The sequence below is a fragment of the Balaenoptera musculus genome, chromosome 18, assembly GCF_009873245.2.
Source record: "Balaenoptera musculus isolate JJ_BM4_2016_0621 chromosome 18, mBalMus1.pri.v3, whole genome shotgun sequence".
NCBI classification, from domain to species: domain Eukaryota; kingdom Metazoa; phylum Chordata; class Mammalia; order Artiodactyla; family Balaenopteridae; genus Balaenoptera; species Balaenoptera musculus.
Genome location: NC_045802.1, coordinates 3225410 through 4378842, shown reverse-complemented (window position 1 = coordinate 4378842; position 1153433 = coordinate 3225410). Strand labels below are relative to the sequence as shown.

The 1153433-nt window shown below is 43.1% G+C and overlaps 8 protein-coding genes and 3 long non-coding RNA genes across 23 annotated transcripts; 6 read left to right on the top strand and 5 right to left on the bottom strand.

Moving 5' to 3' along the window:
• Positions 1-12742: 12742 nt before the first annotated feature.
• CDK8 (cyclin dependent kinase 8) lies at positions 12743-110581 on the bottom strand. 5 transcript variants are annotated; one of them, XM_036831737.1, is made up of 13 exons: positions 109698-110581; positions 64127-64202; positions 54146-54256; positions 50005-50145; positions 32656-32713; positions 30191-30322; positions 23398-23511; positions 20880-20949; positions 19996-20068; positions 17297-17394; positions 16603-16681; positions 16321-16479; positions 12743-14021 (listed from the first exon to the last, which is right to left on the bottom strand). In XM_036831737.1, exons 1-13 carry the CDS (start codon positions 109823-109825, stop codon positions 13896-13898), a joined length of 1365 nt encoding a protein of 454 aa, XP_036687632.1. In that variant the 5' UTR covers positions 109826-110581; the 3' UTR covers positions 12743-13895. The 5 variants fall into 5 exon arrangements, with proteins under 5 accessions (XP_036687632.1, XP_036687631.1, XP_036687630.1 ...); XM_036831736.1 differs by having other exon boundaries at positions 16321-16476; positions 23398-23541; positions 109698-110580; XM_036831735.1 differs by having other exon boundaries at positions 23398-23541; positions 109698-110576.
• Positions 110582-124107: 13526 nt separating this feature from the next.
• RNF6 (ring finger protein 6) lies at positions 124108-134172 on the top strand. The gene is given in 7 exon segments (XM_036831804.1): positions 124108-124344; positions 125039-125121; positions 126691-126901; positions 127786-127814; positions 127816-127882; positions 131176-131603; positions 131605-134172. Coding segments are annotated over 5 exon segments (2007 nt in total). The 5' UTR covers positions 124108-124344; positions 125039-125121; positions 126691-126708; the 3' UTR covers positions 132895-134172.
• On the bottom strand, positions 131992-153609 carry LOC118884270. Its single transcript, XR_005017248.1, has 3 exons — positions 153375-153609; positions 132782-132973; positions 131992-132094 (listed from the first exon to the last, which is right to left on the bottom strand). It is a non-coding gene; the product is annotated as an uncharacterized LOC118884270 (long non-coding RNA).
• Positions 153610-195808: 42199 nt separating this feature from the next.
• LOC118884006 (phospholipid-transporting ATPase IB-like) lies at positions 195809-295117 on the top strand. Of its 3 annotated transcripts, XM_036831265.1 has the most exons (25): positions 195809-196290; positions 202300-202427; positions 203456-203533; positions 206114-206202; positions 206479-206520; positions 206973-207048; positions 208061-208166; positions 208740-208822; positions 210639-210688; positions 213738-213807; positions 216415-216499; positions 223540-223678; positions 228669-229121; positions 229738-229803; positions 235863-236035; positions 237581-237775; positions 241451-241611; positions 245880-245985; positions 257316-257438; positions 258635-258713; positions 271160-271286; positions 283916-284024; positions 288128-288390; positions 294226-294304; positions 295061-295117. In XM_036831265.1, exons 1-12 carry the CDS (start codon positions 196050-196052, stop codon positions 223569-223571), a joined length of 1080 nt encoding a protein of 359 aa, XP_036687160.1. In that variant the 5' UTR covers positions 195809-196049; the 3' UTR covers positions 223572-223678; positions 228669-229121; positions 229738-229803; positions 235863-236035; positions 237581-237775; positions 241451-241611; positions 245880-245985; positions 257316-257438; positions 258635-258713; positions 271160-271286; positions 283916-284024; positions 288128-288390; positions 294226-294304; positions 295061-295117. The 3 variants fall into 3 exon arrangements, with proteins under 3 accessions (XP_036687160.1, XP_036687162.1, XP_036687163.1); XM_036831267.1 differs by lacking the exons at positions 213738-213807; positions 228669-229121; positions 229738-229803; ... (9 more) ...; positions 294226-294304; positions 295061-295117 and having other exon boundaries at positions 223540-223568; XM_036831268.1 differs by lacking the exons at positions 213738-213807; positions 216415-216499; positions 223540-223678; ... (11 more) ...; positions 294226-294304; positions 295061-295117 and having other exon boundaries at positions 210609-210655.
• Positions 273129-275148, bottom strand: LOC118884008. Its single transcript, XR_005017167.1, has 3 exons — positions 274721-275148; positions 274260-274504; positions 273129-273150 (listed from the first exon to the last, which is right to left on the bottom strand). It is a non-coding gene; the product is annotated as an uncharacterized LOC118884008 (long non-coding RNA).
• A 1177-nt stretch (positions 295118-296294) lies between the features above and the next one.
• SHISA2 (shisa family member 2) lies at positions 296295-301997 on the top strand. The gene is made up of 2 exons (XM_036831269.1): positions 296295-296809; positions 299791-301997. Exons 1-2 carry the CDS (start codon positions 296479-296481, stop codon positions 300342-300344), a joined length of 885 nt encoding a protein of 294 aa, XP_036687164.1. The 5' UTR covers positions 296295-296478; the 3' UTR covers positions 300345-301997.
• Positions 301998-319401: 17404 nt separating this feature from the next.
• Positions 319402-864439, bottom strand: LOC118884388 (phospholipid-transporting ATPase IB). 2 transcript variants are annotated; one of them, XM_036832038.1, is made up of 37 exons: positions 864366-864439; positions 771959-772103; positions 740262-740361; positions 739697-739795; positions 738741-738786; positions 737653-737693; positions 733144-733217; positions 731176-731245; positions 730417-730544; positions 729129-729240; positions 723398-723563; positions 722328-722455; positions 721421-721498; positions 718909-718997; positions 713868-713912; positions 711721-711796; positions 709183-709288; positions 708744-708826; positions 705984-706033; positions 704966-705035; positions 703269-703353; positions 702086-702225; positions 700740-700878; positions 690534-690598; positions 606049-606221; positions 536114-536297; positions 532070-532180; positions 475253-475327; positions 468191-468313; positions 466137-466215; positions 450766-450827; positions 450042-450098; positions 448368-448475; positions 376653-376741; positions 370110-370214; positions 335460-335551; positions 319402-324722 (listed from the first exon to the last, which is right to left on the bottom strand). In XM_036832038.1, exons 2-37 carry the CDS (start codon positions 772057-772059, stop codon positions 324625-324627), a joined length of 3447 nt encoding a protein of 1148 aa, XP_036687933.1. In that variant the 5' UTR covers positions 772060-772103; positions 864366-864439; the 3' UTR covers positions 319402-324624. The 2 variants fall into 2 exon arrangements, with proteins under 2 accessions (XP_036687933.1, XP_036687932.1); XM_036832037.1 differs by lacking the exon at positions 864366-864439 and adding an exon at positions 851016-851058.
• On the top strand, positions 355632-372296 carry LOC118884389. Its single transcript, XR_005017269.1, has 3 exons — positions 355632-355704; positions 357385-357387; positions 372284-372296. It is a non-coding gene; the product is annotated as an uncharacterized LOC118884389 (long non-coding RNA).
• Positions 864440-885206: 20767 nt separating the features above from the next.
• On the bottom strand, positions 885207-919638 carry NUP58 (nucleoporin 58). Of its 3 annotated transcripts, none has more exons than XM_036831162.1 (15): positions 919325-919638; positions 915075-915217; positions 911116-911265; positions 910356-910493; positions 908565-908675; positions 906836-906860; positions 905528-905593; positions 905036-905210; positions 901600-901679; positions 899491-899609; positions 898981-899063; positions 895804-896005; positions 890298-890396; positions 888624-888719; positions 885207-887364 (listed from the first exon to the last, which is right to left on the bottom strand). In XM_036831162.1, the coding sequence occupies exons 1-15, from the start codon at positions 919429-919431 to the stop codon at positions 887195-887197; spliced, it is 1764 nt and encodes a 587-aa protein (XP_036687057.1). In that variant the 5' UTR covers positions 919432-919638; the 3' UTR covers positions 885207-887194. The 3 variants fall into 3 exon arrangements, with proteins under 3 accessions (XP_036687057.1, XP_036687058.1, XP_036687059.1); XM_036831163.1 differs by having other exon boundaries at positions 915075-915214; XM_036831164.1 differs by lacking the exon at positions 890298-890396.
• Positions 919639-934988: 15350 nt separating this feature from the next.
• Positions 934989-963248, top strand: MTMR6 (myotubularin related protein 6). 4 transcript variants are annotated; one of them, XM_036831554.1, is made up of 15 exons: positions 934989-935132; positions 946169-946285; positions 948037-948199; positions 949453-949610; positions 949794-949922; positions 951190-951324; positions 951981-952031; positions 953470-953602; positions 954352-954461; positions 954872-954997; positions 957720-957769; positions 958205-958405; positions 958788-958919; positions 959007-959133; positions 961001-963248. In XM_036831554.1, the coding sequence occupies exons 1-15, from the start codon at positions 935109-935111 to the stop codon at positions 961259-961261; spliced, it is 1917 nt and encodes a 638-aa protein (XP_036687449.1). In that variant the 5' UTR covers positions 934989-935108; the 3' UTR covers positions 961262-963248. The 4 variants fall into 4 exon arrangements, with proteins under 4 accessions (XP_036687449.1, XP_036687450.1, XP_036687451.1 ...); XM_036831555.1 differs by lacking the exon at positions 951981-952031; XM_036831556.1 differs by lacking the exon at positions 954872-954997.
• A 61445-nt stretch (positions 963249-1024693) lies between these two features.
• AMER2 (APC membrane recruitment protein 2) lies at positions 1024694-1034070 on the top strand. The gene has a single exon (XM_036832040.1). It carries the CDS (start codon positions 1024694-1024696, stop codon positions 1026620-1026622), a length of 1929 nt encoding a protein of 642 aa, XP_036687935.1. The 3' UTR covers positions 1026623-1034070.
• The last annotated feature ends 119363 nt before the right edge of the window (positions 1034071-1153433 follow it).

The following is a 1153433-nucleotide window of genomic DNA, read 5'->3' as shown; positions in this document are numbered from 1 at the left end:
GGGAAGATAACAATAGAGCGAGTCACATGAATGTGGGGTTTCTCAGTGCATGTGAGTTAATGTGTACACCATACTGTAGTCTATGAAGTGTGCAGTCAAATAGCATTATGTCTAAAAAATGGACATGCCTTAATTAAAAATAATTTACTGCTGACAAATGCTTACCGTCGTCTGAGCCTTCAGTGAGTCACAGTGGTAACATCAAAGATTCCTGACCACAGATCACCATAATCAGACGTAACAGTGATGAAAAAGTTTGAAATATTGTGAGAATTGCCAAAATGTGACCCAGAGACAGGAAGACAGGAGCAAATGCTGTTGGAAAAACGGCTCTGACAGACCTGACCAACACGAGGTTGCCACAAACCTTCAGTTTGTAAAAAACGTAGTATCTGCGAAACACATTAAAGCAAAGTGCAATAAAGCAAGGTCCGCCTGTACTGGTGTCGTGAAATTAGAAAAGCAAAACCCTCCTACACCGTTGTGGGGAATGTAAATGGGTGAAGCCACTATGGAGAACAGTATAGAGTTTCCTTAAAAAACCAAAAATAGAATTACCATATGATCCAGCAATCCCACTCCTGGGCATATACCCGGAAAAGATGAACACTCTAATTTGAGAACATACATGCACCCCAATATTCACAGCAGCACTATTTACAATAGCCAAGAGGTGGAAGCAACCTAAATTGTCCATTGACAGAGGAATGGATGAAGAAGATGTAGTATATATATATGTGTGTGTGTGTGTATATATACACACACACACAGTGGAATATTGTTCAGCCTAAACAAAAGAGTGAAATATGCCATTTGCAGCAACATGGATGGAGCTAGATATTATCATACTAAGCGAAGTAGGTCAGACCGAGAAAGACCAATATCATATGATATCACTTATCTGTGGACTCTAAAAAAATGATAAAACGAACTTATTTACAAAACAGAAACCGACTCACAGACATAGATCACAATCTTATGGTTACCAAAGGGGAAAGGAGTGCAGGGGAGGGATAAATTAGGAGTCTGGGTTTAACATACACACACTACTATATTATAAAATAGATAAACAACAAGAGCCTACTGTAGAGCGCAGGGAACTATGCTCAATAGCTGTAATAACTTAAAATGGAAAAGAAGTTGACAAAGAATATATATATACATATGCATAACTGAATCACTTCGCTGTATACCCGAAACTAACACAACATTGTAAATCAACTATACTTCAATTAAAAAAAAAAAGATAAATTTTTTTTTTTAAAAAGCGAGAAAGAATTTTCTTGACTCAAAGGGACCAGAATACCCTCCTTTTTTTCCCAACACAAAGGAACACAACATTTTCTAGGATTGGAGACAAAAGCAACCACACCCTGCTCAAGCCCCGAGAACCTGTGTGGTGCAGAGCCACGCGAGGTAACAGGAGCAGGGAAATTATGTCCCTGGTTATTTATTCTGGACGACGTTAGGCAAGTACTTAACTGTGCTTGGAAATGTTCCATGCTTTTAGTAGATAACGAAAATCAAAATTTTTGATATTTAAGCAACTTCCCCCAGGAAGAGAAAAAGCAATGAAAATCTATTTAAAATAACCATAGAAGTGAAGACATTCGACCTCTTAGAATTTGTAGTTGCATCTACGGCTCCCTTCTCCCTGCTGCCTGATACCCCCCATCCTGAGTTCTGCTCAGTGAGGGAGGGGAAACGTCAACTAGAAACTGTAGCTGTAAACATCATCTTTGTAGATGAACTAGTTAAACTGACGTTTAACTATCAAGTGCCCCCTCTCTGCCTGCCGCCGTGCCGGGTGCCACCCCTGGGTGCCAGAGTCCTCGGGAAGGCACATCAGGCTGGGTGCTGCTCCTGTGAAGCTCACAGAGGGTGGGCGGTCCATGCAGACAGGGGGTGCTGTGAGCTCAGGGGATTCCTGCCCCAGACCCTCTGGGAGGCTCAGCTCGCCCACGCACACGGGTACTGGGACTCTGTCGAGACGCCAGCCGCAGCTTGGAATCCACCGAGCAGCCCTGGAGTCCTCCTGTTTGGACCTGTTACTCTCCACGCTCCCTGTTTCATGCAGGAAAACCCGAGCCCCAGAGCAGCAGACTGATTTGCCCCAATGCTGCCCCAGGAGACCAGCAGAGGTCGGAACACAGTTCCACATTTCTTCCTCCAGAACCTGCCATTCCCTCGGGCAAGGAGCAGACGGCCCATTTTCAGCCTCACTCTGGACCACAGGTCATCATTCAGCATAAAATACTGTGAAAGGAATCAAGTTATAAAGGAAAGACCGCCGGGCATCTTTCCAAGTTGGCTTGACAGTTACGGGATGACAGAGGATGCTGTGAACACGTTGGTCCCGGCGCACTTGCCCTTAAGAGTGGAAACACCAGAGCACCGAGGAAATGCCACTTCTTAAATTATAGTTTAAAAAATTCTTTCTTTAAGAATGCTCGGCTTAGCATACACGAAATCAATCGTATGAAATGAGTAACTGGTGTGGGAGAGGGTGACAGGGCTGGTAGAGCTCTGGTTAATGTCAGTTGTCTGGCTGGTAGGGGAAGAATTGTGCTGGAAAGGAAAGCAGGGATGTTCTTTAGGGATAGGAATGTGTTGGAAGAAATGCCTTTTAAGCCAGGGCATGAAGAAGTTTCTGGCCCAAGCACTCAGCTCCCCCTACCACCTTGCATCAGCCTCCGAGGTGGGGAGCTCTGGAATTTTCCTCAGAACCAGCGGTGTCACCTGCCAGCAAGAACAACAGCTGCTTTTCTAAGTAAAAAGAAGGAGGAGAAGGAGAAGAAGAAGAAAGCAGACAAGCAAGCAAGCAAGAGAAAATCACTGAATTAAAGAAGGCAGTGAATATTTTCACTGTGTGGAAAGGGTATTTCCAGCACATCTGGGCAAGAACTTAAACTCTCCAAGTGGTTAATCTAAGATTCTCATGCTTCCCAGGGATGTTTTATTGTGTTACTTCCAAGTTTTATCACTTGACTTCCAATTTGTATCCTTGGGGATGGAACAAAAATGATTTTCTGATTCATAGGAAATGATTCAAGCTGGGTACAATTTGATATTAACCGAGGATATTCAGGAGCCACAGATGAACTTAGCAGGTTTTCATAGATTCTAAAATGGGATTCAAAGTGGCAAACATTATTTTTTCCTCCCAATTCAATAAAGTGACAGAACGAGTTAAGTTATTAAAGATCTGACACCCCACCAGGATTCCGCAGTACTGGGGTAAACTGAATTACTCTTTCTAAATAATATAGCAGGGGAAAATGAAAGCATTATTGTTACCATGCCCAAGAATAAATGAAGAAAACATGTTTAGTTTTATGAAGAAACTCAGTCCTCAGGACTTCTGCTTTTGTAAAACAAACAAACAAAGAAAAAACAGTCAATTGGATTAAAGAGATTCTTTAATCCTAGATTTCTTCCTAGATCCTACAACTTGCTATTTAAATTGGCTCGCAAGCATGTGTGGCTTAGGAAATACCTACACTTTGTGTAGTCAGGATGGTGGTGAGAAAGATGACATTTGCCTTTGAAAAATGTCGGTGTGCCGAAAGGCTCAGGGAAAATAAAGCTGAAAATACGAAAAGAAAAATGACCATACTCATCCAGTCCAAACCCGTGTTAAGGACGTCGTGCTTTAATTAGTAATACGGGTTCTGGTGGCATATTCAGAAAATTGGTGAACTGAGTTTTCTAATATTTTATTCTCTGAATTAATTTCCACCTTCCACAGCAAGGGAAAATGCTTGGAAATATATTTAAGAGTGCTTATGGTGTTACATACTTAGGAAGAAAATGATGGAGGAAATTACTGTTAATGCCTAAATATAAAGGGAGGTTGTCTCTCAATCTTATCACTCAAAATAGAAGGAATCATCTGATAAGCAGTATCTTAGAAAGATTAACTGAGGTAGGCACTGGTCTAAAATAGGGTTGTCGGATTTAACAACGAAAAAATCTGTAGTTGGGCATTCTGTATGCCCAGTTAAATCTGCATTTCAGATACACAACATTTTTTTTTTTTAGTATAAGTATGTTCCAAACAATATTTGGGGCATTTTTACATTAAAATTTATTTATTGGTTATCTGAAATTCAAGTTTAAGTGGACACCCTGTATTTTATCTTGCAAGCTGAGTCTAAAATGACCTTAAAACACTAATTTTGGATGATTATAGAGGTCATTTGATGGAATGGATTTTTAAAAAAAAAGAGACAAAAAAATTGAACAGGTTTAGTATTTAGTAACTATTCTTGGGGCTGTGACACTCGATTACAATTGTTTATATTGTTAACAAGGCTTATAAAAATCACTTACAAAAGCCACAAAGTAAGTGTTTTACATGTGGTGATCACTAAGTGAAAACAAACAAAAAAAAAGACAAGCACAGAAAGGCAAGCCATTTCCTTGTGGCCTGGGTAAAATTTCCAGAGAGAGCAACATATATTAAAAGTCAAAAAGGGCTGTGCTTCATACAACTTTGATGATATAAAATGATGTTTTAGGAAACTCAAAAAGAGATTATAGCAACGACAAAATTACTAAAGTCAAAGACGCATATAAGAGATTAAATAAAATTATTTCATGTTAAGTGAGAGCAGGAAAAAGCAATATTCTAAAATCATGTTAGTTTATCTAATGTGTAATTTTACATACTTATAACTGAAAGTAGATATTTAAGCATTCCATCTCCATCTCTTAAAGGATATCTATATCAATGTCTAAATCGCTATCATCCATCTGTATATCATCTATCTATCCATCTAAGCTTTTCCTTTTTTAATCTTCTCATTGGGAAACTAGAGGATCACGTTATATACCAGATTGCCTTATGTTTGGTCATGTATGACATAGAGTACACAGATTTTAGGAAATGTACAGACTGTGTTATCAAGCTCAAACTCACTTATATCATGATGATAATAAATCTTGTGAATCTGCCTAACGTTTTACCCACCTAACAAACTGTTTCCAGGTGTGACCCCTGCTTCCAGCCAAGATGGAGTAATGGGACCAGGTTTACCCTTCCCCCTTAAACAATTCAAAAATTGGACAAAATATATTTCAAAACTGGTTTTCAGACATCAGACAATGGACAGCACAAGTACTGTTTCCCCGAGAAACAAAGTGAGTTTTACTGTTGCATGAGCTTACTGCCTGAAAGCAGTTCCCAGTACAGGAAAGAAGAATCCGAGTAAAGTCCAGTGCGCTTGGTGTTTTGAGCAAATGGAAGTTGCGCTGCATGGAAGCTAAGGTGGCTGGAATTTAAGGGCAATGTTTTGGAGAGTGAGAGCTGCACAGAGAGCGAGCTTTGGAGATCTGCAAAAGGGTCCCCTCAAGTCTAAGTGATGCATGAGAGGCCTCTACCAGAGGTTGAGAACCACTTCCTGGAGTTCACACAGGGCTGAGAATAGTCTGTGTTCCTACCAGCCAGAGTGGTAGCTGGGGCTTCTGGCAGAATTCTCAGAAGGACATTTCTTTAGTAGTGGGGACTAATTAGCCCTAGACTTAAAGGCAGTTCTAGACTTGATATATAAGCTTAGAAACAAGTATCAAAAGGATCCAGTTAATTTAACAGTGTGCCAAAACAAAATTCAACACTAAACAAATATAACGAGGTCTAGCAACCAACAAAGCAAAATTCAAACTATCCAGCATCCAATTAAAAAAATTACTAGGTTGAGAAATTAAGAAGATAATCCCATAACAATGCATCAAAAAGAATAAAATACCTAGGGATAAAGTTAACCAAGGAAGTGAAAGATCTGTACACTGAAAACTATATGATTTGATGAAGGATAGTGAGACACAAATAAATGGAAAGATAGATACTTCGCTCATTTTTTTGAAAGAATTAATATTGTTAAAATGTCCATACTACCTAAGTAATCTACAGATTCAATGCAATCCCGATCAAAATACCAAAGGCATTTTTCACAGAAACAGAAAAAATAATCCTAAAGTTTGTATGGAACCATGGAAGACCCAATTGCCAAAGCAATCTTGAGATAGAAGAGCAAAGCTAAAGATATCACACATCCTGATTTCAAAATATATTATAAAGCTATAGCAATCACAACGATATGGTACTGGCATGAAAAAAGACATACAGATCAACGGAACAGAATAGAGAACCCAGAAATAAACCTGTGCATATACGGTCAACTAATTTACCACATGGGAGCCAAGAATATAGAATGAATGGGGAAAGGATAGTCTCCTCAATAAATGGTGTCAGGAAAACTGGACAGCCACAAGCATAAGAATGACACTGGACCCCAATCTTATACCATGCACAAAAATCCACTCAAAATGGATTAAAGACTTAAATTTAAGACCTGAAATCATAAAACTCCTAGAAGAAAACAGAGAGGGCAAGTTCCTTGACATTGGTCGTGGCAATGATTTTTTGGATTTGACACTAACCAAAAGAAAAGGCAACAGAAGCAAAATAAAAGTGGAAGTATTGGGTTGGCCAAAAAGTTCATTTGGGTTTCTCCATAAGATTTTGGCCAACCCAATACACCACACTAAGAATCTTCTGCACAGCAAAGAAAGCCATTAATAAAATGAAAAAGCAACCTACAGAATAGGAGAAAATATTTGCAAATCGTATCTCTGGAAAGGGTTTTATATTCAAAATATTTAAAGAACTCACACAACTCAATAGCAAAACCCCAAAGAATCCAACTTTAAAATGGAGAGAAGAACTGAGACATTTTTCTAAAGATGGCATACAAATGGCCAACAGGTATATTAAACGGTGCTCAACATCACTGCTCAACAGGAAAATGCAAGTCAGAGCCACACTGAGATATCACCTCACACCTGTTAGAATGGCTATTATCAAAAAGACAAGAGATAACAAGTGTTGGTGAGGATGTGGAGAAAGGGAGCCCCTGTGCACCTGCTGGTGGGAGTGTAGTGGGTTGGCCAAAAAGTTTGTTTGGGTTTTTCTGTTACATTATGTTATGGAAAAACCCGAGCTTTCTGGCCAGCCCAATAATTGGTACTGCCACTATGGAAAACAGTATGGAGGCTCCTCAAAAAATTAAAAATACAACTACCGTATGTTCCAGAAATCCCACTTCTGGATATCTATTTAAAGGAAATGAAACCAGTATCTCAAAGAGATATTTGCATCCTCGTGTTTATTGCAGCATTGTTCACAATAGCCAAGGTATGGAAAGAACCTACGTGTCCATCAATGAATGAATGGATAAAGAAGATGAGTGTGTGTATATATATGTAAAAATATACATATACACACACACACACACACACTGTTCCCATACTGTTCAAGGGCCCCAACTTCTTCATAATCCAGTCCAATGATCCACCTGTAGCTCATCCCAAACTACCACAGGGAAAATCTTAGTAAACTGATACTACTGCGAAGCACAGCTTAGCGCGACCTGCTCGACCAGCAACGGATTCCTCACCACTGACATCTTTTGAACACACTTTTTTAGCCTGGATTCCACGCTACCCCAGTGCAGAAGCCAAGACAGAGCATTGTGCGCAGTTGATTTATGTGTGAATGTGATCTCAGGGAGCAGTAGTGTGAGATGAGGGAGAGAACAAGGAAGGAAAACTAATTCAAGGATGCATTTTTCATTTGGCTGCCACCGTGGGTGACTGGTGCTCAGTTCTGTCAAGACCTTCTAAAATGCCTTACGAAATGCCTCTCCAAACTGTTCTGCTTTGGGAAATCAAAGGAGGAAGCATCTACATATTGATTCTTTTTTTTTTTATTTTTTTAACTTTTTATTTTATTTTTCAATTTAATTTTATAAATTAATTAATTCATTTATTTACTTATTTTTGGCTGCGTTGGGTCTTCGTTGCTGCACGCAGGCTTTCCCTAGCTGCGGCGAGTGGGGGCTACTCTTCGTTGCGGTGTGCAGGCTTCTCATTGCAGTGGCTTCTCTAGTTGCGGAGCACGGGCTCTAGGCGTGCGGGCTTCAGTAGTTCTGGCACATGGGCTCAGTAGTTGTGGCACACGGGCTTAGTTGCTCCGTGGCATGTGGGATCTTCCCGGACCAGGGCTCGAACCCATGTCCCCTGCACTGGCAGGCGGATTCTTAACCACTGCGCTACCAGGGAAGTCCGCCATTGATTCTTTTAATCCATTGGTCAAGGGTAACCCCCTGGGCATCAGTTGCCCCTCGTATCCTGAGTTCAGAGTGGGTCCTACGGGCATTCTGCACGGATGAGGCATCAGAGAAGCTCCACTGCCGTGGGCCCCGGCAAAGCACCTGCCCGAACATGGTGACTGTGCCCATGTGGTGACTGTGCCCATGTGGACACAGCAGCTGGAGGAAGAAGGGGCCCGGAGGAGTCTGACGTGCACAGGAGTCCCGCGTGACTTCGCACAGTGAAAGCCGCTAACGACATCAGAGAAAAATTTGAGTTGTCTGTTTTTGCCTATGTAGAGCATATTTTCCGCCAGTGCAGAAATTCAACCGGAAAAGCAATTACCGCGTATTAATCAAGCTGATCTTAGGGCCTATTGAACCAGCGTCAGGTTTTAAAATCCCTTGTATTGTTGAGTATGCTTTCAAGAGACACGATCAGTAACTAGTAAAATACAAATTCTTTTTGTACTTTGTAATTTAAATGGGAAAGCACACCAAGAAATGACTGCATTTGAAAATAAAACAGCCCTCGCTGGCAGCCCACAAGCTTATTTATTTCGTCTCTGGCTACCACTGCCCAGGACATGTTCTGTGCTCTGGACAGATGGACACTTCACCCTGTATGACATTCCTAGGCTTATTCCTTTCTCTGAGGCCTGGAAGCAGAGGTAAAGCAAATCTGACTTGGTCACACAGCTGAATGAGTTTGAGCAGGGCACGGGCTCTCCGAACTTCATTTTTCTCATTTGCAGAATGGGGGAAAATAATACTTAACTCACAAAGCTTTCGTGAGGAGTAATCCTACGTGTAAAATGCTTCACGTAGTGCCTGTCACATGGTAGGCGTTCGCTGTTACTTTAGGGGCCAGCTGAGATAATAAAGCTAATTATGCAACTTTGAAGCGTGATGCATAGTTTGCTTTACACAATGCCTTTTGGCATTTCTGTGACAGTGAAAACATCATTGTTATTATTACAATTCTTATTATTGACAGGGGCTTGGAAAAGGTGAATGACTTGACCAAGGCTGACATTAAGTAAGCGGCAGGGCCAAGACCTGGGTCTTCTGACCCCAAGCCCCGTGTTCTTCGGATGCTCCACACCAATCCTCCCCACCCCAAAACCCTTCCCACGGTGCCGCTTCCTCTCAAGACAGGTGAGTCATGGTTCCCGGCCCTTTGTTTAGTGCTTGATCCCGTAATGGCGTCCACTACTGTGTTTCCTATGTGTATCCTGACTCCTCAATTAAATGTAAATATAGTTCCTTGAGTGTTTGAGGATAGCGATTGCGGTTTGCTTCAGTTCTGTTTGGCTACAAGTCCTAACGGACTATCAAACACAAACCAAACGCTCAGTAAGTATCCAGTGAATTCAACTCTCTTGCTCGCTCAAAGAACATTCAGGTTATGAACAAATTCACAGCCGTCCCTAAGTGAGATGGAGATTGTATTAATTGTTTAGTAACACTTTAGAAAAGCAGGAGCCCCTAACCCTTGCAGAATTAAAAAAAAAAATCTCTATGAAGACTACTGAATTCAGGGGGACCTTTGAATATTCCAGCCTTGGGATTATCAATGCGCTAGCTCTCCGTTTCGCTCATTTAAACATTCTAAGCTGATTCATGAGAGGCTAGGAAACGTTTGGTCATGAAACGACTCCAAGTTTACCTTATCTGCTAGAACTAGGTCATACTATAAGTCTTAAGAAAAAAGTCATATTTCCATTTGGAGAAAACACTAATAATAGCTAACATTTAATGTACACTTAAAAGCCAGGCATGTGCTAAAAGCTTTACAAATACTAGATTTTAAATCAAGTTTAAGGCGCAATTTATATACAAATCACCAATTTAAAGTGTACAGTTTGATTTGTTTTGAAAAACGTATATATGTGCAAGTGTAACCACCACTACAATCAAGATTCTACCAAACGTTCATTTTTTATTGCTGAATAACTTATTTCACTGCATGGATATCTCACAATTTATCTATTCATCTGTTAATAGACATCCATTTGTGGGCTATAATATAAAGGTATTTTGAACATGCATGTACAGACTATTGTGTGGACATGCTTTCATTTCCATTGGGTAAATACCCTAGAGTGTGACTGCAGGGTCATATGATAAGTATATGTTTAACTTTATAAGGAACCATCAAATTGTTTCCCAAAATGGCTGTTTTTTATATTCCCACCAGTAATGTATGAGCATTCCAGTTGCCAACACTAGATTTTGTTGGCTTTTTTTTTCTTCTATTTGTTTTTTATTAAGGCTGAATTTAAAACCACTAAGACTCACCTACACAGTTCTGAGGATTTTTGCATTCACTTGCACAGCAAAAATCAAGATACAGAACGGCTGCATCACTCAGAGAAATTCCCACACGTCCTTTTGCAGTCAATGCCTATCTCACTCTTGCACCCCGGCAACCACTGTTCTGTTTTCCAACCTCATGGTTTTGCCTTTTCCCAGATTCCTTTTGCCTTTTCCCAGATGAAAATGTCATATGGGTGGAATCACGTGTATCAAATCAACACACTGTACACTTTAAACTTACACAGTGTTGTATGTCAATAATATTTCCATTTTAAAAAAAAAAACAAACCTGACTTTGTGGAGTTTGTCTTCTGGGGGTGGGGCGGCGAGGAAAAACAAGAAGCAAGTGTATGTTAGTGATGGTCAGCGCCGTGTAGGGAAATAAAGCCGGGCCAAGGCGGCAGGATGCCGGCTGGTGAGGGGAGACGGGGACAGGCTGCAGTCTTACACACAGTGCAAGGGGGAGCCTTTAATAAGATAAGATTCGAGCCGACCTGAAAGAGGTGAGGGAGGAAGCCGAGAAGCTGGGGAGAGACAGACGCGGATGGAATAGGAAGTGCAGAAGTCTCGAGACCACAAGCGCGTGGCAGGTTCCAGGAACAGCGAGGACAGCGCTGGAGCTGGAGCGAGCAGGTGACGGGATGGGAAAGACACGGCAGGACACGCAGGGCCTCGCTGGGCACAGTAAGGGGTCTGGCTGCCACGGATGGGGGTGAGAGGAGGAACGGCAGGAGGAGCCCAGGCTGCTGTGACGAAGAAGACAGGGGCAGGGAAGGGGGAGGAGACAGCGGCTGGGAGCCACTGAAGGAAAAGCCGCGTGTGGGGTGGACGGGAGTGTGGGCGTGCGTGTGTCTGGAGCCAAGGTTTCCCTGTGGCTCGGACAACTGGGAAGGCGGGTAAGTCTGCAGGACAGCAGGCTGGACGGTCGAGGCAGGAGTCAAGTTTGGATACGTTCAGTCTAGAGAGAAACTGAGTCATGGGTCAGATGTGCCAGGCAGGTCTGGGCTGGGAATCTGGGACTCGGCAGCCAGGGAGCAAGGGTGAAGAGGAGAGGCCTGGGATGGAATAGGGAAGGGACAGAAAGCAGTCAGGTGTGGGTCAGAGGTGCTACGTGGAGAAGCAGAGCCGGGGAGCAGGCTAGGGAACCACGGCAGGTGTGGGCGTCTGTCGTCTGTCACAGACGCAGTTAAATACATGAGTCTGCAGCTCAGGGAGGAAAGAGGCTGGGCTTGTGAATTCGATGGTCACCAGCAACACTGGGCAGGGCTGCTCAGAGAATGGGGGCTGATAAAGGAATAAAGAAATCTGAGGACCGTGCCCGAGAAGTTTCCAGCACTTCAGGTGGAACTTGTTATTGTGGATTTTGCTTTTTGAAATTCATGCAGGAGAAGATGGTTGTCAACAGAGCAGTCGTCTCTCCGAGCCACTTAACTGCTACTGTTTGCTCAAGCTTTAGACCAGCCTGGGAGCGTTCCTCGTGCGTGTCCCTCAACTACTGCATCAGAACCAACTGGGGACCTTGTTAAAATCGAGGATTCCATGTTCCACCCCAACCCTACCGAAACAACCTCGGGGGCCAGACCCCGAGAAGACAGAAAACTCCAGATGATTCTCATACACACTAAGTTTAAAAGCACTTCATTAAAGGCAGGGAGAAAAAAGCAGAAGACAATCAGAGCGGAAGGGAAATAGGGGTAAGACTGACGGCAGTGACACAGCGGGGGAACTCTGTAGCCAGATCTGGGCATCGTGTGCGTAAACTGGGGCGGGAAGAGTCAACATGGAAACACGGATTCAGCTCCTAAAGATTACCGTTACCATTAGGGTCAGGCCACCCAGTATCGGAATTCCTCAGTTCTTAAAATGTTTTAGAATAGTTTTATATGAATGAATTGAAGTTTTAAGAAAAGGAGTATGGTAGTTTCTTAATCTTCTGTATTTTGTGCCAAAGGAGGGAGTAAAAATAATTATTGGGATAAAAGAGTCAAAGTGGGCTCAGCGTATCACAGAATTCGGCATTATTCTAGAAATGGAAGGCTCATTATGATTTCTTTCAATTAGAAAGGTGTCTATTTCACATCTTGTATTATAGCACCAAGTGTAACAGAGAAAAGAATCCGTATCTAAACCATAAGTCATTACTTCATTATGGAGGCAGACGATATAGATATTGTTAATGAAAACAACTGAAGAGATTTATTTAGAGGCCACCTGTTAAGGCACATTTTAAAATAAAACACCTTTGTGTATATAAAAATACAACTGACTCCATATTTTGATTTATGAAAAATAAATTTATTACATAACACCTTGTTTTTAACAATGTTCAATTTTTTTAAATTCAGAATACTTGTGTCATTCATGTAAAATAGTTTGATACAGTACATTGTATGTTATAGGTTTTCTTTTTCCTCAAAAATTCTAAGGCTCTCCTACTCCTTCTCCTTTGCTGAAGTAAGGGCACCCTAAACAACGTGCGAACAAGTTTTAAAAAAGAAAATGAACTGAACAAAATTTTAGTAGCACTACACCAACCAGCTTTAAAATCAGGACAAAATATCTGAATTGGATGCCGCACCTTTTTAAGGAAGTTATCATTCATGCTTTTTTCATCTTTAAAGCATGCTCACAAATCAGCAACACCAACAGGAAAAATAAAACACTGTCTATGACAATCATTTTAGTTTGTTTGCTGAACCAAACAGGTTTATATCAATGACAACATATTTAATTACTATCAATAGCAGCTTTAATACCAGTCAAGTCATAGATTAAAAGTAAAAACAAACTCATAAGTTGGAAATCAATCTTTGGGAGTTTTGAAACCTTCCTGGAAAAACTATGTGGCTTCTTGTACTTTCAAAAAATTCCAAGCAATATTCTTGGTCAAAAAAACACTGATTAATGTAGAAAATGAATCAACCCACTGTTAAGACACTAAAATGAAAGGTGTACCGAAATAATCTCATTTTGAGTCTTGGTTACTTTGTTAACATATACTGTATGTTTCAAGTACCAGTTAAAACTTTTGTGTGTGTGTGTACTATTGGTCAGATAATGTTGTTACACGGGAAGAATTCACCACATACAACGACAAATGCTCGCCCCTAGCACGTTTCACAGCTTCAACTGCTACAGACTGTCACTGAAAAAAATGCATTGGTCAGTCTGAACCATGTCAAGTAAACTATGGAAGTAGCAAACCCACAACACAAACTGTGCTAGCACTTTCTTCTCAAGTCTAACTCCAAAAAGGTACAACTTGGAAGCCACTACCCCAATCTGTGAAAAGTGGTGGAACTCGGCTACCGGACACTTGACTACGTGGCTGCACAGTACATTCTCATGGCCCCTTCCAGGTTCCCGCCGAGAGCCGCAGGCAGCCCTGCAGCACAGCGACAGTGCATGGACAGTGTCCGACGCGGCTCAGTAGCGGTGTGTCTGGTGAGAGTACTGTGGAGGCTGCTGGGAGGTAGCTGAGTATCCCATGCTGCTCTGTGGCTGTGATGTGCTTGGTCCAGGGTTGGGGTAGGCAGCATGTGCGTTGGAACGCTGGAAAAGGAGAGGGAGGGCACAGGTGACTCAGGCGTTCTACGCGCTGGCTGCATCCTGAGCCAGCAAGGCTTATGTGTGTTTGAAGTGTCTTCTATTTTACGGCAGTAAGAATTTTAAAAGTCTTGTGCTATGTATTGGCTTTAGAATGAAAATGACAAAACCCCCAAATCTTTTAATATCAGCTTTTCTTTATGAAGGTCAGAAGTATTGCTGGTGAAATAGCACTAGGCTGAGTCTTACTACTGTGCTGTGCAGTTCATTTTTTTTTTCTATAACAGGAACTCCCTTTTATGCTGTTTTGTATCTGCCTGATAAATAATAACTAACTTGCCTGCGATGCTTACTCTTGAACTTAATGATGTGTACATTAAGAAATTCAAAGCTAATCTACACGCTTGTTTCTTCAATAGAAAACTCTCAACACACGCATGACTAAAGAACAAAAATGAGTATGACAAAAAAGGGTACCGCAGAATCATTTCTTCAGCATTAGATATTTTTATGCCCTTTACATTAATGAATCTTACTTTCTGCTACAAGCGATATACAAAAGTAAAGTTACAATTATTAAAATGTAGGAAGAGTGGTATTCTCAATTCTAGAGACAGCACAAGGGGCAGAGTTCAGAGTCCTCTAGTTTTGATCTCTTGTATTCCTATTCCCACTCCTGCACCTCTCTCTCATACTGTTAGTTCCCCAAGACAAACACTACGAAATATTAACCATAATTTAATACTTTCTTCTTTCAGAGCATGTTTAATAAATCATGTAATTTGAAATTCTGCCAACCCTAGCAAAAATAACATTTTAAAAAGAGTGGACATGTGAAATTGTAGTCAGAAATGCTATTTTTGAAACCACGCACAAAAACCACCACAATAATAACTTCAACAAACAGAAGCACAGCAACATGCCCCACCCTGCTTCATTTTCATGCTCAGGACGCACCACCTGAGTGTGCAAACAATCCTTGTGCCGAGAGGTGCGTTCTCTCCCTCCAGGTGGGGAGGAAAAGGTACTGGAGCAAACGTCAACCCGCAAGACGCCTGTCTGCGAGCTTACTGGAGGACAGTTACTACTCAGGCAGACAATGATTCCCAGGCTTTGGTGGGCTGGACCTCCCGTTAACCAGAGCAAAGAGTTCATATCTAGTTCTTGAGGTGTAGTCGCAGGCTCTGGGAGCCGTACTAGTTTACTAAGACCTCTTTCTCTCCTTTAGTAGGGAAATAAGTCTAATTGGTCACGTTTTCAGTATGCTTCCACACTGAAATCCAGATCAGTTGAGAAGAGGATTAGAACCAGCAGGGAGGTGCTACACAATGTTCCAAATGGGCCTGTCTGCAAAGGGCCTGTGACCCTGTCACTTGAGAGGATCCACAAGTGGCATCGGAGCCACCCCAGCAGATCTGAGTCTGCGTGCTGGGTCTACCTCCAGCTCGCGGGGTGAATGCGGGAAAGGGGTTTAACCTCTAGAGTAGAGCCTCAGTTTTCTGAAACGACGATAACGCTGACCTCACAGAGTTGTAACGCTTGGAGGGAAGGATGTCTGCTTCATACTTAGTAGAAGAGCTGGCACATGGTAAGTACTCGGCAAGCTCTTCCCGTGATCACAGTCACCACCAGCACCCCCACCAGCACTCAGGAAGTGTGTCCTGCGCCCTGCGAACGCGACTAATAATTCTAACGACGACGACGATAATAAGAATGAACAAGGTGAGTGCTGTCACCTATTACATGCCTGTCAGTCGGGCCGGCCGCTGTCCTTAGCTCACGTCCGCTCACGTAATCCTGACCACAGCCTCACGCTGACTATTATCTACATCCATCCGACAAATGATGAAACTGAGAACATCTGAATCACCTACTCAAGTCTGCCCACAAGTCAGTGGCGGGGCTGGGATTTGGAAGCCTGAGTCTTTAATCACTGTGGTTTCAGAAACGACAGACATCACTTCCTGAGCGCCCACTGTACGCTGGGTGCTGAAGTTCACCACAGCTGTTCCCACGGCAACGGCAGGTTAGGCTTCGCCCGTCTCATGTTACACATGAGAAACTAAAGCCTTGTCCAAGGTCACAGAGTTAATGAATGGCGTAATTTAAGTCTGATCATGTCAAGTCTGGCTAAGCCCCCTCTACTGTACCACCAAGTACTTTCAATGCCAATAACGCTTCACGTCAACGTGTTTCCCAGGCATGTAAAGGTCGGTACTTTCTTAACTAGGTCGCATTTTCCAGTGGTCACAAGCCCACGTGCAATACCGACATGGCAGGTCAATGAGAAACAGACGGGAAGTACCTGATAGTCTGAGGTCATGATCAGTCCACCTGAGGTAGTGGTAGGAGGGACGACTCTCACTTTCTTCAGCGGGGGTCCCTGGGTGTGGCTGCCGTCCTGGTTCCCGGGGTGGCCGGTCCCATTCGTGTGGTTGTTGCCCTGCTGCTGCTGCTGGTTCTTCTCAAGTGGTTAAACACAAAAATACAGTCCAGCTCAGGAGGGGAACAGAACATGTCCGAGCCAGGAAATGGCAGAGCGGCACCGAATTAAACAAGAAGTGGCCAAGCGCACTTTAATACTTACTTTGTCTCCTTTGTCATCAGGTTCCTCTTCTGTTAAAAATTCTCGCTTGGGGTAAGGGATTTGACAACCGGCAAAAACGCTGATCATAAGAAAAAAGAAAAGTGATTTCGGGTATCCTAATCGATATTTCAAATGCTTCATTTAAGTGGTTTTTGTTTTCATCTTTTAAGATGGACTCTCTGCCTGCTTATTTGTGATATAAGCACCTTTCATGCCGCTGTGACACAATGAATCTCTTCTTCTAAGCAGTGACGTCACAGCAGGCCAGGGGAGGGCTTTTCATTGTATAAAAATAATCAATAATCATCTGATAGGACTCAGCTTTCTTCTTTGATCCCAGGCTCCTTTTTTATCACCACAACCAAAAGATAGATTCCAGCTGGAATGTCATTATTTTACTCTCCCAACTGCATTTAAAATGAGAGTATGGAAACACAAATGTATTTGGGAATGGAGTTTGCAACTGGAACACAATACTGTAACTGCAAGCAGTGAGCCAGCCCAGGGAGTCTGAGGGAGTGACAGCTGTAAAACCCCTGACGACACTTCAGTCATCAGAGCTCATTCTTCACTTCTCATAAGGATCTCCTTGGGTCCCCATGTAAGAGCAATGGCAACCTGGAGCTGACAACTGAAAGAAAGCATGCACCAAAAAAGTCTATCGTGCTAGTGAGTTAATAAATTGATCACTTACTCTGATGTAGGAAGTGGGTCTTCTAGGAAATAGGGGTCCTGCATAGCCTGCTCTGAGGTAATTCGCTTTATTGGGTCCATGGTAAGCAACTTCTGAAGCTGAAACCACAAATCATAAACACATCACTGCATTACTTCTCTTAGTTTTATACCCTTTGGCACATTTTTGGGAGGCATATGTTTTTTGATGACTAACACCAGAATTTGGAGGGTATTTATTCCCCCAAACTAAAAAAAAAAAAAAAATCTCCCAATTGTTCCATTTAATATAATAATTCACATTTTAGTCATTCTAAGACTCATTATCTCACTTGGTTCTCCTACAAGAAGTAACTAAACTTATGTCTTCTTACTCTAAACCAATGACCTTTTCCCTAAATTGCTATATCCAATTTAAAATGGGACTAACATTCTTGTATTTTCTGTTAAGGGGAAAATTATTATAACACAAATAATACACCAGCCACATGTGGCTATTTAGATTTAAATCTAAATGAATTGTAAGCAAATTAAACCAAATTAAAAATTAATTAATAACCAAGTAAGAAATCCGTTTCTCAGTCATGCCAGCAAGCACACGTGGCTGGAGCTGCCCTACCAGGCGGCGCGGCCGTCCGGGTCCTCCTGACAGCTCTGCGCTGGTCTGAGTAAGTGTGGTGGCTGGCACAGAGCTCGTAAAGTGCAGAGGTGTGGCTGTGAATTTATTAGTTGAGAGATTCTGAACAAGTTACTTAACCACTTTGTAACCCCATTTCTCAAGTGGAAATTATAAACAGTACCTTTTATCATAAGTTTATTTTCAGAATTAAATGAGTTAATATGTGGAAAGCAATTATAACAGTGCCGGGCACAAAGAAAGCACTATATAAGTGTTAGCCATTATTATTACTATTATTACATAAAGCAATGTCACACTAATGTGAAAACTCAGTATCTTTCGGCTGAACTATAATTTACTGAAGGCTCTATGAACTAAAGTATTTGATGTTAATATGTGATTTAAGAGATGACCTAAACAGTAGTCTCTTAGCTTATGATCTCTGATCTAATGCAGTGTTTTCCAGGCTTTAGAGTATACCAGAGTCATCCCTGGAGCACTTCCTAACTCCCAGATGTCTCTGGTACTGCTAACCTATGACCACACTCTGAAAACCAAGCAACTAGCAGACATGTGGAGACAGTGGGAGATGACACAATCAGAGAACAAACAGACAGAAAATATTTTTAAATGCAGATGAAATGCTGGGATGCTGAGACTTTAATTTTAATGAGCTGGTATTTCAGTGGAAGCACAATTTATTTTGAGATTGAAAGGAAAAGCATGCATTTGCTACTTAAAATACTCAACAGTTTTAATGGAATTGTATTAGAGTTTTCAGATGGAACCACCCAAGATAGGTCACCCCAGTAAAAACAAGCAAGTAAGCTGTAAAGGAAGCCTCTCTCTCTACAGTTTTAGTGGTGGTGGTAGCGAGAGTCTCCTCAGACTAGACTGAGTAGCAGTGAATTGGGGGGATGTAAGATAATTCTCCTAAATTGTGACTTTTGTTCTACCACTATTATCATTATTTTTTTAGAATAAATAAGGCCATAACTTTGAAGGATCTAACTTACCTTCCAATTTGGGTACTATTTTAAGTACATTATAAGAAGCCATGATTTGGATAATAATACATTGTGTGGTAATATGGTCAGTTAAGCACTGCTTTTTAAATCGCTGATTAGATATGAAATGTATGATACATAACGTGATAAAAAATTACTGAAGAAGATGCAGAAGCAGAAGAGGAGAAGGAGAAGAAAAAGCAGAAATACAAGAAATATTTGCCAAGGGGCCTGGTACTGTAATAAAGGAAAGTTTAATCCTTTCAAAGTAAAAAAAGTCCCATTTAATGAACTCATTTAAAAATACTGGGAATAAAGGATTAAAAGAATTTAAAGCCAAGCAAAATATAACCCGCTTCCCCAAATTCCCCCTTTATATTACTTTTTTTGAAAAACCATAAAACTGAAAAACATTTTTAATTGTTATGATGTAAAAACGGAAAGTTTATTGTAAACAAGTTTACATTGACAAGAGTTGAATATAATGTCACAAATTACCTTGATAGTGCAGATTCATTTAGATTCTAGGTCAAATCATTTTTCCATTATATACTATCTATATACTACATTTCTCATATTCTTCCAGGAAAAGCACATAAGGGTCCCTGAAGGACCTTTAACAGCCAAGTCTATAAGAGGTAAACTTAGAAAGAGATAATCTGTAAAACTCATTTCTGAACAGTGGGATTGTTTTCATCTTGATTCTTCTTTGAAATTTTAAAATAACTGATGAAAACCAATAAATGGAATTTTAAAAATGACTTGACAGACTTGGTACACTGACTCTCTTTAGAAAATCTAATGTAACCAAACATTAAGTCTGTGAATTAATGTTTAGAAAAATTAGTATTAATTTTCCAATTAATTAGAAATTCTAATTAATTAATTTTTCTAATTAATTAATGGGTTTAGAAAAACAAGTATTTGATATCTTTACTATACGCACCAACGAGATCTCTGCATTAGTATTACTATTAAAGAACTCTAAGAGTGCTGAGTAACCACAGAAATTGACTCCAAAAAGCCTCAGGTTGGGCTTATTAACAGGGGGAAAAAATGCATTAGTACTGTTTAGTACCCTTCTCTAATGCTTACCAAGTGGAATGCTTTACTATCTGGTTTAACTTTATGTTTTTCCATATACTTGATAAGGCTGCAGTTGGTGTACCTGAAAGAGAAATACTATGAAATAGCTACATTAGATATGAGGTTAATTTTACATTGGCTGAAGTTTTTCCAAACAGAATTATTTTAATGATAACCGACACAGAACATATATTGCAAATGGTATTCAATCAATTTTATATTTCATTCAGTATTCACACTAGTCACTTCTGAATGGATACTACGGATTAAATGCAAGATAATTTCATGAATAATATACACACTGTTTGGCTTTGTTCACATGAATGTTATCTCAACAATTATCTTAAATAACATATGGGTCAAGAGTTTAACTCAGCCTTACTAGTAAGTTTAAAATAAATACAAATTTAAAAAAATTTGTCACAGGTCTATAAACTCCCTCTCCCAATCCCCTTGATCTTACATTAAGAATAAATGAAATATTCCTTCTTCTCCATTAAAACTTACTTAAATTTACAACACAACCTGGGTGGGTAGGCAGGTGGCTATAAGCAAGGTTTGTTTATTTCAGTCTCTTACTGCTTCAGCTACGATACTTTCCACGGATGCACAGCTTCCAGAAAGTAATAAATATGGAAAGAAATGAACTGACTTTTTTTCTCATATCCAAATCAGCTGCTAATATGAGATATTCACCTTCTTTCTACCACCATTCAAACATCTTAAGAAATGAAGACTATCATAATGCAAAAATATTTATTAGAGTACATAAGTAAAGTAATTTAATAGAATAATCTTGTGTTGAGTATTCTACCATGTTGAGTATTCAATCTTATACGGAGAATTCTAGAAAAGCAAAAATCAATGAAAGGTCTATTTTCTTTCCAACTTACGTATTTCTTCTGAAATCTTTCATTAATGTTGAATGTTCAGGCATCTTTTTTATATCTTCCCAATCTTTATCTGTGAAATACATTGATACAATTTTATATTGTCTAGGTTCCTATTCTCAAGAATTTTAATAAAGGTTACTTCACTTTTCATTACCTGTCCTATACTTTTAACTTCCATGAAAGCACAGACTTCAAATAAATGGTCAGCTATAGTAAACATCTTAAACATGTAAATGCAATTCCCCATACCTTGTACTGAGTTCAATCTATCTCTTTTTAACTTTATTTTTTGAATGCCTACTTTCTTTATGTTTTACTATAAGTTACCTCAATTTCTGTAACAACAGAGGAACAAGTTATAAATAAATATTTCTGTTATTTAATAGTTCTATTTCTATTTGTAAAACCACTTTTGTCCCACCAAATTTCTTGGTTAAATCAGCACCCAATCTCCTCAACAATAACTGTATTATCTTCCCCCTCAGTAGCTTTAAGCTGTACTTCTTTTCCTATGGCCCTCCCCACTTTGCCCTCATTAAATACACTGGTTTATGTGGTCATCAAGGTAAGCAGTAGCAGCTCTTTGAAATGGAACAGAGTAGGATGTAACTAGCATATTAACAAGTCAGCTGGTGCCTTGGCTAGTTTCCAGCTACTGGATACATTAGGTGGGAAATGCCTCAATCAGTCTTGCTGGCATTAGAGCTACTCAGACACCACACGTCTTTTTAGAAGCTTGCTGTCACCCTCAGGGCACTTCACTGCCATCCCACAGGTGCCCGCACTCTACCAGGTAGCTTCACACCACTTCAGCTTTTAAATGACCTTCAGAGGTTTGCTTTTCTTTCAACTGACTTATAAAAGTATTTGCTACCTAACCTCCACAGATATCACATATTGTAAACTAAACACATACTTTAAATTCCTAAATGGCATTTTCTCCTTAACTACTTCCTTGTTCAATTTCTATTTTTGTCAATTTCTCAAGCTAGAAATCCTGAGATAATCTTTTATTCTTTCCTCAATTACATGCTTCCTGTCAAAAATTATACCTTTATTCTTTCTTCTCCATCCAAATCACTTTATACCTGGAGTACTGCTACAGGTAAGCAGCTGGTTTCCTGACTTGAGCTACCTCTCTTAAATTGATTTTTACATATGCCTGCCATACTCATCTGTCTAAAATTGAACATAAACCATGTCACTAGTTCTCAAGAACTTATCATAGAGTCTCATTCTTTAGCGTAAGTCTAAATTCTGCTGCCTGCCTTTTAGGTTCCTTATAAGCTAAGCCTACCCTAACTGTGGAACCACATACTAAGAACCATTTTAGAACCATCACCAATGGAGGCTGCCCCCAGCTCCACCCCTGTAAGCCATGCTCTTTCCCCTGGGGCCTCTGAAATGATGGGTGCATTCAGAGGTGGGAAGAAAAGGCCATTCTCCCCACCTACTCAAACTACTCCCATTCTCTCAACATTCTCCTTAGAGCAGTTCAATGTCAACTCCAAGAGGGCAAGAGTCATGTCTGTTATATGGACAATATTTCATACTTAACACAGTGCCTGAAACATGGCAGGTGCTCAATAAATAAATATTTAGTGAATAAATGAAATTCCCATCATGACAAAGCAATCTTTGTAGAAATGTCAGTCAATTTTGGAGAAAGGTAGTTATTCTGCATTTACTGATAATTAACACTTACAAGGGATGTGGAATTATAACTCCCAGATATTTCTGTATTAGTTTTGAGTTACTGACCCAAGAAAAATTCATAATAAGAAACAACTTCTAATAAGTACTTGACTAGCCAGAACTATGTAGGGGTTTTAAACAAATTTTCTTTATTCTGGACCTCTGGGCAGAGTTTCTGGGGAGTGATGAGCGGCTGTCCTGTGGCACAAGGGACCAGGACGCAGCTAGAGATCTAAAGCCTGTGACGGGACACCCAACAACTCCCTCCCTGCTGCAATCAGTGCAGGCACGGTCGCTGCGCAATGTGAGCCCTTCACTCACATCCTGACTGTTCCAACTTCAAAGAATGTTCTTACTGACAAGAGTTATACAGCAAAAAATGCTATTATTCAATACAATGTACTGCACAGTGCCCTAAATAGAAATACTGTTCAAAATTTGTAATCAAATACCAAGTAATGACATTATTATATATACTGCCAGACAAAAATACATACTACTGAATTTTATTTCATCTCCAATGGTGAGAACTAAAGGCACCTTCTAAATACAGATATTGCAATCATTTTAAATATGAAACAAAACAAAACCAAAAACCAAAATGAAACAAAAATACACCCTGCAAATTCAAGAAACCCCTAAATATTTTTATGCTAATATGTGAACTCTACAAACTTTGCTATTTCTATGGGTCTTTGATTAATGCAAGTCATCAACACAGAGAATTGAGTAAGAGTAGCTTTCATCAGCTAAAAATATACACCTTTCCAATGAAGATATCTAAGTTCAAACAACAGTGATTTAAAAACAAAAACATGTGTACCTGCAGGAAATCCCATTACATTGAATATTCTGTCCAGCTGGTCATGGTGATAAGGATTACTAGTTTTGATGTCCTCTTGTCGACAGTGAAATATTGGTTCTGACGTTAGTAGTTCTGCAAATATACACCCTATAGCCCAAATATCTTTAAAACAAAAAGAAAGAAAAAAAAAAAGGAAAAGAAAAGAAAAAAAAGGAAAGGAAAAAAGAAAAAGAAAGGAGGAAAATAAAGTGGTTCTTTCCAAAAGAAAATGCATTTTTATGTTGGCAGGGAGTGTTTTTTAGCTCTTTTTCTCCCCTAGTAAGCCATATTAATTCCTAAGCAATTACAAATATCAAGGACTATTGTCTGTACATACATATTCCCACCCCACCCACCCCAGTGTTTCATTCCCTGTTAAACCTCCATCCCACCCAGCGATTTCAGTCCAAGTTTAATCAAATTTATTACCTAAAAATTTTGGTGAGTTTAAGTGCTTCAAACATTACCTTATCTGTGAAATACATACAAAGCTGCAGCTGGAGCATGGGAACCATAAACAAATAAAGCGAAACAAAAAAATAAACAAACAGAAACCCAAACAGCCTGTGAAATTGTGCATACTTGCCAAAAACAATCAGCACCATTTTTTGAGGTAAAAAATATTTTTTATTGCTATCTAGTTTATGTACTTATTAATTTGTGAAGCTTAACAATTATCCTGCCATGTTAGCACTAGTTAGCAAGGTACTGTTCCAACAAGAAAAAGACAATGCCTAGCCTCAAATATTCTAATGAAACAGCATTTATACTGGAAGAGCTTTTTGTTCAAGTGTTTCTCCATGCTATAGCAGAGTCAGACTTTGTATTTAATAAAGACAAGAAAATATGGGGCAAAATACTACCCCTTTAAATAGGCACAGAGGTGACAAATTCATAAGAATTATTTAAAAGCCAGGCAAATGGATTCCTCTTTATACAACAAATTTCCTTCACTCACTTTAAGATACAGGCTAACTTTCATTCATATTAAATTCTTACTAAAAGAGCTATTAGCAGTGGAAAGATATATATGCCAACTTGGAATCTGAAGCTGAAAGCACTCCATTTCTACTCAACAAATCCCTAAACCGACCATGGTAACTTCCCTACACTCAGCACAATGCCGTGCACACAGCAGGCACTCAATAAGTGGTTTCTCACTGACCTAACCAATACCTGTGGTAAACATAAACAACTATAGAAGGACAAAGTAAAATCACTATTTTATTAAGGCCAATTATTCAGGTATGTTAATAATGGTTACTTAAATAGAAAGTGGGAAAAAAATGTTCATTTATAAATAACTGAAAATTCCTAAAATCTAAAACTGGAATATAGATATTTAATTTAATGTACAATTATCACACTTACATTTCAAAGTAACAAGTTAACATCTGTTTACTTAAGATGACAAACGAGACTACAAGCAGGGATTTTAAAATGACACTGTCTGCCCGTCCGTTTTTCTCCCCCATCAGAGAACCGAGTCCTGGCCAACACCACCACACGGAAAAGTCTCATCAAGGAATAAAAGCCAAGCTATTTTCGTTTTTACCGTCAGAGAGTAACGGGAAAATTAATTATTTTGTGATTATTCTTTTTACATGGTTATCCCATAGGAAGCTGACCTTTGATCATCTCAATCCAAGGGAAGACAGGCAAGCTGAGTGGGGTCACCAAGAGGGCCGGGGGGTCAGTCTGCATCTGCCAAATGCTACTCATAGCACCCGAGAGACACTGTAACAACTCAGCCTGGCTATGAAAACTCGAACAAAAAATAAAACATGTAAAGGAAGATGAGAGGTAAGTAAATAGTTTAGCTATCCTCTGTTGCTTTAAAAAAAAAAGTCAGGAAAGTAGGAAAATTACTTTACTGAACCTTGCTTAACTTTACCCTAAATAACCTCTCTCTTCCTATCTTTTCTATTATCTTTCACCTTCTATCAATTTCACCATCCTTCCCTTCTTCAAATCCAGACATTAACCACAAATTTGAGTTAGCTGATCAGGCTATTACTTCAGATAAATTTCTAAATCTTTGTAAACAAGTCTCTCCTATCTTGCCTATTTTTTCAGATTGTGCCATGGGAAAGTCCCTTCCTGCTCACCTACCTGTCAAACTCCTTCTAGAAAGACTTTCCAAATTAAAAGCATACAAATCCCATCTACTTCTCAAAATATGTGATGTTCATGTGCAGCTACTGAGCTAATAACCAGGCAGAGTGGACCGCAACTGGGGGCTACGCAGAACCAAACGGGGGGAGGAAAGATGTGTGAAATTTGTTTTAATCAACAAGTGTACTAACAGCCCCTATCTCAATGAAAGAGTAAATTCACATCCTCCCGGTTTTATTGAAGTTCAGACTTCAGTAAAACTTTTAAGACTGCCCTAGTTGACTATTAATTAAAGATTGATACCCCTCTTTCGGCCTTCTCCACAAGGTCAATGAAACAAAACCCCCAACACTCAAAACTGAATTAAACTTTGTCCCCAGGAGTACAGTGTTGACTAAGCTATCATTTTCTCTCTTGGGTTTAACGACTCAGCTTGCAGTTCCATACAGTGGAGTGAATGAGCACAGCACTAAGATCTATTCGCAAGGAGGGTGGGAACATGCTGGCTGATGTGCTCAGATTTCCCCTACGCTCTCTTGCTGCTTCTTAGCACCTTCAGTCTAACATAACCCACCAAACTCCACTGGCAGATTTAGCCCTTCTAAATGAGACCACTAAAATGAACGTACGAACATATCCGGCAAATAATAGGTAAATTCAACCACAAAGGTTCTTCTGTCTGCTGAGCCTACTACGACTACCAGACAGGGAAGTCAAAACGCTAGGCAAGTGCCTTCAGGGTGGTGGGGGGGATCTGCTGAGTGCTTTACTGCACCCTGAGGGCACCCACCTGCGGAGCGGGAGGAACGGAACGGTGTGAGAGAGACCGGAAGCAAGGATGAAGTTTCATTTTCTACTCCTGGATTCTATTTTTTTTAATTTATATTAAAAATGGCTTATATATGATTTCTGTCTCTCTCTCAAACAAAAAAGCAATTTGTAAGATATCTACATTATCACTTTTTTGAGCAAACATTTTGATGGAAGAAAGCCTCTTCCAGGACTGCTCTGGGCCGGGCCAGGCATATGCGGAGGGACTGGCACTGACCTTGGTCTCAGGTCACCTGCCCTCAAGTCAGTTCCCTCTGTGCTCTCGCCACCTCACAAGGCAGTGGTTTCTAGCCAACGTCACAGAACTGTCAGAGTTGAAGGTGATCTCAGAGATGATTTAGGCTAAATTCTCATCTTCAAAAAATGAGGCCATAAAGGACTAAACGCCTTGCCGAAACACCGTCCCCCTCCCCGAGTGGCAGAGCTAAGGCTACAAGTCAGAGCGCTAGTCTTGGTTACTTCTGTTGTTCAAAGATGACAACATAGTTTATGCACACAGTCATACTGGTTTCTCAACTGGATGGAGATCCCTTAAGGGTAAACGACATAATTTGCGTTCATTTTGGTTTCTCTTAAGTTTTAAAAAGTCTAACAGTTATCCAATAAATTTTGATGTTGATGAGAAGGAGGAAGGCCTTCTCTTTGGCTAAATTATAAAGCCATTTGAACAAAGGAATCTATCTAACAGCTGGTAGTCTAGCTTTGTGACAAACAGCCCTGACCTAAAACTGCTAGACTGCAGACTGTCCTGGTGAATAACAGCTTATACAACTCTCAATGCTCACAATAAAATATAGATTTCTTAAGAAAAAAGAAAAAAGTAATAAATGATGAGCCAGAGTCACAAACCTATGTTACAGTTTATTTTTTACTCAATTTAAATCAATTCAGTGTTGAGTTTTCTGTTAACAGCAGCTGAGGTTAGGTAATTATTTCCTTATTTGTATAGCCTCTTAATATGTCTTACCAAAAGTAACACTGCTTTTAAATATTCATTTTCTAGGTGGAAAAAATACCTATGTATCATATTAGTTTACATGCTTAACCATTTAGAATACCTCTGTAAAAATGATAACCAAATGTGTGCTTAGGTAGTAATATACATTCAAAAACAGGGCTAGCTTCAATAATTTTTATTTTTCCTCCTAATTGACTTTTAAAAAATAAATATTTTATTTTGGAATAATTTTAGATTTGTAGAAAAGTTGCAACGGTATAGTACAGAAAAGTCTTATATCTGACTAACTTAATCTACCTTTATTTTTCTATACAATAAAATGTGATCTCAAAGCAGGTATAAAGATTAGTGAACACAAAAGATTTTGTGAAAAAAGACATGCTGGATTCAAGATTAATATGGGGGAATGATTACAAGTATTTTTCCTTTCCTCTTCTTGAGTATATATTGAAATGACAGCAAGAAATAAAGGTCCAAATCCACAGTAAGAGAGAGAACCGGAGGAGACCATCAGGGACAAGACGCACTCACTCCTCAGCAGAGTACCCCGCGCTCACCACGCAGGCGGTGGCCTCCAGTGGTGAACAGACGGGCAGGGCTTTTACCCATTCAGGGGATTTCAGACAGGGAGACGGGAGTGTGATGGGTAAGGCTGATGGTGTGACCAAGGAAGTTCTCTCTGAAGAGGGAGTATTTTGACTAAGATACGGATGAAAAGAGACTAGACATATACAGACCTGATCTAGCAGAGACACAAATAAAAACATTTCTGGAAACAGTTCAGAGAAGGCCCCAGCCCGCAGTATTACTGCTGAGTGGGAAGCAGACTTGCCCCGCACAGCTCTGGGGAGATTCTGTGCTTGCAGAATCAGCTACAAAGTCTGTATTTTGAACACTTGATCCCTCCCCACCCACTACTGCCCTGGGGCTACCAGGTACACAAAGCTTGGGCCAGAAGTTGGAGATTCTTCCCTTAAAGAATCTGAAGGTCGTCAGTTCGAAGACTTGTGCATACTGGCATTTAGGATTCCCCAGTTAATGCTGGTTCTCCGCTGGATCACCCCGAAGTAAAGCCTGCCAATCTATGAGCCCTCTGGTCCATGTACACTAAGTTCCCAAGCAGCTTTCTGTAACCTGATTCTCAAATGCAAAGAGACATCAAGGGTCAACAAACAGTTCAAGAACACCAGCCACATGAAAGCGAGAGACCAAGACATATCAGTAAAAAAAGTGACTACAAAGAAAACACAGATAATTATTCCAGAAATATAGCAAATTACAAACAACAAGAATCTTTATCACTGTCCTCACAGGTATTTAAGAAGCTTTTTTTTTCCATAAAGCAATACAATATGTTAAAAAAAATTAATAATCAGAGAATAAGAAGAGGTTCTTAGAAATAAAAAAGACAAAGGCAGAAAAGCATGAGAAGAAAAGTGGTATAAAGGATCAATCCAAGAAATCCAACATCTGCCTATACTCAGTTTAGGAAAGAGAAATAAAAACACAGAGGAGGCAATCAAGACTAGCTCAAGAGGATTTCCCACAGACATGGGACATAAACTTCTAACTGAATGTGCCTACCAAGTGGCCAGCACACCACTGTGAAATACAAGGGTGAGAAATCCTATTTGTTTTCAGAAGGGACAAAACCCCAGGTAATTCACCACTGAATGAGAACAAGATCAATGTGAGACTTTCCATTAGTAACACTGATGCTAGAAGACAACGGATGAGCATCACCAAATTCTGAGGGAAAATCATTTTGTACCTATAAATTTAATCCCTACCAAACTGGAAAGTATCATGAAGGCATTTTTTTCAGAAATACAAGAACTAGAAAATTTACCTCTAAGATAGGTTACTTAAGAATATGCTGTAGCAAAGTAAGGGATGAAATAATGAAATCCAGAAAGAAATAGATCCCACCCAGAGGAATAAAAAAAGGAAAAACTGGGATGAAAACCAATCCAGAATAGAGCAAAATATAGAAGACTTGTGGGTGGAGTTATCCAAAAAAATAAAAATGGGTTTAACACCATCCTGGAGAACATAGAACACGTTAAGTAAGCAATAAAGGCACACAAAAAAGGAAAAAAGAAAGGCAAAACACATAAGAAAAAACTACATGATGATAACATTCTACCAAATAAAATGAAGCAGAATAAAGATGTCATTAATGGAAAAGTTGTGATAAAAGGATTGTGGTAGTTGAAGATCAAATCCATTACAATATGTAGCCTAAGTATAAACAACAGTGGGCATTATGGTTTGCAAACAGAAAATAAATGCTGTAAACATCAACAAAGTGGTAATAATAATAATGATGATAATGGTATTATAAACTGAGAGGTTGGTGGGGGAAGAAGTAGAAGAGCACTAATTTCCTAATTCTTCAAAATAGGGAGATAATCAATACTATCAAAAATTGAAAAGTGAATTAAGATGTTCTAAACACTTACTTATTTTCATAATCTTTTTTCCTTAATTTTAAGGGGATCTTTTAGAAGCTAGTATTTCTTTTGGTGAAAGAAACATTTGTCTGACGTTCAATGATTAAGAAATTTTACTGTATTTATTTCTCTTTTCAAGTAAAATTAAAATACTTTTTACTTAGAATTCATAGTATAGTCCCATATATTTAAAAACTTTTTTAGCATCTATTTATCTATCAGAAAGGGATGTCTGGAATGGTACACCCCTAATGCTAATGATGGTATTTCTAGAGAGTAGAATTTTATGTTAATTTTTGCTCTTACTTTTATAATTTTCTATATTACTGGATTTAAAAATGTACAGAAATATGTGTACTTTACAACAACAAAGCCACTTTTTAAATGTCATGGAATTTTAATTAGTTCTACTCACCAATAGCTTTGGTATAATGTCTTGCTCCAAGAAGTAATTCTGGGGCTCGGTACCAGAATGTTACGACTACTGGATCCAAATCTGCTAAAGGCTTCAAAGGTGAATTAAATAATCGGGCAAAGCCCATATCAGCTGTAAAAAAATAACAGCAATGTTAAGGACACAGATTTTTACAAATTTTATTGATTACTCTAATTTTACTATTATCATTTAGTAAGATACGAAAAATGTGAATTCTGGAGGGAGAAAACCAACAAAACCAACACAACATCTCACCCCTTTCAGAAGTCTAAATATAAAACAAGTTTGAGATCTTCATTCATTGCCAACTATTGTCACTCACTCTTCCACTGGGTTACAGACACACTCTGCTGCCAGAGGTCAAGGGTGACCCTACCCCGCCGGGCAGATTTCTTTCCATCTGTCTTACCACCATTGGGACAGGGCTGTGAAGCTGCATTCCCATTCTTTTTATTGGTCACAAGCACCAAGAAACTAGATCTGTTAGGGTGAGGCTTTCCATTATTTGCATCAATAAGCATGTTCACTGGTATAATCAGAAGCTGACTGTACAGTATAATAATACCACTATTTCCCCCCCATTTATTTGGGTGGAGTTTTTTCTTTAAAGAATCATGTTTGTTTTTTAAGCTGGAAAAGACTTTAAAGATCATATAATTCAATCACCTCCTTTTTCAAATGAGGAAACTGAGGTTAGAAGAAATTAAGTGATTTGACAAATGTCATAAACTTGTATCTCAGAGCTGGAGCTGTAATGAGATACAGTTCACGGCATTTCACACGGTTTAATATATAGTGTGGTAATTCGGGCATGGACATTTATCCTAATAAACTGCCACCGTCTTATAGGCAAAAACTGTGTCTTTTTCATCTCTCTCCCCCTTTTAGCATCAAGTACAGTGTCATTACACATTGCTTTTGCCAAACACACGCTGAATGAACAATCACTATTCATACCACCTATTCGAAAATTTCAAGATTCATCCACCATTTGTTTAATTTTGCTCTCCTAATATACATTTTTAATGAAGTAGGCCCCAATCTAATCTACTTAATTATAGAGGTTAAAAAAAAAACCACAGAAATTTGGCAAAGAATTAAAACCACGAGTCGGATTACTAAATACTGGTTTACAGAAGAACTAGTATTTCTTCTTAAATGTGAATACTTTAAGCCGTTAGTGTCCCCCAAACCTGCCAACATCATACATGTTACACAGAAGTATAATTCCAAACTAGGTTATTTTTAGCATATAAAATTCCCCTAAATCTTACAGTAAAGAACACATCTGTAAATACTGTTTGGCTGGGTCTTTTAGATTTTGCATGCTTTGAACTTACATTTGACTTTGATGCCACCAAGGTGGATTGGATGAAATCCTTTAAAAACACATGTAAGGTCTTAACAGGCATTTGATACTATGGTAAGCACTGACAGGGCCTGGTTCTCAAAGCAAGTCAATGACTAGGAACATTTCAAGGTGCGTCAGATGTTCGCAGTACTAAAACACTTGCAAAATTTATATCAAGAGTATTTCGAGAGTCTAATTAGAAGTAGAAAATGAGATTTGGGGAATTTATAGGGGAGGGTAGGGAAGAAGGGTTAAGAATACCTGGGTTTTTCTTTGTTGGTGAAGTGGTACAAATCAGCTGATAATTCTAATTCATATTAAATCTTACAATCAGAAATTCCTATTTACTTTGCTATATACTCCCATAAGCCTGCTGCTTTTAAATTAATATAATTTAGTTACTACATTTCTTCTATCCACACACAAAACAAACTAAATAAATGTGACAAACACAACTCGGAAATGACAATGAAAAAATAACCAGTTAGGAAAAATAAATCTAGTTCTATCCTTATAGGTTATCAGACCAGGAATGGGTAAAATTTTGCATTGATATATAAGAAAACAGAGCTATTAGAAAACATGCCGAGGTAGAGAACGCTTGTTAATTTTTTCCCTTCAGGCAAAGGCTCATTAGAACCTACCCAGCCTCAGTGGTATCCTGAGTTTGTAATTCCTAATCTAGATGAGGCTAACAGAGGCATATGTCCTGATCTAATGTGGCTCAGGTAAACAGAACCGATGGTGTAATTACTAGTACACTGTATGCCCTTGTGACTAAAGGTGAGGCTGGCTTCTAACATGGATAGAAGCCACTCACCTCTATAGGCTATTTTTAATGAAAGCAAAATTTCTAAGAAACTTGCATGGCTTATTTTATAATTAGAACACTTCAGTCTATAAAGATTGTCTGACACCTTTCAAGAGTGTGAAACATTTTTCACTTTTAACATATACTCTTTAGAAATGGCTTCGATCACATGGAACTATATGAATAAATGCATATTATTACAGCAAAAATTAGAAGTGATAAAGCTGCCTGCAAAAGTTTTAAAAGAGTGCTACACTGTGACTTATCAAAGATATAACATACCAATTTTTACTCTTCCTCGCTCAGGACCTTCACCCATAACTAAAATATTAGCAGGTTTCTGTGGAAACAAAATAGTGTTTTTTTTCAGTAGACAGTAGTGGTTTCTTTTAAATAGACAATATGCCAATATAACATAAATCCACCTTTAAAAAAACCACATTTACTCAAAAATTAAAATCAAACACAGGAAGTCACCAAAGAAACTTTATGTGTATATATGCAAAGCAATATGCAACTTCATGAAGGCCAAATATGGCAGTGTTTTTCTCCAGGCAGAGCTAAGGCTTTTCTTGGCCCTGTTATCAGTCTGCTTTCACTACTGCGGAACAGCTGGCAGAAAGTTAAAATGCTGTGCTTCCTTCTAACTCTTTCAGTTACATAAAATGTCCTGCAACTTCAAGGGAAAATGTATCTTCAAATATAATTTAACACTAAGCAGCAAGTTAATTATAGGGAAGGGACCACCTGATACCCTTTTTTGGAAACCGCACAGTATGTACCTATGTTTCAAATAAATTATAGAGAAATCAATTTAATAAAGTCTTTTCTAAATGAGTTAGCAGAGTAATAGGAATTTTCCATGACCTGAACATCTTTGAGGTTTTCATTTTTAAATAAAAAAGGAAGCTAACATTTAAAGTGAGATTTTACAAAAGTAATATTTCAAACAGTTCTTAAGTCTCTAAAAATAACAAGATTAACTGCCATCTAAAATCTATCACAGTGGTATCTACTATACTAACATATAAGGGTTGTCCCTCTTCAAGGAGGAGGAGAGAGGGAAAGGAGGAAGGGGCAGTCCCCAAATGTCTCTCAGGTTGCCACCCTGCCGTCCGCCTGGTCTGACTGCAGTTCTACCAGTCTGCTGAATAAAAGTGAAACCAGATCACGACGCCTTTCAAATACCCATCAAAGCAATCCTGGAATCAAATTAAAGATTTTAATGAAGGCTGTTTACAGTGGTAACCAATTCACAGGCTTCCCTGACCATATTTAATGACAGCCCCTATGCTATTACTGATAAAATGTAACTTACAGTATATTATTCTACCAACTACCAAAGATCAAAATTATTTTTTTATCCTCAGTGAAAAGACACTGCTGAAATGGTAGCACATACATTTCAAAGGTTGAAAATTCCTACAATTGTTAAGATGAGGAAACTAGGCACCAGAGCGAGTGCATGACTTGCCCAAGTGTGATCAAGGAGATGGGGGTGGGGGGCAGTAGCAGGATGTGCCCGGTCTCTGAGCAGTGCAGTGCCCGTTCCTAATAGACCCTTCTGAAGGTAATTATGTAGCAAGCTTTAAATGGACGTGTATTACCATAACTATAATGTGTTGTTCAAGAAAATGTTTTCAGAATCTCTATCATCACACACACACTCCTGCCCACTGAGACAGCTGGTGAAGCACCAAAAGGAAGTGCAGCACTAACAATATTCCCTGTGAGCCACGTGGAGCTGCCAACCACAAACAAAGCTGCTCATCAGGGACACTGCAGAGCTCAGCCTGCTTCAGAGGAAACCAGGGCTCAGAGACTCGCGTGAAATGCCCACAGCAGGGGTGGCCCTCCAAGAGAAGAGGCAGCCCGTCTATCTGGCTGAGGGAAAGGCCTGCTCTCAGTCACGGTGTGGCTCAGGAGGGGACTTGATATTTGGGCTAGAACTCTCTTCTCATGGTTCATCAGGGCAGGACCTCCTAGACATCTCTTGAACCCCATTTTGATTCTCCTCCCGTCAATTCAGTCTTCTGTACTATTGCCAGGGTTACCTTCCTAAAAGACAAAGCTGATCACATCATCACTCCCTTGTTTAAAATCTTCCACAGTAACAGAGGAAATTATTAGGAAAACAGTGGAACAGAAAATTATATATAGACTGTGATTACAACTGGGTTAAAAAAAAGAAGTGTTAAGTAAGGACTAGAAAAACAAAAAAGGTTACAGTGACAGAGGTAGGGACGACCTTTTCAAAATTTCTTTGAATGCTGTTGTTGTGCTTTATTACTAAAGTATTTCACCTTCACGTGGCCCCTCACCGCCTGTGAATAAGGTAGAAGTCTTTATGATGGAATGCCAGGCACCTGCAAGCTCTAACCCACTTATCTCTCCAGCCCCGCCTTCCACCACTCTCCTGCCACACATGTGTTTGCAGCGTTCTGTGACTAGACCTTACACAACTATGTCAGTGCTAGCCCGTTATTTCTACCATAAGAACTTTCCTCTGCATTACTTGGCAAAACCTGATTCTCCACGCCCACCCTCTAATGATGTAAGTAATACATGAATACACTCTGATTATAAACAATTCAAACTATGAGGCCACACACAGTTAAGAGTTAAAGACTCTTTTACCACCCATCACTCCTCCATCACATACCAAATCCCACTCCCTCCTCCAGAGTTACAAGCTGATTAACTGGCTTGCTGCGATGGATTTTTCTAGCACTTAAGTGCTCCTAAAAGATTACTTCCATATCTGGCAAAAGCACAAGCACACATGGGCATCACTTTCCTCCTTCTATTTTAGATGGAGTGGAAAAGCTCTCTCTCTCTCTCTTTTGCTTTCTTACTCATTCAGCAGCCGGACCCAGATCTGAGAAGCCCTGGGATGGGTGGTACTGGTCAGCCTACTACTAGGCAAAGGGGGAGAAACTCCCTCTCTTGGTCTTCATTTTATTATAGACTCACTGGACTGGCCAAGTCCCAAGCTTGGGTTTGAGCATTGGTGAGGAACAGTTTCTCTGTCAAAGTCTTGCCTAGTATTAGGGTTTGGGGCCAAAGCTCCAGCTAATAATTAAAACTTGCTTTGCAAGACAACTCACTGCCTATCGCATGATCTGAAGTAGATCTTGGGGCCGAGAGTCACCACGCACACTTAAATTAGTGGATTTAAGTTCAGTTTGGGCATGCTATGTAGTCATAAACAAAAGAGAATGGTTTTAAGTGCTGTTTTAATAAAACTGTTTATAAACAATGAGTCCCTCCTCATGGTGTCTCCCATGGTGGTATCCATATGCCCCAGGGCGTGATACTCTCATTTAGTAGACAAATCTCACACTAAATTTCTTTTGTGAATGTGGTCTAATGGAAATCTCAAGAGAAAATGGCAGAAAAGCCATAGAGATCATGAATACTCTTGTCAGTATTTGTTTTGTTGCTTAATCAGTTTTAAGGAAGGCTTCAAAAGACTTGATGGATAATTTTTGTTTTCGTACTTAATGCCACATTGAAACAATATTATATTCTCCAAAAAGCTAATTTCTTTTCTTTCTTTTTTCAGTGGGAGAATTTGTTAGCAGTTTTAAGCTCTAGAGCCAAAGCATCCAAGTAACTGGTGATAATTCGTGAAACAATCAGTAATAACCATGACTTTGGTAAATAGTCTGCGATCTTTCATGTGCCATCAGACATAATCACCTTAAAAAAACATACTTTGCTGGTGACATTTTGATGAGGCACATACTCCATTAAACTATTTGTTGCTATAGAGAGCAGAGGTCCAACATGACTTAAAAGTATTATAACATCATGATAACATCTTCGAGAATAGTTATCTTATGCACAGAAATGATTATAGAACACCCTTTACTGCCTGCTGAACAATGAAACAGATCAATGAGATACTTGTTTGAAGTATAACTTGATTGTTTGAAACTACGATAGCCTTCTCTTGCTTTATTTCTCCCAGAAAAAAACCTGTGTTTGTAATTAAAAGAACATGCCCTTGTTTTACAGTCTCATGGCTTTTCTTCTTGTTTTATGTTGTTGTGCTCCAAAAAAAAACCTCACTGACATTTCCTAAAGCAAGATGTCTGTGTTACAGAGATAACCACTCCTGTAGAGGCTTTCTGTTCTCCAGGCTCTGTCACGATGGGAAACAGCACACTGATGGTTCTGGCATACAGCAGGGATGGCAAAGTAGTTTCATTTAAGGGGCCAGCTCTGGTAGAAGACTAAGGACTGCACGGAGCTGCATCTTGAGAAAGACAGGAATTGGGCTGGTCCGGAAACTTCCACTACCAATCAGAGGTATCTCACACAGGTACGGAAGTGCAGAACACTGGCATCTCTGTCAAGTTGACAACTTGTTATTCTAGGAGTAAAACCAGAGTCTTCATATTCACTAACGTTATCAAGGCAAAATGGAGACTCTGAGTCAACAAGAAAAGCTGGTTTTTAATGGATCTGTCTATGAAAAGAAGACAGGGATCCCTAAGAAACCACTGTTAAGTGCTGTTCTCCAAGATTTTTTCAGAACTAAACTTACACACTTATAAACAACACAACCTGGTGGCACACTTTCTGGACACTCAATGACTTTGTTTCAGTTTGGTTGTTAATCATTTTGTACTATGACACATACTGATCTGTATCTCAAATGGCACATTTTCAGTTGATGTCTAATAGCTAAGAAAATATAATTCTGCTTTTACTTGTAGTTTTTTTTTATTGTGTTCTGAGAAATTAATATAGAATTTGTGTCTCTGTGAATACTTACCATGAATATCTTCATCTTCTAGTACACACTGAACTTTTCTAGACATACATTTTTAGCGAATGGTTTTTCTTTTTTTTTCTATTCTTTTTATTTTTTGGCTGTGCCACACGGCTTGCGGGTTTCTTAGTTCCCCAACCAGAGACTGAATGTGGGCCCTCGGCAGTGAAAGCTTGGAGCCCTAACCACTGGACCGCCAAGGAATTCCCAGTGAACGTTTATTTTAAAATATGTTCTTTTATATAGCCCTAAATGCCAAGCAATTCTATTATATCACATTGCTTCATTCTATAATTTTTGCTCATTCTTTATTTAAAAAATTTTGTCAAAATCTGATTTGAAGAATGTCAAAGTACATAATTATATATTTCTATTTCCTTTTGTACAACTGCCAAATTGAACAAACCATAAGTTCTTTGGTGTATATTCATTATTTTAATCATTCTGCTGTTACAAAATATGTTTCAGTCTTTTGAAGTAAAATATACTTTATCTGATACTATAATTTTTTTCTATATTTGAACAGACACAGACTTTAGACCAATAGTTCTCAACATTTTTCTTCCCCTAAACATTTGAGGAATATAATAGACTTCTTCAGAAGATGAGGAAGTATGGTTAAATGGTTAAGAACAGGCTAAAAGAAAATCAAGGATGCTATCAGCTATTAGTTCTGTGACCTTCACCTCCATTTTCTCATTTATAAAATATGGATAAAAATAATGACAAGTTAGTGTTGCAAAGATAAATATTACTAATGCACACAGAAGACTTAATACAATGCTTGATATATTAAAAGTCCAAAATATATTATAATGACAGCTAACACTATAATCTGTTAATAGTGACTCACAACTGAAGTGATTCTTAACTGAAGACTTCTGGGGGGCGAGGTACCCATTCATGATTGGATAATACCCCCAAGATGATTTTTCTACATCACCCTATGAGATGCCCCTAATTGTTTTTGATCACCTTTCTAGCTTCTAGTTACTTATGCCTTTTATTGATTAAAAAACTGTTTATTATTAGTAACAGCTTTTTAAGAATTAAAGTAATAAAAATAGACATTCTTGTAGAAAATTAAAATACAGAAAAGTACAAAGAAAGTAAAATTTACCTGAAACCTCACCTCACAGAGTTAGGTCATTACAAGTATTTTGGTGGACATAATTCCAGATTTCTCTATATTATTTACATTTATATAAATATCTTAGAAAGGCTCTTTTGATTCCTGTATTTGTTCACTCAACAGTGAACAAATAATAAATAAATGCATAGTACTATTGTATTGATCCTATTTTATTTAGCCTCCCCTATCACAGTTACTTAGGTTACTTTTAGACCAGAAAAGTTCCAGGACATTGTTAAATAATAGTGGTAACAGAAAGGTTAGAACAGAGAAGATAAGAGAAAAGGTAACAGAAAAGATAACAGCTGTTGATTTGGTATGTACACTTTTTGTGCTTAGAAGTTTCCTTCTTTCCTTATTTTTGTAAAGAATTTCAATCAGAAATGAATATTAAACTTTGTCAAACACTGAATTTTGCAAAAGTTTTATATTTATAACTATTGAGATAACCAGTGTTATTCTCTTAGCATTATTAATATGAATTCTGTTAATAGGTTTCCAAAGACTGAATCATCTTCACATTCTTGAAAAGAACTTCATTTACTTGGAGCATAGTAATATTCTTTTAACATTCCTCTGGATACTATTTGCTAATATTTTATTTAGGATATATGCATAAATATTTATACATGACACTGATCTACTATCTTTATTAGGTTTGTGTCAGTGTTATGCTTTCTTCCTACAAGGTTACTAAGGAAACTTTCTTTCTGGAACAGTTTATATAATGCAGGATTAACTGTTGCTTCATGGTTGAAGCAACTGTGAAAAAATGTGCATTTGTTACATGGTTTTAGAGGTAGCCCTGTGACAAATGTCTTTAAGTCTTCCATAGTTGCTAGTCTATTTAGTTTTTCTACCTTTTCCAGGGTCAATTACGGTAATTTGTATTTATTTTAAAATGTTTATTCTATCCAGGGTTTTGTAGAACACCAGAATAATTTAACAACTATTAAAGAAATTTAAATGGTAGTCAAAAATCATCCATCCTAATTTCAATGCACCAGAATCAGTTTTACAGATGACTTTTACCAACCTTTCAAGAGTAAGTAATTCCTATATTATACAAGCTATTCCAGAGACTAAAATCATTTTCTGAAGCTAGTATAATCATGATAACAAAAAAAAGTGTACAAACAGAAGATTACTGACCATCTTCACTTGAGAATATAGACACAATAAAGTACTGGCAAAGGGAATCCAACAGCAACTGGAGAAAAAAAAATCAAAACCAAGTAGGGCTGATCCCACTAAGACAAGGATGGGTCAACGTTAAAAATGAAATAAAACCTTATAAATGTAAGCTACCGTATTAACAGATTAATAGCCATATGACCATCTCAAAAGATGCAAGAAAAGCATTTAATAAAATCAATTCTTGATTTAGAAACAAACAACTTAATTGGATATAGAAGGGAACATTTTTAGCCTGATAAAAGGTATCTACCAAAACCCTAGAACAAACATCACACATAATGATGAAACTTAACAATTCTTATTAAAGACAGAAAAGCAGTTACCTCAGTCATTTGCCACTGCACTAGTAATTAAGTCCTAGCTACTTACTATTACCAAATGTCAAGGGAAAAATGCACTTTATGCATTTTTTTACTTTCCTTTAAAAATTTTAATATTTCTGTAACTGGGTTATGTCTTATAACTTCCATGGTATGACAGTCGAGTTGCCAGCATGTTTTCTATCTTACTGATACATAAAACAATGCTGCAGCTTTCAGCTCTCCAGTCTCTGCAGCAAGAAGACATAACAAATGTTTAGGACAGATTCTGAGTATACCTGCCTCACAAGTAGGAGGCTACCAAGGAACTTCAGGCAGGGGGATGACATGGTGTGATTTGCTTTTCAGAGCGATCATTCTGATTGCTATGTAGATACTGGACCATAGGAACGTAAGACTGCAAGTAGGGAAGATTCACTTGGACATTTTTTCAGTAATCCAGGTACCATGGATTAGAACAGTAGTGACAGAAACGATAAGAAGCAAAGTCAAGAGGCAGTAAGTGGACTGCAGAAAACTCAACCGTGTGAACCGTGTGAACTGGGGGGTCAGGCTACTGTAGGGTTAATGAACAGGAATTCACGAATGAGCACGCCTGGAAGTCCACCTGGAAAATCCAAATCCACATCCTGGCAGCGAGGGGTTTTGGAATCTCCCTGTTAGTCGGCACCTGTTCATTGGACTGACCCAGAGACACTGAGCTAGGAGGACTCCAGAATCCCTGCTAACTTGCTCTTCCCTTCATGGCTCTCTTCCCACAGCTGTTTCTCCTTGAAAACAAGCACTACAGGTCACTCTTATTCGAGAAAAGACACTGGTCAGAGGACTGGGACCAATGCCAAATGCGCCACCTTCAAATCTCAGTTATAGGACGTCTTACTGTAGTTCAATCTGAGACCTGTTTTGAAGGTAGCATTGATAAGAATCCAGTTATTCAATCAATAAATATTTATTGTGCAGCTAATATGTGCTACTCTGGGTAATAATGATACAGCAGTAAACGAAATGGATAAAGTTCCCGCCCCTAAGGTACTTATTCATAGTTCTAGGGCAATGTGATGATCGACTGAAGTAAGATGCATTTACTGAACATTTACTATGTGCCAGACAGTCCTAATACTTCAGATGACTCTCTATCAAAGAGATGAAAAGACGGGTCTGGCTCCATTTTATGTTAAAAAAAGAGAAAAGGTACCAATGTACGTGACTTAAAACTCAGATAATCCTCTACTTCTAGTCAATTTTCAGGATTACTCAAAGATATTATCTTACACTCCATTTTTTTTTAAAGGCTCAATTAAATTATTTAGAATATCTGTTCTTGATTGGTGAGAAATCTGACTTAAAAGATTCCAGCATTGTGCTGATAAAGTGTCTGAAAAGACTCAGACTCTAAGGAAAAGTAGATTAGAAGCAATATGCAAACTAAATAACATAATATTTTTATAATCAACTTGTAATCTGCCCATATAAGCAGGTACGATATTTGCAGCTGTGCTATTCAGTAAAATTAAGTAGACCACTTTTTCATTATTTACAAACAATAGAACACAGTTCACTGTGTATGCTCAACATCAATATCAAAATTACACAAACGTGGCACATATCAAGAAATCAAATGGACTGTTTACAAACAATCAAATACTTCCAAGAAAGAAAACTGCCCAATTGGTCATTTAAGTAAATATACTATAGAATAAACACAATTCATTATGTTAACTAAAATTAATGCAAACCTCATTTAAGTTTGCCTTAACCCATTCTTATCAATAAAACCTATGTTTTATCTTCAAGCCTAAATTTTATGACTGCAATTTTATATGTTTTACTAGTTATACAATTAGACAAATAAGAAAATCAGAGTAAATCCTTGGAGATTTATTTATTTTCATTTACTCCCAGTAAATGAAGCAAATCTCAAGTAATAAGCAGTGATTAAACCTGACAGTCACAAAGCATTTTTCTTCAAAAAAGCTCTGTTGTAAAGAAACATGCTTAATATATTCCCAACACTCATTTCAAGGAAGCGAAGCACAGAGAAGGGGCAACAGCAGTTAGAACAGAGGCCAAGAACGCAGGCTCCTTTCTTCCCAGCTGGTCAATTATTTTGTTGCTTTGCCTCTTTCAGCATTTGGACAGTGGCAGGGTCCTTTCTGCCTTTTTCTTTCTTTTTTTTTTTTTTTTTTTTTTTTTTTTTTTACCCTGAAGAAGGTACTGTCCTCTTTTTTTAGGCAGAAAAAAAAGTGTATGCATGGCTTTTTTTTTTCTTAATAGCAATCATCCTCTACCATAAAATAAATACACTAAACCACACTGAATATTATGTGTGAACTTTTAATAAAGACTAAATAGAATCTTCCTCCGTTTCCTTCTATATAACAATAATATATGTTAACTGCAAACTATTCAGACAATTTAGAAAGGTATTAAAGGAGGAAGGTGAAATTTGCCTGAAATTCTCCTACTCGTAAATAAACCCTACTTAGAAAAACATATTTCCTACAGGGCTACAGCTATTCAAAATGATTTTATTATCAATGTCAAGAAATTTGCATGAAACATTAAAGTACTTATAATTTGGGACAAACTGTTTTCTAAAGATTTGACTACTTTTTTTCCCTTGATGTTCTCTTTTCCTAACCATATCAAGTACCTTTTGGGAAACAGTCTAGTGCAGCGACTTTCAAACCTTTTTGAACACAACCCACAGGAAGAAAATCACTTAATATTGCATGACCATATTCACATATACACACGTATAACTGAAACAAAAGTTTCATGAAACAATAATTTCCCTCAAGACATATGATGCACTCTGCTATTTTCTCTATTCTACTCTACTCCATTAAAAAAATAAAAAGGCTGGTTGTGTTGTGTGATTTCCCAACTCACTTATGGCTTTTACAACCTGCAAGTTATAAAAATCATTGATCTAGAGGAAAAATTCCCTAAATTCAGTGACCCAGCTTTGAAAACAGTTCTCTAAGTAACCAGAATCAGGTCACTTAATCTCTTTCCTTCTGAGTCTTCCACTTATTGTACAGAGCTCAACAGTCAATAAGAAAATGCATCTAGGGAGATAAGCCTGGTGCTTTGTGTCGGCCTAGAGGGGTGGGATAAGGGAGGGTGGGAGGAAGACGCAAGAGGGAGGGGATATATATATATATATATACACGTAGAGCTGATTCACTTTGTTATACAGCAGAAACTAACATAACACTGTAAAGCAATTATACTCCAATAAAGATGTGAAAAAAAAGAAAGAAAATGCACCTAAAAAACCCCAACAAACCAACTAACCATATCATTGTCAGCAAACTTTAGTATTAGTAAGCAAAACTAATAAACCAGGCCATCTTTCACTCACGAAGAATCAGATCCAAAACACCCCAATAACTCATCATGTTATCACCAATACATAATTAGGCGCCTTCCTAACGTAGACCCTGTGAAACTGAGTTTGAGTCGATGGCTCACTCCAAGATTTTGACTGTACTGCTAGGAAACCAACTCATCCTTCACCAAACAGCTAAAACCCCACCAAGTGACTCCAAGTTACCCAGTATAATTAAAATAAACTGCATGGCAGCGGCACTATCAGATTTTTTTTTAACAAGTCAGATTAAAGCTCTGAAATAGCTCCAGCATCTTTTAAATACGTTTATGCAACGGCCCACTGGGCTATGTCACATCACATACTACACATGATAGCACATCCCCACTGGGATACTCCGAAGGAAATCTCTACAAAGATTTATTTTCTAGGAAATTTTCCTATGGCAAAAAACCACACAAAAAAACAAAGAGCCTATTTTGCGGTTATATGCTCTGCCACTGAGCTATACCACCGCCCCCCCCCCCCAAAAACTATTTTGAATTGGTTTAGGGCACGAGTGACCAACTAGCAGATAGTTGTAATACTCCAAAACACTCCAAATTTTGTATACAGCCTTGTAATTCAGCTTAAATGAAAAAAGGAAACAACATGGTGAAAAGTTATATTACAGTATATCTCACTTAATACTATATTATAGTATATAATATAATACGCTATATTATATTATCCACTTAGTGCCACAGGACAAAAATACAACCCTATGTGTCTAGTAGTTCCAAGTTAATTACCACTATGATAAAACCATTAAGGTAATAATTCAAATGACATTTTGGACATTAGATTTTTTTTTAAAGTGGAACACATTAATGACCATATGAGAACCTGATATATACTTCATGAAAATTAATGGTAAATAGGCCAGTCATCATAACTACTTCTCTACTTTCTATTAAGTTCCTTAGGAAACATGGCAAAAGCCCAAGTCTTTAATACTTACTTAAATACAAGTCTGATTTGAGTGTAAATCATTTCTATGGTATATCTGCATGAATATTTTCAACAAAAAGCACAAAATTCAGCCAACATTGAGTTCACTAGAAAATTTAAAATGAACAACTATTAGCTAGAAATTAAAATATTTACATTGTGATTAGTAATGAACTGGTCAGTTAAATGTATTATTAAAGTGAAACATGAGAGCAGCAAGTTCAGAGCAGCTGGGATGTATAGGAGAAGGGAGGTATGGCCCCCTCACCTACAATTAAACAATAATTCACACAGAAGGTACCTTAAGACGTTCTTGAAAAAAAGTGAGGGATGTAAACGAACTATGATGGAAATGTTCGACCCTTAAGATTAAAGGAAAAAAATTGGAAAAAATAAATGACATGAAGAGAAGAACATCAGAACAAACAGACAAAGGGCCAGGAAATAGGTCTCAGTGGGCGGAACAAAAATATGGGGTAGAGGAAGAGTGCAATGGAAAAGGTCAACAGATCAGTATCATTAGCTGAATGGTCTCTGAACTGACTGCTAAGAGCTGAGCTCTTTTAGGTGGAAAGAGGAAGGATGCTGAAAGGACTTAAAATGTAGTATGAATAGAAAAGAACTTTCTCTGCACTGTTCCACTGCACTGAATCACAGCAGAGATAAGAGGGAGTAAAAGGAAGAAACGCAGCAGAGTCTCTGTGTGTCCGTAGATACGGACCAGCATCAGGTAATATCAGAGATAAGCTATGGAGAATAACCTTGGAGGCCACTTTGCTACTGTTACAAATGGGCTAGTTCATTCATTCAACAAATATAAGCAATACTGTATACATTAATGTGTATTTTGCTAAGCGCTGGGCAGGATACAAACATATCATAAGTCACAGTCTTTGCCCTCAGGAACTTACCATCAAACAGAGGACATACAATTACCAAAACTAGCAAGTGCCCCAGGGGTAGTTCAAAGTAACTGCTACAGGGTGTAGAAGTAAACATTCTCACTCCCAGCTAGTGTGACTGGGGTGGGAGTGGGGGAGTGGAGGTGGAGGAGGGGGTGCACTTTACTGATGAGGTAGCAGGAGCAGAGCTTTAAAGGATGAATAGAATTTCAGATGCTGGAGATGAAGGGAGCAGGGATTCAGGAAGGCAGGGAAACCTCTGGGTTGGCTGGAAAATAACTATAAAGAAAAGAGAGAAAAGAAAAAAAGGAGACTGGAGCCAGACTATAGCGGTGTTTTTAATCTCCAGTTCACTAACACCAGCATGCATACGTTTGACAAGCGTTTTTCAAATTCTTAATCTATCACAGAATTTTTCCTAGGAAAAGAAAAATTAACTGAGTTTGAAATTTCACGATTGCACAAGAAAACCATTCCTAAATTTAGTAAGTCTTACAAAAAATAATCAGTTCTACTGAAAGAGGCCAGATAGAGTAAACTGGCTGGATGTCCTCAAACAGGTCACAATGGAGTCGCTGTTAGTGAGAACTTCTCACACTCTGTCCATGTGCTTTAACTCAATCCAGGAGGACTACCTCTCACAGGAAAGAGTTCAGTCACTACTGCAAAATCAAACTTAGCTTCTACACAAAAAGTATCGAATATGATTTTGGTGCTTCAAATTTTTAATAGACTGGGCTCAAAAAAAGAATCACCAAACTCAATACAATCAGGCTAACAGACTTCAAACCTTTCCTCATTTTGAGTCACTTAAAACATATCTTTATTTGAAGCTTTCATAATATTTCACACTTAGTTTCTCTTTATGGTATCTGGCAAAAAATCTTAATACTCCTTAACCCAACAGAACACTCCTATTTTATATAAACAGCAGATAACGGGGGTGGGGTGGGATGGATGGACGACATGACCCAGAAATACCTTTTCTCACATTACCTTAACTTGTGTCTTGGTTAACCGACTTGTATAGGGTGGTTATTTTATCTGTTACCTTGGCTGGACCATAGTGCCTACGTATCTGGTCAAACAGTATTCTGGATGTTTCTGTCAAGGTGGTTTTGGATGAGATTAACATTTAAATGGGTGGACTTTGAGTTAAGGGGATTACCCTCCATAACGTGGGTGGGTCTCATCCATCAGGTGAAGGCCTTAATAAAACAAACTAACCTCCCTGAACAAGAAGGAATTCTGCCAGCAGATTGACTTTGGACTCAACTACACCTCTTCCCTTGGGTCTGTCAAACCTGCCAGCCTACCCGGCAGATTCTGACTAACCAGGCCTCCACAACTGCCTGAGGGAACTGCTTAAAAGAAATCTCACTCTCTCTAAATATACACATTCTGTCTCTCTGGAGAACGCTGATTAATACAGATGGTAATGCCAGAACCAGGACTACAGACTATTAGTCAAACGATTTTTTCACTTCCAAGGAGAGGAGAATAAAGAAGAAAGGAGAAGGGTGTAGTCAAAGGAAACAACATGGCTAACTTACACACACCTCTGTTTTTATTTCTCTCTACTTACAGCAAACAGATTAAGTGTATAAGCAAACCAACTTATACATACATATTTTAATGCTCTAAAACTAAAAAGTTTACTTTGGATTCATAAATTATCTCACCAAATAAATACTGAATGTTCTTCCTTTCTAGCCCATTTTTCTTAAAACATCCACATGTGTGTACACATTACCACCTTCAGCCCAACAAGAGTTCCAGCATTATTAGATCTCCACTTCCTGCCAAGGATGACACATCCCAGTTACCGGTCTGCTACTACATAATGATTAGTACTGACAAGATTAATCTTCATTTATTAAGTAACAACTATATATATCAAAGAACTTCATAACTCTGTCATCTCAAGTCAGTATTTCTATTAATAATAAAGCCAATGTTATTAAGCAAAAGCTTCAGTAACATTCTGGGCTATTTTCAAATGGTGTTTTTAGGCTGTCTATGCCAATTATCCACCTTAATATGAAGTTTCTTGTGGCAAGTCAGCAACTTAACCAATTGGTTCAATTATTAACATGAGAAATCTATGTAGGGAATTCCCTGGTGGTCCCAGTGGTTAGGACTCCGCATTTCCACTGCAGGGGGCACAGGTTCGACCCCTGGTTGGGTAACTAAGATCGTGAAAGCCATGTGGCACGGCCAATAAATAAATAAATAAACAAACAAATAAATATCTACGTAGATCTATTAAGGTTGGTATCGCCTCATTTCATCTAAACCTGACTGAAAGGAGCAAAGAATATAATTAACTCGTAATTATATTCATTCTCATAGGGTAAATATCTCATCTGCAAATCATAACTATTTGAGAAGGGGTTAAAAAAAGGCATATCATACAGCTTCTAAAGAATGTTCTTCAGAGTAAATACTTGATTACTTCATATATGAATATCTTATGTAGCTATAGTTGAAAAACTATATAATATCAAACTCCAAAATTTAATTTTCAGTTGGCAGGAAGGTGGGCACATATTTTTTAAAAAACTATGATAATGAATCTTTCCTTCAAGAACTGAAGAATAATTCAAGAGGCAGGCACCTGAAACAGTAGGACCCAGCCTGGGACAGAGCTTATCATTTTAAGGAGACGATGGCGCACTGTGCCTGTGATGCACAGAAGGGTCAGACGTTTGGAAAGGTCACTAAGAAGTCACGCACAGATAGTACAGGAAACCGCACTTCAGATGGGAAAGTCAAAGGAGGCAGCAGCAGAAAAACAACCGCTTACAGTTTACAAAATATTTTGGATGAACACACTTTTAAACAGAGAGCAGTGGCATATCAAGAGGGGTACAGGAGTAGGAGCGGTTTGCCTCTGTGGATGGGAATATTTTATCACTGATACTGTTCAGAATTGCCAGCATACGGTAACAATAAAAAGTAACGGGCTTCCCTGGTGGTGCAGTGGTTAAGAATCCGCCTGCCAATGCAGGGGACACGGGTTGGAGCCCTAGTCCGGGAAGATCCCACGTGCTGCAGAGCAACTAAGCTCGTGCACCACAACTACTGAGCCCGCGTGCCACAACTACTGAAGCCCGCGCGCCTAGAGGCCGTGCTCTGCAACAAGAGAAGCCACTGCAATGAGAAGCCCGCGCAGAGCAACGAAGAGTAGCCCCCGCTCGCAGCAACTAGAGGAAGCCCGTGGGCAGCAACAAAGAACCAACACAGCCAAGAATAAATAATAAATAAATAAAATTTTTAAAAGTAACTACTTTTCGTCTGTTTCATTATTATTTTTAAATCAGCTATAGACAGTGCATCCCTCTGCCACCTGCACCTAAGTGCACTGCTCCACTGCCTCTGTCTCCTGGTACGCCACCAACAGAGACTTCTGAGATGACCTGCTCTACACGGTCTCTGTGCCAAAGACAACTTGTTCTGGCTGTATCAATAGAAAGAGCTCTCCCAAGAGAGACACAAAAGAAATCAGACTTCGAAATTATTTTCACCACTGTAGTTAATACTAATGTGAGTAGTTCAGGTATATTATACATTAACATAAAAATTAAATACTGGTTTAAAAATCAGTTTGTATTCATCTAATGAACATACATATTTTAGTGATGAGAAAATACTTAACATTAGAAAGAAAATGTAGCGTTATCGTAGCATAATTAACTCTATGGGGAAAAACCAGATTCTATTCTTTTAGAATCATAAAAAAGGTCAGTAACTCAAAAGTAGTAATAGTTTTTCCCTAAGTTGACTCTACCCCTAAAAGCTGAAATTTATTTTCAGCTTCATAAAGAGGCAAAAGATTTTTCATATTTATGTTCTATAAATTCATTGTTTATAAATAAAATAACCTAATTCTATTAAAAATAAAGGAAAATTTTTTGCATAAGGGAAAAAGTTATTTCAACCAAATTTCTGATGTGTTATTGGTCCTACTCTAAATGGTTTCTAGATTTGACAACTGGAGATAAAATAACTACCGCTAAACTTATTTCAAGGAGATTTACTGAAGACAGATGAAAGAACTAGAAACTAAAACACCTGACTGAAGGCCAGAGACTGAATGCATTAAACACAGAGCAGTCTGGAAAGAATATCTGCGTGAGGGGCAGAGCAGCTCCACCTCCAAGCTGGCGACGGGGTTTTCTCCTAATGTACACATGTGACTAGAGACCACGTCATCACTTCCAGCATTGTGTTTATAATTGTTTGAAATGAAGGCACACCTTACTAGAGTTCCTACATTACTCAATATGAAAGGGGAAAAGGGGAATTTGAGATTTACATAATTTAAATCTATGAAGATTTAATGAACAATGCACAATTTAATCACCAATTTAATGCTATACGGGTTTTTTTTAAAAAGGGCATAAACCATTCTGCCATGTGAAATAAAAATAAGAAAGTCAGTTTCTGAAGTTTCTAAATTCGTAAAAATTTATTGCAGCTTAACATGGCAAGGCACTCAATAATGTACTCAATCATGACTATTAAAGGCTGTTGGCGGAGAGACTGCTACTAACATAGTGGGTTTAAAAATAAGCAGGTGAACGCTCCTCTTCTAATATACAACTTAGGATACAGTAGGCTCCAAAGGGTTATTTTCAAGTTACTCATAAATATACCAACTTCTAGAGTTTGTCTGGCATATAATATTCAATGTAAAGCAGGCCGATACGTTATTTACAGACTTGAAAAAACCCCCGAAAGTTTAGCAAAACAAATGTGCCCTCTTTCACCTCTTAAGCACCAGCTTAACGTATGTCAAGAAGCAGGATGCATTACACAAAAGCACAAGGCTAGGCTAGTTTTGAGACTGTAGCATTCCCACTTCCTCTATAAGGTTTGCAGGCCTGTACAGCACTGATATCTAGAGACAACTAGAAAATCATCCAACTCCAAATGCATCTTTCTGGCTTAAACCTAACTACATTTCAACTTACCAAATCCCTGTGCAACACCCAGTTAGCATGCAGGTAGTGAATCCCATCTAGGATCTGATACAATAGTGACTTCACCATTCCCCGAGGTAACTGTACTGGCTTCTTGTTTGCTTTAGAAGCTCTGTGAAACTTGATTATATGCTGAAAGAAAGAAGAATATCACCAGAAGCTTAAAAAAGGAAAGATAGTTTGATATATAGTATTTTCCTAACAGAAAATGAAACACTCAGGGATTTCCAAAGATTTGAAAATATAATTTCACGTTCTGCTGGATAACATAAATAACCTTAAATTTTCCAAATAACTAGAGCTAAAATGTCATTTCCTAAGCATATGATACGGTCTCAGAAAATAAATGATGACAACAGAGAAGTAGAAGGTAATGAGATTTTATTTTTAAAGTATAATTAAAAATTACTTTCAGAGTTACTTGACCCCTGTTTATCTGGTGAAAATTTTCAAGAAAAGAGTATTTTTTATTCTGTAGTGATTAAATGAAAAAAAAAAAAAAAAGAACAGAGAGAGTTCTGGCTGGTTGACATAGCATAGATGTGGTACCTATTTACAATACATGAGTTATAAAGAAAGCAAATGGGAAAATATTTCAATTAAGTACACACAAGCACAAAGGAATAACATGTAAATGACCAATTCACACTGGACATAATTAGAAATATGAAAGCTTCTTCAGACGAGGAAAAAAAAACAGCCTTGTAACATCCATCAAAGCTTTCTAGGTATCAATATAATGTTAGTGGACATCCGGTAAACACAATACCACTTTATAAACAGAAAAATCATTTTACAAATAAATGTACCTCAACAGAAACAAGATCCAATGTTTCAAACTCTTGACAGGTTTCATTTTAATTAAAGCACTCTTAAACTGCAAGAAAATCTACAAGTCAGCTGCAGCCAACTCTGCTGCGTGCACCACTGTGCACATGCCTGCGTCTAATATGCACAAGGCCAGACTCCTGACCAGTATTTGTGAGGGAGTATCAGGCGTATTCTTGAACTTAATAAAAATAATTAAAAGAGGAGTGAGATATTTAATATTATACGTTAATCTTTTCATTTCTACTTTCTTATGATATAGAGGTAGAAAATGGGTAAGAAATAACTAATGACTAATGAGTGAAGGAGTTTTATCTTCCAAAGAAAAAATAAAAAGCAAAGGTATATTTCAGAAGGTAAGGGGTATCAGTCAGTACATATGTAGTATGATTAATCTATACTTTAGTAGCAGTATTACATTATATTAACTTTCTTCTCAGTAATTTTTTCAAAGTATTTAAGAAAAGGCAAACAAAACAGAGCTACAATAACTCTTAATAATCTAGACTGTTTGTCACTTATCCTAAGAAATGATGTGACAATCAAGTCTGTTCACCTTAAGAAGAACCAGTGGCTCTCAGAGCTTAAAAAAAAAAAGATTAAAATACATTTAAAAAAATTAAAACCTGCCAGAGTAAGAATGAAAGGAACAAATATTTAGGGGAGGTAAGATAATCAACTGATGCCATATACCACTTCTTTAGTTATATTTTCATTAGGGTATTACATCTTACCTTTTTACCAATATTTTATAACTACAAAAAACTACAGTGGGGGAATTTTTTACCTTCATTTTTATTCCAGGGCAATATAATAAATATGCAATATGTATACCATAAGATTTCACCAACACCTAAGTGATTTTTTTAAATGACTCTTTTTACTGCAACTGTTTTCTTACCCTCTGCTGCCTTACCCCAACTAATTCATTTCAATATTCAAATTAAAATAAGAAAATAAAATGGATAAAGAATAGGTTTTAATAAACTGAATCATCATTTGGTTTTTATTAAAATGAGCATTAAAAGTACTTATTTGGCTTAAATGAGTATTAATAAGAGGATGATAAAGCCAATGGTGACTATATGCACAACATTACAAACAGTATAATTTGTGAAAGCATAATTATACCTACATATAAAATTAAATATTACATACCAGTTTGTGAGAAACCATAGTGAATACAATGCTATCTCCTATGCTCAACTATGTTTTATTACAAATCACGTTTATAAACCAGCCTGGAAATTTACTCATAAATTTGGATTATATAATTTGATTTTATGTTAGATTTCAGTATGATGAATGTTCAATTCAATATTGGCCACCCTGATTTAATGAATTTTTATTAACAGAATCCTAATTTGATTAGATTAGATCTCTTTTAAAAGAACAGAAGCCAACAAAAAAAGAAAAACATATTTACAACTAGCATGAACCTTGGACAATAGTTTCATAAAACAGTGAGAAAATTTCATGTGTCTATTTTCTGTTTGAAAACAGTTCTTTCCAGATAAATTATAAAAATAATTTGAATCAAACCACATTTAGTCATGGAAAACAGGAATCTACAAACAGTATGAAAATATTTTTTTATAAAACTGAAAGCATATGACACCAAAATAAGTTTCAGTTTCTGAAGTCTGTTAAAGTTAAAATTATGTAAATGAGGATACTTCTGGAAATTAGCAAAAGAGTTTAAAACTATTTAACTATTTTCAGAAGGTGAATTTACTTTTAAACAGTTTTACTAGGATTTGTGCTAGTTTTATTTCAAAATTTTGTATCTGCATTTACGAACTACAGCTGAATGAAAGAATAAATTATTTTGAAGATTTTGAAATTGAGCCAGGATACTATAATCCCTTGCATATGTTTTCTCTTTTATTTAGCTCAATAAATGCACAGCCACGCTAATTTAGTAAATATAGACAGGATGCAAAACACAGTGAAATATTTAAAGACCTTATTACTTAGTAAATATCAGAAAAATATATCTCACAGTACTGAAGTAGTTGCTAATGAATTAACTTGACGTAATACTGGGTTTTGTTTACCTGTTTTGTTTTTTAAACTGAAATCTGTGTTAACATGTTCTTCACCCAAGACCGATCAGGATATAAGTTTTGTATGTTTCAAAATTATTTGGGCTATCCTATTATAGATTTTCATCTATATATATTATTAATCTTATGCTCAAGATGGCCTTTCAGGTTTTTTTAAAAAAATGTAGCTGTTATATTTAATAAAGGAGTAAATTTTATAGTTACTTAAGGCTTCTGTAAATCCTATTTTAAAAATAATCTGCTGAGTAAATGCAAGATACTGAGTCAGCTGTTTGTATTTTACCTATTTAGACAGGATAAATTTAAATTCTTAGCTTATAATAATGTTTATCAATACAGAATCATTTTTTCGTTATATTAGCTAAACTAATAAATATAATTACTTGACTTGGAGAATCAAAGTCTGGTGATCTAAAAATATTCTTATCATAAAATAAAAGCCACAACAAAATAAAAGCCACAACAGACTCTATTTCCATGACAATCTCATTTTGTAGTAGACCTCTCTTCTACAAAGAATTCTTCCTATATAAGGATATGCCAAATTCAAGTGTGTACAATATTGAATTTCTGCCAATGAAAATAAGAAATACATTAGAATACTGAATATCAATTGTGAATGATACCCAATAAATGATTAACAAGTTTTCTACTGTACTTGTATAGAACACTTAGTTTATAAGGCTTTTGAATACAAAATTGTTCTCCAGGAAAATCCTGTAAAAAAGAGCAGTAAAAGCATTATATTTTACAGATGGGGGAAACTATAGCTTCAGAGCCATTAAGAGATTTGCCTAAGGTCACATGACAAATGACAGACAGGCCCATTAGATCTCAATCTAGTCCTTCAAACATAACATATTCATTTCCCTATCACCTTCTCATCTTACATTTCTTTACATTACAGAAAAAAAGGAAATATGCTGCTTTTAAGTTTTATAAGAAAATAGTTATTACTGTTAATTTTTCTATTTTATCAAAAATCTAAAGCTAGGAAACAATATTGAAGAGTTGTTTGTTTTCTGTAGTACGTTACAAAGGTCAAACTGATATGACCAAAAGTAAAAATACAAAGCAATACTCTAGTGTTGGTAACTCCTCAACCACATTCTAGGAAGTTACTTTTATTTTAAAAATGTAATCTCATACAAAGATGAGCTCCCAAAATTGTTTTCAGTCAGTCCCTCTTAATCCCCAACTGAAACCATGGCTCCATGTCCACCAACAATTCACCTTACCCAGAGGTCATGTTCAGCGTAGTCAAACAGAAGCCATACTTTCCTATCAGCATGAGACAGAAACACCTTCTGAAGAGAGATGACATTTGGATGCTTAAGCTCTCGAAGTAACTGCAAAACAAAGGAGACTCACTAAAAATCTTTGCCATAAAAATAGCATTAAAAACCCCCTACCATTTGTAATTCAAAGATAATACAAACCTAATGGCACTCAATCCTAAAATTCTAATAAGTACCCATACAATTTTGAGATGCCCATACAAATGAGTAAAAATCAGTGGAGAAAAGATACTGAAAAGATATAACTGTGTAAATCTGTCTGTATGGTTGCTATTGTTTAGCTGGTTTCTTTTTTTTGTTTTGTTTTAATGTTTTTATTATGGTAAAATATATACATAACATAAAAATTACCATTTTAACCATTTTCAATTCAGAAGCATAAGTACACTCACAATGTTGTGCAATCATCCCCACTATCCATTTTAGAACTGTTTCATTATCCTAAACAGAAACTCTGTACCCATTAAACAATAACTCCCCACTTTCCTCTCCCCCTCAGCCCCTGGTAACCTCTATTCTACTTTCTGTCTCTATGAATTTGCCTATTCTAGGTACCTTATATAAGTAGAATCATACAGTATTTGTCCTTTTGTGTCTGGTTTATTTCACTTAGCATAACGTCTTTAAGGTTTATCCATGTTGTAGCATGCATCAAAATTTCATAGCTTGTTAATGGCCGAATATTGGGTTGGCCAAAAAGTTCCTTCGGTGCTTAAGTAAAAATTAAAGACACATTTTTCATTTTCACCAAGAACTTTACCGAACAACGTATTCACCGTTTTGTTCCATTACTTCTGCCATTTTTCAGGCAACTTCATAATTCCATCTTCCTAAAACTTTTTATCTTTTTGAGCAAAGAACTGTTCCAGGTGCCTTTTACAGTCTTCCAGGGAATGGAAATTTTTTCCATTAAGAGAATTTTGTAAAGACCGAAATAAATGGAAATCCGAAGGTGCAACGTCTGGTGAATACAGCGGATGAATCAGAACTTCCCAGCTAAGCTGTAACAGTTTTTGCCTGGTCATCAAAGAAACATGTGGTCTTGCATTATCCTGATGGAAGATCATGCATTTTCTGTTGACTAATTCTGGACGCTTTTCGTTAAGTGCTGCTTTCAGTTGGTCTAACTGGTAGCAGTACTTGTTGGAATTAATCGTTAGGTTTTCCAGAAGGAACTCATAATAGAGGACTCCCTTGCAATCCCACCATATACACAACCCTCTTTGGATGAAGACCAGCCTTTGGTGTGGTTGGTGGTGGTTCATTTCGCTTGCCCCACGATCTCTTCCATTCCACATTATTGTACAGTATCCACTTCTAATCACCCGTCACCATTTGTTTTAAAAATGGAACGTTTTCATTATGTGTGAGTAGAGAATCGCACGCGGAAATACCTTCAAGAAGGTTTTATTCTCTTTAACTTATGCGGAACCCAAACATCAAAGTGATTCACACAACCAAGCTGGTGCAAATGATTTTCAACGCTTGATTTGGATATTTTGAGTATGTCGGCTATCTCCCAAGTGATGTAACGTTGATTGTTCTCAATTAATGTCTCGATTTGGCCGCTATCAACTTCAACTGGTCTACCCGACCGTGGAGCATTGTCCAGCAAGAAACCTCCAGCACAAAACTTCGCAAACCACTTTTGACATGTTCGATCAGTCACAGAACCTTCTCCATACACTGCACAAATCTTTTCGTTTCAGTTGCATTTTTACCTTTCTTGAAATGATAAAGCATAATGTGCCAAAAATGTTGCTTTTTTTCTTCCATCTTCAATATTAAAATGGCTACACAAAAACTCACCAATTTTGATGCTTTTTTAAAAATGCACACTGATATGACAGCTGTCACAATACAATCTAACAAAATTGTTTCTAATGAAGTTAAAGACAACTCAGTGTTACTAGAGCTGTCTTACGGGAAAACTGAACAAACTTTTAGGCCAACCCAATACATTCCATTCCATGTATACACCACATTTTGTTTATTCATTCATCAGCTAATGGACACTGGTTGTTTCCCCGTTTTGGCTACTGTGAATAATGCTGCTATGAACATTGGTATACAGGTACCTGAGTCCCTACTTTCAATTCTCTGGGTAAATACCTAGGAGTGGAATTGCTAGATCATATGATAATTCTATGTTTAACTTTTCGAGGAACCACCAAACTGGTTTTCACAGCAGTTCTACCATTTACATTCCCATCGGCAATGCATGAGAATTCCAATTTCTCCACACCCTCACCAACTTTTATTTACCTTTTTAAATTTTCTTTTTGTAATAGTCACATCCTAATAGGTATGATGTGGTATCTTGCTGTGGTTCTGATATACAATTCCCTAATGACTAATGATAAGCATCTTTTCATGTGCTTACTGGTATATCTTCTTTGGAGAAATGTCTATTCAAGTCTTTTGCCTAATATCTAATATGCAGGCTCTAGAGCGCAGGCTCAGTAGTTGTGGCGCATGGGCTTAGTTGCACGCGGCGTGTGGGATCTTCCCAGACCAGGGCTCGGACCGTGTCCCCTGCATTGACAGGTGGATTCTTAACCACTGTACCACCAGGGAAGCCCTCTCCGCCTATTTTTGAATTGGGTTTTTTGTTGTTGCTATTGAGGTGTAATTCTTTACATAGTCTAGATATTAATCCCTTAGCAGATATATGATTTACAAATATTTTCTCCCATTCTACTAGTTGTCTATGTTTTGCCATCACAAAACAATTAAACTTAAAACAAATCTGTAGCTTGTAATTATTTTAAAAAAACGATCTATAGTCGTCCCTCAATATTTGAGGGGGACTGATTCCAGGACCACCCTCCAACCCCACCCTGCCCCAGGAGGGTACCAAAATCCCCCAATGCTCAAGTCCCTTATACTTTAAATCATCTTCAGATTACTTATAATATCTAATACAATGTAAATACTATGTAAATAGTTGCTGGAGCATGGTAAATTCAAATTTTGCTTTTTGGAACGTTCTGGAAATCCCCCCCCAATATTTCCTATCCATGGTTGGTCGAACCCATGGATGCAAAGGGACAACTGTAACAGCAACAACAGAAAATACAACATTCATCACCAGCAAATATCAGATAAGAACTAAGATCTGTAACTCTGTGAGATACAGTACCTATTTTTTCTATAAATTACAAAGGAAAGTTGAATAAAATTTTGTAAACTTTTCACAAAATAATAAAGAGCTTATACAGACAGAAACTTGCAAGTAGAACACATTTGCATGGGTTTATTAACCTTTCTCATCTCCTAGAAAGACATTCTTCTATTTAAAATCTTTTATCTCCTTATTTCATCTCCATTTAATAACCCAAGCGGCCCTAATGACCCGTAAGTTACAAAGCATTCCCGCCCCCCACGCAAAACAAATACAACAGCAAGGATGACAAGAAAAAACTTCTCATGAAGCCTGATAGTCTGTCTCTATCAGTTAGAACTGACTTAGTGCCTTGCAAATGTGTTCCAAATACATGACAGACATGTGAGAAAGTCAAGGTTTTAGAACTTAGGACTTCAGTACCTTTTATAAGAACACTTTTCACCAAAACAAGTATCAAGGTAAATGTAATGTTAACAAGGTATTAGGTGCTCTGAAATGAATTCAGCAAAGGAAAGACTATGAATGGACTATATATAAAGTCATTTATATTAATGATTATTCTCTGGAAAGTGATGATTATTTTATTCAGGAGCAAGATTAAATTCAAGTTATATATTTCTGCTTTTCGAATATAATTTCAAACTTATGAAACTCCAGAGATATATACAAATTCTCAGAAACGTAAGGTCAATATCTAAAACTGACCATTTGCTAATTAATAAACAAGGCAAAGAATCCGATACAGGAAAGCCTAGACTTCAGGGTCGCCCAAGATCAGCCAGCTGGCTGGAAGAGCGGACTGAGCCCTAAGTGCATGTCAGCTCTGGGTCAGGGTTTTCTCCATTACCTCACAACTGGAACACATTTCTCAGCTGGGCAGCTATTTCAAATCCTTTCTGGAAATCAGCAGGGTAGAAATTATAACAAACAAACTCCAAAGCTTTGGCAAAAGCTCTCTCCAATTATTAGAAACCTACATATAAAGCTATTCTTAGTTGTCACCTCCATCTCACCTCCAAGATGAGGTTTAGCTCCTGTATTAAAAAGGAAACAGCAGCAACCATTTTATTAAGCTCTTCCTAGGTGCCAAGTATGAGGCTAAGCATATGACATGCACTATCTCACTTAATCATGAATTACCCTATGAAAATGGTGGTGTAAGGGGATTAAATAATTTGCTCAAGGTCACATTCCTAGGTAGTGGTTAGAATCAGGATTCAAATGCTTCTAAAATTAATTAATTAATTTCTAAAATACAAAGCCAGTAATTTGGGTCTAACAACAACACGTCCCAAGGCCTAACACCCAGGGGGAGTAATTCTCCTCATTATCCAGAGACAGAGATATTTTAAATATATACTAGGTCAGGAACTGGACAATGGTAGGCACTGTGTCTAGCTCAGCCCTGCACTGCTAGTTTCTAGCACACCGCCTGGTACGTGCTCATTAAATACCTGGTAAAGACATGAATAACTGAGTTCACGAATAAAGAAAATACACCAACTAAAGGGCATCACACAACACACCCTTTGGCTTCTAAACTGTGGACTAAGATCAATGCTTTCATCAAAAAATCAATCCACTTCTATTTTTAAAAAATCTATCTGATTAGTCAAATATTAAGTCTCTGAGGGCAATGATTTTAATAGTGAGTAAGTACTGTTACTATGGTAGTAAGTAATGGTAAGTGTTATGGACTGTCCTCCCAAAATTCTTGTGTTGAAGCCCTAACCCCCGGAACTTCAGAATGATTCTATTTGGAGATAAGGCCTTTAAAGAGGCAATTAAGTTAAAAACAGGTCAGTAGGATGAGCCCTAATCCAATCTGAATGGTGAGCTTACAAGAAAAGGAGATCAGATGCACAGAGAGATGACCACATGAAGAGGCCACAAGAGGGTGGCCACTTGCAAACCAAGGAGAAAGGCCTCACAGGAAACAACTCTGTAGGCGCCCTGATCTTGGATCAATAGCCTCCACCAGTAAGAAAATAAGTTTCTGTTGTTTAAGCCACCCAGTCTGCAGTATTTTGTTATGGCAGCCTTGGCAAACTAGTACAGTAAATAGCTATCACTACTGAGTAAGTACAACACGCTATGCTGGGAGATGGGTCACTGCAGGATTGGAGATGGAGCTGAGAGTCTCAGTGGGGAAATGCCTCTAAGTAAATATTTACACTGAAGCACTTCCAAAAGACCAGGAAGCTGGGCTACATTTAGCAGAGCTAATGCCTGCCACATGCCAGGCCCTGAGGCAGATGCTGCACTAGGTCCCGGGATATAAAATGTGCCGAGACCTTCCACTGAAGTCCTCTGGCAGCAGACAAGTTCAAGTGAGCAGGCAGTTCGCGTGCTGTGGCTGCAGCAGTGATAACTGGCATTGACTGAGGAACTAACGTGCACCCAGAGTTTACTGTGTCCCAGAAGTGACCTACGCTCCTCACGCACTAAAACCCTATGAGATAACTATTATTCTCATTTTACAAAGAGGAAACTACAACACGGGGAAATTACATCACCTGCTTTGGGTCCTACAAGCCAGTTAAGTGGTAAAGCCAGAATGAGAGCTCAGGTAACCCGGGGAGGGTCTTAAGTGCTCCATGGAACCCCGTGAGGCGGGTGCTCAGACACTGGGGGTGGTAAGCAGTTTTCACATCTGATGGACTTCACCACCCCACACAGAGCCCATGGCGTGCAGATGCCTATTCTTAGCACCGTATAAGGTGTTTTTGCCTTTTTGAAGGTTTTATGTCCAAAAATGTTTAATGGAAAGAAGGTTTAAATAAATTTATACAATGGTTTTCATCACAGAAACCACCTAAGTTTTCCTAATTCTACTGGGAATAAAATCTTATAATTTCCTGGGTACTAAGCTCACTGCTAAAAATACAAATGTTTTAAAACATCATTCGTCATAAACTTAATTCATTCTAACTGTGCCATACAATATCACACTTAATCTGAACTCTAAAAGTAGAAATAAATAAAAAATAAATAGCATTTAAAACTATCTTGTCAATAAATACCACTTACATGGTGAGTGAGAAATAGGCAAGAAAACCTCTAATATTCTCAAAATAACATTGATTTCTAATATTAAAATTTTACAATATAGCAAAAATAATAAATTCTAAATGTACGCCCTAAGTATGAGAGTTGAGTTGAAATTACTATAAAAGCATCAGTAAAATTATTCCAAAATTATTTCAGTTTTTTTTTTAAGCTGTGGAAACTTTTCTTCAATTGAATTCCTGCAAATTAATTAAAGAAAAATATTAAAAACCTGAGGTGCCTAGGCTAAAGCAGATGTAAGCTTTAACAGTAGCTGAACCACAAGGCGGCCCCTTGGTACACTGACAGTCCACTGAAGAAGTCTGAACACCACTAAGCCAAAGGGATCATGACTCACAGGAAGTTCTGGAAATACACAGCAAGCCGCTTAGAATACAGTGAGGATGAAGACATGCAGTGCTCTTAACTTCAGTAGAAATTCTCAGAGTTCTTTCCTTCTCCCCTCCCTTTTACAATTATTTACTAAACAAAAGACTGTGTGTGAGAACTAGCACACACTGGTGAAGAAATGCATTCCAGTCAGGCAGAGGTAGGGACCACAAACAGAAAATAAGTTAACAAACAAATAAAAAGAAACTCCTTATAACTATAATTTGTAATAAATGCTATGAAAGGAACAAACTGGGTATAGATAGTAAGAGAATAATGGAGGTGAGTGGTGGGGAAACCGGACTTCTCAGACAATGGACTTCCATAATAAATGCGAGGAGAGAGGTCTGAGAAGACTTGCCAGACAGATGGGATCCTTTTTCCTTTTGAATTTTTATTATAGAAAAATTTTCAAAAGTAAATAGAATAGTAAAATAGAACTACCCCCATGTATCATCATCCACTCACAGCCTATCTCATTTTATCGATATTCATATCCGCTCCTCCCACCCCACCCTGAATTATTTTGAAGTAAATCTCAGACATATGATTTCATCTATAAATATTTCAGTATATATTGCTAAAATATAGTCTCTTTTCTCCGACCGCAACAGAAAAAAATTAGTAGTTGACAACAATAAATTATCTGGAAAGCCTCACATATTTAAAAATTAAACAATATATTTCTAAATAATCCATGAATAAAAGAAAAAAAACACAAAGAAAATGGAAATTTTCTAAAATTTTCTAAAAAATTACTAGCCAATTCAACAATGTACATGCTAATGCAAAGGACCTAAAATAGCCCAAACAATCCTGCAACAAAAAATAAAGCTGGCGGCATTATACCACTTCACTTCAAGTCTTTCTGTACGTAAAGTAGAGTTATCTGGTATTGGCTGAGGATAGACAGAGCGATCAATGCAACAGAATAGAGCCCAGAAATAGTCCAACACTTACAGTCATTTAATTTTTTACAAAGATGCCAAAGGAATTCAATGGGAAAGAATCTTTTCAAAAAATGATGCTACAATTGTACATTCACATGGGGTGAGGGGAGGAGATGCTCAAACATTACATCAGACTACAAACAGAAATGAAATGAACAGATCATAGACTTAGAAGTAAAGCTAAAATTGTAAGACTTTAGAAGAAAACAAAGGGAAACATCTTCACAATTAGTGAGTAAAGATTTCTTCAGCCAGACACAGAAAACAATAGTCATAAAAGGAAAAAACTAGTAAATGAGACTTCATCAAAATTAAAAATTTCTGCTCACCTTAGGCTGAGGAACCACAATCAAGTACATTAAAAATAAGCTTTCATACTCCTTATTGTGCTTAACTGCATTTACAGTTATCAACATAGATAAAAAGCTAAGAATGTCTGTTCCTGAAGTGAATGGAGTTTTGTTTGATTTTAAAACTTTTTGTTGAAGAATAATAAAGACAGAGGAAAGCACATGAACGTTAAGTGCACAGCTCAGTGAGTTTTCACATGTGAAACCCACATGACCAGACCCAGAGCAAAACCAAGAAACAGAATAGCATCCTGAAAGCTCCCCCTTGTCTCCCCTTCTGGTTTCTCCCTGCCCCTCTGAAGGTCATCCCTATCATGATGACCAACATCACTGACCATAGTTCAACAGATTTTAATTCTTTAAAACCGACTAGAATATAGAGAATAGTAGATGCTGCAGAACTGAAGATACAAGAGTATAAGAATTTTATCAATGAAATGAAATATAATTTCCAATACAGCATACCTTTGGTTTAGAATGCCCTCCATCTCATTCCTATTCTTCGCTCATGGAGGTAATTCTTACATGTCCTCCAAAATCTGAAACCTTCCTTGATTCTCTAGTTTAGATACATATACCCTTTTCCCATTCTCTATTCCCTCCTACCATAGTTCTCGGCACACCATTCCTATTATTAGAAGAATTATAAGCCTTTCCTCATCAGTGTGCAAACACTTAAGGCCAGGGATCCTGACTTGCTCTGTGTGTTCTATGTTTACTTCTTCTTGGTTTAGTTCCTGTCAACATGATACACAATAAATGACTCTTAGTTGAAAACCCAGTGGTATAGAATCTGTTAAACGAGTAATATTATTTAAATTAATACCTCCAGGTCACAACAGCCTATATCTGTGTAGACAGAGGGCTGAAAGCAATAAAAGTAAAGATTATGGGCTTTCCTGGTGGCACAGTGGTTGAGAATCTGCCTGCCAATGCAGGGGACACGGGTTCGAGCCCTGGTCTGGGAGGATCCCACATGCCAAGGAGCGACTAGGCCCGTGAGCCACAACTACTGAGCCTGCGCGTCTGGAGCCTGTGCTCCGCAACAAGAGAGGCCACGACAGTGAAAGGCCTGTGCATTGCGATGAAGAGTGGCCCCCGCTTGCCGCAACTAGAGAAAGCCCTCGCACAGAAACGAAAGACCTGGGCTTCCCTGGTGGCGCAGTGGTTGAGAATCTGCCTGCCAATGCAGGAGAAAGCCCTCGCACAGAAACGAAGACCCAACACAGCCAAAAAAAATAAATACATAAAAAATTAAAAAAAAAAAAAGACCCAACACAGCCAAAAATAAATTAATTAAAAAAAAAGAAAATGTGATTTAAGAAAAAAAAAAAAAGTAAAGATTATTACAATATTTATTCTAGAATGTTCTGATTAATGACAGAAAAGGCAAGTTTGGACCCATAGTTTCACAACAGTAAAAGCTGAAGTAAAGTCTCAGAGAATACTCACTTTAAATGTAAGAATAATTATTTAATAATTATTAAATTATTAAATTATTCTTCATTAACATGAAGAATATTTTCCTTCAGAATCAAAATGAGATGTTAATTACCATATGGCAATGGTATGCCTCCAAAAAGGGGGGGGTATATAATTTTACTTATTCAAATGAACAGACAGATACAATGAAAATCAAATAACAAGCTCATTTTAAGTTCATAAGTAATGACATTAATCTCATCTTATTAAAATAGAAATATTAATTTTATATGAATTAACATGTAACATAATAAAAAATTTTATTGCACTCGATGAAATAATAACTGGATCCTTAACTATTTAGTGACATTTTTTGGAAAAATATATAGTTGTATAAACAACTGAGATTTACTTAACCCCAAATAAGTGAATTTGCATAGAAATTTTTGCTAGAACTACATGCCACCTTCACTTCTCTTTAAAAAACAAATATATTTTGCTATAGATAGTAGATATGAAAAATATTTCTCAACTTTCAATTAATGTGTATATGTGACAAATACAATCAGAGACCTATATAGGTGACACCCATAAGTCAGTTGATAATAATGATGATAAAAAGAGCTTCACTTACTGCTATTTCTCTACATGCCGACATAGAGATCCCGGTTCCTTCTATTTGTTTTAAAGCATAGTCTTTATCATCTTTCCTGTAAAAACAAAGTTATTTTAATATACAGATAAATCTAAATGTATGTGCATTTTTAATAAAATAAAATAAAAATAAATATAAATCACATACACTTTGACACCTTTCACATATAATCACGTAATTTCATACGGGAGAAACTTTAGCTAATCTATTCCAATCCCATTACTTGATGAGGGAAGTTAGATTCCAAGGAATAAAAAGACCTGTCCAAGGCTCTATGGTTATTTGCAGAAGAGAAAGATTCAGAAATGAAGCTCCTGACTTCCAATAATAGGTTCTTTCTGCTGTAATATGTATACACTTCCTGTGTGTGTGTGTGTGTGTGTGTGTGTGTGTGTGTGTGTGTGCGCGCGCGCACATGCATATATAAAACTTGATCTCTTAAAACCCATTCGGATATCGGGGTGTCAAAAAAATTACGAAATGAATGCATCATTCATAAAGTACAAAATGGTTATGCTTTAAAACATGTTATATAGTTCATATCCGCAAATACCTTCACAGGGACTCACTCGACATATGTTTACTGAGCACTTACTGTGTCTCCAGAGCTGTGCTAAGTCCTGGGGACACAAGGGACTTCCTGCCTTTATGGAGCTTTCTGTGGCTACTGGCGGTGACAGATAACTAACCCACCACAAGACAATATGATAACGCTGTGACAGAGCAAGCACGAACCGCAGAGCTACCCAAAAGTCACTCTTTTGCCTGGGGACCCAGGCAAAGCCTTCTCAGAGGAAATCCCATCTCACTGAGGCCCGAATGGCAGTCCTCAGACTTCCTGGGCTCAGGACCCTTTTACTCGCTTAGATGTCACCAAGGACCCTGAAGAGGTTCTGTTTGTTCTATCAATATTAACCCTCTTAGAATTGAAAAATGGGAACTCTTGAAAAACACAGCCTACAAAAGCACACATCCATTATCCACCAGAGCAATGGCATCATCACGTGCCACGTCACCTTTGAGAAAAACCCACTGTACACCCGCGAGAATCAGTGTGAAGAAAGGCGTATAACACAGCACTGTTATGAAAACAGTGTTGACCTTGCAGACCCTCTGAAAGGATGTTGAGGACACCTAGAGCTTCCCAGATCACACTCTGAGAACTGTGCTGTGTGTGTGTGTGTGTGTGTGTGTGTGTGTGTGTGTGTGTTAAGAGGGGAACAAAGTGTGAAGGCACATGAGGTGAGGGAAAAGCACTTGAAGAACATACATTAAACAACGGGAGATGAGGCTGGGGATATAGTTAGGAACCAGATCATAAAAGTCTTTTTATACTCCAAGAACAAGAGGAGACGCTCCGTTAACAATTTTTAAGCAGGAGAATATCAATCCTCCTCTGCTTTGGCGGCCTTTTAAATGTTGGGGGGCAGTAAATAAAGACAGGAAGCCGAGAAACCAGCTAAGTCCACAGTGTCCAAACTAGTCAGGTGGGAGGTGCTGGCTGCTGCCAAGGGGACAGACTGGAGCGACGGAAGGCAGACCGGCAGCACAAAGGACCGAACCCTGGGGGGAGGAAGGAGACGGGTCGGACATAATGGCTCCTGCCCCAGGGAGCAGGCCAGCACGTCATCGTCCCCCGGAACAGGAAACACAGCAGGAGGAAAGGCCCGAGGGAACAGGAAGATGACGGCTCCGCTGTGTGCAGGCGGAGTCTGGTACCTGTGAGACAGCTACGTGGGGATGGCAAGCTGAATAAGCACGTCTAAAGCTCAAGAGAAAGCTGAAGATATCAGCATATACATACTGCCAACCAAGCCGGGAGAGTGCATGAGGGGAGACCAAAGAGCAGGACTGGTACGGAAAAGATTTTCAAAAAAGGCAGAAGAGTAAACAGTATCCAAAGCTGCCGAGAAGTCTAGCAAGGTGAGCAGTGAGCAGTGTCCACTGGATTTAGCAGTGATGAAGTCACCAGGGGATACTGGACTAGACAAAAATAGTCGCAGTGACGTACTGGCAGTCTATACTGCAGGAGGCTGGGGAACGAATGGGGCATAAGTCAACTGAGACAATAGAAGTAGGTAATTCTTTGAAGGTGATAAAATAAGGCAGCAGCTGGAGTAATACACAAGGTTAAAGAATTTTTTTTAAGATGTAAGAGACTTGATTATGTTAAGTACTGAAAGGAAGAACCCAGAGAAAAGGAGATGAGAGGGAAAAACGAGAAGAGCAAAGACTGAAATGCTGGGGAGAGATTAGATTCAGAGCGAGAAGGAGCAATGTGTCTTCCATTGTTAACAGGAAGACAAAGGAGGGAGGAAAGGATAGATACAGCTGCAAAGAAGTTGGTTCAGAGGCAAAAAGCCAGGGGAGTTCTCATTTTGATGGCTTTCATATTTTTCTGATGTTGGAAATGAGGTCAAATACTAAAAGTAAGGGCAGAGTGATAGAGCCGGAGTTCTGAAAAGAGTGAAGGTTTGACTGAACAGATGAGTAACTCCTTATAAAATCAATAAGTTTAATACTTTATCATTTTAAATTATCAATAAAGCTTACGTAACTTTATCTTTCCTTTTATAACATATTTACACCATATCCTTAGTTGTAAAAACAAATCACAAGTACATTATTTTTCTGAAAAAAGATTTGTTTTACGACAATCAGATTTACAAGTACTTTCTAGTAAAGCGCCATGGGCACACATTATATTAAAAATACACTAAGAATATCTGTACTTAATGTTCACCAAGTCTGAATGATTTCTGAAAGACTTAAAGGAGACATTAAAGATGGTGACACAAAAATAAAATGAAATTGGGATCAGAATAAATCTATTAGAGATTAGACAGTTCATGTGCATGGTACTGATTTAACCAGATGGTCAACCCAGGAGTGTAACAGGTTCTGTTATATCTACTGTTGAGGATAACTTCCTAGACTTGAGCCTTCTAAGGTGAGAGAGAGAGACAGCGGTGGGGAAGCAAATAAATTAAACCAGAAACTAACTCACTCACCTCCTTGACAACAACCCCTGGACTTTCTCCTCGTTAAAGACAGCCATGTGAAAATTTCTTCAAAATGAGCTAAAAAATTCTAATCTGCAATCAGTTCTCTCCCCCATCCCAAGTAGTTACATGTTTTATATTTTATAAAAGTAAGTTATCAGAAAGGTAAAATAGGAGAACATAAAAAACTTTGAAAAGATGTGTGATTATCAAAAAGGCAACTGCCTCTTAAAAATCACCTAATAATAATTACCATCATAACATAATAGTGCTTTGTGGTTTACAGAGCACACTTATTTATCTAGCCATCCACACAACCCTTTTTTGTAAAAAGGCACCCTGGAGAGGAAAAAGATTCGTTCCCTACGTTCAGTCACGATCCAGTCGAAGTACTCAGATTGTATCAGTAATAACTGCAGTACGGTGCTCTATATAATAGTACTTATAAACAGAGGGAATGATCAACTAACTATACCTTGAAGGGTTGAAGGAAGATGAAAGAAAGCTTCAGAAAGAGTCTACTTAAGCAGAGATTCTTAAGACTTAAGAAGTTTGTCAGGAAAGGAAGGAGGGGCTGGGAAAAGAAATCAGTAGTTATATGAGGCATCCCAGGAAGTGGGAAAAGCATGTACAAAAATACAGAAGCACAGACAGGATCTGGCATGCTCAGAGAATAGCAAAGACGGGCAGCATCTTAAAATCATGGAAACACACGGACAGCCCTGAGGTTTGCCTACCTTAGAAACAGACAGAGGTAGGGTGGGAGGGGGACTTTCAGGCCAGCTGTCTCCAAAGGGTGCAGAGTATGTATACTTCACTTCAAGGAGTGTACAAAACAAATGAGTATGACAAGAAAACATCACATTTAAAAATAAATAAACAAAGCTGAGAGCAAGTGTGTCATGTGAGAAGACCAAAAAGAAGAGGGCACAGCCATGATGAACACTTGCCTTTAACAGATGGGAGGGGAAGTCAAAAATATAAAATGGCTATAAAGGAGTGGTTAAAAAAAAAATGAGTAGTGTTTTGGTAAAATAGAGTACTGAACACATATCCAACTTCACTCCCCTCCTAACACCCTACTAAAACTATGGCAAAGAAAAAATTTTAAAGACATAAACCCATAAGGATGAAAAATGAGAGAGAAGATAGCATAAACATTTGGAAACTAGAATGTAAGTGGACAAACAGTAGAACAGTAGCTGATGACAAGGATCCAAGAAAATCAAATAAGAAGCTGATAGCGAAGAAAGCTGAGAACCAATTAGATTTGCAGAGCCAAATCCTCCAAAGCAGAGACCTGAGAGGACAAGATCCATCTGGAAGCAGAACTGGCTGGGCAGAAGATAAACTGAAGAGACAGCCTAGAAAACAGAGCAATAAAACAAAGTTAGAGAAATGTGAAATAAAAACAGGGAAATTAGAGAACCAGTCCATGAAATCCAACACACAAATAATTAGGAGTTTCAGAAAAAAAGAACAGAGAAAAGAGAGGAAGAAAACTTACAAACTAATTCAAGGAAACTCCCCAAACTGAAGGACAGGATTTGTAAACCTGAAGGGTTCAGTGAGTTCCTATCACAAATGAATTAAAACAGATGCACATCAAGACAATATTTAGGCATTTAAGAAAAGTGGAGACAAGCAGTAGATTTTACAAGCTTCCAGTGAAGATGGGTAATGGGCCACTTAAAAAGGATCAATATTATTCAGCCACGAGAAAGAAGGAAATCCTGCCATTCGTGGTAACATGGATCATGCGTAGACCTTGAAGGCATTATGCTAGGTGAGACAAGTCAGACAGAGAAGGACAAATACTGCATGCATATCACTTATATGTGCAGTCTCTCGTAAATACAGAAAGTAGAATAGTGGGTACCAGGGGCTGGGGGCTGGGGGACTGGGGAGATGTTGTTTAAGGGTAAAACTTGCAACCAGAAGATAAAAAATCCTGGAGCTCTAATCCTGGAGATCTACGCACAGCACAGTGATCATATACAATAATACCGTATTGTAAACTTTAAAGTTGCTAAGAGACTATATCTTAATTATTTCCATCACAGAAAAGAAATGATAATTATGTGATGTAATAATTCTGGTTAACATAATAATTTTCCAGAACTGTTCAACCTTATCACTGATGTAAACAACTATCTTCCCTTGCCAGATACTTAATCGGCTCTACATGCTCTCGGATTAGGTGTTTGGTTATTTTTGAAGCATCATTAGGGAAAGATTTGAACCCCCATGGAAATGACCTTGCCATATTCTGCAGTAAAACTCCTTGGATCCATAGCTCTCAATTACAACAACACAATACTTCCTCAAGTTACTGGAAGACTGTCCAGCCAGAGACCCCAAATTGAGGATTGCTAAGAATCGTCCAGAAGATGGTCTTAGAATGAGAAAGCTTATACCCAAGACCTTTGGATCAAGCAGCATGAGAGAGAGAGCTTCCACCCCCAGGGCTTATGGAACAAAATCTAAATGGCCAGAATCAAAGATGGTCAGGCTTTAATCTGCACGCTTTCCCCACCTCCCCCCACCGCCAGCTCTTCCCTTCCTCTCTGCTGCTTTAAATTTCTGAATTGTTAACAGATACTTGTTATCTCTAACAATGATACCTATAATATTGCCCTTTGCATCCCCAGTCACTCCTTGTATGAGTCTCATACTTGGCTGCAATTTGCTCAGGATTTCACTAAAATATGCAAACAAGCCAACTGTTGAGATTGTAGCCACTTTCTTTTGGGTGCAACTCAGCTCACTCTAGTTCTTGGGCAATTACACTCAACTACTAAGCAACTCTTTATTTTGTTTTGTTTTGTTTTAATTTCTTTTTGGCTGCATTGGGTCTTTGTTGCTGCGCGCAGGCTTTCTCTAGTTGTGGCAAGCAGGGGCTACTCTTCAGTGTGCGGGCTTCAGTAGTTGTGGCCCGCGGGCTTCGGCAGTGTGGCTTGAAGGCTCTAGAGCGCAGGCTCAGTAGTTGTGGTGCACGGGCTTAGTTGCTCCATGGCATGTGGGATCTTCCCGGACCAGGGCTCGAACCCACATCCCCTGCATTGGCAGGCAGATTCTTAACCACTGCACCACCAGAGAAGTCCATAAAATGGTAAACTAAAATAGTAAACAAGACAGACAGCCCCTCTGATGTCAAACCGAGGAAAGTTTCTGTCTACACCAAAACCACACTTGGGACCTTGGCTCTTGGCTTAGAAGTAGACTACAAACTGTCCATAATCTCTCAGCATTTGTCAGTGTTCTAGAGCTCAAATGCGATCTCGAGTCTTATATGTGCACAGCCATTTTTGCTTCGCATGATTCAATAACTGACCTCACAACAACAAAAAGTATTCACAAAGAACTGACTTCAGTCCAACAGTAGATGAGATTCTCTGAAGTCTCCTGATCAACAGAATTCCAGCACAGAGAAGATCTGGATTTCACAGAACAACGTCCTTAATGGCTGAATCTGGCCAAAAAGAGGGACTGAGAAAGTGAAAATAAACCCCACTGAAAATCAGATTGTGATATCCCTAACAGATTAGTGGCAAGGCCAGTAGAAAAGGCAAACAGGAAATAAAGTTTTGCCCAAGGCCACACCAGAATGGCAAAATGACTAAAATGGTCCTTTTTTGAGTGATTACTGCTCTCTTACCAATGAGTCCCCAGCTCTGCTTCATTCCTCCTATCCCTGAACAGAATACTCAGGTACCCAATTACCAAACTGACCCCACCTCACAACGGTATCCAGTGCAGAGCTGGTCTACGTCCCAGTCTTTCCTTAGAATCATTCAGCCCAAACCTACCTACAAAGCCCCACTTGCTCTGGTTCCCAGGTGTGCACTTGCCCTTGCTGCAGCAGGCAAGTAAACTTTCCTACAGGTGCATTCCGGTGGCCTGTAACATTCATGATGCCCAATTACCTTACATGAAGTCACAATGCATTAAAGCAAATTGAAACAACAGTCCCTTTAATTTACATCGGGTCAGCTCTCAGAGAACACATTCTAACTAGCCATGCTATACTTTGCTTAAAATTCCTTGCCGTAGTTAACACGTTTTGCTCTTTTGATCATTCTGACAAATGAAATCCACAAGTTAACTTTCTGGTTAATGACATAAGCTTATTTAAAAGATTATTAGACCTACTAATTCTTGATTTGGGGGCATTCCTGTGCTTGGCACGGCTATAGCCCCTGAGATACACCAGTGAGCAAGACAGACCCAACAGGAGGTACTTTCAAGTCTCTTGGCAACTCCAGAGGCCAAGCTCCAAGAAGTTACAAAGCTTCTTGTAAACCTAGCTATGAATCTCTCTCCTCTGCATTATCTTGTGGGATTTAAGCTCAATTTGTTAGCTCTCATACTTCAAACACATCTTTACCTTGTTTGGAAAAAAAGCTATGCAGAGCTTAAAAAGTATTTCTAACCTTGGAAACTAGAAAGAAACTCCTGGTTCTTTCTGTCTGTTTAGTTACAAGATTACAGTAACATGATCAGATACCACTAAATGTAGGGGGTTTCCATCAAAGACAACTACCAACCTATCTTTCTTAGATCACCTTCCCAGTGTCATTTTTCTGAACATAACTCTACAAAGAGTAAAGTTATATAATCATGGCAGCCTGACTTCAAGAACTATATTTTGACACTGGTCATATAATCATTCTTTTTCTCCTTAATATTCGTGCTAGAAGAAATGGGCCAACACTGAAAACAGAAATTAATGTGTATGTACCCCTTATACTACCAATACAGGGTAGACTTCTGGTCTGCATGTGATGACAGAAGTCAGCCTTTCTCCCTTCTCACCCGTATGCCCATGGTATGTTGAAGACACTACTATAACAACAGTTATCACCTTGTGCTTTAATTGATTGTTTATGGTGCCAGTTAAGAGGGGATGTGACTGAGTGTAGAAAGAGCAGCATGGGCTTTGGCATCAGAAAGACCTGACTTTCCCCTTGCTAACGATTTTCCTCCAGCAAGTTACTTTAACTTTCAAAGATGTGCTTCAGTTACCATTAACGTGAAGACGATAACATGAATCTTACACATGTTTTTCAGATTGTAGTGAGGACTGGAGCCTAGTACTCAGCAAGAACTCAGTAAAATGGTAGCCTTCATTATTGTTTATGTCTTCCCTTCTGGATTCAAAGGTCTTTAAGGACAGGGCATGTCTTACTTACCTTTTTTATGAGCCCCTAGTGTCTAACACAGTACCGGATGCCCTGATAAGAGTCATTTGAGCAAACAGAAGGTCAACTGACAGACGTTCATGAAAGCTCTAAAGCCAGCAGTGTACAGCCTGCTCCCGTGGAGTGAATGTCACTGGCCCATCGCAGTACCCCAGAGCCAGGAGGGAAGCCATAGGAACTAAACTTCCCCGGGGACAGTAAGTGACACTGTAGAATTCTCCTTGTGGGACATTTGAAATTCTGAGATTCTAGACGCCTAACAATTGTTGCTTCTTTTCCTTTTTTTATGCTTCATAGTTTAATAAATATGTTTTATATTAAAAAAAAAAAAAAAAGAAATTAATGTGTAATATTTTCCTCCCTAATAACTGGTCTTTCCTGCTATTTCGCATATCTGCCTAATTTATTTCTACTTGGCCCGAAACATTTTCTTCTTAAAAGTAGCATTACATCGGGCATGTGAATACACCTGAACATTTCTTAAATATTAACGTGTTGTACTCCAAGTATTATTGTGAATAAGTACTCAAGATTGATGTGCTATTAAGGTACCCTATAAATGTTTTTCCCTTAATCTACCTTTTAAATTCATAAGAATGGGAGCCTATTATAATGGAAGAAGAGAATGGGACAGAGATTAGAGGATGAAAAATAAAGAAAAACGTAGGGCCTCATACAGACTGACAATGCCAGGATGCCATGTATCGAGCAGTATTTTCAACTCAATTCTATGTACAAAGAACAGCAAAAACAATCAGTTAAATGGAACTATCACTACTCAAGTACAAAAATAAAACTTCATAAAATTACGGGGAAAAAATTATGGTGGGAGGACAGTTAAATTTGGCAAATGCCAAAGATATGTAAAGTTTATGAAAATTTCAACAGAATTACATAGATATTTGACAATGTTAAACGCAATAAAATTAAGATCTGATTAGATTAGACTTAAAACTCACACAACATCAGCACACACTAGTAGGATCAAGATTGGAGGCAAGAATGTTAATTAGGAAGCTATTGTCAATAATCCAAAAGTCAAATAACAAGTACCCAAACTATAAATTTTGCTATTTTCAATACATAAGTAAACAGGAGTGGAATTAAAGAGTGATAAACTCAAGCCAGCTGCCTAAGAACAACCCCAGATACAGGTGCTGGGCTTCACAGGCAAGAAGAAACCTGTCTCTTTCTCCCATTTCCTTCCAGCCCCGCCCCACCTCAATCACACATAACGTAAAATTGGCCAGGGACTCACTGTAACTAGCTAAGGATGTAACATCTCACCAGAAACGAGATGGCCGCACACAGTAAGAAAAGATGCAGCATATCGCCAAGTGGGCAGGGTTGGGGGGGCATTGGCCGCCAGCCGGGGTCGGGTCGGATTGGAGAAGCTTAAGTCTTGCAGCAATATCAATAGTAATCTTTTATATTTGGCACTTTCATACCATCCTGCAAAAAAATCGCTCTCCTAGTAGATTTATAAGCCCTGTGTTCTCCTAATTCTGGGAGCAAGGTCACCTGTGGGGAGGAAGCAGAGACATTTCCCAGGAGTGGGAAGCATACCTCTGCCTCCAACTTCCCCAAATACCAGAAAGCCTATTTCTCCACAAGTGGATATTCAACAAATGTGACTTCCGGACAGGGAGACAAGGAGTGGGACTCCCAGGAGATGATGACAATGTATAACAAGCACTTTCCACATACCAAGTACTATACTAAGCACTTAAGATAAACGCATGTTAAAGGCCATGCCTCACATGATCTGGAACAATTTACATAAAATATGTGTTTTGCATGTATGTAGTTATGTATAGAGAGGATGCATACATGCTTTCTGTATAAATATTTATGCACGTACATAAATATATTTAAAATACATGTGTAAATGTGTGCTCATGTATACATATATACATGTATACATATATACATGTATATATATATACATGTATACTTACACATATATACAGAGATATATACAGATATACAGCCAAATATACATGTGTGTATATGTATACACAGAGGAAGAGGAAGAAGAAAATAATTTTTTAGTATAGTTAAGTTACTAACTGGCCATAGTACTATTTTAACTCAAATAGACATGAGAATAATTATACAGGTGTTTCATGAAGAAAAAATGTACCATGGTTATTATATAGTTTACATAGCTATGACAGATTGTCCTTTATACAGCAAGAGTTGTGTTTAATAATGACTCACAACAACTTACAATCATTATCCTATCTTACGTACGAGGACAGAGAATCCAAAGTCACAAGGCTAGACAGCAGCAAACCTGGACCTCAAACACAGGCAGTCATTCCAGAAAACATCTCCCCACAAGGCTGCATGAGTTTGTTCTGAAAGTGTGGCTACCAACTCGTTTACAAACTGCTTCCATGTAAAATACTCTCAGGCAGCGTCACCACGGTGCAAATGGGTTACATGTGAATGAACACACCTCCTCTATCCACATGAGCTAAGAAAGACTGTTTTGCTTGTCATTAAAACACACACACACACACACACACACACACACTCTCTCTCTCTCTCTCTCAAACTCTGCTCCTGTCAGTGTCTACCTAACAACTTATCTGGCAATGAGCGGATATAAGCTATCAAAAACTTTTCATTTAAAGCTGTTGTCATATATTCTATGAACAACAAAAAAATAGGTCTGATACCTTAAAACAAAAGACCACCTGAACGTTCAAGTTTTATTTGTAGCATTCACATATCTATAATCTTTCAATTGTATAAAACTGAAAGAGAGCAAAGAGGTGAAAAAATTTTAATTGTGTTTAAAACCTATGATTTAACAAATTAACATTCTGAGTGGTTTGAAGCCAAGAGAAAAGGCACAATAAGACTACAGGAAAGGAGGGAAGTACCCATAATTATCAGAACTAGACTAATCCCAAAATGTAAAGGTAGTGGGAAAAATTAATTTCCCACTTGGAAAAAAAAAACCCAGCTTGGAGCTTTTCACCATTGAGTATGATGTTAGCTGTGGGCTTGTTATATATTACTTTTATTATTTTGAGGTACTTTCCCTCTATGCCCACTTTGTTGAGAGTTTTTATCATGAAAAAGGCTATATTTTGTCTAATGCTTTTTCTGCATCTATTGAGATGATCATATGATTTTTATCTTTCATTCTATTAACGTGGTGTATCACACTTACTGATTTGCGTATGATGAAGCATCTTTGCATGCCAGGGATATATTCCACTTGATCATGATGCATAAACCTTTTAATGTAATGCTGACTTGGGTTTGCAAATATTTTGTTGAAAATTTCTGCATCTATATTCATCAAATATTGAACTGTAGTTTTCCTTTCTTGTAGTGCCCTTATCTGGCTTTAGTACCAGGGTATGTTGGCCTCAAAAAATATATTTAGCACTGATCCTCTCCTCTTCCATTTTTTGAAAGAGTTTGAGAAGAACTGGTGTTAATTCTTCTTTACATGTTTAGCAGAATTCCATAAGGAAACCATCTTGTCCTGGGCTTTTCTTTGTTGGGAGGTTTTCAATTACCGATTCAATCTCCTTACTCATTTTGGTCTCTTCAGATTTTCTATTTCTTCATGATTCAGTCTTGGTAGGTTGTATGTTTCTAAGAATTCGTCCATTCTTCTAAGTTATCCAATTTGTTGGCTTATAATTGTTCATAGTAGTCTCGTATGATCCTTTGTATTTCCGTGGTACTGTTTGTAATATCTCCTCTTTCATTTCTGACATTATTTGAATAATCCCGTCTCTTTTTTTTCTTAGTCTAGCTAACGATTTGTCAGTTTTGTTTATCTTTAAAAAACAGCTCTTAGTTTCATTGACCTTTTCTATCATCTTTCTAGTCTCTATTTCATTTATTTCTGCATTGATCTTTGGTATTTCCTTCTTTATGTCAACTTTGGGCTTAGTTTGTTCTTTTTCTAGTTCCTTGAGGTGTAAAGTGAAGTTGTTTATTTCAGATCTTTCTTGTTTCTTACTGTAGGTATGTATCACTATAAACTTCCTTCATAGAGCTGTTTTTAATACATCCCATAAGTTTTGATATGTTGTATTTCCAGTTTTGTTTGTTTCAACGTATTTTCTTATCTCCTTTTCAGTTTCTTCTTTGACCCACTGGTTATTCAAGAGTGTGTTAATTTCCACATTCTGTGAATTCTGCAGGTTTCTTCCCATTACTGATTTCTAGTTTCATACCACTGTGGTCAGAAAAGTCAGGTGATATGATTTCAATCTTCCTAAATTTGCTAAAACCTTTTTTTTTTTTTTTTTTAGTGAAGCAAGTAAAGTGTTTATTAGGAGGAAAAAGAGTACAATACGTGTGGATAGACACACAGGCAGGTTCAGAGAGGGAGTCACGCCCTTGTGGTAGTTGCTAATACCTGTTTTGTAGCTTAACATATGATTTATCCTGGAGAATGTCCCATGTGTGCTTGAGAAGAATGTATATTCTGCTGCTGTTTGATGGAATGTTATATATATATATATATATATGTCTGTTAGATCCATTTGGTCTAAAGCGTGGTTCAAGTCCAATCTTTCCTTACTGATTTCTGCCTGGATGACCTAGTCATTGCTGAAGGTGGGTTACTGAAGTCCCTTACCATATTGTATCATATTTCCCCCTTTGTATCTGTTAGTTTACACTTAATATATTTGGGTGCTCCAATGTTGGGGGTATATATTTATGATTGTATATATTATATTGTTATATTATTCTCTTGGTGAAATAATCCCTTTATCATTGGCTTTTAAAGAATCTCTTGCTACAGGTTTCGAGTTAAAGTCTGTCTTATCTGACATAAGTATAGCTACTCCTGCTCTCTTTTGGTTTCCACTTGCATGGAGTATCTTTTTCCATCCTTTCACTTTGAGCCTATGTGTGTCCCTTGACACTAAAGGGAGTTTCTTACAGGCAACATATAGTTGGGTCTTGTTTTTTAATTTATTCAGTTACTCTATGTCTTTTGATTGGAGATTTTAACCCATTCACAATTAGAGTAATTATTGATAGATAAGGACTCACTAATGTCACCTTAATAACTGTTTTCTGGCTTATTGGTAATTCCCATATTCCTTTCAACCTCTCTTGCTGACTTCCTTAATGAATCAATGATTTTCTGCAGTGGCATGTGTTGATTCCCTTCTCTTTACCTGTTGTGTATCAACTGTAGGTTTTTGCTTTGTGGTTAACATGAGGATTATAACAAAGATCTTAGAGATATAACTGTCTACTTTATGCTGATAACTTCAATTGCATACAAATTGAAAGTAATATGCCCACATCTATGAAAGGTAAGAAGGATCAAAACAAGATGAGCACAGAAGCACCAGAGCATACAAAGAGGGTTAGAGGTTAGAAAGGAGAAGGGACACCTTCTGGGAAAAGTGACAAATACTTGCTGTCACAGGGCCTGGCACAGCATATATGCAGTTGACACTGTTGGTTACTTACCCAGTATCCATTCCTCCTGATTCCTTCTTACAGAATGCTGTTTTGTTCAGGTTTATTTACTTTTCCTTAATGTAACTATGTGCCTCAAAAGAAGATGGGCCCTGGGAATTCCCTGCTAGCGCAGTGGTTAAGAATCCGCCTGCCAATGCAAGGGACACGGGTTTGATCCCTGGTCTGGGAAGATTACACATGCCGCGGAGCAACTAAACCCGTGCGCCACAACTACTGAGCCTGCGCTCTAGAGCCCGTGCGCCACAGCTACTGAAGCCCACGCACCTAGATCCCGTGCTCCGCAACAAGAGAAGCCACCGCAATGAGAAGCCCGCGCACCGCCAAGAAGAGCAGCACCCGCTCGCCGCAACTAGAAAAAGGCCCGTGCACAGCACCAAAGACCCAATGCAGCCAAAAACAACTAAATAAAACATTTTTTTTAAAAAAAGGAGGAAGACAGGTTTGGTGCACTATGTTAAAAAAAAAAAAAAAAAAAAAAGATGAGCCCTCCCTAGCCCCCAGGTGGGCCAGAATGGTCCAAAAGTAATTTTACTTCCCTTGCCTATGATTAGTTCAGAGACAGGCTATGAACCAATTCTGGCCAATGAGTCATGTGAAGACTGCTGGGCAGCTTCCCTGAGAGGGAGGGGCGGGGGCGTGACTTGATCATCAGAGAGCCTCTGGAAGAGAGAATCTCTCTCGGGAAGCAGAGCCCCACGTGCCTGTGGTAACTATTTTACCTGCATGAGAGGATCTGCCTCAGGATGAAGCTAATGCTGAAGACGACAGGACAGAGAGGGAAGGAGCCTGGCATCTCAATGACAACAATGAGGTGCTGCGTCTGGAGAACAGTGGCTGGAGGCTGCCTTAAATCCTGATTTAAGGGTTTTGTAAGACATCGAAACTTCCTTACTTAAAAATCATTTTGAGATAGAATTTTCTATTATTTGAAGCCAAATGCATTGTAATAGAAGAAAGGGCAAAGAGGAGAACAAGAACAGAAAGCCACGGTAAAGAACAAAGAAAATGTGAGGTAGCTCTTTAACAAGGTCTAAGGTGAAAAGAAGGCAGGATGAGAAAATCTCTGCTGGGTGGCCCCCTTTTTTCCAATAAAACATAGATAGAAAGTCTGTTTTCACTTATTCAACTGTTTTAATGCATATCTATTATTTGCTAGATCTTATTCCAGATGTTAACATCAGCAGTCCACAAGGCACCAGGTTCCCTGAGGCAAGAAGGAGCTGGGTGCTTAGGAGGGGCTGAAACTCCTCACGAACAGGGAAGGGAATGATGAGAGGTGACACTGGAGGTGAAGCCCAATCACCCAGGACTGGGAGGGCCTGTGAAAGATTGTGAGTCATCACAAAATGCAATGAGAAGCCAATGAAGAGACATGATCAAAGTGACATTTTAAGAAGATCACACCAGCTGTTATGTGGGGAAAACTGAAAATGAGGGAAATATGATGGAGAGAACAGGTTAAAAATCTATGGCTCACAAATACTGTAAGTCCACTTACATGAGGTACTAGAGACAAAAAATGAAACGGTGGTCTTCAGGGGCTGGGGGAGGGAGAATGGGGCCTTAGTGCTTAATGGGGACAGAGTTTCAGCTTTTGCAAGATGAAAAGAATTCTTTGGACAGATACAGGGTAAGTACCATTCAATACCCTTTACATGAAGTTTAAACACATGCACAGCATTACTTAACATACATATGGTATGGAAGGATAAAGGCATTCATAGCAATTTTAACAGCAGCATGTTGGTTACTTCTAGGGTGAGAGATGAAAATCTGATCAGGGAGGGTGTATTAGCTTCTTATTGCTGCTCTAACAAGTTACTGCAAACTTGGCTTAAAATAACACAAATGTATTATATTACAGAGCAGTAGGTTGGAAGTCCAACACAGGTCTCAGTGAGCTAAGATGAAGAGTGCCAGCAGGCTGCACTCTTTTTTGGAGGCCCTGGGTGAGAATCAGTTTCCTGCCCTTTCCAGCTTATAGAGGCAACCACCACATTCCTTTGCTCATGGGCTTCTTCTTCCATCTTCAAAGCAAGAAACAATGGGTGAAGTCCTTCTCATATCACGCCACTCTGACCTGGCTTCCGCTGTCACATCTCTTCTCTCTAACACTTCTATTTCCCTCTTCCACTTTTAAGGATCCTTGTGATTACACTGGACCCACTCAGTTAATCCAGAATAATCTTCCTATTTTAAGGTCAACTGATAAGAAACCTTAATGCCATCTGCAAATTTAATTTCCCTCTGCCAGTTAACGGAACATATTCAAAGGCTCTGGGGCTTAGAACATGGACATCTTCTGTGGGGGTAAGCATTACTCTCCCTCCCACAAAGGGCGCACAAGGAGCTTTAATTTTCTAATGTTTTATTCCTTAAGTAGAAAAATAAAGGTGTTCATTATGTTTTTTATTATGTCTCTTTATATGCCTCAAATATGTTTAAAGGCTTCTGATGTGAGGTTTTCTTTCAAGACAAATTTTTCAAACTTTCATAGAGCCTTAAAATTTTAATGAGATCACTCAGGAGCAGTAAGGGGAAAAGAGAAGGAAGTACAGAAGAATCAAGGCCTTGGCCCTGCTTCAACCTAAACAGATCTTCTTTTTATTGCCTTTTACTTTTCTACAAAACATTTCATTTGAAAAGAAAAAAAAAAAGGATTCCAATTATTCAAACAAACAAATAAAAAGAGAATATCACTGGCCTGAGACTGTAAGAAAAACTATACTAAAATAAAAGCAATTTATATGGTACAAAAAGTAGATAATTAACAAGCTAACTCAGGATTTAATGATAGCCAAAGAGATATGTTTAGCTCTACAAAGAGGCTATTGAGGAGCTGAGTGATGCCTCTGATAGCCCTGCACGACTAAGGAGATAAAACGTACAGTCCAAGGACCACTAAAGCCAAGGAGAAAGAAGGAAAGGGTGTCAAGGAGTGCCCATGCACTTTTGATCGAAACCCTAAAGAGCAGTACTCTAAGAAACAAGAAGTATACTGACTCCCATGAGGACTGCAGCTCAGCTTCAAATATCAAAGCTTGAAAACAGATTAATGTAGTCCCAGACTGCTAGCTCCTTCAGGCACCAGATAAAGGTGCTCATTGTTAGAAGATACTGTCTCCTAGGCATAAAGTTATTTCGACAGAAAAGTTTCAAACACAATGTCTAAAACACAATTAAAAATAACCAAGCACACGAGGAGACAAAACAACTGGCAGAAACTGCAAACAATAGAAATAGACTCGTAAGGGCTAACTAAGCATACAATATTCAAGATGATAAACCACTGAGAATTCTGACGGAGTCTCAAAATGCCCAAGAAAAGGACACAACAGATTTTTGAGGAAAAAAAAAAATTCTAAAACTGAAAAAAATCACTGCATTTAATAATACAATGGATGAACTTAAAAACAGAAGAAGTACAGCAGAAGGGATTATTAATGAACTGGAAGCGATATCATAAGAAAATATTCAAATTAAAAAATAGAATGACAAAATGATGAAAACCATGAAGGAGGAAATAAGAGACATAAATAATACAGATGAGGAGGGCTAGCATGCATATAATTGGATCCCATCAAGAGAGGAGAAAGAAACAAAAGGGAGGGCTTCCCTGGTGGCGCAGTGGTCGAGAGTCTGCCTGCCGGTGCAGGGGACACGGGTTCGAGCCCTGGTCTGGGAAGATCCCACATGCCGCGGAGCAACTGGGCCCGTGAGCCACAATTACTGAGCCTGCACGTCTGGAGCCTGTGCTCCGCAACAAGAGAGGCCGCGATGGTGAGAGGCCCGCGCACCGCGATGAAGAGTGGCCCCCACTTGCCGCAACTAGAGTAAGCCCTTGCACAGAAACGAAGACCCAACACAGCCAAAAATAAATAAATAAAATAAAGAATTATTTAAAAAAAAAAAAAACTACAGAGAAAGCACAGGTATCAGCAATTTAAAAAAAGAGAGAGAGAGAGACAGAGGGCACAACCAATATTTAAAAAGACAATGGCTGGGCTTCCCTGGTGGCGCAGTGGTTGAGAATCTGCCTGCCAATGCAGGGGACACGGGTTCGCGCCCTGGTCTGGGAGGATCCCACATGCCGCGGAGCGACTAAGCCCGTGAGCCACAACCACTGAGCCTGCGCGTCTGGAGCCTGTGCTCCGCAACGAGAGAGGCCGCGACAGTGAGAGGCCCGCGCACCGCGATGAAGAGTGGCCCCTGCTCGCCGCAACTGGAGAAAGCCCTCGCACAGAGACGAAGACCCAACACAGCCAAAAAATAAATATAAATAAATAAATAAATTTTTTTAAAAAAAGACAATGGCTGAGAATTTTTCAAAACTAATGACAACAAATTACAGATTCAAGAAGCATTACGAATCATAGTAGCCTAAGTAAAAAGGGTGATCTTCAGGTAGAGAAAATGATCCAAAAGGAAGCATGATAACACAGACACATTACCTACAAAGGAACAGTTCATTAGACTAACAGCTGATTTCTTGACAGAATCAACACAAAACAGAAGAGTAACAATATCTTAAAATACTGAAAGTAAAAAATTGCTAATCTAGAATTCTACACCCCGTAAAATGGTGGCATTTTCAGACAAACTAAAAGAGAGAATTTGTTAAGAGTACCACAGTAAACAAAATACTATGGAGTATTCTTCAGGTAGAAAGAAAATGATCCAAAAAGGAAGCACAATAATGCAGGAAGGAATAAGAAATGGAAAAAATGGTTGTAATTCTAAAGGAATATTAACTGTATACAACAATGGCAATATCTTGTAGAGTATAAACTTACAGAATTAAAAGATACAACACTGTCATATTAAGTCAGGGATGGGGGGAGTAAATGGGGTTGAAGTGTTCTAATATTCTTGTACTATTTGGGAAAAGAGTAAATGCACCAATTAATATTACACATGGTTAAGTCAAAGATGCATGTTTTAATATCTAGAATAACCATTAAAGGAATAGCAGGAGTATAGAACTTCCAAGTTAATAAATGAGTCTCTTGATAAAGACACTTGTAGATACTATAATTAGAAAGGACAATGGAAAACCAATAGTTCTTCCATTGTTAAGAAAGTGAAGGATAAAAAAAAAGTGGGTGATCAAGGAAGGGGGTATGATGGAGAATGTCCCATTTTATCCTTAAACTCACAAGGAGAAATTTCTCTAAATACTAAAGGGCAACCTTGCAAAATCCGTATTACTGCTAGTGCTGTAACAATCTTAATTAAACCCTACCACTATTACGGAACCTCTCCCTTGGAGCTGACAAACAACTTCAGTGGTGGCACCTCTAACAACCTTCAGACATTCCCACGTACTACCCTCAACTCACTGGCAGGCCTTTAACAGGAACATTTTTTTTCTCCTATATGATACCACTCCAGGGAATTTAACAGGGAGGAATCTATTGGTAAAAGGAATTACCAGATTAAATGTTCTCCTAATGGCCCATTCCTTGAAATCCTCGAGGTCTTCCTAACCAATAATCAGGTCATAGCTAATTTACTGGTGTCTCCTTATTTAAACCAAGCCCAAATTGAACACTGTTAGGAGTTTGACTTTTTGTGGGGGGGGGGGGGAAGTCTACTGATAGTGGCAGCTTTATTAGGGCTAAACCCATCAAGGCCTGGATGACCTCATCCAAACATCTACCCAAATTCAGATGATACTCCCTAAAAGCAGAAGCTAAAAGGACTAAAACCAACAACTGAAACCCTTACAAAGAACTCATACCTCACACTAATCCCTGTAACACTCCCATCCTCGTGATTGAGAACAAAAACCAAAACACAAGGGAAAGGGATATAAATTTATTCAGGACCTCAGGGCCACAAATAGGATAATTCATTTCCCCTCCCATCTCACTTTCCTACAGAACCAAACCAAAATATTATCTTCACTGCCTCCTGAAGCTGTATATTTCACACTTGTAGATCCGTGTCTTTCTATAGTGTTCCTTTAGATCAAAATAGTCAACACTTGTTTGCCTTGGGAAAATCAACAATACACCTGGATAGTTATGCCCCAAGAGTTCACAGAGGCACCCTCCAATTTTTCAGCAAGTCCTCAACCAGTACCTCAAGGATCTTAAATTTGCATGGGCTTCTACTCTAGTCTAATATGTGACCGATCTTTTGTTGTGTTCAAAAAGTGAGGTAAGGGACTTCCCTGGTGGACTCTGCACTCCCAATGCAGGGGGCCCGGGTTCGATCCCTAGTCAGGGAACTAGATCCCACATGCATGCCGCAACTAAGAGTTCACATGCCGCAACTAAAGATCCCGCATGCCACAACAAAGATCCCGTGTGCCGCAACTAAGACCCAGTGCAGCCTAAAGAAATAAATATTTAAAAAAAAAAAAAAAGGTGAGGTAAGATCTAAGATTGATTACATTTTTCTATTTTAGCTCAGAAAGGACTAAGATTTCCAAAGAGAAGTTATGACATTATTAAAGTATACTAACTAATACATGATATATCCTACGGAGGTAGATCCCTTACTATTGACAAATTACAAATTGTTCAAAACTTTCCAAGGCATGTAACTAAGAGACAATTACAAAGACTCCTAGATCTCACTGACTACTGCAGGCAATGGGTTCTCATTTTCCTATAATTGTATGATTATTAAATGATTTAACCAAGTCCTCAATGATTACAGCTCTTCCCTGGAAACCTAAACATGAACAGATCTTTTGCAATTTAAAATGAGCACTTCAGCAACTTTCTACTCTGAGATTACCTAATCACCATAAACTTTTCTACCTATTCATCCATGAGAGATCTGAACAAGCCCTCAGTGTACTGACTTTAACTTCATGGGAGTCATAAGAGATGAAGAGGTTACTAAGATTTCTCTTGACCCAGTGGCAAAAGACTACCCAATCTGTCTAAGAATAGCCACAGTAGTCAAAGTCTTCTGTCCACTTCGTTTGAGGATCTTCTTTCAACTCCAAGGTCCTCCTGCTGCACAATCTTTATTGCTCACTGGAAAGACAGAGTATGTCTCAGCAAGAGGCTAAGCTCATATAAAATCCTATTACTTTATCCCTCACACATTTCCATTCATTGTTGTAATACTTCAAGGGTCAGCAAACTATGGTCCATGGGCCAAATTCAGCCCAAAAGCCTGTTTTCACACTGCCCATGAGCTAAGAATGGTTTTTTATATTGTTAAAGGATTCTTTAAAGAAATAAAGCCTACAAAGCAGAGACTGTTACGTGGCCCACAAAGCCTGACACATTTACTGTTGATCCTTGCTACTCCTCCATCCCATACAAAAGGGGAAATTAGTCTCTGCTGGCAAACTGTGCCCCAAACAGACTTAACAGAAACTCCTCTAGAAAATTCAGACCTAATCTTCATTGTTGATGGGTCATATATTAAGAATGAAACAAGAAAATATGAGCAGAATATGCTGGGACAGATCTCATCTCACCACCTAGAATGTGACCCCTTGCTCCAGGCAAGATATGCCCAGATGACAGAAGTCAATGCATTCACCAGAATTTGCCAGTTAGCTAGCTGGTTAGCTAGAGATAAAAGGATTAATACATATAAATTGAGAGTGGATATGCTTTTGGGTAGTCCACAATTTTGTAATGCCTTGGAAACAATGAGGATTCTTGACTTCGACATTAATGCTTCCTAAAACGGTAACTATGACAAAGACAGAAGCCCATTAAACAAAGAGAGAGAACACAAAGCTAGAAGAAAGCGTCTGGCTGATCACTATGGCAGACAGGCGTCCCTCACTAGGATCCTAGCCCTCATGACAGGGTAAGGCTAAATCTTTAAAGAGGTTCAAAGAGGCTAGTACAGAATGCCAGTGGTTATCTCCAGAGCCGGAAAAGGAAGGGGTATTGGGAGAAGCCTGGGTGCAAATTACCCAAGTTAACCTCTGAGGCTCTCAGGACAGTCTGTGGCATCAGAGGTCCTCAAATGGAACCTGTGAAAATTTTTTGCAATACATAAATATTCAACAAAGGTCAGGAATTCCTACAAGTCAGTAAGGAAAAGGTAGACAAACCAGTAGAAAAACAGGTAAAAGATCTGAATGAGATTTCACAAAAGAAGATATTCAAGTGGCCATTAAGCATATGAAAAGGTGCTCACATTCACCAGTTATCAGTTAAAAAAAAAAAATCACACTGAGGTACCACTACATGCCACCAGTGGCTTAAATGGCTTAACTTATAGACAGATAACACCAGGTTCCTACGGGAACCACTTTGAACTACTCACTCTTATAGAACCATGGGACCTGTATAGTTGCTAGTGCCCCATCTTACTGTTCCCAAAGCTTTATCAATGCAGTCTTCTGAGGCACTCAGGGCTCAGCTGCTAATGAGAACAGGAGCTCCAAGGAGAAATAGGTGAAATATTCATAAAGTAACATAGTCATTCAAGGTTACTTTTAGTGCTACTTTTGTTATATTATAGGTTTCAAAAGAATATTTGAAAGTTTAAAGCCACCATTTATAAAAATCATCCCTAAATAATCTCACTGAAAGATTTACATTTAACAAATTGTCATACACAGCTATATAGGATTATGATGCAGTCATTAAAAATCATGCTTTTGTGAAAATTAATAAAGGGAAACCTCACTAAAATGGAGTCAGAAGCCAGAAGGGGAAGCTTTTAAGCAGTGCCACTTGACTTCAAATAGAGAAGAACTGTCAATTACAGACCCCAAAAGAATACTCATCAGGACTTCCCTGGTGGTCCAGTGGTTAAGACTCTGTGCTTCCACTGCACGGGGCACGGGTTTGATCCCTGGTCAGGGGAGTTCCACATGCCATGCGGTGCAACCAAAAAGTTAAAAAAAAGAACACTCATCAACAGGAAAGAATCAAGTACAGGCCCCAACAGGAAAAGTGTACATTGCATCTCCTACATCAAATCAACTACCCCAGCAACTCAGCCAATAAGAAAATGTCATCACCCTGAACTCTCACTTTTCTCCAATAGACTTTCATTCAAAACAAACCCTCCTTTTTCTCTATAATGTTCCTCTCCTTTGTTTGTCGGATTTGCCTGATTTTTGCTGTGGCTTGCTTGTCCCAAATTGCACTTCTCTTACTATTCCCAAATAAACCCATTTTTGCTGGCAAAATAGCTGTTTTAAGGTCAACACTTCCAAAAAATTTATTGTTTGAAAATTTTTAAACCTAATGAAGAATTGAAGGAATCATATAATAAATACCTATGGATTTAAGTTAAACATTTGGGTGAGAATATGTCATAGGTGATTTTTTTTTCTTATTGCATCACATCGGAAGATACATGATATGGGCTCTCCCACTACCTGTGATGCTGAGATGATAATTTTGTTAAGCTGGTGACTGTCAGATCTCTCTGTAAATAAAGGTACATTTTCTCCTTTACAAGTAGTAAATTATTCGTGAGGTGATACTTGGAGACAAAAGGAATATTCTATTTCCCAACAAACTTTTACCAAATGACTTTAGTATCCATAGATGATTCTTGCCTGAATCAAGTATTACACTGGGAGTTACAAAATGCTTTTTCTGATTCTATCATTCCTTCTACATTTATCGATTGGCATTCTTGTGTAAAGAACTCCCTCTCCCTCCCTTTTTTACTACCAATGGGGATTCATGGATTCTTTATATAACACATTATAATCTATTATTCTTTTTGATGCTCAAATCAACCCAAATTTATCCAAAAAAACCCTCTTCAAGTCAGCTCCTATTCCTTTTGAAATAATATGACATCTTTGAAAACAAGATGTCACTAGAGGCCAATCAGAATTCAAAACATAAAGAATTAAATCAGACAAACAATATAAGACAACTTAATAAGACTGCCCCACACAGCTTCTTGTTCTTCCAAGTCTTACCTCATCTCTTCATTAATGGCACCACCATCATCAACTCAGTTGTTCAGGCCAGACACCGTGGAATGATTCTCCACCCTCCCTTTCCCTCACTACTATAGCTGGAGAAGGAAACATGATGGTTGGAGAAGTGGAGAGCTACTACTTTCCACTTCATGCCCTTCTGTGTACTATGTATATACTGTTTATACTTTTCCTATCACCATTTCATTATTTTTTTTTTTAAATTAAGTATTGTTTAAAAAATGTAAAGCAAGTTTGTGGCTCATTAACTTTTAAAGGTAAACCAACCATCTGCAGGTTTCAGCATACCTTACTGTACTTTTTCTAGATTTAGCCCATTTGGTCCAATGTTCTCCAACTGATCACGGTTCTTGATATTTTATTATAAAAACTCAGAGCTGACAGGACTATACTTGAGTTTCCTCTACAACTCCATCAATCTGTCATTCAGGATATACTGAAGCCATGTGTAGAGAGAAAGAATTCCCTACCTTTCATTCCACGTTTGGACAACCTTGTTACCAAACTGCTCCTCATGTTAACAGTGACAAAGTGTGTCTTCTTTAGTTTTCAGTCACTGGTCACAGTTCTACATCTTGGGTCACAAAGTTTTGTTGCTCTTCCACATATTTGAAACAGCACCCATATGGGAAAGTAGGCTTATGCCCCTTGATTTAAACCTCAGAAGACTGGGGATAGAGCCCCAAATTCCATTTAGTAATTAATTATAGATCTATCATTCATGAATACATCTAAACTTTTCTAGAAATTCATTATGTTTTCAGCAGCAAAGTAAAGTACTGCGGAGCTTCTATCCCACTGTCATATTTCAAGATTGGGACAGAAGAAAACAACACGTCGTAAGCCTGAGATCTAGAAACAAGCCCACATTCAACCTATCTATATAGTCACAGTTTTCTCTACAGTCAGCCCTCAGTATCCACAGGTCCTGCATCTGCAGATTCAACCAACAGTGGATAGAAAAATACTCAGGAAAAAAAATTCCAGAAAGTTCCAAAAAGCAAAACTTGAATTTGCTGCACACTGGCAACTATTTACATAAGATTTACATTGTATTCGTTACTATAAGTAATCTACAGGTAATTTAAAGTATATGGGAGGATATGTATAGTTTATGTGCAAATACTACACTTTATTTATTTGTTTATTTAAAATTTTTGGCCACGCTGCGTGGCATGTGGAATCTTAGTTCCCCGACCAGGGATCGAACCCACACCCCCTGCAGTGGAAGTGCGAAGTCTTAACCACTGGACCACCAGGGAAGTCAAAAAGGAGATGAGCATCCTCGATTTTCGACATCCAAGGGGTCCTAGAAACGACCCTGACCCCCTCCTCCGCACAGCAAGGGCCAACTATATTTCAAACCCATCCCTGTAACTTCCAAGCTGAAAGACCAAATCCTTTTAGATTATATACTATGGTACCCTTCTCCCAATCATTTTATTTGCCTTTCTCCAAACCTATTCTAGTTCTTGTCTTCCTACAACGTGATGACACTCATCAAAGTAAGAAGGTACTATGAATTTGTACAATGGTAGGATTACATTTTCTACTTTGTTTTCAACACATGATCTAAGTGATACAGTGAATACAGTAGTCCCCCCTTACCAGTGGTTTTACTTTCTGTGGTTTCAGTTACTCGTGGTCAACCACAGTCCGAAAATATTAAATGGAAAATTCCAGAAATAAACAATTCATAAGTTTTAAACTGTGTGCCGTCCTGAGTATCATTATGAAATTTTGCGTTTTGCCAGGGATGAGAATCATCCCTTTGGTCCAGTGTATCCACACTCTGTATGTTAGTATACGGAAAAACATAGTAAATATAGGGTTACGTTACTGTCCGTGGTTTCAGACATCCACTAGGAGTACTGGAACATATCCTATGTGGATAAGGGGGGACTACTGTTTCATCTGCACAACTCCCACCTCCACATATGTGTTTTTCTAGAGACACCCTCCCCCTGGAATTTTCAACCCATTCAAGTGCTTTAACAAGAACAAACGTATCTGTACAACTAGATCCTATCTATAAGCACAGTTTACTGAGCCGAGCATCAACACCTGCACTGAGCTAGAACAATAACAGTATCTCAATCTACAAAATGGGTCATCTGGTCACTTGCAATCAACAAATATTTACAGTACATACTATTTACCCTGTACTGGCAAATATAGGCAAGTCTCTTATAGCATGAGTTTTTACAACATAATGTGGTTATAACATCACTGATGAATTAGGGGTAAAAAAATCACCACACAAAGGCGTTATTATTACGATGCAAACTGGAATCAGCACAGAGTAAACAGGAAAAATAATAGTTGCATGCCAAGAACAGCCACATACAGATGCACTGTTGACTGTCTGGGTGCTCTTCTGGAATGGAATTGTTTTGTTTACCCAAACATTCTTTTATTCTTTTACCACTGGCAATGGTAACAGTACTACAAGCAAGACTGCACAGTCAAGGACAAAGATGATAGGGGAATCTAAGAACCTTCTGAGTAGACTAAATGGTAAAGCAGGAAACATTCAGTTTATTTCTATCATTTTTAGTCAATAGATGTATTCCTTCCAGATTACAACTATAAAAATACTTATATCACAGCAAGTTCAACAGAAACCCTCTAGCCCCCTTACCCCAGTGAAACAGCTGTTTTTATAAGAGATTTTTCATAAGAGATTTCTCAGAAACACAACCATGACATTGTAGGCAGAAGCACTATAAGTTACTGTCTGCAAAAAGACATATTTAGGAAAATTAACTACTAATAAACATCACAAATTCTTCTTGAAAAATATAAATTAACATAATTGGGTACTGGAGAAATAGGGAGTCACAAATGACTGAACAAGTGAGATTAATTTAATAAATACATTAAAATACATGTAACTTACATGTAACTTTTCAAGCTCTTATGAGAGCTTGAAAACTTTCTTTACATGTTTTATCTTATTATACGATGCAAAGGATCTCTGTGGGATAAATTTATTTTACAGACAAGAAATCCAAAATGCTCAAAGAGATTAAATGAATTGTTCAAGCTGGTATACTGCATACATCAATCTCATATCTAATAATGTTATGAGAATAAAAATAAGAGCTCTTACCTAACAGAGAAACACTAGGAACATTCCCATTTAAAATCGAAAGTAAGGCAGAAATACCTGCAACATTACCATTATTAAAAAGTTATGGTTGGGACTTCCCTGGTGGCGCAGTGGTTAGGAATCCGCCTGCCAATTCAGGGGACACGGGTTCGAGCCCTGGTCCAGGAAGATCCCACATGCCGTGGAGCAACTAAGCCCATGAGCCACAACTACTGAGCCCACGTGCCACAACTACTGAAGCCCGCGCGCCTAGAGCCCATGCTCCGCAACGAGAAGCCACCGCAATGAGAAGCCCGCGCACCGCAACGAAGAGTAGCCCCCGCTCACTGCAACTAGAGAAAGCCTGCGCGCAGCTACGAAGACCCAATGCAGCCAAAAATTAATTAATGAATTAATTTTTAAAAAAAGTTACAGTCAATGCAATAACATCAGATTTTCTAAAGTTGAAGTACTAGAAAGGAATTAATAATATTTGTCAGTATTTGCAGTTGTTATGAATATCTACCTAGAAAAACCAAGACAGTGAACTAAAAGTGTTCAGAACTAAATATAAATATATGAGAAAATAAGTATTTTAAAAATATAAGATGAAACAGTCACAAATACAATTAAAGATTTTAACTAGGTAAGACCAGTAGAAAGGTAGCTTAATGGGGAATCACTGAACTGTCTTTACTTTTGGGTAATATTTTTTAAATTGTATAATAAATAGCTAAAGAATCATTTTTTAGTATGTCAAAAATACTGCATGAGACCAACTGACACATGAACTTATGTGTGACTACCAAATAAAACAAAATACACAGTAATAAACAATATGTAGGCTGTATATGAAGAAAACTACAAAGCTTTATCAAAATTCATTAAGATAAAATTTGAACAAATGAAAAAAACATAGCCATACCGCTAAGTATGGAGAGTAATTAATCAACACATTAAACCCAAGTAAAAAAAAATATTTTTTAGAATTTAAATTGTTGATTTTAAAGTTTAAATGGAAGGGAAGTTTATGGAATAAATGAAAGGAAGAGAAAGACTATCATTTTTTTAAAGAAGAGTAATGAAAGGGTATGGTCTTACCAGGTATTATAAATCTGCAAGACTTAAAACAATAGGGGAGTAACACAGGAATAGATCAATGAACCAGGAGACAAGGTCCAGTATTCAAGAGAACTTAGGGTAATGGTGAAGGTGGCATTTCAAATCAATTGTAAAAGAATTATTCAACAGTATTAACAAGACTAGAAAAATTACAGTTAGAACTGTAATAACATCTTATACTAAATAAATTTAAGATTAAATAATTTAACTGCAAAAATTTTTTAAACTTTAAAAATGTTAGAAGGAAATGTAAGAAAAAATGTCTACAGTAAAGAAAAGTCAGAAGCAAGGAAAGAATGACAGATGATTACATATTAAAATAACATAGAGTCAAATATCATAAATACAGTCAAGTCTGTGTCCAGAATTTGACTTTTTTACTTTGTATAATCATAGAATTCATTGCTGCTGATTTCTATCATAATTCACGTTGTCATGCAAAGTGTCTCTTAAAAACTGAAGGCTGTCAATAACCTGTGATTTCACCTTTTCTATAGTCTTACTCCCATGGAGAACTTCGGTTCTGATGGAGAAAGAGTGAAGAGCTTTAGTTTTTTTCTCCAGATATCTTTATATTTATATTGTATTTTTAATTGTGTACTGTGTGCTACAGATTTTTTTTTAGTTTGTTACAAACACAATTTGGTAATTTCCTAAATTGGTTCTGCCTGCCTTCAAAGAGAAACATCTGTATAACCTTATAGGTATAAACTACTTTCTGGTAAAACGATCAGAATAAAATGAGCTCATGTTTTCCTGAAATTTGTGAGAGGATATACAGTATTACATGTTCCAGCAAATCTCGCTGTTTGAGTTTGACATTTGATTCAATATTTCTAGTATTCAGTAACATGTGTGTTTGTTAGTTCTTCTAATTTGGGTCAGTTTAAAAGATACGTTGCGGGCTTCCCTGGTGGCGCAGTGGTTAAGAATCTGCCTGCCAATGCAGGGGACACGGGTTCGAGCCCTGGTCCAGGAAGATCCCACGTGCCACGGAGCAACTAAGTCTGTGAGCCACAGCTACTGAAGCCCGCGCACCTAGAGCCCGTGCTCCGCAACAAGAGAAGCCACCGCAATGAGAAGCCTGTGCACCACGATGAAGAGTAGCTCCCGCTCGCGAAACTAGAGAAAGCCCGCGCACAGCAACGAAGACCCAACACAGCCAAAAATAATAAATAAATAAAATAAATAATTTTTTTAAAAAAGATACGTTGCAAATTATGCATAGAAAATGTGGGCACCGCTCCTGTTTGCCTCTTGATCAGAAACTTCAGCAGGGCAGTAAAGAAGTCCATGTGATTCAAACTGAAATTCTTTCTTTAGTTGCTGTAAGAAGTTAAATGTTAAATACCTTTTTTAGTTTTAGGCCCCTTTGAAAAACCTTGAAACATGGAGTAGAGGCAGGGAACGGTACTCACTGAAGTAGAAATGACTGCCCACTTCAGAATCTTCATTGTATTTGTACACAAATGTGCTTACATAAACCAGAGGCATTTTGTAGACGCTTTGCTGACTTGTTCACCTCTACAGAAACACAGAAACCAGACCCATTTTGTAAAGCAGAAAGTCATGTCACGTGGAACATGTCCTGTATATATTTCCTACACGGTAATGGAGTCTTAATGATAAGTGCAAAGTGATAATTTAATGATGGGATTAGTCTGATCACTTAATATACACAATCCTGGAAGTGAATTACTTGCATCAGATATAGTGGTATTTATTATTCTGTACAGAGAGGAGAATACATATAAAATATATGCTTACGTTACATGCATGCAGATTTCATGCTCCATAAATCTTTTCTATTTTTTAATTTACCTTTCTCTAAATGATGTGCATGGAATATGCCTTATTACAGAAAAATGCTGTTCATAATTTGACTACACGGAAAAGTGCCTATATGGTGATAACGCTAGTTAAGACAAATAAGACAAATTATCAGTTTACTACATCACCAGTTAACATTTTATATTGTGATGTTCAAAAAAGAAAAGTTTATACCTCAAATGTGTATTTTATTTTACAATCAGTTGTGGGATTGGGGTGGGAGCATGGGAGGGTTGGGGAGGGAAGGTTAATTCACCATGGCCACTGATGGGAATCTTCAAAAAAATTTCTATATACCCACTATGAATGTTTTCTATGTTTGCCATTTCTGGTAACTATCATGACTAAATTGGATAGTTTTATTTTACAAAGGTATGGAAAGTTTACAGAGCAGTGTCTAAATCTACATTAGTTGCATTTGCACTAAATGTTAATGATACACTTTTGCAAATATTCTGTAAATAAAATGATTACAGTAAAAATATCTGTATTAAGAAAAGAAGAAAAAAAAAGATAAATTTTACCTTCAGATAACTGCACTGGTACTGCACTAGGGTTAATCCTGCCCAACCAGATTTAGAAATGAGTTGGGGAATATGAAAGGAGTTTAAAAGAGATCAAAATGTGGAGAGGTACCAGCCCTTTAGACAACATTCAGGCCCTCTCGAATTATTTCCATATGGCTAATTCCTACATACCGAATATACATGATGTTTTCTCATCCACAGTTATTTCCCACTTCTCTTCCCCAAGCAAAAATAAATCATCATCTTACTCTCTTTTCTACTCAGTTACTCTTTTGTACTGTGATAGAAACTTGAAAAACATTGGTGATGAGGGGTTCTGTCCCTGAGTGTCCACTGTACAGTTCAAGAGAGCACAGGTTTCACGTGGAACTCAGGGCTCCTGATTTTCTGGTGGAGGGCAAGCACAGCAGCTCTTGCTTTGGGTTCGCCACAGGGGTAGCCAGACCAAGGAAGAGGATGACTGGGAGGGATGCAGGAATACAAAAAAAGGAAAAGGAGGAAAGGGGCCCCCATTTGCTCAGTTTCATCAACTAATTTGTACTCCTATACAACATCAGTGTCAACTGCTATTAAGAAAATCTTAGTTGGGCTGAGCTGGTTCTCTTGTGAAATTGTGCTGCTTATCTTTAAGCTTATCAGTTGTTTGTCCAATTAAACACTTTCACCAGTATTTGATCCGAGTTGTACATACAACGTATTTGGATTATCGTCATTGTTCATCTACAAACTCAAAACATAATCATTTTAAAGTATCTTGGGTGTGTGTAGAGTGTAACTATTCTAAATAGCTTTATGATCCTGATGATATTTTTTAAAAATAATAAAGTTGGGGGGCTTCCCTGGTGACGCAGTGGTTAAGAATCTGCCTGCCATTGCAGGGGACATGGGTTCGATCCCTGGTCCGGGAAGATCCCACATGCCGCGGAGCAACTGAGCCCGTGTGCCACAACTACTGAGCCTGCGCTCTAGAGCCCGTGAGCCACAACTATTGAGCCCACGTGCCACAACTACTGAAGCTCGCATGCCTAGAGCCCGTGCTCTGCAACGAGAAGCCACCGCAGTGAGAAGCCCTCACACCACAATGAAGAGTAGCCTCCGCTCGCCGCAACTAGAGAAAGCCCGGGTGCAGCAATGAAGGCCCAACACAGCCAAAAATAAATAAATTAAATAAATAAATTTAAAAGAAAAATAATAAAGTTGGATCTTCCATGTTACAATCACAAAATTAAAACCAGTATTTAAAAGTGGAAAAGTATTAAAATATTATAGAAAAAAAAAAAGAATGACAGATGATTACATATTAAAATATCATAAATAGAGAAATAAAAAATTGGAAATACTTGCAACATGAATAAAAGAATTTAATATTCCAATAAGCGAAGTACTTCACACAAAAAAATTTAAGAAAAATATTATAGGAAAATGGGTAAACTATGATCAGGCAATTCACCAAAGAAATTAAATAATGAAAAAACACGAAACTGTAAATTTAAATATTAATGAAACAATGTAAATAAAACCGTGACTCCATAGGTTTCCTATCAAATTTACAAAGATTAAAAGAAAATTATTTTAAAGATTAAATAATAAAAACACTGATCAAGGGAGTGGCAAACATTACTCCTGTTCATTATGAATGAGAGTATGAATTAGTTCAAACTTTCTAGGAGAAAATCTGGCTAACTAACTCAAAATGGATCCATGGCCTAAAGAACTAAAACTACAAACTACAGGCTTTACAACCTTGATTTAGCAATGATTTCTTGGATTATGACAACAAAGGCACAGGAAATAAAAGAAAAAATAGACAAATTGGACTTCATGAAAATTTTTCGAATTGATGTGTCAAAAGATAATATCCACAGAGTAAAAGGCAACCTACAGAATGGGAGAAAATACTCATAAACTGTATATCTTACAAGGGTTAGTATCCAGAATACACAGAGAACTAAAACTCAACAAAAAACCAAACAACCAGATTAAAAAATGGGTAAAGGACTTGAATAGACAGTTTTCCAAAGAAGATATACAAGTGACCAAAACTTTTTTTTTTTTTTTTAAATAGTAGCCATCCTAACAGGTATGAAGTGATATCTTGTAGTTTTGATTTGCATTTCCCTGATGATGCATCTTTTCATGTGTTTATTGGCCATTTGCAAATCATCTATCCAATAAGGGTCTAGTATCCAGAGTACAGAAGGAACTCCTATAACTCAATAATAAAAAAGATAAATAACTCAATTTTTAAATGAGCAAAGGATATAAATATGTTTTTCCAAGAAGATCATCAAATGATCAATAAGTAAATGAGAAGTATTTACTGATACAAAATGATACAATAAGTACCATTCATCATTAGGGAAATGCAAATCAATACCACTTAATAGCCGTAAGGACAGCTATATTAAAAAAAAGGCGGGGGGATCAGTGTTGGCAAAGATGTGGAGAAACTGGAACACTTGTGCATTGCTAGTGGGAATGTAAAATGGTGCAGCCACTGAGGAAACAGTTTGGTGGTTACTCAAAAGTTAAGCATTCAGTTACCATATGATCCAGCAATTCCACTCCTAGGTATATATCCAAGGAACTGAAAGCAGGGACTCAAATACTTGTACACCAATGTTCACAGCAGCATTATTCATAATAACCAAAAAGTGGAAATGACCCAAATATCCAACAACTGATGAATGACTAAACAAAATGTGATACATGTTAAATCATGGATAAGCCTTGAAAACATTATATTAAGTGAAAGAAGCCGATCACTAAAGACCACATATTATATGATTTCATTTAAATGAAATGTCCAGAATAGGCAAATCCAGAGGCATAAAGCAGATTAGTGGTTGCTTAAGGCTGGAGGGTTGGAGGGAAGGGGGAATGACTGCTAATGGGTACCGGATTTCTTTTAGGGGGGATAAAAATATTCTAAAATTAAACTGTGGTGACAGCCACACAGCTCTGTGAATACACTAAAAGATGGTGAACTGTACACTTAAAACAGGTAAACTGTATGGTATGTGAATTATATCTCAATAAAGCTATTAAAAAACCTTATGAAGTATAAATGTATAACTTCTTGAAAGGCTTTACTAATATTTTCTCCATGAAGACAAATGGTATTTAATTTCCCTACTTAGTACACTGCAACTAAATCAAAACTACTTTTTAAACATTTAAAAATAAATATTGAATAACTAGTGGCAAATGTTATCTTACATTCCAAAACATTTCAGGGGTAATCATGGTACAGAATCTCACTAAGGAAAAATGTAATTGTACTGCATTCTGATTTAAAATGAGCAAGCATACTTAAACTCAGGGAGTCCAGTTCTTACAAAGTGCAACAGAAACAGAGCAAATGCTACATGATCCAAGTCAAATAAAGGTTAAAAAGTGGTATACTTGGTTAGTGTTTTTTGCTTGCATTGAAAACTTCAAGTTTTTAAAGAAGATCAGGCTGAATCACCTTCCGAAACGGAACGGTCCCATCCCACCCCCACAAAAAAAAAATCCGGGAGAGAAACAGATGAAATATGTGAAGTGTGTGCTACTTTGACAGACTTCCTTATGTTTTCCACATCTGCACGTCCAAGCCTAGCACATGTCAAAAGCCTAAAGGGGCTCCGCAGGTCAGCTAGTCTTGGCTAAAACAGAACAGTAGTAACTTTTGGCTACAGGGTATCTGGTTTAAACTCTCAAGCAGCGCTGGACTCTTGTGTACTAAAATAGATTTTCAGATAAAAAGATTAAATGTTTGCGTACTTTTTCAGCTTCTTATCTATCTATAAGGAGTAAGTACTTTCCAGCTTCTGCTGAGGAGAAATTATGTCTATGAAGAAAGAGTTCTGTTTAGAAGTACCTAAAACTGTCTTTAAAAGTCTCTTGCAAATTAATAAGACGCATCAGAACGTCTAGTAGATAATCAGCTGCCTGCTTACCTACACAAATAACTCCCTCTGCTGAGGACACAGAGTCAAGAAATTCCATCGGCAGCAGAAAGAGAGGCCAGCCCAGAGGGGAATGCTACTGAGACTGGTGACAAGGAGCAAGGCCAAAGCCAAAATCAGTACCAAACAGAAAAAGCAAGCCAAAAAGGGGAGAAAAGGAAAAGACTGGGTATAGGAAGGTCAATGCTGGTCAGGAAATGAAAGGATGACCAAGGCCAAGCAACAGGAAACAGAGAGAAAGATCATCTGATGAAAGTGAACATAAAATAACATGTAAACTTAATAATGACTGTAATCTTAAGTATCCACAAGTCTCAATTTTTTTATGCCAACCAGTAATCTAAAATACATAGGACTATGTGGGGAAAGAAAACCTACAGCAAAATTTCCAAAAGAATAAACAATTCCAACTTTACCATGCATTTACCCCCAGGACTCAAGCATGTCATTATTATATTTATTTCCATTTCTTCCTTCCAGATTAAGTTTTGTTTTGGGAGTTTTGATGGGAGTATAAATGTGCATAAGACTGGACCTCCAAAGAGCCTGAAGCCTAGGCCTGTTAAAAAGACATTCCTGGGAAACTGACCTGCACTGCAGCAGTCTAGCAGTTATGTACTGGGTCGTTACCAGTAACTTGTGCTTGGGCATGATGATCAGTCTCTAGAACTTTTGAGAGAAGCCAGGAGGGATAAAACTCCCTGTGGATATAGCAAGGGAGCTTCTCTTGCTTCATGAAGACTTTGCTCCTTGCCAGTGGTATCATCCACAGCAAATATCCCTGTGGGGAACTTTCTGGGTACCTGCGAAGTTCTATCTCCATCTGAGAGAAAGTTGTGTGGAAAAACTGATATAAAGGACATTTATTGCAGTACTGCTTAAGGGCATACAAAAAAAAAAATGAAAGCAACCTAAAAGTCCTTCAACTGGATATGTATATTACATTATGTTCATAAAAAAGAATGAAGAGCTGATGAAATGAATTACATTACATGTGCTGTTACCAGTCTCTAAAACTATGAACTGAGAAAAGCAAGGAAAAGTATACGCCATCATACATTTTGTGTTTAGAGATGATGACATACAGACCTTTCTAACTAATTCTTACACATAACCCAGCAGCCATTGATAAATGTGACTTTATGAAAATAAAAGAGTTATGCATGAAAAATAATACCATAAACAAAGTCCAAAGATGTTTGTGTCCACAAACTGGAAAGCATACACAAGAAACGTATCAGTGGACAGCTGTGAAAGAAGAAATGAGTGCCTGGAGGAGACAGAGGTGAGAAGACTTAAGTTTTCACTTCCTCAGTATATTTACATTTTTTGCATACGCATGTATAATTTGCTCAAAATGAATGAAATATTAAAGTAAATTTTAAAGTCGACCCAGACACGTATCTGCTCCCATACGCATATATACAAAGAGGGGCTGGAAATGATCTTCCTGCATATTCTTACACACTGCTTGAATTTTTATCCTGAGAGTTTATTAATTGTATAATCCAATCTTATTTTATAACAGAAATACAGCTGTTGAAAGTACACAATCTTTGACCCTAAAATTCCACTGCAAGAACTTGATACTATGTTGAAGAACTGTAGTCATATTTTCTAGGAGGTACTTCCCTAACTGCAATGGCTAAAATTTAGAGACTAGTTAAATTTCATCTATCACTAGAGAACTGGTTAACTGGATACATATCTACTGTGTGTGTGTGTGTGTGTGTGTGTGTGTGTGTGTAATGTGATGCCAGCAATAATTAAAACTGATGATTTAGAGCTATATTTACTGACATGGAAAGATGCATAATATGCTTTTTTTTTTAATATCAATATTCTCCATCCGATGGATTTATTTATTTATTTATTTATTTATTGGCTGCGCAGCATGTGGGATCTTAGTTTCCCAACCAGGGATCGAAGCCACGCCCCCTGCATTGGAAGCACGAGTCTTAACCACTGGACTGCCAGGGAAGTCCCGCATAATATTCTTGAATGAAAAAAAATAAGGTCACAGTAGATTTCATTAATCATTTTCTCCATCACAGCTGTATCCCACTATATTGTAATTACCTGTTTACTTGCCTGTGTCCCTCAAAGTCTTTAAGTTCCCTAACGACTTACAACTATGGCCTGTTCACTGCTGAATCACCTATACCTGGCACAGAACCTGGCACACTAGACATTCAATGAACAGCGACCAAATAAATTGTAAATACACGAATTTGCCCCCCCCCAAAATTACAGCTAAAGAGAAACTATAATGGAACATCAAATATTTAAATGACTTAATTTTACATTTAAAAGAACCTTCAATGTTAAGTCAGCACTAGAAAACAAATACAAGTACTCCTTACTCTGTGTTTAACATTTTCTTGGAAAATGTGTATAAACTGAATTTTTGGCAAACTGAGTCACAGGATAAGTATGCTAGGAGTGCTCCCTTACTTAAAGAGCTTCTTTCATAAAGTGAAAAAACTCCAAACAAATGTATTTATTCTACACAAGCTTAAATTTTGCATGATTTATTGGCTTTCCTTAAAACAGAAGCCTCATAAAAATAATTTTTCAATACCTACCTCCTCTTTCCCCTAAAATAATGACTTGCTTAATATAAACCATAATACCACTGTTTGACAAGTTTGGGTTTTTTTTTTTTTTTTAATCCCTTAGTTCTCTAGACAAGCTATAAAATTCAGGTGTATAGAAACACCCAGAGTAGGCATCATGATGTGAAGAATTCCTCTCCTTAGGATGATTATTTGTTAGAATTCATGGGCTATAATAAAGTTATGGATTTTAAAGAGCTTGTCTAGAGAGAGGAGTAACTGAGTTACCTTGAGTAGTTGTTACACTATATAATTTTTTATTCACATAACAAAAGGAAACTTCAAATATGAAACAACCACAGAGTTTAAACAAAACTAAATGTCAACTCTGGTTCAGAGACTAATTATATTTTCCTTAAGGTTAGAAATATAGGTCTGATCCCCATGTAAACTGATTCATTTACAAGGTATACTTTAGAAAATACTTTATTCTTTGTAGTGGCTCAATTTTTCAAATACCTGGGCCTTCTATTTGGTTCAGTCAATTAACAAAGCTTGCATCTGCCTTTGGCCTTTGGTTTTGTTCAATTCTGTTCCTGGTATCAATTTAGCCAGCCCATCAAACTTTGCTTCTCAGGGTATTTTCACAAGGCGCTGCTTTTCTATTCCAAAATATGCTCAAGTTTTTAAGTTTAGCAAGTTTAAAAGGAAAATTTTCAAATATGAATTTTAGGTACACCAAAAATTAAAAAGTATTAAATACCTGTCGACATTTGGCAATATGCCAGGAAGTAAGGGGAACACAATTACTGCCCTAGAGGAAATCTATAATATCTAACCCATAAACCTTCACCAGAAAGACCCAAAGGACGTATAAACATTAACCACATATACACTAAAGTAGTTACATAATATATCTATGAAGAACTAACTATGTTTTGCGAGGTGGTGAGTGAAGAGAGAATTATTGGAGTTGTACGTTAAGATAAAGTAGTTAAGATTTCTGAAGCTAAATGTTAGAACCGATTTCAGCTGAGGGAAAAATGTTCCCAGCACAAGGTGCTGCCTGAGAACAAGTTCAGAAGGGCGGTCTGATTTGATGGAGGAGGAGCAGTTGTATTGATCTGTGTTTCAGAATCACTACAATAGACTAGTGTGTGAACACTTCCCTGGGAATAAGGTGGGCTACTGATTAATAAGGTGTCTTGGGAATTAAGGTGTCCAGGTCTTGTGGACAAAGGACAAATCTTGGTTCTAAACCAAAGTCAACGTAAAGCCACTCAAAAGTGGTTCTCAGCTACTTTCAAAAATTTGGCAGTTTCTCAAAAAACTAAACATAGAGTTACCATATGACTCTGGGTATTTGCCTAAGAGAACCAAAAACATATATCTACACAACAATTTGCACATGAAGGTTCATAGCAGCATTATTCATAATAGCCAAGAAGTAGAAACAACCTAGATGTCCACCAACTGATAAATGGATAAACAAAATGTGGTCTATCTATACAAAGCAATATTTTTCAACCATAAAAAGGAATGAAACACTGACACATGCACAACATGAATGAACACTGAAAACACTACGCTAAGTAAAAGACAAACGGCCACATACTATATATTTCTATTTACATGAAATGTTCAGAATAGGCAAATCCATAGAGAAAGAAAATAGATTAGTGGTTGCCAGGGGCTGGGAAGAGAGGGAATGTGGAGTGACTACTAATTGATACGGGGTTTCTTCTGACATGATAAAAATGTTCTGGAATTATGTAGTGGTGATGATTGCATAGCCTTGTGGATACACTAAAAGCCAGTAGACTGCACACTTTAAAAGGGTGAATTTTTTTTTTTTATTATTTATTTATTTTTGGCTGTGTTGGGTCTTCGTTTCTGTGCGAGGGCCTTCTCCAGTTGTGGCAAGCGGGGGCCACTCCTCATCGCGATGCGCGGGCCTCTCACCATCGCGGCCCCTCTTGTTGCGGAGCACAGGCTCCAGACGCGCAGGCTCAGTAGTTGTGGCTCACGGGCCTAGTCGCTCCGCGGCACGTGGGATCTTCCCAGACCAGGGCGCGAACCCGTGTCCCCTGCATTAGCAGGCAGATTCTCAACCACTGCGCCACCAGGGAAGCCCTAAAAGGGTGAATTTTATGGTATGTGATATATCTCAATTTTAAAAAGGGGACTCTCAGCATTTTTTCTGTGACAACACACCTGAAGGACAAGACATAACTCTATCAGTAAAAGCAGCTTACTACAGCAGGGACTGGTTTTGTGACTTTGACAATCACTATACTAAAGAATCTTGAGAAAATGATAACTTAAGGGTCTTTAAGTATTAAGATCCAACTAAGAGGTGAAAGTCACTTTTTAGTGACAACTTCAAGAACTGCCTTGAGGTGACAAGAGATATTTAAAGACAAAAAAATCACAGTAGTTTCTAAGAAACAAAGAGATGGCCAAGGCCTACCTAAGCTGCTGTGAAGGAAAGAATTTACAAATCGTTCTGAAAGAGGTAAGGACAGTAGGATTTTCATTCTCTAGCAGCAGTTAAGAACAGAAAAAGAATAAAAACATAAAGAGACAATGAGGGTTGGATTCAACAATACAAGGCACTACAAAAAAGATGACACCAGCCACAGGGAAGAATATATATTTATCAACACTGATTTGGCATATACAGTCCCAACTTACATATGGATCATATTTCAAATGTTTGTAAATCATAATTCTGAACACAATTGCCAAAAGAACTAATTTTTGAAAAAGTAGGTAAGCTTGCAAATGACCTACAGTAACTTATAATAATTTGTCATTATTTCTGTTTTCCTAGCTGAAATTCGGTTGCCAGAAGCCACCTCCCTACCATCTTCTCACACAACTGAGAGTCCCAACAAGAGGAAATCCCCTCCGACCTGTTGGCCACCACCATCTCAGCAGCACAGAAAATTCTGGATCCCTACTCCTCATGGATGTGAGGCCAAAGGAGAGTCATCTGCTATCCAGAGCCATTGTTCTACCATGGCAGTTTTACATATGAGAGATATTCCTAAATCAGACAGTTGGATTTCAGAGGCTGCTTCTACCCTGATTCACCAATGTTCTTGTGATGGGAAACTGCCACGGAGACAATTAAGGTGCTCGGTACATGCTGATAAATGTAGCCCCATACTGAATCACAGAGACTTCACCATGTCCAATGGGTACAATGGAACACCTGTAGCACATGCATGTAGCACTACACAAACAGCAGGAGCTCAAAGATGCTGGCAACAGACAAGGTGAGGCGAGGAAAGGCATGGGAAGAAATAATTCAAACCCACAAAATTTGTTGGGGTCTGTAAGAGCACAATAAAAAAAACCCTTTGTCCTATTCCTCTTGAAATGCCCTTTCTGGGACTTCCTTGGCAGTACAGTGGTTAAGACTCCACCCTTCCAATGCAGGGGACACGGGTTCAATCCCTGGTTGGGGAACTAAGATCCCACATGCCCTGCGGCGCGGCCAAAAAATTAAAATTAAAATTTAAAAAAGACAAAAAGAAAGAAAGAAAGTTAAAAAAAGAAATGCCCTTTCTGATGGGATCTTCCCTGTCCTTCAAGAGTCAACGAAGTGCTGCCATCTCTGAGAGGTTTATTCTGAAAGCCCTAAGCAGTTGGGAGCTTCCATGTCTGTGTTCCAATAGCACCTTGTATTAATTATCATAATGCTTATTAAAATTGCTATAGTTTATTTACGTTTGTTTCCTCAGTAGGTGTCTTATCAAATAATGGAATATTTTATTCATCTTGGCATTCTCAATACCTTGTACAGTGCTTGGCAGATAGAAGGGTCCAGTAAATATTTGCTGAGTGAATGAGGGAATGGATTTCTTCCAATGTTAGAAGAACAGTAAAATAATCAAATAAGCAAATCCAAAATGAATTAATTTGCCAGTCTTGCTACTAAGAAAATGGGCTCCGGGACTTTCCTGGTGGCGCAGTGGTTAAGGATCCGCCTGCCAATGCAGGGGCCGTGGGTTTGATCCCTGGTCCGGGAAGATCCCACATGCCGCAGAGCAACTAAGCCCGTGCGCCACAACTACTGAGCCTGTGCTCTAGAGCCCGTGAGCCACAACTACTGAAGCCCATATGCCTAGAGCCCGTGCTCCGCAACAAGAGAAGCCACCGCAATGAGAAGCCCGCGCGCCAAAATGAAGAGTAGCCCCCACTCGCCGCAACTAGAGAAAGCCCACGTGCAGCAACGAAGACCCAATGCAGCCAAAAATTAATTTTTTAAAAAAGGAAAAAAAAAAGAAAATGGGATCTAAGCATGAAACCTCAAAGTGGCCTACCCAGTGGATCTGAATGCACTGAGTATCTAAGGCAGATAAATTCAACTGCAAGTAGATAAGAAATGCATAGTGAATATTCTGCTTGTCCCTTTCCATCACATTTTTTAAATGTTATCAGGAATATTCCTTATTGGGCATGCAAAATCCCCAGTGATGGGGATTATTACATGTTGTATTTGGCATTTCTGACATCTAAAGAAATACTTAAATCAAACTGAACCTAGATACAGGGTTCAACAATATTCAGAAAAAAAACTATTCGAATCCTTCAGGGGAAATAAAGGGTTCCAACCGAGTTCTGATCACAGCTAAGGAATTAAAGCTGACTTCAAAGCTCTAGTGCAGATCAACTCAGAAGCGTTCCCCGTGCTGGCCACCAAATGAATGGTTCACAGGAGGGGAAGTAGCCACGTAAACCCCACACCTTAAGATGTAACAGGAGGGAATGCTACAGTGGTACAAGGCATGTTAGGTAAGGGAGCTGACAAGTCTTTGGAAGCTACTTATTTTCTTTTTGGCAGTTGATGAGAACCCACGTTAAAGCATGAGACTAAGAAACATGGATGTGTACTACTGTCTAAAGTAAAACTTTCGTCTTAGTGGTTGCTTACCTGATCTTGCAAAAGTATTTTATATTTTTATTTCCTCAAATTTTAATACCAGGAAGGCCCTAAAAATGATCAACTCAAACCCCGTAATTTTAGAAATAAGGAAACAAAGGTCTACAAGGGCAAATGATTTGCCCAAGGTCATACTTGTGATCAGAGGCAGAGTCTGAGCTCAAACTCAGTTCTCCAGTCTCCCCAGCTTAGAGTTCTTGGCACTAGATGAAGAATTTTCACATCCTAACATGCCCTATTAGAGTCTGGTCCTACACACACACACACACACAGAAATACACGTGTGTGTGTGTGTGTGTGTGTGTATACACCACACAGCTACACACTTACTTTTGCAGCACTAGAAAAACTAGGGCTGTTCAGAAACATACTAAAAAAGTATCAGTTAATTGAAAAGACTAGTCCTGTGATAAGGCATTCATGTTTTCTGAATGACCCACTAAAACACCAAATCCCCATGTCTATGTTTATATTTATCTTAATATGAAGCATAATGGTTAAGAGCCTGGGCTGTGGAGTAAGAGACCTGCCTGTAATCCCCCAATTCCAGCTCTGACATTTAATTAGTCATGTGACCATGGACAAATTTGCTTAACCTTTTTAAACTTCAGTTTCCTCAACTATAAAACTGAAAAAACACAACTGACTTGTATGGTACTTGTGAGGATTCAACAGATGACGGCTGTAAAGGGCTCTGCCCAGGTCCTAAGACTTACTCAGTAATTCAGCTATTATTATCATTACCACTGCCTACTAATCTCTGTGCTGTCTACAGAAGTGCCCCAACAAAAGTTTTCTGTATATTTCCCTCCCTCTCTCTCTCTCTCTCTCTCACATTCACACACACACAATCCCAATTATATAGTATCTGTTCTTTTGAACATAGAGTACAGCAGCCTAAGAACCCTATTCAAGAATAGTCTTTTTGCTTTTCTTTTTTGGAAATTAAACTCTTACCCCAAATTAATTTTTAAATTCTACAATGTTCAGTGCCAATAATGAGAATTTAGAATTTAAAAACACAAATTGTTTTCTGGTTCTCACACTTTTCCATTCCTTCAAACAAGATAAGTTTGGTTGCCTAAATTCTGCAAAGAGGAAATGCAATTGACTCAGAAAGAAAATGAATCCCCCTGCTTCCCACTGAGTACCCTTTTGGTGTTCAGACACAAAGGACATTCTCTATCTCATTTATGGTGACAGTGAGAGTGAATTATTCCCAAGATTTACTGTGCATTTATGTTTTAACTCTATTAGAATCTGAAAATAACACAACTATAAATGGCCCCTTTTCCATGTATATAATCATGCCTCAAATAAAGTATTCCACCTTCCCCACATTCCTTAAAATGCTGAGTTTACCAAAAGTGTAGTATACTAGCAAGAGAGTATTATTAATACTTAAAATCAAAGAAATGACCTTTCAAGCTGTTTTATTTCCTAAAACAATAATTTAAGAAGCTAACTCCTCTGGTCTAAATTCCATTACTAATTATTCATGTCTATGACGCTCACTGGACAACTGAAAGGATACATTTAGATACCTTCATTTCAATAGCCAAATACATCTAAATGAAATTTATTTCATTTTATTGTAAATCTCAGTATTCTCTTTGAAGGTGTTATTGTCTGGGTTCCTAGAGTTGTCTGAAATTTCAGTTGCAGAATATATAATTTCATTTGAAAGTAAATCAATACTAAAAACAAATTATTTGATCATCATCTTTTTATAAAAGATTAAACAGCCACAAATTTTATTTTACCAGGACTAAAATGCATTAAATTACATTTCACTGACATAAGATCAAAAGAGCTTCATAAATACAATGCTGCATTTTACCAGAGTGAGGTTATAAGAAGCCGAAAAACATTCCCTCTGGAGCACAAAAACTGTTTTAAGTAATTTTAAAACTCTCTTGACATTTCACTCATTTTTTAAAAAACAGTTCTTTCTATAAACAAAATCATTAGAGGCTACTGGAAAACAAACCCGAAGAATTATAAACAAAAAGTTAATTTTTCCAAAATGCAATGCTACCTACTTTTTGGTTATCATGAATGACAAAGAAATGTTCATATACTATACATTCAGCTAATTTTAAATTGTATAATTCTTCTAAACTTATTCTTAGCCTAAATTAAAACTTGACCATGAGATATAAAATGTGGTCAAAAGTACCTCTTGCTAGTAAACAATATTATAGTTTTTCATAAAATGTAAAATCAAAGTTAATAAAATTTGTATGTTTTATTAGCTTAAATTGGTAATTTATGAAAATAGAACTGGTTTTTCTTAGAGAGATTAGGAAGAATTTAAGATCACCAGAATTTTATAAAAAAGATGACAGACTGGTCAAATGCACTATAATGTCTAATCTCATGGGATCAGGGATTTTATGAATATGCCCCAAATTACATAATATTGGGGGACAGTGAGATGGTGTAAGGCCTTTAAAAATTATTGTATGGGAAGTTAACAAGGATAACTTTTAAAATATGTACGTTATTACAGAGTAATACTTCAATGAGAAATATAATTAAACAACAGAGTCAACATCTCCAGAAGCTGATTTCTCAAATGTCAGCAGACTATCCACTCCGCTAAAGAGTACTTTTAAAGACATGCAGCACCCACAGTATCAAGTTTTCAAATCCCTACCTTTTGCATATACCAGTACTGCTTTACTGCTGCATAGAAGCACTGAAATGCACATTCCACATTAATGAGAATTATTATCTTCTTCCTCTTAGAGTCCATTTTAAGTTATTTTAGAAAGACATCTCAGTAAATCTAAGAAAAATGTTGAATAGGTAGATCCTTCCTTTGCCAATATTGAGAATACTCAAGTATTTATAAATATGGCTTCCCCCCCAACCCAGGTAACTTCAGCTTTATGAATGGTTTCATTTTTTTAGTGCTAATATACTTCTGAACATACCCTCCTATGTGATTTGGGGGGAAAAAGAGCAATTATCTTAAACGTTGAACAGCAGCTAACCAAACAGTGATGTTCAAGTAAACCTACTTTGTTTACAGTAAAATCTAAAGATTATATAACAAGCTTTGACGTTCTCTTTCCAGCAGTTTCCTACAGTGTCAAAGGCGATAAAGACAACATCCGTTTTTAGAAGAGGAAAACAAGGAGTTAATAAATTATATTTTCTCAACTAAGAAATGCCTTCTCTTTTGTCAACATCACAAGCTATTCACCTAGTGACAAAGGAAAAATGAACACTTCACCTGCCGGTTTCGCAAACTAAATTGGGAGCACTACCAGTCATAGACTTAATATTTCTAGGGAAGAATATCTGAAGCAAAGAGATTATTGAAAGTTCATTGCCAGCTGCTACACTTGGGGGGAACGGCCTGAAGAAGACACCCCTATATGTCATCAGCCTTTTTGCTCACCACCCACCCTGCACCAAACCCCCATTGTTCTAGGTAAAACTCACAGCTAATGATATCGAAAGAGTAACTACTACGTTTCTGCGGCAGGTGATCACCAGGAGGAACTCTTCAGAACCACACTGACTTGCTGATTTCTTTCCCCCAAATAAAATCCGAATTTGATCGTAAATCAATCACAAACTGGTGGGGGGAAAGGATCCCAGCTTCCCTTCCAGACTGATGGTTGTCAGTCCAGAGGCGGTTGAGGAAAGCCCCAGAAGGTTCCCATAATAAACCGACCCCCCCTTAAAGACCATTTAAACTGACGTTTCTTAACGAAATGTTAAAGAAATCTGGTACCGAAACCCCTGAAAAAAAAGTACACAGCTCCCTTGCCCGACGAGCGGCGCCAGGAGAGACAGAGGCAGCGGCTCGCGGGGTCTCGTGCGGGCCCGGCCCCCTCGGCCCCAGCTCCTCCCCGAGCCCGGCCGGCCGGACCCAGGCCGGAGGGAGGCTGCCCACCTGTCCGGCGCCGCCGCCCGCCCGACGCCGACACTCACCCATCCTTCCGCTTGGCTTTGTAGACGTGACCATAAGTGCCTCGGCCAACTTTGCAGCCCTCGTATTCAAACAGGTCCTCGACCCGCTCCCGCTCGCTGCTCAGCTTCACTTTAAAGTCATAGTCCATTGTCACGGCCTGCGAGGCCGGGGAGAGGGGTCGCGGCGCCGCGGGGCGGGGGTGGGGACCGGGGAGGCTCCGGCAGCCGCGGCCCCCGGGAACCCGCCCGCTCTACGCCCGGCGGCCGCAGCGCCGGCCCGGCCGCGGCGGCAGGAGCAGGAGGAGGCCCCGCGAGGGCGCCGGGGACATCCAGGGGGACGGCGGGGCGGGGGCCGGCCGGCGGGGACGGCGCAGTCCCCGGGCGCAGGAGGGCGAGGGACGAGGGCTGGGGGCGGGGAGCGCGGTCGCTGCCCTTGTCCCCGCGGGCTCCGGGGCGCCGGACCCTGCGCTCCGGCCGCGCGCTCGGCCCCCGCGGCGGGCAGCGGCAGGACGGCGCGGCGGACTGCCCCTCGGGCGCTCGCGCCTCGCCGCGCTCACACACGCTCACACTCACTCACTCGCCCGCTCGCTCGCTCTCCCATCCACTCAGACAGAAAGGCAGCGCCGCACAACAGCCGGTACCTCCTCAGAGAGCGGAGGGAGGGGACTCGCGGAACACGGCCGCGCTGTCGCAAAAACGTCGCGAAGCCTCGGGCTGCTCGGCCCACCCTGCGGCCCGCGCCGCGCCGGCCGGCCGGCCTCCCCCACCGGGGCCCGCTCCCCGAGGGCTGCGCGGACGGAGCGCGGTGGCCGCTGCCCAGAGCGGCCGCCACACGCACCACGTGGGGCGTCCCAGCGGCGGCCGGGGCCCCAGACTACAACGCCCAGAATGCACGCGCCGCCGCCGTGGCCGGCCCTTCTGCGGCTCCGCCCCCCGCGGTGGGGTTGTGGGAGCGTTGCATGATGGGATTCGTAGTCCAACGGGAGGTGAGTCGTTTCAATCTCTAGGGCTTTTTTTACAGCGATGTCGCTAGAGTCTGATTTGGGCTAGAAACTTAACCAAAGAAATTCAAGTGTGAGGGAGGCTAGTTTGTATTAGAATCACATTTTGCGCCACTTCCGAACTCCAGAGTTTAAGGGGCATTATCGTTATCGAAAAAAGTCGAAGTATTGGTCAACAGCTCACAGACTATTACTTGGTGTATTCTTGTTCACAGTCTGATAAGGGCTGCACGATGATAGCTATGTGCTGACACACATTACAAACATCAGTAAAAGTGAGTCAGTGAGGAGTGGCCACGCTGCTCCTGAAGAGTATCACTCTTGTGACAGACGACCATCCCAATGCGTCCCATCCTTTCAGAGGGGACGTTATTTTGAGGATGACCTCTGCTCCACTGCCCATACGAACAGCAATTTTTAGCCATCATTACAGCAATGGATCTAAATCTATGGAAACCGTTGATAATTTTAAGGTAGGAAAGGTGTCAGCTGGCGGAGTCCTGATATCTTGATAATAATCCCTCATGTTATTTTATCCCCCTTATTTAGACGTCTGTTTTTCATTTTTTGATTTTATATTAATTTTGTATTTATATTTATTTTACTTTTCCCAATTGTTATCGTTTCCACGAAAGCTCCCCACCTCCCAAAGGACATATAATCTCTCCCACTTTTAACCTCCATCGCACATTTTTTTCACTTTTCCTGTGGTACTCATCAAATTCTGTTTTGTCTTTTATTTCCTCTCCCTTGCGCGATTATAAATTCCTATAAGAAGTAATATTTGCATCTTCCATAACACCTAGTATCATGGCTTGATTTTGGTGCACAGTAGACATTTGTTGAATTAATGAGTAAGGATGTTTGTGTCAAAAATATCTATGTACAAATGATGACCGTGATACCATTTTATGAAAACTCCTCAGAAGGGCTCTTATACAGATTTCCCTGGAGAAAATAGTGACTTCACCGCTGGTTTAAACGAAGTTGTTTTTCCTAGTACATCAAATAATATTTAGTGTTTAAGCACACTGACCAGTTAGGTGGGCCTGGGTTTGAATCTTGATGTGCCATTTATTAGCAGTGTGTCTCTGGACCCTCAATTCCTTTCTTTGCAAAATGGAGATATAAAAGACCTCAGCTTAGAGTAAGTGCACCAGAAAATTAAGCTTTCCTGAATGGGGCATTATATGTTTCCACTCAGTGATGTCAACTGGGTGATTCTCTAGCAGGACTGCTCCTTTGCATAGTTACAGAATTCAATTTTTGTTCCTAAATATGGATTTAGAATAGACTCTTCCTGAAACATACATATTTTGTATTTCTTCAGTGCTGTGTCTTTTTGTCCAAGTATTTACTCATAGATCTTGAGAAACCCAACCACCACGCTAGAGAAAAGGTTGTGAAGAAGCGTGAGACTGGGCTTGCCTCACCCCACCCCTGCACCTGTCTCCCACAGCCCCTGCACACGATGTTCCTGAACCCTGAAGGTCTCAGCCTTCTTAAACTGTACTTTTGACTACTGCTTTGACTCTGTCCACCCTGTGGATGAAGACAAGACCTCCCCATGAAGAAACTGAGTGTTTTTTAAAAATAAAAATTGTATGGATTTAAGAGGTACGACGTGATGTTTTGATACACATATACATAGTGAAATGATTACTATAGTGAAGCTAACTAACAGTGTTCTTACTATGAGTAATCCCGGGACAGAAAAGGACGCCAGCCTTGGACCAGGGAAGAGAAAGGCTTGCTTTGCTCTCTGCAGCTATGGAGTGAGTTAGGGGTCTGGACTCCAGGTCGGGGGCACACGATGGTGTGAGGTAAGCTGGCCCCTTAAAGGAGCATCAGGATGGAGAGCAAAGGACGAGAGAGCCACTAGGGCCCCTTAAAGGGGAGCTTGGCGAATGTGTTAGGAGCAGTAATATCTAATATCCAGCTTGAGGTTTTTCTTTTCCGTGTGGTAATTCTGTTTCTATTATCCCCGAGATATCAGCTGGGTCTTACCTGTGGAGCCTGTGTCATCCAGGCTTGGAGGAAAGGAAAGGGCAGGAGCCGGAGACTCAATTACGGGAGATAAGAAGTAGCCTGCAGAGCCACAGCAATGAGCTGGGAAGCCCTTGGGGCACATGCTTGTAATCCAAAAACTTGAGGGAGGGAACCTGGTTTTGGAAAGGGTTTCCTGTGGATCAGGGGGCCCCAACCCCCAGGCCATGGAGTGGAACCCCGTGGCCTGTTAGGAACCAGGGCAGGTGAGCAGAGCTTCATCTGTATTTACAGCCGCTCCCCATTGCTCGCGTTACCACCTGAGCTCCGCCTCCTGTCAGATCAGCAGTGGCTTTAGATTCTCTTAGGAGCGCGAACCCTACTGGGAACTGCGCATGCGAGGGACCTAGGTTGCACGCTCCTTATGAGAATCGAACGCCTGATGATCTGAGGCGGAGCTGAGGCAGTGAGGCTAGTGCTGGGGAGCGGCTGTGAATACAGATCATCATTAGCAGAGAGGTTTGACTGCACAGAGACCATAATAAATCAATTGCTTGCAGACTCATATCAGTGAGTGGCAAGTGACAATTAAGCTGCATCTTACGGAGTAGACTGGACATAAGCAACACACTTCGGGTGTCACTGTCTCCCGTCACCCCCAGATGGGACCATCTAGTTGCAGGAAAACAAGCCCAGGGCCCCCACTGATTCTGCATTATGGTGAGTTGTATAATTATTTCATTATATATTACAGTGTAATAAGAACAGAAATAAAGTGCACAACTCACCATAATGCACTTGAATCATCCCGAAACCATCCCCACCGCCGTCTGTGGAAAACTTGTCTTCCATGAAACCGGTCTCTGGTGCCAAAAAGGTTGGGGACCCTGCTATAGATCGAAGAATCAGGTTCAGACTTAACTGTTATTTGATTGAATTGAACACATCAGGGACCTAAGGCTGCTGTTTCAGTTTGATTTTCAGCCTCTGGTCATCCTGACATCATGTCTCTTTGCTCCACGATGACCTCCAGTGACACTGTAGAGTCTGTGACCCTCGTTGGTCCATGTCCCAGACAATGCGCAAATCACGCTCATGCTTCTTTTCTTAAAATGTGGTTCTTTTCATTCTAAATTTAACATCTCCAGTCTAAACATGCCTCTCAGACACCAGCCCCACATTTCCACTGCCTCCTGTTCAGCCTCAGGGGATAATGTGCTGTCATCACAAACTTAAAATTTCTGAAACTGAACATACCATACTGTGTCCTGAACCTCCCAATTCCCCAGCACAGCGATGCCAGTAGACAGACATTCTGTGGTTTTCCTGCCAACCCTACGAGCTCAGGCCTTCATTAGCTGCTCAGTGTGCTTCGTGCTCATGCCAAGTATACCTTTGTCTGTCCAATCCTCAAAGGCTGGATGCTTCCTCATACCATCTCTGACCTTTGCGGGCCTACCCATCCTCCAAGATACAGCTCAAATGCCTAAGTTAGTCATGCAGCCTTTCCTGGTTCTTACAACTGAATATGAACTTTCGCTACCGTGAACTCCTACCCCAGCCCTGGCACCATTGCACTTGCTTTGTAACTCACATAGAAACATCACAGCTACCTTGTATTGTAGTCATTTATTTTATGTACTTAAAAAAAATACCTTTCCTTTAATAAACACCTTAATGACTGAGTCTGTAACTTATCTTGTGGCTCTCCCCACAGTGCCCAGGACATAGTCTGCATAATTATTTAGAATTAGAATGTGTTTCACTGGCTTGGTTTCTATAAAGATTGAAGTGGACCTTAATAATAATAAAAGGGGGGGGGGCGGTCTCTTGAAACCATTTGGCATTTTTCCTCAGTCCTGCCTCTGAACATGTACTTTTTTGCAGCATGCAGAAGGATTTGGTGCTTCGTGATATATGAACGTAAGAGTCCTACTGGGTCTTCTCAGTGTTGATCACTTGCTGTCTCTACAACTTTTAATTCCGTTTTCTCACTCAGTATCAAAGTGTGATTTAAACGGAAAATATCTGCTCTCCCATCCTGCAGGTAGAATACTCATCACCTTTATTATCGAAAAGCACATATGAAGCATCTATATTTGAGTATAGTGTTAGACACAAGAAATAGCAAGTTAAATGAATCAATGCTCTAGTCTTATAATTTTTCAAAGAAAATACTGATGCAAAAAGTCTCTCAACTAACTATAAGCATCCAGAATTTAATTTAGACCTTAGAAACAGTCAGAACCAAAAAAACACTTTCATAAATAACTTCCTTTCTCCCCTTCATCATGTGAGTGTCATTTGTTCTCACAGAGTCATTTGCTCCACATGACTCGACACATGACCACTCACAGTTGCTGAATTTGATGTAAGATGCCTGTCATTAGAGAATAATTGATTCTGCTTCTCAATTCCAGTCCTGAAAATCCCAGGAAGGGCTCTGGACCAACTAGGTTAGGGGCCCATCCTGGACCAGTGAAGTGTGGCCACAGAGGCAGGGTCATATAAGAATATGAGAGTGCCTTCATTTGGAGGGATGAGGAAGAAGGGGGTGGGGAGCTCACAGGAGAAGGGAGAAAGCTCGAAGTACCACAAAGAAGTAAAACAGGGCAATGAGATGGAAAGTGGGGCCGGGAGGAGATACTTAAATTGGGTGGATGGCCAAAGGCGCTCTGAGATGAGGCTTCAGCTGAGATCTGAGTGATTAGAAGCAAAAGCTGCTAAGGGGAGGGAGCAAAGTGGTCCAGGTGGATGGACCAGAGGGACAGCAGGTGCAAAGGCCTTGAGCTGGGAGCCGGGGAGCAGAAAGAAGGCTTGTGTAATAGGAGTGTCATGAGTGAGGGGGGAGGTTGTGTGAGGTAAGGACAAAGAGGTGGGCAGGCGCAAGGTTATAGAGCCTTTTAACCCACTTCCCCGCTCAGCAGTCAATCTCACACTTCCTTACATTGCCTGGGAGAGCTCTCAAAGGGCAAAGGTAAAAGCGTAAGGTCTCTTGAAGCCTGAGCTCTAGAACTCACACAACATCACTTCTACCACATTCTGTTGGTGAAAGCAAGACTCAAGACCAGCCCAGATTCAAAGGGTGGGCGAGTAGACTCCACCTCTTGTTAGTACGAAGTGCAGAATATCATCCATGCCTTTCAGTCTACCCAGGCACAGATGCATATGAATCTGTAGATTTGGTGCAAGTAGTTCCTTTTCAGATGGCTTTGGCTTTCTCTGGAAGGTAAAAGAAAAGTTCACCTGCTGTGAATGAGCAGACGGGTGGAAGGAGAGAAAGCAATGGTTTCATATCTGAAAAGACTGTGGGTTGAAAACAATCTTTGGGCAGAATCAGAGAGATAGCTGGCAGAGCATCGTAGGACTTCTAGCCAATGTCAAGGGCCCGTTTGCAGGTGCAGCAATGCATTGTATCAACATCCATCTGCCTTGTTGTGAGATTTTCATCACCAGCACTCAACAGCCCAGGTGGAGACCGGGAAAAGACAGATGTTGGATTCATCCGGGGTTAGGGCCCTGCCAGCTGGGTATGATGAAAAGAAGATGAGGGGCGGGGAGTGAGCATTATTGGCAGCAGAGTAGTTAAAATAACAGACCATGACATTAAGCTGGGTAAGGAGGAAAATGAAGACAGGATTTCCCCTCATCTCCTAATACTAGCTTGAAGTTTTTAATTTTTTGCAAAGTAATTTTTAAAATAAATACCTACCCTCATTCCTTGCTCCATTAATATCTGTGTGTGGAGCCAAGACCCTTCCATCAAATACATACTAAATAAAACAGACAGCTGAAAAAATAATATAACAGGTTAAAAATGATTTCTCCTTTTCTTAGCTAAGGGATTCCCATTCCAGTGACCGGTAAGACCATCCCAAACTGAAAATCTCTCCCATTTGTTGATGACGAATTCTGCTCTCATGTTCTGTAAGTACTAAAGAAAGCTTACCTCTTTAAATTGATATTCAGTACTATAATCTTGTCCTTTTTTCCTCTACTGGGCACCTGTTTTTCTTGAATAAGCATATGACTTTAATTTTCAGTTCAAAATATACTTTGCCACACAACGGCGTAGCAAGTAATCTCTAGAACACCATTCGGGTTTGTGTTCAGTTTTTCAAGGTGTAACATTATGCTGGCTTCTCTTCTCATTCCAATATGTTTCACCTTCCAGGTAACTGGACTATGTTACTCAGACCCAATCACGAGAAAAGCTGAGTCTTTTCTGGCTGGTTTCTGTGCAAAAATGGATCTCCTGTGAGCCACAGAGCTCTCTTTCTATCGAACATAAACACGGTTAGGTCACCTCTGCAACCACCTGATACTTGATACCTGAGGTTATTTGTTTCCGTGCAACTCCATGCCCAGAACCTCTGGGACTTTTTCACCCTTAGTAGCCCTTCCCCCTTACCAGCCAAGGTCAAGTTCCATCAGATATTGTCCTTCTTGCTCTGAAACCCTACATCCTGTTTAAATTTTAAAATGCTGTTTTATTTACATCATTACTCTGCTCAGAAATCTTCAAGGACCCTGTGTGACCTTTCATCACCTACAGCATAAAGTTCAAACTCCTTCATCTAATATTCCAGCCTCTGTATTTTCTTTAGCCTGACATGAAAATACCTTAGGGCAGCTTGCAACAGAAACGTTAGAATTAGATTAATTAGCTCCACATAGCTAAGTTTCGCACAATCTGAGCTCTTCAGTTATCTCTAGTACAGTTCTAGCCAGTTTCTCCTGTGCTGCTTCCCATCCAATAAAACAGTGGTTCTTGACCTTTGGTGTCCACTGGAAACACCTGGTGAATCACCCTAGCAATTCTGGTGTAATTGATCTGGGCTACAGCTGGGTGTTGGGATTTTTAAAGCTCCCTGGTGATCCTAATGAGCGTTCAAGGTTGAGAACCGCTACATTAGGACAAGTTTATTGATTCTCCCTGAAACTTTCGTCATTCCCCTCCTTCCCTATCCCCACTCCCCCTTTCTTCTTCACTTCTCTAAACCCTACCCCCTCTTTGATATCCAACTCAGGTCCTGCTGGGATCTTAACTTATCACCCAATGCCAATACATTCCCATAGCAATACCCTGTTTACACTTATTTGGCACTTTGCATATACTTCTTTTTGTGTGTTTATCCTGTTTCTTCAATGGGATTCTAAGGTGTAGAAGGACAGGGCCTGCATTTTGTAGCTCTTTTTGTCCCCAGAACCTAACACAATGCCTTTCAAACTAGGTACCATTGTGTGATTTATGGGAGACGGTGATGGTGATGACGATAATGATGATGATGGTGATGTTGGTGATGGTGATGATGATGACTGTGATGGTGATGATGATGGAGATGGTGATGGTGGTGATGATGATGGAGATGGTGATGGTGGTGACGGTGATGACGGTGATGGTGATGGTAATGACGATAATGATGATGATGGTGATGTTGGTGATGGTGATGATGATGACCGTGATGGTGATGATGATGGAGATGGTGATGGTGGTGGTGGTGATGTTGGTGATGGTGATGACGGTGATGGTGATGGTGATGACGATAATGAGGATGATGGTGATGATGGTGGTGGTGATGATGATGATGGTGATGATGGTGGTGGTGACGATGATGATGGAGATGGAGATGGTGATGTTGGTGATGGTGATGGTGATGATGATGATGGTGATGATAGTGTTGATGGTGTAGCAGATGCCAAGTCAATGCTCTGACCATATCCGTTCAGATTTCTTTCTCTCTTTGTGGAGCTGCCACCCTTAGGCTACTGGAACGCCTTTTCACACACAAAACTGAAGTTCTGGGAATTAAGCTCACCCCCACCTTAGTGACTGTGAGTGCAAGTATGAATACTCCAGCTCTCATGACCTCTGATTGGGACTACACTGGGGTAACCTGCACTGTCTCCTGTGTCCCGCTGAATTTAGGTCCAAACTGGTATTAAACCCTGACTTAGGCTTCTTTTTTCCCCAATTCTACTCCCTCACTCCCTTACTGGTGTTTCCTGGGAACACTTCCTAAATCATTTTCACATGAATCCTTGCCTAAGGTTCTGCTTTTTTGGGTGTAGGAGGGAGCCAACCTAGGACAGATGATAATAATATAATAGTAACAGCAGCTAATATTTATAGAATATTTTCTACATGCAAGGCATTAACTCATTTAATCCTCAGAATTAGGTAGGTACTATGGTTATACTCATTTTACAGATTAGGAAATTGAGGCATGCAGAGATTTAGTAATTTGCAAAAGGTCACACAGATAACCAAAGAAGGAACTGAAAAAAGAAAAGGATAAACCTACAGGTCAGGCACAGTAGGGGATCAAATAAAATGAAAAATGAATTTCAATCAATTACCACTTAAGCTTTATGGGCAATTTAGAAACTAGACCATCATGTATAATAGTATCAGTTATGGCCTTGGGACCAGCTGCCGCAGCAGGGACTGTAGTTTGGCCCATCACCCTCCTCTTATAAAATTTCCCAGAAATTGTGGCTAATAAGAATTCTGGAGAAACTGTGCTTAGATGGAGTACCTTTATGCAAAAAGCAAGCGATCTAAACATTGCGAAGGTGGAAGACAGCGCCCTGCCCAAACCCACTTATAAGCTAGTGCATCTGTACCCCAGCTGCTGTGAGCATTGGATAACCATTCCAGATGCCACCTTCTCTAGAGAATTGTCCTCCTGAATCGAAGACCTCATCCAGGGGTAATGGGGGTACAAAAAGCTGGCCTTCTTGGATAACACTTGCTGGTGAATTGTGTGGGATCAGCTGAGGCTCATTCTTATTTCCTTGTCTTCCTGGCCAATCCTGCTTCCTTCACTCGCCTTTTCCAGAGAGCACTCCCCTCATAAAATCGCTTGAACAAGAATCCTTGTTTCAGGCTCTGTTTCTAGAGAACCTGACCCAAGACAGCCTCTGGCCGAACTGGATAGGTGAGATTGATGAGAATGACATTGGGTACTTTTGACCTCCTTGCTCAACCTCCATTCTTCCCTTCTTCTGGTGTGCCATCTTGGATAAAGCCTGGAACACTAAAAATGACATTACCCAGGCTTTCTTGCAACCACAGTTCTGGATGCAAATTAGGTTCTGCCAGTTAAAAGTGTTCAACGAGATGTGGAAAACTGAGCTGAAGCAGAAGCTGTATTTCTACCCGCTTTGGGCTGTTTTCCTGATGGTAAGCAAGGCTCTGGAGTGAGGATTTTCTGCAGTAGTGATTCAGCATGGTTACCGGCTTTGACGGTGTTAAGAGATAACCCATGGCTCTGGGAACAGAGGATTTCTGCTGTTGGCTTCCAGATCGCTGAATTACAGCAGCTGATGCCGGACATTCCTGAACTCAGGACTCCAGTGGCCACCTCAGAGGTGGTAGCTCTCCTCTGAGGTCGGTCCTGAACGTATGTGGGAGTTGGTCTGAGGCTCAACCCACAGCCCACACTCCTCTGTCCATTGCAATGATTTTGTAGGTGCCTAATTCCCTGTAATAAATACCTTTCTGCTTTAAAAACGCAGAGTGATTTTTGCATCCTGCCTTGAATCCTGGCTGATTCAGAGGAAGAATTTTTAGCTGCAAGAACCCCAGTGAAATAACCTAATTAAAGACAGAGAATGATGTAAAGACATAGGAGAATCACACAGACCCATTTGTTGACAAAGTAACGGAGCCCCTTGGGAACTGGCAAGCTCTCTGTTCCTTTTCTAATTACTGTTTACTTGCTCATGGCCGCCATCTGAGCGGTCTTAGCCTTTTTGTCTCTATGACCTTTCAGTTCTTTTATTCACAGTTAACCAACAAAATCTCTATGACATAATTCCAAATTCCTAGAAAATCTGGAACATGTACCTTATCTCAAATAGCCGTGGCCAGAGAGGTGGGGTCCCATGGTCTAGAGTGGCTCCTTCCAAGCAGCTGGCAGGTTCTCTGAAAGGAAATGATGGACATTTCTAGAACACAGGTTTACGAGCTTGAGTGCTCCATTTCCCTGGGCACATGCTTCTATCTGGAGGAATTTCTGATAGAGTAAAACTCTAAGCTGTTGATGTAGGGAGCGCATTAGTTTGCTAGGGCTGCCATAACAAAACACCATAGACTGAGCGGCTTAAACAACAGAAATTTATTTCTCACTGTTCCGGAGGTTGGAAGTCCAAGATCAAGCTGTCAGCAGGTTTAGTTTCTTCTGAGGCCTCTCTCCTAAGCTTGCAGACAGCTGCCTCCTCGCTGTGCCTGTACATGGCCTTTCCTCTGTGTGCACACATCCCTGGTATCTTTTCACGTGTCCAGATTTCCTCTTCATATAAGGACACTAGTCAGATAGGATTAGAACTCACCCTAATAGCCTCATTTTAACTTAATTAACACTTTAAGGCCCTATCTCCAAATTAAGTCACATTCTGAGATGGGGGCGGGGGGTGGGGGGGAGATTAGGGTTTCAAAATATGAGTGGAGGGGCACATTCAACCCATGACAGGGGGTGTCCTTGAAGGTGGTTTTCATATGCAGAAAAAGGCTATTAAGAAGTTTCTCTTTAGGAATGGAGCACTGACCCAGGCTGCAATGTGGATGGCCCTTTAAAACAGTGCTAAGTGAAAGAAGCCAGGTGTAAAAGGCTGCTCTTGCATGATTCCATCTATAGGAAATGTCCTACAGGCAAATGCACAGAGACAGAAAGTGTCTTAGTGACTACCAGGGGCTGGGAGTGGGGGTGGGAAGGAATGGGATGATTGCTAATGGGTGTGAGACTTCTTTTAGGGGTTATGAAAATATTCCAAAGTTAGATTGTGGTGATGACTGCACAACTGTGCATATAGTAAAAATCACTGAATTGTACCCTTTAAATGGGTGAATTTTATGGTATGTGAATTATAGCTCAATAAAGCTCTTTTAAAGAAATATTTTAAGAGGAAATTTAAAAAATGCTCTTTTAAAAAATCTTTGCTTTAAACAGTTAATATTCAACTTCTCAAATTCCAATTCAATGCCCTACTTAAACCTTAGGCTTTTAAATCTAGTTTACAGCTCTCATTATTCTAGTAATAAGTAAACTTTAACAGTCATTTGGAATTAGACTTTGACTAAATTTAGATCTCATTCACATACTTATTTAATTAATCATCTTCAAACAAACATTTTAAACTGTTTATAAATGTAACATTTTTTCATTCATAAGTACTTCAAATGTTGGATTTAATGTCCTCCTGAATCCATAAGTACTTCAAATGTTGGATTTAATGTCTTCCTGAATCCTTAAATAATAATCTTAAAATTAATCAGAAAACAATATGATGAGCCTAAATTTCTCTTAGCTGTTCTTATACTGTCCACAAACTTATTAAGATTTCAACTTAAGGGAATTCCCTGGTGGTCCAGTGGTTAGAACTCGGGGCTTTCACTGCCGTGGGCCCGGGTTCAATTCCTGGTGGGGGAATTAAGATCCTGCAAGCCAGGCAGCACGGCAAAAAAAAAAAAAAAAAGATTTAAACATAAAAGTCCAAATCAACATCTCAGTTTGGATTTTAAATTTTAATTAAGGCTGTCATTCTAAGAAGCCAAAATCACTTAAACACTATAAGTACATAAAATAGCAAATATACAGAAAATCCTTTTTAATGTTATGGCTTTAATTCTTTTATACCTTTTTATTCTTCATTGTAAAAAGTCCTGGAGTTAAAAGATGCCTACACACTAAAAAGGCCGGGTAGCATCCCAGTAAACGAGATTAATTAGACCAAAGACTTTGGCAGGTTATGAGAGCTGGAAATACAGATATCCAGAATGATCCATCTCTCTGTCCCAATTATCATATGTAGAACCCTTTTATAGTCACTTTGTCTTGGGCTACAAAATTGAAGCAAGGTATTGAATTCAAGTTCCATACATTACCTGACTATCTATCCACAGAAATCTGCAGCCTCCCATCAGGTAAATCACTTGATGAGACTTTATATTTTTTGACTCTTAGGATATATACACGTCTTTTCGGTTTAACGTTTTGCAGTATTTGCACTTGATGGCGTATTACACTCATTACAACTCGTATAGGTATTTAAAATGATTTCTGCTTGAATTTTGGATATCTCACATGTGATTTTCTCAGACGTGTACTCAGAATTCCTGAGGTCATTGTACTAACATGCATTAATCCTGTTTGTAACAAGTTTGCATTTTTCTCTGCTCATCCACGCAGTTGGCTGAGGGGCATTTTGTGCCAGGTGCCATGCTGAGCTCTGGGACTCTAAAAATGAATAAATCCATTTGTTTGAACTGAAGGAGTTTGGACTCTTAGATGGGAGAGAACTATAAATGAACAGAAAATCATTGTAGGTACTCGTTCAGTGGCTGTCTTTTTCCATTCAAAAGGAGGGCACGGGCCTGGTTTGTCTTATCTTCTGCTGTTATCATTAGCACCTAATTCCTAGTGGCACCCAGTAAATATTTGTTAAGTAAATGAGTAAGTGCTAAAATAGTTATACAGAGGAAGCTATGGGAGCCACCGTACTAGGGACATGGGCCTCGTTTTATGCGTGGCTGGAGGTTGGGGTTAGAGTGCCACTTCAGAGGTATCAGAAAAAAATCCCTTGACCATGAGATATGACATGAGTCCTGGGAGATAAAGGAAATTAGGTAAAAGTGGGGTTGGGGGTTGCTTAATTGAACTTCAAGTAGTTCCAGAATGCCAAGCAGCACCCAGTCTGTAGTGGTATACAGCAGAGATACCGTGACGGGCCTTGAAGACTGCATCATTTATATATTTCCATTTTAGTATCTATAACAATATGCCGATTTTTTAAAAATCTTGTCCCTTCTACCCCTACTACACTGGTAGCTCATGGATGCTAAAGTTTGTTACCCAGGCGCTAAGCATGAGGGCTGGGATAGATTAGCTCCTCCAAAGTTAAGGCAGGAATGAATGAGTGAATGAATGAATGAACGAACGAACGAATGAAGAATCACAGCACGGTGAGCACCGTGCAATGATTAAATCTTCTAGAGGGTAGGGAAGTCGGGCAGCCTATACCAGGCTGGGCAGGGACTCAGTCAAGGGCGTAACTAGTGGTGAGGCGAGTTTGGTAAGCGTCACATCTAAGAAATAAAACCAGAGACACGACTGTGGGGAGGGGCGTGGATTCAAAGTGCATTCCTAGCGGGAATTCACTTTCTTCACTGAAACCCGAGTAAAGGCACTCGAGAATTGATTAGGGTTTGTAATTTCCAATTGTCAATAAGGGAAAGCGCCTGGGTGGTGAGCTACGTGGTACCCAGGCAGTCAAGGGACAAGCACAGACCGCTGGGTTGCACTCCAGCCCAAGGCGTCCTTGGGCCGCCGCACTCCGGCTGGAGAGGCGTCCACGTGACATCAGCGCTGCCGCGAGCGCCGAAGGCCGGAACGCGGCACGCGGCATCCAGGATCCCGCCGGACGCAGTTTCCACTCGTACCGGCGAGCGCCCGGCGGCGGCTGAGCGTCTCCTGTCGCGCAGGGGGCGGCCCGGCCGTAGGGAGAGACGGGTGGGGCCTGCCGTCCCTCCTGCAGAGCCTCCGCTCCAGCTGGACGGTCCCGCTGCAGCAGGCTTCTCTTCAGCAGACGAGCAGAGGGCGCAGCGGCCTCCGGAGGCGCGGATGCGAGCCCCGCCCGCCGCCCCGTCACGGCCTCCGGGGCCGCACGCTTCTCTCCAGGTAGCGGGAAGACGGCCAGGTCCCCGGCGTAGCGAGCTCGGGGGAAGCTCCGGGCCCTCCGCGGCTTCCGGGAGACGCGGGGACCGCAGGCCCTCCCTGGGCTCCGCCTCTCCTGATTGGCTACCTGCGGGCTAGATGCCCTGCCCTGGCCGCTGATTGGCTCCGAGGCCCCGCTGTCACTGGCTTCCTGGTGGGAATCTAGGTCGCTAAGGGAAGCTTTACTCCAGGCCCGGCTGGGGAGAGGTTGGTTGGGCCTGAGTCCAGTTTGTTTATTGTACTGGGGGCCCTACCCCGGCGCGAGCTTCCGTCGCAACGGCTAGGGAGGGAACCAGTATGGGGACGGAGGGCAGGGGTGGCGAGCGAGTGAAGCTTCAGAAGTAAGCTGGAGGCCCCTAAGCCCGGCAACACCCGAGTGGGAGCGGGGTGGGAAGGAAGGCCTTGAGAGAGGAGTTGTCATCCCAGGAGGGGTGACGGTGGAGGAAAGAAAGGCCTAGTTTCTGTTGTGGCAGAAACGGGCCGTGCGGGAGATTTGCATGACCTAATTGTTTGGGGATCTCATTTTCTAGGTGAGTTTCTAACAGAATCCACTGGAGATTTTGCCTTGACTTTACAGTAGAGTTGGGAGACGACTAGCCGTTCCTAGCCTTCAGAGAGGCAACTTACTGAATAATTCAACTCTCTTTTATCGCTTCAGATGGGCAGCTGTCAAAAAAAGCACAAACAATGGAAGGATGGATACCATTGCATATATTAAAAGCATGTTGAAAGGCAAATAAGGTATTCACGTGGATTTAATTGTGGTTAATTGTACGAGAAAATTACCACTTAAGGAGAAGCTCTTAAAGTTTTGAATAATATTAAAGTAGCTTGACTTTATGATAGGTTTCAGATATTTAAACTGTTTAATACAAAAATCTTATTACTGCTGTACCTACCAAATATGCTCTTTGCTAATGATGGTCTAGCGCCAATTATTCTGAAAATGGAAAGAAATCTGGAGTTTTTGATAATGTTACTTTGCGTGTGACTGGATGGTGCTACTAGATCTTTCCTTAAAAAAATGACATAGGGATCACTGAAAAAGTCCTTTGAAGTTGTAATTTAATGTCAGAATGTGCATGAGATTGGTTAGTTACTAACTCATAAAATAGTTTAGAATTGTAGGCTAATTTCACTCTGTTTTTAAAGTAGTTTGCTTATTAAACACTGAGTCCTAGTTACTGAAGTTGCTTCCCTGGTCACCTAGTCATTCGATCCTTCAGCCTCTATTAATTCATGTGCTGTATTACACATATCCTTTAGTGACATACCAGACATTGTTGAGGAATGGTTTATTTCAGCCACAGAACACCCAAATTAGCTCTCGAAGGTAGACCTGGGCCCTACCCTGGAAAATTCTGACCTAGGATTGGGGATGAGCTCTGGGCATCTGTATTGTAAAAAATTTCCTCAAGGGAGTTTGATGTGCATTCCCAGTTGAGAACTGTAGCTTTAACGACTTAGTAAATAGATGTGTTTAAGAAATTCTAAGATATTTATGAAACAGATACTTTCCTCCCTTGATTTCCTTATGGTTTAAAAGTAAACTTCTCAGGAATGATATCTCAGTATAATCCAAAAGCAGTGTTTGCCTAGCAAGGTCAGGAAGTTTCACTGGCACTCAAAAACCTCCGGGACTAACCATTCCAGGCTTAGGAACAAGGTTTCCTATGGGGAAACCCAAAAGCTCTCATGTGCTTTTACGATCCCCAGAGCTGTGCACAGAGTATTGTTTCCTGTTAGCTGTAAGAGAAATCAACTCCAAGTCTGTTCAGCTAAGTTATTTTTACCTCAACAAAGTGCAGGGGAGGTAATATTACATTTATGAACTTTATTTTGGGAAGAATACCCTTACTGGAAATAAATGTAAATGATACCCTCCTGATACCCAATAGTCCTTTGCTTATGAAGTAAAGAACGTGCATAATTCAAGCTTAAAATTTGTATGGTAACGTGAAATACCCAGATATTTGGAACATCAGTGAGGGCTTTTAGGCCAACAGGAGAGTCAAAGAGGTAGAAAATGAGATAATCACTTTGATTTTCAGCTATGAGAAATGTGTGGTGAAACCAAATCCAATCTGACTTAAAGGATGGCTTTAGGCAAAGAAGTAGGTCCACTTGTGTTCTATCACCTAGGAGCTGTTATTCATTTTATATGTAAGTTCTTCACTGCAAGATTTGGCATATGAAGTATTTGAGTAGTGGACAGAATTTTAAAATGAAAATGAAAAAACTAAGTTAAAATATGAAGCTATGTGTAGTCCATGACTGATACCTTGAATTTTGTATATACTGTTTGAACAGAAAGCCAGGAATCTCAGCATGAATTGGTCTAGATCTAGATCAGATGGTGGTGGTGAAGAAACCTCATCTCAAGACCAGAATCATCATGAAAACGAGAGAAGGTGGCAGCAAGAGCGTCTCCACAGAGAAGAAGCCTATTATCAGTTTATTAATGACCTCAATGACGAAGATTACCGGCTAATGAGAGACCATAATCTTTTAGGCACGCCTGGTAAGATGGGTAAAAGAGGAAATACCTTTTTCAGCATTATTAGAAGTTTCAAAATAAGGAGGGGTTTTTACCCCATCTTCCCTCTCTCAAAATATAGTGTACTGTTTTTGTGACTTTAAGAACGTTGTAACATAACAACATAGAAAATCACTGGCTTACTTCTGTATTTTATAAGTAGCTAGGAATATTGAACATATAGCACTGTTACACAAGTGTCAAACTAACCAACAGGTTAATGTACATGATAGTGTCAGATATTTATGTGGTCCTATGTCTCTTAAGTAATATTTGTGCAAATAAAATATTATTCATTTAAAACCTAATTCTAACTCATTTGAGGTCTTATCATTTATTTATTCAGCTGAATTAATGACTCCCAAAAAGTCCAATGTGCTCCATTAATTTTTTACAAATTAATTTCACAGATGAACTAATTGAAACTTGTATGCTTGTATATATTTGTGTGTTGCATATTTGCATTCTGTATACCCATATAATGAAGGGCATTCATTACCCATATAATGAACTAGGTAAAATTCAAGTAAATAAAGATTTGAAATTTTCTCTGGAAATACTCCCTTCTTAATTTCTTTTTAACTCTGACAAAAATCCACAGAATTATAGCTTATAGGTTCCTAAGTATATCAACTAGGAGCACTTCATTAATGATTCAGATTAAATCTTATTTTAATTTAAATAAAACAACGAAAATGATGTGTATTTGCATGAATTAAACATTTTTTGCTGTCTTCAATTTATAGAACATGAAAACAGTAGACTATCTTCTACAGATTGCTAAAGATTAGTCTTACCCTTTATGAGTTTTCATAAAACTTAGTAATTTAAAGATTTTAATTTTAGTGGGTGCTTTTCCATTGTTTTAGGAGAAATAACATCAGAAGAATTACAGCAAACGGTTAGATGGAGTCAAGGAACAGCTAGCATCTCAGCCTGACTTGAGAAATGGGACAAACACCAGAGGTATTGTAGACTCCTTTCCATAAGGAACAGGTTGATTGGAGTAATTGCAGAATGAACTTACAGGACCTTGTACAATGTTCGTTTTTAGTGTTTTCCAGATTCAATGTGATAATCATTCAGGTAGTATTTACATATTATATGCTGAGCATATAGTTAGGTGATACAGGACAGGGGTTTGCATATAAAGATGTCTTACACACCCATTGCCTTCAGGGAGCTCATGTGTATGAAATAGTATACAATTAATAACCAGCAGAGTTCTTTTTAATCTTAGAATTTATACACTACTGTTTTTTTAGAAGTAATATAACTAAATGTAGCTTCTAAAAATTTATACAGAACAATACAGAAAGACTGAGTCAGGAAAACCTATTTTTGTTGCTTTGTTTTATTGGTTTTGTGTTGTGTCATTTTACTGAACAGACACTAAGTCATAATATAAGAAGTTCTTATAAAAAAACAAATCACTTGTAAAAAAAAAAAAATTCAAACTAAACAGAAGTGTATAGAGTTAAAAGTAAAGCCAACTTTAAGGTCCCTCTTACCAGGTCTACTTCCTTCTCCAGAGGTATTCATTAGTAGTGGTTTCACATACGATACCAAGATCATGGTATTAGTCAGGGTGAAGACTCTTAACCCCAAACGCATTGGCTGATGAGATAGAAGTTTACTTCTGTTTCGTGTTCACAGTCTAGGGCAGACACACGTTACTCCACAGAGCCTTCTGGGACCCACGCAGCCAGTGCAGTGGTTCTGCAACTCTGCTGTCCAGTAGCTACTGGCCACATGGGCCGATTTAAATTTAATAAAACTGAAAATTCAGTTTCTTAGACACATTAGCCACATTCAAGTGTTTAATAGTCCCCTGTGGCTAGTGGCTTCCGTGTTGGACAGCACGGGTACAGAACGTCTCCACCGTTGCAGAAAGGTCCGCTGGGCACTGACTGCTGCTGCAGGGTATGGTGTGCATATCAGGCTAAGTCACAGCCACTTCTAGGTTCCAGCTGGCAGTTCCAGGTTCCAGGAGAAGAAGGCCCAGGCCCCTGCCTGAAAATGAGCTCTCTCACTTCCACTCCCATTCCATTGATGAGAACTTAGTCCCGTGGCCACACCCAGCTGCCAGGTTGTTCACAGGACCACTGCAGTGCATTTCCAGTGGAAGAATGGGGGGACGGATTTTGTGAGATATGAGTGACTTCTTTCACACACTGCCATCACTATATTCTAGTAATTAAAGAAAGAAGTGGCATCTAGAATGACTTAATGTTTACCTGCCCTTTACTTATATCTTTTTGCAAATAAAAATGGAAAGTGGATATTAACCCGTTTTCTTCTTTATGTTTAGATATGCAAATTGTACTATATTGGTATAGCTGGTAATACTGGTCCTTTGAATATGTTTTAATGGAAAATGTACTCATCACATGTGAAATAGCTTATACCTTTAGAATATGGCTGAAGTTGCTATTTTTATTGATGCCAGCAGCTGATTAACAGGTTTAACTTTAATATTTTAAAAAGTTTTTTATGAGAGATTGTGGTAACGAAATAAAATCAAAGCAGACTCATTTAACAACTGTTTTTGAGAAGAGCAAACTTTTAAGGCTGAAGTCTGTGTAGTTAATGTGCATTAGAATGCTTTTCATTGAGTTTTGTACTTTATATAATCCACTGGTTAAAATGGAAAACTTAAAGCTTCCCACAGTAGCACTATCATACTCAAAGAAGTTTATTAGGGGCACATTTCTTTTTTTCTTTTATTCTTTTTTTTTTAAATGTATATTTTTTTAAATTTTATTTTATTTTTGGCTGTGTTGTGTCTTCGTTGCTGCGCTCGGGCTTTCCCTGGTTGCAGGGAGCGGGGGCTACTCTTTGTTGTGGTGCGCAGGCTTCTCATTGCGGTGGCTTCTCTTGTTGCGGAGCACAGGCTCTAGGCGCACGGGCTTCAGTAGTTGCGGCACATGGGCTCAGTAGTTGTGGCACATGGGCTCAGTAGTTGTGGCTCGCGGGCTCTAGAGCGCAGGCTCAGTAGTTGTGGTGCACAGGCTTAGCTGCTCCGCGGCATGTGGGATCTTCCTGGACCAGGGATCAAACCCGTGTCCCCTGCATTAGCAGGCGGATTCTTAACCACTGCGCCACCAGGGAAGTCCCAGGGCACATTTATTTCTAAATCGATTCATTCAACAGTATTAATTGAGAGTCTGATTTGTCCCAAATACTGTTGTAGAGGTTGGGAATTTAACAGTGAGTAAAATAAGGCAAAACTCATTGTCTTCATGCGGCTCATGTTCTAAATGAACAGAAAATGTATTTTATTGTATTATATATAATGGCTAACATTTATTGAGTGCTTCCTATGTGCCAGATATTATACTAATCATTTTATATACAGTGTCTTATTTTATCCTCATGATAATCCTTTGACATCTATACTATTATTATCAAATTTACAGATAAGGATTTAGCCATAGAGAACTTAAGTAACATGCCTGAAGTTTCCTATCTTCACATGAAGATATAATGTGGTTCTAACATTTTACTCATAAAGCCATATCTCTTGAGTTATACATTTTTGGCAGTTTCTGAGAAATAGGATAAAATTCTTAAGGTTGCCAAAATACCTAATTGCAAAAAACATTGAGTTACCTTTACCAAAAGAATTCTAAAAGTTCAAGATAAATTATATATAACTTTTGCCACTGTATTTTATTGATATTGCCATATGAATAAAGCAATTTTTTAAATATTTATTTTTATTTATTTAGTTAGTTGCAGCGGGTCTTAGTTGTGGCAGGTGGGCTCCTTAGTTGTGGCATGTGAACTCTTAGTTGCAGCATGCATGTGGGATCTAGTTCCCTGACCAGGGATCAAACCCGGGCCCCCTGCATTGGGAGCGTGGAGTCTTATCCACTGTGCCACCAGGGAAGTCCCAATAAAGCAATTTAAATGTACAGTTTTGATATTGGATATATTTTTCATTTGCCTTAATATTTTACCAATAACAGGCATATAGAAAGCAAGAGTGAGGATTTCTTCACACCTTTGCACAAATAGTATTTAAAAGTTTATAATTTTGATACAGTGTGTATTATAGTATGCTTATAGTGTACACCTTTCTTTTAGAAAGTTCAGTTTTTTGGCCGTTTTTCATTCATTAAAATGCACAGATGTTCTTAATGTTCTTAATTATATTTTTAATTTAATAAAAACTTAGTTTATCTTACAAGCTTTCAATAAAGATCTAAAGATAGATTTTAGGAATTGATGTTAAGTTGATTTGGTTTGCTTTCCAGACTCAGGGGTCCCTCGAGAAAGTTCAAATGAAGATTCTCTGCTGGAATGGCTCAACACCTTTCGTCGCACGGGAAATGCAACTCGAAGTGGACAGAATGGGAACCAGACTTGGAGAGCTGTGAGTCGAACAAACCCACACAGTGGAGAGTTCCGATTTAGTCTGGAAATCCACATAAATCACGAGACTAGAGGATTTGAAATGGATGGCGAAGATTATGTGGGCGTTCCACTTTCAGATGTTAGCCAAGATAGCACTACAGATGGGCCACAGCGATCAAGTAGTCCTGTGGCCAGGCGAACAAGGAGCCAAGCTGCAGGGAATCTCAGTGGTAGTAGTGCCAGCGTTCCGAGAACTAGGCTTGGATCGAGGGGGCGGAATTCAGTAGAAGGATCTTTGTCGGCATTGGGAAGATTAAGAAATGGAATTGGGGGGGGCAGTTGGCGTCCCTAGAACTAGTGCTCCACGTGCAAATTTCAGCAGTCCGTCAGCTGGTAGTGAACTCAGGCAAAGGGAGGGGCAGCGATTTGGAGCAGCCCATGTTTGGGAAAATGGGGCTAGAACTAACGTCACAGTGAGGAATACAAACCAAAGATTAGAGCCAATAAGATTACGGTCTACTTTCAATAGCCGAAGCCGGTCACCAATTCAGAGGCAAAGTGGCACTGTTTATCATGGTTCACAAAGGGAAAGTAGACCTTTTCAGCAAACTAGTAGGCGGTCTATTAGGAGGAGAGGTATAACTCGTGTCTTTCTAGAGCAAGACCGAGAAGGCAGAGGTACCGCATATACTCCACTCTCTAACTCAAGGCTTGTGTCAAGAATCACAGTAGAAGAAGGAGAAGAGGCCAGCAGGTCCTCCACTGCTGCACGACGACATCCAACAATCACACTGGACCTTCAAGTGAGAAGGATTCGTCCTGGAGAAAGCAGAGACCGGGACAGTATCGCAAATAGAACTCGATCTAGGGTGGGGCTGGCAGAAAACACAGTCACTATCGAAAGCAGTAGTGGGGGCTTTCGGCGCACCATCTCTCGTTTAGAGCGCTCAGGTATGCGAACCTACGTTAGTACCGTAACTGTTCCTCTTCGTAGGATTTCTGAGAATGAGCTCGTTGAACCATCATCAGTGGCTCTTCGATCAATTTTAAGGCAGATCATGACTGGATTTGGAGAACTGAGTTCTCTTATGGAGGCCGAATCTGAGTCAGAGGCTCAGAGAAGTGGTCAGCATCTGCCAGAGACACACTCAGAAGTGAGCCTCCTCGGTGAGACCGTCAGCCAGCACAGGGGAGGGTCCTCCCAAGGCAGGTGGACCCGAGAAGACAGCCCTGACACCCCGCCTCGTGCCCCAAACAGAGGTGGCAGGCAGTCGCGAAATTCAAGTAACTTGGTCGAAACTGGCACCCTACCTATCCTTCGCCTCGCTCACTTCTTCTTGCTTAATGAAGGGGAGGACGATGACCGCATGCGTGGTTTAACCAAAGAGCAGATTGACAATCTTTCCACCCGGAACTATGAGCACAGCAGTATCGATAGCGAACTAGGGAAAATCTGTAGCGTTTGCATCAGTGACTACGTAACGGGAAACAAGCTCAGGCAGTTACCTTGCATGCATGAATTTCACATCCACTGTATCGACCGGTGGCTCTCAGAGAATTGCACGTGTCCTATCTGTCGGCAGCCTGTCTTAGGGTCCAGTACAGCAAACAACGGGTGATGTGCTGGATCCAGTCAAATGTTGCGTCTTAATAGAGCAGAGTATTCAGGCATTCTTTTGTTGAATTATTTGTGATGAGCTAACCAGGATGAAAAATAACAGATGATTATAGTTTGAACTATTTTTTTGTGTGCTTTTTTACCTTGTTAAAAAGAGAAAATTTATAGAAAATATAAAATGCAAATGTTAAATTATCCTAAAGTACAGAATAGTTAATATTGCTAGAACCAAATAACTTTTAAAATGTTTTTATTTTGGTAATTTTGTCATGCTAAGCACTTTTGTATCTGCACAATTCAGTAGGTTACAAATCAATATTCTTTTTCTGAGAAGTCCAGCAGATTTTGCTTGGACTTTCAGGCTTCGTACCGTGTCCAGACATTGGTGTCTAAATAAGCCTTTCTTTAACTTTTTATTCTAAGGACAGTGTCCTTTCATGAAAGAATATTTGGCTGAATGTTTGCTAAGTGCATTAAAGTTACTTGAAATGTTAAATTTAATATGCAGCATATCACATGTGTATATATAGGTATATAATTTTAAGGTTAAAATATTCAGTCTAAAAACTACCAGTTTGGTTCTTATTTTAAACTGTTCGGCTATTACTGCATATGGCACAATGTTTAATACTTACAGGATCATCTCTGGGAGGAAGTAGATTAAGATATTTAAAAATAGACATAATTTATGAAGCGTCTCTGACAATCTGACTTATTAGACAGCAAGCAATATATAACAGTGAGCAAGTATTTCTTTTTTCAGAAATGAAACATGGAAATTTTAGAACATAGAGGTTATTTAACTTGAGTTCTGCCTTTTTGTGACCTTTTTGAAAGTGCAAACAATTTTTTGGATTATATTAAGTAAGATATACAATATGCATGGTTTCTCAAATTTAGTTTAAAATCTAAAAACAAGGGTCTATAAAGAATCAAATGCATAGATAATATGTTAAGTTCAACTGGAGACCAAAAAACTCCAAATGAAACAATAACAACAACAGCAAAAAAAGTTAAGAGAATGTAGACTTTAAAACACAAAAGTATGCATTGAAGATCTATTTCTACCAATAAATATTAAAATGTGTCAACTATTCTTCTCTATTGGTCCACCGTGGTTTATTCACTGAAAGAAGTAGTTATTTTGCACTAACTCGATGCCAGGCAGTGTTACAGGTGTTGAGGATTCAGTAGAGGACAAAGTCCCTGTCTTCATGGGAAAGACATATTTGCTCTTAGAAAATTGGAAATCGATCAATAAAATGAGTTATTGCTGTGACTTTTATGTTTGTTTATGAATAAGTGACATAGTTTGCTATGGTGATACCACTTGCACAAAATCACAAGAACAAATACCTCAAGGCCGATTCTGTGAAATTTAGGTATATCTCAAGATTTAGTTTTTGTTTCCAATTAGTGATGATATGTAGTTCGTTCGGTAAGATGCATGCACAGGACTTGTTAGGGGGTGCATTTAGCCCCTGGAGTGAGAGGTTTTAGTAAAGGTGGTGAATTTGTTTGGAGTAAGTAAATGGTTTATGTAGGTCACATATGGGACATAGGACTGGGGAGTTTGATTTGAAGGCTTTAGTTACCAGACTTATGGGATTTTTGCTTTACAGAGTCTAGATGGCTCTTGATAAATCGTATTGGCGAAGGGTAAGATCATTTTTCATGTTTCAGGAAGATTGGTGTGGTGCAGCTTGCAGAATGCAGTGGAGTGGAGAGAGATGGGAAGCAAAAAACCAATAAAGGAAATATTATGATCAATTTTTACTATCAATTATCATCATCATCAGTTATTATCTAACCTATTGACGGAAGTGAAACTGGAAATAAAGAAAAGGGCATAAAAATGTTGGAGAAAAAAAAAAGACATTATTTGGTTTCTAGTTCACCGTGAGGAGGTGGGAGAGTCATGTGTTCACAGGTGGAGAATCTCTGAGTGGAGGAGGGCGGACAAGTTACAAGCTCGGCCAGTGTAGACATTGACCTGAAATGGAGCCGTATTCATGTATCTATCACACTCACTTTCGTGGCACCATTTGTCCCCAATATGACAAGAGACTAAATCCAGCAGTTACTGCTCATATGGAACCTTCCTCAGGAAGTTCTACCTCCCCTGGTTTGAGCAGTTGGGAAAATCAAGAGGAAAACAAAGAAAAGGGGAAGTGAACAAAGTAGGGATAAAGAAGAGAAAAAAGCATGCTGATCCTCAGTCGTTTGCAAGACGTGGGAGGACCAGCACGTGGCGAGATTCCCAAGTAGGCACTGGAAATAGAATTGGATTGTGCACTGTACAGAAAAGTCCCTGAAAGCAGCAGGAAAGCCTAATGAATCTGGTAGATTGGTACCCTAGTTGGGAACAAAGAAGTGTTTTCTTTAATATTTTCATTCATCTCCCAGTAAACAAGGCTGATGACAAACACAAAGGCTCGTTATCTATTTATAGCTTCTACTCAGCAAGGATTGTACCCTTTGTGCTTCCAATAAAGAAAGGAATAAATCATTTAAATTCTTCATTTGGGGGCTTCCCTGGTGGCGCAGTGGTTAAGAATCTGCCTGCCAATGCAGGGGACACGGGTTTGAGCCCTGGTCCGGGAAGATCCCACATGCTGTGGAGCAACTAAGCCCGTGCGCCACAACTACTGAGTCTGCGCTCTAGAGCCCGTGAGCCACAACCACTGAGCCCATGTGCCACAACTACTGAAGCCTGCACGCCTAGAGCCTGTGCTCCGCAACAAGAGAAGCCACCGCAATGAGAAGCCCACGCACCGCAACGAAGAGTAGCCCCCACTCTCCACAGCTAGAGAAAGCCCGTGTGCAGCAACGGAGACCCAACGCAGCCAAAAATAAAATAAATTTATAAAAAGAATAAAATTCTCCATTTGAATATTATGTTCCATGACATGTCCTTAGAGCTTGTTCTGTATAGTGTGGCTGTCTTGCGAACTTCTGTTTCTAAACTGTCAGCCTCCTAGCTGCCTTCCTACGTATTACATCCTTTTACCCTCTTTTTCTTGTATCCCAGAGTTTTATAATTTCGACTAGCATTGTTACGACTTGATTATCTTTCACTCACTCTTAGGTTGTGTTTCTTTCAGTCTTTAACATGAATTCCTAGTTTAAATCTCCCATGCTCTCCTTGAAATATTATTGCCACTTAACATGGTAGGAGGCAGAGTTAGAGAGTCAATCACAGGACCGTTTGCCTCCAAAGCCTGTGCTCTTCCCACTACCCTGCATCCTGGAGAAGCTGAAATGCCTTGGGAAGTTTTCAGCCTAACTCCTTCCCAAAGATACTTGTCTAATTTTGAAACTTTGTTATATCATGTCTTTGTTTCCATGTGCAAATACACCTTTTCTTTCCCAAGAATGAAAAGAGAAGGACCACTCCTGAAAGATATCAAACAGAATCTCTACCATGAGGATGAATCCAGCAAAGAGATGAATGAGGCATCTGAAGATGCTGTGTGTTAAGGTCAGAGTTAATAAGCTGTCTGAGGCCTTTTCGTGAATATTTCTTCCACACAAGAACTTACAGTTAACTTCTCATCTCCCTACGTGTCTCCATTTGAATAACCTCTGGCCAGAGGAGGAAGAAATGGTGTAGAAATAGGAGCCCATGTGAAGTGGGTGGTTGTTACCTTTGCAGTGGCAGCAGGCTCCTGTAGGGTCTCTCCCTCAACCTTGTATGACGCTGGCAATCAGAGGCCTGGGATATCTCTCAACACAGATGCAGGAGATGATTTCCCAGGAAGCCAGAGCCATCTCTCATCGAGAGGGCCAAATGTTCCATGTTCCAAAGGACATGACTGAGTGGCAGTAGTGATCGTTTCCTTGATGTCATCAGACAGGTTGGGGGTGCTTTTCAGTGGCTGAGTGTATTAGGCCCTGATGTATCTGCCCTTGTGATAATTGGGGATCCATAAATACCTTCAGCCAGTATGTTTGTTGTTTTATTTTGAGCATTACATCTCTGAAGACTCTTGAGTTGGCCCCTATAGTTTTCTTTCTCTTTTTTCATTTGTAAAAAAGCAACAGTCACACTTCTTCTGGAAACTCAACACTTTCAGACGTATTTTTCCTCTATTAATGTCTCATTTGAAGACAATTACATATTTAATCGCAAAATGTTCCTACTTGACTATAATCCAACTATCTTCTGTGCAGCTTCAGACATGTTCCCATTCTTCCCGGTAGGAGACAGTCCAAGGTCATGTGTAGCTTCTGTGTCGTGAAGTGACACAATTTTGAGTTCAGGTTCTCTGGATGGTGTCCGTTCTTCCGTTAGCTTGGATTTGATAATAAGCTTTTTTTTTTTTTTTTTTTTTTTTTTTTTATTGTTGGCTGCGTTGGGTCTTCGTTGCTGCGTGCGGGCTTTCTCTAGTTCATTAGCTTGGATTTGATCAGGTTTAATTTCAACTCCTCACCATCCAGCTTATGGGATAAATGATAAATATAGCTTGTATCTACCTGCTAGAGTGAAGTGGAATCAAGATCAGACTAGAAAGGGGGAAGGACGTGTCCCTGAGCACATCGATTACTGGTGCAGAATATACACCAGGCCTTGTTGAGCAAGCTTAGTAGGATGAATGACAGAAGCAGTCTCATGGCATCTCTTTGCTGCCTCACTTAGCTGGACGTGTTTGGTCAGCCAATACGGCTGCTTCAGGTCCTGAGTCAGGGCCCCTTCAGAGAGGCCCTGAGGGAGGAGTTCCCTGTTGGTGCTGGTGGTGGCACCGATGAAGGCAGGGGTGGGAGGGTTTGAGGGGTGCCAGTGAGCAGGTTTGATATGCGTGCTTGGTTCGGGAACTGCTGCAATATTGAACAGTCATAACTGTGGAACAGGCTGAGGCTTCTGTGATAGCACAGCTTCCTTAAAACTTTCATTAGGTCCTTAACAATTTCATTTGGGGTCTTGTATCCAATGCCAGAAATCTTGTCTTATCCTTGATTTGCTTGGGGGAATAGCCATGGACATAACACCTTAGGTTTTTGTTTGTTTGTTTGTTTGTTTTCCGAATTTTGTTAGGAGTATCCTTCTATGGCTCTAAATCTTAGTTAAATAGATATCGTTTCCGGCATAGCCGGGAGCCTTTCGTTATTCTTCCCTTGACCCTTAGCTGCATTTCAGACCAGTGTGCTTTACAATGGGAGGGCACCATCTTCATTTTTGTCTGCAGGATGAGGCAAAGGGACCATTGCACTCTGACCAGTTGGGGTCTGGTCATGTGGCCAGTCCACTGCAACCATGTAGATTGGGAGGGGATCAATTCCATTCTAATTCCCAGCACTGAATTACCCGGTGTTCCTGACAACTCCCTGTGTTGGAGTCTCCCGAGACCACTTCCAGGTTAGTGGTTGGCTAGGACTCAGGACTCAGCGTATGGTCCTGCTTACAGCTCAGATATATTATAGGGAAAGAAGACAAAGCACCATCAGCAAAGGGAAAAGGCACATGGGACATAGTCTGGAGGAAGCCAGGCCAGCTTCCAAGACTCCTGTCCCTGTGGAGTCACACAGACGTACTTAGTTCCTCCAGCATCGAATGTGACACCGTGGGAGAAATGTTGTCTCCCAGGGAAGCTCATCACCAACTCAGTGGCCGAGATTTATTGAGGGCTGGGCATGTAGGCATCCTCTGCCTGGCATGTACCAAAATTCCAAGCTCCTGGAAGGGAAGCAGGTGTTCAGCATAAACCAGATGATTTGCACAGACAGTTCAGGCGCATCGAGACACGCCTGTCAGGGAACAGTGGGGACACCCACAAATCAAGTTCCTGGATGCTAGCCAAGGGTCAACCTTGCACACAGGGCTTTCCGAGGACAGTCTGAGGCTTCTACGTGAATTCTTTTCTGCACACACCCACATCTCCATCTCTAGCTCAGAACGTTCTCCTATACTCCAGGACCGCATTTTGATAGCCTTGGTTAACGTCGGCTAGGCTGGCCCTTTGGAACCTCAGGGTCAGTATATTCAGAACTGAACTAATCTTCCCCCAGAGTGTTCCTCGCTTTCTTTTTCTGAGCTCAATGCCTCTGCCATTCACCGGTTCAATCAAGGCAGGAACGTCTGATCCTCTTCCCCTGTGGGGAGGTCAGGTGGCACTGGCTTGCTGAGGATGGTTCCAAGGGGTCAGAATGAACCTCCGCCTCATGGCTGTGAGTGCAGAGAGTCAAAGTTCAAGTACAAAACTGTGATCAATACACTGATAAGCCTCAGAGGTGGAGAACTGGGTTTAAATAGGGTGTCAGAACAGGAGGGATTGGAGAGACGGTCAAACACCAGGAGGAATTAGTCCAATCCGATGATTGGGAGAGTGATCAGGAAAAGTCCCTCCGACGGTGGCTGTTCCCGTAGCGGGTTGGTTGCTTGGCTTGATCTGGTGTATGTTTGATGGGGAGTCAAGCACTAAAGAAAGGGCTGCGAAGGGGATAAATAAGAACCCGGATTCCTGCCTCTTTCCTCACATCCAGTTGAGCAGCCTACGTCCTTTGGAATCCTCGTCTCCTTCCCATTGTGTCAGGTCAGTGAGGGCCGTGCTCGTGTCCCACGTCACCCCTCAAGTGGCGGCAACCCCCCCCGCAGTGTCTCAGGGCAGTCCTTCCACGGGCTCATCTGGGTGCGTCCGTGTCCACGTCCCCAGCTGTCTCCCTCACGTCCTCACTGTTCTCACAATAACATATAAGGTCTTTATATTTTTGGCCTCTGCCTACCTTTTGCAACTTCATTTCCTACCATTTAGGGTGCCTCTCGGGGTCCTCACTTTGCCCTTCGCACTTCCAAGTTTATGCCCGTGCTGTTCTCTCTTCCTGTGATGGCCTTTCTGGTGAACTCCTGTTTATCCTTCGACTCTCACCTCCAGCATCGCTTCTGCAAATGCTCCTCTTGTCCTGTCTCCAGGGCACAGCAGACACGAGGTCTGGGACCCACACTACTTCTTAGGGGCCCGTGAAAATGTTTTAATTTCTTTTAAAATCATCAAAGTATATACGTATATGTAAATATGATGTAACCTGTATCACATTTATCATTATACCAACACAGCAGTAGAATATAATTTTGATATTTTGTATGGAGGAAGGGGCCAAGGCAAAAGTGCCGAGAATCCTGTCATCTCCCATGTAGGAGCTTCAGCTACACTCTGTCTTCCCCTGAGAACCATGAGCTCCTTGAAGTCATCCTTGACCCCTAGCATGAGGCCAGGTACACAACAGGTCACTCTATGTATTTAATAAGTAATGGATAAAAGTTTGGGTATGTAGGTAGACGCTGGCTTACAAATAGCTTGTATCAGTACATTAAAAGTTGTTGGTAAGATTTTTTTTTGGAAATTCAGAATACATTTACCATGGAAATAATATCACACGTTTGTACTTTGAGGCAAGAGGAAAAGGCTTCTGTTCCAGGCCAGCCCACAAAAAATTACATTACTCAGAATGATCCTGAAATACAATTTAAGCACAATCAAAAGCAGAAAAACCCAATAGTCCTGAAAGTTAACAAAGAATGAAACTGAAGAAATATTGAAGTAAGTCAGAAAGAGAAAACCAAATACTGTATATTAATGCATATATGTGGAATCTAGAAAAATGGTATAGATGATATTATTTGTAAAGCAGAAATAGAGAGACAGACATAGAGCACAAACGTATGGATACCAAGGGGGAAGGGGGAGTGGGATGAACTGGGAGATTGGGATTGACATATATACACTACTATGTATAAAATAGATAACTAGGGGACTTCCCTGGTGTTCCAGTGGATAAGACTCGGCCCTCCCAATGCAGGGGGCCCGAGTTCGATCCCTGGTCGGGGAGTTAGATCCCACATGCCGCAACTAAGAAGTCCGCATGCTGCAACTAAGACCCGGAGCAACCTAAATAAATAAATAAATAAATATTTAGAAATAAATAAAATAAAATAGAGAACCTACTGTATGGCACAACAGGGAACTCTACTCGGTGCTCTGTGGTGACCTAAATGGGAAGGAAATCCAAAAAAGGGGGACATATGTATACGTGTGGCTGATTCACTTTGCTGTACAGCAGAAACTGACGCAGCAGTGCAGAGCACCTGTACTCCAATAAAAGAGAAAAAAACAACTTATCTCGAACGCTAGCACTTGAGATGACGAGGACTGCCCCTCATCAGCGGTGGCAGAGGGATTTAGGGTTAATCTTAAAAAGTGTTTATTCTGTGTGATTGTTTGATGGGAGAGTAGTTTGTGTCTCAGGAGCTGATGATAGTAAGCACCTCCTTACTCAATATAACGTCACCAAGAAGCTCTTGAGTTTGCCCAGGTGAGAAAGGGGTTTAACCATGTTGACTGCGCACACGGAGAAGGGCAGTTACCACGTCCACCTCAGGAAAGTGTGAGGCCAGTCCTCCGGAGACACAAAGAACAACCTTGACCCCTTGACACAGGGTGAGGAGTACTTACAGCTTCAGTGATTTTATAATGTTGACCCCCAACACTCAGAGTTTTTTTGGTGAGCTGGACAGATTAAATAATTTACCCCAGGTCTCATGGGTGGATAGAAGCAAGGCAAAAGAGCCTTGTAATTTTTTAAAGTGTCTTACTTTGTTAATTACCAAAAAAAAAAAAAAATTTTTTTTTCACAGCTCTGACCCCATGTGTTCATTGTCAAAAGATGTCTAACTCCTGGTCTTATAAGGCTAATGACTCAAGCTCAGTATAAGGAAAGACCTCTTCTAACCTATTCAGGACAAACGTTCTGAGCCCTGGGCTGGCTCTTTAGGGCTTTGGGGAAGTGTGATCTGATTCGTCGTGCTGCTCCAGGGATTCAGTTCAGTGCCAGAGCAGGTCCTCAGATCTGCAACTGCCTGTTACACGTGAGCAGTGCGCTCTACTCGCTTTTGCAGTGATTTTAATAGCACCTGCTAGAGCAGTGCAGGTTTCAGATCAGAGATGGTGATGTGATGATGTCATTCAGGCATTTCTCATTATCATTCAGGTAAATACCTTAAGGTCATACTTCTTAGGCCGTATAACAATGAATATCCTTAAAAAAATGAAATAAACTAAGAACATTCAACCTGTCATATTTAAGCCCCAAATACAGATCCATGAGAGTTTCAGGCCTAGGAGAAGATGGACAGTCTTCTAAGCACATCCTCTTCGGGCCCCCGAGAGCCTGCACTTAAAATGTCTAAGTTAATTGCCAAGCCTGCTTTTAAAGACAAAAGATGTTATTTCCCTTTCACTTCACACTCAGTATTATGTCAGTTCGGGTCTCTGACAAACAGACACATCAAGACAGGATTATACATACAAGAGATTTATCGGGGAAACACCTGTTAAGGATAAAGGGGGAGGGAGCAGGGGCAGGTGAGGCGAACCTCCAGGCTACAGTGTAGGTCTGACCCCTAAGAAAGGAGGGGGGAAGATGGAGGCTTGGGGAGGAGAAGCTGCAGACTGCAGTGCTGTTCTGAGAGCAGCTCAGGTGGGCATCGTCAGGGCTGACCCAGGAGTCCGCCACCGGCAGGGATGGCCCAGCTCTTGTCCCTGCTCAGGCCGGTCACTGGCTAGGGGTGGCTTGGGGAAGTGTAGCCTGGGCCTGGGTGCCTTGGCAAGCCCCAAGGGGGGGGCACCTGGAGGCTGTCAGCCAATTGTGTCCCCACCACAGGCTCTCTTGGGTGGTGCACCTGCAAGATCGCCACAAACACGTAGCATCCTTCATTTCCAGAAACAGTCACGATTGGATCCTGGTTTAGTCTGAATCCTCTGTTTCTCTCCAAAACCACCTGTAACCATTTTCTATTGCTTGATCCCCACTGCCATCAGGTAAGTTACCATCGCTAGGGACTTCCCTGGTGGTCCAGTGGTTAAGACTCTGAGCTCCCAATGCAGGGGGCCTAGGTTTGATCCCTGTTCGGGGAACTAGATCCTGCGTGCATGCTGCAACTAAGAAGTCTGCATGACGCAACTAAAGAGCCCACAGCTAAGACTCGGAGCAGCCAAAATAAAATAAATAAATATTAAAAACAACAAACAAACATTGCTACGGGTCTCATTTTAACTTTCTCTTTCCCAGCTTAAATAAACTTATCCCTTTCACTGCTACCCACGGGATCCTCTTAAGGTTTGCCAAGCCCCTTTGCGAAAGCCCGGAACTCCAGCCGGTGTTCTCCATGAGCAGGATGCTGTTTGAGAGGCAATTTACAATAGCGATTAGGAGCACAGACTTGGGTGACAGATGTTAACTCAAGTCCAGAGTTTGCCCCATGATGGCTTGGAGGCCTTGTGCAAGTACTACAACTCTCTGGTCAACATTTTCCTTGTTTGTGAAAGATGGATAACGATGACATGTACCTAGTGGGGTTAAAGGAGATAATGCGTGTACACACACCATGCTCCAGAAATATTTTTAACATTGTATCCAGTCCTGAGCTTAATTTATAAAAGGACTTTTGCTGCAGACTCATATCCAGTTTGTGATCCACTTGGCTTAGCCTTGAGGTACTTTTGTATATTATTCATTCTCACTAAGTATCTGCCAGTGTGATACTGCTGTCTCTGTTTTTCCTTTCTAAATGTACTCTACTATTTTTATTCTTGCTCCTTGACCCTCTCTCCTCCAGCTTTTCTGCAAAGCCTGTGCTTCTGGGAATCAGTTAAAGGTTTTCATTTTTGCTTTTTTGTTTTTGGGGTTTTTTAGTGATGCTGTGAGCCAAGAGGTAAGAAGCTGCCCTGTATAGTTGTTAAAGTAGTCCACCTCTGAGCTTTCATAACGAAGGCCTCTTCTGGATTCATAGTGGTTCCTAGGTTTTCAGAAAGCTGGCATAGCCACAAACTCTTTGATCTCTGTTTCATGAAAAGCAATATATTGAAAGGTGATGGGAATCCCCCCCAATCTGATTATGATCCTAATTTGAACTTCTCTCATTGCTAATAATCTGGAAGGGGAGTGCCAGCCCCACTCTGAAATGCTAATAATAATAATAATAATAATAATAATCAGCACATCATCTTAATTTTCTATGACATTTCATTTGCCCAAAGAGATTTCATGCTTATTGTCTCATCTGATGTTCAAACCAACTTGAGAGTAGGTTGGGTAAGAATTATTTATGCTTATTTTGGAAGAAACTGAAGTACAGAGAAGTGAATAATTTGCCCAAATCGACTAAAAGGCCACTGGCAGAGTCAGAAACAGATCTTGGATTTCTTGGGATTTCTAGTTTTTTGTTTCATACTAAATGACCAAAGAATCAGAATGTTGTTGATGATGCTTGTGCAAAGCCTAAGAACCCACCAGCCATTCCATCTTTTGGGGAAGACAGGTGGTGAACGATGACAAATGGAGTAAAATTAACAATAGTAAACCATTTTTTTTTTTTACAGCCCACACTGCATCAGCTCATGTGTGATCTCCAGCTCTTTTCAAATTCTTCTTGCTGCTTTCTGCGCGTCTCTCTGGAGGAGTCTCACGTGTGCTTGCAAACAAGTTCTCTCAGGTTCTGCCCATTGTCTGTGTCTATAACGTGAGTAACGATCTGATGTTGTGGCGGTCGTATTTTAGATCTGTCAACTCTGGAACTGCACCCAAGAAACAACTTCCTCTAAGGGTAGACTCTGAGGATTGGGTTATTTTCTACAGTATTTGTGGACTAAAATAGGTAGGGCTTTGCTCCTTCATCTGTGACATATTTTTTTGCTGTCTCTTTTTTTTTTTTTTCCTTTTTTTATGAGTGGGATTGTGTTCCTGTCTTACTGGTTGTTTGGCCTGAGGCTTCCAACACTGGAGTCTGTAGACTGTTGGGTAGAGCTGGGTCTTGGTGCTGAGATGAGGAGAAAATAGGCAATCTACCTGAAAAAGAATTCAGAGTAATGATAGTAAAGATGATCCAGAATCTCAGAAATAGAATGGAAGCATGGATTGAGAAAATACAAGAAATGTTTAACAAAGATCTAGAAAATTAAAGAACAAACAAACAGAGATGAACAACACAATAACTGAAATGAAAAATACACCAGAAGAATCAATAACAGAATAACTGAGGCAGAAGAACAAATAGGTGAGCTGGAAGACAAAATGGTGGAAATAACTGCTGAGGAGCAGAATAAAGAAAAAAAGAATGAAAATAATTGAAGACAACCTCAGAGACCTCTGGGACAACACTAAATGCACCAACATTCGAATTATAGGGGTCGCAGAAGAAGAGGAGAAAAAGAAAGGGTCTGAGAAAATACTTTAAGAGATTATAGTCGAAAAACTCCCTAACATGGGAAAGGAAATAGTCACCCAAGTCCAGGAAGCACACAGAGTCCCATACAGGATAAACCCTAGGAGAAACACACCAAGACACATATTAACCAAACTAACAAAAATTAAATTCAAAGAAAAAATATTAAAAGCAGCAAGGAGAAACAAAAAATAACATACAAAGGAATCCCCATAAGGTTATCAGCTGATTTTTCAGCAGAAACTCTGCAGGCCAGATGGGAGTGGCAGGATATACTTAAAGTGATGAAAGAGAAACACCTACAACCAAGATTACTCTACCCAGCAAGGATCTCATTCAGATTCAACAGAGAAATCAAATGCTTTTCAGACAAGCAAAAGCTAAGAGAATTCAACACCACCAAACCAGCTTTACAACAAATGCTAAAGAAACTTCTCCAGGCAGGAAACACAAGAGAAGAAAAAGACCCACAAAAACAAACCCAAAACAATTAAGAAAATGGTAATAGGAACATACATATCAATAATAACCTTGAATGTAAATGGATTAAATGCCCCAACCAAAAGACACAAACTGCCTGAATGGATACAAAAACAAGACCCACATATATGCTGTCTACAAGAGACCCACTTCAGACCTAGGGACACATACAGACTGAAAGTGAAGGGATGGAAAAAGATATTCCACGCACATGGAAATCAAAAGAAAGCTGGAGTAGCAATACTCATATAAGATAAAATAGACTTTAAAATAAAGACTGTTACAAGACATAAGGAAGGACACTACATAATGATCAAGGGACCAATCCAAGAAGAAGGTATAACAATTATAAATGTTTATGCACCCAACACAGGAGCACCTCAATACATAAGGCAAATGCTAACAACCATGAAAGGGGAAATCGACAGTAACACAATAATAGTAGGGGACTTTAACACCCCACTTACACCAATGGACAGATCATCTAAACAGAAAATAAATAAGGAAACACAAGTTTTAAATGACACATTAGACCAGATATATTTAATTGATATTTATAGAACACTCCACCCAAAAGTGGCAGAATACACTTTCTTCACAAGTGCACACGGAACGTTCTCCAGGGTAGATCACATCTTGTGTCACAAATCAAGCCTCGGAAAATTTAAGAAAATTGAAATCGTATCAGTCATCTTTTCTGACCACAATGCTATGAGATTGGAAATCAATTACATGAAAAAAACTCTAAAAATCACAAATACATGGAGGCTAAACAGTGCGCTACTAAATAACCAAGAGATCACTGAATAAATCAAAGAAGAAATAAAAAAATAATAAACAAGTGACAACAAAAACACAACAACCCAAAACCTATTGGATGCAGCAAAAGCAGTTCTAAGAGGGAAGTTTATAGCAATTCAATTTCACCTCAAGAAACAAGAAAAATCTCAAATAAACAATCTAACCCTACACCTAGATCAACTAGAGAAGGAAGAACAAAGAAAACCCAAAGTCAGTAAAAGGAAAGAAATCATAAAGATCAAAGCAGAAGTAAATGAAATAGAAACAAAGAAAACAATAGCAAAGATCAATAAAACTAAAAGCTTGTTCTTTGAGAAGATAAACAAAATTGATAAACCCTTAGCCAGACTCATCAAGAAAAAAAGGGAGAGGACGCAAATCAATAAACTTAGAAATGAAAAAGGAGAAATCACAACTGACACCACAGAAATACAAAGGATTATAAGAGACTACTACAAACACTTATATGCCAGTAAAATGGACAACCACGAAGAAATGGACAAATTCTTGGAAAGGTACAATTTTCTAAGACTGAACCCGGAAGAATTAGAAAATATAAACAGACCTATCACAAGTAATGAAATTGAAACCGTAATTAAAAATCTTGCAACCAACAAAAGTCCAGGATGAGATGGCTTCACAAGCGAATTCTATCAAACATTTAGAGAAGAGCTAACACCAATCCTTCTCAAACTCTTCCAAAATATTGCAGAGGGAGAAACACTCCCAAATTCATTCTACGAAGCCACCATCACCCTGACACCAAAACCAGAAAAAGATATCACAAAAAAAGAAAATTATTGACCAATATCACTGATGAACATAGAGGTGAAAATCCTGAACAAAATGCTAGCAAACAGAATCCAACAACACATTAAAAGGGTCATACACCATGACCAAAGGGGATTTATCCCAGGGATGCAAGGATTCTTCAATATATGCAGATCAATCAATGGGATACACCACATTAACAAATTAAGGAATCAAAACCATATGATCATCTCAATAAATGCAGAAAAAGCTTTTGACAAAATCAACACCCATTTATGATAAAAACTCTCCAGAAAATGGGCATAGAGGGAAACTACCTCAACATAATATAGGCCATATATGACAAACCTACAGCAAACATCATACTCAATGGTGAAAAACTGAAAGCGTTTCCACTAAGATCAGGAACAAGACAAGGACGTCCACTCTCGCCACTCTTATTCAACATAGTTTTGGAAGTCCTAGCCATGGCAATCAGAGAAGAAAAAGAAATAAAAGGAATACAAATTGGAAAAGAAGAAGTAAAACTGTCACTGTTTGCAGATGATATGATACTATACATAGAAAATGCTAAAGATGCCATCTGAAAACTACTAGAACTAATCAATGAATTTGGTAAGGTTGAAGGATACAAAATTAATGCACAGAAATCTCTGGCATTCCTATACACCACCAACGAAAAATCAGAAAGAGAAATTAAGGAAACACTCCCATTTACCATTGCAACAAAAAGCATAAAATACCTAGGAATAAACCTGCCTAAGGAGGCAAAAGATTTGTACTCAGAAAGCTATAAAACACTGATGAAAGAAATCAAAGATGACATAAACAGATGGAGAAATACACCATGTTCTTAGATTGGAAGAATCAATATTGTGAAAATGACTATACTACCCAAAGTAATCTACAGATTCAGTGCAATCTCTATCAAACTACCAATGGCATTCTTCACAAAATTAGAACAAAAAATTTTACAATTCGTATGGAAACACAAAAGACCCCAAATAGCCAAAGCAATCTTGAAAAAGAAAAACAGAGTTGGAGGAATCAGGCCCCCTGACTTCAAACTATATCACAAAGCTACAGTAGTCAAGACAGTATGGTACTGTCACAAAAACAGAAATATAGATCAATGGTACAGGATAGAATGCCCAGAGATAAACCTATGCACATATGGTCACCTAATTTACGATAAAAGAGGAAAGAGCATACAATGGAGAGAAGACAGCCTCTTCAATAAGTGGTGCTGGGAAAACTGGACAGCTACATGTAAAAGAATGAAATTAGAACACTCCCTAACACCATACACAAAAATAAAATCCAGATAGAATAAAGACCTAAATGTAAGACCAGACACTATAAAACTCTTAGAGGAAAACATAGGAAAATCAGTCTTTGACATAAACCACAGCAAGATCTTTTTTGACCCATCTCCTAGAGTAATGGAAATAAACACAAAAATAAACAAATAGGACCTAATTAAACTTCAAAGCTTTTGCACAGCAAAGGAACCATAAACAAGACAAAAAGACAACCCTCAGAATGGGAGAAAATATTTTCAAATGAAACAACAGACAAAGGATTCATCTCCAAAATATACAAACAGTTCATGGTGCTCAATATCAAATAAACAAACAATCCAATTAAAAAATTGGGAGAAGACCTAAACAGACATTTCACCAAAGAAGACATACAGATGGCCAAGAGGCACATGAAAAGATGCTCAACATCACTAATTATTAGAGAAATGCAAATCAAAACTACAATGAGGTATCACCTCACACCTGTCAGAATGGCCATTAACAAAAACATCTAGAAACAATAAATGCTGGAAAGGGTGTGGTGAAAGCGAACCCTCCTGCACTGTTGGTGGGATGTAAATTGATACAACCACTATGGAAAACAGTATGGAGGTTCCTTAAAAAACTAAAAATAGAACTACCATATGACCCAGCAATCCCACTACTGGGCATATACCCTGAGAAAACCATAATTCAAAAAGAGACAGGTACCACAGTGTTCACTGCAGCACTATTTACAATAGCCAGGACATGGAACCAACCTAAATGTCCATTGACAGATGAATGGATAAAGAAGATGTGGCACATATATACAATGGAATATTACTCAGCCATAGAAAGAAACGAAATTGAGTTATTTGTAGTGAGGTGGATGGACCTAGAGTCTGTCATACAGAGTGAAGACAAAGAGAAAAACAAATACCGTATGCTAATGCATATATATGGAATCTTAAAAAAAAAAAAAAAAGGTACTGATGAACCTAGTGGCAGGGCAGGAATAAAGACGTAGACATAGAGAATGGACTTGAGGACATGGGGGGTGTGGGGGAAGCTGGGGCGAAGTGATAGCAGCATGGACATATATACACTACCGAAGGTAAAATAGTCAGCTAGTGGGAAGCAGCAGCATAGCACAGGGAGATCAGCTTGGTGCTTTGCGATGACCTAGAGGCGTGGGATAGGGAGGGTGGGAGGGAGGCTCAAGAGGGAGGGGATATGGGGACATATGCATGCATATGGCTGATTCACTTCGTTATAAAGCAGAAGCTAACACAGTATTGTGAAGCAATTATACTCCAATAAAGATCTATTAAAAAAATATCTAGGGCTTGGTTTGCTCAAATTGTCTCAATCATGTTATATCTTTTATGATCCAAACTCATGTACAAATAAGGAAATAAAGCAAGTTGTGGTCACCTGCCCCAGAAGGATTACATTGTGCCCTACGGGAATGGGAACCACTGATCTTTGCTAGTAGTCATGCCCAAGTTCCCTGAGTTGATACCGGTAGTAAAAGAAGAGAGTGATCAGAGTTCTCCAGAACCTTATAGAGAACTGCAAGGATGATATCATTATCATTCCACTGTTTACACAGACAGAATTGTACCACCTTTTAGTTCTCATTTTAGACCCTGCCCCCTCTTATAATACAATTTCAAGTTTCAACTCAGCACACCCCCTTAGGGACCAAACAAAATTTAAAGATAAGAATCACTGAGAATGAAATTATCATCACAGGATACAAATTTGTATCCAACCAAAACAATGCCAGAAACACTTCCAGCAGTCATTAAGAAGGTCTTGGGAAATATGGCTGAAGTTGATCTGCAGCCAAAGAAGTCAGAATTTGAGTCTTATTCTGAGTCTTAAAGGCAAACACGCCTAAAAGAAAATACACAAACTTAAACGATCATTTTGCAACAAAGCATCCAAATAAGAAAGCCAAAGGGAAGGAGAGACCTCAAATGTTAATTACAAAATGTATCCATTCCCAAACAATGGAGAGGTGGAGTCAAGATAATTCACTCCACCAATGAACTTTCAACTTTACAGTAACAGCCACAGAGCCTCTAGAAGCTGGATTGAAAAAACCAGATTTTCATTTTCTGTCGGAAATTTGAGTGAAAATTAGTTAGCTTTATTTACAGTATTTCAGTTCATCTATCTTTTGGAAGCAGCAGTACAGAACATGAATGCGAATTACACATTCTATTCCCAGCTCCCAACATGCATATGGCAGGGCTGAATTTAGACCATGGGACAAGGGGTAGAATTTAAGTGACTAAGAACAAACACCTCGATGATCTTCACCCACCGGAGCGTCCTCCTGATTTTATAGGTTGCCACCCCCTGGAGCTCTGCGGGAGACTCAGGTAAACTCAGTCACGGGAAGCTAGAGGCTGTTTAGCTCCAAGTTTTGTAGCCTGTAGAGATGTAGCCTCTTGTTTTACAGGAGCTTTACAGATAGTGTGGGGAGATGCCAGAGCAGTGCTACCCCATTGCCACTGAATTCCTAGTCTTCTCAGTGCCTTTGAGAAGACTTCTATTTAAAACTAGAGTAAAACACCCAAAATATGCCCTACCCACAGCCAGACGCCCAAACTAAAAGGCTTATCTGCCCCAGTTCTCCTCTTATCTGGCTTCTGTCTCCCCTCTAGGCTTTATTTATCTAACTCTACTCATCTTGGAAGGATCGACTTTTTTCAGGAAGTTATCTTTGCTTACTCTAATTGAAACTTCTCTCTCACTCAAATTTTCTCTCCCTCAGGCCTAGAGTAAGATTTTCAGAGGACTGTGGGTGTGAGGTTTTGATGCTCGCCCATTATACTTCAAAGCAAAAACAACCCTAAAATATACAATATGTGTACAAAGTTTCTAACTTCTTCCTATAATTGTTACTGTTTTTATAAAGTTTTCCATTAAAAAAAAATTTGTTTTTGGCTGCATTGTGTCTTCGTTGCTGTGCGTGGGCTTTCTCTAGTTGCGGCGAGCGGGGGCTACTCTTCCTTGTGGTGCGCAGGCTTCTCATTGCGGTGGCTTCTCTTGTTGCGGAGCACGGGCTCTAGGCACGCGGGCTTTAGTAGTTGTGGCACACAGGCTCAGTAGTTGTGGCGCATGGGCTTAGTTGCTCCGTGGCATGTGGGATCTTCCCGGAGCAGGGCTCGAACCCATGACCGCTGAATTGGCAGGCGGATTCTTAACCACTGCGCCACCAGGAAAGCCCTGTAATTGTTATTTAGATGATTTTTTTTTAAAAAATCCAATTCTTTCAAACACTGTTTTGGTACCCTTGATTGGATGGTACTCAAGGCAATGCTAATGCTGTTTGTTGGATTAACCACCTGTTTCCTTCACCATAAGGAATGCATTATGAGATTAGGGACTTGGCTGGTTAATTACTGTATCTCGGAAGCCAGGAATAGCACGCACATATAATAGGTTCTCAGTATGTTCAACTAATGAATAAAAGGGAAATCTTCTAGCTGTGTTCAAATATTTTAAGATCTTCATGTGGCAGGTGTGTAAGTGGGGATACCGGGTTGGGTTTTCTTCTGTGCTTCTGCAGGCAAAGACCTACGTATGGGAACTATTGGGACTGAACATACAAATTTTCTGATATTTAGAGCTGGTCATTATTACCTCTAGATTAGAGTTAGAGTTGAACATTACCCTTGGCATCCTCATAAAGCAGTGACCTCTCCCCGTCGGTGGAAGTACTCAGAGTCAGAGCAGCATCTGTCAGGGGATTCCTTCTTGCAGAAAGGAGTGGGCAAAATAATCCCCCCGCTCCTCCAGCTATCCAGGTCCTAATCCCTAGAACCTGAGACTGTGCCCTTACATGGCAAAAGGGACTTCGTAGATGTGATTAAGATAAGGACCTTAAAATGGTGAGATGATCCTGGATTATTGGGAGGGGCGGGGGGTGCTCAATCCAATCACATGTGTCCTTCAAATCAGAAAACCTTTCCTGGCTGAGGTCAGAGTCAGAGGATGATGTGAAGAAGGGTCAGAGAGATGCAACGTTGCTGGCTTTGAAGAAGGAGAAAGGAGGCCACAAAACAGGTAATACAGTTAGCCTCTAAAAGGTAAGAAAGGCCAGTAAAGATCTCCCCAGCAGTAGCCTCCAGAAATGAACATAGCCCTGCTCTCACTCTGATTTTTTTGTGACATGTGTTGAAGTTTTGAATTCCGTTGGAATTCTAAATGTACAGAACTGTAAGAAAATAAAGTCATGTGTTTTAATCCATCAGGTTTGTTAGAAAACTAATACAATGACCTTTAAGGTTATTTTCCAGATCTGTGATTCCATAATGCTAACCTGTCGGAGGAGGGATTGGATTAGAACTAGGAAAACAATTCCAAAAGTGAGGGTTATTAAACATGGAGGTGATTTATTAAGCAGACTGTGAAATCCCCATCTCTAAAGAGTTTAAAGATGAGAATGGATGAATGTGACCTGTCTAGAACTCAGTCTAAAGTTCCATCATCCAAGAGTCCTGGGGATGAGCTAAATGAATTCCTACTCTCTGGAGTCTATGAAAGGGGTCCAGTCTGTGAAAAGAGGCAGGATTTCTGTAAGACTGGGGCAAATTGCCTTTAAATGGAAACAATTTGCCTTCTGAAAGCATTGGGGTATTAGGTGAAAATGTCCAAATTGAAGCAGTTTAAAACCTCCATTTCCTATTTGGCATGAGTTATGAAATTTCATACGAACATATAGATACATAAACAATGTAGCCATAGATATTACGCCCAAACTGAGCCTGTCATTTGATTTTGAGTGATTGAGCAAGACCGCATACTTCCATCCAGGGATCTGTTACAATAGGAACCTTCCGCATATTTCCATCCAGGGATCTGTTACAATAGGAACCGTTTTGATTATATCTTAAATTTAAGAAAACTCCCTCTTACCTTGGGGAAGTGCAGGCCTCTGAGTCTGCAAATCAGTTCGCATACAGCCAACACCCTCTTCGGGAATCTGTTCTGTCTTGCCCAACTAAGGTCCCCACAGAGAGGGAGAGAAGTGCTGCAGATTTCACTTAAAAGTTCCCCCAGTCTGCTCTTCTGGGTGCCTTAAGCAGTGACTGGAAGGTCCTGCTCTCTTTTCTTTTTTTTTCTAATAGGAGGGAATTTTTCTTTTTCTTTTTCTTTTTTAAAGTTAATTAATATTTATTTTTGGCTGCATTGGGTCTTCACTGCTGCGCGCGCTTTCTCTAGTTGCGGCGAGCGGGGGCTACTCTTCGTTGCGGTGCACGGGCTTCTCATTGCGGTGGCTTCTCCTGTTGTGGAGCGCCGGCTCTAGGCACGCGGGTTTCCGTAGTTGTGGCTCGCGGGCTCAGTAGTTGTGGCGCAGTGGGACTGCTGATAATTCCAGGAGTAGGTACTCAGCTCTCTCTGAAAGTGATCAGTAGCGCTTTGACCATAGATTCGCTCCTCTCAGGAGTCCGCTTCTCTTCCCTAATTGTGCCGCACGACTAAGTTCTTGTCTATGTCTGTTTGAAGGGAGGGTGGGAGGGTGGCTGGGCTGGGGGGGGACTGATGTCATAACTGCCTCCCTTGCACCATCAGCACTTCTCATCTGTCCTTGTTCACCGACCATTTGTTCTTGTAGAATCTAGTTTCCCATCAGCAACGATGAGGCCACCTCACCTTGGAGCTGCTGCGTCACGGTTAGTATGGGCTGGAGGGTGGCCTGCAAACGACCGGTTACACTCCCTAGCATGTGTAGACCTTGGACATTAACCCCACTTCTCCCAGGGGAAACTGAAGCCTTGTTTTAGGTCACCTGGTGACTTCTGGTCCTACTTTTTGACCCCTAGTCCAGTGTGCTTATACTTCAGGGCACTGTGGTCCAAGCCGGCTTCAAACAGGGCTGAAGCTAAACATTTCAGAGAGGGATCTAGCATGACTCAACCAAGACTCTCTGGAGTCTAAGTAGTCTGGGTTTGAATCCTGAGGGCCACTTTTGGCAACGTGACCTTGGGTAAGTTACTTAACCATGAGTTCACCCACAAAGTCACTGCTTCCAGACTTTGGTTTAACCCCTGGGAAGGGGAACCCCAAGAATAAATGCGGTAATTTTAATTTTTTACGCAATCCATCAGATGGGGGCAGGGAAGGGTGGGTTGCATGTAGCTCAGAGGGGTCAGAAATTAACTGAGATCCAGAAAGTTAAGAGGCGTGATATTTCCTGCACACCAGAGCGGACATTCGTACCGATACACCAGACACCTCGAGAACTTCCGTATCCCGCGATCCCCACGGCTATCAGCCTCGCCCGCCCACCAAACGTTCACCCCTTCTGGGGCCGGCTCAGTTTTCCAGGCCTTTCCCCTTCCTAGGCGTCTCCTGCGGGTTCCCAGTCCGAAGGCTGGATCCCCACGTCGCAGCCTCGGCCGGAGGCACCTACGGCGGCGGGACTAGCGATCCTCCGGCTCGTGGCCCGAGCACGGTCCGGCAGCGAACTTCGGACCAGGCGAGGCCCTCGGGAAGCCCCCGCGCCAGGGTCGCGGGTCGGCACGTGGGCCGGCAAGAGGCCGTGGCGCAGAGGTCAGCCCCGGCCACGCCCCTCCCCAGCCTCGCGCCGGCGCTCTGGCAACTGGGGCGGGGTGGGGGGGGGGGAAGGCGGGCCAGCACCGCCCTCGCACCGCCCACGCACCGCCCACGTCGGGGGGGAGGGCGGTGCCGCGACACGCGGGACGGCCGAGCGCGGACGGCGGCCGAGGAGGCCCAACCTCAAGCCCGGTGCGTGCGCGAGTGTGTGCGGGCGGGGCGGGGGCGCGCGCACGCGTCCTGACAGGCTGGTGTCAGCGGCGGCGCGGCCCTCGGCGCGGCCCTCGGCGCGGCCGGAGCTCCAGCTCCAAGCCTGAGTCCGCCCTCCTCGTCTGGGGGAGTTTTAACTGTTCAAAGCTGCACACGCTCCGGCCGTTCAAATTTCCAGAAGTGTCTTGATTGCTTGCTTTCTTTTTTTCACTTTGTTTTGAAATCTTGATCTGCAGCGTGTTATGTCCTGACTCTCGGACACGCTTTAGGCAACCAGGGCATGAAAAATGGAAATGGAAGCTTCCGTAAGTGAACTTGAATTTCTACCCCTGTTGAAAACCTGTGACTGGCACCCCCGTTGCATTTTTAGGTCTAAAACCCTTCCACGGTCTCCGGGTCCCCAGGGGCCCGGTCCAGCCCCACCCGGCCGGCCTCACTCCCTCCCCGCAAGCTCCGGGCACATGGACTTTGTACAGTTCTTCAGTGAGAAGAGATCTCCGCTCAGCTGACACTTTTGCCTTGTTTCCCATGACTGAGATTCCTCCTCCTCCTCTCTGCCTACCTCATTCTCGTCCTTTAGATTTCAGATCAAATGCCACTCCCTCGGAAGGACTTCACTGACCTCTCGAAACTTTATTTTCCTTGGCACTTAACAGTATATCATTTTTAAAAAATGTATCTTGTGTTTATTTGTTCAATGCTTATGTTTAGTAGACTGTAAATTTCATGAAGGCACGACCATGGCTCTTTTGCCTTTTAATGTACTTTCAGAACCTCGCAGGAGGTGGGACATAGTGGATATTCCCTAAATATGTATTGAAGGTAGGAAAGAACTTTCCAAACATGTGATTACAGACCTTTGATTCTGGGAACGTGCAAGGTTTGCAGTTTGCCCCGGAGGAGACAAGTTTCGAAACATGGCCTCTAAACTTTTTCCACGGTACCTTACTTTCAGTAACAACTTTTTTTTTTTTCTTGCACTCCAAATATATGTATATTTATTTATTTACAAATTATAAAAGTGTAGTGCATGCTCATATATATTTATATAGTATTATAAAGCACACACAACCAAACAGAAGCTTTTTAAAGCTAAGATAAAAATAATAGCTATAAATAAAAGTTCTAAAATTTTTTTCCTGCACTGTGCTTTGGAGCCCACTCTGCAGATAATCTGTGGGAAGAGGGCTGCCCTCTCTTGGTAGAGGGCAGCTAAAGACACTTGCTTTGCATGGCCCGAATTCCTCAGGCTTTCACAGGTTTACCGTTTTGTTACCTCCGGTCGTATACCCAGCATTCCTGGTCTACACTATTTTCATTCAAGGAAAATATAAAGCGAGGCATTGTTTTAAGCCAGCACATTCTTTAAAATGCAGAGGTACTCGTATTATGCACTCATATTGGACCAGGAAACAATGAAACATAACGCATGTATAAATGTCTCAAAACTGAATGTCCATCTTTATAACACCATGGTCACTACTCTATAAACGGAAAAATAACCTGTTCTCATGTTTCAAGGCTTACAGAATTTTCACCTTTGAAGGCAACTGAATTACATTATTTTAGGTTTCTTTCTTTTCTTTTTCTTTTTTGGCAGCGCTGTGCAGCTTGTGGGATCTTAGTTCCCCAACCAGGGCCCATGGCAGTGAAAGCCCGGAGTCCTAACCACTGGACCACCAGGGAAGTCCCATATTATTGTAGTTTTGATGGTGGGATATTCCCTACTGACTTTTATATTATATATATAATCTATCTATACTATATTATAAATTTATAATATATTTATGTCATATTATAAATGTTTATACATTTATATATAAATAAAGCCTTATCTACTTTAAGCCTTAAGAACTTCTAGGGTAAAAGCATAACAGATTTCTATTATACAGCATGTCTTTTGGACTTAAATAGTTCAGTGTTTGAACAAATTTTGAAATGCCTTTATGTACGGGTGAAATGGGGGAGACCAATCATAACATAGTCCTAGGAAAATATTACAGATCTATGTATGAGAATTTCCAGCAAAGTCAGCTACACCTTCTGTGAGAGATAGGAGTGAAACATGTAACATAAAGTCAAAAGTGCAATTGTTCACTAATTGTTTACAATTTCCAGTTGTGTAGATAAATAATTCACTTAACCGTTATTTATTTCTCCAGAGCTATTTTTTGCTACTTGATCAACATATTCAATTTTACCTTCTCATTTCTACTTCTGCAAAAACGATTATGTTTTAGAATCTGTCTAAGCTGCCCCTAGTTTCACGTTGCAGTCTGTTAGGGATGTAAGTAAAGAGACAATGATCACAAGCAAATAAGAGCCCTGATCCCTCACCTGTCTACCAAATAACAAACTCACCTGCAAATATACACAAATGCCCACAAATGCCTAGGCAGGGTAGGGAAAGGAGGGAAGAAAGAGAGTAGAATCGCTTTAGATGTTCCACTGATTTTGAGGTTCTCCCCTCCCATAGAAGCTTCCTTCACAATTCATTGTATTTCTCTACTTCATTTCCATGACACGTGTCAGGCAGGAATATTACGCAGGCAGCGCACAATCCAACCACAGTTCCCCAGGGGTACCAATCTCCCAGAATTGCTATGTCAAAGCACACATCCGAATCCAACACTCCCATCCCTCTGCCTATTGCAGTCACCAAAGGAATTATTTTGGGGGATGTTTTTTTACTCGGGTTCCACGGCATACCAAGTTGCATGTTACCAGAGTTTCCGAAAACAGCAGCTCACTTATTAATTACACACGGGAAAAGGTGCCATTACGATGGAGAGATTTAGAGGACACTGTTTTAATTAGAAGATCAGTGTATCATCACCAACAGCTTGTGGAGCCCTAGCTGGGCCTCCTGCAGCCGCAGGCGGGCACCGCGACGGCTCTTCTCTCCCGGGGGCGTGGCCCACCCTGGGTGAAGGGACGGAACGGCGGTGCGTGCTGAGTGACGGTGCTGCGACCTGGTCGTGGGGCCTCCCTGGCTCGCGCCCTGGAGCTCCCGGCAGCCAGGCGGTGACCCCACGCGCCGCCAGGAGGCGCGCCGCCGAGGACACCAGCGCGCAGATTGCGCAGGCGCAGAGCTGGGCGGACCCGCGGCGCCGGGGAGGCCGGCGGGGCTGCGGCTCGCGGCCGGCGGCCCATCCTGAGGAGCCGGGGCGCCCGGGGAGGCTGCCGGAGCAGCGGCCGCAGCCCCGTGGAGGAGCGTGCTGGACGCACGGGGGAAGGCGCCTCGCACGGGCTCGGAGGAAAAGCCGAGCTCGGCCGTTCCCGGCCTGGGTTTCCTGCTTTGTGACCCTGCCTCGCGGGGGCTGTGAGGGAGCAGCGTCGGCCGCGTGGCCGGTGCGCTTGAAGAAGACGGTGACGGGAAAAAGGCGCGGGCAGAGCGAGCGGCCGGCAGGCTGTGTCCCTGTGTCACCTCCCGTGGGAAAGCCGCCCGCGCCCTGGCGGCCGCTGCGCTGGGTGCTCGGGCGCCGGGTCCCTGCGGTCGGTGGTGGTGGGAGCCGGGCTGGGGACCCTGGGGACGGCCTTGCTTCCTGCGGAGACGGCTCACCCCGTTCACATGACATTTCATCGCAGTCTTCAGTGTCGACGTTGGACTTGAGTGAAAGATCATCTCGTCCAAATATTTATTGAATGACTATTGGAGAATTATTTTTAAAATCTGAGTGCTTAGGCGAGCGCCTGGCATCCAAAAGTGTCACATTCCTGGTTTAATACCGTAACCTCTCAAGGCCCTTTCTCTTCATCCGTAAGAGTGACTCCACCGCCCAAGGTTGCCCAAGGTCGCAGGCCAGGGAGGTGCAGTGCTTGCTGAGATTTTTTTTTTTTTTTAAGATTAAAAAAAAAAGAAAAGTACAGTTGATTTAGTGTTGTGTTAATTTTGCTGTACAGCAGTGATTCAGTTATACATATACGTACATTTTTTTCTTTATATTCGTTTCTCTTATGGTTTATCACAGGATATTGAATAGAGTTCCCCGTGCTAAGTGCTGGCTGAGATTTGAAGCGAGGCGTTTGGCCTCCAGGCTCTGTGCTCTTCGTCACAACAGTTAGCAGCGACCAAGGAGCACGTTTTTACATGCCTTCTCCAGGCTCTTTTTCTATTTTATTTGTACTTCTGTTAGATTAGGAGATAAATCGCTTTGGATGGAATCTATGATCTGTCAATCCTACATGGACCTTAAACGTGCAGTGGATTGAGATTCCTGTGTTTTTCACCTCGACTTAATGGCACAGTCTGGTTGCCTGAATTACTTCAGCGTAAATGATATCTGCACTCAAAATATACATGGGCAACAGAAGGCAACTACAAAACTAACAGAACTCAAACTTTCTAGGATCCACTGGGTCACCGCTCATCTAAAGGAAATTGTAGCTGTAACTGCTGGTGAAACTGAAGGAGTGCAGATATTATCTCCCCTAGGAGGCTGGTTGGGCATCTCATAGAGGCTGTACTTCCAGAGGTCAGTGGTTTATGAGATTTGCTCTGTTCTTTGAAGCTACACGTTTCAAAAACATTTCTTCTTAAGGCTATGTGTTCCTATAATGTATTACTTTCGCTGATTTCTGTGCTAGAGGAAATGAAGGTAATCAGTGGGGTGTATGTGAGAAGACTCTTCAGGGAAATGTTAAACAGTTGGCCAGAGGGCAGTTCACCAGACAGCTGGCATTGTTGCATGAAGAACCATAGGAGCAAATATTAGACTCTTTTTAGGGGTCATGGTTGGGTTTTCAGGCACTTCCTGTTAAATCATGGTAAAGAATGCACATTTGTGCATTAGAGGGGCCTATTTTACATATTAGAAACAAGACCTTTTGTGGAGTACAGAGTTATGCTTTAGGAAGTGTGAGCCCATTGTGATAGGCTGAAAGTGCCCCAGGCCCCCGCGCCCCCCCCCACAAGATATCCACAGCCTAATGCCTGGAACCTTGAATGTTACCTTATTTGGAAAAGTCTTTGCAGATGTGATTAACTTAAGGATCTCGAGATGGGGAGGTTCTCCTGGATTACCTGGGTGTGCCCTAAATACAATCACAAGTGTCCTTAAATAAGAGAGAGGCAGAGGGGATGCGATACAGGAAAAAAGAGAAGGAGGCCATGTGAAGATGGAGGCACAGATTGGAGGTACGGCCACAAGCCAAGGAATGCTGGCAGCCGTCAGAAGCTGGAAGAAGCAGGGAACAGATTCTTCCTTAGCGCCTCCAGCGGGAGCACAGACCCCCTGATACCTTGATTTTGATTCACTAAAACTGATTGTGGATTTTGGCCTCCAGAACTGTGAGAGAATACATTTCTCTTGTTTAAGGCCACCAAGCTTGTGATATTTGTTACTGCAGCCGCAGGAAACTAATACTCATAGTTAATTCAGGAAACTAATAGATCTCCGAATCTGTATAACAAGGAATTCGTTGATACTAGTTTTGTCCCTTTGATACTATTTTCCCTTCTTGGAATGCTTGACTTTGTGGTTGATGGTATAGAGACTGACTTGGTGACCCTGAGTAGTGTGGCTCCAGCCCATACATTCAGGTGTTTTTGTTTGGGTTGAGTGGTCAGGGATAGCGGTATAAATAAGACAATGTCCATATCAAGGCCATGAGGTCAGTATCTGCCTATCAAATGTCAATATTGGCCTCAGAATATTAACGTTAAAATTAATTGCTCACCTTGGGTCACCACGCACTAGTAGAGTTGGATAAGCTTCACAATCTGTCTGGTGTTATAAGGAGGACCAAGCCAAAAGAAAAGAAACACTTGATTATATACATTTAGCATTCTGAGTATATTTATGTTGTACTGGGTTGGTAAATCATTACCTCTAAACATACCCATGAAGTCAAGATTGAGTCAGGAGCCCAGCAGGCCAATTCTGGCTCCTCTACTTTAGGCAACTTAGTTAAACTTTCTGGAGAGTGGAAATAGCATGAGATATAATAATAAATATTATTTAATAAACACGTATGTATCAGAAACTGGACTAAGTGCTATACGTATATAATCTTATTTAATCCTTGTAACAACCCCTAGCAATGTGTTATCCTAATTATATAGATGAGGAAATTGATGTTCAGAAAAAATTAAGAAAACTTGTCCAAATCTGCAAAATCAGTGGCTGAACTGGAATCTGGACACAGGATGTCTTATTTCCAAGTACATACTCTTATTTTTCCCCCAATATTTATTTATTTATTTACTTGGCTGCGCTGGGTCTTAGTTGCAGCATGCAGGATCTTCGTTGCTGCATGTGGGATCTTACTTGTGGTGTGCGGGATCTTTGATTGCGGCATGCGGGGGTCTTTACTTGCAGCATGTGAACTCTTAGTTGCGGTATGTGGGATTCCCTGACCAGGGATCGAACCCGGGCCCCCTGCATTGGGAGTGCGGAGTCTCAGCCACTGGACCACCAGGGAAGTCCCTCTAACTACATACTCTTTTTTTTTTAATAATTTTTTTAATAGATCTTTATTGGAGTATAATAGTTTCACAATACTGAGTTAGTTTCCGTTGTACAATAAAGTGAATCAGCCATATGCATACATATGTCCCCATAACCCCTCCCTCTTGCGTCTCCCTCCCATCCTCCCTATCCCACCCCTCTAGGTCATCGCAAAGCACCGAGCTGATCTCCCTGTGCTATGCTGCTGCCTCCCACTAGCTGACTATTTTACATTCCATAGTGTATATATGTCGATGCTACTCTCACTTTGCCCCAGCTTCCCCCTCCCACCCTGTGTCCTCAAGACCATTTCCTACGTCTACATCTTTATTCCTGCCCTGCCACTAGGTTCGTCAGTACCTTTTTTTTTTTTTAAGATTCCATATATATGCGTTAGCGTACGGTATTTGTTTTTCTCTTTCTGACTTCACTCTGTATGACAGACTCTAAGTCCATCCACCTCACTACAAATAACTCAATTTTGTTTCCTCTTATGGCTGACTAATATTCCATTGTATATATGTACCACATCTTCTTTATCCATTCATCTGTCAATGGACATTTAGGTTGGTTCCATGTCCTGGCTACTGTAAATAGAGCTGCAATGAACTCTGTGGTACATGTCTCTTTTTGAATTATGGTTTTCTCAGGGTATATGCCCAGTAGTGGGATTTGCTGGGTCATATGGAGTTCTATTTTTAGTTTTTTAAGGAACCTCCATACTGTTTTCCATAGTGGTTGTATCAATTTACATTCCCACCAACAGTGCAGGAGGGTTCCCTTTTCTCCACACCCTTTCCAGCATTTATTGTTTCTAGATTTTTGGATAATAGCCATTCTGACCGGCGTGAGGTGAACCCTCACTGTAGGTTTGATTTGCATTTCTCTAATAATTAGTGATGTTGAGCATTTTTTCATGTGCCTCTTGGCCATCTGTATGTCTTCCTTTGTGAAATGTCTATTTAGGTCTTCTGCCCATTTTTAAATTGGATTGTTTGTTTTTTGGATATCGAGCTCCATGAGCTGTTGTATATTTTGGAGATGAATCCTTTGTCTGTTGTTTCACTTGAAAATATCTTCTCCCATTCTGAGGGTTGTCTTTTTGTCTTGTTTATGGTTCCTTTGCTGTGCAAAAGCTTTGAAGTTTAATTAGGTCCCATTTGTTTATTTTTGTGTTTATTTCCATTACTCTAGGAGGTGGGTCAAAAAAGATCTTGCTGTGGTTTATGTCAAAGAGTGATTTTCCTATGTTTTCCTCTAAGAGTTTTATAATGTCTGGTCTTATTTAGGTCTTTATTCCATCTGGAGTTTATTTTTGTGTATGGTGTTAGGGAGTGTTCTAATTTCATTCTTTTACATGTAGCTGTCCAGTTTTCCCAGCACCACTTATTGAAGAGGCTGTCTTCTCTCCATTGTATGCTCTTGCCTCCTTTGTCGTAAATTAGGTGACCATATGTGCATGGGTTTATCTCTGGGCATTCTATCCTGTACCGTTGATCTATATTTCTGTTTTTGTGACAGTACCATACTGTCTTGATTACTGTAGCTTTGTGGTATAGTCTGAAGTCAGGGAGCCTGATTCCTCCAATTTTCTTTCTCAAGATTCCTTTGGCTATTCGGGGTCTTTTGTGTTTCCATATGAATTGTAAAATTTTTTGTTCTAATTTTGTGAAGAATGCCATTGGTAGTTTGATAGGGATTGCATTGAATCTGTAGATTACTTTCAGTAGTATAGTCATTTTCACAATATTGATTCTTCCAATCTAAGAACATGGTGTATTTCTTCATCTGTTTATGTCATCTTTGATTTCTTTCATCAGTGTTTTATAGTTTTCTGAGTACAAGTCTTTCGCCTCCTTAGGCAGGTTTATTCCTAGGTATTTTATTCTTTTTGTTGAGATGGTGAATGGGAGTGTTTCCTTAATTTCTCTTTCTGATTTTTCGTTGGTGGTGTATAGGAATGCCAGAGATTTCTGTGCATTAATTTTGTATCCTGCAACCTTACCAAATTCATTGATTAGTTCTAGTAGTTTTCGGGTGGTATCCTTAGGATTTTCTATGTATAGTATCATATCATCTGCAAACAGTGACAGTTTTACTTCTTCTTTTCCAATTTGTATTCCTTTTATTTCTTTTTCTTCTCTGATTGCTGTGGCTAGGACTTCCAAAACTATGTAGAATAAGAGTGGTGAGAGTGGACATCCTTGTCTTGTTCCTGATCTTAGTGGAAATGCTCTCAGTTTTCACCACTGAGTATGGTGCTTGCTGTGGGGTTGGCATATATGGCCTTTATTATGTTGAGGTAGGTTCCCTCTATGCCCATTTTTTATCATAAATGGGTGTTGAATTTTTTCAGAAGCTTTTTCTGCGTTTATTGAGATGATCATATGGTTCTTATTCCTTAATTTGTTAGTGTAGTGTATCACATTGATTGATTTGCGTATATTGAAGAATCCTTGCATCCCTGGGATATATCCCACTTGGTCATGGTATATGATCCTTTTAATGTGTTGTTGGATTCTGTTTGCTAGTATTTTGTTCAGGATTTTTGCATTTATGTTCATCAGTGATATTGGTGTATAATTTTCTTTTTTTGTGATATCTTTTTCTGGTTTTGGTGTCACAGTGATGGTGGCTTCATAGAATGAATTCGGGAGTGTTTCTCCCTCTGCAATTTTTTGGAAGAGTTTGAGAAGGATGAGTGTTAGCTCTTCTCTAAATGTTTGATGGAATTCACCTGTGAAGCCATCTGGTCCTGGACTTCTGTTTGTTGCAAGATTTTAAATTATGGTTTCAATTTCATTACTTGTGATAGGTCTGTTTATATTTTCTAATTCTTCCTGGTTCAGTCTTGGAAAATTGTATCTTTCCAAGAATTTGTCCATTTCTTCGTGGTTGTCCATTTTACTGGCATATAAGTGTTTGTAGTAGTCTCTTATAATCCTTTGTATTTCTGCAGTGTCAGTTGTGATTTCTCCTTTTTCATTTCTAAGTTTATTGATTTGCATCCTCTCCCTTTTTTTCTTGATGAGTCTGGCTAAGGGTTTATCAATTTTGTTTATCTTCTCAAAGAACTAGCTTTTAGTTTTATTGATCTTTGCTATTGTTTTCTTTGTTTCTATTACATTTATTTCTGCTTTCATCTTTATGATTTCTTTCCTTCTACTGACTTTTGGTTTTCTTCTTCTTTCTCTAGTTGTTTTAAGTGTAGGGTTAGATTGTTTATTTGATATTTTTCTTGTTTCTCAAGGTGAGATTTAATTGCTATAAACTTCCCTCTTAGAACTGCTTTTGCCACGTCCCATAGGTTTTGGGTCGTCGTGTTTTTGTTGTCATTTGTTTCTATGTATTTTTTTATGTCTTCTTTGATTTCTTCAGTGATCTCTTGGTTATTTAGTAGCACACTGTTTAGCCTCCATGTATTTGTGGTTTTTACAGTTTTTTTCCTGTAATTGATTTCCAATCTCATAGCACTGTGGTCAGAAAAGATGCTTGATACGATTTCAATTTTCTTAAATTTTCTGAGGCTTGATTTGTGACCCAAGATGTGATCTATCGTGGAGAATGTTCCGTGTGCACTTGAGAAGAAAGTGTATTCTGCCACTTTTGGGTGGAATGTTCTATAAATATCAATTAAATATATCTGCTCTATTGTGTCATTTAACCTTATGTTTCCTTATTTATTTTCTGCTTGGATGATCTGTCCATTGGTGTAAGTGGGGTGTTAACGTCCCCTACTATTATTGTATTACTGTCGATTTCCCCTTTCATGGTTGTTAGCATTTGCCTTATGTATTGAGGTGCTCCTATGTTGGGTGCATAAACATTTATAATTGTTATATCTTCTTGGATTGGTCCCTTGATCATTATGTAGTGTCCCTCCTTATCTCTTGTAACAGTCTTTTAGAGTCTATTTTATCTGATATGAGTATTGCTACTCCAGCTTTCTTTTGATTTCCATGTGCGTGGAATATCTTTTTCCATCCCTTCACTTTCAGTCTGTATGTGTCCCTAGGTCTGAAGTGGGTCTCTTGTAGACAGCATATATGTGGGTCTTGTTTTTGTATCCATTCAGGCAGTTTGTGTCTTTTGGTTGGGGCATTTAATCCATTTACATTCAAGGTTATTATCGATATGTATGTTCCTACTACCATTTTCTTAATTGTTTTGGGTTTGTTTTTGTGGGTCTTTTTCTTCTCTTATGTTTCCTGCCTGGAGAAGTTTCTTTAGCATTTGTTGTAAAGCTGGTTTGGTGGTGTTGAATTCTCTTAGCTTTTGCTTGTCTGAAAAGCTTTTGATTTTTCTGTTGAATCTGAATGCGATTCTTGCTGGGTAGAGTAATCTTGATTGTAGGTGTTTCTCTTTCATCACTTTAAGTATATCCTGCCACTCCCTTCTGGCCTGCAGAGTTTCTGTTGAAAAAATCAGCTGATAACCTTATGGGGATTCCTTTGTATGTTATTTTTTGTTTTTCCTTGCTGCTTTTAATATTTCTTGTTTGAATTTAATTTTTGTTAGTTTGATTAATACGTGTCTTGGTGTGTTTCTCCTAGGACTTATCCTGTATGGGACTCTATGTGCTTCCTGGACTTGGATGACTATTTCCTTTCCCATGTCAGGGAAGTTTTTGACTATAATTTCACTTCAAATATTTTTTCAGGACTTTTCTTTTTGTCTTCTTCTTCTGGGACCCCTATAATTCGAATGTTGGTTCATTTAATGTTGTCTCAGAGGTGTCTGAGATTGTCTTCAATTCTTTTCATTCTTTTTTTTTTATTCTGCTCCTTGGCAGTTATTTCCACCATTTTGTCTTCCAGCTCACTTATTCGTTCTTCTGCCTCAGTTATTCTGTTATTGATTCCACCTAGTGCATTTTTCATTTCAGTTATTGTGTTGTTCATCTCTGTTCTTTATTTCTTCTAGATCTTTGTTAGACATTTCTTGTATTTTCTCAATCTGTGCTTCCATTCTATTTCTGAGATTCTAGATCATCTTTACTGTCATTACTCTGAATTCTTTTTCAGGTAGACTGCCTTTTTCCTCTTCATTTATTTGGTCTTGTAGGTTTTTACCTTGCTCCTTCATCTGTGACATATTTTTGCTGTCTCTTTTTTTTTTTTTTATGAGTGTGATTGTGTCCTGTCTTACTGGTTGTTTGGCCTGAGGCTTCCAACACTGGAGTTTGTAGGTTGTTGGGTAGAGCTGGGTCTTGGTGCTGAGATGAGGACCTATATGAGACCTCACTCCAATGAATATTCCCTGGGGTCTGAGGTTCTTTGTTAGTCCAGTGGTTCGGCCTCAGAGCTCCCACCACAGGAGCTTCGGTGCGACCCCTGGCTCTCACACCAAGATCCCACAAGCTGTGTGGGGTGGCAAAAAAAAAAAAAAAAAAAGAGAGAGAACAATAACAAAGTAAAAAATAAAATTGGACTAGGAAACTAACAGATATGTTAGAAAGAATATAAAAATAAAAATATAGATGAACCAATAACCGGATGGTACAACAGTACCATAATAGTAAAAAAAAGGAGGAGGGAAAAAAAAAAAAAAAGGAGGGGGAAAAGGCCTTGGCTGTGGAGGGCAGGGACTAAGCAAGGGTGAGGTTTGGGCAGTGGGTGGGGCCTATGCTTAGGACCCACAAGGCTGGTAAAGGCCCTGGGAGCTATGGGGGTGGGGCTTAGGCTCAAGGAACAGAAGGGGCCCAGGTGTGCTCCCCACCCCTGGTTTCAGAAGGCGGGGGACCTCACCTGGGAGACCAGCAGGCTTCCTGGGCTCAAGTGGGCAGGGCAAACGCCCTTGTCTCCTCTCCTTCTCCTCCCACCTGCCTCTCCTGTTCTCCCCTCAGCCTCCCTCCTATGCCCCCAGGACCAATGTGGCTGCAGGTAAGGGGGGCCCTGGAGGGCAGGGGACCGGCCTGGGAGCTCAGCAGGCTCCCAGGCCGAGTGGGCGGGGCAATCACCCTCTGCTCCTCTCCTGCTCCTCCTGGAGGGCCCCTCCCGCCTGCCTCTCCTGACCTCCCCGGCCTCAGTAATGCCGATCCTGTCTGGCCTCCACTTCTCCTCCCCGCTCAGTCCCCCCAGTCCTACCGGTTCACTTGGGGGTTCCTCCTGTCTCCTTGGGTGTCAAGGTCCCCACCAGTGGCCGGCAGGTGCCCTAGTTGTGGGGCAACGCTAACTTAGCATCTTCCCACACTGCCATCTTCGCCATCTATCCAACTACATACTCTTAATCACCATTAAGTAGTTCATGCATTGAGAGAAGGTGGAAAGTTGTATCTGTTATGCATTATAAATTAGAGAGTCTTTATCAATGTCATTATGATTTTAATTTCAGAGCACCGAATAGCAATACAGACTCTAGATTCTATTATTCCTAGGCTCAGTGTTGGCTGTCTTTACTCTGAGTGGCCCCGATACACCAATGAGGAGGATTTCTAGGGGTTAGGGCTTTGATAGTGCTTTAGTTTTGGGAAAACCAGCTCAAATCTCACTCTATGAAGATTTCTCTCCTTACTACCTATTGTGGTGAACTCTCGTGCCCTGAAGATTTCTTTAGCTGTACCCCTCAGGTTTGGATACCAAAGTTTCACAGACTGACGATTATTCTGAATATTTTATTATTTCTCACTTCACTCAAGTTACTTAGGAGTGCATTTTAAAGTTTCCCAGTACTTGAATTTGTTTTAAGCTGAAAATCTTATCAGAGCTCCTGTTGTGGATTTTTTTTTTTTCAAACTATTGAGATCCAACTACTAAACCATTGGATGTCACCTTAAAAAGTAGGAGTGAGGGGGCGGGGATAATGAGATAGTGATGGAGTGAGGAAAATCCAATATACCAACATGTTCTCAAGGTCACTACTGTGGTCAGTGGGAGCTCAGTTCCACTGGGAAATGTTCTGAATGTCTTCTAAAACTACCTGTTTGAAGGATGGGAGCCTGCTTTCTGCCAGCGGTAGAGGTTTGCCCTGGGCAGGGACATGGTAGAGGAAAGAGTGATAATTTTCCCATATTTCTGGGCAATGTTTGTATAGGCCAGTGGACTCCCACTGCTTCAGCTTCTGAGAAGGCCCTGAGACAGAACGCCTACAGACAAAGGCACGCCCATTCCTGCATTCAATAAGTATTGCACGCCTGCTAATTTTTCAGGCCTAGTGCTCGGCATTGGAGATGGAATGTTGAAATAAACCTGGTTCTTGTCCTTATGGAATTACAGTCTAGTGAAGCATCCTCTGCCAGAGCTTATACGGAAGGACATGAATGGAGTGTAGGGATCTGAAAGTCATTCAGTCCAGTTGAAACATAGAGGGTGAGAGGCAAGTCTAGATAGGTAATCAGGGGTCAGATATTAGAACACTTATATATAACGTTAAGGAGCTTGGGCTTCATTTTGAGGGCAGAAGTGTTTTTAGGCAGAGAGTGACATCATCATATTTGTATGTTAGAAAGAAATAAGCACTGTGGAGTAGGACATACGTAGAGGCAGGAGGATCTTGCAACAACACAGGTGACAGACAGAAGTGGCTCACACTAGCCTTTTGTCAATGGTGGTGGATACGGGAGATATTTAGGAGGAAATTGTTTATCAGTTGGATGGGGAGGGTAAGAGAGAGCAAGCTGAAGGACATTACTCAGGTTTCTGGCTAGGGCAGCAGGGTAGATTGTAAAACTGTTTCTTGAGATGTAGAAAATGTAAGGTAGAGTAGGTTTTGGTGAGTTGGATTTTGGACATACTGAGTTTGGGCTTCTCTCATGGTTATGATGATCGCCTGTGTGTTGAGGAATGGACGGGCTCTCCCACTGAGAGGGCTTCAAACTAGGAAGGAGGGGAACCGGGACGGAGCTCTGGACCACCGCCACTTAAGAGATGGGCAGAGGAAGAGGCTGCTGCCGAAAAGTGGCAGGAGGGTCTAGGAAGATGCGATTGGAGCTGTTGACAAGCAGGATGTTGGTGACCTTTGCAAAGCAGTTTCCGTGGAGTGCTGGCAGCCAGATTTCATTGAGTTGAAGAGTTACGGGAGTCGATGAAGTAGAGCCAGCTGGTGTGGACAACTGCTTCCAGGACATTTGCCTTTGTTTCAGTTTCTTAGAGCTGCTGGAACAAAGTACAACAAACTAGGTGGCTTAAAACCACAGAAATGTGTTCTCTTACAGTTCTGGAGGCTAGAGGCCTGAGATCAAGGAGTCAGTAGGACTGTACTCCATCTGAGATTCTGGGGAGAATCCTAGTTTTCCTCTTCCTAGTTTCTGGTGGTAGCTGTCAATCCTTGGTGTGCCTTGGCTTGTAGACACATCACTCCAATCCCTCTCTCCATCATCACATGACATTGTCTTTGTGTCTTTCTGTGTTTACGTGGCATGTTTCTCTTCTTATGAGGACATTGGTCATTAGGATTAGGTTCTACCCTAATGACCTCATCTTAACTTGGTTACATCTGCAAAGACCCTTTTTCCAAATACTGTCGCATTCTCCGGTACCAGGGGTTAGGACATCAGCATATGTTCTGGGGACGCAATTAATCCAGAACAGTCTTTAAAGGGGAGACTGGGAAAGCATGCTTAACATGAAAGGAAAAGTAGAGACTAGGGAACACTGAAGACAAGCTTCCCCATGTGACAATGGCTGGTCTTGACTAGAAGGTGGAGTTTCAGTTCAGAGAGTGACCAGCCAACCCCTCTTCCCATCTGCATTCCCTTTTGTTAGCTCCATCGGACCTCACACTGCAGACAACCACCACTGCGCATTCAGCAGGTTTCACCTCCTCTTGGCCATATCTTTCTTTAAGATTCACTTCTAAGGCATTGATATGGACAACTTTGTGTCCCGAGGCTGACAGTTAGGTACGTCCAGAGCATGGCCACTGCTGGCTTTCCCTGGAACTTGAGAGTGCTGTGTTCCTACCTTTTTCTTGTCAGACACGCGCACACACACACACACGCACACTCTGCATCTTGAGAATCATGAGTTCTAAGTGAGTCTGAGAGAGTCATAAAAAAAGCAGCCATTTTTTTTTGTTTTCCATGCACAACTTCAAGTTGGAAATTGCCCTGCATCTTGGTATAACCTGGAGGTACACGCTTCTGTCCAGGGAGGTCACTAGGAAAGTGAGAGAACGGTGGGTTATTTTCTGGTTCACCCTCTCTGACTCCCGTGTGGCACCCTCTTCTGGTTCTCCCTCACTCCCCAGTTTTCCTCGCTCTCAGGCTGCTCTTGGCCTGCAACAAGATGCGTCTGGAATCAATTCCTTAGGATGCCTGCAGCTGTGATGGTAACCAGGACGCCAAAGACAAGTAAGCCAAGCTTCACCTTAGGGAGGGCAATGTGATAGGCCCTAAGGATATCCTGTTTCCACTAGGCAATCTGGGAGAGGAGTGGTGAGTGTGCCTGGGGACACGGGGGCTGGGGGGGGGGGAAGTCGCTCTTCTTTGGGTCAGGGTGTCCTCTTAAAGCACACCTGACTCAGAGAATGAGCACCTTGGTTAGTAGTGAACTCCTTGGCTGCTAAGGTGTCAAGAGCCACCTGATTGAGAGCAAGACCCTTTGGAAATTGTATGGGCTGAATTGTGTCCCCCCCCAAATTCATACGTTGAATTCCCAATCCCCAGCACCCCAGAATGCCACTGTATTTGGAGGTAAGGCCTTTAAAGAGGTAATTAAGTTAAAACGAGGCCTTTAGGGTGGGCCTTAATCCAATGACTGGTGTCCTTATAAGAAGAAAAGATTCAAATCCACAGAGAGCCACCAGGGGTGTGTGTCCAAGAGGAAAGGCCATGTGAGGACACAGTGAGAAGGTGACCCTCTGTGTGCCAAGGAGAGAGGCCTCTGAAGAAACCTAACCTGCTGGCACCTCGACTGTGGACTTTTAGCTTCCAGAACCGTGAGACGTAAATTTATATCGTTTAAGTCATGCAGTCTGTGGCATTTTGTTATGGCAGCCCTACGGAACTCATACAGGGATGGCCATCATTAAGTCTCCAGGAGGAGCGTCTGGAAGCTGGCCTGCCCCGTGACTGTGGTGCACTGTCCCCATCAGGTGGCAGCACATCCTGGAGGGTCGGTCGGGGGGACAGGCTGGGCATGGGGTGGAGGAGCAGCTTCGTTTCCTCTTCGCCCCCAAGCTCAAGAGGTTGCCTTCTGCCACCTGGGCTTACATTGCACTTTGTCCGCTTAGCACGTGTGCCGCCAGCGATGTTCCACTTTACAAACTTAGAGTTCGGGGAGGGAAGCTAACTCTTCGTTCCAAGAAGTGATGATTTCCTACCTGCAATGAACCCTTGAAACATTCCCTTTTCAGGTTCATCTGGGGATGCAAACCTTCCACATTTGAGGTGATAATAGGGAATCAGAAGCAAGCCATGTCACAGCACGTAGAGCTCTGATGTCACTCTGACTGATATTCTAATTCTCAAACTTATAGAGATTTGTACCTGGCAGTAGGAAGACTCCTCTTTTGTGACTACAGGAAGAAATAAAAAGTGTGTGGCACTCCCAGTTTGCCTGGGAGTGATGAAGGTTATGAAGGGTAGGACAAAAATGAATCACTTTTTCTGGGTAAAAGAGCTGTCAAAGTTTTCTGTCCAGACAGCTTTACAGAGCAATCCATCTTTCATTTGACTTCTTTTCATGAGCTATACAAAGTCTGTATCAGTACTAGTTGTGCTTGTTTATTCATTAATTCCACAAAAACTTATTGAGCTCCTTTGCTAGATCCAAAAACAAATCATAAGGCACAATCCCTGCCCTTGAGGAAGTCAAGGTCTGGCCTGGTGAGAAATCCCTCCATTGGGAATGTTAACGTAGAGGTAAGATGCCAGGTGGGAGAGGGCCGCAGAGGAGGGCCGGTTGGTCAGGGAAGGCTGCAGGGAGGAGGAGACATCTGAGCAGGAGTTTGCCGAGGGAGGGCAGCGTTAGACAAGGTGGCCTGTGCACAGAGAGGAGTGGGGTGTGAAGGGCTTGGTGTGCTCAGGGGATGCTGACTGGTCCAGTTTTTGGATCCTCACATGAACAGATGGACAGGAGAGAAGACCAGATGAGGGGCCAGTTGGTGAAGGGTCAGATATATTCTGTTAAAGATTCTGATCTTGATCCCCTAGGCCACAGGGAGCCAGAGAGAAGTTTTGAATTGAGAGATTGAACATACAAGCAGACAATGGCCAGACCATATAGAAAACAGAGCTCCCATCACACTCTGCAGCAACCAGCCCAGGAAGCCAGTCTGCTATCTACAAGTCAGACTTGTAGGAAGTCAGACCACTAGCTCTAGCAACAGTCCAGGAAGCCAAACAGTAACCCCTGTAACAATTGCCCCCAGACAACCAGGACTTGATTCCTAACTGAGAGCTTCTCTAATTTTTGTCTCCACTTCCAACTTAGGACCAACCAGAGAAAACCAAATATGTACCCCTAACCAACCACATTGGAAACCCCATTTCTGTTGAACTCACCGGCAGCTTCTCAATGCCAACAGCCTTCAATCAGGGCACGCCTGAAGCCTTCCCTTTTTTCTACTATGAAGCTTTCCCACTCCTCTGCCTGCCTTTCAGTCTCTGCCGAAATGCAAGCGATGGCGGCCAACTCCCCTGCTAGAGCAAGCTCAGAATAAGTGGCCTTTTCTTATTCTCATTTGGTTGGTCTTCACTTATTTCCGCAGACTCTGGGGAAGACAACTCACTCAGACAGTGTCTGGAGAACAGACAGTTTGCTACTGCAGTCACCTTCACGGTGGGCTGAACCCTGCTGAACTAGTAACTTACTCTTGTTTATTTGTGTGTTTCACTTTGTTTTTTCTGGCAGGTCCAGAGAAGGGCCAGGGCCCCGGACTTGAGGATCTAGGACAGGACCCAAGGATCCTCCTCTTGGGGAGATAAGGGTTCTCAACAGTGGCGCTCCAGGTCGGGGCTGAGGACAGAGACCTACAGGCAGGCCCGGGCGAAGCTGTGGATGGAGGACCGGCTGAGCAGCTGTGTCTGATAGTGAGTTTCAAGTTGTTCCCCTCTCTGCTCTAATTTCCCTTTGTGAGTCCTAAGCCCTCTGCAAAGCCTATACTACAAGATATCAGCTGTATTTTGTGGAGTGGAGGGAGGTGCCTATCCCACTTTGGGAGGTGGTGAGCACTGCCCAGCATGGTGGAGAAGGCTAGACAGCCCCTCGGCGCTTGGGCGCCCACAAAGCTCAGAGGACTTGATAGCACTCAGGACACTCAGCACTTAGGATTTGCTTATTCTCTTTCTTTAGTCATTTCAGTCATGTAATCTTTTAAGCATCAAAAAACCTCAGTGTTATTACTTCCACATAATCACTGATTTTGACTATTTCTAGTAGTCACTTATTTGCATCAACTCCCATATACTTAAAATGTGAAGGTGTCGGGGGTTTTTTTGCACTTCAGAAAATATGTTATTATCTAAACAGCTTGATGAGTATGCCTATGAATTTTTACTACATATTTCCTTAGTGAAATGTAGGACGGTTGCTTTTTGATGTATTTATTTCAAGATTTTGGGTCGTTTTATGGGCAGCGCGCTAGAACAATGGTGGCTTGGGGGACCAAAGCGCTCAGGACCTACGCTTTCACGTCCCTTGTTACCTGTGCTCAAGGGCACTGTTTAGGCATGTGACTGGCATTGGGAGCCAGCATGGAAAAGAACGAAAGCCTGGCAGAGTCCAGACCCCAGACCGTCTGCTGGTCAGTCACATGGGGCTGCTCAACTAAGAGGCTCCTGGAAATGGCCTGTGAAGCTTTCCTTCCACCTCAGACGGGAAGCTCCACTGAAGCTGTCATGTTTACCACTGTGATAGAGTCTAAGACAGCGGCTCGCAGGTTACAGGTGCTCCAGAAATATGCATTGATTGAATGCGAACTTACAGGTACCCTTGTGATCTGCTCTGGTTTCTCCCTCTCCAGGCCTTCCTTAGGAAATAGGGTAATTAAACAGAGCAGAGGACGTTACCTAATATATAATATAAAGATATATAAAATGTCGTATCTATAACATAAAGAAGAATCAAAAGTAAGATGATATGGCAGTTATATGTTTCGTAAATTTTTCCATGTATTCTTAAGCTTGTTACGTCCTGTAAAAAATTTCAGATTCACACATACTTAATTAAAAATGAAAATTCGTTTATTTGTACTTCTAACTTTGCCCAAAATGTAAATTAAAATTATTTTGCTGAATACAAGCTAACTTAGAAAAACACAGTGAGATATTAGTCCAACACAAGAAATTTTGTTTTTTCAGCATTGCCTTGAAGTGTCCTTTCATATTATACAGTTTTTTAAAATCTTATTTTATTTGGGAGAATGAACTGGTCAGCATACTCATGAATCCTGTGGGACACTATATTATGTCCCATGAATAGTTTTCACATTTAAAGAAATGTTTAAGTAATCTCAGCAAGTCTTAACAGTTTTTCTGCTCATGTGAAATGAGTGTTGTTTTTTAAGGATCTCAGGTGCTGAGAATTGAGTTAGTCATTGATCAGACTCTTTATTAATGACACAACATCATTGGTCCAGAAGGGCTGCACCTAAGTTCTCTTTCATTTTCCCTTAATCCTTTTTCTTCATCTCCTGCCTGCAGTTCCATGCTTCTCATTCCCTAGTGTATTTAAGGTTTGTCCTCCAAGCCGTCTTCTATATTTTGAATATATTTCCTTGAAAAACTATATAATAATATTTATACTGTGTAAGTTTTAAAATTTTATATAAATGATATTGTGGTATAAATCTCATTCCGCTTCTAACTTCCATAAAATATTGGTTTTTTTCAAGACCTATCCATGTTACTTTGTATAATATGCTTCTGACTGGTACGTATGATTCTATCGCATTCACATGCCATAGCTTATGTCTTCCTCTCCTCCTGGATACTTGGGTTGTTCCCAGCTGCTCCCACTTCTACAAAAGCATGTCTTCTTGTGAACCTACCCTGTGCTTTCTTTGGGTTTTTTGAGTTTGAAGGGTTCCTGAGATCCTACAGTTTGAGGACCAATGACTTAGGCTACACCAGTACTGGCAAAAATCATCAATTATCAAATTTACTTTAAGTTCATGTTAAGTGAAGTATTGTCTTATCCTGATGTGTTCACTCATTAGCAAGGTACATCATGTACTTTTTTCACCACTAAGAGAAAGGTGAATTAGCTTCTAAGTGTAGAAGGTCCCTTTCTTTCTCCTAGGGGAGTTGAAAGGATGGAGGCATTTCAGGGGGTGAGGAAAGCACAGTCTGTGAGTGTGTAAGGACGGGAAGCTTGGCAGCCCCGTGTAGAGGGGAGGTGCTGAGCCCCCAACCGTCAGAACTCTCAGAGGCCAGCTGGGAAGTTTTCATCTCATTCCTGGCTAAGCCCAGTGGCCGTAGTCTGGGATTAGAGCTGTTTGGGCTGAGCGACGACATTCAGGATCCTACCCTAAAGACCGATTTCTGGTCATAAGTGGTCTTCCCAGCCTGAGACTGGTGAATAATGCTGAAGCCCTTTCCTTCAGCTTGACGTCCCTTTTTTTTTTTTTTTAACATCTTTATTGGAGTATAACTGCTTTTCAACGGTGTGTTAGTTTCTGCTTTATAACAAAGTGAATCAGCTATACATTTACATATATCCCCATATCCCCTCCCTCTTGCGTCTCCCTCCCACCCTCCCTATCCCACCCCTCTAGGTGGTCACAAAGCACCAAGCTGATCTCTCTGTGCTATGCAGCTGCTTCCCACTAGCTATCTATTTTACATTTGGTAGTGTATATATGTCCATGCCACTCTCTCACTTCGTCCCGGCTTACCCTTCCCCCTAATCCTGGTAGCTGCCCTACAACAGTTACAGTAACTGAACTCGGTACCCCGCTGCTCGGGCAGTCTGCCCCTGCTGCTCTTTCACCCCAGGTTCTTGCCCTCCAGATATCATGGGGCAGGTGCTGAGAGGATGAAATCAGGGTCCTGGATCCTCAACGGCCAGAGAAATAATAAATCGAGATGAGAGATTCAAAGGTAATTTACCTATTGCTTAAAAATATTCTAGTACTTTGGCCTGTCATTGTTAGGTGGCTGCCAGCGCTATGTGATGTGTGGCAGTGTGTGTACAAAATTCAACAAACCCTCTTATTTTCACCATATAGAATAAACAACCTTTGTCATTTTGTCACATTCGCTTCCAGGATTTTCTCTTTACATTTTTTTAAAAAAGAAATCATTAGGATAAAGCAAAGCGAAAATCACCTTCAACCATTACCTCTAGGCTCATTCCTTCTGTTCCCCTCCCTCACCTCCCACCCAAGGCAATTACGACCACGAGTGTGTTATGTATGATTTCAGTCCTTTTTTAATGTCTAAAACTACATTTATAACTATAGATCCATAAGCAAGATTTAATATTGTAGTTATGTGTTTTTTAAAGTTTACATAGATGATTTAATAAAGTACATATATCATTTTCACATCACTCAGGTTTTTGAGATTATCTGTATCTATCATCTATTTATTGATAGAGTCACTCTTTTCAATGTCTCTACAATATTTCATCATATGATTAAGATAGGTTTTGTTTAACTGTTCCTCTATTGATAAGCATTTGGGTTTTTCTATTTTTTCACTGTTAGAAACAGCGTGGAAATACCCATCATTCTTCATTTATATCTCCTTGCATACACATGTGTTTTTTAAGCTACAATTAAAAGTGGAAGTACTGAATTGTAGGGCATGTGCAACCTGAACTTGCTAAAAAATGCTTGTATCCATCTATACTCCTGCCTGTACTACTATGTCAGTTTCTAATTCCCCATATATCAGCCAACAGTTGGCATTGTCATGCCTTTTATTTATTTTTTAAGATTTTTTTTTTTGATGTGGACCATTTTTAGAGTCTTTATTGAATTTGTTACAATATAGCTTCTGTTTTATGTTTTTGGTTTTTTTGGCCACGAGGCATGTGGGATCCTAGCTCCCCAACCAGGGATCAAACCCACACCCCCTGCATTGGAAGGCGAAGTCAACCACTGGACCGCCAGGGAAGTCCCTGTCATCCCTTTTAGTTTTTAGCTTGAGCCTGATTAAATTTGAGCATATTTTCATATAATTATGGGCCACTGGCTTTTTTGTTCTCTAAATTAATGGCCTGTTCATATCTTTTGCTCATCTTTCTATTTTTTAAAATTCATTTGTAGGAATTCTTTAAATCATCTGGGTAGAAAACCTTTGTTGGTTATACATTAAAAAATATTCTAGAGCTATGTGGTTTGTTTTTAATTTTATTTTACTGTCTCAATAAACAAAAGTGTCTTTGTTTTAATGAAGTCAGATTAATTAATATTTTCCTTTATGGTTTGTGTTTTTGGAAAGTTTTTGACGTCTTTTCCATGCCCTGATAACATAAAGATTTCACTAGTACTTTATTTTAAATAAAGTTTTGTTTTTCATTTGTAGACTTTTAGCCAATCTGGAATATATTTTTGTGAGTAGTGTAAGATAGAGATACAATATTTTTTCCTTGTCACCAACCAGTTATTCCAGCAAAATTTGCAGAATGGCTCATTTTTCTCCTAAAGACTTGTAATACCACTCACCAGGCCTATATATGTATGTATGCTCACTTTTCCTTCATTTATTTTGTTCCTAGTCATTGTTACACATTGTAATATTTTTATAATATCTATTGTATATATTTTTTATTGTGGTAAAAGATACATAACATAAAATCCACCATTTTAACCATTTTAAAGTATACAATTCAATGGCATTGGGTTCACAAAGTTGTGCAACTTCTACCACTATCTATTTCAAGAAATTTTTTGTCATCACAAACAGAAACTCTTTACCTATTAAACAATAACTTTCTTTTCCCACCTCCACCTATTCCCTGGTTACTTCTATTCTGTTTTTTCTGTCTCAGTGGATTTGAGGTATCACATGTAAGTGGAATCATACAATATTTGTCCTTTTGTGTCTGGCTTATTTCACGTAGCATAAATGTTTTTAAGTTTCATCCATGTAGCATGTATCAGAATTTCCTTTCCTTTTTAAAGCTCAATAATATCCCGTTGTATATATATACCATATTTTGTTTATTTATTCATCTGTTGATGGACATTTGGGTTTTATTCCCCTTTGGTTATTGTGGTTAATGCTCCTATGAACATTGGTGTGCAAGTATCTGTTTGAGTCCGTGCTTTTAATTCTTTTGGGTATATATCTGGAAGTGGAATTGCTGGATCACATGTTAATTCTATGTTTAACTTTTGGAGGAACTGCCATATTGTTTCACACAGAGGCTGTACCGTTTTTCATTCCCACCAACAGTACACAAAGTTTCCAATTTCTCCATATTCTTACCAACACTTGTTATTTTTTTTCTTAAAAAAATATAATAGTCACCCTAATGAGTGTAAAGTGTTATTTCATTGTGGTTTTACTTTGCACTTCTCTAATGACTAATGATGTTGAGGATCTTTTCATGTGCTTGTTGGCCATTTGTATATATTCTTCGGAGAAATGTCTATTCAAGTCCTTTCCCCATCTTAGAATTGGGCTGTTTTTGTGGTTGTTGTTGAGTTTTAGGAATTATTTATATATTCTTGAAATTCATCTTTTACCAGATGTATGATGTGCAAATATTTTCTCCCACTCTGCGAGTTGTCTTTTCATTCTCTTGATGGTGAGCTTGACATACAAAATTTTAAAATTTTGATGAAGTCCGCTTTATTTTCTCCTTTGTTTCCTGTACTTTTGGTGTCATACCCAAGAAATCATCGCCAAATCCAATCTCATGAAGATTTTCCTCCATATTTCCTTTTAGGACTTTCATAGTTTCAGATCTTACAGTTAGGTCTTTTGTTTTAGTTATTTTTTTTTAATTGTATAAGATAAGGGTCCAACATCACTCTTTTTTTTTTTTTTTTAATTTTTTAATAGCTACATTATTTATTTATTTATTTTATTTTTTTTAGCTGTGTTGGGTCTTCGTTTCGTGCGAGGGTTTTCTCTAGTTGCGGCAAGCGGGGGCCACTCTTCATCGTGGTGCAGGGACCACTCTTCATCGCGGTACGCGGGCCTCTCACTATCGCGGCCCCTCCCGTTGCGGGGCACAGGCTCCAGACGCGCAGGCTCAGCAGTTGTGGCTCACGGGCCCAGTTGCTCCGCGGCATGTGGGATCTTCCCAGACCAGGGCTCGAACCCGTGTCCCCTGCATTAGCAGGCAGATTCTCAACCACTGCGCCACCAGGGAAGCCCCAACATCACTCTTTTGTTTTGTTTGTGGATATCCAGTTTTCCCAACACCATTTGTTGAAGAGGCTATCCTTTCCCCACTGAATGGTCTTGACACTCTTGTTGAAAATTATTTGACCATATAGGTGAGGGTTTATTTCTGGGGTCTCTATTTTATTCCATTTGCTCTATATGTTTATCTTTATGCAACTATCACACTGTTTTGATTACAAGAGCTTTGTAGTAAGTTTTGAGATCAGGAAGTATGAGACCTCCAGCTTTGTTCTTCATTTTTTTTTCCTTTTATAAATTTATTTATTTATTTTTTATTTTTGGCAACATTGGGTCTTTGTTGCTGTGTGTGGGCTTTCTCTAGTTGCAGCAAGCAGGAGCTACTCTTTGTTGCAGTGCACGGGCTTCTCATTGCGGTGACTTCTCTTGTTGAGGAGTGCGGGCTTCAGTAGTTGTGGCACGCGGGCTCAGTAATTGTGGCTTGTGGGCTCTAGAGTGCAGGCTCAGTAGTTGCGGCACACTGGCTTAGTTGCTCCACGGCATGTGGGATCTTCCCGGACCAGGGCTTGACACTGTGTCCCCTGCATTGGCAGGCAGATTCTTAACCACTGCACCACCAGGGAAGAACTGTTCTTCATTTTTAAGACTGTTTTGGCTAATTGGGGTCCCTTGAGAATTCATATGAATTTTGGGGTGAATTTCCCTATTTCTGCAAAAAACATCATTGGGATTTTGATAGGGATTGCACTGAATCTGCAGATTGTTTTGGGTAGTATTGACATCCTAACAGTATTAAGTCTTCCAATCCATGAACATGGGATGTCTTTCCATTTATTGGTATCATCTGTAATTTTTCAGCAACATTTTGTAGTTTTCAGTGTGCAAATCCTTGGGTAAATTAATTCCTAAGTCTTTTATTCTTTTTTGGTGCTATTGTGAATGACATTATTTTCTTAATTTTTTTTCAGATGTTCATTGTAAGTGTATAGAAACACAGATAATTTTTGTGTGTTGATTTTATATCCTGCCACTTTGATGAATTAGTTTATTCGTTCTAACAGGTTTTTGTGTGTGTGTGTCTGCATGGAATATTTAGGATTTTCTACATATATGTCCACTTCATCATGAACAGAGATACTTTTATTTCTTCCTTTCCAATTTGGATGCTTTTTATTTATTTTTCTTGCCTAATTGCTCTGGCTAGGACTTCCAGTACTATATAAAATAGAAGTGGTGAAAGTGGACATCCTTGTCTTGATCTTAGAGGAAAACTTTCAGTCATTCACCATTGAGTATGGTGTTAGCTATGGGCTTTTCATATATGGCTTTTATTATGTTGAGGTAGCTTCTCCTATTCCTAGTTTGTTGAGCATTTTATGATGAAATGTTGAGCATTTTAGAATTTTGTCATTTTTTATCCATCACCTGAGGTGATTGTGTGATTTTTGTGCTTCATTCTGTTAATATGGTATGTTACATATATTGATTTTTGTATGTTGAACCATCCCTGCACCCAGGGATAAATTCCACTTGGTCATGGGATATAATCCTTTTATTTTGCTGTTGAATTCTGTTTGCTAATATTTTGTTGAGGATTTTGGCATCAATGTTCATAAAGGGTATTGGTCTGTAATTTTTTTTTCTTGTAGTGTCTTTGTCTCACTTTGGTATCAGGGTAATGCTGGCCTCATGCAATGAGTTTGGAAGCGTTCCATCCTCTTTTGGAAGAGTTTGAGAAAATTGTTCTAATTCTTCCTTTTATATTTTTAAAGGTGTGTTTTATGGCCCAGAATGTTTTCTATCTTGGTGAGTGTTCCATGGGACCTTGAGGTGATGTGTATTCTGTTGTTGTTGGATGCAGTATTCTGAAAGTGTCAATTAGATTCAGTTGATTGATGGTGCTGTTCAGTTCTACTATATCCTTACTGATTTTCTGCCTGTTGGAACTTGCAATTACTAGTAGAAGGGTGCTGAAGTTTCCAACTATAATGGTAGATTTGTCTATTTCTCCTTGCAGTTTTCTCAGTTTTTGTCTCATGTATTTTGATGGTCTGCTGTCAGGAACATACATGTTAAGGATTGTTATGTTGTCCTAGAGATTGACATCTTTATCATTATATAATGCCCCTCTTTATCTCTGAAAATTTTCCATGCTCTGAAGCCTGCTTGGTCTGAAATTAATGTAACTATTCAAGTTTTCTTTTGATTAGTGTTAGCGTGGAATGTCTTTTTCTATCCTGTTAATCTGTATCTTTACAGTTAAAGTGTGTTTCTTATAGACAACACATATTTTGATCTTGTTTTTATTTTAATAATTCTCATGGCCTTTGGCTTTTAATGGGTATATTTAGATCATTTATATTTAAAGTGATTATTGATAGGTGGATTAATATCTACGATATTTGTTGAAAGTCAGGTATGATATGTCTGGTAAAATGAAATAGCCCTTTAATGTGAGGTTTTATGTTTATCTGCCTAGTAGTTATGCTGTGCTTATTGTTTGCTGTAACTGTAGGTGTCAGAGGCTAAAATTTCCCCCAGTGTCCTTATTTTATCTCCTCTGGTTTCTCTAGAGACCCCTTCTTAAATAGGGCCTTAGCCTTGCAATTCTTTCAGTTGTAATTCCTGTTATTACGTGGGAACCCTGTTGATATAGTGGTAAGGTGTAGGGAAGGGGTGTGATCTATAATCCTATGATTAGGTTTCAGTCTGTTATATGCCTGTGTCCCTGGTCTTGCCTTTCACTAGTGCTTTTCTATTTTGTTTTTTTTTTTGTTTCCCCTCCCTTTAAGTAAGAAAAGAAGGCTAGAATGGGCTGGAATTAGGTATTTTCCTTCTTCCAGGTTGGTTTGGCCCTGACAAAGTACTTTTCCTTGATTGCAGGCCTTTGTTAAGAAGAACAAAATGCAGCTGGGCATATTTCATAATGATCCTGTTCCCCTTCCCTTGCTGGAAACTGGAGGGGCCTTTTTTCTGATCTTCACCCTGAGAACCTGGTGGTGCTACTTAAAGAAAACTCACAGACGTGTGGGTCTCCCTCTAAGACTATGTCCCCAAGAGATTTTATCTCCCGAGGTTACCATGGCTCAGACTCTGGCAAGTCGAATTATTCAGTTACCATTTTAGTGCTTCTACCAGTTGCTGGCTCCAGAGATAAATTGTGATTCTTTGAATTTGTAATAGGGAAGAACCTTCTGTATTGTATTACAAGTTAATCACTGAAGGGATGTTGCCTATAAGCTTAAATTATACATAATAGTCCATTTCTCGGAACCCTGCTTCCCAGGTAATGAGCATTAAGCTAAAATACCTTTGTTTGGCTCACAAACATCCTGACCAGGCTCACCTGTGAATGAGTGCAGGGAGGAAGAAATTAACACGTCCCCTCCAGAGGCTGATGGGAACCAGGAAGTGTTTGACTTTACTCCCTCCCCTTTTAGTACAAAAGGAGCCTGAATTCTAAGTCAGGCAAGATGCTTCTCTGGGAGCAGGCAAGGGTCCGTCATCTTCTCTGTCTGCTGGCTTTCTGAATAAAGTCGTTATTCCTCACCGCAACTCCTCTCTCGATTATTGGCCTGTCGTAGACGAGCAGTACGAGCTAGGACTTGCTAAGAAATTTTGGCGAGCCTGTGCCCCTGCTCTGTGCCCCTTGGGGCTCGTGGCCAGCTGGCCCCAGTTGGGGCATTTTCAGGTAAGGCCCTAGCAGCTGCCAGGACCCCTTGTCCTGAGGATCTGCCCTACAGATTCCCTGAAGCAGCATTGGCTGCCCCAGTGCTTGGCAGTTGGGGTAAAGGAATCGACCTTTGGGAGCCGACGGGCTCGGTGCAGTAGGGTAAGTCGCTCTGGTGTGTACAGCCGGGAGCTTCTCTTCCTCTCCGTTTGGGGCTTCTCTTCCGGAATAAGCCAGTTTGTTTTGTATTGGGCTGGGGTACCCTGTTAGAGGAAAGAGTTGTTGGATATGTACCTGATTTGTGAACTGGTTCGTTGGTTTCTTTGGATGCTAGCACTTGTTTGTGTTTTGTTTGTCTTGAAAAAGGGGGAATGTTTCAGCTATCCCTAAAGAAAGTCCTCTGAGGCGCATTTTGGATAAGGGGTCTGATTACAGCTATGAACCCATGGGTGAGAGGAAGATGATATCTTATTGTAACAGTGTGTGGCCACAGTACCTGTTAGGATCTCTACAGGGGGTTTAGAAAGGGTTATCTTGGGACCTTGTGCACTGGACCACCAGGGAGCTCCCTGCTACACCTTTTGAAATTGTCTGACAGTTGTTGAGTATTCTGTTCCATTAAAATTCTCTTTTCTCTTTGCTTTTTAGTTTGTGAAGTTTCTTTTGACATATCTTCAAGCTAACTGATTCTTTCCTTGGCTATGTTCAGTCTACTGATGGGCCACTGAGAAGCATTATTCACTTTTATTAATGTGTTTTTCATTTATACCATTTCCTTTGGGTTCTTTCTTAGAGTGTACACGTCTCTGCTTACATCACCCGTATGTTCCTGCACAGTGTCCACTTTTTCCATTAGAGCCCTTAGCATATAATCATAGCTATTTAAAATTCCTAGTCTGATAATTTCAAAAATCTCTGCCATATCTGAGTCTGGTTCTGTTGCATGCTTTGTCTCCGTCTCAGAGGGAGGAATATTAAACTGATGGGGCTTACTGGTGTATTGAATTGCATGGGAGGCATTATCAAATGAGTGATAAAACTTATTAAATTGTATCACATGGGTAAACATTAATATACATATTCTAGAAACTATATGGAATTCTTAACATTCTGGTATATCCTGATAAATGATATCAGTCATAATTTCAGTAATTATCTTAAATTGTTTGTCACAGAAGTAGTCAAGTTTTTGTTCAATTGCATTGTAATCCCAGTTGGTTGATGCCAAAGCAAAAAGGCATCCTTTTAATGGTTAGATGATCAACTGCTATCTATGGTTTTACAGTGGCTTTTGAATATATAGCTATTTTGTGAAAAAGCAGGGAAGAATGATGAAATCCTTCACGTGTAAGCATTTGTACTACAGTAAGTCTCCTATATACAAACGAGTTCCGTTCTGAGAGCGTGTTCCTAAATCCAATTTGTTTGTAAGTCCAAAGTTAGCCTTGGTACCCAAATAACACAATTGGCTATATATAGTACTGTACTGTAATAGGCTTATAATACTTTTCACACAAATAATGCATAAAAAAACACAAAAGTAAAACATTTTTAATATTACAGTACAGTACCTTGAAAAGTACAGTAGTACAGTACAACAGCTGGCATACAGGGGCTGGTATCAAGTGAACAGGCAAGAAGAGTTACTGACTGGAGGAGGGAGGGGAGGTGGGAGATGGTAGAGCCGAAGGATCGTCAGCCATAGGAGACGGAGGGCAGGCTGCAATTTCACTCACTCACATCCCAGGCTTGAAATAAAGATACTGTACTACTGTACTCTATACAGTACTGTACAGTAAAGTACACAAAAGCACAACCACTTGGAAAGGATGCACGCACGTGACAACGTATGCCAGACACATGAACCAAGTTACGTGATTGGACTTGTGAACGCACGTTTGCATCTTTGAAAGCTGGCAACTTGAAGGCTTGTATGTAGGGGACTAACTGTATTATCAGGGAAAATAAGCAAAGGAAGGGAGTGAGAGGATGTGCTGCTTCAAACCTTAACTTCTCTGGCTGAGCTGGCTGTCCCAGCTGCTCTGGCGATTATGCCAATAATTGCCACCACTTTCCGTTCCTATCCAGCCCCTATTCCTGACACTGGGGCTTAGAACTTCCCCTCCTGATAGGGGTCAATTAGAATATCCTGTGTTAGTTTCTGGGGCACATGGACTTGGTCTGGTATCGCCATCTAAGACCCGACAGGGCACCCAGTTTGGGCCAGGAGCCACTTCCGGGAAGGGGCCATTTCCCTTATGCCATTATCTCGTAGGGGGCCTAAATGCAAATGAACAGCCGGCTGGGTTTCTCAGACTTGTTCAGTGGGAAAGATGGCAACCCTCCTTATAGGGCGCATCCCCTACCCCTGGCAGCGCCCACAGCTGAACCCACTGGGGACCCCAGTGAGGGAAGAAGGCCCTTATGAGAGCACTACTCATTAGAGTGTCTTGGCGGGGCTTTGAAAAGGGAAACCAAAGCAAAAGAGTTTGAACAGTATTCAAGAGATACAGCAAAACAAATGAAGACCTCTCTTAATTTTTGGAAAGGATTTATCAGACCTACAGACGTCATACTAATGCAGATCCCAAGGCCCCTGAAAATATTAGAATGGTAAATCTGACCTTTTGGGGCACAGCACCTCAGATATCAGGAGAAAGTTGCAAAAATTAGATGGTGCCTTTGGAACGAATCCTTCCCAGTTGGTAGATGTTGCTTTTAAAGTATTCAACAGGGAACAACAACAGAAGAAAGAAGATGCAAAACGAAAGGCCACTTCTTTGGCAGTGTCATTGGATTCCCGGAAAGCGAGTAACTTGAAGAGAGGTGAGCCCGCATCGGGGAGGGAACAATGTGCTTACTGTGAGGACGAGAGACACTGGAAAACAGATTGCCCTCGGCTAGAACAGAAGAAGAACAATGAAAGACAAGGGCCTCTCATATGGTACAGAGGAATATTGAAGAGGCTCGGGGGCTCCTTGGACTTGAGGCACCTCATTCCCCACAGGAACCTTGGGTAAAACTGACCGTGGGGAATGAGCTGATTAACTTTCTGATAGACCTCACCCTGATGTTTTTCACCAGAATAGCTTGACATCAGAGTCCCACCAGAATGCTTTAAGCCTACAGATGGAGCTCATGAAAATCCAACAAACGGAGACAGAGCTCTTTCCCCCAGGGTCCTAAAAATAACCCAAAGACTGCTGTCAGACCTCCCCAGATGGGGACTCAACACAGGAAACTGCCCCACCCAGGACTGAAAAATAGACTTTCCTCAAATTCCTTGAACTGCAAGAAATGTCAGATAACCTGCTAGTGTTTGTGTGGACACTTTTTCAGGATGGGTGGAAGCATATCCCACGGACAGAAAATCTCTGAAGTGGTTAAAGCCCTTCTTAGGGAAATTATCCCCTGATTTGGATGAAGGCATTAAAACTACATTCATCCTGGAGACCACAATCAACAGGAAAAAACAAGAAAATGAATCATACATTAAAAAGGAATGTCGCTAAAACATATCAAGAGACATTTAACTTGGGATAAGGCCTTGCCATTTGCCCTGCTGTGGATCAGTGGCTTCCAGAAGCAGGCTTAAATTAAGCCCTTTGAGAATACTGTATGGCAGGCCATTGCAGGTGTGTGCCCAGGCAGGAGAATCTATAAATGCTAAAGACCTAGCGGTAGCCAATCACACTAAAACTTTGGGCACTATTTATTCATGAGTTTACCTCCAGCAGGTCTGCGCATCCAACCGAAGTAGATGGGAATTCCATCTCCATTGCCCATTGGAGAAGGGGCAACCAATTTGTTTGTCTCCAAACAAATAGCACAGGGATTTAGTATATGTATTGGGAACCAAAACCCCAAGGTCAATTATGAATCAGACAAAGTGTTAAGAGGTTTCATTGGGTTCAATTAGTTGTGGATAAAAAGGAGTGATTAAAGATTCTAAGGAATATTCCTCACCTCTGTTCAGCAGAATGGTCTTCATTCCTTTTCCAACAAGACTGTGGAATGGACATTGACAGTGGGGGATTGTAATAGGGAAGAACTTTTTGTATTCTATTACAAGTTAATCACGAAAGGGATGTTGCTTATAAGCTTAAATTATACATAATGATCTGTTTCTGGGAACCCTGCTTCCCAGGTGATGAGCATTAAGCTAAAATACCTTTGGCTCACAGGGAACATCCTGAGCTGGCCCACCTGTGAATGACTGCAGGGAGGAAGAAATTAACATATCCCCTCCAGAGGCTGACGGGAACCAGGAAGTGTTTGACTTTATTCCCTCCCATTTTAGTCTAAAAGGAGCCTGAATTCTAACTCAGGCTAGATGGTTCTCTGGGGCATGAGCCCGCCATCTTCTCTGTCTGCTGGCTTTTTGAGTAAAGTCACTATTCCTTGTCCCAACAACTTGTCTTTCGATTATTGGCCTGTCGTGTGGAGAGCAGTATGAACTTATAGACTCTGTAACAAGTTCACACATCTCTCCAGTTTTCAGGGTGGCAATTTGCCCATTGACTTCAGTTCTCTGATGGAGCTAAGAAGAGTTGTTGATTTTTCAATTTGTTCAGCTTTCTTTTCTTTGTAAGGATAAAGGTCTTGACTGCCAAATTCTTTACATGTTACACCTGAACAACTGGTAAAATAGATTCTTTGAGGATGTCTTCTGTAGACTACCATATTGTTTTTGAATACAGTTCTATTTTTATCCTTTCTCTTTGCTTTGTTTCTTTTTCTTGCCTTATTGCACTGATTTAAAATCTCCACTACAATGTTGTATAGATGTTGTGAGAAAGGACAGCCTTGAATTGTTGCCAGTCTTACAGAGAAAGCATTCAGTCTCAAGTAAGTATGATATTTGATGCAGGTTTTTCATAGATATCCTCTGTCACGTTGAAGAAGTTCCCTTTTCTTGGTTTGCTGAGAGTTTTTATCAATTGATGATCAATTGATGTTAACAATTGATAACATCAATTGATGGTTAAAATTTTGTCAAATGCTTCTGTATCTATTGACATTATCACAGGGCTTTTCTTCTTTAGTCTTTGATATGATAAGCTATGTTATTTTACTTTCAAATGATTCAACCTTGCTTTCTAACCCTAACCCCACATGGTCATTATTAGTTTCCTAGGACTGCCATAGGGAAGTACCACAAAATGGGTGACTTAGAACAACAGAAATTTATTGTCTCACATTTCTTGAGGATAGAAGTCTGAAATCAAGGTGTCAGAAGGCCATGCTCCATGTGAAACCTGTAGGGGAGGATCATTCTTTCCTCTTCCAGCTTCTCGTAGCTCCACACATTCCTTGGCCTGTGCCAGCAAAATTCCATTCTCTATCTCCATCTTCACATGACATTCTCCCTGTCTCTTCCCATCATCTTCCCTCTATTTGTGTGTCTGTCTGAGTCCAAATTTCCCCCTTTTATAAGGACACTAGTCATATTGGGTAAGGGTTCATCCTAATGACATCATCTTAATTTGGTTCAATCTGCAAAGAACTTATGCTATGATCTTAAATGTTTGTGTCCCCCCCCTTCATATGTTGAAATCCAAACCCCCCAAAGGTGATGGTATTAGTAGGTGGGCCTTTGGAAGGTGCTTCATGAAGGTGGAGCCCTCATCAATGGGATTATTGCCTCATAAAAGACGGTCCAGAGAGATCTACAGCCCCTCTTCCAGGTGAGGACACAGAAGCTCCAGTTATGAACCAGGTGGATGGTCCTCACCAAAACATGACCATGCTGGTGCCTTGATCTTGAACTTCTCAGCTTCCAAAACTGTGAAAAACAGATTTCTGTTGTTTATAAGCTACCCCGTCTATGGTATTTTGTTATAGCAGCCCAAACAGAATAAGACAACTTATTTCCAAATACAGTCAGCCACATTGAGGTACTGGGAGTTAGGATATCAATATATTTTATTTTGGTGGGGAAACACAATTCAACCTATAAAAGTCATGATGTACAATCATTTCATATATTGGTAGATTTAAAATATTTTGCTAAAGATTTTTGTATCCATATTTATAAAATATTTTGTACCGTTTTTGTCTTGTAATGACTTTGTCTGCTTTTGGTATCACTATAATGTGGCTTCATATAATATTTTGGGAAATGTTCCTGCTTCCCCTCTTTCTTTTCTTTGGCTGATTTTAAGATTTTCTCTTTGACTTTGGTTCTCTGTATTTACTACACATCTAAGTGTAATTTTGTTTTTATGTATCTTACTAAGATTTACTGGTTTTCTTGCCTTTGTGGAAGTGTCATAGCCATTGATTCTTCACGTGTTGCCTCTGGTCCATTTTTTTCCCCTCTCCCTCTGGGACTCCAATTAAAGTTATGTTAGATCCTTTCACTTTACTTACTTGATCTTCTAAGTTCTTTTATGTATATTCCATTTTTTTTCTTCCACATGCTGTATTTTGGGTGATTTCTCTGATCTATATTTCATTTTATTTTCATTTTCAGCAGCATCCTATCTTTTTCCAAATTTGTCTTAATTTTTAAGTTTGACCATGACTTCCCCTATCTCTAGATATTTTATTTGATTCTTTTTCATACTTGCTGGGTTATTTTTCATAGTTTCTCTTCATATAGGTAGGTTAAAGCTTGTGTTTTTTTTTGTACATAGTTAAGTATGGTTATTTTCTTTCTAAAGAAATCTGTATCTTCTAATTCAAGCATCTATACTTCTAATTCAAGCATTGGAAATCTTCAGTGGGTAGTTTCCACTGTGTTTGTAATGTTTCTTACTTATGATGCTTTGCTTCTTCTTCTGGCGGTATATTACTTCTTTCCCTTGATAAATTTGTGGGGATTCTTTGAGGCCTTGGATGAAGGTGCTTTTCTTCTGAGTGGTTTCCTATTTGCTTCTATATGTCACTTATAGCACTACCAATTCTGAAATTTTTTTTCATTATCCCACCTCTGCCATATTTTGTTTTTTTGTATTAAAAACAATGAATTGTAGTTGATAATGTTTTAGGTGTACAGCAAAGTGACTCATATATATTCTTTTTCAGATTCTTGAATATAGTTGCCTATGCTTTACAGTAGGTCTGAACCATTTTAAACTGACAAAGTTTGAGTTTTCTTGGACAACTCTGGTGATGCCAGTTTAGGTTATTCTGCTATAGAGCCAAGCCATCAGAGATCATAGCCTTCCAGGATGGGTTCTTTCTCATGGCCTTCCAGGATGGGTTCTTTCTCTATCTCTCTCTTCCTCTCTTTCCTTCCCTCCCTCTCTCCCTTCTTCTCTTTTTCTTTCCCTCTTTCCTCCTTCTCTCTCCTTCCTCAGGAGAATGCCAGGGCACGTTTTCCTGAAGCCCTAGGGGAGGGGTGAGTGGAGAATGGAGGAGGTTTCTTCCTAGCTCACCCTGACCCCAAGATGAATCTGTGTGACCATGGGGTTCTATCGGATTCCCCACCTTGGGCAGGACCTGAGACTTGACATATATACCCCCTGTTTCTCTGTATTTAACTTTAGTAGGAATTGGCAAATTTCATCAGAGGGAAAGTGCTTTTTGAATTTTTAACCTATTTTTCTTAATTTTTTTTTTGCCTTGATTGAATTTTTGCCTGATCATAGCTCTTATCTTGACTATTCAATGCATTTAAATAGCTTTTTAAATTTTTATTTATTTATTTTTGACTGTGTTGGGTCTTCATTTCTGTGTGAGGGCTTTCTCCAGTTGCGGCGAGTGGGGGCCACTCTTCATCGCGGTGCGCGGGCCTCTCACTATCGCGGCCTCTCTTGTTGTGGAGCACAGGCTCCAGACACGCAGGCTCAGCAATTGTGGCTCACGGGCCCAGTTGCCCCGCGGCATGTGGGATCTTCCCGGACCAGGGCTCGAACCCGTGTCCCCTGCATTGGCAGGCAGATTCTCAACCACTGAGCCACCAGGGAAGCCCAAAAAGGGGGTATAAGTGAACTCTGAGTGATCTTATATACTGTTGCTTTTAGAACTACTATTTGAACTTCAGAATAACTTGTGATTGTGAGTGGGAGGAAACAGTTTTTCAATTAACTTTTTATTAATGGAAAAAAGACATTGATTTTTATTCTGTTAGTTTGCTTAAGGAAGCCCTTGATCTTACACTTGACTATTTGCATGTCTGTTGCTATCTTCTTTGCAAACTTGAAAATGGAAAACAGGTTTAGAATTTGTTAAATATATCATCTTTGTAAAAATAATACAGAAAATTATTTTACCTTCCTCACTTTCCAAATACCACCTTTATCCTCACTGCTAATCATAGTAATAGTTTGGTACCTACCAGATTTTTAAAAATTCAATTATAGACTTCTGTTTCTGGGAAGATGGAGTAGACATTCTTTTACCTCTTTTTCCTGCTAAGTACAAGTAAAGACTTTGGGCATTATATAGAAAACAAACATAAGAAGACTTTGAAAGACGGAGAGAAGGAGGCAGATGGCAGGACCTTGGAACCCAGGGAACAGTGTGGTGGTAAGTTCCCTGGGTTTTTCTTTCGCCTCGTTTATCTCAGGCTTGGAACTGAAGAAACTGGAAATGCAGAAAGACCAATGGACACAGACAGAAGAAATGCCCCCCAGAGCCTTTTTCTCTAGTCAGAGGACCAGGAAGTGGGCAGCCTAATAAGACAGAAAACTTTCAGACAGCAGCCACTCTACTCCAGCCAGACAGCGTAGCCGAGGTGTGGCCCCATGCGCACCCACACCAGCAAAGGTAACCTGCGCAGCCTAGACTTGCACCTTTACCAGGCTGTGATGAGGCCCCCTGCCCCCCCGCAAAGGTGGTGTCAGAGAAGGCCGAGGAGGGAGCCAGGGCCTTCATTCAGTAGTAAGGGCGGTAACGAGGCCCTCCCCTCTTTCACAGTGTCCGTGGAGACCGTGTGGACAGCAGTAACCGAAGCATTTCAACCCCTTCAAGCCCAGGAGGTGTTTCTGGAGGCCTCCAAAACAGGGCAGCCGGAACTCTCAGCCTTGCCTTGCTATTAGAGAACCCTCACCCCTTGGCCCTCCACAGAGGCCAAGTTTGCAACTTGTACGCTTATCCCCCATCACGCAGTAACAAGACAGCAACCTTGTCCCCTGTCAGAGAGGTGCCAGAGGAAGCCGTCTAAGGTTTAAATGATACCCGGCGTCTCGTAACATACCACCCAAGCGGTCCGGATCTCAGTCAAGTTACTCACCGCACCCCAAACCAGGAGGGTCTCAAACTCGATGAAAACAGACAGCCACTGATGCCAACACCAAAATAAGAGAGACATAAGCGTTATCTGACAGAGACGCTAAAGGGTGCTTTAGAAAAAAGCTTCCATGAGCAATCAGAAACATGCCTGAAACAAAACTGTCGGCAAAGAAACAGAAGATACAAAGATCCAAATGGAGACTTTAGAACTTAAAAACATAATAACTAAAAAACCCCCCAAAAACCAGTGAACCAAATGAAAAAAGCTCCAGGGATGGGCTCAACAGCAGAATAGAAGGGCCAGAGGAAAGAATCCATGAATTGAAAGATACACAATAGGAACTACCCAATTTAAACAAGAAAGTAGACTGAAAAAAAAAAAAAAAATTAACAGAGCCTCAGGGGCCTGTGGGAATATAACCAAAGAGCTGACACTCATGTCATCAGAGAGGAGTCAAAACTGTACAGAAAAAAACCCAAACCAACAATCCAATTAGAAAATGGGCAAAGGAGACCTTTCACAGAGGAGGATATAAAAATGGCAAATGAGTACATGAAAACATTTTCTACATAATTAGCTATTAGGGAAATGTAAATTAAAATCACAGTGAGGTAACACTACACATCTATCAGAATGGCCAGAATTAAAAATACTTACAACATCAAATGCTGGTGAGGATGTGTGGAGACTGAATCACTCATACATTGTGGGTGGGAATATAAAATTGTACAGCCACTTGGAAAACATTTTGGCAGTTTGGTATAACTATTATGCAACTATCATATGACCTAGCAATTACACTCCTGGGCATTTATCCCAGAGAAATGAAAATATATATTCACACAAAAACATTTATACAAGTGTTTATAGCACTTTTATTAACAATAGCCAGATCTAGCAGTACATCATTAGTACTTATTTTTGTTTGTTGATCTTATATCCAGCCACCTTATTAAACTCTTAAACATTTTTATGATTTTTAAGTCAAGTGTATAGGATTTGGGGGGCAGTAGATCCTTTCTTTGAAAGTTGGGTGGTTTTTGGTCTTTCCTTCCCGATAGTAGTAATATCTCATTTCTTTTTTTCCCCCATCTCGTCTCTGGAAACTCCAGAGCAATTGAAAATAAATTTGGTGATAGAACCTAATCTCATCTTTTTCCTGACTAACTAACATGGAAGTACTTCTAATATTTCAAAGTTAAGTATGATAGTTGTTCTTGATTTTCATAGATACCTTTTGCCAAATTTGGAAAGTTTTCTTATATGTGAAGCTTACTAAGAATTTTTTTTTTCCTGGAATGCATGTTAAATCTTTTACTAATTTTTTTCAGCATCTATTGATGTGGTAAATGCTTTTTCTTCTTTATTTCATTAATGTATCACTCTTGAGCATCTTTTTTGAGTTTGCTGGTAATACATATTTTCCTCTTCTGGGAAATATGTGTTCATGCTGGTTGTTCATTTTTCTACTGGGATATTTCTATTTCCTTACTGATTTATAGGATTTCTTCATGCACTTTTAATACCTATTCTTCTGTCAGTTGTATGTGTTGCAAATGTCTTCTCCCAGTTGGTAACTTGCTTTCAGACTTTAAGGTATCTTTTGATGAACAGAAGTTCATCCCAAGCTGTTTCAATGTAGATCTCTTGAGTGTCAGAACTTTTAAGACCTTGTATACATGCCTGAGAATATTTGTACTAAACTTTCACATTTATTTGGTATTTGGAAAGATGTAGCATTCTAGAATTAAAGATCTTTTAATTAAATACTTACAAAATACACAAAGAGGATTTAATTTTTATTGTTAGACTGATGACAATTTGATTCCTAATTCTCTTGAAGATCTGCCTTTTCTCTCTGCAAGGTTGAGATTATTTTATTGGAATGCAGCATTTTCTCGATGAGTGGTTCTCAAAGTGTGATCCCTGGGCCAGCAGCATCTCCATCCTCTTGGAGTTGTTAGAAATGCACATTGTGGTGCCCTACCCCAGACCCACTGAGTAAAACAACTTTGGGGGGTGCAGCCCTGCAATCTGTATTTTAACAAGACCTCCAGGTGAATCTGATGCACACAAGTTTGGAATCATTGTTCTAGATCCTTGCTACTCAAAGTGTGATCCCCTGTTCAGTATCATCAGCTACAGGCTCAAATATATCAAATATTACATGGTGTTTGATTATGGTGATTATCATTTCACCAACGGTATTTCACATAAAGGTGATGAAAACTTAACTTTCGTACCTCTTTTGTCCTTACTGAAATTATTTGCAAAATGCTAGTATGGCAAAACCTTCTAGCAAAGTTTATGTTAACGTTTAATGTATATTATTTATTATCTGGTAAGTACAATACATTTTCAGACACTGACTTTCATAATCTTCTTTTGTTAACTATTGGAGACATTGAACTTTGCCATGAAAATCCTGTTTTCGTTTTTCCTTTGATTTTATTTTGTAGGCTTTGTTAGAAACAGCTAAAATGCAAACAGAAAAGCAATTGTCAAGCCTATCTGGAAAAATAGAATGTGAAGGACCTAATTGTCATTTCAGTAGCTTCACTGGAACCTTGTACCTAAATGGTAAAAGGTATCATATTTTCCTTCTCAAACATTTTTTTGTCCACTTAACTTTCCCTGACAATAACTTTTATAGTCACCCTAGGTATAAGAGAGTTTTACTCTCTAAAATTTTTGATCCACGTATCTTTGGAATGGTGAGAAATGGATGACAAAGCAATTTTTTTCTATGCTCTTTTAGAAATAGATACTTTCTTTGAAGACACATTTGTTTTTATTGCTATTTGTCCAAATAGTTGAACTTGACAAAGGAAATACACATATATGTATATATATACAAATATATGTATGTATGTATGGTGAACGCCTAGGTTCATTTTACATTGTGAAAAGAAGAACTTCTTTGGTAGTTTGTAAATGTTCTTTTTTATTTTTAGCCCTGTTCTAGTTGGGCCTGACCAGGTCTTGCTAAGAGGTACACAGCTTAAAAATACTGAGTGGATCCTTGGCATAGTTGTTTACACTGGATTTGAAACCAAATTCATGCAGGTAAATAGTCTATGATGACAAATAGTATTGCTAAAAATGATAACAGTTTGTTTTTTTTAGGAACCCTAGGATTTTGAGGTAATGGATCTGCTGTGTGAATATGTTTTCTATGAACTAGAGAATCATGCTTCAGGAACCGAGGTGGAAAAACCACGCTCATGTAACCATGGTCACACTTTCAGTCCGTTAGTGACTTCGCCAAAGACCTATCCTACTTCTGAACTGTTGTAATTTTTGACCTCCTCTCACCATCAGAATGCTTTCCACTGTAATCCACTGGTTTTGTTTGTCGTCCTTTTTGGTGTGTGGTCGCACGCTATTGCGCAGAACGCAGTCGAGTCACCCCCTCAGGAGATCCAAAGTTGAGAACGTGACCAATGTGCAGATCCTGGTGGTGTCCCTGCTGCTCTTGGTCATGTCCTTGGTGAGCTGTGTGGGAGCCACATTCTGGAATGACAGATACGGCAGAGCAGACATCTGGTACATCGGGAAGAAGGGTAAGTGCCAGAGCATGGCAGGAAGCCGCCATTTTTGGAAATTGTACTGCTTTTATTTTAAAATTTTTGTTTATTTTTTGGTTGCATTGGATCTTCATTGTTGCATGCGGGTTTTCTCTAGTTGCGGTGAGGGGGGGCTACTCTTCGTTGCAGTGCGTGGGCTTCTCATTGCGGTGGCTTCTCTTGTTGGGGAGCATGGGCTCCGGTAGTTGTGGCACGCAGGCTCAGTAGTTGTGGCTCACGGGCTCTAGAGTGCAAGCTCAGTAGTTGTGGTGCATGGGCTTAGTTGCTCCACGGCATGTGGGATCTTCCCGGACCAGGGCTCGAATCCCTGTCCCCTGCATTGGCAGGCGGATTCTTAACCACTGTGCCACCAGGGAAGTCCGTGTGCTGCTTTTAAAAGTGACTTTTTTTTTATTTTTATTTATTTATTTTTTTTAATTTTTTTTTTATTTTTGGCTGTGTTGGGTCTTCGTTTCTGTGCGAGGGCTTTCTCTAGTTGCGGCAAGTGGGGACCACTCTTCATCGCGGTGCGCGGGCCTCTCACCGTCACGGCCTCTCTTGTTGTGGAGCACAGGCTCCAGACGCGCAGGCTCAGCAATCGTAGCTCACGGGCCCAGTTGCTCCGCGGCATGTGGGATCTTCCCAGACCAGGGCTCGAACCCGTGTGCCCTGCATTGGCAGGCAGATTCTCAACCACTGCGCCACCAGGGAAGCCCCTAAAAGTGACTTTAAAGACTTAACATGTTTTGATTTAAAAGGGGAGGCTCTTGTTCTAACTAGTGTGTGGTGGTTTTGCTTTGTTTGTTTTCAGAAACTGAGGGTTAGTGAGTTTTAGAAATAGAACATTTCCTTCTTAAGATTTTTTGGGAAAGATTGTCCTGCCAGTTTCATGTAATCCTGGCATTCTGGAATAAAGCAGAGGAGAAGTCAGGGCAGAGGCATGAGATTGAGTCAGTTGGACGAGGGCCACGCCTCTGCATCTGGCACTCAGTCACCAGAAGAGCTTGGGCGAGGTTTTCACTTCTCTGAGCTTTGCTTTCCTCACTCAGAAGTGGGGATGATAGCTGCCTCCTTGAGTGAGTGCGATGAGTGGTGCCAGGGAAATGAGGACAGGGAACACTGAGGGCATTCAGCGGCCAAAGTGTCCTTCTGTCACTAAGAGGCTTAAAGGTAAACTGGGATTGGGCATTCGAAGTTCAGCATTTTTGTTTGTCTTCCTGTGTTTTCAGAGTAAACCATCGTACATCTTTCTGCCTTTTCTAATCTATCACCTGAGGATTCTCTATTGCTCTAACTTCCCTTGAGAGGATCTGTTTGAGAGCATTTTAGGAATAAAAGGAAGGTATAGACTTTGTAAATGTTTGGATCACACACCAAGGGTTCATTCTTATGCAGTCCAAGTTTCTAGATGTTACTTGTCCAGTTTTGATTTTAGGCTTCTAGATTTTAGATGAGTTTTAAAAAATAATCTCAATTTAAATTTGCTTGTTTAATTTTCTCTAGCCCAAGAGTGTGTATATTATCCTATTTTGAAACAGACATAAAAGCTTACAAAAGTCACTGATATTTTGATCTCTATAAAATGCATCAAGTTCTGCATATCATACAAATGACCTTTTCTTCCCTTTTTGATGAGACTTCTTGAAAGAAGAGACAGCCCACAGTGTTTCCATTCTCTCACCTCCTGGTCGTTCTTTTTGATGTTGTTGTTATCTCTCTTATTTTTTTTTGATTTGAATTTTATTTTATTTTTTTTATACAGAAAGTTCTTATTTGTTATCTATTTTATACATATTAGTGTCTACATGTCAATCTCAGTCTCCCAAGTCATCCCCCCCCTTCCCCCCTTGGTGTCCATACGTTTATTCTCTACATCTGTGTCCCATTTCTGCCTTGCAAACGGGTTCATCTATACCATTTTTCTAGATTCCACATATATGCGTTAATATACGATACTTGTTTTTCTCTTTCTGACTTACTTCACTCTGTATGACAATCTCTAGGTCCATCCACGTCTCTACAAATGACCCAGTTTCGTTCCTTTTTATGGCTGAGTAGTATTCCATTGTATATACGTACCACATCTTCTTTATCCATTCGTCTGTCGATGGACGTTTAGGTTGCTTCCATGACCTGGCTACTGTAAATAGTGCTGCAGTGAACATTGGGGTGCACGTGTCTTTGTGAGTTACGGTTTTCTCTGGGGATATGCCCAGCAGCGGGGTTGCTGGGCCCTGTGGGAACTCCCGGTCATTCTTGAGCCCATTTCAGTCTGCTGTCTACTTCAACCACGCTACTGAAATTGTTGCTCGAGATTAGGAATAAATTCCTGACTACCAAACCCAGTGGTCATTTTTTCTTTTTTTTTGAAATAAAGACTATTTTTAATCCACAAATGCATTTTGTTTCTCAGTTGCTAAAATGAGTTATCCATAAAACCTCTGCAGCCAGATTCCTGGGAGATTTTTGAAAGGAACATAGGCTCAGCTTTCAATTACCCATGTTCCGCCCCCCCCCCCCCCACCAACAGTGATCATTTTTAAAGTCACTATCTAACTGGATTTCTGCTGCTTACTTCTGATTTTTTTAAAAAACCATCTTTTCCCTATTTGATTCATAGAAACCTTGATCTACCTTTTAAATGCCGGTGTTTTCCAGGATCCTGGGGTCACCAGGAGTTCTTCAACTTGGGTCCATAAATCCTTGAAATATCATGAAAAATTTTATTCCTATATGTGTGTGTGTTTTTTTTTTTTTTTTTTTTTTCTGAAGGAGAGTCTTCATCAGCTTCTCAGGGTGATTTTCTTTTCCAAGATCACCCCTTTAAGAGAGCTCATCTCTTCTAGTAATTTCAGCTGTCGTCCACCTGTTGATGTCTTCTTGTTTGACTCCAGCTCAGCTTTCTCTATGAATTATTAACTCATTATTGCCCAGACATTGCTCTCCAGATGTCATGTAGGCTTCTTACCTCAGTGTGTACAAAGCAAAATTCATCTTTTTCCCCCAAACCAGGCTCTCTTTTCAATATTTTCCATTTAAGTGTGGTACCAGCATCTGACAGTCATCCAAGCTGGAAACATAAAGGTCACACTTATCTCCTTCTCAGTTTGCTCCTCTCTTCCCCACTTCCACCCCCATGGCTTTCATCATCCAATTAGTCCCAAGGTCTTGCTGAGTCTACCTTTCCAATCTTTTCTCTGTAGGCTCTCTCCTCTTCATCCCTGGACTACCACCAACGTTTCCTAACTGATTGCTCAGACCTCAGTCAAGTTCTACTCCGATTCATTCTTCACATAGTTTCCAGAAGGATGCATATAAAAAGTAGTAATGAGTAAGTGCGGTGGATTCAGTGATGTCTTAGTGCCTGCACTGAGTTGGTAAACTACCATCCAACGGCCCACTGCTTGTTTTTGTAAATAAAGTTTTATTGGAACACAGCCACACTGTGTTTTTGGGTTTTTTTAAAATTATTTTATTTTTTTTAATGTTAAAATTTCATGTTTTTTTTTTTTAACATCTTTATTGGAGTATAATTGCTTTACAATGGTGTGTTAGTTCATACTGTGTTTATTCATCTGTGTATTATTTATTGCTTTTTCATGATACAACAGCAGAGTTGAGTAGTTTCAACAAGACTGTATGGTCCACAAAGCCTAAAATATTTACCATCTGGCTGTTAGAAAAAGTGTCTTCCTGACCCCTGGCCTACAGGGTCCAGATAAATCTCCTGTCACGTGGCATGTCATGACTTTTATAAGCTGACCTTATCTCCATCACTTGATACCTCACCACTTCTTCCTTAGCGCTTAGTCTCTGTTCACAGAGGACCACTTTTGTCTTTTTCACCATTCTTCCATCCATCAGCCTGTTGATCGTCTCCAGGCCTCTAGTCCAGTGCTCTTTCTGCTTCACATGTGTGTCTGGACACCTTTCAGACCAAGATTGAAGCATATTGCCTTCTCTGGTAGCATTTCCTGTGACTTACCTGCCCCCCCCCTCCTTTCTTCAGTTAGGAGCCCTCTTTGGCTTCTATAATGATATTCTTAATTCCATTTCCATGTTTCGTAATTATTGTCCCTGCACCCTCCAACTAGGTTGTGAATTTTTGAGGGCAAGAATCATTATATCGGGCTTCCCTGGTGGTGCAGTGGTTGAGAATCTGCCTGCTAATGCAGGGGACACGGGTTCGAGCTCTGGTCTCGGAAGATCCCACATGCCGCGGAGCAACTAAGCCCGTGAGCCACATTTACTGAGCCTGTGCGTCTGGAGCCTGTGCTCCGCAACAAGAGAGGCCACGATAGTGAGAGGCCCGCGCACCGCGATGAAGAGTGGTCCCCGCTTGCCACAACTAGAGAAAGCCCTCGCACAGAAACGAAGACCCAACACAGCCAAAAAAAATAATTAATTAATTAATTAATTAAAAAAAAAAGCTTGATAGCAATAATTTCAGATGCTACGATGCCTCCAATGCAGTACCCATATTTCTAAAAAAAAAAAAAAAAAAAAAAAAAGAATCATTATATCTTTAACTCCAAGAGCAGTGCCTTTTCCTAATAGGAACTAAGTAATTAATTTATTGGCTAAAATAAAAAATTTTAGAGCTAAACAGAATTTTATACTTTTCTAGTCCAACCTCTTGTTTTACAAAAGTGAAACAGATTCTCTACATTTACTGAAAAGCACAGAGGAAGTTAGTGGCTTATTTGGAATAAGAACCTGTAATTGAGTCCAACTACATTACTCTGCCCAGGCTATTCTAATCCAAGAGAAGAAAAAGATATTGAGTAATTAAAGTTATAACTGTATTTTTAGTAATTATTAAATTTAGCAAAGCACTAAACATTTTGTCTGTTTCTCTGTCCATAAAATGGTCATAGTAATATCTGCCTCTGATTTTCTTAAAAGAATGATTTATGACCATAAAGTAATAGAGTAACTATAAAAGTATAATCGTGGCAAATAAAGGAAAATGAGTAAACTCCAGGTGATAAGAGTTTGAATATATGTGATGGATGGTGAATGGAAACTGCTTTTTAGATTGATGGCATTTAGAAATCTAGATTTTGCTAGTATCGTTCTAAATTACAAATATGCTCCTGTTTAGAAAAATGAATATAAAATTTTAACTTAAAATTATTTTATTTTGTCTATATTTATACAGATTTGTGTTTAAACTAATCTTCTTTACAATTTACTTTGTGTTTAGCTCTTTTCAGTTATTACCCCTCCTCCCATAATTCAACCATATAAATTTAATGTGTAAGACTGAGACGCAAGTTTTCAGAAAGACACATGTAAGGCAGTGTGTATATCCTCTGAACACTTTCTAGATATTTTTTTAGTAAATTTCCTTGAAATTAGGTTGAATTCTTACTGGAAAATTATTCTCTCAAACATACTACCTCTTTGAAAATGAGTACGTCACTAGCATCGTATTACAAAGCATCATATTCATTTTTTTTGAGGGGGGCTTCCCTTTCCTTCTTTCCCTGAGTTTTAAAAATCATTATAATATCTCTTTGACTTCAAAACTACTGTTACTTCTAGCTAAAAAGTCCTCCTCATTCCCTCCTCCTCGTTTCCTTTATTTAACAAGTTCCCTTCTTCAATGCTTTGCTCACCAGCTTCTCCAAGACCCCTTTCTGCGCCCCCATCTTTGTGTTGTTGCTGCTACACTCCATGTTCAGCACTTCATGGAACTCATCCTGCTGTAGTTCCTGACTCGTCCTACTTTTTCAAGCTGCCTCCAAAGTTCCCTGAGGGCAGGATCTGTGTCTTACTAGAGCTTGTATCTCCATGCTTCCCATATGCCCTATGATTGATACCTGGTTGGTTGGTGCTTAACTAATATTTTAAAAACCATTTTATAACTGTGTCCACTTAATTATACTTTTAATAATTTTCATGGAGAAAAATTCCACAATTTAAAAATGTCATAATGAAAACAAAGGTGGATAAGGGTATTACCTGAAGCTGCAATGTGGTCCCTCTCATTTTCTTCCACAGATTACGACTGCCACAGCTTTGGGTTTGACATTTTGGCGTTCGTCATTCTGTACCATAATTTCATCCCCATCATTTTGCTGGCCACTCTGGAAATTGCGAAATACATTCAGGCCCTGTTTATAAACTGGGTGAGTATTAAAATCAGGAAGTTAAGAAAATTCTCTCTTGAGCTATGGCTTTGGTTTCAAGAATCAGTGTAACTGAGTTTTTGTGACGGGGCCAGTGCAGCTGCTGGGCCAGCTGTGTCTTGGACAGGAGAGCCAAGCACAGGTGTCACGTTGACTCAGCAGTGCCTGGGTGCCTCTGCATCACTCTTGAGGACACCTTTTATTTTTCCCATATATTTTTTCTAGCCGATAAGAAATATTTAAGAGAGAGCGGCTTAGTAGCAAGTGTAGAGAAATAGTCAACCATTGAAACTTAAGATACTCACAGAGGAGGAGAGTCCAGTAGACTTACAATAGATTTACAGAGCTTGGCAGGAATGACAGAAACAAAGCCGTTCCAGAGTTCCTTCAAATTAAGAAAAAGATTTCTTAGGTGACAACCATGTGTTGACTGAAGTTAATATTTCGTAAGTTGTGACTGAACAAATTTTCCAATTTGAATGTGGGGTTGTAACTTTTAGTTGTTTTTAAAAATATTTTTCTTTGAAATAAAATTCTTGCTGGATGTCACCTGAACATGATTCTCCCAGTAGGTCAATGAACTACCATCATTTGGAAGGGAATATTATTTTAGCAACCACAAAATTAGACAAAGTCCTTTCAAATATTTGTGTTCTCATTTGACTTTTGCAGTAGCTCTATGAGTAGTGCTGCGAGGTCCCTGTTACTGCTCCCATTTGGTAGATGTAGTAACTGAGACGCACTCAAGGCCACACAGCGTGTCTGAGGCAGAGCCAGGATTTGAAAGCCACGTCTTCCGGATCACCTCGATGTTTGTTTCCACATGGCTTTGCTTCTCCTGAATCGACTGCCAACCTATGTGAGGAACTAGCACATACGGGTCCAAAACCAAGTATTCTAGACTCTCCACTGTGAATTTTTTCTAAATGTCAAGCACATTGGAAGATCAGTGGCAGTATGGATTTCCTGAAAAAATTTTGAGCCTAGTTCTGATTGTGTGGCTTGGCTATTTTGTTTGTTTCCTGCAGGATGAAGATATGCATTTTACAGGAAATAATGTCTACGCCATGGCCAGAACATCCAATCTCAATGAAGAGCTCGGGCAGGTGAGGGCCTCTCCAGGGCTGAGAAGTGTGATGGGAGCTTCACAGAAGGTGGATTCAGGGAGAGCATGTGCAGAGTTCAAGTGCCAAATTTAGCCACGGGCTATAGATAGTATGACACCCACGTGGAGCTTCAGAAGTACAGTTTGTTCAAATATTAATAATATTGCATTCATGGGTTGCAAGTAGAACAGACCAAATACAGGTTATTATGCACTTATGAAAGAGTGGAAGAGCTGGAGGGACAGGCAGGAAAAGCTGCTGGGAGCTCCCAGGGTTTCAGTTAGCTTTGAGGGAGCCACAGGGACCCTGGAGCCTGGGGGGTGGCCGTGATTATGCTTCCCTAAGGCAGGTGACCCATAGGGAAGCATCCAGAAAGTGCTGCAAAATTTCATACCTGCCACACCCATGCATCCGCCCACAGCTGCCAGAAGGGAAATAGTAGAACTTCTAGTTCTTTACTGAAAATTCCTCTCAATGGTAGAATCTAACCTGCTGACAAGAGATTGGGAGAAACGTAGCCTCGGGCCTCTAGACCCTGCCATTCAATAGAAAGAGGCAGGAATGATGCCAGGTTACCAACAGACAGATGTTGGTTACCTTTTAAATGACACTGGCATCTTTACAAGTTAAAATTCACTTTTAAAAACTGCCACGAGTTTTTGTCAATTATACTACAGTAAAGCTGAAAAAAAAAAAAGGTACAACAACTCTCACAGTTGTATAGTACCTAAAAGGAGAAAGACTTGTAATTGTTACTGTTTTTCTTTCTACTTTTTGTTCTCAATATATTTTTTTTCACTAGATTATGATTTTCCATCTTTCAATTAATTGGAGGCCACATATAAATTATGGTGAAAGGCAGAATTTTGGAGTTAAACTTTCTGAGTGTGAATCCTGGTTTCACCATTTACCAGCAGAGACAAGGACACCACAAGAAAAGAAAATTACAGGCCAGTATCCCTGAAAAACTTGGATGCAAAAATCCTCAACAAAATATTGGCAAATCAAATTCAACAATACATTGAAAGGATCATACATCATGATGATTTATTCTAGGAGTGGAAGGCTGATTCAACATCCACAAATTGACCAGTGTGATACATCACATTAACAAAATGAGGGAGGGCTTCCCTGGTGGTGCAGTGGTTAAGAATCCTCCTGCCAATGCAGGGAACATGGATTTGATCCCTGGTCCAGGGAGATCCCACATGCCGCGGAGCAACTAAGCCCATGTGCCACAACTACTGAGCCCGTGCTCTAAAGCCCGCATGCCACAACTACTGAGCCCGCATGCCACAACTACTGAAGCCCACGTGCCTAGAGCCCATGCTCTGCAACTAGAGAAATCACCACAATGAGAAGCCTGGGCACCACAATGAAGAGTAGCCCCCACTTACTACAACTAGAGAAAACCCTGCATGCAGCAATGAAGACCTATTGCAGCCAAAAATAAATAAATTAAATAAAATTTTTAAAAATGATGGAGAAGAATCATGTAATCATCTCAATAGATGCAGAAAAAGCATTTGACAAAATTCAACATCCATGTATGATAAAAATGTCAACAAAGTGACTATAGAGGGAACATATTTCAACATAATAAAGGGTGTATATGACAAGCTCACAGTTGAAATTATACTCAATGAAAAATTGAAAGTTATTCCTCTAAAATCAGAAATAAAACAAGGATGCCTACTCTCACTACTTCTATTCAGCTTAGTATTGGAAGTCCTAGCCACAGTAATTAGGCAAGAAAAATAAGGCATCCAAATCAGAAAGGAAGAATTAAAGCTGTCTTTTTTGGTGGATGACATGAAATGTACAGAAGACCCTAAAGACTCCACCAAAAACCTGTAAGCAATAATAAATAAATCCAGCAAAGTTGCATGATACAAAATCAGTATACAAAAGTCAGTTGTTTCTAAAAATAAAAACAAATAAATGTTTTTGAAAGCTTATGTGAAAGCTTCTGCCTTTTATTATCATTTCTGGTGACTTTATTTAACAAATAGTTAGTTGGTATCCATCTATTCTTTCTGAATAATACAAAGATCTTAAAACTGTTTAACTCCACGTTGCTTTGCAGTATTTGTTGGACAGAAATGATCACCTACAGAATTTCCATTTGTCTTTAAAATGAGTATTATACTTGTGATCATGATTAAAATGGCTTTGGGTTTGGTTTTCTTTTTCATCTGAGATATACATATATATATATCAGTATATCAGTGTCTATCTACTTAGTATTTTCTAGGTACTTTTAATGAGATTTCTTGTGGCAGGAAAATGAACTTAGACTTCTGAATTTCTTAGGTTTGATGACTTGAAGTTTACTTTGTGTATTACCATAGAATTTCACCTCCAGTGTACAACAAAGAAGAGTATGGCTTCTTAAAGAAATAAATATTACATATAGAATTCTTATAGACTGAACTTCTTGTTTTCTAAAAATTCACGTAATTTGAGGATTTAAAGAGAAAGAACACCATCTTTGCTCTCTAAATACATTTTAAATTTATGTTTATCGTGTTAATTTTTCTTTGTTTAGTTAAATTTAAAATGTATTTCTTCTTTGCATAGGTGAAATACTTATTCTCTGATAAAACAGGGACCCTTACATGCAATATTATGACATTTAAGAAGTGTACCATTGCTGGTATAATTTATGGGTAAGTGTTTTTATTGCCATACTCTATTGGAAGTTCTCATTTTTTTTCTTAACAAAATTAAGTAGCCTTTATTTACTCCAAAACCTATCTGAACCTATAATACTATAGCTATATCTGAATGAGATAATGAGATTGCAACTTAATGTATTTTATATGAAAACTTGCAGTTTTTAAAAAAATATGGTTTATGTCTGCTTTTATACATGATTAGAATTCCTAAAGAGTTTTATATTTATAGCATGTAACCATCATATTTCCTCTCTCATTTTCCCTTAGAAATCATTCAGACAGAAGTGCTGCTGGTGAAGAAAACTTAAGGTAACTAGATACGGTCTTTTCTCCTTTGCCTCTATTCCTTTCCCTTGTGGTGGACTTTTTATCAGTGCCAGCACACTGGCGTGTAATAACACAGCCCCCTTGTCCACACACCCAGTGGCAGTTCCCAGGAAGCTCCCCTAGATCTTTCCCATGGGATATTCAAAGAACCCAGAATCTAGTCTTCAATTTACTGCTTTCGTGGCAATTTACTCTGCCTCAAACTCCGTATAATTGTACAGTTTTCAACACAAGTTTAAGCATTTTCTAATGCCATTTTGCAGCTCAAGACCTGGGAGGATGTATAATTTGACAGAACCCTAAATATTTACTAGCTGGAAGTGTGACTTAGTGAAAACAGAAGATGGGACTGTGTTTGATTTAGATCTGCTTGATTATTGACTGGTACCACCAGAAACTTTTAGTTAAAATGAATCTTATCTATCCTTCCTCAGTCAGTCACCTTGTCCCGTCCCAGAGTCCTATGAATTCAATGACCCAACATTATTGCAGAACTTTGAGAATGACCATGTAAGTCTGCTATTTTCCCTCTAAGTCAACAGGGTAATGCTATATAACTTTATATAGAAAACCATGCATATGGTTTTCTAGAAGGAAGAGAAAGTCTTGAAAAGTTTTGGTGTTAATATAATAAGTAAGGGATTTTACACCAAAATTATGAACTGAGGCCTGAACTTGAGTGTGAGTGAATTCAGACATTATACAAGAATTTTCTACTGTGTAGCAATCTATGAAATCCTGTCTCTCTCTGCTTTTAAACTCTTTGGTTCTATTGTATGCTACCAATATCTGCACTTATCTATTTTAAGATGTTGATCTACCTGATTTGAAATCTTGATCTTAAAAATAAAAGTGATCTTTCAAAATGCAAACCTGTACATGTTCTTCCTTTGCTTAAGACCCTCCCAAGGACTGGACCACACTTCAGATAAAATCCAAACTCACTACTGTGGTCCTCTCTCTCTCCTCCCTCATGCTGTATCATCGAGCCTGAGGCTCAAGATGCTGGGGTCATGTTTGTCTTGAAGCTCCTCTAACAATGAATCTTTGTCCTGACTTTGGGGCCTGGGAAGGTGCTACAACCTTTGTCTGGTGTGTGCCACCACACAGGTACACTAACACTCGCAACTAACCTTTCTATTTAGGGCTTAATTTAAACATTTAAATATATATATTTTTCCTGATCACCTACCTAAAATAGGCCCCTGTCTTCTCTATCACATCCCTTACTTGTTTCCTCCAGCTTTGAGAGAGCCCGTCTCCCCAAGGAGAACAGAAGCTCCAAAAGCGCAGGTTCCCCCTGTTTTCTCTGCGGTCTCCCAGCCCCCTGCACTGTCCCTGACTCAGTACCCTCTCCACTCCATTTTGAATGGTATGGTTTTTAGCTGGTGCCTGACAATATGGACCTGAAGTGAAACCTCAGTTGGTACTAACTGCAGATTGCATGCGACTCCTGCGTGATGCGGGGTGGAGGGGGGCTTTGCGTTGGAAGACGCTCACTAGCTCTGTCCCTTTCTTACAGCCCACGAAAGACTATATAGAGGAATTTCTTACCCTGTTGTGCGCGTGCCACACTGCGGTTCCAGAGGGAGACGGAAATGATATAAGCTACCAGGCCTCCTCCCCAGGTAGGTGCTGTGTGCACGTAGAGACCTGGCAGGTGATGGGCCCACAGAAGAGCTGATGCCATTGCTGGTCCCCTGATCACACCTGCCTTTCTCCTTGCCTGAAACTCTCACCGGTTAGGGGCCATCATGTACAGTGCAGCTCTGAGCCGCTCTGGGGCTCCCACTCTCCACACACCCCGAAAATGCCTCAGAAGGCTGGCAGGGGATGGCTCTTGGAGCAGGGCTCAGTGACAGGTTATAATCAGTAACACGGCAGGGGTCAGGGTAAGGCCCTGCAGCGGCTGATGGAGGTGCTGCTAATGGCATGGAGAACAAACAAGACCGCAGTGAGCAGGGAGAACGTATTTTCCTTCCAGGCTGGCGAGTTAGTCCCACTGACAGAGGCCCTGTTTAACCACATTTCCTCTTCCGTGAGCACTCTGCCACCTAGAAGCACAGATAAGTGCATTTGGGTAAAAAACCCAAGTGTAAGAGAATGACATGATAGTTTAGTGCTGGAGGAATCTGTATTAAATTAAATTCAGCGTTAGTACATTTGCTTGATCTCCATTAATACAGACCTTTTATTGACAGATGAAGCAGCTTTAGTGAAAGGAGCAAGTAAACATGGCTTTGTTTTCACTACAAGAACGCCATACTCTGTCACCATAGAAGCTGTGAGTAGTACTTGATACATTGTACTTTCTAGCAGTTACACGCACCTGCTCACCCAGAGAGACACGTGTGTACAGCGGTGCGGAGTAGGAGCTCGGAATCCAGTGCCCAGGATTCCCACCTGGCTTCACCCTCCGCAGCCTTTATTCTGGGGCGTGCTCCTTAACTTCTCTGGGTTTGCCCCAGTTTTCTCATCACGTATGCAGTAGGGTCCTTGCGAACATTAAATGAGTTAGTATGTGTAAGGTAATTGACATTAATGCTTGGTGCAGAGCAGGTGCTCAGTAAAATTGAGCTATTCCCAACCTAAGTGTCCATCAGTAGACAAATGGATAAAGAAGATGTGGCACATATATACAATGGAATATTACTCAGCCATAAAAAGGAACGAAATTGAGTCATTTGTAGTGAGGTGGATGGACCTAGAGTTTGTCATACAGAGTGAAGTAAGTCAGAAAGAGAAAAACAAACACCATATGCTAACACATATATATGGAATCTAAAAAAATTAAAAAAGGTTCTGAAGAACCTAGGGGCAGGACAAGAATAAAGACACAGACGTAGAGAATGGACTTGAGGACATGGGGAGGGGGAAGGGTAAGCTGGGGCAAAGTGAGAATAGCATGGACTTATATACACTACTAAATGTAAAATAGATAGCTAGTGGGAAGCAGCCACATAGCACAGGAAGATCAGCTTGGTGCTTTGTGACCCCCTAGAGGGGTGGGATGGGGAGGGTGGGAGGGAGATGCAAGAGGGAGGGGATATGGGGATATATGTATACATATAGCTGATTCACTTTGTTATAAAGCAGAAACTAACACACCATTGTAAAGCAATTATACTCCAACAAAGATGTTAAAAAAGAAAAAAAAATTGCTAACATAAAAAAAAAATTGAGCTATTCCGAAGAGTTAGAATTGTCAGACATTTAAGAAGTAAACTAATTTTTTTCCTATGAAGAATCAAAATGTTTCTATTTTTTGGTGAGTTCTGTTTTTATCAATACGTTGATTTATTCATTTTGTTACATATACCCTTGTTCTATCTTGATGACCACTTACCACAGGCCTTTGATATTATGGGAAAAAAATTGAAGCAATGTAAGCATGGTGGCCAATGCACTGTTTTTTTTCCTAGTAATAATGCAATGGTGAGAGATGCTTACTAGACATTGAGTCCTTGCTAGAATGGACTGATTAATTCATCTTTATGTCACATAGATATATATATAAATATCATACATCACATTTGGACTTCTGCAGTGTTGAAGCTGAGAGCTGGTAGATGCAGAGATAAATTGATCATGGTTACAGGAATTCAAGAGGCTGTAGCTGGAAAAATTTAGAAAAGAATGCGTGTTTCATTGATATATTTTTTTGGCATGCCACCTCTTTTCATGTTTACCTCTTCAAATTATCTAAGCATTAATGATTTTATTTGATCCGTGCAATTTTATTAAAAGATTTATTTGCTCACATTTCTCTCTGCTGATTTTCTCCCTTACTCCATGTAACCTTACAACATGAGAGTGTTTATACAATTTTTCTAATCGTGCGGATTTTAGACAGAAGAGAGAGGTGTTTCAGTCTTAAATTGTCACTATCAGAAGCACTTTTGCCAATATTGCCCAGGTTGCAAACAATATTCTTACCAGAGGAGGGCACCATTATCTCATCAGACTTGCAGGAAGATTTATATTTTGAAAAAGAGACGTATTTGGAGGGTAAAACTTGTTTGTGATTGGGAGAGTGAGTTATTTTGTGAGATGAATACTTTTTTCCTCAGGTAAGAATATGTTGTCTTATCTTCCTGTAGATGGGAGAAGAATTCACATTTGAAATTCTTAATATCCTGGAATTTTCTAGGTAAGCTGCCTTTTCATTCTATTTGTGTATTTCCCAGGGCTCTTTCTGTGGCTATTCAACTGAGATTTGGCAATGTAAATCAAAACCTTAATACAGAATCCTGAAATTCTAGTTAGCTAGATGGGCAGATGGGGCGGGACAAAGAGGCTACTAGCAAAAAGTAGATTGTTTGGGACAAGGACATCTTCCTTTGGGGGACCCCTGGGGTCTGTCACTCAGGTTACCTCACTAGTGCTGACCAGGTGATTCCACACTGACTGGTTAAGATTAGATTCCTGGGAGAGTCTGAAATTGCAGTTAGGTCAGGTATTGAGTCTCGGCTTGGGGATGTGGGCTGAGGACACGACTCCATTTTGGGCCTATTGTCTCTTTTTTAACAAATGGATATTGAACATTATTTTCACAAATAAACCAAAAACTGTTTCTTTAAAAATAGACAGTGAATTAATTAATTTTTTCCCAAACAATGTTCATCCTTCTTTCCTCTTACACCCCAGTATCTGTGGCCTGATTCCCCAAAGCATGTTGTCAGGATACTGGTGATGATTTTATTTCCATTGGATTTTCCTCCAGACTCATGAAGTCATATCTCTTGGACCATTTCACTATTTCTAATGTGAAATTTGAAAAATTAGAAAAGGAAATTAATAAGTAAATCGTTCATTCTTCCTAAAGCCAGATGATTTCTTTTTAATTGTATTTTTAAAGCCTTGTTTCCCAATGACATTAAAAAAAAAAAAAAACACCTTTAAACCTCAGAAAAGTTGTTGTTACCCCCTCTCTAGGAGAGATTTTTTTTTTTTTTTTTGGCCATGCCAGGTGGCATGTGGGTTAGTTCCCCAACCAGGGATGGAACCCATGCCCACTGCAGTGGAAGCACGGAGTCCTAACCACTGGACAGCCAAGGAAGTCCTAGGAAAGATTTTTCTAAGAACTTCGTTACAAGAAAATACATCTCAGTATTCATTCTAGCTTTCTCCTTTCTTAATATTTGACTACTGCTACCAGGAGAGCAGTCATTTCCTGTCATTAACACGTGCTCGCCTAATTAGGTACCACTTAAATGATTCATTTGCTTTGAGTAGCGTTCTAACAGCTTTGTAAGTATTTAGAACAATTGCTAATCCTTTATCCCTGTTGGAAAGTCCCTTCTAGCTGAAGCGTTCCACTGTAAGATTGGTCACCGGGACCATCCTTGGAGGGTGGGAGCTCTGGCTTAGACTGTTGGCAGTGAGGTGGGGACAGATGAAAGCTGTGTTTTCCGTAGGCATGGCCATGGGGCTCCCTGGGGGGTGGGAAACATCTTTTTTTGCTGGCACTCTCTGCTTGGTGACCTGGCAGAGTTGCCGTCTCAGTGGCTCATTTTGCTCCTTGGTGGCTATATTGACGGGTGGCCAGTGGACCAGAGAAGGAAGAAGGGGAGAAGGGAGATGACAAGCATGGGTGCATGTGGAGAGGAGGGCGAGAGGGTGAAAAAAGCTTGGGGGACAGAGGAGGGGAAAGGATCACTTGTGGTCGTAGCCATGGTTCTGTTACTTACTAACTCATGACCTTCCTGGTCACCTAACCTCTCTGTGCCAGTTTCTTGATCTGTAAAATGGGGCTAGCAATGGTGTCCGCCTCACAGGATTGTTGTGAAGATTAAATCACAGTGCCCAACACATAGTAAAAACTGATAGAGCACTTGGTATGAGTGTTTATTATTACTATTATTTTAATTGGAGCACTCTTCTCTGAGGCTTGTTTGGATTTCACTAGGGTTTTCTTCTCCCTGAAGGAGATCTTCCTTCTCTCCTTCGGCAATCATGTCTGTGAACCTCTTACTTTTCCTCCAAGCTTGAACATCCTTTTCTTGATCAATCTTATTCCTGAAGAAAAATAAACATCTTTTTGTTGGAAGAGCTTGAAAACGTGGAGGAACTAATGACTGAAAGCCCAGCTGGTCTGCTGGACACACACAGAGCGGTCCTCTGAGGCCAGTGGTGGTCACTGCACTTGAAAGACCGGCAGCTGGGGCTCCATTTAAATGACCTTCCCAACGTCGCTAAGCAAATAAGTGGCAGAATCAGGGTTCAAATCCAGGTCTATTTGGTTCCAAAGTCCTTGGTATTGTCAACCAGTCTGTGCCTCCAGAGGTGAAAGAAAAGTTAAAGAATGTAAAAAAAGCAAACAAAACGTATTTTCATCTTCATGGGGAGAATTGCAGTCTATGCAGCTACAAATATTTTTCTAGAATACTGTTCTAGGACTAGGGTGGACCACCTGTTTGTGGGGTCCCCTGCTTTAGTAAACAAACAAGGTAATTCCCAGTCGTTCTGAGGGCGATAAAGAATATTGAAGAGTATGATCTGATGGAGACAGCGGTGCTGCTGGTGGTGGAGGTTTATCTCTGAGGGGCCTAGGAGCCTTTGTGGGGAGGTGGGACTTGGGCTGATAATTGAAAGATGACAGGAGAGTTAAGTGTGGGCGAATGAGATGGTGAGGAGGAATTTAGCATCTCTGTGCAGCAAAATGGGGGCAGGAAGGTCTAGCTGATAAAGATGATGTGAGGACTGAATAATACACAGACCCAGGGCTGCTTTCCCCTTTCCTCATCAAATTTTAATGATTATATTATATATATTACATGTATATAAAATTTATGTATTATAAGTAATATATGTACATATAATACATAAGAAAGGTATATTACATTATATATATGTTATGTACTATGTTATAATAGTACATATTAATATAAAATATCATAATATATGTAATTATATTAATATAATATATCATAATATAATCTATTACATATATTTGTGTCAGTAAACGTCCATGGAAGAAAAGAATAGTAGGAGAAGAAGGTGGAGACTTATCATGAGAATCTCAGTTAAAGGAAGCAGGTAAAGAAAAAAGAGGAGGCTGGCAAGAAACATGCTGGCCTTTTCAGCAATGGGCAGCTGAGGACTCCATTAGAATTCTTTTGACTTTGAATTTTTGTGTGGGTATTAGTGTCATGTACTGAGGAAAATAGAAACTAATAATACACTCAGTATTGTTTTAGTACTGGAAAGAGGATGTCTGTAATTGTGCGAACTCCTACAGGACAGCTCCGGCTCTACTGCAAAGGGGCTGTAAGTACTGGGACTCGGTTTTTTTTGGGTTTTTTTGAACAGTTTTATTGAGGTTTAATTTCTACACCGTGAAAACACTCATTTTAAGTGTACAAGTCGATGATTTTTAGCAAATTTACAGGGCTGTGCAATGATCATCAGAATCCAGTTTTACATCTCCATCACCCCAACAAGATGTCTCATGCCCTTTTGCAGTAACTCCCGAGTCCTACTTCCAGCTCCCGACAACCACGAATCTACTTTTTGTTTCTATAGATTTGTCTTTTTTGGACATTTCGTATAAATGCAATGGGATTCATGGAACTCCTTCTCTATGTTCCAACAACTTACAGGAAGCCTTTTACAACTTCACAATGTTTTATTTTTTTTTTATTTTTTTTTTTTAAGCAAAGAATGGTTTATTTCAGGGCCAAGCAAGGAGAAAAGTGGCTCGTGCTCAAAAAAACCCCCAAACTCCCACAATATTTTAAAACGTTGTTACTTTGTATGCGCTGTTATCAGTGGTTGTTGACAGCATTACCCAAGATTGAAAAGTCCATCTCAGGGCAACCGAGAAGGATCCCCCCCCAGCTGAGCCCATTGAAATTTGTGGTGGCTCACACCATAATTTTACTAAACTTTTACGTCAGTGAAAACCTGCTGTCACTCAGTTGTTTTTTTGAGAACCAGTGATTAGATGGTTGATGCTAAGGGTTTGTAGCAGGAATTTTGATCCCAGTTCCAAGCCCAAAGTGCTTGGATTTGGTGTCTCAGGAATTCGCTTTACCTCTGTAAATCTCTTCTTATAAAGCACTTATGTATTTGTTCACTACCATATGTACCTTAAAAAACCCAGCTTTATTGAGGTAAAATTGACATAAAATAAATGGCACATATTTTAAATGTACATTTTGTTAAGTTTTGACACTGATCTGCTTTCTGTCACTATAGATTCATTTCAATTACTAAAGTTTTATACAAAGTCATACAGTATATATGACTTTTTGTCTGGCTTCTTTCACTCATAATTATTTTAAAATTCGTTCATGTTGTAGCTTGTACCAGCAGTTCATTTCTTTGTATTGCCGAGTAGATTCCATTGAATGGATATACCAGCCTTTGTTCATCTGTTCATCTGTTGCTGGACATTTTGTTTGCAGTTTGGGCGACTGCAAATAATGCTCCTATGAACATTTGTTTGCAACTCTTTGTATGGACGTATGATCTTATCTCTATTTGGTAAATATCTAGGAGTAAAGTTACTGGATCATGTGGGAGGCATATTTCAACTTCTTAAGAAACCACCAAATTGTAGTTTACATTCCTACCAGCAGTTGTCACCGACACTTGGCCTGGTTAGTCTATTGGATTTTGCCATTGTAATAGGTGTGTACCTCATTGTGAATGTAATTTACCTTTCCATGCTGACTGATGATAGCAAACATCTTTTTATGTTTTTATTTGCCATCTGTGATGGGGGTTCCCAAGACCACCCCTATGCTTTTAGCGAATCTCTAAAAGGATTCATGGGACTCAGCATATAGTTGTGCTTATGGCTAATATTTATTGCAGCAATGTACTAAAGATATACAGCCAGATCACAAAAGGAAAGGCATGAGCAGTGTCTGGAGGAATCCCATGTGGGTCAGTCACATAGGGTAAGTTTGTATCAGTTTAGAGAACTGTTTACCAGCCAAATTCCTAGAGGCCAGCCAAGGGCCAATTTTGTAAGTAGGTCTCTCTAAGGATAGCAGTCTCTGATCTGCCATGTCAACTCTTTTCTACACACCATACACTTATTTTCCTTGTTAAAATGTGTTTAAATAGTTAACCTTTTTTTTTAAGTAACGTTTTTTCTTACTGAGTTTTGAGAGTTCTTACTTATTTTGGAAACAAGTCCTTTATCAGATATATTACATGCAAATATTATAACCCAGTCTGTGGCTTATCTTTTCATTTCCTTAACTGTGTCTTTTGAAGATCAGAAGTTAGTAACTTTGATCTAGGTCAATTTACCAATTTGTTCCTTCAGATTTCTTTTGATTAGTATTAGTATGGTATAGCTTTTTCTTTCCTTTTAACCCATTTGTGTCTTTAAAGTGTGTTTCTTCTAGGGATCATGTAGTTCTAGTGTTAAATAACAAGAAAAATAATGTATATATACTCATGTGAATACGATTTTCAGTGCTCTTCAGACCCATATTAACATTTGGTACAATGATTTTTATCTGAAGGGGTTCCTTTACCATATCTTATACAGTAGCTCTGGTGGTGATAAATTTTTTCAGCCTAAGGTGGAAAAAAATCTTCATTTCATCTTCATTTTTTTCTAATCTTCATCTTGAAATCAATTTTTGCTGAGTATAGAATTCTAGGCCACTTTCTTTCAGTGCTGTAAAGACTTTGCTTCACTGGCTTCTCACTTGCATTGTTCCAATGAAAAATCTGCTGTGTTCCTTGTCTTTTTCCCTCTGTATGTAGCATATTTTTTTCTGGAATTGTGCCTTCACTGGGGCTGCTTGAGCTCCTTCACATCTATTAGCTATAACAATAAAATTATAGAACAGTATTTATAATTTAGACTGTCATGCTTAGATGTTAATCACAGTGTGTGTGTGTTTTCTATAGGATTCAGTGATTTATGAGAGACTTACAGAAGATTCTCTCTTTGCGGAGGAGACTTTAGCCCATCTGGAATGTTTTGCCAAAGAAGGTAAGTGAAAATTGTTTAGAATCGAGTTCCCTTTCGTAATGCTGTTCTCAGCTGTTGAAATTGTAGCCTCAATGCATGTCGCTGCTGCTCAGGCCCACAGGTGGGCAAGGGGGAGCTTGTTGGTATGTGAGACCTTGTATGCCTTCTGTTTGCTTAAAAATAAATGGTTCCCCAAACAAACCCTGTCAAGGCATTACTATTATTTTCCCTTCCTCCCACTTCCAACGGTATTTTGTGCTTACGCACAAAGAGTCAAATGTATGTTTTTACTATGTGGCTCTTCCTTTATTCCTAAGGCAGTGTCTTCAGTCTATTATCTGTTTCTATTTGCTAAGCATTACCTTTTATCAAGCTGTAGTAGGAACTATGCCTATAGTTGGAGAAAAAGGGAGGTTTTTCCGGTTTGTGTTGTGTATTTTGAAGTTAATTATTTTGTGCATGTAACTCAGAATGCTGACATAGTTGGTATTTTCCTGCCATTCTCTTATCCTTCTGATTTTGACTTATCGTCCATCTCTTAAGGAAATAAAATTCCTTGAGTGAATTTTGAATAAGATTAACATCTACTGAAAGGTTTATAGAAGCTTTGCAAAGCAAGGTGTAATATCAAATAAGGGTAAAGCTAATAATACCTTGAAAGCTGTAGCCCACTTTCTCCTTTTAGTTTATAAGCTGCTGCTTCCTACAGACACGTGTGTCTTGTCTGAAAGTATGGATATTTTGCAAGTTTGCATTTTGGGCCTTTTACTGCTATCTGAAAATATACCTGTGCTGTAAGCAGGTGACAGTAGGTAGAAGCGTGTGGGAACTATATTGCAATTGAGAATAACAACTTCTCAAAACAGAATAACGACTTCTATAGCTCTTCTGCAGAGAATTAGTTTCTAGGGAATCCTTAAGTATTTGAATGTTTTACAGGAGTTAGCCTAAAATATTATAGTCTGGTTTAAGGAAAAAATGTTTTTCAAACAAGTCCTTGCAAAATGGGATTTAAATTCATTTTCTGTTATTTTGGTGATTTTCTGGCTTACTGAATTGGAAACTGAAGCCTCATTTGTTCTTTCCCTCATTCAACAAATAGTGGTTGAGCATCTATTCAGTGCCATGCACTGTTCTCAGCTTCCAGGACAGAAGTGAATTTCAGCTGAGGCTTCAGGGATTTAATGGGTCCTGGGCCAACTTTTGTTTCTTAGCTTGATTTCTCTCGCCATTTGGTCCCATGAACTCTGTATTTCATTCCGGCAGGAGCTTGGCCAGAACAGATTTAGGCTGAGGGGTTTTCTTAACATCACTGGGTCCATCTTTTTTTCAAAGTCGACTATTGGAAGATTAGGAACCTAACCCAGCTTCATACCCAGTGCATGAACATGCTGCAGTAGCCCTCACGGGCGATTACTCAGCGTCTGTTGACAAAGCACAGGAAAGGGGCTGCTTGTGTAACCTGCCTGTTCCTTATGGGACACGGGTGGGTCTGTTACACCCACACACTGAGAAGACATCTGGGCAGTAGAAAACTGGCCTCTTGAAGGACTGTACACGTATTAGTGTGGCAATTCTGTTTTCAATCAAACTGTCATAATTTATATTTTAGTTTTCAGTTTTAATCTGGAAGTCGTATGTGGGGAAAGAGGAAGTCATAGGATGAAGAAAAGAGTAAGTTTGCCTTTCCCAGGGAATGTGAGGTAGGCAGCAAGGTCAGGGAGTGCAGTGGCCTTAAACTGACCGACTCCTTCATCAGCTGAATGCTCGTCTCCAGCAGGTACACAGTGCCTGGCTGTGGGTGCTCAGGAAATATTAACTGTACTCAGTTAATACTGGGGGTTGAAGATTTCAAGCTTGTCTGCTGTCCAAGGAAAGCAGGTGACCTTGTATAACTGGCAGGGCTCTTTATTCTCTTTCTTTAAACTTCAGAGGCAGAAATAACAGGCAGAAGAACTATCCCAGGCTGGCTTTTCCTGTCTGGTCTTGGAGGTTGTCTGGCCTGAGTGAGTGCCACCCTATATTCTAAAGGTTACCTGAGTACCCAGAGCCGCTAATGAGCAGCAATGCAGTGCTTGGAAGGTCTGAGTGGAAATCTTATCATTCTTAGATACTTTAACAGAGCAGAATCATGTTATTTAACAAAACACTGATTTTTTTTTTCTCTCAACAGCTATAAGCTTTAAAAGTTCAGGAGTCAAAAATACTCAATATCCCTGTTTAGTGTGGATGAGAGGAGATTTAGCCCAAGTCATGTATGCAAGCGATCAGGTTCTGTGATACTAAAATCACATTGATAATTGTCAGACGTGTTCATTTGTGTCTTACCACCGTCCCTTCTCTTTCCCCCGCTGGATGTTTTCCAGTTCATCCAGGAGTGATGAGCTCCTGGGGGCTGAGTCAGGCACGGCAAACTTCCAGGGGGCTGGAGACTAGAGCTCCCTATTCATTGCAACTCCACTGGGGAGACTTGTCCTGGGAACTAGATACCCTGTTGAAGGGTACCTCCTAAAAAAGGACACATTGGGGGCAAGTGGTAGATGACAGGGTCAAGTGTTCATAGGTTTTGATCAGAAGGAACTGTGTTTTTAAAGAGATATATCTTTCAAGCTATAAGAGCCAAACAATTATGATTCTTAACTTAAATTTTGCATTTTAAAAAATCTGTATCATCAACTCCAGTTTTCTAGGCTTGGAACACCCATATGCCATCTAAAAAAGCTAATAGTCTTGTCCTTCAGTTGTCATTTTTCTTATTTTGTATTAACCATTCGAGGATCTGTCTAACCATCTGCTTCATGACTTGTGTTAATTTCCACAATTCTAGCTGATGTTATGTTAGTTATAGTTATATGGCTACTTTCTGCAGACTTACAGATAAACGTTGGAGTCTGACACCAAAGGGTGTAGGATTGACCGGCTCTGTGAAACTGGCTCTTATCAATTCCATGCACACCATTATGGTCCTACTTGTTTTCTTCAGTAGGAGGGAGGTGTTTTCTGACCCTCCTCTTAGCTCTTCAGGTCAGTAGCACTTCTTTGCTTTTGAACATTTTTCCTTTTGGGGTTAATAAGATTTTAAATGTCTTTCTCGATGAGCAAGGGCGAGAAAGATGCCGTCTGCATTTGTATCAGTAGTCAAGTACAGCATAACTTAGAGTGTAATTGCTAAAGTAATTAAGTACCATGTTACCAGGATTGCTGTATTGGTAAAATATGAATTGATAGATTGACTGATTGAATTAGACTTGTTTCTGAGGCTCTCTGGCTTCATAGTTCCTTTGAAGCATTCCTTTCTTTAAAAAAGTGTGATAGCTTTATTGAGATATAACTCACATACCATACAGTTCACTCATTTGAAGTGTACAGTTGTATAGTTAGTATACTCAGAGCTTTACAGCCATCACCACGATGAACACAGAATATTTTCGATATCGCCCTAAAAACCCATATCCGTTAGTCTTCACTCTCTGCCATCCTCCCACCCCCACCCCATTCTTTAACCCCAGCCCATGCAACCACTAATCTACTTTCGCACTCTCTGTACTTTCTTCTTCTGGATATTCCATGTAAATGGAATCATATAATATGTGGTCTTTAGTGACATGCTTCTTTGATTTAGTTTACTGCTTTCAGGATTCATCCATGTTGTTGTAGCATGCATCCATAGTTCACTCCTTTTCAATGCCAGATAATACTCCATTGTGTGGATATACAATTAGTTTGTTCATTCCTCTGTTGATGGTCATTTGGGTTGTTCCACTGGCTATTATGAACAATGCTGTGATAAGCGTTCATGTGCAAGCTTTCACTTGGACACATTCTTTCATTTTTGGGGGGTATATATATCTATGAGTAGAATTTCTGGGTCACATGGTAACTCTGTTTTTAACCTATTGAGACAATAGTTATATTTTCCAAAGTAGCTGCACCATTCTACATCTCCACAGCCGGTGTACGAGGGTTCCAATTTCTCCACCTCCTCACCAGTGCTTGTTACCATCTGTAATTGATTATAGCCATCCTAGTGGGTATGAAGTGGATCTCATTGTGATTTTAATGTGCATTTCTTTAATGATTAATGATGTTGAACATCTTTTCATGTGTTTTTTGGTTATTTGTATATCTTCTTTGGAGAAATGCCTTTTCAAATCCTTTGGCCGTTCAAAAAATTAATACCTTTTTTTTTTTTTACAATATTTTATTTATTTTATTTTTTAACCATTAAAAAATTGAAGTGCAGTTAATTTACAATGTTGTGTTAGTTTCAGGTGTACAGCAAAGTGATTCAGCTATATGTATATATATATATATATATATATATATATATATATATATAGGTATGTGTGTGTGTTTATATATATATACACTTTTTTGATTGTTTTCCATTATAGGTTATTACAAGATATTGAATATAGTTCCCTCTGTCCCTCTGCTATACAGTAGGTCCCTGTTGTTTATCTATTTTCTTATTATAGTGTATGTATGTTAATCCCAAACTCCTCTAAAAAATACATTTTTTTTAGCATAGTTTGAGGTTTACAGAAAAAAATGAGCAGAAAGTACAGATAATTCACATATAACCTTCCTCTCCCCCTTACACAGTTTCCCTTATTATAAACATTTTGTATTTGTGGTACATTTGTTACAGTTGATGAAGCAATATTGATATGTTGTTATTAACTAATCTCCATAGTTTATATTAGGGTTTGATCTTACTGTACAGTTCTGTGGGTTTTGACAAATACATGTGACTATCCACTATTGCAGTATCATATAGAGTAGTTCCACTGCCCTAAAATCTCCTATGCTTCACCTACTCTGCTGTTGTTGGTTGAGTATTCTTTAAAAGTCAATTAGATGCAGTGGATTGATGGTTCTATTTTGTTCAACTATATCTTTACTTATTTTCTATCTGCTGGATCTGTCAATTATTGATAAGGAGGTGTTGGAGTCTCCAACTATAATAGTATATTCATCCATTTCTCCTTGCAGTTCTATGAGTTTTTGCCTTATATATTTTGATGCTCTGTTGTTAGGTGCATACACATTAAATATTGTTATGTTTTCCTAGATAATGGACTCTTTATCATTATGTAATGCCCCTCTCTATCACTGATAATTTCCTTGCTCTGACGTCTGCTCTGAAATTAATATAGCTACTGCAGCTTTCTTTTATTAGCATTAGCATGGTATATCTTTCTCCATTCCCTTTATTTATTTATTTTTTTTAATGAACAATACTTTATTATTTTTATTTATTTATGGCTGTGTTGGGTCTTCGTTTCTGTGCGAGGGCTTTCTCTAGTTGCGGCAAGCGGGGGCCACTCTTCATCGCGGTGCGCGGGCCTCTCACTATCGCAGCCTCTCTTGTTGTGGAGCACAGGCTCCAGACGCGCAGGCTCAGTAATTGTGGCTCACGGGCCTAGTTGCTCCGTGGCATGTGGGATCTTCCCAGACCAGGGCTCGAAACCGTGTCCCCTGCATTGGCAAGCAGACTCTCAACCACTGCGCCACCAGGGAAGCCCCCCTTTATTTTTTATTTATTTATTTTATTTTATTTTTAAATTTTATTTATTTATATGTATTTTTGGCTGTGTTGGGTCTTCGTTTCTGTGCGAGGGCTTTCCCTAGTTGCGGCGAGTGGGGGCCACTCTTCATCGCGGTGCACGGGCCTCTCACTGTCGCGGCCTCCCTTGTTGCCGAGCACAAGCTCCAGACACGCAGGCTCAGTAGTTGTGGCTCACAGGCCTAGTTGCTCCGTGGCATGTGGGATCTTCCCAGACCAGGGCTCGAACCCGTGTGCCCTGCATTGGTAGGCAGATTCTCAACCACTGCGCCACCAGGGAAGCCCCCATTCCCTTTATTTTAATCTATCTGTGTCTTCATATTCAATGTGAGTTTCTTACGGGCAACGTAAAGTTAAGTCTGTGTCATTTTTTGTTCTATCAGACAGCCTCTTTTAATTGGTGTATTTAGATCATACATGTTTATCATGATTATTAGTTTAATATCTGCTGTATTTGTAACTATTTTTTATTTGTTCCCCTTTTTTTTCTTTTTCTTTCTTTCCTTTCCACTTTTTTCTGCCTTTGGTTCTAATTGAGCATTTTGTATGATCTGCTTTCTCTCTCTCTCTTCTTCTTTTTTTTTTTTTTTTAGCATATCAATCATACTTCTTTTAAAAACGTTTTTAGTCCACTTTCAAATAACTCTACACCACTTCTCTCTAGAGGTAGGGAGATACTTCACAATAAGAACAAAAACTGTAAACCATCTGGTGATGAGACATTTATGGAGAAAATTATGAAATTTTTCTTAATGACAAGTAAGGACCTATATACATGGAAGGGTGTATACAATATGTGGAAAAACCAGGGTAATTAACATGGCAGTTCTCCTCAGTGTAATCTATGAACTCAGTGCACTGCAGGAATGCATAAAAGTACCAATAGAATTTTCACAGAACTTGACAAGTTTGTTCTAAAATTCATTCAGAAGTAGTAGGAGGAGGCTAAGAATTATTGTGATATTTTTTGAATGAGAATAATAAAGGAGGCTTACCTCTCTAGACATCAAGATTTACCTTAAGCTTATAATAATTAAAATAATATATATTTGTTGACCATTTATAATCTGCTAGATATTATTCTAATCACTTTCTAAATATTAACTCTCACAATAATTCTATCAGTAATCTTATTTTCCCCACTTCTCCAGTAATAGATGAGAAAACTGAGCAACAGAAATTTAAGTAGTTTGCTTATGATCACACATCTAGTAACTTATAGAGTTAGGGAATGAATTCAAAAGCCTAGCTCTTAACCATCATGCTACACTGCCTCATGTTGTAGTGAAATAGGGACAAACAAATAGACGAGTGGAAGAGACTAGAAAAAAAGTGTGTGTGTGTGTGTGTGTGTGTGTGTACTTATATGGGACTTCACGTAATAAATTATTAGACTGTATATCTTTTGTCAGAATTTGCTCTATTTATTCCATTTAAAAATATTTTTATCTTTAATTAGTAATAACAAATACCTCTTTCAAAAAACGTCTAGAGGTTCCTGCTACTTGGAGCCACAGCCATTGAAGATCGCCTTCAAACACGTGTTCCAGAAATGATAACAAATTTACTGAAAGCAAACATAAGAATATGGGTCTTGACAGGAGATAAACAAGAAACTGCAATTAACATAGGTAATAGACACAAAGAATGTTTTTTAAAAAAATCTGGTTGTACATGTATCTTAAATATGCCCTAGAATTAAGAATGTATGGTTGAGTTTCCTTCAAGTAGTTGCTTTATATGTCTTCAGGAAAATGTAGTGCAATGAAATCTTGCCATTATATGGCAGAGAATTTGAACAAACTAAGCAAAGCAAACTCTTATCTTTCCTTCACATTCTTGAAACATAGAATGCAGAATGCCCACGTGAGTAATATGTAATTTCTTGTTCTTTTCCTTTGATGCTTGAAGTTATCTTATGGCATTTCCCCCCCATGATGTATATACCTATGCTTGAATTATATATGTCTGTTCATAAACATTTTGATCATTAGTGAAAATATTCAGTTAGTGTTTTTTTTCCAGGCTCTGATGTCACTTCCTTGCCTTTATAGTTGTTGTTTTTTTTTTTAAATTTCACTGTTTGATTGTATGTTAGGATTGAGGTGTGCAGAAAAGGAGTTGAAAAATCAACTTTTAGCTGTGAATGTGTAAATTTTGGTAAGAAGGAATTGACATTACTATTTTTTCCATGATCATCATGGTAGCCAGCTCTGGGTAGATTAACACATATTATAAAATCACTCTGTATTCATCAGACACCCTTTAAATGATATCTCCACTAATTTGTCTATTCTACATTCATTCACTTAGTAAATAGTGAATACTTGCTACATGCCAGGAAATTCTAGGATCTGGGAATGAAATATTGAGTAATAAAGTCTCTGTCCTCATGGAACTTACGTCCAAGTAGACAAGACAAAATTAACAAGCAAATCACTGTCTGTTGTAATATTATTGCAGCAAGTGCTAAGACTAAAAACAACAGGGCATAGCCATGGGTAGAGGGGTAATTAGACAGAAAACGTGTTAAGGAGGTGACATTTGAGGCAGAGACCCAGATGGAAAGAAGGAGCAAGCATTGGGAAGGTTCCAGGCAAAAGTATGGTGAACACAATGGCCCTGGTGTCCTATTTGAGGAACAATAGCAAGGCCAGCGTGAGTGGAACATGGGGAGCAAAGCAGGGAAAGAGGAGATGAGAGCTTGTCAGGCCACAGGAAGAAATGTGTAGAGTTGTGAGCAGGGGAGTGATATGATCCAATTTGTGTTTTAAAAATACCTGCTGGCTGTTGTGTGGAAACTAGACTAAATGGAAACCAGGAAATCACTTAGGAAACGTTTGTAGGAGTCTAGACAAAAGATGACAGTAACTTATACTAGGATGTGATGGGGAATGTGAGGGAGGGACTCCAGCTGACCCTTGAATGTCATGACTTGAACTGCATGGGTCCACTTGTACTTGGATTTTCTTCAGTAGTACATACTGCAGTTCTGCAGGATGCAGAACCACAGATACGGAGGGCCAACTGTAAAGTTATACGTGGATTTTTGACTGTGTGAGGGTTAGTGCCCTTATCCCAGTGTTTTTCAAAGGCCAACTGTAAATTTGGGATACATTTGGTGGGTTGATCTGTCAGCCCTCATTGATGTGGGTGCAGTGGGTGCAGATGACTCTTTCAAAGAGTTTTGCCGTGAAGGGAGCTGAGATCTAGGGTGGTAGCAGAAGAGAACATATAGTTGACGAAGGGTTGGTTATTTCTCAAGGAGCTACTTTACCTCTCTAAACATCAGTTATCTTGTCTGTAAAATGGGATGATAATAGTTTTTACTTCATAGGGTTCTTGTGAGGATGCCTTGAGGTAACTCCCGTGAGGAGCTTAGCTTGGTGCAAAGCACTTAGCAAGTCCTGCAGGAATGTTAGATGTTAACGTGATTAATAAAGAGTCGCAAAAGGGGTCCAACCACGATGCTGCCACTCATTTATCCATCTGACAAACATTTGGAAACATACCATGCATATGCTCTCCTTTTTCCAGCTCTTCCACATTTCTGCTTTAATGTGACTTGCTATGTTTCTTGAGAACCACGAACTCAATGACCACAGTAACTTAGTGCCTGTCTTGTGAAGAGGCTCAGCTGACCCAGCACCATAAAAAAGGACAGTTGCTTTCTCTCCACCTTTCTAAATTACATCTTTGTCAGGCCCACTCCCGGACACTGTTAGTTTTACCTGAGCCTTCACCTGTCTCTTCAGCTTAGTACTGAAACACAACCTAGATGAGACCCAGCAGTTATTGTTAAGAGCAGAATTTTTGTCCCTATCGAATGAGACTTACTTCTGTTACCAGAAGTCTACAATTCACGTGAAGCACCCTTTGCTCAGAATAAATGGATTGGGTTAGCTAATTGCTACATTGAATTGCACCCATTTCCAACAAGTGTTTAGTAACTGTGGTGGATTTGAAAAAAGAAAGGAAACAAACTCGATTTCTCAGAGTAGGGCTTGAAAACACTGGGAAGAACCGGCAGGGCTAGAATGAAGGGCAGTACACACGCGTAGTGGGAATAGGGCAGTGCATACACCTGTAGGGGAAAGGGCAACACACACACGTGGTGGGCATAGGGCAATCATACGTGTGTAGGGGAAAGGGCAACACACGCGTGTCGCAGGGGGGAGTCCACAGGGGGCGCTGGCCCGCGGGAGGGCCAGCGGTGCGTCCGTGCCTGTTGCAAATGAGTATCCACCGTTGGCACAGGTTTTTAGTTTTTAAAAGATAATTGTGTTGTGATATAAAATATGCTGATTTATGACTGTTGCTTAATGTGTAAAATGTTGTAAGGGCAAAGCAAGACATGTCTGATAGCTTAGTGCAGCTTGCCATCCCCCGGCCCTTTCTGAGTTCTGGGTCCTAGCTTGGACTTCACTGTCTTCCCTTAGAGGCTGCTCAGGAAGAGGAGACCAGCTGAAAGACAGAGTCAGTGAACTTTGCCTGGTATAAACTGAAGACTGTGCTGACATAATTTGTTTTCTTAGAGGCTTTCTGAGCTCTTGCTTTTTTCCCCAGAAAAGCAATAGCCTTTGGTTAGAGAGCTTTCATGTTACTTTCATGGGTTTCAATGGCTGAGGAATGATTCAAAGAGGAAAAAGATTGAGAGCTGGTTCTGTGAGCTGACATCTTTGCATCTTTGAAAAGAAATGTGTAGCAGAGTGGTTGAAAAGACAGCCTTCAGAGTTATGAAGACCAGGGTTTGAACCTGAATCTTCTGCCTCTACATTTATCAGCCGGAGCCTTTGTGGACTTTTCTAACCCCCAGTTTTCTCATTAATAAAATGGAGATAGTCATGATACCTCTGTTTGTTGTGATGATTACGTGAGATGGTGTCTGTGAAGTTCTTTCTAAGATGGTGTATTGGGCAGAGTGAGGGCTTTGTAGATGTTAGCTGCTGCCTTTATGAATATTGTGACAGTTTAGATTACCACCATCTCTCAAGGAGGTAAAGTTGGCTAACATCATGCAGTTAAAAGACTACGCATAGTCTTGACACAGGTTCCAAACAAAATTTGGCTAAGGATTTGGCAGGAGGTTTACTTTCAGGAATCAGTATGTCAGGATTGTTTTTTGTCAACAGCAACAAGTGAAAATAAGGACTACTGTCACACGTTTCTAAGACCAGTTTCTAATTCTACTACCTTCTGAGAGTTTTCTGAGAACATGATTTGACATGGATCTGCTGCCTCTTGACCTCAGTAGGACATGTATTATTACATTTGGTTTACCAATGAATTTGTACGTGGTTTGTTCTCTTTTGTGTTAGCTTTGCTTCCTTAGGTTTTAAGAGGCTTATCACACATCTGTTGTAAATCTTCCTTTGCACCCAGTATAAGGCTGGGTACGAGTAGAAGCACTCAGACCTTGCAAGCTGATTTGATTTGCATTCTCGTCGTAATGCATGGAGACTCTTTAGCCTTTGCTTAGAATCAGCCAGGGGAGTCAGCGGTAGCTTCTGGAGAGGGGAAGGCTCCTCACGGGGGCAGCACCAGGACCCTTGATGGGAGGCTGGCTTGCCCTCTGTGTCCGGTTTCTGCCCCTGAGCAGCTGCACAAATACTAACTTTCCAACCTGAGCACTGGGTCAGGAGCTGCCAGCACTCAGGCAGTTAACTTCGCTAGTAACTTATTACAAAATATAAGTGGACACGTGGACATTACAATAAAACATGTCAGGAAGTCATGAGAATTCTTTGAAAAGTTTAGAATCTCTGGTTTTGAAAAAGCATTGCAACAATGCAAAGCAAATATCCACATGCTCCAAACAGAACTTTAATTTAAAGATCATCATATTTTATGGAATAGAACACTGTTTACCTAGGAAGCATCAGATAAACCAATAATTAATGAAGACCATTTAAAAATGATTCTCTCCTTGTAATTGAACAGACTACATAAAGAGGCATTTTGAATCACATACATGTGAAGCTACTTTTGTTATTTTGTACTACATCTACAAGTTTCAGGAAATTTCAAAGGAAACATTAAAATGATATTGTATAAATTTACATTTAAATTCCAACTTACATGAAATTGATTTGTATGAAATCATTTTAGAAAATTTGTTCCATAGGAATCATCAGTTACAGATGTACAAAAATTTAATTTTCAAAATTATTTATCAGAAATTTATCACAGAGTTCTTACAGCCTATAAAACTCTCTTAATAGTTCTAGCAATAGTTATATTAACAGAAAGATCCTGCTCAAAATTAAAAATGATCAAAAATTACAATCTTTCATTTGTCAAGAGTAACATTGCTTTTAATTATATTGCTTGAAAATAAAGTTGTTAAAAGTAAATTTTGATGATCTAATAAATGAATCTGCAGAAAATTAAGGCAGAAGAATCTTATGATCAATCAAGATTTCACATTAATAAAGTATTTCTTGCATTATATAAAATTATGGCACCAAAATATAACTTTTTGCAGTTTGTAAGTTTATGTTGTTATTCACCATTACACCTGTTATGTTTTGTAAGTATAAAATATTTTTAAAGAAAACCTTTATATTTTAGTATCTGTGATGACACTTCCCCCTTCCTTTTTTTTTTTTTTTTGTGAACAAGGGGCCCACATTTTCATTTTGCTGAGAAGGAAGCTGGAGAGGATATATTGAAGATTTGTGGGGAGAGGAAAGAGTATGAGATGGCTGTCTGGAGAGTGGGAGGGTGCGTGGACCAGTGGGCAGCTGCTGAATTATATGCACACACACCATCTCCTAAGGACAACCATTAATTCTCAGAGAGGAAAACTGAACCTGTGAGATGGAGGAGAAATACTGTCCTAACTTGCTCAACCTGTGAAGAGCTCGCCTCTTAACAACTGAATCACTACTTCCCATTATTTTCCACAGCTGGGTTAGTTCCTTTCATTTATCCAAGAGCTTTCACATCATGCCCCTTTAACCCTTTGGGAGGAAAAGAAAGTGACCTATCATTGAACTGTCTGTTTGTTAGTGGATGTCTCCTCAGCTTCACACAGCTTAAAATGACTGCTTTTATAAAGACTCAACCTTTCTGGTAAGGGTTCATCTATCTCAGAGACGGTTTCATTCTTCGAGATACAGATTGTATTTGGGCCCCCTTAGGCTAATTCTGTATATATATTTATTTCTCAGTCTAATTTTAAAAGTGAGAATGACTTAAAATTTTCAATTTGGAAAATGCTTCCTGAGATGTACAAGAAATGTACACATTTATTTCTTTTGGTCATACCTTGGATGATATTAATAGGATACTAGGTATCATACCGTTGATATAGCAATTTGACAGAGCAGAGCTTGGCTTCCTCAAAATCTTGGAATTATTATAAAGCATAAACTGAAGCTCATGTCATAAAAAGATAATAAAAATAAAAATCCATAGACATTGAAAAGTACAGATTTAGCCATTAGTTATATGCACCTTCCCAATCTTTTCTGTTTAGGTTGCCTTTTAAGATTTAAATGAACCAATTTTTTGATTCCTTTTCCTTCTACAACCCCTCGCTCAGTTTTTGTGATGAGCTACTACTGGGTTTGAAATAGTCATGAGGCAGAAAGTATGATAAAGGAAGAATATAAATAGATTTTAAAAATGAGCTCATGCAAGGCATTGAGCCTTCAAATATGTGACATCTTTATTTCTCTCTTTGTAGCATATTCCTGTAAACTGTTATCAGGTCAAATGCCTCGTATTCAAATTGAATGCAAATTCATTAGAGGTAAGTGATTTTTTAAATTATATTTAATATGAATGTAACCAACTTGTTACTTGAGGGTTACCCAGCTCCTTTAAAATCTACATAAGATTGCCTTCAGCTCCCACTCAAGTCCATTGGAAAGTCTAGATTTGCCCCAAGATACTTTCCCGAGACTCTGAAAATTCTACTGGTTTTCTGTTCTGTGTCAGCCCTGGTTCCCACTTATTCCTCCCTCTGTATGAGGCTAGTCCTTTATCACCCCCCTGGTGTCATACCAAATCCAGGATTCAGATCCTTCATTTTTAAAATGGAAAGAGGAGAAAAAAAGAATCTGTCTATATAGCAGTCATTATGAAAAGTTGGAAAAGACAGATGGCATTTACCTTGCAAGAATGAAAGAACTTTGGAATTCAGTGTTGAACATCCTTGCCCTTAAAAGTTAAATGGCTAGTTCTGTTAAATATTTTTTACTGTATCATTTTCTTAGACTCATTTTTAAAGACTTTTAAATAGATTTCATTTATTCCTTTTCTGACATTCTTCCTTTTAAAAAATGTAGGTCTGAGTTTCTGACATGATCATTCTTCTTCTCTCCGAAAAACTTTAAAAAATATTTCTTACAAGGCAGATCTGCTGGCGATGAATTTCCTCAGTTTTTGTTTGTCTGAGAAAGTTTTTATTTCTCTTTCGGTTTGAAGGTTAATTTCACTGGATACAGAATTAGACGTTGGGGTTTCTTGTTCTTTCAATACTTTAAATATTTTACTTTCTTCTTGACTGCAAGGTTTGTGATGAGAATTCTATCATTTCTTATCTTTATTCCTCTACAGGTACGGTGGATTTTGTCTCTGCTCTGGGTTCTTGCAAGATTTCCTCTTTGTTTTTGGTTTTATGCAGTTTGAATATGATATGCCTAGGTGTAGATTTTTGGCATTTATCCTGCTTGGTATTTTCTGAACTTCCTGGGCCTATCCTCTTGTGTCTGCAATTAATTTTGGAAGATTCTCAGTCATTAGTACTCCAACTTTTCCTTCTGTTCTCTACTTCTTCTCCTTCTAGTATTCCAATTGCTTGTATGTTAGACCTTTTAAATTGTCCCACAGTTCTTGAATATTCTGTTGTGGGTTTTTTGTTTTTTTTTTTTCCTCTCTGAATTTCACTTTGGGAAGTTTCTGTTGACATATCTTTAAGCTTGTTAATTCTTCCCTCAGCTGTGTCCAGTCTACTGTTGAGCCCATAAAAGATATTCTTCCTTTCTGTTAGTGTTTTCACAGTGTTTTTACAGCCCTGTGGGTGTGGTGTTAATGTATGTGGGAGGGGAAGTCTTCTGTAATCTTAGGATTAAATCTCAGTCTTTAACTGAAACTGTGCCCCTTGTGTCTTCATAAGTGTTTCTTAGTGCTTTCTTTCTCCCCTTAGGTGAGACAGGGAGGCCCGAGGGGGCTGGAGTTGGGTAAATGCCTTTCCCTCCAGGTGGGATAAGGCTCTGGTAAAGTCCTTAACCTCGGAGACTAGGCTTTTGCAGTGGAGAATGCTCTGGGCATATTTCACAATGGTTACTTTTCCCCTCCTCCTGCTGAGCCATGAGGGGAATTTGTTTAGCTTTTCACCACGAGAACCTCACCGTGAGGTTCTCAGAGGTAAACGCACAGAAGTGTGAGGGCCGCCCGCTAAGGTTGCAGCCCAGGGAGCTTCTCACCTTCGTGCTGCTCCACACTCAGCCTCCACCAATTCCTCGAAGTTACCATTGAAGTGTTCCTACTCGCTTCTGGCTCCAGCTTCTTCCCAGATAAACAGATTTCAGCTGTAATTCTCTGTGTTCACGTGTCTCTCCAGATTTTGGGGCGGCGGTTAGTCCTGTAACCTCAGTTCTCTGACGGATGCCAGCGGAGTTGATGTTCAGTATGTTCAGCTTTTTTTTCTGTAAGAATGGCAGTGACATTCTTGCAGAAACCTAGAATCATACAGGTTTATTTCTTACCCTCTACTGAACTTTTATAGTTTTCCTATACACTCATTTAAATGTATTTATCTTAAAAGGTTAAAGCCTCATAAGCCAGTGGTATAATTTTTACTTTAAACAGTTCAGTGTGTTTGAAAGAAATTAAGATAAAAATAGTCTTTTATACTTTACTCATAGATTTATATAACTTTAGATTTTCATGTTTTTTTCTGCTTTTTATGTTATATTCTATTTCACTAAGTGTATATTTTTAATCTAAACCCTTTTTCCCCAGCTTCTTGATTTTTATGTATCAAATAATCACTTTTTGTTAGAACTTTAAGTTTTCTTCTGAGTAAACACTTTTATTACATGTATAGCAGTCATGGTTCTTAACTGGAAGCAAGCGTGTGTGTGTGTATAAAGATTCATTGAGCTGTACGTTTAAGATTTCTGCATTTTACTGTCTGCCTATTATACCTCAATAAAGTATTCAACGTAATATAAGAAAAGAAATCTCATCATGTTTAAGGAGTAGTTAATTCATGTCTTACCTCTTCATAGCATATAATAGTGATGGTATCTTTTCTATCATTTTTCTTTATTTCTCAATTTAGTTTGCATGTGTTTGGGGTTGTATATAGATTTTGTACTATTAATAAGTCCTTTTAAAAAAATTAATTAATTCATTTTTGGCTCCGTTGGGTCTTCATTGTTGCACGCAGGCTTTCTCTAGTTGCAGCAAGCAGGGGCTACTCTTCATTGCAGTGTGTGGGCTTCTCATTGCGGTGGCTTCTCTTACTGCGGAGCATGGGCTCTAGGCGTATGGGCTTCAGTAGTTCTGGTGTGTGGACTTACTAGTTGTGGTGTGTGGGCTCAGTAGTTGTGGCTTGTGGGCTCTAGAGCGCAGGCTCAGTAGTTGTGGCACATGGGCTTAGTTGCTCTGCGGTATGTGGGATCTTCCCGGACCGGGGCTCGAATCCGTGTGCCCTGCATTGGCAGGCGGATTCTTAACCACTGTGCCACCAGGGAAGTCCCATTAATAAGGGTTTTAAAAGTATAACATAGAGCAGCATCTTCTTACGTTTTATAAAGCCCCTCCATTGTTAAATATTAGATGAAAGCTGAATTATAGTTTTTATTTCTCCAAATTATATACACCAAAGGAAACTGAGACATATGTTCGAATTTGTGTTTACAAAATTTGTGAACATTTTGGTGTCGATTACATAGATAATTAGAATTATCCAGAAGCTAGTCTTAGTGTAGCCTACTTTGGAAGGCTTTATTTCACTTAAATATTGTGGTTTAAATAGTGATCCTGGTACTTTGTCTCTCTAAGCTTTTCTCATGTTTTAAGTTCCTGTAAACTTTAAAGTTATATCATTTTCAAAGCTCGTTATCCCTAAATAATCATTATGAAATTATTGATGTACTTGTTTTACATAATTGAAGCATATAATGCAATTTTCCCGTATAATGTACTGCCGGTTACCAAACTGTATTTTACGTAATTAATTTCAGAAAGTCAGTCACAGAGTCACATTCTAGAATGAACTATGTCAGAATTGGCTTAACTCCTGTTGGTATTGGCAGCAGAAGCAGTGGAAAAGAGAAACAGATAAATAAATTAGGGACGAGAAAAAAAAATTAAACATTAAAACTGACAGTTTTAGCTTCAAGCATTTAGTGTTCCTAAGCAATTGTAAAATTGAAAACAATATGGTAATTAGAAAAGCACCAAGTTTTGGGTTCAGTAATCAATGAAACGTGGGAAAAGTTATTAAAGTAGAGGCAGCCTTCAATTTTGTCAGATTCCATTTGGGGGAAAGAACCATTGCAGTCACTTGAGACCATTCATGGAACATTCAGTCAACTGTGTGGAAAGAGTGGAGGTGGAAATGTTTAATATGATGTATACGTTATAGTACACTTAATAGTTCCTACACAGTGTGAAATCCAATTTCACGCTTTTGAATTCCATCTGTTATTAGACCTTCAAATTTATATAAAGGCCTCAGTAATTCAAGGATTATTAAATTACCTTTTAATTCAGGAAACACACACAGTTATTGCATTTGAGTAATAAGCAATGAAGGCCTTTTGAGAAAAAGAGGGTTGAGGATTATTTTATTAAATCTTTTGGTGCTTGACACCTGTTGTGCTTTTAAAAATTTTTCCCCAAGTGGCACATTTTGTTAAAATTTCATTTATTAATATGTTAAGGAAAGTAGAGATCTTAAATCTCCTCTATCAATCATTGAATATAAGTGAAAATTATAGTTCAGAAAAATAATTAAATAATAAACCCTTAAATATGATTTACTACTTTATGGCATTCATTTTAGCGAGTCACAGAAATAAAGCAGATACCTCAAAAAATATTTGGTACACTGATCAGGTCCACCAGTCTTTCAATAAATGGTGATAACTGATATTTTTCAGTTTTTTGTTTTTTATTCTACTTGCATTTGATGAAGGAATATTCTTTACTGTTAATCTATATCACTTAAAATTTTATTACATGTTTTGGTTGAAATACTCCACTACTTGAATTTTTGACTCTGTCACTGGCGTGGGAGTCATTTCTGTAAAATTTTGAGCTTTCAACAGTTTATGTGAATTTTGAAGGAAAGAAAGGATGGGGTAAAAAAAAATAAGGTACAGGAGGTGACTCCTGCATCTTAAATCGAGTCTCTACAACAATCCTTCTCTCTACAACAGTCCTTCTCTTTTAGACACCTGATACCCAGTTTTACAGAGGTCGACCCCATTATTCTGTTCCCATCTTTTAAAGTTTTTCCAAAATTTCCCCAAACTTCCTCGTCTGCTATTAGCACCCTTCCGTATTTTCCAACTAAGAATTCACTCCTACTTACATACCTTTTCAAAAGCAGCTTTATTGAGATATAATTCACATGGCATAAAATTAATCTGTTTAAGATAATTCAATGGATTTAAATGCATTTAGGGATATACACAACCATCCGCAGAATCAATTTTAGAAACTTTTCATCATCTCTAAAACAAACTGCATACCCTTTAGCTGTCATCTCCTTGACCCTCCTTCCCCCTGCCCCTAAACAACACTCCCCTACTTTCTGTTTCTATGGATTTGCCTCTTGTGGACTTTTATATTAATCAAGTCCTATAACAGGCAGTCTTTTGTGACTGGCTTCTTTAACTTACGTAATGTTTTCTAGGTTCGTCCATGTTGTACCATGCATTAGTACTTCATACCTTTTCTTATAGCTAAAGAATACTTCATTGTATGCATATACTGTATTTTGTTTATCCATTCATCGGCTTATTTCCACTTCTAGGTTAATTATGAATAATGCTGCTTGTACATTAATATACAAATTTTTGTGCAGACATATGTTTTCATTTCTCTTGAGTGTATATACACTAATGAGTGGAATTGCTGGGTCATTCAGTAATTCTACGCTTAATTGTTTGAGGAACTGCTGGACTATTTTCCGAAGTTGCTGCACCATTTTACGTTCTGACCAGCAGTGTATGAGAGTTCTGATTTCTGTACATCCTCACCAACATTTGTTATTATCTGACTTTTTATATATATATATATTTTTTTTAATTAATTAATTATTTACTTATTTTTGGCTGTGTTGGGTCTTCGTTTCTGTGCAAGGGCTTTCTCTAGTTGCGGCGAGCAGGGGCCACTCTTCATCGCGGTGCGCGGGCCTCTCACTATCATGGCCTCTCTTGTTGTGGAGCACAGGCTCCAGACACGCAGGCTCAGTAGTTGTGGCTCACGGGCCTAGTTGCTCCGTGGCATGTGGGATCTTCCCAGACCAGGGCTCGAACCTGTGTCCCCTGCATTAGCGGGCAGATTCTCAACCACTGCGCCACCAGGGAAGCCCCTATCTGACTTTTTAACTTTTGTCATGCTAGTGGGTATGAAGTGGTATCTCATTGTGGTTTTGATTGGCATTTACCTGATGACTAATGATCTCAAGCATCTTTTCATGTTATTTATTTACTTTTAAATTTCAATTCTGTGAGATTTTCACAGGGAAGAAGGAGGTAAACATACGCCTTAATCTACCATCTAGACTCAAAAGGTCTTTTCATTTATATTTAAAATGATGAAGTAATTTTCCCCTCTTTGTTTTAGGCAACACAACAAGTGATTAATCAAAACTGCCAAGATCTTGGAGCCTTGTTAGGTAGACAAAATGACCTGGCCCTAATCATTGATGGTAAAACATTGAAGTATGCCCTCCACTTTGAAGTTAAGAAGAGCTTCCTTAATTTGGCCCTCTCATGCAGAGCAGTATTATGTTGTAGGTAAGAATATATTCACTGTTTTTTCCTGCTATATTTAATATTGTTTATGTGAAGAAAATATAGACATGGAAATATAAGTTTTTGTAGAGACAAAGTTCCTTCCTGGGAAAATATTTGCTCAATCTGAAATGAAAAGTCTGGATTTAATTCATGTTGTCAGGTTTAAGATTTATTCAAAAGCAGTTTATAATTTTTCAATGGTACATTGTTCATCGATGTAATGAAAGAAGTCTTTCAGGTAGAACAAAGGCCCTCAGTTTATTTACAGTGAAGGGCAAATTTACAAACAATTCACTGACACCTAGAGGAAAATGAAGTTATGAATAGGAGTGCAAGCAAAAACATTGTTTTTTTAAAAAAGCAAGTCATCTACAACCAAGATGCCTGGAACTGAGAAAATCATGAAACTATGTGCAGAATAGTTGTTCCTTGCTCCTCAGTAAAAATAGTAAATGGACCAATTATTAGAGCGTATTAGTGCATTGGACTTGTAAATATTATTACAGGCGTGCCCCTCAATCAGTGCGGTCCACTCTACGCTTCACACACCTCCCTTAAATGTCCTTCTGTGTTCACTGTCATTCAGCATCTACTAAAAATATTCAGCAACTTCTGTTCTTCACTCTGCTTTCCCCTGAGGTGTCTGTAGTTTATTTAGCCTTCAGGATTCTTTGTGACCTAGTCTTCTATCAGTTAGAGCTGACAGACATGATGGAAAGCTGAATTCAAATCCAGCTTAGGCGAAAAGGGAATTTATTAGCTCACATAGCTGAAAACTCTGCAGGTAGAACTGACCTCAAGAGAAGCAAGCAAACTCATCAATAATCAGTTCACCAAAATGGTTTCTTTTAACCGTTCAGATTTGATAAACCGGTTTTCATTTTGCATCATAACAGTATTTCAAGGAATTCTCACCTTTTCTCTGCTCTCACTACCTACCCATGCTGGTGGAAACTGGAGGGGACAATGAAAGGATGTACCAGAGAGGCAGAGAGGGGAAACACAGGGGCTGATTTTGCCACTAAGGATGGATATTCCAGCAGTTGGCTTGCGTGGGCTGTTGGTGGTTTGTCCTAAATCTGGCTTCACTTATGGTTTGATGTGGGCTCAAACAGTGTCTCCTGTGTGATTCATCTGGTGCAGGCTTTATCCCCAGGCTGGTTCCCATTTGACAGTGGCAGACCCGAGCCTCACATCCTCACAGGTTTGTGTCCAGAGGAAGATTTGCGTACTACGCTCTCTCCCAGAAATGAGGCATCATCTCTCATTGGCTCTGAAAGTAAATACTTGCTGTCAGGAGCCTAAAATGAGAAGCAAAACAGAGGGATTATTTACATGCTGGTAACAGGGAAAGTGCTGCTGTACCCCTAGGTCTAAAGGGATCAGAGGAGGTCGTGGTCACTGGGACCTGGAAGGAGAGGGTCCTGCAGAGTGGGCTGCCCTGAGAGGAGCAGTGAGCTGTGGCGGACAGACAACCAGCTGGGGAGGACATTGCAGGGAGGAGCAGGGAATGACCAACCTGACCTCACTCTCTTCCCCTTCCAGCTTCTGCAGGCGTCACTCACCAGCCGGCACAACTATGACTCCAACTCCCAATTATCCAGGCTTAGGTGATCCGGTGCCTTGGTTTCTCCATGTCCTCACGCTTAAGTGTCCCCATCAGATGAACAGTAAACAGAAATGCACGTAAAAGTGAAGTCTGCTGACTGAGCTGTGTGCTGAACTGGTGGAAACAACTGGGTATGGAATTGGCTGAAACTGTTACTTACAAGAGGAGTGGAGGGCGGTAAAAAAGAAGAGCAAGCTGCGTCTCCAGCATCCTTCATGCCTTTAAAATTTTATGATTTAATTTTATTTTTCTGCACATTCTGCTAAAATTCCATTAAGAATTTTTAGTCTGTGCTCCTGAAGGATACTTCTTTGTGGTTTTATTTCCTTTAATGTCTTTGACTAGCATTGGTATCAGGACAATTCCAGCCTGATGAAATGAGTTGGGAAGTGTTCCTCTGTCCTCTGTTTTCTAAAACACTTTCTGTAGTATTAGTATTATTTCTTCCTAGGATGTCTGATACATTTCACTGTTGACACAATCTGGACCTAGACTTTCCTTTTGACAGATTTTGATGAGTAATTCAATTTCTTCAGCAGATATTTAGATATTTTCTACTTTGGTTAGTTTTGGCAGTTTGTGTCTTTCAAGGAATTTGTCTGTTTATCTAGTTGTCAAATTTGTTGGCATAAAGTTCTTCACAGGGTTCATTTATTTTTTACTTTTGTGTGATTTGTGTTAGTATTCCTTCTTTCCTTCCTCATGTGGATAATTTGTGTTTACTCTTTTTTTTTCCTTGATTAGTCTAGCTTGGGCTTCACCCATTTTGTTGATCTTTTCAAAGGGCCAACTCTATGGTTTGTCCAGTTTCTATTTGCATTCTGGTATATATAGCATATATAATGTGTATATATATATTATATATATATATAACATATTAATATATATAATATAGTCATACAATGTATAATCATAATATATAATAATATAATATTCCAATATATAATACAACATATTCATATCTGTATTATTTTCTACTTTCACCTTACTTTAGATTTCATTTATTGTTCTTTTTCTAGTTCTTTAAGGTAGAGGCTTTTATAGTTGATTTTAAGCTTTTCTACTATAAAGCATTTCAAGATATAAATATTTCTTTAGCAATGATTTAACTACAGCTGACACATTTTGATATGTTGTCATTTAGTTCAAGGTATAGTATTTTCTCATTTTCCTTGCGATTTCCTTTTTGACTTGTGGGCTATTTAAATGTGTGTTGTTTAATTCCCACACATTTAGGTATTCCCTATCTTCCTTCTGTTTTTGATTTCTAACTTAAATCTGTCGTCAGGGTAAACACTTTACTCGGTTGTTTTTTTCTCTCCATACTTTGAATCTGTCGTTCTGTTGTCTTCCGGCTCCCTTGTTCCTGACGAGAAGGTCATCCTATCGTCGCCCTGTATGTGGTTTATCACCTTCCTCTTGCTGCTTTCCATATTTTCTCCTTGTCACTGGGTTCCTGCAGTACGCCTGTGTTGCCACTAAGTGTAGTTCTCACTGTGTTTATTCTACTTTGGATTCATTGTATCCCTAAATTAATGTGTTTTAACCAAATTGCAAAGTTTTCAACCATTATTTCTGCAAGTATTTTTCTGCTGCTTTTGTTTTCCTTTACCTTTACTCCAATTACATATATGATTGAATGCTCGATGTTGACGAGAGATCTGTGGCACTGTGCATTTTTCTTCAGTTTTCCTCCCTTTCTTCTTTGGAATAGATTTTTGTTTTTACTGGTCTAACTTCAGATTAGTTGATTCTTTCTTTTCCCATCTCAGATCTGAAGTTCATATAGTATATTATTTCATCCCTAGAGTTTCTATTTTTTAATAGCTTACATTCTTCTTTTGGGATATCCTGTTTGTTGTTGATTTATAGTTGTCAGAAGTTTCTTTGATTTTTTTGGAAAGTAATAATGTCTATTCAGTTGAAAAGGGTAGGAATTAGCTGTTTAATGTCTATTTTGAATTACTACTGTGTTTTAGGATTATGTTTTCTTATTGCATCATATAGCATATTGACTTTTTTTTTTCTATCCCTAGTAGATTTCTCCCCCTTACTTCAGATATTGTGAAATAGACCACTTTGGAACTTCTGTGCTGTTTCAGCCAATAGAATGACAAGATGAACTTTTCCAGACATGACTGTAAAGACTATCAATTGGGTATAATCAATTCCAGGATTAGGGAGATTTGGCTTAATGCCCACATATGGAAACATGACTTAAAATATTTTATTGATTGAAACTCAACTAACAGATAGTTGTTAAAAGACTAATATTATTTTAGGCTGTATTTTCATGCATGGGTGGGGAGCTCCAGAATCAGAATAGTAATAGTCCAATTCTCTTCTTAACTGGTCAGAGCTGACTTGGAGCTTTGGTAAAGGGTGCAGAACTGCATGAAGAAGTGCTTGAAGGACTTGAGGGTGTGTGGCAGGGGGCAGAGAAGGCTTATTGGGTTGGTCCCTGATATTGGGAGAACTTGGTTGTCAAGAGGATGGAATTAAGATTGAATGAAGACATGAAGAGTCAGACTTGAGATTAATCAAACTGAGTTAGTTTTTTTCCCCTCCACAAATATCACAGTCTAAATATGAAAGTGATCATCAGTCTCAATGGTGAAGTTATTATCATTGCAAGTATTTCAGTAAAAGAACCAGTATCTCTTGATGGGAACTAGGCTTACAAATGGTTTCTAACATCCTCTACTTCAGAAACTTTTCATATTATACCTACAATGTAGTGATGGTAATGCATTATATTCTCTTCATTATGAAGCAAAAGTTTTTACCAGCAGTGCTTCTACCTTAAAATTTGGAGTGTGTTCTAATCAAGGAACCCTTCTCTCTCCTCAGTTTTTAATAATCTCACCTGAAGTTTGAAAAGTTTAAATTTAAATTAGTTTTTAGGAGCTGTTCTGTGGGAAGAGAATGATAACTGAGGTCATTTGCTTACTAGAATGTAAAACCCTTGTGTGCCCTTATCATTTTTGATGAAGTATGTGTCTAGCTTCCTGAGTGAATGAATAAATGAGTGATGAATAAGAGGTAAAGTTTTGCCCTCCTTCCTTGGCATATTTGTAAATATTTTATGGGTAGACAGGGTCTGCTATTCTGAAATTTTTTAGGAATATAAAATTTGCTTCTGTAGCTTGTCTCCGAAAAAAAAAGTATCAGTGACGTACCCTAATCTGCATCAGACACATCACATGAGAAAGAAACAAACTTTTGTTAAGTCACTTAGCTTTTGTTTGTTGCTGTTGTTCCCACAGCATGACCTTGACTCTCCCGACTGATAACCTTCTCGTTTTTATGTCTCCTTGTATTTTTCAAGTAGTTTGATTTTCAGAGGCTACTCTGTGTTCCAGTCTTTGGGTACATGCCTTCCTACAGTTTCAGAAATAGTAGCCCTCCACTTCTTCCTCTCACGTATGTAGATAATGTAAATTAATATAGCAGGCCAGCGTCAGACAACAGGTAGTGGTGGGGAAAATGGCAAACTCCATGTAAACTGGGCAACTAATATTGTGTATTTCTTTGGGGATGTTAAAGCAGTGACTCTGTGTTTTTTTGGTTTTATTTTTTTACTTTGCTTTTTGTTTTTGGTGGGGGTAGGTAGGAACTTTCTTATATCTGTAAAAAGCTTACTTAATGAATTGGGAAATTTACCAGTAACTGCCATTTGAATGTGGCTGTATGTAGATTATTGCTGACTCCTTTGTAAAGCCTTTTAGAACAGGATGAAGTAAAATGAACCAAAACAGAACTCTAAAACATGGTCGTTTGTCTTTTTTTTTTTTTTTTTTTTTCAGGTTATCTCCCCTCCAGAAGGCTGAGATAGTGGATATGGTTAAGGAACATGTAAAGGCCATCACCCTGGCCATCGGGGATCCAGACAGCCCACGTGGGTGTGGGAATCAGTGGGAACGAGGGCATGCAGGCCACCAACAACTCGGATTATGCCATCGCACAGGTCAGCGGCGTGGGTGGTCAGGTGGGCATGGAGAGTGCTGAAGACCTCGGATCCACCCCCCCGAGGTTTACCCCACTCTCTAAGCTCCTTTCTGTAAGAAACTACCAGCACTTGGTTACCGAGGCCAGGCTCGTGCTGTTCGCCACATATAGGCCAATAAATGGAGAGACAAGGTGTTGGGACAAGGAATTGCAACTTTATTTGAAAAGCCAGCAGACCAAGAAGATGCTGGACTTGTGTCCCAAAGAACCACCTTGCCTGGGTTAGAATTCAGGCTTCTTTTATGCTGAAAGGGGATGGAGTGAAGTCAAACACTTCCTGGTTCCCATTAGCCTCTGGAGGGGATGTGTTAATTTCTTCGTCCCTGCAGTCATTCACAGGTGAGCGTGGTCAGGATGTTTCCTGTGAGCCAAACAAAGGTATTTTAGCTTAATGCTCATTACCTGGGAAGCAGGGTTCCGAGAAATGGGCCATTATGTATAATTTAAGCTTCAAGGCAACATCCCTCTAATGCTGAGCTTGCAATAGAATACAAAGATTCTTTCCTATTACAACATTTGGGGTTCTCTTTAGTTTTGTCCTTATGCACTTGGCATAAATAAAGTCTTCCCATTACCAGCTCTGGAGTTGGCAAAACTGCTGCCACTGAGAATCTGTAGCTCTACTAATATAACCTCCAAGTCCCCAGTCTCTCCAGTCTGTACTGTGTGCTTTGCTTTGTGGTGTCTCTTGGTAAAGACTTAAAATATCCGTATTTCCTTTTTTTTTAAAGGAGACACTGCCTCTTGGCAGGCATTTTTAAAAATTGTGTTTTTAGAGGAGTTTTAGCTTCACAGCAAAATGGAGCAGAAAGTACAGATATTTCCCATATATCCCCATGCCCCCTACACAAAGCCTTCCCTATTATCAGATCCTCCACCAGAGCAGTACATGTGTTATAACCGATGAACCTACACTGACAGGTCATTATCACCCAAGGTCCATAGTTTACATTAGGATTTACTCTTGGTGGTGTACAGTCTGTGGGTCTGGACGAATGTACAGTGACACGTATCCACCATTACAGTGTCATAGAGTAGTTTCACTGCCCTCAAAATCCTCTGCACTTCACACGTTCATGCCTCCCTCTGCCCTAAACCTTGGAAACCACTGCTCTTTTTACTGTTTCCATAGTTTTGCCTTTTCCATAATGTCATATAGTTGGAATCACACAGAACGTAACCTTTTCAAATGGGCTCCTTTCACTTAGTTATATGCATTTAAAGTTCCTTCAAATCTTTTAAGCCTTGATAGCTCATTTCTTTTCAGTGCTGAATAATATTCCATTGTCTGGATGTTTCACAGTTTATCCATTTACCTGCTGAAGGACATCTTGGTTATTTACAAGTTTTGTCAGTTATGAATTAAGCTGCCATAAACCTCAGTGTGCAGGTTTCTTTTTATTTGGCTGCATTGAGTCTTTGTTGCTACGCACAGGCTTTCTCTAGTTGCAGCGAGCGGGGGCTGCTCTTCGTTGCGGTGCGTGGGCTTCTCATTGCAGTGGCTTCTCTTGTTGCGGAGCACGGGCTTTAGGCACGCGGGCTTCAGTAGTTGTGGCACATGGGCTCAGTTGCTCCACGGCACTTGGGATCTTCCCGGACCAGGGATCAAACCCGTGTCCCCTGCATTGGCAGGTGGATCCTTAACCACTGTGCCACCAGGGAAGTCCCAGTGTGTAGGTTTTTGTGTGGACAGAAGTTTTCAGTTCCTTTGGGTAAACATCAAGCAGTGCAATTGCTGGTTTGTATGATATGTATAAAAGTATGTTTAGTTTTGTAAGAAACTGCCAAACTGTCCTCCACAGTAGCTGTCGCATTTTTTGGAAGGTGTTTAAGAAGAGTGCATGGTCCTATGATTTAAACCTCCTGCATGTTTATGCACCATCCTTTGCTGTTAACGAGAACACCTCCTGTTTCTACATTTTAATATTTTTACTTTTGAAGAATATTTTAATGAACAATTAAGATATTTTGGAACAATGTTTTAAAATTTTAATATTGGCTTTTAATAGATGTAATTTTTTATCACATTTGAGCAATGAACACTAACACTGTCATTCTTGCTGGACTCAGGAGCCACGTGTAATTCTTGCGCAGCTCCCTAGGAATAACCCTGGGCCTCCAGGTAGGCCACCCCGCGGGGCTGTTCTTATGGTGGCTCTCCCTGAGAGACTAGCTGACTTAGTAGTCTGTCCAAAGGTAAGTGGATGCCTAAAACTAGAGTGGTAACAGCATGGATTGTTAGGGCTCTGCCACATAGATGGAAAGCATACGGTCTCGATGTCTGAATCAGGTCAGTTCTAGAATCTTCTCCTTACTCATGGATTAAGTGTCCTGGTTTTATAGACGGGAAAACTGGGGCTCCTATGTACGAGGGGTCTGAGTTAAGGAAAGTGTCAGTGGATGACCATCAAAGCACCTGTCTGTAAACACAGAAGTGTTTGCACCACACTCACCTGTTTCCTTCACTGCTCAATGCCATTGGGATGCATGCTTCCTGTGGGCTCAGCAATTACATGTGCCGTAAACACTGACCTAGTAAACACTCCAGCTGCACACAGCTGGCCAGAATCAGGTGTCCTGGGCCCCCGGGGAATATCTGTTCACCATTTTCTCTAGGGAAGGTAATTCCAGCGTTCTCTTTTTATACCAAATATTAAAAGGGTTTAGATTTGCAGCTGCAGCTGTGATCAGGCAGATGGTATAGGATTCCAGGCTTTCTTTTCTTCCTTCCACCCACCCTAAGTCGCCTCACCAAGCCAGTCACTAATGCGGGAGACTGATCTGACTCATGCTTTGGCCCCTTTTTATTAAAATGCTATTTCAGGTTAATGAAAGCACTTTGAGCTCCATCCGTTTTTCTTTCTGTTTGTTTGTTTTTCAGTCTCGATTTTACCTGAGAGCAGCTCTTTGACCAGAGCTGGGCAGAAGGGTGTCCTCTGCGGTGTGGGCTGTTTCAGACTCCCCCGGAATGAGTCTTGTCCCCAGGGCCGTGGTGGCCATTCTCCCATTTCCGCCCCATCTGTCCTGCCCTCAGGTGGGCTGGAGCCGAGGGTGCCGCCGTCTTTCCTTTGCTGCCTCTTGCAATGCACGACTCTCCCTTCCTCAGAGAGGATCGTGTAACATTCTGGTCACAACCTAGATCTTTTTCTTTGCAGAAAAGAGTAGAGTATTTGTTTCTTCCTCCCTAAACTTCTTAATATTTTAAAACCATCCCAGGAAATACAACTTTGACTTCGAATGTCTTTTTTCCCCCTGCAAATAAATCAGTGCAAAGCTAAAAATTGGGGCAATAGGAGTGTTGTCTGTAATGACTGGTTTAATAGCAAGCTCTAGGTAAAAACAAAAGCTGGCCTTCTTGAACTCACTTATTTCAGTGTAGCCGTGCATTTCACGACTCAGCATCTCCCTCCCCATCCTGACACTCATGTTCCAAACTCTCAAGCAGTCCTTTTTGAAAGGCTATTTTTTCCCATATGTACCGCCTTCTGCCACTTTGAGGTCAGTATTTAATTTTCTTGGTCACAATTACCGAATTGTCTCGTTTTGCGGAATAATTCTCCCGAATATTCATCCCCCAAAATGTTCATTGAGCGCTTCCCACATCTTAGGCATGAATCCTGGGTGTAAGCAGTGGGTGAGCAGTGAGCCCTGCTCACTTCGTTTGAAGGTGCAAAGTGCTGTGGCAAAGGAACACATAGATGAGGTAAGGCAGCTGAGGCGTGCTGCAGAGATCACACGTTACCTCCTTTTTAATTTTACTTTTTCTCTTTATATATTTATTACAGGAAATGGGGGAAGTGATTCCGATAAGTCTTATGATTCCCATAAGACTTGATCAGACAGAAAAATCCGTGACAGAGGTTCTTGTTTTCAGGTTCTTACTTCATTAAATAATTCTGACCCCCTTCTCATGATTAAGGTCCTAGATTTGGATCAGATTAAATTCAAAGCCTTGTAGGTGACAAGTGAAAATCCAAGCAGAATTTGCTGGGCAAAAAAGTGATGTTTATTCATTTATTTTAATGATGAAAGTTAATTTTATAAAGCTTTAAAAAAATTCCTTTATAGTGAACAGTCATGTCAGGTTGTCTGGGAATAGGTTTCATTCTGCTTCTGTCCTCCAGAGTAGGAACTGCTGAGGTGGGAAAACAACATTTTGTGGAGTTTGTCAGTAAGTGATAGGTTCCTTTGAACTCCATTGACCATTATTTCTGTCTTTTAATTTAGCTACTTAGAGAAGCTTCTGTTGGTTCATGGAACTTGGAATTAGTTTCGAGTGACCAAATGCATATTGTATCGTTTGTACAAGAATGTTCTGTTATACATCACTCAGGTAAGAAAGGAGATAACGCTTTCTTTACTTGAGGAGTTAGATCTTGTCTTTGACATAGAGCTTGATAGTTCAGTTTTTTTCGTATTTATCTCACTTAAAATACTGTTACATGATCCTGCTTTAAGCTTTTGCTCACATAAAATCGACTTAACATATTTTGCTTAACATTTTTTGTTATGATATCATGATAACTTGTTGACATAATCTGTGGTTAAAAAAAAATATCCTGTTTGGAACCCAAGTGCATCTCTGCCGGCTCCAGATCCTCCTGGTGATTCAAGGCACCAGAAATCTCTGGGCTTCTGAGCTGTCTTCCTCCTGACACGGGAAATCTTGTCCCAAGCCTATTGCTGCCTTCCTGACATCCCACTAAGGGACGCGAAGGGCCTTGTCCTCGCAGACACCCGCTCTTTCCTTTTGTGTCTCGGCTGCACTTAGCACTGGTGGTTGAAGCAAGTGGAAAGAGAAAACTTTTCACCAGCATCGTCTCCACGTGAACAAAATGACATGAAAGAAACCCGTCCCCGCCCTCCTCCCCGTGTTGGGGGCAGCGGGGCTGTGGCTTCCACACTGCAGCCAGCCCTGCCGCCCCCGGCGGGCTGCCGTCCTCACGGCCACACTGGCACAGCGCCCGGCAGCAGGGCCTCTGTTTTCCTGAAAGTGGACCCAGGAAGAGATCCATAACTGCATTTTTCATGGGCTCTGAAAGTTTGCCATGCCTTTATTGCTTCTGAAAAAGCATGTTTGCTCTAGTGTGTAGTGTATAAGGGTTATGGGATATGGGAAGTGAATCTTCCTTTTTTTATTGAAGTATTGTTGATTTGCAATATTATATTAGTTTCAGGTGTACGACATAGTGATTCAGTAGTTTTACAGATTATACTCCATTTAAAGTTATTCCAAAATAACTGCTGTATTTCCCTGTGCTGTATAATATATCCTTGCTACTTGTTTATTTTAAAAATTATTATTTATGTATTGGTTTTTTTAATTGAAGTATCGTTGATTTACAATACTATATTATTTTCATGTGTGCATGCTTAATTTTTTTTATACGTGGTAGTTTGTGTCTCTTAATCCCACACCCCTATCTTGCCCCTCCCTCACTTCCCTCTCCTCATTGGTAACCACTAGTTTGTCCTCTCTGTCTGTGCGTCTATTTCTGTTTTGTTTTATACATTCATTTGCTTTATTTTTTAGATTCCCCATATAAGTGTTAATGTAGAGTATTTGTCTTTCTCTTGTCTGGTTTATTTCACTTAGCATAATACTTTCTAGGTCCATACATGTTGTCTCAAATGGCATCATTTCATTCTTTTTTATGGCTGAGTAATATTCCATTGTATGTATATACCACATCTTTATTCCTTTGTAGATGGGCACATTATTTACAATAGCCAAGATATGGGAGTGAATCTTCTAACTACCATTCTGACTTAAAAAATACCTGTGTAAGCTTTAAATTTGGTTGTGGAAATATGTTTTGAAACATTTTAGTTTGAACTAATTATAGATTCACAGGAAGTTACAAAAAATATTTACAGGAGATCTTGTGAACTCTTCACCCAGTTTCCCCCAAAGATAACACTGTGTATAATACTGGCGTTAATATGAAAACCAGAACATTGATACTGGTACAACTTACAGAGCTTATTCAGATTTCATCAGCTTCACATGCACGTGTGTGTATGTGTGCATGTGTGTCTCTCTATGCACTTTTATCCCTGTGTAGACTCACATAACCACCAGAGTAATCAAGATACAGACCTGTTCCAATAAAGGGTAGAAACCTGCCCCATCACCACAGGATCTGCCTCGTGCTACCCCTTTATATCCACACCCACCCCTAACCCCTGGCAGTGGCTAATCTGTTCTCTTTTCCTACAACTGGGTGCTTGCAAGAATGTTATAAAAGTGCAATCATGTAGTACGTAACTTTTTGAGACTGGACTTTTTTCACTCAGTATAATTCCCTTCAGATCCATCCAAGTTGTTGCACGAACAATCATTTTTCCTTTTTATTGCTGTGTAGTCCTCCACCTGCTGAAGGACATGTAGGTTAGTTCCAGTTTGGAGCCATCATGAATAAAGTCCTGTTAACATGTGTATAGGCTTATGTGTAAACACGAGTTTTCACTTATTCAGGGTAAGTGTCCAAGAGTACATTTGCTGAGTCATATGGTAAGTGTATGTTTAGTCTTAAAAGAGACTGCCAAACTGTTTTCCAGAGTGATTTTACCATTTTAAATTCTCACTGGCAAAGTATCTGTTATCCTTTTTTTCTAGATCTTTGCCAGCATTTGGTGTTACTGCTATTTGTTATTTTAGCCATTCTGATAGATGTGTAGTAAGATCTCACTGCGGTTTTAAATTACATTTTGCTAGCGGCTAATGATGTTGAACATCTTTTCATGTACTTATTTGCTCTTTGCATGTCTTCTTCAGTGAAATGTCTCTTCATATCTTTTGTCATTTCTAACTGGATTGTTAGTTTTTTTCACTGTTAACTTTTGAGAGTTCTCCACATATTCTAGATATTAGTCCTGTGTCAGAAAGAAGTTTGCAAATATTTTCTCCCAGCCTGTATCTTGTCATGTTGTGTTTTCATGGTATAATTTTAGCTGTAGGTTTTTTGTAGATGCCCTTCATCAAGGTGAGGAAGTTCCCCGCTTTTCCTAGAATGCTGAGAGTTTTTTTGTTTTGTTTTGTTTTTTTAACCTCTTTATTAGAGTATAATTGCTTTACAATGGTGTGTTAGTTTCTGCTTTATAACGAAGTGAATCAGTTATACGTATACATATGTCCCCATATCTCTTCCCTCTTGCATCTCCCTCCCTCCCGCCCTGCCTATCCCACCCCTCTACGTGGTCACAAGCACCGAGCTGATCTCCCTATGCTGTGCGGCTGCTTCCCACTAGCTAGCTATTTTACGTTTGGTAGTGTATATATGTCCATGCCACTCTCTCACTTTGTCCCAGCTTACCCTTCCCCCTCCCTATATCCTCAAGTCCATTCTCTAGTAGGCCTGCATCTTTATTCCCATCTTGCCCCTAGGTTCTTCTGACCATTTTCTTTTTTCTTTTTTTAAGATTCCATATATATGTGTTAGCATATGGTATTTGTTTTTCTCTTTCTGACTTCACTCTGTATGACAGTCTCTAGGTCCATCCACCTCACTACAAATAACTCAGTTTCATTCCTTTTTATGGCTGAGTAATATTCCATTGTATATATGTGCCACATCTTCTTTACCCATTCATCTGTCGATGGACATTCAGGTTGCTTCCATGTCCTGGCTATTGTAAATAAAGCTGCAATGAATATTTTGGTACATGACTCTTGACATTATGAGTACGTGCTGAGAGTCATATGGATCTGGGCTCAAATCCCATCTCTGCCACTTACTAGTTGTGTGATTTGAGTGAATAATTTAACCTCTCTGAGCCTTAGTTTCCACAATTTTTAAATTTAGATAACAATTCTTAAATCTAGATAAAAGTAGTAATAATACCTATTTTATCATATTGCTATGAGGATTAAATATGATAATGCATTTAAAGTAACAGCACAGTGCCATGTATATGGTAAGTGCCCGGTATATGCTTGCTATTAAATTGAAACACTGTGATAGGGAAAGGATATTTGTGGTAACTGTGCCCATAGAAGACATACAATAAACCCTTGTTACTTGATTTGAGATTAGTTGGAAGTGTCCTTTTGCAAGAAATTCATATTTTGGAATAAATAGGTATGCCAGTAATAAAGTATATCAATATTTTTAATGTCAGTAATATGTGATATCTGAAACTCATAATTTATGAAAGAATAATTGTATGGGCCTCCTCAGTAGTTACTTCCCCACAGTTCTGCCAGCTGAGGTGTACCTCCTCTTGCCACTATTTAAAATATACGGGTATCTTTAGGTCAACACTGACCCGGTTCACATGGCTTCCTTCTCTTTCAGCTTTGGTTCGCCTTTGTTAATGGATTTTCTGGGCAGATTTTATTTGAACGTTGGTGCATCAGCTTGTACAGCGTGGTAAGCCTTCTCCATCTCTCTCTGATGGCATGCAGAGCTGCACTGTTTGTGTCTGGGAAGTGTATCTAAGTCCCTCATCTGCATCCATGGCAGGCAGCACAAATACATATTTAAGGCCTTGTTGCTGCAACACATCCTGCAGAAGCCTAAACTCTTCACATGTGTTTTCAATCATAGCAGATCATTCTAGAGTAACTACATGACATTTGTACCCAGTGTATGTTGATAATATAATCAAAATCTCTTTAAATCTGCTTGTACAATGTTTTCATATTTTTTAAATTAATTAATTAATTTATTTATTTTTGGCTGCGTTGGGTCTTTGTTGCTGCGTGCAGGCTTCTCATTGCAGTGGCTTCTCTTGTTGCGGAGCGCGGGCTCTAGGCACACGGGCTCAGTAGTTGTGGTGCACGGGCTTAGTTGCTCCGCGGCATGTGGGATCTTCCCAGACCAGGGATCAAACCCGTGTCCCCTGAATTGGCAGGCAGATTCTTAACCACTGCGCCGCCAGGGAAGTCCCTGTTTTCATATTTTTAAGCCAAGTAAAAACTGCTGAACTCTACTTAAACCCGTTGCATTGAATATATATAATTTAGAGTTATCTATCTTTGTGTCTATATGTGTATGTGTATATGTTTATAGTGTAATTCCATGTCTTTTTAAGCCTCTTGGTAGAAAATTTGTACTTGTGGAATATCACGCTGTGTTTGTACTAAATGATTAATTTTTATATCAAGCCTATCGTAAATACTATTTTCAATTTTAATGGAATTTTCTAACAATAAATAATCCCATACCATTACTTGAGTTATTCTGAATTCAAAAACTAGATGGAGGGACTTTCCTGGTAGCACAGTGGTTAAGAATCTGCCTGCCAATGCAGGGGACACGGGTTCAAGCCCTGGTCCGGGAGGATCCCACATGCTGTGGGGCAGCTAAGCCCATGCGCCACAACTACTGAGCCTGTGCTCTAGAGCCCGTGAGTCACAACTACTGAGGCCGCGTGCCACAACTACTGAAGCCCACGTGCCTAGATCCTGTGTTCCACAAGAGAAGCCACCGCAATGAGAAGCCCGCGCACCACACCGAAGAGTAGCCCCTGCTCGCTGCAACTAGAGAAAAGCCCGCATGCAGCATTGAAGACCCAATGCAGCCAAAAATAAATAAAACTTAAAAAAAAAAAAAACAACTAGATGGAAATTAAATAGTAAGGCTAACTGGCTTATTACCCACATCACCTTTTCATTTTTGTTTTGTTTTACTTTTTTTGTATTATTATTCCACCTAAGGGTTAGAAGTTAGGAAACCTGGCATAAAAATTAGGTTCCCAGCAAGCATATCATGACCTCTCTCCTGCACTGCATTATCGCAATCACATTATACTCTGCATGCTCTGTGCCCTAACTCCTAAAAGTCTGTCTTCTAGGAGCTTAAATTCCAACAGACAGAAGTCACTGAATAGAAGTCATTGGGTGCCCAATAGTACAAAAATGTCTAGGGCTATGAATATTTACAGTCGTGTGTGTGCCAATGCCGGGGTGTATTTGGCTAGAGCACTATACCAGGGAAGCTGAGGTCCTACGTAAAGTTGTCTCTGCCAGGCTCTTGGTCGCAGAGGACAATACTCATAAACTTTCTTTGAAGTTTCATTAGAGACAGGAGTAGGGAGTGGCAGTGTCTCTCTTCTGGGTTAGAAAAGTCACTATGAATGTATTAGCCACAGCTATTGATCAGTGGAATCTTATTTTTTTTAATAAAGGAAAACATAGATGCTGGCATTTTTATAAGCAGCAAATGGGACTACAGTGGGAAACATAATTATGGACAATTGAGGATAAAATACAATGATATGCTTATTAAATATATATTGACATACTAAATCTCATCCCATTACAAGTATATTTTACAGATGAAAAAGAAAATGAGGACCAGGACATTTCAAATAGTTACTGGCAATGCCAGAGATAGACTCTGTCTACTTATCTGATAACTAAATTTGAATGAGTTGTCACACTACTTCTAGAGGTTATACATTATTTCTGCTACACTGCTCATGCATGACTAACTGCTATCAGAATTACCCTCCTACCAGAAAAAAACTAGAATACCAGAAAAATACCAGTTTTCAGGCATTAGACACCAGGCTGCTCATTGCTGTGATCTCTGAGAGCAGGCCTATTTTTAGGCCACAGTGAAGAAAGATGGGCCCAAAAGAAAGCCCACCTGTCTTACTGAATTGAAGATACAGACGTTGGAATTCAGTGGGCCAAGAGGGCTAGAATTTGCCAGATGGAGTATCAGAGACAGACAAATTGTACTGAGAGATGGAGAGAGAGAAAAAGAGGTGCAGACACAGAGAAATATAGAGACAGAGTGTTTCTGGAAATCTGTGGAGAGCCCCCTTGAGCCTTTGGCTGATGATTTATCTGTATGTGCATGAGGAAAGTCTGCCCAAAGCTAAGGAAAAAACCACCAGAAAGCAGTAAGCTAGACTCCTGGAGCTCATTCAGGGCTGGGAACAGTTTGTATTCCTATCAGCCAGTTTGGGAAGACTTACTACACAGGACATTGGGGAAATTCCTTAAATTAGTCACACTTTTAAAAATAAGGATGAATTAATCCCATGATAAACACTATTCTGGACCCATCATAACGAGACTTAAAAGCATGCCTCAAAAGTATTAAACTGATTTGCAAGTCACTTACCTGCATGTTAGAACACAGGCAAACAATTTTTTTTTAATTTTTAATTTTAACAAATTGAATAAAGATTCTTTAAATTCTATAGTGCTTTACAATTTTCAAAAGTTTCACACACATGATTTCACATAATCCAATAATAACCCCTTTTTTCCCTACTCCCATATTGCCCCTACCCACTTCCCTCTCCCCACTGGTAAATACTAGTTTGTTCTCTATATCTGTGAGTCTGCTTCTTTTTTGTTCTATTCACTAGTTTGTTGTATTTTTCAGATTTCACATATAAGTGATATCATACAGTATCTGTCTTTTTCTGTCTGACTTATTTCACTTAAGATGATGCCCTCCAAGCTCATCCATGTTGCTGCAAATGGCAAAATTTCATTATTTTTTATGGCTGAGTAGTATTCCATTGTGCGTGTGTGTGTGTATGTGTGTGTATATTCAAATATATATGTATACGTATATTGGGTTGGCCAAAAAGTTCATTCGGTTTTAAGTAAAAAGATACATTTTTCATTTTCACCAAGAACCTTATTGAATAACATATTCGTTAACCAAATGAACTTTTTGGCCAACCCAATATATATATATACCACATCTTCTTCATTCATTCATCTGTTGATGGACACTTAGGTTGCTTCCATGCTTTGGCAATTGTTAATAATGCTGCTATGAACATTGGGGTGCATGTATTTTTTCAAATTACTGTTTTTGGTTTTTTTCAGATATATACCCAGGTGTGGAATTGCTGGGTCATATGGTAGTTCTATTTTTAGTTTTTTGAGAAACCTCCATACTGTTTTCCACAGTGGCTGCACCAGTTTACATTCCCACCAACACTGTATGAGCGTTCCCTTTTCTCTGCATCCTTGCCAACGTTTGTTATTTGTGTTCTTTTTAATGACAGCCATTCTGACAGGTGTGAGGTGATATCTTTTTTTTTTTATCATCATCCAGAGATAACCTCTTTTTAAAATTTATTTATTTTATTTTGTTTTTTTTGGCTGCGTTGGGTCTTCGTTGCAGCGCGCAGGCTTCTTATTGCGGTAGCTTCTCTTGTTGTGGGGCACGGGCTCTAGGCACATGGGCTTCAGTAGTTGTAGCATGAGGACTTGGTAGTTGTGGCACACGGGCTTAGTTGCTCCATGGCATGTGGGATCCTCCCAGACCAGGGATCAAACCCGTGTCCCCTGAATTGGCAGGCAGATTCTTAACCACTGCGCCACCAGGGAAGTCCCGTGAGATGATATCTTATTGTGGTTTTGATTTGCATTTCCCTGATGATTAGTGATGTTGAGTATCTTTTCATGTGCCTATTGGCCATCTGCATTTCATCTTTGGAAAAATGTCTGTTTGGTTCTTCTGCCCATTTTAAAATCAGGTTGTTTGTTTTTTTGATGCTGAGCCATATGAGCTGTTTATATACGTTGGATATTAACCCCTTATCAGTCTTATCATTTGCAAATATCTTCTCCCATTTGGTAGGTTGTCTTTTCATTTTGTTGATGGTTTCTTTTGTTGCCCAAAGCTTTTAAGTTTGAATAGGTCTCATTTGTTTGTTTTTGCTTTTGTTTCCTTTGCCTTAGGAGACAGATCCAAAAAAATATTGCTGCAATTTATGTCACAGTGCGTTCTGCCTGTGTTTTCTGCTAGGAGTTTAATATCAATAGTATCCCATTTTATATTTAGGTCTTTAATCCATTTTGAGTTTATTTTTGTTTATGGTGTTAGAGAATGTTCTAATCTCATTGTTTTACATGTAGCTGTCCAGTTTTCCCAGCATCACTTACTGAAGAGACTGTCTTTTCTCCACTGTATATTCTTGCCTTCTTTGTCATAGATTGACCATAAGTGTATGGGTTTATTTCTGGGCTCTCTATTCTGTTCCATTGATCTATGTTTCTGTTTTTGTGCCAGTACCATACTGTTTTGATCACTGTAACTTTGTAATATAGTCTGAAGCCAGGGAGCATGATTCCTCCAGCTCTGATCTTTCTCAAGACTGTTTTGGCAATTCGGGGTCTTTTGTGTTTCCATACACCTCTTAAAATTATTTGTTCTAGTTCTGTGAAAAATACCATTGGTATTTTGACAGAGATTGCATTGAATCTGTAGATAGGCAAACAGTTTTTAAAGAACAAAATTAAGCATTCAGTAACACAAAATTCACCATGTTTCTGCATCCACTAAAGGATATCAGGCATATGAAGAAATAGGTAAATAAGATCCATAAAAGGTCAAAAATAAATCAGTAAGAGCAGGTCCAGAAATTATAAGATGATGGAATTAGTAGATAAGGACCTTATGAGCATGTTCAAGGATATAAAGGAAAACATGAATATAATGAGGAAAAAAATGGAGATATAGAAAAGAAACAAATAGAACTTTATGCTTAAAAATTCAGTATCTGAAATGAACATTTTTCTGGATGGGATTAAGAGTAGATTAGAAAGTTCAGGGAAAAAATTACTAAATATGAAGACACAGCAATAGAGAAGCCCAGAGAGAAAAATCAGAAAAAGTTAACAGAGCCTCACTTTCCTCTGGTACAATATTAAGCATTCTAATTTTCATAAACTTGGAGTTTCAAAAGAAAGAAGGTAAAGGAATAATATTTGAAGAAATAATGGTTGAAAGTGTCAAATTTGATGAAAACTGTAAACTCACAGATCTAAGAATCTCAACAATCTCTTCTCAAGAAGAATAAACCTAAAGAAAGACACAGAAATCTTCTTCATAACCAAATTGCTAAACATCAGTGATCAAGAGAATAATCTTTAAATCAGCCAGATAAAAAGCAAGCATTACATACAGAAGATAAATCTAAGAATAAAAGCAGATTTCTCATTGGAAACCATTTAGCATAGAGGACAATGGAATATCTTTAAAGATCTGAAAGAAAAGAAATCCATTAACCCAAAATTCTATACCCAGCAAAAATGTCTTTTGAAAATTAAGGTGAAATAAAAACTAATTCAAACCAAGAAAACAGAAAATTCATCACCAGAAGACCTATAATACTTGTAATGTTAGAGGAAGCTCTTCAGGCAAAAGAAGAAGTATACCAGAAAGAGATCTGGGTCTGTCCAAAGCAATGTAAAGCAACAGAAGTGTTAATTATGTGGGCATTCATAAGAGACCCTCCCACCCCGTTTTCAATCATGTTAACAGACATTTGGCTATTTAAAGCAAAATGTATTATAGGGCTTATAACTACAGCACAATATAGATTGATAACTCTAGGTATCTATCTATAGTTACAGGTAGGTATCTATAGCACAATGAATGGGAGGGAGGAACTGGAGTATATTATTATTTGAATTTTATGATACATTGCATATGTTTACAGTAAATTTTTAAAGAACAACTTAAAAAAAACCAAGAAAACAAGAAAGGTATAACTAGTAAGCCAATAGTGGAGATAAAAGAAAATCTTAAAAATATTCAGTTAATCCAAAAGAAGTCAAGAAATGAGGTAAAGAGGAAGAATAAATGCAACAAATAGAAAAAAATAGGAAGATGGTAGATTTAAATCCAGCCATATTTACAATTACATTGACTACAGGTGTTCTAAATACTCCAGTTAAAAGGCAGAGACTGTCAGATTAAAAAATCAAGACACAACTCTATGACTTCCACAAAAAAACCTACTTTAAATATAAAGACACCAATAGGTCAAAAGGAAAAAGATGAAAAGGGTTTACCATGTAGATTCTAATCAAAAGAAAGCTGGAGTGGCTATATTAATTACACAAATAACAGCCTTTAGAAAAAGAAATATGGCTAATAATGAAGATGGACATTTCTTAATTTTAAAGGGGTTAATTTATCAATAACACATTAGATTCCTAAATATGTAAAGTGTCTAATAACATAGCTTATTAGAACTTATTAGAAATGAAGCAGAATTTGATACAATTAAATGACAAATTAAGTAAATTGACAATGACAGTCAAAGTTTTAAATACTCCTTTCTGTAGTTGATAGAAACTATAGATGAAAATTCAGAAAGGGTATAGAAGGTTTGAACACTTTTATAACAAACTGGCCCTAACTGACATTTATATAAAACTACCCAACAACAGCAGAATACACCTTCTTCTCAAATGAATATGGGACATTCACCAAAATAGACCACATACTGGGCAATAAAACAAGTCTTAATAAATTCAGAAGGATGAAAATCATATAGAATATGTTCTCTGATCCCAGGAATTTAAACTAGAAACCAATAACAGCAATAGATTAGGGAAAACCTCACATATTTTAAAATTAAAAAACATGCTTCTAAATACACTGTTGAATCAAAGGATTGGATCAATCAGAAAAATTAAGTCATGATTTGGTAGATCTGTTCCAATCTATGTGTCTCAATAATGACTTCTTTGTAAGTAACTTTTGTTTTTAAATAGTTTATGACTTACCAGAAGTTTGCAAAATTAGTTTTGTGTACCCTTCACCCAGCTTCCCCCACAGTGGTACTTTAATAATTGCAGTACGTTATCAAAGCCAGGAAAATGACATTGCACGATACTAACTCAGATACAGACTGAAAGCTCTTTTTAATAGAGTCTTGTTTCCTATGTAGATTTTCACATCACTGCCACCTATTACTCTGGGAATCTTTGAACAGTGTTGCAGTCAGGAGAGCCTGCTTAGGTATCCACAACTCTACACAATTTCTCAGACAGGTGATATTTTCAATATAAAGGTAAGCAGAAAATTATTGTAGGTCTTTCATCTCAACTTCCCTCCAAAATGTACTTTTGTCTCTTCCCTTTCTGCTGCTTTAGGAAAAATAATAAAAAAACACAAGGAATGCAGCCCTATGCCATGTTTTTATGTACTCTACCCAACATTCCATGAATCCTGAGGTTTTCCAATTTGGTAGTAGCTTTGTTTTTGAACCAGTTTCTTACATTCTTTCCTAAAATCTGCTTTACTACAGGAAATTTGAGTCACAGGCCAAATATGTTTTTTCCACATTCTCTTCTTCTCTAGTCCTTTATCTGTTAGTCTTCCTGGCAAGCATGAAAAAAAAAAAAAAAAACTGGTATATTTAGAATTGAATGAACAAAGACTTGTTTTTGTTATTGTTCTATCATTTCCCAACCAATGTGCACCCTTGTTTGATTGATCCCATAGATTTTATATTGAGATTTCCTTTAAGAAAATTGTGCAGGCATACCTTGTTTTATCGCACTTTGTAGATACTGTGTTTCTTACAAATTGAAGGTTTGTGGCAACCCTGCATTGTCAGATGATGGTTAGCATTTTAATTAATGTGTGTACATTGTTTTTTTTTTAGACATAATGCTATTGTACACTTAATAGACTACAGTATAGTATAAACATAACTTTTATATGTACTGGGAAACTAAAAATTCATGTGACTCACTTTATTGCAATATTTGCTTTATTGTGGTGGTCTGGAACCAAACCTGCAGTATCTCTGAGGTATGCCTGTATATGGGGTATTAAAAATTATTTCAACCAGAGTCAGGGCGTAGATGTAAAGGTACAGAGTGTATCATGTAAAATCTGGTATTAAATTATATTTAAAGTACTATAATTTAAAGATTGAAAGTATTTTTATTATTTCTTTAAAAAATTCCTTCTGGTTCTCTTTTGCTGGATAATTTAAGTCTTTATATGTTTTTATAATAAATATACTATCTTTGAGTTCTACACATTTATATTTAATAAATTTGTTTTTCAAATAATATCATACTGTAATTTCACAGTCATTTCTTTTAAGAGGAGAATAAAGAAATAGAAATTTTCAGTCTCCAGGAAGACATTTTAGCTTTGTAACTGTTTCACCCAGCAAATATATTTTATAATGTCACATATTTTTAGATTTAGACCAGGGTACTATCTTGACTTTCTTGCTTTGTTTTCTTTTAGGTGCTTTGGATTCAATGTATAAATGCTTTGGTCCATTCCTTCATTCTCTTCTGGTTGCCCACAAAAATGCTGGAACATGGTAAAAATTCAAATATTCAGCAAAGAACATGTTATTCTCAACGTGGGGGGTGTGTGTGTCAATGTTTCTGTGTGTGTGTGTGTGTGTGTGTTTGTGTGTGTGTGTCTCTACAGAAAGAACTGAAGAACGAAATGGGATTAAAAATATATTTAGATATGTATTCACCTAAATCTAATAGTATAATCTAAATAGCAGAGTGTAGTTTGAACATTTAACAGATGGCCTTTAGAGACCATTCTCTTTGCCTCTGACATGTATAAATTGTGATTAGTGCTTTTATTGTTAATTTTTAATAAATATTTGAGATACTATGTGCTTTGTGATAGAAAGCACAACAGTTCTAATGGGTCATAGATTCCCTCTGTTAGTTTGAAATTTATGTCTACTTTATGTATTGTTTTCATTTCTCAAACTGCATGCTTCAATTTAAACTGTAGCACTAGTCCAACAAGATTATATAGAAATTTAACCTTCTATTTCATTATTGGACTAAGTCTCCTTTTCCTGACCTACAGTTTTCAAAATAACATTATGTGTGAAGTTTTTTGCCAAACTAATTTGTGTATAGTCCATCCAGAAGTAGGAGATACATTTATCAAGTATGTTACTGGTGTGTAATGCACTCATAGCCACAAATTAAGATGTGAAATATAATTATTTTCCTTTAACCAGCTTTAATTTTTATTGGATATTATTAGCAACATGTCCTAATCTTGGACATCTTTTTTTAGTTGAGTTTTGGTTGTGTGTGTTTATGTTCATTTGTATTTAAAGGAGTAAATCTGCCATTATATTGCAAAAGGCTTTCCTTTTAAAACAAATGGGCAGGGCTTCCCTGGTGGCGCAGTGGTTGAGAATCCGCCTGCCAATGCAGGAGACACGGGTTCCAGCCCTGGTCCAGGAAGATCCCACATGCCGCAGAGCAACTAAGCCCGTGAGCCACAACTACTGAGCCTGTGCACTACAGCCTGTGAGCCACAACTACTGAAGCCTGCGTGCCACAACTACTGAAGCCCAAGCACCTAGAGCCTGTGCTCCTCAACAAGAGAAGCCACAGCAATGAGAAGCCCGCGCAGCGCAACGAAGAGTAGCCCCTGCTTACCGCAACTAGAGAAAGCCTGCGCACAGCAACGAAGACCCAATGCAACCAAAAATAAATTAATTAATTAACTAATTTAAAAAAAACAACAACAAATAGGCAAATTTTCAAATGATAACAACTAATATAGCAAAGTCACACATTTACAAAGAGTCAGTTCCATTTCCAGAATGGCAGTGTCAGGAGCTCCTTGGATGTGCTCCTCACCCCCCAAAACACAAAGCTGCAAAACTATAAAAACACAACACTGTAAATTCTCTGAAAATTATCCAAAAGACAAGGAAGAAACATTTATTCATCAATCTACTAAAACTCAGTAAGAACATCAAGAATCTGTGGCATTTGAGCCATGACCCACTCCTTCCCTGCCCCATCATAGCCTGGCTGGATGGAAGCTCCACTTCAGGCAGGGGTGGGCAGGAATATGGTACTACTGCTGCCCTCGGTTCTCAATCAAGGGTTACCATCTCACAGGAAGGGCAGGCCACTAGCATTTCTCATCCCTTCCAACTCTGGATTGAAGAGGCTGGATTTCTGAAGGGTGTGGCCAGGAAGCTAGAGCTCCATTTTTCCAGCCAACTTATATTCATAGGACAGAGTTTCAACCCTATGCATGACAAGCCAAGAGTACTGGGGCCCTGGTCACTCTCACCACAACTCACTTGTAGGGCAGAGAATCTCCAAGAGATTTCTGGGAGAATCAAGCCAAGAAGACTAGTGGCCTTGTGCTAGACCACTAGCACAACAGCACTGGGTCTGGGACTTCCCTGGTGGTGCCATGGTTAAGAATCTGCCTGCCATTTCAGGGGACACGGGTTCGATCCCTGGTCCGGGAGGATCCCACATGCCATGGAGCAACTAAGCCTCTGCGCCACAACTACTGAGCCTGTGCGCTAGAGCCTGTGAGCCACAACTACTGAGTGCACGCCCCTAGAGCCCGTGGTCTGCAAGAGAAGCCACCACAATGAGAAGCGCACACACTGCAACGAAGAGTAGCCCCCGCTCACCACAGCTAGAGAAAGCCCACATGCAGCAACGAAGACCCAGTGCAGCCAAAAATAAATCAAAAAAAAAAGAGTACTGGGTCTAAGGTTTTGCCTATTATGAGAGGAAAAAGAGCTCCAAAGCTCTTCTCCAAAGAAAATGACGTTATTAGAAACAGTGGGGGGAAGTTCAAATCTAAGGATACTCTCAAAAACAATAACCCTTCTTCATTAAGAGCAACAAGTTAATCATAGGCCAACTAATTTACCAGAGAGAACCAGGGAAAGAGACAGACAAAAAGAGCCCTCCTGAGGTGAGAACAAACCTCAAAGACTAGTCTCAAAACTGTCTCTGCCTGAATTTCACTGGATCAGACTGATGTGCAATTTATGCCCCAGGGTATCATTAAAAGCAATAGAGCAATCTGCCAATAATTATTGGAGCCTAACACCTGGTATAATGTCAAGAGTCAGCTTAACAGAGAAATCAGGGGGAAAGACAGTCAAGAAAGTCCTGCTGTGGACTTCCCTGGTGGTCCAGTGGTTAAGAGTCTGCCTGCCAATGCAGGGGACATGGGTTCCATCCCTGGTCTGGGAAGATCCCACATGCTGTGGAGCAACTAAGCCCATGTGCCACAACTACTGAGCCTGCATGCTCTAGAGCCCTCATGCTGCAACTACTGAGCCCACATGCTGCAACTACTGAAGCCTGTGCACCCTAGAGCCCCTGCTCCACAACAAGAGAAGCCACCGCAATGAGAGGCCCACACACTGCAATGAAGAGTAGCCCCTGCTTGCCACAACTAGAGAAAGCCTGCACGCAGCTACGAAGACCCAGCACAACCAAAAATAAATAAATAATAATAATTTAAAAAAAAGAGAGTCCCACTAAAATCAAGGCAACTGTGTGGTTGCTCAAGGCTGCACTTTCCAAGGAGCAACACTGAGGTCTCACACTATGGGGGAAATAGATTTCACTAAAAAAGCCTAGCCAAATCATGAAACAAATAAAAATGCTTCAACAATAAGTACAAGCTTTAAAGGAGGAGGAGAGGAAACAGTATTCAGAGCAGCTATAATATATTATGTAAAATGTCTAGTTTTTAACTACAGAAAAAAAAGAAAAATGAAACATGCAAAGAAACAGAACTGTGTGACCCTTACACAGGAGAAAAAAGCAGGCAACAGAAACTGCCTGTGAGAGGGCCCAGATGTCAGATTTCACAAAGAGTTTGAAGTAGCTGTTATAAATATGTCCAAAGAACTAAAAGAAACCATGTTTGAAGGTATGAAGGCAATGGCACATCAAATAGAGATTATCAATAAAGAGATAGGAATATAATAAAGAACCAAATGAAAATCCTGGAGTTAAAAAGTACCAAAGTGAAAAATGTGTTAAAGAGGCTCAGCAGTAGATTTGAACTGGAAGAAAAAAGGGTAGCAAACTTGAAGTTAGATCAATAGAGAATACGTAATTTGAAGACCAGAGAAAAAAATAGAGTGAAGAAAATTTAACAGAGCCTCAGAGAATGTGAGAATCCTTTAAACACACCAACATAAGCACAATGGGAGTACCAGAACTAGAGGAGAAAAACAGTGAAGCAGAAAAAAATTCAAGGAAATAATAGCTGAAAAGTGTCAAATTAGCTGAGAAACATTAAGCCACACATCCAAGAAACCCAATTAACTCCAAGTGAGATAAATACTAAGAGATTCACACCCAGACACACTGAAGCAAAAATGTTGAAAGCCAAAAACGATGGAAAAATATTGAAAGCAGCAAAAGAAAAATGACTCATCCATACAAAGGAACTCCAATGAGAATAACAGATGATTTCTTTTTGGAAAAGATGGAGGCCAGAATATAGTGGGATGACACAAATGCCGAAAGAAAAAAAAAAACACCTGTCAGCCAAGAATCTTAGCTCAGTAAAATAATCTTTCAAAAATGAAGGCAAAATAAAGATACTACCAGATAAACAGAAAAATGAGAAAATTTGATGCTAGAATACACACCTTTATAAGAGATACTAAAGGAAGTTCTTCAGGTTAAAAGCAAGTAAAATACGTATGAATAAATTTAACAAAAGAAGTGTAAAATTCATACTTTGAAAATTACAACACATTGTTGAAAGAAATTAAAGAAGGCTTAAGTGAATGTAAAGACATCCCATGTTTAAGAATTAGAAGACAATATTGTTAAACTGGCAATACTCCTCAAATCAGTTTAAAGGTCCAATGCAATTCTTCTCTAAGTCCCAGCTGACTTCTTTGCAGAGATGTACAAGCTGATTCTAAAATTGATATGGAAATGCAAGGGATCCAGAATAGCCAAAACCTTGTCAAAGAAGACCAAGTTGGAAGACTCACACTTCTTGATTTCAAAACTTACTGCATAGCTACAGTAAGACAGTGGTACTGGCATAAAGATAGAAATACATAGCTAAATGAATAAAATTGAGAAAGAAGCCTTCAAATTTATGATTAATTGATATTTACAAGGGTGCCAATGCCATTAACTGGGAGGCAGGGAAGAACAGTCTTTTCAACAAATGCTTCTGAGACAACTGGATATCCATGTGCAAAAGAGTGAATTTGGGCTCCTACCTCACATCAAACTCACAGATGAAGTCAAAATGGATCATAGAACTAAATGTAAGAGCAAATAAACCTCTTAGAAGAAAGTATTGCATTAAATTTTTCTGACCTGGGTTAGGCAAAGACTTCTTGGATACAACACCAAAAATAGAAGCAACACAAGAATAAATAACTAAATCTTACTTCATCAAAATAAAAAACTTTTGTGCATCAAAAGATACCATCAAGAAAATGAAAATATTGAATACAAACCACAGAATGGAGCAAAGCATTTGCAAGTTATGAATAACAAAGGATTTGTATCCAGAGTATGTAGAGAACATTTACAACTCAACAAAAAAAGACTATGATCCAATTTTTTAAAATGTGCAAAGGATTTTAATAGACATTTCTCCAAAAAGATATACAAATAACTAATAAACATATGCTCAACATCATTAATATTTAAACAAAAGCAAATTAAAACGACGAGATACTACTTCACACCCATTAAGATGGCTCAAATCAAAATGACAGATATCAACAAGCATTGACAAGGAAGTGGGGAAATTGGAACCCTCGTGCACTGCTGACCGGAATGTAACATGGTGTAGCTGCTTTGGGAAACAGTCTGGCATTTCCTTTAATGGTTAAGTATAGAGTTACCATATGATCCAGGAATCCCACTCCTAGGTATATGTCCAAGGGAAATGAAAATCTATGTCCACACAAAAACTTATAAACCAGTGTTTATAGCAGCCTTATTCATAGTAGCCCAAGTGCTCATTATCAATGAATGGGTAAATAAAATGTGCTATATCCATATAATGGAATAGTGTTTGTTAATAGAAAGAAATAAAGTACTGATTGTGCTACAACAGTGACACATCTTGAAAACATTATACTAAGTAAGAGAATCCAGTCGCAAGGAGCATATATTGTGTGAGTCCATTTATATGAAATGTCCAGAACAGACAAATATATAGGAATAGAAAGTAGATTAGTGGTTGCCTAGGGCTGGGAGAATGAAGGGACTGGGAGGGGACACCTAAGGGGTCCAGGGTTTCTTTTTGAGGGTAATGAAAGTGTTCTAAAATTGATTATGGTGATAGTTAACACAACTCTGTCAAAATACTAAAAGCCATTGAATTGTACATTTTAAATGTGTGGATTGTATGATATGTAAATTATATCTCAATAAAGCTGTTTTTAAAAGTTAATGAAATAGGGCTTCCCTGGTGGCGCAGTGGTTGAGAGTCTGCCTGCCGATGCAGGGGATGCGGGTTCGAGCCCTGGTCTGGGAAGATCCCACGTGCTGCGGAGCAACTAGGCCCGTGAGCCACAGCTACTGAGCCTGCGCGTCTGGAACCTGTGCTCCGCAACAAGAGAGGCCGCGATAGTGAGAGGCCCGCGCACCGCGATGAAGAGTGGCCCCCGCTTGCCACAACTGGAGAAAGCCCTCGCACAGAAACGAAGACCCAACACAGCCAAGAATGAATAAATAAATTAAAAAAAAAAAAAAAAGTTAATGAAATATAAATGGCAAAAAATATAAGAAAGATACACAACATCTCAGTAATCAGGCAATGAGAAGACATCTAATGCCACCATACTGGCAAAGTTCATATACCTGATAATATCTGTGGAGTGACCAGGTGTCCCATCCACTGCATACAGTTTTATGTCAGTTTTGTAGAAGTTATAATAAGCATATATATTGTTTTGGGATACATACCTATTTGCTAAAATTATAAAATAAAGCATGAGAATGATTAACACACACATTTTTTAAAAAAGGTAATGAAGACAACTTTGTAATATACCAAGTAGTACAGAGAAAAGAAGGCTCAACATACAATAAGTAGAATATATTTGGGAATCATAGATTATCTTCAAAATATATAAAGGAATATAAACGGTTGTGGTGAGAATGGGTCCAAATCCAGAACCAGAAATACCACGATTTTATTGAATTTTATTATTTTGCAGAAGTTATCGTTAAATGACAAGCGTTCAGTCAGCTAATTCTTTATAAAAATGTTCATTTTTTATTCTTTTTTCCTTAAGATTCAAAAATCTTAGTCTTCTTTTAAAAATATTCATTTTTTTTCCTTAAGATTAAAAAATTTCTTTAAAAAATATTTAAAATATTTCAGTCTTCCCTCAACACACCACACACACAGAAAACACCCTCAGATTCTCTATAAGGAATAAACAATTACTGATTATTTGTGCTTCCTGGGTGGGAAGGAGGACTAATGGATAAAATGCTCTTTGCAAATTTCCTTAAAAGTTTATGGGACTGAATTCTTTATCCACATCACCTGGTGTGTTGTTTTGGCACTAATAATACATGTTTAAATTTAATTTAAAGATGCTTTGTACATAATAGGCAAGCAAACAACTTAAACACAAAATATCATTCATCACCATGAAGTTACATGACATGAGGACCTGGGTTTCCAGGCTCCTACTTGTAAATCCAGCCTGAATGCCTGAATGCCAACCCTAACTGACCAGGTGTACATAATCTACGTGGTGGTCTTTCCTATGTTTCAACTTGCATCACATGAAACCTATTACTGTTAAGACCCTGAAAATAAGAGTTACATAGGATCATCATCTCCATATCATTTTCTACTAGTGTTTCCAAACTTGTCTGTACACTAGAATCACCAAGAGATTTTTTAAATTCCAAAGCCTGGGCCACACCCCAAACCAACTGAACCACAATCACTGTGGTTAAGCTACAGGCATCAGTAAGTAGTTTATGAAGTTCTTCTGAAGATTCCAGTGGGCAGACAAGTTTGGGAATTGGCTCTAGTACAAGTGCTAAAGAAAAGGAGAAACAGGCAAAGAATGATGATTGTCAGTATTTAAAAAATATGCATTTAAAAAAAGATTTTAACATGCCTTATATTCTATAGTATTAATTATATTTCTGGTGATTGACAGCTAGTGAAAATATTATATTCTAAAAGGCCATTTAAAAATTATTTGGAATTTGGGATGCCTTTCTCCCTCTTAATTATAACTGTGTCACTGACCCACTCAGAGACCATTGCTTTTTAGCCTCTTTAGGCTCTCAGAGAATGAGGTGGTCAGGTGCAAGCTGCAGCTGAGTATCTCCAGTAGCTGTGCTAGTAAAGGCTCTCAGGGCAGGAAGGTAGGAAGGCAGGATGGGGGATGGGGCATAGGGGAGAGTCAAGATCTGGGCATGAGATTCCTCACAGAAAGGTCTTGGAAAGATTTTGGTGCCAAAGAAGCCAAATCATGGGGAGGCCATTTACAATTTGGATATATATAAATCAGGGACTGTAATTTTAAATGTATAATATAATTAACTGTTTCGTATCAAATAATCTTAAATTAGAAGTTTAATATGGATAAGTTCAGCCCAAAAGTTTTATGGTATATCACTTATCGTTTATGACCTCACTAAAATATTATATACTATCTCTTTGAGTTTATTTTGCATTTTTCTGATGACTAATGACACAGAGTCTCTCTTTGTGTGGTTGTTTGCCGTATGTATACCTTCTTTGAGGAAGTTTATTTTCAAACACTTGGTATTTTTTAATTGAATTGTTCTTATGGAATTGCAAGAGTTCTTTCTGGATAAAAGTCCTTTGTCATGTATGAATTGTAATTTTTTCCCCCTAATCTGTGGCTTCACTATAACTTTCTTAATATTATTTAAATTGGAAGTTTTAAATTTTAAGTCCAACTCACCAAAAATTTTTATGATCTTTGGGGACTTCCCTGGCAGTCCAGTGGTTAAGACTCTGTGCTTGCCCTGCAGGGCCACGGGTTCAACCCCTGGTCAGGGAACTAAGATCCCTCATGCCACACATTGCAGCCAACAAAAAAAATTTTTTTTATGATCTGTACTTTTCTTTTTCTCCTAAGAAATCTTTGCTTATCCAAGGTTACAAAGACTTAATGCTATTTTCTTTTAAAAGTTCTCTTTTTAAGTTTTTTATTTTTTACAAATTATTTGTACTGGTTTTTTTTTTTAATTTATTTATTATTTATTATTTATTTTTGGCTGTGTTGGGTCTTCGTTTCTGTGCAAGGGCTTTCTCCAGTTGCGGCAAGCGGGGGCCGCTCTTCATCACGATGCGCGGGCCTCTCACTATCGCGGCCTCTCTTGTTGCGGAGCACAGGCTCCAGATGCGCAGGCTCAGTAGTTGTGGCTCATGGGCCTAGTTGCTCCACGGCATATGGGATCTTCCCAGACCAGGGCTCGAACCCGTGTCCCCTGCATTGGCAGGCAGACTCCCAACCACTGCGCCACCAGGGAAGCCCTCTTTTTATGTTTAGTTTTCTGATCTACTTTGAGTTAATTTTTGTTTATGGTGCGTTGTACAGGTTGGCATTCATTTTTTGCGTATGGATGTCCAGTTGTTCCAATATCTTTTGTTGAAAAGATTATGCTTTTCCCATAGAATTACCTTGGCAACTTTGTAAAAAACAACAAAAAAAAATCCATTGAAGTTATATGTATGGGTTTATATCTGAAATCTCTATTCTGTCTCATTGAGCTATACATCTATAGCCCATATTGTTTTTATTACTGTACTTCATTTTTAAATCTTTCACCATGTAGTATATCCTCTCTGAAAAAGTTTTGGCTATTCTAGGTCCTTTGAATTTTAATATAAAATTTTAAATCAGCTGTTCAAATTCTAATAAAAATGCTGGGATTTGGGCTGGGGTTGTATTTGTAGATTAATTTGAAGAGAATTGGAGAATTGACATTTTAGCATTATCGAGTCTTCCAGCCCATGAATATAATATATTTCTCCAATTATTTAGGTTTCCTTAATTCCTCTCAAGAATGTTTTGTAGTTTCTGATATACGGTCTTTTTACATCTCTTGCCAAATTTATCCCTCAATATTCAAGTTTTGAATGGTATTTTAAAATTCAGTAATGGTATTTCTTTAAACATTTTTTAAATTTATTTTTTGGCTATGCCGTGTGGCACGTGGGATCTTAGTTCCCCGACCAGGGATCGAACGCGCACTCCCTGCAGTGTAGGCACTCAGTCTTAACCCCTGGACTGCCAGGGAAGTCCCAATAATGGTATTTTAAATGTTCCTTTTCCAATTTTTCATCATTACCATTTAAAAAAAATTTTAATTTATTTATTTGGCCTTGCCACATGGCATGCCTGCTCTTAAATCGAACCTACGCGCACTGCAGTGGAAGCAGGGAGTCTTAACCACTGGACCGCCAGGGAAGTTACTGTTACTGTTTTGAAGTACAATTTTTATAATTACCTTATAGCTTGTGACTTGCTAAATTCACTAATCATTCTCGTAGCTATTTTTTTCTTTATTAGGATTTTCTCTATATACAACCATGTTGTCTGTGAATAGAGAGGTCTGCTTCTTCCTCATTTATTTTTATTGCATTAATGCACGGGCTGGGCCATCCAGTACAGTTTTATTTACTTATTATTATTATTTATTTTATTTATTTATTTTTTGGCTGTGTTGGGTCTTGGTTGCTGTGCACGGGCTTTCTCTAGTTGCGGCGAGCGGGGACTACTCTTCATTGCAGTGCGTGGGCTTCTCATTGCGGTGGCCTCTCTTGTTGCGGAGCACAGGCTCTAGGCGCACAGGCTTCAGTAGTTGTGGCACACGGGCTCTAGAGCGCAGGCTCAGTAGTTGTGGTGCACGGGCTTTGTTGCTCCGCGGCACATGGGATCTTCCCGGACCAGGGCTCGAACCTGTGTCTCCTGCATTGGCAGGCGGATTCTCAACCACTGTGCCACCAGGGAAGCCCCAGTTTTATTTATTTTTATTTTTATTTTTTAAATTATTTTTGGCTGCGTTGGGTCTTCGTTGCTGCGTGCGGGCTTTCTCATTGCAGCAAGTGGGGGCTACTCTTCGTTGCGGTGCACAGGCTTCTCATTACGGTGGCTTCTCTTGTTGCGGAGCATGGGCTCTAGGTGCGCAGGCTTCAGTAGTTGTGGCACATGGGCTCAGTAGTTGTGGCATGTGGGCTCAGTAGCTGTGGCTCATGGGCTCTAGAGTGCAGGCTCAGTAGTCATGGCACACAGGCTTAGATGCTCTACAGCATGTGGGATCTTCCCAGACCAGAGCTTGAACCCATGTCCCCTGCATTGGCAGGCAGATTCTTAACCACTGCGCCATCAGAGAAGTCCCTACAGTTTTATTTTATTATTTATTAAAAATTATTTATTTATTTATTTATTTTTGGCTGCATTGGGTCTTCGTTGCTGCACAGGCTTTCTCTAGTTGCAGCGAGCAGGGGCTACTCTTTGTTGCAGTGCACAGGGTTCTCATTGCTGTGGCTTCACGGAGCACAGGCTCTAGGCATGTGGGCTTCAGTAGTTGGGGCTCGTGGGCTCTAGAGTGCAGGCTCAAAGTTGTGGCACACAGGCTTAGTTGCTCTGTGGCATGTGGGATCTTCCCGGACCAGGGCTTGGAGTCATTCTTAATTCCTCCTTTCCATTGCATTGGCTCTGCCATCTCATTATATTCAGTCTGGTCACTTCCCACTCACCCACGCCACTGTTGACACATGGTCTGAACCACTGTCATATGTCTACACTGCTTCAAAAACCTCTTAAGGAGTTTCCTGCTTCTACCCTTGCCCCTCAGACAGCAACCAAAGTGATGCATTAAAATTATGTCAGCACAAGCACATCAGTTTTCTGCCCCAAACCCTGCAATGGCCATCCATCGCATTCAACATAAAAGCCTGCCAGTGGCCCAGAAGACTGACTTGATCTGGATGCTGTACTTTCCTGGTGTCATCTCCTACTCTTCTCCCTCCTCCCTCATCTCACTCCAGCCTTTGTGCTCTCCTCACACTGTACCAGGAGTACTCTTGCCCCAGGGCCTTTGCACTGGCTGGCAGCTCTGCCTAGAAAGCGAATCCCTCATACATCTGTGGGGCCCCCTCCTTCACTTCCTTCAAGCCTTTGCCCAAATGTCACCTTCTCAATGAAGCCTACCCTGACCGCTCTCTTGCTACACAACCCTCACCCCTGATTCCAGTTTACTTTTTTATTTGTTCATAGCACACTCTTGGGTGCTATATGATTAACTTTTTATTGCATTCTTATTTATTATCTGTCTTCATTGCCAGACTGTAAGCTCCATGAGAACAGGATTTTTTTTGTTTCACTGATTCATTCCAAGAATGCTAAATCTAAAAACAGGAATATTTCCAGCATTATGAATTCTCTACCAAGTTTAATATTAATATTGTCTGTTGTCCCCCAACATGTTTTCAGCTTCATAAACTACCTTTCTGGGTTCTAGTTGTAAGTTTCAGTTTCAAGACTCAGACCTTTCTAGGGCCTCTCCTCTTGAATGGTGGTGGGGAAATGAAACGAGGGACTCTGGGCCACTGTTTCAGCTGCTCAGACAAGCCCCATATAAACAGGCAGGAGCCACCCAGCCCCTCAGCCAGGCTGCATCCTCCAGGACACGTTTCTCATGGAGGGCCTGGCACCGTATCAGAATCCCTGGGAGGACTTCAAAAACACACACCGATGTCCAGCCACCCACAAATCAATTGTGGCCCCAGAAAGAAGGATGTAGAAAAGGCTTCTTAAGTGGTTCTAATGCAGCCAGGTTTGCAAATTGCTCCATCAACAAGCCCTCTCCAGACTACCTGCCTCGGTCACTGGCCTGGCTGACATGGCCAGTGTATCCCAGTCCGGTGGGAGTTTTGATTTCTGTCACCAGAGTGTTCACTTGTATGTATTAGTCCTCTAACAGAGCCCCCTGTGCTTTGCTCTTTTAGGTGGGTACGCATTTTCTCAAGTAGAACACGCTGTGATTTCTCAGGAAGAACTAGTCCGTTCTTATGACACCACCAAAAGCAAACCCCGGAGGACTTTTACTTCTGCCTTTTCCAAGTCCATCACTGAGTAAGATGTGGGTCCCTGTGTCCCGCACTTTCCTGTCCTCCCCTGAGATGGCTACAGCGAGCCAATACTCCTCAACACCCCTTCCTGTGACTGGCCAGTTTGTTATTTATGGATCGACTGGGTCATGATTCTTGGGTGTAAATAATGGAGGAAACCTATTGGCTTTTTCTTAATTTAGCTTCAATGTTTTACCTAATTTATTTATTTTTCTGTGGCTGTGAGATAATTTATCAGTTCAGTCTAAAGTATAAAATTAAAAGCATTATGTTTTACCAAAATTTAAACTTTGGTACAAGTTGTCTTGGGGAAAAAAGGTAAAGGATGTTATGTTGCATAATAAGCTTGTCTTGCTTAATTAGAAAGGGGTCAGACAGAAACTGTCTTTTGAAAACTGACAGATTAAGGGTACAAGGCACCATATGAAACATTTTTCTAAGTAGAATGTCCTGTCATGTTTGAGTTATATTTGATGTGTGTGGAATGTGCACTGTAGTCTTGATTTCAGTGAACTCACATAATGAGTGTAGCATAGACTAATCCTGGGCCTCAAAATCAGGTGTGCAAGAATTACCGTATCTCATTAATCTCCCTCTGATTCCCCCCTACATTAGGGCTAGTAGAAAATTCAACCCCAGTCACTCTTGTGACTCTGCCTTAGGTGTGTACAAACTTCCCAGGGTTTCAGACACTGCAAAGCACTGGCACCTCCATCCTTCTGTCATCTGCCCACACAGGTCACCAGTAAGACACACGGTTTCTTTTGGCCACTTGATGAGGGTTCTGTGCCAGGTATGGGGCACTGGAACCTTCGGGGAGGTCGAGATGCCCACGCCTGTGGTGTAACGTTCCTGTCCTAGAGAACATCGTCTCCCCAGCGCACTTTGAGGGAACAAAGAGATGTCTTTCAAATCCCTCCTCTAGTCCAGGGTAGAGCCCCCTTTCTCAAATCCTATTCTACTTAGTGAGTTTTTAGAGGTCAAGCCCAAGAATTCTTGTAAACTACCTCTTGTTTTCTGTGCTGCCAGGCAACCCTTCTGAGCAAATGAACTAAAAAGCCTGATACCTGTTTGAATGGAAATAAGGCAACAAGGAAACACTGGGAGAAAAAGCCCAATAAACGTCTCAAAAAAGTTATCCACAAATAGATAAACAAAATGTGGTATAGCCATACAATGGAATGTTATTCAGCCGCAATAAGAATGAAATACACACAACATGGATGAACCTGAAAAACATTATGCTAAGTAAAAAAAGCCAGTCTTAAGGGGCCACATACAACATGATTCCATTCACAGGAAATTTATAAGCAAATCTATAGATGTAAAGTAGATTAGTGGTTGCCTAGGGCTGGGGGCGTGGGGTTGAATGGTATGTGGGGTGATTGCTAATGAGCACAGTACTTCTCGTGAGGATGATGAAAATGTTCTTCCTTTGGACGGTGGTGGTAGTTGCACAATTCTGTAATATTCTAAAAAGTACTGAATTATGCACTTAAGGGTGGATTTTATGGTATATGAATTATATCTCAATAAAGCTGTTAAGTTTTTTAATCACCTATTTTTTTTTTAATTTATTTACTTATTTATTTATTTTTGGCTGTGTTGGGTCTTCGTTTCTGTGCGAGGGCTTTCTCTAGTTGCGGCAAGCGGGGGCCACTCTTCATCGCGGTGCGCGGGCCTCTCACTATCGCGGCCTCTCTTGTTGCGGAGCACAGGCTCCAGACGCGCAGGCTCAGTAGTTGTGGCTCACGGGCCCAGTTGCTCCGCGGCATGTGGGATCTTCCCAGACCAGAGCTCGAACCCGTGTCCCCTGCATTGGCAGGCAGATTCTCAACCACTGCGCCACCAGGGAAGCCCTTAATCACCTATTTAAAAAGTAATAAATAAATTCAGAAATTGTGAAGCTACAAGGTCCATATAAAAATCAATTGCACTTTTATATGTTACCAACAAACAACTGGAAAATGAAGTTTCTTTTAAGATAACATTTATAATAGCATCAGAAGACAGGAAATAAGTATAGGTCTAAAAAACATATATGTGCAAGATCTATATACTAAAACTACAAAACACTGATGGAAAAAAACTAGGCAGACTTAATAAATGAAGAGATATACTATGTTTTTGGATCAGAAAGCTCATAATTGTTAAGATATCAGTTCTCCCCAAACTGATCAACAGGGTCAACAAAGTCATAATAAAATCATAAATAAAAATACTATTTACAGTAGGGATTTACATTTAGGAATAAATTTAACAAATGATACTGAACACTGAACACCGTAAAACATTGCTGGGAGAAATGAGAGATGATCTAAATAAATGGAGAGAGAGGGACAAACACATCCTATAGATGAGTAAGCGGAAAGAGTCCAATCCTTGGTGGAAACACATCAGCTGTGGTCAGACTACCATAGGCCACTAATTTGAGAGGAGCCGGCCTGGAGGCAAAGCCAGCCCTCAGAGGCTGGTGGATAAAGAGATGGAAAAAACCTGGGTCCTTTCAGTGATCTAGTTGAGCAGGTGCCAGGGGATGGGGGTGGGAGGGTGGAAGGCGATTGAGTTAGTATGAAGGAACGGTGAATCAATAGGGTGTCCTCGCGGACACGTGGGTTACATGAGTGACTTTCAGGAATGCCAGACTCATTCTATGATTCATCAACGCTTTTGTGTGTTTGCAGTAAATATTTGTTACGCAGATAGTGCATACTGCACATTTCGCGAGGGCTAACAGCAGGAAACAAGAAAAACAAGCTGCCTGACATGCAGGTTACAATCTGGTTAGGGAAAAATTATTACATACATACTTTACTTTGACAGAGTCTTGCCTAGTCCCTGAAAAATATCCTTTCCCCAGCCAGTAACGCTCACTGAGGAAAAGATTTCCTGACCAAAAACTAACCCAACTATGGACTATCCTACGTAAATCATCTGGGGAAATTTCTTCTTCCAAAGCTCCCCGTTGAAGCCTTACTTCTGCTCAGGAAGCCTATTTTGGAGGCTTCCTCATGGAAACGAACTTATTAAAGACCTGCGTGCAGTCTGTTGCCAGCCTGTGTTTCCCAAGGCTGCTTGCTCAGATTTCCTGTCCGTTGTCGCTGTTTGGTTGGTTTCTCGAGACCTAGGACACTGGGTGGAACGCGTGGTCTATCCACTTCCTGTCAATACAGGCCAGCCACAGGCCGCCTCTGGGCGCTTGGTCCACTGCGGATCCCCAACCTAGTAGAACGAAATGCAACATTCACCAGGAAATGAATGATCTCACGCCAACTACAAGATCAGGTCTTCCCTGAATTCGAGTTTTTAACCCCTCAAGTTGGCATTTTTGTCCAGTTAAAGTTTTTACATTTATGAACCGTGCCCTGAGAGACGAACCGCATTCCATACTTTGAAAACTAAAACAGAAATTGATTAAGACACCCTTGGACAAGTCACCTCTCAAGAATCTTGTTTCTGCAGAACAAGGAGGCCGTCCCTTGGAGTCCCCGGGAGCTTTAACATCTGGGAGTCCTCCTTTCCGTGCAGGGGGCTGGGGGACCTGGAGAGACCCAGGCCGCTCCGGAAATCCAGGCCCAACCGGGCGCGGCGCGGGGCGGGGCCGAGCGAAGAGGAGGGGCGCGGCCCGGGGGAGGTGGTCGTCCGCGCCGGTGCAGGCCCGGCGGTGAACACCGTGCTGGCGCGTCCTCCCCGGTCGCCCGGTAGCAGGGCACCCGGAGGGCAGGAAGCGGGCCTCCCAAAGCGCCCCCAAGGCTCACGGCAGGTGGCGCCCCCGCCAGCCACCCCGCGCCCCAGCTCTTGCTAAGCCGCCCAAGTTCGCGGAACCCTCTTCTCGTTTTACCAACCCGGGGCCTCCTCCCGCCCCGCCAGGTGCGTGGGGTCGCGCTGGGCCGGCGGGGAGGGGCGGGGCCGGACTCGGTGGGGCGGGGCTCGAGCTGACTGGGGCGGGGGCGGGGCGAGCAGCCCCGCTGCTCGCGGCGGGGGAGGTGGGCGCCGGTGTGTGCACAGGTGTGTGCGCCGCCTGCACGTGCACGTGAGTCCGCTAGAGGGGAAAAGCGCCCCGACACCCCGCCGGGCGCCGTTTGTCCCCCGACTCCTGCGGTAGGTCAGCCGGGGTAGGCTTTGGTCGCCGAGCTCGGAGGCGAGGAAGCGGCGCCGGGCACGTTCGCCAGCCACCGGTCCTCGGCCTCCCCCTCCTCCGAGACCCACGCCCGCGGCGGTTCTGCGCGGGGGAGGACAGCGCGGCGTCCCTGGGACTCGTTGGAGACGCGGGTTCGCTGCTCATCCCCGGGCCGCGGAGTCGGAAACTCGACGCTTCCCGCACGCGTCCGTGTTCGCGGACCAGCTCCGCGGGGGCTCCCACGCGCACGGGCGCCCCGCCCTCGGAGAGACTCAGCCCGGGCGGGTTTGCGCCGTCCACGCGGGGAGGGCGCGGGGCTTCGGACACACCCGCAAGCCGGTCGTTAGTTTACCGGCTCCTTAGGCGCCCAGGTCTGGCTGAGCTGCGTGAAGACAGCCACGTCCGACACGTGGTTGATGCCCAACTCGGAAAGAGCAGTTTCACATGCTTAGGGTTTCCCTGGTCCGGGGTGGCCCTGCAGTCTGGCCGGGGCTCAGCCCCTGCTGTTGGAAGCCGCTGGGTGGCGTTCACAGCGAGGAACCCTGAACCCCTGGGCTTCACTGGGCGGAGTAAGGCTTCAGGGAAACCAGCTTTTGGCTTCAGCCAGTGGGGAGCACGCTGCCCTCCACTGACGATACACCTGAAATTGTCCCCGGTTCCAAAGTGAGTGTGATCCTCGGTTCATTTAGTGCGCACAGCTGAAGGTTCTTCTACTGGGCATCGTTCGCGTTCTTTGAATTCTTGGAAATAGGAAGGCGCGGCTGCGGTTTTCACCTGCCCCCTGTCAAGCGGGCAGAAGCTTTGGTGTTGTGAAAGTGTTCTCCCTGGACCCGGAAAACATCAAAGTTGTGGACTTAAAGCTTCTCGCTTCAATGTAAGCAAATCCTCCTGATTCTTTGGGTTCACTTAAGTCAACCGGAGGGGGGGGATTATTCAGTAAAGGGACACTATTAGTTTTCTTTCTTTTTTTTTGGACACTGTTAGTTTTCTTCTGCCTTTCAGTAGGTTCTCTTTGAAAACAGTTGAGTTATCTCATCGTTTTGTTAGCTGTTAAGCCTTAGCAAGGTTTTGAGCAGACACACAAATTGTTCTCTGAAAAGCAGTGCCTTGTGACCTTATCTGGGCGTAGGGAAGCTGGAAAGGTGGAGTAGGTGGAGACTGACAGGCACTCTGGTAGGAATATGCTAGAGGGCTGGGTAGGTAAATCCCAGCAAAATCTATGCCAGCGTAGGAAGAGTCAGCTGCTCAAAATGGTCCAGACTGCCGCAGATGGCGTTATTTCGTGCTGTAGTGGAGTGATCACTATTTGTATGTGTGGGACCTCTTTAATGCCGCGTCATTTGCCTCGGTCAGTCCAAATTGTGCAAAAACGAACCTTTCCCGAGATCTCGCGTGCACCTGGCGTGGTGCCGGTGGGCTCAGGCCTCAGGCTTGAAAAGATGGAGATTTGGCTTTGGACGCGGCAAGTAGGGAAATCGATTGTTTGAGCCCCGTGTTCTGTTTCCTCCTCACACCAAAAATCACATGCACGAAAAATACTTTCCCAAAGTCTGCTGTCTGGCCTTTAATTTTGTTCATGTTCGGTAGATATTTAAACTTTTTAAACATCAAATTTCTGAAGCCTCTGGTACAAGTGGTAACAGCAAATATATATAAACCATTCTCTTCACTCGTCTGATCACATTATTTTGATTATTTCTCTGAAGTGGGATTTCTTTCCTTAAATGGCCTCTTTCTGTTGCTTTGTTTTGAGAGCTGCTTATTTGACTGTCTTAGATCTATACTAGGTTAGAGCAACATTCAAAATTACCAATTCTACACAGCCGTCAGCAAACACCAGACCTCCTGTTGTACTTAAATAGATACTTGAGTTATTATAATAATTAAAAAACTACCTCATAAGTAAGGATGGGGAATTAAAATTCATTTGCTGTTCTAGGAATTGTTCTGAATTAGGGAAAAAGCCACAGGAATCTTTTCCCCTGAAATAATGATTCGAAAATTTTAGAATACTGCAAGGCAGACCTAAAGACACCAGGGGGCAGGAGAGACTTTTTTCCTTTGGTCAGCTCTTTCCCTAGTTAATGAAGAAAGAACACACCTCCAGTGTTACAGCTGTAGCTTTTCCACCTATGAGATCTGCATTTGTTTTCTTCACAGTTTACGTATTTTCCTATTATGAACTGGCTTTTCCCCCTGCACTTGGTAAAAATCTAATTGGCTATGTATTAACTGCAAATCAAACATCTGGGTCAACAGATGAATATTTGTTTCACATAATTAGCTCCCAAAGCAGCAGCTGAGGCCTGGAAGTGCGTTCTCTTCTGGTCAGGCAGCATCCTTCTTCAGAATGTTAGGATGTGTTCAAAGGGGGCTTTAGGGAAAAAAATATGCATAGAGTAGGAAGTATTTCCTAGAAAATACGAACTGGGAAAAAAAAAACCCCACCAGTAGCCAAAACAAAATGTAAATAAATGGTAGGCATTATATTGTGTTCAATAAATATTCATTACCTGGATGAATTTATAAAACGTGCTTTGGGAACAGTACTGTTCAACATTTTTATCCCCCTATACCCAATGATTAAAAGTAATTTTCCTGTCCCTTCTTGAATGATATTGGGAAATTTCAAAAGAAGTGGTTTGTTTCATCTTCCAAGTAGGCAGTGGTCTTAAAACAGTGAATTTTATGCCTGCCCCTTTCAGAGATTCTGAAGTGTCTGCCTGCTTTGGTTGGGGAAATAATCATCTTCATGGTGGGAGCACCTAGGATGTATCCTGTAACTAATGGGAGACAAATGTTAGTTTGCTTCTCTTGTCGTCCCTGATCAAGCGCCCTGCCCTCTTTAGCTCCCCTGTCCAGGCCATCTTCAGACTCCCGGTAGAGTCATCATCTGATGATGTACCGTTGGCACCTCTGCTAGAGATGGTTGAACACCCCGCCACCACCTGCCTGCCCGACCTCTCCTCTCTGCCCTGGGCTCTAGCACCTCTGCACGTGCTCCTCCGGTCAAGACTCCCCACCACCCGTTTTCAGACCCATGTGTCTTTGCAGGGGCTCCCCTCCTGCCTGAGATGCCCTGTCCCTCTCCTTCACCCAGCTTAGAGGTCTTCCTGCGGTCTCCTCTGAGCTCTGCTTCGACCAGCTCTGTTTAACATCACACGGTCTTGTCTCCATCCTGTAGACTAAGTGTCTTTTTAATCACATTCCCAGTGCCTCACACATGTCTTCCCTATAGTAGATGCTCAGTAAATGCTTGCTGGGTAAATAGAGTTCTGGCCAGGTCCACAGCTGAACTTTTCTGCAGGTTTAGTTGACGTTCTCTGGCAATGAATGATCCACAGGTTTTAACTGGACCTTTAAAACTCATGGAAAGCAGAGGCAAAAAAAATCCAGATCTGAATAATCACTTGAAGCCATCACGTTTATTGTATCAGGCAGTTTTGATTGCCGTCCCATATTTCGGGCAGAGTTCCTGAATGCAAGTAGACAGCTGGCCCTGGCCGAGCATTCAGCAAGGAGCCCACCCTCGCTCGAATCTGTACCAGCTGCTTCTCATCTCCTAATTCCACAGTCTCTTAAATCCCCACCAGTTGAATTTCTTGATACTGATTTCGGAAGTAGCTTTATAACAATTAACTAAAAGTTAGGCTATTCCAACAAAAAACTATAACGTAGGAAATAAAATTATGTCATGTTTCTTCTACTGGTGTGCCATTCCTTAACTTGGAGGGAAAAAAGGGTTTGTTGTTTTTTGTTTTCTGTTTTTAACCTTCTCCTGTACATAATATACAATCCCCTTCCCCTCTCACATACTCTTCTGCGGTTTTAAAATAGCAACTACAGCTGCCGGTAGAGACTCTTCCGGGATTTTAAGGCCACTAATCAGTTTCACAGCTGGAGGCAAAGCACTTCGCTGGGGAATAGTTTTCCCATGACACACCAGGTGCTTTGCCCTTGTCAGGGCAGCCAGAGGGTTAAGCTTAAGGAGTAGGGGGTGCTGGGGCCAAGTGATGAGACCACCAACGGCCCAACTCCTTCCCCCGCTTCCCTGCACTGTGCAGAAACCGAGCCAGGGGCCAGGGGGACCCCAGCTCCTCCAGGAGCAGAGAGCTGAGACCAGGGGGACCCCAACTCCTCCAGAAGCCTCCGGGAGCAGAGAGCTGGGCCCAGGGGGACCCCAACTCCCCCAGAAGCCTCCAGGAGCAGAGAGCTGGGCCCAGGGGGACCCCAACTCCCCCAGAAGCCTCCGGGAGCAGAGAGCTGGGCCCAGGGGGACCCCAACTCCCCCAGAAGCCTCCGGGAGCAGAGAGCTGGGGAGGTCAGAGCTGCCGGTTTCCTCTTTTACTGAGCACAAGCCGTAGACAAAGTGTATGAAGAAGCGAAGTCCTCCTTGAAGGACATCTCCTACCCGCTGTCCCTCACCCTCCACAGGCATCGGAGCTGCGGACGGGTTCCCTGGAACACGGATTGCTGGGTGTCACTCCAGAGTGCTGACTCCGTTGGTCTGGTGTCGGGCCCGAGAATCTGCATTTCTAACCCATTCCCAGGCGACACCAGTGGCTCTTCTGGTCCTGAAACAAACCATCGTTAGAACTTCTTCTCTAGCCAATCAGTTTGCTTTCTTTCGCTCAGATATTTACTCACAAGAGAGTTTGTTTCCCCCAAACAAACACGTAGATACAGAGAACAGAGTGGTGGTTTTACCAGAGGTGGGTTGAGGGGAGGGTGACATCGGTAAAGGGGGTCAACTGTATGGTGACCAACGGGAACTAAATTTTTGGTGGTGAGCATATTGTAGGGTAGACAGAAGTGGAAATAAAATGTACACCTGAAACATATAAATCGATGTCATTTCAATAATGTAACAGTTTGTTTCCTTGTGTCCCTTACAAACACTCTGCTTCACTCACCAGCACTTCCCTCCAAACGAGAGTTTAGTCTCTTTGAAGGAATGTGTTAGACTAAGATCCATATGGTCAGATAATTGCTCTTGCCTAATTTTAGACTAAGTGTGTTGGGAGAATAACAGAAGGACTGTCTTAGAAAATCATCATTGTAACAGATTTCCTTTCTTTAAACATGTTTTTAAAGGTATCTTTGGTATGTAAGCTTCATGAACTCAAGGCACTTTCATTGTGCGTCTGAGCCAGTGTGTGGCGGGATAGAACACTTTCTTCTATCCAGACTCCCTTTTCCCAGAAGCTCAAGTTAGTTTTAATATTAAATGGAGGGCGTCTCTTAATTTCCTATGGGGAATAAACTGTCCGTCAGGCCATAGGGTGACTTACTGTAAAGTGAACTTCTCCATCCTCGCTGAGCTCATGCCAGAGGCTGTGAGAGAGAGAATGTAGCTCAGTCTTTAGAACTTAAGTTCTGGAGTCAGATTGACCTGACTTGGACCTGAGAAAGCTTCCAAACCCTCGTGGACCTCAGAGGGGTGTGTGTGTGTGTGTGTGTGTGTGTGTGTAATTCTAAATTGGAGACAGTAATTCTTACTCTACAGAGATGCACCACACGCGTGCTTGGGCTGACTCCTAAATGGTCACGTGGCAAAGTTACTGAGGCCAAAGCCAAATACCACCATCACAAAATGGATTTCTGGGATAAAAGAATAACCCTGGTATTACTATTAGAAAGTAATCATTAACTGTATCAGGTGTCTCTTGCCACGATAATGCTCTGTAACCAGTAACTACAAAACTTGGGCGGCATACGATAATTAGCATTTGTGGTTCACTGTTCTCTTGGTCCTCTGGGCAGCGGTGCTGATCTGGGCCGGCCCCGGGGCATCTCAGCTGGGCTCATGTCTGCTCTCTCACAGGGCTTCTGTGACCTGGGGGCTGGCGGTCCAGTATGGTGTCAGCTCCAGCATCACGGCTCTGCTCTGTGTGGTCCCTCGTCCTCCAGCAGACAGTTGAGCTTGTTCTCAGGGTGGGGCAGGGTTAAAGAGTGAGAACTGAAGCATGGCAGCCAGCAAGGCCTCTAGAGATTAGGCTTAGAACTGGCACATCGGTCACTTCTGCTGCATTCTGTTGGCTAATGTAAATCACAGAGCTGTCCAGGGTTCAGCGTGCCGGGAAAATAGACTCCACCTCTTGAAGGGAAGGGCCTCAAAGTTGCATCACAAAGGCTATGAACATATGGAGGGGTAGAGAATTAGAGTTGTTTCTTCAGTCAACCTACTACATTAACATGCTTCTGTTATTAAAGTTTTATCAGTCAAATGTTATAAATTTGACATTATGGGGAAGAAACAATAATTTCTCCACCATCAGCTGCTAGATTTCTCCTCTGGTAGCTACCTACCTATTTCCAGCACTAGATAGAACCCACATTCACCTGTGATTGATAGAGAAGCAAGGTATTTAACTCATTTTAAAATAAATATTCTACTTTAGTCTTCGTTATGTCTGGATCAGAGATAACTTATCACATGGGCATTGTTGTAGAATAATTTGGGAGTTTTTCCTTGTGAAATTTTAAGTGGCAGTGTTAACATGCTGATTTTAAAGCACCCATACAAAATTGAAAGAATTTCCAAATCGTACTTTTTCTTAAAAGGATTATGACTTACGTAGAATTTTAAAAAAACAATAAATACAGTTCTTTTTTTTTTGGCTGCGTTGGGTCTTCGTTGCTGCGCGTGGGCTTTCTGTAGTTGCGGCGAGCGGGAACGGCTCTTTGTTGCGGTGCGTGGGCTTCTCATTGCGGTGGCTTCTCTTGTTGTGGAGCACGGGCTCTAGGCACACGGGCTCAGTAGTTGTGGCTCGCGGGCTCTAGAGCGCAGGCTCAGTAGTTGCGGCACACGGGCTTAGTTGCTCCGCAGCATGTGGGATCTTCCTGGACCAGGGCTCAAACCCGTGTCCCCTGCATTGGCAGGCAGATTCTTAACCACTGTGCCACCAGGGAAGCCCAATAAATACAGTTCTTAAATACCACTTTATTTAATGTTAAGAATGCTAGTTTACCAAAACACTTGTACAAGGTCTAGAATTATGATACAATCTATTAATATCTTTATTATTCTGCTACATATTATCATTTAAATTTGCATTTCGTTTGCTGACTCAAAAAAGGATATGTATCCTGAAGCCAACATGCTTTCTTTTACATAATCTTCACAATTTTCACATTCATTGTAGTCTTGCAATAACAAATATAGATTTATAATTCAACTGACTGGTAGAATTTCAACCTCTAAACACACAAAAGAGGCTTTCACCCCAAGTTTCATTGTAGAATGCTTATCTATATTTGAAAGTAAATACTGTCTTTCAATCTTAACAACAAATCTAAATATCACACCTTGTTTGTATTTCTGATGTCATTAACATGATTAGATATGGTGGTAACCTATGCAAGCAGATGACCGTGGATCATACACAAGTTCAGGGAAATACCGTTGAAACAGCTTCTAATATTTTCAGTAGATTCCAGCTGAACAGCAAAGCCGAAGCTGAGCTCCGGGTGTGACTTTACTGCCGAATGGGGTTTAGAAGATTAAGTGAGGCAATGTGTGTAGACAAGGTATGACACACAGTAGGTGTTCAGTTGATGCCAGGTACTATTCCCCACTATTTTAGCCTTTGGTCAGGATTAGTCATATTATGGCATTGTATTTCGACCCCTAGTGAAACTTAATCACCAAAGCTTCTGGAGTCAAAGCAGACACGAAGTTAAGATGGGGAATGTCTGTGCAAAAAAAGATCCCTTCCCTTGGAGTTTTAAATTTAATATTGTGTAGAAGGTTGTCTCCAAGCCTTGTTGCCTCTGTGAACCCAAATCTCCATGTTTCACTCTGCTGTGACTATCACAGCATCATGACAATTATTTCACCTCTTTTAAGGGTATGCTGCAAATAAGATTAAACCCAGAACAGGCTCCCGACACGTATGGAATCTGTAGATGGAATCTGTATAATTGTTTATGATGATGTTTCAAAACCAAATGGATAACTATTGGTTTTGGCTGTAAAGTACATACTTATTATAGCCCATTCCAAGTCTACACTAGTAGGATTCTAAGTGGATCATGTGTTTCTGCAAATAGGTTGGATTTTAGGAGCAAATTTAAAATGTGACTAAATAGATCTATTGATATATGATTTTGGCTACTGAAAAGCTATTAGCGGGGCTTCCTGGTGGCGCAGTGGTTAAGAATCCGCTTGCCAATGCAGGGGACACAGGTTCGAGCCCTGGTCTGGGAAGATCCCACATGCTGCAGAGCAACTAAGCCCGTGCGCCACAACTACTGAGCCCGCGTGCCACAACTACTGAAGCCCGCACGCCTAGATCCTGTGCTCCACAACAAGAGAAGTCACCGCAGTGAGAAACCCACGCACCGCAACGAAGAGTAGCCCCCGCTCGCCGCAACTACAGAAAGCCCGCGTGCAGCAACGAAGACCCAACACACCCAAAAAATAAATAAATTTTTTAAAAAGCTATTAGTTACTAGATGTCTAGCTATTGTGTACTGTAATGATGTATTACTTTAATATTTGTGTATTTCAGGTTCAAACTTTAGCAGCATGCCTGCACATGTTAACCAAGGGCAAATAAACTTATTTCTCATTCTTCACTCATTCAACAAGAAACTGTACAGTCTATGGATGATACAAAGGTAAATTGGACTGGGGTCTTGCCTTCAAGTAGCCTAGATCTAGGAGTTGTGACTTGGAGGAAGGTTGCCTAAGATATAAAGTAAAATCACAGGGGGCAGCTGATTGTTCCCCATCATTGGTCCCCAACGTTTATCCCCACCTCATCTTCCCCTTCGCCAACACCAGATTGACATTCCAGGTAAGCAGAGGGGTCATTTCAGCCTCCTAGTCATCTTCTTTCTGATCTTTCTTTTTTCCTGTGGATTTAGTCCATTTTCACTGGTATAATGTCAAAGCCTCTTTTCTGTTTAAATCTAGTCCCCAGGATGCTCTATGTTACTTAATTGATTGTAACAATTGGTTACAATTTAACCGTCTCACAGCCAACTTTTAGCCAGAAGGTGGTGCTCAAGAGCCAAAGACAGGAAATCTTGGAAAGTTTATGGCTTCCATATCTTTTTCTGTTTCTAAAGGTCTGGAATTATACTCTTCAATTTAGCACTTAGAGCCCAAAGTTCAGCAGCAAAATATGTGTGAAGTTAGCCAAGCTGTTAGGAATGGGTCCTCAAATAATGTGTTTTAACAAGCATAAGATTTAGATTTAATAATTTGTTGACAAGAGGGAAAAAGCATAAATCAATCACCAGCATGAGGGAATGGGATTTGGTTCTGTTCTAACAAGCAATGTACAGTTAGTAATGTTGGCGCTTTGGTGTACATGTCTGTATGGTAGATCATCCCAAATCAGAAGGAGCAGGGTTAATCCATTTTTGTGAGTCATTGGCCATAAAACAGATTGCCCAAATGTTAACAATCGTTGACCACGGTAAAGGGGTATAGAGCAGTGCTTTATGCTGTTCTCATTCCTGCAGCTCTTTCTCCAAGTTTGAAGTTATTTGCGAGTAAAAAGTAAAAGCAAACAAAAAACCAAGTTTCCTAGTTTACAGAGTCAATCAGACATGGCATGATTTTATCCTTTGGTTAAAAGCAGCACTTACACTGCCCTTAGCTTACTTCGTAGGGAAAGACACTCAAATACTGGAGTTGGCTGAAATCTACAGATAATTGTGAAATGATCCATCATGAGCATGAATTAGGGGAGTGTGAAGATTTGATATGTGTCAGTGATCTGAATCCCAAGTGTTCATGATGCAAGGAATCTCGGCTTCTCCAGTGAGCTGGAGACGTGGCAAAGAGTGTCAGAATTCCTCCGCAGAGGCATGGGGAAAGGTGAGGCACTGGTTCCTGGCTTTCTCTGTTTGTCTTTTTAAAAGTCTTCGAGCTTAGTGAGCTCACTGCTCACCCGTGACTCAGCCACTAAAATTCCAGCCTGTGTCAGAGCATCTGCTCCACACGCCAGAGCCCACAGGTGGTTGTGCCTCCAAATTTGGAGATCTAGTCCAACACTCGGACTTTAAAGTGAACCAACCCTGATCTTTAGCTTCACCTCCAAGACGACCAAAGCAGGACCCACCATGATGAAGAAAACAGCAGCTGAGGGCTGTGCTTGGAGCCGGTTACCCTGTTTTTTTTTTTTTTTATTAGTTGGAGTCTGTCTTAGTCTTTCTCTTCCTATCCAGCAACATATGGGTTATATTTTCTCAAAAATCAGGCTGAGTTTGGCTGCCCCATACAGATTCTGGAAACGTATCGATGAGTTCAGGAGGAAGCGGGGGGTCTTTTGCTTGTTCGTTTGCTTGTGTTTTGTTTGTTTGTTTTGTTTCTGAGCACTTGGTATTCGTTCTCTACCAGGAGGATATCGGATATGCAAGTGCATCTGCAGTAGTACTGTAGATGTTGGAAGTTCAAGTTCAACAGTGGAGTTTGCCCCTGCTATGGTTTCAGCATTCAGTGTCAGGACCGCTGTGTTCAGTCCAGTTGGCACGATTTCTTCATGTGGAGTGAGAGATACGGGTTTTACTGCACTCTATAAATATGACCATTTATTGGCCCCAACATATTTATGTTCCCCTTCATTCAGTGCTCACTTAAACTGTCCAATTTGCTTGACCTGGTCTATAAATGTAAATTGCCTACATCTGAAACTCACTCTGTTTGCCTTCCGAATGTGCAGGAGTTGGATTCTCATTACCTCTGCAGACAGACAGAGAGCAGGTCTCAAGGTAGCTCTTGAGCAGGGGGTCACCTTCTCACTCTCTCTTCCCCCCCCCCAAAGTGCTAAAAATGCATATTATTCCCAAACTTTAATGAAAATAATACAGGGATGGGATACCAGATACCTTTCTATAGAGGCAGCCATCTCTTCTGGTTTTTAAAATGTTTTCTTTGCTGAAGGATGTCAGGAAGTTTGATTGACGTCAGAAGAACAAAGATGAACCGCGTTTGCTGTTTTCTTTATTTATAAGCCTAACACTTTGACATTGCGTAGTAAGATTCAAGGAATACTAGTAGGAATCTCAAGAATTTAACTAGTCCTGGCCCTGTCTATGGCACGGCTATCCTAAGACACCCCTCGTCTTTCCGAGGCTGGAGTTTATTGAATAAGCTCTTAAGGAACTTAGGGGCTGGGGAATTTCATCCCCTCTTTTCATTCTCTGTGTTACTGCTTCTGCATCTACACTGGTTAGAGAGTGTGCTTTAAATGTCACTTTCTGTGACCCGACTCCACTTCCTCTGGTCTGCCTTCTCTGTGCTGGAGACTAAGGGCCCCCCTAAAATAATCCTTTGCATGGTTAAAGGGAGTTTTGAAGCAAACTCCATCACCTTTTTTTTTTCCTCATCACCTGAAGCCTTTCTATACTTTTCTGCTTTCTGTTTTTCTAATATTTTCTTCCAGACCTCGTATCTCTAAAGCCAATCAAGCTACTTCCAGAAATAAAAGAACTAAAAATATGTATACCTTACAAAATCAAACTGCTGTGCACCAAAAAGGAAATTCGTAATAGAAATTAAGAATGCCAGCGATTGGTGTCTTTCTGCTAAGACATCTTATTTGTGTAACATTAGAAACCAGTTCATTGACAATAAAGGCTGGGAAAGGAATCCTAATGTTACTTGTGTTAAGATTAATTGGATGACATTCTCCATAGGCTGGAAATTCCTTTGTAACTTCTTAGGAAACTTTAGAGGAGTAGATGGACTTAAACCTTTTTTTAGCTTACTTAATAACAAACTTATTAGGAGAGACACTGTAATGATAATCAAAGAAGTTAGCACAATGCCTGGCACATACCAGATGTTCAGTAGTCAAGGGTCCTTATTAGCTGACTGAGCTTCAGTCTTAGAGCTATTCAAGCATATTTTCTAACATAAAGACATTTAAAAAAAACCCAGAAAACCCTTTCTTCTAATTAGGTAATGAAGGCTAGCAAGTTGGAGGCTATCCAGAGAACAGTTACATTATACGAGAACTTACAATATCAAGCGAGAAGTGTCCTCAGTGCTGTAAAGCTGCAAAGTGGTCTGAAATACTTAACAAGTCTTAAGGTATAATTGGGATGCTAACATTTGTAGGACATGGAACTCATCAAACCCTTTTCTGCTCATTTGAATACTTGCACAATGCAGGGCGCTCTCCCTTTATTCTTTCAACGGAGACATTTTGAGGAAACGCAGATGTGGGGTGCTATCCAAGGACTTTTAAACAAATATGAAGTTTAATTCAGTTGTTTCCTGAGACGTTGACTTCTTGCAAAAGCCAAAGAAAGTCTCTTACTAATCCAAAAGGTACCCCCCCAGAAAGGTTGATGCCATAAAGTGGGGGAGGGCTCGGTTTCAGAAAGTTCAAGTATTTGGACAGGGATAATTACGAGGGCTGCAAGGCAGCGCTGTGAATCCCATCATTCTGTTTCTGCCTAATAAGCAGCACAGTGGTCCTTTTATCTTTTTATGTTTTTACCAGGAGACTGGTGGGGCAGCTTTGATGAAGGAAATTCCTATTTACGCCAAATCTGAACACCCAGGATGAATGGGATTTTTTTTTACTATGACCCAAGCATACAAAAACAATGATCTTAAGAGTCAGAAATCCCAAGGAACCTATGACCCCAAAGTGCCTTTTGAATTATTTCAATTAAAAATATGCAATTCCAGGTCTATGTAAAACAGCATCATTTCATGGGACGTAATACTAGACATTACTCCACCTTGTCTTGCTTTGCAGGGACCAGCCCTGCTGCATCTGAAAATTCTTCCTTGGTGTGGGAGTCCCCGCAGAGTGACCCTGTGCTTCTCAGACTCACCTTTGTGGTACCCACAGAGGCTGGCAGCATCGTGGGCCAGCCCTGGCTCTCAGTGCTAACCAGAGCCTCGGTGACCTGGCTCGTGCCTGTGGAAGGCCTGGTGATGCCCACCGCCACCAACACCGCAAAGGAGGCAAGCTGCTGGCACCGATTCTGTGGACGGCAAACTTTTCCACGTCACCAGGTGACACCCAGGAAACAGCTTGTTCCTTTCCTCATCTCCCTTCATTGCAAACCACTCTCACCTTAAGCCTCAAAAGTATTATGTGGGGCGGGGCCCTGGGAGGCTCCGACTAGAAATTCCCTCCCTCTGAACCCACTGTCCAAGGATTTCATCCCCAACGCCAGGTTTGGGACCCTAGTCTTACCAGATATTTTATCTCCAAATTGCTACACTCAGAATGGCTTTCGTATTTAGGTGCGTTTTATTGAATTCAATTCCTTGAAAGTAACACTTCAGTATTTCTGTGCCTGGCATATAGCACGAGCTTCATAAACCGAGCCTGCTCCAAGTCTACACTGTGGGACCCAAAGATGAGCAGGATTTGATTTGTGCCTTCAAGGAGTTGTTGTCTAGACAGAAAGACAAAAGGAGTCATAATCCCAGTTATATCAATAGAGACATGAATACAACGTTCCGGGGGAAATTGAACCTGGATCTGAGGTATCCAACCCCATTCTCCAGCCTATTTTTTTTATAGAAGTATAGTTGATTTACAGTGTTGTGTAATTTCTGCTGTATGGCAAAGTGATTCAGTTATATATATATACATTCTTTTTTTCATATTCTTTTCCATTATGGTTTATCATAGGATATTAAATATAGTTCCCTGTGCTATACAGGAGGACCTTGTTGTTTATCCATTCTATAGATAATAGTTTGCATCTGCTAACTCCAATCTTCCAATCCATCCCTCTCCCACCCCCTACCCCCTTGGCAGCCACAAGTCCGTTCTCTATGTCTGTGAGTCTGTTTCTCTTTCATAGATAGGTTCATTTGTGTCGTATTTTAGATTCCATATATAAGTGATATGTTATGATATTTGTCTTTCTCTGTCTGATTTACTTCACTTAGTATGAGAATCTCCAGGTCCATCCATGTTGCTGCAAATGGCATTATTTCATTCTTTTTTATGGCTGAGTACTATTCCATTGTATATATTGATATATACCACATCTTCTTTATCCATTCATTTGTTGATGGACATGAGGTTGTTTACGGTTGTTGGCTATTGTGAATAGTGCTGCAGTGAGCATTGGGGTACGTGTATCTTTTTGAATTACAGTTTTGTCTGGATATATGCCCAGGAGTAGAATTGTCCAACCATTTTGAATCAGCATACATTGACCTTAAGTACTGTATTCTAAATGAGTATCTAGTTTCCTCAAGCTGTTTCTAGCACATACTCCAGTCACTGCAGCTCCTCCCTCTGTGGTCCACAGGTATAGGGCTGTGACCCAAGCTGCCTCACATTTTAGGGAGACCTCAGTTGTCTTACGCATTCCTGCCATCAGTGGGTTAGAGGGAGCAGGGAAGGAAGGATGTATGGGTCAGCTCAGGCTGCCATAACAAAGTACCACAGACTAGGGGGCTTAGACAATGGAAATTTATGTCCCACAGTTCTGGAGGCTGGAAGTTTGAGATCAAGGTGCCGGCAGGTTTGGTCTCTCCTGCGGCCTCTCGGCCTTGGCTTGTAGACGGCCGTCTTCTCATTGTGTCCTTACTGCTCTTTCTTCTGTGTGTGCCCACCCCTGGCATCCCTTCCTCTTCTTGGAAGGACAGCAGTCCTGTTGGCTTAGGGCCTTATGGCCCCATTTAGCCTTGATTATCTCCCTAGCACCTCCTGTATCTGTCTCTCCGCATACAGTCACATCGGGGGTTAGGGCTCCAACCTATGAATTTGGGGGGGAGGGGACATAATTTAAGTCCATAACGGAGGTTTTGCAACATTCATCTTAGAGGCTTGGAATTACATTCAGAAGTATCTGACTGTGATGCAGAACTTTTTAGCTGATCATCTTCCAGTGTCAGTCATCATTAGGAGAATAGAGTTTTGAGACTGGATTAGTGAACCTGCTTCAGGACCTTCATGTGACATCACAGGTAGATGGCCAGTTTCACAGCTGTAATCTTTTTTTTTTTTCTAGATTCTTCTTTATTGTGGTAAAATACACGTAAGATAAATTTTACCATTAATATGGTTTAGTAGATTCACAAGGTTGTGCGACTGTCACCACTTCTAGTTGCAAAACATTTTCAACCCAAAAGGAAAGCCTATACCCATTAAGCTGTCACTTCCCCTTCTGCCCTCCCTCCCCAGCCCCAGGCAACCACTGACCTTCTTTCTGTTGCTATGGATTTGCCTATTTAGGACATTTCATATAAATGGAATCATACATTATATGCCTTTTTGTGTTTGGCTCTTTGGTTTACCATAGTGTTTTCAAGGTTCATTCGTGTTGTAGCAGGTGTCAGTATTTCAGTCTTTTTTATGGCCAAATAATATTCCAGTTGTATGGATAGACCACATTTTGTTTATCTGTTCATTGGTAGATGGACATTGAGTTGTTTCTACTTTTTGGCAATTATAAATAGTGATGCTGTGTGTAGTTTTTAAAATATTGTCCAATTATCTTTTATTAAAGTATATATATATTTATTTATTTTTATTTGGCTGCACCAGGGTGGACATATGTTTTCAACTCTTTTGGGTATGTATACCTAGGAGTGCAATTGCGGAGTCATATGGTAGCTCCGTGTCCAACTTTTGAGGAACCGTCAAGCTGTTATGCACAGTGGCTTTATATTCCCAACTAGCAAGGTGTGGGTTCCAATTTCTCAACATGCTCTCCAACTCTTGTTATTTTCTGTTTATTATTATTACCATTGCCATCTTAGTAGGTATGAAGTGTTATTGTGATTTTGACTTGCGTTTCCCTAATGACTAGTGATGTTGAATATCTTTTCATATGCTTGCTGTGTATCTTCTTTGGAGAAATGTCTATTCAAGTCCTTTGCCTGTTTTTTGATTGGGTTTGTCTTTTTGTTGTTGAGTTGTATATATACTCTGGATGCTAGACTCTTCTCAGATATATGATTTGCAAAAACTTGCTGCAGGCTTTTTCACATTATGTTGATTTTGTTTACGCCACCCTTTTAGACACTCTGGCATTACTGGAAGAAGTCCTGGGTGGTTTTTAACTCCGTATCTTCAAAAAGAAAATATACCAATAGTAAACATCAAAATCAACATAAAAATGTTTCAGTAAAACTCTGGGGTTAGGGGTGAGGATGGGGCAGGGAGAGCAGTACGTCAAATGTTTAAAGTTAATAGTAGATGAGAAGAAAAAGAATTTTAAGTATGGAAATTACTTTTCTGAAAGTCAGTGTATTAATTACAAGGAAAAAACAGGAGGATGAAAGATGAAAACTTTTAAAGCAACAAGGAAGATTTTTTTTTTTCAAAATTTTATGACCGTTTTTATTTTCAGATGAGGTTAAGTAAACCACAAGACAAAATTAAAAGAAATGTAAATTAACATATTTGTTTGGGTTTGCGGTCTCATTTGTTAACACAAACACTTTAACTTAAAAGAACTTCTGGTAAACCAAATGTGAGTTTTCAGTACTACTCCTATTTATAAAAGAGGAGGGAAAGAAGGGAATGAACCCAGGGAAAGCCATTCTTCCTAAACAGACTGCTGACTGGTGTGCAGATGGTAGGAACCTCTGTTCTTCCTGAAATATACAGAAAATCACTGTAGATCTTGCAGCTTTTAGAACTTCCAGCCAAAGGAAATATGATTACCTCCATATGATTTGCATCAACTCCAGTTAGCCGAGTTATAAGTAATCATTTCTTTAGTTCTATGACTTTGTACTTGTACTCTTAAAGATATGTCAGAAGTTTGTTTTTAAATCAATTGTATTTTTTTTTTCCTAGCGGTAAAATATAACATTCTGTTAGGTGTTACAATTAAAGTTAACAATGCACTAATATTGAGCAACTGATTTTCTCTGTTTTAGAAGGATAAGTGTTTTACTTAGCTCCTCTGGCTGCTCTGTTTGATCAAGAAAGTATGTCATTTGCACATTCGAATTACGTAAATTCAACTACTGTGTAGGAGCTTGGTGGAAAAAGAATAATGAGAGGGAGAGAAATAACGATGTAAACAGTGTGTGTGATTTTGCCCTCATTCTATTCAAAAGACACACATATCACAGTGATTGTGCATCAAGCAACCTGAAGTGGTGGTTTCCTCCCCCTCGTGCCTCTCGCAATCATGAACCTCTTGCCGCACTGAGCCTGATTCAAGGATAAAGCTGACTACGTCGTTTTTTTCACCATATATGCTGATCCTACACATGAGTGCTTTAAAATGGGGTTGATTGCAGCCCATGTCACAGCTAGGAATCCTATATGAACAAGCAGAGTGACAGGTACTAAGAAACATCATAACAAATTGAAGAGGAAAACGTCCAAAGGCAAAACAGAGGTACCAAATAAGAATCAAGTTCAGTTTGAGCAATCAAAAACACAAAGGTCAAAGTCGGTAGATGGTGATAAAATGCATTTTATTCACACACACACACACACACACACACACATATATACATATATATAGAGAGAGAGAGAGAGAGAGGCACAGACTGAAAAGCAAAATAAACTGAAAATATACTTTTGCAGTTAGTGTCTACAGAATTCAACTTTTTAAGAGGGAGGAGGGCACTCCTTCATAGGTGTTTAAATCTACTTTGGCAGACTGCCTGACATTTAGTTTTGACTATAATAAATTATTACTACTACCTATATGTTTTGATAACTAGTTACAGTTGCTCGGAAAAGACTAGTAAAATAGTTTAAGACTGTCAAGGATGGTGAGGGAATTCCTTATGGAAGGAACATTGCCACCTTAATATGACCCAGTGGCACCTCCCACAGAGATGCTCAGTGAGTACTTGACAACTTATTTTATAAAAAATTTCAATACAACATACTAGATACACAAAGAAAAAGTAAAATCAAGTCAGAGGCAGGAACAGAGTGGTATAAAGTCTCTATGAGCATTGATAACAGCCAACCACCACATCGAGGAACCACGAAACAGGCCTCTCCTTCACTTTTAGGGAATCAAGGAACACAGCAGTAAAAAAAAGAGGATGAATTTGCTCAAAGCTCTGCACTTCCAAGTCTGCTGGTTGTGGACTAACCATTCTAATGGTTCTGAACCATTTGGGAAAAACTTCTTGTGTTTAAGCTCTAGCATTACCAGGTCATAAATCAGTTTCAGTATGAATATGGCCAACAGTGCTTTCTTCATTAATAAACTGACAAATCATGGGTGTTTTGGAGAAGAGGATAAATGGATAGTGGAAGGAGGATGTGGCATAAGTACTGTCTGAAGAAATGGACACTTCCCTTGCATTAATTTTTTCCCCAAAGGCAAAAAAAAAAAAAAAAAAAAGTAAAGTATTAACCCTCTGAACCCCACCCCAGTCATTTTATGGTGCCATAGGAAAATAATGATGCCTAGCCATCTGGTGATTAGTGTAGAGTCAGCAGTTAATTCCGGGCTTTCTGTAGTGGAGACTGGTGACCAGCAACGTAGTGGGCAGGATTTGGAGTCCAGGCAAACCGTGACTTTCTGTCGGTAAGGACTGGGCAAGTCATCCTCACCAGCAAAGTGAGGCGAGTAATTCCGTCTTCTTTGTAGGGTTGCTGTGAGGATTAAATGTGCACATAAAACGCAGCACAGTGCCTGGCACGGAGTAAGCCTTCAATACACGTTAGCTCACAGTATCAATGTTTTCTAAGAAAAAGACTGAATCTGAAAAACGAGTCTTCCCTCGGCTGCTTCTGGTCTAAGAGCTGTTGCTCTGATGATTTTTCTGATACCCCTCCCCTCCCGATCCCCAGGTTATGTGCTTAAATTGACCCTGTACATCACCGATCATAGCTTTATAATACTTGTACTATCTTTGCTTATTCAGTTCTTTGTCTCTCTGTCCCATTTCCAGAGACTTTCATCTCTGTCTGAAGGAAATGGCCATGACGTCTGGGTTCTTGGAGAATCCCCAGGACCCAACACAGAACACGGTATACTGTAACCGCTTAGCTTGTAGTTGTGGAACGAATAATTCGATATTAAAATCCCGTTCATTTACTAGGTTTAGAAAAGTTCGTGGCCGGTGCATTTAAAAGACATAATTTTATGAAGCTAAAAATACCCCCCCCCAACCCGCCACAAAGTCCAATGAAATCAAGTGCAGTGCTTGGAGAGAGGTTTACTGAAAAGAGTAAGGTGTTTGCTTCCAGGGCGTAGGGTAGGTTTTTTCCTTTTGATTCCGTGGGGCGAGTGGCAGGGAAGCCACCCTGCCCGAGTCCGCGCGGTGACCCGGCCCGCCCAAGTGCCCGACGGTGTCTGAACAGCGGCGTCTTTGCTGTGAATAAAATTGCTTTGTGTTCCATAGACAAGGACTTGGGGGGGGGGGGGAACCTCAGTGGTCAGCACCTCTTATGCTCCACTTTAAAGATGAAGAAACTGAGGCCAGCAAAATGCAGGATTCTCTTTCTGGTCGGGCTGGGCCTAGATGTCAGGTCGCTGACTTCCAGACCGTGTCGGAAGGGTCACCAGATCCTTTAAAAATAATCACGGCGGCTTTAATAGCATCAGCACCTGTTGTTTCAGCTTCCGCAAGACAGGAGCTATTAATCTCTGCTCCTCAAAGCCGCGGTGCTGGTCCGTCGGAGCCTTGTTTGCTTCCTCACGCAGCTGTCTACACCATCGGGGCGAAATGTGGAGCCGAGGCACCTTTCTGCCTGAATCCAATAAATCGCTCTGCCCAAATTTAGAAAGAAAAGCGACCCAGATCATCCGGACAGCGGCCAAATCTGGCAAGTCTGCACCCCACCTAGCAGAAGCCCGAGCCCACCACGCAGCCCCAGGCCAGTGACCGGCCGCGGCCTGGACATCGGAGGGACAAGTGAGTCTAAGTGGCAACTTCAGCGTCTGTAAAATGGAGCGCAATTAACACCCTTCTTTGGGAAGTTGTGAGAATCCGAACTGTGAATGCCGCCTACGACCTGCAATAAGCAAGTTGAGTTTGCCCTTATTGCCGTTACTGCTGTTACTATGTTAGCTCGAGCGCCGTTGTCTCCCGCCCCCGTTCTACCCGGCAGCCCACGGCCCGCGGCCGCTCAAGCCAGAAAGTGAAGGGCTCGCGGCCCCGGGGGCGGCGGGGGCGGGGCGGCCCCAGCGCGCATGCGCGCCCGCGGCGCCAGCTCCTCTTAAGAGCGCAGCGCAGCGGCGCGGCGGGCGAGTCGGGGCTGGGCGCGAGGGTGGGCGGGCGGCCGATGCGCTCGGCTTGTTCCGCAGCCCCGGGGACCGAAACTTCCGTGGGAGGCGCCCAGCGGTGCGCACCTACCCAGGGCGCAGCGGCGTGGGGGAGGGGGAGCCAGACGGAGCGCGCCGAGGCCGGAGAGCAGAGAAGGGGAGCAGGGCGAGCCGCCCGCCTGGACCCGCGCCCAGCAGCAGCCGCGGCTGGCTCCCGGGACCCCGGCGGGGCGCGTCGGTTCTCGTCCGCGTCCCGGACGCCCGCGTGCGCCGGGAGGATCGACCGTCCGGCCCGCGGAGCGGAACGTGGTGGCTGCACCCGGGGGGCGGCCCGGGCAGTGCGGCCGGAGCCATGCGGACCGAGTTCGGAGCGCAGGAGGCTGAGCGCGGCCGGCCGCTGCACTTGCTGCCCGGAGCCCTGTGCCTGCTGCCCGCCGCCTTGGCCTCTTCTCGCCGCCCGAGGGGGGAATAAAGGCCAGGAGACGCGCCACGACTAGCGCGCAGGATCCCGAGGCTTAAACTGTGCGGCAGCGCCCTGGCTCCGGGTCCGCAGCGGCGCGCCCAGCGGTCCTCCGGCTCGAGCGAGCGTCCCCTCGGGGATGCACGGGGAGGGTCCCGTCGCTGGTGAAGCCTCCGGGGGCTGCGGAACGGCAGCCCCGGGGGCCCTCTGAGTCGCACCCGGAGAGCTCCATCGGCGAGTGCCCACGAGTTCCAGGCAGCTTCTGCTGGGGCCGGGCCGCCGGCCGAGGGAGGGCATGGCTTAGCTCCCGGACGTCGCGGCGGGGGGGCGGGGGCCCGCGCGGAAGGCGCCGCGGAAGAGACACTCAGCGGAGAGGCCCCGGCCTCAGCACCGCCGGGACCGGGGCGCCGGGCCGCCACCTCCCGGAGTCGGCCCTGCGCCCTCTGGAGACGCGCCGCCCGCGCCCAGGGTGGTGCCATGTGGGGCGGACGCCGCCCGGCCGCCTCCTCCCGGGACGCCGCTTCGCTCCTGAGGCTGCTGCTGGCCGCGCTGCTGGCGGCGGGGGCGCGGGCCAGCGGCGAGTACTGCCACGGCTGGCTGGACGCGCAGGGCGTCTGGCGCATCGGCTTCCAGTGCCCCGAGCGCTTCGACGGCGGCGACGCCACCATCTGCTGCGGCAGCTGCGCGCTGCGCTACTGCTGCTCCAGCGCCGAGGCGCGCCTGGACCAGGGCGGCTGCGACAACGACCGCCAGCAGGGCGCCGGCGAGCCCGGCCGCGCGGACAAAGACGGCCCCGACGGTTCGGCAGGTAGGCGGGCCGGGCGAGCGGAGAGGGGAGGCAGGGGCTCTGCCTCGCCGGCGGGACCCGGCAGCCTGGAGAGGGGAAGGGAATTCGGAGCCTGCGACTTCAGGAAAGGGGCTTGGACCGGGAGGCGGTGCCTGCGTCCTGGCGCAGCCTTTACTTTGTGTGGAACGGAACACCGGTTCAGCGCCCTGGGCCTCAGTTTCCCCATCTGTCAGCTAAAAAGCGGCTTGGCTTGGGTTTTCCGGAAAAAACCCTAACATCCAAGGCATGGCGGGCCGCAGCCAGCCCCACGTGCCTCCTGCCCAGGGGTCTCCGTGCCCCCTCCCGGGTCTCCTGTCTCCATGGGTCTAAGTTCGAGGACGGGGTCATGTTTTGGCGGCGCCCCCTAGCGAGAGGGCTGGCCGGGGCACCTGAGGGCTCCTCGGAGGGAAGGCCGCTCCTTGGCGCTTCCCGAGGGTGATGGGCTCTACCAGACCCCGGGGAAGAGTCTACCCCTCCCTAAGATGCAGCTCCCCCGCCCCGGCCTCCTTACCATGTCGGACTTGGTAGGTGTGACATCAGAGCGGTGCCAGCTCTGCTCTTTGTGGCCTTGATTCCTTACCTGTATTTTTTCAGATTGCCCAAGTTAGAGTTGGAGAAACAAATGCGTGAAAGCATTTGATAGGTTTCACTGCCTCTGCTTGTCACCAGTCTCCCAGACCCCTCCCTCGAGGGCCTATCCCAGAACGTGTTTGGGAGGGAGGATGTGGTCCTGGTGGAGGTGGAAGGGCACACGTGGCTCGGAGGGGCGTCTCCGTCCGTTTTGAGAAGGAGAGGACTGTATATTAATACTACCCCCCGAGCCCAGGGTTCCAGCCGCCTGAGCCGGGGCCCCGCTGGTCCCTGTTCACGGAGCTGGCTGCGGCTGCTGAGAGGCAGCTCGTTTCCGTCCTTCCCTTTGCAGTCACGCATTTTATTAGCTACTCCTACTGGTCGGCTGCTGCCTTGACTCTGAAGAGGAGAAGGGAGGGTAATTCCAGAAGAGGTGCTGTCTTAGAAGGCAAGCGCAGCATAGCGGGGTGTGTGGCCTCCCGAATAAACCTGGGGGGATAAGCCATGGGCACACCGCTTGACTGCTTTCTCTGTGTGTGCCAAGTTGGGCTTTTGCTGGCCTCCTAGAAGTTGGGCTGACTGTGGACAAATCAGTAGGCAGCCGACTTCTCAAGACGCCGTGGTATGTGGGGATGCTTTCTAAATTCCACTTTTGAATCTTTTCTCCTAAAAATTCTGTACTTCTGCACTCAAGAAGGACAGCGCATGTCTAATTAAGCAGAGCCGAGGGCTTCCAGGAACACTGCCTTCTCTGCCCTGAGTTATTTACTCTTCCAATTAAAATCCTGGAAAGAGAACAGTGATTTCTCCCCAAAACTCATCATGTGGACTGAGACTGCTTTGGGGGTGTTGTTTTGTTTTGTTTTTTTAAACTGTTACTTGTTTACTTGATAACATATAGGGCTGGTATCTTTAATTTAGAAAATGAAGTCTTCAATCGTCAGCCTTTGGTTGCATACTTGATAAAGTATGTTTTACTTACACAAGGCATCATTTCTCCATGGCTCCGTGTGGTACTATGCTCTAGAAACACTGACTGCAGGAATGTCAGTTCTGTCCAAGGAGCGTGATTAGAACGGCTGCTGCCCTAGCGGGCAGAGGGCGTTTCGCGTCTGTGACTTCAGGCGAGGGAGAGCTGAGCGTCTCCCTGGACCACGCGCTGGCGCTGCCCTTTGCCGACACCAGCGGGACCAGTCCCCGTCCTCGTGTGGCGTCTAATCGAATAGTCAAGGAGATGGGCAGGAACGCGTCAGAAGACATGGGTTCTTGGTCACATAGGGTGGGATTCCACAGACCCCTCCCTCCTGATTCCCGGCCCCCACCAGCCAGTGCGTCCAGCTTCTGAAACCCGGTAGTGCTAGGCCCACGGCACCCCGAAGATCTTTTTAAGTAAAATAATTGAAAACTGGAGCTCGCTACTGACTTTAGTATAAAGTGTTTATTTTTATCTTGACAGTTTTATTTGCTGGAATAAACCTCCCTTGTTAAGTAGGATGCCCATTGCTTTTTGCTCTGCGGGCTTTCCCTGTGGTTCTTCACACGGAATCCAGTGTCCTAACTCCGGACCTGACAGCTCCGCCTCAGCCACGTGGTCCTGCCTGGGGCCTCGGCTCACTGCGGGCTCTTCCTTCTGGAACAGATGTCAAGCCTGTCCTCCTCGGTACCTTGTTTCATGCTGACCCGCTGCCTGGACGGCCTCCCCCCCCCGCCAGGCCCACGTCCCAGGGACCAGCCTTCAGCTTGTCAAGTGTGTGTGGAGGGCTTTGTTTTTTTTTTGTTTTTTGTTTTTTTAAATCCCTTCTTTGATCTCTGTACCTTACAGACTCTTTTTGGAAATGGTTGTGACTAGGGTCTGCCCTAAATTTTTGATTTATTTGCCTATGAAACAAGAGCCTGCGAAAAAATGGTCAAAGAGGTTTACGAGGAATGTAAATAATTTTCTGGGGGGAGAAAAGACTTTGAAATAATTTCAACTCATTTCTGTGCAGACCCTACAAACTGTCTGTTAGGGTAGACTGAAATGTGGGCAGTTCCGTTACTCTAGGGATTTTAGAACAGTCTTAAACCGTTAAACTCATATTTCTGCTAAACTGGGTCTTTGCCTCCGTGAGCGTTGCAGTTGGTGAGTCTAGCGGTCAGTGTTAACAGCTTTGCTTTGGGGGCTGATCCCCAGTGCCCGTAGGCAGGCCCTACTGCGCCCCCCGCCATCCCTAAGCACTTGATAAAGGACGGTGCTTCCTGTGTGCGGCCGATAAGCGCACACACCAGCCCGGCCCAGGTTCCCGGCTTCTGGGTACCGCCGTTGTTCATTTATCCATCTCCGCTGCCCATCCCCGATTTTTCCTGCATCCTTACAGGAAGTCATCACAGTATGTCTCTCTCCTTTTCTTCAGTCCCCATCTATGTGCCCTTCCTCATCGTCGGGTCGGTGTTTGTCGCCTTCATCATCTTGGGGTCCCTGGTGGCCGCCTGCTGCTGCAGATGCCTGCGGCCCAAGCAGGAGCCCCAGCAGAGCCGGGCCCCGGGGGGGCCCCGCATGGTGGAGACCATCCCCATGATCCCCAGCGCCAGCACCTCCCGAAGCTCCTCTTCCCGCCAGTCCAGCACGGCCGCCAGCTCCAGCTCCAGCGCCAACTCGGGGGCCCGGGGGCCCCCGACCAGGTCACAGACCAACTGTTGTTTGCCCGAGGGCACCATGAACAATGTGTACGTCAACATGCCCACAAACTTCTCCGTGCTCAACTGTCAGCAGGCCACCCAGATTGTGCCCCACCAGGGGCAGTACCTGCATCCCCCCTTCGTGGGGTACACGGTGCAGCACGACTCGGTGCCTATGACCCCGGTGCCCCCGTTCCTGGACGGGCTGCAGACGGGCTACAGGCAGATCCAGGCCCCCTTCCCTCACACTAACAGCGAACAGAAGATGTACCCAGCCGTGACTGTGTAACGCAAGGTGAGGCCGGGGTCCTGTACCAGGCAGAGGAAGGCAGAAGCTGTGGGCTTGGGAAGGATTCTCAACGTGGAAGTCCCAGCGTATCGCTGGTGTTTGTGGCACGATTCTGTTGGATGGCTTGCTTTGCCCCCAAACTGTATGAAAACATGTTTCTCCAAATTAGCGTTTCTGGACATGTTTCATCCCAGTGCATGATGGATTTATGATGGAGAAGAGCATCCCCCAGAGATGCCTGTGTCGTCGCCAATGGTTGTGTGACACATGTGAGCCCTTAAGTGCCCTTGAGGTGTGGCTGTCAAAAGAATTTTGTAAACTGATGAAGTGTTTTTATTATTTCGTTACTGTTACTTCTTTTTTATTTTTTATTGTATTGGTACAAGATCAGAATAGTTGTTCCCTCCCTTTTACCTGGGCCAGCTTCTAATAAGCATCCAAGGTTTTAGGGGGGATGTAAAGAGTACAATTCTTATAAAAGGAAACCAATTTGGACACTGAGGTTAGTCCTTGATCCCAGCATTTTCCAGGCACATCTTAATTCATTGTAAAAAGATATATATATATTGTCTATTTTTGTGCTTTTTTGGGGTCTATCTTGTGCTTTTTTACCTTGTGTAGAGATCTTATTACAAAGTGATTTCCTACATTAAAAAGAGGCTGAAAGGAATTGTATAGTTACTTAACTGATGACATTTCAGAACTCTGGGATTATTTTAATCTTGAAGTAGTGATGGTGTAGTAATAAAACCATTCAGCCCCTTCTCGATTGTATCTTTTAAATTTCTGACTTCACATTGACATCTGAGAAGAGTAATAAAGTGTTTTCATATTGAAATCATAAACTCTATCACCTGCTTCTTCTCCAAATGACTCTTAATTTTGCTGTGTGGTATGTCTTGGCATTTCACTCTGTTTGGCGTTCAGACCTCCGTGTTCATCTAGTCCTGAGTGCAGGTAATTACTGTTGTTATAAATGAATGTCAGCCTTTCTGCCTAGATCTGATAAAACATTTTCTTGTCTTCCCTAGAAAAGCTCAAAGAAACGCTTGCCGAGAGAGATACTTAGTATCGCTCCTCAGCCAAAATCTGAGACTTGGGATGAAATTTAAACCACAGATTCGATTTACTTCGCAAATCATAGGCTTTTTATACTGTCGTTATCAAAATGTCTTGTTTTTCAGGCAAGAGAGACTATCAAGTTGAGAAGAGCTTTTCAAAGAGATATTGCCTTTCTTCTCCACAAAGTTAGTTCTTGTTTTCCTCTCTCTTTTAGTCCTCAGCAAGCACTGTATTCATTACCAGTGTTCTGAATTATGAAATTCAAGTGAATTTATTTGTGTATTGTTCCCTTACAAGAAATAAGTTGAAGTGTGTGCCAGTAAATTTCCAACTGCTAGCAAAACCAAGATTTGTAATTAAATGGTTGTAAGGTATGGTCTTTTACACATATTTATATCTGTATCTATGGTCATCTGTCTATGATCTGTCTACCTTTTCTATCACCTGTCTGTATCTCTGTCTATCTCATGACTGAAAAATGTAAAACCATTGTTGGCAATTGGTGTCAACAAAGATACCCCATCAAATCTTTTAATAGCCAAAGGCAGGGGAAAATCATTTTACTTATTAATAAATATTTTACGGCATGAATTCCTAGGGGAGTTGGGTTTTTTCATTTTCATTCTACTTGGTAATTTTTCAGATGGTCTATTAAACCTGTTAATAGGGGAAAATTGCTAAAAATCATAAACATTGCCTTCTAGAACAAAGAGCCTACCTTTAAAAGTGATTGATATCTCTGAAGTCGATAGTATGTCTGAGTCAGTGGGTATTTTACGTGCTCCATGGGAAACGTTGACAGCACAAAACAAACAGTTCTTTTGGGGTCATTATATTAGCAGGCTAATGTGTGTTCTGCACGTTATCTTTGATGGAGGATTCCAGCTTATCTAAGGAAGTAAAGTTCTTAGGAATTTGGAGGTGAAAAGGGCCTTAGAGATCACGCAGCCTGGGACTGGCAAACTTTTTTTTTTCAGTGAAGAGTCAGAGTAAGTATTTTAGGCTTTGCACGTTGTCTCTAAAACTATTCAGCTCTGCCGCTACAGCACAAAAGCAGCCACAGAAGGTACATAAATGAGCATGGCTGTGTTCCAATGAAACCTGATTGATGGACACTGAAATCTGAATCTCATATAATTTTCACATGTCACAAAATATTCTACTTTTGATTTTTTTCCCCAGCTATTTCGAAATGTAAAAGCCATTCTAAGCTCTAGGGCTGTACAAACCCAGTGTGCCAGATTTGGCCATCAGGCCATGGTTCACCAGTCCCCAATGTAGGCCACCCTTACCTGGTGCCAGAGTCCCCCTGTGACGTTCTCAGCAGCCTTTTCTAAACACAGGGATGGGGAGTGCTTGCTTCTCTATACAGGATTGTCTGAGTGTAACTTCTTTTCAATATCATGATTCAAGCATAAGTGCACTTTAATAAATGAAATGAGTTTTTCACTTAGTGAATGCTACTTGGTCTTTCCAAAAAATGTAACATCCCTAGAGGCAACCTCAGATCTCTTCAATTTTCATCAAAACTGGAGTTCAGTTGATGAGGTAAGAACGTTCAAATACCTGGTTTCGGTGTACCTTCCTTCCTGTCAGGAAATCAGAACATGTAAGGTGTAATGTGCACCCCGTAGAAATATTGTAAAATGTTGGAAAAACAAAAGGAGCACGTACAGCTAGAAAATAGTTCGCTGTTGCACGTCTTCTGTATGGAAGCCTTCAGTGTCGGTTGGTTCATGGTGGTTCAGGGGGGGCATTCTGTATCCCATGTGTAGGAAAGTCAGACCCTTTGACTGCGAGGAAGAATGAACCAGTTCTTTGTGTCCACCTAAGAGCCCGGAAGCTCGGCATCTCCTATCACTTCTGCTGCCGCTGGGCAAGTTAAAATTTAACAAGAATATCAACATCCAAAGTGGCGAGAAGACCATTACGACAAATACATGCATTTTCCCGGCGTGTTTACTCTGCGATGCTCAGCTTCAAGCCAGCCTTCCGCTTGATTAGCCTCCTGGAGGAGAGACTAAGGACATATTCCATCTATTAAATTTACCTTGAGCTCGTTTTCTTTCAAGGTTGCACCGTTTTATTCCGTGAATTCTGTGACTTGGATTTTCTCCGTGTTTTGTTACAAGTTAGGATGTAAGTTTCCTCCAGAAGCATTTCCTGAGGAACCCACGAAGGTGAGAACGGGGTTGGCGAGGCAAATCGGGGCAGATGTTAACGAAGGGACTGGACACTGGGAGAAAAGTTGAAATGGTGCTACAATTGGGGGTCAGAAGGTTTGAATACCGCGCTCTCTCCTTGGGTGGCCCCTACCTAGTAACAGCGATGACACTTCGTCCCTTTTTCTCTCCGAGGCTTTTCCTGTGTTTCCTGCAGATTCGCAGCAGTCTTTTGCTTACATAACAACTTCCCAGCCCACACGCCCTCAGCTGTTCATTAACGTGCTTTAAACTAATGCACAGCTGCTTGCTTTTAGTTGCTTAAGCTTCCTAAGTGCCTAAAAGGAATACGTTTGGTTCTTATTAATGGACTTTAACATTGTGACTTCCCAGGGACTTAGCCTGGCCCTCCTCTAGCCTGTCAGAAGTGCAGCACTAACATGAGTGCTGGGTGTTTGATCCCACGGCCCATCTACTCCCAGCCAGTGCCTGGGGTCGGCGGGGGCAGACCTGGGAAGAGGGCTTTTGCAGGCCCAGAAACCAGACCGACCCTGTCAGTCATCAGGACGGAAAGCAAGCATCCCGGGCAACTGCCCACCCTGCTGGACTTGCTGAGTTGCTGCCCGGTGAACCAGGTGTTTCCTGCAGATGCACAGCAGTCTTTTGCTTACATAACATCTTTTATTTTTAACTTTTTATTTTATATTGGAGTGTAGTTGATTAACAATGTTGTGATACTTTCAGGTGTATAGCAAAGTGATTCAGTTATACGTATACATGTATCTATTCTTTTTCAAATTCCTTTCCCATTTAGGTTGTTACATAATATTGAGCAGAGTTCCCTGTGCTCTACAGTAGGTCCTGGTAGAACCATCTCCACTTTAAATGTAGCAGCGTGTACCTGTCAGTCCCAAACTCCCTAACTGTCCTCACCTCTGCCACCAACACCCGTAACCTTAAGTTCCTTCTCTAAGTCTGGGAGTCTGTATACCACTCTGAACGCGCCCGATCTCATCTGATCTCGGGAGCTAAGCAAGGTTGGGCCTGCTTAGTGCTTGGATGGGAGTTTTTAAAATGTGATCACTTCCCTATTTTGCTTATGTCCTCTGCCTCTTGAACAGGAGTAAAATCACAGTGCCCGAGGAAGCTGCATCATCTCGAGTGGAGGAATCTCCAGACCCAGAGTGGGTGGCAGCAGGAGCTTTAACGACCCAGGGAAGGGTGCGGACGCCCTGGGACCTGCCTGCCCAGAGAAGGGCCTGGGAGCCCGGAAGTGGGTCGGAACCTGGCCGCTGGGGAGGGCACGCCCTTTGGGCTCAACTTTCAGAGCCCTTGCATTTTTAGAGGAGCAGCCTGAGTATTGCAAGGAGGGATGGATCATGCATTCGAATGAGAGCCCCACTTCTCATCATCAACCTTAATCCTCCTTTTCTTCCCCTTCGTAGATGGTAGAGCCCAGAGGACAGCTCCATCCTTCTGCCCTCTCTCTCTCTTTTTTAAGAGCCAGAGAGGAGCTGTTTTCATCAGCCCATTCATTCCAAAATACTTATATAGAAAATTTCTTTGACTTCTGAAATTTTTTTCTTAATTGAAAACACGGATGTTACTGTGCTTCAAGTGCCTTGAAAGGGGGTAAGTGAAAGACCACAGAGTTAACCCCCTTTCCTGCAAATCATGGCAATACACTAGGCAAATATGTGTCCTGCAGTGGTTTGCATTTGCTTCCCTTTATCCTCTGTTCCTCTGGATAGAATCATTTATCGGTGAAAAACGGAAAAATAAAACCCTAGGAAAACAGTCCCTGCTGTCTAAAATGTTAGGTATTTTTGAATCTTAACTATAACCCACAGCACCACGACAGAATCACTTTGAGATAAAATTCCAAAGTTTTATGTAAGGCGTTGGCTGTGGTGGTCATTTTACTTTTCACAGTTGAATGTTCAGAATGTCTTCAGCACTTATACCCCAAAATTGAAGGACATAGATTCAAATCAAGAACAAGAAATATAGAATTAGTGTTTTAAAAAAAAAAGCACTTTTAAACGAGAGAGGATAGAAAGGGGTAAAAATTTTATGATGGCAGCCTTCAGATCGATTTTAAGCATAAAACCGGCATCTTAATTTCAACCATCTTAAAGTGCAGGTCTTTCCATTTAGAAAAATCATGGGTTACACAAGACATTATTTACTCAGTAGACATAACAGCTGTAGAAGACTGATTGCCGTCTGTAACATGTATATAAGACTGCCACATGTGTGTACACATATGTGTCCAGAAGGCGCCCAGGGAAATTTGAAACAGGAATGATTATGACATGAGGCTATCTCATCCATGACTCCGCTCTCGGCCCCTGACTGGTATTTTGAAACCGGAGTTTGTTTGCAGTGCTCAGCGTTCCCTGTCGCAGATGTAATTGGTTCCGTCTAAACCCCCTGGAGATGGATGGGCCCAAGTTCGAACCCATTGCTACCACCGGTGGTGTGGCCTTGGAGGAGGGCTCTCCAGGCTCTGAACCTCGGTGTGAATTCTGTAAAAGGGGATAAACACCCACCTCCTAGGGTTGGTGTGGGGACATAGGACATAGCATCGCACAGAGCTGGTGGCATCCAATAGGTTTTTATGACACACATATAACATCAGATATTTTTAACCTGGCTCAACATAGAGAAATATATAATTTATATTGACAAAATATGTCAAATATATATGTGCATATATACATAGCTCCTTATAAGAGAACTAGCTTAGGAGAGTTCCCTTATTTTTGTTTCAACAACTAATGAATTTTACCTAGGTTAGTCTACATTTCTTGTGTCTTGGGGTTGCCCAGCAGACTTGTACGGAACTGGCTTTCTCCGACCCTGGAGACAGTCCCGCTCTTTGTCTCCTGAGCGCCTGCCTTATTTCTGTGCCACTGTCGCTTTGTGAAATCCCAGGCTCTCTCTCCTCCCGTGCCTCTTCTAGGCTTGGCGGTTCCTACCAGGCCTTCCTACTCTGCCACTTGCTATCGCTCTGAAGCAGTCAGGCTTCAGTCCGGAAGCTGGACTGAAACATTTTATTTTAATTTTTTACTGAATTATAACCTCCACACTACAGAGCGCATGCATCTTAAATGTACATCACAGTGAACCATCAAGAGATAGAAAAAATCCACTTGATAGCGCCCTTGGAAGAAAAGTGCTCCGTCACCATAGATCAGCTTTGCCTCGAATTGAACTTCGTATGAATGGAATCACAGAGTATGTACTCTTTTGTGTCTCAGTGTTATGACCAGTGTTGAATGGGGCTGTTTTTTCTTTTTCACTGCTGTGTAGTACTCAACCCTAGGAATATACTGTAATTTTTTATCGACTCTACTATTGATGGACACTTGGGTTATTTTCAGTTTGCGGCTGTTAGAAATACGCAGTTAGGAACATTTTTAAACATGCCTTTTGGGGAACATAAGCACTCAGTTCCCTTGGGTGGGATTCCAGGAGAAGAATTGCTATGTCATAAGATACATATGTACATTTGCCTTAGTAGATATGGCCATTGTCACACCAGTTATTTTTAACAGAATTTGTGTAAATATTGGTTAAACAGGTGCGAGAGGCCTGGAACCGCAAAAGGGGACGCTGAGGTGACACAGAGAGAGAGAGAGAGAGAGAGAGAGAGAGAGTCATTACCTGCCCGAAGCAGTTACTACCCCAGGTCCAAAACGAAGGGAAGAAGTTGGGGTGTTGGAATCTAGAAGCTTGAAGACCTGTCATGATCAGAGAGGGGGCACCTGTGGACTGGTGCCTGGGGGGACACAAGGAGGCTGATTCTAGGAATGCCCCCCCAAAACCTGGAGCTGGGTGCCAGCTGCTGCCAGGTGACGGCCAGGACGGTGGGCACGGACCACAGCAGCCAGCCAGGCCTCGCTCTCTGCTCCCGGCCTTTCGGGGTCCCTCCAGGGCCCCCTATTGGCAGAGCCCAGTCTGGGCCCGAAGGCCCAGGGGAGGGGCTGTGCAGGCCCCCAGGCTCACGTGGCTGAGTTGGGAGGGAGGGGCCAGGGGTCAGGAACCGGCATCTCTGGAGCGGAGCCTCTGCTTTGCGGCTCCCATGGCGCCTGAGATCTTCCTCACCTTTCTGACATGTGTGCTGCAAACGTGTCAGTCTGCTCGCTATGGTTGTGTCTGTCGCCGGTGATGGAACTTAAAGCAGCATGTCCGTCCCATCCTCATGCGGAAATGAGACTGAAGGCTCCGCCGGAGGCGAGTTCGGGGGCCTCTCCTGGCCGGGGTCGGGGGGCGGGTGGTCTTCGCAGGCATCCCTTTCGGAGCGGCTCTAGCACACTCCCTGGAAGGAAGAGCTGACTTTGGAGGCGGTGCGAGTTGCATTCAGAGCCCCCTCCCGTCCCGGCCCGGTGCGTGACGACTGCGGGGGCCCCTCTGAGCTCCAGCTGCTTAACGTGGGACTCAGGTCACCTCTCCCCACGGGGCAGCCGTGCCTGCACCCAGCTTCCTAACGCGAGTGGCTCCGGGGGCTGCTTCACAGGGACTCTGATGGATGTAAGTGGCGGGGATTCGGCTTACGTTTGAAACCGTCTTCAAAACCGCACCTGGCCGCGTTCTGCTGGGTTCCTCTGGCTCCTCTGTTTTCGTCTTTTCCAATATTCCTTAGACATCGGGCTGCGGGGCCGGAAGGAGTGGAGGGCGGGGCGGGGACAGGGCTGTCCTGTGCTCCTCTTTCCCACGCTCGGTGTGAATCTCCTCTTTGTTCCCCGTCCCCATAGCGCTGGCTTGTACCCTCGTGTCATGCTGCCTGGGACTACATTTAGTTGTGGACGTGTCCCCTGGGGCGGTGAGTTCCTTGAGGAGAGAAACCAAGACCTCTTCATCTCTGAATGACTCCTTAGCACCTAGTACAGGGCCCGCATACAGTGCACACACCGTTATTAATGGCAGAGGTAGAAAGAGATAATTGGACATAAAGATTTCACGTACTTCAAAAGGAATTTAAGAGGAGGTATCCTTAGGCCAAGGCAATACCATTTATAAACTTGTGTATACACACATATATATTTACAGACACTTATGTATATATGTTGTCTGATATGAGGCATTACGTGGACTCGCACAGAGATTTTTCTTTGATTACAAAAATGTTCAAATAGCTGCTCAGTTAACAATGCCTGAGATAGAAGAGGAACTTTCGTCCTATCTGCTTTATTCTTGGACCCTTCTTATGGGGACCTTTGCGAGAAGGATATCTCTTGCTCTGTCTAGATTTTAGTCACGGGTTGACTCCAAGTATCTGGTCCAACACAACCAAGTGAGGCTGGCTAAAGTTTGCAATTGCCAGAGCCATCTGAAAACAGTTTCTCCTAATTATAAATTGGAAGGCTAAGAGTGATCTGGAATGGAATTTTCCTAGCTTTTATTATTAGTGAGAGTTTCATTTTCTTCTTTTTTTTAACCAGTACAGTATTTCTCTATTAGTTTTAGTGTTAAGAAGTTTTATATCTAATGAAAGGTGTATTGGAACGAAAAGACTCCTCGTTGAGTGTCTGAGGATCAATATTCATTCAGCAATCATTCACTGAGAAGTACCAAAACCTCCTTTGACTTGGCACCTTGTCTTTTTCACAATGTGGTTATAAGAAAAAACTGTGCTTGACAAATGGTATGTGAACCCACATACATTCTCTACTATACCCGGAAGTGGGGTCGGGTTGCTCGCCGCTCAAAAGCCAATAAAGAGGCCAGGCTGGTGGAAAGGAAAGTTTGCTTTGTTTCGGATGCTGGCAACCAGAGCGGGGAGGGCGGACTCCTGTCCAAAGGCCGACTCCCCCCACTGACAATCAGTGGACAAGAGCTTTTATAGACGGAGGGAGGGGGCTACCTGCAGAAAACAGCACAGTCGGCTCTGACAGTCATCTTGAAATTGGTCACAGGTGGTCTGATGAGCGTCATCTTGATTGTTTTAAGCACAGTTAGTCTGCAGTTCCAGGGTCGGTTTGTTCCCATTTCCTTGAGGCTAATTCTCGGAATTGTGGCAGCTTCTGTCAGGGCTACCGTCTGGTCTTCATATAGTTAACTTCTTCCACCTGGTGAGGGTTTCAGTAGCTATAAGACAGCTCACAGGATATGGCTCAGAATACTATCTGTAGCCCTTAAGGAGGAACTAAAGGTCCCTTGACTTTGCTTACTGCCTAACTATTATTATTTAGTCCTATTTGACTACTTTCCTTTGTTTCTGCATTTTCTCACTTCTCTGATTAAACTTATTCTTTGGCTAAAGTTTTTCCACAGACAAAAGGCAGGCTGAGGACATGGGGGGGCGCATAGGTCGTAGGGTCCTGCCCCATTTCACTACGATTAGCAGAAAATGAATTGGCCGTGATGGAAGCTCTTGACTACGACTCCCCTTGGAGTGCACTGCACATGGCGGCGGCGTACAGTGCCGCGTTGGTGGCCTTGTGTGGAAGACAGAGCACTTGGTTCCTGAAGGGCACGCACATCTCTTCACGTGCGGGCTACACGTGTGCCTGGGTTAGCCGCCCACAGTCCTGTAATGACTTCAGTAGGGTGAGAGGTCTATGATTGCATCCTATCAACTGGGAAGCAGCTGCAAAGCCTTAGTCTTAAGGCAGCATTTACTGTCATTGATCAGGCATTGGTGGAACAATTCATGGTTTGTAAGATGTTTTCACATCCATTAGGAGATCATCTCCTTTCCCTGGAAAGTCTCCTGAATCCCCAGAGAGGTATCTTGTGTCCACAGTACTTCAGTACGTTGTACACACTTCACTTCCACCTTGTGCTGGAGTAAAAATGGCCACAAATTCTCCGAAACGCCTTCTTCCATGGAGCAGTGGGGGGTGTCAGTACCCTCCCCTGGTATCTGGGTGGGCTTTGTGGCTTCTGCATCGACAGCATTTTGGGAAGTGATGCCGTGCCCGTCTCCAGGCCCGGGCCTTAGCGCAGCTTCTACTTCTTGTCTCTTGGACGCCTGAGCTGCCGCAGATGACCTTTGGCTGTGATGAGAGTGAAACCGCGGGTAACCGTAAGTTAAACCCATTTCACCTGTAACCTGCCTTCACCAATCAAGGTCGTTTGAATTGTCACAAAGGACCGGCGTGTCCTCCAGGCGGCACGGAGCCTAAACAAGATGTTTTCCAGGATCTTGGAGTCAGCTGTGTCTAATTCACGCAGAGCCTGTTAAGACTGGATAGGACCACCGACCCTTCAAGGGGGCGTGCGTGAGGGTTACAGGCTCCGAGGCTTTGGAAGTGAGAGGTCCCAAAGCCCCGCCCCGAGCTCGTGCCCCGGGCCTCCGGCTTGGAGCGCCGAGGCCTGCCGTCTAGTTACGCCTGCGCAGAAGCGCGACGACGCACCGTCTCCCGATCCCCTTTCCCCGCCCCCCACGCCGCGCGCGCCCTGGGCGCCTGCGTCTTCGTCCCTCATCCCTTAAGTACCCCCGCCCCTCGCCTTCCCGCCAGTCCGTCTGCGGCTTGTGCTGCAGCTTCTGCGCTTGGCTGGCTGGCGAGTAAGCCGTCCTTTTGCTGCAGACGTTGGCGTCCCCCGTGTTGGGGCTCCTGACGCGGCGGGCAAATGGTTCGGTGACAAGGTGAGACCACGCGGAGAAGCCACCAGGGAAGCCCAGAGACAGGGTGAAGAGATGGAGACGCCGGCCGCCCCGCCATTGAAGTCGTCCCGGGTGTGAGGGCCCAGCGTCACGGAGCAGAGGTGGGTCATTCCTGCTGGGCTTTGCCGAAGTGACAGATTTAAGCGCAAAAGAAATGATTGTTCTTTCTCTTCTTCTTTTTTCTAAAATTGTGGTAAAATATACATACAGTTTGCCATTCTAACTCATTTTAAGTGTACAGTTCGGTGGCATTACGTACATTCACATTGTTTTAAACCTTCACCACCGTCTATCTCTAGAAGTTTTTCATCTTCCCAAACTCACACTCTGTACCCTAAATACTCACTCCCTGTACTCCTTTCACCCCGACCCTGACGACCACCATTCCACGCTTTTTGGGGAAGATTTTATTTCGTTATTTATTTTTTTATCAAAGAATAGTTGATTGACTAATATTGATTACAATATTAGTTTCTGGTGACTCAGTATTTTTAGATTGTATTTCATTAAAAGTTATTACAAGGTAATGGTTATAATTCTCTGTGCTATACGATACATCCTTGTTGCTTATCTAGCTTATACACAGTAGTCTGTAAATATCTTACTCCCCTCCCCCCCTTCCCTCTCCCCACTGGGAACCACTGGTTCTCTTTGTGAGTCTGTTTCTGTTTTGCATATACATTCATTTGTATTATTTTTCAGATTCCACATATGAGTGATATCATACAGTATTTGTGTTTCTCTGACTTGTTTCACTAGCATAATATTCCCTAGGTACGTCTACATTGCTGCAAATGGCAGTATTTCATTCTTTTTTTATGGCTGCGTAATATTCCATTGTGTCTGTGCGTGTGTGTGCGTGTGTGTGCCACACCTTCTTAATCCAGTCGTCTGTTGGTGGGCACTTGGGTTGTTTTCATGTCTTGGCCATTGTAAATAGTGCTGCCATGAACACTGAGGTGCATGTATCTTTTCAAATTAGTGTTTTCATTTTTTTCCCAAATATATACCCAGGAGTGGAATTGCCGGATCACATGGTAACTCTGTTTTTAGTTTTTCAAGGAACCTCCATACTGTTTGTCACAGTGGCTAGGCCAATTTACATCTCCACCAACAGTGTAGGAGGGTTCCCTTTTTTCATATCCTCTGCAGCGTTTGTTATTTGTAGACTTTTTGATGATGGCCATTCTGACTGATGTGAGGTGATATCTCGTTGTTGTTTTGATTTGCATTTCTCTAATAATTAGCGATGTTGAGCATCTTTTCATGTGTCTGTGGGTCATCTGTATGTCTTCTTTGGAGAAATGTCTATTTAGGTCTTCCACCCAATTTTTTTTATCAGTTTTTTTTTTTTTGATATGGAGTTGTATGAGCTGTTTGTATATTTTGAATATTAACCCCTTATCAGTCGTATTATTTACAATATTTTCTCCCATTCTGTAGATTGTCTTTTCATTTTGTGCCTCGTTTCCTTTACTGTGCAAAATCTTATAAGTTTAATTAGGTCCTATTTGTTTATTTTTGCTTTTGTTTCCTTTGCCTTAGGATCCAAAGAATATTGCTATGATTTATGTCAAAGAGTGTTCTGCCTATGTTCTTTACTAGGAGTTTTATGGTTTCAGGTCTTAAATTTGGATATTTAGTCCATTTTGAGTCTACTTTTGTATATGGTGTGAGGAAATGTTCTAATCTCATTGTTTTACATATAGCTGTCTGGTTTTCCCAGCACCATTTATTGAAGAGACTGTCTTTTCTCCACTGTATATTCTTGCCTGCTTTGCCGTAGATTAATTGACCATAGGTGTGTGGGTTGATTTCTGGGCTCTTTGTACTGTTCCACTGATCTTTGTGTCTGATTTTGTGCCAGTACCATACTGTTTTGATTACTGTAGCTTTGTCCTATAGCATAAAGTCTGAGAGCGTGATACTGCCAGCTTTGTTCTTTTTTTCTCAAGATTGCTTTGGCAATTTGCGGTCTTTTGTGGTTCCATGTGAATTTTAGAATTATTTGTTCTAGTTCTGTGGGAAAATATCATGGGTTTTTTTTTTTTTTTAAAGAAATTCACGTTCTTTTATTTATTTATTTATTTATTTATTTATTTATGACCGTGTTGAGTCTTCGTTTCTGTGCGAGGGCTTTCTCTAGTTGCGGCAAGTGGGGGCCACTCTTCATCGCAGTGCGCGGGCCTCTCACCATCGCGGCCTCTCTTGTTGCGGAGCACAGGCTCCAAACGCGCAGGCTCAGTAATTGTGGCTCACGGGCCCAGTTGCTCCGTGGCATGTGGGATCTTCCCAGACCAGGGCTCGAACCCGTGTCCCCTGCATTGGCAGGCAGATTCTCAACCACTGCGCCACCAGGGAAGCCCTATCATGGGTATTTTGATACACCCTTCTACTTTCTGTCTCTGTGAATTTGCCTGTTCTAGGTACATCATATAAAGTCATAATATATTTGTCCTTTTGCGTCTAGCTTATTTTCCTTAGTGTAATGTCTTTGAGGCTCATCCATGTTGTAGCATATGTCAAAACTTCCTCTCCTTTTAAGGATAACTAATATTCCATTGTATGGGTAGATGATTTTGTTTATCCATTAATCCCTTGCTGGACATTTGTGTTGTTTCCACCTTTTGGCTATTGTGAATAATGCTGCTGTGAACCTGGGTGTGTAAATATCAGTGTGAGTCCCAGCTTTCAGTGCTTTTGGATATATTCCCAGAAGTGAAATTCCTGGGTCGTACTGTAAGTCTGTTTAAATTTTGAGGAACCTGTTGTTATTTTGAGCCACCGAGTTCTGAGGTGGTTTGTTCCCTAACAGATAACCAAAACACTCATCGACTGCATTCTGTTTATTGACATGTCTGTCTCCTCCACTGGGCTGAGCTTTTTGGATGCTTTATCTGTCCGCATCATTAGCTCATAGCAGCGGGTGTGGAACATGGTTCTGGACTGCGTGAGCGGAGAGTCTCACAAGCAGATGTGATTTTAAGAATATTTATCAGTCTGATGGGCAGTTGGTATGGACTTGTCATAAAGGACAAGTGCCTTGTAGGGTCAGGAACGCCCCACCCCCAGCAGGTATTACCTCTTAGTTGCTGGATGGTGGAAAGGTCCAGAGGTGGTGATGGTGTGGTACCCACCACGCTCTACCAACAGGGGACGTGGCTAGTTATCAACTGGTGTGGAAGTGTCTCGGCATCTCCACGGGCAGTCGAGCCGTCGCAGTGCCGGTGCAGCCCGCAGCGCTGTTCACCGTTGCCGGTGGGTCAGCAGGGAGCCTGGTCCCCATCCTGCTGGCAAGGAGCTTGCGGTGCAGGGGGGTTAAGCGACTTGCGCGAGGTCACAGAGGCGGTAACTGGCCAGGCTTCTGAAGCCCAGGGCTTTGATTTCTAGTCCGGTTTATCGCACGACACCAGCGGCACCGCGTGCGCGCGTGTAGCGCAGGCTTCTGGGCTCGGGGGGAGTTCATGGTAGTCTTGGAGGGATGGGGCTCGGGCCTGTAATCCATGTCAGTGCAGGGCGTGCGGGCCTGGGGGCCCGGGGCTGTGGGTACGGGCTGCGAGCACTGCTGTCTGGGACGTGCCCCAGGGGAGGCTACGGGAACCAGCCCCTGAGGACGGGAGGGTCGTAGGCCTGGGGGTGGGGGGGAGGGGAAGGGCGCACAGAGAAGCCGGCTGGGCCTCGGGCCTGGGCGGCCAGAGGTCTGGGTGAGGTGGCGATTCTCTGGCGAACGGAGGGACGGCCATTGGGTGGGGAAGGGACACTCTTGTCCCCTCTCTGGTCACTTGTTTGTACAGCTGACGGGGACATGCAGTTACAGAAGGCTTCAGAGGTTGTTTGACCAGAGGAGGACAGTGGCGTTGGCTGAGCAAGACTAAACCATCTGCGGGGCGGCGGGACCTGGCCCCGGGGTGGTCGGCCCCCCTCGGCTGGGACTGAGCACCGCGTTCCCCGCGGGATGTGTTCGGAGGTGGGCCGCGGGAGGTGATGGGGTCCTGAAGCCCTCGCGGCAGCGTTAGACCTTTTATCGAAGGGACCTGAGAGCTCCCCAGACCCCAGTGCACCGGAGGTCGCTGCGACCTGACCAGACCCTCACCTGCATCTCAGCCAGCACAGCGTGGGAAAGGAAATGGGGTTGTTACGAGCCCGCGGAGCTGGGTGGTCTTGTCGGGGCAGCGTCCGTGCCCCGGGCCGAGGTGTCGGGTTCTACGTCCCTCGCCCCGTGTCTGTCACTCCCCCGGAACATGAGCTCCGAGAGGCGGGGACCTGGTCTGGGTCACCAGCTCCTCTCCGGGGTCGGGAAGACGGCTCCTGTTCCCAGGAGCAGCGAGGCAGGGTGCGTGACGGCCCCGCAGGCCGAAGCCCCTGGACGGCCGGGCGCGAGGTCATTAGCGGGCCTTGCTTCCCACGTGGACGGCGGGGCCCCGGCTCTCCCCCTCTGCCGCCGGCCGGGGCCGCTCCCCGGGCGCCGGGGCCTCCGCTGCCTCCTCCGAGAGGCCCCGGCTTCTCAATCGGCTGTCTGGGGCAGCTGGGACCGACAGGGCCCGGAGCCATGTCCCCTGCGCACGCAGTTGCCAGAAGCGGGGCTCCCGCGTCTCCTGAAGCGAGCAGTGCGTTCAGCCCTCGCGTGCCTTCGTGGCGCTGTCGGAGCTGCTTTGCCACATTCTCAAGGTTAAGAGGTTTTGTTCTTTTGTGTCCGTGGATGGCTGTGTCGCCTTCATTCCCTCCCTCGGAACCAGGCTGTGTGCGCGCTGTGTCCCCGCGATTCCAGGAGCGTCCAGTGCGTCTGCCCCGGGGCCCCCTCACACGTGGGGAGGTAGTGGTGATGTGCCCCCAGCTCCCGGGGCCGCAGCGAGCCCACCGGGGCTAGTCACCAAATACATTGGAAAGCGGGATTCCAATAAAACGTTTTCCAGCTAAAGTATTAAATAAATTTGCTTGTGGAGGTGTTTTCTTTTACTGATGCACGAGGGCCTCCCACCCCCTGCCCCCATCCAGTTTTAAATGTAATATTGAAACAAATTCAAGGGCTTTTCCTGCAGCCGCCTTTGCAAGTCATTTGCTTGCAGTGGCTTCTCTTAACACTGGGAAGGGAAAAAAGTGACTTTGTTTGCAGCTGAAGGGCTGGTCAGTTCCGGCTCATACCAGCCATTCGTACCCTCCGTTCAGGGCCATTTGGGAAGCAGCGGGACAGTCACCTGTCCCCTGGCCGTGGGCAAGGTGTCCGTTCAGCAGAACGGCTTTATATTAAATGAAATGTAATATACACACAATTGTTTTGCTGGAAGAAAATCAGGAGGAGCTTCTCAGCAATTAAGAGTATTCAATCAGGAGGAGCTTCTCAGCAATTAAGAGTATTTCAAATCAAAACACATGTTCTTTAAGGGGGAGAGTACAGGTAGCATTAAACTTCGTAAACAACTCTTAACAGCAATTCTGTAGAAACTGGGACAGACCTGGGACAGACCAGTTCAGGGCTCCGGCCAAGGCTGTGGCTCTCAGGACAGCCCTGCACCCTTTCTCTCAGCATCCGTCACTCTGCAGTCTGAGGTCAAGGACCGTTCACTGCAAAGAGAGACAGGCAGCTGAAGGCGGTGCTCTGAGGCCAACCCTCAGGAATTTTAAGTCATTCTATTTATGTGTGTGGCCTACCTTAAATAAGCGAAAGCTTAGTGTTTAGGAGCTGGACTGTGTATTTGGTGCTTCTGGCTTTGGTAGGTGGAGGGGTTTTCTTCTCTCCTCCTCTGGGAAAAGATAAAGTCCCAGACCTCCACCTATACAGTCCCAGGCACATCAACTGCTTGGCTTTTCAACAATTGCTGGAAAATTCCCTTGAAAGATCCCTACGTGGAAAAGAATGTAGGTGGAAGGTACTAGAGGCTGGAGCAGGCTCCTGCCACGTGCCGTGTTCCTCTGACCACACTTCAGTCCCTCGAGTTATGTATATCGTGCATAAACATTTAGAAAATACACAGCAGAGTCTGAGTGATTTTCCAAAGTACCCTGAGTCTCTTTCGGAGAGAGAACTGTCCTAGAGAACGTTGCCTTAGGCAGAAACGTAGGGTCTGCACACTGTCTTCAGCTGCCGTTGGCCTCAGTGGTTCAAGTTCATGCTGGAGAGCACAGTGGCAAAGGCAGATTTCGTAGACACGACCGAGAGATGGCAAAGGTTGGAATTTAACACTTCGCTGTTGATTGTGTTCAATCGTTTTGTTTTGCGTGGTGAAAAAAAAGGCGCGGGTTGCTGGGGGCGCAGGCCTATGTAGAGCGGAGGAAAAGCTGCAGAATTCTGCCCGGAAGTGCGGCTGGCCTCCTGTCCCTGATGTGCCTGGAGATGTGGCCACCAAGGTGGTGACCGCTGGCCAAGTTCAGTTCTAATGGGACAAGGCCTGTTTGGGAGGATTTGATACCAGCCAGGGTTCCTGGCCTTCCCCAGTCGATAGAAATTGGTCAGAGGCCAGACAAGAAATTCAGGCAGGGCTTTACGGGGGGCCCCTGCTGCAGCCGGGGGGAGCGAGAATAAGCAACAGGTGCCCCTGCTCACTCCCCGAGGGAGGGGCGAACTTGTTCCTTATATGGAGAGAAGGTAGGGGTGTGTCCAGGCGTCGGGCTGGAGGCGTGGCTTAGGTGGTCTGCCCGCCCCTTTGGTGTTGGGTGCAGGGGGCACGCGTAGGACCCTGCTTTTGCTCTCGGCTTTTCAGAATTGACAGTTGGGTTTTTTGGTCTTTTTGTATTTTATTGTCCGTAATTTGCCCGGACTGCGTGTGTGTGTGCAGTTATTTTTAGTCCCCCAGAGTTTCTTTGTATTTTCTTGCTGGAGGAGAGGTGTGTCCAGGTGTGTCCAGGTGCCAGCCCTGCCGCCCTGCCTCTGCCCGGCTCCCAGCCTGTCTCAGAACCAGTCTGCTGAGGGAAGTGGTAATAAATTTGAAGTCGGCAATTAAGAGGTTTTTTGGGTTCCGGACTCAAGCCTCCGCAGGGAGCTGTCTCCAGGCTCTCTTTCCTTCCTGTCCCCCACCCCCGGGAAGCGCAGAGCTGCCCGAAGCCAGGGCCTGAGGCCGGTTTCCAGTGAGGACACCCCCTTCTCTACGCTTCCGAGGCCAACTTCTGGGCCCTCAGCTCCCCCTGACCCCGGGTTCCCCAGGTTCCACGTGGCCTCCGCTGTGTGAACTGCGCATCCCAGGGAGCCCCAAGGCCGTGGACTCTTGCCCGAATGCGACGTGCTGTGCCTCCAGGGAACCCAAGAGGTCTCTTCACACTCTTTTGAAATAATGTCAGGGAGGAAAACTTCCTTCTGCCCTCTCAGGTCTGCGGCTGTTCTCAGAGATTCACTGACATCAGACATAAACAGGAGAAAAGCATACACCTTTACTTAATATTTTTAGGTGTACATGGGAGTCTGCAGAAGGAAAATGAAGACCCCAAAAAGCCGTTAGGCCCAGCAGCTTATCTACCTTTTTACACAAAGAGAGACTGTGGGATGTGGCCCAGGGGGCTTGGGCTAAGTGACAGCAAACTGTGGGGCAGTGGCAGGGAAACTCGTGGAAGATCAGGGTTATTGCAGAAGGTGGTCTGTCTGGGCCCGCGCCTGTCTCTGGTGCTGAGAACGCCCTTCTCCTCCTGGTGCAGGGAGGGCCCCTTTCTCACGGGGATGCTAGGACCTGTTTTTAGGTGGAAAGGGGAGGGCAGAGCTGCTTCTCAGGTGCTTTCAGCTCAAAATCATCATTATGCCAAAGCGGCCTGTCTTGGGGTGGCATGTCCTGACCCCCTTCGATGACAGTGTCGGGACTTCACGCTGGCCCACAGAATCTGAACTTCCCACACCTCAGTTTGCAGGGAAACTGGGATGAACCAAAGGGAATGAAGTAACTGCGGGAGAAGTCTTTCTGTGCACAGGTCTTCCCTTTGCCTGATCCGTCCAACTCAGAGTGGCCCTCGGGCACCCTTCTCATAAAGGGGGCCTGGCCTCAGAGCAGCGGAGCTCCTGTGTATCTGCCATTCAGATCCCCCTGCACTCCTGCCATGAACAGCATTTCCAGGCTGTCAGCTTGGCGGGCAGAGCATGTATATGCAGGTACAGACCCAAAGTACCTGCTGACAAAGCCTCTGTGTAATAGTCCGGAGTCCCTATGGCAGTAACTGCTTATTAGTGGGAAAGAAATTCACAAATAAAGCACGGTCCGATCATTTACTTTAACAAAAGATTTATTTGAAACAGGTTTGTGCAGACATACACCAGTCAACGGACTGATTAAAGCCACGAATCACTACATTTTCCAAACCCCCTAAAAACACCAGGAAAATGCCCTTCATCTGCATTCACTCCAGGAGGGAACCCAGCTCCACTGTTCTGTGCTGCTGTAATTTAACAGCCAGAGGACGTTAATAGGATGTGAACATGGTAACACTTCTAGAGGGAGGGAACAGAACCCCCAGACGCCATAAAAAAGCTCCCCCCGCCACCGCCCGCTCTGCTGGGAGCCAATTAAACGTGCCTCCACTGCCCCCTTCCCTCTGCAGAGCCAGATTAAAACCTCCCTGGCGCAAACGGTATTTCAGCGATGCGAGCGCAGATGTGACAGCAGACAGGAGAGCACGTGGCTTTGCCCGCGTGAGGAAGACACCACAAGGATGGCACGCGCAGACAGCAGCCCAGGAACGATGCGTCGCCCGCTGAGGCTGCAGGCCCTGGGGGGAGGCTGGGGGGGCAGTGGCCCAGCAGGCCTCCCAGTTCAGTGACGCGGGAGAGGGAGGGTGGAGCGAGAGCGTCAGGACTTGGATTGAGTTTATTAATGAAAAACCGAAAAAGTGTTCCGTGGTGCAGGGATCTCGTTGGAAGGAGGGAAACTCTGTATGACAGGGCAGATTTTTCCTTCTCAATTCTGTACCGGGTGTTTACTGAGCTACCTGCAGCTGCACGCCCAGCTGTCTTTAGGAATACGACCGACTCCAGTCCCCTCGGAAGTGGGTTCACATCCTGATCTTCAGGCGTCCCTCCTCCTTCTGGCCCTTTCTCAACACTGTCGAGCTGGCCTGTGAAAGGCTCTCGATAAGCTCTCTTGACCCCTGGGTTTCCTGGGCAGGGTTATTTGGATAGCGCCATTCCTTCAACTTTCTTCTTCCTCTTGCTGTTGTAAATCAAAGCCACCTGACACTTTGTTCCCGACTTTTAAAACGAACAGGTCTCCTTTCCGTAGCCAGGTCGGGAGAAATGCCGTTGGGCTAATCTTGGGAGCTTGTTTTTCTTGGTCTGATGCCTGGGTGTAGATATCTCTAAGGCAACTAGGGCAAGAGATTGTCACTTGAAAATGAGCCAGCCTGGGTGTAAGAAGAATGGCTCTCTTGTCTCCCCTGGGTCAGGGGAGCAGAGGTGCTCTGCAGGGTGACAGCTGTGGGTTATGCTTGGTGTGGGGAAACGGGGGAGCTTGCCCCTCTTCTCCAGTCCCACTGGTTTCTTAGCTCTGGCCCCTGAGAGCTCTGTGGGCTCAGAGACCTTTCTTCCCGCTGAGAGGATTTCCCTTCACCCCTCACTCAGACCCAACAAACCAAGAGTGCTTTAAACAGTCCAAGTTGGAAGTCCGGCATTAAAATGGAGCTCTTGTAAAAGAGAATGGAAGTGGGTGGTGGACAGTTGGGGATGCTGAAAAAAAACTCAACAAAGAGTCCAACACATCAAGTCGAGTATCCCAGGTCTGTTCCTTTTGGGAAGAACACTTATTAATACGTCATTACACAGAAACTTGGGTCCTGACCTCTGAGACCCACTGGAAAATCTTCTACCTGTTCTCCTAGCTCTTCAAGATGGAAAGATGGCAAATGTGAGGTGAAATAATCTCCCCCAAGGCTGACAGAGACCAAGAACTGCCTTGAGCCAGTGAAGAACCAGCCTCAAAGTCAACTGCTGTATTCCTTTTTTTTTTTGGAGGGGGTGCTTTATTTTCACTATCTCCATCACTATTATACTTTCTAATTTAAGCATATGCATGAAGAAAGTATTTAGTGAATACCATGGGGGATGCCATCCTTTAACTTGACCTGATAACTCATTTCTTTGCCATATTATTATTTCAGGCTCTGCTTAACCACAGTTTTTTTTCCCTGTTCAAGTTTTTTATTTTATGGATCCCCGGAGATAAAGGCTACATTTCAAATGCTGAGCCTAAATCACTCCTTGAATTACTTTGGGGCAATGACCCTGGGCAGTAATTCAAACCCTGGCTGAACTGTGTGTAGTTCTTTCACATGTTCAAAACCAAGGACTACCTTATCCTACAGCAGAGTTTTGCAAACATTCTGTTCAACCTGTGGTCTAAGGCATAAATCTCCAGGAGCAGGAATATGATAGAATATTCTCTTCCTTATGGTTCAAAAAGATAAAGGGTCATTGTTTTAACAGTGAGATTATAGACTAGAGCTTTCTTTAAGAAAAAAAAAAATCCAACCGTAGTCTGTGATATATGTTCATATGCATTTTCAGATATTAGTTACGTACACTTACTTTTTCATTATTCACTGTTTCTTGACAAGTGATTACAGATTCTCACTGCCAGCTCCCTACAGCAAGACTTAAAGCCTTGTCAGGGAAAAGAAAAGGCCAGCAGAGCTCTCAGCCGTGATCTGCTAAAGCCCAGGCTCGCGTGTTAGGGTATCACTCCAAATGTTAAAGAAATGGCATCTCCTTTCTCCACAGCACAGGTTTTGTGTGTGGGTTGGGAGACGGGAGAATGTAAAACTGGTCAAGAAGCCTGGAATATTCTGCATAGAAACAGGCTAGACCACTGGCCCTGAGTGGAATCTGCCACTTCAGCCCAATCCAGAGTCTGGCCCCGCGGTGCCGACCTGCTAGCCCGTGTGTCATTTTCTGTGTTGCAGAGTGACAAGTCCCAGGTGGCATCTCCACTGAGCTGACAGTGTGCAGCTTAAGTCTGGCCCACCCTACTCCCCGGGGGAGCGCTTGTGTGTGACACTCTGACCTCAGTTTAAAGATAGGACAAATGACACAACCCCCGAGTCGGCCCGGCTGAACATGATACATCACACGTAGTGACAGCTGCTCCTCCTAGAAACCCAATTTAGTCATTTGGCTACAAGGTAGCTTAATCACAGGAGAGAATAAATAGAAAGGCATCCCTCTAATGCTTTCTTCTGTGTGCATATTTCATGACTGCAAAGACTGTTTAGTCTACTTCTCAAGGGAACTGGAAAATAGACGTAAAAAACTCAGAAAAATCTGAACTGTATTTTAATGTAAAAAATGAAAACCAAAAAGCCCCAGCTAAGTGCACACTGTAATTCACAAATCTGATTTGGAAGGCTTTAAGTTCAAGAATGAGCCAAGTGTTCGACAGAGAATTGAGTTTGAGTTCCCTTTTCCAACTAGGCTTAGTTCCCAAATGAAACTAAATCGTCAGGATGCCTAACAGGACTCAGTGAGAACGTTTGTTTCTCCTCTGTACTCAGGACTTCATCCTCTGCGTGTGCAGGGAAGGCGTCCACCTTGCTTTGCTGTGTTAATCACAGGCACATATTCTGTTGTGATTCCTGCACGACGGTCCTTCAACCGCTCATCTTGCTGGGTGCTCTAGTGTTTAAAATGTCTTAGACCTTGGGGAGGCAGGAGTGGCACCTGGACTTGCCTGTTCGCTGCATTGTTCTGCTTGCCCTGGATCCCCCTCTAGGTCCCCGTCACCTCACGAGCGGGGGATTCGTTTTTGTGGTCCACGCAAATCATACTCTAAATTACCTCCATGCCCAGTGAGATGCGGGTGCTCGAAATGATGGGGAGAAAGCAAAATGCCCTGTTGTTTTACTTCCTAATTTAGCTCAGCCCTCCCCAGAGGGACCGTGCCGTTTTAAGCAGCAGCAGCTGCCCAGAAGTATTGATGTTAAGCCAGATACAAAAATCTGGTTCAGCCGCCAAAGCTGCGAGCAGAGGACGTGCCTCCAGACTGGGCGTTTATGAAGGGCTCCAGGTGCCGCTTTCCCGCCCCAAGGCATCCGGGTTCGGTCCACGTTCAGAACGTGGGACTCCGTGGTTCAAAGTCAGGGACTCGGCACTCCCCTTCCTCGTCTGAGATTCAGGGCCCCTCACGTGCAGAGAGCTGCCTGTGTCTAGCCCTGGCTGGATAAGGAAGGAAAACCTGTCAACGTAAGGAAGGCCGTTTCCTTGAAATGTTTGGACTTCTGTTCACTGAAAACCACGCGTCCGTGGACACCTGAGGCTGATCATGACAACTGTCTGGGCTTCAGCGCTTGATTTCAGAAATTTCTACTGAGATTTGCAAAAAGTGTCTCTGTGCCCTTGCTTCCCTCCAACGGTCGTCTTCCTCAGCAGCCTTGGGGGCCCTCCCTCTCCCCACTGGGTTACTCATCGGCTCCGATTGTGGAGCGACAGGTGTACTCCTTCGCTGGGGAGATGTGCTATGAATTCACTCAAAAGGCAAAATGTGCTCTGAGCGCCCAAGAGAACAAGCGTGCGTTCTAATTTAAGCAGGTGCCCAGGTCCAGGGGTCTGGAGGCCGGGAAATGAGTTTTGAGAGCCTGTCCAGGGCGGGCAGGGCCCCAGCGGCTCCACCATTGCCCTGACCTGCAGGCACCCCTGTCGTCAGAAAGAGGCAGATAGAACAGACACTTAGAATCTACGCGAATCACTATGTTTCTCTAGTTATGGAGGAAGGGGTTTCTCGCATCCATATCTGAATCTGGGGAGAAGCAGGGAGGGCGGGGGTCTGGGCGGGTGCCCGCTGCCGCCGCGCACCAAGCGTGGGAAGAGCCATGCAGCAGGTCTGAGCGCGGGGCGCCCGGGCAGCAAGGGTGCAGGGACCATGGGGACCCCGACGGGCCTGCCCTGCTGGGAATGTGACTGAGGTTCCAATAGTCGTTCTCAGGTGTACCACCCAGATACCTATGTTTGTGATTTCACTGCAATCAGGACGTTTATGCCAACTTCATACAAACAAAGGGGGGAATCAAAGCAAGCTGGCAGCTTGCCTCCAGTGAGGTTTACACGCTGACCGCGGACCGAATCTGTGGGTTGACAACACAGGAAGTCGGCGTGCCTGCTGCAGCCCCACCAGGTGGGTTTCTCATGCACCATGAAACCCACTCTGTCTTCTCCCAGAACCGCCGGGACTGATGTTGAAATACTGGTGGAACATAATGTTTTTAATTTCACACCTCACAGGGCACAGTTGAATGCTTTGCAACAGCGTAAACAAAAGTCAGGCCAAGCACTGCGGATGGACGAGTGGGAAGGGGGAAAGTGGCTTCCCCTGCGGCCCGTGTCCAGGTTTGCGAGGGCATTGAGAACTAACAAACGGGTGCGCTAAGGCCACGGGATGTGTTTCTGGTGTTTTGGCCACTGACACCCGTCTCTTCTGACAAACACGTGTTAACACTGGGTGCAGCAAACGCGTCTCTTTCTGAGGCTCCATCGGGAGACCACGTCTTACTTCTTCCTGGATTTCTGTTTGGTGGTGTCGTAGGCGCGAACTATTTCTTCCTGAGTCACGGCTCCGTGCTCCTCTTGCGAGAAGGCGTATCCATCTGGAAGAGGAGCACAGAGGGCCTGGGTAAGAGGAGGGACTAGGAGAAGCTGCTTCTGGGGGGGGGGGGCTGCCGCCGAGCTTCTACACACTGGCCTCCGTAGCCTTGGATGGGGGTCCAGAGGCCTGTGACCCCCTTGAAGGGGCGGGTGGCCATGAGTGGGCAGAGGCCGAGTGGTTCTGTGCTGGTGGGACGGGCAGGGCTCAGAGGGGTGGCCTCCCATTTCTGCCTGTGCAGCATAATCAGTGGGTCACTGGTCCATGGCTGCACTTTCCCACCACCAGTCAAGGGGAAAGGGAAAGTCATTCTGCGCCGGAAATGTCCCAATCCGCCCAAAGCTGCAGGCCAGTCGGTAATTTATGAAGCTGTAAACATGCCAGGTAAATAGGCACATGCTAACAGCAAAGGCTGGCAAAGTGCACAGTGCTGGGAGCTTGCCTCACTGAAGTCGCATGGATTTGGACCAGTAATACATTACAGCGGGTTTACTTTTGGGTAAAGAAAGAAAAAGATCACTAGATAAAGTCAAGAGGAATTTAATGATTGGCCCAGTGGCTACAGAAAGACTACTTTTTACAGTCAGTTCCCATAATGATGCCGGTAACAATAGCAGACAGTTATCGAATGCTCTGTGTCTCAGGCACTGTTGTATGTACTATGCACACATAGCTCAGTTCTTCCTCCCGACAGCCCTATGAGATGGGTGAGAGTTCTTCCCATGTCACAGGTGGGGAAACTGAGGCACAACGTGATGTCATGACTTGCCCAAGGGCCGGCGCTCTCCTGCAGCTCCGTCCTGAGGTTCTGAGACGGGGTTAGCATTCACAGCCCAAGGCAGGGCTGTCCCTCCTAACTGGCCCTTCCCACAGGAGGGACATTTGCAGGAGTCCCTCTCTGTTGACCGACCCTTCTGGGTCAGGGGTATGGAAACGTCCTGCAGCTAGATTAGACCTTCTGAGCAAAAGACATCACAGGCAACAGCCTGCCTCTTGTCTGTGCATATTTATGACTGTTACTGGAGCTGTTAGTTCATCATAGCCTTTAAAGGAGAAGAAATCAGAAATTTTGCCCATGTATCATCCTGGATTCTTTTTTTTTTTTAATTTTATTGATATATTGGAGTATAGCTGATTAACAGTGTTGTGTTCATTTCAGGTGTACAGCAAAGTGATAGTTATACATGTACCTATTCTTTTTCAAATTCTTTTCCCATTTAGGTTATTACAGAGTATTGAGCAGAGTTCCCTGTGCTATGTCCTTGTTGGTTATCTGTTTTAAATAGAGCAGTGTGTACATGTCAGTCCCTAACTCCTCATCTATCCCTACACCCCCTCACCCCCAGTTCCATAAGTTCACTCTCTAAGTCTGTGAGTCTGTTTCTGTTTTGTAAGTAAGGTCATTTGTACCATTTTTTTAGATCCTGCATATAAGTGATATCATGTGATGTTTGTCTTTGGCTGACTTACTTCACTTAGTATGATAATCTCCAGGTCCATCCATGTTGCTGCAAATGGCATTATTTCATTCTTTTTAATGGCCTTGTAATATTCCATTGTCTATATGTACCACATCTTCTTTATCCGTTCATCTGTCAATGGACATGTAGGTTGCTTCCATGACCTGGCTATTGTAAACATTGCTGCAATGAACATTGGGGTGCATGTATCCTTTCGAACCATGTTTTTCTCCAGATATTATGCCCAGGAGTGGGATTGCTTGGATCATAGGGTAGCTCTGTTTTTAGCTTCTTAAGGAACCTCCACACTGTTCTCTGTAGTGGCTGCACCAACTTACATTCCCACCAACAGTGTACGAGGGTTCCCTTTTCTCCGTACCCTCTCCACTATTTCTCGTTTGCAGACTTTTTTGATGATGGCCATTCTGACTGGTGTGAGGTGATATCTCATTGTAGTTTTGATTTGCATTTCTCTAATTAACGACGTTGAGCATTTTCTCATGTGCCTCTTGGCCATGTGTATGTCTTCTTTCAAGAGATGCCTATTTAGGTCTTCTACCTATTTTCTGATTGGGTTGTTTTGTTTTTTTGATATTGAGCCATATGAGATGTTTATAAATTTTGGATATTAACCCCTTGTCGGTTGCATCATTTGCAAGTATTTTCTCCCATTCTGATGGCTGTCTTTTCTTTTGTTTGCGGTTTCCTTTGCTGTCAAAAGCTTTTGAGTTTAATTAGGTCCCATTGGTTTATTTTCGTTTTTATTTCCATTACTCTAGGAAATGTATCAAAAAAGATACTGATGCAATTTATATCAAAGAGTGTTCTGCCTATGTTTTCCTCTAAGAATTTTATGGTATCTGGTCTTACATTTAGGTCTTTAATCCATTTTGAGTTTATTTTTGTGTATGGTGTTAAAAAATGTTCTAATTTTTTTTTTGTATGTAGCTGTCCAGTTTTCCCAGTACCATTTATTGAAGAGACTTCCTTCTCTATTGTGTAGTCTTGCCTCCTTTGTCATAGATTAATTGACCGTAGGGGTGTGGGTTTATTTCTGGGCTTTCTATCCTGTTCCATTGATCTATATTTCTATCTCTGTACTAGTACCACAGTTTTGATGATTGTAGCTTTGTAGTATAGTCTGAAGTCAGGGAGCCTGATCCCTCCAGCTCTGTTTTTCTTTCTCAAGATTGCTTCGGCTATTCGGGGTCTTTTGTGTCTCCATACAAATTTTAAGATTTTTTTTGTTCTAGGTCTGTGCAAAATGCCACTGGTAATTTGATAGAGGTTGCACTGAATCTGTAGATTGCCTTGGGTAGTATAGTCGTTTTGACAATATTGATTCTCCCAATCCAAGAATATGGTATATCTTTCCATCTGTTTGTGTCATCTTTGATTTCTTTCTTCTTATAGTTTTTGGAGTACAGGTCTTTTGCCTCCTTAGGTAGGTTTATTTGTAGGCATTTTATTCTTTTTGATGTGATGGTAAATGGGATTGTTTCTTTAATTTCTCTTGCAACTTTACCAAATTCATTGATGAACTCTAGTAATTTTCTGGTTGCATCTTTAGGATTTTCTGTATGCATTGGGTTTGCCAAAAAATTCGTTTGGGTCTTTCCATAGGATGTTATGAAAACACCCGAACGAAGTTTTTGGCCAACCCAATGGTATCATGTCATCTGCAAACAGTGACAGTTTTACTTCTTTTCCAATTTGGATTACCTTTATTTCCTTTTCTTCTCTGATTGCCATGGCTAGGACTTCCAAAACTATGTTGAATAAAAGCGGTGAGACTGGACATCCATGTCTTGTTCCTGATCTTAGAGGAAATGCTTTCAGCTTTTCACCATTGAGTATGATGTTAGCTGTAGGGCTGTCATATATGGCCTTTATTATGCTGAGGTAGGTTCCCTCTTTGCCCACTTTCTGGAGAGTTTTTATCATAAATGGGTGCTGAATTTTGTCAAAAGATTTTTCTGCATCTATTGGAGATGATCACATGGTTTTTATTCTTCAATTTATTGATGTGATGTATCACACTGATTGATTTGTGGGTAATGAAAAATCCTTGCATCCCTGGGATAAATCCCACTTGATCATGGTGTATGATCCTTTTAATGCATTGTTGGATTTGGATTGCTAGTAGTTTGTTGAGGATTTTTGTGTCTATGTTCATCAGTGATATTGGCCTGTAATTTTCTTGTTTTGTGCTATCTTTGTCAGGGTTTTGGTATCAGGATGATGGTGGTCTCATAGAATGAGTTTGGGAGTTTTCATTCCTCTGCAATTTTTTGGAATAGTTTCAGAAGGCTAGGTATTGACTCTTCTCTAAATGTTTGATAGGATTCACCTGTGAAGCCACTTGGTCCTCAACTTTTGTTTGTTGGGAGTTTTTTTTAATCACAGTTTCAATTTCAGTACTTGGTGATTGGTCTGTTCATATTTTCTATTTCTTCCTGGTTCAGTCTCGGGAGACTGTACCTTTCTAAGAATTTGCCCATTTCTTCCAGGTTGTCCATTTTATTGGCATACAGTTGCTTGTAGTAGTCTCATGATCCTTTGTATTTCTGTGGTGTCTGTTGTAACTTCTCCTTTTTCATTTCTGATTTTATTGATTTGAGCCCTCTCCCTCTTCTTCTTGATGGGTCTAAAGGTTTATCAATTTTATCTTTTCAAAGAACCAGCTTTTAGTTTCATTGATCTTTTCTATTGTTTTCTTTGTCTCCATTTCATTTATTTCTGTTCTGATCTTTATAATTTTTTTCCTTCTGCTAACTTTGGGTTTTGTTTGTTCTTTCTCTAGTTGCTTTAGGTATAAGGTTAGGTTGTTTATTTGAGATTTTTCTTGTTTCCTGAGGTAAGATTGTAATTGCAATAAACTTCCCACTTAGGACTGCTTTTGCCGTGTCCCATAGGTTTTGGATCATTGTGCTTTCATTTCCATTTGTCTCTAGGTATTTTTTGATTTCCTCTTTTGTTTCTTCAGTGATCCATTGGTTGTTCAGTAGTATATTATTTAGCCTCCACGTGTTTGTGTTTTTTATAGTTTTTTTCCTTGTAGTTTATTTCTAATCTCATAGTGGTGTGGTCGGAAAAGATGCTTGATACGATTTCAATTTTCTTAAATTTACCGAGGCTTGCTTTGTGGCCCAGCATGTGATCAGTCCTGGAGAATGTTCCATGTGCACTTGAGAATAATGTGTATTCTGCTGCTTTTGGATGGAATGCTCTATAAATACCAATTAAGTCCATTTGGTCTAATGTGTCATTTAAGGCCTGTGTTTCCTTTTTGACTTTCTGTCTGATCTGTTCATTGATGAACGTGGTGTGCTAAAATCCCCCACTATTATTGTGTTACTGTTGATTTCTCTTTTTATGGCAGTTAGTATTTGCCTTATATGTTGAGGTGCCCCTATGTTGGGTGCATATATATTTACAATTGTTATATCTTCTTCTTGGATCGATCCTTTGATCATTATGTAGTGTCCTTCTTTGTCTCTTGTAACAGTCTTTATTTTAAAGTCTATTTTGTCTGATATGAGTATTGCTATTCCAGCTTTCTTTTGATTTCCATTTGCATGGAACGTCTTTTTCCATCCCCTTGCTTTCAGTCTGTATGTGTCCCTAGATCTGAAGTGGGCTTCCTGTATACAGCGTATGTATGGGTCTTGTTTTTGTATCCATTTACCCAGCCTTTGTCTTTTGGTTGGAGCATTTAATCCATTTACCTTTAAGGTAATTATTGATATGTATGTTCTTACTGCCATTTTGTTAATTGTTTTGGATTTTTGTAGGTCTTTTTTCTTCCCTTCCTCTTTTGTTCTCTTCTCTTGTGATTTGATGACTAACTTTAGTGTTGTGTTTGGATTCCTTTTCGTTTTTTGTGTGTGTGTATCTATTGTAGGTTTTTGGTTTGCAGTTACCATGAGGTTTTGATATAGCAGTCTGTATATAAACAAGATTGTTTTAAATTGCTGGTCTTTTAATTTCAAACGCATTTCCAATATCCTGTATTTGTGCTCCACTCTTCTCATGATTGCTGGTTTTGATATCATATTTGTGTGCAATTTCTTACCTCTACTGTATGTTTGCCTTTACTCGTGAGCTGTTCTGTTCATAATTTTCATGTTTTCTAGTTGTGGCCTTTCCTTTACTGCCTAGAGAAGTTCCTTTAGCATTTGTTGCAAAGCTGGCCTGGTGGTGCTGCATTCTCTTAGCTTTTGCTTGTCTGTAAAGCTTTTGATTTTTCTATCAAATCTGAATGAGAGCCTTGCTGGGTAGAGTATTTTTAGTTTAGTTTCTTGCCTTTCATCACTTTAAATATATCATGCCACTCCCTTCTGGCCTGCAGAGTTTCTGTTGAGAAATCAGCTTATAACTTTAGGGGAGAGTTCCCTTGTACATTACTTGTTGGTTTTGTCTTGCCGCTTTTTTTTCTTTGTCTATGGTTTTTGTCAGTTTGTGTCTTGGCATGTTCCTCCTTGGGTTTATTGTCCCTAGGACTCTCTGTGCTTCCTGGACTTGGGTGACTGTTTCCTTTCCCATGTTAGGGAAGTTTTCAGCTATTAGCTCTTCAAATACTTTCTCAGGTTCAGAACTTTCACTCCTGTGGGAGAACTTGTGGTATAATTATTTTCCAGTTTGTGGGCTGCCTACCCGGTGGGTATGGTATTTGATTTTATCATGATTTCTCCCCTCCTACTGTCTTGTTGTGGCGGCTTCTTTGCTTTTGGATGTAGGGTGTCTTTTCTGGTAGGTTCCAGCGTTTTTTTGTTGATGTTGTTCAGCAGTTAGTTGTGATTTTGATGTTTCTCTAAGAAGAGGTGAGCTCATGTTCTTCTACTCTGCCATCTTGTGACCCTTCATCCTGGATTCTTACTTTACTCAGACATTTGGCTTAAAAAGGAAAGTTTCTGGACTATAGAGACATACAGTAGCAATGTATAAAAAAGTCCTCGTGGGGATGGAGGAGAGGAAGTGACTTCCTGCTCTGATCACACTGTAACCCGAGTCTCCATCCCCCCCAGGGCTGGCTGGCCGGCCGGCCAGCTCTTCCCGAGAGCATGCCTTTCAGCCTGAGAGGACCCCGGGGCTCAGGAGGGCCACCCTGGGAGGCAGGAGGTGTGGGCTGGGCAGCAGAGGGGGCCTGGGAGCTGCTGAGGACACGGCTGGGCAGCAGGGAGCAGGTGGGAGTGAACGCAGAGCGAGAACAGAGGTGCCCCCATGGGACGTCGGTCGAGCTGCTCACCTGCATTTCTAACAAGACCAAACCCACAACCCAAAGGCCCCACCCCGGGACAGCAGCCCGAGGGCAGCGTGAGCCCCTCCAGCCGGCGCGGGCAGGCGGCTCATCCTGCCCTGGGTGGCCCTGGCGCTCCTGGGCTTCCTCACGGCCCACTGCTTCCTACCAGGAGGCTGTGCTGGGTCTCCCAGCCTCGGGGGCTGCCTGGGATCTGAAGAGGAAACGCTTCCTCTCGCCTCTGAGCTGTGGGTCGGAGGTGATGGATGAGGAAACGTCCTGAAACCCGTGTGGCCGCGGGCACTGCAGCCCGCTGTCCAGGCCCCAGTGTGCTCTTTGTGCTGTGTCTTGGCTGCCGCGACGTACCAGACCAGCTGCCTCTCCCTGGGCCATTTCAGAGCAAATCGAGCGAATAGCACCGTCTCCTCCAGCAGTAAGGCTGGGCTCTGGACAGCACCCACCTTCCCCGTCTCCCGCAGGGGATGTTTCTAGGCATGTCGGTTGTTTCCCGAGCTGGCCCCAGAGCTGTGCTCGGATCCCCCGTGCTGCTGGGTGGTGGGCCTGCCACCCAGGGGGACGCTTCCCTGCAGGAGGGGCCCTGAACCCGAGAGATGGGGACACCGTGTAGCTGCTCTTCCCTCCCCAGGGAGGGAGGTGACCGCGGGGCTGTCTGTCCCAAGCTGGCTGTCCCCCTGCCCTGCTTTCACGGTAGAGCCGAGCCCGGGGCCGAGGCGCCGGTGAGAAGCGCTCGTTCCAATCCTGGCTTGGCTGTGACTTGGCCACAGAACCGGGGCCCTTTAAGCTCTCCGTCTTCTTGGTTTACTTTTCTGTAAAATGAATGGGCTGGACTGGGCCAGGCCCAGGCCCTCCCAGCTCCTATCCACCACATGGGCGCCAGCATGGTTCCTTGGCTGGTGACGCCCAGGCCACAGAGCCCTCTCCTGTGGTCGGGGCTAATTCTACACTTGGCGCCTGGAGAGGAGGCCTCTATTGCAGGCCAGGGACGAAGGAGCCTGTCTTGACAGCCCAAACAGAGCAATTGCTACCTGCTTTTTAATGTGTTTTTTTCTGGGGGTGGGGAGTGCAGGGGAAGGAATGAAGGGGACTTGCTGAGACATAAACATGAACATTGTTTGGGACTGTCCTTTTGGGAAAAGCATCTGGAATTGTCTACCCCTGTTCAGGTGGAAGGGGCAACCGCCCTGTCTTTATTTATTTGTTGTTTTCTACTCAGATCTGCCTGTACCTGCGGGACGCCAGCTGCAGTGCTCTCCGCAGCTCCTGTTTGTCTCATGGGCACAAGGGCCGTCCAGTGGGATAACTCAGCCCCTCTGGGGTGGGAGGGGTTTCTAGGCAACTGTCATAAGGGACAGCAGAGGGAAGCTTCTGGTTCGATAGCAAATCTCTTCTCCCAGGGTCAGCAGAGTGCCCAGCGGTCACTGCCAGAGGGCTTCTCCACCAGCTAGCTGCCTTGGGTGCATCCACCATCATGTTTCCAAAATGGGCACCAGAACGTTCTTAGTTTCTACTGAGCTTACGTGGACTTTGAGTTCAAGAAAGAAAGGAGAGTGGCCCGATAGGGTGGTCCTGGGAGCATGGGCGTCTCTGTGATTCAGATGAATATTTTCCTCTTAGAAACGAAGCCTGGTAGGGGTTAGAGCAGGACGACAGGGCCCGTCATCACCCAGCCAGCCTCCGCCTGCCCAGCCCGACAAAGGCACACCACCCGTTCACTAGCTCCTGCCTGATGGACGTTTAACTGCCATTATTTGCATCCACACTCAGAGGGAGCCCCTGGCTCTTAGCATTTCCCACAGTCATTCATCTTCAGGAAGTCCTGACAGCCAGGAAGGAATGATGGGGGCCTGGAGAAAGCACTCAATGGACCAGACCTTCCTAAATGCTCAGCCACGGACAGGATCTGGGGATAGGATTCGGGTAGGTGGAAGGGCAGGTGCATTTCTTATTTGTTTTGTCTTCCTCTGGTAGAACATTTGGTGAAGTCCATAAAATCAGGTCATTTTTTTCCCCATTATTTTGGAATAAAACTTACTTCCCTGAAGTAGCATTGTTTTGAATCTGAGCTCTCATAACATCTTAATGAAAGTAGCTATTTCCTGTCTGGAAAAAGACTCCTAATAGCAATGGAAATTGGGAACACCGTGTGGATGGTAAGGAAATTAGACCGTGTAGGAAACAATGAGCTCAGTTGCTAATACTGTGTGCGGGTGGTCCATCAGAACAAGGGCTCCAAGACTAGGGCTTTTCCTTCCGGTTTCCTGGGAAGACTGAGGCCGGAGACACGCAGAGGCCAGGAGCCCCTCCCAGTGCTTTATGGCCTTCTCTGGTGGTCCGTGCCTGAAACACCCTGGTATCCATTAGGGTCCTACTCCTAGTTGCTGAGTGTCTTTAAAATGTGGTGTGATTTTAGCAGCTTGCCTATTTTTTGTATTTGTTCATCAGAATTTTGTTTTGGTCCTTCAAAATACTGAGTTCATAAAACGTTTTGTAGTAGTTTTAAGACCCTTTATGGCACTCCCACAAAAGTTCTCGCGCCGTCTTCGCTCTCAGTGTCTATTCTTTCTCTGGTCGGACGCTGCACGGCATGAGCCCTGCGTTTAGGGAACCAGCACTCATGTTCTCTGTGCCCATCACCGTGAAGCCTCACAGGCTGTGTAAGATGTATATGATTCTGTTTTTCTCCTCAGAGGAGAAAACAGACGTTTAGAGAAATCTGTAAGTAAGTGGCCTAAAGTTATTCAATTAGTGGCAGAAAAGACAAGTAATACCTAACATTTGGACTCCATGCTGTCAGGCTCTGTTCCAGGCACTTTATGTGTACAATCTCAGTGAATCCTCCCAATAACCCCAGGGAGGTTCTCACGTCATCTGTTCTACAGGTGTAGGAACAGAGGGGTTAACTTACCTAAGGTCACAAAGTGGCAGAGCTGGGGACAGGACCGCAGGCAGCCCGGCTCTTAAGTGGAGCCCTGGACCTCGTAGCTGGGACCCCGCCACCCAGCCTCCTCTGGACTCAACCTCTCTCGAGGGTCAGAGGCCGTGGCTGGGGTCCGGGGCCTGGGCTCTGCAGGGCCACTTACTGCGCCGACCTGAGGCTCGGCCAGGTGTCTTGGGGCAGAGAAGCCTCAGAGAATGCGGGGCATGTGGGCCCTGCAGGGAGCTGCTGCAGCCCCTTCTCCCACGGGGATGTCCAGGCGGGGGTGGTCACTGACGGCCATGACGTCCCACCTGTTCCTTTCCTTCCCTCTGTTGAGAAAGTCTGCAAAGATCTGTTCACGGTGCGGGGACAGAGCTCAGCTGAGCTGGGCAGAGATCCTCCAGTACCTGTCCTAAGGATGCAGTGATGCTTCACTTTCTACCCCTTTTTCCTTCTCAACTCAGGAGAGAAAGGAGAGCAGAAGTGGGGCGTCAGTTGAAGGAGATGGGAGTGCAGGTGGGGACGAGGCAGGAGCCGGGGCCTCAGCTGGGGAAGGGAGGCTGCCCGCGCAGGGGCCCCTGCACTCGGCTGCAACACCCTCGCCTGCCTGGCAGCCCAGGGGCTGGTTTGCCCCTGTGGGGGGGTGAGCCCATCCCCTCCCCGAGCTCCATCTGGTGTGCCCCCCCCCCCCACACCGCTCCTCTTGCCTCTGACGCATCCCCACAGACCCCGCTTGGCAGAAACCGGGCCTGGCCTCCAGCTGCCGGGGCGGTGCGGGGCACAGCCTTCCTGGGAAGACCACAGAGACTTTTCCCCGGTGATTGCCATTGTTGTGATTAATATGCCAGTAGTGTAGGGCTACTGTGGGGGGAACCATGTAAAAGTAGCATCACTTCAATCTTAGAAGGAATCTGATGGGGAGGCTGCCACAGGAGCTGAACCACATCAGATCTGAAGTTTACGGGTCGCGTCATTCAGACATTTGATTGGATCCCGGGGAATCGCCTACCCTCTGGCTGCACCTGCCTGGGGCCAGATACACCATTTCACTTCCGGGTGTAGAGCCTGGCAGTGGTCCGCGCCACGTGCCGGCGGGCTACTCACGTGGCACTGACTGCTGGAGGGAACCGCCCCGGAAGTGGGTGGGCGGCGTCTTCCTGCCCAGCCTCTTGAGCAGCCGGTCTCGCTCGTTGGTCCTGGGGGCACATCACACACGGTCAGTCTCCGGCCACGCGGACACCTCTCGAAGGTGCTCAGAGGGAGAATGGCCTCAGGTCGTAAGGCGAAACAGACCGGGAAAAGGCTGCCCCACGTCAAGGAGAACGTCCCGCTCCGCCAGCTGCCCCTCTGTTTACAGCAGGTGCTGCCTGGACGCCGCGAGAGCGCCTCCCTCCTCTGAAAACCGCGCTGCGTGCAGCCCGTCCCTACACGACCCTCGGAGCCCCGCCTGCCTCCTGACGGAAGGGGACCAGGGCCCCTGCCCCCCGGGCAAGGAGTGAGCTGTTGCTCCGTTGTACGGAAAGCTTCCCTTCCACCTGCCCCCAGGCCTGGAGCCTCGCCTGGGTGCCCCAGGACCCGGCCGGAGACAGCTTCCTCCTGCAGAACCTGACGCTTATTTTGAACCACAATGAAAACCAAGGTGAGTTTTCTTTGAAAACACAAGGATTAGGCGTTCTCCCTGCCTGTCCTGAAACGATCCCTCCTCCAAGGCTGCCGCTGCTCTGGGGCAATACGGAGGTTCTCCCTAGAGGACAGCTGGGCTTTACTACCAACCAAAGGTGGGGGGTTGGGAAATGCTCGAAAATGGCCCCGATTTCCTGCTGCCGGGGTTGTCACCGGGCTTGCCCCCAGCAGACTGCAGTGTACAGCGTTGGCCGGCACCCTCTGTAACGGCTGAACTGTGCCCCTCCAGGATCTCAGGATGGGGCTGGATTACGAGATGCGGCCTTTAAAGATCTGATAAAGTTCACATGAGGTCATTGGGGGGGCCCTAATCCAATCTAACTGGGGTCCTTATGAGGAGAGGAGATGAAGACACACACACACTGAGGGACGACCATGTGAGAACACAGGGAGAAGACGGCCTTCACCTGCAAGCAGAGGAGGGAGGCCTCGGAAGGAACCAGCCCTGTAACACCTTTGCTCCGGGACTTCTGACCTCCAGAACCATGAGAAAATACACCTCTGTTGTTTAAACCACCTGATGTGCAGCACTTTGCCATGGCAACGCGTACGTCCCCAGCCTGCTGTCTGTGGGAACTTGAGGACGCAGAAGTTGGAAGAGCTGCAGTGGCTTGTGGTCCAGAGCCCCTCCCCCCAGCCCATCCAGGCCTGAGCCCAGGGTCCACTTCACGCTCCCCCAGGGCCTTTGCAGGGGAGCAGGGCCCGGCTACTCTCCACAGTCCTATGAGCTGAAGCTCACTGTGCTCTTGGGTTTCTGCAAGAGAGCAGTTTCCGATCATCTTGGCTGAAAGAACAAGGTTGAATTCATCACCAGCTCAGGGCAAGCCCCGGCCTACCTGCCGTGGGAAGGTGTCTGATGGCTGCCGAGGACACGCTTTTTCTGTCCCCTCACGCCGCCTCTCCCTTCCCTCTCATCTTTCCTTGCAGGGGCCACATTAAGCGCCCTGGGCCTTCTGAGCCGCAGGGATGAGCAGATGCGCTGTCCTCGTGTGGCCGCCTGACGCCCGCGGCTCCCGAGCCGGCTGCTCTCAGCCGCCCTCCCTGGGTGACCTGCACTGCCAGGCGGGCGGCTCCGAGCCCGGGGGAGAGGGGCCGCCTGAGGCCCTCCCCGCTGGGACCTTGGTGAGATGAAGGCGTATCGCCCCAGGAACTGAGGGGACAGACTGGGCGCTCCCCCCGCCCCCGCCTCTCCTGGACCCTCCGACGTTTCAGGTCCAGAAGGTCCTCCTAGCGATGGGGCTCGTGAGACCCTCACAGAGCCACAGAAGGGAAGGGCTCTCTGAAACCACTCATCCTGGTCTCTTTTTTATAATGAAATATCAAACACACAGAAACAAGCACAGTGAACGTCCACCAACCTGCTCAGCTTTAGCCAACGACAGCACCACTCTTTGACCCTGCTGTGTCCTGCAGCCCTTCCTCCCACGTGGGAAGGGGGACATGGGGCCAAGGAGACATGTCCACCAAGAGCCCACACCTGCCCCCAGCCCAAGTACGCGAGACCTTAGAAGTTCCTGCCCAGTGATGCCCAAGCTGGCATCCAAGGCCAACCTGACCCCCTCGCTAGCTCCGTCTCCCTAGAAGTAGACCACACAGCTGGGGTCCACACTCCGAGGCCTGTGGGGGGGGGCCAGAGGGTGGTTGTAGCACGGGACGTGTGGACTGGGACGTCCACACGCAAGTGCAGGTCCCCTCCCAGCGCAGGACAGAGCTGGGGTTGCGGGGGGTGGGGTACACAGGGCAGCTACCTCTTCCCTGTGTTACCACCGTCTCCAGAGAATCTGGGCATCACGAGGCATTGTGGTCTTCACCCAGGTGCGTTAATCAAGGTACATGGCTATTCCAACTTCCACACACTCAGACATACCTCCACTTGTACTCTTGTACCATGTCCTGCGAGTGTTGGAAAAGCTGAAGCTAGAAAGGGGTATAAGAATAACATTTACCATTTATAGCATTCTATTATCTATATATGGTTTGAAAGCCATCTACTCACAAAGACATAGGAAAAAGTGAAGAAACACAATATTTACTTTGGTTAATTCTGGTTAATGAGAAGAAAAGAAAAAAAAGAACAAATTAGCACAGGGAAATGAGATTTGGGTTTTAAAAAAGAACTCTTGACAAAATACTACAAACTGAATTCAGCAGTATAATGAAAGGATTACACAACCTCACCAAATGGGATTTATCCCAGTAATGCAAGGGTGATTCAACATACAAAAAGCAATTAATATAATACACCACATTAACAGAATGAAAGAAGAATATCAATGATCATCTAAATTAACACAGGAAAATCATTTGACAAAATCCAACACCCTTTCATAATAAAAATACTCAGCAAACTAAGACTGGAAGGGAAGTTCCTCCACATAACAGAGCATTTATGAAAAACCCACAACTGACATACTCAATGGTGACAGACTGCAAGCTCTCTCTCTCTGACTGTCTCTCTCTATGATCAGGAACAAGACAAGGATGCCTGCTTTTACCACTTCTACTCAACGAATTTACTAGAAGTGCTAACCAAAGCAATTAGGCGAGATTCCAACAGTCTTTTTTTTTTTGCAGAAACAAATATTTATCCTATGATTCATAGGGAATTACAAGGGACCCCAGATAGCCACAACAATCCTGGAAAAAGAACAACACAATTATAAGACTTATACTTCCTGATTTCAAGATTTAATATAAAACTACAGTAATAAAAATAGTGTGGTGCTGGCATCAGGATACACATAAATCACTGTAATGTAGTTAAGAGTCTAGCAATAAACCCATATGTCTATGGTCAGCTGACTTTTGGCTAGGGTACCCAGACCATTCATGAGGAGAGAAAAGTCTGTTCAGCATATGGGTCTGGAGTAACTGGATTTCCACACTCAAAAGAATGAGGTTGACCCCTTACCTGCAATCACATACAAAAAGTAGCTCAAAATGGATCAAAGACCCAAAATATAAGAGCTAAAATGACGTAAATGTTTGCGACCTTGAATTTGGCAATGTTTCTTAAGTATGACACTCAAAGCATAGGCAACAAAAGGAAAAAATCAACAACCTTTGTGAATCAAGACATTATCAAGAAAGTGAACAAACAACCTAATCAAAAAATGGGCAGTAGGGCTTCCCTGGTGGCGCAGTGGTTGAGAATCTGCCTGCTAATGCAGGGGACACGGGTTCGAGCCCTGGTCTGGGAAGATCCCACATGCCACGGAGCAGCTGGGCCCGTGAGCCACAACTACTGAGCCTGCGCGTCTGGAGCCTGTGCCCCGCGACGGGAGGGGCCGCGATAGTGAAAGGCCCGCGCACCGCGATGAAGAGCGGTCCCCGCACCGCAATGAAGAGTGGCCCCCACTTGCCTCAACTAGAGAAAGCCCTCGCATGAACCGAAGACCCAACACAGCCAAAAAAATAAAATAAAATAAAATAAATAAATAAAGTAGCTATAAAAAAAAAAAAAAAAAATGGGCGGTAAAGCAATTACACTCCAATAAAGATGTTAAAAGAAAAATGGGCAGAACACCTAAACAGACATTTCTCCAAAGAAGGCAGACAGATGTCCAAAATGCACATGAAAAGATGCTCAACATCGCTAATTATTAGGGAAATACAAATCAAAACCACAATGAGATTTCACCTCACACTGGTCAGAATGGCCCTCATCAAAAAATCTACAAGCAATAAATGCTGGAGAGGGTGTGGAGAAAAGGGAACCCTCCTATACTGCCAGTGGGAATGTAAATTTATACAACCATTATGGAGGGCAGTATGGAGGTTCCTTAAAAAACTAAGTATAGAAGTACCACTTGATCCAGCAATCCCACTCCTGGGCATATATCTGAAGAAAACCATAATTCGAAAAGATGCATACACACCAATGTTCATTGCAGCAATGTTTACAGTGGCCAAGACATGGAAGCAACCTAAATGTCCATCGACAGAGGAAGGGATAAAGATTGGTACATATACACAGTGGAATATACTCAGCCATAAAAAGAACGAAATAATGCCATTTGCAGCAACATGGATGGACCTGGAGATTACCATGCTAAGTGAAATAAGAGAAAGACAAATATCATATGCTATCACTTATATATGGAATCTAATAAAAATGATACAAATGAACTTATTTACAAAACAGAAACAGACTCACAGATCTCAAAATCAAACTTACGGTTACCAAAGGGGAAACATGGGGGGAGGTGATAAATTAGGAGTTTAGGATTGACATATACACACTACTATATATAAAACAGGTAACTAACAAGGACTTACTGGTATGACACAGGGAACTCTACTCAATATTCTGTAATAACCTATATGGGAAAAGAATCTGAAAACGAATGGATATGTATATATGTACAACTGATTCACTTTGCTGTACACCTGTAACTAACACAACATTGTAAATCAACTACACTCCAATAAAAATTTTTTAAAAAGGGAAAAGATAACCATAAAATGAAAGTATTTACAAATCATATAGCTGGTAAGGGTCTAGAATTCAGAATATATCAATAATCCCAACAACTCAACAACAAAAAGACAGACAAACCAAATCAAAAACAGGCAAAGGATTTGGATACATTATCCGAAGAAGAAACACAATGGCCAACAAGCACATGAAAAGATACTCAACATCATTAGTCATTAGGGAAATGTAGGTCAAAACCATACCACAAAGAAATAGCACTTAACATCTACTAGGATATCTGTAAGTGAAACAACAACAGGTAATAACAGGTATTGGAGAGGATGTGGAGAAACTGGAACCCTAGCATGTTACTGGTGGGTCTGTAAAATGGTGCAGCCACTGTTCTTCAATAACTTCAACATGGAATTACTGTCTCACCTAGCAATTCCACCCCTAGGTCACATTAGCCAAAAGAACTGAAAGTGGACTCAGACACTTGTACACCAATATCTAGAGCAGCATTATTCACAATAGCCAAAAGACGAAAACAATCCAGACATCAACTGCTGAATGGATAAACAAAGTGTGGTCTGTCCATACAATGGAAAATTATTCAGCCACAGAAAGGAACAAAGTACTGACACATGCACAACACGGAAAAATCTTCAGAACCTTACGGTGAGTGAAAGAAGCCAACGCCGTAGGCTGCGTCTTGCACGGTTCCATTCATATGAAATGTCTGGAACAGGCAAATACACAGAGAACGAGCATTGGTTCCCGGGGAGTGCAGGGCCTGCTCGAAGCATCCGAGGTTTCCTTTCGGGGAGACGAAAACGTTCTGGAACTAGACAGGGGTGACGGTTGCACAACATCATGAAGGTACTAAACGCCACTGAACTGTACTCTTTAAAACGGTAAATCTTATACATAGGATGGATAAACAACAAGGTCCTACTGTAGAGCACAGGGAACTACATTCAGTATCCTGTGATATACCATGATGGAAAAGACTATGAAAAAGAATGTATATATATGTGTAACTGAATCACTTTGCTGTTCAGCAGAATTTAACACAACATTGTAAATCAGCTATACTTCAATAAAATTTTAAAAAATAAAAATTAAAAAGGAGAAGGAATCAGTCCTGAATTGGAGGTAAATTCCCTCCCGTCACCTGAATGGTTGGTAACGATGTCATCTTCTTGGTTTATTTCTCCGATGGTGGGGATGGAGTTCAGTGCTTGCTTTGACCTTTTTCCATCCCAGCTTAGGCATGGATGCTGCCTGAGACCTGTCCCCCCATATGGAAGGTGCAGGTAAACACCAGTGGTAGTGGTGAAAGCCCATCTCACGCAGCCCCTTAAGGCAGGCTCTGCTGAGAAGCCAGCGCCTCTCCAGGGAGGTGGTTTGGTGCGCTCCTGTCTCAAAGAACGAGCAGCGTCAGGGAGGAGCGGAGAGCTGGCAAGCGTCATTCGCGAGAATAATAAACTTTTACGTCCCCATTTCTGTCAGGAGGTTGTTCCTGCTAAAATCACACACGCGTAACGGGCACAGAGCAGAACATGGAGAATAGAGCAAATAATTACAGATCTGTTTTTTGGTCTTGTCAGTAGTTACAGCTGGTAGGAATCACAGATGACACCACAAAGCAGCCAAAAACAAATAGGTATTTTTAGAAACTTATTGTTAAATGACTGCTGGATGGTCTTCAAAACATAAATCTGACAGGTTCCTCAAGATAAAAGCTAATCAAAGTCCCCATTCCTTCAGGTAGGGCCAGACGCCTACCAGGCTATCAGACTGCTGAAATTCTAACCCACTTTTTTTTTTTAAATAAATTTATTTATTTTATTTTTGGCTGCGTTGGGTCTTCGTTGCTGCGTGCGGGCTTTCTCTAGTTGCAGCGAGCGGGGGCTACTCTTCGTTGCGGTGCACGGGCTTCTCATTGCGGTGGCTTCTCTTGTTGCAGAGCACGGGCTCTAGGTGCGTGGGCTTCAGTAGTTGTGGCACGTGGGCTCAGTAGTTGTGGCTCGCGGGCTCTAGAGCACAGGCTCAGTAGTTGTGGCGCACGGGCTTAGTTGCTCCATGGTATGGGGGATCTTCCCGGACCAGGGCTCGAACCCGTGTCCCCTGCGTTGGCAGGCGGATTCTCAACCACTGCGCCACTAGGGAAGACCCTCTAACCCACTTTTAAAGATCCCTAGGGGGCTTCCCTGGTGGTGTAGTGGTTGAGAATCTGCCTGCCAATGCAGGGGACACGGGTTCAAGCCCTGGTCTGGGAAGATCCCCCATACCATGGAGCAACTGGGCCCGTGAGCCACAATTACTGAGCCTGTGCGTCTGGAGCCTGTGCTCCGCAACAAGAAAGGCCGCTATAGTGAGAGGCCTGCGCACCGCGATGAAGAGTGGCCCCCGCTTGCCGCAACTAGAGAAAGCCCTCACACAGAAACGAAGACCCAACACAGCCAAAAATAAATAAATAAATAAATAACAAAAATAAAGGAAGTCCTTTAAAAAAAAAGAAAAAGATCCCTAGGGAATGAGACTTCATAGCCTCAGTTGGTAACTTACGTTACTCATTATAATCTGAACATTAGGAAATGAGAAACTTTGGGCTCAATCATATTCCAGACCTGCCCAGGCCTTTGTAGGATGAGAAAAAAAAAAAAAAAACCCTCGCCTTAGTTATGTAATGAGGGAAAATAGCAAGAATAAAACAAATCAGAATAGGTTTTCCAGCCTAAGATTCCAATAAGATAGGTGTTCTACCCTGGAGGTAGGAGCCCTTCATAAATTCTATTCTATTAGATGGTAGTAAATTATTCTCCCCCTGAGTTGCCTCTGAGGTATTGATGGGGGGGGCCCATACCGGAGATGCCATCCTGGGCCCCTGAACCTTCAGGAACCACGGAGAACAGGCGGGGAGGAGTCCCTGTGAGCGGAGATTCCCAGAAACACCAACACAGCTCTGCGTGTCCCTCTGGAGGACTCGTCCTCAGACAGGGACCAGGTCTTATGCCTTCTCTGCGTTTTCACAGTGTCCGCCCTGGCTGAGAACAGGGCACGTGGTTACACACACGAAACCGCACTTGTGCTCTGCACTGCTGCTTTGGACCGTGACTCACTGTCTTATCCCTGTGTGTCTCCATCAGTGGATCCTGCCCCGTGTGTCTGTGTCTGTCCACACTGCCCAGCACTGAGCTCAGGACAGCAGTCTCCCAACAGTAGCTGAGAAAATTCCTCTTTACCGGAGAAATTCTTCTTTAAAAATGACAGAATAGGGACATCATCCTAATTCTCTTCGAGAGGAGGGAAGCCCCCTCCAAATTCTGGACAACGCTGTGAGCAAGAATTAAAACAGCTCCGTGGCCTTTACAGAGACAGGACGTTGTATTTAGTTAAGAAAAGAATTCAGATTGCGTGGAACAGTTGGAGGACAGTCTGGCTGAGGACAGGATAGCATTCAAGGTTAACGAATTTAATACAAATTCCATTCCCAAAATAAAAAGGTAGATTCCTGTAGTCCTCCCTGGCCTCAAGTCTCCTCTATCAAAACTGGGAACTGGAGGGATGAAAGCCCTGTCTTAGCACAGTGATTTTCTTCTCTTCTAGACAAGGCTTTGGAAAGTGGGGTAAGGGGACCATTCTGGGTGTTGGAAGAAATCTCATTCTCGTACAGTGTGGACTGGGTGATTTCCTGGCAAAAAAGAAGACCAAGGAGTGGTAGCACCAGACTAGGCAGTGACTCTGACAGGGGAAGCAGCAGATCTGCAGCCTCAAAAATAGGTGGGATCTGTCTGTTGACAACCATCCCTGGCTCAGAACACAGGTGGTGTGTATGAGGTAACTGCGCTGATTGATAGGACTGCCCAGGAAGACTTTAACAAAAAGAGAGGCAGGGGACACTGAAAAGATCCAAAAGCAAAGATAGATACACGTAATCCTTTTCCACTGTGCCTGCTAGTGATGTGGTAATGTAAGTAAACCAGTGAGCGGTGAGGTTAGGAGGAAAGTCCAAAAAAAAAAAAAGAATAGAAGCTAGCAGCCAGCAACTACACTGTCCTTTCACCTGAAACAGCAACTTAGGTAAAACTGGCAAAACGGCTTCTCCTGAAAATTAGAACTGCATTACTATAATCTATATACTTGTAAAAGGTTAAAAAAAAAACTTAAAAAAAAATTCCTGTCCGGAGAGACTTCTGCTTCCAAGATGGAGTAGATGTATGTTCTGTCTTCCTCCTGTTAAGTACAGCTGACAACCCTGGACTCTACATGTAAAACAAATATAAAGGTGAAGATGGAGAACTGGAAAGGTGGAGATAGGAAGGAAGACCAGCTATGAACCTTGGAGCATGAGAAACGCGAGTTTTCTTCTGGCTCGTAGATTCCAGACTTGGAGCGGAAGAGCCTGGCAACCCAGAAATGCCCAGGGGCGCAGCCAAAAAAGCCCAGGAAGAAAGCCCTCTTCTCTTCAGCCAAAGGAGCAGGAAAGCGGCAGCCTCGTAAGACAAAAATAGACCATAATCACTCTACTCCAGCCCAATACCCCAGAAAAAACTGTGGCTCCACTCCCATCCATGCCAGCAAAGACCAAGTGGGGAGCCTAGATGTTCACCCTCACAAGGCTGCTACATGGTGCCCCAGAGCCCCTACTGGGGTGGTGACAGAGGAGGCCAAATAGGAACCTGGGACTTTCATCCCTGCCAGCTGATAATGAGGTCTCTGGTACCCTGTGGTATCAGCAGAGATGTCAGGAGATGCAAGGGGAGAATGGACTTCTGTCCTTCCTCTCCTCACTGGGGTGGTATCAGAAGAGGCCTAATGGAGAATCAGGACTTTCAGCCTTACTCAGTAGGGACAAGGCCACACCCATACCTCTGACCCTTCCCCACCCCCTGCAGTGTCAGTGGAGACCACGTGAAGAGCAGGAATTCTCACCCCCACTCTGCAGGCATCAGCACAGACCAAGTAGGGGATCTGGATTGCCTCTACCTAGCAGGAGAGAGCCTGCCGTAAAATCCAGAGTCACATAACATAATACCCAAATGTCCAGGTTTTATTTGAAAGCTGTTATACCAAGAACCAAGAAGACCTAAACCTGAATGTAAAGAAAAATCAATAGACGCCAACATCAAGATAACAGACTTGGTGGAATAATCTGGCCAAGACTTTAAAAACAGCCACGATAAAAATGCTTCAGTGAGCAATTACGAACATGCTAAAAGCAAATGGAAAAAAAAGAAGAAAGGCTCAGCAAAGAAACAGAAGGTATAAATAAGAAGAACCAGTTGTAAATTTTGGAACTCTAAAATACAATAACTGAAATTAAAAGCTTAGTGGATGGGCTGTCTTGATGGCAGGGTAGAGGGGACAAAGGAAATAATCAGTAACTGGAAGACAGAACAGTAGCAATGATCCAATCTGAGTAACAGAAACAAAACAGCCTGAAGGAAAAATTAGCAGAGTCTCAGGGACCTGTGGGAATATAACAGGCAATATAACATTCATGTTTTCAGAGTCCCAGAAGGAGAGGAGAAAGAGGATGGGGCTGAAAAAGCACTCCAAGTACTAAAGGGTGAAAACTTCCCAAATCTGGTGAGAGAGCTAATCCTACAGATTCAAGAAGCCACATGAATCCTAACTAGGATAAATCCAGGCCAAGACAGATTGTAATTAAACTTCCAAAAACTAAAGACAAAGGAAAGATCTTAAAAGCAGCCAAAAAGAAATGACACTGTACCTATAGTGGAAAACCAATCTGAACAACAATGGATTTCTCATCAGAAATTACTGAGGCCAGAAGTGGCATAATATTTTTCAAGTGCTGAAAGAAAACTGTCAACTCAGTGAAAAATCTCTCTCAGGAATGAAGAAGACATCAAGACATTCTCAGATGGAAAGAAAACTAAGAGAGTCTGTCACCATCAAAACCACCCTGTGAGAATTTCTAAAGGAAGTTCTAAGAACAAAAAGGGAATAATAAAAGAAGGAGTTTTTGGAACATCAGGAAAGAAGAAAGAACATGGTAAGCGAAACTATGGGTAAATACAATGGGCTTTCCCTTTCCTCTTGAATTCTCCAAATTAAGTCTGACTAGTTAAAGCAAAAATTACATACTTTCTGACGTGGGTCTAAATATGTGTAGAGAAAATATTTAAGAAAATTATAAATGTGGGTGGGTTAAGAGCTATAACAGGAGGTAAGGTTTCTGTATTTCACTCAAATTGGTAATATGACAGCACCAGTACACTGGGATTAGTTATGTATATATAATATAATGCCTAGAACAACCAGTAAAAAAGCTATGCTGTAAGACACACTAAAAAACACAACAGATAAGTAAAAACGGAATCCTAAAAAATGTGCACATAACACACGAAAAGGAAGAAAAAAGAAAACAGAGAAATGAAAAACAGAACAAACAGAAAACAAAAGATAAAATGGTAAACTAAGTCCCAACATATTAATAATACATTAAATATAAATGCTTTAAATATACCAATTAAAAGACACAGCCTGGGAGAGTGGATCACAAAACATGACCCAGCAATATGATATGCTGTCTACAAGAAACTCACTTCAAATATATTGCTATAGGAAGACAGAAAATAAAAGGATGGAAAAAGATATATCACATGAACATTAAGCAAAGGAAAGCGGGAGTAACTATATTAACATCAGATAAAGTAGACTTCAGAGCAAAGAAAAATTACCAGACAGTGAAACACATTATGTAATAACAAAAAGGTCAATCTACCCAGAACACACAGCAATCCTAAATGTCTATGCACCAAGCAACAGAGCTGCAAAATGTGTGAAGCCAAAACTGATACAACTGAAAGAAATAAATTCACAATTATAGGTGAATCAGTCAATATTCCTCTCAACAGTTGATAGTACAGATAAAATAAGGAAGAAAATCACATGATCATATCAGTTGATACAAATTAAAACCACAATGAGCTATTATTACACAACTATCACAATGGTTAACATAAAAAAGAAAAATAGTGACAATACCAGATGCCTGCAAGGATCTGGAAAACTGGATCACTCAGACATTACTGGTGGGGATGTAAAGTGGTCTGACCACTAGTTCCTTAAAAACACCAAACATACCACATCCTTCTGAATATACTAAAACCACTGAATTTACACTTTAAGAGGTGAAGTTTATGTATTTGAATTGTATCTCCAAAAAATAAAAGATCAGATTAGCCTGGGCTAACATGCAGCCCAAGTTGCCAATCCACAGAATTGTGACCTAAATAAATGATGTTATTTTTTTTAAAGGAAAAAAAAAAAAAAACCCTAAATATGCAACTACCATAAACCCAGCAATTGCACTCCTGAACATTTATCCCAGAGAAAAGACTTAGTGTTCATGCAAAAACCTGTACACACATGCCTATAAGAGCTTTATTCATAATAGCCCCAAACTGGAAACCCAGATATCCTTCAACAGGTGAATGGTTTAACAAAGCTTGGTACATGACATACTACTCGGCAACTAAGAGGAAGAAAGTACTGATACACGTAACAAGGCGAATCAATCTCCAGAGAACTATGCTGTGTGAACAAAGGTCACTGCCAGAAGGTTACATACTGTATGATGCATTTACATGACATTCTTGAAACAACAAAATTATAGAAATAGAGAACAGATTAACGACAAAATTATAGACATAGAGAACAGATTAACAGTTACCCAGAGCTAAGCAGAGGATAGACAGTAGATGCCGCTATAAAAAGACGACATGAGAAACCTTGTGGCGACGGATATGTTCTGTACCCTGACTGCATCCGTGTCAATTTCCTGCTTGTGAAACCGTTCTCCAGTTTTGCAAGATGTTAGTATTGGGGGGAACTAAAGAGTACATGGGATTTCTCTCTATTTCTTATAACTGCATGTGAAGCTGCAATTCTCTCCAAATAAAAAGTTTAAATGAAAAAAAAAAATCCTTCTCAGTTTTACGCATTCGCTCCTGTTTCGTGTTTGTCTGCAGTTATCCTTTCTAAGCAGTTGGGAGAAGGGTACATCTCGGAGCTGCGTTAGAGGGGTGGGAGGCCCTCCTCCAGCTCCTGCCGGCACTGCCCCAGAGAGAGGCCGGCCACCTCCGCAGAGCCGTCTGACCTCATTAGCGAGCAGGCAAAGTCGAGTTTGAATGACAGCCCCAGCACATATGGAAACCATTCCCGCATCCCAGGACTTGCAGTGAGGTAGGAGGCGCCTCTCGAACGGAGCTGAGCTCCGTGGCCCAGTCGGAGAGCCCATGGAGAGGTCAGGTCAGAGTCATGGGGCTGTTAGGAACAGATAAATTAGCAGGGGCACCTGGCTGACCCAGAGAGGCCTCGGGGATCGGCCGCGCGGGTGGGTTGAAAAGCCCCAGGTGTAATGGAACGAGTCAGGAATGGTCCGGGCTCAGTGCGTTTACTGATGGGCCATCTGGGGAAAGGATAAGCCCGAACGGGACCACAGCGGTGAAGCACCACGCTAATCAGGAAGATGCAGCTTTACGAGCAGAAAGTTCTGTTAAAGTTCTGTTTCCACCCATTGGACTGGCCTCTTACCTACTCAAAATCATACGCTAAGGGACCCAGGCTTCCTCTCAAACCCAGCTTCCCACCAGCCCTCCCCTCCCTCCCTCCAGCCGCATGGCCTTCTGGCCATTCCTGGAACACACTGGATAGCTTCCCACCCCAGGGTCTTTGCACTGCTTTCTCTCTGCCTCCCAGGTGGCTCCCTCCCCCAGTTCACTCAGAGCAGCCCCTGCACCAGTCACAGGAGAATCCTCTCCTCTCTCTACACCGTCCCCTGCTTTACCTTCATCCCACTTTCCCCTAAGTTTAGGAATTGAAATCTCAGGACAAATGATCACGAACAGCCGACTGGGCTTGAAGCGACGGCCAGTCAACAATCTCCTTGCTTTGCCTCCCCTCCTCCGGGTACAAGTCTCTCCCCAGCTCCGCTTCTGGTTCGCTGCTGCCCAACTTGAATTGCTTTTTGCTCAAATAAACTCTTAAATTTTTAAAATATGCTTCAGTTTTCCCTTTTTGTAGGACAGTATGCGAATGTGATGAAGGAGGGAAGGCAAGAGAGCTCGGGAGGGTGGAAAGAATGTTTATAAAAAGGCAGCAGTGATTCCTGAGGCGTTTGATGGTTACAGGTAACAACTGGAGGATGGACTGATGTAGCGCAGGGTGCGGGAGAGAAGCCCTGGGAAACGAAGCCACGTAGCAAGGGTGGGTTTTGAACAGTGAAGCCTGTTGGGCTGGAGTCTTAATTTCCCGAGGGAATAGCTGGCAGCTGTGTCATGTAAAATACCGAAAATTAAACGTGCCAAAATTAAACGTGACAAAGTAGCCAATATATGAAGGTCAAGACGTGGGGATAAGGACTTAACAGTATTTTTAAAATCAATTAAATTCCTTGAATGTGAACTTGCCCTTAAATGAAAAATAAAATTTGCCTATTAAAGCTTAAGAAGATTTGAAGCACATTTGAAACCACTGGTATCTCTCATGACAGTTATTTTGTTTGAAAGTAGCAAACTTTCTAGTAGGCCCATGAAGCTGCAAATTAATGACAATAGAATAACTTTCCCCTACCATTGCCCCTCTTTTCCTAGCATCCCCTCCAGTACGCACAGGGTCTGGGTCTGGGCAATAAACACCTGACTTCACCAATTTCAAATCAGCATCCAAACAATAATTCAGAGCTGGCCAAGAGGTCCCCCTACTCAGTTCTTGAAGTAATTAAAGAAAGATGAGCTTCTCTACCGATTAACCTCCTAAACGCTAATTAAAGACAGTAAGGGTTGAGGTGCGGCCTGCCCTCTGTTCTCGGGCATCGCAGGCAGGTGCGCCGGGGAGGGAGGGCTCCCGGGAGGGCGAGGGTGCAGTGGACGCAGGGCCACGGCCGCTGCCTCCCTGCTGATCCGTGGGAAGGACAGTAAACTCTCCCGATACGAACGACCGAGGACGCCCTGCAGTCTAAGCCTCAGGTGTGTGTTTACAGGACTTCAGGCCACGGGCGAGTCACTCCTTGTTCAGCCCAGCCCGTGGAGACAGCTGGAGGACTTCGAGAAATCGGTTTTTAAATAACAACACTTGATTCACGGTCTTGAGGTGCCTAAAGCCCGTTCTGGAACCAGGTGGGGCATGTAAAGGAGACGTCACGAAGGGGGATGCGCTCGTGGTCCTGAGTCCCCTGCACTCCAGCGGGGCCACCGCCAGCACGCGGGAGAATCTCCTCGAGTCCTCCTTCACCGCACCCCCGCGGAGGAGGGGACAGTGGCAACAAGTCCTGGGGAGACTCAGGAAAAGCCACGAGCTGCGCCCCCTTTCGGTTGACTGTGTTCCACGTGGGATGCAGTGCGGAGCTGCAGCGACTGGGGACGGAGGAGAGCGGGGTGAGCGCGGGGTGAGCCCCGGTCTGTCCCCAGCCCTGTGCAGGTGCTGGAGCCCAGCATCTCCACGCTCGGGGCACAGGTGGCGTCCGAGCCGTGTGACCCTGTGGGGACAGGCCTGCCTGCGGGCTGAGGCCGCCGGCCCCGCTCCGGGTCTCGGCTGGGCCCCCCTCACTCACTACCGGGGGACAGGTCTCCACTACCTGGCGGAGCTGCTTTGGAGTTGGAGCTGACACTGCCTTTTCCAGAATCCCCTCTGGGTACTTGCAACTTTGTTTCCCGTGGCCAAGCAGCTGGGCTAAATACCTAAAACCTCTCTTGAAAAACGTGTGCATCGTCCAGAAAGCACTGAACCCCCTCGTCCTCCGCAGAAGGTCGCTGTAAACAGTGGGCTCAACTCGGCCGCGAGAAGACGGCACGTGTGCGGTCGTGCTCCGTTGAGGCCACGCCTGCAGGGACGTTCCACGTGGCCCAGGCAGGAGCTATTAGGAGGCACAGCGGCCTCCTATTTTGGGGTTGACTGTTGAGCGTTAAGGTAAACGGAAAGGGGAGCTTCACCTGCAGCTCTCTTGTGCCATTTGAAGGCTGTCCAGATGGGGGCCCAGGCGACAGGAGGCGTGACTCCACCTCCACCTGGCGGGCGGCCCAGGTGCGACCAGGCAAAGCCTCAAGGCCACTCTGGGCCTCATCTTTAAAGAAGTGTCTTCACGGTGCAGACGGGGTCGAGGCAGCTCCAACACAGATGTCGCCAGGCCTTCATTCACTACTTTTAAAGCAGGGTTTTCTGGAAACCAATAAGCACTTGGATAGATGGCACCAAAGGGCACCCCCTGTGAGGCCCTGTCTTCTTCCAGGTAGGAGAGGTGCTAAGCCTAGCCAGGATTTCTGGCAAACCATCGCTTTCAAAATGTCAAAATAAGATGATTGTCTACATCATTGCTGACTCACGCTTTCCAGTTTGAAGAAGAGCCCTCACTGAAAAGATTCCCCTGGATCTCACAAGGTGAGGCTGTCCTGACAGGTCTGGCTGGATTACCTTAGTCTTGGTACCCAGCAGTCTGTGGAAGGATTCATGGCAACTGATGTTGGGATAGCATGTGAAAGCTGTGGTGAAAAAGAAAAGTATACAGGGTGTGGGAGAGGGAAACATGTTTCCCTTTTCTTTCCCAACGGGAAGAAAACCCCTTTGGATTATGAATTTTTTAAAGAATGCATTGAAAGTTTGAAATTAATTCTTCATATATTATTACCTGGACTCTCTTTGGGTCATCCATAAAGATTATGAAATAGCAACTAAAAACCATGATCAATCTCCAGGGTTTGATCCCTGTACTTCCTGAGTGAATACAGGAGAATGCTGAAATCTCAGGGTATGTGCATCTCGGCCTCTGGGAAGCGATGCTATTTTTCTAAGATAAAGAATAACATCCATCGACAGATGAATGGATAAAGAAGATGTGGTTTGTATATATACAATGGAATATTACTCAGCCATAAAAAATGAAATAACGCTATTTGCAGCAACATGGATGGACCTAGAGATGATCATACTCAGTGAAATAAGTCAGAAAGAGAAAGACAAATATGATATATATCACATCACTTATATGTGGAATCTAAAAAACGGACACAAATGAACTTATTTACAAAACGGAAATAGATCCACAGACACAGAAAACAAACTTACGGTTACCAAAGGGGAAAGGTTGGGGGGAGGGATAAATTAGGAGTTTGGGATTAACAAATACACACTACTATATATAAAATAGATAACCAACAAGGACCTACTCTAGAGCACAGGGAGCTTTACTCAATACTCTGTAATAACCTAAATGGGAAAAGAATCTGAAAAAGAATACATACATGTACATGTATAACTGGATCACTTCGTTGTACACCTGAAACTAACACAACATTGTAAATCAACTGTACTCCAGTATAAAATAAAAATTAAAAAAAAAGAATAACAGCCTTCAGGGGGTTGTTGAATCCCCTAAAAATCTAATGCAGAACTGACAGGCAGGGAGACGGGGCATGGCTTCCATCAGATTATCAGAGGCCTGAAGGAGACGTGCCATTGTTAGCCCGACACCCATTTCTTCCCTCCCCTACTGAGCGACACCCCAGCTTCCCACATGGATGGATCCTGTTGATCCAAGACTAAACCCATCCACCACGGCATTTTCCTGACTGTAGGACTGGCTCAGGATGGTCCCATCAAGGAAAAGAGGCGCTTGTTAACTGGTTATCTGGAAAAAACTCTGTTTCCCATTGGTTGAGAACGAAGTTGCACATGGGGTGACCTCCCTGTGATCACGACAGGGTTTGGGGCAGAGTGAGTATAAAGCGTTGGTGCAAAGGGAAAGTGAGAAAGGCTGGGACCTGGGACCCTTGGCTGCAGTGCTTGCACCTGGACACACCTCTCTGAGCAACAAAATACAAAGAAACCATATGGGACTAAAAATAACTGCACGCATGTGCAGTCGGGGCAAATTTCGGACAACAAAATACAAAAAGACCAAAAAACCCAACTGCCAATTCTGAAAAGCCGAGAGCAAAAGCAGGGTCCTGCGCGTGCTCCCTGCACCCAACACCACCAAAGGGGCGGGCAGACCACCTAAGCCACGCCTCCAGCCCGACGCCTGGACACACCCCTACCTTCTCTCCATATAAGGAACCAGGTCACGGATCCAGCAAGCAAGGGAACCTGTTGTTTGTTCTCACTCCCCACCCCGGCTGCAGCAGGGGCCCCAATAAACCTTGCCTGAATTTCTTGTCTGGCCTCTGACCAATTTCTATTGATCAAGGAAGGCCAAGAACCCTGGTCGGTAACAAAAGGATGGAAAGAAACCGGGTCCTTGATGACATTCCTGGCTAGGGATCTGCCACCCAGGGCTGCCCTGCAGCAGGACGGCATGTGAGGCGAGCCAGGGACTTTGCCCATCCTGACGGGGCCTGTGTTGTCTGCAAGTGAAGCAGCTCTACTGACATTAAGAGCTCTTGTTCCAAAATAGCTAAGAACCACTGGCCCAAGGACAGATTCAAGGAACCAAGAGTGTCTGCTCAGGAGAGAGCAGGGAGAGTGAACTGAAGGGACAGGGGTGACAGAGGGATGGAACTTGGCCTTTCATTCTTGACCTTGTGACCTTGAGGTACACCTAGTGGTTATTTTTTAAAGCACACTTTCGGATGTAACCTGGGTTTTATCACCCTCTCCATTCCTGTAAGCAGCATATATTATCTCTACTCACTGAATAGACCCATTAGGTCTTGCCTGAGGGGACCACATTCCCCACAGGAGCATGCCATGAACCCCCCAGGGCTGGAGGGCAGTTCACCGTCAGCCCAGCGTTCTGAGCCTGCACGTGTGGCTGCTTAGTGCTACTTTGCAAGGCAGTTACTAGCCTACGATTTTCTTTTCTCCTCAAAAATGGTGTGAGGCCACTATAAGAAAACCTTCGTGTATTGGAAGTTGTTCTAGGGTGGGGTTGAGGGGTGACCTTCAAACACTCTGGGATGAAATATGCATGTCCCAGGACAGCCCTGCTTAGGGGAGGAATCCTGGGGACATATAAACTTTGTGTCTGCATGAACACACTGCACAGACCTGGATGAAGAAAGGTCAATCGTCTCTTGACTCATAGGATCTCAGTCTATAGCTGTTTCTGGTAAGTGAGGCCTTCAGTGGCTCCCTGTGGCCGCATCACAAGTCATACGATTTGGCCCTTACCTACTGATCCAACCTAACTTCTCACCACCGTGCTGGGCTCTCAGCCCTTCATACTGAACTTTTCACCGTGCCCGGATAACGCATTACATCTACTGAGTCATTCCCTGCAGCCAGAATCCCCTTGCCCCGCTTCACCCCCTGGTAACAAATTTTAGTTTGCACTGCACTCTCCTGGCAACCTCTCCATCACTCTGTTAAAACACTTTTCCTCTGTATTCCCATTCTCTAGCTACTCATCTGCCGTCATTCCATTACTCTTTTTCTATTTTTTAACTGCCCAGGATGATCTCTGGCAAAATGCAAGGACTCAGTATACGCTCTTGCCTGGATTAGCATCACCACGAAGGCATCTCTGGGTGAGCAAACACATATGAGCAACCCTGTGGGGAAAACTCTCAGAAGCTCTACTTTTATCCAAGCTGAACCCTGGAGATTAGGAGGAAATCGCACCAAGGTTCCATCAGAGAAACCCCTTTTTATAATGTGATCTTCAACAACAGAATATGCCCACTCACAGGCATTTAAAAAATATCAGGATACTACTTGCTCAGCAGATGTTTTGTGCAAAACGTTTGTAAGAGTTTGCACATAAATGGTAATGGTTTATAGAAGAAAAAAAATTAAGAGAGTATTATGTCCTGCACTGCTCACAGATGGTTGTTGACCAAAACTTTTGCGAGAACAAATTATAAACTTCACTGTAAACTCTAGGGTTGGTTGTTTTGTTGTTACTTCATTTCCTTTTGTTGTTCCTATAAATGGTAGAAAATAGATGTTCTTTTGCACAGCAAAGGAAACCATCGACAAAATGAAAAGACAACCTACTGAGTGGGAGAAAATATTTGCAAATGATATGACTGATAAGGGGTGAATATCCAAAATATATAAACAGCACATACAACTCAATATCAAAAAACAAAGAACCCAATAAAAAAATAGGCAGAAGACCTGAACAGACATTTTTCCAAAGAAGGTATGCAGATGGCCAACAGACACAGGAAAAAATGCTCAACACTGTAATCACCAGGGAAATGCAAATCAAAACCACAATGAGCTATCACCTCACCCCTGTTAGGATGACAGTCATCAAAAGGACAATAAATAACAAGTGTCGGTGAGGAGGTGGAGCAAATGGAATACTTGTGCACTGTTGGTGGGAATGTAAATTGGTGCGGCCACTATGGATAACAGTACGGAGGTTCCTGAAAAAATTAAAAATAGAACTACCACATGACCCAGCAATCCCACTACTGGGTATATATCCAAAGGAAATGAAAAGACTAATTAGAAAAGATGAATGCACCCCAATGTTCACAGAAGCATTATTTACAATAGCTAAGATATGGAAGCAACCTAAGTACCCACCAACAGATGACTGGATTAAGAAGATGTGAGGTACGTATGTACACACACACACACAATGAAATATTACTCAGCCATAAAAAGAATGAAATTCTGTCATTTGAAGCAACCATGCATGGACCTAGAGAATATTATGCTTAGTGAAATGAGTCAGACAGAGAAAGACAAATACTGTATGATATCACTTATATGTGGAATCTAAAAAGTAATACAAATGAATGTATACAGCAAAATAGAAACAGACTCATAGATACAGAAAACAATCTAGTGGCTCCCGGTGGGGAGAGGGGAGGGGGGAGGGGCAAGATAGGGGTATGGGGATTAAGAGACACAAACAACTATGTATAAAATAAATAGGGCTTCCCTGGTGGCGCAGTGGTCGAGAGTCTGCCTGCCAATGCAGGGGACACGGGTTCGAGCCCCGGTCTGGGAAGATCCCACATGCTGCGGAGCAACTGGGCCCGTGAGCCACAATTACTGAGCCTGCGCGTCTGGAGCCTGTGCTCCGCAACAAGAGAGGCCACGATAGTGAGAGGCCCGCGCACCGCGATGAAGAGTGGCCCCCGCTTGCCGCAACTAGAGAAAGCCCTCGCACAGAAACGAAGACCCAACACAGCCAAAAATAAATAAATAAATTAATTAATTAATTAAAAAAAATTTTTTTAAATAAAAATAAAATGAATAAGCAACAAGGATATACTGTACAGCACAGGGAATTATAGCCATTGTCTTGTAATAACTTTAAATGGAGTATAATCTATAAAAATATTGAATCACTCTGTTGTACACCTGAAACTAATATTATAAATCAACCACTTCAATAAAAAAATAGAAATAGATGATCTTTTGTTGTTCTTGTAAATGGTAGAGGTAGATGAGGAATGCTGGCTGAGTATATGTGTGTGTGTATGTGCACCTAATATGCATATCAATCAGTTGTTAGGTATGTGAACATATCTGCTGCTGACATGAACGCGAAAGCAGCACAGAAAATTCAAATGGATGAACAGCAGGTGCATCTCTGAGCCTACCTGCTGTGTCTACTGATGTCATAGGCTGGGCACGCTCCAGCAGGGCTATAAAAGAACAGGACTCAGAAACCATGAAACCTCTGCAGAGTAGAGGCTGCTGCGTTCAAGAAAGAAACGAAGGCAGGGAACACAGCAGTGACACAGCTATGAGGTAAACCTGATGGAATGATGTGGTTTCGTCCTTTGAGAATATTACACAAAAAGGAAGAAGTAGGAAAAGTCGCCTGTAAGGATCAAAGAAGAAAGGAGGAAAGGAGGGCGTCGGCTGGGCTGAGCAGGCGAATTTCCTCAAGATGCTCAAGACAGTTCTCTATCTGGAATCAGATGGCGCACTTTGCCCGTAGACAGTCTTTACAAAACAGCATAGGTACAAATCAGTTGTTTCTGAGGACGAAAGGGTGTTTTCATTGCCCAACGCTGAAAAAGCTCAAGCAAAAAACCTTGAAGGACAGCAGAAACGTGGTCCTCAGCCATCGGACGGCACGATTTATAGATGCAAGAAGCAGAGGCCAGAACGGAGTGAAAATGTAGCTGCAGCGTTTCCCTGGGTTATCAAATAAGAAGCTCACTTGGATTTTACTTTGGAAAGTCGCTGGGTCTCAAAAGCTCCAGGACAAAGAATATCTGTGATGTTGGTCAAAGAATGCAGCATGGTGGCCACCGGACCTGCACACAGCCCAGCCAGACATCTCTGCTATCGAGTGCTTTAGCATCTTTCATGTGCTGCAAGAAAGACTGAAAGATGCTGCCTGGTGGAGCAGGCAGAGGGCTTGGTCTCCCGTTTTCTACATGTTTGCGATGGCGAAAAATGCACCTGGACTGGAGCCCAGAGTTCCAAGTGACAAAAGTGCTTCCAGCAAGTTCCTGTCCTGTGTGCTTTTAAAAAAAGCAAATGCTTTCTGTATAGGTAACACAGAGCCAGGAAGACAAAAGGTCTGGGTGATATATCAATGCCTTAATGAACAAAACAACTATCATTCGAGAAATACCTTGAATACCTAAAATTCATGACTACTTCTGATGAATGGGCAAAAAGAAATATATGGTAGAATTTAAATTTTTAAAATTTCATTAGTAATGAAAAGTTGTATTTATCAGTAAATTAAATGAGTGCATCTAAAACTCTTGCCTAAATTTTACTTTTTAATTTAAATACCAAAACTTCAAGTTACTCATTTTATATTACTAAATTAGATTTATAAGTAATATTGAAGTAATTGTGTTTTACTCTCTCTAAAGCGTATATTCTTATAAACACTTTAAGTTTTTTGCAGAATATATGCGTCTGGATTTGGTGATTGAATTGAAATACAAGGATAATATATGCTTTTAAGGTTACTGTTTACTAGTTTTTCAAACCATAGTCTAAATCACAGTCTTTATACCTTAAATATTTTAAAAATATTTAACTAAAATAAGCACATATAAATATTTCCTATAATTCATATTAAATCATTTTTATTTATTATTTTATTTATTTATTTTTGGCTGCACTGTGTCTTCCTTGCTGCATGCGGGCTTTCTCTAGTTGTGGCGAGTGGGGGCTACTCTTTGTTGCGGTGCACAGGCTTCTCACTGCGGTGGCTTCTCTTGTTGCAGAGCATGGGCTCTAGGCACGCAGGCTTCAGTAGTTGTGGCGCATAGGCTCAGTAGTTGTGGCGCATGGGCTCTAGAGCGCAGGCTTAGTAGTTGTGGTGCACGGGCTTAGTTGCTCCGCGGCATGTGGGATCTTCCTGGACCAGGGCTCGAACCCGTGTCCCCTGCATTGGCAGGCGGATTCTCAACCACTGCGCCACCAGGGAAGCCCCATATTAAATCTTAATATATCAGAAACCACAAATGTTTCAAGTTAACTTGCTTCCCGAAAGTTCTCACATTAAAGGTTCGTTTTTAAAATTTATTTATTTATATTTCTTTATTTTTGGCTGCGTTGGGTCTTCGTTGCTGTGTGCGGGCTTTCTCTAGTTGCGGCGAGTGGGGGCTACTCTTCGTTGCAGTGTGTGGGCTTCTCATTGCAGTGGCTTCTTTTGTTGCGGAGCATGGGCTCTAGGTGCGTGGGCTTCAGTAGTTGTGGCACGCGGGCTGAGTAGCTGTGGCTCACGGGCTCTAGAGCGCAGGCTTAGTAGTTGTGGCTCACGGGCTCTAGAGTGCAGGCTCAGTAGTTGTGGTGCACGGGCTTAGTTGCTCCATGGCATGTGGGATCTTCCTGGACCAGGACTAGAACCCGTGCCCCCTGCATTGGCAGGTGGATTCTTTTTTTTTTTTTTTTTTTTTAGTTTTATTTATGTATTTATTTATGGCTGTGTTGGGTCTTCGTTTCTGCGTGAGGGCTTTCTCCAGTTGCGGCAAACGGGGGCCACTCTTCATCGCGGTGCGCGGGCCTCTCACTATCGCGGCCTCTCCCGTTGCGGAGCACAGGCTCTAGACGCGCAGGCTCAGTAGTTGTGGCTCACGGGCCCAGTTGCTCCACGGCATGTGGGATCTTCCCAGACCAGGGCTCGAACCCGTGTCCCCTGCATTGGCAGGCAGATTCTCAACCACTGCGCCACCAGGGAAATCCTAAAGGTTCTTATAGTTGATCTTACATTTATCAGTCACTTATTAGAAAGGTTGTAACTATATATTGCTATTTTTAAAAAAGCATTCTTATGTGTCCATTCATGTAACATAATAGTGACAATGAGCCTATTCAGCTCTGAGTGCTTTGCTTGACCCCTGTTCCTGTCTGCAGTCAATTCTGCAACGAGAGCAATCAATTTATCACGATGCTATTTTAGAGAGTTTAGTGCTTACAGAAGCTGTTGGTTGCTTCTTTATATGACTTGTACATTTTTGATAAGAAATTTAAGCAAATTTATATTATTTATATGTTATGTGTTCTTTATATTTATATATTATTTAATAATTATAAAATCATTATGTAATTGTTTAATATTATATATTAATATTATTTTATATATTAATTTAAGCAAATGAATCATCATTAAATATAATAAAGAAAAAAAAGAAAAACTGTCTGAGGTTACAAGGTGAACTGTGAAACCCTTAAATTTGGCAACTAAGTTTTGTACATCGAGGCTTTTCTAGGTACAACCCAAAAGAAAGTAGAGAAAAACTGGATATAGAGATAAGACATCTGTCCTCCCTAAGATACCAATTTCAGATTTTTGTCATTTTAAAAATCATCTCAGTGTCACCACCGATTGACTTTAAAACAAATACATGTGTTAATTTGAATTTTTATAATAAATTCATACTAATAAATACCTTCCGTTTTATATTTTGGTATTTTACTTAACTTTTTAATTTAGGTATGGGATTCCATGGCTTTAAAACATCACGGTAATCACGTATTCAAGAAAACCGGGTCCTGCGTTCCCCTTGCTTACACCCTTCCCGTGGCTCTGGTGGCTGAAACCCTGGTCCCCTGGGCTGGCTCACAAAACCCCGAGGGACCGAGTGACGTGGGCCCTGCCGCCGCCTAGAAGACTCTGCCCGCACCTCGGAGGCACCGGCCAGACCAGGCGGGCCCCCTTGGCCTTCCCACCAGCCCTCTGTGCAGCCAGCAGGGCTCCTTCCCCAGATCTCCGTCTGGGTGGCCGTGTGTACTGTTTTTATTTGGGTCTCGGTAAGTGCCATCCTGGGAGGCCTTCCTGCCCACTCCAGCCCGGCCAGTCATGCCCCAGGACAGAGCTCTGCCTCACTTTCCTCATTTTCTCCTGTTCATTCACGTGTTCCTTCACGGGACCACGTGAGCCCCAGCACAGCGGGGACCTGTCTCTCTTGTTCCGAGCTGCGCCCTGGCCTGGCCCGCCCTCGCTTCCGACTCGGCCCCGATTAAGACACCACTGGTTCTATTCGCTATGCAGCCAACGTGGTGACTCATTAGCAAGTGTGAACTCCCGGTTACCGCCGCCGACCACGCCCTGAACCGATCCTAATTACTAGAGAGAGAATAAACACTGAAGATCCCTTTTTCCACTGCCTTGTTAGGAAGACTTCGCTGGGCTCCCTGAGTGGCTGAAAACCGAGGCGCCATGGTTAGCAGTCGTTCCTGTGTCCTGTGTCCTGGCCCAGGGAAGGATTTACTATCATGAGACACAAATAAATCTATCGCTAAATGCAGTGATGCCCGCTACGGTGACCATCTCCTGGCTGTAACTTTTACATGTTCTCCAAGTTCTTCTCAACCACAAGGCCAATGATGTCATATTCACCTGTGACCACATGGGCCTAGACTGGCCTTCCAAGTGCCAGCCAGCTAACAGAGATGGGGGCCCCCTCACCTGACACCACCGACCACACCTGGGACCCGGGCGATGTGTTCAGAGTAGTGTCGGGGCAGAAGCAGACATCAGCCATGAATGCAAAATGTCCAGCAGCACGCCTCAACTTCTCCTTCCCTCCGACAGTCCAGTACGACCAGGGGATTCGGTAATTGTCGTGCACGCACTACAAAAACCACTCTGTACCCGTACTTTCAGGGTGTCAGAAAGTCTACACTTCTTTCCTCGGCCTCCCCAAGAACTGAGGAATGAAACAGGCCAGAGGATCTGGTTCGTCCTGGCAATTATCTCATTGTGACTCAGTTTCAAAGCGGGTGTTCCCTGGTCACCCATTTTCGGCCAGCTGGGATGTTTTGCTCCCCTCCCAGCTGTAGGCAGCGAAGACAGGGGAGACAAACAACTCACAGATAATGAAAGAAAAGCAATTAGCCAAGATCTTCTAAGAATTTCCCAAAGAACTAATCCCTGCTTGGAATGTAAAACATCACTATTCAAATTATATGACCTATACAACAAAAACAAAACTTTCCAGTCGACCTTTGATTGTTTCTTTTGTTGCTTAAATAAAATCAACTTTCAAAAAAAAAAAGATTAAGATGTTTCATGTTAGTTTAAAAGGGATGCAGTGAGCCATCAGCGCTAGTTACTTACTGACATTAACTTCACGAGTAAAAATGACCTTATCTGCCAACTTTTGGCAGGTGAAGTTGACATTGAGCTAACTTAAGTCATAATCCAAAAAATAAATGTATTCAAGTCATCCGAGAAATAGGATGAGGACTGTTGCCAGCAAACCACTGACCAACACCGAATCTGTCACCCCTGTCACCTCCCTACATTGCAAGGAAACAGAGTTCCTTCCCGGCCCTCTCCAGGCGTCCTGTAAAGAGGCTGTCATCGTTCATCAAGCCGTGGGCAGTGGCCGGGCTCTGGGCAGCTTCTAGAGCAGCTAACACACCACTCAAAGGTGGAGGAGAAATCCTTTTCTTGTTTCAAAACAAATGACAAATGGTATTCAGAAAAGTTGTTTCAATTATTAAACACCAGGCCATAACAACCACAAAAAGGCCCTCAGAATGGCACATCCGTAAAATAACAGAGCCAATTATTTTTCGTTGACACGGCAGCTTAGGTGTTCATTAATCGAATGCTAATTAGGCCTCTCGCCTCCTTAAGAGTTTATTCCCTCATCCTTTCCTTCCTGTGCCCAGGATGCAAACAGTCCCCAGAAATCCTCACCTGGGTAATCCCATCAGCCCTCCTGTCATTTCACTCTCTCTGTCCTACGAATGCATTTCCTCACCTGTTCTGAGGTTTCCCTGGTCTCGCCTGGGAGTGTTGCTGACTCCCCAGTTGGTGGTTTTCCTGAGAAAGCTCCTCGGTCTCTAAACTAAAATATCTGCCGGACTTAGCCCTTGCCCAAGGTTCTTCCCCACACGGGATTAAACACACTCAGGTTCTTTTATAGACACGCTGGTCCCCAGTAGGTGATGCTGGCTGGAAGTCACTTTCTCAACAAGTCTGTTCCATGTTCTTTCTACATGTGGGGCCCTAAAGCCACCAGCACCACGACTCTCTGGCTCCTGCAGAGTTCTGCTCACGACCCCATCAGGCTGGCCAACGGCGGGCCCTGGTCTGCGGCCTCTGATGGGGCTCCCGCCCCCGGGCAGGCACCCCTCCTGGCCTCCAGGGCTCCGCTGCTTTCCGGGGACTCTAATGAAGGTCAAATCGGAAATGGAAACACTTGGGTGATTGTCAGTATCTTGGCTTCTTGGAAAAAGGCCTGGACTTAGGAGATGGGGTGCAGCCCCTGTTTAGTTGGGCCACCTGGGCAGGTGAGTCTACCTCCCAAAGGCCAAGCTCCCCCCTCTGCACAGGGGGAAACTGTCATGCGCTGCCCATGGTGATGATCATGATGAGAAAAATCTAATTCTGTTAAGCCCATGGCATTAAAAACAAGCAAGGGGGCACTTCTTGAGATTAAAAGAGACTTAGAAACACAGCCAAAAAGATTACGTGTGGACCTCGCCTAGATCCTAAAACAAATCTAATAAAACCCTAAAAAGACAGGGCTGAGACGATCCAGAAGATCTCCTTATGGACTGAGTATCAGCCGATACAGAGGAATGATGGTTAATTATTAGATGTGATAACAGGCACTGGAGTTATAGTGTTTCTATGTCACAACACAAGCCAAGGGTAAGATGTATTAGTTATAGACACGTTATAATGTAAGAAATTTAGAGCTACATGTTGAAGTATGTAAGGGTGAAATGCTGTCACGTCTGGGATTTGCAAAGAAAAAATAGGGGTGGGGAATTCCCTAGTGGTCCAGTGGCTAATTAGGGCTCTGAGCTGCCATGGCAGGGGGCCCGGGTTCAATCGCTGGTCGGGGAGCTAAGGTCATCCTGTAAGCTACACAGCATGGCCCACCCCACCCCCAAAAATATAGGGGCAAAAAGGGGCTAGATGAAGCAGCTGTGGCAAAATCTTGGTAAGTGTTGAATCCGGGAAATGAGTACACAGCAATTCGTTGTCTTCGTCTCTCTACTCTCATGTATGTTGAATATCTGAATAATTTAGAAAACTTGAAAAATGAATGTACTAAGGGAAGCCCAGGCAGATGTTAGGATAGTGGGAGAAGTCAGACACGAGTGAGCAATGTCAGTGTGTCTGGAGAGGAAGCATTTGTCCTCAGGTCTGGGTCCCTCCAGGACAGGGATCTGACTCCGTTGTCTGTCCACGTCCTCTGGGAAAACCATGTGTGTTCAAAGGGCCAGCGAAACTGAATTGTGATTCTGCTTCTAAGTTAGAGACATAGGGGTGTTAACGCTTTCTGAAAGTCTACATATGCTATAGATTTAACCTGTATTATTTCATTTAAACCTCAAACCAAATTGATGATAAGCAAACTAAAGTTCAGAGACGTTAGTAACTCAGCCAAGGTCACACAGCTCAGTGAGTGGCAGGGCTTGGAGCTCAATTCAGGTCTGTCTCTACAGTCTCTGCTCTTTCCTGAGCTTCATGACACATTGATGGAAAAAATGCAGCTGGAAGTAAAATAAATCTTAACCAGATGTTGGAGGCAGACATTTGCCACCTGGTCTGGAGAGGTTCGCTAAACTGATGCCATAGTTTCCTAACCTTTTAGCTAATAAAATGACTAATAGGTATTTTAGAGGAAAAAAGTGGGAGAAGGGGTGGGAGGGAAACAAAAGGAAGACAGAGCTCACACCCTATACTTTGAGAAAAAAAGTATTTTTCCTGAAATGACATAAGGCTTATATTGGAGAAATAATACACAGTAAAGTTGGTGCATCTCCTGTTTTGGGCCTTGTTTATACTCATCTTTGACTCAGCAGTTGTACCAATTTTGACTTGGAGATATGACGATACCAACACTATTTTAAACATCAAAGGATTTCTGTTTAAAGACCAAAGCATAATGGATATTTTTTAGTTGAGTACACACTCAAAATGTATTGGGAAGTTTTTGTGTTTTCTTTTTTTTTTCATTTATTTTTAATTATTTATTTTTGGCTGTGTTGGGTCTTCGTTGCTGTGTGCAGGCTTTTCTCTAGTTGCGGTGAGCGGGGGCCACTCTTCATCGTGGTGCGCGGGCCTCTCACTATCGCGGCCTCTCTTGTTGCGGAGCACAGGCTCCAGACGCGCAGGCTCAGTAGTTGTGGCTCACGGGCCTAGTTGCTCCGTGGCATGTGGCATCTTCCCAGACCAGGGCTCGAACCCGTGTCCCCTGCATTGGCAGGCAGATTCTCAACCACTGCGCCACCAGGGAAGCCCTGTGTTTTCTTTTTAATGTAATTGGTTTCAAAAGAGCCTGGGAGAGTACGGCCTGGTCGGGGGGAGTGGACAAGCTTTCCTTTGTCTGAAAATCTTGCTGATGTGTTTCAGGCTCTGACTCTGGTTGTTGGCAGATAACACTCCATGAGGAGGCGCAGATCGTCAGTGAGGACAGCACCCTGGCCGTGTGGAGTAGCCTTGATGGAATGGAAGCTGGGTGGACACAGGCCGTGGCCCAGACAGAGGAGCGGATCAGATTCCTCTGGAATTCCCGAGAGGTGGGCGGCCGTCTAGATTTCCCCGTGAGCGCTGGCTCAGGCAGGGGAGGGCGGGGGGGTGGGCAGGGAGCCTGTGCATCAGTGTTCACAAAGGATAGAAAACCATACGGGGGATGCAGTGATGGCTCACGGCCCGGGGAGGACCAGCCGCATGGCTTCCTTTACCCAGGGCTCAGCATAAGCTGTACTCGGGGAAAGCACTAAAGCGAAAGAGAATCCCACTGCCTTGCTGGCCCAAGGCAGGGGCAGCAACCAGAACTCTTGACCTTGAAACTGGAGAAAATCAGCGCAGGGCCCACCCCACTCCCCTCCCACCAACTATGATGAACAGAAAGAAGGTCTGGAACAAGACAAGGGTCTCCTTGTTGTTTATCCAGACTAAGCATTAACTGGGAAACTAGGTGTTTTCATCAAATACATTCAACCTTTTTTCTCGCTTTGATGAAACACCTAAAAGACCAGGACACCCCCCTACCACACACCAAGGAAGAAAAAAAGTTTAAGGGGAAAAAATTAGTTTGTCATCTTACATGACATTTTAGGCGTTTGTTTGAATTATATTTGTAAAGTAAGTGAGCATCAGTAGATTTTCTTCCAGCAGAAAAAAAAAAAAAAAGAATGAGTTACACGTTGGGAATAAAGAGGGATGGATGAACAACAAGGTCCTACTGTAGAGCACAGGGAACTATATTCAATATCCTGAGACAGACCATAATGGAAAATATAAAAAAGAATGGATGTATATGTATAACTGAGTCACTTTGCTGTACAGCAGAAATTAACACGACGTTGTAAATCAACTGTGCTTCAATTATATAAAAAAAAAGGAATAAAGAGGGAAAAAATATTACCAAATATTGAAACAAGGAATTCTTCCGCTTAGCTCCTCATTTTTCAGATGGTACAAAGTAATGGTGTGCATGACAAGACTCTGCTCCACAGACAGAACAGTAGGGCTGTCTCCTGGGAAAGATCACTGGGAAGATGGTTTGGGGAAAGGTATTCTGAACAATCTAAATACCACTAAGTGTCCAGCATCTCTAAGCTACACAAACTACACAGCGAGAAAAGTGCTCCACCCAGAAAAAAACAAACTAAAAATCAAGAAAACCCATTTTTGTTCATTCCCTTGGTATTTCTTACTTCATGATATTTTCTAGATATCTAATTCCCCTTCTCATTATCAGCTTGTTTTCTCTAAGTCATGAGAACGGGCTGATTTATGCCCAAAGGACACAGGTTAATTTTGGAAGCCGATTTACTCATGAGAAAGGGCAGAAGCCGGTTCATGAAATTTTAAGGTTTTATCAAAATCGTGAAAAAGTTTGGGGGCTTAGATAAGATCAATAAAATGTTCAAGTATTTTACCGAATGAATTAAGGGCACATAGGGACACTTAAGCATCTCCAGCTACCATTTCAAAATGGTCATTTGGCACAAAAGGGGTTTTAGGATTCATGCATAAAGATTTTGGTTCTATTTCTTGTGAGTACATTCCTGAGAAAAACGGCTAGACTATTTGCCAGCCACTTGGATCGGGGTTTTCAGACTTGGCAGGCTGTCCTCGAGGGGCCCTCGGGAAGGGTGTCAGAGCTGAGCCGAGGAACGGCGATGGTCAGGGAGGCAGGATGCCTGGACACTGGGGCAGTGGGAGGTGGGGAGGACCTGCTCCAGGCCGGTTCGTCTCTGCACAGATAGGACCACCTCCCCATCTGCGCTTCCACGTGAGCCCTACTCTCAAGCCACGAGATGACGGGCCCCGTCACTAGAGGCCAAGCGATGGCCTGTATCCCTCTGTGGCCACTTGCAACAGGAGCAAATGCCCCGGAGCACCAGGTGCACGGAAGCTGCAGGCTCACCTTCCTCTCTTCACCGGACTTTCGCGTTTCCGCTCAGTCAACAAATATTTACAGAGCTGCCCCTACGTGCCAGACTGACAGCGGGAGAGAGATGCACGGGTGAACCCAGACATCCGACGGGGTGGGGAGTCGGGCACGGGGAGCTGAGAGAAGAGACAGGACACTCAGGGTCTCTCAGAGAGGGAGTCGGTCCCTGACTCTTCGGAAGGCAGGACAGCGCTGCAGAAATCTCTGCCCGCACTCCTGCCCTGGCCACCCCTCCCCCAGCCCGCAGCAGCTCCGGAATCCAAGCAGGTGATGAAGGAACAACTGTGAGGGCAGAGGCTTCTCCGAAAGAGAGCAGCTGTCTATCCAGGCTGCACACGGACCACCCAGGAGACCTGGGGGCCATTAGGAGGGAGAAGTCAGATGTGCGGGGAGGTGGCACCGAGGATGGTGGGAGGCCTGGGGCCCCCGAACTGTCTTCCTAGGAGCACAGGAGTGAGGCCAGATCCTGGGACAGAGAGAAAGGAGGCCGTGACCCCTCGAGGACCTCCTGCACCCAGCCGTTCACAGACACTCCCATCAACTACCACCGTCGCAAGCGTACAGAGCGCCCACCGAAGAGATCCCAGAACGCAGAAGGCAGGAGACCACGTTTAAACTCCAGCTGTCTTCTGATCCAGCCGAACATGTAAAAGTGAATTTTGAACGGGATAAGTGCATTTAGAAATTACATTCTTTTTGAATCTGCAAAAGCATGTGTGTGTATATATACACATATGTAGGCATAACTGAATCCCTCTGCGGTACACCTGAAACTAACACACATTGGAAATCAACGACACCTCAATAAAAAAATAAATAGTTTTTAAAAATTACATTTTTTAAATCAACCACAAGCTCTCTCAAGGCTGACGGCCCACGACACCCTTCAACATCACGACCCTTCTGCCAGACTGAAGCCCAGCCCCCGATGTTTAGCTGGTCTCCACGGGTCAATGTGCTGTCACGCGTCTTGTTCCATAAAACCCTAACACAACACGCCTCCCCCACCAGCCGGCCATTGGCCTTCTTCTAGAACAGATGAGGACAGTCTCGTTATAGGCAATCTCTCACCCAAGGCCGCATGGCTCATCAGGGCCAGAATTCAAACGCGGGCTCTGAGCTCTGTGGGCGCACGCGGTCCCCCCCTGCACACGTCCGACTCAAGCCTTTGCCCAGGCATCTGCCGCAGACATGCCCTCATCCTTTCTGTCCATTACCATCTCCCCGTCCTCAAAGCCCATCCTGTCACCGAGAAAGGCTTCCCGATGTCTAATGGGGAGAAGAGCCCTGCTCACCCTTAGCCTGTGTGGCCCGTGTAACAGTTACACACAGACCACCTTAAAGCCCGGCCCCGCCCGCCCCAGTCCTGACTTGAAGCTTCGGGCAGTGACTCTTTGTCCCTTTGATAGATAACTGCTTACAACAACTAGCACAGCTGCCATACAGTGAATGCTAATGGACTCAATACAGTTAAGTCACAAGCACACACAGAAACCACAACTTCAACTCCATACTCGTCAACCCTATACTCTCCAACCCCTTTCCTAAAATATCTAGTCGTTTGAGATAATATTCCGAATACTTCTCAAAATGTTTGGATTGTCTTTCCTAAAAGCAAAATAAAACAAACAAAATGCTTTGTTTTCACTGCTTTGAAAGATGGTACAACAGAATAGAAACAAAACAGAATATAAATATAATAGAAGTATTCAACCTCCAGATTTTTGTTTCTTCAGCAGTTGGCTACAGGGTTCCTTCTAAGCACTGAGAGGAGTTGTGCTCATAATTTCCCAGACATTCATGTCCCTAAGGCAGCAAAAGTCTCCTTACTACCCTGTGAATTCTCCTTGGGCCCAGGTCAATTTCCTTTGGTAAATTTTAACCAAATGCAATCTGATAACGTTTAAACATATGCGATTAAACAAAACCTACTCACATGCCCAGCAGTTAGGTGCGGGGGGTGCGGGGGTGGGGGGTGGGTGGGGGTGGGTGGGGGTGGGAGGCTGAGGCTGTATGAGAAAGAAGGGGGGGTCAGGAGCCCTTGCATCCCTGGACCAGCCAGTAGGTCACGTGATGCTTTCCCAACACCAGCAGTAAAAAAATAATTCATTAAAAACAAAACAGCGCTTCCCTGGTGGCGCAGTGGTTAGGAATCCGCCTGCCAATGCAGGGGACACGGGTTCGAGCCCTGGTCTGGGAAGATCCCACGTGCCGCGGAGCAACTGGGCCCGTGAGCCACAACTACTGAGCCTGCGCATCTGGAGCCTGTGCTCCGCAACAAGAGAGGCCGCGATAGTGAGAGGCCCGCGCACCGCGATGAAGAGTGGCCCCCGCTTGCTGCAACTAGAGAAAGCCCTCGCACAGAAACGAAGACCCAACACAGCCAAAAATAAATAAATAAATTAATTAATTAATTAAAAACAAAACAAAACAAAACAAAACCAACCCCGTGTATACCTGAAAAGAACTGTAGCCAAATCTACACGAATAACACGCATTCTTCAGCCAGCAAACCTTCAGGGCAGATACACTTTAGTGTCATAATTGGGCCTGGTATCAAAAGGCCTGGTTTTTAAACACTCTACTAATACTGCCAACACAGAACTTCCCCTGAAGGTCACAATGCTACTATTTCTATTTTCCGCGCGTGGGTTGTTTTCCCATGTCCAGACCCCACATAAACCCCCATCTCACCCCGGGGGGCAGACCCAGGGACCCAAAAGTCAGATTTCACGTTGCCCCTGGGAGGGCGAGACTTACACCTCACGCAACCCATCTGACACCGCACACCGAGAAGCGGGAAGGAAACCCGGGAACGAAAGGCGGGAGAAAGGAGAGGGGATCCCAGCGCGTCGGCCCGGGGCTCCCCACCTCTTTCCGTCACTGTCCCGGAGCACTGCTCTTCCCATCACCCTGGACTTCCTCTCCAGCTCCTGCACCTCCTCCAGCAGTGTTTTTTTGCAGGTGTGCTTGGCCCTGTGTCACAAGGAAGAGACAAGAAGGACATGACACGTGAACTTTTTACACAGCCTTGAAAATGAGCTGCTCCCTTCGTGGGCCACCCCTGATGCCCTCTGAGCCGGGCCCAGGCTTGGGGACACCATGGAACATTCACCATCCCCGTGCATGGCAAGGGCTCCACCTCCGCAACCTGGGAAGCACCCCAAGTCCTGCAGAACAGACTCTGGCCATGAGGGTCAGAAGCTGCCCCCCTAAAGAGCACCGCCTGTCACTGCAGAGCTGGCTGAGGCCCCCTGCGTCCAGACAGAAGCCCAGGGTACCTGGAGAGTCGTGGGTCAACCTCTAAAGCTTTTCACTGCAGGACCGAAAACCCCAGAAGATGCTTTAATCCTCACCCTAGTGGATGAATGTGGGTCCCTCGGGCTGCGCCCTGATGGTGAGATCAGGAGCCCGGGGGGGTGGGTGGAGAGCAGTCTTCTCTCTCCTTTTAGGGTGAAAAGAGCCACTGTCGCAGCAGGACTGGGAATTATGATGCCAGAGTTCACAGTCATCGTGCCAAACCCTTGACCAGAAATTTGGGTCAACACAAATATCTGGACACAGATTTCCTTTCTTCTCTTGCAGAGACGTGCCATCAGGGCCCATGTCTGCAGGCCTCGGCGGCGTGAAGCAAGGGATGGGGTAACAAAACGGTCTGGCCTTTCCAGCCGTGTAAACTGCAGACGGGCCCCTCTTCCTGACCTGCAGGAAGAGTTACCTGCACCCTTTCCTGATTAAACTAAGAAATACCTTACAATGTTCCAATAAGTGTCTGATGGCAAAGGTCTTCCTAAAATTGAGATTAAACAGAGAGCAGCTGGTTGGAAACTATACAGGGGAAGAAAGGGCATTTAAGGAGACACAGGTTAGAAAGGGGAAAAGAAAAACTGTAAAAAGCAAGAGGGCCCTAACGGAGCAGCCCAGGGCAGCGTTCCTTCTTCTGAAAAGCTTGTTAGTTTCCATACAAATGCATGTGGGGAGCCCACCAAGTTAGCCGGACTCAGAGACAGAATCAGAACAAAACTGAGCGCATCTTCAAGGACGCAGGACAGTGAGATGGAACATTCTGGAGACGTGAGCTGCTCCACGGAAACACGTACTCCCGTCTGCCCCCCACCTTCAAGGGAAGGAAGTCCGTGAAGACAGCGCCCCGTCATCTGCTGACACTCCAAGTTCATCTCCGAGGGAGAATCAGGGCTGAGACTCTGTATATGGGTCAGTCATTAATTTCCCCGGAGGAAACAAGAGAAATGAACCACACAGGTTTTCACACATAATTCCTTAACCACACTAAGCAATGTCCTGAGACTCAGGGGTGTAAAATACTGCAGTTCAAAGCGGAGGTGGCGGAATTTTCATTTAAACAAGAAACGAGAAAACGTTTTAACTTTTTGCTGGAAAGGAGACAGTCAAAAAGAATGTGACAATTGATACTGTTCAATATGAATGAATACGCTAGGCCCAAACTTTACCTTTGAACTCACGGGTTTCTGGGGCTGTATGGATAGAAGCCAGCTGGGTAAACAGCCAGCCCCACTCCATGGGTTCACGCCAGATACATGGGTCCCGTGGAGCATGTCTGGTTCGTCCTAGAGGATGAGCTTTCTCGCTTCCTGTTTCAGGACTGTCCTCCCTCCCTCGTCCTCCCTTCCTCTGCACCCTCCTGCCCACAGAGCAAGCAGGGTTCATTAACCCCTAGACCAGCCCCCAGTGTTATCCTCTGGGCCGGGGGGTAGGAGGAAGTGTGACACAGAGAAGCAGGCTTGGAACAGGAAGACTGGACCACAGGGTGCAAAGCACTGGAAATCTACAGCTTGGGCCAAGAGAAGAGAGAATCTGACCCACTGTGCTGGAGCTGCCGGTTTTCACTCATTCACAAAATTGCCTGAGAGGGAAATAATTTCAGTATCTTGATGCTCCTGGGCGTTGTTCATGTTCCCAGTGGATGAAAATGCATCCATATCCAAGATGGATACCATCCAATTATATAGCATTAATATTTCCAGTAGGCTAGTTCCCGTGAGCCAGCCTGGGAACTTAACCAGTATGAGAACATGGTTAGTCCTTCCGCATGAAGCACTGCAGTACACACAGGGGATGCTAGCAATTTAAAACCATTTTCTCGGGCTTCCCTGGTGGCGCAGTGGTTGAGAATCCACCTGCCAATGCAGGGGACGCGGGTTCGATCTCTGGTCCAGGAAGATCCCACATGCCGCGGAGCAACTAAGCCCGTGCGCCACAACTACTGAGCCTGTGCTCTAGAGCCCGTGCGCCACAACTACTGAGCCCGCGAGCCACAACTACTGAAGCCCGCGCGCCTAGAGCCCGTGCTCCCCAACAAGAGAAGCCACCGCAATGAGAAGCCCGCTCACTGCAACGAAGAGTAGCCCCCGCTCGCCGCAACTAGAGAAAGCCGTACGCAGCGACAAAGCCCCAACGCAGCCAAAAATAAATAATAAATTAATTTTAAAAAGTAAAATGGAATAAAACCATTTTCTCAAGAACCTTTACCCAATAAGGCCTTACTTAAAGAAATGATTCTAAGACCTCCCCTGTCAAAGTCTGCATATGAATGGACTAAAGCCTAATACTTATAGGTTTCAAAAGCCAGGCTCTAAGCATTTAGCCACTGGCGTGGAAATTGGATCTCTCCCATTGCCTGTGGACAGCTGGTTCCCAGGGGTCCAGGACTGCTCACCCAACCCCACGTCAAGAGGCCAGGTGATCACAAAAGGCTCAGGTAGGGGCACTTAGCCCCTGCAAGGGAGTGTGGTAACCCACAGTGAGCCTTCAGATAGAACAGGAGTATCTCCAGGTTATTAGGGATTTTTGAAATAAATAAGTCGGCTTAGAATCTTGAACTTTTCATCTTCTTGTTTCTGAAACTTTTTTCCTGGACTCTTTCTTTCTTTTCTTATGGAAGGAGAGCAAGTCAGAAGGAAATGTTAAATTCTAAACGGGGATGAAAATATAAATACAATGTGCTTCAAAGAAATTAGTCTAGTTAGAAAGTATTAAAAAAAAAAAATCAAGGCCCCGTTGTACACAGGAATTTCTTATTACCTTTTATTTCCATTGAACTGCCTATCTGGGATTATAAAAAGGAAATGAAGTCATTCTGGACTTGCTGAATGCATCGTGTGCTGACTGGTAAGGTACAAGAGATACAGCTAGACAAAAGGAGATGGGTTCCTAAGTTCCGTGGCCTTGAGCTTTATATTATTTTTATAAAGCAACATAAATGAATTTCTCCTCGATGAGCGTTAAGTACATGGCAGCTTACCTAAAAATGCTGTCATAGGTAAACATTTTGGAAGCACGTAAGCTAAAGGATATTAAAATAGTTCTGGGCAATTTAAACTTCATGCATATAATAAAAATATTCATTAGCCAGGTATCACATATAATCAATCAGTTATTTTAATAAAAGATGTGTTAGTTTGGTCCCTCATGAAAATTCTGGTTAACAGGATAACAGAGGAGGTATTACACGGTGTCCAAATCTGACTTAAGATAGTCTAATAATGGATCTTCATTCAGAAATTTGAGAGACTAAATGGAAAAAATGACCGAGTTACCTCATGCTGTTTTTTTTCCTTACTGTTAACAATGCAGGTCCTGAAATGGGAGAGAGACTGGGCAAGGAAAGAGGGAAAATGCAGGAAGACAGAGCAAACCAGAGCGTACAGAAATATATGTGAAAAGGCAGGCCTGCCTTTTAAAAGGAATTTAAAAGCTCTTTCAAAATAGAGTTAGCCACCAAAATTCAAAACAAAACCAAAAAGCCTTAAGATTGGTTCAAGGCGGGACTTCCCTGGCGGTCCAGCGATTAAGACTCTGCGCTCCCAAAGCAGGGGACCCGGGATCTGATCCCTGGTCGGGGAACTAGACCCCGCATGCTGCAACTAAAGATCCTGCACGTGGCAATGAAGATCCCGCGTGCCGCATCTAAGACCCGGCGCAACCGAATAAATAAATATTTAAAAAAAAAAAAAAAGATTGGTCCAAGGCAAGATGGAAGAACCATCGCAAATCTACAGAAGGTTCCGGATGCTGCCTCAAGCTGACTCACCACAGCCAAACTGTCCAGCTACTCCCCGACTCCCCATCATGTAACGCAAACTCTTTTCTCAAGTCCAAGGTGCAGCCTAGCACATCGCGTGTCAAGAAACATTCCACAATTTGAACCAAATAATGGGCTGTTTTCTGGAAAATCAGGATGAATATTTTCGTTCAGTGTGCCAGAAGGAAAAACAGGACACATTTTATAAAGCTGAAGAAGGAGAAATGACAGTTGAGTATCGTGGTCTCATCAGAGGTAAGCAACTCATAGTATGCTTTTCCTTCTTGGGAGAAGCCTCTGAATTTCCTTGACTCAACAAGAAATATTTCAGGTTGGGAGTATAATAGGAAGTAAAACATGGGCCCTGTGATCAGAGGGAACATGTCCAAAGAAACGTGCCCAATTCTTGTTTTTGAGGAGAGGGATAAGTATAGTGTAGACATTAACTGTATATTATAAATTGGGCATATACTTTGGGCAAACACTGCAGGTGACAAGCAATATACCCTGCTCCTACCTGGCTGGCAAGCTCCTTGGAAAGGAAATGACTTTTACTCTTTCCATATGGTGGAGCTAGAAGCAGTGTCATTTGCTGTATCCTTGTTAAAATGTAAAAAGCACTAATTTTACAGTGCCAGGAAAAACCAAAAACAAAACCTGTTGGAGGGAATAGATAATTTGCTTCATGGTGACTGGGAACTTCTACTTGGAATGTATTGGAAAAGATCCAGAAAGCAGATGAGGAGGCAGAGACACGCTCTCTGAAATGGTAGAAAGATACTTCTGCCAGCATCTCACTTGGCAAGTATCTCGATCTCAACCAAAAATTTTTTTCATGACATTAATTTAACAGTTGAATTAAAATAGGCTGAGACTGATTTCTAATCAAATCACTGTTCTCAACCCCTGTACACTGAAAAGTGATCTGATGTAACCAACACCACGTTCTATTTACCTAAAACTAACTTGACGATCTTGCAAAATTGAAGAAATTTGGCAAGGTACTATATTGTGCCACAACTGGGCTATGTTACGAGAGCAAATCGTAGAACTAATATTTTCTTCCAGTTCATTTATTAGATTAAGAAAACATCTTTCCTGGGCATTATAATTTCATTTCCAAGGATTCTGATCCTGCTATTTAAAGAACACAGTTTTACCAGATAAAATGGAAGCAGTGGTAAATCAAGGCATTTAAGAAATTAGAGTTATTTAATGTTCACTAACAGTTGTCAAACTTAGTGAAGAGAAGAAAAAAAAAAAACACCTAAAATATGTGCTATAAAATTCTCTCTCTCCCCTTCCCTCTCCGCAATAGGTATCATCGGTTGTCAAGATAATGCCAAGGTGGAGATTTTTTTCAAAAACATCCTTAACTGTCAGGCAAGAACAATTCTCACTGAGTATGGGAGGAAGGGAGGGAGAGAAATGAAATCTGATGTCTTTTCCTGGAAGGTTTGGAATAAAGTCTCAATTCTCTACCTCAGGGGCCCCAAATAATTATGCTTTGCCCAAAGTAAAGCCAATCCAGGAGTTGCAATTTTTCAGGGAAGTTGGCAACTGTAGGAGGTATCATCAGGCCTACCCCAAATAAAAATCAGTATGACCTCATTTGGAGTATTCCATCTTTTCCTCGCAGATGAAATAAAATTTCTATTGTCTTGGAACTCAGTAGCTTTTTTTTTTTTTTACATTGTACATAAGATACTTAGGAAATAATATATTTTAAAACATATAAACAAAAATCGAGCATGAATTATTTTCTATCGAACCTATGTTATAATCTCATCCTTGTGATTAATCTTCTCATAGACTTGTAAATTGACACTTAAGAAGAATTATATTTGAAGGATTCCTACTGGGAATTATTTGGAGAAATGAAGAATACTTGATTCCAAGTATTTGGTGATTTGAAATGACTTACATAAACATACAGTTTCCCTTTAAGCATGGGGTTTAAAGCCAGGTTATATCTGTGATCACGTAGCATTGATTTTTTAGATAGAAGGAGAAATGAATTTTGAGTTATGTTCCTTAAACCTGATGGAATGGATCTGTACTTAGAAATTCTCCCCTATAATCGTGTACAAGCAACATCTCTCTTGACCTTCACACAGCCTGACTCCTTTTTGACTATATTCTCATATTAAGGTGAAGCACAGGTTAAAAGAAAAAAGAAAAAAAAAAAAAGAAGACACAACCGCAAATCCTTTATATCCGTTTCTGGCAGGTGGCAGGAGACCTGTTTCTTCAGAAGTCCCACAGCATCTAATACCCTACGGTGGGGCTCACTGAAGACTAACTGGAGGGCATCGGACAAGCCCTGGGGTACCACGTCATCTTTCACTTACGCTCTCCACACCACATCTTCCATCAGACACGCGGTAGGAACCAGAAATAATCCCAGCCAGAAGTGTGCAGAGCTCAGGACCATGGTTGCCTGCAAGAAACAGAAGTGACATGTGCATTAATGCTCTTTCAAAAAAAAAAAAAAGAGAGAGAGACATAATTTAATCAGTGTAACACGCCCCATCACACAAAAGCAATAGAACGTATTAAACTAGTGAAAGTTGAAATATACACCCAGGAAGAACGTGAAGGGGACCGGCGGGGTGAGCTCCTTGCCGTGATCTTCTCAGCTCTTGTCTCCATCCTGATATTTTGACGAGTGTTGTCCCCTTTTCTAAAGCGCTCCAAACCCCCACTCTGGTCAGAATGCTGTCCTAAATCCCTCTTCTGGAGAAATGTTGGAGCCACCAGACTCCACAGAAATAAACTTCACTCCATAGGCGCCTTGCATCCACCCACGTATCCATCAGTTCCTGGTCCTTCACTGCTCCTTCACTGATGTAACCAGCACCTGGGTGCAGGGCAGAGCTGTTCTCAGCACCCAGAGGAGGAAGGTGAACGGGTTACGGTCCTTGTCTTCAAGGAACTTAAAATGGGGTGGTGTCTCCTACATCACACGTGGAATGGATGTGTCACGATCATATGCTCTGGGGGTGACAGGAAGGCTAGGAGGCTGGGAAGACTTCTTAGCGACAGAGTGTGGGATGTGATGGGAAGAGAAGCAGGATTTCAACAGCTACAGGGACAGAGGGAAGGCGACGACAGGGAGACACAGGCTCTGACGATGAGACTCCCAGTTCCCGGGATGCAGGGTCACAGAGCATTTGGGAGGAAGCGGGAGAGGGTCTTAAGGAAGAGTTACAGGGGCAGATGTCAGTTAGGTGAGGAGCTGAAAAGAGGGCTCAGGGCCAAGGCAGAGGGAGGGGAGGAGGCAAGGGGGGAGGGGAGGGGAGGGGGAGGGGGAGAGTTAGTTTGCTCTGAACAGAATCGGGGCTGGGAAGGCAGAGTCCTTAAACTTTGTTTTGAGTGAGCGAGGCCAGAGCTGGAGCTGGTAGCAATGGCCAACTACTCGGACAGACACCGAAGTTAAGTGTGACAGAAGCCTTCACATTCACTGGTTTCTCTTTTCTAAGTTCTCACCACTGGATTCTACTGCAATCGATGTGTTCTGCTCCGGCCCACACCTAACCACGTCAGTCTTGCCACTGAACCCCAGCGTGTAGCCCTGTGTGTGGTGTCGGAACTTTATGACAACAAAACTGAGAAGCAATGAGATCTGGGGTAAAGTTGAACACCAACCCTGGCACTAGAGCACTTGCTTTCTCCTTTTCTAAAAACAAGAGTGCCAGCTTTCTGGAAGAGCAATTTAAAACCTTAAAAATATATGAGTACATTTTGCCCCATCAATTACCCATCTCAGAATGCATCCTAGGGACACAAGTAAGAACTTGGGTCAAGAAGCAAGTACAAGAGTGTTCACATAGTGCTGTACCGTCAAAGGAAGTAAGAAATAAGTGTCCCAGAAGAGGGCTTAGTAACTATACTGTGGTTCCTACACCCAATGGACTTCTGTGTAGCAATTAAAGGGATGCAGAATTACAATGTTGACATAGAGAGGTGTGATGTGATATTGCTAATAAAACGGATGGGTTCTGAGCATCTGAAGGGGACCTCCCCCGGCAACAAGGGTAGGGGTGGGAAAGGAAGCAGGATTGGCCCAAGTCTCAGAATTAAACCTGAAATGTGATCTCCCGATGCCGCCCACCCAAAAGTTACACTGCATCTTTAAGTGTTAAGCACTGTATATATGTCAGTATACATCAATACATACGACAGTTTTTGTAAGTTCTGTTTGGGAATTTCCTCACCTTAAACAAACAAACAAACACACATTCCACGGCCTCAAATGCAGTTCAGTGGTCCAGGCCTTGATCCACTGAGACTATGCAGACCACCATCCCCTGTACCCTCTGCGTGCTTGCATGTCAGGAAAAAGGCACGAAATGGTCTATCAGAGGGAGTGCATTGCAGTTTTCTTTTCATCTCTCTTCGGCTAGCTCTAGTTCCCATTTCTCATACAGAAAACGTATTACTTACACATACAAAAAATTTAACTCGTCCCCCTCCCCGCCCCACGCCAGTGGCCCAAGCGAACCACAGGAAGGAGTTGGATTATCCAGGTCCTTTCTTTCTGCAAGTCCCACCTTCCCCCTCTAATCCATCCTTGGCTGACCCAGCGACAGAAGGCGGCCTTGTTTAAGCTACACTTGTGGGACTACACCCTAGATCATCGGCTGGTGTATTTAGCAAAGAATACAGTCATTTAAGTGTAAGATTTTATAAAAATGATAGTTAATGTGATGGGATGGAGGTGTTAGCTAATGCTATGATGGTAATCATTTTCTAAGATATAAGTGGATCAAATCAACATGTTGTACACCTTAAACGTACAATATTATATGTCAATTCTATCTCAATAAAGCTGGAAAAATATTTTTTCGAGAAAAAAATAAAATTTTCCAACAATGTGTACTATTTAAAATAGATTATGAAACTCCATAAGAATTCTCATTGCTGACGGAAATAAGGAAAATGACCTTTGAACTGCCCTGCTCAAAATAGGGAGCCCTCTCCCCAGTTGACAAAGGTTACATGGAGATTTGGAAGTACTGTTGTCTTGTCACTGGTTTTTAAAAACTTGGAGCTGTTTTAAAACACATAATGGACATAACTAATTTTAAAGGTGTGTCTCCAGAAAGGTTTCTACTATCCCGATTTTCACAGATTGACTGAGGTTTGGGGTACTGAAATCTTTGCTAAGGCCACAGCTTCTGGTATTGAAATTTAGTCAGATTGCTCTTGTTCTCAGAATAATTAAAAAAAAATGTTTACCGAGCTGGGCTAGGTGACAAACAGCACTTAATTACTCCCCCCTCCCCTCTCACCTGTACTACTGAGTGAGGTTTTAAAAGTACCCTTCTGATGTGCTAACAGCCCCACTGGGAAGAAGGGCACCCTCAGTTAACACACCTTTAGCTAGCAATGACTGTTAACCCCTTAGGTGCCAAATGCATAGGAACCCCCCCGGCTTGGGGGTAAAGTTACTTGATTCTGAGGCCATAGCTGGGGAGAGCCCAGGGAGGGCAGTGCTGGTCTGGGTGTAACGCTGCACAGCACCATATCCTGTTAGACCAGGAATATTGACCGGGGACACCGTGAAACACGTGACCAGGGATTAGAGCGCTCAGCAGGTTCTGCAGGGTCCACATCACACACGGTCATGGTGACAGATGAGAGAAGGTTCTAGAAAGGCGGCTGGAGGAGCCCGAGCTGGGCAAGGTCAGTTTGTGTTCCCTGGTGCGGGGCAGATTCGAGACACCATGATAGAGATGGAGGAGGACACAGAGATTTCTTGGTGCGTCACCGTGTACCAGGACTTCCCATAAGGCGTTCCATGCAACCCTTCCTGGTCCCCTTTCTACAGAAGGAAATCAAGTCCGCGACTTCCCCCAGGGACCTGGGGCAGGAAAGCAGGGCTATCAACATTCAAACCGAGGCAGGTGGACCCCAAACCCTACTCCCTCCCTGTGTGTGAGGAGTGAGGGGCTTCCTTCTCCCCCCCTCCCCCCCGCCGAGCCCCCAAGCAGAGGAGAACAGCTCTGAGTTTAAAGATAGCACAGAACTCAAGGCACAAGGTACGCTTGGACTGAACACCAGAAACACCAGACCCCAAAGCAAAAGTAAATAAAGGAAAATCTGGAGGACGTGCAGTTACCAAAACAAAGAACACAGGAGCCTGCCCAGCTCCAAGCCCAGCGCTGCCACACGCTCTTACTAACCCTGTGCCTCAGTGCTTCCTCTGTAGAGTGGGGAAAATGTAATGCTTACCTCATAGGGTTACCATGAGGCTTAAATGAATGATTAGTTTAAAGCACTATAAAAAGTGCCTGGCACATGGTAAGTGCCATACACATTACCTATAACTAACTGGATTTTTTTCTTTTTACACTACTGACATAACCACACATCTTACGGAGACATCCTAGAAGTGGCGAATGAACAGTGGTGCAGAGTGACTACTTGAGGGGGAGGTGGGTCCAGAAGATCACGTTCTGCTCCAACTGTCGGGAGGTTTACCCAGCGCTGTTCTCAGACGGATGGGAGGGCTGAGCTGCACGCTGCAGAATTCCCAAACTACAGTGCAAACAAGCTGCTTATTGGTGACAGGCAGCAGGTGTCAACTGTGATGCAGGCAGAAGCTAAACTCTGTTCTTCACGCTCAGGTATGAGTACCGCTCACCTGTGTGGATGCCGCGACACTGATCCAGGTGAACCTCCGACCGCCACGCCAGGCCACGCCAGGCCACCGCTGCTCTGGATCAAGTTTTTATTGCTTCCCACCCACTGGATCTCTTGGGGTGCTTCTCAATCTACTTCCAGAACGGATACAGAACGGACAAGAAGAATTCTCCCTGGGGACGGGGCCGCTGTGCGTCTTCTCCCCCTGAGTCGCAGTGAGCACGTGCCGGGGCAGCAGACGTCTTGCCCCCAGGCAGCGGCCTCGGGCTACTAACTCTTGCCGCTCTGGGGGATTTCTCAGCAGCTGAGCAGGTAGAGAAGAGCAAGGACCTTGGGTTCAGACGGACCTGGGACGGAACTGCGCCTCTCAGCTTTAGACTGTGACACTCGCACGGGTCCACCACCCTCTGCGTTCCTCAGTCCCCCCCACCCCGACGCCGTAAGATCAGGACAGCAGAAGCACCTCTTTCACGGGGCTGTGGTACCCAGCACCCTGTAAGCTGTGCTCACAGACAATCTATCTCCCCAAACCCCCAGGAGCCCTGGACCAAACCTTCAAAAATAAACACACGCTTCTTCCTTCCTTGAAGTCTACCTGGCTCCCCCAGCCCCCAAACATCTGTACAGGGCCTTGTGATGCTCTGCAAACAGCTCTGCCTGTAAAATGACTCAGAAGCCATGAATGAGCTCAGGGGCCGGTGCATGGCACCCGGCATCTGAGCCCCAGCCAAGCTGGCTGCGCTCCATCCCTCAGCTGCCTTTCCGGAGCAGAACAGTCCGGGGACCCCTCGATGAGACATTTTCTCCACAGCCCGCAGCCCCCCGTGGATTCCTTCTGCATTTCTCTCTCTCTCTCTCTCACTCTTGCTGTTACTTTTTAAGGCTCCTCTAACCAAAGTTCAGATTGCATTTTTTTTTTTAAACAGAAAAAAAAAATGTTCTTGGGGAGAAAAGACTTGACTTCATAAAGAGTTTGTGATAACCAAATGAGGATTGCCAACGATACATCCCAAGGACCAAACTGAGCAATTAAAGTGTATGCTCTCTACTTTTAAAATGGATTGACTCCTTCACGAAACTAGAAACTTCACAGCAACAATCCGTCTGCATTCCCCTCCTCCAGTGGTTTGGAGCACTCGTTACGTGCCAGCCTCACGGTCCCTTGGAGAGACATAGAGATGGAGGACACACAGCCTTTCAAGGCTTCATCTCCACCCACTCACAGAACGTAGGGCGTGTTGTTAAGGTACCTTTCTTCGTCTCCGTGGATATGTTGCTGGATGCACAGAAGGACCCACGAGCACACCCTGCAACAGCTCCAAATTCCCCACGAGCGTTTCCCAAGTAAAAGACACGTGTATTAGTAGCCGAAAACCAACCCTCCCCTCTTCCAGCCCCTCCCCTAGCATTTCCTACTTTAACTAAGCGACACCACTGGCCTCAGGCACAAGTAAGAGGTGGGTCTTGGTTTCTAAAAACCCCTGCAAGAGAGACACTAACTGTTCCCATTTTACAGATGAGGCCATTAAGGCTCAGGGGTTAAGTGGCCAATTCAAGGTCACCAGGTAAGGGGCTGAGTCAGGATGTGAACCCAGGTCTCTCTGAGTCTAGAGCCAGGGCCTGTCCTGTGGTCTGAGATCCATGTTCTTAACAGACAGTGGCTTTAATGTCTACTCATAATTCACTAGTATTTTTTTTTTTTTACTATATTTGCCAGTGTTTCAATAACTCTTATTTTAATAAATTGCAAGCCTTTAGATGTATATAATCCAGCTTCCATTTTTAGCCCAGAAGTCCTACTCTGACTTTACCGAACAGAAATTAACTCTGCTGCAACATTTCTGACCCTTGTCTTCTTCTATTCTGCTTAAAATGTAACATTTTTAAATGATGAATTTAAAAACTGGGCTATTTCATGGTAATGTCCTTGTTCCAGAGCACGATGCCATGTGCTGACTCAGTGAGCAGGCGTGCATCTACTCAGTAAAGCACAGGCTGCCACGTCTTAGGGCCCAGTGAACAGACAACACAGCACATGTCCGTCACCCGACGGCTCAGAATCGGGACAGCCTGTGGGTCTGAGTGGGTCTTGAGGTCCTCACTATTCCTCGGTAGGACAAGTCTTATTAAGGTTGGTATCTATGAAGCAAAACCAACATCTTAGTCTCCAAAGCATCCTGGCCGGCATTGACAGGACAGGTGAAAAGCAAAACCTTAACACCTGTAGAAGAAAAGGTGGGAGAGTATCTTTCTGACCCTGATTAGCTTTTAGAAAATTTGATACAAAACAGCAGAAACGTTGCAGGAAAAGAGAGGAGTTCGCATTAAAAGGGAAAACTTTTGCTGTAAAGGACACCGTAAACAATGTTTGAAGAAAAGCCACAGATTGAGAGATTTCCAGTGCACACTGCAATCCCGGTTACACGTGTGCTCTGGGGAAACTCATACATGTCCACAAGCAGATATGTGCAGGAATGTTCGCTGCAGCATTTTTGGTGACTGACCTCCACCAAAAGTCAAAAACTTAAATGTTTATCAATAGGAGAAGAAATACACTTTGGCATATTTATATAACCAAAAACAGCATTAAAATGAGCCAGCTACACTTACATCACTCTAGATAAACTTCAAAAACCAGTTCTGAAAAAAACCAAAGCAATCCAGTGTTGAGGGGAAGGGTGTGTATGATACAACCTATATAAAGTTTCAAAACCCTGCAGAAATCAACATTGCCTATTGTTTATATTTTCTACAGGTTTATACATACATAATACATGCACGAAAATAGTAAACATGAAAGTAATGAGAGTACTTCTAGCTCAAGGGGAATGAGGCTGGGAGGGCTACTAGGAGGACTCAACAGCAGGGCTAACATTTCTCTTTTTTTTCCTTTTCGAAAAGATACGAAGCAAGCAGCATGTCAACATCGGACTAGGCTGGGGATATAATTCCACATCCTTTGTCTCTACGTGTGAAGTCTGCCACCATGTTGAAAAATTCCACAGAAAGGGGGGGGGGGGTCTCTAAAATAGCCAGGGGGACAAAGGTGAGCCTTGATTGGTCAGAGGGCAATGGGCAGGGGGCACGGAGCCTAATGCAGAAGCAGGAGCCAGCAAGGAAGGGGAAGGTGGAAGCACAGGTTCTGAGGCTGAATGAGGCCAACTTTCAGAAAGTTCTGGTTTTGGAGAGAGCTTGCAGCTCACAATAATGACCACCTTGTGGAGACGGATGAGCTCGGCCGTGACAACAAGGAAAGAGCCACAGACACCTGTGCCTGCTGTGTGCTCAGCCCTGTTCCCCAATCAGCTGGCTCCATCCTCCCCGCAGCCCCGTGGGGTGGGTGCTGTATGGTAACTCCCAGCTTGCAGATGAGGTCAGTCAGGCAAGGAAGGCCTAGGGTTTGAACCTGAAATGGGGAAGAACCTTTGTATTCTATTACAAGTTCATCACCAAAGGGATGTCGCCTGTAAGCTTAAATTACACATAACGGCCCACCTCTGGGACCCCTGCCCCACCCCACACCCCAGGGAATGAGTATTAAGCTAAACACCTTTGTTTAGCTCCCAGGAAACATCCTGACCAGGCCCACGTGCCAATGACCTCAGGAAGGAAGAAATTAACACATCCCCTCCGGAGGCCGAACCAGGACTTTACTCCCTCCCCTTTCAGTACAAAAGAAGCCTGAATTCTAACTCAGGGAAGATGGTTCTTTGGGACATGAGTCCAGCATCTTCTTAGCCTGCTGGCTTTCCGGATAAAGTCACTATTCCTTGTCCCAAACACCTTGGCTCTTGATTTACTGGCCTGTGTGCGGCAAGCAGTACGAGCTTGGACTTGGTAACAAACCCAGCCGTCTGGCCCCAGGGCCCACACCTTCTCCCAAGACAGGTGCGCTAGCCCTATTTATTCGGGGCTCATTTGTACACAGTGATGGGTGAACCTGTGGAAATAAATGAGATCACAAAGAAAGGGAATACCGGGTGAGGAAAGGCTTGAGATGAGCGTCCGGGTGATTCCTATACTAGGAGGTGGGGAGAAGGAAAAGGAGCTGGGACTTGGTGAAATCTCAGGGGGAGGGACTCCAGGATGGAGCTGTGTTCTGAAGGTGAGGAGACTTTAGGGATGACAAGGGGGAGGGAGCTGAGGACGGGCGTGCAGCCATATCATGAGGAAATGGGGGAGGGAGGAGGGCCGGATGGGGCTTGTCCAGGACCTGAGACGGCTATGGGGATGGGACAGGAGGAAGAGCCTTGAAAGGTAAGAAGTCAGGAGGGGAGGGTGGAGAGTGGTCCCGGGGAGACGGCAGAGAGGGGATGACATGGAACGTATGGCTTTGGAAATTCAAGGGCCAGTGTTAACTCCGAGGTGCTGTGGACGGCCTTCCACGACCCCGGGACACACAAGGCCGCTTCACAATCGTTAAGGAACCATGATCCCAGCTCCTGTGGTAAACAACTGACTTGGAACAAAAGGCTCTCTCCTCCTCGCTCTTTCCTCGGGCTCCCAGGCTCCTGGGTGACTCGGGAAAGGAGCAGGAGACCCGCTGCGCATTCTGGTTGCACCTTTGTTCCTGTAATTACAACCGTAATTCAGATGAGACACACATGTGCACGCATGTTTAGGCGTGAAAGTTAACATCACAACCCGGAATATAAAATACTACCTATGTGCGACGGGGCTAATTTACATTTACTGCGGGATCCGTAACTGTGTAATTTCCTGGCTTTGGTCTGTATAGTTTTTCAGACTCAACATTTTATTAACTTTTCCTTTAAACCAGCTATCTGCCTTTGGCTAGTATTCCCCATTGTACTCGCATGCATATTTCCAAGCTGAATATCATGTTGTAAAAGTCTGTCCATTTCCTCTCATCTCCCTCAGTCCATCTGTATTTTTTACATCGAACCTCCTGGGTCCTCACCTTTTTTGGCTCTGTAAATTTAATTAATGTACTTTGGACTTTCTTCACCAGGTCGCTGTTGAAAATTTACATAAAACAGATCCAATTTTTTTTCATCACACTCTAATAGAAACACATCGGCTACATTTCCCTTTCCCATATATTTCAATTTCTCCTTTCAATACAGCTTTCCAAGTTTAAAAATTCTTAGATACAATGGCACATGAATGCTTCTGACTGATTCTTCTATAGAGAGCCTACTACATTTCGGCATCGTCCCATGTTAGAACTGGGTTATCATGTAAATAACATACGATACCATTTGCTCTTCATAAAATCATCTAGATCTTCTTTTTTTTTTTTAAGAGGTCAGCACAAAGATTTTACTTTATTTTTCAGTTATACATATATATATATTCTTTTTCATATTCTTTTCCATCATGGTTTATCACAGGATACTGAATACAGTTCCCTGGGCTATACAGTAGGACCTTGTTGTTTATCCATTCTATTATCTCATAGTTTGCATCTGCTAATCCCAAACTCCCACTCCATCCCTCCCCCACCCCCTCAGCAACCATAAGCCTGTTCTCTGTGTCTGTGAGTCTGTTTGTTTCATAGATATGTTCATTTGTGTTGTATTTTAGATTCCACATATAAGGGATATTATATGGCATTTTAGACCTTCTTTTCTTATGTCTTTGTTCCCCTCAATATTGTTGAAGGCTCTGAGGGATTTCTTTTGCTTTTTTAGAACTGTCTTCTTATATTTCTATTAATTTTGGAGGAATGAAGATGTTTTCAGAGGAGAAACAAATACGATAATTAGCCTTCTTTCCCATTATTTCAAAAACAAAACCAATGAGGTTACTTTGAGTCGCTGTTAAAAAAAGAAATTCCTAGCTGACTGCATGAATGAAGTCTACTAATGCCTTTGAGATTTTGAATAATACAATATTTATTTCAAGGATCCACTTTGTTTTTCCTCACAGTTTTACTTGTTTACTCACTATGGCATTTAATGCCAATGATATACAATTTTGTGTTTTCTTTATCTCTTTTTTCTTTAAAAACATTTATTAGTAAGCCATCGTCATTCCTTTGTTCTCCCTATTAACAACCTGCTTTCTCCCTAGCACAAACATTTATGTTTAGCCCCCGAAAAAGCAAAAACAAAAAATTCAAATCAACTCTAAGGCGGGAATAGCTGAATGTACACCTTTGCCTGTAATTCCTTCTGCTGAAATCCTTAACAGGCTATAAATAAGTTGGCAATGAAACCAATGGAAGAGAAAAATCTGAAAAAAACATGTTTCCTGAGTTCTGTTCCTCTTAGAATCCCTATTTAAATACTTTGCCTTATTTCTACATTTTTCTTCGATGACCCTTACTGGTTGAGATGATTCTAATCACAGCATCCCTTTCTTTGTGGCTCTTTAAATAACTTCATTTTTTAAAACCAATAACACTTATTGAAATGTACTGACCAATGCAATTGAATTGTATGAGAAAGGTCAAACTGAAGTTCATTAAACCCACGGCATTACCTGGGAGCACTTAAGGTAACCGTCTTCTGGTTAGCTTTGCACAGAGCAGTGCTAAGGGAGCGCCGAGGTTCACAGGTGGTCTACTGAGCAGACACTAAAACTGTCACCTACAGCGCTGTACGCTTCGGACCTCTAACTCATAGTGTCTTGGGAAGCAGGCTGAGGGTTTAGACAATAATAAAAATACCGCTGGTGGAGCTGCGGGACAAAGGAACTTCAGGATGGCAAGAAACGGGCAGGGAGAAACAGCTCTGTGTTATACTGGGGTAAATCAAGGCCAGCCTTAGAGGAATTTTCCCGGAAGCTGGGCGAGGGATGGACGGCCAACCTTCCAGGGCTCTGCCAACTGTTTCCCGATGACTCACATGGAATCAATCAGAGGATGCTATTCTGACGCTTCCGTGTCACGATCCCACTAATTAATTCCCAGATTAGAGTTTACATGAACATCTGTGGGACTAGGGTTTCTTCCCTCCTCCCTTCAGCTGGACTTGAAGATGATGATTTACGATTTTTCTTTCAATGCCAAGGACACCAGGAGAACATGTGTTTGGAGTCCTGATCTGCGGGCCCACTGAGGCTCATTTCCTAGAACTTCTCACTGCAGGTTCAGCAGGGCCTGTCCACGTCCCCACGATGAATTACTTCCACAGACACCCGGCCCACGGCCTCCCCGAATCCTCCCCTGTAATCCCCAACATCTGTTCTGCGTCCAGTGCTGACCAGCGGGGGAATTGGCAAGTCCTGGCCGTCAGCGTCACACAGTCCTGGCTGTCAGGCTCACACGGCGTCAGCCCCGTGATTCCAGCTGAGCCCACCGGATGCGGCAAGGCTCTCGGTTAAACCATTTGCGGCGCAGAAGAAACACCTGTTTAGAACTTGTCCAAAATAAATGCGTGGTGAGCATTTCGAGGGGTCAGGTGTACAGCAGCAGAGAAGATTACAGAGCTCGGGGTCCTTGGGTGCATTACATACCCCAGTTCCTAGGGGTCGATGCGCACGTGTACTTTTCCGACATTGTAATTCAGGATGCTCCATCTGACGATGGTTTGGGTCTTATTCCTCTCTGGGTGACACGCAAAATTTCATGAAATCCACAGGTTCCATCTCAACCACATGTCCCATATTACCTGATGTTGGGCTCAAGCCTAATACCTATCCTAAAAAAGTAAAATAGAGTGTGCTGTTTTTTAACAGGATGCTTGATTTATTTGGAGACAATATGACCCAAAGTAAACACGAGTCTCTGCATCAGTGCATCACCTCTAACAGGGAAGCACAGCCCGACTTCATCCGGAAGGCGGTCCAGCTGGGGAAGGTGACCCAACACCTCCCAAGCCTCCTCATCAGTGGAGACGGTGTGTTTTATTTATTTATGGTACCGTTTGGTTCCAAATGCATCCGAGGGGGAATGAGTACATATGAAAGAGAAAATAAGGCAACACAATTGAACACGAAATATCAAGAGAGACGACATGCCCTTCAGCTGGGCAGCCTGCCTAATTCCCCAGAGTTAACACGGTGAGCTGAATGCTGAAGTGACAAGCTCCTTGAGGCCACGTGCACGCACCTGTAAACTGGGGCCATCTTATCCTTGCAGGCTGCTTGTTGGGCACTGAGTACCATATATAAATAGCCTAGCACAGTACCCGGCCCTGGACTTTTCAGTGCGTTGCAAAAGTTGGCGAAATCTAACTGTCTACAAGGGTATCTGAGGCCATTTGTGGTTTTTCATTCAAGCCCCTTCTCTTGGCCTTCCACCCCCAGCCCCGTGCGCTCTGGCCACATTCAACTGTCTACATCTCTTCAAATCCTCAAGGTTCTGTTTTGTTTTTCCTTGGCCTTTGCCCATCTTGTTCTTGGCTCAGCTGACAGTGCCCGCCTCTGCCGTTGTTCTGCCTGTGAGAACTCCTCTTCCTCCTTCAAGATTCAGTTCATGGGTTCTCCAGGCAGAATGGCACACTTCCTCCCCTGCGTCCCTCTATAATGGTAACAATGCTACTGCTGCCATTTTTCGCATGACTACTGTCTGCCAGGCGCTGTACTGGCCACTTGCCGATCCGTAAGTTAATACACACGGATGGCCCTACAACAATAGCCGTAGCCTCTATTTCATAGATGTGGAAAGTCTCGTCCAAAGAGGTCACATGATCTTCCTCTGGAGCCAGAGGTAAGAAACACCATCTGATCCGGGTCTGTAGACCCCAGAGTGCACCCCCCTTTCCCCTGTGTCTCGTGATTCTGCTTTATGCTCAAGGATGCTGCTCTGTTTCCTCATCTTCTTCCTTAGACTGAAAGCCTCCTGATGGTAGAGATGTGTTCTCTACACCCCTGTGTCCTCAGCAGCTGATGTCAGAGGCGGCCACTTATTAAGAGGTTCACTGGAGACAGAGAAGGGGAACCCACTTTGACAGAGCCCAGCCATACACACTACATGTTCTACACTGCCGGCTTGGCTGGAGTATAAACATCTGGAAAGGAAGTTAAGGCCCGGCACACGAGTACCAACCACGTGCCACCTGTTCCTAAATCTTTAGCAACTGACACTAAGTATTTTCATCCAGACTCTTAAGGATTCTTCCATTGGCATCAGGCAAACCTCCCCGCTTGGGTGGCTTTCCAGCAGTTAGATCAGGTTAGTCCTTAGCCTGTGGGTCCCTTGTGAGCCAGTGACTGAGGAGTGACCCTCTCTGAGGGGCTGGCAGTGTGCTCACTCTCAGGCCGGACCACCCCAGCCCTGGGAGACACGGCTGCTGGCCTGGAGGTGCCGCCGGGACCGTGATCCTGGCACTAATTCCCCTGGAGACCTGACTCTTTGAGTGCTGTCTTCAGAGCGAGAGCCCCGTCATGTAACAACCAACTGGCCCCAGCAGCTGAACTTCTGCAGCTGCCCTTGTCACTGAGGAGGCCTGCTGGGAAGGCCGGTCACGTGGACACCACTGACCTCAGCCTGCGTGTGCCCGCGCGTGGAGCCCCTCCTGCGACCTTGAGGCCCTCTTAGGTTGGGTGAGCTCAGAGCTCTGAAGCTTTGAGGGGACCCAGGTGCACAGCCCTTCCTGGGTCCACTGGCTGCAGCAATGGGGGTGTGCCTGCCTGTGTCCTGGGATGATCACGAAAACCGCTGCCGCTAACTGAACACACGTCCCGAGCCAGGCATCCTGCTAAGTCCTTGGACACGAATTCCTTATTGAATTAACACAGCGAACCCTATGATGTTGGCACAGTTTCCACTACCCCGACCCCCCTCTGGCAGATGACACAGCAAAGCATAGAGAGATGGTGACTCGTCTAAGGTCACACAGACAAGAAGTGGTCCAGCTGGGAGACCCCGTGCTCTGAACCGTGGTCTACGGTGTCTCTCAGGCAACCCCGTGTCTTATTAAAGCAAAGGCCATCAGGGAAAAGTAGGAAAGCAATCCAATATCATGACTGCCAAACCAGGCAGAAAAATTGGGCTGGCCCTGTCGTGTAATCCGGCATCAGCAGAAGGAAAGCTGAGTAAACAGAAGTCAGAGTAAAAGTTCATCTACGGCTCACAATAACGCACTGGGAGTGGGGAAACCTAACCGGGAGGATGAAAAGTGAAATTTGGGGGGCATGAAATATGGTTCCTTTCAGCTCTAAAGCCCGTGACTGACTTCCCCAGCAGGCTTCGAGCAATCCAAACACCCAAGACAAATCCTATAAGCATACCTAATGGAATAATACAGATTCTGTTTGCTTGGGTTTTTGAAGCATCAAAACGGTTCCTTTCTGTGCTTACTTTGGCTCCCCTGCAGTTTTAATTAAGCCTCCCAAGGCTCACAAGCATATTAAAATTAGGCAGAAAGAAAACCAACCTGTGGCCTTTGATGCCAAGGACCACTAGGTGCTGGCCTTCCAGTTTGATCTTTGCTCGGGCAGTTTCAGCAGATGCTCAAAGTCGACCTAAAGGAAGAATTTTCCATTTATTCTCCTTTGTGGGGAGGGGCCGCGATTACTCAAGTGATGAAAAAGTTTCTTTCTTGTGGGAAGCTGCGACAAAACAGGTACCCGGGAATCCCCAAGCGGGCTGGCATTCCTCCTTCGAACCATCCCAGAAGGAGGGATGATGGCAGGCCTCCTCCCTCGTGTTGCTCTCTGAGATCCACCTTCTGCACTGCATCTGCCCACCATCGGTCCCGCTCTTTTTCTGCTGTAGGGAAGGGAGTCACATCACGCCACCGTCCATCGCTGCATCTTCATTTCGGCTCTCATCCTGTGTGGTCCAGAAATGGTGACTGGTTTCCTCTCCTGCACTATAATGTGAGATTCTGGAGGAGACTGTGTCTTGTTGGTCTCCCTCGGTAGATGCACTGGATACACCCCTCCCTCACCTGGCCTTTAAAGATGCTTTGCTGAAACCTTTAGGGAGTTTGGGGTTCTTTTGGGCATGAGCCACCCGTTCTCCTTGCTCAGCCCTGCCATAAACCTTTCTCTGCTCCAAACTCGGATGTTTCAGTTTGTTTGGCCTCACTCACTGTGCATCAGGCACAGGAACTTGTGTTGGGTGACGTGGGCTACTCTCTCAACAAGCCTGGGAGTGAAGAAGGGCGCAGAGTAACTTGTGGGGTGGAGACTGAGGACAAGTAAGATGCTTGGGGAGCTCGCGTTAGCGAGAAAGCCAGTCAAGACAGACAAATTAAAAACGTACAGGAAGTCCCAGGATTAGGCATGGTTTTTATACTTGTTTTGTTTTGGGGAGAGGGAGTATCAGTTAGGTTGTGTTTGTGTGTAACTAAAAATTCAACCAACAGTGGCTCAAACAACAAACAGTGGCTGATTTTGCTTTTTCTCCCCAAATATTTCTGGAAGAAGGTATTTGCTCCTCCATGCTCTGGAGCACCCAGGCTTTCCCCATCCTTCGGCGGCACCACCCTCATTGTTGGCTTTCATCTTTCCTCTCGCCTGTGGCCTCATGGCCCCAAGAGGGCGGCAGTAGCACTAGACACTCCATCTGCCTTCCAGGAGGAAAGCGGAGGTAGCCCACCCAGCTCCTGGAAGGCCCTGGCTCACTTCCTTAGTGCCCACTGGCTACTTGTGGCTCACAGGGCCACTTCCAGCTACCAGGGAGGCTGGTCACCCAGATATGGGTCCTCTTAGCATCCTTAGCAGGAAGTGGTGGCAACCCAAGAGGTTGTTACTGGCACTTGAGTCAGCCATGGGGATGCAGATGGTGACCTAGGGAAGAGTCTTAGCATATAGAACAATCACACGGTTCCTGAGGAAGAAGGTGAAAACACACGACACAGAGGAGTTTTGAGAAAGAGCAACACAAAACTGAAGGTGGTGACAGCTCAGTCACCAGTGTGGGGCATGGGACTGTCCTCTGATAAAGCATGAGGGAGAGAGGGCGAGAGAGAAGTGGTGACCTTGGGAATGTCCCACTGGGCAACAAGGTAGAGCGTCTGCACAAGGAGTGATCCACCGGGCTTGACTCTAGCACAGGAAACCTAGGACTATGTTCTATTATTGAAACACCTCTTCTGATATCAATTTCCTTTTAACTATTTAGAATAATCATTTCATTTTTCTTAATAGGTTGGCTTTCAAATTTGTGGGAAGTTCTTGCTCTTTATTCCTTTCAATATTTAAGGGATTGGTTGAGCTAATTCTTGGGTGTAAATATCAATGTAGGCTTAAAGTAAAGAAAGGAGAGAGGACTGAGAAATATTGTCAACAATTTCCATGTGAACACAGAGAAGTAAACGGAATAAATAATTCTTCTACCTTCTTCAATTACATAATCATTGAAAGGATTCTGGTATCTATTATTCCAAAGGGACTCCTTAAATACGCACGTCTGCTGACTCCTTGCCTCTTCCTTAATAAGGCCCCCTCGCCATCTACTCTGGGAAGCCCAGAAGTGTCAGGGAAGTTGTTCCTTCTGCCAAGCTGGAGCTCCTTTCCAACTTTCAGGGAGAAAAATGTGGGTTTGTAGAACTTCCCAATTGTTTTCTCTGGGGTTTGAAACCATAACATTTCCATTCAGAGGAAATAGTCTTAGGATGTTTATTTTTTCAGACTTCATGAATATTAAAAGCACTGTGATTGAAGCCAAAACATAAGAAAAATGAAGGCAGTGATACCAAATGCGGGTGTTCTGCTTTCAAAGCCGTCTTCATCCGTGTAAAATGTTTGAAGCAGAAGAAGAGAAGTGGTAATAAACATAAAGCGAAATCAAATGCAGCTCTGGAGACGCGGTGACCACAGTTCTATCTGGGCTTTGGACGCAGCTGGTGGACACTGGCGTGGGGAAGGACGGCACTGCTCTGTGAACAGACGGACCTCAGAGAAGACAGAACAGAAAACTGAGTCTTCAGCTGAAAACTCAATGTGCCAATTCTTTTTTAAAGGTTCACACGTATTCAGCCCGGATATATCATGAACCTCTGAGGATTCACGTATCTCAATGTGAAGAACTAATAACCAGTGAGTGGCTTAGATAAGACCTTATGAATACTTAGACCTTTTAAATCTTGAGGTGCCAAGATGCGTTTCCCAACGTGAACCCATTTACTCCAATGAGCATCAGACTACTTCTTTTCTAGCCCTGCTGGCCCAAGAGCAGCCCCATGGGTGGAGAAACACTGACTGGCATTATGACAACAAAAGTTCAGAATGCTGACATAGACAGAGCTACCTGCCTATTTTGGGGCTAAGTATGATTCACGGCCCCCCATACGTCAAACCTGATCTATTTTTGATGAGAAAAACCAAACGCTTCTGAAATGAAGAAGCCATTACATTTTGTCCAGTGAAAGTGATAAAATACTGAATCTTAACTTTTTCTGGTGTGTTGAGTAGCATGGGAGGGAGGTGAAAAATACCATGACAGTGGGGTTCCCGAGCACGGGGACCAGACGTGGTGGAGGAGGGGAGCCCAGTACTGAACTAGCATTGATGTGCTCGTCTTAGAACACACTTTGAATCAGAGACACCAGGAAGGAAGGAAGGTGAAAGGATGGAGAGTGGGCAGGAGGAATAGGAAACACAAAATCAGCAGAGGAGAGGGAAGTCCAGGAGAATCTGGGAACGCACATTGCCTGCTGCCCCCGTGGTCCTCCAGGGCTTTCTGGAGTCAAGGAAAGTTACTACCAAGCCATTTTTCAGTTCATTAGTTCATTCTTCCAAACATTTCTGTTAACTAAATAAAACTATATTAGCCCTGCAGTAATTTAAAATTTAACTTTTTGTTATTGCTAATAATTGATTTTTATTTTCAAACTTTAAGCTTATTTTTTGAGACATGATCCATCAATTTATGTGTTTCTCATTCATTCATTTAGCAAAACCTCCAATGAACACCCACCATCTGCCAGACACAGTCTCACATGCCGGAGATATCATGTGCTCAGTGGGGACACAGGTCATGCCCTCCAGAGCCTCCACTCTGTTGGAGAAGAAGGATGTTAAGTGAATGATAAGGGCCTTGAAAGTGACAGGGTGGGCAACAGGGCATCTGGAGTGGATGGCAGTTGAGGGAAGGAGAGGGGAGGAATCAGGAAAGACCCTCCTGAATGAGCCATTTCTCAGCAGAAACTTGAAGGAGGAGTGGGAGTTGATCAGGTAACACGGGAGGCGGGCAAAGCTCCAGAGCCTGGAGAGAGCCTGCAACATTCCAGGAACTAATATAGCAGAGCAGAGAGCGAGGGAGGGCTGGCACAGAGAGCAGTTAGATCGGGGAGGATCTTTACATCTTGTTTAGAATCTGGACCGTATTAAAACGTCAAGATGAAGCTGTGACAGACACACTCACACTGACGTTGAAGAAAGATGATTTAACCGTGGAAGATGTCCTAAAACAATTGAGGACTTTAGCCTGAAATCTTCAAAGCTAAACCTTCTTTATACTTATCAATGTACCTACAGTCACACCCACAAGAACTGCATTTTCATCTTAGACGGTAAGGCATTTCTCGTCTCGTCCAAAGCTACCTTCTCGTCCTGAACTCCTGATCCCACTTCTTCCCCTTCTGTGTGCATTTATTACCCTTGCCACTCCCTCCCCTGCCCTCTCTCCCATCTCTCTGGTCCTAGAACCTCTTCTCTTCTCTCCTACTGAAATGCTGTCCTGCCCCTGAAATCCTGGGGAAAAGCTCTATTTCCCTCAGGAGCTTGCTAAGGGGAGTCACTCTTATACTTAAGAAGTTCCCATAGTTTCCTGGACTCTGCCCCAAAGTTGACTGTTCTTTTGTAGTTTGAGGTAATTTGTTCCATGTATATATTTCATGCATTACATAGAACATATTTACTATATGTTGTTTCCTTCTCTAAGTCTTTAAGGGCAATGGCCAAGCATTTCATCTTTATATTCTCAGCACATAGCTCAATGCCTGACAGAAAGGAGACCCACCAAATAATTTTTTTTTACCTGAATTCCATAAAAACAGCAAACATTTTAAAGTCCTTGTGATTCCCCAAAACTACCTGAGAGAAGACGCTTCTGTGAAACAGAAGTACTACACCATTTGAAAAAAAAAAAAAAGCACAATCCAGTCTTTTACCTGGTTAGTTCTTAATGAGAATTATATACAGTAGGAACCAAAAATATCTGAATGAAAAATCAATTTAAGATACTGTTATAGGTTGAACTGCATCCCTCTCAAATTCTCATGTTGAAGTCCTAACCCTCAGTATCTCAAAATGTGACCTCATTTGGAAATAGGGTCATTGCAGATATAATTAGTTAAGAAGAGGTCATTAAAATGGGACCTTAATCCAATATGACTGGCATCCTTAAAAAAAGGTGAAATGTGGACATAGTCATGAACACAGGGAGAAAGCCATGTGAACATGAAGGCAGGAATTGGAGTGATGCTTCTCCAAGCCAAGGAATGCCAGAAATCACTGGCAAACCACCAGAAGCTAGGACACAGAGGCCTGGGACAGATCCTCCCATATAGCCTCAGAAGAAACCAACCCTGCCAACATCTTGACCTCAGACTTGCAGCCTCTGGAACTGTGAGACAATACATTTCTGTTATTTAAGGTGCCCAGTGTGTTGTACTTTCTTACAGCATACCTAGGAAATGAACGTGGATGTTAACAGGTTGTCTTCTGTTTGTAGTTCGGTTGCTCTTGTCAAACCTTCTGTTCCTCTCCTGTGGGTCGGGGAGAGGCACAGGAGGAAACTGGGAAGGAGTAGGGCGTGTTTGATGGGATGTAAACCGTAGACATGACCAACCCATTTGATTCTTGCAAAGACATGGGGAGGTGAGTTGAAGGGCTGCTGACCGGCTAATAGTTGTTTCCCTACCCATGCCAGCTATCTGGAAAAGAAGGACCCTTTGATAATGATATGAACTCACCAATTAAAAAGCCAGACACTGTAACTATACTATCATTTTCTGGAATGTCTTATGCAGCCAGAGAATAACTTCACAGAAAATGCTAGAATTACACAATCCTATCTAGATGATATTCTTAGAAAAGATAATGCCAGAAAGGAATTAAATGGTTCAACCCTCTGTCTACAGAAAGATGAAGACCACAGCCATCATAAAGTACTCCTTCTCTGGATGTGGGCAGCATTTTCAATACTCACAGGACCTCCAATCCCTTGTTTTGATAACTTCCAGGTACCAGGGGACTTACCATCATCCCCATTTTACAGAAGACAAATGGAGGCCAGCAGTCAAGTTATCCCCAGGCTACAATGTAAGTAGATGGTAGGCTGGAATCTGAACTTGATCACTGGAAGCAGTCCAATGATCAATCGGTCCAATTTCAGTCTCAATCATTTTTCTAAAATAAATGGTGCCTGGATGGCATCAACATTGAGAGGGTAACTTTTCTTAACTTGAGAGAACGTAACGGTAAACAGCACAAGAAGATCTCACGCCCTGTGCATTTCATGCTTTTCAGCGCCTAGACGAGCCCTCGGCGGCGGAGGCCACGGCTTCGCCTACCGTCTGCAGTGCCCAGCAGAGTGCTGGCTGGTGGCGGGCAAACAATCAACGTTCACTGAACGTGAAATAAAAGACTTTTAAAAAAATGCTCTTTTAGGAGATTCCACGAACTGGCAAGTCTATCACTGCTGCTCTTGGCAGGGCGATGCCGGCGAACCCGGTTATGGGAAAACCTTACTGCACTGTTCGGCCAAATATGATAACCGCCGACCTTTTCTGATGTGAGGAGGGGCGCTCTTTTTTACACTGTGTTCCTCCCAAGGCATGTGTTTCTAGGTCGTTCCTTGACTTTGTAAACAGGGTAGCCGAGTCCGGATCTGTTTAACCCCACCTGTTCTTTCCCCTTCACGTTGATAACACAAAGAAGAGACTCCACCTTCAGATCTGGACCAACAGAGCACAGAGTCCAAGACTGCGCCTAGAAAAGAAGGCGTTCCCTGGGTTTCTAACAGGTGAGGCTCTGGATCCAATTACGGGACTGAGGCTACAAGGATTAGAATTAGCGCACGTCGCTGGGCTGGCAGCTGCTGGATGCCGATAGATGAGCAACAAATGTGTAGCAGACCGATCCTCCCCCTTTGGTCTGGGAAGCGCAGGATCTCTGGACACACACAGGCGTATGCGCTGCGGCATCAGAATTCTAACGGCAGGCCAAAGAAAGAACGCCAGGCGTCACTAACCCTTCTGCTTGGTCTCTGAAGGGGTTCCAGTAATTGCTTATTTATAACCTCTGAGCACTTGGTGGCCGTCCAGGCAAGAAGCAAGCAGCTGCCTACAGGAAACCCACGGCCCTGCCCACTGACTGCAAACACATGTTCCTTTCTGTCATCTTGAGGAAGAGCTGCAATTCCATAATGGGATAGTTGTCAACTGATTTCCTTCTCTTTGTGGTTCACCGAAACTTCAGGATCTAAAGGTCTCATCATCCTGTCACCAGCCCCGATTAATACCTCAAACAACGTTACAACAATAAGACCAACCATTCTTGTAAAATCATCCTTTCAGCCTAAACTGTACGTTCGCATGGGGCCCCACTCAGAAGCACTCAGATATCCAAATTCTGAATGCTGGAATAAAATTCTGAATGTTTAGAATAAAAGTTCTTAACAAGCAACAGTGAGCTGACCACAGAGATTTTTTTCAAAATTGCATGTTACTGGTTAAGATGACAGACTCTTTCGTATTATTTTAGAGTTGAAGAACGCATCCATTCCGAGGTATAGTTTCACCTCCTTATGTTATAGATAAGATCCAGGCAATCACCACGCCAGGATTTTCCTGTTTGATTCTGAAACTCTGAAACTGCAGCTAATTCTCACCCTCCAAACTTCACACAACAAGGGTGTCACTGTTTTTACATTTCAGAAGTTGAAGAAATAAACCAGAGAAGGAAAAATATTCACTACCTCAAGAAGTTATTTAACTTATTTCTGGTTTAGAAATCTAGTTCAATATACGTTTCACTTTTATACACATTTGATCAAATAAACACCAAGAACTACACTTCAAACTATAAAATATGGAACTGTGCCACAATGTCACATATCCCAACAAAACAGCATATCTTGGCCTTTAAGTCTTTCATGCCAGCACAAGATTTACAGGTAAATTAATTAAACACAACGCACAGATATGAATTACTTTCCATTGAGTTTTTCTAATATCTGATCATCATTTATATATTTTAAAGGGGAAAAAAGATTCAACAATATGTTCGCCTTGAAACTTGCTTACACTAGCTTATTCTGTTGGAAGCAAAGTCTTTTAGCCTTGCTGTTGAACTCCGTTAATCTTATTCATTAGTCATGGCTCTTATTGTGTGTGTAGGAGTGGGGAAAACAGGACAGTGCTACTTCTTGGAACACCAGCAGGAAGACAGAGTTTCTACCCTCTGAATCCTCACCACTTTTCCCCTGGCACGTAAGGAAAAGTAAAATGAGAAAATGTTGGGAACATTCGGGAAAAGGAGTCTGTGAAAGGCCAAGGACGGGCTGGGAACTTGAGATGCCGGGGTAAACTGTAGAACTGCGGGATGGGGACCCCTGCGGCCACCTTGGCCAGAAACACTGCGATTCTCCTGAGCCAGGCAGCTTAGCACGCAGGGAGACCCGGCAATGTTTCAGATGCAGAATCCCCAGGCTCAGCGACGACTAGCCTGGTGAGAGGGAGGACGGTGGCTCCTGGCCGTGTGGGCTGGTGGATGGAGAAGCCACCTTTTCTAAGACGAGGCAGAAACGCCGCCAGGTGTGGGTGTGCAGGGGAAGGTGAGGACTCTCTCCCGCCTGCTGGGCTTGGGATGTGCGTGCATCATCCGGGCTGGGAAGTCGGGAAGACACTGGATCACTGAGCCCGGCACTTAGAGATCTAACCTGTCGGAGACTCGACTTGGATGTCGTCAGCACATAAGCAGCAGTGGCATCCACGGGAGCAGATGAGACCGGGCAGGAAGAACAAGCCAGAAGCTAAAGAAGGAACCCTGGGGAGGGAGGCTTCGCAGCGAAGCAACTGAAGAGGAAGAGGGGCCGGGATGGAGCCTGAGAAGGGCTGGCTGGAGGATGCAGAGCATCCCGGGGAAGACGGCTTTAAAGGAGCAGAGGAAGGTGTGAGTTTAAACAAACCAACAAACTTCAGAGACGTCTGTAAGATGGAAAGTATTCTTTGGAATTGGAATTAGGAGCTGGTCGCAGACTTGGGTGAGACTAGTTTCAAAGACATCATGGGGGCAGCTGCCCGCGCTGACAGGTAAGGGTGAACTGCAAGTAAGAAAGGGGGTTGAGGGACGTCCCTGGTGGTCCAGTGGTTAGGACTCCTCACTTCCACCGCAGGAGGCGCAGGCTTGATCCCTGGTCGGGGAACTAAGATCCCACATTCAGCGCGGTGCAGCCGGGGAAAAAAAAGGGGGGTTGAAAAAGTAAGGGTAAACCTTCCTTAAGAATGTCACTCTGGAGTTTCTCTGGACAGTAGCCGAGGGGGGCAGAGAACCCAGGGGCTCCCCACCCCTCCCAGTACCTCCTGCTTACTTAGAGCTCAGAGAATGAGCCCTCTCCGCTGGACCAGTCTCCTCAGCACACAAATACATTCAATTCTTCTACATCCTAAGAACAAAACCAGAACCCAAATACTCACAATCTCTTGCCTACAGTGTCTGAATATAGTTCATAAGGAGAGAGTACACTCAGCTAAGAATCCCCCTAACCCTAAAAAGGTGAAAAGTTGTTAACCCTGGCCCATGGCTTTAGTGTTATTTTTATAATATGTAATAGAATATGTAACATACATATACAAATTATAACAAGGATACTTCAGTATTTGAAAGAAAAATATTTTAAAAATAAAATTCAAAATACAGTAAAAAGGTTATAATCAAGGACAAAGTCATAAAGATAACCAAATAAAGTTTTATATTTAAAAATTAATTCCTGGGGGCGTCCCTGGTGGCACAGTGGTTAAGAATCCACCTGCCAGGACAGGAATAAAGATGCAGACGTAGAGAATGGACTTGAGGACACAGGGAGGGGGAAGGATAAGCTGGGACAAAGTGAGAGAGTGGCATGGACATATATACACTACCAAATGTAAAATAGATAGCTAGTGGGAAGCAGCCGCATAGCACAGGGAGATCGGCTTGGTGCTTTGTGTCCACCTAGAGGGGTGGGATAGGGAGGGTGGGAGGGAGACGCAAGAGGGAGGAGATATGGGGATATATGTATATGTATAGCTGATTCACTTTGTTATAAAGCAGAAACTAACACACCATTGTAAAGCAATTATACTCCAATAAAGATGTTTAAAAAAAAAAAAAGGAAGATCCCACATGCCGCGGAGCAACTAAGCCCGTGCGCCACAAATACTGAGCCTGTGCTCTAGAGCCCATGAGCCACAACTACTGAGCCCACGTGCCACACTACTGAAGCCCGCGCGCCACAAATACTGAGCCTGTGCTCTAGAGCCCACGAGCCACAACTGCTGAGCCCGCGTGCCACAACTACTGAAGCCCGCGCGCCTAGAGCCTGTGCTCCACAACAAGAGAAGCCACCGCAGTGAGAAGCCCGCACACCACAAGGAAGAGTAGCCCCCGCTCACCGCAACTAGAGAAAGCCCACGCGCAGCAACGAAGACCCAACGCAGCCAAAGATAAATAAATAAATTTATAAAATAATTAATTTCTGGTCAATTAAACTGTAAGTGTGAATAATAAGCACAGAGGATAGAGCATTGGAAATGGTGTATATGAAATAAATGTTCATTGAAGGAAAACCACTGTAACTGTGGCCAAGGCTCTGAGCCCTCAAGCTATGTCTACTGTCCAACCAGCAGGAGGTCCTGGGGGCAGGAAGCCAGTCACATGGGAATGACCACCCTTTACGGATATAAGTAAATGCTATTAATAGTCCCAGGAAATGGACTAGCTTGCCTCCATTTTACTAAAACGTGTGTGTGTGTATGCAGATAGCATTCATCAGATATTACTTTTAAAATATCTAGAAAGAGCCAGAAGTCATGATGTGTGAATAGTCTCACATCCCAGTGTACTCCTGAAGAAGTATTCACAAGCCCTTTTGTCCCCCCCTTTAGCTCAAAGATCACACGTAAGGAATCAAGGAAAAGAGTACGAGTCATTTGCCAGAACGCTGAATGCTTTAGCCAAGACCTGTTGGGTGTTTTTCCCCAGATGAACATGTGTAGTTTTTCTCTACATCTAAGTCTTGATCTTTACTATAAGCTCACTTGAACCCTTCCAGTAAAAAGAACAATGTAAAATTTTGGAGAATATATTAAGAACATGGATGGCCTCATATCTAGAAAAACACATCATTCTTTTCCATGTGAATTTCATTTACTTTCAAGGAAGCATTTAGCTCAAGTTCAAAAAGCAAATTCATCATCTTGGTTGGCTCCATCCTCTAAGTCATTAACTTACAAGATCTCAAGCAACACAGGGGCTCACGCTGACTTTTAAGAAAACATGTATCAATAGCCCTGCCTAAGAGGAATAGTATTTGAAACCTCTTTTTCCTACTGCTTAACCTCGTTCCAGTACTAAACCCGAGGTAGCAATTTGCTTTCTTTAATAATTCTTTTATGAAGAATACATGGGGAATTAATTTAAAATAATCACCGTATTAAGTATGGTAATCCCCTAACTAACATCATGGTACAGGAGGGGTCCAAAATGAAATGAAATGAAATGGCCAGGACAGGTGCGGGGAGGTGGGGACAGATGGGCATCAAGTAACAGTCGTGATACTGGAAATCACACTATCGTTGGTTTCACTGCATCCAAGTCTCCTGTGTACTGATTAATGAGTTTTAGCGGGGGGCCGAAAACTTTCACAAATTAGAGCAAATCTTCCATAAAATAAGCCACTGTAATATTTACCATGTACACTTCCGCTCATTCCCTTCAGCTTGACAATGGGCTCTTCCTTCCAGGTTTCCCTTTGGTGCCACAGGTAATGGACACCATTTTCACACCATGGAATCGTCCATACTACATTGGTCCTTTTCTTGTTATTAACCACGGAGCTGGCTCTTTCTGCAACCATGTGGTCACCACCAAACAGTAACCTTGAACATCACATGGTTGGAAGCTGACACAGTCCCATCAACACATGTAACATTTTGGCTTCCTCATTTCCTGTTACAAATTTCCCTCCCTCCTATTTTAGTAATTGATGTTCTCCCCAGGATAACCTCCTATCCATCCCTCATGCCTTTCTAGCATCTTGAAGTATTTTCTCTTTACCGGAAGGCTTTGGGAAACCTACCCTAACAGGCTGCACCACTGCCCTGTCATTTCTAAAATGCTCCTTATCTGGCAATCAGTTCAAGTCTGTTTATGTGGTTTGGCCAGGATTTCCACTTCATAAAAGATGAATTCACTGACTCTAAAAACATATGTCCCTCTACAGATAATTATCCTCTTCAAATATCCGCCTTCTCTTATTTTCTCCCTTCTTTCTTCATGGTCAACAGTCTTCTGAGGCCTCTGATACTCAAAGCATAAAAATGTATTTTCTGATATTTAAGAAATTTTAGAGTTAAATAAGGCATCTTATTCAATTGCAGTCCTGTGCTATGATACAATTAACATTTAAAAATAATGCATCCCATACAATAGAATAGTACTCAGACATTAAAAAGAATGAAATAATGCCATTTGCAGCTACATGGACGCAACTAGAGATTATCATACGAAGCGAAGTCAGAAAGAGAAAGACAAGTACCATATGATATCACTTATATGTGGAATCTAAAATATGACACAAATGAACATATCTACAAAACAGACAGACCAAGAACAGACTTGTGGTTGCCGGGGGGGATGGGTTGGGAGTTTGGGATTAGCAGATGCAAATTATTACATATAGAATGGATAAACAAGGTCCTACTGTATAGCACAGGGAAATATATTCAATATCCTATGATAAACCATAACAGAAAACAATATGAAAAAGAATATATACGTATAACTGAGTCACTTTGCAAAAAAAAAATGCGTCCCATTATGGAGAAATTGTTTTTATACTTACTGGGGGGAATGGGGGAAGATATGCCTTTCTTTAAATATATATCAGCACAGTGAAAGCCATGTTATTTTTAAACTTCACCAAGACAGAACTTTCTAGTAAATTATTTGTCAAAATTCATTAGTGATCATTCCTGAAATTATAGTTTATATGAATTCGAATTAGCCTGGCCACCCATTGATTATATAATGGTAATGCCGTATAGTGAGTTACATGGTGTCGTGAGCTGGTCCCAAGCAGTCAGACCCGGGACTGACCCCAGCTTTGTATCTGAACAGCTCTGTGAGGCCAGGCAAGTTCCTCAGTCTCTCTATTTCTCAAGTTCTCCATCAAGTGCAGACAATAAAACTGGTGCTTCAAGATCACTGTGAGGAACAGATACACTCGATGTAAAACAACTGGTAGAGTATTTGGCTCGAATTAGACGCCTACTCATCTAACCTGCAGAAGCAGAGTTCAAGTTGGTTCTCTGCAGATTTAGAAAGTCTTTAAATGGGGAAACAAGAAAGGAAGAGAAGGGAAGAAAAGGGAAGCAAGAAGAAGGAGGATAATATAACGTCACTATGCTCAATATGTGGGGTCATCTTTGAGGAGCTGTAACCGTATCAATGTCCAAAGCAGAGGAGACCTGCTCCGGCCAGGAAGCGAGTTGGATGATGGTTCTCTTTGCTTCTCAGAGACACGGAAACTCTATCTACATGAGAGGTGCTCCCAGGGCTGGGTGCCTAGACCCTATCCTTTGGAGCTGAGTACCATCTGGTCACACACTAAGGAGCCAGAGTGAGTGTGAGACTTAAGGACTTAGGAGTGAGAGCAAATGGACTCGAGGGAAGGACACAGGTGCTGGAAAAGCCAGGAAACGAACCCGGGACATTGTCTAGAGGTCAGCAAGTGCTGAATACACAATATCTGAGTCCAGACCCAACACGAGCTAATAAAAGAGGTATAGAGAAAAAAAAATTAATTCAAATAATTAGGAATAAGAGGAGACAGATAGGAAAAGGCAAAGCCAATGAATTCACTAATGAGGACAAGGACACTGCAATATGCTACTCAAAGTTCAGGTTTTAAACCACCCCTGGAACTTGCCCAACAAGCGGCTCGGAATGACCCAAGTCAAATTCTAGGTCAGGTGCAGTGCCATCCGGACACCGGCCAGGACTGTCACTCGTGTCCAGGCTTCGATGTCCTCATGGAAACAAAGGGCTGGGATGTTCTCTAAAATTTCCTGCAACTTTGCTGAGCCACATGCTTCAAACAGTAGATCCTATGGTGCATTTTTAAACATTGGAATACCGCTGATTTACAAGGTTGTGCTTGTTAGTTTCAGGTGTACAGCAAAGTGATTCGGTTGTATACACATATTTTTTTTTCAGATTCTTTTACACTATAGGTTATTACAAGATATTAAACATAGTTCCCTGGGCTACCCAGTACGTCCTTGTCGTTGATCTATTTTATCCGTGGCCCATTTTAAGTTGAACCCCGTGTCTGACGGACCCAATCTATAGGCTGGGCAGTGGCCAGGTGACATCAGGAGGGTAAGGCTGATTCATAAGCAAGAGGGTGATCTCTGAATGCCAGGGCCATGGGCACTGCCCTGGGGATACCTTTCTTCTTTGGAAGGTCTCCTCTGACGGAGCAGGACCAGTGAGGAAGGCAGGCAGCCTGACCTCACAGCTTCTGCCCCACACCTGCTGTGCCCTCCCATGATGGGCCCGTTCTCTCTGGAAGGCCGGCTCTGAGTGGCCCAGGGGAGCCTGGCGGCAGCCTGGGAAGAAGCCAGTTCAAAGGCATATTTAGGATGAGTTATGTGAAAAGTGCCCACAACATCATTTTTTTCTTCTTCTCTCACATTGTTAGCATTTATGAAACCCACGTCTCCATTTCCCTTCCTTTATTTCCATCTGACTCACAGTCGGTGGAGAATGTTTTCAGAACCAAACCTGGAGCTGATAAATAGCATCGGTTTAATGGTAATAAAGGAACAGAGTCGAGATGGAATGAAAGCCTGGGCTTAAGTAAATAATGACACAAAACCCTATGATTTTGTAAAGAGAAATTTCATGGAAATGTTTCATGTTTTTGTTTCAACATGATGATAAATGGAAGCAAAGCATGGGTAGAGAAAGGATCATTTTAGTCCTGGAAGGAAACTTGAGAATTCAGTTCACTAAATGTTTATTAAACCCTACTTGGGGCTAGGGGTTGTGGTTACAAAAGTCAGTAAGATGAGGTCCCTGGTTTTTAAAAAAATTTATTTATTTATCTTATTTTTTGGTTGCATTGGGTCTTTGTTGCTGTGCACAGGGTTTCTCTAGTTGCAGTGAGCAGGGGCTACTCTTCGTTGCTGTGCGCAGGTTTCTCATTGCGGTGGCTTCTCTTGTTGAGGAGCATGGGCTGTAGGTGTGCGGGCCCAGTAGTTGTGGTGCATGGGCTCAGTAGTTGTGGCACGCGGGCTCAGTAGTTGTGGCACGTGGGCTCAGTAGTTGTGGCACGTGGGCTCAGTAGTTGTGGCACGTGGGCTCACTGAGAGCCCACCGGAAGTGGGATCTTCCCGGACCAGGGCTCGAACCCGTGTCCCCTGCATTGGCAGGCAGATTCTTAACCCCTGCGCCACCAGAGAAGTCCTGAGGTCCTGGTTTTTCAGCAGCTCAAAACATATTAGGGAGACAGATACAGCCTCTGCCTGTGCTTGGTCTCTTCTGCCTCAAGTCCCTTCTGCATCGCCCCTGCTCTGCTGCACGGGGCTGACCCCTGATGACTGCAGGTTCCAGTAGCTCCAACTGGGTCCTGCCGAGTGGGAGGTTCTGGTAAGAGACGAGCGGGTGGGACGCAGGGAGAAGCCAGGATTTCTCCCCTCTGCCTGCAGGTCTCCAGAGTGGCTCTGTCTCCCCTGCACTCCTACTCCTCCTGGACACACCCACCGGGTTTCCTGCTGTGTGGAGTGGTCCAGCCCCTTCCCTCCTACTCTCCAGCCTGGGGTGGGGGGAGCTTTCTGTTGCGGTTCACCTCTGGCTGCCCTCTGAGCCCTTGTATTACTTGCACAACCAATTATTTGAATTAAAAAAACAAAACAAACAAACAAAAAATGCTATTTAAAATAATTAGCCTGGTTTCTGTATTCCTGGTTAGACCCTGACCAACGTACAACAAGTTAATGATGAGACAGTGGAATAGATGTTCTTCTAGCAGTTTGAACGCTTCAGAGCTATGGGTGGGCACGGAGAGAAAGGTTAATTTTGCTCAGAAGACGGGAGAAGACCCAGCCAGGTAGTAACACCCCTCATGGTGAAACCCTGACAAGTGATGAGGGTTTGGTCCTTGACAGGTGAGCCAAGTCTTAAGAGCTGAGGAAGAAGGATGGGGGGTGTTTCCCCAGGGAGACGAGCGCAACCAGGAGCTTGGAAACGAACAGCAAGTTTCCAGCAAAGGCTGTAGTGAAAGAAGATGCTGGGTAAGAAGGGGGTAGGGCTCCACTGCGGGGATCCTGAAAGCCCTTCCAAGGAGCTTGGGATTTGCTCTTTATGTCGCTGTGACCCTTCGTGCGTTTCTAAGCAGGGACAGGATTGCAATACAGAGTAAGGCACAGTGCGAAGGAGGCTATGACACGAAGACCGTACAGGGTAATTGTTACAGTTGCGTGAAAGCTGACGAGCGCCACCACTGTCATGGTAGCAGTTGAGACCATGGAGAAGAGTGGATTTACAGGACATATTGGTGATGGAAAGGATGGAGTTGGAAAAAGACGGATTTGTAGGCCAGGGACTAGTAGTAAGAATATAAGAAAAGTTCCACGTTCCACGTTGGAGCCTGGAGATGAACACTGAAGCTCACAGGCCCACAGGTGGTAGGCAGTGAGTTTGACCTCTGAGGACGTTGACTCCGCGGTGACCATGCAAACACACAGGTAAAACGCGTGAGAGGGTCTTAGAGATGCGAGTCTGGTCCTCACAGAAAAGGGGAGGGGGGCTGGAGATTTATATCGGCAACGTCAGCACTTCTATTTAGTTGAAACATGGGAACTGAAGAGGTGACCAGAAGAAGAGCTACAAAACCCACGAAGGACTGAACTCAACTCTGACAAACACGGCACTCAAAGGCCAGAATGGAAAAGAAGAACCAGCAAGTGAGATGGAAAGAGATGCATAGAAGGGAATTAGGCAAGAGAAATAATTTGGGTGTCAACAGAAGAGCCCTCAGGTATTAAGAGCCATGAAGGCAGTCACTTTTTATATTTATCCACGATAACCTAAGAGAACTTAATTCTTCAAGACAACTTTCTCACCAGATCAAAAATCCTGACAAACGCAAACCGGAGCTCTGATGGAGACGTCTGAAGCTGAAAAGATTCTTGACACCAAGTTCAGGCATTAGCACCCACCCTGCAACCTAGCGTGTAAACGGTGGCTTTTCCTGGTGGGAAACAAATAGCGACCTTGAGAACAATCAATGTCTTGCTTAAATGTTCTCCTTCACCTGATAGAAACCTGCCAGAAATAAGTAAATCCTAGTGTTAGGAAAGGAAAAGAACTTCCTGACCAAAAAGATCAGAATACTACTTATGAATTTTCAGTCATGTTTCATTGACATTTTTTCTCATCTGCTGTTTTAAAAGATGGAAATAAGCTTTCCTATTTTATTTTTCAACATTTTTGAAGTGTGATCATATTTTCCCTTAAACTCTAGTGATGAGTTGACAGTGAGGCATGCTGGGAAAGCACAGGGTTTAAAAGTCAAACAGGAGTTGGTGCAAATTTATCTCCATCACTTCCTGGCTCTGCAATTTCGGGGCGATAAGTGTAACAGATGGCCTATTTGTGCTATTTACCTGGTGCCGAGTTGAATGAAATAAAAGATGAGCTCATTTCATTTATCTCTGCCATTACTTTAGGAAGTAGGCATTTTTACCCCTTTACCCCTTTCTCAAGGCAGAAACTTAAGCTCAGACATTTTAGTACCTTGCTTACGGGCATGGAGGCTGAATGTAGCTAAAGTGGGAGGGGGACCCGGCTCTGTCCCACCTCAAGGGCCACACCTTATCCAACGCACGACAGCGTTTTCGGGGTCTCACAAACACCTCCCACCCGGATTGGGCCGTTAGAATCACTAAATAAACGCTCCACCTGAAATGTGAGCACCAAGTAGCCCCTAATCGATATTGCGATGCGGGAGGAAGGCTAGTTTGAAATACTAACCTTGATGAGAATTAGAATGTAAACTGACAAGTAGGATTTTACTAGGTAGGGCACCCCAGCCCAGCCCAGCCCAACATAGTTAATTTTTCAAAACAAATTCTCCAAGAACCTCAATACTGTACACAATTATTTGTAAGTTATCTAACGATTTGTGATAATAAGGAATGAGGTGACACTAGGTTTGGGGGACGCATGTAACCTGACATCTGAAATTAAAATGTCCCTTTTTACAAAAGGGGGAACCGAGGTGTAGGCTGGACATGAACCTTGGGTTTTCCTGCGGAGAAGCAAACGCTTTGGAATGTCCCTACCTGTGCTGGAGCCTTTGACCCACACCCTATAACTGACCACATGGGTGCCGAACTGCCAAGCTACTAACTCTTTCCTTTATGATTCTAAGGATAAATTCTAATGGCTCTCAGCACATTTCTTCCTGGTTAAGCCCAAATGAGTCCCCTCTCCTGGACCCCCACTGCGCTGCCTTGGTACATCACAGGACACTGGCTGAGAAAATCTCTTTTGAGTCCCTGGCAATCACCCTAGCACCCGTGACTCTGCTGAAGCCTGTGCCATTATTTATTACAGCATAAGCCCTAGCTGTTGAGGGTCAATTATACCATTGACCAGGCATTACAATAATTCCTGGTAATTAAAAGAGGTACTTATGTGAATCTGGGTGCATATTGAAAGAAACATTAGTCCTTTTGTCAACTTGGCAAGTCTATTGTTCTGAGACAGGCCCAACCAATTAACATCTTTTGCCAATCCCTGTCAGCTGGGGCTTGAACAAAAGGAGAGAAAGGGGGTCACTCAGATGCTAATTTAGATACAATTGTGTCAGAGCTGTCTGGAGGGGGCTGGCTCTAAAGAAACCACCAGGGTTTAATGAAGCAAACAGCTTGGGTCCCAGTGACCCTGCAGGGGTAATTTTAAAAAGACCCTTCTGTATTCCTTTGCCAAATAGAACAGGGGCATCACAAGAAGCCCTTCCTTAAAAGAAAAAAATTAAGAGAGGGATAATCATCCATTTAATCTGCTCATTAAACAAATCTCTCAGGCGGACTTAACACGAATTAGCACTTCTCTAAAAAGGTAAAATGTGACATACAGCAGACAGCTCAGATCATTTGAAAGGTCACAGTTCTTTGTCCTAAGCTCAATTGTTAATGTGTTAATATTCGATGATACTGAGCAAAGACCACCACCTTCATTCAACCCTGGGAGCAGAACAGTATACGTTTTCCTAACTGGAAAACAAAAACACTTTCTTCAGGTCCCGACACAGATCAAAGCATAAGCTAAATATAGAAGATGGCCTTCGTTGCGTGACTTTCAAACATAGGAATTAAGAGAGAGGAGAAAAAGCCACAACCGAAATCAGCTGGCTCCCAGGACTGCTTTCCACCTGACACTGCTGGGCTCACACGTGTGGTAGGAGCTTGAACAGGACTGCCCTTCTGCAGGGACCCTCAGGACCTGGGGGCCACTTGGTCTGAGCACCACAGCTTGGAAACAAGGACTCCAGTGCCTGAGGCTCCAGGGAGGTTCACGTTGACAAGATCTGGAAGGCAGACTTCCTGGAAAACTGTGGAATCTGTTGTTCACCAGTGAAACATCACACTGACACCTACACCTTTCAAAGCCCTCAGCCGCCTCTAAAGGGGGATAATTATGTTAGGGGAAACGCTGACGGAAGCTGCCTGCCCTGGGCAGGCAAAGGCAGCAACAATTTGCATGAGTTATTTTATGACAGGAGATCCTGGTAAGGAACACGGAACTAACAAGCCACCACCAACCAGAAGAATTTGGGAAAGGTCAAAAGGAGAGAGGAGACACCAGTCCACATGTCCTACCAACCTCTCAGAATCCTCCTTGCTGGAATCCGTCTTGGCTGAGCGATGTGCACGTGCCACCAGAAAGGACCCTGAGTCAGAATGATTGGCCAGAGACAACCCGGAAACCAACCCCATCACCATAAAACCCAAGACTGCGAGCCACGTGGCAGAGCAGTTCTCCTGGATTCCCTTACCCTCCTGCTCTCCGCCTGGGCGCCCCTTACCCAATAAAGTCTCTTGCTTTGTCAGCACGTGTGTCTCCTTGGACAGTTCATTTCCGAGTGTTAGACAAGAGCCCGCTCTCGGGCCCTGGAAGGGGTCCTCCTTCCTGCAACAATTAGGTCTCCTCTCCATATTTACTAATCATTTGTAGCTGCTGCGAATGGGGCGGCTATTATGTGGAGATGGTGTCTACAAGGAGGCATGAAGACTTACACAGTCCTTGAACCAGTCAACCTAGACCTTTACACAGGACGCTTATACCCGTGGAAGAATTGTTTCATGGGAAAAGAGCAAAAAGGCCAATCCTGGACCACTTTTGGAAGAGATAGGAAATACTTTTTGACAAGAAATGTTAACTATCATAAGAAAAAGAGTGAGTGAGGCCCATGTCAAGATAAACCAACACTCAAACAGAAACTTGCACACCCATGTCCATGGCAGCATTATTCACAATAGCCAAAAGGGGGAAATAACACAAATGTCCATCAACAGATGATGGATAAACAAAACGTGGTCTGCACTCGTGGGGTTCAGGACACGTTATCCCCAAATACGGCACCTTGGCAGAATGAATAGTTTAAGCTGAAGGAGTTTGAGAAAATGGCAGAAGCAGGAAGGTGTCTCTGACCTTCTCCTGCCCAGCACCCCTGAAGCGGGTTAAGGACCTTCACGTGAGAGGACCCTCCACACCCAGAGTGAAGGGCGTGGACACAGAGGGAATCCCCACAGACAGGCCTTGCTGAGCTCCCCCACTTCACCACCCTGAGCCCACACTCTTTGCTCAGCATGTCCTTCCACAACTTTCCACTCTTCACCAAACTTAGCATAAAAACATTCAGATTTAACCATTTCTTCAGGTCTTCATTTCCTTAGGAAGGTTCCTGAGTTACATAAAACTTATATGAATAAATCTGTATGCTTTTCTCCTGCTAATCTGTCTTCTTCAGTTTAATTTTCAGACCCAGCTAGGGACTCTAAGAGGGTCAAGGAAAACTGTTTTCCTCCTCTACGAAGCATTTAATGGAATCATGTTATTCGCCCTTAGAAAGGAATGAAATTCTGATGCGTGCTATGACAGAGATGAGTCTTGAACACATTATGCTAACTGAAATAAGCTAGACACAAAGGACAAATATTGTATAATTCTATTTACACGAGGTACCTAGACTAGGCAAATAGAGAAGGACAGAGAGGGCCTGGGGGTGAGGGTGAGTGAGGAGTTAATGGGTACAGATTTTCTGTTTGGGAAGATGAAAACATTCTGGAAGTGAATAGTGGGAATACTTGATGCCACTGGACTGTATACTTAAAAGTGGCTAAAATGATTAAAAATTAATATAAAACAAAATATGACACGGAGAGCGAGTCATAGCTACCTGACTTTACCAGCTACATTATTCTAGAAACTCATGTTACGAAGCTTGTGAAACTATTACCTTGGAATGATTTCATTATAGTAACATAAATGGGTACTCAGGATTTCCTTTTGTAGGAAAGTAAATAAATAATTACAAGCTAAATCAATCAACAACTCCAATGTCTATTTGCAAAGCTTTCCTACTCAGCTTAGACACATCAGGTTGAAATAAAGATTTAATATATGGATATGACTGATAAATAAGAATCCTCAAAGTTCAAGGTGTATTTTACATAATCTAAAAATTTAATACCGTAAGTTCAGTTTAACGCCACGTGTATTTACTTTTATTAATACTCCTTAACATTGTTTGTTCCTCTTATTTTCCAAAGAATATGTTCTACTTTATTGGCTTGTTAAATAAAAGTTAAGTATCACACGCTAAAATTATTCAAAATCATTGAGTCAACTGTCCCCACTATAAAAGGGCCATGAAACAAAAATGCTGTCCAAGTCCGTGGAGCCAGGATCATGATTGCCTGAGAGCTGCTCCTCTGAGGTCAACTGCTTTTGAGGAAAGCAGCAGTCAGTTGGTATTTGAACTGTCTTCCCTCTTTGGAACTTGTTGTCTGAAGAGTCAGTCGTGTCAGCTTTGGCTCAGCCCCCTGGAGGCCTAAACCAAGTGAAGCCTGAATTCCCCATTTAGTGCTGCGGCAGCCGTGGGGCGTCTGGAATTTGTCGGGCGCAGTGAGCCTTACAATGGCACAGCTGCTGTGGAATGCTGTTACAAGACACCCACGGGGCCGGGGCCTCATGGACACCCTGTTTATTCAGAACAGGGAGGCCAATCACTGCTTCATTACCTTCTCACCAGACAACAAGTTGCAAGCAGGAAAGTATCCAAGAGCAGCCTAAGGACCAATGGGGAAATCCTCAGTTCCTCCGCAGCCCTAACTGGATAAGACAATTCAATGGGTGAAAATCCATTCAGCTCCTCTGTGTCACTGCGACCACAGACCAGAGTGCCTAGAATACAGCTGCCAGGCTGTGAGCACACGGGATTGAGGACTCATAGAAACTATGCATTGTCTATATGTACCACATCTTCTTTATCCATTCATCTGTCGATGGACACTTAGGTTGCTTCCATGTCCTGGCGATTGTAAACAGTGCTGCTATGAACATAGGGGTGCATGTATCTTTTCGAATTATGGTATATTTATACAATGGAATACTACCCAGCCATAAAAAGAATGAAATAATGCCCTTTGCAGCAACATGGATGGACCTAAAGATTATCATACTAAGTGAAGTAAGTCAGACAGAGAAAGATATCGTATGATATTTGTATGTGGAATATAAAAAAAAAATGATACAAATGAACTTATATACAAAACAGAAATAGATCCACAGACATAGAAAACAAACTCATGGTTACCAAAAGGGAAAGGCGGGGAGAGAGAAATTAGGAGTTTGGAATTAACAGATACACACTACTATATATAAAATAGAAAAACAATAAGGACCTACTTATAGCACAGGGAACTATACTTAATATTTGGTAATAACCTATAAGGGAAAAGAATCTGAAAAATAATAGATACCTATGTATGTATAACTGAATCACTTTGCTGTACACCTGCAACAACACAACATTGTAAATGAACTATACTTCAGTTAAAAAGAAAAGAAACTATCAAAACTGGTGCATGAAAGACCTTCTCTATAGATGCAGGAGCAAAGAGAGTGCATCTCAACAGGAAACCATCAGGCATGGAGGGGCCGGCTCCAACGGAGATTTCTAAGGTTTATGTCAAATCATGGTAGTTATATAAATTATTTCAATTTTGATAGTCTGGTGGCGGGGGGACACTAGACCATAGAGTTGATTTGTTATCGGAGAACCATTATCCGAAAAAAACCTATCAAGGATACAGAGATAAGTAAAGTCTTAAAATGACACAGCAGTGCAATAGGACAGCTTAACTCCTGAAAAGAACCTGTACGACCCCACTTCTGTTCACAGCCAGCTCTACCATGTCACACTTTGGCCCATCACAGAACTCTGAGAAAATCTCTTTTTGCTCTGTAATCTACTGCATTTATTTAAGAATGTAGTATGATATCTGATAGCCAAAAGCACAGGGGCCAAGCCTTGGATGGGATATAAAGGTAGGACAAGAGAAAAAAAAAAGGGGGGGATTGGGGGTGGGAAGAGGGCATGTGGAAAGATTGTAATGGCAAAAAGGGAATAATAAAAATCTGTCAGAGGTCTGCTGATCAAGTAAGGTTTGTATTTGACTGTCTTCAGAAAATGTCATTGCTATTGTACAGTTGAAAGCAGCCTTAGAGATCTGCATGGCCCTATCATATGTATTCACGAAATGACTGTTGAATGGCTGAGTCAATAGGTCCTTTTACTGTATAAATGAGTCAAGCAAGAGATGTAAAGAAATCTCAGACTTCTGTCACAGAGAAACCCACCAAGGAGGCCAAGATTCCAAACAAGTGTTAGTATAAATGGTTAGCAAAACGGGGGGTTTGATTTTAATTTAGTCCCCTTTCCAAGTTATCATTTGTTGGGATGTGACAACATACCAGTTTTTCGAATGTTTTCGACCCTGTTTTAACTGCTCGACAACACGTACTGATTAAGGAGCTGTGCTCCAAGCCCGGATGTGCTCACCAGGGAGAAACAGACAAACATGCAAGCCCCAGCCGGGGGCCACCATGTCACAGAAGCCAGGATCTCCTATCCAAAGGCTCTCGTTTTGTCATCTCCATAATTAAGTAGGAAAAGCAACAGAAAAGCAAAGATTTGGGTAGGATGTATTCACAAAAGGACAAGAACAGGAAGAAAGGGCAGGGTGTCTGGGTGGAGAGAAGGATGGAGAGCATTTCATACAGAAACACAGCGGAATTCACAGAAAGGCAGAGCAGAAAGGAAGGAGGGGACCCTGATGCTGGGCAGGGGGTGCCTAGGGGTGGGTGCAGTGGGACGGGCTGTGGAGAGCCTGGAACACGGGGGAGGTGAGTGCAGGGGGAATAAGGGAATCACCGCAGATTCTGGGCAGAGTGACATAATGAAAACAGGCTTTCAGAAAAGTCAAGGTTGTAGCTGTGTGTGTCCCAAGAGAAGAGACTGGAGCTTCCTGCCAGGCAGGAAGCAATAAACGACACGAAAGTTTACACTCAGGCGGGAAGAAAGTCAACAGGATGCAGGAGGATTGGCTGTGAAGGCAAATCAAGGCAGAGGACAGAGCTGATCAGAGGCTTGGGACACGAGTCGGGGGATGAACAACAAAAACAGAGAAATTAAGGGGGGGTCTGTTTTAAAAGGGAGTGAAGAAGAGAAAAGATAAGTTTCAGACAGTCAAGTTTAAGGTAAGGGCAGAACCCATGAGGGGCACAGTTGGCAGGTACCGCCTGGGATGGAATAAAGAGGGAGCGGGGACCATGGGGAACCTTTGGAGAGAGGCTTTCTTGAGGAGGAATCAGCAAAGAACTAAGGGGAAATGAGCGAGACGCGGCACGGCACGTGCTGAGCGCGGATGTGCCCACGGGCTTTCTTGTATGTTCTCATTTGTCACAGCAGCCCGGCAAGGTGAGGAGGGAAGACCCTGGAAGATGCAGGATGGGGACCCAGGAGAGCGCAGCTCACAGGGGCCCGGCAGCGTCCTGCAGGGAAGCAGCTGGCAAGGGGGCTGAAGCTGGTCAGCGGGCAGAGGACGACCGGCTGGGGGACGGCGGAGTCCGGACTTTAGCTGGTGACAGTGACCTCTGCTTAAGAACTGAGCAACAGAGGCGGCATGCAGCAGCTCCAGGCTCCCCAGGTAGACGGGAGTGGAGAGAAGCAAGCGGCAAAGGGGGTCAGCCAGGGTTTTTTTGTTTTTTACCGTTCTTCTGTTTTAAATAAGAATAGAGACCAGAATATTAAAAGACATGAGGGAGACGGGGAAGGGAAGGGCGTAGGAATAGGGGTGAAAACAGAATCAAGGTCCATTACAAAGTGATAGATGGTAGGATCAGAGAACGGGAAGAAAAGTTAAATCTGGAGAGCAAGAGAAAAATCTTATCTGCTTAGAAGTGAATACACAAGAGGTGTCACTTAGAAAGTCTCCCTTAAAAATATTTTTAATGTAGAAGTACCTCCTGAGGTCATCTGCTGAAAAAGAGAACAGCAGAGCTTAAAGTTAGGAAAAGGAGAAGGCAGGCAATGGAGAATAAGAGAACAGCGGGTAACCTGGGCTCTCCCTTCAGGACCAAGGAGTCAGGACTGGACACACACACTTCTCCTTAGAGATGTGTGTGTGAGTGCGTATGCACGTGTATCCAACTACCAAACACTCAAGAAAACCCAATAAAGGTATCTCATATCATCAAGATAATTGTTCTTTTGGTGCACTACTTAAAGAACTGTATTTAACAATTTGCTAGATGTTGAGGATAAAGCAATGGGGGTGTTCCCATAATCTTTTAGGCATTTAGAGTCTGACGGGAAACAGTCTAACTATAATGGAATAAGATAAGGATAGGCCAGACCGTGTGCTATAAAAGGAACCAGTGATTACTGGGTTAGTTGTGGAGAAAAGAGGGCATAAGGGAAAATTACACTTAACTGCTGACATCTGAATCAAGACTTGAACCTTGCAGAGAGTAGGGGAGAAAGCGCTGGGGCAGAGGCAAAGCACCTAGACAGGAAGCCACGTGACACGCCGGGAAGACACAATGTTTCTGTAAGTGGCAGGCAGGCAAGTAGCAGGACTGACTCGGGGTCCCCAGGGGTCCCATCTGCACAGGGTCTTGGCTGTCACCTTAAGGACTTTGGGCAGTGACTCCGGGGGAAAATGGGGAGCTGCTGCAGGTTTTCACCGGGGGACACCCGCGGTTTAAGATCTCTCTCTGGCAGTGATGGTTTTCCACCTGGGCTGGGCCCTGGATCACCTGGGGACCCTGTAAAAATATCAACTTCTGGTCCCCAAACCCTGAGGTTCTGATTCAGCAGGTCTGAGGTACAATCTGCACAACAGTGTTTTTTTTTTAAAAATCTCCCTCGGATGATTCTCCGGAATTTGTTTTTAAATCATCTATGGAGTTCCTGTTATTTTCATCTGAGAACTCAACAGTAAATAAAATAGACAAAAATCACAGCCTCACAGAGCTGATGTGGGTAGGAAAGCAAATCAAAGACAAAAGGAAGCTACACAGAATATCAGAAGGGGAGCAACAGAGGGGATGAGAATTCAGCGTGGGAGGAAGGCTGAAAAGTAAGGCAGGGGTGGTGGGGTGACGCACACGTCACTGTGGTTGTGGAGGAAGGCACGGCTGAGGATCTGAGTGATGACCCGGGGGGCGACAGCAGCAGGACAGGGACCTCTGAGCAAAGGACGACTAGTTCGGTTTACAAGCTGAGGACGGAATCTACCTCAGGTGGTTGAACGGTGAGAGCAGTGGGGCAGAGAAGGATGTGTAAGGCAGGCAGTGGCCGAGGGCGGTCACGAGTGGTCTTCTGGACCATCGCAGGGACCAGCTCTGAGTGAGGCGGGCAGCGCTGGAGGTTTCCGTGCAGAGGAGGGACCGGAGTGGTCCAGGCTCCAAACAATCCTCTGGCCGCTGTGTTGACAACGGACTTAGAGGGACCAGGATGGAGGCAGGGAGACCAGGTGGGCGGCAGCGGGGCTGGAGAGAGCGGTGGGGCCCCGATGCGCGCTGTAGGGAGGGCTGAGATGAAGGGAAGAAGGACAGAAGTGGCAGCCAGACCCTATGAAGGTGAGGAAACCGGACAGCAAGGTCAGGGTCACGCTGCCCACCTCGGGACGCGTGCGTATGGGGAGCGAGGGAGGGGAGAAGCCAGTGAAAGCAAGACAGGGTTCACAGCAGGAGAGGCAAGTGTTGTTCGCTTTGTCCCCTCACCTCTGTTGCACGCACGCGTGTGTGTCTGTGTGCGTGTGTGCAGGGGCTGTAAAGTTAGTTACTATTTTGCCATGTTGATTTTGAGAGGCCTAGAGACCAAGAGTCATTCAGGAGGAAGTGACCAGTTGAAGAAGCTGGAAATTCACTCAATCAGCGTGGGCCTGAGGCTCAGGACGAGGGCTGGGCTGGACACGGACTTGGGGTCACGGTCTAAGAGCAGTGGGTGACGTTGCAGCTATGATGCGACCAAGCATTTCCAATGAATGAATATAATCGACTGTTTCAAATAATCATGGTCCAAAATGTAAATACAGACACGTAGCATCTACACTCATCTTTGCCCACCAGATATGGGGATTCTGTGGATAGAAGCTGGATTTCCTATTTCAAAAATGCCCATCATTTGGACAAATAACCCAATCAGCTTGTACAGAAAAATGTCCAACCTCCCCCAAGGCTCTGGGGGAGGCGGGTAAAGAGATATTACTGAAGCTTCAATGTGTAAGTAAAAAAAAGACCAGATAGACCATTATCATATCACTCTGCAGTCAGATAATGTCTTCTGGCAGGAACTGCATTTGCCTTTTGAAAGGCCAAGATGGTGGCGGGAGAGATGGGTTCCCACAGGTGTGCTGAGGAATCTCCCTTTCCTGCTCAACGTTTTCATTGTTCTTTTTCAAACTCCATGTTTCTGTTTCATTTGTTTGCCAAGAATTTTTAATCTTGTTGTCTTTTGCTATAAATACTAGGCTAGTTACTTAATGGATCCCAAATCTAGGTCAATATAACTAAATTATTTGGAATTATCTTTAGTTAGTCATCTTCCAATTTGGTAGATCAGCTAGTATTTTATATGCTTGCACATATGATATTTTCATTCAAATCATCTTTATGTGTTTAAAAGCCATCCCTCTGAGTACCCAGGGATGAGCTATTGTTAGAACGAGCAATGATCATTTACAAATAATCACCACATCCTGTTTGGAGAGAGTTTCCCAGCCAACAGGCTAGAAGAGGCCTCTCTGGAGTGGAATCTAATCTGACTTTGAAATCTCAGCCACCCACAGCAGTTTCTTTGTTATCAAGGGCAGTTTAAAGCATGGCTATTTACCCCTCTCAGAAACGGAGTTGTGAAATGACGGTTCCTGCTTCTAAGATCTGTATATGAAAATAATGGGAAAACGAGTAATTAAAATTTTTATTTTACCCTATCTAGTTGACTTAGTTTCTTCTACAAATCATACTTTAAATTATATGTATCTAAAACAGCCATGAATTTGTATTCATGGCTATGATGAATTTTTGCATAAACATGTACATCTCCCGAGTATAGAATGTAACTCATTTAAAGGTACACGCACGCAGAGAAAACTTCTCAACTCCAAGTACTATGTGTGAGTTTTTTTGTTTCCCCCTTGGACATGAACACAGATGCTGCTGGAGCTCCTTACTTAAGGAAAGTTCTCCAATCCCTCAGAATTCCCAAAGCCCCTTCGGCTCAGTCCATTTCTCTGTTTCCTGCTCTTCAAACGAACGCTCAGCTTCCGTCTCGCAGTGCTACTTACGAAATCCCTTGGTCCAACACTCGTATCACCCACTTCCACTACCACCCAGGCTGGCAGAAGCCTTCAGAGATGCTTCCTCCTCCAGGCCTGGCACCTTCGGCAAATCTCATCAGCCTCATTTAGTCGCCACCCTAGCCGGTTTCTTTGCCATCCCCGCCTTTCTTCGCCCCCTAAGCTTCTCCTTCCTCCTTAGACCAATGGAGAATCATTCCCTGGGGCCCACGTCTGAGCACAGCACTAATTATACTGCTGTTTGCTTCCAGGATGGCTCACGCCTTAGATACTGTCGTACCGACTGTTCTCTCACCTAGACTCAAACTCCACAGAGATGCTCTCTGATTTTCTTGCTTCTTCCACGTAACCCCACGGAACTAACACGGCCAGAACAGCGGGGTTGATTCCCCCGCAAACCCACACCGTTCCCAGTGTTTGCCGCCTTGCTAAGCAGCGCACAACATCTCCCCACTTGCTCAGACCAGCCAACGCCCGGAAGGTATCTGGGATTCTTCTCCTTCCCCAAGCCTCTAATCCGATCCCTGTGCAAGCTCCGTGTATCCTGGACACATTTCCCTCACCTCCACCCACCACCCACTCCAAGTCATCGTTGCCTAACCTGATTGGCCGAGGCTGGGCCATCCCGGGGTGCCTCCCCGCCTCCACTCCTTCCAGGGTACCATCTCTCTCCCACACAGCGGCAGGTGCATCTTTTAAGATGTATATAACAGATCGTGTAGTATTCCGGTTGAAAACTCTTCAAAGCCTTTCCATCGCACTGAGAATAAAACTCAAGTTTCTTGCTTTGTCCTCTACAAAGGCCTCCATGTTCTGGCCACCGCTCACCCCTCTGCATCCCTTTCCCACCACCGTCGTCTGCACGCGCCCCAGCCCCATCGACCACCGCTCTGACTAGGAACGTGCCACGCCCCACACCCCTCTGCTCCCTCCTTCACCCCCCGCTTGAGCTCCCTGGGCTTCCTCAGGCCATGGAGACCCCAGCCAAGGTGGGAGGCACAGTCACTTGCTGTTGTAATTCTCTGCACAGTAACGATAACAATAGTTTCTCCTGCTCATATACCTATTCATGTGTGGCTGCCTGACGTCACTAGGAGAGACGCTCCAGGAGAAAAGCGGCCCCGCCCTTCATCCTGGCTGAATCCCAGGTCCTAGGACAGAACCTACATCGTACAGGACATCGGACAGGACATCGTAGCCATGGATTAACTTGTACTGAATGGACCACATACAGAGTTTTTGACGGAAAAGATTCCCAAACTATTTCAGATAGGCTGACACTGTGAAGTGAGAAAAATCCTATAATAAGTGCCATTTACCAAGCAACTATCATAGGAGTTTCCCAACACCTTTGTGTGTTTTCTCACAAAACCCTTAATAAATTGGATCCTAAATGCTCCATCTGCCAGGCATGCTTGAGAGGGTAACCAGGTCGTGGCATGTCACACGGCAAGGGGCAGAGACGGCTGATGCTGGGCAATCCCAGGGTGTCCTGGGCCTCCTGGGGTGTCCAGGCTCTGTGAGCTCCAGCAATCATACCGGAACCAGGGAGAGCCTCCATCCATGCCTGTCAGAAACAACCCTCCCCAGACCTACACTAAGACATTATGTGCTGGAAGTGTCCAATATGTTTGATGGGAACAGTCCAAAACCCGGCCTGTCTGATACTAACCACCACGTAACACATTGTGCTGGCGTGAAAGGCTTTCAGACCTGGGTAGTGTTCGAAGCATATTTTCAATCAGGAGTCATTTAATGACCCAGTCCTCATTTGCATGCAAAAACCCACCAAGCACACAAAACAACACCTCTGTGCTTCACACAAAGACAACCTAGCCTGGGACCCCATACAAGTCACCTGTGCTTGTGACGAGGCCACTGCAGAGGAGGGGAGGGGACGCAGGAGAAGCTTCCAGCCATAAAGGGGAGATAGCCCTGCACTCTGTGTGCACAGACCTTCCCCGAGCATCTCAGTAACACAGGTGGAAGGAACAAGGAAAGTCACTAAGGGGAGTGAAAAGAAAGTTTCCATGGCTTTTCACTTACTTTCCACAGGCATCAGGAAACTTCCTCTCCTCGAGCCCAAATAAATCTCTTATAACCAAAGAGATGCCACACCACGTCCAGATAGGCCCGACATGGTAAGCACCCAAACTGACATGACCTCCTAACAAAAATGAGAAGACATTCAAGGTCACACCTGCCCATTTTCTAAAAGGACACGAAGCCTCAAAATCAAGCAAACGACAAAAAAAAAAAAACACCAGTCCAATCAATCTGTTAGATATGTTACTTTGGGATTTCTTCTGAATGTGTCAGACAAAAGAAGACCATTGTTCGTCTTTCTGTTATTTGTCCTTTTCCCAGCATGGGACACTTTGGTCCTTCCTGGAGAAATGCTCAGACACCTGAGTGCAGAGGCAGAGATGGCCGTGTCCCTCCAGAGTTAGTCCCCTGATGTCGAGAGATTTTTTTTTAAATTTATTTTATTGGAGTATAGTTGATTTACAATGTTGTGTTAGTTTCAGGTGTACAGCAAAGTGATTCACTTATACACATATATATATAGATAGATATATTCATTCTTTTTCATATTCTTTCCCGTGATGGTTTATCACAGGATATTGAATATATTTCCCTGTGCTGTACAGTAGGACCTTGTTGTTTATCAATGATAGACAGATTTTTTTAATTCATAGGGATGAAGGTGGGTGGTGGCAGGATCAAATGGGTCAGATCTAAGAAGCAACCCAATTTCTATTCCATTCCAGATTCTGTAGGCTTTTTAACATGATCATTTTTGAGTGGCATAACTTTTCCCTAAAGAAACATCAAGTACACATTCAAGAAAACCCATGGTTTTCTTCAGTGAGAGCCAAGTACAGTGTCTATTAAAACACATTTTTCATTAGACAAAAGTAAATCTCAAAGACAAGGGAGTTTGCTTGACTCAGGAAGAGAAGCACGATGCTGGTCTCAGACGTGAGGCCCCCCCCCTCCCCTCCCCTCCCCTCCCCGCCCCACCTGTGGACACTGCACACCCTCAGCCGTGAGGTCTGCTGAGCCGTCAGAATGCGTTCTACGTTATAACTTGGCAAACATGACTTAACCTGAGAGAAATGCTTTAAAACAAATTTTCATTACATCTGCCACGTCCTTTTTAAGCAATACCTTCTGTTTCCACAGAACTTAAACACAGCTTTGTTTTTAAAAGCTAAATTTCATAGGTCTTTCTTCAGCTCTATGGGAGATTCACTTCTGGCCATAAAAGGCTCCCCGCTAGGAAAAAAAAGGTTCCCAAATGTTTTAGCATTTCTGCACCACGGACTTAAGTTCAAAATCAGTCAGTCCCATAAGAATCAAGGAAAAAGAACATTCTGCAAGGTGTCAGCTTGATCCCCAAAGAGGCACTTCTACAGGAAGTCTGAAAGGTGGGATCCTTAGGTAAAAAGGTACCAAAGGTGAGCGTGGCATCAGGACAGAAGTGTAACTAGGTATCAGGGAAAGGAAACATCTTTCTTTATCTTCCAACACGTCATTATTCGGGGAATACTTCATTAGAATAGGATCGTTAAATTGAACATAGAAGTTAAAAACCTTCTACCAATGTGGGCATGTTTTTCATCCATCTAATATTTATTATGTACCAGGTATTCTGTTAGGTATTGAAAGAGATACAAAAGGTGAAAAAGACCTGTTTCCATTTTCAAAGTAAATCCAGCTGTAGGCAACTATCACGTGCTGGCTGAAAGACATATAGTTGGGAGCTGTTATTGAAGCCTTTGGTATATATACTGTAACCTAAGAGAAACTAATAATAAAATAAAATGAGAAGAGAATCCTTCAGACCAATTATACTTAAGAGATGTTCCTTAAGGGGGTAGGAAATAGTGGTAAAGAAACAGTTAAGAGAAATAGGCGAGAATTACGTTTCAGAAGCAAAAGACAGAATTTCTAGAAGCCTCAGGGTCAAGTCCTGCCAGGAGATCAACTACCATGAAGGTGAAGAAGAGGTTATTGCATCAGGGAGGGAGAGGGCGGAAACGGTATTGATAATATCCAACAGGAAAAGAGCTAAGGTTTGCATAAGAAACCCAAACTGAGCCTAAAATAATAGTCCTTCCTAAAGACCACTTTCTTCATCTGCCACGGAGCCTCAAGCAAGTGTGAACAGAGCTGTGATCAGACCACATCTCAGAAACTTTCTGAAGAGAAATGAATCCATGTCTTCAAGAGTCCTCCAGCCAAGAAACAGAGAGAGGAAAAGGTGATTTCAACAAAACTTATTCATACAATGCTCTGCCCCGGGCAATTTCAACTTCCTGAAACCTTTTACTGAAACCTTTTATTATCTTTAAAAATCATTTCAATGATATATTTGACAAATGAGAAAGCAAATTTAATAGCAATAAAGAGACACGGGTCTCTGTCGGAAATGGGAAAGAAGATTAGAACAGCAACAACAAGAAGACGGTAAAACAAATTATGGTCTGAAATGGTCTTCGAATAACACTTAATTATTCCTTTGCAGAAAGAAGTCCCCCTTATGCGACAGAGCTTAAACAGCTTGCTTCCTGGCACAGCCCTTGATCGGTCATAGAGGGAAAAAAATGCCATTTTAAGGTGAAAAAGAGAAAGGGAAGCTTCAGAAATGGTATTTTTCCATAAACTTAACATATGGGAAAAATTGATCTATTCCAATAAACCTTCCATCTCTGAGAACGGCCCCCCGAACCCACACAGGCTGACGCATCAGCTGGTTCAACGACGCGGCTCCTGCCCTTGTGTTGCCTGCATCTACTCAGCACGTCGACCCTCTAGAGTGGCTGCTTCACATGGCCTCTGTATTTGGTTGCTTTCCTTTTGTTTTTTAGCTTTTTCTGCACTCCCTCTTTAGGAAACAAAAGGAAGAAATTCTCCTTATCGTCCAGTTTCAGAAAATTGACACAAAGTATTTTAAAGTTCTTTAAGGAAGTAAACTGTAGTGCTACTAAACTCTCAGTGGGGGTATTGTTCTCAAATTTCAGATAAGGGATCTCACGGTGGTAAAAAGCCATTTCATTTATTTTATTATATTTTTTTATTGAAGTATAGTTGATTTACAATGTTGTGTTGCTTTCAGGTATACAGCAAAGTGATTCAGTTATACATACATATTTTTTTTCCAGATTCTTTTCCCCTATAGGTTATTACAAAATACTGAGTACAGTGCCCTGTGCTACACAGTAGGTCCTTCTTGGTTATCTATTTTATATATAGTAGTGTGTATATGTTGATCCTAAACTCCTAATTTATCCCTCCTACACTGTTGGTGGGAATGTAGATTGGTGCAGCCACTATGGAGAACAGTATGGAGGTTCCTTAAAAAACTAAAAATAGAGCTACCTTATGACCCAGCAATCCCACTCCTGGGCATATACCTGGAGAAAACTCTAATTCAAAAAGAAACATGCACCCCAATGTTCATAGCACTATTTACAACATCCAAGACATGGAAGCAACCTAAGTGTCCACTGACAGATGAATGGATAAAGAAGATGTGGCACATATATACAGTGGAATATTACTCAGCCATAAAAAAGAATGAAATAATGCCATTTGCAGCAACATGGATGGACCTAGAGATTATCAAACTAAGTGAAGTAAGCTAAAGACAACTATCATATATCGCTTATATGTGGAATCTAAAAAAAAAAATGATACAAATGAACTTATACACAAAACAGAAATAGACCCACAGACATAGAAAACAAACTTATAGTTACCAAAGGGGAAAGGGGAGGGGGCAGCAGATCTAAACAGACATTTCTACAAAGAAGACATACAGATGGCCAAAAGGCACATGAAAAGATGCTCAACATAGCCATTTCATTTTTATAAAGAGAAAAGAGGACTGAATTATTCAACCCACCTTTCTAGAGCCATCACTGTAACGAGCTAACTTGTGCTACCTTTGGTGAGCAGACCGCCGTTTAACGCGCCTTGTAAATGTCGTGTTCCCTGGGGGCCGTTCTCTTCTTGTCTCTCTGCCCACTCATGATGGGCAACGCCACTCCCTCCCATGACCATCACTCACATGGTGGTAATTTCCAAGCCAGCATATTGAAAGGAATGTTTAAGGTTATTCACTGCAGAAGCAGCAACAGAAGCATTTATTCAAAAGCATTCTAATGAGATAAAAAAACATACTGATATGTTTATCATTAAAAGAAAAACCAAGCCATAAAACCAACCTGGGACCCTCAAAAGACAACCCAAAGCTTAACAGAAAGAGTAATTAGAAGGTACGTACCCCGCAGGTTCCCGCCTCTGGTGCTAAAGGAAATACCTATCGTACTTAGATCTGCAGCCTCCTCTCTCCTCCTCTTGTCTGAATTTATTATTAATGCAAGTTGGATTGAGGAAAGAACTTTTTCCTTATGCTCTCATGTCATATTTTTAAATGTAAACTTTCGATCAAAGTAAAATATGTACACGACAAAGTGCACAGATGACACCTGTACATCGCAAATGAGTTTTCATTTTTGCAAAATGAATTCTGTGGACACAGCACTCAGATGAAAACCCCCAGAAACTCAGCAGAAAACTCCTCATCCCTCTCCCATTTCTCACTCCCCCTCCACCCAGGCATAACCCCCTGCCCTGACCTCTAACACCATAAATCAGTCTGGCAAGTTTTTGAACTTTCTACGAATGTAATCACACAGCATGGATGTTTAGAGAGACCACTTGGACGTTATGGAGAGTCAACTGGTCCACGGAGAAGTGTTCTGTCTGCTTGTTGACCGGGTGTTGTTCATGGCCTAAGCGGATACCCGTCTCTTTGCAAATTCTGTAATGAATAACCAGTGATGGCGCGTCCGTAAAGCCTAGGGAACGCTAATAAGCACCTGGCAAGTGGAAGCCTCATCATGCTTTCCCCATAATCTTCCACTCTCATGGCAGTAAATCTCTGACGGTCCTTCTGGAGAAACCCCTGAGTCTCGGAACGTTTTTCCTACACGCCGTTCAACAGCCATCAGATGGTACAGAGACGCTCTGGGCTGCTGCTTGGCCTGGATCCCTCACACGGCCTGGGAGGCGCTCTGCCCATCAGGTCAGGCCCTCGGGGCCTCCCCTCTCCCGCCGTCGGCACCCAGCGCACGTGGAGCGCGTAAGGCCACGCGTGGCGCCAACTGCACGTCACACCCTAGTGTGGATTTAGTGACTTGTTTACAAAAGGCAGGCTGCGCTTGCAGATGTGACCAAAAATAGGGAGGCCAAAGGGCGGGCAACATCCGACAGACCCTGTATGGAAAGCAGGGGCACAGAATGCCCTTCCGTTAAAAAAAAACACACAAAGCACATGCATCAAATCCAGCAAGAGCCCAAAGCCACCGCGTCTGCTCTGAGGGTCTTCCAGAACAAGAGCTAACTGAGATTTATGACCTCATCCCAGCAGCAGTTTAATCCACCATCATCACCTTGACGTTTCAACTTCTTTGGGGTGTGGGACAGGGGTCCTATTAGGTAATGTGGAAAACTTAACATTGTTGATTAATACAGGTATATAAACACACAACCTAATCTAAGAGACGGTATTCCATTACTTGTCAGTTTCAGAACTAGCTACTGGAACATTCTTAGTGCAAACACTTCCTTCAGATCAAATGCAACTTTAAAACAATGGAGTATCCGTAGAGATCCAGTAACGTGCTGCTCTGGGAGAGTGCTTTTTTTTTTTTTCTTTAATTTATTTATTATTTATTTTTGGCTGTGTTGGGTCTTCGTTTCTGTGCGAGGGCTTTCTCTAGTTGTGGCAAGCGGGGGCCACTCTTCATCGCGGTGCGCGGGCCTCTCACCATTGCGGCCTCTCCCGTTGCGGAGCACAGGCTCCAGACGCGCAGGCTCAGTAGTTGTGGCTCACGGGCCCAGTTGCTCCGCGGCATGTGGGATCTTCCCAGACCAGGGCTCGAACCCGTGTCCCCTGCATTGGCAGGCAGATTCTCAACCACTGCGCCACCAGGGAAGCCCTTTTTTTTTCTTTTTTAAATTTAACGTAATTAAAAAAATTTTATTGAAGGTATAGTTGATTTACAATGTTGTGTTAATTCGGAGATCCCTCTCTTAATTCAGACTTTCCCACGTCCTCTTTGGTAGGGTTTTATTCACCTTCTCTCTGGAATTTTGAACCTTCAATTCCCTTTGCTTTTCTTGAAAAAAAATCCCTTCCTTCAACAGGAATCCTGGTTATTACAAGTGAATACTGGATTACTCCGGGCAAGAGAGAATTGCGTGAGTCTAGGTAAATAAACACACCATCAAGGAGTAGAGCACGGAAACAATCCCTGTGGCTGGGTAAAACGCCAATTTTAAAAGAGGAAAAATGCCTCAACTCTGTAAATACCCTGATCAAATTCCCCTCCTATCAGGTTATAACTTTCTTAATTCTAGGGGAAACAAGGCTATAGAATTAATAAGAAGAAACCAGCATAGTCAGAATCAGGGGGCAGTAAGACTTCTCTGGGTTAGGATTGGTCTACTTAGGCCCTTGGTGACTCTCAGACCAGCCGCCTCTATTCTGTCCATGAGCTGGAAAGGCACAGCGACATCCCTGAGGACGATGACCGGACCTGACCGTCAACCTTGACATTCCCCTCCTTAAGGAACAGGCCTCACCCGGGTGGAGGGATGCAAGGTGAGAGGGACAGGGTTGGGAAAACGCTACCATGTCCACTCTGAGAATCTTCCAGAACGAGAGCTAATTGAGATTTATGACCTCATCCCAGCAACAGAGGCAAAAAGGAGGAAGAGAAAAGAGGCAAAAGAAGGAAGGAGGCTGAGCCTCGGGCTGGAGAGAGGAAGGGCGTCCCGGGCAGAGCTCGGCCGCATGTTCTGCCACAAAGGCCGCGGCCCAGGAAGGCCAGGCCTCTCCCGTCCCTGTGCAGGGGGCTCGTGGCCCCTGCGGGACACACAGTCAGCAGGGCAGGCAACGTGGAGGGAAGAGGAGGGGCCCGAATCCGGGAGGACTCAAGGGAGGCCAGCAGGTGACAGCAGCCACGGCCGCAGGGAAGCACAATTCTGTCCCCGAGGCTCTGACTCAGCCCGTGCAGGACCTTCTCAGGCCACGGTGAGAAGCAAGGACGAGGAAGGGAAAGTAGCCAACATCCACAGACAGGGGGCTCGTCACGGACCCAGCTTGGCCCATCAGGGCACAGAATCCCCGTGTCCCAGAGGAAGCAAGCCTGGGGCTCAGGCCAAAGCCAATGGTCTTCCTCCCTCCTGAGGGCAGAAGCAGGGGACTGTACTGGCGACAAGTCAACCAGTCCCTGGATGTAGGGGAGGAGGTGACGAGTGACAGAGAACCAAAGCCTGAAATGATTTCCTTCCCGACACTGTGCACCCGCCATCCTAACCCCTGAGGACGGACATGCATGTGCTGAGTCCCTGAGCTGTGATGGGGATGGGAGGTGAGACCCCTCCCCTTCAACCTGCCCTGCCCTGCGGGAGCCACCGGGCACGACCCCCCGGAGACGGTGGTCCCAGGAGGCAGAGCAGGCACCACTGCCCTTCGGCTAACCAAGCGCCCACCAGCCACGATGCTGTGGGAGGTAAAAGAGACTGAGCGTGCGCCTGATGGATGAGCCTGAAGAACTGATCTCCCACCTTTCTGGCCCCCTGGAAACCCCTTTCCCCTGGAAGGAAAGGCCGTGTGTGCAAAAGGGATAAGATAACTAGAAGCGAAGGCTCCTTGGTCCAGTGGAGACAAGGGACTCGTGGGTCATTTTGAGCTGGGAAACAGATGTCTCTTCAGAACACACAACATTCAACGAGGTCCTACACGTGACAGCACGAGAACCACCTTGTACTGGGTTGGCCAAACGTTTGTTCGGGTTTTCCTGTAGATGGTGATGTTACGGAAAAACTCAAACGAACTTTTTGGCCAACCCAGCAACATGCAGGCAAGCATATTGCCCACCGTGGCACTCGGGGTTTAACAAACAGGACCCGGCGATGATTGCTCGGCCCCCAAAACGGTTCATGAACATCAAGTGCCAGAAACCAACCCTGTAAGCATTTTATAGGTTTATGGTACCAAGGAGGCTCTTACCCTACTGAACTCAATTTTCCCCTTCCTGTTTCTCAGGGACTCAGTTTTGTAAGGTAAGAGGTGCTGTGAACAGGTTATTTATTTGGACACGCCGACAGGCTGTGTGGGACAGACCACTGTCCTACTCATCTGAACCCCTGGAAATCCAATCTGTACTGATTTAAAAGAAGAGGAGGGGGCAGTCCAGGGAGTTTCATCTTTTCAAATCATTAAGATGTGATCTCTGCCGGCAAAGCCTCTCCAGTTCCACTTGGTTTGGCACTTAACGCTGCACTGAGAGCCTCCCCACCACGAGAAGGATAAGCCCATCTTCTCCGTCATCATCTCATGGTTGCAGGACCGTCGGACTGATCCCCAGTCAGGTTTTTGCGGCTCTGGCCCCTGCATTCCTGCCTGAGCCCTGCAGGAAGCGGAGCCTCTGCAGCTGCCAGCGTTTATTTACACACATTCCTGCCTCAAATTGAATTAATGGGCATAATTTAACTCAGCCAATGTCCTTCCCGCCCTCCTTCCTCTCTGCCCCACACGTTCCCAGGAGATCTCACTGGGCTGTACTCTGGTGGCCGGGACCTAACTGAGGGCTTCTTTCCCTTTTATGTCCCATGAACTCCAAGGCTCTGGTTAAAATGCAGATTCTAGGCCAGTAGTTCCTGGCTGCGGCCTGAGAGTCTGCATTTCTAACAAGACCGCTCTCCCTCCCGTGATACTCAGGCTGCCGGCTGGGGGCTGCAGGGGTTACTGAAAAACTCACCTGTGCTGCATATAATACGCGATGTCCTCAATGAGTCACCGAAGGCAAATGGGACCCTGTGATCCTTCTAACAAATCCGATGTAACGTAAGGTTTCTCAGAAGCATGTCCACAGGGGATCTGTTTCCCTCCTCTACCTTCTCCGTGTGTGCATAAATAACACAGAATAAGTCCTATTAAACCGCAAGGCGTATTAACCCCCTAAGCACAGTCGTATGCCAATTCCAAAGCGTAGGAGTTAAAGAAGCTGGAGTAGTAATGCTGGGACCCTTAACTTTTACACAAAGAGCAAAAGGAACCCCGCATAAGAAACTTCAGCGTGGATGTGGTTAGATGCAGGAGGTCTGTTTATTGCACTGGGCAGACCTAGGAGGAATTTCCTGCATGCCATGTCACAGTCAGAGGGCAAGGAACTTTCTCTGAAGTCTGCAATGAAACCAGCAGATCTCCTGTGTATTCACACACTGTCTACCTTTGCTCATTACCCCTGGCTTTTAAATCCTTCCAAATTCTACCAAGTGTGGCAAAGGATTAAAACAGGGAGTGGGAAGAAAAACATTCCCCCTAAGACAAAAGAAAGTAAATTAATATATTTGAAAACCACTGTCAACGTGTTGGATTTTGTTCTTCCTGGATACAAATATATGTAATACCTCCAGCAATAAATATCGTTAACCTTGGACCCAAAACTGTTTGCCCAGATCCACACGAACTCGGTATTTGGCTGCTTCGATAGAGAAAGGCTTTCAAGTCGAATTTTGCACAGAAAAGTAGAGTTGGGGAATTTTTTTTTTGGAGGAAAGATTGAATTTATCATGAAACATATTTCATCGAGAAACTGGTAAAATGAACCACCTTTTTACCCAAACCACAAAGACTGCAAATTCCTCTGCTGGAAAAGTTGGCTGCTCTGTTGAAAAGATTAACTTATCCTGAATAGCTTCTGGGGGGCATGCATGGGTAGATGAGATTGCATTTTCCATTTAGGGGCACAGAACTTGTAACGATACTTAGTAACTCTTGGGAGAGAAAAATGGTAAAGATTCTTCCGGAAAATTTATATGAATTGGTCTAAAGGTATTCTAGAAAGATCCTCACAATGCCTAAATTCTGCTGCAAAGCCAAAATTCATCTCAAACCTTTCATTCCCACTTACGGTCTCACTGAAAGGATTAAGAATAGGGGAGCAATTTCCCTTGGTTTTAGCAACTGAGTTGCTCAAGTTGAAACTATTACAGTGTTTTAATTAATAGGATGAAATAATGTTAATCGTATGTTTTCCCTTCTCTTTTTTTTCTTTGTTGCTCCTGACTTGACAGTATCCTGAAAAAAACAGAGAGATTACACTTTTTAATCTGGTGGAACCTTTAGCTACTTCACACGGAGCAAGTTTGCCAAGAGGCAACCCTCTACAGATTAGCTGCTGGCTTTCCTTGAAGCAGAAGGAAAAGGAAATTTGTTCTTTGAATTGCTATGGACACTGACAAGTTACAGATAATTATATGTCTATATGTCGTTAATTTCTGATTTTACGATTATGTCCTTCTTGGGTCCTTAATGAGCAAGGCTACTTCCCAAGCCATGTCTGAGGGACCAAGGGGCTTACAGAATGGCTTCAGAATTCATGGTGACAGAGATTTTGGTAGGAGACACCCTGGCAAAACTGTGATCTATAAACTAAAATGTAAACTTAAGCCACCACAGCAGTGTACAAAAGTTCAGTAAAGGCACTTGCTCTAAGAATCATGAGAGGAGACATCCCACAGAAACTACCGCTGACTGGGACCCAGAGTCAGACGGAAGAACACGGGGCGACCATGACAGAACCTCAAAGGGAAAATCAAGAACTGGCCTGAAAGAAGGCAAGATGTATATAAAACTAATGAATATAAACAACTTTCTGTGAAACAAAGTAAAATGACAGAGAATTCACAAACAATGCAGCTTCAAACACATCACTTTATTAGATGTTCACTGTTTACAGTTTTGAGTTTTGGAAGCTCATTCCACCCTCTTGGAAGCTTAGGGGATAAAGAGGGGGCATCTGTGCACCACCTGCCCCCAAACTGCAACTTTCTAAAATGACAACTCCCAATCTTGGTAGTTATATAAATGATACTGAGGAATAAAGGACTAATTACTTTTCTTTAAAAAAAAAAAAAAAAAAAGTTTTTAGGAGAGAAAGTGGCCTGAAATGGCTAGTAGATGGCAACCCATCACTAAGACCTACTCGCCAGAAGAAGGTTTTAAAAGGCTTGAATAGAATTCTCGTTCATGCCTTGTAAGAGAATACTACCTTCATTAAATTATTCCACTAAAACTGAACCATTGTAAAAATAAAGGATCAGTTTTTCTTTTAACAAAATGAACAAATCGCCAAGTAGACCAGCTTTGTTAATTATCTAAAGTTGTTTCTTGATTTTACATTTCCGGTTCAAAACAAACTATTCTGGCATAATAAGCTATTTTCCCAAATCATGATCATCTCAGATTGTTAAAATCTCATTTAGAATCAATAAGTTTATATATGACAGAAAACTATTATAATGTTCTAATGCAATATTTAATTATTTTTGAACGGGGGAAGGAGGATTCTTTTTTTCTTTATAGCCTAGACAAGGCCTACTTTTTAATTCATTTAAAACGATTCAGTCATCAGAAAGTTAACAAAAAATAAAACTTCTATGCTATTTCCTTTTGTTTCTAAGAATTAATTTTCCCACATTGATCATAAGAAGGTAAAATTCTGACTTATTATGTTACAGGCCCTTTATTTATGGTCAACCTCATTCTTTCTTGACGCCATGTCTCGGAAAATTTCTCAACAACCCTGTAATTTCCTTCAGTGAAAATTTAAAACCCTCTCTTTCCAGTTTCATTGCCCCACCTGGCCTTCTCCATCACACTAAGACTTTTCATGTCCTTCCTGTATCAATCACTTTTCCCTCCATTCTTCTCTTTTTCCCACCTCTGCTTCTTCTGGTTTTACTGGACATAGAATCACTTTACTTACTGGTTTTCTTGCCTTTATTGAAGATGCTGTATTGGGGACAAATTTCAAATCTTAAACTTTTTCTTTTCTTGTAATATCACTTTACATGACACTAAAATTCTACGTCCCAACGAGGCTCTTGGTGTCAGATCCACTCCTGCTTTAAGCCACAAGCCTGGACTGCTTCCCCATCTAATTGAGTAAGGCACAAACCCCCAGAGAAGGTCTGTTTCTTCCATGAAATCGTCTCAGATTTATCACAGGCCAGCTGCTAACGAAACTTTACCTAAGCTTGACATTTTCTTGACCAAAACCGCCTCTCCAACTATGTGCTTGTACTTATTACTCCAAAAATACCAACCCCTTCAACATAATAATGAAAATGCTGTCCAATGATATATTGGTCCAGGGAACTTAAGTTTCTGCTAAAACTATCTGTGATCCACTAACTTCATCAGTTTTATCTCCCTTAATAAAACTGTTGGAAAATGATTAGCTTAGTACTTCCTTAAACTAGGTACTCAAAAATCCATCTCGATTTCATATTTGTCTTTTCTATAATATCACTTCCAAAACAATCATTTCCATTAAGTAACTAAACCTTATTATTAACCCTTTACAAATACCAACATCAACAGACAGTATACCACATATATCACCCATGCAGCTAAAATAGTTCAACTAGAATTTTAACTGGAAATGTTCTTAAATATTTTTTAACTGAAAATCATTCTTCGGGTGGGAAAAACGCATGGTTCGTGCTACTGGTGTTTTGAGCACAGTTCAGAAAATGCTAAATTCATGAATTAATCAATCACTTCCGTGCGCACATCCTGTGCTAGGCTATTCCCAAATGTTTGAATATTTGGCATCTGCTTTTGTTAACAATTCAGCAAACAGATATTAAGCACCTGTTACACAAAGCCAGATCCATTCTCCAATTCTACAGGAGAGGTGTTTAATTTTACTTTATTAATTCATTCATTTAAATATTTACTGAGTGCCAGAAAAGAGGAGAGGCAGGTACCGAGGATATACTGAAGAGCATTTACTTTCCTCATAAATTTACAATTTAGAGGAAGAAACTGACATTAGTTATGAGATCACATAAATATAAATTTTTGACAATTGTGATAAAAACACAGAACATAAAATTTACCATCTTAACCATTTAAGTTCAGTGTAAGCTATCTTTACATTGCTGTGCAACAGATCTCTAAAATGTGTTCATCTTGCAAAACTGAAACTCTGTATCCATTAAACAGGAGCCCCTCATTTCCTCTCCCCCCAGCCCCTGAGGACCACCATTCTATTTTCTGTTTCTGTGATTTTGATGACTCTCGGTACCATATAGGGGAAACCATATGGCATTTGTCTTTTTGTGACTGGCTTATTTCACTGAGCATAATGTCCTCAAGATTCATCCATACTGTAGCATGTGACAAGATTTCTTTCTTTTTAGAGCCTGCATAACATTCCATTGCATGTATGGATCACATTTTGTTTATCTGATCATCTGTCAACAGGCAATTTGTTGTTTCTACCTCTTGGCTATTGTGAATCATGAAGCTATGAACAAAGGTGTACAAATATCTCTTTGAGATCCTGCTTTCAATTCTTTTGGGAATAAGAAGTGGAACTGCTCCATCATATGGTATTTCTGTGTTTAATTTTTTGAGGAACCTCCATACTGTTTTCTGCAGTGTCCGCACCATTTTACACCAACCGTGCACAAGGATTCCATTTTTCCACATTTTTGCCAACACTTGCTATTTTTTGAGTATTTTTTTTTTAATAGTGGCCATCCTAATATGTGTAAGGTATTATTCTCATACACAAATTTTTAATTGTGGTAAATGCAAGGGAGGAGAAGTAAATTGTGTTAAAAGAACACACACTGGGAGGGTTTCACCTTGTCAGGGACACAAGGAAAGGTACCTGCAGGAAGTAATGACTCACCTGAGGTCTGGAAACCTAGGCGAGCCCTAGCTACATAGAAGGCAGAGACCAGGGCATGCAGGAAGTGAGGGGAGCAGGTGCAAACGCACTGTGGGAGCCCAAGCAAGGCCTGCCCGGAAGTGAGGGAAGGCCAGTGCAGGTGCGGCAGGAACAGGCTCAGGGCTGCACAGGGCTAGGGTCTTGGCAAATGGCCTGGACCTTTACCCTGAGAGCAATGAGAAGCCAGGGGAACAACTCCATCAGACTTATGTTTTGAAAGACTACTTTGGCTGCAGTAGAACAATGGGTCCAGACAGACTGCATGCTAAGAAACTAGTCATGAGGCTACTGCAATAGTCCAGGCAAGAAATGCCATAGCACCGAACTAACTGGGCAGGACCAGAACTGGATGGAAGGAGACACAGGTAAGAGAATGATAGAGCGTGGGTTCCGCATAATGATGGGGGAAGAGCCTGAAACTCCAGAAGGAGAAAAAGGATGAAGCGTTCGCACAATTTTAGGAATTAAGAATCCTACTTAGAAATTGCCACTTGTTGAACAAATTAACTACCTGTTCAACACAGATCTAGTTTATTTTTGGTGGCACATGTTACAACTGCTCAGCTGGTTGCAGCAGGTCAGAAAAGAAACCAAAGGCCCATGTCCTGACCTCTTCCCTCCCACATTCAGGAGGATGTGGTCGGGGAATTAGCCAATACTTTGGAAAAACTACCTGAAGTCAGACCCACGCTTTGTAAATCTTGGTTTATAAACTCTGCTTAAAGCAATTAATAAGCAGAGATGAACAGCTCCGTGGTGCCCAGATTTTATTCTTTAGCCTTGTGTAAGAGCCAAGACCCTTTTCATTGTAGGTGACAGAAATCAAAGTCAGGCACTCACACCCTGGTGCAGGGGAAGGTCCTGAAGGCCAGGCTTCTCCCAAGCCCCAATCTTATCTGAGCCTGGGTTTCCCACCTCTTAATCGTGCCTGCACTAAATTTAGCTTTGGAGAGTGAATCTGCTGATTAAGAGCTGGTCTGTCCAATACATTAGCCACTGTCCAGATGTGGCCACTGAGCACCTGAAATCGATCAGGTCTGCCTTGGGATGCGCTGCAAATCCAATATACACACTGGACTGCAAAGATACAGTGCAACGATGTAAATTATCTCAGTAACTTCTTTTAATGTTGATTATATGTTGAAGTGATACTATTTTGGAAATGTTGGGCTAACTATACTAATAAAACTAACTTAACCTGGTTCATTTTCCTTTTTTTAACGCGGCCGCTAGAAAATTCAAAATTATAATGCGTCTCCCATTATACGTCTACTGCACGGTGCTGCTCCGGACCACGTGACTCTGAGCCATGTTGAATTGTTGGCTGCAGAGAGAAAGAGGCCCCTCTTCGAAAAACTTCTATTTCCTTCCATCTCTGTTTTGAACAATCAGTTCTACCCAAGCATGTCTTCTTTTTCCTGGGGGGGGGGTGGGGGCCAGCAGGGGAGGGGCATAGGGAGGCCACAAACGTAGGTAAAGCCCCTTGGTAGCCTGACTTTCCGACTTGCAAGATGCACAGTAGGAAAAGTTCACCAGCTGCTTTTCTGCAACATAACCAATTTTCCAGAAGGGATAGGAGAGCTCTCACTACCTTAACTTGACCCAGTTGATTTTACCTTTTGTATCTGTAACTTAATGATTTCTTCATTCATTAGGACTCTTTTCAGAAGTAAGAGAAATCCAACTTGAATTGTTTTCTGCAGAAAAGGGAGTATACTGATTTAGTGTATCTGAAAGTTCAGAGACAGCTCCAGCTTCAGGCAGAGCTGCACCCAGGCGCATACTCAACGCCATCATCTCTCAGTTCAGCTTTCCTCTGTGCTCAACTCATCCCCAGCCAGGCACTCTCTTGGTAGTGGCCCCTTGCAGCTCCAGGCAGATGACATCCCTGATATATAACAAACCCAGCGGCAAGAGAGCTTTCCCCTTCCCCTATTAGTTTCTATAAAAAATCCTTGAATTGTCTCTGAGTGGCCTTGGTGGGTCATCATGCTGTTCCTGAATCAATCGCCATGGTCCATGAGATGAAGCTGGTAGTTGACTAGTCCTGGGTGTCCGGTCCAGACCCAGAGGTAGAGCAGAGGTAGAACCAGCACTGTTTGAATGCATGTTCTGAAAAAGGGGACGGGACTGGGGGGCTGTGACCAGAAAAGGGGGAATTGGATTTAGGGCAGGTGATAGACAAGGAGATACCGCTGCACCCATGTTGCTGCTGCTGGGCTGAGTGGGTGGGGTTGCCTTCACAGCACCCTGGGAAGGACCTGCGCACCTAAATATGCCCTTCTTTCTGTTTCTATCCTTTATTAAAACCGGGGAACCCTCCTACACTGTTGGTGGAAATGTAAATTGGTGCAGCCACTATGGAAAACAGTATGGAGGTTCCTTAAGAAACAAAAATAGAGCTACTGCAATCCCACTCCTAGGCATATATCCAGAGAAAGCCATGAGTTGTAAAAATACATGCACCCCTTGTTCATAGCAGCACTATTCACAATAGCCAGGACATGGAAGCAACCTAAATGTCCACTGACAGATGAATGGATAAAGAAGATGTGGTACATGTATACAATGGAATACTACTCAGCCATAAAAAAGAACAAAACAATGCCATTTGCAGCAACATGGATGGACCTAGAGATTATTATGCTAAGTGAAGTAAGTCAGAGACAAATATCATATGATATCGCTTATACGTGGAATCTAAAAAAGGATGCAAATGAACTTATTTATGAAACAGAAATAGATTCACAGACATAGAAAACAAACTTATGGTTACCAAAGGGGGGTAGGGATAAATTAGGAAAAATAAATAAATAAAATGTATATTAGATTTAAAAAAAAAGAACAAGGTTGGAGACAAAGGAGAACGGGCTGCCGGATTAAGGATGGACCTGCATTTCTATCAAGTAAGACTCTGAGATCAATGGCCATCTCCTTATAAGAGACGCCTTGTCCTGCACTAATGATTTGTGTTTACTTTTGTGTACATCTAAAATCTTCCATAATAAAAAGTCTTAAAAATTAAAAAAAAAAATAGGTTGCAATAATTTAAAAAATCTGTGAATGAATTCCCTGGTGGTCCAGTGGTTAAGACTTGGCACGTTCACTGCTATGGGCCCAGGGTTCGATCCCTGGTCGGGGAACTAAGATCCTGCAAGCCTCATGGTGTGGCCAAAAAAAATAAACAACAAAAAACAAACTTGTGAATGAAAGTGCACTATAGTTGCAGACACAGGTAACCTAGATTTCTCTTTTCCTGCCTTTAGCCAAAGCAATGCCAAACACTTATGACAGCTGCTTAATACCATTTCCTCACTGAACATGTGATATCTTGCAGTGCCAAAGGCAATGACAATACCTGAAGCTCTCACTTCCTTTAAGTCCTTTAAGCACTTTGGTGCTCTGGATGCTGTCAACAAGAGCTTTGCGTCCTCATTTACACGAAATAGGGAAACCTGGGCACACGCTTCATAGCGTGCTGTGATTCTATTTTCTCCCTTCTTAGTCTAACCTACCCTGTTATCGTTTCCTGCACGAATCCTTTATCCAGTGGCCTTTATCAGGCACCTCTCCATCTCTTAAATAGAACAAACCTAAAGAACACGGATGTTCTTGGCGGAGGGAGAGGTGGGGAGAACTACAGCTCTGGTCACCAGACGAGGCATCTCCCTCCGCAGATGTCTGAGAAGTAAATCCCTGCAGAGAACCTCAACCCCAGGCCCCCCATGCACATTTCCACATGTTTGGAGAAAGGAAAAGTTCAAAACCACATCAAACATACTCTGCGACCACGGCGTATAAATGTTCCAAACAAACAAAATCAGCGTGTAACGTGTACTTCAATTTGCTGACAGATATTTAAAAAATTAACATCAGAATGAATGGCAAACACCAACACCACCACGAGACCTTTAACCCCAGAGAAAAATAACTCACAATCAAAGCTGCCTTGGCCTCGAATTAGCACACAGCGTCCTTGAAACGAGAGGCCAAAATAAAACAAACCACCGAAATGGAGAGAACAGTGCAGAGGGGAGGAGGCAGAGCTAAGAAAATGAGGGCTTTCCACAAAGCACTTAAAAAAAGTAACTACGCTAACATATATATATATGGAATCAAAAAAAAAAAAGGTCATGAAGAACCTAGGGGTAAGATGGGAATAAAGACACAGACCTACTAGAGAACGGACTTGAGGACACGGGGAGGGGGAAGGGTAAGCTGTGACAAAGTGAGAGAGTGGCATGGACATATATACACTATCAAATGAAAAATAGCTAGCTAGTGGGAAGCAGCCGCATAGCACAGGGAGATCAGCTCGGTGCTTTGTGACCACCTAGAGGGGTGGGATAGGGAGGGTGGGAGGGAGGGAGATGCAAGAGGGAAGAGATATGGGAACATATGTATATGTATAACAGATTCACTTTGTTATAAAGCAGAAACTAACACACCATTGTAAAGCAATTATACGCCAATAAAGATGTTAAAAAAAAAAAAGTAGCTCTGCATTTATATTTGAAAAATTCTATTACACTACAGGGCAAGTCACTTCAGATACAATTTAATAAAAGCAAAATTTTAAGAAGGAGTGACTGACATCCATTTGACCCCTGGTTTGCACCAACCATCACCCTAGGTGCTTGCCATCATGACAAGGTGCGCGGGTTCGTACCCTGAGGTCTAGGGGACGTGGGAAGTCCCAGCTACTCCTCTCCCCAGCCTGGCCAAGGTACTGGTTCTTTCTTTCTAAGCCCTCGTTTGCTCATACGGTTGTAGAGTCGATTGTCAGATGAGTTAATGCTTAACTCATTATATACGTAATTTCACAGGCAGAACATACGTATATGAACATATATTTTGTCTGGGACATAGTACTTTCTCAATAGACATCACCTACTATTACTTACATGCCTTATTTTCTTTCATGTCCTTATTAACTCCAAAGATAGATATTATCTACTACTTATACCTGACGAAACTAAGGTTCAGAAATAGCACAATTATGGCTATTATGAACAACAGACTTAACTTGATAAATTTCTTAGGCACTAGGTTAATCTAGTTCAAATCCCACTTTCACCGTTAGGATTTGCAGTGAACAGGAAAGAAGTTTGACTCGGGTCACGTTCACCCAGATTTGGCTGATCCTGCGGACCTGCAGGAAGCAACCAGGAACCAGCAAGTGCCGGTCCCATCCCTGCCTGTTGGAAGAATTTGGAATCACTCTGAGGGGCAAACGGATTTCATAGAACACACTTTCTTCCTTGTTTGGTAATCAGGAAAAGAAAAACAGAAACAGCTTGGCATGACATGTAGTGACTACAAAAGCCATTTTCTGATGGAACTCTTGTCAGATGCCTGAATTTTCTGATTTTCAGAGCCCAAATATTTATAGGCCTACATTTATAGTGAGAACTCCACTAGATAGCCCTGATCATATGAACGTTTCTGATTTTTCTTTTCATTATCAGTGAAAAACTTTTTGTTGTAGTTTAAATTTTTCTTCTAGGGATTAGTGTGGGGAGGCTTCAAGGGGGCAAACGCATATGAATGCAGGGACCCTGGATGTGGGTGACAAGAGGTACAGACACGTAGAAACCAGAAGTCCCTACCTTCTTAATTTTGTTTATATCGTTATTTTTTCAGATAATAATGTCATCCAGAAACACAGCATGTTCCTTCTTGTAAGTCAGTCTTATTATCACACACAAGGCACAAGTTGAAAACCAAAATGCAAACTGGAGTTCAACCAGTAATCTGGCCAAGATCCGCACACAAGAAAGTTATTTCAAACCAAGAGGCAAGTCTCCAGTGGTAGGACTTCCTACCTTACCAGGATGACCACTTCTCACCCTAGCCGGGCCACACGCTCCTGAAATACGTTCTCTGAGGAAAACAGGACCAACTCTATCCAATATTGCTGTATTAAAGATAATTACAATGAATTTACGATATTCACATTAGGTGTTTCTGGGATGTTATCATCTAAAACACTCATAATTGCAACACTCAAGTAATTTGTTACCAAATCCTTAAATAAATCTACAAGTACCTAACTTTGAGTATAATATAACATGCGATATTAAAGCCTTAAGCCTGTTTTTAAAAAATCACCTATTTCCTTGGTTGCCCTTATACTTGTGAACGTAAGAGAAACATCCCAACATCCACAGGAGGCTGGAAGTGTTTCCTGACACCTGCTTCTCACTGAGGCTGGGCAGCCCTGGCAGGATGCCCCTGGGAGGGCCCTCTCGGGGGGTGGCCTTCGAGGCCGGCGGCATCTGCTATCTGGACAATTGAGTAAGAGACTTTCCCTGTTTTTGGTGTTTCTATCAGTTCTTTCACAGCGGCAGTCGGATTCTGGAGCTAGCGTCCCTCCTTGTGGTGAACAACCCCAGGCAACTTTACCAGCTGCGCATGAGAAGTCACGTCTCTGATGGGTTTCTTTCAGGAGCGAACATGCTTCTTTGCCAGAAACCCCCAGCGAATGTTTCCTCCCGTCTCCTTCAGGGTTTTGAACCACCCATGACAGCATGGGGTTGGGATCAAGCTCCCTGCTCCACTTAGGGGTGGAAGGGGCTCCCTGAGCAGTTGGGCGCTTGCACAAGAGCTGGAATGAGATACAAACTGGGCCCCTCAGCAAAGGGGGAAGCAGGATGGGTGCTGGGGACAAATGACCATGTCCCACGCCACGAAAGTTAACCTGAGGACAGGTCCTCTCCTGGCCCTCCGGCTGGCCTCTGGCCAACACAGATGTTCTGGAATGTTCTGGAATGTTCCGAGCAGAGATGGCCCTTACCCCTGCTTCTCGGCTTACTTCCTAGAGCACATGCAACCTGGAAACAAAAACGCTCTTTTTATATTTATATGGAAAATACCCAGGCCTGAGATCTTGCTCAGCTGCAAAGCGCAGGAGAGAGCCAGCACGTAGGGAAGATGAGTAATTAATCTCTTTGATCCAAGGACGGCACCGTGACAACCAGCCCTCCTCCTGCTCACTTTTAGTCCACTGGGATTTGCACTGTGTATACAAAGTGTGTATATAAAACTCAAAAGTAAACTCAGTCCTGGATTTAGGATTTAAAAAAAAAAAAAAAAAAAAAAAAGGCTGTCCTATGCCAGAAGCTGCCTGGAGCCTGGAGCCTGGCACTGCAGACAGAGTTAGCAGTCTGTAGGCTTGGAAGTGAAAGTTTTTCCCCCTCTTTTACTAGCCATGAAAAGAACTTTAAAGGAAAAGCATCGGAGTTGGTGAGGAGTATTTTTCCGTGGCGAACGATGTAATGTCCTTGGGTATAATCCTCTATTTAGAAAGCCGGGGCCTTACAGCTGACACCACACCACCTGCCGACCCTCAGAGACCCACTGCTCAGAGAAACAGGGCCCTGGTGGACATTTAAAGATGCTGTCTTCTCCTGGAACCCCCAGCACTGGCTTGAACATTGTCATGGGGTCATATTTTAGGTGTTGTGAGCAGGGGTTCTCTAACTTTAAATGGAAGAATAGACTGGAGATTTATCAAAATTCAGAGGCTGGGGCTCCAGGTGCAGGGATTCTGATTGTGTGTGTGTGTGTGTGTGTGTGTGTGTGTGTGTGTGTGTGAGTATGAGTGTGTGTTTGTGTGTTTCAAGTACATATTTTTTTTTTTGGTGGGGAAGGAGGTTGTCATTTTAACAAGCAGCCCAGATGATTCAGATGTAGGTGGTCAGTGGACCCTACTAAGAAACTTCACATCAAGAACCTATAAAATGTTAAAAATAAAACAAACAACAACAAAACAAAATCAAAAAGAAAAAAAAAAGAACCTATAAAATGTTGAAATTCTTTAGCCAAAAGAAATGGGAGTTTAAGTCACAATATTCCTATTTATAAAGGCTCAAGAAAATAATTTATCACTGCAAGATAAAGAAGAACAGGCATGTCTTACTATTCCCACAGGTACTCCTATTATATCTCCACCATAGTCCTCTGAGGTAATTAGGGTGGGTAATAGTATTCTGACTTTGTTGATAAGGAAATTAAAGCAGGTTAAGTGATTACCACAGGCTCCAAAGCTAGTTGGGGCAAGTCTCTTGACTTTTAAACAAAGGTCAAATAAGAGGCACACCCTCAGAGACCCCCAGAGTAGTAAGCCTTGAGAAATACATGAAGAAAATAAAAGCCCATTTCCTGATCCAGTTGTAGATCAAGTTTTCCTCACCTCTCTAATTCAAAACCCTACTTCAGCAGGCAACTCTGCGCTAAAGAACGTTGGTAATTTTCCACCTACAGGCCTTGGCTATGGGGACCCATCATGGAGAAGCTCACATAATCCATGGTTATGATACCGGCAGAAAGGAAAACACACGGTCCCGTATGGAAAAACCTCATCACATATTTTTCCCCAGCTGAGGGCTGTGGCATCATGCAGGACAGACACAACCGGAGTTTCTAAGTTTCTAATCCACTTTAGGTGAATTCACTGTGGGCCTAGGAAAATGGAAAAACAGGGTGCCCCCTTAAGATCCCACAAATGCTGACTATTCTCAGGAGAGGAAGGATACAGAGGACTCTTTTATTTTATTTTTTTAATTAATTAATTTATTTGTTTGTCTTTATTTTTGGCTGTGTTGGGTCTTCGTTGCTGCCCACGGGCTCCTCATTGCGGTGGCTTCTCTTGTTGCGGAGCACAGGCTCTAAGCGCACGGGCTTCAGTAGTTGTGGCGCACGGGCTCAGTAGTTGTGGCTCGCAGGATCTAGAGCGCAGGCTCAGTAGTTGTGGTGCACGTGCTCAGTTGCTCCGCGGCATGTGGGATCTTCCCGGACCAGGGCTCGAACCCGTGTCCCCTGCATTGGCAGGTGGATTCTTAACCACTGCGCCACCAGGGAAGCCCCAGAGGACTCCTTTGATTCGAGAAATTTCCACTGGGACTTCCTGACTCACTGGTTGGCTTTCATGGACCACACTGTGAGGTGCTTCAGGGAAGATAAAGATGCTTTGATGGTGGAAAATCCACCCCATACTACAGCCCTCCCTCCCTTTGCACTCAGGGCAAAACCTGCCTTGTTCCTCATGAGAAAAACTCCACATATCGTGGCCAAGACAAAGAAATAGTTAATCGAATTGGTTTAGGAAACCCCGGCAGAAACGATTTATCTTTTCAACAGTTTAGGATGCTATGAACAGACAGAACATTTTGTGTGAGGTCTATCTCTGGCTCCTAAGTGAGAAATGCCGTTTGCCACCAGACACTAGTTTAATTCGACAGCTCAAAAGAACCATGTTCCTTTGCCAAAACCCTACTGCTTCATGAACGACAAGGAAATGGTTTATAAAAATCACTAGAAACATTCTTATAATAATAACAACACTAATTTTTAAAAAGCAGTCTTTTCCCAGAATACCATCACTCCTGAGCATTCACCAACCGTCTTCGTCAGCTTGGGCTGCTGAAACAAAATACCACAAAGTGGGTGCCTTATCAACAGCGGAAATTTATTTCTCCCAGCTTTGGAGGCTGGATGTCTGAGATCAGGGTGCCAGCCTGCCTGGGTTCTGGTGAAGACCCTCTTCTGGGTTGCAGACGTGTAACTTCTTGCATCTTTTTTTTTTTTTTTTTCTTTCCTGCTGTTTCTGTCAAGCATTTTTTAAAAATTGAAGCATAGCTGAATTACAAATATTGTGTTAGTTTCAGGTATACAGCAAAGTGATTCAGTTACATGTAGGCACACGTACATATATTTTCAGATTCTTGTATCTTCACACTGCAGAGAACGAGTGAACTGGCTTTCGGGCCTCTTCTCATCAGATCACTAATCCCTCCCAAAGGCCCTGCCTCCATGCTGGAGGGTGAGGTCAGGGCTTCAACATGAAGTCGAGGGGACCACAAGCATTCAGTCCACAGCACCAGCCTAGAACGAAAGGGATGTACATGGCTCGGCCATATTTTCAACTTCCCCCAAAGGAGCTGCCTCCTGTCACTGACGGCCCCTCTTTCTTTATGACAGTACATCACCCCTCTGGAGACAAGCAGAAAGCCTGTCTGAGACTTCAGCCTTCTTTAGCCACTCTCCACCCAAGTGATTCTTCATTAAGTGTTAAAAAAAAAAAAAAATTAAAAAAAATACTTCTCTACCACTTTCAGAGAATGATGGCGGCAGACACCAGGTGAAGGAGCATTAAAGTTGGCCTTGACATTGTTTTCTGACACCCTGTCTCCACTAAGAGCTCCATGCTGGAGCAAGACGAGAGAAAAGAAAGAGCTCTTTCAACACAGACAGCAGATTACCCACCCAGCAGCCCCGGGATGTGAAAACTACAGTAATATCTCCTTCCATGTCTAATGCAAACCTCAGTCTCAGCCAGAGATGGCTGATTTCAAAACAACATCATTTGCCTCACGGAAACAGACCAACCAACCAAAACGCTGAAACGACGTGGTTTATGTTAAAAAAAAAAATTTTATACCCAAGTGAAATGTGATTTAATATCACAATTTCTTTGCTTTTGGATGGTAGGAATAGCTCATTCGATTTTTTCGGGAAGTCCCCAACTATGGACATTTCACCATTATGCTGAGCCTTCGAACCACACGGGCACGCAACCCGGACACTGAAAACGCGGCGTGTCAGTGACCACATGGTAAATGGTCCCTCCACACTTCAAAAGTCAACCTCCTGATGGGCTGGTGACCATCTTAATGTCTGAACTGGAGTCCCTGGTGCCGGCGTACACACAGGGGTCACTAGAGCATCCCTCCGTGGAGGGCACTGGGAGGGGCTGTCAAAGGAGTGGGCTTCATCGCCAGTCACCTGTCAGCTGACTCCATCCTATCAGCTGTCACTCTCCCCTAATTTCGGAAACTGTCCACAGCAGTTGGTGCCTTTCATTGTCCTGCACCACAAAATCCCCCAAATGAAATATTCATTGGGCCACATCCATCCTTAACCAAAAGGAAAGACCCTGAAGCAGATATTCTAGGCATCAAACCTTACCAAGTGATCATGATTGTGGATACTTTTCTTGCTTTAAAACAGAACTGATTTAAGCGAACAAAGTATCTTTGCTGGGAAATGGCTTGTTTTGCTACAAAACCATCTTCTTGATTCATTCGATGTTCTGTAATTTCCTCTATCGCTTGTATTCGGAAAGGAACTGAGAAGTGTGTTATGTGTTTGTCCTCATGCCTCAGAGAAGGCAACGACGCATTCGGGGACACACAAGCCACCCCCGTGGGACACACCTGTCTGCTCAGCACCCACACTCAGAGGAGGCCCCAGACACCCTGGGGTACATCAGTGGATTCACCAAGTAAACAAGGCAAGCAGCCCACCCAGTATGACCTCACACGGAACAGCTGCTGGGCATGTATCTAGACTTGGGGAGGCCCGGAGTTTGGGCTCATTTCTGCAGAGTAAGTGAGGCAAAGATAGTGGCCTGATGTGCCACGCATAGGCCTGCCCCTAAAATACGTAGTCCTGGGGCAGGAAGCAGCAGAAGCCCCCAACCCACAGTCCTTCTCTCCCCACGCTTGGTTCTGACTCGCGGTACAAGCGTCCTCATGCAGACGTGGGTGGGTGTCCCAGAGCAAACCTCCAGTGGACCCAGCACACATCACCCCCCTACAAAGAGCTGTCCTTGGGCCCAAGGGTGCGCTCCGGGCCTGGATCCGGGGAGAGAAGTGGGCAGGCCTGGTGAGTAGGCTTCTGGCCATTTGGAAGACTCGGGGTGCTGGGAACCCGGGGAACAGACTAGAGTTGGGATGCCGCCCTTGTGCCACGACCGCCTGCCCTGTGAAGAGGGGCACGACCAGCCAGGGACCGCCAGTGCGGAGGCCTCCAAAGGAGTTCAGATGTAAAGAAAGAAGAAACTGCAATGTCTTCATAAACGTTCTGTGTCCCTTACTACCAATCCCATATTCTTTTGTAAACCCTGAAAAATCTCCCTGTAAAACAAAATTTACAGCTTCATTTGTAAACGGAGGGCATTTGGAACCCAGGGCTTTCAAGGTCCTTTTCAGACCCGATCCTGTGGGATCCTAAGACCCAGGGTGTCAGTGCTGATGGCTCCAGCTCAAACACTGGACAAAGATAATATAAAAGACGAAAAAGATAAAATCTAAAGGATTTTAGATTTTAGCGTAAAGGTCTTCAATCTCAGCCTCTCCAGTTAAGAGATGAACAATGAGATATTCTGCTTAATTAATGATCTGGTTAATAGAGTGGTTAGATCTATCTTTCACAGGTGACTGATTATCAACTAATCAAAGTATAATAATATCCAACATCGAAACTACAATCAGTATAATCATGGGGTTATGAATGACTCAAAACATCTCCCGTTTTCCAAGTCTGTGAACGGTACACATGAGACCTGTAATTAACATGCAATTCATTAAGGAAATGTGGACACACTGGGTAGGTCAGAGGATTTAAGTTGACAGTTTATGTAACAGTTAAAATTTCCAATGCTATTTCTGTGGCCTGGACAACCTCTTCCAGGGGCTTTGATTTGGTTTGTTTCCCACCTGATACATTTTGACGGAAGCAGGCGGACACCAGCTTGTCCTGAGACACGGAAAGCCCGCCCACAGTTAATAGCACTGACCTGTCCTTTCATGTCTGGAGCGATGGGAATGGTGGGCCAGATGGTTGAGTAGATGCCAAAAAACACCAGCCAGATGAGCATGCTTCCCCAGACGGCCAGGTGACTGAACTACAGGAGAAAAGAGACACTCAGGCAGGGTTCTCTGCCGACCCAGTAGCCACTTGACCACCACCCGCTGCAGGAGCCCTGGGTCCACGCCACCTTTCTTTATGGAAAGATTTCTACTAGACACCGGTTGAGAGTTTAAGTAACTAGTGGCCCCAAACTATCCTGAAGAGGAAAGTGCTTTTTCCACCACAGCTGACCGTCCTGTAGACCCATCCTACAGTGTCACCAGGCCCCTCTCTGTCCCTCGCCAGTGTTCGCTCCACTTTGGAGCAGAATAAATAAGGTATCATTGCTCTAGTAAGAGGGCGTGGGACGGACAGAACGAACAAGATGGGTTTATTTATCATTTTGAGACTTTGATTGTTCATTTTCCAAAGAACTTTTTAAAAATTTGGAATGGATATATCCCTTAATGACAACACTTTGAGCATCTACTGAGTTGCGAATTTCTCTTCTCTCTTGCTAGGATGAGCCTTGACTCCTTTTCAGCCATACTCCGTGATCTAATCCATCACGAGCCTCTGTCAGCTTTTTAAAAAATCTGACCACTGCTCGCCTCCTCCTCCTCACGCCCCAGGCTAAGCCACTACCCCCTCTCACCTGGATTCATTGCCTCTGTCTCTCAACGAATTCTCTGCTTCCACATTCGCCTCCCACCCCGCCCCCAATTAATGAGCACAGAATTAGAAGCCTATTTAAACAGCAGAGATGAACGTGAAACATTGGCCATAATCCTCAAAAGTTGGAAATGTCCAAAACTGGGGACTGATTCCATAAGGGATGGCATATTGATAAAACTCAATACTCTTTAATCATGAACTATGACCTTGTAGAAGTACATATATATATATATTTTAAAATTTATTTATTTTTGGCTGCGTTGGGTCTTTGTTCCTGCATGCGGGCTTTCTCTAGTTGTGGCGAGCAGGGGCTACTCTTCGTTGTGGTGCGGTGGCTTCTCTTGTTGTGGAGCACAGGCTCTAGGCGTGTGGGCTTCAGTAGTTATGGCGCAGGGGCTCAGTAGCTGTGGTGCATGGGCTTAGCTGCTCCGCGGCATGGGGGATCCTCCCGGACCAGGGATCGAACCTGTGTTCCCTGCATTGGCAGGCGGATTCTTAACCACTGCGCCAAAAGGGAAGCCCAGACTCTGTGTTTTGTAACACGTTGTCTTATTAAAAATATACACAGAGAACAAAGTCTGGAAGGTTATACAGGAAATATTAACAGTAACTATCTCTTGGTGGTAAAATTATGGAAATTAAAAATTCCTTTCTGTCCTTCTGTATTTTCTTTGTGTGTGTGATTTTTTTTTAATACAATGCACATATACATTGGAAATGAGCTAACTGTTAACAGCTTAGAACTGTATTAAGTGCTCAGCAAACGAATCATCAGGGAACTCTGGATGGCAAATGTGCCCTGATAAAGATCAAACCACAATTTTTACATGCAAAATTTAAAATAAGACAGCTAGATATTGTTAACCATTTTCCTGGGGCTTAAAAAGATACTACACCATAAAAAATATCTGTAGTGGATAGAGAAATAATTCTAGAGAAAACTTACTTTTGTCCAAGCTGTGGTCTCCAAACCAGCTTTCAGGCAAACAGTAACAACAACATACTGTGAAAGAAAGAGGAATTTGGGAAATGCGTTATCCTCACTTATTTTCACTTCCCAGAAGAAATCCCAAATCCTCCCCAGAGGCAGTTTCTCCGTGGCGGCTGGACTTTGAAAGTGCCATCTTGGTAGCTAATTCTCTGGGGGTCACTTTTAGGAAAATTACAGGCAGGTTCTTATAAGAAAAGCCCTCATTTTAGTGACTGTCTTCTCACGAGTAATAGTTACTTTGCCCTTTTCTTAGCTTGGAAGATTTGGGAGAAATCACCTTCCACTGGTGTTGGTTTTTTTTTCTTCCCCCCACAAGTACATGTGAAATGGTCATCTGAAGAATTGGGAAATCTGCTGATCACCCGTCCAGAAATCTTAACTCTGCATAATCTTCACTCAAATATGAGGTAAGCATTTCACAACCACTCCGAGCTCTAAGTGTTGCCAAATCTTGGCTCCCTATCCACCGATGGCGAATAGAAATACGGAGACAGAGTTTGGAGGAAATAGAAAAGAGTAGCTTTATTCCTTTTGCCAGGCAAGATAAGGAATCTATAATATATAGTTTAAAGATGTGAAATAAGTCATAATGACTTTGTCATAATGGCTTTATATAAAGGGAGAGGTAAAAGCCACACATGTGCCATCTAAGAAAGATTCAATAAACAGGTAAACTTACCGTATAAACGATATTTCCAACAAATAAATAGTCTGTGGCATGACCATTGGCCAACACAGTATCTGAAAAACAAAGAGGTTACAATTACCCTCCAGAGCAGAGCACTGCAATCTATTTTATTCAGAATGTAAAAACAGAACTTTAGAGACATTTATCAAAATGTAAGGGAATTTCGAAAATTGCATTGTCTGTGATTCTAATGCCTCCTTTTTCTAACTCTGCATTTTTTCACCTTATATTTTTGCCAAATGAAGCAAACAAACAAAATCAGGTTTCCTACAAACCAAACAACCAAACACTTGATCTGTGTGGAAATTTACATTTTCATACAGATTCAAATCTCCCTTTTTTTTTTGTCAGTTAGAAAAAGGAATAGTATAAAAACATATTAATTTATCTTTGTGGGTGTCAGTATTAGACCTTTTCCATGTGTTCATTTACTATTCGTCTTTAATTTTTGCTAAATTGGAATTATAGGCCAACAGCAGAAGATAACTACATGATACAAAATGAGTTCATGATTACTGAACTCAGAGAATTTAAAAGAATATTCACTACTTGTGTTCTCTGTCAACTTCTACATGAACTTCTGGAGTCTACAAATGGGTGAATGCAAACGACCCAATGAGAGATGCCTAGACAATACAACTAGGATTCTGAAGCTTTAATTTTATAGCTTTCCAATTTTTTCTTTGTAAGGATGACTATTACAATGTACATAACAATCACTAAGGCAGAACTCTAAGAGAATTGTCTAGTTCAGGTCAGCTAGCCTGCTGTGAAAAGTCTGGTTTTTACCCTGAGGGGTTAAAGCCTGTTTTAAGATCAGAAATAATTTCTTTGGGTGACACTGCCAATCCCCTTTTATTCTCTTTTATACTCATCTGTGGCCTACAGGCCAAATGTATAGGGATTTTTCTGTTCAAATTTCCAACCCAGTAGCTGTTGTACACACATATTTGGGCTCACCAATTTACCCAACTGTTTGTTGAAGAATCTGATTCTTATTAAAGAATCAAGGTCCTTTTAGTTTTCGCAAACACCATAAGGATCAAGTACCATCACAGGGAAAATCTGGTAATTGTGGGACCCTGGATCCAGCCACAGGGCATGCCTTTTCTCCTAATTCTAGATAAGTAAATTTGTGGATTAGGACAGATGAACCCACAAAGTGACATCACTGGCTGCGTTAGGTACTGGCCTAAACTCAGGGATTGCTCCTGGGGACCGTGAGAGTTATCCTAGGGTGGCCACTGACTTAAAAAGGATTAATCTCAAAGCCTAGGGGAGACACGGTGAAGGGAGGATCAAAACTCAGGCAGGACTTCATTAAAAAGGAAGGAAGGAAAACAATGATCAGAAAAGTAAAGAAGAGGCTACGTTAAGCTCAAGAAGGCCACAAGTTGATGTATTAGCAAATAGCTATTCAAAACTGTAAGGGTTAGCATTTTAGTAACTGGCCCTAAGATTGTTTTAATAATAAAGACAACACTTTTAAAGAAAAGCCTCAATAAAGAAACACTTGAGATTAGACAGGAGACCATTGCTTTGATTCTAACAGAGATGACAGCTGTGAAAGGGGTAACATTAGTCTTTTATTTACAGGACATTTATTTAAAGCCTACTTTAAAGCGGGAAGTGGGGAGACAAGATCCCTGTCTTCGTGGAGCTCCCAGTACAGTGAGGGAGACAAGACAAAAACACACCAACAAACAGATACACAATACAATGTCAGGTGTAGTAAATGCCACGAAGACGTGGAAGGTATGGAATAGAGAGGGACGGGGCTGCTATTTTAGACAGGGAGTTCTGGAAAAATCTGTTTGAGGAGGTAACATATGAGCAGATCGAAATAGTTGAAGGGAGTGAGTTAAATGAATATCTGGGCTAGAGCGCTCCAGGCAGAGGACTGGCCAACAGTCTGAATACAGACAGCAATGTTGAGCTCAAAGACCATCACAAAGGCCAGTCTGGCTGCAGACTCTGGGGAGAGCGCCCAGACAGTAAGAAGGGGCCAATTAACGTAGGTCATGGTGAGGAGCTTGAATTTCTCTGCTAACTATGACAGGAAACCAGAGAGTAAAATGGTATGAGTTATGTTCTTAAGGGAATAGTCCAGCTTTTATGGGAGAACAGATCCTGGATGACCAAGAACAGAATAATAACAGATGCAATTCCAGTTTGGAAACAATTGTAGCAATCCATCCAGGGGGATGATATTGGTGGCATGCAGAGTTGGGTCCAATATGGTAGCCTCGAGCTGCTGTTTATATTTAAAGTAATTAAAATACAATAAAAAATTCAGTTCTGGCTAGGGGTTGGGGAGGAGGGGGAGAATGAGGCATTACTGCAGCAAGTGTACAGCGTTTCAATTTAGGGTGATGAAAAGATTTTGGAATAGATTATTGGTGATGGCTGCGAACATTCTGAATGTAATGCCTATGAATTGTATACATAAAATGGACCATAGTACTAAAACCGAAAAACTCTTAGGATAAAACATAGGATTAAATCATGGCCTTAGATTTGGCAATGGTTTCTTAGCTTTGACACCAAAAGCACAGTGACAGAAGAAACAAGTAGATCAATTAGACTTCATCAAAATTAGAAACTTTTGTGCTTCAAAGGACACCATCCTGAAAGTGAAAAGACAAACCTCCGGAATGGAGAAAATATTTGCAAATATTTATCTGATCAGGAACCTGTATCCAGAATACAAAAACAACTCTTACAGCTCAATGGTAAAAAGACAACACAATTTAAAAGTGGGAAAAGGCTCTGCACAGAACTTTTTCCAAAGAAGAGGTATCGATGTCCAAGTACATGAAGGGATGCTCAACGTCATTAGACACCAAGGAAATTCAAACCCAAAAACCACGAGATATCATTTCACACCCACCGGGGTGGCTATGATAAAAAAGAACTGCTGCTGAGCAACTAAGCCCGTGCGCCACAACTACTGAGCCTACGCTCCAGAGCCCGTGAGCCACAACTACTGAGCCTTCGAGCAGTTCATTTTAGCTCAGGATGGATTTCCTAACCTCAGTCTCATACTATGTGTTCATGAATGAAGAAAAGACCCTTTAATTGTGAAAAGCAGTGATCTGAGGGCCCTGAAGTTCTACCTACATGAAGCCCTGACACAGTCTAGAGAAAACTCTGGTCAGATGGAAGAGTTAGAAGGGCTAGGAGACCAAGCTGAAAACCAAGGTTTACAACTATGGCTTGACAACTTGTGAATTTCCTTTTGATAGTAATATTTCAAACGTTGGTTGATTCATGTACTAAAAGAAATTAAATATACAAAGCATTTGTCTAAATATGGAGGGCTTAGAATGTGTTTCATATTTTAAGGATATACAAATAATGAACAAAAAACTGTTAGACATTGTTAATTCTACATTGAAAATAGATAACATATGTTACTAAGTATAAGAAAGGCTCTGTTCTAAGCACTTTACCTATGTGAGTATACTTACTAATATATGTGATGCTAATATAAGACTATTAGCATTACTAATATGCAACACTAATATATGTAATACTTCTTTAATGCTCTAACAATGCTATGAAATGGTATTATGACCTGCATATTTCAGATGAGGCAACTGGGGCAGCAAAGAGAAGCTAAATGACATGCAAGGTCACACGCTTAGTGAGAAACTGTAAGCTTTGTAATACAAGATTGTTTTCATTAACTGAGTTAGAAAAATGGACCCCAAAGAATAAAAGAAGACAACTTCAAGGGGAAAAATAATTAGACTAAGAAGAACTCGTTTGAAATACCAACACCTAACGGGGGAGGAACTTTCTAGCAGAGAAATAGGTGGAAAGAAAATGAGATTCACACGGCAGAGATTCTGTACCACCCAGGGCACAAGAGCGGGAAGCAGCAGTAGCCCCTTGAGATCTGGCCTTTTATTCTGAGTTGGGGTGGGCATTTCATTAGTCCGGAGCTGCTCAACCTCAGCACTGCTGACATTTTTCTAGGTAATTCTTAGTTGGGGGGCTGGGGGGTGGCGCCGTCCTGTGATTACAGGGTGTCTGGCAGCACCCCTGGCCTCTCCCCACTAGATGCCAGTTGTGACAACCAAAAACGCCTCCAGACAATGCCAGTGTCTCCTGGGGGAAAAATTCCCCAGATTGAGAATCACAGCATTAGAGGAAAGAAAACAGGGGAGCTGGAATAAGTAGAGAGAAGACACCCCAAAGTAAGAGTGGTTAATGAGGGGCTTCCCTGGTGGCGCAGTGGTTAAGAATCCGCCTGCCGATGCAGGGGACACGGGTTCGAGCCCTGGTCCGGGAAGAGCCCACATGCCGCGGAGCAACAAAGCCCGTGCGCCACAACTACTGAGCCTGCGCTCTAGAGCTCGCGAGCCACAACTACTGAGCCCGTGTCCCACAACTACTGAAGCCCGTGCACCTAGAGCCGGTGCTCCACAACAAGAGAAGCCACCGCAATGAGAAGCCCGCGCGCCGCAATGAAGAGTAGCCCCCACTTGCCACAACTAGAGAAAGCCCGCACGCAGCAACGAGGACCCTATGCAGCCAAAAATAAAATAAATAAGTGAATAAATTTATTAAAAAAAAAAAGAGCGACTAATGAAGGGAACCCCCTCCTCTGTGGTCAGGCCGAGGAGGAGAGTGTGGTGGGACCTCTCAATTCACACCATCAGCAGAGAAACAGGGTGAGACCTTGGTACAAAGGGATGCAACTGCCATCGCTTGATGGCCTTTAAAGTGGGCAAACTCTGTGATTACCTCTGGGACTGAGAGCTCACTGGTGAAGAGAACATGTCCGTGGAGACACTTAAGACCACGGACCACCATGCTGGCAATTTGGCATGAACAGAAGGAACAGATAGTGAAACCCAGGGACATCTTCCAACCGCAGCTTGAATAGAAGGAACAGATAGTGAAACCCAGGGACATCGTCCAACCGCAGCTTCTAGAATTTTCTAATGCATTAATTTCTACCTTGCCATGACAGTAAAATGCTACTGGCATTAAATAATATGTTTGCACTTGAACTAATCTGAATGCACTTCAGATAACTTTTAGTGAAGCAGGATAACCCTACTATTTCAGCTCATCATTTTGGAAGGATAACTCAATACTGCATTTTAGTTTTCTGCTTAGGAAAGAGCATCTCCTATCCCAATCGAAACTAATACCACCTGGGGATAATTTATTCCTTGAAGAAGAAACTCCCAAACTAACTTGAGATTCTGGGACATGTCAAGAGCCTAGGAAAAGATAGCATCCACTAAACAAGTCACAAGTCATTGCTTTGCCCACCCTGTTGGGGAAATTCCCACGGAATACAGTATTCTCTTAAAGGTTATATTTCAACTGTTTTAGAGGCAAATACCTGTGGGCATCATTCCTTGTTAAAACTTGCCAATAACATCCTCCTGAAGAAAAGATCCGAAGTCCTAAACAATCACTGGCAGATGAACGCATTAATAAGATACAGCTTGCTGATAATTCAAGGCTGGAAAAGCCCGTTTGGACTGTCCAGTTTATTCCTGAAGCACGTTGCTGACAAATTACTTCTTCCCACTTTGTTTAATCTCAACAGTACTGTTACGATTCCACCACTCCACTCAGGAAAACAACTTTCCTGTGGTTTAGCTGTTTTCATTTTAGTTGGATATTTAAAATCTCAAGTGATTTTTTTTTTTTTGATAGGAGAAAAAGAACCCCCAAGCCAAGATGAGTAATTGGGTCCCCAAGCCAGCCTTCAGGACAATATTTATCCACCATCTATGTAAACGATAAGAAGAAGATTAGTGCAGACAAAGCAGCATGGGGTGGTACAGAGGGATGTTTGGGAGGAAGGGGGCAGGGAGCGGGGAAAGGACAGTTCAGGCACAAAAGGACTCAGCCCGCCTAGAGGCGCGGAGGTGAACTCCTGCCCTGCTGGGGTAGAACCTTGAGATGCACGGGGCGGGGCGGGGTGTGGGATAGGAGTACTACAGGGGCCAGAATGGTGAGGTCAGCAGGGGTCAGACCACACCAGATCCTAAAAAGGTCCCTGTTAAAGAGCTCCACCAAACGTACAAGTGGAGAGAGGTGATCTCACCAGACCTTTGTTAACCGGCAGGACACTGAGCATTTCCCAACGGAAACCTAGCGTTCGCTCACGAAGGCTCAGCAGAGCTAGGGCAGAGGGAAGGAGGGTCAGGCTGCCTGTTGCGTCAGCACCGCCGGCATTTCACGGAACGGTGTGAGATCAGCCCTGTGCAGGCCGAGGTTGAGATCCACCCAGATGAGAGCCGAAACGTTGCCGGACCAAAAGTCCAGGGAAGGAGCTCCACAGAGTAAAGAACCTGAAAGAGCGAGAAAGTTTCCCAGCTGCTTTGTCGGATAAAGCACTGAGTCACATTTAGAATGACCAGCTGTGGCCACATGTGGTGTAAAACCTAATATAATGATGGTGCCGCCAAAAACATCGAAAGTATTATTACAAAATACCAGAGCTAGAAGCCGCGTCCTGAGAGCCAGTCATTCTCTTAGAAGCCGATACAATGCCTTGGCTTCAGGACCCTCGGACCCAAAGCAGCCGCTAAGCCTGTTCGTCCAGACTTACATTATCTGCAAAATCTGGTTGGATCCAGGGACTGACACGATGTAGGATTAGCCAAATGAGGTTTAGAAACGCAGACACTAAAACAGACTGTTGTGAACAATGGGGACAAACCCACGTGGACCCTCGCGTGAGTAGTGATGACCCCAAATGCTGCATGCAAAAAGCTCTCTGAAAATATCTGTGGGAAAACCCACGGTTTGTAACAAAAGTATGTCTCGCTTTCTAAACAGAACGATAAAGGAACTTACCTCAGATGCTTCCAGAGGGCTAGGTTGATGACATCTTATAAGGATGCCATTTCAATTAAATGCTCATTAAACACATTACATCATGGCCCAGCTAAACCACAAAAATGTATTCAGAAAGGGCTCAGACAAAAAGCAAAATCTGAAGACTAAGTTAGAGCATAGTGCTGTGCAGCCAGAGAAGACAGGGTTTAATAATCAGGAAAACAGATGGGGTGGACGTATGTGTGTGTTTTTAGTGCAGTAAGAATCCGTGGAGTGCCTGGATTCCAAATCACAGGTAGGGCTTCCCTGGTGGCGCAGTGGTTAAGAATCCGCCTGCCAATGCAGGGGACACGGGTTCGAGCCCTGGTCCGGGAAGATCCCACATGCTGCGGAGCAACGAAGCCCGTGCGCCACAACTACTGAGCCCACACGCCACAACTACTGAAGCCCGTGCGCCTAGAGCCCGTGCTCCGCAACAAGAGAAGACACCGCATGAGAAGCCCGCGCACCGCGACGAAGAGTAGCCCCCACTCGCCGCAACCAGAGGAAAGCCCACGTGCAGCAACAAAGACCCAACACAGCCAAAAATTTTAAAAACTTTATAAAAAAAAAAAATCACAGGTATCTCACTCACATAGGACTCCATCGGGAGAATTAGGGGAGGTGGCACCATTCCCTCCACATCAGGACACCTGCCAAGAATCCTGGTTGCAGAGCAGATGCCAAGTTCCTCCTGTTTTCCTTCTCCCACCCTTTTGCTTCTAGAACCTTCAGCAGCACTAGTTCAGAGCAGGCCTGATTCCAGAATATTAATCAGGCTCTCCATTCCCCCGTCTCACCCTTGGGGCCTCTTAAGACTCCGGAGGTTCAGAGGAGGTATGATGCCAGCCAGCTACTATCAGATGAATATTAAGAGTGAAAATGTCTTCCAAGTTTCAAATAGCTAATTTACAAATAAGCTTAGAACTCATCTTGCTCAAATGTCTGTACTGTCTGTACTACAACTGAAACAATTCTTTCTGCTTCCAACACTATGTATTCACAAAGAGAAAATTTATTTTTTCCTTTCTTGGTAAAGAGTGGTATAAACTATTGGAAAGAGTTTCTAAAAGGTAGAGTTTATACAAGTGTTAGTGATTATAATTACATTCATAACCAGCACTGGGTTAAGTTCCTGGTTATATAAGCCTTTTGCTGGATTTTCTCCTCCCTGCTGACATTTCTGCTGGATAAAGTTAAGGATGTGAAACTCAGATTTCAATCTCTTTTTTCACTCTTGTTTACTAAAAATAGATTTTGAAAAGGAAGTAAAAATGATGATGGAAAGTAAACTCGATTGCCTGCCAATGTCAAACAGCCACCTCGTAGGCACAGGCTCTTTTCTTATTCCCGGGAGCGTAGTCTAATGACATTCCGCGGCCCTTCGTACCTACGTGGGGCCCCGTGACTAGTTCTTGCCAATCAGACATGAGCAGAAGTGATGGACCGCTTCCTGCCGGAGAAGGTTAAGAGCAAGCAGTCCTTCTGTTCTCTCCCATCCCCACGTGAAGGCGGAGGGTGAACTCGGGGGTCCTGCACAGACGGAGCGCCACTATACTGAGAATAACTAGGGCTTGTTTTAATCGGGTGTCGAAAGACACACAGACATGGACGTGATAATCGTGAAGGAAGGAGTTTATACTCACGGATCCCTAGAAACAGGACGCATGGGGCGTCAGGCAGGGCCATGGGAAAGCACCAGGGTCAGTCAGGAGGCAGGAGGGGAGAGCATGGCCCAGAGCCTCTAGTGGGGTTTTCACGGGACAAAATGGACAGAGCAGGGTAGGTTCACTGTTTAAGCTCAGGACTGGATAGTGTGAGTAATTTCAACAGTCTCTGGGTTTTAGGTCGATCCCTAGTTATGGGGTACCTGGCCCGGGGGTGACTTTGGGCAGGGGATACTGGCCTGGTGTAAGACAGTGAGGTACAGAGATGGCTGGGGGTGTGGGAGCCAGAATGGTTGGCCGGGAAGCAAAGGCATGCTTGTGGGGCAGTTGTTTGTTCTCCCTAGGAATTAGCCAACCCTGGGAGCACAGTCTCTCCAGGATCACGGGCCCAAATATCAGGGCATCACAAATGCAGAAAATAAGAAAATACAGTCAATACACCCATGTACAATGCACTTCTCCGTTTGATCGTTACACAAGGCAGAAATAAGCCTTTACTAGACTAAGGCCCTGATATTTGGGGGCTGTTTGTTGTAGCAGCTATGCCCACCTTAACACACCTCGATTCAACTTCCCGAGAAAAGCTATATGGGTGAAATCTGGGAACTCTGGCTCACGCTTCTTACAACATTACATCAAACCCAACTGTTTAAAATATATGCCAGAGTTTATTAAGAGAGACACTGAAATGTAAGAAACATTTAAGTGCATGAAAGCAACGGCCCTTCTGCCCCATAATGTGTTTCCAAACAACAGTCCTGTAGGAACATGAGGCGGACTTTACGTTACGAGTTCACTGTGTTTAAGACTAACCAGAACAGAAGAAAACGTTTTGAATTTGGAAACTTGGTTTTGAATGTACTACAGTGACGGGGTTAGCAACTAGTGATTTAGATTTATACGCTAGCTACAGTTTCATCTGTATAAATCCAGAAGCTTCCAGAGTGTTCTGTCTTTCTCGTTTTTAGTGAGCAAGTTCCATTCACTTCATTTATATGCTTCAGGATTTTGTGACTGTTCATACTACCCTGTCCTCTCAGTGGGTTTCCCAGATGGCAGAAGCCACATGGAGTTACTACTCCCCTTTTCTGTCCCATTTAGCATTGAATGATCGTCTCTGGATCTTTTTCATTTATCTTAGATCTTAAAATGGGTACACAGTATGGTCAGTGACTTTGCAATGGGAAGAAAATGTCGGCTACTGTTTCCCATACCTTACTTTAAAATGCTTTAAAATATAGTATTTTACGGGTAAGCTTTGTGACAGAACAAGCAAATTCTCCTGACAGGTTGAGGACACAGTACAATTCTCCTGACAGGTTGAGGCAGACTAGGGAAGCACTCACTAATGCAATATCGGACCCTTCCAATTCTACCTCCTAAGCAGCCCTCCCATCCATCCTCTTCTCTGACACAGTCACGACACAAGACCACACAACAGCCAACCAGCCGAATGCCAACAATCATCCCGGCCGGTGTGGTCACATTAAAATTCATCAGATACATGGTTCTCCGCTTATAACCCATCAATGGCTCCCAGTAAACTCATACTACAAAAGGCTCACTTGTCCCAACAGGCTGGAAATGGTCTGATTCCTTGGTCTCCATCCTTTATCGTCCCAAGGCAGTCAGTCTCACAGCACTGCTCCCCAATCCTCCACCCACAGGTGTCTTCTTTGAGTAGGAGTCACACCCTCTCACCCCATGCTACTTCCCGTAACCTGAAACCCCTCCCTCCTTACTCTTTCCCTAGCTTGTTCCTGCTCAGCCTTCAACTATGCTGTCACATCCTCTGGGGGGCAATCCTTAAAGCTGGAACCAGGTTAGTGGTCCTTGGTACGCACTCCATTTGACCTTGACTGTCCGCTCGCTACACTTTTTGTTCAGTCCTGCCTTGTCCAGTGTAAGCTCCACGAGGGCAGGGACCTTGCCTGTCATGTGCACTACCATCTACCAATACTGACCTGCACAGAGGACACACTCACTTATCTTTTTTTTTTTTCAATGAATGAGTAATTGATTTTAAGAAGTTGCAATCTCAGAGAACAATGGCAGTCATGCCCCAACTTAGCTTAATGTGAAACTGACATGATATAAAATAACCAAGTTTACGGTAATAGGTATAGGTCATAAATAATTCAAGCTTAAATGACCCAATAATGGCACAGGCAGAGAGAAGTACCCCTACACCTCATTTTATACATGTGCACTATTATTTCAGTTTATAAAACATGCCTCGTCTTACAGTAGCACATTTACTGAAAAGTATAAAATAGCCTTCTCCAAGAATGTTCAGAGACCCTGTTGCTTAATTAGTGCCAATAATTATCCACATGGTATTTCAAAGTATCCACATGGTACTTCTTCTTCTAGAAAGAGGAGGGAATGGTTTCCAGAGTGTAGAGTGTGAGGAATCTAGAACAATTTTTTTTCGGGAATTTTTCTCTGCTGGTAAGTATATTCCCATCACCTCCCTCTTAAATTCCATCAAGAAAAATCTGAAAAGTTCCTTTTTTTAAATCAAAACGGATTTTACGGCCTTTTGCCAATAACCGCATTCCACTTTAAGGAGGGTTGCTCAAATATGCAGACTGGATACACCAATGGAAAGCCCGAGTGTGGCCTGACACCAAGGTCTTGATGAATTTTGGTTCCTGCAAAGGTGATGTCTCTGGTTTTAACCTAAAATCATGTTTCAGATCAAAGGGTGGGAGGCTAGAGGCCAGCTGTGGCCGTGAGCGTAAGGTTGTGATGGTTGGAAGAAATCTGATTTACGGAATTGCTGGAGTGGAAAAATGTATTTTGAAACTTGAAATGAATCATCACCAACTCCATCAGCCAAGGACTGCTTTGAAAATTCTATCCAAAACCACGCAAAAATAAGCAAAGCAAAATTCTTGGAAGCTTCCTAAGGAATGAACAACAGGCTCACACCTTCTTAGAAATGTTTCTTCCCAACAATGATGCTGGGAAGTGACCAGCACTGCATGTACCTAAGCCTGTCTCCATGGAGACCGGAGAGAATTTCCTGGTAAAATCCACCATCTCCGCGACACAGTCCACAGAGCATGAAACAATGGAACAAAGCTGCTCTGTAGACCTCAGCCCCTGGTCGAGCAAAGCCCCCCAGGGCTCTGAGTGTGGCACGTGTCTGACGGAAAATTTCCAGCAGGACTTGGGGCTGGAGCGGGGGGCGGGGGGGGGGGGGGGCGAAGGCACTGTTCTGTGAGATCAGGGTCCCCATACTCTGAAAGTGCCCCGGTTTGTCTCAAACTGGTGTCACGTTTCTACACTTCTTTGGGAGCAGGGTGAATGCATCCTTCTAAGGGGCGATTCAAAGTGTAACAGGAGCGCATTTATATTTAGGACAATCAGCACGTAAGTAATCCAATCAGCTGCCATATCCCGGCTCTTCTCTAACTTCCAAGCTTTCTTGATTTTCACCTCTGACTTCCTTCTCCCCGCCCCCGAAAAAACAAACACACAAAACCCATGCTCTTGCCAGACGTTATGTATTTCTCTACACGGCTGTCTTATCTTCCTCAGAGGCAAGTCCCATGGTGTAACTCTCCTACCTTAAACCCTTCAGTAAAAAAAGTCCCCATCTGGGTTTTGGTGATCTGACCGTCACCTAACACCCACAATGCTACAGCTCTCTCGACTAGGGATGCTGGAAATGTGTGCAGACGTGTTTTGATTCACAGTTGCACAAGGACAGGGAAAAGGGTGACGGTGGGCGGGTTCACTGTCCAGGGCCAGGGATGCTCAGTGTCCGGAAACGCTCACCAGAGGCCGAACAAGGTCCCGAGTCCCGCCCTCCGACCCCCACCCCACTGGGAGCCACTGCCCACGGGCTCTCCCAGCTCCCGGCCAGGAACGCTGTTCCTCCCCGCCTTTACCCATACCTCCCGGCCCTACTGGATCACCCCCTATTCATCTTTTAAGAACTTAAGTATCGCCTCCTTGGAGAAGATGCTTCCTTGACCCGCTAGACTAGGCGGTGTCCCGGTATTACAAGCTCCCCCTGCAGCCTGTAGGACGCAGCACACTGGCCATTAAACAATTATGTGTGCCATTCCTGATGGTCAGCTCTGACCTTATGGAAGCCCCCACAGAGCTAGACATGCTCTTATGTCCACCTCTTATGTCCACGGCGCCTGGCACATCATAGGTCTGCAGTAACTTTGCTGAATAAGTTCTTCTCTAAACATGTTCCCTCCTCTCTAAACATGTTCCTGGTCCCTGGGTCTAACCCTCCTTAAGCTCCCCTGGGTCAGCCGGAAACCTAACTAGGATTCTTGCCACCAGTTTGCCTTCTACCATTCACCTTAACGAGATACGATGGATTCATTTCCCCGAAATTGCTCTGATCACAATACTTGCCTTGATCTAAATTCTACTGACTGTTCACTGCCTCCAAAGCAAGTCCCGATTTCTTAACATCGCATTCAAAGTCCTCTGCAATCCAGGTTTCACCTGCCTTCTCCAACTTTTCCCTGCCTTCCACCCTGTAAGGGATGACCTTCTCAAGCTCTCCACATCTGTCTTGAATCGCTCCCCTTCGTTTGGCTCTTCCCTCCAACCCTCCACATCTCCCTTTGCCTGGACTTTCAGGCTAAGGCTACACATCATCTCCTCGAATGAGCCATGAATCATCCCAAATGAAAGGCATCTCTCTCTCAGCCCTCTACAATCCGAGAGCACTTTACCTGTATTCTACTTGAGAATGATCTTCTGCCTTGCGAGAGAACTACCCACTTCCCTTACCAGACTACAAACTCCTTGAAGGTGAGACCCGCATTGATTCATTTACCCACCACCTTTAGAATCTACCACAGTGTCTCAGACATAAGGATCACATGAATGAATAGCGCTAAGGAACGATAATCATTTTGCTGTATATTAATAGTGAGAATTTAGAAATTAATCCTAAAATATTCATTCCGTTTGTTAGACGACATCAACTAGTGACCAAGAACACCAACTGGCCTCCTGTTGTTCTTTGCCAGATACGCTTAATGTTTGCTATTTATTTCACCTTCAACAGTTTCACTCAAAAGGTTACTGTTTACAACACAACCAAAAGAAAACCTCTATGCTGAAGGCATATGATGAAATAATGATTCTGACAATGATGGTGATAATGATTTTAAAGATGGAAAAACAAATCATCCTTTTGGCTGCTTGGCAAATTGCTAATCCGAGGGAAGCAGGTAAGGGTGATAGAAACCAACTTGAAATTCATCTGGTGATCTCTCTTAGGTAAATTAGTGACTCTTGGGATTCTATCCCCTTTTAAACACAGACCACATTAGGAGAATGAATGGATTTACATGATGGAATCTGGGTAAACAATAATGATCCCAACATAAACTACCAACCACAATCTCAAAGCACATAATCATGACTCAGGATCAGAAAACCATCATCTTTGCTGAAAATGGGCCACGCTAGCTCCTTCTGAAGCAGGTGAGGAAATGACCATCTTGCAAAACTTCTGTGAGTCCAAAGGCAAGCACTGCATATTTAGGGACAAAGTCAGTGCCGAGATAAGAGGCTGGGGGGCCTGTCTCTTCCTAAGGATGAAAGGCTGGGCTCCGGGATGAAAGAACACCTGCCAAACCTCTTCTTGTGCTCAGGAGACACACAAGACACACTACCTCCCATCCCCAGCCCAGCCTGATACAATGATGGCTGCTTTATCACCAAACTGTCAGAGCTTCTAAAACAAACCACAGTCAACACTCTTATATTTGTAAGCCCTTACTCACAAAACCATTTCAAAAGAAATTAAATCCACTATTAGTAAAGATGAATCACAGGAAAGCTTTATCGTTCAAAGAGAATGATTCCACTAGAATGCCCCTTTGGGGGTGGGGCTGGAAGCAGAAAATTGTATTTTCTGAGTTAGAGACTTAGGGACCCTTGAAGGAACAGGGCATCTGATGAAACTGAGAGAAAAGGTCATAGAGTATAACACATTCGTTGTGCATGCATTTTCTCTGTCAATATTTGACAGGTTAAAGCACATCAGTGAGGATGAATCATGTCCATCTGAAGCACAAAAAAACACTGACAGAAACAAAGAAGCTTGGAAACTTTATATTTGTTGGTTCTCTGTACAATAAAAGGCCTTCTCTAGTCAACATTTGGAGTAATTTTCCCCAGGGGTATTATTATGATTTGAGAGGGGTAAAAGAGTAGCATTCTTGTAATACATTTTCACTTTTTGAGACTAAAAGGTATGTCTCCTTAAGAGGTCACACTTTGGATGTATTAAGAAGTATGAACGAATACACCCTCCTTCAGCTTAGGGAAGACTGAAACCAACAGGGAGAATCAGTCCTCCAGCAAGCTTTAAACGCTGGCGTGAAAAGTGTAAGTCCAGGAAAGGAGACTTTCAGAAAACTGGGCATAAAATAAAACTCTCCCGAGATTTGAGTTATTTGGCATAGAGGTGTGTCAGGCTTGGAAAACGAAAGCCCAAGCAATTAACAGAAAATTTCAAACTCGTGGACAAGAGGCATCGATGTTTCATTATAGGACAGTGCTTTTCTTCAAGATCCTTGACTCAAATGGTTATTAAAAATAAAGTTTAGAATTCCTAGTATTTAAACTCTCCAGGCAACTGGAAAGAAAATGGGTTCTCAGAGCCAGAATGGGTGAAACCTACAAGCTATTAAGCCGAGACTAGTTCTCACTAGATGTCTCGTATGTTTTTCTTTTGAAATTTGTTCCTGTGATCTCTGGGTCTGCAGAACTGGGGGAAAAAATTGTGAGCAACTGGTACTGAGGGGCTGCAAAGCTACCTGCTGAGAGTTGGATCTCGAAGCCATTACCTACCGTGCTCCAGCGCTTTCATGGGAAACCAGAAGAGGATGAGGGAGTGGACCAAGGCGTTGATGCAGTGACCCCAGAAAACCTAAAGGGAAAACAAACCAAGGGAGTCAGGAGCTGCCCACCCTCTTGACCTCTGTGTAGCTCAACAAGCCCCTCATTGTCAGGGATGCTGGTTGCGATGCCCAGCTCCGGAAGGCAGAAAAAAACCCCAATTTCCTCACTTTTACATACAAATGACTGGGTTATCTCCAGATAATATTACTCTAGTACAAAGACCTAGAGAGATATTCACATATAAACAGGACAATATACAATCTACCCACATCCAAAAAGTAAATGATGCTCCATTTCCTTTAGAACGGAAAGAAAGACTGCATTTTATAGTCATCCAGAGAAAGGGTATTGGGTCAAACTGTTAATGAAGAGACTGAAGCCATACTTTTGAAAGCATGAAAAACATTTACAATGTAAATTCCTACACAGCATGCTCAATCTTTTGTTTTACCCCTTAAAATCCCTCCCATTCAATTTTTCAGTTTTTGGGATTTAGATGAATATCATTCACATTTAAAAATTCTCTTTAACACCTGAGAGGTCAAACAAAAGAACATGAAGTTTAGTTTCTTCTAACTTATAGTTTCATAAATGCATTTCAATCATCTTTTTAACTCTGAGATGACAGAATTACTAAAGCCAGATTGAATTTATTTAACAATCTAGAAATTGTTCTGGGAATTGTCATATATATATAGTTGGATCTTAAGTAGTGACGGGACAACAGAAAATAATGAGAAATTATGAGACAGTGGGATTTTCCTATTTTAAATGTTCATTTTTTCCCTATCTTCTCCCTGTCCTCTGTATGCCCCCGTCCCCCCGCCCCCAGATCTTCAAAATGCTTGCAGGTCAGTCTCCAAGCATCCTCAGCTCGGCTGCCTTTCCAACGGGTCCTAGCCCTACCTCCCTCCTTACATGGCCTTTGAATTCAAACTCTGTAAAACACCGATTTACGGAAACAATGCAGAATAAACAGGCCATATTTCCCATCGACAGAGCCATGGTGAACAAGGACCGATACAATTGGTCAGCCCCGTCTCCTTGCACATGGAACACACTAGAACCAGCAGTGTCCCCTTGTGTGTTTTCCAGATGTGGACATGCCTGTTACACTTTCCCAAACAGGAGGCAGCCCTGGAGGAAGACAAGCACGACACCTGGCTCAAAACGAAGGCTTCAGAGATTGCTCTCTACCGAGGACTCCCGTGGCATCCTCCCTAAAGCCTAGGCTGGTGTCCACGCAGGCTAATCACACACACAACCGGCACATGGTGTCTTAAATGAGCTGGGTATCGAGCCTCTGTTCCAGCCTCCGAATCCCCCCCTGCACAAACACCGGAGACGGAAACACGGCGATGCAGGCATGTGGGCATCTTTGCCTCCCAACCCAGCCGGGTACCTACTTCCCCTTCCGGCGGGGGGCCCTCACCTCTGCCCTTCTAGCCGTGGCTGGCGGGTCAGTGACACACCAGACCCCTTAGCCGCTCCTGATCGCGGGGCGCCCGTAACACCTAAGCCAGGCTTATCTCAGGACTGCCTACTCCTTGTCTGTCTAGATGTTTTCTCTTTCCTGATCCTCCAGACTGAAAATAATATCCACGCCTGACTCGATTCCTGCGTTCACCTCTGGCCAATTTTCCTCACTGGCTAAAGGGACATTTTCCTGTCCCTGAGAACCAGGCACTGATGGAGGGAGGGCCGTGCCAGGCGACAGGGCTCTATGGGGTGGGGGACGATTGGATCCCACAGGTCCCGGGGTGTGCGGGCCGCTGGCCACATGGTCATGGGGGGCCCACATAGGGAAGAAGAAGGCGTCACTGAACAGGAAGGGATGGACGCTTCCTTCCCGATCTGGCAGCTTGAATTCACCGGGCTTGCGATACCGGGAGAGACCCGGGGCCTCACCTCCCTTCGAACGCCCCCTGTGAGCAGGTACCAGCGCTGAGGGACAGGACGCAGCGCCCGTGCCTTCCGAGGGGCCCTGTGCGTGCGTGGCTCACCTTGGTGTTGAAGCCCTCGGCGTTCTGGGTGATCCTGTAGAGTTGCGGGAACCTCAGCATGCTCTCCTGGCTACATGACCTCTCGAAGATGCCCAGAGTGAAGGGGGGCAGCGCCGTGAAAATCTGCGTAGACAACAATGAGCCATCACCAGGGGCCCTTCCACTCACGCGGTTCCGGTGGTTCAGGTCTACGCGATGATGACTTAACTCTCGGTCGAGTCCGAACCTGAGGTTCAATGATTCACGACTCCCCGCACACCCTCCCGACAAACAAACGAAAGACCATTTTAAACTGTTGCCTAATCAGCATAAAATGAATACACTGAACACTAAAAACAACATCCTAAATATTTGATTAGCCAAGAAGTCTTGTTCCAGTAACAACTGCCCTCCTTTGTAGACGAGCTGTGACTTAGAATCCTACCATGGTGAGCTCTGTGCAGTGTGGCAGTGTTTTCCTGTGAGTGCTGAGGCCCCATTTGCAACTTTCCATCCTGATTTTACACTCACATTTCAGGAAGCACTATGTACTTCACCCACTTATTCACTCGATGGACTTTTAAGGGGAATGCATGATGGGCCAGGTATGGTGATAATCCCCAGGGAAAGAGAGATTTACAAACAGGAGGAGGAAGAAGGCAAGGAAGCAGGTCCCCGACTGCTAGGAACTCCGTCTGCTGCAGAGCTGGGGACGGGGCAGCTGGCAACAGGCGCAGAACAAACATATAAAACAGACCACTCTGCAAAATCACTCCTGGGGGAGAGGAGAGGGGGAATCAAGGAAGGATGCTTGGACTAAAGAGCTTTTGCCCTGTAAGGTACTGGACCTGCAGGATTTGGCAGGATGGTAATGGGTGTGGGTGGGAGGGATGCAGAGGGAAGCATCTCCATGAAAGGAACACCCGTCACAAAGCTTTTTTTTTTTTAACATCTTTATTGGAGTCTAATTGCTTTACAGTGGTGTGTTAGTTTCTGCTTTATAACAAAGTGAATCAGTTATACATATACACATGTTCCCATATCTCTTCCCTCTTGCGTCTCCCTCCCTCCCACCCTCACAAAGCTTTGAGGCACAAACACGGATAGCACGTTTGTGGGGAAGCTCTAGGACGTTCAGGATGGCGGTTGGCTAGGGACACGACACAAGACAAGGTTGGGATGGAGACAGAATGACCTCCCAGGATGACGAGCTCTTGGGCAGAGGGTGCTTCCTTTTTTTTTTTTTTAATAAATGTATTTACTTATTTATTTATTTTTGGCTGCATTGGGTCTTCGTTGCTGTGTGCGGGCTTTCTCTAGTTGTGACGAGCGGGGGCTACTCTTCGTTGCGGTGCACAGGCTTCTCATTGCAGTGGCTTCTCTTGTTGTGGAGCATGGGCTGTAGGTGTGCGGGCTTCAGTAGTTGTAGCATATGGGCTCAGCAGTTGTGGCTCACAGGCTCTAAAGCACAGGCTCAGTAGTTGTGCTGCACGGGCTTCACTGCTCCATGGCATGTGGGATCTTCCCGGACCAGGGCTCGAACCCGTGTCCCCTGCATTGGCAGGCGGATTCTTAACCACTGTACCACCAGGGAAGTCCCTTGGAGGGTGCTTCCTAAGACTGTTACCTTTACCTGTCCTCTATAGCGTGTGACATAGCTGAAGAAGAGGGTTGGAACAAGCGTGTCATCCAGCCCAGGCGGTGCGGCAGACCCGAGGACCACCTTCTCCTTGGGTGTGTGCACGGGTCGCTCTCTACTCTGCATCAGCATCAAGCAAGTCTGTACCCACAAGCCCAGCAAGCTCTCAGGGCCGTGGGAACTGGATGTGTGTCTCTACGAGAGTTCTGATTGCACACCAGTTCCCAGGAGCCTGAACATCCAGCCAGAGGAGTCAGTCTTTTCCAAGTCTGTTGGGATAAAACAAGTAGAGCTGCAGTGGGGTGAGGCCCATAAAGCTCACCAGCAGCTCCATCTTCACCCGGGAGCGGAGATGAAAACAGCCCTGGGATGTCAATGTTCTACAGATTTCAGGGAGAAAAAGATCCAGAGTGGTGGCATTCACATCTCACAATAACAAACGCTAGAGGAAAGCACCCCACAAACATCTCAAAAGCTCTGCATACTCAGTATATAAACTTGCCCTCACTGTTTGGTTAAAGAAGCTATCTGCATACTGTTTACACAGCCAGCTTTATTTTTTCTTTTCCTTTTTTCACTTGACTTCCTCCTTCCACCCACTTCAAATCCTCTCCCCCATCACACCCCCAGTCTAACAACCTACCAGATTTCTCACCCAGCTTGTAGCATACCCCTTCCCCCTCTACACACACACTGCTCGGGATCATTATTTGTTTTACAGAAACGAGACATCAAACACATTTTCTTCATCTTATTCTTCTCATTAAAAAATACACCATGGGAAGTCCCCAAGTACCCTGGGTTTGACCCCGAAGCAACCTTTTTCATGCTCACATAATATTTCATAGTATGGATGGATCATAGTTTTTCAACCATCACCTATGAACAGGCATTCATGTTATTTCTAGTTCTTTGTTGCCACAAACATCATGTAATAAACACCTAGATCGTATTGTAACATCTATCCTTTATCTTTTATTTCTATGCGAAAGATTCCCAAAAGTAGGCTGTAAGGGTAAAAAAAATACATGTATTTTAAACTTTAGACGATGCTGCTTGGCTGCTTTCAGAAAAGGTTTCCATTGTTTATCTCTCCCTTCAGAAAGGACAACCATCTTCTCCCTGCTTCCCTGTCAGCAATGCTTGTTATATTCTATTTAATACTCTCCAGCTTGAAAAATTAAAGATGTTGACTCTTACTTTTAAAAAATGTACATTTCCCTGGACCACCAACTTTAGTGCTAAGTTCCCTGACTTATTTGTCCAGTTCTCTGTCAGTATCACATTGATGTGGTTATGGCAGCTTTATAGTATAGCCAGATGTTCAGATAAGTCTACCTTTCTGATTGGTCTTTTTTGAACATGCTTTGCATATTTATTCTTAGACGCCTGTTAATTCCATTCATACCTTAATATCATTTTATTCAATTCCCTTCTCCCCCCACCCCCCAAACAATCATCCATTGGGATTCTATATGGAATCACATAAATTTATATACTAATTTTGGAAGGGTTGATACTTAAGTTTTTTATGATACTAAGTCTTCCCATACAAGGAAATAGTATGACTTTCCATTTGGTTAAATCTTGTTGCATATACTTAGGTAAGATTTTGGGTGTTTTTCATGTAGGTACTATAAAAATTATTCCTATGCAATGTATAATTCTAATTGCTATTTTGAAAGGAATTATTATTCTCCTTGCATTTCTAAGTGCTCATTGTTAGAATTAAAAAGAAAAAAAAAAAAAAAAAGCTAGTGATTGCCAGGACAGAAAAAAACTATGGGTTTTTATATATTTATTATGAATCTGGCCACCTTATCAAATTTTCTTATCATTCTAGTATTTCTTTACTGGTATGTTTTGGGTTTTTTAGATGTACAGTCATATATGTACATATTTAACATGGCCATTTTTGGTGCACATATTTGTATAAGCACAGAAATATTTTACTTTCTCCTAGTATTTGTAATAGTTATTTAATTTTCTTGGCAGTTACTGAAAATTCCAAAACAATGCTGAATTATATAGTGATGGCAGGAATCCCTGACTTATTTCTTATTTAAAATGAAATCATTTTAGAATTTTACCATTTATGGCAATATGCTACTGGTTTTTTTATAAATAGTCTGCATTATAGTTAATTGACATTTCTTTCCTATATTATTTAGAGTCCTTATTTTGGAACCGGCAGCTGAATTGACTCGAAGACTTTTGCACCATCTACTGATGGGATCACATTTTTCTTCTTTTTTTGGCTGATACAGTGATACTTAGAAACATTTAAAAATTTTGAGCCTCCTATATTCCTGAAATAAATCCTTCTTTGTCAAATATTTTATTCTTTTGATACACTGTTGAACTCTATTTGCTGATACCTTATATACAATTTTTATATTTATGTTTATAAGTAAGGCTGGCTCAGTTTTCTTTAAATTCTGCTGGCTTGATAAAATTAAGGAGGATATATTTTCTGAAACAGTGTTAAAGAGTTATCTCTTCACTAAAAAATGGATAAAATGTAGCTGAAATCCATTTGATCATGGTAGCTTTTGTCACTGGTAGCCTCTGTAGTCTCATTCTACTCATAACCTAAAATGATGTAGAAATTTGACTACGGATATAATGAGCATCTAATAGGATGGCACTGATTCATGACCTTGGGAGATGGAGGAGTTTCAATGCTATGTAATCTGCTCTGAGAATTAGACTGAGAAACGATGACTTTCTAGTTTAGCTGGCTTGGGGAATCAAACATGAAGCGTTAAGTACCGAAAAGGAAAAAAGCAATACTGCTTGAAGAAAATGGCAAGGGATATAACTGATTCATTTTGTTATAAAGCAGAAACTAACACACCATTGTAAAGCAATTATACTCTAATAAAGATGTTAAAAAAAAAAAAAAAAAGAAAGAAAATGGCAAGAGAGACTCCAGCCCAGAAGAGGGGTCAGTGGCAATGTCTCAGATGTCACAAACTGCCTCTTGCACTGGGTCTCTGTGGAGAGACCTGGAGTGGAAGCAAATGCTAAATAGAAGAGTAATCACAAAATTGGAATATGGGGTAGTACGGATTAGACAGTAGTATTGTATCCATGTTAAATTTTATGATTTTGATCATTATACTGTGGTTATGTAAGAGAATGGTCCAGCTATGCACTAAAGGATGAACAGTAGGGGCATGATGTCTTAACTGACTCCCAATTGGCTCAGAAATATACGTGTTGGAGTGTATGTGCACGCGAGCCTACGTACGCACATGTGTGCGTGTCTTGAGAGAGACACAAATGGTAGGCAAGAGGCCAATAATTGATGAGTCTGGGTATACCGTTCTTCGTACTCTTTTTTGCAACTCTTCTCTAAGTTTCTATTTATTTCAAACAAAAGTTACCAAGACAATTGCTACGGGGGCAGACTTCCAAGTCCTCAAAAGCTTTGGTCCTTCCACTGATTGACTGTGGAGGCCAATGACCCTCTGACACCACTGGATTTGACTGTCCCAACTCTGCCACCACTCCCTGGTGACCGTCTCCCACACTGGTACCATGCCCCCGTGGTCACAGAGCCATTTCACCTGGGAATTCACTTCTCTGCTGCGATATTCTCTCTCATCTGGAGAACACAAAGGGTATAAAACATATCCCCAACCCTAAGGATCAGAGGTCATCGTGGGTCTTAAACTTTAATGTGGGTAGCCACTGCTAGAGAGTTTTATTAAAATTTTTGTTTTGCTTCTCAGTACCTCTGAGAAACTCTTTGTTAAGTCAGGATGGTGCTCGGGAATCTGCACCTTCAAAGAAATCCTGGTGCTTCTCCTGCAAGTGGTCTGGGGACCATATTTTGACCAACATCATCCTACAGCCTGTCGGCATCTGATGTGTAATAGCCACTCAATGTGAGTTTGTTGGATGAATCTGAACTGCCCAAGACTGCAGAGTGCTAAGGAAAGAACCTAGCACTCCTGCCTGAGCATGAAAAGGGGGCTAAAATCCATTCATTGTGTAACCAGTGACATGGATTTCAGTCCTTAGCGCTAAACATAGCCTCCTAGGTCTCAGCCTTCTAATTACAAGTACGTATGTGGGTCTGGGTTGGCCTTTTCCAACACTAAATCACTGTGGAGCAGTCAATATATTTCCCCCTAAACGGTCACATAATTTTAACCTACTCAAAACACTTTTAAGTCCTGCAAAGTTAACCATCTGTCCAGGGGGAGGCCCTGGAGCCCCTTTCCATGTGGTAGGGGGTCCGAGTAGCTTTTCAAGCAGAGGTGGTAAACGGCCATCAATTCAGCCCTGCTCTCATCACCTGTCAGTTTTGTCTTTTGGGGCATAATTATTAGCAACAAATGTACTAGTGTACTTCGTAGTGAGTAACACAGTTACCATCTTATGAATGCTGTCTAAACCCGAGATCTGAACTTGGTTCGGCAGCATCTTAGTCTACACGTGACCCTCTTAACCTGTCGAGCTATACAGGGCTGAAGCAACGTGTTGTATGCAGCATTTTATACAAAACACCTAGCAGAGCAGCTACTAAAAAAGGGTGTGTCGGGGGGGGGGCGGAGTCTGAGTAGATGGACGATTTGAATATCCAGCCACGAATGTATATACCAATTGTAAATATTTACAGCACCACGATTTATTTTATTGTATGTCTGGTAACTTCCATCTATGCCTACCTATGATGGCTGCTTCAGAGTATAAACTCCCCCAGGGCAGAGAATGTCAGAGTTAGGGTCCAAAACAGTGGTGAAAGTGCAACTCAAGAAATGTGGCATACTCGGGTCTCTACAGCACCAAGCTACACCCCCTTGCCAGTAAAACAAAAGACTAAGTAGCTACATAGTCATTTTAGTCTATAGTTTATATTTATTTCTAGCTTTTGAATTCATTACAGTCAAGTAATGAAAACAGAACTCTAAAATCACGAAAAATACCAAATAAGCTGATTACCATTCGCCATGGGAGCTGGAAGTCAGAATTCATTATTTTAGCACTAACTGTGGGAGAAAACATTCTTCCACAAGGGCAGATACGCTTTTAAGAAGGACAAAAAGGTCACCAGGTTACATACTGTATATTCACATATGTTTAAGAATTCAGAAATAAAATTATGGAGTGGAATGAGTTTAGACGTAGTTCAGAAATTTTTTTCTTGAGCTAAAAACATGGAAATGTTGCCCAGGCATTTAGTCAGGAGGTAACAAGGGTCTATTTTCAAGATATATGGGTTAATAATTTCATGGGGTTATTCAAGAATGATCTGCTATGATTGAAACCATGTGTGGAGAGTTTGGGCTTCTGCAGGATGTGTGGCAGCAACAAAGGCCCTAAAGATGTATTTGTGCTGCCTGCCATGGATGCAGATGAGGGACGTAGATACACTTCCCAGACACAAACAGTGCAGCTCTGCATGCCATCAGAGAGAAATGGAGAAGGCTTACCACGTTGTACAAGCCGATGCACCAACGTTCAAATAAAATCTGCCCAGAAAATCCATTAACAAAGGCGAACCAAAGCTGAAAGAGAAAAAAGTTCATGAAGTTTTATATCAATATTGACCTAAATGTTTCCATTCACTGAAGGAGTAGTGGGGAATGTGGACCACCAGCTGGACACAGCTGCCGAGAGATAAAGAGCCAGAGGACCGCAGCCGTTGCTCTTTCATAAAATACAGATTCCCAATATCACAAATACCAATATTTTAAGGAAAATTTACACTTAAGGTGTACATCGATTTTAAGAGGTAGCATGTACATATTTACAGAAAAGCAATATATGTTTAATTTACATCTAATATGTTTTGTGTCAACACTTTCTCAATCCTGGAAGGGTCTCAACTTCATGTTCTTTTTCCTATAAAGTTGACTCGATAAATATGATTTATCTTTGTAGGACTTTCAAATAGATAAAAATAAATAAAAAAACACAGAAACTCCTCTGTTGGTCATGTGTGTTCTTAGCTCATAAAATACTGACCCTCCTTGATCAAATGTCCACCACCTCAGCAAAGGGCAACACACAATAATAGGAAAGAAACATGCTCAAATCATCTTTTGGAGTAACATGGGATGTATAAATAAATTAAGTACAGATTATATCTTCAAGTAGACCATAATTCTAATTGATTAGGCAAGACTGACATAAAAACAAGTGCAGAGCAAAGTGCCAGGGACATGAACGACAAAAAAAAAAAATTATTGGGACTTCCCTGGTGGTGCAGTGGTTAAGAATCTGCTGCCAATGCAGGGGACACGGGTTCGAGCCCTGGTCCGGGAAGATCCCACATGCCGCGGAGCAACTAAGCCCGTGTGCCACAACTACTGAGCCCGTGTGCCACAGCTACTGAAGCCCGCGCGCCTAGAGCCTGTGCTCCGCAACAAGAGAAGCCAATGCAATGAGAAGCCCACGCACCACAACTACAGAAAGCCCGCGTGCAGCAACGAAGTCCCAACACAGCCAAAAATAAATAAATAAAATAAATAAATTTATAAAAGAAGAAAGAAAAAAAATTATCTTAGAGAAGGAACCATTACCAGGTATAATTAGGAGAAGATATGGAGGTGGTGAGAGTGAAGCAGAAGATGGGCGAGCCATAAGGAGGCTGGATGGAAACCTGATTTAGAAAAAAGCAAATACAGAAATACGGGATACAAAATGCCGCTGTTTAAAATTCAGCTGAATTTATATGATACAGTAGGATCCCGGTGATGTGGGGTAGACTTTAATGTACCCCATGCTAATCACAGAATCCACCTTAGTGGTGTAATATCATGACAGACTGAATCCATTACTACAGTGGAAGGACTCCGGCAACACGGAATAGCCACCCCATAATAATCTGGGTTGAGATCAACTCTGCTACTGACATTTTACTAAAGTCAGATTTTTCTAAGTCAGTTTCTTGACTCCCTCAGACTAAGTTTCCTGAGCCAGGAATTGTTCCCAAATTTGCACAACTGTACCCAGTAGGGTGCTTGGTACAAACAGGGACTCACTCACCATGTCCCAGTGGGATCGAACAAAATACCTCAATTCAACTGCCAGATAGAGTTTTCTTAGCACAGCTTTCATCATCTCATTCCCTCATTCAGAGGACTACCAGGGATCCCTCCGAAATCTAAGATAAGCTTGCTGACCTTCAAAACCCCTTCCTCACTCCTATTTACTCTTTATTTCAACTACCTCCCCAGAGGTCCCCGTGAGGCCTGGCTATTCTCAGTGAAGAAATATTGGTGGAGACCTAAGAATCAGAAGTTTGTGCTCTGCTCTGCACTCAGAATACTGTTACCACACCTATCCAAATATTAGCCATCCCTAAAACAACAATTTTATTTGCACGGCCTCCCTATCCCATGAGGTCTCGGCAATCAGTACTCCAACCAAACTTTTAGTGCAATGAGTGAGCAGATCCACACCTGATTCAAGCATATTTATAAAGTACTTCAAGGGTCTTAACCTAATTTTCCCAAGATTGTGTTATACTTTTCTATTCTCCTATTCAAACAATAGAGAGAACGTTGATAAATATCTAGTGAACACAACTATTTTATTGCTTAATTCAGTTAATGCAGTGCCTTTTGCTGAAGGTAGAGTAGTACTATTTTTACTGTCCTCCCCTCCCTAATACCAGTAGAAAGCAGCAAAACAATTGAAAATAGAAAAGTTATTGTCAATGAAATTATGAGATAGCCTTAATTAAAACTACAAATGACACAGAATAGAAGCTGATAAATATGATGACGTAGGATCAAATCAAGGGAGAATGTCAATAGCAGACAAAACCTTCAGAGTGAAAAGGTTTCCAACAAAGAGGTGGAACAACCCAAGAAAGAGCTTAATCAGCTCTTATTTAGAGGGTGAGATAGGCATGAGTCATGGCTGAGGTCCCTGGTCCAATTCAACACAGCAGGCAAACTGCAGTTCAAGGGCAATGTGCACACAAATGCCTTTTCCCCCCAGAAGTGACTGAGGAGAATGGCAGGGCACGGGAAGGAGCAAAGAGCAATCAGATACCAATCAGGTAAATCAGCACAGAAATTCCCTGTGAGGCATAGAGGCCTCCGACTCACCTGAGGAGAAGAAATAGTGGCGAGGGAGGTGGTCATTACTACAAAGTGACAGGTGACCAGTGCGGAAGAGACAGACACTGATGAGAAAGTGTTCTGAAAAGACTGTGAAGCCCCCTCCCCCAGACATCATCAAAAAATAACAAAGAAAAAATATAAACAAAAGAATATGACATATAAATAAATGATAATAATATGAAACAATCTCCACAGAAAGAACCAGGTCAAAGCACAGAAAAATATTTTGAATGCTCCTGACAAGGCGAAAAGAGCTAAAGAATATGTGGCCTTTCATTGAAACAAGAGCTAAAATAAGATGTGTAAGATATCAAAGAAGGAGACAAATAAGGAAAGGTCGATGTGACAGATAAAGGCCATGGAAATAAAACCCAGAATGGACACTGCTGAAACCAGTCAGGGTAGAGTAGGGCAGGCTCGAGAAAACTGAGCAATGGACAAAAGTTAACATTGAATTTAAGAGAAACTGACTGCCTTCCAAAGATGACAACAACAACAAAAACCCCAAAAGGTGTACCTTAAAAAAAACAAAGGAGAGGGCTTCCCTGGTGGCACAGTGGTTGGGAGTCCCCCTGCGAATGCAGGGGACACAGGTTCAAGCCCTGGTCCGGGAGGACCCCACATGCCACAGAGCAGCTAAGCCCATGCGCCACAGCTGCTGAGCCTGCGCTCTGGAGTCCGTGAGCCACAACTACTGAGCCCGCACACCTACAGACCGTGCTCTGCAACGGGAGAGGCCACCATGGTGAGAGGCCCCCGCTCGCTGCAACTAGAGAAAGCCCGCACGCAGCAGCAAAGACCCAACGCAACCAAAAATAAATAAATAAAAGAAATAAATTTATTTTTAAAAAGGTATAAAAAAAAAAGAATAGAAACAAATGTTCGAAGATATAATAGAAGAAAAATTCCTGAAATATTCTAAAACCTTAATCAGCCAATAAATAGAGAAGACACCTTTTGTCCCCAGGAAACAAAATAACGGCCACAAAAAGATCAACAGCCACGCAAGCCCTGATATATGAATTAATGAGTTTTAAAATTTTATAGGATCAGTTCTTTAATATATTCAGGCAGAAAAAGCAATTAGCCTACGAGGGGAAAAGTCAAGTTGGCTTCATGTTTCTCGGGCACAGTAGACAACACCAGAAGTCAGCAGTGAATGTTCACAAGTCCTTAGGGAAATAAAGCATGATGAGAATTTCAGCAAAAGGTAGAAACCAAAGAAACATCAAGAGCTGAAAACATAACATAAAATATGATGACAAAAGTAATACCAAATATGTCTGTTATATTAATAATACATTTAAAAATGCTGAATGGATAAAAATATAAACCCCCAAATATATGCTAAGTACAAGAGAAATGTGAAAAAGAAACACTATTCGAATAAGATTGAATTCACGACCCTAACTTACAAAGCCCTACAGTGGACAAGGCCCTCGCCTGCCATTCTGAGGTCACTGCTTTTCCTCATGGAGCTGCAATGGCCCTCCACTGGTTCCCTGCAAGCACCAAGTATGGATCCAGCTTCATTATTCTGTACCCAAATATGAGGCAATTATGTCAACAGCATTCGGTTAATAAACCACCTTTATCTCACTCTGTTGAAATGCCCTTTAACATATAATAAATTACCATTCTATATAGGAAAAGTTATACCTGTATAGTATTGTGGTCTCACTCCATATACTCAAACTAATCACACATGGCTTGAACACTTAACCATAAAAAAACAACTCAAAGCATTAGGAGAAAACAGGAAAAAAAAGTTATTTTTTGTATGTGAAACTGACTCTCTGTATGACAAGCTCAGAAATCAAACAAAAAGAGGAATAAATTTGAAACAATTCATTTATATAGCAAAAAATGTTAATAAAGTTGAAAGAAGATGAATAAACAGTACACATATATTTGTAACATCTGTGAAGATCTAATTTCCTTACTATATAAAGAGTTCCTACAAATGAGAAAGAAAATGCCCAACAAGCTGTTAGGAAAACAGGCAAAGAATATACAGGCAGTGTGATCACAAGACACAAAACCACTTATAAATGTAGGAAATCTCACTTTTTATGAAACATACACACAAAGGGATATCATTTTTTACCCAACAAATGGGCAAAGATTTAAAAGCTTGATGACCTGAGAAAATAGCTACCCTTATACCCAGATGGTAATATAGCATTGTCCACAAATATGTTTAATATATCTTTCCTTTGACCCAGCAATTCCACTTTTAGGAACATACTCTGTATCTTATAGCTATAATCACACAGTATTCAACATAAAAATACAAGCATGTTACCATGGCATTATTTGGAAGGATAAGAAATTAGAACCTGCACGTATATTGGTAGCTAGTTAAATGGATATAATCCATCCATAGCAATGAAATACTATGCAGACATTAAAAAGAGCAATATAGGTCTGTGAGCGTGGTAATTACAAAACTCTCACTGATATATTATTACATGAAAAATATCAAGGTATATGTTGAGTGGTCATGATTATGCAGAGCAGGTGTATACACTCTCATATGCATGGCGACTTTCTGGAAGACCCATAAGAAACTGTTCATGTTCATTATCTTGAGGTAGCAGAAGTGTTCTCTAGGTGGTAGTATGGAGACTCACTCATACCTCTCGTACTATTTTGAACTTTTTAAACACGTTCATGTTTTATTTAGATAACTGTTTCGAGCAGTTATTCTCAACTAGGGTTGATTTTGCCTTTGAGACACTTGACAATGTCTGGAAACTGTTTTGAGGGTGCTGTTGGCATCCAGAGGGTAGAGGCCAAAGATTCTGCTAAATATCCTACAATGCCCGGGAGAGTTTCCTACAGCAAAGAATTATTTAGTCCAAGATGTCAAGAGTGCCACTATTGAGAAACCCTGGATGAAAGAAATAGGTTCATTAGGTCAACCTGATAAAACTTCGAAATAATGCTGTAACCTGTTTGTCATAAGCAAAATAACGCCATGGGACAGACTGCAGGAAGCCATGATTAAATCTGTGTGTAGTCGGTGAGGATTCAGAAACGTTCGCTTCTTTTTGAGTAACTACTCTCTAGCTTGACGCCTCATACATAGAACCACAGGCCTTACTCTTTAGAGGCCGTGGTAGCAATGCATGTGAATGCAGAACTTGACAAAATTAGATCCCTAAACCAGAAACATATCTTGATAAATTATTAATGAGAAATCACTTTAAAGACTGAGAGTGAATTTCATATAACTATGACATTCTAGTTGTTGAAAATACACAGTAAGGGGAAAAGACCCTAAGAAGTCAAGCTTCTCTTTCTCAGCATTAACCTTTGCTCTGAGCAATCCTAACCATGTCACAATTTTCAATCTTTACTTCAGATTAACATCCTCGATTAGTTGAATGTTGAGATATTTCCTCTAAGTAGCCAGTGTTCTGATTCTGTCCAAGTTGGCACTGGCTGGGCCACGTGTTCAAAGATTTTTGATATGTTTGTCCTAATTTTTATCAGTTACAGGTGCCGTAGCTTTTTGAAAAGTATAAAGCAGCTCATTTTCAACATTTCCAATTCAATTTCAATCTTCATTCAAATAATCCATCATTAGATGATCAGACCTGTTTATTTCATTGGAAAGATTTATTTGGGAGAGAAAAAATTAAAACCTAAATAAACAAAACAAACACAATTCATCTCCTAATTTCAAAATCCATGAGCTGGTTTTCTCTTACACTGTAAACACTCAAACTTGATTTTATTTTGGCAAGATTTCCCTAGGTGAAATGGAAAAAGTAGGAGAACACACTGTATTTTAAAATATTTATGTAAACGTACTGAGTTTTTACTTTATTTATTCACAGGACAGGTACACGATGGCTCCCTGACACACTATAAAATCAGACTTTCACACTGGTTAGTCATATACAAATGTTGATTCATCTACAAAAAAAGAAAGCACTGCGCCATTCGTAAACATCAATGTCATTTTTGGAGGACCACGGTTTCAAGCTGCACGCCAAAGCACACAGCCCGCAATACAGACAGACTGCCCGCCCCCTCTGCTGTGCAGTTACTTGGACCACGGCTTCTACAGCCACTAAATCTTACTCTTCTAGACTAAGGGGGCAAAGATTCCTCTGCTTTCACTCTGTTAACTAGGAATGCTGTTAAATGGATACAGTCAAAGCAGAGAGCCAGGTTCTGCCTGGACGGCCTCAGACTTTTGAGCTGGGAGGAAGACTGGCTAGTAGTGATGGTTTGCCAAGCTCCTGGGGTTTCTCCTGCTCAAATGTAGCGCTGTTATGAGCGAACTGACCCAAACTTATTAAATGGTTTTTCCTTCTTGGAAAAAGATCCTTCTTTGCTTTAACTGCTGCTCCACTGCCAAAAATGCAGTAACCGTCCTGGCTAATTGCACAGACTCCTGTCTACGGGTCCCAGCCGCCACTGTACCACCTTGGCAGCTGGACCTGCCGCTGTTCAGATTCTCAGCTCCCAGCCACATACTTGGATGATTGCTTCATCCGGGAATGGGGGGAACTGTTCCTCAATTTACTCCGCTCTTCCAAGACCCACGGTAGAGGACTGAAGTGGAAAAGTACCCTACAGAGAGTAATTAAATAAATTAGCCATACGGTTTCTCACTAAAGTGGCAGCAACATCATGATCTACTGATATGCAGTCAGGTCTGAGCTGATTAAAGATATCTGTTTAAAAGTCAAAGGGCTATAATCTTTTTGGAATTCGATCTGGCAGTATGCATTAGGATAAAAAAGAAGCATACACTTCATCTAGAAATTCTATTTTTAGAAGTTCATTTCTCATAAATAAAAGGCACCTGTATATAAAAACATATCTTGTTTTGCAGTACTGTTAACAGGGGGAAACAAAACAAAACAAAAAGCATAGGGGAAAATCCCTTAAAGTTCTTTATTAGGGGATAAATGCAGCAATCCTGTCTTTTAAAATGTAAAATCTATACGTATGTAAATGAAGGAATGTATGCCAAAGAAACAGTATGAGATTGACAAAAGAAAAGGCAAAATGAATAGGTAAGTCATTAGGCAGGTAGACAGGAAATTAAGGGAAAAAAAATCAGGGATGCTATTATAGGGTAAGGATTATCAGAAATAAAAAAATAATAACACACACACAAAAAAATAATAACAGCACAAAAATAACAGTAGTAGCAAGATACCCTAGGAACTTCCCCTCCAGTATCTTTTGCCCAATAAATATGGGATTGAGTGGCCAGAGTTAAATGAAGACTATGGTAATAAACAGGCTGGGCTTCGTCTCTGAAATCTTTGGAGAGTTTTTCTTTATGGGTCAGTCCTGGACAGGCCCAATGCTAGCAGCAGACACCACATACTTACAAAACTTCTGGGGATTTTTTCAAGGCAAACCAACACAAGAAAGAAAGTTACAGAGTAATGCGTATAGAATCCATTTCTTGTAAAACCACAACAAAAATGCCTCATGTTTACGTATTTTTATGAATGCAAAGAAAAGCATGGAAGCTATTGACTACTAGTGCAGAAATAAAGGCAGCTGAGAGGAAGTTACTTTTCCTTTATACACTGCTACCATACAACAAATAAGCACTCCTTTCAAGAATTATGTAGAGGAGAAGCCCTTGTTACTCTGTCACTCCACCGTGTTCATTTCTCTCCGGCACTTTCTGTTGCCTTGTTACCTGTCTACCCCACCATCTGTGAGATGCATGTAGCCAGAGGTTATATCAATTCCATTCACTGAATTGCTACGTGATCAGGGCAGCTTCCTTAATCCCCGCCAAGCTTCATGTTTAAAAACTTTTTATTTTATACTGGAGTATAGCTGATTTACAATGTTGTGTTAGTTTCAGGTACACAACAAAGTGATTCAGTTATACATATACGTGTATCTATTCTTTCTTAGATGTTTTTCCCATATAGGTTATTACACAATATTGAGTAGAGTTCCCTGTGCTATAGAGTAGGTCCTTGCTGATTATCTATTTTATATAGAGTACTGTTAATCCCAAACTCCTAATTTATTCCTCCCCACACCTTTCCCAAACTTCATTTTTAATGAACGAATGGAAAGAAAACCACACACTACAGAACCGTCATTTTTAGTTTTGATAATGATGATAAAAGCTAATGTGTATTTAATGCCTACTCTGCACAGAACCTTCGAGCAGAACCTTCTAAATGGAGTACAGTATCTCATTTAAAGCTCCTAGCAACCCTAACAAATAGGCATGGTCTGCATTTCACAAATGAGGAAATCAGGGCACAGAGACAATTAAAGATATTGTAGCTGCTACCAAATAGGTGTTTGGTAGACTGTTATAGTTAGTAAGAGTAGACCCTGCATAATGAATCAGTGACTTTAAAAAAAATAAAACATCGAAGTTAAGGCGATTCAGAATCAAATCAATATTTAAGGTAACTAACCATGCTGTTGACAGTTTAAGATTGTGACAGGAACAAAATACTTCACAACTATAAGCACGTCAGCAGTTCAAAAAAACTTATGAACAAAATGATTCAGTCTTAAGCCTCTAATGCCATGCAAGGAAGTTAAGGCTCCTTTTCAGATTAAGCTATAAACTCCTTTGAAAAACACACCACATAACAAAATGCAATCACTCTGGTTTTAAAAACATTTCCCTGCAGTATTTTAAGCTGAAATCACACAGTTCTTCGCTAATATGGTTGAAATCGACCCAGCAGACAAAAGTAAGCCTCTCACCTTTCATTACCCAGAGTTTTTGAATAAAAAAACACAAATTAATACTAACATGACCATCTAAGTTATGTTTAAAGGGATTAGAATGTCAAAAGTATAAAAGAGAAATTATCACATGCAAATAAATATAGCATGTGATGTGCACGTAGAAATTTTCTTGCTTCAGTTTAAACATTTTCTTTTCCATTAAAATCCCAAACGATGTAAGACGTTGAATCTTACAGCTCAAAAGTCCCACAAGTTAGTAACGGGAAATCTGGTAAACACTTTCAATGTTTCCTTAATTTTTCAGGGCTACCAAATGACATGCTTATCCTATGGACCATCAGGTAAATACAGAATCGTGTTTCCTTCCCATAAAAGATCATAATACCAAAAAAAAAAAAAAAAAAAGAAAAAAGATCATAATACCGACCAGATGGAGTACGCACAATTAAATCGATTTTTAATAAGGAATTCTTGGCACAATAGAATGTAATTGCTCCAAATTGTGTCAAGGACTACTTACATTTTTTAATAGTTCAAGGCTCAGACTCTCAGCCCAAATCCCGTGCTCCAGTGTTAGAGGAGACCAAATCGCCCTGGAGGCTAGTAATGAAATAATGAAGCTTTTCATCTGGGATCACTGGTTAGGATCTGTTCTCGTCCATTAATGACACAGTTGTTTCCAACCTCCTGGTACTGGAACAGTGGCAGGGGGTTTATTACAGAAGGGGTAGCAGAAATATGTATAAGATCATTCCGTTTATGGATAGGACCTATGGCGAGTATCTGAGAACATGTGTTTTATAACCAATAAAGGAATGCTCTGAACATATGGATGGTAAGATTTAATGCCTGGCTCCAAAGACCAGGGATGTAAGAAGGCAAGAGACTTTTGATACCGTCTCTCCATCCCCATCAGCCACTTGATGCCTGCAACCTGGGCGAGGTGTGACATTTCTTTTCCTTATTTACTTGTTCTGGAAAGTGGGGGGAGAGGTCTGTCTACTCTCTCAGAGAAGGATTAGAAAAATCATATGTATTTTTAAAAGTTCAGTTATCGAACTGTTTACTAAGACCCTGATTCAAATTATGCTCTGTCCTACGTGCAGCAGTCACAAAGGTGAAGCAGACATCGTCCTTGCCCTTAAAGACCTCACTCTGGTTGAGGACAAGTTTGGGATGAATCAGAAGTATCGGAAAGTTCTTTGGGAAATGGGTTCTGTCTATAGGACTCACCACAGCTTTCCCAAAGGTGGTAGGTACTTGCTGGGTCTGGAAGTGTCAGATTCCATCATCAGCTCATGGGGGCAGAGGAATATTAAAGGCAGAGGAAAGACTTGTATGTAATCATAGCAGATGTGAATTTCCAGGTGGCCAGAACAAGGAAAATGAAGTGAGAGGAGAGGGCTGGCTTCAGACTCTGAAGGACACTGGACAGCTGTTCTTCAAGGCTGCGAACAGCATTGCACACATTGCCCTAGAGAAATTTGAAAACTATGTTATCTACAAATCTGAAAAAACTCGCTCAGTATAGATTTATTTATTTTATTGTGGTAAAATATACATAACATTTACCATTTGAACCATTTTTAAGTGTACAGTTCAGTGGCATTAAGTACACTGACACTGTTGTAAAATCATCGCCACCGTCCATCTCCAGAACTTTTTCATCGCTCCAAACTGAAACGGTTCCCAGAACCAGCAACTGCCCGTTTCCTCCTCCCATTAGCCTCTGGTAACCACTGTTCTGCTTTCTGTCTCTCTGAATTTAACTATTCCAGTTACTTCATATGAATGGAATCATGCAATATTTGTCCTTTTGTGTCTGCCTTAGCCCTCTTAGCATAATGTTTTCAAGGTTTATCCATGTGGTAGCAATTAGCAGAATTTCAGTCCTTTTGAGGACTGAATAGTATTTCATTGTACGCATAGACCACGTTTTGCTTATCTATTCAATCGCTGATGGACACTTGGGTTGCTTCCACCTTCTGGATACTGTGAATAATGTTCCTGTGAACACTGATGTTCAAGTAACTGTTCAAGTCCTTGCTTTTGATCCTTTCGGGCATATATCCAGCAATGGAATTGCTAGATTATACGGTAATGCCATGTGTTCAACTTTTTAAGGAATTTCCATACTGTCTTCCATAGTGGTTGCACCATTTTACTTTCTCACTAGCAAGGCACAAAGGTTCCAATTTCTCTATCTTCTCACCAACACTTGTTATTTTCTGTGTTTTTTTAAAAAAATAGTAGCCATCTTAATGACTGTGAATTGGTATTTCACTGTGGTTTTGGTTTGCATTTCCCTAAGGGTTAGTAACGACCACAACCAGAGGTGAAGCTTGGAGGTGACAGGGTAGAAGACGAGTTTGTTTTGGGGGCGTGTTAAATGTGCAGTACCTGTGGGCTCTCCAGGGAGAAATTCACAGTGCAAGGCTGACGCTCAGGGGAGAATCTATACAAAGAAAATGTTTGTAATATTAGTAAATAGATAGTAATCACATCAACGGGAGAAGAAGTCATCCAGTGAGGGACACTGTGTCAGGAAGAAAGAGGAAATCCATGGACGGGCCTCTGGGTGACAGCAGCATTTACAGATCAAGGGCCAAAGACAGAAGCAAAGCAAAGGCACTGTGCATTACATTTTATAAATGGTACTTAAAGTTTATAGCTCATTTATTTTAACCCTAAGTAAATATTTATTCACGGGCCAGGCACTTCTGGAAGTCTACTCAGAGGCTTTCACTTATACATGACTGGCCAGAACAAGGCACAAAACCTAGTCCAGAACCAACCATCGCTCTGGGGGTTGTGGCAGGGAGCTATGGGGAAAAAGGTTACAGATGAGATCAAGTTAGTCCAACAACCCTGCCTGTACAATCATAGCAAACACCACATGAGACAGAAGCTGAAATCATGCCACACTTTGTAAAAGCACTCGCCTACCCTGCCCTTTGTCCCAGCTGTGATGTTCAAAGTTCCTCACTATCAGTTTGGGGCCCTGACAAGTGGCAGCTTCCTCAAATGCCCCAAATTGAGAGCTGCTTCAGTAGGCTTAATCTCAGGATCTCTGAATGAATTAGAACGGGAAATATCATCAGAAGCATAACCTCTCTCAGTCAACACCACACATCTGCCCCAGGCCTTACAAAGTTGTCAGTATAGCGAGGAGTGACGCTGGTGAATGAGACTTACAGCTTCACATGCAAAACCTTCTTGAACACTTTTTCCTTTTTCTTCCCCCTTTTCTCAGCTTTTATTTTCAGAAGGAATATTTCCTCAATAAATTCAAAGCAGTCAAACTACTCTGATGGCGTTTTATTACCTTTTGTTTAATTATGGCATTATTAACATTTAGAACATAATTTAAAATAATTTTGAGGCATTGATATAGCAACTTGCCTAGTTTAAGTGTATGTATTTATGATTTCAGAATAACAGTTTAACAACCAGCAGAAATATTTTTCAGTCTTGCTAAAAGGCCTAGAACATTAATGTAGACAGAGTATCAGCAAGTGCTGAAGGCACTAATTACAGCCTGGTATGTATTTTACGGGAAGTTAAATTCTCAAAATAGCCTTTCTTGCTACAGATGCTTGTCAATCTTAGACTTCCACTAAATAAGCTAATATACGATTTAACTTGAATCTTATATATAACACAGTTAATTATTAACATCTGGGAAAAACTCAAGAATTCATTCCAGAGAAAGCCCTCTTGATTGCTATCCAAGGATGTATGCACATACATAGTAATAATGATGCATTCTTTATACTTGCACAATAGAAAACCCTTTTTCACAATAGGATATGAAGGAACAGGCATAGTGCTTGTCATTATCTAGATTTGCTAAGAAGTTGGTTCTCAGTTATTTTCATAACTTTGTTTGGAAATCCTTTCAGGAGAGGAAAATAAATGTGATAAACAATGGAAAATGCTGTCACCTTTCACTGCAGGGCCAAATTACGAGCGTACATTAATTTTATGATCATCTGAAATGTATTAATTTATTCAGTGTTTCAATGTTTACAGTATTTGATGAACGTTACAATATGTAAATAAGAAATAAAAGAGCTGATCAAAGAAAGTCTAAAACCACATATTGGAGCTTCTACAAAGAACTTTCAAAAAACAGAAAAAAATAAACTAGACAAAATAGAGATAAATACAGGAACAAAAGAAAACTTCAAATAAATTTTATTTCACATCCTCAAAGAGATATGAGAAGATATTACATCTATAAACTAAGATCGGAATGTTACTCTAAAAGTAGGGGGAGAAAGAAAGAAAGCACTTGCAAATTAAAAAGAAATTAAAACATTAATATTTTAAAAAACCCTCAATAATGGGGCTAGCAGATAAGACAAGGAATCTCTAAAAGAGCAAAGAATAAGACAGAGTAATATTAAAGAAAATATAAGCAGCTTGGGAGATAAATCCAGAAGGTTCAATATATGACTAAGCTATAGAAAGACAAAATGCAGAAAATGGAGGATGATATTAGGAAAAAAACATATATATAGGAAAATTTCCCAGATTAAAGAAAACCAGTCTTTAGGTTGAAAAGGCACATAAAAGGAAAGACGATCCCTCCCGTTCCCCACGTTTTGCAAATTTCAGAACATTAAACGTACAGAGAAGACAGAAAAATATTCTGGAGTCTAAATACAAAGGATTGGGAATCAGAATTGCATTGAGTTTCTCTCCAGCCAACCAGAAGAAAGTTAAAAAACACACAGAATTCTGAGAGGAAAAGAATTTCAGCCTAGGATTTTATATCCAGCCAATCTACCAACCAAACACCATCACAGAATAAAGATATTTCTGGTTATCCAATGTCTCAGAAATACACGACCCATGTAACACTTCTTAAGAATCTACTGATATTTGTGCATCAGGAACACGAGTGAAGAAGTTGAGAATAAAGATGACAAAGGGTCCAGGAAACAAATTTCAGTAGCAGAAGGAAGGTCCTGAGAACAAGAGATCTGGATGGAGCCTGGAGGACAGGGCTTCAGATGGGAGAGGAAGGTGGGCAGGAGATGCAAGGAAACACGTGATAGGATGGAGTACCTGGAGAGTATTCTGCAGAGTATTAAAAGTATGTAGAATTCAGTGAGGGCAAGAGACAAAAAGAACGGTGTTTAGAAACTACAGGCAAAACTGCAACCTAAGCAAGAAAGGAAAAATAATCCTAACATACTTCTTGGCTCTAGAGCAATCATTATTTACATCACTTTAAAGCGGTTAACATGGATCCGTGCATTAATAAAATGATAGATGTAACTACCCTGGGAGGAGGGGAGGTATGGCAGGGCTGGATGGGAGGGAATTCCTCACCTACCAAAACAGGAGGTCAAAGGTAAGGTGTGAAATAGACAAGCCAACACAGCACAAGCACGTCCACTGGAGATAGAAAGATAATTTCCAGGAGAAACATCCGAAAGGGCTTTTCTTTTGGAATTATGATCAGAGGAGAAATAAAAGCAGGAGTAAGGATTATCATTTTTAATGGAATGTAAATATATACAAACTCCCAATGTATACATGTGTATAAATACACACACGCACATATCCTATGCCTCCTGGTACTATGACTTTTAAGTTTTAAGTAAACTACATGTTTTATTTTGATTAGAAAATGTAGTATAATTGACTGTATTTCCCAGAAACATTATTTCCCAAATTATTGACTACCTGATGTTGGTTTTATTTCTATATTGACATTTGGATTATATTTTTCTACTGCCAAGGTTATACCACTGATGTTGCTGTGTATTTCATTGCCAAGTGCCTTCCACACACTAATTATCTACTTAAAATCATGTTATTACATCCCACTCAGCATAGCTTATATAATTAAGAGGGAAAAAAACAGGAAAACAGCTGCCTCTTAATTAAGACGAGAGGGTCTTTCAATACAGTTATGGGTATTGTTTTCTCTTAGGTGAGGCAAAAGGCAAACATTTTGTATAACTATTAAGTTCATCCCTTAAGATCCTTAACTCTAACCAGACTTACAGGGCAAACTGAAAACAGAAGGATGAAATAAAATGTAAAGATGGTGATAATTCTATTCTTTAATATTTCCAAGAAATCGGAAAAGATCATCAAAGACTTGAGGGTATAAACTAATATACCATAATCGCGTCAGTAACTGTTAAAAAATTCAAGGGGTCAACCCAGGAAACAAGCAACCTGCCTGCTGTTCCGCAACTGAAGGTTCAATCTGGATTCTCCTGCTTTCTCTCACTCTCCCTGCAGCCTGCCTCTTTCTTAATACCTGAGTCCTCTCACTGAGCCATCTGTGTCCCTGTATTTGAGTTTTCTGGATATTTATTTAGTATCACAGCAAAGTCACATATTACTGCTGCTGGAAAACAGATCAATGAATCACAGATGTCAGCATTTTAAACTGGAAAGGAATGTTTACTAGAGATAGAGTGAAAAAAAAAAAAAAAAAAAGACAGATGTGTTCTCTGGCCTCAAGGAGTTTTTTAGGCTGGGGTAGGACAACTACAGGCTGGACAATTAATTTTGTCACCATGAATGTGACAAATGCTATTAAGGACAGTCAAGGTTGCCAGGGACCCAAAACAAGGATTCCACTTCAGCTGTGGCATGAGAGACGGGTGGTAGCTCCTACGAGGATGGACCGGCAGGGTCAGGGCTCTCATTCGCTCTGTAATTTCTAACTTGCGATCCAAAGAAACAGAATCTTGTATCAGTTCATCAGCACTGAGATCGGCAGCACGGCTAAATTCAGAAACAACACAAAAGCCTCATTCAGACAAACTGCTTTTCCCAGAAGTCAGTACTGAACGAAGGTCACAGACCAACGGAGTTGAAGGAAAGTTGCTATGACAATGAATTTTGGGGGTTCAAAGCCCAAGGAAAAACAAAACCGAACAGAACTGAAACAACTTTATTGCATTCGAATGGTGGAGGCTAAGTGGGCTCCCCAGGAAGCAGGCGGTGTAGACGGTCCGCTCCGTGGCAATACATTAATTACGGCTCTACACAGAGACTCATTCTTGCAGACTGTCCAGGAGTTTGACTTTTGGCTATAACTCACTACTTACTGTTTGATCATGTGTTGGACACGTATTTATGGCGCTCCAACCATGTACTGGACTCTCCTCCAGGTGCCGGAGATTTAGGGGAAAAGAAAGATCCTTATCTCCAAGGCGATTATGGACCAGTGGGAGACACAGGAAACAGGGAGGTAAACATACAAATCAGAGCATCAGGGCTGTGAAGAAAATAAACAGGGTGTTGTGAGCTGGAGGTGAGAACCATCAGCCTTTCAAAGGGAGATGGATCAGCCCAGTTAAGGAGGAAGGGGAGTTTAGTCTGTTCATGTAACAGAACAGAGGGCAATTCCACTGGAGCTTAATAAGTAATTGGGGAGACTTCCCTGGTGGTGCAGTGGTTAAGAATCCGCCTGCCAGTGCAGGGGACACGGGTTCGAGCCCTGGTCCAGGAAGATCCCACATGCCGTGGAGCAACTAAGCCCATGCACCACAGTTACTGAGCCTGCGCTCTAGAGCCCACGTGCCACAACTATTGAAGCCCACATGCCTAGAGCCTGTGCTCCACAACAAGAGAAGCCACCGCAATGAGAAGCCCAAGCACCCCAACGAAGAGTAGCCCCCGCTCACCACAACTAGAGAAAAGCCCACGCGCAGCAATGAAGACCCAACGCAGCCAAAATTAATTTAAAAATTAAAAATAAAATAAGTAATTGGGAGAGTGGTGTTAAGAGGCTGAGGGATTGACAAGGGTGGACCACGAGGGGAGGAGGGAGGGGGAGGAGGAGGGGGGCGGGAGAGGGGAAGTTTTTGGTTTTGTTTTGTTTGTTTATTTTGGCTGCGTTGGGTCTTCATTGCTGCGCATGGGCTTTCTCTGGTTGCAGCGAGCAGGGGCTACTCTTTGTTGTGGTGCGAGGGGTTCTCATTGCAGTGGCTTCTCTTGTTGCAGAGCACGGGCTCTAGGCATGCGGGCTTCAGTAGTTGTGGCACGTGGGCTCAGTAGTTGTGGCTCATGGGCTCTCTAGAGCACAGGCTCAGTAGTTGTGGCACATGGGCTTAGTTGCTCCGCGGCATGTGGGATCTTCCCGGACCAGGGCTCGAACCCGTGTCCCCTGCATTGGCAGGCAGATTCTTAACCACTGCACCACCAAGGAAGCCCTGAGTTTTTTTAAAAATAGCTTTTTTTTTTTGATGTGGACCATTTTTTACAGTCTTTACTGAATTTCTTACAATATTGCTTGTGTTTTATGTTTTGGTTTTTCAGCCACAAGGCACATGGTATCCTAGCTCCCCGCCCGACCAGGGATCAAATCTGCACCCCCTACATTGGAAGGCAAAATTTTTAACCACTGGACCGCCAGGGAAGTGCCAAGAGTGGGTTTTGAGAAGAAAGAATCAACACCTCTCTTGGACAGATTAAGTTTGAGAGGACAAAAGAATGCAGGTTTTAATTTGAAATAGCAGTCTTAACCTGTCTAATCATTTTAAGCTAGTATTTCATATACAAGCCAAGTCACTGGCAAAAATGGATCATTTAAATTATGGCATGTGAATGTTCACTGGAACAATAAATTTTAAAATATTACATGTGTTTTTCACGTTTAGCTCTTAAGGAGGACACAATCCTTCCTCCAGAGATGTGAATTTCTTAGATCTCTTTCAACTTTTTGAAAAGCTCTCAGCTCTCTGAAAATACGGATTCCCAGTTTGGTCCTCAAGAGATCTCTTTGTTTGTAAGGTCACAGAGGTACCTAAAAGTTAAATCATGTGTAGTAAAGTATACGTATCTGAAGGATTTTTAAAAAAAATTTCAAGCATAAATATGCTTTAAGTATGTATTTTAGGTATAAAAAAATCTTTGGGGGCCAAGAAACCAGTTTGAACTTAGGTTCAAAAAAGGTTTATATGTTGTTCAGAATGCTCTTATTTCTTGCCCTAAAATTAAGGGAACTTGTGATTCAAAGCTCTCATGAAAATATTTCTAAAAGTGTCTTAAGAGACAGACTTAAGTGCACAGCTGGTGCAGGGCCCCTGTACTGCACTCAGTGAATCAGGGAACAACAAAGTACAGAATATTAAAAGGAAATTTAACAACCCTTTTCCCCTTCCTCTGTGTGTGTGTGTGTATAAAGTGATCCTAGGGGTCCTGCTGATTTGTGCGTTCCGTCTTCTGCAGTGTGCAGGAAAACAAATGAGCAATGCAAACAGAGTGAGTTTTTTTTAAAAAAGAAAAAACAGGTAAGAATAACAACCGTAAAGGAATTAAATGGTCCAAGTCTCACCAAGGGAAATATGGCAAAACATTCACAGTGACAGGATTACAGATATTTTTCCATCCTCTCTTTCCCACACGGAATAAGTAATGTGACTAAGTTAATTGTCTCACTATTGGTTTTTATTTAAAGAATTTTGAGGTTAGACATACACAGATCAATAAAATAGAATTGAGAATTCAGAAATTGACCCCCTCTCATTTGTGGTCAACTGATTTTCAACAAGGGTCCCAAGACAATTCAATGAGGGAAAGAATAGTCTTTTCAATAAACAGTGCTGGGACCAGTTGATATTCACATGCAAAAGAATGAAATTGGACACCTACCTTACACTATATACAAAAATTAACTCAAAGTGTACAATTATCTAAGAGCTAAACCTATAGAACATCTAGAAGAAAACATAGGAGTACATTTTTGTGACCTTGGATTAGGCAATGGTTTATTACATATGACACTAAAAGCAATGGACAAAAAAGAAAAAGATAAATTGGACTTCGTGAAAATTAGAAACTTTTATGCTTCAAAGGATACCATCAAGAAGGTGAAAAGACAACTCACAGAATGGGAGGAAATATTTACAAATCATATGCCTGATAAGGGAATTGTATTCAGGATATATAAAGAACCCTTACAGTTCAGTAATAGAAAGACAACCCGATTGGCAGAGAAAAAAATGGGCAAAGGATCTGAATAGACATTGCTCCATAGAAGATATACAAATGACCAATAAGCACATAAAAAGGTGCTTGACGTCATCAGGGAAACGTAAATCAAAACCACAATGATATACTTCACACCCACTAGGATGGCCATAACCAAAAAGGAGGATAGTAACAAGTGTTGGTGAGGGTATGGAGACACTGGAACCCTTGGACATTGTTGGTGGGAATGTAAACTGGTGCACCTAATTTGGAAAACAATTTGGCAGTTCCTCAAGAAGTTAAACGTAGAGTTACTATCTCTCTCTCTCTCAATATATACACAATTCAACAATTCCATTCCTAGTACACACCAAGAGAATTGAAAACATCTGTCTATATAAAAACTTGTATATGAATGTTCATAGCAGTATTATTCATAATAGACAAAAGGTGAAAACATTTCAAATATCTATCAACTGTCAGATGGATAAACAAAATGTGGTCTTATCCATACAATGGAGTATTATTTTGCCATAGAAAGAAATGAAGTACTGACACATGCTACAACATGGATGAACCCTTGAAAGCCTCATGCTAAATGAAAGAAGCCAGACACAAAACATCACATACTAAATTATTCCAGATATATAAAATGTCCAGAACAGGCAAATCCATAGAGACAGAAAGGAGATTAGAGATCACCAGAGGTTTTGGTGGTGGGGCAGTGGGTGTGATGTGGAGTGACTGGTAATGGGCATGGGGTTTCTTTTTGGAGTGATAGAGGTGTTCTGCAATTACAAAGTGGTGATAGCTGCACAAGTAAATATACTAAACCCCTTCAACTGTATACTGTAAAGGGCAAATTTTATGGTATGTAAATTATACTTCAATAAAAAAAAAAAAACTCTGCTTTTAGCTCTCACTTCTCATTCCAATATCAGCTGTCTATCTATAGCCGCCTACAAGGCATCTCATTGGATCAGCTCAAATGCTCCGTACCTGCAGTGATGTCACAGAAGAAATACAGAAGATTGCCTGAGAGACGAATTCCATTCTAGTCCTGATTCTGCCCCAAACAGCCATGTGACTTCAGGCAATCTACCTAAGCCTTCTTTATGCCTTTCTCGTTCTTTGAAGGAAGAATGGGTTGGGCATAATTTCTAAGGGATCTTTCGAATTAAAAATAATGTCTGTCTATATGCAATATATTCGGAGCACTTCACCATGGGGGGACTTCAAACGAAAATGCCTCAGAACTTCACTCGCAGCCATACTGCAGCTGGACCGACATCTCAAACACCAAATAATTACCAGACAGGTTAAACTCTTACTGCATTAAAGATATAGAGAGGAGATAGCCTCAACCACCAGAGGGCAGACAGCAGAAACAAGAAAAACTACAATCCTGCAGCCTGTGGACCAAAAACCACAGTTACAGAAAGATAGAGAAGATGAAAAGGCAGAGGGCTATGTACCAGATGAAGGAACAAGAAAAAACCCCAGAAAAACAACTAAATGAAGTGGAGACAGGCAACCTTCCAGAAAAAGAATTCAGAATAATGATAGTGAAGATGATCCAGGACTTCGGAATAAGAATGGAGGCAAAGATTGAGAAGATGCAAGAAATGATTAACAAAGACCTAGAAGAATTAAAGAACAAACAAACAGAGATGACCAATACAATAACTGAAATGAAAACTACACTAGAAGGAATCAATAGCAGAATAACTGAGGCAGAAGAACGGATAAGTGACCTGGAAGACAGAATGGTGGAATTCACTGCTGCGGAACAGACTAAAGAAAAAAGAATGAAAAGAAATGAAGACAGCCTAAGAGACCTCTGGGACAACATTAAACGCAACAACATTCGCATTATAGGGGTCCCAGAAGGAGAAGAGAGAGAGAAAGGACCAGAGAAAATATTTGAAGAGATTATAGTCGAAAACTTCCCTAACATGGGAAAGGAAATAGCCACCCAAGTCCAGGAAGCGCAGAGAGTCCCATACAGAATAAACCCAAGGAGAAACACGCCGAGACACGTAGTAATCAAAGTGGCAAAAATTAAAGACAAAGAAAAATTATTGAAAGCAGCAAGGGAAAAATGACAAATAACATACAAGGGAACTCCATAAGGTTAACAGCTGATTTCTCAGCAGAAACTCTGCAAGCCAGAAGGGAGTGGCATGATATACTTAAAGTGATGAAAGGGAAGAACCTACAACCAAGATTACTCTACACGGCAAGGATCTCATTTAGATTTGATGGAGAAATCAAAGCTTTACAGACAAGCAAAAGCTAAGAGAATTCAGCACCACCAAACCAGCTCTACAACAAATGCTAAAGGAACTTCTCTAAGTGGGAAACACAAGAGAAGAAAGGACCTACAAAAACAAACCCAAAACAATTAAGAAAATGGTCATAGGAACATACATATCGATAATTACCTTAAACGTGAATGGATTAAATGCCCCAACCAAAAGACATAGACTGGCTGAATGGATACACAAACAAGACCCATATATATGCTGTCTACAAGAGACCCACTTTAGACCTAGGGACACATACAGACTGAAAGTGAGGGGATGGAAAAAGATATTCCATGCAAATGGAAATCAAAAGAAAGCTGGAGTAGCGATACTCATATCAGATAAAATAGACTTTAAAATAAAGAATGTTACAAGAGACAAGGAAGGACACTACATAATGATCCAGGGATCAATCCAAGAAGAAGATATAACAATTATAAATATATATGCACCCAACATAGGAGCACCTCAATACATAAGGCAACTGCTAACAGCTATAAAAGAGGAAATCGACAGTAACACAATAATAGTGGGGGACTTTAACACCTCACTTACACCAATGGACAGATCATCCAAAATGAAAATAAATAAGGAAACAGAAGCTTTAAATGACACAATAGACCAGATAGAGTTAATTGATATATATAGGACATTCCATCCAAAAACAGCAGATTACACGTTCTTCTCAAGTGCGCACAGAACATTCTCCAGGATACATCACATCTTGGGTCACAAATCAAGCCTCAGTAAATTTAAGAAAATTGAAATCATATCAAGCATCTTTTCTGACCACAACGCTATGAGATTAGAAATGAATTACAGGGAAAAAAACGTAAAAAAGACAAACACATGGAGGCTAAACAATACGTTACTAAATAACCAAGAGATCACTGAAGAAATCAAAGAGGAAATAAAAAAATACCTAGAGACAAATGACAATGAAAACACGATGACCCAAAACCTATGGGATGCAGCAAAAGCAGTTCTAAGAGGGAAGTTTATAGCTATACAAGCCTACCTAAAGAAACAAGAAAAATCTCAAGTAAACAATCTAACCTTACACCTAAAGAAACTAGAGGAAGAAGAACAAACAAAACCCAAAGTTAGCAGAAGGAAAGAAATCATAAAGATCAGAGCAGAAATAAATGAAATAGAAACAAAGAAAACAATAGCAAAGATCGATAAAACTAAAAGTTGGTTCTTTGAGAAGATAAACAAAATTGATAAGCCATTAGCCAGACTCATCAAGAAAAAGAGGGAGAGGACTCAAATTAATAAAATCAGAAATGAAAAAGGAGAAGTTACAACAGACACCGCAGAAATACAAAGCATCCTAAGAGACTACTACAAGCAACTTTATGCCAATAAAATGGACAACCTGGAAGAAATGGACAAATTCTTAGAAAGGTATAACCTTCCAAGACTGAACCAGGAAGAAACAGAAAATATGAACAGACCAATCACAAGTAATGAAATTGAAACTGTGATTAAAAATCTTCCAACAAACAAAAGTCCAGGACCAGATGGCTTCACAGGTGAATTCTATCAAACATTTAGAGAAGAGCTAACACCCAGCCTTCTCAAACTCTTCCAAAAGATTGCAGAGGAAGGAACACTCCCAAACTCATTCTATGAGGCCACCATCACCCTGATACCAAAACCAGACAAAGACACTACAAAAAAAGAAAATTACAGACCAATATCACTGATGAATATAGATGCAAAAATCCTCAACAAAATACTAGCAAACAGAATCCAACAACACATTAGAAGGATCATACACCACGATCAAGTGGGATTTATTCCAGGGATGCAAGGATTCTTCAATATACGCAAATCAATCAATGTGATACACCATATTAACAAATTGAAGAATAAAAACCATATGATCATCTCAATAGATGCAGAAAAAGCTTTTGACAAAATTCAACACCCATTTCTGATAAAAACTCTCCAGAAAGTGGGCATAGAGGGAACCTACCTCAACATAATAAAGGCCATATATGACAAACCCACAGCAAACATCATTCTCAATGGTGAAAAACTGAAAGCATTTCCTCTAAGATCAGGAACGAGACAAGGATGTCCACTCTCACCACTATTATTCAACATAGTTCTGGAAGTCCTAGCCAAGGCAATCAGAGAAGAAAAAGAAATAAAAGGAATACAAATTGGAAAAGAAGAAGTAAAACTGTCACTGTTTGCGGATGACATGATACTATACATAGAGAATCCTAAAACTGCCACCAGAAAACTGCTAGAGCTAATTAATGAATATGGTAAAGTTGCAGGATACAAAATTAATGCACAGAAATCTCTTGCATCCCTATACACTAATGATGAAAAATCTGAAAGAGAAATTATGGAAACACTCCCATTTACCATTGCAACAAAAAGAATAAAATACCTAGGAATAAACCTACCTAGGGAGACAAAAGACCTGTATGCAGAAAACTATAAGACACTGATGAAAGAAATTAAAGATGATACCAACAGATGGAGAGATATACCATGTTCTTGGATTGGAAGAATCAACATTGTGAAAATGAGTATACTACCCAAAGCAATCTACAGATTCAATGCAATCCCTATCAAATTACCAATGCCATTTTTTACGGAGCTAGAACAAATCATCTTAAAATTTGTATGGAGACACAAAAGACCCCGAATAGCCAAAGCAGTCTTGAGGCAAAAAAATGGAGCTGGAGGAATCAGACTCCCTGACTTCAGACTATACTACAAAGCTACAGTAATCAAGACAATATGGTACTGGCACAAAAACAGAAACATAGATCAATGGAACAAGATAGAAAGCCCAGAGATTAACCCACGCACCTATGGTCAACTAATCTATGACAAAGGAGGCAAAGATATACAATGGAGAAAAGACAGTCCCTTCAATAAGTGGTGCTGGGAAAACTGGACAGCTACATGTAAAAGAATGAAATTAGAATACTCCCTAACACCATACACAAAAATAAACTCAAAATGGATTAGAGACCTAAATATAAGACTGGACACTATAAAACTCTTAGAGGAAAACATAGGAAGAACACTCTTTGACATAAATCACAGCAAGATCTTTTTTGATCCACCTCCTAGAGTAATGGAAATACAAACAAAAATAAACAAGTGGGACCTAATGAAACTTCAAAGCTTTTGCACAGCAAAGGAAACCATAAACAAGACGAAAAGACAACCCTCAGAATGGGAGAAAATATTTGCAAACGAATCAACGGACAAAGGATTAATCTCCAAAATATATAAACAGCTCATTCAGCTCAATATTAAAGAAACAAACACCCCAATCCAAAAATGGGCAGAAGACCTAAGTAGACATTTCTCCGAAGAAGACATACAGACGGCCACGAAGCACATGAAAAGATGCTCAACATCACTAATTATTAGAGAAATGCAAATCAAAACTACAATGAGGTATCACCTCACTCCTGTTAGAATGGGCATCATCAGAAAATCTACAAACAACAAATGCTGGAGAGGGTGTGGAGAAAAGGGAAACCTCTTGCACTGTTGGTGGGAATGTAAATTGATACAGCCACTATGGAGAACAATATGGAAGTTCCTTAAAAAACTAAAAATAGAATTACCATATGACCCAGCAATCCCACTACTGGGCATATACCCAGAGAAAACCGTAATTCAAAAAGAAACATGCACCCGAATGTTCATTGCGGCACTATTTACAATAGCCAGGTCATGGAAGCAACCTAAATGCCCATCAACAGACGAATGGATAAAGAAGTTGTGGTATATATATACAATGGAATATTACTCAGCCATAAAAAGGAACGAAATTGAGTCATTTGTTGAGAAGTGGATGGATCTAGAGACTGTCATACAGAGTTAAGTAAGTCAGAAAGGGAAAAACAAATATCGTATATTAATGCATGTATGTGGAACCTAGAAAAATGGTACAGATGAGCCAGTTTGCAGGGCAGAAGTTGAGACACAGATGTAGAGAATGGACATATGGACACCAAGGGGGGAAAACTGCGGTGGGGTGGGGATGGTGGTGTGCTGAATTGGGCGATTGGGATTGACATGTATACACTGATGTGTATAAAATTGATGCCTAATAAGAACCTGCAGTATAAAAAAAACAAACAAAACAACTAATACTAAACTTTCATTGGGTTATTTGCATGGAAATATGTTAATATAAATGTTTCAGACATTACATGAAATTTCTAAAAATCTTATATTTGTATTTGTATGGAAATATGTATGGAAATATGTTAATATAAATGTTTCAGACATTACATGAAATTTCTAAAAATCTTATATGTTCTGGTATAATGTTATAAGTAATAATCCTAGTTATTACTTTAAAATGTATATCTCAGAAATAACTAATTTTCTTGTCAACTGCATTATTATGAACTTTCATCAAATCTTTAACCGTGGTCATTTTCAAGTCTTTTGTCATTTACAGACAGTTCTGGGTGTACTCTGATGATTTTGCAAATATGTTCCTATAAAAGGGTTTCATCTTCAAGAAATTCATGGAAAAGACTCTGACAAGTACAGGTTTCTGGTAACTGACTGTACTGCTGAACTGAATGAATAAGCATTTTCAGAACTCTAATGAAAAACTGATGAACTCATAAAAGTGCTAACAAAAGATCAAGATGAAAAAAAAAATTAATTACATGGGACTGAGTGAACTGATGAGGATGAGTATAATTTTTGTGACTTTCTGTCTGAATTAAAAAAAAAAAATCCCAAAAAAAAAAAAAAAGATATAGAGAGGATATAACTTTAATCTTCCTATCAATTTCTTTGCAATTCCCAATCTCTGATGACAGGCACACTAAACCACCTTATATATTTTCCTGTTCTTCCATTTTGCAATTCCTTCCGCTTTCAGGGTTACTTTTCATTCAGAACATTTTCTCCATTTCCATCTTTTTCTACCATTTCTCCCAAATGTCAAGCCTCTTCCAGAATTTCAGCTCCTTTGCCTCTTCCTGTAAACAGATTGTCTTCCACAGTCAAAAAAAAAAAAAAAAAAAAAAAAAAAAAAACCATTCCTCAACTCCCTGCAAGGAAAGCTTTTAGAATCCCTATAGATTCTTAAAAGAAATCTGTACTTCTAGCTTCCATACCCAGATCAACTGAGGCTTAAGCTCTACAGCCCAACTCCAACTAGGATGGTACCGAAACCACTCTGAGATTTCTCCCCACCTAATCATCAGATTTAATGGCCATTTAAATCTCCTATTCTCTTCGGAGCATCAGTACAGACCCTGCAAACTCATCTCCTCTTTGGCTGCTGTGATGTGATGTGACACTGATACTCTTCCAATTTTTAGTGTCATCCCTCTCTGGTCCTCGCCTTTTCCTTGTCATGACCCAGACCCCTCTGTGGGAAGATGGGGGGTGGGTGGCCCATGCTGGGCCCTCATGTCATCCTTTCATCACTCCCCGCTTGAAGCTCATCTACTCCCGAGGCCCCAAAAGCCTCTTTACATAAGAGGACTTTCACACTGTGTCTCTAACACTGACCCTTCACCAGCCACCAGCTACACTCTGCAATTGAAAAGAATAATTAATAGCATTTATAGAGGAGATTTAGGCTTACAGAACAAGTGAGCAGAAAGGACAAAATTCTCACACAACCGGCACAAACCCCAACAGTTATCCCTCCTACTAACATCTTGTATCAGTGTGGATACAGTTGAAGAGCTAATACTGATACGTTTTTATTAGCTAAGTACACAGTTTACACTAGGGTACATACCCCCTTTTACTCCACAGTTCTATGGGTTTTGACAAATGCAAGATGTCATGTATCCATCATGCCGGCATTAGCCAGAATACTTTCACTGCCCTAAAAATCCCCTGCGCCCCACCTACTCATCCCTTCCCAATTCCCAACCCATCACTGCAATTTTAACACCTCTAAAATCAGCTTGTCACTTTTTAGCCAACCTGATTTCTCTCTGCCTGTCCCCAAGTGAAGGCTTAAGATCTGGAGCTCAAGATTTCTTTCCTCCTTCTCTCTTACTCCGTCTTCATTCATGCTCCGTGCAGGGTCTTTGGTTTCCCCTCCCTTCCCTTTTCTCTGATGATCTGTTCTACCGTAAATTATGAGATTCAGTTCAAGCAGGGAACTTGCCCGACGTGTTTGTAGAGCGAGTTATCTCCAGGGTCTGAAATAGACTCAGTCTTCAAACAAATGAGTGACGGCCTCCCACGGCATCCCCAGAGCTTGATGGTGATTTGCCCTCCAAAGTAGCAAATGCCATATTAGAGGAAGTGCAGATTGGCACTGTTTTTGAGGTTAAGGTATTTGCAATTTTTTTCACTTTCTCGTAAGTATTGAGACATACCTGCAGTGAATTAAACAGCCCCCCCAAATGATATAGCTAGCTATACTAGCAATCATTTAGCATCTATGGATGTCTTCAGATCATTGTAAGCACTTAACGTTGTAATAGCGGTAGTCTTCAGCAAGACAGTAACTTAAATATTTCCACATTTTCATAATCAGACGCCACATGCCATTTTGTAAGCACAATTCGTACTTAATTTCTGAAATGCCAGCACGGTTTTCAGTGTGGAATACGGGTAGAAACTCTACCTATATGCACAGCTTTAGATCCCAAGCCTGTGGAAATTTAAAAAGCAAATTTTGCTTTTGAGTAAATTATACATATTACAGATTTTTACGATCAAATCAAAGATATATCACCTCCCTACTCTTAAATAAGGGTAAGTAAGAAAAAGTAAGCAAACTCTAAGTATTTATCTCTAAAGCAAAGTCAGAATTTGCAGGATATGAGAATTCAAACGAGGAAAGATATTTTAACAAAATCCTTAGCCAAGCACCTAAAACACGCGCTGAAAAGCAACAATCCAGAAAACAGAAGCTGGCAACTGAACGTTTAATGACAGTGAGTTGGAAAGGTTTACATTCTGGACCCAAGACCTGAACGATTCAGAACTATTAATCGACGTTAAGAATTTGGTGGCTATGTCTGTCTAACACCTCATTTTTCTCCTAAACAAGCTTCTTAAACCTCAGCTAGCCTCTGCCTTTTCTTTACCCTAGAAGTCTCCCTGGGCTGTGATTTTAAGTTCACAGAATTCATTTTTCTACACACTAAGTAAAGAAGGGCCACCAAATCTAGACTGTGACAGCTGGGCATTCAGGCCACACCAGGTTCAGACTCTCTCTCCCTAAGCAACCCCTTTACAGCAAAAGGCCAGCCCAACTGAAACCCTGTCTTAAAAGAAAAAGGGAAAAAGTTCACTTTTATAGATATTTTTAGATTTAGAATGTGCTCACAGAAAACTTTTGACAGTCTTGGGGCCGCAATAATAATAGTAGAGAAACTAGCCCCATCTACTAGCCCTATAAATGCGGACACAACCATTTTCTCTACTGAATTGTTAGATCAATACAATTACAAAGCTACAAAACTCATTATATGAAACTGGCTAATATCACAGAAAATTAAACTCCAAAACACACGGAAATGATATTTCAGAGTTAAAATTAGCTTCCTCATCCCTTGTAGGTTCTAAATTTTATAGCTTTTCAAGTAGGCACCACTTATTTCTATCTTCGCACTTTTAATAAAAATTTTAATATTTACTAACACTGCTTCCCAACCCAGAATCCTCTCTATGTTAGTATCATCAAAATGACCCTTCTTCACAGCCCCCTGCCCCCAAGAAAATGATGATAAATTAATACAAACATTTAAAAATATCCTGGCGAAAACTAAAAAGCTCTCGAAATTTAAGCAAAACGTTTTGTCAAAGTACATAGTGCACTATACACGCAGGGCATCACTTCAACAGCATGTTATTATTATTATTATTTTTATTTATTTATTTATTTATTTATTTATTTATTTATTTATTTATTTATTTATGGCTGTGTTGGGTCTTCGTTTCTGTGCGAGGGCTTTCTCCAGTTGCGGCAAGCGGGGGCCACTCTTCATCGCGGTGCGCGGGCCTCTCACTATCGCGGCCTCTCTTGTTGCGGAGCACAGGCTCCAGACGCGCAGGCTCAGTAGTTGTGGCTCACGGGCCCAGTTGCTCCGTGGCATGTGGGATCTTCCCGGACCAGGGCTCGAACCCATGTCCCCTGCATTGGCAGGCAGACTCTCAACCACTGCGCCACCAGGGAAGCCCAACAGCATGTTATTATTAATGTGCCTTTTTCTCAGAAGATTGATCTGTCCGTGCTTGCTCTGGACGATCATTTGTTGTCTCTTCCAACACCTAACTTCTTGTTGCTCTTTGCAGTATTTCTGTGCAAGCTCTCTTAAATGCAGGGTAAGTAAAAGTGCTAAAGACAGTGTTTCAGAAAAACTGCAGATTTGGTGCTGCCCGCAGACAAACATACATCCAAGTGCAAGTACGTTCTCAGATGCACTGTCTGTAATATAGCCCCCAAATCTCAGTACTGGGATCAACTCTAACCAAGGCAAATAGTAGGTAACAATCCAATGTGCTAGCAACAAACAAGTTTCATGAGTTCACTGTAGTTTCACATGGAGAACCTAGGAAAACCTTCCAGTAAAGGTAATATGGGAGCTGGTTTTCAAAGGATGTGTAGAATTTCAATACTAAAATATGGGGAACAGGCAAGTGACATTTGGGTTCGGATGCTGATTTAGACAAAAGCACGAGAGCAAGGCAGCATATATAATCTGCGTGGTATTTATTAAATGACTGTAGCTAAATAAAATTTATACCTGGGCCAAATTTTTATAAATATACTATTTAAGAATACACATATATATTTATATATTATGGGATATCCCTTAAATTGACATCTAGAACCTCTATTTTTTTTTAATTAATTAATTAATTTATTTTTGGCTGCGTTGGGTCTTCGTTGCTGCGCGCGGGCTTTCTCTAGTTGTGGCGAGCGGGAGCTACTCTTCATTGTGGTGCGCGGGCTTCTCATTGCAGTGGCTTCTCTTGCTGCGGAGCACGGGCTCCACGTGCATAGGCTTCAGTAGTTGTGGCTCGCGGGCTCCAGCAGTTGTCGCAAGAGTTTAATTGCTCCGCGGCATGTGGGATCTTCCGGGACCAGGGCTCGACCCCGTGTCCCCTGCACTGGCAGGCGGATTCTTAACCACTGCGCCACCAGGGAAGCCCCAGGAACCTCTATTAAATTACCCTGCTATAGATTTAACTGTTCTCCAAATACTGAATTATAATTTTGATATTCAGTTTCGATTATATTATGAAACTCATTTTAGCAATCTGTTACAGTCCTGTCATCTGATTTTGTTGAGATCTGCAGTAAGTCAGTTAATTGAAAAATGAATCAAATCTGATACATAAATAACGTATTTAACTTGGAATACATAAATGTAAATCTGTTCATCAAAACGTGATTCTACAGTCAGGAACTGCTCTCCTGGTTGAAGCTCCCTTTTCTCTATCACACATAGATACCACAACGTGTCAATACTAGTAAGTTACAAATTGCTCAGTTTCACTTTTTTTTTTTTAAGGTAAAGAGAAAATGTGCAAGGCAATCTGAGTGTAAATCCTTCATGATTTTTTTTTAATCCACCAGTTTTCCGTTGTTCTACTCCTATCTAATTAGCTTTTAAAGGAAATCTCACCTTTGAGTCCTTCCAAAGCATACAAATTAATTCTCATTAGAACAACACGACTCCCTTTTCTGCACGTATATTTCATCACTTCACGTTAAGTTTATACTATATGGTTAGGACAACTTGCACTCCTAGCAAGGCGGTAACCACTGAAAGGGATGCGTGGAATGAAAGGGAAACAGAACTTCATTTTTCTTCCTCTCAGCTAGAGGAGACAAAGTTTCCATGTGGAAGGCTGGAGGTTTACTTTTATGATGAAACTAAAAATAAGTTGATTTTCAGATTTCTCTCCTGCCAAGTTAATATCTCGCGTCTAAGCCTTCTACTTTACAAATAAAATCAGAACTGGAGTGCACAATGATAACAGAACCCCAGTGGTTACGTTTTCTGTTGCTTCTCAATCTGCCATTTTCAACTCAACTTGAGAAAAGGACAACGAAAATTTACCACCTCCCTATATTTTGTGTAGGAAATGAAGGTTACTTGGGGTTATTGGGGGTTTTTTTCAATTAAAACATGCAATTCATATCTCCTAATTCTAAAATTAATTTGTCAATTAATTTTTTACTTATTTTTAAAATTGAAGTATAGTGAAACTAACAGTACTGTGTTAGTTTCAGGTGTATAGCAAAGTGATTCAGATATACATATATATTTTTTCTCTTTTTCAGATTCTTTTCCATTATTGCTTATTACAAGATATTGAATATAGTTCCTTGTGCGATAAGTAGGGCCTTGTTTGTTATCTATTTTATGTATAGTAATTTGTATCTGCTGATCCCAAACTCCTAATTTATCCCTCTCTCACCCCTTTCCTCTTTGGTAATCAGAAGTTTGTTTTCTATGTCTGTGAGTCTGTTTCTGTTTTGTAATATAAGTTCATTTGTGTCACATTTTTTAGAGTCCATACATAAGTGATGTCATATGGTATCTGTCCTTCTCTGTCTGACTTACTTCACTTAGTATGATAATCTCTAGGTCCATCCCTGTTGCTGCACGTGGCATTATTTCATTCAATTTGTTTATTTTTCACAAGTTGGCAAGCATTGAAGGGGCATTCATCATCCCATCTCTCACCGCTCCTGCCTGCTCCCAGGGGATCGGGAAAGGGAACGGAGCTGCTGGCCTTCAAGGTCTCTGTGAAGCTGTCCTATAGAAACTGAGCCTCCCTGACTGAATCCTGATGACTTGTTCCACTGCAGTTATTCATTGTGTGTATTTGTAAAGACAAGTTCTAAAAGGATATACACCTATTTTTAACAATCATGGGAGGCATCTCTTAACGCAAGACAAAATTTTTCTAAGTTCTATTATGCAGATGACGAACCTCTCATTAAAGGAGGTTACCACACAGATCACATTTTTAACATTTAAACAGTCAAGTAACATCCGTTCACATCCAATCACTTAATGATCTTCAAGTTTCAAAGCGTGTTTAAAAATCACCCAATAGCAAGTCCAAGTCCTCTGGGAAGAGGGAGGAAGAAGATTCAGAAGGAATTCCTCCCCTGATCATCCTGAAACTACTGGCCGTCTTCCTGAGAGTACCACCCACAGACAGGGACACGGTAGGCAGATTTTTAACAGCAGCACTGGGTAAAGTTTACCCACGTGAGCTTCCAAAAGAGGGCTGTGCTTGGCCGCTGGCCGGAGGGATGTAGCAATCCCGAAGCCTTAGAGGATGTGGCTTGAAGCTGAGAGACAAGGGGAGTTTTATTCAGGTCAGAATGCTAAACCACTCCAGGTGAGCGCGTCTGGACAGCCTACCAGGCACGGAAAACGCCTTAAGGAGAGAGATGTCCTGGGCTCCACAGCCCATCCCAGGAGAGGGAGAGCAGATACCATGGGAGCCCGAAGAGGAGGAAGGCACGAAAGTGGAGTGCCCACCCAGCACAGTTTAATCCTCTTTCACAGGCAGACTCTTTCCTGGTTGTAACTGGATGTATCTTATTCCGACAACTGTCCGATGTGTTCCTCCGGACAAACCTCCGAAAACCAAGCAAGGTTAGGGCTCAGAGCTCAGGTTCTGTGGCTGAATGGAAGCGGACTTGTGCTGAGGGTCAAGATCTCAGTAATTCTCGACCCGGAAAGATGCATTCTGCTGCTCCTGCCCGGGCTCAGTACAGAGTTGGCAACTGACAGCTTTTAGTAAGGGAGATCTTAGAATCTCGAGCCCCTTTTGGCTGCTGAAACCGCATCCTAACAACACGCCGCGGTTCTTTTCACTGTTGTTTACTGAGAATCACGAAGGTTAAGTTTTCCAAGTGCGGACGGAGAGGAGGAGGCAGGCTGAAGCAGGACTGGAGATGGAAAAGCTCAGCGCAACTCTAAGGTCTCGAGTCCTACTTCCCAGCCCTGAGACACACACATCCTTTGTGAGAGCTCATTTCTCAGCTCAGCCATTTCCTCCCTAGGGACAGTTTTTTAGAAAAAAAAATCGATATAGTGCCTTCAGGTGTTAGGGAGCTGCCACACAATTCCTTCAATGTCAAAATGAGTAGCTGCACCTGAAATCATATGAAAGATTTCTGAAAATCACTGGGAAAAGGGTTCTATCAGACATCTGGACCAGATTCAAGCTGTTGCAACATAATTTCTGGTGTATCTTTTTCTTGACTTCTTAGGACTGACCTGTCACCCAATTTGAGATTTTATAATCATGTTCCAGTGTTCCTTAATCGCATTTATTATCCTCTGCGCAGATTAGTGCAGATGCCTGGTCCTCATCTTCACTGTTCTCAGAGATGTTGGCTCGGCCACCATTTGACTGCGAACAAGTTACTTATAACCTGCGTGCGTCTTGGTTTCCTCACGTAAAATGGGGATCATGGTAGGGAACATCTAATAGGGGGTGGAGGGTATTAAATAAGTGAATATGTGTGAAGCACTGAAAACAGTGGATGGCGCCCAAAGAAGCCCAGCAGATACTCGCTGCTCTTGTGACTGTAGTTACCGTAGAATATATTGAGTCACTGGAAAATATTTCACCTTTTTTTTACTTCCTTCAGAAAATGTGTTGCATTTTCCTGAAGATCTGGATGCTCTATTGGGAAGGTCTGAATTTTCTTTTCATGAACATGGGTGACTGTTCTGCTCTCCGAGGAGCAGAGTGGTCCTTCGTTATGAACGCTGCTGCCGTGCCCTAAAATGGCTTCACCTGCCATCGGTAAGGGCGGCTGAAATCCTTGACTATGAGAGCTGCTTAGGGAGGAGTCCTTAAAAATACAGAGAAAAAGCTCCTTGTTCATGTGAACACAGCTGCGGTTAGGTGCAAGTCTCACCTGGGCTCCTTTCGCCAGGGTCCTGTTCAGCCCCCATGTGCCCTCCAGGGAGGCAGCCCTGTTTACAACGATTTTCAAGTGATGAACTTGTGTCATGCCCCATCTAACCATCTGCCAGAATGATTCCGTATTTTGGATGGGAGTGCACTTAGTAGTTTAGACGGCGGCAGGTGCCCATGTGTCAATACCATTTAACTGCGGCAACTGCCAAATAGGGCACTGAAGTCCTGTTTTATAATTAGGACACCGAAATGCAGAAATATTACCCAACAGGAGCTCGAGTCCAAAGCCAGCCTCCAGTCTCTTCCTTCTGGTCAGCCTCTGATACCCCTTGCCTTCAAGTACTGCTCTAATGCACAGCAGTTGATAACATTTTCTTACTAAGCATTTAAAATTGCTTGAAATAGTCTTTCTCCATTGAGGAGTGGACAATTATTATTATTTTTTAATTCATCTATAAAAGCCAAAACATTTAGCTTCAATAGACCAGGTGGACAAAGAGTTACATCAAAGTACACAACTGCTTGACGGTCACGTGCACTAAGTCACCAGGGCGGATACCTCCCCCTGTGTTCCCGTGCTTCGCCCCCAAACGCATATTTGAGGACATTTCCGCAAATAACAGATGCTTTCCTGAGGGAGCTTCAGAGATATGTGAATCACCCATCGTTTTATGATCAGTGTCTTCCCAGTAGAATAACTACTATTTCTTGCAGTACAAATGAAACAAACATAGTTTGATATTAATCTGGAGGCTTATTATACAACACGTTGTGGCCATTTGTAATGTACATCAATCGGAGATTCTCAAGAAAGAACCTTGAGCTGAGGGCATTGAAGCCTCAGCAAAACACAACAGGGAAAATAACATGTGGTAAAGAATTTTTGAAATAAAATTAACTGTGGAACGCAAAAAGGGATTTGTTTTTATTGGATAGAGACCTGATCTGCGTAAATTATGTAAGCATCTAGGACTCATGTATCTCTAAATAGGTCGGATTTACCAAGACTCCCTTCCCATGGACGACCATTCACGCTTTAACAGAATCAATCTGTGAACGCTACACTGCTTCTCTCTTTTGATTATAATTAAATATCAAGACCATTACTTTTTTTTTTTATGAATTCAGCATGGGATGTTAAACAAACCTTAGCACTTCAAAAATGTGCTATTATGAGTGGCACTGAAACAGCTAATATGTCCTTTGATATTCTACTCTCAAACACTCAAGCCATCAAATAACACTAGTTTGGGCCCTCCAACACTTAAAGACATAGTAGAAAATAGATCTTGAATAAAAGCTATAGCAAGACGACCTACACATCAAATTTCCCTGTCAAATATGCATATGTGCTTGATTAATAGTCTATATAGTTGAAGATGAAATAGTTTCCTTCAATTTATTTGGATTAAAGCTCACCACTGATTATTATAACCAATTGCCACTAAGTATCAATATAAACTTTTAAATACACAAGCACATTTTAAAGCCAAAAAGGAGCAAATTAACAGAGAAGAACTCAACAGAAGGCAACACAGCTGACTGAAATGGGAACGAAACAGTCCTTGGGTACAATGTCCATATTTGATGAACACTGTACCTGACACTCAAAAAGCGAGATAAAATTAATGACTGAGGGGCTTCCCTGGTGGCGCAGTGGTTAAGAATCCGCCTGCCAATGCAGGGGACACGGGTTCGAGCCCTGGTCTGGGAAGATCCCACATGCCGCGGAGCAACTAGACCCGTGAGCCACAACTACTGAGCCTGCGCATCTGGAGCCTGTGAGCCACAACTACTGAGCCTGCGCGTCTGGAGCCTGTGCTCCGCAACAAGAGAGGCCGCGATAGTGAGAGGCCCGCGCACCGCGATGAAGAGTGGCCCCCACTTGCCGCAACTAGAGAAAGCCCTCGCACAGAAACGAAGACCCAACATAGCCAAAGATAAATAAATAAATAATTTTTTTAAAAAATTAATGATTGAAATAGGTTTTACAACACAGCTGTTTTGTTTACCCCTCACCATGGCAAGTTTTTATTATTATATTTGGGTGCATTTAGAACTCAACTCATGCAGAGGCATAAATTACCTAATGTCCACTAGAGACCCTTGAAGAGAGCTCATGAAACCCAGCCAAGGCAAGGGCCATTTTGAAAAACTACTTCATAGCATTTATCTTTTGGTGAAAACTGTTAGTAAATAAATATGTATTACTGACAGCAAAAGGCACTGTAACAATATAAGATGCCCTAAGTGATACTTTCCCTGTAACAGCCTAATTTTTGCCGCCATGGCCTACTTTAGTATCTATGGATTTTTGGGGTGATTTTGTTTTTAATATGCATGTCAGCTATAACTTCTGGCTGTCTTTCTCCTAACCCTCTTCATTAGAGCATCTATTCACACATGTACACATTAAAATGACATTTTTCTGCATATAAAATCAACATACTATTTTAGAACATTTAAAAATGTCTGTAAAACCCATAGAAAAATCATCCATACATTTACTCAAATATTGAGTATGGGAATATATTAATATTTACCCTTCTAGTCTTTTTTATATGCACATATATTTGAATAGCTGAGTTTATATGGTATAAAAAATTGCCATTATTTATCAACAAAGCTTTCTCGTGGTCATTACAAATGCTCAGTCATCATATTTTTAAATACAGGTTTATAGTGGGGCAGTAACTGCAAATAAAGTGCCAAAAGGTTTCCCACCCACATTACCCTAAAAAGAAGAATTTGACACAGGCTAAGACCGAGGGCACAACTCAGCCAAGGGGTACAGTTTTGGGGTCAGAAGCAAAGCTGTGAATGGCACCTGTATCTGCAAGTATGTTTTAGTAGTTTTGTTTTCATATTCTTCTTCGATTTATTATCATCGTTATTTTAAATTACCACTCCAGGCCTCTCTCATTCCTGCAACCAATGAGGTAATAGGGCCCCGGGGCCTCTCTTTCCATTAACGGGTAGGACAAAGTCTCCTGCTCAGACAGCCAGGACAGGGTCAGGATGGTACAGGGCAGGTGACGGAGACCTGAGATCTCACGGGTGCAGATCAGGCATCCGGAGCTGGAGTTCTATGGGGCAAGATCCACATTCCCACAGGACATTCCTGGATTCACCTGAAAAAGCTCCACTAATGATCCCACCGAGGAACCTACACTGCTGGTGGGTAGCTGTTGAAGGACTCCTGGTGCCTAGCAGCTGTTAATTATTTTCCAGAGAAAAATTAAAACTGCTTTCTCCTCTACACAAAATTTACCTTCTTCATCCATTTTATGGTGTTTTCACCTCCCTGGGCCGTGTCCTCAAAGATCTCTCCCGTAAAATCTTACCAGTTTAAAAGGAATCAAGGCAGGGGACGTTTTTGTGCAGTACAAAACAACGAGATGGTCCCAAACATTCAGAGGCAGAGAACACCACACAACCTGCTTCCCAAACAACTTCCAGAACCTCCAGGTAGTAGCTGGGTCATACATAACCACACAATTTAGCCCCTTATCCTAGTAAACTACACAGGATCTCACGAAGTGATCACAATTCTTAGAACAGATACATTAGGGAAATACTGTCCCACCAACTCCAGATTTTAGTTCAATTTCACAAATAAATGTAAAGAAGTGCCCTCTCTATCTACCCAGTTTAGATCAGTTCCTTTCCCCACACATTATCCAAGCAATAAGATACAATAAAGGACCAGAAACAATTCTAAAGTATTAAAAAAATTTTTCTCTGTCTTGAGCCAATAAGATTGAGATGACTTCTTTACTATTTATCCATAGGTCTATTTTTGTAGATGTGAGAATGTCTTTCAGCAAACTCCATATTTCCTTTTTCTTTCCTAAAATACTTGTTAATAATTACCAGTTGGATTGACCATAACCCCAAAAAAGGAAAAAAAATTCTGTAAGTTTGACACATGGAATAACAATCCTTCTCCCTATTATTATATTTCTGAGAAAAGCTCACTGAAAAATCATTCATTCCCCCTAAAAATATACATCTAAAACAATCTATGTCAATGTGCTGACAATCTGTCATCCTAAAGAAATTCCTTCAGCTGTCATTGAGTGGGGACAGAAAAGAAATTGACTAAATATGCTAAATGAGGGCACAGAAGGTGTTTGCATGTTTGAGTTGTGGTTTATGATTTACTATAATATTCATATTTGAAGGCTAAAGAAATGTACAGAAATATGAGCATTTTAACTATTTTCTTACAACTCAAAAATAATGAGGAATACGAAGCTTTGACAGCCCAATGGTACATAAGCAAACTGAGGCCCCAACACCTTTGAATCATGTAACCTCGCAGGGATGAGAAAACAGAACAGGAGAAAATGCCCTGGTACTCTTCACATATGCACATATGAAGGGCGTGCATTACTTCCCCAGGATTCGGCTGTCGTGAAGGAGACCAAGGTTAGTTTGGTCAAATGTTCCCCAGTTTTATAAAGTATAGAACCAATATTCTGATCCCAGCTCTATCTGTTGCATTAAAACGCAAGCAAGGATGCATGGTTCAGCCTTAGCAGGCCTACCCATCAAAAATGAGTGTAAGAAAGCGTGTGGGATTATGAGAGAGAGAAAATGTGTGTGTGTGTCTGTCTGTGTGTGTGTATGTCTGTGTGTGTCTGTATAGAGAGGGGAGAGAAGTTCAATATAAATGAAAGACCTTTCTGATAAACATGGCACTTGGCCTGATTCAAATATCAAGAAGCAATTAGTAGAATCTTTCTCCCCTTATTTTTATTTATTTTTAGATATAATTTACATACAGTAAAATTGGTCCTTTTCCATGTACGGTCCTATGAGTTTTGACAACTGCATAGACTTGTGTGGCAAGAGGAAAACCTGGTACTTTTCTGTCATCCGGGCACTGATGGTTTTAATGTCACGGCAGGTCCAGTTGAAAAGGACACCAGGGTAGCCAGGGCACTGGGCAGCTTGCCTGGTGCCTGATAATTACAACCTCATGGTGACAAGATCCTTGTAACTAGGCTTCTTTTCAATGAACTGATCATTTGTATATAACACAGGGTTCCTCAAAGTGACTGGCTCAAAGGAACATGAACCAAGAGATAAAGAAACTTGTTGGCCTGATGGGACATTAATTAAAATCAAAATCAGCACAGCTATTTTGTTCCAGTGATTGCGGTAAGTAAACAAGTTACTCCCAAAACTTAGTGGCTCAAAACAAGAATGATGTGAATGCCACTCGCAGATCTGCACCTGGTCGGGTTGGGCAGGGGGCACGTCTCTGCTGCCCTGGCATCGGCTGGGGGCTGGAGTCCTCTGAAGTTCACTCACTGGTGTGTGGCTGGCAGCCAAGGCCTCAGAGAACTGTTGACCAGAAAGCTCTGTGTTTCTTCTCCGTGTGCCCTGGTCTTCCTACAACAGGACAGCTGGGTTCCAAGGATGGTGTCCCTTTTATGCCCTACCCTTGGAAGTCACCTAGTGCCCATGTAATAGGGAAGAACAAGTCTGACTCCATATTGGATCTGTTTCTTTTACTTTAACCTTTGTATTCTATTGCTTTGGCTACAAGTTAAGAATGTTGCCTGTAGCCTGAAATATACAGGATAGTCCATTCTCAAGGCTCTGACCTTTGAAGGTATCATACTTCCCCATTCATATAGAGATAAAAAGTTGCAGAACAGAGAATAACCTTTGTCTTGTGGGAGGTTTACAGGAACATCATGACCTGACCTATACGGACAGCTGCAAGAACAAAGGATTCCGCCGCCAAGAAGTTGGCAACAACTAGCCACACCCCTCCCCTTTTAGTGTAAAAGCAGCCCGAGTTCCAACTCAAGTAAGATGGTTCTTTGGGACACCAGGCCACCAAATTCTCAGTCTGCTGGCTTTGGGAATAAAGTCCCTATTCCTTGCCCCAGCGACTCATCTCTCGATTGATTAGCGTGTCGCGCAGCAAGCAGTACGAGCGTGGACTCAGAAACATCTACTGCTTCAGGGTGTTACAAGGGTCCGCCCCGAATCAGGGGAAGGAAACACAGCCGCCACCGCTCAGTACCGAAGTGACAGAAGATCTTTGTATGAAGATCACGGGACGTTAGACACGTTGGTGGAGCCCTCTTTGGAGAATACAATCTGTTGCTCTGTTATGAGCCACCAAGATGAAGAGCTACCACAACAATCTTTCAGAAGTGCAGATCTCATCCCATCACCGCTACCGTGTTTAAAATACCCTGAACCACATGCATCCAAGGCTTACCTAACGTCACCCCAGTTTTCTCCCCCACTGCCTTTTAGGACGTTTCTTTCATTCCCGACTTTCAACCCTTCAGAGCTACTCGGAATTTTCCAGACTCACTTGCACACCCTCTTCCTAGAGAAGCCATCCTTCTTTGTTTTACTTGGCTTACTCCCAACTCATTTCTTTAGGAATGACTTCTCCTGGGCCGTGGTCTCCTCTAAGATGCCGTCCTTGGAAGAAGCAGCCTGAACAGTTGTGGCTCTACCAAGAGCAGGGGTCCGTGGTCTCCTCCCCGCTTTGCCCCGGCCAGTCGTCTGACCTAGGGTTTCACGCGTTTACCTGAGTCAGTTTCCTCGTGCTTCCATCCCTCCCATCAATAGACGCTGAACTCAATGAACACCCCTCAAGCTAACTCCATTTCAGAGTCTCCTTCCCAGGGATCCCTACCTCCAGTGAACGGTTTAAGATGATTCCAGTCTTTTACGACAATGAAAAATAAAATGATCGCAACTCATGCCACTGACAACGGGGTAATCTCCCCAGAATACAAAGAACTGCTAGAAAGTTTTTTAAAAAGGGAAAATGCCAGTATTTATCAAAATTATTAATGCATCTACCCTTTGACATGGAAGTCCCACTTCTGGGAACTTATCCAGCACTGCAGCATAATTTGTTGAAGCAAAATGTTGAAGTTGGAAAAAACCCAAGTGTCCATCAATAGGGGACTGGTTAAGTAAACTACTTACCTAACTGAACACTCCGCTTTTTTTTTTTTTTTTTTTTTTAAACTAACTGAACACTCTGCTATTGAAAAAGACTGAGGAGGCCCTCTAGCATTATGTGGGGGAGTTTCTTGGGATATACTGTTATGTCACAAAAGTGGGTGCAGAAGAGGTCTGACACTTTGTGATATACATAGATATATGTGTATGCATATGTATGTGTGTGATATGTACGTATGTACATATGTGTATGTCTCAGTGTGTGTGTGTACATATTTCTTCCTATCCAAGAACATCTTCCTTTTTATTCACACTGACTTTATAGCTTTAGTACATTTCAGTTCATTTAAAATATTATATCTTTTTATTAATGTTTAAGAAAAATATTTTCGTAACTCATCATAGACAGAAAAACTTGATTTTCAATATCATTTTAATTTTATTCTTTAGAATTCCTTCTACCAACTTAATCGGCAACAACAAAGACTTAGCTGTTTTAAACAGAATTTAGGGTTCTTTTTTTCCATTTGCGTTCATTGTGTAGAAACCACTGATAAGCATTTTTTGATATGGGCAGATATCCCTTGTGGGGTTATACATTGTAATAGATGCTATAGAAACAGGAAAAAAAAGGAGAAGCAGCAGAATCCTCAGTCATGACTCCTATCTATGTAGACTAGGGCTAGAGGCAGGGTAACCATGGCACCAGCTATGGTTACAGGAAGTAGCCGACAAGGAAGAGAGATGCAGGAAGAGGCATCTCATGAGGGTTCCTGGGGGAGGAATCCCAGGGCATTTCCATCACAGACAGATTTCTATCAGACCACACAAACAGAAAAAGGAAGGAAAAACAACCCCCCAAGGGCATGTGTAGGTACGCGGCTCTTGTGAGTCTATGGCAGTGCTTATCCCAGGAGGAACTGCTAGAAAGATGGCCCAGGAGACCTGTGTTAAAACAAGGGCTTGGTGTGATTCCGGTGGGAAGAAAAACCCAAAGCTGCTGTATAACTTCCCTATGGTGAGTCTTCCATCAGTCTTTTCAGATACACTCGGGGATAAAGTAACAAGATCCTGCAAATACTCAACATGAGCTTTTAACATTTCCAGAAACAATTACTAAGTCAAATGCACGTTTTACGTCAGCTAATGATACTATGAACGGACCCCAGTGGCCTTTACCATGACCTATCAAATAGCACAGGAATGTTTTACAGCACTGCCTTTTGGGTTAAATTTCTCTGGCAAGTCTCCTCCCCCACCAAAAAAGTCAGGATATACAAAACACACCCAAGTTTTATAGTTTTAAAGTATGTTCAGCATCAAGAACAGCAGTAAGAACCCAGGAAAACTTATTTTCCATTTTCATACCAACACATACTGGAGGCCGGGTTATATCTGGTTGTGGCTTGCTCTCATGATGGAGTGTCCCAAAGCAGGTGAATTTCAAAGCACCCTGAAGGCAGGTGTAACTGACAGAACTCCTGGATACTTCAAGGTGATAGCTGGAAACCACCCAAGATCAAGGCAGCACTTTACCCACCTGAAAGCACTGACATGATCTCTGTTAACATCACAGCTCCCGCCCGGTTCATACACCAGGAGAAAGGAAGGTGTGCTTTCACGCAATCAGTAGGCACTTAGAGGCAGTGCTAGTTTGGCCTCTAAAGCAGGCAGGCAGACAGGCATCTGGATCCATTAGAGCCTGGAGAGCAGCCTTCAGTCACCACGAGAGGGCCTGGATTTGAAAGAAACTGGCAAATCTCCACTCTCCAGTGGATTCCTTCCAGCAAATTCCAGCAGAGTGGACTGCTGAGAGGCTGAAGTTTTAAGGGACGAGTCTTAATGTTTCATTTAAACGCTCCTGATGTAACTCGAGCAGAGTGTGTGAGCACCAAGGGGTCCAGGCTACTTAATGAAATCTGAAAATGCTGCTCTAGGTCAGGGGAGAAGATAAGATCACAGATGATGTTAGAAGAATTATTTCTCAGTTATGGACAAGGGCCCACATTACTGGAAAACAGTTAATTTATTAGCACATCATTTATAAGCAATGCACAGACAGGAAGCAGGCAAACTTCCAGTTAACCTGACAGATTTAATCGTGGTTGTTCTGCTCTACAGTGATCATACACAGTTGCAGAGTTGACGATTACGTAAGAAGAGCTACGTTCAGGGCCGAGCGTCTGAAGATGCAGTCAGGGGAAGATTCACCTCCTCCCGGGAAGGCTTCTGGCAGAGGGGGGAACTAGAAAACTAGATTCCTGTTCAGGGAGGGAGCAGGGACGAGAAGAGCCTCACGCCCATAACCCCAGCAGAGCTGTAAGGTTGTCAAATATGAAATACCTTAAAAGGATGCTAAGGGCTGATGTGAGAGCTTGCTGCATTGTTGACACCACGCTAAAGGCTTTCCAATGTGATTCCACTTCGTCCTCACCAACTTCTGGATGTCTGTACCTTCTTATTGTCATTTTACAGAGAAGGACACGGAGGCTGTGAGTGGCCCGGAGGCTTGCCCGAACCTGCATGGCCTGAGCTGGAGGCAAAGCCCGCGGGGGGAGCCCCCAGCCGCGGCCGTGACGCTGCTGCCCTCGGCTGATGGACACCAGCCAGGCGGCGGATGGAAGCGCGGCTCCAGGAAGACAGGTCTGTGGGCTCCTGGCCTTCCTCTGCCCCAGGAGGGGTTAAGCAGAAGGCAATCGCCAGGCTGACGCACCTGTCCACTACCGTCATCTTGCTTTATTATGGCCAGTGTCATCCTAGTCAAACTTTACTCCAGCCCTGCCTTAAGCTATGATATTACCTGGAGTTCACTGACCTCCTGGTCCCTGGTTCTCAACCCACTGGGATTGGATTTCCAGAACTCCCCAACCATGGGAAACCCTATTCGTATAAAGGAATACTACTCGGCCATAAAGAATCAACTACTGATACTCTCAGCAACTCTCAAATGCATTACGCTGAGAGGAGAAGCCAGCATAAGAAGACCACACACCGTCCAGTTCCATGCCTACAACATTCTAAGAAAGGCAAAACTATAGCATCGGAAGCCAGAATGGTCATGTCTAGGGACTGAGTGTGAGGGTAGCGGCCAATACAAAGGGGGCTGGGGGAGGTATGGGGAGTGATGGCGTTGCTCTGCATCTGAGTGCGGTGATGCATTTGTTAGGCCTCACAGAGCTGTACACTAAAAAGCATTAATTCTGTGCACGTGCATTATACCCTGTAAAATAGGACAGCGGCATACCTTACTAATAAATACCTTCAAAGGAATAAGGGAAACCAATTAGCTGAGGCTAATGAGGAGGTAAAGCTTCCAGTTAATAGCTAGTGTTATGAAAAAGCAATTTTCAAATTGACAAGTGACCCACAAAAGATTATCAAAACAACGTGCAGGGACTTCCCTGGTGGCGCAGTGGTTAAGAATCCGCCTGCCAATGCAGGGGACAAGGGTTCGAGCCCTGGTCCGGGAAGATCCCACGTGCCGCGGAGCAACTAAGCCTGTGAGCCACAACTACTGAGCCCGCGAGCCACAACTACTGAGCCCATGAGCCACAACTACTGAAGCCCGCACGCCTAGAGCCCGTGCTCCGCGACAAGAGAAGCCACCGCAATGAGAAGCCCGCGCACCGCAACAAAGACCCAACACAGCCAAAAAATAAATAAATAAAATTAAAAACCCATGAACCCAAAAGCCCAACAGATTCCTAGAGGCTGGCCTCTACTGAAGACCTGCTCAACTGATTACCTGTTTATTGAGCGCTGTGTCATTAGTCCTGCCTGGGCCACTGAGTTGGTGAATAGACAAGCACCCGGTACTACCCTGTGCAGTGCCATCTCTGAAAGCAGGAGGGCCTTTAGCCAGGGGAGCGAGCTGGAATCTGTGAGCTTTAGCGCAGATGTGATGAGCTGGACCCCTTGCTGGGTTTGAGTCGTTTATTTCTGCCACAGCACCAGGTGGAGGGGAAGAGTGGGCGCCTGCAACAATGCACCCAGCAGAGCTCTCAAAGTTCGCGCGGGCCCCATGAGTCCTTTGCATCAATTTTGTTTCTGGACTTGCACTTCTTTTTTTTTGAATTCCAGGGAGGCTTAAACAGTTTATGGAGTTAGAGACTCAATTTTTAAAACATCCATGCATAAATACTTTTTTTCAGAATACTGGATCTCTATAACGATCCTCTTAGGTAAAGCAGCTGCGAAAACATCATTAAAATAGCATATATTGTCACCTGTGCAAAGCAGTAAGAGTCGATTTTTATAAAGTTCAAAGTGCTCGGGTATCTGGTAGGGGAATCCCTCCAGACCGCTAAGCCTTCTCCGGCTTTCTGACGGCTGCTCCCCATCACCCCTCCCCCTCGCCTTTTGCTAACAACCTCCCAGCTCTAAGGACCAGCAGTGACCAGCTAGGCTTTGAGAGCCGGGTCCTAAGCCCCCGTCTAACTAGTTCTGCAGCCGCTTTCCCGCTGAAACGTAAAACCCCAGCAAAGTGCACGTTTTCCCTGTTGTTTACCCTGCCCACGACTCCTGACACCCCTCACAGAGCTGGAATAAACAGAGCGGGTGGGATGGTAAAGGCAGGTGTGGGCTCTCCTTGGTACACAGGCCTAACCCTCCCTTCTAGCCCCTCCTCATCTTTCAGGTCTTAACTCATTTCATCCTGGAAACCCGAGGCCCCTACCCTTCCCGGCTGTGAGGGAGGATCTACCCCTTCTGATCGATCTCACCTCAAGCATCTTCCTGGAAGCCAGCGCCCAGCATGGTATTGAGTGGGGGGGGAGTTCTCACCTGTGTCCCCCCCAAGAGCCAGAGCTCCGTCTTGTTCATCTGGATCCCACGACCCCAAATTGCGATGGTTTAAATCTCTATTTCAGGGATAATATTTCCAGACCTCTAGGCTAATATGCATCCCATCTCCTGGCCTGTATCCCATACCAGTTTAACGACCCCAGGAAAACATTAAAATTTCTTATATATGTTGCCAAAAATAAGTAGACACTCTAAATGGTATAAAATTCCCATTTTTCTTTTCACATCGATATCTATGTGTCATGGTTATTCTCTGTATTAGGAACCACCCACTTCTCACCATCATAATGGCCATGATTTATGCCCCAGGTTAAAACTACAAAATTACATTAAAGGTCTCTGCTTACCATGTGCCCGACGTATTGAAAGACACATTTTCTGAAATTGCTTTTACTATGGAACTTGCCTATTCCAGAATGAAAAAGGGATCCCAGTCTCCAAAAGCAACAAAGCTCCTGTCTGGTTTTCAGGCCCCTCCTCTGGCCACGCCGGTACCCCTACCTCCTTGCTTTTGCTAATTTCATTCCTTTTCCTGGCCTGAACGCAGACACACAAGGAGTCCCACCCGCCTGGCCAGCTTGCAAAGCCCCTCTTAGTCCAGCCTCACAACAAGGTTTCACCTTCTGAGAAATACGGTCCATCTGGTCACAGCCACTAGACTTAGCATTTAACTGGTTTTAATACAAAGCAAAACTACATGCCAAGTTTGTCTTTCAAGCCTTCAATGAGCTGATGCGCATTTTTTGTTTCCCTCAAGGTGACCAAAACAGCCAAGCACTTGTGACATTCTTTTTTTTAACATTTTAGCATTTTTAAAAACCGGTGGTGAAATACACATAGAGTTTACCATCTTAACCATTTCTACGTGTGGAATTCAGTGGCATTAAGTACGTTCACACTGTTGTGCAACCATCACCACCGTTCATCCACAGAACTCTCTGTGACATTCTTGTTTGTCATCGTCTGCGGGAATGCAGACAGAAAATTGCCAGTTAGTTTCTAGTGATAAAAACCCAGTTTTAATTCATGGAACTGTACACCTAAAAATGGCATATCTTACTGTATATTCATTATACTTCAATAACACTGATTAAAAACAAAATAGGAGAGATGTAGTGTGGACCATCAGGGTCTAGACCACCAGGGGCTCGAGGGAGAGATGGGATTTTATCAAAAGACACAGGAACCCTTGAGGAGTTTGAAGAGAGTAGTGGAATTCATTCGCTCACTCACTGCCCACATTTTGGGGCACCCATGCTCCAGACACTGTGCCAGGCACTGGAGCTGGTCAGATGCATGTTTCAGAAAGCTCATCCTGGCTTCATTATAGATGTTTCAATGGGCAAAGCTAGTGGTCTCTGCTATCATCCAGGTAAAAAGTACTAAATTAAGGTAGCAGCAGAGAGGATGGAAAACAAAGATGGAATATATTTTTAGTTTTACCATTAATAGGGCCACTATGAAATCACTGATTCTATCATTTTGTTCCTATTTTTTAATCACTCGAACCAATGGTTACTTTGGCCTGAATAAATTTTATATGGCACACCACACAAGCATTAAGTAAGAGCTGTCAGCAACAAAGAACGTATGGTACAGATAATAATACATGAATTGAGCATGTATTATGTTCAAGGCACTGCAGTGAAAATGGTCTAATTAGATCAACTTCATTTTGGTGGAGTATTTATGGCCTGGTTAGAGGGAAAGCTGTAATTCCACAAGGCTTTTTGTGGGTGAAGCTGGAGATGACTTGAATGTTTATCAACACAGGAAGGGCTGAACAGGTCGTAGGACACCACGGTGTGAAACACCAGGTGATGGATCTCTATGTAGTGATGGGAAATGATTCCAAAATACACTGTAAATAGAACAGGAGCTACAGGACGTATTACAAAACAGGATGACGTGTGTGTAAAACACTGATTTGTCTGTATATGTAAACATCTCTATAAACACAGAGAGAAAAGTCAGAAAAGAATACACATAAGGGAGTTGGGGGTGGAAGGACTTTCAGACTGAGACTTGTATTGCAGTGAGAGTATCACCATGCATTCCCTCTCTAGAGAAATCCGGTTCTATAGGTTAGTACACCAAGTGCGTGGACAGTATTACATCATAGGCTCTAGTTTCTCCGTATCATCTTTACTGCTAATTCAAATCATATACTGAGCCTCATGATAATGGCTAAGACTATATACACGTATGTATGCACACGTGATACCTTTTTCAGCTGGCATATTATTTTAAGTTTGTATTCTTAAATGACTGCTAGTTAAGAATATCAGAGGGTGTCTGAGATGAGAACGTCCTGGCTATCACAAAGGGCTTCTCCTTGAGTTACAACAAAACCAGTTCAGAAAAACACATAATATACTTAATTTATTCTCACATAAGTAATTAACTACAAGATAACCCTTAGAACGTAACACTATTCACTGCAAATGAGCAAATCAAATTACAACAATCTTTGATCTTTCAGCTCAAAACACACTAAAACAGCGTACAAGCAGTACTTTCCCATGTTCGAATTCTACTTGAAGTGCACACGCTGATGCCACAGAGGTTATTCGGCAACGGCAGAGGCTGTCTGAGAGAATGCTCGAACTGTCTGCACTCAGCCAAGGATTCTGTTTCTTGGTTTTAAAATTAAGATCAGGAAGCCTCCACCGAAGAGAGAAGAGAAGAAGCCTGGCGGTAATGGCTGTTGTAAAAAGCTAGTTATTTTCGGAGATTTCTGGAGACTTGGCAGTAAAGCTTAGGTTAATATCAGAGATGTACATGACCTGGGGAATCTGCACGTGATACCAGCTGAGCCTCAGAAAGGCAGCACGACCACAAAAGTGCCAAGCAGGGAGAAGGCTCTGCTGGATAAGCAGCTGGAGTGAGAATATAAACAACTGGATCACAGGGCCAGACCCTCCACAATCCACATGACATTGGCCGTGTGGCTGACAGGGTCTTGGTGCTCCGGCCGGGTGTCAGGCTTGAGCCTCTGAGGTGGGAGAGCGGAGTTCAGGATATTGGTCCACCAGAGACGTCCCAGCTCCATGCAATATCAAATGGTGAAAGCTATGCCAGAGATCTCCATCTCAACACTAAGACCCAGATCCACTCAACGACCAGCAAGCTACAGTGCTGAACACCTTATGCCAAACTACTAGCAAGGCAGGAACACAATACTGCCCATTAGCAGAGAGGCTGCCTAAAATCATACTAAGTTCACTGACACCTCAAAACACACCACCGGATGCAGTCCGGCCCACCAGAAAGACAAGATTCAGCCTCATCCACCAGAACACAGGCACCAGTCCCCTCCACCAGGAAGCCTACACAACCCACTGAACCAACCTTAGCCACTGGGGGCAGACACCAAAAACAACGGGAACTGCAAACCTGCAGCCTGTGAAAAGGAGACCACAAACACAGTAAGTTAAGCAAAATGAGAAGACAGAGACACACACCAGATGAAGGAGAAAGGTAAAAACCCACCAGACCAAACAAATGAAGAGGAAATAGGCAGTCTACCTGAAAAAGAATTCAGAGTAATGATAGTAAAGATGACCCAAAATCTTGGAAATTGAATGGAGAAAATACAAGAAACATTTAACAAGAACTTAGAAGAACTAAAGAGCAAACAAACTATGATGAACAACAGAACAAATGAAATTAAAAATTCTCTAGAAAGAATCAATAGGAGAATAACTGAGGCAGAAGAACAGATAAGTGACCTGGAAGATAAAATAGTGGAAATAATTACTGCAGAGCAGAATAAAGAAAAAAGAAGGAAAAGAATTGAGGACAGTCTCAGAGACCTCTGGGACAACATTAAATGCACCAACATTCGAATTATAGGGGTCCCAGAAGAAGAAGAGAAAAAGAAAGGGACTGAGAAAATATTTGAAGAGATTATAGTTGAAAACTTCCCAAACATGGGAAAGGAAATAGTTAATCAAGTTCAGGAAGCACAGAGAGTCCCATACAGGATAAATCCAAGGAGAAACATGCCAAGACACATTAATCAAACTATAAAAATTAAATACAAAGAAAAAATATTAAAAGCAGCAAGGGAAAAACAACAAATAACATACAAGGGAATCCCCATAAGGTTAACAGCTGATCTTTCAGCAGAAACTCTGCAAGCCAGAAGGGAGTGGCAGGACATATTTAAAGTGTTGAAAGGGAAAAACCTACAACCAAGATTACTCTACCTGACAAGGATCCCATTCAGATTCGAAGGAGAAATTAAAACCTTTACAGACAAGAAAAGCTAAGAGAATTCAGCACCACCAAACCAGCTTTACAACAAAGGCTAAAGGAACTTTTCTAGGCAGGAAACACAAGAGAAGGAAAAGACCTACAATAACAAACTTCAAACAATTAAGAAAATGGTAATAGGAACATACATATCGATAACTACCTTAAATGTAAATGGATTAAATGCTCCAACGAAAAGACACAGACTGGCTGAATGGATACAAAAACAAGACCCGTATATATGTTGTGTACAAGAGACCCACTTCAGACCTAGGGACACATACAGACTGAAAGTGAGGGGATGGAAAAAGATATTCCATGCAAATGGAAAGCAAAAGAAAGCTAGAGTAGCAATTCTCATATCAGACAAAATAGACTATAAAACAAAGAATATTACAAGAGACAAAGAAGGACACTACATAATGATCAAGAGATCAATCCAAGAAGAAGATATAACAATTGTAAATATTTATGCACCCAACATAGGAGCACCTCAATACAGAAGGAAAATGCTAACAGCCATAAAAGGGGAGATCGACAGTAACACGATCACAGTAGTGGACTTTAACACCCCACTTTCACCAATGGACAGATCATCCAAACAGAATATAAATAAGGAAACACAAGCTTTAAATGATACATTAAACAGGATGGACTTAATTGATATTTATAAGACATTCCATCCAAAAACAACAGAATACACCTTCTTCTCAAGTGCTCCTGGAACATTCTCCAGGATAGATCATATCTTGGGTCACAAATCAAGCCTTGGTAAATCTAAGAAAATTGAAATCGTATCAAGTATCTTTTCCAACCACAACGTTATGAGACTAGATATCAATTACAGGAAAATATCTGTAAAAAACACAAACACATGGAGGCTAAAGAATACACTACTTAATAACCAAGAGATCACTGAAGAATCAAAGAGGAAATCAAAAAATACCTAGAAACAAATGACAATGAAAACACAATGACCCAAAACCTATGGGATGCAGCAAAAGCAGTTCTAAGAGGGAAGTTTATAGCAATACAATCCTCCCTCAAGAAACAAGAAACATCTCAAATAAACAACCTAAACGTACACCTAAAGCAATTAGAGAAAGAAGAACAAAAAACCCCCCAAAGTTAGCATAAGGAAAGAAATCATAAAGATCAGATCAGAAATCAATGAAAAAGAAATGAAGGAAACAATAGCAAAGATCAATAAAACTAAAAGCTGGTTCTTTGAGAAGATAAACAAAATTGATAAACCATTAGCCAGACTCATCAAGAAAAAAGGCAGAAGACTCAAATCAATAGACTTAGAAATGAAAAAGGAGAAGTAACAACTGACACTGCAGAAATACAACGGATCATGAGAGATTACTACAAACAACTCTATGGCAATAAAATGGACAACCTGGAAGAAATGGACAAATTCTTAGAAAAGCACAACTTTCCGAGACTGAACCAGGATAAACAGAAAATATAAGCAGACCAATCACAAGCACTGAAATTGAAACTGTGATTAAAAATCGTCCAGCAAACAAATGCCCAGGACCAGATGGCTTCACAGGCAAATTGTATCAAACATTTAGAGAAGAGCTAACACCTATCCTTCTCAAACTCCTCCAAAATATAGCAGAGGGAGGAACACTACCAAACTCATTCTACAAGGCCACCATCACCCTGATACCAAAACCAGACAAAGATGTCACAAAGAAAGAAAACTACAGGCCAATATCACTGATGAACATAGATGTAAAATTCCTCAAACAAATCCTAGCAAACAGAATCCAACAGCACATTAAAAGGATCATACACCATGATTAAGTGGGGTTTATCCCAGGAATGCAAGGATTCTTCAATATATGCAAATCAATCAATGTGATAAACCATATTAACAAATTGAAGGATTAAAAACCATATGATCATATCAATAGATGCAGAAAAAGCTTTCAACAAAATTCAACACCATTTATGTTAAAAACCCTCCAGAAAGTAGGCATAGAGGGAACTTACCTCTACATAATAAAGGCGACATATGACAAACCCACAGCCAACATCATTCTCAATGTTGAAAAACTGAAACCATGTCCACTAATATCAGGAACAAGACAAGGTTGCCCACTCTCACCACTATTTTCAACATAGTTTTGGAAGTTTTAGCCACAGCAATCAGAGAAGAAAAAGAAATAAAAGGAATCCAAATTGGAAAAGAAGAAGTAAAGCTGTCACTGTTTGCAGAGGACATGATACTATACATAGAGAATCCTAAAGATGCCACCAGAAAACTACTAGAGCTAATAAATGAATTTGGTGAAGTAGTAGGATACAGAATTAATGCACAGCAATCTCTTGCATTCCTATACACTAATGATGAAAAATCTGAAAGAGAAATTAAGGAAACACTCCCATTTACCACTGCAACAAAAAGAATAAAATACCTAGGAACAAACCTACCTAAGGAGACAAAAGACCTGTATGCAGAAAACTATAAGACTCTGATGAAAGAAATTAAAGATGATACAAACAGATGGAGAGATATACCATGTTTTCGGATTGGAAGAATCAACATGGTGAAAATGACTATACTACCCAAAGCAATCTACAGATTCAATGCAATCCCTATCAAACTACCAATGGCATTTTTCAAAGAACTACAACAAAAAATTTCACAATTTGTATGGAAACACAAAAGACCCTGAATAGCCAAAGCAATCTGGAGAAAGAAAAACGGAGCTGAAGGAATCAGGTTCCCTGACTTCAGACTATACTACAAAAGCTACAGTAATCAAGACAGTATGGTACTGGCACAGAAACAGAAATACAGATCAATGGAACAGGATAGAAAGCCCAGAGATAAACCCATGCACATATGGTCACCTTATTTTTGACAAAGGAGGCAAGAATATACAATGGAGAAAAGACAGCCTCTTCAATAAGTGGTGCTGGGAAAACTGGACAGCTACATGTAAAAGAATGAAATCAGAACACTCCCTAACCATACACCAAAAAAACCTCAAAATGGATTAAAGACCTAAATGTAAGGCCAGACACTATAAAACTATTAGAGGAAAACATAGGCAGAACACTCTATGACATAAATCACAGCAAGATCCTTTTTGACCCACCTCCTAGAGAAATGGAAATAAGAACAAAAATAAACAAATGGGATCTGATGAAACTTAAATGCTTTTGCACAGCAAAGGAAACCATAAACAAGATGAAAAGACAACCCTCAGAATGGGAGAAAATATTTGCAAATGAAGCAACTGACAAAGGATTAATCTCCAAAATTTACAAGAGGCTCATGCAGCTCAATATCAAAAAAAAAAACAACCCAATCCAAAATTGGGCAGAAGACCTAAATAGACATTTCTCCAAAGAAGATATACAGATTGCCAGCAAACATATGAAAGGATGCTCAACCTCACTAATCATTAGAGAAATGCAAATCAAAACTACAATGAGGTATCACCTCACACCAGTCAGAATGGCCATCATCAAAAAACCTACAAACAATAAATGCTGGAGAGGGTGTGGAGAAAAGGGAACCCTCTTGCACTGTTGGTGGGAATGTAAATTGAGACAGCCACTATGGAGAACAGTATGGAGGTTCCTTAAAAAACTAAAAATAGAACTACCATACGACCCATCAATCCCACTACTGGGCATATACCCTGAGAAAACCGTAATTCAAAAAGAGTCATGTACCAAAATGTTCATTGCAGCTCTATTTACAATAGCCAGGACATGGAAGCAACCTAAGTATCCATCAACAGATGAATGGATAAAGAAGATGTGGCACATATATACAATGGAATATTACTCAGCCATAAAAAGAAACGAAATTGAGTTATTTGTAGTTATAAATTTGAATATTACTTGAATACTATTTGAATATTTGAAATTTGAATATTAATTTGAATATTACTCAGCCATAAAAAGAAACGAAATTGAGTTATTTGTAGAGAATGGACTTGAGGATGGGGGAGGGGGAAGGGTAAGCTGTGAGAAAGTGAGAGACTGGCATGGACATGTATACACTACCAAACGTAAAATAGATAGCTAGTGGGAAGCAGCCGCACAGCACAGGGAGATCAGCTCGGTGCTTTGTGACCACCTAGAGGGGTGGGATAGGGAGGGTGGGAGGGAGACGCAAGAGGGAGGAGATATGGAGATATATGTATAGCTGATTCACTTTGTTATAAAGCAGAAACTAACACACCATTGTAAAGCAATTATACTCCAATAAAGATGTTAAAAAAAAAATAAAACAAAATTGAAACACCCCCCCCAAAAAATATAAACAAAGAAACAAATAAATAATAAATAAAATTAAGATCGCCCAGAAATACTAAGGAGAAAATTGGGCATGAATCAGTGGAGACATTTTATTTATTCATTCATTCATTCATTCATTTTTCATCTTGTAAAGAATGTTTAAAAGGCTGTTTAGAAAAGACCATTTAATCCCTGTTGCTTGGCCACAACTGAAATACTAATGTAAGGAACTCGCCCAGCACTTTCAGAATTGAAAACGTTCCAAACAGCATTTTTCAGACAGACTGAAACTGTACTCGTCGCAGCCTCAGCCCACTTGAAGTTTTTTTTTAAGAAAAGGAAAAAGGCAAGATAGTAGGTGTAAATGACTAAGAAGGGCCCCCAAGGAAGCTCTGGAAAGCTCAAGGGTTGGGGCTTCATGGAGAATGTCTTGATAAGAAGTCTAGACTATCTGTAATGTGCTGATTGTGAGGAAAACCAGATTATTGAGAAATCTTCTGAAGCCAGCACCTCCAGGAGATGAAAAAGCCCGTGAAAGTTGGGCTGCCATGTGGGACAGGGACTCCAATGCTCGTCACTTCAGTCCACAGCACTAATTATCTACGACCCCAAGTGACATTCAGGAGTGACTCCTATCACAGACGCAAAAAATGCCCCGGGGTGGGAGGCAAACATCTTTAAGCGCCTAAAGGGAATTGTAAAAATGTGGACAGAAAGAAGACAGAAACCACAAAGTCCATTACGTGTAACATCGCAAAGTTCTTACTCGGAGTGGGTTGAGGTGAACACGGCAGCACAAGGCGAACAGACAAGGCAAGGGGGCTGCCCTTTGTGCAGATTAGAAAAATGCATCTCTTTTTCTAGGTGTTCCTATGTTTCAGCCCTATTGACCGCTTTGGCTGGGCAGCCTTGTGCAGTGCACAACCTGCGCAACTTGGGAAAATTACTTGGTAGGAGTTTAGTTAGAGAGTGAGTGAAGTGAACCTCTAGGTCTGACCTGCATATTCAACTGGAAGGAATAGACAATTTGGTAAAGAAATGGTTAATCACAGTTCCATGAGCAAACCACCTGTTCAATGATCTGAGTTGAGGATTTTAAGGGACCACATCAGAAAAAGTGGATATATGCCTCAGTTATTATTTCTGCCAAGAGTTGAGAAATCAGACACAAAATAACCCACAATAGAAGGAGATATTAGCACCACACACAGTGACCATTGCTTTTCTATTTTCCCATAGAGTGACTGCCTGCTTCCTCTTTCGGAAACATGTCTGGAAATCTCTTAGTCATGACGGCCACGCCTTTATAGCAAAGCTATTCTTCAAAAGGAGGAACGAGGTGGCTGGTGGTCCCCCCGGGACCAAACATGAAGCGCCTTTTCCACTTGTCCCTCAGCCCGCCCCATCCACCCTGCTAGTTCCTCCAGACAGCACATTTATTTCACTTACAACTGAATCAGCATCTTGAAAAACAGGCTGACAACTCAATGAGTTCATTGAGAGATTTTTAATTACATTCCTGGCTTCCTCCCACTCAATCCCACATCCTCCCTGCTGAAGTGGCAGCATCCAAATATCCCAGAAGCAATAAATGAAAGCTCAGGAAACCGGCAGATTCCATGAGACATCCAGCCAGAAACCCTTTCATTCGAGTAAAGATAAAAACAGATGGGTTGCCTAGGAATGTCTCCGTGCCCACCAAGAAAGGAGCCACCGTCTGCTGCCCAAGCTCTGGCCACCTGGAGGAGGAGGGTATGAGTGACAGCAGGAGGGACACGCAGAGGAGGACCTTCCCCTGTCCGTCTGTCCGTTGGGGAGAGGGAGGAGGGCATGCAGTGTGGAGAAGGCATCCCAGGACTCCTGGCTTTTGATCCCGAGAACCTGGACCTGGAAGGTGTCCCTGGTTTCAAAGAGGCTGTGTCTGTCACAGGTCTCGATACATCAGAGGAGTATCTTTGTACTTTTCCCTGAACAAAATCCTTCCTTGAAATGATCTAATTACCTAAAGGCTGTCCTCTTCAAGGAAGAAGCAGCCCTTGCTCACCTCTATGATGTAGAGGACCACGTTCTTGTAGAAACAGTACAGGATACACTTGGTCACCCGGTTGTAACTCCAGGCGCCGTGAACCAGCAGGAGCTTCTCCAAGTAGGAAAACTGAAAAAGGAAAGAAAAAGGGTCCAGGAGAGCCCATCACTTGGGAAGGAGAATCACAGAATGTCCTCTGGAGGAGAAGACCGGTAGGGAGTGGGGCTCAGATTCTGCAGGTAACCCAGGAACATCATTCCCTCTAAAGGCAGAGCTTTCAGGCCAGGTGAGAATGACTAAAGTCTCCTCTTAAATCTACAGAATTTTTATTATCCCCAAACACACAGCTGGACTTCGAATGGCTATTCTTGTGAATAATCTATTTATGCAACTTCTTTTTTAGGATCTTAATTATTAAAAGAAGGTGACCAATCAGAACTGGAAGAAAAGAGCAGTGGGAATCAGATGCTTCTATTGAATCACAGGTTTTATGATGACAACAGGAACAAGGGACAGGGACACCCGTGCACCAGTATCCTTGTAAAAAGAAGGGATGCACATACATGCGTGACCTGTTTCCGCTGCCAGCCTGCAGGTTAAAGACAGTGAGACTCACAGACGCAGACACACACTCTGCCCTCCACTTCTATACCCATGTCCTTCCCCTTTTTGTGGCCTCCGACAAGTACACAGCCCCTCTCGCTGGAGTGCGATGCAGTCATCCATCCAAACAAACACCAACAGGCAGCTGCTACTAAGTTGAGAGTGATGTAACAGCTTAGCTCTCACAGTCTGAAATATTCAGCAATATTCCAATAAAATACTTGAATCCTCCTTGTGGCAGGGGGTCACCACTCCAATCATATCTCCTCAGCCTCCCCTCCCCTTAGCCTGGCTTTGCTCTTTGTGTCCTCTTTCACAAAGGTCCCCAAAAAGTGTGAACAAGGAGCCGGAGGGAGGGAAATGGGTTGTTTTTCGGGGTTGTAGCCTGGGCGTGCTCTGGCGTGTATGCACCGTCTGTGGGTGCAGCTCTGCTTAAATTCACAGTATATTCAATTGGCCTCGCCTGGTGCTGAACCCCTCCTTGGCTGCCTTGAACTAAAACCTTAACTCCTGTTCTGAGTCGTAGGGCAGTCCACAAACTCAAACTCTTGTTTACTTTCCCAGGAGAGATAACCAGGTCGGAGTGAGAACATCCACAGATACTAGAAATCCTGTTGTTATTGTAAACTTCGTATTCGTTCCAGATGACTTTTGAGATTATATTGAACTATCTGTAGAAAAGAAAGGCTGCCTGAAAATATAGCATCTTTTTAAAAATACTTTTTCAAGAGGAAGGCATGCAATAGTTTGCATTAGCACTAAGAACAGGGGCTCAATCCCACGTGAATCGCATCTCGGCGAGTTCCTGCAGATGGGGGAAGGCAGATGTCTCATCTACGTGCTGCTCGAAAAGCTGAATGAGACCCCAAAATGGGAGGAGTAGGTACATATGGAAAAATAAAACTCTCCATAAAGGCTCATCAAGGATTCCAGAGGGGAACGGGGAATCATAAAATAACTAGCGAAACAAATAAAAAGGAAGTTTGCATTTGACCTGGACCCCCTGGTGTTCAGCCTTCAATGGGTACAGAGAACATCTGCTGGAATCATCCAGAAGGCGCTGGCTTGGCGCTACAGTGATTTCTTTTCAGAAAAAAAAAAAAAAAAAACAGATCCTAAATCGAAATGCTGTTTTCATGAGGTCTCTCAAAAAACATTAAGAAGGCGGGGGGCACAAATGACCCTCTCCCGAGGAGAGCAGGCAGCAGAGGGCTGGAGACTCGGCACTACACGGGCGGCCCACGCACAGCAAAGAAGCAAGACAGGCGCCGGCCGGCAGTCCCAGGGCCGCTCCTGCGGACAGAAGCACGGGCCAGTGGGGAAGAAATAGAACCAGAGCCTTGCCGACTTCATCATTTTCCCAAGGACAAGTCTTTGAGCTAACTTCTTCCCTTCCGGAACGACTCTCCAGGGCACGTTCTCGAAAACCCAATCAAAAATGTATTCGTCCACGTGAAAATAAACAGATCAAGGGCAAGGCGTTAACTTCAACCAAAGACATTGATTATTTTATTAACTTCAGCTAAAGGAATTCAGCAAATTGTGGCATTTCCTACCTCGTAATTAAGGCAGAGGAAGCATACTGTCGGGTGGAGAGGGTGTAGGGCAAGGAGAACGCAGCCCCAGAATAACGGGATCTCTGCCTAAGCGTGAACAGGACGGCGGGCAGGTAGGATGGCAGTCATATGGGGCCACCCGTCAGCTCCTCTGGCAGAGATGACTTATGCTGGACGGGCAAGAAAACCCCTAACTAGAGTGACAAAGTCCTGCTCCCCTCTCGGCCCTTCCTTGATTTTGATTTGCTTTTAATTTTGATTGGCCTTTAATAATCTGAAGAGACCAATTGCTCCAGATCCCACATCCTATTAGTACAGTTTCAATAAAGCACGTCATGGAATCTCCCTTCCCTAGACATTTGAAGGAAAAAGACAGGCAAATATTTGCCTGGAGCTCCTAGGAAATCTCTAAAGATCCCTGCCAGCCAGATGATGCTATAACTCAAGTATTTAATAATGCTGGGGTGTATAACATCTACAGTTGCTGACAGACTACAGGAAGCATGAGCCCCACAGGCCTTGGAGTAGTTGACTCGGGAAAGTAACTGGGCAGGTGTGCGGGGCTGGTCCCCCAAGGTCACGTGCAGGCCCGCTGTTCTCTGACCCTGGGGGCTGAGACCCATGGCAGGTCACCTATTGTGAAGGAGCCCTGGTTTCCCCACCTGTAAAATCGGAATTCATTCTTCCTACCGACTTCAGCGATCATCTTGAGGATTTACTTGAAAGCAACAAAGGAACAAGGCTGATTTCATGCCCTTTTCGGAGCCATGAGGATCCTGCAGTTCTTCCCTGTGTTTGTACAACCACCAGCTGGGAGGGAATTGGAGATGGGATCTAAGGCACGGCCCCCCTCCGGGAGGTGGAGCTCCCAAAGCCGCAGAGGACCAGCTTGCAGCAAGCTCCTCCACGTTTCAGATGCAGCCCCATATTTCAGCTTGAAGGAGGAAACAGCCATTCTTACTGTGTTCGCGTGATTAGGTTAACACATTCTTCAGAAGACTGAACAGTGGAGGAATACGAGGGAACTCTAGCCAACGAGCAGGCATTGAATCCCAGCACACTGTGACCCAGAGACAGGAGGAAACAGTCTGTGCTCTCCGCGATGTCTAGATTTTCCGGATGGTCAAGCAGCATCAACGGTCTAGATATGCACCCCAGGGATCAGGAGGTTGGCTATTTTCCTTCACTTCTGGGCTGTCACTGTGGAGTGGACATTTCTTTCAGCCTCAGGGCTGCCGGGACAGGAAGTACTAAGGATGTCAGGAGCCTCTGCTGAAACGTACGGTCCAGAGAGGAACGGGCTAGATGTGGCCGAACTGCCAGAGGCTTTGTGCTGCTGACCGCAGGGCAACTGCCGCCCAAACCCAGGGCTCATGCTCCGGGCACTTCACCTGACAGCAGTGGTCCTGGACAGCCCTGGACACAGCCCCGGAGGGCGGCGGTTGTGAATCCCTGACTCCCCCTGACCTTAAACAGCTGATGAGAGAGGGTTCCAGCACCTTCTGGAAGAGGGGAGATCAGGATAGGAATTGCAGAGAACGGATGCTATGAGCACAGCCATCCTTGGGCACGGGACATGCAGGAGATGCAGAGTTGAGGGAAAGAGATTATTATTATAAAATCACTGAGACCCATCTATCAGGAATGACATCTCACCTGGACAACAGAAAGCCCAGCCTGCCCCACAGCTGGAAAGGAAACCCAAACCGCAGGACAGGGCCTCGTAACTGCACAAGATCGAGGCAACAGAGAAACCCAAATACACTGGTGGTTTCTCCTCCATGCGGCTTCCAAAGGGGTGGCAGAGGTCTAGGGCTGGACTGAAGGTCAAGCGCCAGCCAGGCCTTCATGCCCAGCGGACCCTGTCGACAAGACGGGACGGCGGGTCGACCACACCACTGACCTGTGCGATGGCGTAATCCGAGTTGTTGGTGGCCTGCATGCCCTCGTTGCCACTGATGCCCACACCCACGTGGGCCGTCTGGATCATCCCGACGTCATTGGCACCGTCCCCGATGGCCAGGGTGATGGCCTTCACCCGCTTCTTCACCACCTCCACTATCTCCGACTTCTGCAGAGGGGACACTCTGGAGGAGAAGAGAGAGGAGTTATGACTCCATGCGTATGTCCAGAGGAAACAGCTGTAATCTACATTTCGCTGCATTAAAAGGGCAGTTATTGGACAATTTCCAAATTCAATACAGACGTTTTAGGCTCATGTGCAAAGAAGCTTTCAGAAAACAGTAGCTTGTGGCTTTCAAGTATTTGCCAACTTCACAGATGAAATACACAACTCAAACTAACTTAAAGCACAGCCCGTTGGTAATCACGCCGCTCAGCGGGAGCCGTACATGCAAACTCCTCCTGGGCACGTGTGCCCTCCCGAATGAGCAAGGCAGCTAAGCTGGTTACAGAGGCCTTAGGATATGTCTTCCCGATAAATCAGAAAACTAGCACAGACCCCAGTTTGGCTTTGCCGTCCACCATACATAATCCAGGGCTGGCAAGGGAATTTTCTATAAAACCTGCTTTCAGAGAAGGGAACGAAAATTGGCAGGGCTTGAGAAGTGCAGAAAGAGGAATAGTGTGTGAGAGGAAAGAAGAAAGACTCCTCCATCCCTACCCCAGAGATAGAGGCAGCGTTTGAAGGGCAGTCAAGGCAGAGGGTCGAAGAAGAGGAGCCCCAGGGCAGTAGGTCTATAAAAACTGAACTGCGCACAAGCACGGCCCCAAAGGAGAAGGTAAAGTAGCCAGTACCTAAGAGGGGTTGTTTCCACAGAGAATCAACGAAGCTGGGCTATTTTCCATAAGCCCCCCTGGGAAGAAGAGCCAGTATAAACCTACGGCGTCCAAAGCACAGCAATGTTAATTATGAGGAAGTGTTTGTTCAGAGTATAAGACCAGATAATAAAACAACATGATAAAACCACTAGTACATCAGGACTGACCTATTCTACATTTTAAATTGGTAAGCTGATATTTGATCTGTGAAATGTACAGATAAATCCCTAAACCACTCACACACACACACACACACACACAGAGCAAAAGACCATTCTGAGCTTCCCGGAGATGGACCTCCACACTTACGTATGGACTGCACTTACAAGCTAGAAGGGACCCTCAAAGACTCTCTCAGTAGCATTTTCATATGGCCTCCAACCCACAGAAATACCTGTTTCCAACAGAAAACTTCAATTTTACCAACCCTGGAAGGAAATGCGTTTGGTGAGACAGCAAGCTGAACTCGCAGACAGGTATTCTGGAAGCCTTTGCTCAGTTACAAAGAAATGAGGACGAGCAAGTTGGAAAAACAGAATCTAAGTGTCAAAAGGGCTGTAGGAACCATGTCGTGTGACCTACTCTCTCTTGCATCATTTCCACAGGTATTTTCAATGATGGGTTGGAATTTACTGCCTCCTTGGGGAAGTTGCAACCACTGAAAATTATTACTGCTTTTTTGTTGTTGATAAGCATAGTTAAAAGTCCTAATCGTGTCCTTCGGGTTAGAGCAGAACAAACGTAACTCCTCTTCCAGATACTAACAAGGCTGAAGTATGACGACACCGATCACCTCTTTCCTCCTAAAGCCCGGTTTCTGTTGGCTCAGTCGGGTCCTCCATCCGTCATTTAACAGGCAAGCTGCAGAACTTAAAAAGAGCTTCCAAGGAGGGTCTTCTAGACAGCTGAGAGCAGAACAGAACAGACCACCATCTCCCTGGTAGCAGATGACAGACCTACTTTAATGTAGCCTGAAAGGAAATTACTGGAAACTGTCACTGTTTATCCCTGAGCTTCTAGTCCACTACGTGAAAGCAATTAAACAATTTTAACATACAGGGGTGTAAGCTCTGTCTGTCCCCTCCAAGTGCATGCGACTGCTACCTGGATCCAAGGGCTCATCTCTACATTCCTCTTTCTCATTAAATTTCTAATTGGCAGACGCAGCCGGTAATTCTCATTTGCTACACAAATGTGATTTCTCGTCCCATCGTTGAACTCGATAGAAGCAGAGATCAAACGTGGTACAGAGAAAACAGCGGAGGATTCAAATTTAAATGGCTGGGCATGACCTTTTCCTGGGCCCCCTACTAATGATTTAAACAGGGAAATCATTCTACGAGTCCTTGTCTTGCATCAATGAAATGGGGAAAAATGATAACCACCCGCGCCTCATGGTTGTGATGTATTTATGTGAAGCCATATGTTAACTAGCAGGTGTGAAACAAATGTTGTCTCCTACCTCACCCAAAAATCTCAGTTATTGGAAAAAATAAACGGACACACCTGAGAAGTGCACGCCATCTGACCCATGATTCCCAGACCGTGTGTGTGCGCCCTGGGGGTACCGAAGGGGTAATTACCAATGTCCAAGGGAAGCACAGCATCTGTCAGGCGGTACAAAACACCAGCTGGAAAGAGCTCACAGTTTCAGCATTAGCTCACACTACATCCCTCTTTACGATCTATCTTTGCGAAGCAGAGTGTTCATGGCTGCTGGGATGCAAAGCAAATGCCCCAGGAAAGGTCACTGTGGAACAGGAAGTGAGGGGGGGCAGCATCTACTCTCAGGTCAAGGTTTGAGAAGCTGAACGGTGCCCTACAGGTGCCCCCCCCCACCTTTCCATCGGAAATGGTTACGGTCGCTTAAGGATGAAAGAAATTAAGTATGATCTCTCTGCATTTCTGTGCATTCTTGTTTCAAACGTCTGCTCAGTGGTTAGGACAGAATCCTTCTTCAACTGTTTGGCTTTACCTACCCAATAGTTAGAAACTGTTCCGTTTCCTTCTGGCCTAGGGGCTTTACAAAGCAACAAGGAAGACACCAGGGTACCGTGAACGCAGGGACTCCGGGGATCTCTGCGTTCATCATGTCTCTCCGTGATGACATCAGTCACTCTTCAAGGACAACTATCCGCTCCTTGAAGTACTGGGTTGGCCAAAAAGTTCATTCAGTTTTAAGTAAAAATAGAAGACATTTTTCACTTTCACCAACTTTACTGAACGCATTCCTTAACCGAACGAACTTTTTGGCCAATCCAACAGAACTTCCCCTAACAGTGCCATCATTCCACCTTGACCTCTTCTTCTGCTTCCACAAAGACGTCACGAGGGAGCGTGAACAGACCTTTCAACAGCACTGGACCGGCCTGAGGCTGCAGCTCCTTGAGAGCCTATGTGCCACCCAGGCGACCAAGCGAGGTGACCAGGTGTGGTCTGGAGAGAAGGGAGCCCAGGGGCAGACGCTCAGCCATGCGAATATGGTGTTTGGGGAGGTTGAAGGGCCGAGGTGGTGGACCAGGGAAGGTGCTGAGAAAATCCGAGGTTGCAGCTGTCGCTTTTCTTTTTGGGGTGTTAGCAGTAAGCCAACCAACGTGAGACAGTAGCAAGTCCAACACGCTCACTGCGCTTGCCTCTCTGAGATCCGTATCTCAGGTAGGTCCAGTGAAGTCCTAATTCTGATGGCTTAAAGTAAAATCGATGCAAATCCAAAAGCTGCCTTTTCCCAAAAAGCAAAGAGTAAAGAGAAACCCTGACTGGGGTATATAAACCAAGTCATATCCCAGTGTTTTGGAAGCATGAAGTTCTCATCCACGATTTATTACGCCCTCAGCTGTAATGCCTTGAGAAAACATAATTCTAACACACACGAGGGGTTCAAAACAGATGTCAAACAGCTAATTTTTACAGAACTGAATAGGCTTCACTACGCTGAAGCCATACGTGGTATTTTAGTAGACCGAGTTACCAGGAAGCACTAAGAGCTCTCTTTAAATCTTCATTTGTGACCTGGAATCACAAGCCACACTGAAGTAAGTAATCCCAGCATATAATACATTCAACCCATATAATAAGAATTCCAGACCATATCTGAGCCAAGCTAGGTGCTGGGTCACTTGTATAACCTATTTTGGTGCATTATGAATAAAAATATCAACTCAAAGATCTTCAATCGGGCTTCCCTGGTGGCGCAGTGGTTGAGAATCTGCCTGCCAATGCAGGGGACACGGGTTCGAGCCCTGGTCTGGGAGGATCCCACATGCCGCGGAGCGACTAGGCCTGTGAGCCACAACTACTGAGCCTGCGCGTCTGGAGCCTGTGCTCCGCAACGAGAGAGGCCGCGACAGTGAGAGGCCCGCGCACCGCGATGAAGAGTGGCCCCTGCTCGCCGCAACTGGAGAAAGCCCTCGCACAGAAACGAAGACCCAACACAGCCAAAAATATATAAATTAATTAATTAATTAATTTTTAAAAAAAGATCTTCAATCAACTGGAGAGGTATTCTACCCACTTTTTTTGGCTAACACAACAGATTTTAAAATACAAAACAAATTTTCCTTTTGACTTAAAAATATCCAGTATCCTGGAGTCCCTCATTTTATGAGACACATATTCCTGAAATTTTAAAACTCACTTTTAAAAGTTATTTCAAATATAACCGTTAAGTAAAACCTTTGGTAACTTTTATAAGATTAGTATCCATGCACTAATTTACTTGATCTACAAAAGCCCTGGTCTCAGAGTGAGTTTTTAAAATTTGGATTTGCAATATCACCAGAGTTTCTAAATTTTGATATTTGCAAAATAAAGCTTAACCAAATCCCTTCCCTTCTCAGAGCTCAGCTGCCCCATTTGTCAAAAAGGGGCTAGATCTCCATGACTGATTTGTAAACTGAGCTCCGATGAACCAGGGGTGTTACAAGGCTCTCCACCCAGAGGCACCCAAGAGAACTTCGACCAGGGCCGCAACACTTACTAATCAACCAGACGTACTACACACGTCCACTAAGTCGACTTCCAAACCTCTTTATTCCATGTGGACAGTCCTCATGACTGAAATGGATGTCTGAAGACCACTGCCCGAGATCGCTGAGTCTCAATATTTAAGTGACCATCAGAACCACCTAGAAAGCTTGTAAAAGTACAGATTCTGATTCGGGAAGTCTGGGGTGGGACCCAGGAATGCGCATTTTGACAAGTTCCTGGTGACCCGGATATTGCTGTCTGTAGACCACACTGAAGCAGCCAGCGCCGTTCTGGACAGGATAACGAGTTCTCTCTTGCTCAGCGTTTTAGTTAGCTAAGTTTATATTTCCATAGCACAAGAGTCATGTAACATTTTCATAGAATAACAAAATTAATTAGCAGAAACAGTGAATTTCATCCTCTTTTTTTTCAAGCTTGACATATGTAGGTGGTTCTTTGCTTTGAAACCCAAACGAGTAAGTACAGATTTGGGTTGGAATTTCCTTTAAAATAGCTTCCTGTCCGAGTGCCTCACATATGTGGGTGAGACGGAAAAATACTAACCAAAATAAGGTATACAAGACTTCCTAGGTTTTTTTTTTTAATGATGCAGATACCAACATACATGATTTCATTTGTGAAAGTTTCTATTTTTCCATTAACTTAAAGATACTATCCCATGAAAGAGATTTTCTTTGATTAAAAAACCACTGAAAAAAGCATTACACCTCATTTCTTATAAGCAGTCAGTTATCCTGAATGTTTTAAACATTGTAGCACCTTAAAAATTTCATACAGTTTAACAAAATTTAATATCATATAGAGTTTGTAATATACAAACACCTAACATATGAGTCTAAAATCTAAAAATAACTGAACGATCATATACCTGCTTAATAAATGTTTCCATGGCTGCCTTACTAACATCCCTCTGACCGCTGTGTTCTTTCTCTAGATATATTTGGTGTACTTACGTAGGGCCAGTGGTCCAGGCTTCTTGGACAGTTACCCTCTTCTCGAATGTCCTACATCTGTGCTCTGACCCAAGATGTGTAAGGCTGTCACACTTAACCACGTGTCCCAGTTTGCGGTGCATTTCACCATAGCCTGAAGCTCCAAAAGGCAAGCTTGGGATGGGCCCCGGAGCCCAGCAGCAAAGGTGGGACTCAGGGGAGATGGGTAGCAGGAGGATGGGGGCGAGTCTAGTGGAACCCAACTGGAGCCTGTGGGCTGGCTTATTTGTGGGTACAAAGAAGTGAAATTTAAACTCAGTCACTCAACGGTTCTAGAGGAGACCGAAGTGCTCCCTCATCATAAAAACTTACAAGTAAAGAATACAGTGCCTGACCAAGAGGCAGCCTCACAAATGGGGGCTAGTGCAGAACATACTCTAAAACGCAGCATGAAAACTTGCAGAGAAAAATGCCGTCCACGAGGTGAAGGCTTTGAGAAAGTGGCACCCCACCCAAGGGGTCTTTCAGGGATGAGGGTTTCTAGCTGCGGCGGCTTCAGCAGTGAAGGGTTCTGTCCTACCCCAGCATTTCCTCTGAAGACTAAGGTGCTATGGAGACCCTCCAATCCTTTGGGATTTCTCTCGATCCTTAAAAATTTCAAGACCACATCTGAAATTGAGTGAAATAATGCCATTTGCAGCAACCTGGATATACCTAGAGATGATCATGTTAGGTGAAGGAAATCAGACAAAGAAAGACAAATGTCATATATCACGTATATGTGGAATCTTAAAAAAATGATACAGATGAACTTATGTGCAAAACAGAAACAGACTCACAGACTTAGAGAACAAACTTATGGTTACCAAAGGGGGAAGGTAGGGGGGAGGGATAAATCAGGAGTTTGGGATTAACATATACACACTAATATAATCAACAAGGACATACTGTATAGCACAGGGAACTCTGCTCAATACTCTGTAATAACCTAAATGGGAAAAGAATCTGAAAAAGAATAGATATATGTATGTGAATCACTTTGCTGTACACCTGAAACTAACATAACATTGTAAATCAACTATACTCCAATATAAAAGTTAAACAAAAATTTCAAAACCACATCTGATTGGTAATATAAAAGGTGGGGTTTCCTACAAAATGCCATAGGACTAAAGTTACTATTCCTTCTCTAACCTCATTGGTTGCCTCATAAAAGAGCAGAAAGGATGACAGACCACATGGGGGGGGCCACCAATGTTTTAAGGACTGATCCCCAAATTTTCTAACAGGTGTATTTATTTCTATGAACCCTATATTTTCAGTATAATTGGCCACATCCATTCTGTGGGGTGTGTTTGTTCATCTCTTAGATTTACCTTTCCTTCCTTCGCATCCTGCCCGCCCCTCACCCCAACCTCACTGCTAATCCACGATTCATACAGTGGACTTTCAATCAATGGGAACTAACTACCACAATCATGATTCTAAGACTAATTACATCTCTAACCGTTAACTATGAACAAGAGGAAAAAAATATAGTTCTACTCACACAAAAATATGTTAACTTCCATGTTAAGTAACAGACTTAGAAACATGGTGAATGAAAGCATTCCAAAAATGACCAGATGCCTCTATAAGATCTAAACTTACCACCCTCGGAAGCAGATTAAAACACCCTACTTTTCCTGTGGTCTAGGAATGGACACTGTGTGCAAACTTCCTGACCAAACAAGCAAATGGTCTTGATTCTGTTTTCTACTAATATCCTTGGAAACATTATAAGCTTATTACAGGCTTTTTGTGACAGCTCTTAATGACATATGGCTGGCAACGCTCTCTGGCATTGGGCTCTCCTGGGAAAGGCCAGCACGTAAGCCTGCTCTCTTTCCCCGGCCTCTCTCAATCATGATGCTTTGACTATTATAAGCCAACAGTGAGTCCCTGAGTATCATCTTGCATAAGCACTTTGAAGGCGTAGCAGACACCGGCTTACCCAGTCTTTACAGATGGTCTTGGGATGCCGGGTGGCACAAATCCTCCAAAGTCTTTCTATTTAAGCACCTCACCGTGTATTTGCTCTTTGCACAAGGATTTAAGTCTGAAATCACGCTCTATCGCAATCTCGAATACCTCAGTACCTTTGCCCTGTTAGTAACTATTCAACTCAGTGGTTAGTAGAGTAAGCACTGAACTTGCTGATTGAATGAAATGATGGCCTGTATCTCATTATTGGTGATAAATATCTGCATGAAATAACGATGAACCCTGATGTGATTCAGCCAACCCTATTGAAATACAGGCCAACATGCCACTGGATGTGCTGAGAAACGAATCTAAGGGCCCAGATATACCAATGGCATTACTTATTTTGGTACGGCTGAAATGTACAAGTTCTGATAACATTTCCAGTATTTTGCCAGTTTCAGCCATAGGGCGGCCTCCCTTTGATCACACTGAAGGTTGAGTGCATACGACGGGCGCAATATGACGATTCTGACTGCGCCGGGTGGGGCAGGACTCAGGCAGATGCCCTGTCATCTTGCTTTATATCCTGGTGGAGCAATTCTGTGGTCATTTTAGGAACTTAATACATATATGTGGGCATATATTAAATTCAAACTGCAGAAAGCTGAAAATTTCCATGGCGTCCTATAAGTGCAAAGATGATTTTCAACATGGTCTAACTATTCATTTTTCAAAAATATTAAGGGTAAATGATTCCACACTCCAGAAAAGACTCTTTAGGTACAACTCAACTTTCAAAAGCAGAAGTTGAGTTCATCTTCAAGCTCTATCAAAAAGGGGGAGGAGAAGGAGGAGGAAGGGGGAGGGAGGGGGAGAAAGGGGAAGGGGAAGAAAGGGGGAGGGGGAGAAGGGGAACAAGAAGGGAGGGGGAAGAAGGGTGGAAGCAAAAGAGACCTTGAGAGGCTTTTTAAAAATACCATTTATATAAATTTGCCATTATAACAACATATTAACCTTTACTACTAATAATATCCTTGTTGTTTAAAAGGTTCATTTACCTCATTCAATGTTTAATATTTAAGAATCACATAAAGTTTGAAGGGATCCCTGATATCTCAGGGCTGTACACACACATGCACTGCACAAAATACAGTCCTGATTCTCCTACGTTTGGACCTTGAAAAACAAACTCGCTCGTGCACTTTCACTGGGATGAATCACCCGGCGTTTAAGGATGAAGAATTTTAAGACCAGATCTTCTAGTCACCTGAAGTCATCCCAATACAGCCTCTACATCTTGATTCCAAACTCTAAAAATTTCCTCAACAAACAGGAATTTCAAAGGGAAGGATGGTACCAACTGAGATGAAGCAATCTATTTATCACTGACCTCAACGACTACCTGCCTGGTGACGGCCCCCCCCTTCCCGTCCTCCCCAGCCTCAGGGGTGCAGACCAACCATCTAACGCTGCGAGTCGAGAGGGAACTTGATCCTCCTTATTAAGTGAACAAAAACCCTTATAACCTGATCCTGCGCCACGGCCGTAAATGCTGCCGGGCAGCTCAGGCTTTCAGAGGGCTCTCGGTAAAGGGAGGACACCCCGTCTGCTGAAGATCAGCTTACTCTGCAATTGAGAAAGGGCCCCCTTTGAAATCAGGATACCCTGCTTGGGGGTTCAGAATTTATCATCCGTACTTGCGTCCGTGACAATTTTATCATGTGTCCAGGAAACAGAGCAATTCAAGGGGCGCTCAGACAGGAGGCTAGCTTCTGAAAACCTAACATCTCCATTAAATGGTGTCGAATCCATTAAGATCTGGGCAACCGCATTTTATAAAAACTTTACTAGGTTGTATGTTGTGAATTACACACAGTTTTATATTCACCGACGTCGACTGGTTATAGACTCTGTTTCTTCCTGTACTAGGCTCAAAAGAACGGCGCGGTCGAGGAAGGCTGGGATTTCAATAAAAGATATTGGATCTTCCTGTTCCCAGGAGGCAACAGGGATCAGAATAACACATTTAAATACCTTAATGTTTTTAGCACAAAAAGCATGAATTCGATACTCCGCTTCCTTGAAATGCTTTATTAAGGCCCCCAAGACCCTCTCAGGAGTGTCTGCCTTCCTTGAAGTTAACATACATTTACTGTTCCCCAGTGTAAATTTCACTACTGTTTCAAAACAGCATGCCTGGCCTCTGCTGCGGGGCAGGTGGGTACCGGAAACAGAGCCCAGAGGAAAGCCGAGAAGCGCTTGAGCTCTGATGTTCTGGAGCAAGCTTGCGGCTCCATCAGGACCAGGCATCACGAGCTGATGCAACGCTGAAAATGAATGACGAGCAAGGTGCTTAAGAGAATGATCTTAATTACACCTGCCCTTCACCAGTCACCGGTGCCTGGCACAAAGGCCACCTGGTTACCAATCCAACAAGCAGGCCAAGCTGTAACTACCTGCACTCTGAAAAAGGGGTCAGCCTGCCCACTGCCGACCTTCACCCCAGTCCTAATCCAAACAGCCAGGAGCCCTGAGAGCCCCGGGGATGGCGGTAGCCAATCTACGTTCTGACATCCAGGGACTTAGTGCACAGATTAGTGCCTCTTTCTTTTCCATTCCTTTATTTTTTTATTTCGAAGTGGGATTTGTTGGGTGGGAATGGAGGTAAATTAAACAAAGCTCTTTCTTCCAAATAGCATAGACCCTTCTCAAAGCTAAAGCCTATACTACATAAAAGCCACTAATGCTTGGTGTCAATAGCAGGAAAGGATAATGCTTTTCTTCTTCATTACCACCCATGTAAGACTGTTAAAATCAAGAGGTACATTTGTCCCAACCCACAGAACATACAACACCAAAAAGAGTGCACCCTACCGTCAACGATGGGCTCTGAGTGGTTATGACGTGTCCGTGTAGAGTCATTGGTTGTGACAAAGGTACCGCGCTGGCGGGGGATGGATGTTGATAGTGGGGGAAGCCATGCATGTGAGGGGCAGGGGCATAGGGGAATCTCTGTCCCTTTCCTTCAGTTTTGCTTTGAACTTGAAACTGTTCTAAAGCATAAAGGGACTGGGGGAATAAAAGAAAGAAACAGCAGCATTCTACCACTCTCCAGGCAGAGCACGAAAATGACTGATGGTTCTGGACATCTGCTAAAGTCCTGGACAGTGGCAGAGAGAGATGGCCAGCCATCAGGCACCCGGGGCAGCAGGTCCTGGGCTGGTGGGCACACCGGCATAGTGACCACCCACGTGCGGGTCTGTGTAAAGAGAGGACACGAACCCCAATACACCGTGCACCCCCAGAAGAAATGAACTATAACAGCCAATTATAACAGCAGCCCGCTGAGTCTACCACAGGCTTCATCTGTAACTTGGTCTTCTAACTGATCAAGGCCATTGTAATAGTGCTTCTTTGCATAAAGTCTGGTCTGAAACGCAGTCAGCTGTGTACTTCTGTCTCCATGACTGGGCCCTGAGCTACCCGGTGTTAGGGACTTGCTTTACTCAACTTCAAATCCCGTTGCACCAAACACAACAGGTAACAAACAAATGTTTGTTGAATTACCCATTTCTTAAATGATTTTTTTGGGACTTCAAACATAGGTCCCAGGACTTCCCTGGCGGCGCAGTGGTTAAGAATCCACCTGCCAATGCAGGGGACACAAGTTCAATCCCTGGTCTGGGAAGATCCCACATGCCACAGAGCAAATAAGCCCGAGCACCACAACTACTGAGCCCGCGTGCCACAACTACTGAAGCCCATGCGCTGAGAGCCCGTGCTCCGCCACAAGAGAAGCCACCACAGTGAGAAGCCCGCGCGCAGCATCAAAGACCCAACGCAGCCAAAAATAAATGAATAAATGAATAAATAAACACATAAATAAATAATTTTTAAACAAACACAGGTCTCTTTCTTCTCCTTCTTAATTATAATGAACAGTTTTCATTTCATGTTCAAGGACACACTTATCATACTAAGTGAATAATGATCATCTTGCAGTTTGGTTAAAGAAAGTGCAAGATTAAGAGTATTCATTTGCCTGTTCAGAGAAGCCCAAATCACAACCTTTGATCCCACCTGGTACGTTTCAGAGGAAATGAATTCAGGAACAGCCACGTGTATGGGGTTACCACATTTTGTAACCTCTTGTACCACTGCCTAAATAGCAAGGCTGCTGCTTACGGGCTGGTAAGCGGGGTCGATGCCACCAGCACCTGCTACATCCACCTCGTCGGGTGGGACCACGCCGCCTTCAGGGCAGAGCGCCTGATGCTGAGCTTGGAACGGGGACCAAGGCAGAGCTCACCAGATACCCGACCAAGGGGTTAGGGCTGGTACCAGATGCGGGGGGGGGGGGGTGGTTAGAGTGAAGAAAGTTCCAGATGAGAAATCTGAGATGTAGAGGCGGGGGCTCCTAGAGAGGGGCTCCCAGCTCTACGCAGACGGCTCTGAGTCCTCCGCCCACAACAGGGAAGGAACCTTACGATTCCACCCAACCTGCAGCCCAAAATGGGGCTCATCGACCAAACTGGGGCCCCAGTCAAGGGAATGTGACAGAGGGGGCGGCTAGAGCAGTGTCACAGCGAGCAAAGTCACAGCAAACACCTGCTCTCTCCCCTTCATTTTCACACACACACACACACACACACACACACAGTGTCTCATTAAACTCAATTGGTATATACTACAGATAGAATCTAAAGCAGCGATACCTTTGGTGTCGTAATTTTTTTTTTTTCAAGCAATGTAACAAAAACCCAACAATGTTACTTTGTCCTCTGGTTCTCAGTTTCCTGCTTGTACTTTGGTGGGTTAGTGGGGCGATAGATAAAGGGTATGGGGTTTCTTTTTGAGGTGATGAAAATGTTCTAAAATTGACTGTGGTGATGGTTGCGTATCTGTGAATATACTAAAAACCATTAATTGTACACTTTAAAGAGGTGAACTGTATGGTATATGAAATTATATCTTGTATAAAGCTGTTTCTTTAAAATAAAAAAAAAAGAAATTCTCACATATTGAGGTCTGGGGAAGTCATTCTGGCTTACATGAGTTAACCTGAATTTGATGCTAACTAAAACAGCCTTTGGGGTCTATCAAACATACACTGTACGTCTGCTTTAATAATTAAAGAGAAGCACACATTGACCAAAAGTAAAGAATGTCCATGTTCAAAATAAAGATTAAATGCCCCTCCTCCTGGGATGCCAGCGCTGGTCCTCCTTTGATGATAAGCCTCCCTTCCCTGGTGCCAAGGCCATGCTGACTCGCTGTGTATGTGCTGGTCTGTTTTTTGAAACCTTGAAGAAATGTCTCCCTGACTTGTTGAACGTTCTTTGTTCTGACAAGACGTAAAACTGTGCTGAAAACCCTGTTTCTCCAGAGAAGTTTCTCAGAGAAATCGGGGAAGCTGGCTTCTGGGCTATAGTCCTCAGTTTGGGTCAACAACAACTCTTTTCTATTCTTATTCTTGATTGTTCATTGATTATTTTCCTCAACGGAAGCCTCTGTGGTCCTGTGGTTGCTAAGAAAATTCCACCCTTCCTTGGACAGGCACCCCCCCCCCCCATCCCCTGGACTCTGTGTTCTCTTCCCTATAAGTTTCCAGGGTTCCCATGATTAAAGCCGTGGGGAAGGGAGCTCCAGCAATGACCACGTGTGAATGAATGAACAAGCTGCATTCCGTGGGGAACATGTCATGTGAGAGGAATCAAATGACAGGGCCAAAATGGGGTCCTGGCCTCTGCTCATCCAGATGGACAATCTCCCTGGTTCTGTTTCTCTTCCTCTGTGGGAAACAGTGAAGATTTCTAACGCACCTTACGCTCTAAAATCCATACTTTTAATTTGAAAGCAAAAATATGAGACTCCAATAACAATAAAAAGAATAACAACAGTATAGGAGCAGCAAGTGCTGATTTAGGAGGTACGATTTACTCATCAGTAACCTTCCCTACACTGACGATTCATGTCACCCTCACTGCAACGCTGAGAAACCGGCACCAGTATCCTAACCATCTCAGGGGTGACGAGGCCAGGCTCAGGAAGATCAACATGTGTGCAGGGTCACAAAGCTAACGAGTGGCTGAGACAGGACTGGACACAGCTGTCTACCTCCAGGGCCTGCCCACTCACCACCCTGCCCCGCTCTTGGCTACTTGGACACACACGGCTGGAATTCTCACTTCGTTCTGCGGAGCCATCAGGCCGGGCCAGGGTCTCCACCCCCAACCTTGAGGACCCAACAGTGTTACTCTGTCCCCTGGTTCTCAGTGTCCTGCCTGTAATTTGGGGGTGTCACCACTGCCATCGGCCTCACAAGACAGCCATGAAGACTGAATAAATGCTAATGGTGGACAAGCATTCTGAAAGGTAGGAGAAAAAGCCCGTATCTTAGTGTCTACCTGACTCTTGGACTCACCGCCAAGCACCAGGAACGCCCCTCTCCACTGCGGATGCCCCCGCAAGCTCTGCGCCAGTCCTGGCTGGGAACATCCTCCGTGAGCTCCTGGCTTCAGCGCCTCTCAGGGTCTTCAGGATGGATATGGGATGAGAGTCAGAAGAAAATTTTGGCTGATGTGTCCTTGTTTGAATTTATCAGCCCTTCCCTTAAAGTCCTGCATTGGATTGTTTCCATGTATAATTTAGTAGAGGGTTTCTTTCTGTACCAACCCATTAAATGGTATAATAATTTATGCTAATTTTCATACTACTGAATACGAATGTAAGTGAACACCAACAAGATTTCCAGTTCTTGGACTTCCCTGGTGGTGTGGTAGCTAAGACTCTGCCTGCCAACACAGGGGACATGGGTTCAAGCCCTGGTCCAGGAAGATCCCACATGCCACGGAGCAACTAATAAGCCCGTGCACCACAACTACTGAGCCTGCGCTCTAGAGCCCATGAGCCACAACTACTGAGCCCACGTGCCACAACTACTGAGCCTGCACGCCACAACTACTGCAGCCCGCACCTAGAGCCCGTGCTCCACAACAAGAGAAGCCACTGCAATGAGAAGCCCGCACACCGCAACGAAGAGTAGCCCCTGCTCACCACAACTAGAGAAAGCCCGCACACAGCAACAAAGACCCAATGCAGCCATAAATCAATAAATTAATTAATTAAATTTTATTTAGTTAGTTAGTTAGTTAGTTATTTTTAAAACAAAGATTTCCAGTTCTTGCAGGGTGAAGACTAGGCCTTCCCTTTTTAAATTGTCCACACATCCAACGAAGTGTTCAGCCGACAAGGGCTGCAGCTCATTTACCCACGTGACTCAGGCAGCAGAAGCAACGGAAGCGGCTCCGGTGTGTGTTGGGGAGGGAGGGTAGGCACGCGGCAGAGGGCAAGGGAGGAGTGAACCACCTTGTCACTGCCAGCACCCCTCGCTCAGTAGCTCTGTCCCTGGGGACGTGGGGAGCTAAGCGGGGGAGGCCTGAGTCTGAAGATGGAGCTACAATAACATCAGCGTTTCTTGAATGATTAGAACTGGGCAGTTAGCCCACTCCGTCCTCACGCCCTAAAACAATGCCAACTGTTCGCCAGAGTAAGTTACAAACACGACAACGTGCCGCCACCACAAGCACCACCTCCTCCTCAAGCGACGTCTCACACAGAAGTGTGATTCTCTTCACGCACACCCCGACCCCAAAGCGTTCTTCCTCTTGCTCTCAGCTCCGGCAGCAGGACAGAGTAGCAAACCATGACCCCGCTGGGATGCAAGGAATGCAAGTGAAAGTCTACGCTTTCTAAAGAAAATGGATAGAAACTGGTAGAAGAAAAACGTCAGACACGCCCAACTATGTAAAACACCACCAATGAACAAGTCAAAAAGAGAACTACCCCCTCCTGCAGATGACCGTTCTCAGTTAACCTACAAACCTAATAAAATGTGCAATTATTCTCATATCAGAGAGAATCTGCGATTAGAGTAAAAAATAATAGAATCTGAAAAGCATTTCATCTCTGAGATGATGATTAAAATTACAGAAAGAAATTAAATTAAAATTTGAATTTGTTCTTTATATTTGATCCAAACAATTTTAAGAGCTAAGGCCTCTTGCCTTAGCTTGCCTTAGCATCAGACAATTCTCCAGGGTGTGCTTTTACTCATTTGGGGCTTGTTTGAGCTACAAACCTCTACGTAGAGTTCTTCTAAAACTGAAGGCATTAATTTTCAGCCAAAGAAAAAGATTTTTCAGCCTTATTGAAAAGATGGTTTGGTTTCCAAGAAGCTAGCTGTAGCCTATTAAGTCATATTAGCAAAAGCACCCCCTCCAAAAAAAAAAAAACCAATCGCATTTCTCCGTTGGAAATGTTTAAAAGCTGGAGTTTTCCTAAGAAGCAAACAGAGATCACTGCTTCCTGGAAAGATGATGGTCTGATGGGTCTGGGCCATCAGCACGGGGATAAGTCTGCTCTGTCTGACTTGCTCACGGATGTCCTAAGCAGAGGCCTGGGCCAGTTAGTTTAATGAGACACACTTTGTTGGTTTTCTTTCTACAGTTTGGGACTTTTTAATCAGCATGTTACGAAGTTCAGGTCATTAGTAGAACAAAGAAAAATACATGCAACAATCCAGCCAACTGGTCAACCAATATAAATGCATCGGGCAATCAAGTTGGACGTGTAGAGATAGCTCCCCCGCTGTCTAGGTCCTGCAGGGGTAAGGCGGGGCTGTCAATCCCCACTGAGTCAAAGGTATCTGCAGGGCACCCAATGGCTCTCGGAAGAAGTCACACAGACACGGTGTTAATGCAAGGGGAGCAATTTCCTTCCAAGTCCTTGAGTGAATGAAGGAGAGAAAAATATACACGAATGTTGGCTTAATACACCTTAATGATAATTGGGAAATAGCCATTTTCTATTTCTTCCAGATGCACGTTACCCACAAAATAGACTCTTCCTGAATTCTGGGGGGTACATTTTGACGCAGGTGCGGTACCTCTTTTTCGTGCACACCTGCTCACCAAGCTCAGGGGTAAAGGAGACCCTTCACAGGCAGGAAGACCTTACACTTCAGAACATCACCCCGGGCCCCTGATGGGGCTGCGAGTTCTCAGACATCACGTCCCTAAGAGACAAACTGGGAAACGGCATCACAGACATGGGGAGGCCGACTCTCGCTCTGCAATCCCCCCCTCGAAGGCAGCACCAGGGTCGCTGTTTCCCAACATAACGCCATTGTTCACCACACTACCTGGCACGTGGTCCACACTCACGATATTTGTGGACGGACTTACAGCACTAGAATGAGAGCCTCCAGACCCACAGCTGCACATCGCTCTGGTCTGCGAGAAAGGCAGAGTATTGTGTTCATTAAGGGAAGGGGACACAACAAACCACACACACACACACACAGACACCCAGAGTGTCTGGCCAGCATTCACGTGATTCAGCTCTGAGCTGGTGCTGAAGGACCTGAAGATGGTTTCACACGTGTGTGGGGGTCAGGCGTGGGTGGGGCAGCTACAGGACCACGCCCGGGAGAGTCAACCGGCTCGTGGGCTCCCATGAGCATCCCCCGGGCTGTCTGTAACGTCACCTCCCAGCTTCGCCTGCGTGTTTTGCTCACACAGCGTTCTGACACGTGCTGTGACCTGTCCTGCCAGCATGTCTCTGCTCAGTGGTGCCCAGCGCACTACTGCACAAACCTGGTCTGTCCCTTCTCTTGGCAAATGAGCTTCAGGCCCAGCTTGGCGAAGAGTTCCATGGGAGGGTCCAAAGACCCCACGGTGAGCCAGACCCCATCCCTGTCCCCCAGACGCTACACTCCAGTACGAGAGATGAGAGCTGTCTATATGTCACCCCAGCCGGGGGGACAGTGAAGACGGCCAGGACATCACAGCTCAGCCAAGGACCCAGCAGAGGGTGGTGAGCGTAGAGCAGGAGGACGTTTAGGAAGCAATCACAGCAGCTCTTCTCCGAGCTCGTCCTGAAGGGATGCGCGGAGACAGCGGCCAAACCGCCAAGAAGTCTTCAGGTGGAGGGAGCATTTTGAGCAGAATTTGGCAAAAACTAAGCCGACTAAAAGCACATAATGACGATGTGTGGGCCCACGAGCAGCACCCTAATATACTACCAACAAGGCTGATGTAACCGGATAGAACTTCTGAACAAAACAGGCAACTCAACTCCAGGAACTTTTGCTAAGAAAGCAAACGGATAGCAGGCAGGTCACAGTGTCAGCACAGCCCCGAGAGCACCGCTCGCAAGTACGGCACCCGTGTATTTCTTAAAAACAAAATTTGATTAACAGTCTTTTCAGGTCTCACTTAATTCCACACTCCCTTAATGACCACCTCTGGCTCAGATCATGGCCATCTGAGTTATATTACACTACAGGATATTTATCAGAGATGCATCCGAACCTTCCAAATACAAAGCACAGGAACAAGAGAACAACATGCGGACGTTTCTTTGCACTGTACCTCCATCCCTTTCATGATGGGCACGATTTCTTACCCATAGTCTCAGGCTCGCTAAACATCTGTGGATGAGACTGACTTCACAATAAACCACGGGTGTAGGAGGGTTGACTTAGTTACGTTCAAATAACCACAGAGAAGGTTGCAGGAGAATCAGGAACCCCACCAAATAAATCAGATTCACGCCGAGAGCTCAACTTCACCACGAAGATGTGCATCTGTGCCCTGCAGACAGCGGTGCTGGCCGAGCTCACGGGCACCGTTTTGTCAGTGCCCCAGAGCCTCCGTCGGTTTTCTAATCCGCTGTGATGCAGTCAGAAAACTCACTTCACTTTTAGACTCTGGACCAACAGAACGACACATTCTCAGGCTTGAAAAATGGATATGTTGTTACTATACCACTACTTTCCTGAACTATCAACACAATTCCCCAAGGGATTTCTATTTTTTTTTCCCCAAGGAACTCTTTCAAAATAGAAATTTTATAGACATGAGTAGGAGCTCTTTACATGCAACTAATTATTTTTTAAAGTAATCTTGGATATAAATGATCAGAAACTAAGGAGACACTATTACAGTTATCTGAAGTTAATTCATTCTTCTCAAAAATGACCAGAACCTCTTGTTTTAATGTCCTTTCCATTTTTAAAGAAAATCTGAACAAACACAATGGGTTTTGTCTACCCTGCAGTCTTGCTCTGCACATCAGGCCAGTCTGCCCAGTGCACCTTTTCTTAAACCCCACACCTCTCCCCCCTCCAGGAACAAGCCCCAGCTCAGCAGCTCACCATTCAAGAGGCTTCCTGATCAGCTTCAGAGCTGATGTGTGTGTCTGGTACCCTGAAGCGGTGATGGTTTCATGGGTGTTTGCACGTGTTCGAGCTCATCAAATTGTACACATTACATACGCGCAGCTTTTGTCCATCAATTATACCTCAACAAACGTTAAAAATATGCAATAGTCATGGACTCTGCAGAGAACATCATGTTTCATACCTCTAATTGTGTTTTCCTGAGTATACCTCGCTTAATTTTCTCTTTTGTTTGACTCTCTTCTGCATTTGGGCTGCAAATTAATATTTCGAACACAGAATCTTCCCTTCCTTTCTCTGAACTCGGACCACTGTATTAAATTACAGTAAATCCCTTTTCTAAAACAAACAAACAAAAAAAACGAGGTTTCCTGACCATCCCCTGCATAAGGCTGTTTCCTCCAGACACTGCCTCTTTCTCTGAGAACATCAGCATCCAGAACTACACGCTGTCCACACCCCCTACCCACCCGCCCACCCACATTCCTGTGTCCGCTTCTTCTCCCGACAAAATCTCCTCCCGCAATTCCCCAGTTTCCTGTTTCCCCTCAGCTAACTTCTATCCACCGGGAAGACCAGATGCAAGGTCACCTCCTCCTTGGGAGAGGTCTGCCCCAATGCTTCTCCATCTCTGGTCTACCCACCAGCCTAGCCCAACCGCCCTCTGCTACCCTCCTGCTGTCTGTCCCCTGGTAAATAGGCTCAATCAGAATCCTCACCCCATCACCCTGAAGTGAACATTTATGTGTCTGTCGTCTAGGTCTTACAGGCAAAGATGATTCTCTTTTGTATCCTCAGCGCCTAGTACAACGCTTGGCACAAAATGTGCCAATGATAATAAAAGTGTCAACTTTTATCCACTGGAAGGATAAAAACCCCTCAGGACCCAGAATTTGATGTTAATAAAAATGATCCCTATAAATTCTCTCTCAAATGGTGTTATAACTTCACTGTCTTTTAAGAACAAACATTGATTACTCTACCTATGTGAGCTTTCAAACCTCCTAAAAATCTCGGCATAGAACCAAACCGGGTTCCTGTATTTTGACCTCCATGTCTTATGTTTCAATTGAGGTATGGTGTACAATGTTGTGTTAGTTTCAAGTATACAGCAAAGTGATTCAGTTATACATATATATACATGTTCTTTTTCAGATTCTTTTCCATTACAGGTTATTACAAGATACTGAATATAGCTCCCTGTGTTCTACAGTAGGTCTAAGGAAATGCCCATGGTATGTACATTCGGGAATGATGATGGGGCTGGCTCTTCACAAATACTAAAAACGTTAAAAGAGAAAGAGGAGAAGAGACATTCTGAAAATGCTATAACCCAAACCAGAAATCACTGCTAATACAAACAGGCTCCTTCCCAAACGTAAGCGGGTCACAAGTCATGGGTCACCTCAAAGCAGTGGCAGCCATACTGTTTACTCTCCTTTGGGGGCTTAAAAGCATCTTAGTTGATGAAGAGGCTCTGAAGCAGAAACATCTAAACCCACACTAATGCCCAGCACAGCAGTAACTTCTTTTGATTAATTTACCAGGACTGAAAGCACAAGAAGATCAAACCACGCTCTTTACTAAACAATTAAACAAGCAGCCACTGCCTCTAGCTTGGTGTATGTCAGGATGAAAGCGGGATGGGGTCGCATGACAAAGCAACAAATAGCTTACACTGATTAATGCTTATAGGACTCTTTCCCCCTTAAATGTCATAACAGTTCACTCAAGGGTCCAACCAAAGAGTTTATATAACATTTAAAACAGAGAAAAAAGTTCCAAAAGCTTAAGAAAATTCAGGTGTGTAGTGCGGAGAAAAGTCAGGTCAGTTTCAAAGATCCTTCGAAACGGGTTGGCAGGAGGCTGGCCAGTTTGTTGAAAAATCTTCAACATGAAACAGCATGGGGGGAAATCTCATTGTCTCCTTTCCTCAAAAAGTAACCGTACTACTATGAGTGAAAGTTTCTCAAACCATTTAGCCCATTTACAATACTAGCTACATGTCCTGCTTTGAAAACATAGAGCTATGACAAATAGAGTACACGTGGATCTCTACCTGATGTTTTCTTCTTTGAACCAACAAACTGGAATTTAAACCAACCTGACTCCCAAATCACGATGAACTACAAATATGTTAGTAATGAACCCTCGGATTTTCTCAATGATCAGCTGAATCAATTTTTTAAAAACCCAATGAACCTTCTGTAATGAAACAAGTCATTTATATACTTGTGGGAAAATATCTGGATAAAGCCAGCTAAAAATGTCAGCTTACCGGAAAGTCAAAATTGGCTAACTTTATATCCCCGGGGAACATGTCTTAGGTAATTCAATATTATTTTTAAATTTACTGCTGTGTCTTTGGGGCTACTCACTGCTACTCCTTCCTAACCCATAAAATGAAGATGATGAGGCATGCCTCGTAGGATTTTAAGATGAACTGCAACAGCGTACACGGAGCATGTATCTTTAAACTCTACCACAGAACACGCCTCACTGCACGCTCTGCACTGGTCCCACCAGATCATCCGCAGAGCGGTCCCTCTACCTGGGAAATATCCCGCATGGCCAACTCTCCTCCTTACTGGAACCTCACCCCCCCGTTTCACACTGATCCCATGTATCCTAAGGGCTCCTTCCCAAGCAGCCTTAAGGGCAGCGTTTGTTCTGCAGAGGTTCCCTAGCGTGCGAAAGACATCACGATGCCCTTTACTACTTCTGCCAAAAACTTAAAATCGAATCCCTTAAACCCTTATGTGGAAAGACCACAAAAACTGGGGAATGCAGAAAACTGACTGTTCTACTGACCTGCCCACAATCCTGTCCCTCTTGTGAAGATATATGAGCCCAAAGAGTATGGACGCATAAGCATGTTTTCCTGCTTAAGCTGGTTCTAGCAGGCTCAAATCCTTTATTACTACTAATGGAGAAAAGAAATGGGTTATAGATGAGACGGACGTGGGTTTCTATTGACTCCTATTTCTGATTTCGCCCATGTATACAGAAAACCAAAAATTGCTCTTCCAAAGCTTTTCACCCTCCTTTGTTAAAAACAAAAATAATTGAAAAACTCTTGGGTGAGATCAGGAAACACAAGGAAGAAGGGTCTCATTTTACAGAGGAAGTGGAGGAATGTGAAGGAATGTGAACATGATCCCCAACAGACCCTGGGATTCCCCCAAAATGAACTAAACACCTCCGATCTAAGACGCTCCGGTCGCAGGCATATTTTGAAAGCCCAGACGGAAGAGCTAGAGGTGACACCACCATGTTTAAAACAGAAAATTAAGAAATACCTACAAATTATTCCACAGTGATTTGCGCTCTGGTTGTAAAAATCGGCTTTTACTCTGACCTGTTTATACAGTTCAGACTTAAAGGCAATTCTCTCTAAACATTCTGAGCTGGGACTGTCAGGTTTTAGTTACTGAGGAAATGCTCTGCTGTTTATTGTTATTGCTGTTGAGGCATAAAGAGTGTCCATCTAGGGCAGAGAATGTTCTGGTCAAGTTTCCTTTCGGTACTTTATCCTCAGATCTCCAACGAATGAGCAGGGAACATAGTAGACTCAACCTGGGTTCATTTCTTTCTAACTCTAATGTCATTTCACAAACATCTGAGCACCTATGATATACGAAGTCAACTTAAGTATTTATTCTCAGATCTCCAACGAATGAGCAGGGAACATAGTAGACTCAACCTGGGTTCATTTCTTTCTAACTCTAACGTAATTTCACAAACATCTGAGCACCTATGATATACGAAGTCATCTTAAGTATTTTCCTAAAAAAAGAAACCATTATGTGTACAAAAAGGACTGTGTTGAAGTCCTTCCAAGTTCAAGTTCAAATTCAAATTCTTGTGACAGCTTTACTTTAAGGAACTTAACATGCCTGTGTGCAAGCATCACTCTTCTCGTTGCCCAAGTTCAGTAACCGGGGAGATGCCCACACGGTGTCCCCTACCCTGCCTAAAGTCCATGTCCGCTGCGGAGCGCACTGACAGCCAGAGAGCTCTGAATCAGTCTTCCCTGTTACCCCTGGAGTTTTGTTTCTTTTTAGGTTTTTGGACTTGAATTGGTTTTATCATTAGTTCATTAAGAATGTCAGTGAGCACACCAATTTCAGCCTGGAAACATGATGAATATGAATGACATTATCTGGATTTTAAAGTCTTTCCTGAAAAGCATTATTTCAACGGCAGCAGTCTCTTGGGTACGGAATGACATTGTTACAATGTCACCACAGAAGAATGAGAACTCAGCCCCAAAAGGTACCCAGAGTGCGGTGAAAACATCAGAGGGCAAAGACGTGGGCAGGGGGAACACGGTTCTCACTCCATGCTCGGCAATTCTGTCCAATCCAGGGAGACCTATCCCTACAATACTATTTCTCTCCGGCTACAATACCATTTTAGGCACCAAAAAAATATTGCATTCCTAGGAAACTGAACTAGAGGATGAAACTCAGGTGTTTTTTGTTTGCTTAAGAACAATTTTATTTTTGAAAAGAATAAGCCATAAAAGCTCTCCTAGCATTAGAAATGGATACTGGCACTTATTTCATTCATGCAATATTCATTTCATTCTTTAAATATTACCCTATTACCCCATCCAAGTATCAACTCTATCCTGCCTGAATTCATATTCTTCTACGTGTAAACTCTCCAGCACACCCCAGTCACCAGGAAAACTCCACACTCAGTCACAGGTGGATACAGTCCAGAGCATCAATGGACTTAAACCAAGCAAATCAAACAGTCTAAGTCCTCACGAGATAGTCCTGAAAATGATACCAAATCAAATGCAAGCACCTCATATAGGTTACTGGGAACAAGACAGACTTTTATAGTCTGTCTATACCTTTCTATAGAAAGGTGAGTTAATAGTATAATTGACTTGACTTTAAATTCTAGGCCAGCTCCCGTCACTGGCACACGACTCCTGTTGACATCAATCGGCTTGCAGCATAACGCACAGGGCTTGTCATTAGCCTCAGGAAAACAAGGAGCAAGGTGAATTATACACCATCCACACTCCCATCTCATCTTGAAAATTCCAAAGCCAAATCAGAACAGGTGGTTCCTGACCTAACACCCTCCTCCTTTCTCCTCCCGACCACTGAACACAACCATAAAGTCACTACGGTTTTCTCAAAAAGGTGTTAATTTCCCTCTCCCCCCGCCCCAGCTTTATTGAGATATAATTGATATATAACATTAAGGCATATAAACATGCTGATTTGGTACACTGATATATTGTAAAATGATTCACTTAGCTCACACCTGCATCACATCACATACTTACCATTTCTTTTTTGTGGAGAGAACATTTAAGATCTACTCTCAGCAAACTTCAAGTGTATAAACAGCAGTATTAGCTATAATCACTATGCTGTGCATTAGGTCCCCAGAATTTATTCATCTTACAAGTGCAAGTTTGTATTCTCTGACCGACATCTCCCCTTGCCCCTGCTCCCCAGCCCCTGACAACTACCCTTCTCAACTCCATTTCTATGAGTTCAGCTTCTTCAGACTCCATATATAAGTGATATCATACAGTATTTGTCTTTCTCTGACTTACAATTTCCCTTTTCTTATCTGCAGGACATGGGGCCGTATCCTCAGAAAATATATCTAAGATCCTTTCCTCTGAAATGCAACCTGTGTCTAATTAGCAAAGATTAAGAAAACTCCAGTATTTCTCTCCAGCCGGACGCACGTTAATTTCACAGCAGGCCTTGTAATGAGCTTATTGTTACATTATTTGAGGTAGGTCACTCTCACCACAGTGGCTTTGAGATTTCTAACCAAGGTCGCATAATAAGGACACAGCTGAGCTAGGATCCACAGTGCCATCTCGATTCTCAATCTAATTAACAGCCTGCAATTACTTCCTAATTATTACTACCACAGATGTAACTGAAATGATCCCATAATCTCAAAATATGGAACCACATGTATACAAATTAAGTTCTCCCCTTCGCCCATCTTAGTCCTTTTGAAAGGGCCAAGGAAAGTGCATTCTAAATGAAATGTGCGAAACCACATAGAGTGTTCATTTCCCAGTAGTGTCTCTGACCCCATACCCTTGCATATTTGGGTAGAATGAACCTCACAGAGAGTCTCTCTCTCACACACACACACACACACACACACACACACACGGGAGGAAGGAAAGAGCAAGAAGGGTGGGGGAAGGCGGAAGCAAATGAAGGAGAACAAAGAAAAATATTCTACCTAAAGTTTCAGGGTTAAATAAAATCTACTGCAGTCACATTGGTTTACACGCTGAGAAGCTAGAAAGATTGGACAACAGTCTAAGAAAACTCATACTTAGGGTCAAGGGATTTCAGTCTCTTCCCCGTTACAAGATCAAGGCACTTATTGGAAGATGTTAGTCTGTAAAACTTACTAAACCAGATCCACAATAGAAGGTAATGAATGGCTTTAAATGTTGCTGCTATGGTAAAAGACAGTATATACTTTTTCTTTCCTAAGTAATAGATGTAGTCACAGGGATTAACTTACAGCCTACAGCATTTCAAAATACCTTCCTTCTAACCCAAAATGCTTTTTCCAAGGACATTCCATCAATGAATAAATCAACTGTTAAATGATAGTAAGCATGTTCCTCAAGGGCCTTCACCTCATTCATCAATATAGGTTTTCACAACTAATTAGCATTCTTGCTAAGGTTAAGAAAAACTCAGCAACAGGTGAAGTGGGTGAAACTGATCAACTTGTTGAAAGCTTTAGAACAAATCAGGGCAGGACTCTTTCAGTGTGCTGCTTGACACCCCGACAGACACACTGGTCTAATGTTTCTTTTCCAAGCCAGCATATGCCAGAAGCTGATGCAACATCTCCCATTACAGATGAAAAACGTGACTGGTAAATGCCCATGTGAAAGTGAAGCTGTGTTCCCAGATTCTGTGACCACCCACGCTGGGCGCATCTCCTCCACCTCCTCAAGCTGATCCTTTGTGCTTCCTTCTCGTGAGGGGACCATCCGCCCCTCTGCAAGAATCCTGCAAGAACTTCTCCCTCGTGATACCATCTCCCCTTGTGTTAGTTTGCTGGGGCTGCCATAACAAGGGACCACAAACTGGGCGGCTTAAACCACAGAAGTGTATTGTCTCAGAGTGCAAGAGGGTGAAAGGCTAGAGGGAGGGGTTGGCAGGTTCCTTCTGTGGCTGTGAGGGAGGCCGTCCCAGGCCTCTCTCCTTGCTTCTGGTGGTTTGCTGGTGATCTTCGGCCTTCCTTGGCTTGCGGAAGCATTGCTCCAATGTCTGCGTTCGTCATCACATGCTATTCTCCCCGTGTGCCTATCTGTGTCCAAATTACCCCTTTATAGAAAGTCATCCTGGATCAGGACACATCCTAATGATCTCACCTTAATTTAACTAATTACATCAGAATGACCCTATTTCCAATTAAGGTCACATTCTGAGGAACTGGGCGGGTTCGGGCTTCAACATAAGAATTTCGCGAGACGATTCAACACTTAACACCCCTGAATCTTTCGCCTCTTCCAAAATCCTCCACCTCCCCAATCGGAACCTGGGTCCCCCTGGAAGGCCTGTGCTACGAGGGTGCCCCCCATCTGGGCGCTCCCCACCACACTGCCTCACATTCCACACCCTTCAGACTGAAAAGGCAGCAGCCGCCTTCTCCTAAACCTCCCAAGGCCATTTCCAAACCTCTGCTTCCTCTACCTACTGTAAAATCCCTGGTTATGACTTCCCTTCCCGAGGCACATTCCTCAGAGTACAAGATCGAAAAGATTCACTGCCAATAAAAAAGGGGGAGAGTCAAGTAAGTCAAATATGTGTGGGAATCACCGCCGACTACAGATCCCCCTTCTGAAAATTTAAAATAAACGATGCCAATAAGAACCTGCTGTACAGCACAGGGAAATCTACTCAATCCTCTACAATGGCCCATGTGGGAAGAGAATCTAAGAAGAATGGATATATGTATATGTAGAGCTGATTCACTTTGCTGTACACCTGAAACGAACACAACATTGTAAATCAACTACACTCCAATAAAAATTTTTAAAAATAGTAACAATAAAATAAAATAAATGATGCCAACAGGGAGACACTAATGGTGGTGAGAAGAGGCAGGAAATGCTCTGCAAAGTACACAGCTTCAGCGACTTCTCAGCCTCTGACTTGTCCTAATTCTTTCTTAGGAGGAACCCCACGTGTCCCTGCATGCTGTCTGCTTTAGTCCCGTGGTCGCTGCTGATACGATACAACGCACTTCACACAGGCACTTCATCTCGCGTACCTCATACGCACCCTTAGGAATCTGACTCTTAGAAAGACCTGGAAGGAAGGCTGCTGAGATCTCCATCGATGAGCCTCCACACCGCAAAGTCTACAAGGAAGGAGGAGAGAAGGGCAGGCACCTGCCCTCAGGCTCAGACGTGAGCAAAGCATCCAGAGCCTTCTCAGAGCTCACACAGCTGAAGGGCAGATCCAACCCCAGAAAACAGTTCTCCCGATTTCGGGGTCCAGCGCTCTCCCCACAAATACCATGACAATGAGCCCTCATTTTGTAAAGGTTGCATTTTCGTTGAAGGTCAGTAATTCAACTTCCCTAAGGGTTTAAACTTAAGAGCTAAAATTTTGCTTGCATGTGTATTTCAGCTATTTGGGGGGGGGGGCAGTTCTATTCTGGGTACTCTGCTCATTAACTGCTAATTACCATGGGGGAGAAAGTTCCAATACATAAGAAACAAAGCAACAATCAGATTTCAACCTCGCACATCCTCAGTATCCTGAGAATGTTAGACTTACAGCCAGTACTCATCAAAATTTCTATCACGTGCTAGAATTAGTTGATTTTTGAACTAATTTTTTTCGGCAAAGGTCTTTCCTATAAAACTAAAATATGAGAACTTATGTGTTCTTAAAAAGAGTTATTTTCTTATATAATTTGTAGCAGCTACACGTTTTTAAATCTCTGATGATTAAAAATAGCTTTATTTGCCATACCTATAGTTTAGAAAGGGGAAGAAGCACAGTCTCGTGAAAAGAAAAAAGATGCTTAAATAATTGGCTTCCATTGCTTTGCCCAAGGTGTCTGAGATTCTCACATTTTTCACCCTTTTAGGATGAAATGCTAAAGGTCTATACAACATAATAACTGATGTTTCATATCAATCACTAACACATCATTCTTTACAGACTAACCCAGCTGGACCTAAACATCTATTTGGATACTAGAAACCCCTACAGCTGAATGTACCTTTTAGCCTCTGCAACTCAACAAATATGGACTTCGTATCTTTCCTGCCAAGTCTGACTTGCCTCCTAAGATCCCTCGTGTGGGTGTTCGTGGTGACCACCTGCTGCCGTAATGGTGGCGCCATCTTCAACTTCTCCTTCCTCCTTCTTGGATCTTCATCCTGTTGACTTTGCCTCCTGAATTTCACTGAGGTCCATCTATTCCAACATACCCTGCTGTCATGGTCTCAGTTCAGTCCTCATCTCCATTCCCGTCCTCCCTAGTGGTATCCTCCCAACGACCGCCTTTCCAATCTCCTTAACTCTTAAAACAGTGAAATGATGGAAACTGAAATCAGCACTGCTGGTCATCTTTCTGCAAACTAAATCAGCTCTTTATTGAGGATGAACAACATAGGTGGCCCCTAACGGTCAATCCATTGTAGTGTATTGCACAGCCCAATGGATATTTCCAAATACTGCTATTCTTTGGCAATTTAGCACACATTTCTTCTGTTCTTCATTTGGATCCTGCATTTTATGTTATTTTTCCCCAGTTGTATTAGTGTGCGTTTTGCAAGCTGTATCTCGTTTTGCTATTTCCTGCCTATATTTTTAATCCTTAAGGTATAATTATAATCTGTTCTTCCAGATTTTTGGAATCTCTGGATTCAGAACCATCTGCCAACCTCATTAACACAAAGTTTATGCCTCCTCAAATAAAATGGGATAGATCCTACAAATCCCCGTAACATCGAGCCGCAGTGGTAAACCTGCCATTTATGGTACATTTATTTACTGTCTTCCCACTATTTTCCATCTGTGTGGCTCTTCTCCAAGCCAAGTTGAACTTACTTGGCAATAGAACAGGGTCAAAAGTACTAAAAAAAAAGAATAATAATACGAAGAAAAAGAAAGCCTCCTTCTATTCTGTGTCATGACTGCTTGCACCTCTCGGTTTACCTAGTTATAGAGGAAGAAGTTAACGTCCACTGGTTTCACTCTTTAAATCTTTCTGCTCCTGTTTCTCTCTGTTTCAATACGGTTTGACTGAGAGAGAAAAGAATTTCTCCTGCAAACAAGAGCAACAGATCAACAAGCTCCATTTAGGATAATGAAGGGGTTGAGAGGAACCCCCCCACCAGTGCCGCTGATGCCTTGGGACCTGTGTTGGCAAGTGGTGTGAGGACTGGCACCCCAGCACTCATCCTGTGACCAGGAGGCGCTCACTACTCAGGCATCAGAGAGAAACCCCAGTCTATTTCCTTCCCCTCCTCAAATGCAGGATGTGACTCTCCTGCCCCAAAAGCTCAAGAAAAAAGGCAGAACTTTTACTCACCAGTTTCACATGCCAGTCTACCCTTTCATGCCTCATGTCTCCCTTCCACACTCGCCAACTTGGTAAGAGAAGGTTACTCATGATGAGACCAATTATCGGCTCAACAGTCTACACGATTTTCAGAGCTGAAAAGTTTTGTTTTCAGGTTTCATGTTTCTTTTTAAAATGGAAACCAATACTCAGATATCCTGTGCTGAACAGCTATAACAGATGCAGCCTTATCTCGCCACCTCATTAGAAGAAACAAACAACTATAAATCTTGTAGTACATCCAAAAAATTGTCAGCCCCAAATAAAAGCTGGCAAGGATCCCAATGGCATGTGCCTTGATTCCAGCCATGTTTGCCTGTAGTTCTTACATATGTAAATTGAGAAACTGTTAGCAGAAGCCAGCCAGCTGAAAACAGATGTGTTTAGAGTACGCAGACACATTTGAGGGGCCCTCCAGGCTCAGCCCCCGTCCCACCCTTCACTGAGAATCCCTTTCTACTTCCTACCCTGGGTGCCCCCTGCCCACGTCCGTCCCATCACAACCCATTTCCATCATTTCTGTTGGCTAAGTACACCAGCCCAGCCGTGGCGGTAGACCTCAGAATGAGAACACAGGATATGAAAAATTCCACAGCCCTGCAACTTTCTTAAAGATGAAACCAGAGCAACTGTCAGAAAAGGAGGTGGGGGGCAGGGGGAAGAGGCAGAAACAAGAGAAACAGATAAGGCAAGAGAAACATCACATCTGTGTTTCCGAATCTGCAGTCCACGCTGCCTGCTTGTCAGAAGTCTCTGGCACGTGGGGGTTTAAATCCCAGCCCACCGCTTACTCTGGGGGCATCCTGGAGTCTATGAGGCTTTTCTCGTGGGTAAAATGGAAATAACACTTCTGAAATCAGAGGGCTGATGTAAAGATTAAGCAAGCTGGCATGCTTAACGCTCTGGGCCCAGGGTAGGACCTGGTCTTAGGACTCAGCCAGTGGTATCCTAGGTACAAAAAGGGCCGTCTGGTCTCTGGACATGAAAGTGATAGTTTACAGAAATCGGAATGGAGCCTGTTGTGGATTACTGGGTCGGCCAAAAAGTCTGTTCAGGTTTTTCTGTAACGTGTTATGGAAAACCCGAATGAACTTTTCGGCCAATCCAATACTTGTAGGCGAGAGGCTTTTACCTGCATACAGTAGACCAACAGGTAACTAATCCTTCTTGGTCACGCCAGAAAGGATTCTCTTAACTTGGGACTTAACAAAATAACCAAAAGAATTCGCCAGGGCCCAGATGGGTATAGTAAAACAAACAAAAACCTGTACACAAACACCTGAGTTTGAGTTTTGTCTCAGGCTTGAGTAATTTTATTTTGGACCCTTTGCGAGGGTCCACTTCCTTGTATTTAAATTTGGGGTAAAGACCCCTGTGCTCACTTGCCCACCTTCTATTCACTCTTCCTTCAAGCTACCTGTGACCCTCCTTCCTGGCTTACGCCTCCCCTACACGTCCCTCCTGCCTGACGGGCATCACAAGGTCGTTATCTCAGCACTCAGATTGTCGTTGTGACAGCTGGCTTCGACACCCTCCCCCCCAAATACTGAAAGCCTCTCCCCACATTTTTATTTGCAGGTTAGTGTTCCCCAGGGCTCTGCGTCAGACAGCCACACAGCATAAGGTCTCATCCACTGCCATGTTCAACAGCAATCTCGACGTGGATGATCTCCTAGACCAGGGATCAAAAAACTGCAGCCCGTGGTCAAAGCCAGCCCACTGCCCATCCTCGAAGTACAGCTGCCCTGGAACACAGCTCCCTTCGTTTGTTATGGACCGTCCACAGCTGCACGAAGCCTAGGATTCTTATTATCTGACCCTTTACTGAAAAGGTCTGCCAACCTTCGCTGCACACTGTGTCCCGGGAGACACGTGGGTGTTTCCCAGGCCACTCTCCAAACGTCTACAAGTGACCACTCCCCTATCATCAATCACCCTCACGTCGCACTTGGAATCAATGGAAGTGTGGTCCATCCACACCCAGGAATCCACCTGTGACAGTGAGGTCGACCTTACCTCTGCTCTCTAAGCCCCTCCCCCGGCTCCACCGCTGCCGGGCCTCCATCCACTCTCCCCTGGAACGCTGCGAAAGCCTCCGGGTTTCTTCCCCTCCCCCACACCTCGCCTTCCCCTCATTCACCCTTCCGCCACTGTCAAGGCGTTTTTCTGGCATAAGAATCTCCAACTCTTTTTTCTTACCCGGCGTCCCCTAAGATATGGTCCCCAACACTTCATGAACATCTAAACTCGCTCTGCCTTCACATCCACAGATCCAACAACCTGCGCTAGGATTTCCAAGACGGAAGATACAATACCCACCTTCTACGAGGGGGATGGAACCACAGAACTAAATAAATGAAACTGGATTTTAGGTGTTGGGCTAGGACCCAAGTCAACCACTTTTTCCGGAGTCTCCCTTGACCGGCAGATGAAACTGATCATGTGTTCCTTTCTGCCACGATCGCCTTGATCTTACCGCTATTAGAAAGCTGATCACAACGGGTCATGACTATTCGTTGCATTCTGTCCCCTCCGCTGGGCTGTGAACTCAGGGTAAGAGCTGTTTTGAGCAACCCCGAAGTTCCACTGTAGTACGTAATAGGTGCTCAATAAACACCTGCTAAGACACGAAATGCTTTGTGAACTGCAAAGTACTACACAAGTTGAAAACAGAGAAACCTATGCTTCCCACTGTTTTATGCTCAGTTTACTACCCACTTCATACCCTACAGACACAAACTGGAGATGGAAAGGCCATTTGTGAGGGCTTGATCAAATTCTGAGCCAAGTGCTTTCCCAAGTGTTATCTTAGCAATGGGCCTACTTCCCATTCCCAACTGGACACAAGGGGCCTTTCCAAGTAGTATGAACCAGGAAGACAGAAATGGGGATGAGGATGGGGAGAAGGTAATTCGGAAGGAAGGTGATGTTTTATCTACACAGCAATTCACAGCCAATACTGAAGTTTATCTAATCAAACGTATTTATGGAATGCGTATCACATGGCGGGCACGATATTCGAGGTATCCATAGTCAGTCTGTCATGGTAAAAGAGGACAAAAGAAGAAATATAACATGAAGAGAAAGTTAGAGGGAACTTGATCTTGTTTGTACGCTGGGAAAAGGTAATGTTACAAAAGAGCTGACCAGCTGTTCTCCATCTCCAATGAAGAAAAATCTAAAGCAAATGGGGTAAGCTGTGCCATAAGGTATTGAAATTAGGTAGAAGGAATAATTTGCCAACATCAAAGGGTGCTAAACACTATTTGTGGTTTACAATTTTACTTTCAGGAGGTCCTTACACAGTTTGAGAGAATCTGGGCGGTTCTATTTGAAGAAAGGAAAGGGAACTGATAAATTCTCAAGCTACCCCGTTGGATCATGACGGACTGACTTTTGTTTAAAGTGGGCTCATGCGTAAAACAGACTAAGTGATTCCATACTTGCAACCACTGGACAGCACACCCTCTGGAAACACTACTATAATCCAGCAAGTACGAGAGTTGACCAAGTACAAAGAACAGAATAAATAACTACTAGATCAGCATGAATGAAAAGGGAAAGGTTCCCTAGTGGGAAGAGTATAACTTTTGAGTCCTGCTGGCCTACGCTTGCAACCTTCTCCCACCACTGATGACCGATTTGACCTTGTGCAAAACGCATGATAGACACAGCGTACACCAAGAGAAATGAGACCCACGTGTGCACACACATATAAGCACACGCAGACAAAGAGTGTTATAAGGAAATAACAGTAAATGTCTGCAAATGGTGGCACCATTAGTGATTTCTAGTTCCTGCACTTTTTTCAAATTCTATAGTAAATATCTATTACTTTTACAGTTGGGGGAGGGAGAAATTGCTCCCCCCTCCCCCCAAAAATCTGTCTTGTTTTTTGGCGGCAATATAATCCTTCATGCCATTCTTTATTATGCTATAAACTAACTTCTCTGTTAATCAAAACACCTGCTGTTAGTCAGCTTCTTTCCTTATTTGGCTTGAAGACTTCACGATGCACATATCCCACTGTCTGCATTGCATCCTCAAGACGTGTAAAACTGTTGTTTAACAGCCTATTATTCTCAGATCCTCTCCGTTCAATCTTCTCACATGTGGGAAATGACACCACTGAGATATAAGAAAAACCCCAGCCAACTATAATAATTCTAGATTTTGGATGGGAACAAAGAAAGGGTGGGAGTTTTGTACTACGTTTCCAATAAATTTTCAATAACTTCCAAATGTTCATGCTTTCCGGGCTTATTCACACCTGTGGGACAAATCAGCAATAATACCGAGTATAAGATATTCTTTTCAGCCATAAGTTAGTTCTTTTACTGGGACAAATTATGTATTTTCTCCGTAATTTTTAATCCCTCTGAGACCTCACTGATGGCAGCGTCCATTCTGTTCTTGCTGTTTGTTAGACCGACTCAGCTCGCAGACAGGCTGAGATCCTTGACAAGTCAGGACGCCATGAAAATAAAACATTTCAAGTCAAATATAATCCCACAGAAAATTTAAAAAGCACTTCCTTAATGATTCATTGACATTCGTGAATATTCTTGGCTACGAACTACATACACAAGATAAATTCAGGAGACATTTCATTTATTTATCTTAGGTATTGAAATGTAAATATCTAGAATCTCTGATCAACAAACAATACCTTGGAGATCCTGGAGACTATTTTTACTTCACACCCAGGAACGGGGTGGGGGGGGGGCCTGAAGTGTGAACAGTTTGTTCAAGGGACCGATGGTGAGTGACAATGTCCACAAGTGTGGCCACAACCCACATCTTCTAAGCCCCGGTCCAGATGCTCTCCCATCATGCAGTGCTTCTCATCCCTGCAAACCCATCAGTAGTAACTGCCCTCAGAGGCCCATCTGCACGTCCAATGTCCCAACACTGTTCTGGGGGGAAAAGAGCCTCCTTTCTCCAAACGCAATGACTGCAGTAGGGGGTTCTTTCCTCCTGGAAAAGCCCAGCTCTTTGGGCTGGGGAGAGAGAAACTTGGTTTTACCCCGACGTGAGGGAGATCGAGCAGCATGTCCGAGGTACAGAAGCACAGGAGGAACGGTGAAGAGGGAGGGCAAACCAGCAGGGGGTGACACTGGGGACCCCGTAAGGACACCGGAGCTCTGAGAGAGAAGGCACTGCTCACCTGTGGAACACGTCTGGTCTGCCGGTGTTGATGGTTTCACCTTTGGATCAACCACGTGCATTTTCAGAGCCTAAGCTTTTCACAACCATCAGTGTTAGTGAAATCCAGTCCCACATGTGGACCCTCACTGTCCCTGGAGTGAGGACACCACGTAGGTACCCATGCAGGTGACCACAGACTCTCCCGGTTCTCAGCGACACCTTTGCTTTAGTCAACTAATGCACCCCATTCCGTGTGTGTGTATGTGACTCTGCCGTACATCCCTCCACTTTTTTAACTGAAGAAAGAATTATATTCTACCTTTTGTGGATTTCATTACACCAATAGGCATATTCCACTAACCACCTGGTGACCCTAAATGTTTTACATTTAGGACTCAGCACTTTTACCCAGAAAAATGGAAGTACAAGACTGGACAGGGTTCCTCCAGATAAAAAGCTTTCTGTGGGCAAAAAAAGTTTGGGAACACAATGGGAGCAACAACCAGTACAAGAATTCAACTGGTCAATATTTTAATTATAATGGCTTTCCAGCAATCCCACTCCTGGGCATATATCCAGAAAAGATGAAAACTCTAATTTGAAAAGATACATGTGCCCCAATGTTCATAGGAGCACTATTTACAATAGCCAAGCAACCTAAGTGTCCATCGACAGATGAATAGATGAAGAAGATGGGCTATATATATATACACAATGGAATATTACTCAGCCACGAAAATGAAATAATGCCATTGCAGCAACATGGATGGACCTAGAGATTACTGTACTAAGTAAAATAAGCCAGAGAAAGACAAATATCATATGATATCACTTATATGTGGAATCTAAAAATATGATACCAATAAACTTATTTACAAAACAGAAATAGATTCACAGACATAGAAAACAAATTTATGGTTACCAAAAGGAAAAGGGGGAAGGAGAGATAAATTGGGAATTTGGGATTAACAGATACACACGACTATATATAAAATAGATAATTCACAAGGTCTTACTGGATAGCACAGGGAACTATATTCAATATCTTGTAATCACCTATAATGAAAAAGAATCTGAAAAAGAATATATATGTGTGTGTGTGTGCATGTGTACAACTGAATCACTTGCTGCACACCTGAAAACTGTAAATGAATTATGCTTCAATTAAAAAAAATGCATCCTTATTCCTTCCTTTAAACAATAACAATCCAAGAACTCCTCAAATCCCACTTTCCTTAGTAAGCTTTTCCAGAATAAGTAAATTGGGCAGAGATTCTACACTTGGCCATTTTTATGGCAATTCACGTCAGGCCTATTAAACACGAAAAACTATAAAGTAAGAATATAGAAGAAAATAAAGAAGTCCAACCCATAAGGAGAACTCAGCCCTGCAGACTACTCGTAAGCGTGAGGGCAAGGACGCCACGTGAGGCCATGAACTCTCCCGGCAGAGGCCGCCCGACGGGCCCTTTCCCACGAGCGGTACACCGTGGACACCGGTGAGATCCCAGGCAGTCCTGACACACAGCTGCAGCCTCTAAACCTCTCTTCCCCTTTGTTCTTCAAACTAAAATCAACTGGATGGAGTTGAAGACAAATCTGTCTTAATCTGCTTTTTGCTTTCTACTGAATTAAGTTAGATGTGAACAGACCAACATTCGTCTGGGAGGTGCTATGTACTCCAGGCCCAGTGAGCAGAGGCAAGAGTCAGGGGGAAACACTACCAAATGCAGAAATTGTACGCATTTACTTGTACAGGGAAACACTTCCCTTCCCATTGCCGTCAGCATCCTGAACAATTCTGTCCTCAGTGAAGTCTGTGAAGTGCCAAAGGGGAGGAGCCACCTATGTCCCTCGTTAATATCACATCTCATCGCCGTTGCATGCTTTTGCAGTTTTAACTGAGTCGCCTAATAGAAAAAGGGGAAAAGAAATCAAACAGGACAGGCCAAACAAGTGTAGGACAGGACAACTTCCTCCAAGCCTTGCTAGGGGAATAATAATAATAATAATAATACCATCAAACCAAGAAAAAGACCTAGGAGTCACAAGTCACAACAGACTCCAAATAAACGAAATAGTAGCTGGACTCAGCCCCAAATTCTCATCGTAAGCTAGCTACGTGCGACACACTGTACAGAGTACTTGACCCCCAGTGACACGGGAGGGAATGTCCAGGCGTACCCTGAGGGTACTCATGAGGGTTCAATGACTCAACACAAGGAGGTGGCCACCACGTGCCTGGTCTGACCACATGATTCGTTACCTCCTACCCTCCCTGGTTCTCAGGAGGATGGAGGGGCTAAGAGAGAGAGTGGAACAGAAATCAGGGCAAGGTCATCCTGATTCTGCATTTCAAGGTCAGAAGGAAATATTCTGAGTTTATGGTCCCAAAACAGAAGGAATGAGGGAGAGCACAGGGGGAAACAAACAGAAGCAATGCAAGGACGCAGTCACATAAGGGTGATCCAATAACCCAATGAAATCGTGTGCAAGAGAGAGAACAAAGCAAGGTGAGCCCTGAGGGTATATGAGTGCAACAGGAAGAGACCCATCGATAGGGGCTGAGAGGAAATTATACCTGCACTCTGACAAACAATTTTCAGAGTCAGCGTTCCCAGCGGTCACTGTGCAAGGAGAACGCAATGGGAACCTCGCACACACCTCCACACCCACACGTACGTGCTAATTCCAGACCTCCCCACACTCACCAAAGTGGACGCAGTGCGGATCTCAACCCGAAAACCCGCAGCCACGCAAACAGCACGAGACAGGAGGTAAGACCTCGGCGGTTCTGTTCTCAGTGCAGCCATGCCCGGGGACACAGCAGCGCCCTTTTCAGAGGCTCAGATGCTTCAGCACTCGGATTTCAGATGCTCAACCCAAATGCCCGCTGGCCACAGTGTGATGTAATCCCAACCACTTAAAAAGCCCATTTTCTCTCTAAGGCAAAGACCTTTTATCTGTCCATTTCAGGACTCAAATATCCTACGTTGTCCTGAAAAGCAAGGTGACCTTTAAGTACAGCCCTTCCTGAACTTACGGTGGGGTTATGCTCTGATAAGCCCATCACCAAGTTGAAAATACAGTAAGCTGAACATGCATTTAACACCCTACAGAACATCACAGCTTAGTACCGCCTGCCTTCAATGCTCAGAACAATGACATTAGCCTACAGTTGGGCCAGCTCCTCTAACACAAAGCCTATTTCATACGAAAATGTTGAGCACCTCGTGTAATTTATCAAACACTGTACTGAAAGTGAAAAACAGAATGGCTGTCTGCAGCCAGCATGGTCGTCGGTGTATCGGGTGCTTCTCCTCCTGATGGCGGGGGAATTTTGCTCACCGACACTACCCAGCATCACGAGAGAGATTCAGACCCCAGAGTGCCAGCGTGGGAAAGCATCCAAACCCGAGATCCGAAGTACGGTTTCTACTGAATACATATCACTTTCCCACCATCGTAACGTCAACAAATTGTTAGTCGAACCGTCATAGATTAGGGACCATCTGTCCCGGTGGCTTCAACTCAAAAGGAGCAGCTCAGTACAGATGAAACAGTGGGCAAGACCTCGCCGCAAGCAGAAACTAACACACCATTGTAAATCAATTATATTCCAATATAAATGTTAAAAAAAAAAAAAAAAAAGACCTCGCTGCTGCTTCTACCGCCATTATTAAACAGGTAATACCATCAGCCAGGTAGGGTGCTGGGCACCTCACATTTGCACGGATGTGCCTCGGAGATAGATGTCCCCATGTCGCACGGGAGAAAACCCACGATTCCGGTCCATTCTTTGATGAGGCCCCAGAGCTGGGAAGCAGAGCAGGCACGGTTCAGAACCCGCGCCCTCCTCACTTCTAAGTGTCTTCACACAAGGTATTTAGATATTGCTAAAACCTAACGATAATGAATTATTAATAGTGATGACTTAAGATAAATTAACAAACAATAAATATTGTTCCAAATTTTGATGATTGGGAACGATGACGAAAACGGGTTTTGGTTTAACTCATCTGACACAGTACGCGGTTGTTTGATAGACTACGTGTGGATTGAGAGCAGGAGATGCCCCGCGGATGCCCACACCCCGGCCACGCCCACCCACGCCACGCCCACTGTGCCCCGGCCACGCCGCGCCACGCCCACTGCGAGGGTCGGGGGCCACACCTGGGAAACGTGCCGGGGACCACAGGTGGGCTGTGACGTCGGGACCTCAGAACACAAGCCTCAAGGCCAGACTGAGGGTCTGACCAATTTAAGGTTTCCGTCTGGGTCCTTCCCCATCTGCAGCCTGCCCGTAACTGAGGCAAACCGCTAGGAAATTACAAAGGGGGCATATTCCCAGCACTGTGTCATACCTGAGGAAATGAAAGGATTTAAGCATATCTGGCTTGAATAAATGTTTTCTCTATAAAAGTTACATTTAGTGTGAAATATTATATAGGACAACATCCCACGTGTTTTTGTTGCTGGAGGACTCTTTATAGTTTGTGTTTTACTACTGGTCCCCTGTGTAAATCTGGAAAATTCCCTCTGGGGAAGTTTATTCCAGGTGAGGGCTGACTTTACCCATGAGCATTTCCAATCCTCTAGGACGCAGGTCCTCAAGTTCTCCAAGTGCCCGCCATATCTGCTTTTCACTACTGCAAACACATCCCTACCTCGTGGTGGTTGCTTTGCCCTTGACAAGTGAGAACAAAAGTAACACCACGGACAAAATCACTCCTCTGGGTCCACAGCACCTTGTGGAAACTGATGTCTTCCTGAAACCAGACAGAACCCCAAAAGCTCTAAACTTTTTCCTGTAATATTCCAGTGCAGTAAACAATATTTCTCAGAGGACCAAAGTTTGTCACATGAGGGTTAAGCTTGAATAGGTTTCAGGTTTCATGGTTTATCTTGAAAATTCAGGTGACCTTTACAGTCTCCATCATACCACAGTTAGGTTAATTTATACATAAAGGCTTTCCTCTGAGAGCTGAGAAAAAAATGTACCTGAGATGGGCCAGGTTTTCTGTGTGGCTCTGCTTACCCCAGTCCTACACGACAAATATACACACACCATACCACACCGCACCCCAGCTGGAGGAGGATGGGGGTGCAGTATTGAAGGTACCAGGGATTACACTGCACATCAAGACAAAGGAAATGGGGGCTGAAATGTACACACACGTGTCCACCCAACCCCCTCCCGCCTCCTCCGGCCGATTTTTTTAATATAAATTTATTTATTTATGTATTGATGGCTTTTTTGGGTCTTCGTTGCAGTGTACGGGCTTCTCATTGCGGTGGCTTCTCTTGTTGCAGAGCACGGGCTCTAGGCGTGCGGGCTTCAGCAGTTGTGGCACATGGGCTCAGTAGTTGTGGCTCGTGGGCTCTAGAGCGCAGGCTCAGCAGTTGTGGCGTACGGGCTTAGTTGCTCCGTGGCATGTGGGATCTTCCCAGACCAGGGCTCGAACCCGTGTCCCCTGAACTGGCAGGTGGATTCTTAACCACTGTGCCACCAGGGAAGCCCCACTCTGGCCGATTCTTAACTGTTCTTCCCTACGGAGCCTCCTAGCATTCCTGCCTTGTTGCTGGATACTTCCTCCAGACCCTGGAAATTCCGACTTCTCATGAAAAGGACTCCTTCAATCCATCAAGTCAACCATTCTAGGCTGAATAACAGTTTACGTCCACATCCTAATCCCTGCAACCTGTCAATGTTACCTTACATGGCAAAGAGGACCTGTGCAGAGATCATTAAGTTAAGGATCTGGAGATGGAGAGATTATCTGAGATGATCTGGGTGTGTGGGCTCTGAATGTGGTCACTGATGTCCACTGAGGATTTCACTGCAGAAGAAGAGAAGGCGATGTGATGACGGGAGCAGACTGCAGTGGTGCACTGTGAAGACGGAAGAAGGGGCCACAAGCCAGGGAGTTTACTGTTTAAAGAGACTCTTTAGAAGTCAGCATCTGCCAGAAGGTGGAAAAAGCAAGAAAATAGCATCTCCCCCTGGAGCCCCCAGAACTGGAAACGAATAAATTAGCACTGTTTTCAGCTACTGAATTTGTGGCAACTTGTTACAGCAGCAACAGGAAACTACCATCCAGCTTCCAGGTCGCGCCCTGCCCTTCCCGCACCCATCCCTGCCACGATCCCCACACCCACTGAGGCGCCCCCAGCCCTGTCTGTCTTTCAAACACAGTGTGCCTCAGCTTGTGGACAACAGAACATGACGACCTATCTCACCCAAACTGGAAACCTTTTCTCTTTGGAAGAGAATCCTCATTAAAGGATTCTTTAACTAATAAGCACCACTGATGCCTTTGAAATAAACAGGTCCAAAATATTTTGCCTTCATTTCCTATTCAATGTGTTTGTCTCTATACACCGTGGGTAAACATAAGCTCGGAAACAGTAAGTGCTTGTCAAGTCACTTATCCCTTCTGGGCTTCAGCTTTCTTTCTAGAAAAATAGTGTAGCCATGGAAATGAAATAAATAACACATAAAATTTCTTGCATAACACCCAGTACATGAAGAGTGCTCAGCGCGTGCTGTGTGTCATCACCCCAGCATGTGACACTCAGCCACAGGTGTCATCAGACTGATCCCGGGGGGTCCTGATGGAGACAGGACTTAAGAAGCACAAGAACTGCCTACGAGCCAGAAAACCAATCCTTATGATTTCTTCCCAGTCTCACCACCTAGGGACTCAAGGATGTAGAGAAAGTCTGCTGGTGAGCATGGAAAATGGTGTGACCGCTGGGGAAGACAGCCTGCAGCTCCTCAAGAAGTTAAGCATACAGTCACCATCGACTCGGCAATTCCACTCCTAGGTACCCACCCAGCAGAGATGAAAACACGTCCACACACAGAGTTGTCCGTGAATGTACAGCAGGATTGTTCGTCAGAGCCAGAGGGTGGAACACAGCCCAAGTGTCCATCAACCGATCAAAACAAAACAGGGTAAGTCCACACGAGGAGGTATTATTCTGCCACGCAAAGGAAATTCTGATCCGTGACGTCACACTGACAAACCGTGAAAACACAATACTAAGTGAGAGGGGCCAATCACAAAAGGCCACGTGCTCTGAGTCTTATTTACATGAAATAACTAGAAGAGGCCAGTCTACAGAGACAGAGGTAGATGAGTGGCCGCTAAGGGCTGGGGGCTGCTCTCGCGCACAGGGTTTCTGCTTAAGGGGATGAACTCCCAGGGGACTGGGAGTTTGGGGTCAGCAGATGCAAACTATTATATACAGGATGGATAGACAACAAAGTCCTACTGTAGAGCACAGGGAACTACATCCAATATCCTGTGATAAACCATAACGGAAAAGAATATATATATGAATAACTGAGTCACTTTGTTGGACAGCAGAAATTAACACAACATTATAACCTTGTAAATCGGCTATACTTCAGTACGATGTTCAAAAAAAGAGAGAAGGTGCAACAAGTTGACAGCAGACGCCACAGCACCGTTTGCTCAGAGATGAATGAACGGAAAAGAAGTTAGACTTAAAGACATAACCAACGAGGACCAAGAACGGCTGATGGGGAATGGAGAAGGGGGAGAAGAAGCAGGAGAAAGGCAGAAGGCAGAGGGCTCTGAGGATTCTCCTGGAGCGGGCTCACAGGGCAGCTGGGGACACGAGACTGTCGCCAGCAACACCTACAAAATTACACCTGAAATGCAGGAGGCAGCCAATGTCCTTGAAATCCCCCCACCACCAGGGAATCATTTATCTGTCCCGCCCTCTGCCTACCCACTGATTGGTTTTTTCCAAGCTAAGAGCCAACCTTCAACCCGAAAGCAACTGTCCACACAGATCCAGGCAGGCTGCAGCCCTGCAAAAACACCCATTTCCTTGGTCTGAGAAAGGCAACCATGCCAAAGCGACGGTGCATCTGATTTTCCCTCTCCTTGGTGCATGAGCTAATTAAAACGTGTTTGGTCATCCCTGAAGGAGAACGGGAAGCTGCTGAACGAGCACAGGGCAGTGATGTTGTGGAACTGTTTCATTTTGGAAGAAATTAAATTAGGGAGACATTCCGAATTGAGGCCTGGAGACCAATGATGAAGTCTTTCTCTGGCACTGAGTTGGAGTCACAGGATGGCAGGGCTCAGCGGAGGAAACCTGGGGTGACAGCGCCCACGGAAACCGATGGACAAGCATTTCACACATGTTCTAACTCAAAGAGGCAGAACAAGGCACAGTCTCTGAAACCCTCAACTACACAGAAAAATGCCACCGGGTGTCCACGTGTGTGTTTTTACACATGAACAGGGGCCCAGTTACTTTCACTCCCTCTGCCATTTTGCACCAACTTTGTCCATTCATTCAGTTTGTTCTAATTGAAGCCAAAAGCCAGTTACAACAGAACAAACATTCCCACACTTTACCATCACTAAATAAAACAGTCCATGTTCGTACATCTTAACGTCTAACCAAGTTTTTTAAAAAATCAATGTAAAACAATTTACTGGTGTTTTAATCTCGCATTGTTATTCTTGGCTAAAAACACCCGTTTTCTTTTCCCTGATTCACATTCTGTCTCAGGACGCTGGGCATCTGTATTGGTCTTCTTGGAGGATGTTTCCTAGATTATTACTGGTTCTCTAGCATTTTTTTTTTTTTTTTTAGTATATATTGATTTTTGTAGCTCACTGAGCAAAAAATCCATATTCCTCCAGATTTAGCACATTGGTCAGCCAAACAGCAAACAGGCTCTCAGCTTTGTGTACCAGCCAGCATCCGTAACCTCAAGACTGATAAACACCTAAGAAAGAACCAAGAGATTCAGAATAACAGGACAATAAAAAGGAAACAAAGCTCAAAAGTGAAGGGTAAACGAAAAACTGTACTTATTTATATCTAGTCAGTTAACTTTTTTCTGACCCTGAGTCTCTGAGATATTAAAATGCTCCTTAATAAATTTTATAACTCAAGATTTGCTCCAACTCAAGGAATTACAAAAATGCTCGGTTTTGAAATAGTTGTAGTATTTCATCATTATGACGAAGAAGTGATCTCAATCCAACTTTCCTGATGTCACTATCCTGCCCTAAAAAAAAAAATAGCGCAACACCACACAAATTAAAATCCCACCTATCCACTTCCAACATCAAGGAAATAAGGTATTGGGATACATGTGACATAATTTAGGAACAGGCCCCATATGCCAGGGCCCAGGCCCTCCTGCCATCTAATCCCCAAGTCCTTACACACAACATCGTTTCCTTTTCCTTGTTAGCCTGCACTTTTAAGCACTATCTTTAAAATATACATCATGTAGTAAAAGGGAGGAAATTAAAATGCCAAAAGATAAGCAAGCTTGATCTCAATTCTTCAATCCAACTTGTGTGCATTAGGCCCTTGCCACACCATAAGGGACTTCACTGGAGCACATGCTCTAATGACTAGGGTTAATTATACAAAGAGTAGTGTTCAGATTAGGGTTTATCTCCCCCAAAGAGAGCAAATCCACCAGAAGACAGTCATACATGATATAGAGTCAGTGAGATTATGGGAAATTTATTGTTTTTGGTCAGCTTTCCCTCGGAATTTTCTTTATTAAAGACTTACTTACAGCTATTATATAGTCTTTCATTCAATCTTCGGCTACGTTTAGAAAAGAAGAGCTCAACAAAGTAAAAGGAAGTTCATCAAAGTAGTGAAAGGCACCATTATTTATTAAGGTTCATAGTTTTGAGATCTAGGGCAAGTGACTTCATCTCCCTAAGCCATGGTTTTTCGCTGGTGGTGGTGGTAGTGGTGGTACCCACCTTGGAAAGATTCTTTTGGACATCACGTGAAATGATGCCTGAAGAGTGCTCAGTAGAGAGGCTCATTCTCAGCATTAAATAGCTATTATTACCCTCAAAATACTGCATCCCTGATCCCATTCTTGACAATCTGCTCCTTTCACTCTTATCATACATGATTACAGAGTGCTCTCCATTTTCCATCCTGACCTCCCTCAAATCTGTTCATTTCTCTTCACCTCCTTAATCCAAGCTACCCAGATCTGATTTACTATGGATGAATGAATGAATGAGATGAATAAATGAAAGAATGGTCATTCTTTCAGTCTGCCCATCTCTGGTAATGTTGCCAGCAGTTGGAAACACACATTAAATGAAAACTCACAGGTGTAAATAGCACATACGGGGCAATGACAACTAAAGACATCTTTCTTTCCATACGACTATTTCTATCTGACTCCGTCTACCCAACTTGTGTGTGACTTGGTGTGTTCAACCCAAGTGTGGAAACGCATTTGAAATTAAAGGGAAACAAATAAACAAGCAATTCACGTTTTATGTATTCAATACCCACATCATTTATAATTTGCAACATCACTCTGTTTCTTCTTCCACGATTCGTAATCATCTCATTTGCTTTTTTCCTTTTTCATGTTAGATTTGCATCTTTGTCCTCTGTACCTGCACGAGGCCAGGGTAATGTCTGACCATACTGTTTATTACCATAGTTCTAGTGCCTAGGATAATGTTTAACACAAGAGCTAAATAAGTATTTGTCAAATTGATCTCCTCACCTCTCCTCACCTCCACTCTCACCCCTCCTTTAGACCATTCTCCACACCACCAGTTGGAGTGATCTTTTTAAAAATATCAATCTGGCCAAGACCATTCAATGGGGATAGAATAGTCTCTTCAACATATGGTACTGGGACAGCTGGACAGCCACATGCAGAAGAATGAAATGGGACCCTCACCTCACACCATAGACAAAATTAACTCAAAATGGATCAAAGACTTAAATGTAAGAGCCAAACTATAAAACTCTTAGAAGACAACACAAGAATAATTCTTCATGACCTCAGATCAGGCAATGGCTTCTTAGACATGACACCAAAAGCACAAGCAACAAAAAATTAAGTGGACAGATTAGACTTCATCAAATTTAGCAACTTTGTGCTGCAAACAACGCCATCAAGAAAGTGAAAAAACCTATAGAATGGGATAGGATATTTGCAAATAATATATCTGATAAGATACATGTACCCAGACTATATAATGTTACAACTCAATAATAAAAAGACAACCCAATTTAAAAATGGGCAAAGGATTTGAATAGATACCCTCAACAAAGGTATACAAACGGTCAGTAAGCACATGAAAGTATGTTCAACATCATTAGTCATCAGGGAAATGCAAATCAAAACCACAATGAGATACCACTTCATACTCACTAAGATGGCTATAATGAAAAAAAGACAGTTAACAATTTTTGGCAAATACGTGGTGAAATTGGAGGCCTCATACATTGCCGTGGGAATGTAAAATGGTGCAGTCACTTTAGAAAACAGTCTAGCAGACCCTCAAAAAGTTAAACATAGAATTACTGTTTGACCCAGCTATCCACTCTTAGATATACACTCAAGGCTACTGAAAACATACATCGATACGAAAACTTGGACTTGAATGTTCATAGAAGCATTACTCATACAGTCAGAAAGTAGAAACAGCCCAAATGTCCACCAACTAATGGTATATCCATACAATGGAATATTATTTGGCAATAAAAAGACGTGAAATGCCAAAACACGGATGGCCCTTCAAAATATCATGTTAACTGAAAGAAGCCAGCCATAAAAAACCACATATCATATAATTCCATTTATACAGAATGTCCACAATAGGCAAATCTATAGAGACAGAAAGTAGATCCATGGTTGCCTAGGGCTGTGGAGTAGTAAATTGGGAGTGACTAACAGGTGATGAAAATTTTGGGGGTGACACAGATGTTCTAAAATGGACTGTGGTGATAGCTGTACAACTCTGTGAAGATACTAAAGACCATTAAATTATACACTTCAAATGTGTACACCGTATGGTATGTGAATTAAGTCTCTCTAAAGCTGTTGTGCACACTGTATGGTATGTGAATTAAGTCTCTATAAAGCTGTTGTGCACACTGTATGGTATGTGAATTAAGTCTCTATAAAGCTGTTATTACAGAATACATATCTGATTACATCATTCCTTGGTTAAAATATTTCAAAGGTTTCACCTTGTGCTGAGGATTAAGTCCAAATTCCAACAAGATTTGGAAGGGGCCTCAACTTGCTTCCCCAGCCTCACCTTACATCACTCTCCTCAATGCAACGCATATACGTAGTAGTTGCTCAATAAACATGAGCCTAGTGAACTGATTTTACCATAGTCTTCAGTGGTATTAGCTATAAATGAAGCCAACTTCAGCCTTAAGAAGGGACAGGAGAAGGAGAAAGGAAAAAATAAGGTAGGTGACTTTCAAAGGAAGCATTTATTCAAATTTCCAGTCAATGCTTTTTTTTTTTTCCTATTTCTAGCGCCCAAGGAAAGATTCTATTAGGACCCTGCACTCAGAATCAAATGCCAATTCAGATACAAAAGCTCTTTGTTTCCCCCTTGGGCTTTTTGTATTCTTACTAGGTGTCAATTTTCCACAGGAAGGTAGCCCAGAACCTGGACATAAAAGCAGCTAAGGAGGTGTCCCTGAATTGGAAAGATAATGCAAGGAGAAAAAGCTCAACTCTGAGAGCATAAACATTTTCTTTCCCAGTGTTACATCATCAATGTTCTCAGCATAACTTCAGCAACTGTCCTGAGAAGGGTGTCCACTGCCTCCAAGAAAATAAAGGTTTAGGGAGGGTATCACAGCACTCATTATTTGCAGATATTTACTGAGCACTCACTTTGTGCTGGACATCAGGTAGGCACAGAGGACAAAGACAAAATCCCTGCTTTAATGCAGCTTACATTCTGTTGGGTGGAGACAGACTACCAATCATTAAACAAAACTACAGCATGTCAGGTAGTGACAAGTGCTATCAAGCAAAATAAAGCTAAGGAAAGAGGAAGGGGTGCTAATTTAGCCAGGCGTTTAAGGACGGCCTCACTCAGAATGCAATATCAGAGCAGAGACCTGCATCATGTGAGCATGTTGCTTTGTAGGGTAAGGGCTTCACAGGCAAAGGGAACAGACCCTTCAATGTTCCTGAGCTGGCAACCTGCTCGGAAAGCCCCAGGAACAAAAAGGAGGCCAAAGAGGCCAGGGCTTGGTAGGCAAGGGGGAAGCCGTATTCACCGAGGTCTTTTCATGTTATTCTCAGAGAGATGAGAAGCCACTAGAAGGCTTCTTAGCTGGGCATATGGCTTCTCTTTTAACCAAACTCTGGGCTAATCAAAGCAGATCATTAGGGTAACCAGAGAAATCTGCATCAGCTACAGCAGGAGAGAAGCTAAGACCAAAGGTATCTATATACCGAAATACAAGAGACCGAATAGTAAATTCACAATTGTTCAAGCGCATGGTTTTTACTGTCTAGCTCTTCCTCCAGACCACGGGCCTCATGGAGACGGGGGCTGTGCTGATCTTGTTTCCCCCTGCCACCCCCATACAGCTGAGTCCCCAGAACACACAGGGAGCCCCAGGGAGGTGTTGGGCAGGAAACATTTTTGCGGCACATACCTTTAACTCATTCAACACATATGCAGATTTCACATTGGTTTTCAACTCAAGACACACAATGTGACCTACATTTGAAATACTCTTTAGGAGACTTTTAAATCTGCTGGAATAGTCACAGGAAGGACACTAAGGTATCAACAGGAAAAACTTATCAATCACTAGCAGCTACTAGATTCAGATTGGGCTTTTCTAGAACCTCGACTGAGAATCTTAGTTCAGGGCAATGAGATATTTATTTTTCCGTAAAATATCCACATGAAAGCTGTAGCACTCAAAATCATACTAACTTCAGGATTTTGAAAAGTGGGCTAATATAAATTTGTTCTGAATCAGTACCTTTTCATACATAAAGATATGCTTGAATAGTATAATACATACAAAACTGGTTAAAATTTCTAAGCCAATGAAAATCACCCCTTAGTCCTATCAGAGACCACAGACTTGGTGAGAATGCCGAAATTTGTCACACAGAATTGTAAACGTGCCTTTCAAGTTGGAAACAGAAGAGGCAATTTCTGCTTCTCAAAGCTTACATCAAAACTGAAAAATGGAATGAACTGACAAAGCTGGGAATTTAGTAAAAGAGAAACACACAGCACTTTGGGAAAGGAGGGAATTCTGTACAGTGATCGCCATCTCTATTTTTAAGGATTAAGTTGTTAAACTTACCTTAAGACAAAATAAATTTAGTTAATCTTAGGATAGTTTTAAGAGAAGATTGGTATAGTAAACTAAATACAGTATTAAAGTTTCAGTTCCATGAAGACATTTCTTACTTTGGCTTCTATCAGCTGAAGTAACTTATCCTTTGCTGGAATGGCATCATTTTCGATTCAAAGCAGTCTCTGGTTTATTTTGCAAGGAAATATTTTTAAGGCTATCATCTCCTACTCATGCAGTTCTCCCCACCCACCATTCACAACTCCCCCCAATCCTTTTACATACACAAACTCAGAATTGATTAAGGGAACTCCAGCTGAGGATGTTATTAATTAGCTTGGGCAGTATGGAAACCTAAGCTTACTATATCAGTTGGCTCAGGCTGGCATAAAAAGTACCACAGACTGGGTGGCTTAAACAACAGAAATTTATTTTTTCTGCAGTTCTGGAGCTGGAAGTCCAAGATCAAGGGGCTGGCCAGTTGGGTTTCTGGTGAGAGTTGCTTCCTGGCTTGTAGAAGGTGCCTTCTCGCCGTGTGCATACATGGCAGAGAGCTCTCTCGTGCCTATGACAAGGACACTAATCTTATTGGATCAGGGTCCCACCTCTACAACTTCATTTTACCTTAATTACCTCCTAAAGGTTCTCTTTCTGAATACTGTCATATTAGGGGCTAGGGCTTCAACATATGAATTTCAGGAGGACATAATTATGCCCACAGTACTTATATTTCCTTTCACTACGTCTTTGGTCTTGGGCAAAGCATGAGGGGAGCCACTTAGATCCCTGTCATCTCATCCCCTTGAGTCCGTAAGGGTTTCAGCAAACCCACGGGACTGGCCTTGCTACAGGTAGCTTGTGCATCCTACCCTGAACAGGCTTACGATTCAGCAAGCACGTCTGACCTCACCCAAAGCCCTGCCTCTCAGTCACCTTGACAGAGGGACTGAGTTATGGGGGACCCTTCACCTTCCTCGACTTTTCCTCCTGTTCCAAGCCTGCAGATAGAAATAGGGACTTCCTACAAGGCTCGTCCTCCTGGCTCTGGAATCCCAGAGGCAGCAGCAGTGACCAGTGAAGATCTCCATGCCTTGAAGGTGAAGACCCCCATGATTCTGTGCAAACCCAGAGGAGCTCAAGGACCCTTTTCTCATGGGGAACTGGTCCAACAGCCTGGCTCACAAACACAAAGCCAAACAGCAGCCTGGTAACTACACCTGATGGAAGCAAAACAAGTCAGTACAAGAGGGCACATACTTTCAGTGGCTGCTTATAGGTGCTACTTCACGCATCAAGAGACTTAATACAGAAAAGCAAGGGCCCCTCAAAATCAACTACAAAACATTTGAACTTCCTCCCGCAGTCAAAAAGGGTGACAAACTTGTTCTATGAATGACGAGGACAATGTCACCTAGTGTCCTAGAAGACCGATGTCACCTAATATGATGCACGTTCCTCCTGAAGTCTTGTCCTCTCAAACCCAGCCTGGTCCGTCTAGAAGGACAGCCTCTCCCCATGTTAAAAATTTCCATCACCTTCTGCAAGCTGCACAGGGAATTCACCTTCTCTAGAAAACTTCCCCCGATTAGACAAACTCCAATAATAAATACTGGAACTTGCAGCTTTATGGTATTTAATTTGCGATCAATTCTCATCATCTACATGAGTCGTTTTATGTATTTTCTAAAGCCGTATTATGTTTATTCATATTATTGTTTTCCACTAGATTGTCTGTAAGCTAAGGGTGACTGTGTGTAACCCTGAGTCGTTCTCATTTCCACCCTGCAGCTGCACAACCTATTGTGACTGGTCAAAAACAGGCATTTGGCACAAGCTAGCTACAAGGTAATGGAACAGCGGGGCATTCTCTCTAGCTTCTGACAGATCGACAGGCTGTCTCTGGGGGACTCTGGGCTCGGACACCCACCTGCACAGACCCAAATGCACGGCAGCTGCTGGAGAGTGCGCAGCACCCTGAAATGCTGTAAATTAATTTCCCTCCAGCGTCCCCTCTGACGTGGCCCGTCCTACAGTGAGTCTTAACTTACCCCTCACCCACCAACCCCACTACACTCCCTCCATCACTAGGAGTTACTGATTCTAACTCCTTAATGACCATGAATCTGGATCCCAGTTCCTTGCAGAAAATCGAGAAACTACATCTAACAGTTTTTTGCATCCCTACTCTGTGTCAGAGGCTCAGGCTACCACTACCCTAGTTCAATATCACTAAGTTAAAGTATCGCAAGGACCTCAGACCTCGCATAGTCTATTTTGACCTTCGCATTGTTGCCTTCTCCCAAACTCACGCAAGCTCTGTGAAACTGCTCAGAACCCCTCACCTCCCCACCATTATCCTTAAAGCCTTTCAGCGTGGCCTCTGGAGGTGGACCCACGGGGTTCCGACCTTGGATCTGCTCGCTGGAGCTACAGGGCACCTGGGGGGCAATGCCTTCAGTTGTCTGAGGCTCAGGTCTCTAAACTGTACAATCAGGATGGCAAGCTTCCTCTCCGTGGGATTGTTTCAGGGGTTCTCAGGAGTGGTAGACAGTAGTTGTCTACAGAGGGTCGGGCCATAGTGCTAACAAGTGTTAGTGTCAATATCATTAGTATTCCCACCAACACCCTCCCCTTGGAACCAACAAGGCCACTTAGCTCCCGAGATTTGACTTTCACGGCACCTCGCATTGTACACTGTGTTCCTATTTGTCATATCTGGGCTGGCCCTCCCGGCACACTTCCTCCTCCTGGCAGGCAGAGATGGTACCATTTGTGTTTATTCATCAACTTTAATTCATAGACACTTGCTCAGCTGGGTCACAGCGAAGAGCCTGGGCAGCCCTGTGATGTGGGGCAATGTGGTTACCTGTGCAATCCCACTAAAACCAGTTTATTCCAAAAAAAACCAAAAAGGTGTTTAAAAGCCCTCTTAAAGCAGAAACTAACACACCATTGTAAAGCAATTATACTCCAATAAAGATGTTAAAAAAAAAAAAAAAGCCCTCTTTTTCTCCTCAACCTTATCTAAATACACATGACACTGAATCCAAAGAAATCTTTAGCTTGAGACAGTCTCAGGTAGATAAGCAGAATTGCAAGGCCCCCAAGGATGGAATCACGTTACAGATTCGGCGGCAGTTTTTAAATACAGGAAACACAAATAGGACCACAGCAAACTCCTGCCTTCTTTCTTTAACTTCTCTGATTATAAATACTTTAAAACTTCATGAAATGTTGGTACCAGCCCCAATGCATTTGTTATTTATTATTCTTAAGTAGCTGTGTTTACACTTACATAGGTTAACGTACAATTACAGCTATATAGGAATAGAAACGCATATCCCAAGTGTCATGAAAGTAAATGAACATCATTAACATTTTTCTTCCATTTTTCAAACAGGTTTCACTGCCTTTTATACTAATCTTTTATTTGTTCCCAGATTTGATCATTCAAAATTCCTGTTTTCATGTGTTTTGAAAAAACACTGAACATATACCTATACGTTCACTTGTTCAGCGATGTACAAATAAGCATCTATTCCCTTACTCTTGTTATCTGCTGTCTCAGGAAAAATAATATATGTTCATCATGATTATATAAAGACAAAATAAGGACTTAAGGCTCAATTATCTGTACACTGGCAAAATACTGTGATAACATAGGACTCCTAATTTCTCAGGCCCTGGTATTTTCAAACAACACCTATTCATTGAAACAAATAAAAGGAAAAATGCACCAACGATTGACAGATGGTTTTAACTTGGCGCTTGTATATTTGTGAAAGGATTATCTTTAAGCTGGTGTATTTACTTTGGTCTTTAATGACTGGTGCACCCAACTGAAAGGACGCCCCTAGGAGTACTTGCTTAGCAGGAGAAAAAGGCTGTCTCTGGTCTTCTCAGATGACCCAGATGTCAAGATTTTGATGGGATGGTGGGGGGGAGAGTGGCTGTCTGTCTGTCTGTCTGTCTGTCTGCCTGCCTGTCTCTCATTTGCAGAGCTATCAGGACTCAGCCACTGGAGACTGTTGAGCCCGGGAACGCTGACAAATCTCAGTTACCTGATTAACAAGAAACAACAGGAACCAGACCTTTCAGCAGAAGCTCTTAGCCTCTGCTAACCCAGCAAAGCTGTGCAGAGGACCATAGTAAGCTCAGAAATCACCAATCAGAAAGCTCAAGCCAAGCCCAGGGATTCCAAAGTTTGGCAACTTTGCTTCACCAGTCTGGCTTATCTCCTGTTGACAATTTACTTGTGACCCTAAGTGGGCCTAAATAGAAATAAAATATCAAGAACTCTGAGAAACAAAAGACGAAAACGTTCTTCTCTTGTCCTGCATCCTCTCTCAAGTTCAACAAGTAAGAAATGGAATCACAGGGGCTCAAAGCAGAGAAGCCGTCCTACCCTTGTGATGGGTGGGTGGACCCAGAAGACATTTGGCTGGTGAAACAAGTCAGTCTCAGAAGGGCAAACACTGCACAATTCCTCTCACATGAGGCGTCTGAAATAGTCAAAGGTATAGAAATAGACAACAGAACGGTGGTGACCAGGGGAGGGGTGTGGGGGGCAGGGGAGCTCTGTCCAATGGGTGCAAATTTACATTTATACACAAGGATTAAGTTCCAGAGACAGTGTCTGCAGATCACGATGAGGTCCTGTGCATCTGACAATTTGTCAACAGGGTCCATCTCACGCTAAGCAGTCTTACTACACCAAACAAAACAAAACAAACAAAAAAATACCAGTGGGACACAAGGAAACTCTGGGAGGTGGTGGATACGTTAATCACCTAGATTATGGTGATGGTAAAAGGAGTGGATATATGCATCTTGACTCACCAAACTGTTATGTTACTTATGTGCTGTTTTTGGTATACCAATTATACCTCAATAAAGCTGGAAAAAACAACCAGACACAGACAAGCCTGCAGTCCGTGGGTAGTTGCAACTGCAATGCTGGCCCTTCCTATTCAAACTGGAGGACAGTAAAGCTTCAGGGTGGAGTAGTCCTTAAGATTTTCAAAGTCATAGGAGGAATCCTGGCTGTCAAATCAGGAAAGGGAAGGCATCGATAATTCAGGAGGTGATAAATGAGGGAAAGTGTCAGATGTATAGACAGGGAAAGGGAAAATATAATTTTCTTTGGGACCAATTAAGGTAAGAGCTGCTTTGCATATTCTCAAGCAGAAAGATGTCGATGCTTCAGAAGTGGAATTTTTTTCCAAATGAAAGTTAACATGACACTTTCTTGCATTAATGAAACTCATTCGGAACGACTTCGCGGGAAAAAGAAAAAAAGCACTTTAAGTACAAACCCTACCACAGGGAGAAACCAGGAGACAAACATTCAGGACATGTTGCACATGTTTAATTGAGCTCTGTTCTTGACTTTTCCTCCCTTGGTTTGTTCTTCTAGTAGGTAAGATGCCAAATATTACGAGCTTCTCTTTCAGAATCCTGGACCACAGTTTGACCTAACAACACCTTGTTTCGTTTGGCAAGCAGTATTGTCAAAAATAACAGGCACCAACAAACTAACCATTCATGAAAAGGCGGGGGAGGAAGAAACACGGGAAAAAACGTGACACGTTACGTGTCTCTGAGCTCCTCTAGCATCTCCTGTGGGTCCCAGTGTTGGAAGCAGCAGAGCAAAGGGATGGAGATCAAGGGATTCTATCACCATAATTCTTAGACTACGACCGAAAGAGAAAAGGGCCTCATTCCTTTCGCTGCCCATTTTCTACCTGAGCTTCTGTGTAGACACACTAGTGTGAAGGGCACCAACCAAAGGGAATCCCCACCATGTAAACCACTTTTCAGAACTGTTCACACGGATAGTTCTATTATAGAAGAAAAGTGAGTGATCACACCAATTTCATAACCAATAAAATTTTTTTCTAAGAGACATGTTTCTAATTTCACAGCATATTGTTATAGTTCAAACCCTATTATTAAATGCCCCTCCATAGATATTTCTGTCATGTTATCATACTGTAAGTACTACCTTTTAATGTGGGTTATTAAAGAGGATTTTCCTGCATTCTCAACCTATACTAAAATATTTTCCCACATTCTATCACATGTACTATATATATCTCCCTACCAAATCATCTTGCTACCTCACGACGCAAGCAACCAAGTGGACGGGTTTATTTATTTTTCTATTTCTCACCCGAAGGAGTTATATATAAATAGTGATGAGGGTGGAGTCAAGATGGTGGTGTGGGAAGACACCAAGTTAGTGTCTCCCCACAACTAGGGCACCTGCCAGCCACTGGTGGTGGACCCTGACACCCAAGGAGACGGGAGGAACCCCCAAGTGAACCGCCGGGGGTCAGGCCAAAGCTCCTTCAGTGGGAGCTCCGAGTCCGAAACACTGGACTGATAGAGAACCTCAGACCCCAGGGAATATTCATCAGAGTGAGGTCTCACGGAATTCCTCATATGAGCACCAAGACCCAGCTCTACCCAATAGCCTACAAACTCCAGTGTTGGAAGCCTCAGGCCAAACAACCAGTAAGACAGGAACACAATCCCACTCAAACAGAAAAGAAATTTTAAAATGAGACAGCAAAAAAATATGTCACAGATGAATGATCAAGGTAAAAACCTACAAGACCAAATAAATGAAGAGGAAATAGGCAATCTACCTGAAAAAGAATTCAGAGTAATGATAGTAAAGATGATCCAGAATCTTGGAAACAGAATGGAGGCACAGATTGAGAAAACACAAGAAATGTTTAACAAAGCTCTAGAAGAACTAAAGAACAAACAAACAGAGATGAACAACACAATAACTGAAATGAAAAATACATTAGAAGGAATCAATAACAGAATAACTAAAGAAGAAGAACTAATAAGTGAGCTGGAAGACAAAATGGTGGAAATAACTGCCAAGGAGCAGAATAAAGAAAAAGGAATGAAAAGAATTGAAGACAATCTCAGAGAGAGACCCTTGGGACAATACTAAACACACCAACATTCAAATTATAGGGGTCCCAGAAGAAGAGGAGAAAAAGAAAGGATCTGAGAAAATATTTGAAGAGATTATAGTCCAAAACTTCCCTAACATGGGAAAGGAAATAGTCACCCAAGTCCAGGAAGCACAGAGAGTTCCATAAAGGATAAACCCTAGGAAAAACACACCAAGACACATATTAATCAAACTAACAAAAATTAAATAAAAAGAAAAAATATTAAAAGCAGCAAAGGAAAAACAAAATATAACATGTAAAGGAATCCACATTAAGGTTATCAGCTGATTTTTCAGCAGAAGCTCTGCAGGCCAGAAGGGCGTGGCAGGATATACTTAAAGTGATGAAAGAGAAAAACCTACAACCAAGATTACTCTACCCAGCAAGGATCTCATTCAGATTCAACAGAGAAATCAAAAGCTTTTCAGACAAGCAAAAGCTAAGAGAATTCAGCACCACCAAACCAGCTTTACAACAAATGCTAAAGAAACTTCTCTAGGCAGGAAACACAAGAGAAGAAAAAGACCCACAAAAACAAACCCAAAGCAATTAAGAAAACGGTAATAGGAACATACATATCCATAATAACCTTGAATGTAAATGGATTAAATGCCCCAACCAAAAGACACAGACTGGCTGAATGGATACAAAAACAAGACCCATATATATGCTGTCTACAAGAGACCCACTTCAGGCCTAGGGACACATACAGACGGAAAGTGAAGGGATGGAAAACGATACTCCATGCACGTGGAAATCAAAAGACAGCTGGAGTAGCAATACTCGTATCAGATAAAACAGATTTTAAAGTAAAGACTGTTACAAGAGATAAGGAGGGACACTACATAATGATCAAAGGATCAATCCAAGAAGAAGATATAACAATTATAAATGTTTATGCACCCAACACAGGAGCACCTCAATACATAAGGCAAATGCTAACAACCATGAAAGGAAAAATCAACAATAACACAATAATAGTAGGGGACTTTAACACCCCACTTACACCAATGGACAGATAATCCAAAGAGAAAATAAATAAGGAAATACAAGCCTTAAATGACACAATAGACCAGATAAATTTAATTGATATTTATAAAACATTCCACCCAAAAGTGGCAGAATACACTTTCTTCTCAAGTGTACATGGAACATTCTTCAGGACAGATCACACCTTGGGTCACAAATCAAGCCTCGGAAAATTTAAGAAAATTGCAATCATATCAAGCATCTTTTCTGACCACAACGCTACAAGATTGGAAATCAATTACAGGAAAAAAACTGTAAAAAACACAAATACATGGAGGCTAAACAGTATGCTACTAAATAACCAAGAGATCACTGAAGAAATCAAAGAAGATATAAGAAAATACATAGAAACAAATGACAACAAAAACATGATGACCCAAAACCTATGGGACACAGCAAAAGCAGTTCTAATAGGGAAGTTCAGAGCAATTCAATCTCACCTCAAGAAACAAGAAAATCTCAAATAAACAATCTAACCCTATAGACTTAAAACAACTAGAGAAAGAAGAACAAAGAAAACCCAAAGTGAGCAGAAGAAAAGAAATCATAAAGATCAGAGCAGAAATAAATGAAATAGAAACGAAGAAAACAAAAGCAAAGTTCAATAAAACTAAAAGCTGGTTCTTTGAGAAGATAAACAAAATCGATAAAACCTTAGCCAGACTCATCAAGAAAAAAAGGGAGAGGATGCAAATCAATAAAATTAGAAATGAAAAAGGAGAAATCACAACTGACACCACAGAAATACAAAGGATTATAAGAGACTACTACAAACAACTGTATGCCAATAAAATGGACAACCATGAAGAAATGGACAAATTCTTGGAAAGGTACAATTTTCCAAGCCTGAACCAGGAAGAATTAGAAAATACAAACAGACCTATCACAAGTAATGAAATTGAAACCATAATTTAAAACCTTCCAACAAACAAAAGTCCAGGACCAGAAGGCTTCACAGGCGAATTCTATCAAACATTTAGAGAAGAGCTAACACCAATCTTTCTTCTCAAACTCTTCCAAAAAATTGCAGGGGGAGAAACACTCCCAAATTCATTCTATGAAACCACCATCACCCTGATACCAAAACCAGAAAAAGGTATCACAAAAAAAGAAAATTACAGACCAGTATCACTGATGAACATAGATGCAAAAATCCTGAACAAAATACTAGCAAACAGAATCCAACAACACATTAAAAGGATCATAAACCACGATCACGTGGGATTTATCCCAGGGACGCAAGGATTCTTCAATATATGCAAATCAATCAATGTGATACACCACATTAACAAATTAGGGAATAAAAACCATATGATCATCTCAATAGATGCAGAAAAAGTTTTCAACAAAATTCAACAGCAATTTATGATAAAAACTCTCCAGAAAATGGGCATAGAGGGAGCCCACCTCAACATAATAAAGGCCATGTATGACAAACCCACAGCAAGCATCATACTCAGTGGTGAAAAACTGAAAGCATTTCCACTAAGATCAGGAACAAGACAGGGATGTCCACTCTCACCACTCTTATTCAACATAGTTTTGGAAGTCCTAGCCACAGCAATCAGAGAAGGAAAAGAAATACAAGGAATACAAATTGGAGAAGAAGTAAAACTGTCACTGTTTGCAGATGACAAGATAATATACATAGAAAATCCTAAAGATGCCACCAGAAAACTACTAGAACTAATCAATGAATATGGTAAGGTTGCAGGATACAAAATTAATGCACAGAAATCTCTGGCATTCCTATACACCAACAACGAAAAATCAGAAAAAGAAATTAAGGAAACAATCCCATTTACCATCGCAACAAAAAGCATAAATACCTAGGAATAAACTTGCCTAAGGAGGTGAAAGACTTGTACTCAGAAAACTATAAAACACTGATGAAAGAAATCAAAGATGACATAAACCGATGGAGAAATATACCATGTTCTTGGATTGGAAGAATCAATATTGTGAAAATGACTATACTACCCAAAGCAATCTACAGATACATTACAATCCCTATCAAACTACCAGTGGCATTCTTCACAGAATTAGAACAAAAAATTTTACAATTCGTATGGAAACACAAAAGACCCCAAATAGCCAAAGCAATCTTGAGAAAGAAAAACGGAGTTGGAGGAATCAGGCTCCCTGACTTCAGACTATACCACAAAGCTACAGTAATCAAGACAGTATGGTACTGGCACAAAAACAGAAATATAGATCAATGGTACAGGATAGAAAGCCCAGAGATAAACCCACGCACATATGGGCACCTAATTTACGACAAAGGAGGCAAGAACATACAATGGAGAAAAGACAGCCTCTTCAATAAGTGGTGCTGGGAAAACAGGACAGCTACATGTAAAAGAATGAAATTAGAGCACTCCCTAACACTATACACAAAAATAAACTCCAAATGGATTAAAGACCCAAATATAAGGCCAGACACTATAAAACTCTTAGAGGAAAACATAGGAAAAACAGTCTTTGACATAAACCACAGCAAGATCTTTTTTGACCCACCTCCTAGAGTAACAGAAATAAAAACAAAATTAAACAAATGAGACTTAATTAAACTTCAAAGCTTTTGCACAGCAAGGAAACCATACACAAGACAAAAAGACAACCCTCACAATGGGAGAAAATATTTGCAAATGAAACGACAGACAAAGGATTAATCTCCAAAATATACAAACAGCTCATGGAGCTCAATATCAAAAAAACAAACAATCCAGTTAAAAAATGGGCAGAAGACCTAAATAGACATTTCACCAAGGAAGACATACAATGGCCAAGAGGCACATGAAAAGATACTCAACATCTCTAATTATTAGAGAAATGCAAATCAAAACTACAATGAGGTATCACCTCACACCGATCAGAATAGCCATTATCAAAAAATCTAGAAACAATAAATGCTGGAAAGGGTGTGGTGAAAAGGGAACCTCCTGCAATGTCGGTGGGAATGTAGATTGATACAACCACTATGGAGAACAGTGTGGAGGTTCCTTAAAAAAACTAAAAATAGAACTACCATATGACCCAGCAATCCCACTACTGGGCATATACCCTGAGAAAACCATAATTCAAAAAGAGACAGATACCACAGTGTTCACTGCAGCACTATTTACAATAGCCAGGACATGAAAGCAACCTAAGTGTCCATTGACAGATGAATGGATAAAGAAGATGTGGCATATATATACAATGGAATATTACTCAGCCATAAAAAGAAACGAAATTGAGTTATTTGTAGTGAGGTGGATGGACCTAGAGTCTGTCATACAGAGTGAAGTAAGTCAGAAAGAGAAAAACAAATACTGTATGCTAACGCATATATATGGAATCTTAAAAAAAAAAAAAAAGGTACTGATGAACCTAGTGGCAGGGCAGGAATAAAGATGTAGACATAGTGAATGGACTTGAGGACACGGGGTGGGAGGAGGAAGCTGGAGCAAAGTGAGAGTAGCATCGACAAATATACACTATGAAATGTAAAACAGATAGCTAGTGGGAAGCAGCTGCCTAGCACGGGGAGATCAGCTCAGTGCTTTGCGATGACCTAGAGGGGTGGGATAGGGAGGGTGGGAGGGAGGCTCAAGAGGGAGGAGATATGGGGATATATGTAAATGTATAGCTGATTCACTTTGTTATACAGCAGAAACTAACACAGTATTGTGAAGCAATTATACTCCAATAAAGATCTATTTAAAAATAAATAAATAGTGATAACATGGAACTTTTAGCTGGAGGGGAGAATCAAACATAGTAGAAATCCCGAAAAGTCAAAAGTTGATCTCGCAGAATGATTAGCCTAAATTATTTCCTGAAATAGTTATTTAAGATGAAAACAGTGCTTCACTTCTAAACATGAGTCATCACCAAAATTATCTTTGGTTTACAAAAGTTTAATAAGAATTTTTTTCTACGCTAGAAATGTTTAGAAAGGGATTCCTTTTTCTACTCTGGATTAATACTCCGAAATCTCCAAATATGCCAGTCTCTACAATGGTTAACACAAGCAATTTTTTCAACACTACAAAATCTTCATCCGTCTAATTTTCATTCCAGAGAAATACTAGTAAAACCTGTGGGTGGAAAAACATTTCTTAAACATTGGGCTTCTGGAAATTGTTTTCATTCAACATGCTGCCCAAGACCTGTTACATCTGAGCACTCATCTTTGCAGACTAACAATAAGGCCAGTTAGGACCACATAAATTGCTGCAATCATTCAAATAATAGCATTCATTTTAGAGCTAACCCCCAAAAACCTGTCTAAAAATGAATTCTCCCTTAATTGCATTTAATCAACAAATGGGCAAACATACGCTAAGCCATAATACAAACAACCCAAGGATAGGCTTACAACCTCGACAAGTTAATAATGCTCTCTGGAATAAAAGATCCAAGGAGGAAACTGACTTTTAACTAAACATGTAGGATGCTGAGAAATCACATCATGAAAGAAACCAAAGAAAAGTTTTATTTTTACAATTGTATGACTGGATCCCCACCAACATAGAGGCCAATCAAAACATGATCGGTGGTACAGTTTTAATTAGTGTGTCTGAACTCTGTTTTGATATGATGCTTGGGGATAGTTCACAGGCTGAAAGATACCACACAACAAGTGCATAGCATCCTGAGATGCCTTAGTGTCCATCACACGTCCAGCTGGAGTGGAGACCAAGTGGGAAGAGGCAATTCCTTTCCACAGGAGCAGTCCCCAGGCAGGACAGATGCACAGGGTTTGGATAAGTGTATCAGAGGCTTCAGAGAGTCCACAAAATGGGTATAAGACCGAGCCAGTCGTGGGAACGATAGACTGTCAGCGTGTAAAAATGCAGCGTCAGTTTCTTTCTAGAGCCTGCTCATATGTGTCCTGCCACAAAATAATCTCTCAACTGCTCCCTTTTCCAAGTGAGACTAACAAAGCCCAGCTCTGCTGAGTAAACAGAGGACAGCACGTGTCTCCCAACCAGGCAGGGAGTGAGCTACTGACTGTACCTAAGTCACATCCCTTCGCTTTCCTAGGGAACGGGCACAGATACTTTTGCAAATTTATGTGCTGCTTACTTTTTAAAAAAAATTTATTTATTTTATTTATTTATTTTTGGCTGCATTGGGTCTTCGCTGCTGCGCGCGGTCTTTCTCTAGTTGCAGAGAGCAGGGGCTACTCTTCGTTGCGGTGCGCAGGCTTCTCATTGCGGTGGCTTCTCTTGTTGTGGAGCACGGGCTCTAGGCATGCGGGCTTCAGTAGTTGTGGCACGCGGGCTCAGTAGTTGTGGTGCACGGGTTTAGCTGCTCCACGGCATATGAGATCTTCTCGGACCAGGGATCGAACCCGTGTCCCCTGCATTGGCAGGCGGATTCTTAACCACTGCGACACCGGGGAAGTCCCTGTGTTGCTTACTCTTGAATGCATTATTACTGTACAGAAATCATCCAGCGTCCTTGCAAAGACTGAGCTACAAAAATCTTATTCATAGTGATACTTAAAACAGTGAAAAAAACCCCTCTTAACCTGAATATTCAACAACTAGGAATAAATTAAACCAACCATTGTGTTTTCATAACAGAACACTATAAAGCTGTTTTAAAACACATTTTATGTTACTATTTGCCATAGAAACTGTTCAGCATCTTTTCACTTTACATATTGTGAACTGGCTAACGCTCTTTCAAGAAAAAGCATTTTAACTGAAAAAGATCTACATTTAAATACCAATTGCTAACAGTAATGATCTGTAGTTTGTGGGACTTGTGAATGCTGTGTTCTTTCTTCTTGCTTATCTGCACTTTCTAACTTTTCTCTACAAGAAATATAAATCACTCTAGAGTTAGGAAAATCAGCCCCGAAAGTTTCTGGAAACATTGGTCGTACCCCCTCAGCCCTCTCCTCTGGAGTGTCTTTACTCCTAATGGTATCAGAGTAAGTACATACATGTTTATCTTCAAATCGATCCTGAAAGACAGAAGTCTAAACACACTGGAAAAAATAAACGATGTCTTCTGAGGTCCCTAATTTGCACAACCAGGGGGAAATCTCTGCTGTGATGTTTCCCTTCCACTCCATCTCCTGCCCAGAGACTCAAAGCCATAAATCACGTCTGCCCGGGGGGCGGCACTGGGGCCCTGAGCATCCCCTGTGTTTGCACGGGGCTGCAGTGAGGCCATCTATCAGCTCCCTCACAAGGGGAACGCTGACTCTTTCATGACTCTTTTCCTGACAATACAAACCTTTTAAACTTCTCAACGTTCTCAAGAGCTCGAAGTGTCCCCCCAGCTCCCATCTGTGCCTACGAAACTGATCTCCATTTTGACAGAAATAAAGAGCTTCATAGAAAAAGGAAAAATGAGAAAACAAGAAAGACGGTCGTTTTAAGTAAAGGAAACAAGGAAGAGAGAACAGAGAATTCCTTCTTCAACACACTGAAAACGGTTTACCCGTTTTCTACATGACTGTTATCCCCCTGGTGAATGATAAATCCCACAAGACTTTATGCTAAATCGGTGTAAACAAATTCTACTTTTTGAAAAATGTGTTAAAAGCCAAACCTTTCATCTGAAACTGAGTCTTGACAGTAATAAACATGGGACCATGGCTTTGCTGGCAGAGACAATTACATGACTCAAAAGCAGAGGCCCTGATCTCATTCAGATCCAGGAAACACTGCTCACGCCTCTATTACTTGCTGAACCCGTGGGCAAGATGATGTAATTTGTCTGAGACTTTTACTTCCTCATTTATAAAAACCAAGACAATACTTATCAAGGATCAACAAATTGCGAGACTGCAATTTCAGACCTCGACATCGTAATTTGTTTATACGGTTTAGTCTCTCTAAAAGTCCCTTGGGTATAACATCCTGCCTGTTCTGCTATGAGAAGGCCCTGGCAACAGAGAGGAGAGGGGTACCACTGTAGTGTATCGCTGAGACAGTAAACTGGGAAGACCAGTGGGGAGACCAGCAGGGATGAGGCAGTGCAGGGACCAGAGAGGATGGTGACCAGCTCAGTCACATTCCAACTCAAGGTGCCCAAGAACGTCAGTGTGAAAAATCCCAGGTGTAGATGGATCTACAGATCTGGAGCTCAAGGAAGAGGTCACGCTGGACACGCAGACTGGGAAGGTCATCTATTCTCAACCCTGACTACTCATTAGAACCACCTGGAAGTTCGTAAAATTCCTAGACTTCTCCTTTAATTGTTCTGGGGTACCATTTGGGGATCAGGACCTTCTTTGTTTGTTGTCTCTCAACAAAAATTTTGTTCAAATCAATAAAACTTCCATCCAACATTTCATTTTTTTTCATTCAACAAACATTTCAATTCAATGGATGAGTTCTTTTGTTCATTTGCCTATATTTTTAAGGTAACGTTAACATAAAATTAATCACTTAAAGTGTAACAATTCAGTGGCATTGAGTACATTCACAATGCTGTGCCACCATCACCCCTATCGAGTTCCAGAACATTACCATCCCCAAAAGGAGACCTCGTACCCACTAAAAAGTCACTCCCAATTCCTCCTCCCCCAGCCCCTGAAAACCACTCATCTGCTTTCCCTCTGGATGGATGTGCTTGTTCTGAATATGTCATACGAATGGAATCCTATAATACGTGGCGTTTTGTGACTGGCTTCCTTCCCCAGCTATGCTTTCGAGGTTTATCCATCCTGTAGCACGTATCAGTGCTTCATTCCTTCTTGTGGCTGAAAAAGAGTCCACTGTATGGAGAGACCACATTTTGCTTGTCCGTTCATCCATCGATTGACACTTGGGTTGTGTCCACCTTTTGGCCATTATGACTAGTGCTGCTACGAACACGCACATACAAGTATTTGCTTGATTTCCTGTTTTAATTCTTTTGGGTATTTATCCAGCAGGGGAATGGCTGGGCCATATGGTAATTCTAGGTTTAACTTTTTGAGGAGAAAATGTCTTAAGTTCTCCAGATGATTCAGTGGGAAGCTAGTGCTGAGCATCACTAATGGAGAAGACGGATGAGTAGAGGGAACGCACCAGAGAAAGACGTGGGGCGGGAATACCACAGGGCCAAGGGCAAAACCTGGAAATACAGCATTTCAAAGCTGCTGTGAAAGAGCCCATGGGGGGGACACATAACTAGGGAGAAGAGGGGGGTGTCACAGAAACAGAATCCAAGGGAAGCCCTGGATACCAGATGCTGAGGACGAATCCAGAAAGGAATTGATAGGCTGTGCATATGGCAAGATGGAGGTCTTCCTGGAGGAGGTCCGATTTCAAGGAGGAGGGGCATGCACGAGAGGCAAGGGCTACAGACACACATTCATCATTCGCACTTAAGGCAAAGACCAGTCTTGTCTCTGTTCTCCTACAATGCCCAGGAATGGCAAATATCAAGCCTAAAATAAAGACCTTACTGGACTAATGAGTTTACACCTCAACAAATAACACCCCTGCCAGACACAACAGTAAACTGCCGTCCACATTGACCGGCAACTGTTCCGCTGACCAGATGATGACTTTTGGAGGATTTTAACCACATGCAAAATACTCGGGAATAGCAATGTGTAATTAGCAAAATAGTGTGATTCCAATCTTAGCAAAATCTTTAACAAATTCTTACATTTTCCCTCTTTCTGCTGCCTGAAGTATTGTTTTAGTTTAAAAGTATTTATCCATTTTCACACAACCTTTGCCAGTCTCTGAATCAATATGGCTGGGAGACAGTGCCTCACGATTTCACTGAAAAAATATTTTCTGAAAAAAAAAAGTACTTTGTTATTAGAGAAAAGGGTAACTTTTATAACTACTGCATTTTAAAGATGAAAAGTGTGAAAAAGGTGAACCTTATATTTGAAGTCACATATTAAATTTAACTTAAGTTTAAATTCTCAGTGAATAGAAAGCATATCTGAAAGGTGTGAGTGCTTTTAAAAAAAAAAAAAAGTCTGTGGGTTTTTTTTCTTTTCCTTAATCTTAAGTATGAGACCAGCCAAGAAACGTCTCCTGAAGGTAAAATAGTACACTATCCTAGATTCCTTTTTTCAATTAGTGCTTCTATTTTGTAGACAGTAACCGTATTTAATTTGAAATTTCCTCTTTCAGTGCCAATTCCAGTTTGAATGCCTTCCTGTGGAGCCGTTAGGGGTACAGCGTGAGGTGACACACAAAGCCCTCTGAGCTCAGTCACAGTCAGAAGGGGAAAAAGATGTTTTTCTTTGGTATCAAGCACCTGGCAAGCAGAGTGCATACTCCCAATAGAGCCTGGAAGACATTCCTGGCTCTCCCCTGAGAATCCAAACAGACTCATTCTGATTTCCCTCTGAAAAACCATGAAGTTAGAGCACGTGTGCTATGATTTACAGTTTAGCAGATTTTCCGCGTCTCTTGTTGTTTCTGGTGTGGTGTGTCTCTGCTCACCACCACAGCGCGGTGATGGCTCGCTAATGTGGCAACTGCTGGGAACCGTGACTTTCTCACCGTGACCTCAGGCTCTACGTGAGAGTGACCACCTCGGGTGGTGACCCTTCGTAGACATCAGGTGCCGCCTACCCAGCCACTTAACAATGTAGACACAAAGGGGGAAACTGTGAGAAAGTCCTTCCCCATCATTCTTTCTGGCCTTCTTGCCCTCTGCATGTCCCTCATCTAAACCTCCCCTGTGGAATCCAGGAAAGAAAGCGCAGTGTCAACCACTCAGAAAAGTGGGCTTGTTAGGTACGACATCGAAACACAAGGGACAGAAGGAAAAACGCTTCATGAAAATTAACATCTTTTGTGCTACAAACAGTACCATTGAGGAAATGAAAAGACAGCCTACAGAAGGAGAAAAAATATTTGTAAATCATGTATCTAATAAATACTTTATCCAGAATACATAAAGAACTCTTAACAACTCAATAATAAAAAAGACAAATAATCCCATTAAAAAAACGTGCAAAGGACTTGAATAGACATTTCTCCAAACAAGATATATAAATGGCCAACAAGCATATGAAAAGATGCTCAACATCATTAACCGTCAGGGAAGTGCCTATCAAAACCACAATGAGGAATCGCCTCACACCTACTAGGATACCCAATCAAAAGATGGATAATATCAAGCATTAGCCTGGATGTGGAGAAACTGGAACCTTCACACATTGCTAGTGAGAATATAAAACGGTGCAGTCACTTTGGAAGCCCGTCTGACGGTTCCTCCAAAGGTTAAGTATACAGTTACTTCCTGACCCAGCACTTTCCCTCCTGGGTATGTACCCAGGAGAAATAAACACATAAATCCATACAAAACCTTGTACATGAATCTTCATAGCAGCATTACTCATAATAGTCAAAAAGTATCAACAATCCAAATGTTTATCAAAATGAATAGACAACACAGGGTCTATCCCTACAATGGAATATTATTCAGCTATGAAAAGGAATGAAGCACAGACACAGGTTACAACAGGGATGAATCTGGAAAACATCATGCTCAGTGAAAGAAGCCAGTCAGAAAAAAGACCACATTCTATAGGATTGCATTCCTATAAAATGTCCCAAATAGGCAAATCTATAGAGACAAGAGAGCAGATTCATGGTCGTTTAGTAATGAGGGGGGTTGAAAGGGTGAAGGAGGTGGGGACTGCCTGATATTGGATAAAAGAGTTTCTTTTGGGGGGAGGATCAAAATATTCTCAAATTGGTTGTAGTAATGGTTACAAAACTCTGAACATACGAAAAGCCACTGAACTATTATATATTTTAAATGGGAGAACTGTGTGATATTGGACTTCTCAATGAAGATGGTTTTTTAAAAAAGGGAGGGGACCATCATAAAACCAGGAAGCGCGGTCTTTCATTTCCAGATGCTCTGATCATCCCTCACTGTCTCAGGTCCCTCAGAGCTGTACTGAGCTTCCTGACTTCCAGGCAAAATGGGCTCCTCATCCATTGTTTCAAGCACATTTGAATCTGTTCCTCGCCCCCATGGTCCTCAGATGTCCTACAGCCACGCGCACAAAAGCAACATTTCCCTCCAGCACGGAGGCTCCAGCAGCCTCCAGCTCTCCTTGGCCTTCGGTGGCAGGTTCCGAATTAAGAAAAGCGATCAGGACAGCAAAAAAAAAAAAAAAAGAAGACAGGGAATATCATTATGTGAAGACAGACAGTCAGGGTTCTGGGGGGAGGTGTACTCGTGGGGACAATGAGAACAGATTCTTTGGTCTCGTACAGAAACCAGTAGGGGGAGGGGGCAAGGCTAGGGAGACCTGGGAGAGAAGACCTTCCTGATGGCAGGGCAGGGGGGCTTGCCCTCAGACTGGCTGGGCATCCCCAACGGGCAGGGTCCTGCGGTCTGGGCAGAGAGGCGTGGCATCACCAGGGCCTTCAGGTAAGGCAGAAATGGCAAGGCCACTTGTCAACGTGACAATGGTTATTCTAACTGGACCAGGCTCAAACCCACAGGTGGCGTTCCTCAGAGACTAAAACAGCAAGGAAGTTCAAAGCATCCCGATAGGGCTTCCCTGGTGGCGCAGTGGTTAAGAATCTGCCTGCCAATGCAGGGGACACGGGTTCGAGCCCTGGTCTGGGAAGATCCCACATGCCGCAGAGCAGCTAAGCCCATGAGCCACAACTACTGAGCCTGCGCATCTGGAGCCTGTGCTCCGCAACAAGAAAGGCAGCGATAGTGAGAGGCCCGTGCACCGCGATGAAGAGTGGCCCCCACTCGCCGCAACTGGAGAAAGCCCTCGCACAGAAACGAAGACCCAACACGGCCAAAAAAAAAAAAAAAGCATCCCGATAACAGGCTTCTGAGAAAGTATCAAAGGAAACAATGTATGAAAAGTGTATAACCGTAAAATCTAAGACCAGGCACCAGTGAAATGATTAATCCAGCAATATGCATTGAGCATTTAACAACCGCATACCAGGTGCTGCCTGAACACAGTGCTTTCAGAAACGGGAAGCTCCCCTCTCACCTTTCAAGTTGTTTACTGCAAAACTGGGGTGGTGCCACTCATCTTTATTTAGTTTATTCTCTTTATACATGCAGACCTCATTTTATCGTGCTTTGCTTTATTGCACTTCACCAGATACTGTGTTTTTTACAAGTTGAAAGCTTGTGGCAACCCTGAGCTGATCAAGTCTACTGGGGCTCTTTTTTCCAACAGCATTTGTTCACTTTGTATCTCTGTGACTCTGTGTCACGTTTTGGTGATTCTTAAAATATTTCAAACCCTGGACAGCAAAAATGATCACCACTCCCTAAAGGCTCAGATGATGGTGAGCATATTTTTAGCAATAAAATATTTGATTTGTTTGTACATTTTTTTAGACACAATGTTACTGCACACTTAATCGACTACAGTATAGTGTAAAAATAACTTATACACACACTGAGAAACCAAAAAATTCACCTGACCTGTGTTATTGCAATATTCACTTTATTGTGGTGGTCTGGAAACAAACCTATAGTATCTCCCAGGTCTGCCTATAATTTGCCTGACTTTCAAATCTCTATCAAAACTGGACCTTGTATAGCCAGTAGTCAATGGGTTGTAACCATCCCACCCTAAAAACCCTTCCTAGATTTCGAGAAAAGCCAGAAGAGGCATCTGGTTAGATCTTAAAACAAAAATTGTCACAGCACGGTCCCCAGCCAAAGCTCCTTGTGGACTGAAAAGAAACACCAACTGTCCATCAGGAAAGAGGCATCCAAATCCCACAAGACTTGGAAGTTGAGCGCATCCATCCGGAACCAAGGAACCAAGTCCTTGGGACCCTTCTAACATCCCACAAGCTTGAGGCCGAGTGTTTCAGTTTATCCTATGTGAATATGACCCGAGACCCTGGCTTTGATCACTTTGATCCGCTCAGAAGTCAATTAACAAAACAAAAATGCAAAAACCACTAACCGCCTTCCACGCAATCTGGGAGTGGACAGTTGAATATGTATTATTGTTTTGCTTTTTTTTTTCCCCCAAAGCTTATTCCCACGCACGGTTCTCTCACGTAAACCCAGGACTCAGACAAGTCAGAGTATGAGTCTCGGGCAGCCTCCGTGGGCCTACCTGCAGCATATGACCGCTTTGCACGAGAGGGCCAAGTCCAGGAAGCTTCTCCTGACCTCGAAGGACAGCGCGTACTTCAGGGTGTGCCCGTCAATGATGAGGGCCGCGTCGTTCTCCTTGCCCAGAAGACTCCCAAGGTCAGCGCAGTGCTGAGTAATGGCTGCCCGCGTGGCCTGAAACAAGGGTAGGGGGGTGGGCGGACGTGTCACATTTTAATAAATCAAAAACAGAAGCTAAAAAAAAAAAAAAAAAAAAAAAAAAAACCAGAAGCTTTTGAAAAGCCCAGAAATCTAACGTAAGTTCCTTAAAATGAAAACATGCCCGTTTTAATGTAAAACATACAGAGTTCAACTTGGCATATTTATACATTAAAATTACACTGGACTGCCCTCTAGGTCTGTGTTATAGGTGAAAACAGCCCCATGGTGATTTTTTTTTTTTAAGATTTTTTTTGATGTGGACAATTTTTAAAGTCTTTATTGAATTTGTTACCATATTGCTTCTGTTTTATGTTTTGGTTTTTTGGCCCCAAGGCATGTGGGAATTTAGCTCCCCAACCAGGGTAGAACCTGCACCCCCTGCATTGGAAGGCCAAGTCTTAACCACTGGACCTCTAGGGAAGTCTCCCCATAGTGATATTTACATTTGATATTTACAATAACCTACTCTGGTCGCCGTCTATGGCTGACCTAGAGCATCCAAATTCTTCTCCATTGGAACTTTAATTGCCTAGGTTCTGATGACTATCTTTCTCTCCCCTCCTTTATACTACATACATATTATTCTTGGTGTCCCTAGAACAGGAAACTCCATAAAAACAAATACGTTTTTTGGGAAAAGGTAACGTTGCTGGAGCTTAAATGCCAAGCATCTCTCAGTTCACACAAGGTCACCTTTAAAGCATCCAAAAGATATTAGAGGATATAAAAATAACACAAAAGATGAATTTCCATTCTCTGCTGAGATCTGCAGATTAAACCATTTCTCTCCATGTATCATCAGAGTAAGAAATGAACTGATAATTTTTTCATGTTACAAAAAATATCCAATAAATTAAACTGCCAATACCTTTTAAAATATTGCTACCAACCTAAATAAGTGCTTTGGTGTGATGTCTACTATCAGATGGAATTAAAGCACAGAACCACTCTTAAGATTTAAACACAAGGATGTTCTGATCTTCCAACGGAATTTGTGATTACGAATAGGATACCCAGTTCAAATATAATATATAAGAAGACAATTTTTGGCTCATGATAAAAAGCCTGCTTAAGTTAATCAGGGAAGCACACAAGTCAGCTGAAATTATTCTGTCTGGACAACTGTCCTTCGGCTAATAAGTTACATTTACATCTATCATCCGGTAACATAAATTACAATTAAGAAATATGTGGAATGAACAGGGATTCTTCCAGCCCTCGTTAAACTGAGGATCAGCTACCATCACAAAGTGAGAAGCAGAATATACTGTCTTACTGCTCAGTTACCCTTTAAACAAGAGACTTTGACAATATCAAAAAGACGCATCTAAGGCACAATTGTGGTGCTATGGTTAGGTGGCCTGGGGTCTGGTCCCAACTCTCCACTTATTACCTCTGTGACCTTGGGCAAGATACAAAACCTCTTTAAACAGCAGTTTTCTCGAGTGTAAAACAGAGCTAAGAATACTCACTTCATAGCACTTTTCTTATGAAAAGTGAGCTACTCAGAGTAACCTACTGGCACATAATAAGCATCCAGTAAAACCCATTCCTCTTCCTGTCACTATTGATTCATGAAGAACTTCCTACACCAAGGAAAACACACATCTCTGCCACTTCAGACAGTGAATAAATGCCAGAGGTGACAACGCCTGCTTTGTCAATGCAATAATAGAGGAATTGATAAAATAATGCTCTAAGAAAAAAGTTAAATTGACTTTTACTAAAAATAAAGGACACTTTATACTTCTTATTCTTGGTTAGTTGCATAATCCTGAATCTCAAACAAAACATCTATGTTTACTTTATCTGTGCAAACAGCCTGCCCTTTTAGAGTTTGGGTAGAGAAGAAAATTCCACCCACTTAGGGAAACCCCAGCTTGGCAGCCTGGGGGTGTCACCGGGGGAATCAGACAGGTCCGGGCAACTCTGGAGGGTGTGCCTGCCGGGGTCCAAGCACAGTGGACAGAAAACCCTCCTGGGAAACGTCTCTCCAAAGCAATTAGGCCGGGTGTGCAGATTTGGTCCACGGACAGCAAGCCGGCGCCGTGGCAGAGGCTCAGACCAGCCCAGGGTCCTTCGAGGAAGAGGCTGAGGACACAAATCCCTGAGACGCGCAGACCCTGCCTACGGCTTTTCTTCATGGGGACACAGCACCAGTGGAGCTACGCAGAGACAGTGATATTCTGAAGGGTACTTTCTCTACTTGGGGTTATTTCTGGAGTGTGCATGAGGACAGACCGGACACTGATGGCTCTTCTTCCTGGGGGCGGTCCAAGTGTTGGGGGTTGACCACCGATCACTGTGGGAGGCTCGGGCATGATGCGGAGGGGTGCCACCAAAAGAAGCCTGAGCCAAGGGAATATGATGGCAGAAACGTGCTGAGAAAACTATGTTCCTGATGTTACCAAGGCTCTTGCCCCAGCATCATACCCCTGCCCTTCCCGGGAATGGAAACCAATGGCTCTTATCTAAGTTCCAGGAGGAAGCTGCATAGAAAAAAACAAGAACTGGTTAGAAACATCTAGGCCCAAGATGGCGGAAGACTTGACTTCCAGCGGAATTTGAGCCTCACTGTACACACATTAGCTGCTAAATGACACACCCACCAGTGCCAGGACAGTTGCCAGTTGCCATGACAACCACCAGAAAAACTCAAACAACGACTGAAAAGGAGTACTGCATCAGCTCCGGGTCCAAACACATCCCTAGTCTCGGATAATTCCTGAATATTCCTGCTGCTCTTTCCAAATCCCTCCCTTTCACTCTGACCCTCCTATATATTTGGTATATATATCAGCTTCTCAACCCAGTTGGGTTGAGAAGCCGATTTGTGAACTAAGTGGCCGCTTCTCCATTCTTTGGCCATTCGGTAAAGCTTGCGCTGTTCCAGTGTCGGTATCAGTCTTGTTACTGGCTGTGCGATCCCTTTTCCTCCCTCCACCCCTCAACCCTAGTCTCCCCCTCCGGCCACATGAAGACAAACCAGGAAGAGAACCCTCCTCAGGCCCTGGATCTGCCGGCACCTTGATCCTGGGCTTCTAGCCTTCACAACCATGAGGAGTGAATTCCTGGTGTTTATTAAGCCACCCAGACCACGGTACTTTTGTTACAGCAGCCCGAGGTGACTAAGACGAAAGGTCACTGGCGATGCAGCTCTTCTTGGCAGAGCGGATATAGAGATGAAAGGACCATGAGGGCACAGTCAGTGCACAGGCAACAAGCTGTCACGTTTACTGCCTGGAGTAAGGTTTCTACTTTAACGTAGTAACTGCAGGGACACCATACACAACACGGGAGACAAGGCTGAGAATGCATGGTGGGGTGGGGGGTGGCAGGTGGTCAGGGCAAGGCCACTAGGAGCAGGCAATGCCCATGGGAGTAATGACCCCTTGGCTGTGCTGAACTGCACCCTGTAGAAACATGGCGGCCAAGCTGTCCGCTTGCAGTGAGAACACCAAACATTCCTAAATCACGCAACACCGATAAGAGAGATTTCACATTTATATTCCACTGACCGGGCATTTTCTCACACACTGGTAAAGAGTACAGTACATTAACAAATGGGTTCAACTAAACAATTACATGAGCCAAACCTATGACCGTCAACCAACCAAGATGTAGTTACTGGAGCTCCTACCATGCTCTATGGTATCTACCCCCATAAATCCTACAATACAATCAGGGCGTCAAATACACACACTAAAGAATGAACTAATCAAAACCTAATATTCTCCTGATGGGCAGATTGTAGATCTCACCAGGATCATACCCTTGCCTGGTGTGGCTCATTTTTGTGTTTAGCTGGAATTATACTAAATTTTAAATTTGATGAAGGCAGAAGCTCCTCTTGCCAATCTCTGATCACGTGAGAGCAGAACAGGTGCTCCATAAATGTGCTGACTTCCTAAATTAATTGATGTGTCCAAGCTAACCCTTCACTGTTAATATCTTTAAGAGATTATTTACTGGTCTTGGAGGCAGCGGTTTGTCTGACCTTCTTGTGGGCTATTCAGCCTTCCTGGTACGTTTTTACATTACATCTTCCTTAAAAATGATTGGTCCTTGATTCTTCTTATTCCATGTATCCTGGACTCTTTGCCGTCAATGTCCTCGAGGCCTAACCTTCCCCCTTACTTGAACCATTCTGTTCTCCCTGCACTTCACCTGCTCAGAATCACACCCGTGCCTTTGAAATTGAAAACCTTTCCTACCGCTGAACTCCCTCCAGATTCATCCTTCCAACTCCACCCTTGACTTGTCTCCAGACTCTACTTTGGTCTTTAATTCCTACGCTTTCAATGCCCACTCAGCAATAATCTTTGATCAAACCCAGACTAGCTCGGCTCACCACACATGTGTGGCAGAATATAGGTCCCTTCTGTGCAATTCTGGAGCAAGCCAATCGGAGGTGTTAATATCACAAACAGTTCCTTATTCTCAAATGCACTATGATTCAAAAGTCTATTTGTAAGTTAGTTATTGGGCACTTAGAATCTATTTTCCCAAAGGAACGATGTTACAAACTGTGGTTGGATCCCAGGGCCTGTTAACGCCTATTTAGCCTAGTTGTTAAAATTTATACTGCAGTCTCTGATTTTAATAAAAAACCGACTACAGAAAGTTACAATGGACTTGGCTGTTAGGGGGGCATAGGGAGCTGGGGCTGGGGCTTCATTCCCTGAAAGTTACGAAACATCCCGAAATTCTTCATTAGAATTTGCCTTTTAGGCATTATTATGAAAAAATATATTTCCAGCTTTGCACACATGTTCTTCCATTTTGTTTTCCTTCACAATTGAAAACACACACGACTTAAAGCCAAAAGTGGGCAACTCTGAGTAAAGGCTGATCCCTGAGCCACGCCAGACACTTTTCCCCAGACATGCTGCACGATGAACCCTGCGCTTCTTTATCAGTAAGGTCAGCACTTGCCTCTGCCTTTCCGGGTTTTTAAATAAGATTCTATAAACACCATAGACAGTGCTACCCTGTGATCTCGGGAAATGGTTGTCTCTCTGCTGATTCACAGATCAGAGGTTCATCTCATGGCCCCTGAGCACAGCTGAAGTGCACCCCGCTCAGCCTACAGGCAGATGGGACCTGGAAGGCGGTTCTACTGTTAATCACTTTAGATTCAGTAAACAAACCAGGAGAGACGACCATTTCTAGAACCCGGCTGCATTTTTACCAATTTGCAGATAGCAGGAATCTCTCCTCAAAATTAAACAGTGCCGGCAGCAGTGAACTCTGTCGAGGCAGGTCATCCTCTCCTTCCCCGAGCTCGGCGGTGTCCTGAGCAATTTCTGAGACGCCTTGGTAGCAGCAGCTGCCTCAGCCCTCACTTTGATGTTCTGCAAATTCCAACGGGCTCAGAGCTGACGATGCTGAAAAGCCAGGATGGCTCGAGTTTCAGGAGCGGCAACTCAACCAAATCATCACACTCAGCCTTAAAGTTCAGGAGCAAAGTACCTTCTCCTGAATGAACCTTGGGCCTGTGAGCCTCTAACGGTCATGCTCATCCTCTAGACCACAGGTTCAAGAGAAGAGGAATCTGCAGATAAGAAGAATCTATTAAATGTGTCATGTTTCAAGGACTTCCTATAATACAAATAATTTCAAGGAAGGTGAGATTATACTTCACAGGCGTGAAGCAAACATCCTAAAGAGATAATGTGGAGTCTTGCTACAGGTACCCAGGTGCCTGCCTGGTACCCGCAGATCACCTTTTATCACCACCCCCATCAGGCTTTTCTCTACACTGGCCGTCTCTACCTCCCATAGAATGTTTCCATTTCTGATAAAAAAAAAAAAAATTATCTTCTCAGTGTAAACCTACTCAATTTACTGAATTCACACTAGCATGTAACCTCTACAGAAGTCTTTTTGCTTTTGTTTTGTTTTTGTTAATCAGCTTCTTTGAACCTCTTCTACAGTTAAATTACAGAAGACTTCCACCATCCAAATGTCCCCTTGAGCCATTTTACAAGCACTCCCCTCCCCTCCCCCACCGCCAGCACCCAGCCATCATTGCTCCACTTCTGTTACTATAGTTTTGCCTCTTCTAGAATGCCGTACAAACAGAATCACAGTTGCTAGTCTTTTCCGTCTGGCCTATTCACTTAGCCTAATCCTTCGAGAGCTGTCCAAAGTTTTTGCACTTATCAATAGCTTATTCCTTTTTGTTTCCAAGTAGTATTCCAATGTATGACTACACCACAATTGTCCACTCACCTGTTATTACACATTGGGGTTGTTTCCAGCTTTAGGATATTCCAAATAATTTTACTATAAATATTTGTATACTAGGCTTTGTGTGAACATATGTTTTTATTTTTCTTGGGTAGATACCTAAATTGAAATTACTCCGTCATACCGTCTATACAGATACACGCAGAGCACACACACGTTTAACTTTATGGAAACCATGAGACTGTTTTCCAAAGTGGCTGCATCATTTTGCCTTCTCAACGGTCCCGTCTGAGCATTCTAGCTATGCCTCATTCTTGTCAACACGGACACCAGCAGTCTTTTTAACTTCAGCCTTAGATTCTAATGCCTACCTAGTGTTAGATTTAGTAGTTTTAATTTGCATTTCCCAAATGACTAACGGTGTCAAATCTCTTTTAATGCTTAGTGAATTAAATGGATTTCTATTTGCTGGGATTGCATGGCATACAACTAAGCGCAGTGGAATAGCTCACGTAATACACGGGGAATATTTTTTACGTAGGGTAATAACAACCATGTACGGAGGCTAGCGCCAAGAATCTCTCTTTAGGGCTGGAGACCCTAATTTTTCAGTTTCTTCTTTTCTTTTTACATCTTCCATCTCTAAAAGATCCACATTTTCCTGGAAAGGCATCCCCGGCAAGATTAGAAGAGAGATTCAGCAAGTGGGGCACGTGAAAGAAACTGGGCAGCAGCTGCTCACCAACAAGTATCATTTTTAAGAAAGAGACCATTTATTCACTTAGGCTTCAGAGCCTAGACAGTTTGAAAACTATCAATCACCACTATTTATTGAAAGAAAATTTGACTAACAGTTGTGACAGAGCTCAAATCACCGAGGTTAAAAACCTCCCTGAAAATATGTACTTTCTTTTGCTTCTCAAAGGATATTAAATAGCACACCTAATATGCTTAATTTATTTTCTTCCACAAAACGAGATTTTGATTTTAGCGCCAGGAATCCTTTTACATACTAAACAAATGTGTTCTTGCATAGCTGTGTATAAGATCTCAACAATAATGTAGATGCGTGAAAAAGCATTTGCTATTTGAACCTCTACTATGGACCCTTTTTGCTGTTTTTGAGAAAGGAGATAACCCTTTTTAAGAAATGATTTCAAAGTGTGACCCTCCCGCAGGAAGAATGTGACATCCGCATTTGTGAGGGATCACTCAGCTGCATATAAAATGACCCTCTATAATTCCACGGAACAGTTGCTTCTCACACATCTGCCCAGACTGGATCTCAGGAAGTCACTGTCTATTTTGGGGACACAATGAATCACATTTAAAATCATCACACTAGATAAACAACAAGGTCCTTCTGTAGAGCACAGGGAATTACATTCAATACCCTGTGATAAGCCCTAGTGGAAAATAATATGAAAGAGCATATGTATGTATAACTGAGTCACTGTGCTGTACGGCAGAAATTAACACAACATTGTAAATCAACTAGACTTCAATAAAATTAAAAATAAAAAAATAAAGAACTCACACAAAATACAACAGACAAAAAAAAAAGTACTGTCAGTGATTCTGAAAGAGTCACAAATAACACATTAATCTCTAAAGTACCTGATGCACTCCAAGCTTCTTGGGCACCCCCCTCCCAAAAAGAATCATCACACTCACCAGGAATAATTTTACTGTCACCACAACAACCTCAGCTTAACTACTTAATTTCCTAACCTTTGGAGATTTACATTTTTAACTTTTAACATATGTATATTACATTATATATCTATAATATAGTCATTGGTTTAACTATTTCTAAAGTCGCCTTGATTCTTGGATGAATTATAAAGTGCCCAAAGCAAACACAATGGTGACTGAGTTTAGAAATTTTAAAACAAAGTACTGCAGAAAAAGTTGCTAGAGTATTTTTAACGAACTGTGTGATTAAGTATGTCAGCTAAACTTTGGCAGAGGAAGACAGAGTGCTATTAGTCTCACACAAAAAGATAAAATACCCCAACAAGGACCCACTGTATAACACAGGGAACTATACTGAATATTTTTTAATACTGAGTACAATACTCAATAATAATAAGGGAAAACAATTTGAAAAAGAATACATATGTATATATACACATATATACATACACATGTATACATATACATATATATGTATGTATAACTGACTCACTTCGCTGTACAGCTGAAACTAACACAACATGGTAAATCAACTATACTTCAATTAAAGAAAAGATAAAATACCAATTGCAAACTAAAGATCTACATTTGCTCTACAGTGACAAATGCTAACATCTGTCACGTCCTCATAGGGAGCACATCGTAGGTACCACAAAATCATCTCAATGCTTGAACTACCTATTTGCTGTATGATAAGACCAATTTCTTAATAAACATATGCTAACTTTTAAAATAAACCTTATGGATGCCATGTAAGAAAATGAACATCATAATATTAATTTCCCAGCGTTGGGGATTTAACCTTTTAATGTTACTATTTCGATAACACAGCCTTTGCACTTCCTACTTCTAAAGGCTTCTGGACTCTTAGAGGAATTATAATGTGTCCAGACTGTGTTTAGACCGGTGTGAACAACAAAAACAGTAAAAAAAAAACAAAAAAAACCAAAACATTTCTGAAAGAGAAATAGTGAAGGCAGATCATGAAAGGTCCCCAAATGCACGTGTGGCAGCATTAGGCTGGGCTGACAGGCAGTGAAGGGTGTAGCCACGCGAGAAAATGGGCCCTTGGGCTCCCATCCCGGGTCCACGGAGGCGAAAGCACGGGACACGAAGGGCGGGGCCTGGCTGCCACCCACATGCTCCCCAGTCACAGCTGACCCACCCTGACCCGGTTCTGGAAGGAGCCTGCCCGCGGGTCCTCTTCAGTTTTCCTGGAATCGCTGTCGTTGGGGAGAACAGGCTGTCACGTGAGAAGAGAGACCAGCTGCCTACCCACCTCTGCTCTGCTAGGGACACATCTCACGTCAGCGTGGGACACGGTCACACACTTACACACTTCCTGAACGATCGTCTCCAGTCGGAAAAGTCGGGGGGCATGTTCCATGACACACACATCTTCAAAATAAATAAATAAAACCACATGAATCAGTAAAAGTGTAGGAAAGGTCTCGTTTCCACGGGAGACCTCCACCCTGATGACGGAGCGGGGAGGAAGCCTCGTCGCGTTTCATCTGGGCACCTGGCCGAGAGGCAGACCCCACGACCAGCCAGGGCGGGCGAGGGCGGGCAGCCTGGGACACTCCTCACCTTGCTCTCCGCAGACTGGCAGGGACTCAGGGTTATGGAGATAAAGTTGACACTGAAATACAGAGCAAGGACAAAAAGCCTTCATGTCCCCTTTACCCATTGAGGGTCTATTATGTGCATACGCTTCTAGGGGTAGAGAGGCCCAGAGACAAAGAAAGAGCCATAGAGACAACACACAAGAGCCAAAACTCGCCGCGTGCGCACATCCAGGCCGCAGGACCGAAGGCCCGTGAGGCGCGGGGACCCCAGGCGTGCGTTAGGATGCGCCGGGGGACACGCCGCGGGCTGCGGTAGCGGGAAGCACGAGGACGCCTTCCCAGGGCCTGCGGGGAGCTGGCGCGGGCTTCTACGTATAAAAGGCCCACCAGGTGGCACGCCTGCAAGACGGAAGGAGGACACAGGGCAGCTAAGGGGCCTTCACGTGATGAGGGTCCCGCCTTGTTCGGGATGATGGAGACAAAACCAAGAGACGCGCTGAACAAAGAGCGCGCGGTGCTCGGTGAACAGTCGGAGGCCGAGAGGCAAGACGGGGCTGAGTGTAAGGCTCTCGGCAGGCGGATAAACCGGGCATCACCGGGAAAGGCCCGGGAGGATGGGGGGGCGGGGTAGCCCGGGACCGGGGGTCAGAGCAGAGCGGATGTGACTTTGTGCGGAGAGAGTAGGGTCTTTGGGTTAAGAGGAAACCCCTGTTCCCTGCGAGACCGCGGTGGGCAGGCCGGCTGGATGGCGGGCGGCACCCGGCCTTGCTCTGGGGGGCCCTGCTTCTCGGAAGCCACGCCGGCCACTGCGCCCGCAAAGCTCCCACGGAACATCCGCAGCTTGTTCCGTGTGGATCACGTGACCTCTCCATCCACGCTGCCCCCAGAACGGAAAGGAAACCATGTGGGCAGTCTCCCTACTCCTCCTCGGTGAGCAAAGCCAACAAAGCTCAGCACCTGCTGAGCGACGGCCGCCGCTCCCTGGACACCGACCCCGGCAGAGCCATCGCTCACCGTCGGCGGAGAGCCATCCCCGCTCTGCTCGTGCTGGTCCCCTCCGCGCATCAGCACGTGCCCGGGGTCACGGGCTTTCTGCTAAAGTTCTGAGAGTCCTGGAGGCGCCAGCTTCGCGGACCATTCACACCTTCAGTAAGTAGGCAGGGATGCGACTGAGACACGGCCGTGACCCCAGGGCCAATCTCCCTGGGGGCACGTATGGGGCACATGCACGGGGACACATGCCAGGGGGGAAGGTCAAGCAGGGCCAGGAAGGAGTCCATCGGAAACTGGACACGAGTGGCCTCAGTCAAGCAGACAGCGACTTACAGGCCAGAGCACAACAGTCTAGGCTTAACTGGACAAAAGGTCCCGACAGTCCATTTGAGGCCAGGAAGTATAATCCATAGGTTGATTTTAGGTTATTCCTCCCACCTTAAAACAAAAACAAAAAACAAAAAAAAAAACCCTACTTCACCCAAAATTTAAAAAACAAAAACAAAAACAGGCACTTTCACATGAAAGCTCTGATACCAGTTTCTCTTGAAAACTACAGTATCGGGGACCCCTGGGCCCGTGTCCTGCATGGCCGCTGGGCCTGAGATACAGGAAGGACCTCTCCTGGCTACGACGCCTCCCCTCCCCACTGACTGCCCCTCGGTACTGGGCACTGGGCATCACTGGCTCCTGGGAACGTGCCGCTCTGTTCCTCTGCCCACCTGCCACTAAAAGTGGGAATAACTGTGAGGAGGGCAGCCACGGCACCCTAGTTCAGGGACGCTGATCGACCTCAAACATTCCCTGCACATTGCTGGCCCTGCAGGACTGTGCTGGACCCGCTCACCTTGGTGAGCACCGTCTTCTTTGATCTTTAACGGGACACGACTGGCGCTTCTCTCAGGGCTTTCCGGGCTGTTTCTAATACGGGTGCAGGGTTCTATGTTCCACCCAGCTGACAAAGGATCAGCCTCTACAACTAAACTAGTAATTTTGAGAGAACATACAAATTCCCAGATGTAAAACCCAAAAGGGATCCAGAGGAATGAAGATTTCCTGAAGCTTCTTCAATGGCTTTCTGCAGAGATTTCACCTCTAACACACACATACACATACACACACACACACACACAGACACACACACAGACACAGAGCCTTCCAGATGGCTAGCATTTCTATAGGGAAAGATAAAGCGTCCACTTTACTATTTAAAAACTTTGAATAAGATGGCATACTCGATGTAGTAGTTAGGAACTTCTAAAGTGCCTATGAGAGTTTCCTTCTTTATATATATATTTTGGGGGTCGCAAGTCTTAGTACTAAAAGCTTGAGAGAAGAGATGAAAAGCTATTCTGAGAAAAATATATATATACATCCTATATATTATATATATGGCATATATGATATATAAAATACTTATATACTATATACACTATAATATACCATACCAAATAGTTTTACATATATATATATATCACAAACCATTTTTGTAAACCTTACTAAACTCTATTCAACAAATACTATGCTGTTACATATAGGTGATACTCAAAGTATTGGAGATATAAAGATATAATAGATTCCCCCCTGCCCACCAGTCTTTAAGAAGCATGCTTTCTACCAGGGACACAAGAATGGAAATGCTTGATTTGGTCAGAAGAGTAGCACAGGTCTACTAGACTGAGCGTGTACTTCTGTGTGAATGTTGGTAGGCGGGACAGGCACTTTGCAATTATCCGCAGACCCCACCACTCCTTAACGTACCATTATAGAGAGCTGTGGAAAAAAAAAAGAATAATAACGTAAATGAAAGAGAAATAGATTCTAACAGGGGAGAAACAAGGAGCAAGAGAAAACTACTAAAAAAAAAAAAAAAACAAAGCCCAGAGATTAGTTTATAATTGTCAACCTTTAAAGAGAACTAAAGAGGAAAATTTAATACTGGAAAATTTAGCAGAGATTCACGATGGACAAAAGGGTACCCCAGCAAAGAATCAACTCTGCAAGGGAACTGCATGCAGCCTGACACCTGTCCTCACCCATCAGCATCCGTGGAGGAACACCTAGACACCCCCTGGGAAGCTAGGCTTGGGGCGAGGGGGAAAGATCCTGGGTTAAGAAAGGTGAATTTCTTTTTCTTAACTTTTTAAATTTTTAATTGAAGTATAGTTGATTTAGAATATTGTGTTAGTTTCTGCTGTACAGTACAGCAAAGTGATCCAGTTATACATATATATTCTTTTTCATATTCTTTTCCATTATGGTTTATCCCAGGATATTGAATATAGTTCCCTGTGCTCTACAGTAGGACCTTGTTGTTTATCCATTCTATATTTAATAGTTTGCATCTGTTAATCCCAAACTCCTAATTTATCCCTCCAGAAAGCTGAGTTTCTGAATCCTATAAGGAAAATGATTCAGGGCTCAGCCCAAGGACCTGTGTTACCCTCAGGGCACTCAGCAAGCCCACCTTCTCCACATTTACTGCTGGACCCTCTCACCATCTGCCCTCCTGGGGAGGAGGGCTCTCTTGGCTGATGCTTTCACTGCTACCTCTCGAGGCTCAGGAGGAGGTTGACCCGAAGATATGCTCCAATCTTTCCCAAGGGAAAGGATGGCTTGGGGGAGGGAGCCGTGCGTGGGGAGTGGAGTCTGGTCCAGGGGCTGGGTCAAGAGCCACACACGGTGAGGCCGGGCTGAGGAAGAGTCGATATGAAGACTTCAGGAGCAGAAATACCGGGGTGGGGGGTGGGTAACAAACCCAGGCCGTGGGCGGGGCCATCACCTTCAACAACAGCTGGACGACCTTGGTGGAGACGGAGAGAGGGCGGAGACCAGAGGGATGAGGGGAGGGGAGGGCGGGTGGACACACGGTTCAACTTTGGAGCCTGTTAATTACATGAGGTGCATTGATCCATCCTTCTCAGATGTAGTTCAAAGCCTAACAAACTCCTCCAAGACAAGTTTTAAAAGTTTAAGTTATTCCCAAATTGAACAAGCCCGAAGACACACGAGGGCTCAAATTCACTAGGTATCTGTGCTACAGATTACCCCCCATCCTCCAGAATAAAAGAAAAATTACCAACACCAGAAATATGTGGGAAATGATGATTTGCAAGAGACCAGAGTGTCCCTAGTGCTTGAAACTATGTAGAGAATAAAAAAAGAGAAGCGGCTCTGTTCTCCAGACTTACATTTACTAGGTTCTAAATCCAGCCCAGATTTGACCTTTGCTTTAAATAGATTTTCTTGGAGAGAAGGGAAGAAAACATTGATTCATCCGAGACTTCTGAACGACCTACTGTTCACATTACTTGAAATAATGTCTGCTTTAAATCAGAATTCTTGAGACACAGAAATAAATATACCAAGAGGTTTCTAATTCTGTGCTTTCACCAACGGATTATTTTCATTCACAACAGTGGACGAACTTGATACGGCCTTTCCAGAAGAAGGCCTGCGACCACAGAGCAGAACGCAGGGAGGAATCAATCAGATCACTGCCATCCAGGCTCAGGCTTCAGCCTGTCTCGAGATCAACACTTTCAAAAGAACAAATAAGAGAAGTATGTCAAACGGAGAGGACTTTTCAGGGGTTTCCAAGGCCTGTGTTAATTTAGCAACACTTGGGGAATGAGGGAAACCTAGCAGCAAAAATGTTTCCAGGAAGATCGAAAAAGGTGAAACCAGAATCATTCAATACCAGGACTGTTCCCTCAGTAAATGTGAAACATACAAGCTTCCCACCCTGCTAAACACAGTCATTCAGATCAATGTCACCCATGGAAGGGCTAATTAGGCGGTTAATCTATAATCCTGGCCCTAAGCCTTCTTAGTCTATCCTTTACCAGTTTTATTTCCTCTCACGAGTTTTGAGCATTTCACTGTTCATTTTACACCACTGTCAGAAGACAGCTGGAGAGAGAAATACAAATACAATTGACCCTTGAACAACACGGGTTTTGAACTGTGTGGGTCCACTTATATGGAGATTTTTTTTCCAATAAATAGAGCCCCTGTATTTTCATTTTACAGATCTTTCAATTAACTGCGGGGAAAAGTTTGTGTTCGATTAGAGATCACAATATGTGAAATCAAAAGAACGAGGGTTTGAGTCCTGATTCTACCCCAAATGTTTCAGCTTTCTGCCCTCCTGGGTGAGTTATCAATTCCTTTGTTTTTGAGGCAGATAGTAATACATAGATTTTTGACTACATGGGGGTCGGCGCCCCTAACCCCTGCGTTGTTCAAAGGTCAACTAAATAAATCAAATAGAATTTATCTCAGACGTAGTTCAAAGCCTAATAAACTCCTCCAAGACAACTTTTAGAGGTTTAAGTTATTCCCAAATTGAATAAGCCCAAAGACTCACAAAGGCTCAAATTCACTATGTAGCTGTGCTAGATTACACCCTGTCCTCCAGAATAAAAGAAAAATTACCAACACCAGAAATATGTGGGAAATGATGATTTGCAGGAGACCACTATCTATTTGCTTCTGGTTGGGAAAGAATTTGAAAACGTACTTCTGGTACCAATGTAGATAAATGACGTCAGGGTACCAGGCAGGTAATAAAAGTATGGTTGACATTAAGGAGTGGTGGGGTCTGTGGCCAATTGCAAAGTGCCTGTGTCACTCACCAATATTCACCCAGAAATACACACTCAGTCCAGGAGACCTATATGACTCTTCTTCCAAATCAAGCATTTTGAGAATCTCATGTGTCTAGAAGACTTACAACCCAAAGGACCAACTACAGTCCATAGAGACAGGGCTAATGCAGAGAAGAAGCAGAAATCGCTCATCCACACGCCCCGGCAGAACCTCCCCTTGGATGTGGCAGCTGCTGCAGCTTCACACCCAAGGGCGATGTGTTCACCGGGCCTCCCTCTTCACCGGTCTCCTCGGCCGTCTCACCCTATGCACCATTACTAAAATAGCCTCACATGGTAATATTGGCAAGTCATCTTTCTGTTTATGGTCTTTTGTTATTTCTGTCCTATCCAAGTCAGTATTTAGAGATCACTTGAATGTTTAGTATTTGTTTATTTTATGGCTTCCGTTATTAGAGCTTTCAACCTTTTATGGCAAATGACCACAGAGTCTCTCTCTAGTTGTAGTAAGAATGTCTTCTTTAAAACTCAAGGCAAGGGACTGCCCTGGCGGTCCAGTGGTAAAGACTCCACCTTACAATGCAGGGGACACGGGTGCGATCTTGGTCAAGGAACTAAGATCCCACGCGCCGCGGGGCAAATAAGCCCGCGTGCCGCAAACTACAGAGCCCACGTGCCACAACTAGAGAGAAACCCGAGCAGACTGCGCACCGTATGGAAAAGATCCCACGTACCGCCACTAAGACCCGACGCAGCCAAAAATAAAGAAAATAAATAAATATTTTTTTAAAAAATTAAAATTCAAGGCAAGACTGTTAGGTATTTTTTAAAAAGTCATTAATATGTGTGAAACCAAGCAGAAGGAAGCGGCCTGGACAAGTCAGCCTGAGCTCCGGGCCCTGTGAGAATACCACCCTTAAGTAACTTACCCATCCACTGCAGGGGGAGGGGGGAGCTTTTTTTTTTTAATTTAATTTAATTTATTTTATTTTTGGCTGCTTGGGTCTTCATTGCTGTGCGCGGGCTTTTCTCTAGTTGCGGCGAGCGGGGGCTACTCTTCGTTGCGGTTTGTGGGCTTCTCATTGCAGTGGCTTCTCTTGTTGGGGAGCACGGGCTCTAGGCACGTAGGCTTCATTAGTTGTGGCTCGTGGGCTCTAGAGTGCAGGCTCAGTAGTTACGGCGCACAGGCTTCGTTGCTCCGCGGCATGTGGGATCCTCCCGGACCAGGACTCGAACCCGTGTCCCCTGCATTGGCAGGGGAGGATTCTTAACCACTGCGCCACCAGGGAAGTCCGGGGGAAAAACCTTTAATGCTGCTGTCAACCAATCCACACACGTGAATCCTCAGAGCAGGCCTCGCAGCCCAAGAACTTTGGGGAAAGACATCCCGCAGCTGAGAACCAATCGGGTTCAACGGTCCTCAGGGTGTAACATTATCCATCGCCCTGCAGAAACCCACCAGGTGACGGCTTCGCCAACAAAGTAAGCAGAGGGCACAGATCACCTCGCCAGCCGTGGGCCCCGTGCAGGGAAAATAACCCCAATACAGAAGGTGGGGGAAATGACTCCCGTTTGAGTTTTAAGAGCTTTCATCACAGACGAAGAGAACTGTGGCCAATTAAAGCAGCAACACAACTAAGGAAAACAGCGGCCGGGGAGCAGGCCAGGCTCCAAGGGCGCATGGGGTCCCAGGGCCAGACTGCGGGGAAGGGCTTTACTCCTTCCTGGTCACCATCTCTCCAACCTGCGAGGTGTTTGGAGAGGAGGGTGGAGGGAGGGTCCAGTTAACCACAGACCCACAAGGAAGAGGGGAAGGCTAGGAAGGCAGAATTTGGAAATGCACTGTGGCTGCCTGAGACCAACGCTTCCCCAGATCTTCCCACATTTTCATTAAAACTGCAGTGACGCTTCTTACTGTAATAGAGTCTGAATTACAAAGAACAGCAATCCTAAGTTTTTTCCCCAAAAACATTAGCTTTCCTGAAGCTACAGTTACGCACATGTAGTCACGCGCAGAGAATGACGTGTGGTCGTTTTGCTTCTGTTTGACATGTTTTTCTTCGACGTTCCAGCCAAGGACCCGAGTGTTCTTTTTGGCCTCGATTACAGTCAAACACAGCCACTCGGGGAGAGGCTCACCCTTTATCAGTGAGAGGGCGACCCAGACCCCATCCCCGGCCGTCAGCCCAAAGCTTTCCCCTCATCCCCTCTCTTCTGAAAAGTACACGGAATGGAACAGACCGCTGAGGGTCTCCTTTCTCCTTGCCATCTTAGATCACTGTTCTCACACATTTTCAGCAACTAAATCATTTTGAGGTATTCTCAAGGAGCCGCCTGCTTTGTTTTGGTAAGGGGCAGGAGGGAGGTAAAAAGAGAAGGAATGAAATGGCCGGATCTATGGAGCGGAAGCAGGCCCGTCCACAGTTCCTACTGGACCACGTCCCTCTTGCCACCGGGAGAAACCGCTGCTCCTGGAGCTGCCCTGGAAACTGCGAGAAGGGCTCCCCACTGGCTTCCTTCCCCGACTGGACTCAACAGAGGGGCCACTGCCCAGAGCCCACGGCGGCCAGGACGGCAGGAATGCACACAGGCCGCGCTGCTACCCCAAATCACACACCTGTCCGTCTCTGGAAGAAACACAAGCATGGAAACTTAAAGGAAACACTAGGGGAGGGAAGCACAAACATTTCATTCTGCACCCAATACAGGACGCATCTTCTAAAGCATCAGCACTGAGGCCAAGCTCACCTTCAAAACCAGCTGTTTCCCTCTCTTCAGAGGAAACATCCCAAGGCTGTCTGACCACATTCTCTGCAATGACAATTACCAGGGGGTGGCTGGCACACTGAACCCAGTCAACCTGAAGACCTCAGGCCCGCTTAGATGCACGGAGCCCCTTTTATAAAACCTGCAAAGAAACCCGTGCCAGGAACCCAAAGGCCTTGCCAGCTGAGATGAGTAAAACCATGAATGGAGAAGGCACCTTCGTGATGGTGACGTGAGCCCCTCACTTTACTTTCAGAGAAATGGGTACAGAGCTCGTAACGGCACGACCCGTGGAGGCTGCAGACCACGCCCCTCATCTAGAGCTTTCCACGCTCGGCACTTTTCTTCCCTCCATCTCTGCACACTGTCCTCTGAACCTGGAGCATGGCCTCCAGGACCTTCATGCCCACGTCCCTTTAGCCACATCACTTCCCAGGCTGCCGTAGCTAACCCTGAACAGGTGGCTTAAACAACAGAAAACCATTCTCTGGCTGGCAGTCTGAATTCAAGGTGTCAGCAGGGCCAGGATCCTCTGACGCCTGAAGCGGGGGGTACTTCCGGCCACTTCCTACCTTCTGGCGGGTTGCTGACTGCGGCCTCTGCCCCCGCACTCTCCCTGTGCACACGCGTCTCTCCGCAAGAGGACAGGGCCCACCTCCCCAGCAAGACCTCATCCTGACTGATCACATCTGCAGTGACCCGGCTTACAAATACGAATCCCCATGCTGCCCTAATCCCCTTGACCTTCTGGGTTTCATTTTTCCTAATCCACCATCAACAGTCTGTGTTCTCATCTACAGAGCATCAGAGGAGAAAGACACTACCAAGACCAAGTGGTCTCAGTGAATGTCACTCAACCTGGAAGGGGCCCAGGATGGTGACCTTGGCCCCGCCCTCTCCCGATCGTCCCTCACAATCCCCACCTTAGTTTCAGAGCAGTCATTCATTCGTTCAGAAGATTTGCAAATACTTACTGTGTGCTACTAGGCAGTTAACTTATGTTCAAGACTTGATGGTACCCAAGATGAATAGAATCCCCTGCTCCCAGATTAAGAGTGTGTCAGGAATATGCACAAGTGAACACACAGTGCTAAGTGCGACAAGGGCCAGGATTCAGGCAGCAAAGGAAGCTGCCAATGCATCCAGGAAGCCCTAACCCCAAAGGATGTCACATCCCATCATCTCCCCCCGGAGTCTGTCCCCGGCCTTCTGATGCTGCACCTCTACCCCGGCGACAGCAGTCGATTCCACAGCTTCTGCTGGTTGGCTCCCAACCACAGCCTCAACGTCCCTCTGTGTTACAGCTGGGTATCCTCTTGCCGTTGTCCAGCAGGAGGTCCCAGTAGCACCTGGAACTCATTAAGCCCACAGCAAAGGTCCTTGCCAGATTTCCAGTCTGTCCCTGCACAGCTATTACTTTCTAGTTAATTTCACCCCCAGACTCTCAGTCATTCAAACTGGAATCCTGTTATCTTTCCTAACCCTTCCTTCTCTTTCGCCCATCCCCCCCCCCCGTTTCCAAGCATAATTTTTAAATTCTTCCTAGAAAACTTTCCATTACTGTCTACTTTTTTTCCATTACCATACCCTAGATTCATGTTCTCATTAATTCACTGTGAATCTTGTAAAGACATCTGCACCTGGTTACCTCTTCTCAAATCTCTACCAACTGCAACCCAACTTACAGATAGATAACTTGCATTTTCGTCACATGTTACAGCTTATAAAATGCTTCCAAACAGAAACAGACTCACACAGACGCAGAGAACAGACTTGTGGTTGCCCAGGGGGAAGGGAAGGGGGAGGGATGGAGTAGGAATTTGGATTAGCAGATGCAAACTATTATACAGAGAATGGATAAACAACAAGGTCCTACTGTAGAGCATAGGGAACTACGTTCAATATCCTGTAATAAACCATAGTGGAAAAGAACACAAAGAAAGAATGTACATATACGTATAACTGAATCACTCTGCCACAAAGCAGAAATTAACACAACACTGTAAATCAACTAGACTTCAACAAAATAAATGCTTCCACACCAACCGCCTTTCACCCCCATGTCAGCTTGCAGTGGTTGGGAGAGGGAGAATTATTCTCCTTGTCTTGGGAAGAGGAACCGGCCTGAGAGGTTAGGCGACCTGCCCAAGGTCACAGAGCAGAGGCAGAGCAAGCTCTCAACCCCAGCTTGGACATCAGGTCCTGACCGCACTGCCACACAGCTGCACAGTCATCGTTCGACGGACACCGACTCCAGCTCGCTGCACAGAACACGTGCCCGGCGGCCAGCCACAACCTGGGAGGCGTCTCCCAGACGGACGCGGCTCTAGCGGCCTCACCCCTGCTGGCTTCCCCCCAGCCCTGCCCTCCTGCTGCAAAGAGCCCATCCCCACCCCCAGGCGCTGCTCGCGGGGGAGGGGGCAGAGCCGGCACCTGGAGGGAGGCGCGAGGCTGAACCAGCAGTGATCGCTCGGCACCTTGGGTCTAGGTAACCCAGTGAGCTCCGCAGCTCCCCAGTGGGGCTTTTAACTCCATCAACTCAGCAAGGCTCCTGGCCACGACCTCCAGCTGCTGCCAGCCCCATCACGGGGTACCTGTCCCTTTCTCCCCAGCCTCTTCCATGACTGCAAGATGACCACCCTAGGCTTGGAAATCTATTCAGCACCAGAGGCCATGACTACTCAGTGGGGTGAAGCTCAACCTCCCACACAGGCAATAAATGCTGGATGGCAATTCATTAGTCATCAGGTGCCGGCAGGCATGAGGGACGCAGAGCTGAAGGCCAAGTTCTGGCCACCACGAACGACCTGTGCCTCCATGACCCCCCACCCCCCACCTCCCTCAGCCCGGGGAGCATGAGCTGTCAGGAGCCATCTTCCACTGACCTTAAACTTCTTACATTCCTGCATCATGGCCACCATGAAAACCTGACTTTCTCACAAGACATCCCTTGCCTCATAACCCCCTGTGGTATTTTCTGTGTCCCCCCCCGCCTTGCTCCCCCCCCTCTCTCGTGTGCCTCCCATCATCACGGGGCTCCTTCCAGCACCTCTGGACCTCCCTCATCACCACCTCTCCTCCCTCTGAAGTATCACCCACAAACATCCTTGCTCCCTTCCTGTTTGCAGTTACTGGATAAACTCTTTCAAGTTCTCTTTTTGAGGACAGAGGAGATTAAAGATGGTTGAATTCAAACACGAACTGAAGACCGTGACAAGACGCTTTCCCATAAAAACCCTGACAGAGAACCCAGGCCGTCTGTTTTTCCTGCTGCCTGTTACTCCCCTTAGACTTTACCAAGACCAAGATCTTCTACACTTGCTAAATTAATCTCCCTATTCACACTTTTCCCCAGAACCACCTTCTACCACCTCCTGCCTGTTGGAGCACCATTCATTCTTTTTTTTTTTTTTTTAAACTTTGGGTTTATTTATTTATGGCTGTGTTGGGTCTTCGTTTCTGTGCGAGGGCTTTCTCTAGTTGCGGCAAGCGGGGGCCACTCTTCATCGCGGTGCGCGGGCCTCTCACTATCGTGGCCTCTCTTGTTGCGGAGCACAGGCTCCAGACGCGCAGGCTCAGTAGTTGTGGCTCACGGGCCTAGTTGCTCCGCGGCATGTGGGATCTTCCTGGACCAGGGCTCGAACCCGTGTGCCCTGCATTGGCAGGCAGATTCTCAACCACTGCGCCACCAGGGAAGCCCCATTCATTCTTGAAAAAGGAATGCGATGCTTCTCCCGTTCGCAGTCTCCTGGGAGCTCCAGCCCGTGGATTTTCCTGACCACCTTCTAAAAAGTCACACAGAAGCCAGGCTAAGGTACTTACATGTAAAGTCTTAAAAAACAGGAAACTGTTACGGGTGTTAGACCAGCATCATCGATAGAACTTTCTGTGATGATGCAAATGTTCTTCTGTTCTGTCCACGTGTGGCCAGTGAGCACCTGAAATGTGGCTGCCGCAACTAAGGAACTAACATTTCCATTCTGTTTCACTAATTTAAATAGCCGTATGTGGCTGGTGGCAACCGGAGTGGGCAGCAGATTTCTAGACCAAGTTGATGCCAGGATAGAAGTTTTTAAAAAGATGAGTCTGGGCTTCCCTGGTGGCGCAGTGGTTGAGAATCTGCCTGCCAATGCAGGGGACACGGGTTCGAGCCCTGGTCTGGGAAGATCCCACATGCCACGGAGCAACTAAGCCCGCGAGCCACAACTACTGAGCCTGCGCGTCTGGAGCCTGTGCTCCGCAACGGGAGGGGCCGCGACAGTAAGAGGACCGCGCACCGCGATGAAGAGTGGCCCCCGCTCGCCGCAACTAGAGAAAGCCCTTGCACAGAAACGAAGAGCCAACACAGGCAAAAATAAATAAATAAATTAAAAAAAAAAAAAAGAAAAAGTAATGAATTAAAAAAAAAAAAAAAAAAAAAAGATGAGTCTGATCCAGCAGGCAGGCAGACAGTGTGCTGGGGACCCAGCAAGAGAAACTAGCCAGGAGCCCCTGGAGGTGATGTGGACAGATTTCTCTTTCTCTAGAAAGGAGAAGAAAGAAAGCACTCTGCCCTATCACCAAGGCACTAGGAGAAGAAAAATGAAGGGAAAAAAAAAAAGAGTAAGGAGTTTCCTAAATCCCTTCAAAAAAAAAGACTATAGAAGATAAGACACTTTTCTGTTTTGGAGTCTTAACTTGTCAAATTGAATTTCCTATTGAATAACTCTACCAGTAAGAGATTTTGATTCCCTGCTAATAAGTTCATCGTTCTGTCAAGTCAAATACGAAATAATTATTTTCTAGGAAGAATATATAAAACGTAAAATAATCACATAATAGGCTATCCAGGTTTTTCCTTTCCACTTTGGCAAAATTCAACCTTCTTATTTTGGCACACATAAAACAATCGATTTGTTTCTGATGAAGCGTGGTGAGGCTGGGTACAGGTAGTGGGGTGTTATGATATGCTCACGTCTCAACAGAATCAACTGTTGCCAGGGAAATGGTTAGGATGTCCTGAGGGAGAGCTCACAAGTGGTCCCTGAACCAGATTAGATCTCACCCCCCTGAAATGACTTATTTCTTTACCACCCTCTCCTCACACAGAGGTCTGGACTTTCCCAGTATAAGTCAACTTTGGGGAAGACCTACTGAGTATAGCAAATTCGGAAATATCTAAGCCAGGCAGGCGAAAAAACAATCTAGCTCACCTCCCCCGCCCCCGACACCCGTGGACATTAAGGACATCTGAACATCCCTATGCTTGAGTTCTCAATTTAGAAACATAGTCCTTGGGGCTCCCCTGGTGGCGCAGTGGTTGAGTATCTGCCTGCCAATGCAGGGGACACGGGTTCGAGCCCCGGTCTGGGAAGATCCCACATGCCGCGGAGCAACTAGGCCCGTGAGCCACAACTACTGAGCCTGCGCGTCTGGAGCCTGTGCTCCGCAACAAGAGAGGCCGCGATAGTGAGAGGCTCGCGCACCGCGATGAAGAGTGGCCCCCGCTTGCCGCAACTGGAGAAAGCCCTCGCACAGAAACGAAGACCCAACACAGCCATAAATAAATAAATAAATAAACTTAAAGTTAAAAAAAAAAAAAAAGAAAAGAAACATAGTCCTTAATTTGAAATTTCAATCCTCTGATTTGTACCACCAATCAGACCATGAGCTGACAACCAGTATCTTCTAACCTGTCAGAAGACCTACCTTCCAAGGCACTCTAAGTTTTCAAGTAAGTAAACAACCAAGTAAATAAGTAATATAATTAGAGTAATTGGATATGTAACCTAAATCAAAGGGAGAAAGCACCAACTGGGGGATTCCCATTTAAAATGTCCTTTTTTCATAGAAAACAAACTTAGGGTTACCAAAGGGGAAAGGTCGGGGGGAGGGATAAATTAGGAGCTTGGGATTATTAACATACACACACTATTATATATAAAATACATAATCAACAAGGACCTACTGTATAGCACAGGGAACTCTACTCAATATTCTGGGAAAAGAATCTGAAAAAGAGTGTATATATGTGAATATATATATAACTGAATCACTTTGCTGTACACTTGAAACTAACACACTGTAAATCAACTATACTCCAATACAAAATAAAAAAATAAACTAAAATACAATGTTCTTTTTGGAGGCTCTCCATCACTCACTGGGAGAACTCAGGCCTGCTAATTGAAGGTAAGCTTATTCAACCCACAAACTCCAGCAGAGCCCAGGAGAATATTTTCAACACTCTTCCAAACACCTTCACTCTCTGAAGTATACTCATCAGAACAAAAATTAATGCCCAGATCGTCTAAAATGTGTGCATACGATATCTTTCTTTCATAATCCTGTCCTACTTCTGGTGGAATGACTTCACGTTCTATCAAAAGCACAAGAGATATTAGTGCGCAAAGGTTGTGTCGTCACATTTCCCAAAATATTCAAGTGCGAAACTACTTGATAAAATGCCTAACTTCCACATAGTCGTCGGCATCTGAAAACATAACTGGAGGCATTTCCCAAGGTGCCACCGTGCACCTGGCCTGCCTTGATTCCGTCTGTCCTGTTCTGCAACTCGTATATCCACTAGGCTTGATTTCAACAGCAACGGTGTGTACACACAGCACGCCTTCTGGGAAGGAAGAATGTCAGACATTTTTAAGCATTTCAAGACTGACAGCTGCAGGGCGGTGGCCCCGGAGACAGTCACCTTGGCTCCTGCTCAGACACCGGGCATTCCAGGTCACGTGACCCAAATCCTCAGGACACCAGAGACACGTAAGGTACATTGCTGCCATTCCCCGAATTCCATCCCGCCAGGCCTCCCCCTCCACCTCACGGGGACCCTGTCTGTTTCATCACCTTCTTTGTAAAGCCTGATACTAACAAGCAGGGAGATACATTCAGGGAGCAATCGGAATCAGGGACAAAGGGAGTGAGAAAAAGCAGGTTCACCCCCATTTGGTTCCAGAATGCTCCCATGAAAACAGAGACGGAAAAGGGCAAAGAATAAAAGGGTCCTTCCGTGGCTCCTTGCATTCATTTGGTGACTGCAGTTTGCTTTCAAACCACTCGGAAACACGACCAGTGAATCTGATACGTTCAAAAGCCCACCAGTGAAATGATATTCCGGAGGCAAGTGGGAAATGATTCAGACGCGGTTTCGGCCTTCAAGCCATGGCTCACTTCAGCACTACTCCCAATTCCGTGCCATTTAAAACTACAGTCACATTGTAATTTTGAAAATTGATTCAAGTTTCCCTCTCGATCGCCAAGCAATGGGAAGAAATGTACTGCTGAGGATTTCAGGGTGTGGAGAATGTGCCAGAGAACACTCTTTCTTTCGAAGTTTCAATCTCATTTTGCTCTCCAAGTCCGACAGGAATTTTATACTTTTTAGAGGAAAAAGGAGTAAGAAACTTAAGTCTGTTTCAGGGATTGTAAAGCGACAAATACACCACCTACTAGGAGAGAAAGAAACAAGAGGGCAGCCCTGGCAGGGAACCCATTCTAACCTCCTCATGCTGAAATACAGGGGCCAACAGGCATCAGAGACATTTAAAAGCCGATTTGTTTCAACCAATTCAGGACCTAATGAACTTGACTGGGGGCCTAAAACTGACTGGAATGGAAAAAACCATTATGTGAGGAGGCATAATTTATAAAATACTTAATTTGCATGCTTCACCCCACACATGGCTGAAAACAAACAAAACAAGCAGCTTAGGGCCTGCCCTTGGTCCCTGTAGAACAGATACAGTTTCTTGGGGGCACACATCTGGACCCTCAATAGGACCCCTGGAAAGGCACCTCGACCACGATGAATGTGCTCACATCACAGAGATCTGGTGGCTTCTCTAAGCGCAGAAATATTACTTTGGGCAGAAGATGGAGATCCTTGGATGGATAGCTTTTAACCTAAGACATCATTCTTCAGGCAGGGTATAGCCATGATGGAACCGAAACCAAACGGATTCCATAATTGCAATCAAGCTCCTGGGTGTCTTCTGCTGAACCACAAAAAAATAGTTTCAAACACAGGCTTCAGGACGACAAAGCAGCAAATGGACTATAGAATTTCCACCCAATGTTCTGTACCGTCTCTCACTTTTTTCCCCTAAAATCACTTTTTATTTTTCTCCCATGCCCCTGTGGAACCAAGTGTAACTAGGACTACATAAGAAAATAAATACATCTTCTGAAGTATGGGGTTCCTTTTCTGTTAGTTCAGTAGTCATTTTCCTTTCTTTCTTTTTTTAAACTCCAGTGTTGTGAATCATTCTTTGTAAGCCTAAACCGTTTTCCCCACCTACCAAGAGCTTTTCTGGTAGGGTAGATGGAAGACCACAATTCCATTTGTGTTTGAGGTAAGAAAGCGAGCTTACTAGAGGAACAAAGCAGGGTAAACAGGGAGCGATAAATGCCAATTTGTAAATGTCATGAAATTACAGTAAATTAGTCGGTAAGGCTGTAATGACTCTCAGTATCACATTGGTTATTTTTTTACTTCCATTCCTGTAATTACATCCGTATTATACACGACAGGATTAGAGTAATGAGACTCAATTTCCTGTGTGGTGTACAGACATCAGAATCATTGCTTTCCAGTTATAGCAATTGGTCTCATCATGGGTCACCTTGTAACCGATCCAGAATCTCTGAAGTTAAACAAGAATTATCAAGTAGAATTCCTTATAAATGTATAGAAGGCCATCAGCATTCACCGGTAAGAATTGCAACAGAAAGGTACAGACAGTGTGATCTCAAAGCCACGTGAGGAGCTACAGGTCAGGAAGAATGCCTGTCTCCCCTCTGGTCCTCCTCTCCTGATAGGACAGGGGCTAAGTGGAAAGATGGTGCTCATGTGGGAATTCTGTGATTTTTCAATCTAAAACACCACACATATTTTCCTTCTGAAGACAGAAGCTGGAGAGATTATTTTCAGGGCATACTGACCATGAAAAACTACCACGTGAACACAATTTTTGTCTTTGTCCTGCGCCCTCGTCTCTCCCACATTGTCTTGGATTATTCACGTCCCCAAAGTCTCCCAAACCACCCGAGCCTGCCCTGTCCCACTGTGGCTCCCACTGTCTGTAATCGCCTCCTTGCTCTGTGACCCGGGCTCTTCCGGTCTTAAATAAGCACGTTTGCAGTCTTGAAATGTTTTAATAGCTATCATATGCAAGGGAAATTAGATTGACTATATTAGCTCAAAAAGGCAGAACCGGGACCCACTGGTACAGATTTTGACCCCGTCCTAGGGTCAAATCCATGCACACTCAGAAGAGTAAATTAGCCAGTGCCTGGCAACCAGAAGAGGCAGCTCCAGAAATGCTGCTGACAAATGAATTTAGAGAATGAAGAAAAGAAATGGGAGCCAGGGGCTTCTCTGGTGGCAAAGTGGTTAAGAATCTGCCTGCCAATGCAAGGGACACGGGTTCGAGCCCTGGTCCGGGAAGATCCCACATGCTGCAGAGTAACTAAGCCTGTGCGCCACAACTACTGAGCCTGCGCTCTAGAGCCCGCGAGCCACAACTACTGAGCCTGCGTGCCACAACTACTGAGCCCGCATGCCACAACTACTGAAACCTGAGCACCTAGACCCTGTGCTCCACAACAAGAGAAGCCACCACAATGAGAAGCCCACGCACCGCAATGAAGAGTAGCCCCCACTCACTGCAACTAGAGAAAGCCCGCGTGCAGCAGTGAAGACCCAACACAGCCAAACATAAATAAATAAATAAATTAATTAATTAATTAATTAACTTACTAAAAAAAAAACATGAGACGGGCAGAAACACTGGACATGGAGGGAAGGATGAAGAGGCAAGAGGCAGGAAGCCACCATGACAACACAGGTGCGAGGCCGAGGGTCGGTCAGCTAAGAAACCAGCAGAGAAAGTAAGGGGAAGAGAACACCTCAGCCCAGACTCCATCCACACAGCTGGGGCCTTGACCCCGGGGCAGGAGGCTGCTGGGCAGAACAGCCGATTCAGTCACCCCCAGGCAGGGAGACTTCCCCAGGCTCTGAAAGGCTGCTTGAACAACAGCATGTTCACGTAAAATATTACTACTCAGGTCTCAAAGTGGAAATGCCTTCAAAAAGTAATTACCCCAAAAATAAAAAAAATAAAAGTAATTACCCGCACCCGTTAGAATGGCCAAGATCCAGAACACTGACAGCAGCAAATGTTGGTGCGGATGTGGAGCAAGAGGAACTCTCCCTCACTGCTGGTGGGAATGCAAATGGTGCAGCCACGTTGGAAGACAGTGTGGAAGTTTCTTACACAACTAAACACACTCTTACACATGATCTAGCAATCTCACCCGTTGGCATTTACTCAGAGGAGTTGAAAACTTATGCCCACGTAAAAACCTGCATATGGATGTTTATAGCAGCTTCATTCACAATTACCAAAAAACTTGGAGCAACCAAGGTGTCCTTCAGTAGGTGAATGAATAAACTGGTCCATCCAGACAATGGAATATCATTCAGCACTAAGAAATGAGCTATCAGCCATGAAACCACACAGAGGAAACTTAAATGCATATTGCTAAGTGAAAGGAGCTTATCTGAAAAGGTTACATGCTGTATGATGCCAACTCGATGACATCTGGAAAAGGAAAAACAATGGAGACAGTAAAAAAAAAAAAAAAAAAATCAGTGTTAGCCAAAGGTTATAGGGGAGAGACAGGGATAAATAGGTAGAGCACAAAGGATTTTTAGGGCAGGGAAACTATTCCGTATGGTACTGTAACGGTGGACACCTCTCATTATACACTTGTGCAAACTCATAGAATGTACTCCAAGAGTGAACCCTAAGGTAAACCATGGACTTTGGGTGATAATAATGTGTCAGTGTAGGTTCATCAGTCATAACTCCGGTGGGGGATGTTGATGGTGAGAGAGGTTATACATGTCAATCTTAAAAGTCCTCATCACACAAAAAAATTTTTTCTGTAACTATGTATGTATGGGGATGGATGTTAATGAGACTTACTGTGGTGACCATTTTGCAATGTATACAAATGTCGCATCACTATATTGCACACCTGATAGTATAATGATATATGTCAATTATATCTCAAGTTAAAAAATAGATAAATAAATCAGAAAAAAATCAAACACAAAAGAAGGCAGCATGGGATGCTAAGTAAAAGAAGTCAGACATCAAAGGTCACTTAGTATATGGTTCAGTTTATATGAAATAACCAGAATGAGTAAATCCATAGACAGAAAGCCGATTGGTGTTCGCCAGGGTTTGTGGGGAGAAAGGGATGGGGAGTAACTAACTGCTTAATGGGCACAGAGTTTTATTTTGGGATAATGAAAATATTTTGGGACTAGACAGAAGTGGCAGTTGTACAACATTCTGAATGTGCTAAATACCACTGAATTGTCCACTTTAAAATGGTTAATTTTATGTCATGTGAATTTTACTTCAATGGAAAAGTAAGCTGGCAAAAAAAGTAATTAGCTCTAATTTTGTTTTCCTTCTGCTAGTTATATAAAGAAAATAACCAATGCTTATCCCTTGTAAGAACAGACGGAACAAAATCATTCCTCTACAGAGATCCCAGAAGTCCCAGAATCATTTCAACCTTGCCCCTACCCAGATAACCTAGTTGCAAATCCATCTCAAAGTTTTACTCCTTTGCCCTAATCTTCCTGAAATCAAAGTTAAAATGCATGTTCATTTGTCATACTGCAGCTTGGTGCCAAAATCTCAGAGCTTAACATATGTAACAATGAAAAGAGGGAAAATATCAAAAATACCCACTTTTAAGCCAAAAAATTCAAATAATTATGATAATAAACCCCAATATTTCAGATAGAGAAACTTAACCTGAAATCATTAATTTTAAAACTACTGTTTTTAACATTTGACAATTTAAATGTTCCAAAGAATCTCTTCCCATGAAGTTTAAGGCCTATGTCATACCATGTCAATTTTTGAAAACAGGAAGGCAAACCCGCCTTGGCCTGGGTAAACATTTTATGTTTACGATCCCGTGATGTCCTTCCCACCAGCCAATAAAAGGCAAAGGAAAGAAATACCATTCTTAATCTTAAAATTTCTACCACATTTTATGAATATACAAGGCTTAATAATCCAGCTCTGGATTTCAAAACCTAGCCAACATGGTTACCACGTGCAACTTTAAAATCCAAATTTCTGGAATTCAAGGTTGGATGAAGCCCTTACCTGACACAAGCACAACTGTGCAAACACTTTTGAGTATTCTTCCCCGTGAGACCCATAACCGTGACCATATTTCACAAGCCAGATGAAAGCCATGTTCCAGGGAATGAAAGTTTACACATAGCATCTTGCACTTGATTAAAAAAAATAAATCATCCCAATTCTGACCCTCATATTCTGAAATACTCAATAAAGCTGAACAATCTGTCGTGACTTCTGGGTCCACTGACATTACCCTGAAAAGCTAGACGTTAACTTGAACAATAGTTATCAGGAAATAGTTACCCTGCACCTCACCGTGCGTGGAGGCTTCCACCTCCAGGACTCTGCCAACCATGGCCTCTTGTTCCTGCCCTGGACCTGTGCACTCTGGAAGAAGCCATGCCCATGTTGCTCCCAGTCTCAAAGGCTTTGTTTACCTCTGATGCTACGGGAAATGACTTTCGTGGTTCTACAACATTCCAGACCAAAGGGTGGATCTTCCCGAGTACATGCAACAGATGTCTTTGAAGTGTCATTTTCCTTGCAGTTAGGATAACATCCAAGGAAGTTAGTTATGTCATGTGTTCCCTCAAGGAAAAAGGTATACAGTCACTAGATATGCAGGAGAAAAGGAAAGCCAAGCCTGGGGAAGCCAGAACCTGGTGGGCTATGGGAATATGGAAAAAACCTTTCACGTGTCTTCTTCCATGGTGTCTCTGGTTCTCTCTGGAGGGCGGTTTATATCTTCTTTACCAACTGGTTCCCTCTCCCTACCCAGTTTTGGCTTCACGGGACCCATCCTCACCAAACAGACCTGAACTTCATTTGACTTTCCAGCTCCAGCAACCACTGACCCCTGGCAACTGCTCTGTCTTGAACAGTGTCTCATGGCATTCTTTCTTCCCCAACTTTATTCAGGAATGACTGACAAATACAGTTATACATACTTAAAGTGTACACCATGATGATGTGACATACACATACACTGTGGAATGACTGCCAAGATCAAGACAGTTAACATCCATCTCTTCACATAGTTGACTCTTTGTGTGTGTGTATCATAAGAATGCTTAAGATCTACTCTCAGAGACTCTCAAGTGTAAGATACCATATTATTAACCACAGTCACCATACTGTACACTAGATCCTCAGAACTACTACATCTTATAACTGAATATTTGTGCCCTGGGGCACTCTTGTTGGCATAGTTCGTCTTTCGAGTCCATCTGCATCCGTGCCTCTGTTGGCAACTTATAGACACACTTCCTGATAGTGACATGCACAGTCCAACCAGCTGAGAGGAGACAGAGGGTCATGTAACCCACCACCCACTCCGAAAGTGGTGTGGGTGGGGTGAGCAGCAATAAAATCTCAAATATCATTGCAAACAGTGAGAGTTTTACTTCTTCCTTTCCAATTTCGATTCCTTTTATTTCTTCTTCTTTTTTTTTTTAATCTGACTGCTGTGGCTAGGACTTCCAATACTACGTTGAATGAAAGTGGCAAGGCTGGGCATCCTTGTCTTGTTCTTGATCTTAGACAAAATATTTTCATCTTTCCACCATTGAGTATGATGTCAGCTGTAGGTTTATCATATATGGCCTTTATTACATTGAGGTATGTTCCCTCTATGCCCACTTTCTGGAGAGTTTTCTTTTCTGCATCTATTTCTTTTTCTGCATCTATTGAGATGATCCTATGGTTTTTATTCTTCAATTTGTATTGGCATTTTTCACAGAACCAAAACAAGTAATTTAAAAATTTGTATGCAAACACAAAAGACCCTGAAGAGCCAAAACAATCTTGACAAAGAAGAACAGAGCTGGAGGAAATCATGCTTCCTGACTTCAGACTATACTACAAAGCTACAGTAATCAAAACAGTATGGTTCTGGCACAAAAACAGACACATGGCTCAATGGAACAGAACAGAGAGCAAAGAAATAAACCCACGCACCTATGGTCAATTAATCTATGACAAAGGAGGCAAGAATATACAATGGAGTAAAGACAGTCTCTTCAATAAGTGGTGCTGGGAAAACTGGAGAGCTACATGTAAAAGAATGAAATTGAAACATTCTCTCACATCATAAACAAAACTCAAATGGATTAAAGACCTAAATGTAAGACCAGAAACCATAAAACTCCTAGAGGAAAACATAGGTAGAACACTTTTTGACACAAATTGTAGCAATATTTTTTTGGATCCACCTCCTAAAGCAAAAGGAACAAAAGCAAAATTAAACAAACGGGACCTAATTAAACTTAAACTTTCCTTTGCACAGCAAAGGAAACCATCAACAAAATAAAGACAACCTACTGAATAGGAGAAAAGATTTGCAAATGATATGACCGATAAGAGGTTAATATCCAAAATATTTAAACAGCTCATACAACTCAACATCAAAAAACCAAACAACCCGATGAAAAAATGGGCAGAAGACCTGAATAGACAAAGAGGATTTTGATGTTAAGACCTGAATTTTCCAAAGAGGACATATGGATGGCCAATGGGCACATGAAAAGGGGTTTAACATTGCTAATCATCAGGGAAACGCAAGTCAAAACCACAACGAGATATCACTTCACATCTGTCAGAATGGCCATCATCAAAAAGAACACAAACAAATGTTGCTGAGAACGTGGAGAAAAGGAAACCCTCATATACCCTGATGGGAGAGTAAATTGGTGCAGCTACTATGGAAAACAGTATGGAGGTTTCTAAGAAAAACTAAAACTAGAATTACCATATGACCCAGCAATTCCACTCCTGAATATATATCCAGAAAAAACAAAAACACTAATGCAAAATGATACATGCACCCCAATGTTCACAGAGGCAACCTAAGCGTCCATCAACTATAGATGAATGGATAAAGAAGATGTGGTATACATACACAATGGAATACCACTCAGCCATTTAAAAAAAGGAAATTCTGCCATTTTCAACAACATGGATGGACTTGGAGGGCATTATGCTCAGTGAAATAACTTAGAGAAAGGTAAATACTGTATGATCTCACATGTGGAATCTAAAAAACACAACGAACTAGTGAATATAACAAAAAAAAGACTCACAGAGAAAGAGACCAAACTAGTGGCTACCAGTGGGGAGGGGGAAGGGGCAATATAGGGACAGGGCAGTAAGAGGTACAAACTATTCTGTATAAAATTAGCTACAAGGATATATTGTACAACATGGGGTATATAGCCAATATTTTATAATAACTATAAATGGAGTATAACATTTTAAAATTGTGAATTACTATATTATACATCTGTAAGTTATATAATATTGTACAGCAACTATACTTCAATTAAAAATATTGATGCGAAAGTCACAGTTGCACTGAATTAACGTGCAGACGCATTCGTTGAGTTTTATTAAACCTGCCCATTCAGGAGCTTCAGCAGGTTTGGAGTTACTCCAAACTGAATGATGTGAGCCCTGGCTCTGCCCTCCTCTGTGTGACCTTGGCTGAGATACTCAACTTCTCTGAGCCTCACTTTCCTCCAAAGGCCTGATGGAGCCTCCACGTGCTTTTCTGGACGCCAGAGCACGTTCACTGGGATGACGGCTGAGGATGCCCAGCACAAACCGCAGGCAGTGTGGGTGGTCAAATGTCCACCTCCTCACTCTCTACCTGCTCTGTAAGTTCTAGGTGATCCCTTTCCTTTGTATTCAGGCTGTTGCCCTCTGTTCACTGACAGAGTACTTGGAAATGAGCCCATATCTGCATATGAGGGTTTTCTTCTTCATTATAACAGGATGCTCCAGGCAAATATTCCCGGTTCCCCAAAGAACCTTCAGCACAGACCGAGGTTTCTTTAAGCTTTTCAAGGGCACCTTCTTAGATCCCTCAGCTAACACTTTTAAGGGACATTTGCAGCCTAAAGACAACTGCACATAGGTACCTTGATGTGTAAGGTTAGTTGTCAAGGGATCTTTTTTTCCCCCAGGTTAATCACTAATTCACTTTTAGAACAGTGATTGTGAACTCATGCTTCCCAGAATAATTGTTTCAGTTTGCAGTGACTTGCTGTTGATTTCCAGTCAGTCTTCTGTCAGTTTCACAGACCATTTCAAGAACATTCTTATATTTATACCAAAGAATCTAAAAATCAGTAAGACCACTCTCCTGTTCAATACAATTAAGAAAAAAGTATTCAATAGGCAAAGCTAGAGAGCAACGAAGTTAATCCGGGAACCAGAATCCCACACAGAGGCAGGCAGTCAGCATTTAGGCTCAAATCAGTCACATGTTAGGCCTACAGATTCTTTCTTTCTAAAAACCTGGGAACCATTCTGGGGCACCCCTACCAAACTTTTTTTCTTATTGAAGTAAAGTTGATTTACAATGTTGTGTTAATTTCTGCTGTACAGCAAAGTGATTCAGTTTTACATAAACACACACACACATACACATTCTTCTTTATATTCTTTTCCATTATGGCTTATCACAGGCACCTACTAAACTTTATCAAGGATGCAGCCCATAAATAACTTCATCTCTGATGCTGTGGAGCTTCCTTTGTGTCCTAGTAAATCTTTGCCCATTAATCACAGCAAGTCATGGTAGCCAACACATACGGTGCTGACAATATGGTATCATTCTTTTAAAAAATGTGCCTATTTTAACTCACTTTAATCCTCATGATAATCCTATGAGGTTGGTATTATTATTACCACCATTTTACAACAGGGAAAGTCTAGGCACAGATAGTTTAAGAAACATGGTCTAGGTCACAGAGCCAGGAAGAAGAAGAGCCAGATTCAAATTCAGACAGGCTGACCTCGGGATTCTTCAGCTAATCGCTACCCTATGGTGCTTCAAGTGTCTTGGAAACAAAGATGCTCAAAGTAGATAATCCTCACTGTTTCTACCAGTTCTTGCTTCAAATCAATGATTGCACGCGTGTCAATCACAGCCTCACACCATCACTTCAATTAGCATCTAATCCTTCCTTTTTACTTTAAAATGTGATGTCCTATTTTTAAAATATCTTTATACAAACAACAGATTTCCTCCTCACTCCCAAGCAATGTGCTTAATTGAATGTCAATGCCCATCGGGATGTTAGAAACAGATGCCATAGGTAGGGCCCATGGTTCATGATTCAGATATTACATTCTCATATCTTCTAAATTCTGCTTTACACAAATGATATAAAGAAAAACAGCTTCTCCAGAGCTATGCAAATTGATTTAATCCTGCTTAAGTTCCTACGCATTTCCCTGCTTTTTTCTTCAAGCAATTTTCACTTGATTTAGTATATAATTGAAATATCAAGAGCTAATGAACAAAAAAAAGTAACTCTTAGGCTCCACTCAATGATCTACATAATAATTGTGGTCAAAAACAAAAACTGTTTATCCTAACCAGGACCAAAAGACCCATCAATATGCCAACAACAAAAAAAATGAATGAACAAATATCATCTGAATCAAGAAAAGTAGAAAAATAATTCTGATCTTTAATACCATTCATTTTTTTCAGCTTATAGATTCATCTAAATTAGGTGGGGGTGGGGGGAGCTCTAGGCAGCAGCAGGTTTTGGGGAAATGGAAGAGTAGAACAGATGGTCTTATCGTCAGTATCTGATAGGTGGGCCAGGTACGTTCCTGTGTCAGAGAACCCGTGTATCATAATATTCTTGAACTTCAAGGAACTCACAATCCAGCAGAGGAATCTAAATCCTCCACGAACATATCAAGTTAACTCTCTCTCTCAGACCCATGTGTATGCACACACACCAATCAGCTCTCATTACAGATTTATTGTTAACATGAACTCAGAAACGCGAGACATTTCATACAGTTGCTGTGAGAAAAGATATTTATTTTAGAAGCATCCAGCATGTGGTAAGAACTCAACAAATCCTGTCACTACCATCCACCTGAGAAACAGACAACAAGGTAAACACCTATTGCTGGGTCAAAGACTTTCTATAAGCTAAAAGGCATATATAATCATATTGTTAAGTTTACTGTTTGTCCCAATTTTCTGAAAATATGCTAAAGGGGTTTTTGTTAAAAAACTATCCACAATGTAATCACTCTAGCATATTTAAAATATTTTTTGTGTATTTTCTAACACGTCCACACAGACTAGTTCAGACAGTGGCCCCTCATTTATAGCATTCATTTATAGCTAGGGTAGGTTACTACCCCAGCAAATGTGTGGGCTTTTACTAAGGAGGTGTGTTAGGTGCCAGAAACCAAAAGACTACCTGACAGGCCCTGCTCTCAAGGAGGTCTTGTTATAAGGGAATATTTCTAGATTTGTGACTTGATTTATTGCTTCATTCCTGAGCATAGTTCATTTTCTATGATGTTTTCTGCAGTTTGACCATTTGTCATCATTAGATAACCCAGGGCAAGCCTTTGTTTGTTTTAGGTTTATAGTATGGGATCTAAATTTTTTGCTCCAAACTGCCATTTTTCTACACCCACATCATTCATGACAAGTTCTAATGTCTTACTTGGGAGTAATTATTTGATATTAAAATAGACTCAACTTGCTAGCTGGCGATTTCTCACCTGCCCTCTGGGTTTCTGCTATTTTATGTGTCCCCAGCACCACATCGCCTTAAGGATCAGTGTGTTAACTTGGGCTTTAGTATTTGATGGGTTAAGCCCTCTCCCCAGATCTGTTGTTTCAGAATATACTATTGGCCTTTCTGGCCCATTTATTTTCCAGATGAATTTTAGAATCACAGCAAGATTTCAATGAAGATGTGTTTTACTTTAGGGAACAAAGCTTAAGGGTGAGGAGGGAAGGGCATTGAAACATAGAAATGGAGAAAGTAACAAAATGGGTTCCCCCATCCCAATTTAATTAAGAAAGAAATAAATGGATACTGTGTAGAAGACTTTTAATAGTCTAACATTTAGAAGAGTTCAAATTGTCTGAAATAAAGGTCCTGGCAGTAAAAGACTGAGTTCCTTTCTGACTGCATCCTGCTTGCAACAACTGGCTTCGACTGGGTCTAGTTCATTAAAAATAAAAGGGGAAAAATGGCTAATAGCAAATTCAAGAGGGTATCTTGGCTCTCAGTAATTTAATTCTAAATGTGAATAACATGCTTATTAAGAATGGAAGGTCACTCTCCCAAAAATTTCCCCAAAGGCACAACTGCCAAATTGACTTCTGATGCCGTCTTTACAACATTATTAATTCACTGACATAATAAAGCTGGTGAGGGAAAGCTTCGCGTTTGCCTCACAAAGGGAGCTGCCAGCGCCTGAGAGAGGACCTTGCATGTTTCCTAGAAAAGTGACCTGAAAAAATAAAAGTCAGCGTACATTAGGAAAAAAAAAAAAAAAAAAAACTGTCTTGATAAAGGACTAAAAATGCTTTTCTCTGGCTTTTGGGAAAAGCCTACCAAACTGCTTCCCTAATTCTACCACCTCACAGATTCTGCTTTGTCTTCATGCATGAGCAACAAAGCGTCCTACGTTCAGCAGTGCAGAGAGGGCTGGTCCAGGGTAAACCCCCCCCCCCCACCCCGGCATTGGGTCTACCAGCAAGCTGGTCTGGAGAAAAGGCAGCACCTCCTCGGAGGTTCTCCATGGCAACCGCTGAAAGGCACCTGGCATGGAAGTTGGCCTCCAAAGCATGACCTGGCAGCAAACTCTAATTAAATGAAACGTGACCACTAAATGCTTGTGGATCTTAACTTGTCTCAAGTTCCAGACTTGGACAGCAGGTTGAAACCTGCTATGATCGTAAACCGCACAATCGATAGCTTTTAGAAAGAACTTTTTCTACCTAGGTTGCCAAGGGTCATCTGCTCCTCCTGTCTGAGACACCACGTCTTGCAGATCTGCCCCCGGAGACTCACGGGCTTTCCCAGATCCTGAAGGGGCTACCCCCCAGGTCCCACAACCTGGACAGGGAAACCGTTTGTGAAACAGCTTTTAATGAAATGGATCACTCATTCAGTTTTTGTTTTTTTTTTTTTTTTACTCATTCAGTTTTTTACCATTCATCTTCCTTTATAAACTTTCCTCCTATAATATATCCTTCTGCCTTTAATTTTTTACAAGTACCAAAAGTAAGTAACGATGTAATGATATCATCAACTCTTCCACAGGTATCAATGCCCTTCATCCACAGGGCACCAGGACAGACTGTAGTAGCTCATGGGAATCAGGGGACCAGCAGGCTAAGGGAACTTGGCGAGGGGGGAGCTCCGAAAGAGATGTATAGGAGGGGCTTATTACAGATTTGGGTTCTGTTAGGTGATTTGGGGAAAGGTTCACGGAAGTGTGAGTTTGCTCTGGATTGAGAGCTGTCAGAAAGCAGAGGCAAATCTGTGATTGGGGGTCTCGGTAATTTTATCGACAAGATGGAAAGACCAAAGTAAGGGACAATCTTCAACAATAAAGCAGAGCAGTCACCTGTATCAGCCAGGGGAGGAGAGCACGTGCTCACGTCTGTGGCTTGGACATTGGTAATTCCTCATGTGTATCTGCCTATATGGTCAACTTGCAAATTCGCATACATTTTTCAAATAATACAACTTAGGGAATCGTTAACGAAAGCCAAGTAACTGTCTGCTGAAGTGGCCAATCAGTCGTTCAACCAGCTGTGATGCACTAAGACGATGGTCTGCACAGCCATGCCCGTGGCGGGAGGTCAGGGGGTCCCGCACATTCAGGTGCCTCTGTCGGTGCCCAAGCCTCCCCTGAGTTCAGGACTCCGAGCCATAAAACCGAAATCTTCTAGAAGATGATAGGATCAGTTGAACATGAAAGAACAGGAGAACCAAACCTTGAACCCTGACAAGGGAAACATCACGAAAAGGCAAAAGACATGCATCCCAAGCATATTACAGAATGGCATCTGCTACCTCTGGGTCATGTCTGACTTGTAGCAACTGCTCTACAGAGAAACTCTGAACGAGGTTACATATTAACTCACACGGCAGGTGTGTCCCAAATAAGCAAGACCAGGCATCCCACAATAACCTTAACTAGCCCACCCAGGTCATTTTACTCACAGATTCTAGTAACATCACGTGTTATCTTCAGTATTTGTGTGCTACACACATCATCAATCTTTTCTTCCCATTTCAGAGACTGCCAGCTGAGGGCTTTAAGCCTGGATCTAATCTACAGACCTGATTTATTTCGGCCATGCAGTACTCCTGAAACATCATTTCCAACATGTCAAAATCAAGAGATTTTATGTAAAAATCTAGGTTTCTGCCTTCTTTTGAAAAGTCAGATTCTGGGACAGTGGCCCTGAATTCCCACATGAAACAAATGGTTGGCACTGGTTAGTGGCTGCTCCCTTAGAAGGAGAAGGTTCTGCCTTGGTGACAGTCCCCACCTGGCCACCACATTCACGTGTGTCACCATCCCACCCCATAGGCACCTGAGCTTGTGAAACAGAGCAGGACCCTACGGGGCCTTCCCAGGACAGCCCACACTCACGCTCATACGCACACCCACGCCCACACCCACACCCACACCCACGCCCACGCCCACGCCCACACCCACACCCACGCCCACGGTCATACGCACACCCACGCCCACACCCACACCCACACCCACGCCCACGCCCACGCCCACACCCACACCCACGCCCACGCCCACACCCCGGCAAGTCCTCCACATGTTTCTTGTCTGTAGACAAATTTTAGTCAGAGAATAAATTTAATCAGAGAAATGAAGAAATACAGAAACAAAGGAAAAATAGTCAGGACAAAAAAATAATAATAATAATTTAGTCATTAAACAAATGACCTTGACCTTCAGTTCCTCCTCAAGGGCTACAGATAATACTCTGAGCCATATCCTGTGAGCTGTCTTGTAGATACAGAAACCCTCACCAGGTGGAAGGAGTTAACTCCATGATGACCAGACTGTAGCCATGACAGAAGCTGCCACAATTCCAAGAACTGGCCTCAAGGAAATGGGAACAAACCGACCCTGGAATTGCAGACTAACTGTACTTAAAACAATCAAGATGACACTGAGCAGACCACCCGTGACCAATTTCAAGATGACTGTCAGAGCTGACTGTGCTGTTTTCTGCAGGTAGCCCCTCCCTCCGTCTATACACCCCTGAAACTCCCCTTTAAAAGCTCTCAACACCTGATTGGCAGAGGGGGGGGAGCTGGCCTTTAGACACGAGTCTGCCCTCTTCCCAGGTTGTCAGCCTCCTGCATAAAGAAACCTTTCCTTTCTACCAACACCTGCCTCTCGATATTGGCTTTCGAGTGGGGAGCAGCCCAACGGACCTGACTTCAGTTAACACTTGCTACTCCCGCTTTACAGAAAGAGACACAAAGTTGGTTTCTAGGATGGGGGGGGGGGCGGAAATGTGCACATCAAACTGTACTGCTTCTAGGACTTTGCCATTCTCAACACCCCACACGTCTCCAGACGCGGCATCTGGAAGAGACAAACATTTCCTGCTCTGTGTTCACCCTTTGGTTTCCTGACCTGAACCCCCCAGACTGAGCCTCAATTCATTTCATGTGGTTTTCTGGGGTTAAAAAACAAGTGTAGCTTCTACACTCCTTAGATACTTTAAATTCTGAATTAATGAATAAAAAATGCTTTAATACAGGTTATGAATTTCAGTAAGCAGAATCCATTGGGACTTTTAATGAAAGAAAAACCAAGAAAATAGCACAATTCACTAAGAACCAATTAAGTTGGCATTCTGGTTATAAGTGAAAGCTACATTTTAGGAACTACTTCACAGTAATGTAAGCTAACATCTGAGTGCTTATGCTTTGTCAGATACCATCCACACCTTTACATGCGTGGGCCTATTAGTCCTCATAGCTTTCTTGGGGTACTGTGTTATCCCCATTTTACAGATAAAGAAACTGAGGCACAGCATGTTTAAGTAACGGGCCCCAGGTTACACAGGACGGAGTCAGGATTTCTACCCAGGCACTGACTCTGCCTGTGATTTCCTGCTTTCGATTTCCTATTCCATTTACTGAAAGACTCTTGGAATTAACAAGCGCTGTTGCACTTGGAAACAAGAGACTGTTCATCAACAGATGTTGAGATCAAGTGACCTAAACCTTGAGGTCCTACTGGCTGGTAAAATGGCTGGCACTCCCAATTCTTTCAGCCTGTATGTACACAAATATTTCTAAAACAAAATATAAATTACATGGGGTACCCGCCACATTCACTGCAATCAAGTTGAGCAAAGATTCATTTAAACTACAGGAAGTGGACAGTCAACTAATTATGTTGCAAGATCTGAGCATAGAGTGTTTCCTCCAGTGATCTGTTTGGGGCTGTGAACTTGGGGAACACCACGTGGACGCTACGGATCTGAGGGATCTGCGCCCAATTAATGATGTCAGACAGCTGCTGTCCCCCACCCCCAGGTGTGTCTCACTCATCACCGTGAGGGGTCATCACATTGGGGAGTATTTCATGTCACAAGTGCACAATGTCACTCTCTCCTGGCATCCCCAGTGCACCCCCGATGTGTTGTGACGGCAAAACAATACTAATCCTCTGAATGAGGTCAGGACATCCACTGAGGAAGCAAGGATACGAGCCCCACTGTCACGGTGACAGACTGTCTCGTCCACCATGTAACATAAGGACACTCCGATTCTTCCACCCCCAGATACCACTTGTAAAACACTTCAGGTTTCACTGAGACGTTAATACCTTCCACCCATTGCATCCCCCCGACCCCCTGCTCTGTAAACCAGGCAACTGACATAACCCGGGACTGGGGCCAATTTTGGAGGCTTATCTTGAGCACAGTGGGTGCCAAAAGGTACCCCCATTAGAGTACGTATCTGCTGAAAAACATCTCAGGTTCACGGCCATCATCAAAACACAGTGCCAGTGACAAGTATGTCATTGAACTACCCACACGGCGTAACCTGCAAAGAGCCTTAAAAGGGGGCCCCAGGGACAAAGGCAAGACACAGGGATTCGACCGTCTACAGCTACAACCCTGGGGCAGAGACTAAGGGCAGAACCAAGCTCTCCTAGTAGAAGGTCTGCCACCCTAGGAAACCACACAGAGGGTGGGATCCCCACATTCTCAATCTTGCACAAGTGATTCAGCGCACTGGCTTCACATGATGATGACTATTTTCAAACTCTGCCACAGTCTTTAGAAGCAGTTCACTAGAAAGTGCAGTAAGCAAAACAGACTGCGTTTCTAGTCACCCCTGAAACAGTTTTGTTGGATTTTGAGGCCAAGAACAATTCCTAAAGTACAAGCCATCCTGCCTCATCCTCAGGGTACAGAGGGGGAAAGCAAAGTCGCCACCTTCCCCCTAACTTTCCTTTTCAAGGCCAGCTCCTCAGGATGGGAAGAAGCCCTCACGGTCGGTGCTGAGTTCATAGCTGCTGATGCCTCACAGTTTGTCATGGCTATTTCGTGACTCTTGATACTATATATTTTTACAGAAAAACAGTAAGAAGATGGTATCTTCTGGAGAACTATGAACATGTGGGTCAACTCCAGATAGGAAATACCTAGAAGAAAGAATTACAAATTTGGTGGTTGGTGGCATCATGGGGTCTGCACACCCAATCGAAACGCTTGTGTGTGACATCATCATGTGAACTGGGTCTTGTCATCGATAATATTCTGTAGAAGACTTGGCACATTACAAAATTTAATCAGTCCATTCATATGATTTGACCTCTACCCTGTACAGGCAGGAGAGTCTAGTGGAGACACAGCAGGGAGTTTAAAAAAAAAAAAAGCCACTGCCTCTGGCCAGGGAGAATATTTAATATTAATTTGCTCAAGATAGAGGCTTTCAGAATCCCAAGATATTCCTTTCCCATCCCCCAAGTCCACCTCCCCAATCCCATCAGTTTCACCTCTGATCTTTCCTGCCAATCCCCAAGGTCTCAGCCCTGCACCTCCATCATTCCACGACCCTGGCGCCACTGTGTCCCCTCCATCCACCCTCCAGGCGTGCAAATCTGGACAGAAGGCGTCACTGGGAAAGATGCTCCCTGCTTAGAGCCTTCTGCAAAAGCTCTATTTAAAACGATTATCTGCGTATCAAGATAGCGTGCATTTCTGCCTTCCCCCTAAGCCATGAGTCCCCTGAGAATAAGAGGCTGGCCACTTCTTTTTATCCTTCTCCAAGGCAGAGAGCCTCTGGTAATAATGGCAACTGTTTCCAATAGGGCAGGGGTCTTGGTCCACGGCCTGTTAGGAACCGGGCCGCACAGCAGGAGGTGAGCGGGGGTCGGGGGGGGGGGCGGTGGCGAGCAAGTGAAGCTTCATCTGCCTCTCCCCATCGCTCGCATCACCACCTGAACCATCCCCAGAACCCCTTCCCAGTCCGTGGAAAAACTGTCTTCCACGAAACCGGTCCCTGGTGCCAAAAAGGTTGGGGATGGCTGCGATAGGGGTTGTGAAGACACTACAATTTCTACACAAAGGAAAAATGCAAAATTGGAGCAAGCATGGCTGATCAAGGCTTCCTCCAGCCCGGCTCAGCCCAGCTTTGCAGGCCCTCTCACGCCCCAGCAGATAGCTTTCCCCAAACCACAGAACACAAGCTACTCTACGGAGTATTACAAGGATTCCATGCTCCGCTAAGTTTGCAAAACCCTGGATGAAACCAATTGCAGCAGGTTTCTTGGCAGGAGGACATCTCAGAGACCTCAGCACAGTCATGTGATTAGAGAATCTCCAACAGGAGAATTGGGACATGGCACCCACAAATCCCCCCAGCCACAATCACTGTTTCTCAAGGCACACCTGCTCACAGCCTGCAGCACAAATACCTAGCAGGACACTCCCCACATGACGGCAATTTCCTTTAAGGAAGAGTTTCTCCCACCTCATTTTCCCCCCTGTGCTTTCTCTCCAATTCATTTTCTCAGGCTTAACCCTCCCCAATTTTAGCCCACTTCTGTCCCGCATCCCCCCTTATTTCCACAGCCCTCTGTATGTCTTGCTTATGAGTCTGCACTTTTAAAATGTTACGTGGGTCCCCCTCCCTTGAACTGAACTTGGTGAGCATGGTGATGTGGGCTTGTCTCTCCAGCACAGAGCAAAGCCCCCCTACCACGTAGTAAAGTTGAGTAAAAGTTGACAAACACTAGTCAGATAGAAACAGCACACACACAGCAACGCAAATTCACTTTCTTCCAAGTTTTGTAAGCAATGCAAATTCACTTTCTTCCTAGTTTTGCTCCTGGTACTTTTTTAAATAGAAGGAACACTTCTCAGAGAAACTTCAGGACGTATTTTGCTGCTTCTTTAAAAAAAAAAAAAAGTGCTCATCAATGATTGGGTAATTGTATTTTTTGTGTTTACAGCTTCCAAACCAATGGCTAACCATGATGGTAAGTGTCAATGAGGTGAGTCTTCATAGTCCTAACTTCCCAGGAGACCTATGCTGGTCAGAGACCAAGGAGTTAAAATCGTAATTCTATGTCAACTTGAATAGGTGCAGAGGAGGCAAGTGGAAGAAGGGCATGGCACAGGTCTTCTTTCCAATGTTTTCCACTGAAAACAAAATGCAAAAAGCACTACCACAGGACGCAGCAGCAAAAGCAAACCAAACATAGACTTATTTTCAATATGTCACTATTTGGTACGGGAGAATTTGAAAGAAAACATCAGTTCCAACTTCCTACGAGAGTCTTAAGAGATCGTTGTAGTCATAATTGAAAAGCCTTAAGAAAAACTACTTCATTAAAATTTCCATTTTTGTTATAGTTAGATGTAGCTTGAGTTTATGATGTGTTAGAATTTTATTTCTGAACGACCACTTTACAGGGCGGACAAACTGAACACACAACTCCTAACAGCACTTACTGTCGTCGAAGCAGAATGTCGCCATTTTAAAGGGCTAGAGACTTAGTATTTACTTTTTAGAAATGATTAATATTCATGAGTCCAACTGATTTGATGCCTATTGCATCAGGAGCACAGTTCCCAACCGTAGCGACGGTCCCCAGAGAAAACCTGACGGCTTTTCTGACAGCTCATTTGGAGACGCCGTCTCTTGAAACATCTGGAGCTAAAAGTAGAGACAGCGCAGGTCCGTGTCGAGCTTGACTGAGTTAATCCTTTCAGCTCTTACATTTTCTGGTGAAGTTTTGTAGATTTTGAGAGACAGCATTCAAGTTCGTTTTTTCTTGACCGCTTTTAATATTCAAGTGTTTTTTCCATCAACAAAAGGTACTTGCAAGGTACTCTTCACTATGATCTTGATTTAGCTGATGCTACATTACAACCAATTTACCCCACACCTCAATTCCTGGGATGCAGAACTTTCCCAAAGACAAACTGACATCAAGAGGCTATTACATCATCACCATCATCATCACTGTCATCTTACTGCTGTCACTGAAAGGGCAAAGTAGGAAATTAATTTTGATGCCCACATCTAAGATCTGTAAAAAGACAAAGAAGTGATTCGCGCTCATGCGCTCTGATGCGTTTCATATTCTTGTTCTCTCTCTCCCTCTCCCTCCCACCCCGTTCTCTGGAAAAAAAAAAAAAAAAAAAAAGTCAAGGCTGTAACTCAAACCACTGAGTCTGGTGATAGATTTTATCCACGCTTCATTTTTAGAAATCACACTATAGGATGAATTCCCTTAGAAGCAATGAACGTGGAATATACAATGAACACTCCAGGAAGCAATGAACTTCTCTGCATGCCACGCTGAAGGAGAGGGCATTACTTACCAGGCGTGAACATTCGAACCTCAATCTTGACTCTATTTGTAAAAAAGAGCACACCCGGCCAGATCGACTTCGATCTCTGAAGGGTATTATAACGGATGTCACCAAGCTCAAGAGGAATCTAACTTCACCTTTCTTTGCTAATGGGAATAAGCAGAGCCTTGAGCAAACCAATCTGCAGGATCCCCCTTCTTCATTCAATACTTTGGAAATCAGTCAAACATTCTTAGACACTAAATATACCCCCATGACTCAGCGCTTTCACTTAAAAGGTTGAATTACAAACAACTGATCACCTAAGCATAAAAGCATCACCACCATCAGCAGTAGATAAACCCTGCGACTCTGAGAGTGTCTTCCAAACCTCCTCCCTGGGGAAGTGACGACAACCTGGAGGGTAAGCAGAGGACCCCACTTCCCCCGAGAAGAGCAGCTTCCCACTTGAGCTGGAGACTCAAGAAGGCCCCTCGGGACTTCCCTGGTGGCACAGCGGTGGTTAAGAATCCACCTGCCAATGCAGGGGACACGGGTTCGAGCCCTGGTCCGGGAAGATCCCACATGCCGCGGAGCAACTAAGCCCGTGCGCCTCAACTACTGAGCCTGCGCTCTAGAGCCCACGAGCCACAACTACTGAGCCCACATGCCACAACTACTGAGCCCACATGCCTAGAGCCTATGCTCCGCAACAAGGGAAGCCGCTACAATGAGAAGCCCGCGCACCGCAACGAAAAGTAGCCCCCACTCACTGCGACTAGAGAAAAGCCCGCGCGCAGCAACAAAGACCCAACACAGCCAAAAAAAAAAAACTGAAAAAAAAAAAAAAAAAAAGAAGGCCCCTCATCACGGAAGACATAGACGCCCACTCTTCCTCCGAATCTCTGCTAAATGAAAGCTGCTCTCCACAGGGCTGCCCCCATACAGCCCAGGATTCCACCATCCATCTACCCCCTGTTCCTCCCCTCGCCCCCCACCCCCAGTGAGTCACTCCCGTGCTGTGACCTCATCCACGGCCTGCAGAAGCCAAGCAGGTACAAGACAGCGTGAGGTGAAGGACAGGAGCTTTAGGGCAAAAACCAGGTGAGCTGTGAACAATACACAAAGCTGGAAGAAGTGGAGAGACGATACCTATGTTGACGGTAGCAGCATTGTCTAAAAGCCCTTTAAAAACACTGTAATAATGTTCCACAGCCACTATGAGGTAAATCGGCCTCAGCTGAGAAAGTATCATGCACAGGACAGCTACAGCCTTGGTCCTCTCCAGCTTGTGAATGAAGCAGGACCCACCAGGTTACTCTTTTCCCATACCAGCAGCAAGCTTTTTCTTTGAGAGTCGATATCATCATCAACCAGCACTGGACAAAATGACGTTGCATAAACAGAAAGTTCAGATGACATCAAATACAGAAGCCTCTTCCTCACATCAACTTAGGATCAAAAATATAAACATATCATGGAGTGGACCTAAGCACGTTACAGTTACCAGTGGGTAGAACTGTCTCAGGTCTTTAAAAAATATTCTAAATCTACGCTGTCCTATATGGTAGCTACCAGCCACACATGGTTAGTTATACGTAACTTCAATAAAATAGAAAGTTCAGGTCCTCAGGCGCACTGGCCACATGTGACTTAGAGGTTGCCACGGTAGTGGACAACTCGAGTGACCGTCTCCATCCCTGCAGAATGGGACACTGCCACTGTAAGTCCTGAAGACTAGTTTCTCCCCATGGAAAAAATCACATATATAGTATTCTCTTATTAAACAGTTACTTGGGAAAAGTATTTCGCTTGCTGGGTCAGAAATTGAAAAGGAAATCGCACTAAGCTCTCTCGGTCTCTGAAAACCCACTGTCAACAACTCAAGATGAGTTTGTTTTTTGCAGAAATAGAGACACACATGTAGAGAATAAACTTACGGATACCAAGGGGGGAAGGAGGGGTGGGATGAACTGGGAGATTGGGATTGACATATATACACTATTGATACCATGTATAAAACATATAACTAATGAGAACCTACTGTATAGCACAGGGATCTCTACTCAGTGCTCTGCGGTGACCTAAATGGGAAGGAAATCTAAAAAAGAGGGGATATATGTATACATGTAACTGATTCACTTTGCTGTACAGCAGAAACTAACAGCATTGTAAAGCAACTATACTCCAATAAATGTGAATTTTAAAAAAAGAATAAAGCAGTAGAAACAGAACTTATACAGACATGTTACCTAAATCGAGACAAGCAAAGGAATATATAAGTCTAACAGAAAAAAGAAAAAACGGAAGATGCAATTATGCTGTAAGTTACAACAAGAGAGGCCCCTCACGATGAAGGCTGTGGCCTCCAGCACAGCCAAAGGCCCCTGAACAAGACTTAAGCCCCAGAAAATTCTCCAAGTCAGTCCCCAGAGCGGCCACACTGCTCTTGTAAATTAAAATGAAGGATGAGAAGTAGAAATCTAAGGACGTCTCAATAAATGATGTAGTGGCCTTTGGTATGTCTAGCGTATTCATAAACATCCTGCTTGTCAGCTAATCAGATTGCCCAAGCTCTCAGTCATCACTACATTTGTCTGATTATCACCAACGTCTATTACTAAGAAGCATATTTTACACGTGTCAACGTAAGGGCTGCCTGCAGATTTCCTGCAGAGCCATTCCCTCCAGGAAATATCTGGAGGAGTTTTCTATCCACTGGAGGACATAAACGCAGCTAGCTGCATGGGCAAAGCACAGCTCCATCACTTCAAATTGTTAGCCTGGAGCCAAGCTTCACCCATGCGGGATGAACACGGGTGCGTGTAAAATGAGGATTAGGGCTGCGGCATATCGGCCAGGAAACTGGCACTGGGAAGTCAGGGTCACACCAAATAAACGTTGTCAGATCAAGAGGGAAAGGGCTTAGTGTCCTGTGATTAGCCATCTCTACGGAGACCTGCCACTTCTCTTGGACACATGACCATAACTGGGGACTGGGTTTTTTCGCCAGTGGGTCTGTGTGAGTCATAAGTTGTTCTGTGAACACGTGATTTCCCACTAATTGTGAGCAAAACTAGAAACGTTTCAAGGCCACAAAATTAAACCTCTGAACCACCTAGCTTTGGCTTTATGTGACCATATGGTCTCAATTCACTTAGAAATAAAACATTAGAAGGCAGGCACCAAAAAAATCCTAGGCATGGTTTTCCCTCCCAGTTCCTTGTTCAGGGAAGGAAAAAAAAAAAAAAGTTGTCTTTAACAGCATGAGGTGGTGTGCAGGTCTATGATAGAATAATAAGAATGGCTTTCTTTGAAAGGAATTGCCAACACAAAGCTTTCAGTACTATAAATACATCACCCTTTCTAAGGTCGTTGATTTTGCCATAAAATTAAACTCTGGCTGCCACATGAACTGCAACATTACATTACCCCTTTTTCCCCACATCTTAAATTCTCTCTCAAATATCAAAATAATAAAAATATTAGTATAGAAGTTGTCATAGAAAGAAGACCAATTTACATTGTATGTTAAGCCAGCATTTCTTCCTTTGAGGTCAGGGGTTTTATACTGGAAAATAGAAGCCACAGTGGCCTAAACAGAGAGATGAACCAGAGGGAAAGCCTGTGGGTGGGAAGGAGGTGGGTGACCATCCAGGGAAAAGAGATTCGAACACAAGAGGACACTCTGATAGGCCCTCCCGTCTAGTTTATACTACCTCCTTCACACCAGAAGGTAGTCTCGCCAAAAGCTATAGTGAATTTCAGCATATTAAACGTATCATCCAGCCTAATGCAAAACAGTTGGCAGCTCTTCAAATATCAAATGAAACAGAGTAAAGATGTTTATGTTTTGAGCTGTTACTTCAAAGTGAAAGAATATTCCCAAAGAAGATTAGAAGAAAGTAATTTATGAAGACTACTACAAGATTGAATGACTGATTAAGGAAAATAATTTAGCATGAAAAAAAAAACAAAAGGCATCCAAATCAGAAAGGAAGGAGTAAAACTGCCACTATTCGCAGATGATGTGATATTACATATAGAAAAACCTAAGACTTCCACCAAAAAACTGCTAGAACTAATAAACTGATTCAGTAAAATTGAAGGATACAAATCAATACACAAAAATCTGTTGCATTTTTATACATTAATAAAGAACTATCAAAAACATAAATTAGGAAAACAATCCCATTTACATCTGCATCAAAAAGAATAAGATATCTAGCAATGAATTTAACCAGAGGTGAAATACCTGTACACTGAAAACTGTAAGACATAATGAAAGAAATTGAAGAAGACACAAATAAATGGTAAGATATTCCATGCTCATGGATTTGAAGGATTTATATTGTCAAAATGTCCATACTACTGAAAGTGATCTATAGAGTCAATGCAATCTCTATCAAAATTCCAATGGTATGTTTCACAGAAGTACAGAAGAAAATACGTTAAATTTGTATGGAGCCACAAAAGACACTGAATAGCCAAAGCAATCTTATGAAGAACAAAACTAGAAAACAAAGCTCTCTGATTTCAAACTTCATTACAAAGCTATAGTAATCAAAACAATGTAGTGTTGACATAAAAATAGACACATAGATTAATGAACAGAATAGAGTCCAGAAATAAGACCATGCATACATGGTCAATTAATTTATGACAAAAGATCCAAGAATATACAATGGGGAAATGACAGTCTCTCCAATAAATGGTGTTGGGAAAACTGGACAGCCACAAGCAAAAGAATGAAACTGGACCACTATCTTATACCATATCCAAAAACTAATTAAAAAACGGGTCAAAGATTTGCATGTAAGACCTGAAACCATAAAACTCCTAGAAGAAAACAGGCGGTAATCTCCTTGACATCAGTCTTGGTGACGATTTTTTTGGATTTGACACCAAAAGTAAAGGCAACAAAAGCAAAAAGAAGTGGGACTACATCAAACTAAAAAACTTCTGCACAGCAAAGGAAACCATCAATAAAATGAAAAGGTAATATACCAACTGAGAGAAAATATTTGTCAATCATATCTGATAAGGGGTTAATATCCAAAATATATAACGAACTCATATGACTCAACAGCAAAAAAACCGATCCAATTAAAAAATGGTAGATGACCTAAATAGACATTTTTCCAAAGAAGACATACAGATGGCCATCAGGTACATGAAAAGATGCTCGACATCTCTAATCATCAGGGAAATGCAAATCCAAACTACAATGAGATATCATCTCACACCTGTTAGAATGGGCATCATCAAAAGAACAACAAATAACAAGTGCTGGTGAGGATGGGGAGAAAAGGGAACCTTCAAGCACCGTTGGTGGGAATGTAAATTGATGCAGCCACTACTTAAGACAAGATGGAGGTTCCTCAAAAAATTAAATAAACTTGAACTACCATATGATCCAACAATTCCATGCTGGGTACCTATCTGAAGAAAACAAAAACACAATCTCAAAATGATATGTGCACTCCCATGTTCACTGCAGTGTTATTTACAATAGCCAAGATATGCAAGCAACCTAAATGTCCACTGACGGATAAATGAATAAAGGAAATGTGATATATACATATGTATATATATGAATATTATACATCCATAAAAAAGGAAATCTTGCCATTTGCAACCACATGGAATCTTAAACAAAAAGACCTCATAGATGCAGAGAACAAATTACTGGCGGCCAGAGGTGGGGAGGGGAGTGAGGTGTGGGCAAAAGAGGTAAAGGGGGGTCTAAAGGTACAAACTTTAGTTACAAAATACGTAAGTCCTGGGGATGAATGTACAATCTCACTGACTATAGTTTAATAATACTGTATGTATATTTGAAAGTTGCTAGAAGAGTAGTATCTTAAAAGTTCTCATCACAAAGAAAAAACATTGTGACTATGTCAGGTGATGGATGTTGACTGGACTTATCGTGATGACCATTTCCCAAGGAAAAAAAAGTGTCTCTCTACCCCCAGCCACCACTACCAGGCTCTATCTCTGTAGTCCACGCTGGCACATACGCTGCACTGTTTTCACTTCTCCCTGCCTTTGTTCACCCTGACTCTATTGTCTGAATACCCTTTCTTCCCTTCCTAATTCCAGTTCGGCAACACTACCTGTATCAGTCTGCTCCAGCTGCTGTAACAAAGTGCCACACATTGGGCGCTTACACAACTCAAATTATCGTCTCACATGTCTTGGAGGCTAGAAGTCCAAGGTCAAGGTGTCGGCAGGGTTTGGTTCCTCCAGCGGCTGTGAAGGAGGGTCTGTTCTAAGCCCTCCTCACGCTTCGGCTGGGCCTCAGGGCTCCCCGGCTTACACATGCCCATCTTCTTGCTGTGTCTTCACACTGCTTTCTCTCTGGGGTGTCCGGGTCCAATTTCCCATTTTCATGAGGACACAGTCATACCGGATTAGGGCCCTTCTGATTACTGCTGCCAAGGCCCCATGTCCAAATAAGGTCACACTCTGAGGGACCGGGGGTTAGGGCTTTTATTGGGAGACATGATTCAACCCTCAACACTACCTCTTCTCCCACATCTTACTGTAAATATTACATCAGAAACACCCTGATCCCTCATTTGATCTTGGGTATGATACTCTCTCCTGCAGGTGATCTTGCTGGGGCTTGTGACTCACCATCCTGTACCTCTTCTGTCATATTTATCCTGACTGGTCTGTCGCTCTCACTAGCCCATGGTCGTCTTGAGGACAGGGTTGACCTGGCCAGCTGCAGAGACTGTCCCTGGGCCCCAAGAAAGTCCTCACGGCAGGAACACATGGCTATACACTGTGGTGGCCTTCAAGTCCAGACATCATTTGACTCAAACTTATTTTTTAGAACAGCTAATTACATAATCAAAAAGAACAGAGGTTAAATTTTGTTCCATTAAGACTAGTAAAAATGCTATCACGAAGGCATAGGTTACATCAAGTGTCTTTTCTTGGTACAAAAATTGAAAAAAAATTTTTTTTTTCCCTAGATGCAATGTGACCCAATTGACTGGGATGGAGATGGCAGGGGGAAGTGCGTCCTCTCCTCTGGCCAGGCCACTCCAGCCTTCAGCGCCCTGACGCCCACTCCGTCCTGTTGGATTCAGACGCGACCAGGGCTGGTGATGCCATGAAAGCTCACGAAGTTCTAGGAGTCAAGGTGCAAGTGTATTACCTGACAGTAAAGTTCTACCTGTCAAATGAGCCGAGCATACGGCCTGGGCTGACCAAATTATCCAAGGTTGTCTATTAGAAGACTGCTTGGTGAACTTGGATTCAGGATACAAGGGAACTCCCTCCTATAATTTAAACATTTAACGGCGTCAGACGGTGTGGCTAGGTCTGTGAAGGACCTCCACAAAGCATGGCTGGACCCTCCTGGGCACCTCCCTTTGCTTGATTCAAACACCCATGCTATCGGCCTCTAAGGACCCTTATCGTCCTTCCTTTTATACCAACTTTTTTCTCTTTGCTTTTTTCTTTTTTCCTTAATGTTAATTCCTTCAGTCACATTACAGTAAAGGCCCACTAGCCCAGGAGCCATTCATTCTCATTAAGAGAATGTCACACAACTTTGCTTTGATCCTTTATGTTAATCACACCGTATTTTCTAGAATTCAAGTTCTAGAATGTCTAGGATACTCCTGCCACCTTCTGTGTCCTACAAGGGCCCCACGTGACCTGCTTCTGGTGCCTTCAGGCACCTTCTATGTCCTTTATAACCTCTTATTCCCTGTTGCCTAAAATTGCACCCAGCACCTAGTAGGTGCTCAATAAATTTATTCAGCCAAAGAATTCAACCTCTTTTAATGAGCATCCAATCTTCATCCCTTGAGCTTGGATTGGAAAATCAAAACCACTGTAGATTCGATTTTGACTATAAGACATCTGAAACCTCAGAATAGCTAAGATACAGTTTTTAAAAAAAAAAAACAAACTGGAACCAGGAGAGCCAGTGTCAGCAATTCTACTTAGTTGTGTGACCGTCGATAAGTCACTTCTGAGCCTGATACGTCCATGTGTGAGATGGAGACAGAGCTGCTGGGAGAGTCAAATAAAAAGAACTGAGTTATGTACCAATGCATGCTCTTTGGTTCATAAGTCATTTAATTTCCAGTTTCTTGGAGATCAACCCAAAATTCAAAGTAAGAGTCCAGTGATTAAAGAGACCTCGGCTTTTCCAAACATGCGATGGAATGAAGGCTCAAATCTCCCTTCTTGGGAAGGAGCACCAACCCACACAAGCTCCGGGGCAGCAAAGCTGTAATGAGACACCCATCAGCCAGCTTCCCCAAGACCCGCCTCCCCACTACTCAAACCCATGGATGGTGGTTCCCACAAGAAGGTGTAATTTAAGCATCTCTGAATTGCTGAGGTCTGTGTATTTTAAAACCTGATGGCTAAATTAGCAGCTAGAGTTCAATCACTACAGCAGCACGTGTAATTTCAGACAATTACTTCACACCATGCAGGAAACTTCGGGTGTAAAGAGCCACGTTATTTTAAGTCACATTTGCCCTATTGAATTTCTATACCCTTTTTATTAAACAATGTTTTCAGGGACTGCATTTGAGGGATCTGATAAAAAGTTTCTCTCAAAGAGAACTCTCCTATGCAGTCGGTGGGAATGTAAATTAGTGCAGCCACTATGGAAAACAGTATGGGGTTCCTTAAAAAACTAAAAATAGAGTCACCATATGATACAGCAATCCCACTCCTGGGCATATATCCAGACAAAACTATAATTCAAAAAGATACATGCACCCGTATGTTCACAGCAGCACTATTCACAACAGCCAAGACACGGAAACAACCTAAATGTCCATCAACAGATGAATGGATAAAGAAGATGTGGTACGTATGTACAATGGAATATTACTCAGCCATAAAAAAGAATGACATAATGCCCTCTGCAGCAACATGGATGGACCCAGAGCTTATCATACTAAGTGAAGTAAGTCAGACAGAGAAAGACAAATACCATATGATATCACTTACATGTTGAATCGAAAATATGACACAGGGCTTCCCTGGTGGCACAGTGGTTAAGAAACTGCCTGCCAATGCACGGGACACGGGTTCGAGCCCTGGCCCAGGAAGATCCCACATGCCGTGGAGCAACTAAACCCATGCGCCACAACTACTGAGCCTGCGCTCTAGAGCCCACAGGCCACAACTACTGAGCCCGTGTGCCACAACTACTGCAGCCCACGTGTCTAGAGCCCATGCTCTGCAACAAGAGAAGCCACGACAATGAGAAGCCTGCGCACCGCAACGAAGAGTAGCCCCTGCTCGCCGCAACTAGAGAAAGCCCGCGCGCAGCAATGAAGACCCAACAAAGCCAAAAATAAAAACAAATAAATAAATAAATTTTTACAAATAATAAAATAAAATATAATACAAATGAACTTACCTATGAAACAGAAACAGGCTCACAGACACAGAGGAACAGACTTCTTGTTGCCAAGGGGGAGGGGGTGGGTGAGGGAAGGAGTGGGAGGTTGGGATTAGCAGGTGCAAACTATTATATACAGGATGGATAAACAACAAGGTCCTCCTGCATAGCACAGGGAACTATATTCAATATCCTGTGATAAACCATAATGGAAAAGAATATGAAAAAGAATATATATGTTTAATTGAATCACTTTGCTATACAGCAAAAATTAACACAACCTTGTAAATCAACTATACTTCAATAAAGTCATTTTTTTTTTAATGGAAAAAAAAAAAAAAAGGTTCTCTCTTCTTAACGAACACTTTGTCTCTTGATGACTGGACCCCAGCTCGGGTGTCCCCCTAAGGAACAGTGTCTGATTCTCTGCAGCTGAAGCAAGTGCGTGTCTGGATCCACACCAATCTCTTTTCTTTCCATCACTAAATGTCTATCTTCTCATCGCCCGCCCTTCCTACTAAAAGTTCTTTCTACCCCAAATGTGACTACATATAACTGATCATGCACAATCCGCTGTTGCTGTGAAGTTTTCTTTATACCATTAAAGTAAAACATAACCTTTTTGAGCATTTAGAGACAGTTCAAATGCAAAAACCTTCTAGATCTTGGCCAATTCAAGTATGCCACAAACAACACACTAGTGCACATGGAAGGGACCTCTTTTAAAATCAGACAGTTGTTAAACTTACAGGAGCTGAAAGAGAAGTGAAAACTTAAGAGGGGCGGTCACCAGGAAAATTGTACTAATCACTTTATTTGGGTAAATTGACTATTTTTCTGAAAAGCAGCTCACGTAGACAGGACCACCCCTGGGCAAGTGTAATTCATACAACTTGTACTGACCCAACTCATAGCAAATCATCAACGTGATCAACACATAATTGCATACATAACTCAAGTACCCTTCATACTTATAACTTGGGGAAATACTGTAATTTGTGCTTGGGAAGTACATTGTTCAACCTTCAGGCAATACTTTCCAATACAGGTGCCATTAAAAGTATACAGAAAGACTAACATCAAGTATTTGTCAAAGTTCACTGGGTCTCCTAACAACTTAGCAAAATGTAAATTAAACTGAGATGACATTTTTAAAGGTAAAGGACTTGTCTACAGTTACAAAAAATTAGAGTGTTAAGGTTATAACTCAATCAACCCGAGGCAGTTTCTATAATTTAATTTCCTCCAAATTCCTCTCCATTTTCACTTCTGTACTCATAAACCACAGGTATAAATAGGTGATAATAAGAACCCTGGCCCCTTGACTTAACTTACAGTCTCTTCCCAAGCTGTAAAAGGCATATATCAGGGGCTTGTACAGACCAGCAAAGGCAAGAAAACTGAGGGATATGCCAACTAGTCAAGTGGAAAAGAAACAGAGAAAAGAAAAAGCAAAACAGTTTCCCTTCAGAAAATGTGCTTCTTAGGGATTCCGATTCAGTAAGCGTCTTAAGCACCAGCTACACGCAAAATATTTTAAAGATCTCTAACATTAAGAAATAATGTCTTAACATACAAGCTTATAGCCCTAAGGGGAATAAGGCTAGCCCTCCACTGAATGATCAATATAGGGCAGAATAAACTCCCTAAAATGAGACATGAAAATCCAAATCTAGTTTGAGAGACTCGAGGATGAGGAATCAAGATAAGTCGGGAAGAAATGATGATTCACGTGAGCAGGATTAGGGCGAGTGTTTTAGGAGCGAAAATCAGGAACAAAGTGAGAAGTTCATTCTTTCAGTATACTGAGTACCCACCATAACATAAGGCAGCATGCTGGATACTAAGAATACAATGGGGAGGGTTTGTTCAGTAAGCCAACTCAGAATTGTAGGGAATAAGCAAGGCAAGATGGATTTGGACCATCTTTTGGGAAGCTTTCTACAACATGTGAAAAGTTAGAGCAGTTTTGTTTCCATCAAGGAAAAAGCCTCCAGTGTCCCAAGTCCATGAAGGTGATAAATTCAAAGCAAAGAAAGAGAAATTGATCATAATGACACAATCAAAAAATGAAACTAATTAGAGAAACAACTATTTATATAGCAAAAAATATATTTAGCGAATTTATAGGATTTTTCGATTGACCTCTTCAAATCTTTCCTTGAAAAAAAAAATTAAGGAAAAAAAAAACCCTTTCATCACTTCTGAGTTGACACTGAAAAAAAGTTTTAAAAAAAGCTTTTTTTTTGTTCAAGTTTAATTTTGGGGGGTGGGTAGGGGGTGCATCTTAGAATATATTCTTTGAAATTCAGTTGCTCATAATTTATAAGAAAATATTAAAGATATTTGATTGAGAATATTTCTAACAGACTTAACACACTAATTTTTAAATGAGAAAATCTCTGCAAATCCATTTTTCTCTTACATGATGACTTAGGTCTGTAATGACCCTACAGTAAGTCCTATAAACATTTGTTTCAGATTGTATCGCTCTTTCCCAAAGTACGGGAGCGGGGAGAAATGAGGGCAGGACAAGATTCATTGCTTTTCTAGGTTTCAAATGTAATAATTTTACACCTCAACATTCCCACTCTTTTTTGAAAAATTTTATTGAACTATAGTTGATTTACAGTGTTGTGTTAATTTATGGCAAAGTGATTCAGTTATACATATATACATTCTTTTTCATGTTATTTTCCATTATGGTTTATCACAGGATATTGAATATAGTTCTCTGTGCTATGCAGGAGGACCTTGTTGTTTATCTATTCTATGTATAATAGTTTGCATCTGCTGACCCCAGACTTCGAGTCCATTCCTCCCCCACCCTCCTCCGCCTTGGCAACCACAAGTCTGTTCTCTGTGTCTGTGAGTCTGTTTCTGCTTCGTAGATAAGTTCACTTGTGTTGAATCTTAGATTCCACATATAAGAGGTATCATACAGTATTTGTCTTTCTCTTGCATCAACATCCCCACTCTTTTGTGATACCCTTTCTTCTCCTGGCTTCTACTCACCGTCACCCCTCACAAGGCTGCTTAGGTCATTCTGAACATTCCCATTTCTTTTTCTCTCTCCGTAAGAAATTAAACTTGCCAGCTGCCAAAAGTCTGCTTAGCTCCACTTACACATCTCCCACTTGGCATATAAATTCCCTGAACGTCTTAATTTATAAAAATAACACCGGGTCAAGGTGTGATTGAATCATGTCCACAGGTCAAAATTCAAGGCCTGCTGTGGGTTTTAAAGACATCAAACCTTGGGGTACATTTGCTCTAGATTCAGTGCAAACTTGTTCTCTACAACTTCCAATTTTGACACCAACCTTTCCACACTTCAAAAGAAACAGATCTTCAGGTTCCTCGAGGGGAATCCATTGTCATATAAGCACTCCCACCTCACCCCCCACCCCAATTTCCTACTTCTGTATCAAGACTGGATTTGGTAAATATCAACATTAGCTGGAATGAAAAAACAATGGCCTCACTCTAAAAAGGTAGAATGATTTTGGGTGTGACCAAAAAAAAACTATGAAAATCTGTCAATAACACCTCTGATTGGGAAGAACATAGATTATAAAGGTTTTTTTTCTTTGTTTTTTCCTCTACAATTCAGTCTTTTATTTGAGTAACTGTTTTCAATCATTGACTCGTTGCCATTATATAGACTTTGACACAAACTCAGAATCAGAAATGACCAACCGGAGTCCCTAGAGAAAGGGCATACAGAAAATATATTTTGCCCATTGAACTGAATTTATAATTAATGCGTATTTGCCGCATGATTACAATTTAAAACAAAATGTACAAGCTTACTTACTTCTTACTTAGAGGAAGAAGGGTTCCTCTTTTATTGTCTCAAAACTTGTAAACATAAAAACTCCATGTGCACATATGTCTTACAATACAGGAGTAAGAAGGCATTACGTGAATTTACTATATATGTGAATTACATTTTGGTAAAAAATAAAAATGCATGAAATAAAGCCCAAGAAAATTATACTTAAGAGAAAGGAACTGATCTCTTAGCTCTGCAAAGTCCCTCAAGAATTTCCAAGATCGACATTTACAAGCATTATCTGCCTGAGATAATACTTTAGGGAGTTAAACATACTTATTCTAAAAACCCAAGATAATGGCAAAGTAAGCACCAAGTAGCAGAAAAGGTTGCAGAAAATAAAAATAGAAACATGGATAGATGCAATCAAAACTAGGCCAAATCTAATGGTTCATTTGTCATCCAATGTTTCCACCAACACTCAGCCCAGGGAATGAGAAATCTGACATCTGACACACATAAGGAGATTTTAGACTTACTAACGCATAAGTTATATTAAGAGCATCTTTCCTGATTTTTAAGTAAATGTTTCTTGACACGTCTCAAGGTACCTTCCTTGTGTGCTGGAGAAGGGGGCAGACTCAAGGATAATGGGGATAAGATGGTTTCCCTGGGGATGCTGAGGTTAGTGGGAAGATGCTTGGACCGGTCCCTCTAACACAGCAATGGAAGCAACAGAACACAGGCTAGAGAGCAACACCAGTCATCCTTCTGCAGGGACACTGTTCAATCCTCACCTTACCTCCCTCAAAGGAACATCATAAAGATCATACATTTCTTGAGGCTTCTTTTATTTGTTTAGGTCTCTTTTCCCTCTATAGTTTCACACAATTCTACTGAAAAAAAAATTAAAATGTCACCAAGGGAGCCAAGACATGGAAGCAACCTACATGTCCATCGACAGAGGAATGGATAGAGAAGACGTGGAATATACAACATACAAAGGAATATTACTCGGCCATAAAAAAAGTGCCATTTGTAGCAACATGGATGGTCCTAGAGATTATCATATTGATACTAAGTAAGGAAGAGAAAGACAAATATCATATGATACCACTTATATGTGGAATCTAAAAAAAATGATACAAACGAACTTATTTACAAAACAGAAACAGACTCACAGACATAGAAAGCTTATGGCTAACAGAGGGGATAGCATGGGGGTGGGGGGGAGATAAATTAGGAGGTTGGGATTAACATATATATACTACTATATATAAAATAAGTAAACAACAAGGACCTACTATATAGCACAGGGAATTATATTCAATATCTTGTAATAAACTGTAATGAAAAAGAATATGAAGAAATATATATGTATAACTGATCACTTTGCTGTACAGCAGAAACACACAACTTTGTAAATGAACTATACTTCAATAAAAATGAATGTCACCACTGGTTCACTGATTTCCAGTTTTCCCCTCTGATGACAGATATCAAGCAATAGGATTCACTGTGCCTACTTTGAACATTTTGTTCCGTTACTCTGTTACAAAGGGAGTAAAAAGGTCTTAGTCATAAGATTTCTGTCAACTGTAAAGCTACTTCTGCTTGAAAACTATTTCCAAATAGGAGGATTTTCAACACTTAACATCTATTTCCCACCCTTTGCAACGTGTAGGCTATTGTCATATTATACTTCAAATCCCCATTTTATCCCCCAGGTATTACTGAATACATTCAATATTAATCTAGGTCTTACTGCATGTTTAACGTTTTCTTTGCTTTTTAGTCTGTTGTGCAACTCAGGCCTTCTGTCCAAGATCATTTTCTCTCTGCATAAAACTCAACCTTCAACTTCTCAGCCCTTGTTCTGTGAGTGCTTTGCATGTGACAGGTGAGAAGAACCCAGGTTTCAAGCCCACAGGAAGCCAGCTTCACCCCAGCTCACTCTGGCCCCGAGGCTGTCAGGACAAGTGCCCCCTCACCTCTCCTGGGTTCACTCTCTCCCTCCAGTTTTACCTGAGAATCCCTGACCTGTCTTCTCTTCAATGCTTTAAAAAAATATATTTAAAAAAATATTTTAATTCAAAAGTCTTACTTATTTTTCAGCAGGAGGGCTGGTTAGGGTACCCTTACCTACCACTACTGGAAAACAGAAACTCAAGGTTTTAATTACATTACTGCCATTTAGAGAATTGGGAATTCTATTTCAGGTCTAAGCACCTGATAAAGCAAGGTCCTTCCCATCATCCAAGAACCTAATAAAAACAGATGTGGGATGTAGTCCAGGAGCATTTTGTTCCATAAAAAGCCTCACGGTATCTACTAGCTACCACTGGGCTTCACCTTTCCACCAGCAGCATGAAATCCCCTGCCCCACAGAGAGGTCCTGCTGAGAAAGGAAATTTCAACTGCCAAGAGAACCTTAAGTCCTATAATTTCTAAAAAGAGACATGGTCTTTTTAAATCAATTTCTACTCCCATTAAGGTAATTCTTTACTGCTCTAGAGCTTCCAACAAACAAATTTCCTAATAAATGGTTTTCAAGTACTCACCAAGGTGACAACAGAAGGCGAAGCCAGCATTCTGTGCACGTGGGGGCCAGTGGACGCACCTCCCGTCCTGACACCCAGCCTGGCACACTCTCTCCTGCAGGTGACAGAGCTTTCCTGATGGCACCGAGCAGTCTTGGAGCAGATCCACCACCGGGCACAAGAACCACCTATACCAGTATCTTTTCCACATCCTCCCCTCCCATGCTGCCCTACTGCAGTCCCCAGCTGCTCACTCCTCAGAGGTCTGCGCACAAAATTATCCCACACACGTGCAACATACGCTGCTAACCAATGCTGGGCCGGGTACCATGGTACGTCACTCTCAACCTGCCTGTTCTACTTGAACATTAAAAAATTACTGAAGTCCTAGAAGTGGTAGAGCAAGGCCAGTTATACCCACGTATGGAGAGACAGTAAAATCCGAAACCTAAGTGAAATTAAACATAGGGACTTTTGCCATCAACAGCTTCAATTCTTAAGTACATTAAGGAATCTCCTTTCAAAGTACACCTAAATATTCACCCAAGCTCACATCGCCTTTCAGCTCCTACACCCTGAATTCTAAGGCTGAATTCTAGCCCTGAATTCTAACACTGCTTTCATGAATATGGCATGTTTACATGCTGGGAATTTGCACGTAATTTACAGACCAATAATCAGTTTCTGCATTGTTTAAATTCATAATATAAAACATAGGAACCCACAGATTAGCTAACATAAACAACGTGTCATGAGGCAGAGGGGTTGGTAGATTAAATGGGTAGAAAGGGTTTAGCGTATCAAATCCTAAACACACATAGGAATCACACCACCAATTGCTATCTTGCCAAACAGTAAGAAGTCCTCTCCTTTCTTTCCCTGTATCTATTAGTTCTTACCCATTGCGCATATTTTAAGTCTAGATAGTAAGATTGATGAGGGGAAGCTCATGGGAGGGAAGAGTGAAGGAGCAAGGGTGTTTCTTAAAATATTCTCACCCGACCACTCTGATTTTTCCAAATCTGCAGTAATGAAGAAAAACCATGGGGAAATATAAAGAGAAGTAATTCAGTAAACTGCATGATGGAATTCTAACAAAAATTAGAAATTCATAAAGAAAACGATAATGAACAACAAAGTCGAGGTAACACCAAGTAAGAATCAGGTCAGCACCTAACTTAAGAGTTTTTGTCAGATAAACCAGTTTTTAGTTTTATTCTACCAAACTCTTCCAATCATTTCCTACTGTCAATTCTCAATGGAAAGAACTGAAATATAGAAAAGTGGTTATAACTCAGATTCCATGGAATAGAAAATCCCAAAATTTAAATAAATTAAAATACAAAGGGAATTCCCTGGCGGTCCAGTGCTTAGGACTCGGTGCTGTCACTGCCGTGGCCCAGGTTCCATCCCCGGTCGGGGAATGAAGATTCTATAAGTCACACGGCACAGCCAGAAAAAAAAAAAAGATACAAAAATAATCAACCTCTAAATCTAAAACCTAATATCTAAACACTGCAAATGCCATATAAACAACAAGGAAAAGACCTTCAAATTAATCTGTTAGACAATGATAAAGAAACTGTATGGTCACGAAATAATAACTCTCCATATAATTACAGTCAAAAACAAATTAACTTCAAGGAAACGAAACTGTTTTTACACTCCATTTGGCATTATAGCTTTTGTTATTTCCGTACAAATGCAGGATTTTCAGTCCTATGTGAATCTCCTTGTGGAGATGTATCAGTTGAGCCTTGTCTCCCACTAACACTATAATTAAACTGTACAGTAAGCTATTTATATGTCTGCAATAATTTCCTTCTCAAGATACAGCAGACTTCAGCTTTATTCTACAAAATCATTGCCAATGACATATTTAATCTCGAGGTTACTGCTTAAATTACCCGTGCACCACCGTCTAAGCCCAGATCCTGGCTGGAGACTCTGGCAGCAGCTGCCACACGTGTCAAAGGGTTACTGTTATTACCTCTTCAATAGGAGCCACGTGTGCCAGTCGGCCACGACAATTTGTCCCCTATGACCTAATTCAACCTATCAGATTTTGCTAATTTTATTTTTTTCAAAGGAACAAAGGGTGATTCCTAAAACTCATGATTCAGAAACAGAAAATAAATGTTCCAGAAGTGGGTGCTTCCTAGAAGTATCACTTTCTCTCTAGATCCCCAAATAGGTAACTATTTAGAGACTTGGAGAATTTGACAAGATAAGCTGTACATCAAATACTGCTCTTAAAACTTAGATTTCATTAAGTGGTCACTGAAGAATGGAAACAAGGAAAGGATTCATACTCATGCATCGGGGAAAAAAAGGGTTGCTGCAGAAACCATTTAACCACAAAGAAAAAAAAAAAGACCACCAAAAAGGTATGGAGGGCATACTGAGTCCACCATCCTTAAGAAGAGAATAATGTTTCACATATTGATAATATAGTTTGTCACACAGGTCCCAGAAGAACTTGTGATAAATCAGGTCAGAGGAACACGCTGCAAACTCCTCCCGACAGCCAGGAAGCAGTATCAATAAGTCCCATTAAGAGGTGACCACCACCCTTCAGCAAAGATAGCAGAGGAAACTGACATCCTTTTCTGCCCGTTGTATTACGGATGGAACATCCGAAGCCATGGAAACATGTACGCACTCCTGGAGAAAGTGAGATTGGTGGAACCACTCGAGAGAGAAATGAGGCATTACCTGGCAGTACTGAAGGTGTGCACACTGGGCAGCTGGATTTCTGTTTCTAGGCTCAGGGAACACGCACATACAACGTCCTCCGCAGCACTCGTCACAGTACAAAAGTGGAAAACAATCTGAAGTGTCTACCACCAAGTTTTAAATGCCGTACAGCAAAGAGCTAGAATTAGATTGATCATCATGAATAAATGTCAAAAACATGGGGGAAGACAGCAAACTGCACAAAGATACATAAAATATGATCTCATTTACATAAAAAATAAAAGATCCAAAACCAGTTTCTACATAGCTTACGGATACACACACATGGATGGCAAAGGTACCCAAACATTCCAAACAGTGGATAAAGGAGAAGTAATGAAGCTTCAATGGTAACGTTTTGTTTCTTTTAAAAAAGCATCTTGCAACCCAGGACATATAGCAAAAACAGGACATCTAGTAATAACAGGGACATCTAGCAATAAAAGAGACTACTGGTGGTAAGGTGCCCATCTCTCTACAAGCAATGAGTCTATCACTTGACCATGAATGATGTTTGACACAGAATTTAGGTAGAATCACCTTATCAGGTTAAGAAACTCTATGCCTACTCCAGGATTTAAAGTTTGTTGCTACTGTTGGTTAAAGATAAATGATTACTAAATTTTTTCTGCATTCAATTAGATGGTTGTATTTTTTCTTTTATTTGTTAATGAGGTAAAGTATATTAATAACACATTTTTCTAAAGAAAACACATGCTTACATTCCTGGAATTAAATGCAACTACATCATATGTCTGATTTTTTAAATATATATATTATTGGATTTGGTTTGCCAGTCTTTTATCAAAGAATGTTACCTCTCACTTCACAGCTGAGACTGACTGGCAACTTTTATCATTTTGCCCCTATTGCTTTTGATTTGAACGTTACTTTAAACATCAACCTACATTGAAAAGGACTGACTGTTTTTTGTATTTTTTGGAAGACTTTGTATAAAATTGGAACTATCTGCTCTTTTAATTCTTGACAAAATTAGAGTATGAACATCGCAAGGGCGTCTAGTGTTCTCTTTGGAGGAAAAATCAGAAGTAGTGATACTATTTCTTTAACGGATGTAAGGTTATTCAGGTTTCCTATTTCCTCAAGTCTAAAGTTTTATATATTTCCTAAATAATTACCCATTTCATCTAAGCCTCAAATTTATTTACATAGAGCTCTTCATATTATTCTAATCACTGCTCTCTCTAGCTGCAGTTATTTCTCTTTTCTCACTCTTAACAATTTTTTTCTTGACCAGCTTTGCGTGTGTTAATCTCGTTTGTCTTCTTGAAGAATCCGCTTTCAGTTTTGTTGATCTTATCTTTGCTCTTTTGCTAACATCTTCAACTGGATGAACAGCTTTTACTAATTTTAAGCATTTCCTCTTTTATAGGCTAAGCAGTGATGCTCCAAAGTTCCCTCTCCAGGAAATTTAAATCTAATGAGTTTGGATACAAAGTATTTTCCAATCATTCAGTTCTAAGTATTTTCTAATTTCCAGTGTGATTTCCTCTTTCAGTCCTGAATTATAAGTGTAGTTTTAAAAATTTCCAAGAGTACAAATTTTTATAATGACCGTTTTTAATCACTGATTTGTTGGTTTGGGGTCTTGGATTCACAGGACATGAGGTGAATGGTAACCAATTCTCTAAAATGTCACTGAGACTTCCTGTATGACTTGTACAGTCATTTTTGGAAAATATTTAAGAATGTGAGCACAGAGAGATCTTCAAGATGGTGGAAGAGTAAGATGTGGAAATCATCTTCCTCCCCACAAATACATCAGACACATCTACATGTGGAACAACCCCTACAGAACACCTACTGAACGCTGGCAGAAGACCTCAGACCTCCCAAAAGGCAAGAAACTCCCCACGTACCTGGGTAGAGCAAAAGAAAAAAGAAAGAAGAGACAAAAGAATAGGGACGGGACCTGCACCAGTGGGAGGGAGCCGCGAAGGAGGAAAGGTTTCCACACACTAGGAGCCCCTTCGCGGGCGGAGACTGCAGGTGGCGGAGGGGGAAGCTTCGGAGCCACAGAGGAGAGCGCAGCCACAGGGGTGCGGAGGGCAAAGCGGAGAGATTCCCGCACGGAGGCTCGGCGCCGAGCAGCACTCACCAGCCCGAGAGGCTTGTCTGCTCAGCCGCCGGGGCGGGCGGGGCTGGGAGCTGAGGCTCGGGCTGCGGTTGGATGGCAGGGAGAGGACTGGGGTTGGCGGCGTGAACACAGCCTGAAGGGGTTAGCGCACCACAGCTGGCCGGGAGGGAGTCCGGGAAAAAGTATGGAGCTGCTGAAGAGGCAAGAGGCTTTTTCATCCCTCTTTGTTTCCTGGTGCGCAAGGAAAGGGGATTCAGAGCGCCGCCTAAACGAGCTCCAGAGACGGGCGCGAGCCGCGGTTATCAGGGCGGACCCCAGAGACGGGCGTGAGACGCTGGGGCTGCTGCTGCCGCCACCAAGAAGCCTGTGTGCGAGCACAGGTCACTCTCCACACCGCCCCTCCCGGGAGCCTGTGCAGCCGCCACGGCCAGGCTCCCGTGATCCGGGGACAACTTCCCCGGGAGAACGCACGGTGCGCCTCGGGCTGGTGCAACGTCACGATGCCTCTGCCGCTGCAGGCTCGCCCCGCCTCCTCTGTACCCCTCCCTCCCCGCGGCCTGGGTGAGCCAGAGCCCCCGAAGCAGCGGCTCCTTTAACCCCGTTCTGTCTGAGCGAAGAACAGACGCCCTCAGGCGACCTACACGCAGAGGCGGGTCCAAATCCAAAGCTGAACCCCGGGAGCTGTGCGAACAAAGAAGAGAAAGGGAAATCTCTCCCAGCAGCCTCAGGAGAAGCGGATTAAATCCCCACAATCAACTTGATGTACCTGCATCTGTGGAATACCTGAATAGACAACAAATCATCCCAAATTGAGGCGGGGGACTTTGGGAGCAAAGATATATATATTTTTTCCCTTTTTCTCTTTTTGTGAGTGTGTATGTGTATGCTTCTGTGTGAGATTTTGTCTGTATAGCTTTGCTTTTACCATTTGTCCTAGGGTTCTGTCTGTCCGTTTTTTGGGGGGTTTTTTAGTATAGTTTTTAGCGCTTCTTATCATTGGTGGATTTGTTTTCTGCTTTGGTTGCTCTCTTCCTTCCTTTTTTAAATTACTTAAAAATTTTTTTTATTCTAATAATTTTTTAAATTGTTTATTTGAATAACTTTTATTTTTTAAATAACTTTATTTTATTTTATTTTTCTCTTTCTTTCTTCCTTTTTTTCTCCCTTTTCTTCTGACCCATGTGGCTGACTGGGTCTTTCTCCTCCAGCCGGCTGTGAGGCCTGTGCCTCTGACGTGGGAGCACCAAGTTCAGCACACTGGTCCACCATAGACCTCCCAGCTCCACGCAATATCAAATGGCGAAAGCTCTCCCAGAGATCTCCATCTCAACACTAAGACCCAGATTCACTCAACGACCAGCAAGCCACAGTGCTGGACACCCTATGCCAAACCACTAGCAAGACAGGAACACAACCCCACCCATTAGCAGAGAGGCTGCCTAAAATCGTAATAAGGTCACAGACACCCCAAAACACACCACCGGATGCGGTCCTGCCCACCAGAAAGACAAGATCCACCCTCATCCACCAGAACACAGGCACCAGGCCCCTCCACCAGGAAGCCTACACAACTCACTGAACCAACCTTAGCCACTGGGGGCAGACACCAAAAACAATGGGAACTATGAACCTGCAGCCTGTGAAAAGGAGACCCCAAACACAGTAAGTTAAGCAAAATGAGAAGACAGAGAAACACACAGCAGAAGAAGGAGCAAGGTAAAAGCCCACCAGACCAAACAAATGAAGAGGAAATAGGCAGTCTACTTAAAAAAGAATTCAGAATAATGATAGTAAAGATGATCCAAAATCTTGGAAATAGAATGGAGAAAATACAAGAAATGTTTAACAAGGACCTAGAAGAACTAAACAGCAAACAAACAGTGATGAACAACACAATAAACGAAATTAAAAGTTCTCTAGAAAGAATCAGTAGCAGAATAACTGAGGCAGAAGAACAGATAAGTGACCTGCAAGATAAAATAGTGGAAATAACTACCACAGAGCAGAATAAAGAAAAAAGAATGAAAAGAATCGAGGACAGTATCAGAGACCTCTGGGACAACATTAAACATACCAACATTCGAATTATAGAGGTCCCAGAAGAAGAAGAGAAAAAGAAAGGGACTGAGAAAATATTTGAAGAGATTATAGTTGAAAACTTCCCTAATATGGGAAAGGAAATAGTCAATCAAGTCCACGAAGCACAGAGTCCCATACAGGATAAATCGAAGGAGAAACAAGCCAAGACACATATTAATCAAACTATCAAAAATTAAATACAAAGAAAAAATATTAAAAGAAACAAGGGAAAAACAACAAATAACATACAAGGGAATCCCCATAAGGTTAACAGCTGATCTTTCAGCAGAAACTCTGCAAGCCAGAAGGGAGTGGCAGGACATACGTAAAGTGATGACAGGGAAAAACCTACAATCAAGATTACTCTACCCAGCAAGGATCTCATTCAGATTCGACAGAGAAATTAAAACCTTTACAGACAAGCAAAAGCTAAGAGAATTCAGCACCACCAAACCAGCTTTACAACAAATGCCAAAGGAACTTCTCTAGGCAGGAAACTCAAGAGAAGGAAAAGACCTACAATAACAAACCCAAAACAATTAAGAAAATGGAAATAGGAACATACATATCGATAACTACCTTAAATGTAAATGGATTAAATGCTCCAACCAAAAGACACAGACTGGCTGAATGGATACAAATACAAGACCCATATATATGCTGTGTACGAGTGACCCACTTCAGACCTACGGACACATATAGACTGAAAGTGAGGGGTTGGAAAAAGATATTCCATGTAAATGGAAATCAAAAGAAAGCCGGAGTAGCAATTCTCATATCAGACAAAATAGACTTTAAAATAAAGACTATTACAAGAGACAAAAAAGGACACTACATAATGATCAAGGGATCAATCCAAGAAGAAGATAGAACAATTGTAAATATTTATGCACCCAACATAGGAGCACCTCAATACATAAGGCAAATGCTAACAGCCATAAAAGGGGAAATCGACAGTAACACAATCATAGTAGGGGACTTTAACACCCCAATTTCACCAATGGACAGATGATCAAAAATGAAAATAAATAAGGCAACACAAGCTTTAAATGACACAACAGACCAGAGAGACTTAACTGATATTTATAGGACATTCCATCCAAAAAGAACAGAATACACTTTCTTCTCAAGTGCTCATGGAACATTCTCCAGGATAGATCATATCTTAGGTCACAAATCAAGCCTTTGTAAATATAAGAAAATTCAAATTGTACCAAGTATCTTTTCCAACCACAACGCTATGAGACTAGATATCAATTACAGGATAATACCTGTAAAAAATACAAACACATGCAGGCTAAACAATACACTACTAAATAACCAAGAGATCACTGAACAAATCAAAGAGGAAATCAAAAAATACCTAGAAACAAATGACAATGAAAACACGACGACCCAAAACCTATGGGATGCAGCAAAAGCAGTTCTAAGAGGGAAGCTTATAGCAATACAATCCTACCTCAAGAAACAAGAAACATCTCAAATAAACAACCTAACCTTACACCTAAAGCAATTGGAGAAAGAAGAACAAAAAAACCCCCAAAGTTAGCAGAAGGAAAGAAATCATGAAGATCAGATCAGAAACAAATGAAAAAGAAATGAAGGAAAACAGTAGCAAAGTTCAATAAATATAAAAGCTGGTTCTTTGAGAAGCAAAACTGATAAACCTTCACCAGACTCATCAAGAAAAAAAGGGAGAAGATTGAAATCAATAGAATTAGAAATGAAAAAGGAGAAGTAACAACTGACACTGCAGAAATACAAGGAATCATGAGAGATTACCACAAGCAACTATATGCCAATAAAATGGACAACCTGGAAGAAATGGACAAATTCTTAGAAAAGCACAATCTTCCGAGACTGAACCAGGGAGAAATAGAAAATATAAACAGACCAATCACAAGCACTGAAATTGAAACTGTGATTAAAAATCGTCCAGCATACAAAAGCCCAGGACCAGATGGCTTCACAGGCAAATTCTATCAAACATTTAGAGAAGAACTAACACCTATCCTTCTCAAACTCTTCTAAAATATAGCAGAGGGAGGGACACTCCCAAACTCATTCTATGAGGCCACCATCACCCTGATACCAAAACCAAAGATGTCACAAAGAAAGAAAACTACAGGCCAATATCACTGATGAACACAGATGCAAAAATTCTCAACAAAATACTAGCCAAGAGAATCCAACAGCACATTAAAAGGATCATACACCATGATCAAGTGGGGTTTACCCCAGGAATGCAAGGATTCTTCAATATACGCAAATCAATGTGATAAACCATATTAACAAACTGAAGGAGAAAAACCATATGATCATCTCAATGTATGCAGAAAAAGCTTTCGACAAAATTCAACGTCTACTTATGATAAAAACGCTCCAGAAAGTAGGCATAGAGGGAACTTACCCCAACATAATAAAAGCCATATATGACAAACCCACAGCCAACATCGTTCTCAATGGTGAAAAACTGAAACCATTTCCTCTAAGATCAGGAACAACATCCACTCTCACCACTATTATTCAACATAGTTTTGGAAGTTTTAGCCACAGCAATCAGAGAAGAAAAAGAAATAAAAGGAATCCAAATCGGAAAAGAAGAAGTAAAGCTGTCACTGTTTGCAGAGGACATGATACTATACATAGAGAATCCTAAAGACTCTACCAGAAAACTACTAGAGCTAATCAGTGAATTTGGTAAAGTAGCAGGATACAAAATTAAGGCACAGAAATCTCTTGCATTCCTATACACTAACAATGAAAAATCTGAAGGAGAAATTAAGGAAACACTCCCATTTACCACTGCAACAAAAAGAATAAAATGCCTAGGAATAAACCTACCTAAGGAAGTAAAAGACCTGTATGCAGAAAACTATAAGACAGTAATGAAAGAAATTAAAGATGATACAAACAGATGGAGAGATATACCATGTTCTTGGATTGGAAGAATCAACATTCTGAAAATGAATATACTACCCAAGGCAATCTACAGATTCAATGCAATACCTATCAAACTACCAATGGCATTTTTTACAGAACTACAACAAAAAATTTCACAATGTGTATGGAAATACAAAAGACCCTGAAGAGCCAAAGCAATCTTGAGAAAGAAAAATGGAGCTGGAGGAATCAGGCTCCCAGACTTCAGACTATACTACAAAGCAACAGTAATCAAGACAGTATGGTACTGGCACAAAAACAGAAACATAGATCAGTGGAACAGGATGGAAAGCCCAGAGATAAACCCACGCACATATGGTCACCTTATTTTTGATAAAGGAGGCAAGAATATACAATGGAGAAAAGATAGCCTCTTCAATAAGTGATGCTGGGAAAACTGGACAGCTACATGTAAAAGAATGAAATCAGAACACTCCCTAACCATACACAAAAATAAACTCAAAACAGCTTAAAGACCTAAATGTAAGGCCAGACACTGTAAAATTCTTAGGAAAACATAGGCAGAACACGCTATGACATAAATCACAGTAAGATTCTTTTTGACCCACTTCCTAGAGAAATGGAAATAAACACAAAAATAAACAAATGGGACCTAATGAAACTTAAAAGCTTTTGCACAGCAAAGGAAACCATAAAGAAGACGAAAAGACAACCCTCAGAATGGGACAAAGTATTTGCAAATGAAGCAACTGACACAGGATTAATCTCCAAAATTTACAAGCAGCTCATGCAGCTCAATATCAAAAAAACAAACAACCCAATCCAAAAATGGGCAGAAGACCTAAACAGACATTTCTCCAAAGAAGATATACAGATTGCCAACAAACACATGAAAGGAAACTTAAGGGCTATTTTCTCAGCTAAAATAGAAACTAGAGAGTAGAGAACACGCTGTCATTTATTGCTGTGTCTACAATTCTAGCGATCTGCCTGGCCTATTAAAAGCACTCCAATATCTGTTGATTGAATATAAACTCTGAAGTTAAACATGTGTTTTTCTGTTTTCTCACACTCAGCATTCTTTTTCATATGCTTTATACTTTATCATCATCTGTGAAGAGGAAAACTCTCTATTTTTAAAAGCAGCATTTCTAAATCTGTGTTGCTTATCACAAGAGTTACTCATCAAAAAAGAAATTCAGTGGTTAAATAAGTTCGGTTAGCAAAATATTCTGTAACATCCTCTGCCCGATTCTTCATGCAATAAATGTATTAAAGATTGCGCAAAACTTGTTGTGGGGAAGCATACTTAATTTTTTATAACTCTGTATCTCCCCCCAAATTAGCCAAAGATCCCATTTCTCTCATAATGCTTGTTAACATTTCAAAAAACATTGTTTTAGAAGATGCAGCGATAGCAGACAATGGAACTCGAATGGGGTCAGTTTCTATCTGATCAGGGAGGGCAGGAGTGAAAAAGCGCTCGGCAAAGGACCAGACAGTAAATAGTTGAGGATTTGTGGGCCATTTGTTCTGTGTTGCAATGACTCATCTTTGCCATCGTAGCGCTAAAGCAGCCACTGACAATACATAAATGGCTGTATTCCAATAAAACTTTATTTACAAAAACAGGTGGTCAAATCCCTATGTTGTTTAACAGGAACTAACAGTGCTATAGGTCAATTATACTTCAAAAACAAACTCATAGAAAAAGAGATCAGATTTGTTGGCACCAGAGGTGGGATTGAGAGAAGGGCAAATTGGATGAAGGTGGTCAAAAGCTACAAACTTCCAGTTGTAAGATAATAAGTACTAGGGATGTAACGTACAATACGATAAGTATCATTAACACTGCAGTACGTTATATGTGAAACTTGTTCAGAGAGTAAATCCTGAGAGTTCTCCTCACAAGAAAAATATTTTTAACTTTGTATCTATGAGATGACGTTCATTAAACGTATTGTGGTAATCATCTCACAATGTACGTAAGTCATTATGCTACGCACCTTAAATGTATACAGTGCTGTATGTCAATTACATCTCAAAACTAGGAGGAAAAAAAAAAACAAGTGGTGAGCTAGATTTGGCCCAATGGCGAGTTTGCTGACCCCTGCACAAAGGGACTGAAAATGACCTACACTGTGTGGTCCAGTATGGCAGCCAGTAGCCACATACGGCCGTTTAAATTACTTAAATTGATAGTTCCTTAACCAAGCTAGTTATGTTTCCAGTAATTAATAACCACTTATGGCAAGCGACTATGGCAATGGACAGCAGAGAAAAACATTTTCACTTCTCACTAACTCCTTACAGAAAATGTTTTCTTTTTTTTTTTTTTTTTAAATATAATGATCATTTTATTTTACAGTGTTTGAAAATTTAAGTGCTGGGTAATAAAGGGAGAAGAGTATCTGAATGAAATAATGTTATGGCTGAAGGAATAAGCCCAGATGGACTAAAACATTTTCCAGGAGGTTTATAATTTGAATTTAAGAGTAGATGGGAGAGTATTTGAATTTTGTGATAGTGAATTTCCCTATCCGTGAATATGACATACACTTCCATTATCCGAATATTCTTTAATGTCTTTTAATAGAGTTTGAGACATTTCCACTAGAGATCTTGCACATCGTTTGTTAGACTGATTAAGCAAATTTTTATTGGAATAAAACCTCTTTGCAACAGAAAAAAAAAAGACTAGATGGTTACACTGGGTGAAGGAGACACAGTGGTACATTAATAAATCAAGAATTTCCCCACTGAAGGGGCTTCTCTGGTGGCGCAGTGGTTAGGAATCCGCCTGCCAATGCAGGGGAAATGGGTTTGAGCCCTGGTCCGGGAAGATCCCACGTGCCGTGGAGCAACTAAGCCCGTGCGCCACAACTACTGAGCCTGCGCACCTAGAGCCCGTGCTCCGCAACAAGAAGCCACCGCAATGAGAAGACCACGCACCGCAACTAAGAGTAGCCCTCGCTCACCACAACTAGAGAAAGCCCGCGGGCAGCAGCAAAGACCCAATACAGCCAAAAATAAAAAACAAATAAATAAATAAATTTATTAAAAAAAAAAGAATTTCCCCACTGAAAGCAGAGCAGAGAGCTCATCTCTAAGAGAGAATACTCCTGTTCCTATTTATATAGTAAGCTTTGGTTTTTATGTGCCAAGGAATTCTTTTTCTTCAACATGTTCTTAAATCATGCATTTTAAACTGTTCTCATGTTGAAAGATTTAAAAGAAAATGCTCATCCAAACAAAAGCAAAATCAGTGACACCTAGCATGGCACCCCAGAGAGGAAAAGCAGAAACAATTAGCACAAATTGAAAACTCATCAGCATTTCAATTTAAAAGCTGTGCAACCATCTATTAAGAATTTTTTTTTTTTTTTTAGTTTATTTCTTTTATTTATTTATGTTTGGCTGCGTTGGGTCTTTGTTGTTGCATCGGGCTTTCTCTAGTTGCGGCGAGCGGGGGCCACTCTTCGTTGCAGTGCGCGGGCTTCTCATTGTGGTGGCTTCTCTTGTTGTGGAGCACGGGCTCTAGGTGCGCGGGCTTCAGCAGCTGTGGCTCGCGGGCTCTAGAGCGCAGGCTTAGTAGTTGTGGCACATGGGCTTAGTTGCTCCGTGGCATGTGGGATCTTCCTGGACCAGGGCTCGAACCCATGTCCCCTGCATTGGCAGGCGGATTCTTAACCACTGCGCCACCAGGGAAGCCCTAAGAATTCATTCTGATATAATAGTTTCAAATTTAGAACACGTTAAATATAATCTCAACTCAAGAGGATTTCAATTCCACAAACAATACCGAGAAAACATCCAAATTTCCAACATTTATATGACTTGTACACAAGTGTGGTAAGCTTTTTTAACTTGTAAACAAATTACACATAAGTTGTCAGAACTTATCTGGAGGACAAGGAGAGGTATGTGAATATATGTACTTGCGTGTGTGCCCCCATGTGCATGAATAATTTCCATCCAAAAGCATGTATCTCCCTTGACCTATGATCCTTACTCGTAGGAATTTATTTTAAGAAAATAAACAGCATGAAACAAAATAAGATAGGTCCCCAAACATGATAGGTCCGTCCCTCAATGTCCAATAAATAGAGTTAAATAAATCGGGGAAATATATACCATGGAATCTATGTCATTCTCGTAAAAGGGCTGTAGCTAAGTATTTATTGTTCTAGAGATATAATTCCAGTTAAGAGAGAAGAAACAGGCTAACAAGAGTATCTGTTGTATATAATTCCATTTTTAAATGGCTACATATATACTTACACACATATGTGTGTGTATATATATATATATATAGTTGTATTGTTAGTGAATGAAGAGCCAAAACATAAATATTATATAAAATGTTTTATATAATAAAAATACTTTATTATATAAAATATTTTATATATATTTAATGTTTTATATAATAAAACATAACATAAATATAAATTATATATATTGATACATAAATATATATTATATATATTTAGGTAGATATAGACATCTATATTTTAATATATATATATCTCTCTCTCTCTCTCTAAGGTAGATTTAGATATATATGTCTCTGTTTGCCCCAGGAAAAGGTTCTTAGACTATTACCCAAATTTCTAATTGCAATTCTTTGGGTAGTAGAGTTCTAAGTGGTTTTATTTTTCTTTTCTCTCATTTATATCAATTCTTTCTGCTTTAAATGGATTGAGTAATTTTTTAAGGGAGGAAATGAGGTTTAAAACTATAGATTGTCAAAAAATCTAAATGACCCTCAGAACAAAGCTGGACGTCTATGCTCTCATTAGTCACATGAACAACATCCAAGGTTCTGTCCTAGATACATCTTGGACGTCATACGAAACAAAACACGCCCAGGTGGACACAAGTTACCTTTTACAGGGACAAGTGTTTAGAAACCTGACCACAGAATAAACTTCACTGACGAAGGAATCCGACAGACTTAACCCTCCCATGGAGTCATTTTTCTCTGACAACACCCTGGCCGACTGTCACAGCAAAACAGGTGGTTATCTCAGCATAAGAACCGCCATCACTGTTGACATGACACATTTTTCATGATACACCATCATGCTACACCACGCAATTACGGATGCCTGCTGTCTCTCGAAGCCTTGGATGCTTCCAAGGATACTGTCAGCAGTAGAGGCAAACAAAGCCTGCAGTTCCATGGGCGTGGATCATCTATTACAAATAAACCCATTGGACGGGAATCATTTTTTAAGTAGCTATCATTTTATGTTCTGTGAAAAACAAAAACAAAAAAACCCCTAGGAGTATCAGATTATAAAGGGTTTAGTACACGGCAGTTCTGATTGACTCATTATTTCAAGACCAGTAGTGACAAATATCCATCACTTTCACTTACACAGAGAAAATATGAAGAATACTTTTTATTGGTAGAATTTATTTTAAAAATCATGGTTTATGATGCATTAATAGAAGAAGAGAGTTACTCATTCATGTGCTCCTCAGAATAAGGAAAGATTAACTCACTAACCAGAGGTCTGTCAAAAACTTCAGCAAAACTCACAGAAATCTCTACACCTTTTTTCTCTCCACCCAATCCTTTGAGTCTACTCTGATCTGGCATTCATCTCCACATTGTCCCCCAAACAGCTCTTGAAAGGTCCCAACGACCTCCTCATCGCTAAAACCAACAACAAATTCTCAGAACTCATCTCACTGGACCCAAAAAGCATCATGTAGTCCAGCCGTTCCATCCCTCCTCCTTGAAAGACTTCCTTCCATTTAGTTTCCAGGGGCCCAACCTCTCCCCTTTCTCTACCTACCTCAATGGCCACATCTTCTTGTCTCCTTTGCTGGCTCTCTTCTCCCAAACTTTTAAACACTGAAGTACACCCAGAGTTTAATTCTTAACCACTTCACTCTCTCTGATCAATCCTGGGGGGCGGGTTATCAAGTCTCAAAGCTTTAAAAATGGTACACTGACTACTCCCAAGAATCTCTCCATCCCAGACCTCTACCTTAAACTCCCAGATTTATCTATTCAACTGCCTGGGGATGTGTTAACTACCATCTCAACCCTAAAACGTCCAAAAAGAGCCCTGATTCCCGCGACACGTGATCCTCCTACCGTCTTCCTCATCTCAGAATTGGCAACTCTATCTTTCCCATTGCTCAGATCCTAACCGTTGGAGTCTTATCCTTCTTATAGCCGCATTCACTGTCTTAGCAAATCCCATCAGCTCTACAGAGAAACCACTATCCATCCAGAATCTCACCACCTCCCACCAGCGATCCTGCCAACACTCTGATCCAACCTTCCCCATCATCTGCTACCTGGATTCCTGCCAGGCTGGCTACCAGGGTCTCGGCTTCTGCCTCATATCCCTTTAATCCACACCTATCCCAACAGTGAGATACCCTTTTAAAAGGTCAATGAGATCATGTCTCTCTTCACTCAGACTACACCAATGACCACGCATCTCACTCAGCACAAAAGCCAAGTCTTAACGATGAGGTAAAAAGCTATGGGGTGAAGTCCCTGACATTTCTCTGACGCCCTGACCCACCATACATGATGCTCAAATACAGAATCAGCCTTGCCGCCCTTGCTGAACTGTCATCCTGGGACACTGTTCCCCTGTAGGCTGATGGTATTATTTGCCATCCAAACCAGGTTACTTTGGGGAGTCAGAAGAGGCATTCTTAAAATTATGCCAAGACAACAGGTGTAAACTGAAACCATCCCAGGTGAAGTGGGGTATGCACTCCTATCCAGGTAACCCCACAGTACGGTCCCTTCCTCCAAGTCTGCTCACATGCCATCTTATCAGAGAGAATTCCCCCAACCATCAAACATAAAACAGGGTAACCTCTGCCCTCCTTGCTTTTCATGCCTCCCCATCCTGTTTTATATTCCTCAACAGCACTTACTACTAACACATAACCAAAAGAATTTTTTTAATAGTCTCTCTGCCCTTTAAATGTAAGTACTTTCAACTACTTACAATAGCCAAGACATGGAAGCAACCCAAATGTCCATCAACAGATGAATGGATAAAGAAGATGTGGTACATATATACAGTGGAATATTACTCAGCCATAAAAAAAGAATGAAATAATGCCATTTGCAGCAACACGGACGGACCTAGAGATTATCATATTAAGTGAAGTAAGTCAGACAGAGAAAGACAAGCATCATATGACATCACTTATATGTGAAATCTAAAATATGACACAAAGGAACTTATCTACAAAACAGAAGCAGACTCACAGACATAGAGAACAGACTTACGGTTGCCAACGGGGTGGGTCGGGAGGGATGGATTGGAATTTTGGGATTAGCAGATGCAAACTATTATATAGAGAACGGATCAACAGCAAGGTCCTACTGTAGAGCGTGGGGAACTCTATTTAACGTCCTGTGATAAACCATAATGGAAAAGAATATGAAAAAGAATGTATATGTAGGGACTTCCCTGGTGGCACCGTGGTTAAGAATCTGCCTGCCAATGCAGGGGACACGGGTTCAAGCCCTGGTCCGGGAAGATCTCACATGCTGTGGAGCAACTAAGCCTGTGCGCCACAACTACTGAGCCTGCGCTCTAGAGCCCGCACACCACAACTACTGAGCCCACGTGCCACAACTACTGAAGCCTGCGTGCCTAGAGCCCATGCTCCACAACAAGAGAAGCCACTGCAATCAGAAGCCCACACACAGCAACGAAGACCCAACGCAGCCATAAATAAATAAATAAATTTATTTTTAAAAAAATTTAAAAGAATATATATATGTTAACTGAATCACTTTGCTGTACAGCAGAAATTAACAACATTGTAAATCAACTATACTTCAATAAAATAAATTTTTTAAAATATAAATAAATAAATAAATGGTAAGTACTTTCAAGGGATTAAAGGAATTATTAATTGAACATGCCTAAAATTATCAGGAAAAAATTGCTCAAAGGACATTTCTAGTATACCACAATGTTACTACCTTCACAAAAAGATGTTGAAGAACAAATATAGTTATAAGGTGATCTTACCAAGTAGGTAAATATTCTCAGGAATTTATTATCAAGCTGCTAGGAAAAATAGAGAGAAACTTTCAATCAAATATTTTAGTACGAGACTTAAAGGCAGTGAAATTTTCTTTTTTCAAGAGTTACTAGGAGGATGAAGAGAGCTAATTCCCAGAAAGGGCCTGGCACTCATGAATAAGCACACTCAACAGATGTGAGCATTTGTTACTGGAGAGGCACTTTAGTTCACTGCCTAAGATATGGGACCCACATGTGCTGCAATCAAAGTCACCTAACACAAGCATTTCTAAACATACCTTTTCAAAGTGTTCTCGCCACACCAAAAAAGTCCTCAGCATAGTGCACATAAACATCACCTCTTGGGCTTCCCTGGTGGCACAGCGGTTGAGAGTCTGCCTGCCAATGCAGGGGACGCGGGTTCGAGCCCTGGTCCGGGAAGATCCCACATACCACGGAGCAACTAGGCCCGTGAGCCACAATTACTGAGCCTGCGCGTCTGGAACCTGTGCTCCGCAACAAGAGAGGCCGTGATAGTGAGAGGCCCGCGCACCGCGATGAAGAGTGGCCCCTGCTCGCCACAACTAGAGAAAGCCCTCGCACAGAAACGAAGACCCAGCACAGCCATAAGTAAATAAATAAATAAATAAAATTAAAAAAAAAAAGTGTTTAAACATCACCTCTTGTAGCAACAAATGATGGCACTGTGCCTGTGGGTATGAATATGTGCCTGTATTTAGGTATTTTAAACATATTTTAAGTAACTGAACATGGAGCCGCCTGTCAGAGAAAAGATCAAATTAGGAAACTGGACTTTTAGGATTTACTGTATAGCACAGGGAACTATATTCAATGTCTTGTTATAACCCATAATGGAAAGTAATCTGAAAAACATAGATAAAGTGATTCAGATATACATATATATATGTATATCTATCTATATCTATCTATCTCTATATATCCCTCTATATTTCTCTCTATATCTATATAGAGACTCACAGACATAAAAAACATAGAAGAGAAATAGTGACTGTGACTTAAGAATTTACTGTGGGTCAAAGACTTTTCCACGTACAGAAAGTGGGATGTGAGCCCAGCCAGGCAACCCAGAGCGGGCTCCCTTAACCATTATGCAATCCTGCATCACTTTAAAGCCTGATGACCGTCAGGTTCTTTGTCATGAGGACAACAACAATGGAAATAAAACAGTAAACTTCTGAGGTCCACAAGATGTCCACGGTCACCCTGCATGTCATTACAAAGTACCGTAAAGAACCTAGCGTACGTTAAAGGTCTAACTTGTAAAACATCAACCGTATCCATGAGATCCTATAGCATTCTGTGTCCTCCTGATGCCCACTTCTTGATTATAAATGCTTGCTTATCACTGCTAGATACTGTTTACTGATTGACTCTCAGCATCTATTTTCATCCTCTTCTTCTTCTTCTTCTTTTTTTTTTTTTTTAATATATCACAGGGACTGGAAAGCTAAAAACCACATTTCCCAGACTCTCTTATCAGCAGGATTCTGGATGAATTCCAGCTACAAGATACACTTGCTTAAGATTGCAAAGACAGAGGAATTCCTTTTCATACAGGGGAAGTTTTCCACATTCTCTCACCCAGTCCCAGGTTCACAGGTGCAAGGCAGCTGGACCATCAGCTTGTGATTTCCTCAAGTCCCCTGGGGAAGCAGAACAGAGTCCTGACCTTGGGAACAGAGCCACAGACGTATGAACTTGAAGCCTACCTTGCTGACTTCTACTCCTTCAGGATTATCCAATAATTTTGCAAGCACCTAATTTCCTGTTTTAACTTCCTCTATACTTAAAATTAGTTTCTGTACCAGTTACTGAATTAACATCTCTCACCTCAAACCTACCCTTCCATACTCAGCTTGCGATACAGGAGTGGGAATTCTACAAACCTCATTCCTGATTTGCCAGTGGGTTCCCTGCAAGGCTCTGCCTTCTGGTCACATCTCCACCAGTGAGAATTAAATCTCACGGCCACACCCAGACCCAGGGATGCTGGGAAGTGTAGTCTCTACCATACAAGCCATGAATGAATTTTACATGATTACATTTTCATTCCATCACTGATTACATGCACTTATTTCATAAAACCTTGGGTTAAAGAATGACTGTTCTGCTCAAATATATCCTTACCAATTCATCTTTCTTTTAATGGCTCATCAGAACTAGTTTTTTGTGTATTCTATAGGTTAACACGTTAAAAACAACTGCACTTTCCTCCAAATAAATTTCATAGTTAGTTCAATCATTTGTTTCTTAGAAAATGCTGGCAAAATTTTCTATATGTCTCCATCCATATTCATTTTAATTACTGCAGCACAAAAAACAAATGGTCCCCAAATGGCTTGGCCCTTTTTGTCTTTTACTAACAAATATCAAAAGATGTCTAGCATTCAGTAGCCAGCAGTGGGACTTCCCTGGTGGCACAGTGGTTAAGAACCCACCTGCCAATGTAGGGGACACGGGTTCGATCCCTGGTCCGGGAAGATCCCAGGTGCCACGGAGCAACTAAGCCCGTGCACCACAACTACTGAGCCTGCGCACTAGAGCCCGCGAGCCACAACTACTGAGCCTGTGTGCCACAACTCCTGAAGCCTGCGAACCTTAGCCCACGCACTGCAACTACTGATGCCCGCACACCTAGAGCCCATGCACCTAGAGCCCGTGCTCCGCAACAAGAGAAGCCACCGCAATAAGAAGCCCGTGCACTGCAATGAAGAGTAGCCCCCGCTCGCCACAACTAGAGAAAGTCCGCGTGCAGCAACGGAGACCCAATGCAGCCAAAAAAAAAAAAAATAGCCAGCAGTAGATGCTGTGAAATTTGAGGGGGTAACTGATTTGAATATCACATGTTTTTTATAAACTGCTGATAAAATTGTAGATTTTTATTCTCATACTCGGTATTCTTAGTCTTTAAAGTCTCACTAATTCATAGCTTCATTTTGCGACAGCTAATGTTTCAAGATACCATTATACATTTAGGGCAAGAATCATGATTAATGATAGTAGCCTTGGGGATAATACTGAAATTTGTTTAGCTTGTCAGATCTGATCACTGTTTTAATTCATCAAGCAGCCGAAGAAAACTTGAACTAGCAGTGCGCGTGTCCAGCAAGGCCACGCCGTTACAGCTTCTGCTTACACTACTGTAACCTCAATACCTTTTTTTTTTAAAAAACAGAAATCTTTTCAAGCCAGCACCTTGTAAGAGTCACTTTAACCAAAACTAAATATAGTCCATAAACCCATTTAACCAGTAACACAAATGGCAAGATTTCACAATGAGTTTCAAGCAAATAGAAGAGTTAGGGTCCCAGCGTCACCCCTTCTTATTTGTGGGACCCCCACGTCTCCCTCCTCCTCCCCTTCCTCCCAGACCCATCCCTGGTTAGCACACCAGAAACAGGATTGGGTGTGCCAGAGCCAATCCATGTGCTACCAGCAATACTGTGATTTCACAGTACTTTTTTTAACCAAAAAAAAAAAAAAAAAACCAGGAGGAAAAAAGAAAATGACATTTTCTTCTGGTATCTTAACATATCATCCAGTGCCCCCCTGGGGTGCACTTCCTCACCCGCCTTGTTTCCAAGACCACTGATCTCTGTATTACAGAGCTTAGATGTTACTTTGGTAACAGCTGAAACACTCAAAACAGGGATAAATCCTGAGCATTTACAAGCATTTGGGGTCCTAGCCTGGACATACGTACAGGTCATCTGAAGGGGGTGGATGCCAGGTAATGGATGGTCTTTGAGGTGACCCCCTTAATTCCCTCAGACTTACACAGGAGATGAGGTAAGGAAGCCAGGCCCAGCGCTTCTGATTCGTGGTTCACTTCCTTGGTCCCTGTCCTGTTCGCTTCATCATCAGAGCCTCCCTTTACAAGGGTAACGAACCCTGTCATCTGCTCTGAGCGCTGGCACTTAAATAGAAGGCGCTGACCGCAAGTGTGGCCATGGGCGCCTGCCAGGGACAAGCTCTTGTTAAATGACCACAGGTGGAATCTCACTGTTGAGCTCCTATCTTCATGTCAAGCCACCAAGCAGGTCACTGGTGACTCTCAAATCAGCTCCCAACCAGGGTCTCAGCAGCAGCTTTAGGCCATGACGGGGTGGGTACGTATCTGTACCATCCTCTGCGAGCTGGTGGCACTAGGATATAGGGGAACTAAGCGCCTGTGTATCCTATTAACCACGTAAACGTCATCCACTCCTGACACTTGAATATCATCTTTAGTGTCTGTACTACAAAGAAACTCCTACAAGTCTCCTTAGCAACCAACATGAGTTGAACATCACCCCTGAATGGAAATCCCAACAGGAAGTCAAACCAGATTAAAACTACCCCATTTTAAATGCACCATTCTAGGTGAATAAAATAATGTGTTATCACAAAGCAATTTTCTGGGCTTACTATTTTTTTATATCAATTTGGAATATTTATTGTACTTCTTAATGCATTTCTTAACATCCATGGTACCCCTTAATCAAGAATATACAGTCATCTACTTAGGATTCTTAGGATTTGCCAAAGTGAGGAACATTCTTAGAATCACAGAATGATAAGCAAATGAAGTTTACAAATATTGCAACCATCGATATCATACGTTTTCCAAACCATAACTCTAACACGGAGGTATATCATTCTCCAGACCCTGCAAATTCTTAATGTCCATTTTAGCAGTACTGGGAGAGTACGCTTTCAACCATGCAGCTAGCCAGAAAGACTCTTTTATATACGTGTGCTTCTCACAAAAAGCTTCTCTCCTTCCTCTAATATGACAGAGACTGTAGCTGTATCTGAAGAGAAAGTGAATTTCAATGACGACCATCACCTAAAAACATACATAAATTCCTATATCTGGTACCAGAGGTAGAGCTTACCATTTTGATGTTTAAAGAAATGACTTTATGACATCCGTTCATAAGTAAAAACAGAAAACACACTGAGTAGTTTTATAATTGTTTTTTTAGGAGGAAGAAAAACCCCATTAAATCCTGATTATTAGTCATAGCAGAAACAAAGGGTTTAACACAGTTATATCAAATACAACTTTTTAAAAGCTACTTACGTCCAAAGAATCCTCCTTCAGTAGGATAAGGGCCATGTTCTGTGACACCAACCGGCAGGAATAGCCTAGAATAAAAGAAGGAGCAACATACGTGAATTTACCATCCCCGCCAGGAACTCACCACATTCAAGGTCCCCTGAATTCAGCCTCCCTTCTGGTCCCTTCCTTATCACCACGTTTAGCCTATGGGCTCACACAGAGGAATTGAGCAAGAGTGTGGAGAGGAAAAGTTCACACAGATTCCGACTTTTGCAGACAGCTCTGGTAGCACTGCTCGGGAGGGTCTTCATAACTAATGGCTGAAATAAATACTCATCAATTTTCTGTGGATTTTCCTTATCCTTGTTATGCTTGTATTAGGATGAGCTTTGGGTTCTCTAAAATAACAGCAAACGCTTTAGGAAGACAAATGGAATCAACGGAGCTCCTCAACCAGGATAAACGTGCCTACTGTGATATCAAGGTCCCTCACTTGCTTTTTGAAAAGGCAGGTAATTCTCACAGCAGGCTTCTAAGGAAGCCTATGATACACAGAGAGTCACTCTTCCTGCGAAAGCTCAAAGCAACCCCCATTTCAAGAATTAAATCTGAGTCAAGAGTAACCCAATGCTAATTCTTAACAACTCCCATTACATTTTTAGACAATGGTATCTCTGTAGGTTAATTTAAGCAAGATACTCTTTTCCACTTTTCGTCCCGGAAGGCAAATGTATTTTCTATGAAGATCTTTCCTACTCAAGACTTTGCAGTACACGCATGACAGCTGGAGATGCTTGGTGACACAACGACCAAGGTAAGAGCCTCTCCGGACTCTTCCCCTTCTCCCCACACTCTGGGGAGAAGGAGGAGGCGGCCCCAGCCAACCCCAAGTCCAGGGCTGTCTGTCGGGGCCCTGGGCTCTCTCTTTCAAATCACCCTCCACCATCTTGGTGCCCCTCAAGAGAGCTACCATCAACATGTGCTTTTCACCAACCTCCATCTTAATTTATCTCATTGAGAAAAGTCAAGAAAACAGTCCTTCCACCTAGAGAAGTGGTCCTTGCAAGGATCATGGACCAATGATCACAGAAACAGGGAACAAGTCATCAGCATAAAGAACGTCAACCTTCAGAACAAGGACGCGGGTGACCATCTCAAGGAAGGGCCTTAACCAATGCTTAGGCAACAGGAGTCTGGGTTCTCCTCCGCAGAAGAGCCAAAATACCCCTTCCCACAGATGCTTTATTTAACTAGAAAAGGAGATAAGCATTTAACTAGTGGACAAGTCACAGAACTGCTGCGTTTATGTGCTCAATTCTACCCAGAAGGCCCTCTTTCACCCTCAAGAAACTCTACTAACAGGCACAAAACAGAACTCAAGACAGACAACAATTAAGATGAGAAAAACCTTGGGGTATTTTTGGAGGGTAGAAAATAAATATTTTTGTTTATTTTGGAATGTATGAAGTATAGCCTTCACTAATGAGTGTCATTTGAGAGGACTGCTTATAAACCACCTCAGAACACAAATTTTAAAGCACAAAATTATGACTTTGCATCTAACCGTCATTTTCTTAAAGCAATACCTTGAAGATCTATTCCAGGCAGTTAACGACAGTTATCTGAAGGGAATGAGATAATTTTGCTGGTTAAAACCTCACGTATCATTTGAAAAGCGAAAACAACTGAATAGTTTAAAATCACAGGACCACATGGGCAAATACCTGTTCAACCTCTAAGAGGAAAAATAAAGGGAGGAAACACAGCACAATTTTCCACACATTTTCAAACTTGTTCAAGTCTGTATTTTAACAGTAGTGATGAGTAGAAATGAGAGTTTCCCAGAATGCCACCGAAAATTCTGCACAGCAGGATGGAAATAACTGAACTTTGTTTCCCACTAAAATCTTACAAATATATTCTTCCTTCCTATAAATTCTTAGACTAAGTGCAGAAGGGAGGTCAATATTTTATTTTCATTTGCAAACAGGGATATTGGAACTTTAATCATTTTTCTTCCCTTGTCCCAGAAACTTCCAGCAACTTCATGCAATAGAGACTGTTACAAATTTAGTATAACTCACACAAAAGGATTTGCTGGTAGTTTTTGATATGAACAACAGTTGCAGAAGCAAGATGAAATGTTTAAGCCGTTGCTTCCCCCTTGATTTTATATTTTGCAATTTAAGTAAAATGCCACTTGACAACTGAAGCTGCATAAAGATATTATGGAAAAACTCAAAGTATTTTTCTAGCAGTTGCAAGGGAGAGGGTAACAAATAAAACCACTGGCACTTTCATGAATTTAAATACACAAAACTCAAGGTTTCTGAGAAGAAACAGGTTCTTTTTTTTTTTTAGTTTGGAAAACGAGGCAAGATTTTGCTTAATTATCACACAGAACACTTGCTCTAGACAGACCATGGAAGTTTAACGCAGTTAAATGTGACTTAGCTAACATGGCAAATTAAATTATGTCAATCCAAGTTTGGTGTGCTTGATTTCTAATGTTTTTGGATAAAATGAGATCAGCTCTTGGAGAACAGCCAGCTATGAAATGTCAATCCACACTTGTAAATTGAGGTCTATTTCTTTAATCTCACAATCTAACAAGACAACCATAAAATGACTGCAAAGGGAACCTCTGGGATTTCACGTTTTACTACGGCTGAAGTTAACAGCACACCACAAAAGTGCTTAGTCTTTCTACTACCTGAGTATAATCAACACGCAAAGAAATTAAAATATTACAGCGTCTATGGTACTTAGAGCAGGACTTGATTTTAAGAAAATAAAATCATCATTCACACTAGAAAATAGGACCAAACCAAACCTCTCTTGGAACTCGCAATCAGCGTCTTTTTTCTGAGGTAAGCATATATTGTCGAAGATATCCCAACCTAGATTTCTTCGGAGACACTTTTGGAAGGGTTAGCAACAACTGATTCCTACTAACCATATACCTAGGATCCATCAAATTACCCCTCAGTGGGATTCAACTTGGTTCCAAACCAACAAGTGTGTTGTTGGTTGTAAATAATTTCAGGGAGAATCTGGTCACTCAATATTTGAGAGTTAGTGTATGAAACACACTGCCAGACGTCAGGAATGGAACTCTTCATCTGCTCCGGACTCAATCAAGGATGCTCAGAGCAGAATCCCTCCCCATCTGAGAACCAGGACATCAAGGACTCATCCACAGAACCACACCTGGGCACCCTTCCCTCCAGACCCTCAGATGCTTCTCAGAAAGGCTCCATCACAGGTAGGAACATGCTGCCTCAGCCTTACCTCGTGATCTTCCCCCAAACCAGGCCATCCTGACTCATGCTATTCTCATTCTTTATGTATTTGTCTTAAACAAATTCTTGAGGTTCAAGATTTAAACCTATCTCATCTACAAAGCCTTCCCTGATCTTTTTGACGCCTATCTTTCCTTCTGAGAACTGAATTATCACGTGTCATGGTCACATGCTCAGATTCTCAGCACTCACACCTGTGTGGCCCAGGCTAAGTTACTTGGTATCTCTGTGCCTCAGTTCTATCTTTAAAAGGGGATAATGCCTATCTCAAAGGGAACAGTAAACTTACCTAAAGGACTTAGCGGTAATATGGCAAATGCTGTGCTAACATTTAATGAGTAACTATTACTAACGCTAGCCATGCTCAGCATGTACACTGCACAACTGGTATTTTCTCATCTATTTTATTCCTGAGTTTGTCTCATAATTAACTCAGGCCCCAATACGGGAACATAAGTGCCCCAAGCCTATAGGGGAGCATCTGGCAACAGCAGAGCTGCAGGCAATCAAGAAATCACACACCTGACTTTTCTGTGAACATTACTGGGGCTGTGGCCGTGTTCCCCCAGCCCCACCTGAGAACCGGACTTGTCTCCCTGCCAATGGGCAAGAATAGGGCGGGCAAGTCCACATTTACTCACTGTCAGAAATTAAACTTCTAAGACTATAGAAGTGATTTAAAGGTATCACATAATGGGTAACAAAACATGGGGGAGGGGCGGCCAAATTCCAACTCAGATGGTTCACAGTGAAAGCGATTCCCAATGCGATGACTTTAAAATGGAACACGCACTAGGATTTTGTTCTCACTCATCCTATCTCTGTTAGAAAAAAACTTACAGACTCTGAAAACTTCACATCTATTTTCTAACTATGTAATAGATGCTTTATCCAGTCATAGTAAGGAAGTGACGACTACATGATTCACAAAGGCTATACAGCTGAAATTTCACTTTAGACTAGCTGATGCCAAATTTTTAAGCTAAAAAAGAAAACTTCCAACTCCTGGAAACACAGCTAGTTAGCATAAATCCAAGCGCGGCGCAGCAGGGTCCTGGCATCGTGTCAGTTCCAAAGGACCTCAAAGCCACACGCAGGATGACTGCATCTACCTAACACTCATAGGCCCATAACAGACACAAATATCCTGGAACCTAACTTGACTAAGTATTTATTTTCAAGGTATGAACTAAAAGTTACACTTTAAATTCTCAAACTGTGATAGATGATGGATGGATGGATGGATAGATGCATGGATGGGTGGGTAGATGGATGGATGGGAGGACAGATGGATGGATGGGAGGACAGATAGATGGATGGATGGATAGATGGATGGATGGATGGGAGGATGGATGGGAGGATAGATGGATGGATGGGAGGATAGGTGATAGATGGATGGAGAATAGATGGATGGGAGGATAGATGGATGGATGGGAGGTTAGGTGATAGATGGATGGGAGGATAAGTGATGGATGGAGGGAGGATAGGTGATGGATGGAGGGAGAATAGATGGATGGGAAGGACAGATGGATGGACAGATGATAGATAAATGAGAGAGAGAGAGAGCGAATACTAAAGACAGCCAACAGCACCAAACACCTCTAAAGGGAAATGTTGCCAGTTAAAACTGTAAGAGTCAACAATCATAGACATCCCAACTCTGGAGGTGGTGAAATATGAAAACAACGTGTCTTAGAATGGATGAAATTTAGTACCCTTCCCCAGGGTTTTCTAACTCAAATTTCAGATAGGGTTTTCGTGAAAGCTTCATGAATCTGTTTAAAAGGAGCCCTGCACCAGGAGCGATTGGCCCTGAGACCCAGCATGAACTAGCTTGGTCAATAAGTGCAGCATGACCTTGTAAACTCTGAATGTCCCCCGGCGCTCTAAGACTGTTGACACGTGAAGACCAAAGACAGCGTAGGGAAAGCACTCCCAGCACAGGGCCCGGCATTCAGCACTCTTCTCCTTATTTCACGGAGAAGTAGAACTACTAGACACTTGGTCTGCTTCCCAAGTACCTTCTGGGTACCCTAATGTGCACACAGAATGCACTAAAATGTACAGAATATCCAATCCATATTGTGGGAGACAGACCAATAATGGTTCATATCACAGAAGGTATGAGGAATATGGGACTAGAACACAGGCTTACAATCCTCCTGGATCTGGAGCACGACCTTGGGCTGCTCACAGCCGTCACCAGTGGTCTGACGTGGACAAGTCTAACACCATGTCTAGATGTCTACACTGCATCCTCAACAGACGCCCTAATTTAGTGGTGCATATACACAATGGAATATTACTCAGCCATAAAAAAGAATGAAATAATGCCATCTGCAGCAACATGGATGGACCTAGAGATTATCATACTAAGTGAAGTAAGTCAGACAGAGAAAACAAAGACCAAATGATATCGCTTATATGTGGAATCTAAAATATGACACAAATGAACTTACTTACAAAACAGAAACAGACTCACAGACATAGAAAACAAACTTATGGTCACCAAAGGGGAAAGGGAGGAGGGATAAATTAGGAGTTTGGGATTAGCAGATACACACTATATATATAGTGCTATGTATAAAATAAACAACAAGGTCCTACTGTACAGAACAGAGAACTATAGTCAAAATCTTATAATAAACCATAATGGAAAAGAATATGAAAAAAATATGTACATATAACTGAATCACTTTGCTGTACACCTGACACTAACACAATATTGTAAATTAACAATACTTCAATTAAAAAATAAGATAAAATAAATAAAGAATAGAATTTTTTAAACATCTTTATTAGAGTATAATTGTTTTACAATGGTGTGTTAGTTTCTGCAGTATAACAAAGTGTGTCAGCTATACGGATACATATATCCCCATATCCCCTCCCTCTTGCACCTCCCTCCCACTTTCCCTATTCCACCGCTCTATGTGGACACACAGCATCGAGCTGATCTCCCTGTGCTATGCAGCTGCTTCCCACTAGCTATCTACTTTACATTTGGTAGTGTATATATGTCAATGTTACTCTCTCACTTCGTCCCAGCTTACCCTTCCCCCTCCCCATGTCCTCAAGTCCATTCTCTACATCTGGGTCTTTATTCCTGTCCTGCCCCTAGGTTCTTCAGAACCATTTTTTTTAAATTCCATATATATGTGTTAGCATATGGTATTTGTTTTTCTCTTTCTGACTTACTTCACCCTGTATGACAGACTCTAGGTCCATCCACCTCACTACAAATAACTCAATTTTGTTTCTTTCAATGGCTGAGTAATATTCCATTGTATATATGTGCTGCATCTTCTTTATCCATTCATCTGTTGATGGACACTTAGGTTGCTTCCATGTTCGGGCTATTGTAAATAGAGCTGCAATGAACATTGTGGTACATGACTCTTTTTGAATTATGGTTTTCTCAGGGTATATACCCAGTAGTAGGATTACTGGGTCATATGGTAGTTCTATTTTTAGTTTTTTAAGGAACCTCCATAGTGGCTCTATCAATTTACATTCCCACCAGCAGTGCAAGAGGGTTCCCTTTTCTCCACACCCTCTCCAGCATTTATTGCTTGTAGATTTTTTGGTGATGGCCATTCTGACTGGTGTGAGGTGATACCTCATTGTGGTTTTGATTTGCATTTCTCTAATGATTAGTTGAGCAACTTTTCATGTGTTTGTTGGCAATCTATATATCTTCTTTGGAGAAATGCCTATTAAGGTCTTCTGCCCATTTTTGGATTGGGTTGTTTTTTTGATATTGAGCTGCATGAGCTACTTGTATATTTTGGAGATTAATCCTTTGTCAGTTGCTTTGTTTGCAAATATTTTCTCCCATTCTGAGGGTTATCTTTTTGTCTTTTGTATCGTTTCCTTTGCTGTGCAAAAGCTTTTAAGTTTCATTAGGTCCCATTTGTTTATTTTTGTTTTTATTTCCGTTGCTCTAGGAGGTGGGTCAAAAAGGATCTTGCTGTGATTTATGTCAGAGTGTTCTGCCTATGTTTTCCTCTAAGAGTTTTATAGTGTCTGGCCTTACGTTTAGGTCTTTAATCCATTTTAAGTTTATTTTTGTGTATGGTTTTAGGGAGTGTTCTAATTTCATTCTTGTACGTGTAAGCTGTCCAGTTTTCCCAGCACCACATATTGAAGAGGCTGTCTTTTCTCCACTGTATACTCTTGCCTCCTTTATCAAAGATAAGGTGCCCATATGTGTGTGGGTTTATCTCCGGATTTTCTATCCTGTTCCATGGATCTATATTTCTGTCTTTGTGCCCATACCATACTGTCTTGATTACTGTAGCTTTGCAGTATAATCTGAAGTGAGGGAGCCTGATTCCTCCAGCTCTGTTTCTGTTTCTCAAGATGGATTTGGCTATTCAGGTTCTTTTGTGTTTCCATACAAATTGTGAAATTGTTTGTTCTAGTTCTGTATAAAATGCCATTGGTAGTTTGATAGGGATTGCATTGAATCTGTAGATTGCTTTGGGTAGTATAGTCATTTTCACCATGTTGATTCTTCCAATCCAAGAACATGGTATATCTCTCCATCTGTTTGTATCATCTTTAATTTCTTTCATCAGTGTCTTATAGTTTTCTGCATATAGGTCTTTTACCTCCTTAGGTAGGTTTTTATCCTAGGTATTTTATTCTTTTTGTTGCAGTGGTAAATGGGAGTGTTTCCTTAATTTCTCCTTCAGATTTTTCATTGTTAGTGTATAGGAATGCAAGAGATTTCTGTGCTTTAATTTTGTATCCTGCTACTTTACCAAATTCACTGATTAGCTCTAGTAGTCTTCTGGCAGAATCTTTAGGATTTTCCGTGTATAATATCATGTCATCTGCAAACAGTGATGGTTTTACTTCTTCTTTTCCGATTTGGATTAGAATGTTTTTTAAAAGGTCAATTTTAAAATATCTAATGGATATGAGTGCTTCTGAAACCAAAACTACAAACATTGCTACACCTTCTTTGAAAAAAGCACAAAATAATATAGCTGTTAATGGAAAAAACTGGACAGGTATCAATCACCTTGTGAGGTTCAGACAAGCCTCACTCCAGCAACGACTAACACCTTCCTTCGGGAATAATAAGCCATTCATGTCTTCTGGGTTGATTTTGGGAACTCTGCTTTCACTTGTGTTTACCTAAACTTGGCTAGACCCTGATAGATGCAGGTGTGACACAAGGACAGGAGGACAGGGGCGGGGCAGGTGCAGCATCTCTGCTCTCATGCTTTCTGTGCCCTCTGTGAACAGGAGCCGTGGATCAATAGCAGGTGTTTTAGACCAAATTTACATGGGAAATACCTGAAGGGCTGATGTATATACATAGAAAAAGACATTCCACCAAAAGCAAACGTATTATCCTTCATCTATAAAAATGTTGCTGACATCACCAAAGGGCTGTAAGCAATGGGTTTTTATTACCTAGTAATAGTGACGGGTCTACACAGAAACATCACCACACTTTTCTCCAAAAATATGTGTTTAGGAAACAACAGGTACAACATCTACATCTAATCCTTCAGAGACTGTTTGTGAACCACATGTCAGTCTCTGGGGACTTTAATCTCACTTGTGTGGGAGTCCAAAAGGACTACAGTCTTGATAAGAAATGATTAAGTGGCTTTTTTATCTATTACAAAAAAAAAAAGAAGAAATCCACCCCAGACAGTAGGCATTGTCTATAACTGAGGTTCTCTGAGAGTCGGGGCTGATTCAAAAGAGAAGACTGAAGGAAAGGGGCTCCACTGGAACCAGTTGATCGTGTTCCAAGGAGACTCCTCTGAATAGGACACCAGTCACTCAACTTCAGATGTTCTTTCTGTATGTTTCTTCCTGCAGTGAGCTGTGACATGGACTCTATTCCCATCAACACATGAGAAGTCATGTAGCCCTTATTCATTTTATCACCTATGCACCAGAGCTTGTGACACAAGGGTGACAGAAGTCCTAGATAATTTTAAAGTAATTCAAACAATCAAAATTAGATTTTTTGGGACTTCCCTGGTGGTGCAGTGGTTAAGAATCCGCCTGCCAATGCAGGAGACACGGGTTCGAGTCCTGGTCCGGGAAGATCCCACACACCACAGAGCAACTAAGCCCGTGAGCCACAACTACTCAGCCTGTGGCTCTGGAGCCCACGAGCCACAATTACTGAGCCTGTGTGCTGCCACTACTGAAGCCCGCGTGCCTGGAGCCCATGCTCTGCAACAAGAGAAGCCACCGCAATGAGAAGCCCATGCAGCGCAATGAAGAGTAGCCCCCGCTCACCGCAACTAGAGAAAGCCCGCGCGCAGCAACGAAGACCCAACGCAACCAAAAATAAATATAAAATAATAAATAAATTTTTTTTAAAAAATTCTATTTTTTTTTAATTAGTAGTTTCACAAGTCCTTTTCAAACTAAAAACGTGCTGCTTTAACACTCATGAAGTAATCTGGGCTTGAATTCCCTTTTTTCAATTTTCATTTCTGCGATGCTTAGCAGGCAGAGGTTGCCAACCCAGATGGGGAAGGGAAAGGTTCAAGCCTGTTAGAAAAACCTATGAATTGGTAAAAATCATTATAATGGCTATAACTATATAAAATAATAATGCATATTTAAACTCAGTGAAAACATGCTTAGTCTCAGACTAAATTTTTGTGAAGAAAGCAATAAGAAAATCAAACTCTCATCAACTCTTGAATTCTCTGGCCTCTGTAAGTATGCTTAATACTTTTCAGGAAGGTGGCATAGTTCTACTGTTTATAACGGGCAGATAATGCTCATAAGAGCATCTTAAACTTTCCTCGGTCTTGTGAATGAAGAATTCTATAAAGCACTTCCGTCGACGCATCTGAGAAGCCCTTAGGCACCTCTATAAGACGGTTCAAAAACGTAATACAAAAATCAGCACTGGGAAATTATTCCTTAAATGAATTACCTATGTTAATTGCAGTTTCTTGTTTGTCGCCTGTCAACACCCATATTTTAATTTCTGCCTTCAACAGAGTTGCTATGGTTTCTGGCACGCCTGCCTGAAGACGATCTTCTATGGCTGTGGCTCCAAGCAGCAGCAGATTCTAAATTAAAAAACAGCTTCCATTAAAGATGGGGACACACGTAAGAGCAGCACGAATGACGAAACTCTTGACAGAAGAAAGGCAGTCAAAGTGTTCTGAGACAATTACCTTATTTCCTCCCCATTAAACCTTTGTCTGTAGATAATTAATGACAGTCACATGTGTGGCATCTCAAAACCATCCACAGGGCTAGAACCCCTCCAGGCACACGGGCCAGCACGTGCCATCTACTTCTGGGTACAAGGGCACCTTGGGATAGAAACCACCTGGCAGCAGAGCACATGGGCGAGTTATCCTGGGGCCACTAACAGGACTGGAGCTTCTCTCTCACTCCACTCATGAGTCAAGGGCTGTGGTACAGTTAACACGTGAGAAAAAATCATTCAGTGACCAAAAAGGCCAACTACCTCCCGAGTGCCCACCTCTGGCCTGGGGACGCACAGACATCGCACCTATTTAATTGCTTTATGATTCTCAAAGTAATTTTGGAATTTCCAGGGAAGCAGGGTAAATGAACATTTGATTTCACTTCCATCCATACCCAAATTCCATTAAAATGACAAACAAGGGAAAAAAAAGCAAAGGGGAATTTTAAAAAAATAAATAAAAAGGAATGAGAAAAGCAAGCAAGCAATGACTTCAAAGCTACTGAAACTGGAAGATGGATGGACCAGTGGTTGCTGACATGAAACGGAAAAAGCTGAAATCCAGCTCCCAGATTCGAGGGACGCAATCTGTGGGAAGCTACCTCATGTCTTGGGAGAAACTGAAACAACAACAAAATCACGTAGGCAGCATGGAGTGGCAATGGCAAAGCTCAAACAGTATCAGGACAGGAAGTGTGAAAACATTTAGTAGGTATGATGTCCAGCCAGCCTAGGTACTCTGACTGCTCAGGAAACTCAACAGGGCCAGCTCACGTCGTTAAACCTCATCCTGGGCAAACCCAGAAAGTCGCCAGTGCTGTTTTTGACCTGATACTTCTTAAGACCTGAATGCTTAGCAGAGGGTGGCTAGACCTTTCTGAGAGCTCATAAAAACTGAGTGTTTCTTAAAGCAAAGAAACGATTAAAAGCTAATGGTGAGTTAAGATGCTTACAAGATCAGAGAACATCACTATACAGCCAAAAGATTTCTGCACCAAAACTTTTTTGCTCATTAGGTGTCACTGGGCATGTAATGTAACGCATCTACCACATGCAATTACCTTCTCGATGATCTCGTAACACTCTTCCAGCCGCTGAGCTCTGTCCTTCAAGATGGTGCTGGCTTCTTGGTAGACTTTGAGCCACTCCGCATAATCACTCTCAGAGAGGTCGGCGTAAGCCACACAGAGGGTCCGCAAGCCTGCAAAACAGTCCCGGCGTCTCCCAGTGAGGCCCCTAGGGACGGGCAAGCAGGGTGCCTTACCCCCAGGGGACACCGCATGTGCAGAAAATGAGAGAGACCATCCGGTTTATAGGTCACTCTAAGTCAATGTGCACACACTCAAAAAGAATTGAAAAGCAACCTTATTTTAATATAAACCACCGCTTCTATAGATGTTGACAGAACAGGAGAAGCCCTGAGACTGAACTCCTCACAGCAGAGAAGGACAGAGGCTGTGCTCGACCCTCAGACACATGAGCAGGGACCAGCCAGGAGGCAAGACGGGAAGTGTGTTTCAAGACAGCAATAAAGGTCCAGTGTGCTACCACGTGAAAGACACAGGCTTTCAAGCAGCCGTGCTTGTGTGTGCGTGTGTGTCCCTGTGTGCGTATGTGTTCCTATGTGTGCATATGTGTGTTCCCTGGTGGGCATGTGTGTCCCTGTGTGCATATGTGTTCCTATGTGTGCACGTGTGTTCTCTGGTGTACATGCGTGTGCCTGTGTGCGCACAGACGTGGACACATGCGGCCACAGAGGCTCAGGAAGGCAATGAGGCAGCAGCCGGCACTCAAGCTCTCATCACATCCACGTGCAGGGGAGCCTGAGCCCTTCTGAGAACCCCCTTCCTGTTCTCCATGGGTTCAGTGGATTATTCTGGCCTGAAGTCAAGGGTAAGCCAGTGTCATAAGGGAAACGAGAGAGGGCCTGGGAAATAAGGTGAGTTTTCCGAGAAAGGAGTGCAAAACTGGAGGGCGGTTCTGCATAGCGTCGTGGGCTGGCCTGCCTCACCGCCGTCCCTCTGGTTAAGAGTTAGCGGATGATATTTCGGTCGGTCTCCAGCCACGACTCTCGTCACTGCCACCGGTGCAGAGGGTGGGGACGAGGTTGGCGCTAGAAAACGACCCGCCTTTGAAGCAAGCCAAGTGCTGCACAAAAATGACACGTGAACATGAAGGCTCACCCGAGTGCCCCCTGAAAGCACAACTCCAAGGGCAGAAATAACACTTCCAAATTCCACTCACCTTCCGTGGCAAAATACTCCAGATGGCAGAGTGTTTCCTGCATGTATTTTGAATCTTTAGAAAGCCTCTCAAAAATCACATTATCCTGTAAAATAGGGAAACACTGTCACTGGCAAACCTTAGGTCAGTTGACGCTCTAGCACTGCAAGCCCAGCTCCGTTTTCGTGGGGTTGACCCAGCGCACACCTGGGTGGGCGAGGGGAAACACAGTTCTTGGCTGGATTCAGTCATGAGCTTTGGAAAACAAACTGGGGGTGGGTATGTGTCCACACGAACACGCCGGGGAGGACCCTGGGTGTCAGGAGAATGAATAATCAGGGACACGACGGGGCCGACGTTCACCTAGATTTGCAAAGCTCACACCAGACTTTGTTAACACCCTTTGCAGAAGTGGGAAGTGTAAAACACACACCCTAAATTGCTCAAGTGTACTCTCCCTTCCTGATGCTGCAGGAGCTCCCACCCAGGGAGGGCACGACCCACCCTGCACAGAACCGGGTTCAGCCGAGAACACGCGGTGTGGACAGTTCATCACCTGGGGACTATTTCCATGACCCACAAGCAGGGCTGGAGGACTGCAGGCTACGGATCCTGCATCAAATATGTGATAAATGGCAGTTTTAGGCCCCCTCAAATCTAAGAAATTTAGTCTGGTTTGGGGGAGACAGGTTTGAGGAGAATTAAATCCTGCAAAAAATTAAATGCACCCCCGCCGCATTTCCTGTTGACCCTGGTCTGTGGTTGCCCCCCTTCCTCTGTACCTCACACCGACCCCTGCTGGCCTTGCTGTGGTTCTCAGAACACAATGGCAAATAAACAACCAAAAAGGTAAGAAAAAGTATTGTGTGAGAACAGAATCTAACATAATTATCTAATCTTTCCCAATCTAATCCCATATAATCTGGACCTTGGTGAGTCCAGATCGGATGCCTTAGAATTCACACACATTACTCACTTTTTAAAAAGCTCTGATCGCTCTCCTCAAACACTTCTTCCCACAACTGGTGAAGACGAGTAAGATTTCCAACGAATCACTGATCCTTGTGTAGCCTCATATTTCCCGACACAGTCTCAGAAAATGAGCTTAATAAGTCTTTCCCTCAACACATAAGACCATGGTTTGACAAAATGTAGTTTTGTAGGTCAGGTTCATAAACAGTAACATCTTTCCTTAAAGATTTAGATCTGACGACCAGGAGGCAGACAGGACAAAAAGCCTGACGTAGGAAATGACCGGAGGGGGCAGTAATAATAGATCACAAATGGACACTACCTCAAACCCGCCACCCAGCCTCTGTAGTGAATAAAAACTAAACCACAAATATTGAGAATAGCTGCTACAGAAAAAGAAACACATCAGAGTCCTTAAAAGATCATAGGTCGATACAACTGACTCAATCTTCCAAAGTCACCACACGAGGATAGAAAACAGGAATCAGAATTCACACTCTAAGGATTCTGCAGGACACGGCCAGCTACTGCTTCTGAAACCAACTACCGATGAACAGTAAGCTTTCCACTGACCTCTTTGCCACGCTGGCTTGAACCCCCATCATCTTCAGGGGGCTTTTACTACTAAGTCAGCGTCAGGCTGACTGAAAGAGCCTTTCAACCCTGGGCGACCATCAGGGATGCTGAGAACAGCAGTTAGGGAAGCAGCAGGGGTCCTTGACGTGCAGACCTCAGCCAGTACTTACAGCCCCTTTACAATAGAGTCGAAGCTGTCCTGAAGGGGTTCGCACAATTACAGACATCCTTTTTCTGTCGCTGTAGGGTAAAAACAAAAAGGAAAGAAAACTGTCATTGGTCTGTTTTATAGGATTACATCCTGTGATTAAACACCAAACAACCCAAAAGGTGGTCTGGCTGGCCCCCAAACGGCCAAGCTCCGTTTTCCCTACCTTTGTCCTCCAAGTCAGACTTTAACTGTGTATCTCCTACTCTTTTGCATAAACCTATTCCTTTCCCTGCCGTGGAAACTCACTAGCACAGCTCTTGATAGAAGAAGAGACAGAAATGCAGAACTTGAGCGCTTTGCTCTGTGTCTAATTTGCTCCTGACAATACTGTGTCCACGTACTTTTATTTCACAGCTCAAAGATGTTCAGTTACCTGCCCAGTGAGTAGCAAAGTGCAAGATTCAGTATAAACCCACTTCACTCAAAAGTATCTCATCGTATCTTCTTTTGACTGAAGTGGAAAGAAATGATGAATTCCGAGGACCTCCCGATTTAGCGCTGAGGTCCCCTGATGGCTCCCTCCCCAGCCGCAGCCCCAAGCACACGCACAGGCACCCCCTTCCCCATCTTTCAAAAGGACCTGCCCTCAGTCACTGACTCATTTCTCGCCCATCTATATATATACAGGCAGTCCCCTCCATACGAATGCGTTCCCTTCTGAGAGAGCGCGCTCGTAAGTCCGACAAAGTTAGTCTAGGTACCTGACTAACACGATCTATCTATCTAGTACCACACTGTAACAGGTTTATCATATTTTTTGCGCAAGTAATACATAAAAAACAAAGACAAAAAATAAAGAAAACATTTTAAATCTTACAGACCCATGAACTAACTTACGGGACATGCGAATGCACGTTCGTGTCTTTGAAAGTTCGCAACTTGAAGTTTGTATGTAGGGGACTTACTGTGTGTATATGTAGATAGATAGATAGATAGAGAGGGACAGTTTATTTCAAGTGCACAAAAGAGAAACATACCTAGAAAACTCCAGGACGTTAAGGATTCCAAATGTCTCCTCCTGTCCCATCTAGAGGAAGAAAAACAGGCTCTTACCTGAAGTGCAAAGTATTAAAATCTCAAAACAACCAGCTCCCCAATCATAAACCTCTCTATACACGCCTCTCCCCAATCACTCCCCCTCCTCTCCCTCCCCTCCTGTTCCTTCCGTCTCTCCCTCTCCCTCCATCCATCCATCCCCCTGCAGACCCCCTTCCACCAAGTACTGTCTTCCCCGTCAGTCTGGTGGGACCATAGCTCCCCCTTCTGGTGAAAGCGTCTCCTTTTCCTCCAGCGGGAGTGGCTGTCACAGTCGCTGATGACAGAGTAACTTCCAAGACATACAAATAAAGGACACAAGCTACACAGGTCCATCCGAAACCTGGGGCCAGTTATGCTTCCGAATCCAGAATTTTACACATCTCGCAGAAGTATGTGCACACACCGTATGCCACTACCTCCCCAGGGGGCCCAGGCACTACACCCTGTGATACAACACACTGATTTTCTGCAGCAAGATGCACGGCTATTCCCACCAAGTGAGATTCATAAAGAACAGAAGTGGCCGCACGGAAGTTCCATTAGGTTTCCCTACCAAATGTCCACATCCCAAATTTAGGGGGAAAAGCGTGGAACTCAAAACTTTTTCAATTTTGGATTTAGAAACAAAGGAGTGTAATTCTGCACCAGAAATTCATCAAATGTCTTTTTTCTTCGGGTTCTTCAAAGTTGGCGCGTCAACATTCTTAATTTTTCTCCAGAAGAGTCCAGATTATGTGTGCACAATTTGCAAACTTTTTAATCTAATCTGCCCTCTGCCTTGTCCCCTGGGTCTGAGAGAAATAATAACTGAAGGAACGCACAGATCCCCAAGTGTGTAGCTGACACACGCGAAGCACTGGCAAGTCACACCGTCCCCTCCACAGTGCCCCGCCCCTTCGCTTCCTAAAACACAATGAATGGGCCCCTTAGCCCAGCCCCCGTCAGCCTTTGCCCCCTTCTCTCTGCAACCCCCAGTCCCCTTTCCCCTCAGCCTGGCCCAGCTTTGCCAGGTCCCCGTCCAGAGAGTCACCGCTGCGACCCCCTCGGCGCCAGTGCCGTGACCGCCAGGAGCCAGCGCCTCTGCACCGATGTCACATCAACACCCTCACGGCCCCCATAGACTGAATGATGATCAGTAAAGCCACTTCTTTTTTTTTTTTTTAGAGTACGCACTTTGGCATCTGATTTATTTTTTCTTAAGTCTTTATTGAATTTGTTACAATATTGCTTCTTTTTTTTTATGTTTTGGTTTCTTTTTTTTTTTTTTGGCTGTGAGGCATGTGGGATCTTAGCTCCCTGACCAGGGATCGAACCCGCTCCCCCTGCATTGGAGACAAAGTCTTAACCACTGGACTGCCAGGGAAGTCCCAAGCCACTTCTTGTAAATAGTGGGTAACCACCTGGAGGACTTGCGGGTTGAGGATTCCCCAGTATTCACAGCTGAAGAGGACTTTTAAAGTTACTGTTACTTATAAATCTTATCTAATCACATGGTCTATTTACTCCACCGCCCCTCCCGATCCCCGTGGCTGCACTGCAGAGAAACACAGCAGCACCCATACACCTGCAACCTGGCCGTGAAGGCTAAAATCTCCTCAAACTGGAGGTGAAGACGACACCACTGGTGAGAAGCTTCCATGAAGGAAACTCTATATTGTCAGTACATTGTCCCAACGTGTAGCGGTTGTACACTTCCCTGAGCTATATTCCCTGTGTTGGCTGAAATCAAGTACAAATAAACATGCTCTGATCTCTGTACTCCATAAAAAAGAAACTGAAAATGTCAAGAAATGGGCACTCTGTACACGGTATGATATTTTTTAGGTTTTGCACGTAAGTAAAAGAAAGAACAGACTGCCGCCAGGTCAGGAACAACATCGAGTTATTACACCAGATGGAAGTGAACTTCAAATGCCTTCGAGAGATCCAGGGATTTAAGGACGCAGAACGCCAAGAGCTGTAAAAAGCCACGAGTCCTCCCTAAACTGAGGGTGGGAACAGCACAGGGGCGAGCGGGCGGGGACTCGCCCTGAGACCCTCACCCACCCAGACAGCAGTGAGCACAGCCCCTCCAACTTCTCATCACAGAAAACGCCCATCCCACCCACCCACCCATGTCCCTGCCGCCACCCCAAGGATCCCTATTTGACCTTATTCCTGATTTAAACTTTCTCTTCTCCCCAGATTTCTCCCTCTGGCTCCTTGAGAAGGAAACTCAAAAAAATCATAAAATAAACTTCTTGATTTCAGGGGGGAAAAACCCATATTAAAAAAAAAAAAAAGATCTTAAGTGCCAACTCCCTCCTCTGCCAGCCCAGGAGACCAGAGCCAGCAACCGAGGGCTTCAGGGAGACAGACGCAGACCCGCCCGCGAAGACAGGAGACTGTGGAGCTTTTCCCAACAACTACAGGACCAAGAAGCAGGCTTCCCGAGTGCTTTACTGCACGTTATTCCACGTCAGTGGATGGAAAACTGCGGACAGCGCCTTTAAGAGACAAAGATGACGCAAAAGCACCACACAACACAGGCAACAGAACCCCACGACATATCACTTCTCAACACACCTCGTTTCTCACAGAGAAAAAACAAACAAAAAACTCGGCTCTCATATGCACAATAGATGTGCTATTTCTAACATACAGTCTTCCAAAAAGCGAGTGACCGAGAGCATCCGGCGGTGCCCTGGGGTGTCACTTACGGCCTCTATGATGACAGAGTAGGGCGTTCTGGCTGTGAAGACGAAGCCCAGCTTCCGAGCCCCTTTCACCAAAGCAGCTTCATCTGTCAATAAAGAATTGATGAGGCGTTGACTAGTCTCCGGGAATGACAGGATTCTGTTTAGCACGTGTTATCTTTCACGTGAACAAGATCCACACCAGCGACAGAGGCCTGGCCTTTCGTGCAGTAAAGACCAAGGATCGAGAAGGCGCTCACTTACTCTCCCCCCAACCAGGACACTGAAAGGAGCGCTTTCCATCAGAGGAGAAGCCACAGCCCTGGAACTAGTCCCCCGGGCACTCTACAGCCAGCGTGAGACCAGGGGCACACAGTGGGGGCTTGGCGGGGCCGCGTCACCTCCAAACACCCAGGTCCCCAGAGAAGGGGGCAGCAGGGCACACCCAGCCAAGACGCCTCACCTGGGGAGGAGGCCTGGTAGATAATGTTGTCTCTGTCCTTCTCGGGGACCACGGTGTGGCACACGGCCAGGAGGGTGAGGAACTCCTGGATGCAGGGGGCTGTGGGCTGCAAACAGGAGCCGAGGTCACCCGACTGTCGGGACACCACTGACGTAAACCAGAGTCAGGTTCAAGGCACCCTCCCGCTCAGAATCCTGGATGCCTTCCTGCTCCCGTGAGAACAGAGGTCGGGAGCCCCGGCGCGGACCCCAGGTGCCCCAGGACCCAGCACCTGCTCGCCATCTGGCCCATCTGCTGCCACTCGCCCCCCACCAAGCCTAAACCCTCCACCAGCCACTCTGTCTACAGCTCTTCAAACAGAGCTCGTCCTTTCCCGCTGGCCCATGGCCGTCCTCCCGCTGCTGTTGGCCAGTCCCTCTATTCGCGCGTCCTCGGGGCTTCGGTTTACCAGTTGCGTCATCGAGAAGCCTGTTAACACCCCGTCTTGGAACGCGGTCTCTTCCTCTACTACCTGGCAAGGTGTCTGATGTAAACCGGGCCCTCAAACTGTCTGCTAAGTGAATGGGGGTCTCTTATTTGATCCGTTTGCTGTTTCACAGTCTAAATTGTTTGCTGCTGTTCCTAAGACAACACTGGGATTCCGTGGGACTAGCTCTTCTCACCTCCTCTGCTGCTTTGGCACCTAGTGATCTATGGCAGGAAAACAAACTTCGGGAAACTAGACTGGGAGCCACCTGCCAAGCCTGTCTGTCACCCTGCACTTTCTCCTTGCCCCTCCACCATCCCAGCGCAAACAGACCATTTCAGTCACCCACCCGCATTATTACCCTCAACCTAAATACTATCTGAGGATGCTTGAGTCCTCTTGCAGAAAGCAAGTCCTCATGGGGTGCTTGTTTCTTTGACATCCTTAATGAAAACTACCCTTATCCAGAGACGGTTCTTCTGAGATGCCTTCCTCTGCTTGCTCTACCCTAGTAGCTGTGTCTACCTCTAAGGTCAAATACAGGAAAGGACAGTGCCAGTGTCTGTGACCGTGACACAGAGCACGGCCTTCAGCAGCATCCTCTGTGAGGTCTGGGACCACTTTGTCAGAATCACCGGGGCCGAGGCCCTGCACCCCAGCCCGGGAGCATGGGTGCCTTCCACACTCCCATCTCAGAACCACTGCTGGGAAAGTTTTAGCATCAACAAATAGGCACTAACTGAAATAGAGAAAAGGAGATTTTCTCACTGAAAATTCAGAGAAAGTTTTAAGTATATCTATCTCTTCACAAAAGTTGGGAAAAATCAAGTTTTAATGTTGCTTGAGTTTACCTAATTTTAAAACTAAAATGTTTTTCAGGAAAGAGTCATATTAGGTCTAATTTATACAGCTTAAACTGGTTGTGAAACGCTTTGATCATTGAATACTTTTCTAAGTTAGTGTTTTTCAGAATAGCCTTTAGAACAAAAATGAATTCAGATGAACCGGCAATAAACCCTGGTCTGTTACAATAGTTCAGAATGTGACATCACAGTTAAGAAGTGAACAGACCAAGGTCCTGACTCTCATTTCTACGTCTGTTTGCCAGGTAACTCTTGGCCAAGTCAATCTTTCTATGCAACTTCCCATCACCTCTCTGGGGTGACTCGGGTGCTAAAGGAAATATACTTCAAATGCCTAGCACATAGTAGGATGCTGTAAATGCAACGTGTTGCTATATCTTACTTTTGTTTCCTAAATTATCCTAGCCAAAGGATACTGTAATTACTTTTCAAAATACATGACCTCTTAGATTCACAACTACGAAGAACCAGTATTGCAGAAACCTTACAAAGCAAAAGAAATCTGAAATGCTAGAGAATTCTATGGTAAGACTCATCTTGATCGTGATGTGCTACTTTATAACTTCACCACATATTTAATTTGGCTTTAAATTAAGTTATGCAACGTGTTCACCACAAATTGATCACATCCCTAAAGCACTAACACTATATAAGCGAGGTCACATCTCTTCCCCAGACTCCAAAATGGCAACTTTCAAGACATTACACATATACATAAATGAAAGTGCATCACAAGTTATTTAAAGTCCTAGAAGCGTGTATATGTTAATCCCAATCTCCTAATTTATCACTTTGCCCCGTGTTTCCTCTTTGGTAACCATAAATTTGATTTCAAGATCTGTGCGTCTGCTTCTGTTTTGTAGATAAGTTCATGTGTATCGTTTTTTATTAGATTCCACATATAAGTGGCACCATATGTTGTTCTTTGTCTGACTTACTTCACTTAGTATGATAATCTCTACACACTACTATATATAAAAAAGATAACTAACAAGGACCTACTGTATAGCACAGGGAACTCTACTCAGCACTCTGTAATAACCTACATGGGAAAAGAATCTGAAAAGGAGTGGATACGTGTATATGTGTAACTGATACACTTTGCTGTACATCTGAAACTAACATAACATATTGTAAATCCACTATACGCCAATAAACATACAAAAAGAAAAAATAAAATAAAGTTCTAGAAGCAAACGGTAGCCTTACATGATGATCCTCAATGTTCTTCAAGAGCCTGGGGTCATCAAAGTCACACGAGTCACTAGGCGGAGGAGGTATCTGGCTGAAGAGAGAACAGAAGATACTTACTCAGCTCAAAAGTTCCTTCAAGATAACTCACACCTAGTAAGAATCTGTCTTCAGGAAGAACCACACCTAAAAAGCCTATAACTTTGTATTAAACTTTTAAAGATTTGAAATACTGGCTATGATTTCAAACCTCAAGGCAGTAAATCTTTAACCCGACTATAAACAAAATACAGATGGTCCCTGACTTACGATGTTTCGACTTTACAGTTTTTCAACTTTACGATGGTGCAAAACTGATATGCATTCAGTAGAAACCGTACTTCAGACTTCGAATTCTCATCTTCCCTCAGGCTGGCGACACGTGGGACAACCCTCTCTCGTGATGCCGGGCGACACGCGCGGCCCCAGTCAGCCCCACCATCACGAGGGAGAACACAAGCACGTAAAATAAGAGGAACTGTGGCAATGTATCTGTGCAGCCATTCATGGCCAGAGCTTGTATGTGAAAGAGAAAAAGGGGGTAAATAATTACAAAAAAGGAAACGTGACATGATGGCTCTGCGCCATCACACTGAAGAGACGCGAAGGTCTGAGTACACTCCCTTCTTCGCCCCTTCCTGAAACCCTGTCTTCAGGACAAAGACAAGGGAAGACAAGATGACAGCAGAGCTGATGTCAATCTGAACGCTGAGTAGATATCAGAGTTTAGTGCAGCAGAGAAAACAGAAACCAACAGCTTGCAAGGGGAAGCACCGAAAATGCAAGCTGCTGCCCCCCAGCAGAACCCTGGTGAAAGCTGAGGACGAGGCAGCACGAGGTACCTGTGAGATAAAGGGAAGGTGGAAAACAGGACAGGCTCCAAATCCACCTGAGCAAGACTCAGTCTGCGAGAAACCTCCCTCATCGCAGGCAGCCAGGCACCTGAACCTCTGCACCCAGAACGAAATGAAGGTCTATCCTCCAGAGAACCTAAACCAGAGCAGCCCTGGACCCAGAAACACTGAGCACACAGGTGGGTAGGATAAAGCATCCTCCCTAAACCGGAGTTTTAAGTGAAACACTGTATACATTGAAAGGTATGATCAACAACCCTCTGTCTCCACTCAGCTCCCATAACAGCTTCAGCCAGATTTACAGCCCTTGGCAGGAAACTGGAGGTCTTCCTGCGAGAAGATGACTGATCAGCTCAAAAGAAAGACACACAGATGCTGACATCAGAGATCCTCTAATAAAACAGTCCTGGCTGCTCATTCCACAGGGAAGACAGACAATCATCAACCACACTGTCCCCCCTACATACATGGCCCCAGCAATCAGCTTTCTTAGTGTAAAAATCTTAAAACGTTAGCAGACAACACCACTAGTCTTAAAGGAAATGCAAATCAAAACCACAATTCACAGCCACTGGGATGGCTATTATATACATAAAAAAGACAAATGAGATACCACTTCACAGCCATTGGGATGGCTACTATATATATAAAAGATAAACAGAAATTAACAAGTGTTATTAGGACGTGGGGAAATTGTGCATTACCAGCGGGAATGTAAAATGGTAGAACTGCTATGAAAAATAGTTTGGTGGTTCCTCAAAAAGTTAAACATGGAATTACCATATGACCCAGCAATTCCACTTTCAGGCATAATCCCAAAATACATAAGAGCAGAAACTCAGATACCTGTACATCAATGTTCATAGAAGCATTATTCACAATAGCCAAAAGATGGAAATAACCCAAATGCCCATCAACAGATGAATTAATAAACAAAATGTGGTATATACATATATGGAATATTACTCAGCCTTTAAAAGAAATGAAATTCTGATACATGCTACAACAGGTATGGTACAACCTTGAAGATATTATTCTAAGAAGTGGAAAGTGACTGGATATATCAGACCGATAGCTGGATATTTTTGTTAAAGTCTTGTAGTACCACTGGGCTTTTAAAACCATATTCATGTTTCAATTTTATTCTGGTTCTCTCTTGAAATAACATATATGCAACTTTTATTTTCAAAATATTCAAGTGAGAAGTGCCAATATAAAATTGTTCCAAAGCCTTTCCCACTAAAGTGTCAAGAACTGTTAAAATCTACTTACCAGAAATCATCTGATGATGGCTCCCTTGTCAATTCTGGAAAATGACTGACAGAGAGAGAGAAACAGAATGGTTACAAAACTGTGATCAAAAACACAGGTATTCACACAAAGAACAAACTCCAGCATAGATCATACGTTAGGCCCCAAAAAAGTCTTAGTAAGTTCAAGAAGATTGAAATACCAAGCATCTTTTCCTACCACAAGGGTATGAAACTGGAACTCAATTACCAAAAAATGGAAGACTCACAAATATGTGTAGATTAGACAACATGTGACTGAGCAACCAATGGATCAGATCAATGAAGAAATCAAACATGTAATCAAAAAATACCTAGACACAAATGAAAATGGAAATACAACATACCAAAACTTACAGGATGCAGCAAAAGCAGTTCTGAGAAGTCCATAGCAATAAATGCCTACCTCAAGAAACAAAAAAAAAATCTCAAATAAACAACCTAACATTATATCTAAAAGAACTAGAAAAGAACAAATGAAACTCAAAGTTAGAAGGAAGGAAATAAAGATTAAAGCAGAAATAAATTAAAGAGACTCAAAAGTCAATAGAAAAAAAAAAAAACTATGAAACTAAAAGCTGGTTCTTCAAAAGATAAAGTTAAGAGCACTTGGGACTTCCCTAGTGGCTCAGTGGATAAGAATCCACCTGCCAATGCAGGGGACACAGGTTCGAGCCCTGGTCCAGGAAGATCCCACATGCCACAGAGCAACTAAGCCCGTGTGCCACAACTGCTGAGCCTGCACTCTAGAGCCCGCAAGGCCTAGAGTCCGAGCTCCACAACGGGAGAAGCCACAGCAATGAGAAGCCCGCGCACTGCAACGAAGAGTAGCCCCCGCTTACCACAACTAGAGAAAGCCTGCGCGCAGCAACAAAGACCCAACGCAGCCATAAATAAATAAATAAATTTATATATAAAAAAGAAAAAGTTAAGAAACCTTTAGCTAGACTCACCAAGAAAAAAGAGAGGACTCAATCAGAAATGAAAGAGAAGACATTACAACTGACACCACAGAAATAAAAGGATCGTAAGAGACTATGAACAATTATACGCCAACAAGTTTGACAGCCTAGAAGAAACAGATAAATTCCTAGTAACATACAACCTACCAAGACTGAATCATGAAGAAACAGAAAATCTGAACATACTGATTACTAGTAAAGAGATTGAATCAGTAATCAAAAACCTCCCAACAAAAGCCTGGGACCAGAAGCCTTCACTAGCAAATTCTACCAAACATTCAAAGAAGAATTAATACCAATCATTTTCAACCTCTTCCAAAAAACAGAAGAGGGGGGAACACTTCCAACTCATTTTCCAAGGCCAGCATTGCCCCGATACCAGAACCAGAAAGAACACCACAAGAAAAGAAAACTACAGGTCAATATATCTGAAGAACATAGATACAAAAATCCTCAGCAAGATATTAGCAAACCAAATTCAACAATACACTGAAAGGATCATACACAATGATCAAGTGGGATTTATTCCAGGGATGCAAGATTGATTTAATATCTGCAAATCAATATGACAACACCGCATTAACTAAATGAAGGATAAAATCATATAATCACCTCAACAGATGCAGAAAAATCATGATAAAATTCAACATTCATATATGATAAAAAAAAAATACTCTCAGCAAAATGGATATAGAGGAAATGTACCCCAATACAATAAAGACCATATATGACAAGCCCACAGTTAACGTTATACTCAACAGTGAAAAACTGAAAGATTTTCCTCTAAGACCAGGAACAAGACAAAGATGCCCACTCTTGTTACATTTTTTTTCAACATAGTATTAGAAGTCCTAGACAGAGCAATTAGGAAAGAAAAAGAAGTAAAAGGCATCTAAATAGGAAAGGAAGAAGTAAAACTGTCACTATTTGCAGATGACATGATATTATATATAGAAAATCCTAAAAGATTCCACCAACAATCTGTTAGAACTAAACAAATTCAGTAAAGTTGCAGGATATAAAATCAATATACAAAAATCTGTTGCATTTCTATATATTAGTAAAGAATTAACAGAGAGAAAATTTTTTTTTAAAAATCCCATTTATGGGGCTTCCCTGGTGGTGCAGTGGTTAAGGATCCGCTTGCCAATGCAAGGGACACGGGTTTGAACCCTGGTCCAGGAAGATCGCACATGCCGCAGAACAACTAAGCCCGTGTGCCACAACTACTGAGCCTGCGCTCTAGAGCCTGTGAGCCACAACTACTGAAACCTGTGAGCCTAGAGCCTGTGCTCCACAACAAGAGAAGCCACCACAATGAGAAGCCCACGCACTGCAACTGAGAGTAGCCACCTCTCTCTGCAAGTAGATAAAGCCTACGTGTAGCAACGAAGACCCAACGCAGCCAAAAATAAAAATAAATAAATAAATAAATAATTTTTTAAAATCCCATTTACAACTGCATCAAAAAGAATAAAATACCTAGGAATAAATTCAACCAAGGAGATTAAAGACCTATACACTGAAAACTGTAATACGTTAAGAAGTTTTAAAAGACACAAGTAAATGGAAAGATATTCCATGCTCATCATGGATTGGAAGAATTAATAATGCTATAACGTCCATACTACCCAAAGCAATCTACAGACTCAATGCAATCCGTATCAAAATTCCAATGGCACTTTTCACAGAAATAGAATAAACAATCCTAAAATGTATACAGACCCACAAAAGAGGCCGATTTGCCAAAACAATCTTGAGAAATAAGAACATAGCTGGATGCATCATGTGCCCTAATTTAAAACTATATTACAGAGCTATAGTAGTCCAAACAGTATGGTACTGGAATAACAACAGATACATATCTCTATGGAACAGAACAACGAGCCCAGAAACAAACCCATGCATATATGATCAATTAATTTATGACAAAGGAGCCAAGAATATACAATGGGAAAGGACAGTCTCTTCAATAAATGGTGTTGGGAAAACTGGACAACCACATGCAAAAGAATGAAACTGTACTATTATCTTACACCATACACAAAAACTAACTCAAAATGGATTAAAGACTTGAATGTAAGAGCTGAAACCGTCAAACTCCTAGAAGAACACATAGGTGATAAGCTCCTTGATATTGGTCTTGGTGATGACTTTTTGGATCTGACACCAAAAGCAAAGTAAAAATAAACAAGTGGGACCACATCAAACTAAAAAGCTTCTGCACAGCACAGGAAACCATCAACAAAATGAAAAGGCAACCCACCAAATGGGAGAAAATATTTGCTCCCATTATAAATTAGAAATTATAAAGCTGATAAGGGGTTAATATCTAACATACATAAAGAACTCATACAACTCAATAGCAAAAAAAATCCAATTTAAAAATGGGCAGAGGTTCTGAATAGACATTTTTCCAAAAAACATATAGAGCAGGCCAACAGGTACATGAAAAGGTGCTCAACATCACTGATCATCAGGGAAATTCAAATCAAAACCTCACACCTGTTAGAATGGCTATTACCAAAAAAAAAAACAAGAAATAAATGTTGACAAGGATGTGGAGAAAAGAGAACCCTTGTGCACTGTTGGTGGGAATGTAAATTGGTACAGCCACTATGGAAAACAGTATGGCGCTTCCTCAAAAATTAAAAATAGAACTATCATATGACCCACCAATTCTACTTCTCAGTATATATCTGAAGAAAACAAAAACAGTATCTCTAAAAGATATATATGCACCCCCATGTCCACTGCAACATTATTTACAATAGCCAAGACATGGAAACAACCTGAGTGTCCATCGATGAGTGAATGAATAAAGAAAATGGTATATATGCAATGGAATACTATTCAGCCATAAAAAAGAATGAAACCTTGCCATTTTCAACAACATGGATGGACCTTGAGGGCATTATGCTAAGGAAATAAGTCAGACAGAGAAAGACAAACACTGTATGATTTCACTTATATGTAGAATCTAAAAACAAAAAAAAAAACAAGCTCAAAGATAAAGAAAACAGATTGGTAATTGCCAGATGCAGGGATAGGGGGTGGGTGAAATGGGTGAAGGGGGTCAAAAGGTACAAACTTCCAGGTATAAAATAAATAAGGCATGGGGATGTAACATACAGCATGGTGACTATAGTTAATAATGGTCTATTACAGGGACTTCCCTGGTGGCGCAGTGGTTAAGAATCCGCCTGCCAACGCAGGGGACACGGGTTCGAGCCCTGGTCCGAGAAGATCCCACATGCTGTGGAGTAACTAAGCCCATGACCCACAACTATTGAGCTTGTGCTCTAGAGCCCACGAGCTACAACTACTGAGCCCGCGTGCCACCACTACTGAAGCCCATTGCCTAGAGCCCGTGCTCTGCAACAAGAGAAGTCACCGCAATGAGAAGCCCGTGCACTGCAACGAAGAGTTGCCCCCGCTCGCCGCAACTAGAGAAAGCCCGCATGAAGCAACAAAGATCCAACACAGCCAAAAATAAATAAATAAATACATTTATAATTTTTAAAAAAAACTGTTAAAATTTTTTTTAAAAATGCTCTATTGCAAACTTGAAAATTGCCAGGAGGGTAAATCTTAAAAATTCCATCACAAGAAAAGAAGAATTTCTAATTATGTATGCTGACAAGTTAACCAGATTTACTGTGGTGATTGTTTTGCAATATATACAAATATCAAATCATTATGTTGTACACCTAAAACTAATATAACTTTACATGTCTATTATACCTCAATTTACAAAAAAAAGGCATTCAGATCAAAACATGAGTAAGAAATGTATAATTATTAGATTAGAAATATCAATTTATAGATTCCTTGAGATTTCTCACTAGGTTAGTATTTGCAGAAATAAAGCATGTTTTAACTGGTCTAAATTGGGACCCATTCAGTTTTAAACACCATCAGCAGTAATTACACATCTAAATCCCTTATAAATGTCCTTTCAAAGTATCAGAAAGTCAAGGTATTTGACTAAGCAGCTAAAAATAAACTTATTTTGTTGGAAGAATACAAATAAAATTTTGAGAAAGTGATCAAGACACTCACCCATAGGTTACCCCAGCAATGCTACACTTCTTGAAATTCATGATATTGCATGTAAGAGTTCCAGTTTTGTCAGAAAACAGGTATTTTACCTAAATCAGAGAAAAGGAAAAAACATACACCAAGAATGTAAGAGACCAACAAATGAAGTCTTTTCTTCTGTGTTTTTCAAAATCTGTATTAGTTTTCAAAGGTAAATTCCCTATGTATTATTATAAAATTAATATATTTTAATGCTTAGGCCACTTAAAAACCATTTCAATAACCAATTCTAGAGTCCAATTGTGTGGAAATGTACAAAGGAGGCTTCAGTAACAGCTCTGGATCCATTTCAGATCTGTAAGCACCAAGTCCTGTCACTAGGCATCTCAATGACACTTATACAGAATTCGTTCTTGTGTCCAAAGTGTCAAGACAACAAGCTCAGACTTTGGCAACCACAATATATTTCTTTCTCAGACTCCATCCCCTAGTTGGACTAAGAAGGCATATCCTGAAACAGCACGGAACAAACACAAAGCCTCTCCGTCACGATCACAGTGAGGTTACATGAAGGCAGCTTGGAACTGCTGCAGATTATTTAACTTTCCAAGGCACGAAGTTTTACACATTTAACACACTAAGCTCTCAATATACAAAGGTGAAAAGAGAAATTCCTGTGGAGGTTAATAAGCAAACCATTTTGACATGATTAACTGACTGCAAAAGAGATGAACCCAAATGCACGTGTGCCGTGTGAGTTCTGTCCTCCCGAGTGGATGCTGTGAGGGGGAGGGGGAGAAGGGACTCAGGACCACAAAGGAAGAGAGTCCAGGTCAGGCTCTGGATACTAACCAGCCATGTGGGCTCGGGAAAAGTCACCTCACCTTACTTGGACTCAATTTCCATGTCTATGAAATAAAAGGATTGGCCAGAAGATAAGTAACATCATTCTATGTGTAACTTTCTGGGAAATTACATCATGGATTGGTGAGAGGGAGTAATCAACACAATTGTCTCCAGGAAAGATTCCAGTTTCCCAGGGATTTTCTAAAGAGGGGTCATGATCACGGCAGGATGTAAGATAGACTCCAGTGATCCCCAAGAACTGTTCTAGGGAAGCCACATTGCACTGTTTTGTAGAAGAGGGATTAATAACATGAATTGTGTACTGTACCTTTTCTTACTGATACAATATAAGCAAATACACTGAGAATTATTTTTAAAGCAATTCAAGGCCCTTTAAGTAAAGAAAGATTATTAATGATCCTAAAGAAGTCAAATAGTACCTAGAAATATGAAATCAGTACGCTATGGGTAATGAACACTTTAACTATAAATAATAAGTTTTTATATAAGTTTTATATGCAGTAAGTCTAGGGGTACAAAAAGCTCAGTAGGATCAGCCTTTCAATAAGCAGTATTTCTTTCTGCCTCTTTCTTAAAAAATTTAAAGATTATATCAAAATATTTAAAAATGCCAATTTTATAATAAGGAATTATTAGCATTTTCTATCCTTGTGTCTATTGAACATTAAGTTATCCTTTAAGTTGCAACTCAAAACTAACTCCCCCATGCAAACTTTCCCTATTCCCAATTAGGATGAACTATTTCATCCTGGGTGCTTGAGTACGTTGAATCCTTCAATCATCCAGGTCCAGTTCAACAGCACCTGAGAACACAGTTATACTAAGCATTGTGCTAAAATGACAGAGGTGACCAAAGACCGTGTCTCAGGCACATCCACACCCTCGAATGGGCTCAAAAGTCCCAGGATGGAAATGGACATGTATTACTACCACACCTCTTATTTTACTGTATTTATGTTTGGAAAAATTGTTATGGAAACATTGAAGAGAGAGAAATTAACTTTCCTGGAAGTCTGGAGAAGGCTTCAAATAGGAGGTAAATTTCATCTGATACATATATTGCACTCACCTCATGGGGTTGTTGGAAGGTTCATATAAGATTTATAAGATGAAATTATAATCTGTAATTAAAATGCATTCAAAAGAGGTATTCCTTGCAGTGATTTCAACAGAAGATGAAGACATAATGCATCAGTAAAGGCAGTAGGGGTTTAAGGGTGATGGTGGGAAAGAAACCGGTTCCCTGAAATATTCCAGAGATAAAACCTGGAACACGTGAGAGACTGTATGGATTTATGTCCTTCAAATCAGCCCTCACATATTTTGTAAGGTTACCCAATATCCGAGGATCTTAACCATTATTTTCCCTTTACTTGCCCCTGATTAACAATTTTAAGAGTCCAAAGTAACGTTGTACTGTATTTTTTGCACTAAATTTGTTGCAGGTACCTTCCAGGTGATAAGATATACCCATGCCTCAAAAAGTAAGTCAAGATCAATTAACATTTGTATTTAATAATACCTCCAAGTACTACAGAGCTCTTTTAGACATCAAAACCACCTTCATGGAGAATTATTTTTGCAAAATCTCTCCATGGTTCTTCCAACATTTGTCTGCCACCGTGTTCATACACGGTTCCCAAAGTCCCCAAAGAGGCTCTCTCACCTGCCCAAGCTCTTCATTAAGGTTTGACGTCCTGGCCATGGCAGGAGTGTCATTTCCTAGATAATACATATCTGTGTCCTGAGAGAGAGAAGGGGGGGCACTTCAGAAATAATGTACCATCAATTCCTCATTTAGATTAAGAAGAAACTAAAAACATATAACTCAATATAAATGTTAGTTTTTAATCTGGAGGTGAAAATACAGTGTCTATTAGTGTAGAGAAACACTGAGATACAGAGGAAAACATGGTATTTATTTATAGCTAGAGGATTTGGCTTCAAGATGATCATCTCTCCTGACCTAGACTAACTCATACTCCTGAGTTTAGCTAATACCTCATTCACAGGATTGTTGTGAAGCTCAAATAAAAAATGCACATCAAAGTGTCTGGTCTCCAAATACTGGCTGCTGAGGTCTGGTGCTTAATGGCCATGGCAGTTCCTTGAAAATTCCACCTCGACTCTTGCAATAGAATCCAAATTTACTGTCACCATGAATTTTGACAGGTAGGGGACACTTAAGTAGACACACCTAAGAGAACGTTACTTCAGCACTAAGGAGACTTTAAAGCATGAAGAGCTGCAGCCGCTTCATCCCCCCTCACCAGAAGACAGGCACCTGCTACACATTCTGCTCCATTTTTCCACTGATGCTCGTGAGAGCCCCTGCCCTGCCCACTTCACAGCCCGAGAAGATAAGATGTTATGTGACTAGTCACAGATACCACTGGCTCAGGGACAGCCTTGCCCATTCTCTAGGCAGTTAAACTCCCAGGCTGAATCGTAAATCAACGACGTTCTTCCTTTTCCGGGAGCCCAATTTCATCACTGAGGCTCCAAGAGGGTATTAGGAAACGGCAGCTGACACGTCCCCAGCACCTCAGCTTCCAGCCAGGTGTGATACTCACCCAGTTTATGAAGAGGGCTTGTGTGTACTTGACAACCTCGAGGGTCACCAGCAGGCTGATGGGAATCAGATTGTTGTACAAGATGATGAACGTCAACAAGTTATATCCAAAATTGTCTGAGCTCGTGTCTGTGGAAGAAAACCAGAATATCTGCACAGCTGAGTCTCTGTTCAGTTTCCTTGTACTTTATGATGTTTGAATTTTTCTGAAAGATGTTCCCAAAAAAGTTTACTGGCTTAAGTATACATTTAGAGATTCAAGTTAAAATAGTCACTGAGCACCTACTCTGCGGCATGAACTGTGGATACAGAGACTGTGATGCCACAATTCCTTCCAACAGAGAGCTGGCTTCCAAGAGGAGGCTGCGGGGTAGGGGAGTGTGCGGAAGCAAGCATCCCCTCAACATGACCGTGCAGCAGGGTACACGGACTAACAAGGCCTTCACAGGGCACTGAGGAAACCAAGGCACGAGGGTTCTGATGCGGAGGCCCAGTCACCAAAGGCCACCCAGAAGAACAGAGGCGTCAGACACGTCCTGGAGGATAGAGAGAGGGCAGCTAACTAAAAAGGATGCAGAAAAAAGGACAGGGGACTTCCCTGGTGGCGCAGGGGTTAAGAATCCGCCTGCCAATGCAGGGGACGTGGGTTCGAGCCCTGTTCGGGGAAGATCCCACATGCCGTGGAGCAACTAAGCCCGTGCGCCACAACTACTGAAGCCCGTGCGCCTAGAGCCCATGCTCCGCAACAAGAGAAGCCACCGCAACGAGAAGTCCACGCACCGCAACAAAGAGTAGCCCCCGCTCGCCGTAACTAGAGAAAGCCCGCGCTCAGCAATGAAGACCCAATGCAGCCAAAAATAAATAAAATAAAATTTTTAAAAAAATCATCTGAATATAAAATGATCCCCAAATGTGTCCACCTTCACTGCATCACGTAACTCATCTTTTGGTTCTTGAAGGGCGGGCACTGTCTACAACAGCCAAAGGGCAGAGGAGGAGGGCACGGCCCACACACATACATGACACTTAGAAGGATGGTCAGCTTCAACAAGGAGGCCGTCCGCCACTTACCCATCTTCTTGATGTACCAGTTCTTTCCTCCTTGAGACCCATTCCAGTACAGGGCTCCCACCGAGCTCACCAAGGCCATGACCAGGAGTATGCCAAAGAGCACCAGGATCTGCACATTAGTTACTTTCTCAACATTCGACCTCTTGAGAGGTGCTTTGGTGGAATTCTGCACGAGAGCATTTAAAGCCAGTAAGCGTCACAGAACAAACTTGGGGGCAAAGAGTAGGGAGAAAAGGAGGTAAGTTAACCAAATTCAACAAATAAAAAGTAAGACTATTTTTTTGTCAAATAACCAATGGGATTTAAAAGTGTACTATGCTCCTGAATCAACAGCTAGTTTTAAATAAAGAAGAACACAGAAGACACACTCTATCATTTTAAAAGGGCACATTTCAACTCTGCATGATTCAGTCTGTACTTCTTACAATACATGTTAGCATAAAATTAGCTACTTTCATGATCTTAGAATACAGGTTCCAAATCATTTAAGCCCAGTTTAAAAGAAATTGGGCTGCTGCTAATTCAAGAGAAACAAAGATTCTACATCACAAAAATCTACAATCTTCAAAGTAATAACGTAGCTCTATAATTAACAAAGAGCTATTTTAAGCCCAGTAGGTCAAAATTTGAGAAAAGACGTACACAAACACACACACATCAATAATGCAAAATAGAACAATAGGTGTCAAAATAAACGGATGGACAAAGAGTTCATTTGGAAAACTGTGAACAAGAAACAAGCAAGAAGAGCCGGGCAAGCTCTGGTGGCCAGCAGAAATCTGAACGGGGTTCTAAACCACAAACAGAATGTGGGCAGGAAGCTACAACAAAAGTGGAAAGACAGCCCGGCCATCTGTAAACGCTCATGGCCTGCTTTCTCACTGCCGGTGGGGAAACCAGGCCAGCTAGAGAATAAGCCAGTGTTGGGAGTGAGTCCAGAAAGATTCATTAAAACCAGATTCAAGGACCACTGCACATCAGGTTTGGAACTATATCCCCTCAGCAGTGGAAAAGTCAATAGAACTGTTTGCCCTGGACAGTTATTCACTTGAAGTCATTTTATTAAAAAAATTTCTGAAGGCAGTGGTGGTGGGCAGAATAACTCCCCTCCTCAATGACATCCAGGTCCTAATACCTGGACCAATGAATATGTTACTTTATATGGCAAAGGGGCTTTTCTGGTGTGATTAAATTAATGTCCTTGACTTGGGGAGATTAACTTGAATTATCCAAATGGGCCCGATTTAATCACACAGGTCTTTAAAAGCAGAAAAAGAAGAGATCCTTTCCCAGTTACGGTCAGAGGGAGACGTGAGTACAGACAAAGGGCCAAAGAGATCCAGCACCGAGGTTCTGAAGACAGAGGAGGGGTGGTCATAAACCAAGGAACTTGGGCAGCCTCTAGAGGGCTGGAAAAGGCAAGGAATGGAGTCTCCTCTAGAACCTCCCAGAATGTTCTAAAAAGGAAGGCTGCCTGGCTAACATCATGATGTGGGTGAGACCCAGAGCAGACTTCCGACCTACAGAACTGTAACCTAAGAGCTTCGTGTTGCCTTAAGCCACTACGTTTGTGTGATCTGTTGTGGCAGCGACAGGAAACTAACACATAACACGGCAGATGGTAACAACCCCTTCCTGGAGGAGGACAGACCCTGGACTAGATCAGAAGCCAGGAGTGGACGGGGGAGATGGTGGGAGCTTCAGGCCACAGTCTCCGTCCACAAGTCACGAGCCTTGTCCCTTTACAGGCAATACTGATACGCAAGATCAGGCGATCTGAATACTTGCAGGGCGCCGACTGGCCGTGAAAAATGGTGCCTTGGGCCAGACCTGAGTTAGCACTCTCCCTTACTCTTCCCAGCCCATCTGGTCCCTAACAGAGCTAGGATGAAAATGTCTCTGAATATAAGGATACAAACAAATAAAGTCACAACATGAAAACAAAATCGAGATGAAAATGAGCGGCAATTCTTTCCTACATTCCATCGAGAAGCTCCTACCACAAGGCGGCTGAAACTTATCTGAATTCTATCCCCAAACCCAGGATTGCTGCGACCATGACCATGGCTTTCTGCGGGGGTGGGGAGTCGGGGACTTCCAATGCTGGCGATTTTGCAGCCCTATAAGTATCTCAACAGCACGGCAGCATTTCCTTTGCATAAACTCTTTTTCCCACTTCACTTTAAGTCGCTGAATTACCTGTCCTTTAAAGACTTGTAAAAATATTCCTCTAGAATCTAAATAGAAATCCATCAGTAAAGGACAATTTATCAATCAAATATCATCTCAAGGTCGATGGGGTCGACACACATCACCTTTGGCCTCACGGCAAGAGCCGGAAGACCAGTTTCAAGACTGCCTACCCCAATCTTTTAAAAGCTAATCTTATTTTTAATAAACATTCGTTGGAGGCACAAGCAGAAAAAAATTTACAGTGAACGTTATTTCTATGACGCCATGAGTTTATTGACTTTTGACCTTTCCCCGTGGTTGAATCCTGGCCAGTTAATAGGATTAAGGAAAGTTATGTTTCGTCCAATACAAGAGCAACAATCCAACACTTCAGGCTTCAGCCCATGCACTTAGGAAAGCCAAGCTCTAGCTACTCACCCCCAGCCGCTGAGCATTCCACCTTGCAGGGATGAGCTTATAATGGCAAATTCCTACTAGCATTATAAGTTCTTCTCCAAAATCCTTCGAAAATACTACTTTTGAGTAATGGAGTTCGAAATAGAAATAGACCAAAATGTCAGATTTTTGAAAAAGCTTAAATCTGGCCTGAATTTCACACATTTGATTCCCTTCTAAGAAAGCAGTCAGCAGAGTACTAGTTAAGACAAGCACTCGGGAGCCAGACTGCCCGGGTTGGAATCCCAGCTCTCTCTCTTACTGGGTATGTAACTTTGCTAACTTACTGACAGATGCCTCAGTGTACTCATTTAGAAAACGAAAACAAAAATAGTATCTTCCTCATAGGGCCGTTGTGAGGAATCCACGAGTTAATACATGAGAATTTCTTGGAGCAATGCATGGGGCACTGTTTGCTGGAATTACTGTGATAATCTCTCTTTCCCATTAAATCAACCAACAGAAACATCAGACATTGAAATATTTCTGCATGTAACTACACGCAACATGAAACGAGGGAACTCTGAAGTAGAAGAGTAGAAGGCACTGAGATGAGAGTTTAAAAAACAAAAAAGTAGAAGAACTCTAAAGCAACTGTGTTTCCTCTCTGTGGTCAAGTAGCACAAGTAGAGACAATGTATGTTATTTCACCAACAGGATGGCTTCCAGCTATGTGTGTTATATTATATTCCTTTCAAAAGCTTGTTATTGTTACTTGTTGTTTTAGCCCTAAAGGCACAGCGAGTCTAGCACAGGTGTTTCTGGGGCTTTGGATTATTCTGTACTTGAGCAGTCAACTTGTAATAAGCCATTCAAAGAGGTTTATCACGTGTAGGTGCAAGGAAGGCACCCAGCACACTCACGGGATGCAAACGTCACGAGGTAACTTAGTGAACACCTTGCTCACTGAAGGGAGGATGGAATTATTTTTAAGCGTCACTTCGTTATCTCTTACACCTTAGCTGCAGAGCTGTATTACCAGCGTATGATCTAGGGAAACAGCGTCATACCCTGAAAGAAAAAAAAAACCTCCAGGGTACAAGGAATCTTGGGCAGTGGTTACATTTGTAAAAGGCACACTCTGAAAACTAGTCTTGGGGCCCTGCCCGCATCTGAGCGAGCGCCTCGGGATCTGTCACTTCGTTGTAAAAACAGAAGTGATCTGTGGCCAGCGGGGCTCCCAGTGTCAGGCGGTAGCGGCGGGCGCTGGCCTGGGGGAGTCTGAGGTCACTCGCTAGGCGGCAGGGCGCTCAGCCTTCAGCCAGAGAAAGTCTTCGCACACAGCTGCTCAGAACCAAGACACTTTGCACACCCTAATCAGCACATGCACACGCACAGACACACACACCCCCTAATCAGCACGCACACACACACACACACACACAGATACACACACACCCCTTCCTCTGTAACCATCCCACCGCACGTGGGGCCTCGCACTCCAGGACCAGGCCTGCCCTGGGCCCTCCCCTCCTTCCTGCTCCTGCCTCACCCCCCCCCCCCGAGGACACCCCTCCCATGAGGTCCCCCAGCCGGGGGTGCTCTGCACAGACGCACGTGCTTCAGAAGACAGCACTGCTGAACGGCTGCTCGGGAGTTGGTCATACTTCCGACACTTCCTGCCTCTAACGCCGTGTTAAAAAAAACCCCTGTAAAATTCCTGCCGTCTGGCTACACGACCTTCTGCCTCTTCCCTCAGCGAGTCCACCGGCTGTCCCCTCCCCCCCCCACTCCCTAAAGACTTGAGCCAGCGGTTACAGCGTCCATCTCTACCCCGGCCCGGCTGCGTCCCATCGTCATCAAATGCCGTGGCCCCTCCATCCTTCCCTCCTCAACATCGAACGCCTCCAACAGCTCCGCTTCAGCTTCCTGCCCCTGGGTCTCTCCGCTCCACAAACCCTCCGCCCCAGAAGATCAAAGCCAAGCCCCCTGCACACCGAGGCCTGTCATGCAGCAACTCCAACAACCTTCTTCAACTCCAGTGAGTCTCTCAGCCCTTCTCATCCAGCCCCCCGGCCACCCCGTCTGCACTGCGTTACCCAGCTGGTGTGGACACCGGGCTCTATCACTCCATCGGTCTAATCAATGGTTAACGCTCTCCTCCTACACCACTTGAGGAGTGAACCAACACAACAGCCTTCCTTCTTCAACTTGACATCTGAAATGGGCTTCTTAGTATCTGGTCAACTGACACCTCCAAACCGGGGCTGGACGACCTTCCCTGTGGACCCCCAGTGCCCGGTAATGACACGCATCACACAATCATCTCTCCACTCTGTAATCCCCACCACTCCCAAGTCTGCCTGGCTCCCAAGGGCGAGATTGTGCCTTTCACTACTGCCTGGCACAAGATATGGTGCACGGTGGCCACGAAACACTTTTAAATCAAGAAATATTGCCAAATCTGTGCTTTAGAAGTTACATCAAAGGGCAGACAAGCTGAAAAACCAATCCTCGTTAACAGCAACCATTAGCAAGATAAGATGCCGAGTAATACTGAAGAAATGTAAGAAGTGACATGTAGGGACACTGGTTTATGCGGGATTTCAAAGCTGTCTGGCAAAATATGTCATAAAAGAAACGTGGGCTATGAAGTCACAGATAATAATTTTTAAAAATTAACAGGGAGAAAGAACAAAATCATTTTAGTATTTTTTTCTCTTTGGTAAATGACATGAAGAATAAACATGAATTCAAAGATAACTGATTTTCAATTGCCTAGAATTCAGTTAAAGAAGACAGTTTCCTATAAAATCTTAATTAATGGGGTGAGGAGGAGAAGTAAAGAGAGAAATAGAGGTTAGAACAAATCCCCCCCTTGCGTTGGAAGATAAAATAGGTGAGGACCGACTGTCCCATTAAATCCAGTAAACAAAGACTGTTGATATTTCAGGCAAGGGGCAACAAATACTTGATACAGTAACAGAAATTCAGGAGAAACTACCTAGGAACCAAAATAAAAGAAGCTCCTTTCCAAATTTAGGTTCACAGACAAAGCTTAAGCTTCCTAAATGCAACATCTGCATTTTCTACCCACTACTCCATAAAAAACAGAAAAAAACGACTAAAATCAGCATTGTTTTTCAGCATAGAAATGTTTTACCTGCATGAGTTTGGTGTCGTGTCCAGTATAAACAACTATGCCAAAGACCCACTGAGTATTTCTAAGCTGTGTACCTCTTAATAAGATCTGGTCAGGCCCAAGGGCAACAGGGCTAAAAATAAGAAACAACATTTATATTTAATGATACTTTGAAAAAATGAGCATGAATTTTCCCCTTAAACATAAACCCACAATAAATCAAATGTTTCCTTTAGTCAAATTTGGACTATTTCACTGGGACACAGGGGCCATAAAGGTTACCCCTGGCTTAATCTACCCAAGGTTTATCTCATCCATTCATCAACACAGAAAAAGGTTTTTTTTTTTCTCCTATAACACGTTAAAAGGAAATTGTGTCTCTTATAACTCTCTTATGAAACTCAATATCCAAAAAGGAAATTAAGATAACCAGAAGTTTATTCATTCGGGAAAGCCAGTTTATAGACTCTAAGAAAAAAAAAAAAACAAAGCTACAATATCAAATTTGTCAAAGCTAACTTAATGATTAAATAAAAGTCTGAGTGATAATTTAGAAATTTAAAATGGGAGGCTACAAAACAGCCCTGTGTGCTACATGAAACCAAGAAGGGTGCCACACTTAGACTTGTCAGAGTTATCGTGGGTTGATTCCCGTGATCGGGTCCTTCCCTTTGGGTCTGTTCAAAATATAAAGGTGGGGAGCAGTGGTAAGAAGCATGCAGATTAAAGACGAGCAGAAGAGAGAAACTGCGCCCCAATGTAACGACAAAAAATGACTCAAATGATAAATGCCAGGAGGACAAAGACAACAGAATAGACAACAGGGCAGTGAACGTTCTAAAGGAAGGGTAACTGGTCCTTTCATTCAACTTGCTAAAAACACAGACTACCTAGAAGAAAGCAAAGGGAAAAAAGATGCTTCTCTAATAACTGTCAGCTCTTATACACTTCAGACATCTCTCTTCTGCTTTTCTGGACAATTTTACGCAGCCAAAACCAACTACTCTCCTCCCTGGCGAGTAATACACACAGAAAGACCAGACCAGTTCTGTGAACCTCATTTCAGACCCTCGGGATATTTTCTTGCCAAAAATCAGGTCTTTCCTTAAATTTAAAGGAAGGTTTAAATGGATTAACATGGTGTTTCAAGAAAAGCTCAGCCTCCCATATCTAAGCTAAACATGAAGAAATCTGTTTTAAAATATTATGAAACCAGAAAACAAACTGATATTTGCCAAAACTCCTGTAATTCTTAGCCACATTAAAAATAAATTAAAATAAAATCCACTAAGACAAGAGGAAGCGATACCTTTTCCCATCCAAGTTCAAGTTTCCGGTGAAATCGTAGAGGTGGCGATTGGGCCCTTCACACTCTATGCTCCCAGACAACTTCATCAGCACCTCCCTCACCTGCATGTCAGCCGTGTGACTCACACCCTGAAATGTGCAACCCAAAGAGGAAACTGAACACAATCTTCCAGGTTTACGAATGACACTCAGCATCTCTACTGTTAATCAAAAGGAAATAATGAATCAACTAAAACGGAATAGTTGGGTGGGGTCCTCAAGCTACCAGCCCTTCAGGATGGACTTCACAGGCAGCTTCGGCCACAGCAACCTAATACAAAAGGTTTGGAAGAATTCAATATACAATAACAATTTTAAGTTTAAATTAATAACTCATTTTGACACAAATTTTCTGCTGCACCAAGTTGCATTTGATGATTCTGTCCACACGTCTTTCTTTTCTATCTTAGGTATTTGACTTAGACTTTTTTTTCTCTTTAAAGAAGAGTTACAGGGTGCTAGATATCACACTCTGTTAAAGGGGTACTTTAATCTGTGTTTATGGCCACGTTAGGGTACAGCTAATGGAATGTGCTTTCTGTAAAGGGTTTGCGTATGTTGATTACGACTTTAGCATGGATGTGTCAGCACAGTGGTGGAGTCCTGACTTCGTGCTTCATTGAATTCTTTCCTCCAGAAAAAGCACTGACTGGTACGTGAGCGGAGCACCATTGCCATCTGGGCCCCGTAACAATGCAAGTCATAAAAGGTGACTTTTTACCTGACGTATTTTAAGGTTCGTCTCCCCATCGAGATTGGCTGTTTCAACATAACACATTGCCTGAGGTTCACTAAGGAGAGAAAAAAAATTCAAGTAAGGTCCCCTCCACCAATTCACAGCTCAGAAAGCCTCAACCATGGAAACTCTGTTGACCGGCCCTTCAAAGTGGTGTCATAACTGACCGCCACGGGAACAGTGACTGATGAGACAGACAGGACAGACAGACAGGTGTGTGGAGGTCACAGCGCCAAGACAAAGCTGTCTCTCCAATGATCTACCCGCACAAGCCCCACAAAACAGCCGCCCGACTCCAAGTGGACAGAAATAACAGAGGATGAATGGGAAGGGGACAGGCCTGTGATGGGAAACAAGAGGTCCCAGCTAAGACCGCCCAGTGGGCTCAGGTGACCCTGAAAGTCAGAGGCTGGCCTGCCCTTGACCAAAACAGCCGCCCAGGCCAGGCCAGGCCAGCACACACACCTTCTGAAGGAGATTACGGCCAGAGGAACTGAGAAATCAAGGCATAGGCTTGGCAGGGTTTTTCTTCCTTGCAGTTTTTACTATGTCAACAGGCAACTTTTTAATCAAAACACCTGATTTTAAGGACAGAAAACTCAAAGAATAGATAGAGTACAGCATCTGCCATGCTTAAATATAAGAATGGCAGATACTATACTCCTGCTTTGGATGTTCAGGTCCAAGGAGCATAGTTAGGGTTTAACAGATTCTATGACCACAAGCCACTTACAATCTCCTGGCACTGCCCTTCCTGGCCGTGTGGCCTCAGCGAGTTCAACGATCTCTCTGTAGTCCTTGTTTTTTCATGTACCAAGTAAGGCTGTCAAGGGTTGCTGGGAAGATTAAATGGGGTAATGTGCTCAGCGGGCCACTTGGGACAAACACCAAGGAACCTGGAAAATGTGATGTCAGCTCAGGCAATCCTTATTCAAAGCTGGCTTTCTGAGGGTCACACCCAAAACTCATAACCCAAACTATCTCAAGTGATCAACGTTTTACTATTTCTGAGAGTTTCTCTGTTACTAATCAATAGGGACAAACATGAATCCTGCCCCATGTATATGGGGCCTTTCCCCCTCTGCAGGCCTGGGGTCCTTTTATTAAACCTTTTTTTTTTTTTTTAAACCTTTTATCTCAAGCAGAAAATTTGTGCTAAGCCTTAAAATCTGACAAAATAAGTGATTCAATCCCATAAAAGAGAGTCTGTCTGCACTCAAATCAAACACATGTGGTGTGAGATCTGACGCCCAGCAGCACGTCAGTACAGGGAGGTTTAGTCTTGACATCATCTAATTTAATCTTGCGCTCAAACAGAAGTTTATTCTTATCCTGATTTTGGCTTTCCTTCTTTGATATATACTTTTACGTATCATCCAAGGAAAAGTCAAGGGCTGTGTTGTCTATCGTTTACACCACTTGGTGATGAAACCTCCGTAGCACAAAATTACCTAAAAAACATGGCAATGGTGCTTAGACAGAAAGGGGGCAAAATATGGGCCATCTACAAGTCACGTGCACACTGAGAAATGCCTGTGGGTCTCTGAACCACTATAAGGGGAGGCACTGGATTCTGCGGAGAAGGCTGCTGGCGGGACCCATCAGAGCCGTTCCTGAAGTTTCAGACACGCTGTGACCTCGATGCTACCGAACAAATCACTCCACTGCTCTGGAATGTATCCCTACAAACGAGGAATAGCCCAGAACAGCCATGAGATGAAAGTGAATCGATAAATATAAAAAGACTTCAGAAAAAAAGTACAAAGAAATGAATGGGAGAAAGAAAACTCAGGGTTAAGGCAAAAAAATGCAAAGGAGTAAAGGAAGAAAAGGCGGGGGAGAGGGTGGTGACCCAGAGGGTGCAGGGAAGGTAGCCGGAGGGTTCCGCAGACACCAGGTAACACTCCATTGTTCTCAACACCGATCTCAAAACCATGCCACGAGCCACCTGACCTGGAGGACAGCAGGACCACATCTGCGGGAAGACACTGCCCGTTGACGACCTTCACGATGTCTCCCACGGCTACCTAGAACACAGGAACAAGGACCCAGAAACATGAGAGACAGGAAAGGGCAAGTGGTGATAAAAGTGGTTAAACATCGGGAGAAAAAAATTACTGTATAAGTGTGCCGTGAAGTTTAAGGCAGAGAAGCTCAAATTCTTTTCCTCGACAAGAATAAAAGGAACATTTCAATACAGACAAATGGTAATACTGCCTTTTTGCAATGATGCTGAACGAAGAAGAAAAAAAAGGAGCAGGAGAAAAATGATGAGTCAAAACAACCATCAGGTTTCACTTTCTCACAGCTATTCACTGGCTTACAGACACATGCACATCTATCCCCACAGCTGTGGGCAGCGGGGTAAGCGGTTAAGTGCACAGCTCGAGAGCCTGCCTGGACGCCTGGGTCAAATCTCCCGTGGGACCCCTTCCTAGTGCACGTAAACCTTGAGCAACTCATGCAAACTCTGGTGCCTCATTTTTCCCATCTATCCAACGAGATCATCAGCACATATTTCATGGGGTTATTGTGGGGATCAACTGAGTTAACACAGGCAAACTTCTTCTGTTTTACATCTGGGGAAACTGAGATTCAAAGTGAAATACTGGGTCATGGTCACAAAACCAGTGAGTGTTAGAATCAGGACTCAAAACCAAGCCATCGGGCTGGAAGCCCAGTGGTCTGATTAAAAGGTAATACTAAATTCATGCAGAAACAGTGCATCTCAAAGTTCCCCTGGAAATACTCCACATGAAACAGATTCGTGTGGCCTCAAGAAATTGCCAGAAAAAAATCACAGAAGACCCCAAGCCAAGGAAACAGGTGCTCATCTGCAGGACACAAGCCCACGGCCGAGGGTCCACAGGGCCTTTAAATAACCTCACAGACACACCCGGCTGGAGAGAACATGTGCTTTCAAGCCAGGCAGGCCCAGGCTCAGATCCGAGCTTCACAGACACACATGAACTCACAGAGCCTAGCAGGCTTTTCACCTCCTTGAACTCCAGTGTCCTCACTTATAAAATGGGAAATGCCACCACTGACCTTGCAGGATTGATGCAATGAGTAAGGAGGGATATACCAGCACCAAGCATGAAGCAGGCACAGCTAAGTGTTAGCCTTGAGGGTAACCGAATGGGCACCACGAGTGTGAGAGTGAGGATGGTGGAGTTCTCTGACAGCACAAGAAAGGCTATTCCTGGTGCATAATTTCAAAACTCAAAGTCTAACTGAGCAGGACCCTATGGGGCCTTCCCAGGACAAACCTCTCCCCCCATCCTCTGCTTTAGCTCCTGGCTGAAGTACCTAGATAACAGCATGTGATGCACACTCCCTGGGTCGTTTTACAGATGTTAAAACCCCCACCAAATGGAAGAAATTAACTGCTTGATGACCATGAGCACATAGCTTCCAGACCTGCTGGCGCCTAAGGATGATAATGTTAAACCTGTGACACCACCCTGTTACTGCCATCAACCAATCACAGAATTGTGCACAAGCTGATCACCTACCCTGGGATGCTCCTCCCTCACCTGGCCTTTAAAGATGCTTTGCTGAAACCCTTTGGGGAGTTCAGGTGTTTTGAGCACTAGCCACCTGGACTCCTTGCTTGGCACCTGCAATAAAGACTGGACTTCCCAGCACCACTTATTGAAGAGGCTGTCTTTTCTCCATTGTATGTTCTTGCCTCCTTTGTCGTAAATTAGGTGCCATAAATTAGATGTCATAAATATGTGTGTGGGTTTATCTCTGGGCATTCTATCCTGTACCATGGATTTATATTTCTGTTTTTGTGCCAGTACCATACTGTCTTGATTACTGTAGCTTTGTGGTGTAGTTTGAAGTTGGGGAGCCTGATTCCTCCAACTCCATTTTTCTTTCTCAAGATTGCTTTGGCTCTTCAGGGTCTTTTGTGTTTCTATACGAATTGTAAAATGTTTTGTTCTAATTCTGTGAAGAATGCCAATGGAATATTACTCAGCCATAAAAAGGAATGAAAATGAGTTATTTGTAGTGAGGTGGATGGACCTAGAGTCTGTCATACAGAGTGAAGTAAGTCAGAAAGAGAAAAACAAATACCGTATGGTTACACACATATATGGAATCTAAAAAAAAAAAGGTACTGATAAACCTCGTGGCAGGGCAGGAATAAAGATGTAGACATAGGGAATGGACTTGAGGACATGGGGTGGGAGGGGGAAGCTGGGGCGAAGTGAGAGTAGCATCAATATATATACACTACCAAATGTAAAATAGATAGCTAGTGGGAAGCAGCAGCATAGCACAGGGAGATCAGCTCGGTGCTTTGCAATGACCTAGAGGGGTGGGATAGGGAGGATGGGAGGGAGGGTCAAGAGGGAGGGGATATGGGGATATATGTAAATGTATAGCTGATTCACTTTGGTGTGCAACAGAAACTAACACAGTACTGTGAAGCAATTATACTCCAATAAAGATCTATTAAAAAATAATAAAAAAATAAAGCACACGTGTATACCTATTCAGAAATTTTTTTAAAAAAAGACTGCACTTCCCTTCACCACGACCCCGTGTTAGTAGATTGGCTTTACTGCAGGCGGGCGAGCAGACTTCAGTTTGGTTCAGTAACAAAAGGGCACTATGCTTGCTGTTTTCTATCCTAACCCACGTTACTCATCTCTTTGAAATCAAGAATTGTAAAAAAAAAAAAAAAACAAACAAACAAAAACAAAAAAAAACTGCATCTTACAATCCAGAAAAACGGCCTGGCAGGTGACTGTTTAATATTTTATCAGGACAAAGGAATGTTGCTAAAAGTCATCCCAGTAGTGCTTTGATCTGCTTATCAAAGTGTGTGGGTAAGCCTAAGGAATCGGGCTCAACATCAAAAAGGGTGTAAAAATTAAATTTCAGAGCCTCTGTACATTTGAAGTTCGTATCCAACTTAAAGGCAAAAGAAAGGCAGGGGCCATGCTTAATTCTTATCTGCATCCCCAACGCCTAACACTGCCTCTGGCACATACTAAGAGCTCCATTTAAAAAAACAAAATCCATTTTTACTTGAAATAAAAATGCATGTGGCAAAACATAACAGGTATTTGGTTGGTGGGTTGGTTTTTTTTCTCTCCAAATGTGTGTAGGAAACAGTAATGAGCTTTAGGGATCTGAATCCATCCACTCCTAGATCCAGAATTCTGAGATCATGACTCCATTGTCTGCTGTTTCAAGTAGTGTCAACAGCTCAAATTCAAATAATTCTCCACTCCTGCCAGTATGAGTGACTTTCTGGGGGGGGGGAGTGGCAACAGGAACATCAGGGAGAGAGGCCATTCCTAAGTGCCGCGGGAGTTCTCAAATTCCCATAGCACACTAAGAGCATTGCTACCCTCTGTGAAGGCAAGAATCTCCAACCATTTGACCAAGAACCACCACACTTCCCAATGAGAGTGAGGTCAATTAATATTTACAACACAGGACTCCTGGATGGCTACCCAGGTTAAGGTGTTATCACAAAACACTACCAAGGGGCTTAATGGATCTCCTGTAACAAAGTAAAAAGAAAATGACAGCCAGAATGAAGGCTGCGGTTACCACATCACGGGCATCCTGCAGACTCCCAAGGTCACAGAGGCATTTTAAACATAGAGGCATTTTAAAATATTTTATTAAATGTTTAGCAAGAGACACTATTATATGTTACTCTTCTAAAATGTAGTTTTCTTCTGAAATCATGTTAATCAGCTTTGAATCTTGGCGTCATGAGAGTCACCCTCCAAAAACATCTTGTGACCATTAAGTTCCAGCCACAACAGCGACTCACTGAAAAGGCTAATTTTAGTAGCTAGAAAACACCCAGATGGCACAGGATATTTCTTCTCAATCTTCCATTTATCACTAGTAACAACCAAATCACCACACCGTTCTCAAACCCCACCGACCCCATACTCCAGCGAGGCAAACACTCCTTGCTCTTGGTAAAGCTAAAAGCAGCAACTTTCAGCCTCAGAACCCACCCAGAATGGTTCCCAGCCCCCAGGCTACCACTTCTTATATTTAGGGCTAATCACAAACCCAAACGCTTTCCACCAAAAATGTCAGAAGTGAGAATTTCAAGTTAAAAAAAAAAAAATCTTTAAAAGATTGCATTGAGATAAAGAGAACAACAGAAGACCAGGGGAAAATGTTTCTTTACTTGGATTCAGGAACTAGAAAATGATTTGAAATTTCAGAAATATCCATCAGGGGCAATGAATTTCCCAGCTCTGAACTGACACAGGGAACGGCTTCTAGAAGATGCAGCAACAGAGGAAACATGCACCCGTTCTAGGAAAGCCTCAGGGAAAAACCACACTGCACCACTTACATGACATGGACATGGCTTGTGTCTTAACACAAACTTTATACCAAAATCAACACTAGCAATGAATTACAGGTCTCCAAACCAGTACTTCCTGGCATATCTTTAAAATTAGTTATTACCTCTTTCCACATAATGGTATGCCACATACCATTCCTTAACACTGAAAAAGAAAAACAAAACAAGTATCGGTTAATACTGATGATAATCAACATAAAAGCAGCTTTCCAAAATCCAAAAGGCTCCTTTTAAAATTCCACTGATTAATTCCAACATACCATATATCCTTAGACATAAATGTGTAACATAATCACTCCCCAAAACAGAGCCCCAACTATGTACTTATGTACCATATATAGAGGAATGGATGCACATAAATATTCATGTTTGCAAATAAGTTACATCTATTCATATTTAGCCCATATGAAGAAAATAATCACCTTGCATTTACAAGATTCACCAAAACACACCCACTCACATAAACACACCGTCCCCCACCCCTGCATTAACACAGAGCTACCGTTCTAGAAATGCAACAATAAGTAGATAGAGGTAGGGGGCAATTATAAACCAAGGCTATGAATGCTTTGACTTTTATGGACATAAAATATGTCTAGCTCCTGAAAATTAAAACCTTTTCTAAAACTCTAAAATACACAAATCCTGTTCAGATCTTCATTACCAGGGCTCACCTTTTGTTGGACTTGTTTGTCATTTTGCTATTTTTAAAGTATTTTATAGATCTCCCCCAATTATTTATTTATTTATTTATTTTTGGCTGCACTGGGTCTTCGTTGCTGCGCACGGGCTTTCTCTAGTTGCGGCGAGTGGGGGCTCCTCTTCGTTGCGGTGCGCGGGCTTCTCATTGCAGTGGCTTCTCTTGTTGCAGAGCATGGGCTCTAGGTGTGCAGACTTCAGTAGTTGTGGCACGTGGGCTCAGTAGTTGTGGCTCACGGGCTCTAGAGCGCAGGCTCAGTAGCTGTGGCGCAAGGGCTTAGTTGCTCCGCGGCATGTGGGATCTTCCCGGACCACGGCTCAAACCCATGTCCCCTGCATTGGCAGGCAGGTTCTTAAGCACTGCGCCACCAGGAAAGTCCCAGATTTCCCTCAATTTATCTCAATACCATTAACTACTTATTTAAAATTCCTTAACTGCAAGTCTTGTTCTTAAGTTTTCTAGTGGAAAAAATGAGTCAGCCTGGGGTCTTACCTATCGTTTTCTTTTTGTTAACTGCATTGTCTGCCTTATGTCGCTTCTGTTACAGAAAGAAAAAAAGGTGTTAGTTTCAAAAGTTCCAGATGAATAACTGAAACAGCAAACAATAAGATCCAGCAAAAACAAGACAAGGAAATCAACTGGCAGCTACACTAATGTCCTAAAATTCAGTTCAATGGTCGTGATCCAGCGTCACTCACTAAATTCGGAGACTCACACCGTAAATGCAGATGCAGTTTAAATGCTTATATTTTGGTTACAGCAAGGAAAAAACACTTTGAAGTATAAAACTTTCTACTCCTTGATTGTTTTAGATCGAACTAAAAGAATTATTCTGTAAGATAAACTAACAACAAACAACTGAACTCATTTTATTGATAAAGAACTTTGGGGGCAAAGTACCTTTGCTTTGATTTGTACTGCATTTATTCATTTACCTATTCCCAGAAAAATGTGCATGCATGTATGAAAGAGGGAGACAGACAGAAAGGAAGGGGAGAAGCAAGAGCCTGAAAAGAGGACAGAGAGAAAACAGGAAAGAGCATGAATATGGCTGTAGCCAATGAATTTGGAGATGCACTGAAGCAAGTATAAGGCGGGAGGAGATTCTTGTAAAGTAACCTCAATGCTGCTACACTAGACAGCAATTCAGTCCTCCATTTGCTACCCAGACTAGCACGCTCTCAAGAAGGATGTAAGGAACATGAGCAATAAAAATCAAAGCGGGTCCATAAACCTAACATCAGGAAATACAGATTGAACTACTTCCGTTTCACTGTAGAGTTCAGACACTGTGTGTACACATTCTGTCCCCAAAAATACCATCATGAAACTTGAGAGCCTAGTTAGCCTATAGACCAATTTTTCTGTCTTAAAAAATCCAAAGCAGCAAATAAGTTGTAAGTTACAGTCAATAAATGTTTTTTTTTAATCTGAAAGCAAAAACTTACAAAATCTTCTACAATCTCTTTGATGCCTGCGATTGTTAAAATAATGATCAATGGCACCAGGGTGGTATATCTTCCTGTTGGAGAAACATCTGGAATTTGCTGTAAGATAAAGAGACCAAAAGCGGGAAGTTGGCAAATTAAAACCCTCTCCGAGAAAAAGAAAATATGGTACACACCCCTCACTCCTCTGCAGTTCTGGTGCATTCATTTCTGTTACAAAGTGATTACCTTATTTTAAGAACTAGCTAAGTCTGTTACATATTTTTAAAATTCTACCCAACGTCGTTTTGTGTTTGGATCAGAAAAAAGGGTTAGAAGTAGGATCCCACAGTCTTCTTTCAGTGCCTCTTTTCGTAACTGCAATTATCCTTAAGCAAAGAAGGATACACCTAAAGAAGTCTCCCTTTATGCAAAGATCCCATTTGTTCAAGCAAACAGTAATCGGATGAAGGGGGCCACACTTCAAGTCTGATGACCCTTTCTCGGTTAAGTGACCTTTTAGCAAGATCTTATTTTGCATACAATTAAGGTTATGAATTTTAAGTAACTTTTAAAAAAATGTCACCTGTAATAAGGCAATGAAGAGGAAGAAGGCATTGGCAGCTCTCCTGATCTGCTCGTACAAGAATCGAGGTAGAAACGTCAACACGCTGTACTTGGCCGTACTGTGAGGACAAAGGAAAACGCTGCTATCAGTTATGGATGTAAATTCTAAAAAACAGGAAAACAAAGTTTCCAAGATTACACACGTGATTGTAAAAACAAAATATTTCAAAACTCAGGACAAGAACATTGCTGTGCTGGCCCTCTCCTACAAAGCTTCGTCTTGTAAAAAGACACCTTTCCTAAGAAAATCTTCTAATGTGATCTTTGTTTTCAAACTTTGATACATACGTGTTCATTTAGCGTCACACGGTGTAACCAGGGAAATGTACCCACCTTCTAGGAGCCTTGTGCTATGAACACACTAAGCATATAAACGACGTTTGTAAAGATAAAGATACGTATCAAAGATCACAAAACAGAAAGAGGCACATGTTCCCAAAGCAGTAATATATGAACACAGAGAGAGGTGAAGCATCTACCTAGTAACTCACACAAATCAAGGTAGAATTGTTACCCCAGGATTGGTGATGCACTACAATTCTTATCACGAAGCCGCTGATTCAACGTAGAACGTCAACTCTATCAAGCATGCCCTCTGGTAACGGGTGTGTGATTGACAGTTCAATGTGTCCCTCTGGATACTCAACAGACAGGTTTATGCTCAACCACACCTGAATGAACCCCCCTTCCACACATCCTTCATTCAGCCACCTTCACTCACACTCCACTTCCACGTGAGACATCCCCTCCTTCCACACCGCGTCTCCAGGACTAAACGCTCCTTCCCATCTTGCCCTCCCATGAAGTTTGGTCCAATTCGCAAAGGCTCTTCTTCCTCCAAGCCACAGGGTGGTGTTTACACCTCCATAACATAGTCTCTGCTTTGCTCTGTATTATATTTATGTACCCCCAGAATAGATTCTGGGAACAGTACGAATGTTTACTTTGTTAAAAAAGGAAATAACAGACCCAAAATGGAGTCACTTGTGCTCAGCCCACATCATCAAGCCGAGACTCAATGCCTGACCTAACTGCAGCTTCAGCCTGTCCCAGGAATCTAGTCTTAACCAGTCCGTCTGGAATCACCCGGTCGGCACTAGGGCGGTTATCGGCCTCATACTCCCCCCAAAGGAATGTGACTTTGCCCCAAACTATTGACTCTTGGCTAGCAACTTCCTTGTCCCACTGCTTTTTGCCTGTCAAAGTCTTCCACTTTGTGCAACGCCTCAGGGCTACTTTATCTGCTCGATGGGAAGCTGCCCAACTCATGAATCACTGAGTAAAGCCAGTAAGATCTCTAAAATTTACTCAGCTGAATTTTTTTTTTAATTTATTTATTTTTATTTATTTATTTATTTTTTATGGCTGTGTTGGGTCTTCGTTTCTGTGCGAGGGCTTTCTCTAGCTGCGGTGAGCGGGGGCCACTCTTCATCGTGGTGCGCAGGCCTCTCACTGTCGCGGCCTCTCTTGTTGCGGAGCACGGGCTCCAGACGCGCAGGCTCAGCAGTTGTGGCTCACGGGCCTAGTCGCTCCGCGGCATGTGGGATCCTCCCAGACCAGGGCTCGAACCCGTGGTCCCCTGCACTGGCAGGCAGACTCTCAACCACTGCGCCACCAGGGAAGCCCTGAATTTTTTTTTTTTTAAACAACTTCAACTTCGTATGTTCCTAGCACATAGCAGATAATCAACGAACAGTGAAATAATGGAAAGGCATAAACTGGGGACCTGAGGGATAAAACGAACCACACCTCCTTTAGCTGCTCAAAGGCTCATCCATAAAGGTACCTGCCAAGTCTTAGCTCACCTAAGAGTGAAGCCACCTCTTACCTGAAGTACAGTCTTGAGAGATTTTCTGGGTTTAAAATACACATTAATTAGAAGCACCAAATAGAAGAGCCAAGAGCTCAGAAGACAGAGCCCCTGAGACACATGTACTTCTATAAGGCCTGACGGTGACCAAACCTGGAATGACAGAATGAAATGCCAAAACTGACAACTCGGGCCTCCCTGGTGGTGCAGTGGTTAAGAATCCGCCTGCCAATGCAAGGGACACGGGTTTGAGCCCTGGCCCAGGAAGATCCCACGTGCCGTAGAGCAACTAAGCCCGTGCGCCATAACTACTGAGCCTGCGTGCCACAACTACTGAAGCCCACGTGCCTAGAGCCCGTGCTCCGCAACAATAGAAGCCACGGCAACGAAGAGTAGCCCCCCCGCTTGCCGCAACTAGAGAAAACCCGCGCACAGCAACGAAGAACCAAAGCAGCCAAAAATAAATAAATAAAATAAATAAATTTATTTTAAAAAAACCTGACAACTCAAAACACACAGCAGCCTGAGGCCATATGATGGGGGAGTGGGGAAAGAACGGGATGGGATGGGATGGGATAGCTTCATGTACCATTTGTAGCCACTGCTGCAGGGAAGATCTGGTATCACAGCCTGGCGTTTTGCAATACACAATGATTAAGAGTCATCCTTAAGACAGAATTATTTCTAGCCGTCTTCTGAAGGCGCTGTGATACTGTGATTTATCACAAGAAACATATATTTGGTCTTCTATTTGGTTACTGGCACAGAGCTCCTAAAACCCTTGGGATCTCTGTTGTGTTTCGAGCAATAAAGGTATCTTTTGTTATGTCAATGAGGTGACTCACGGAAAGCCCCTAGGTAACCTAAGGATGGGGGCCGGATGCCAGGGGAACCAACCACATGATTGGAGGGTTGAAACTTTCAGTCCCACTCCCTCCTAAGAGAAAAGAGGGGCTGGAGATTTCAATCACCAACAGCCAATGATTCTATCAATCACGTGTTTGTAATGAAGACTCTATAAAAAACCAAAAGGACAGGTTTGGAGAACTGAAGACCCAAGGGAAGATCTGATGTTGCCATTTAAGTCTATAGACCATCTGCTGGCAGAATTCCTTCTTCCTCAGGGAGGTCAGTCTTTGTTCATTAAGGCCTTCACCTGATGGATGAGGCCCATCCACATTATGGTGGGCTATGCGCTTTACTCGAAGCCCACCAATTTATTGATAAATGTTAATCTCATCCCAAAGGCACCTTAAGAGAAACACCTAGAGTAACGTTTGACCAAATATCCAGGCACCCTGGCCCAGCCAAATTGACACATAAGATTAACCATTGCATGCATATCCCAATTCAGTGGGTCTGGAATGGGTCTGAGATTCTGCATTTCTAATGAGTTCCCAGGTGAGACCAATGCTGCTGGTCTGAGGACCACACTTTGAGTGGCAGCTACCCCTGAGGAGGTAGATGTGTTCAAGTCACCCGTTTGAGTTCAATCCAGCTGAACAGTATAAAATGTAACTGGATGGGGGGCATTTACCATCACTTCCCAGGGGAAAGAAAATTTATAGGATGAAAGGGGTGAATGAAGAGCTTCCCAGCAGAAGAGTTTGTTCAACAGCTGAATTCGTTGCCCCAGAAGATTCCCCCTCAAACTGCATGTGTCAGCCTCCCTGATGGCCTGGCCAGGCATTGGCTGCAAGCAGATCTCAGGCATTTAGTGAGTCTGTAGGGCCTGGGGCACGGGAAGAAATGACCAGGAGAAAACGGAATTGTTTCCCGTGGTTCACCCAGCTTCCCTCTAAATATCTGTTAGATCAGTGTTTCCCGACATCGGGTGACATGAAGAATGACCAGGGGCTTGTCAAAAATCCATTCATCCATCCATCCCTCCACAGGTATTTACTGAGCCGTATCTATGTACCAGGCACTGTGCCCGGAACTGCAGGGAATCAAAGGGTCACAAATGCATTATCTCAAGGGAATTACAGTCTAGAGACAAAATGACACTTTTTAAAACCAAATAAAATATGTGGCAGGATAGACAGTGAAGAATACCGTGGAGGAAAACAGACCAGAGATGGAGGACACAGAAGGGGACACTGGGGGGTGGGGGGGGGGGGCGGGAGCAGGGGAAGAAGTTATTTTCAACGGTGATCAGGGAATGTGTCACTTAGAAGGTGACCTGTGAGCAAAGGCCTAAGGGAGGTGACGAAGCAGGAAGCAGCCACGTGGATGCCCAGGGAAGAGCTCTGCACAGAGAGGGAACAGCACGCACGAAAATGCTGAGCGGGAGGGCAGCCGCTGTCCCTCCTGCTGGAGGCGCAGGGAGGGGACCGGGGGCGGAGCGATGGGGTGACTCAGGCCCTGCAGCTCATGCCCACACTGGCCTTTCTGTCTTCAGGAGACAGGAAACCTCTGCAGGTTCCGAGGATAAGACAAGGTCTGTCGACAATACCAACCTGCAAACCTCTCTCCGGGGACCTGACCCAGCAAGGAAGGAACCTGGCTACGTGCGTGGTGGACACGTTCCTCGTGGAAACTCTTAGGATCTGGCGAGTACGGGAAACAAGCATCAGAAAACAGGGCCTGGAGACACGTGGGTCAGGGGCTCCCTGCCTGTCACAACAAAAGCTCTTCCAGGATCTGACCTCCGGAGGGCAGCCCCGGAACCAAGCCCGGGATGACGTCTGAGTGCAATTTTCCAGCTGGGAGAAAAGATCCACGTTGATAGATTTTGCCTTTGGGGAACAGCCAACAATGCAGTAGCTGCTCAGAGAGTAACTTCTCTGGATCACAAGCCCCCGGAAACCCAGGAACCAAACTAGCTTAACACTCACCTTCCGGATGTGAACAGTAATCCACACTGGGGTGTTTGTTTTCCTTCTCTGGCCTCACAGGGACAAATACATTTCTCGTACGTGCCCAAGGTAGCCTAAGCATTCAGTGTTTACTGGAAGACTGGGGGGCCCCTTTAAACCCCTTCACAGAAGCTACTCTGTGAGCTGACCAGTGGCTCCATGACCCTGTTCTGGGAACCCTCCCCTCTCCCAGCTCCCTGCAGGAGACCTTCCACCTTTCTGCTCTCACATGTTCACTCAGCAAGGAGTTCCGGATTATTGAAGGTAGAAGACACGGCCTAAGACGGCCATTCGTGTCCTCATAAACAGCTGAATTCATTTATCCTTTAAGAGTACATTACACACTAACCCCTAAGAAAGACCAAGAGCCAGGAGACCAGTATATACAAAGCCCCCAGGGGACCGCCTGCCACTCCCGTTGACAACGGGTCTCACCGCACACCTGGGACTCGCCCAGGAGGACGTGCCGACAGACAGCCTGCCGCGGACAGGTCCTCTCCCCTGCCGTGGACTCCTGATGCATCATCAGTCACCCCTCCCAAATTATCTTCTGGAAATCTTGAACGCAAAAATCCCTGCTGATCACCACGGCCCGTCCATGTCAAGATAGGACCACCCCCCTAGAAAGTTTTACTTCATTTTACTGACCTACTGAAATTTCACCAGTTACAAAGAACAGATTAATAAGCTCATTTCCAAACGTGGACGTGTTTATTTTCAACACTTTTCCACTTTCTTTGTCTACAGCAGGAAAAGATGTGCTAGATACTGCCTGGCCTCATAACCTGTTCCCAGAATGCAGTCACTGGACCCGGACCAGTACTGATAGTGCTGTAATGACTTGTAGCGCTTTATTATAGATCGTGCGGGCTGAAAAATCAGCCTATTCTTTGCAATACACATCCAATGAGAAAAATGGGTTGAGCCCTAATCAATCAGCTTATAAATATACCTTTGAACGTAAGTTCATAAATTAGACACCCCTATAATTCCCATTAAACAGCATGAGAGTCCTGTTCCTATCACATTTCTAATTTGGTTTTTTTACTCAATACATTATTCAGTGAATAGCTTTGGACACAAGGCAATTTATTTCGCACAGAAACGTGGGCTGAAAAGAAGATAACAGAGCGACGGCAACATTTCGAGCACGGAGCTTGCTGCCAGGCAAATCTTTCAGGGAAGAAAACTCTTAGGCAAGCAGTTCCAAAGGCCAGACATTAAATATGCCTATGGCTAACATCTTTAAACATGGCACCGTGGAAGAGTAGGTTTGATTCGTTTGCTTTATGAGAAAACTTGTGAACTTTATGCTACAAAATCAGAAGAAAAGGAGTTCTGAGACTCTGACTCAATTTTACATGGCAAATCTCAAAGGATCCCTTTCCATGAGGTTTCCCATCTTCAGTACAAAGAAACAGCAAATACCTCTTATGAAACTATCTGGCCTAAAGGCAGACAAGTACAGAAGGAGTCACACGGTTCAGGCCCAATCCCACCACTGCCACAAAAGAAAAGCACTACGGGTCAGTCTGCTGAATTACAACACCCTTGGCCCTTCACTGAGAATTCAATATATTCTCTCCAAACCCAGAGAAACAAGCCCTATCAAAAGGGAAGGATTGGGGCTTCCCTGGTGGCGCAGTGGTTGAGAATCTGCCTGCCAATGCAGGGGACACGGGTTCGAGCCCTGGTCTGGGAGGATCCCACATGCCGCGGAGCAACTGGGCCCGTGAGCCACAACTACTGAGCCTGCGCTCTAGAGCCTGTGCCCCGCAACAAGAGAGGCCGCGATAGTGAGAGGCCCGCGCACCGCGATGAAGAGTGGCCCCCGCTTGCCACAACGAGAGAAAGCCCTCGCACAGAAACAAAGACCCAACACAGCCAAAAATATAAATAAATAAATAATTTTTTTTTTTTTTTAAAAAGGGAAGGATTAAGGCTGCCCTAGAAGTCAAAGAAGGTGTGACATGAGTCTGAAAATAAGTTATGGAAGCAGAAGCGCTCAAATCCATCCTGCGGGTCTCTGCCCTCAGTCACAGAGGCAGTGTCGCTGCTGGTCGCAAAGGGAGGTCACCGTGACTGTCCAAGAGGTCACTCCCAAGCAGGCAGAACCCAGGAGCTCCAACCGTGAGTGACAACTACATGGGAGACCAGCAGAGGTGGAGTCAGGGCGCAGGGCTCACCGGTGTGGAACACACACAAACCTCACTCAGGGCTGGATGTAAAGCAAGTCTGTCTCTCCTTCATCATTTTATTTTTGTCTATTTCTCACATGACTGCCAACCTTCATCCAAATGTTTAATTTTAATTACAAATTTCCTGTTGGGTTCTGTGCACTTTCCTGCATGCCGGATAAGCTAAGGATGGAGCTGGAGTTCCCAGAAGTGAGCACACCCATGGAGGCACCTGTCGGAAATTTAACACAGAGACGTGAGGGGTCTAAGTCTTTATGTATGGGATTCGACAGCAGTAAAGGCCAATCTCAAGGGCATCTAGCCTCTTGACCCCAGTTGTAAAATGGACCCACACATTTATCACTTCTGCCTACTCAGGCACCATTAAAATAGTAGAAAACAGTGTAAAAATATACTGCCACATTTTTAAAATCTAGGAGCGGAATTATCAGCTAAGGAGTTTCTCCCACCCCCCCCCCACCCCCAAAATAGACTCCTTTCTGCTTTTGGCAAGAAGGACGTCTCCTTGGCTCTAAGATGCCTTCTGACAATGAGCCATAGCAAAAGAGGGGCATGCAGAGGGGCATGGGACCTGAGGAAGGGCCCTGGGCTGTGAGGCAGGCAGCCTGACCTACCAGAGAAGACAGGTCAGCCCATTTTCAAGAGAGTAGAGGGTCACTGCATTCGTTGGGGTTCCCCAGAGAACCAGAACCAACAAGATATATATGTATATGTATGGGCTCACACAAGTCCCAAGATCTGCACTCAGCAAGCTGCAGACCCTGGAGGGCCGACAGTGTAGTTCTAGCTCAGAGGCAGGAAAAAGACGACGTCCCATGGCTTCCCTGGTGGCACAGTGGTTGAGAATCTGCCTGCCAATGCAGGGGACACGGGTTCGAGCCCTGGTCTGGGAAGATCCCACATGCCGCGGAGCAACTAGGCCCGTGAGCCACAATTACTGAGCCTGCGCGTCTGGAGCCTGTGCTCCGCAACAAGAGAGGCCGCGATAGTGAGAGGCCCGCGCACCGCGATGAAGAGCGGCCCCCGCTTGCCGCAGCTAGAGAAAGCCCTCGCACAGAAACGAAGACCCAACACAGCCAAAAATAAATAAATAAATAAATAAATAAAAAAAAGACAACATCCCAGCACGAAGCCTGTGAGGAAGGAACAGTTCCCTCTCACTCAGCCTTTTGTTCTATTCAGGCCCTTACCTGATTGGACGAGACCCACCCACACTGGGGAGGGAAATCTGCTTTACTCAGTCCATGAATCGAATGTTAACCACATTCAAAATCACCCTCACAGAAACACCAGAATAATGTTTGACCAAATATCCATCAAGTTGACACATAAATTAACCATCACAGTCACCTATTAGGCAGGACTGACCTTGGAGAGCCTCTTGGAGAGGAAGGAGGTACCTGAGGACAAGGACACTCAGAGCAGCCAGTCTGGGGGCTCACCCCACCACGAGGACACTGGGGCTGGTGAGCACTACTGTGAAACACCTCCTCTAGCTTGTTAGTGCCGGGACCCGGCCCTGCCCCGCCCACCAGAGGGCCCAGGACTCAGCCCCGCCCATCAGCCACGAGCAGCCTCCACACGGCGGGGCCTGGCAACCAACCAGAAGAGGGGCCAGCTGCGCCCGCCAGCACACCTACAGTAGTCAGCACCGCCACATCAGAAGGGCCCATGCAGCCCACATAAAGGGGACCCCTAGAGCACACAGCTCTGGTGACCAGAGGGGAGTGTCCTGCTGGCACCCACAGGATGTCTCCCACCTAAGGCCACTTCCCCAAGATCAGGAAACATAACCAACCTACCTAATACATAGGACTAAAAGCAGAGAATGAGGCAAAATGAGGTGACAGAGGAATATGTCCCCAACAAAGGAACAAGATAAAACCCCAGAAGAACTAACGGAAGTGGAGATAAGCAATCTCCCTGAGAAAGAGTTCAAGGTAATGACCATAAAGATGCTCAAAGAACTCAGAAGAATGGATGAACAGAGTGCGAAGTCAGAAGTTTTTAACAAAGAGAAAACATAAAAAAGAACCAGAGATGAAGAATACAATAACTGAAATGAAAACTACACTAGAAGGAGTCAACAGATTAGATGATACAGAGGAATGGATCTGTGAACCGGAAGACAGAGCAGTGGAAAGCACTTAAGCTGAACAGAAAAAAGAGAAAAGAGTTTTGTTTTTTTAATTTTTTTTTTTAATTTTCATCTTATTGATTTATTTTTTGGCTGCATTGGGTCTTCGTTGCTGCACGTGGGTTTTCTCTAGTTGCAGTGAGCAGGGGCTACTCTTCATTGCGGTGCACAGGCTTCTCACTGTGGTGGCTTCTCTTGTTGTGGAGGACGGGGTCTAGGTGCGTGGGCTCCTGTAGTTGTGCCACGCGGGCTTCAGTAGTTGTGGCTCAGTAGTTGTGGCTCGCGGGCTCTAGAGCGCAGGCTCAGTAGTTGTGGCGCATGTGCTTAGTTGCTCCGCAGCATGTGGGATCTTCCCGGACCAGGGCTCGAACCCGTGTCCCCTGCATTGGCAGGCAGATTCTTATCCACTGTGTCACCAGGAAAGCCCCAAGAAAAGAGCTTTTTAAGAAATGAGAAGAGTTTAAGAGACCTCCAGCACAACATCGAGCATAGTAACATTCTCGTTACAGGAGTCCCAGAGGAGAAGAGAGAAAGAACATATTTGAAGACATAACAGCTGAAAATTTCCCCAACCTGAGAAAAAAAACAGACATCCAAGTCCAGGAAGCAAAGAGTCCCAAACAGGATCAACCCAAAGAGGACCTCACCAAGAAACACTGTAATTAAAACGAGGCAAAAATTAAAGATAAAGAGAATATTAAAAGCAGCAAGGGAAAAGCAACAAGTTACATACAAGGGAACTCCCATAAGGCTATCAGCTGACTTTTAAGCAGAAACCCTGCAGGCCAGAAGGGGGCGACACGACATACTTAAAGTGATGAAATGGAAAAACCTACAACCAAGACTACTCTCCAGCAAGGCTTCATTCAGATTTGATAGAGAAATCAGAAGTTTTACAGACAAGCAAAAGCTAAAAGAGTTCAGCATCACCAAACTAACTTTATAAGAAACGTTAAAAGGAACTTCTCTAAGTGGAAAAGGCCACAACTAGAACTATGGAAGTTACAGAAGAAAAAATACCATTGGTAAAAGCAAATATACAGTAAAGGTAGCAAAGCAACCATATATAAAGCTAGGAGGGTTAAAAACAAAAGTAGTAATATCTATATCCACAATAATTATACACTAAAAGACGTAAAATATGACATCAAAAACAGTACACCTTAAACAGTATTATACGTCAGTTATATCTCAGTAAAGCTGGAAGGAAAAATAAATAAGAACACTTTTAAAAATAATAAAACATAACAAGAGGTTGCAAAATATAAATACAGTGTTCTGATGGAAAAAATAAGAATTGATATGTAAAAAAAAAAAAAAATGTTCCAGTAGAAAAATGAGACAGGAAAAATAAGTTATACTAGAAAGGACTCAAACATGATACACTACTTCACTAATTCATCCTGAAGTAAATAAGTTAAATCTTCACCTATAAGAGAATTCAGAGAGATCTCTTCTAAACCTAACTTAGAAATACAGTGGAAACCACCGAAAGAATTAAAAGCAGTGGTTGCCTTTGGTGGGACAGAACCAGAATGAGAGAGATAGGGCTGGAAGCTACTGATTTTCATGATAAGCTTCCACAGTATTTGAACTTTTCACCACCTTCATGTATTATTTTAATACATATTTTAAATAAAAATTAATAGTACCAGATGTAACTGTCAAGGGGCCATCAGTTCTTGGATGTTTAGCTAATTTCAAGAATGGTTGTACATAACGAGCTGTTTATTAGAACATGAAATTAGGCTGAAGACCTAGTTTATTTGTATACTACTTCCCACCACAAAATGAGATAGCTACACTCATATCTGATAGTAACCCCTACGATCACCTCCTTCTGCCAGCAGCAGCTGGGCCCCGGGTCACAGATAAAAGGAAGGGGATTTTAACCTGCCCTCCATGAGTCTAACGAGAAGCAAACGTCAGCCTGGCACCCAGAGTACAAAGCGTTTACACGCTCGTTGCTTTGAGAGCAGTCTGGCTTTCAGGATGGGAGTCTTCACCCTGTAACTCAGCCCACGGGAGAAATGAGAGTAAAGTTCCTCCCCCTTAAATGGACGTCACTTTATTAATTGTAGCATATTTAGCTCTTATTCAGTTCTCTTGCTTCCTTTCATCCTCTGCTAAATTCCTAGAACATCTTTCTTCTGCTCATCAAACCACATCCTTCTCTTCTGAGCCAACAGCCCAAGGGGTCACCTTCTCTGCAAGCTTTTCTCTATTCACGTCTACCCAGCGCACAATCATTTCAACTGCGTGTGTGAGTATGAGTGTGGGCAGGGGTGAGGGGTAGGGGAAGGGGAGCAGGGAAAGCAATTCTCTCTCCTCTGACCGGTGAGCTCTAGGTTGGCCACATCAAATAAGTATTCCCTTAACCCCCTGCGCTTGCCTTGCAGGTGGAGAGCCCAGAGCACACCTCAGACCAGCAGCACAGCGCCCTCTGCTGGCCGGTCGTCACCGCAGTGTTTCTGCCAGGTAGACCTCACTGCCCCATCCAGCCTGAGCCAGACCACGGTCCTCAGTCGTTCTCCAACAGAAGCTTCAATTCACCCCACGTTTAAAGGGTTCAAATCCGGGGTGGGGCCGGGGGGGGGGGGAACAAAACGCACCAACCAGGAAGCTTGAGCTGTGAGCTCAGATCAAGGTCCGCACAACATGAAACTGTGTTAGAACGTGGCTACAGGAAGCAGGAAAGTGATGGCAAGAAATAAAAACACAGTGGGACGCACATATGACCACCTTACCTTTGATAAAGAAGGCAAGGATATACAATGGAGAAAAGACAGCCTCTTCAATAAATGGTGCTGGGAAAACCGGACAGCTATATGTAAAAGAATGAAATTAGAGCACTCCCTAACACCATACACAAAAATAAACTCACAATGGATTAAAGACCTAAATGTAAGACCAGACACTATCAAACTCTTAGAGGAAAACATAGGCAGAACACTCTGTGACACAAATCACAGCAAGATCCTTTCTGACCCACCTCCTAGAGAAATGGAAATAAAAACAAAAATAAACAAATGGGACCTAATGAAACTTCAAAGCTTTTGCACAGCAAAGGAAACCATAAACAAGATGAAAAGACAACCCTCAGAATGGGAGAAAATATTTGCAAACGAAGCAACTGACAAAGGATTAATCTCCAAAATATACAAGCAGCTCAGGCAGCTCAATATCAAAAAAAAACAAACAACCTAATCCAAAAATGGGCAGAAGACCTAAACAGACATTTCTCTAAAGAAGATATACAGATTGCCAGCAAACACATGAAAGGATGCTCAACATCACTAATCATTAGAGAAATGCAAATCAAAACTACAAATGAGGTATCACCTCACACCAGGCAGAATGGCCATCATCAAAAAATCTACAAACAATAAATGCTGGAGAGGGTGTGGAGGAAAGGGAACCCTCTTGCACTGTTGGTGGGAATGTAAATTGATACAGCCACTATGGAGAACAGTGTGGAGGTTCCTTAAAAAACTAAAAATAGAATTACGATATGATGCAGCAATCCCACTACTGGGCATATACCCTGAGAAAATCATAATTCAAAAAGAGGCATGTACCACAATGTTCACTGCAGCTCTATTTACAATAGCCAGGACATGGAAGCAACCTAAGTGTCCACCGACAGATGAATGGATAAAGATATGGCACATATATACAATGGAATATTACTCAGCCATAAAAAGAACCGAAATTGAGTTATTTGTAGTGAGGTAGATGGACCTAGAGTCTGTCATACAGAGTGAAGTAAGTCAGAAAGAGAAAAACAAATACCGTATGCTAACACATATATATGGAATCTTAAAAAAAAAAAAAAAAAAGGTTCTGAAGAACCTAGGGGCAGGACAGGAATAAAGACACAGACGTAGAGAATGGACTTGAGGACACGGGGAGGGGGAAGGGTAAGCTGGGACGAAGTGAGAGAGTGGCATGGACATATACACACTACCCAACGTCAAATAGATAGCTAGTGGGAAGCAGCCGCATAGCACAGGGAGATCAGCTCTGTGCTTTGTGACCACCTAGAGGGGTGGGATAGGGAGGGTGGGAGGGAGACGCAAGAGGGAGGAGATATGGGGATATATGTATATGTATAGCTGATTCACTTTGTTATAAAGCAGAAACTAACACAGTATTGTGAAGCAATTATACTCCAATAAAGATGTTAAGAAAAAATAGGGTGGGAGACAACGGACCCCAGCCTCCATCCTCGCTTCCAGGTCTCTCTCTCTCTCTCTCTCAGCCCTCCATCAACCTTTGCAAAAGCAAATCCCATCGCTTCTTAAAACCAAGTCAAACCTCTTGTCAACGTCTTAACCACCGGGCAATCCTGAGGTCATGAGACACTCTGGCCTTTTCTGAACTAAGAGGAGGTGGGTACCACCCTCCAGGGAGGAGGAGGAGGCTGACGACGGGACCATTCTCAGCTCCCCATTCCTGTCTCGTTTACCCAAATCCGATCCTTGTAGTCCTTACGAACAACACGCCAGGACAGCCGGGCTCACAAGCTGTCGGGGAGGGAGATGCCAGCCAAGGGGAGAGCTGAGCAAACACCCAACTCGGGTCAGGAAGGGGGATCCTACACGGATGGAGGTGACGCTGGGACAAGACGACAGTCATCTCAGGGACACCACCAAGCAAAGATCCGCCAGAGGACATGAGGGGCAGGGGGAGCTCACAAGGGAAGCCCAAGGACATCGCTGTGACAAAAGAAACCACCGGAGCATCACATTTACTCGCTGCTGGATGGATGTGGATGGAAAGCGTCCGAAAGAATAAATGGGAAGAGTGGTGACTGTGTTTGCAAAGTTATAAAAATGTCAGAAGCTTCCATTCACTTTTTATCCTTCATCACAGAGATGAAGGTCCTGTGACTATCAGAAAAGCAAAGCTCTTCTAAAAACCCACAGGTACCAAGGTCCCTGCCCCTCCAAAAGCGAAAACAAAGAAACAGAACACAGGCTGCGTCCCCTCTCTTCTCCCCTCTCGCCATACCTGCCTCCTCCCTCACCGTCTCTGCCAAACCATACCTTCCTCTGCTGCGGCAGCGGTTGGGCTCCCAGGAAACCTAATAAAACATTTATGAGTGTTTCAATCCTCTGCAGTGGCAGGAAGGTCAAAGCCCCCCCACCAGGCACAAAGTCCCCTCGGAACAGTCTGCAGTACACACAGAAGTCACTGCAGCCAATCCAGGCTGATCTCTCTACTTCACTGGGGTTTTTCGTTTCCCCAAAGGTTTAAAAAACACTAACACGTGTTACTCAAGGAAGCAAAGCCCAGCGGGCCCTCCACTGCGGTGCAGTGACCCACATGTGGCTCCCTGGGTTCTCTGGGCCACGGGGCGGGGGGGGGGGGATCGGCTCCCTCCCCCAACCACCAGGTCGCTGCTCCTGTCCCTCCCCCCTCCTCTAACCATCCCCCCACCAGCCTCGCTCCTTCCCTCTGAAGCTGTGCCCCTCCCCCTGCCGTGGGGAAAACAGGACTTGATTCACCTTGACCCCCAGCTCACTAGCTGTTCCTTGGGCCTCAGCCCTTCCCATCCTCTTCGGAAGGGATGGTTCTCCTGTCCGCGTCCAAGTCCACGGGCTGCCCCTTAACCCCGGGCACCTCCACCAGGCTCTCGTACCATCTGACGGTCCGATACCTCAGCCTTCCCCCCCCTTCACTGCTGACCCCTCAACCTTTAAACATGCTCACGACTCTTCCTGGCAAGATCTATTTTTATATTAAATCACGCCCGAGCTTCTCCCCTTCACCAGCCTCTCTCTCTTCATCGACTTATCTCTGCGGAAGGGTCCCTACCCACATCCCTCCTCAAAGGGCCATCCTCGGCTTCTGTACCCTCCTCCCTGGGTACCATATCCCCTCCTTCGCTGAGGGGCCCTTAGACAGGACCCTCTTGTTCAACATCCCCAAGCGCCTTGTCCGCTCACTTCCATATCTCACATCGCCACCAGTGTGTGCACGGTCACCAAATCCACCTCCAGCCTTGACCTCTACCACAAGCCCTCCCTGGACCAATATCTTTACCTCTGGATACACCTGCCTGCCCATCCCAGACTTGCAAGGTCAGTGCGGTCCAAACCGATGGCTCCGCCTCCTATTTCCCATTTGGTTAGTGATTCTATGATGGGTGCCAGCAACCACGCCCAGGAGTCCAGAAAAAAGCAAGCAAAAATAGGAGAAGAAACAAGTGACAACAGAGAGGTCAAGCGCCCCCAGTGAACAGAAGAAGGGGGTGGAATTCTGCGGGGATTCTGTTACTTAGAAAAACTAAGAACAAGTTCACGAGCAACAACACAAAAGTGAACAAAAAGAAAGCAAAGGCTGTACAATTACATCAAAATCAAGTCTACGGCCAAAACAATGAATAAGCATAAGGCCAAAATACCAATTGGAGGCATGTCACCAGCAGCATGGTAAATTCTATGTATTAAGTGACACAGCACAAAGCATGTCAGGCAAAAATCAGGAGCGAGTTGACCCAAAAATCTGTGATAGTCTGGTAATAGCATTAGTCTCCTAACTGGATGGGTGAGAACATAGAAGAATGTAATGTAAAACTCTGGAGCCTACAGAGAATCTATTTCCTCCCAAATGCAGAGGGAGACCTGAGCAAATCTCTCACTCCTAGTCGCAGGGAACGAAGCAACAGGGAATCCATGACACATTCACAGACCACCTGCAACACCTGCCAACGGGCAAGAGAAACAGGTCCCGCCTGCCTCAGGCGCTAAGGACGGCAGGCGTGGGAGCTGCAACAGGAACTGGTCAACAGGTCAACTGAACCTGTTCCCCCAAGCCAGGCCACGGGCTCAGGATACAGTCACCACAGGATTTCACAGCCAGAACAGACCTTGAAAGATCTACTTCGAGCCCCTCATTTTACACAAGAGGAAACCTACGCCCAGAAGACAGGATGCTATGGCCAAATACAGCTGCACAGGTGCAGGAGAAGATGCAGCCCATGGTCAAGGGCAGCTTGAGACCCAGGACGATGGTCGAGGGGCAGCTTGCATCCGGTGTGTCACAGACCCAGAGAAGATTGCATTTTAATAGTCCCCTCCTCTATGTGGCAAAATTACATTCAGTAACAATCATGAAACTAAAACATATAAAATTGACCAGGAAACAGCAAACACTGCCTTTACTGAGTTTTATCTAATCATGCCAATAAATACTAAAATTATAGTACAAGAAAAAGCACAACTATCTATTCAATCATTTTTATATTTACATAACAGTTTGGATTTTGATCATTTGGTTATAGGCTGCTACAACATTTACGTCAATAATTGTCAAGTAACTCATAGGTGAAATTTAACAAAACCAAAACATCTGTAAAAAATATAAATTAGACAACTACTGAATCATACCACTAATGTTAGCTTTTTATTTTCTGGATTTGGTCTCCAATTGGCAAACAATGAATAATTATGAAAATGTTTCAATTTTAAAGATTTTTATTAAATCTAGTCTGTGTGCACTGGGGGCCAGAGGGTTACCTGGCACTGCTCCTAATTAATTCCCATGTCGAATATAACCTGTATTTAAAAGTAATAAAAATGCGCTAGTTTGAAGCATATATGTGTATATATTTTACTGCCGACACTGCAGACCAACGCTGGTGCACAAGAACAAGGTATAGCAGACAGACCTTTAGTCGGTTTTACTGTTTGCACCTCGGGCAGATGGCTCCTTGGTCCTCCACAAACTGTGGGGTTCGGGTGAGTTACGTAGCTTTTTCTTGCAGGTTTCCTAACCTGCGAATTGGGGATTCCAGCTCCACCTCGCCCACACCTCCCTTCCGGCCTCTCCTTAGGGGCGCAGGCTCAGATGTGGGAGCCTGGCCCCCTCACCTGGGTACCTGCAGTCGGTACCGCAAGGTGAGCCTAAGAGAAAGGTGCCGTGGTAGTGAAAGTTACACACGGCACAACCCGGGAAGAACACACCAGAAGGCTGCTCTGAGTCTTCCGCTCCTGGAATACCTCTTCTGAGAGGCTGAGGGTGGGAGCCAGAAAGCAGAGGGGAACTAGCTGATCCAGGCCTGGATAACACATGTGGCCCCTAAGTCATCCCCTGCACCCAAACCCACCCAAAAAACTAAAGCAAAATGGGAAAAGAGACAGGTCACCAATGCCTTGCTTTTCCATCATATCCCCAACGGCAGCTCAGTGACTGGTGTGTACCAGAGGCTAAAAATAAATTTGTCAAATGAACACATTTTAAACTTCAGCTGATAGAAATGACTAAGGATGCCAGCTATCACATTAAATCCCAAAGGTACCTGCATTTGAGGACAGACGTCAATCTGTTAAGTCTGAAGAACTGACATTAAAAGCATTTAACTCAGCGCCCCCCTTTCAGGGGTACTTTGTATATAAAAGCAAAACATCAAAAGCACACAAAACATAAATTTCTGAGGCTTAAGTAACTGCTTTGGGGGTTTGGTTCTGTTCTATAAGCAATTAAGTAGGAAGGGAAATCTTAGAACAACATGTGAAGCCAATTCCTATTTTCTGTTCAGTTCTGACCTTCACCTGTGGGAGAAAGTCATTCAGCAAAGCCTTTCTGCTTCCGACTGGCCAGGAACGGTGGTGGGTGCCGGGGAGATGGCTAGATAAAGCAAAGAGACTTCACCATCAAGGATGATACAGCAGAGCTGGGGGGTCAGGCATAAAAATAGATGTGACACAACCCAACCAGCTAAGTCCCCAACAGAAAAGTCAGTGCAGTGCTGCGGGGCTGGGAGTGGGCTGGACTGCCAAGGGGGTGGGAGACGTGAGACAAGAAGGGCACTCTTCTTAAGAGATGTGGGACCCTCCTGTGTAAACCATAATGGAAAAGTATACATACATGTATAACTGAGTCACTTTGCTGTACAGCAGAAATGAACACATTGTAAATCAGCTATACTTCAATAATGTATTTTTAAAAAGAGAGATGTGAGACCCAAATCTTAAAAGACCGAGAGGCCAGGAATCCAAGGGTAGAATGAGCACAGCCTTGCATACCTTACTGAAGACAAAACACAAGTAGCAATGGTCCCTGGACAAAGAATCCCAGAGCCTTCACTGTTCTAGAACAATAACCCCCTGGAAGGGAAATGGTTGAGGGGTAGGGGTCACCGTAACAAGTGGAGAAAGAGAGCCTGAACCAGGGCAGGAGAAACCACCTGCTTGACAAGGCAGGTCTGCTTAAAGCCCATGCCCAATCCCTCCAAGCCTCTTCCCCAGCCTTCAACTCTCCATCCTGGTCCAGGAATATCCCAACTTTCCCAGGACCATCAGGGGAAAATGGGTAAAGTCGACGGGAGAAATAGGGAAGAAAAAAAATCATTTGAGTTTCCTTTAAACTTTTACACCTATTTTGAAAAATGGTGCTTTTTTGTACCATGGTACACAGCAAGACGTAAGATCAAGCACAGAAGAATCAAAGGATGGAGACACCATAAAAACAATGACAGCTTGATAGAGTCCTGAAGCTCCCTACAACGGTGGAGAATTACTATTTCAAAGGGCAGCAAGACGATTGATTACATGAGGCGTCTGGAGTAGACAGATTCAGAGAGACAGGAAATAGAACAGTGGGGGTCAGGGGGAGGGTGGGTGGGTAGGTTAGAGGGATAGAAAGTCTTAGTTTGGGAAGATGAAGAGTCCTGGAGATTGTTTGCACCATGACGTGAGCGTACTTGACCCTACTGAACCGTATACTTAAAATAATGAGGATGGTAAATTTTATGTCACGTGTATTTAGCACAATTAAAAAGAAAAAAGGGAAAGAAAAAAGCGATAGGCCTACATGACATATTATGAAGGATCGGAGAGGCAATATCCATGGTGCATCACGTTCTGGACATTTTCACATTTGGAGCCTCATTTAACATCACAAGAAACCTTCAAGGAAATGTGCTTCCCATCTGACAAATGAGGAAATGTAGCCTCAGGGAAATTACTGGCACAGGTCATTCAGCCAGAAATCAGGAGAGCCAAGACCTATAGACCAGATTTGCTTCGCCCATTTTACTTCACTTTGATTGCCTTCCCTCCTCTGGCTATTCAAAAACAAAAAAAACAAAAAAGTTTACACTGCTAGTTTTTTCTGTTACTATTTTTCCAATAAGTACTTAGTAATTTAAAATTCTCTGTGATAACCTCAGGCAAACACTAAAATTAAATCTTAAAAATCAGGTTTTAGCAAAACGAAAATGTTTGTGTTTGTTCCTTACATCCACTCAGCCTACTCAATGTGCACATTATTTTTTAATCTCTACTGGGTTTTTTTTTGGTTTTTTTTTTTTAACTCAAGTGATTACATACAAAGTTTAGCGGAAAGTTATTGCCAAACATACTATCTAAAATGCAAATGACGGGAACATCAAAATTCATAAGGCACTCAGCCAGGCACTGTTTACAGTGTTTTCTGCATATTAATTCACTAATTATGCATATTAATTAATTAATCCTCACAATAATCCCGTGACATACATACTGCAGGACGGGTGACAATAAGGACCACCTTCAACAAAATCACCACGTGCTAGTTTCCAACAGAAATCAGAGCCCCACCCCAGACCAAATAAACAGATTTTTCTTATGCAATGTAAGGTTTTTTAAAAAAATGATCTATATATCCTGGTCTCCCCAACCACGCGACAGGAAATGGGGAGCACGATATAGCCTGTGGAGTGCAAGCGTGAAGTGACCATCGGCACTGATGCTGTTTTGCAAAGATTCCACAAAAATGCACTTGATCATTTATGGGCTACATCAACCTGGCAGAAAGGTTTTAGAGACAATTCACTTTTTTTTTTTTTTTTAATTTTACTGAAGTATACTTGATTTACAATGTTAATTTCTGCTGAACAGCAAAGTGATTCAGTTATACATATATGTTGATATATTCTTTTTCATATTCTTTTCTATTATGGTTTGTCATAGGATATTGAATACAGTTCTCCGTGCTGTACAGTAGGACCTTGTTGTTTATCCATTCTATATATAATAGTTTGCATCTGCTAACCCCAAACTCCCAATCCATCTTTCCCCGATCCCCTGCCCCCTCACAGTCAGCAACTATCTTCAAAGTCTTACTAAGCAGAGAACACATCTCAGACGTTACAACAAAGCTCTATCACTCAACTACTGCTCTATTCATTACGTTATAAACATTATTATTCCACGGACATATGTGGACCCATTTCTAGGCCGTTCTAACTTTTTAAATACCCGATGTATTTCAAAAAGTAAACAGCATATGAGTTTCTCAAAAAGCCTAGACATTCTTACTGTATTCATTTTTTCTAACTGTAGTATCTCAAAATATCAAAATTCATGAGGTCCCTTAGCCCAACAGTTCAAAAGAACATGCGATGCATAACTGATTTATCTTCAGCTGCTAGGTGAGAAAACATATCTGGCTGTGAAGAACATTAATATCTGCGAACTATTTATATAGAAAGTATTATGATTTAAAACCTAACTGATTGTGGTCATCCATGTACAATGCTTGGTGTCAGTCTATTTATCTCTTGTAAAAATAAAATAGTGTGTGTGTGTGAAAAAAATAATAATAATAAAAAAATAAAAAAATAAAAATAAAACCTAACTGAGCTAACTTTCTTATAAAGCAATCCACTATTCCCAAATCCTTAAACATCATGGGTTGGTTTCTATAAAACACTTATTTTAGTCCATAGCAAACACCAGCACTGTATTAAAAACAGCTTCTTGTCTAGGTAAGCGTATGACATGTGAAAAAAATTTTTGCAGCCCTGTATTGTGCCCATGAACCATCTAAAGGAAGTTACTATCAAATGGACCGCAAATCTCAAAATACATGGTCCTCAGAAACTGGAATTAGAAACATGAAAAAATGGTCAGTAATTGATGAACAACATGAAGCATTCTCAACATGCCCTCAGAGTTTAATATGAGCATGTAGTTTTGGAGTTTTCAGGTACAGTTTTAAGGGCAAAAATATCATAGATAACTCCTCCAACCCTCAATGGAGACAGATGTTCCTTTGTAGGCAAATGAATTATAAGCATTAAGTGAGCATTTCGGGCGTGCATGTGTGTGTGTATGTATGTGTGTACGTGTGTGTGTGCACGTGTGCGCATGCATTTACACAGATTGGAGGAAGGAGACATCAGAAGGAATCTCCCATGATGTTTTCTTTGGCCTTGGAGTTTCCCAACTTCATAATATTGACAATACTGGGCTTATAAACATGGTGGACCCATGTCAAGACCTCCATACAGAGAGTAACTATATATATACATGCACACACACTCTCCTGTCCTTAAAATTATTTCTCCTGCAACATCTAAGGAAACATAGTGAACAAAACTTTACTGAAATCCTAGTGGCAGCTGGCCAGCAAAACAGTAACACTGAGAGAAGTCAATGTTTCTGTTTGCCCCTTTGCCACAGTCATTTACGAGGTAATTCAATTTATTCTGATCTATCAACCCTAGAATGATTAATGATTTGTAAAGGTAACATGAAACATTAACAGGAGGCAGTTTTAAAAGAGATGAAATACTGGGGAAGTTAAGTATGACACTACTCAGCCAATAGCCTTAGTGTTTTCAAATAAAGAGCTCTATTTTTAAATTGTCAGAGCTTGGTAACACATTTCATATGCTAGACAATACTTTTGAAACCTCCACTCTTTACAGGAGCAGAAATAAAGGAGTCATTTTTTGATTGGATAATTTAAGGAACATTCCTTTATATAACTGCATCAGCCAGAAGGGTCCCGGAAACAAAGTAATGCTGTCACCTGCCCCTTTAAAAGCCTTCCTCTCTGCAGCTAACTCACCTCCAGAAGCCTGGCTTTTCTCGGCACCTCAGGCATCATCTGCATCGCTTCTGGAAAGGCACACACATGGCTGGTAGACCTTCTGCCCTTCGCACGTGCCTCCCCCATGCCTGGATGCCCTCCCGACGTGAGCCACTACTCACCTCCAACCCAGCTCACTGGTCACCTACCGTCAGCTTCACCCACTCTGCCGCTGGCCTGCCCTGCAGAGCCATGACCCACGCCCAGCCCCGGAGCATCACTCTTGACAGTCGGGGGCTGACGTGCTTCCCTAGCACAGACCAGCGCAGGCTTGGAAACGGTGCTCCAGCCTCCTTACTGTCATGGGTCTCAGTGCTGCTGAGGCCTAAGGTCAAGGTCAGACTGGGTCGGACCAGACAGGTTTTCTCCAAGGAAAAGAATCTAGAGCAGGTGCTTCCACCCTGGGGTGTAGGAGAAAGGTTTCAGAGCTTATATGTACATGCACCTCCAAAAAGTTAGCTTTACTGAATGCCCCAAGACCCTCTGTAACACAGCTGAAGGAGAAGCTCCCTAACAGTGGGGGTCGGGGGATGCTGTGGACTGAACTGTGTCCCCTGAAAATCCCTATGTCGAAGCCCTAACCCCACCCCCATCCCCCGTGACGGTATTGGAGATGGGGCCTTTGGGAGGTGATTAAGCTGAGATGGGGTCATGAGGGTGGGGCCCCCATGATGGCATTAGTGCCCTCACAAGAAGGGACACCACACAGCTTGGTCTCTCTCTCTCTCCTCACCATGTGAGAAGGTGGCAGTCTGCAAGCCAGGAAGAGGGTCCTCACCAGAACTTGACCATGCTGGTACCCTCATCTTGGACTTTCAGCCTCTAGACTGTGAGAAAATGCATCTCTGTTGTTTAAACCCCCAGTCTATGGTATTTTGTCTGGCAGCTTAAGTGACTAAGGGAGCAACAGAGGTGCCCTCCCCTGGCCATTCTCTCGGCTTATTACTGCATGTTTCAGTGTCTGCGTCCAGCTAGGCGCACTTGTCATTAACTAATCAACTAGACTAACTCTCCCAAAGAACAAGTGGCTTCAGAATCATGCAATGGGCTGCCCTGGTGGCACAGTGGATATGAATCCGGCTGCCAATGCAGGGGACACGAGTTCAAGCCCTGGTCCGGGAAGATCCCACATGCCACGGAGCAACTAAGCCCGTGCGCCACAACTACTGAGCCTGTGCTCTAGAGCCCGCGTGCCACAACTACTGAGCCCATGAGCCACAACTACTGAAGCCCGCATGCCTAGAGCCCGTGCTCCACAACAAGAGAAGCCACCGCAATGAGAAGCCCGTGCACCACAACGAAGAGTAGCCCCCTCTCACCGCAACTAGAGAAAGCCTGCTCGCAGCAAAGAAGACCTAACGCAGCAGCCAAAAAAAAAAGAATCATGCAGTGAAGGAAAACACAGATTGAAAATAATAAACTAATGACAAGCAAATAAACAGTACGATTGGCACCTTTAGGAAATAAAAGCTCTTCAAAATCATTTTTCCGGGTTAAATGTTAGGATAATTTAATTAAATCTGATAAATCAGCCGAAAATATTCAAAAATCAAGAAAGTTACCAACAATGTGGATTGACATCCATAATTTTTTTTTTTTTTTTGTTCCTCTGTATGTGTTGTGTCTTTTATTTTCTGGATATTTTAAAGATTTTCTCCTTATCTTTATTCATCAGTAATCTGAGTATGATGTGCCCAGGCTTGGTTTTCTTTGTATTGATATTTATCATGTTCGGGGTTTTCTTTTTTTTTTTTAATTAATTAATTTATTTATTTATTTGTGGCTGTGTTGGGTCTTAGTTTCTGTGCGAGGGCTTTCACCAGTTGCGGCGAGCCAGGGCCCCTCTTCATCGCGGTGCGCGGGCCTCTCATTATCGTGGCCTCTCTTGTTGCGGAGCACAGGCTCCAGACGCGCAGGCTCAGTAATTGTGGCTCACGGGCCCAGTTGCTCCGCGGCATGTGGGATCCTCCCAGACCAGGGCTCGAACCCATGTTCCCTGCATTAGCAGGCAGGATGTAAACCACTGTGCCACCAGGGAAGCCCAACATCCATAATTCTTAACTGAGAATCTTGGTAAATACGTATTGGGTCTTCAGATAATGATAGTTAAATAGATATATATTCCAGGTTCACGGTAAAAAGTTTTACTGATGGGACATGTGATCAAAAAAGTCTGGAGACCACTGATGTGGCTGTAGAGCTTATGTGACAGAGCGAGGTCCTCTCCCCAGCTGTCAGCTTGTCTCAGGCAGGTCTGAAAGCCCCAGCCAGCCAAACCTCTCCAGGAGCCTATGGAGGACAAATACTGAAGATACAGAGAATAATCCCTCTGAAGGACCAATCACAACATCCCAAACTCAACCCCAAATCCTTTCCTAACTACATCTAATTAAAAAAATAGGTAAGGGTATCTAAAAGCCTACAGTGTGAGTTGTGAAGAGCTGGCGTTCATTTAGGAGAAAAGGGCAGATCAGCATTTAGATGATCAAAGCCAACCTCATGGATTTCAGGAAATTTCTTTGTAAAACCTCCCTCCCTCCCAACAATGGTCAGACCTCCCCTTTTGTTCTCTCTAAGCATTGTCCCTCTTGAAAGGGTTGCTGATTAGCATTTCTGAGTAAGCTTCTGCTGTCTGTTGAGTGACTCAGCCAGAAGTAGCAGAATGAACACTTAGATGCTACTTTCTAGATAACTACACAAAAGCTCACATGACTGAACACTGATGGCAGAATTTTCTGCAGCCCACGGTTCTACTTTTTCAACTTTGACACAACTAGATCGGACGTTTGCAAACAGACCCTAGAGTTGCCAGCTAAGGGATGCTGTATGCCCATCTGATAGGCACCGTGGATATGTGAAGATACTGGTCCAGGCTCCCCTGACCACCCCCCCTTCAAACACACATCTGTCCCCAGTAAGGACCCAACACTGCCCAAAGCATCCAACAGAAAGACAAGAGTTGAGCATTTAGCTCCTACTCTCCTAGATACTTCTGGTTTTTAGTGTATTTTTACTTTGAGATAAGTTGATGCTCACAGAAGAGTCGCAAACATAGTACAGAGTTGCCATAAACCTTCACCCAGGCCCCCCACAAAGTCAGTATCTCCTATCACCTTAGAATCATGATCAAAACTAATTTAATGACATTGGCACAATACTACCCCAACTACAGAGTTCAAAGTTCACCAGTGTTACATATATACAGTGGAATGCTACTCAGCCATGAAAAAGAACAAAATAATGCCATTTGCAGCAACACAGTTGCAAGTAGACACTATCATACTAAGTGAAGTCAGTCAGAAAGAGAAAGACAAATATCATGATATCACTTATATGTGGAATCTAAAATATGACACAAACGAACTTATCTACAAAACAGAAGCAGACTCACAGACATATAGAACAGACTTGTGGTTGCCAAGGGGGAGGGGGGTGGCGGAGGGATGGATTGGGAGTTTGGGATCAGCAGATGCAAACTATTATGTAGAGAATGGATAAACAACAAGGTCCTACTGTATGTATAGCACAGGGAATTATATTCAATAACCATCATGGAAAAGAATATGAAAAAGAACGTATATATGTGTATAACTGAATCACTTTGCTGGACAGCAGAAATTAACACAACATTGTAAATCAACTATACTTCAATTTAAAAAATAAGTTCAGTGTTTCCTCCAATGTACCTTTTCTGTTCCAAGATCTGATTTAGAACTGATACTGCGTGTAGCTGTCACATCGCCCTAGTCGTCTCCAATTCTGGTTAATTTTAACTTGTGTTTTTCACAAATCCTGATGCTTAATTCTTTTTATCAGTAAGAGTCAGAAGCGCTCAAGTTCACAGAAGACAGACAGTAAGAGTTAAACAGAATCTGGGACTAAGGGAGGGGAAAATAAGTGACTGGCTAGAACTCAAACCTAACACCTTTGCCTGTTTTTATAAATGGGAATGGCACAGACATTTCTTTAGTCAAATTCAAAATCTGCACCAGATCTACCCATACAAGGGTCAACTTGATAAAGCAATCACCCGTCCAAGTCGGTTCTCCTAGACATTTGCTGTTTCCTTAGAAACATCAAATACAAAACTGGCTCAAGGCTGACATGCTTTTGTTTCTAAAAATACTACATTTCAAGAAAGCTCAAGCGTTTCATAGCTACCTGAAATAAACAGTGCCAAAGGCCCCCGATTTGAAGGCTTTTATCTGCAGAATGCCTCAAAAGGTGCCTCCAGCGGTGCAAACCTGATAAGCGTTCTAATTACAAGCATCTTCTATGGCCTTACTTGCTACTGGCATGTATAAAAGTAAGGATTCTTGATGTGCTGTGACATTCATGTTCAGAAAATATAGGATAGAAGTGCTTGGTTTGGAGATTAACCAAGTATATGCCTAGAAATTAAAAACAGCTAATGCTAACTATGTGAAGAGATTATATGTTAATTAGCTTGACTGTAGTATTTCGCTATGTGTATCAAACCATCATGTTGTATGCCTTAAGAACATACAAGTTTTATTCAAAATATAAACAGATCAATAAAAAACAGCATAAATGGAAGAAAATCTTGAGGCCGTTTTAAATGGAATGCTTTCAACATAATCAACTATTCCTGATAAGGATTTTATATACCTTTACCTTTGCCAAACTTGACAAGGATGACTGTCTCACAGGAGATCTATAAACCTTGGTTTTTAATACAACGATGTGTACGTGAATCAAAAGGAAGTTACGATTGTTACCAGTATCTTGGTATGGTTTCTCTGTTAAACTATAAGCACCTTAAGTGTGATGACCAGATCCTACCTAAATTCTGCAGCTTTAGCCGTTTAGACAGAATCGCTCATCCTCGCAGCCGCCTCCATGATCTTAGATCTGGTACCATATACAACATTCACCACGGCTATTCGGGTACAAACTGCTTTTGAAGATGATTTTGTTCTCTTCACTCCTTAAAAGAAAAATATCTTCTTAGGCATCAGGATCCCAGCCTAATATTATGAAACCGTGATGCTATTAAACCTACCACCCAGTGCTCAATTCTCCTTTCTATAAAGGCGAAATTCTATTCCAAACTTATCCTGACAAAATCAGCAAAATATTCATATGAAGTAATTTTCTCTTAAGGCAAACCAACTTTAAGCAATGCAATAGCTTGACAAAGCTCGAGTTATTGCTTTAATGAAGATTTTCGCCAGCTTAAACTCCCACCTGAAACGAATGACTCATTCAAAGCTGAGTGTCTGTAAACATTCCTAACTTGCTTTGAAGGCCTCATTTCAAATACTGGAGAAAACCGTTTGACAGCCTTGAAACTCACTGTTTTAAATGGCATGCTCGACAGTCACATAAAAAGACTGCACTTGCCTGATCTTGATGACATAAATATTGCCCATTCCTTTGATCAGGAAATCATTTCAAGGTATTTTCCGGAAGAAAAATTGTATAACTTGAAACATTTTTTAAGATTTAGATACACAAAATTAATTATTCGCCACCAGGTTCCACTAAATAGCAAGCTTTCTCTAAGCTTTTAATATTTAACTTAAAATGCTTAAAGGGAAATGGTATCATTCATACGTCCAAAACAGGAAAATCTACAGAGATAGAAAGTAGATTAGTGGTTGCTTCAGGCCAGGGAGGAGGGGATGGGGAGATGTCAGCTAAGGGGTACAGAGTTTCTTCTGGAAGTGATAAAATGTACAACCATCACCACAACTTTAGAACAACCTTGAATATACTAAAAGCCGCTGAACTGTATCCTTTAGATGGGTGAATTATATGGTATGTGAATTATTTCTCAATAAAACTGTTAAATTTTAAAGGAGATGTGATTGTACACTTGATAAAAAAGGAATCTTGTCAAGTAGACATATATACAATCTTTCATGTGTAGATGTAATAATTACACTGTAAAATCTACTCATTGCTGGATGATTGAAGACAGTTACTGTCTTCACAGTTAAGGTCCTAGAAGATCAATGCCTAGGAGAAAAAGACCATGTTCTATTTCTCTATGATTATGATAATCCAAATTCATTGGCTTCCATAATGGAAAACTTCAACATACCACAGCTTCAGATCAAACGCTGGTGTTATCTGCAGTGTTAAGAACAAGGTTTAGAGAGACATCCATTGACATGGCACAAACCCTCCCAGAATTTCAAGGAATTGCTTGGAATTTGAGTCACCATGTCTGGCATTCCCCTGGAGCTGCCAAAGCCACAGTCAACCCCGGCAGTGACCTTCTCACTCCCACTCGCCTGGTGGAGCCTCCTTCTTGGATGGACACAACAGTCCAAACGTTAACCCCGGACCATCCATCGCTGCCCTGAATTGTACCATGCTGCTGGCCCTCACCAACCTCCCCAAACACCCAGCCACCACATCCCGCCTTGGCAAACTCCAATCCCTTACGTGAAGTCAAAACACCAGTTGCCCATGAAGGCAGTCACAGAGCAACTGCCACCATCATGAGCTTCCAAGCCAGAGAGGGCTTCGGGTGGGGAAGGTAAGTGCGAGAGCTCGGTTCCAGGGAGGGCCAGGCTACGGAGGTGCAGGGCGTCAGATACACCAGACACCCCCCACTCCACAGATCAGCATGAGCCCCATCTGTCCCATGTGGTCCCTTCTTTTCAAAAGCCTCAGCTTAGACGCAAGCTATCTGGGATCAACACTCCATGCCCCAGCTTCCAGGAAAAACCATTAATGTTTTCACAAGAAAAACTATATTAAGAAAAATAAATCCTTTATCAACTCCCTTTGATGAAAATATTCCTTTGAGAAGCTTTATCAACTTTCAACAAACAGTCATGACCAAGACAAAAAGCCTTATTTTTTTAAAAAGTCAATATTTTATAAAACGATTTCAGCGATATTCAAGTACTGAAACAATATTGTCCAACATTTTGTAAAATCCTTAAACTATGAGCCAAGAAGCTTTAAAATCAATTCTTTAATGAACTACGAGTCACATTACCATTAGTAATTCCTAATTAAATATACAGTGGAGGTAAAGTGAATATTGGAAGACCATTTTCTAGAACAGCAGGCACCATACTTTAATTTCTTAGAGCCTATTCAGTATATTCTGAAACCTATGCTCACAGTATAAGCCATGAACTCAGAAACTGTATGAATTGTAAGATTTAACATATTTAACTAATTCAATTATACACTCACATACAAGGCTTTAAATGGAATGGTTTGTGTCTACCTACTTTACTCCTAGCCAACCCACGGTATACTCCCACTTAGCCCTCCCCACCCCCAAAAAAGCACAAATGAAACTGTGTAACAGGCAGCCGCTGGAAATCTCTTTGATTAATAATAAAAATCAGTTTCAAAAGTCAATGTGAGTCTTCAGACATAGAGAACAAACTTATGGTTACCAAAAGGGAGGGGTGGGGGGAGGGATAAATTAGTAGTGTTTTATACACTACTATATATAAAACAGATCCAACAAGGACCTACTGTACAGCACAGGGAACTATATTCAATATCTTGTAATAACCTATAAAAGAAAAGAGTTTGAAAAAGGATTTATGTATATATGTGTGTATAACTGAATCACTTTGCTGTACACCGGAAACTAACACAACATTGTACATAAACTACACTCCAATAAAAAATTAATTAATTAAAAAAATTTTTAAGTCAATGTGAGTCTTAATTACAGAATAGGTTGTGAGGCCCCACTGCCAAGGCTTTTAAAAATCTTCACCTTCCATGGGAACTAGAGAATTCAGACAAAAAACAAAGACCCCTATTTCATTCTCCCAGCTTTAAGCATGCACAAATGGATACCGAAATTAATAGGAACTAAGCAAAAACACTACTTGAAAATATCTTAAGGTCAGACATGAGAAAGTCTAAGGAAATGGAACTATAATGTCAGTGCTGGATTGCAGATGGTTTAAGTATATTTCACAGAGTTGTGTATCCATCACCCCAATGAAACCCCGTGTACATTACAGTCATTCCTCTTTTCCCAACCTACTCCTCAGCCCTAGAAGCCACTAATCTTATGTCTCCATGGATTTGCCTCTTCTGGGTATTTCATATAAATACAATCATACAGGAGGCCTATTACTGGCTTCTCCTAGCATAATGTGTTCAAAGTTAATTCATGTTGCAGAATTGCATTCTTTTTTGTGGCCAAATGATATTCCACTGTATGGATGTACCACAGTTTATTTACTCATTTGTCAGTCGACAGACATTTGGACTGTTTCCACTTTTGCCTACTATCATAACACTGCTAGGGACTTTTATACCAGTTTTTATGCGGACATACGTCTTCATTTCTCTTGGGTATATACACCTTGAATTGCTGGATCATATGTAACTTTACATTTAACCTTTTAAGAAACTGCCAAACTGTTTTCCAAAGCAGCTACACCATTTTTCATTCCCATCAGCAATGCAGGATGGTTCCCATTCCTCCACATCCTCGCCAACACCTGCTACTGTCTTTTTGATTAGAGTTATCCTAGTGGGTGAAGCGGGAACTCATGCTTGAGGCTCTGTATCTTAAACCAAGCCCACTCATCCTTGAATTCGGTCTCAGCTATTCTTCCAAGCTACACGCTTAAGTATTAAATAGGCCCCCAACGGTCATTCTTAAAACCCAAAATAGAGCCAGGATAATCTAACACTCTTTTAATAAATGAAAGTGTCACTTCTGCATAGTATATGCACCATTATTTTATCCCAAATCCTATCAAGCTACAATAATGTCCAACAGCCAGGCCTTTCTGAATAAAGATGTCAGGCTAAGCTCAAGTGCTAAGGCTGCAGAGGAACACTTAACACATAACAAAGCTTTAGTCGGCGCTTTCACAAAGGAGCCCTGGCCTGGAATTCAGGTTTGTCAATAATCTGTATGTAACCTGACCAATCACTTACCTTCTCTACACCTGAGCATGGTGTTCTGAGCCACTCACAGAACTACATCCTCTGAAGTCACTCCCAGAGATAAAGTTGTCTAAGCCTGAAAGTTTAATGAAATTTGCAAACATGCTAACTCACATGCCTAAAAGATCTAGCTTTGCACAGCAGAAAGACTTTGGGTTTAGTAGTCAGGCAGGCTAGGTTCTATTTCCAGCTATGCCATTTAGTAGCTAAATGGCCATATTCAACATCCTTCTCTGTCAGTCTCCTCGTCTGAAGGTAAGACTGCCTTCTTCAAGAGGTTCTGAGGTTTTATAAAGCCAGTGTAGCTAAAGCATCCAAGAGAGTGGCCGGCAAAAAGCAGACATTTAAATGTTAGCGTCCATCCATCTTCCCGCTAACTCTGGGCAAAGTTTCCCAGCGAATAAAAGCCCTCTTAACAAATATCCTGGGCATTGAGAGCTGAATGCGAGTTCTTGTGATCGGAGGGATCCCATTATAAAGCGCTTCTCCACATTACAGTCGGTAACTCGTTAAGGAGAGCTATCAGTTAGCTTAAAACAGGACTGGGGAATTCTTAGAAGGGCACTCAGGGATGCAGAGACAAGAAACCTCATTTTTGCCAGGGACGGAAGCCTGAAAAGGTCCTCCGGGCTCACAGCCAGCCTGAGCACAGAACCAACGCAAAGGAGAGAAAGGTACGAGCTATATTCCCATGACCCGATTGGAAACGCGGGTGTAGACTGCCAGGCTTGAGGGGGAGGGGAGGGGAGGGGGCTGGCGACAGCAGAGAGGGGCAGGGGGCTGGCCAGGTGCGTGGAAAAGCCCAGGAGAGGAAGCCGAGCCCCATCCCAGCTCTGAATTAACCGCTTCCTGCGACTCTCGGCTGCCGCCTCCTACCTGATCTGGTTGTCACGGAATTTGTTGAGATGCGGTTGGTTGAGGTAAATGGTGCGGGCTGGTGCGTCCAGCAGGTCCCCAACAGACGTGGCCCGGGACATCTCATCATCTGCCTTCTTGTAGCCCGAAGAAGAACGAACAGGTCCTGCGGAGGAGAGGCGCGGTCAGAAAGCAGAACACAAAGAAGTCACGCCCGGCACAGGCAGCTGCACGGGCGGGCGGGGACCAGCTGGAAAGGATGCTCCGGGCGACGCGCCGCAGCTGCACCTCGGCGGCCGCTGGAGACGCGCGCAGCTTGTCGGCTCCGCCCCACCCCGCCCCGCCCCGCCCCGCCCCGCCCCGCCCGCGTGGTCCCCAGCGCGGAGGAGCCTGTCCCGGGGGTGGGAACCTCGCCCCTCCCGCACCTCGCCCCTCCCCCCCCTTCCTGGCCAGCCGGGCCTGGGCGCGGGGAGCGCAGGCCCCGCGGGGGTAGCGAAGGGCGCCTCCCTGCAGGTAGGGCCACGTGGGCCGAGCGGACGCGGGGAGCAGAGGCCAGAGCCTCCCCTCCCCGGGCCGAGCTCCCCCTCCAGGCCCAGGGACTGAATTCCGGAGCTAAGCTTTCCCTGCTTCTTTGCGCTGAGGAACGGAGAGACACAGCAAGGGGGTGTGCCCTGCATTCGGCCGCCAGAGAGGATGGTGGAAGACACCTCTGTGCCCCAGAATGAAATTCCAGACCCTCCGTGCAGAGGGCTGGTTCCCTGGTTTCTGGAACAAACCAGCAGCTTTTCTCCCCCGACGCGCCTGGCGACCTGAGAGCAGAATCCCGCCCATCCCCGCTCGCGGGCGCGACCTGAGCCTTCATCCAGGGCTTCTGTGGTTAAGACCCAAGCCAGTCTATCTCCTTAAGATGCGATTTCAGTCCTAGAGCCGAGCCTCTCTTGGGCTAAAGCTCCCCATAACCTTCCCTTGAGGAGGGGTCGGCAAGGACAACGATGACACACCCAATATGTCTGCCCAGGTGTGCACCCCTCCACATACACACACACACCACACCTCCAAATACAAGACAGGGTCCCTCGCTGGACGGGGCCACCCACCTCGCGATTTGACCTTAGGGGGGCGGGGCCCTGACGTCAAGGCCCACAGAAAAATAAGTGCCCTACAGATGACAGAGTCTTCTCTGCTTTTCCTTAAATTGCATCTGCCCTAATACCTGCCACACTTTCCACCTATAAAAGAAACAGGTGTTGCACGTAACTTCGGAAACGGGCATCTCACTTCAGTAAACAGCCACTTCATAGCTACAAAGCATGTTCAGAAACATTTTGAAAGAGACAGCTTTGGCTGTGGAAGTATGTCATCTTTTTTAAAGTGGTTAGAATCCTATTATAATCCTCATCCTAAGAAGAGGACACCCAAATGTAAAACTGGGTATTGAGAGCTGCTGTGGTCTCAGTACAGGACCCGAGCCTCAGACCCTGCCCTCCAGCCCCCGCTCTCCGGGGTCCCTCTCCTCTGCCTCCGCTTATCCACAGGGGCAGCAGACGGCAGCAGGTCCTCCGAGACTGGCTGGCCCGGGAGCCGCCAGAGTAGGCTGGTTTCAAAGCATCTGCTGATTTAAGGCCGACGTCCCACTTTGTCCTCCTCCACAGCCTTATCATCATTACCTGACACTATTTATGGTCTGTCTTCGGAAGTCCAAGAGCAAAAGCTCCAGGGCAGTAGAGACATGTTCTGTTCAATGCAGTGACCTTAGCGCCCAGAACAGTGCCTGGTACACGGCGGGCACTCATATTTGCTGGCTGAATAAGTCCGTTTTACTTCAGTCTTATAAAAGGTCTACTTGAATCCTCCAGGCAGGGATGCAGTGATTTGCACCGAGGGCTCAGACCTGTGACCCTACTGTGGGCAAAACGGTTCACTGCCAGGTGGTCTTTGCTCAGTGGCTCTCAACCCTGGCTGCACATCATCACCGAGAAAGCACTCAGAATTAACTAGTTCCTGGACCCAACCTTGACCAATTCTTTTTTTTTTTAGAAATTCACGTTCTTTTATTTATTTATTTATGACTGTGTTGAGTCTTCGTTTCTGTGCGAGGGCTTTCTCTAGTTGCGGCAAGTGGGGACCACTCTTCATCGCGGTGCGCGGGCCTCTCACCGTCGCGGCCTCTCTTGTTGCGGAGCACAGGCTCCAGACGCGCAGGCTCAGTAATTGTGGCTCACGGGCCCAGTTGCTCCGTGGCATGTGGGATCTTCCCAGACCAGGGCTCGAACCCGTGTCCCCTGCACTGGCAGGCAGATTCTCAACCACTGCGCCACCAGGGAAGCCCCCTTGACCAATTCTGACTCTTTTCTTTTTAAAGCTCCTCGAGGGACACAAATGGGCAGTCATAACTGAGAATCCCTTGTAAGAGGCAGCCGAGAACACAAACAAAAAAGAGCTGGCTCCCGCTCTCAAAAATGTTAACCAGTACAACCACGGTTACCAGTGCACCAGCATCTACGACCAAGTGACCAAGAGGGGGCTTGAAGGTGCGAATAGGGTCAGAGGTCAGCAGCCTCTCTGTGCCAAGGGTGGGGAGCTGGTCAGAACAGAGTGTGAGGGCAGACCTCGGAGTCTTAACGTCTGGGTCAGGTTTACAGTCAGAGAGGGGAGAACATCGTGGGGAAGGACAAGAAGAACTTAGACAAAGACCCAGTAGACAAAATGCACTGGGGACCAATTGGAAAAAACAAAAACCAGCACTGAGGATGCAAATTGGAAGACAGAAAGGAAGCTCAGAAAAAAATAGTCTGTGGCCAGACTGTGGATGATTTAAATGCTAGGGGAAGAAACTTGAACTTCATCCTGAAGGTCAGATGAACCACAGAAGGTTTCTAAGCAGGAGAGAAATGCACCTGGCAGTGACTTAACAAGCAAAAGCAGAAAAAGGGGAGAATTTGGAGGTAAGGCAGGAAATTAACTCTACACTCTAGAAGCAAGAGGATGAAAGCATGAATTAAATGGAGAATGGGAAAAAAGATGGACATGAGAAACATCTCAAAAGAAAATTCTGCACGACTTCTTTTGGATGAAATATATGGAGCAGAAAAAAGAAGAAGCATTGGATGATTGGGATTTGAAGAGGAGACTGGGGCCAAAAAAAAGCATCACTGACAGAAATAAGGATGGAAACAAGTTTGCCCAAACAAGAATTTCAATGTTGGATAATAAATATTAGGGTAAAAAAATTATTGACACAAACAATTAGTGATAACAGTACTAAGTGAAATATGTCCCAAGTACGTAGCATGCACCAGGCCAGCTCGTCTTTCTATACGACAGTAGGGCCAAATCTGGAATTTTATTTTAAGTAGAAATATAGTCTCCCTCACCCCACCCCCAAGACTCAGATAACTTTCTTCTGCCTCAGTGGCCTCATCTTGACCCAATCCTCCTTTGGAGAAAAACGTTAATATTTTCAAAATAACACAATTTCTGGAAAATGTCTTGCCTAAGGAAAATACTGTACCTTATATAGCAAAGCACTTTATGACTAAGGTTTCAAATTCAGACTCATGAGATGAATCCTGAGTTAACGCACTTTGAAAATACCACCGCACAAAATCAGAGTGTATGTTTACAACTCCCCCACGTACATAAGCCCGGTGTCAGCAGACAGAGACAAGTCAGGAAACATCTACTGAGAAAGAAGCCGAAGTAAAAGGAAAGAATAGACACAGATAAGCACAGTGCAACACAGACCGAAAAGCTGTCGGCCAAGACGACGCGGGCAGGGGTTTTGTCTATTTCTCGGCTCCACCCCCAGCATCCTGAGTAATGCCCAGCACACAGGAGGCGGCCTGTAAGTACATGTCAACTGGATACACAAAGGGCTGACGTAGTGTGTGCCTTCTGAAGAGGCCCACCCCGCCCAGCCCGGAGCCAAGGACGGCTCCCTGGTCTGGTAACCTGACCCCTCTCCTCCCGGAGCCCAGCGGGCAGGTCTGTACCTTGCAATCCCCTTCATCCTTCCCACCAGGGATGGTTACTTGGTCCACGTTGGGCCACTAAGGGTCTGCCTTCTGGAAACTTTGACATGGGACCCGGGGAGATGATTTGTTTTTCTGTTAAGCTGTCTTATGCCAACTTGATTATTAGACCAGCTGAAGAACCTAGATGGGTAGAAGGAAAATTGTTCTGCCCTTTCACTTGCAAAGGAGTTTTACTCTCTCACAGAAGAAATTCTTGGGAAAGAAATATTCTAGTCTTCCTAAGTCAGAAGCCTATTAAAGTGAGAAGCCTTTCGGCAGCACCTCTGTAACCAGCTCTGTGGAAAGAGTCAGACCTCGGACATTGTCTCAGAATAAAGAATTTGGCAGGTCTTAGTCCTGGCTTCCTGGGGGAGTGGCCTCTGGCCCCTTGGAATTTTCCAAGTAACAGGAGTGTCTGTGGGCCCTTCTGAGCAACCTGCGTTTATGCCAATGAGGTGACTCATAGTGGACCCTGGACAGTCTTAGAATGGGGGCTGACCTTCCAGAAAAATCATACGACTGCAGAGTTGGGGGTTGAGCCAGTTGACATCAGCCTGACCTCCTGACTGGGGGTGCAGGAGGGAGACATGGGGACTGGAGACCTATATACAGGAATCCCATAAAAACGCGGGACCCTAAGTGTCCACTGACAGATGAACGGATAAAGAAGATGTGGCACATATATACAATGGAATATTACTCAGCCATAAAAAGAAATGAAATTGAGTTATTTGTAGTGAGGTGGATGGACCCAGAGTCTGTTATACAGAGTGAAGTAAGTCAGAAAGAGAAAAACAAACACCGTATGCTAACAAACACCATATATATGGAATCTAAAAAAAAAAAATGGTTCTGAAAAACCTAGGGGCAGGACAGGAATAAAGACGCAGACGTAAAGAATGGACTTGAGGACACGGGAAGGGGAAGGGTAAGCTGGGACGAAGTGAGAGAGTAGCATTGACATATATACACTACCAAATGTAAAATAGATAGCTAGTGGGAAGCAGCCGCATAGCACAGGGAGATCAGCTCGGTGCTTTGTGACCCCCTAGAGGGGTGGGATAGGGAGGGTGGGAGGGAGACGCAAGAGGGCGGAGATATGGGGATAATATGTATACATATAGCTGATTCACTGTGTTATACAGCAGAAACTAACACACCACTGTAAAGCAATTATACTCCAATAAAGATGTTAAAAAAAAAAAAAAGGTGGCCAGAAAATTGCAGCTTGTAACACATCCTGAGCTAAAGAGAGTGGGAGGGGTCAGGACACACAGAAAGGAGGAGCTTTCATGGGAGGGCGGAGGAAACATCTGGAAAACAAAGGTCGCCCTGTTAGGCAGGAAAGTTTCTCAGGTAGAAAGTTCTCTCTGGTGAAAGTTCAACATGTAGACAAGTAATAACACCCATGTAATGAAACCCCAACAAAACTATGGACGCCAAAGCTCAGGTGACATGTCCTGAGGAAGCTTCCCACGGAGACCCTGCCAAACCTCGCTCTGTCTCTTTGGGCTGCTCCTGATTTGTACCCTTTCTGATAAAACTATAATCATAAGTTTGGCACTCTTTCCTGAGCGTTCTGAGTTATTCTAGTTATTACTGAAACTACAGGGTCAATGGGAACCCTGAATTTGTAGCCAGTTGCTAAGAAGCGCAGGTGGTCCGGGGACCCCAGACCTTGCAGCTGGGGTCTGAATGAGGACAGACTTACAAAGAATTGTGTCCTAGACCTGTGAAGTTTGACTAATTCTGGGTAGTTAGTATTAGAATCGCACTGCAGACATCACTGAATTCTAGGATGACGGAGTCAAAAGGGAAACTGTTAACAATCACAAAAGTGTATTAGGTCCGAGGAAAGCTGGGTGATTCTCACCCAATTCTCCTTCCACTGGAACCAGCTGCCCTATGAGCTCAGGCCACCTGAGCCTTGATTTTTTCATCCGCAAAACAAATCAATTACAGAAATCAAGGGTTGGCAAACTTTTTCTGCGAAGGGTCAGGTAGTAAATATTTTAGGCTTTGGGCCACATGTGGCCTCAGTCTCATTTTTTTTTTTTAAACACAAAAGTCTTAAATGTAAAACCCATTCCAGCCCCCAGGCCCACAGGCCAGATTTCACTGACCCCTCATTTAAACCAAGTTCTTTTACAGTTAAACTGACTATATCCCAACCCCCTCCTCAAGGGGAAATTAGACTAAATTTCCCCTTTATCAATAAGATAGGACATAAAATTCCTGGAAACATAGGTGTTTGGGCTTTTGCTACGTCAGTTAAAAGTTGGATAGGTAAAAAACAAGGTCCTACTGTAGAGCACAGGGAACTATATTCAATATCCTGTGATAAACCATAATGGAAAAGAATGTGAAAAAGAATATATATATACGTATAACTGAGTTACTTTGCTGTACAGCAGAAGTTAACACACTATAAATCAACAATATTTCAATAAAGTATTTTTAAAAAAATTTTTTAAAGTTGGTTATGTCATCTTCCTAATTTTTTTATGTACTTGTAAATAAAGGTTATTTTTTGCCTCCAGAAAGATTTCCAGGAAACTAGTGCAATCATCACAGAGCTTTGCAACAAGAGGTATGTGCATGTGCAGGGGTGCGTGCGCACGCGCAAACACACACACACACACACACACACACACACACACACACACACACACACACTCCCCTTCCCAAAGAGTTTCAAGTTCAACTCTGGCCTCTACCCCACGTTTACAAAGATGTTTCTAATCCTTCAGGACACAGATACGGAGCAGTCCAGCAGCCAGGAAAGCACTTGGGCTGATTATCTCCCCTCATCAAATCAACATAATGAAAACACTGTACAAAAGCAAAACGTGACTCTTCTTGCCTTCACAGACACACTTTGGAGGCCTTTTCTAGACCCCCACTTTGCGCAAACCACATCTCCCCAGATACAGCATCGATGATCCGTCTTCACCGTCGGTGAATCCGATGGAATCATCATCTGTGGGTGAATTCAAAGGAAATACACGGATGGATCAGGGACTCTCATTACTGCAAGTACTGATGGGTTTCTCTTTTCTCAGGGAAAGAGGAGATGAGGAGGGAAATAAGAGGCTGTGCGCAGCTATGATTTAAAATGTTGTGGGGTGCTAACTCATCCAAAGTTACGGGGCACCTCCTAGACAGAAAGCATGCTGCCGGGTAGTGGGCAGGGAAAAGGCACACAGCTTAAGGCAGAAGCTTACATTTTAGCCGAGGCAACAGAAACAAGAGAGAACAAAAATCTGGGAATTCAGAGGACAAAGGTGACTGCCAGGCTCATAACAGGGCCAAACACCAGGGCAATTTCATTAAGGAAGAGTTTGGGGTTTCCCTGGTGGTGCAGTGGTTGAGAATCCACCTGCCAATGCAGGGGACACCGTTCGATCCCTGGTCCGGGAAGATCCCACATGCCGTGGAGCAACTAAGCCCGTGCGCCACAACTACTGAGCCTGTGCTCTAGAGCCCGCGTGCCACAACTACTGAGCCCATGAGCCACAACTACTGAAGCCCGCATGCCTAGAGCCCGTGCTCCGCAACAAGAGAAGCCACCACAATGAGAAGCCCGCGTACCGCAACGAAGAGTAGCCTAGAAGAATGGCTATGATTTGGATGTGCAGAGAAAGCACAGAGCCTTCCAGGAATGGTACCATGGGAGCACAGAGACACAGGCCAGTGATGCTTTATTCACAACCTGGTCGGCTCCAGCTGGTGGGTGAAAGGTGAGCCATAGTCTTCTGAAGCCTCGTTTCCAGTAAGTACAGTAATACAAACTGGGCTGTTCCTTGAAACCCATTTTATACCTTAGATATGTTGAAATCCATCATGTAAATTACGTGAAGACAAATGTGCTTTTAAGGAAATACGTTTAATAGACAAAACTAAAAACAAAGAAGAAAAGCTATGTTTCAAACATTCAATTCAGAGGATTTTTCTATATGGGCTGGATTGGCTAAGCCTTAAAATACAAGCCCAGTGAATTTTCTGGAGCAAGTCCCTCTGTTGCTGGGATGGATACTTCTCAGACAGAGAAGTGAGAAAGTTTCAAATATGGAAAATCGTTAAAAAGGTACCACAATGCCAAGGAGACGCAGATGGAGGAACCTGGATCTCCGGCCCCTCCACCAATTCGGTGTCACCAGGTCAGCCGACTTTTTCAGGTCACAAGGTCATCATTATGATAAAAAGCGCCACTATCTTTTGTTGAGCCCTGTCTAAGCATTTTACCTGTATTAACCCTTAGAATCCCTGTAACAATCACTGGATGAGCATATGCTCACCTGGTAGAAAAAAATGGGGCGAAGAGGAACTCAGCAGTGAGTTCAGCGTCTACAAGTTGAGTTTCTTTGCAGTTCGACACAGGCAGCTGCTAGGCCTTTCTCCACTTGGATAACCCTTCCCAATGCCTCAGACCTCCTCGGAAGCAGTGCCTTTCAGACCCACCCGCAGTGGGAAGCAAGGCACCTCCTACACACACCTGCGGCCCCTAGACCTCATCCAGGTCTCCCGTCAGCTCAGGGTCTACATATACACGCATTCTGCCCTGGTGTCAAGCAGGACAGAATTTCCTGACACCAGGAAATTGGTTCCAGCCACAGACACGGGACAGCAGACACAGAAGGGCCCAGCACACTTGCCCTGCTCTCACGCGGGTGAGTCACGCTTGCTGGCAGAGATGCAGGTTTCATCTCTATGCTTAGTGCATGCTGGCACGTTAGTTGGCCTAAGTAACTTTCAAAAGAAAGACTTTTACTTTCTGTTTTGAATTTTACCATCACCTTCTAAGAATAAATCAGTTTCGAGAAACAATGCTATTAAGCAGAAGTTTCAAAGTCAAAAGCCGATGATCTAAACAATCATGGGGACTTCCCTGGTGGCGCAGTGGTTAAGAATCTGTCTGCCAATGCAGGGGACACAGGTTTGAGCTCTGGTCCCGGAAGATCCCACAAGCCATGGAGCAACTAAGCCTGTGCGCCACAACTACTGAGCCTGCGCTCTAGAGCCCGCGAGCCGCAACTACTGAGCCCGCATGCCTAGAGCCCATGCTCCACAACAAGAGAAGCCACCGCAATGAGAGGCCCGCACACCATGACAAAGCGTAGCCCCCGCTCGCCGCAACTAGAGAAAGCCTGTGCGCAGCAACGAAGACCCAACGCAGCCAAATTAACTAATTAAATTTTTTTAAAAAGCAGTATGTGCACTTGAAAAAATAAATTAAAAATAAACTTAATCACGTTTCATAGGAGGATAGAAAGAAATAAAGCCAGCCCCCTGAAGAAGAATTCCTGGAGGGAAACGTAAGGTGGAACCACCTGAAAGGTACAGCTGATCATCAACAGAGCCTCACTCTAGGTAACGTGCCTCCTAATTCTGTACTCTCCCCGTCCCCGTCGCTGTGGGTGCACACAGCTGTCTAGCGGCCACTCCCTGAGGTTAGCACTTCAGCCTCACGGTGAATACAAAGCTGAACTCTGCGGCAGGCTCCCACACCTGATGCTGACACTGTTAATGCAATGATCTCGTCACAGCTACTACACCAGATGTTACAGTGAACTCAAGCCTGTCTAATCCAAAGGCATAATCCTACCTCCAAACCTCAGAACCAATCTCTTAATCTTCCTGACCCCAAACACCGATATGCCCTCCTGCGAGGTATTAGACTTCACAAAGACACTCTAATGTTACAAGCACAACTTCTTTTTTTATAAATTAACAATTCTATGAACTGATATGGTTATAACTGTCAAATGAAAAAGTTCCAACACCACAAGGAGACTTATTAAACATCTAAATATCAGCTACTATAATTCCTCAACGCATGCATAACCCTCTTTTTGTCAAGAGTCATTTCTCCCAAGAATTTCTCTGTATTTACTTACTTGATATGCCAACCAGGAATTCCTCTGCTCAGTCCACTGATAAGCACCAACTTTGAGTGTCAGATTCCAAGGGGCCATCCCTGTGTCCACTCTTCCTTAGAATTCTAAGTTAAGTCCCATATTTTCCTTGCACACAAAAACAATTTACTGGTATACTGTACTAACTGACCCAACGAACTCTTCTTTCCCTACAGTGGCGTCACGGTTCATGGTGAAAAATATTTACCAGGTTTTTAAGGTTGCCCCCAAATCTGTATCATGGTGAGGCATTGCATCATAAAAAACCCCTGTCAATTACCCAAAGAAGTAAAAACTTCCTGGCCAGAGTACTGGTAAGTATAGTTATGAATTGCCTGAAGCCCAAAGATTATTCCATGATAGCTCTTCCAAGTGCATTACAACGCGTATTGTTGTAATAAGGAAGAACCTTTGGATACTGTTACAAGTTCATCACTAAAGGGATGTTGCCTGTAAGCTTAAATTACACATGAGGGCCCATCTCTGGGACCCCTGCCCCCCAGGGAATGAGCATGAAGCTAAAACACCCTTGTTTGGCTCACAGGGAACATCCTGACCAGGCCCACCTGTGAATGATTGCAGGAGGGAGAAATTAACACATCCCCTCCGGAGGCTGATGGGAACCAGGAAATGTTCGACTTTACTCCCTCCCCTTTTAGTATCAAAAAAGACTTTTTTTTTTTTTTTAACATCTTTACTGGAGTATAATTGCTTTACAATGGTGTGTTAGTTTCTGCTGTATAACAATGTGAATCAGCTATACATATACATACATCCCCATATCTCCATCCTCTTGCATCTCCCTCCCACCCTCCCTATCCCACCCCTCTAGGTGGTCACAAAGCACCGAGCTGATCTCCCTGTGCTATGCAGCTGCTTCCCACTAGCTATCTATTTTACATTTGGTAGTGTATATATGTCAGTGCCACTCTCTCACTTCGTCCCAGCTTACCCTTCATCCTCCCTGTGTCCTCAAGTCCATTCTCTACATCTGCGTCTTTATTCCTGTCCTGCCCCTAGGTTCTTCAGAACCTTTTTTTTTTTTTTTTTTAGATTCCATATATATGTGTTAGCATACGGTATTTGTTTTTCTCTTTCTGGCTTACTTCTCTGACAGACTCTAGGTCCATCCACCTCACTACAAATAACTCAATTTCATTTCTTTTTATGGCTGAGTAATATTCCATTGTATATGTGTGCCGCATCTTCTTTATCCATTCATCTGTCGATGGACACTTAGGTTGAAGAAGCCTGAATTCTGACTCAGGCAAGATGGTTCTCTGGGACCCGAGTCCACCATCCTCCCGGTCTGGCAGCTTTGCAAATAAAGTCGCTCTTCCTTGCCCCGACACCTTGTCCCTCAATTTGTTTGCCTGTCGGGCAGTGAGCAGAGCAATAGGAGCTTGGACTTGGTAACATTGTAAACTTTCAACACTTTACTTTTACTGCAATCTGGGTGTGCACGTAGAAACCTTTAATGCCTTTACTTTTACTGCAATCTGGGTGTGCACGTAGAAACCTTTAATGCCTTTACTTTTACTGCAATCTGGGTGTGCACGTAGAAACCTTTAATGGAAGAACAATGCAGATCAGATAACAACCAGAGTCTAACACTGTGCTGTCCACCTTGGTAGCCACTGGCCACATGTGACTACTGGGCAATTGAAACATGGCTGGTCAGAAGAGAGACACACACAAGTGTAAAACACACACCGGATTTTAAAGACTTGGATTAAAAAAAAGAATGTAAGATGTCTCGGTTTTTATAATGATTATGTTGAGATTACATTTGGGATATACTGAGTCAAGTGAAGTATACTATTAAAGTACAAATATGCTCACATTTTATTTCTACTTGACAGTGCTGGGTTAGCAGTTATAATTGATAATTATCTTACCCTCTGTCTGCTTCTTACCTCTCAGTATCTCCCGCAGCCCTTCCCACCCTTCAGTTAAACCTGCAGCTTGTATCTAAAGAAGGAAAAGTAATTTCAATTCCAGCTTAAGGAAAACTTAATAGGGAAGACGATTTGTACCTAAAATCACGACATCCTAATGCTAAGTACTAACACTTCACCCAGCTCTAACTTAGCCCGCTGGCAAACTGCCTATCCAGCTGCAATTTGGGGATAAAAATGCCCGTAGAGAAATTCAAGTTCATGAAAGAAAGATTTTCACTAAAATCCAAAGAGTTTCCTTGTAAGAGAACTTTAGTCCTGCCTTAGAAGTGAGCATATATTTGTTTATCCCTGTTTCTATTAAGACTAACTAGATACACCTCTACCTCAGATTAGAGGCAAGGGGAGGAAAAAAGATTGCTACAGTAAAGGCACACTAGTCACCGGTCAGAAGTGACAGCTCACCCCAAGGAAGGGCACAGAATCACACACACACACACACGCTGACCAAGCACAGCAACCCCTGAGAACGTAAGTTAGAGGGAGTGCATTGTCCTAATGCCCAGACACAAAGACAGTCCTAAGGAAGTACAAAGTAGCCACTCATGCTCACAATTACCATTGTGTCATTAGGAAAAGTTTGAATAACACTTTCCTAGGGGCCCTGATGCTTTCTGCAAAATAGTTTTTAATTCAAAAGTTGCCTATTATGTTTTGGTAAATTAACAGTTAATGTATCAGAGCTACATTTTTAAGCAACCTTAAATTCTTAATTTAGTATCTATTGATCAAGCTAACAAAGATCTTTGCTGTTTTAAATATTTGAGATCTTTCTGAAAATATAAGATGTATAAGACAACATACAGTAGTGTATCTTAAAGACATCTGTGCCTATAAATAATGCTTTTATAGCAAGTGCATTACTTCCACACACTTAATACAAACTTAAATAGGATATCAATCTTTAATAGCGCATTTTTCAAGCATACTATATTGATATTTGATTTACACAAAACTATCATAACCAAGTGGACCTAAAAACCGGTCTTAAGTTTATAAAGAGAGAAAAAGCCCCGAAACAGAATTGAATTATTTTAGTGAAGAAAAAAAAAAAATCAGGATGATGTTCTATGTCACCTGAAGAACGTAACATCCTCTTGCTGTACTTTTAGCCCTTGATGGTGGGAGATGCCAGCAGTCACGTACTTTTCCTCTCCCCATGTGACAGCTGTCTCTTGTGTGACTAACATTTGAGCTAGGTTGCAAACTTCCACTAAGTTCTCCAATTAAAACTCATGGACTTCCTCAAGTTCATGAAGATGTATTTGCTTACAGAAAAGGATCTCTCTTCCCCTTCTCTCCCCCTTGCAAACTCTACATTGAGATTTTGAAAACTGAACCCACAGCATGACACCTGAGTTTTTGGTATGGGGTGACTTTCCACGGCTGTAATAACAACCCAAGTTAGAGGATATTTAATCAGCTGGCTCCCTCAGACCATGCCACAGCAAGCCCAGAAGGCCTAAGCTAACTAAGAAGACAAAAAAAAAAAAAAAAGCACACATCAATAACCAAGGAAATATCAAGTAAAATGAGATTATCCTATCTCACAAACTGACACTTTAAAATACACCAGTTGAGATCTGTTTCTGACCATGAGGTTTATAAGGAGGTCCAAATAAGTGTCCTTTCACTGTAACAATTAGAAAACTGGAATCTAGGAAACTACTTTTTTCTGATATCAAACAACAGGCAGTGCAGGAAAGTAACTTGAGAGAAGAGAAACAAACAAGGTGAGCCCAATGATCATACCTTTCTACTTGAAAACAATTTCTGGGCAGAAGTGCAATGAAGGGGGAACCCAAACAAAAGCCTGGCAGTCTCACCAAACTGAGGAGACAGAGATCTCAGGGTGATGAGGCCAAAATGCTGAGAATTTACAGAGTAGAGAACTGAGGAGGGTGGGACTATGCAAAACAGATGCTCTAGGAATTTGCATAGGGTCACCTCGACTCTTTGGGTAAATTCCAATTTGCACATATGCATGGCAAAATTCATCAGGGGAAGAATAATGACCAAGGGAACTGCCAGAGGAACGATTTCCAGAGCTCACACAAAGCCAGGAAATTGTTAGAGTTCCTATGAGCCGGAGTTGAGAGACCTAGTTGACTACATCGGGAATCATGCCTTATCTGTGGAGCTAAAATAGATCCATAAAAACTTAAAAACTAGCCTCAATAAGATCAAACTAATCTACAAGTAACTAAGTGGGAACAAAGTCCAAAACTCCTGATAGGAATTAGCAAAACCCAGCACTCAATTCACATGGCATTCAATCAAAATTACTAGACATGCAAATAAACAAAAAACCCATATGAAATGGATGATCCAGAAGAAAACCCAGCAACGGGAACAGAGTCATAAGTGAAATATGTAGGATTACCAGCCAAGGATGTTAAAATAACTGATATAAGTAGATTCAGTACATCCAAGAACTTAGAGGAAAAACTATAGTAAGGAAGAAATGGGAGATACATAGAAGAAACAAATGGAACTTCTAAAGACGAAAACTAGAATATCTGAAATGAAAATGATTCTAGGTGGGATTAAAAGCAGATCAGGCACTGCAAAGGAAAGGGTTCGTGAATTTGAAGACACAGCAACAGAACTATCCAAACGGAAGCAATGGGAAAATACAGAGCATCAGTAACCTGAGACCATATCAAAGTATAAATAGTTGGAGTCCCAGGGGCAAAAAGGGGTGAGGAGGGAAAGGACAGAAATATTTGAAGATACAGTGTGGAAAAGTATTTCCAGATTTGATGAAAGCTATAATCCCAAAGGTTCAGAAGCTCAATGAACACCAAGCAGAATAAACAAACAAAAACACATCAAGGCACAACATATTCAGATGACAAAACCTGGAATAAAGAAAAGTATCTGACCAGAAGCAAGAGAAGACATATTACATATTAATAAACAAAGATAAGAAATATTTCAGACTTCTCATTAGAAGCTTTGCAAATCTGAAGAAAATGGAACAACATCTTTAGAGTTTTTTCCAACTGTTAATTTAGAATTGTATACCAAGCAATAATATCTTGCAAAAATGAAGGTGAAATAAAGACTTTTTTTAGGCCAGCAAAAGCTGACAGAATTGATGTACTACCAGAAAAGTTAAAGGAAGTTTTTTAGGCCGAAGGAAAAGAATACAGATAGAAACTTAGATTACACACACACAAAAAAAACAAGGGATGACTAAAATTGGAAATATGTAGGTAAATGAGATATTTCCTTTACAAATTTTTAAAAAATTATTTAATAGATAATATAATAGTGTGTTGTGGGAATTATACTTAGAACTAAAATGGATAGTGCAAAGGATAGAAGAGGAGTGAATAAAAGATATAATATTAAGGTTCTTACATTAGGATAGAAGGGGAGTGAATAAATGATACCGTATTAAGATCCTTACATTAAAATACTATATTGTTATTTGATGGTAGAAAGTGACAAAAGATGCCTACAGGAAATCCTGGAACAACCACTAAAAATATTAAACAAGGAGCTACAGTTAATAAGCCCAGAGTGGAGATAAAATACCTAAAATACACAATTAATATTTTTTTTAAAAGGCAATAGGAAAGTAAGGAACAAAGAAGGGACTGGACAAGTAGAAAACAAATAAAGATGATCAATTTAAATCCAACCACACTGATAACTATGTTAATTATAAATAGTCCAAGTACTCTAATGCATTCAACTGTCAGACTGAATTAAAAAGCAAGCTCCAACTATAGTCAGTCTACAAGAAATTCACCTTAAATATAGATAGGTTAAAAGGAAGATGCCACGCAGAACACCAAAAGAAACCTGGAGTATAACAGCACCAGACAAAGGAGATTTCATAGCAATATTACCAGGGTTAAAAGGCATCTTTCATAATGGTAAAGGACTCAATTCACCAAGAAGACTTAATACTAAACATTTATACCTCTACTCACAGATACATGGAGGAAAACTAACAGATCTGTACGTGGAAATAGACAAAGCCACAACTATACTTGCAGACTTCAATACTTCTTTCTCAGTAGTTGGTACAACAAGGAGAAAGAAAAATCAACAGTGAAACAAGCAACTATATAGCAATTTGAACATCATTATAAGGCAACTTGACACAGCTGGCTCTTCGAGAACTCTCCACCCAACAAAAGAACACTCCACCCAACAAAAGAACACACGGTGGGCCATTCAACAAGATAAACCACAGTTTGTACTCTACTAGTCTCAACTCATTTAAAAGGACTGAAATTATGTAAAATGTGTTCTCTGACCACAATTAGAAATCAATAATGAAAAGCTCTTTGGAAAATTTTGAAATATTTGAAAATTAAACACACTTCTAAACTGTAGGGTAAAAGAAGAAATAAAAAAGAAAATTAGGAAGTATTTCAAACTGAATAAAGATAAAGTAACGCTCTAGTTTGGGGCAGGGGGTGGGCAAGGCAGCAGTCTGAGAAGAAGACACATAAAAATAGTCAAAGCAAATCCTGCCCTCATTTATGTCAGGGCTGTGTAGGTAAAACGTGAGATACACGAAAATACACTGTGTTGTGTTACAAGTGCCACAAGAGTTATGAAGAATGCCTTCAGAAAAGGCAAAGCTTGTCCTTCTGTGAGTGGGTCGTGGTCATGAGGGGAGGATGGCAGGTGGGGACACGAGGACAAGGGAGGGAAGGGACAGAGGAGGCAGTGCAGCGAGGAGAAGGCAAGGGAAACCAAAGTACCAGGAATACCATCAGGACATTGGAGCGTGTAGTGTGCTTTATATTCACGTTCTCTTTTGTTTACAGTAATTCCAGGAGGTTGGCATTAACTTCACTCCATAGGCAGGAATCCTACAAGTTGGTTAACTTGTGCAAGTTCACGATAATTGCTGCAGTGGGCAGAAGGTCAGAATCCAAGCTCCTCGTCACCGCCAGCTCGCCCTAACCCTAAGCGAACAGTCGTCATTGGGTTCTCATCCCCAGGCTGCCCACATCCACAACCTTGTCCCATAAAGTTCACTCCATCTCCCAGTAACCCACCAGGCATCCTCATGCTTTGGCTTCAACTCTGCCCAAAAGCTTCTCCCCACACCCAGCCATTCTCTACGTGAATCTTACTCATTACATGAGACCAAGGAGTCCTCCCCCAGAACCCTTCCTGCGGCCCCTTTAGAATTTACATTCTCTCTCTTATATGGTCTCTGCTGAGTAAGCGCAGTAAGAGTTTATACCAGTACGTGAAGATGTACATTTCAGCTAAAAATTTTTTTTTGAAAATCAATACCGAAGTCAGCATGCATCAATTCAGTCGATAAAACCAGCGCCCACTTTGTACCCAGAGTGGCACTTAAGGCAGAGGTGAATGAGACAGTCCCTGCCCTTCACAGATCCGGAAAAAACACTACGTCCCTGTAAATCAACAAGGCAGTTCTCAGAGAGGGGAAAGCAAAGGCCGGAATGACACCGCAGCTCGGGGCGTGAACAGTGGGTGCGACACCATGAACTACAAGGGAAAGGAAGATGTTTGGGTGTCAGTGGTTGAAGGAGACGCAGAGGGAGGAAAGGATGGATGAGACGAGAGGGGTTTTGCTGGGTTTAAGACACTTCAAGTTTGCGGTGGCTGTGAACACTTCAAGGGGAAACGCTCAGTATACATTTGGGCATTTGTACACAGAGGTTGAAGCCAGGTCTGGCCGGAGATTAAGGAACTATCAGCATGAAAAGGGTGGATGAGATTGTCTCAGGAGAGCATGCTCACTGAGAAAATCCAGACTGGCATCGGCTATGTGTTGCACTACGGCTTAGAGAGAAAATAAGCTTTAAAAGCTGTCCTTTCAAAAGAAGACCAGTCTAAAATAAATGAGCTAAGCTTTTATCTTCAGAAAGTAGAAAAAGAGCAAATTAAACGCAAAGGAAAGGAGGGAAATGAAGAGGGAAGAGAGAAAAGAAACTAAAGAAATAGAAAATATACATATTACAAATCTTAGTCTCTGCTATAGTTTATCTGACAATTTGAGTACAGAATTTTTTTAAATGCCTAAAAAGAAACAAAAAAATTCTTTAAACAGGCATTTTTTTCTGAGAACTAAGTCTTTTTATATACCTGAGCATAACAAAAGTAAAATTAAAATGGCCTAGGGACTTCTCTGGTGGTCCAGTGGTTAAGGCTTCGCTTTCCAATGCAGGGGGTGCAGGTTCAATCCCTGGGTGGGGAGCCCACATGCCTCATGCCCAAAAAACCAAAACATAAAACAGAGGCAATATGGTAACAAATTCAGTAAAGACTTTAAAAATGGTCCACATAAAAAAAAAAACTTAAAAAAAATAAAGCTTAAATAAAAATTAAAGTAGCCTAAAAAAATAAAGGCTTCCCCTAGCCATACCTTCAAATTTTCACTATACCAGGTAATTCGTTTGACAATAGACTGAAAGGAGAAATACAGCCTCCACAAAGGCATTGGTGCATCTGCAAGGTGGCTTCCCCGCAAGACCCCATTAAAGAAAGAACTCCACCACTAGAGAAAGCTTGGAAACAATGTTACTAGAACATGTACAGTAACCTCAAATTTTACCAGCTAATTAAGTTGCACAATGGGGGCTACTTTCAACTATCATGATGTACTCTGACGTGTTAAGACCACACTGCTACTTCTTTTAGCTGTTGGGTTGTCACATTAGGAAAATGATATAATAAAATTTATAACATCACACCTGGCTGTCACCAAAAAGACAACAGGTAACAAGTGTTAGCAAGGATGTAGAGAAAAGGGAACCCTCGTATACTGTTGATGAGAATGTGAAATGATGCAGCCACTGTGGAGAACAGTACAGACGTTCCTTAAAAAAAATGTGGAAATAGAGCTACCATATGATCTAACAATTCCACTTCTGGGTTTTCCCCCCCCCCCCAAAGAAAACAAAAAACACTAACTTGAAGAGATACATGCACCCCCATGTTCATTGCAGCATTATTTACAATTGCCAAGATATGGAAACAACCTAAGTGCCCACCAACAGATGAACGGATAATGATGTGGCGTATATACATGATGGAACATTACTCAGCCATGAAAAAGAATGAAATCTTGCCATTTGTGCCAACACGGATGGACCTAGAAGGTATTATGCCAAGTGAAATAAGTCAGGCAGAGAAAGACAAATATGGATGATTTCATTTACATGTGGATTCTAAAAAAGCAAATGAACAAACATAAAACAGAAACAGAGTTACAGATACAGAGAACAAACATCTGGTTGCCAGAGGGGAGGTGGGAAGAAGGAGGGAAATAGGTGAGGGAGATTAAAAGGTACAAACTTATAGTTACAAAGTAAGTGACTCACAGGGATGAAATGTACAGCATGGAGAATATAGTCAATATTATAATAACTTTGTGCAGTGACAGATGGTAACTAGATTCATCACAGTGAGCATTTTGAAATGTATACAAAAATCGACACACTATGTTGTACACCTGAAACTAACAATGTTGTAGGTCAATTATACTTCAATTTTTTTTAAAAGAGGGAAAAAAAGCTTACAATTGAAAGCTCACAAAGGAAAGGCAAGGGGCAAACCGGAGAAGATCTGCCCAACAGTATAATGAGAGACAGGACAAAGGTTCCAAGTCCAAGTCGAACATCTATCTGCTCTCAAATTATTACCCCCTTGCTGTAGCAAACAGAACATATCCTCTTTTAACATTAAGCAAAAACAAAGTTTTAAAAAAAATTCGTGAAGCATCATGGTGGTGTGAGTCGTTCCTTTTTTCTCTCCCCTTTGATTTACAACTAATCAGGCACCCATAACTGGGGGAAAAAAGCACCTCTGCACGGCAGACCAGGACACCAAGATGCACCCATCTGTGCAACTGAAAGTGGGCAGACTGCACCTCGGAGGAGACTGCAGAGCGAGGGAACTGGCCATGGGGCCAGCAGTGGCAGAGGAGACAGTGGTCCATCTGGCAGCAAACGAGCGCAACCTTTCTGGCAGAGATGTTGCAGGGTGAAGGCGGTGAGTGGGGATCTGCCAGGACCAGCTGCTCTCTCAGGAGAGATCAAGGGACCAGGGGAGGGAAAGGACAGGGAGGTGGCTCGACAAAGAAAACTGGAGGGAAGCGTCTCCTGTCCGTCCCAGGAGGCAAGAGCACCACCCCCAGACCTCTGGGATGCCCCCGCCACTCGAGGACCCCCTTACTGGGTGTGGGCACACCCAGATGCCGGGTACACACCTCACCCCACTCGGCCGCCACCCTTTGCTTTCTGTTTTTGTTTTTAACGTGCCCACTCCCAACCTTAGCGGGGAGTTAGCTCAGAGAAGAGAAACCAGAAACTTGTGCCATAACACCACCTCCTGGAAAACAAAAAGACTCTTAACTAGCGACCTGCTGAACTGTTAGAACCAAAGTAAGCGAAGAATAGACTAAATAAGGAGGGTGCACATGACTTCAAATGTGCCAGCACAGGCACTTTTCATCAGACACCACGAAAAATCATGGTAATATGGTGTAACAAAAAGAAAATGACAATTTTCCAGCAACTGAACCCAAAGACATGGAATACTGCAATGTAACTGATAAAGAATTCACAATAGCTGTTATGAAGAAATCCAATGAGCTACAGAAAAACTCCGACAGGCAGTTCAATGAGCTCAAGAATAAAATTAACGAACAGAAGGAGTATTTTACCAAGGAGATTGAAATTCTAAAAAAGAACGCAACAAAGTCTGGAGCGGAAGAACTCAATAAATGAGATGAAGAATGCATTTGAATACGTTGGAAATAGAGCAGATCAGACAGAAGAGAGACTATGTGAGCTTGATGACAGAAAAACAGAAATGATTCAGGTGGAACGGAACAGAGAACTAAGGTTTTTTTTTTTAAGTGAAGAAACCTACAGGAACTATCAGACTCCATTAGAAAAGCCAACGTAAGAATAATCGATATTCCAGGAGGAGCAAAGAGGGAGAAGTAGCAGAGTGTATTTAAGGAAATAATAGCTAAGAACTTCCCAAACCTAGAGAAGGTTCTGGACATGCAAGTCCACAAAGCTAACAGGACACCTTATCATCTCAATGCAAAAAAAGGTTCTCCAAAAGACATATTAAAAATGTCAAAAGTCAATGATAAAGGATTTTAAAGGCAGCCAGGGGAAAAAAGGCAAGAACCTACAAATACCCCCACTACTGGGCTATTGATTATCAGCAGATTTCTCAGCAGAACGTCTACAGGCCAGGAGAGAGTAGAATGACATATTCAAAATATTGAAAAACAAAGACTGTCAGCCAACAATACTCTGTCCGGCAAAGTTCTCCTTCAATATGAAGGAGAAATAAAGACTTTCTCAGATATGAAGGAGAAATAAAGACTTTCCCAGACAAACAAAAGCTGAGGGAGTTCACCATCACTAGACCTGCCTTATAAGAAATGCTGAATGGGGCTCCTTAAGCTGAAACAATAGGAAAGTACACAAAACTCTGATTAAGATGAAAAATAATCAGAATTAGAATACTCTAACTTTTTAGAATAGTATATTAAACTCTTAATTATAGCATAAAGAGTAAAGGAAAAGAGCATTAAAAATAACTATGGCTACTACAACTTGGTAATGAAGTCACAGCATAAAGAGATAATTTGTTTCATCAAAAATATAAAAGGGGAAGAGTAAAAGGATGGAACCTTCATAGGCAAATGAAAATTAACTGCTATCAACAGAAAAAGGACTATTTTATCTATGAGATGTTTTATGTAAAACTCATGGCAACTACAAAGCAAAAATCTAAAGCAGAGACTTAAAACATAAAAAAGAGGAGATTGAGCAAATCACCTTAAAAAACTGCCAACTTACAAAAGGTAGACAGAAACAGAAGGAAAAAAAGAAAAAAGGAAAGACAAAATAAGCAAAACACAAAAGATAAAATGGCAGTAAAATCCTCATATATCAATAATCATCCTAAATGTAAAGGAGGAAGGAAGGAAGGATGGAAGGAAGGAAGGAAAAAAGGCACAGAGTGGCTGGATGGATTAAAAAAAAAAAAAACCCAACTATATGCTGCCTACAGGAGACCCATTTCAGCTCTAAAGACACAAATAGGCTCAGAGTGAAGGGATGAAAAATGATACTACAAGCAAACAGAAACCAAAAGAAGACAGGTGTAGCCATACTTGTATGAGATAAAATAGACTTCAAGCCAAAAAGGATAAAAGAGACAATGAAGGTCATTATGTAATGGTAAGGGGGTCAGTACATCAAGAATATGTGACAATTTTAAATAGATATGCTCCTAACAGCCAAGCATTGAAATACATTAAGCGATACAGATCTTAAGGGAGAAATAAGACAACAATATAGTGATTGTAGGGGACTTCAATACCCCATTAACAGCAATGGATAGATCATCCAGACAGAAAAACCAACAAGGAAATGTTGCGATTGAACTACACTTTAGAGCAAATGAACTTAACAGACATAGTGAACATTCCATCAAACAGCAGCAGAATGTACATTCTTCTCAAGTGCATATGGGTCATTCTCCAGGATAGACCACAGGATGGACACAAAACAAATCTTATCAAATTTTAAAATATTGGAATTATACCAACTATTTGATCACAATGGAATGAAACTAGAAATCAACAGGAAAAGATCTGCAAATATATGGAAACTAAACAACATACTTCAAAACAACCATCGGGTCAAAAAAGAAATCAAAAAGCAAATTAGAAATTAGCTTGAGACAAATGAAAATGAAAACACAACATATATATTGTGGGATGCAGCAAAAGCAGTTCTGAGAGTGAAGTTTAGAGAAATAAACACATATATTAAGAAATTAGAAAGATCTCAAAAAGTCTAACTTTACAGATGAAGGATTTTGAAAAAGAACAAATTAAGGTCAAAGTCTGCAGAAGAAAGGAAATAAGTACCAGAGTGAAAATAAATGAAAGAGACCATAAAAACAATGGAAAGTATCAACAAAATTAAGAGCTGTTCTTTGAAAAGAAGCAAAATTGGCAGAACTTTAGCTAAACTAAGAAGAGAGAAGATTCAAATGAAATTAGAAAGAGGAGACCTTACAACTGATACTACAGAAATATAGAATCATAAGAGACTGCTATGAACAATTATATGCCAACAAAATACATAACCTAGAAGAAACTGATACCTTTCTAGAAACACAACCTACCAACACTGAATCAGAAACAGAAAATCTGAACAGACCAATAACTAGTAAAGAAATTGAGCCAGTAATCAGAAAACTCCTAACACATAAAACCCCAGGACAGATGGCCTCACTGGAGAATCCTACCAAACATTTAAAGAAAAATTAACATTAATCCTCCTCACACTCTTCCAAAATACTGAGGAAGGGAAACACTTCCAAACTCATTCTATGAGGTCAGCATTACTTTGATACCAAAACCAGATAAGGATACCACAAGAAAAGTGAACTATAGACCAATATTCCTGATGAATATAGATGGAAAAATTCTTAACAAAATATTAGCAAACTGAATTCAAAAGCACATTAAAAGAATGATATACCACGGCCAAGCGGGACTTATCCCTGGTATGCAAGGATGGTTCAACATAAGCAAATTGATAAACGGCATACATCACATCAATAAAATGAAAGGTAAGTCACATGATCATCTCAGACGCATATAAAGCATAGGACAAAACACAACATCCTTTCATGATAAAAACCCTTAAAAGACTTGGTACAGAAGGAACACACCTCAACATAATAAGGGCCACATATGACAAATCCGCAGCTAACATTATACTCGATGGAGAGAAATGAAAAGCATTTCCTCTAAGATCAGGAACAAGGCAAGGATGCCCACTCTCACCACTCCTATTCAATATAGTACTAGAAGCCTTAGCCAGAGCAATTAAGCAAGACAAAGGAAAAAAAAAGGCATCCAAATCAAAAAGAATTAAAATTGTTATTTGCTGAGGATATGGTCCTATGTATAGAAAATCCCAAAGAATCAGTCAAAAACCTGTTGGAATTAATCAATGATGTCAGTAAAGTGGCAGGATATAAAAATCGACATACAGAAATCAATTATATTCCTTTACACTAATGATGAAGCATCTGAAAAGGAAATGAATAAAACCATCCCATTCACAACAGCAAAAACAGGAAGATACTTAGTAATAAGCTTAACCAAAAAGTGGAAGATCTGTACAACAAAAACTGTAAAACCTTGCTGAAAGAAATCAAAGGCAACACAAACAAATGGAAAGACAACTCTTTATGGATCAGAAGAATTAATTTGTTAAAATGGCCATACCACCCATAGCCATCTACAAATTCAACACAATCCCCATCAGAATACTAAAGGCATTCTTCACAGAAATAGAAGAAACAATCCTGAAATTTGTGTGGAACCACAAAAGACCCTGAATAGCCAAAGCAGTCCTAAGAAAAAAAAATCTAGGAGGTATCACACTTCTGGATTTGAAATGACACTACAAAGCCATAGTAATAAACACAGTATGGTACTGGCACAAAAAATAGACATACTGACCAATGGAACAGAACAGAGAGCCCAGAATTAAATCATGGCATATACAGCCAACTAATATTCAACAAGGGAGCCAAGAATACCCAATGGGAAAAGGATTCTCTTCAACAAATGGTGCTGGGAAAAGTAGAGTAACACGTGCAGAGCAATGAAACTGGACCCCTATCTCACACTACTCACAAAAGTTAACTCAAAATGGATTAAAGACTTAAACAGAAGACCTCATACTATAAAACTCCTAGAAGAAAACACAGGGAAGAAGCTTGACATTGGTCTTGGCAATATTTTGGGGGCAGGATTCCAATGCACAAAAGGAAAAAAAACAAATTGGACTATATCAAACTCAAAAGCTGCTGCACAGCAAGAGAAACAATAAAATGAAAACCCAACCTGCAGAATGGGAGAAAAAAATTCCAAACCACTTATCAGATAAAGGGTTAATATCAAAATATATCCAGAGAATACCATAATTCGAAAAGATACTTGCACGCTTATGTTCACAGCAGCACTATTTACAACAGCCAGGACATGGAAGCAACCTAAATGTCCATCAACACAGGAATGGATAAAGAAGATGTGGTACATATATACAATGGAATATTACTCAGCCATAAAAAAGAATGAAGTAATGCCATTTGCAGCAACATGGATGGACCTAGAGATTATCATACTAAGTGAAGTGAGTCAGACAGAGAAAGACAAATATATGATATCACTTATATGATTATATATGATTAATCATATAACATAGATTATATGTGGAATCTAATTTTTTAAATAATATAAATGAACTTACTTGCAAAACAGAAACAGACTCACAGATTTCGAAAACAAACTTATGGTTACCAAAGAGGAAATGTGGGGGAGGGATAAGTTAGAAGCTTGGGATTAACATACACACACTATTATATATAAGATAGATAACCAATAAGGACCTAGAGTATAGCACAGCAAACTCTATTCAATATTCCGTAATAATTTATATAGGAAAGAATCTGAAAAAGAATGAATATATGTATATATATAATCACTTTGCTGTACACCTGAAACTAATACATTGTAAATCAAACATACTCAAATAAAATTTTTAAAATAAAATTATATATTTATATATATACATACATACATGTGTATATATATTTATATGTGTGTGTGTGTGTGTGTAAATATATATATATAAAGAACTCAGTCAACTCAATTAAAAAAACCCAAACAATCCAATTTTAAAATGGGCAGAACTAAACAGAAATTTCTCCAAAGACATCAAAACAGCTAACAGATACATGAAAAGATGCTCAATATCACATATCAGGGATTGCATATCAAAACCACAATGAGTTATCACCTCACATCTGTTAGAATGGCCATCATCAAAAAGACAAACAGTAACAAGTGCTGGCGAGGAAGTGGTAAAAAGGGAACCCTTATACATACATTGTTGGTGAGAATGTAAACTGGGCCAACCACTACGGAGTACGGAGTTTCCTCAAAAAAGTTAAAAATAGGACTACCATATGATCCAGCAATTCCACTTCTGGGTATTTATCCAAAGGAAATAAAAACAGGATTTTGATGAGATATCAGCACTCCCATGTTTATCACAGTATTATTCACAGTAGCTAAGATATGAAAACAACCCAAATGCCCATCAGTGAATGAATGGATAAAAAAGATGTGGTACCCGTACAAAAGGGAATATTATTCAGCCATGAGAAGACATCCTCCCATTTGCAACAACATGGATAGACCTTGAGCACATTATGCTAAGCAAGATGTCAGAGAAAGACAAGCATTGTACGATATGTACAATATCACTTGTAAGTGGAATCTAAAAAAGCTAAACTTGTAAAAATAAATAAATAAATAAAATGGTGGTTAACAGAGGAAAGGGGTGGATAAGATTGATGGTGTTTAAGGGTACAAACTTGTAACTAGTAGCAAATAAGCCCTGGAGATCTAATACACAGTATAATGAGTACAGACAATATTATTGTACTATACGTAATGGGATAAATATCACTACACTGGCAGTCATGTTACAATACATAATGTATCACAGTCACATACTGTGCACCTTAAACTTACACAATGTTACACAAATATATTCAGTTAAAAAGTGGATTAGAAATGATTTGTGTAGGTGAAAGACCACAGAAAAGAGGCCTTGTGTCTTTGCCTTATTCTTAATAATGGAAAGGTGTTTCGATTCCACAGTTGTCTAAACTTAACTCTTTTTCCCTTTCAAATGAGAATGTCTAATTCAAGCTCATTTTATTGTGCTACTTAATTATTGGCTTCAAAATCATCCCAAGATAGGCAAAGTTTTCTTAAATAAAACACAAAAAACAGGCTTTAAGGAAAGCTTGATAAATTTGACGTCGTTAATATTAATAACTTCCATTCATTGAAAGATACTGGGAAAAGAAAGAGGCATGTCACAGATTGGAGAAAGATATTTGCAATACATGTATCTGACAAAAGACTTGCATCCAAAATAAAGAATTCAGGCAAAACAATAATAAAAGGTGAAACTAACAATAATAAAAGGTGAAAACTAACCTTTAATAATAAAGGTGAAACTAACATGAAATAATAAAGGTGAAACAATAATAAAAGGTGAAACTAACATGTTATAGGTCAATTATCTCAATTTTTACAAAATGAGCACAAGACTTGAACAGCATTTCACAAGAGGATACCCAACGGCCAATAAGCACATGAAAAGATGCTCAGAATCCTTGCTCACTAGTAGAATGCAAATTAAAACCACAAGAAGACACCATTAAACGCCCACACATGTGGCTTAAAAAATGAGACACTCGTGTTCACCATAATGTGGAACAACTGCTGGTGAGAACACAAATCACATCAACCACGTTAAAAAAAAAAAAACCATGTGGCAGTTTCTAAAAGTATACATCTAGCCCATCATTGAGTTAATTCTACGCCTACGTATTTTATCCAAGATAAAAGTTATGTCCACAAAAATATAAAGAATTTTACTCAAAATAGCAAAAAATGGAAATAACCCAATGTCCCATCATCAAGGGGTGGATAAACATATGGTGATCTATCACAGGACGGACACTCACGAGGCTGAGTCTCACAGACCCACGGCGGCTGAAAGAAGCCAGATTAAAAAAAAAAAGCACATCCTGTAAGATTCCATGTATATGTAGTTCAAAGGCAAATGCATCCTTAGGTATAAAAGTCAGAACAGCGAGTGCATCTGGTAGGGAGCAGACTGTCTGGGAAGGGGTGAGAGGGATCTTCCTCCGGGGTGATGGAAATACTCTTATTTGGGTGTTGGCATATCGATGGACAAAAATTCATTGAGCTATGTACTCTAGATTTGAATGCTTTGTATGTTAAATCTCAAAAATAAAAGATTTTAAAAAATAAGATATCCCAAATGCGTCTGTCATTCAAGTGACTTTATTTTACTTACAATATTCTATCACTCAACAGATCCTGGCTCATCACCTATTATGTGCCAGGAACCCTTCTAGGCACGAGAGCTACAGCAATGAACAAAACAGGCAGAAGTGCCTGCCCTTACATTCTGGGGGTCGCGGGGGAGAGACAATAAAGAAAATAAGTTACAGTATTTTATAAGGAGAAATGTAAAATAGCAAAAAGAAATTTTTAATGAGTGAGGATGGGGAATGGGATGGGGAGGGAGGCTGGATTTCAGTTTTGGCATTGACCCCATAAACTACTATTTAAATTGAATCATGATGGATATGCACACACAATTCCATGTATGGTTTTTAATTGTGGTAAAACTGGTTAGGATAAGTATGTGTTTGAAGCGTACGGAAGTGTTAAGTACATTCACAGCGTTGTGCAGCCAACCTCCAGAACTCTTTTTCTTGCGAAACTGAAACTCTGCCCCATTTAAACACTAACTCCCTATTCCCCTCTCCCCCCAGCTCCTGGCAACCACCACTGTACTCTGTGTCTATGAGAGCTGTAGGTTTCATTTGTTACACACAGTAAGGCAACAAGAAAAAAATTTCTAGCTATGTGTGACGGGTGTTAACAAGACTCATTGTGGTGATCATTTTGCTACATACAAATATCAAATCATTATATTGTACACGTGAAACATGTTATAGGTCAATTATCTCAACTTTTACAAAACCTAGTCTAATTGTTGAAAAAGTATATATGCAAAGCAAGACATTTTAGTGTTGGGTGTTTACAATAGCAATTTTCTTGGTCGGCCACTAATACTTATATAAAGTATATCTGAAAGAATCGCAATTTGTATCAGGTTACAAAAATCTGAGTTCCAAGTTATAGTTAGGATGGAGAAAAAATGAATGAGTAGATAGGCCAGGAGACCAGACAGGATAAGGAGAGCTCCTGGACTACTTCATGGTACCCAATGTATAAGCATACTAATCACACAGATTTGGTATAAATCACTATCAATTCTGTACAAGTTCCTGACACTGTTGTTCTAATTGTACGGTAGGGACCAAAACATTCAATTGCCAAAAGCACTGTATCTTGACAAATAGAGCTTAGAGTCTGCTCAGCTATAGTTTAACAGTTGTAATTTCTACCAATTAAAAGAAGTTGCCCAGAAATTCAGAATTCAACTCATGTTCTTTGGATCTTTATACTTTAGCAGCTGCTACATCACTGTTGCAAAAACAAATTAAATACCTAACAATAATTCATCATGATATTTAAACTAAAAGAAAGAGTTAAAAAAAAAAGAGGGGATTGTGATAGTCAACATTATTTTTAAATTACTTCTTCTCTCGCCAAGCAGGAGCTTAAAGTTTTGAGCTTATAATATTCCTGTCGCCCACTGAGGGGAAAAAAAACCTATTCCAAGACCACAGATTATTATTAGCTCATTTTCACATGTAACTTCTGTTCTAAATACCATCTAATTCATTTTAAGGTTTCATCTAAATATTTTGATTACAAAAAGCTATTTCAAGGCTCTCAACATACATTTTAAAAATATCTGGCTAACATTTGCAAAAAGAAAAAGAAGTCCCTAAGTCTTCATCTAGGCTGTTTTGGCTTTGTTTTAAGCTATAGGACCCACAGTCAGTATCTAGAAGGTGTAGGAATGAAGAATTGCTAGCTACAGACTAATCTGCTCAGAAACTTGCTGCTCTTCTCAGGGTCCCCCATGACCCATGCCTTGTGTGGGCTACATCTATATTCAACAGCTGTGCAGATGTGTCCGTTACCTATAGAACAGCACCTTCTCCAGCTGTGGGTCCGAGGCATGGCACTCCGTCCTCTACACAGACGCGTAAAGACAGAGGCAGCAGTAACCGTTCATGGGTGTCTGAGTATTAGCAGCGCTCAAGGTTGATCTGCACGATAATCTGGGAGAATCGTACTACGCCCTGAAACTGTCCTGCTCTAATTCACCTGGCAGGAAACACAGCCCTTGAGTATGAGAAACTCACAGTGGATAGCAGAGGATCACATGGAATTGGCGGGAGGGTGCAATTTTTAATGAAAAATCAAACAACAACAAAAAACCCTTTTATCTACTAAATTAGGAAAGGGAAAAAAAGGGAGTGAGGAATAATACTCAATGGTATTTCCTGCTATGTTACAGTAAACTCTCTAAATCAGTAGAAGTCTCCTTGGCTTGCTGTATTTCCCAGTCACATCTGAGGATTCATCGTAGAGCCTGTGATCAAATCACAGGGAGAGCCACATCGAGACCCAGGCTGCTCTGGCCACACTGGAGCTCCTTCCCACTAACCGGATCTCCCTGCAGAATCCAGTTATACCCAGGCAGCACCACCGTCAGGTCATTTACAAAGAAGGTGCAAACAGGTGACACGTGCACCCCACGGAGATTCTCCCTGGATAACCACCTCTCATAACAGCGTGCAAAGGGTCCGTCCTACGCTGCTGGGGGGGAACGTAGATTGGTGCAGCCACTGTGGAGAACAGTATGGAGGTTCCTCAGAAAACTAAAAATAGAGCTACTGTATGATCCAGCAATCCCACTCCTGGGCATATACACAGACAAACCTATAATTCAAAAAGATACATGGGCCCCAGTGTTCATAACACTATTCACAGTAGCCAAGACATGGAAACAACCTAAATGTCCATCAGATGAATGGATAAAGATGTAGTACATGTATACAATGGAATACTACTCAGCCATAAAAAAGAATGAAATAATGCCATTTGCAGCAACATGGATGGACTTAGATATTATAAGTGAAGTAAAGATAAATATCATATGATATCCTTTATATATGGAATCTAAAATACGACACAAATGAACATACCTACAAAACAGAAACAGACTCAGAGACATAGAGAACAGACTTGTGGTTGCCAAGGGGGTGGGGGAGGGATGCATTGGGAGTTTGGGGTTAGCAGATGCAAACTAGTATATATAACGTGGATAAACAACAAGATCCTACTGTATAGCACAGGGAACTATACTCAATATCCTGTAATAAACCTTAATGGAAAATATTTTTTTAAAAATGAATGTATATAGGGCTTCCCTCGTGGCACAGTGGTTGAGAATCTGCCTACCAATGCAGGAGACACGGGTTCGGGCCCTGGTCTGGGAGGATCCCACGTGCCGCGGAGCAAATGGGCCCGTGAGCCACAATTACTGAGCCTGCGCGTCTGGAGCCTGTGCTCCGCAACAGGAGAGGCCGCGATAGTGAGAGGCCCACGCACCGCGATGAAGAGTGGCCCCCACTTGCCACAACTAGGGAAAGCCCTCGCACAGAAATGAAGACCCAACACAGCCATAAATAAATAAATAAATAAAGCACACCTAGTATAGTGTAATTTAAAAAAAAAAAAAGAATGTATATATGTATAACTGAAACACTTTGCTGTACAGCAGAACACAACACTGTAAATCAACTATACTTCAATTAAAAATAAATAAAATGGCTCTTGGATTTTAATCCTCCAACTCCATAGACACCAAAGATCTCTCAGCATGATGGCTTTTGGTTTTGACATTCATCTAGAAAATATACAGAAGTCCCCAAATTCAATATATTTAACGAAACCATATGTGGGATATGTCCTAGTTAAAACCCAAAAACAGTGGAGGGAAAGAGTTAGAATCATGTGACATTTTAAAAGCCTGCCATGCCTCAAGGGATGTGCAGAGGCAATGGCAAACGTTATCCTTGAATTCGACGGCAAAAATCAGAGACTCTTTCTTATACCAAATGGCCCGATCGATTCTGTGGCTCCCCACAAAGACATCCAGGACATCAGAGTCGGCAAAGTTGCCTTCTGTAACTTCTTCTGTCCTGAAGCATCTCCCACCTCCAGAGAAGACTGAACACCACCTCCCTGGTAGGGAGACCCTGCAGCAGCTCCAGGCCCGTCTAATGGGGACCATTCGCAGGAACGGCCCCGGAATTGTGCCCGCCTGGCCGTGGCACACAGCGGGCACCGGGAGAGCTGCTGGCAGGTACATCCCAGGCAACACATGATTCTGTTTTCTTCAGGGATGGTGTGAAAGTTGTGGTCCCTAATCACAGCACCTGTTCGGATTCCCACGGGAGAAATTCCATCCTAGGCTCAGTATCAGAAACAGCTCTGTGTCCCCAGGGCAGAATTCTTCTCCTGTAACAGACACTAATTCTTGTGACACATCATGTTTCCTTTTCGCTTTGGCTGATGAAAGCCTGAGCCAAGGGCATTTGCTCTGCCCTCTGACTTTCTCTTACTTCTTACTCCTATTTTCTCTTACCCCCTATTTTCTTGTTTGTTTTCACTTGTGACATACCATGCCATATTGATAGGTGGGGTAAATTATTCTTCCACAAAAGAACTATAGTGACATAAAAAATAATTGTCACATAGAAACAGAACCTCAGCATAAACAAGGCTGAATTTGCTAACAAACGTGGTTCAAAGCTGGGAGAGACTGTATTTTCTAATCCACCTTTTTTTTTTTTTTTTGGTAGAAAGTGAAAATCTTTCTAAAGAAATCATCCCCAAAAGTTGGTAACACACTTAAAAGCTCTTACTGAAAACAGGAGAACGTTTTTAGAGGTGGGCTTCTTCCTTAAGTATTTACTAGACTTTTCTAGGTTACAAATCTGCCCAGAACTTCCCTCATATCTCATCTGCCTTCAAGGTTTAATTATCTCTCACTTAAAAATCCACTAAGGATCACAGGATGCCTTAGAGACATTCACAGATTTAAGATTTTAAAACAAAATTGTGACTCTGAAAAATAACAAATATAGCAAAACCAGTGAAAGCAAAGAATTAAAACTCATTATTTCTTGTTAAGAGGATAGACACCAAGATGTTAGTAGTAGTTAACTTCTTTGGGCTTTAAGAATATAGATGAGGGACTCCCCTGGCCATCCAGCGGTTGGGACTTCGCCTTCCAATGCTGGGGCGGTGCCGGGGGAGCGGGTTCTATCTCTGGTCAGGGAGCTGGGGTCCCACATGCCTCGCAGCCGAAAGGCCAAGACATAGAACGAGGGCGATGTCGTAACAAATTCAATAAAGACTTTAAAAATGGTCCACATCAAAAAATAATCATCATCATCTTTAAAAAAAGAATATAGATGACTTTTCTTCTTCATTCCTCTTTCTGTTCTCATTTTCTAAAATGAGAACATTTTACGATTAGAAAAATAAGAAGGGTTGTTTTCTATATCTTATTTTTTAATGCCTTATTAACATTGGATTAATAAATTACTGCTGTCTGTAGAAAGACAAATACTGTATGATATCACATGTGGATTCTAAAAAATCCAACAAACTAATGGCTGTAACAACAAAGAAAGAGAACAAATTAGTGGTTACCAGTGGGGGGAGGGAAGGGGGAGGGGCAACACAGGGGGAGGGAATTAAGAGGTACAAACTTATGTATAAAATAAGCTACAGGGGGCTTCCCTGGTGGCGCAGTGGTTGAGAATCTGCCTGCTAATGCAGGGGACACGGGTTCGAGCCCTGGTCTGGGAAGATCCCACATGCCGCGGAGCAACTGGGCCCGTGAGCCACAATTACTGAGCCTGCGCGTCTGGAGCCTGTGCTCCGCAATAGGAGAGGCCGCAATAGTGAGAGGCCCGCGCACCGCGATGAGGAGTGGCCCCCGCTTGCCACAACTAGAGAAAGCCCTCGCACAGAAACGAAGACCCAACACAGCCAAAACTAAATAAATAAATAAATTTATAAAATAAGCTACAAAGATATATTGTACAACACAGGGAATATAGCCAATATTTTATAATATCTATAGAGTATAGCCTTTAAAGATTGTGAATCACTATATTGTACACCTGTAACTTACAATATTGTACAACTATACTTCAATTAAAAAAAAACACATTGAGGTATCACCTCATACTTGTCAGAATGGCTATTAGTGAAAAGACTAGAAATAAGTGCTGGTGAGGGTGTGGAGAAAAGGGAACTCTTCTGCGCACCATTGGTGGGAACGTAAATTGATGCAGCCGCTATGGAAACAGCATGGAGGTTCCTCAAAAAATTAAAAATAGAGCTACCATACAATCTGACAAAGAATATTACTGCTGTCTTATCCACATATGATATTCTATACCTAAACTGGAGACTGTTCAATGTCCTTTGGGGAACTATGAAGATTTCAGTGTCAACTTGTTTAAAATATGTCTTCCTTTCTCCGTAAAGCAAAGTTTACACTCCCCCACCCTCTGTCCCTACCTATTCTTTAGACTTCAGATAAAGCAGGAGCTTCACTTAATGTATGTTCTTTAAAATCCATTTTTAATTTGACATTAAAAGATACACGACTCCCTAGTCCTGTTTAATGGTGAAGTTTCTACCATCAAGCGTCATTCAGGGACTTCCCTGGTGCTCCAGTGGTTAAGACTCTGCGCTCCCAACGCAGGGGGCCTGGATTCGATCTCTCGTCAAGGAACTAGACCCCACGTGCTGCAACTAAAGACCCCGCGTGCCACAGCAAAGACCCCGCATGCCGCAGCAAACACCCCGCGTGCCGCAGCAAAGACCCAGGTAGCTAGCTAAATAAATAAATAAATAATTTGGGACTTCCCTGGTGGCGCAGTGGTTAAGAATCCGCCTGCCAATGCAGGGGACACAGGTTCAAGCCCTGGTCCAGGAAGATCCCACGTGCCGCAGAGCAACGAAGCCCATGCGCCACAACTACTGAGCCTGTGATCTAGAGCCTGCGAGCCACAACTACTGAGCCCACAAGCCACAACTACTGAAGCCCATGTGCCTAGAGCCAGTGCTCCGCAACAAGAGAAGCCACCGCAATGAGAAGCCCACGCACCACAATGAGAAGCCCGCGCATCGCAATGAAGACCCAATGCAGCCAAAAATAAATAAATAAATGAATAAAATAAACTTTCCTGGTTCTCTCTCCCAGCAGACATATCCCGCATGGCTTAATTGACTGTATAAGGATTTCCCATAGCCAGAAACTCCTGCGGATCAGACCCCTTCTGAAGCTGTCACTCTCTGGTCATAACACATTCCTACCAGGCTCTGTCAGGTAAGCACACAGCCCTCCAAGGTGTCCCAGCATGCAACAGGTGAACACATCCCATGGAGGGTATTTAGGATCCAAAAAGGGTCCTGTGGCTGTTTCCCCCAAACTTCCCCCATCAACTAGGGTTGAGACAAGATGAGAAGTAAAATGCCACACAAGCCACACCTGGATCAACAAGGCAGGGACGTGTCGGCACCAGGAGACCACCTCCGTGTTGGGAAAAAAAAACCCCGTGTGTGAGGGCAGTGAGCCCATTTGTACTCAGGCCTTCTACACAAGAGCATTTTGACGCAGGAGTAAAAAGTCAGAGGGAGACAGCCTTCAACAAGACAAATGGGCTGGGGGTTGGGCAGAGCTGGAGGGAATAAAGGGTGGTTCAGTAACTCTGGCGGGGCAGCTGATGTGGATGAGGCGGCAGGTAGGAAAAGAGCCCACGGTCCTCCTCACCGAGCGGTGGCGAGCCCCGGCCTGAGCCCTAAAGGACAGACACGTGGGCAAGTGTCCTGAATGCAACTTCGGGTGTCGGGCTCCAGTCGTAACCATCTTTGACGAAGTCCTCCCTCCACCCGACGTAAGGAAGGCTGCAGGAAGCAAGGGTCCAGCACGCTTCCCTTACACGACTGCCAGATGCACGGTTCTAACGCACCACGGTTCTGTGTGGGACTAAGCCTTTCAGCCCAAACCCAAGAACCAGGATGTGCATTTACTTTCATATACGCGTGGGACGCTTTACAGACAGACCAGAAACAATACGAACTGCAGGATGCACCTGAGATTCAGAGAAAATCCACACCACCCCCTCCTCCTCCCCCCACACACCCAAGTCAGGGAATAAACATGTATTCCATCCCCATGCAATCCCAGCAGGACATGGGGCCAAAGCTTAGGACCTCAGGACAGACCTTCCAACAACTCGACTCTCACAGATAAAATCAAAAGGAAAAGAGAATAGGAAGTCATTCTCCAGACTAATTTAGATTTCTCCAAAACTGTGATAAAAATACACAAGTGAGACAGGCTGGGACCTGGAACCCTTTGCTGCAGTGCTTGCACCTGGACAAAGGTCTCCTTGAGCAACAAAATACAAAGAAGCTATAAGGGACTAAAAATAAACACAGGCATGCCCAGTTGGGGCAAATTATGGACAAGACAGAAAAAGAGCAAAAACACCTCAGCTGCCACCGCTGAAGAGCCGGGAGCAAAAGCAAGGTGCCGGGCACGCCCGCTGCACACGGCACCTCCGAGGGGGGTGGGCAGACCACCTAAGCCGCCCCTGTGGCCCAACCCTGGGACACACCCCTACCCTCACCCCAGACAAGGAACCACCGCGCCCCACCTCTGGGGGTGAGCGAGGGCACCTGCTGTTTGCCCCCCCCCCACCGGCTGCAGCAGGGGCCCCAATAAAGCCCTGCCTGAATTTCTTGTCTGGCCTCTGACCAATTTCTATTGATCGAGGAGGTCCAGAACCCTGGTGGGTAACACAGGTACACGCCAAGGGGCCCAGGAGCCCAGCTCACAGCAGGAGCTCCTGCCCAGGATGCTCCTTCAGGCCTCTACTCATCAACATGGGGCCAGATGCAGCCCTAGGATTTTGCCAGAAACCATCAAAGCCCCTGAACTCAAGTGTCATGTTCACACTAGGAGAAAAAATTCACTGTGTTCACGCAAATCTAAAGATCCCCCGGGAAAGAAAGGCAATGGACGCACTTTGTGTGGGCTCTCTGCTCCATCCCAGGGTTCCCAGAAACACCCTATCCTGGGTGCACTGCAGATAAGACCTAAAACCGTGCCCTGGCCGTGAGCATCCCAGCGTGTGGACATGCCAGGGCCCCAGAGGTCGATGGGCGAAGGAACCCCAAGTACAAAGAGATGCAGGCTGAGCGGAGGGCGAGCCTGAGCACGGGCTCCTGCCCCCTGCACGAGCCTAGCCCAACGCTTCAAAATGAAAACATCACAGAGCCATCGCGGGCGTGGACGAACAATGCACGTGGGACAAGCCTGCAGTGGGGTGTTATTCACCAGTAAGTAAAGGCATCACGTTCTAATTTGAGCTACAAGGTGAATGAACCTTGGAAACATTATGCTACTTCAAAGCAGCCAGACTCAAAAGGCCATGTGTCCTAGGACTTCCAAGAAATGTCCCAAATAGGCAAATCTGTAGAGACAAAGCAGGTTAGTGATTGCTGGGGGGTCGGGGGAGGGCGGAAATGGGGAGGGGCTGCTAAGGGTAAGCAGGCTTACCTTGGAGGTGATGGAAATGTTCTGAAATTAAAGAGTGGTGATGGTTGCAGGACTCTGAATATAGTAAAACCCACTGAACTGTACACTTCAAAAGGGTACCTTTAATGTATGCGATTAAAATCATCAAAAATAAAAATGATGCACTTTTCCATAAGCAGGTTACAGTACAATAACAAGTTAAACTTTAAAAAATGCTATAAGCATTTTTCTAAGGAGCACCTCCTATTAAATTAGAAGCAATCAAGCTAGAGCTAAACTGAATCTCAGATAACCTCGGATTGTTTTCTAGAGCTGGGAGGAAAAAAACAAAAATCAATTCCCATTTTGTTGTTACTGCATGGGGTTTCTTCCCAAAGTAAAGGTCAACCATTAGAAGTCATCGATTTAAAGCTGTTTAGAGAAAGCATACAAAATGAACAGTGTTGAGGTCTTCTGGCCCATTCAAAGGCTTTATTATCAAAATAGGAGATTATATCTATAAATACAGACATTTATATAACTAATATGATCAACGTTATGTATTGTGTATTACATGTAATGTAACAGGGAAGAGCCAATCCTGACTCCATGTTGGATCTGTTTCTTTACTTTAATGGTTGCTTCCTGTTGCTTTTGTTCACTAAAAGGATACTGTCTGTACATAATGGCCTGCCCCGGGGAACCCTGCCCCTCTGCCTGAATGTTAAACCAAAGTGCCTTTGTTCAGGGGCACATCCGGACCCTGTCCACCCGAGGATGGCTGCAGGAAAGAAGAAATTAACACACCCCCTCCCCGAGGCTGGCCATTCCAGGGGATATTTGCAAATTTTATGGCCTTTTGACTCTACTTCCTCATCTCCTCCCCTTCTCTGTGATATACAAGAAACTGGCATCCAAACCCCGATAGGATGGTTATTTGGAGACTTTAGTCTGCCGTGTCCTCGGTCGGCTGGCTTCCCGAATAAAGTCGTATGTATTTCCTTGCCTCAAAGCTGCATCTCCGATTCACTGGCCTGGGCGAGCAGAGCCAGCTTGGACTTGGTAACAGGAATACATGTACATGTGTATCTGCACACACACACTGAATGTCTACTTTGTAAAACGCATCTTAGGAGGGAAGACACACTGAAGCGAGGAGCTCACCAGCTCCCCGGTCGTCCCTCGAGCCACCTCCCTGTCTCCAGCGATCCTGTGTAACGACCACTCAATTCCTCACCCCCCTGCAGGGGCGTCCTGCTAATAAACCCTCGGAAACTGCTCCCCAAGATGAGCTCACGCTCCTGCAGAACCCGCGCAGCTCCCGGCCTCCAGGGCATCCCGCACTTCCTGCAAGGACCCCAGGGGGCTCCCAGGAACCCCTGTGTCCGGTTACCCTCACAGCGGATGTTTCCTTCCTTTCTCTCCGCCCGAGCACCCCCAACATTCCCCACACGTGAGCCCCGATACCCCCTTCTCCCCGCCCTGCTCTGCTGGCCTCGCTCCAACACCCATCCTCTCCCAAGATCGTCTTGGTCCCAGGTCTCTGTCCTGGACGCGAGCCCACACTGCTAGCTGGTCACGAGGCGTCTCCACCTGGCTGTCCCACGTCCTTCTCCAACCAGCTCCAAAGTGAATGATCTTGCCTCGTTAAATCTCCCCTTTAACTAAGCTCTCAAACCACGAGCGTCACAGACATCAGATTTTCTGCCTCTGAGGCGACTTACTGGTCTCATCTCTAAAAGGCTGGCCCTGTCCTCCAGGGTCTGCTGACCCCCCCACCCCCCGACCCCCGTCAGGACCACCGCACACCTGCTGACTCCCGCCCAGGCTGTCCCCTGTCACCGACACCAGACCCACACCCCCGGGCCATGACAATGCCGCCCTGCGAGTCCCTTACGGCTCCTCCACAGCGACGCAGCTGGGCGAGTGACACCAGGCATCGTGGCCTCCCCGCCTCAGCCGTGGCCTCACCCAAGCACACGGGCAGAACATGCACCCCTAAGTGGGCGGGTGCCCGCAGGACCACGGGGTCTCTCGTGTTACTCAGCCGTCTATCATGGTTATGGATTTCCTGAATAATTAGTACACTAGAAGGGAAACGCTCGAGGGGCACCAATGGTCGTAGCATGAAGAACGGTCCAGCGTTCAGCTGCTCTGTCCCTCCTTGGAGGCAACTACCATCACCAGATTTGGGGGAATCCAAATCCCGGAGAGACTGGGACCCAGGGGACTGTTCAGATCTTTAAAGACCGCACCACAGGGTTTTAAGTGCCAGTCGCCTGTTTATGGCTCTTTCCCACAACAGACCAAGATCTCAGGAGGGAGAAGATGTCGCTCATCCCTGAATCCGACACACCTGGCCCGCAGCTGCTGCGCAGTCCTCTTTCACCCAAAGAACAAATCAACACCAAGAAGCAGCAGTCGGTGTCATGACCGTGGCAACAAGTGGAGAGAACTCTGCAAGAGGAAGAGCTCAGTGACTAAGGGGTGCTTCAGGACTTTCCCCACACGGGGCCAACTCGGTTTGCCAGCTTTTTTTTTTTACTTTTCACTGTGTTAATACACTTTTTTTTTAAGAGCAGTTTTAGGTTTACAGGAAAATGAGCAGAAAGTACAGAGAGTTCCCATATACGTGCTCACATTCTGTTTCTCTTAACATCTTGAATGGCTGAGGTATAGTCGTTACAGTTGATGAACAAGTAATGATACATTAACTAGAGTCCACCATTTACAGTAGGGTTCACACTTTGCGTTGTACATTCTATGTGTTTAGACTAATGTGTATGACGTGTATCCACCATTACAGTATCATACAGAATAGTTTCACTGCCCTAAAAATCCTGTACTCCATCTATTCGTCTCTCCCCCTCACCTCCAACTCCTAAGATCCACTCATCCTTTTACTGTCGCTGTAGTTTTGCCTTATCCAGGATGGCGTATAGTTGGGGTCATACAGTGTGTAGCCTTTTCAGATTGCCTTCTTTCACTTAGCCATACGCATTTAAGGTTCCTTCCTCCCTGTCTTTAGGTGGCTTGATAGCTCTTTGTTTTATATATATATATATAGCTGAATAAAATTCCACTGTCTGGATGGACCACCGTTTGTTTATCCATTCACCTACTGAAGGGCATCTGGATTGCTTCCAGGTTTTGATGACTATTAGAAAACTGCTATAAACATTCACGTACAGGTTTTTGTGTGGACATACGTTTAACTCACTTGGGTTAATACCAAAGAGTGGGATGGCTGGATCATACGGTAAGAGTATGTTTATTTTGTAAGGAACTACCATACTGTAGGACGACAAAGTGGCTGTACCGTTTTGCATTCCCACCAGCAGTGAATGAGAGGTCCTGTCTCCACATCCTCATCAGCATTTGGTGCTGTCGGTGTCTCGTATTTTAGCCATTCTAACAGATGTGTGGTGGTATCTCATTTTAACTGGCACTTCCCTAATAACGTGTGGATCATTCCATGTGCTTATTTGCCGTCTGTTTATCTTCACTGAGGTATCTGTTCAGATCTTTTGCCCAGTTTTTAATCACTCTCTTCTTCCCATTTAATTTTAAGGGTTCATTGTATATTTTGCATACCTGTCCTTTACTGGATACGTGTTTTGCAAGTGTTCTCCATCTGTGGTTTGTCTTTTCATTCTCTTAACAGTCATTTACAGATGTTTTTAATATTAAGAAAGTCCAACTTTTTTTCCCCATGGATGTTTTTTTGGCCACTGCCAGACCATCACCACCTTTCTCCTATGTTATCTTCTAAGAATTTTATAGTTTTGTTTTATATTTATTTTCGATTAAGCTCCATTTTGATTTAGTTTTTATATAAGATGTGTCTAGATTTTTTTGCATGTGATGCCCAGTTGTTCCAGCACCATTTGTTGAAAAGACTATCCTTTCCCCCACTGAATTGCCTTTGCTCCTTTGTCAAAGATCAGTTGACTATATTTGTGCGGGTCTATTTCTGGGCTCTCTATTCTGTTCCACTGATCGATTTGTCTGTTCTTTTGCCCGTACCACACTGTCTTGCTGACTGTAGTTTTGTAATAAGCCTTGAAGTCAGGCAGTGCCAATCCCCCAACTTTGTTCTTCTCCTTCAATATTGTGATGGTTTTTCCAGGTCTTTGGCCTCCTCCACAGAAACTTCAGAATCAGTCTGTGGATATCCACAAAGCACACCGCTGCGATTCTGATGGAGACTGTGTTGAATCTATAAAGCAGTGAGGAAGGCCAGCTCCTTTACACGAAGTACTGTACTTTGCAAGTCTCATCCTTCCTGCGTGCTGCCTTCAGTGGTTAGCCCGTACACCCTCCCCACACTTGTCTCCTGCTCCTCTGGGTCCTGAGAAAGAGGAGACCCTCAAGCCCCGGTGTCCCAGCAAGCACCAGAACGTCCACCAGTGATGCCAAGGGAGACTCAGGACAGCAAGGGCCAGACAAGGCATCCCTGACTCACCAGTACCAGCTCAAACGTCCCACTTTATCAAAGACTTGCCTTCCAAGAAAATCTGAAGAGTAAAATTTTCACTAACATGTCAAAGAAGAGTGACTCTGGGAGGTAGAGCATCACAGCAGAAAGGAGTTACGCTCACACGCCTAATTCTTTAGCGAGTCACATTTTATCTCCCACACCCCTTCCCCCAAATTTAAAACATCGAAAGATTTAATAGAAAAAGCCAAGATTAAAGAGATCTATTTTGATTCAGGTCCAATAATGAAGCTCTGTGGGGTGGGGGAGGTGGGTGACGACACTATCAACCCTGACCTTGACCTCAGGGCAGCTTCTCACCCTTCTTTAAACCACATCTCAACTGACAGCAACAAGAAAGCTCTCTGGCTGTGTCCTCCACAGATGATTCCTAGTTGCGATTTTTGGAAGCTTCTAGCTTTAAAAACAGATTGATCTTAGGCAATAGCTGGAGGAAATACAAATAGGTAAAATGTATGCTCAAAACCCAGCAGGAACAGAATGCATCGACAAGTCATCTGATAGTGTAAGACGCCCATTCGCTAAGATTTTCACACTGAGTACGTATTTCAGGGTTTGTACCTCAGTCAGTTCCTTAATTTTTTGAGATGTGCTGTGTCTGCAAGTATCAGAAACCACTAAGAGGGAGGGAGGGAGATGCAAGAGGGAAGAGATATGGGAACTTATGTATATGTATAACTGATTCACTTTGTTATAAAGCAGAAACTAACACACCATTGTAAAGCAATTATACTTCAATAAAGATGTTTACAAAAAAAAAAAAAAAACCACTAAGAGCTAGAAAAAAAGATGAATCCCAATTATCCGTGAAAGGCAAACACTCTATCATGAGAATATTCAGGAAGTGTCGTAATTACATAAACGAAGTCATTTTATTGAATGGCTTAAGTGACCTTGTTTCCAAACAAAAGAACTTTAGCTGAGTATTTTATCACTAAGTTTCAAAGAAATCGTGAATGCTTTCATCTGGTTTGCAATACACTTGACACTAAGTATCACAGCATTAAAGCCTGCCTGTGAGGGGGACACCTGCTCAGAAGTCCCTGCAGAGAAGGCGCTACACCTGGAGAACAGAAGAAAGTAAGCACCTATTTACTCTCCCAAATCAGAAGGTGTCTGAAATTCAAAACAACCTTGCTGGAGGATGCGATTAGAGAGGCCACGAGGCTCAGAAAAAACTGCTGTCCTGTCCGAATGATCAGCTACAGAGCAAGAGACGCCAGGAGAAGAAGAGTGAGAAATCAGCAAGGTGAGCGACTGAGGACACAGCATCCATCACACGTTCAGTCGACGCACACTTGTACCGGGTACCAGGTAAGCAGCACTTGTAGCAGAGGAAATCAGGGGCTCCTCCGCCAGGCCCCACGGAGGAGGCCTCCCTCCCGAGCCGGGCACAGCTGGTCCCACCTCCCAGCTCCACTGCCCTCCACACTCAGGAGCCTCTCCCAAGGCCCCCAGCACAACTCGCCTCTCTACGGCGCCACGTGCTAACAGTTTTGCACTGTTACTGGGCCCTGCCCCCTGGCCTCGCCATTTTCCCCCTGGAGAAATCTTCCAAGCCGGCCGGAACCTTACCCTTCCAATGCCTCCTCCTCACATGCCCTCCTCTGATTGCTGCCCACACTCCCCACGGAGCACAGTACCTATTTTATGATGATGTGTGCACATCTTGCTGCTGCCCCTGGCTTGGGTCCTCCTTAAAGGAGGACACTTCACCTTCTTAATCCCCGAAATCCCACCCCCTCCGAGTCCGTGATACGCAGCAGAGACCTTAAATCACCTTGTTGAAAGATCTACGCCAAACAACTCACAGAGCTTGGGCACCCTCCAACCTCACCTGCGCCCTCAGGTGAGGCATGAAAAACAAGTCAGTGCTCGCAAACAAGCATCCCTTCGTCTGTTGAGCAAATGCTTGTGCCAGAACGCATGATGGAGCTGCATACTACAGGCTTTCAAAGAACCTCTGGAGGTGTCTTAAGTCCTTAAGGAATTCTTTCCATCACAATGGGTTCAGAATAGTTTTGTCTAAGTCATACTACAATTGAGGAATAAGCCAGAAAAGGACAATTATGTCTTTGCTGAAACCAGAAGTCAACGTTTACGCCCTACACCTGTTTTTATCCCTTTCCAATAATTGCTCAGTGTCACCATTATATAACTGATGGGGCAGGACTAAGGAACATGTAACAAGAGGATCCGTTCTAGATACCATGTGATATGGAAAAATGGTGATGCATTTACCAAGAGCAAAAAGAGAGATTCAAGTACCCTCAGAAGGACTTCAGTTGCCTCTGTCAGCCCTGCCAGGCCCCAGACTTCAGCAGTAAACATACACACAATCTTCATCTCAGATTTCCACGGCACCGAATAGAGCCGGCACAAGGTGACCTACTTCTGTTTTCTTTGCCCTGCTGTATCCTTCCAGTTCTGTGCAGGTAAAAAGTGATCATTACTTGGGTAATTTTCAGGTGGCCATACAGTTTACTCTTCTTTTAGAGGGACAAGAGAGACTGTAAGTTACGGAGAAACATGTTAACAAATGTAAGAACAGTCGCTATGCCTCACACACAGTGGGGAACAGGGCCCCGGAGGGACCCCGAAAACAAAAGGTACTGCCCAGCAAGCATCTGGGCACCACTACAACGCCAGCCCATTAAGGGAATGTTCCACGTGAAATTAAATTTCACCTGTGCATTCTACACCAAGGTGATGTCAATGAAAATGATCAGTAAACAATCAGTAATAAGAACAGAAAAGGGTTTTATTTCAACCAGCTGAGGACTAGCCCGGACGCCCTCTTCCCAGAAACTGCTCCGGAGAAGCAGCTTTTCAGCACAGCTTTATATCTTGTCAGAACAAAGAACATTAAAACAAGTCAGGGAGACATTTTTTCAAGGTTTCAAAATAACAGACCAGAACGTACACAGCGAGTCAACATGGCCTTGGCACCTGGAAGGGAGGCTTATCATCAAAGGAGTAACCAACACTGGCATCCCGGGAAGAGGGGCATTTAATTTTTATCTTTAACACAGACATTCTTTACTTCTGGTCAATGTGCCCTTTTCTTTAATAATTACAGCAGATGTACAATATATGTCTGACAGACCACAAACAGGCTGTTTCACTTAGCATCAAATTCAAGTTAACTGACATGTAAGCCAGAATGACTTCCCCAGACCTCGATATGTGAAAGTTCCTTTTATCAGTGATCATTTCTTAAAGAATGTGAGGTCTGTCCCTCTAGAATTGTCTTATACTTTACACAATAGAAAAAGACTGAGATATTTCACATTCGGTCCTGGAACTTGAAGCAAAGTTTTGGAAATAAAGGGAAGGCACAGCTTAAATACAATAACCCCAGGGAGACATTCCATGGATGTAATTTAAAGATAAAAGGTATTTGTACAGGCCTGTTTACAGCTATCCCAGCTAAATCTTAAAACTGAAATTCATCATTTAAACTTTGAGCTCTCCTAAGACAAGGTCAACATTCCCATGACCGTGATATTAAAGCATATAACTTTACAGATTCAATGTTAAGCCCATTTCAGCTATCGCCTCAAGTTTCATTTTGTACTCACAACACTGCACCTAAAGCGTGGCTAGTATTCAACGCAATAATCTTTGGTACATCACATTTCTGTGAAAACAAGTTTTAAGATGCTAACAAAAGAGACCTACCTTCCTCCACAGCCTGCTCTCTGCTCCGGCCAAAGCCACGGCCACGCCCTTGCCCCACCCCATTTTATCCTGGTCTCTGATTGCCACTCGCCCCAGCTGGGGTCCTGCCTGAACCAACCCTCTTCCAGCCAATTCATTCTAAAGCGGTTCTTTTCAAATGGCCCCCAAGATGAATCCCCTCTGGCCTCTCCCCACCCTCAAAATGAGTCAAGTTCGGAGATGCTCCCCAGATGCCATTTGAAGGCTGTTTCTAAGATGGTTTTTCCATAGAAATCCTTCAATAGAAAAACCCAGAACCCCGGGAAGACTGTTTACTCTCCAGGCCAATGCATGCACACACACATGCCGCAAGTTACCTCTGATAATCCTTTCTAGAACTATTCACACACCTGCCTCAGTTCTTTGCTCCCGGCAATTGCCAGCAGAATCCTAGCCAAGATGGCCCTTTATTGGGATTGTTAAGCTGTGTAAGTAGAGAACCAGGGCCCTTTCCTGACCACCTATACAGCTTTTATCATTTATTTACATTACTTCTCTTCACAGCTCTTGACTACATTTTACTCTGGTAGAATTTCCTCCCTGTTAAGCTTGTATTTCCAATTAAATATAAGATCCCTAAAGTAAGTGATTATGGCTTACAGTTCTCTAGAGGCCAGCACAGGATCAGTGCTTATACCACATACATTGTGGTTGATGGAAGAAAACAAACTTACTGATGGTTCCCCCCGACTATTGCCGATTTGAATCACAGCCAATGCTCCATTACTGGAAACTCAGCCTAGCGAGAGGTACCTTGGGTGTTAGTTAAACTTCATGGAAGTTTTGTGATTTGGCCGCTGTAGGGCTCCGTGTTCCTCCCTCAGCCCCAGCCCATGATGGATGAGAATAAGGCCAGCAGAGCCGGGGTGACAGGCGGCGGAAGGGAAGCAAACCCGCCTTTGGAGAAGGCCTGCTGCGTGCCAGGCAATTTGCACGGCCTTTGATTTCAACTCTACAAGATCCCAGGAGGTGAATATTGTTATCTCGGTTTGAAAGATGATGAAACCACGGCGGAGTCAGAGAAGTTCGGTGATCTGTTCGGTTCACGCAGCACGAAGAAAGAGCTAGAAGAAGGATCTGACCCCGGATCCTTGCCCCCTCCACTCTCATACAGGGAAGGACCAAAATCGACGGCGAGGACGGAGGTAATCACCCACGTGACAGCGCAGACAGGACCACACAACACACGGGCTGCACATGATCACGTATAAAGTGCTTCGACAGGCGTATCTGAGCTGATCCTCACACAAACCTCAGGGACAGGCACCGCGGTGTTTCTGCGTGCTCAGATGAAGGAAGTACAGCTCCGTGGCTGGACCACGGCCCCGAGGGCTGCCAGCCGTGCAGCAGGATGAGTGTGCACGTCCCTAAGGGCAGGGCGCTGGTGTCACTGCCTTGACTGGTAACAGCGGGAACCCAGAGCTTTAGAGCAGTGGTGTGTCTCAACCCGGCCTGGGAGCTTTTCCACCACACACGTGCACATACATGCACACAAGTGGCTATACACAGGGCTGTGCTACAGCCTTCCTCCCCCTCCCCCATCCACTACCTTCCGGGCCCTTCCCTCCTCAGAGGACGTGCTCCTGCCTTAACACAAGGGCCCAGGTGACACATCTCAGAGCCGCCAGCTCAGGATCAGTTCCCTTCTGCAGACAGACAGTGAACACTAACACCTAAAGCCAACGTCGGGAAAATGGTGCTTCAGCAGAAAACTCTGAACTGTTGGGCCCACACCCTCCCAGGGGATCTGACTCTCGCCTCTCATGGCCTTTGAGCTCTGTGAACCGCAGGTAACGGAAAGCAACGCACAACAGCTCTCTCGCAGACAGGGAGATGCTGGCAGGGGATGGCGCAGTTGACTTCCCGTCCCCCCGTCGAGGAGCGTGCCAGCTTTGCTTCGGTGCATTTCAACATTCTTGACTCTAAATACGTCAGTCCTTTGGATTATGCTTTGAACTGACTATAACGTGTTACCGGGTCCCCCTCCTCTGTAAGAGAGTCAGGATTTAGCTTTTTTTTTTTTCAAGTCATCCTTTAACGCAGTGTAGTAACAGGTCAAGAGGCAGACAGCACAGCCCTGTTCCCGAGGAGACCAGAGTCCCTCAGGGGAGGTGGGACAGCTGCCAGGCTAAGACCCTGTGCGTCAACTTCTGCAGCCCTGCCCGTCACGCAGAGACTTTCAAAGTCTGCAGGAAACCTCAGCGGACCCTCCTCAATACAGAGCCTCCCTGGTCCTGCGCACGCGTCAGATGTGTTATTCCAGAGGGCGAGGGGTCTTTTTCTTCAGGTCCCCTTTCCTCCACGTTGGTGGGTTTGTGGTCATTGAGGCATTCGTTCCGGGCAGAGAGTTCTTGGTGGGAGAATTCATGGGTTTCCTGCAGCAGGCCACCCCAGGAAAGAGAGGAGCAGACAGGCTGTGAACAGGGGGCGGGGGATAATGGCTAATTAGCAGCGTGGGTGTCTGCGGTCTAGGAGGTCAGGAGGGAGCCAGGGAATAGAGCCACAGAGTTAACTGTACCTCCGGACACCGGGGGGCCGTAACAAAGGTGGGTTTCCCATTCTGTCCACCGAGTGCACTGTCACCTGTTTATCTCCACCTAGAAGTTTTAATTCTGTTTCTGTGGTTAACACTGACTTGAGACTGGCTGTCCAAAGATTAAGTCAACAAGCACTGGAAGAGCGTCCACGCTGTGTCTGGTACCGTCAGCACAGAGGCTGTGTTCCTCAAGGTGCAGCCAACGGCCCCCTGATCAGAATGGCTACGATTCCTTGTTAGGGTGGAGATTCTTGGGCTCCACCCCGAACAGTCAGTGGGAAATCTCCACGCTAAACAAACGCCTTATTTATACCCAGTGAAGTCTGAGAATTACTGAAAGGGAATCATTATACTAACTAGGCGAAGTGGAACGCCTGGACTACAGAATCATCAAATCTGGGTTGTTGGAAGGGGCTTCTATCCCATCGGTACCATGGACCTCATCATATCTATATGACCTGCCTCACAGAAATGCTTTGACAACCAAGTGGGATCATATACGCGAAAGTGCTTCATATGCTGTGAGAGCAAATACCATCACCCAGCTGCCTTAAATTCTTCCCGAAACAAACTTGAGTTGATGAATAAGTGACTCAATCAATGACGAGTTCTCCAGTGTCTGAGAAGGCCACAGCCCATAAATACCTGTGGATGAATGAATTCTCTGACAGATGGTGCAATACAACCATCTCATCTTACAGGTGAACAACGGAGTGGGACAAAATGTCAGCGTAACTTGGCCAAGATCACAGAGCTAGACTGTGACGAAATCTTGCCCAGACCAAGAAGGCAGGACACAGGGCCAGGCGTCTTTGCGGGGGTGGGGGGGCGGGAGCTGGGGGGAGAAACCTGCCATGTGGTCAGGACACATCGTCGCAGAAGGCGGAGACCCCGTTATACCGTCAGGCCGAGGATGGAAGGAAATGCCGGGTTCAGCCTAAACTGGGGAAAACAGAATCACACCTGCCTCCAGAAATGGCCATGAATTCTGTACAACTGAGGACAGAAGGCCCCAGGGGACAAAGACAGGGTCTTCAGTCAAGCGGAAAGAAACAAGGAGCTGATAAATGACATCGCTTCATCTGGAACCCAGTTTCCAAAACGGCCCCGCTGAGGTGGCCCAAGTTTTAAGCCTGGTGACAATCCCGAGCAGGACTGGCCCCAGACCTCCCATCACGACGAGAAACACAGGCCACAGGTACAAAATAGGGCCCTGGATTCTGCTTCTCTCAAGGTCTTTAACACGTGCATGTCTCAATATTTTCAACCCAAATAGAGGAGGGGCTGCTGTTAGCATCTCGCATGAATAAAAGAAAGTAGTAAAGCGACAAGAAACCACTCAGAGATTAATCATAAGGAGTACTGAAGTTAGTCACTCTGCAAGAATTACGGACAATTCAAGCTTCTCCTGGGCAACGTATGTCCTGTGATGCGACACAAAGGATGACAGTAATGGACCGCGAGGGGGTTAGAATCTGCTCATTTTGAGAGGACTGGGGAGAGGAAGACAGATCCTCACTTTCTGTTTTTAAAAAAAACTTTATTTATTTTTGGCTGCGTTGGGTCTTCATTGCTGCGCACGGGCTTTCTCTAGTTGAGGCGAGCGGGGGCTACTCTTCATTGCGGTGCGCGGGCTTCTCATTGCGGTGGCTTCTCTTGTTGCGGAGCACGGGCTCTAGGCATGCGGGCTTCAGTAATTGTGGCTTGCGGGGTCCAGAGTGCAGGCTCAGTAGTTGTGGTGCACAGGCTTAGCTGCTCCACGGCATGTGGGATCTTCCCGGACCAGGGCTCGAACCCGTGTCCCCTGCATTGGCAGGCGGATCCTTAACCACTGCGCCACCAGGGAAGCCCCAGATCCTCAGCTTTCTGTCAAGGTGACAAGCACTTAGACCACAGGGCTGCCCCGAATCTGCACACACTGTCTCGGCTTGCTGTCGCCAGACGCCAGGTCACGAGAAAAACACAGAGGGCTCTCACCTTCCAACTCTGGCACCAGGACCTGCCCTGGAGTCTTCCAGAGATATGAAATCTATAGATAAACTTGTATACGTGGGGCTCGGGCTGGGGGAGGTGGGGCGGAGGGAACACAAACTAATCCAGTGAGGACAATGAGGGCAAACCCTCGTATTTTACTGTCTGCATGTTGCCGACACCCTTTCAGCCCTAACGTGCAGCAAAGCTCTCGGCATTAATAGGAATTTTAATCATCGCAATACAGTCTCAGATGATCCCAGTTATTCATTTAACAAATGCTGGGGTTCTATAGCAGAAACAGTGATCAAAACCTAATGCCTGTCTCGTGGAGCCTGCTATCTAGTCGAGGGGCAGATAACACACAGATGCATTTATCATATATTCAGCAAAAGAAAAATAAAGGCTAAGGACATAGAGGGTGAGCCCAGAGTTCAATTTCAGATGCAGAACGCAGGAGCCAGCCCCGTGAGGGCAGAGCATCCCGACGGAGGCCAGAGCAAGTGCAAAGGTGCGTCTGAAAATCAGTGGGGAAGCCATGTGCCAGACGTGCAGGCCAAGAGCAGCAGACTGGCAGGACAGTCGGTGAGGTCCCCGGGGCCCAACCACGGAGGACCTGCACCCGCGATGAGCTTTACACTGAATTCTAAGTGGGACTGAAAAGACACATTAGTACTGGAGCAGGAATTCAGAGCATCTGTTCCCCAGAAACCATCCATCTTTATCATCTCCTTGATCTGCAAAAGTACTAGGCTCTTCTGCTTCTTCCCTGAAAATTTCAAATATGTATGCTCTCCTGGTTAATTATTTACAGAGTACCTGCTTGACGTGCCCTGGGCCACCAGGAACTGATAAAAGAACAAATGAAGAGATAAAATAACAGCTGGGTGGTGGTGAGGGCACACAAGGAGGGAATAAATTAAAAGCAACCAAAGGCAATGCTCCGAGAACAAAATGTACATTAGGTAATAAACCGCAGATCCGGCGATGAAATTCAGCATCATTTGCGGTTCTGAGACTTTGCAGCATGGAATTAATATACGATGAGGGTCATTAACATATAGGAAGCCTCAGTTAGCTACATGGAAGCACTCAATTTATGGAAAAGTGACATATGTAAGATGATCCCAGGGACTGGTTAATACAGACACTTCTGATTCTGTCCTGGGGTAAAGAGTAGCCAGCTGCATCTCCTAAAATGTATTACATTTACTTCTATAGTCTAATTGCAACTGATACTTCTGTTTAGAAATACAGTCCTTCAAGAAGAGAGTCACAGCGTCAAGGTCTGAAGTCCCAATCAGAGCCCTGGTCCCTGACAAGCCATTTGGTGTCCATGGGTCTCAGGGTCGGAGTCTGAAAGTCAAAGTCAGGTCAGTGACCACCCAGCGTCCTCCTCTCCAACACGTCTGCTCTCTGGTCATGGTCATCCCACACGGCAAACGCTGACCAATGCCCTGCTCTCATCACTGAAGTCACTAAGGCAAGAAGAGGGCCAGCTGCTTTTAAAGATTTTTCAGCCCACCTGTGGGAAAATGATGACCCTCTTTAGTAAACAAAGAAATACAAATGAAAGCAGAGGGTTACTGAGGGATAGCCAACAGGAAGGCCTTCGAGAAACTGAAGAACCTTATTCTGAAAGCACGGCCAGGCCTTGGGTCAGCGATGGAGGAGAGGGTCCCCCAGGTGGGAAGCCCTCTCCCGAGGTCCCCGCCAGCCTCACAATCACTGGTCAAGGAACATTTCTGGCCTCCATTTTTTTGTTAAAAAAAAAAAGTGGGTTGGACTTCCCTGGAGGTCCAGTGGTTAAGACTCCACACTTCCACTGCAAGGGGCGCAGGTTCGATCCCTGGTCGGGGAACTAAGATCCCACATGCCATGCGGTGCAGCCAAAAAAAAAAGTGGGTTTAACTCCACACTATATTTTAGCTTAAATAAGAATCAAAATAGTAACCAGACTCGGTTGTTAACTTAGATGATCAAATCAGGTTGTAAATCTTTCGAAAAGTAAGTCTGATGGCAAAGTATAAAAGATATTCCCACCAAACTACTTGATTTATTTATTACAGTACTTCACATAAAAGCGAGCACAGGGGGCTTCCCTGGTGGTGCAGTGGTTGAGAATCCGCCTGCCAATGCAGGGGACACAGGTTCAAGCCCTGGTCTGGGAAGATACCACATGCCGCGGAGCAACTAGGCCCGTGAGCCACAACTTCTGAGCCTGTGCTCTACAGCCCATGAGCCACAACTACTGAGCCCGCGTGCCACAACAAGAGAAGCCACCACAATGAGAAGCCCGCACACTGCAACGAAGAGTAGCCCCCGCTCGCCGCAACTACAGAAATCTTGCACGCAGCAACGAAGACTCAATGCAGCCAAAAATAAATAAAAATAAAGTAAATTTGTTTTTAAAAAAAAAGCTAGCACAGGGTTCAGTTTTTGTTTGGGTTTACTGAACTAACAAATGGATTCATCTGACCTCATGGGGGCACACCCACGCATGTCCTGCCCAGATGCTGTGGGCCCAACACAGCCCAGGCTGGGGGGCCAGCCGGCTTTGCTGCTTCCCTGGGAGTTCACGTGTCCCCATTCCCTATGCCTCTGCCGCCTCTGGCCACCATGACCAGATGCACTGCATCCCCAGGTGATCATGTCTGCCTTTTGCTGGGGTCTGAAGGCCCCTCTCCTGAGCCCTCCAACAGACACCCGGCCAGCAGCTTGGTGGACGGTAATAAGTTCTAAGCTCTGCCTTCCTTAAGTGGGTCACTTTGGCACCTAATACACCGAGCCCAGCCTGTGGAGGGCAGGTGAGTTCTGCACAGTCAAATCATGTTTCCATAGGAAACGAAGTCATGATTAAAAGATAAATCCCTTTCACCACTCCCGGTCCCTGAACACTGTGGCTTAAGCTATAGTTTTTTACAGTAAACAATTTCCTACTTTGGGTTACTGCTTTATGCGTACTGACTGGCCTGCAGGAGTGGTCAGGTAAACTCTGCCCATCATTAACTAAATCCCAGGCACGACCGCCCTGTAGGACCCCTGCATGGACTCAGCCATTCGCATATTCCACGCAGCTCCACGACCCGACCTGTACCTGCCCTGGGGTGGCCGTCTGTCTGTCCGTGCAGTGCCCCCGGCCACACCCCAAGCCCACTCAAGCGAATCTTCAGTTTACAAAGTGGCCCGTATTTTAAGTCAGACCATTCCCAACACGCCCTGCCAATTTCGCTAAAGAGAAATCCACACGGTCGTTTGGGTCTCAGGCAAGAAGAAACAGAACTACAGGCAGACAGAAACTGCGTTTTATTTATACAGCACAGGAGGAGAAGAGTTTTGTCAGGAAATTTTATAGTTCTTTTTACTAATTTGTTTTAAATGCTGAGAAAGAGAAGGTAAAGGTCACCCAGAATCCCACCATCTACAGGAAGGAAGCGACACCAACTCCCCGTCCACACTGCACTTCCTCCCGGGATCTGCCCCCTTTCTCCTACATGTGTACACAGACACACACACCGCCTTTTCTTACATAAAACAGAATCACGTGGTAACTTTTGACAGCACCTCCTAAGCATCTTCTCAGAGTCATGACTACAAAGCTACGACTCGGCACCGCTAGATGATGCACCGAATTTGGCATACCTGTGCCCAGTCTCCTAACGATGGTGGAAACATTTTTTTTTAATTTTTTTTAAAATTTATTTTTGGCTACGTTGGGTCTCTGTTGCTGTGCGCGGGCTTTCTCTAGTTGCGGCAAGCGGGGGCTACTCTTCCTTGCGGTGCGCAGGCTTCTCGTTGCGGTGGCTTGTCTTGTTGCGGAGCACGGGCTCTAGAGTGAGCGGGCTTCAGTAGTTGTGGCACGTGGGCTCAGTAGTTGTGGCGCACGGGCTTAGCTGCTCTGCGGCATGTGGGATCTTCCTGGACCAGGGCTCGAACCCGTGTCCCCTGCATTGGCAGGCGGATTCCTAACCACTGCACAACCAGGGAAGTCCCGATGGTGGAAACATTTTTGCTGTCATGACAGATGACGACTTTCCAAGGTAGACAGGGACTATTAAGCCTGCTTTATGTGTAAGAAAATTAAGGATGAGAAGGTTAAGTGCCTTATGGAAAGTCACAAGGCTGCTAAGTGGGGAAGCAGGACACAGATGTCAGACTCCAGGTGCCCTCCTGGTCCTGGTGCCTCTTGTTAGCCACTAACCAGGTGCAAACACCCTCGGACATCCTCTCTGTGGCTGACGAGGACATGGTGTGAGCGGGGAGAAAACCTTCGTCTTCGTCTCAGCAAAAGAAATCTTCCTCCTTGAAATGGATGGATGGTGTGAAGAGGGGTTTTTAAAAAATATGTTTGACAACATTATAACATTATAAATAAGCTGTCTTTGGCCAGTACTGACCGATGGGCAGCTTTCTAGAGAAGGGATAAAGGAAGTATCTAATGGGGGGGTGGATAGGAGCCCAGCGCTCCTGGAAGACAGAGTCGCTAGGAAGCAGGGATGCAGGCAACAGCTGGATGGACCTCGCAGGACCCCACACGGGAAGATGAGAACAGCAAGAAAGAGGATGGTGGAGGGAGTAGTCAGGGAAACGTGGACGCAAGTGGTGGGCCCAGGAGGAGGGCAAAGCCGGTTCCTGGGATTTCCCAAAGTGCAATTCCTGGGACGACGTTGGCTCAGCCTGTTGCCAAGGGGTAAGGCCACAGCAGGGCTGGTCAGTGGCAGAGAACGTCCCTCCAGTCCGGACGGCGGGCTTAGCAGAACACACGCCCGCCCTGCTCACTGGAGGAGGTGAAAACCGTGGGCTGATTTAACACAATCTGCTTTACGAGGGTACCAATCCTTCCGGTTTACTTCGAACTAATTTAGTCCTCCAGCAACTATCTCCTGAGAGCCTACGATGTGCCGTGCACTGCGCAGGACACTGAGAACAGAAGGGAGAAGAAGATACAGCATCCAATGGGAGAGACTGGAGTGTAAATAAATACAGGACAGTGAACGAACGTCTCCCTAGAAACAGACAACGGTGCACTGGGGCTTTGGGGAAAAGTTAAATCCACGCCGATGAGAAGAGAGAGGAAACTCTTCCCAGAGGAAAGAGCCTTTGGCCAGGTCTTGAAGACAAAGTCAATTCAATACTCAGAAACTGGAGGGGACATGCTCTCGAAGGGGGAGAAGGCCCGAGAAGCACCATCTGCACAAACTCATTTGCACGTGTAAGTGCCACAGCCCCGTGTGTGCTGGGAACCAAGGCCCTGCGGAGGGGCCGCACAGAAGCCCCACTGCACGAAGCTTCGCATTTATTCTGGAAAAGCCCTGCCCTGGGGGCGGCTTCTCTGGCCCCCTGCTACTCGCTGTAAAACGATTAGGTGTCGGTGCAACAGGAAAATTTTTCTACCCCTGTTGGCAAACTTAAAGGCCCATAGTCCTTCCTGGAGATAAGGCAGTACATCCTATTTCCTTGATGAACGTTAATTTTTAAAAATATTTTCCATGTTTTCCCCCACTTACCCTCTGATTCAGAGGCAGTAACCACATTAGACGCAAGTTTCGATGTCCCTGGTATAGACCTTTGTCTCTTTCTGAAGGTCATGATTTATCCTTCTAAGAACCTGAAATAAAACATTATCATCGGGGCTTCCCTGGTGGCGCAGTGGTTAAGAATCCGCCTGCCAGTGCAGGGGACACGAGTTTGATGCCTGGTCCGGGAAGATCCCGCATGTCATGAAGCAGCTAAGCCCGTGTGCCACAACTACTGAGCCTGCGCTCTAGAGCCCACGAGCCACAACTACTGAAGCCCATGTGCCACAACTACTGAAGCCCGCGCGCCTAGAGCCCGTGCTCCACAACAAGAGAAGCCACCGCAATGAGAAACCCGCACACCACAACGAAGAGTAGCCCCCGCTCGCCGCAACTAGAGAAAAGCCCGCGTGCAGCAACGAAGACCCAAAGCAGCCAAAGATAAAAAAAAAAAAATAAGTAAATTTATTTAAAAAAATAAAAACAAAATTATCATCCTCTTGAATCACTTTCACTTTCTCCATTTATGCTTGCAGGTTATCTATTTTACCATCTCTGTCTTACTTCCACCTAGCTATTTGCTATGCTATTTGGAATTTCTCATCTTAGATCTTGAGTCCTGGATGTCAGAGTCTCGTCTTTTCGTTTTGTATTTTTCACACTCCGTAACGATCACGCTCAGACCGAGAAACAAACGTCCGTAACCGTCTCCTTCCTCCCCAAAAAGAAATGAGGCCCAGGCAAATCCTTTTTCTGTAAATAGACACAATCGACATTAGTACTGAGCCTGCAGACTGAGTCAATATTTCAGTAGACAGAGCGTATCACGGCAGAGACAGGATGAAAGCCAACCTGCAGGTCTAGCCTGCTGGTGTTATTTCCAGAAATTGTTGTTTGCAGAAAAAGTGAGCTTTACAGGAATATCAAAATAAGAAAGAGCATACACCAGTACAGTCAGAGAACAGAAAAAAATTTTAAAAACAGATTTTCAAATAACAATTCCATAAGATGAGATACAGATTTGCAAACTATAATTGAAGGTACTAAAATCAAGCATCAAAACAGTGCTTTATTAAAGCGTTATAATTCTTTTCATGTCTTCAGAAAGCCCACTATTTCTATATTTGAGCTGTTCCTTGTGCAACACTCCAAGAGGACCACAGTGTTGTTCTGCATCTATAATCAGAAATTAAAATTATTAGACAGAAAATCAGTTTCCTAAAACTATTAGACAGAAAATCAGTTTCCAGGAACCATGAGAGCTGTTCCAAAGCATAAGAGCTATGAGGATTCCCTAAATTAAACTGTCTTTTAAAATAAGGCCAAGAGGGCTTCCTTGGTGGCGCAGTGATTGGGAATCTGCCTGCCAATGCAGGGGACACAGGTTCGAGCCCTGGTCCGGGAAGACCCCACATGCCGCGGAGCAGCTAAGCCCATGCGCCACAACTACTGAGCCTGCGCTCTAGAGCCCGCGAGCCACAACTACTGAAGCCTGCGCACCTAGAGCCCGTGCTCCGCAACAAGAGAAGCCACAGCAATAAGAAGCACACGCACCGCAATGAAGAGTAGCCCCCCGCTCATCACAACTAGAGAAAGCAACAAAGACCCAACGCAGTCAAAAATAAATAAATAAAATAAATAAATTTTTTAAAAAATTATTTTAAAAATAAAATCAGGTCAAGAGTATTTGTGGGGAGAGAAGAGTTTAAGGTAATGGCTTAGTATAGAAAACCCATAAATAGAACTCATTAATGAGACGCGAATACAATACTTGGAGAGTTTTTGCTTTGCTATACTACAAACCTGGCGACCAAGTAATTATCCACTGACGGAAGACTGGGAAAAATGTCTCTCAGCAAGATGAACACGTCACCGCGCGTGATCCCGCCCCGGAAACAGGGCCTTCCCCGCAGGGTCTTCAGTGCTCTCCATCTTGTTTCAACGGGACCCGAGGGGCAGGGCTGACTTGCCAGGGACCCTGACCACACTTGTTAACGTCAGGGGAGAGAGCGCTCCTCTGGCGTCAGTGGGAACGTTATCTCTGGCCACAAGAGACACCAGCTCTGCATTAATAAAATTAGAGCGATGACACCAACTCTGTCTGCAGCAGCTCCCACCACTGGTGCAAATGCACATCTCCTGGGACAGAAGCCACAAATACCCTCTTCAATTGAACCGCTTCCTTCCAGGCCTTTCGGTCACGTCCCCACTGTGAAATGTCCTAACAGCTGCTGTCGTCTTCCCCATGAGACCCTGGCAGAAGCCTCCTCTAGATGAAATAATCCCTACTTCCCAATCCCATACATTCCCCGAGACCTCAAGAGGAACGGAGATTCTATTGACGTCATTGGGAATTTGGGATACAAGTGTCTAATTCAGACTCTGTTTCAGTATTACCACAGCTGATTCGGATTGCACTTTCCAAGACACAGAAAGCTGGAAGAGTTTGACTTTTTAAGTCGCCTTCCTTGCTTGGTGGATTTTAACTCTTGGTCATGAGTAAGGGGAGCATAAAACCCAGCTGCCTTCCCCTCCCTCAGGAGTCTGGGCCCAGGGCGGGGAAAAATGCCAAGTGTTGAGGCTAAAGGGCCATCCTTCCCGGCTCCCTGCAGACCTGCACCATCAGCATCTCATCCCCACTCAACTGATCTCTGGCCTGATCCTTTCAGAAGTGTTTGCATTTCCCCAGGGGACCTTGGACCTAGAACATGATGGGTTGGCCCGAGCCTCTGCTGTCACCACACTACTGCCCGCCCCTGACATGGGCCTGGTCTGGACATCGGGGCCCCCAAAGCCTCTCGGAAAGGAGGACACTGCTTCTTCACAGAGGGACCAATTCCTGAACCATCAGGGTGCAACAAGGCACATTAAGGCCAGCAAGAAAGAGCCAGGATTGCACCTATAAACGGACAGAAAAAGCTCATGGATTTCTCACTGTATGCAGTCCTTGAGGATGTATGACTTCCAGAGAGTTCTGGGTAGTGAAAACAATCCAGGTTGCCCACAAAGACAGATGTCACCGAGTCCTCGGGTGAGGAGTTGACAGCGGAGAAGAGAGGAACTCAGACACAGCTGCTCCAGTCACTTTCTGCTCTGGAGGGACCAATGGGAGAGGGCAGCCCACTTGGATTCAAGAGAAGGAAACTTCAACTGTTGCAGAAACCTTAAACTTTCACAGTAGTTAGACCACGGCAAGCTGAGGAAACTGCTGTTCCTTCCGTCTCTCCTTTATTTATAAATGTTCATTGTGAGCCTGCTGTGCCCCGGAACCCGGGGAGGCAGGGCTAACACCGCGACTTACGAATCAGCCTTTACCAACATCGGTTTCCCATCTAACACCGCGCTCCTCACCCACCCAGGTGCCCGACCAGGCATCTCCACGGCTGGCTGGCCTCCTCTCTCCCCCGCATCCCCACACCTCATCAAGTCTCTCCCGTGAGCATCCAGCCCTCCGCCCTCACTGCCACGCCCGGATGTGCCCCACACACATTCCTCTCCCGTTAACCCTTTCCTGGACATCATCCCTCTCCTCTCCAAGCCTTTCCCCAGAGTGGAACCAGAGTCAAAACTCTCTAGAGCAAATCCCATTGTGGGACCTTAAAATCCTTCAAAGGATCCTCCACCACCTTGCAGGTGAAGTTCAAGTTGTTTAAGGGGGCTGGGCTTTCCCGCTCCCCAGACTGGACACGCCCAGCACCCCACATCCCGCAGGCTCTGCTTCCAGGGCTCTGCTCAGGCTGCTTCCTGTGCCCTGAACCCTCGGGTCACCCACACCCTCCTCCACACGACTCAGTCTCACGTGGCGCCTCCTCTGGCCGCCACATCTGGGTGCCCCCTCCCGGGCTCCCCTCCTCCCCCCGCCGCGGCACCTACGCATCACTCTGAACAAGCCTGTCGGCTCGTCCGGATCCTCCCAGCCCCCCAGCACATCATCAGGGCCTGCACACAGCAAGTAATCAACGAGCATCCCAATGGATGGATGAGAACACAGATGAGTGGCCCCTCCCTCCCTTGTGCTTCTAGATTTATCATCTGTGATAAATAAAGTGAACGGATAACATTCATGCAGGTCATAGAATCACAGACGTGGGATTTTCTTGGATACTCCCAACTTCAAGGTCTCTACTCCTCTAAGCCCCTAACCTTCAAAGTGTCATGGCTGCAACTAGCTAGGAAATGCCTCAAATCAGTGGGCGATAGTCCCTTAAAAAATAAGTATATGTTAGAAAAATATATTTCAAGACCATGTGTTCCCGTTGGGTTCTGGGAAAATATGGTGGCCACACATACAGAAGGAAGTCCCCACCTCGCTCTAGAGAAAGCTGGCCCGGAAAGAAACATCTGGATGCAGAGGAGTTGCAAACTGATTCAAGGTCGCGCGGGGAGCTCCTGGCAAAGGTGGAGGTAGGCTCTATAACCCACACAGCTCAACCTGAATTCTGCTTAGTGATGTTTCTTCCATGTTCTCTCGGGCACCAGTCTCCTCCAGCTCAGTACTACTAACCAAGATGGACTGTTCCATGGAACAAGAACCATTCCACCAAGGAAGCCCCTCTAGGTGGGTATGGGGAACTTAAAATTCAGAGGACCCTGCTTCCACTAGAGTCTTGAATTGGCACCGGCCAGACTCAGCCACTCTCTACTGAAAGGCAGAGAAAGCATGAGACACGCGGAGACAAGTCCTCTGCTTGTTTTGATGCAGACCCAGGCGCCGGCAGCAGCCCGGCAAACCAACAGGGAAGACAAGCTGTTCGTAAAGGGCACTTTCAATCAATCCTGCCCTTTCACCCACTCAGAAAGACACATCCCCCAACACACAGAGGCCTGCTCATGGCTCATTACCTGGCTCTCACACACGTCCGCTGCCTTCACGCCCGGAACCAAAAAGCACTTGTCTTTGTCACTCACAATCTGGCCTAAAGTGTATTCATTGCTAAAAAGAAGAACAGCTTGAAGCAGAAGAATAGGGACGAGAAATGGTTATTTTGGGAGCAAAAAGCTTTTGGCTGCCTCTTAAAGGAAACAAAAGCCTCCTATTACAGCCTGAGCAAGTGTTTATTAATAATATTGCTGCCAGCCCTTTTTCCAGATTCGATGTATAACCCGAGAGACACGAGCACCTGTGCCAGTGAGGCAAAGCCTGGGAGGAAACGCCGCTTCCATGACGGCATCATGCCCGTTACCTGCAGATCCCAGTTTTAACACTTTCAGTAAAAAGAACAACGATTCCTTTCGTTTGTATAATACTGAACCGTTTTAAAAGGCTTCTGCATGCTTTTCATTTCATCCTCATGACTCTGCTAACACTGGAAGGGCAAGAACATATTCAAATTGTACGGAAAGAATAGGCGTCTCAGAGCAGGTAGGGACCCCGTCTCATTTCCCAGCTGGGCGGCACTATGTGCCTAATCGATTCATCTTTGTATAAACCCAGTGTGGCAGTTGTTCAGTGAACTGAATAAAAGTCAACAATTAATGACAGCTGAGGACGTGATAATAAGAAAGAGACACTGGGCTTCCCTGGTGGCGCAGTGGTTGAGAATCTGCCTGCCAATGCAGGGAACACGGGTTCGAGCCCTGGTCTGGGAAGATCCCACATGCCGCGGAGCAACTGGGCCCGTGAGCCACAACTACTGAGCCTGCGCGTCTGGAGCCTGTGCTCCGCAACAAGAGAGGCCGCGACAGTGAGAGGCCCGCGCACCGCGATGAAGAGTGGCCCCCACTTGTCGCAACTAGAGAAAGCCCTCGCACAGAAACGAAGACCCAACACAGCCAAAAATAAATAAATAAATTAAAAAAAAAAAAAAAGAGACACTAAATAATAAAAGACCCATCGTGGAGCCGGGCAGTAACAGAACCCACGTGCACTTAGACTGTCACCTCTTAACCTTGCCCACGCTTTCAATAAAACGTATCACATTGCATGGGACCTAAACCTACCCAGCTCTCCCTCCTCTCCTCACTCTACCCGGCGGCGGCCGCTGTCCAGCCCCCAGCACCACATCCCAGACGCCACGGCGAATCCAGGGCGCCAGCCGGCCAGGGTTTCTGTTCCCCAGATGGGGGCCTGAGCCTGACTCCACCTCACGTTGTGTGGACTCAGCACTACAAAAGCGGAACCAGGGACATGCTGGCTACTTCTCCGCGCAATGGAATTTGATAGCTTTATTTTTTAACCCGTGTACTTATATATTGTACATTATGATGGACGGTTGCTTGTTGGCATTTTTCAAACCACATTCCCAACCACGAACAGGTACTGAGGAAAAGGTCCCTGCTGCCCACTGTGATCTTCCCTGAGCTCTGCAACCCCCAACACAGGCTGCTCCAGCGTGCCCACCACGGCCAAGACACCTTCTCCACAGAATCCTGCAAGGGCAAGAACGTAAACATCCATACAAGTAGGTTTCTTTTCTTTCCCAAAGAGCAAAACTAACCCAAAGGGCTTCAACTTAAATTATCTTTCACACTTGTTTAATGCCTCAGATATTCAACGCACTGAAAGAGAGGTAAGGTGAGCTTCCTGCCTTCAAGGACCCACAAGGAGAGTTAAGTAATTTAAATCCTTCTAGGATAGCTTTTTGTTAACTGACTTTCCTGCTATGTCCTTCACTAGACTAAGAACTTCTAGGGGTCAGGGATTATGATTTTTAGTTTGTTTAACCCGATCATAGCTCAGCGCCTGGCACTTTGGAGGCCTTCAATAAATGTTGCTGAATGATGAATAAACAGAATAACTAAATAGGTTTTTTAATTGAAGTATAGTTGATTTACAATGTTGTGTTAATTTCTGCTGTACAGAAGAGTGATTCAGTTACACATATATATACGTTCTTTTTTACATATATGTTCTTTTCGTTTTTGGTTTATCGTAGGATATTGAATGTAGTTCTCTGTGCTCTACAGTAGGACCTTGTTGTTTATCCATCCTGTATATAAAAGTTTACATCTGCTCACCCCAACCTCCCACTCCATCCCTCTCCCAAACCCCTCCCCCTTGGCAACCACCAGTCTGTTTTCTATGTCCATGATTCTGTTTCTGTTTCATAGGTAGGTTCATTTGTGTCATATTTTAGATTCCACATATAAGTGATATCATATGATATTTGTCTTTCTCTTTCTGACTTACTTCACTTAGGATGATAATCTCTAGGTCCATCCATGTTGCTGCAAATGGCATGATTTCATTCTTTTTTATGGCTGAGTAGTATTCCATTGTATATATGTACCACATCTTTATCCATTCTTCTGTCGATGGACATTTAGGTTGTTCCCACGTCTTGCCTATTGTAAACAGCACTGCTGTGAACATAGGGGTGCATGTGTCTTTTTCAATTATAGTTTTGTCTGGATTTATATCCAGGAGTGGGATTGCTGGATCATATGGTAATTCTATTTTTAGTTTACTGAGGAACCTCCATAGTGTTTTCCACAGTGGCTGCACCAGTTTACGTTCCCACCAACAGTGAGGAGGGTTCCCTTTTCTCCACACCCTCTCCAGCATTTGATATTTGTAGACTTTTAAATGATGGCCATTCTGACTGATGTGAGGTGATACCTCATTGTGGTTTTGATTGCATTTCTCTGATAATTAGCGATGGTGAATATCTTTTCATGTGCTTTAGAATACGTAAATAATTGATGGAAGAATGGATGGATGGACAAATGGATGGATGGGCAAAGAATAGACAGAATAATAGGAGTTCAGGGTACAGGACAATTACTGCTGGTTGGAGTACAAGAGGGAGAAAGTGCCTGAGCTGGATTTATCAATAATAAAAATGCAGACTAGTCCTCACATTCAAGAGTCTTCCTCTCTGTTACTGGTTCTGCCCAGAGGCAGGATGTACCTCAGAAACTCATTCTATTCTATCTCATGCCGCTTTACCTCCAAATTGCCCTGTCCCCTCCCACCACCACCTCCATCTAGATCTATCCAGCCTTTGAGACATAACTGAGGATAACCAGATAAACGGATAAACAGACTGTGGTACATCCATGCAAGAAAACACTCGTCGGTGATACACAGGGATGAAACCACAGACAGGAGTGAACGACAAGGGCAGTACGTGAAGGAAGCCAGACACAAAAGGCTGCCCACAGGCTTCCCTGGTGGCACAGTGGTTAAGAATCCGCCTGCCAATGCAGGGGACACGGGTTCGATCCCTGGTCCGGGAAGATCCCACATGCCGCGGAGCAATTAAGCCCGTGCGCCACAGCTACTGAGCCTGCGCTCTAGAGCCCATGAGCCACGACTACTGAGCCCACGAGCCACAGCTACTGAAGCCCAGGCGCCTAGAGCCCGTGCTCCGCAACAAGAGAAGCCACCGCCATGAGAAGCCTGAGCACCACAACGAAGAGTAGCCCCCGATCGCTGCAACTAGAGAAAGCCTGCGTGCAGCAACGAAGACCCAGCGCAGCCAAAAATAAATAAATAACATAAATAAATATATTAAAGAAAAGGCTGCCCACATAGGATTCTGTTTGTCCAATATTCTGGAAGAGACAAAAACCACAGGGACAGAAGTCTGATCTGTGGCTGTCAGAGTAGGAGAGGGGAGGGGATTGGCTATGATGGGATGTGGGAGAACGTCCGGGTGAGGACAACATTCTAGGTCAGGATTGTACACGACTCAATACATCTGTCAAAATCATCGAGTCATGCTACACACCTAAAAAGGGAGAATTTCACTGCATGTAAATTCTCCCTAATAACCCTGACTTTTTAAGAAGCCAAAAAAAAAAAAGACCTAACTCAAATCCTCCTCTTAAAAGCTACCCATGACCCTTCTTGCCTCTGGTGTTTCTCTATCATCCGTGTAACTCATTCAGCAATGAATTATGCCTTGTGGGCATCTCTTCTATGATTGTAATGAGTATTCTTTATTTTTTATTATTTCCTCTTTACATACCCAGCTCTTATCTCCCCACCCAGATGGTCAATTCCTTGGAAACGGATTGTGTAGTACTGTGCATCCTTTATCCACAACTGAGTAGCCAGGTCACTGCTTCACACATTATAGATGAGACATGTTCAATAAACACTTGTTGATTTGAGTTAAAAAACAGCTAAGTGAAGACATCTGGGGTACTTCATCAACCCAAGGTTAAGTATGATAAAGAGGCATGAAAATGCCTTTTGCCATTAGACCCACCCCTTCCTGCAGCCTTGTATCATGGATTCTCCTAAATTTACCAAAGTACCATCATCACGTAGGAAACCAGTGTCGTTTCACAGGAAGAGAGAAATTCTCCCGTGCATTTGCTGATGTGAGCAGAATTCTGTAATGCTCTTTAAAAATTAAGCCCATTACACATACATCAATAGAAAAATGGATAAAGAAGATGCAGAGTATATACACAATAGAAAATTACTCAGCCATTAAAAAGAATGAAATAATGCTCAGCCATTAAAAAGAATGAAATAATGCCATTATTCTTTGCAACTAAAGATTACTAAGAAAAAAAAAGATTACTAAGATACTAAGTGAAGTAAGTCAGACAAAGAAAGACAAGTATCATGTGATATCACTTATATGTGGAATCTAGAAAAATGACACAAATGAAATTATTTACAAAACAGAAATAGACCCACAGACACAGAAAACAAACTTATGGTTTGTTTATGGTTATCAAAGGGGAAAGGTGGGGAGGAGGGATAAATTAGGTGTTTGGGATTAACAGATACACACTACTATATATAAAATAGATAACCAACAAGGACCGACTATATAGCACAGGGATCTATACTCAAAATCTTGTAATAACCTATCATGGAAACACTCTAAAAAAGAATATACACACACACACACATACATAGAAAAGAATAATTATATATATATATATATATATATATATATATATATATGACTGAATCACTTTACTGTACCCCTGAAACTAACACAACGTTGTATTTCAATAAACTAACACAACTCTATTTCAATAAAAATTTTTTAAAAAATTAAGCCCACTAAGACTGTCATTTGACTTTCCAAAGACATTTGTATTCACACAGACAGAGTTTGTATTATATGAAGAGAAGTTAACAATCTAGCTAGGGACAAAATAAAATGTTGGCGGGTCAGGGCCCTATAGTCCTAGTATATTGTTCTTGAAATAATTACGCTATCATATTCATGTCGTTGTTTTAATTATTAATTTGATAATAATTCATAAGTAGCCCTAAGTTTCAGGTAGTGTGAAGTGCTCTCAGGAGTCAGTGAGGTAGGGAGGCTTATCACTACGCCTTACAGGTGAGGAAAGTGGCACTGAAGAGTAGGTCACTTCCCCAAGGACACCCAACTAGGACGCATCAGGGTCAAACCTAAAAGCAGGTCTGACGGGAGTCAACTGGCTACACCCCACCTAAAGACAGGGCTGTGCCTGGCCCAAACCACAGCTCCAATCAAATGAGAACAGAGTGTCTGGTTGGCTTCCCTCCTCAACCAGCACACACGCACTGAAGCTAAGAAAGGAAAGAGCAGGATAGACAACTCACGGGGGCATATGGTCCCTGATACCTGGTAGGGGTTAACCCACTGAAACACTGGCCCTCTGGAAACTGAAAGACCAACACTTTTCCTTTGGAGGGGGCCTGGTTCATGGGGCACATGGATGGAATGAGAAGGACAGGGCTCAGCAGACCAGCCACAAGGCAGCCTTGGCGGCTCAGTCCCTGTCCTGCACTCACTGAAGACCGTGTGGACGGTCCCTGCAGCCTGCTGCGTCCCCTCCAGCGACTCTCAACTTCCAAAAAAAAAAAAAAGAGTTCTGGAATCACTGAGCCCTAAAGATGCGTGAACACCATGAAAAGGAGAAAGCAAGCAGAACTCACACTTGGTACAAAGTGACCAGAAGAGACTGGAAGCAACTGTAATTCATGTCCTGCAGGAAGCGAGTATTCAATCCATGAAGCAATACTAGAGTGTTACAAAAAAAGAATCAGTTACAGACTCTGGAAATAAAATATCGAATTGTTGAAATAAAAAGTCGATAGATACTAAAAACTGAAGGGTAAAGAAAAGCTGAAGAGAGAATTACTGAACTGGAAGGCAACTCCGAGCAATTCTCCCCAGATGGGTCATAAAGAGATGGAGGAGAAAAGGAGAGTTAAGAAATCTGGGGGAGGGACCAACAGCAAACTAATTGGGGTTCCAGGGAGGAGGGGGAGCAGAGGGGAGGCGATTCTTGACAAGGGAGGTGAGACATGAGAATTTCCGCCCAAAGAAAGACACAATTCTCAGATGGAAAGGGCTTTCCAGCACTGAGCATTTAACTAAGGGAAAAAAAAAGTACTTTGGCCGTCGTATTGAAATTTGAGCACATCGAGGACAAAAATATTAAAAACTAATCAAAAAGAAAAATAGCTTAGCTGCAAAGCAACGAGAATCAGATTGTCATAGATTCTTATCAGCAAATCTGGGTAGAGGAAGATAAGGAAGCAGTACCTTTCAAGTGCTGAAGGAAAAGCATTTTCAACCTAGAATTCTGTATTCAGCAAAACTATGCCTTAATTGCAAGGATGACACAGAAGCATTTTCAGGGACAAAAGAATCGATTTACCACTCACAGATGGTCACTGGGAGACCCTAGGGGATCTCTTCCAACAACAGGAATGAAACACAAGGAAGATCTGTGAGCCAAGAAATTAGTAGGTACCTGTTCCCTGCTGTCTGGAACCAAGGCAGGGAGAGTCAGCAAGGGGCAGTGGGGGAGGGGAGGCACCGTCCACGGCTGGGGGGCTCAGTATGGAGAGGAAAAGCATCTATAAACGGATTAATTCTAGCCACTGTTAAGGGAAAAAATAAGAAAATGTGTGTATTCATAATTTAAAAGCACCCTCTAGAAGAATAAATTTACATGTGTAAGTTTCCAAAAGCTAAGGAAAAATATTACCACAGAAAAATGGAAACAAAAGCATCACCCATGAAAGAAAATATTGATAAGTTGGATTCTTTTTTAATTAAAAACTTGTGCTCTGCAAAAGACACTGGTAGAGAATGAGAAAACAAGCCACAGACTGGGAAACAATATTTGCAAAACACAAATCTGATAGAGGACTTGTAGCTAAAGTAGACAAAGAACTCTTCAAACTCAAGGATAAGAAAAGAAACAGTGTGATGTACAAATGGGCAAAACATATGAATAGATGCTTCACCAAAGAAGATACATAAATGGCAACTAAGCATATGAAAAGATGCTCCACATCATATGTCTTCGGTAATTGCAAATTAAAACAACAATGAGATACCACTATACGCCTATTAGATTGGCTAGAAACCAGAACACTGAAAACACCAAGTGCTGAGAAGGATGTGGAGCAACAGGAACTCTCATTCACTGCTGGTGGGAACACAAACTGGTACAGTTTGGCAGTTTCTTACAAAATTAAATAGACCCTTCCCATATGCTCCAGCAATCATGCTCCTTAGTGTTTACCCGAAGTAGCTGAAAAACTCATGTCTCCACAAAAACCTGCACACAGATGTTTAGAGCAGCTTTATTCACAATTGCTGAAACTTGGAATCAACCTTTGGTAGGTGAATGGATAAATAAACTGTGGGACATCTAGACAATAGAACATTCTTCAGGGATTTTTAAAGAAAGAAGGAGGGGGCTTCCCTGGTGGCGCAGTGGTTAAGAATTGCCTGCCAATGCAGGAGACACAGGTTCAAACCCTGGTCCGGGAAGATCCCACATGCCGCGGAGAACTAAGCCTGTGCGCCACAACTACTGAGCCTGCGCTCTAGAGCCCGCGAGCCACAACTACTGAGCCTGCGCTCTAGAGCCCGCAAGCCACAACTACTGAGCCCGTGCTCTAGAGCCTGTGCAGAACCACAACTACTGAGCCTGCAAGTCACAACTACTGAGCCTGTGCTCTAGAGCCTGTGCTCCGCAACAAGAGAAGCCACCGCAATGAGAAGCCTGCGCTCCGCAATGAAGAGTAGCCCCCGCTCGCCGCAACCAGAGAAAGCCCGCGTGCAGCAACAAAGACCCAGTGCAGGCAAAAATAAATAAATTTATTGAAAACAAAAAAGAAAGAAAGAAGGAGGGACTTCCCAGGCAGTCCAGTGGTTAAGACTCTGTGCTTCCACTGTAGGGGGCGTGGGTTCGATCCCTGGTGGGGGAACTAAGATCCTGCAAGTCACATTGTGCGGCAGGGTGAGGGGAAGGGGGAGAGGAAGGAAGGAAAGAAGGAAGGAAGTGAGCTGTAAGCCATGAAAAGAACCTTAAATGCACATCACTAAGCAAAAGAAGCCAATCTGAAAAGGCTACATTCTGTATTATTCCAACAAAAGAATATTCCAGAAAAGGCAAAACTATGGAGACAGTAAAGAAGATCAGTGGTTGGCAGGGGCTGGGGGTGGCGGAGGGGAATGAGTTAGCAGACCACAGCGGGCAGTGATGCATGTCACTACACATTTGTCACCATGTGACACTAGAGCACTAACTTCAGAGTTAACAACACGTCATCACATCCCAGATGCCACCTCCCTGGCCTCAGTATAATACTGCTGGCATTATCGTGGTGTATCCTGTCAACACACCATCCTGCAGAGAAGAGCCTGGATGAGGGACTTAGAGCCACAGAATACCACTCCCACCCGGAGCATCTTGCCGTACTCCACAGACACGCCCATAAAGCCCAGATCTCTACTGAAATCACAGCCTGCAGACCACACAGCTCTTCATTATACAGACTTACCGACTAAGAGTCAAATCATATCCCTAAAGCAAAATATCCACACACCACTGATGCAATCTATCAGACCACCAATAACAACACAAGAATCATCCTGGTTACCAGCACTGTACATATGATCACAGCCCACAGTTTCATCAGTGTAGTTTAGAAGAAATCCCTAAAAACTCAGTCATGAACAACCTAAAAAGTCTCACTTCATCCCCCAGTAATAATACTTAACCTTGTTTTCTCAACAAGACTCAGTACCACTAACAGCCTGATGGTGTTTGAACATTACCTACGTGGATTTTTTTTCTTTCGTATCTACTTCTTCCATTTTTCTGGGACACTCACTGAAGAAAGTAATACGTTATGGAGAAAATAGACACTAAGAGGGAAACATTTTAAAAATGTGTTGCTTAAAAAAAAACCCAACTCAACGCCAATTAATGACTGGCCTCTGGGAAGACGATGCCACTGGCTGTGAAGGAGGTTGATGTGCCAGCGGCTCTCCCCGGACAGAGCAGCACGTGGTCAGAAGTTCATTCAACCATAAATCGCAAGTCTACAATGTCTGAAGATCCTCCGTGCAAAGATCAACGGATAATATCTGACAGCGAAGACTCTCAAGCAACTAGGTTTTATGAGACATTAGGTTCAAAGAAATACAGTAGGACTTTGCAGTATTATGACCCAGTTCGTTTTCCAAATTAATTCTAGGTGGATCTTAGATTGTGTCCAGGGGAGATTTTCACTCACTGTAAGAGGAAGACAAAACAACCCTGGCAAGAACACAGCCAGAGCCTGAAGACACGGGCCGTGGTCTCCATCAGCATCCCTGGAGCCCCGGCGGGTCCTGGCTTCACCCCTCCCAGCCTTGCTTCCCTCACCTGGAAACGCGGGTGGGTGCTGGACTGCTGGATGATTTTATTCCTGAAAGTCTGTAATTCCATGGACAGTCGATCAAAACTGTTTGGACAAGATGATCTGTCATCGTGTTGTCCAACAGAAATAGAATGCGACATTTAAACATACGCAACCTGAAATTTTCCGGTAGCCACACTAAAAAAAGAAACACGGAAAATCATTTTAATGATATATTTTTTATTAAACCTGACATAGCCTAAATATTATTTCAATATATAACACGCATAAAATATTATTAATGAATGTTTTACATTCCGTTTTCGTAATAAGTCTTCAAGATCCAGTGTGTACTTTCTGCTTATAAGAAGCTTGCTTCTGGGGCTTCCCTGGTGGCGCAGTGGTTGAGAATCTGCCTGCTAATGCAGGGGACACGGGTTCGAGTCCTGGTCTGGGAAGATCCCACATGCCACGGAGCAACTAGGCCCGTGAGCCACAACTACTGAGCCTGCGCGTCTGGAGCCTGTGCTCCGCAACAAGAGAGGCCGCGATAGTGAGAGGCCCGCGCACCGCGATGAAGAGTGGCCCCCGCTTGCCGCAACTAGAGAAAGCCCTCGCACAGAAACGAAGACCCAACACAGCCAAAAATTAATTAATTAATTAATTAATTAATTAATTAATTTAAAAAAAAAAAAGAGAGAGAAAGAACCTTGCTTCTGACTCACGTTCATTGTGCCCAGCAGCCCTGTGCGCCTGGCAGCTCCACACTGGATGGCCCAGACGTAGAGGGATGCCTTCAGCTTTGATAACGTCTGACTCTGTGCAGATATCCTGAGCCCCCTGAAGGACAAATATCGGACCAGCAAGATGGAAACACAACTTTTCTACGTGCCCGCTCTCAGAAAGCCCCTCCCTCGCCCCTCACCTGCCCGGCCTCCGGCTCTCCAGCGCATGTTTCCATAGTCACCCTCCCTTTTCATCTCTGATGCTGCCCTGGTTCAGGCCATCATTATTTCCCACCTGGGATATCGCAGCGGCCCCTAACTGTGCGCTTTGTTCACAATCTTCACTTATCCCCTGTGTTTCCATCCCGCCCGATTCATTCTCACGGGAGGCCCCTTCTCAGTCACCTGCCCACGCTGGTGTTTCCCCTCCCGAAAAAAGTGCCTGAACCCTAACTCAGAAGCAGAGCCGAGTAACGCATTTCCAAGCATCAGGAAGGGTCCACATGAACACGAGCGCAGAGCGGACCCAGAGCATCTATTTGTTATTTGAACCAGTAAAAATGAACAGTTCAGGTGCTTTGGGGAAGGGACAGGTAAGGCAGGGGACACAACAGAAACCGCATGATCGTACGCTCCTAGCCATTTGGTCAGGCTAGACTCCACTGCTGAGTGAGTCCCCCGAGATTCCAGAGGACAGAAGATCATGCAGCTTGTTTGCTAGATATATAGTAACTACATCTTTGGGGGTTTAAAGATGCACAACCTAAATGTCCATCAACAGATGAGTGGATAAAGAAGATGTGGTATATATATATACATATATACTCAGCCATAATAAAGAATGAAATAATGCCATTTGCAGCAACATGGATAGACCTAGAGATTATCATACTAAGTAAGTCAGAAAGAGAAAGATAAATACCATATGCTATCACTTATATGTGGAATCTAAAATATGACACAAATGAACTTATCTATGAAACAGAAACAGACTCACGGACATAAGGAACAGACTTGTGGTTGCCAAGGGGGACAGGGGTGGGGGAGGGAAGGATTGGGAGTTTGGGATTAGCAGATGCAAACTAGTATATACAGAGAGTGGATAAACAACAAGGTCCTGCTGTAGAGCACGGGGAACTATATTCAGTATCTTGTGATAAACCATAATGGAAAAGAATATGAAAAAGAATATATGTGTGTATAACTGAATCACTTTGCTGTACAGCAAACTTAACACAACATTGTAAATCAACTATACTTCAATAAAAAAATTTTTTTAAATTCTGTAGCTTTAAAACCAAAGTTATGTTTCCTCAGTGCATTAGAATACAGAAAATAAAAAGAAAATGGAGAAGAGTCTTAAACAAGGATAATCATGATGAGGCTAAAAATAGTTGATAAGAGGCCTGATCCTGCAGCGCCGTGACCTGAATAAATCACCCAGCAGTGAGCTGCTTTTCCCTTTGAATATGAATGAACATCTCCCTGGTATGAAGGTGTCATCTAAACTGGGGAAAAAGCAAGCATCTTTGCACTTAGGGTCTGGAATGAGATTTCAAATGTCAGAACAGAGAAGTGCTGACTCCACGTGTTGTTTGCTCACCCTTGTTCCCCGTATGATCAGTCTCGGTGACATGCTTAAAATATTGCAGTAATCCTGGGATCCTCAGTGCCACTGACGGCTAACACAGAGACAGAAAAGGGAAAAGGGGCTCCCAAAGGCTCCATCAAAATGTGGGAAATGTGCCATTTGCTTATTATTTGGCATGAGATTACAAGAGACTGGAAAACGTCCTTGCAAGTGTAAAACCTCTAGATCAAAGTTAATCAGGACTAGATTGCTTTTTAGGGTGAAATTTGATGATACATCAGATTTTGATTCTTACAGAGAGGCAGTGAGCAAGGTAAGAGATGAGCTGTCAGAGCAAGAGACCTGCACACAGAAATAACACACACACACACACACACACACGCACACTTCTGACGCAGTGAGCCCTCCACGACCACTGCTGATGAATGAACAGCACACGCACTCTGGGACACACAGCTAGCGGGCAGACCCAGGCGGCTGTGCCCGTGGAACTGTGTCCCTCCGCGCTGTCAGGGTATCTGCAGGTGCAACCAACCATCCTCACTTCCAGGCGAGGGCTCTCTCCAAGGTCCTGCTTCTGCGTTTGCCCTTGATGATGGGGAGAAACTCCCAGGGCACGGATATGAGATCACTTTTATTTTTAGCCTTTCTTAATGGTTCCTAACATTTGCTCTAAGCATTTTTACCACCTAAATGGATGTAAATAATACCTTGTATGCAGTGTGGTGTTGACCAGAGGTTATATTTAGTCAATGTCAAGATTCAGGGAGGAAAGGAACAGAGCCATCTTTAAAGGTGCTCTGTACAAATCCTCCCACAAATGTTTGAAAACTTTTCAGAGAATAATTCTAACTTAACTTTAACTTTATTTTTAACTTAATCTGAATTATTTAGAGAATAATTTTAATTTGTCTAGCTGGCACCTCAGTCAGATGAGGGTTTAAGATAAAACATTCACTGCAAAAGTAAAAGCAATGAATGATGAAATAACGGAAGCCATCAACTGAGGTGCTTATGGACCCCGGCAGGATAAAAAATGGCCCTGGAGGCAGGACTGCTTCTAACACAAGGTGACAACCTTCAGAGACGTCAGAGGATGGAAACTCTATCCATAATCAGAGCGCTAGCCGGGTAATCACATACACCTGATAATGACACAAAAAGAACACAAATTCTCCAGTAATGACTATGCAGTCACCTCCTCGTTAGGCCTCCATCACACGATGGAGACGGGAAAATAGTGACAACTGAAGTTTTTGCCAATTCTGCTGTTTGCAGGGTAAGTATCTAGGTGGTGGAGTTGACCTTAGCTGATGATGGGCAGCATGAGAAAGATCAGACATGTTGTCGATACGAGCTCAACCGTATCATAAAGCCCCCTTAATGGGTCGAGTAATTAATGCGTGCACGTTTATGCACATTACTCGCTAATCACAACCACCCCGTGAACGACAAAATTTATTTTCATCCTCATCGGTAACAGAAGTAGAGGAAGCTTTTTAATGTCGTACAGGTAGCAAATGACGGTGTCAAAATTTAAATCCACTTCTCTCTAACCTGAGAGCCTGATGTTTTAAACCCCATATACACAAGCTCTAAGAATCTTCCAAACATAATCTAGACCCTTAGATCAAGTCCAAAAATAAGCCATGACAAAGCTCGGTCAAATCTTTATTTATTGAGTACCCACAGGATAGATAGTACAGAAAATGGAAGAAATTAGACCCAGTTCTTTATTTCCACTTGAGGAACAGAAAAGAATACAGAATGAATGAATTTGTTCTGTGAATGCAGGTCTGATATTGAACTAGGCAGGTTGGAAATAGCGGAAAGCACCCTGGATTTGGGAATTACCTGAACCTGCCAGAAGTTGACCAGCAAACAAGACACGACTGGATTGTTTTTCTCTTCTGTGAAATGAGGGGATAAACTCTGAGATCCCTTCCAGCCCTTACATTTGAGCTCTTCGCCCTTTCAGCTGCCCCAATTCTCCTCATTCTTCCCTTGAAACTTGGGTCAGATTGTTAGGGGAAAACTAGGTCCATGTAGGAATGCTTTTTAAAACAAAACAAAATTAAAACTTAAAACCACCTTTGAAGACCAGTAGGAACGCTCGTTAGGGGAAAACTAGGTCCATGTAGGAACGCTTTTTAAAACAAAACAAAATTAAAATTAAAAATTAAAACCACCTTTGAAGACCAAGAGAGGGCAGAAGAGATGGACGGGCAGAGTGACATCCATCCAACAGAGGCTCAGCAGTGTTCTAGAATAAGTGGTCTACAACTTAATGGCCCTGAGGGAACATCCTATCAATGGAATTACAATGATGTAACTCCTATGTCTTCAATCCGAGTATACTACAAGACCTGAAACATAACAGTTAACTAGTTTATTTGATGAAAAATGACTGTGCTTTACTTTTGTATGTTAAACTTTCTATTTTGAGATCATTTCAGGTGCCCATGCAGTTGTAAGAAATGACACTGAACTTTCTGTGTACCCTTTACCCAGTTCCCCACAACAGCACCGTCTTGCAAAGACTACAGGACAACATCACACCCAGGATCCTGATATGGAGGAAGTCAAGACACAGGCCAGCCCCATCAGCACCAGGATCCTCATGTTGCCCTCGCATCCGTCCCAGCCCTGCAGCCTCCTTCACCCCTGGCAACCACTAATCTGCTCTCCATTTCTATACTGTTGTCATTTCATGAATGTTATATACATGCGATCAGACAGTATATAACCTTTTGTGGTTGGACTTTTTCCTCTCAGCACAATTCTCTGGAGCTCCACCCAAGTTGCTGTAGTTGGTTCCTGTTTATTGCCGAGCAGTGTTCCGTGCTGTGGATGCACCAGTTTTTGTTCAATCATCCAGCCACTGAAGGACATCTAGTTTCTTGTTACTAGGAGTAAAGCTGCTATGAACGTTGATGTACAAGTTTTCGTGTGAAGATAAGTTTCTGTTTCCCTGGAATAAATGCCCAAGAGTACAACTGCTGTGTCAAATGGTCACTGCAGGTTCAGCTTCGTAAGAAACTGCCAACCTTTTTTCCTGAGTGGCTGGACCATTTTACCTGCCCAGCAATAACGTATGAGGGATCCAGTTTCTCTGCACCCTGGCCAGGATTTGGTGATGTCACCATTTTTCGTTACAGCCATTCTGACAGGTGTGCCATGATTCACTTTTAATGAACACAAAGATCCAGAGACAAAAGGAAGACACCCTCCACAGCCACCAGGAATCTTTAGTATCTTCCTGGTCCCTTATGATTATCTTCAAGGTACACAATAAATCAGCCTCTGCCCTTAATGAACTGAGTAATGGGTAGGAATACAAGAGTACCTCCCTAGTGTAATACAACTACCAACTTCTCAGAGCAAATATCATACTCTAGAAGCATGAAATTCTGGAAGCATTCCCTTTAACGTTCTAAGAGCAAAGCAAAAATGGCACTTCTGGTAAACTTTTATTGGCAGTACTAGCAAATATAATCAGATAAGAAAAATAAGGGTTATAACAATTATAAAGGAAGAAATGAAATTATTATTTGCAGATAATGAGAATGTCTACACTTGAAAAATTTAGAGAATCCATAACTATCAAAATTCATAAGACTGTTCACGAGGTTGTTGGGTATACAATCAATATAAAACCCCAAAAGCTTTGCTAGGCACCAGCAACACCAATTAAAAAGGTAATTTTGGAGACTTCCCTGGTGGCGTAGTGGTTAAGAATCCGCCTGCCAATGCAGGGGACATCGGTTCGAGCCCTGGTCCGGGAAGATCCCACATGCCGCGGAGCAACTAAGCCCGTGCGCCACAACTACTGAGCCTGAGCTCTGGAGACCGTGAGCCACAACTACTGAGCCTGCGCTCCAGAGCCCGTGAGCCACAACTACTGAAGCCCGCGTGCCTAGAGCCCGTGCTCTGCAACAAGAGAAGCCTGCGCACAGCGACGAAGAGTAGCCCCCTCTTGCCGCAACTAGAGAAAGCCCGCGCGCAGCAACAAAGACCCAACGCAGCCAAAAATAAATACTTTTTTTTTAAATGTAATTTTTGAATAATCCCATTCATTTTAGTAATAGAAGTATCTTGGAGTAAGACTTTTAAAATGCATAGAAACCTCATGGAGGTTTCATAACCTCACAACACTTTAACAAAAGACATAAAAGGAGACCTACAGAAGTGGTGAGAGATGCCACATTCATGGTTAAGAAGGCTCAACATTTTTAAAACGTCTCTTCTCTCCAGATTAATCTACAAATTGAATGCAAATTTAACCAAAATCCTAGCAGGATGTTTTTGTTTTGTTTGCAGAAAAGGCTCTTTTAAAAATACCCGTGGAGGAGTACAGGGCTGAAAAGAGCCAAGACACCTTTGCAGGCTGGGGGACCAGCTCCGAGGGCTGGCCCTGCTGATGGCACTGTCTGGGCTTCCCCACTCTGTCGAGCGTAAAGAAGAGGCCTCAGAGCTCAGGACCCTCCCTCGCAGCCCTCACAGTCTCCTCCCCAACTTCCATCTGCCTTCCTTGTCGTCCAAACTGATCCCAGCAGGCCCTTCACCCAAGTTCAAATGCCTGCCCCCCGGGAGCCCACGCTGTCCAGGTCGCCCGCTTCCTCACACAACGTGTAAATACCCCAAATAGACCCTTCCTCCCTGCCTTCCGGAACTCACAGCCTATCCGCCGGCGAGGCCCCTCCCCCTCCCCTCCCCCTCCCCCTCCGGACTTGCCGCACTGCTCCCCACCGTGGATCTCAGATCCCTGCCCTTCCTTCCCCCTGTAATGCCCTGCCTTTGACGTTCATGCCAGCAGCTGTACAACAGTAGCATTAGCCTTAAAACAGCCTTCTAGAACTCATATCCTCCTTCAGTGACCCTTCACTGTGCTCCCCGCCGCGCGCCCCCAGTTACAAAATTCACCCAAAAGAGTTTTCCGGTCATGCTGTTTCCAATACCTGTCCTCTTATTAGTCTCTCTTGAAGCTGCTCTTACAGATATTCTTCCCTGTGATTACACAAAATCAGCTCCCTTCAAGGTCACCGATGTCCTCCCCTCCCCGCTGCTGAAGAAACGGGCGGTTCTCAAGCCTCACCTGTCCTGAACGCTCAGTAATGCCAGGCCCAGCTGGACACCCCGGCTTCCTGGACACCGCCTCTTGGGTTCCCTCCGAGCTCACTGGCCATCCTCACAGCCCCCCTGCTGTTGCCCTCATCTCCCTGACCTTGAAATGCTGGAGTGCCCAGGGCTCTGCACAAGGACCCCTCTCTTTCTGGCCACGTGGATACACATCACGTAATCGGCAGGGCCCAGTGGCAAATGAAAACGCAGGCCCCCTGTTCAAAAATCAGTAAGACCCCCAACACAGCAAGAGCAGAGCATGAAGACAAACTCGGGACTCTTCCAAGACTGGGGCCCGTGTGAGCCGTGGTTACACACCCGTCCTGAGAGCCCGTCCTGCTGGGCCCGTGGGCAATCGTGAACGTCCTTCTCTGGTCTGGACACCGGCCTGACTCCTCCCTAGGGTAGGCACTTCACACGTTCAAAACCAAATTCCTGACCACCACCCCCGCCAAAAAGAGAACGCTTCTCTTCCTGCAGCTCTCTCCATCTCAGTAATGGGTACACCCTTCCAGTTTCTCGGACCAAAACCCCCCGAGCCATCTTTGCGTCTCCGCTCTCACTGAGACCCCACAGCCCGAGCATGAGCAAATGCTGCGGGCTGTACCTCCTAACACAGGGCAGCTGTGCCCTCACGTGCACCTTGGCACCGACGCGGGGACCATCTGGCACCTGGACGGCGCCCGCCCCCCAACCGGGCTCCCCGCAGCAGGTCTAGCCTGAGCGTGTCAGCCCTGGGAGCCTCTGACACTGGGATTCTCCGCAAATGTCTCTGAAGGCGCCCTTACATTACTCAGGTTTACAAAACACTGGTCTAAAATGTCTGATAAGTTGTTTTCCTCTCACATTATTCAACTACAGGAATAGGAAAGTCACTTATTTTTATAGACTTATTTTCTCCGAGCGAGCAAACAAAACCCACGATTCCAAGCGACCGCAGCTCCAAACTGCAAACCCTGTACCTTCCTCGTGTCAGAGACGGACCTACAAACTTGCCAAGAGTCCTGAAACGGCATGAAATCTAATCATTTTGAAGCTCCCTTTCCATCTCTCATTCCCTAAGGGTGTCGACAGCCCATCACGCATCACAATCACGTGATATGCAGCTCAACAAGGCTGGGGTCCCTAAACATGCTACATAACGAACGCAACACGGCGCCTAAGGATGCGAGCGGACGGGATGCCGCCCTGGGGGCACCGGGCGTGTGGCTCGAAAGGACCGGCCTCCGAGGCCCAGCCCGGGCGTCCCCAGGGAGGGGGGAGGGTCACCGGCTGGAGCGCCACTGCGCGCGGCCCCGGGGCCCCAAGGAGTCACAAGGCCGGGGTGCCCCGCCGCCCCACCCCCCAGCTCTGCAGCAAAACGCGCGGCGAGGCGGCAGGGGCGAGAGGCTGGTGCGCAAACCGCCCCGAACCCACCGCGGTGGGGACGGGCACCGGCGGCCGGGGGACGATGGCGGGCGGGGCGGGGGCGGCGGCCGCCCTCACGCGCACCTGCCCGGCGCCCGGGCTCTGACCGTGTCCCCAACCCCGGCGCAGGCCTCCCTGGTGTCGCGGCGCCCAGCCCCCGGCGAGGGCTGGGCGGGGGCGCGTGGGGAGGGCGGGGGGCGGGGTCCAGACCGCGCCCCCGCCCTCTCCCCCCGCCCCGCCCCGCCCGGACCGTCCCCTCCCGCGCCCCCGCCCTCTCCCCCTCGCCCCGCCCCGCCCCCTCCCCTCCCCCCGCCCGGACCGTCCCAGTCCCCGCGCCCCCGTTCTCACCTACGGACGCGCGGGTCCGCGACCTCCGGGACAGGTACATCCTAAGAGTCTGGCCGCGGCCGGGGCCGTTGGGCATCGCGACCCCGCGGGCGCTGCGCGGGGCTGGGCGCGGGGCCGGAGGCCCGAGGGCCATGGGGGGCGCGCCGGGCCGGGAGCGGGCGGCCTCCTGCGCGGGGCTGCGTCGTCCGCGCCGCTGCAGCGCCCAGTGCGGCGGCGCCGGGGCTGCAGGCTCCGGGCGCGGGCGGGCGGAGGGGGGGCCCGGCCTCCGGGGAAGCCACTGGAACGTCGCGCAGGCCGAGGCGCCTTCAGGTGCGGAGAAGGCACGCGGGAGGCGGGATCGGTGTTTTAGGGGCTCGCCTAGGAGCCGGGCGCCCCTCAGGGACCGTTTCTCTCTGTGCCCATCTGCTACCTGGTTGCCCCGCCTGCCACTTGTTAGGGGGCGCAGGTGGGAGTCGTTCGGGACTCCTACTTTCCTTTTTATCCCGCCGCAGTTTGTCCTTCCATGTCCAGTACGGTGGGACCTTTGCGAACAGGTATTTCTAAGGTGCCTGACATGTAGCCTGGAACTCAGGAAAGTCCTGGGTCTCTGGACTCCTCACCCACAGCCCTGCAACCTCCCTACACCTCTAGCTAGTGGCGTGTTGAAGCTGTAAGAAATTCTGGCCATCACTTAGCGCGCGCACGCACGCACGCACGCACGCACGCACACACACCTTCTTCCATAGAAACAGAATCGTTGAGAGGTGAGGTGACTGGTCCAAGGTCACTTGATCTACTTTTGCTTGTTTTTACTTTAATGTTAATTTTGAAACTGTGCTTAGTCCTGCTGGGCACCGTTCCATAAAGAAAAGAAAAGGAAAAAAAGCTGCATCTTTTTAATATCTGATAAAATTCTGACCTCAGAGTGAACACACACAAAAAAACAATTTAAGTAAGAGCCTGCCCTTGCATTTACCGATGTGATCGTGAAGCTTCACTGAACACAAGTTAAACATCAGGGGCTGACAAGGAAAGTAGGGTTCATCAGAGAGGATCCTTGCCCCCGAAGGCAGAGCCATGAGGCCGCAAGCTCCCCTTCCGCTGGCCTCTGACTTGCATCTTCTTAGAAAAAATGCAGAAAGGATGGACAACTTGCTTTGAAAACTGTAGGCTGACAATTTCAGCTTCAAGTAGGATTCCTGCCTGACTATCTTGGGCCTAAAACAAAACAAAATGGGTTCCTGGTAAGAAATGAGTCTTTAGCAGGAAGTTAAGGAAGAAGAAATGTTCTAAATTGTTGAGCTGTGCTTCAGAGCGGGAGAAGATGTTTCCTCAGTGGGTCGTCACAGATGCTGAGGGTGATCCTAAGAGTTCCTAGCAATGAGTTTCTCTTTATAAATTTATACATAAGACTTTAAGCCATTTCTTAAGCCCTTCTTTACCGTAAACTAAAACCCCATTTCCTTTTTAAAATGTTCTTACATGTATACATCTGTATGTCTACCTTTTATATGTCTATATATATGTCTGCCATGTCTATAGACATTTTTTAAAATAAATTTATTTATTTTATTTATTTATTTTTGGCTGCGTTGGGTCTTCGTTACTGTGGGCGGGCTTCCTCTAGTTGCCACGAGCGGGGGCTACTCTTTGTTGCGGTGCACGGGCTTCTCATTGCTGTGGCTTCTCTTGTTGCGGAGCACGGGCTCTAGGCACGCAGGCTTCAGTAGCTGCGGCACGAGGGCTCAGTAGTTGTGGCGCACGGGCTCTAGAGCGCAGGCTCAGTAGTTGTGGTGCACGGGCTTAGTTGCTCCACAGCATGTGGGATCTTCCCAGACCAGGGCTCGAACCCATGTCCCCTGCATTGGCAGGCGGATACTTAAACACTGTGCCACCCAGGAAGTCCCCCTATAGACATTTTTAAAGGAATGGCATGTAAAAAGGTATAGGTAAGCATATAGCTATCACGCATGTCCCTACTCCCCAGTTTAGGGAACAAAACAATATAGACACAGTGGAAGCCAACAGTCCCTAATCCCTTTCCTTTCCCTCTGTCCCGAGACCAATTTCCTTTCAGGCCTTCTTCATAAGGCCTCTTTCCTGTCCTTATTTACAAACTAACACACTAAAGAGCAACTCTGACAGGACTGGGCAAACGGTCCGGGAAGGAAGACAATTTGGTGGAAATCTTTATTCTCCTTAGGTGGTCTCCTTAAGCACTCTGCAAATGCACTCTGATAACTCTTCTCCAGATTCTTCTCATTTTTACACGCTGTTTTTAGAGAGAGAGTGGACCAAACTGGACATTAGTAGAACTATCAATATCCAATGACAAAGGGGGCAGTTGTCAGAGACCTTGTCCCCCTCAATCATTCATTCACTCATTCACATTCACATCCAGCGTGTGATGCTGGTTGCAGCTGGGACCCCTACACATGGCCTCTTCGGGTAGCCTAGGCTTCCTCACACCATGGTGGCTGGATCCAGGGGTGCCAGGAAAGAGAAGGCGGGTGGAAGCTATGTCAGCCCTTCTAACCTGGCCTTGGAAATCATGCAGCATCTCTTCAGCACATCCTGTTTGTTAAGGCAGCCACAAAGGCTGGATCAGTCCAAGGGGACAGGAAAGGGACCCCATTTATTGATGGAAAAGCGGCAAGATTCTGGAAAAGCGTGAGGATTGGAAACACTGTGGCAGCCATTTGGGGAAGTACAATCTACCAGAACTAGCAAGAAGCAATTTTAATTTTAATAAAGTATTATTTATAATGGCACCAAAATCATAAAATACTTATGGAAAAATTAATGAAAGATGTGCAAGACCTCCACACTGAAAACAAGGCATTTGGGCTCCCAAAGGACAAAACGGAAGGACCTTACACTGCCTGATTTCAGCTCTTAGTCTAATGCTGACACTAATCAAGACACTGTGATGCGGACATGTGAGTAGACAGAGCACCAAACAGCACAGAGCCCAGAAATAGACGCCTGCACATAGAGGGAAATGATTTTGACAGGCACTAAAGCAATTCAATAGGGAAAAAGTAGTCTGCAGTAAATGCTGCTGTGACAACTTGATGTCCACAGGGAAAAAAGAAGCCTTGACCCCTGAACCATACACAGCAATTAACTCAACCTGGATCACAGATTTCAATGTAAAAAACTAAGCACATAGAGCTTCTAGAAGAAAATGGAGGAGAAAATACTTCTTATGCAGGACCGTAAAAAGCCTGAGCATAAAAGGAAAAACTAATAAATTGAACATCATCAAAAATAAACCTTCTGGGCTTCCCTGGTGGCGCAGTGGTTGAGAGTCTGCCTGCCAGTGCAGGGGACACGGGTTCGAGCCCTGGTCTGGGAAGATCCCACATGCTGCGGAGCAGCTGGGCCCGTGAGCCACAACTACTGAGCCTGCACGTCTGGAGCCTGTGCTCCGCAACAAGAGAGGCCACATAGTGAGAGGCCCATGCACCGCGATGAAGAGTGGCCCCTGCTCGCCGCAACTAGAGAAAGCCCTCGCACAGAAACAAAGACCCAACGCAGCCAAAAATAAATAAATAAATAAATAAAATTTAAAAATAAAAAATAAAATAAACCTTCTGCTCATCAAGACGCCACCAAGAAAATGAATAGGCCATCCACTGACCAGGAAAAGACATTCACGATGCATCCATCTGACAAGGACTTGTATCTAGAAGGTCTAAATAATTCCCACAGCGCAACACTAAAAGAACAACTTGTTCATCATCAGGAAAATGCACATCACAACGGACATCGTGTGATGTTGCTTATGTGTGGAATCTAAGACAATGGTACAAATGAACTTATTTACAAAACAGAAATAGAGTCACAGATGTAGAAAACAACCCTATGGTTGCCGGCGGGGGGGGGGGTGGGGGGGGGAAGGGGGAGGGATGAATTAGGAGATTGGGATTGACATATACACACTACTGTATAGGTAACTAATAAGGACCTGCTGTAGAGCGCAGGGAGCTCTACTCGATACTCTGTATTGACCTGTATGGGAGTAGAGTCTCACAAAAAAGTGGATCTATGTATATGTATAACTGATTCACTTTGCTGTACACCTGAAAGTAACGCAACATTTAACTCAACTATACTCCAATTAAAAAAAAAACAAACCAACAACAATATTCCACCACACACCCACCAGGATGTTGAAATAAAGATAAATGACTCCAACTACTGTGAAGAATGATGAACAACCAGAACTCAGACACGGCTGGTGAGAGTGTGAACTGCTGTAACCACCCTGGGAAACTTGCAGTTCCTGTAGAAGTTAAATGCCCACCTTCCGTAAACCCAGAAATTCCACTTCTAGGTATTTACCCCCAAGAAATGAACACTTATTTACAGAAAAGACTTGTAAGAGAATATGAATAGTAGTTTTATTTATAATAACCTCACACTGGAAACCACCCAACAGGTAAATGGATAAAGAAATTGCAGTATATTCACAGGCTATGACTCAGCAGTAAAAAGGAATAAATTTACAATTACCAATGTGTACAACAGCATAGATGGATCTCAAAAGGCTGACGCTGGAGGCAAGCAAGACACAAAAAAGTAGATACAGGATGGTTATGTTAAAGTAACCAGATTAGCCCCATGATAAGTTGCTCATGCTAAGCCCCACATCAGCAAACCAAAACTTAACTAAATTGCTATGCTCTATGCTTGGCTGTCCCAGAAAAGGAAAGCCTAGTCTACCCATCAGGGCTTGTCTACTCAGCACAAGTTTCCTGACCCCTCCAAGACTTCCCTTTGCTCCTTATAGGTAAGTAACCCTGCTTTAACCAATCAGCAAATGCCCAGTATAACTTCCTTGTACCTGCTCACTGTGGTCTATAAACACCTCTTGCAAGGTGTTCAACATCACTGATCATCACAGAAATGCAAATCAAAACCACAACGGGATCACCTCACACACGTAAGAATGGCTGTCATCAAAAAGACAAGAAATAACAAGTGCTGACGACGATATGGAGAAAAGGCAGCCCTCGTGCACCGTTGCTGGGGGTATAAATTGGGGCCACCACTATGGAAACGGTACGGACGTTCCTCAAAAAATTAAAAATAGAGCTACCATACGATCCAGCAACTCCACTTCTGGGTGTTTATCGGAAGAAAACAAAACCACTAAATTGAAAAGATATATGCAACCTTGTGTTCGCTGTAGCATTGTTTATAGCAGCCAAGATATGGAAGCAACCTAGGTGCCTATCCATAAATGAATGGATAAAGAAGATGTGGTATGTGTATATAAATATATAAATACATATATATAGAGAGAGAGAAAGATAATATATATATCAAGTGAAATATTACTCAGCCATGAAAAAGAAGGAAATCTTGCTGTTTGTGACAATATGGATGGACCTTGAAGGCATTATGCTAAGTGAAATAAGTCAGAGAAAGACTGTATGATATCTCTGTATGATATGATATCTCACTTATATGTAAAATCTAAAACAACAACAACAAACACAAGCTCATAGATACAGAGAACAGATTGGTGGTGGCCAGAGACGGGGGGAGGATGTGGAAAAAATGAGTGAAGGGGATCCAGGTACAAACTTCCAGTTGTAAAATAAGTGTCCTGGGGATGGAATGTACAGCACGGAGACTATAGTTAATATTACTGTATGTATATTTGAAAGTTGCTAAAAGAGTGGATGTTAAAAGTTCTCTTCACAAGAAAACAAAGCTTGTAACTATGTGTGATGACAGATGTTAACTAGACTTAATGTGGTGATAATTTTGCAATATATACAAATATTGAATCATTATATTGTACACCTGAAACTAGTATAATATGTAATTATATCTCAATTTTTTTAAAATCTCTTGTCTTGTACAGCTCCTTGGGACTCCTTTCCATCTGCTAGATTGGATGCTGCTAGATTCATGAATTGTTGAATAAAAGCCTACTTGATCTAGTAAACTGATCTATAAAATGTCTGTGAAAAATTTTAACAATTCCATTTAAATGAAGTTTGAGAAAAGACAAAAATATATCTCAGGGCCAGAGTGTAGAAATTTACTGGGAACGGTAACTTCAAGGGAGCTTCCTGGGATGATAGAAAAGTTCTTTTTTTCTATAAAGGAGTAGATATTGGGTGTATGCGTTTTTCAAAACTCATCAAACTGTACAGGTAAGATGTACATGTTTCACTGTAAACTATACCTCAACTTTTAAAATACTAATAAAGGGACTTCCCTGGTGGTCCAGTGGTTAAGACTCCACGCTTCCACCGCAGGGGGCACGGGTTCGATCCCTGCTCGGGTAACTAAGATCCCGCAAGCCTTAAGGCGCAGCCAAAAAAATAAATAAAATAAAATAAAATACTGATACAGGGGAGTTCCCTGGTAGCCTAGTGGTTAGGAGTCCAGGCTTTCACTGCCACGGCCTGAGTTCAATTCCTGGTTGGGGAACTGAGATCCCGCAAGCTGCGTGACGTGGCCAAAAAAAAAAAAAAAAAAAATTAAAATAACTAATAAAGGAAGTGAAAATTTTAAATGCTTGTACTGGGATACTCATAATAATGTTACTTATAATAGCAAAAACCTGGAAAGCAAGCCCAATGGCAAAAGAATGAGCATTTAAATAATTTAAAATTCTATTTTAGAAAATGATTCTCTTTAAAAGCAAAATTTTTGAAGACTATTTAATGGCTTGAGAAACCATAATATGTTAAATGAATGTCAAATGTTAAATGAACAAAGGGAAAATGCAACTGTATATGTTGTGATCTATTTTTAAATACACATATATATTATATATGTATGTGTATATATATATATATATATATATATATGTATATATATATACACACACACATATCCATATCTAAAAGGGGAGGTATTAAAACGTTAGCTGTTATTACCCCTGGGTGGTGCTGACTTTAAAAAATGCACAACGTGAAAGTTGCGACCTAAGTTTTATTTGGGGCAAAATGAGGACTGCAGCCCAGGAGACAGCTTTCAGGTAACTCTGAGAAACTGCTCCGAGGAGGTGAGGGGGGAGCCAGGTTATATAGAAGTTCTGGAACAAAAGGGCAGGTAGTCGGGAACATCAAAAGATTATTGTTAATTAAAGAAAACCAGATATCTCAAGTTAAGGAATTTAGCGCTCTTCTATGTACAGGAAGATGCACGAGTCTGGGCTCACTGACATCATTCCGTTGATGTGCACCTCAGCTCTCTGGGGCCAGTATCCTGTGTTTTCACATCCTGAGTTTCCTCAGGGCTCACCTAGGGAGTGGCTGCAGTCAGATGGCGGCTAGATGGCAGGTATTCTTTCCAGCCCTGAGTTTCCTCAGGGCTCACCGGCTCACGCTGGAGGGCTGCAATCATTGATGACTGTGACATCCTTTGTTTACTGATATGGCAGGGAATATTCCATTTATAAATATTCCATTTATCAGAGGCATGCTGGCCAACCAGAGTAAGTCTCCCTGGAAACTGGGCTTTACCTCCAGGGGAAAGGGTGATCCCAGCAGGGAAGCCAGAGGGCTTTACAGAGAGACACTTGAGGACAGAGGGGCTGTAGGAAGTTATAAGGAGGACATGAGTTGGGGGTTTCCAGCAGCCATCTTGGCACCATTGGGAGAGACCCTGTCTAGCTAGCATTTCTAAGATGCATTTCTGATAACATTGGGGTTTTTTTGGGGGGGGTGCGCCATGCAGCCTACAGGATCTTAGTTCCCCAACCAGGGATCAAAGCTGGGCCCCCTGCACTGGGAGCACAGAGTCTTAACTACTGGACTGCCAGGGAAGTCCCTCTGATAATATTGTTTGACCTGATTGGTTCAGCTTTTTCTGAAGCCCAGGCTACTCACTGGACTTTATGTGATTGAATAAATTCCTTTTTTATGCACTTCAGGTAATTGTGCAAAAGTTCTACATAGGAAGGATTTAGGGAGGAAAGGGTTAGGGAACATAGCTTGAACTGTGCCAAAGGCTGCATTACTCACAGTGTAGATTTTGGGGGGATCATGGAGATTAATGGGGGCGGGGAACTAAACTTCCCCCCAAGCCACTCCTGAAACCAGCTACGTTTGTATCACTTGCAACCAAAATATTACTGATTAATACAAATCCCTGCACCATTTCTGCATCTCTTCTGCTCTTGTCATCAAATTTGCTTGGAACATGCTGTGTGTAGATGAATGAGTGTCAGCTTAAAACAGCAAAGCTTCTCGAAGTGTCTCAATACCTTTTTTTTTTTTTTTAAATTTATTTATTTATTTATTTATTTATGGCTGTGTTGGGTCTTCGTTTCTGTGCGAGGGCTTTCTTCTAGTTGTGGCAAGCGGGGGCCACTCTTCATCGCGGTGCGCGGGCCTCTCACTATCGCGGCCTCTCTTGTTGCGGAGCACAGGCTCCAGACGCGCAGGCTCAGTAGTTGTGGCTCACAGGCCCAGTTGCTCCGCGGCATGTGGGATCTTCCCAGACCAGGGCTCGAACCCGTGTCCCCTGCATTGGCAGGCAGATTCTCAACCACTGCGCCACCAGGGAAGCCCCTCAATACCTTTTTTAAAAAAAATTATTTATTTGGCTGCGTTGGGTCTTCGTTGCTGCGTGCGGGCTTTCTCTAGTTGCAGCGAGCGGGGGCTACTCTTCATTGCGGTGCAAGGGCTTCTCATTGCGGTGGCTTCTCCTGTTGTGGAGCACAGGCTCTAGGCGCGCAGGCTTCAGTACTCGTGGCACGTGGGCTCAGTAGTTGTGGCTCGTGGGCTGTAGAGCGCAGGCTCAGTAGTTGTGGTGCACAGGCTTAGTTGCTCCGCGGCATGTGGGATCTTCCCAGAGCAGGGCTCGAACCCGTGTCCCCTGCCTTGGTAGGTGGATTTTCCTTAGCCACTGTACCACCAGGGAAGTCCTTAGACGAAGAATACTTTTTTACTTCAAAAATAAAATGTGTTTGTGAGCATCAGCTGGTATATTGGCCATGGTGTTCCCATCACAAAAACCAAAAATCCCTAAACTTGTATCCTATGTGTATTTGGACCTTCTTAGGTCCATTGTGTGATGCTTTACTGGGAAGTAATTAAGACCATGGACATAGAGAATGCCTATGTACTAAAAACTCCCCATCAGTGTCTCACTGTCACTTACGAAATTCTCCATAAATCAGGGAACTACTTCCTAACTTCAAGGATGATACAGCTCCTCAAATACTTTCTCAAGTATTTCCTTTCCTTAGAGAAAGTTTAGGGCTCAGAGTCTAAGTAGCCAAGCAATAGCCTTCTACCTAAGATAAATTTCAAATATCAAGAGGAAATTTCAGAGACTTATAAAAAGCTTTTAAATATGTGATTTCTATGAAGATCTGATTTCACAATTTAAACTCAGTTACAAGGCCAGGTAAAACAAGTTTTACAGACTCGCTTCTGTGTCAGTCAGCATTTTTAATTGATCTCAGAATATTCTCTATCACCAGAGGAAGTTGACCTTTCATGTTTAGATGAATGTGAAAGATAACTAATATGTAATTCTTTTTTCCCTGTTTTCCTTCCACAATTCTTTCTCTGAGTTGCATTCTACCTTTGGGTGAAAGGCTTGTTGTCCCATTTGGGCAGCTTGAACGGATGTGCCATTAAGGAGATACAGTGGAATAAAGAAAACTGGGTTTCTCAGCCAAGGCACTACGTATCCATTGGCCTCATTTAGATGAGTAGTAAGTCTCTTTAAACTCTGAAATTCAATGATTACAAAAATAATAAAGTCCATTTGGTTTAAAGGGTCTAGAGCCACACTTGTACTCACAACAGCAGTCAACTGTGTACAGCTCTACATGTCCTTCTGTGTACCGTGGACCAGTGGACGTAAAGCTTCTGCACAGAAAAGCACCTCTTACTAAACCCAGGAACTTATGAACTGCAGATCCTCACCCGCCCCTGATTCAGTAAGTCGTGGGTGCTAGTCCCAAGGGTATCTGCCTTTTTGCAAGCATTCTGGGTGGTTCTGATATGCATGGTCTCTGCCCCATTCTGAGAAAACTGCCTTAGATTCAATCCAACTGTCTGTGTTTTGCATAAACAGAGAGCACGGCAGCCCTTCATTTGGTTGGCCCGTCAGGATGGGACCCGTGTGCTTGGGTTGCCGACTATGGTCACAGCCCTGTCCCCTAGTGACCTGAGAGTCAAATTGCTCCATTTGGGCTCAGACGGAAAGAACCCCCAGAGAGGGACCAGAGTGGGTGTATGGAGGCCCAGAGAAAGGCAGGCACCCAGGTGGGGGCGTGAGCACGTGTGGTTGTGACGTAACCTGCATATACACGTGTGCACAAGGATGGGAAGCGTCTTGAAGCTGGCTCTGCTTCAGGCGTGGTGTTTGTTCCTCTAGTGATGGGGGGCCTGGAGCGCAGAGACAACCTCTCATCCAGGACGTCAAAGCCCAGGGACCAACTGAGGAGAACCGGCCTGGACCCCTCTGTCAGCCATACTTTAAGGAAGGCAGGTCACTGGGAAACAAACAGTCTTGGAAAAGGAGCTGCCATCCCCCCTCCCACCAGCAGTCACAGGCTGAAAGGCAGTCTTGACCCTCCCCGGCTGCTTCTCAGGAAGGCTTAGAGGAGTTTCCTCTCCTCTCTGCCTCCAAGAAAGATGAGACACAAAGGAGAGCATGAGCCTCCAGTGAAAAAGAGAGAGTGCAAGGGTAGAGCATGGTGTGAACTGGGCCGTGAAGGCAGAGCTTGTAGAAACAATGGCAGTTTGCCTCCAATTTGCAATTAACAGGTGACTGCTGTGATTCTCGACGCTCACCCAGTTTTGTAAGCAACTGTTAACTTCATGAGTGTTATTTTAGTTAAAAGTAGACACGGTCAGTACAGCCACATAACCAGGTATGAATGCGACTACAGGACATGCCAACTGATTTACAAACTCAGCGAGGACACTGTAATAAATCTACATAGTACCTAGGAATAAGGTAAATGTCTTTTCAACTCATACATTTTAAAAGAATACTTTTCAACAAAGGATGCTGGAACAAATTGGATATCCACATACACCAAGGTGAATTTAGACCCTTACATCTCACCTTGTAAAAAAATTAACTCATAATAGATCACAGAGCTGAATATAAAAACTAAAACCATAATACTTCTATAAGAAAACAAAGAAAATCTTTGTGACTTTGGATTAGGTAAAGAATTCTTAGATAGGATACCAAAAACACAGTCCATAAAAAGGAAATAGTGAACTTGACTTCCTCAAGATAAAAAATGTTTGCACTTCAAAAAACACCATTATGGAAAGATTTGCAAATTATATATCTGGCAACAGACTGTACAGAACAGTTCAACAAGACAAACAACCCAAGTTAAAAACAGGCAACAAGGGACTTCCCTGGTGGTGCAGTGGTTAAGAATCCGCCTGCCAATGCAGGGGTACACGGGTTCGAGCCCTGGTCCGGGAAGATCCCACATGCCGCAGAACAACTAAGCCCGTGTGCCACAACTACTGAGCCTGCACTCTGGAGCCCGCGAGACACAACGACTGAGCCCTCATGCCACAACTACCGAAGCCCACACCTAGAGCCCATGCTCCGCAACAAGAGAAGGCACCGCAATGAGAAGCCCACACACCGCAACGAAGAGTAGCCCCCGCTCGCCACAACTAATGAAAGGCCACACGCAGCAGTGAAGACCCAACGCAGACAAAAATAAGTAAAATAAATAAATTTTTTTAAAAACCCTTATAAAAAAGAAAAGGGCACAGAAATATAATGTGCTTTGCTTCCCTGAGAGTAAATGGAGTAGCAAGACCGGCTCACTCTTTACGGCTAATTGCATTATGATAGTAAACTACTATACACGCCGTGATTGTCATCTTAGCCACATGGAGAAGCTCTTGCAGCGCAGACTCAGGAGCCAGGGACACAAAAACAAGAAAGAGGGGAGGGTGGGGTGCGGGTCCCGCCCTGGGCCAAGGGGAGGTCTGGCTAGTTTATGTTCTTGAATTTGTCCATCATCTTTTCAGTTGTCGTATTTATAATGGATGAGGGACCTTATGCCTTACCATTGATAGATGATCTCTTCTCAAATCATAGGAATCCCTTTCTTTAAGGGATTAAGCCCAGGGCTTATTTCTGCTGCGTCAGCGCTACAGGTGTGGCCGATTCTGTAACTCGTGTTGCTGAGACACGGGAACAGCGGCTGCTTGAAATTACGGGATTCAAAAGACACAATTTTACGTGGCGGAAAAAAAGCTAACATCCTTCCCTAATGGAGCAACCTTCACGAAAACAATACATATGTTATGAAAAAATAGAAACATTAAAATAAAGCTCGTTAACTTTTGAAAAGTTAACGTTTAATATTTGGTTTTCTATCTGCTTCATCACCTCTAAAAATATTTTACAAACATTCATGCTCATATAACGTTCATTTTAAACATTTTTTTTTCTCACTATTTTCTACTTTTTTTTGCTCGGAGTTTTAAAAGGAGCGGCCACGACAGATGAATGGACCGAGGCTCTTCCTGAATTGTTTAACCACCAAGTGCTCTGGGATGCATTTTGGCGGAGTGACCCGGGCACTCGGGCCACCGCGCGCCCCGAGGGTCAGGAAGGAGGAGCCGGCCCCGCCCAGGCTGCTCCGGGTGGGCGCGGGTGGGGACGCGGGGGGACAGGAGACCCAGGTGGCGCAAGGTCAGGCTGTAGGGCAGAAGTGTCAGGGGCGCGCAGCCCTGCTGGTGAGCTATCGGTTGACGTAGATCCATTTACGTCCTCCCGAAGAAGCGGCAAGATGCACCACTTGTGCCCGAACTTCGGAAAACAAGCCCATCCAATGCGCCCTCAGATGATGGAGAACGGGGTGCACATTTATGGATACAACAGAGCACCCGGCCGCTAAGCGCAGGTAGCCGTGTGCGCAGAGCCGCCCACGCTGGGGCGCCTCCCAACAGGTGGTCCCGCGCCCCAGGACAGCCCCGGACACACGGTCACCCCGCTCCCTCCGGCCCCCCCCACCCCGCGCCGCTGATCTGACTGCCGGAGCCTGAAGAGGCAGGAGAGACAGACCGGGTAAAGGGACGAGAGAAGAACAGGCGAGGGAGGGAGGGCAGAGCGAGGGCACAGGGCGTAGGCCCTTCCGCGGCCTCGCCCCCGCCCGGCCTCCCCCGTCCGCCCCCCTCACTCTCTGGATGCCCGCGCCCTCCCTCGCCCTCCTCCTGGCGCCTCTCCACACGCGCGTGGCCGCGCGCACCCCTCACCTGCGCAGGTAAGCTTCTCCCCACCCCACCCCCCAATGGCGGGCTGCCCTGGGCGCTGTCTCCCCTCCCTGTCCCGTGCCCCCTCCTTCCCTCCTGTCCTCCCCTCCCCTCCGGCCCACGCCGCGCCCCCTCTTACCCAGGGCATCCCCCGCAGCGCCCTCAATTGTTTCAGGGACCCGCGGCAAAGCTCCCCAAACAGAACCGCCCAGGTGCGCGCGGCGGCAGGCGGAGGCCGAGCGGAGCGCCCGGGGCAGACACGCGCCGACCCGCGTTAACCCGGCTGCACGCGTCCTGACGCAGGCCCGGCCCTCGGGAGGTGTGTCCGCTGCGGTGCGCACGCCTTAGAGAAAGCGGAGAGCGCCGCGCGGGCCAGGGGTACCCGACGAACAGGGAGCGGGGAGACAGAACCTCACATCCAGCCAGGTTAAGGGAAGAGGGATGTTCACCGAAAAGATTTCCCTGAGAGGGACAACGACACCGTGGAAACGCAGCCTGTGGCTGACTTTGCCACTGCGCAGATCTAAGAGGTGCTAAATGCGCGATTGTTTAGAGTTTGCATAGCTTTGGTTATTAGAAAGATTAAACATCCTTTCCTATGTTTATTGGTATTTTCCTCCTGTGAATTGGCCATTAACGTTCTGCGTCTATTTTTCTCTGGTTGATCGTTTATCCTTACTGTAAATATTTTTCCAGTTTGGTATTTTTCTTTCAACTGCTTTAGAATGTTTTCTGGGGTGAGAGGGAGAAGGGGGGCACGGGATTCCCCTCTGCACCCCGCCATCCAGGTCCCTAATTCACTAGAGTCCTCGGAGTGCAAGCAGTAAACACTGACCGTGGCTAACTTCAGCAGAAAGAGAATTCGGCCTCGATGACCAAAGGTAGAAGGAGGAGGTGGAGAGCCTCAGGCAGGACAAGCCCTTGCGCTCCGAGGTCCAGGCACAGGACAGTCTCCTTAGGGAACCGTCCCCTTTCAGTCCCCGTGTCCACAACTCCACATTCACACCTGTGGGCGGAGTCTGAGTGGCCCAGGGTCAGTCAGCAGCCCAGCCTCGGTGGTCAGGCGGTAGGGGGAGGGGGGAGGGGGAGGGGGGGGGGGGGGGGCCCGCCCCGGGGCCCGCCCCCGCCCCCGCCCCCGCCCACCCAGGCCGCGGAAGCAGCCAGCCCCACGGGTTCAGATGGTCAAATTGTTTCTAATCTTAGCCCTTAGCTTTCCGGATTTCATGACATTTCAAGAAAGCATTCTTTATCTCAAGCTTCTACTTTTTTTTTTTTAACGACCCATTTATTTTAGTATTTTTGTGTTTGCCTCTTTCACATGTGAATCTTCATCCCATCTGGAATTTCTTTTGCTTTTTCTAAGAGGCGGGGGGGTCCAGTTTTATTGTTTTCTGAAAGGCAAGCAGGGTTGTCCACACCATTTATCGGTCTAGCCATTTCTTCCTCGTGGGCGACACCACCTGTAATGTGGATCTTTACTCCATACGATTCCCACAGAGACCTACGGCTATTCCTGAACGCCATCCTTTACTCCAGGGACCAGGCTCTGAGGGCTGGAAGATCCCACGGCCTCTGGGTGGGCTTGGAGGGGGACAGGGTCGAGGACAGAGCCTGTCTGCCTAGCAGAACCCGGGAAAGGTTCAGAGCTCAGAACATGGGCTCAAGGGACAGCGGATGAAAGAACTGCCTGCAGGGGAGTTAGTGAACCCTGAGGAGTCCACACCAGCGTGTGCACACACAGACTGTGCACACACGCTCCCGTATGCGGGCACACGTGTGGATGCACACGTTTGCACACCTGTACACACATGCACAAGCACAGACACAAACCCAGACGCAGACCCCAACACACATATGACACATCTGCCTACTGAACGCACAGAACTTCCAGCAACCAGACATTTAGAGAAATAAAACAGGATAAAAAAATTAGGACATCAATCTGATTGTTAATAGGGGTTCCAGGAAGAGAAACTGAAAAAATTAATAGGTGAAAATACTTTTTATAAAAATTTAAAGAGATATTTCTGGAGTTGTGTTCAAGGGTTTTCTCATTAAAAGGACCAGTCAGGTGCCTAACACAGGGAATTAAAAAAGACGAAAACTAAAACTAAAACTCTACGTCTGTACAAAATATTGTGAAATTTTAGAATATCAAGAAAGAAAGGGAGGAAGCAACAGGCTCACAGAAAGGAATAAGCAAATTACTCAAAGAAATGAGACTCAAACAGAGATAACTTTCCTCTTCATTAACTTGATGCTAGAAAACAAAGGAATGAGGCCTTCAAATTTCTGAGGCAAACAATTTTTAACCTTAAATTTATACCAACCAAGCCTTTACATAAGATGAATGAAGGTAAAATAATGCTATTTTCAGACTTGCAATGACTCATAAAGTTTACCTCTTATCCATCCTTCATCAGGAAGTGACCAGAGTTTTTTAGGATGTGTTCCAGAAAAACAAGGGACTAAATTAAAAAAAAAAAAAAAAAGGAAGACAGGATTTAGGAAATCATAGATTCTACCCAGGAGATTAAGGGGGAAAATCCCAAGATGACAGTTGTGTGTGGAAATGGAAATTGATCTAAATTGGTGCAACATGTGGATGCTTCAGTAAGCAGGTATGCAGGGAAAGGGGGATAGGAGAGCTTTGACTCTATTTTTGAGAACTGGAAAAACATAAGGAAGCAATAATAACAAAGAGTTTAAAGGAAAATAAGGCAATTAGGATGTAAGAACTAGTCAACATAGCACTTATAGAGCTTTCTGGAAAAAAAAATGCTAGAGATGAAATCCAAGCAAGCAACAGAGGAATCAAAATGGAGTGCAAACCAACAAAGACTGGTGAAGTCCAAATGATTATATAATTACAACTAAATAACTGTGGAAGTATTGTTCTGGAAAGGTAAGTGATGTAAACCGTATCAACAAAAAATAGCAATATGACTCTTGTGATATAAAAATTGGGTATAGAAAGATGGGAAATGAGAGGAATGAGATGGGGTTACTGACTTTCTTTCACCCTTCACAATAGGAAGCTAATAACTGTTTAAAATTAACGCATGCTGCAAAAAATATATATAGTATAAAGACTGTAGCCTCTCATTATTTTTTCATGGTCTTACCTTCATACCAAAGAAATTGTTCGGAAACTAATGGTTCCTGCAGTCAAGAAATATATGCCTCTTGGGACTTCCCTGGCAGTCCGGTGGTTAAGACTTCGCCTTCCAATGCAGAGGGTGCAGGTTCGATCCCTGGTCAGAGAGCTAAGATCCCACATGCCTTGTGGCCAAAAAAACAAAAAACATAAAATAGAAGCAATTTGTAACAAATTCAACAAAGACTTTTAAAAAAATGGTCCACATCAAAAAAATCTTTTAAAAAATTGAAGAGAAATATTTATCTCAATTTCAGTATTTCCGTCCGTTTCAGTTTGGTTATTTTTTTTCATATTGGGAAATTTGATGAAACTTCACCAAACGTAGCACACCCAGTAGATTGAAGTCAGAGGGTGGGCCTGAGTGTATGTCTCTGTGCTTCTTTCCCTTTAAAGAGTCCCAGCAAAACAAACATTTTTAAAAAGTCCTTCCACTGGAAATGTAAAACCTTGCCTTTAACAAACTCTTAGGTGAAAGGGGAAAATTTTTTTTAACTACAAAATTTCTAAAGAATCAAGATATTGAAAAGCACTAAGTATCAGAATCTATGACATACTGTTAAACATAATGATAAAATGTGTAGTCTTAAACACATATACCAAGAGAAATAAAAAATGAAATAAACTAATTATCCAGCTAAATGCTGTTTATAAGAGACATGCCAAAAATATAAGCACACAGGAAGGTTGAAAGCAAAAGCAACATTTTGCAGATATTAACAAAAAGGAAGCAGGAGTGATTATGTTAATAAGAGACGAAGTAGATAATAGTAATATTACTAGAGGTAAAAAGGGTTCTGCCTAATGAGAAAAGATTCAATTTACCTACCACAATAGCCTTAGTACATATAATGAAAACCTGATAGAATTTTAGTGTAAAATACATACGCCAATATTGTGGGAGCTCAGAGCATGCCCTCTGTAGCCAGAAGGCCACGTGTGATTCCTCACCCTGGTCCTTAACTAGCTGTGTGACCTTGGACCTGTTACTCAATTAATTTCAGTTTCCTCGTCTGCAAAATAGGATAATAATAGTACTCACCTCACAGGACAGTTAAGATAACTACCTAGTAACTAATATAGAGTTTGGAACATTGCCTGGTACATAGCAAATGCTCTATGACTGCCATTTTATCATTGATAGGTCAAGTGGACCAAAAGCAAACAAACAAAAGAGGTGGAGGATTTAAATAACACAGTTAAAAGTTTAATTTTTAATAGGCATTGAAACCTCACGCTCAACAGTGAAGAGAATAAATGTTCTTTTCAAGTACACATTGTAAAAATGGAACAAGTGCTATATCAAAAATTTCAAAAAACGTAATATTCAGATGACCACAATCCAACTAAGTTAGAAATTAATGACAACAATAAATATACGTATTTTAAGGAATACGGTTGAAAATGTAGATTCCTTTCTAGATGACTCACGAATCAAAGAACTCGTGCTGAAAATTAATACTTAGAACTGAACATTAATGAAAATAAAGTATTATCAAAACTTGTGGGATAATGCTACACTGACACAGAGAGCTAAGTTAGAGGCCTCATGTTTATGTTAGAAAAAAAAAAAAGAAAGAAAAATAACCCAAAAATTAATCAGCTAAATGTCCATTTTTAGAAAATAGGAAAAAGAGCAACAGAGTAAACCCAAAGAAGACAGAAGATACTAAAAATGAGAACAGAAATTAATGAGATAGGAAAGAACCATACAAATCAGAGGATCACAAAGTCAAAAGATTAGTCCTTCAAAAGACTAATAAAATAGATAAACTGCATGGGATGGGGGAATGTGGGCGTGGAAAGAGAGAGGATGAGAGGGTAGTTTGTAAAAAAGGTAATACATCAAGACCAAGTTTGGCTTATCCTAGGAATGCAAGAGTAGTTTAACAGAAAATAAGTTAATACAATTTAGCACATTAACAGATTAAAGGAGAAAACCATATTATCATTTCAATGGATGCAGAAAAAGCAAGAAATTCAATACCTACTCATGATTTTTTAAAACTGTCTACAAGGGAACTTCTTTACCTAGATAAAGAGAATCCAAACAAAACGAAACAAAACAAAAACCCCTTAATGGTGACATACTGGCAGCATTTCCTTTAGGATCAGGAAAAAGACAAGGATGTGACTTTTTTTTTTTGGCTCCGTTGGGTCTTTGTTGCAGTGCGTGGGCTTCTCATTGCGGTGGCTTCTCTTGTTGCGGAGCACGGGCTCTAGGCGCACGGGCTTCAGTAGTTGTGGCACGTGGGCTCAGTAGTTGTGGCACACGGGCTTAGTTGCTCCGTGGTATGTGGGATTTTCCCGGACCAGGGCTCGAACCCGTGTCCCCTGCACTGGCAGGCAGATTCTGAACCACTGCACCACCAGGGAAGTCCGATGCTGACTATTATTTCCACTTCATTCAACGTTGTACCAGCGCACCCAGCCAGGAGAGTAAGAGAATAAAATCAAGTATAAGAACAAAGGATTGGAAAGGAAGAAACAAAACTGATTATTTGCAGACGATACGATTGTCAAAGTAGAAATTTCTAAAACATATACAGATAAATTGTTAGAATTAATAAGGATTTAGCAAGATCGCTGAATACAAATTCATTACATGAAATTCAATTGCATTGCTATACAATAAGAAATGCTAATTGTTTTCTTTAAAAACTCAATACCACTTACAATAGCAATAAGGGCTTGTGAATAAATCTAATGAATAGTGTGCACTTACTATTATGGAAAAAAGTTCTAAAACTTTATTAAAAGATATTAAAAAGACCTCCCCAAAATAGACCCCTATACAGTGCTCATTGGAAGGAAAACTCAGTGTTATATGATGTCATTATCCATAAATTAATCCACAGATTTGATCAAATTTAAAATAAGTTTCCAATAGGAATTTTCATGACACTTGAAAGGTAGATTTTCAACTTTATAAGAGCCAAGAATAAGCAAGATACCCTCAAAAGAACAAAGTAGGAGAATTTAACCTACTAGACTTATTATGAAGTTACAGAAATTAGGTTCATAATTTAGTCTCTATAACAGTTAAGTCAGTGTGGAATTGATGCTGGGAGAGAAAAACCAACAGAGCAGAATAGTGAGCCAGAGATGTACACACACAGGAAACTTGACCTATGACACAGGCTGCACTCCAGGCAGTGGGGAAATAATAGATTATTAAATAAACAGTGTTGAGTTTCCATGTGAAAAAAATGAGATTGTGTTTCTCACACCGTATACAAGTCAATTCCAGTTGGAGTGACCTTTATGACTTCTAAGTAGGGAAAGACTTTTAAAATAAACAACAAAAATCCATGAGTCATAAAGGAAAAAGATGAATGATTTCGTCTACTTTAAAACTAAGAACTTCTCATCCAAAGACATTATCAGACAAGCCACAAACTGTGGTTAAATATTTTTAACACATATAACCTACAAAGGATGAACAGCTAGAATTTATGGATTAATAAGAAAAAAAACACAATAGAAAAAATGGGCAAAATATATCACAGGTATTTAACTGAAAAGAAAGCATGAATGGCCCATAGACGTATGAAAATATTTCCAACCTTATTAGTCATTTAGTAACTAAAAATTAAAACCACCAGGAGGTACCACTGAATACCAATTAGATTGGCAAAAATTAAGGAATCTCTGTTTCGTAATGCTAGTGAGGATGTGGAAGAACAGGGGCTCACAAACACTGCTGCTGGGGATGGAAATCTGCACAAGTCCTGCGACAACACTGACCGTCTACACACTCAAATACTCCACAGAGGGGCCACCTCACACCTTTGGACTCTCAGCACAAAATAATACTTTTCACACCCCCATCCAGTATACCCACGTGCTTACAAAAACAGTGCTGGCTCTTTCTGTGTGTGATACAGTCTGATGGGCTCTGTTTTTTCATACAGAAGTCTTCCCTTCTTTTATACCAACCCTGCACTGAATCTAACCCGGCAGCTTAGACTTCTTACTGAGGGCCTCCTGTAAGGGACTTGTTTTGGGCATAGCGGGCTGGTGCTCCCCTGAACCCAGGTGTCTCTCTCTCTCCACTTCCATTTGTGTCTGATCATTTTTCTTCACATTCCTGGAAGCTCCCTCTGTTCCTTTGAGTGCTTAATAATTATGCACAAATCACACATTCATTCTCTTGCTAAATATCTTCTTTGACCCAACAGTTTCAAAAACCTGGTGTTTGATGTTCTGGATTCTTCCCGGCTTTGCCATGGTAATGTTTGTGAGGCCTTCCTGTTAGAAAGGGCTACATTTCCTGGTCCAGAGTATGGCCTTTCTGTGGATTCCCATGTGTTTAACCAGGCCCCCTCCTCTGTTCCTCTTCTGTTCTCCATTCGGGAGATTACTAAAAGACGTCAGATCTGGTTGAAATCTACAGATCCTGGTTGCATTCTGCTAAATTTGTTTTCATGACTTACTAATGTATCGTGACCCACAGTTTGAAAAACACCGCCCTGGAGACCCTCTTACATGGTGTGTCAGGGAACACATGTGGCAATGTTCATGGGTTTGTCATAGAAAACAGTGTAGGAATGATAAAGTGCCCACCCTAAGCATACGTGACAGTTACTTTCATACAATGAACGTTATGCCTTAGTGAAAATTCATGAACCTAGATATGCCTAGATATGGCATGGGTAAACCTTGGAAATATAATGTTGAGTGAAAATAAGCAATTTGCAGACTACATACAAGATAGCATTTTTATAACACTCAAAAACAAGGACTTCCCTCGTGGCTCAGTGGTTAAGAATCCGCCTGCCAATGCAGGGGACACGGGTTCGATCCCTGGCCCGGGAAGATCCCACATGCCGCAGAGCAACTAAGCCCGTGTGCCACAACTACTGAAGCCCGCGTGCCTAGAGCCCATGCTCCGCAACATGAGAAGCCACTGCTCACCGCAAATAAAGAAATCCCACAAGCAGCAATGAAGACCCAACGCAGCCAAAAAATAAAAATAAATCAAAAAAAAAAAAAAAGGAAAAGGAAATGTTTAGGGAAATATGCATATGGGATTTTAAAATTACATTTAAAACATCAAAGGAAAAGGGGAGAATACAACTTAGAACAGTGGTTACTTCTGCAGGGAGCCAGGGAGATGGGGTCAGGTAAGAATACACAGGTAGCTTCAGAAACATTGACCATGTTCTGGTTTCTAAATTAGATGGTGATTTCATGAGTGTTTATCATTATTACTCATAACTTATACTTTTATTATTTTTATACTTATACGTATTATGCATCCTAGATGGTTATTATTATATATCATATGCTTGTTATTATTATAGACTTCTTATAGGATACCCGCATTTATTTTGTTATTATCCCATGTAAACTGCTCTTCCTTTTTTTGTATGTATCAAAGATTATATAACACATTTTTTAAGTGACGAAAACTGTAGATTTGGTCCAGGTTCCTGTGTATGAGAGTCCTGAGGGAGCCCCACGTGCTCAAAGTAAGAACAGCTTTGCCCCAGGCCGCAGACCTCCCCTGGCAGGTCCTGAGGGGCTCACTGGGATTCTGCAAGCTCCAGGCTGGATTCCCATTCCCACCACCCAACCCTGCAGCCCTGACACGAGCAGCACGAAGCCCGAGATGCCCTTTACCCTCCTGCCAGACCCGCAGTACCCCAGGGCCCCCACTTACCCCTCAACTCCCACATTCAAACACATTACGCCTTGCACGTTGACCCCTAGTCTCCTCACTCGCCCTCCCCCAGTTCTTGAATTCAGTGTCCTCGGCAATGGAGGTCAGTCATCAGCAAGTCCCTTAGAGCCTCAGCTCTGAAGACCCCTCGCCTTCTGGCAGTGATGGAAACCCACCTCTCCCCCAGGGCACTGCATCTCTTCCAGCCTTCCCCTCATCCCCTGCACCTGGCCAGGAGACAGTTGACCTGTCCTTCTCCCCCTCATGGCTGCTTCCGGGCCAGTCTCTCTCCTCTTCCAAAGAACCCCTGAGCTCCAGAGTTCAGGCCATCGGGCTGTACCTCTGGCTGCCCTGGGTCATCCCTCCTCTCTCATTCCCCAAAGACTCAGCTCCTGATTGACTCCCACTCTTTCCAACACTTACTCCTGCTGTGATTCTGGATGACTCCACATCCCTGCACGTGATCCATGCGGCACCCCGGCCTCAGGGTTCCTCAACTTCCCTTTCTGCACCCATTCTGTCAGCATCCACTCCCACGGGCACACGCCCAGCACTGTCCAGTAGGGAGGGCTGCAACGATGATGGAAATGCCCTATATCTGTGCAGTGCAATATGGTGGTCATCTGTCACATGCGGCTTTCAAAGGTGGCTAGTGCGACTGAAGAACTGAATTTTCCCTTTTAGTGACTTTTAATTAATTTGCGTAACCACTAGCCGAGGCTAGTGACTATCGTGTTGGCAAGGGCAGCTCTAAACTTGGTCATCACGAGTAACTGGAAAACCTCCCCAATCCCAACCTCAGTCATCACATCCTCCTCCATCATCTATTTTTCCAGCACATTCTCTTGAATAGCAAATAATCCCTCCGTTGCCATAGGACCTAAAACCCACTGATTCTAATTTCATTGAGTTCAAGTCTTCACTTCCCTCCTTATCCAGTTTCAATTCTATAATCCCAAACCCCTTGTCCTTCTCTACCTTTATTGTACCTGCCTGGCTAACCTAAAACCCGATTTCATGCAAGTCTCTACCTTCTATACACTAAAATCTGAACATCTGAACATGGAGAAGAGAAATGCCCACTGTGCTTACTGGGCTTGTTGACTTCATGACTGCCAACCTTAAAGGGTACTCAGTACCGCCTGGGCATCTGATCTCTTCACTCTCTCGCTGTCATGAGGTGATTATTTCATAACTTTCTCTCAACCCTCCACACCTCCACCCGCATCACCACTCAGCTTTCACAAGCGCTCACCTTGTCTTCCCACCTTCCTCACGGATGCCCGTAAACCCCACTCCCCTTGAGTGACTGTGATCTGCTGTCTCTGATCTTAAGACAGACCCCCCTCTCCCCTCATTTATCCAAGGACATCTCTCTAACAATTTTCTCCTCTCTCTCTTGCATACCAATTTTTCTTTCTCATTGGGTCTTTTCAGTCAACATACAAAGAGACCGTTATTTCTAGCATCTGAAAAAAAAATTCTTGATTCTAATTTTCCCTCCAATTCTTACCCTACTTTTCAAGAATCTCCTCAGAAGGGTTGCCTTTTCTTGCTGCCCTAATTTCTTCCCATTCTCTCTCTTTTACTTTTCTGAGGTAAAACTGGTAGACCACATACACGTGTTCAGTGTGATACGGTCTGGTAAACACCTTTACCTGTGCATGACCACAGTCAAGATAACAAACATTTCCTTCACCCCAGAAGTTTTCATCTGTTCCCTTCACTGCCTTCTCTTCAATATTTGAGCTTACTTAGCATTCCATCTCCATTTTAATTCATCTTTTGGCATTTTGGCTGTATCTTGTATTTTTGCATTTGGTAGTGGTGATTGCTCTAGGGATTATAATATACATCCTTAAACTTTTGAATCTATTTAATGAACTGTAGCAACCTTGCAACCACAGAGGTCCGATTCCTCCTCCCCAAGGCCCTTGGCCTCAGAGTCATTGTAAGCATTGCGTCCACACACGTTTTCCTTCAGCGCTTTAAAGATGTGGTTCTATTGGCACTCATGGTTTCTCAGGAGAAATCCATCATTATTCAAATTGTCATTTTCCTCTAGTAACTTTAAATATTATTTTCTTTACCTTTGGTCTTACGTAGTTTGACTGTATCTAGCAGACTGTCTTTGAATCTGTTCTGCTCAAAGTTTGGTGAGCCTTAAAGGTATGTGTTTCATCAAATTTAGAACGTTTCTGGCTATTCTTTCTTTCAATGTTGTCTCTGCTCCAACATTTATCTCCTCCTCTTCTAGGACTCTTTTCACACAAATGTTAGATTTATAAATATTATACCACAGGTTCCTAAAACTCTATTCATATTTTTTCAGTCTTTCTTCTGTTCTTCAGATTTGATCATTTTTATTGATTATAGACTATATCCACCCAATGGAATATTATTCAGCAACAAAAAGGAATAAAGTACTGATATATCCTACCACATGGATGACCCTAGGGAACATTATGCTAAGTGAAAGAAGCTAGTCACATTTATATGAATAGAATAGGCAAATATGTGGAAACACAAAGTAGATGAATGGTTCCCTAGGGCTTAGGGTGGTGGTGATGGGGAATGGGGAGTGACTGCTAATGTGTATGGGGTTTCTTTTGGGGGTGGCAAAAATGTTCTAGTATTAGATTGTGATATTGCACAACTTTGTGAATACACTAAAAAACCACTGAAACGCACCCTTCATTCAACGTATGGTATGTGAATCATATCTCAGTGAAGTTCATTTTTTAAAAAAGAATGAGTTGCATAAAGTTACAAACATTTAATTCACTCTACTTGGCCAGTTGTCTCTTGTATAAACTTTGCCTGTTCCATCTATGAATTTTCCACTACTCCTTCCATACACTGGATTAGTGGGCCGCTTGCAATTGCTTTAAACATTCCCAGGATCTTGTATATATTCCATTACATTGTCCTTAAACAACAGGGGCAAGTTTTCTTTCCTGAATTCTAAAAATCTTGACCAAACACTCTACGACATGTAGTTCTGTTCTTAAATGAGATTCCCAAAATGATAATCAGAAGTTCCTTGCAAAGCAGATATTTGCTGATTCAGTGCCTGCTCAGAACTGGATTTTTCTTCCTAGTTCATTGGTTTCTGTAACACTGGGTTTTCGAAATCCAGTTAAAACCCGTGATTTGTTGCCTGAGAGAAAAAGAAAAATAGTTTAGACTGTATTAGGAGAAATGTAGTTAATATTTACTACATGCTTAGCTTACACCTTACATAAGTTAACTCATTTCAATTTGCACAATCAACCTGGAACACAGGTATCGGTCACTCTATTTTACTAAAGAGGCACAAAGATGTTAAACTTGGCCAAGGTCATACACCTACTAAGTGGTGGAGGAGAGATTCTACTCCAGCATCATGGTTCCAACATCTAGACAGAGATAGGTCGGCAATGGGTCACTGAGTTAACTAACCTTTTCCCACTGCACTGCACTAATCACTTAATTCAGAGGTATTTATGGAGTCCAATTAGATGATAAGTATTGAGGATACAAAACCAAACCAAAGCAAACACAAGACAGGGCTCCTCTTCTGGGATTACTCAATCTAACGTGGGCGACAAATAGACCATCAAGTAACAAAACCATGACGTGGGAAGCCTGCCCTCTGAGGCCCAAAGTCTAAGCAGAGTGCAAAGCTGTGTATTCACTTTGCAGGAGGAGCTGGGAAGGATGAGGCAGGATGGCACTGAAAGGTCAGCATTTACTCCAAAGAAACGGCTCATGCACAAGCAGAGGGGTGGAAGGGATGTGCAGTTCTAGGGGGGCCTTGGTGTGATGGTGTCCCAAGGGGCGGGTGAAAGTAAGGACCAGGCTGTGAGGGGCTTGCATTTTATGCTAGAGAGTTTGGAACAAAGAGTGCCAGAGAGCCTGGCTTTCCTTAATCCTATTTGCATTTTGAGAAGGTAACTAGGAATTCTGCTGGTGGACGAGGGCAGAGACAATGAAAGCAGGGATACCAGGCAGGAGGCTGTTACAACGATTGACCTTGAGATTTTTTTAAAAAGAAGCAAATTAAAAATCTGCAATTTATTTCTCTTTTTGGTGTATAATAAGCCATATATGGTCCCAGGACCATGGTTAGTATCATCTAAACCAGCACTGTCCAAAAAATATAAAGTCACATACGTAATTTTAAATTTTCTACTAGCCACATTAAAACAAGTAAAAGACATACATGAAATTAACTTTAATCATGTTTTATTTAACTCAATATATTATCTTTTCGACATGAAATCAATATACAAATATTAATGGAATATTTTACATTTTTTTCACACTAAGTCTTTGAAATCCAATGTGAATTTTATATGCAAATGCTTCTCAATCTGGATTCTAAATGTACCTTAGAACTACTTGGTTTGCATTTAGGTTTTGTAAAATTTACAATTGAAAAAGTAGACTCATGTACCCAAGTTGTTCCAGACACACTTAAATGTTGCCCAGTATTTGAACTGAACATCAGTTTTAAAATTTTAAATGGATTCAAATGAATTTGAAAATTCAGGTCTCCAGTCCCACTGGCCCTACTTCACGTGCTCAGTGGCCACATACGGCTAGTGGCTACCACTTCGGACAGCACAGATTAAAGCCTGCTTGGCTTATAATAGGTGTTCAAAAATATGTTATTATCTGCAAACATGGGATTTAAAAAGTGAAGAATCACTCGTTCTAAACCAACTGTAAATAAAACATAGTATTTTGGAACAGAAGGAATTCTTTTTGAGACCAGAAGGAATAAATACTCAGCACGGGACTGTGTGGGGCTAAATTATTTAAAAGAACCTTGCTCTTTAGACCAATCTTCTGTGCAGCTAATACAGAAGATGTAAACAATGACTGGAAAGAATCATTCCTTATTATTAACATACTTAACACAAGAGTAAAACACAAAAAACGTCTCATTACAGAAGGCTGTCATGACGTAACAGGTTAGGAAACATACACTGTGCGCTGAATACCTGTGCAGCATTTATAACTCGCCCTGGGATAGGAAGGAAACCACCCCTCCTGCCCCTGCTGCCAGCTGCCCTGCTCTGCAGAGCTCCAGTTTCAGATTCACCGCATTCAGAGTGAGTGACATCAAATGCTTTCCCAGCACTGAGGAATTTACTACACGTGAGTACATTTTCCTTCCTAAGGCTTATTTGTGAACAGACTGACCATCGGAACTTTAACGCCTGTGCGTGACACCTGCCCTGTGCGAGTTGGTTTTCCCTATTGTGAAATGGAGAAAATACCTCCCCCACCCTCCTACACAAGTCATGGCACCAGCGGGGGGAGTGTGTGGAGAGAACTCCCGTGGTAATGAAAGCAGGAGGAAGGGGTGGACAAAGCCAGTGGGAAACAGATGATTCAGTAAGTAGAGTGATGTGAGTGCAGGGGGCGATAGAGAGGGGTGGGGAGTGGGGCTAACTGGAGGGTGAGTGACAGCTGAAGGGGCAGCGCCCTCAGCAGGAAGGCTGAGGCCCTGCTGCCAGATCCTTCCACTGAGTTCTCAGAAGAGATTTAGAATTGTATGTAAAATCTGATTTTTAAAAATCAGCAACCATTCTGTGGACTAGAAAGATCAAGACCTCTAGCTTGTAACCTCTGAACGTAAAGTTACAGAAGGCAAAACTAAAGAGCAACCCCAGAAACAGAGTGAAAAAGTCAGAGCCGAGATGGGAAGCTACTCTGAAGAGAGGATAACATGGACTAGATCGTGGACGAAGGAGCCTAGAATCACCGCTGAGCTCAGATGCAGTCTAGGTCCGCTGACACCCAATCAGGAATAAGAGAGATTCAACAGAAGGTAGGCCTATAAAAATTAAGTCAAGGCCCTCTACTTAAAACTCTATTTGGATTATATCTCCAAAAATACAAAACAGCTACAAAACAGCTGAAAGTGATGGATATAATTTTTAAACATGCCTTTTAAACTCATAGCTGAGTTAGCACGAAAGTAAGGTAAATTCTTAGAAGCCAGAAATGAAGTCAAAGCTTGAGGAAGGGGGGCCCTGAGACTGGTAGTGGCCCCTGATCCCAAGTCTTAGCAGCTGTTCAAGAGTCAAGCCGAGGCCCAGGAACCCTTCTTCCCTCTTCTCTACCAACAGGAGTCTTAGGGGAGTGTGAGACCACCCACCAAAAGACATGCCCAGCCTCACCTGCAGCTCTGCGAGGAGGCTCTGGCCAGTTGACATGAGCAGAAGTGACATATGCAACTGCTGGATGACACTCTGCAGAGGAAAAGGGTCCCTCTCCTCTCCACCCTTTCCTTCCTCCAGGAGCTTGAGTGCAAATCCATCCCACCACGCAGACGGGGCAGAACCACACTGTCGGGAGGCTGGGCCCCCGAGCAGCCAGGTCACCCCCAGACAGCTCCCTGCACCACCGTGTGAAAGAGAAAGAAACCATCTTCTTTAAGCCACTGTACCCTGAGTCCTCTAATAAAGCAGCTTGACCACACCCTAAGTGATGTAAGCCATGTGGGGCAAGGAGATCAAAGAACCCCTACAGAACAGGGCTGTCAAGGGTCTACACTAGGGGTCCGCAGACATTCTCTCCAGCGGGCCAGAGACAGTGATGAGCTCAGGCTTCACGGGCCGTGCGGTCGCTGTCCCAACTACTTACCTCTGCTGTGGATGAGCAGAAGCGGTCACAGATGGTCGGTAAACAAGTGGGCACGGCTGTGCCCTAGTAAAGCCTTCTTTATAAAAACAGGAAGTGGCCTGGTTTTCACCCACAGGCTATAGTCTGCCAACCCCTTTCTTAGCACTACCATAGATAGATAGATAGGGAGATAGATAGATAGACAGACAGATGATAGATAGATAGAAAGGATAGGCAGATAGACAGATATGTAGATAAAGTATCTGACAAAGAAAACTTGCCTCTTGTAGCCTTGGCTCTCTGAAGTGAAAGAAAATTCTGCTCTGAGAATTCACTACTTAGAGCTGACTCTCAGCAGGAACTATGGTTTCAAGTCACACTTCATACATGGTCCAAAAAATCCTCAGAGTGAGATGTTACATTAAAGTGGACCCGGGCTGGCCATGCCCTCAGGGGCCTGACAGAAGTTCCTGTCTGGAGGAGCACATCTTTGGCCTCAAAGAATTGATAAATTCCTATCAAAGACGAGCTCACAAATAAAAATTACGAAACGCAAGGAGAAAGACAAGTCACATGGAACAAAAGACAGCAGAGAAAAACAAATAACAAAATCAGATCCTATTGACTTTAGGTACTGGACTTATCAATGACAAATATAAAATAAGTATGTTGAATAATACGTAAAGAAAAGAAAGTGTAAATAAGGAATAAGAGATTAACAAAAAGTGACCCAGGCATACTTTTTAAAGGACCAACTTCCAGAAAAGAAAACTGAAATTTTAAACTAAATGAATTTCCAATAAAATTACCACCATAAAAAGATTAAAGTTTTAAAAGTGGCCTAAAACCACAATGAAAATAGGAAAAGAGGCAATGACATTTTAGAAACTGGAATGGGAATAACTGACTCAGCAAAATCAAGAAAGCTAAATGTGAAGCTTGCAGTGGGGAAGCCTCTGTATTTCTGCAAATAGCAATGGAGGTGGGACTGTAAAGAGTTGACCGAAAGCTTAACAAGGTCAAAACAGCCCCTTCAAAACGGAGAGGAAGGGGAGAGTGCTGCTTCTGTAATGAACCTTAGAGGGACATCTGACTCTTTAAACTTTGTTATGTGATTCTGATAAAAAATAAGAATTAAAAAATGAAGACAAATCCTGCTATTTTCAAGGCTAATAAATTCCCTGGACTAATAATATAAAGTCAAATAGAGGGGCAAAATATTGATACACAAAAACATACAAAATATATCTTCAAATATCTACATATCATCAAAAATAGGGATGACTGTCAATGACATTTTATTTTACTCATATGTGAGTGATTTTAATTACATCTGACACTGGGCGGAAAGTGCTCTCCGTATGATCACCTGTTGCAAGAGGATTTCACTAGAATGACACCTATGATATTGGGGTTTGAGTCTTGGCAACATCACTTCGTACCTGCATAACTTCGGGCAAATTACTTAGCTTCTTCCCTCATCTGTAAAAGAGAAATTACCGTACCATCATTAAGGTTAACATTATTAACCTTAATGTCACTGCAGGGCTCAAAAACTCTCTCGCGGTGTGAAGCCTTTCGGTCCAGACACGCCCATTACAATCTGACCCCAGCCACCCAGCTGAATCTTGTAAAGGCATCTTCATACAGTTATGATGTGTCAATGAAATATTAATATGACTTTATAAACTGTATAACTTAACATGTCTTATTCTCTTTTTTCCTCCCGAGTTTTCACTCATTCCCAGAAGTCATTTCAAAAAGACTAATAAATGTTGGCAACATAAGAAAATTAAAATTTCTACACAACAAAAACAAGTAACCATAAACAGACGTGAAAAGATTAACTGTGAAACATTTGCCATACATAAGACAAGTAATTTAAATATTAAGAATGTTTAAAAACAACATGAAATGGGGTGATGTAATTTTTTAAAAAACAGTCACATGGATCCAAGACTCAAGATTTAAAATTGTTAATTTTTCCAAACATTTCTACAGAAAGTGATTGCATCCAAAGAGCTCTTACAAATAATTAAGATGGCCAATATTCACATGAAAATGTTCAAACTCACATAAAGAAATGTCAATAAAATTGGATATTATTTTCACCTATCCTAGTAGAATCATTTCTAATAGCCAAAAAAAATAGAAACCACCTAAGTGTTCACCAAAGGAACTAGTTAAACAAGATATAGACATATGCTATGCAGCTGTTAAAAAGAATGAAGAAAAGCAAGAATCAAGATGAAAAGAAACTTAGGAACTTCCTCTGGAGAGTGGGGTATTGGTTACTTTTAATTTTATCCCTTTATGCTGTTCACACTTATGATTACTTTTAATTAAATGTTTAATTTCAAATTGTAAATACTTTATAAAAATAAATCATATTCATACTCATCGCTCAAAGCCACTTCCTAGTACAATAAATTTCTGACTCCCCCAAGCCTGAAGAATCTCTATTCCGTGCTCTCAGGAATTTTCTTTGTATCTTTATCCCATAACTTAATAAGAGAGCCCACCCTACATTATACTTATTTGCATAAAAGTCTAGACTCTGAGAAAACTGCCTGGGTTTGAACTCTGGCCCATCCACTTACTAGTTGAGTGACCATTAAGTTACTTAACTTCTGTGCCTGTTTTCTCATTTGTAAAAAAGGAATAATAGTATCCACCTCACAGGACTGAGGGAAACAAGTTATATCTGTACCCTCTAAGCTCCCATCAGCGACTCACACACGGCAAATCTAAGTATTTACTGAAGTAAACTGACCTGCTACCAGGGGACTCAGAGGGGTGAGGATGACAAAACCAAGTTCTCTGCAACTTAAATCTACAGCCTGCCCTCAGCACTGCAACCTTTGTGACCTGGTAGGTTGTTTGTTTGTTTGAATTGACAGATTAAGAAGAAGAGAAAAATGGGCACTGAATGAAGGAGTGAGAAGGGCAAACACATTCTGGGCCAAGACCAGTCTTTCTGGTGATCCCTACCCTTTCCTCCATCTGCAGCTGTCTCTCAGCCCCTGCAGCTTCTGGCCCGTTTCCATGGTTTTCTTGGGCCACTGAGGTGCATCTCCGCATGGCAGGAAAAGGATCCAGCCGCACTCGGTCTGAGTTCGTGGTGCTTGTTTCAGTTACAGGGGTCAGGCGAGCCTTCCTGGAAAGGCTTTCTTGTTAAACTTCTTACAAGATTCAAACAGCCAAAACTGTCCCCTTATGCTGTCCGAGGTGGACAGACCACCCTGCATGCCAGGAGCTGGGAAGTCTTCCTAACACTCCTTACACCCTAGAAGGTGACTATTCTCCCTCAGGCCCCAAGGCCCTTGGTAATTCCCTTACCTGCAGGGATCCAGTCTATTGTATGTGTGCAATTTCCCCATATAGATCATGTAAGCACATTACCTTCAGTGCCTTTTAGAGGATGGGCATGAAGGTCAGCCTGCTATTCCTGTTTCACAGAAAATCCCCAGCTCCAGGACTTAAGAGCTGTGTGACCTTGGGGCAACTGCTTACCCTAAACTTCAGTTCCTTCATCTAGACACGGGAGATTTCTGCTTTCTAGGATAATACTGAGACTGGACAAGGTCAAGTATATAGAGTTCTGAGTGTGCTGCGCGGAAAAGACTACACGCAACAAATGAGACACGACCGTGAGTTGAGATTCAGATGAGACCCCCGGGCCCACGTTAGCGAGCCCCAGGGTCGTGCCCCCTGAGCGACACGGTGTGGCGTGCTCCCGAAGGCACAGTGCAGCCAGACTTACCCACAGAGAGAGGCGGGGGCAAGGCACAGAGGAAGGGGGTGCTGCCTATCTCGCGATAGACCGTTCCAACCCAAATATGTCGCACACGGAAGTGTCCCACTGCAAAACTTCTAAAGGCACTATTCAGCTTCCCTCGTTGTGAAAAACAACAGTCTCTATTTGAGATTAGTAGGACATTAATTTGGGCTTACCATGTTATCACAAAAGAACAGTTAATCTGCATTTGTACTAACTGCAGGATAAAAATCCTCACTGAGGAATAAAATTAAGATGCTGATAGGGAAAACCGCCAGGGATCTAACAGGCACTGTAAAACCTTGCTGAAATAAAAGGCCTAATAAATGCATATACCATGCTGTACATAGGAAGATGTGAAATTCTCCCCAGATACATATTTTATTTGTATAAACCTAATCAAAAATCCCAATAGGATTTTTCCTAAGAAAAATCGAACTTGACAAAATAGGTACATCCTAAAGAGTATAAGGGTCGTAGAATAGCCACCCAACACAAAAACAGAACAAAAAACAGAAAAAGAAGATAGGGCAGCTTCCCCGTCAGGAACCGAAATAAAGCAACCAGCTATAGTGAGCAGTTGGGGAACCGGAGCGGGAACGGTAAATGCCTCTGCAGCGTCAGAGGTCCTGCACCCAAGTGTCTCACGTAGACTTCACCTTCACACAACCACCCGCCTTTACTGTCCTCACTTGGCAGGTGCTGAAGCTGTGGTGTAGAAAAGAAACTTGCCCAAGACCACACAGGTTCGAGGCAGGGGTCTGGGACCAGCTGACTGCAGAAGTCCAACCTGCCTCATAAGAAAAATACTAGCACACATTGTCTACACAGATCATAAGGAGAAACTCCTAAATGATCTGGTGTAAAAACGGACACAGGACATCACCATGCAACTACGTTAATATGTAAATGGCTAACATTCATGCTAAAAAGTTCAACCTCACATGTACTTGTTTTAAGGACTGATACTATCTAGGGCTGCAGACAGGAAGCGGGTACTCACACATACCACAGGAGTGTGTGTTTATATAGCATTTTTGGAAGGCAGTCTGACATTAAAACATACAGTTTGTATGCCTCTTCAGCAATTCCTCTTCTAGAATCGATCCCAGAGAAACATTAAACGTAAGCACCAAGAGTCATGTTCAAGGATATTCACTGCAGCTCTTTCTGTGAAAGCGAAATACTGGAAAGAAAAGGGAACATTTGGAACAAATCACCGGGCGTCCATGCCACAGGACAGTAAGCAAAAAGTCAATCTCCACAGACTGACACGCAGAGACGTCCATGATACGCGATTGAAGAGGAAAAAAAGCAAGTCACAGAACACACAGACTGTTAGCCCATTTGTTTAAAAAAAAAGAAAAAGAATCTAAGAGACAATAAATGTGAGAAAATGAGAGAGACAAAAAGAATGAACATTTGTACACATGCTGAAAAGGCATTTTTAAAAAGGATCTGAAAGGATACACACCAAACCACGAAGAGCGGACACTGGGGAAGAAAGTGGGATTGGGGCCCAGGAGCTGAAGGCAACTTTCACTTTTTACTCAATATTTTTGTGTATAATTTAAAACGTTTTTGTAATTTTGAGAAGACAAAAGCAAGTGACAAAGCACTTGCTGTCTTGTGTTCAGCCTTTTGTTTTATTCAAAAAAGCAAGATGCATAAACCAGTGAAAACGAAACACTAAAAACCAACCAGAGAATAGAAGAGGAATAATAAGAAAATTACATATGAATAACAACTACTGACACCTATAAAGATTCAAAGCAACTGACACAGTAAATTTTATTGTTTACATAATGACAGGCTCTGGACAAAGTGGAGACAATGGACACAGTGACGACACATTTAAACTCCTGTCACAAATTGATCTGTTACAAATTCCCAATGGTCAACATATTAAAATGTAAAATATATAAAGAAAAAAACACAAGAAATATAAATATCCAGATTTTTGCAGCACAATGCAATGTCCTTTTTAAAAAAAGTTTGTTGTAATTGTGTATTTAATTCTGACAGTAATTCAAAACACAAAACCACATGTTTTCCTACCCTTCCCCAAAACCTGGATCTGGGGACCGCAGTATTAGGGAAGTATGCAAAAATAAAAACAACTTTCATGCTCAGAAACAAAGCATTTTCCTTATTTTAATGCATCAAGGCGCAAAAATTTCAATTCCAAAAGCCAATCATCGCTATATGCAGATAAATAAAACAGATTTGACGACACTTTTATAATCAAACCCAACTAACGTTATACTAAAATATATGTGTGTGTGTGTGTGTGTGTGTGTGTGTGTGTGTGTGTGTATATATATATATGTAATACCTATTTTAGAAAAAAAGGTGCCTTGGTGAAAATGATTCTGAAAATATTCACTTGATGCACATTATGTACAAAACCTTCTATATAAAAAAATTAAACTATTTTCAATGAAATTCCACGTTCACATCCCATCTGAAAACTGCACTTGAAAGATAAAATAGGTCTACCTAACGGTTTCTGTCTGAAATCATGGCTAAGGCAGTTCTCTTTCCAAGGGCTCTCTTTTTCACCCACTCTCTGTCACTAATACTAATACAAATGACACACAGATGCAACCTGACATGTCTATATATCTTATTACCTGGAGCTCTCTGTTCACTGTTAAAACGGGGGATAGTTTACTGTTGCTACAAAGAATACTTTTTTTCTTAAAATATACTGTTTCTTTATTCCAAATTAAGCACTTACTTAAGACATAGAAGAGGCTGATAAGCGACTCCATTTGGTGTCAACATCAATAGCCCTGTAAGAAAGAACTCTCTACTGGAACAGCGAGAAAAGTTTCCACTGAAATAATAGTTATCCTTCACCTGCATAGAATCAATTTGGCTTAATAGCTCTTTGCCCCCAGAACACCAGTCTGGAGTTCAAATATGCTCTTGAAGGTTCATCTCAGATATGAGGATACATAGGATAATAAAGTTGTTGAAATCGGTTTGATGAGTCTCAGCAGCCCTCATCTGGAGTAGCTGCTAAGATTAACATGGAAACAAAAATGGGCAAGACTGGGGGCAATGAAGTTGAGTTGGTCAATATTTACACCAGTAACCATTTCACTAAGTCTTTAAGCAAATACCTACAATGACTTGGTACCTTTAGCTCCTTGTTCTACAAGCACTGAGGATTTGAAGCATAAAAGGTGAAAAATGGAATACCCTTAGAAAAGGGGAACAGTCTGAGGCAAAAGTTGTAGGTCTGTAAATATATATTCTATATGCACACACAGTTGTGTGTATTATCCTGTATATATTTTACATACATATTCACAAGATGCCCTGCAGTGTAGTTCAAAAGGCCTTTTATCAAGGAACAAAGTGATTCTGGTACAGGCCCTAGAGTTCATACCACCTATATAAGAAACAAATGTGCATGTATTCACGTAATGTAAACCTTATCAACAAAAACATTGCTAAAACACTAGGTTAAATAGTAGTAGGATTTACCAATCAGCGATGTAATATTTCTTACACTGAGAATCAAAATAATGAAAAATACACAACTAGGTTTCAAATACACAAGAGAAAAGTTGTTTAGCATGGCAAACAAGAACAGAGTTCAAATTTCAGAAGTAAGGAAAAACTATCAAAACTTCGTAAATCTCCTGGGATGCAATTTAGTTACTGCATCAACTTTAGAAAAATAGACTCAGAGAATGAACGATGCTGCTACGGATTCTCTCAACACATCAACCCATATGTTTATCTTTTTCCTCTTTTGTTTCCAGCTGGAGGTTTCTTCAACTGAAGGAGTTGTCCTCCTGTTCCAAAACCTGCAGAGGCAGGATTGGACACCCCAAATGTCAAACCAGCTGATGCCGTGATGCCAGGGTTGCTGAAGTTAAACCCAGATGTACTTGAGCTGCCAAAGCCTTATGTTTAGGGAAGAAAATATTCATATCAGAAGTTAAATCACAAAAACAAACATAAAAAATGGGGATGAGAGGTAAGCGTCTAGCTGAAAGAATATATAACCTATACAAATAGCAAATATCTTAGGGCCCTGAATTTCTAACATGGAATTTTTCAGGAAAATAATTTAGCTGACAACTAAGTGGCACCATTACGGACAGAAGTTTAGTGATCCAGACCAAGAGAGAAACCTTACACAAGTAACCGAAATCGACAGAAAACTTCCAAGTTGGCAGCCACTTTCGTGTTAATTAAATATGCCAAGGTACCCTCCTCCTCAGCCCTCCGGAAACATTTTATCAAAATGTAAAGAAGAGACTTTCACAGCCTTTGGACCCACCCTTGCAATTCTAAGTCCTCCAAGAAAGCCTTAACCCACAATTTTCAGGACAATGAATACACAGAAGAGTAGTACCAATTGTTTTGATTTTATAAGAGCCCTCAAATAATTAAGATCAAATACTATTACTGCCTAGCTAACTAATGTTAATATATGCATATTATAATCCTGATACCACTGAATTCTATTATCTTACTCCCTAGGAACTACTGATTTTAAACACCACTTAATTTTAAATGGAATTTCCTTCAAATTCCCGCAATTAAAAACTTTAATCAGTATTACTATTTTAGGCATGCTATTTATCCCTAAGAATTGCACATTAAAACAAGTCATTATTTACAAATATAGAAACAAATGCAAAAGTAGATGGAATTTGGAAGTTTCTACTAGAAGCGTCAAGAGACTATACCTATGTCAAAAATGAACAAAGAATCCAGTTAATCATCATTTGTAAGACTGGTATTCTTAAAATCAGGGGGGCTTATAACTAAAGAACACCTCTTTACAAGAGAAACTATTCTCCTGAATGAATAATGATAAAACTTTCGCAATGGGTTCATTTTTGTAATAATGAAGAAAACTGTTTAAACATAAAACTAGCCTTTGGGTTCAAAATAATCTCTACTTAGTTAAAAAGAGGATGTAATTATTTATTATATCAAACTTAAGTTGTTAGAAACGTTCTACAAACCTGACCTTCAGCATATGAGACAGAGAAAGCTACATATGATTAGTAGGCTTGCAGGCTTCATCCAGGGGGTAGAAACGGAATCAGGGATCTTTTTTTGGATACCGCAAATAACAACACTTATACTTTTAAAATTAAATAATGTGCACCTTTGAATCTGCCTGAAGTTCAGGCCAAAACACACAAACCTGCACTAAGACTTCCTGAGGGTTTATTTGTTGTTCCAAATCCAAATGTGGAGGCCCCTGTGGTGCTGCATCCAAAACCAGAGCTAGCTCCAAAGCCTAGTGGGGGTGATAGAGAGACACACACGGCAGGTAAAAACACAGGTGAAAGGATACTGACAAGTAACACCCAAATTATCAGTGGTCTAATAAACAGTGTTGAGAACCACGGCCTTACTAAGGAGATCTGCTTTACTCCTTTGCATAAGACTTTTGGAAGAACCAGATCAATTCTGAAATAAAACATTTAGATCTACTTAGACTAAGCTTATGACCCATCCGTAATTTTTAAAGAACAAAGCCATAAAAAACAAGATCATATTAGTACTTTCTCTCCCAAACGGACTAGAAATTTCAGTGACCAAGTATGATTTTAGTCAAACAGATAGACACATATCTACTTAAGGATATTTCATTTCGGGGGGGAAAAAAAAAAAGACTAAATTCATAAATAAGCAAGGCACGCACAACAGTTTAAATGCAAAGTACCGCACAGTAATTTTACTCTGCTTTCTGCGAAGACACTCCCACTTACGAAGTTTACCACTGGAACCCTGCGTGACTACACGGGGGTCGGTCACTCTACAGCTACTCAGGAAGAGCAGGCTCGTGCCACAGGACCAGCAACGCAATGCTGAGAACGCGGGAGGGGGAGCATCGAGGCTTCTCTCCTAACAACACTACAGTCACAATTTAAACGAAGCACGTGTCTTCATCATACAGACTGCAAGAGGGGATTTTGCCAAGTGCTGGAAGGTTGGTTTCAAGTGCTCAGAAAATGAAATCCGATTCATCCTCGGCTACTCTGCAACAGCTTATCTAAAATACTGAGCCTGACGGTATTACTGCCCGTAACTCTATGAAATATGGCGACAAACTGGAATATAGATCATAGGAATTACGCTGTCTGCCATAATCCTAATAATTCCTATTAGAGTGTAATATATTACATAACCATAACAGCTTATAGGCTTTCCCTCTTATAAGGATATATTTTAATGGAAATAAGGGAATCTTATTCGTTACATGACAATGCACCTGTCAAAATACAATCAACCTTCAATTATCCGCACCAGAGAATTGGGAATGCATTTGTATTTAGCATGTTTTTGCAGAAGACTTACTAGTTAACTTATGAATCTACTGAGATAAACTTAATTGCCTATGTATACAAATATGCATAAAGGCAAATATGCCAAAAGTGCTTAGGAATGGACAGAAGTCAAGTTGTTCGATTTATAATACAATTATTTCCCCATTTAAAGTGTTCATTTGCAGAAAGAGAAGATGCTTAGGAGAATGTATGTCCAGAAGTAGTTTGGACTCCAACTAATTTTTTTTAAGTTAATTTAATAAAACTAAGTAATTTTCAAGTTCATATTTCAGCATATTCCTTTGAAAATATGAACATCCCTACCATTTGATTTTTAATACGTTTTTATATTTACTATTCACAGACATGAAATGATTTTTTAAGTTCTAAATCTAATACTAGAAAGCACTGATTATGTTTGGAGAATCCTTTTTTTGCCAGATAGAACCTTAACTTCCCAAAGAGCAGATCCTCAAGTGTTTACAGGCTGGTAGCAATTCAAATGTATCACAGTCCAATGCAATACGAGAAAAGTTAAAGTGTACCTCCAAGGTTTGAAGAACCTAGGCCACTTGACTGCAAGCCAGTGCCAATACCTGAGCCGAATGGCGCTCCAAAACTAACTCCCAGAGATGGCTGTGGCCCTGGTATAAAAAAAAAAAAAAAAAAAATGGGGGGGGGGAAAAAAAACAAATTTGCCTTACTCTTTTCAAGATTAAAGTTACTTTATGAAATTATTTTTAAAATGAACAGTGATTACTTTTAACAAATTCTATTTGCTAAAACTTAGTTTTCAGGATGTCTCCCCAGCCTAATTTATCTGTCCCAGCTGATTTACCTATCCAAAAATAAATTTTAAAAAAATTAACTCGTTCACACTAGACAATTAAAAGAGGCTTACCACATGGAAAGATGAGTGTTAGTTTAACCTACCAAATAATTTGAAATCTTTAATGTATTGTAAATTATAGTTCTTTTAGTTTTACTTCTAGAATGGTTTTAGATCTCTCCGCTTGTTTTCTGATAAAACTAGTTGCTGTATTCAGTAAACGTTTTTACTTTTTTTCGTTTTAAAATAAGCTCCTTAACTGTTAGAGTCAAGTCTCAATTGATCAAAAGAGACTGACACTAACATGCAAAACCATCATGTTACTTCATAAGAGTAAGTACCAAAAACTAGGCATGATTTCTTATAGGAAATATAAATGATATATAAATAAATAGATAAAAAACAAGACAATGTTTTATTTTATTAAATTTATTGTTCATCTTAAAGCAAATCAATTACACAGTAACATGACAATTCCAACTTGTTCACAAAGAGTGGTAACTGAGTTCTACTGTTAAGCTCTGCTACATTACACCACTTATCACCTGATTAAATAAGATAGAGAATGAACATTTACAAAGGCACCGCTGTGTACCTTGACAGATTCAATACATTCAAGATTTCAATTCAGAAGTTTCTTTCCAACATTTTGGAAAATGTACTCAGATGCAGAACGATTAGTGATCCTTTTCCCATTTATTACTTTAAAGATTTTGGCTGAGTTTGTTTGGCAAGAATAGCATCAAACTTACTAGCCTCTCTTTTTTAACTACTTTTTTTTTTAACTAAGCAGAATACAAAAATCTATAAATCTCTCATATTTAATAATTTATGAAAATTATTTGATAAATTTCATAGTCCAATCTTCAGCCTTGTCTTTCTCAAGCGCAGTGATCAGCGCATCTCAAAGCTGAGGGAACTGCCAAAGTGATACGCAGACTGATACTCAGGCTTCTTAAAGAAATCAAAGCCTTCAAGCTGTTCGATGAAGAATGAGGTTCGTATATTCAAAAAGGTAGTGTAAAATTATAAAACATTAAATAAAAAAGAAAGAGAAGAAAAAAGAAACTAAGGAACTACGTTTTGCTACACTGGGACAGAAACTGGACTTTCCAAACAGCTTCTACCCAGAAAATAAAGAATACGGACTGACAGCAGCCAGAGTTCTTACACCACTATTAAAAAATAAATTAAAAAAGATTTAAATTTTTACATCCAGTTTGAGATCAATTTGAGAATAAAATACCTGCCTAGCAGCTCTTTTGTAAAATGTTACTACAGGAAAAAGAAACTAAGCATATTACCCTCTTATTTCTAATGAGAGTAATATGTAGGAAACACACGTCCAGTTTCTTTAACATTGAGAGACTTAAGTGTCACATGTTCACAGGAGGCACTGCTGGTGGAAGACCCTAGAGCATAATGCACACCACAGCCCTCAGCCCTACAAGTCCTAAGAGTTACTCAAGTAACATGCTTCGTGTTGTGTGCGGGTCTGCTTTTAAGAGCAACTCTAGTCATTAATATTCAGGATCCAGGTAATCAAGAACTCTAACGATGACAAGACTTTCCATTGCACAACAGGTACATGATATTTTGAGTTTTGTACCTTCACACAAATTCTGAAGGCAACATCATTTATAAAACTAGTAGGCAAATGTATAACATTTTTAATAGTAAAAACTCATGATAAATATCTCCCATGCCAAAGTATCAGCATATATTACACTCTGGCCACCATATAAATTAGTTTCACTATTAGAAAGCAGAATCTACATCCTTCAGGCAAATGTTACGTAAACAGTTCAAGAAATCTGTTTTAAAATCTGAATAGTCATTAGTCATTCAATGAGAGGCTCTTAGTTCCATAAATAAAACCAAGTTAGTAGTAACATATCCCAATGATTGCCCAAAGTGAAATCTTCATGTAGAGTAACATTTTACAAAAGTTACTGAATAATATATTCACACACAACAAAATCAAGTTTAGCACTGTAATTCATATTTTCCAGAATAAATTCTACTTTCTTAAAAGTAAAACTGCATTCACAGGAAAAGGACTAAAGTGCTAAAATTTTTTTATAATTTTCAATGATCACTCAAAATACCTAATGTCACTAGCATGGTTATTCCTAACTCATATTTTTTAAAATAATAATTTTTCTTAAAAAACAAAAAATGTCTTCCCCAATTTCAAAAATTTTACTGATTTAATGGGGAATGTCCTTTGGTTATTAAATATAACAAAATCATAAAACCACAAGAAACTAAAATGAAGAAGTTTCCTATTTAACACTACACCTTAAACGTCCAAACCTACACTAAAAGCTAGAAAGTAGGAATTCCTAACAAAATGTCTCAGCTCTCCTTAAAAACAGCAGCTAAGTCACATGAGAAAAGTCTTTTTATGTAAACATCAAGAACTTTTAAAAGTGTCAAAACACAACAGCAAAACTTAATCCCAGTACATTAGCTTAAAACAATCTATCCTAAGTTAAAATTATACCGAAAAGCCTAAAGTAAATGTCTTAAGCTTTTTAAGAGGCTTCGGAAGCACTGGTGGACAAGTGTACTCCAGATCTACCATCACGTAATCCATGTATGATGCTTATTTCATACAAAATAGCCTGCAGAGTTTTTCATCAGTTCTCTTCAGCCTTCAGAAGCAATAACCATAAATCACACAGGCCTAAGTTCTATCATATATATATTTTTTTCATTAAAAGACATTGAAGAAGGATCAAGAAGTCACTTATGTCCATACTTCCACCTCCAAGAAAGACTACACAGAAAGCACCTTCAGAAGGTATCAGCCTAAGAAGCTGTCTGCATTTTTACATTAAAAAGTCAAGAATCCATATGCAAACAGAAGCAAAACCCCCCTGACAACTCAAACCTTGCACACACCAACAGGGCTGTATAAAAACAGCACACAAGCCTCACCCAGCTTCATCTAGATGGTCTTTAAAATTTGTTACTGGCACTTAAAAAGATTTCATCCGTCACAGGACAGAAGAATAAGTCACTGGGTACAGAGCACAATGCAATGAAGAGGGGCATTTCTAAATGGGCTGCATGCATCTAACAGAGCTGCTGCGTCTCACTCTAGTGGTGACAGGACTAAAATAGCTAATCCTGACGGGGAGAGACATAAAGGGATGGGCTGTGGAGCGTGCGAGACCCTTAGAGAAACAAGTGGGAAACAAGAAGACAATACGAAATGATCGCTCTTGTTTAGCTTCTCAGTTCCAAAAATCCGTACAACTCAAAATGAAAACACTGTAAGACTGTTTAAGTTAATAAATTACAATTCCTGCCACCTGATTAGAAAGCCCTTATGTGGGCTTCACAAGTGCAGGGAATGTACAAGGCGGTCAGTTTCCCCAAAGCCTGGTGAAAGTCCACAAAAAATTAAAGCACGTGAGCAAAAGGCTCTTCAAGATGACTCAGTTCAGCTCATACCCTCCACCACCACAGAGAGCAGAGACCGCATCTCTACTGTTTACCTTTACGTCCCTGGAGCCTAGCACACAGGAGGCGCTCATACAGGATGAACATACTTCTTCAGGTGCCCATGAGCCCAAAACGTAAGAGTGAAAACCTACAAACCTCTCAAAGCGGCCTACGTAAGAAAGTTTATAAAACAAAAATCCGACAGGTGGTTCTGCCTCAATTTTAGCTGTACACCAAAGAACATAATTAAATTCCCTTACAGCATAACAGTTTAGTTAACTGACTTTTCTCAAGTTTTATTGATTAGAATAGAAATCCCTTATGTTTAAAGAACACTTAACCAAATCCCGCTTCTCTGATCTATTTTAGGATTAATATTAACTCTAAAAAGTAAACTGGTACTACAGTTAGTTTGATTAGCTGGGTAAATAATCACGAGAACTGATGATCGTCATTATGGGGTTGATTTGATATCTATCCATCCCATAATGACCTGTTAGGAACCAATTCCATAGTGACTTCTTTTCCCTCTGCAACTGGAGAACGCAACCCTATACTCCAGCCAGCTAGAGAACTACTACACAGTCCTTATGTCAGCCACTATTCACATGGGTCCAGCCATGGAGTGCGGAGGGTTTGGCATAAATCTATCATCAACCATTTACTGATGGTAAGTCAATTCTGTCATCCCCAAACGTGAGGAACAATTTTTTAAACTGCCAAATAGTGAAACACAGAGAACGCTTCCCTAGTAGAGGCAGCCTGAACGCAATCTAGAGATGTACGTTTTTTACTTTTTTGTACTATAATTTACTACTGGACTATAAGGAACTCTCAGAAACACACATGCTATAGAATAACTAATAAGCACTACACAAAAATTTATGAACAAGTAAAAAAAAACCATCAGTATCCATTAAGACTATATTTTTCTATGTCACACTTCAAGCCTGACAAAATAGGGACTGCAGGAGTAAAAAGATAAGTAATCATCTCTGAAAGACACAAGACCAAACTAAACACTGCAGAACTAGACCACAAAAATGTTTCCCTCATAAGAAGTGAAATTAAACCAAGGACTAAAATTATCTGCTTTCCAGCATCTCACCAGTTGTTTTCATCTGCTCAACCTCCCAGCTCATACTTCTTCATGTATAATCCAAAGCATCGCATAACATTTTTTCCTGCTCTTGCCACTGTTCTGTTCATTTTGAAAAGGTACAAACAATTCTAGCATGTACCTTCTTCCAAATGTGGTTAAGAAGGCCTGTTCTCTGATCAAACAAACCTACTGATCTTCAACACACCTTCAGTCGATAAAGACACACTTCATCCTGAGTGTGGGCATTCTGTAGCCACTGCACGTGAGAGCACACCACCCGTCAGCATCAGGTACGAAAAGTGCAACCTAGGGCTGGTTTACCTCTGACTTTAAAACAATATACAATACAGTCACAATTTTAGAATCTGTTGCTCTTAAATGTAATTCAGTAGTGAAACACCATGTTCTAAAGGGCATTTATAGCAATACAGCAAATAACATTAATTCACAATATTCATATCTAATTGATGTATAATTATTGCTAAGACTACCCTGCATTTTTATCAGGTATATGTTTATAATTGTGTCCATCACAATTTTTAGACTGTATTGGAACAGCTACTCATAGAAATTTCTTCAGTGCTAACACAAAAGGAAGACTCATAAAAATGCACATAAATGCTCTGCATTTTAACAGTAAGAAGCTATAACTTGAATGCATTCAGACCTGTAGCAGGCTGTTGCTGCTGTGTAAGTGTTGCAGCCATGGCAACGGCTGCTGCGTTTGGCATGTTGCTGAAAGGGGTGGGTCCAGTAGTGACTCTGGGCGCATTCTGCCACTTCTTGGCTTCTGCTCGCCTGGCTTCAAACACATCCACAGCGTCTCCCAAGAACATTTTCCTGTAGCCAAGGTACTGTTCTTTGAGCACCTACAGGAATGAAAAAAAGAAAAGGTTAATCAAGTTTTGTGCGACTTGGATAATATAAGGATGAATATAACCATGAAATAAGTTAGCAAAGACAGACCAAAAACACTGCCAACATTACACACTTAATCTAACCCTCAAATCAGAAGGATTTGAGCGATGGATCGGAGAGTTCTATCACACCTTTGTATACTGTCTTCCCTATTTTAGTCATATGTCTTTACGATCAACTGCCTAACATATTCTGGCTTCAGGAGGTCCCCTTTAAAATAAGTTAGCTAAGCTTTTAGACAAGCAAAGTAATATCTAAAATCCCATTTTAAATGTTAAATATTTCAGTTTGTCATGAAAATTTCCCCTCCAAAGGCCAAACTTTGGATAACTTTTAGATTCAAAGAGCTTTAAAAAAAAAAAAAAAAAAGCCCACTAAATATATATTTGTTAAATACCTTTTTTATCAGTATATATAAATAAATAATAAAAGGCATGGGTGACACATACTAAAATAAGACATCACCTAAGCAGAGAGAGTTTGGAGGGTATAAAGAGGGCTCTTACTTGATCAACATTGTTTATTTTACAATGAGAATAACTCATGTTGAGCTTATGTAACCAAACTGGGGGGAAAAGAAAAGAGAGAGTTTATAATTTCAGAGTAAGAAAGAAAAATCACCAAGTTCATAAAGTGGGCTGGATTACCCAATACAACATTTGCCTTAATTAAGGCCATTAATAGGAAGGATTCTGTTTCACCTTAGAATTATTAAATACTTTAAGGCTTTAGCTTAGTTTAGATCAGGTTTATACCACTTTTGAAGAGACGTAAGATTTTCATATTTCCAACCTGTTCTTAGCGGAAATTAGTAAATATGAGGCTTTGGGTTGTGACAGGTATTTCCAGCATTTGAAAGCTATCGCCTCCTTCCATGTGGACGTCAGCGTATCATGCTCCAGTTCCAAGCTTTCCCACCTCTGCAACGTGTGCAAGTGGGCCTGCCGAGAGCTGGAAACTGGGGAAATACACTCAGAAGTGGGTCTGCGACATCAGAAACCACAGCTTACGAGAACGCATCTCCCCCAAACGCATTCTCCCTCTTTCTGTGCGATTACAAGCACATACCATGCAGCGTGTGACATCAATAGCCCATAAATTTTAGTTCTACTTCAGATAATGGGAAATAATGACCTACTTTAGAAACTTAAAAAAGACATTTAGTTTTTAAAAAAAAAAAAAACAAAAAACTGACACCAGCCATGATCTACAGAATTAATAAAATTTACGCCTAATTTTGTCAATGTTGTGGAGGCCTGGCTGATCAGGTGGCTCGAGCCTGTTTCAACAGGTTATCTGTGTTGTTAATAACACCACAAAAGGAACAAAAAAAAACCTCTTATAAGAGGTGAACAAGTCTAGAAATTACAGTTTACTAAACGCAGCTGAAAATAAATGTCAAATCTGATAATGGAACATTCTTTGGGTTCTTGGGATGTGTATTAAAAAAAGGAGTAGGTCAAAATTTCAGGTAAAGTTTATCCAACATGAACTGGAGTTTTTTGTGCCAATCTCTGTCTCATTGTATTACGGTCCTGTTACCGAAAAACGTAGTTTTCAAACCAGAGAGAAGAAACTGCCATTGAAAAAACATGTATGTTTACAAATGATGTGTCTCAGATCTCCTTTAAAATACTCCAGGGAAATCAACTGTACTTCAATAAAAAAAATTTTTTAATAAAATAAAAATGTATTAATTAAAAAAAAATACTCCAGGGGAAAAAAGCATGTGTGGAGAACTGATAAAACAAGGTCAGCAGGATCTTGATAATGGCCCAAGTTGGGTGGTGGGTACCTGAGCATTCATTATAATAGTGCTCTACTTTTGTGTATATTTGAAAACTTTCATAATAAAACTTAATGGGAAAAAACATCTGCAGAACACAGACTTCAAAGTGCCAACAGAGAATCACCTTTAGCACTCTAAAAAACTAAACACTTATTATAGACAAAGTTTCAAGAGAATTTAATAAAAATTCCTCCTTTAAAACTAAATTATTTTAAAGATTTGGTTTAAAATTTTAAATCTATTAAAGCAAAAGGTTTGAAGTGTGCTATCACTTCAAAAATGGTATGATTTAAGAGGTTAACTTAAAAAAAATTCTATTACCATGCATCAAATTAAAATAAAAATAAAAATGAAAATATTGGTAATCTCCATGAAATTCTATTACAGTTAAGAATTTATTTAGACTCAGGTTTGGATGCTTTGAATTTTAAAGGTTTTCTCTGACTATACATAATTCCAAGAAAGACTTTAATTATATTTGCTTGATTGGAAAAAGTGTATGTATATTAACATTTCACCCAAATAATTTCTAAAAATGAACATATTACACAAGGTTCAAAATATTCAGTGACAAATTATTTTATTTTTATTATTTTAATAAATACCTGTGTTTCCTGTGTTTAGAAGGGACAAATGTTGTTAGGAAGTTTTTTTATGCAGGGATCAATAAACATTTAAAACACAAATAAAATTAAAGCAGTGAGACATGATTTTGCTACTAAGACTGTTTACTTTCTACAGAAATATAAACCAAAAGAGATGGAAACAACCCAATGTCCAACAGAAGACGACGGGTTACACAAACTACGTACACACATGCAGTGAAATCCTGCCTGACTACTAAAGACGATGGTGAAGAAGTGTGTGTATGAACGTGGAATGTGGTTCACAATGATGAAAAAAGTTAAAATAACAGAGTGCATAGGACACTTGGATCTTTTTTTTTTTTTTTTAAAGATCTTATCCATGGTTGTGTCTGGGCATGATTTGGATTATTTTAGTTTTAGTCTTTTTCACTTACATATAACTTTAGCTATTTCTGTAATAAGCATGGATACTTTTGTCCTGTGAATGAACAAATAAATACTTCACTTGGGTGTAGATGTCCAGATAGATGAACAGGCAATGAAAACTTACCTTCACATTTTCATGAATAGACTGAAGTTGTGCAGCTAAAGCTACAAATGTTTGATAAATTTTCTGCATAGCCATTGACAAATCTATAAAAGAAAAACATATTATCACACAAATATGTATACGACACAATCGATATTATTTTTCTATTACTTGAGTCCAATTTTTGGTACAGTTAATGTATAGGATGAATAAACTACACCAATACTTCCATGGATGAGAGAAGACAGCAGAACAGACTGAGAGAAGGATTCCTCCATCAGTAATCTGGGGGGCGGGGGGGTGGGTGGGGTGCCCTAGGACATCTGCCCATTACATCATAACAATTCATAACAAAGCATTTTATATTTATAGGAAATAAAGATCTAATCGAGGACTTTTAAGGAAATTGTCTTATGGCAGTTTAAGACAACTACTAGTAATAATCTAGAATATCGACTATATAACAGCTTAAGCTCTCTAACTGAAAAAACGGTGCTATTAAAAAAAAAATTACCACGGAAAGCATGTTACCTTGAGGGGTGATATGTGAATTGTTCGCTTGGGTGGCAAGATGGTTTTCCAGTTCTTCAATCTGTTGTCTGTACTGCTGGAGCTGCACCTCAAACTGCTGAACCAGGATTCTGAAGTAGCTACACAATAACATTTACCAAGTCAGATCACAGTTTTAAAACACTTTTTCCTTTATATTCAAAATTCCAACAAAAATATGCCCCTGTTTAAGTAGGGCCTTTGAATTAGCCTGATGACATAATGTATCTTTAAGTGACACAGATATTACTGAAACAAAAACCCAAACTTGTAAGTTATCAAGGTATCAAAAATAGATGCACAGCCTTACTCCAATCATGAAAAAATACCAATTAAGGGATAATCTACAAAATAACTTAATACTCTTCAAAAATGTCAAGGTCATCAAAGAAAAGGAAAGACTGAATAAATGTTACGGATTGGAAGTGACTAAGGAGAAACAACAACTAAATCCAGTGTGAAAAGAATCCTAGAACAGAAAAAGTACATTAGTGGAAAAGACAGTAAAATTCAAATAAGTTCTGTATTTTGGTTAATACAGTACCAGTGTTAATCCTGTTCTTGATAATTATACTATGATTATGTAATATGTTAACAGTAAGGGAAGCAGGTAAGGGATATAAAAAAATTCTTTGTACTACCATTTTTCCAACTTTTCTATAAGTCTAAAATTCAAAAGAAAAAGTTAAAAAAAAAGTGCAATTGTCAACTAGATTTTACAGCCGAATACTTAGAGTTCTTACGTTTATAATCTGAAATACTATTGATATTTATAATCTGAAAACACTACAGTGTACTACAGAAAGAGTATGTAATTATAATCACTATTCTGATAAATTTAACGAGAATGCTAGAAAGATAAAAAGGGACCTTGAATAGCACAAAACGCAGTCTGAACACGACTCCACAAGAAATGCGGAACTGTGAAAGCTTTTCACAGTGGAAAATCACACAATTCAACCCATCTCAAAATTATCTCTGATGGCAGCATGAAGAACAGGACAGCAGAATAAAATACTGCGGAAGTCCAGCGAAGGAGCTCATCCCACGCTAATCTGAGTAAGGCAGGAGTGTCACTGCCATTGTCCAGTCCTGATTCGGATCACTGTACTGTGGTTATGTAAGAGAGTATCCTTATGTTTAAGAAACACACTCTAAAGTACTCAAGCATTAATGGGTATCATGTCTGCAAGCAACTCTAACTGTCCAGGGGGAAAATGTATTTACACATATGGAGAGCAAGGAACAAAACTACAGTAGAAATGTTAACATGCAGGGAATCTGGATGGAAGATACATGAGAATTCTTTGTTTCATTCTTGAAACTTTTTTGTAAATCTGAAACTATAATAAAAAGTTAAAAAAAAAAAAAAAAGGGTGAGGGGCCAGGAGTCAAACAGACCCCTACCACTCAGAAGCTCAGGATTCTCCTCTTCATGCCTCAGGCTCCTCATCTCTAAGACTGGAATGTGACAGCTGTGGAGGGTTTGTGGGAAAGCAGATACAGCAGGTGAAGTGCCAAGCGCATTGCGTGGCATATGGCAAGCATTTGAGAATATTAGCTATTATTCTCTTGCACAACACAGACAAGACATATACCACATGCATGGAAACCACATGAATATACAAGCTGGGTACAGGCGGGTTTTTCAGGTTCACTTATCTACACTTTGTAATTTTTCTTCCTGAAGATTTATTATGTATGCAAATAAAAGTTATGGAAATAAGTGAAAGAGTTAAACTATACTTAGTATGCCCTGTTTAAGGAAGGGACTATCATAAAGTATTTTTTAATTGAAAGTCCTTACGGGTATAAATGTAAGTTTCTACTATCTGCACAATGTAATCAAGTAGAATAGACCCTGTAAGTAATATGAAGTGCAACTGCATAATAGTGGGTAAAAGCTCAGACCTTAGCCTTCACTTACCTTTCAATGGGGACAATATACCCTCTCAGAGTTATTATGAGAGTTAAATTTAAAAATCCACATAAAGTGCCCAGACTTGCTACAAAGTAAACTAAAAATCCCTACCCTGTATACTGTTTTTACTGTTCTGCTTTTTTAAAGAGAGAAACATTTGTTTAACTTACTCAGCAGGAGCTGTATTTTCATGTTGGAGTCCAGGTGGTGTTTTCTGGGTTCTTAAAGCTATTTCAGCATTTTTTAACTCCTGATATAATAGAGGTTAAAAAAAAGAAAAAGCCAATTAAAAGTTAGGCTAAAAATACTAACTACCTCTGGACTGAAACTTCAACAATGCCATTCCCGGAGCTTCATATGCTGTGAGAACTTATTATGGATGAAGCCGCTTTACAAGGTGCTAAAACCTCCTTCCAGGCAAGACAAACGACACTTTTAACAAACTTTATAATAAATTTATGGTCTATTTTAAGAAACCATGGATTCCTGTAGGATTTGTGAAGTCAATTCATCCACAGTTAAAGATAGTGTTACTATTTTAAAATCTGTAATAATACAACTATAGAAAACACTATTTATAAAAAGCAAGGTAGTAGTAATAACCCTGAGGTTGATGACAGCAGCAGTTAACATTCTGGGTACTTACTTACTGTGTACCAAGCCCTGTGCTACAGGCTCTCCTTCTATTATCATGGTCACTCCTCAGTAACAACTCTATAAAGTGGGTGACGAAGTTACAGAGACATTAAGTAATTTGCCCAAGGCCACGCAGCTGGAAGACCTGAGACCTGAGTCTAGGGGCCCAATTTTTTATACCTCACACACTTAACCTCCCTTCCACTCCTCTTCAGTGCCACTCTTATCTTCCAGCCAATGGTTTTTCAAGACTCATAATGTGTCTAACTCACTTACACTCCACATTCCTATCATTTCATTGCTTCCGCAACCTCTATTTCAACGTCTATTTAAGTTTCCCTTATTTAAAAAGAAGTCTCTTATCCTAACTTTATGTCCCCTGCAGCAACTTCCTGCCCTCATTTTACTGCCCACCTGTGAAGTCTCTAACAGTCTCTAACTGTCCCTTCCACCTCCGTGTTACTCTCCACCGCAGGCTTCCGTCCTATGACTCCGGACACGGGCCCAGAGCCTGGACTGCCCAGCGCTGAGCCGCGCCTGGGTCTCACTGGCAGGGCTCCCGTAATGCTTAAGGGCCTGCAGGCCCTCCAACATGCCCTCTTCCTGCCTCCTCGCCTTCCGCTGTCACCCTGCCCCTTCCTCGCGGCCTGGGAACCACCCCCACAGCTCTCAAGGCTCAACTCTTGAGTGTGCCACTACCGCTGCATCCTGCTCCGGAGGGAGGCTGGACGCCCACTGAGCCCGCTGCACTCCGTCACACCTTGTCCCTGGAACACTTACGTGACTGCTTTAGCTCACTCTCCCTAGGATACTCTAAGTGTTTTGATCCCAAATGCCAGAGGAAGTGCTCTGCACATAACAGATGCTCAAAAAGGTTCTCTGAATTTGTGGATTCAGCAATATAACTTCAACGAACCATGTGGCACCTGCCCTGCCCACAGAAAACATTAACCACGCGACTTATCTGGACTCTTAAGTGATGTCCCCCAGACAGGGCATGTGAAAGACTTTACTTCCATAAGGTTCTGGTCTTCACAATCTCAACGCTGCTCCTTACCTCAGAATTGCTTTTATTTCCCAGACAGGCTTTCTTTGAACAAAAGGTTTTGGATTTAATAAGATGGATAACTCCTTCACTAAGGGAGTCAATATTTCTGTTTTCAATTGGCAATTTACGAGACTGTGGGTAGAGCACTAATTCCTGTGTATTTGAAATAAGAGAAACCACAGAGCAAACTCCTTTGAGATCTCCTATAAACTTCCCTCAACTCAACTCAGAAGCCATTTTCCCTTAAGGGGACTCTCGACTCCTACCCTCTTCTTTCTCAGTCTTTGGGCATTTCACTTACCCCACGAGACTTCAGTACTTTGGAGTTCTCCTTTTGTCTCTGAAAGACAAGTCTGGTTATGTGACAAGTGTCTCACAAGTGTTTGTGGATGGAATCACCCAGTGTGAGAGTTACAATGGTTCCCATTCTTGTGTTCATTTTTTTTCCTTGAGTTTGCCTCCTCTATTACTTTGATAATGACCTTGTGCATATAATTTCATAAAAATTTCACACATGAAATTTAGAATTTCCTATAATGTTTAATCAGAGTCAAAACACTCTCCACAGTCTAAAGGCTTAAGTAACATTCTGTTCCTCCTAGGAAATACATATCTGATGATAAGGGAAGAATAAGTGGGAAGGAAACATGGGGGAATACTTTATTCATATTTAACCAAAGAATTTGTAAGTGACCAGGAAACCTGAAAGCAGACAATAAAGCCTTTGAATCCTCTTTAAGTATCATAGTTTAGATTAGCTATTTTGGTAACACATTTATTAAAAATGTCACAAAGTATTCTCCAATAGTTGACTTAAAGACACATAAGCAGGTAAAAACTTCCAGTTACAAAATAAGTCTTGGGGATATAACCTACAGCATGGTGACAACAGGTAACAATACTACACTGTATATCTGAAAGTTGCTAAGACAGTAGATCTTAAAAGTTCTCATCTGAAGAGGAACAAAAAATTGTTAACTATTTGTGCTGATGGGTATTAATTAGACTTCTTGTGGTCATCGTTTCACAATATACACAAACATTGCATCATTATGTTGTACACCTAAAACTAATAACGTTATATGTCAATTACATTTCAATAAAAAAAGACACAAAGCACTTCACAAATTTTTACTTAAAATATTATCACTTAATTTATGAAGAGCACAGCACCCTGATAAACCCATTAAAAAGGCGCATATCACGTAAAGTTCATTAACAGATCAGGGAAAACTTCAGGGAAAGATTTCTAGATTGCCATGATCAGATCAAGTATACTGTACAACTGTGAAATATAAAACAAGTAAATCATCTATCATCATTCTTCCCCACTGATGTGAAGAAGATATTTTACGTCATGTATTATACCACCAGGACAAGAAGCAAGTAGACATTAGTGACTGAAGGTATCAGCCTCATTACCATTTTTATTAACCGAGACCTAAGAAAACTAGCAAGTCAATGGAACTTAATATCTATAAAGCATGATATAATTTATATTTAACCACTGACAGATTAAAAAAATGTGTTTTTCCCTCTTGTATAATATAATAATTTAGGCAGTAGGCATGCTTATGAAACAAAGCAGTCAGGAGCATAAGCTCTAGAGTTGGATTACCAGGGTCTGAATCTATGCTCTTAGAAACAAAGCTCTCTGTTTTCTTGTTTGAGGTAATAACAGTACCTACCTCATAGGACTGTTGTGAAAAATCACTAGGTTAGTATATCTAAATTGCTTAGAATACTGCCTTATACACAGTAAGCACTCAATAAAACCCAGTAACTGTTAGTATAGTAATTTAGAAGTACAGGCGCTATATGGTTTCCTTATAGCATGTCTGTATGAAGCTTCCTAATTTTAAAGAGACCTACCTCTGCCCGGAAGAGCATAAAGGGACCCCTACAGCGGCGCGACAGCCTACCTGAGCGGTCTCCACCTTCAGTTTGTCAACACTGAGGGCGCTCCTCTGCAGCCCGCTGGCAGCCAGCGACAGAAGCTGCTTCAGAGCTTTAATATCTTCCTGCACTTTAAGCATCGCTTTTGAAGACATTCTACTAATTTCTTCTTGGACTTGTTTTTGTTCCTTCACAAATTTCCTAAAAAAATAAATAAAACTGAGTTTAAAAAAGATACACCTTTGGTTTTATACAGAAAAATAAGTAGGCTGGTCAGAGTTTTACGTCCAAGTGTGTTAAGAAGCAACTATTAAAAATTCACCTACAGTTCACAGAATGGCAGTTACAGAATTTTAATTCCTTTATTTCTTTAACTCCATTGTTCTGCTTTCTCCCTCATTTCTAGAAGCACCACAGTGCTCCCCACGTTAGAACGCTCAGGAGGGGGAGAGGGTCCCCCGAAACACCTCCCGGCACTCCAGTCTGATTCGTCTGCTGACGACACCTCGCACACTTACTGCAGGCTGTCCACGTCCTGGCAGATGACAGCAGGCAGAGTCTCGTCCTTCAGTGCTTTACTATCCCTAAGAAAGATGCCACAGGTGCGTTAACATCAGAGAGCATAAAAAGCTGACGGCTCTGTATATCTTCTTTGGAGAAATGTCTCTTCAGGTCTTCCATACCTAGAGGTGATTCACTGTGTTGTACAGCAGAAACTAACACAACATTGTAAAGCAATTATACTCTAATAAAGATGTTAAAAAAAAAAAAAGCTGACAGCTGAGTTCTACAACAGTATGTGTTAAGATACAAGAAAACAGAGCAAATATTCCCCATTTACAGTCTTCTTGGATGATTTTGAAGTTCTTTATAAAGAACAATAAACTTCGTGATCTACAAAATAACTAACAATTCATCTGACATGGAGGTTTCTTTTCTAAGGAGACTGGCATCTATTATAAGTACACGTAGATACATTTGACTAAATGTTTAAGAACAAAATAAATAAAACAAAATAAATAAATTAAATAAAAAAATAATAAAACTTCTCACAATGAGTTGCTCACAATATTTTACAACTTCAATTTGTTCTTCAACAAAATAAGACCTAGGAGTAGCTTAAAAGAATGATGACTATTTAAGGAAGACAGGAATAAATGAAACTGGGCTGTAATGGTGGCAGCCGCAGATCTGTACAACTTCGGGGACATAACCCTGGGCAAACGGCAGGCTCTCGCCTCTTCTCCCTTTACGTAACAAGGCTAAAATACACACAAGATGTTTGGGAGGCTGGAGCTTCGTCATTTACTTACAAATGCTTTATTTAATGTAATAGAAATTATGTGAGAATACAATTGGCAAGAAAATAATGATCTTCAAATGTATATATGACGTACATGGAGGTTATTCTCCCTCTTCAACATCAGTGAATGGTGCTGGGACAGTAATTTATATATAAAATAAATGGTATACATACATTTTTAATTTGTATATATAAATAAAAAGTGCTCCGAGAGTAAAGTTCCATGAGTTGTTCAACATTTACTAAGTTAAAAAGACACATACATATATTTGTTTATCCATATTATTTGGGGAAAAGCCAACTATTTCCTAGGAAGAATTGGTTGTAAATTTTCTTAAAGATCTGACCTTCCATAATCTCTCCAGAGCCTATGCTTATTATTTTATTTTTGACGAAAACTTTAAAGAATTTTTCTTCTAAATACCTATAAGGTTCCATTTACTTCCAACCATACCATTGGCCTATAGTTTAATACGTAAAACTCTTTCATTAAAATATTTTAAAAGTCAAATTGTAGACTTACTCTGGTCTTGTTCCTGTTTTATCACCTAGAAAATTCAAGAAGCTTCGTGTAAAAATAGGTTATTTATCAATGTATTCCAAATACAAATTTTAAGTTAACACAAACTAAGGTATAAATAAAAATTGTTAAGGATTTCTTAGAATGCCTCTTAATAAACAGCATGTGATGTCACGACTTGTCACAAACTCTAAACACAGCATGTTACAGACATGTTTATGTACACATAAACACAGTTAGGTAGCTGATTTGCATCTATTTCTTTCAAGGGCAAGAATCTTCCTTTTTCAACTATCTTCCCTGAGAACTCTCCCTGCCGAGGAGTCTAAGTCCCGAGAGCTTCAGCTGACACTTTTTAAGGCCCCCTGAACAGGCTGCTCCACCTGAGTAAAAAAAAAATAAGCTGCTAAAACATCTAAGGCTATTTTTTGAATTATGGAGTTACTACAAAGAAAATTAAGTAAAAACAAGAGACAGGACCTTATGTTTAAAATTTTTCATTCGAAGAGAAATAAATCCAAATTTTCTAAGATCAAAAGGATTTTACCAACTTTTAGGATAGTAATTCACTCTTTAAAACAAGTATCTCCTACAATAAAACCCATGTCCAAGTTTTAAAATCCCTATACAGATATAGGACACTGAATATTTTACAACGTCATGCATTATGCCATTCTAAGCTCTTCCAAGCGGTTCAGTGCAGTGTGTATGCACGTGCTCCAGCTGAATATGCTTTCATCAGAAACAGAATCGGTGTTGTGAAACAAAAAACAAGCAGATCACACACACAGAACCAACAACCACAAGAAAACTGCAAAATGAATTTGGGTTGGAAAAAAATTTTTAAAGGATATTAGGCATGCCAAGAGCACAGCAAGAAGGGCATATTCACACTGGTTGGTGAGTAAATAAATTGGTAAAACCTTTCTGGAAAGCAATTTCACAATATATGCCAAGAGACTCCAAAATGTCCCTCCCTATAAGCCAATGATTCAATTTCTAGGTATTTGCCCTAAGGAAATAACCAAAATATGAACAAAATTTATAATAAAAGTATACAGCATCTTCTGTGTGCCTGGCTCTCCCAAGGTTTTACCAGCAGCAATCCTCGAACCAACCCCATGAAGCAGGGACTGTTATTTCCCCTACTTTACAAAGCACCGAGATAGCCTGAATAAGGTCACAGAGCCTGTGAACAGCTAAGCCAGGATCTGCAGCCAGCAAACCAGCTCCAGAGCCGACTCTTAACTACCATACTATGTTGCCTCTCTCTACAAGGATACCCAATACAGTGATGCTTCCCAGAGCGAAGATCTGGAAACAAACACTAACCGCAGGATGATGGCTGACTGCATGATGACATATCCATTCATAAAACTGACATTAAGCAGCATTAAAATATTTGTAAAGAATTACAGACACTGACTAAAACTTGTGATATATTACACGAGAAGGAATAGGTTACAAAACATGTACCATGGTCTCGATTTTTAAAATGCATATTAAAACACGCATTAAGATAGTTACCTAAAACATATGCACATACAAATCTGAGTTGTCTACAAAAATAAAATCTTAAATGCACAACACACACAAAATTTGTGAAATATAATGCAAACTTAAAAATAATACCTTTACTATTGAATATTTAACTAACAATCTTCCAGACGTAGGAATTTAAGTTCCCTCAACAGGACAGTTAGAACGTGAAATTAAGAGTAACATTACTTACTCTTTTTATCCGATGAGCTGCTAAAATCTAACCCTCCAAGGCCTTCGTTGCCTGCAGATGAAGTAGCTGCTGCAGTTCCCAGAGACAGACCTAAAGCATTCTGTCCAAGTCCTACAAACAAGCCAGATGCCACTTATGAAGTTCCTCAGTCTTTATAATGATTTCCCCACTGATCAAAGCACTCAAATACATTTAAGTTGGATCCCAGATTATTTTCATTCTTGATTTAGACAAATAGTAAGATACAAGTCTAGAGCATGCTTTGGACAAAGACTGATAATCTTGCTTGGATTCAATGGTATATGTAGTTTGAATAATGTGATTTTATTTATTAAAACTGCCAGAATATATCTGTTCATGGATATTTGTGGATACTCGATTTTACTTTTTTTTAAACCCTCTCTATCAAAGCAGTTTTAGTTTGCATATTTTCAGGTGAATACATCTTGTCTTCCAATCATGCTTTGGAATTCTATACTTTTAAAATAATCTAGTACTGGATGTGTTAATTAACTTGATGGGGGGGAAACAATGTATACAGTCAAATTTTCATGTTGTACACTTTAAATATCGCACAATTTTATTTGTCAATTATACCTCAACAAAGCTGGGGGAAAATAAATAAAATAATCTAGCATGAATTCATAAGATTTTAGTATAATATAAAGCAAACAGTTCTACTACTAATGAAATTTAAAGAACTGATAATTAAAGACTTGAAGTTCAAACATCAAGATTTCACATTCTCAAGTTTTTTTCCATTAAACTTAAAAAAAAAAAAAAAGTAAACTTCACTTATGTAAATCCTACTTCACAGACAAAAGGAACTGGAGCTAAACTCTAGTAATCTTAAGTCATCAGTGTGTACCTGTGAATCAAGTAGCAAAATTTCAAAGATCCTGCACTGGTAAATCATATAAGTCCATGCATTCTCAAGCTGACACAATTGTGTTCTTTTTAGGCAAGATGCTATTTACCTTAAAAACAGGAAACTGCAGGATATACTGGATAAGAGCATGGGATAAATGAAAACTGGATTTAAATCCTGACAACGTGTGAAAAAACACAGCTGAATAAATGTTATGAATTTTTAAAAAATCAGTGGCACCTTCAGGTTAACATAACCATAAAGTAAGCATTGAATATTGTGTCAAAGAGCCTAAGAAAAATCAGAACAGACCTAAAAACTCAATAACAAGACACAAAAACTACCCTCTAACTCGTTTCTATTATTTTCGTGTTTTGCTCCCATGGGAATCTTTGGGAAAGATGTTTAAATATTTATCCTGCAAAGAAATGTACGTTATAGTCATCTAATGATTTGGTTATTAGAAGACACCTACAAAATTTGACTATAATAAAATCATTTAATACTTGTTTTTAATGTCCTGACTTCAAAGCACTCTAACACCCTTTCCTAAGATCTATAACAGAAAGCCATTCCCAGAACCAGGCTTATGAGGTCAAGTTGTGTCACAGTGAATTTAGAGGCTAAACGATTCAAGACTAACCAACTGCCGTTTATTAAAAAGACAAACTTCTCTAGAATAGTTTACTGGCTCCGGAAACAGGCTCTTTCTTGCCTCCTTACCTAGTCAGTCAATGTTGAGAAAATGCATTTCTAAAATATGGCAATCATGTATGAACAACTTTATTTTATAATTCAGTTTTTACACTAAAAGGAAAACATAACGGTTCAAGAGACCACGTGATCTGCTCCAAAGACCAAAACAAAGACAGTAAATTTAAACACGAATATTTACTCTTCCGGAGAGTAAATATCACAGTTACCTGATGTCGCCGTGCTTGCGCTTTGGAAAAGCGGCCCTCCCAAACCCGTCAAGGCTCCCCCTAAAGAGAGGCCTGCGGGCGCGGTGGTGGCTGCAGCTGCCGTCCCGCTCAGGCTGCTCAGAGTGAATCCTGTGGACGCTGTAAGAAGTGAGCCCGTAAGCCCCCACCGAGCGTGAGCATCACAGCAAACACAAGACACGTCCTTAAAAACTGACGTCACGATAAACTTGGCTCTTGAGAAAAAACACTCACTAAATCTAACATTATATATACTTGAGAACAGAAAGAAATAGTACCTTTAAAGTAAAAACCAGTGACAGGAATAAGGGGTTTGGTTAATACCAGCATGGTATCAGCTAAGTGACTCCAGGCAGTAATAGAGTTTTCAACCCAGGCTACCAACTCCACACTCAAAACCGGATGAATCCTAAGCCAAGCAAGGTTTATGCAAACTCTTTATCCTTCCCTGTCACCAAAGTGCGCCTTGAAAACAAAGTAGACATCAACAGTTTCACATGGGCCCTCTCACCCGCTCCCCTGCTTTGCTCTGTAAAGAGACCAACTTCCAAGAGGGCCTCTGCTGCTTTAATGCTCAAGGCTGATCTTCACAAACCAGTAACTCAGTAGGTCAACACTGCTGAATGACTGAAATAATAATTCTCCCAAACTGAAGTTATCTTTACCAAAGGTGGATACCTACATTCACTGACCGAAATTAGAACTCAACCAGAAAATGCCACCCTCCCCCGACACGCCTCACCTGCAGGAGTCGACGTCAGAGCAGACGAGAGCGTGAGACCGCCAGCCGAGGCAGACGTGATGGGCAGCGCAAACGGCGTGGCGGACGCCGCGGGTTTGCTGAAGCCTAAGCTGAAGCCTGCCGTGGACGCAGACGTGGTGGCCGGCGGGCCTGTAAAAAAACATCCCAGCTTACCGTAGCTGCATGTGTATTATACAGGTATCAATCAGGAGCCTGGAAGTCTACTTCTCGTAGATGGAACAAAGGTATATGTACTTATACACTTATGAGAGAGAAAAATCATTCACCAAATCAGGGTGCATACTGAAGATGAAAATCCAATCTATGTGGTAATACTGAAATTCAATTTCAGCCCTACCTCTAGATATACCTAACATGGCGCTTCCCCCCTCCTTTCCTTTATACTCAGCAGCAAAGAGTCCTTCTTCTCCAGGACTATTTAAAACATCTTCTCTGCTGCCTGAAGCCCTCCTGCTCTGCTTCTGCGTCTGTCACTGCCCTCCAGTCCCCTCTGTCCGTCTCCCTCCTCGGTTCACCTCTTTTTATTTTTTTAATTTATTTACTTATTTTTGGCTGCATTGGGTCTTCGTTGCTGCGTGCAGGCTTTCTCTAGTTGCAGCAAGCGGGGGCTACTCTTTGTTGTGGTGCGTAGTCTTCTCATTGCGGTGGCTTCTCTTGTTGTGGAGCACGGGCTCTAGGTGCACGGGCTTCAGTAGTTGTGGCACGTGGGCTCAGTAGTTGTGGCACATGGGCTTAGTTGCTCCGCGGCATGTGGGATCTTCCTGGACCAGGGCTCAAACCCGTGTCCCCTGCATTGGCAGGTGGATTCTTAACCACTGCGCCACCAGAGAAGTCCTCGCCTCTTTTTATAAATTGAAGTATAGCTGATTTACATTGATTCAGGTGTACAGCAAAGTGATTCAGTTTTATATACACACACACACACACACATATATATTCTTTTTCAGGTTCTTTTCCATTATAGGTTACTACAAGACGTTGAATCTAGTTCCCTGTGCTATACAGTAGGTCCTCGCTGTCTATCTGCTTTACACATACTAGTTGTGTATCTCTGTTCACTTCTTAAATGATACTCCCTAAGGCTCCATTCTTGCTCCCTCACTTCCTGAAACATCTCACCCACTTTCAGAATCTCAACTAGGTTCATGGGTCTAAATCTACATCTACCTGAGTCTCCAAAGACTAGCTCTACCTGGATGTCCCTCTGGACCCCTACACATCTCCCTATAAAAAAATTTCCTAACTCCCCCACGGTCAATTTGGTTGCTCAAGCCAGAAATCATAATCATCCTTGACGTCTCCTCGCTCCCCTGTATTCTATCAGTACAAGTCCTGTCAATTCCACTTCAGAGATATCCCTGGATTACACACATCCTCAAAAACCTTAGTTGAGGCCATCTCTCTCTCAAGAACTATTATAATAACCTCCACGATCAGTCTCCTCTAATCTACTCTTGTAATTATCTCAGTTACTTTAAAAAAGAACAAAATAATATGCTGCTGATTCCCCCGACTTAAGGTTCCCACTAAGTCTATACATTAGTCTTCAGAATAGATTCTAAAGGCTTGGTACCCAAAAACCTTTCCTATGTGGTCCTAACCTGCTCCGCCAATCTCCTCTTCCTACCATGCCTACCCTCAGAATCCTAAACTCCAAGAGCAAAGCACCTTTGCTATTTCCCTGGATCCTTTAATGACTGGGCCTCTGCACTCTCCACTCCTGCCTGAACAGTGCTTCCTGCCCTGCCCATCAACAACTCCTGTTCTCCTCCTCCCCGGCCTTCCTAGTGCCTTTCATGCGCCTCTCAGCGCGCGTATCAGGTGACACCAGAACCCATCGCTTGGCACCCAGCGGCCCCTGACCTCATCAGGGTCCTCCACCACATTCCGCTGATACTCAACGATCAAGGCATTGTGTAGACTCACGGCCACAGCCAGGAAGGAGGAGTTACGCAAAGTTACTAAACAGAGAAATTATGAATGACCTGCACTTTGGCTTCTCCTGAAGGCACTGAAAGAAAAGAAGTCAGAAACTATGCTTCTGGATCGTCCTTGCCACAAGTGGAGGTCCCTGCAGAGTAACAGGCTTTGAAAACACGCATAGGCTCTAAAATCTCAGGAGAGGATCCAACTGCTTGCCCTTGTAACCAGTCCTGTACGAAACTTTGGTGGTAGACAGATGTGCTTTCTGTTGATAACAGGTAAGTAGCATCTAAGTGAAGCAAGTTCCCCAATAATTAATTTACTTCAATTTTAAGTTTACATTTAATTAAATTAAGTAATTTTAATTGAGGTTCCTCACTGTCCTCTCATCCTTTCACATTATTCCCTGGCATCCAGGTCAAGGCGCTGTCACCCTGGTTACCCACATTCCCTGCAGCATATCACGATAGAGAACCACGATATTTTTGAGCTGGAAGGGAATTCAGAAACTTTTTATTCCAATACCCTCATTTGAAAGATAACTAAAAGCTGCCAGATATGACCAGCTAAGGCCTCACAATTATTTAGAGGTACAGCCAGCGCTTAATTCCAAGACTTCTGGCCTAAAGTTTGGTTCTTTTTTCACTAAAAGGGCTTAAATGACTGAAAAATATAAATGTGAAATAAATTTTGACAGAAAAAGACAATTCTGTATTAAAATTTTTTTCTGAACTAAAAAAGGATTACATAATCATCGATGTTTTTAAAATAGTAAAATACTGAAAGGTTCTTTGAAAAGTATCTATGATCTATATTCAGTTCCTTATATGTTTCTTCTATAGCCCAGTTCTGTGAGAGATTAGGAAAGAGTAGAAAAACCACAGATCTGGGATCTTCCCTCAAAAATTCTTACTTGGAGTTAATCCTGTAGTTACAGCTGTTGCTATTCCTGGGGACAAAAAGAGAAATAAATTTTAACCATCAGTGGCAGATGGCATTCTTTTGGCCTGTCGCAGGGCAAGACTTGGAATCACCCTCAGGGAGTGATAACACTGCTGGTGAGACTAACGGGTATCACAGTATCTTCCACCACAACCACTGCCTAATACAGCGTTCCTTCTATAGCACTGGTTCTCCTATCACAGGCTGTGTATAATTTGATTAATTAGGGATTAAGGGTTGTAAAATGCAAACAACTATTGCCTATAACAAAATCCGGCAAGGAGGAAAAAAAGCTAGTCCAAACAAAACACCGGCACTGTCTCAAGAGGCACACTGGCTGGTCTCACGTTTACGCCTGCAGTTCTTCCATGGTCTCTGTGTAGCTGTGCAAAGTGCTGCAGTCGAGGCTGGCAGCTCAATGCACAAGGTGGTAACACAGACCAAGAGACTCCGAGGGCAGAGAATAAAGGTAAATGAGGAAGTAAACTTTTAAAGTGGTGGCTCCAGTGAAACATGTACTTTGCTTATAATAGCAAAGTATCTGTATTTTTTTAAAAAACTTTTTATTATTGAAACGTCCACCAGAAACCTTTACCTCCTGCCCTTTTCCCAGTGCAACAATTGTTTTAATAATAAAAAAATCTGAAACATCTCTTAGGAATGTAAATTATAATGTTATAGCAAAATAGGAAGCTGACTGTCCCATATATGCTAAATTAATTAATGTCCAAACTGTAAACTTGACTCAGTCTTCACCAAGATAAAACACTGCATTATATAATCTAACATAAACTTGAATTACTTTAATTCACTATTTTTGAATAGATTTATTTCCTTTAATTCTTAAATGTATGTGTGTGTTGTCCTTCCTTACACTGAAGTAAGTCACAGCTAATGGCTGGCCCTATCTCTGACCCTTGATCCCACATCCGTCTGCCTTTTCATCTCAGTATTTACCATTTTTTAGGTCTACCACCAGTGACGATCCTTGTAAAGGGAGGAGACACAGGACAGAACCTGCAGAGAATGAATACCCCACACCCACTCCCTGAGACTCTGACAACCCTCCTTACCTGTGTTCGTTCCTCCTAGAGTGAACCCAGTGGCAGGTTTAGATCCAAAGAGCCCGGTTCCAAAACCACCAGAAGGAGCAGATGTTGTCACTGGAGTCGCCGTGCTCCCCAGAGTTCCAAAGCTGAGCCCCACAGAAGGGCTGCTTGTTCATAGAAAACACAAAATAAAGTCTACTAGAGCCAATACTTATTTACGGGAAACGCAAGTTAGCTCTTCGAGGTTAATTATTTCTCCATTTAAGCATCTCACACATCTCCACAGGATACAAAAGTAATCACAACTCACCTTCCACCAACCACGTTCAAATATTTTTCTGTTCTCTATAAAAATAAATCCACATACAAAATTATTCTTAAAAAATGCAACACCAGTCTTCAAGAAAAGCAGAATCTATAGCAATTAGGATTTGAGATGCCAAGGAATCATAAACAAGATCACATATATTCTGCTTTCACAAGTTTTTGTTTGAAAGCTAGCGTATTTTAAAACAGCCATAGGAAATCCTACAAATATGGATCATTTTCCTTCGGAACTATGTACGTACAATTCACACTGCTAAGCTCATTTGTTCTTCCCCGACTGCTAACATAAAGACATGCCCAGAAATAGGAGAGTTACTCGAAGCTGTCCCCGCCACCTCTCTGTTGCTGTATCGCCACCCCTGGGGGTGGGGATGAGGGACAAGAACAGACATACCCTGGTACGAGGAAGCTGCAAAGCAAAGCTACCCTCTGCAAAGACTGTGTAAGATCAGCAGAAACCCTCTTCAGAGGTTCTGAAAGCTTAAAAAAGAGCAGCTGATAATAACAAGTGATGCGAACAAAGTTTACAGCTTTTCAACTGTTCTTAGCAAGCTGCAGAGGCTCAAATTTGCTATCTATAAATGGTAGAACAAATTATGAAAACAAGCCAAAAAATCTTGACAATTTGACACTTCAGAAATTATGTAGGAGAGTTAAGAGAGATTACAACATGTATAACATAATGGGAAATCCCGTTCATGCTATACATGTATCTTTATTACTTCTCTCCCGGGCCTTCCACATAGACATAAACACCACGGCGGAACCCCATGCCAGTTTTAAAAAAAAGCTTCACAGCCTGCGGCATTTCAATGGAAGGGGCAGGCAGTAGTGCTCTGGCCAGGCTCCGGTACCAGCTCTCCAACGTGCTGGTACTTGTGTGACATAACGTTTCTGGGCCTCTATTTCCTCATCAGCAAAATGGGAATAACAGTACCCACTTAAGATTTTTTGTAAAGATTTAGAGATTATGAAGGGCAAATTAACTTCACTCAATAAATGCTGTTGCTACTGCTACCATAAGGAGCACTTATAAATTCAACTAAACATATTATGTACAAGGTTCTATGCCTGTTAATCACTGTGAGGGGAACGGAGAGGGAGGAGCTTTTTAAGGAAGGAGAACTTGAAATCAGTCACCAACACTGCGCAGGAAAAAGGAGAGGGTGCACCCTAATTGTGTCTTTTCCTATTAGCACGTGTGCACGTGCCCCTCTGCGTATAAGCACAGGGGGCTGGCAGAGCAGGGCTGCAAGGTCTCACCCAGAATTAAAGCACAGATCTTTACACAATCAACTGAACCAAAACGTATTTTTAAGAAACATTTTGTTGGCAAATTATGAAGAATCAAATTAAGGAAATGTTTATTATGCTTCCCTTCCTCCCAAACAAGTCAGCAATCCCATGTTTTTACTGCTATTCCATAAATACACAAAAGCTACAAAGTGAAAGTATGTATTTTTAAGACAATTAAAGTATTTAAAATTTCTTGACAATTTAAGTTAAGATACAATGAAGTGTTTCACAACTTCATAAAGTTGAAAACATTACCAAAGAAAATATATCAAAGTAAAATCTTACTTTCCCAGAGAAGCAAAGGAGAAATTTCTGTGGTAGAAATATTCACTTAAAGAAAAACAAAAAGCTACCTCAGACCTAACCAATTATTGCCTCAACCAATATTATCTGCCAATTCCTCAACAAGGACACGATGTGGAGAAGCCAGCAGACCCTGCCAGATGAGGAATGGAATCCTGCCTTACCGTGGACTTGGGAGCTAACCTAACCTAGGTGCATCTACCGAAAGAATGTCAGGTCTCCAAACCAGTAGTCCAATGGGCAGGTGTTAGACCGTCTCTCCTTTTATTAATTTCCCAAGCCTCTCTACAGCATGTATACATTTTTCTAGTTTATAATACTTCATTTACTCAATCATTCAACAAGTATTTATAAAAGCCCTGCCAGGCACTGTCACAGGGACTCGGAGTGGGAGATGAGACTCAGGCCCTGCCCTCAGGAAGTCTCCAACCAGAGAAAGAGATTTATCAATCATTCATGCATTCAACAAATACGTATTGAGCTCCACCGTGCCTCCTGGAAAACCAGCATGAAAAGATCTCCACCATCATGGAGCGCAAACAAGTCAACAAAAAATGTAACGAACTGACCCAACTGTGCTAAGTGCTATGCTCCAGGGTAAGGGGTGGAAACCTCTCTCCACTGACAGGTCAGAAAAGGCTTCCCTCCGACGTTAAGCACCTGAGCCCCACAAGCAGGCATCGGCTCAGCACAAGAGGTCGAAGGGCAATTCCAGGCAGAGGGAACTGCCCTAAAGTGGGAAGGGGTTTGGCCTTCACCTGAGGAACTGAGAAAAAGCCCAAGTCGTGCTTTTCAAACTAAGATCAGGACCCATGAGATGAGCAAAAAATCAATTTAGTAGCTCACAACCAGCATTTGTAAAAAAGGAAACAGAACAGAATAGAAAATATCAGGCCAAAAAAAAAAAAAGAAAATATCAAAGTGCATAGAAAATATCAAAGAGTAAGGGTAGTATCTTTTGCTGAAACTGTTTCAGTTACTTATTTGTATGCCTGTTATTTTTTTTTACAGTTGGGTCTGGATCACTGAATTGGAGCAAACAGAAATGAGAAGATGGGCTCAGGATGTCTGAAGAGGTTCCAGCCTGGGCCTTGCAGACCATGGTAAGGTTTATTTTTACTTCATTCCAAGGATAGTGGAAAATCGTTGAAGGGAGGCAGTGGGAATTTTTTTTTTTTTTTTAATCTGGCTACAACGTTGTAAAAAAAAAAAGTTGATGTAAAAGCAGTTGAGACACCAACTGGGATTCCAGAGAACTAATCAAAGTAGGAGGTGATGGGAGCAGTTTTCATCTAACAGGAGAAGGTTACTGGTTGAGAAGCTGGCAGGAATCATTAAGTATTACGATCTTTCATGTAAGCTTCAGGAGAGCAGGACTTATTTATCTTACCACCTAAAGGGGGGCCTACTACTTAGGAATGCGTTCAACAAACATTTGTTCCACGAATGACAAGAGCCTGGAAGTGAAGCAAACGGCAAGTAAAGCATTAAAATGATCAGGCCTTACTGATCAAGTGCACAGAGTGACAGCATAGGAGCTATTAAGGAAAACTCCAGATTTCTGACTTCACTGTGTAGTCTTTGCCCACCCTACCCCCTCCCATACAGGCAAAACTGGAGGGTTCTTTGCCTTGTTGATCTACCAGCTTCGGGAGCTATCTTGTAACTCATTCTAGGCACATTATTTGATTTAATGATCTCCATTTTTATCTTCAAAAGTTTGAGCTCCAAAGAGCAAACCTCACATCATTAAAATGATCTTTACTTTAATTGCCTCTTTCTGGACGTCTGCTGGCCAAATTGCTATCACTTGAAGGGGTGGGGTGGCAGGCTGCACAAAGACGATGACTATGGCGTCTACATTTCACAATTTAAGTAAAAGACAATGAAAGTCAGCACAATGTCCTCACTTGTGATATACTAATTTGCACATACTGTTCAAAACTACCACCAAAAAGTGCTGTAACAAGTATTTGAAACAAAAAAACAAGAGGACAGATAGGGCCCCATAAGGCACAAACGGTTTGAAAGCGCGTTTAAAATAACCACGAATTCATTAATGTCCCAAAACGTATATCCTGCAATGGCGTCTCACTTAGCGGGGAGAAACTTGTCATTGTTCCCCTTACAATTTCCTATGAAGTCTCTTTTTCTAAAAAGAGCTTAGATCCGACAACCTTAGCTCCATTCATCCCTCCGACATTCACCGGGCGGCGGGATGGGCCCAGAGAAGCGGCGAAACCGCGGCCGGGCCTCCGCGTGGAAGCCGGCGCCCCCCGCCCCGGCCGCCCGCGACCCCCAGGCCGCCCGCCCACAGCCCCGCCGGGAAGGAGGCCGCTCGCGGTTACCTAGACGCCGCGGTCCCGAAGGAGAAACCGCCGCCCGTGCCGCTCCCGCTGGCGGCCACGGTGGAGGAGCCCAGCGTGCTGCTCCCGAAGGAGAACCCCGCGGACATGGCTGCGGGCTCGGCGCGGTCGGCAAGCTAATGGGTCGGTTCGCCGCTCCCACCTCAAGGCCCAAGCGGGCCGGGCAGCATCGCTCCCGCCCAGCCGCGACCTTGCGCGAACGCGGAGCCCAGCGGCCGCGAAGACCGGCCCGAGGATGTGGAGATGGCGCAGCTCAGGTAACCAGCGGCCGCCCGCACGCACCTCCGGGAGCGCGCCCGCCACGCAAGGGCCGCTGGGAGTGGGCGGGGCCGGCGGCCACGCAGGGGCCGCTGGGAGGGGGAGGGGAGGGGAGGGGGGAGGGGGAGGGGAGGGGAGGTGAGGGGAGGGGGGGGGGAGGTGAGGGGGCAGGTGAGGGGAGGTGAGGGGGGAGGGGAGGGGGCAGGTGGGGGGAGAGGGGGAGGGAGGGGAGGGGGGGGGAGGGGGAGGGGAGGGGAGGGGAGGGGAGGGGGAGGGGGCGGCGCCTGGAGGTCCTGATGGGATCGTGTCTGTCTCGGTTCTTCCCGTTTCGGCATCTGTGCTGACGTAACCTTTGCATTATGGCTGTTTAATCTCAGTTATTGCTTATATCCTTGCTTCCTGCAAGGGAGGATGCACAGAGTAGACGGGATAAGAAAAGTACAGAAGCAAGAACGATGTAAGGGTTCCGTGAGCAACCCTTAAACATAAGGAAAATGGGGCTTTAAAGAGGAGATTCCCTCTGACGGGAGGATGAGGAAAGGCTTGCGGGCGGTGGTGAGTTCGAGATTCTGCCTTCATAATGCGGATCCTTATTTTCCCATCAGGGGTTGTTACATTACTCTCGCAGAGGGTTTTCCTACCTGCGATTTCTTCCAGTAAAGTACGTCTTATATGCAACCACCGTATTTGCTTTTCTAAAACAATTCCCACCAGGACACTGCCTTGATCAGAAACCGTGGGACTTCCCGTGTGGCGCTCAGAGTCTTACACATCACGGATCTTTCTAACCTGACGTCTCACAGCTCCCCTTAATGCAGCACTTTCTCCTGCATTGAGCTTGGGCATTGCCACCTGCTATGGACTGAACCGTGTCCCTCCAAAATCCACATGTTGAAACGCTAACCCCCCAATGCGATGGTATTTGGAGATGGAGCCTTTGGGAGGTAGTAAGATTTAGATGAGGTCATGAGGGTGGGACCCTCATGATAGGATTAGTTCCCTAACAGTAAGAGACACCGGAGAACTCACTTTCTCTGCCTCTGAAGACACATCCAAAAGGCAGCCTTCTGTAAGCCAGGAAGAGAGCCCATGAATACCTTGATCTTGAACTTAGCTTCCTGAACTGTGAGAAATGAATTTCTGTTGTTTAAGCACCCAGTCTGTGGTATTTTATTATTGCAGCTTGAGCAGACTAATACACCATCTCTGTGTATAATTTAAAAATTAAATGCATTTCAAATATTATGGCAGTCACTGTGGGAATGATAAAAAAGGGACATATTTGAACTATAGTATAAAGAAAAAGTTCATAGTGATTAAGCAGGAAGAGAAAAAATATTGTGGGTTTTTTGAGCTTCAGTGGTCTAGAGAATGCTATTATCAGTGATGAGTATAGGATGGTCATTAAGAGAACTGGGGATATAAAATCAAAGGGTACTTTTGACTTGGAAACAAAAAAATATAGATCCAGATGATTTTTGTGAAAAGGTAAAAAGTGGCAACCTGTGTGTTAATTCCATTGCATATTCTTTCCAAAACTTCTGAAGAATACCAACAGAAAATTAGTAAGAGCAAAATTCCTGGCACTTAAATGCATATATGTTAATTACCAACACATGTAAGTTTAGCTGGATGGAAAGAGCATGTAAATATGTAGCAGGGATTAATATAAGACGTTCATAATAGGGGAAACTGGGTGTGGGGTATATAGGAACTCTCTTTGTAATAACTCTGTAAATCTAAAACAGTTCTAAAAATAAGTTTATAAAAGAAAATAGTAAGAAGATCACTCAGAGATGAGAATTTGGAGGGGAACCACTCAAATTGACAAACTATTTTTTTAAACTTTATTTTTAAAAAATTTTAGTACAGCATTTCTGTCTTGTATCTGTCAGAGTAGTTTAAGTTATTGCTGCAGAAACCCCAAAATCCCACACAAAGGCGCACTGCAGAAATGGAAACTGGAATATTTGATAAGCAGTATTACAATCTACCACATGCCTCTAGAGGCACCAAATGTAAGACTGGACCTCAAAGAGGCTTTGTGATCTTATATGCCTTCTTCTGTTTGTCCTATTAGCAAAAAGAAAAGAAATTCTTACCCGTATGCACTACAGAAATAAAATTCCAAAGAAAGCAGTTTCTGTAAGCCCAATTGTTTGTTTATTCAACTGAAAACTTCACAGTAAGGTGGCAATAACATAAGCTTCATGCCTGTGTAAGATAAAACCCCTTCCAGCCAGGCAAAACCATGGAGCCCTGGAATTTGCCTTTACCTTTCTTTCCTGACAAGAGTAACATCCTACTCCAAAGCATGTTTCCAAATACTCTTATTGGACATTATGGGACCTGAACCCATGTATCAGTTCTATGTGAATTGCTTCTTTCAGAGGATGAAGCAAGTGATTTGAATTCTAACTTCGATAGCAAGCCATTTTGCTTCCCCTTATTTTTTATATTGTGAACATTCTGTTAAGAAACCCCATCTTTTGCTGATTTACTGGCTGTATGATGACATTGTTAATGTTGTAATCAAGCTGAATTATCTGAAAGGCAATAGTACTGTAAAAAATTCTAATTTGGATTTGCATTAAAATATCTAAATAGGCTTGCTTTAGTGGTGTGTTGAGATCAGAATAACCCTTTGAGAAGTTAAGAGGGTCTAACACAGAGAGGAAGTGAAATCCTCAAGCCTATTTAAAGGGATCTGTAATAAGTATGGTCTGATTCTCTGAAATATCCAAGTTAGAAGTTATCTTTTAGAGACTATCTATAACCAGTGTCCCTCTATCTTGAATTTCTTAGAAGGGCTGTATTGACTTTAAAGATTTAGATAGTGTTTTTCCTCTAAAAATCCTACTAAATTTTCAGAAGATCCAACAACAACAAAATTTATAGAGAGATAGATCCATAATGAAACTGTGACTAAATATTAACAATCAGTGACTCTATAGGTGGGGTATATGGGTGTTCCTGTACTACTCTTTCTACTTTTCTTTAGGCTTGAAGTTTTTCAGAATGTAAAGTTGGGGAGGAAAGAAAGACTAAAGCTAAAACAAAAGTTCCCAACAACAGATCAAAACAGTGATGATGGGCTTCCCTGGTGGCGCAGTGGTTGAGAATCTGCCTGCTAATGCAGGGGACACGGGTTCGAGCCCTGGTCTGGGAAGATCCCACATGCCGCATAGCAGCTGGGCCCGTGAGCCACAATTACTGAGCCTGCGCGTCTGGAGCCTGTGCTCCGCAACAAGAGAGGCCGCGACAGTGAGAGGCCCGCGCACCGCGATGAAGAGTGGCCTCCGCTTGCCACAACTAGAGAAAGCCCTCGCACAGAAACGAAGACCCAACACAGCCATAAATAAATTAATTAATTAAAAAAAAAAAAAAAGTGATGATCTGATAAAGTTTTCACCTGTCATCCCCCAAATGAGAAAAGTGAAAGAACTATAGGGAGTTTTCCATGAAGCTAAATGTATTTAATTCAAAGTGTGGTCATTTACTTTGAAATTATGTCCTTCCTATGTGTGAGTGTGGGGCATGGGGCGTGAAAAAGTCGCCTTCATGACCTGACGATCATAGTGGATAAGCTAAGATCAGGAGAAGAAGCTTGGCGATGTCAGCATAAAATAAACGAGGGAAGCTGTCTTGTCGCCACCAATTTTTATTCTTCCCCTTTTCCTTAAAAATAATCCCAGGGGGCTTCCCTGGTGGCTCAGTGGTTGAGAATCTGCCTGCCGATGCAGGGGACGCGGGTTCGAGCCCTGGTCTGGGAGGATCCCACGTGCCGCGTAGCAACTGGGCCCGTGAGCCACAGTTGCTGAGCCTGCGCGTCTGGAGCCTGTGCTCCTCAATGGGAGAGGCTGCGGTGGTGAGAGGCCCGCGCACCGCGATGAAGAGTGGCCCCCGCTTGCCACAACTGGAGAGGGCCCTTGCACGGAAGCAAGGACCCAACACAGCCATAAATAAAATAAATAAATAAAATTTAAAAAGGAAAAAAAATATATATATATATTAAAAAAAAAATAATCCCAGGACTTCCCTGGTGACACAGTGGTTAAGAATCCGCCTGCTAGTGCAGGGGACGTGGGTTTGAGCCCTGGTCCGGGAAGATCCCACATGCCACGGAGCAACTAGGCCCGTGCACCACAACTACTGAGCCCGCGTGCTGCAACTACTTAAGCCCGCGCTCCACAACAAGAGAAGCCACCGCAATGAGAAGCCCGCACACCTCAATGAAGAGTAGGCCCCGCTCACGCAACTAGAGAAAGCCCACACGCAGCAACAAAGACCCAACGCAGCCAAAAAATAAATAAATAATTTAAAAAAAAATCCCAACTTCCCTGGTGGCGCAGTGGTTAAGAATCCGCCTGCCAATGCAGGGGACACGGGTTCGAGCCCTGGTCCGGGAAGATCCCACATGCCGCAGAGCAACTAAGCCCGTGAGCCACAACTACTGAGCCCGCACACCACAACTACTGAGCCCGCACGCCTAGAGCCTGTGCTCCACAACAAGAGAAGCCACCGCAATGAAGAGTATCCCTCGCTTGCCGTAACTAGAGAAAGCCTGAGCGCAGCAATGAAGACCCAGCACAGCCAAAAGTAAATAAATAAATAAATTTATTTTAAAAAAAAATAATCCCAATTTTATTCAAGGTGGCACACTAACCAGAATCCCAGCTTCCTTTACAGGTAAATGTGGCTGATTAGATGTAAGTGGGAGACATGAGATGAGCGTTGGCTCATTTAGAGGAGGAGAGAGCTGGCATACATCCCTCTTGCCTTTCTCCTCTTTCTTTCTTGCCGCTGCCTGGAACTCAAGACACATGGCTGGCTCTCCAACAGCCATCTTGGGCCGTGAGGAACTTAAGAATGGAAGTCATATACTAAGGAGGACGTAGCAGAAAAACAGTATGAACACTGGTCGTCGATGATATTATAGAACCACTGAAATGACCCTGGTCTGCCTACCATCCGATTTCTTTTCAGAGAAAAATCAACTTCTGTGTTAAGCCATTATAGTTGAGTCCCATTATTCTAAATTTAGGATACCATTAATATTAATTGATATTAATGATATTAATTTAATATTCTGGCACATATTCATAGACCAATATCCACTTCTGTGAAGCAGGAATGCATTCTTAAGACTTTCCCATAGCATGGATAAAATTTCCCCCAAGACTGTCCAATTCCCTTTGATCCGTTTTCCTATACCTTAATTAGGCCTCTTTTGGTTGCAAGCAATAGAAATCCTCTCAACAGAGTTCAAGCACAAGTGTAGGTACGTGTGGGGGAGACATAAGAAGACAGATATATTGTACAGGTACTGAGAAGTTTCAAGTGAATCTAGAAGAAGAATAGCCAGCCCTTGAGTATATCGGAAACCAAGAGCTAGCTCGTTAAGAAACGAACTGGAGAGGGTGGTACCTCCTTCAGGAAATGAGGCTGTCTGGAGGTCCCAGAGGATGGGCGAAGGGTTAACTAATTGACTGAGTGCCCGAGGGAGAAAGAGGGGGCCTTCATACATCAGTGATGCCAAATTATAATGGGGCTAGCCAAGTAAGACCTGATTCCCAGGGAGCAGAGGCAACAGCTAGCAAACAAATGGGGGGAAAGTGGGATGAGCCTATAACTCCTAAACATCAGATTGTTCTAAAACCCAAGAGTGACCGGTCCTTCTCTACGAGCTCAAGCTCCTACTGAGGAGAGGGTAAAGGATAGCTGACAAAGTAGGCTTGGAGGGCAGCCATGGAGAAAAAGAAAGTTGCTGCCACTTCATCCCTGAAGAGCCCAGTGTTCAATAAAGTGGTTACACAGAGTAGGGCACGACCGGCCACTGTATAGACCAAAGTTGAGAGCGGGTACAAATGGACAGAAAACGCAGACACATATGCCCCTGGGGTAAATCACCAAGATTCACTTATCTAAAGGATTCAGAGAGAAGGTCACACAATTAGGAAAAGCAGAAAAATTACAAATAACTTTTAAGACAGAATAAGGGGCAAGCTTCCAAACCCTCATATCCTGAGAGAGTGAGGTGCACATTGACCTGGAAACATTATACGAGGTCTCAACTTCAGCATGAGACTGAAGCAGCCCTGTACGTGGCCTAACCTGGAGGTGTGCACTTGGCTGGACCTCCTCAATCACAGGTTATAGAATCCCAGATATGATCACTGGAATACAGCATGCAGTGCACTCAGATAAGAACAAATATTTCATCCTTCACTCAGTCTCCCCAGATGAACATAGCCTGATCCAAATAAATTTCTGAACTCAGAATTAACTTGAGGATCAGGAGGTATACAGATACCTATGGGGATTCCAAGATGCACTCTGCTTGATACACATGTACACACAACTGTTATTTATAGAATTTATTAAGGCCAGCTGCTATGCCTAACGGATTTTGGTTCATTATTTCACTTAACCAAAACAAATAACTCCATGGAGGGGATAAAGGTAAGTATTGCTATTTACAGAAAAGAAAACCAGGAGTTGGAGAAGTTAAATAATTTTACTAAATTCACAGTTATTAAGGGGCAGATATGAGATCTGAATTCAAACAGCTTTGATTCCAGAAAGAATTCTGAGCCTAGGCTTCAGCTTCTGCAGTAATCCACCTAAAAATAAAAGCTGAGAAATGCAGCCAAGTGAAATATTCTTGCTCTTTTAATGACTTATTTCTATTTAAGAAACACCCAGATTAGGAAGTGTGATTGCTTTCATAATATCCCATTAGACGGTAAGCAGTAAATATAATTATAAAAGCATTAACATTTAATTTTAAAATATGAAATGTTTTCTCACATGACAATCATAGCATCAGACATCTCTTGTGTATTTTATAGGGGAACTAAGTGGGTTTTAAAAAAAAAAAAAGTGTAAAAATAAACACTAAGCATTAGGGAGAAATGAATGTGGAAGACTGATTCCTCATTATTTCAAACCATCATGATTGTTTACTTACTGCTTTTTGTGTATTTGTTAATTTTTGATGCAAAAAACCCTCCCGTTTTAACTGCAAGGTCAACTAAGAACATTATATTTATTAAAGTCATCAATAACTCGTATGTTATTTTAAGTAGTCTTGTAGGCACATATAAGGCAAAATCTAGGTGTCTCCTAGAAGTTGGATAATAAAGGAAATTATAAATATACACATCAAGACAAAATTAAGCAAAGCACAGATATTTTAAGACTCCCTCCAAAAGACAGCATGGCTTCCAGGCTACATCTTGATAGGAACTTAGCAGACCAGGTGGCATTTCTAAAGAAATGGGGTCTCAGCATGGAGATGTTCAGAAACTAGATTGGGGATATGTAATATATCCCTATAATAATGAGCCATCAGGGCTGCCCCCAGAGGCTTTCCTGGCCCAGAAACACTGCTCTCTTGTCTTGTAGTTGGTACATCACAACTACAGATGGGTTTACAGCTGCATCAGGATCTTGGCTGAATGACAACAGCCTGTCATATCATTTAGGTCATTTCCCTTGCCCGAATTCATGCTAATTAAGCAAGCTTCTCAATGCAAAGTGTCCACTTAGCTTTATAGGAAGAGAATACGCTGACCCTCACCGCTGTCTGTTTTAACGTGTGTTTCTCATGGTCAATGATCAAGCTGGTATTTTGATATTCACCAGTCTGACTAACCCTAAGAGACAGAACTCTTCTTGGCTGGCTGGCCTTCCCTCGGGTTAGCTTATAAGTCTCGGGGACTCCTCCCTTGGTGCTGTAACTGTATTAAGTGACCTGTTTGCGTAAGTAATGTGATTACAACAGCAGGAAATCTGGTAATTTTTATTGATCCAACTTTTTTAGGGAAGGTTAGAATTTAGGGACACTGGTGCACATAGAGGTCCTCTTAAATTGGACCCTATGCTTTATGAACATTAGTAAGAATAAAAATGAGTCTCAGTGAACAAACCTCTTCTCCTTTATAGTGTCTATTCATTTCCCTTGAGTGAACCCACCCCTTCGTAGTGACAGAGGAACTGGGGCTCTGTTATCTTGTAGTTCTCACCGGGGCAGAGCTAGCGACAGGGAAGCAGATGGTCTGGATCATTTGCATCCTGTGTGTGGTGTCCAACTGGGGCTTCTACTCAGGCTCTGCTACTGCTGCTAACAGGACATCTGTTCCCAGGGCTCCTTGTGTCCATTCCCATGCACAAGACCTTCAAGTTGTGATGTGCGAGATCCCCAATAAAAGTGCCACATCGCCACCCCATCATTCTGTAGCAATCCTGGTCAATTATCAAGCTCTCCAACAAAGATGGTTCTCATTAACATGTTACTACTTGATTGGTCAAGATATATCAGATATTAGAGGAGAGTTCTGACATGAAGTCAGAAGCCAAACAACAAACCTAGAAAGAACCTTGAGGGAATGGAGATAATTTGGGAAGCAAAAACAAACAGTCAAACAAACAAATACCTTATATACCTAGAGAGATGAGATCCACAAAATCAGAACAAGGTGATAGGAAAAGAAAACAAACAGAAAATTTATATAAACAAAAAGAACTCTTGGGGCTTCCCTGGTGGCGCAGTGGTTAAGAATCCGCCTGCCAATGTAGGGGACACGGGTTTGAGCCCTGGTCCAGGAAGATCCCACATGCCGCGAAGCAGCTAAGCCCGTGTGTCACAACTACTGAGCCCGCGAGCCACAACTACTGAAGTCCGTGCGCCTAGAGCCTGTGCTCTGCAACAAGAGAAGCCACCGCAATGAGAAGCCCACGCACCGCAACGAAGAGTAGCCCCCGCTTGCCGCAACTAGAGAAAGCCCTTGTGCAGCAATGAAGACCCAACGCAGCCAAAACTAAACAAATTAAAAAAAAAAAAAGAACTCTTGCTAACATTCCAGTAGGAAAAAGCATACCTAGGGCCCAGATCTTGGATTCTAATATCATTCTTCAATAAAAGAACCAGAGCTCTTTGGAGAAATAGTTAATTCTAAGGGCTGGGGTGGGAAAGATGCAAAATGAGGTGGGAGCTTCTTGTAGTGCCAGAAAGTAAGGAAGTGCTAAAAACAAACAAACAAAACCCCCAGTATTGATGGGGGTATGTCAAAGGGATAGAGGAGCCAAGTGAAAGAGCTGCTAATGGCCAAAACCAGAACAATTTGAGCAAGAAAATAAATGAAGAACTATCAGAATATAGCCTGAAGTATAAAATGAATATTCATGAGCCCATACTGATATAAACAAATGATGGAGTAAATAAGTAAATGGGAGAGAACAGAAAATTTTCTTGTGCAGAAGAATTTCAAACAACTTATGTAGAAACTCAGCCCTCAAAGATGGGGTGTATAACTCCTTCCTCCTTAAGTATGGACTTTGAATAGTGAACTCCTTTGAGAGAGGAGAGGATAGAAATGGGGGAAAATAGTAACTTTACAGTGGAGAAACTTGACAAACACTACCTCAGCCAGGCGATCAAGGTGTACAACAACAATGATAAATCATATTGACAATATGACTTGATATTGATATGAGTGATAAGAATGTCATTTATCTGTCTGGTCTTCTCCCCCAAGCCCTAACCCTGGTCTAACTATGAGAAAACTTTAGACAAATTCCAGTAGAGGGGCATTCAACAAAATTCCTGACCAGTATTCCAAAAAACTGTCAAATTGAGTTTTCTATTCTGTAAACACAGTACATCTCTCCATTTATTTAGGTCTTCTGTGTGTGTGTGTGTAATATCTATCTACCTATCTATGTTTCTATCTCTTTAACTCTCTATCTCTCCATCCATCCATCCTTCCATCCATCCATCCATCCATGTAGTTTTATAACATGCTCTATAGAGATCATATACACATTTTGCTAAATTTATTTATTGATATTCTTTTTAAGCTGTGGCAAATACATCTTTTTAAAATTCCATTTTCTCCTTATACTAACTTGGAACTTATGTGCTGTTTCTATATTTTATCAGTTACCCTAGAAATTAAAACATATGTAAATATAACTTTTTAAGGCTAAAATTAACCAACACTCCTACCGTCTTCTAAGAGAATACAAGTATTTTAGAGTATTTTATCTCATGCCTAAATCATATATTTGAATTCTTTTCTTTTTAAACTTCTTAAAACTTTATTAAAATTTCGTGCCATCAATATTTGTTTACATTTACTAATTTCTTTACATTAAAAAAACTTCATTTCTTTTTTATCTTAGATCTTCCATCTGTGATCATTTTCCTTATCCTTAAGTATACTTTTGAATAATTTGCCTTAATATGGGTCATGGCAAATTATCTCAGTCTCTGTATTTTTGTTGAAAATGTCTGGTTTTATTTTTTCCATTTTCATTTTTGAAAGATATTTTGGGAGAGAATTCTAGTATTGTCATTGTTTTCCTCTCTGCATATTGAAGATACTATTCCAATGTTATATGGCTTCCTCAGTTGCTGAGACGTCAGCTGTCAGTTTAATTGTTGATCAACTGGAGGTAATGTGTTCCTCTATTCTAGTCTGGATGATTTTAAGCTCTCCAGTTTTGTCTTGGTGTTGCCATAGTGAATTCACCATAGTGATTCTAGTTCACTTCGTGTGTCTAGATATGGATTTCTTTTATTTATTCCTCTTGGAATTCATTGAGCTTCCATATTCTGTGGATTGGTGTCTTCCATGCATTCTGAAAAATGTCAGGTATTATATTATCTTTGCCCCAGTCTCTCTACACCCCCTTCTCTTCTTGTGAAACTGTGGCAAGACTTATGTTAGACCTTTTCATGCTATCCTCCATTTCTCTTAACTTTGTTTCATATTTACATCTTTTGTCTCTCTGTATTCCTTTCTGGGTAATTTTCAAAAGTAACTTCCAGTTTTCTAATTCTTTCTTCTACTGTGTCTAATCTGTTAAAACCAGGTAGTGGGTTTTCCATTTCAATTTTTGCATTTCATTTATAATAAGTTCTATTTGGTTCTTCTTCATGTCTGCTCATTAAGACACTTTTTTTCCCATACACTGCAGATATTTTCATCATGTCTCATTTCTTTAAACATAATGAGCATTGAGCATAATTGTTTTATAAACTAAGCCTGATAGTTATAAAAGCTCTTATTGCCACTCATGCTGTTCTTGCAAATTATCTCTTGAGAATTGCTTCCTTGTGTGCTAGTTATCTTTTATTGTGACTAACAATTTTCCTTGGAAAGTTAATTGTAAGAATTATTTAAAACCTATTGTAGAGTGGCATTCCACCCAAAATGGATTTGAGTTTGCTTTAATAACATTCCTAGGCACTACTAATCCCAAACTTTTAAAACTATATACACAACTTGAAGTTTTTCTGAAAGTTTTTTAGGTGGTATGAATCTAGGTTGTAAATTCATCTAATAACATTTTTGTGGTTATAATATTTGCAAGACAGGAGATTATTGCCCCCCTCCTGTTTCTTAATGTCAAGGTGAATTTCCCACAGTATTCTGGGCATTGGATTGGTTGAGTTTCCTTCTGGCCCAGGCTTTATGTAGGGAGAGTCCCCCATTGTGCTTCCTCCCTGGGGTGGGCTCTAGACTTTGACTTCTGGACTTTACGTCCTGTGAGAGCATCAAAACAGGTACTAAATTCACCTGGTTTGGAAATGGCCCTCTTGCAGGAATTTCCGTATCCTGCTTACCTTTCTGGGTACACACTATTCCCTTATATTTGCACTTGTAGGTCCTCACTCTCTTCTCAGTTACTTATAGGTGTTTTATAGGATTTGATTTTCTATTTTATTTTAATATATTTTATTATTTAGTTATGGCCGTGTTGGGTCTTCGTTGTTGCACGCAGGCTTCTCTAGTTGTGGCGAGCGGGGGCTGCTCTTCATTGTGGTGCTCGGCTTCTCATTGCAGTGGCTTCTCTCATTGTGGAGCATGGGCTCTAGGTGCATGGGCTTCAGTAGTTGTGGCACGCAGGGCTCAGTAGTTGTGGCTTGTGGCTCTAGAGCGCAGGCTTAGTAGTTGTGGCTCACGGGCATAGTTGCTCCGTGGCATGTGGGATCTTCCGGACCAGGGCTCGAATCTGTGTCCCCTGCATTGGCAGGCGGATTCTTACCACTGCGCCACTAGGGAAACCCTGATTTCTATTTTAGATACTATTTTACTTTTTACAAAAAGCAGAGTCATTTCCTAGCCTATCATATTACCATAACTGAAACTTTTATATGGATTTTGAAAAACAAATCAATATAGAATAGTATTAAGAATACAGAATCTAGAGTCAGACTGTCTGGTTTTATCTCATGAATCTAGGCTTTTTCTGCTGTGTGATATTGGGCAAGTTACTTAACTTCATTGTGTTTCACTTTCCTCATTTTAAAGATGAGGAAGGTAATAGTATTTTCCCCATAGTACAGGTAAAGCACTTAGTACTCTTTCTGCCACCTGGTAATCATTTAAGCGTTAGTTATGATTATTATTACCCTTTATGAGAATTGGTAAAAGTGAGAAATGATAAGGGAAGAGGGAGATAGGGTTGTGAGGATAACGTGTTTGGGGATGTGGAATGGAGAAAATGACAAAAATCTGCGGGAAAATAATACAAAAAGAGGTTTCTATCAAGGAAGTACTTGATGTATGTTATGCTATATAATTCACCCTTTTCTGGCTTTTTCATAAGATTTTCTGGAAAAAACCTGCTTTATTTTTCAATTTTTTTTTAGCCGGAATTTGTGTCTTTGGATGTGATACTGTACCGAGGCTGGTTTCTAGGTCGTGCAATCTTATCCTCATTATGTAATCCCCGTGAGTATCTCCATTGCTTTGAAAATCTGTCTGAAACATAGCCCTGCACTCAAACAAAGCAACACCAGACGACTTGAATAAATAAATGAATGAAACACTGGCAAAATAAACGTAATTTTTAATTAGAAAAGAAAACCTAGAGGTAGAGAGGCCTTTGTAGCACCAAACATAGTAAGAAGATGATGTAAAAATGGTGATGATTGTTTAAAAATAGCATTTCTAGTTACAAAAGACTGAAGCTGCTTAGGACAGAGCACTTGGAGAACATAGAGCAGGGCTCCTCCGCCTCGGCACTACTGAGATCTTGGGCTGGATAATTCTTTGGTGGGAGGTTGGGTGCGGGGTGTGTCTGGTGTATTTTAAGGTGCTCAGCAGCAGACCCAGCCTCTACCCACTGGATGCCAGTAGCACCCCCCGACAGACACTCCTAGTTGTGACAACCAAAAATGTCTCTAGATGTCCCAAATGTCCCCTGGGGGCAAAATCACTCCAGGCTGAAATCTCTTCAGCGTGGCTGAAACAGAGGAATTACAAAAGTCACCTGTTATCCTAACCATCTAGAAATGTAAGTATTTCGTTTTAAATAAATAAAAATGACCTAACACACTCACATTGAACCTACCATTCTATAGCCGGTTTATTTTTCACTCAGTAATTCAGCATCAACACTTTTCTTATGTAATGTTCCTCTACAGCATAACTTGTTTTTGTAGTGTGAGTACTTTCTAATAAAATAAACTTAACTTCTCCCTCCTGCCCCTTGTTTCATTGTTGTCATTAATTTCACTTATACGTAAGCATTTCACAGGGTACAGAATTCTAGGTTGGTGGACTTCTCTGTAAACACTTTATTTCACTCCCCTCTCTTCTTGCTTGCACGCTTTCTGAAGAGAAGTCAGATCTGATTCTTTTCCTTGCTCCTCTATAGATAAGGGTTTCTCCCACCCCTGCCTTCTTCAGGATTTCTGTTTTTAATCTTTGATTTTCCATGGTTCGAGAATGATTGTAGTTTTTTCTGGCATTATCCTGCTTGGTGTTCTCTGAGGGTTTGGTGTATGACATTAATTTGGGGGAAATTTCCAGTCATTATTGTTTCAAATATTTGTTTCTGTTCCTTTCCCTCTTTCCTCCCCTTTAGATATTCCCATTACATGTATGTTACACCTTTGTGTAGTTGTCCCACAGTCCTTGGGCATTCTCTTCTGTTTCTGTCAGTCTTTTTCTTCTCTTTTCAGTTTTGGAGGCTTCTATAGAGGTATCCTCAAGCTCAGAGATTCTTCCTGCACCACATGTGTTCTACTCATAAGCTATCGAAGGCATCTTCATTTCTGTTGTAGTGCTTTTTACCTGTAGCATTTCTTCTTGGTTCTTTCTTAGAATCTCCATCTCTCTGCTCACATTGCCTGTGTGTTCTTGCATTCTGTCTACTTTACCCATCAGAGCCCTTAGCCTATTCATCCTAATTGTTCTAAATTCCCAGTCTGATAATTTTAACATCTGTGCCATAGCTGAGTCTGGTTTTGAGGCTTGCTCTTTCTCTTCAAACTGTGTTTTTGCCTTCTAGTATGTCTTGTCTCCTGGATACTCGGACACGATGTACTGGGTGAAACGACCTGCCCGGCACTGGTTCCCAGGGAGGTTGCTGCTGGTGGGTTTCCGCTCCCATAAGTTGTTGTTCTCTGTACTTGCCTGTCTCTCTCTCTCTCTCTCTCTCTCTCTCTCTCTCTAATTTGGGGGTCAGTGGTTTGCCCTGTGACCTCAGTTCTCTCATAGATCTAAATAAAGTTGCTGATTTTTCAGTTTGTTCAGCTTTTACTTTTAGTCACATAATTTTTTTTAAATTAATTAATTAATTTATTTATTTTTGGCTGCGTTGGGTCTTTGCTGCTGTGCACGGGCTTTCTCTAGTTGCCGCGAGCAGGAGCTGCTCTTCGTTGTGGTGCACGGGCTTCTCACTGTGGTGGCTTCTCTTGTTGCAGAGCACAGGCTCTAGGCACGTGGCTGCAGTAGTTGTGGCACACAGGCTCAGTAGTTGTGGCTTGCGGGCTCAGTAGTTGTGGTGCACGGGCTTAGTTGCTCCACGGCATGTAGGATCTTCCCGGACCAGGGCTCGAACCCTGTCCCCTGCATTGGCAGGCGGATTCTTAACCAGTGCGCCACGAGGGAAGTCCCTACTCACATAATTTTTAAGGTATGCTGATATCAACAGTGTATGGACATACCACACTTTACATAACAATCCCATAATATTGGAGATTGTGATGGATTCAAATAAGGCTAAAATAAATACATCTGATTATTTCCTTAGAGTAGATTCTTGTGAGAAGAACTGCAGCTCAGACAAAAGACGAAGTACTGAAATGTGGTGTCACCCTGTCTCGCCCTCACCCACCGAATTCTCTTCGCACATCACGTCCACACGACCCTGTCCACCGGGGAAAATTGTTGGCTAGTTTCGCAGGAGAGGCCCGCGCTCTGCCGGGGGTTGGAAGGCCTCCACCGACAGGAGGCGCTGTGGTCCTCACGGCGGCCCCAAGCGATACCGTAGCCGCTCTCTCAGCGGCGCAGCCGCTCTGCCCACCGCGCCGGGCCCTCTCTGCGGCCCCGGTTTGCGGAAGTGTTTCCAGGAGACGGCGAGCGAGCTGCGCGTGCGCGGTGGGCGCGGCCGGCTGGAGGTGGTGCCTGCCGGGTGAGGGGCGGCACGGCCCGGGTCAACCGCTCTATGGTGCGCAGGTGCTGCGGCTGCCGGCTGACGGTTCCTCGGGATGGAGCACATCCGTACGACCAAGGTGGGCGCGCGGAGGGCCGCTCGCCGCGGGGCGGTTTAACTGGCGGGGGCGGCGGGGCGCGGCTGGCCGGTGGATGGGCCGGGGACGCGGGGCGGCCTGGGCGGGCGTGAGGCGGGGTTCTCGTTCGGCGTTGGGTGCGGAGGGTCTGGGGTCCGTTCCGTGGGGCCGGCGGCCGACCCCCAGCGCTGCGGCTTCCCGGGCGGAGTCAGGGCTGCTGCGGCCTGGTAGCCCGGAACACACCTGGGCGCCGATGCACCTCCCCTGCTCGGGTCCTGCGGTCCCGGGTCACGGATGCTCGGTGCAGGCGTCGGGGGAGCTGGGACCGGCGCTCGGCTCCACCTCACTTCCATCGGGATTTGGGGTTTCCGGCTCCGCTTCACACTTGGGTGTCTTTAGTGGCAAGTCAACTGGGCAGACGAGTTACGGAGGACGGCTGATGGAAATGCTCTCCAGCTGAGCTGATTAAACCCCGTGCTTCAGTTTTGTGTGTGAAAGGCATTTACTTTGAGAATAAACACATATTCTTATGATTCTGGTACAATTGTGAACACGGAAGGAAGTGACCTCAAAATATTGCCAAGTTACCCTACCGACGACATTGAAGTTCAGCTTCCACTTTGGGAGGGCAGGAAACAAGTCGAGATCAGAAGAACTGTATAGCATTCTTTTAAGCTCCGCGCGGAGCCTAACAGAATCGGGACGAGGACCCACTGTGAACCTTGACTCTCCGGGTTTTGCCGAAACCATCGGTCAGTTGCTGCCCATCCTCAAGTTATAGCTCATTTAGGGAAAGAGCAGACATCCGTCTTCTTCATTTGTTCCAGGGAGGACGTGAGATCTATGTCATTCAGATGTTTCACAAACTTTTTTAAGGTGGACATGGATTTATATTTAAACTTTTTTTTTTAACATGGCACGTACTATATCTAATAAAATTAAAGATGCTAAAAAGTAACCCCATTTAAAAAGTGTCTCTTTGTGTCTTTAAGAGAAGAGAGGTAAAGTAACTCTAGAATTCAAGTTGCTACCGCTTAAAGTTTGAAGATAGAAGGGTGATTAAGTAAATAACCAAACTAGTAGAAGGTGCAGACGACTAGCGTAGGCATCAGATCAGGGTCTGGTCCTGGTTCCCAGGTTCCAGATGTCTTTGTACTATCTGTGCACACAGATAGGAGCTGTGTGCACGTGACTTCCTTCTGTGCCAAATTAAACCTCATCTTTGCACCTTTCATCATGCTTGCTACAGTGCAGAGCATGTAATAGGAAAACAGTAAAAGTGAACTGAGTTTAATCAGTTAGAACAAACCCCATTCCTCGGGATTGGTAAGAGTGAACAGAATGTTCGAAAATCTTTAGGCACCCTTGGCTTATTTTAAGTCTTTCCACCTGAAATTTATGATGAGTATATATCTTTGTTTTTATTTCTATAGTCATAGCAGCCCTCCCTTATTCCCTTACGATTCTTTCTGGTGACTTTCATTTGGCCTGATGTTCCTCTGTAACTACCAGTTGATGGACTTTTCTTTAGTTTTCTGATTTAGTCTTACCTTTTCACAGTGGGCCCATGCTGGTGGTTTAGTAAGGTCTTTTTATGATGTTTTTTAAGGACTAAAAGATTTCTGACTAATTTTGTATTAATTTTCTACTGTGCTCCTTTATTACTCTGGGTTATTTTTCTAGCATTAGACCACTCCTGCTCTCTTAAGTGGCTGTATGTAGACTGCAATTAAACAAATATTTACTAGGTACCTGTTATGTGTCAGGCACTTTACAGACACTGTACAGGCACACAGCAGTGAGCAGGACAGGCATGGCCCTCACTGCATTCTGGGAATTGTTGTGTAGACTATAATATTTTCCTAAATTATAGCTTATTCTTAAAAGATTGATTAGAACATAGCCAACTTTTTTGTTTCTATTATGCATAGCCTTCACCTGGACAGTTAATTTGTTGCAAAAGTAATTGTATTTGAAAACGAAAAACGAATTTCTTTCAGTTTATTTAGCTGTTTTGAACTCTGTGCAGTTTAGTCACGATCAAGAATTGACTGTAAGTAGTGCTGTGTAACTAGTGACTTGTTCTGTGTTGTTCAGACCACTGTATTTGAAAAGTAATAATTGCCATTTATTGAGCAACTGTATGTCAGTATAGCCAACTCTACAGTATGATTTCATAACATTTACAGTTCACAAATATGTTACTTTATACAGAATTATCACTAATTTCTTAACGCTGCCAGTTGGGACATTATCTCCATTTACAGATGAGGAAATCGGCTTGAGTGCCCATTTAGCTCATGACGGGGTAGAGCCAAGATTTAAATCAAGGTTTGTCTAACTCCATAGTCTACATAATGACTGACTTTTCCATTATCTCTCTGCTTTCAGTCTGTTTTGTTCAAATGTATTAATATTAATTCAGAAATCTTAATAATAATTCTAAGAGCTTTTCCTTCCCCAAACCTCTTCTTGACATGAGTAAATCGTATTTATATGGTATTGTTTTCTTGTACTGTTTTTAGTCACTTTTAAAAGTTATTGCTTACTAACAGAGATATATCAGATAAAATATTTTAGTTGACTACTAATTAAATGGCTTTATAGTTCTAAAATTCAGGAACAGATGTTATCATCGTGTTTTGGTCACATTTGGTTTACAACTGTACAGCGTCAATAAAGCTGTCAAGTGTGAATTTGCAGTTTTGAAAGTGCGTTTCCAGGCTATGTGTATGAGGAGCGTAGCTGCTGCCTCTCACTGAGCTCTAACTTTGTCATAAGGAGAGTCTTGCCAAGAAACAATGGGAGCTGTGTGTCTTCCTCCTTTCCCCGCCAGGCTCCGGTGCTTTGGCCGACATCATATGTTGGTGCCGATGGTATTGTTCTGCTGTGAATGGAACTTTACAGAATGGAATGGAAGGATGTTTTCCTCAGCTATCCGTGTATGAAAGACTGCTTCCTAGAGCTGGTTAAAGCAAGGACTGTCCCATGAAGATCTGACCCCACTGGGACTCAAATTGAGTTATTTCACAAGTAATGCTCAGTTTGTTCCTGGCTTGCTCCCCCTTTTTGTCGTTAGAGTGTGAGATCAGTCATACGTGTGTGTGTACGAATATATGTTATGTGTCATGAAGAGGGAGGGTGTGCAAAACTAAGAATGGATCAAGAAGAAGGGGAAACCGATGATATTTTGTCTTTGAAATAAGAGCCAGCACACTTTCAGGAGCACCTGAATGCTCCCCACGCAGAGTGCTGCGTTGACTGCCACTGATATTATCCCCTTGTACAGCTGGGAAGACTGACTCTTGCAGAGATCAAGTGAAATAGCCTGTCCCGGCTCAATCAGCTGGCTCCCCCAAGGAAGAGGTGGAGCTGGGAACTTGAATCCAGGTCTGTGCTGTTCTCTTAGCTGTCACACTCTCCTGCGTCAGGTCAGGAGGTTAGAGGAGGGAGGGAGGTCTGTGTGAGCAGGCAGGGAAGGGAGGGATGGGCGAGCCCTGTGTCTCACAGGTGGCTGATCACGAGGGTCTGGAGTCAGGGAGAAGGTGTGCCCCGGAGATGTAGGCTCGGGAGTTGCGGGCGTTTAGGGGATCACTGAGATTTTCCGTTGAGGGTGCGTTTATGCCAGGAGAGCAGGCAGAGACTGGAGAAGAGTGTGAGGGCCGAGCCCTGGGGGTACTCATAAAGGGGCCAGGGAAGGAGTGTTAGGGACAGAGGGGAGAGGACAGTCCCAGGTAGGCGGGCACAGCCCTGCCCGTTCTCATTTCCTTCTTTGCTTCCCCCTGCCCTCCTGCTCCTTCCTTTTCCCAGGGCCAGGCACTGTTCTGGGTACTGAGGAAATGGCGCTGAATCAAACGCAAAAATCCCTGCCCTTTGAAAACTCATTTTCTAGCTGGGGAAGACAAAACAATCAACAAAAGTAATGAGTCAGATATATACTCTGGTGGATGGTGGTAAATCCTGTGGAGGGTGCCGGGCCGGGCCTGGGAGAGGACAGCTGGAAAGAGGGGGTTAGGAACGCCCTTCCAGAGCTGGTGACCCCTGAGTGCAGCCCGTGCAGTGCCGCAGGAGAGCAGAGTAGGCCCGGGCTGGAAAGTGCCCCTGGGTTTGTGGTCTGTTCTGTTTGGTGATTTATGCAGCCAGACTGTCGTTGGTCCTGGGGAATACGTGGCCAAAAAAAGGTAAAAATCCTCTGCCCTTTTGATGCTTACCTTCCACTTCACAAAGGCAACGTGATGCCCTTTCTTTTTTAAAAATTTTATTATTTTCATTTATTTATTTAAATTGGAGTATGGTTGATTTACATTGTCGTTTAGTTTCAGGTGTACAGCACAGTGATTCAGTTATACATATGTGTATATAATATATATATGTATTCTTTTTCAGGTCCTTTCCCCTTATAGATTATTATAAAATACTGAGTATAGTTCCCTGTGCTGTACAGTAGGTCCTTGTTGGTTATCTATTTTATATATAGTAGTGTGTACATGTTAATCCCAAACTCCTAATTTATCCCTCCCAATGCTCTTTCTTTCTGATAGCTAATTCCTGGCACGATGTCAGTGATCTGAGTGTGGAATAATGATTCCAGGAGTCCCAGGTGGACGCCTGGCTATCAGGAGGGACCACGCGGAGCCAGAGAGGCCTTGACAGGGCGTTTCCTGCTTCACTGGCCTCGGCCTGTAGCTGTAGAGTGGGTACATACAGCTGGTGGTCACAGAACTTTGACTGGGGGAGGCCATTGGTCCCAGAGGCCCGCTTATCCCTCTTAGGTGCAGATAGGTGTCTGAATTTTCAGAATGTGATTCTGTGTATGTGTGATTCCCTGTGCTTTTCATTTCCAGCTTTGTAGTCAGCTGAAATGTGAACTTGCCGTAGAGACCGTTAGGCCACCTTTTATTGCAGGCCCAGAGTTGGCCACAGTTCCCCTAAATGGCCCATAAAGTGATGTGTTGGCATTTCCTCAGGGCTAGTGATGACAGAGAGAGGGTGGGGAGGGGACAGGGGAGAGAGACACGTGCTGCCTAAATATCTGACTGAAAACACTTCCAGGAAAACACTGGGAAAAATCTGTAGCGACATCTGTAAAGTACTTTCAGTTCCTCGGTGAAGGGGGATAAAAGAAGCAGCAGTTGGTGTTGAGAAACTGGCTAAGTCTGTGGTTGGAAATGTGTATGCTGATGATTTTAGCAAAGAAAAAGATCCGATTTCTGTGTTTTTACAATTTATCTTAGGATTTTCAGCCAAGAATGGAATAATCTGTGTTTTCTCAGAACATCTTTTATATTCTCCAGAACTTTAAGTAGTAAATAAATGTTTTTGAATAATTTCAGATTTATTATCTGTCACATCCATATAGAGCTTGCCATATGGAAGGCGAAATGTAATGATTTTCTGTTATATGGCCTTGATTTGAGTATATCCTCCATTTACTAAGGTCATGAATAATCCTCAAATTGTTATAGTTGAGATAGACTCTCTTTCCCCTCACACTTGCATTTCCTTTGATCCTCTATCCTGGCGAATGGCCACCAGTGACAAGCTAACATCTTAAGAAGCCTCTGTTTCTCCTCCTTTACTTCTCACATCAGTTAGTGATTGTCCCCAGGTGGGCTTCCTCTTTATCCTCCAGGCCCGTGTCGCGTCTCTCCCAGGCGCCCCTAGGTTATTTCATCAGCCTCTCACCTGGCTGCTGCGCTAGCCGACTCTTCCCAGCGCAGCATTCTCTCCACGTTGCCGTTGGAAAGATCTTCTTAAAACCCCCATCTGAGCACAGACTGCCCTGCTTACAATCCTCCACAGGTGTCCTTTTACCTACCGCAGTTTCTCTACCTTTACGGGTGTTTCTTTTTCATCAGGTAAAATATTATGTCTCCCCTTTTACATTTTTTGTCCTGTATTGAGAGTTCTGTGTTTTCTCTGGATTAGTCAAGAAAATTTTGTTGATCTTTGCTTTTGACACTTACATTAGGAAAGCATAGATTTTTCTGCCAATAGAGCACATTAGAATAGTGCGTTTGCTTTTGAAGTCCATGTACCTCTTCCTTCCTTTCTCTGTTTGAACTTAACTGGGCAGTAGTTTAATACAGAGGACTGTCAGGGCTCGACTTAGCTTATCAGCTTACTAACAATAGTAATTTTTTAAACATCTATTTGAGCACTTTATTGCTTGGGGTAAAGTACCTGACATTTATTATCCAGCCTTTCTGCAGCCCTTGAGGGTGAGATTATTGTCTTTATTATACAGATAAAGAAAATGAGACCCAGACAGATTGACCTCCAGTTGATAGCCAGTATATTTTTGGGCGAATTAGCAAACTCTCTTTCTGTATATTTATGTGCATCTTCTTCCCAGGTTCTTCAAAGATGTGTGTGGGGTGTGTGCATGCACACGGAACGCAGTGGTGTATTTTAAATGGCCAAAGTTGTAAGAAGCTCTTTTAACATACAGGAGGATGAGGCAAGCCGGAGCCTTAAATGTTTGGGGAGAGAGTGCAAAGATAGAGAAGGAACAGAACCTAATGCGAGTTAAGAGCAAGAGGGATTCATTTGGAGTTAACGTTAGAAGGAATATCAGGTGCACAAGAACAATCTGGTGAGTTTCTTAAAAATACAGATTCTTGGTCTCCGTGTCCTGAGACGATTCTGTGGAGTGAGGTGGGAGGTGGGATTTGTACTTTTGTCAAGTTTCGGAGATGATTCAGATGAACAGCTAGGCTTTGAAACTTGTATGTTTAACCCAAATTAAAGCTCTAACCAAGGGAATTTCAGAAAATTTTGGATGTAGAAATTAGGAGGAATCAAGAAGTAGGCTTAAAGCATTAGGAAGAGGATTATCAACCTGAATTTCCAATCTCGATAGACACCCAGCCAGAAAGAAGCATGTAGTATTGTACAGCCCTAGAGGAAGAAATGAGGAGTGGGGTAGAGGCTGAGAGTCCACACTTTTATTTAAGAAAAAAGGAACTGAACTGTAAGTGTACACTCTGTTAGTCATTTGTATACTTGCTTTAGATTTGTTCATTCCTAAGTTACTGAATGGGTGTCTACCATTCACCTACTTTGTAGGGAAAAGGTGGCAGAGAGAAGTGAGGAACAGTATAATGTTATAAAGAACTCTATTTAATAAATGCCTTGATGACTTCAGCAAGAGAGACCACTGGTAAATTTCGGGCACCTTCTGTTTCTCCCCGTGGGGAATTTCTATGTGGCAGTTCACCCTAGTTCAACAAACATTTCCTGTGTCCGGTGCTATGCTAGCCATTAGGTATTCAGATGCAAATAAGAGACAGTCCTTGCCCTGGGACATGTTACAGCCTTGGTGGGAGAGATGGACCCTTGCACAGATACTTTCATTATAATGTGGGAACACTTGAATAATGGTGGATGGGGCAGAAATTAAAAATATTTAGGCCATGGGACGTCCCTGGTGGTCCAGTGGTTAAGACTCCTCGCTTCCAGTCGGGGTGCAGGCTTGATCCCTGGTTGGGGAACTAAGAACTAAGATTCCTCATGCCGCAGGGCGCAGCCAAAAAAAAAAAATATGTATATGTATATTCAGACCATAAAATTGGTAGAAGTTGGTGATTCACTGAATGTTAGGGGTCAAGAAGTCATAGGATGGATCCGAGGTTTCTAGCGTGGGTGACTAGGTGAGGACGGAGTAACGTTAACTCAGATCAGAAATACAGCATTAGGAACATATTTGTGCGAGGTCAGGGGAAATCCGTTTCGTTCTCAGCGTGCTTAACATGCCCCTTAAGATGTCCAAGTAGAGCAGAGTAGAGCGGTGGGAATCAGACCTATGCTGTAGGGTTAGGACTGGGCTGTTCCACTTACCAGCTGATGCACATTTCCCTAACCTACCTCTCAGTTTCCGTGGGGATAGTAATAGTACTTACCACACGGGAGTTGTGAACATTAAAACAAGTCACGTATATTCATTTAAACACTTATTGTAGTACTGAGCATATGATAAGACTTCAGTACTACATCAGGAATTCTTGTTGTGTATGTGTGCAGCAGACAGTGTGAACTCAGGAGAGATCAGAGCTGGACATTCGGTTTTGGGAGTCGTTAACATACAGACTACGACAGTGACAGTGGTTGAGATTGCCTATAGGGAATGGAGCCCTGAAGAGAAATAGTAGCAAGTAGGGGGTGGGCAAGAGAGGGTCAAGATCCAAATGAAGAGGGTGTGATCATTTTGCATGTAGAGAATCGTGTGTACACGGTTTTGTGCCTTGTAGAGAAATTATTATTTAAGGCTTGTGATTGGAGGACAACAAGAAATATTTATGATCTTTTAAAAATCCACAGATTTAAACCCTTCATGTGGACTTTTTTGTAAAAAGCAAACTTACTGTTTAATTCAATGGTAATGAAATCAGCCCGCCACCCCCTGCCGGCCCGCCTCTGTAAACCACTTGTCAGTACACTTTTCTCTCTTCTCCGGGGGTATCTGAAGTGCTGCAGAGTGATGTTGGCACAGATTGTTTGCTTGAGTAGAGTTGATACCTTATGATAACCTTTATTTCCATGTATATTCATCAGTTCTCTTTTCTCTAGAGCGGTTAACACTTTGTTTTAATTGCTGCAGGAAATAAGACAGGTGAGGTATATATTTCTGGTATCGCTGTTGGTTGGCTGGACTTTCCTTGCAGCCGAACCTCATACAGTTAACGAGTCAACAGTGGTTGATCCCATTGTTTTAACAGTGTTTAAGTTTTGATGAGAAGTATGTGGTATAATAAAGTCAGAATTTTATTTAAGGAAGAAATGGTCCTGAGCAATGAAATAGATGTTGATTTCCAGTCTTCATTCAGGTTTGTAAGAAGGACGTTTTCCTGTTGTCTTAAAGGACAGTGTGTGATGATCTGACAGTTTTTGTCTCTCAAATCAGCTATCGGACTGGAGCTAGAATACATTAAGTTAGATCATGTCTCTAAGTTTCCAGAGGAAGGTGTTAAAACTCAATTCACTGCCCTACCCATGCAGATAAAGTTTTGTATAAAAACCAAATATTTTAATTTTACATTTAAATTTTAACTTATTTGAATGGGTACTGTTATAAGTAAAAAAAAAAACTATGACATTGAATTTCTTGGAGGAGGAGCTGATTAGCCTTTTATTTATTCTTTTTAATTTCTTTTAAATTTATTTATTATTTACTTTTGGCTGCGTTGGGTCTTCATTGCTGCGTGCAGGCTTTCTTTAGTTGCGGCGAGCGGGGGCTACTCTTGTTGCGGTGCGCAGGCTTCTTATTGTGGTGGCTTCTCGTTGCGGAGTATGGGCTCTAGGCGCGCAGGCTTCAGTAGCTGTGGCTCATGGGCTCTAGAGCGTAGGCTCAGTAGTTGTGGCTCACGGGCTCTAGGTGTGCGGGCTCAGTAGTTGTGGTGCATGGGCTCTAGGTGTGCGGGCTCAGTAGTTGTGGTGCATGGGCTCAGTTGCTCCGCGGCATGTGGGATCTTCCCGGACCAGGGATCGAACCCGTGTCCCCTGCCTTGGCAAGTGGATTCTTAACCACTGTGCCACCAGGGAAGTCCCTGATTAGCCTTTTAAATGGTAGTTACTGATTATTTTGGAAATCATAATTTCATAATGGGGGCATTTTTTCCTTCAGTTTTAGTAAGAGAAAAGAAAATATATACGAGGTAAAAGCATAGAATTAATGAGATAATGGTTAGCTATGTGGTTTTGAAAACACACAATTTAAAGAACTGTCTACAACCTGCTGCTGTAGCTGTGGATTAATGTTTTTAAGTTGGTAATGGTTATTTTACTCCCCCCCCATAAGAATGAATAGTAATAAATACTGTCTTTTCACAACAGTGGTCTCCTGCACATTCTTGGCCAGCTCTAACCCCGCTCTCCAGTGGCACCCGTGTGTGTGTGTGTGTGTGTGTGTGTGTCCGTGTGTGTCTGTGTATGTGTGTGTCTGTGTGTGTCCGTGTATGTACTGTCAGTAAAGATGTACTGTGTACCTCACTGCCTCAGCTGTAGAGGGCGAGGGAGCAACATGCAACATAATCTGTGCAAGGGAGTCCAGAGCCAGGAAGAAATACAAACCTGACATTAGTAATTAATTAATTTCCTGAGAAGGCTTCCTCTTAAGAGACAGGACATCACTGGGCCCTGAAGAATGCCTCTCACTTAGCTGAGCAGGAGAGACTTTTGGCAGGGAGAACGGGGTGAGTAAAAGCACAGAGCTGGACACAGAACAGTGTCCTGGGTGCAGAGGTGAGCAGAGTAAGTTGTAGGTTGCAACCTATTAACTGTTTGCTGATTGATTTTTTTCTGGCATTTTAGTTTCCTAACTCTAGATAATAACCTTATTTATTTCTTGACTTGCCAGCTTTAAATAAAAGGTATTGACTCTTGGATACAAAAAATGTTTTTGCTTATTTATACCATATCCTTGCTGTTCCCTTCCATATTTTTTTTTACATAAATTCATTTACTTATTTATTTTATTTTTGGCTGCGTTGGGTCTTCGTTGCTGTGCGCAGGCTTTCTCTAGTTGAGGTGAGCAGGGGCTACTCTTTGTTGCAGTGCACGGGCTTCTCATTGCCGTGGCTTCTCTTGTTGCAGAGCACGGGCTCTAGGCGCACGGGCTCAGTCGTTGTGGCTCGCGGGCTCTAGAGCACAGGCTCAGTAGTTGTAGCGCACGAGCTTGGTTGCTCCACGGTATGTGGGATCTTCCCAGACCAGGACTCAAACCCGTGTCCCCTGCATTGGCAGGCGGATTCTTAACCACTGCGCCACCAGGGAAGCCCATTCCCTTCCATATTTATGTTACCTTTTTTACAGAGTTCTTCTCTACTGGTTATATTTGTTACTGTAAATATTAATAATACTTATATTGTTGGTGGTTTATATGTTCCCCAAGATATGTGCAATTTAACTTTCAATCTTAAATAAACTCATGTTTTTGAACAGAAGGAGAAAACATTTTGAAAATGTACATTTAAATGCTGGGATAACAGAAAAAGAATTTATACGACTTTTGAAATGAGAAATAACACCTTTCTCTTTTTCAGGTTGAGCAAGTGAAATTACTTGACCGATTCAGTACGAGCAACAAGTCGTTAACAGGAACACTGTATCTCACGGCCACACATCTGCTGTTTATAGACTCTCATCAGAAAGAAACCTGGGTAAGGAGGACCTCTGCTGTGCTGTTTACTGTAATTATATTATTGGACATGGTCTAGCTCATGTTTTATTTTGAATATGCACAAAAAATTGTAATCGTTGGCTATCTGTCTCAACCAAAAAATTTTCAAAGTCACATGTTCACACCTACCCTCCTGTTTTAATAAGACAATGATGTCATGTGGAGTGGCATTCTTTCTCGGTGGTGAATTTTAAGCAAAGGCCAGAAATAACACCAGAAGTTCCTGAGTGAAGAGGTAGGAGCACTGCAGTGCTATGTAAAGGAGCCTGGTGCAGTGGAAGAGCCAAAAGAAGGCTGTTGTCACCAGAACTTAAGGCTGTGGCGAGGGACCTGAAATGAGGCTAGGGAGGCGGGAAATAACATGACTAGGTGGCTTTTTTATTGTTTATTTATTTACTTTTATTTTTTATTTTATTTTTTTTAACATCTTTATTGGAGTATAATCGCTTTACAATGGTGTGTTAGTTTCTGCTGTATAACAAAGTGAATTAGCTATACATATACATATATCCCCATATCTCCTCCCTCTTGCGTCTCCCTCCCACCCTCCCTATCCTACCCCAGGTGGCTTTTTTATAATTGCTTTTTATTTTATTTTTATAAATAAAAATTTTTAAAAAGCAATTAAAAAAGAGCCATCTAGTCATGTTATTTCCCACTTCCCTAGCCTCAAGTATAGTTGATTTACAATGTTGTATTAATTTCTGCTGTACAGCAAAGTGACTGAGTTACACACATATATATTCTTTTTCATATTCTTTTCCGTTATGGTTTATGACAGGATATTGAATATAGTTCTCTGTGCTATGCAGTAGGACCTTGTTGTTTCTCCATCCTATATATACTAGTTTGCATCTACTAATCCCAAACTCCCACTCCTTCCCTCCCCCTCCCCCCTACCCCTTGGCAACCACAGGTCTATTCTCTATGCCTGTGAGTCTGTTTCTGTTTTGTAGATACGTTGATTTGTATCATATTTTAGATTCTACATATAAGTGATATATGATATATTTGTCTTTCTCTTTGTGACTTACTTTGCTTAGTATGATAATCTCTAGGTCCATCCATGTTGCTGCAAATGACATTACTTCATTCTTTTTATGGCTGGGTAATATTCCATTGTATATATGTACCACATCTTCTTTGTCCATTCATATGTCAATGGGCATTTAGGTTGCTTCCATGACCTGGCTGTTGTAAATAGTGCTGCAGTGAACATTGGGGGGGCGTGTTACCTTTTTGATTTAGAGGTTTCATCTTTTCTGGGTATATGCCTAGGAGTGGGATTGCTGGATCATATGATAACTATTTAATTGTTTTTTAACGGTCCCTCCTCTGCCTTGTAGAAAATGGCTTAGAGAGGGTCAAGAGTAGGTGTGGAGAGAGCATTCAGGAGGCTCTTTACAGTAATTCAGGTGGGAAACAGTGGGGACATTGCAACTAGGGCCGTGACAGTGGAGATGGAGAGAAGAAGACAGGGTGCAGAGGTATTTAGGAGATGCCGTTCTCGGGGTCTGATGGTGTGTGGAACACGTGCAGCGATGGGGAAGTATCAGGGTGTGTTTCCGGCTTGGGCATTTGGTCATTTAAAAGTTTAAGTTTGAGTGTGTAGTGTATAACCTTTGAGACTTTATTTGAAGAGGGCGTTTCTAACATTTATGCACTCTGGGAAGCGAGTAGGATACTTAGTGCTTGTTTATAATGATGGTCAAACGTTTTCTCATGCCGTAGATACTGCACCACCATATTGCCTTGGTGGAGAAACTAGCTCTCACGACTTCTGGGTGCCCTCTTGTGATCCAGTGCAAGAACTTTCGGATTGTGCATTTCATCGTTCCCAGAGAAAGAGACTGCCACGATATTTACAACTCTTTGCTACAGCTGTCAAAACAAGGTACTGTTCTTCAGGACCAAAGCTTACTTGCTCAAATGAGATGGATTATCTAAGATACTTTTAAAATATCTCATTATTGTTATTTTGTACTTTAAGTACTCTTAACTCAAGGTCTTGTGCACTCTGTTCCAAAAAGTTTGGCCTAGAAATAATGAGAAACTTCTGATCTGAATTGTAAGAAGAAGGGGTAATAATAAGGAAAGAAAGGATAATAAGGAAAGAGCAAAACGTTCATAGTAGTACAGACTTGAAAAACCATAGATTTATGTGGATGTCTTTAAAGTTGATAACCGGTGGCACAGCTTATTTTTTTTTTAAGTGGTATCCCACAACTGAGAGCCATGACTTGGAAATTGATTCCTGAACGAGACGTTAAGGACGGTCAGGCTCCTCTGGTAGCAGTGGGGCTAGTGCGTTTCATCCGAGGGAGTGGAGCCTGGGGGGTGCGCAGAGGGAAGAGAGGGTGAGCCCTGCTTCAGCGGAGGTGGCAGTGAGGGCGACATGGCCCTAGAGGGGGATCGCATCGCTGCTTACGCCCCTGGGATCTTATGCCCCTCCGCCGACGTGCTGGACTTCACAGCGCTCTCTGGAGGCAAAGCGCACCGGTTCCTGAATGTTCCTTCGTGTTGAACACCTGGGTCGCAGTGGTCTGGGAGCAGGTCCACGCGCACTCTGCTCTCCGAACCCTGGAAGCCTGTGCCGTTGGTCCCACTGTCCCCAGGGCAGCCCTTATAGCGGGGATGGCTCTGTGACTTTGGAGCTTGGCCTTGTTCAGAAGCGGGTGCCCTCTGGAGCTCTGAGCAGCTCTGGCGATTTTGGTGCACACTGTCCTGCGGGGGTGTGTATGCAACCTCAGGTCCTGTGTGCCGCCTCTAGCTTCCCATTAAGGCGGTGGGCTTCCATTTTACATCTCATTTGGGAAAAGTGGTGGGTGGGAAGTGTCTACTTGTATCTTTAAAATTTTACTTTAAGAAAGGAAATATTGCAGTAGAGTATTTAATGTATGAGTCTGTACTGTTTACTAGCTTTTGCTGATGGTGTAAATTGAATCTCAGATCAGTATGTGTACCTTTAGGTATAATCATCTGCATCAAAGAACTGAGAAAATATTAAGTTCAAGTATGTTCAGGTATTAGCTATCTATTTGAAGATTTTTTTTAAATGGAGGGATAAAACTGAAAACTTTCTTTCATTTGTAGTGTATTAAGTCCTATAAATTGCATTTTGACATTCATGTGTTTTATATACCATAGCAAAATATGAAGATCTCTATGCATTCTCTTATAATCCCAAACAAAATGATTCAGAAAGGCTACGAGGTTGGCAACTCGTTGACCTCACTGAGGAGTATAAGAGGATGGGCTTGCCGAATTCCAACTGGCAGCTGTCCGACGCCAACCGAGACTACAAGGTAAGGGGCTCAGAAAACGTACTGGAGGAGAGGGTCAGAGACCGTCATAGCAGCGACTTGTCTATGTACTGCCAAGTACTGTTCTTGCATTTAATAAGTTTTAGAGGTTTTTAAAGGTGATTTTTAACCTCTTGGTTTTTGAACTATGAGTAGAATGGTTATATTTTATTTGATTTTTTACAGATTTGTGAAACTTATCCCAGAGAACTTTATGTTCCCCGAATAGCAAGCAAACCAATAATTGTTGGTAGTTCCAAGTTCCGGAGCAAGGGAAGGTTCCCAGTTCTTTCCTACTATCATCAAAATAAGGAGGTAGGAAGCTGTCTTTTGATTTTACAAATGGAGTGTAACCCCTCTTCAGATTGTGTCCAAAAGAACACTCATTTTTACATTTAGAAGTCATTGTTTCAGTGTTGCCGATAGAGAAATGCTGGCTTTTCCCTTGATTACATTTTTGAAATTTTAAAACAAAATTATCTGAAACACAGAAACTTTCATACTTGTCATCTTCCTCCCCTCCCTCTCATCCTTTCCTTCCTTCCTTCTAGTAGTGACTTGAAAATAACAGGATTTGTGAACAGATAGATTCTTCTTCCTTTCCCGTGGTTCTCTTTTGATCCTGCTTGTTTTGGGGGAAACCAGATAGTTTTGAAAAGCCAACTATTGAGAAAAGGGAGAGAGCCAAGGGTGTTTCAGGCTCCCATTTTAATAGTCAGCTCTTCAGATCAGAAGGATTTTTGCTGTATGAAGAGGTGGAGGAGTCTTCACTGAGATGCTGTAATTGGGCTTGCCCGTCCCGGTACAGTTTACCTTTGTGGTCTCCACAGAAGGCCAGGAGGTACTGCATATTTAATGCCTTATACGCATGGGATCCTCATAAAACTTTAGAAGGTAGTCTCTGGGTATTCCCTGTACCTTTCAAATGGGGAAGCTGTGGTTCAGAGAGGGCGAGTCATTTTCCTGTCCTTACAGCTGGTAACTTGAGGGATGGATGCCAGTTCTGACTCGCAGTCTTTTGTGACCTGATTTTTTTCCTTGAGAAGGTTTTAGAATTTTCTTTTCCCCCAGTGTCCTGAAATTTCACAGTGATTTCAGGCCTTGGCATGTTGTTTTAAATTCTACCTGGAAACTCAGGACTCAGTTTTGGGAAATTGCCCCTCTATTTCTTTGGTAGCTTCCTCTCTTGTGTTAATTTTCTTTGTACTTTTGTGTGTGTATGTTGACAAGTGGGCTTCCTAGCATAAACTTTCTATGCTAGGAAGTTAATACCCTCTAATTTCTCTCCTCTTTATATCATTCTAGAAGATTCCCTCAACCTTATCTCCAATCCATCTCCCGGCTCCTTTATTTTTGCTAGAGCGTTTTTTGTTGTTTTTTGTTTTGGTTTTGGTTTCTGTTTTTGTTTTGTTTTTGCTTTTGTTTTTTGGCTGTGCTGTGAGGCATGCGGGATCTTAGTTCCCTGACTTTTAAATAGATTGCACATTTGATTTTAACTGTGGGTTTTTTTCCTTTAAGCATGTCTTTGAGGCGTGTTTTAGACATCTTTGGATAATCTGTTTCCTCTCTTTTTTAAAACTAGGCTGCCATTTGTCGATGTAGTCAACCACTGTCAGGATTCAGTGCCCGGTGCCTGGAGGATGAACACTTGCTTCAGGCCATCAGCAAAGCCAACCCAGCCAACCGCTACATGTATGTCATGGACACCAGGCCCAGAGTATGTGTCTTAAAGTCTAGTATGGTCTGGTAGTTCACTTGTCTCTGCTAATTCAGTCAGTGGGAACTGATCACTTCGTCCATATTTAACATATCTGAATCCTAGTGGTAAATTAACCGAGGCTAATGATACTAAGGAAATCAATCTTTTAAAGGATACCAACTTAGGAGACCAATTTCTCAATAACCCAGGTGGTGATTTCTTATGTCTTCTGATATATACAAATTTAGGAAACCTGAGTTTTATATTGGGAGCTCTAGATGATATGTAAGCCTTATGTTATTGTGAAGAAATACTGAATAGTGTGTGTTGTGAAAATTAGAAATTCGTATTACATTTTTTGGTGGAATTTTTAATTGGCAAAACGCTGTTAAAATAATGGACTGTAATTTGGAATATCCAAGAAAATAAGGAAAATAGATAGTGAGCTAACTTAGGAAATACTGAACTAGGGAATTATAAATAGTGAACAGTAAATAGTTGTTCTGCTTGGTATCTATAATGTCAGGATAAATTTTTATCATTGGAACAAATGTTAGAATCCCTTTTTCTTTTTGTAAACACAGTTAAACGACCAGTTCGTGTAAGATACTGAAACTAAAGTAATTAAAATCCTCAATGGTAATAGCTAACATTACTTTTAATTTTTATTATAGCATCGCATGCAGAGCTGGTGGGCTACACAAAAGGACATTGGCAGAATTATAGTGAGAATTTCTTCAAAAATCTGGAATGATAAGAAAATAAGAGAAAGCGATGGGAAAAAGCGAGTGAGCGATATAGAACACAATTTTAGGCAGCTTTGTTGAAAGGAATGGTAGTTGTTTTAGAAGTAATTCTCATCATTATGCAATTTCACAAAAGATAATGGAGAAAACAGAAGATAAGATTAATTTGCGTAAATTAAGAAGTATTAAAAATTAGAAATTGATAATTTGATATTCTTTTGTTTTAAAAAAAGACTTTCTTAGAATTCAAGGGTGTTGGTGATACCTCTTGTAAGAAAAATTTTAGTTTACTTCCTTGTATAATCTGGGTGGGTTAATTGCTTAGAACTATTTTTAGGTAATACTAGATATAAAAAGATGATTGTAGTGTAAGACTTTCTGAACATGAGGTCTGAGGGTGATTTGTTTCTCAGGCCCTCGCATCTCTTACTTATATAATTGGCTCCTACACAGAAAATAGATCTTTCTTTTTTTGGTTCGTTTTACTAGTTAAACTCAAGTGGTAATAATGTGGAAGCATTTAAACACCTAACTCTTGCCTTAGCCATCACAGGTGCTGAATGACCAGTGGGTCAGTAGACACAATTTAACTATACTTCTTACCAACCTGGGCCCCAGTCCACTGCATGAAAAGCAACTTTTTCTTCCAACTTAAGTTCTGTTTCATCCAAGTTCTTAAGACTATTTAGCAAATTATCATGACGTACCGTATGAAATCCTAGTCTGAAAGAATTAAACATGCCAAATCTTAACCTCTGATAGCATTTGATCTAATAACCAAAGGCCGTGGGCCTATAGGCAGTCTTCTCTCCCTAGAAACTGGGCTATTTTTGGCCCAATTCTTGGAGATGTATCAGGCTAGCTCATCATATGCTGTGTCGTATACGGTGTGGGCTTCCAGTAACCTTGAATATGGAGGACCTGGAACAATCTGATGCATGTTTCAGATGTGATTTTTCAGGGTCCCTGTGGCTTTCTGAATGATCAAGTGCTCCAGGCTTGTTCTGAAGTGAATCTTCTAAGTTCATTCTGTAAAAACTCTCCAGCTCTGCTCAACACTGAATCATATAGGGTTTGGACAGGAGACATTTCTTTCTTTTTTTAAATTCTAAAATATTACGAACATATGGAAAACTGACTAAATACATACGTGAATTGGTTTCATGAATTATATGTGGGGAACTTCTTATCTGATTCTTATATAGCAATCATTTTGTTATTTTATAGGATCCTTCTGTACTATGAATAACATATATGACACTTTTCACTTATTAAAAAATGGTAGTATATTCAGTTTTGATGAGTTCCTTTGAACTCTGCTAGCTAAATTGTGGTTTATTTAGTGTTTTCATGATATTTTGGTAAACTAAAAGATAAAAGCAATTTGTCTCTAAATTTCTAAAATTTAAAATTTTAGCTGAATGCAATGGCCAACAGAGCAGCTGGAAAAGGTTATGAAAATGAAGACAACTATTCTAATATTAGATTTCAGTTTGTTGGAATTGAAAATATTCATGTCATGCGGTCCAGCCTTCAGAAATTATTGGAAGGTATGATTATTGCTTACCTTCTAGGCAGCTTTGTCCCATAGAAATGTAATGCTAGTCACATTATAAAATTTAAAATTATATAATTAAAAATTTTCTAGTAGTCACGTTCAGAAGAGTAAACAGTTGAAATTAATTTTAATAATATACTTAACCTAATATATTAAAAACATGCTAACATGTAATCAGCATAAAAAATTAGTAATGATATATTTTGCTTCTTTTCCTTTAAGTCCTAGAAATTGGCTAGTGTGTCTCTTATACTTACATCTTACTGTGGACTACCCACATTTCAAGTGTTTAATAGCTGTATTTCAGTAGCGGCTACTATATTTATTAGACAGTATAATTCTAATGGTTTTACAAAAAATTGCTATTGTTAGATATTCTTGATTAGTCAGTACAGTGAAGATTAATTTATGACAGTGTTCCATTTAAATATTAAACTGTCTTTCCAGTCTTGGCGTGGAATTTAAAAAACTGAAATCTCAGACTATTTTTAATTACACATTTGTGTTGAAAATTTTTTTAAGAAGGATATTGGAACAATTTTTTTTTTAAGCACAAGGAATGACAGAAAAATGTACCCAAAGCTCCATTATTGAGCTTTTAATAGCATGTGTTCATGTATAAAGAGTCTTGCCTGTTGATCTTGTCCTCTTCTCTTCTTCCCCACCTCGCTCCCCTGGGGGCTCTTGAATAGGAGTGGGCACTCAGGCTCCTTTCTAACTGAAGTGTCTTTCCCCTTGCAGTCAGCGGTAGCAGAGGGCTCTCCGTCAGTGACTTCTACTCGGGTCTGGAGGGCGCAGGGTGGCTGCGTCACATCAAAGCCGTTACGGACGCTGCAATCTTCTTGGCCAAGGTAGCCCTTCTTCACTTACGTGTGATCTGGGCTTTCACTGGTTGGGAAGGAATGGATTTATTCTGTTGGGTGCTGGTATCCTTTCCTGCCAGATAACTTTTATTATGTTTTACCTGTTTAATGAGGTTCACTTTAATTTGAACTTTAAAAATATCATGTAGAACTTAATGTAAGAACTTCAAAAGAAATTCCCCGACACATTGAAACAGCATTTTTGTCTGTGCTTTTTGTTTGTTCGCTTTGTGTTTTGTCCGGTTCCTTGGAGATTATGCTGTGACAACATAATCATTGCAATCCTAGCTCTTCTTTATAATGCATTACCTGCTACTTTGGTTTTGGAGTAAGTAGCACTTACTGATTTACCTAAAATGGATTTTGCTAGAATCGAAGTGTGTGGTCTTTCTTTTCAGGCAATAATGGTTGAAAATGCAAGTGTGTTGGTACATTGCTCTGATGGCTGGGACAGGACTTCCCAGGTCTGTTCCCTGGGCTCTCTCTTATTGGATCCCTACTACAGGACAATCAGAGGATTCATGGTAAGGACTTGTTTGGCCAGACCACTGCTCTCAAATAGGAGTGATTTTGTCCCCCCGAGGAGTCATCTTGATTGTTAGAACTAAAGGAAAGGGTGTACCTGGGATCCAGCTGGTGGAGGCCCAGCTGCTAATAACCTATAATTCACAGGACGGTCCCTACAACAGAGGATTACCTGGCCCAAAATGTCAGTACTGCTGAGGTTGAGAAACTCTGAGTTAGATTAATTTCCACTTGTGCCATCTCTTTGACAAAAAGTTTTAGATTAAAAGGTTTTTTTCCCCTGAAAAATGTTGCAATAGAAATATTCAGTATTTCTCCCTCATTTTTATCTAACAAACGTAAATAATGTAGTAAGACAAGACATAGATAAGAGTACTAATAAATTATATTCTAGAGGAAACTTTCGATTTAAGACACCTTCACTTGTTAATTGTAACTACACTTTAGGGAGCATGTTTTGAATCTGAAGATGAATTTTCGAGTTGAGCAGATTTCCTGCTTTGTGGCGCTAAAGCCCCGGCTCCTGGGTTTTGTGTGCTTTTTAATGCATGAGCATGATCAGATTAACTCCTGTTTTCACAATTTATGTTTTAACTCAGGGCAGGTAAAATAAATGAAGAGCTGGTAGGCAGTTTTTATTAGTTGAGAATTATGAAGCACAGTGCTGTCTTAAAGCAGGGGAAGGTTTAACACAGCCAGACCCCTTTCAGCACCATTGTTTTCGTGGTGCCAGCATGTTGCATCTGGGACAGGCCAAATGCAAGGGCTTCTAATAAAGTAAGGTTCCGCTTGCCTGGGGCGTGTGAGATAGGGGTGTTCCCTTGGCCGCGTTTGGCTTTCACCGTCTGCCGGGCGTCCAGATGAAAGCGTGCGGTGAGTGACCGGCGACCGTGTGGGAGCCTCCCAGGCTAGAGGAACGGGGAGGACTGAAGCGTGGCTCCTGCAGGTGACCGCAGCCGGCGGGGATGGGTGGGGTGCAGGCTGTGCGAGGGGTGAGGCTGGCGCAGGAGAGCGGGGTGGGCTGGGGCCCGAGGAGGAGAAGTCTGGCAGGCACCTGGACGTCCCCATGCTGGGCGGTGAGAGCCAGCAGCAGGCTTTAAACGCGGGAGACGGGGACATGCTCAGAGCGCATCTTTTTAGAAAGATGGTGTCTGGAAGGCAGAGGGGTGGGGATGGAGGCTGGGAGACCCGCGCAGAAGCTGTTAGGATGACTTAGGAGAGAAAAGAGGGCCAGAAGTAAGGCAGTGCCACGCGGATGGAGGAGTGGGTGACGGGCCCCCTCCAGGGAGGGCGAGACAGCGGAGTAGGAGTTGTTCACGGACTGGGTGTGGGAGGAGGAGAAGAGGCCTCTTGTCGGAGTGCTTCCAGGCTCGGGGCTCAGTTGCTTCCAGGCTCGGGGCTTAGTCGCCAGGACGGACTGTGCTGAGAGAAGCGGCGGAGCGAGTTTAGTGAGAACGGTGTTGAGCTAAGCTTCGGACGTGGGTGTGTGGAAGGATGGCAGAGGGCCCACGGTAGAAGCCGAGGCTACAGCTCAGGCCACGTGCCCGAGGTTGCCGGGTGGGCAAGTGGGGAAGCTGGGAATTGAGCCCGTGCAGTGTGACTCCAGAATCTGCATCTTTTTTTTTTTTTTTTTTTTTTTTTATAAAGAGTGATCTGGATCATATGGTACTTCTATTTTTTTTTTAATAAATTTATTCATTTATTTATTTATTTTGGCTGTGTTGGGTCTTCGTTTCTGTGCGAGGGCTTTCTCTAGTTGTGGCAAGCGGGGGCCACTCCTCATCGCGGTGCGCGGGCCTCTCACTGTTGCGGCCTCTCTTGCTGCAGAGCACAGGCTCCAGACGCGCAGGCTCAGTAGTTGTGGCTCACGGGCCCAGTTGCTCCGCGGCATGTGGGATCCTCCCAGACCAGGGCTCGAACCCGTGTCCCCTGCATTGGCAGGCGGATTCTCAACCACTGCACCACCAGGGAAGCCCCAGAATCTGCATCTTTACCCACACGTGCCACGGCCTTCCGGAGAGATTTAAGACAAAGTCAGAGGAGCTACAAGTGGCAATTTTGACATTGAAAAGAATGTACTTGGTGATTACATAATGAAATTAGAAAGTATAGTAAATACTAAGAAGATAATGTTGTTTAGATTAGACCGAAAATAATTAGAAACCTATTATTTCAGTAGAGTTGTAACAGAAAACAGAGTGCACTCAGGAGGTTGCATATCAACATTTGAATTTGAATATAAACTTTTCATTGGTTTCTTTACCATCCTTCTTTTTTAAAGTGTTACAGAAGTAACATACAAGTAAGCCAAAAGGTTTAAACATCCACCCCAGTTTGCCACCCAGTAACCACTGGTAACCTTCTGATTTGCATTTTCCTAACCTTTTTTCTGTGCATATATCATCATACATACAAAACATGTAAATGCAATAGTGTTTTATAACATGCGCTTTTCACTTAGAATGTAATAAATGCAACTGAAGTAAATTTAAGTCACAAGACTACTGTATTTCTTTTTATGTATCATTTTCACTCCTTGTTAAGCCGACCTCTAACCCAGGTTCTTGCTGTCTTTTGCCTGTAATTTAAAAAATTTCGTTTTGTTTGCCACCGTAAGTTAAAAGTGTAAATGCTGTTTTAAAGATAATAGGATTTAATCCATTCTAAACAAAAAAAGAATTGAAGGTGGTTACAAAATGGATTTTACTTTTTCTCATTAAGGTTTTAATAGAAAAAGATTGGATCTCCTTTGGACATAAATATTCGGATAGGTGAGTCACAGTTATACATTTAGGTACTTTGTAAAATTAGTAGAACTAATTTAGAGTACCAGAATGTTCCTGTTCTTCATGAACTCCCATCTCTGATGGGAGGTGAGAGTGGTGTTTTTTTGTATGAAGACCGATTTAATTCTTTTTCTGTCATTTTTTTCAAGTCTGATACTTTTGTTAATTTTCATAGCAGTTTATTACCTTCCTTTTTGTCTGCATTGTAGTAGTTAGAATGTAACAGACCCGTTAAAGTTGTGGTTGAAAAACTCATAGGTGTAAATTGTTTCAATAAGAACATGACATTTTTTTAAAATGCCAATGTAACAATGTTTTAGGATTTTTTTGGGGGGGGATATGTATTTAAATTTAACAATACCCAAACAGTTGACCTCTTTCAGTGGCATTTTCAAAAGCTTGTACTTTCTGGGGGGTTAGGTGTGGCCATTTGGATGGTGACCCAAAGGAAGTTTCACCGGTGTTTACTCAGTTCTTGGAATGTGTGTGGCATTTGACTGAACAGTTTCCACAAGCCTTCGAATTCAATGAAGCGTTTCTTCTTCAGATCCATGAACATATTCATTCATGCCAATTTGGAAACTTTATTGGAAATTGTCAGAAGGAAAGAGAAGAACTCAAGTAAGACAGTTGATTGAAATGGGCTTTCTTCTTTCCTATTTAGCTGAGGTCTAACATAAATCATAGTTGAACTTAAACGATCTTGACAGTATGATATAGAACTGAGTCTTATTGTAAAGATTTTATTGTCTGTTTTTCTGAAGCTGAGTACACTTTGAGTACCCCTCACACTCTTGGGTTAATAGTTAAAATTTGTTTTGAAGTGTAGCATACATACAGAAGAGTATGTACAGTGTAAGTGTGAAGAATTCAGAGGTGAGGCTAGACTGTGAATAGAAGCAAAAACTAAAACTTAAATCTACGTGGGAAATGACTGCCTCCTTTATAAAAGTGAGCATTAGCATCTCTGGGAAAGATCTTCCTGTTATTCTCATCACATTAGGTTAAAGGAGAAGACTTACTCCCTGTGGCCGTTTCTTTTGCATGACCAGAAGAAGTACTTCAATCCTCTCTACAGTTCCACATCTCAGAAATTGGCAGTTTTGGAGCCAAATACAGTATCTTTCAATTTTAAGTAAGCTGGCATTATTGAACTATTTATACTCAGTTTTTCTCCAACACAATTTATTGAAGTATTTTTTTTTCTTTTTTTGTCATAAAGGTTTTGGAGAAACATGTACCACCAATTTGATCGAACATTGCATCCTAGGCAGTCTGTGTTCAATATAATTATGAATATGAATGAGCAAAATAAGCAGTTACAGAAAGATGTTAAAGACTTAGAATCTGTAAGTATCCAATGTAATATATTTGGAATATTAAATTAGTTTATTTCCTTTCTTGTGCTCTCAGTGTCAATGTAGTATACATATCAATAGAAATCTTGTAAGTACTAAGTACTCCTGCTTGCTTCAAAATCAGGTCTCCTCTGCTTTGAATAGGTTAGTTTAAATCGCTCTCTCTGAATTTTAAAACATATTGAACTATTTGAAGTATAATATATAGAGAAATAGAGATATAATAAATATCAGGGTATTCACCACCTAGCTGTGTGAGGTTTTAACATGTATGGTATTTGATTCAGACCTTTCATGTTTCTGTTTGAAGGAAAGACACACTATCGATCTATTTGCAGACCCTGTGAGCCCTACTGAGTCTTCCCCAGCTACACTTGCTGCACTGAATCTGGCGTTAGTCATTCCTGTGCATATTTTTATACTTCCTCTATATATGTTTATATCCACAAACAACTTATAATATTGTTGCATACGATTTGAAATATTTTTATTATCTATTGAAAAATACAAAAGAAAGTAGTTATGTATAAGGCGTAAAGGGCAACAAACAACACGAATACCCAGGTACCCTTCACTCTGCTTAAGAAACCACGTTTTAAAACTATGCAAAGGCTGTCACACTGCCATGCTTCACTTTGCTCTACATTGTTTTGAAATTTATCCACGTTGATACACGTAGCTTTAATTCATCTGTTTTATCAGTAACTACTGTATCGTATTCTCCTGTGTGACTGTATCACCGTCCATCAATTCAGCTATGCTGGACATTTCAGTTATTTGCAGTTTCGGATTTCCACGACGAGTGAAGTTGAATGACTTTTCATGCTTGTTTTGGCCACTTGGCTTTTCCCTTTCTGCGAATGGCCTATTCAAACCATTTTTCTGTTGGCGTATTTGCCTTTTTCTTACTGATTTATAAGAATTCTTTATATACCACACACTAATTCTTATTTAGTTAAATGTATCACCAATGGCTTTGTCCAGTCTTTTCTTGTCTTTTCCATCTTCTTTATGGTATGTTTCATATAGATACTGTGAATTTTAATATAGTCAAATTGATCAGTTTTTATGTTTTATGCCTTTTTGTATATCTTGTTTAAGAAATCCTTCTCCACCCTAAGACGTTTCTTTACCATTATATGTAACAAAAAGGATCAGTAAGTACATGTTTTAAAAAATCCTGGCCAACTGTTATCACTCAGTGAGACTATCCTGTCTGCCTCTCGGACAGGAGTGTTGCTGGTCACCTCTCAGATAAGGAGGTCATGACTGCCTGAGTGACCCGTAGGAGAGGCAAGCCCACGACATAGACGGTACGAGAAGGTTGTCTGGAGATCAGTCCAAGGGTCTGGGGAGTGTGGAGCTCTGCCAAAGAATCCTTTAGACTCTGTTAAAATCAAAAACATTCTGTTGTATTCTACAGCCTGTCGTGCTCCCCTGCCAAACCATTGTAGGAAAACCACCTAAGAAAGCTCTTCAGGCCGTCACACCTTCAACTAAATGAGCGTGTGTTTGTTACATTATATAGCTGTGATTTCAGGGTGACTGTCTCACATATATATTTCTTTCATTATAAAATGTTTACTTTTTATACTTTCTAGGAAATGTATGTGCTTTTCAAATATGAAGGCCTAGTGATCTTCTGTCAAATATGTTTTCCATCACAAAAGTTGTAAACAATTGGGATTCTCAACCATGTCTCACCTACACTAGATTTTAATTTTTTGAGATTTAATTTTGCATTGTACATAAAGAGAACATTTGCAAAAGCTCGATTTTTGTTGACTTTCATCTAACATATATTGAACATGTAGTGTGTACAGTTTGTAATTTTTTTCAAATTTGGATTTGTTTCTAGCAAATTAAGCAACATAAAAATAAGCAGACAGATGGAGTTCTCACCAAGGAATTGTTAAATTCAGTTCGTCCTGAATCACCTGCCCTCAAAACCTCCTTGTGTCTCAAGGAGCAGACTCTGCTGCCTGTGAAAGATGCTCTCCGAACTGTAGAGGGCAGCAGCCCCGCAGATAACCGCTACAGCGAGTACGCGGACGAGTTTTCCAAAGCGGAGCCTGCTGTGGTCAGCTCAGAGTATGGCGTGGCCAGAATGACGTGTTAGGCTCAGAGAGAGTTTTCTGGCTGCCTGCGGTGCGAGAAGTGGATTATTGTGAGGATGGTCTGTGTGTGTGACCCAAGGAATTTGCCTAATGATGATCTTAGAGTTTACCAGTAGGTTGATAGTTGAAGTCAGGATGCTAACTGCTCTTGTGAGAAAAGGCAGTTTAGCTGCATTTCTAGCAAGAAACGAATGACCTTCAGCTCTTTAAGAAGCAGGTGGTACTGGCCAGTTTACTCCAGATGCAGTTTGTACTGTACACTAGTGAACTGACATGTCTGTGATTTACATGTTAATTACAGCCAAACAGGAATAGCCTTCCATAAGTATAATTTGGTTGCCAGAAAACAAAACTGACAAAGTGGTTCCTTACTTAATAATTGACATGGCATGTACTTTGAATTATGTAAGTATGTAACTATGAATATTTGCAAATTTTGCCTATTAGTGGTGTTTATTGTTGAAGTGCCATGAAAAATATTTCTAAGAAAGCCTTAAAATCTCAGTTTATTCATTACATTACTCTTCAGTTTTAGAGCCTAGAGCAAGATGGTTTGTTCTGTGTTTCCCTTGGTCAGTCCGGTTGTACTTGTGAGCAGCTGCTCTGGTCCCCGCAGGAGCTGCATGCTGCAGTGCCCCTGTGGAAACAAAATGGTGATCAAAGGACACTGCCAAGCTCATGTTTAGCTGGTCCCACTTCCGTGGTCAAAATTAACGAAACTGACGGTTTTGTTCTGGTTACAATTTGTTTAGTGCTACATTTGACGACTTATTATTTACAACTTACATTGTTGATTTCCTGTATATGTGTAAACACATTTGACTGTCTTTTAGGAATGGATTACTGCATCCTGTTGATTCTTATTTTGTGGTTGGCTTTATTCCTTTGATAACTGTGTAAGTTTACGAAGCTAAAGCTCTAAACTGTTCTTAGAAACTATGAATAGTACATATATGTATATTTTTAAACTGTTTTATCTCTCAATGAATTGTTCTTCCTAGAATGAACTTTCAATTTACCCAAGAATTTTTGGGTTAAAAAAAGGGAATACGGATAGTTTAGATTTTGCTTGGTTGCATGAATTTTTCTCTGTGAAACATTTTTTTCTTCTCTGTTAACATAGAAGAAAAAAGAGAAAAAGGAAAATTAAGGATAGCCTAATACAAAGGTAATGTTTAACAAAAAAACTTAAATGCTAGGAAGAGTTTCATTTTGCCATGTTATTGATAACTTTATTCTCTGTACTAGTACATATTATTAAAGCACCAAAAAAAAAAAAAAAAAAAAGAAAAGAAAGAAAATGACTTTCAGTTGACAGTATCACCCAGCTAGCTTTAAAATGGACAGTTTAACATGGGTGGCACAAGATATGATTCAAGGGTACTAGGAAATCTGCATAGGATCCCTTATGCTTCTTTTTATTACACCTACATCTGTTATATTAATTTTGAACATAAATAACTTTTTCAAATGGAAAAAAAGGCTTTATTGTATGAGCTTATCCTATTTATTTTTCCAATGCTTTTCTGTAATGCATTATGTAATAAGAAAAATACTTCTTTTTAAACAGTAACGGAAATGCACTATAAAATATAGTTTGTGACTTAGCCATGTCTATTTCCATATTTAAGCACTGGGACGAGAAACTTCAGCTTTGTGACCACAGAGGGAAGCTATTGTGCCTTGTTACTTGGTTCCAGTTACTGATTGTGGTTCTAGAATCTTCCACGGCAGACTTCTTATATTCAACTCTTTGGTTTATTATCTTAATCTTCAGTTTGAGGCATATATATATGTGTGTTTATATGCTCACACATGGGCTGAGAAATCAGCTAACATCCCAAGTGACCTACAGGGTATATGTTGGCAAAAAGTAGGTTGTGTATATGTCTTATAAGATTGCATTTGTGTTCAGTGTGTTTGGGATTGTATAGCATGTACATTATTACATATATTGTTTAAAGGTAATTAAATGTTCATGTTTTACATCGAATTATTATTATTTTTATTTTTGAAAAGAAAAATGGGATCCAGTTGTGGTGGGGTTTTTTTTCCCTCATGTAGGCAAATTGACCTGCACATGACACCAGTCATCCCAGTATAAGGTTTGAGCAGTTAATTTTTCAAAAGGGGATGTTGATAAATAATCATTGTTATATACAGAAGTAATTACCAAAACATTTAAAATAAGCATAGTGGGCTAAAAGGTTCAGCAGATATAGTTGATAATGTCACTACATTTTCTGTGTGATCCTGTCACTTCCTGCTGTCATATCAGTATTTTATTGTGTCCTTCTCAACTTGTTGATAGAAGGTGGTATCCAACGAATTTGTACATTTAAGGTGCAGTGTCTCTCTAGAGGTAGACCTGGATGTGATCAGGAAGAGGAAGTTGCCTGGCAGAGAAGAGTGTGACTTTATTTGGGGGTGTTTTGAGCAAGTTGGTTAGGCTAGAAGTAGCTTGGGGAATCATAGCTAAATAAAGATGGCTGGAAGACCTCTTTTTTTTTTTTTAATTTATTTGGTGGGGTAGCAGGGCAGGGGGTAGTGTCAGGTTAACATTTTTTTTTTTTTAAGATCATTATTTTTTGGGCAGTTTTAGGTTCACAGCAAAATTGGAGGGGAGGTGCAGAGATTTCCTTATGTACCCCTGCCCCACACACGCATAGCTTCCCCCATTATTAACATCACCCACCAGATGGTACATTTGTTAAAATCGATGGACCTATACTGACACATCATAATCACCCAAAGTCCATAGTTTACCTTAGGGTTCACTCTTGGTGTTGTATATTCTGTGGGTTTGGACAAATGTATAATGACCTTTACGTATCGTACAGAGTATTTTCACTGCCCTAAAAATCCTCTATGCTCCACCATCCTTCCCCTCCCCCCAACCCTTGGCAACCACCGATCTTTTTACTGTCTCCGTAGTTTCACCATTTCCAGAATGTCATACAGCAGGAATCATACAGTAAGTAACCTCTCAGATTGGTTACAGATTCTCTCACTTAGTCATATACATTGAAGGTTCTTCCATGTTTTTTCATGGCTTGGTAGCTCATTTCTTTTTAGCTCTGAATAATATTCCATTGTCTGGGTGGACCACAGTTTATTTATCCATTCACCTATCGTAGGACATTTGGGTTGCTTCCAAGTTTTAGCAGTTATGAATAAAGCTGCTATATAAACATCTGCGTCTGTGTTCAGATTTTTGTGTGGGTAAATACCAAGGAGCATGATTGCTGGCTTGTATGGTAAGAGTGTGTTCAATTTTGTAAGAAACCACCGATCAGTCTTCCAGAGCGGCTTTACTGTTTGCGTTCCCACCAGCAGTGAATGAGAATTCCTGCTGCTTCACATCCTTACCAGTATTTGGTGTTGTCAGTGATCCGGATTCTGGCCGTTCTTATAGATGTGTAACCAGTGTTTTTTGACCTTTTTTCCTTGTGCGGAAGGTCAGCTTCAGAATACTGGACAATTTCCAGTTGGCATTCCAAGTTGGATGAAATGCCTGCAATCACCTGCAGTACTACGCAGAGCAGTTGCAGACTGTTAATGACATCGGTCCATTTTCATTACCCAGGTTTGAGCTGTTTTGTTGGCTGCTCTGCGTAGTTGTCCAGTTGGCATTAGCATACCTCGATTAATTAAATAAAATGTAGAACCTCTTTTTAAAAATGTCACTATACCTATATGGGAAAATAATCTAAAATAGAGTGGCTATATGTATAACTGATTCACTTTGCTCTACAGCAAAAGCTAACACAACATTGTAAATCAACTATACTCCAATAAAATTTTTTTAAAAAGTCACTATAAGCTTTAGGAACCTGTACCAGAAAAAAGCCTGTAATTTAGAATGGTTGATTATCTCTAAACGAGTATACTATAGTGCTTGCCATCTTACAAAAAAAAAAAAAAACCACGCATTTCTGCCATTTTTATAAACAGTATTAATGCTACTCTAGTTATCACTGAGCAAGTAAAATATCCTTTGCACAGCAACTTTTATAAAATAGTGGAATGTGTAACCGAAAGCAACTTTCAGGAGCTATAAGACTTAGTAGTAGACTCCTAAGGTCCTAGCTTTGAGTTTCTGATTCAGCAAGTGTGGGTTGGGACTCTGGGTTGAAAAACATTTGCATAGCGATAAAGCATTTGCATTTTAAACTATCTTGGAGATTCTGATGCAAAATGGCAGGAGAATCACACTCCGAGGAGCGCTGCCTGCAACCACCTACCCTGATCAGTAAGTATCTCTCACTCTCAAAGGAAAAGCTGAATTTGTCTTGTACAAAGAGTAGTAGATCGGGGAGCATCTTACTTCTGAAACGGTGCTTCGCAGGTGGGAGTGAGAAATAGAGCTTTGTCCTGAGCCACTGAGAGTTTGGGCTCTTTGTTACTGTGGGTAACCTGGGCCATCCTGAATGATGAAACCACTGGCACACCTAAGAGAACAAATCTGACTTCATGTAGAGACCAGTCCCTCACTGCCCTCAGGTGGCCTGCTACACGTGCTTGCACTCGTGTCTGGTTACGGTTCGTTGTGTTTGGCCAGAGCTCTTTCCTCTCTTTATCTCCAACAGTCGCCCCCCCTTTGCCCCTTGGCATTGACTCCTTGAGCCAGACCAGGTGTGAAGTACCACCCCGCCCTCTGCGCTTGTCTAGCTGTTTCCTCGTGGTGTAGTTTAGCTTGTTCCTCTATCTGCTATACCTCCTGTAAAGTAGGCACGAGATGAGATTCAGATTAACGTTTCAGGAAGGATGCTGTGTACTTCACATTGAATCCCTCAGGAGGGTATCATGTCAGGCTGTTCACTTTTAGGATGCTGAATTTGGTCGCTTGGTTGATCTCACCAATATAAAGGTACATTTTTTCCCTTTGGACTTAGCAGATGCTCTGCAGGGTAATGTTTTGGCATCAAAATGAATATCCTATTCCCTGACAACCTATCCACTGATATTTGCCTGAATCAGTTATTTCATTGGGTGTTCCAAAATTGTGATTTTTTAATTTGCTTTTTTACCCAGATAGTTCAAAATGTGTGTGTATTTGTGTGTGAATATGTGTGTGTGTGTGTGTGTGTGTGTGTGTGTGGTGGAGATATTGTAGCATTGATGGGTAAGGCATCAATTTTTTTTTTTCCCATATATTTAAGGTCATTTTTACTTTCTCTGTGTATTGCCTGTCCATGTCTTCTCATTTTTTTCCCGAACAGGTGGTGGTGGTTTTTTTCTTTATTTAAGATCTTTTTTTATATTTTAGGGAGACTAACCCTTTCCTTATGATATAATGTGCAGATATATTTTATCATCAAAATTTCAATTCATTCATTTATAATCAGCATGGACTCGTGTCTGGTGTTAGCTCTGCCATATTTTACTGTCTTTATTATGAGTATATTTAGTGTAACTTTGTATAATTACTGTCTTTTTACTATGTAGTCTTATTTTAAAAATATCTTAGAACATTTCTTTTGGTAATTATAAATTTGGATTTGTGTCCCAGTAGTTGCCTTTTTACTTTTTTCTTTTTTCAAGATTGTTTTGGTTGTTCAGGATCCCTTGGAATTCCATATGAATTTTTGGATGTGCTTTTCTATTTCTGCAAAAATGCTATGGGATTTTTGATAGGCATTGCATTGAATCAATAGATTGTTTTGGATACTGTTGACGTCTTAATATTCAGTCTTCTTGATCTGTGAACAAGGAATTTCCATTTATTTGTGTTTTTTAAAATTTCTTTCAGCAATATTTTATAGGGTTCAGAGTACAAGTCTTTGCCTCCTTGGTTAAGTTTATTCCTAAGTATTTTGTTCTTTTTGATGCTATTAGAAATGGAATTATTTTCTTAATTTCCTTTTCAGATTTTTCATTTTTAGCATATAGAAACACAACGGATTTCTGTGTGTTGATTTTGTATCCTGCAACTTTTCTGAATTCATTTATTAGCTCTAACCATTTTTGTATGTGGAATCTTTAGGGTTTTATACATGTAAGATCATGTTGTCTGTGAACAGAGATAGTTTTACTTCTTCCTTTCCACTTTGGGTACCTTTTGTTTCTTTTTTCTTGCCTGATTGCTCTGGCTAGAACGTCCAGTCCTATGTTGAATAGAAGTGGTGAGAACAAGCATCCTTATATTGATCTTAGGAGAAAAGATTTCAATCTTTCGGTAGGAGCTATGGGTTTTTCGTTTATGGCCTTTACCATATTAAGGAAATTTCCTTCTCTTCCTAATTGGTTGGGTATTTTTTTTATCATGAAAGGGTGTTGAATTTTGTCAGATGATTTTTCTGCATTAATTAAGATCGACTATGTGGGTTTTTCCTTCTTTCTGTTAATGTGGTATATTACATTGATTGATTTCTGTACATTGAACCGTCTTTGCTTTCTGGGAATAAATCCCACTTGGTCATGGTCTATAATCCTCTTAACGTGCTGTTGAACTCAGTTTGCTCGTATTTGTTGAGGATTGTTGCATCAGTGTCCATAAGGGATATTGGTCTGTAGTTTCTTTTCTTACCATGTCTTTGGCTTTGGCCCAGCTGTTGTTTATGGTTGACTTGACATGCATTGGTAAACTAGAAGAGTGACCGCCATGAAAACCTGACACTTCAGCAAGGAAGAGGACAGAAAAGCATTTCTCAGGCTCATAAACCGAGCCATCATCCTTCAGCTCATCTTAAATTTTTCTTTTGATGTGGTTACCAAAAATGTGAAGATTAAAATAAATGTGGCTAAAAGGGTCATGTAAAATATATGAGAAATTCTAGACTCATTCTAGCCATCTGAAAGCAAAGGCAGAATACTGTAAAAGACATGGAGTTGGAGACGTGTTGAATACCATGAGTGTGAAATGGGGCAAGAGGGAAGATATTATTCAGATTTCCAGATTGCCCTGTTTCTATCAGAGGGTGTTCCTGTGGTAAAGCAGTGACTGAAGACAGTGGTGAGGGGTCCAGACCAGTGCTCTTTAATAGAAGTATAGTGTGAGCCATGGATTTAGTGTTTCTAAGAAGCCACGTTTTAAAAAGTAACAGGTGATATATTGTATTTAACCCAATGTATCCAAAATATTATCATTTTAACAAGTGTTTGAGGTAAAAGTCATAAATGTGACATTTAACATATTTTTTGGTGCTCAGTCTTCAAAACCTGGTGTACTTTCCACTTACAGCACGTACCAACTTGGGCTTGCCGCACCGTACGTGCTCAAGAGCCACATGTGCCTACCTGTTTGGGGCAGCAGAAACCTAAGCAGTGGGGGTCTCGCTTGTCCAGATCTGTTCCTCTGTTTACTTTCCCAAAGCTTCACAGATGAAGTGGATCGCTTTCCTGCCCTCTGTTCTTAAATGATCCAACCGCAAGACAGTTCCTGTAGGAGGGTGTAAATCCTGAAGCCTTTAGTTTGTGTGATGACACGGTCTTTAGAAATAGCAGACTTCAGGCAGACTGTCAAGAAGCAAGCCCTTGGCAAGCGGTCTTGGCCTCTGAAGGGGAAGGAGGGCTGTGGCTGGGTCGTCTGTGGCAGATGAGGGCCGGGGGGATTTGCGGAGGGTCTTAGGCTCGTGGGAGCCAGCGGGGGCGGGGGGAGAGTTTGTGAGCAGCTGGTAGACGGGAGAGAGAACATCAGGGAGTCTGGGGACAGAAGTCGATGGGCAGAGAGGCTGGCCTTTCTTTCTCTCTTGCCCACGTGTGAGCGCGAACGAGAGGTCTGTGGGGTGGTGCGTTGGGTCGCACGTCACCAGCTGCTCACACAGGCCGCGGTCTCGTTCTGTGCGACCCTCTCATCTCCCAGTCCCCGCAGAGCAGCCCTTTAATGTAGCTAATGGGCCTCTCGGGATTCTCGCCCCTAAAGTGTGTGTGTGTGTGTGTGTGTGTGTGTGTGTTTTAAACTTACGCAAATGTACTCCGCCCACTTTCTGCCCTTCTCCCTGCCTTTTCTCACTCACGCTGTTTTCTGACTTCCTCCCCTTTGATGCATTTTCCCCCGCGTCTCGCTTGGCCCTTCTTGAGCGCCTGGTGCGTGCCAGGTAGGGCGCTGGGTGCGTGCCAGGCGTTGTTCCCTCAAAGTCTCATGGTGAGCCTGCGAGGATGGTGGCGTTTTCCTCACTTTGTGCAGGAACCAACTCAGAGCCGTTGGGGAACCTGCCCTCCATCACACAGCCAAGCAGTCTGGACTCACACTTCTGTGTTCTGATTCCAAAATCCACACTCTTTCCCTTACTCCTAAACCCTTCTTATGCTTTAGAAAAAAATGTACACATCCCTCTCTTAAATGAAGAAATGATGCAAATTAATTTGGCTCTCTCTTGGGACGCAGGTAGCCTAGCTATTTGCAGATTTGGTGATGACACCGGCTAACATGCGTTCGGGGCTTATGGGAGGCAGTGGAGAGCAGTGGTTAGGATCCCAGCTGTGCCCCGAAGCCCCTCCGTGTCTGTGGCCTTTGGGCAGGCTGTCAGCCCCTGCCGGGGGGAGAAGCCAGATTCTCTGTGCTGGAACGAGTGGATGGTAAGAAACAGGTTGCGTGCTTCCCACGCATTCATTCATTTGGCAAATATTTGCCGGGCCTGCTGTGGGCAGCTGGGGAGATGGGAGAGGGCAAGGCACAGGGGGTCCCCGCCTTGCCCTCAGGGAGCTTACCTTCCAGTGCAGCAAGTAAGAGGGCTGACACAACAGGAAGGATGGGGACCCCGGCTCGAGGAGGAAAGGGTCACGGTGACCGCGGCCACCCCCCCCACCCCCCGCTGCCTGCCTTCTGTGTGCTCGCTTCTCACTCTGCCCCGCTCTCTAGGGCGAGATTCCATTCTTAACAGCTTTACTGAGGCCCAATTTACCTACTCTAAAATTCACCCGTTTTAAGTCCACAAGTCAATGATGTTTAGGAGATTCATTGAGTTGTGCCACCATCCCCCCTCACCCCCCATCCGGTTGTAGAACATTCCCGTCGCTCTGTAAAGCTCCTCCTCAGGAAGGCAAGGCATTTTGTTCTGTTGCTTAGGTTAGTGAAGGGAGGCTGTCTTGTGTGTGGAAGGGGCACTGGCCTCAGGCCAGGAGGACCAGGACCTCGTCCTGGCTCGGCCACTGTGCCCCCAGGTAAGGCCCTTCCGCGCGGAGCCTCAGTTTCCTCACCTGTGCGGGAAAGGGCCATCTTACCAAGTCCCCGACAGCTGTAAGATCTTAGGATTTTATTTAAGGAAGAGCTGAGTGCCTGTGGTAGTTAAGGCATGAGAGAAGAGATTTACAGTCTAAGAGGACGGGATGCGGACGAGAGAGTTATCAGAGGGCATTCACGGCGGGGTGTACTGGGCATTAGGGAGCTCATCTTCTTCTCTCACCACTTTGCCTGAGACATTAGGAGGAACCCGCCAGTGTCATTACATTCCTTAGATTTCCAAAAATATTTGAAAGTATCATGTACAGCCATTTAGCTCCTTGCTTCTTATAAGTGGTGGATTAAGCATATGCAATGCAGTTACTCTGCATATCTCTATAAACAGTTCACCCCATGGACCATCAGTGCCCTCTTTACTACTGGAAATAGACTCATTAGCATCTTTAAATCTAGTCACATTAGAGAGAAAATTCCAGAATCCTAAGAACCAATTCAGAAAACTTATCCTTAAAATTCTGTTCCTCTAGAGTCGCTCTCGGTCCCAAAATCTGTATTGTTTCTCTGGAGAACCAGAACCGATGTGGTTCACACAGTCATGGCGGCCGACATGTCCATCCCCAAGATCTGTCATCTCTAGGCTGGAGAACCAGGGAAGCCGGTGGTGTAATTCGGTCCAAGTCCGAAGGCGTGAGAAAGGGGGAAAGGTAGGCTGAGGGTGTAAGTCCCCGTCTGAGTCCAAAGGCCCAAGCTGATGTCCAAGGGCAGGAGAGGACGGATGTCTCAGCTCAAAGAAGGAAAAAAAGTGAATTCACCCTTCCTCCACCTTTTTGTTCTATTCTGGCCTCAACGGATTGGATGGTGCCCGCCCACATTGGGGAAGGTCACCTGCGTTATTCAGTCCACAGATTCAAATGCTCATCTCTTCCGGAAACACCCAGAAATAACGTTTTACCGGCTATCTGGGCATCTTTTAGCCAGTCAAGTTAACACATAAAATGAACTATCACATAGGGGCAGCCTCTTAAGGGTCTTCAAATCCAGGCCAAGGATTTGATGCAGCTGACTGTCATGGGGACACCACTGAAACTTTTTGTTATTGCTTTCATGTAGCAGTGAATGACCCAAGATGGTATCCTGGAACGAGGCCCAAGCTCAACTCCTGTCATTGCCATGCGTGAATCTGATCCAGCTAATCTCTGTAATCTTTTGTTTCTTTATGTATAGATAATACCAGCCTCACTGGGTTTAAGACAGTTGACAGGTACGTGTGAAGCACATAATTGTGTTTGGTGCCAAGTACTTGATGTTTTAAAATTATAAAAGCTATTTTATGAATATCAGTTAGGTGGCAACGTTTTGAGTGAATTGCAGGGGAGCCAGTAGTTCAGTGTTTTTCAAAATATCGTTCCTGGATCAACTGTGTCAGAGCCGCTTCGCTTAGAATACATTGTTAAAAAGGTAGATCCCAGTACCACATCGGATGAATCTGAACATTGGAATGTAACATATTTCCAGGTGCTTCTTATGCACATTTAGGTCTGAGAACCGCCGGGACTGATTAGCCCTCAGTAAATGTTAGTTGTTGTTTGTTATTTTTTGCTGCAGCTGCTGCAAATTATTACCGTTACAGCATAGAAGAATCCTAACCCAGCTTGGGGAGGGGTCATCAAAGGCTTCCTTTTGAACTGTTTGCGCACTGGAGTAGGCTTGGGGTGAACCTGTAGGTTGTGGCCAGGTCAAGAAAAGAGAAAAGTTATCCATTTAGAACAAAGGCACAGAAATACGGGAGATCATGTCTTTTGGGGGGAATTGTAAGTAGCTCAGAATGTGAGTGAAATGAAAAGCGTGACGAGAGACTAGTAAGAGCTGACGTTGAATGTTATGTTGGAGAAAATGGAAAGGCAGTCTGAAGCAAGAGTGACATGAGGTCAGATTGGCATTGTAGAAGGACTTCTCTGGACTGGAGAGGGTCAAAGGGAGGCTGCTGAGATCACGCAGGAGAGCAGTTATGAAGGCCTGAAGTAAGACTTGGATGGTGGAGAGGGTGGGGCTGAGCAGGTGAAGGGCTGGGAGAGGCAGGGCTTCCTGAGGGCCTGGGCTGTGCACAGATGTGAGTCAGCGTGACTTCCAGATTTCTCATAGGGTCCCTGGGTTGGAGGGGACCACCACTCACCCAGGTAAGGAGGAGAAGCAGGTGTATGGGGGAAAGAAGCTCTTGGTTTTAGGTCTATTACATTGGAAATGGGACATCCAAGTGGAGATATTTTATAAATATTGGGCCATGGGACTGGTATTAAGGGAAGAGACCTCAACTAGAGAGGGAAGTCCGGAACCACCGGTTGCTAGTGGTGGATTAAGCTAAGGCTGTGCCTACAGTTTATCGTGAGGTCTTAGAATGAGAGCTGAAAAGGACACCTTGAGAAGCAGACAGAAGAACAGGAGCCCAAGGAAAAACAGCAAGGGGGAGAGAGCACGCTTTGGAAACCCAAAGAGAGACAGGCTCCAGTGAGAAGAGTTTCAGAAAGTTATTCACTATGTCAAATGCCACATAGAGGTCGTTTAATGTAAAGAGTAGAAATTCTCTGTGCCATTGTCATCTGGCAAAAGCAGTCTCAATATCAGATGGCAGAGGCAGGAATCAGATTTCAGCGGCTTTGTAGTTGAAGGAGAGAGTAAGTAGAGACCAGGGATGCAGACTGCACTTATGACTAGGAAGAAAAGAAATTCTTTATCTATGTAACTTTTCCATTAAAGGAATGGAAGTATATTAAAGACCAACAGTTTTAAAAACCTGAGCACACATAGCCTATGGAATGGGCACAGAAAAAGAAGAACATCTCCTAGGGGACTTGGTCCTGGACTGTCAGCCTTTAAAACGATGGGGCGTCTTCCGCTTTTTATCCGCCGTTCAGGGGCACGTGGCCGGGCGCCAGGCAGCTGGGCAGGAGAGCTTTATTGATTGGAGGGTGGATGGAGATACAAGCCCAGCCTTTTTAGGTTTATTTCTTTCTAGTTTCAGATGGAGTTAAAAGGAAGGGAATTAAACAGAATCATGTTAAAATATTGATACATACCAAGAACGATACTTCTAATTTCCAAATAGCCTGTCATTTTCCCCAATTTGCTAGGATGATTCTTTTTCTCTCTTAATGTGCTTTCCCTTCCCTTCCTCATGATTCTAGCAGAGTATTTAATCTAAATATTTTAGTATCTTACAGAGCTTGGCAATGAGTTAGGATTTTAAAATCTGAATGTTGTTACCAGATAATGAGAACATAGGATCCTAGCGGGAATGTTTCACCACAGCTCTGAGCCCTTGTGCCGTTTGACAGCTTCCTCTTAGTTAAAAAACAAGACAAAACAAAACAAAAAACCCCAAAAAACAAGAAAAACAGTGATGGGAAGAGTGGGATGAAGGAAACGGGTGCTCTATACCGCACCTCGCCCTTCCCTCCGACAGTGTGGGGAGAGAGCTACGCCTAGGGTATTAGACACTGAGTTTGGTGTCCTCTCCTCCTTAGGCCTGGGAAGTGTGCTCTGAGGGCAGCCCCAGTAGCCAAAGCGCCGGGGCCACGGCTTCAGAAGGCAGGTCAGGCGCTCTCAACCAAGTGGTTTCTGAAAACGGGCAACGTTAGTAAACGTTTAATGCTCCCCTTCCTCAGCAGCTGCTACGAAGCGCTGTCCTCTTTGCAAAGGGCTCGTGTTTGGTGCTGTCTTCCTTGGTTGCTGCCCTGAATGCTTTACCCTGATTTCCTATTCTCTCTCCATTTCCCCTCCCAATTCTTTCTCCAAAGCATTTTCAAGTTCCTGGGGATTTTGAACTCATACAAGTTACCGCAGTTGCTCTCACAGGACTATATTTTAAAGGGTAAAATGTGAACAGCAAAGCAAGAAAGCTGCTGTCTGTGGTGGAGAAGACAAGCGGTAGAGGGATGGGGTCTTCAGCTGTTTGCATCTGGCTGGTCATGTGCGCCTGCCCTGCCCACCTGATGGTGGCCTTCCAGGTGCAGTTTACGTGGGCAACTTTTTGATTCCCGCCTGCCCTTAAGTGACATACGCATCAAATACTTAGCAAAGTGGCTGATTCATTGTAAGTGACAAATTCATGCTGTTATTCAAGAAACATTGTGCATGACCTATGGGCCAAACCCTGTTTAAGGCACTAAAAATACAAAAATAAATAAGACACAGGAGTTCCTGCCCTCAAGCGGAGCTGGTAGGGGAGAGACGGGCAGGTAATCAAGACAGTGGACAGGTGGAATTTGAGTTGTGCGCGTTATTCCTCGTAACTGCGTGTTGCAGGAACAAGGGGGGCGGAGCCTTAGCTGATTCTCTGTGAGCCTGGCGGGGGACGTGTGTAGGGGCCAGGAAGGTTCTACAGGAGACGTGGCAGTTGGGTTGAGTTTTAGACGATGAGTGGAATCCACCAGGTGGAGGAGGAGAGGTGGACGGATGAACAAGCACGAAGGATGGGCAAGAACGATGAGTAGCGCAGGCGATGCAGGTGCTCTGACATGCAGCCTGGGCGGTGGCTCCGGGGGGAGGGGCAAGGTGGGGAGGGCGGTGATGGCCCGACCAGGCAGGCGTTATCCTCTGGTCCGGTGGGCGTGGTGCTGTGGTGAGCCTCGGTGAACTGGAGGCTTTTATGAAGGGAGGCTGTGTGAGCAGGTTTCTATTTTAGGAAGACGTTGGGAATGAAGGTGGATGCGATTGGGCGGGGGTCCGATGCCCCTGGTGCCTCGCCCCACTCCCCTTCCCCGTGCCTCCGAAGTGCAGAATTTCACACCCTAGTGGTGAAGGATGGGAGCCGGTGGGTCACTGCTTCTCCTGGTCCCTCCTGGGTGGAGGACAGTCCAGAGAGGCAACCTGCACATGCCTGACGAGGGGGAGGGGCCCGGCTGCCCACCCAGGTGACCTCAGGGACTCATCCTTGTGCTGGCTTTGCTCTGCCCGCCTCCCTCCAGGCTCCCGTGAGCACCTCCCAAAGCCACTGCCTACTCAACAGGTGCCAGTCAAGCCTCTATCAGGGAGAAAGTGGGGGGATACCCAGGCTGGGACAGCAGGTCCCAGTGAGGAAGCCCGTGCAGTAGCTCAGGTGAAGATGATAAAGGATCCACACAAAACGTTAACCTCCAGGCCGTCAACAGGGGAAGGAGTGGGGAAGGTTGTAGGGGGGAGAATGGAAAGGTCTCAAAGGCCCATCCAAGTGCGGTTGGGGGAGGGGGAGGGGTTCTGCTGACGGGGACGGCGGTGGTGTTATCAGTTTCAGTTGAGAAATAAAGCTGCAAGGGTGGGGTGTACAGGGGAGGCCACAGGTTCTACTTTGCATGTAAGAATTTAAGACGCCACCGTGGGAAACGCAGGCAGAGATGGTCAGTGGGAAGTTGGATCCGAGAGCCTAGGGCTCAGGAAGGAGGTCTGCGCTGGGCAGTTTGTGAACGATGGGCAGTCGAGGAGGGAGGGCACCCACTTAGTGTCTAACAGCCTCAGGTGGAGCTCTCTCCCCACACTGTCGGGGGGAAGGGCGAGGTGCGGTGCAGGGCGCCCCTGTTTCCCACATCCCACCCTTCCCATCACTGTTCCATCACCTGTTTTTTTTTTAAACTAAGAGGACATTCATTCATTAAAAGTTACATTATCATAGTCTTATTTTTTAACTTGGTCTTCCTAAAAAAAGAACTCAGGATAAAGTAAAAAACCCCTTTATCATGTGGGAGGGCAGCGCGGGGAGGAGAGGTGGGCAGGTAGGCGTGGCCCCGGGTGAGGTCCTTGGATTTTCCTCCAGGTGTGCTGGGGAGTCACTGGACGTGCGCTGGGGGTTGAGGAGACCCGCCTGTGGCTGGGGGGCGAGTTTATTGGTTACTAGTGTAACCTAGTCCTTCTTTTGGGCTAACTTCTACTCATCCTTCAGGCTTCGTCTCAGGCCAGTGAATCCTTGAATTCATGGTCAGCAGGACTTCCCTTCACTCCCAGTCGGGGCTGAGGGGTCCTCGTGATCTCCCAGCAATTCAGAGAGATCTCTATCATCTTGAGCGTAGCACCGTGGGGTGAGACGTTTGCACACCTGCCCCCTCAAACATGTCAGCTCCTTGAGGACAAGGACTCAGGCTTATTTCACCTTTGTATCGTCAGCATCTGACATATAACAGGCGGAAAATCACTCGTTGTTGAAAAGAACTGAGGATGACACCCCAGGGAACTAGAAGGTATGGCTGGGGCAAGAGACACTTCAGGAGACTCAGAGGGGGCTGCTGGGGAGGAAGAGGCCACCAATAAACTAAGACCATTGAGGACTTCGCTGGTGGCGCAGTGGTTAAGAATCCGCCTGCCAGTGCAGGGGACATGGGTTCCAGCCCTGGTCCAGGAAGATCCCACATGCTGCGGAGCAACTAAGCCCGTGCACCACAACTACTGAGCCCGCGTGCCACAACTACTGAAGCCTGCACACCTAGAGCCCGTGCTCCGCAACAAGAGAAGCCACCGCAATGAGAACCCCGTGCACCGCAACGAAGAGTAGCCCCCACTCGCTGCAACTAGAGAAAGCCTGCATGCAGCAACGAAGACCCAACGCAGCCAAAAATAAATGAATTAATTAATTAAAAAATAAATAAGTAAAACCATTGAAAGCAATGTGTATGTATGGTAGAAACTGAAGGCTGTGAAGACGAACAGGGCTCAGGAGGCGGGGAGGCTGTGGGTTGCACAGGGTGACCATGGTGGGCTTCCCGGAGAAGGTGGCATGGGAGCCAAGATGGGCAGGGGAACGGAGTTAGCCATGGGGTAGAAAGGCTCTTGGGCAGAGCTGCCTGGGAACTTCCTGGAGGAGAGTGGACAGGAGCAGACTCGGGCCTGCCCTTTGGTCCACTTGCAACACAGCTCCAGAGAGATCCTTTCATTTTATTTCTTTTATTTTTATTTTTTTGGCCGTGCCACGTGGCTTGCAGGATCTTAGTTCCCCGACCAGTGATTGAACCTGTGCCCCCTGCAGTGGAAGCGTGGAGTCCTAACCACTGGACCGCCAGGGAAGTCCCTGGAGAGATCCTTTTAAACCGTCAGCACCACGAGTGAGGACAGGGGCATCGTGTGTGCTGTGACTCAAGGGCTTGGTGCATGATGGGCGGTCAGTGATGGGTCAAATGCAGGACTGATGCCGGGAATCGGGGAAGATTTGGAAAGGAGAGAGATTACAATGCAAAAGGCAACAGAGTCACTCAAGAAAATGGGCCCCGGGGACCTTTGACTTTGGGAAGCTCTCCACAGGGACAGGTTACTACAGAGAAGAAACTCTTTGGATACAAGGCGAGTGCTCTGCATGGCTCTACAATTAATCCACGCTCATCCTCCCCCGGCCAATTTATGTGCTCATGAAAGGCCATCTCTTCTGGCTCTGCCTCTTGATTTGAGTTCAGATGGGCCCTGTTAAAATAAAAGCTATAAAGAATTTTTTATTTATTTGGATTATCTATTTTCATCATCTATTTATGGCCTCAAAGGTTGCCCTGTAAGATGTTCAGTTGTCCAGCACGATGTTTTCCTAGTGGGTTTGGGAAGAAGATGAGAATGAGCTATTTAAAGGGTTATCCTAGAGTCTGTCCAGGGCTCCGATGCAGCCGATGCAGACATCCCCACTCAATGGCGAGCTAAAGGTCCAAATTCAAATACAGTCGTTCATCCTCGGAACACAGACCCTTTGTGTCTGTTTCTTCCCAGGTAGACACCTCGTGGTTAACACAGACAGGAAAATGAATGTGGGTCAGGTAGTCAAATATCCTTTTGTAAATAGGAATAGGGTGAAAGCCCTTTAATCGAGGATTCTAGCATCTGGCATTCACTCTGTAGATTCAGTTTAAAATTAGCTGTCTGCCATGGGGACTTAACATTGTACGTGTGAGAGGAGACTCTTACTCTTGGAAAAGGGAGGGTCAGTCACCAGAAATCAGTCACTAGAAAGCCAACGACAAGGTTACAAGTGTCGTCTGGGGCGTGCGGGCTCCAAGGGAAGGCTTTTAAGGTCTGGGATTCACTTTTGGTGGTAAAGTACAGCATTTTGACAGGGAAAGCCTGCTTTTAGCCTCCTCAAATATTTTTGTTCTTGACTTCTTTCCAGCTCGCCCATAGGATGGGAGTACCTTCAAAGATAAGCATTGCTGGGACTTCCCTGGTGGCGCAGTGGTTAAGAATCCACCTGCCGATGCAGGGGACACGGGTTCGAGCCCTGGTCCGGGAAGATCCCACATGCTGCAGAGCAACTAAACCCGTGCGCCACAACTACTGAGCCTGCGCTCTAGAGCCTGCGAGCCACAACTACTGAAGCCCACGCGCCTAGAGCCCGTGCTCCGCAACAAGAGAAGCCACCGCAGTGAGAAGCCCGCGCACCTCAATGAAGAGTAGCCCCTGCTCGCCGCAACTAGAGAAAGCCTGTGCGCAGCAGCGAAGACCCAATGCAGCCAAAAATTAAATACGTAAATTAGTTAATCAATTAACTTATGAAAAGATAGGCATTGGCCCACAGAGGAAAGCGGGGGTCTCGGATGGAGACAGCTGAAACACGTGCGCACCAGGAGGGAGACGTGCTGTATTCAGCGAAAGCAGAAGGGGGTTTGTGAAACAGCCTCCACCAGCTTCTGCAGCTATAAAGCTGTATCGGAGGGAAAAAATATACTGGGCATCCACATCAGTGAAATTCAATTTCCAAACGTGTGAAGTCCAATTTCCTGATGGAAGATGAGGCCGTATCTAGGGGATGGTTCTGCTTTGCTCAGGACCGGAGGGATCACAGTCTTGAATTTCCCTCCGTAGACCCTGGGACCCGGGGACCTTTCTGGCGACCCACGGTTCTCTCTCCTCATACTGGCTTTAGACTAGGATGCAATTTATCTAACTTGTATTCTTGCATTCTCTGAAACACACACACACACACACACACACACTCCATGGAGATTGGCTGCTAAAAAATTTTCAGATGTTCAAGAAATCTCAAAAAGTTGGCAAGTGCGGCAGGGGACGGTCTCTCTTTCCGGATGTTCTCGCAGCCGCCTTCCCGCAAACCTCCGACTTTCCGTGGTACCTCCTTCCTCCAGGTGATGGCCGGCCTTCCCTGTTCACTGAGAAACACACGCCATCGGAAAGGGCTTCCCCTCCCGTGGCCTCCCCGTTGCCACCTCCAGTGGCCAATTCTCTTTGCCCCCCTTGTCCGGTCTTCTAGGGACCTTGGACGTGTTTGGTTGTCTCTCCTTCGTGGAACTTTTCTTGCCATCGGCTCCCATCAGCTCCTTGGCCCCTGTGTGTGATGGTGGCCCACATCCCAGCAGGTGTGCGCAGCCCTGGTTCTCCCTTCCCTGGCTTCTGACTTAGAGTCTAACGCCCGTGTCCTGGCACAGGGGACTGGGAAGGCATCTGGGATTATCATTTAATGTGGGTCAGGCAGGCCGTGTTCCATAGTGTGACCCAAAGTGGGGTTGGGCCGCTCGCCGCTCAAAAGCCAATAAAGAGGCCAGGCTGGTGGAAAGGAAAGTTTGCTTTGTTTCGGATGCTGGCAACCAGAGCGGGGAGGGCGGACTCCTGTCCAAAGGCCGACTCCCCCCCACTGACAACCAGTGGACAAGAGCTTTTATAGACGGAGGGAGGGGGCTACCTGCAGAAAACAGCACAGTCGGCTCTGACAGTCATCTTGAAATTGGTCTCTGGTGGTCTGATGAGCGTCATCTTGATTGTTTTAAGTACAGTTAGGCTTCAGTTCCAGGGTCGGTTTGTTCCCATTTCCTTGAGGCCAATTCTCGGAATTGTGGCAGCTTCTGTCATGGCTACAGTCTGGTCATCAGGGAGTTAACTTCTTCCACCTGGTGAGGGTTTCAGTATCTATAAGACAGCTCACAGGATATGGCTCAGAATATTATCTGTAGCCCTTAAGGAGGAACTAAAGGTCCCTTGACTTTGCTTACTGCCTAAACTATTATTATTTGGTCCTATTTGACTACTTTCCTTTGTTTCTGCATTTTCTCGCTTCTCTGATTTAAACTTATTCTTTACCTGCAGTTTTTCCACAGACAAAAGGCAGGCTGAGGACATGGGGGGCGAGCACCACAGGGTCCTGCTCTGTTTCAGTAGGGTGGAGAGTTACTCAAGGGGGGGAGGGTTCAGAAAGAATCACAGTTGTCCACGTTGGACCTTGATCTAGTGAAATTTGGATCCCTGATGTTAGTGCCCTAACTGGCAATGTCTGCTGAAACTAAGGTTTTGCTATCTATCAGATTTATAGGATACACTGAAGTCTGTAAATGTTTTTGTTTTTAAAGAAAGCAACACACGAATGAGCTAAGACTCAGAAAAGAGCAAAAGGAACAGAACGTCAAAAGAAAAGTAGACAGAAGGCAATCACAGAGGCTAAAACACCACTAATGAATTATTGACAACAGAACATCAGAAGAGTGAGTACATCAGGAAAGCCAAGAGCTGTTTCTTAGATGAAAGCAATCAAGCAGGCAAACTTCCAGAATATCTACTCAGGGGAGGAAAAGAACAAGCAAAATGAGAGGAGGGACATGGCCACACCCTCACCTCCTGCCCATGCAACGACTCAACCCCGAACTAGTCTCCCCCAGCCTCTCTGGTTCTCTGCCCCGACACCCCTACCACAGCCAGACTGCCCTTCTGAAAGTGTGCACGGATCCTGCCCAGCCATGCGGAAAACCCTCCAGCATCTTCCCGTTGCCCTTAGCAACCCATCCAGCCTTCCAGAGATGCCCAAGAGGGACTTCACCTGTGCCTGTCTCTTGGCCTCCTTGCTCATCACCTGCCTGCCTTTCCTTCCTGCCCTTCCTTTTTAAAAATTTTTAACTTTTAAATTTCTTTTTGGCTGCCTTGGGTCTTCGTTGTTGCACGCGGGCTTTCTCTAGTTGCAGCGAGCGGGGGCTACTCTTCGTTGCGGTGCGCGGGCTTCTCACTGCGGTGGCCTCTCCTGTTGCGGAGCTCGGGCTCCAGGCTCGCGGGTGCACAGACTTCAGCAGTGAGCGGGCTCAGTAGTTGTGGTGCACGGGCTCAGTTGCTCCGCGGCATCTTCCCGGACTAGGGCTCGAACCCGCATCCCCTGCATTGGCAGGCAGATTCCCAACCACTGTGCCACCAGGGAAGCCCTTTCCTGCCCTTCTTTTTGTCCTTTAACCTACCATGCTCGTTCTGGCTTTGGAGCCTTGGCAGTGCTGGCCCTTGGCCTTTACAGGCCTGCTTCCCACGAAACCCCAGCTCCTCTGAGCCCTGGGTCCCAGGCAGTCACGTTCTCCTGTCCCCATCACATGCCCTCGCTTTGTCATCTGCATGTCACTGTCTGCTATCAATTTGTTTATTTCGTCTATGGTTTCCCCCACTAGGATGGAAGCTCCATCAGAAAAGATCTCTGGGTATTTTCACGACTGTATCATCAGCACCTAAATCAACACCAGGCACAGTGATTTAATCCCTAAAATGTCAAGTCTCCCTGGCAAAGTCCTTATTATGAATTGAGTTTATAAAGTTAAACGCAATATTTATTGAAGGAAGGAATGAATAAGTATGGAGGAGTTTTAAAAGATTGTAAAATACAATAAATGCTAATAAATAGAAAAATTTTTAACCAGACAAAATGGAAAACTTGAATAGTCCAATAATTAAAAATTAAAAAAACATTTGTTAAAGATTTATTTTCCCCAAACTTCAGAATAGAAATCTGTAGACTAACTTGACATTTTAACATAGGTGTGAAATCCTACATACGATACTAGCAAATTAAATTTAACAGCACATTTAAAGAATAATTTATTATGATCATGTAGGATTTACCACCAGAATACAAGAATAACTACACTAATACTAATATATTAATAAATCAAATCAGTAACTTAAAAGGAAAAGTTCATTAGATGCTGAAGAGATTTGTGAAGTTCAAGGCTCTTGCCCTATTGAGATAAGAAAAAGCCTTAAAACACTAGAGATAAGAAGGTGCAAATTTGGGATAGAATATGTAGCTTTATTGAGTAACAGCTGACTTAAATGTGAAACCCTAGAAGTATTTCCATTAAAACCGGGGGTAAACCAAGGATGTCTGATATCGTTATTATTACTCACCATTTCCTGGAAGCTCTGGGCAATGCACTTAGATATCAAATGGAAATAAGATATATAATTACCTAAAAGGAGGGGAGAAAAGCACAGCCAATATTGTTGACTACTTAAGAAAACCCCAATCAACTGAAGAAGCATTTCCTAATAAAGAATCAGCAAACTGGCTGGATGCAAGATAACTAATATCTAAAAATTGATAGCTTGCTTCTACACCAGCATGCTGCATTCTTTATCTGGTCTGAACCAAACTGTTTGTCGTAATTCAGAAACGGGACCAGAACCTTCTTCATTAAGAAAATATTATAATTTCCCATCGATGTGGTTCTCCCTCTTCCTCACTGTGGGAAGTCTACCGCACAACACCTGCCCTCTGGGAAGTGCGCAGGCTGAGAAAGCTGCCCTGCTTGAAACTGACCTTAAAGGTGAGAGTCACCTGGATAAAGCAGGGGTGTGTGCGGGTGGGGGGGTGAGGAGCGGGGTGACGAACATACAGCACAGTGTTCTCGTGCTGTTTAAAGGTTCGGCTTGACAAGAGAATTACTCAAGGGGTCAATATCACTTGGCGCGAGTTGAATAATTTAAGACCTTTAAGCGTTTCTTTTTGGAAAAGAAATCAAGAGTTAATTGGTCTCTGGAAGTGATGGATCGCATGAGTGGAACCGGACGGGAGAAGGGGTGCAGGTAGGTGGCAAAGGCATTGGGAGATTGTGCCTTTAAGAGCCCTAACCTCTCCCGGCAGCGACATCCCAGATCAGAGGCTCAGCTTCCACGGAAAGAGCAACACACACGCTGGGTACAAAATTCTGTCAAAGAGTTTCTGCCAGGAGGGTCACCTTCTGGCCCAGTGGCTCCAGGCACCTGTGAACCTATGGCGGCTGCAGGCCTCAGGCCATGGTAACGCTTTGGCAAAATGAATGCAGGGCAGTGTAGTGTGTACGTGTGTTGGGATCAGGTAGTTTACTGTCTTCTCTTGGGATGGATGATCTTTGTTTCTGAAAATCGCTACTTTTTTTGCTGTTATATTTTCTTTGTGTGTGTTTGTTGATTGCTTAATGACCTTCCTTGGACTGTTAGAGTGCTACTGTTCTGTCTGCCTAACTCTGCTTCCCCTTTTGTGCTGGGATCAGGTTGGTTACCATCTTTGGCATGGATGATTCTGAAAATCTCTACATTTTTTGCTGTTATAATATATTTTCTTTGTGTGTGTTTGTTGATTGCTTAATGACCTTCCTTGGAGCGCTAGAATGCTACTGTTCTGTCTGCCTAACTCCCCTTCCCTTTTTGGGCTTTCCAATACATCTTATTGTTTTATTTTATTTTTTGCTTGTGTGTTCATTTATTCTGTTATTCCACATATATTAACCACCTACATGGAATTTAGGGGAACTTAGGCCAAAACCATGAAAACAACTTTGCCCCTCATTGCAGCACACTTTGAGCTTCATTAGTTCCTTAAATCTCGGTGTGGGTTAAGTTTTAGTTTCTTTTCCTGAGAGGATGGAGTGGGGAGAGAGAATGAGAGGTTTTGGAATCCTCAAGAGAGTGGAAAAGACATAGAAAGATGAACGAGGGGGTTCACCAAATCAAACTGTGAGTGCCCCAACTTTCCAGGCACCTGAGTGGGGGGGTGTGGACCTTGGTTAATTCACTAGTGACAACAGAAAGAGTTGTTCTTAAATCACAGACACTTTAAAGACGCTTGAAGGAGTGTTCACCACGTAAAGAGCTGCAGGATCTCAGTACCAGGGAAAATGCGGGTATCATTCTGTAGATGTTTCCACTTGGGGTGAGTTAATAAAACTTATTAAAGCCAGGTGAAATTGGAGCAAATCTTTTCCAACCAGTACCTGTTACTGCCTCTCTCCAACACCAGGCTATAAGCATCTTAAGGGCAGGGGCTGAGTCTTGTTCACCATTATTCCTAGTACAATACCAAATCAATATTTATTAATTAATTAATCATGCTACATGATGGCCCAGAGTGCCAGGACCCCCTTCCCAAATTAAGGCCTGATTCCATCTTACTGTGGGACCCCAGGAAAATAGCTGCTTGGTAGGGTAAACCCTTCAGGAAATCAAGACTTTGGGAAATTGTTTTCTTTTGACCCTAGTTTTCTACCACGCTATGAAAATTTATGAGGGAGAAGACAGAGCTCATAAACTTTCCCCCAGTTCCAGGCAGGCCTCTTGTGTTCCGGAGCACACACCGTCCTTGAATGGCTGCACCTCCCAATGACTGCCCAGCTCACTTGGAATAAAATTTCAGCCCCTCGCTGGGGATGTAACCTCTTCCCTGCCAACCTCCCCAGAATGGGATGAAAGGAGCCTTTGTCTTCATCACAAATCCTTTCTTAGGAAGACAAAATCAAACACACTGTCAAAACCCTGATGTTACCACTTTTAGCGTATGAATGCTTGCTTACTGAAGGCGATGGGAAATGCAACAGCGGGATGCCTGCCGGAAAGAGGGCACTTTCACAGCACCCGTGGCCTTGCCCCTCCCCCTTCCTCGGGAGGCCTGGGAAAAGAGCTGTGTGTATTCCTGCCTCAGCCTTGAGGACCAGGGCTTTCATTGTGCTGAGCTGGGCTTCCCACTGAGCTGCCACTCAGACGCAGCAGGACTCGAAGTCGGCAACCCCGTTGCCAAGGCCGAGTGAGCATCCAAGGACCATCTCCGCGGAGAAACGGCCGTGGGAACATGCGGCCCCTCCCAGCATCACCCACATCATCCTCACCAGCACCTTCCGAGTTCAAGCTCCAAAACTGTAAATCCCCGTTCAGCTCCCACAACCTAGGATTCGCTGCTGCTGCTGCCGGTGGGTTAGGTCCCATCAGGGAACCGAAAGCAAAGAGAGGAGCAGTGCGGGCTGGTCATCCCTTCCTGGAGGAGAACTTTCGGATTCAAATTCCTCGGGTGTCACTGCCAGTGCAATTCACAATTCACAGATGGATTCAACCGGGATTCCCCAGGAGAAAAGGCAGCAAGATTTGAAACTCAAAAAATTTTTTAACATCTTTATTGGAATATAATTTCTTTACAATGCTGTGTTAGTTTCTGCTTTATGACAAAGTGAATCAGCTATACGTATACATATATCCCCATATCCCCTCCCTCTTGCGTCTCCCTCCCACCCTCCCTATCCCACCCCTCTAGGTGGTCACAAAGCACCAAGCTGATCTCCCTGTGCTATGCGGCTGCTTCCCACTAGCTATCTATTTTACATTTGGTAGTGTATATATGTCCATGCCACTCTCTCACTTTGTCCCAGCTTACCCTTCCCCCTCCCCGTGTCCTCAGGTCCATTCTCTACATCTGAGTCTTTATTCCTGTCCTGCCTCTGGGTTCTTCAGAACGATTTTTTTTTTTTTAGATTCCATATATATGTGTCAGCATACAGTATTTGTTTTTCTCTTTCTGACTTAATTCACTCTGTATGACTGTCTCTAGGTCCTTCTACCTCACTACAAATATCTCAATTTCGTTTCTTTTTATGGGTGAGTAATATTCCATTGTATATATGTGCCACATCTTCTTTATCCATTCAACTGTCGATAGACACTTAGGTTGCTTCCATGTCATGGCTATTGTAAATAGAGCTGCAATGAACATTGTGGTACATGACTCGTTTTGAATTATGGTTTTCTCAGGGTAAATGCTCAGTAGTGGGACTGCTGGGTCGTATGGTAGTTCTATTTTTAGTTTTTGAAGGAACCTCCATACTGTTCTCCATAGTGGCTGTCTCAATTTACATTCCCACCAACAGTGCAAGAGGGTTCCCTTTTCTCCACACCCTCTCCAGCATTTATTGTTTGTAGATTTTTTTGATGATGGCCATTCTGACTGGTGTGAGGTGATACCTCATTGTAGTTTTGATTTGCATTTCTCTAATGATTAGTGATGTTGAGCATCCTTTCATGTGTTTGTTGGCAGTCTATATATCTTCTTTGGAGAAATGTCTATTTAGGTCTTCTGCCCATTTTTGGATTGGGTTGTTTGTTTTTTTGATATTGAGCTGCATGAGATGCTTGTAAATTTTGGGGGTTAATCCTTTGTCAGTTGTGGGAAGCATGCAGTCTTAGCCGGAGGTAACTCCTGGAGGAGACAGTATGTCTCTCACAAAAAGCAAAGCCCTTACCTTGGAATGCACTCTTTTTCCCAGGCCTGAGGAATGTAAAAGAGATCAGCAAAGCTATCTCAAGCCAGGAGACCTCAGGGAACTGAGAGTCCTGGTTGTTCCTTATGGCTGGGGGCTGTGTGTGAGCCTGGTTAAGGGAAGATAATGTTCAAGGATAGTTGTTGTAAACTTGTTGACGTCCGTGGTAGTGACTGAACTGAGATGATAAGCAATTCCATGGGATTATTGTCTAATAATGAGTTCCTCTTCTGTCTATATAAGATTCAGTAAATTCTAAATAAAGTGCCTTGCAACCATCAGTTGTCTTGGACCTTCTGACCCCATACTCACGGTGCTATTCAGTCCCTTACCCCTCTCCATCGGGACCTGGAAGACCCCCTGTGGTGGCTGGACCATCGCAGTCAGTTGCTTCATTTGCAAATATTTTCTCCCGTTCTGAGGGTTGTGTTTTCGTCTTGTTATGGTTTCCTTTGCTGTGCAAAAGCTTTTAAGTTTCATTAGGTCCCATTTGTTTATTTTTGTTTTTATTTCCATTTCTGTAGGAGATGGGTCAAAAAGGATCTTGCTGTGATTTATGTCATAGTGTTCTGCCTATGTTCTCCTCTAAGAGTTTTATACTGTCTGGCCTTACATTTAGGGCTTTAATACATTTTGAATTTATTTTTGTGTATGGTGTTAGGGAGTGTTCTAATTTCATTCTTGTACATGTAGCTGTCCAGTTTTCCCAGCACCACTTATTGAAGAGGCTGTCTTTTCTCCATTGTATATTTTTGCCTCCTTTATCAAAAATAAGGTGACCATATGTGCGTGGGTTTATCACTGGGCTTTCTATCCTGTTCCATTGATCTATATTTCTGTTTTTGTGCCAGTGCCATACTGTCTTGATTATTGTAGCTTTATTAGTATAATCTGTAGTCTGGGAGCCTGATTCCTCCAGCTCCGTTTTTCTTTCTCCAGATTGCTTTGGCTATTCGGGGTCTTTTGTGTTTCCATACACATTGTGAAATTTTTTGTTTTAGTTCTGTGAAAAATGCCATTGGTAGTTTTATAGGGATTGCATTGAATCTGTAGATTGCTTTGGGTGTAGAGTCATTTTCACAATGTTGATTCTTCCAATCCAAGAACATGGTATATATCTCTCCATCTGTTTGTATCATCTTTAATTTCTTTCATCAGTGTCTTATAGTTTTCTGCATACAGGTCTTTTGTCTCCTTAGGCAGGTTTATTCCTAGGTATTTTATTCTTTTTGTTGCAATGGTAAATGGGAGTGTTTCCTTAATTTCTCTTTCAGATTTTTCATCATTAGTGTATAGGAATGCAAGAGATTTCTGTGCATTAACTTTGTATCCTGCTACTTTACCAAATTCATTGATTAGCTCTAGTAGTTTTCTGGTAGCATCTTTAGGATTCTCTATATATAGTATCATGTCATCTGCAAGCAGTGACAGTTTTACTTCTTCTTTTCCAATTTTGATTCCTTTTATTTCTTTTCCTTCTCTGATTGCTGTGGCTAAAACTTCCAAAACTATGTTGAATAATAGTGGTGAGAGTGGACAACCTTGTCTTGTTCCTGATCTTAGAGGAAATGGTTTCAGTTTTTCACCATTGAGAATGATGTTGGCTGTGGGTTTGTTGTATATGGCCTTTATTATGTTGAGGTAATTTCCCTCTATGCCTACTTTCTGGAGGCTTTTTATCATAAATGGGTGTTGAATTTTGTCAAAAGCTTTCTCTGCATCTATTGAGATGATAATATGGTTTTTTTCCTTCAATTTTTTAATATGGTGTATCACATTGATTGATTTGCGAGTATTGAAGAATCCTTGCATTCCTGGGGTAAACCCCACTTGATCATGGTGTATGATCCTTTTAATATGCTGTTGGATTCTGTTTGCTAGGATTTTGTTGAGGAATTTTGCATCTATGTTCATCAGTGATATTGGCCTGTAGTTTTCTTTCTTTGTGACATCTTTGTTTGGTTTTGGTATCAGGGTGATGGTGGCCTTGTAGAATGAGTTTGGGAGTGTTCCTCCCTCTGCTATATTTTGGAAGAGTTTGAGAAGGGTAGGTGTTAGCTCTTCTCTAAATGTTTGATAGAATTCGCCTGTGAAGCCATCTGGTCCTGGGCTTTTGTTTGTTGGAAGATTTTAAATCACAGTTTCAATTTCAGTGCTTGTGATTGGTCTGTTTATATTTTCTATTTCTTCCTGGTTCAGTCTCAGAAGGTTGTGCTTTTCTAAGAATTTGTCCATTTCTTCCAGGTTGTCCATTTTATTGGCATAGAGTTGCTTGTAGTAATCTCTCATGATCCTTTGTATTTCTTCAGTGTCAGTTGTTACTTCTCCTTTTTCATTTCTAAGTCTATTGATTTGAGTCTTCTCCCTTTTTTTCTTGATGAGTCTGGCTAATGGTTTATCAATTTTGTTTATCTTCTCAAAGAACCAGCTTTAGTTTATTGATCTTTGCTATAGTTTCCACCTTCATTTCTTTTTCATTTCTTTCTGATCTGATCTTTATGATTTCTTTCCTTCTGCTAACTTTGGGGTTTTTTTGTTCTTCTTTCTCTAATTGCTTTAGGTGTAAGGTTAGGTTGTTTATTTGAGATGTTTCTTGTTCCTTGAGGTAGGATTGTATTGCTATAAACTTCCCTCTTAGAACCACTTTTGCTGCATCCCATAGGTTTTGCGCCATTGTGTTTTCATTGTCATTTGTTTCTAGGTATTTTTTGATTTCGTCTTTGATTTCTTCAGCGATCTCTTGGTTATTTAGTAGTGTATTGTTTAGCCTGCATGTGTATTTTCTACAGGTTTTTTCCTGTAATTGATATCTAATCTCATAGAGTTGTGGTTGGAAAGGATGCTTGATACGATTTCAATTTTCTTAAATTTACCAAGGTTTGATTTGTGACCCAAGATATGATCTATCCTGGAGAATGTTCCATGAGCACTTGAGAAGAAAGTGAATTCTGTTGTTTTTGGATGGAATGTCCTATAAATATCAATTAATCAATTGATATTTCCATCTTGTTTAATGTATCATTTAAATGTATTTCAATCTTGTGTAATGTATCATTTAAAGCTTGTGTTTCCTTATTTATTTTCATTTTGACCTGTCCATTGGTGAAAGTGGGGTGTTAAAGTCCCCTACTATGATTGTGTTACTGTCGATTTCCCCTTTTATGGCTGTTAGCATTTGCCTTATGTATTGAGGTGCTCCTATGTTGGGTGCATAAATATTTACAATTGTTCTGTCTTCTTCTTGGATTGATCCCTTGATCATTATGTAGTGTCCTTCATTGTATCTTGTAATAGTCTTTATTTTAAAGTCTATTTTGTCTGATATGAGAATTGCTACTCCAGCTTTCTTTTGATTTCCATTTGTATGGAATATCTTTTTCCATCCCCTCACTTTCAGTCTGTATGTGTCCGTAGGTCTGAAGTGGGTCTCTTGCAGACAGCATATATATGGGTCTTGTTTTTGTATCCATTCAGCCAGTCTATGTCTTTTGGCTGGAACATTTAATCCATTTACATTTAAGGTAGTTATCGATATGTATGTTCCTATTACCATTTTCTTAATTGTTTTGGGTTTGTTATTGTAGGTCTTTTCCTTCTCTTGAGTTTCCTGCCTAGAGAAGTTCCTTTAGCATTTGTTGTAAAGCTGGTTTGGTGGTGCTGAATTCTCTTAGCTTTTGCTTGTCTGTAAAGGTTTTAATTTCTCCATCGAATCTGAATGAGATCCTTGCTGGGTAGAGTAATCTTGATTGTAGGTTTTTCCCTTTCATCACTTTAAATATGTCCTGCCACTCCCTTCTGGCTTGCAGAGTTTCTGCTGAAAGATCAGCTGTTAACCTTATGGGGATTCCCTTGTATGTTATTTGTTGTTTTTCCCTTGCTGCTTTTAATATTTTTTCTTTGTATTTAATTTTTGATAGTTTGATTAATATGTGTCTTGGCTGGTTTCTCCTTTGATTTATCCTGTATGGGACTCTCTGCGCTTCCTGGACTTGACTGACTATTTCCTTTCCCATATTAGGGAAGTTTTCAACTATAGTCTCTTCAAATATTTTCTCAGCCCCTTTCTTTTTCTCTTCTTCTTCTGGGACCCCTATAATTCGAATGTTGGTGTGTTTAATGTTGTCTCAGAGGTCTCTGATACTGTCCTCGATTCTTCTCATTCTTTTTTCTTTATTCTGCTCTGCGGTAATTATTTCCACTATTTTATCTTCCAGGTCACTTATCTGTTCTTCTGCCTCAGTTATTCTGCTACTGATTCTTTCTAGAGAATTTTTAATTTCGTTTATTGTGTTGTTCATCACTGTTTGTTTGCTGCTTAGTTCTTCTAGGTCCTTGTTAAACATTTCTTGTATTTTCTCCATTCTATTTCCACGATTTTGGATCATCTTTACTATCATTATTCTGAATTCTTTTTCAAGTAGACTGCCTATTTCCTCTTCATTTCTTTGATCTGGTGGGTTTTTGCCTTGCTCCTTCATCTGCTGTTTTTCTCTGTTTTCTCATTTTGCTTAACTGTGTTTGGGGTCTCCTTTTCACTGCAGGTTCATAGTTCCCACTGTTTTTGGTGTCTGCCCCCAGTGGCTAAGGTTGGTTCAGTGAGTTGTGTAGGCTTCCTAGTGGAGGGGATTGGTGCCTGTGTTCTGGTGGATGAGGCTGGATCTTGTCTTTCTGGTGGGCAGGACTGCATCCGGTGGTGTGTTTTGGGGTGTCTGTGACCTTATTATGATTTTAGGCAGCCTCTCTGCTAATGGGTGGGGTTGTGTTTCTGTGTTGCTAGGTGTTTGGCATAGGGTGTCCAGCACTGTGGCTTGCTGGTCGTTGAGTGGATCTGGGTCTTAGCGTTGAGATGGAGATCTCTGGGAGAGCTTTTGCCATTTGATATTGCGTGGAGCTGGGAGGTCTATGGTGGACCAATGTCCTGAACTCGACTCTCCCACCTCAGAGGCACAGGCCTCACACCTGGCCGGAGCACCAAGACCCAGTCAGTCACATGGGTCAGAAGAAAAGGGAGAAAAAAGGAAGAAAGAAAGAAAAATAAAGTAAAATATAGTTATTTAAAAAATAGAATAGTTATTCAATAAAAAATTTTAAAAATTATTAGAATAAAAAAAATTTTTAAGTAATTAAAAAAAAGAAGAGGGCAACCAAAGCAGAAAACAAATCCACCAATGATAACAAGTGCTAAAAACTATACTAAAAAAACCCCAAAAATGGACAGACAGAACCCTAGGACAAATGGTGAAAGCAAAGCTATACAGACGAAATCACACAAAGAAGCATACACATACACAGGCAAAAAAGAAAAAGGAAAAAAGTGTATATATCTACATATATCTATAAAGAAAGGAAGAGAGCAACCAAATCAATAAACAAATCTAGCAGTGATAAATAACTCTAAATACTAAACTAAGATAAACATAAAACCAGAAACAAATTAGATGCAGAAAGCAAACCCCAAGTCTACAGTTGCTCCCAAAGTCCCCCGCCTCAATTTGGGAGGATTCGTTGTCTATTCAGGTATTCCACAGATGCAAGCACATCAAGTTGTTTGTGGAGATTTAATCCGCTGCTTCTGAGGCTGCTGGGAGAGATTTCCCTTCTCTTCTTTGTTCGCACAGCTCCCGGGTTCAGCTTTGGATTTGGACCCGCCTCTGTGTGTAGGTCGCCTGAGGGCATCTGTTCCTCGCTCAGACAGGACGGGGTTAAAGGAGCAGCTGCTTCGGGGGCTCTGGCTCACTCAGGCGGGGGGAGGGAGGGGTACGGAGGAGGCGGGGCGAGCCTGCGGCGTCAGAGGCGTCGTGACGTTGCACCAGCCTGAGGCGCAGCGTGCGTTCTCCCGGGGAGGTTGTTCCTGGATCACGGGAGCCTGGCCATGGCGGCTGCACAGGCTCCCGGGAGGGGCAGTGTGGAGAGTGACCTGCGCTCACACACAGGCTTCTTGGTGGCGGCAGCAGCAGCCTTAGCGTCTCATGCCCGTCTCTGGGGTCCGCGCTGATAACCGCGCCTCGCGCCCGGCTCTGGAGCTCGTTTAGGCGGCGCTCTGAATCCCCTCTCCTTGCGCGCCGCGAAACAAAGAGGCAAGAAAAAGTCTCTTGCCTCTTCGGCAGCTGCAGACCTTTTCCCGGACTCCCTCCCGGCTAGCTGTGGCGCACTAAGCCCCTTCAGGCTGTGTTCACGCCTGCCAACCCCAGTCCTCTGCCCTGCGATCCGACCGAAGCCGAGCCTCAGCTCCCAGCCCCGCCCGCCCCGGCGGGTGAGCAGACAAGCCTCTCGGGCTGGTGAGCGCTGCTCAGGCGCCGAGCCTCTGTGCGGGAATCTCTCCGCTTTGCCCTCCGCACCCCTGTGGCTGCGCTCTCCTCCGTGGCCTCCCCCACCCGCAGTCTCCGCCCGCGAAGGGGCTTCTAGTGTGTGGACACCTTTCCTCCTTCACAGCTCCCTCCCACTGGTGCAGGTCCCGTCCCTATTCTTTTGTCTCTGTTTTTTCCTTTGCCCTACCCAGCTACGTGGGGGGTCTCTTGACTTCTGGGAGGTCTGAGGTCTTCTGCCAGCGTTCAGTGGGTGTTCTATAGGAGCAGTTCCACATGTAGATGTGTTTCTGATGTATTTGTGGGGAGGAAGGTGATCTCTGCGTCTTACTCTTCCGCCATCTTGAAGCATACCTCGAAACTCAAATTTTAAATTGAATCATAGTCTAGTTAATCTTTTATAATTAATTACTCCATGTATAGCCACTGATCATTTCAGCATCCTAAGTCCCAAATCTGAGGTAACTGACGTTTGTCGAAGTCGTTATCTGCTTTTGATTCCATCTGTGCTTTCTTAACTGCTCTTTGAAATTACAGGGTCCAGGTGTTGTGCAGCTTAGACTTTTTTTTTGTCTATTCGTTAGTCTTATTTATATAAATGGGTTAATACTGTTTTAGTTGTGACTCATCTGATTTTTTAGAAAACATCTAATATTTGGATAGACTTAGGTTTAGGTCAGAGTTTGCAGAGATGCAGAGAGTTCCAGACACACCGTTCCCGTTTCCCCCGTTGCTGACGTCTTACTACAGCAGGGTCTGCCCCAGGAACCAACACTGGTACGTTACCACTAACCTGCATTCTATCCTCAAATTTCATCAGTTTCCCCCAATGCTCTTCTCTGTTCCAGGATCCTGTCTAGGTTCCTAGATTACATTTAGGTGTCATGTCTCTGTAACCTCCTCTGGTCTGTGACAGTTTGTCAGGCTTCCCTCCTCTCGTGCTGCCTGCTGACCAGGAACCCTGGAGGGCTTCACGGAAGAGGTCACATCCAGGATCTTGGCTTTACAGCATCCTTTTGATGGCAAACTGATCACTCACCTCTCTGAGAGTGAAAGGGACCCCAGCCCTTTGCTTGTCCCCGTCAGCACCACCACCTGTGATAAAGGGAGATGTCACCAGTGTTGATGTCAATCTTCTCTCTTCTGCTGCTGAGAAACAGATGCCTTTTCTGTGAAGCCTGGTCCCCAGTGCGGTTTGTAACTGTCGATGGTCCCCCGTGTGGCCCCTTCCACTACGGCATGAGGCTGGGACCCGGCCATGCCCTCATACCCCTGGTAGGGCTCACCGATGGGTGGAAGCCTGTGGGGTATGAGGGATCAGAGCAAAGGCCCTGTAGAGGCACAATGCCCCCACTCCGGGCAGGCCCTGTAAGTCCTCAGCTGCTCTGGGGTTGGCCCCATCAGCTGCTCTGAGGTCAGGACCAGAGGGTCTCTGGAGGCCCCCAGGGGAGACGAGGTTGTCCAGCACCACGTGCTGTCAGTAGCCAGCCCTCCCTCTCAGTCACCATCTGGGAGGAGAGCGGGAAGAGGGGATAATATCTGAGGACTGAGCCTTTTGCCGAAGAGAATGAGCAGATCCCTGAGGGTAATGCTTCAACGATCCCATCAGACTGGATTGACTGAATCCTGGGAAATTCCGTCCCCGCCGCCTCACTGCAGTGCCCGGGGCTCCTGGGGACAAGAGCTCAGGGATGGAGAGGGGCAGGGGAAGGGGTGTGTGGGGGGCCCCTGCACGGGCCATACATGCCCCAGTCAGGTTCATCGCGGGCTGCAGCTGCTGGGGCAGAACCCCGGAGCATCCTCTGTTTCATGTCCCGAGCACTTCTGTAAGTATCGGCGGATAGATGGGCTTCTGCATTTCCTAGTTATAAATTTCATCTTTAGTCATCACTCCTGCAAAAGGGACTTACTACGGGTTTCCAGATAATCACAGAATAGTGTGACAGATGGAGCTGCAGACCTACTTTATGGGACACGAGGACGCTTTGCCTAATGAGGGAGATGAAACATTTATGACCCTCATGTTTCACTTCCAACCCAAAGCCTAGGATATTTCATAAATATTATTTTATATCAAAGCTTGCAGAATCACTATCCCAGGAGCATTTGATCAGTCAGATATTTCCTCTCTGGAAAGGCTCTTGTGAGATCAGAGCCATGTGTGTAGCTACACAGGACACACACGTGCAGTGGGGAGGCCGAGTCCCAGCCTGGGCCGTTCAGCTGAGAGCCGCCCCGGGAAGGAAACACCAGGCTCTGCTCTGTTTCATCAGCACCAGTGCTGCATGGAAGGGATGAAGTCTGCAATGGAATTTAAACAGCTATGCGAGCTTTGGAGAGATCCAATCCTCCCTGCGCTCTGGGGCACACAGATGCAATTTTCAGCACCTCGAAAGGGAGAAAAATGGGGGATTATGGCATAGGATGTAAGCGCTGGGGTTTGCCGGGAGGGGGTGTGCTCACGCCAATGTCACCAATGAGGAAGCAGAGTCAGGGAGGTGCCAGGGATTTGGGCCGAGGTCCCAGGGCTGCTTTGTGGGAACCAGGGCTCAGAGCAACCTCTGGGCAAAACCAAAACAAACCCCCCAGACTTCATCTGTATAACTTTACCAGGAACTGTACTGCTTAGCATCTCCTTCGGTCTTCACTACAACCCTATAGATGATGTATAGCAAGAAGTCTTGTTCTCATCTGATGTAAGGATCGGAAGCTCAGAGGGGCCAGTTTCCCAGCTTAGAGCTGGGCTAAGCCTCCTCCTGGCCTCACCGTGTGGTGCCCATTCCCCAAGAGTGGGTGGAGCTGGCCGAGGGCAGCTGCTTCTGACGTTTCCCACCGGCTCCCTAAAGGGGGCTGTTCTCTCCTCCTTCAGATCATGGCAGTGCCGGGGACAGGCCTGGTGCACAGTCAGGCTGAGAGCATCCCAACCACGCTCGGACAACCTGACACCGCCAGGCCGACTTCCTGGACATTGTTTGTTACCCTCACTCGCCAAGCCCCAGTTTCCTCCTTTGCCCAACGAGGGTGCATGTAAATCAATAAACACACACGCGGGCCCACATGCACACCCACCCTGTTTGCTGGCGAACAATAATGACACTTAACTTGCAAGACTTTTCTCAGGCTGAACACGCAACAAGCCTCAGTCACCACATCCTTGCAGGGGCCCTGAAGTAGGGTGACCGTGATCCCCAGTTTGTGAAGGAGGAGGCTGGGGCATGGGGTCCCCACCTGGGGTCAGCAGAGCTTTTGTCCCCCAGTCCTGCCTCAGGGTGCCCGGCAGGTGGGGACTGCACAGGGATGGTGGGACCCACTGTGTCCATAGCCCTGACCATCTACGTGGAACCAGGAGATTTTTTTTTTTTCTTCACATTTTATTTTTTTAACATCTTTATTGGAGTATAATTGCTTTACAATGGTGTGTTAGTTTCTGCTGTATAACAAAGTGAATCAGCTATACATATACATATATCCCCATATCTCTTCCCTCTTGCATCTCCCTCCCACCCTCCCTATCCCACCCCTCTAGGTGGACCCAAAGCACCAAGCTGATCTCCCTGTGCTATGCGGCTGCTTCCCACGAGCTAGCTATTTTACATTTGGTAGTGTATATATGTCCATGCCACTCTCTCACTTCGTCCCAGCTTACCCTTCCCCCTCCCCGTGTCCTCAAGTCCATTCTCTACGTCTGCGTCTTTATTCCAGTCCTGCCCCTAGGTTCTTCAGAACCATTTTTTTGTTTTAGATTCCAGGAGATTCTTTGAGTGTAACGTCCAACTGTTGCAAAAAGTAAGAAAAATCATTCCAATCGTTCTTGTCTCCGTTTTGAAAGTGTGCTTAGAGCCCGTTTCTCATGTCCCGGTCAGAAGGATTCTGAGCCGGCACATGAATGAGTGGAATCCTGAGTGATGCCGCGTCCTCAAAGGATCCCGTCAGTGAAGCAGCCGAGCCCGGCGTTCAGGCTTTGATCTTGGCCTCGAATCAGGCAGCCAGTTAGCCGCAGCAGATCCTTCTTAATTATCCCAGCTGTAACTGGGAAGCCTTGGCCAACCACTCGGTATAGGAACACCTGGCATCTGACACCAAAGTCACGTGTCCTTCCCTTGGAACACATCTGGAACCCCGGTACACACACCCTCACTCCTCCAGTAAGTCGACACGCCACTCACAACACTTCGCTATTATAAAATACCTCTATCATTTTTCAGGTTTAAAAGCCAAACACACAGCCACCGCTGTCCAGAGCGCAGGCCTTGTTCTAGCCACCTGGTCCTCGGCCGCCCCATCCCCGAGGGCACGCAGAGCTGGCTGCTGGGCTGGCCTCCGCCGGAAGCCCCAGGGTCCGAGGGGCCTTTCTGCTGGGGGTGCTGGAGGGATCAGTTCCAGGTTGTCCCCAGGACGGGCTGCCTGTCTGGAGAGGACCGTCTACCTGGGGCCTGAGGTGCACGCCTGGCTGACCCCACGTCCCTCCCCCCCGCCCCCCACCGTGACACGGATGCCTCACGGCCCTTTCTCCTCTCTTCTTCCCAGGAGCCAGTGAGCAACTTTTGTCATCTTTCTTCCTCCGTAGCTCACTTGCTTTTGGTTTCAGTCTTTCCATGCTCTTCTCTAAAGCGTCAAATATTCCGGATGGACCTGTGGCATTTTGATGCCACTTTGCTCACCCTGGACATCCCCTAATGTGACACCCAGGGCAGATTAAATACATGCTGAACAAACAAATGAACTGTGGCAGGAAGGGGGGACCCCTTCCAGGGCCCGAGGGCGGGCTCTTGTCTAACACTCGGAAATGAACTGTCCGAGGAGACACACGTGCTGACAAAACAAAAGGCTTTACTGGGAAGGGGCGCCCGGGCAAGAGAGCAGGAGGGTAAGGGAACCCAGGAGAACTGCTCTCCGCGGGGCTCGCGGTCTTCGGGTTTACGGTGATGTCTCCGGGTTGTCTCTGGCCAATCATCGTCCTCGGCCCATATTTGGTCTGGCTCGGGTCCTTCCTGGTGGCGCGCGCATCTCTCGGCCAAGATGGAGTCCGGCGCGAGGGTTTCTGGGAGGCTGGCCGGACCAATCGGCTCTTCCCTCCTCCTTTCGGCCCCGCCCGGATTCTCCCGGTTAGTTCTCAGCGGCGGCGCGGTGTTCTTTTGGGGACGTTCTGTGGTGAGACAGCTCACGCAGGTGGTTAGCGTCCTGTGGCCAAGGCAGGCCGTTTCGGTCAGCGGTTCCCCAACAGGACGAAGGAATGAATTTCATTTTTGGCCACACAAGCCACACCAGCCAGGCCAAATCCCAGGCGACAGTGTCGTTCACGAAAGGAGAACTGGGACATATTTCACGTACTGATTTGGGATCGAAATTGAGAAGCAAGACATTAAAGAAGGTTAAAAAACCGTAAGTACCGATTAAGATCTTAACGAGCTTTTTAGTGCTAAAAAAGGTCCACACTTGGTTCCCGTGTGTAAGGAGGGCTCATTAACGGATGTGTGAGGAGATGAAGACGTGAGGCTGGGTCCTGTGGCCTCAGGAGGACAGAGCAGAAGCCTGTCTCTCAGTCTGAATGGACCTCAGCTCTCAGGGCAGGGCTGCCCAACGCCTTCTGTCTTTCACTTTGCTTCCACTATTTTCTGCTAACTCTGTCTCTGTATTTCACATTCAAACTCTCCAAGAGGAGAATCCGATTAGTCTATTCCAGTGGTGAAAATTAAATTAACCCCCAATCCAGAGCAGGGATATTCAAACTAATTTAAGCCACGCTCTGGGCTTCCCTGGCGGCGCAGTGGTTAAGAATCCACCTGCCAATGCAGGGGACACGGGTTCGAGCCCTGGTCCAGGAAGATCCCACATGCCGCGGAGCAACGAAGCCCGTGTGCCACAACTACTGAGCCTGTGCTCTAGAGCCCATGAGCCACAGCTACTGAGCCCGCGTGCCACAACTACTGAAGCCTGCACGCCTAGATCCCGTGCTCCGCAACAAGAGAAGCCACCGCAGTGAGAAGCCCGCGCACCGCAGTGAAGAGGAGCCCTCGCTCACCGCAACTAGAGAAAGCCCGCGCTCAGCAACAAAGACCCAACGCAGCCAAACATAAAAATAAATTAATTAATTAAAAAAAATAATAAAGTAAAATAAGCCACGCTCTAACCTGTTTAAGTGTTCTGCAGAAACCAGCAGAAAGCAGAAGTAGAAGTAAAGTCTGTAAACGCGACCCTATGAATCCAGAGGGAACGGCCCTTTCTCCTTCCTCCCCTGTCCTCCCACCCCCCCTCCACCCCCCCTCTCTCTCCTGTACGTACCCCGAACCGCACTTGCTGGCTGTGTCAGTCCTTAGCGTGACCCCCTCCCTGGCTGAGCAAACCCAGGCTCCCAGCCGGGGAGGTGGGAGGGGAGAGGAAGCCGGGCTGGCAGTGTTGCCCAGAGGAGGGGCCGGGGTAGGCAATCCCCAGGTGAGACGGAGGACCCTGCAGCCGGGGCCCGTGTCCCGGTGTGGCGCCCTGACATGGGGCCCGCTCTGTGACCGCCTGTTCAGAGGATGTACAATGCAGAAACAAGCCTCTTTAGGCTGGAGGATTCAGCTCCGGTCCCATCACCCAAACCACGCTTGAGTGTGACTGTTTCGTTTCGAGGAGGAAGGCCTGACGTTGCTATGATTGGCCCTGGGCGAAGGGTGGCATTTGTCTCTGGTGCCCGTGGTACACCGACAGCCAGCCCCTCTTTTTCCCTGGGTAATGAAGTCTCATTTCCATTCTGGGACTGGCTGACTGAGGGGAGATGGAACCAGCTCCACAGGATGAATCGTGATGAGTCTAAGGCAATCCTGAGAATCCTGTTCCCCTTTGTTAGTGATTGAGTTTGGGCAGCAGTGGAGTGAGGGCGTGCAACCCTGTTCTGGCCAGTGAGATGTAAAGGGAAGTCTCGTGGAGAATTTTGGGAAATATTTACCTTTTTGATGAGAACAGATGTACATGAAGTGAATTTACCCTTTTTTTCCAGCCTTTGTATATTATTGTGGATGATGGGATGTTTGGAACTGTGGCAGCCATCTTGGGACCAAGAGGAGAAAAAAAAATAGCCAAACAAAACAAGACAATGCAGAGAGGCTGACCTAGAACCCTGATATCATCAAACCACTGGATCAATGTGGAATTTTCTACCTCTACACTTATTATATATAATAATAGGTCACTATTGCTTATGTGCTGTTAGTCAGGTGTCCTGTTACTTGCTATCAAGAGCTGGTTGACTGATATATCAGGCACCAACATGCCTTGGGACTTTCTTGGAGAGGCCCACAGTGGTGATGTAGTCTGGTGAAGCTTGTTGCATACATGGCAGAGAGCAAGGATGACAGGAGAAGACGGAACAGTTTCTTTTATTTAAAAAAAATTTTTTATTGAAGTACAGTTGATGTACAATGTTCTGTTAGTTTATGCTGTACAGCAAAGTGATTCAGTTGTATGTATATATGCATTCTTTTTTAAAATATTCTTTTCCCATATGGTTTATCATAGGATATTGAATATAGTTCCCCGTGTTATACAGTAGGACCTTGTGGTTTATCCATCCTATGTATAATAGTTTACATTTGCTAATCCCAAACTCCCAATTCTTCCCTTCCCGAAACCCCTCCCCCTTGGCAACCACAAGTCTGTTCTCTATGTCCATAAGTTGAACAGGTTCTTTTTTTTGATAACCCCTAGCTGAGAAACAGCACTAGCTCCCAGAAAATGTCAGGATCCTCTGTTGTCCCCACCCCTTCCCAGATGGTATCTCAGTCAAGGGGACCTGTTTGTCTCTCTTGGGAGAATTTGGAAAGGAAACGATTGAAGAGACCCCAAAGTCAAGGAATACCCTGTATCTTGCTTCTGGGGCACTGGGCTAGGGTGAGCTGTGTCTGCATGGAAGAGAACCAGCCTGGAGCCATCTTAAAAGGGCCTTCATCCGAGGAGGTCCCAGGCAGGAGCACTGGGGCAGTGACACGGGGGCTGTGTGTGTGTGCGGGGGGTGCACTGCTGGAAACCTGGACCCTGTGGGGCTCGGGCTGCGGCGGGGAAGATGTGCGCCAGCCTGGGGCATTGCCCACGTTAAGGGGCCAGTGGGTGAAAGGACTCAACAAAGGAGAGTCTCTGAACAATAATTACGTAAAATCCACCCCTACCTGGAAGGAGAGTGAGCTTCGTACGCCTGCCAGGTTCAGAAGACAGCAGCATTAGATGCAAGTGCACCTGTCAGGTGCGACGCTTCCTGCCCTTGTTTCCCCTCTGGGCCTCCTCCCAGCCAGACGTCAGGCATGGGCGGAAGGAGGGGAGAAGAGCCCTTTCCCTCCGGGCCTCAGGCTAGAATAGAACCGGGCTAGAGAGAAGCATTGGCTTGTTAATAAAAAATTCTTTTAACTATTATGGAAATGGGTCTCACATATACACAAAGGTAGAAAGGATAGAGTAATAAACCCCCATTTACTCATCCCCTAATTTCAACAGTTATCAATATTCTGCCTTTTATGTTTTACCTCTTCTTCCCCAATGTGGTTTCTCCTGGAGGATTTTAAAGCACATCCCAGACACGGCATCACAATACTGATAAGCACTTCAGTATGTGTCTCTAATACATAAGGACATTAAAAAAAAATCACCACAATGTTATTATTACACCCAACCACACGTAGCGGTATTCCCATAATATCTAATATTTGAGAGGCAGCACATGTTAGATTTTCCCCTTGACTCAAAAATGAATGCTTTGGTTCATTTATTCAAATCAGGAACCAAACGGGACTCCCCATTGCCTCGCATTCATGGGATAGGTCTCTTAGGTCTTCACGTCCCTCCTGATGGTTTTTAACAGCCACTGATGATCGTTCCCAAGCTCCACCGTTTCTTTGCAAGATTGTGATTTTCTAAGAATATAATTACTTGCATATTAATTAGCTGGGTTCCTCTATTAAGAATTTTCCCCATCAACTGCTGGGTTTCTCTGAAGTACAGTCTGTATAGGAAAGGAGTCTTCTTTACGTTCCGTCTTCAGAATAACATGTAGGTGTCCTAGCCGCCTCCAAAGATAACCAGTAGGTTTGGGATTTTTGTTCTTTGTATGTTTAATTTTGTTTGTTTTCATATTATTATGAACCCATGAGCTGGTATATATTTGGTTGTCATCATCCTTCATTTTGGTGCTCAAATTATCCAATTTTTGGTGAACTGATGAGCCTTCAGATTGGGTCTTGTGTCGTTTTAAAAATACTCTGGGCTCTTAGATGGTTTTCTGTTTTCAGGCTCAAGATGTCAGGTTCATCTTGTACATTTCCTGCCCCAAATCTGACCAAAGTAATTTCTTCAAGGAGCCCTGGTTCCTTTCAGTGGAAAGTGATACTTAGAAACCAAATCTAGATGGAGAAGCATTTCACTTTAAATGAATTTGGAGCCTCAGATAGCACATGGAACTGGTCATTTTTAATTACAGAGAAGTAAGACCGTGCTAAAATTGATGGGAAGACTTCTATTTTCCGAGGCTGATGAGAGTCGCAGGAACTGCTCTAACTCATGCCAAGCTCTGCACAATTGAATGAACATTTCTAGCCTCAGGTTTTCTCATTTGTAAAATGGGAATAGCCAGTGTCTACCAGTGGGCTCTGATGAGGATGAAGTAAGAGTCCGCGTATCATTCTTATTCTAATGAATGCTCCCCAGATGGTGGACGTCGTGATAATTATTGTTGTCTCTGAAACACAGAGGAGAGACTCGCCCTTCTTGGAGACAGGAAGGTCACCCACAGGATGGAGGGTTCAGCTGGGCAGGCAGGAGCCGTCTCACGGTTGACTAGAGGCTGACTGTGTACCCTGTGGATGCACAGACACCAGCTCTGCAGCAGGATGGAAGGTCCCCATGAGACAGCACGTCGGGCATTCTGATCTACGGGCTGTTACTAATAGGAGCTGCACTAATCACACACAAACCCAGCATCTGAGATGCAACAGTTGCCCTGAGAATTGCAATAATGGACATACAACTACATGGAGCAGTGGACAGAAAGGAAGAAACCCCACATCCAGCTGTTTAGAGAGCTGCTTGACTTCACCCACTGCTTCATGTCGAGCTGCTTGCCAAGCATGTGGCTCAGATGCCCCGCAGCCCTGCTGGGACACAGGGCTTCAGGCAGCAGATGAGCCCCGGTCCCCACCTTTACTGAGCAGGCCCACCAGGTATGCTGTGGAGTTACGGTGCAGAGGAGACAGCATCAAAAGAGCAAGGCCGCGAGGAAGGGCATTTGGCCATGAGAAACAGATGTTCTTGGTTGCTGTCTCCTGAGATTTGGGCTCATTTGTTACTCAGCACTATGGCAGCAAAAGCTCACTCATGTGTGGCACTGTTGCAGAAAGGTGCCTGCAACTTAGTGGTGAAGAAACAAACGTTTATGTGCCAACTCCACGGGCCTAAGGGATGCCCAGAGAGCCAGTAAAAGAGGAGTTCTGAGTGTGTCTGTAGGGTGTTTCCAGAAGAGATTAGCATTTGAATTGGTGGAGTCAAGAAGACCAGCCTCACCAATGTGGCGGGCGACATCCAACCCATGGGAAGCCTGAACAGAACAGCAGCGGAAAGGAGGGGGAGTCTGCCCTCGCTGCTTGAGCTGGTCCTGCCCTCGGACATGCGTGCTCCTGGTTCTCAGACTGGCACTCACACCATCGGCCTCCCCCTCCCCTTCCTGGGCCTTTGACTCAGACTAAACTACATCACCTGCTTTCCTGGGCCTCCAGCTTGGAGATGGCAGATGATGAGACTTCTCAGCCCCCATAACCGTGGGAGCCAGTTCCTATAATAAATCTCCTCTTATCTATGTCTAGTTCTATATCTGCATCTGTTGACATATCATTGATCTCTCAGTTGTGTTTCTCTAATGCATTATTTTGGAAACAAAAAAAGAGCACGGATGCCAAAGAAGCTATGCTTTCTCTACTCACATAAATTTTTTTTCTGCGGCATGTGGACTTCTCTCTAGTTGTGGCGCCCGGGCTCCAGGGAGCACGAGCTCAGTAGTTGTGGCGCGCAGGCTTAGTTGCCCAACCAGGGATCGTACCCGTGTCCCCTGCAATGGAAGGCGGATTCTTTACCACTGGACCACCAGGGAAGTCCCTACTCACATAATTTTTAACCTTTGACATTCATGTCAGAAATCATTACTCTTTAAAAAAAAAAACCAATGCGTAAAATGGTATAGATGATCTTATTTGCAAAGCAGAAATAGAGACACCCCAGCACAGGCCCTCCCCCTCTCGCCCCAGGCAGGCAGGGCGTCGGCTCTTTCTCCACATCTGAGGCTGTTTCTCGCTAGACAGAAGCTTCCTAACGCCACAGCCAAGGGAAGTACTTTGTAAAAGGCCTTCCAGGGAGGAAGGGAAAGCCGGCAGGCACTCTGGCTCTGGGAGTGGAGGGGTGTCCTTCCTTCGGGATGGAGAGCACGACATAGATGGGGTCTGCGTCCTCCTGATTCTCCTCAGCTGCCCTCTCCATGGAGACACGAGGACCAGCTGATGGTGGTGGCTGGGGGAAAGGTGGTTTGTGTCCCAGCCGATGTGGGAGTGGAAGCAGGTCAGCTGGGGGAGATTACACTTGGAACCCTGAGCATAAGTGTTACAATGTTACAATGTTATGTTTTCCAGTGACTTAATGTTTAGGATGTTATCATTTTATTTTGAAAGGTTATAATTTTCATTTCATATTATTAACTTTTATATAGTCAAATCTTTTAATCATTTCCTTTCCTCACTATATATATTTTTTTAATAGACTGTGTTTTTATGAGCAGTTTTAGGTTGACAGCAGAATTGAGTGGAAAGTACAGAGATTTCCCGTATACTTCCTGCCCCAACATATGCACAGCCTCCCCAGTATCAAAACCCTGCACCAGAGTGGTATATTTCTTACAGTCGATGAACCTGCATTGACCCTGTGTCATCCAAAGCCCAGAGTTTACACTAGGATTCACTCCTGGCATTGTAAATTCTACGGATTTGGACAAATGCGTAATGTGTAATGACATATATCCACCATTATAGTGCCATACAGAGTAGTTTCACTGCTTTAAAAAATCCTTCCTTCCCATTCACCCCCTGGCAACCACTTATCTGTTTATGGTCTCCATGGTTTTGCCTTTTCCAGAATGTCATAGAGTTGGAACCAGACAGTAGGTAGGCTTTTCACATTGGCTCCTTTCACTTAGTCATATTCATTTAAGGTTCCTCCCTGTCTTTTCATGGGTGACAGCTCATTTCTTGTTATTGCTGAATAATATTCCACCGTCTGGATGGACCAGAGTTTATTTATCCATTCACCTGTTGAAGGACATCTCAGTTGCTTCCAGGTTTTGGCAATTATGAATAAAGCTGTTATAAACATATGTGGGTAGGTTTTTGTGTGGTTATAAATTTTCAGTTCATTTGGGTCAATATCAAGGAGCGTGATTGCTGGATTGCATGGTAAGAACGTGTTCAGTTTTGTGGGAAACTTCCGAACCGTCTTCCAAAGTGGCTGCACCATTGTGCCTTCCCACCAGCAGTGAATGAGAGTTCCTGTTGCTCCACACCCTCACCAGCACTTGGCATCGTCTCTGTTGGGTTATGGCCATTCTAAAGGTATGTAATTCCCTCATGACACGACGTGGAACATCTTTTCCTATGCTTATTTGCCATCAGTACATCTTTTTTGGTGAGGTATCTTTTCGGATCTTTTGCCCATTTATTAATCCAGTTGTTCATTTCCTCGTTGTCGAGTTTAAAGAGTTCTTTGTACATCTTGTATAGCGGTTCTTAATCAGATGTCTTTTGCAAATACTTTTTTCTCAGTCTGTGCCTTGTCTTCTCATTCTCTTGACATCTTTTGCAGAGTACAAGTTTTTAATTTCAGTAGAGTCCAGATTATTAATAATTTATTTCATGGATTGCTACTTTGGTGTTGGCTTTAAAAAGTCATTGCCATACCCAGGGTCACCTAAACGGTCTCCTATGTTGTCTTCTATGAGTTTTATAGCTTCGCATTTTACATTTAGGTCTACAGTCCATTTTGAGTTATTTTGTGGAAAGGGTGTAAGGTATGCGTCTCGATTCATCGTTTTTGGTTGTTCTGGCATCGTTTGTTGAAAAATGATCTTTGCTTCATTGTATTGCTCTTGTGCCTTTGTTAAAGATCAGTTGACTATATTCATGTGGTTATATTTCTAGATTCTGTATTCTCTTCTATTGATCTGTTTGTTTTTTTTCCCCTCAAATACCATATTGTCTTGATTACTGTAGCTTTATAGTAAGTCTCAAATTCGGGGAGTGTCAGTCCTTTGACTTCGTTCTTGTCCTTTAATATTGTGTTGGCTGTTCTGGGTCTTTTAATTCTATAAACATTAGAATCAGTTTGTTAATATCCACAAAATGAATTGCTAGGATCTTGATTCAGATTGCACTGAATCTACAGATGAAGTTGGGAAGAACTGGCCTGATGACAATATTGTATCTTCCTGTCGATGAACATATCATAGATGTTTACCAGGAGAGTCACCCTTCTGCAGGACTAATGTGCCCGACATTCGATTTTTATTGAGTCAGAGAGCCCTCCAGTGCAAGCAATAGTACTGATGTCACATTCCTCCTAAAAGATGACAGGAAATTAATTCCATGCTTGTTTTCACAGCGGTTCCCATTTTAACCTCAAAATAAAAATAGAAGTAAAAGATGTTAGTCTAGTGACATGGTTAAACCGAGCTACTATAAATCTTTAATCAGCTTAAGTATTAATATGATTTGGGCATCTGTTACCTCCCAGAGGACCCTGTTAGGTGTCCACTGCCCAACAGTAAGAACTAGTTCTTGGCTCAGCAAATGCCTTGACCGCAGGGAAGTACCCTGTCTCTCTCTGAAATCAGACCCAGTTCATCACCCAAATTCAGCTGCATTCTCCTCTTCACTCCCTAGAATCTCCTCTATTGAGGGTTTTCCAGCCTTGTGTGAAACGCCCGCATCTGGACTATTGTGGCTACCAGGGTCCACAGCACAGAATGTACCACTGTTTCGTGCTCAGCTGACGCTGGTCCCTCCTTTTTGCAGCCCCGCCCAGACCCTGCTGCACATCTGTGGTTGACAATGAGTCTGATTTCACATTTTGGCTCTGCCGTGGCATTGTCATGGGAACTGAGCACATGCCCAAAGGTTGTAAACAAGGGGCTCTTCAGCAGCAAATATTAAAATGAAAAGAAAAGAAATAAAAGCTATTTGTCTTTCCCTGTTATTTTTGGTTCCCCAGGATTCCTTCTCAAAGCTTCATGAAAACGCTCTGGCTCTGTCCACCACACTGTTTTCCACCTAAATGGAAGCTCAAAGGCTTCTCTGGAGACAGATGGCAGGGCGGCATCTGTCCTGGGGCCAGTGTGCCCCTCCAGGACGTCTGCCCTCGTGAACTTTGTCCAAATGCCCGCGAGGGACAGCAGAGCACAGGAGGTAGTCCAGGACTGTTGGAACAATCCTGCTGGGGTCACCAGCAGGAGAAGAGGGGGTGTCCTGGAGCGGTCAACCAGAGCAGTGGTCCCCGCTGCCCGCTGTTGAAAGAGTCCAGTGTCGTTGGGGGGAGTCATGGGATGGTGGGGGGAGTGAGGGAGGGGTACCGGTTCCTCCCAGGGCGCTCCCACCTGCAGGCAGCCCCGCCCTCACTCCCATCTCCTCTCTCCATCCTTGGGGCTTTGGAAGGTCCTCCTCTGGGCCTGTCTTCCCCCGAGTTGGCCCCTATTCACCTTGGGTCCTTAGGGCCTTACAGTACTAAGATGTGAGTCTTGAGCACACTGCTTACCTAGGGGACCCCTCGGCCTCTGTGGGCGTGGGGCATACACAGGAGGCTGCGCGGGAGCTGGTGTTTGTTCAGAGCGTCCACACACAGGGGTGCATGTATTTTCTTTTCAACACACACAGTGAGTGATGCTGCTTGCTTTTCTACCCATGGAATGACAAGCTCACCCTGGTCTGGCAGGGATTTTTATTTTTTTGGCTGTGTTCGGTCTTCGTTGCTGCGCTCGGGCTTTCCCTAGTTGCGGCGACCGGGGGCTACTCTTCGTTGCGGTGCGTGGGCTTCTTATTGCGGTGGCTTCTCTTGTTGCGGAGCATGGGCTCTAGGCGCGCAGGCTTCAGTGGTTGTGGCATGTGGACTCAGTGTTTGTGGCTCGCGGGCTCTAGAGCGCAGCCTCAGTAGTTGTGGTGCACGGGCTTAGTTGCTCTGCGGCATGTGGGATCTTCCCGGACCAGCGATCGAACCTGTGTCCCCTGCATTGGCAGGCGGATTCTTAACCACTGCACCACCAGGGAAGCCCTGGAAGGGATTTTAAAATTAAAAGACACATCTCAGGAAACCCCTCAGTCCCAGGCAAACCAGGATGGTTGGGCTCTATCTCTCTAAAGGAAATCTGGAAGATTTGCATATGATTTCTGAAGGTAGGGTCTGTGTTTTTCTGATCTTTGTGTCCCTGAGTGGACTGCCAGCCTCACACGTAGCAAAGAGTGCTTAACCATGATGTGAGAGCTTTTTCTTCCTGCTGGTGTGGACCAAGGGCGCTGAGCGCTCACACTGTCTCAGCCGTCGCTCTGCATGTGGAGTACTCACAGGTAGCACTTGGCTGTTCTGGAGCTAAGTCGGGGGACAGAGATCCTCCTACAGAAAAGAACCCAAGTGATGCCCAGAGCCCTGGGACTGCCTGGGCCAGATCCTCCCTCCGCTTGCCAGCTGGGCACTGGCTAAGGGCAGAGCTGGTCTGGCCCCGATTCCCTCATTTCCAACAGTGGGAGTCCCTGCCTCTTGTGATCGGGAGAATTAAGTAATAATATATACAAAGCCCTCTGCCTAGTGCCTGACACATACGGTAGGCACTCGGCCAACATTACCTCTTACTGTTGTTGGCATTATTATTATTATTGTTAACCAACTGGGCTCTTTGTAAATGGTTCCTGTATTTTCTAATAATGTTTAGGAATTAAATTACATGGGTGGAAAACAGAGCCCTCTAAAGAGGGAAACAGATGATGCCTGGAACTAGCCTACTGTTTGGATTCATATTTAAAAGATACAGAAAATGAATCGATCAACTCCAAAGGGGAGAGAATGACTTCACCTCAGTTATTTGAAGAGAAGGTGGAAATATCTCATAAAGGACGATCATGATTGGCAGGAAGATGGATGGATGAAACCGAGGATCTCTGGATTTCATAGGCTTTCCCAACGTTATGAAGATGTGTGTGTCTCAGGGAAATAATTTGATATAGTTTAAAGGTTAATGAGTGAATTTTCCTCATTTATAGAATTGTGAGGCCAAAGGACAAAAAGGGCTTGGTCTCTCTTCCACTAACCTCAGCCCGTTTCAGGAGACATCTGTGTATAGTGACATTTATGGTTCATAAATGTTCCTTAAACAAGAAAACCCTGAGGATCACAAGGGTCTTTCAGGACTAAGGGACTATATCAGCACAAGTGGTTTGCAGTTGTCAGTAAATGTAAAATGAGAACATGATTGACTTATTTTAAAGGCACTACGGTTTCACCTCATCTCAAACATTCAAGGCTAAGGAAAATCAGTTCCTTTCATAAAGCTTTAAAAAAAATCATACAAACATGTTGCCTGGCTCATATATCAAAAAAAAAAAAAAAAAAAAGGACACATATGCCACAAAGTCACGATCATCTATTTACTCTGGGACTAGACACAGGACTGGACCAAGAACAGATTAAAATGGCTTGACTTCATTAGCTTAATTAGGGAGTTCCAAATTAGATTTTTGCAGCTAAATTCTTCAGCCGGGCAGGGTGAGCAGCTGTTGCCAGGCGCCGCCTCAAAGGGAGAGCTCGCCTGGCCGTCTGGCCAGCCCCTGGCCCTCCCCAGGCTCATCTCAGAGGACCACTGTGTGGGCAGCCCAGGGCGCTACACCCCATGGTCCTGGCTCACTTTGACCCAAAGAGCCACTGCCAACACTGTTTGCAGGAGAGACCCTGATGACCTTTTCTGTTATTCCTGGTACCTTGAGCTCTGCAGCAGGGGCTGGCTCCAGAATCTGCAGGGCTCAGCGCAAAATACAAATGCAGGGCTCCCTGTTCAAAATATATTAGAATTTCAAGATGTGACAGTGGGCCATTAGCCCAGCGGGGGCCCTGTGACACCGGCCGTGCCACGAAGCCGGCCCTGCTTTGTGGTCTGAACCAGGCACATACTTACCATCTGAGCTGTGGTTGCTTCTCTCTCTCTCCTCCCAGGTCCTACCTCACCCTTCTACTCAGGAAGGATGCTGAGGTCTATAGTAAGTGTGTTTTGTACATAATGCATGCATGATTGGATTATTTACTGGGTGAGCACCTTTATTTTGATCTTGATAACACATAAACACAGCAAGATTTTGGGGAGGGATAAACTAGGAGTTTGGGATTAATATGTACACACTATCGTATATAAAATAGATAACCAACAAGGACCTACTCTATAGCACAGGGAACTCTACTCAGTATCCTGTAATAACCTATATGGGAAAAGAATCTCAAAAAGAAGAGATATATGTATATGTATAACTGAATCACTTTGCTATACACCTGAAACAAACACAACGCTGTAAATCAAATCCACTATAAACTATTTTTAAAAAGCAAGATATTATCCCTAGAAGTAGTATTCATGAATGGCAATGCACTATCACCAACCAAAAAATACCAACAGATACACTAGCCTAGGGTTTGAGTAGCACTGAATGACTTTGAGATAGCCAGGAAGACATAAATATATAGAATTCTGGAGGCCTAAAAATGCAGAACTATCGTATGATTTGAAAAATGAAGATCAGCAAGGTCATGGAACCAAATTCCGTGACGGAAATTTTGTCAAAGATCTTTCTCAGCAACAGTACATTCTATTATTTGGGAATCATAGTGTCCAACGAAGTAGAGACAGAAAACCCAGCCAAGCAAACCAGAAGGAACACTGTAAGCCAGCTGTGTGGCAGGGCGACATCAAGTTAAAGGTCCACAGAGCAAAGATATCAACCCAACTCTCTGGATAGCTTCTATGCTGACCCTCTCTCCTTCCAGCTCCTTAGCTGTGGGTTTCCTCCGTCTCTCCTCTCTGATGAAAGAAAGCACCCAGGACCCAGAACACTGCCTTTTCATGACGAAAGAAAGGACCCAGGGCCCGGAACAGTGCCTTTTCATCAGAGTCGAGGTTGCTTCGGGATGGCTGATGGAGAAGGCCGAGGTATTCCCCAAACCACACGGGCTGCTGGTACCCGATTCACACGGGCTGCTGGTACCCGATTCACACTTGGAGTGTGTTTAAGTGGGAAGAACCGGAAAGGAGGCGGAGACCCCTGCCCGTCGGGGTCCTGCCCTGGTCCGCAATCTACCAGAGGGTCCTCTCTCCAACCCCCTCCCTCTTCCTCTTTTGTATTCCTTCCGCCCTGACTCTCAGATCTTCCTGCCCCTGGGCTGCCTCCGTTTCCGCCGGGGGTGGGGGTGGGGGGGGGGCAGGGGGGGCGGGCAGGCGGGAGAGCCGCATGTCTAAGTGGGACCCCTTTCTTTCGGATTATTTCCCTGGGTCTCCGCAAGGACAGGGGATTCTTGCCTGGCTTCCTTGGGCCTTGGTCCTGTCTGCGGGCGAGCGGCGGTTGGCAGGAGACATCGCGGGAGTTCTGGTGTGGAGCGGGGGCCCTGGAGGATTCACACAGGTGAACGGGCAGTGCCATTCACCCCGAGTGACAGAACAGCATCACTTTCCCAGGTGCAGGAAGAATCACTTCTGGGCTGCCCAGAGAACCAGCCTCTCGTAATGATTTAAAGAAATAAAAGAAGAGCGCACACCACCTACGAGAAATGTGCACATTCTGAACGAGGAAAAGCATTTTCTTTCCCCTCGTGCTTCCTGTCGGAGGTCGGAAGGGAGGAGGGACGCTTACTCAGGAATCACCACCTACGAGCCGTGTCTGGCCTCAGACGAGCTGTGAACAGCTGCCTCCGAGACGTCCAGGACAGTAAGATGTGTGTGTGCTTCCACGGTATGCCCTGCGAAAATTAAGGGAAACCGCTTCGGACTGAGATCGTAGCGGTCCTTCCGTATCCTCGTGGATGCTTGCGTCTCCTCTGGAAACACGCCTGCCAGCTGCGCAAGGCTGTGTCTGCATCCCGGCCTTGCCTGTCGATTAATCGGAAGCTACACGTTTGGCAGAGGTAATAAGCCCAGAGCCGCCCTGGTGAATGCCCTGGCTTTGCTGCTCGGAGGAAAGAAGGGGAACGCGTGGGCGTGAGAACCTCATTGGGCGGCTCCAGCGCGTAGGGAGAAAGGATGCTCTGTGCGCCTGTGAACCAGCAGGTGCGCCTTCGGGGCTGCAGGGACTCGGGGCCACCAGCCCGGCAGGAGCCACGTCCTCGAGGCATCAGGTGGCCCGGAGGCAGTCTGGCAACAGGATGAGGAGGAGTCATATAAATAGATCTGCCTTTAAAAACATCGGGACCGTCAAGCTTTCATGTCAGGTCGGTGGTTATCAGCAAGCGGGGCCGGAGCATCAGCCTGTCTGAGCCCTGGGTGGGAAGGAACCGCATTTTCCTGCCCCACACTGGCTTTTCCTGACTTTTTGACCTTTTAATTTTTCCAAATGGTAATACCATTCTCTCAGGTACTTCCAAATATTTTCATTACCTCTGAAAACCTGGAAAATAAAGCCATGGACATACAGGAGAATAAAAATCACCTGGAGTCCAGTGACCAGAGATGGCCACCGCTACTGTCTGATTAAAGTCCCTCCTGGATGCACGTCGTCTTGCATAGTTGAGACTACTCTGGGCATGATGTTAGGATGGTATCTTGCTTTTTTCCTGCTTAGCTCATGTTATCATAAGCATTTTCCCATGTCACGAGAAATTCCTCATACAATAATGTAAGGGGGGAAATGTATATTATTAGCAACTGATACAAGAATTCCTTTTAGGGAAAAATTTGCCCCATTTTTTGAGGAAAAAGCTCTGGAGAAGCGTGGAGACTAATTTGTCCGTTTCTCCAGGGAATTGAGAGTGGGCTGGCACCCAGCGGCCTCATCTAAGGCCCTCTGCACATCCCCATAATGACACTAAAGTCACCCAAACCATGAAATGCTTGGGGGCCGTGGAAGCTGAGTTTGGGCAGCCCTGGACAGGGGGCTTAGACAGAAAAAATGCATTTGGGAGGAGGGAAGTTCTTGGTCATCCACACAATGAGCGGGAAAGCATTGCATTTTCATAACGTGTGGAAAGGAGAATCAGGGCACGTTAATCCCTGATTATCTGAGACAACAGGGGACACCCTTTTAGGTCCCTAAGCTGAGATCAGGTTTGCATCCACCATAGTCTTTTGCTGGTTGCCTAGTATTCCATTCAACGGTGGTATCATTTAAATAGCACTTTGAACAACTTTGTGTTTGGATGATTTCCTCGGACTTTGAAAGCACTAGGGTCAAATGGTACAAGCGTTTTAAAGAAATCTGTTACATTGTTGCTTGGCTGTTCTCAAGAATGTCCGTGAATGTACAGGCCTGCAGGCAGCGGTGCAAGAGCCATCTCTCTGCATCCTCGCCAGCACTTACCTGCTACTTAGGATTTATTCCATATGCCTCCAAGAAGCTTTTTCTCTGCCCAAGGAGAAGTAATTTGTCTTATAAACCCTGTAATGGCTCACTTCCAGCCTCGTAAAGGTGGCAATTATATTCTTTTTTATCTTATTGTTATTAGCATGCACCCTTGAACTAGACTATAAGCAGCTTGAAGGGAGCATCTGCGCCTTTCTCGTGCTTGCCGTGCAATAAACGTTGAGGGGAGCAGAGACCCACGTTTCTTGGAAAGAGTTGGCAGCGCTTGCTGCTCTAACTTTACGTCTGCTGACCCAGATTCATAAGAGGATCAGACTGTAAGCGGTGTTGTGATTAATTCCATGAGCGCATCCCTGAGGTCCTCTCTGGGGGCTCTGGAGCCCAGGAGGAGTTCTGGAAGGCTGCAGATAGGTGGACGGTGCGGTGGTGTCCAGACAGGGCAGCAGGTGGATGAGATGGGGGCAGGAGTCCACCGTCGGACGCTAAAGGGACGACTGGGGCAGGGGGGGAGTTTGCCATCACTGGGAGTCAGCAGGGGCTCCATGAGAAAGTCAAACTGACTGAATTCCTCGTTCTGCCAGGATCACAGTTGCGGCACACCTGGGGAAGGCACACAGCAGGAAGTTTCTGGAACTTGAGCAAAGTGCCGGCAGTGGTTCTTATGCAAAAATGGAAAGAGGTGGGTTGGATGCAAGGACAAGTTAGTGAAGCCAAAGCTGCCTAGCAACCGCCCCATCATTTGCAAAGCTGGCGATCCATGTCTAGACTGTAATGTGGAAACAGGCTTTAGTGGTGGTTTTCAGAGCTTTGTTCTTGTCTCCAAACAGGGCAATAGTTTTATTGGTCACGTGGCAGAAGATGTAGAAGGAGGAGGTAAGTCGTGAGTCACATGTAGGTTTGACTGAAAGCTGGGAAGGGCGTGAATACAGTGGCAGACAAGATCAGGATCCAGAAAGGCCCAGTGGATCAGAGAGCCAGGCTGCATTTCAGAAGATGGAATTTAACATGGGTCCCTGGAAACAACGGCACAAGTACAGTGTGGGGCACAGGGGATTTCAGGTGACAGAATTGCCACGTGAGGCTGTGTGGCAGTCAGCAGTTCCCATCTGATCCAGTATCCACAGCTACAAGACAGGAGATGATGGTCCTTCTGCCCTGCACCCGCCTAGGTACAGCCTGGACCATGACACTCAGTTCTGAGCACATCAGAGGAGAAGGACAGCGTGGGTCCCTATCTCATAAAGAACACTTGAAGGAACAAGAAGGCTAACTTCACAAACAGAAGACTCGGAGAGACATGGGAGGTAGAGCTTTGAATATCTGGAGAGGTGTCATTTGGAAGGTGCATGGACTTCTCTTCTGGAGAGGTGGTGTGGTGGTGTGGTTTTGGTAGATGGCGTTTCCCCAGGTGGCCAAGACAGTGTCTCTCATATCACATGTTCTTTTGTGTTATGATCTTGCCACTCTTTGATAAATCAGTGGAGTTTGGTCATCCTCCGCTTGAGGCTGGGCTGCCCTGAGACTTGTTTTGACCAATAGAATTTGGTGGATGTGTCAGGTAACTTCTGGGTCTTGGCAGGTATGCAGCTTTTGCCTTTACAGGCTGAAACGCTTGCTTTTGGGGTCCAGTTGTCATGAAAAGAAGCACACACTGGTCATTTGGCAAGAGCCATGTGGAACGTCAGCTGTCCTTGTCACGTGCCAGATGTGTGAAGCCACCTGCACATCCCAGTTCTAGCTGCCATCACACCTCGGTCCTCGAGGGACCTCAGCTGGTGCCAGTGGGACAGAAGATCCGCCCAGCTGAGCCCTGCTGAAATATCTGACCCACAGCATTCCGAGCAAATCAAATGGTCCTTGTTTTAAGTCACTAACATTTTGGAGAGCAATGTTATTCAGCAATAAATACACCAGACAGTGATTGGGAACATAGGCTTGGAGCCAGCTGCGGGGCCACTTACTGGCTATTTGATCTGGAGCAAATCACTTAATTTCTTTGTCCCAGTTTCTTCTGTAAGACAGGGAGGGCCCACCTCATGGGATGACTGTGGGGATTAAATAATTTAATGAATGAGAATCACTTGGAACAATCACTGTTCCATAAAACCTGGGGTAGAACGAGGAGGAAGGGATAGAAGCTGTGAAGGTACAAAATAATCCAACTCTCTTAAAAACGCCTCTAATGGAATCACCCAGATGCAGAGTGAGCTGCCTCAGGAGGTGGTGAGACGCCTCCCCGGGAGCCTCCAGTCACGCGCAGGCAGCTGCCCGTCGGGTGCTGAGGCGGAGGCCCCCTGTCCCGCTGTGCCGGGGCCGCGTCCTGGCGGAGGAGCTGCTCAGCGTGCTCCAGGCGCTGCTCTTGAGTTGACAGAGAGAAGAAGGAAGCCCTCGTCCCGCTGAACCATTACAATGTCGAGATCACCCAACACGCTTGATCTACCGTAATGGCTTCCCATCAGCCATGAGTGTTCCTGGACCGGTCCTCGTGAGGCCAGCATCACCTCTTCTGCAAGATCAAGGCCTTGGAGAGCCAAATGGCTTATTCATTATTGAAGGGGCTGCTTGCAGCCCCTTCCTGCCTGTGAAGTCACAGCTGGACCACGAGGCCCTCACCTCTGGGTTTCCTTGCCCAGACCTTGTCCAGACTGTCCCGACCTCCCCAAATGCGGGGCCGAAAAGGCACAAAGACACGGAACATACCTCTCTTCACTTCTCTCCAGCTTCTGAGACAAAGAAATAGCCCAGGTAGCCCCTGAATCACGGAGGCCAAGAAAGGAGCTGCCCACACAGAAGTTCACAAAGAAAGGGAGGCCTGGGCGAGCTGGGGCCAGTGTGATGGGAAAAGGCAGAGTAAACTTCCAGTCTGTTCCGATCTGATAAAGTGTCCCAGCCCTGGTCCCAAGGGCCCCGAGAGATAACAACCCCAAAGTCCCTTGCAATTCAGCTGAACACTTCTTACCAGGTCATTCTAGGGCAGGGCACAAGATAGGGAGAGAGAAGCAGGGGGGCAGGGGCCCTGGGCGAGCCTGGGGCGGTTCACTCTCTCCACACACGGGCCTCAAGGGCAGCAGTCCTGGTGCCCTAAACGAGGACAGGCTGACCCAGGAGACAGGGACAGGTGATCACTTTGCCACTCAGTCTGAAGGCCCCCACGGGGTACTTTGAGAGCGCTCCCCATCTGTGCCACCGTGGGGCTTAATCCCTGCCTCGTCTGAGCTGTAATCATTGGCTAATCAGACAAGGCACTCCAAGAAGCCCGGGCCACGGTTTTTGCTTGCTGTAATGACTTTTCTTTCATTAGAGCAGAGAGTAGGTGACCTAGAAATCTCTTGTGTGAGCTTCTGTCTTCCGCTAAACAAAAGCAGACACTCTGAAGAAGCAGGCGTGTTTAGAATGCACAGCCCTCCCTCCCCGAGGGTGATTTTAGTCCCCGCTCCCTGAGCAGACGGGAATGAGAGCCGCGAGGAGGAGATCACATGATCCTGCACTTTGCTGCAAACTGAAAAAAAAAAAAAGAAAAAAGAAAAAAGGGAGGGAAAAGCCTCCTGGTATTAGCTTGGGCTAATGAGCTCACTGGTGTGTGTCTGGGAAACATCCCAGAATGAATTCATCCGCTGAGATGTCTGTCTTTTGAAAAAGAAGTACCCTTGTGGTGGTGGATGGCAGAGGAAACACAAATGGGAGCCGCGTGAAGCCGGATCAGGGGCTGAGCCCAAAGCAGGGAAGCCCAGGAGGTGGTCAGCATCTGCGCACAAGTTAAGCCTGCCGTTTGGGGATTAACCCATCGTGGAGGTAAACATAGGGTTTGGTTTTTTTTTTCCAAAGGAGAAAAATCTAACATGTAAGCTGCCATGTCCCCATCATACTGGCCCAGCACCTGGGATGGAACAAGGTCCTGTCAGTCTGACCAGGTGGTAGCGTTTCACATTGAACTAAGTGTCACAGTGACGCGTCTTCTGGTTGGCATCCAGGGCTGGCATCGTGCTTGCTTCATGCCAGCCCCCAGCACACGGTAGACGCTCCATTAAATGCAAATGGACGCAGCTAAGGCGACCTGGAGGCCCTTCCTAAGATACTGGAGGTGGCAGTAACCGTGGTCAGGTGGTTAATTCCGTCTCTTTCAGACATTTACTAGATGTAATTGCCTTAAACAAAAAATATTCTCTTTGAAGGAGAAGGCTGCAGGGTATGAGAGAGCTGGACGTGGGTGATGGAGTTGGGGACCCAGAGGTCTTGGGATCTAAGACGCCGGCTTGTGCAAGAGGAGGTGGGAAGGAAGGTGAACCCCGGGGGGGAGCTCCCTTCCCCGCGTGGCTGCAGGGTGGGTGGATCTGTGGCAGCTGTCTGCTCGAACCTCTTCTCTCCTTCCCCAGTCGTAGGAATGTGGCCAGGCACGGATCCGACGGAATTTCCCACTCTCTCTGTCGCTATATGCGGCCATATGACTAGTTGTCACCAACAGAACGTGAAAGGAAGTGAAATGCACCACATCTGAGCCGAAGCTGCTTCTCCCTTCCATCAGCTGGATGCAGATGGCAACAGGACCCCCGGGGAGACACGGGGGCGTGACGCCTGGGACCCTGCGTGGTTGATCACGTGGAGGAGACCCACTCCACTGATCTGAACACTCGCCCCGGACTGGGGGGTGAGCAAGAAACAGTCCTCCGTTGGGTTGAGTCATTATATTGGGGGATGTATTTGCTTTAGAAGCCAGCACAATTCCAAGTAACACCTTAGAACAACCGAGGGAAGTAACCCAGCAGCCCACGAGACTCAGAAGGGGGAGATGGCGGCCCCAGAAAGTGAGACGTCAGCCTGTGATTGAGATGATGGAGGTACTCACCTGCAGGGGAAGAACCACACTCTTCACTCTCATCACCACCTTCGTTTCCCAAAAGTCAGGGTCCACTTCTGGGAGGTGGGCCCTCAGGCGCCACAAGGACTGACAGACACTACGTAGAAAACTGCCTGGCCATTTGTGACGCACCACGGGAGTTTGCTGCAGCTCAGAGAGACACAGAGGAGCTGGGGTCCCAGCCATCACGTGGGGGTGCATACGATTTGTTAGCTGTACGGGGGGCCGAGGGAAGGACAGTACTGTTCCAGATGGTTAGTATCCCGGCTCCAGTGGTTCAAAGCAGGACAATACGTATTCAGGGATTGTGTTCAGACTTGTTGGAACACAGACTATGAGAGCGAGTGTGTTGTGTGTTGTGTGTAGGGGGTTAGGGATGGGACAGGGCCAGGAAATTAGACTAGTGTAGGGAGGCAGAGAGGCAGGAAAAGAGAGAAGACTCACCTATTGAAGTCCAAAATAAACTTCGTAGCCCATGGCTAACACTGCCTCCAGGTCAGCCCCGAAGGAGTGGGGCTGGGACACCCCACGGGCTTAGGAAGCTGAGCGCCCTTGGGTGTGTCCCTGTGCCATTGCAGCAGCCATGGGGAGGTGCTATGACGTGGGGCAGGGCAGGGAAGCAGGGCAACTTTCTCGAATCTCTGAGTCTGAAGGGAAGTAGCTGAGAAAGGCAACCAGCAGCCCCTCGGGCATCTGCGTGGTCGTGATGAGGAGGTGCCCGGGCAGAGCACCTACCTGAGCCATGCAGGTGGTTCGTGCACACTGTCCGCTGAGAGGGCTGGACCAACCCTGTGTGTGGTGCTGCTTCCTGTGGAGAAGCTGATGCAGAGTGGCGCTCCTGTGAGAGGACAAAGGCACGCTGAGCGGCCGGGTGCTCGGGCTTTTGTGCTTGTTTGCAGCCTCTCCGGCTCACGCCGGTGAGTTCCTGGGCCTGGCCTCCTTGTTAATAACGCCTGTGGGCCCACATCGTGGGCTCTGGTTCCGGTTAACATCCCTGCTAGGAGGAGACGATTCCCGCGGCTGAGTCTGGCCTTCCCGAACGTGCGTCACCTGTGACCGAGGCCTGGTGTCCGTCCACACGTCCTCTGCTACCTGACCTCATTCTGCCTGTTTTTGGCTTCCCTGCGGCCACCTTGGTGCCGACAGCTTGGAGAGACCCCACCCTACTCTGCAATCTGGGATGGGATATTTTTTTCTTTTTTTTTTTTTAACATTTTATTTTATATTGGAGTATAGTTGATTAACAATGTTGTGTTAGTTTGGGGATGGAATATTTTCTGAGTAGCTCCACCCAGGTAGCAGACCAGGAGAAAAGGGAACCGTTGAGTTACGTTCCCTCTGGATAATCCCGAGAGACCCCAGGATCTCACAGATGGATGTTAGGACCTAGTCCTTGTGGCCACCCCCATTTTCTTATTTATTTATTTATTTGTTTGTTTATTTATTTATTGTCTGCATTGGGTCTTCGTTGCTGCACACGGGCTTTCTCTAGTTGTGGCGAGCAGGGGCTACTCTTGTTGCGGTGCACGGGCTTCTCATTGCGGTGGCTTCTCTTGTTGCGGAGCACGGGCTCTAGGCACATGGGCTTCAGTAGTTGTGGCTCGTAGGCTCAGTAGTTGTGGCTTGTGGGCTCAGTAGTTGTGGTACATGGGCTTCGTTGCTCCGCGGCATGTGGGATCTTCCCGGACCAGGGCTCGAACCCGTGTCCCCTGCATTGGCAGGCGGATTCTTAACCACTGCGCCACCAGGGAAGCCCCCATTTTCTTTCTTGTTCACTCTAGCTGGCAGTGGTTCTGTCCCCTCATTGCTGGCAACTCCAGAAGTGCCTCCCATGACCTTGAAATCTGCCAAGGGTCCCCACTTGCTGGAGCACCCATGCCCAGTTTGAGCCCACCAACGTGGATGTCTGTGTCAAGGGCACTGGTGACTGCGCTGAAGAATGGAGGGGAGGGGTGCCATCACCATGCTGACAAGATGCTTGCTGCGGGTAGAATCGTGTCCCCACAAAGATCTGTTGAAGTCCTAACCCCTGGCACCTGTGGATGCGACCTTATTTGGAAGCAGGGTCTTTGTAGGTGTGACTAAGGTGTAAGTTCAACATTGCGTGGAGGTGAGGCAGAGTTTAGGATGACGTGTCTAGAAGCCAAGGGACGCCAGGATTGCAGCCATTACCAGAAGCCACCTGAGAGGCATGGCCTCTGCCCAAATGCAGCGCTGTCAGCTGCTGCATGGCCCCTGCGCCCGGATCCCCGGCATTGCAGAGAAGCATTCATTTTGCTCTTATTTGGTCTCCTGTTGCACACCCCCGTGCCCCAGAATCCAGGTACAAACCCACGGGGCCCAGGCCAAGTGACATCTTCTGAGTGATGACCTGCTGAGCCCAGACCACCTCACGCACTGAGCTTCCCAGTCATTGCAGAGCCCACGTGGGTTCCCGCTCCTCATGGGGTGAGCTCTCTCTCCTCAGCAGCCCCAGTTGTGCACCGGGTTAATGTGGGAAATTACGAGTCGTGCTGGGCTTTTTACACCTGCATGTGACTTGTTAGAAATGAGTTCCTCCTCTGAATACACATATACCCGGAACAGCTATTAACCCACAGTGAAAGCTGATGTTCGGGAAAGTCAGGAATCAAAATATGAAAAAGGAAACATAAGACCTTCAATCTAGCTTGGGGCCTGATGTGCTGAGACCCCTCTAGTCCTCATCCTGCCGGGCCTGGTCCACAGCACCCCTTCCCCAGGAAGGAGGGCACGGTAACCCCTGGCCAGGCTCCCTGCAGGGGGCACCCACTCGGGTCTCTCCTGGCAACTGTGCACTTCATCTTGTGGTCTCAGCTTGTTCGAGGCCCACAGCATCCCTCAGAGGGCAGGGCCAGGCCTGGGATTTGTGGACAGAGTAGACGCTGGGTGAGGGTCAAGGCTCGCGAAGCTGGGGCTGTTCCTAGCAGTCCCCAGAACAAGGACTTTGGTTTGGAGCACAGTTGAGGTCTTCACTTACATCACAGGGCTTCTGACGCTTGCCCTGGAGAATAATCATGGGGGCGGGAGTGCGGACGGACAGGAGTGGGGAGCTGGCATTTCCGGTGGGGCTGGGCTCCAGAGCAGCTAAGTGGCCTGAGGATGGGAGGTGTTGCTCCCGAGTCAAGCATCATTTTCAGACTTCATTGATTAAACATTATCCCTTTAAAGACCCAAAGCAAATTTAAAGTAGAGCCCGTGGTCTCCTTAATGGGGATGCTGTTGCAGGGGCAGCTCCTCTGGCAGGCACACCGTGGCTTGGAGGGCAGCTTGGAGCCCAGCTTTCTCCACGTTATGTTCTGGGTGGTTCCCTTGAGATGGAAAATTCCCCTCAGGAATCTTAGGACAAAGGCAGGGGCCAGGCTGGTTGGAAGACACCTGAGAAAGCAGTTGATGGTGATGATGGTGATGATGATGATGATGATGATGATGGTGGTGGTGGTGGTGGTGATGGTGGGCTCGCAAGTGATTCCTCATGCATTTCTCCAGTTTTCTTGTTTTGATTATCCTCCTCCAATGACAAGTACTCCCTTGTGCAGAAAAGACAAGCGTGCACACATCTCCAGCAGAAGGCAAGTGCTGTGTACATTTGTGATGCATGCTGCCATTTTGGAAGAGCTTTACCCTGAAGCCCCAGAGACGCTTCCTCTATTCCCTTCTACTCTAATTTTCTGTTCACTCTCTAATTTTGGGTGGGACGGGGCAGTGGCAAGCTGGAGGAGAAAGAATGAAAGAAGAAAGCATAACCCTAAACAGAGGTGCTTCTGGTAAAATGATCTTCACGGTCACGATCTGTCTTTCGGAGAAAAAGTCACCATTCTGTGCAATCTTGGCGTCCCCACGCTTGACCGTGAAGAGCAATGTAAGGTGTGAGGAGCCTTTGCAGGGATTCATGACAGTGGCCTTGACTTCAGTCTGCCACCCAACAGCATGGTTGGACCCTAACCATCACCCTCCCGAGTGGCCAGAGGGTCTCCCCATCTGTCTGGTCCTTTTGGTGAAGTCCTTGTAAGCTGGCCTCCCTCTGTTCTCTGTTGGTCCCCGTAACCAGGCCCTTGGGCTGGAGGACATCTGCGGGTCCCCACTCACACCACAGCTTTTAAAGCTCGCCTTCCCCGGGGCCCTCGGATGGTTCCTGCATGAGGGCTCCCTTCCACCTCAGGACCACCAGGGCACCTGCCCTAGGCTGAAGACTGCTTTGTCCCTTTCTCTTTGCGTTAGGTTTATGTCCCAAAGGAATGATATCCATCCCAAAGTCCTGGCCAGACTTCTTCCTGGGGTCCCAAGGATTCTCACGTAAATGAGACTCATTCAGTCCGTCCTGTGAGATCAGAGCTCTCCAGTAGATAAGCAGGTCCACCTTCTCCCAAATCTCAGGCTCAAGGATGGGGAAGGGAAGAGTTTTTATAGACCACTTCATTTCCTCCTGATCCCAGTCAGAAACTCTTTCAGACCCTGAAAGAGTTTATTTAACCTTCCACCCCAGGGTTACTACAGTTCTGTAGTAACCCACGTAGCTAAGCAACTGCATGGTTTGTGTAAAAGAATTGAGAGGTTTTCAACTGTCCCCCAAGAGGTTGTGAAGAAATAACAAATGGGTTTCTCTTTATGGTTCTTCATACCTGTTTTCTCCCTATGGCAATGAGGACTCTGACTCATCAGGGCCAGTGGTCAGTTAGAATTGGGAAAAGTCTGTCTGGTCTCAGCTTTGCAGCCTGTCTTGGCAGAGATGCATGCAAATAGTGGGAGAGAGCTGGGAAGAAAACTCTTTCCTGAATCCAAACTCTGATTTCTCAATTTTAAAAGAGTGTCTTTGATCGAAATCAAAGCAGGGCAACTACTACAAAGAGGGCAACTATACAACTAATAACCCCAAGGCCTAAATTCATACCGTGTTCCATGCTACAGAAGCTGCAATGGTCGATATGTTATTAGTAACACTCCAAGTTCAGTCCATGGGGATTGGGGTTTCTGAGGCTTCTGAGTAGTGCACAACAAAACAAAGCTCAAGATGATTAGGGGAAAGATTGATATTTGTAGATATGTAAATATCACATGTTATTAAGTAATATTTAATGAATAACAAATACTGTATAATAACTACTATTCTTACATATTTATTACATAATATTATTAAATAATATGAAACATAGATTATATGTAGGCACATGCTTCTTCAAATTTCTTCTTATTTTGCTAATAAGCCCTCAGCCAGGATCATGAAATCCGTTGCCAAGTTTACCATATTAGCAGCCACTTTCAAAGTCAAAACATAGCAAAGATCCCCACATTGGGCTGTTCCCTGGGACAAGATTTCCTTTTTCCCAGACCAAGCAGCCAGACCAAGTGGCACTCAGGGACACTGCCAGGCTTTTCCTTGCCCCATAGGGGAGAGGACTGCAGGACAGTCCTGGGAGGTGGTCAACGGGGGTTGCAGCAGCAGGAGCAGGAGTAACGCATGTGTCCCGCCAGATGGAAAAGGAGAGGGTAGACCCTGGACTCCAAGGACGACCTGTGGAGTGGACCTCAAACCGGGTCCTCCTTCCTCAGCTCGGCCAGACTGGGTGGTGTCTTCTGTGACCTCAGCCCCAGTAGCTGGAGTCTGGGATAAAAGCCGAGGTTGTCCTAAAGGACCAGTCAGCTTCCACCCCAGGGAACTTGCACTTTCATTGCAGAGAGTTGCCAATTGGTATCTGACTAATGGCCGATGCTTTTGTAACAAGAATCTGAACCTCAGTGATCGGGGTTCCCCATCGACCCGGGGGCTGTGCTCAGCCCTGGACAAGACAGATGTAAACAGACATCCTCCGTGCCCGCCGGGCTTGGTACCCAAATGATAAAAACGGACATGCAGGGCGTGGGAAAGGCATGAAGAGTCATGAAGTCCGGGTCGGGGGGTTAGAGAAATCAGTGTTTTGTGTTGGGTTGGATTTCTTTGTCCAATCGGGGGCATTTTGCGATCCACGATTGGGCTTCTGAAAAGAGCGATCAGGAGGAGGAATCTGAAGGTGGGTGAGACTGGATGGAATTTGCATTGCAAGATTACGGCTCTAATTTCTGCAATCAGCTCGAGGAGGCTCCGCTGCCCGCTCTCGCCGCAGAAGAGCTGCAGCACAAAGCCGAGCCGGACGCGAAGTGGGTTAGGGCGTTATATAAGCCCCGGCGGGAGGGGAGATGGTCTTTTCTGCGCGCTCCTCCCGCGGCGGCGGCGGCGGCGCGGCTCCGGTTGATTTAGAGCGCGGCTGACAGCGGGCTGGCGCGGCCGCGCTGACGCCAGGCTGCTGCGTCGCCATGGAGACGGGCGGGCGCGGCGCGGCTGTCAGCGGCGGGCGCGCGGCCGCGGGGGGCCGCCGGAGGAAGGCGCGGGCCGCGGCCGGGACCCTCGCGGCAGACATGGACTTGCATTGTGATCGCGCCGCCGAGCCACCGGCCGCCGAGCCGCCGTCGGGCAAGATTAACAGAGCCGCCTTCAAACTGTTCAAGAAGAGGAAGCCGGGCGGCGCGATGCCCAGCATCTTCGGGGTCAAAAACAAAGGGGACGGGAAGGGCGCGGGGCCCGCGGGGCTGGTGCGCAGCCGGACGCACGACGGGCTGGCCGAGGCGCTGGCGGTGGAGGGCGGCCGCCGCGAGGAACCGCGCGCGGGCGGCGGGGACGGGGCGCGGCCGGGCCCCGCGGCCCCCCGGGCGGCCCCGGGCGGCGCGGGCCCGGCGGCTGGCGGCTCGGTGGCCAAGTCGCACAGCTTCTTCTCGCTCCTGCGGAAGAACGGGCGGCCCGAGAGCGGCGGGGCGGAGCAGGCCGACGCGGGCAAGGCCGGCGGCAGACAAAAGCGGGGGCTGCGGGGGCTCCTGGGCGGCGTGCGCTGGCGCAGGAAGGACCGGCGGCCCAAGGACGCGGCGCCGGCCGGGCGCGCGGGGGCCCCGGGCAGCCTGGCGCGGCCGGGCTCGCTCACCGCCAGCCTGGAGTGCGTCAAGGAGGAGGCGCCCGCGGCCGCGCGCGAGCCGGAGCCAGCAGGTGAGCCCGCGGCGGGGGAGCCGGAGCCGGCCTGCGCCCCGGGAGAGGGCGCCGCGGGACCCGGGCGCGCCGAGCGGCCCCGCGCGCCCCCCGAGCCCGAGCCCGAGCCGCGCGCCGGGGAGGGCCGGCCGGCCGAGGACGCCGCGGGGCCCGGGGCCGCGCCGGCCGAGACTGCGCCCCGGCCCGACTCCGAAGGCGGCCGCGCGCCCGCCGCCCCCGACCCTTCTTCGGTCGATCCGCCCTCCGACCCATCGGCCGATCGTATTTGTCTGATGTTCTCTGACGTGACTTCACTGAAAAGCTTTGACTCTCTTACAGGCTGCGGAGATATTATCGCAGACCCCGAGGACGAGGCAGGGCCCAGCTGTGCCAGGCATGCCCCCGCGCCGGGCCAGCCGGGCCCCGCCCAAAAGCCCCCCGGCGTGGTGGCCTACCAGGGAGGCGGGGAGGAGATGGCGAGCCCGGCCGAGGCGGACGACTCGTACCTGCAGGAGTTCTGGGACATGCTCTCCCAGACCGAGGACCAGGGCCCCGGGCCCCAGCAGGGGGCGGCCCCGGCGGCGGCGGCGGCGGCGGCGGCGGCGCCCGAAGCGCAGGTGGCCTCCGAGACCCCCAAGGACGCCAGGCGGGCCGAGGGGGCCAAGGACGCGTCCTCGGTCAAGCGCCGGAGGCTGCACCGGCTCCCCACGGAGCTCCAGCCGAAGGAGGAGCCCAAGCACCCGGACGAGGAGCCGCAGGAAGGCGTCCCCAACAGCGACGAGGGCTACTGGGACTCCCCCACCCCCGGGCCGCGGGAGGACGGCTCGGGCGGCGGCGTGAGGAAGGCGGGCGTCCCCCGGGACAGCGACAGCGGTGACGCGCTCTACGACCTCTACGCCGAGCCCGATGGAAGCCCCGCGGCCCTGCCCGCCGCCGCCGAGGACACGTCCTGCTCGTCCCGGTTAAAGCCCGTGTCTCCGGTCACCGTCACCTGTGCTCTGCGAACGCCGGGGAGCTTGCCGAAGGACTCCAAGATCCCGATCAGCATCAAGCACCTCGCGAACCTTCCACCCAGCCACCCGGTGGTGCACCAGCAACCAGCTAGGAGCGAGCTGCCCAGAACCAAAATCCCCGTGTCCAAGGTGCTGGTCCGCCGGGTCAGCAGCCGGGGCTTGGCCGGGACCACCCTCCGGGCCGCGGCGTGCCACGACAGTGCCAAAAAGTTGTGAGGTCTCCGAGGCCGAGGTGGAGGGGCCGCTTGTCGAGGAACACAACTTTCCCCGGAAACCACTGCGGCAAGTTTTGCACCCCTCAAAGAAAGGCCTTTCGGACCGTCCCTGCTCCGAGCCTGGACCAAGGAGGTCTTTGTGTCGCCAGCAGGGGCAGGATACACCAGGCAGGGGATGCCACACGCGGGATTTCCCCTCCAGATAAGTCCCTGAGAATTATTTTCAAGCACTTTTTTTTTCTTTTTTACCTTTTTAAAAATCTTTTTTTTCTTTCTTTTTTCTTTAATGCACTGAACGCTAGGAAGTCACCTTTACTTGCCTTTGCAGAAGACAGAACTTAATCCAATCTAAGGAAGCGTCACGCCATGATATTTGGCTGTGCCGTGTCCAGCGGGCCTGCAGGAACCATCGGGAGAGTCAGAGGAGCCCTCCTCTTCCTGACACTTTCCTTCCTTCTTTTCCTTTTCCTTTCCAGGAAAAAAAAAAAAAAAAAAAAAAAGGACCCTTTGCTGTATCACTGTGTGGAAAACACCTACAAAGCTGAGTCAGGTAATTTACCTGATGAGCGGAAGCATCACTGATTGGCAGAAACCCCGGTACTTTCAGTTGCTAGGTGTGCAAATAGGTATTTATCTACCACTAGGACGATCAAGGAGAGTTTGGGTTTGGTGGGTTTATTTCGATCATTTGTTTGGAGAGAAAAAAAAAGCTCAGCAGAGCAGGTTTCCCTCCCTTTTTTTTTTCCACCCAGTGCAGAGATCAAGATCAGGGAAAGATTGCACTAAATGCCAACAGACACAGTGTTTTAGCATTTATAAACTGTAACCTTTTCATGTGTAGATGATGCATATTTTACAGATTATCCAGCTGTCAACCTTTTATAATCTGTCCGTAACCTCGAGTTTAAAATCTGGTTTTATAGCTAGACACGATAACCGTTCCCAAACCATTGATGGTCTTTTATGTACTCTAAGCGGAAGCAATTCTGTTTTTGTTTTATGTGGGTTCTCTGGCTTTCAGTGCAGGAAAAATAATCTATTGTGTTGATGTCCCAAAGGAATGGTTCTGCCTTGTCTTGGGTTAAGAGTCTGTTTGTTTTTCACCCCAGACCCTGGTTTTCAGAGATTTTACCTTGGTTATAAAAATTTTGGATTCAACCATTTCTTAGTATGGGGAGTCCAAAACGAGGAACACATAAAGAAAAACAATAGAAAATGTAGTTTTTCCTGTCATTTGACTTCTGCTTTATAGACGTAGGACTGAGCCACGTATGTTCAGAATATGACACTGGGAAGCTTATGTATCATAAACATTGTGTGCCAAGATTATTTTTGAAAAGTGGTTGACTTATATGTGTGTTTTCTATTATTTTAGATGAAATATTTATTTCAGAAAGCATTACCATATGCCTCGATAGTTTGAATGATAAACTGAAGCCGTTCCTAGAATGCTGTTAGGGTCTAATGATTATAGAATATCCTCTTTGAAATGTATTTCAGTGTATTTAATCAAAAGACCAGAGCTTCGACTAGGAGATGATTCACAGTATCAGGAAGGTTACACATATTCAAGTGAAACTACACACACGTAAAAGACATGCACACTTCTCTCTAACTCTCATTTTCCAGAGAGATTCCCTGAGTAATGAACTGGTAGTACCCGTTTTTTAAGTTAGTTTTCTGTTTTATAAAGGAAAGAAAAAGGCAAGTTAAGTATATGAAAACTTATTTTAATAATATGAAAGGAGTAACGAAATAAACAGATATCAGAGGAATACAAATCCGGGCCAGTAGCACAAAGCAGGTTGTTCCCCATTTTAAATCTGCGGTGATTCAATTAGAAGAGGTGGTAGAGATTGGCTAAGTTTCTTTATTATTCAGATTACTGGCTTTTATTGTGTCATGTCAGATCCTTAATGTGATTTTAAAGTAGTGTTTTAATATTTAATTTCCTTATGTCTGTAGATGAGGTCTTGTAGGCAGACATAGCCTTAAGCACTCTGAATACACCACCAGGAATTCATAAAGCAGCTCACATTCACACGTGCTCACGCACTCAGCTGTGTACAACTAACAGACAAAGGCGTTCACCGTACACTTGGAGATGTTTTAGAAATTAGTTCTGTCTTGAGAAAGGGATTTGAATATGATTCAACGCTGATAGTATTACTTAGACTCCAGATACATTCATGTTCCCCCAGTGAATGGGAAGAACATACATTTTATTCCTAGCTGTAAAACAAAGGATCTTTCTTTTCTTCCCGTGCATCTTCTTGCAGGGGTTAGAGTCTCCCCTGCATGAATCCATGACAGAGTTATATCTGTTCACTTGTTCAATTGCACAGTGAAGGTAAGAGGCCCTGAAGGACTCATGAGGACATTGTAATAGTAAAGGCAACCTATTTATCTATTTTGTAAGCACTGGAACAAAGTATTTTTGCTTTCACAGTTTTGGGACTTGTTTCCGCATTTACACCACTGTGCTGTGTCTTGTTTTTATAAGTAAAGGAAAATGTCAGCAACGTTTGCCTTATTTTCCCCCTGCCTGTCAGTGAACCACTTATGCAAGATTTAAACTATTTTCTTTTTTGTTCTTTTTTCCATATATTTTCCATGTTTTTTTGTTTCTGTTTTTGTTTTTGTTTTTGTTTTGACTCTATCTTTAAGAATTCCACCCACACCAGTCAAATGAAGGATTCAGGCAATGAATTAAATGGCCTCAATCACCTGATGGCAAATCAAGACCAGTACAGGGAGGTGTGTCTTAACCTTTTCCAACCACAGACAGGGGATGGTAGTTGCCTTTTTGTACCAAGGGCTACTTTCTCTCATTCATGTTCATGGGGATTGTTTCCTAGGATTTTAATGGATTTACATTCCAGTTGTTACGGGTTGGCCAAAAAGTTTGTTCAGGTTTTTCCGTAAGATGTTACTTTTTGGCCAACCCAATATTAATGCATTGTCTAATTTGGTCATATCTGCTGATTTTTTAAGGAAGGGATTGGATGTGGGCTGCTGACACCTTTCCTGTGTGTCTGTGTTTCTGAGATACTCGGTTGATTAAGTCCCTTTAGTCAGAGTTGGCCAAATTCTATAGGAAAAAGTCACATCGATTGTTGGCCCTGAATTTGTCAGTCAGTTCAATAGCTCTGCACAAAGACAGCCTGACTTCAGTGTCTGCATTACCTGGGCAGTGTTACTTGGGCCACTGTGCTGCGGTACTAATGCTTTCATGCTTCCGTTAGCCCTATAGCATTTTGAGTAATCGCAAGAGGAAATAGATTTGTGTCATTTCACCTAATAACAACAATGGAATGAAGACTGTTAAGGACTTCCTTTAGCTCCATTTCCCACAGATTATCTGCCTATTTAAATACAAAGTGTGTGAGATCTATGAAAGTGATGACTTAGGAGTTTAAGGGTATCTGCCTATTTTAATACAAAGTGTGTGAGATCTATGAAAGTGATGACTTAGGAGTTTAAGGGTTTATTCATTAATCTCAGAAGTAGTGTTCAGGTATTGGCACTCCCATGAATATTCATATAACCCTTTGCCTACACAGTTGTCAAAGTAAAAAGATGGTATCAGGGACCGAGACGTCTTTGGCTGAACTTTCCAAGTTTTCATTATTTACGTCTTTGTCAGATTAATTTTCAGCAACCTTTTACTGTTAACTTTGTATGAAGAGATTGGTTAGTGAGCGTGCCGTCCTCTCCCTCGGTCTCCATCATGTTTGCTTGGTGCCCTCAGGTAGCAGTGCTGGGACACTGCTCAGGATGTTCGCCTGTTCTGACATTCGTACAGTGGAACTCAGTCCCCGTTTGTAGTCGTTCCTGATTTCTCTCCTGAATTAGGACTGTCTGGACGTGGCCCCCTGTGCTTGGCTTCTACATTCACAGGCACTTCGCTCCCTCTATCACTGTTAAGAAATTAATCCAAGAATTTTATGCCCTTAAACATATGGAAAAAGAATCACACTTGCCTCTTATTTCCCACCACTGAGGACGGCCCATTAGAAGTACCTGAATGAAATAAGAGGAGAAACCCAAATACCCCGGCCCAATCCCATTTCCCTCCCCTTAGCCAGGCAGACCGAGGGATGAACAACACAGTTCTTATTTAGGAATTTTCAATTCTCCAGGCACGAACATTTATAAAGCAGTTTAGGAGCCAAAGGCTAGCATGGCAGCCTGGTCTCTCGGGTGGGAAAGCCAGAGGCCAGCATTTACTTGGTGAAGAGAGGAGGCTGTGAGTGTCAGGTGACGTGGCCACGTGGTCCCTCCTCCGGGCAGGCACCCATCCTGCGACCCCGTGCTGCTCTGAAGGTTCTCCAGTGGCCGTGCCGGATGGCTTCTTACAGCCTTTTCACTGTGATGACCGCGGAGATGAGGCAGTTTGTTGTAACGATAGCCACTCACAAGGAAAGTTGTTGTCTCCCTGCAGATAATGTTTCTAAGGACTGATTCAGAGTGGTCGTTTCATGATTATGGAAAGCAGCTCCTTCTCAAGCTGCAAAACAAAAGGTTAAAATAGCCTCTAAGCCTCCAGAACTGAAACTGGGCACATTTTATGACTGATATTTACTTTAATTCAGTGTAACACATATTCACGGGGCATATACTGGATCTCCTGCTTAATAAAAACCCATTCAGTTTGGAGCTCACAAGTAGCTGTACTATAATCAGACATTCTTAATATTCATTAAAAACACCTTTATTTTATTTTACCTACTTTTATTTTGTATTTTTTGCTGATAGTCTGTGGGGTGGAGCAGGGTGGGGTGAGATTGAATGAGGGGGGTATGGATTAAGTCACACAGATTCCTCTAAAAGTAAGAATAGTAATTACAACAAGGATTAACGTGTGTTGAGTACTTACTACGTGTCAGCTCCTTCCAGGAGCTTTACAAATATTTACCTAGCCCTCTCACAGCCATGTGGGTTAGGTAATACTATCTCCCTCACAGAGCATATTTAATTCATCCTTTTGGTTTGTTTCTACCCCGTTCATTCCATCCATGCATCCATCCATCTCTTTCTCTCTCTTCACCTAGGACAGGGATAGACACTCTTTAGTGACTTACAGTAGTAATACAAGAGCTAAGAGCTGCTAAATCGCATCACCAGCTCACTTTCAATAGAAAAAGAGCCAACCCATGTCACGCAGCTGAGAACTGGTTTTGTGTCCGAGATGTTGGTACTCACATCATTCCGGGGGAAGGCTGCTGCTGGGTTCCAGAGGCAAACAGTCTGCCTTGCTTTGGAGGGATCCTCGCCTTTTGGGGATTAACTTCAAAAGTGTAGACGGACGTCTCTTCTGTTGTCATGATGATACCTGTGCCCTGATAGGATTTCAGTCATGTCGAGCAGAGCACGTTTCACTTGTTTTTCTACCTGAAGCCCAGTCCAAGCTGGTTCTGGGTGTCCTGGGTTGTTTGCTGAGATGCTAGCTGGCTCCGTGACGCCTCGCCTTGACGTGGTTCTGAACTGCAGAGACACGCTCCTGGCTCTTTAGAAAGTAGCGCGTCCCATGTTGTCTCCGACCATTGCATCCTGGCCTCGATTTTCTGATTCATTCATTCATTCAACTCATATTTCTTGCACACCTATAAGTCAGTCACTGTGAATTTGAGTATTTTATATTTAATTAAACTAGCCTAACCTATGCTGTGTGTTTACCGCGAGCTGAGATGATGCTCTGTTTTCTTTGACATTCTGTCCACGAGAACCAGGCAAGGCGGGACTTGGCTTTGTCCTACAGAGGAAGAAAATGACGAAAAGGTGGAATCCCTTGTCCGAAGCCACCCATTTAGCAAGCAGTGGACGGAATATGAACCAGAAGTCTAACTCTACTGCTTGTGCTTTAATTATAAACCTCTTTTTTAGCCATATGATTCAATTCTTGTATGATTTAGTAAGAAACTGATCAACGTTCTGAACAGCAAGAGCCAAACCAGATTTTTATGATGGTGGATACCATTAAAATGACGACTATTTCATTTAAAAGTGAACTTGGTTTTTTAAAAAAATTATTTGATGCCTTTTGTACATGCAAGCCTGAAAGGTAGATCTCAGAGCTAGCGGGGTTTTTTGTTTTTTTTTTTCACACCTGACCAGTCAAAAATTTGGGCCATAGTCACCCATTATTACATGCTAGCAGGCCTGCATACAGATTTTATAATCTGATGACTGCTTTGTCAATAATAAAAACCTACAAAAGCATTTTATTCATATACGGGCTGCCCACGCTTGATGAAATGCTTTTTTAATGAGAAGCAGTGAAAGAATTCAGTCACAGGTGATCATTGTGTTGAATTGTACACTGGGGTTATTTTTGGAAATTATTCAGTAATTGGGTAGAGTAACTTTCTGCTCTATGTGAGAAGATAGATTTTTAATAAAATACAGCCTAGGTCATTGGTTATTAGAGGCATAATAAACTTTCTCAGATCCCTATCTGGATGATTAATACACTAAAAAAGAAAATACTAAAAATATCTGGTCATATTACACAAGGGTCTTGAAGTGACACACAGGAAATACTTGTTATCATGTCATAAGATGAAATGGACCAAGGGAGCCTGGAGGAATTCATAAACCTTCTCAAATAACTACCTTACAAACCACGAATCCCCCACCACACAGTTATTTCTAAATAAAGGAGGAGAAACTCTAACAAAATAATATCTAGCATGTTTACTGCTTCCAGGATACATTTAACTGAACATGGAGGATCCGATGGTGGTCTTTTTACCAAGAATATCGGGGAAAATGGTTTAGATGTTATAGACGAAGTAAATTCCTGTCATTTTTTAATGGACTCCAGCTACGTACCAGGCTCATTGCTAACTTCAGGTTTTGCCCAAGTTATTTATAGGAAATATCTCAGTGTAATAGCGGGAATTGCAGGTTATTTGAAAATAAAGACAAAGAGAACCCAAATGAGAAACTCCATTTCTAGAATTAGTTTTCCTGAAAGTCAGGCATGTCTCTGAGGACAAGCTTTTGGCTGTATTATTTTTGTGCACAGGAGGAAAGTTGTTAGTAGGTTTATAGATATTATTTTTATAATAGAATGTTAAAGTCGCCCAAACATCAAAAATTGTCTCCTAAAATTACTCTATGTTTTTAAGACTTGTTCTAAAAAAGGGTTCTAAATAGCAATAGGGTCTTTTCTCTTTTCTCCTCTCCAGTGGTTTAATGGGATAGATGAACCAATGTTTATATTTTTAAACCTGTAAATATTTTATTTTGGGTATTTTGTATATTTGTTGATATAATTCCATTTCGTGCATATGTATCACCGTGCATGTTGCTGGTTTTGATAGTCACTCTCAATGAATGTAAGAAGCTTGGACTAATAGCACTTCTCTTCATTCAAACATCGTAAAATGAAAATACAGCACTGCCATTTGAAATGTTGTGTTTAATTCAGTCAATAAATTTTGTTGCTCCTTTACATTGATTGTGAAGTCTGTTGGTGGTTATTTTTCCGGGATACATTTTATTTCCAGCCGCTTCAATTTTTAGAATTTATACTAATGATGATAATGACGGTGTGTGTGTGGTGTGTGTGTGTGTGTGTGTGTGTGTGTGTGTGTGACCAACAGGAGGCCCGTATTTCTTTCCACACTTTGTGAACAGGTGAAAAGTTATTGTTTGCTTTGAGCAGGTGCCTTTGGACAAGCTCGTTCGGTGTTCTGACTCTGATCTGATTTCTGAGCCTTTTACTCGGAGAATCTCTGTTCCTTGTAACCCTCCTCGAGTTGGACTCACCTGCTGTGTGTGGCCGCAGGGAGCAGCGAACTGGAGTCTTATGAAGAGCTGTTTCCTGTTCTGTGTCGTTTGGGGGGTTGTTTTCAGTTCATCTGTCTAACAATTCAAACCCATAGTACTTTTGAAACAATGTGAAGAATAATGAGATTGCGCCATCTTGTTTGAAAAATAAGAATCGGAGTCTGCCTAGATTGTTTGGAAGTCTACTTCCCTTAGAATGGGCTTGTCCACGCTGCGCTTACTTACATTTCTCTTTTTATTTATTTATTTATTTATTTATTTATTTTTGGCTGCGTTGGGTCTTCGCTGCTGCGCACAGGCTTTCTCTAGTTGCAGCGAGCGGGGGCTACTCTTCATTGCGGTGCGCGGGCTTCTCATTGCGGTGGCTTCTCGTTGCAGAGCGTGGGCTCTAGACACGCGGGCTTCAGTAGCTGTGGCTCACGTGCTCAGTAGCTGTGGCACGTGGGCTCAGTAGTTGTGGCGCACGGGCTCTAGAGCGCAGGCTCAGTAGTTGTGGCGCACGGGCCCAGTTGCTCCGCGGCATGTGGGATCTTCCCAGACCAGGGATCGAACCTGTGTCCCCTGCATTGGCAGGCGGATTCTTAACCACTGCGCCACCGGGGAAGCCCACATTTCTCTTAAATAACAAGAAAAAACTCATATTTATCTTTAGAACCTGATTAGCATAAACTTCCAAAGGGAGATCTGATTTGTACAGAGAAGAGTCAGAGTAGATGGACACAGAACCACAAATAGACAAGAGATTCACAAAACCTGGACGCCTTTGCTGGCTCCCCCTTTTCCCAGCCCACATCATCCCTCCTCTTCCCACTTTTCCTAGAATTCACACAGAAGGCACCTAACAATAACACACTCAATCTCCCTTTCATGAGGCCGTGAGGAAACTAAAACCAAGGGATGCCATGACTTTCCTGAGGCCTCTGAGGTGGTGAAGTTGGTAAAAAGTGACCGAGTTTGGGAACCAAACAGAATCGGGGTTTGAATTCTGGTTTGGACACTTACCAGCTCTGTGAATCCAGGCAGTTTCCCGAACTTCTCTGAGCCACAGTTTCCCGCTCTATACAAGGATAAGGAGATTTAATTTACAGGGTAGTTGTACCATGATTAACTTTCAGAAAGATAGGTGTCGAAGACATAGTATATTTTTTGTATATGTTAGTTGAGCTCCTTTTGCTTTTTGAAAAGGGGGCATTTATAAACATTAAAACTTCATGGGTTAGAGTTGAAATACTCTTGAACAGAGAACTTGCTTCGATGTAGGTAGAGATAAATCAAACTTCTCGGATTGGTGAAGAGAGAGAAGTGTGCTGAGGAGTAGAGGGCTTTGAAGTGTGTTTCTCTGAGACGCATTACTCTGAAATGAAAAGCCTACGTGTGCTTAGGGGAGACTAGGGGACGACGTCACGGATACTAGCTGAGTATGTGGGGTCTTGGCAGCCTCAAGAGCAATGACCAGACACCATGGTAGTCAAGTCAGAAGGCAGCTTCCTCCCCTAGACTCCAAACGACAGGCTGTAAGACTTGGTGCACCCAGAACCTCAGGCGGAGAGCCGGGTGGCTTAGTACAGTGGAGAGAAATCAGTGGTGCATTCAACCTGAAAAAAAAAAAGTAACTGTATGGGCTTGAGAGATAGGAAATAATTTAAGCTCAAGGGCAATTTCTTCTGCCATTTCAAGCAACGGATGGGCAAGACCTATGCTCTGAATTGGCCTCAGTTCCTGAATGCCTCCCACAGAGCGAACATCGCCCTGCCCTGGGATGTGGGATTCTGGGGCTTAAGGATAACACCATTTTCATACAACCTGGCTGTCAAACTCAGAGCATCTCGTCTTTCACCTGGCCAGAGGCACACCATCTATTCCTACACCGAGGGGGTTGGTGGCCACTCTGGATGGGTGTCAGCCTCCAGTGTGGGCTTCTCAGCGGATTTTCGGGGTGTCCACAATCCTTACCTTTTATGCTGTTTTCACCGTAGGGAGAACTTTAGGCTGCAAGTTTAGAGTCCGGTGGAAGCAACTGTGTCAGGAATCTAACCCAAGAGAACAGAGCAGTGGAAAAGTGTCCTGGAACCTTTCCCTCCACCTAGGCCCTGCACTTGCAGAGGGCACGTTGGTGCTTATGACCAGCAGGGGTGTTGGGTGACACGTGGTGGGGTGGGGAGAGGGGTGTCCCCAAGAAAGAAGGGGCACCTGGGCAAAGACCAGGGCTCAGGGCTGCCGACAGAGCCCGTTGTCCTTGTTAATCCGGGGAGAAGCCCCAAAGAGTGTTTGGGCTCCATCAGAGATGGGTCCCCATTTCAGATCAGCCTTTTTATGTTTTTCTGGCTTCTAGTCCTAGGATTTGAGAGGTTAGTTTCCTTCTCAGCTCCTGAGGTCTTTCTAGCCCTGGCACCCTGGGTGAAGGTGGCCTTTAGAAGTTAATTCAGAGTCCTTGGTGGTTATTCTCATGCCAGAAGCCACCTCTGTTTTGGCTTAGTTGTTTGGTGGAGCGAGGCACTTCTTAGAGGACCCTGGTCCTCGTGGGCAGCTCAGGGACGACCCTTGCAGGTGCTCAACGTGGTCCCAGGCCCGAGGTCACATGCTTGTTGGAGCTTTGTCCATCTGACAAGACGTCATATCCATCATATGTGGCAGTAAATGGATTCACAACTTTGGTTCAGCTCAACAAATATCTAGAATTTAATGTGTTGGGCTGTGTGTTAGGCGTGGTGGGTGCAGGTGAGACATAACACTGGCCCCTCTGCTAAGGTTGCTGTAACTTCCCAGTAAACTGCCTGTACAAATCTGTGTCTCAGTGTCATTTCCCAGGGAACTCCAACCTATTCTGATTTCCATTTTCTGGTGAAAAAGTGAAGCTTAGAGATCTTAAGTGTTTCTGGCAACAGAAGGTTGGATAGAGTTAAATTTTTTTCTTGTACAGAATACTTACCAGTGCCTGACAAAATTAATTTTTATTTCTTTAAATGCACAGTTGAGCTCTCCAGGAAGGGAGGCCAGTAATCCCCAGCTGTAACTACTGTTGCCTGGAGGCCTAGAACATGGAAGAATGAGCTGGGGCCATATGGGAGACATTAAATCCACAGTCAAAGCAGAAGGGCTATTTTGTAGACCTTTTTTTGGTAATTGAAAGATAGAGCAGGCACAAAATCTTTAAAGATAAAGATTTGAGCAACACATTTGCACACATATATAACCTGGACCAAACAGTTAGAGAATCCACACTCTTTTCAAGTACAAACAAAACACGAAAACTGACCACATCCTAAGCCACGAACTAAGTCTTAACACGTTTCAAAAAAATCAGTTCCATACAGAACATCTTCTCTGACTACAATACAACTATGCTAGAAATTATCAGTAAAAAGATAACTAAAACCACTCCATACATTTGCAAATTTTTAAAAAATACACCTTTCAATAATTTATGGATCAAAGAAATGAGTATAAATATTAGAAAACAATTAGGAGTAATCATTATGAAAACATTGTATGTTAAAACCTGAAATGTAGCTAAAGGTTACTTAGAAGGAATTTTATAGCCTAAAATGCTTAGATTAGGAAAAAGTAAGCTGGGGATTAATGAGTTAAGAATCCATTTTAATCAACTGTAAGAAAAATTAGAAAAAGAATAAACCCATAGAAAGTATAAGTAAGAAGTAATATAGACAACAACAGAAAGTAGTGAGACAGAAAACAAAAATACTCTAAAGTGGGTCAACAAAGACAAACATTGATTTTTGGGGGAAAAATATCTAATAATATTTATTAAGAAAGAAATAGAGAAGATACAAGAAAGGTACGGAATGAGAAGATGGGCGTAACTATAGCTGCAGCAGAGATAAAAAGATAAAGAATGCTATAGAAGTTATGCCAATGGGTTTTAAAATTTAGACAAAATATACAAATTCCCAAAAAAAAAAAAAAATTGCCAAAAGTGACTTGAGAAGAAATAACCTAAGGAGTCCTAAAACTGTGAGAGGCATTGAATTGGCAGGTAAACCTCTTCCTGCCTTTCCAAACAAAGCAACACCATAAAACCAGATGGCAGAATGGATGCTCCACCAGACTTCTAGTCATCAGGTAACTTGAGTCCAACCCAACCTCTTTCCTAGAAGGAGGGAAACCTTCCTCAGTGCGTTGTCTGCCATCAGCAAGAGAGGAAAACTACAGACATCTCTCTATCATGGAATTCAGCATTTCTGTATAAGCTGTTGGAAAACCGAAATCTAGTCGTCTGTAACACCGATCCTCATTCCAGGAATGCAAATATGGTTCACCTTAAAAAAAAGTCTATTAGAATAATTCACCACATTAAGAGATTAAGGAGAAGCACATGACATCTCAAAGCTGTGGATTCACATGCCTAAGGCAGTTTTTAAGGTTCCTTAACAAATCCAGAATCCGAACACTAAATCCTGTCATGTTCTTGAAACATTCAAGCTCTTAGGACAATGGGTTTCTTTATTTTTTTAATTTTATTGACGTATAGTTGATTTACGATGTTGTGGACACTGGGTTTCTTTAAACGTTTTGTCTCGTAACATTCTTTTAAGCAGTTGCCCATATTTCATCCAGTCTAAGATGCTATAGGTACACCATTCTCTTCTATATCGTGAAGGAAGAAAAAAATGCTGGCAGTTATCATTGTAAGACACCAGTGATTGAGAGAAGCACCCAATTTTAGAGATGTAAGTTGTTAAAATGCACGTCTTAGAATGGGTGAAATATTGATGTGTTTGTTACGAGTTTTAATAATCATATGCTTCCTCTTCATTTAGGGAAATAAAGATTTACATGAAAAAAAGACAGTTATCTAAATGTTGGGTCTACAGCTACCAAATGTCCAGACGTTTGGAAGCAACTAATATTTAGTGAAGAAGATGCCAAACAGACACAAGCAAGGTCTCAAACTTTAGGGAAATGGTCTCTTCCTTTTTGTGCAGAATTATACGCTGAAAAAAATTCACACATATGTAAGGTTGTTTCTCAAGCTTCTCACTTTGAAGAAAACGAAGGCCTGCACATTTGACATCTTTGCTTCTTGTCTTCCTCTGTCTACCAGTCCCTCCAAGTTGGCAGGCAAGAACAGAATGATAATCTAAAAAGATCTTTGTCGGTGGCTAGCACCTCAGTGTTTCCCAGAAGACACCCGTTTCTCATAGGTGTATGTCTCATACTTATTTCCAGATGGTAATGTGTTTCTTAACAAGCATCTAAATCTTTCTTCGGCCCACGGGACCGCGTTTCAGAAGCCTCCTGTCACATCTTGTTTTCTCACTCTTGGCCTGATGCGTGACCACACTCACCGGGACGTGCCTGGTCAGTGGGTGTCAGGGAATTTCTTCTGTGTGGGGAGCCTGTCCACTGGTTGCTCCAAGCCCAGCGTTTTGCTGCAGAGAGTGTTGGTCTCCCCACAGTGATAACCCTCCACCTGTAGGTCTTTAAACAGCAGTAAGAGGCGAAACCCTAGTTGGCTCCACCCTTTTCCCACGGTCTAAGTTCTCCCATTCCGAGGACTTGCGTCTTTTATTTGATCACTTCTTCTCAGACTATGTATTGTGGGCGAAATCTTTCTTTCTTCTTACCATCTTTGCTCTTTGTTCTCTTTTTTTAAAAAATTAATTAATTTATTTATTTATTTTTGGCTGTGTTGGGTCTTCGTTTCTGTGTGAGGGCTTTCTCTAGTTGCGGCAAGTGGGGCCATTCTTCATTGCAGTGTGCGGGCCTCTCACTCTTGCGGCCTCTCTTGTTGCGGGGCACAGGCTCCAGACGCGCAGGCTCAGTAGTTGTGGCACGTGGGCTCAGTAGTTGTGGCTCGCGGGCTCTAGAGTGCAGGCTCAGTAGTTGTGGCGCACGGGCTTAGTTGCTCCACGGCATGTGGAATCTTCCCAGACCAGGGCCTGAACCCATGTCCCCTGCATTGGCAGGTGGATTCTCAACCACTGCACCACCAGGGAAGCCCTCTTTGTTCTCTTAACAACCTTCTTTCCTACTGACCTTTAGCCCAGAATTATCTTCCCAGCAATTCATTTGTTCTCCTTTAGGGGAAAATCCATATAATATCTGCTTTTTCTGGGAGGCTTGTCCTGAGAGTTTTTTTTTTTTTTTTTTTTTTTTTTGTCCTGAGAGTTTTGTACTGATAAACTAGTGTAGTCAGGGATTGTTGTATAATAAAGAATTTGCTTGGTCTTTGTTCCTGCTTCCTGGGAGATAACCTCGAAATCCTTGGAATTCCCTGAGTTATAGGAGTGTCTTTGTTGTTCATGGGGGGTCTCTCAGCCACACCCGAGTTTATGCTAGTGAGGTGACTCAGGATGGGGACTGGCCACCCAGAAAGACCGGCTGTGTGATTGGAGGGTTGCCATGTGGTATCAGCTGACCTCCTGACTTCCTGGGAGGGGAAGGGGCTGGACATTGAGTTCAACCACATGGCCAATGACTGAATCACTTCCACCTATGAAATGAAACCCCAGTCAAATCCCTGGACACTGCGGCTTCTCAGGGTCGCCTCCTGGTGGGTGAGCAGAGAGAGGGCACGAAACTATGCTCATTTTGCGTGGCTAGCATCAGAAGCGGATTGCAGTATTGCAGCGACACGGTGAAAAGGAAGGCTTGATTCCAACAGGCCCAAATAAAACCTTTTTAAAAATTATTTTTATTATCTATAATGAAAGAAATAAAAATTGATACTCCATTCTCATAGCTTATATATCTAACTGATGGACCAGCTACGCTTGAATCTGAGTTATTTTAGGAGGCTGTTTCCCTGAGCCTTTAAAGACTTACTTTTCCACTCACTGCTTATGGCTTTAACTGGATATTCCTCAGAGGTCTACTGGGAGGCCCTGATCTCCTCAGCCCTTTGGGCAGCCTGGCAGGGCCTGGAGTGGCTCGCCAGCACCCTGGTTTGGGGTTCCTTAGAGTATGTCTGGGCCAGAGGATGGGGGTCCTGACTTCATCCCATGGTACCCACAGGCCTGAGCACATGGTACCCACAAACCTGGGACCCCCTGCAGTGCTAGAAAGGGCAGGCAAGGTGACCCAGCATCTGCTGCCCATTTGATGGGCGAAGGGTAGGGCTGTGAGTGGAGTTTGGGCTGGACAGGGCAGGGAGCAGGGCTCCACAGACCAGGGTGCAGCCAGGTTTGGGGTCAGGAGGCCAGGCCGCCATCGGCCCACCCACCTCATGTGCTTCTGTCTGTTTCTGGCTGAGGGGACTTTCTGCAGAGTGACTGCCCCCAGTGTGACTGTTCTCACACTCACGAGACAAGCAAAGGAGAGCTTCCACGCTGCGGGGTCGCTGGTGTCAAAAAGTCCCACTGGGTTCAAAATCCGCTCGCTCTTCTTCCAAGAACTTCCATCACGAAAGAAAAGGCAGAGCTCCTAGACTGTTGAAAGCTAATCTCAACTGTTATAAATGTTTGAGAGGTTTGCAAAGTGGTTTTCAATTTTTTATCACCTATCTATGTGAACACGTTTTTTCCTACATGGTGACTGTCACGAGCTGGAAAAGAAACATAGAGCCAGGTAAGGCTGAAACCCCAAGAGACACGAGCTACGTCCAGGAGAGCAAGCTGGAATTTCTCAGGCCAGTTCTCAAAGAGATTTTATTGAAAAGTTTTATAGTCAGTGTTACGTATTTCCCCTGATACGTCCTATCTTATTTTTCTTGACATAATTATATAATATGAAGAAGATGTAATGTTTTTACCCAGTCCCATGTGGTTGTTCCCAGGCCCCCTCTGCCTTGCCCCCCAGTGCTGTGTTCCGATTGTCATTCTCTACCGGCCGGTTGTAAAGGGAAAAAGCTTGGGGCCCAGCTCTCCTCGGTCAGGAGGTGCCCAGGCTCAGGTGAGACTCACTCGCATTTTAGGGAAACTCAGGATGTGGTCTGCAGTTACCCTCCCTGGTTCACATCAGAAAAAACCATTTATATTGTTCCACCCTCCCCGCCCCCCGACAGCTGTTACATAATAACCGTACCAACACCATAAATCTCAATGGTTTCTCGTGTGACGTGTAATAGCGAACATGGGCAAATACACAGGCTTAATACTTTTTTTTATTCGTTTATTTATTTTTGGCTGCGTTGGGTCTTCATTGCTGTGCCCAGGCTTTCTCTAGTTGCGGCGAGCGGGGGCTACTCTTTGTTGTGGTGCGCGGGCTTCTCATTGCGGTGGCTTCTCTTGTTGCAGAGCACGGGCTCTAGGCGCGCGGGCTTCAGTAGTTGTGGCTCGTGGGCTCAGTAGTTGTGGCACGCAGGCTCTAGAGCGCAGGCTCAGTAGCTGTGGGCCTAGGCTTAGTTGCTCTGCGGCATGTGGGATCTTCCCGGACCAGGGATCGAACCCGTGTCCCCTGCATCGGCAGGTGGATTCTTAACCACTGTGCCACCAGGGACGTCCCTTAGTACATTTTTAATTAAAGGAAATCAGAGAGCAATGCCACTGTGTTATGTTACTAACATAAGTGACAGCTGGAGTGGCCTGGGCCTCTGCGTTTAAATGCCATCCTTCAAATGGTGGGAAACCCAATTAAGCCAGAATGTGGTTTCAGGGGAAGCCCCCTCCACGTGACCCTTGGGGGCTCTGGAGTGTGTAATTCACCAGAAAGTAACACCACCTGGAGCCCAGGAGCAGGGCTTTGCATCCTCCCCACCATCAGCCGTCGGTGTGAGGCCAGCATCTCTGTCTAGGTTTCTTGGCCACGTGGGTTTCTTTCTCTTTCCGCCCCTGCCCAGGCTTCCCCCTGGGTTTCCCTGACTCCCGAGGGACCACGCTGTTGCCCAGCCCCAGACAGGCCAAGTCAGGGCCTCTCGTACACAGGTGTTTCCTGAGTAGAAATCGGTGCAGCAGGGACCCCACCCTTGCCATCTAGGTCGTTAAGTAAGAGAGAACAGGGGGAGGAGAGGAGGCGTCGCAGGTGCTCTGAGCCCTGCCGGGCCCAGGGGTGTTCACAGACGGCTCCCTGCTGCTGCCCAGGAAGCCTCCGAGTGTGCTTGGCTGGAGCTGCGTCCCCGGCCTGCCTGCCGTGACTCGGGAGGGGTACAAAGCCCTGTCCCCAGGCCGAAGTCAGGACAGACCACGCGCAGTGAAGCATGTGCCCTGGGCCCCCGTGGGGTCAGGCATGGGGGAGACCCCCCGGAAGCATATCCAGGCTTGGTCTCCTCTTCCTTACAGGATGCTCCTGGGGCCACCTGCCTGGGGTCCCTGATCCCAGGGGGCCCGGCCTGAGGCCGAGGGGGGTGATAGACTTCATCTGAGGCCAAGATTACCTGCACCAGGTTCAGGGGAGGAGGAGGAGGAGGGTCATGAGGATAGGTGGGTACACGGGAGCAGCAGAGACCGTCTGATTTGAAAGTAACAGCTGTGAGGGGAGAAAGGCGAGCAAAAGAGAAAAGAGGGCCACGTCCTGCCTTTCGGGGGCGAGCTGCACTGGGGTTCGTGGTCCCCGCCCGTGGAGGCCGTAGGAAAGGTCTCGAAGGCACCTGGGGAGGTTTGCAGTGCGTGTCCTTGGCCGTAGCAGGCGGGGCTGCAGTTTTGCCTCCTGAGGACGCGGTTACAGAAAGCTGCGCCCCAGCAGGGCCCGTGGGCCTCGTTTGTCCGCGGTCCTGCTGCGCAGAAACGCTCCCGGGCAGCTTTTGCTTCATCTGCTCTGTCTTCCTGCCTCTGCTCACCTCCGGGCAGCAAAAGCGGAGCCTCTGACAGCAGGCAGAGCACCTTCTGAGAACTGGTGAGCGACGGGAGACTTTCCCTTTTATATTAGCTCACAAAAGTGCTAACGAATGTAGGCAGCTGAGCAAACGTCTGGTACACAGTAAGTGCTCGGTAAATATTAGCGGTTATCTGTTGTGCCTTCTGTACCAGTTGGAGGTGACGTGATGAATTAATAGTAATTAACCACCTGCCTGGAGATCTGGAAACTAATAAGGCAGGGGGTTCAAGGACATTCTCATATTTTCACAACAACCCTGTGAGCTAAATGGGGCAGGATTGTTGGAACCAGAATCCCAGAACTGTTGAGCTGAGGGGGCCTTGGAGATGATGAACTCCAGCCCCCTCCCTTACAAATGAGGAAACTGAGGTCCAAGGAGGGGAAACGATCTTGGGATCCCACAGTGAGTGAGGGGACAGGTCCACAGACAGAGCTGAAGGCAGAGCTGTGTCTGGGTCTTTTCCAGAGATGGATAGGATGGAGAAGGGCAAGGCTGGCGATGTGAAACCCGTTTTCAGGCTTTTGCTATAAATTCAAGTGAGATGTCGGCAATTCGTGAAAAGGGCCTTATTAATGAAGGCAAGTGCAGAGGAGGAGGGAGAGATCCAGAGATGAGAGGGATTGAGGAGATAGTAACACTACTTGATGACCAACCCTCCTGGTGCCCAGGTCCATGGCCATGGTGTGACCAAGCTCGCTCTGTGACTGAGCTGATCAGTCCCCTCTTGTAGTCAAGGTGATTTCGATAGCGATCTGACACCTGTGACCAAAAAAAAGGATCCTGACTAGGGCACTAGGAAACATTAACATTTAAAATGTGGTTCTCAAACTTGTCTTTGGACGTGTACGTGCTTGGGGGCTCCGGGGGCTTGGAGGTAACGCTCCCTTCCTACAGTGCAGAGCTGGGAAGATGGAAAAGACATTTCCTGTTCCCCATCGAAGCTCGGCTTCTGGATGGGATTCAGATCCTGCCAGTAAGATGAGCTGTAACAGACCTTGATGAGAAACTGGGTTGCCTCCTGCGACTCCGTGAGCCTCATGCGAGATTGATCTGGGACAGACTGACACGAGAGCAGAGCCGGGTGCCGGCACCCCCTGCCCGCGCCGTTCCTGCCGGAGCTGGTAGAGATTTTGTGCCACAACCCAGTGGTGGCTTTTTGTTTGGAAGCCTTCTCCCCGGGCAGAGGCAGAGCAGTTCCAGTGCGTGGGTAAGGGTTCCTGAAGTTTTACCCTCCCAATCCTCATGGGAACTCTATCCTCTTAGGAAAGTCCTTTCTGATTAAAGTAGCTGAAGTAGAGTCTGCAGTGTGTCGCTAACAACCTTGACCAATACTGTGCAAAGCACATGTTTCTAGGGAGACAAACCACAGGCTTTGTCAAATTTTCAATAGGCTTGTAATCCCCCAAAGGCTATGCCCTGTTGGCTTGCGGGATGCAGGGTGTAGGAAGGAGCCCTGGGAAGGAGCAGTGAGATCTCTGGGGGCAGGGTGCTGGAGGCGCCGTTCTGAGGAGGATAAATCAGCAGAATCGACTGTTCTAGAGGAGAGAGATGTCGGAATTAGGTCACTGCACTTGGCCGTTTCAGGAAAGTGGAAGCAGAATCCTAATTGCAGCATTCTGAGGAGTGAACGGGGATGAGAAAGTGCAGGGGGGTATAGAATGTTTTCGAAGCAAACACGCGAAGTAAAGAAAAGAAAAAGGATGATAGATTGATTTTCAGAACGAAAGGAAGTTGTTTTCCTTTCCTTCCTTCACCCTCCCTCCCTCCCTCCTTCCCCCCCCCCCCCCCCCCCGCTTCCTCCCCTCCTCGTGCCTGATGGCTTCTCTTCTCTGTGGTGAGCAGGAGGGCGATGGAGGCGGGGGAGTGTGTAGCCTGGCAAGGAACAGCGGGGGCTGCCTTGGGGAGTGGAGAGGATTCGGGATCAGTCAGGCTTGTCCAACAACAGTGACAGAAAACTCTGCTCAGCCTGACCTGAACAGAAGGGAAAGCTACTGGTCATGTCATGGAAGGTCCAGGGCAGGGCTGCACCCAGGAGTTCAGACAAGGCCATCAGAACTGGCTTCTTTCCCTCCCTCCTTTATGTTGGCTCCAGTTCTCAGTGCCACTGACCGGTCCCTGGCAACTTGATCCTTTTCTTGGGATCAAGTACAGTGAAAAAGGAGAGGTTTCCTCCTGGAGATCCTGCCTCAGTCCTGCATTGGCCTGGACTAGACCACTTTGGATCTTAAGCTCATCCTTGAGCCCATCACCGTGGCCAGGGATTTGAATGGCTCTGATTGGCTGGCCCCCAGAACATGTGACTGCCTCTGATCCAATCACATCGCTGGGAGATTTCAGAGGGAGGAAAAGCCAGATCTGGGTCCCACGTTCTAGCCCTAAAGACTGCTGGGACCCATGGTCAAACCAAATCCCCAAAGAGGGAGGAAGATGAGGAGGTTGATGGAGGGGAGGGAGACAATCGATGTGAACTACAGGCGTTGCTTTAGTACAAACAGGGCTCATATGTTCTTAGTAAAGGGAACGGGAAGCCCTCTGCTGCCAGGACCAGAGTGTGGGAGGAGCTTCAGATGACCTACAGTCAGAAACAGCCCATGGGGACCCAGCAGAAGAGACTGAAATATGAATTAAAGGATTGTGCACCCGGCCCTGAGGTTAGAGAGCACAAATACACATTTGAGTCCATCGGCACAGTTATGAGACTTTTTTTAGCAGCACTTGGAGTTTGAGGGGAGAAAGCCAAAATGTTGGGAGAAATAGACACACTGCAGACACTTCTAGCCAGGATGTAAAGTGTTCTGTATCATCGACAGTGCACTGACTCATGGGAAATTCCCAACCTGCCCTTGGAGGCCCTCGTTTGGGGTACACACAGACCAAAGACAAGACCGGATGTGGCCCGTGGCTTCCTCATTTACACTTGGGAAAAGTGTAACAACATGCTTTGGAATGGTCCCCAAACAAGGAGGAACAAGGAATGATGAGATGTGTCCTTCTTAGATTTGATGTGCTCGTGTTAATCACCTGTAACTAAGCCGGTACTTAAAATAGCTGGGCCACCAGTGAATTGGTATGTAATTCACACAAACTCTGCTTTTCAGTTTTAATTTTACGTTGCTCCCCTTAGGGTATTTTTAATAGCAGCAATAATGTTTCTGGATTCCTGATCCGTTCCCTACCCTCAGTCTCAATTTTTCTCATTCACTCTCTACAATAACTAAGTCTTCTCTCTCAAAGATCTACAGCTGAGTCAAGAAACATTGGCCCTGGTGGTGAAATGGGGCAGTGAGGGTTCCAATAATCCCCGTGGAATAACTTTGAGACTATGATGTCAGAGTATAGGGATGGAATTAAGTATGTGTCAGAGGAAGAGCGAGAGAATAATGTTTTATCTATTGATACTTTAAGCAAATATGTGTATGTTTCCGAACTAATATGGTAGGCTGCACCCTATCTCTTATAATGGGCATTTTGCGGCAACTTCCAAGCAAATCTCTTTGCCTCCAGACCTTTTCCTTCGTATCAGCTCTGTGGCTGGTAGAATAATCTTTCTAGAGCACAGCTCTGCCAAGGCTGCCCTCTGCTCAGATACTTTTAATGCCTAGAGGATAAAGTTCAGAATCCTGGGCATGATAGTCTAGATCCTTCAAACTCTGTCCTCAAACTTCCCTTTCATTGTTTTAATTTTTTATGTTTAAATATTAAAGATTTCAATACACAGAAAAGTTCAGAGAAGAATATAACAGACATCCAAGTGCTCACAACCAAGATTAGACTCTTAATTAGTTTGCCTTGTTTATTTCATATCTTTGTTTAAAGAGAGCCTTACAGGTCGAGCGGAAGCTCCCTGCTGCCCTGCATGCCCAGGTGGCGTTCAGTGTCACTGCCACAGCATCCCTTTCTGCTCCCTTGAGGCAATCACTATCCTGAAGTTGTTCTGTATCCTTCCCACCCAAGTTCATGTGTTTTTGTTAATTATATGTGTCTATAGACACTATCTAGTATTATTCAAGGAGACAAATTTTTAGATCAATTAAATCATACTATATGTGTCATATTCCAACTTGCTTTTTAAGAGTCAATATTTTTGAGATTTATCCATGTTAATAATGCAGATCTAATTCATTTATTTCAACTGCTGTATTATATTCCCATGTATGGATATATCAAAATTTATTTATGCATTCTTCTAATGATGAACATTTATTTTGTTTCTATGCAGCAACGCTCTCATGCATATATGTGGGTTTCTCTAGGGCAGTGGTTTTTCAAAATTGTGTTCTATTAACCTATTTTGAAAACAATACAGATAAGTGCAGAAAGTAATGAAACAGAAAACACAAATGTTACTATTATTTACCAAATTCCTCAAGAAATTGCCATCACGAGGCACAACAGAGAATGTTCTTTCAGTTTTCACAATCAAGAAACACTCTACTTCTGAACAACTTTTTTTTTCTGTGACCCTTATAGTAATTGGAGCGTGTTTTTTGCTTTGGCTGCTAAGAAGCTTGGCACCAGATTTGTAGCCCACACTGGGAACTCCATAGCACTGCATGGCATGGATTCTGTGTTCTAATCTCTCCCTGGTCTTTTTCCTCAACTTTATCACCTCAAGTACTGTGTGTGTATTGTATGTGTGTGTGCTTCCCAGAATCATTTGTGGAGTGCAGCATAAATGAATCAGTGAATAAATAAAGAGATTATTTCAGCAAGACTGCAAGACTAGACAGGGTAGAATGAGCAGATCACATTAACTGTACCCATTACAGAATACTGCCTAAAAGCTTATTTTTGTCAAGACTAAATTCCTCTTTCAAAATTAATATAGTTTTTAATTTCTTAACTTTGGTGTTTTCTACTGGGGAACTAAGCTCAACCCCATCCTATATAACCGTCTCAAAGATTAAAGGTTGGATGTCATGTTTCCTTGCTTTATCAGTGTTAGTAAATAAATCAAAAGGACAATTCATGAGCTTGCTAATATCCAGAGGTTAGAGGCAGGAATGACAAAAGCTGTTATAACTAACCCACACCATTAGTCAATGGATCCTTCCCTTTGAAAAAAAAGAATAATAAAAAGTTCAGGCTTGTGAATAACATAATCAGCCTGCAGAAGAGTATATGTAAATCATATGCAAATTAACACACTTTGCTGAAAGCAGTTATCATGTCTCACACATTCAGCTAACAAGAAACGTGGGGTGTAACTAGTTCTTTAATAGTATTTGGGGATCTAGGCCATTCTTTGGCCTCAAATGAATAGGACTTTTCAATGTCTTGCCCTGATTAAACTTTTGTGTTTTACGTTGGAATCTTTTTCCACCTCAGTTTAATAACATCTTCTGATGTTCAGCCAGCTTCATTTCATTATCAAGGTCCTATTTTTTCCTTTTCTGATTATGGAAGCTGTCTGTCCATAATGTGGAAGGGATTTTAAGTGCTTACTTTTCCCCCTCTGAGCTACTGTTCTGCTTCGGTTCTGTTTTACACACATTAGTTTGGCAGTTTTGAATGACTTGGCAGGGCAAAGCGGTTTCTGGGGGAAAAAAAAAATTGTTTTAAAGGAAAAACCAGTCAAACCAGAAATTTTTTCCCCAACGGACCTAACTGGTCATGGCAGCCACTGTCATTTTCTGGTTTAATGAACAATGAAGTAAAAATGAAATGCATATAAAAATCCTACTTAAGTTATTTTCATGTGGATGGACTTTCTCACCCCTCCCCCGATGGTGGTGTCTCTTAGCGGGCAGGGGATGTGGACAAATTGACCCATCGGGTGAATGGGGAGAGTTGAAAGGTCATTGAATCGCCGAGTCTGGTTATCTTGTTTAAATTACCAGCTGAATCTTGCGCCACACTCTAGAATAATTCATTTCTTCTTCTTTATCTGTTGCCCAAACAACCCAACAGGAAGATTTAAAATGCAAGAAAAATCAACTGAGATCTTATTCTCCCGATAACAATTCTCGGTTTTCTTTTCAGAGACTTTGTCCACAAGTGCACTTTGAACATAGTTGTCTCCAACAGTCTTCCCATCCCCCCTGAATAAGAAATGCCATTTGATCTGAAAGCACATACCTTCTGGATACAAGGTCTGCTTCAGAGCCTTTGACCTCAGCCCACGAGCATTGGGGGCTGGATGGTTCTTTGTGGCAGGGCCTGTCCTGTCCGTTGTCTGATGTTCAGCAGCACCTCTGCTCTCACCCACCAGGTGCCGGAAGCGCCCCAGGACCCCCGGTTGTGACAGCCCCAAATGTCTCCAGACATGGCCCAATGTCCCCTGGAGGTGGGGGACTTGGCAAAATTATACGAGGGAAAGCAAGGGTGATGAGAGTGAAATCCTGCGGTCCGGGGCCGTGGTGGCAGCCCCTGAGGACGGCACGCAGGCCTGCGTGGCTGGTCCTCACGGGAAAGCCCACCAGGTGGGTATGGGAACCCCAAACCCAGCTCTGCCCAAATCAGGAACAAATAGTCACTCTGTTGGAAATGTGCGTTATACCAGGTGCTGGATCTTAACCATAGTTCTCTGAGAGGTAATAGCATCCATGGTTTACAGATGGGGAAACTGAGGCTCGGAGAGGTTAAGGAACCCGCCCACTAGTAAGCGGGAGACCCAAGATTCAGACGCCGAGCAGGAGGACGTCAAGCGTGTGGTCCACTTCCCACCACTGGACAGATCCAGGCCTGCAGGCGGGAGCAGGTGCAGCGGGAGGTAAGCTGCACCCACCGGAGGGAAGGAGGGAGGCCAGGGGGGTGGGGGGGGGGGCGGGCACCTCGTGTGCTGCCAGGAAACCACGCCTGTGGCTGGATTACTCAAAGGCGCTCCCGGCCTCTTGCTCTGGTTCGCTTTGTGTCGTGGCTGACGGGAGTTGATCTGGGCGTCTCCAGCGTTCTCATTAAACTGCACGTGCCCGGGGCAGGGCGGCACAGAACGGCAGTTGTCCCCTTAGAGCCCAGGGGCGCACGGGAGGAGGGCAGGACAGGTAGGGCCTTGCAGTCGCGGGCCTGGATGGGCAGCCCTGAGCCCACCTTGCTGTGCGGACTCGAGCAGCCCCAGAGAAGCTGTCAGAGAAGCTGGTCGCTTCTCGCGTCGGGGTTGCCTGTGTCTTTCTTCCCTGAGAGCCGGAGAGCCCCAGAGAGATGTCTGGGCCAAAGCCGTGGGGTTTCAGGTCCACACCAGCTGCCAGCCAGGCGGGGAGCTGCTGAGCGCGGCCCCGTGTTTTGCCGGGCGGGGCTGGAGGGCTCAGGGCATCACCGAGATCTTTCGAATCTGCCTTGTGGGAGAGCAGCAGGAGGTCTGAGGCTGATTCCAGTCGAGGGAAACATCTGAGGTGTTAAACGGGTGTGCGCTGGGTGCTGAGTCCTCTTTACTGAGTCCTCATAAAGTCTTGAGTAAAATCCACGTCTCACGTGATTGCCCCATGCAGTGGGGTCAGCGATGGGAGGAGGGTCTGATGCTGCACGGGGCATGCGCAGAGGCGGCCAGGCGGGGCTGGTCCATCCGGGTGTTACGACGGCCGTGGGGGAGCAGTCGGGACAGAACCCCCAGGGTCTCTGTGCCCTCCACACTCTACGCTCCCTGGCACCACCTTGTCACAGCCTTGTGTGGTTGGTGATAAGTTTTGCCGTTTTACAGTGACAGGACCCGAAGCCTGGGGAACTTATGCAACTTTCCTAAAACGATGCAGGTCGTAAGTAGCAGGGATTGGAATCCGCCTGTGACGGGCTGCCGGCCAGGCTCTTACCTGCTCCGTGGTGCCGTCCACTGAGAAGGAAGACAGGACCGGGGAGCTTGTCAGTTCTCAGGTGTCTTCGTGGGCAGAGGTGTGCTGATGTTCCTTTGAGGCAGAGAAATGAGGGCCCTTACAGGGGGTGTGCACCAGCCAAGCCCTGTCAGCCCAACTTCACGGGAGGCAGGGCAGGCCCCCTGGAGGGACGGACACCCGCATTATCCTGTTCTGTATCGCTCCCCCGCCTCTCCGCCCCAGAGGCCAGACAAACACATGATCGTACTCAGGCCTGGTTAATCTCAGAATGTACATAACTCCTTACAAGAGAACAAAGCAGAGTTTAATGATTGCTGTATCGGCCCATTCAGGTGAAGTCTGTTTGGAAGTTATCATGCTAGCAAGCCCAGCAGTTTAGCCAGTCTGCAGCCTTTTGGCCAGTCTTGTTCTGGTTGACCATGTGATGGTGTGCAAAGGGCGTTACCCGGCAGCTGGCTTTGTTCCCTGAGAGCTCTTAGTTGCGTATCATCAAATACCAACCATTAGCACCAAGGAAAAGGATGCTGTAATGCTTGAAGAGACCAGAAGTCAGACATGTCATGTTTAGTTACTGTTTGGAGCTTCAAAGAAGTACATCAAAGTGAAGCAAAGAAGAAGCAAGGGCCCTTTGCAAGCTGGGTTTGGGGACCCGAGTGCGGAGGTGAAGCAGAAGTAACCCACAGGGCCAAGCCAGGACCCAGTGGACCAGAATCAAATCCGAGACGCCAACAGCAAGAATCAGGTGAGCCCTCGCTGGGCTCTGGGGAGGCTAGGGATGCCCAGGACTGAAGCTCCATTACAGCCTTGAGGAGAGAGAGCTCCGGTCCTCCCCACAAGAAAACACGAAGAAGACCCATCAACAACATTTTGAATTCGGGGGTGGAAGGAGAGAACCTTCACATTCATTTGTGTGTGTGGGTGCGTGTGTGTGTGTGTAGATATTAGGAAACTATATGTGGTTATACCTTCGATGTGCTGGCACTTTTCTAGGTGCTTGGGATAAACGGACAACATAAACAAAAAACCCTTGCTCACATGGAGATCACATTGAAACCGCACACCTCAGATTGGGACTTGAACCCACGGTCTTTGAATTGAGATCACACATCTGGTCTCAAGACTTAATGAAGCTCAGGTTCTTGATGTCTCATTGCAGAGAGAATTCAGTGAGAGACAAAGTGATAGGTAAGAAGTGGATTTGTTTAGAGAGATACACTCTCCACAGACAGAGCATGGGCCATCTCAGAAGGTGAGAGGCCCTGAAATATGGCATGGTTAGGTTTTATGGTCTGGGTAATTTCATAGGCTAATGAGGGGGAGGATTATTACAACTATTTTGGGGAAGGGGCGGAAATTTCCAAGAATTGGGCCACCACCCACTTTTTGGTCTTTGATGGTCAGCCTTGGAACTGTCATGGCACCTATGGGTGTGTCATTTAGCTGATATATTACAATGAGTGTATGATGAGGCTCAAGGTCCACTGGAAGTCAAACCTTCCACCATCTTGGACCTAGTTGGTTCAAACCAGTTTTTGTCATGTCCTATGGCTATGTCATTCTTTTAAAGGTTGTGCCCTGCCCCTTTCTCTCCTGTTTCAACATTATATGTATATCTATCTACTTTTCTATGTATATATGTGCAGAATGTATCTGTGTCTGTATTTATCAAATCACATCCACTTGAGACCATCCTAGCAGCTAATAAAGTATTGATAAACTGCTATTCTTTCTTTAAAGAATAGATGATAAACATGAAATAAAGAACATTTTCACTGACTTTGCAGACTGTATTGCAAAATGCAAAAGCACTTTGTTCCTATAGTTAGATTGTTATCTTATTGATACTACAAATTGATTTAACAACCTTTTAGTGAAGAAATGATGCTGTAGGAAGTAAACTTCTGTCTATTGAACGCTTGAGCGATTGTGACAGGAATTAGAGTTTTGCGCGATCCAGGTTCTACCGCAGGCATTTCAGCACAACAGGGTAGGGCTTTGGGATGTACTGGGTTTGGACTAGAGTTTATGAAAGCCTGGGTTGCCTCAAGGTGCTGACGTTCTTTAGACAGAATAAAATATGTACAGTAAATGACTCATCCACTCCGTCAAAGCTTTCTTGTGGGAGTTCATCTGACTTCCTATTTCAAGACTTGGAAGATAATCCACTGCAGTTGAAAACGCAACCGTTGTCACTTAACAACCACACTTCCTTTCCTTGAAGTTCTTTATCCTTATTTTGTTACTAAGACGTAACAGCATTTGACTGTAATAATATGTGGCTGCAGTACACTGCGTTTTCCAAAGCCCTTTGCAAAAACTGTGGGGAGCTCTTATTCATGCTAGTGGGCAGGCACGGTGGAGCAGCCACTTTGGGAGACAGCTGGCAGTTTCTTACAGAACTAAGAATCCTCTTTTGCCGTATGATCCAGCAATCGTACTCCTTTGTGTTTACCCGAAGGAGTTGAAAATGTCTGTCCACACAAAAAATTGTATGCAGATTTTTTTTATCATTCTTTTTTAAGTTTTTAAGTTTTTTTGAGGTATAGTTAATTTACAATGTTGTGTTAGTTTCAAGTGTACAGCAAAGTGATTCAGTTATACGTATATATGTATATATAAATTCTTATGTATATATATATATTCTTTTTCAGATTCTTTTCCATTATAGGTCATTACAAGATATTGAGTATAGTTCCCTGTGCTATACAGTAGGTCCTTGTTGTTTACCTATTTTATATATAGTAGTATGTCTCTGCTAATCCCAAACTCCTAATTTATATCTCCCCCGCCTTCCCCCTGTGCCCTTTGGTAACCATAAGTTTGTTTTCTATGTCTGTGAGTCTATTTCTGTTTTGTAAATAAGTTCATTTGCATCATTTTTTTAGATTCCACGAATAAGTGATATCATATGATATTTGTCTTTCTCTGACTTACTTCACTTAATATGATAATCTCTACGTCCATCCATGTGGATGTTTTTAGCAACTTTGTTCACAACTGTCAAAACTTGGAAGCCACCTAGATGTCCTTCAGTAGGTGAATGGATAAATTAAACGGTGGTCCATCCAGACAATGGAATATTATTCAGCACTAAAAAAAAAAAAGAGCTATCAGGCCATGAAAGCACATGGAGGAAGCGTAAGTGCATATTGCTAAGTGACAGAAGCCAATGTGAAAAAGCTATCGACTGTGTGATTGCAATGCTATGACATTCTGGAAAAGGCTATGGAGACAGTATGAAGGCGAGCGGCTGGCAGGACTCAGTGGGGAGGGAGGGATGAATTGGAGGAGCACAGAGATCTTAGGGCATTGGAAGTACTCTGTAGGATACTGTCATGGCGGATGCATGTCATTATGCATTTGCCCAGAGTCATAGAATGTACGACACCGAGAGTGAACCGTGTGGTAAACTATGGACTCTGGGTGATGAAGATGCGTCCATGCAGGGTCATCAGTTGTTATCAGTGCATCATCTGCTGGGAGATGCTGATGCCGGGGGAGTTCACTGCAGGGGGCACAGGGGCTGTATCAGAACTCTCTGTACTTTTGCTCAATTTTTCTGTGACCTTAAAACTGGTCTAAAAAATAAAGTTTATTCATTTAAAAAAAGAACTTAACAAAAATTGACTGTGGGTTTAATGAAGTTGAACATTCAAAGATGACCAGTCAGACAGGCGTTTTTCTCGCTTTGCCCGTGTGACTGATAACAAATTTGTACAGAGATGTTTGTGGGTAGGGCCTTCTACCCTACAGAGATGTTTGTGGGTTCAGCCCCCCGAACACGAGCGTCTTCTCTGCTTCCTGCAAGATTGGCTGGTGCAGCCGTGGTGCATCCCCCCCACCCCTTTTGATGCCCTGAAAGCAGCGTTGTGTAAGTGCAGCCTCCGTGCCCGTTGGCAATGTTCACTAATTGTTGACGGCGCTCTAATTTTTACACTCTCTTTAAAGGATCTTTGTGTGTGCTGATTGCAGAGGTAACGTTTCTGGTATCAGTAACCATGGGAATGAATCATCTGTCAGGATAGGTGCCAGCTGCGCCAGTGTCTGTATCGCAGCATCTCCTGCGTCCGCTAACGAGCCACTTCTCATTTGCTGGAGGGAGGACGTTCCCACTTTTTCACATGTTTGCTTGGGTTTGGTTAAGGGCTCTTCCTTGAGAACAACATTAGATAAAATAGATCCCATTTGCTAAAACCCGGATCTTAAGAGGAAAACATCCCTAGTTTCAGAAAGTAGAGCAAGCCTTCTGTAGAAAGAAAAGCCCCTGAAGGCTGCGTGGGGAGGCCGACCCGCCCGCACTCCCCGGGCCTTGTCTCCAGCCCCCAACATCGCAGGGAGCCTGTCCCAGGCGTGCAGAGAGCTTTCCATCAGCATTCTCCTCTGGCCACCGGAGAAAGGAGTGTAAATATTTCAAAGATTGCTGTTATGAATAATTGAAGAGAAATACAGAAAAAAGCTCCTGAACTCTCTTTGAAGTATGTAATGAGAGCTTTGAAATATGGTAGCATTTTGCCGTATCAGATTGAACTCTTTTCTGTGGGAAGATTGAAGTGGAAATGTAAGCCATTGTTTTCCTCGATGCCACTGACTAATGAAGGGACCAGGAGAGACGGAGAGCTTCCTGACCTTGGCAGAGATCAGAGCCTGCCGGAACGGATGCCCTTTGCATCCATGAACAGACAGGAGACCCTTCCCAGCTTTTTCAACACCCGAATCCCTAACCACGGCTGCTTCAGCCCGGTGGCTTTTTTGCACAGAACTAAGGAAAACTGATATCCAGAATACCCGCTGAGTATCCTTTTTTCCTAGTCATTTAGACACGGACACTGGGTCATATGGTCCTGGTCTGGACCCTGATTTTTATGCCGAGCGCTCACCAGCAGAACAGCGTGTGAGACGCAGCACGTGTGTGTATAAGGCTAACCTGTGGCGCTTTCCGTGCCGTTCTGTGTGCTTTACACACGTCCACTTGTTTTCTCCTTCTGATTGCTCTTTGATGGGGACATCATCATTTCCATTTTACAGATGAGAAGGCAGGTACGCAGGTTAAGTAACAGGGCCAAGGTCCCCTGGCTGGTAAATGGCAGCACCAGGGTTCACATCCAGGAAGTCTGAGAGCAGAGCTCTTGATATTATCTATCTCTCTGTCTCTCTATCTCTCTCTGTCTCAACACTACTGTGTAAGGAGGCACCCAGGCAGGCTCGACTTCAAACCTCAGCGCTGCCACTTGCCGTTTGTCCCGTATAAATTCCTTTATCTTACTGCATCTAAGCTCCCTTCCCCATGAAATGGAAATCCTAGGCCCGGCTTCACAGGGTCCTTGGGAACATCAGATGAGATTAGACAGGGTCTTCCCTGGTGGTCCAGTGGTTAAGACTCCACGCTCCCAATACAGGGAGCCAGGGTTCGATCCCTGGTCAGGGAACTAGATCGCTCATGCATGCCGCAACTAAGAAGCCCACATGCTGCAACTAAATATCCCACATGCTGCAGCTAAGACCCAGCACAGCCAAAATAAATAATAAATAAATAAATATTTTTTAAAAAAGAGATGAGATTAGGTACATAAAGCCTTTTAGAAAATCTAACGTGCTGTGCAGGTGGGTGATGTACAGGTGAAGATGATGACTGTAATGATGATTGCTGGAAAGGAGAATCATAAAAAATACATTCCTAAAGGATATTAAAATAAGTGATAAGGATTCAAGTTTCTCAGAATTGGGTGATTAAGAACTCACTTATTTCAAAACATTGTTCCTATTGAATTAGTTCGTAAGTTCAAAATGCATCGTTCCAGGACAAGTCTGAGTCGGACACATGAAAAGTAGGGTCTTGGGACTTCCCGGGAGGTCCAGTGGTTAGGCTTCTGCACTTCCACTGCTGGGGGCGCGGGTTCGATCCCAGGTCGGGGAACTGAGATCCCGTGCGGCTCGGCCAAAAAAAAAAAAAAGAAAGTAGGGTCTTGCCCTGTCATGGTTATTGTTGGAAAATGTCCATCCTTTTCAGAGGGATTAACATAATACGTCACTTAAGAAAACAAGCCATAGGTCCTTTTCTATATGCTTTGAGGCAACTTAGTGTAGGAACGAGAAACAACTGGCCAGCAAAGTGAGGCCCTTCATGGGAGCTGGTGGAACCAGAACAGTGCTACTCAGTGGTTAGCGCTTCGGCTGATGCAGGGAGGGGTTACAGCTCGGCTGCAGCTCGGGGACTTGGGAAAGGACAACACGAAGTGGCATAAATGGGACCGAGTACAAGGTTTAAGGCTTAGTTAGCAGGATGTGTTTGGGAGGGGAGGGAGGAGTTAAGAGGGGGTGAGGGAAGGGCAAAGAGAGACAGAAATGAGAGAATTTCGGGTTTCAGGCTCAGTAAAGATCTCATGTTCCACAGCAGGGGGCTCATTTTTCTTCCTTCCAGAAATGGTAATCCAACTCTGATTTTCCCTTTGGATGTATTCCCAGTAGAAGAAAGAGCTGCAAGAATATTTAATATCCTTGCACATTTCTCTTAAGTGAACTAAAATCACCACTTGCTTTATTATTTTTTTATTTTATTATTTTATTGAAGTATAGTGGATGTACAATATTATATGTTACAGGTGTACAATATAGTGATTCACAATTTTTAAAAGTTATATTCCTTTTATAGTTATTATAAAATCTTGGCTATATTCCCTGTGTTGTACAATATATCCTTGTAGCTTATTTATTTTATACCTAATAGTTTGTACCTCTTAACCCTCTACCCCTATATTGCCCTTCCTTTCCCTCTCCCCACTAGTAACCACTAGTTTTTTCTCCATATGTGTGAGTCCGCTTATTTTTTGTTATATTTACTAGTTTGTTGTATTTTTTAGATTCCACATATAAGTGATATCATACAATATATGTCTTTCTCTGTCTGACTTATTTCACTTAGTCCATCCATGTTGCTGCATATGGCCATATATATACACACACACATACACACAGACCACATCTTTATCCTTTCATCTATTTATGGGCACTTCGGTTGCTTCCATATCTTGGGAATCGTAAATAATGCTGCTGTGAACAGTGGGGTGCATCTATCTTTTTGAATTAGCATTTTCATTTTTTCCAGATATATACCCAGGAGTGGTATTGCCGGATCATATGGTAGTTGTATTTTTAGTTTTTCGAGGAACCTCCATACTGTTTTCCACAGTGGCTGCACTAATTTACATTGCCACCAACAGTGTATGAGGGTTCCCTTTTCTAAAAATCACTTATTTAAATGGAGATTTGTTTTTTGAACTTAGCTACTAGTGGCCAATTGTATTAAATCTTTTATCATCATAGCTGTATTCCAGAATCCAATTGACAGGTGGAAAATGTGGAGGCTTTGGTCTTTCTAGCAGTGACTCACAGTGGAACCAGCTTTACTGGTGTTATCCTTTCAGAGATCATGACTCTATTCCCTTGAAAAGTCAATTTTAGCATTGAGTGCATAAGTCATGAGTGCTCACAATTTGGAAAAGCAGAGAACAGGTAATAAGGTCTCTTCTGGCACTGGTGAGGGTGGGGAACAGAACAGCCCTCCTGGCGGTGGAGCGTTTTTGAGCACATTCATCCCACTTCAAAACCTGTGCATGTCTTAGAAGGGATCCATTGGTACAGACGCAAAAGGACAGATGGTGCGTGAAGGAGAGAGACCGATACCGTAGAACATGAATTTGCTTATTAAGAAATCAGCTGCTTGAGATGCCATGGCAAGGTTCCAGGGAAGATGCATGGGGTGTGATTCAAAGAGGAGAGGGATTTCCCAGCTGCTTGCTCTGAAGTCAGGATTTGTCTTTGGATCACCATAATTTACAGTCATTTTCTGAAAGCCTCCTCTGTGAGTCTGGGATTCTCGCGTTGATCCCTCTGCCCTCACTTCCAGGCCACTCCTCCGGGGCCCTGCTCCTCCCACAGACGCCCAGAGCGGGGAGCACTGATCTGGCTGTCCCTCTGCTCTGGGCCCCGCGCTGGGCTTGGAGGGGGACGCGGGTGACTAGGAGACACGGCTCTTGTGAGCTTGTAGGTCAGAGGAGACTATGGGGTGGGGGAGATGCCCTGTCGAGGTGCAGACAGCAGATGTGAGCACACGAAGCGGCCTCCCAGGCGTAGGACGTCAGGGAGCGGGGGGGACTGTGGAGGGCTGAGGGAGCAGGGAGATTTCTGTGTGCAAACGTCTGGCTTTTAAAACACCTCTGGTGAAGCAGAACACACCAGGGGCTGAATCGACCCCCTGGCCGGCCAGCTCTCACATCACCATGAGAAGTGGAAGGGCAAGAGGCTGGAGGAAGAACCGGTCCAGGACACACCTGTCCTGTCCCCTTCCTCCTCGGAGCAGTAGACAGACTTAGGATGTTAATATTAACAAACAAACAAAACACTCCAAGGAGAACAGAAAGCAAATATGAACAGCTTAAGCTCCTACGCAGCCTCAGAACACGGTGGTGAAGCCTACAGCATCAGGATGTCAGCCCCCGGGTTTGAATCCTGGTCTGGGGCTGGCTGGCTGTGTGCACATGGGGAGTCACGTCACCTCAGCATCTTGGTTTTCTCATCTGCGAGATGGAGATAATAGTAATCACCACCTTACAGCTGTCGCGAGGCTCAAATGAGTTGATACTCGTGAAGGTCCTGGCAGTGTGTCTGGCACCATAGAAGTGTTAGCTGTTGTCAGAGTTATGGAGACAGATGGTTTCAGACCGGGAGGATCCCAGAAAAAGCATGAAGAGGAGACTCAGCTCAAGATGCCCTCAGTCCCCAGGCATCCTCTCCATCAGCATCTCCTCGACTCGCTTGCGTGGTCCCTCCCCTCCAATCCTTGTCTCCATCCTTGGCTGTGCCTTCTTCCCGGATTTGAACCAGCACCACTGGAGCTGTTATGTGCATATGAGCCACCTGGAGATCTTGCTGAAACGCATATTCGAGTTTTATGGATCTGGGTGGGACCTGGGATTCCGCACTTGTGACAAGCACCCAGGTTTTGCCGACTTTGAGAAGCTAGGAACTGAAGGACACGCCCCCTCCACATCCTCTTCCCAACAAAATTTTGTGTCCGCTCTTGCCTTTTAGTTTCAAGTCTCCTGCAGCCCCCGAGGTGCAGCCCTTGTGCAGCGTCCATCCCCTCCCTTTGCACAGCTGTCCTACGTGGCATCCGGGAAGGTGGACCCTGCACCCACAGAGCATTCAGGCTCGGGTCATCGCTCCGTCCGCCTCCCCGGCTCCCCGTGACTCAGGCCACACCTCCTGCCGTGGGAGCGTCTCGTGCGAATAGAGTCTCAGAGCCATTCTCCGATCTCAAGACACTGTGAGGAGAGTCATTTTTCCCAGAACAGACACAACACAACGGAGCCTTATGCTGTAGGCTTGCTCCCCCGGGGCTCCCACCTTCCTGGCTCTGTTACACCCTCCGCGTGCAGTCTGTCCTCAGCAAACGTGTGAGGAGGGTGTGAAAGCATCTCCACCCCACGTGAGCCATTTGGACACAAGCCACACCCCATTTTTGCCCCAAGATGCCCAAGCCGCAGATATCCCATGAATTTATGAGAATGTCACAATTCTCTGGGCTAAAACTCCCCCCCAAATCCAGGAATATGGGACCATAAAGCCTCTCTGTGTGTTGGTACTAACTAACCAGCAACCCAGCCACAAAGTAGCAGAAAAGAGTGTTATTAACAGAACGAAGACTCAGTGAATGTATTTTGTTAATGGGGAAATGGCAATTACTCAAAGCACAATAACGTGACATCGTCTTCCAAAGTTCCGGTGTAGGTAGCCCCAGTGCCACTGATACTTTGTCAGGGTCAGGGTCTCTTAGGGGAGTTTTACGGTTGGTCTCCGTCCCCACCCTGACCCCATACAGCTTCGGGAATTAGCTATCACATCAGTGACCCTCCTGATCTGTATCTTGTTTAATCGTGGACCTGTCCATTCTGCAAACATTTATTTCAGCCTGTTCACTGGCTGACATGTGGGAGTGTAGACAAGAGAGTAGATTCGGGTTGGAACAAGAGGAAAGGAAAACACAGATGATGTGGGTATCGTGTGTTGGGACGTTTGGGAAGAGCAGAAATGAGGCCTGGTATGGACCCTGCCCCCAGCCAGCCCCTTGGGAAGCGTGCTCTACACACCCAGGGAAGAACCTAGACCGTTCTGGTGGAGGATACAAAAGGTTTTGTGGGGAGAAATGGAGTTTTAATTACAGAACGATCCTGCAAGTGTAGGAGCACCAATTTCCCATGTGACATTACAGAGACTGGCTCCTTCATCCCCATCGAGGCCCCAGGAGAGACACAGGGAAGGTCTGATTCTAAGTTAACCCATGAGAAACCAATCGCAGTTTTCCTCAAATTATGGCCCAGAGACCATCCGCCTTGGAATCACATGGGAGCATTTGTTTAAAAATCGGGTTCCTGATCTCAGTCAGAAGCTCTGGGGTGGGGCTCTGGAATTTGCATTTTTAATAAACTCTCCAGGTGATTTGTCAGCACATTCAAGTTTGAGAACCACTGGCTCCAGAGGTGGAGGAACTTGCCCACCACACACACACACACACACACACACACACACACACAGCCAAGACCAGGACTCAGCCGTTCTGGTCTGGCAGGCTTCCCACTAAACCCCTCCATCACTCACTAAACCCAGGTGCCCAGCGCCATCCATTGACACTGGTGTTTCTAAGATGCTTGTCAAAATTCAAGTTCTCTCTTTTTCTTTAGGGAGCAGGGTTCAGATGATGTCTTGCAGGGCATATGAGTAAAAGAAAAGTGTCTCCAAAGAGAAACCCAAAGGGAACCCTCCTAAACTGTTGGTGGGAAAGTAAATGGGTACAGCCACTATGGGAAACAGTATGAATGTTCCTCAGAAAACTAAAAGTAGAACTACCAGATGATCCAGCAATCCCATTCCTGGCCGTATATCTGGACAAAACTCTAATTCGAAAAGATACAAGCACCCCAATGTGCATAGCAGCACAATTCACAGTAGTCAAGACATGGAACTAAGCTAAATGTCCATAGACGGAGGAACGGATAAAGAAGATGTGGTACATATACACAATGGGATATTACTCAGCCATAAAAAAAGTATGAAATGATGCCATTTGCAGCAACGTGGATGGACCTAGAGATTATCATACTAAGTGAAGTAAGTCAGAAAGAAAAAGACAAATACCGTATGATATCACTTATATGTGGAATGTAAAATACAACACAAATGAACATACATATGAAACAAAACAGACTCACAGACCTAGAGAACAGACCTGTGGTTGCCAAGGCGGGGAATGGAGCAGGGATGGATTGGGAGTTTGGGATTAGCAGATGCAAACTGGTATATATAGAATGGATAAACAAGGTCCTACTGTATAGCACAGGGAACTATATTCAATATCCTGGAATGAACCATAATGGAAGAGAATATGAAAAAGGATATGTATATATATGTGTATAACTGAGTCACTTTGCCGTACAGTAGAAATTAACCCAACATTGTAAATCAACTATGCTCCAATAAAATGAAAAAATAAAGAGAAACTCGTTTGTTCAGAGTGGCCCCTGCCATCTTGGTCAGTTGACGTCTTAGAACCTACCCCTCCGTCCTTCTTTACCACCAAGGGAAAGAGGTTGGTCGGACCTAGAAGTTAAGTTCTACGTTTCATGGTGAAACTCTTGCTTTACTTGTGAAGCCTGCATACTACATGTTGGGATGAAGGTTTTCCTCACATGGGATGTCTTGTTCTTGGTGAAGGAAGCGCCTTAGTTTGAGCCTCAGCACCCACTCTGGTCCTGATGGTGACGTGGGTGACGCAGCTCCACCCCCTCTCCTCTCAGGGCTGGCTCCCAGGTGGGACGTGTCCTGCAGGGCCCCTGCGGGCTTCAGGTTTCCCGGGGTGGCCCTATCTGGACACGGTGGGCACAGCGCCCTCATTCCGGGGTCCAACACGAGGATGCCCACTCTTCCACTGCCATAAGCCCCATCCTCCAGTAATGGCCTTGTCTGTGATAAAGGTGACATTTTGGTGTCCCATCAGCCTTACTCTCTCTGTTTGAACTGAATTACCTGCATTTGATTGAGTTTGTTTCTTTCTGGAGCTAAGATGAGACAGAAGCTTGCCACCATGAGTTGTGTGAAAGGACCCCAGGTGTTTTGATGGACAGGGAAACACGGATTTGTTTAGTGGGCAAGGCTGTTCTCCCACGTGGCCTGCTGTTACTGAAGCCACAGAACCATGGCAGCCCCGAGCCCGTGGCAAACATCCCCCAACAGCCCTTGCAAAAAACAAGTCCCAGAGTTCAGGCCATGAAGACAAGCATGGCGATGTTCCTAAGAGGGGCTGTGAGTCCCTGGTCTGGGAATGGTCTCCCTCAGAGCCTCCACTCTTTGCCTTTTTTCACGTGGTCTCACCTTAAAAGTGATGTCATCTCCCGCTCTCGCTAACGCATCAGGACTTCTGAGCACCGACTAGACTGTTACAGATGCAGGGTGAGTCAAGCATGGCCCCGTAAGCACCATATTCTAATGTCCCGAGCACAGGACGCCTATGACCTGCTTTCCTGGCCTGGGGTTTGTCACTTCCGGCCCGAGACTCCACTGGGAGGTCAGGGACTCTAGGCTGTGTTGTCTAAGCTTCATGAATATGCTGGATGTGTTGTCTGACTCTGAAGGCTGCCCGGCCCCTCTCCCAGAGGAAAACTCCTAGAGGCTCCCGGCTGTGCAAATGTGCGGGGAAATCATTCCTTCAGACACACATCAGAGTCGACACGTGTGCACATCTGGATGCTGGGTGGACAGGCCTGTGTCCCAGCTGGAGAGCTGGAGCTGTGCCGTGGTGATAGTAACAGGGGAGCAGAGGGTGCCCGGCCAGCAGCGAGAGGCAGGCGACAGTTACGGCAACGAGCACCGCAGGTGTGGGAGAGGGGATCCTGTAGACTGGAGTGCTCACAGGGAGGGTCTAGGGCCCGCGGCCCTGCAGAGGGGATGAACTGAGGCCCGGCGTGAGGAGGGGATGCCAGGCACGTCGCCGGCCCCGCTGGTCTTGCTTCCCCTTCCTTTTTTCCTGCCGGCTCCCACCCGGCCATCACCTTCACCTTTTCAGCTCAGGGGACGGGCAGAGGTGACCCAGCCCCCAGGGAGCACACGTCCCATGCCCTCTCCCGCTCACCCTGATGTCCCCTGGGACGCCGTCTGCCACGTGATGCTCCTGGTTTGCACTGGGGGAGGTGATAACAGCAGGACGGCCGGTGCCTCCAGAGACCTCCCTCCTTCCTGCCCTGTCCCCTAAGTGCCACCTCAGATTGGAGGTGACGAAGCTGAGTTCTAGGGGCTGTTTCCTTTATCTGCCAGGAATGCTGGGACCAGGGCCTGGAGAGCCAGGGGTGGGGGGGGATGAGGGATTGTCGTCAGAGGGCTGCGGTCCTAGCCAGAGCCCTGGGGCCACCTGAGGGCTGGGGCACGGGTCGGGGTGGTGGTGGACCAGGCCCCGCCTTTAGGTGCAGAACGATGCCTGTGGACCAGCCGGGCTGCCATGTCCTCACAGGTGATCTGCGTCATCTTCTGCGTGACGGTGGCCACATTTTATTAATCCCTCTTTTCCCAACACCAGGGCTCAATAAATGACTGTCCCTGGAATGAACGAATGGGTCATTTACTGCAAGAACTTTGGGGGTTTTCTTTGTTTCCTTTGCTTTTTGAATAATCTAAGAGCTGGGCAGAGTTTCTAAGGAACTCGTTGCCCAAGTGGTGTTTCTTAGTGCAGGAGCCACGGGCCCCTGAGTTCCAGCCCGGATACACTGGGTTCCTCTCCTTTCTCTGCTTTGATTCCTGGGCAGGTGGAGGGGGTCCAGCTGCCTTGTGGTCCTCAGCAGCCTGCCTGGAGAGTGTCCAGAGACAGTGTCAGATGTGTTCCAAAGGGCAAACCCGACTTTACCCATTTCTACCTTGAGGGTGTGTGCTGAGTGGATGAACCTCTTTGGGCCTCAGTTTTGTCCTCTGTAAAATGGAATAGTAATCTCTCCAGAATTGCAGTGTGGGAGCCGGGCACCCAAAGGCAGGCAGTCCCTGGCACCATTCTGCCCAGTGGTGCCAGGGACACAGCCAGACCTTCGTGGTGTCATTCATTTGCACACCTGTCTCTCCCACATAAATAACTCTGTCTTTGAAACCTCAGTGTCTGACACAAAGGAAGGGCTCAGTAAATGTTTGTTGAGTGAATAAATGATCTTAAGAAGAGGGAGAGAAAGGAATAGATGAAGTACAGCAGGACCTTCAACAGGACCTGTGATGTATTTTGTTGCGCTTTGTCAATGAGCTTTTCAAATCTTATTCAGATGTCGAATCACTGGGACCAAAATTCTGAGTATGTAGGTCACTTTTAGAAAAGTGGAACTTAGCCCTGTGGGGTTTATTTCTCACCTAGAGAAAGGTGTGCCTCCTGCAGGCCCTGAGGGAGAGAGCCTCTAGGGGGTGGGTGGTGTCCCCAGAGAAGTGGGTGGGGATGAGCCAGTCTGAGGGAGTCTTGGTGTCAGAGTTCGGCCCCGGAGCTGGCCCTGCGTGGGAACCGGCTGGGCCGCGTGGAGGGGAAGCAAGTGGCCGTGCCCTCGGCTGTACTTGGACTCAAGGTCGTTGCCCATCGCTGCCTGAGGCACCCGCCCCGTGGTTCTGGGGACTGGACCCTGTGTGAGCTACAGCAGACGCCCTCACCTGGGCCTGGGACTCATTGCAGGACTGCTATTCCTCTCAACGTCTCCTTTCAAAATCTGCATGGAGAGTTTGCTGGGGAAAGAGGCCTGGATGGAAAAATGCTTCCTCCGAAGTGAGGGCGTGCCACTGCGGAATCTCCATCACCTCTGGCTAATCAACAAAAATACAGTTCTGACCGTGTGAAGTCAGGGGCCACAGGGGCACCTAGAACATTGTGACCTGGCACAAAGGGAAGAAGCATCTGCCACAGTTCCAGCAAGGCTCTTGCTGCTTTGACAGCTCCATAAAATACAGGGTTATCTGCAAAGACGGTCAGAGGGGAGAATCAGTGTTTCCACTGCTAACATCTCAAATACCGAGGGCACACAGGAACTTGGGGGTTCTGAACTGCTTAATCACTTCACAGCAGAAGGTAGTGATTTTTTAAAAGTCCCAGTGTGGCAGAACCTAAAGGAACCTGAGGAAAACATCTGGTCCAACGCCTTACTTTTGGCTGAAGGTGCAGAGGCATGGGAAGGCCCTCGGCAGGTGCAGAGCCCCCTAATTGCAGAATTGGGATTCGAATCCCTAATTTGGGGCTCTGTCTGCTCTGCTGTTGCTTCCCCTGACTAAGATGGGGAGCAAACTGTCTACTTTGTGATTTCTAAACATGCATCCAGACATGCCCAAACCGTCTGGTCAATATTGCAGAGAATGGAGTGTCCAGATGATGGCAGCAGTGAGACACTCTCGGCCCATAGTCTTGGAAGCTGCATTACTACTCACCGCCAATGAAAACAATCACTAGATATAGAATAATAATAACAGATAAGTCTTTCACTCAATATTACTGAATCACAAAATGTGAGAAATAGGGAGAAACACATTTCCTGTGATTTCTGATCCAAGTGCCGTGTGTTTCTATCCCAATTTCCAGAAAGTAAATATTGCATATGCTGTCGAAATTCATTGCTTCAACAGTGAATGAGGTCTGCTGCTTAGAAATCTGCTTTTGCTACAGCAGCTGGAAAACTGGAATTTTGGAAATATCCTATCAAATGTAAAGTTTTGGGGAGAGGGGTTTTCTGTATTTTGGGGTGTCTCAGAAAGGGCACCAGTCTTTTTCTTAGACAAGGGAAGACTGAACTTAATTGTTTTATTGCCAGCATAAGAGTTAATTTTATTCGCAGAAAGACATCGTTATGTGGGATTGTATATGCTCTTCTTGTTAATATAAATAGGCTGAAGTATAAACTAATTATTATTCAAAAAGAAATGCAAGGTGTCTTCAAGAAATTTGCCTATATAAGCATGTATATATGTAAATACATATATTTATAGTTTAACATACTTTTCTACTTTAAGAATATTTAAGAGATATATATCCACCATAAATATCTGGTATACAGATATAGATCGTAATTCACCTAACAGGAAAGTTCTTTTAAGCCCAATTTCATTTTATATTAAGATGGCAGGGGCTTCCCTGGTGGCGCAGTGGTTGAGAATCCGCCTGCCAATGCAGGGGACACGGGTTCAAGCCCTGGTCCGGGAAGATCCCACATGCCACGGAGCAACTAAGCCCGTGCGCCACAACTACTGAACCTGAGCTCTAGAGCCCATGAGCCACAACTACTGAGCCCGTGTGCCACAACTAGTGAAGCCCGCACGCCTAGAGCCCGTGCTCCGCAACAAGAGAAGCCACCACAATGAGACGCCTGCGCACCGCAACGAAGAGTAGTCCCCTGTTGCTGCAACTAGAGAAAGCCTGCGCGCAGCAACGAAGACCCAACGCAGCCTAAATAAATAAATAAATAAATAGATAGATAAATAAAATAAAATTAAAAAAAGATTGCAGATGGCTGCTGCCTTGGAGGTCTGTATCTTAGCTCAGTGGTATTTTTTAAAGCAGCTGGTCTCCATCTAGCTGTTTGTAGCTGGCAAATCCTGAAACTCATTGTGAAGCAGAGGGCACCTTACCTTAGTAGATGGTCCTGAGTGATGGAAATTGCATTAGGGACAATGCCCATTAGTCTGGATGTACCTGAAACTCCTTAGAGGGCCACAGGGGGGAGGATCAGTTGTTCTCTGGAATGGACTCCGCCGGCTGTTACTGTCAGCGACCCTCTGTTGTTCCGCGCTATTTGGTTATCATTCGTATACATAGGAACATATGCACACACAAAAACATACACATACAACCAAGAACATACACACACATGAGAAAACCATCTCTGCATTTGTTTTGTCTCAACTGCAAAGGACCCAAGTTCCAGTCCCACCAGCAAAACTTCCGGGCATCGTTTCTAAATGACAGACAGAAAAGCAGGGATGACAAAGGATCCAGAAGCTTCAACCAAAGTCCCCTGCAACCTTTGCCTCCATTTCCTTGTCTGTAAAAATAAGGGCTGTGGATGACATGACTTCTGAGGGCTCTTTCAGGTTTAACATTTCAATATTTCTGTTTTTGGAGGCGTTGTGAGAGGATTAAGGATTTACTTCCTCCCCTGACTTCTGCCCAGCTCTACCAGCAGAAAGAGAGCACACCGTCTCTGCTTCAGCGCATCCAGAGAAGCCAGCTGAAGAGACACCACACCAAGGAAATATAGGACTTCCACCGACTTCCCAAACCTAAGTTCTCATTTGGAACATACAGCTTTTACTTTTAGATTCCTAAGTCTCAGATCCCTACAAAGGTGAATGTTGTATTTTCCGTAACTACATTCAGAAAAGCAATTCTTCCTATCAGTGCATATTACCACTGGCAGGAAGCCAGTGTCAGCTCACTCCTGTGTAATTGATCTGTGGCATCTTAGTTTCAAGACTTAGCCAAAGTAGTTACTAACAGATTTTAGATGACAGATACGGCATTTTCTTCTCTCGTCCTTCAGTGGGAGAATAAGAAGGATGAACTGCAATTAGGTTTTGATGTCTTTATGGTAATTTTTGGAAAGCTTAAAATAATATTAAGAAAAAATATTGGAATAGGTATATATGAACAGTGTTTTAGTAGTCTGTTTAATGAACACAAATTTATTGAATTGACTTGGCAGGTAAAGTGAATATATTCTTTCATTATTACTGAATTTCACTAAGCTGAGGATTATGTATAAAAGCACCAGAACAATGCATGGAATGCAGTCACTCAACAAATGTTAATGCCATTTTTTGTAGAATGTACTTGAAGGGTGATTATTTGGAATCATCTCAGGAATACCCAGATTATTTATGTGATAGCAGCTCACATTAGGAGACTAAAGATCAACAGATTGTCTTAAATAAATGTTGGCTAGTTTCGCACAGGATTTTCTTAGACTAAGGTCTGCTGAGGCCTAAGAACTTTGAAGATGAATCATCCTGGCAGTGAGAAAGTGTTCATGGTCTGTGGAGCCCATTTTATCCCATCTGGTCTGCTTTCCTTCAATTTTGGCTACAAAAGCTCAAAGACCAACGTCTCCAGGAGGTTCTGTTCTTGAAGCTTTCCTTGTAAACTCTGGAAGGTACAGGAAGCATCACAAAGGTACTAAGGGTTCATCAGATTTTCTAGTGTCACGAGATCTCTAGAAGAAATAGAATGTATATTTTACTACAGTAAGAAACGGACCTGCCTATCTCAGTAGTTAGGAAAACTTGTGAGTAGCTGTTATATTTCCACAAGATCTGCCCCAAAAGAGCCCTCTTTCTTTCTTTTTAAAAAAAATTTATTGATGTATAGTTGATCTACAATGTTGTGTTAAAAAGAGCCTTATTCTTGATAACTTGAAACTTCTTGAAACTTCTCTCAGTAAGTACCAGACGGCAGAGTCTCAGCATTTGTGACATGGGTGGAGGGACAGCAGGTTCTCTACTCATCCCCAAGGTGCCTCGAGATGTGAGCGGTAGAGAGAGGAGTACTGAACACAAAGATGCTGGGATTTGGGTGCTTACTGATTATGACAGAGGCAAATTCAATAAACATTTGACAGAGAGACAGTATGTATTTTTCTAAAGGGAAACAAATGCCTTTTTGATTGTGAGATTGCTCTGACAAAGTAAATGTCAGGGTAATGCAAGTAATAGCCTATGCTATCTTCTATCACCATGGTTACTGATGTAGTGAGTCGTCTTAACTCTGGAGAATCAGTATTGAATGGCTTGATTTTTCCATTAACAGCCCTTAGCTGTGCTCTGTTGAACATCACCCCTCCTTTCTCTCTGTGAGGAGCCAGTCTGATTACATAAAACTTTAGTATTTCCAGTTATTAAAACAATCTCATTCTAAAAATAACCAGTCCTGTTTATTTGCTTTAAAACCATATGTTAATTTTTTTTACTGAGGTAAACTTTATGAAGTGAAATTCATGTATCTTATATGCAAGATTCAATTACTTTCAACACATGTATATACCTATGTAGGATACAAGATGAATATGCAAAAATAAATTGTATTTCTGTGTATGAGCTCTTAAAAATCTGCAAGTGAAATTAAGAAAACAATTTCACTACAGTTGCATAAAAAGAATAAAATATTAAAGAGTAAATTTACAAAACAGTGTAAGATTTGTACACTGAAATATACAGTACATTGTTGAAAGAATTTAAAGAAGACCTAAATAAAAGAGAAGACATCCCATGTTAATGGATGGGATGACTTAATACTGTCAACATGGCAATATTCCACGAATTGATCTACAGATTAAACATGACTCCTATAAAAATCCCAGCTACCTTTTTTGGGGGGCAGACATCGACAAGATGATTCTAAATGCAAGAACCCAGAAATGCAAGGGACCCAGAATAACCAAAATAATCTTGAAAAAGAAGAACAAAGTTGGAGAACTCACACTTCCCAATTTCAAAACTTACTTTAAAGACCCAATAATCAAGACAGTATAAAACTGCCATAGGATAGACATATAGATCAATGAAATTGAATCCAGAGACCAGACATAAACCCTTACATTTATTGTCAAACAACTTTTAAAATAGATCTTTATTGGAGTATAAGTGCTTCACAATACCGTGTTAATTTCTGTTGCACAACAAAGTGAATCAGCCATATGTATACATATGTCCCCATATCCCCTCCCTCTTGAGCCTCCCTCCCACCCTCCCTATCCCACCCCTCTAGGTCATTGCAAAGCACCGAGCTGATCTCCCTGTGCTATGCTGCTGCTTCCCACCAGCCAACTATTTTACATTCCATAGTGTATATATGTCGACGCTACTCTCACTTTGCCCCAGCTTCCCCCTCCCTCCCCGTGTCCTCAAGTCCATTCTCTATGTCTGCGTCTTTATTCCTGCCCTGCCACTAGGTTCATCAGTACCATTTTTTTTTTTTTTTAGATTCCATATATATGCATTAGCATACGGTATTTATTTTTCTCTTTCTGACTTACTTCACTCTGTATGACAGACTCTAGGTCGATCCACCTCACTACAAATAACTCAATTTCGCTTCTTTTTATGGCGGAGTAATATTCCATTGTATATATGTCCCACATCTTCTTTATCCATTCATCTGTCGATGGACATTTAGGTTGGTTCCATGTCCTGGCTATCGTAAATAGTGCTGCAATGAACACTGCGGTACATGTCTCTTTTTGAACTATGGTTTTCTCAGGTTATATGCCCAGTAGTGGGATTGCTGGGTCATATGGTAGACCTATTTTTAGTTTTCTAAGGAATCTGCATACTGTTTTCCATAGTGGTTGTATCAGTTTACATTCCCACCAACAGTGTAGTTGGGTTCCCGTTTCACCACACCCTTTTCAGCATTTATTGTTTCTAGATTTTTTGATGATGGCCATTCTGACTGGCATGAGGTGATACCTCACTATAGTTTTGATTTGCATTTTTCTAATAATTAGTGATGTTGAGCATCTTTTCATGTGCCTCTTGGCCATCTGTATGTCTTCCTTGGTGAAATATCTATTTAGGTCTTCCGGCCATTTTTTAATTGGATTGCTTGTTTTATTGATATTGAGCTCCATGAGCTGTTTGTATATTTTGGAGATTAATCCTTTGTCTGTTGTTTCATTTGCAAATATTTTCTCCCATTCTGAGGGTTGTCTTTTTATCTTGTTTATGGTTTCCTTTGCTGTTCAAAAGCTTTTAAGTTTAAGTCCCATTTGTTTATTTTTATTTCTGTTACTCTAGGAGGTGGGTCAAAAAAGATCTTGCTGTGCTTTTTGTCAAAGAGTGTTTTTCCTATGTTTACCTCTAAGAGTTTTATAGTGTCTGGTCTTACATTTAGGTCTTTAATCCATTTGGAGTTTATTTCTTGTGTATTTTTGTGTATGGTGTTAGGGAGTGCTCTAATTTCATTCTTTTACATGTAGCTATCCAATTTTCCCAGCACCACTTGAAGAGGTTGTCTTTTCTCCATTATATGTTCTTGCCTCCTTTGTCGTAAGTTAGGTGCCCATATGTGCGTGCGTGTATCTCTGGGCATTCTATCCTGTACCATTGATCTATATTTCTGTTTTTGTGCCAGTACCATACTGTCTTGATTACTGTAGCTTTTGTGGTATAGTTTGAAGTCAGGGAGCCTGATTCCTCCAGCTCCATTTTTCTTTCTCAAGATTGCTTTGGCTATTTGGGGTCTTTTGTGTTTCCATACGAATTGTAAAATATTTTGTTCTAATTCTGTGAAGAATGCCATTGGTAGTTTGATGGGGATTGCATTGAATCTGTAGATTGCTTTGGTAGTGTAGCCATTTTCACAATATTGATTCTTCCAATCCAAGAACATGGAATATTTCTCCATCTGTTTCTGTCATCTTTGATTTCTTCCATCATTGTTTTATAGTTTTCTTTACAAGTCTTTTGCCTCCTTAGGCAGGTTTATTCCGAGGTATTTTATTCTTTTTGTTGCAGTGGTAAATGGGAGCGTTTCCTTAATTTCTCTTTCTGATTTTTCGTTGTTGGTGTATAGGAATGCCAGAGATTTCTGTGCATTAATTTTGTATCCTGCAACCTTACCAAATTCATTGATTAGTTCTAGTAGTTTTCTGGTGACATCTTTAGGATTTTCTATGTATAGTATCATGTCATTGGCAAACAGTGACAGTTTTACTTCTTCTTTTCCAATTTGTATTCCTTTTATTTCTTTTTCTTCTCTGATTGCCATGGCTAGGACTTCCAAAACTATGTTGAGTAAGAGTGGCGTGAGTGGACATCCTTGTCTTGTTCCTGATCATAGTGGAAATGCTTTCAGTTTCTCACCATTGAGTGTGATGCTTGCTGTGGGTTTGTCATATATGGCCTTTATTATGTTGAGGTAGGTTCCCTCTATGCCCATTTTCTGGAGAGTTTTTATCATAAATGGGTGTTGAATTTTGTCAAAAGCTTTTTCTGCATCTATTGAGATGATCATATTGTTTTTATTCCTTAATTTGTTAATGTGGTGTATCACATTGATTGATTTGCATATACTGAAGAATCCTTGCATCCCTGGGATAAATCCTGCTTGATCTTGATCATGGTATATGGTCCTTTTAATGTGTTGTTGGATTCTGTTTGCTAGTATTTAGTGTTGTCCCAGAGGTCTCTGAGATTGTCTTCAATTCTTTCATTCTTTTTTCTTTATTCTGTTCCTTGGCAGTTACTTCCACCATTTTGTCTTCCAGCTCACTTATTCGTTCTTCTGCCTCTCTTATTCTGTTATTGATTCCTTCTAGTGTATTTTTCATTTCAGTTATTGTGTTGTTCATCTCTGTTTGTTTGTTCTTTACTTCTTCTAGATCTTTGTTAAACATTTCTTGTATTTTCTCAATGTGTGCCTCCATTCTACTTCTGAGATTCTGGATCATCTTTACTATCATTACTCTGAATTCTTTTTCATGTAGATTGCTTATTTCCTCTTCATTTATTTGGTCTTTTAGGTTTTTACCTTGCTCCTTCATCTGTGACATATTTTTTTGCCATCTCATTTTTTTTTTTTATGAGTAGGATTGTGTTCCTGTCTTACTGGTTGTTTGGCCTGAGGCTTCCAACACTGGAGTTTGTAGGCTGTTGGGTAGAGCTGGGTCTTGGTGCTGAGATGAGGACCTCCTGAACACCTCACTCTGATGAATATTCCCTGGGGTCTGAGGTTCTCTGTTAGTCCAGTGATTCCGACATGGAACTCCCACTGCAGGAGCTTTGGCCCAATCCCCGGCTCATGAACCAAGATCCTGCAAGCCATGTGGGGTGGCAAAAAAAAAAAAAAGAAAGAGAGAGAGAACAATAACAAGGTAAAAAATAAAATTAGACTAGGAAACTAACAGATGTCTTAGAAAGAATATAAAAATAAAAATACACATGAATCAACAACTGGAAGGTACAACACTACCACAATAGTATAATAGGGGAGGAGGAAAAGAGAAAAAAAAGAAGGGGGAAAAGCCCTTGGCTGTGGAGGGTGGGGCCTAAGCACGGGCGAGGTTTGGGCAGTGGGCAGGGCCAATGCTCAGGACCCACAGGGCTGGAAAAGGCCCTGGGGGCCGTGGGGTGGTGGGCCTTAGGCTCAAGGAACAGAAGGGGACCAGGTGTGCCCCCCACCCTGGTCTCAGAGGGGGGGGACCTCACCTGGGAGTCCAGCAGGCTTCCTGGGCTCGAGTGGGAGGGGCAAATGCCCTCCTCTCCTCTCCCGCTCCTCCGGTCCTGGAGGGCCCCTTCCACCTGCTTCTCCTGTTCTCCCCTAGGCCTCCCTCCTATGCCCCCAGGACCAATGCGGCGGGGGGGCCTTGGAGGGCAGGGGACCACGCTGGGAACTCAGCAGGCTCCTGCAACCCAAGTGGGCGGGGCAAACGCCCTCCTCTCCTCTCCTGCTCCTCCGTCTGGTAGGGCCCCTCCCTCCTGCCTCTCCTGATCTCCCCGGCCTCCCTCCTATGCCCCCAAGGACCCACGCGGCCTGGAGGGGGCTTTGCAGGGGGCATACCGGTCTGGGAGCTCAGCAGGCTCCCTGGCCCAAGTGGACCAGGCAATCGCCCTCCGTTCCTCTCCCGCTCCTCCCAGAGGGTCCCTCCCGCCTGCCTCTCCTGACCTCCCCGGCCTCAGGGCTGCCGATCCTGTCTGGCCTCTATTTCTCCTCTCCCCTCAGTCCCCCCAGTCCTACCGGTTCACTTAGGGGTTCCTCCTGTCTCCTTGGGCATCAGGGTCCCCCACCAGCAGCCGGCAGGCGCCCTAGTTGAGGGGAGACGCTAACTCCCTGTCTTCCCACACCGCCATCTTTGTCAATCGATTTATTACAAGGGTGCCAAGACCATTTAATGAGAAAAGAATACTTTTTCCAACAAATGGTGTTGGGACAATTGGATATCCACATTAAAATAAAGTTTGACTTTTACCTTATACCATATACAAAAGTTAACTCAAACCATATCATAGACTCACATGTAAGAACTAAAACACCCAGAAGCAAACTCAGGAGTAAATATTCATTACCTTGAATTAGGCATTGATTGCTTAGATATGACACCAAAAACACAAGCAACAAAAGAAAAAAAACAGATAAATTGAACTTCATCAAAATCAAAAACTTTTGTATTTTCAAAGCACACCATCAAAAGAATAAAAAGAAAACCCATAGAATGGGAGGAAATATTTGCAAATCATATCTGACAAGGGGCTTGTATCCAGAATATATAAAGAACTCTTACAACTCAACAATAAAAGGACAACCTGATTAAAATATGTTATAAAAAATGTATACACCTATGTAATCACTGACTTGTTCATTTTTAAGCTTCAAGCTCATGTTCAATTCATATCCCTACTCCAACTCCAAGCTAGACTTTTGTTCTCTCCTTCTACCCCATTCCAGATCCCTTACTGGGAGGGCAGGGAGAAGGGAGAGAAAAAGATGCTGTCTTCTTACTTGACTGTCTGTTGCAGGTTATGAGGTCCTCCTTGATTGGCTGTGACTTCTTTTCTAGCTCGTTGTCTACAGGCTTGATATGGACAAAGTTCTGTCCAGTAGGAGCTGTTGTCTTCCAAACTCTTCTAAACTTTGGAGCACTCTTGGGAACCTTAGCCACATCTCTGGACTATTAGCCAGCTGATGGCATCAGCTGCTATTCCTCTGACGTGTGAAACTCTGAGGTCCTACACACCCCTGTCTCATCTGCCTTTCATGGTCCCCAGACAGTACAATATTGTGGGGATAAACACATTCCCTGATACCTAGGTGCTTAAAATCTTGTTGAGGGAACGGTATTGAATATCACTGGTGGTCAACCCAACATCCCTTTTCTAGGCCCCCTTTCTCTTTCTAAGCAGCACCCTGATTTTTTTCCCCACTATCCAGCTCATCCTCAGTCCTAGGGTTGGCACTCCTTAGACCAAACCCATCTTTGCAATCTCACTCATCCTCCCCTCCTCCAGCCAGCACTTGGTTTAGATGGAAGTAGGACAAAACCTGGGCCAAGGAGACACAAGAAGTGATTTGCTGGAGGTTCTGGGGAAGGAAATTCTTCCTTACTATTCTGGGAGATCTTCCAGTAGCAATTCTTCCCACAAGGATGAGGAAGAAAGTAGCCTCCCCTGCAACTGTCTCACCCCCATGCATCCCTCTGGTGGTACAGAGGTGAGATGGAATGGTGGGATTCCTCGGTGCAACTGGTCAAACAACCAAGAAGACCTTAGGGCTTTCCTTTAGGGAGGCCATATATTTCTTGGCTATTTAACCCAGTTGGAGTTGGATTTTCTGATGTTTTCAATCAAAAGCAAACTAACTGAGTCAGAAGCAAAACAGATATGAAGGGCAAAACCATCACTTACAGGATGGGGAGGATCAAAACTCAAACCTGTTCTTTCTTCCATCTCACACTATGAACCTAACTAGCAGTGTATTCTCACACTTGCAGGCAATTAATTAGGAATGCTTGCTACTGAGTGTGATGTTCCCCTTACTAAGAAGGTTTCTTGGTTTTAGATTAATACCACTCTGTCACTAGGGCAGGAGCTTGGTTTCGCAATTCTGAGGGGAATGTGTTGCTCTCACTTCTCCTCCTCCTCCTTTAATTTTTAAAAGTCGATGCATAACTTACAAACAATATGGTGCACACATCCTAAGTGTACCTCTTGGTGAATTTTTATTTTTATTGTATTTTTAAAAAATTTTAATTGGAGTATAGTTGATTTACAATGTTGTGTTAGTTTCAGGTGTAATTTTTAAACATGTATATACTCATTCATTGACGACCCAGATGAAGATATAGAAAGTTATCAGCGTTCCGGAAAGTTCTCTCTTGTCTCTGTTAGTCAGTGCTCCCACCCCTGCGAAGTTTAGCTGCTATTCCTTTTCTTTCACCATAGATGACTGTGGCCTGTCCTTGACCTTCATAGAAATGGATCACAGAGCATAGACCTTTTCAGTTGTGATTTCTTCGGTTTAACACAATATCTGCGGACGTCATCCATGTGGATGCGTTCATCATAGTTTGTCTTTTCGCCTCACTGCTGTGTGCTGCTCCATTCTTTAATATCCCTTTAATTAATTAATTTATTTTTTAATTTATCCGTTCTTCTTCTGATAGGCATTTGGATTTTCCCGTTCCAGGGTGTTATGAGTAAAGCTGCTACGAACATTCTTGCCCGTGTCTTTTGGATCTAGGAACTCACTTATGTTGGGTAGACGCATACAGATGGAGATGCTGGATCGTGGTACGTACATCTGTTTTTGTAGAACGTCAAGCAGCTCTCCAAAGTGGTTGCCTCCATTAATACTCCACTAGCAATATAACCACATTTTATTTGCTTCACACCCTCTCACTTGGTTCTGTCAGTCGTTTTAATTTTAGCCATTCAGGTAGGGACGTAGTGATCTCACTGTGGCTTTAATTTGTGCTGTAGTGAAGACTATACATGATGTTCAACATCTTTTTAGTACTTTCTGTCTATTTGGATATTTGTTAACTGCCTGTTTCAGTCTTTTCCTCATTTGATAAAAAAAAGGTAAAAATGAAATAAAATTGGATTGAGTTTTACTATTATTCTGTAGTTCTTTGAAGAGTCTGAAATGAGTACTTCATCAGACATATGGACTGCAAATATCTCCTCCCCATCTGTGACTTGCCTTTTTGCTTTCAATGTTGTCTTTTTTGAGCAGAAGTTCTTAATTTTTTTTTTTTTTTTTTTTGCTGCACTGTGCAGCTTGTGGGATCTTACTTCCCTGACCAGGGGTTGAACCCAAGCCACAGCTGTGAGAGCGCCGAGTCCTAACCACTGGACCACCAGGGAACTCCCAGAAGTTCTTAATTTTAATGAAGATCAACTTATTAATCTTTTCTATCATGACTACTTCTTTTTGTGCCCTGTTTAAGGAATTTTTTCCCACTGACAGTCCTAAAATTTGTATGAACCACAAAAGACCCCAAATAGCCAAAGCAATCTTGAGAAAAAAGAACAAAGCTGGAGGCATGTCTTCCTGATTTCCAACTATATTATAAAGCTATAAGAATTAAATGCATTCTTTTTTTAAAAAAATTTATTTATTTATTTATTTATTTATGGCTGTGTTGGGTCTTAGTTTCTGTGAGAGGGCTTTCTCCAGTTGCGGCAAGCGGGGGCCACTCTTCATCGCGGTGTGCGGGCCTCTCACTATCGCAGCCTCTCTTGTTGTGGAGCACAGGCTCCAGACGCGCAGGCTCAGTAGTTGTGGCTCACGGGCCTAGTTGCTCCGCGGCATGTGGGATCTTCCCAGACCAGGGCTCGAACCCGTGTCCCCTGCACTGGCAGGCAGATTCTCAACCACTGCGCCACCAGGGAAGCCCCTAAGTGCATTCTTTACATGAAAAAAATCCTGACTCTACAGGGTTTTTGTTCAGTGTTATTAACAGATACCTAGCCCACCTCACTTCCCAATATCTTTTAGTCTTGAGGGGAGCAGGAGAGTTGAAATCCTTCTCCTTTGTGAACCTTGCGATTTGCACGACCTATCCAGAGGACTCCGCGCTGACGGATGCTACCTGGGCAGTGGTCTAACCTGCAAAGTTTGCCCAGTTTTTTAACATTGGCATGATACCCAGACCTGATGAGAATTCTGCTGCACATCCAAAATGTCTGATTAAGACAAGATTAACAACCAGCTCTGTCCTTACGCCAAGTTCATTATTCCTGCATCCAAACAGGAGGTAATTTCTCAACCTGCTTGGCTGTCTTCCCTAGGAACAAATGAGCCCTCACGTGGAATTTCTCTTGGCCCCTGCACTGGAGGCGAGCGGTGGCATTTGTATTTGGTGGGCGAAGCCCAAGAGGGAAAATCCAAAATGGAGCTCATGAAAATGAGTCAGTACTGGGCAAAGACATAGAAATGAACTTCTTGCCTCCTGATTCCCTTTCTGTGGAGTGCGTCTGGGGAATCTGGGTGCAGCAGAGAGCTCTGGGGCTGTCCTATCCTGGTGGCGTCCATGGCTCTGGAGCGACGGCTCTTGGACTTGAGATCTTCTTCCTTGATCAAGGAACCACTACTCTCTTGTCTGTTTCCTGATCTTTAAAATATACAAAGAAATAGTATCTGGGGATGAACTAGATGAGAGAATTAGTATAACATGCTTATTATGGTGTCTGGTAAAGTAAATGCTTAATGAATGATAGCCGTCATTATCTGCTCAAAGATGTTTGTGCTCCTTTGTTCTAGTAAAATGGGTGTGGGAAGTAGGTGCCTCAGCCGTGCTGTCCAATATGTGACACTAGCTACTTGTGACTACCGGGCTTTTGAGATACGGACCTCTGAATCGATATGTACTGTCAGTGTAAAATTACCGCCGGATTTTGAAGTCTTAGTTTGATTTTTAAAAAAAGAACGTAAAACATCTCATGAATAATTTTTATATTGAGCACACGTTAAAACAATATCTTGGATGTATTGGCTTAAAGAAAACAAACTATTGAAATTAATTTTACCTCTTTCTTTTTATTTTTTAATGCAGCTACTAGAAAATTCAAAATGAAACACGGGGCCACTTTACAGTTCAGGCCCCAGAGCTGGCTTAGGCGCTGTCCACGCAGACCTGGGCAGTGGAGGCTACGCGTCCCGCCTGCGCGCCAGTGGACACGTGAAAGGTCACCCCGCACTGCTGAGTCGGACCCGTGCTCAGCTCTGGCGTAAGTATGACGTGTTCTTGTGCCGACATGGTTCAAGCCCCAGGGAATCCACTTTTTACGTCCTAATGCATGCATGTTGGGGGCACTGCCGCTGACTTTGGAGATGGACCTTGCTCCAGATTAACAGGAGGGATCGAGGGCCAGGGGTTGGGGGTGGATGAAGTATTTTGATAAGACACCTAACTTAACAAAGGCGTCCTCTCAGCACGCGTGCGACGGGTTTTGTGTAACAGAGCATCACTTGCCAGGGGTGCGCACATCCTTCGTTCCCCGCCGCGGTCCTGAAGCATCGCGAATGCACAGGTGCACGCTGGGCGGAGGAACCCAGTGGACACGCGGGGCCCCAGATCCTCTTCCCAGCCGCACACCCTTCCCCTCCCTGGGGGCTCTGACAGGTGCTCACACCTGTGACCATCCCAGACACCTGTCCTCGGGATCCTGGGAGGTTCCGGAGCCCCCATAGATGTGGCCAAGGCTAGACTTGCCCTCTCTGATGCAGGAATATTCAATATTAACATGTATGTGTATATATGTGTTTTGGTGTATACATAACATGTGAGTATTTATCAGCTCTTTACATTAGCAAGTAGATGGGCATGAAACACTAGACCTGTGGTAGCTTTATTTGTATAAATATTTGTATATGTTTTATATATATGTATATATATTATCCTTTATGATAATATTTAATATGATAATATTTAATGAAATTTTGGAGAGAACATGATTTTCAGCTTTACTTAATTTATTTTGGATTAAAATTTTTCTTTTTTTTTTTTTAAATTATTATTTATTTATTTATTCATTCTTGGCTGTGTTGGGTCTTCGTTTCTGTGCGAGGGCTTTCTCTAGTTGCGGCGAGTGGGGGCCATTCTTCATCGCGGTGCGTGGGCCTCTCACTATCGCCGCCTCTCTTGTTGCGGAGCACAGGCTGCAGACGCGCAGGCTCAGTAGTTGTGGCTCACGGGCCTAGTTGCTCCGTGGCATGTGGGATCTTCCCAGACCAGGGCTCGAACCCGTGTCCCCTGCATTGGCAGGCAGATTCTCAATCACTGCGCCACCAGGGAAGCCCTGGATTAAAATTTTGATCTTAATTAACTATAACTTATATCTTGCCTTTACATTTTAATAGTCAATTTTAATATAATAAAACTAACTTTTTTGGAAAAATGTATATTAAAATAATTTAATTTCTTCATGTACTCTTCATCTTCATCATATATATTTAAAATTTTCACACTTCAACTACCCTTACATTTTATTTTTAATCCCTTAGACAATAATTGTCGAAGAACACAAATTCTGTAAATGGCTTGATGATGAAAGCCTAAATAGTGATTTTTGGACTTGAGTCCAAAGTATAAAAATCATAACTCTACACACCTTTTTCTGTTCTTCTGTTATGAAGCTCTATTTGACAAGGCAATGGATAGAACATTTTATTTAACTGTTGGTTGAGTTATAACTTGTAATATTTATAACTTTTAAATACTTAGACAGATAGTGGGTGAGCCTCTGTTCCCTAACTGCAGACGTGTAAATATCAGGAAGTGCCAGTCTGGGAGGCTAGATGGGCTTTTGGTGGCATACTGATTTTTGAAGTTTGTTCCATAAGCTATTTTATAAAATGCATTGGAAGGAAATAGTTCCTTTTGAAATGCTGTGACATTTCCTTGGAGTATGTGTGTGTTTCTCCCCAGCTTCCTACGTGGATGCACGTGCCTGATCACGGCAGCCTCCCGGTCCACGTTCTCGTGTGTGTCCCGGTGTCACATCAGTCATATCACGGTATATTTCTCAGAATGCATAGTGCCTACGGATTCTTTTTTTTTTTTTTTAAAGTTTAATTTTATTTATTTATTTATGGCTGTGTTGGGTCTTCGTTTCTGTGCGAGGGCTTTCTCTAGTTGCGGCGAGCGGGGGCCACTCTTCATCGCGGTGCGCGGGCCTCTCACTGTTGCGGCCTCTCCTGTTGTGGAGCACAGGCTTCAGACACGCAGGCTCAGTAATTGTGGCTCACGGGCCCAGTTGCTCCGCGGCATGTGGGATCTTCCCAGACCAGGGCTCGAACCCGTGTCCCCTGCATTGGCAGGCAGACTCTCAACCACTGCGCCACCAGGGAAGCCCTACGGATTCTATTTTTAATAAATTCCATTGGAAGCTGCTTCACGGTCTCTCCTGCTTACTGACTTCCTGCCCCTTGAAAGCACGTCTGTGTCCACTTCTCAAATACTGTGAATACTGCATGAGGTAGAAAGCCCATGATACCTGTATTGATGCTGTAAAAGTACCTCCATCTTTCTTTGGTCTAAATGCACTAATCTAGGCGCACTCTGTCTATTTAGGCAGGCGTATTCTGGGGAGTCATGGCTGGACCTTGTGAATTGCCCTCGGTCGAAGCCCCAGATTTCTAGTTCCTTCGGCCAGGAGAGCTCGTCACCCAACAGATACAATCCCTTTCTGATATACACAGTTTCTTGCCTTTTGCAGGAGAATGCTTGTCTCAAAAGCTGTGTAGCCTTCTCCTTAAAGTGATACCCATCATATTTATATATACATACATTTGAAAGGTTAAGCAATAATTCTTGAAAATATTGTGTCTCACAGCAAATCCTGGTGAAGCAGAAGCACTGACAGGGCCTTAGCAAAGTGTGTCCTGAACCTTCTTCTCAGGGCCTGTCTCCTTTAGGTTGACTGTTGGGTGGTATTTGGTCACCATTTTCCTTTGATTGGAAATAAAAGGCAAGGGACAGGACAAGTAGCTCATCACTTTTTTATCCAAGGTGCTTAACCACGTGACTCCTCCCAAATTATTTACAGTAGAAATGATATATTATTATAATGGCCATTAGCCCAGGTGGTAGATCCCAAATGTGTCTGGATTTTCATCTAGCCCCAGGTGTTTTGTGTCAACATACGTATGTGTATGGGCCCGAGAAGAGTGGCTCATTGTAGAGGTTTGTGTGCAGTTCTGTGTATGTCTTAATGGGCGTGTGATTTCGGAAAGGAGTCCCTGTTTATTTAGAAGCATCTTCTTTTCAAATGCCTTAGACTTGATGTATTCTAAAGGCTAATGTTCAATGTTAACTGGGTAGTGTCAACTTAAGTCTAATGATAAAATCAGACTTGACAGTAATTTTCTGATCAAATTGCAGGCCTATCTTTCCCAAGGCAGGCCTGTCCCCTCCGTGGACTTTGGTCTCCTTGGAGCAGCCTAATTACTTCCCATCTCCCATCAATTGCATTGCCCAGACAGCCCTGGTAGCTTTGCCTTTTGCCGTTAGGTGTGATGCACCAGGCAGGGATTCCCCAGCGAGCTCTTGGAAAAGGGGACAGTTTTGCTTACCATTCAGTGACCCAGTTTTCCCAGCGGTAGTAGCAGCCATGGACAGCCCAAGGGAAACTAAAAACTAAAACTGAGGTTTGTCAGGTGCAGCCTCCAGCCGTGGGGGGAGAAATGAAATTATCCTTTCGGGGGTGCCTTTTCTTCCCTTGCCCTCAACTTTCAGGCCATGCCGTTTCCAAACACCTCCCACATCCCAAAGGACATATTTTATGGGAAGATTGTAGTGAAGAAGATGAGTAGTTTTTCTTTCAACATTTTAACTGATTAGAAGCTTGTTGGTTTAAGGGTCTCTTGATGTCTCTCCCCCTTTGAGTGATAAATGTAGTGTGCTGTGATGACGTGACCACAGCCCGTATCGCTCACTTCGTGCTTTCTCTTCTCTCCAGTTCAAGGAACGTGTTCCTAGTTGCTGAGCAGCTTTGTTCTTGGAGTGACTCTGGGGCCAAAGATTCTGTCTCTGGCTCCTCTTTCTCTTAAGGGATTGGAATGCTCCAGGAGATGGGGGAAGAGAGAATGGAAATACACCTGTTTCCTAGCTGTCCATCACTCCCTGGGTGAGAACTAATGACATGGCCATTTCTAGATGTAACAAGGAGCTGGGAAGGACAGCCTTGGGAAGGGCAGCTACTTTCCAGAGACAACTCTACTCCATGGAAGGGAGAGGATGGTGAGGTTTGGCAAATAGCCATCTGCCTTTGGACAAACTCCCTCAGCCTGTAACATCTAGTCTCCTCTTTAGCATCTAGCAAAATCCTGCTCATCTTTAAAGGCTCGGCTTCAGTGCCATCTCATTCACCAGGTCCTCCAAAGCTCTCACTGTTGGAATTAATTGTCCTTCTCCTGTATACTTGGCTCTGCCCCTTTATGGTCCAGGAAGCTACTTGTTTCCCTGTCTGCCTCCCCAACTGTAGAGGGTGGGTCCTTAAGACCAAGGACCAGAAGCTATTTCTTCCTGTGCCCCCCATGTCACCTAAAATTGCACTGCACGCTCAAATCAACGTTTCCTCAGTTATCCTGAGAAAATTTATTAGAACTGAGGCACTTGAGCATTAAGTATATAACCTTCCTCAGGAAATATGATACCAGCCAATCGATAGGCACTTGTTAACTACTGGCTACGCCAAACCCAGTTTCTGTATTTAGGATGCTTATAACCTAAAAGAGATGTAAACTATAAGCCCATTTTACAAAAAAAGAAGAAAGTATTTAAACTCTTGAGGTACTGCTTTCAAAACCATCAGCAGACTGGTATTTAACAACCTGGAAACTGGGGAGGTCTCAGGGTTGAAGCACTGCTGTGTACACGGTGTGTACATCAAACAGTATCTGTCAGTGAATAAATAACACAACCCAAATCCTTTTTTATGTTTTTTCCAACATAAATGTTCTGATTTCATGAGTTTTAAAAATCCTTTAAGTATAACTGCACCATATATAAAGTATATATAACCATAATGAAGTTCTCTATAACTTACCTATAGACTGAATCCAAAAGTTGAAATCTATAAACAGCATTTATATCATTATGATATATATATATACTCTATATGTACATGTTTGTGTACATATGCACACATTGTATTTACATGGTGACTCTATATATATAGCTTATTGCAAAGTAATATATGATTATATATATAATCAATATATCAATATAATATAATCAATAATATATATAATGCAACATTATAACCTCTGTTCGTCTCAAAGGAAAATGCTCATATGGGCTGTCCTTTTATACATTTCACCATTAGTGATGGAACATTAGTTAATATAAAGTAAATGTCTCTGTTAATTAATATAACCAATAAAGTAACTAGAGATGTGATAACTTATACTGGGAGGAGGAGGAGGAATGGTAGGAAGTGGTAAATAATACAGTCTCATCTATCGTAGCAGGAAATCAATAGTTCAATTGTAAGGCTGATAAAACAATAAATAACCGTGTATAATTATTATTAGAGAAAACCAACTGCTAGAAACACTAAAATCAAAAGGTTAAATATCTGATAAGAAGTCAATATCCAAAATGTATGAGCAGCTCCTACAAATCAGTGCAAAAAACAAATAAGATGATTAAAAAGTGGGCAAAGGACCTGAATAGACATTTCACCAAAGAAGATGTACAAATGGCTAACATGTATATGAAAAGATGCTCCACATCACTAATCACAGGGAAATGTAAATCAAAACCACAGTGAAATATCACCTCACACCTGTCAGAATAGCTATCATCAAAAAGACGAGAACGAACAAGTGTTGGTGAGGACGTGGAGAAAAGGGAACCCTCGTGCACTATTGGTGGGAATAAAAAGTGGTACAAGCACTATGGAAACAGTATAGATGATCCTCAAAAAATTAAAAATAGAATTACCATATGAGGGCTTCCCTGGTGGCACAGTGGTTAAGAATCCGCCTGCCAATGCAGGGGACACGGGTTCGAGCCCTGGTCTGGGAAGATCCCACATGCCGCGGAGCAACTGGGCCCGTGAGCCACAACTGCTGAGCCTGCGCGTCTGGAGCCTGTGCTCCGCAACAAGAGGGGCCGCCATAGTGAGAGGCCCGCGCACCGCGATGAGGAGTGGCCCCCGCTCGCCACAACTAGAGAAAGCCCTCGCACAGAAACGAAGACCCAACACAGCCATAAATAAATAAAATTAAATTTAAAAAAATAAAATAAAGGGCTTCCCTGGTGGCGCAGTGGTTGGGAGTCTGCCTGCCAATGCAGGGGACACGGGTTCGAGCCCTGGTCTGGGAGGATCCCACATGCCGCGGAGCAACTAGGCCCGTGAGCCACAATTACTGAGCTTGCACGTCTGGAGCCTGTGCTCTGCAACAAGAGAGGCCGCGACAGTGAGAGGCCCGCGCACCGCGATGAAGAGTGGCCCCCGCTCGCCGCAACTAGAGAAAGCCCTCACACAGAAACGAAGACCCAACACAGCCATAAATAAATAAATAAATAAAATTAAAAAAAAATAAAATAAAATAAAATAAAATAAAATAAAATAAAGTGATTACCTTTGTGATCAGGACAAGGCATGCCCCTATTCAACTAGACTTTAAAAATTACATGTGTATTTATCTTTGATTAGTTATCTTTAAAAAAACATAAAATTTAAAATTAATTCTTACGACTTTTAAAAATGTTCCTGAATTTATAATAGCTATTTTTCATTACGTAGTTATATATTCTCTTCATTTATGAATATTAAAAATAAATGCTATCATGTAAAGATCTGAAAGTTTGGATGAAAAAAGGGATTTTCATTTTGGAAATATATTGGGGGATACAAAAATCATAGCTCAGAAGAAGTAGAGAAAGGCCAGTAAAATTAATAATTTTCCGAGGATAGCTTTCAGACCCCAAATTTCATATATCTAGGAAAAAATAGATCAAATGAAAAATTTTCTTTTTCCTTCCTACTTTATTAATATACACATTATGTGGGTTTTTAAATATTATGTTCTAATTTGTATATATATAATGCATTCTGCTTTATACATAATATAAATGTATAACTATATAGTAAATATATGACAAATATGTAATGTTAATAATATAATATATATGTGTTCTCTTGGAGTCAGACTGGGAATTCACATGTTAAGTATGAGTTTCATACTCAAAAATACACAACCTTGATCTTGGGACTTAATGTTGCTAGGTATCTAAGTAACTGACAGTCTGAAATAATTCTGTTAAGAAAATCCTTTTAAAAAAGGTCCAGTTCTGCAAAGAGGATCAATTAGAAGGATCTGTTCTCGTTACCAAGAATCCATTACAGAGCTTCTTTAAATAATGGTCTTCACGAACATAAAATTCAATTAAAGTTTTAAAAATTAGATTTATACACAGCTTTTTAGGAACACATCATTTGAAGAATGTAGTCTTGGAAAAAGCAAGTGCTAAGCAGGGTGTGATTAAGATGTGTGATGAATTTTCTGCCTCATTAACAAATGCAAAATGCTCTTTTCTTTCAAAGAAAGGCAGCATAGTAAAGCCATTTCAATGTGTAAATGGATAGGAAAGCAGATTCACAAAGATGTGAATACAGACCAGCATTTATTCCCTATAGGTGCTGCTCACGGACTGTTCACGTGAGTGGAGACCCATGATTCGATCTGTAACTTCATTTTCAGATTTTCCAGAAGTTTGGAGGATTGTGATCCCATGCCCAGGGACACTAAGGCATTTGAAACAAGGCTAGACTAGGCATCAGAAGGTCATTTCTGCTGGGCAACTAGTCGGTCCATTGTATTTTGGTTTATAGAAAACCTTGACAGTGGTTGGCAAATGTTGATTTCTGAGGAAAATTTTTGTCTGGTAGGAAAAGGAACTGAACATATCAAAGGGATATATTCCTTCCAAGACGCTCCTGAGTCGGTGCTGGTGTATTTTATGACGTCATCAGAGCTCTCAGTCACCATGGTTTCCAAAATAAAAGGAAAAATAGATTCGCACGTCTGATTCCTACGCTCTCCCTCTCCCTTTTGTGGAGTTTTCGGCTCATTTCATGATTTTCACCAGTGACAGGTTTGAATGCTCATCTGCTGGAGAGCCCACGATCTGTAGAAAGCATCTCCTCCTAGATGTTTTTATAGATAAAACTTACGGTAGTCTTATGCACAAATAAGGCAGAATGAAGTAGGTTTTTATGCAAAAAAAGAAAAAAAAAGGAAAAAAGGAGAAGTATCACTCATGGGCTGTCAGGCTAAACTAAAGACCTATCATTTTTGGCAATGGTGTTGAATTGTATGGTGGGGTTGAAACTATAAGAGCTGCGTATATTAAGTTGTTCAAAGAGAGAAGTACAACAGTGCTACGAAAATCAGTGCACGTGGGGACCCCATGACAAGAATGGAGAGGGGATCATACCTAGGGCGGTTCTCCTGCCTCTGAGTCCTGAGTCTGGGTCAGAGCTGAAGAATAATCGTCCTAATCTCATCTCATTAGCCAAACTGGAAACAAAGGCTACAGACCTGCTCTTGTTCGTTCTATCTGGATGAGGACAGAAAATGTTCATGGTACAACATGGGCCCCAGGGGGTATGAAGAACCCATTCTAAGTTAAGGAGTAATTCTTAGGTAACATACCAACCTCCATCATTCTGGGGTTCTGCTTTTAAGATTAATATGTCTTTATATTTTGAAAATTTTGCATAGAGGATATAGTTACAGGGTTCAACCTCTCTAAATATAAAAAGGTAAATGATGCAAGCCACCCTACCATCTCTGTTCCTTATCCACCCAGCCATCACCAGGCCTTACCTTTGTCCCTCAGGTAACCACTGTGACTAGTTTCTTGCCTGTCCTTTCAGAGTATTCTTTTTATTTAAATTTAGTTTATTGAAGTATAGTTGATTTACAATGTTGTGTTAGTTTCAGGTATACAGCAAAGTGATTCAGATATATATATATATATATATGTTTATATTCTTTTTCATATTCTTTTCCATTATGGTTTATTCCAGGATATTGAATATAGTTCCCTATTCTATTCAGTAGGACCTGTCACTCAGAGTATTCTTGTTTACGTACAAGCAAATCTATATATTCTTACTTTCCTCGCCTTTTTTTGTTCATACAAATAGTAATGCACTACGTGCCCTTCTCAGAACCTTGCTTTTTTCAATTAACATTTCCAATGAACATTCTGCCATATCAGTACACAGAGGGCATTCTCCGTGTTTGTTCAGGCTGCAAAGTATTGCATTCTATAGATACATGGTAATTTATTCCATCATTTCTTCATTGTTAGATATTTGGATTGTTTTGGGGTTTTGTTATTGTTTTTTGCTATTAACAACGTGCTGAGATGGAATGTTTATATAGACATAATTTTGCACTTGTGCAAATATGTCTGCAGAATAAATACCCAGGGATTGCATAGCTGGATCAGAGAGTAAATGCATTTGGAATTCTAATAGACGTTGTCGTCAACAGTCCTCTGTAGAGCTGGCACCAATTTACTCCTAAGAGCCTTGTATAGAGGAACCTGTTCATTCACAGGCTCACGAGGAAGCGTTTATCATATTTCTAAGTTTTCCTTCCTGATAAGTGGACAGTAAGTTCTCAGCGTTGTTTTAATTTGCATTTCTTTTATTATGAGAAAAGTTGAGCATTTTCTCATGTGTAAAACTCTTTTGTTTTTCTTTTCCTATTAACTGTTTTTCTGGTCATTTTTCTACTGGGTTTTTGGTCTTTTACTTATGGATCTCTGGGAACATGTTATTTTATTCCCACTTCCTCTTTAGACATTACTTCTAGTTTAAAAAAATTTTTTTTGTAGTATAGTATTAAACAATTTTTGTCATGACTTCTGGATTTTAAATTACAATTAGAAAGACTTTTACCACTCTACAATTATAGCAAATTCTCTCACATTTATTTCTAATACTTTTATGACTCCATTTTTACATTTAAATCTGTGATTCATTTGGATTTTTTTCCTGATATATGTTAAAATGTTCAGCTGCATTTGTCTTCCAGAATGCTGCCTGTTGTCCCAAAACCATTTATTAAATAGTTCTTTTCCCCACTGATTTGAGATGCAATGTTTATTGTAATTTTTCGTAAGTATTTGTGTATATTTCTGGGCTTTTGTTTAATTGCATAGGTCTGTCTTTCTATTCATGTGTCAGTACGACAGGTTTTTTAAATTTAATTAATTAATTAATTAATTAATTAATTAATGGCTGTGTTGGGTCTTCGTTGCTCCACGCGGGCTTTCTCTAGTTGCAGCGAGTGTGAGCTACTTTTCGTTGCGATGCGCGGGCTTCTCATTGCGATGGCTTCTCTTGTTGTGGAGCACGGGCTCTAGGCATGCGGGCTTCAGTAGTTGTGGCACACGGGCTCAGTAGTTGTGGCTCGTGGGCTCTAGAGTGCAGGCTCAGTAGTTGTGGTGCACGGGCTTAGTTGCTCTGCGGCATGTGGAATCTTCCCGGACCAGGACTCGAACCCGTGTCCCCTGCATTGGCGGGCGGATTCTCAACCACTGCGCCACCAGGGAAGCCTGGTACCATAGGTATTTTAAAAAAAATTAGTGATAACGATTTTATGTTTTAATATTTACCCTTCTTTTTCAGAGTTTCCCTAGCGATTCTTGTTTGTTTGTTTTCCAACATGAGTGGTAAAACTGGTTTAATTAAAAAATGAAACAACAACAATAATAGCAACACAACAATAAAAGTACCTGTTGGCATTTAACTTAGAAATTAACCAAGGAAGAACTGACGTCTTTATGATGTTGAGGCTTCCCGTTCAAGTACACGGATGTCTTTCCATTTAAGTCTTCTTTTGTAGATTTTGAAATGTTCTTTACATAATTCCTGCAATTTCTGGTTTGTTAATTTTGATGTATTTTTCCTTTTTTGTTGCTGTTACGATTGGGCTCTGTATCAGTAAGGCTCTGATAAGTAAAGAAACGACATCATTTAAGTTGGACAACTTGGGGCGATAAAGAAGAGAAAGGTGGTATTTACAAAAGTGTGAACAAGGTACAGAGAAGCAAGAGGGCAGAAGAGTTAGTACCTTTGGGCTGGGAACTGCAGACCTCGGGGCCTCCATTCACACACCAGGTGTGAATGGATAAGGGCAAGGAAGTGTTGGTGTATCCCTCACACAGAGGTCCTCTTAGAGATAGGAACCACGACCTTGGTCCAAGGACACCACCAGCCTGCTGTGATCCCACCAGAGAGAATAGGGGTAGAGGAGGAAATAAATATGCCACCTCCCTTTCCTTCCCCCTCCCCTTAGATCTCTTGCTGGGGCTTTCCATTGGCCAAACCCAAGCAGAGGCAGGAGGTCAGGAGAGCCCACTGGTATAGTTGGTACAGAGCCTTCCTGGGTGGAGTCAGATGCTTCTACTGAATCTTCTACTGACTGTTATTTTCACACTTGAAAGATACTGATTTTTAGATATGGATTTTTTCATCTTTAGGGTAAATTTGCATTCAATAACATTCACAGATTTCTATGATTTTGGCTAATGAATGCAATTATGCAAGGCCCACCAAAATCAAAATAGTACTATATAGTCATTTAATTATTGATAGGACTTATGTTGTCTGCCATTTTTCTGTTTGTCACGTCTCTTTTTAAAAAAATCACTCTAGGAAATTCCTTGGTGGTCCAGTGGTTAGGATTCAGCACTTTCACTGCCATGGGCCTGGGTTCAATCCCTGGTCGGGGAATGAAGATCCTGCAAGCTGCATGGCACAGCCAAAAAATAAAAAAATAATAATAAAAAATAAAATAAAAAATCACTCTAGTCCTTTTCTCCTGCCTTTTATGTATTAAACAAAAACTTTTTTAGTAACCTGTTTAATTAATCTATTGGCCTTTTAACTAATTTCATTGGTTTTAGTGGTTGCTCTAGGATTGCTATATTTGTTTCTTAAATGTCATTTTCCATTGTCTGGTGTTAATATATAGAAATAAGAAAACTAGTATAGATTGGTCTTTTATCCCTGATGGTATCTGGGGCTTTGTGCCCTCTTCCTGACCAGACAGTCTTCTTAGATCTTCCCTCTATTTGGCACTTGTGCAGCAGTCAGGGTTTGTGTGGCATGGGGTCACTTTCAGGGGTCACAGTGCCCTCCTAAATAGCTGCATTTATATTTCTTTCCAGAAGACACATGTTTTTCTTTTTCTTTTTGGGGCAGAATGTTCCCCATTGTGTCACTGCCTTCATCTGCAATCCTTACACAAAAGCACTCCCCCATTTCCACAGTCTGTCAGCATCCTCTCAGCTTATGGAAGCTCTACCTTGTAATTGAGATTTAGTGTCTCTCTGAGGTAACAATCCGAAGCAGATGGCCTTAATTATCAACACTGGGGAGCTGAACCCATCCATCAGTGCCCACAGTTCTGGCCTAGGATGTTGTCAGTGTATCAGTGAGTGACTCGGGGAAAGAAGGTATCCTATACCTGAATTCAATGGCCTAGGTTGTATAGAAGGAACAAGACCGCAGCCAACACATGAGACATTTAAAGTATGAAATTCTTTCCATTGAGGAGATATTTATAATGATATGGAAAACCTGCTAATATACATTAATCATCCATTTCAAGACGATTCCGACACAGCAATAACATGGAGCAAACTCCTAGTACGCAACATGGGTGAATCTCAAAAACATTGCACTCGGCGAATGAAGCCAGGCACAAGGGAGTACATATGGTAGGATTCTGTTTTGATAAAGCCCAACAATAGTCCACACTAAGCTGTGGGGATAGAAACCAGAATAGTGGCTGCTTCTGGGTGGGGAGGAGGAGAGACTGGAAATGGGCAGGAGGGGCTTTCTGTTCTGTATCTTTTTTTTTTTTTTTAAATTAATTAATTAATTTATTTATTTTTGGCTGTGTTGGGTCTTCGTTTCTGTGCGAGGGCTTTCTCTAGTTGCAGTGAGCAGGGGCCACTCTTCATCGCGGTGCGCGGGCCTCTCACTGTCGCAGCCTCTCTTGTTGCGGAGCACAGGCTCCAGACGCGCAGGCTCAGTAGTCGTGGCTCACGGGCCTAGTTGCTCCGTGGCATGTGGGATCTTCCCAGACCAGGGCTCGAACCTGTGTCCCCTGCATTGGCAGGCAGATTCTCAACCACTGTGCCACCAGGGAAGCCCTCTGTTCTGTATCTTTATTAAGATGGTAATTACATGGGTGTGTACATTTATCAAAGCTTATCAAACTGTACATTTAAGATCTGGTTGTCTTACTGTATGTGATTACGCTTTAATTTTTAAAAAAGATGAACTGCTTTAATTCAGTTTCCTTAAGGCCAGTGTGGATTCCTCGAGTCAGGACTGCATAACTAAAGCAGTTGCAGTTTTATTTATTTTTTTTACAGCTTTTTTGCCCAAAATGATTTGTAGTTGTGTGTGCAGCACTTTGCCCTGATATGTGTGCTCTACAATAGAAACCAAATCTAATATATTCTGAAAAAAAAAATGGGGGAATTTTCAGTTTACTAGAAAGTGCTTTTGTAAAAGCAAACTTTTCTTCTGAGAGAAATGTTTCCTTAATGTAACTTCTCATTACCAACAAATGGAGAGGCCATGAAAAGCGTGTAAGTTTAGAGGTAAACCAGTTTCAACCACCTATGTGAATTTGGCCGATTTAATTTATCCCCCAGAGCTGTGGTTTTCTTATGTGTAAACCTGGGATGCAAAGCGAGACCTTGCTGGGTTGCTGTGCAGATTGAGCTGTTATACATCCTAAGGGCCCCGCAGTACACAGTTGGTGACCAATTATTGGTGTCTAGTCCCAGGTACAGCAAGGGAGCACATACGTTGCATTTTTCTTAACCTTACAAGGGCAGAGTCTTGACTGAAAAGAATTCTGTTTTACATCTGGAATGAGCTCACAGAGATACTGATGTTTGGTCCACTCCTGCAAGCTATCTCCTTAGAATGTGGCGGCCCATCTCTTGGCAAAAGGTGGAAATGGATCTTCCTTTCTCCCGGCCTATTTCAGAGCCTCCTTGGTGGTCTTCTCACAGCTCCCCGACCGCTCTCCACGCTGCTGCCGGACTGTTCCTTTCAGAAAGCACAGGCGCTGGGCTGCCCCCGCCTGACCCCATCCTCTGGAAGATTCCCACAGCCTGGAGGCTTATGCTGTACCGTGGTCTCCTCAGCGCTCTGAGCCGGCCCACCTCTCCTGGGTCACCTGGCCCTCAACGGTGAAACCATACTTTTCATTTCTGTAAACTGACGCTCTATCATCTACAAAATGACACCAGCGGTGCCCAAGGAAGGCTGGGCCCACCCACACCATCTGGAGAGTTTCGATGGCCCCAAACCGTGTGCTCTAACAGTCACGGTGACCAAGGATTTCACGACACAGCTGCCAATCCTCAGCCCGCTGTCTTTCAAAATAGTTATAATTTTAAATTAAATCTACGTTCACTGTTCACAGTATCCTGCTTGTGCAGCTGTTATTCACAGTTGAATATTTAGTGCACTGTGAACATTCTTTCTGTTTTCTTGAAGTCAGTAATTCCCTGGCTTATCAGTCAATTACTAATTTCCCTCACTTCCTCCAAAAACTTTCCCCGAGGCCCAGAAGTTCCAGTGTTTGTTGCCCGCGTGCCGCCTCGGGGGTCTCACCGCCTCCTGTTGGGGTGGCCACTGTCTGGGCTCGTGTAGCTGTCACCCTGTGTGTCCTGCCCTCTCCAGCTGTCACCCTGTGTGTCCTGCCCTCTCCTACATGCATCCGCTTTTGCCTGGATCTCAGGCCTTCCTCTGTCTCGCGTTAGTGCCTGCTTTGCATGAGCCTAGCCCCCGTGGTGCACTCGTTAGAAGCTGGCACAGGGGCAGCACAGTACCAGTGCTCGAGCTCCAGGGTCTCTGCTCCAGGCCGCGCTGACTGTCCTCCAGGCCTGCCCTGCTGCAGCCCTCCCTGGAGAGTCCCTTTGCTGCTCTCCTCCTGTCCTCTGGATCTCACTTTTATCTCTTTTCCAGTTTCCTTCTTTTAGTGGAAGACACCCTTAAGTTAGTTGCTTTCTGCATCTATTTTAGAAAAAGAGAAACTGGTGCTCAAAAGCCAAAGGAATGCCCCCAGGTCTCAAGCTGGTACATGCTGGGCTGGACCTCAGACCAGACCCTTTTGCTGACCTAAGTGCTTCCCTCTCTGCAGCATCACAGGGAGTGGGCGAGGGGAGAGGTGGCAGCGTCTTGGGTCTGCAGCAGGGGCCCAGGCGGCCCGGTGGAGTGGGGACAGCTGGGCCGGATCCTGGATCTGCTACGTGGGCTCCAGGAAGTCGCAGGTGACTTGGAAATGAGGATTATAGTAGAACCACGTTTCAGTTCTCAGATTTGGATATGGTCAGGTCCAAAGGTGAGCTTTCTTAAGCTTCCTCCTTGGCTCAGACCACGGCACCAACGTCCCCTCATTTTGCTCCCTCCTGTTCACTGCTGTCACCCGTCTCTGGAGTGAAGCAAAAGGGGGTCTAGAAGGAACCGCTAAACCAGCACAGGCGAGTTACAGTAGCAGCACCACTGCCACGCAGCTTTCTTTGATTTTTTAAAGGGAAAAAAAACCTGCAGAAAGGGATAAGACATTGACATATGAGTGACTGAAAAACGAGGCAGCTGGACTAACAGGGGTTTAACTGAAGGCATTAAGGGAAATGTAGACGTCTCTTCTGTCTTTTTATTTTTTTTTAATATATATATATATTTTTAAATTTATTTGTTTTATTTATTTATTTTTGGCTGCATTGGATCTTTGTTGCGGTACATGGGCTTCTCATTGCAGTGGCTTCTCTTGTTGCAGAGCACGGGCTGTAGGCACACGGGCTTCAGTAGTTGTGGCTTGTGGGCTCTAGAGCACAGGCTCAGTAGTTGTGGCGCACAGGCTTAGCTGCTCCGTGGCATGTGGGATCTTCCCGGACCAGGGCTCGAACCCGTGTCCCCTGCATTGGCAGGCGGATTCTTAACCGCTGCGCCACCAGGGAAGCCCTCTTCTGTCTTGTGATCTTGTATTTTCACGCCTTTCATGTTAGCGTATTTTTTATCCCGCGATTTTTATGGCCATGTAAGTGCAAATGGGGCTTATCTAAGTGGAATTTTACAGAAAAAAAATAACAGACAAGTGGTATTTTTAAAAATTCAATTAGTTTGTTCATCCCGTGTACAAATTTGTTCTTCAAAGAAATATGATTTGGCTTCCCTATTGCCCTTGTGTGTGTGTGTGTGTATGTTGTTAGTTTACACCGGCTAATCAGAGGCTGCTTCCTGAAAGGGTGACAGTGGCCAGGAGACGTGAAGGGAGTTAGACGAGCCAGGCTGCTCTGTGGGGAGACGTCCAGAAGGAGGGCCAGCAAGTGCGTGAGGCCGGAGATGCACAGTGTAATGGACTAAAAGCATCGACACTGCGGTTAAATGGCATAAATCCATGTATTCAACTTTGTATTTTCATTGCTTTATCTTTATTCAGGCCATAAACACTTTTTTTTTTTTTTAATAAATCACGTAGCACCCTGTAGCTCATCCTAAGAGGTTTGTGTGTGTGTGTGTGTGTGTGTGTGTGTGTTTTTCTTAATTAATTAATTTATTTATTTATTTTTGGCTGTGTTGGGTCTTTGTTTCTGTGCGAGGGCTTTCTCTAGTTGCGGCGAGTGGGGGCCACTCTTCATCGCGGTGCGCGGGCCTCCCACCATCGCGGCCTCTTTTGTTGCGGAGCACAGGCTCCAGACGCGCAGGCTCAGTAGTTGTGGCTCACGGGCCCAGTCGCTCCGCGGCATGTGGGATCTTCCCAGACCAGGGCTCGAACCCGTGTCCCCTGCATTGGCAGGCAGATTCTCAACCGCTGCGCCACCAGGGAAGCCCCATAAACACTTCTTAACTCAACATGCCTCCTTCTGTGCTCGTGAAATAGAAAGATGTGACAGCAGACTTCCAACATGTGATTTGTCAGTTTCCAAAAGGAAGCTGGTGATGTGTCCACGGGCCCAGCAGGAAAAGCCTCTTCAGCAATCGTGCCTGCTGAGCAAGGGTCTCAAGGTAACTGTAGAAGCATGTGGGGAAAGCCTTCCAGAGCCTTCTCCTGTCAGGACAGCCCAGGAGCCTTCAGCGTCTGTGAGCTGAAATCACAAACTTCAGAGCAGTTATTCATTTTTCAAATGTGAAGTCAGTCGATGTCAAGCCGGCTGGAGATGACCCTGGGGTTTTCCTCTCTGGCCTGTCACTGATATGTTTTATCTCCACTCAAATCTCTTAAAAGAAAATACCTGTGTCCTTTTAGGATCACTTAGCTGCCAAGGATGACATCCTTGCCTTGTAGGTTCTGGGTGAGGGGTTTAGTATTTATGAAAGAATCTAAGTGACTTCAGCTTCAGCAAACCAAAAAGACAGATGGACGGACAGACATACACACACACACAGACGATCAGATCATGACAGCAGACCTAGAGTGCTGGGTTCTCAACATTTACAATTTAAGTGGATTTCAAAAGAAAATAAGATCAGTTCCGCAGTGCATGTCACTAAACCATTTATTAGGTTGACATCGAAGAGTGAAATAGGCTGAGGGCATAATCTGAACTTTTTTGTCACGTGTCCACAATTGAAAGATTCTTCCATTTCAGGTCCAATGCCAAGAAAGAAATAATAAACCTTAAATTTAAAAAGTCAAGCGTCTAAAGAGACTTCCATAAAGGAGCCGGATAAAAAGATAAAGGTTATTTACGTGGAAAAGGGGAAGACCGAAAAGACAGACTATCAAAACCAAAAACCTGGGGTGCAGGGACAGGCGAGCTCCTGCAGTGGCTCGTGTTTGATTAGGGAGGCATTTCTCCTCGCTGCGCCCATGGCACCGGCTCCAATGTTCACACCTGCCTTACAGCTGTAGGGTCGGTTTCCCAGTCTCTCTGTGAATTCCTGGAGAGTGGGAGCGCATTGCTTTGCTTCCCCTGTGCCGGGCCCAGAGTCTAGCACAGGGTTTGTGCTGAATCAGTGCGTATCGAGCAAATGAATGAAGGCTGGATGGGAAGTCAACAACGCTGACTGTGGGTGTGCTCTGGTGCAAGCTAACATCCTATCAAGGTCAGCCAAAAAAAGTGCCCGTGTAGACGATGATTGTCAAGTAGATGTAACTCGTTCTTCCCAAGAACATGCGCAGGCTAAAATTGGAGACCGTTCAGAAAGGATTTAAATAAGCTAATGGATGATGGATTATTTGAAGGAAGCTAGGAACAGAAAAGACAATACATGTCACTCAGATATGTGTATCCAGGGAGGTGAACAAAGGTGATGGTGCCAGGTATGCTGAAGGTGCTCAGTAAGGGCCTTTCCACCTTCCTTTGTGGCTGAGGGCAAATAGCCTGCGTCAATTGGAGGCCGTTCCCAGCCATCTCCTCTGACTTACTCTCTCCCGACGTTCCTTGAACCTGCCTGACCCTCCCTTGCTGGGGCTGAGCTCTGTGACATCAATTCCTGTGCGACCAACAGCAGTGCTTGTTTTGCTGCCAAGATGGGAGTTCTGACCTAAGACCACCGACCACACCACCAGCCCCTCTCGGGGGACGCTGGTCACTGAATCGTATTAACCAGAACCTCTCTGCCTTGATTAGAGGCCCCTTCGAATCTGGTGCCCTCACCTCTTCTCACTCTTGGGGGTCCCCATTCCCACCCTGGCCATCTCCCCATCTCCCTTGGCCGTGCTCTTGTCCAGTCCCTCGCTGTCTTCAGTGCCTTCCCGCCCTTGGGTCATCCAGGAGATCTTTCAGGAAGAAATCTATTCCTCAGCCTCCCCTCAAACTTACAAATGCATTTTATCCCCAAATTCCAACTTACAAATCAAGTAAAAGCCGTTATTCATATTACAATTGGATTCTTGGCTTTATAAAACCGTGTTTTACAGAATTCTTCAAATTGTGTCTTCTTTTGATCAGAAATTGCCCTTTATTTTTTTTAATTGAGATACAATTGACATGTAACATTATATTAGTTTCAGGTGTACAACATAATGATTTGATATAGGTATATATTGCAAAATAATTACAAGTCTAGTTAACATTCATCACCACACATAGTTACAATTTTTTGTAATGCAAAGTGTGTCTTTTAAAGCCACACTGAAACAATTTAATTTACAGGAATTAGATTTACACATATGTTATCTCCTCACTATATTTTTATGTCCTTATGGACAACTGCTTTTTTTTTTTTTTTTTTTTTTTTGACAACTGCTTTTTTGAAAAAACTCCCCAGGTGCCTGGCATCTTCCTCAAACATAGTTACTGGATAAACAGTTGCTGAATGAACCAGTGAACAAAAGTCAAAGTGGAGAGTAACAATTTGTTATTGTGTCTTCAATAGCAACAGAGCCATGTGCACAATTAATGCTTTGGGGGAAATCTGACTAACAATTCTTAAGGGCTTACTCTGGGGCGAATTTAGTAAGAAACCTCAATTGCAATCTCACTTCTCTCCCCTTCATGTCTACCTGGTACACTGAGGGCAGCAGGTGCTTATACGGAGCCGCATAACCACACAGGGATTCTGTGCTACAATGATCAAATTTGGCGTTGGTGGTTAATAACACTGTCAGAGCTTGTCGGTTTTCTTTATGTGCCTATTTCTCTGGGGTATGCAATGAAAATGATAAAAAGTGACTTTAGGATCCCAAGGTGACATGATTGTTTGATGCTGAGAATAATTTAGGGCAGTCGACATGAGTCTTTCTTACCCACTTTTGATTTCCTCTCATTTAGTTCAAGTCCCAATAATGCACTAGAGCAATTCATGGGCATAATATTACATCTGGAAATTTGGAGAGATTCTAGCTTGTGTATTTCTGTCTGCATGTGGCTTAGATAAGGATCTTCCCACATAATTAGCCTAACATTACTTGTGGATTAACTTGGGAGTCCAGGGAGGGGACACAATGCATTTCTGTGTATTTCAAGTGCAGAAGAGATGTTTATCCAAATTAGTTAACCATAGATGATCACAGAAGCTGAGAAAAGAATTAACACGAGTGGTAATTGAGCCGAATCTCATAGATGACAGTATCCTGCAAAGTATTGGGTCTATGACAAGATTCAGGATCTCCAGACAAGTGGACGAACATTTCACTGTGTTAGCACATGCTAGTGAGAGGCCTCGTTGGTGTTCAGCTACTTCCTTGAGGTCTAGTTGGCATCTCCGGTTGTGACACTGACTTCTGTCTTTCCCGGGTCCCAGTGCTCGTGATTCATGGAACTGTGTTTCAGGGCGGCCAACTCCTCACAACTGGGCCTCCCCACCCTCTCTCTGTTGCCTCTTCAGTCTCTTCCTAATCCTTTGTGGGAAGGGCGATCTGAAATCCAGAAGCACTGTCTATATGCTTTAACAGACAAATTGACAGCCAGTGGCAGAAATGTTTCTCACCAGACGCTCTCAAAGTGGGCCCTGAGAAAAGATGGGGAAACGTGTTTCAAAGTCGTTTACGGGAATCCACATTAGGAGAAAGGCTGGTCGACAGGACAGTTAACAAGTACCTACTGCACACACAGAGTGAAGAGCATCAGATTAGACTAGAACAGGGGTGCTTGTTTGTCCCTAGGTCTCACAGTGATTTTATTAAGTCTTCAGAAGTGACTAGAGCACTAAGGAAAACCGTGCTGTGTGTTGTCGGTGAGGAAATCGACCTCTCGGATCCTCTTTTGAATCTGTACAATGGTTAGTGGTGGCTGCGGCCAAGACATAATGCACGTAGAGGGCCAGCGGGGTCCTCTGTTGGCGTTAGCCTGTCCCCTCCCATCCTATCTCTCTTTGCAGGGAGAGAACTAGAGATAAGGGTCAAAGTTAGAAAGCGAGGTTAGTTCTCACAATCAGGCAGCCGCCACTTTCCAAGGATGTGCCATTGGGCCACCCTCCAGAAGGTGAGACATTATTACAATAGCTAGCCCTATTATTTTTGTACCCCTCATTTATTATTCTCAGCAACCTCTGAGGTGGGTATTATTACCCATGTTTACAATGGGGGCAACCTGACTCGGAGGTGAAGGGTCTTGCCCAGCAGTCTGACCGCAGCGTCCATGCAATGACCATCCGGCCACACGGACAAACCCTCTGCCCCTCTGTGTGCATGCCATCAGCATGGCAACCTTCCCTGCCCACTAAAAACTACTGAAAACATAGCCTAGCCTTTTGTTTGTTTGCTTGAAGAGGAAACAAACTCAGAAGGGTACCTGTATACCTAAGGTCACACAGCTGGTGACCACAGAATTGACCTGAAACCCTGACAGAACACCTGGACTTAGTCTCAGTTGGTTCCATCCAGGAAGTCACGGCACCTCTATACCCTCTGGGCTTCCAGCACCTGCCTTTCTAAATGGCTTTATTTTACTTTATAGTGATGATAACTCCATGATTTTTTGTTTGCTTGAATTCTGTCTGGCGCTAGAAGGTTGGCGCCCAGGGCAGTGCCCTGGGCTGTTTCATTATCATTTATCTCCCCAGAACCCACCATCCACTAGTAGATGGGCACCAGTGAGAACCTGCAGGATAAGAGGATTTCTAACGACCGAGAGTCTAAGCACCTGTAAATAGTGAGGGGAAAGGAGCATGGGTCACCTTTTTGGGTTAACAAATTTACATCTTAACAGGGATTTTTCCATAGGACTTTAACACAGAGGAGTAGATTCTATGGTGAAAGCATCATGGCAGGTCGTTTGGGGGTCGAGTGTTAAGCAGAAGAATTTTGCATCCCTTTAAGTCACCTCCTCAGGGAACAACCTGTACTGTGAGGGGCAGCTGGATCTGAAGTCCGTGATGTGATTTAGTGATGATTCCTATGGTGGACATTTCAGGGAGGAAAGAGAAGCCATTCTGGAGGACCACTTGTCAGGTCTGGGGGAAATAGCTCCCCACCAATGGCTTTTAGCGCTTCTCAATCGGACTGTCCCTGTCCTCATATGAAGTTTCTTAAGCCTGTCCTTTTCCTTGTGCTAGTTTTATTTTCTGAAAATGGGTTTCCATTAGCAACTTAATTGTTTATAAATCAGAAAATCTTTTTTTTTTTGAGCATGGTGGAGGGCTGCACCACATTAAAAGCAGACAATTATGATGAAATTCAATAAAATCATTGTAATTAGTAAGGTCTGCATATATAATTTTTAACTGCCATGAGGAGCACATAGGTCAAATCATCTGTTAAAAATCCTTGCCTTCCCCCAAATTCCCCAGTTAGTCTACTACTATAATTAGGACCAAGGGGTTTAGTGAGGTCCTTCTTGAAGTTTCCTTTGCTCACTTCAGGAATGGAGGAAGGTCGTGTGTGTGTGTGTGTGTGTGTGTGTGCGCCCTCGAAGCCTGAAGGTGGGGAAAGAAGCTGTGAAACAGGACTCCTATGTTTGCTTATTTATGTGACCACTTCCTCCCCACCTTGTCCTCCTCTTAGTGTTTGTTTCCAAATCGAATCGTCCTCACTTCTTCGCCTCGGCTTCCTCAACCCCGAGGATTCAAAAGAGACGGCAAGCGGCCCCGCCTTCTTATGAATATGCAACAGTAAGGGGCTGGGAGGAAGCCTGAGAGAAACACCCTGCAAGAAATTCACCCTCTGTCGGCCTGAAAAGGCTCCGGGCCGCTCCCAGCCTCTACCACGCCCTGCACGGGCCGGCGAACAATAGCACAGCCCCGGGGCGCGGAGGCGCGCTCGCCGCGGCGGAGGAGCCGCTGGATGTTCGTCGCCTGGGAAACGTGGAGTCTGAACAGCTCTTCAGAGCCAGTCTGAACTCCGGCCGGGAAGGTAGCAACCGGACGGGTTCACAGTCTCCAGCCCGAGGGGCCCGAAGGTCCCGCCCTTTGCCCTGCAAATGAGGGGGGCGCAGGGGCCCTCGCGGCGGCGCCCGCCGGGGCCGAGTTCCCCGCCTGCTTCCCCGTGACTTCCTGCCCACCGGAGCTCGGCGCGAGGTGGGCAGTCCCTCAGGAGAGCCCCGCTAACGTGCAGGAATGCTGAGAAAGGTAGGCGGGTTTTCTGTGCCGGTGGTCACCCCTCCCTCACTTTTGGGGAGGGGACCACCCAGCAGCAGGTGGCTGAACTCCTGCGTCCGTGGCACGCTTTCTGAAGCGAGGGTGAGAGGAGGCGAGGGGGAGCGGAGCGCTGGGTGAGCGGAAGGTTTGAGAAGTTGCCGCGGCCCCAGCAGGTGCAGCGAAAGCGCCACGCTGCGCCCGGGAGACGCGAGCGCCCGCCGGCGACCCGCGTCGCCATGGCAGTGGGGGCGGGGCCGAGCCGCAGCATGCGTCGCCATGGTAGCGGGGGCGGGGCAGAGCCGCGGCGTGGCCGGGTTGCCGGGCGACGGAAGGGCGCGGGGAGGGGCTCGCGGCGTCCCGGGAGCTTCTCAGAGGATCAGCCGCCAAGTCTGGGGTTTCTTTGACGCTTGTTTCCTGGCCGTTAACTTCATTCAGCCTATTGGCAGCGCTGTCCTTGGGATAGGGAATCAGTCTTCTCGGCTACCGCCTACTCAATGCCATAATACTCTTTTGAAAATACTCGGATTGTGGTCTGATGGAAGACGTGAAAAAGTTAGAAGATATTCCTTTCTAAAGCAACAAAAACGTGTAGTGTTTCCTCGTTTTCAAGGATATTCCTTAATTATTATCATTTTTAAAAACTAAAATAGAGTACATGATTTGGATCCATGAAAACGAATTGACCTTCGGCCTTTCCGACGTATTAACCAAAATCTTTGCTAAAGAAAAGCGCATACAACAGACAGCAGTATTAAAAATTCAGACAGTCGCATCTTAAAATGTCTCAGAAAGACACGACTCTCACAATGCACGTGAGAGAATTAATTTCATTTTATTTCACTGGGTATTTTCTTGAATGTAAATGTTTCAGATAATTTTGGCTTCTTATTTTAAAGGCTGTTTTAGCTATACACTACAGAATAAAGTTGACAAGGACTTTGCATGACCTTTTCCAGAGCAGTGACTGACAGCGACCGTAGTACTTCCCCCTACTCTTTTTTCCTTTTATCCTCCTATAGCTAAAAGTATCTTTTGGTGTTTTTCATCTCTTTCTCCAGATTTAAATTGCCAAAGACACGGGTCTGTTACCAGTACTTAAGATGTGTTCCACACACTAGTTTATTTCTTCCTCTTCCTCCATTTAAAAATTATCTATGTATTATTTATTTATTTGTGTATTCACTCATCAGACATGGATTGAGGTTCTGATACGTGCTGTGTACCTTGCTAGACTCCAGGGAAGAGGAGTAAGTGGTGGGAGGGACACACAAAGTTGCGTCAGAAAAATTCACCGTTTAGGGAGAGGCAAAGCCTGGGAAGTCATCAGAATCCACTATGATACTTTCTCATCTAGAAATTCCACCCAGGATGACCCCTGCTACTGGCCAGGAGAGGTGCACTGATTATTCTTGCCCTTTTAAGGCAAAGGTAGGCATTTAAAATACGAGGAAGATGACACTCATAAAAGTACAGTAATATGGCCCAGGACTTACAGTCAGTAAGTGGTAAAGTCAGGATCCAAATTCAAATATGGCTCCTAAGACATGCGGCTTCTGAAGCATTAAGCCATTTGACCCTGTGTCCCTACTAACCAAATTACCATATTTTGAATTTTGTGAATTTCCACCAAAAAAAACCCAACTATGCACTTTCCTTTTTGGTTGAGCTGTTTTTAAAGTCAGGTATTTCAAAAGTCAGATATGAATTGCATTTCTCAAGAATGTATGGTTTTCCTACTGAAATGTTGATATCGTCAATAATCTTGTTTTCAGGGGTTCCCAAGTAGTTAATGAGAAAATTAAGATTTGGTTATTCAAATCGTGTTTTAAGAATATTGGAGGTACTTGTGTATTTTTTTTTAAAATTTACTTATTTATTTATTTTTGGCTGCGTTGGGTCTTTGTTGCTGCACGTGGGCTTTCTCTAGTTGCGGCGAGCGGGGGCTACTCTCCGTTGCGGTGCGCGGGCTTCTCACTGCGGTGCCTTCTCTTGTTGCGGAGCACGGGCTCTAGGCATATGGGCTTCAGTAGTTGTAGCTCACGGGCTTAGTTGCTCCAAGGCATGTGGGATCTTCCCGGACCAGGGCTCGAAGCCATGTCCCCTGCGTTGACAGGTGGATTCTTAACCACTGTGCCACCAGGAAAGTCCCGGTACTTGTGTATTAAAGGGTTCTGTTGTACAAATTGTTACACAATTAGATTTCTTTAAAGCAAAATACATTACTTAGTTAGCATTCAGGTTTTTATTACCTTTCCTGATTTTAAATGTTTTCAATCAGATTTGTTAGCTTCTTCTGGCATTGTCTTTAGATAGGTGATAATTGGAAATTGCTGTGTGGAAAGTTGTCCTAAAAAGTTCAGGTATGTACCTGGCTTGACCTGCAGTGAGATTTGGCTCCATATACCCCGTCACAGCCCTGAAAACCGCATTGAACTAATTTCATAAGTGTTTTTACAGTTAAAATGTTATTTTCCTGGATAGATTGCAGGATTGATGAAGGCAGGAACCAGATCTTTTGTGTCTTTAGAATCTTTCTCTTAATACCAGCTACAACACTCTTCATAAATATTAACTGGCAGGAGAAACAAAAATAAACTTTATCAGGCCAACGAAATATAGAGTAGAAGAAATAATCCTTTAAAATATATAATATTCAGAGTCACAGAAGTTCTAATTATTTGTTGATTATTTTTTTTCCATGATACCTCACTATAAAATTCTAGGTAGTACCTATTTTGCAGATAGAAATTTTTACCCAAATTAATTATCCATAGATGATCACAGAAGGTAAGAAAAGAATTAACAAGACTTATGGTGACTAGTATTTAAGTATTTTCCAGTGTGTTATCTTAATTGAACCTCACAACAACCCTGAAATTGTAGGGGAGGAAAACTTTTTCCTCTACCCTCTGGGTTTTTTGGCTGGTCTAATAATTTAATTGACGTAAGACAGATTAACAGGAGAAAAACAAATTAGTTATGTACGTAGGGGAGTCCCAAAGATATGAGACCCAAGGGCAAGTTGGGCAGCTGAGGCTTCTATACCATCCTGAGCTGAGGAATGGGATGGGGGCCTGAGGCTTCCAAGGGGAGGAGGGTCATTCACAGGACAATAAGAAGAGAGATGTTTGGTAAGTTGATGGCTGTCCTGCCATATAGATAGGTCATTCAGATAAAAGTGATCTCTGGTAATAGCTCTCTCTCTCTGAGTCTGGCCCCAGTCTCAATTCCTTTAGGAAATTGAGGGGGAGGTAAAAAGCCCCTCCTGGGTCTCTCGGGCCCCGATTCTCTTTAGGTCAAAACTATCCACGTGCCAAAGTGGCACATTTTGGGGAGGCTCATTCTGAACCCCTTCAAAGGAATTCACATCACCAATTTTTTTTTTAATGTATGAGAAAACAGAAGCTCAGAGAAGTTGAGCGACTTGGTCAGAGTCACCCAGCAAGGGAGAGTCACATCTTCTGATGAAGTCAAGTGATGCCCTTGCAAACCAGACACGCCTGTGAGCTCTGGGGTCCTGAGCCTCTTGACAGACCTGGGGAGTCTGGGTGCAAAATGCCTTCTCTCCCTCTCACCTCCCCCAGGCTCCCACTCTGTCTGGGAAGAAGGCGAGGGAACCTCTTTTAAAAGACAAGTAAAGAAAGAGGCGGGGCAGAAGGAAGGGGGAACCAGTGTTCCAAACTGGTAGTGGGGAGACCCCGGGGGAGGGGTACGCTAGTCTACTAGGGCTTCTGTAACAAAGTATCCCAGACTGTCAGACTTAAACCGCAGACCTTTACTGTGTCACAGCTCTGGAGGCTGGAAGTCAGCAGGGTGGGTTTCTCCAGAGAACTCTCTCCTTGGCTGGCTGATGCCTCCTCTTTGCTGTGCCCTTATGTGGTCCCCCCTCCGTGTGTGTCTCTGTCCTAGTCTCTTCTTGTTATGACACCTGCCATATTGGATTAGGGCCCACCCATCTGACCTCATTTTATCATAATTGCCTCTTTAAAGGCCCCAGCGCCAGATACAGTTGCGTTGGGAGGTCCTGGGGGTTAGGACTTCAGCAGATGAATTTTCAGGGAACTCATTTCAGCCCATAATAGAGACAAAGGAAAGTGAACTTGGTCTATGACCCAGAAGACAAGACATTTCAATTGCTTTACGGTTCCCATTAGTTTTCTCTCCTGACACCGATCAACGTTTGGGTGAGTTGTGGCAGTTTTTTACAACAGTATATTCCACCGGACGTATAAAGAAAACAAAGAGATTCAGAAGTGAACTCTTCTGTATGTAGCTTGCTTTATACTTTATTTTCACTCTCACCTCTGCACGGCCAGCTTCCAACCTTGTCACGTTTTGACGAGGGCAGACAAAGCTGATGATGACCCCCATTTCCAGCTAGGTATGACCTGTCTCGCTGCCTTTTTTAGTGCCGTGGAGTGATTTGAGTCACGTGCACTGCCTGGGTAGCATGATAAATCCATTGGAAATGAAATCACAGTACTGAAAGGAGAGGGAAGCGTAGATTTTACAACCCTCAGAGCCATGAAGATAAAAGCTACGGCAACCTTCCATCTGAATGGCATTTTCCATGCTTATTTCTAACAAGATATGCTCAGCATCGTGTTTCAGACTGTGGAAGGTAGCCAGAAGAATTTGAAGGTTTTCTCTGAGGCACTGAACAGCTCACAAGGTTATAATTGGAATGTACTGCAAAGACTCAAATTATGAAAATGCTGTGGTCATAGACTATCAGGGACCAGAGGGAAGCCTGCAGGTCTTGTAACCAGTGCCTGGCCCTTGGCTGCACTCCACAGAACCTGTTTTGTGAAGGCAGGAATCCAGGCTAGGTTTCAAGGTAGCCCGAGAAGCTTCCAGAGTTTCCTGCAATAAAGGTTTCGGTATTCACCAAACATCAGGGTCTCAAAGGACTTTTGTTTGTCTCCTCGATTTCCTTCATTACTTCATATTTTGCCGTCAGAAAAGGTAGAGCGTGGGTGTCCACTTTTTTGCATGGAATAGCTTGTCATTTGCTAAAAGAGTCTTACTACGTCATTTCTTGGCTCTTTTTGGTAAGTTGAATGGAAACTCTGTCCATTGTGACGAATCTGTTTCTATCACAGTCCCAGGGAAGCCGCCCCTCACCATCCTGAGTTGTGGGTTGTTTTTTATGTCTTCACCGCACTTGCTTGAGTTGTGACTTTTGAGGGCTGTCCTATTTACTTCTAATCGTGAGGCCCTGGACTCTATTCTGAAATATCCGTATGGAAGAATGTGTATCCCATACACTTGGGGAAGCTTTTTCCAGGAATATCAAAAGCTTTCAAAATGTGCTCTTTGGATGGGATCCAGCAGTTTTCTTTCTTTCTTTTTTTTTTTTTTAACATCTTTATTGGAGTATAATTGCTTTACAATGGTGTGTTAGTTTCTGCTGTATAACACAGTGAATCAGCTATACATATACATATATCCCCATGTCTCCTCCCTCTGGCGTCTCCCTCCCACCCTCCCTATCCCACCCCTCTAGGTGGTCACAAAACACCGAGCTGATCTCCCTGTGCTTTGCGGTTGCTTCCCACTAGCTATCTATTTTACATTTGGTAGTGTATATATGTCCATGCCACGCTCTCACTTCGTCCCAGCTTACCCTTCCTCCTCCCCGTGTCCTCAGGTCCATTCTCTACATCTGCGTCTTTATTCCTGTCCTGCCCATAGGTTCTTCAGAAAGATTTCTTTTTTTTTTTTTAGATTCCATATATATGTGTTAGCATACGGTATTTGTTTTTCTCCTTCTGACTTAGTTCACTCTGTATGACAGACTCTAAGTCCATCTACCTCACTACAAATAACTCAATTTTGTTTCTTTTTATGGCTGAATAATATTCCATTGTATATATGTGCCACATCTTCTTTATCCATTCATCTGTCGATGGGCACTTAGGTTGCTTCCATGTCCTGGCTAGATCCGGCAGCTTTCCACGATGGGTGGTTTCAGAAACAGGTTCATGTGTGAACCAGCTATCATTATCCCAGCCCAAAAGGAATGTGTCCTCCTCAGAGCAGTGCGTGCTCAATCAGTGAGGGGCTGGAGGCTAGTGCCTGGAGTTTGAAAAGTCAGCCTTGAAAGTTAGTGCAAGTCCCTGAAGGGCAGAACTCTACATTTCCCCTTCTGATTCGAGCCAGACATTTGTCTCCCTGGTCAGTTGTGCATATCGGCTGGCACAGGTCCAGGAGGTGGGCTGGTCTGTTCAACGGCTGCTTCTAGATCACCTTTAATTAAGATCTCCCCTCAGAGGCACTCCCCTCAACTTAGGAGAAAAGAAGCCAACACTGTTGTACGAGGAGTGCGGAGGAACTGCTGTTCATGGCTGTCCGTGACTTCCCCAGGTTTGGGCCAGTGAAGTACCCTTCATTCCTCTACACCACTGGAGAAGGTCATGACCTTGAAGTGGCCTGGACGTTCCCAGGCTTTCAGGGAGTATTTATCAGTCATTCACGATCTTCTCAGGCTGCAGGGCATGAGAAGACATGTCATGGGCTTTCTCCTCAAGCAGCTGGTACTCTAGTTCAGGGTAAACAGATGTGAAAATAAGAAAGCACAATTCAAGGCTCTGTCGTGTACACGCCGGTAGGTGTGCTCCAGACACGAGGAACAGCTGCTCGAGGGGGCTCAACAGCCAGGGAATTGCATCCTCTTTGTTTTTTCTTTATTTTCTTTATGTTTAAAAAATTTTTATTTTATATTGGAGTCTAGTTGACTCACAACGTTGTGTTAGTTTCAGGTGTACAGCAAAGTGATCCAGATATATATATAAAATAAGATATATTAAGATATATATTATAAGATATATATATATATTATATATATATCTCTTTCAGGTTTTTTTCCCATATAGGTTATTACAGAGTATTGAGTAGAGTTCCCTGTGCTATACAGTAGGTCCTTGTTGATTATCTATTTTATATACAGTAGTGTGTATGTGTCAATCCCAAACTCCTAATTTATCCTTCCCCACCATGTTTCCCCTTTGGTAACTGTAAGTTTGTTTTCTAAGTCTGTGAGTCTGTTTCTGTTTTGTAAACAAGTTCATTTGTATCATTTTCTTAGATTCCACATATAAGTGATATCGTATGGTATCTGTCTTTGTCTGACTTACTTCACTTAGTCTGATAATCTCTAGGCCCATCCATGTAACTGCAAATGGCATTATTTCATCATTCTTTTTACGGCTGAGTCGTATTCCATTGTGTATATATGTACCACATCTTCCCTACCCATTCCTCTGCTGATGGACATTTAAGTTGCTTCCGTGTCTTGACTGCTGTGAACATTGTGCTATGAACACTGGGGTGCGATGCATCCTCTTTCCTCGCTGTGGCTTCCCAGATGCGGATCTCCTTCAAGTTCCCATCACCCCAGCCCCTTAACCTGGCCCTTTCCTGCTTTTCCAGTGAGGATGCTCAAGAAATCCTATCTCAGATGAGTTTAAACCAGGGTGAATCTGGCCACAGGATTCGAAGCCTTTATACTCCTGGGAGCTCCATCAGGATTTGATGGAAATAAAGGAGGGACTGGGCTGAAGGAGCAGAAGAGAGAGCCATTTCTACTGTCTCATCATGCATAGAGTTCATAAATCCTTGGAAAGCCATAAAAAGACTGCCTGAGTATTCATTTCAAGGACAGAAGGATATGTAGGCAACATAAGAACAGGAGACTGTGTGGATGGCCACAGCAGGGCAGAGAGGGGAAAAAAAGTGGTCCAAACCCTAGGTGGTGACAGGATAGAGCACCGGCAACTGGTCCTTACCCTGAGACCAAGGGAAGAAAATAAACATGGCGGCTAGGAAGCCAGCTCTGGGATACAGACGTGTCCCCTGGGGTTATACCCCTGGAAGCTCTGTGCTCCCCACTCCTGAGCTCTGTACTGCTCACCCACTGGGGCCCAGACCCCCCTCCCCCATGATGATCAGCAGTGATTTGGAGCTGGAGGGTCCACTGCAGGGAGAATAGAGTCTCTGATTCCATCGGTCCTTGGAGTTGGCACAGTCAATTCTGTTGTAGGGAGTTAGGTTTGCAGGTGATTTTTAGCACACCACTGTTTCTTGTGCCTGTGTTAGGTATTTGGGGCTGGCCCAGGGACCAGTTCTGTATATCCTATTTGTAAGGAAAATATATGCTGAACTTGAAGCAAGTGAAATGTATGTTTGAGCAGCAAGCCTTTGTGAAATGAAGATCAGGGAAACTGGGAATTTTATCTGGACAGCCAAGGCATAGAGGAATGAGCATTAGAGGAAGGTGGGGACACCTGGGTACAAATATCATCTCTAATACAAATTCACAAATTTTAGCAAAAAGCGAAATTCCCCGGGAGTTGTTATCTGTAAGAGGAGGGACTTGATTAGATGATTTCTGAGGTCCCGTTGTGTTCTGGAATTCTGCTCTTTCTGAAAGGCAGCCTAAAATGGGATGTGTCACCTCTAAGTATCGCAGATGCTGGTCAGGTATCCATCCCTTTGCCTTTTATTCGTGAGTCTCCTGGTGTCCCCGTGAGTCTGTCATAGTCAGCGATGCTGCTTCCTCCCGGCGTCCATACACAAGGTTGGGAACGTCTCTCCAGGAAAAGGTTTAGAGGAGAGAATTTGTCAGTTTTCCTTAACTGATTCTTTTGTTTCATGCCTTTGTAAAAATAAAGCTGTCTCCACGTGCTCTTGGCTTCCATGTCTTGGCTGTGAGATCTCAGCCTTGAGAAACCATCGGGCCAGGTAAGCTGTTTTTGTTGTTATTACATCACATCTCAAGGAGAGCGTCCCAGGATGCATCCCCAGATCAAAGGCCTGTAATTTCCTTTGACTGGAAACATGGAAGGATCTCCTTGTGCAGTGAATTACAGCATATACAAAGTGAAGGACAATTCTTGGTCACTTTACACGGAGCAGGAAATTTTGAAAAGTTTAGAATTTTGGTATTTTGGATTTATGCTTTAAATGAACAAGGGGATCAAACTAAATGGAACCTACAACTGAATCTGGCTGGTGAAAATAGGTCTCTTAGTTTATAGAATTTATCATCTTGGGATCTTATGTATCAGGTTTCCTTGTAGTGTCTCTATTTAGGTAGTAAATGTGGTGTTTTAGAAACTTTTTTCCTTTCTAATTATGTATTTATTTATCTATTTTGAAAGGAAAAAGAGAAATCCACACAAACATTTCTCAAAAGCTTCCAATTAGGCAAATCTTAGGAAAAATGCATATTACAATCTGAAATGCATATTATGATCTGTAGTTAAATTAGAATGTTTTGGTTTATAAGCTGAGTGTACCCATACCATCAGCATGAGATGTATATACAGTTTTCCCTTTGAAAACATTTCTGTCCAAGATCCAAACGATGGACCTTTATTTCCTATCTCAGATCAGAGAGATCATTAAAAGGAATTCTAGCTCGGTACTTTGCTTACTTTCTCATCAGAGATAACTAATTCCGTCTCACCTGTGTTACAGCCGGGTAGAAGCATTTGATAGTGTTTCACAAGCTAAGGAGTGGAGAAACTAACAAAATTTCTGACTGTGTTGGTTACAATTTTGAGAACTGTAGTGGGATACACTTAATTCTTAGCATAAAAACATGTCATTGATTTTTTTTTTTAAAGAAAGGGAAATAACATTAATGAGTGCTGACTGTGAACCGGACATTGATGTATTTATGGTATTTGGAGCTGTTGTTGCTTTTATGTTGGAAGTTAGTAAAGTGAGACATGGAGAAGTTACATCACCTGTCGGAGGACACACTGAATAAGTGGCAAAGCTGGTGTCCAACCTCAGAAAAAAAAAAAGAAAAGAATTTTTACTGTCTAGCTCTTGAATATGTATGTCACTTGAAAATGAGGAACCACATTATCTCTAAGATACCCATGTTTTTTGTGGGATGAAAGATAGCTGGAATAATGTGAAAATCAGCGGTTCCTCTGATTGTGGGAATATATTCTCTGGAGTAAAGTTTAAGCACTTCTAACATTAAATATTATATTAATCACTATTAGCTCTGGGAATCTGCCCAAACAAGTCATTCTTCCAACAATGTCTGTCTTCAGCCAACTTAGGCAATCAGCCACTGTATGAGGCATTTTTCCCCCTGAAAGACATGATTTGACCAGTAAGAATTTGGTTATGCAATTAAATGTTGACAAATTGGGAGGTAAAAGCTCTGGACTTGGAAATCTTGGTATTTTGATGATCTAAAGTATAAACGGTTTTTCCCCCCACAGTAAATAACAGCTGTACAAATTTTAATTTCAAATCGGCCAATCTTCAAAGCTACACTGCAAGCTATAAGTTAAGATATGAGGATAATAATCAAGAAAAGTCAAAATGCCATCAGCAGCGAGAACCTGTTTTTTAAAGAAGAAAAGGAAAAGAGGGAAAATTCCTTTAGAAAATGACCTAAGACTTTTTTTCCTGTTAAAAAATGAGAAAAGTGAAAGAATTTTCAAAGAATGTTGACCGATGATAGAGTTTCTTGTAAAAACTATACTTTTTAGTGGAACTCTAATCAGAAGTTTAGGAGTCAGTAGCCTCTTCTAAAGGCAACAAGAGATAGTATCATCAGGATTTGATGAGTATGATATCTGCCATAATCTAGTCAGCGGCACTTTGTTTTAGTTGTGGAGTGATGGGCTTAGTAAAGTGGGCGTCCGCGGCTGCTGGAGGGAAGATGCCAGCCAGCAGGGTCATGGGCACCAGTGGAGCCACAGTGGGACCAGGGGATGCCAGGGTGGACCGGAAGGAGGGCGGGGCCTTCACTTTCAAATAGTTCATCCTTGATTATTTCTTTGGAAAAGGTGCTTCTGGAATTTCCATTGGTATCTGATATATGAGGACAGATTATGAGGGGTGAGAAAGCTTTAGCCCAAGTAGTTGGACTGAAAGCAATGTATGAATTAGACACATGATAGAAAACAACATCCTTTGTTAATATTTTTATTCAAGTGGTTTTATATTAAAAATTTAGTGTTCCTGATAGTTTAATTGCTAATTGAACGTAACGATATATCCCACTAGTTTACTTAAAAATCTATTTTTAATAAACTGATTATTTAAAACATGGATTTTCATAGTGGGAAAGATGGCAGTTTTTAGGAAAGCAAGAAAAACTCTATTAAAATTTTTTTAAATTATGTTAACTTAAAAATTTTAATTTTTAAAAATATATAATTTATTTACATGCTATAAAATTAGAGGGTTATGAAACAGCATCTGCTGAAAAGTAATCTCCTCTCTCCTCCAGCCTTTCACCCCACTAACCCTTGCAGGTCAGCCAGCTGCCCCTCTGGGAGGGGCTGGTATTACCATTTTTTCCATACGCTTCAGAGAAGGTCTGCTCCTGTATAAGGAAATATGTTTTCTTCTATCCCCCTCTATTTTTTACACAAATATTGACATAGTATACATAGTATTCCGGATCCTTTATTTTTACTTAATGATATATTTCAGAGATGATATGTTATGGTATATTTGACATATTATGATATATGATGTATTAATGATATATTTCATATCAGTACATAAAACACTTCTTCATTCTTTTATTTTTATTGTGGTAAAACATACATAACATGAAATTTTCCGTTTTTAAGTGTACGGTCCTGTGGCATTACATACATTCACATTGTTGTGTAACCATACCACCATTTATTTCTACAACTTTTTCATCATCCCAGCTGAAAATCTGTACCCATTAAACAACAACTCCCTCTACCCCCAGCCCCTGGTAACCACCATTCTACTTTCTCTCTCTAAGAATTTGACTATTTTAACTACCTCAGAATGAGTAGAATCATATAAATGTTATCCTTTTGTGTCTGGCTTATTTCACTTAGCATAATAGCCTCAAGGTTTATCCGTGGTATAGCATATATCAGGATTTCATTTCCTTTTCATGGCTGAATAATATTCCATTGTATGTATATACCGCACTGGGTTTATCCATTTGTCTGTCAGTGGACATTTGTGTTGTTTCCACCCTTCTTCATTCTCTTTAATGGCTGTGTAGTATTCTGTTCTATGGTTGTGGCATATTATATAAACCAGTTCCCTGGTGACAAGCATCAGGTTACTTCCATGTTTCAGTGAATAACTGTGAACCTAAACTATTTGACACATGCATGTATCTAGTAAACAAATTTCTTGAAATGGATTGGCTAAAACAAAATGTTATGGGCATCACAAATTTTGGGCTCTTGCCAACTTGTCCTCCATGGACGTTGTCCCCATGTGCACCCCCCCAGAGACTGCCTGCTTCCCAACCCCTCGCTAACACAGTGTCGCCAGACTCCTTTTCCCCTTTGCTCATCTCGTGGTGGAAAACGCTGTCTCGGTACAGTTGCAACTGACATTTCTCTGGAGTGAACTCTGAGTGTTTCAGGGCCATTGTATTTTCTTTCACTGGGACTATCTTCATTTCCTTTGTTCATGTCTCAGGTGGGCTGTTGAGTTTTTTCCTCCCTCTTCTCTATATTGGCTGTTGCTGAAAAATTTGCTTTTCTTTGGCATCCTTACCGCAGCCTGTGGGAAGCTTTTGGAACTCTGCTGTGAAACGGGAATTTTGTCTAAGAATAGTGAAACCTGCTTTTCAACACCATTGACCAAATACTGGCTCAGTGACAATAATTTTGTTAAGGGGACAGACTTTAGGAGGTAGGAGCTATAGGGGGCTTTATTGAAGAGGTTATATTCAGAAGAAAGTTTATCTACTCTCCCAGTGTGTTTAAAGGACTTATTCATCTTTCAAAAGGTGAATGCATAAACACAAGACAATATATAACATGAGATGTACTGAAAGAATAACCGAAAGATAGCAGGCTTTCACACCCACCCACGGACCAGGGCAGGGTGTTGGCAGGTGTGGTTTCAGGTATGATGAGGCTTGAACAGAATACGGTTAGGAGCAAGCTCTTTAAGAAAAAGAATCCAAAGTGACCAGATTGTTAGCTCCCCTCACAGGCCTGGGGAGGGGCCCTGCAGCCCCGGATTCCGTGGCCTCTTGGCACGTGGGACTCTGGAGTGCAGGCGGCACCAGCTGGGCCTCGGGGTCACAACCACGCTGCCCGCAGGGTCCTGGGAGCACGTCCAGCGAGGCAGGTGACAGCTAGAGGTCTCAGTGCAAGCACCAACGTGCTTCCAACAGCGTCCGCAGGGGGCGACGGTGAGATGGCCCCTTTAGTGATGGGGATGTCCACGTCACCTGCTTGCCCTCGGTGGCTTCTCAGTACCGTGTCACCCACGTGGTCCGCGCACCCGGCCTCATGCTGGCACCACAGAGAAGCTTAAGGTCAGTGGTAAGTCTAGCTGAAGAGAATGAACATACAGAAGCCTGACATCAAGGAGACTTTGCAGCGTCTACACCTGTCATCTCCAGAGCGGGAGTGGCGGGTACTCCTCTTGGGGTGGGTAGACGGTATCAGAGTCTGTGTGTGTGTGTACACACACGTATACATAAACATACATATACGTACACGTATGTACATATATGTGCATATGTATGTATGTCAGAATGTATGTATATATCTCCTCATCTAATTGAACCTTAATATTATTTATAAATTAATAAGTAAATGTGTATAGGGACGTTCAGAGTTTTAACATTTTTTCCTTATTGGGCTGTGTCATTGGAAAGGCATGGAGACCATTCATCTTGACGGACGATGCCCTAGAAGCGGAACTGATGATGTAGCCCTTTAGGGTTGTACGTGCAGACCTTTGAGACTCGGAGAAGGAAGACACTGTGCGGGCAGGGCTGTGCGGTGGTGAGCTCTGTGTGTCCACTAGTCTGGGCCACGAGGTGCCCGGGTACTTGGTGAAACATTTTTCTGGGTGTTTCCGGGAGGGCGTTCCTGGATGACATGGACGTTTGCGTTGGTGGACTCAGTAAAGCAGACGATCCCTCCCGACGCGGCGGCCTCATCCAATCCGCCAAGGCCTGAATAGACAGCAAGGCAGGGCGAGGAGACTTTGCCCCCTCTGCCTGCCTGTCCTCCAGCTGGACAGCGGTCTGCTCTCGCCTTCGGACTCGGACTAGGCCTTCAGGCCTCCTGGGTCTCCAGCCGCCAGATTCACGCTGCAGCTCGTGGCCTTGTCAGCCTCCGTGACTGTGTGAACCAATCCCTCCTAATAGACCCCTATCCAGCGTCTGTTGTTTCCGCGTCTCTGGAGGGCCCTGACTGGCAGCTGCTGGGCCCCCTGTAATCTCAGGCTGGCCCACGTTCCTGAGCCCTGGATCCCTGCAGAGCAACGCGGGGGGCTTTAAGAAATACCAGTGCTTGGGTTTCTCAGAGAGTCTGATTGATTGATTGATTGATTGATTGATTGATTTTAGAACACTAAACATTTATTACTTTTCGTGATTCTCTGAGTTGTTTGGATAGTTCTCTTGGTCTGTGTTGGTTTGGCCAAGGCTGCATAGTCTACAAAGGTATCATTCACATGACCGGCCATTGTTGGACTGGTTAGACCTGTTTAAAGCTTCTCTAGAAGCTTCCTTGGTCAGAGACTCTGATTTAATTGGTATTTTTCAAAAGCTCCCCCAGTGGTCCGGATTGAGAACAAGTGACGCAAATTCTAGCGTCGCAGGTGTCGGAAACCTGATTTGTCGGCTAGGAGGCACTGCACCCCCATCTCAGGTGTGGCCTCAGGCTGGCCAAGCATACAGGACGGAGGAGGACACCAGCCACCTGGTTACACACCCTCCTGCCTGACGCTGACCGAGGGGCTTTAGAAGCTGGTTCTGAACTGGGAGGGTGGCTCTGCGAGCCTGTGGGCGGGAGGGAGGGGCTGAGAGGCTGGACGGGGCCGTGGTCAAGGGCCCGGCCTCCTGCCTCTGCCGCCTTCATCCACCAGTCCTCAGTTTACCCTTCTGTCGAATGGACACGGTTAAAGACAGAACTACCTCCTGGAGTTGTTGGGAAGATTCAGCTGACACAGAAAGAGTGCTTCGAGTGATAATTCGTTGTCACCTGCACAGGTGTTAGTTACTGTCACTGAGACATGCGTCCCCCTCCACGTGCATGTGCACCTGCCCCCAGGTTTGCGTTCTTGCCGCGTTTGCCTTGCTGGCCAAAACGCTTTGGCTGGTTCCTTAGTGTCCATGTTAACTGAGGTCCTTGTCTGGCTGTACACGAGTTCTCCAGGCCCAGGAGTCCATCATGTATGTAAGGCGACTTTGGATGTCTCTGCTCTGGACCAGTCTGTGTTCATTTTCAAAGTGCAGTTTTCAAGGGCGTCTTTGTCTGTTGTATTTCTAAGAGGGATGTCTCACTTCTCCTCATGTCGTGTACTGACACCCATGATGGTGCTGTCACCTGTGCTTTCAGGGAAGACCGGAAGCACCAGAGAAGATGGGGTTTAAAAACGTCAACAACCTGAGTTGCCACACGGAGGGCAAAACGAGCCAGCTCTGTGGCCCGCGTGGCCCCTCAGGATCCTACGCCTGACACTTTGTACCTGCAGGGTCACAGCTTATGGCCCCGCACAGGAGAACAGAGCATCCTGGGGCTGGCTCAGTGACATTTGCCGTCCAATGCAGCAGTTTTGTATGGACGACTACATTTTTATTGATGGTTTTAGTAGATCTGATACCAACTAGTCTGTGACCCGTGTCAGTGGTATTAATATGCTGTTATTTTTAAGTGGGTTGTGCATGGAATCAGGCATACTGTCTTGTCAGCACATTGAATTTAGCCCAGTAAAGGAATTTACAGCAGCACTTCCTTCCTTCTGGAGGCCCTTGGAGAGAGTCCATTTCTTTGCTTCTTCCAGCTTCGAGGTGCCGCCTGCATTCCTTGGCTGGTGGCCCCTTCCTGCATCTTCAAAGCCAGCCATCACCTCACTCCGACCTCTTCTTTCATCCTCACTTCTCCTTCTCTGGCTCTCCTGCCTCCCTCTTTTCCTTATAAGGACCTTTGTGATGACATTGGGCCCATCCGGGTAATCCTGTAGGTAGGTGTTGCTCTTCTCATGTTATGGGTCGGAAAACACGGCTCAGAGAGTCCTTGCTGTTTCTGGTGCCCCATTCCTCTTAAGAGCAGTGGATAATGGAACAACCCATACTCGTTCTGGGTTTCTCATCACTCTTGTAAGGATCCATTGTGATTAAAAGAAAAATCTGGGCTTTTAAAATGATTATTTTTCTACGTTTTCCTTCCAGTTTTATTGAGGTGTAATTGACATACAGCACTACATAAGTTTACGGTGCACAGCATGACGATTTAACTTGCAGACATCATGACATGGTGACCACAATAAGTTCAGTGAGCGTCCATCATCTCGTATAGATACGAAATAAAGGAAAAAGAAAAACTATTTTTTCCTTGTGATGGGAAGTCAGGATTTATTCTCTTAACAACTTTCATATATAACATACAGCAGTGTTAATTGTATTTGCTGTTGTACGTGTTGTGCATTACCTCCCTAGTACTTGTTTATCTTAAACTAACAATATTGTGAGTGAAATGGTCTCCATTTTTGTTTTGCCTTTGCTTTTTTGTCTACTGAGGTATAATGGACATACAATACATTGCACATGAATTTAAAGTGTACAGTTTGATCTGTGCATGGATCTACTTCCTATCACTATAGATTACACTGCATTTTCAAAGACTTTATATAAAAGGAATCACACGGCGTGAACTCTTTTTGCGCCCACAGCCGTGTTGGGATTCATCCTAGCCTTTGGGTGTGTCACTGGTTCGTGCCTTTGTGTTGCTTGGTGCCATTCCCTTGTTTGTCCAGTCACCTGTGAATGGCCATTTAGCTTGTGTCCAGTTTGGGGCTATGACATGTACAAGCGTTCATGCACAAGTCTGGGTGTGGGCCTGTGCTTTCTTTTCCCCTGTGGTAACACCTCCTAATTGAATGTTGGGCCACGTGGCAGATTGTTTAACTTTTTAAGAAACTGCCCAACTATTTTCTGCCATGGCTGTACCATTTTCCATCCCCGCCATCCATGAATGAAAGTTCCAGTTGCTCTGCCCTTCTAAAGAACACTTGGTGTGGCCAGTTTTTCAATTCTTGCAATTCTGACATGTGTGTGGTGGTATCTTAGAGAAGTTTTAATTTGCATTTCCTTAATGACTAAGGATGTGGAGTATTTTTTCATGTGCATATTTGCCATCTGTGTATCTTCTTTCGTGAAGTATCTGTACAAATATTTTGCCATTTTTTTATTGGATTGTTTATTTTCATATTATTGCATTTGAGAGTTCTTTATACATTCTAGACAAAAGTCCTTTATCAAGTATGTGATTTGCAAACATTTTCTCGCAGCCAGTGGGCTTATCTTTTCATTCTCTTAACAGTGCCTTTCAAAGAGAAGAACTGAATCTTGATGAAATCCAATTTATCAATTTTTTCTTTTGTGAATTGTGCTTGTTGTTGTTGTATCTATAAAATTTGCCCAATACAAGGTGGCAATGCTTTTCTCCTGTGTGTTCTTATGGAAGTTTTATCTATCTAGTTAAGTTTTATATATTCATATTTTACATTTAGGTCAGTGATCCAATTTGAATTAAGTTTTGTATATAGTGTGAGATATGAATCAAGGGTTTAAAAAAAATATGTACCGGACCATTTGTTTCAGGACCATTTGCTGAAAAAGCTATACTTTTCCCACTGAATTGCTTTTGCGTTTTTGTTGAAAATCAATTGACCGTATAGGCCTGAGTCTATTTCTAGACTCTCTGTTTTGTTCCACGATCAATTTTCCACCTTTCCATCAATACCAGGCTGTCTTGATAACTGTAACTTTCTAAGTCTCAAAATCAGGTACTGTGGGCCCTCCATCTTTTTCTTTTCAAGGTTGTTTTAGCTATTCTGGGTACTTTGCCCTTCCACATATTTTAGAAACAGCAGAAAGGGCAACTGTTTGGAAGTAACTCAGGGACTAAAATGTGACGATTGGGCTTCACAGCGCCCTTTGCCCGAGCTGTTTTGGGGGTGATGGAGGAAGCCAGCCAAGGACGGAGCCGGGGGAGACGTAGGGGCAGCTTTGTGCTCAGCGGAGGGGGAGGCGGGAGCTAGAGACGCACACGGGGTTCAGAGCGGGGAGAGCCCTTTCAAAACGGGGGGATTTCAGTCTGTTAAGATGCTGATGGAAAGGTTCACATTTCGAGGAAGTAGTCAAACACACAAGAACAGAGAGAGAAATACTAGTGTAGGGTTACTGTGGGGCTGGAGGGCGGGCCCCTCCCTTTAACAGTGGGATGTGGGGGAAGGTATAAGTAGTTATAGGGATGGTGAGGGGATTTGATGGGGTTTCTGTCTGATGGCATCTGTCTTCTCTGAGAATTAGGGACTGAGGTCTGCTGAGTAGGGGGAAGTTGGGGGCGGAGTGGTTGGAAGTTTGAGGAAAGTGCAGAAAGGAGGAAGTGGTCCGCAAAGCAAGTGGGAGAAGGAGTTGACCAGAGAAATGGGGCAGGACCACCACCAGGCAGGGGGATCCTGAGTCACCTTTTCTGAGCTGCTGGGCTGCTCCCTGGGAGGGAGAGCCCTGCAGCAGATAAAGCAGGGAGCTGAGCTCGTCCAGGCGAGCATGGGGGGAGTTGGTGGGGGGGGGGGGGTGCAGGCCGGGGTATGGATGCTGTTTAAACGGCAGTTTGTCAACATAAGAAAGCAGGGGACTGATGGTTTGGAGAAAGTAAAGGAGTTGGTACCTGAGCAGCTCTGGGTGGAGGAGCAGTGGGGATGCCTGAAGAGGCTGCGGGATGCGTACTCTTGAGACTTGGACGTGAATGTTGGGAGGACAAGACCCCGCGTGTGCCTGGGGAGGATGGGGGGACACAGGGAAAGATCATGGGAGCTGGGGAGATGAGGGGGCCAAGAGACCAGGAGGCATCCGCGTGGACCCTGACCTCGCCCAAGCAATGGTGGGACCAGGGATGGAGAGGGGGGCTGAGCCAGGAGCCAGGGGCAGGAAAGGGCAACGGCAGAGACAGGCTCAGGAGCACGGTTGAGGCATGAGCTTCAGAGAAGCAGCGTTAGAATTCTCTTCCTCTGAGGCAAGAGGTAGTGGTACCAGAAGAGGGTTAAGATTCACGTGAGTGACTCACCCATACATCCCTTCAATAGCTCACCCTAGCGCCACGGCTGTGGTGCAAAAGGCTTTCAAAATTTTATTTATTTGTGGGTGAAATTTATTTATTTATTGAGTGAAAATAAATTGAATGACGGGAGTTAGGCTTGCAATCACAGGGGTATAGAAAAGAAAAGAAAGAAAAAGAAAAGTCTCTTCTGGAGATATTCACAGCCGTAAGCAAGACTGGCGCATTAACACATGAATTCCAGAGGCAGATAATGTCTGCTGATCTGTATTCCATAGAGAGAAGAGAGAGTTCAGGTATTTGGCTGGACGAAGCAGGGATGCTGGTGATGGTTTTGTAAGACAGCACCTGCGACTTGGGCAAACACACGATTGTCCTAAGTGGTTTGAGGTGTGGACAGAAAGGGGAGTTGCGCTGGACTTTGGGGTCCCTCAATCCCTCCCTGTTGGACCAACCTGACTACCAGGAGGCCAGTGAAGTTCCCCAATTCCCTCTGAGAGCCTCTTTGAAAGAAGACTGCCTTGTCTAGTCTGGTTTCTCCAGGGAGGGAGCCGGTATCTCAGGGCACTGGAGGCCGTCCCACAGGGAGGTGTGGGCTGTGCTCTCTGATGCGGTAAACCTCCCCCCAGCTGCTCTGCTTCCCTTATTCCTCAGCCATATCCTTAAGAACCCACACCTCCCAGTCTCCCCAGTAGGTAATTACATGCATTATTGGTAAAGCATTAAAGTCACAGGCCAGCCGCTATCAGAACATTTGCTTCTCATGTTCCCAGAAGCGGTGCAGTTAAATATTTTTCTTTTTCGGACCCTGGGGCCGAACAAAGGAAATCGCTGTTATTTCTTCTTCTGTTGATTCTCCGTGTGAACTCAGGCCAGGGCTGTGTGTGCAGATCTAGGTTCCCGAGGCCATTGGTTCCTTCTATAAAAAGGCAGCCTCTGCGCAGTTATTCAAAATCCTGTTCATCTGGTTCTACATCATTCTGTTGGTGGCATTTTCCCCACATGGGTCTATAAGTGCAGATTATAATATGTGTGTGTGTGCCCATCTGTGTACACGTAGAGATGGAGTGGGCGTATGTATCAAACACTCAGGGAGGGGGTGGAATGAATTCACTGTGATTTTCAGTAACAGAAATCTCAAGCTAAGCGTGGCTGCTCTGACACCGGTATCACCGTCATCACTGGGCCTGGAGTGACAGCAGGTTTCCAAGAGAAGGTTTGGTAAATCAGACTTTAAAAAAGATCGACAGCTCGAATAATGAATGGGTCCCACACGGAAAAGCCAGTGTTGTGCGTATCTTCGCGACGAGCCTGAATTAAGCTGGTGGCCGTGCTAACATGTCACGATTCTTGGGAGCCATGAAAGGACTTTGATGGTAGCAACTAGCTTTTGATAAAACCTAGAATTAAAAAAATGATTGATTTTGGCTCTGAAACTTATTTAAATTTAATAATTTAGCCTGAAAAACCGTTGGTATTTTATTAAGAAGTCCAATAAAGAATAACAAAAAGTATGATTAAAAAAATAATAATTGAGTTAAGTTTAGAATCTTCATTATGAAATCAGCTCTTTATATGCTCTATCGATAGTACACTAACACATAGTACATTTCAAGCAATTTTGGATTAAAGCAGAATATAAATTATTAATAATATGAATTTAGAAAGTCCATTTTTTTGCAAATGCAGAATACTTGGAAGCAATTGTTACATTATGCATCAGCCGTTATTCACTATATTAATATCTTAAAATACGTTACTTTTAGTTCTATGTTAAATTCAATTTATAAATTTAATACAATATCAGAGACATTCAAAATATATGAAAAAGCATAGTACACATCTGTGTACAACAGTACCCATAAAAAAGAACCAATACAGGTGAGGCCTCTTCCCAGTCACACTCTGTCCATGAATCGTTATACATTTACTGCATATACACATACACATAAACCATCTGTATTACTATTGCTTTTAATATAGAGATTTGCTTTCGTTCCCTTTTGTAATTCCTGGTGAGCTGTCCAGAGTTCTAGTCTACCCCTTGAGGTCGTTTTCAGAGACCTGGGTTCCTCCCAGGCATGCTCTGGCATCATCCTCTCCAGGGCAAAGCTTCTCTGTCTTTGGAAAAGGACTGCTTTTAAAAATCTACTAAGCATCATGAACCAATATTTTGTAAAATCACAAAAATGAAGACAAATTATTAGAAAAATGAAATTAAAAAACAGATACACAAGATACTGTTCCTTAGCCATAACTAAATGAAGAGTTAGGAGTGAAATAGTGACTCCATGTACCAACAGCCTATACGCACACTTTGAATAGATACCCTTTCTACCAACGTTCCAAAGTTTTTAACCTGGCAGATATGCTTGCTTCTTGCTTGCCAAGTTGATCAATGTAGGTTGGATTGAAATCCATCTGTGTGAGGTTCAGGCAGTACGGAAGCTGTGCCATGGCTCCTTTATTTTCAGGCTGTACAGTTCTCAAGGTTTTGTTGTCTTAACTCATTGGCCATCCAGGACTGTGGTGCTTCCCTCAGGGGAGAAGATGAACAGTCAAGAAAGAAGACGGGTATTGGAAAAGAATCTGAAAAAGAATGAATATATATATACGGATGTATATATATGGGTAACTAAGTCGCTTTGCTGTACACTTGAAGCTAATGCAACATTGTAAATTAACTATACTTCAATTTAAAAATAATAATAATAATATTAAAAAATGGAAAGAAGACGGGACCTCCCGTTTCATGAATGTTCCTTGAAGTCTCCTCCCAGAACTGGCAGTAGGCAGTACAGCTATTACCAGGAAGACTTGGAATGGGCCAGAACATTGCATCAATTTAATCAATTCCAAGACGACTCTGTTACACAGGCCTGAAAATACGCTTTCCATCCTATTTATCATGCCAAATTACATTCAGTCACATTATCCAAGGTGAACTACCAGAGATTCTGCAGTGAGATAAAGCCAGTAGTAAAATACAAAAGGGCCCTCAGATAGCAAGGCGCCGCCCACCTGGAGAGCCCCAGTTGGACTATAAACCCCTTCCCGCCATCAGATTCCCAGCAAAAACTTAAAGCTCATTTCCTGCCTTTAGCTTCTCTGTTATTATTACAACCCACTGTGTGTTCGAAGAAGCCCAAGGAATTCATCGATATGCATTTGAAAAATGCGTCCACATTCCCTTTTATATCACTACCTTTTTCTAACCTATAAATTATCTTTGCCGACTTGCTTTCAATTTTTTTTTTTTAAACCTTTATTTATTTATTTATTTTTTATTTATTTTTTTTGGCTGTGTTGGGTCTTCGTTTCTGTGCGAGGGCTTTCTCTAGTTGCGGCAAGCGGGGGCCACTCTTCATCGCGGTGCGCAGGCCTCTCACTATCGTGGCCTCTCCTGTTGCAGAGCACAGGCTCCAGATGCGCAGGCTCAGTGTTTGTGGCTCACGGGCCCAGCCACTCCACGGCATGCGGGATCCTCCCAGACCAGGGCTTGAACCCATGTCTCCTGCATTGGCAGGCAGATTCTCAACCGCTGCGCCACCAGGGAAGCCCGCTTTCAATTTTAAAAGCTGTAAGATTTCCTCAAAGTAAGTAATATTTTAGCATCCTGATTTTAAGAGGGCTCTACTTTTTCTGCCTCTCTAGGGAAGGAGTTAAACGCTGGAAGAAGACTTCAGCATTTAATGGTAAAGAAATTCTGCTCTTTCTTGGGCAGCCTGTATGCAGTGCTCACATTTCAAAATTGTTTTCATTCTTACGTTTTTATAATGTTTAACCAGTCTGGATGGACATATGAAACCATGTTCCTAAAAGAAATGCATATGCTTGGAGGCAAGAGTCAGGGATCCATTTGGATGGAGTGAGAATTGCCTGGTGTCTTAGACCAACCGAATGCCCACCGAGTGCCTGGCAGGGGGCCGGGGTCCTGGGCAGGGGCTCACACTGAAGCAGGAGAGAGAGAGTATTTGCAGTTGTAAAATGAAAACAAGTTTAAGGATGCTTGGGGAATATGGAATGGTTGGTGATGAGGTACAGCTACATAGCTTTCTTGCCTGTGAAGGAACGAATTCGTGTGTTTTGATCACTCTTGGAGCAGGCACGGGGCAAAAGGACAGGGACACAGGGGCGAGAAAGCTTTGAGTTCATGAAACTGTCTTTCAAATAGTCACTGTGAAGAAGAACAGCTGGTAAATGTCATGAAAAGGCTCTGAGGACACACAGCGTTTAGAAGGGCATTTCCCAAGGGCTGCACATTCTTTCAGATTTGTCAACAAACCATCAAAGTTGAATACAGGACACAAGAAGTAACAGCCTCGGCATTTTTGTCAGTGGAGGAGAGGATTCCTTGCTCTGCACACAGCGGCATAACTGACATTTTTTCCCTCCTTAGTAAAGACTTCCACTCCCTTGACCTTGTGAGTTGACCTTCTAAACAACAGTACAGTATTTGTTGCATAATTACCACCTGTTCCAATACGAAGTCACCACGCTCAGACTCACTTCTGGATAGAAGAGACATTCAAAAATATATGAAAAAACACAACACACATCTGTGTACACAGTACCCATAAAAAAAGAACCAATACAGGTAAGGCCCTGTTCAGAGCCGTTGGCTACGGGAATGGCCGTAGGTCTGCTACATTCTGTGGGGCTTCAGTTGAAACGCAGGGAAAATACAACAATTTGTGAGTAACTACCCGTGATTCTATTATTAAGTGGGAGGCCGATGATGGACGTAGTAAAGTGTATCTGAGAGGCTACGTGGAGGGTAAGTTAAATATCAGCGATGTCTCTCCACCCCCGTGTCTCTGTGAGCTGTCACCCTTGAATCGTAGGAGACCCACCAATTGATTGGCAGGTAAACATGCAGGCCTTCCTAGCATCCTTGAGCATCTTACAACATCAGGCTTCCTTGGATTGAGAATGTGATAGAAAAAAAAAAAATCTGTAGATGGTCTTAATGAGCAGCAGTTTCAGATAAGGGCGTGGCAAGATCGTCCCAGCCTGTCCCCATTTCACCTACTGTGCTACACGGAGGAGGGAAAGGCCAGAGGGAGCCCAGCAAGCGGAGGGGGGAGGGGCTCTCTGGGGCCGGGGCCAGCGCCAGGCCAGGCCCGTCCTCGTGGCAACTGCCTCGGCCCCTGATAACAACAGTCATCGCGACAGCCCCTGTGGGGGCCCGAGCACCGAGTCCCTGAGCTGCCCATCTGAGCCCCCGCCCGGCCCAGCTCATCGACTCCTCGCAGGAACCCCGGGGCCTGGGGGGCTATGGTCCCATCTCACCCTGAGCAGCTCAGTCTCGGGGAGGCTGGCACCTCACTCACGGGGCTGCGAGGTGGCCCCAGGGGCCCACGTGACACCAGCCCAGCTCCTCACGCCGTCTGTCCTGTGTCACCAGCTCCCAGGCAGGGTGTGGACGAGGCTTCCCGTGAACGGGAGAGGAGAGGCTCTTGCTTTGCGCTGGACAGACGGCGCCTTCCTCCTGGGGACCTGCAGGTGTGCCCACTCCCTCCTGGGCTCCCGCCCACCATCCTTACACACCCGAAGCCCCTCCTCTCAGATCTTCTTCACAAAGCCTCCCGGGGCCCCTCAGCCCAAGGGCGTCCTTCCCAGCTGGGCTCCCGCTGTACCTCTTAGGACCGGGCGCTCTCCAGGGACCCACAGGTACAGGACCTGGCCTCGCCCACGCCGCATCTGTAAGTAAAGCTTGGCGATGGGTAGGAGAGGGTAGGGCCTTGGGCGTCCTGCAGGCGTTGCCTCTGGCCGTTGCCTGTCACCACAGGGCCCAGAAGGGTGTGAGGGACCTAGGCACCGGCAAACACGGCCGAGAAGCCAAGGGTGTAGCTGACCTACGATGAAAGGTTGGTGCAGGATCCAGTCACCTGCTGCTTCCACCTTGCATCACGGCCAGACCCTCCATCCCGCATCGCGAGCACGGGGGTCTCTGGACCACTCCAGAGCAGGGAGCTTCCTTCCACTTTCCAAATGAAACACTTTTAGACTTGGGGGCACAGGGCAGCTCGAGGACAAAACTCTCATCTGTCTTGTCCAAGGTTGTCCCTGGGAAGGAGGACGTCAGCCTCAGATGGTCCCTGCTGGTCGGTATCTGGAGGACCCTGTTAGGGCGTGCCCCAGTGTCACTGCGACGGGTACAGAGTTTACACCTACTGGCTGCCCACTGGCGGTGGGTTAGGACCCTTCGAGTTGGCCGAGGTGACCAAGGTCGTGGCCCTCCAATCTCCGTGGCTCCCAGAGCTCCCCTTCCTCTGCTCGGACGAGCTGTGCCCTACTGTCTCCAAAACCAGCCCACGAGGGACTTCCCTGGCGGTCCAGTGGTTAAGACTCCACGCTTCCACTGCAGAGGGCGCAAGTTCAATCCCTGGTCCGGGAACTAAGATCCCGCATGCCGCGTGGTGCGGCCCCCAAAATGAATAAAATGATGGAAAAAAAGTCAAATGTTAAAACATTTTAAAAATCCAGCCCCACGAGCAAGGAGGGGCTGCAGGCCTCAGGGCAGCCGTGGGCACTGCCCATCTCCTGTTCCCACAGAAACGCCACCTAACAAACCACCCAAGTCCAGGGGCTAAAGCAGTAGCGTTCATTTAGCCCATGTGCCTACAGGTTGGGCCCCAGCTGGGCTTGCCTGGTTGGTTCTTCTGGGCCTGACTGGGCTCGCCCCCAGGCTGGCAGCCAGCTAGCTCTGGGGCTGCCGCTGGCCAGGTGCCCCCTCCTCCAGCTGTCCCTCCTGGACGCGCTCTGAGTGGGACGGCAGAGGGAAGGCCAGCAGGTCCAAACCGCGCAAGAACTTTCCGAGCCTCTGCTGCGCCCCGTCAGCCGATGCCCAGCCCACGTCTGAACCCAGAGCCGGGGCGGAGGCCGGTCAAGGTTACGTGGCGAACCTCTGCAAACGGGAGAAACCTCAGCGCGATCCGTGTGAGGCTGGAGCACACGGATCCCCTTGCGGGCTGCGCAGCTCCTGGGCCCTTTCCCTCGGGCCCCACTTCCCGCTCCTGGGGCAGGCCTCTCTCACCTGGACGTGAGTTCCCCGGTCTCCACGGCACCCGATGCATCTACCTGGCTTCCCTCCTCTTCCTGACTTCCTCACGCTGGCCGTGTCCACGCCCTGCTCCGTTTCTCCCTCTGCCGTCCCAGCTCTGGGCCCGGGAGCGCCCAGGTAGCCACGCCTCGCCCTGTACCTCCGCCCGGCACCAGGGACACAGCCTGGGGACCGTGTCCTGGGTCCCAGCTATTCTGAAAATGGGGACGAGAGAGCTACAAACAGTCTTCAGTCCCACTTAGCCTAAAAAAGTACTTTTTTCTTGACCTTGTGAATCCATCCAGGTCTCATTTCTGACTTTCCTTTTCCCAAAAACAAGGCTTTGAAAGTGTAATCCACACCCACTGTCTCCCTGCTTCCCTGCAAGCTGAGTTTTTCTCTAGTGTTTTGCCCTGAAAACTACTCTCTCAAAAGCGGGCAGAGTTAGGAAGGTCACGTGCATGCTTTTATTTAATCCTCGCAAACCCCCTATGAGATGGGTCCGAAGATTATCGTGGCCGTCTTACAAATGAGGGAATCAAAGCTCGGGCTGGTTGAGGCGTTTATGGAGTTGCTCAGGGCAGGTAGTGGCAGGTAGGCCTGTCTGATTGCAGGGTCTGTTTGGGGCCATTTTCCTAACCCTGACTGCGGCACTGGAGTGAGACCCTCCACTTCTGGCCTCGGGAAGGGCAGTGCATGAGTCTGCTCAGGCTGCCGGGCAGTGTGGGACAGAGGGCCTGACAGCAGGCTCGGCTGCCTTCCTCACAGCTCTGGAGGCTGGAAGTCCAAGATCAAGGTGTCCTCAGGGCCCCGCTCCCTCTGCAGGCTCTCGGGAGAGACCTGCTCCGGGCTCTCTCCCACCTTCTGCTGGTGTATAACCCCCATCTTCAGTGGCTTCCTCTGTGTGTGCTTGTCTGTGTCAGATTCCACCTTTTTTTTTTTTTAAATTTTACTTATTTATTTATTTTTGGCTGTGTTGGGTCTTCGTTTCTGTGCGAGGGCTTTCTCTACTTGCGGCGAGCGGGGGCCACTCTTCATCGCAGTGCGCGGGCCTCTCACTATCGCGGCCTCTCTTGTTGCGGAGCACAGGCTCCAGACGCGCAGGCTCAGTAGTTGTGGCTCACGGGCCTAGTTGCTCCGCGGCATGTGGGATCTTCCCAGACCAGGGCTCGAACCCGTGTCCCCTGCATTGGCAGGCAGATTCTCAACCACTGCGCCACCAGGGAAGCCCAGATTCCACCTTTTTATAAGGATATAATTTAGATTGGATTAGGGTCCAGTCAATGACCTCATCTTAACTAATTACATCTGTACCAACACTATTTCTTAATAAGGTTCCATTTACTATGCATTCCAACATGTGAATTTGGGGAGGACACAGTTCAACCAATACCGTGGGTCCATGGATCACCCATAAGCGGGCAGCCCAGGTGTCACCCGGGAGCCCCTCCCCAGATGTACTGGACCAGAATTTGCATTTTAACAAGATACCCAGGCAATTCCAACACACGTTAAGGTGTGGGCAGTGCTGGTCGGAAAGAAGTGTGGCAGCATGGAGCAAGATTCTCAGGATGGTCATGATTCTTGAATTTCACTTAGGATAGAAATAATTTTAAATACAGACAAAGCAATGCATACAAAGATGTTTATTCCAGGTCATGCCATAGAAATAACACATTTCTGTGCAGTAAGTGTTACTTTCTACTATTTTTAGCTGGAAAATTGTTCTGTTTCTGGTGACATGTAAGTTAAAGATGCGTATGTGGGCAATGGTTTCTGAAATCTAAACTGGACTTATAAACAAATTTCTGGAACAACATCTATTTGGGTTTTTTAAAATTTAATTTAATTTTTTTATACAGCAGGTTCTTATTAGTTATCTATTTTATACATATTAGTGTATGTAAGTCAATCCCAGTCTCCGAGTTCATCCCACCACCGCACAACATCTATTTGTAAATTTGGGTATTAGAGCAAATAAATCACTGGACAAAAGAGTGAACTAAAGAATAATAATTTTGGTTAATGTGTTAATGGCATTGTGACTATGTAAGAAAATGTCCTTTTCTGAGAGGAGATTGAGTGATTTAGCAGTGAAATGGCATGAGAAACTGGATTTACTTTTTAAAAAATACAGCAAAATAAAAATAAATGAAATGGGTGTAACAAAATGGAGATGGTTGTTGAAGCTGGGTGAGGAGTTCACAAAGGTTCCTTGAAGTCTACTTTTGAGTATATTTGGAAACTTCTCCTATAAAAAAGTTTGAAAATACAGTCATATACAGTATTAAAAAATTAACTAATTTCCCTCAGGTGTTCTCTTGACTGCTACTTTTCCTTCTCAGTTATTTTGGTCAGACTATTTAGAAGTCTGTTTACCTGTTTCCTTAGTTTCTTCGTTTGTAACAAAATTGTGTGTGTCTTCCCCCCAAAGTTTATTACTGTTATTTCATAGTCTCCTTTAAAAGCACGATTGTGTGGTATAGCTGGGACTGAGGAAATAATTGCTTTAATTGTTAAGGAAAGCTGTAATTCACACAGTATTCATCCTCATGCTGTCTTCTCTTTCTGGTTATAGTTTCTGTGGGATTGGTGTAGTTCTGGAAGATCTACCTTTCTGGGCACTTCCTGGGTTTTTATGGTAATAGTAATATTTTCTCGACAGAGCAAGGCTTGTCATTTCCAAATGATGACCTCTTTGAAGTTTTACAACTTCACGGTTGTAAGGTCAAAATGTCTTTTCTGATGGATGGATGGAAATGTTGCAAAAGATCATGTTTTTCATCTTAGCATTATTTATAGCTGTGATTTACGTATTGGGTAACTAACTAAAGACTAACAAGTAAGGTATCTAAGGAAGGCCATTTAGGTATTGAAAGAAATATCCTTTCGTATTCCTTATTCTCCAAGTAAAGTGGATGGCAGAGCGTGAAAAGCTTTAACTGAGCTCAACCATGCAAAGTTTAGAAAATTTAGCTTGAGATCACATTTATATGTCAGAAACCCAAAGAGGTCTACCCATTAATAGCCACTGATGACAACTAAGTTACAGCTTATCAGCTTGGCGATCGGCTGGGCTTGTTTGAAGTTCAAACAGGATTATTAATTGGTGCACCATCGGCCTTTCCTGAAGTTGACATTCATTTGCCATTTACCGCTGACCTGAAATAAAGAGGCTGTTTTTTCTATATTTTGCCGATTTAATGCATTCTTTTTGAATTTTTAGCTATTTGTGTTTGTGGAAAAATGACATTATGGCATTTGGATTCCAAAGTTTTGCATGTTATGTGAAAGGATCATCACAAATCTTTACACCTTACTTCAAAAGCCTTTGGTGTACACTCAGGTGAAAAGCAATTATGAAACACTGTTAAACACGTACTCGGTCTGTTTTATAAGGATGTTTTCAATATTTAGGATGAAGGTGAGTGCTTAGCCCCCATCCACCCCCTGACTTCAGAGGACATATGGTCACAGCTTGGGTGGTACTGAGGGAAAGTCAGTGTGTTTCTAGAGAAGAGGGAGCCTGAAGGTTTATGACTTTTTTTATGAAAGAGAAACATAGTATGTATTTTTATAACGGTATAATCAGTACAAGTTTGATAACTAGTAAAACTAGTTATAATTTCTAGATGTTTTTTGCTGTTTTGTTTTTTGGTAAACTCATCATTAAAGAAATCTATTATTCAGCCATATTTTTATGTACATTTTAAAACATTTTTAATGTCATGTGCTAAATGGTTATCACACATTATCAGACAGTGGGTTTCCTTTTTTTTTCTCTGTGCAGCCTTCACAAATAGGATAAATATCATTAAGGAAAATGCTTCTCTGAGGTTAGATTTTATTTAAAAATAAAACCGTAGGGGGAAAACGCTATAGAAATATTTCTAAAAGTGTGATGTTTGGAAATAATTGTTGGACTCCCGGGCAGTTTAGAGGTTCTTTGCAACCATGGGAATCCAGGGGGAAAGGGACATTCAGGGAACAGGAACAGCTTCTATTAAATAGATTTCTTATCTTCCAGACGAGGCTGCATTGGCAATCATGGCACAGATTCCTGTGCTACCTCCCTTATTTCTGTCCTCTCTGGAGCCCACGAGGGGGGGGGGGTCAGGATGGCCCCCCGTTTCTCCCTGAAGCCCTTCTTTGGAGTCCTCTGGCCAGCTGGATCTCTTTGTTCACGGGATTCAGACTCTCTACCTTTATTGAACTTCTGCCCTCACTGCGCAAGAGGGACTTCAGCTGCCCCACTAGGAAGCCCACCTCAGAACGCAGACCCACCAGCAGCCAGACTGCTGACATGAAGCCTCTACCACAGACACTGGTGACTTGAGGGATTTGGACCTCAGTGGGAGCTGTACTTTGGGTTGAGTGTTTTAGAATGTTACTTAGTTTCTTGTTTTAAATTGTTGCATTTCCAACTTGAGCATTTGCTTGTCTAGTTAGCATGCTTGAACTTTTAACTTATCTGCAATTGATATTGTTCCAAATTAGGAAAAAAGCAAAAGTAGAATGCTATATATATTCTCACTGAATTCCCGGATTTATTCACTCCCACGCACTGAAAAAGTATATGTGACTTTCTGAAAAAGTTTGCCTTTTAACCTTCATAAAATATTTTATTAACACAAATAAAACTATACAAATATCTTTTAAAGTAGGTTTACAGTCATTTGAGATGGAAACCACTGACCTAAATTTCAAATAACTGCTTGTGTTTATTCTCGGCCTAAAAACGACACTTTATGCCAAATAAAATTTACCATCAGTGGTAATCTCAAAAGTGAAGTTTTTTGATAACCTCAAAACTGAAATTGATTGAGAATCACTTCAAATTCAAGTTCGAAAAATAAACTGAAACTCTGGCTTGACTGTTAACCTCTCATGGCCAGCAAACCCAGTTTCCCTCAGAGGCCACCAGAGGGAGCTGTTGAATTTTAAATGAAATGTATTTGAGCTTTAACAAACCAGGTAAACAGGCCAGATAATCGGCCTATAAAATGTAATGTGATGTAGTAAGCAGTAGCATAGTTTTTAACTCCTATTAAAACAAAATTTATGCATATAATTAAGAGACACTGCAGTTAAATTCAGTGAATACTTTTTTTTTTTTTTTTTTTTTTAAAGAAATTCACGTTCTTTTATTTATTTATTTATTTATTTATTTATGACTGTGTTGGGTCTTCGTTTCTCTGCGAGGGCTTTCTCTAATTGTGGCAAGTGGGGACCACTCTTCATCGCGGTGCGCGGGCCTCTCACCATCGCGGCCTCTCTTGTTGCGGAGCACAGGCTCCAGACGCGCAAGCTCAGTAGTTGTGGCTCACGGGCCCAGTTGCTCCGTGGCATGTGGGATCTTCCCAGACCAGGGCTCGAACCCGTGTCCCCTGCATTGGCAGGCAGATTCTCAACCACTGCGCCACCAGGGAAGCCCAGTGAATACTTTTTTAAAGTATAAAAATCTGATGAAGCATTTTTAGAATCTAAAAAAGTAGTTGAAAGTGAACTTCTTTTAAAAATGATTAATAGGTGCTTTGATTATCTTTATTAAGACAATGGCGACTCCTTAGAGTACTTGAAGTAGCTTTAAAAATCTGTGGCCAGGTTGTTTTTTCATTTGGTGATCACATGCAGAATCAGAAGCTTCCCTGGGATTAAACTCAAGCAAGAATGTATAGTGTAGGTTCTTATATAAAAGGAACAGGACAATAGCTTCCCTTATTGTTTGTAAGACACACATAGCGGTGGTTCAAACATGCCTGGGTCCTTTGCAAAGGCTGCTCTTTAGAGCAAAGGGACATCCTCCTTCTAATTGCTTTTTAGTCACCAGACTGCGTATACATTTTCACTAAAGTATTTCATTGTACTTAATCCCAGAAAGTGCTTATATGCATCTTTTTTCTCCTATGGATGAAGATTTATTTCTAGTCTTAACTATCATGGACAAGCTTCTGTGGACATTCTGTTCATGTCTCCCAGAATCCGTGTACGAGTTTTTTAGGGCACCCATTTAGGAGTTACTGGATTATACTGGAGTTGATGTTCAGCTATAAAAAATAATCCTAAACTCTTTCCCAAAGTGTTTGTACTAATTCATGCTTAAAACCAGTAGTAGATACAACTGAAATTCAGTATTCTTGGTTTTCAAATTTCTGCAGTTTGGTGGATAAAAAATGGTATCTCATTATGATTTGAAGTTTACTTTTTGTGACTTCTAAGGAAGTTGAGCATCTTTCTTTTATAATTATTAGCCATTCACATTTCTTTTTAATAAAATATATGATCATATATTTTGTCCCTTTTTTAAAAAATTGGCTTGCTTGTTATTCATATATTTTGGATACTAATTCTTTGTCCATTATGTAAGTCCCAAATATCTTCTCCCCAGTGAGTGGCTTGACATTTCAGCTGTTTTTACGGTATCTTGAGGAACAGAAGTTCTTAATGTATTCAATCTTTTCCTTTTATTATTAATGCTTCTTGTGAGTTTGCTTTCCTATCCCTAAGTCGGGGTCTCCTATGTATATTCTTCTAGAAGTTTGACGTTCTGTGCCCTTCACATTCTGGGCATGTGAATTATTATTTGTTTCTGATGTGGGCAGGGTGGGAGAGCTTCTCTCCCATCTCCCAGGTCTGCTTTCAGTATTAGTTATTGATTCTTTTTCTGTTCTCTGATTGAGTTTGGGTGAGATAGAATTATCTGATCCTTTACTGTTTGGTAAGATTGGTTATAAAACTGTGTATAGAAATTGGTTACAAAACTACTGTTTCTTCTACAGGAAGATTTTAAACAAATGATTTACTTTCTTTAATTCTTATGGGTATTGTTTCTTTGTAAGTCAATTTTCTGCTATTTTTTCTAGGAATGTGTGCATTTTGTTTGTGTTTTCAAATATGTAGGTCAAAAAATGATTATAGGTTAGTCTTATCTTTTAGATCTGTGTTATGTTACTATCATATCACTTCACTCCTGATATTTTTGGTTTTGTCTTTTTTTTTTGGTTAATCTTCCTAGAGGTTTATTAATTTTATTAATATTTTCAAAGAATCAACTTTTGACTTCCATCATAAACTTTGGGAAAGAAAAGGATTTTTGTTTTAATTCTTATTATATTTTTTCTTTGATCCATGAATTATTTAGATGTTTTTATAATTTCCAAACATATAAGAAGGGTTCTTTAGTTATTTTAAAAATTGATTTATTAATTATATTGTGGTCCGAAAACATGATGTATTTGATATCAGTTTTTCAAAATTTGTGAGACCTGATCTGTGGTGTAATACGTCCTTTTGTGAGCTTTGGTTTGTTTTGGTTTGGTTTTATCCCCACAAGGTAGACTAGCACTTTCTTTGCTCATCATTCCCTTTTGTAAATGGGCTCATTTTCTTTCCTCCTGTAGTAAATTCTTCCAGAAGCCTTTTAGAGAGAGTCTCTTGTTTATATACTGCTCCCAATTTATTTGAATGTGTCTGTGTATCTGAAAATGTCTATATTTTGCCATCATTCTTGAGAGATAGTTTTGCTGAGTGTGGAATCCTAGATTGACAGTTATGTTTCTCCTAGTATCAATAGTTTACAGATCATATTCTTCTGACTTCCATGGTTGCCATGGTGAAGTCAGCTGAGGGTCTAATTAGATACAAGGTAATATCTCTTTTTTTCTTTGACTGCTTTTAAATCTTTTCTTTGGCTTTGGCATCCTTCAATTTTTTAGTAATGTGTCTAGGAGTGGGTTTTGTTTTTTTTTTAAGTGATCTTGCTTAGTATTCTTTATGCTTTTTAATTCTGAGGATTGATACCCACTGTCAATTTTGGAAAATTCTAATTTCCTGTCCTTTATTCATTTTACTATTTCTTTATGGAATTTCAATTAAATGTTGGTTCTCACTCAAGTTTCAGTATGTTTACCTTTCCTCCATATTTTTCTGTCTGTTTCTCTGTGTTGGACTGTGGCTTCTAGATCATTGCTTTTTTATTCAATCATGTATGATCTGCGATTTAACAGTTTCTTTGAGTTTTTCATCTCAATAATTATATTTCTTTATTTTAGAGGTTTGTTTATTAATGTTTCTGGTCATTTTTAAAACTCTCCTTGCTAATGGTTTCAGTTTCCTCTTTTATTTCTTTAAACATGTAAACATTTTATTTTTTATATCTGACAATTCTAACATCTAAAGTCCTGGTGAGTCTGGTTCATTATTTTTTTTCTGTGGCTCTTTTGTTTCCTTGTATGTTTGTTTGTTTGTTGTAAATCTATTTGTGGGAATTCTTTGAGTCCTGGGGTAAAGATGCATTTTTAGAGGAAGAATTTTTTTTTTTTTTTTTTACCAGGCTTGTAGGAACATTAAAATTTTGATCTATTTAATGTAAACATTTGGCCTACAACTTTTTGGCAGATAATGTGAATTTGAGACCCAAATACGTGTTAGGGCTGACTAATAGCCATGGATTCTCAGGAAGTAGGGTTGCCATAAAAAATACTGATGCTCAGTTAAATTGGATTTTCCAATAAACAATGAATACTTTTTTAGGAAAAGTATGTTGTTTATATAAAATTGAAATTTAACCGGGCACCTCACATTTCTTCACATATATAGACTTTATTTTAAGAGCAGCTTTGGGTTCACAGCAAAATTGAATGCTAAGTACAGGGCTCTCACATTCCCTGCCTCCTCAGAGATACACACAGCTCCCCCCAGCGTCAGCATACCCCATCGGACGGTGCGTTTATTACAATTAGTGACCTTACATTGACACATTATTGTCACCCAAAGTCCATAGTTTACAGTAGGGTTTATTCTAGGCGTTGCACATTTTATGGATTTTGGCAAATGTGTAATATTGTGTATCCACCATTATAGTATCATATGAAATAGTTTCACTGCCCTAGAAATCCCCAGCACCCTGTATTTTTATTTGCTATGTCCGACAAACCCGACTTGGGAGATTGTTTTCCTTCCACTGAAAGCCAAACCGCGACAGATCACTTTCCTTGTCCGCTGCTTGTAGGGTGTTTATGTTTCCCCATTAACATTTCTCTAAGGGCAGAGCCTTTTATGTGTCTTGCCTTTCTTGGTCTCTCTGGTTGTTCCCCCCCCCACCTCCCCCGCCTAACCACCCACCGCCCAGGTTTCCATTGAGACGAAAGCTCTCGGCCCTCAGGGGCCGGAAGATACCTCCCAGCTAGAAGAATGGTCAGTAATCTCTCACTTCCTTTGGTCTGTCGTACAGCTTCATTCCTGATTCCACAGGAGTGCTTTATGCTCTTGCTAGTCATCCATACATTTTAAAAGACGATTTAAAAAATGACTCTTATCTGCTCTGTATCAGGAGGCTTTTTAGGATCTCTTGTCCATTCTGTTGCCAGCAATGGAAGGTATATAATGTAGATTATCTCTTTCAATCCTCACAACTTAAGGAAATAGACAGTATTATTATGTCAATTTCACAGAGAAACTCGAGATTTGGAAACGTTCAATAATTTGCTCAAATTCACAAAGTAACAACCCCAATTCAACCCTAGCTCTTCTGATCTCCAAAGCCTGCATTTTCACCCAGTTGGCTGCATTCTCTTCCATTTCTCAATACCCTTTACTATTCAAAGTAGCCCAAAGTGTTAAAGCTTATGTCTGTTTACCTAGTTATGATTTCTTGATTTATTTACGCCTCGGTCCGACCCGCTGCCTGTGGGAAAAGCCCTCCCGTGGCTGGCCTTGGTGCTAGAGCCAGGCCTGGCCTGTGGTTTAGGCAGGACCTCCCCTCTGCTTCGAGGGTCGCCTGAGGGATTTAGCACAGACCAAGATCTTGTCCTTGGCTTTACTGGTTTGGAAACTTGATTGTGTCAGTTTACCTGGAGCTAATCTGACTCCAGTGAACTGATTCATGTGGACAAATCTCAGAGGCCAGAATTCCAGTTCAAGGGTATTAATTTACCCTGGGGGGTGGTCTTTTTTTCAGTGACCAGAATCCTTGCGTCCACTCTCCAGGGCCTTTCCAAGTGGCAAGGCAGTGGGGGAAACATGTCAGTGACCAGCTTGGTGAACTTGGAATCAGAAAAAGGAAAATTCAGTGACCTAAGAAAATTACATGACCTTCAGGCTGTGGAACATCCGACAAAAGTTACCATTTGTAATAACGGAGATTCCCACCGCAGACGGGGTAGTCGGGAGCATACACTGAGCGTCTGTGTGATCGCCACGCCACGCACTGTGGGTGCGAAAGAGAGTAAGATGGTGACCTGCCCCTGGGGAGCGGATCGTCTCGGATCCGCTCTCTCCCCCAGTCAACTCTAGAAAATTCCCTTTTATGTCTGTGTGCAGCATGTTTCAGTTAATTCCAGGCCTGGGAAACCGGATGCCCGGGTCTCCAGGGTGTTCTCAGCACTGTGTATACAAGCTTCCCTGTAGGCAAGCTGCTTCTCTGGGCCCCTCTCCTCCATTTTTAGGTAATCCTTCACCCATCGTTGTTCTCTGTGTGCTGAGTACACAGGGCGTTGCTTCTCAGCAATGACTCACGTGGCACCGGCAGGAAGGGGGGATACACTTCTTGAGTTAGTCCCCTTTGGCTTCTGCCAGAGCGTCCCCAGGAGCGATGACAAACATCCTGGGTTTCCTTGTGTGTTTGTTCACGGGGTGGTTGACACAGGAAAGCCTGCTGGCGTATTCCTGTAGTGATGGAAAACACGGAGGCTTTGGGTTACAAGTAAGACATTAGAGTTTTGGGGAACATGGGAACGTCTAGTTCATGAGCAGAATAACTTCAAAATAACTTGACACTTGACAGCTCAGTTTGCCCCAAGTGCACTCGATCCATCGGGTGGCCCTGCCCTGGAGGGTCGCTGTAGTTCTGGCAGGTTCTCGTCCTTACGGTTCAGTTCAGTTCAGTTGAGTCAGTAGGTCTGAGGCTTGGTCTTTGTTTTCTGGGTCACCAAAACTGGGAACACTGGGCTTTTGAAATAGTTCTGGCCAGGGAGTGTTTGACTCATTTATTATTTTGGCTCAATTTGGGTGGTTGGAAAGGTGCACTTCATAAAATACTTTTAATGGAGAGAAGGAAGAAATTCACATATTCATTTAGCTAAATAAGGCACCAATTTAACTTTTTTAAGGCATTTAACTCTTGGGGGCCCACAGCAGTTCCCCCGGAGTTAGGTCAGGGATGGAGGCACCCGGGATGTGCGGGGTTTGACTGGTCCACCTGGGAGCAGGACCACTCACCCAGCCTCTGCACGGTGTGTGAATCCACCACATCGAACAAAAGCTGCTCAGAAAATAGAGTTTCCAAAAGCGAATAAAAATGAAAGTCAACAACAGTTGAGTTGAGAGGCATGTGGAAAGGTGCTGCTTCGTACTTGTTTTTTGATGGGGCCGGACGGGCACCAGGGTTATCGAGGGCCAGACCCTTGGGTATCAGAGGGAAACTCATTTCCACTAGTGAGAATGCTGATTGGACCTGAGTGCACAAGACTTTCTGGCGCCTTCCCCAGCCCCAATGTTCTGCTAACCTCCTGGTTCCCGCTCAGGCTGGTAAAATGACTTTGCACTTGACCTGACATGAAGGAGGGCTTAGTAGAAAATGGACACAAAGCAGCTGATTTGGCCTCAGTTTCAGGGACCGGCGAGGCTCTGGGTCCCTGGCCCCAGCTGCTGAGGGGCTGCCCAGCATCCCCAGGTCTCATACCAAGTGAGGGGCAACTCCATTTAGGATAGTGCTTGGTGTATTGCTGGGGAAAATCACCTCTGCCCCAGCTGCCTTGCCATCCACCTTTTGGCAGGTGAGCCCTATGGTTCAACCGCGTGACAGCCTTGGGAGGTGAGTGCCAGGAGAGACGTGATAAAGTGAGATCAGGAGGCCTGGGTAACTGCAGCTATGGGAACCACCCGTTCGCTTTCCTCATTTATCCAGAATGGGCTTTTCCCTAAACAGCAGGATGGAGGCTTTAGGTTTGCTGTAGCAAGTCCTTATTTATGGAAGAGAAGGCTGTTTATCGACACCGAGATTCTGAGAATTCCATCCTGTTTCTTTCATCCCCGCAGTCAGCCTTCAACATGTAACTAACACTCGGGAGCGGTGGCTTCCCCCACCCACAGACAAATTCCTTTAAGGAATCATGAGACCATCGACACTCAGCAGCTGTTTATAAGACTGTTTAGACTCCTGGAATGATGCTGGGAAATTCTTGGATCTGTGGTCTTGAGCAAGAAGGGAGCTCAAGAGTGAGAAATCAAACAGTGGGAAATCAAGCAGTATAATAATCTCAATTCAGACCCAGGGGAACCTTCTTTACAAAAGCTACTAGTCTGCTCCTCTTAATAAAGTTACTGCCAAGTAGCAGAGTTTAATGGAAAAAAAAAAAAGTTAATATCCTTTCTGCTCTGGATCACGTATAACAAGGGAGACCAAATTCTCCATGAAATGGATTCAATCATTTCATGCTAAATGCTTACTTTAGAGACTGTAGTTCTCATTGTTGGCTAAGAGCCAGTGAATTCTAACAGGTCCTGATAAAGGGGTTTGGGATGCTGGTCACTTCTCCATCAATTCAAGTGCTCTCTCCCTATGTGATATTCTTAAGCCACCTGGTTTAGCTTTGGCCATGGAGACTTGGAACAGAGTGGTGGGAACCTTAGGGGCAGGAATTCCTGGACACACAGCCTAACTTAGAAGAAATAAGAAGCAGACATGAGCAAACACATGCCAGAGAAACAAGACTAATGGGATGCATGTTCCTGAGTGTATCTCGTTCATATGAGCCAGGGGTTCTCAAACCTGTTGGTCTCAGGACTCCCTTTTGCTCTTAAAAACTGAGGATTTCGAAGAGTTTTCATTTATAATGGGCTAGATTACTAATATTGACAATATTAAACAAAAATAAAATTGAGACGCTTTCAAAATACTTATTATTTTAAAAGCACAGTAATAATCCCATGACATAAATAACATATTTTTATGAGAATTAAGTATATTTTTTCAAGACAGAAAAAAAAAAAGGAGTAAGGAGAGTGTCACTGCTTTGAACTTTGCAAATGTCTTTAATGTCCGTCTTAACAGAAGACAGCTGGATCCTCAAATCTGCTTTTGCATTAAACCTGAATCTGTCGCAATATGTTGTCTTAGTTGAAGAATAAGGAGAAACAGAAAAAGATAATTTGTGGGGCCCATTGCAAAGTGAAAATGCTGTCCCTTTATTTAAAAATTATTAGAAATTTTCAGAAAGTAGGGACTTCCCTGGCGGTCCAGTGGTTAGGACTCTGAGCTTCCACTGCAGGAGGCACGGGTTCCATCTCTGGTCAGGGAACTAAGATCCCGCAAGCCGAGTGGCACGGCCAAAAACAAAAAGAAAAATTTAAAGAAAGTGACAGCAGAGTATTAAGCCAGACACCCATGAAGCCTACTCTGCCCAGGATATGCTGTTGGCCCAAACACAAGTCACCGTAGCGCTGATAGTCAAGGTGTGAGACACGGGGACAGTTTATAAAGATCTCTGAAGCCTCAAATTCTGGCGACTTTTAAGGTGACTGCCTTTTAGGTGTGTTTTAGGTGCTTCTCTGCTAGGGGCCCACACATAAGAACCCAAGACTCAGAACTCTCTGAACCTTGAAGACATTTGTAGTCCAATCCTTCCTGCCCCTTTCTGCTTGCCTGAAACCTAGCTGTTCTTTCAGATCTCAGACAAATCACATTATTTCTGTGAGGCCTCCTCACCTTACTTAACAACAATAATCTTTCTTCTCCCAATTCCAATAATGTTATCTGTACCACTTATTTGGCACTTAGTAGATGCTGTTAATTTTAAATTAATTGCCAAGTAAGAGCTTGCTAATTGTTGATTAAGCTAATTGGAAAGAGATTCTTTGACTAGTGCTTTAAAAAAAATTTTTTTTTTTTTTCTGGCCGAGCATCATGTGGGATCTTAGTTCCCTGACCAGGGATCGAACCCATGCCCCCCTGCATTGTAAGTGCAGAGTCTTAACCACTGGACCGCCAGGGAAGTCCCTTTTTAAAAAACTTGTTTTCCTCACAACTAGCAAAAAAAAATTTGATCAGTGTTTCTTATTCTCGTGGATTAGCTTCTGGGGGTTCAAGTGCCCCCAGAAATTATAAGTAAAATTGTGAATGGCTACGTATATGTCACTTTTTCAGAAGAATGACCCTCTCTTTTCCCCATAAAAAGGTTAATAACAACTAAGCTAGATCCTCAGCAGATTGGTCATTGGGGCATTTTAAACCCAAGATCTGCTATCACGTGGTCAGGAAGGGTCACACGGGCAGCCCATCCTTCAGACCCTCAACTCTAGAAGCAATTCCTTCCCTGATTGTGCCAGTGGGCGTTGTTTTCTCTGCTGTGTGTTTATGTGGGAATTCCAGTCATCTGGTCACCTTTGAAATTCCAAGGGGGGGTCTACGTCTGGAAGAGAAGAAGCCTTGGTTTACCTCTCGATTCTGTCCTGTCTCACACAAACATGTGCTTAATTCCAGGGAAGCAGGACATGTGCTGAGCCAGGCACCTCCTTGCTGCTGGGAAACAAGCAAGAGGTCAGCAAACTTTTTCTGTAAACGGTAAATATTTTAGGCTTTTTGCAGGTCATATGGTCTCAGTGGCAACTACTCAATCTACCACTGTTGCAGGAACGCAGCCAGAGAAGACAGACTTGGGTAAACAGTAGGCGTGGCTATGTCCAAGCTCAGCTCTATTTACAAAAACAGGCAGTGGCTGCATTTGGCCCCTAGGCCAGAGTTTTCGGACCTTTGATCTACTTCATGGCTCCCTGGGACCTAGGAAGTCCCAGTTACCATCAATGAGCATGACACTGAAAAGCCAGGCAGGTCTTTCGGATCCGTGCATTTCACCGCAGCACCGCACTGTAACCTTGGCCGCAAACGTGAGCACACAAAGCCAGAGGGCCAGCTCCTCCTCGTCTCAGGTAGCGGCCCAGACAGGCAGCCCAGTGACGTCTGCAGGGAAACAGGGGCGATTTTGTTATCACCCTGCCAGTTCTCATGCACCCTTTATCGGAGACAATAAAAAAGGTTATTGTTTACACCATCACAAACAAGGAGAGGGCAGGTCCTGCTGTAAAACCCGGATCACTCCCTGATCAGCCTCCTCTGTAATTACTGACCCTTTCTTTCTCTGTCCTGGGCAGAGGATGAATAAAAAGTTCACGGTGTGTGATGTCACCAGGGCTCTGAAAACAGTCTCTCAATTGTTTAAATTCTGCCTTTGCGCCCGCTGTCACTGGACCGCTGGCCAGCTCTCCATCAGCTACTCACTCACGCTCGCCCGGGCTTCATCAATGCCCCTCACCGACCTTCCCGACGGAAGCAAGGCCCAGGTGGGAGCAGGGATCGGAGGTGGAAACTCATAAGTGTGGAAGCTGATTCACAACTTTTAATGATCTGAAAACACAGATTTGCAAGTTCAACTTGCAAATCTGCATCTAAAAACTTGGCAAGTGCTCAGACTTCCTTAGATTCCCTTTTCTTACGGTTTCACCAAAGGCAACATTTCTGGTTTATTCTCAGCAGGAAGCCTTGCATCTCACTGGTCTTGGATCTCGCTGCTCTGTCCCGTCGCGGGATCCATCAGTTGTGCGTTTCTTGTTTGCCTCTAGTAAGTTGCGCGGGACGGGGACTAGCGGGGGTGATTCCGAAGCTGGCTCTGATCCTGTGTCTTCTCTGCCTGAACTTGGTTTCCCGGCAACTGTTAATGCTGCCCTCCTGGATTTGCCCCAAGAAATCCCCCTTCCCGGCACCCCCGGTGCTGGTTCCACTGCCCTCGCCTGGCGCTGCTCTCCTGCGTGCGTCAAGGTGCGCGACGGGGTTGGGGGGGGGGTCCCCGTGGCCGGCGGGGGCCAGCTGTGCCCCAGAAGCCGGGCAGCCTGCGAGGAGGCTGCGTTCTGACCACCCCCCCCCCCGCCCCCCGTCAAGCACCATTTGGTCCGATTGGCACCTTCAGCCACGACTCTCCTAAACTTCCACTAAAGCCCATTCGGCAGCGATTCCGCAAACGGAGGCCCGGCGGAGATGCTGGGCGGCGGACCAAATGGCCAGCGCCTCTGCGGCCGCTGAGCCGGGGCAGGGCGTATCTACCTGCACAAACCGTACTTCCACACCAGGCACTGGGGCTTTGAGCGGAGAGGTTTTGAGGCCTCACGGGCCGCCAGGCGGCCGAGCCAGGATAGGAAGCAAAGTCTGTCCGAGCTCTTTTTAAGAGGACACAGGTAGTAATTAAAGTTTGAGGTGGAAACTCATGACACCCCCGTGCAGGGAAGCCGGCAGGCTCCGCTTTTGTGTCCTCGGGCAGGATGGGGTTGGAGAGGGAAAATCGCCACCACTTGATGATGCTGCAGAAGATGTGGACCCAGCCGTCCCATCGGTCCGGGGAAGGCGGCGCACAAAGCTCAGCTTGGATGATGGGAAATTACCCGAAGAGAATCCGGGTAGGATTTCTTTGTTATGGATGAAAATTTTGCCAATTGAAAGGGAGAAAATAAGGACTTCAAGGCACTTCAGTTCTAAATCCTTTAATAGTTTAAATCTCTCCTCTCTGGCTCTTGCTAATCGTTGATTATAATTCCTTTATAAAGCTTTTTCGAGATCAGAGACTGTGGTTGGCCAATCACAAGAAACTTGCTCAGGTTAGATCACAACGTGAACTAAAATACTGTAGTCGTGGCTCCAGCAGGGGACCCCAGAGTGGTGATGGCAGTAGAGAGAGGGCAGCGTGGGGTAAGGTGCCCGCAGCCCCTGCAAAGCTCCATTTAGACGAGAGCAACGAGAGCAGTTTTACTTTTTGAAGCAGCAAACAGAGCAACCTGTGCTGTTACCTGTAGGGACTTTGTGGGATGGGGCTAGGGTGGAGCCGAGATGGTTCCGATATATCCACTTCTCTTGGTTCAACCCTCAGTGTGCTGGAAACACACAGGAAAATTGGGAAAGCTTGACTCTCATAATCAAGGTGACATGTTCTCTTTGTCTCAATATAACCTCCTGGCAATTTCAATGTTATACAGGTTACTTGGATTTTTAAAGGGGTTTTCAACCTGAATGTTTTTTATTTATTTATTTATTTATTTATTTATTTATTTATTTATTTATTTATTTATTTATTTATTTATTTATTTATTTATTTATTTATTTATTTATTTATTTATTTATTTATTTATTTATTTATTTATTTATTTATTTATTTATTTATGGCTGTGTTGGGTCTTCGTTTCTGTGCGAGGGCTTTCTCTAGTTGCGGCAAGCGGGGGCCACTCTTCATCGCGGTGCGCGGGCCTCTCACTATCGCGGCCTCTCTTGTTGCGGAGCACATGCTCCAGATGCGCAGGCTCAGTAATTGTGTCTCACGGGCCTAGTTGCTCCGCGGCATGTGGGATCTTCCCAGACCAGGGCTCGAACCCGTGTCCCCTGCATTGGCAGGCAGATTCTCAACCACTGCGCCACCAGGGAAGCCCCAACCTGAATTTTCGATAGAAAGGGTTTTTGGTTTTGCTTCCTCCCTCCCTCCTTTCTTTCTTTCTTTTTTAATTGAAGTATAGTTGATTTACAATGTTTCAGGTGTACAGCAAAGTGATTTAGCTATATATATATATGTATAGATTCTTTTCCATTATAGATTATAAGATATTGAATATACTTCCCTGTACTATATAGTAGGTCCTTGTTGTTTATCTTTTTATATGTTCTTTCTTTCCTCCTTCCCTCTCTGTCCCTCTCTCCGTCCCTCCCTCTCCCTCCCTCCTTCCTTCCTTTCCTCCCTCCCTTCCTCTCTTCCTCACTCCTTCCCTCCCTTCCTCCTTTCCTCCCTCCCTCCTCCCTTCCTTCCTTCCTCCCTTCTTCTTTCTCTCTTTTTCTTTCTATAGTTTAACACTCATTTTCCCAATTGAAAACCCTTGACTAGCATCAGATCAGCATAGCCTATGATGCCTGTGTCAAAGTTAAACTCCTCAGAATCAGACTCTCACGATTAAATAGCCCTGGTATAAAAGACGTTGTTATATAAAACGAACCAAAAAAGTATCAGTTTTGTCAAATAGCTTTTAGCTCAAAGGTTTAAAGATATTGGAAACACAGACAAACCTAGAGTTGGGTTAGGAAATCATTGTGGTGTTAAGAAAACGCTTTCTTTCCCATCTTTTTGTTCTTCTCCCTGCCCCCTCCCCACTTCCATAGCTCGTGTTTTCATGCCTCCAAATTTGTGGGGAAAACATCAGAGAGCAGAAAAGTTGGGAGGTGAGGGCTGGTGTAGGAAGGGCCGCTGTTAGACGGTAGATCAGGGGTGTGAGGTTCAGTCTCACTCACTCAAGGACATGGTCACCCTCACTGCACCTAAAAGGACGGAGGGAGGGGGTGGGCACAGGAAGCCTGCCCCCAGCCTGAGGACGCCCAGGGCACCTGGTAACCAACCGCAGCTTTGCGAAGGCCAGGGGGGTCAGAATGAGCGTAAAGGTCAGTATTAATGTATTTGACATTCAGCCTCCACCTTTTCATCATCATATTTGGAAAACGCAGTGGGAATTCCTTGCTCTGGAGTTGTGTGTGGGACACAAAGCAGGCTGTGTGTGTCTCACCTTTTAAGGTGTGTGGACCAACTTTAGTCACAGGGTCAACCTGCCCTCGGGCACATTTGCTGAAAAATTGTGACATCCCCTGTGTTACAGGAGTGTAGGCTGTAGTCGATTCGTGTAGATCATCAGAGAGAAGGCAGAGACAGTTTGGTGACTTTTCTTGTTATTCCTAAATTTTAGGGACACAGTATTTGCCCTGAAGGCTTATGGATAAGCAACGTTGGTCTCACTGGGAATGTTAAACTCTAACATTCCCAATGGAATGGGAGAAGAAGGGAAAAGTAACCTAAAATTAAAAAGCACAATGGGAAGGCCGGTGATGACGTGCTAGGCCACATTCTTAAATGCTGCGTGTTTACAATACCGCAGTTTTCAAAGCACATCAGGCTTCCAGACAAAATCAGTTTTCTCCCCACTGACCACTTAGATCAGAGACAGGACTGCACGCTCACACACGTACCTGACTCACCATTTCACAGCATGGGTTCACACGTAGTCATCAGGTGTTCTGACCGTCAAGACATGAGCCTTCCTGAATTAACTTAAAGGACAGACCTCAGAATGCCTTGTGCATGGACTTAATCTGAGCAGCTTGATCAAAACAGAAATTCCTCCGTGTTAACCAAAGAGGCATGTACCACAACGTTCATTGCAGCACTATTTATGATAGCCAGGACGTGGAAGCAACCTAAATGCCCATGGACAGGTGAATGGATAAAGAAGATGTGGCACATATATACAATGGAATATTACTCAGCCATGAAAAGGAATGAAACTGAGTTATTTGTAGTGAGGTGGATGGACCTAGAGTCTGTCATACAGAGTGAAGGAAGTCAGAAAGAGAAAAACAAATACCGTATGTTAACACATATATATGGAATCTAAAAAAAAAAAAAAAAAGGTTCTGAAGAACCCAGGGGCAGGATAGGAATAAAGAATAAAGACGCAGATGTAAAGAATGGACTTGAGGACACGGGGAGGGGTAAGGGTAAGCTGGGACGAAGTGAGAGAGTGGCATGGACATATTTACACTACCAAATGCAAACTAGATAGCTAGTGGGAAGCAGCCGCATAGCACAGGGAGATCAGCTCGGTGCTTTGTGACCCCCTAGAGAGGTGGGATAGGGAGGGTGGGAGGGAGGGAGACGCAAGAGGGAGGGGATATGGGGATACATGTATACGTATAGCTGATTCACTGTGTTATACAGCAGAAAGTAACACAACATTGTAAAGTAATTATACGCCAATAAAGATGTAAAAAACAAAACAAAACAAAAAACCAGAGAGGACTCCCCAACCAGCCAGTGGCAGAGCCCGGGAATCTGCATTTGATCAGGCCCTTCGGGTTGATTTCGACACTGATGCTCTAAGAACCGCACTTAGAGAAACACCGCTGGGAACTTCCATTAAAAACTGGTTCGCAGAGGTCTGCTGTTGGCTAAATTCAAGTTCAAAGCTTTAACAACAGTGCAACAGTTGATGGGATGATGCAAATGTTGTATGAAGATGTATGTGTAAACATATTTTAAACGGGTCTGAGTCGATAATGAAGCCTTTTGCACGTGGGTCTTGGTTAATGATGCCAGTCGTGGCTTAGTTGAGCAGAACATACAAACTCACTCAATCTAAGTGCTTCCTGTTTGGTGTTGCCTAGTCCTTTCCTTCTTCAGGGTACATTCGCAGACAGAGAGATGTCCCAGCCTAGCTCGGCTTCCTCCTCGTCCCCATCTCTGACTCGGTGCTGTGTTACTTCTCTGCTCGACCTGACGTGGACGCTTGTTTTGGCAAACGACATGTGGGGGACATGGGGGTACAGGAGCTTAGGTGATGAAATGTCAGCCTTGGTTTCCCTTCCAGTGTTATTGAGACGTTATTGACATACAACACTGTGTAAGTTTAAGGTGTACAACATAATAATTTGATAAACTGTGAAATGATTACTACCAGTTTAGTTAACCTACTGTGAACTCACAGTTACAATTTTTTTCTTTCTTGTGATGAGAACTTTAAAGATCTGCTCTTTTAGCAGCTTTCAAATGTTGTCTTTTAATTTATTTTTATTTTTTAAAATTTACTTATTCATTTATTTAATTTTTGGCTGCATTGGGTCTTTGCTGCTGCACGCGGGTTTTCTCTAGTTGCTGAGAGCGGGGGCTACTCTTTGTTGCGGTGCACGGGCTTCTCATTGCGGTGGCTTCTCTTGTTGCAGAGCATGGGCTCTAGGTGCGCGGGCTTCGGTAGTTGTGGCGCATGGGCTTCAGTAGTTGTGGCTCGCGGGCTCAGGAGTTGTGGTGCACGGGCTTAGTTGCTCCGTGGCATGTGGGATCTTCCCGGACCAGGGCTCGAACCCGTGTCCCCTGCATTGGCAGGCAGATTCTTAACCACTGCACCACCAGGGAAGCCCAATGTTGTCTTTTTAAAAATCAAACTTATCCGGTCTTAGAAGCTGTGGCCCCTGCAGTTTGGGAGATGCAGGAAAGAGTTTTTGGCAACCTCTTGTCTACTCGGTGGGGGGAGAAAAGAGAACGCTCCATCTCCCAGATTCTGGACAGGGATTGTTTGATGGTTACATACACACACGTACATGAATACATGTTTACATGCATACACGTCACACACACACACACACACACACACACAGAGTGTCAGGTCCACTGGTAATTTCCAGGCTGTAACCCACGACTGTCGGCTTCCAGGAACGGAGCGTGCTCCTCTGGGAGAGCAAGTGCTCAGTGAGTTTCACCCCACGTTTTGTGTCTCCCATAATTTTAAATGGGGGACTTTTGTGTTTATAGGCTTGTATGGGGGGGGCAGAACATAGGGCCAGCACAACTCAGAAGGAAAGGTCACATGGTTTTAATTCTGTGCTGATTCATCACACATTGATATTTCCTAATAAATGCGCTTCCTGACAAAATTGCAAAGGACAGCGAGGGGAACAAATGACATCATCCTCAAGACAAAGGCTGCGAGGAGAATGACCAATGTTAACTGCTTCTCAACCTTGGAAGCATGAGTTGTGGTTTCCCTACGCCCGCCCCATTTTGATGGCACTGGTAGAGGTCAGATAATGGACATGCAGTGGTCAAGCATTTTGCATTTCCCAGAGTGCTGTAATGTGAGGCGGCAGGGCAAGTGTTGTTTCCATTTTTTCCCTGTAGGGAAACCGAGGCACAGAAGGTGAAGGGCACGTCTGGCCCCGTGACTGCTGAGTGACCCCTGAGGGTGACCTGCTGTCCTGGCCGCCGCCTGGGCGGCCCAGTGTGTCTCTGCTGCCTTTTAAAATCCACAGTCTCTCTTTGTTTCTGTTTTCTTTTGTTTTTTCCTTGGAACTCATTCTCAAAAAATAAAATCCAAGGCTGTTTTGTTTGTAAAAGTTTCCTCCTAAAATGGACTTCTTTGTATCACTTTACATCTACATATATCACTCATTATCAGACCTTTTGTATAAGGTTTTTGGCATGCCTCTTGGAAATTTGTATCTGGAAAACTGTCTTCTTTGAATAACGGATCTATTTTCTATTATCAGATTAGGAGATTTACGTACTTCTTGTCTTCCAGAAAGCTTAGAGCTAAATTTAATATTCAATCACGGCCTTTGTATTAATTTCCTAAATTAATTTCCTCTCCTTCCATGAGGTTTTAAATTGTGTATTTCAGCTTTATTTTACAGGCACCTTTTATTATGCACCAACGCTTTTTGGAAATAGACAGGGTGTATACATTTTGAATAAATATTTTTCGATCTGAGTTTAATTTACTACAAACACATCAAATGCCTTAAATAAAGCTGTAATATTACTTCATGGAATTGGGTGAATCATATAATATACTTTTTTTAAAGTTACAAATACTGTAAGAGTAAAAACTTGTTGTGGAAGAAATTTATTGTGTAAAATGACACTATAAACAACACCAGGCTTTATGACGATGGGGAATAAAATAAAACCAGTGTGGAAGGGAACTTGGGAAGTTAGATGCAGGAATGCTACCGTTTAATTTTAGTTTGAATTATCTCTAAGCAATTCATATGAAATATCTTGAGGGAAGATCGTTTTTACACTTCACAGAAAAAATAATCTGCACACAGGTTCCTGAGATTTGTCCTCACTCCAGGCTCTCGGCTTCAACAAGGCTACCTCATCATCACCATGTGGTCACCACTGAACTAAAGAGCTCCGCTTCCTCCTCCCCGCCCCTCAGAGAGATCTGCCCCGGAGCACGTGTGTGGTCTCAGACGACTCAGATTCCACTCAGAGCCTTGTTTGGCTAATCTGTAAAATGGGACCATAACACCCACCTCAGTGGGCAGTGCTGGCCATTTAACAACGTGAACGGAATCTCATAACAAAATTTAGGACAAGAAATTTGCGCAGCGCCTGACACATATTTCCTGGAATTTGCATTCTACCTTGTGAAAAAGATAAAGGTTGCATTTTCTGTTTCATTAACTCCTGGGTGGAGCCCTGTACTCGATGTTTACAAAGCAGGTTTGCTGGAATATGTCGCACACACAGAGAGAAGTGCATAAGTGATAAGTGTGCAGGCAGCGCTGGGATTTTCACACACTCAACACACCCAAGTACTAGCACTGAGATTAAGAAACAACTTCCAGGTCCCCTCTGGTCCCCTCTTGGTTACTGCTCTGCCCTAGGAAGGGACCCACCCACCGTCCAGACTTCTGGTTTTGCCTATTTGGGGATTTTCCACAAACAAGTATAGCACACTCTTTTGTGTGTGGCTTCTTTCATTCAACAGGATGTTTGCAAGATTCGTGCCTGGTGTGTCTACCACACACCAGCCGTGGTTTGTTCATTCCTGTGACTGCGTCTACCGCACGACACCAAATGTATGTGTCAGGTCTACTGATGATGGAAGTTTGGGCTTCCAGTTTGAGGACGTTATGAGTAAAGCGGCTGAGGGCCTTCTCGAACTGTCTTACGGTAAACGTATATACATGTTTCCATGTGATGAATACTGAGGGGTGTAGCTGCTGATTTGAGGGTATGCAGATTGGTGAGCCTTAGTAGATCCTATCAGTTTTCCAAGGTGCCAATTTTTATCCCCACTGGAGTGTGGGAGTGCCTCTTCATCCTCATGGCCACGTGTCATGTTCCCTCTTTCTCATTTTGGTGTTCCCACTACACGGCTGTGTAGTGATAGCTTAGGATGCTTTTAGTTTGCATCTCCGAGGCGACAAATGAATCTGATGTTGCTGTTAACATTACCTTATATTGTTTAAAGTAAGATGCCTGCATACCTAACATAGAAAGCAAAAGCTA

Coding starts and splice junctions, on each gene's coding strand:
- CDK8 (XM_036831735.1), bottom strand. CDS start 109,825: ATGGACTATGACTTTAAAGTGAAGCTGAGCAGCGAGCGGGAGCGGGTC. Junction 54,257..64,126: donor CGGCATGTAGAGAAATAGCA/GTAAGTGAAGCT, acceptor TTTGTTTTGCAG/TTACTTCGAGAGCTTAAGCA. Junction 14,022..16,320: donor TCATGACCTCAGACTATCAG/GTACTTCCCGTC, acceptor CTCCTTTTCCAG/CGTTCCAACGCACATGCTGC.
- LOC118884006 (XM_036831265.1), top strand. CDS start 196,050: ATGCTTTCCACTGTAATCCACTGGTTTTGTTTGTCGTCCTTTTTGGTG. Junction 207,049..208,060: donor AGAACTTTGAGAATGACCAT/GTAAGTCTGCTA, acceptor CCTTTCTTACAG/CCCACGAAAGACTATATAGA. Junction 208,167..208,739: donor CTACCAGGCCTCCTCCCCAG/GTAGGTGCTGTG, acceptor TTTTATTGACAG/ATGAAGCAGCTTTAGTGAAA.
- SHISA2 (XM_036831269.1), top strand. CDS start 296,479: ATGTGGGGCGGACGCCGCCCGGCCGCCTCCTCCCGGGACGCCGCTTCG. Junction 296,810..299,790: donor CGGCCCCGACGGTTCGGCAG/GTAGGCGGGCCG, acceptor CCTTTTCTTCAG/TCCCCATCTATGTGCCCTTC.
- LOC118884388 (XM_036832037.1), bottom strand. CDS start 851,055: ATGTACCTGTCCCGGAGGTCGCGGACCCGCGCGTCCGTAG. Junction 730,545..731,175: donor CGAACCTTAAAATACGTCAG/GTAAAAAGTCAC, acceptor TGCACATTTCAG/GGTGTGAGTCACACGGCTGA. Junction 450,099..450,765: donor TTGGAAATATCGTTTATACG/GTAAGTTTACCT, acceptor TTTCTTTCACAG/TATGTTGTTGTTACTGTTTG.
- NUP58 (XM_036831162.1), bottom strand. CDS start 919,431: ATGTCCGCGGGGTTCTCCTTCGGGAGCAGCACGCTGGGCTCCTCCACC. Junction 896,006..898,980: donor CTATTCATGAAAATGTGAAG/GTAAGTTTTCAT, acceptor TCATTCCTGTAG/GTGCTCAAAGAACAGTACCT. Junction 888,720..890,297: donor AGGTTCTTCAAACCTTGGAG/GTACACTTTAAC, acceptor CACCCCCACTAG/GCTTTGGAGCTAGCTCTGGT.
- MTMR6 (XM_036831554.1), top strand. CDS start 935,109: ATGGAGCACATCCGTACGACCAAG. Junction 953,603..954,351: donor CCTTCAGAAATTATTGGAAG/GTATGATTATTG, acceptor TTCCCCTTGCAG/TCAGCGGTAGCAGAGGGCTC. Junction 954,998..957,719: donor GGACAATCAGAGGATTCATG/GTAAGGACTTGT, acceptor TTTCTCATTAAG/GTTTTAATAGAAAAAGATTG.
- AMER2 (XM_036832040.1), top strand. CDS start 1,024,694: ATGGAGACGGGCGGGCGCGGCGCGGCTGTCAGCGGCGGGCGCGCGGCC.